This window comes from Oncorhynchus keta, chromosome 2, assembly GCF_023373465.1.
Source record: "Oncorhynchus keta strain PuntledgeMale-10-30-2019 chromosome 2, Oket_V2, whole genome shotgun sequence".
In the NCBI taxonomy this organism is placed as follows: Eukaryota; Metazoa; Chordata; class Actinopteri; order Salmoniformes; family Salmonidae; genus Oncorhynchus; species Oncorhynchus keta.
Window position 1 is genome coordinate 53321491 of NC_068422.1, and position 962894 is coordinate 54284384.

The 962894-nt window shown below is 42.7% G+C and overlaps 2 protein-coding genes, 1 long non-coding RNA gene and 1 pseudogene across 4 annotated transcripts; all 4 read left to right on the plus strand.

Moving 5' to 3' along the window:
• The first annotated feature begins 25730 nt into the window (after positions 1-25730).
• Positions 25731-764341, plus strand: alk (ALK receptor tyrosine kinase). Its single transcript, XM_052470437.1, has 29 exons — positions 25731-27171; positions 282835-282945; positions 354204-354359; positions 486205-486409; positions 595525-595682; positions 612502-612633; positions 616041-616178; positions 621521-621624; positions 636149-636321; positions 637820-637914; positions 667829-667963; positions 684768-684933; positions 689566-689713; positions 692088-692195; positions 696561-696699; positions 702482-702652; positions 702941-703039; positions 703237-703395; positions 707115-707228; positions 710445-710631; positions 723624-723714; positions 724048-724112; positions 725299-725428; positions 728188-728285; positions 729546-729638; positions 755227-755328; positions 755568-755702; positions 756830-756920; positions 757187-764341. The coding sequence occupies exons 1-29, from the start codon at positions 26424-26426 to the stop codon at positions 758324-758326; spliced, it is 5391 nt and encodes a 1796-aa protein (XP_052326397.1). The 5' UTR covers positions 25731-26423; the 3' UTR covers positions 758327-764341.
• Positions 764342-848686: 84345 nt separating this feature from the next.
• pcare1 (photoreceptor cilium actin regulator 1) lies at positions 848687-855666 on the plus strand. The gene is made up of 2 exons (XM_035759369.2): positions 848687-852389; positions 854287-855666. The coding sequence occupies exons 1-2, from the start codon at positions 849040-849042 to the stop codon at positions 854405-854407; spliced, it is 3471 nt and encodes a 1156-aa protein (XP_035615262.1). The 5' UTR covers positions 848687-849039; the 3' UTR covers positions 854408-855666.
• A 42605-nt stretch (positions 855667-898271) lies between these two features.
• On the plus strand, positions 898272-900695 carry LOC118373271 (uncharacterized; annotated as a pseudogene).
• Positions 900696-955226: 54531 nt separating this feature from the next.
• LOC118373273 (uncharacterized) lies at positions 955227-960407 on the plus strand. Of its 2 annotated transcripts, XR_008078841.1 has the most exons (5): positions 955227-955318; positions 956048-956182; positions 956730-956828; positions 958914-958974; positions 959137-960407. It is a non-coding gene; the product is annotated as an uncharacterized LOC118373273 (long non-coding RNA). The 2 variants fall into 2 exon arrangements; XR_004823393.2 differs by lacking the exon at positions 958914-958974.
• The last annotated feature ends 2487 nt before the right edge of the window (positions 960408-962894 follow it).

The window sequence follows — 962894 nt, forward strand, 5'->3', positions numbered from 1 at the left end:
GCAGGGTACCGTCCTTCCAAGCTAGTCGGAAGACTTCCAGTTTGGTGTGGCGCCATTTCGTTCCAATTTTCTGGAAGCTTGCTTCAGAGCTCGGGTATTTTCTGTGTACCATGGAGCTAGTTTCTTATGAGACATTTTTTAGTTTTTAGGGTGCAACTGCATCTAGGGTATTGCGCAAGGTTAAATTGAGATCCTCAGTTAGGTGGTTAACGGATTTTTGTCCTCTGGCGTCCTTGGGTAGGCAGAGGGAGTCTGGAAGGGCATCAAGGAATCTTTGTGTTGTCTGTGAATTTATAGCACGACTTTTGATGTTCCTTGGTTGGGGTCTGAGCAGATTATTTGTTGCAATTGCAAACGTAATAAAATGGTGGTCCGATAGTCCAGGATTATGAGGAAAAACATTAAGATCCACAACATTTATTCCATGGGACAAAACTAGGTCCAGCGTATGACTGTGACAGTGAGTGGGTCCAGAGACATGTTGGACAAAACCCACTGAGTCGATGATGGCTCCAAAAGCCTTTTGGAGTGGGTCTGTGGACTTTTCCATGTGAATATTAAAGTCACCAAAGATTAGAATATTATCTGCAATGACTACAAGGTCTGATAGGAATTCAGGGAACTCAGTGAGAAACGCTGTATATGGCCCAGGAGGCCTGTAAACAGTAGCTATAAAAAGTGATTGAGTAGGCTGCATAGATTTCATGACTAGAAGCTCAAAAGACGAAAACGTCATTTTTTTTTTTTGTAAATTGAAATTTGCTATCGTAAATGTTAGCAACACCTCCGCCTTTGCGGGATGCACGGGGATATGGTCACTAGTGTAGCCAGGAGGTGAGGCCTCATTTAACACAGTAAATTCATCAGGCTTAAGCCATGTTTCAGTCAGGCCAATCACATCAAGATTATGATCAGTGATTAGTTCATTGACTATAATTGCCTTTGAAGTAAGGGATCTAACATTAAGTAGCCCTATTTTGAGATGTGAGGTATCATGATCTCTTTCAGTAATGACAGGAATGGAGGTGGTCTTTATCCTAGTGAGATTGCTAAGGCGAACACCGCCATGTTTAGTTTTGCCCAACCTAGGTCGAGGCACAGACACGGTCTCAATGGTAATAGCTGAGCTGACTACACTGACTATGCTAGTGGCAGACTCCACTATGCTGGCAGGCTGGCTAATAGCCTGCTGCCTGGCCTGCACCCTATTTCATTGTGGAGCTAGAGGAGTTAGAGCCCTGTCTATGTTGGCAGATAAGATGAGAGCACCCCTCCAGCTAGGATGGAGTCCGTCACTCCTCAGCAGGTCAGGCTTGGTCCTGTTTGTGGGTGAGTCCCAGAAAGAGGGCCAATTATCTACAAATTCTATCTTTTGGGAGGGGCAGAAAACAGTTTTCAACCAGCGATTGAGTTGTGAGACTCTGCTGTAGAGCTCATCACTCCCCTAACTGGGAGGGGCCAGAGACAATTACTCGATGCCGACACATCTTTCTAGCTGATATGCACGCAGAAGCTATGTTGCGCTTGGTGATCTCTGACTGTTTCATCCTAACATCGTTGGTGCCGACGTGGATAACAATATCTCTATACTCTCTACACTCGCCAGTTTTAGCTTTAGCCAGCACCATCTTCAGATTAGCCTTAACGTCGGTAGCCCTGCCCCGGGTAAACAGTGTATGATCGCTGGATGATTCGCTTTAAGTCTAATACTGCGGGTAATGGAGTCGCCAATGACTAGAGTTTTCAATTTGTCAGAGCTAATGGTGGGAAGCTTCGGCGTCTCAGACCCGTAACGGGAGGAGTAGAGACCAGAAGACTCGGCCTCTGACACCGACCCGCTGCTTAATGGGGAGAACCGGTTGAAAGTTTCTGTCTGCTGAATGAGCGACACCGGTTGAGCTTTCCTACAGCATTTCCTTCCAGAAACCGTGAGAAAGTTGTCCGGCTGCGGGGACTGTGCCAGGGGATTTATACTACTATCTGTACTTACTGGTGGCACAGACGCTTTTCCAAAGCATGCTCATGTTAGCGATAGCTGTTAGCAAATCCTGACTGATTTAAGTGGAACAGTACCACCGTAGATGAAAAGCAACCATCAAAACGCACACACACTGTCTTGCATAACAATCCCAAACATTCATAGACAAGTAGCGGCAATTAAACTATATTTAGTATAAATAATGGAATTTTCCAGGCTATGCATGAGTTGGCATTATGGTAAGGGCACTTAAAAATCAATTCAACTTCCAGCTTCTAGGTTTAACTCCTAATCTCGTATTAATAACTGCAGACATGCCTTATTCCAATGAGTGATTACAGAGCCTTAAACAATCCCCCTCGACTCTTTGCCTTAAATTGTAAAGTTTGTGTTAAGCATATGCTAATGCTACTTTAAGCATGCTGTCCCTAATTCTATAATTCTGTTCAAACAGGTCCAGCTGCGCCCCTAGGCAATTACCCATGTGTACGAAATAGGGTGCGATATCTAGGCGTCTAGGTATTGATGCCCTAGACTGCGTCCCAAATCGCACCCTATTTCATACACAGTGCACTACTTTTAACTAGGGCCCATAGTTAATGCATGTAAATAGAGTTCCTGGGTGAATTCTGTAGTGCTCTTCATTTTGTGTGAGACCATGAGTACAGAATCTCAGATGAGATATTGAATTCAGAGTCTCAATGTCACCACCCTCCCTCCTTTTACCGGCCTTGTGATTCACCTGCATTGTGATTCTTCTTCTGTCCCCTTTGCGAGCCTTCAAATATGAATAAACCTGCTTGTCTTCAGTAATATTCAATATGCTCAGATGCAGTAGGAATACGGGGCATAAAAAGAAGACTGCCAGGCATTGAAGGAATTGGTTGGTGGGTTTGACTTTCTTGGGTTTGCAGAATGAGCAGCTGCTTTCTCTCTGTGTGTGTGTGTGATGCACACCAGGCCTGGCTTGTAAACCAAATATGATGAGTTTTATAGAGAAGCTCTCTTGTAACATGTCTCTGTAATGCTTGTGATTGAAAAACAGCCTTGGTCAGAAAGGTGCGCGCGCGCGCACACACACACACACACACACACACACACACACACACACACACACACACACACACACACACACACACACACACACACACACACACACACACACACACACACACACACACACACACACACACACACAATGAGTGGCATTTACATCCATGCTACCATAATGCACATAAGCTCAAACACACATTGCAAAAAATCTTAAATGCTAAAAACACACATTCATGGTCGAGCATTCACACAAACTAACACAGCCTTTGTCAGAAGCGTACACACGAACACACAAAATCAGACACAAACACCATTAAATCACCAATGCCCTTTCAGAGCTGCAGCACAAATGGAGAGGATGGAGGAGCAAAGCAGCAAAGCCAGATGAAGCGGAAGAGAGAATCTGTGAAGCCCATACTCTACAAAGGAAGCATCAACCAATACCATACCCCCACAATCCCTTCCTAAGCCCCTTGGGAAAATGTATTTCATGGAGGAGTCACTGGGTCACAGTTTACAGCACAGGAGCTCAGTAAGCACCAACACACACCCACACTCACAGACCCAATATGGAAAATATAAGAGGATCAGGTGAGAAAGGGGAGTGGTAGAGGCAAGTTTTACGCCGCAGAATCACTAGGAAAAATATCATTGACTGCCTGAAACTAAGCTGTATCTTAATTTGATCATCCTGTTGTTGAAGGAGTTTTCCTGCAGGGCAGGAAATGCAAACTTGAAGTGTATTCAATGTTTAAAAAGGCTTCTAAAGTTTGTATGTTCCCCTTTCAAATCTCAGACTTAATTTGACCTAACAAAAAATGTATCAACCCCTTCAAGAAATGTCCATTAATTATAATCCACATAATAATTCACATTTCCTGTTGCTTCAGGATTATTATTATTTTCCTGCTATGAGAAACTGGATCAAATTTAGATATGGCGTCTGTATGAGATGTTAGGTTCAGACCCAGTAACCTCTGGGGCTGTAGACTCTGTAGACAATTAGGTGAGATGATCTATATTTGGGTTTGAAGGGATAGTTTTGGTATTCTGTTCATTAGGACCACTGTTAATACAATCGGCGCAAAATTATAGGACTATTTAGCTAAAACGCAATGTTATTACAGTTTGTTCTCATATTGAAAGTGTTCTATCTTAAAAAGGTTTTGGGGATTGAATTAACAGTTGACTAATCAATTAAATACAAAAATATATTTTTTGAGTGAACTATCACTTTAAGAATGTATTTTTCTTAAATATTTGGCGCCAATGAAGCCTGGAGTACTGCTGCTTTTGTCAACTCTGACTATTATCTCAGTGTTTTGCAAGGGAAATTTGTATCAGGTGTGTGAGGTCTGTTTGGGCAGCACTTGAGGACAGTGCCATGGTGCTGAAATGGACAGAGCAATGCGGCATAAGGATACTTGTTTGAGCAGAGAAGATATAGGATAAGAGTGACCACATACAGATGCGTAGGTGAGGTATAAATATCCCTACACTTTAATAGTGTAGTTAAAAATAAGGAATAGTTTTTCTCTAGATTTAAGCCTCTTACAAACTAATATTCTAGTTTTGTAAGCCCTATTTTGTATATACTCAAGGCTCTGGGTTATAATAATCTAATAAGTACAATCAGGTATGCTAAATTAGGGTTGGACGGAAAACCTACAGAACTGTAGATCTCCAGGAAGAGGGTTGGGAAGACCTATTTTAGAGGAATGCATCCATTAATGATCTTAGTATAGGTCCATATATCATGTTGTTATTAATAGCCTTGTCATAAAATCCCATAGTTACCACAACCAGTGTTGGCTAGGTGATAATGATAATATGCCACTTCGAAAACTCTCATCAACGCAACTTACAGTACAGTGAGTGCATACATAGTATGGGTTTGTGATCCCTGCAGGAATTGAACTCACAACCATGGCATTGCGAGCTTTACACTCTTACCACACAAACCAGGTGTAACGGTTTTCTAGGTGTGGTGAAGGAGAGTCGGACCCAAATGCAGTGTGTAGATTGCGATCCATGTTTAATGGAAAAAACACACGTAAACACAAATCAATACAAAACACTACAAAAACAATAAACGTAACGAAAACCGAAAACAGCCTATACTTGTGTCAACTAACACAGAACAAGGACATCAGGACACTAAGGACAATCACCCACGACAAACTCAAAGAATATGGCTGCCTAAATATGGTTCCCAATCAGAGACAACGATAAACACCTGCCTCTGATTGAGAACCACTCCAGACAGCCATAGACTTTGCTAGATCACCCCACTAGCTACAATCCCAATACATACACACCAAAACCCCAAGACAAAACACACCACAATACAAAAACCCCATGCCACACCCTGGCCTGACCCAATACATGAAGATAAACACAAAATACTTCGACCAGGGCGTGACAGAACCCCCAAGGAGCGGACTTCCGAACGCACCTCAAAACAATAGGGAGGGTCCGGGTGGGCGTCTGTCCATGGTGGCGGCTCCGGCGCGGGACGTGGACCCCACTCAGTTAATGTCTTAGTCCCCTCTCCTTGCGTCCCTGGATAGTCCACCCTCGCCGCCGACCATGGCCGAGTAGTCCTCACCCAGAACCCCACTGGACTGAGGAGCAGATCGGGACTGAAGGACAGCTCGGGACTGAGGCAGCTCGGGACTGAGAGAAAGCTCGGGAGTGAGAGAAAGCTCGGGAGTGAGAGAAAGCTCGGGAGTGAGAGAAAGCTCGGGAGTGAGAGAAAGCTCAGGAGTGAGAGGAAGCTCAGGAGTGAGAGGAAGCTCAGGAGTGAGAGGAAGCTCACGAGTGAGAGGAAGCTCAGGAGTGAGAGGAAGCTCAGGAGTGAGAGGAAGCTCAGGAGTAAGAGGAAGCTCAGGAGTGAGAGGAAGCTCAGGCAGGTAGATAGATCTACCAGATCCTGGCTGGCTGGTGGTCTCAGCAGATCCTGGCTGACTGGCGGATCTGGCGGATTCTGGCTGACTGGCGGATCCTGGCCGACAGGCAGATCCTGGCCGACTGACAGTTCTGGCAGATCTGGAAGAGTCTGGTTGACTGGCAGATCTGGAAGATTCTGGTTGACTGGCAGATCTGGAAGATTCTGGCTGACTGGCGGATCCTGGCTGACTGGTAGATCCTGGCTGACTGGCAGATCCTGGCTGACTGGCAGATCCTGGCCGACTGGCAGATCCTGGCCGACTGGCAGATCCTGGCCGACTGGCAGTTATGGCGGCGCTGGGCAGACTGGCGGCGCTGGGCAGACTGGTAGCACTGGCGGCGCTGGGCAGACTGGTAGCACTGGCGGCGCTGGGCAGACTGGTGGCGCTGGGCAGACTGGCGGCACTGGGCAGACTGGGGGCTCTGGCGGCGCTGGGCAGACTGGGGGCACTGGCGGCGCTGGGCAGACTGGTAGCACTGGCGGCGCTGGGCAGACTGGGGGCACTGGCGGCGCTGGGCAGACTGGTGGCGCTGGGCAGACTGGCGGCACTGGGCAGACTGGGAGCTCTGGCGGCGCTGGGCAGACTGGGGGCACTGGCGGCGCTGGGCAGACTGGTGGTGCAGGGCAGACTGGCAGCGCAGGCGGCGCAGGGCAGACTGGCGGCGCTGGGCAGACTGGCGGCACTGGTGGCGCTGGGCAGACTGGCGGCGCTGGGCAGACTGGTAGCACTGGCGGCGCTGGGCAGACTGGGGGCACTGGCGGCGCTGGGCAGACTGGTGGCGCTGGGCAGACTGGCGGCGCTGGGCAGACTGGGGGCTCTGGCGGCACTGAGCAGACTGGGGGCACTGGCGGCGCTGGGCAGACTGGTGGCGCTGGGCAGACTGGCGGCGCTGGGCAGACTGGGGGCTCTGGCGGCACTGAGCAGACTGGGGGCACTGGCGGCGCTGGGCAGACTGGTGGTGCAGGGCAGACTGGCAGCGCAGGCGGCGCAGGGCAGACTGGCGGCGCTGGGCAGACTGGCGGCACTGGTGGCGCTGGGCAGACTGGCGGCGCTGGGCATACCGGCGGCGCTGGGTAGACTGGCGGTGCTGGGCAGACTGGCTGTGCTAGGCAGACTGGCGGCGCTGGGCAGACTGGCGGCACTGGTGGTGCTGGGCAGACTGAAAGATCTGGCTGCTCCATGCTGACTGACATCTCTGGCTTCTTCATGCAGACTGACAGCTCTGGCTGCTTCATGCATGCTTCATGCAGACTGACAGCTCTGGCTTCTTCATGCAGACTGACAGATCTGGCTGATCCATGCAGACTGACATCTCTGGCTGATCCATGCAGACTGACATCTCTGGCTGATCCATGCAGACTGACATCTCTGGCTGCTCCATGTGGGCTGACAGCTCTGGCGGCTTCTTACAGACTGGCAGCTCCTTGCCGACTGGCAGCTCCTTTGCAGACTGACAGCTCCTTTGCAGACTGGCAGCTCCTTGCAGACTGACAGCTCTGGCTGCTTCATGCAGACTGACATCTCTGGCTGCTTCATGCAGACTGACAGCTCTGGCTGCTCCATGCAGACTGAAATCTCTGGCTGATCCATGCAGACTGACATCTCTGGCTGCTCCATGTGGGCTGACAGCTCTGGCAGCTTCTTACAGACTGGCAGCTCATTGCAGACTGGCAGCTCCTTGCAGACTGACAGCTCTGGCTGCTTCATGCAGACTGACAGCTCCTTGCAGACTGACAGCTCTGGCTGCTTCATGCAGACGGACAGCTCTGGCTGCTCCATGCAGACTGACAGCTCTGGCTGCTTCATGCAGACTGACAGCTCTGGCTGCTCCATGCAGACTGACAGCTCTGGCTGCTCGATGCAGGCTGACAGCTCTGGCTGCTCCATGCAAGCTGACAGCTCTGGCTGCTCCATGCAAGCTGACAGCTCTCGCTGCGCTGAACAGACAGGAGACTCCAGCAGCGCTGTAGAGGAAGAAGGCTCTAGCTGCGCTGAACAGGCGGGAGACTCCGGTAGCGCTGGAGAGGAGAAAGGCTCTGATAGCGCTGAACAGGCGGGAGGCTCTGGCAGCGCAGGAGAGGCGAGGCGCACTGTAGGCCTGATGCGTGGTGCTGGCACTGGTGGTACTGGGCCGAGGACACGCACAGGAAGCCTGGTGCGGGGAGCTGCTACCGGAGGGCTGGGGTGTGGAGGTGGTACTGGATAGACCGGACCGTGCAGGCGCACTGGAGCTCTTGAGCACCGAGCCTGCCCAACCTTACCTGGCTCGATGCCCACTCTAGCCCGGCCAATACGAGGAGTAGGAATATACCGCACCGGGCTATGCACCGGTACTGGGGACACCGTGCGCACCACTGCATAACACGGTGCCTGCCCGGTCTCTCTAGCCCCCCGGTAAGCACAGGGAGTTTGCGCCGATCTCCTACCTGGCATAGCCATACTCCCTGTGAGCCACCCCCCAATACATTTTTGGGGCTGACTCTCGGGCTTCCATCCGCTCTGCCGTGCTAGCTCCTCATAATGCCGCCTCTCTGCTTTTGCTGCCTCCAGCTTGGCTTTGGGGCGATAATAATCTCCAGGCTGTTCCCAGGGTCCTTTCCCGTCTAGAATCTCCTCCCAAGTCCATTTCTCCAAGTAGTGCAGCCTCACCCACTGTAGTTGCTGCTGCTCCTGCTGCTGCTGCCTCTGTTGCCTCTCCTGCGGCTCCTGCCTGTTGACACGCTGCTTGGTCCGGTTGTGGTGGGTGATTCTGCAACGGTTTTCTAGGTGTGGTGAAGGAGAGTCGGACCAAAATGCAGCGTGTAGATTGCGATCCATGTTTAATGGAAAAAACACACGTAAACACAAATCAATACAAAACACTACAAAAACAATAAACGTAACGCGCAAACCGAAAACAGCCTATACTTGTGTCAACTAACACAGAACAAGGACACTAAGGACAATCACCCACGACAAACTCAAAGAATATGGCTGCCTAAATATGGTTCCCAATCAGAGACAATGATAAACACCTGCCTCTGATTGAGAACCACTCCAGACAGCCATAGACTTTGCTAGATCACCCCACTAGCTACAATCCCAATTCATACACACCAAAACCCCAATTACAAAACACACCACAATACAAAAACCCCATGCCACACCCTGGCCTGACCCAATACATGAAGATAAACACAAAATACTTCGACCAGGGCGTGACACCAGGGTGATTGTTGTTGTTGTTATCGGTTTTAACTAACCTCAGAGACCTACCCTTAAACCTGCTTGGTTCATGTCCAAATACCTCAGAACTTGATTTGTTCATACCCAAACAGTCCTTAAACCTGACTGGTTAAAATCCATAGTTCATGAAAATACCCACCTGCTTCATTGTAAAACACAGACGTTTGTTTATATTACAATTAGCCGGTTTGTCTCACTCACAGCCTAACAAAGGTATTATACATTGAGCAATTATTCCTACTATTTTCACGAGTGATAATGCTTTAATGGCATGTTGTACAAATTTGAATCTATGAAAGCATTAATGATTTGTCATAGTCAAATGGCCTACACAGAGATTATGAAATGACAGAATGCAATTAGGTTTAGGCTACACATGTTTATTAGCACCACCTAGCGGTTGCCGGTAAGTATCAATATATTTTATTCAGAAGGATAATGCTGAGCAGAGTAGGCTTAATAATGTATCAAGCATTGTGTATAAACTGTACTCCACACTATTCTATGGTATCTTAGTAACTTTTAAATTGTGTTTACATATTGCATCCCCCAGTTTATATGTATATACTGTATTGTATTCTATACTACACCACTGACTGTTAAACAGCCATCTCCAGCACATCAGAGGCTGCTGCCTATAGACATAGATTAGGAATCACTGGCCACTTTCAGGAAATTAAACATTAGCCACTTTAATAATGTCTCCGTATCTTGCATTACTCATCTCATATGTGTAAACTGTACTCTATACTATGCCACTGTATCTTAGTCCAATGCCGCTCGGACATACACTACCGTTCAAAGGTTTGGGGTCACTTAAAAATGTCCTTGTTTTTGAAATAAAATCAATCATTTTTTTGTCCATTAAAATAACATAAAATGTATCAGAAATACAGAGTAGACGTTGGTAATGTTGTAAATTACTATTGTAGCTGGAAACAGCAGATTTTTAAAAAAAAATGGAATATCTACAAAGCGACTCCCGGATTCTGGCCTTCTTGGCAGTTGCAAAGACAAAGCCATATCTCAGACTGGCCAATAAAAATAAAAGATTAAGATGGGCAAAAAAACACAGACACTGGACAGAGGATCTCTGCCAAGAAGGCCAGCATCCCGGAGTCACCTCTTCACTGTTGACGTTGAGACTGGTGTTTTGCAGGTACTATTTAATGAAGCTGCCAGTTGAGGACTTATGAGGTGTTTGTTTCTCAAACTAAACACTCTAATGTACTTGTCCTCTTGCTCAGTTGTGCACCGGGGCATCCCACTCCTCTTTCTATTATGGATAGAGCCAGTTTGCTCTGTTCTGTGAAGGGAGTAGTACACAGCGTTGTACGAGATCTTCAGTTTCTTGGCAATTTCTCAAATGGAATAGCCTTAATTTCTTAGAAAAATAATAGACTGACGAGTTTCATAAGAAAGTTCTTTGCTTCTGGCCATTTTTAGCCTGTAATCGAACCCACAAATGCTGATGCTCCAGATACTAGTCTAAAGAAGGACAGTTTTATTGCTTCTTTAATCAGAAACACAGTTTTCAGCTGTGCTAAAATAATTGCAAAAGTGTTTTCTAATGATCAATTAGCCTTTTAAAATGATAAACTTGGATTAGCTAACACAACGTGCCATTGGAACACAGGAGTGATGTTTGCTGACAATGGGCCTCTGAACGCATAGGTAGTTAATCCATAAAAAATCTGCCGTTTCCAGCTACAATTGTCATTTACAACATTAACAATGTCTACACTGTATTTCAGACGATATCTCTGTCCCTTCTTTGGACACTGTGTTAACAACCCTCCAGACGAGCTTCAATGCCATACAACTCTACCTCCGTTGCCTCCAATTGCTCTTAAATACAAGTCAAACGAAATGCATGCTCTTCATCTGATCGCTGCCTGCACCTGCCTGCCCGTCCAACATCACTACTCTGGACGGTTCTGACTTATGTGGACAACTACAAATACCTAGGTGTCTGGTTAGACTGTAAACTCTCCTTCCAGACTCAAATCAAACATCTCCAATCCAAAGTTAAATGTAGAATGTGCTTCCTATTTCGCAACAAAGCATCCTTCACTCATGCTGCCAAACATACCCTTGTAAAACTGACCATCCTACTGATCCTCAACTTCGGCGATGTCATTTACAAATTAGCATCCAATACCCTACTTAATAAATAGGATGCAGTCTATCACAGTGCCATCAGTTTAGTCACCAAAGCCCCATATACTACCCACCACTGTGACCTGTACGCTCTCGTTGGCTGGCCCTCGCTTCATACTCGTCGCCAAACCCACCTTCTCCAGGTCATCTACAAGTCTTTGCTAGGTAAAGTCCCCCCTTATCTCAGCTCGCTGGTCACCATAGCAGCACCCACCGGTAGCACGCGCTCAGGCAGGTATATCTCTCTGGTCACCCCCAAAACCAATTCATCCTTTGGCCGCCTCTCCTTCCAGTTCTCTGCTGCCAATGACTGGAACGAACTACAAAAATCTTTGAAACTGGAAACACTTATCTCCCTCACTAGCTTTCAGCATGAGCTGTCAGAGCAGCTCACAGATTACTGCACCTGTACATAGCCCATCTATAATTTAGCCCATACAACTACCTCATCCCCAACTGTATTCACTTATTTATTTTGCTCCTTTGCACCCCATTATTTCTATCTCTACTTTGCACATTCTTCCACTGCAAATCTACCATTCCAGTGTTTTACTTGCTATATTGTATTTACTTCGCCACCATGGGCTTTTTTTACCTTTACCTCCCTTATCTCACCTCATTTGCTCACATCGTATATAGACTTGTTGATATTGTATTATTGACTGTATGTTTGTTTTACTCCATGTGTAACTCTGTGTTGTTGTATGTGTCGAACTGCTTTGCTTTATCTTGGCCAGGTCGCAATTGTAAATGAGCCTACCTGGTTAAGCCTACTTGCCTACCTGGTTAAATAAAGGTGAAATAAAATAACAAATAAACACTGTATTTCTGATCAATTTGATGTTACTTTAATGAACAAAAAATGTGCTTTTCTTTTAAAAATAAGGACTTTTCTAGGTGACACCAAACTTTTGAATGGTAGTGTAAATGTGTATACAGTTGAAGTCGGAAGTTTACGTACACCTTAGCCAAATATATTTTTCACAATTCACAATACATTTTTTACTATTCCTGACTTTAATCCTAGTAAAAAATCCCTGTTTCAGGTCAGTTAGGAACACCACTTTATTTTAAGAATGTGAAATGTCAGAATACTAGTAGAGAGAATGATTTATTTCAGATTTTATTTATTTCATGACATTCCCACTGGGTCAGAAGTTTACATACACTCAATTAGTATTTGGTAGCATTGCCTGTAAATTGTTTAACTTGGGTCAAACTTTTCCGGTAACCTTCCACAAGCTTCCCACAACTGAGTGAATTTTTGCCCATTCCCCCAGACAGAGCTGAGTCAGGTTTGTAGGCCTCCTTGCTCGCACACGCTTTTTCAGTTCTGCCCACACATTTCATATAGGCTTGAGGTCAGGTCTTTGTGATGGCCACTCCAATATCTTGACTTTGTTGTCCTTAAGCCAGTTTGCCACAACTTCGGAAGTATGTTTGGGGTCATTGTCCATTTGGAAGACCCATTTGGCCAAACAGTTCTATTTTTGTTTCAAAAGTACAATCTTTGTCCCCATGTGCAGTTGCAAACCGTAGTCTGGCTTTTTTATGGCGGTTTTGGAGCAGTGGCTTCTTCCTTGCTGAGCGGCCTTTCAGGTTATGTCGATATAGGACTCGTTTTACTGTGGATATAGATGCTTTTGTACCTGTTTCCTCCAGCATCTTCACAAGGTCCTTTGCTGTTGTTCTGGGATTGATTTGCACTATTTGCACCAAAGTACGTTCATCTCTAGGAGACAGAACTTCTTCCTGAGCGGTATGACGGCTGCGTGGTCCCATGGTGTTTCTACTTGGGTACTATTGTTTGTACAGATGAACGTGGTACCTTCAGGCATTTGGAAATTGCTCCCATGGATGAACCAGACATGTGGAGGTCAACAATTTTCTTTAAACGAGGTCTTGGCTGATTTTTATTTTATTTTCCCATGATGTCAAGCAAAGAGGCAGAGTTTGAAGGTAGGCCTTGAAATACATCCACAGGTACACCTCCAATTGACTCAAAGGATGTCAATTAGCCTATCAGAAGCTTATAAAGACATGACATAATTTTCTGGAATTTTCCAAGGTGTTTAAAGACACAGTCAACTTAGTGTATGTATACTTCTGACCAACAGGAATTGTGATACAGTGAATTATAAGTGAAATAATCTCTCTGTAAACAATTATTGGAAAAATTACTTGTGTCATGCACAAAGTAGATGTCCAAACCGACTTGCCAAAACTGTAGTTTGTTAACAAGAAATTTGTGGAGTGGTTGAAAAACGAGTTTTAATGACTCCAACCTACGGTCAGTGTGTGTAAGCTTCCATCTTCAACTGTGTATTCTTAATCCATTCCTTACTTTACGTGTATTATGGGTATATGTTGTGAAACTGTTATTACTTGTTAGATATTACTGCACTGTCGGTGCTAGATGCACATGCATTTCATTACACCTGCAATAACATCTGCTAAACACATGTATGTGACCAATAAAAATGTACTTGTTTTGATTTGTTTGGTCATTGTCCTGTTGAAAAACAAATGTTTGTCCCACTAAGCCCATACCAGATGGGATGGCGTATTGCTGCAGAATGCTGTGGTAGCCATGCTGGTTAAATGTGCCTTGAATTCTAGATAAATTACAGAGAGTATCACCATCAAAACACCCCCACACCATAACACCTCCTCCTCCATGCTCTACGGTGGGAAATACACATGCAGAGATCATCCGTTCACCTACACCACATCTCACAAAGACACGGCAGTTGGAACCAAAAATCTACAGTTTGGACTCCAGACCAAAGGACAAATTTCCACCGATCTAATGTCCATTGCTCGTGTTTCTTGGCCAAAGCAAGTCTCTTATTATTATTGGTGTCCTTTAGTAGTGGTTTCTTTGCAACAATCGACCATGAAGGCCTGATTCACATAGTCTCCTCTGACGAGTTGATGTTGAGATGTGTCTTTTACTTGAACTCTGTGAAGCATTTATTTGGGCTGCAATTTCTTAGGCTGGTAACTCTAATGAACTTATCCTCTGCAGCAGAGGTGACTCTGGGTCTTCCATTCCTGTGGTGGTCCTCATGAGAGCTAGTTTCATCATAGCACTTGATGGTTTTTGCGACTGCAAATTTTCCTTATTGACTGACCTTCAAATCAAATAAAATCCAATTTTATTGGTCACATACACATGGTTAGCATATGTTAATGTGAGTGTAGCAAAATTCTTGTGCTTCTAGTTCTGACTTCTAGTTCTGACCATGCAGTAATATCTAACAAGTGTAAAGGAATGAATAAGAATATGTACTTCATGTCTTAAAGTAAGGATGGACTGTCGTTTCTCTTAGCTTTTTTAGCTGTTCTTGCCATAATATAGCCTTGGTATTTTACCAAATAGGGCTATCTTCTGTATACCCCCCTACATTGTCACAACACACTAAGGAAAGACATTTCACAAATGAACTTTTAACAAGGCACACCTCTTAATTGAAATGCATTCCAGGTGACTACCTCATGAAAATGGTTGAGAGTATGCCAAGAGTGTGCAAAGCTGTCATCAAGGCAAAGGGTGGCTAGCTGAAGAATCTCAAATATAAAATATATTTTGATTTGTTTAACACTTATGTTTACGACATGATTCCATATGTGTTATTTCATAGTTTTGATGCCTTCACTATTATTCTACAATGTAGAAAATAGTAGAAATACAGAAAAATTCCTGAATGAATAGGTGTTCTAAATCTTTTCACCGGAAGTGTTCAGAATGTTTTAATAGTATTTTCATCATAAACAACACCAAAGTCACTATAACATACAGCTATTACTGCTCCCAATGTTTACGTAGGCCTACTCCCTCTTATCAGTGTTCTTGAAGTTTAGCACTTGCTCACAGCAGACACATATATACACACACACACACACACACACACACACACACACACACACACACACACACACACACACACACACACACACACACACACACACACACACACACACACACACACACACACACACACACACACACACACACACACACACACTCTCTCTCTCTCTTTCTCTTTCACACACACATACAGCTTTAAGTACTGTTAAAGCTTCGGGCATTCTAAATGAGTGTGACTATAGAAAAAAAGAACTGGTTCCATGGATAACAAGGAACAAAGAGCTTTTTAACTGGTACAACAATGTTATGACAACACTGTAATCATCTGTACTGTTCAGATAACTTTACACACATAGACCTACACACCCTCCCTCCGTCCCTCCCTCTTTGTTCTTTTTATCCATACAGCCAGTTATTTTTTTTCCATAACAAAGACCTTTTTAACTTGTACAACAATGTAATGAAAACACTGTAACCATCTGTACTGTTTAGATAACTTTACACACATAGGCCTACACACACACTCACCCTCCCTCCCTTCCTTCCACACTCTCTCTCACACATAATTATACACATCCCACTCTTGCATATGCAGCCTACCTTTGAAGGATATCTTTGAGTAGCCTATTCCTTTTCAGTTCTTCCTGTGCTATTCAAATTTGTAGCCTATAGTCAGTGTTCAATAATAAGTTATCAGGTTGCTAGCTAGCTAGATAACATGAATAGCTAGCTAAACAATGTTGTATGTTATTAAACCATAAAATAGCGGCTCGAGAAGTGTATGGAAGCCCCCGAAGTAACTCTTCCTCAGAGCATGTGCAGACCAGCTGGTTGGTGTGTTAACTGACATATTCAATCGCTCCCTATCCCAGTCTGCTGTCCCCACATGCTTCAAGACGGCCACCATTGCTCCTGTACCCAAGAAGACAAAGATAACTGAACTAAATGACTATCGTCCTATAGCACTCACTTCTCAGCTTCTATCTCAAGGCCATCAGACTGTGAAACAGCCATCACTAACGCAGAGGCTGCTGCAGACTCAAATCGTCAGCCACTTTAATAAATGGATCACTGGACACTTTAAAAAATGCCACTTTAATAATGTTTACATATCTTACATTACTCATCTCATATTTACTGTATATACTGTATTTTACATTTGCCTATTGCCTATTCCGCTTAGCCATCGCTCATCCATATATTCATATGTACATATCCTTATTCCATGCCTTTACATTTGTGTGTATTAGGTAGTTGTTGGGAAATTGTTAGATTACTTGTTAGTTATTACTGCACTGTCGGAAATAGAAGCACAAGCATTTCGCTACACTCGCAGTAACATCTGCTAGGTATGTGTAGGTGACCAATACATTTGGATTTGATTTGATCTGTGTGCAAGAATTTTGTCTGTTTTGTCTTAGGAATTCATCATTCTCTGGTTTGATCTTGCAAACCCTCTGAGAAGCAGAGGTTCTGTTGTGATTACATCATGTCAGGATTATTCTTAAACTGCCAGCAGTTACACATCTGGACTATTCCCACTTTGAAAGCCTGAGATGGCTTAAAGTGGAGGAGAGTGTCGCTCAGATTAAAGTGTGTCTTGTACATCAGATTGTCCACAGTAGGGTCTCCAGATAGTTAACTACTTTAACTTAGTAAGGGATAACCAGAACTATTCAACTCGAAGGATTATGCCCGGGATAGCATATGGTCTGCCTTTTTGGTGCATGTTGTTTATTATAATGTGATTGTCTTGTGTGTATATACAGTGGGGAGAACAAGTATTTGATACACTGCCGATTTTGCAGGTTTTCCTACTTACAAAGCATGTAGAGGTCTGTCATTTTTATCATAGGTGCACTTCAACTGTGAGAGACAGAATCTAAAACAAAAATCCAGAAAATCACATTGTATGATTTTTAAGTTATTAATTTGCATTTTATTGCATGACATAAGTATTTGATTACCTACCAACCAGTAAGAATTCCGGCTCTCACAGACCTGTTCGTTTTTCTGAAAGAACCCCTCCTGTTCTCCACTCATTACCTGTATTAACTGCACCTGTTTGAACTCGTTACCTATATAAAAGACACCTGTCCACACACTCAATCAAACAGACGCCAACCTCTCCACAATGGCCAAGACCAGAGAGCTGTGTAAGGACATCAGGGATAAAATTGTAAGCCTGCACAAGGCTGGGATGGGCAAAAGGACAATAGGCAAGCAGCTTGGTGAGAAGGCAACAACTGTTGGCGCAATTATTAGAAAATGGAAGAAGTTCAAGATGACGGTCAATCACCCTCGGTCTGGGGCTCCATGCAAGATCTCACCTCGTGGGGCATCAATGATCATGAGGAAGGTGAGGGCTCAGCCCAGAACTACACGGCAGGACCTGGTCAAAGACCTGAAGAGAGCCGGGACCACAGTCTCAAAGAAAACCATTAGTAACACACTACGCCGTCATGGATTAAAATCCTGCAGCGCATGCAAGGTCCCCCTGCTCAAGCCAGCGCATGTCCAGGCCCTTCTGAAGTTTGCCAATGACCATCTGGATGATCCAGAGGAGGAATGGGAGAAGGTCATGTGGTCTGATGAGACAAAAATAGAGCTTTTTGGTCTAAACTCCACTCGCCGTGTTTGGAGGAAGAAGAAGGATGAATACAACCACAAGAACACCATTCCAACCGTTATGCATTTAGGTGGAAACATCATTCTTTGGGGATGCTTTTCTGCAAAGGGGACAGGACGTCTGCACCGTATTGAGGGGAGGATGGATGGGGCCATGATCTTGGCCAACAACCTCCTTCCCTCAGTAAGACCATTGAAGATGTGTCGTGGCTGGGTCTTCCAGCATGACAATGACCCGAAACACACAGCCAGGGCAACTAAGGAGTAAGAAGCATCTCAATGTCCTGGAGTGGCCTAGCCAGTCTCCAGACCTGAACCCAATAGAAAATCTTTGGAGGGAGCTGAAAGCCCGTATTGCCCAGCGACAGCCCCAAAACCTGAAGGATCTGGAGAAGGTCTGTATGGAGGACTGGGCCAAAATCTTTGCTGCAGTGTGTGCTAACCTGGTCAAGAACTAATATATAATAATAATATAATAATATATAATATATGCCATTTAGCAGATGTTTTTATCCAAAGCAACTTACAGTCATGTGTGCATACATTCTACGTATGGGTGGTCCCGGGGATCGAACCCACTACCCTGGCGTTACAAGCACCATGCTCTACCAACTGAGCTACAGAAGGACTACAGGAAACATATGATCTATGTAATTGCAAACAAAGATTTCTGTACCAAATATTAAGTTCTGCTTTTCTGATGTATCAAATACTTATTGTCATGCAATAAAATGCTAATTAATTACTTAAAAATCATACAATGTGATTTTCTGGATTTTTGTTTTAGATTCCGTCTCTCACAGTTGAAGTGCACCTATGATAAACATTACAAACCTCTACATGCTTTGTAAGTCGGAAAACCTGCAAAATCTGTCAGTGTGTCAAATACTTGTTCTCCCAACTGTATATACAGTTGAAGTTTGGAAGTTTACATACACTTAGGTCGGAGTCCTTAAAACTCGTTCTTCAACCACTCCACACATTTCTTGTTAAACAACTCTGAATCCAAACAACTCAGATGCTTCTAAAAGGGGCTTAGATTATTTGTTATTTTTCTTATGTTTCTGACTTCCTCTGGTGAGATACCTACACTCTTTATTTCTCTCTCCCATTAGCTATAGGCCATGGCTCAAGCCATGGTTTCTTTGTTTAGCTCTCTCTCTGATCATGCCTAGAATAATGCCTTGTAATAATTGTTAATTTGTTGTAAATTAAGCTTATGCCTTGTATAATGTTATCATTCATTTTACAATACACTTGTATTTAGAATTCCATTATCATGATCTTTCCTTGATCTCAGTCAGCTAAATGCATGATACTTGATTGCACATTGTTTATCTATAGTCTCTTGCATATTGCTATTTATCTTATGAAGTCAGATAATTCATTTAATGGGCTAATTGCATCGTCTTATTATGAGTTGCATGTACAGTATAATATGCATATATCAAATATTACCACACCACAGCGAGTAGTTTAAAATGGCCCAACACATGCGCACGAATCCATGGCATAAAGTAAAAACATAACTCAGATAATATTGGCATAACTTTGACATGATTTTGGCTAGAAGCACAGGGTCTTCAGCGATGTAGCTAAAGGTGCAAGCATTGACTGTAGCTGTGTTCCTTGCTGTGTTCCGTGTTTAAAAGGGTCCATGCAGAAACATCCGTGCAGTGAAGAAATGCAGACACGATTAAACGCCGTCAAAAACATTCATGCCGATATTGTAACGGCTCTCTTCTATCTCCTCCTCTGACGAAGAGGTAGAACAAGGATCGGACCAAAATGCAGCGTGATGATGATTCATGATATTTTAATGAAGAAAAACCTATACATACAGAAACTACAAAAATAACTAAATGAAATAATGAAAACCGAAACAGCCCTATCTGGTGCAAACACAAAGACAGGAACAATCACCCACGAAAACATTCACAGAATATGGCTAACTAAACATGGCTCCCAATCAGGTCCGATTCTCCTTCAACAGACGAACGCCGTTACAGAATCACCCACCACACCCGGACCAAGCAGAGTGGTAAACAGGCAGCGACAGCAGGAGCAGCGAAAGGAGGAATGGACATGGGAGGACGTTATGGACAGCAGGAGTATAGAGTATACGACTTGGGAGGAAATAGACAGGTGGGCGGTCGACCCAGAGAGAGTGCCGGAGCCCGCCTGGGATTCGCTGGAGCACTGCGAAGAGGGCTATAGGAGAATGGAGTCGAAGAGAAAAACACGGCGGCGCAGAAAGAAACCCGAAAGTCAGCCCCAAAAATGTATTGGTGGGGGGCTCAGGGAGAGTGTGGCAGAGTCAGTGTTCAGACTTGAGCCAACTCCCCCTGTTAATCGTGAGGAGCAGCGATCAAAGGACTTCTGACAGCCTGGTGAATATCAACGCCCCAAAGAAGAACTGGAGGCGGTGAAAGCGGAGAGTCGCTGGTATGAAGAGGCAGCACGACGAAGCGGATGGAAGCCTGAGAGTCAGCCCCAAAAATGTATTGGGGGAGGCTTACAGGGAGTATGGCTATGCCAGGTAGGAGACCTGCGCAAACTCCCTGTGCTTACCGCGGGGCTAGAGAGACCGGGCAGGCACCGTGTTATGCTATGGAGCGCACGGTGTCTCCAGTGCGGGTGCATAGCCCGGTGCGGTACATACCAGCTCTTCGTATTGGCCGGGCTAGAGTGGCATCGAGCCAGGTAAGGTTGGGCAGGCTCGGTGCTCAAGAGCTCCAGTGCGCCTGCACGGTCCGGTCTATCCAGTGCCACCTCCACACACCAGTCCTCCGGTGGCAGCTCCCCGCACCAGGCTTCCTGTGGGTGTTCTCTATCCAGTTCCACCTGTGCCAGCACCACGCATCAGGCCTACAGTGCGCCTCGCCTCTCCAGTGCTGCCGGAGTCTCCCGCCTGTTCAGCGCTTCCAGAGCCTTCCTCCTCTACAGCGCTGCTGGAGTCTCCCGCCTGTTCAGCGCTGTCGGAGCCTTTCTCCTCTCCTGCGCTGCCGGAGTCTCCCGCCTGTTTAGCGCAGCCAGAACCTTCCTCCTCTACAGCGCTGCCGGAGCCTCCTGCCTGTTCAGCGCAGCCTGAGCTGTCAGCCTGCATGGAGCAGCCAGAGCTGTCAGTCTGCATGGAGCAGCCAGAGCTGTCAGTCTGCATGGAGCAGCCAGAGCTGCCAATCTGCATGGAGCAGCCAGAGCTGCCAATCTGCATGGAGCAGCCAGAGCAGCTAGATCCGCCAGTCAGCCATGATCTTCCAGACCTGCAAGTCAACCAGATTCTTCCAGATCTGCCAGTCAACCAGACTCTTCCAGATCTGCCAGTCAACCAGACTCTTCCAGATCTGCCAGTCAACCAGAATCTTCCAGATCCGCCAGCTTCCTCTCAGTGCTGGGCTTCCTCTCAGTCCCGAGCTGCCCCTCAGTCCCGAGCTGCCCCTCAGTCCAGTGGGTGAGGACTATTAGGCCATGGTCGGCGGCGAGGGTGGATTATCCCAGGACGCGAGGGGGAGGAACTATGACATTAATGGAGTGGGGTCCACGTCCCGAGCCGGAGCCGCCACCATGGACAGACGCCCACCCGGACCCTCCCTATGGTTTTGAGGTGCGTCCGGGAGTCCGCACCTTGGGGGGGGGGGGGTTCTGTCACGCCTTGGTCTTAGTATTTTGTGTTTTCTTTATTTATTTTGTCAGGCCAGGGTGTGACTTGGGTTATTGTGGTGTGTTTTTTGTCTTGGGGTTTTGTGGGGTGTCTAATTAGTCTATGGCTGCCTGAGGCGGTTCTCAATCAGAGTCAGGTGATTATCGTTGTCTGACAGATATACGTCACGCATTATTAACATGTCAACCCCCCCCCATTTAATGCCGCATATACATCTCACCGAGCCAGAATCAGTTATTTTTGGCCACCCATGAGAGTAAATGTCATTTTAGTTCATCTGTTCTGTTGTCGTATGTTAAGGTAGGGCACTGATACTTTTGTAGCTTTAATAAGAACTACACAAAAATAGGAGTTATTTAAATGCCTATGTGTATCTCAATGTTGGGATCGTTACCACCTTGTTAAAATATTTTAATAATAATGTTATTCATTTCATATTGAAATATGTAATTAGCAAAAATATTGAAGGTAATTTGAAAATTGGCCTCCAGAGAGTTATTTTTGGCCACCCGTGAGAATATATATAATTCCTGTTATATTTGTACAAAGCGAATTAAATTTGTCCTTCAATATTTTTGCACATTACATATTTTAATGTACAATTAATAACATTATTATTTAAACTTTATAACAAAGTGGTAACTATCCCAACATTGGGATATGCATAAAAGCAGTTGAGGAACTCAACTTGTGTAAGCCTCATTAAGCTACAAAAGTGTCAGGGCTCACAGAGATGGTCAATTCTTCTGTTACATGTATTTGAAATATGTGTTTCAATTACATCTGAGGATTTTGTGATTTGGATTACACTAGGCTGAACTATACTCCAATATATTTTGTAACAAGATAGTCTTGAGAGCTGTAATTTGTATTGTAAATATGCAAAACACTTTTCTATACCATTTTTTTTAATAGCGGTTCACCATTTTGTGGCCCTCTTTCACCCTGCATTGGTGTCAGAAGTTTGATGACACTATGGTGTGATAAAAGCGTCTGCTAAATTAATTAAATGCAAATGTATATGTAAGAATGTACAATTTCAAAGTATGCTGAGTATTATTCCAATGAGCTCCGCCCAAAAACAAGGCCAATAATAATACCCAGTATGCTTTGCAGTTCATTTTGGTATGTTAATTTTCACATATACTGACAGGCGCAGAAATGCGTAACAGGGTTTTTTATTTTACCCAAATTACCGTATAAAGTAACAAACATGTAACAAAAAAAAAGTGTTGAAACCCAAACAAAAGCATGAGGAGTACCTCGAATAAATAACACGAGCGCACGATGATTATCACACGGGACGAGACGCACCAACAGATGTTGCAACAATAATCGACAGCGCCATGGTGAACAAAGGGTACATGCAGTTGAAGTCGGAAGTTTACATACACTTAGGTTGGAGTCATTAAAACTTGTTTTTCAACCGCTCCACAAATTTCTCGTTAACAAACTATAGTTTTGGCAACTTGTTTAGGACATCTACTTTGTGCATGACACAAGTCATTTTTCCAACAATTGCTTACATACAGATTATTTAACTTATAATTCACTGTATCACAATTCCAGTGGGTCAGAAGTTTACATACACTAGGTTGACTGTGCCGTTAAACAGCTTGGAAAATTCCAGTAAATTATGTCATGGCTTTAGAAGTTTCTGAATGGCTAATTGACATAATTTGAGTCAATTGGAGGTGTACCTGTGGATGTATTTCAAGGCCTACCTTCAAACGCAGTGCCTCTTCGCTTGACGTCATGGGAAAATCAAAAGAAATCAGCCAATACCTCAGGAAAATAAATTGTAGACAGCCACAAGTCTGGTTCATCTGTGGGAGCAATTTCCAAATGCCTGAATGTGCCGCGTTCAACTGTACAAACAATAATCACCATGGGACAGGAAGGAGACGCGCTCTGTCTCCTAGAAATTAAAGTACTTTGGTGCAAAAAGTGCAAATCAATCCCAAAACAACAGCAAAGGAGCTTGTGAAGATGCTGGAGGAAACAGGTACAAAAGCATCTATATCCACAGTAAAACGAGTCCGGACACTCAGCAAGGAAGAAGCCACTGCTCCAAAACCACCATAAAAAAAGCCAGTTTTACAACTGCACATTGGGACAAAGATCATACTTTTTGGAGAAATGTCCTCTGGTCTGATGAAACAAAAATATAACTTTTTGACCATAATGATCATCGTTATGTTAGGAGAAAAAAGGGGGTGGCTTGCAAGCTGAAGTACACCATCCCAACCGTGAAGCACGGGGGTGGCAGCATCATGTTGTGGGGGTGTTTTGCTGCAGTAGTGACTGGTGCACTTCACAAAATAGATGGCTTCATGAGGTAGGAAAATTACGTGGATATATTGAAGCAACATTTCAAGACATCAGTCAGGAAGTTAAAGCCTGGTCACAAATGGGTCTTCCAAATGGACAATGACCCCAAGCATACTTCCAAAGTTGTGGCAAAATGGCTTCATTGATGACAACAATGTGAATGTATTGGGAGTGGCCATCACAAAGCCCTGACCTCAATCCTATAGAACATTTGTAGGCAGAACTGAAAAAGTGTGTGCTAGGAAGGAGGCCTACAAACCTGACTCAGTTACACCACCTCTGTCAAGAGGAATGGGCCAAAATTCACCCAACTTATTGTGGGAAGCTTCTGGAAGGGTACCGGAAACGTTTGACCCAAGTTAAACAATTTAAAGGCAATGCTACCAAATACTAATTGAGTGTGTGTAAACTTCTGACCCACTTGGAATGATGAAATAAATAAAAGCTGAAATAAAACATTCTCTCCACTATTATTCGGACATTTCACATTTTTAAAATAATGTGTTGATCCTAACTGACCTACAGACAGGGAATTCTTACTAGGATTAAATGTCAGGAATTGCAAAAAGCTTAGTTCAAATGTTTTTGGCGAAGGTGTATGTAAACTTCTGACTTCAACTGTATATACAAATGCAATCAGTGGAAATATAGGGGCCAGGTGTGTGCAATGACATTTCCAGAGGGATCAGTGACAACAACAGAACAGATTAAATGGAATTACGTTTTTCTCTCATGGGTGGCCAAAAATAACTATCTGAAACCCACATCTCCAATCTTCTGATCTGAACCAGTGGGCCATCGCTCAATAACCAAACTAAGTGTCAAACTGACTGGGTCAAAGATAACCAGGCACTCAAATGATGTTTCAGCTGTCAAATTATTTATCCCCTTACACTTGTGTCTATAAAGTAGTATTTTTGGAATTGTTAGCTAGATTACTTGTTGGTTATTAGTGCATTGTCGGAACTAGAAGCACAAGCATTTAGCTACACTCGCACTAACATCTGCTAACCATGTGTATGTGACAAATAAAATAAAATTTGATTTGATTTGAATTCAAATTGAAAGCCTTGGATAACCTATCCATCTAATTTTCTTTAGGGTAGGCTATGACACCTTCCGCTTATTTGTCTTAGCTTTTGGTAAGACCAAATTGTTAATGGGTTGGTTACACAAAACAATGACCAATTCAGGATACATTTGGAGAGAGTGGTGGGTAAATAATTTGCTTGCAAAAGGCTTGATGATTCATTGAAATTCATTTGGGGCTAATTCTGGAGCACTGCTGCTGTAGCTCACCATTTTTGGCATGCGTAATTTCAATGCGATTCAAGGCGCTTTAATGGACGCTGACACAGACTAAGGTGAAGGTGCATACTGTATTCCTACCCGCAACAGACATTCAACTGGCAGACGATCCTACTGAGGCTACAGGCTACACTTTTGCATATTCGAGGATAACTGGCTTCACACAGACGTCATCGGGATGTATAAATTAGTTTACAATGGGAACCTGGGGAGAACAAGTGACTCATACAAAAAACCTTAGCAAAAAACATAGAAAAAAACACGTCCCGGGAATAAATTAATCCAGTTGTGAAGAGGATCCATCCTACTACAGAGGTGATATAAACTGGAAGACACTGCGTCCTGACAGAGAGGGTATAGTCCTATTCGAGGGAAATCTCTATATTATTAAGATTTGAAGTTGCACTATATGCTTGACGGCTCCAAACTCGGGTGGTGAATTTAATCGAGGATGCATATTGGAGTAGGCCTAAATTGGTTCACGGTCAGTCAATTTGTTAAACAGCTTTTGCTGAATGCTGGCATGGTCAGTAAAGACTTAAACCGCCTGCACACAAATGATTGTCATACGGTACATTTGACTTAGTCTTCACAGTCGATGTGCCGCATCACAACAAAAAGAATCACGCGAAACATTAGCAACTTCTTCGGTGGTTTACTACTGGTACCGCACTGCAAAGCAACGCACAAATGGGAAAAAATCTAATGCATGGGAAACACTGCACGTTGTACCACGTATCGCAAAATACTGTAGTCCGTCAGATGAGTAGCAGCGGTGCCTTTGCCTTTCACTGAAATGAATGGGCTTTTGCTGGAACGCATGCAGGTTAACACACCCGGTGTGTGCGAGGCGTTATGAGAGGAGCAAGCAATACTGCATATCTCTGCTGACAAAACGACTACTTGTACTGCCACAACTGTTCCACGAGACACACACAAGGAGCCTTTGACAGCCACTGAAGCGGACCCGAGTGGCATATCAAGCAGCGCCCTGCAGTAATTGGGGCCATATACCCGTGACAAAGGACATAATTTAGGGAGGAAAAAGGATTACACTTTTCGGCTTTAAGGAAAAGGGGATAGAAGCAACAGTCACCGCTATCACCAAACAAATGTGCCGCGGGTGTCACAAGCCAGAACTACAGAGCCCGCATCATAATTGATTTGCGCTTTGATTTTGTGCTGTGTCGGTGAAAAAAGGGAGGGAAGGGAAAGGTGGTAAAAGAGAATCAAAAAGGAGAATTTCCAATTCCAAGCATGACGACCAGGATGTTATTCTTGCTCGTTTGGTCTACAGCGTTTCTCGCCGAGCTGCAGTGCGCCTTGCAAAGGACCACCACAGGGCTTGCGTTCCCCTCCGCGGGGCTCGGCAACAACAGCGGCGGGGATGTCAGCAGCAAAAAAGACTCCAACCAGACCTACAACTCCCGACTCAAGAGGAAAAACCTGGCCATTGATTTTGCAGTGCCCTCTCTGTTGCGCTACTACATGGCAGAGTTGATCAAACGCCCACTTAACGGAAATTGTCTGACTTTTAATGGGTGCTATATGGTGCGCGCTAACTTAAGGATGAACTGCATACCCTTACAAAAAACGGTTGCTACTTTTCTCGACCCAAAGTTGGCTGCAATCGATAGCATGGCGGCAGAGAATTCAACCAGTGCTGGTGGACAGTTCTCTTACCGCTACAATCCGTTGCTGTCCAAAGTTCTGAATTTGGGTTTGACGAAAGCCAGCCGAAAATCAAATCAAGTCGTGGTGGAAATTGGGGAGGACGTGGTTAAAACGGGTTGCGGTGGACTGACAGTCTACGAAGAAGACCCGGTATTTTTCCTGGAAATGGACCTAACAAGTATTTTAGAATGGTGGTTGGGCGCCGAAGGGGGCCGGCTAAGGGTCCGGCTTATGCCAGAAAAAAAAGCACAGGTTCCCGGGAGAGAGGACAAGTACACCGCGGCGATACGAGCAGCTGACCCCCGACTATTTATTCATATAGCCTCCCGAGGTAAGGTTTTGGATTGCGATCCCTCCTAATTTATCTGTCACACACACACACACACACACACACACACACACACACACACACACACACACACACACACACACACACACACACACACACACACACACACACACACACACACACACACACACACACACACACACACACACACACGTTCTCATATTGCAATGCCTCATTGAGCGACAAGTAACTGTATCAATGAATGAACGATGACCACAATGACCACACTCTTAGTGTTGGTTGGTTGATATACGTAAGGCTGCTTGTTCCTTTGCACTGTCTGGAAACTTCAGGATAAAAGTTTGATAGTGTTGTTGGGGTTGATAAGGTTATTTGGTTTGATAGATAGCTTTAGGGCTCGGCTATTTCCTGCTGCTCTTGGATACATTTTTACACAGACTGATGGCACTGTGGTATTACTTTCTGAGTTATGTGGCAAAAGTAGGGTGACTTAGGTCCCCCCCTAAGAACAATGACCCAATTGTTGACACAAGACAACTTAAGTTTGGTTAAAACATTTGGTATGTGGATGATGGTCATGCTTAGGAAAACAAACGATGAAGGATATTAAGTGGCTACAATTGACACTTTTTTTGTTGTTGTTATTTAATTATATGTGTTTAGAAAAGGGGCGTTTTTCCCAAGTACCTGGGTATCTTGCCCCCAAAGATTAGTGTGTTAAAATCTATTTTATCAATTTTTATTTAATTCAACTAATCAAATATTGAAACAAAATGGCATTGCAAATTTCACTATTAATATCCTCATTAGGATGAGGTTTTGATGTAAGGTCCCTCTTTGAATTTTCGTGACAAATCATGCTCAAATCATCCTTAAAATAAAGTATCTAAAAAACTGACTGTGTAACTCAATACATTTACCTGTACATAATTTGGACATGGAAAATGCTAATTTTGGATTGCCTTAAATGTTACTGCTTCATTAAAAACTCTGGATTATTTAAGCAATAAGGTACAAGGGGGTGTGGTATATGACACAATGCGTTGGACACAGCCCTCAGCCCGAAAAGCTTTATTGCTATTATAAACTGCTTAACAAAGTAATTAGAGCAATAAAAATAAATATTTTGTCATACCCGTGGTATACGGTCTGATATAGCATGGCTTTCAGCCAATCAGCATTCAGGGCTCGAACCACCCAGTTTATAATTATCTTTATGCTCCACTAATGGTGTGTATAAACAGTGCATTTAGAAAGTATTCAGACCCCTTGACCTTTTCTACATTTTGTTACTTTACAGCCTCATTCTAAAAATGATTAAATATTTTTTCCCCTCGTCAATCTACGCACAATACCCCATAATGACAAAACAAAAATAGGTTGAGGGTGGTTTGCAAATTAAAAAATTAAAAACACAGAGGCCTCACGAGTGGCACAGCGGTCTAAGGCACTGCATCGCAGTACTTGAGGTGACATTACAGACCTGGGTTCAATCCCATGACCGGGAGTCCTAGCGTCATCCGGGTTAGGGTTTGGCCGGGGGGGGGGCTTTACTTGTCTCATCACGCTCTAGCGACTCCTTGTGGCAGGCCGGGCGCCTGCAGGCTGACTTCGGTCGTCAGTTGAACGGTGTTTCCTCCGACACATTGGTGTGGCTGGCTTCCAAGTTGAGAGGGCAGGTGTTAAGTAGGGCGGTTTGGCGGGTCATGTTTCAGAGGACGCATGGCTCGACCTTCAACTCTCCCGAGCCCATTTGGGGAGCTGTAGCGATGAGACAATTTCATCATTGGATATGACGAAAAAGGGGGGTAAACAAGATTCTCTGGTCTGATGAAACCAAAATTGAACTCTTCGGCCTGAATGCAAAGGGTCACGACTGGAGGAAACCAAGCTCTGCTCGTCACCTGGGCAATACCATTTCTACGGTGAAGCGTATTGTATTGTATTGTATTGTATTGTATTGTATTGAATACATTTTAGAATAAGGCTGTAACACAATAAATTGTGGAAAAAAGTGAAAAGCTCTGAATACTTTCTGAATGCACTCTATATAGTATGTCAGTGCTTCTAAATCTAATTTTATTAAGTGCACATAACCATTCCATCTGTTTGATCTGTTCCAGCACTAACTAGCACATCTGATTTAATAAATCAAGGGCTTGATGATTAGTTAACCAGTTGAATCGGGTGTATGTATGTTTATAGATCGAACTTAATCAGATTGTGTTTGTAACTTTTTCGAAATGATGAAATATTAGATTGATTTACCTAAGAATAGTCTTGTTAGTGACTTAACAGTTTTAGATGAGATGGATAACAATGAGCAAGAGGAGTGGGGGCATGTACCCCAGGTGGCTGGTTACCCCACGTTACCCTACGTTACCCTAGGCGTAGTGCTTATGTAACAGAGTCCAGCTATTCAATCAGTAGTAAATAATGACTCATGTTATATCGTCATATTCTACGAATGTTGGCGATACATGAAAGAAGGTGCCTGTGGTGATGGTGTTGCGTCAAATTACAGGGCACTCTTGTCTGTATGAGCAAATTGTGTTTGTTAGGTCTATTTAACAGTTGGCATTTCTTTAATAATGATGGGGGTATTGTGAATAGGTTGGGGTTCATCAAAAGACAACATTGAGAGCAGTTGCTCACTTCATTTTGCAATAAGACTACATTGAGTGTGGATATTACTGCTGTATTAAACATTATACAGCATCTACAGTGGGGCAAAAAAAGTATTTAGTCAGTTGTGCAAGTTCTCCCACTTAAAAAGATGAGACAGGCCTGTAATTTTCATCATAGGTACACTTCAACTATGACAGACAAAATGAGAAAAAAAATCCAGAAAATCACATTGTAGGATTTGTAAATTAATTTATTTGCAAATTATGGTGGAAAATAAGGCTCAGGGTCAGGGACAGGCAGAGATCAGTAATCCAGAGGTGGAGCAAAGGTACCGGACGGCAGGCAGGCTCAGGGTCAGGGACAGGCAGAGATCAGTAATCCAGAGGTGGTGCAAAGGTACCGGACATCAGGCAGGGTCAGGGACAGGCAGAGATCAGTAATCCAGAGGGGGGCAAGGTACAGCTCGGCAGGCAGGCTCAGGGTCAGGTAGAGATCAGTATTCCAGAGGGGGGCAAGGTACAGGTCGGCAGGCAGGCTCAGGGTCAGGTAGAGATCAGTATTCCAGAGGGGGGCAAGGTACAGGTCGGCAGGCAGGGTCAGGGTCAGGGAGAGATCAGTAATCCAGAGTGGTGCAAAGGCAAGGTCAGGCAGGGTCAGGGACAGGCAGAGATCAGTAATCCAGGGGGGGTCAGGGAGGCAGGGTCAGAGATCAGTATTCCAGAGGGGGCAGGTACAGGTGGCTCAGGGTCAGGTAGAGATCAGGTACAGGTCGGAGGCGGCTCAGGCAGGCAGAGGGTCAGAGATCAGTAATCTAGAGGGGGCAAGGTACAGGTCGGCATGCAGGGTCAGGGACAGGCAGAGATCAGTTATCCAGAGGGGGGCAAGGTACAGGTCGGCAGGCACGGTCAGGGACAGGGCAGGCAGACGGTCAGGGACAGGGACAGGCAGAGATCAGTAATCCAGAGGTGGAGCAAAGGTACAGGATGGAAGGCAGGCTTAGGGTCAGGGACATCAGAGATCAGTAATCCAGGTGGTGCAAAGGTACCAGGTGGGGCAGGGTCAGGGACAGGCAAGATCAGTAATCCAGAGGGGGCAAGGTACGGAGGCAGGCTCAGGGTCAGGTAGAGATCCAGAGGGGGCAAGGTACAGGTCGGCAGGCAGGCTCAGGGTCAGGAAGAGATCAGTATTCCAGAGGTGGAGCAAAGGTACGGACGGGAGGCAGGCAGGCTCCAGAGGTGGAGCAGGGTCAGGGACAGGCAGAGATCAGTAATCTAGAGGGGGGCAAGGGTCAGGGACAGGCAGGTCCTAGAGGGGGCAAGGTACATCGGCAGGGTCAGGGACAGGCAGAGATCAGTTATCCAGAGGGGGCAAGGGCAGGCAGGGAGGGTCAGGGACAGGCAGAGATCAGTAATCCAGAGGTGGAGCACGGTCAGGGACAGGGACAGGCAGAGATCAGTAATCCAGAGGTGGAGCAAAGGTACAGGATGGAAGGCAGGCTTAGGGTCAGGGACAGGCAGAGATCAGTAATCCAGAGGTGGTGCAAAGGTACCAGACTGGAGGCAGGGTCAGGGACAGGCAGAGATCAGTAATCCAGAGGGGGGCAAGGTACAGGTCGGCAGGCAGGCTCAGGGTCAGGTAGAGATCAGTAATCCAGAGGGGGCAAGGTACAGGTCGGCAGGCAGGCTCAGGGTCAGGAAGAGATCAGTATTCCAGAGGGGGGCAAGGTACAGGTCGGCAGGCAGGCTCAGGGACAGGCAGAGATCAGTATTCCAGAGGGGGGCAAGGTGCAGGTCGGCAGGCAGGGTCAGGGACAGGCAGAGATCAGTATTCCAGAGGGGGTCATGGTACAGGTCGGCAGGCAGGGTCAGGGACAGGCAGAGATCAGTAACCCAGAGGTGGAGCAAAGGTACCGGGCGGCAGGCAGGCTCAGGGTCAGGGATAGGCAGAGATCAGTAATCCAGAGGTGGACCAAAGGTACCGGATGTCAGGCAGGGTCAGGGACAGGCAGAGATCAGTAATCCAGAGGTGGAGCAAAGGTACCGGACGGCAGGCAGGCTCAGGGTCAGGGACAGGCAGAGATCAGTAATCCAGAGGTGGAGCAAAGGTACAGGATGGCAGGCAGGCTCAGGGTCAGGGACAGGCAGAGATCAGTAATACAGAGGTGGAGCAAAGGTACCGGGCGGCAGGCAGGCTCAGGCTCAGGGACAGGCAGGGATCAGTAATCCAGAGGTGGAGCAAAGGTACCAGATGGCAGGCAGGATCAGGGACAGGTAGAGATCAGTATTCCAGAGGGGGGCAAGGTACAGGTCGGCAGGCAGGCTCAGGGTCAGGTAGAGATCAGTAATCCAGAGGTGGAGCAAAGGTACCGGACGGGAGGCAGGCTCAGGGTCAGGGACCGGCAGAGATCTGTAATCCAGAGGTGGAGCAAAGGTACCGGACAGCAGGCAGGGTCAGGGTCAGGGACAGGCAGAGATCAGTAATCCAGAGGTGGAGCAAAGGTACCGGACGGCAGGCAGGCTCAGGGTCAGGGACAGGCAGAGATCAGTAATCCAGAGGTGGAGCAAAGGTACCGGACAGCAGGCAGGGTCAGGGACAGGCAGAAATCAGTAATCCAGAGGGGGGCAAGGTACAGGTCGGCAGGCAGGCTCAGGCTCAGGGTCATGCAGAGATCAGTAATCCAGAGTTGGAGCAAAGGTACCGGACGGCAGGCAGGGTCAGGGACAGGGACAGGCAGAGATCAGTAATCCAGAGGTGGGGCAAAGGTACAGGACGGCAGGCAGGCTCAGGTTCAGGGACAGGCAGAGATCAGTAATCCAGAGGTGGTGCAAGGTACAGGTCGGCAGGCAGGGTCAGGGACAGGCAGAGATCAGTAATCCAGAGGGGGGCAAGGTACAGGTCGGCAGGCAGGCTCAGTGTCAGGTAGAGTGGTCAGTTAGGCGGGCTCGGAGTCAGGACAGGCAATGTTCAAAACCAGGAGGGCGAGAAAAGAGAGACTAGAAAAAGCAGCAGCTGACAGGACGAATACTGGTAAACTTGCCAAATAAGAGGAACTGGCAACAGACAAACAGAAAACACAGGTATAAGTGGAGGGGGGTGGACACAAGCACAAGGACAGGTGAAACAGATCAGGACGTGACAGGGATAAAAATAGAAAACAAAACATTTATTTTGATCAAGCACAAATTAAGCAGTTATCTTGGCGAATGCTTAGTACTCAACACTTGAAGGTGCTTCCCCATTTCGTCAGTGCACTGTAATCATCATAATTGCTTAAATCGCTTTGATGAGGGTGCAGTCAGATAAGCAAACAGCACCGTTCCCCCGTGTCGAGTGTTTCCATACATTCTTCGCCAACTTGATTGTCCGAGATCCTCCTTTTTCACCCCAACAATGTTTCCATTTGAACCAACCAATCCCACACCTCCATACTCAGATCTAAAGAGCACTGTCACCAGTAGTTACAATAAGAGACATACTTTATACTGTATACAGCTCTTATTGTAGCTACTGGTTTCAAAAGTGGGATCCTCCTCACTGTTACATCCACCATGATGGCCCATGTTCATTGCAGGTTTAATAAAGTCAACTCTGGTTTAACAACTCTCAACTCTGGTTTGCTTAAGCCCTATGTTCTATTGTAATCAGAATATACTATAAGGGTCCCACTACTATGAATATATAACGCTTGTACCTACTGGTGTGATTAGTAGGATGGTTATAGTATCTTGTGATTACAAGAGCAAACCATAGCTGACCGAAAAACACCTCCCGGTGTCTCAACCTGTCATTGCCTAGAGGGAAAAGTTGTGAAACCAAGTATTATCCACCATCGAAGAGGTAAATATGAGAACTAATTAGCTTGGAATTAAATAGAAGTAATTGCTGAGAGCACTTTGCTACATTTTGTTACATTTCGCTACACCCGCAATAACATCTGCTGAACACGTTTTTGTCTGTGACAAATAAAATTTTATTCAATTTTTGATTTGACTTTCTCAGTGTACTTCATGGATTAATTTCTCAATGTTTGCGCTTATAGCCCTCCTTTGCCACCAGGCTATTCTTATTTATTTGAGAAACATAATCCTGAGCATGACCTATGTGAGGATTAAGTCTGGGTTTCAGCCCACCTATAGTGCATTTAGAAAGTATTCAGACCCCTTGACTTTTTCTACAATTTGTTACACTACAGCCTTATTCTAAAATTGATTAAATTGCTTTTTTTTCCTCATCAATCCACACACAATACCCAAAAGCAAAAATAGTTTTTTTGAAATATTTGGAAATGTATTAAAATAGAAAAACAGAAATACCTATTTACATACAATTGAAGTCGGAAGTTTACATACATTTAGGTTGGAGTCTTTAAAACTAGTTTTTTCAACCACTCCACAAATTTCTTGTTAATAAACTATAGTTTGGCAAGTCGGTTAGGACATCTGCTTTGTGCATGGCAGAAGTAATTTTTCCAACAATTGTTTACAGACAGATTATTTCACCTACAATTCACTGTATCACAATTCCTGTGGGTCAGAAGTTTAAATAAACTAAGTTGACTGTGCCTTTAGACAGCTTGGAAAATTCCAGAAAATTATGTCATGGCTTTAGACGCTTCTGATAGGCTAATTGACATAATTTGAGTCAATTGGAGATGCACCTGTGGATGTATTTCAAGGCCTACCTTCAAACTCTTCAAACTCGCCTTTTTGACATCATGAGAAAAATCAAAAGAAATCAGCCAAGACACCAGAACATTTTTTGTAGACCTCCAGAAGTCCGGTTCATCCTTGGGAGCAATTTCCAAATGCCTGAAGATACCACGTTCATCTGTACAAGCAAAAGTAAGCAAGTATAAACATCATGGAACAGCGCAGCCATGGAAGCTCAGGAAGGAGACGTCTTCTGTCTCCTAGAGATGAATGTACTTTGGTGAGAAAAGTACAAATCAATCCCAGAACAACAGCAAAGGACCGTATGAAGATGCTGGAGGAAACAGGTACAAAAGCATCTATATCCACAGTAAAATGAGTCCTATATCGACATAACCTGAAAGGCCGCTCAGCAAGGAAGAAGCCACTGCTCCAAAACCGCCATAAAAAAGCCAAAGGAGGACGAAGATCATACTTTTTTGGAGAAATGTCCTCTGGGTCTGATGAAACAAAAATAGAACTTGACCATCGTTATGTTTGGAGGAAAAATGGGGAAGCTTGCAAGCCGAAGAACACCATCCCAGCCATGAGGCACGAGGCATCATGTTGTGAGGGTGCTTTGCAGCAGGAAGGACTGGTGCACTTCACAAAATAGATAGCTTCATGAGGAAGGAAAATTACCTAAATCCCATAGAAAATGTGCGAGCAAGGAGGCCTACAAACCTGACTCAGTTACATCAGCTCTGTCAGGAGGAATGGGCAAAAACGCTTGTGGAAGGCTACCTGAAACATTTGACTGAAGTTAAACAATTTAAAGACAATGCTACCAAATACTAATTGAGTGTATGTAAACTTCTGACCCACTGGGAATGTGATGAAAGAAATACAAGCTGAAATAAATCATTCTCTCAACTATTATTCTGACATTTCACATTCTTAAAATCAAGTGGTGATCCTAACTGACATAAAACAGGGAATTTTTACAAGGATTAAATGTCTGGAATTGTTCAAAACTGATTTTAAATGTATTTGGCTATGGTGTATGTAAACTTACGACTTCAACTGTGTGCCATTCCCAAGGAGGCATGATGTAATCACAAACATGTACATGTCACCGTTGGCAAATTTCCTTAAATGCTTTGATTTAACTTAACTATCATTATATATGGTTTTGATGTCATATGTACTTTATAATGTGATGGGACAACAAGTATGGGGCGAGAGTGAGAAAAAATGAAGCCCGCTTGATCTAGCGCAATACTACTTACCCACTGGGCACAGACGTCAATTCTTTGTCTATTCCATGTTGATTCAACCAGCGTGTGCCCAGTGTGTATTGATCAGGGACTGAACAAGCAAACACCTTTAGGACTTGAGCGGGGAGAGACAGGGCGACGGTGTCACTCGTAATTGGGCAACTCCTTGAGTTCCCATTGATTATTTGAGATACATAAATAATGAACTGCTGTGTCATTTTGACTTTCCATTGACTTTCCCATTAGCAGCTGATTTATACAAGCTTTAAATGTCAAGTGTGTCATTGATTGTCATGTGGTGGTCCCCTGTCCTCATTGACACGGGTCTGCATTGTCACTTTATGTGTGGCTTTGCAGCCTTCCACCTGGCTGGGTGAGTCAACATCAGTCAGACACGCAGAAAACATCCCTCAACATAAAAATAACTGCACAGCCCTATGTCATCAAATGTTATCAACTAGGTCAAACATTTGTAGTTATTTTCTCATCTACTGTAAATACGCCTCCTGGTATTGTTATACTGTTGAACTGTCAGTGACGTATTAGTACAGAATGCTTCTTTCCACACACATCCCTCCTTGGAAAGGTAATGTGAAACCAAGTATTATCCACCATCAAAGAGGTAAATGTGAGAATTGGAATTCCCAATTCCCACTGGAATTGTGATACAGTGAATTTTCAGTGAAATAATCTGTCTGTAAACAATTGTTGGAAAAATGACTTGTGTCATGCACAAAGTAGATGTCCTAACCGATTTGCCCAAACCATAGTTCGTTAACAAGAAATTTGTGGAGTGGTTTAAAAACGAGTTTTAATGACTCCAACCTAAGTGTATGTAAACGTCTGACTTCAACTGTGCATACAACTAGCATAATGTTACATTTCCAGCCAATCATCAACATCTTGAGAGCTGTTGACATTTCGTGTGGGCAAGAAAATCAGTCCTGTTTGACTGACATCCAATGAACCGTTGCCAAATGAGTTCTGGTTGCTTAATTACAGTGATTTACATCCGTGAGTCTATTTTTTCACATCTTTTCTGCTGTATTGATAATGTGATTCAGATGAGGCCCTCCTCTCCCACCCTTTTCATTTCAAAGGGCTTTCTGTCTGTGTTCCAAAACATTTGAAACATTTCTGTTTATGATCCATTATTGCAAAATATCATCGGCGCTGTCTCCATGGAGCTTGGAAGAGATTGCAAAAATTGGTGGTGCAGGCGCCTAATGCTTCTAATGATGTTAAGTCACTGCACTCGCGTTTAATACCAGGGCCATTATTTGATATGATGACATCATTTAATTCAAGGTGACATTGATGTTGTTCTAGCCACTTTGTGTGGTCTGCTGGTCACCTCTGTCTCCGTTCCCGGATGTTTTTGTTATATTATGTCACTTTTTTTGTTTGTTCTTTTAGAACCTCCAACAGATTTTTAAAAATGAATTGCGTAGTGCATATGGATGCTAGGGCACGTGAGTTTTAGCTTAATGCTACTTATGGAGAAAGAGGCACACATCAGTTGCTTATTTATGCAGCCACTTTTTTCAGAGATGCTCCACTTTACAATGCTCAGGGAAGAGGTCACGTGCAACGTGTAGGAAGTCAGAGAGTGTTTATGTGTGAGTGACATTGGTGGCGATACTTGGTGTGTGTGGAATTTGGAATGCTATGACACAAATGTAGACCTAGGTTTCTCTGCTCTGCCATGATAGGCAACAGTGTGTCACAGTGAGAAATGTGTGACATTTTCTACATTCCTGTTGGAACGAGACCTAGGAAAGAGATTTTCGGTGCGTGTACCACATTTTGATTGCATGTTTTAATTCAAGTGCCATTGCTATGATGTAAAATCTACCTACCAAGAAGCAACCTTTTCAAAATATGGCAAGGCAGGAGTTCTTTCTACCAATTGTCAGTTTATTCCATCCTTGAGACTCGACTCATGAGACTCGACTCATGAAACATGAGGTAAAATGATTGTACTCTATAAGGATTTCACGTGCTATTACTGTGGAGAGCACACTATACCTATTGCTGTGCAACCGTGCTAATCCTTAGGCTAAGGCTCACGAACACGGATTCAATTGTATATACATTCAATAATGGTTGTTTTTTGAACGTCAAAAATTAAACTTAAGTCAACTATTTTGGGATGAGTACATACCACACAAAGGCAGACATATTGTGATCACCCACATGGTTAATGACTGAGTCAGAATGTCACACAGACTTACTTACAATCTATATCTATGCGGCTTTGTGGATTAACACACCCAGTTCCTCCCAAAGGTAGTAGGACATCAATAAACCTATTTCTTTGCTGATGTCATTCTGTGAGCCGTGTGTGTGTGTGTGTGTGTGTGTGTGTGTGTGTGTGTGTGTGTGTGTGTGTGTGTGTGTGTGTGTGTGTGTGTGTGTGTGTGTGTGTGTGTGTGTGTGTGTGTGTGTGTGTGTGTGTGTGTGTAGTCACAATTAGCACAATTAGTGTGTGTGGTCGTGTGTTCATAGCTAGCACAATTAGCGTGTGTGGGTACTGGTGTCACAATTAACAGCCTCTCACGATGCCCATGATCAAACAAGAGGATGTGCAGGGGGAGAAACTAGCCAGGTGATGATGCAGATCGCTTTAGATCCCATTTATACATCCTCCCTCAATGCCTTTAGTCTGAAGCACAGAGTGTGAGTCACTAAATGGCGCCTTATTCCCTATATAGTGCACTACTTTTGACCAGAGCCGTATGGGCCCTCACCAAAAGAAGTGCATTTAATAGGGAATAGGGTGCCATTTAGGACGGAGCCCCTGAGTGCTCTCAGGCCACATCCCAAACATCCCCAACTCCCTTTATCATCCATAATGGGATTGTCGAGGAGCAAGGGAGTGATGTGCACCATATCATTTTCACTGGACAAAACCCACTTATAATATGATATGATTCACAATGAAAGGGGGAAGAAGTATCGGCACTCTGGAGCTTCTGGAGAAAGCACAGTTTCTACAATAATTCCCTTTCCGATCACCTCTTGTAATCACACACCTCATATTTAAGAGACGGGCATTTTATGTAACAGTTCACCCATCTCTCCACTGCACCATCAGGCCCGTGGAATGCACCCCAGCCGTGAAAGGCGTAGATTGGGGAGGTTAGGGCAGAGATGGTGAGAGGTGGGTGAGATGGTCAGAAGGGAGAGAGGTGGGGCGAGTAATGGCACTGGAGGGGCTAGAGGAGCTGTTTGGAATGATCTGATCAGCGGGAGCGCCTGAGAGGACACCCCAATGTGCTCAGCGGAGTGGAGAGGTTGATTGGATCGAGGCACAGCCACGGATGTTTTTGTACCCACTCTCTGACGTCTCCGAACAGTTGGTGTATCTTCTCGGCTTGAGCGGCGGAGAGTGCACTCAGCATGGAGAAGTTTGATGGAGTCGGGCCCTTTCGCTGTTGTTCTTATTCCTCGTTTTCAGTGGAGAAGTTGGATGGAGTCGGGCCCTTTCGCTGTTGTTCTTATTCCTCGTTTTCAGTGGAGAAGTTTGATGGAGTCGGGCCCTTTCGCTGTTGTTCTTATTCCTCGTTTTCAGTGGAGAAGTTTGATGGAGTCGGGCCCTTTCGCTGTTGTTCTTATTCCTCGTTTTCAGTGGAGAAGTTTGATGGAGTCGGGCCCTTTCGCTGTTGTTCTTATTCCTCGTTTTCAGTGGAGAAGTTTGATGGAGTCGGGCCCTTTCGCTGTTGTTCTTATTCCTCGTTTTCAGTGGAGAAGTTTGATGGAGTCGGGCCCTTTCGCTGTTGTTCTTATTCCTCGTTTTCAGTGGAGAAGTTTGATGGAGTCGGGCCCTTTCGCTGTTGTTCTTATTCCTCGTTTTCAGTGGAAAAGTTTCAGTGCATTAGGCATTAGGCTTCCCGCTCCACACTTGATAGCACAGATTTTTCAGGCAGAAATATGCTGGCAAATAATTGAAGACGGTCTAAATGAGATGAATTGTTTGCATGTTGTGATTGATTTAAACAAACATAAATCAAGGTCTGGTGTTTATTTGTTGTGCCATTCCTTATTTGTTGCCACCCATTTTCATTGATGTGATGTTGAAAATGGATTATCTAAGAGGGATAGCTATTTACTTTGCTTGCTGTTTTACCGACCTCCGATATTCGTGTCTCGCCAGACGGCAACACCTTGAATAAACAAAGAAATGTTGTATTTATATAGTTTTCCCTGTTTGCCTTGTAAATGGTATTGTAGAGGCTTTGGTCACTATGTGAAACATTTGAGTACAGTCATTGTCAGTTTAAGGACACACCACATTAGACATGTTTTATTTTAGTCATTTAGCAGACGATCTTATCCAGAGTGACTTAGTCAGTGAATTCATCTTAAGATAGCTAAGTGGAACTACCACATATCACAATCATAGTAAGTACATTTTTTCCTCAATAAAGTAGCTATTAGCAAAGTCAGAGGTATTAAAGGATTAAATAAATACAAATAAAAGTAAACTGTGGGTGTTAGTTCACAAAAGGCGTTCTTTTTTGGGGGGGTGAGAAGGGGGTGCAAGGGTAACTGTGGGACTATTTAAAATACTCCTTGAAGAGGTAGGATTTCAGATGTTTTCCGAGTTGGAGGGCCAAGAGACCAGAGGTGGCAGGACGGGTTGCTTGGGTTGGGGTGTAGGTTTTGAGCATAGCCTGAAGGTAGGGAAGGCCAGTTCCTCTTGCTGCTCTGTAGGCAAGAACCATGGTCATTACTACAGCATGGTACACCAACAGTGGACAGCAGGACATGTCGTTAGAACACTACCATTCAACTATAATCTACCCATGCCCACCACCTCTTGCAATGATGTAGCTGTAGTGTGCACTCATATCTCAGTCATCCTTTTAATTCATCAAGGGACCTTCTGTCCAAATATTTGAATAGCTACAAGGCTAAGGAGGTTTGATTTTAAACAGTCCTGGGTATAGTGGGGTGCTTTGATGCAGCTGGATACCTTTCAATCATTGGTCCTGCTGGAACAGTAGAACATGATGAGTCGGTAGCCAGGCTCCATGCAGCCACATCAGCAGTGCAACATGGAGAAATCAAAAAGCTCTGCATTTCGCCACTACTGCCAGCTGGATGACATCAGGGGCGACCTTGATGGCTTGCTTGCATTTGTCCATGGAGTCTGTCCTAAGCCCAGGCTCAGTCTGGCCCTTGCCCCCTCACTCCCTTTTTCCCCAGCCATTTCCTGACCTTGCTTGTTGGTAGGTAAAAAGATAGAAACGAAATGAAGACTTAACAAGGAGGGCTAGCAGTGTAACAGGGTCAGGGTAATGAATTCACCCATTGGACAACGTTTTCGTCAATATAGCGCTGCCGCAACGATCTCTTGCTTATCACTTATACGAAACTTGCTGACCCTAAAGCACTTGGGGTCTCCTTGCTGTGATAGCGTTTGTTGCGATTAAACCGAAGCGAAATGGGCAGACACAGCTCAACCAGTGCATGGCCATTGGTAGGAAGCGAGTTTGGCTCATTTCCTATTTGCCATCCGATACCAATCAAAAATCAAGCAGAGGGTTTTTTAAGTTGCATGGTTTTTGCTTAGGCCATTGGAAGAGAGGAGGGGTGGATGTCGATGTCCAATTCAGATTGATATGGATTTTTCTTTGTGAATGAATGCCAAGCTTGAAGAATACCGGAGAGAACCTGTATCTAAACTCTCCATTGAAAGGGACAGTAACACTTAGCCATGTCACGGCTCATGTCACAATCTAACATTCTAGATTAAACTGTCATCTATTGGAGGATACAGACGGTGAATACCTGTGGGAAAAGCCCTTGAATAACAGGGGATGAAAACCATTTCATTATAGGTATGCATACTAAGATGGCCTACTGTTCAGGTGGGAATAAAGGGAATGTAACTATTTGAATACCTTATTGACATGGATCAGACACACACACACACACACACACCTAGACAAACACAGACACACACACACGTACCTACACACACACACACACACGTACCTACACACACAGACACACACGCACACACACACAGTACAGGATGAGACATAAGGAACTGAAGCTCTCATTAAGCTATACCAGGGGTACTACTATTTGAGTAGGTCCAGTGATACACATTTCCTAGGTGGCAAAGGTCCGGATGGGTATCGTGCTTTATCGGCGCTGGAAACATGTTGTCATATAAAATGTACATTAAATACATTAAATGTGACTACGAATTACTCACAACTTCTTTCGAATGTAAACATGTGCAGCATTGCATGAACATTGCTGAAGAACAAAGTAGTTGCATAGTTGTCCATGCAAAACGTGCACTGTGAACCATTGTACATGGGCCTTGAATAATACAAAAAATATGGAGAACAAAGGAGAGGAACAAAAATAATAATCTGAATGCACAGAACGTCACTGTGGGCCATGCAATGTTCATGTATAAATCAGTCTGGGCCTTGCCTTGTAATAATGAGAGAAATTATACTTTCTATCTCCTGCCAATTCTTTGAACTTTGGCACAAATGGTGTGAGAGAAACTCTGAGACACTGGTGCAGGTGTTCATTGGTGAGCCTGGTGCGGTGTTTGTTTTTAATAAAGTTCATTGTGGAGAAGGCTGATTCACAGCTGTATGTGGAGCCAAACATGGTCAGCATGTATAGTGCCAGTCTCCTGAGCACACGGTCATCAGCTGCAGGCACCATATTTCCCCAGAAAGTGACAGGGTCACAACCACCAGCCTGCTCCTTCAAAGACACATTTTCTTCCCTGAGCTCATCTTTTTGTTTTCCGCTCAAGCAAGATGTCAGCAACTTCACACATGCATTATTTTACCATCCCAGCATCTGTAAATATCCCCAGGAAACACTCCATTGCAGGTTTTTTGGCTGTCAGGGAATTGACAAGGATTTTAGTGGACCGCTCATATTAGGATTTCAATTGGTTAATCTTGTTTCTTCTCACCTCTGTGTTCAGAGGATACATTTGATCAAATTTACTAAGCCTGGTGTCATAATGGCGCTCAACATTGTAGCTCTCGTGAAAACTGCCAGACTCACTGCATATCAGGCACATAGTTTTTTTGCTAATTGCAGGGAGATTGAATAAATACTGTTCCGTCCACTCGTCTTTGAATATACGGTTTTCAGAGTAAACTTTTTTTATTTTTAAACAAGCCATATTAACAAAGATACTGGAATCTAAGCTCCTTCTATCTGTGATATTTACAGTTGAACGGCAGTCATATCGTGCTGTTGCTTTCTGCCTGCTTTCCAAAAGGTTCTGCGGAGGATATTTGGATTCATGTGATTGGGTAAGATGCAGTCTCTTGTATTTGCATATAACCACGCGATTGGATCAGACAGGGCACTACTAGTTGGGCTTTGCTTAGAGAGAGAGCGAGCGAGAAAAACAAGCCCCTGCTCCCGGTATCTTTTTAAAAAGCTGTCTAAAAATAATGTATTGACTTTTATATAACAAAATGCGATGTTGTCCGGTCCGAGATGACCCTTCTCTGGGCCCGGACTCGGACCATGGTCCGCCAGTTGAGTTTGGTTGTGCTCTACAATGACAATACAGGTACTATACATGTATAGCTCTGACAGGCCTTCGGTTTAAATTATTAGCTGTGACTGTGCCGTCTGTCCCCCTCAGCAGCAGTAACTCATGTAATGAAATAGCCCTGGTCACTGAGCCTGGAACTGTTCTTTGCAGTGTGACGGCTCTAACATGGCCTGAGAATAGGAACCCAACCGCCAGGTCACTGGACGACCATGGAGGAGTAGACTGGCTATTGCTAATGACTTTAAGGGGTAGAGGGGACATTTTTCTAAGGGACGGGAAGCCTGACAGCTGTTTTGATACAAAGGTTTTTTTCCAGGGTGAACTTTGCCATGTACTGATGTAAAACGAGCTCCCATTAATGTGTTCTCATCTCGACCAGAACTAAATGTGGAGTGGGCCCGATACGATCCCTGTGGAACCCCACATTTCCAAAAAAGGTTGGCACAGACAACAGCTGCTTAACTTAATATAATTTCCTAGAACACAATATAACAACACAGGTCGAGAGTTAGATGCAGACACAGGAGGCAGATGGTTTGAGTCTCTGATATTTATTAGGGGCAGGCAATAAGCAGGTCGAGGACAGGCAGAAGTTCATTAACCAGGTCAGAGTCCGAATGGTACAACGGGGCAGGCAGGCTCGAGGTCAGGGCAGGCTGAATGGTCAGGCAGGCGGCCTCAGTGTCAGGGCGGGCAGAACAGGTCGGAACTGGGAGGGCTGGAAAACAGAGACAAGGAAAATCAGGAGTACTTACCGGTACTATTAGGATGTATTTGTCTGCCTGTTGTGACCGCCTTTGAGCCAGTGGATTACTGAACAAAACGCACCAACAAAACAGAGTTTTTGGGACATAAAGAGGAACTTTATCAAACAAAACAAATATTTATTGTGTAACAGGGACTCTTGTGAGTGCAACCAGATGAAGATCATCAAAGGTAGGTGATTCATTTTATCGCTATTTTTGACTTTTGTTACTCCTCTACTTGGCTTGAAAATGTTTGTAATCGCATGGTCAGATAATCGCATGGTATGATTTCGCCATAAAGCCTTTTTGAAATCTCACACAGCGTCTGGATTAACAAGAAGTTAAGCTTTATTTTGATGTATGACACTTTGTATTATCATGAATGTTAAATATGACTATTTCTGGGGATAATGGGGAAGATGGCCGACACCTGGAGGGGGGAGGAGAGACTAGCACACAAAGAGGTGAAACAGATCAGGGTGTGACACATGAAGAACATAAGATATAATTGAACGATGAAGAAAAATGTGGAATATGAGAGCTGGACCTACATCCCTATTCCCAACATTGCTCGAATTGTAAAAAGGTATTTTGGTGTATATTACAGGAGGAAGTACACATGTTGGGGCAGGGCAGTGGTGGTATGAATCAGCTCGCTGGGCCACGGGTTATTCATCTTACACGCCTTACTGGTTTAGTATTGAGCAGGGCTCAATCAGCCGCGTGATTGCCGGCCGGCTGCCGGAGTGGCAATAAAAAGAAAACAAATGAAAGAAGAGGCGTATTAATGGCCGTGACCAGGCAGGAGGATGGCCCCAGCTCTTACTCTGATTAAACAGAGGCCATCAAAGGGGAAGAGGCCATTAGCCATTGATCGTATTGACTTTATGGCAATTCCACCTAAATAGACATGGCAGCAGATGGGGTCAGTTTACTCCCCCTACCCACCCTTGTGTTTCTCTATAGCCAGAGTGGATGAAGTCGAGTCAAGTGAGGTCTGCATGTTGTGTAGTCGGTGATGGCCTCTTATTCAAAACTCAGGACAGTGTTTGGGAATTTTCTGTGTTGATAGAGGCCATTCTGAACACTAGTATACAAAGGTCTTCATATGTCAACATCTATGGACAAGCGGTCAGCATTGCGTCTCTAAAGTGCAAAAGAACACATTCACAAATTTGAGAGTTCCACCAAGTGAAAGGTGACATAAAACCTTTTATAAATACAGCCCATTATCGTTACACACACAGTACTGTCATTGAAAGCCTCAACTATACTAGAGTTGAAGTCAGAAGTTTACATACACCTTAGCCAAGTACATCTAAACTCAGTTTTTCACAATTCCTGACATTTAATCCTAGTATCAATTCCCTGTTTTGGGTCAGTTAGGATCACCACTTTATTTTAAGAATGTGAAATGTCAGAATAATTAGTAGAGAGTGATTTATTTCAGCTTTTATGTCTTTCATCACATTTCCAGTGGGTCAGAAGTTTACATACACTCAATTAGTATTTGGTAGCATTGCCTTGGCTGATTTCTTTTGATTTGGCGTGTTTGATCCAGAAAAACACTGGTTCCAACTTGCGCAACGTGACTACAAAATATCTCAAAAGTTACCTGCAAACTTTGCCAAAACATTTCAAACTACATTTGTAATTCAACTTGAGTTATTTTTCAAAGTAAATAATAATAAGGAAAAACCTCAACCAATTTCTAAAGACTGGTGACATCTAGTGGAAGTGGTAGGAACTGCAAGAAGATCCCTTAGAAATCTGGAGTCCCAATGAAAGCCCATTGAAAAGAGAGTGACCTAAAAAAAATAATCTAAATATTCTTTCTTCTGGGTTTCGCCTGCTACATAAGTTCTGTTATACTCATTGACATGATTCAAACAGTTTTAGAAACTTCAGATTGTTTTCTATCAAAATAATAATATTAATATCTTATCTTCTGGGGATGAGTAGCAGGCAATTGAATATGGGCATGCATTTCATCCGGATGTGAAAATACTGCCCCTGTCACCAAGAAGTTAAGATTTCCTGGGGTAACAATGTAAGAAATAATACATAGAAAAACTAAATACTGCATAGTTTCCTAAGAACGCGAAGCAAGGCGACCATCTCTGTCAGTACCATTTTCATATATTTGTTTTGTGGTTTGGTCTAACAAACACCGCTCTAGCTCTGCTACCTCTCACAGCAGATGTCTCATGGTCTAACAAACACCGCTCTAGCTCTGCCACCTTTCACAGCAGATGTCTCATGGTCTGATTTGTTTCACACTTTTTTTGGTTACTACATGATTCCATATGTATTATTTCATAGTTTTGATGTCTTCACAATTGTTCTACAATGTAGAAAATAGTCAAACTAAAGAATAACCCAATGTCTAACCCAATGTCTAAACGTTTGACTATATTTATATGTATAACACTGACATTATAAGCAACACATCTAAGAACAAGTATCTGTCAAATGTCCATTTCAACAACTCAGATATCCAATCCCGTCCTATAAACTGCATGCTTCCCCAGAGTTTTAAAGTTATATTCTCTATCTACTGAAGTGAAAGAAACAGAGAAACTGCAGAAGTTACCTAGGGACGAACATGATCAACCATCCAGACTTCGATGTGCTTGCAGTCCATTTTAGACTTTCACATGCTTCAGTCAATCTCTTGTTGAAAATGTTGTCAGTTAGGTACGATAGCATAAAACCAATATGTAATTTCCCCTCATCACTCTGAGGCCTTCCGTCTGTATGCGCCCAGGAGAGTTTCTGCTGCTGTGTTCACGTAACAGCTGGCTGTTCAATTGAAATCCAACCGCTCCTTTGCAGTTAGAGCTGCATGTGCTGTTATCCTCAGAGATTCTGTAGGCACCGAGCCCACAGAGTATTCTATGAACCATTCCTATGATATGGCCCTTTTGACTCTTATCGCTGATGTTTGGAACAACAAAGTATGTTTCAATGGCGTTTCAATGGTTATTGACACCCTTTAGAGCTTTTCACTCTGCATTGACCGAGAGAGAAAAAACTAGCCCTGAGCTACCTTCACACAAGCATTTGTTAATAAAATGACTAAGTGTGAATGGCCAGTAAAAGTTCCATGCGTATCCTAGGGCAATTACCCAAATAGTGGTGCTAACCCTGCTCTGGAACAGGACCAGCTAAGCCCTGGGTTTAGGTGTTTCATCCCCCTAATTCTATTATATTATGTTATGCAATGCCTATATTGGAGAATAGCAGGGTAATTACTTAAACATTCTGACTTAATTGGTGATTGATTTATGGAAGTTTGCGCATAATATCATATTATAGGTCTAATACTACACCTTGAACTTTTACTTGATGAATGTGATTTGTAATATGTCAAACCAGAGACGGGTTTGCACCTACGGCTTCCCTGAAGGCACAGTTGTATTATGCAAGAGAACATATCAAGACTGCAGAGCTTGACAGCTGCTTTTAGAACATCCACCATTTACTAATGCTGCATCTTCACTGCAAATCAAATGGTGAGAAGAGTGATATCTTAAAAAAAAAATATGACGAATAGCCCGTTAACCTCTTGCGCCGAGCCATCCCGGATCCGGTATCGTGACTACAGCCTCAAGCTCATTACCATAACGCAACGTTAACGATTTATAAAAATCGCAAATGAAATGAAATAAATATGCCTGCTCTCAAGCTTAGCGTTTTCTTAACAACACTGTCATCTCAGATTTTCAAAATATGCTTTTGAACCATAGAAAATCAATCATTTGTGTAAGAGTGTTGATGGCTAGCTTAGCATTTAGCGTAGCATTTAGCACGCAACATATTCACAAAAACCAGCAAAGGAATCAAATAAAATAATTTACCTTTGAAGAACTTCAGATGTTTCAATGAGGAGACTCTCAGTTACATAGCAGATGTCCAGTATAGCAGATGTCCAGTTTTTCCTGAAAGATTCTTTGTGTAGGACAAATCGCTCCGTTTTGTTACTACACATTTGGCTACCGAAGCGAACCGAAAATTCAGTCACCTAAACGTTGAACTTTTTTCCGAATTAACTCCATAATATCGACCGAAACATGGCAAACGTTGTTTGAATCAATCCTCAAGGTGTTTTTGTCAAATATCTCTTCATTGATATGCCGTTCGTGGAAGCATGGTTTTTCTCAGAATCCCATGGAAAAATACCAGCAGCTGAGTCTTGCGCACAATATTTCCACGCAGGACACCGTGCGGACACTTGGCAAATGTAGTCTCTTATGGTCAATCTTCCAATGATATGCCTGTAAATACGTCACAATGCTCCAGACCCCTTGGGGAAACGATAGAAAGGGTAGGCTCATTCCTGTCGCATTCACAGCCATATAAGGAGATAATGCAAAACGTAGCCTCAGAAATCCTGTTCATTTACTGGTTGCAGAAACATCTTGGTTTTGCCTGAAGCTTTTGTTCTAGGGCACTCACAGTGAAAATCTTTGCAGTTCTGGAAACGTCAGAGTGTTTTCTTTCCAAAGCTATCAATTCCATGCATAGTCAAGCATCTATTCGTGACAAAATATTGCGCTTAAAACGGGCACGTCTTTTTATCCAAAAATGAAATACTGCCCCTAGAGTCTTAAGAGGAGAAAACACCTCTTTAAAATTAGACCTCAACTCAATGCCCACTCCCAAACGCTGTCCATGCTTGGCAGTTGCTTTCTCATATGTGCTTGCTTGTTGACTGTGTTGTAGCATGGTGCTTACGAGACTTAGATTATTTCAAGAATCTGATGTAAGGAAAGAAGAAGTGATGCGTTTAAGATAAATGAACTACAACAATCGAGTTCAGCTCACTGTAACCCCTTATTGAGGTGGCAGGGTAGCCTAGTGGTTAGAGCGTTGGACCAGTAACCTGAAGGTTGCAAGTTCAAACCCCCGAGCTGACAAGGTACAAATCTGTCGTTCTGTCCCTGAACAGGCAGCTAACCCACTGTTCCTAGGCCATCATTGAAAATAAGAATTTGTTCTTAACTGACTTGCCTAGATAAATAAAAATTGAGAAATGTATGGTTATACAAATGCATACATTTTCAGTGATATTCTAAATTAGGGTTGCCACCCTTTAAAAAAAGTTGAGTAGTAACTAAAGACGCACACCCAAAAAAGTAAATCCAAATGTTTTTTTGGCAGAAATGCCTTCTGGAACATGTGAGCTTTCATGTGCCGTAATAAGAAATGTATATGTCATCTGTAAATGCGAATAAAATGGCTAAATTATGAGCCCATTTAGCTTTGGTGCATGACTGCTGTTGTTAGGTCAGAACGCTCGGATCAACCCTACTCCTCGGCCAGAGTCCAGTGTGCACTCTGAACGCTCCGAGACTGAAACACTCTGAATTTACAACGGACAATCGGATAATGCTCTGAGTTTACAAATGCCCATAGCAAACTTTGGCACTCCAGATTAAATTTACGAACAAACCCATACTATAAACCAGCCTTTAGTCTTGAAGTCTTTGGTTGTTTAGTACATAGCCTCACATGTGAATCCTTAAAGAGATGGGTGTGGCTAAAGCTTAAGAGGGTGTGAATGATGCTGAATGGGTGTAGACAATGAATAGCACTCCAGTAGGACCAAAAATTCAAGGGCCATTTTCTCAAAAGTGAGGTTACAAGTTTAGCAACTTTCAAAGCAGAATTACTTTCCCGTTGTTCCTTAAATGTAGTGTCTCTACTTCTATCCAATGTAAAAACACAATTTCAAATTTTGCTACAGAAGACCAAATCGAGTCGGTCAGTCACATTAACTGAAGACAGCTATTGAAAGAGATGCATGTATTAATGTAAGTTGTACAGATGAAGGATTATTATCTCAATTTGATCAACCTGTTGCAGGAAAACTTTTTCGCATCGCAAGAACTATAAAACTTCTATTGTAGAGTGACTTGTGAAAGTACTCACCTCCTTGGCATTTCTCCTATTTTTTTGCCTTACAACCTGGAAATAAAATATAGTTTTTGGGGGTTTGTATCATTGGATGTACACAACATGCCTACCACTTTGAAAATACAAAATATTTTTTATTGTGAAACAAACAAAAAACAGAAAACTTGAGCGTGCAAGCATGTAGCAATTACAGCTGCAAGTCTCTTGGGGTATGTCTCTATAAGCTTGGCACATCTAGCCACTGGGATTTTTTCACATTCTTCAAGGCAAAACTGCTCCAGCTCCTTCAAGTTGGATGGGTTCCGCTGGTGTACAGTAATCTAAGTCATACCACAGATTCTCAGGTCTGGACTTTGTCTGGGCCATTCCAAGACATTTACATGTTTCCCCTTAAACCACTCGAGTGTTGCTTTAGCAGTATGCTTAGGGTCATTGTCCTGCTAGAAGGTGAACCTCCGTCCCAGTCTCAAATCTCTGGAAGACTGAAACAGGTTTCCCTCAAGAATTTCCTTGTATTTAGTGTATTCATCATTCCTTCAATTCTGACCAGTTTCCCAGTCCCTGCCGATGGTATTCTCAGGGTGATGAGAGGTGTTGGGTTTGCGCCAGACAGCATTTTCCTCTAATGGCCAAAAAGCAAAATGTTAGTCTCATCTGACCAGACTACCTTCTTCCATATGTTTGGGGAGTCTCCCACATGCCTTTTAGCAAACGCCAAACGTGTGTGCTTGTTCTTTTCTTTTTTTTTGCCCACTCTTCCGTGATGCCCAGTTCTGTGGAGTGTAGGGCTTAAAGTGGTACTATGAACAGATACTCCAATCTCCGCTGTGGAGCTTTGCAGCTCCTTCAGGGTTATCTTTGGTCTCTTTGTTACCTCTCTGATTAATGCCCTCCTTGCCTGGTCTGTGAGTTTTTGTGGGCGGACCTCTCTTGGCAGGTTTGTTGTGGTTCCATATTCTTTCCATTTTTTATAATACATTTAATGGTGCTCCGTGGGATGTTCAAAGTTCCGGATATGTTTTTATAACCCATCCCTAATCTGTACTTCTCCACAACTTTGTCCCTGAGCTGTTTGGAGAGCGCCTTGGTCTTCATGGTGCCGCTTACTTGGTGTTGCCCCAAACTCTGGGGCCTTCAGAACAGGTGTATATATACTGAGATCATGTGACAGTTAGATTGCACACAGGTGGGCTTTATTTAACTCATTATGTGACTTCTGAAGGTAATTGGTTGCACCAGATCTTATTTAGGGGCTTCATAGCAAAAGGGGTGAATACATATGCACGCACCACTTTTCCGTTTCTTTAAAAAATATATATTTTGAAACAAATAATGAAACAATCATTTTCATTTCACTTCACCAATTTGGACTATTTTGTGCATGTTCATTACATTAATTCCAAATAAAAATCAATTTAAAATACCGATTGTAATGCAACAAAATAGGAAAAACTCAAAGGGGGATGAATACTTTTGCAAGGCACTGTATTTGAGGGTTTAGAAGGCCATACAAAAATTATAATACACAAAATAATTCACGTCCAGTTGCTGCAGGATTATTTTCCTGCTATAGCAAACTGGCTCAAATTAAGATTCTACATCTGTAACAAGAGTGTACAAATAATATGTCCACATTTCACAAATTAGGAGATGGACATTGGAAATCCAATATTTCACTTGGAAGTGAAGTTGGTAACCAGACGGCCCTGGTGAAAAATGGACAGGTGGCCATTATACACCCATTCCGAATAAACAATCACAGGGGAACATGTAGGAAAGACTGAGGATAAAAGATCACCCTATTTGTGTGTGTGACAGTGACAAGTAGTGTGTCTGGAAAACTAGGCAAGTGTTATCGAACCAGCCCATATACAAACACAAACAGGATGTAGAAACCATACAGGAAGTACAAATATGCAACTCTCTACAGGATAGGCTGGCAAACTTTTTCACAACTTTGTTTCCTATCACCCTGTGTCCTTTGTTTAAAGTCTACCTACACAGCTAAGTTTTTCAAATTCTTGGCACAACTGCATCTCACAATGTCCAACTGGAATCACAAGCCCAATGTTGTTTTTCTTTTTTATTGTTATCATGTTCTCAAAAGAGGTACTTCACAAAATATGTCAGTTTAGATTTTAAAAACATGCCTCAAAGAGAGATGAAGGATATGTAGCCTACTGCCTCATATAACTTGTGAAACATTATTTTCCAGTGAGCTAATTTTGACACTTTGAAGACCCTATTATGTACCAAGCAGGGCATCTAGTAATTAGTTTAACCAATTAGCTTTATGCCATTAGCATTGTTAAATAGGCGGTGTGAAGCATGAGGAAACAATTTGCGGTACACCATTTTTTGCTATGGCATTCATGTATGTAAAGACAATGACACCAATGGAACCATGATTGAGTATGGTAATTAGCGTGCTAATGAAAATCACATTATACAGTTGTAGTCGGAAGTTTACATACACATAGGTTGGAGTCATTAAAACTAATTTTTCAACCACTCCACACATTTCTTGTTATTAAGCTATAGTTTTGGCAAGTCGGTTAGGACATCTACTTTGTGCATGACACAAGTCATTTTTCCAACAATGTTTTACAGAGGGATTTTTTCACTTGTAATTCACTGTATCACAATTCCAGTGTATCAGAAGTTTACATACACTAAGTATGTAAGACTATGCCTTTAAACACTTTGGACATATCCAGAAATTGATGGCACGGCTTTAAAAGCTTCTGATAGGCTAATTGACATCATTTGAGGTAATTGGAGGTGTACCTGTGGATGCATTTCAAAGGCCTACCTTCAAACTCAGGGCCTCGTTGCTTGACATCATGGGAAAATCAAACGATATCAGCCAAGACCTCAGAAACAAAATTGTAGACCTCCACAAGTCTGGTTCATCCTTGAGAGAAATTTCCAAACGCCTGAAGGTACCACGTTTATCTGTACAAACAATAGTATGCAAGTATTAACACCATGGGAGGACACAGCCGTCATACCGCTCAGGAAGGAGATGCGTTCTGTCTCCTAGAGATGAATGCACATTGGGGCAAAAAAGTGCAAATCAATCCCAGATCAACAGCAAAGGACCTTGTGAAGATGCTGGAGGAAACATGTACAAAAGTATCTATATCAAAAGTAAAAACGAGTGCTATATTGACATAACCTGAAAGGCCACTCAGCAAGGAAGAAGACACTGCTTCAAAACTGGCATAAAAATGCCAGACTACAATTTGCAACTGCACATGGGAACAAAGATCGTACTTTTTGGAGAAATGTTCTTTGGTCTGATTAAACAAAAATAGAAATGTTTGGCCATAATGACCATCGTTATGTTTGGAGGAAAAAGGGGGACCACCATCCCATCACCACACCATCCCATCCGTCAAGCACGGGGGTGGGAGCATCATGTTGTGGGGGTGCTTTGCTGCAGGAGGGTCTGGTATACTTCACAAAATAGATGGCATCATGAGGTAGAAAAATTATGTGGATATATTAAAGCAACATCTCAAGACATCAGTCAGGAAGTTAAAGCTTGGTCTCAAATGGGTCTTCCAAATGGACAATGACCCCAAGCATACTTCCAAAGTTGTGGCAAAATGGCTTAAGGACAACACATTCAAGGTATTGGAGTGACCATCACAAAGCTTGTGGAAGGCTACCCAAGACAGGGATGTTTACAAAGATTACATGTCAGTATTTGTGAAAAACTGAGTTTAAATGTAGTTGGCTAAGGTGTATGTAAACTTCCGACTTCAACTGTAGATGATAATGATGATGCTAATGCTAATCACAGTATGGTTGATAAAGGGAAAGGGAAAGGGGGATACCTAGTCAGTTGTACAACTGCATGACTTCAACTGTAGATGATAATGATGATGCTAATGCTAATCACAGTATGGATGATAAAGGGAAAGCGGGATACCTAGTCAGTTGTACAACTGAATAACTTCAACTGTAGATGATAATGATGATGCTAATGCTAATCACAGTATGGATGATAAAGGGAAAGGGGGATACCTAGTCAGTTGTACAACTGAATGACTTCAGCTGTAGATGATAATGATGATGCTAATGCTAATCACAGTATGGATGATAAAGGGAAAGGGGGATACCTAGTCAGTTGTACAACTGAATGACTTCAGCTGTAGATGATAATGATGATGCTAATGCTAATCACAGTATGGATGATAAAGGGAAAGGGAAAGGGGGATACCTAGTCATTTGTACAACTGAATGACTTCAGCTGTAGATGATAATGATGATGCTAATGCTAATCACAGTATGGATGGGAAAGGGAAAGGGGGATACCTAGTCAGTTGTACAACTGAATGCCTTCAACTGAAATGTGTCTCTCTGAATCAGAGAGGTGAAGGGGCTGCCTAAATCGACTTCCACGTCTTCGGCGCCCAGGGAACAGTGGGTTAACTGCCTTGCTCGGGGGCAGAACGACAGATATTTACCTTGTCTGCTCGCGGAGTCAATCCAGCAACCTTTCGGTAATATTTGTAAAGGGGAAAGTGATGATGACAGCACCCTAATTAAGTCGAAATAAGTGACAAACTTCCTAGAAATTTAACTATCCGTTTACTTAAACAAGACAGCATAAAGTCAACAACAATTCCAACAGTAACCAAATTCCAAGCAGGGGGAATGCAATCGTAATTCACTCCCTATTCAGGGTGTCCAATAAATGAGCCGCCCAATCCATTTAGTCTAGATTAACCCTACCACCAATAATTCTCTGCATCTTAGAAGACTTTTCTGCCCCATTCCATGACTGCCTTCCTTTCTGTCTGACGTCTTTCCGCGGAGACAGAGTTGGGCCATCATCACTTAATTGCTTCATGATTGGGCCGAGAGGCCGTCCCTGAGCGTATCTCCATTGTTTCCTCTGCCAGCCAAGAGTTGCTGAGCCACAGTGTTGGCGTCTGCTAGCTTAATTATCTTTTCCTCCAGCCACTGGTCAGTACCAGCCCACTGGGCAGAATCAACGTTGTTTCCATGTAATTTCAATGAAATTACGTTGAACCAAGGTAGAATAGATGTTGAATTGACTTTTGTACCCAGTGGGAGAGGTCTAATTGATCTCAGAAGGGGGTGGGGCACACAGACACATATTCTTGTATAACTAACCTTGTGGGGGCACATAATTCAGTCCCAGTCAAAATCCTATTTTTCCTAACTCCTAACCCTAGCTCAGTGGTACTCATTTCACGGCCCGCAGATCCTTAATTTGCAGCTAGCGCTGATTTTCCTATTTTCCATTCATAATGCATAACAATGATACAATTTAAATTCAATGTCTTTAATGCAGGCCTGAATCACTTAGTTGAATATTTAATTTTTTAATTTGACCTTTATTTAACCAGGCAAGTCAGTTAAGAACACATTCTTATTTTCAATGACAGCCTAGGAACAGTGGGTTAACTGCCTGTTCAGGGGCAGAACGGCAGAACGACAGAACGACCTTGTCAGCTCGGGGGTTTGAACTGACAACTAGTAACCTTCCGGTTATTAGTCCAACGCTCTAACCACTAGGCTACCCTGCCGCCCAATATATTGTTCCCTGGATGGCAGATAGATGGCAGTATAGCGCAACTGTTGAACTGAAAGTCTTAAATAGAACGCTTGCCGAAATAAAACACAACTGCTCAGCTACAGCGACCAACACATGTCAGTTTGCTACTAGCTAATTTTGCAGTCTGGTCGACATGGATCGATTGACAATGAAAATGAGGGGAAGAGCTGGAGAACAATGTGACAGCTATGAACGAACAACCACCGGAGAACCAGGAAAATCAGGAAGATGGTGGCGGGGAAATGCAGCTAGCTAACGTAGCTAACGTGGCTAAGAGGAGTATACAGTCATTTCAAGAAGAACACAAAAAGTTCCAAGAGAAATGGACAGACAAGTATTTTTTCATACTGCATGATGGGCCAAGCTCACTTTGTCTTATTCGCCAGAAGAAAGACAAAATGTTTAAAATGAGCACATTTAGAGTGACGTTTCCAGTCACACCAAGCCCACTCTGACAAAACATAACTGCCACAAAGCAACCTCAGAAACTACAAAATAGTTCATCTCAAATGACAACAACAAATGATGGACAGATCTAGCACTGTTGCAGATAAAACGACAGAGATAACATTGGTTGGATACTTGTGAGAAACAAGAAGGCCATCACAGACGTGGAGATTCTCAAAGAATGTTTTTTTGGCCTCAGCCAAAATATTGTATGCTGATTTCACAAACAAGGAAGCTATTTTAAAGCAAATTAAGGGACAGCAAGATGTGTAGAAGTCATTGGCGAGGACATCGGTAAGCAACTGATTACTGACACATCCGTGGCGCTGTGTTTTAGTATGGCGCTTGACAAAAGCACTGACGTAAGTGACATGACCTAATTATGTGTTTGGGTCCGCTTCCCTCAAAACGAGTCATTCAGAGAGGAACTTTTATGTTTACTGCCCCTTCAAGGACACGAGGAGAGGATGTTCTGAAAGCTCTTGTAACATTTTTTTGCTGGTGATAATATTGACTGGTCAAATGTGGCATCTGTGTGCACTGATGGCACCCCAAACATGCGAGGGAAGGAGAAGGGACTCATAGGCCTGGTGAGAAAGAGAGAGGATATTCACGAATTGTGGCTAAACTCAAAGACTGTGACTTACAGAATGTGATGCAGCAAGTCGTGGGCGTGATGAACATTATTATTGCGAGGGCACTGAATCAACTGCAATTCTACGAGTTGCTGGAGGAATAACAGACAGAATACGTTGACTTGATATTTCACAATGAGGTGAGATGGCTGTCTCGTGGCAGATTTTTGGAAAGATTTCTCTCTCTCCTCCCTCAAATCCGTGAATTTGTTGCAAGCCAGAGCTGGATGATCCACAGTGGATATTAAACTGTTTTAAAAAAACTGACATCACCTGCCACCTGAACGTGGTGGAGCTCCACCTCCAAAGGAAAGCTAAAACAAAGTGCTGAGTGTGGTCACAGCATTTCAATATACAATCACCACACTGTTCATACCTGACAAACAGTTTGTTCATTTCCCAAAACTCAGAGCAGTCACCACATCCAACCCAGACATACTGCAACATTTTAACTATGATGCATTTGTGCATGTGTTGGAAGAGTTGACGTTGGAGTTTGATTCAAGGATATCATGGAGTACAAGAAGTTGTTCAACTTCACTGAGAACCCCTTTCATGTGCCAGTGTCATCTCTGACCCCAGTCATCACATACCTCTGTCCTGACCGTGCTGGAATAGAGAGTGAGATAGTGGAGCTGCAGGCAAATGACACATTGCAAGGTGAACTAAGGTCAGGTGTTACCCACTTCTGGAGCCTTGTGTCAGACACAGAGTATCCCATTCTGAAGCAGTGTGTGCGAAAGGTGACATCATTTTTTGTCAGCACTTGTTCATGTGAAGCACCATTTTCAACAATGAACATTATGAAACAAAAACAGAGAAACAGACTGACCAATGCACACCTGGATTGCCTCACAAGGATAGCAAAAACAGACTATACATTTAGAAGGGACATTTTTGCTCATCCAACTACTGAGGTAACCCTTAACATGGTTCTTATACATGTGATGTAGCCTTGATGTGTGTATGTATATATTTGTGATGGGGTGTACATCAAATCAATTGCACATTGCTCTGAATTTGCTCTCAATTGATAATTTAGAATATTGGAAGGAAAAGTACAACAAATTAAAGATCTCCACGGGCCTCTGAATGATTGTCTCAACCCAAATTGGCCCCCTGACAAAAAATTGTAACACTGCCCTAGCTCCTAACCATAACCTAATTCTAACCTTAACCCTAAACCCCTAGAAATAGCATTTGATCTTGTTCCCAGTTGGTCAAATTTGGTTAGTTTACTAGTCTTGAAGAGACTTCTGGTCCCCACAAGTGTACTTAAACACGTCCAAACACAGGCCCACCCAATCAGATTGAGCAAAACACATTTAACTTTAATTTGTTCAATATTTTTTAACTGCTCTTTACTTGTCAGTGTTCCAAATGGGACATGATTTGCCTTTTTACGTACACATGCTGTAACGGTTCTCGTCCTCCTCTTCTGAGGAGGAGTAGTAAGAAGGATCGGAAGACCAATGCGCAGCATGGTAAGTGTCCATATTGTATTTATTATATGAACACAAAACAACGGGAATGACACAAAACAGTCCTGCACGGTGAAATACAAAACACAGAACAGAAAATAATCACCCACGAAACCCAGGTGAAAAAGGCTCCCTAAGTATGATTCTCAATCAGAGACAACTAACGACACCTGCCTCTGATTGAGAACCATACCATACCAGGCCAAATGCAAAACACAACATAGAAAAACTAACATAGACTGCCCACCCCAACTCACGCCCTGACCAAACTAAAACAAAGACATAATAAAAGAACTAAGGTCAGAACGTGAAACATGCAAGCACCATCAGATAGAATTCATAGCAAGCAGTGCTAGTCAGATTTGGGAGGCGTATGGTATAGCCGTACGGAGCTCGATTTGGCCTCTGCAAGCCTTCAGGAGCTCTGCAATTGCGTCACACCTCCGTACAGAGTCTCCAGACTGCATTGTCGGATCAAGCATGAATCACGTTTTAACCACGGCAAATCAGGTTTTTAGAAAATCCGGAAAAGCAGCCACTCCATTTTTTTATTGATTGATTGATTATGAATGAACAACGCAACAGACTTCAGTGAGCTGAATTGAATTCACCTCTCTTCCCTCTCTCTCGCTCCTCTGTGTGAATCTTTTTGTGTGTGTATCAGTGGCATAGCCAGAAATTCAGGTGGGCCCTGGGGGGAGAGACAGCTAACTTCTTGAAATTGTACAAATTTTGCCATGGGGCAAAGAGAAAATGTGCAGTTTTATAGCTAAATCTCTCATACAGTAAAACTGCAAAAGCCAATCCATTTACAAGTGAAGCATTTGTGCTTAGTGAGTCGGCAGATCAGAGGCAGTAGGGATGACCAGGGATGTTTTCTTGCTAAGTGCATGCGCTACACGTGCAACACAGCATCCCTAAACTAGCCCACATGGCTGCTGTGTGGACCGAGCAGTCAACAAGTCAAGCAGTCCTTTGAAAAATGAAAAAGAAAATTTTTGGTTTACCTTCAAAATAAAAGTATTCCATTGACTGTGATGCAAATGAATAGAAATAGTAGAATTATGCCATACTTTTATTTTGAAGGCTAACCGCAAAGTCCATTGTTGTGGCTAATCCTTATTGTGGCTAGCTTCACATAGATGGGTCCGACCACCATTAATCAAATAAGAACTGTGTTATAAATTTGGGTTATTTTAGATGACACTTAGCTATATAGTTAGCTAGCTAACTATAGCTACTGAAAGAGATTATGTTGTTTTGCTATGTTTTTTAGGAAGAACATTGTTTGCATCCATGAGCTAGATGGCTTTTTTTTATGACCACCACTGTAGGTGCGCGAGACAACTTTACCAGCATCATAGCATATGTATCTATGAATCAGTGTGACATATGAAATACGACTGATAGTGTAATCAATGTGTAATAACTATGTAAAAAATGTATGAACGAGTTAAATTATTATGTGACGTACAGTCATATTCAGGTCCTGATTGGTCAACAAGCTTAATTGACATGTCAAATAGTGTTATTTGACACGTCAAATAGTGTTATTTGACACGTCAAATAGTGTTAAATAGTACATTTTTTGACACACAAAGACCAAACGACATTCCATAGAAATCCTGATTAAGAATGAAACTATTGAACAAATGAACAACAAAACAGCACAGCAAGTAAGTGAAAGAAATAGGTTTTGATTATGTTTCATTGGTAATGGGGACATACGTAAATGCCAACAAAATTACTTTTTGATCAGTGTGGTGTGCATGTGTGTGTGTGTGTAAACCTTTATTTAACTAGGCAAGTCAGTTAAGAACAAATTCTTATTTACAGTGACGGCCTACACCGGTCAAACCCGGGGGCCAATTGTGTGCCGTCGTATGGGACTCCCAATCACGGCCGGTTGTGATACAGCCTGGAATCAAACCAGGGTGTCTGTAGTGACAACTTTAGCACTGAAATGCAGTGCCTTATACCACTGTGCCACTCGGGAGCCCTAAATGTGCATGCTTGTCTTTTATGTAGCTGCTGCCTACGTAGTCCCCCTCTTTGTCAGCGATGAATGCCTTTGGCTGGTGTAGCTTACAAACTTCATGTTGTTCCAAATGGACATGGTTGACATGTTACATGACTTTGATTCAAACTATTGCATTCCATGCCTCAGCATAAGTGCGATGTCATGTTCTTTATTCAGGAGGGGAGTTAGGCTCCATGCAGCTATTTAGCCTACATGTTGTACACAAAAGACATGATCAACATGTTTCGTACAAACTCGCAGATAGATTATTGCCCCCAAAACTCAAGTGGGGAGTTACATGCAGCTATCTAGGCAGCATATCAAACACAAGAAAGACACAGACACACAATGGAATGTTTTTTCATCATCATTGCAAACATTGGCTAAGCAGGAGGCAGACAGGCAGTCAAATAAGTGTTATTTTTCAGCAACTCTGGCTCGTGGTTACAATATGGCTGGGTTTTTATTTCAGCTGTTCAGAAATATGAGGCAGCGACATAAGCTACATCATCATGGTTCAGAAGAGGGTGAGTAGTAATGAGATAAATGTGAAGGGAGTGTAATGTGAGCAGCAGCTATGTAGAAAAAAGTGTGTGCGTAAAATATGACCTGTGCAGGAGCTATCCGGATCTGTAGCTTTGGGAAAAAGGTTTCCAAAGGGGTGGGGCGGGGGTCGAAACTCCGTATTCTCAGCCCCGGCCACAAAAAAAAGACCATGACAGAAAAAAACATTTGCATATTTAGTTTTTTTTGTAACGTATTCGCTGGGAGTCAGGGAGCAGATGCAGAAGGTGAGTATAATAATAGTAAAAGGCAGATGAACAAAACAGGAGACGCATACTGAACAAGACAAAACCCATACTGCCTGATGACTGAGGCTACTGAGGGCTAAATAAAGGGAGAGTAATTAAAGTGATGAGGTCCAGGTGTGCGTAATGATGGTGCCAGGACCAGTGGTTAGTAGACCAGCAATGTCGAGCGGGAGTAGGCGTGACAGTTTCAACTCACTGAACTGTTTTCACTTCATTCTTTTTGGGAAAATGTTTTAACACATTCAGTACTTTCTTTGTTTTTCCCTTCTCCTCTCAGCTGGAGCATGTACTGTGAAAAGCGCCCACGTAGTAAGTGGAAAGTACACCGGAGGAGAAATGGGAAAACACTTTAGGGAGACGGGTGATTTTCATTATTTTAGGCAATGCACACAAGAGAGAGCATTCTAAAGTGCTAGTTTCTTTCAGCCTGACTGTGTCCCAAATGGCATCCTATCCCTTATTTATTGCACTACTTTTAGTAGTAGTGCACTATATAGGGGATAGGGTGCCATTTGGGATGCATCCATGTGTGGAGCTTTTTAAGATGTCAAAGTGTGACTCCCACAAGGACGTGTGTCATTAATAGGGTTGCTAACAGTTTGGGGAACGTTCCTCCTTTGCCTTGTTACAAATCACCAGGGCCTGTATTCAATGAGCATCTCGGAGTAGGATTCATTTTACAAAACACAAAAAAATACCACCAGAAATACACTAATCTCAGCCTTATACTATCTATTTGATAGTTTGTCTGTATGTATTGATATGTGACTTTAAAAAAAAATGATGTAGTTCTGTCCATGAGCTGTTCTTGTCTATTAATGTTCTGTATAATGTAATGTGTCATGTTTTGTGTGGACCCAAGGAAGAGTAATGGTGATCCTAATAAAATACCCCCAAAATACCAAATGTCTGTAGTCTCTTTCTCTAAGTCTGTGACTGTCAATACAATCCCATAATGCTAACTTAATTTAAGCCAGTTTTCTACAGCAGGAAAATAATCCTGCAGCAACAGGAAATATGAATTATTTTGTGTATTATAATTAAATGAACATTTTGTAGATACATTTTTCGAAGTGAAAATGACAAACATTAGAAACCTTTTTAAACTCAAATACACTACAAGTTTGCATTTCCTGCAACAAAAGAGTGATCAAATGAGATCCTACATTTGTATACATCAGTGGCGGTCGGTGCCGTTTAAGATGAGGGAGGATTTTAAATATTTTTTTATGAGCACTAACATTTTCCCTGTACCCATCATGAGGTTGCTACAACAACCTGGCCTATGAATTCAAGTTTACAATGTAGGAGCACTGGTCGAGAGAATTTTGAGTAATCAAGGTGACAGATAGTGACACACTCTGGCCTGCATCTCACAGATCTAGGGTTTAATCATTAGTCCAACAGTTTCAAATTAGAGTTTCTATTGTTTATGTTTATCCCTGTTTCATTTGCTTCCATTTAAGAAACTGTTTTTCAACAGAATCGGTGGAATGAATACACCCCTGATCACACGCAAACACAGTTCACTTTCATAGCGGCCACATAAAAACAGCATGATCACTTTGCAAGTTGTATATATAATTCCTTCTCGCAACTATATACACGCTCTCCTCCTCTCACCTTTTCCCTTTGCTTGTGGACTTCAGTGCCCAACACAACAGCTGTCTGTAACCAGGCGAAAAAACCTTTCCGCGCCAAACCTTCATATCATGACCGCTAATCGCTACACACAGCCTACATCGTTGTCATGTTATAGTCAATTAGAGCTACTAGAACTAACGCGTTAGTAAACCCGCTACAATCATGCAATAAATACAGTGTACAGTCAGAAAACAGTTTAGCAGTTACACCGGACGCCCCGGTGACAATAAATAAATAAAACCAAAAGCTTACCTTGACTTGGAAGTGTTCCAGTGTTGGATAGTCATAGCCAGCTAACTAGCTAGCATAGCATCCCTCTCTAGCTGTGTTCGAATACTCATACTAACCGCACTAATTGTGACGTGAATTGAGTATATAGTATGCTTATTGGTCATAGTATGGATATAGTTAGTATGCCAAAAGTTCCCGGGTGTCGTACTAAATTCGCCAAAATACAAAGTATACATTCAGTGGACACTATTTCTGTACTTTTAGGACGCTTAATGCAATTTATTTAATGGGCATTTTCAGATTTGAAGAAAATGGTGGAAAATATGCCGCAGAAGTCTGACGAGAGCAGATGCAAATTCATTGCTTTAACTAATTATGAGAAATTTTAAGAAAATGTTGAGCAAATAATAAAGTAATGACTTTTCAAACAAGTTACATGTTATGTTGGCTGACAATTTGTTAGCTATGCTACCGTACGAACTGCATCCCAGTACAGCAGTATGTACCGGGTATGTTAGCTAGTTACCAAACGATAGTTGGCTACTCGAACTTGCCAGGCAGTATATTAACTATCTACCTAACATTTATTAACTTAATTATTCACATCATTCTTAACTAAGTGGTATAGTCATTGTGCGTTTCAATGGACATTGTTAATTCTGGCGATCTACTCCGATTTCAGAGCACTCTCACTCAGAATAAATTATGAATTTATAAACACTCAACACCCGTTGAATATGGCCGGGGTCAGTAAACATTGGCCAAAAGAATGCATAATTAAATTATTGCCAGCAGCACAGTTACAGTCGCCAATGCTCTGGATAACACGAAAACAGCCTAACCAGCTCGGCTAGGGCGTGTAAAATGGTCAGAGTGAGGCGTTCTCTCATTTGTGTCTGGAAGTAGCTCGCCAACGTTAACCAGTTAGCTTGGGGGCTTGACTGCACCCTTGATTTCCAAACACCCAGAGCGCACTCTGACACTCCAGATTGAATTTACAAACACACCTGAAATCGTAAAATGTTTAGCTAGTCATTTGTTATACTAACAAGCTAGCAAGAGGCTGCATAGCAACAGCATCAATTTCCGATAGACAGGCGAAGCTCTAGTACGCTCAACTGAATTGTTTTTATTTATTTATTTGAAATGATACAGTTCATTTACAGTATACAACAATTAACTAATAGTATATAGTATGTAGTATTTACTCATTAAGTATGTTGTATACAGTATGTTAGTATGGGTATTCGAACACAGCCTCTGATTCTGCCAGATGTTTGAGTAAGCTAGACTAGCTAGCTGCATAAGCAGTTTCACCGGCGGGCCCAGTGGTAATAAATTAACAAAATCAAAAGCTAACCTTGACCTGGAAGAGATCCAGTGTTGGATGGCCATAGCCAGCTAGCTAACATAGAATCCCTCTCTGTTGTTTGAGTAGGCTAAACTAGTTAGCTGCATTTGCTAGGTAAGTGAAAGTGAAAGTAAAAATAAATACAACCAAACATAGCTAGTGTTTTCGCTCTCTCTCTTTCTCTCTGTCTCTCTCTCCGATGGGTTGGAGGACATCCTCTGGAAGTTATAATTACTTTTGAAGTCTGGAAGGGGTGAGAACCACGAGCCTCCTAGGCTTTGTATTGAAGTCAATATACCCAGAGGAGGACAGAAGTTAGCTATCCTCCAGCTACACCATGGTGCTACCCTACAGTGGTGCTGAGGCTACTGAAGACCATTGAAAAACAGTCTGTGGCCTCCATCATTCATGGACAGACACATGATATTTAGCAACATTGATTGGACTAAATAGTTTTCTGTATGTTTAAGTTTGTTTTCAGTGTTTTAAACTAAGCATATATAGCCTTGCGGTTTAGCCTTGTTGAAATGGTGCTGGAATAGCAGAGGCAGTGCTCCTGTTGTTTTTGTGCTGACTTGTGTTAGAGTTTATATTATAGGCTCATATAAAGGCTAACGCAAAAGGTGCCGTTTACTTGAATTTTAATCATGTCAGCATGATGTAACAGCAGTTTACAAAATGTTTTATTCGTTTTTCTTCCTCTCCACCAGTCCACTTAAACTTCTTCTTTATTTCCCATGGGCGTCACCCTACTACCCCCTAGTGGCTGGAATACAAATATTAAGCCCCTTACACCCCACTGCAAAAATGTAAAGTTGTCCCAAACATTTCATCAACCCCCACTCCCCATTATCACACTATGATTAGTAAAGGTAAAAAATATATATATATATTTCTTAGCATCTCTAGTTTAATATCCTGATACGAGCTAGGTTAGAATGTCTCTGGGCCACCTCTGACAGAATGAAAGGCGGGGCAAGGTCATTGGTGACCCCAATGAATCCGTGTCCACTTCATCACGGGATGTTTGAGTCTCTGAGCCCTCAGCTGTTTCCATATTTACCCTTGTCCTCCCGGGGGATTTCCCTGAAGACAGGCTGGCACTCCTTCACAGCGAAGTTTGACCCTGTTCCTCACTATTATCTGAAATTAGCTGTGTGATCTGATACTAGCTGTGTGCTACTCTGTCTGCTCTCTTCATCCCTCGTGGCCTGTTGATGAACACTGGATAAGAATCCTCATCTGAGCTCTCAGACTCAGCGCTCTCTGCATTTTGCTGCTTTTGCTGGGGTGGTTCCCTTCTCCACAGACCTCTACGTGGTGCTTGAACTGGTTCCTCAAATGGCAGGGAATTACATAATATGAGCATATTGCGATACAGAACCCGGGCCCTCTCGGGGCTGACCTCATAGACAGGGCTGTCATCACCTTTCCTGGTTACCACCACGTGAATTTAGTCCTCACAGTGTGATCTTTCCTTTCCATGATCTAAAACTGTAAACCATGAGTTTCCTCCCAAACTATCAAGTATTTCCTGTATACGGGGTATGGGATGCCTGTCCAGAACAGTCTTATTTTTCAATCCTTTGTAATCAACACAAAATCTTAAATGCCAATCCTTTTTCCGAGCACAGACCAGAGGTGATGCGTATGACGAAGTTGACTTCCTGATGAAGTTTTTGTTCAGGAGCCCCTGAAGGTGGCTTTTCAACTCAGCACACAAGGGGCGTGGCACACCATTGTATCTATTTGCCACTGGTATGTTATCAGTCAATGTTATCTCCATTTGGAGATTTGTAATGCACCCTATGCCAATGTCATCTTTGGCAAAAATGGCTGATTCCTCTCTGAGCATCTGTTTGACTAATTCTTATGTTCTTAGCTCAAGTGCTGTACAGGTGGGTCCCACCACTCTATGTGACCGGTGTCAGGGCCAGGCTCATGTAGCTCATGAACCTGTGTTACATTAACCTTTTCTCCACTGGGTATAGGAACCGGGTGACACGCTACCACTCTCTGTAATGTGTCTATCACTGTTTGTCTGGGTAAGGTAATGTCATGTTTGGTAGTATTCACTACTGCAATGTCAACTTTTCAAGATGGGTGTTTTCATGTTTTCATGACCTGACTTTGCAGGTCCATGTCCCAGATCACTCTCATGCCTGGTTCAAATAACACCATTTCATCATTGAAAGGGGCCTCTCTTGAGATACAGGGACAAATCCATTTTGTTTGTCCACCTGACAATGTCACGTCTGTCTGCTGTAAGCAAGCATTCCTCCGTGTACTCTGAGTGCTGAAGCAAATTTAGTAGTCTTTTCCTTGCCCTGTCCTAGTTCAAGACCAATTTTCAGATTTTGGAATATTTTGCAACTATATCTTCCATACTTTCATGAAATGTAAAAATAAATCAGCAATAATATATATAAATAGTTGATTTGTATCATTTTTTCCCATCTCCTTCATTTACACATAGCATAACTTTTGTTCTTGTTAGCATGTTTCATGTAGAACTATTTTTAAAACTCTCCATTTTGAATCATATATCATTTAAAAGCTTGTTTTCCAGTGGATATTGTTAGCTAGTCCATACATGGCTATATCCTTTCTAGACGTAGTGCTTCGTGCTGAAAGATGAGTAATTTCCTGACATCCAATTGGTTACTGGCCTTTCAGGCAACCTGATTGGTTAAAATGCCTCACGCGCAGCTCTTTCTTGTTTGAAAATATCTCCTACGAATAATCCACGAAAAGAGAAACAAAATTAGAAAATCTCAAATATACCTACAGTATGTGAAAAATCTTGTCGAGATGCAAATGAATTGAGATGAAGATGACAGCTAGCAGCGATCAACCAGACAGCAGCCAACCAGCTAGCCAACAGTGGCTTTTATTCCACATGTCACAAATAAACACACTTATACATGATTTGAGTTACCCTAAGTGTCTAAACACTGGACTGAATATCACCATAGACCCCACCAACCAGGGATTCTGTAATTCTGTCATGATAGAATGTGCACACTGAAGGTGATCGTGATGCATTTAGGAGGAGTGTTACTTTTTGTTTTGACTATTTCTTCAATAGCCAAAAATCCAATGATTGGTTTCTCCAGTCTTTCATTTGTGATTAATATAGGAACTCTCAATTATTTTCTTGCAATGACATCAGCTTTGGGATCAAGCAAACTAAAACAAATGTCCATCCAACCCAGAAAGGGAATTTCAGTGCCATTGGCTGCCCTCAGATCCAGTTTCTCTGTATCACCCATGATTCCTGCCAATGCTCTAATTTGTGTGTCTGTCAAATGCCATCTTCTCCATTTCTCACTTATGATGAGCTTGAGCCCCTGTGTCCCATAGTTTTTGCGTCTTTACGCCCTCCATATAACACCACACTTGACCTTTTTTACCAATGAGCTGTGCTATATTACAATGTCCTGTGGTAGCTGGGGTAGTTGGCCCCCACTCTCTCTGTGTCATGGGACAAGGGGAGTTGTGGTCAGTCTTGTGAGCAGTCTTACATGTAGGTTGGTGCTGTTTCCAATGATCCTGTTGGCAAACTTTGGAACAATAGGCAGATTTATTTTGTTTTTCGAGGCAAGTCAGTTAAGAACAAATTCTTATTTTCAATGACGACCTAGGAACTGTGGGTTAACTGCCTGTTCAGGGGCAGAACGACAGGATTTGAACTTGCAATCTTCCGGTTGCTAGTCCAACGCTCTAACCACTAGGCTACCCTACCGCCCCTTGCATGAATTTTACACGGGAGGGGGTTTATATTTCTTTTGATTTCGGACCGGGGGCTCTGCCTGTGCACATTCCTCTCTGCTCTCCCCGTTATCATCACCTCTGTACTGCTTTCACTCATGTGGGTGTGAACTTATTTGAAAACTTATGCGTTCACTTTCATTTCCCTGGGAAATTTGCATATTCTCAAGCAACACTGTTGGTAATCAGTGGTGGAAAAAGTACTAAATTGTCGAACTTGAGTAAAAGAAAAGACACCTTAATAGAAACATACAAGTGAAAGTAAAAGTGATAGTCACCCAGTAAAATCCGAATTGAGTAAAAGTATAAAAGTATTTGGTTTGAAGTCGGAAGTTTACATACACTTAGGTTGGAATCATTAAAACAAAACTATAGTTTTGGCAAGTTGGTTAGGACACTACTTTGTGCATGACACAAGTCATTTATCCAACAATTGTTTTCAGACAGATTATTTCACTTATTCACTGTATCACAATTCCAGTGGGTCAGAAGTTTACATACACTAAGTTGACTGTGCCAGCTCGGAAAATTTCAGATAATTATGTCATGGCTTTAGAAACTTCTGATTGGCTAATTGACATCACTTGAGTCAATTGGAGGTGTACCTATGGATGTATTTCAAGGCCTAACTTCAAACTCAGTGCCTCTTTGCTTGACATCATGGGAAAATCAAAAGAAATCAGCCAAGACCTCAGAAACAACATTGTAGACCTCCACAAGTATGGTTCATCCTTGGGAGCAATTTCCAAATGCCTGAAGGTACCACGTTCATCTGTACAAACAATAAAACATTTTTTTAAATAAATTTGCAAAAATGTCTAAAACCTCAGTAACTTATGTCAAGGGGTCTGAATACTTTCCGAATGCACTGTACATCATAAATTGTCAAAAATATAAATAGTAATGTACAAATAACCCAAACATCTACTTAAGTTGTACTTCTCAAGTATTTTTACTTATTAATTAATTTTACACCACTTGTGTTAATATTCTGGAGATGCACTCTCATCTCTGCCCTGATGTTATCACTTGTTAATACAATAACAATAGCCTGCAGATATGGATCTTGACTTACTCTGTGCCATATTTCAGTCCTGATTGAGCACAAACATTTTCTGTCTCAGTTCGAAGACTCGGACTAGGAATTCCAAGGCAGACTCTCCCGGCACTTGTGTTGCCTTCGTCAACTTGTGATTCAGTTCAGTGTTGTCATTGTCTGCATAATGTCATCTTAAGTCCTGGGCTCACAGCTCTGATTACTGCATCTATGATGTCTATTTCACTGTATCCTTTTCTCAGTCCATTTGCAATCTGATGTTCTAGGCTGCTGAAGCTGAGCTTATCTTTCTGATTCCGATCTGTCCATGGATTTTAAAGTCTTTCTGACTGGCCATTACTCCACTCCACTCTCTCTCTGTGGTGTGTGCCTTTCTGGAGCTGGGCCAACCTCTCTGCTGGGCTGCCCCTACCTCCTCTTTTCGTCCTGCCTCAGCTCCTGTCTCTCTGCTGGGTTCACTGTCCACTTGCGTCGTTGGTGCCGTCTTTCAGTTGAAGCAGCCAAGACATCCTCTGATTCCATTAAATCCTCACAGTAGTCTTGAATCAGTTTTACACCGCAATGCGTGATGGCTCTTCCCTTTTACTTCAGAGTCATCCATACCTCCTATTCCTTAAATTGTCCTCAGTTAAAGTTCCTTGACTCACATTGTCCTACTCACGTGGCAACAACTACAATGCAGGCAATGGCAAGATAGTTTGGTGGTTAGCCTGCTATTAGCTAGCTATTCTCCATTCAAGGAATATAGGTCGGGTGCTCACGTGAAAATAAATCTCAACATATTTGTTTTCCTTTCTATGCGCCTATAAGATAAACTCCAACGCGAAAGGTACTGAATTTTAATCATGTCAGCACGATGTAACAGCAGTTTACAGAATTTTGGTTAGTTTTTCTTCTTCTCCCGCAGTACACTTACATTATTCATCTTTATTTCCTATGGGCTTCACCCAAGTACCCCCTAGTGGCTGGAATACAACGGTATTAAGCCCCTTACACTTGTGGTGACTCCGTGGTTCTAAATCAGTCGTTTTTTTCTGTAAAATGTCAAACATTAACTTGCTTGACCATGCTGCATGTCATAACTTTTTTGTTACAATATTTGCTTTGTGGACTTCATCAGACAGATATGGCTCTCCCATTTTGTGATGAAACAAACGTATGTGTAGTTGAATTTATTGCGCCACTGTGTGATTGTTGTCTTTTTATTGTCACAGCCTTAATGTAGATCACGGTGGCATATGAACAAATGGTTTATAGAGCAAACAACACAAATATCATAACATAGGTTGTCAATATGGCTTTTTTACTGACTTCCTCGGTGATTTTGTCCACACATCACCACTGCTGTAGATTTCTTTGGATTTGATAACTAATGAGAACACTATTTTAACTTAAGAGCACAAATCAAGTCCCCTCGAGTTATCAATGTACACTACCGGTCAAAAGATTTAAAACACCTACTCATTCCATTTTTTTTTGTTAAAAAACAACTATTTTCTACATTGTAGAATAATAGTGAAGACATCTAAGTTATGAAATAACACATGGAATTATGTACACATTTGCAGAAATAAATTGTATTTGAAATTCTTCAAATGACCTAAAACTTTAGTTGAGTGTAATTGAGTGTAATTGATGTTAATTTAAATCGAGGTGAAAGAAAAATGTATACATTAAACGCTGACATCTGCTACCCTTACAACTAAGTTGAGTTTGAGTGCAGTAATTGCCTTCGTCAGTAGATAAACTAAGATGTTCCGATTGCTTGTTTTTACGATGAGGGGAGGAACATGCATCTCTTCTGCCGTTGAGGATGGCGTTTTGCGATGAACAATATATTCTCAGAGAGATTTAATAACGTTGCTGTGTCAGGTCGGCTGTCCAACAAACTGGAACAACAGGCATCGAGCTCGGAAAACAAAGCTATAAAGTCAAGGACTGTAACACAACAGTGTTTCCTTCTAGTTATGCGAGCCCCATTAAAAGTCCTAATTTGATTAAGTGTTAATGTTGGGGACCTCGTTAACCGACGCATGTCGTGGATATAGAGGTGCAGGTTTTAACAGTCGCCCTAAGAAGGACCATAAAAGCAGAAGTAAAATGAACTCATGAAAGTTTTCTGCATCTGATCTTAGTAAATGTACCTTAAGCAGTGGAACATTGGGATTTTTCTATTATGTTTTTGTATTTTTCACCGCTGTGTTACTTCTTTAGTTCTTCAGTGTTTCAGCTATTCCTGTCTACCTCTCTCTCTCTCTCTCTCTCTCTCTCTCTCTCTCTCTTGCACTCTCTCCCACACAAAACAAGTACAGTACACTCCAAATGTACACTGAAGTTCTTTAGTCTTTTTTCATCGTCCCGCAATATGAAAACGGCAAGGGAACCTATGGATCTGTCTCCATACATATGTACACATCACACGCGATATCTCAGACACCATGCCTGATTTTGACGAAACATGGGTGAATGATGCCTCTTGCCATTGAGGTCCAGCATTTACACAATTATGCTGATTGGCCAGATGGTGGCGCTATAAAAATAGATTGAAAATGTAAACTTTTAAAGGTCACACTCCTCACAACATTTGACCTAAAGTCATTAAATTAGGTGTTTAGGTCCCTCTTCTCACAAGGAACACATTTGCCTCAGGACCCATAAGTGGCTGTTCCACTGGATGTCATAAGGTGAATGCACCAATTTGTAAGTCGCTCTGGATAAGAGCGTATGCTAAATGACTTAAATGTAAATCTAATGGATTTTCCCTCATTTGGAATTTTGTAAAAAACACTTAAAACGCTACTCCTCTGGCACCAAATGACCGATCTGCATGAAACTTGATATGTGGCATCTATGGGAAAAGGTGTCTCAACGCAATATTTTCCTGATTAGTACCTAAAACAACATGGCCGCTATTTACCAATAAATATTCACGTGGGCTGGGTCTGGCACATAAATACATATCAATCAGTCACGGGCATGCGTATTGTAACAAAATATGGTATACATGCTGCAAACACTGTCAAGAATTATATGCGAGACCATTCATATCGACCACACGGTGGAGCTATAGTGGGCACATGTTTTGTTGCTATCAGTATAGTCTAGTTTGAATTGTTGCCACTAATTGGCCCAAGTGTGAGTATCATCATTCGTGTGGTCCGCCCCATTACTTTACTGCACTTTTTTGTCTAACAGTATGCTAGCCACCCACATCACATACCTTTGCTTCTGAGGATTCTGATCACGTACAGATGCCATATCTTAATTTGATAATCTTGTTGTTGCAGGAAATGCCACCAAGTTTATAATTTCCAATTTAAAATGTCAGACTTAATTTGCCAAAACAAAAAGTGTATCAATCCCTACAGAAAATGTCCATTAATTATAATCCACATTTCCTGTTGCTGCAGGATTATTTTCCTGCTGTGAGAAACTGGGTCAAATTAAGATACCGCACCGTACCACTCTCTGTTTAGTCCATTAATTGGTTGAGTGGTATTGTGCTTGCTCTCATTCTCAGAAAGAAATGCAAGGCAACAGTGTATTCAGGGTAGCTGTATTCACAGAGCATTTGCCTTTAGCCGATTTTAATTATAGCCAAACAATGGAAAATAAAAGAGACAAAAGTGGTGCAATGCTGATCGCAATACACCAGCGCTCGTGCGCACACACACACACACACACACACACTCTCATGCTGTACAGTTGCAGCGGAGAGCAAATATCCGGTGCCATAGCACAGGGGGAGGAGAGGTTTCAATCTGCGGCAACAGCAACACCCTGCAGTGTGTGCTTCCATGTAAACAGTGCTTCCATGTATGTGTGTAAGAGAGTGATTGTGTGTGTATGTATTTGCATGTATAACAGTGTTTGTTTGTGTGGGTGTGTGTATGAAAGAGTGTTTGCTTGTGTGTGTGTGTATGTGTGCAGAACACAGTCCTGGCATGAGAGAGTAAAGATAATCGTTTTCTGTTTCAGAGAGGTTGGGAGCGACATCAAAGCCATGCACATAGAATCTGTGTGGGTATCGGTTGGGCTCCTAACTGAGTAAAAAGACTCATGGGTTGTGGGTGTGTGAGAGAGAGCATGTGGGGGGGGGGACGGGGTCGGGTGGGGGTTTGCCTAGCAAATCAAATCAAATGGTATTGGTCACATACACATGGTTAGCAGATGTTACTGCGAGTGTAGCGAAGTGCTTGTGCTTCTAGTTCTGACAGTGCAGCAATATCTAACAAGTAATATAACATTTACACAACAAATACCTAATGGAATAAGGAATTTATAAATATATGGATGAGCAATGACAGAGCGGCATAGGCTAAGATGCAATAGAGCAGTGGTTCCCAAACTTTTTATAGTTCTGTATCCCTTCAAACATTCAACCTCCAGCCCCTCTAACACCAGGGTCAGTGCAATCTCAAATGTTGTTTTTTGCCATCACTGTAAGCCTGCCACACACACACTATACGATACATTTATTAAACATAAGAATGAGTGTGAGTTTTTGTCACAACCCGGCTCATGGGAAGTGACAAAGAGCGTTTATAGGACCAGGGCACAACTAATAATATAATAATCGATAATGTTGCTATTTATTTACATATAAAACCTTTGTGTTAATCAAATATTGTGAATAACTCACCACAGGTTAATGGGAAGGGTGTGCTTGAAGGTGTAACGGTTTTCGTCTGTTGAAAGAGGAGCGGACCAAAATGCGGCATGGTGGTTACTCATGTTCTTTAATGAAAATTTGAACGATACATAAAATAACTAAATATACAAAAAAACAACAAACGGAACGTGAAAACCTATACAGCCTATCTTGTGACAACAAACACAGAGACAGGAACAATCACCCACAAACACACAGTGAAACCCTGGCTACCTAAATATGGTTCCCGATCAGAGACAACGAGAATCACCTGACTCTGATTGAGAACCGCCTCAGGCAGCCATAGACAATGCTAGACAACCCTACTCAACCACAATCCCAATACCTACTAAACCCCAATACAAAAACACACCACAAAATAAACCCATGTCACACCCTGGCCTGACCAAATAAATAACGAAAATACTAAATACTAAGACCAAGGCGTGACAGAACCCCCCCCCCCCAAGGTGCGGACTCCCGGCTGCACACCTAAACCCATAGGGGAGGGTCCGGGTGGGCGTCTGTCCACGGTGGCGGCTCCGGCTCGGGACGTGGACCCCACTCCAACCAAGTCTTAGTCCCCCTGTAACGCACGCGTCCTTTGATTGGCGACCCTCGCCGCCGACCTTGGCCTAATAACCCTCACCAAGGACCCCACTGGACTGAGGGGAAGCTCGGGACTGAGGGGAAGCTCGGCACTGAGGGGAAGCTCGGCACTGAGGGGAAGCTCGGCACTGAGGGGAAGCTCGGCACTGAGAGGAAGCCCAGCACTAAGAGTAAGCCCAGTACTGAGAAGAAGCCCAGTACTGAGAGGAAGCTCAGGCAGGTAGTTGGATCCGGCAGATCCTGGCTGACTGGCGGATCTAGAAGAGTCTGGCTGACTGGCAGATCTGGAAGAGTCTGGTTGACTGGCAGGTCTGGAAGAGTCTGGCTGACTGGCAGATCTGGAAGAGTCTGGCTGACTGGCAGATCTGGAAGAGTCTGGCTGACTGGCAGATCTGGAAGAGTCTGGCTGACTGGCAGATCTGGAAGAGTCTGGCTGACTGGCAGATCTGGAAGAGTCTGGCTGACTGGCAGATCTGGAAGAGTCTGGCTGACTGGCAGATCTGGAAGAGTCTGGCTGACTGGCAGATCTGGAAGAGTCTGGCTGACTGGCAGATCTGGAAGAGTCTGGCTGACTGGCAGATCTGGAAGAGTCTGGCTGACTGGCAGATCTGGCTTTTCCATGTAGACTGACATCTCTGGCTGCTCCATGCAGACTGACAGCTCTGGCTGCTCCATGTAGACTGGCATCCCTGGCTGCACAATGCAGACTGACAGCCCTGGCTGCTCCATGCAGACTGACAGCCCTGGCTGCTCCATGCAGACTGACAGCCCTGGCTGCTCCATGCAGGCTGGCAGCTCAGGCTGCTCCATGCAGGCTGGCAGCTCAGGCTGTGCTGAACAGGCAGGAGACTCCAGCAGCGCTGTAGAGGAGGAAGGCTCTGGCAGCACTGAATATGCGGGAGACTCCGGCAGCGCAGGAGAGGGGGAAAGCGCTGGCTGCGCTGAACAGGCGGGAGGCTCCGGCAGCGCTAAACAGGTGGGAGACTCCGACAGCACTGGAGAGGAGAAAGGCTCTGGCTGCGCTGAACAGGCGAGGCGCACTGTAGGCCTGGTGCGTGGTGCTGGAACTGGTGGTACTGGACCGAGGACACGCACAGGAAGCCTGGTGCGGGGAGCTGCTGGTATGTGAAGGTGGCACAGGATGGATCGGACCGTGAAGATGTACTGGAGAGCCTGAGAGCAGGGCTGGCACAGGACGTGCAAGGCTAGGTAGGTACACAGGAGGCCTAGTGCGTGAGGCTGGCACAACTTTCACCAGCACGACTAACACGCACCTCAGGACGAGTATGGAGCGCTGACCCAGGTGCCATCAAATCCCGACACGCTCCGTCGGAAGAATATCGTACCTGAAGCCCCAAACTAGCAACTCCCTCATTACTCTCTCCTCCAATTTCCCCATTAACTCCTTCACAGTCTCTGCTTCACTCACCTCTAACACCGGCTCTGGTTCTGGTCTCCTCCTTGGCTCCTCACGATAAACAGGGAGAGTTGGCTCAGGTCTGACTCCTGACTCTGCCACACTCTCCCTGAGCTCCCCCCCCAAAACATTTTTGGGGCTGACTCTCGGGCTTCCTTCCGCGCCGCCGTGCTTGTCTCTCCAACTCCATTCTCCTATAATCCTCTTCGCACTGCTCCAGCGAATCCCAGGCGGGCTCCGGCACTCTCTCTGGGTCGACCGCCCACCTGTCTATTTCCTCCCAAGTAGTGTAGTCCCGATATTGTTGCTCCTGCTGCCGCTGTTGCTTCACCTCATACCAGCGCCTCCAGTTCTTCTTTGGGGCGGCGATATTCTCGAGGCTGATCCCAGGGTCCTTCTCCGAACAATTCATCCTCCCATGTCCGTTCCTCCTTTCGCTGCTTCTGCTGTCGCTGCCTGTTGACACGCTGCTTGGTCCAGTTGTGGTGGGTGATTCTGTAACGGTTTTCGTCTGTTGAAAGCGGAGCGGACCAAAATGCGGCGTGGTGGTTACTCATGTTCTTTAATGAACATTTGAACGATACATGAAATAACTAAATATACAAAAAAACAACAAACGGACCGTGAAAACCTATACAGCCTATCTTGTGACAACAAATACAGAGACAGGAACAATCACCCACAAACACACAGTGAAACCCAGGCTACCTAAATATGGTTCCCGATCAGAGACAACGAGAACCACCTGACTCTGATTGAGAACCGGCTCAGGCAGCCATAGACTATGCTACACAACCCGACTCAACCACAATCCCAATACCTACTAAACCCCAATACAAATACACACCACAAAATAAACCCATGTCACACCCTGGCCTGACCAAATAAATAACGAAAATACTAAATACTAAGACCAAGGCGTGACAGAAGGATATACAACACTCTGAACTGTTGGGTTGTTTTGGAGAGAGTATCAGACTTAAATCATTTTCCACACACAGTCTGTGCCTGTATTTACTTTTCATGCTAGTGAGGGCCGAGAATCCACTCTCACATAGGTACGTGGTTGCAAAGGGCATCAGTGTCTTAACAGCGCGATTTGCCAAGGCAGGATACTCTGTGCGCAGCCCTATCCATAAATCTGGCAGTGGCTTCTGATTAAATTCAATTTTTACAGAACCGATTGTTGCAATTTCGACGAGGCTCTCTTGTTCAGATGTAAGTGGACTGGAGGCAGGGCATGAAAGTGATAACGAATCCAGCTGTGTCATCCGTTTCGGGAAATTACCTGCGTAATTGCGGACCCAGCTCACTCAGGTGCTTTGCTATATCATATTTGACATTGTCCGAAAGCTTGAGTTCATTTCCACACAAAAACATCATACAGTGATGGAAAAACCTGTGTGTTGTCCTTGTTAATGTAGACAGAGAAGAGCTTCAACTTCAACGTCAACTTCTTAATCATAACCTCAATGTTGTCCCATACATTAAATATACAGTTTGAAGTTGGAAGTTTACATACACCTGAGACAAAGACATTTAAATTCAGTTTTTCACAATTCCTGACATTTCATCTGAGTAAATATTCCCTGTGTTAGGTCAGTTAGAATTAGCACTTTATTTTAAGAATTTTAAATGTCAGGATAATAGTAGAGAGAATGATTTATTTCAGCTATTATTCAGCTATTATTTATTTCATCACATTCCCAGTGGCTCACTTTTTTAATAATATAATAATATATATGCCATTTAGCAGACGCTTTTATCCAAAGCGACTTACAGTCATGTGTGCATACATTCTACGTATGGGTTTTATTTTTAGTATTTGGTAGCATTGCCTTTCAATTGTTTAACTTGGGTCAAACGTTTCAGGTAGCCTTCCACAAGCTTCCCACAATAAGTTAGGTGAATTTTGGACCATTCCTCCTGACAGAGCTTGTGTAACTATGTCAGGTTTGTAGGCCTCTTGCTCGCACACGCTCTTTCAGTTCTGCCAACAAATATTTCTATAAGATTGAGGTCAGGGCTTGGTGATGGCCACTCCAATACCTTGGCTTTGTTGTCCTTAAGCCATTTTTCCACATCTTTGGAAGTATTTGTAAAACTGGCTTTTTTATGGTGGTTTTGGAGCAGTGGCTTCTTCCTTGGTGAGTGGCCTTTCAGATTATTTCGATATATAGAACTCGTTTTACTGTGGATATAGATGCTTTTGTATCTGTTTCCTCCAGCATCTTCACAAGCTCCTTTGCTGTTGTTTTGGGATTGATTTGAACTTTTCCCACCAAAATACCTTAATCTCTAGGAGACAGAATGCGTCTCCTTCCTGAGCGGTATGACGGCTGCGCTGTCCCATGGTGATTTTTGTTTGTACAGATGAACGCGGTACATTCAGGCGTTTGGAAATTGCTCGCAAGGATGAACCAGACTTGTGGCGGTCTACAATTGCTTTTCCTGAGGTATTGGCTGATTTCTTTTGATTTTCCCATGACGTCAAGCAAAGAGGCACTGAGTTTGAAGGTAGGCCTTGAAATACATCCACAGGTACACCTCCAATTGACTCAAATTATGTCAATTAGCCATTCAGAAACTTCTAAAGCCATGACATCATTTTTTGGAATTTTCCAAGCTGCTTAAAGGCACAGTCAACTTAGTTTATTTAAACCTCTGACCCACTGGAATTGTGATACAGTGAATTCTAAGTGAAATAATCTGTATGTAAACAGTTGTAGGAAAAATTACTTGTGTCATGCACAAAGTAGATGTCCTAACCGACTTGCCAAAACCCTAGTTTGTTAACAAGAAATGTGTAGATTGGTTGAAAACAAGTTTTAATGTTTCCAACCTAAATGTATGTATACTTCCGAATTCAGCTGTAGTTGCAGAGAGTCCCTGTAATCCTTGATTCACATCTTTCAGGTGAGAAAAAACTTCACCCAGATAGGCCAGTCATGTGAGAAACTAGTCATCATGTAAGCAGTCAGACAAATGAAAATTATGGTCAGTTAAGAAAACTTTAAGCTTGTCTCTCAATTTAAAAAAACGTGTCAATACTTTGCCCCTTGATAACCAATACACTTGTGTAAAAACGTTACAAGGTCACTGCCATATCATTGCATAACACAGAAAACAGACGAGAGTTCAGGGGCCTTGCTTTAACGAACCATTTTCACTGTAGTGCCCAAAACGTCTTTCAAGCTGTCAGACATTCCCTTGGCAGCATGAGCCACTCGATGGACTGCTCGGGAGCAACTGCTTGAATGCGCGTTACCACTCCACTATGTCTCCCTGTCATGGCTTTTGCACCATCAGTACAGATACCAACACATCTTGACCACCAAAGTCCATTTGATTTCACAAAGCTGTCCAGTAGTTAAAAAATAGTCTCCTGTTTCCAGTGGTTTGCAGAAGATGATGTCTTCCTTTTTGACCCTCCATAAACGTGACGGACATATACTGTAACTGGGACTCATCAGCTGTAATGCATAGAATTCACTGGCTTGTATGCGAAGCAGTAATTGTTTCAAAACATCTCCTGCCATGTCACTGATGCGTCGTGTAACAGTGCAGGTGTAGTACTGATAGTGGTAGCAGTACGACCAGTAGAGCTGGTTTGTGTCTCTATGGACGTGGGCCTTACTTTTTTTTGACCATTTATCAATTTTCGAGCAAACAAAATGAGCAGCAGCTACAGTGGAGTTCCCCTGAGAGAGTAACAGTTCATGTGATTGGATGTTAATTATTTCACTAGGCAAATTACATTTTGGCAGTGGACCGAGGCTACTCAGGCATTGAAAAATACATCACCCAAATGTATAGGCTCTTTGGAAAATTGGACTGTTTGAAAATGTGAATCACATTTTATTTGGCGTACCCCCGACGGCATTGTGCGTGCCCCAGTTTGTGAATAGATAGTATAGAATTTTTTATTATAATATATATTTTTTCATCTTTATTTAACCAGGTAGGCTAGTTGAGAACAAGTTCTCATTTACAACTGTGACCTGGCTGCTATGCTGCTATGGTGACCAGTGAGCTGAGATAAGGTGGGGCTTAGTGGGTTTGGCGACGAGTATGAAGCGAGGGCCAGCCAACGAGAGTGTACAGGTCGCAGTGGTGTGTAGTATATGGGGCTTTGGTGATACACATATGGCACTGTGATAGACTGCATCCAAATGGTTGGATAGAGTGTTGGAGTCTATTTTGTAAATGACATCACCGAAGTCGGGGATTGGTAGGATGGTCAGTTTTACGAGGGCATGTTTGGCAGCAAGAGTGAAGGATGCTTTGTTGCGAAATAGGAAACCGATTCTAGATTTCATTTTGGATTGTAGATGTTTGATGTGAGTCTGGAAGGAGAGTTTACAGTCTAACCAGACACCTAGGTATGTGTAGTTCACATATTCTAAGTCAGAACCGTCCAGAGTAGTGATGTTGGACGGGTGGGCAGGTGCGGGCAGCGATCGGTTGAAGAGCATGCATTTAGTTTTACTAGTGTTTAAGAGCAGTTGGAAGCCACGGAAGGAGTGGTGTATGGCATCGAAGCTCGTTTGGAGGTTTGTTAACACAGTGTCAAAAGAAGGGCCAGATGTATACAGAATGGTGTCGTCTGCATAGAGGTGGGTCAAAGAATCACCCGCAGCAAGAGCGACATCATTGATATTTACAGAGAAGTGAGTTGGCCCGAAAATTGAACCCTGTGGAACCCCAATAGAGACTGCCAGAGTTCCGGACAACAGGCACTCCGATTGACACACTGAACTCTATTTGAGAGGCAGTTAGTGAACCAGGCGAGGCAGTCATTAGAGAAACCAAGGCTGTTGAGTCTGCCGATAAGAATGCGGTGATTGACAGAGTCGAAGCCTTGGCCAGGTTGATGAAGACGGCTGCACAGTACTGCTTTTTTATCGAATGGTGGTTCTGATATCGTTTAGGACCTGGAGCGTGGCCTGTGACCAGCTCGGAAACCGGATTGCATAGTGGAGAAGGTACGATGGAATTCGAGATGGTTGGTGATCTTTGTTCACTTGGCTAGAAAAGACTAGAAAGGCATGCCAGGATGGATATTTTTTTATATATTTTTTATTTTATTTTTTATTTCACCTTTATTTAACCAGGTAGGCTAGTTGAGAACAAGTTCTCATTTGCAACTGCAACCTGGCCAAGATAAAGCATAGCAGTGTGAACAGACAACACAGAGTTACACATGGAGTAAACAATTAACACGTCAATAATACAGTAGAAAAAAGGAGAGTCTATATACATTGTGTGCAAAAGGCATGAGGTAGGCAAATAATTACAATTTTGCAGATTAACACTGGAGTGATAAATGATCAGATGGTCATGTACAGGTAGAGATATTGGTGTGCAAAAGAGCAGAAAATAAAATAAATAAAAACAGTATGGGGTGAGGTAGGTAAAAATAGGTGGGCTATTTACCGATAGACTATGTACAGCGGCAGCGATTGGTTAGCTGCTCAGATAGCAGATGTTTGAAGTTGGTGAGGGAGATAAAAGTCTCCAACTTCAGCGATTTTTGCAATTCGTTCCAGTCACAGGCAGCAGAGAACTGGAACGAAAGTCGGCCAAATGAGGTGTTGGCTTTAGGGATGATCAGTGAGATACACCTGCTGGAGCGCGTGTTACGGGTGGGTGTTGCCATCGTGACCAGTGAACTGAGATAAGGCGGAACTTTACCTAGCATGGACTTGTAGATGACCTGGAGCCAGTGGGTCTGGCGACGAATATGTTGCGAGGACCAGCCGACTAGAGCATACAGGTCGCAGTGGTGGGTGGAATAAGGTGATTTAGTGACAAAACGGATGGCACTGTGATAAACTGCATCCAGTTTGCTGAGTAGAGTGTTGGAAGCAATTTAGTAGATGACATCGCCGAAGTCGAGGATCGGTAGGATAGTCAGTTTTACTAGGGTAAGTTTGGCGGCGTCAGTGAAGGAGGCTTTGTTGCGGAATAGAAAGCCGACTCTTGATTTGATTTTCGATTGGAGATGTTTGATATGAGTCTGGAAGGAGAGTTTACAGTCTAGCCAGACACCTAGGTACTTATAGATGTCCACATATTCAAGGTCGGAACCATCCAGTGTGGTGATGCTGGTCAGGCGTGCGGGTGCAGGCAGCGAACGGTTGAAAAGCATGCATTTGGTTTTACTAGCGTTTAAGAGCAGTTGGAGGCCACGGAAGGAGTGTTGTATGGCATTGAAGCTCGTTTGGAGGTTAGATAGCACAGTGTCCAAGGACGGGAGTATATAGGATGGTGTCGTCTGTGTGGAGGTGGATCAGAGAATCGCCCGCAGCAAGAGCAACATTATTGATATATACAGAGAAAAGACTCGGCCCGAGATTTGAACCCTGTGGCACCCCCATAGAGACTGCCAGAGGACTAGACAGCATGCCCTCTGATTTGACACACTGAACTCTGTCTGCAAAGTAATTGGTGAACCAGGCAAGGCAGTCACCCGAAAAACCGAGGCTACTGAGTCTGCCGATAAGAATATGGTGATTGACAGAGTCGAAAGCCTTGGCAAGGTCGATGAAGACGGCTGCACAGTACTGTCTTTTATCGATGGCGGTTATGATATCGTTTAGTACCTTGAGTGTGGCTGAGGTGCACCCGTGACCGGCTCGGAAACCAGATTGCACAGCGGAGAACGTACGGTGGGATTCGAGATGGTCAGTGACCTGTTTGTTGACTTGGCTTTTGAATACCTTAGATAGGCAGGGCAGGATGGATATAGGTCTGTAACAGTTTGGGTCCAGGGTCTCTCCCCCTTTGAAGAGGGGGATGACTGCGGCAGCTTTCCAATCCTTGGGGATCTCAGACGATATGAAAAAGTGGTTGAACAGGCTGGTAATAGGGGTTGCGACAATGGCGGCGGATAGTTTCAGAAATAAAGGAGAACCTGGAGAGGCCTGGGTGAGTAGCCGCGGGGGGCGGAGCTGTTGGCCGAGGTTGGAGTAGCCAGGCGGAAGGCATGGCCAGCCGTTGAGGATATAGGTCTGTAACAGTTTGGGTCTGGAGTGTCTCCCCTTTGAAGAGGGGAATGACCGCGGCTGCTTTCCAGTCTTTATGAATCTCAGACAATACGAAAGAGAGGTTGAACAGACTAGTAATAGGGGTTGCGACAATGGCAGCGGGTAATTTAAGGAAGAGAGGGTCGCTGACTTGTAGGGATCCAGATTCTGCAGCTCTTTCAGGACATCAGCTGTCTGGATTTGGGTGAAGGAGAAGTGTGGGGGGGGGGGGCATTTGCTGCAGGGGGTGCAGAACTGTTGGGGTATCCAGGTGGAAAGCGTGGCCAGCCATAGAGAAATGCCTATTGAAATTCTCGATTATCGTGGATTTATCGGTGGTGACAGTGTTTCCTAGCCTCAGTGCAGTGGGCAGCTGAGAGGATGTGGTGATTCGAAGTAATAAATTCAGTGTCGCCAGCTGCGACCAATGGGTGGGTAATTTAGAAACATGTTGAGCCCACTCCCCTTCCCATTTCGTACATTTCTATAAAACTGTCTGAGAAGGATGTGACAGTTTTGAAGTCAGCAACTTTTTTATTCTCTGCTAGACAGCCCTCGAAGCCACGCACAGCCCAGTTTGTATAACTGTGTTTTTTTGTTGTGGCTTTTCTCTAGGTCAGTATTCAGTATCCTCCAAATCTGCATGCCTGGATATTATTGCCATTTCTTTTTCCCATTCATCCAAAGTCATGCTGCCGAAAAGATCAAAAGAAATGTTCCACTCATCCATTTTAGTTTTCGTAACAATGTATTGATTTAGCCAGTCAACTGAAAAAAGTGTTGTATGTTGCTATGACAAGCAGCTCAATTTGCTGTCTGTCTCGTTCGGACACATTCACTTTATATAGGACAGCGGAGATCGCAATTCAATATTGAAACAATATTGAACAGGTCAGAGAGACAGCCAACACGATTTATACAAATTTCTGCTGTTGAAGACCAAAATGCTAGTCTGACAGAAATGGGAGATAAAGTCTAGATGCTTTTAATAGTGGAGATCAAATTTATACATTTCCTGGCAGGGTGGATGAGACCTTGGATTGCACAGTGAGATGAAACAGAGTCAATAGGTATTTCAACGTCATATATTTCGCCGGTGGTAACTTGTGAAATAGACACCGGCTGGAATGCCGCAGCCCGTCTGGTGTTCAACCTTCCCAAGTTCTCTCACGTCACCCCGCTCCTCCGCTCTCTCCACTGGCTTCCAGTTGAAGCTCGCATCCGCTACAAGACCATGGTGCTTGCCTACGGAGCTGTGAGGGGAACGGCACCTCAGTACCTCCAGGCTCTGATCAGGCCCTACACCCAAACAAGGGCACTGCGTTCATCCACCTCTGGCTTGCTCGCCTCCCTACCACTGAGGAAGTACAGTTCCCGCTCAGCCCAGTCAAAACTGTTCGCTGCTCTGGCTCCCCAATGGTGGAACACACTCCCTCACGACGCCAGGACAGCGGAGTCAATCACCACCTTCCGGAGACACCTGAAACCCCACCTCTTTAAGGAATACCTAGGATAGGATAAAGTAATCCCCCCCCCCCCCTTAAAAGATTTAGATGCACTATTGTAAAGTGGCTGTTCCACTGGATGTCATAAGGTGAATGCACCAATTTGTAAGTCGCTCTGGATAAGAGCGTCTGCTAAATGACTTAAATGTAATGTAAAAATGTAATGCGGTTTTAACCAGTCAGTATTCAGGATTAGACCCACCCATTGTATAATTACTAATTAATTTACCCAGAAATGTAAAACAAGATCTGATTTTAAAACTAATTTGGAGGTTTTCAAATGGTGATGTGGCTTTTTAAAACTGATTTGCTACCAGTTTGAGTCTGTGTTGCATAGAAGTCCCCTTAGAAGTCAGTGGTGTCTGGTGTCTGGTGTCACGCGCACACCAGTAGACACACTTTCTCCCTCCCACGCAGACATTATGGAGATACTATCAATATGTTTCTTTCCACCTGCATGGCATTTACTCATGCCATGTGCCTTCGGGGCAGAGGGAAGAAAGGGGACGTATGCTCAGTGATCTGAAGGCACTAAGAGGCTGTGACATGATATTTGAATTCTCCCCCATGTGGGGTCCTTGATGCTGGAGTAACCGAGAAGGCCATAAATATGATTCATCATCTCTAAACAGGAGGAGGTCACCACGGGAGTGTAAGTGTGTGTGAGAGTGTGAATGAGCCATATTGGCTCAATCTGCATAACTTGACGTAGCAGTACAGTCTCTCTTCGGAGAGCCGGTGAACACACACACACACTTTCTCTCTCAGACACACACACTTTCTCTACCACATGTACACTTTCTCCGATACACACACTTTCTCTACCACATGTACACTTTCTCTCTCACACACACACACTTCTCTACCACATACACACACTTTCTCTCTCAGCCACACACTCTTTCTCTACCGCGTGTACACTTTCTCTCTCAGATACACACACTTTCTCTACCACGTGTACACTTTCTCTCTCAGACACACACACTTTCTCTACCACGTGTACACTTTCTCTCTCAGACACACACTCTTTCTCTACCACGTGTACACTTTTTCTCTCAGACACACACACTTTCTCTACCACGTGTACACTTTCTCTCTCAGCCACACACACTTTCTCTACCACGTGTACACTTTCTCTCTCAGCCACACACACTTTCTCTACCACGTGTACACTTTCTCTCTCAGCCACACACACTTTCTCTACCACGTGTACACTTTCTCTCTCAGCCACACACACTTTCTCTACCAAGTGTACACTTTCTCTCTCAGCCATACACACTTTCTCTACCACGTGTACACTTTCTCTCTCAGCCACACACACTTTCTCTACCACGTGTACACTTTCTCTCTCAGCCACACTCACTTTCTCTACCACATGTACACTTTCTCTCTCAGCCACACACACTTTCTCTACCACATGTATACTTTCTATCTCAGACACACACACTTTCTCTACTACATGTACACTTTCTCTCTCAGACACACACACTTTCTCTACCACGTTTACACTTTCTCTCTCATATACAGACACTTTTGGTTTGCTTGCCGAGTTATCACATTGGCGTACACAGCTGTCCTCTGCCGCACCAGTAAATTGATGCTAATGCAATTAGCTCTGTTGCCTGCCCCCTGTCCCAACTCGCTCCTGAACACAGTGGAGAGTGGGAGGGAAAAGAGGAAGAGGAAAGGAGGGATGAAGGAGGGTGTGTGATGGAAAAAAAGATCTCTGGATCCAATTAGGAAACAGGCGTTATTGGGGAATGAGTTTGGAACACTGTTAAATCGCCCATATTTCATGACTGACCCATACATTTTCAGCCTGCATGAATATTGCAAATGTGGAGAAGTGTCCGCTGTCACATGCATAATAAAGGTAGTCTTGCTAGGTGAATACATCATCATAATCAAATACCGGATGATTTCCGCTCGACACATATTACATACAGTTGTAGTCGTAGGTTTACATACACTTAGGTTGGAGTCATTAAAACTCATTTTCAACCACTCCAGAAACGTCTTGTTAACAAACTATAGTTTTGGCAAGTCGGTTAGGACATCTACTTTGTGCAGGACACAAGTAATTTATCTAACAATTGTTTACAGACAGATCGTTTCACTTATAATTCACTATATCACAATTCCAGTGGGTCAGAAGTTTAAATACACTAAGTTGACTGTGCCTTTAAACAGGTTGGAAAATTCCAGAAAATGATGTCATGGCTTTAAAAGCTTCTGATAGGCTAATTGACATCATTTGAGACAATTGGAGGTGTACCTGTGGATGTATTTCAAGGCTTACCTTTAAACTCAGTGCCTCTTTGCTTGGCATCATGGGAAAATCAAAAGATATCAGCCAAGACCTCAGAAACAAAATTGTAGACCTCCACAAGTCTGGTTCATCCTTGGGAGCATTTTCCAAATGCCTGAAGGTACCAAGTTCATCTGTACAAACAATAGTACGCAAGTATAAAAACCATGGGACCAAGTAGCCGTCGTACCGCACAGGAAGGTGACGCGTTCCGTATCCTAGAGATGAACGTACTTGGTACAAAAGTGCAAATCAATCCCAGAACAACAGCAAAGGACCTTGTGAAGATGCTGGAGGAAACCGGTACAAAAGCATCTATATCCACAGTAAAACGAGTCCTATATCGACATAACCTGAAAGGCTGCTCAGTAAGGAAGAAGCCACTGCTCCAAAACCAACATAAAAAAGCCAGACAACTGTTTGCAACTGCACATGGGGACAAAGATCGTATTTTTTGGAGAAATGTCCTCTGGTCTGATGAAACAAAAAAATAACTGTTTGGCCATAATCACCATCCTTATGTTTGGAGAAAAAAGGGGGAGGTTTGCAAGCCGAAGAACACCATCCCAACTGTGATGCACGGTGGTGGCAGCATCATGTTGTGGTGTTGCTTTGTTGGAGGAGGGACTGGTGCACTTCAAAAAATAGATGGTATCATGAGGTAGGAAAATTATGTGGATATATTGAAACATCTCAAGATATCAGTCAAGAAGTTAAAGCTTAGTCTCAAATGGGTCTTCCACAATGACCCCAAGCATCCAAAGTCCTTCCAAAGTTGTGGCAAAATGGCTTAAGAACAACAAAGTCAAGGTATTGGAGTGGCCATCACAAAGCCCTGACCTCAATCCTATAGAAGGAGGCCTACAAACCTGACTCAGTTACACCAGCTCTGTCATGAGGAATGGGCCAAAATTCACCCAACCTATTGTGGGAAGAAGTGTAAGACTACTCGAGATGTTTGACCCAAGTTAAACAATTTAAAGGCAATGCTACCAAATACTAATTGAGCGTATGTAAATTTCTGACCCACTGGGAATGTAATGAAAGAAATTAAAGCTGAAATAAATCATTCTCTCTACTATTATTCTGACATTTCACATTCTTAAAATAAGGTGGTGATCCTAACTGACCTAAGACAGGTCATTTTTGCTAGGATTACATGTCAGGAATTGTGAAAAACTGAGTTTAAATGTATTCGGCTCAGGTATATGTAAACTTCCGACTTCAACTGTATGTACCTGAGTACACTCTTAGAAGAAATGGTGCTACAGTGTATCTAGAACTAAAAATGGTTCTTCGGCCATCCCCATAGGGTTCCGTGTGGAACCCTTTCTTCAAAAGGTTCTACATGGGGCCTTAAAGAGTTCTACTTGGAACCAAAAATGGTTATCATATGCTGCAGAACCCTTTTAGAACCCTTTTTATTAGTGTCGTATATAATGTACTTATGTAAATACTCTACTTCTAGCTACTAGTAGGCCCTCGTGCTTGACGAGGCACTGGTAACACGGTATAAGTCTTCAAGACGTCTGAACAGAAAGACGTCCGCAGTAACAATGGATAACCATTACTGTCAGATGAATGAAACCAATCCTGTTCGTCAGGACTGTGGATATGAAAAGGAAGAGGGAATGAAAGAGTAGAGAGTACAGACATACATAGAGATTGATCTACAGGGAAAGAAAACATTGTGACTGTCCCAAATGGTACCCTATTCCCTATGTCAGGGGTGCTCAAACCTTTGGGCTTGGTGGGCCAAAATATAATTTGAGTGGTGGGCTGATGAAATTGAAATGATTTATTTAGAAATATTAAAGGTAAACAATAGCTTTTTAGAGTCTAGGAATAATTGCTTTTTTGAAAGTAATCATAAAATGACACTTCAAATCAAAGCCAAACAACTTGACACCTAACTTACACATTCTGATTACCAGTACTAAAGATTTATTACATTTGACCATAGTAGTGTAAGGCTAATAACTTGAATATGTGCATGGCCTCTAGCATTTTGGGGGCCCTAAGAAAGATTTGATTGCAGGCAAAACATTTGAGTGGCCCCCCTCTTGGCAGCGGAAAGAAACATTTACAGGTTTAATGTTAATGTCCTGCAATTTTTTTGTTTGTTTTACATGGGGCGTGGAGAAAAGGTTGCAGTTTTAAAGCAGATTTTCTTCAATTCTACAAATGTTTCAATGGAGCAGAGAGAAAATGTTGTTTTAAAACTAATTTCATGTGATTCTATTCATTTTGCCATGGGATGGAGAGAAAATGTTGCAGTTTTAATGCAAATTCCCTGCCATGTTCATATGACATTTGAGTGAGAGTGACTAACAAAATGCATTGCAGCCCTCTGGTGGTCAGGGCCCATGGGCACGTGCCTTGGGTGCCTTGTCAGCGAATCGGGAATGATTACTACAACGTTTAGATAGCTGGCTAGACTAACTTACCTAGCTAGCAATCTATAAAATGTTAGCTAATATGGGCTAATTGATTGACTGTCAGTGACAGACAGAGTAAAACAGAGTAAAAATGCTGATGCACTACCAAATTTCAAAATTGCATGTTTTGTAATCTACTATGCTATCTCTCAACAGTAAGTTGAGACCCGACTGACTTCCTAAAAAGATATATTATTGTTCATAGTGGTTATCCATAGAGGTCCTGGTTGGCCAAACCAAACTTAGTCGTGGGCCAAAATCCTAGTTTGGTCGGTCCTGCCCTATGTAGTGCACTGCTTTTGACCAGGGCCTATATAGGAAATCGAGTGCCATTTGGGACACAGGCAGGGTTCTTTGATCGTGAAGAGAACTGTTTGCCAGTCTAAAGATGTAGGATATTAATTTGATCACCTGTTGCAGGAGAACTTTCCTGTAATGCAGGAAATATAAAACTTGTAGTGTATTTGAGGTTTAAAAAGGCTTCTGAAGTTTATAATTTCCACTTTGAAATTTCAAACTGGATTTTCACTTACGAAACATTGTATGTGTAACCAGGCCAGCTTAGCTTGGTTCGGCTCAGCTCAGTAGTTTTAAAATTGTTTCAGAGTTTTGCGTATTGTCAATAATTGTATGATGCTGGCAGTTCAAGCCAATGATGGGCAGGGAACGGTAATGCATACTGCTACTGTATGCTTCCAAAGTGTGATTTCTGTCTTCACTACTTTACACTGGCTTGATAAAGGCATGCTTATGACAAGTCTTAAAATGCATCCTAACCACATACTAATGCATTACATACTTGCAGGCTTTAAAGCCAACAACCGTCATTCGTTCTCAGTCAACAGTGGTCTCGCCACAAAAAAAACTCTTTCAAATTCATAGATGGAGTTGTGGATGCAAGGACTAACAGTGCCACCGATAATTTCTCAAAGAAGTTAAACAACAAAACTATCAATTATGTTTTTAAGCCAGAGGCAAACGTTCCATGTGTGAGCTGATTCACTCTTATCATTTTCCTATTCTGTTTCTCCTCCAAAACAGCATGAAAATAACAAAAACTAACTGCCCATCTCCAATTGCGAAATGTCAAAAAAGAGAAAGTGGAATTAATACTTTAAGAGAGATGCTGAAATAACAGACATATTGTAGATGGCCCCCAAAATGCCACCCTATTCCCTGCATAGTGTACTACTTTAGAATAGAGCCCTATGGGAATCCTATGGGCCGAGGTCAAAAGTATTGCACTATATAGGGAACAGGGTGCCATTTGGGACATTCCCTTCAGAAAAGGGACAGCTGTTGAGATGTCTTTATGACAGAGGAAAGGGTTTGATTAAAATGGATATTGTTCTGTCAGGTCCTCCTGTGTCCTACGATAGATTTAATTAGCTGTTGATAAGGAAGCTGTTCCTTCATCCCCCTCCAGTTAATCGGCTAACTCACACACTTCCATAGACTCTCTCTCTCTCTCACACACACACACCTCACACACACACACACACACACACACACACACACACACACACACACACACACACACACACACAAACAAACAAACAAACAAACAAACAAACAAACAAACAAACAAACAAACAAACAAACAAACAAACAAACAAACAACAAACAAACAAACAAACACACACACACACATTGTCCCACACACACACACACACACACACACACACACACACACACACAAACAGTGCACGCACGCACCCGCACACGCACACACACACACACACACACCACACACACACACACACAAACAGTGTCACACACACACACACACACACACACACAAACAGTGTCCACACACACACACAAACACACACACACACACACACACACACACAAACAGTGTCACACACACACACACACACACACACACACACACACACACACACACACACACACACACACACACACACACACACACACACACACACACACACACACACACACACACACAAACAGTGTCCCACACACACACACACACACACACACACACACACACACACACACACACACACACACACACACACACACACACACACACACACACACACACACACACACACACCCCACACACCACACACACACACAAACACACCAAAGTAGACTGAAGTGACCTTCGTCAGATCATTTTTATATAAGTCTTGAGTAAGTGTGCATAGCATAGCATGTACGTATCCTAGTGGTTAAGAGTGTTGGGCCAGTAATCGAAAGTTGGAAAAATCTGCCGTTCTGCCCTTGAGCAAGGCAGTTAACAAACCAACAAACTGTTTCCTGGGCTCTGATGACGTTGATTAATGGCAGCTCCCTGCACCTCTCTGATTCAGAGGGGTTGGGTTAAATGCAGAAGACACATTTCAATTGAATGCATTCGGTTGTGAAACTGACTAGGTATCCTCTTTCCCTTTCCATATTAGTGAATGTGGACATATGTAGCGATTTTCATTGGTTGAAGAAGGAGTAGACCAAAGCACAGCGTGGTACATGTCCATGTTAACTTTAATACACTGAACTAAATACAAAATAAGAAGATCAGAAATAAAACCCGAAACAGTCCCGTATGGTGCAAACACTGAAACGGAAAATAACCACCCACAAACAAAAGTGGCAAAACAGGCTACCTAAGTATGGTTCTCAATCAGAGACAACGATTGACAGCTGCCTCTGATTGGGAACCATACCAGGCCAAACACCTAGTAATACCAAACATAGAACAAAACATAGAATGCCCACCCCAACTCACGCCCTGACCAAACTAAAATAGAGACATAAAAAGGGAACTAAGGTCAGGACGTGACAACATACAGCAAGTGTATGTAATTGTGTATTGAGCATATCCCTAAGGAATGAGGGCATACAGCGTATGTGTAATATATGTAAATATCAGTCTTGAATAAGTGTTTATAGTAGGGGGTCTCCATATACAGTATTTGTGTAACATATGCAGATATCAGTCTTGAGGAAGTGTGTATAGTATTTGGGTCCCCATATATTAGTGAATGAGAAACGTACAGCAAGTGTATGTACATCCTGGAGTAAATGTGGCTGCCGACTAGCTGCAGTGAGCACATATGAGTCTCCTTCAGCCACAGGTGAGAATAGGCAGGATCCATTAGACGGATTACACAGGCATTTTAGGGGGAGATGAATTGCTCTTAGCAGCCTGCCAATAGCTCTAAACAATCTTCCTCTCTGCCAGAGTGACAGTTGACTCCAATTCCACAACAAATGGGTTCAATGTATGAATGAGTCACACAATTGTTTTTTCTTTCAAATCCTAACAAACAGCTTTCTCCTGCTTCCCTCTTCCCCCGTCGGGAAAAAGTTTTTTGGGTTGTTGGTGTTCATCCCAACCATTAGGGAGAGCAGTTGGGGAGTGGCAAATGTGTCACTTCGCATGTCTTCATTTGCAAACGTGTGATAACCATCCTCTAATAATGTTTTGACTCTGAAAATCTTATTACCCTCTGACTTGCTTGTTCTTGCGGCTTCAAACGAGATGATTCTAGTCGCTTCAAGCACAAATAAGATGCTCTGTGTTGGTGTCTGGGGCGAAACGCAAAATTACTATTTAACCAGCCATTGTATTATGGCCGTCTTGAAATGTTCTAAGATAGGCAGGTGCTGTTTGAATAACCAAGCATCGGGAGTGCTTGCTTATCTGTTGTCTCTTAATTAGAAAACCCAGTTTCCTTTCATCTTCATTTCCAGTTTCCTTGGCAATGACTCGGGATTGTGGTAATAGCGAATAGGGAATTGGGCATTGGCTTGATCCTCTCTAGAGGTCAGTGTATCAATATACTTATCTTGGTGCTATCACCTCATGAATCAAGCCACAGTTCCCAGTTCTCGGGTCCCTCTCTGTTTCTGTGACGCCACAGGATGGGGGGGAATAAAGATTCCTAATGTGCAATGCCTCAAGCTGGAAGCCATTGGTAAACACTAATTGGAAAGAAAAGCCAACTGTCGCACCGACTGAGCGCCGGTCATTTGTCATGCATAATGATGTAAGCCCTCAGTATCTGTGATACTGTTTGTCGATATGCTGAGCAGTAATCCAAAAGGATTCTGGAAATCCAGCAGATGCCTGCTGAAGGCAGAGTGGATTAAGACGTGCCATTATTGATGACTGTCTGCTGAAACGGATTGGCTTTCAAAGAAGAACCCATTTAAAAGAAGAACCCATATCACAGTGTGATTATATATGTATATGCATGTTGTTACCCTTCTAGTAGCCTTTATCTCTTTATAGTAGAGAAAAAATAACAATTCCTAATCCCTTTATCTATCATTTGTAGCAGCAGTGCTAAATGACCTGTGTTTCAGACAATATGTGAAGAGTTTTTTTCCAAAACACTGTAGCCACCAATGTTTTTTCATTAGAAATGATTGCTTAGCCCCGGTCCACAACTGGAAGCTGACCAGCCCCGGTCCACAACTGGAAGCTGACCAGCCCCGGTCCACAACTGGAAGCTGACCAGCCCCGGTCCACAACTGGAAGCTGACCAGCCCCGGTCCACAACTGGAAGCTGACCAGCCCCGGTCAACAACTGGAAGCTGACCAGCCCCGGTCAACAACTGGAAGCTGACCAGCCCCGGTCCACAACTGGAAGCTGACCAACCCCGGTCCACAACTGGAAGATGACCAGCCCCGGTCAACAACTGGAAGCTGACCAGCCCCGGTCCACAACTGGAAGCTGACCAGCCCCTGTCCACAACTGGAAGCTGACCAGCCCCGGTCCACAAATGGAAGCTGACCAGCCCCGGTCCACAACTGGAAGCTGACCAGCCCCGGTCCACAACTGGAAGCTGACCAGCCCCGGTCCACAACTGGAAGCTGACCAGCCCCGGTCAACATTAAGCTGATATATGGAATTGTTTTATGATGGTCATACTATCGATTATTTAGCTATTTGATTTGGAATTTTAGGATCCCTTCAGGTATCAAAGAAAAATATTGAAGTGTTTGATTTTTTTTAAAATTTGGCCTTTACTACTATAGCCCAGAGAAACTCACTGAATAACACATTCATAAATGGTAGACAGTAAAACAAATAAGAAACAAGATTTTGAAGTGTTTGTCCTCTATCTAGGAGATATAAGAAAGCTCAGGAAATATGTAAAAACAAATTACACCAATTTATCCCCGTTTTTGGGTAGACACAAAACTACCTTCACACAGCTACCTTCACCTTCAGACGACTCTTGTGACACATGTGGGTGTTGTCAAGCAAAACGGAGATCACCATCGTGTTTGTAAGAATCTCACACTTCCACAGTGGGGCCACAGTTTGTATCCCAAATGGTTTGGATGCTACAAACAGAAGTTGGCACATCGATCGGTACCGATTTCAGAAGAGTCGCGTGACGCTTGTGGGAGTTCCATAGAGTGTAAATAATAGTTTGAAGGTCAAACCATTTGTATGCTACATACGTTTTCATGAGAATGGATTGTTGGGATGTCTCATGGTCTGACACACAGCTCTCGCTCTGCCATCTTTTACCATAGACCTGGAAGTGCGACATCAGCGGATGCTGTCGATTGAGACGCATCCAATGCAAAAAATAAGATAAGATATCACCAACAAACTGACAGATTGATGGGGATTTTTGTATTATGTTACTCAGACTCTAGGGGGTTATAGAGTAAAGCATTTACTTTACTTTCATTTTTTATGCCACTCAGACCTTAAACTACACTGAACAAAAATATAAACGCAACATGCAGCAATTTCAAAGATTTTACTGAGTCACAGTTAATGCAAGTAAATAAATTAGGCCCTAATTTATGGATTTCACATGACTGGGAATACTGATATGCGTCTGTGGGTCACAGTTAGATACCTTAAAAAAGGTAGGGGTATGGATCAGATAACCAGTCATTATCTGGTGTGAACTTCTCTTGCCTCATGCAGCACAACACATCTCCTTGTTGGATATTTGGGGGAACTGGAACACGCTGTCTTGCACGTCCTTCCAGAGCATCCCAATTCTATTTTTGTTCAGTGTAGTTGCCACTGTGTTTGCTGTGGTGTGGCGGTGACTGGACTGTGGCTGCCAGGCTGTGAAGACTGACAGAATAGGATTGTATTAGTCTGAGAACTCGTCACCAGGGTGCCATCTCCACAATTTACCAGCACTCAAGGAAAGTTGGTTTAGCTCTTCTACTCTAGTGGTACTGCTTCTCTGGGGGAACATGGCTGAGTCTCATGCTGTGTGTTCTGTATTACCTCCATCCTCTAGCCCTGCGAGGCACTTCCTCTATGGCATACTCCTCCACACACACAGAAGCACACACACACTTTATGGAGTGGAATGTGGTCTTAGAACCATGATCCCTCTTGGCACCATACTGGGCATGGATATTCAAGGGGGAAACATGTATGGTACATTAGTTGAAAGACATTTTTGTTACTATATTATACATGGCATCTGCCAAACTCAGATTCATAAACATCCAAGATGGCGCAGAGCAGTTTTGCTGAGCGTGTTGTGTCACACTGTTTGTTTGTTTCAAGTGTTACAAGTTTTTATTACTTAGCAAAACCATTATGGGCTGCGAGAGTTGTCATTAAACAACAGGCAAAATCTCAAATCCTACAGGATCAAAGCAATTAAAGCGTCAAATTGACATCTGCTGTTTTCTACACGAGGAGATAAAGCCGGTGTGATTCCCTCCCTTAAAGCCAGAGAGGATACATCTGTGCTGTGACTGCCGGTCTGGACACATTGGGTCACCAGCCTTAGATACTCCTCGAAGGTCAGGTTTTTATCTGTGTTTCGCCATTCTACCGGAGTCTTCTGACTGTGCGGTGGAAGCCGGAGGTTGGTATCTGTGCTGTGACATAACATCTAGATGCACTGGGCTTCCTAGCCCAGGATACCCCTGCCGTGATTGGCCGGTCTACTGGGCCAGAGCCACCGGTGATTGGCCGGTCTACTACTGGGCCCGCTCTGCCTCACTGTGCAGTAGTCTACTGCAAGGTGACTGGGTGCATTGACCAGACCCACACACTGTGCGAAATCCCTGTTAGTATAGTCCTGCAGCGGCTGTTGAACACGCTGAATGCTCTAACTAAGGCAACAATGCTTGTGCACACACTTTCTTTCTAATTCTACAAGACCGGTAGGCTACAGCTGAACATGTTTGGGAATTTAAGGTTTCAAAAGACTGACTCAGCATATTTTAATTAGTTTTCTTTTTGTTTCAGTGAATTGTTGGATTCAGTGGTTAAAATGTGTATTTTTGTTTAAAAAAAAGTAAAGATGGAAGGTATAGCCATCTACGTATATTAAAGACACATGTGGCTACTGAACTACGGTCTTTATCTAAACCAAAACAGTTTGAGTTTTTAGCATTGAGCTGCAGTTATCGAAAGCTGTGAACTTAGATTTGATAGGATGTAATAGACCTCCATCTGCAAAAGTAGAATCCCTGGATTCTCTGGCTGAACTGATGCGTGGTTGGGATTGGAAAAAATTAAATGGTCCTTATGCTCGATTTAAGTTGGGTCTCAAACTCTGAGAACATAAGAGGATACATTACATTTAATTATACATGCAGTCACAAGACTCAATCCCAAAGACATCTCTAAATCAACAGTTATTGATGTTATTCCAACAAACAATCCGCATAAATACTCACCTGTTGGTATTTTTGCTAATGATTTAAGTGATCATTGTGCAGTTGCTTGCATTAGAGACACCAAAATCCCCAAAGCGCCCCCTCGGTTCATAGTCAAGCATTCCTGCATGAATTTTATGCATGCAACTGGGATACGATTGCACTTATTCCAGATATCGAAGAGGCATTCTATTTTCATTCTATGTTTTCTACTATCTGTGATAAACACGCCCCTTTCAAAATGTACCCGGTAAGAGGTAGACAACCCCTGGTTTACAGGGGAATTATCTGATTGGATCCAGAAATACACAATGGGCCAGAAAGGGTCATTTCCAGGCTGAATGGCAGTTATTCAGGGCACTGAGAAATAACTGCACCTTGTTAATACAAAAATGCAAATCTAGCTTCTATTACGAATCTACAAAGGCAAACCTCAATAACCCGACAAAATTATGGAAAACCATTAAATCCATGAACACTAACTCCTCTGGTTTTCCACTGAAATTGACCTCAAATTCAATGGATGAGACTGACAAGAATAAACTGCTTGACATGTTTAATGAGCATTTTGCTAAAGCTGGGCATTTATTTGATAATGAACTCCTTCCGAACATCTCGAATGAGGCTGTGAATGAAACTGCCACATGCCGGCCTACTGCTCATCTATTTTTTTTTACAGAGATTGAGCTTTCAGATGTTGTAAAGTAACTCAAATCTATTGATATTAAGAAAGCAGCTGGCCCAGATGAATTAAATACATATTTTCAAGAGAGAGAGAGAGATTATTGCTGCCCCTCTCCCTCATATATTAAATCTTTAATTGACGAGTAATACCATTCCAAAGGTCTGGAAAGCAGCCTATGTCACGCCTTCACATAAAGGTGTATATTCGTCCCAGTTGGATAACTATTGTCCCGTATCTAAACTGTGCACTGGCAAAAGTTTTGGAAAACCTGGTGGACTCAGTTCAAAAACTTTATTTTATAATAACTCAATTTTATCTCAACTCCAGTCGGGTTTTAGAGCCAAGTGTAGTACAATTACTGCTGTAAGTAAGGTTGTAGGTAAGGTTGTCAGTGATATTCTAGCTCAGGACAAGAAAAAATACTTTAACTTTTTATTGACTTATCGAAGCCATGCCCTGTTGTTGAATAGACTAAAAAAAGGTTTAAGTGTTGATTGCATTGGATTGAGAAGGCTTTTCTGGACTTACAGTTGACCTTTGTTATTCAAAGGCAGCTTTTCCAATTGAAACTTGTGTTAATGAAAGGAAAACAGTTTATGGTTTTCTCTTCCCTGAAAGTTAACAGATGCAGATTTGAACTATAACAGGCGAAACAAATTGATAGGGTCACCTCCTATAAGTATCTTGGGATTTGGTTAGATGAAAAGCTGAATTTGAAAAAGCACATTGATACCTTGACCAAGGAACTTGACCAAGTTGAAATTGGGTTTCTATTTCAGGAACAAATCTTGCATTTCAATGTTAGTCAGAAAATATCTTGTTCAAAGCACTCTTTTAATCAGTGCTGGATTATGGTGATATTGTCTATATGCCGCAGCAAGTACCTTAAACTCTGGACACCGTGTATCATGGTGCTTTAAGATTCATTACAAATGCTCGATCCCTCACCCATCACTGTGATCTGTATTCTATGGTGCATTGGACCTCTCTCTCCACCAGGAGGCTGGATGGGACAACTCCCTTTGTATCTCTGTTCTTCACTGACCAGATCAGTCACTCAATTACAGTCTTCGTTCACAGTCGCTGCTGTCCTTGTCTGTCCTTATGGCTAGAACTGAGATGGGGAAACAATATTTTTCCCATAATGCCCCCATTTTAAAGTTAGGGCAGTTAGTGTCTTTGCCTGTTTCTAAGACTCCGATCGACAACACTGTTTGTGATAACTGCAGTTGCTTCTAATCTTCAATTGTGACACTTTGTCTTTTGTGTGTATTCTGTATTTTCTGTAGTGTTTTCTGGATACGCTGCTGTTTCCTTGTTTTGCCTTCTTGCCAGGTCGCCCTCGCAAAAGAGGGTCTTAACCTCAATGGGTTTTACCTGGTTAAATAAAGGTTAAATAACAACAAATAAAAAAACATATGGTACTTCTCACAAAAAAATAACTGGAAAAATCCCAATGGCAAATGAGTTGTTTTGAGCATACAACAATTCACACCCATAAAGACTGACCTTACTTGTGACTTGAAATTACGTACTCAGGCAACCAGCAATGCCAGCCAACTTTCAGAATAGATTGCCCACGTGATAAACATTACACAGGTACGTACACCTTGGGGGGAATATCTGGGCAAAACAAGCAACATCATTCTGACTTATCACCACCATAGAAGCGTATCAACACCACAATCACAACAGAATCATACGCAGGGATTTAAATGAATGTGTTGCATATAATGTGCACTCGCTAGTGTTCCCATACCAAACAATATTATCAAACTGGCACCAAGCCTGGCAGCGCACTCTGCTTATAACAGTCTGGGAACTCTGCCATAGTGGCCAATCCTCATTTAATAATAGGTTGGCTATATGATCTGTAACAAGACTTCTAATCCACTCCAAATCGTTCAAGTCCCTGTGTTTGGGAGGAGGCAATTAGTGTGGCTAACATGCAGATTCCGATGCCTCGCCTAATTTCCTGTCCAGTAGCAACGAGCTGAGCAGACAATGAGGGCTTTCACATTCTTTGTTTTTCGAAAGGCCATGGCACTGTTCCCCACAAGCACAAAAACCTCTAAGTAGTGTTGAATATGACTTTGTATTAATGTATTACAGCCAAGCAAAGTTCAGCTCTACAGAGTTCAGTTCCCCAGAGTTTCAGCATTCATGCCTCTTGTCTTCTCTCTCACGACTGGACTTTCTCATGTCTCGAAGAATGTCTAAGGCACTTTTCACATGTTGAAAATGAAAACGGCCTATATTAGATTGGCATATCCACAAAGTGAGTTTGAAAACAGACCAACTGTGTGTAGTTTTGAAGAAGTAATTAGGAACATAAATTAACATTAACATTAATTAATCCTCCGCTCTCTCCACTGGCTTCCAGTTGAAGCTCACATCCGCTACAAGACCATGGTGCTTGCCTACGGAGCTGTGAGGGGAACGGCACCTCAGTACCTCCAGGCTCTGATCAGGCCCTACACCCAAACAAGGGCACTGCGTTCATCCACCTCTGGCCTGCTCGCCTCCCTACCACTGAGGAAGTACTGTTCCCGCTCAGCCCAGTCAAAACTGTTCGCTGCTCTGGCTCCCCAATGGTGGAACAAACTCCCTCACGACGCCAGGACAGCGGAGTCAATCACCACCTTCCGGAGACACCTGAAACCCCACCTCTTTAAGGAATACCTAGGATAGGATAAAGTAATCCTTCTCACCCCCCCCCCTTAAAAGATTTAGATGCACTATTGTAAAGTGGCTGTTCCACTGGATGTCATAAGGTGAATGCACCAATTTGTAAGACGCTCTGGATAAGAGCGTCTGCTAAATGACTTAAATGTAAATGTAATGTAAATGTAACATAAACATAAAAAGTCAGGTAATTGTCAAAGCCCTGTTCGGACAGGATTCGTTTTACTGGGGAGATAAATGATCCCAGAATTTTTCCATACAAACAAAAAGCTTACTTCTCTCATTTTGTGCACAAATTTGTTAGTAAGCACCCTGTTAGTAAGCATTTCTACTTTGCCAAGATAATCCATCCACCTGACAGTTGTGGCATATCAAGAAGATGATTAAACAGCATGATCATTACACAGGTTCACCTTGTGCTGGGGACAATAAAAGGTCACTCTAAAATTTGCAGTTTTGTCACATAACATAATGCCACAGATGTCTCAATTTTGAGGAGCATGCAATTGGCATGCTGACTGTAGGAATGCCAACCAGAGCTGTTGCCAGATAGTGCATCCAACCAGCCTCACAACAGCACACCACGTATAACCACGCCAGCCCAGGACCTCCATATCCAGCTTCTTCACCTGCGGGATCGTCTGGGACCAGCCATCCAGAAAGCTAATGAAACTGTGGGTTTGCACAACCAAAGAATTTCTGTCTGAAACTGCCTCTAATGTGCTTGTTGACCAGGGCCTCGATCTGACTGCAGTGAATAATTGCTCACCTTCGATGTCACCGGCACACTGGAGAGCACGCGGATTAATCCCAGGTACCGGACAAATGGAAGACGATAAGTTTGCTGATGTCAACATTGTGAACTGAGTGCCCCATGGTGGTGGTGGGGTTATGGTATGGGCAGGCATAAGCTACAGGCAAAGAACACAATTGCATTTTATCGATGGCAATTTGAAAGCACAGACATACCGTGATGAGATCCTGAGGCCCATTGTTGTGCCATTCATCCGCCGCCGTCACCTTATGTTTCAGCACGATAATGCATGGCCCCATGTCACAAGGATCTGTGCACAATTCCCTAGAGGCTGAAAATGTCCCAGTTCTTCCATGGCCTGCATACTCACCAGACATGTTTGAGATTATCTGGATCAACGTGTACAACAGTGTGTTCCAAATCCCACCAATATCCAGCAAATTTACACATTCATTGAAGAGGAGTGGGACAATATTCCACAGGCCACAATCAACAGCCTGATCAACTCTATGTGCTGGAGATGTGTCGCGCTGCATGAGGAAAATGGTGGTCACACCAGATACTGACTTGTTTTCTGATCCACGCCCCTACCTTATTTTTAAGGTATCTGTGACCAACCAATTATTCAAAATTATTAGGCAAGCCTTTCATTTGTGCCCTAAAAGGTTACGAGCACCACATAAAATATAGGAGCATCAGAAATATATTTGTGACTCGTTTCAGGAAGCTAGGCGCATGTCTCAAGTCCCTACTTCACAGGAGAGCCATTTGAGCATAAACTTTTTTATTTTATAAAAATGTGTTCTTGGGTAGAAATACCTTCTGGAAAATGTGAACTTTCATGTACCTAAATAACAAACTTGTATGCCATCTATAAATAAGAATAAAATTGATACATTTACGAGCCTAGTTGGTTTAGCCATCGAGAAAGCCAGCAACCTTCCCGCTAGCCATGATTGGCTAAGATAATGAGTGGGCTGGACATGCCAAGAGATGAGTTTGGATTGGTCTGCCATATAGCCCGCTTCTGTCTATAACATGAGCTGGTCAGTATGTGTTGGTAATCCTTTTTAAAGTGACATTTTTGAAAGATATCCCGAAGTAGAACTGCATAAGTGTTGCTCTCCAATTTCTGGGGAACCAAATTTTGAAATCAGTGGAATTAGAGTATGATAGCTAAGGAGTATGACAGCTAAAATTCTGGTGTTTGCTTGCAATATATGCAGAGGGAGTTGAAAAGAGAATACACAGAAGGCTGTTGTATAAAACACCTGTCTCCGGATCTTCAAACTTAGGGCAACCATGGCATCCGTGATAGAGTGTAACGATCCTCTTCTTGTGAATGACTGGACCAAGGCGCAGCGTGAGACGTGTTCATGATATTTTATTAAAATCAGAACACTAGAACAAAAAATAACAAAGAGGAAAACAAACATTTCTGTAAGGAAACTAACAATACAGAAAACAACTACCCACAAAACCCATGTGGGCAAAAGCTAACAATGATCGGCAGCTGTCCCTGATTGAGAACCATACCCGGCCAAAAACAAAGAAATACAAAATCATAGAAAAAAGAACATAGAATTCCCCCCTAGTCACACCCTGGCCTAACCAAAATAGAGAATAAAAGCATCTCTATGGCCAGGGCATGACACAGAAAGCGAAAACTGTCCATGTATACAGATAAGTGTTTAGCTGGCTACATTTTCAGATTACACGTTTCTAATTTGGTCAGAAAGTAATTTTCATTTCAAGTTAAAGTGTACTGTTAGCTAGCTAGCTAATGTTAGCTGGCTGGCTTGCTAGCTAACATTATGTGTATGATCTGTGTAGTTATTTTATTCGAATCTCAGAGCCATTTGCATTGATATTTATAGCCTAATGTTAGCTAGCTACAATTGAACCTGATAGGTTAGTTACCTGCAGATTCATTTAGCCAATAACTGAAATCACCAAATACGTCAGCTAATTCAATGTCTGCAAACAGTTCATGGTTTTTTATTGAATTGCATTATTATTTAGACTTTTTCCGAACCTTAGACAAGTTGAAATATCTTCACTCCTAGAACAGCCTCCAGGCCTCCTTTAACGGTAAATTCTGAATGAAAACAATCTACAATTCTAGGGTTAGTCCTGTCTGTAACATCTGTATTTCTGATCAATTTGTTGTTATTTTAATGGGCAAAAAAAGTGCTTTTCTTTCAAAAACAAGGACATTTCTAAGTGACCACAGACGTTTGAAAGGTAATGTATATCCTGTACATGAGTGTACAAAACATTAGGATACCTGCTCTTTCCATGACATAGACTGACCAGGTGATCCCGTATTGATGTCACCTGTCAATCCACTTCAATCAGTGTAGATGAAGGGGAGGAGACAGGTATTAGAAGAATGTTCTAGACTTCAGACAATTGAGACATGGATTGTGCCATTCAGAGGGTGAGTGGGCAAGACAACATTTTTAAATTCTTTATCTGTTTTATAGGCCTCCTGCAAGTAGTTTATATGCAGCCAAGACAGAAACATAAACTCGGTCAGAGACCCACTAAAGCAGAATTGCCCCCTCAAGATTCTGAGCCTGCCTGGCAGGGTTGGTCCAACAAAGCCAAAGCCCCCGGATGGGTGAGCATAATTTACAAGGAATTCCTCAAAGCTGCTAATGAGAACCTTGATGACATTGTACCTAGCCGGTGGCGATTCCGGTACGGTGCCCCCACCCAGGCAGTGGCAGTGCCGGCAACACTAGCTGCTGTAACCCATGGGGAGGGGGTCACACTTGGACAATCAGAGAGGGGGCAAATTGTGTTCCCGGTGACACAAAATAATCAAAAGGTCTGACTGCACAGAGATGTCTGGGAATATGGTCACAACAGGGGACCAGCGTTTGTGTCTTTCAGGGTAGGGTGGTGTATCTGAGCGCCATCGGCTAGGGCTTGACATTGGTTAAAAGGATCGGACACATTTTTTCTATTTCCGCCTAAAATTACATACCCAAATCTAACTGCCTGTAGCTCAGGACCTGAAGCAAGGATATGCATATTCTTGGTACCATTTGAAAGGGAACACTTTGAATTTTGTGGAAATGTGAAAGTAATATAAGAGAATATAACACATTAGATCATACAAACAAAAAATACAAAGATAATACAAAAAACAAAACATGTTTTACATTTTTTTTGCATCATCTTTGAAATGCAAGAGCAAGGCCGGACGTAGGATCCTAGATGTAATTTAGTTGCTGTCCACAATATGGCAGCAGTGTGTGTGCAAAGTTTCAGACTAAGCCATTGATGAATTACATCACGACACAGTATTTGGTATCAAATCTGCCAGGTGTCTTTCATGAGTTTACTCAAATGTGCCGAATTGGTCAATTGATACATTTTCAAGTACATAACTGTAGAGAATGTACAAAAATGCTATGGTAATAAATATTGTAGTGTCTTAACACTTAGTACTTATTTATGTAATAAGAAAGACTAGGAATACAAGCAATTGAACTGGAGCTTCACATTTACTCAAACGAGTTAGTACCAGAATAACATAGAACAACACTGCGCATGACCAAGGGTGCTCCATCCTTAAAGGGGACATCAGTAATTAACAGAACATAACAAATATAAATGTTCACACACTCACAGGAATGTCATACATGATTGATCATTAGCTTCCCAACAGGAAATACACTAACTTTCACACATCTAGATGGCTGGGCGGGGTGGGTTCCAAAGCCAGTTCCTACATTTAAATGTAAAAATGGATTTTTATCAAACAAAACTAAGCTACATTTTTATCTCTGAGACCCTCAAGGATGACAAATCAGAGCCAGATTACTGAATGTAAGTACATTATTTACCTTCAGAGGTGAATGTATCAAACTAGTTCCTGTGATAAGTGTTTTGTTGTTGAGCACACTCCTCAAACATTAGCATGGTATTTTTTCGCTGTAATAGCTACTGTAAATTGGACACGGCAGTTAGATTAACAAGAATTTAAGCTTTCTGCCCATAGACCTGCAAAGTTGGCTGTTGTTTACAACATCATTCTAGCTATATTATGAACAACAACTGTCCTGATTTAGGGACACTGATCCTGTAGAGGTTATTAATCAAATCTCCCCATTCTTGCATGCCTTCTCAAACAGCTACAACTGTGTATGCATTCGCACATCAAGTCCTTTCTTGAGTTGGGCTTGGGGATAGAACAACTGTTGAACATCTGAGCTGGTGGTTGTTTGTGGGGGAAGGGTGGGGAGTGTGTGTGTGTCTGTATGCCACATCTGTTGCTAGGGGGCAAAGATGATAGGGACAATACAGGAAGAATCACAATAATTGTTTGCCAAAAATGTAATTTTACAATTCCATTCCTGGTTATAGGTAACCTTCCATAGTATGAACTGCCAACATTATTACGCATATTATTGACTGTGGAAATAAATTAAGATATGCCAAATTTTAATATATATATATATATATATATACTGCTCCAAAAAATAAAGGGAACACTTAAACAACACAATGTATCTCCAAGTCAATCACACTTCTGTGAAATCAAACTGTCCACTAAGGAAGCAACACTGATTGACAATAAATGTCACAAACACTTCTGTGAGCAGGCCTTTCTAATCGACCTGGCCCGTGTATCCTGGAAGGACATTGACCTCATCCCGTCAGTTGAGGATGCCTGGTCATTCTTTAAAAGTAACTTCCTCACCATTTTAGATAAGCATGCTCCGTTCAAAAAATGCAGAACCAAGAACAGATACAGCCCTTGGTTCACTCCAGACCTGACTGCCCTCGACCAGCACAAAAACATCCTGTGGCGGACTGCAATAGCATCGAATAGCCCCCGTGATATGCAACTGTTCAGGGAAGTCAGGAACCAATACACGCAGTCAGTCAGGAAAGCTAAGGCCAGCTTCTTCAGGCAGAAGTTTGCATCCTGTAACTCCAACTCCAAAAGTTCTGGGACACTGTGAAGTCCATGGAGAACAAGAGCACCTCCTCCCAGCTGCCCACTGCACTGAGGCTAGGAAACACGGTCTCCACCGATAAATCCATGATTATCGAAAACTTCAATAAGCACTTCTCAACGGCTGGCCATGCCTTCCGCCTGGCTACTCCAACCTCGGCCAACAGCTCCGCCCCGTAGTTCCTCACCCAAGCCTCTCCAGGTTCTCCTTACCCAAATCCAGATAGCAGATGTTCTGAAAGAGCTGCAAAACCTGGACCCGTACAAATCAGCTGGGCTTGATAATCTGGACCCGCTATTTCTGAAACTATCTGCCGCCATTGTCGCAACCCTATTACCAGCCTGTTCAACCTCTCTTTCATATCGTCTGAGATCCCCAAGGATTGAAAGCTGCCGCAGTCATCCCCTCTTCAAAGGGGAGACACCCTGGACCCAAACTGCTATAGACCTATATCCATCCTGCCCTGCCTATCTAAGGTCTTTGAAAGCCAAGTCAACAAACAGGTCACTGACCATCTCGAATCCCACCGTACCTTCTCCGCTGTGCAATCTGGTTTCCGAGCCGGTCACGGGTGCACCTCAGCCACACTCAAGGTACTAAATGATATCATAACCGCCATCGATAAAAGACAGTACTGTGCAGCCGTTTTCATCGACCTCGCCAAGGCTTTCGACTCTGTCAATCACCAAATTCTTATCGGCAGACTCAACAGCCTCGGTTTTTCGGATGACTGCCTTGCCTGGTTCACCAATTACTTTGCAGACAGAGTTCAGTGTGTCAAATCGGAGGGCATGCTGTCCGGTCCTCTGGCAGTCTCTATGGGGGTGCCACAGGGTTCAATTCTCGGGCCGACTCTTTTCTCTGTATATATCAATGATGTTGCTCTTGCTGCGGGCGATTCCCTGATCCACCTCTACGCAGACGACACCATTCTATATACTTTCGGCCCGTCATTGGACACTGTGCTATCCAACCTCCAAACGAGCTTCAATGCCATACAGCACTCCTTCCGTGGCCTCCAACTGCTCCTAAACGCGAGTAAAACCAAATGCATGCTTTTCAACCGATCGCTGCCTGCACCCGCATGCCCGACTAGCATCACCACCCTGGATGGTTCCAACCTTGAATATGTGGACATCTATAAGTACCTAGGTGTCTGGCTAGACTGCAAACTCTCCTTCCAGACTCACATCAAACATCTCCAATCAAAAATCAAATCCAGAGTCGGCTTTCTATTCCGCAACAAAGCCTCCTTCACTCACGCTGCCAAGCTTACCCTAGTAAAACTGACTATCCTACCGATCCTCGACTTCGGCGATGTCATCTACAAAATGGCTTCCAACACTCTACTCAGCAAACTGGATGCAGTCTATCACAGTGCCATCCGTTTTGTCACTAAAGCACCTTATACCACCCACCACTGCGACTTGTATGCTCTAGTCGGCTGGCCCTCACTACATATTCGTCGCCAGACCCACTGGCTCCAGGTCATCTACAAGTCCATGCTAGGTAAAGCTCCGCCTTATCTCAGTTCACTGGTCACGATGGCAACACCCATCCGTAGCACGCGCTCCAGCAGGTGTATCTCACTGATCATCCCTAAAGCCAACACCTCATTTGGCCGCCTTTCGTTCCAGTACTCTGCTGCCTGTGACTGGAACGAATTGCAAAAATCGCTGAAGTTGGAGACTTTTATCTCCTCACCAACTTCAAACATCAGCTATCCGAGCAGCTAACCGATCGCTGCAGCTGTACATAGTCTATTGGTAAATAGCTCACCCTTTTCACCTACCTCATTCCCATACTGTTTTTATACTGTTTTTATTTATTTACTTTTCTGCTCTTTTGCACACCAATATCTCTACCTGTACATGCCCATCTGATCATTTATCACCAGTGTTAATCTGCAAAATTGTATTATTCGCCTACCTCCTCATGCCTTTTGCACACATTGTATATAGACTGCCCATTTTTTTTTCTACTGTGTTATTGACTTGCTAAATTGTTTACTCCGCTTTTATCTTGGCCAGGTCGCAGTTGCAAATGAGAACTTGTTCTCAACTAGCCTACCTGGTTAAATAAAGGTGAAATAAAATAAATAAAATAAACATGCTGTTGTGCAAATGGAATAGACAACAGGTGGAAATTATAGGCAATTAGCAAGACACCCCCAATAAAGAAGTGGTTCTGCATGTGGTGACCACAGACCACTTCTCAGTTCCTATGCTTCCTGGCTGATGTTTTGGTCACTTTTGAATGCTGGCGGTGCTTTCACTCTAGTGGTAGCATGAGACGGAGTCTACAACCCACACAAGTGGCTCAAGTAGTGCAGCTCATCCAGGATGGCACATCAATGCAAGCTGTGGCAAGAATACCAGGAGACATTGAGGAGGCCGTAGGAGGGCAACAACCCAGCAGCAGGACCGCTACCTCTGCCTTTGTAATATAATATATATGCCATTTGTGCAAGGAGGAGCAGGAGGAGCACTGCCAGAGCCCTGCAAAATGACCTCCAGCAGGCCACAAATGTGCATGTGTCTGCTCAAACCGTCAGAAACAGACTCCATGAGGGTGGTATGAGGGCCCGACGTCCACAAGTGGGGGTTGTGCTTACAGCCCAACACCGTGCAGGACGTTTGGCATTTGCCAGAGAACACCAAGATTGGCAAATTCACCACTGGCGCCCTGTGCTCTTCACAGATGAAAGCAGGTTCACACTGAGCACATGTGACAGACGTGACAGAGTCTGGAGATGCCGTGGAGAACGTTCTGCCGCCTGCAACATCCTCCAGCATAACCGGTTTGGCCGTGGGTCAGTCATGGTGTGGGGTGGCATTTCTTTGGGGGGCCGCACAGCCCTCCATGTGCTCGCCAGAGGTAGCCTGACTGCCATTAGCTGGTGCCATATGCTGGTGCGGTTGGCCCTGGGTTCCTCCTAATGCAAGACCATGCTAGACCTCATGTGGCTGGAGTGTGTCAGCAGTTCCTGCAAGAGGAAGGCATTGATGCTATGGACTGGCCCGCCCGTTCCCCAGATCTGAATCCAATTGAGCACATCTGGGATATCATGCCTCACTCCATCCACCAATGCCACGTTGCACCACAGACTGTCCAGGAGTTGGCGGATGCTTTAGTCCAGGTCTGGGAGGAGATCCCTCAGGAGACCATCCGCCACCTCATCAGGAGCATGCCCAGGCATTGTAGGGAGGTCATACAGGCACGTGGAGGCCACACACATTACATTACATTACATCAAAGTTGGATCAGCCTGTAGTGTGGTTTTCCACTTTAATGTTGAGTGTGACTCCAAATACAGACCTCCATGGGTTGATACATTTGATTTCCATTGATACTTTTTGTGTGATTTTGTTGTCAGCACATTCAACTATGTAAAGAAACAAGTATTTAATAATAATATTTCATTCATTCAGATCTAGGATGTTATTTTAGTGTTCCCTTTATTTTTTTGAGCAGTGTATATACATCCTCTAACTGTCATCTGTGTAAAAATCCAAATAACTTCACAGATCTTCATTGTAAAGAGCTTAAACACTGTTTTCCATGCCTGTTCAATGAACCATAATCAATAAATGAACATGCACCTGTGACGGTCGTTAAGACACTCACAGCTAACAGAAGGTAGGCAATTAAGGTCACAGTTATGAAAACTTAGGACACTAAAAAGGCCTTTCAACTGGCTCTGAAAAAGACCAAAGGAAAGATGCCCAGGGTCCCTGCTCATCTGCATGAACATGCCCTAGGCATGTCAGAAGGAGGCATGAGGACTGCAGATGTGACCAGGGCAATAAATTGCAATGTCCGTACTGTGAGATGCCTAAGACAATGCTACAGGGAGACATGACGGACAGCTGATGGTCCTCGCAGTGGCAGACCACGTGTAACAACACCTGCACAGGACCGGTACATCCGAACATCACACCTGCGGGACAGGTACAGGATGGCAACAACAACCGCCCGAGTTACACCAGGAACTCACAATCCCTCCATCAGTGCTCAGACTGTCTGCAATAGGCTGAGAGAGGCTGGACTGAGGGCTTGTGGGCCTGTTGTAAGGCAGGTCCTCACCAGACATAACAGGCAACAACGTCGCCTATGGGCACAAACCCACCCACGAGTCGTGGTTTTGTCTGCCCGGGGGTGAAGGTCGGATTTGTGTTTATCGTAGAAGCGTTACATTGAGGCCTGTACTCTGGAGCGGGATCGATGTGGAGGGTCCATCATGATCTAGGGCAGTGTGTCACAGCATCATTGCACTGAGCTTGTTGTCATTGCAGGTAATCTCAACTGTGCGTTACAGGGAAGACAACCTCTTCCCTCATGTGTACCCTTCCTGAAGGCTCATCCTGACATGACCCTTCAGCATGACAAAACCACCAGCCATACTGCTCATTCTGTGCGTGATTTCCTGCAAGACAGGAATGTCAGTGTTCTGTCATGGACAGTGAAGAGCCCGGATCTCAATCCCATTGAGCCATTCCCCCCAGAAATGTCTGGGAACTTGCAGGTGCCTTGGTGGAAGTGTGGGGAACATCTCACTGCAAGAACTGGCAAATCTGGTGCAGTCCATGAGGATGAGATGCACTGCAGTACTTAATGCAGCTGGTGGCCACACCAGATACTAACTGTTGCTTTTGATTTTACATTTAACATTACATTTAAGTCATTTAGCAGACGCTCTTATCCAGAGCGACTTACAAATTGGTGCATTCACCTTATGACATCCAGTAGAACAGTCACTTTACAATAGTGCATCTAAATCTTAAAGGGGGGTGAGAAGGATTACTTATCCTATCCTAGGTATTCCTTAAAGAGGTGGGGTTTCAGGTGTCTCCGGAAGGTGGTAATTGACTCCGCTGTCCTGGCGTTGTGAGGGAGTTTGTTCCACCATTGGGGGCCAGAGCAGCGAACAGTTTTGACTGGGCTGAGCGGGAACTGTACTTCCTCAGTGGTAGGGAGGCGAGCAGGCCAGAGGTGGATGAACGCAGTGCCCTTGTTTGGGTGTAGGGCCTGATCAGAGCCTGGAGGTACTGAGGTGCCGTTCCCTCACAGCTCCGTAGGCAAGTACCATGGTCTTGTAGCGGATGCGAGCTTCAACTGGAAGCCAGTGGAGAGAGCGGAGGAGCGGGGTGACGTGAGAGAACTTGGGAAGGTTGAACACCAGACGGGCTGCGGCGTTCTGGATGAGTTGTAGGGGTTTAATGGCACAGGCAGGGAGCCCAACCAACAGCGAGTTGCAGTAATCCAGACGGGAGATGATGAGTGCCTGGATTAGGACCTGCGCCGCTTCCTGTGTGAGGCAGGGTCGAACTCTGCGGATGTTGTAGAGCATGAACCTACAGGAACGGGCCACCGCCTTGATGTTAGTTGAGAACGACAGGGTGTTGTCCAGGATCACGCCAAGGTTCTTAGCGCTCTGGGAGGAGGACACAATGGAGTTGTCAACCGTGATGGCGAGATCATGGAACGGGCAGTCCTTCCCCGGGAGGAAGAGCAGCTCCGTCTTGCCGAGGTTCAGCTTGAGGTGGTGATCCATCATCCACACTGATATGTCTGCCAGACATGCAGAGATGCGATTCGCCACCTGGTCATCAGAAGGGGGAAAGGAGAAGATTAATTGTGTGTCGTCTGCATAGCAATGATAGGAGAGACCATGTGAGGTTATGACAGAGCCAAGTGACTTGGTGTATAGCGAGAATAGGAGAGGGCCTAGAACAGAGCCCTGCGGGACACCAGTGGAGAGAGCGCGTGGTGAGGAGACAGATTCTCGCCACGTCACCTGGTAGGAGCGACCTGTCAGGTAGGACGCAATCCAACCGTGGGCCGCGCCGGAGATGCCCAACTCGGAGAGGGTGGAGAGGAGGATCTGATGGTTCACAGTATCGAAGGCAGCCGATAGGTCTAGAAGGATGAGAGCAGAGGAGAGAGAGTTAGCTTTAGCGGTGCGGAGCGCCTCCGTGATACAGAGAAGAGCAGTCTCAGTTGAATGACTAGTCTTGAAACCTGACTGATTTGGATCGAGTAGGTCATTCAGAGAGAGATAGCGGGAGAGCTGGCCAAGGACGGCACGTTCAAGAGTTTTGGAGAGAAAAGAAAGAAGGGATACTGGTCTGTAGTTGTTGACATCGGAGGGGTCGAGTGTAGGTTTTTTCAGAAGGGGTGCAACTCTCGCTCTCTTGAAGACGGAAGGGACGTAGCCAGCGGTCAGGGATGAGTTGATGAGCGAGGTGAGGTAAGGGAGAAGGTCTCCGGAAATGGTCTGGAGAAGAGAGGAGGGGATAGGGTCAAGCGGGCAGGTTGTTGGGCGGCCGGCCGTCACAAGACGCAAGATTTCATCTGGAGAGAGAGGGGAGAAAGAGGTCAGAGCACAGGGTAGGGCAGTGTGAGCAGAACCAGTGGTGCCGTTTGACTTAGCAAACGAGGATCGGATGTCGTCGACCTTCTTTTCAAAGTGGTTGACGAAGTCATCTGCAGAGAGGGAGGAGGGGGGGGAGGGGAGGAGGATTCAGGAGGGAGGAGAAGGTGGCAAAGAGCTTCCTAGGGTTAGAGGCAGATGCTTGGAATTTAGAGTGGTAGAAAATGGCTTTAGCAGCAGAGACAGAGGAGGAAAATGTAGAGAGGAGGGAGTGAAAGGATGCCAGGTCCGCAGGGAGGCGAGTTTTCCTCCATTTCCGCTCGGCTGCCCGGAGCCCTGTTCTGTGAGCTCGCAATGAGTCGTCGAGCCACGGGGCGGGAGGGGAGGACCGAGCCGTCCTGGAGGATAGGGGACATAGAGAGTCAAAGGATGCAGAAAGGGAGGAGAGGAGGGTTGAGGAGGCAGAATCAGGAGATAGGTTGGAGAAGGTTTGAGCAGAATGAAGAGATGATAGGATGGAAGAGGAGAGAGTAGCGGGGGAGAGAGAGCGAAGGTTGGGACGGCGCGATACCATCCGAGTAGGGGCAGTGTGGGAGGTGTTAGATGAGAGCGAGAGGGAAAAGGATACAAGGTAGTGGTCGGAGACTTGGAGGGGAGTTGCAATGAGGTTAGTGGAAGAACAGCATCTAGTAAAGATGAGGTCGAGCGTATTGCCTGCCTTGTGAGTTGGGGGAAGGTGAGAGGGTGAGGTCAAAAGAGGAGAGGAGTGGAAAGAAGGAGGCAGAGAGGAATGAGTCAAAGGTAGACGTGGGGAGGTTAAAGTCGCCCAGCACTGTGAGAGGTGAGCCGTCCTCAGGAAAGGAGCTTATCAAGGTATCAAGCTCATTGATGAACTCTCCGAGGGAACCTGGAGGGCGATAAATGATAAGGATGTTAAGCTTGAAAGGGCTGGTAACTGTGACAGCATGGAATTCAAAGGAGGCGATACACAGATGGGTAAGGGGAGAAAGAGAGAATGACCACTTGGGAGAGATGAGGATCCCGGTGCCACCACCCCGCTGACCAGAAGCTCTGGGCGGGAACACGTGGGCGGACGAAGAGAGAGCAGTAGGAGTAGCAGTGTTGTCTGTGGTGATCCATGTTTCCGTCAGTGCCAAGAAGTCGAGGGACTGGAGGGAGGCATAGGCTGAGATGAACTCTGCCTTGTTGGCCGCAGATCGGCAGTTCCAGAGGCTACCGGAGACCTGGAACTCCACGTGGGTCGTGCGCGCTGGGACCACCAGATTAGGGTGGCCGCGGCCACGCGGTGTGGAGCGTTTGTATGGTCTGTGCAGAGAGGAGAGAACAGGGATAGACAGACACATAGTTGACAGGCTACAGAAGAGGCTACGCTAATGCAAAGGAGATTGGAATGACAAGTGGACTACACGTCTCGAATGTTCAGAAAGTTAAGCTTACGTAGCAAGAATCTTATTGACTAAAATGATTAAAATGATACAGTGCTGCTGAAGTAGGCTAGCTAGCAGTGGCTGCGTTGTTGACACTACACTAATCAAGTCGTTCCGTTGAGTGTAATAGTTTCTGTTGTTCACGGACACATTTATTCCATTTATTTTAGTCACATGTCCGTAGATCATGTTCAGTTTATGTCTCAGTTGTTGAATCTTGTTATATTCATACAAATATTTCAAATTATATCATAAATAGGACAGGTGGAGTTATGTCACACATGCAGCTAACCAAAATATATGGAAATGTCTGCTTTACTCAAAATTACAACAAAATAATTGAATTACCAGAATTACCTCAAAAAATAGAAGAGGCATGTAAAAGGGAGAGAATGTAGGGAACTTGTCTGTTGGCCCTGCATTAAATACCAAAATCAGCTAAAGAAAATGTATTTGAGGCCCAAAAAATTCACGTGTCGATATTATGCCTCTGAGTACAGTGAAGGGCAAGACATGCTGCTCTGTATAGTAATATTAATCCCATCCGAATAGGGCTAAATACAACAGGTAATTGTCATGTAAAATGTAATTCAACCTATACTCTATTGTCTATTTACTAACCACTTGTCTTGGAAAATACACACGTTAGGATTGTTATATCCTCTTACCCAACACTCAGAGGAAATATCACACAGCTATCTTATATTTCCTACAATGTCAACATGTAGCCACACCTCATCAATTATCAGTTTGAAGTTTTCATTCTTCTCATTCTCATTCTCATTCTTCTCAGATTTGCTCACACTGCAACCAAGAACCAATTGGTGGGTTGGGGAAAAAAAGGTTCTGATTTGTCGGTACGACGCAACCATCCATAAGAGTTCCGAATAATACAGTTATTCTGTAATAGGTCCCATGATGCTAAAAGCAAAGACCTGTGACTATTACTTGACAATGACTTGATTTCGAAGGTACAGTATGTGTGAGAGGGTGTACAAGGAGTAGATGATGGGTGACAGGAAACGATTCGGAATGATTGCTTTTGACAAGGCACTAGTAATCGCCCTTTACCCAACCCCTCAAGCCCTCCCACCACCCCAATGTACACAATACGTGAAGAAATGACCAACAGTAGATTGCTTCTGTAGGATTCCAATAATGGACTATACTGTATTATTGGTGGACTGTGATTAGTTGACCCCCAGCCAATCAGCTTTGACCTTTCCAGAAGGGCATTGTTTTTTATTCTTACTTTGTCCAATCTTATGGGAAAAAAGAAACCTAGGAAAAACTGGTCAAGGTTAGTGCTCTAGGCTTTTTCACGATGTTGGGACAAGATGTATTTTCTGACAGATACTATAAGGTCAAGTATGGAGTATAATTGAACGTTCTGATATTTTCTAATATGGTTTGAGTGGGAGTGCCTAACTTGAGACTCAATTATCATTTTCCTTGGTGCAGATCCCAACCCTCTTCTCTATATGTGATGAATACCATCAAAGGTCATTCAGGCAATGGTGGCCATGTTTGTTTTTCTAATGGCCATCTTCAAGGACAACTGGGGTCTTAAACGGCTTGATGTGATTACCTGGGTATGTGATGGCTGTTGTCAATTGCATTATGAGGTCAACAGATCAATTTATTTGTTAGATTTGCTGAGAACTTTGAAGGCAGAGAAAACGAGATATGTTTTTTTTTTTTTTGTTGCTCAGAGGTGGGCCCCTCTGAACACAATCCTACCATAAGCCCATATTTGAATCATTATTTGGAGTCATTCTTCTAAAGTAGCAGCTTCAAACGCTGAGTGGAAACGTTGTCCAAAAATATAATTGTCTGATGGAACTTGCAGATTCTTGTATTTTGAACTGGCGTTGTCTCAAACAGTGTGCATTTTTCTTTAGTATTTTTACCACTATAATAAGCAGTCTATGCTGAGTTAAATAACAAAGAAACATTTTAATTTCCATCACAAAACGTCTCGCTACATCATGCCCCCTATAGAACACGACCCAGGTAGGCGACAGAAGAACATCTGTCGCCAGACAATACTTGGTACTGAATCTTCCATTCCGTACCGAAGCCATATTTAGAATTAGAGTCGAGGAAAAATATGCAGTGTTAAATTGTCTTCTGTCTGAGCCTTGATGCCGAGTTATAGTTCCCACCATCAGCACTGTTTGCTCATTATATCTCTTTGTTTAAGACTGCTCCGTTCTCTTCTCGAATCTGTCTACCCTAGAGACAGGAAGGCCTAATAAACAGACGCAGATTCTCTTTCATTACCTTGAAAAGGAAGTGAAGCCGCCGTGAACATCTCGCTTCGCCAAAGCCTCGGGGTAATAATAAATCTTGATAATCCATATATTTTTTTGCAAAGGTAATGAAAGAAAGTTGCATTTCACAAAAATTTGATACAAGAAGGGCTTGAATTATCTTAATGGTGCTGTAGTAGCACTGTTAAGGGCTATGGAATCATCGTCATGTTGAAATTGAACTCTCATTAAAAATTGAGTTTAAACTGAGGAATGCAGGAAACAGAATTGCTGGGGTGGAAATGTTCCCGCTCAGTTCATCATCATATGGAGAATTTGAGAGGATTGTCATTCCCCAATTGAAAATGAATGACTCTTAAACAAGTCATCATCTTGATTACTCCAAGCAATTGTTGATTTAGAAGCCTGGAGTACCATGCATTCTCTGCCGTCCACCCCATTCATGATGTTAGCAGTTGATGTTACTTTTCAATAACACAGACCCCAAGGCAAACCATGGGGAGAAAATATATGTATTCATAGAGGAAAAATCATAGATGTTATGCTGAGAGGTAGATGTTCATTCTCCCCTGTCCTCGGTGATTCTCTCCACAGAACAAAGAGACAGGATGTAGTTTTATAAGCCTGTGGTTTACCTATTAGAATTCATTGCAATAAAATGGGGCCAATGGCCAAATAACAAGTATCCTGTTTCAGGCTCAATGCCTAGACAAATTCCTCTCATCCCTGGCCCATTGATCATTAATTCCCCATTACAGAAAAAACACTATTTCCATTGATCGTTAATTCCCTCTTGCCCGTTAGTCTTCTGCGTTGTGTATTTATCTTCAAAATATTCTTAAAATGGGCATCATGGCGTTGCATTTCATTGTATTCAAAAGCACATTACAGCCTCATATCCTCCAGCATGTAAATTGGATGATTATTATGAAAATAACACTGATTCTCATGCTAATTTGAAAAGCAAGAGACCCACTGGTGCTGCATTAACCATTGACCAGTTTTGCGTGGGAGATCTTATATCCTCTTTCCCAGGCTTCAAACTCAGTCCAGCTACCACACTGGGTACAGTGCAAAAATATATCTTGATAATTGCTGCTTACCTATTCATATTATTCAATTGGCTTTGTACGTGAACCCACAGAAATTTATTTTACAGGTTTTCAACAGCTGCCGGTGAGCGGGGGGGGAATAAAACAAACCTGAACAAAAACAAACTAACAAGTGTGCATATGTAGTCGTGGCTAAACCAAATTAGCATTGAGACACAAGAATGTTAAAGGGTGAATGCAATCTAGCTCTGATACTGTTTGTTGATCTGCGGTTTACATACAATGGCAGGTGGGGTATTTGAATAAGTAAAGATGCCGTATCTTAATTTTAGCCAGTTTCCCACAGCAGGAAAATAATCCTATAGCAAAATGAAATGTGAATTGTTATGTGAATTATAATGAATTGACATTTTTGTGGTTGATGATACATTTTTTGTTAGGGAAATCAAGTCTGTGACATTTTAAAGTGGAATTTACAAACTTTAGAAGTGTTTTTAAATCTTGAATACACTACATGTTTGCATTTCCTGCTGTGCAGGAAAATGTCTGCAACAACAGGATGATCAAATTAAGACACGGCATCTGTATTAAAGGCCTAGCGCAGTCCAAAATGTGATTTCCCTGTGTTTTATATATATTTCCACACTATGAGGTTGGAATAATACTGTGAAATTGTGAAAAAGATGATAATGCCCTTTTAGGGTAAGAGCTGTTTGAAAAGACTGCCTGAAATTTCAGCCTGTTTTGGTGGGATGGAGTTTTGGTCTGTCTGTTGGCATCACCAGGTGGTAAATTAGTTAATAGACCCCCCAAAAAAGATAGTTCCAAACCTCTTTGCCAACAGCTATTTTTAAGTTTTCCCCTCCTCACTCAGACCACTCACAGACCACTCCTAGAAAAATCCTTGCTTGAGAAATTGCTATTATTATTATTATTTTTACCATTTTAATTATAATAGTCACAGTAAGGTACTTAATTGTTACCCATAAATTATTTGATGTTGAGATAAAAACAGCTGCATTGGACCTTTAAGTAACATGTGTAGGCTATTAGTTTAGATGTTTCTTACATCAAACCAGCTTGGTAGTTAATCAATAATATGTAACCTAGCGGCTAGCCCTGCGTTTGCCAGGTTTGTACTTTCCACCTACATCTTAGCTATTAGGAACTTGGTAGCACTTTTAAGCTTGCTGAAAAAGTCTAACATTACTTTAACTTCTCTTTATATACGTTTTAAAGTGACTATAATTTGCTGTGATATAGTCATTATGAGAAGATCCATTCTAAGGGGGCCTACATGCTCCCTACTTCTCCGTATGGAGTACAGCAGTGCTGAGATGGGCATCAGTGGAGGCTGGTGTAGGGACAAATCAGGAAGATGGCACATTGTAATGGCTTGAATGGAATGAATGCCTCCACCTACTTAGCGTGTGGTTCTCTAGCATGTTCTGTAGCATGGTGAGATCCCGTTTACCTCGGGAGCGGACATTTCCTGCCGCTCCACATCCCAGGTGACGGTGAGACGGGGTGGCAGGGGGGCTTGGCTACATTAGTGTCAAACCCTTGGACCTGAGTCAATACCCCAACATTATACTTAACAAACATTCACTCCCACCTTCTACTACTGCTGGTGTTGAGATACATGCAGGCAGAGGAAGGGGGATGTAAAGGAAGGGGAATGTGCATGTGAAGTAACGTGTGTGCATACAATGTACATATGTAATTATCTCGTGCACACATTCACACACACACAATCCACCCCCAAACCAATCTGTCAGGCTCTGTCCTCAGTGTTGCTGCCTGAAAATGACTTTAGTGAGACGCAACTTTGATTTGACCCACACCTCTCCAGTCGTTTATCCATCCCTAAATATAGCTTTGGCCCTGTGTGTTAAGATAGGCAGGGATGAGATACAACAAGGAGTCAGGGGCAGGCGGGGTATGTATGTCTGCAGAATATGTGTGTGAACCCCTGTTTGAGTAGTTTAAAAATGCATCCTTCCATGAAGTTATCCCTGAAAGGTATATGAAAAGGGTAATATCCCTTTCATTCCTTATAGAAAGTAACCCTAGCAGACCAAAGTGACACACAGACATGCAGGCTCACATGCACACATACACACCCTTCCCACACACTGGTCCATCCCTCCCTCCCATCCCTTTAAAGGAGGTATCCAATCCTTTGCCATTACAATGGGTAGGCTAATAAACAAACATCCGTGTTTGTTTTAGCACCGTCAGGCCACAGTCCTCTAGATGTGACCTGGACTAGGATAAGCATGTTTGTGTGCGTGATACTTTTGTGACTGACAGCTCACACTGAGGGATTTAGTAAAGGCGTCCTTTATTTCTGTGTCCACGCCGATGGCCATCACAGCTGATGTTTGGGAAGAGCTCCAGAGTCCCTATGTGGAGACGGGGGAACCTTCCAGAAGAACAACCATCTCTGCCGCACTTCACCAATTTGGTCTTTATAGTAAAGTGGCCAGATGGAAGCCACTCCTCAGTAAAAGGCACATGACAGCTGCTTTGAGTTTGCCTAAAGGCTCTTAAAGAACTCTCTTGAAAACAAGATAGAACTCTTTGGCCTGATGGCCAAGCATCATGTCTGGAAGAAACCTGACACCAACCAGGTTGAAGCATGGCGAAGCATGGTGGTGGCAGCTTGCTGTGAGGATGTTTTTCAGCAACAAGGACTGGGAGACTAGTCAGGATCGGGGGAAAGCTGAACGAAGCAAAGTACAGAGACATCTTTGATGAAAACCTAATCCAGAGTGCTCAGAACCTCAGACTGGGATGAAGGTTCACCTTCCAACAGGACAACGACCTTAAGCAACCAGTCAAGACAATGCAGGTGTGGCTTCAGGAGAAGTCTCTGAATGTCCTTGAGTTGCCCAGCCAGAGCCTGGACTAGAATCTGATCGAACATCTCTGGAGAGACCTGAAAATAGCTGTGCAGCAACCCTGTCACGTCTATTTCCGCCCCTCCCCTCTGGCATTCGACGTCGCTGGTGTACTAACCACCGGTTCTGGGATTCATCATTACTTACACCTGGCATCAATCATTACGCGCACCTGCACATCATCATGAGGCACACCTGGACTCCATTACCTCACGTAAACCTCCCCTGTATTTGGCAGTCTCTTAGGTTATTTCCCCAGTCAGTATTGTTCTTGTGTTATGTGTAGACGCTACTGTTATGTTGTCTCATTCAATGTTTGTTGTTTTACAAAACGTTTCACCTGCACCTGCTTCTCGACTCTCAGCGTCTCTGTTACAGAAACCCTAAATGCAGGTGTGCCTAGCTTGTAGCATCATACCCAAGAATACTCGAGGCTATAAACGCTGCCAAAGGTGCTTCAACAAAGTACTGTGTAAAGGGTCTGAATACTTAAGTAAATGTAAAATTTAATTAATAAATTAGCACAAATGTAAAAAATAAAACTAAACCATTTTTGCTTTTTTCATTATGGGGTGTGTAGATTGATGAGGATTTTATTTTTATTTTTTCAATTTTAGAATAAGGCTGTAATGTAAAAATGTGGAAAAAGTCAAGTGGTCTGAATACTTTCCGAATGCACTGTATATGGAACCCCTGAAAAATCTATATAGAAACCTTTTAAAGGGTTATTTTTATCAGAACCCTAGAGGTTTGTCTTCACTGAACCAAAATGGTTCAATATATAACCCTGCATGGTGCCATTTATGAATTATGGCTACTACTATTAAATAGTATTTCATTTTTAAATAATAATTTATTAAACAGTTTTTCAAATGTATTTTCAATATAGTTCAGAAATGTGCACTAGTGGCCAGGGAGGCATCTCTTTGATGGCCCACGTCAACTCTGGTGGACTTCTTTACAATACAACTTTGTCCATTAGTTACAGCGAACAACAAAAATATGGCTTCTGCTCTGTTCTCAACCCGCCTAAACAGCAGAACTCACACATACAGTTAAGACAAGCACAGGTTCAAACTGCAGTGCAGTGCCCCTGGATGGAGAGCATGTTTATGAGGTTAGGGGCCTTGCTCAAGGGCCCCACGGTAGGGGAATATTGGGAACCCAGCAACTCTACAGTTGTCAAATCAATTACACCCGTTTTTTCCAGCGCCCAGCCTGGGATTCGAACAAGGCCACCTTTCGGCCATAGGTCCAAATCCTTAGCTGTTGGGCTACCTTCCGCCTGTAACGAACTTCGTCTGTCGTTTGAAGAGGGTCAGACCGAAATGCAGCGTGTAGGTTACTCATGACTTTTAATGAAGATAATGCGGTACATGAAATAACTGAAAATACAAAAACAACAAACGAGTGAAACTAATTACAGCCTATCTGGTGACTAACACAGAGACAGGTACAATCACCCACGAAATGCACTCAGGCTGCCTAAATACGGTTCCCAATCCGAGACAACGAGAATCAGCCTCCAATTAGGAATCGCCTCAGGCAGCCAAGCCTAACTAGACACACCCCTAATAATACACACTCCCAATAAATACAAACCCCAATACGAAATACACCATATAAACCCATGTCACACCCTGGCCTACCCAAACATATAACAAAAACACAAGATACAATGACCAAGGTGTGACAGAATAGGTGCGGACTCCGGGACGCACCTCAAGAGCATAGAGAGGGTCCGGGTGGGCGTCTGTCCATGGTGGCGGTTCTGGCTTCCATAAATGTCCTAGTTCCTCCCCTTCGCGTCCTAGGATAATCCACCTTCTCCGCCGACCATGGCCTAATAGTCCTCACCCTGATCCCCACATAACTGAGGGGCAGCTCGGGACCGAGGGGCAGCTCGGGACCGAGGGGCAGCTCGGGACAGAGGGGCAGCTCGGGACAGAGGGGCAACTCAGGATAGAGGGGCAGCTCAGGACAGCAGGGCAGCTCAGGACAGAGGGGCAGCCCGGGACAGAGGAGCAGCCCGGGACCGAAGCAGCCCAGTACTGAGGGGAAGCCCGGTACTGAGAGGGAGCCCAGTACAGAGAGGAAAACTGAAAGGAAGCTCAGTACTGAGAGGAAGCTCAGGCAGGTAGTCGGTAAATCCTGGCTGGCTGGTGGACCTTGATTCAATCTAGAAGATCTAGGTTGACGGGCAGATCTGGAAGAGACTGGTTGTCGGGCAGACAGACTGGTTTCTGGCAGATCTGGAAGAGACTGGTTGTCTGGCAGATCTGGAAGAGACTGGTTGTCTGGCAGATCTGGAAGAGATGGTTGTCTGGCAGATCTGGAAGAGACTGGTTGTCTGGCAGATCTGGAAGAGACTGGTTGTCTGGCAGATCTGGAAGAGACTGGTTGTCTGGCAGATCTGGAAGAGACTGGTTGTCTGGCGGCGCTGGGAGGACTGGCGGCGCTGGGCAGACTGGCGGTACTGGCGGCGCTGGGCAGACTGGGAGCACTGGCGGCGCTGGGCAGACTGGGAGCACTGGCGGCGCTTGGGAGCACTGGCGGCGCTGGGCAGACTGGCGGCACTGGCGGCGCTGGGCAGACTGGCACTTCTGGCGGATCCTGGCAGACTGGTGACGCTGCCGACTTGGGCAGACAGGAGACTCCGGCAGCGCAGGAGAGGAGAAAAGCCTGGCTGCGTAAACAGGCGAGGCGCACTGGACGCGCTGGGCCGACTGGGAGCACTGGTGGCGCTGGACAGACAGGAACAGCGCAGGAGAGGAGAAAGGCACTGGCTGCGCTGAACAGGCGAGGCGCTGGAGGCCTGGTGCGTGGTGCTGGAACTGGTTACTGCGCGAGGACACGCACAGGAAGCCTGGTGCGGGGAGTTGCTACTGGAGGAAGGTGGCTCAGACCACCGTGCAACTCTTGAGCACCGAGCCTGCCCAAGCACCTGGTGCCCACTCTAGCCCGGATAGGAAGGGCACCGGGCTATCAGGTTCAACTATTCTCCCTTCTAGCTCCCCCAATAATTTTTTGGGCTGCTTTTCCGGTTTCCTTGCCAACCGTGCCCCTTGGCTCCTATCTCCCGCTGGCTCTCCTTAGTGCCTCCACCTGTTCCCATGGGAGGCCAATATCTCCTCCCAAGTGTAACAACCTTTACCATCCAACACGTCTTCCCATGTCCATTCTCCATTCATTCTCCCTTTGCTGCTCCAGCTGTCGCTGCCTGTTTAAACCATATCTGTAGGAACCCAGGGCAACGCCCACCTGTCGATTTCTTCCCACGTGTATATTCCTTGCTTCTGTTGTCCATAACAAATCCTGCCAACACGCTGCACCGGTCTGTGAATGGTGGGTGATTTTTTCGTCTGTCCAGAGAGTCAGACCGAAATGCAGCTAGGTTACTCATGACTTTTAATGAAGATAATGCGGTACATGAAATAACTGAAAATACAAAAACAACAAACGAGTGAAACTAATTACAGCCTATCTGGTGACTAACACAGAGACAGGTACAATCACCCACGAAATACAACACGCATCAGGCTGCCTAAATACGGTTCCCAATCCGAGACAACGAGAATCAGCTGCCATTAGGAATAGGTAGACACACCCCTAATAATAAACTCCCTAAATACAAACCCCTGAAATACACCATATAAACCCATGTCACACCCTGGCCTACCCAAACATATAACAAAAACACAAGATACAATGACCAAGGCGTGACACCGCCAGTACAGTATGGGTTGTGGCCTGACTGGTTCCAGAGAAGAAGAAAAAAGGAGCTAAAACATGAGTTAATCTTCAGAAAAAGCATGATTTCATCTGCCAAAATGAAGACTAAATGCTATGCAGACATATCATTATTATGATGTAGAAGAACAACTTACATGCAGTTGTTGTCATCAACAGCCAAAAGAGAGATCCTCTGCCTCTGATAGTTCTGGGTTACTGCCAGACTGAGCAAAACAGAGATAGTGTGTTTGAAGTCATGTAATGATTGACTAGGATATTAAAATCTTGAAGTCTTCTTATACATAACTTCTTATAATTAATGTATACATACCTCCTCTGTCAGACACAGTCTTCTAATGGCTTCATGAAATATAGTCCCCCATCCCCCTCAATTGACTCTACAGTGAAATAAAATAAAATGTCAGACTGGGTCTGTAGCTCTATTTGGCATATCCCATAATAAAACAACATTTTTAAAAGAGTTGACTGGCTAGCTTGTAAAGTGGTGAATTAAAGTAGCCTAGCTTTTTCGGTTGAGCTATCTAAGTTAGATAGCTAGCTTACAAACATGCTCAAATTATGAGAATGTTTCAACTTTATTTATATAGCCTTTATTTATCTAGTTTATCATATTACTTTAGCTTCATATATTTGAATTAAATAATCAGCTTTGCTTATCTTGATACATTGAAGAATAACATGCTTATTGGTACGCTACTTGCAAGTTGGTTCAACCATCGTCCTCTTGCCTCTTACATCATCATGCTGGACTTATGTGACATACAGTGACTTATGTATAGATAATAACAGAGAGTAGCAACAGTGTAAAAGGGGGGGGCATGTCACAATGAGACACTGTGGCTTGTAGGCCTCTCCAGATCTCGTATCCACTGTGAAATTTGGTGGAGGATCGGTGATGACCTGGGGGTGCTTGAGCAAAGCTGGAATCAGACAGATTTGTCTTTTGTGAAGGACGCATGAATCAAGCCACATACAAGGTTGTCCTGGAAGAAAACTTGTTTCTTTCTGCTCTGACAATGTTCCCCGACTCTGAGGATTGGTTTTTCCATCAGGACAATGCTCCATGCCACACAGCCAGGTCAATCAAGGTGTGGATGGAGGACCACCAGATCAAGACCCTGTCATGGCCAGCCCAATCTCCAGACCTGAACCCCATTGAAAACTTCTGGAATGTGATAAAGAGGAAGATGGATGGTCACAAGCCATCAAACAAAGCTGAGCTGCTTGAATTTTTGCTCCAGGAGTGGCATAAAGTCACCCAACATCAATGTGAAAGACTGGTGGAGATGATGTCAAGACGCATGAAAGCTGTAATTGAAAATCAGGGTTATTCCATCAAATATTTATTTCTGAACTCTTCCTAGGTTAAAACGTTAGTATTGTGTTGTTTAATTATGAATATGACATATTATTCGACATCTGACAACACTGCAACTTTTTTGTTATTTTACAGTATTTTGACATGTGTACAGTGTATGTGGGTCCCCATGTATGTGTGTGTTTAACCCCTGCACTCACCGCTTCTGTGGGGAGACCGGGGAAGCCTGATTAACCAAAGAAAGTGTGTCTGTGGTTGTAGAGAGCCAGAGCAAATAAACACATCATGGCTACCAACAGACTGGGGATTTTGGCTACAGACAGAAGTTATTTTACTTAGCAGGTTAAGAGAGGTAACGTAACAGGTTAGGAAAATGGTTAGCTAAAATGAGAGAGAGAGAGAGAGAGAGGAGAGAGAGAGAGAGAGAGAGAGAGAGAGGAGAGAGAGAGAGAGAGAGAGAGAGAGAGAGAGAGAGAGAGAGAGAGAGAGAGAGAGAGAGAGAGAGAGAGAGAGAGAGAGAGAGAGGGGTGTGTAGTTCCCCTCACAAAGCCAAGGGGACTCACAGAGGATTTACAGCTGAATTGAGTTGCTTTAAGCAACAGCACACACATGCACCAGACCAGTGGTGTCAACATTGGGGAGAGAGAAAGGTAGCTAGAGAGAGAGGTGGGGGAAGCCTTAGACACCACTCAGGAGACATTTCCCACTTTACTTCTGCTGGAAGAGCTCCTTTACTTAGTATTAATACTACTACTGCACCACTGCATAAATATTGCTCTGGTTTGCCTCACTACGTAAGACAAGTAGTCTTTCCTTTGAATGCTGTCCTAGGCCTGAATCATAACTCAAACTTAGTTTAAATCAAGACATGATGTCAATGGGAGGGTTGTGCAAGCGTTGGAGAGTATCTGCAGCCATTGTGTTCGGCCTGTGTCTCACAGAAAGTGTTATGTAAACTAGCTAGTGTTTTAGAGTGTGTTGCTCTGATCTGCTGTGAGTTGTTCATCTCCCGAAGGCCGTACGTCTAGTATGTCGGTGTATGTATGAACAACAAGTTAAACAGATTATTTATTGCAGTTTTTAATTTTACCCTGATAAATTCTCCAGTGAGTTATTAGTGCATCTTATTGAGGTAAAGTCTCACTTGCTCTGCACCAACAAAGGCCATGAAAGCTAAATAACTTTTGGTGGAAATCTAAAACTGAAACAGTTCACACACAACGATCTACCCTCAACACCATGCATGCCTATGTATTTTGGACAGTGAAGCTAAAATAAAAAATGTGCCTTTATACTTCGGCACTTTGGATTTGAGATCAAATATTTTTTATGAGGTGAGAGTAGAGAATGTAACATTTTGTTTGGTGTATTTTCATACTTATCTGTTTTCATACATAAACACCACCTTTCTTATCGACCTGTCCCGGGTATCCTGGAAGGACATTAACCTCATCCCGTCAGTTGAGGATGCCTGGTCATTCTTTAAAAGTAACTTCCTCACCATTTTAGATAAGCATGTTCCTTTCAAAAAATGCAGAACTAAGAACAGAGATAGCCCTTGGTTCACTCCAGACCTGACTGCCCTCGACCAGCACAAAAACATCCTGTGGCGGACTGCAATAGCATCGAATAGTTCCCGTGATATGCAACTGTTCAGGAAAGTCAGGAACCAATACACACAGTCAGTTAGGAAAGCTAAGGCCAGGTTCTTCAGGCAGAAATTTGCATCTTGTAGCTCCAACTCCAAAAAGTTCTGGGACACTGTGAAGTCCATGGAGAACAAGAGCACCTCCTCCCAGCTGCCCACTGCACTGAGGCTAGGTAACACGGTCACCACCGATAAATCCATGATTATCGAAATCTTCAACAAGCATTTCTCAACGGCTGGCCATGCCTTCCGCCTGGCTACTCCAACCTCGGACAACAGCTCCGCTCCCCCCTCAGCTACTCGCCCAAGCCTCCCCAGCTTCTCCTTTACCTAAATCCAGATAGCAGATGTTCTGAAAGAGCTGCAAAACCTGGACCACTACAAATCAGCTGGGCTTGACAATCTGGACCCTCTATTTCTGAAACTATCCGCCGCCATTGTCGCAACCCCTATTACCAGCCTGTTCAACCTCTCTTTCATATCGTCTGAGATCACCAAGGATTGGAAAGCTGCCGCAGTCATCCCCCTCTTCAAAGGGGGAGACACCCTGGACCCAAACTGTTACAGACCTATATCCATCCTGCCCTGCCTATCTAAGGTCTTCGAAAGCCAAGTCAACAAACGGGTCACTGACCATTTCGAATCCCACCGTACCTTCTCCGCTGTGCAATCTGGTTTCCGAGCCGGTCACGGGTGCATCTTAGCCACGCTCAAGGTACTAAACGATATCATAACCGCCATCGATAAAAGACAGTGCTGTGCAGCCGTCTTCATCGACCTTGCCAAGGGTTTTGACTCTGTCAATCACCATATTCTTATCGGCAGACTCAGTAGCCTCGGTTTTTCTGATGACTGCCTTGCCTGGTTCACCAACTACTTTGCAGACAGAGTTCAGTGTGTCAAATCGGAGGGCATGCTGTCCGGTCCTCTGGCAGTCTCTATGGGGCCGACTCTTTTCTCTGTATATATCAATGATGTTGCTCTTGCTGCGGGCGATTCCCTGATCCACCTCTACGCAGACGACACCATTCTATATACTTCCGGCCCGTCCTTGGACACTGTGCTATCTAACCTCCAAACAAGCTTCAATGCCATACAACACTCCTTCCGTGGCCTCCAACTGCTCTTAAACGCTAGTAAAACCAAATGCATGCTTTTCAAACGTTCGCTGTAAAACTGACTATCCTACCGATCCTCGACTTCGGCGATGTCATCTACTAAATTGCTTCCAACACTCTACTCAGCAAACTGGATGCAGTTTATCACAGTGCCATCCGTTTTGTCACTAAAGCACCTTATACCACCCACCACTGCGACCTGTAGTCGGCTGGCCCTCGCTACATATTCGTCGACAGACCCACTGGCTCCAGGTCATCTACAAGTCCATGCTAGGTAAAGCTCCGCCTTATCTCAGTTCACTGGTCACGATGGCAACACCCACCCGTAACACGCGCTCCAGCAGGTGTATCTCACTGATCATCCCTAAAGCCAACACCTCATTTGGCCGCCTTTCGTTCCAGTTCTCTGCTGCCTGTGACTGGAACGAATTGCAAAAATCGCTGAAGTTGGAGACTTTTATCTCCCTCACCAACTTCAAACATCTGCTATCTGAGCAGCTAACCGATTGCTGCCGCTGTACATAGTCTATCGGTAAATAGCCCACCCATTTTTACCTACCTCATCCCCATACTGTTTTTATTTATTTTATTTTCTGCTCTTTTGCACACCAATATCTCTACCTGTACATGACCATCTGATCATTTATCACTCCAGTGTTAATCTGCAAACTTGTAATTATTCGCCTACCTCCTCATGCCTTTTGCTCACAATGTATATAGACTCTCCTTTTTTCTACTGTATTATTGACTTGTTAATTGTTTACTCCATGTGTAACTCTGTGTTGTCTGTTCACACTGCTATGCTTTATCTTGGCCAGGTCGCAGTTGCAAATGAGAACTTGTTCTCAACTAGCCTACCTGGTTAAATAAAGGTGAAATAAAAAATAAATAAATAAAATATACAAAAGTATGTGGACACCCTTTCAAAGGAGTGGATTTGGCTATTTCAGCTACATCCATTGCTAACAGGTGTATACAGTTGAGCACACAGCCATGCAATCTCCATAGACAAACATTGGTAGTAGAATGGACTTACTGAAGAGCTCAGTGACTTTCAATGTGGCACTGTCATACGATGCCACCTTTTCAACAAGTCAGTTAGTCAAATTTCTGACCTGTTAGAGCTGCCCTGGTCAACTGCAAGTGCTGTTACTGTGAAGTGGAAACGTCTAGGGAGGCCACACTAACTCTAACAAAATGGGACCACCGAGTGCTGAAGCATGTAGCGCATAAAAATTGTCTGTCACCGGTTGCAAAACTCGCTACCGAGTTCCTGCCTCTGGAAGCAACGTCGGAACAAGAACTGTTTGTTGGGAGCTTCATGAAATGGGTTTCCATGGTCGAGCAGCTGTACACAAGCCTAAAATCACCCTTCGCAATGCCAAGTATCGGCTCGAGGGGCGTAAAGCTTGCAAAGCTTGCCGCCACTGGACTCTGGAGCAGTGGAAACACATTCTCTGGAGTGATGAATCACGCTTCACCAACCTTAGTTCCAGTGAAGGGAAATATTAACGCTACAGCATTCAATGACATTCTAGACGATTCTGTGCTTCCAACTTTGAGGCAACAGTTTGGGGAAGGCCCTTTCCTGTTTCAGAATGACAATGCCCCCCGTGCACAAAGCGAGGTCCATACAGAAATGTTTTCTTGAGATTGGTGTGGAAGAACTGGCCTGTACAGAAGCCTGACCTCAACCCCATCTAACACCTTTGGGATGAATTGGAACTCTGACTGCGAGCCAGGCCTAATCGCCCAACATCAGTGCCCAACCTTACTAATGGTCTTGTGGCCACAGCAACATCTAGTGGAAAGCCTTACCAGAAGAGTGGAGGCTGTTATAGCAGCAACTCCATATTAACGCCCATGATTTTGGAATAAGTTGTTCGACGAGCAGGTCCACGTACTTTTGGTCACGTAGTGTAGTTTCACTGTTCAAATACATGGTTTGAGTGTTTGTTCCTGTGCTGCCTGCACTTTACATGCAATCAACCCCATGTATGTTACATGGCTCATAAAAGCCCATGTCCTCAAAACAAATCATACCCACAAAGACAAATGAATGAGATAATGTGGAAAAACACAACAGGCCTACAGATGTAATATGGTTGAGTGAGGAGTACGTTTCTCAGGGGCTAATGACTCCTAGCTGCCCAGGGAGGATCACCTGGCCTGCTGGGGGCTTGTGGTTCAGCTCTGGCTAACCGCTGGGGACTTCTGGGAACATCAACATGATCATGCAGCCAAATGGTTTCTGGTTCGAAACCAAGGAAATAAAAAAAGGACTGGTTTCAGCGGTCCACGTTCTGGCTGTTTCCATCCCTATGTTTTTTGATGGCACAGGATGACTGATGATGCATTCGACGTTGTTAGAAAAGGGAAAATGTTGCATCACCCCCTCACTCATGTTGTCGATTGTTGTGAAGTCAGCCATTATTCATCAGGTTATCCTGACAAGTACACACACACACACACACACACACACACACACACACACACACACACACACACACACACACACACACACACACACACACACACACACACACACACACACACACACACACACCTACCCTTTGGGAAATGTTAGTAAAAAACATACACATAACCTCTACACAAAATCATAACCTCTAGACCTCTACACAAAATCAAATCAAATCAAATGTCATTTGTCACATACACATGGTTAGCAGATGTTAATGCGAGTGTAGCGAAATGCTTGTGCTTCTAGTTCCGACAATGCAGTGATAACCAACAAGTAATCTAACTAACAATTCCAAAACTACTGTCTTATACACAGTGTAAGGGGATAAAGAATATGTACATAAGGATATATGAATGAGTGATGGTACAGGGCAGCATACAGTAGATGGTATCGAGTACAGTATATACATATGAGATGAGTATATGTAGACAAAGTAAACAAAGTGGCATAGTTAAAGTGGCTAGTGATACATGTATTACATAAGGATGCAGTCGATGATATAGAGTACAGTATATACGTATGCATATGAGATGAATAATGTAGGGTAAGTAACATTATATAAGGTAGCATTGTTTAAAGTGGCTAGTGATATATTTACATCATTTCCCATCAATTCCCATTATTAAAGTGGCTGGAGTTGGGTCAGTGTCAATGACAGTGTGTTGGCAGCAGCCACTCAATGTTAGTGGTGGCTGTTTAACAGTCTGATGGCCTTGAGATAGAAGCTGTTTTTCAGTCTCTCGGTCCCAGCTTTGATACACCTGTACTGACCTCGCCTTCTGGATGATAGCGGGGTGAACAGGCAGTGGCTCGGGTGGTTGATGTCCTTGATGATCTTTATGGCCTTCCTGTAACATTGGGTGGTGTAGGTGTCCTGGAGGGCAGGTAGTTTGCCCCCGGTGATGCGTTGTCCAGACCTCACTACCCTCTGGAGAGCCTAACGGTTGAGGGCGGAGCAGTTGCCGTACCAGGCGGTGATACAGCCCGCCAGGATGCTCTCGATTGTGCATCTGTAGAAGTTTGTGAGTGCTTTTGGTGACAAGCCATTTCTTCAGCCTCCTGAGGTTTCTGCGCCTTCTTCACGACGCTGTCAGTGTGAGTGGACCAATTCCAGTTTGTCTGTGATGTGTATGCCCAGGAACTTAAAACTTGCTACCCTCTCCACTACTGTTCCATCGATGTGGATAGGGGTGTTCCCTCTGCTGTTTCCTGAAGTCCACAATCATCTCCTTAGTTTTGTTGACGTTGAGTGTCAGGTTATTTTCCTGACACCACACTCCGAGGGCCCTCACCTCCTCCCTGTAGGCCGTCTCGTCGTTGTTGGTAATCAAGCCTACCACTGTTGTGTCGTCCGCAAACTTGATGATTGAGTTGGAGCGTGCGTGGCCACGCAGTCGTGGGTGAACAGGGAGTACAGGAGAGGGCTCAGAACGCACCCTTGTGGGGCCCCGTGTTGAGGATCAGCGGGGAGGAGATGTTGTTGCCTACCCTCACCACCTGGGGGCGGCCCGTCAGGAAGTCCAGTACCCAGTTGCACAGGGCGGGGTCGAGACCCAGGGTCTCGAGCTTGATGACGAGCTTGGAGGGTACTATGGTGTTGAATGCCGAGCTGTAGTCGATGAACAGCATTCTCACATAGGTATTCCTCTTGTCCAGGTGGGTTAGGGCAGTGTGCAGTGTGGTTGAGATTGCGTCGTCTGTGGACCTATTTGGGTGGTAAGCAAATTGGAGTGGGTCTAGGGTGTCAGGTAGGGTGGAGGTGATATGGTCCTTGACTAGTCTCTCAAAGCACTTCATGATGATGGAAGTGAGTGCTACGGGCGGTAGTCGTTTAGCTCAGTTACCTTAGCTTTCTTGGGAACAGGAACAATGGTGGCCCTCTTGAAGCATGTGGGAACAGCAGACTGGTATAGGGATTGATTGAATATGTCCGTAAACACACCGGCCAGCTGGTCTGCGCATGCTCTGAGGGGCGCGGCTGGGGATGCCGTCTGGACCTGCAGCCTTGCGAGGTTAACACGTTTAAATGTCTTACTCACCTCGGCTGCAGTGAAGGAGAGACCGCATGTTTTCGTTGCAGGCCGTGTCAGTGGCACTGTATTGTCCTCAAAGCGAGCAAAAAAGTTATTTAGTCTGCCTGGGAGCAAGACATCCTGGTCCGTGACTGGGCTGGGTTTCTTCTTGTAGTCCGTGATTGACTGTAGACCCTGCCACATGCCTCTTGTGTCTGAGCCATTGAATTGAGATTCTACTTTGTCTCTGTACTGACGCTTAGCTTGTTTAATAGCCTTGCGGAGGGAATAGCTGCATTGTTTATATTCGGTCATGTTACCAGACACCTTGCTCTGATTAAAAGCAGTGGTTTGCGCTTTCAGTTTCACGCGAATGCTGCCATCAATCCACGGTTTCTGGTTAGGGAATGTTTTTCTCGTTGCTATGGGAACGACATCTTCAACGCACGTTCTAATGAACTCGCACACCGAATCAGCGTATTCGTCAATATTTTTATCTGACGCAATACGAAACATGTCCCAGTCCACATGATGGAAGCAGTCTTGGAGTGTGGAGTCAGCTTGGTCGGACCAGCGTTGGACAGACCTCAGCGTGGGAGCCTCTTGTTTAAGTTTTCTGTCTGTAGGCATGGATCAACAAAATGGAGTCGTGGTCAGCTTTTCCGAAAGGGGGGCGGGGCAGGGCCTTATATGCGTCGCGGAAGTTAGAGTAACAATGATCCAAGGTTTTACCACCCCTGGTTACGCAATCGATATGCTGATAAAAGTTAGGGAGTCTTGTTTTCAGATTAGCTTTGTTAAAATCCCCAGCTACAATGAATGCAGCCTCCGGATAAATGGTTTCCAGTTTGCAAAGAGTTAAATAAAGTTCGTTCAGAGCCATCGATGTGTCTACTTGGGGGGGATATATACGGCTGTGATTATAATCGAAGAGAATTCTCTTGGTAGATAATGCGGTCTTGATTGTGAGGAATTCTAAATCAGGTGAACAGAAGGATTTGAGTTCCTGTATGTTTCTTTCATCACACCATGTCTCGTTAGTCATGAGGCATACGCCCCCGCCACTCTTCTTACCAGAAAGATGTTTGTTTCTGTCGGCGCGATGCGTGGAGAAACCCATTGGCTGCACCGCCCCGGATAGCGTCTTCCCAGTGAGCCATGTTTCCGTGAAGCAGAGGACGTTACAGTCTCTGATGTCCCTCTGGAATGCTACCCTTGCTCGGATTTCATCAACCTTGTTGTCAAGAGACTGGACATTGGCAAGAAGAATGCTAGGGAGTGGTGCGCGATGTGCCCGTGTCCTGAGTCTGACCAGAAGACCGCTACGTTTCCCTCTTTTACGAAGTCTTTTTTTTGGGGGTCGCTGCATGGAATCAATTCCGTTGACCTGTTTGTAAGGCAGAACACAGGATCCGCGTCGCGGAAAACATATTCTTGGTCGTACTGATGGTGAGTTGATGCTGATCTTATATTCAGTAGTTCTTCTCGACTGTATGTAATGAAACCTAAGATGACCTGGGGTACTAATGTAAGAAAAAAACACGTAAAAAAACAAAAAAATGCATAGTTTCCTAGGAACGCGAAGCGTGGCGGCCATCTCTGTCGGCGCCGGAAGTGCGCCGACAGCACACATTCCATCATTAGTGTTTTAGGCTCCTGTATGCATTTCCACCTTTGGCTACCTTAAACATTGAAACCTTCAAACATTTCACATACTTAGAAAGTCATACATAAACTTGAAACTCATACCCACACACACTAACAGTTAAACACTGTTTTAATAGCCACCCTTGTATACACCCTTGTATACCACTTAGGAATACCCAATACATTGCTCCATTAAAGTGTATGCCAATATGGACTATGGAACATATGATACAGTCTACATAGTACATATGTAGGATCTGAATTTGATCACCTGTTGCAGGAGAATTTTCCTGTAATGCAGGAAATATAAAACGTGTAGTGTATTTGAGGTTTGAAAAGGCTTCTGAAGTTTGTCATTTCCACTTTTCAGATTTCAGACTTGATTTTTCCTTAAGAGAGATGTATCAACCCCTGCAAAAATGTATTTTTTTCTGTGGATTATGGACATTCCTGTTGCTGCAGGATTATTATCTGCTGTTGCAAACTGGCTCAAATTAAGATCCTTAAGAGCACTAATACACTCACAAATCATATTGATAGCAATTTGCCACATCTTCCAGTGCCATAGCGAACGAGAGAGAAGAGAAAGAATAAAAGATAAGTGAGAGAGATTTGGTGGATTTGGCAGCAGTAGACAATTTTGTTATTCGGGCATAATTTGGGCAAGGGAGTTCCTGGCCTTGAGGGCTTAAATGGTTCCAAGTTTTATTAATTACCTGACTAGTTCTTACCAAGACCCACTTAATATCATATAATTCTAAGGCTTAATTACAACTGATGCTAATTCAAGAGTATAGGAATTCTGGCATTTTATAATGAAGAAATGGAATTAATCACAAGAATATTCATGAATAATCCGTATTGAGTTATATGCAGAAGTTGGATCAAACTAGATGTCTCCACAAGTCAAGTCTTACCATGTTTATGGCAAATCACATTAGCTGATCATATTAGCATCCACACACTGATTTGAGAGTAAATAAACCTTAAAGTCTGATGGGTCTTATTGTGGATGAAGGGAGGGAAGGTTTTAATTAGGGGGATCAAATTGATTAAAATAAATTGATTAAAATGCATTTAGAATGACAAGTGAGCTTCCAGGCCACCGTAGTGGCCAACTTGGATGGATGGCACACTTTTTAGTTTATATGATTGAATGGATGTCTCTAGTCGAAGTGCGATTGCCTGTGACAAAGTCCCCCACTTGTCGTTGTTTATGCACTCACTCGCAATTCATTTCGTAACGAATAGAGACAGCAAATTGAACCTTCCTCCACAGGCATCGTTTCACTACATTGCTGTGCATGGGATTGAATGCAAGGGACGTTTTCTGTTGAATGTTTTTTCCCCCAAATCATTTCCTTCTTTACCATTGTTTACTTTTCCATTAGCCCTGAAGTGCCTCTTCAGCAGTGAAGTGGTTTAAAAGTGTACAACGGCCTTCAATGGTGACACCTGTTGGTGATATTTAAACCTTAGAGGAAGGGAAAAATTAAGGGAGAGAGAGCGTGGACCTCTTTCTTGCCCTAGCCTAGAAAGATGGAGAGGGTGACAAACAAAAAGAGAGAGAGATAGAGGGAAAGAGACAGAGAAGGTCAGTCTCTACTCTTTGCCAAAATAGAGAGCAGGCCTATTTTCCTTTCTCATCAGCTCAGAGAGAAAAACAGTGTGAGAGAGGGTGAAAACAAGTGAGAGCGACAGAGCGAGAAAAACAAAGAGAGAGGGAGAGGGAAAGCTGTTGCTCATTTTCCAGTGGATGCAAACGCACGGATTTGAAATCTAATTATGCACACCATGGAGCTTTGGCCGTAGGGGCCTCTGGGATGTGTGTGTGTGTGTGTGTGTGTGTGAGCGTCTCAATGTCTTGCGCTTCTCTGGCACCCAGATGCCTCATAGCTAATTGAGGCAGTGTTCTTCCTTCCTTTCTCCCTCTCTCCTCTTCTCTTTCCTTCATCTCCCTCCCTGTCTCTTTCTCTCTCTCAATCTTCCTCTCTCCCCATTTTTCTGTTCCCCCTTCCTCTTCTTTATACCCTGCGCCGCCTGCCTTGCCCGCTGGCTCACATGCTAGGCGTAGGCACTATAGTGCGCTGGCCACCGCTTTGAAAATCACAGCAAAAGTGGCTTAGCCGAAACCGTGGACATGGAGGCCCCCAGTGCGTCTCTCTGGTCATCCTCGTTCCTCCCCGCCCGCTTCACCTTCTTGTTTTGGGTCAGGAGGCTGAGGACGCCAGCCGTCGTCTGCTCGGTATCCCCGTGCCTTTTCTTGAGCCCCAGACAAGCTCAAAGTATCTCTGACGGACTGATTTCCGCCGAGCATGTCCAACAACATGCCTTGCAGCAGTGCTTGATCTGTGTGGCTGGGTGGGGTTGATTAAGGTATGATGAATAAATGCTTTAGTGTGGAATATTTTTTTCTTGTCGGTTTTCATGCTTGGCTGTACAATGTGCACATAATGTTTATGAGATTTGAGGCCAAATTGACATGGAACATTTTCTCTGAGTTATCTTATCGTTTTCGTGGTTGCTCTCGTCTCCATCTGTAGAGCATAAATACCCTTTCAAGGATATGAGCAATGCGTTAGTACTGGGCTGGAATAAAAGCCTGCACACCTTGTGGGTTTTGTATACATTTTATGAGAAACTACACATACCCCCTGTAGATAGGCCATGCACCCCCATGTACCTCTAATTTGCTCTAAGCACTGAACTGGTTTGCTCATGTACATTTTTATGGATTTCTATATTTATTCATTAATATTAATGCGGTAGTTTTTCACTTAAGAGAAAACCAGGGAGCAAACGAATGACTTGCCAACGCCTTCTGGCCGAGTGCTGGGATGCAATGGGGGAAGAATTCACAACACAAGAACCCCTGAAAGAGCACTAAATTAATAGCATCTACATCACAAACTAACACCAATGCATGAGTGCTTGTAAGATTTGTTGATACAGTAACAATAAATAGCTTAAAGTGGCTTAAAAGTGGGACGCAATCATCCCTATACTTACAATGTACTTCAATTCGATTATAATAATGATTTAATTATTAGTGTCAAATTATCTAGGACAGGTGTGATATTTTACAAGAGGAGAGCAATCTATTCAGTTAGGGCTCAAAAATGTGAGATGTGCACTATTAACTTAACTGTTGCATTGTAACATGTGCTACTGTGAAAGCAAAAAACATTGCCCCTAAAATGAATGTGATTATAAATCTATGAAAATAATGTATTGATGTATGTACTTGGCCAAGACTTTGTTAAGACACTGTGTTGTGGTGATAATTGCCTATTATGCAGCAGGTATGTGTGTGGTGGAGGTGTGTCCAAAGATAAATAAAGATCACTAGTTGGAAATAACCTGTTTTTGCATGGACCATTTTAAAGTAGTCAACTCTGTGGACTTCCTATTGGTTAAGGAAGGATCACAAAATTCCATCAGGATATAACTGTAGGTGGCAGTAAATCACCAACCTGTTCAAACAACACACTCCTGTTGGCAGTACGCACCCGTTCAGTTTGTTTACAAACTCATTGAAGTAGTAGAAGAAGAAAATGGACTTCTTCAAAATGGAGATGGCCTTAATGGTGCTGCCCATGCCCTCACAGATGCCATGATAGGACATATACAAAGATGTGTTGTCTAAGTCCATGGGAGAGCCTGGAATTGTTTGTTGTTTGATTAGAGGGATTTCAGGTCGTTTTCAACTATATTACACTGTTTTGGCGAAAACATTGACTTTGAATAGTTCAGAGCCATCACCTTCCATTGGACCTTCACATTTCTGTTGAGAGTAATCTTAAAATACTTCCTCACATACAAACTCAGAAACCCCCATAGGTCTCGTAGAGTAGAAAGATACAAAAATCTTTCACTCTGTCTTTCTCGCTCTCACTCAGTCTCTCTCTCACTCACTGTGTTCTATTCTTTGAGTATAGCAAACCACAATTCCCATCCTGTGCCTTAGGGAAACTTCCAGCCAAATCAAACTTTTGTTAGATACATTATGCTCAACAACCCCTACTCATGCCAACTTGGCGCCAAAGCAACTACTGTAGTTCCCTGCCTAAAGTGATGCCCTGGTGCATTGATATTCAGCACATAGATTTTGTAGTAGCGGTGCTGGAGGCTTGTATTGGTTCTCTGTGGGTTGGACTAGGCGGAGGGGGCCTTCAGGTGAAACTACCTGAGGATATGCCTATCTTGCTGTGACAGTCGTGAAGAGGGGACAAGAAAACCTATTCCCCCTCAGGAGACTGAAAAGGTTTGGCATGGGTCCTCAGATCGTAAAAAGGTTCTACAGCTGCACCATCGAGAGCATCCCTGTCTGGTATGGCAACTGCTCGGCCTCCAACCGCAAGGCACTACAGAGGGTAGTGTGAACGGCCCAGTACATCACTGGGGCCAAACTTCCTGCCATCCAGGACCTCTACACCAGATGGTGTCAGAGGAAGGTCCTAAAAATTGTGTCAAAGACTCCAGCCACCCTAGTCATAGATTGTTCTCTCTGCTACTGCACGGCAAGCGGTACCGAAGTGCCAAGTCTAGGTCCAAGAGGCTTCTAAAACAGCTCCTACCCCCAAGTCATAAGACTCCTGAACATTTAGTCAAATGGCTATCCAGACTATTTGCAGTGCCCCCCCCAACCCCATCTTTACAACACTGCTACTCTCTGTTGTCATCTATGCATAGTCGCTTTTATAACTCTACCTACATGTACATACTACCTCAACTAACTGGTGCCCCCGCACATTGAATCTGTAAGAGTATCCCCCTATATATAGTCTCACTATTGTTATTTTACTGCTGCTCTTTAATTACTTCTTACTTTTATCTCTTATACTATTCCGTATTTTTTCAAAACTGCATTGTTGGTTAGGGGCTCGTGAGTAAGAATTTCACTGTTGTATTCGGCGCATTTAACTATTAAAATTTGATTTGACTTTGGAGAGAACTGAGAGCGTGCCGTACAGAGTGGCCTTGCTAGCTGGCTAACCCTCCTGGGTAACATCAAGGCGCTCGGTTGGAGACGGACAGCATGAAGAACAACTGTCACCTCAACAAAGCCTGCGGGATTACCTGTGGGAGTGTGTGTGTCATTGACTTTGTATGCCTGTGTCATAGGAATTGCATCGGTATATGCCAAAAGAGAGAGAGTGAGAGTGCATGGAGAGTGCATAGTGTGCATTTGGGTGCATGCATAAAGAGTGGAAGAGTGGCCATAGGGGAGTGTGTTTTTGCTTTCCAGTGCGTGTGTGTGTGTGTATGTTTCTAGTGTTCCTTCGTCATGTCTCCCTCAAGGTCATTCTCTGTCTCTACAAAGAACTGAAACATGTCAAAACCTTTCAAGAGGTCTACCGATTAGAGCAGGTAGTTTTAGACTACAACCTTGGCAGAATAGGTTTGAGTTTGAAATTGTGAAATTTGTTACAAATAGATTCCGAGCAAGGAACTTAATCCACCGTCCAAAGCAAAAGAACAGATAACTCTAGTTTAAACTTTTTAAAATATTGTTTTGATTATGCTACCTCGATTTCTGCAGGGGTGTGGACATCGACCTTATGGGGTTAATATCCTCAATATTTCTCATTGCCTGGCCTTATCTGTCTGGCCGTTCAATTATGCAAGTCTGCCCGCTCGCATATTTTATCTGATTCCAGCCAATTGGTTTGGTTTCTCGTACACTTTTCACATCATCCTGATATTCATTATAGAGTCAAATGAATCCAAATTATGGTGTGGGCATTATGACAGTCTAATTTCAACTTTTTCAAATACTTCTCCAACTGGTGCTGAGCTGTATCCAATCCTGCTACCTCTAAGGGTAACATTTTCTGACTGCATAATCACACAGAATATATATTTTTATTGACAGATTTAGGATAGAGACATACAGATGATTGGCGAAATGGGAATTTGAACTGCTGCCTCCAGGGGCGTATGTTGTTCGGGATGGCAGTACTACCACTACCAGCCCCTGGTACCGCACAGAACTCATACTGACCATATAGTGTAATAATCTTGTCACAATATCTCCCGAAAGTAAAACCTCTAGTACTAACATTTCTTGTACTACTTGTGCCCTGCCATAAACTCTATTACCATGGCAAACTGTAACGTCAGGATAGAACAGCGGCGTCTGGTAAGACAAGGGGCGGTGGACTATGTATTTTTGTAAATAACAGCTGGTGCACGATATCTAAGGAAGTCTCGAGCTATTGCTCGCCTGAGGTTGAGTATATCACGATAAGCTGGAGACCGCACTACCTACCGAGAGAGTTCTCATCTGTATTCTTCGTAGCTGTTTACATACCACCTCAGAGGTTGGCACTAAAATAGCATTGAATGAGCTGTATTCCTCCATAAGCAAACAAGAAAACGCTCACACCGGGGCGGCACTCCTAGTAGCCGGGGACTTTAATGCAGGGAAACTTAAATCAGTTTTAACCAAATTTCTATCAGCATGTTAAATGTGACCATAATTCCATCCTCCTGGTTCCTGCTTACAAGCAAAAGTTAAAGCAGGAAGCACCAGTGACTAGATCAATAAAAAAGTAGTCAGATGAAGCTGATGCTAAGCTACAGGACTGTTTTGCTTGTGCAGACTGGAGTAGCCATGAAGTGCTTTGAAAGGTTGGTAATGGCTCACATCAACACCATTATCCCAGAAACCCTAGACCCACTCCAATTTGCATACTGCCCAAACAGATCCACAGATGATGCAATCTCTATTGCACTCCACACTGCCCTTTCCCACCTGGACAAAATGAACACTTATGTGAGAATGCTATTCATTGACTACTGCTCAGCATTCAACACCATAGTACCCTCAAAGTTCATCACTAAGCTAAGGATCCTGGGACTAAACACCTCCCTCTGCAACTGGATCCTGGACTTCCTGACGGGCTGCCCCCAGGTTGTGAGGGTAGGTAGCAACACATCTGCCACGCTGTTCCTCAACACTGGAGCTCCCCAGGGGTGCGTGCTCAGTCCCCTCCTGTACTCCTTGTTCACCCATGACTGCATGGCCAGGCATGACTCCAACACCATCATTAAGTTTGCAGATGACACAACAGTGGTAGGCCTGATCACTGACAACGACGAGACAGCCTACAGGGAGGAAGTCAAATACCTGGCCGTGTGGTGCCAGAATAACAACCTCTCCCTCAATGTGACCAAGACTAAGGAGATGATTGTAGACTAAAGGAAAAGGAGGACCGAGCACACCGCCATTCTCATCAATTTGGCTGTAGTGGAGCAGCTTGAGAGCTTCAAGTTCCTTGGTGTCCACATCAACAACAAACTAGAATGATCCAAACACACCAAGACAGTCGTGAAGAGGGCATGACAAAGCCTATTCCCCTTCAGGAAACTAAAAATATTTGGCATGGGTCCTGAGATCCTCAATAGGTTCTACAGCTGCAACATCGAGAGGATGGTTGCATCACTGCCTGGTATGGCAACTGCTCGGCCTCTGATCGCCAGGCACTACTCAGTACATCACCGGGGCCACGCTTCATGCCATCCAGGACCTCTATACCAGATGGTGTCAGAGGATGCCCTAAAAATTGTCAAAGACTCCAGCCACCCTGGTCATAGACTTTTCTCTCTGCTACTGCACGGCAGAGCGCCAAGTCTAGGTCCAAGAGGCTTCTAAACAGCTCCTACCCCCAAGTCATGACTCCTGAACATCTAGTCAAATGGTTAACCAGACTATTGCATTGCCCCCCCCCCCCCCCCTCCCCTCTCCACACCAGGTCCACTCTCTGTTGTCTTCTACATACTACCTCAAGTAACCGGTGCCCCCGCACATTGACTCTGTACCGGCACCCCTGTATGTATTGTTATTTTTTACTGCTGCTCTTTAATTATTTCTTACTTTTTTCTCTTATTCTTATCCATATTTTTTTTTTAAACTGCATTGTTGGTTAGGGGCTCGTAAGTAAGAATTTCACTCTAAGGTTACACCTGTTGTATTCAGCGCATGTGACCAATAGAATTGGATTTGATTTGATTTGAAACTCTCAAACTGTTCCTTATAACTCCTTTCACCTACAACAATGTCTGCTAAGATTTCACTACTGCTATACTACCACTCCTCTTGATCAATACAACTCTTAGGAAATCCTATGAACTGCTACTTCTTTAACCTGTCCCTACTAATATGCCATTACAAATACATGGCTTGACCACAGGTCTTCTGCACACCACAACTGCATTAACCTGCTGAGCTAAAGCCAAATGCCTAGGTATTAGACAACTACTTCCACTGCTATGTATTTTGTCACTACAGCTATCCCTGCTGCTAGTGCCACATCTTTGGAGTGGCATATATGAAATCACAACACCCTCTCTGCAATTGCTTTCAATTTCGTCTACAGTCTTTGAATGACTTTCACACAGTACTTCTAAGGTACGGCGTAGCAACAGCACAACCCAAACAGGAAACCCTACTCAAAATGTCACAGAGAAAACATTGGCTGTTTGGCACCATGAGAGGTATTCATCATTGCTATTAGATCTGATTCCACCGCCATGCATGCAGTCTTGTTAGCACCCAGCAAAACTTCCCAAAGATCAAACTCATAAATAATGTCGGCATTCCAAATGGCACACTATTCCCTTTCTAGTACACTACTTTTGGCCAGGTCCCAGGGTGCCTTTTGGGATGCAACTAATGTCTCAGCCGGGACTGATAAAAAACAAAGAGCCAATTAAAAGCAAGCTGGCCCCCTCCTCTGTTCCTTCCCTCCATCCATCTTCATCTTTCCATTCCCTCCTTGTACCTTTATTTTCTATCTCACTGAACACAGTTCTGCTTCTGGCTTTGCATAACTAGGTTGCGAAGACGCTGCCGATGTTTTTTAATGATGAGGAATCAGTGGATTGTCTTATTTCCAACCCTCCTCTCGCACACGCGCACACACGGCCGATCCTTGCTGTTCTGCCGCCATACGCGAGACCATAAAATGCCGCCCCCCACGTTGAAAATACATATTAAATACGTATTTTCCAGACGTTGATGTTAGGTTCAATTTAGGTTCTGAATGAAAGGTGCAAAGTTATTTTCCACAGGTTAATCAGGTTAATTTTCGGTTCTGAATGAAAATTGAAAATAAGTAATTTATAGATGTCTATGTTTGGACCAAATCAAGGCTGGTCCACACCGGAAAAAATCTGAACCAACTATTGCAATCTGATTGGTTCAGATTTAGTCTGAAGCCGGACCAAAAACGAATGTCTGTGTATGTGAAAATCAAGGCCAGTCCGGAACTGCACCCCTGCTTACTGACATGTAGCCTACAGTGTTGCTTGCAATGGAATTGTATGAGATTCCATCTATGTGGTAAGCTTACCATTTGTGAAATAGGCCATTGCATTGGCTTTATTAGTTCTGATTCCTGTGACTAATCAATTTGGCTATTTAAGCTCTGTATATCAGCTACCCAACTTCAACAGGAGTTATCCTGAGCCTATTTGCATTGTGTTAATTACACCGCGGGAAATGCAGAAGTATTACATTTTTCGATATGATCAGCTTGTACAAAATGGACCGATACAAACTTGAAACCACTGATCATGACAATGGGGTGAAACTCCTGAACAACAGGTATGATTGGCCATTCCATATTGTCCATTTCACTTTGACCTGTCCTTTTAGGATATGTTGTTTGTTAACATGACATCACATGTTTTATTTGATTGAGCACCATTCAGGTTAGGCTATTTGATCTGGAGAAACATGCATGATGTAAAAAGTGTCCGTCTCATTACATTGTCCTACATTTTATCTCCAGCCTGTAGGCTACAGAAAAGGCCACATACTCTTTCTACCATATCCTATATCTGCTATGTGGTGTATGTTAGATGTATGACTGAACGTTGGTGGAGCGCTGCAGAGATGTGTCTCTCCAACAGCAACCTGGAGAGGCACGCTGGGAATGGAAGGGCAAAATATTGTGCGTCACTGCCTTTGACTAAGTGGGCACTGGTTGTCAAAGGGCGGCCTCAGCACTCACTTAAAGAGCTCATATGCCACCAGTTGAGACATAATTGAATTGTTTTTGGGCAGAATTATGTGAGATTTTATGTGTTGTTGTTGGAGGTGCGTCTTGGTCAGTTTAGCTCAGAAAATTCTGCCCTCGTCAATCTGCTGCCACCTAATCCTGCCTAATGAGCGGGCCGGCCGTGCACCCACACACACACACACTATACACACACAGACAAGCACACATACACAGTTCTCATTTTACCTCCCGTTTCCCGCCCAAAGTTCATTTTTAATAACCAATGCTGACATGACGCTAAATATTCAGTTTATTTCACATTTTATGGGATCGCGAGACTGCCATTATTCTTGTTCTGTTGTTACTTTGTGAATTGCTTGTGGTTGCAAAAATAAATATGGGTTTTGAGCGGTGTAGACGTCTGATAGATGAGGCGGAAGCTGACACAGTACTGTCACAAGGCTTGCATATCAGCCTTGCAGTCACACTTGTGTTGTGACTTTGGGTTAGAATTCCCGGGAATTCTGTCAGAAAGCCTGTTTACTCCCTGGCTCAACATAAGTCAGTTTGATTTTCATAAAAGCAACATGGCACTACAGTGTAAGTATAGTGAGGAGACTGTAGCAGATCTGCTGTTCATGCATAACCTGCTTTGTCCAATCACTGATTTCTATATAGCCTGGTGGAACCAGACAGTTTGCTGCGTTCACCATTTTATTTCACATATCACTTGACATAATATCAGTCTGCCAGTCCTCCTCACTTTAACAGTTTGAACCTACCTCTGAGATGAGGGGCATTCGTCGAAACTAACTCGTCAGTGAGTGGATCTCCTTCAACCAGTGAGAGGACAGCCAAATTCAAATCACAGTGTTTGGCCTAAACCCACCCATTGTTTCTGAGAGGATGCTGATTGGATCAGTCATTTTCTAACTTATTCCAAAAGCCCATCCATTGGATAAATGCCAGACTGATACATGAAGTGAATCAGAATGGTGAATGCAATTTTCAGGCGAGTATATGGCTTCTATACAGTTTAATTGGACTAGTTTGGTCCTACAAATAAATGTTGATTAAAGGTTTCTGTCTACATAGGAGAAATAATTCATTTCCCAGTTATACCTTGATCTCTAATGATCCATTACAGTTTTTTTACAGGTCTAATAGTAATTTTGAAATTATTGTTTTGCTCAATAATGACTTGGTTTGAAGTGATTTTAGATGATTTTGAAATGACAAAAATAATGCTCATTTGGGGTAGATTGAATGTATATTGTTTTTTCGGTTAGAAAATGCTTAAGTTAGCATTTGGTGGCTAGGTAAACAAACTCCAAATGTAGGTTGCAGTTGCTCTTCCCTGTCCATTCTTTGACTGTATTCAGAGTAAGGAAACAAATAAGTAATTCAGTAAATGAGGTGAACTATCCCTTTAAGGCTCAGTCTGTGACCTTTGGTCTAGGTATGCTGCAGCTTTTTGGTCACCGTACATACAGTAAGAAACGACTGCTGACTACTGGGAAGCAGAGGGAGGACAGTTGAGTCTGGGTGTGCAGTATGGGATCTTCCTTGGTAACAAAGGGAGGACTAAAGGAAGATGAGTCTAGCCTTCTTAAACCAGAATTAAGTCCCTGAGCCAGGTTAGGACTATGCCAAGGAACACAATTGCATAGTAAAGAGCTGTGTTAGTGTGATTAATCATACGGAAAAACATATAAGACACACACACATTACCAAGCAGTCTCAAGCAAATGCAATCAAATTGTATTGGTCGCATACACATACTGTATTTGTGGGTGTATTGAAATGCTTGTGCTCCTAGCTCCAAAAGTGCAGTAGTATCTAACTAAATGCTTGTTTTCCTAGCTCCAACAGTACAGTAATATCTAACTAAATGCTTGTGCTCCAAGCTCAAATAGTGCTGTAATATCTAACAATACAGACTAATCTAAAAAGTAAAACAATGGAATTAAGAAATATAGAAATATTAGGATGTTTAGCAATGTCGGATATATACACACATTATGTGATGTATAGACAATAGGGACAGTATATGGAGTATATCTGAAGAATTCACTAGCTGAAGGTGCAGCGAAGAGGGGCACATACAAACAGGTGTAGTAATATTTATCATGTATGACAAATACAGTATATTATATATAGTGGGGCAAAAAAGTATTTAGTCAGCCACCAATTGTGCAAGTTCTCCCACTTAAAAAGATGAGAGAGGCCTGTCATTTTCATCATAGGTACACTTCAACTATGACAGACAAAATGAGGGGAAAAAAATCCAGAAAATCACATTGTAGGATTTTTAATGAATTTATTTGCAAATTATGGTGGAAAATAAGTATTTGGTCACCTACAAACAAGCAACATTTCTGGCTCACACAGACCTGTAACTTCTTCTTTAAGAGGCTCCTCTGTCCTCGTTACCTGTATTAATGGCACCTGTTTGAACTTATTATCAGTATAAGAGACACCTGTCCACAACCTCAAACAGTCACACTCCAAACTCCACTGTGGCCAAGACCAAAGAGCTGTCAAAGGACACCAGAAACAAAATTGTAGACCAGCACCAGGCTGGGAAGACTGCATCTGCAATAGATAAGCAGCTTGGTTTGAAGAAATCAACTGTGGGAGCAATTATTAGGAAATGGAAGACATACAAGACCACTGATAATCTCCCTCGAACTGGGGCTCCACACAAGATCTCAAAATGATCGCAAGACAAAAATCTCAGAACCACACGGGGGGACCTAGTGAATGACCTGCAGAGAGCTGGGACCATGACCGTGTAAAGGAAAGAATGAATGGGGCCATGTATCATGAGAGAGAGAGAGAGAGAGAGAGAGAGAGAGAGAGAGGTGTGTAGTTCCCCTCTCAAAGCCAAGGGGACTCACAGAGGATTTACAGCTGAATTGAGTTACTTTAGAGAGAATCTCACCACAAAGGTTCATGAAACAAACACCATTTTATAAGCATCTGAGTTGTTTGGATTCAAACACTCAGTCGTATTACTGTAAAGTTAACCTTCAATCAAATATCAGACGACATGATGTAACCTCTGCTTCTCAGAGGTGAGACAATGGGGGTTTTAGAGAACACTCAGAGAATGCTGAATTCCTGCTTATCAGTGGTGAGACAATGGGGGTTGGAGAGATCAACACAGAGAATGCTGAATTCCTGCTTCTCAGAGGTGAGCAATGGGGGTTGGAGAGATCAACACAGAGAATGCTGAATTTCTGCTTCTCAGAGGTGAGACAATGGGGGTTTTAGATATCAGCACAGAGAATGCTGAATTCCTGCGTCTCAGAGGTGAGACAATGGGGGTTTTAGAGATCAGCACAGAGAATTCTGAATTCCTAAGACAACACAGAGGAAATTATTGCATACAGCTGATAAGAGGGCCAAATGTATGGTAATATAGGCAGCCCAGTCAAGATATATCTACATTTGCAGTGGCACCAAAGTACAATTGCAGGAGGACAGGGTTTTCACTGAGGGAAAAACAACTTTGGATAGACAGCTCAGTGCCAACTGCCTGTGGGAAACAGTGTCATGCATTTGAGTAGACTTGAGTATACTGTAGACCTGGGGTATTCAAAAGCCGATTTAATGTGGCCCTCCAAGGTTGTCTTGCTAAAGAAATGAATTGTGTCAGTTGTGTCACTGTGAAGTCAAATGTGGAAAAAGTGTATTTATATCGACATGCAGAATAGATTATTTTATTGATTTTATTTCAGTCCATATCTTCAAATATCTTGTTGTGCACTCGACATGGCACTTGGTTGTCGATCGCTCATAACCTAGACAAACTTCAACCTGTTCTCACGCCTCCTCACTTTTCTTTTCTTCTCAGTTTATCTTCCTCTTCCACCCTCTCATATCAGTCCATCCAGTACATTTTCCTCAAAACATCTTGTACCCTCTCCAGGTCGAGAGCACTGATAACCTCATCAATGCCAGCCAGCCTAAAATCCAATCCATGTGTATAACTCTGGCTGAAATGCCTGTAAATCAACCCTACATTCAGCCCAAACTCTTGGAATCAAAGGACCTTGTAAAGCCCTGAACCGAGACATACAGTGTCCAAAATTTGGTTAGGGTTACAAATCCGTCCGCGTACACACACACTCTCACACACACAGTCAAATTAGCACACATTTTCTCTTTCCATTGTCACCAGCCACAGTGTTTCTGTATCACAGACTATTTTCCTCTCTCACTAACAGGCAGAGGTTATCTTTCTCCCTCCTAAGCTTATCAGGTCTTGTTAAGAAAAGTGTCAAGATCTAATAGATAGAGTGCGCTTAGTTTGCCCTTTTTCTTACCCACTGCACCATGCAATCATCTCTCTGCCATCTTTACCTTCCCAAAATGAACGATTGATTGCTCACTGTATTTCACATTTGTTTTTATCATATTTTTTCTTTATCTCTCTGGCTCACTGTCTTCTCTCACTCACTCATGAGTACTGTACTGTACACTTAGGCCAGTTTATTAGGTACATCACCCTGTTCATGAAAATGTTTCTCTCCTATAGACAAATGTACACATAGTGGCCGTTGCTTACTATATAAAGCAGGCAGACAGTTATCAAGGCATTCAGTTACTTTGCGATTGAACGTTAGAATGGGAAAAACGAGGGACCTAATCGACTTGGTATGATCATCAGTGCAATGCTGATGAGAGTTAGGATTTAGCGATAGCAGCATGAGCCCATGGCCCCATCCTGCCAGGTTTCAACGGTACAGGCTGATTGATGGTGGTGGTGTAATGGTGTGGGGAATGTTTTCCTGGCACATGTTAGGTCCCTTGATACCAATTGAGCAACATTTCTATGCCTATAGAATTCAGGATGTTCTGACCCTGTACTAGATGAGTGCATGTACTCACTGTCTAAATCAGGCCTAATTGAAGGCCCTCGGATAAATTCCCACAAAACAAACAAATATATACAGTGCCTCGAGAAAGTATTCAGCTTACAGCTTTATTCTACATTTATTAAATAGATTTTCCCCCTCATCAATCTACACACTTCATAATGACAATACAATACATTTTTAGAAATGATTGCAAATTTATTACATATAAAAAAACTGAATTATCACATTTACTTAAGTACTCAGACCCTTTACGCTGTACTTTTTTGAAGAACCTTAGGCAGCGATTACAGCATCGAGTCTTCTTGGGTAAAACACTGCAAGCTTGTCATACCTTTATTTGAGGAGTTTTTCCCATTCTTCTCTGCAGATCCTCTCAAGCTCTGTCAGGTTGAATGGAGAGCGTCGCTGCACAGCTATTTTCAGGTCTCCCCAAAGACGTTCGATCGGGTTCAAGTCTGGGCTCTGACTGGGCCACTCAAGGACATTCAGAGACTTGTCCCGAAGCCACTCCTGTGTTGTCCTGTTGGAAGGTGAACCTTCGCTCCAGTCTGAGGTCCTGAGCACTCTGAATCAGGTTTTCATCAAGGATCTCTCTGTACTTTGCTCTGTTCATCTTTGCCTCAATCCTGATTAGCCCCTCAGTCCTTGCCCCTGAAAAAAATCTCCACAGCATGATGCTACCACCACCAGGCTTCACCATAGGGACGGTGCCAGATTTCCTCCAGATGTGTCGCTTGGCATTCAGGCGAAAGAGTTTAATTTTGGTTTCATCAGACCAGATAATCTTGTTTCTCATAGACTGAGAGTTTTTGGGTGCCTTTTGACAAACTCCAAGCGGGCTGTCATGTGCCTTTTACTGAGGAGTGGCTTCTGTCTGTCCACTCTACCATAAAGACCTGATTGGTGGAGTGATGCAGAGATGGTGTCCCTCCTGGAAGTTTCTCCCATCTCCAAAGAGGATCTCTAGAGCTCTGTTAGAGTGAACATCGGGTTGTTGGTCACTTCCCTGACCAAGCCCCTTCTCCCCCTGTTGCTCAATTTGGCCAGGCGGCTAGCTCTAGGAAGAGCCTTGGTGGTTCCAAGCCTAATCTATTTGAGAACGATGGAGGCCACTGTGTTCTTGGGGACCTTCAATGCTGCTTACATGTTTTGATACACTTCCCCAGATCTGTTCCTTGACACAATCCTGTCTTGGAGCTCTACGGACAATACCTTCGACCTCATGGCTTGGTTTTTGCTCTGGCATGAACTGTCAACTGTGGGAAAGGGAAAGGGGGATACCTAGTCAGTTGTACAACTGAATTCCAACTGAAATGTGTCTTCCGCATTTAACCCAACCCCTCTGAATCAGAGAGGTGCGGAGGGCTGCCATAATCGACATCCACATTTTCGTGGCCCAGGGAACAGTGGGTTAACTGCCTTGCTCAGGGGCAGAACGACAGGTTTTTTACCTTGCCAGCCCCAGGATTTGATCCAGCAACCTTTCAGTTACCTGCCCAACTCTCTAATCACTAACTTATATAGACAGGTGTTTGTGTCACACCCTGACCTTAGAGAGATGTTTTATTTCTCTATTTGGTTAGGTCAGGGTGTGATCTGGGGTGGGCGTTCTATTTTTTCTTATTTCTTGGTATGGCCAAAACATAACAATAAGAGGACAGCTGTCTATTGTTGTCTCTGATTGGGAATTATACTATATATATTTATACTATATTATATTATACTATATATATTTATACTATATATATAATTATATTATATATATTATTAACTTTGTTTGTGGCACTATAGCCCTGTAAGCTTCACGGTTGTTTCTTTCATTTGTTGTTTTGTTGGCGACATTTTAAAATAAAATAAAATGTACGCTAACTCCGCTGCACTTTGGTCTACATCCAATGACACCCGTGACAGTTTGCCTTTTGAAATCATGTCCAATCAATTGAATTTACCACAGGTGGACTCCAATCAAGTTGTAGAAACATCTCAAGGACGATCAATGGAAACAGGATGCACCTAAGTACAATTTCGAGTCTCATAGTAAAACATCTGAATACTTATGTAAATAAGGTATCTGTTTATTATTTTTTATACATTTGCTGAAATAAAAAATAAATTACTGTGTGTAGATTGATGATTTTTTCAATCTTTTGAATCAATTTTAGAATATGGCGGTAATGTAACAAAATGTGGAAAAAGTCACGGGGTCTAAATACAGTCCGAATGCACTGTATATTTAGGATTACAATGGGAGCCTCAACTTACTGTTGCGAGTTAGAATAGTAGAATACACAAGGTGCAATTTCGAAATTTGATTATACATCAGCAGTTTTTCTCTTGTTATCTCAGTCTCCGCTAGTCAGTCAATTATCATGTCAGCAAAAACAATTATAGATTGTTAAATGAGTTTATCAGCCAGCTATCTAAACTTGTTATCATGGTCGAATTACCGGCCGGATGCCCCCATTGATTTTGTTAATCAGTCTCACTCAGATATCATATTAAAAACTGCAAACATTTCTCTCCACCCTATGGCAAAATGTGTAGAATTGTAGAACAGTTGCTGTAAAAAAGCTCATTTTTCTCTCCACTCCATGCCAAAAAGAGTAGAATTGCATGAAATAAACTCCCAAAAATAGATATCTCTCCGCTGTCAAGAGGGGGGGGGGCTACTAAAATGTTTTGCTGGCAAACTCGTGAGCAACTGCAACCCCTCATGATGAGTTCAGATTATTTGTGGCCCCCGATTCCCATCAAAGTTGCCTATCCAGGTTCTAAATAGTTGAAGAGAAGGGTATGAGGCGTGTGTGTGTGCGCGTGTGTGCCGGTGTGGATGTGCTGATCTGATGACTCCTCCCTAGGGAGCTCATTTGAGGTGAGATTCCTAGGCTGAACAAGTCTTGACCACCAGAGATTAGTAGAACTGGGTCTCTCTCCAAAGCCTGCAGCCAAATCCCCTCTCTTTGCTTCCTTTTCACTAAGACTGTGAAAGAGCTAAAGTTTCCACAGATATTCCACAACCCTACACCAGCAGAGGCCAATGTCGAAGTGGATGTAATGCACTGACTGGATAATGCTAGAATACTTATCAGCAGTAAAATGCAACTGAGGTTTATTCGCCATCACAAGTAACATTCACCATTCATTTAAATGAATGTAACTTACAGTAAAGCCAACATAAAACCATATTTGATTACAGTGTTATTTATGTTTACCAAAGACAGAAATCTAGAGGAAGGTAAAATTGCGCAGTGGTTGGTTTCAACAGTGACTTAGGCCCTGTTCGAATTAGTATGACCGGGCTCTCCTTTTACTGCAGTTCTAGTCGGCAAGGCTAAAGCTCCCATTAACTGTGTTACTGAAGCATGAGAGCACAGGTAGCCGCGCACTGCATAGATATGTAAGGGCCCTTGGAGAGGGATGGAGAAAATCCATGTCAAAGCAGATGAGGGACTGGTCCTCCCTGAGTTTGTCTCGACAGCTGAAGTCAACATCGTGGATAATAAGAAAATACGATCAGTGTTTACCTGGCTAAAAGAGAATAAAATATAATATTGAATGTTTACAGGAAACTCATTCAACAGTTTTTTATGAAGTCGTGTGGAACAAGGACTTAGAGGGGGGGTCTTATCCCATGGGCAAAGAGACTCAAAAGGGGTGAAGAAATTAATTAACAATAATTTTGATTGGAATGTGCAACATTTTCAAACAGATCCACAGGGTAGATGGATTATTTTAAATATATGTTATTAGATTTGGCTCATTAATCTATACGCTTCAAATATTGATGATCCACCCTTCTTTGAAAATATATATGATAATTGTTTAACCCTACATGCAATACAATATTCTACTATTATGGTGAGATATCATAATATGGTTTTTAATACTTCAATGGACCGTAAAGGAAATCACACTAGAAACTTTCACCCTCATGCTGGAATATCATGGATAAGTTGGAACGAGTGGGTATATGGAGGCTTAAATACCCTGACCTAGTGAGATATACATGGCGCTGGCTCAATCAAGATAGTTGTCTCGACTACTTTCTTATGTCATTCTCACTGGCACCAAAAGTTAAAGTATTGACAGGGGACAGGATGCTGTCGGACAGTCAAATAATTGGCATATACATTACCCGTACAAAATTTCCACGTGGGTGAGGATACTGGAAATTTAATCAAAGTCTATTGGATGACTTGTCTTTAACTAGTACTGAAAACTGAATAGCTGACTTTTTCTAACATAACATACAGTGTATGAGGTTAAGGTTCTGACCCCTTGACTTTATCCACATTTTGTTACATTAAAGCCTTATTCTAAAATGATGATGAAATATACATTTTTATTCTAATCAACCTACACACATTACCCTATAAAGACAAAGTTAAAACTATTTTGTACATTTTTTTGCAAAAACAAAACAAAAAAACAACTTAAATATACATAAATAGTCAAACCCTTTACTCAGTACTTTGTTGAAGCACCATAAACAGGGATTACAGCCTCAAGTCTTCTCGGGATTGACGCGACAAGCACGGCACACCTATATTTGGGGAGTTTTTCCTAATCTTCTATGCAGATCTTCTCAAGCTCTGTCAGGTTGGATGTGGTTCGTCACAGCACAGCTATTTTCAGGTCTCTCGAGATGTTCGATCGGTTTCAAGTCCGGGTTCTGGCTGGGCAACTCAAGGACATTCAGAAACTTGTCCCAAAGCCACTCCTTTGTTGTCTTGGCTGTGTGCTTAGGGTCATTGTCCTGTTGGAAGGTGAACCTTCGCTCTAGTCTGAGGTCCTGAGCGCTCTGGAACAGGTTTTCATCAAGGTTCTCTCTGTACTTTACTCCGTTAATCTTTCCCTCAATCCTGACTAGTCTCCCAGTCCTTGCCGATGAAAAATCCCCAATAGCATGATGCTGCCACCACCATGCTTCACAGTAGGGACGGTGCCAGATTTACTCCAGAGGTGATGCTTGGCATTCAGGCCAAAGAGTTCAATCTTGGTTTCATCAGACCAGAGAATCTTGTTTCTCATGGTCTGAGAGTCCTATAGGTGCCTTTTGGCAAACTCCAAGCTCCAGAACTCTGGAGCTCCTTCAGAGTGACAATCGGGATCTTGGTCACCTCCCTGACCAAGGCCTTCTCCCCAGATTGCTCAGTTTGGCCAGCTCGAGGAAGAGTCTTTGTGGTTCCAAACTTCTTCCATTTAAGGATGGAGGACACAGTGTTCTTGGGGACCTTCAGTGTTGCAGAAATGTTTTAATACCCAACATTAATATCAAGGGGTTAGAAATCCAGGGCTTAAAAGCAAAGGTGCCATTGTACGCTGATGATTCCTGTTTAAAAAATTCTAATCTTTGTAAATTATATCATAAATAGTACTGGTGAAGTTACAGCTGAAGTCGGAAGTTTACATACACCTTAGCCAAATACATTAAAACTTTAAAATTGTATAACCTGGTACAAACGTTTCGGGTAGCCTTCCACAAGTTTCCCAAAATAAGTTGCGTGAATTTTGGCCCATTCCTCCTGACAGAGCTGGTATAACTGAGTCAGGTTTGTAGGCCTCCTTGCTTGCACACACTTTTTCAGTTTTGCCCACACATGTTCTGTAGCATTGAGGTCAGGGATTTGTGATGGCCAACCCATTACCTTGACTTTGTTGTCCTGAAGCCATTTTGCCACAACTTTGTAAGTATTCTTGGGGTCATTGTCCATTTGGAAGACCCATTTGCGACCAAGCTTAAACTTTGTGACTGATGTCTTGATGTTGACTGATGTGACTGATGTTGCTTCAATATATCCACATAATTGTCCCTCCTCATGATGCCATATATTTTGTGAAGTGCACCAGTCCCCCCTGCAGCAAAACACTCCCACAACATGATGCTGTCACCCCCGTGCTTCACAGTTGGGATGGTGTTTTTCGGTTTGCAAGCCTCCTTTTTCCTCCAAACATAACGATGGTCATTATGGCCAAACCGTTATATTTTTGTTTCATCAGACCAGAGGACATTTCCCCAAAACGCATGGTCTTTGTCTCCATGTGCAGTTGCAAATCGTAGTCTGGCTTTTTTTATGGCGGTTTTGGAGCAGTGGCTTCTTCCTGGCTGAGCAGCCTTTCAGGTTATGTTTATATAGGACTCATTTTACTGTGGATATAGATACTTGTGTACCTGTTTCCTCCAGCATCTTCACAAGATCTTTTGCTGTTGTTCTGGAATTGATTTGCATTTTTCGCACCAAAGTACATTCATCTGTAGTAGACAGAACACATCTCCTTCCTGAGCGGTATGACGGCTGCATGGTCCCATGGTGTTTATACTTGCATACTATTGTTTTTACAGATGAACGTGGTACCTTCAGGAATTTGGAAATTGCTCCCAATGATGAACCAGACTTGTGGAGGTTTACAATTTATTTCTGAGGTCTTGGCTGATTTCTTTAGATTTTCCCATGATGTCAAGCAAAGAGGCACTGAGTTTGAAGGTAGGCCTTGAAATACATCCACAGCTACACCTCCAATTGACTCAAATGATGTCAATTAGCCTAACAGAAACTTTTAAAGCCATGACATCATTTTCTGGAATTTTCCGTGCTGTTTAAAGGCATAGTCAACTTAGTGTATGTAAACTTCTGACCCACTGGAATTGTGATACAGTGAATTACAAGTGAAATAATCTGTCTGTAAACAATTGTTGGAGAAATTACTTGTGTGATTTTGCACAATGTGGATGTCCTTACCGACTTGCCAAAACTATAGTTTGTTAGCAAGAAATTTGTGAAGTGGTTGATAACGAGTTTTAATGACTCCAACCTAAGTGTATGTAAACTTCCGACTTCAACTGTATGTCACACACGCAGCTATCAAAAATATATGGAAGTTTCTGCTCTACCCATTATTACAACCACCTAATTGCAGCATTACTGTAAAAATGTAAGAGGCAAGCTTGTCTGTCGGCCCTGCATTAAAGACCAAAATTGGTTTCGTTAAATGTTGATTAAAAAAAGTAAACCAGTTTATTTTAAGGACCAACATTGACAGCTGTGCCATGTAGATTGCAAAATAGTTGGTAAGAGATTTTCAATGTGCTGATTCCATGGCACATGGTTTATGAGCTGATACACAAAACAATACCGGATTCAAAAATCTTGCAACCAATAGAATGTTAAATATGTATTGGGGTTACAACCATCCCAGCTCTGCAGATTTTGCTGCGAAGAGACAGAAACATTAGATCATTTATTTTGGTACTGTCCATATGTAGCTTGTTTTTTTGCGGCAGGTTCAGGAATGGCTGAAGAATTGTAACATTTATCTGGAGCTAACACTGCAGATAGCACTGCTGGATGATTTGAAAAGTTATAGTCAATTAATCAATAATATAATAATTATTTCCTTCAACAAATGTTGTTTTTAATTTGTAGAAACTACGAGAATAGAAAGGATCAGAGCATTTGTGAAACATCACAGCACAGTAAAAAAATACATGGCAATTGGAAATTAAAACTGGATGGTCTTCAGAGATAGATGGGAGGGGTTCAATGGAGCTGAATGATGGGATTAAAAACAAACAAAAGATAACTATTGTAAAATAGATTGTCTGTTAAATGTATATAGTATGTATAAGCTGGAAGTAGAAGCCAAAGTGTTGTTTTCCATTAGTTGACTCCAATTAGGAGAGGTGTGGTAGGCTTAGATAAATATCTTGGCACCACTTCTATTTTTTTCACAGATTGAGAGGGGGTTATTCAGTTAGTCACCTTGTCAAAAAATGTACGGTTGTCTCGCTGTCACCGGGCCCCCGCAAGCTTGTTTTAGCCGGACTCCTTAATATGATCGATGTCGCCGTAATCACTCTGCTGAATCACAAAGCATGGCGGTCTTAATTGGCATCTTGCTTATTAATAGGAAAAATGCTTCAGGAACAAAAAAATTAATGGAAACGAAGCCCCAGTAACTCCCTGGATTATTTTTCATCTCCAGTCTCTTTATCTACGTCTATTTCGTTCTTGTTATTGCCACATTACTGCCATTGACATGTGCAAATTGGTTTCATCTTGAATATCTATCTTGTTGTTTACACCCACGCTGCTCATTAAATTAACACTGTTCCTTTCCTCGGCAGGGATACAAATGGAGTATGGGCTCGGATAGGCTGCTATTTTTCTTGATCAAGCGTCATTAATCAGTATGTGCTCTTAGATGTGGGTGGTGAGAGGGGATGGGATGACTGACAGCTGTTATGCAGTGGAGTGAGTGAGTGGTGTCTATGCCTCTCCATATTCATATTGGAGGGTGTTCAGGCATACACACGTCAAGGATCTGTAGTCTATGAGTCAGCGAGAGGGAAAGAAAGAGAGAGATAATATTGTAAAGAGGGTTCATTCACATGTCTTCCAGCAATACAAACCCATCATCCCTTTGACCCAGCTGACAAAGGGCTGATGCTATGTTCCCTTTCCACAAAACCATGTGAGTGAACTGTGAGAGCTTCTTTTCTTAGTACTATTTCATTAAAGTCATGTACTGTGGTTAGTCGACTGCAATGATATAGAAACATAAGAGCATCCCATTCATTTTTGTAAAATGCCATGGACGTTTTATATTCGTTGTGTATTGGTTGAGGTTCAGTAGATGTTTACGTTGCCAGGAAATTTTGATTTTATTGTCATGACACAATTGCTGGAAAAGCTCATATTATAAAAAAGGTACGTCAGTTGCTCAATCCTTTCTTGGGAGTCCAGTTAATTCTACTGTGAACCCTGCATTGAGGCTGAGCATTGGGGCGGTAGGGTAGCCTAGTGGTTAGAGCGTTGGACTAGTCACCGAAATGGTTGCAAGTTCAAATCCCCGAGCTGACAAGGTACAAATCTGTCAATCTGCCCCTGAACAGGCAGTTAACCCACTGTTCCTAGACTGTCATTGAAAATAAGAATTTGTTCTTAGCTGACTTGCCTAGTAAAATAAAGGTAAAAAAAAAAAAAAAATGCATGTAGGGAATAAGACAAATGCAAATATAGCAATGAAGAAGATATATATTTTTTCTATTTGATATCTGTTCATCTTCGGAAATTGGTTTGACGCCCACGTCTGATCAATATGCTACAGTATGCGACATTGCATAGTGCACATTAAACATTCAATTATTATTTTATTTTTTCAGAGTGAAGTGACTACAAGTTGTTGACGCTTTTGTACCATTGAACAATAAACCATTATTCTTTGAAGGACTTGTGTGATATCCATTTTTAAGACAAGAATCAAAGGCAATTAGACTATAAACCTTGTGCAAGAGAAGAAATATGGGTCCCACTTTACAATGTGTATCATATTGCATGATATGCATATAGGCTATGGTGTAAAACAATGCAACACGTACAAAATATGTATTAAGAGGTTTTTTTAACTACTGTAAGATCAAGGATTAGTAGGATGAAACAAGATGGCATAAGCTATTATGAAAAATAGGCAGTAGGGAATCCCTGCAAGTAAACGAATGAAGTTTTTACATGTAATACGAGATTACCAAAAAGGAGTCCAGAAGGGAAAGTAGTTGCTAAAAAGGGACATTAAATAGTTTGTCTGGTCATCGTTTCACTTTTTCCTTCTGAAGACTTCGGTCTAAGCGCTTGACGTGCCAGATTGAAAGACGCTATGCAAATTGTTCCAATTTCTAACAATTTCTAACAGGAAAACCCATCCATAAATCTGTCAAAAAAAACCCTAACCCATGTTTACACATGTTTATTTAACTAAATGCCCATCGAGGGGGGAATTATTTATATTTATATCCACGTATCAGCTGGTACTTTTATCAAGATTAATTATGCCCTGTGCGCAGCTTACTTGCCACATGGCCACCGCACTTACAGTATATAGCCCCTGGCAGAAGAGCTGTGTATGTGTGTGTTTGTGTGACTATGTGTTTTTCTCTTAATTGTAAAGTGCACACAGGAGAATACACTTCATCTACAATATACTGTACCTCATCTAGCCATCTGCCTTGAGCTGTTCTTATTCCCCATCATGTCCCATCTACACTTGACATGCGCTCCAACACACACACACGGATAGGTAAAACACTAAAGAGTTTGTGTTTAACAGTGAGGAAACAAGAATTATGAAGCCTATGTGCATCCCATGGTTGAAGCCTCACTGTGCGCATGCTGCTTGGTTAGCCGAGCGAAGCGGAAACAGACCTTGGTGTTCCCACTGATGCTGCTACATTTCTTATTTCACCAACTTTCCTCACTTCCGTATCCCCACTGAAACCACCAGGATGAATGCATTGCCAGTTTCCCTCATGGAAGGCAGGCATGGATTGCTCTCGGAATGCTAAGCTAGAACAAATTTGCATCCCAAATGACACTCTATTCCCTACATAGTGCACTACTTTTGACTAGAGCCCTATGGGCCCTGGTCAGAAGTGGTGCACTATGTAGGGAATAGGGTGCCATTTGGGACGCATTGAAAGCTTACATGTGCATCCCTTGAACAAGGGCTTTATTTTGTTTTTCCGACTCAATGCTTCAGTAGCTCTGAAACGTAGCGAGCCATAAAATGTATAATCATATTCTCTTGATGTGTGCATCATCATATCATGGAGAGGGATAAAGGGAAATTAAAGCAAGCATTCGGTATGACTGAATTAGTCCCCCATCTAGGAGACATGCCTTCTTTCCTTTGAGTAAATCTAATTGGAAATGTGTTGCTTTATACACTGTTTCAGGGAAGGACTGGGACAAGGAATTGGCCTGGGCATTTTTAACACACCAGCCCATTTTGTTCCTCAAGGCCACTACACTGGCCTATTTCTTTCCCTCGAGTCACAAAACAACTCATTTAGACAGGCCCACTAGACTAAAAATGGACCAGCCCATCTGACTTTTGCTCGAACTGCCCTATGTCCAGTCACCTTCATTGTTTTTAATGAAAGGGTCCTACTTTACATTATGTAATCTAAAATATACAGTGTCCATATTAAAGGGATAGTGCAAGATTAAAAACAAAATGGTATTCATAGTTCATCAGACTCTGGGTCAGTAGATACAGGGCTTAGATCGTCAACATCTCCAAGTGACTTTGACACGACTTCCGTGGACAGGTAACAGTGCCTAATATATCAGGTATATCTCACTGGTCATCCCCAAAGCCAACACCTCCTTTGGCCGCCTTTCCTTCCAGTTCTCTGCCACCAGTGACTGGAACGAATTGAAAAAATCACTGAAGCTGGAGACTTAAATTTCCTTCTCTAACTTTAAACATCAGCTATTTGAGCAGCTAACCTATCTCTGCAGCACCCAATCTACCTACCTCATCCCCATACATATTTTTATTTACTTTCCTGCTCTTTTGCACACCAGTATCACTACTTACTCACCATCATCTGCTCATGATTATCTGCTCATCTATCACTCCAGTGTAAATCTGCTCATTTGTAATTACTCTGCTACTATGGCCTATTTATTGCCTTACCTCCTCATGCCATTTGCACACATTTTTTTCTATTGTGTTATTGACTGTACACTTGTTTATTCCATGTGTAACTCTGTGTTGTTGTTTCTGTCGCACTGCTTTGCTTTATCTTGGCCAAGTCTCAGTTGTGAATGAGAACTTGTTCTCAACTAGCCTACCTGGCTAAACAAGGTGAAATAAAATAAAAAAATAAATGAATATGGACACTGTATAAAACATGTAATTACACTGCAATAAACCATAAAGTAGCTGCCCTTTTTAACTTTTTGTCTCCATAATGGATAATGATTAAGATAACGGATTAACATAGTGCTTTTTACAATCTCAAAGCACTTTATGTTATAAGTGGGCAACTCACCTAACATCCATCACCATTGTGGCTCACTGAGCTGGGCAGCCATTTTGCTAAACTGTTTGCAATTTCCTGTATAGCATCTTGTAAAATGCCACTTCCAATGCTATGAAAAAGGGAAATAATTAGATATTAATTTCTGAGAATTAGCAATGATAATGAATGAGCATCCTTTATATCCTGAGCATCCTTTATAATCCTTTATAATAGTGACACTCCAAGGACCATGTCATAGTAATGCCATGGTAATGGTAAGACTTTATTGTCATGTGCATGAACAGGCACACACGCACATGCACGCACACACACACACACACACACACACACACACACACACACACACACACACACACACACACACACACACACACACAGGTTATTAAGGTTGTGGTTTTTAATATTTTATATTAGTTATAAAATGTTAAATTTAGTTTAAAGTTAGTTTTCAAAACTGATTTACTATTATTTATTTAGTTTTAGTGGCATACAAATATAGATATTTCGTTTGTATATTACTTAGTTTCAGATTTAGTGTTATGGACAGAATGCATGTGTCACTACTTCCGCCGAAGTCGGTCCCTCTCCTTGTTCGGGCGGTGTTCTGCGGTCGACGTCACCAATCTTCTAGCCATCACTGATCCGTTTTGTCTTGTCTTGTTGTGTTTTTAACCCTCTATTTCCCCTCATGTCCTTGTTGGTGATTGTTTGTTGTATGTATTGGTGCTAGTTATGTTCTGGTGTGCGACAGGTTTTGCACCCTCTTATTTTATTTTGTATATTTTGGTTTCCGGAGTTGTTTTGAATTTTATTAAACTGCTCCGTTTATACCAAGTTCACACCAAGTTCACACTGCGCTTGACTTCCCTGCCACCAGCACGAACCCATTACAGCATGTGTTGGAGGCTAGGAGCTATTTGTGTTGTATAGCAATTTTGGGGGTGTTTTTGGGGATGTCACTTCTTGCAACTGGGGGCAATAATACATAAGGTGATATGTCAGGTCATAGGTTAGGTTACTACTCCAGTCTCCTTTTCACCTAATTTATCATCTGATTTACTTAGAAAATTCCACATCTCAATAGGTGGTCCAGGTATCCTCATGACGTGGGGGGCTTTCCTCTTTTGTTCTTTATTGCTGCCCTATTGTTCCCGCAGGCAAATGACCTTCCAGTTGAAGTTTGCAGTTGTGTCAAACATTTTTTGTGTTGCTCTAAAGAATTGTCTTTTACCCTTAAGTATGTATACATTACTGTATTTAAACGTGGGATATTGTTTTTCAACAGGAAAAAAATTGCAGGAATGCGTCTTCTGGATTTCAATAGAATAGCACCGAGACTGCTGCAAAAAAAGATGGTGGAAGGAAAATCCCTCTCGCTCATGTTTACAACAATTCACTGCTTTTTAGCTGAAGTAGTACAGTACATGTAAGAATAATCAAGTTATACCTAGTCGATTGTTAGCTAGTGATAGCGAAGCACAAACTAGGTCTTTTTGAAACATCGCCATCTCCTGGCAGCATTTAGGCAGTTTTGGAGTCAAATATAATAATTTCAGTATAGTTTTAGTTTTAATTTCAACTTTAGTTTACTATGATAACCTTGACACACACACACGTGCATGCACGCTGTTGTGAAAGGGTCTAGTCAATATGACCTTGTGATTCCCCCAGTCCCCAGACAAGACACGTAATACTGAAACAAGAAAATAAAAGAACAGGTGGAAGAAGGAGAGGAAGAGGCCTCAACCACAAGCAGCAGCAGCCAGAGAGCAGCAGGACCCAGTCAAAGGCAGAGAAGAAATGAGGGGTGTGGGTAGACTGTAAGCAGATGTTCCTCTGCCAGAGGGCGGAGGCGACAAGGCGACACTCCGTCAGATCTCGGCCCTGTGTTGGAGTTGCCTGATGGCACGTGAGCCATGAAGCAGATGACATCATGGATTGTCATCACCTACGAAGGAACTTATGTGTTACCTGACTCTGTGTAGACATCACGTGCAAAGGAGACAAATTAGATTTTGCTGTGAAGAGGCAGAATCATTAGATCATTTGTTTTGGTACTGTCTATATGTAGCTTGTTTTCAATATTTACCTGGAGCGAACCCTGCAGACACTGTAGCACTACTGGGAGATCTGAAAAGTAGATCAATCAATAATATAATAATACTTTTTGCAAAAAAAAACATTTTCAATTTACAATCTGTAGAAACATTGAGAATAGAAAGGTTCAGAACTTTTGTGAAACATCACAGCACAGTTGAAAAATGTATGGCAATTAAAAATCCAATATGGATGGTGATAAGAGATAGATGGGAGGGGTTGAATGGAGCTGAAGGTTGGGACTAATAACAACTAAAAACAACAAGATAACTAATGTAAAACATACTGTGCCCGTAACACGCCTATAGGTTAAGAACTTTTTTGAAAGAGCACAGTTTGAAAGATATGGCAAATAGAAATCAAACCGGATGGACATCAGAAATATATGGGAGAGGTTGAGGAAGGACAAGAGTTAAAAACAAACATAATAAAAAATCGACTCTGCCGCATGAGCCCGGGCTCGAAGGTCGAGGGTTCGAGACCTGCTCCCTACTGTTTCATTACATTGGTGTCAGAAGTAAAAACGTTGATAAATGTTAGCCAGCTAGCTATCTGACTTCTGTGGCTAGCTACAGTAGGTGAGAACGCGGTTGAAAATGCTTAGAGGGAAACCGAAAATGAGGTAGAGGACGATTATGGCCAAGGAGGTGCATGTGCATGGACGTCGGAGAATCTGGCTGGGGAGATCGCCAGGGCGTCGGAGCCCAGAGGCCGCTTAAGGGAGGACGTTAGAGTGATGGCGGCTGAAGCGGGCATGAGTGCCTCGTCGACTATGCTTCGCACAGATTCTGGTGGGCGGACTGAAGGGGTGACATCGAAGGGGCCGGACGAGGAATCTGGGGCTCAGGATGTAAACAAACATGGCGGCACCCGGTTCCCGTCTGCGTCCGTATCTGTGAAGAGGCGGATTGGGAAGCTTTTCATGCTCAGTTTGAACTGTTAGCTCATTTTAGAGGGTGGTCGAATGAAGAAAGGGCACTGCAGTTGGCTTTATGCCTCACGGATGATGCTCTGGCCTGTTTGATATTGATTAGCCCCGAGGACAGACGTGATTATGGTGCTTTAGTGGGAGCACTGAGGAGGCGCTATGGACAGTGTGTACAGCCTACTGCACACCGAACTGAGTAATAGACGCAGGCAGCCTGGAGAGCCTCTACGGGTGCTAGCTTATGACATTGAGAGCCTCTCTCGGCGGGCATATGCTCACATGCCCCCCTCCGTGCAGAGCGAGCTAGCACGGGACCAGTTCATACAGGCGCTCTCTCCTACGGAGCTGCGCATACAAACTAGCTGGCTCATTATGAGTCATTGCAGGTAGCCTTGGAGAGGGAGCTGGTGTGGGCTGGGGCTTCAGCTGGGGCTTTGGTGGGGGTGCAGTGAGACAGACCCTCTGTGCGAGTTGGGGGGCATTGCAGCCCGGAGCCAGAAAAGCCTGCATGGGTGGATGAAATAACAAGAACTCATTCGTGCTGTGTCGCTACAGGCGGCACGAAACACACGCCCTGATCCCATGGTCTGCTGGGGTTGTGGCCAGCCAGGCCATCTGCGCCGGGATTGCCCCATGTCCCCCAGAGCTCAGGGAAACGGCTTGGGGTCCACATAGACCGGGTAGTGCGGACCCCTGGTTTTCTACCCCAACCACCATCTTCTTCAGGAGGAGCCCACCGGCACAGACGGGGAAGCAAGGCTCCACTTCTCCCAGAAGCAGACGAGGGAAAGCGCATGGAGCCTGTTGTTGTGGTGGGCCGGACCTGTGTTGGGGACTTTTGTCATGTCCCTGTCACTGTGGAGGGGTGCCCTCCTCCACCCTGGTGGACAACTGGGTCCACAGTAACCCTGGTGAGGCCGGATATTGTGCCAGGCTGGACTCAGTTTGAGTCAACAACTGTGCAGCTCTGCACAGTCACAGGTGAGTTAGCACCCATGAAAGGGAAGGGAATAATGACTCTGACAGTAGGGGGCAGGTCTCTCTCTGTCATCCTGTGTGGGTGGCGGCTGTGCAGGACCCTTGTATCCTGGTTGTGTTTTACATTTCCACAGCTACCTCCACGACACAGCCCTCTGTGAGCCCGGGCCACCCCCCCCAGCCCAGCCCAGCAACCCCAGATGGGAAAGAGGAGAGGACACTGTCTGCAGTGAGGGAGATATGGGGAAGGAACTGTGTTGGTCTTGATCCCGAGCAGCAGGAACGGTTGTGGCAGTTTCTGTTTGAATTCAGAGACAGCTTTCCGCTGAGTGAGGAAGTGGTGGGTCAGACTCATCTGGTGCAGCATAAGATCGACACAGGTGATGTTCGAGCCATCAAGATGCGTCCCCGCCGTATCCCGCTGGCACGCCAGGAGGCGGCAGACAAGCTGTGTTGGAGATGCAGCGGGCAGAGTTCATCAAGTCCTCAGACAGCCGCTGGGCGGCGCCAGTCGTCATGGTTCCTAAGAAGTTTGGCAAGCTGAGGTTCTGTGCGGACTACAGGCGCCTGAATGAGGTAACCAGGAAGGACTCATACCCCATACCACGTATCGATGAGTCGCTGGACCTGGTTAGGGGGTCTCCTCACTAGACCTCCGCAGTGACTACTGACAGGTGCCCCTCTCCCCAGAGGCCAGTAGCCAAAACTGCATTCTCCACTAACAGAGGACACTGGCAGTTCAAGGTCCTGTGCTTCGGCCTGTTAATCGCTCCAGCTACTTTTGAGCGTTTGATGGACAGGGTGCTGTATGGCAGTGTCTGGTATTTTTTTTAAATTATTTTATTTATTTATTTTATTTTACCTTTATTTAACCAGGTAGGCTAGTTGAGAACAAGTTCTCATTTGCAACTTCGACCTGGCCAAGATAAAGCATAGCAATGTGAACAGACAACAAAGAGTTACACATGGAGTAAACAATTAACAAGTCAATAACACAGTAGAAAAAAAGAAAAAAATAGTATATATATATACATTGTGTGCAAAAGGCATGAGGAGGTAGGTGAATAATTACAATTTTTCAGATTAACACTGGAGTGATAAATGATCAGATGGTCATGTACAGGTAGAGATATTGGTGTGCAAAAGAGCAGAAAAGTAAATAAATATAAACAGTATGGGGATGAGGTAGGTCAAATTGGGTGGGCTATTTACTGATAGACTATGTACAGCTGCAGCGATCGGTTAGCTGCTCAGATAGCAGATGTTTTCAGCGATTTTTGCAATTCTTTCCAGTCACAGGCAGCAGAGAACTGGAACGAAAGGCGGCCAAATGAGCTGTTGGCTTTACGGATTATCAGTGAGATACACCTGCTGGAGCGCGTGCTACGGGTGGGTGTTGCCATCGTGACCAGTGAACTGAGATAAGGCGGAGCTTTACCTAGCATGGACTTGTAGATGACCTGGAGCCAGAGGGTCTCGCGACGAATATGTAGCGAGGGCCAGCCGACTAGAGCATACAGGTCGCAGTGGTGGGTGGTATAAGGTGCTTTAGTAACAAAACGGATGGAACTGTGATAAACTGCATCCAGTTTGCTGAGTAGCTATTTTGTAGATGACATCACTGAAGTCGGGGATTGGTAGGATAGTCAGTTTTACAAGGGTAAGTTTGGCGGCGTCAGTGAAGGAGGCTTTTTTGTGGAATAGAAAGCCGACTCTAGATTTGATTTTAGATTGGAGATGTCACTGCTCCCCTGAACCGCCTGCTGCCGAAGGACAAGGCTTTCACTTGGACAGTGGAGTGTGAGGAGACGTTCAACACCCTCAAACTTGCACTGATCGAGGCCCCCGTGCTCGCCCCCCCTGACCTCACCTTGCCCTTTATCCTGGACACAGACATGAGCAATGTGGGCATGTTTGGGGTGATGCCCCAGGTGGGGCCAGAGGGGGAGAGAGTGGTGGCGTACTTCAGCAAAACATTTGACAAACATGAGCGCCGCTACTGTGTCACCCGGCGGGAGCTCTTGGCTGTTGTGGCTTCCGTCACACACTTCAAGTACTACCTGGGTTGCCTGCCCTTTACTGTAAGGACTGACCACTCTGCTCTCCAGTGGCTCATGTCTTTCAGAGAGCCAGATGGGCAGGTGGCACGCTGGTTGGAGGAGCTTCAGCCATATGACTTTCAGTGGTGCACAGGTCAGGGGCACACCCCTCCAACGCTGACGCCATGTCCCGTTGGCCCTGTACTGCAAACGGCTGCCGCCACTGTGAGCGGAGAGAGGGACGGGAGAGAGAGCTGTGTGCAGAGGAGGGGGTCTGTGCCACAGTGTGTTGGGCGAGCGGGCCTGTCTGCTGTCAGCTGCACACTGTCGACGTGGCTGAATGGGGGCAGCAGGAGGGACGGGACACAGACCTACAGCCAGTGCTACAGTGGGTAGAGGTGCAGGTGAGGCCACCATAGGAAGAGGTGACAGGGCTCTCACTCGCGACCAAAGGGTTGTGGTCAAAGTTTGAGAGACTGCGGCTGGCTGATGGCGTGCTACAGCGGGCATGGAAGGAGTCAGCTACGGGAGAGAAGAGGTAGCAGGTGGTGGTCCCAAAAGCATTGCGGGAGGCTGTGCTCCAGAGTACTCATGGGGGGGGTGGGGACTGGACACTTTGGGGTCACAAAATCACTGCGCTGCCTCCGTCAGGGCTTTTACTGGGGGCAGCACAAGAGGGATGTGGAGGACTTTTTCCGCCGCTGTGACAACTGCACAGCGAGAAAGGGCCCCCCAGGCCGCTCTCATGCTCAGCTCCAACAGTTCCCAGTGGTGATGCAGTAGATGGTATCGAGTACAGTATATACATATGAGATGAGTAATGTAGGGTATGTAAACAAAGTGGCATAGTTTAAAGTGGCTAGTGATACCTGTATTACATAAAGATGCAGTAGATGATATAGGGTACATTATATACATATACATATGAGATGAATAATGTAGGGTATGTAAAAATTATATTAAGTAGCATTGTTTAAAGTGGCTAGTGATATATTTTACATCAATTTCCATCAATTCCCATTATTAAAGTGGCTGGAGTTGAGTCAGTGTGTTGGCAGCAGCCACTCAATGTTAGTGGTGGGTGTTTAACAGTCTGATGGCCTTGAGAGAGAAGCTTTTTTTTCTCTCGGGCTCCCAGCTTTGATGCACCTGTACTGACTTCGCCTTCTGGATGATAGCGGGGTGAACAGGCAGTGGCTCGGGTGGTTGTTGTCCTTGATGATCTTTATGGCCTTCCTGTGACATCGGGTGGTGTAGGTGTCCTGGAGGGCAGGTAGTTTGCCCCCGGTGATGCGTTGTGCAGACCTCACTACCCTCTGGAGAGCTTTACGGTTGTGGGCGGAGCAGTTGCCGTACCAGGCGGTGATACATGTGCATCTGTAGAAGTTTGTGAGTGTTTTTGGTGACAAGCCTAATTTCTTCAGCCTCCTGAGGTTGAAGAGGCGCTGCTGCGCCTTCTTCACGATGCTGTCTGTGTGGGTGGACCAATTCAGTTTGTCTGTGATGTGTACGCCGAGGAACTTAAAACTTACTACCCTCTCCACTACTGTCCCATCGATGTGGATAGGGGGGTGCTCCCTTTGCTGTTTCCTGTAGTTGGGCCGTTCCCCACCACAGACAGTGGAAACCGCTGGGTGCTCACGGCCATGGACTATTTCCCAAAATGGCCCGAGGCCTATGCTCTGCCTGACCAGGAGGCAGAGACCATCGTCGACGCCCTGACAGCGAGGATGTTCAGCAGGTTTGGAGCTGCGGAGTCCATCCACAGTGACTAAGGCAGAAACTTTGAGTCCCGTGTGTTCACCACCATGTGTGAGAGGCTGGGTATACACAAGACCCGCACTACTTCTCTCCATCCTCAAAGTGATGGCCTTGTGGAGCGCTTCAACAAAACGCTTGGACAGCAGCTGGCCATCGTCTCTTCCAAACACCAGTGTGACTGGGACAAGCACCTGCGTATGCTCCTCATGGCATGCCGCTCCGCTGTCCAGGACTCCAACTCCTGCACGCCTGCCCTCCTCATGCTGGGGAGAGAGGTCCGCACCCCCGCGGAGATGGCGTTTGGTCAGCCCCTGGATAGCCCTCATGTTCCCCCTCCAGGACCGCCTGGAAACAGCCCACACCTTCACCAGAGAGCAGCTGGTGAATGCAGGTGTGAGGCAGAAGAGGAACTATGGCGTGCACACCCGGGGAAGGCACTGTTTGGCTGGGGAGATGGTCTGGGTCTACAGCCCCCTAAGAAAAAAAGGCAGATGCCCCAAGTTGGACAGTCACTGGGTGGGACCCTGCAGTGTCCTGGAGAGGGTAGGGGGGATTGTTTACCGGGTGCATCTTCCTCTCAGGGGGAGGAAGGTGGCACTCCACCGGGACAGGTTAGCTCCATACAGAGGGGCCTCTTCTCCCCAAACGCCAGGGACCCCCACAATTCCCCTCTCTGACAATTACATTCTCCAGGCACCCACCCCCAGGTGCCGCAGACAAGGCTCCAGACAACCCACTCCCCCTGTCTCCCCCCTGTGTCACCGCGTGGTTCCCCAGAGCCATGGACTTTATTACCCGTTCCCGCTTCCTTGTTCCCCATATCCCTGCCTTCATCCCCTGGTTCCCAGAGGGGCACTCTGCGACCATCACGGCCACGCAGGCAAAGGAGACCTCCGGGTCGCTTCAGAGACTTTGTTTGTTCCCTCGGGGACAAGGGACTTTGTGGTGGGGGGGCTGTGTAGCGACCCACACAGACAGCTGTGTGTTATGTGTTAGGCTAGTAGGTGGTTGTGTTGTACTTACCAGTACCCGGTGACAGCGGGGTCCGACATGCCAATCAACCTGCTATCTGCCAATCACGGGAATGCCTGGAATGTTCTGATGCCGGGCATCCTGGCGGTTGGCGGAGTGGCGTGGAGGGGTGTTGGGCAGAGGGATGGAGCATTGGAAGTTAAGATCATGTTTACTCTTTGTTATCTCTCTTATGTCTGGCCTTGACAAGTGAAGGTCACAGTTGGCTTGTGGGTTACTGAGAGAGGCATGTAATTTTCATCACAGGTACACTTCAACTATGACAGACAAAATGAGGGGAACAAATCCAGAAAATCACATTGTAGGATTTTTTATGAATTTATTTGCAAATTATGGTGGAAAATACGTATTTGGTCAATAACGAAAGTTTATCTCAATAATTTGTTATATACCCCTTTGTTGGCAGTGACAGAGGTCAAACGTTTTCTGTAAGTATTCACAAGGTTTTCAAACACTGTTGCTGGTATTTTGTCCCATTCCTCCATGCAGATCTCCTCTAGAGCAGTGATGTTTTGGGGCTGTTGCTGGGCAACATGGACTTTCAACTCCCTCCAAAGATTTTCTATGGGGTTGAGATCTGGAGACTGGCTAGGCCACTCCAGGACCTTGAAATGCTTCTTACGAAGCCACTCCTTCGTTGCCCAGGCGGTGTGTTTGGGATCATTGTCACGCTGAAAGACCCAGCCACGTTTCATCTTCAATGCCCTTGCTGATGGAAGGAGGTTTTCACTCAAAATCTCACGATACATGGCCCCATTCATTCGATCAGTCGTCCTGGTCCCTTTGCAGAAAAACAGCCCCAAAGCATGATGTTTCCACCCCCATGCTTCACAGTAGGTATGGTGTTCTTTGGATGAAACTCAGCATTCTTTGTCGTCCAAACACGACGAGTTGAGGTTTTACCAAAAAGTTATATTTTAATTTAATCTGACCATATGACATTCTCCCAATCTTCTTCTGGATCATTCAAATGCTCTCTAGCAAACTTCAGACTGGCCTGGACATGTACTGGCTTAAGCAGGGGGACACGTCTGGCACTGCAGGATTTGATTCCCTGGCGGCGTAGTGTGTTACTGATGGTAGGCTTTGTTACTTTGGTTCCAGCTCTCTGCAGGTCATTCACTAGGTCCCCCCGTGTGGTTCTGGGATTTGTGCTCACCGTTCTTGTGATAATTTTGACCCCACGGGTGAGATCTTGCATGGAGCCCCAGATCGAGGGAGATTATCAGTGGTCTTGTATGTCTTCCATTTCCTAATAATTGCTCCCACAGTTGATTTCTTCAAACCAAGCTGCTTACCTATTGCAGATTGAGTCTTCCCAGCCTGGCGCAGGTCTACAATTTTGTTTCTGTTGTCCTTTGACAGCGCTTTGGTCTTGGCCATTGTGGAGTCTGGAGTGTGACTGTTTGAGGTTGTGGACAGATGTCTTTTATTCTGATAACAAGTTCAAACAGGTGCCATTAATACAGGTAAAGAGTGGAGGACAGAGGAGCCTCTTAAAGAAGAAGTTACAGGTCTGTGAGAGCGAGAAATCTTGCTTGTTTGTAGGTGACCAGATACTTATTTTCCACCATAATTTGCAAATAAATTCATTAAAAATCCTACAATGGGATTTTCTGGATTTTTTTTCTAATTTTGTCTGTCATCGTTGAAGTGTACCCATGATGAAAATTACAGGCCTCTCTCATCTTGTTTAAGTGGGAGAACTTGCACAATTGGTGGCTGACTAAATACTTTTTCCCCCCACTGTATGTATGTGTATGTGTATTTTTATTTTATTTTTTATTTTATTTCACCTTTATTTAACCAGGTAGGCTAGTTGAGAACAAGTTCTCATTTACAACTGCGACCTGGCCAAGATAAAGCATAGCAGTGTGAACAGACAACAACACAGAGTTACACATGGAGTAAACAATAAACAAGTCAATAACACAGTAGAAGAAAAAAAAATACAAAATAAAAATAAGAGTAGATATACATTGTGTGCAAAAGGCATGAGGAGGTAGGCGAATAATTACAATTTAGCAGATTAACACTGGAGTGATAAATGATCAGATGGTCATGTGCAGGTAGAGATACTGGTGTGCAAAAGAGCAGAAAAGTAAAACAGTATGGGGATGAGGTAGGGCTATTTACCGATGGACTATGTACAGCTGCAGCGATCGATTAGCTGCTCAGATAGCAGATGTTTAAAGTTGGTGAGGGAGGTAAAAGTCTCCAGCTTCAATGATTTTTGCAAATCGTTCCAGTCACAGGCAGCAGAGAACTGAAATGAAAGGCGGCCAAATGAGGTGTTGGCTTTCGGGGTGATATCAGTGAGATACACCTGCTGGAACGCGTGCTACGGGTGGGTGTTGCCATCGTGGCCGAGATAAGGCGGAGCTTTACCTAGCATGGACTTGTAGATGACCTGGAGCCAGTGGGTCTGGCGACGAATATGTAGTGAGCCGCCTAGAGCATACAGGTCGCAGTGGTGGGTGGTATAAGGTGCTTTAGTAACAAAATGGATGGCACTGTGATAAACTGCATCCAGTTTGCTGAGTAGAGTATATGAAGCAATTTTTTAGATGACATCGCCGAGGTCGAGGATCGGTAGGATAGTCAGTTTTACTAGGGTAAGTTTGGCGGCGTCAGTGAAGGAGACTTTGTTGCAAAATAGAAAGCCGATTCTAGATTTGATTTTGGATTGGAGATGTTTGATATGAGTCTGTAAGGAGAGTTTACAGTCTCGCCAGACACCTAGGTACTTATAGATGTCCATGTATTCTAGGTCGGAACCATCCAGGGTGGTGATGCTAGTCGGGCGTGCGGGTGCAGGCAGCGAACGGTTGAAAAGCATGCATTTGGTTTTACTAGCGTTTAAGAGCAGTTGGAGGCCACGGAAGGAGTGTTGTATGGCATTGAAGCTCGTTTGAAGGTTAGATAGCACAGTGTCCAAGGAAGGGCCAGAAGTATACAGAATGGTGTCGTCTGCGTAGAGGTGGATCAGGGAATCGCCCGCAGCAAGAGAAACATCATTGATATATACAGAGAAAAGACCCCCATAGAGACTGCCAGAGGACCGGACAAGATGCCCTCCGATTTGACACACTGAACTCTGTCTGCAAAGTAGTTGCATGCATGCATGTATGTATGTATGTATGTATGTATGTATGTATGTATGTATGTATGTATGTATGTATGTATGTATGTATGTATGTATGTATGTATGTATGTATGTATGTATGTATATTTTAAAATAAATATATGGGGGATTGGAAGTGAGGCAGGCAATTACATTGATGGACGCTACAATTTATCTGCAATATTAAAGCAGATCTACCACGTAATGAAAAAAAATACATGTGTTATGTAACTTTGCTTAACTTCTTGACGCTACAAATCCCTGAAGAGGGATAATTTTCGTCTGCAACCGCTGAATAGCATAGCGCAACAGTCAAACAATATTACTAGAAAATATTCATATATATATATATATATATATTCATATATATATATATATATTCATGAAATCACAAGTGCAATATTTTGAAACACAGCTTACCCTGTCGTCTCAGATTTTGAAATGATGCTTTACAGCGAAAGCAATCCACGCATTTGTGTAAGTTTATTGATAGCCTAGCATAGAATTATGTACACTTAGCATCAGGAAGCTTGATCACGAAAATCAGAAAAGCAAGCAAATTAACCGTTTACCTTTGATGATCTTCGGATGTTTTCACTCACGAGACTCCCAGTTACAGAGCAAATGTTCCTTTTGTTCCATAAAGATTATCTTTATACCCAAAATACCGACGTTTGTTTGTCGCGTTATGTTCAGAAATCCACAGGAAAGAGAGGTCACGACAACGCAGATGGAAATTCCAAATAGTCTTCATAATGTCCACAGAAACATGTCAAACATTTTTTATAATCATTCCTCAGGTAGTTTGTAAAATACACTGCTCAAAAAAATAAAGGGAACACTAAAATAACACATCCTAGATCTGAATGAATGAAATATTCTTGTTAAATACTTTTTTCATTACATAGTTGAATGTGCTGACAACAAAATCACACAAAATTATCAATGGAAATCAAATTTATCAACCCATGGAGGTCTGGATTTGGAATCACACTCAAAATGAAAGTGGAAAACCACACTACAGGCTGATCCAACTTTGATGTAATGTCCATAAAACAAGTCAAAATGAGACTCAGTAGTGTGTGTGACATCCACGTGCCTGTATGACCTCCCTACGCCTGGGCATGCTCCTGATGAGGTGGCGGATGGTCTCCTGAGGGATCTCCTCCCAGACCTGGACTAAAGCATCCGCCAACTCCTGGCAGGTCTGTGGTGCAACATGGCATTGGTGGATAGAGCGAGACATGATGTCCCAGATGTGCTCAATTGGATTCAGGTCTGGGGAACAGGCGGGCCAGTCCATAGCATCAATGCCTTCCTCTTGCAGGAACTGCTGACACACTCCAGCCACATGAGGTCTAGCATTGTCTTGCATTAGGAGGAACCCAGGGCCAACCGGACCAACATATGGTCTCACAAGGGGTCTGAGGATCTCATCTCGGTACCTTATGGCAGTCAGGCTACCTCTGGCGAGCACATGGATGGCTGTGCGGCTCCCCCAAAGAAATACCACCCCACACCATGACTGACCCACCTCCAAACTGGTCATGCTTGAGGATGTTGCAGGCAGCAGAACATTCTCCACAGCGTCTCCAGACTGTCACATGTGCTCAGTGTGAACCTGCTTTCTTCTGTGAAGTGCACAGGGCGCCAGTGGCGAATTTGCCAATCTTGGTGTTCTCTGGCAAATGAAAAACGTCCTGCACGGTGTTGGGCTGTAAGCACAACCCCCACCTGTGGATGTCGGGCCCTCATACCACCCTCATGGAGTCTGTTTCCGACTGTTTGAGCAGACACATTTGTGGCCTGCTGGAGGTCATTTTGCAGGGCTCTGGCAGTGCTCCTCCTACTCCTCCTTGCACAAAGGCGGAGGTAGCGGTCCTGCTGCTGGGTTGTTGCCCTCCTACGGCCTCCTCCACGTCTCCTGATGTACTGGCCTGTCTCCTGGTAGCGCCTCCATGCTCTGGACACTACGCTGACAGACACAGCAAACCTTATTGCCACAGCTCGCATTGATGTGTCATCCTGGATGAGCTGCACCACCTGAGCCACTTGTGTGGGTTGTAGACTCCGTCTCATGCTACCACTAGAGTGAAAGCACCGCCAGCATTCAAAAGTGACCAAAACATCAGCCAGGAAGCATAGGAACTGAGAAGTAGTCTGTGGTCCCCACCTGTAGAACCACTCCTTTTTGGGGGGGTGTCATGCTAATTGCGTATAATTTCCACCTGTTTTCTATTCCATTTGCTCAACAGCATGTGAAATTCATTGTCAATCAGTGTTGCTTCCTAAGTGGACAGTTTGATTTCACAGAAGTGTGATTGCCTTGGAGATACATTGTGTTGTTTAAGTGTTCCCTTTATTTTTTTTGAGCAGTGTATATATTCGATAATATATCAACCGAGTGTGTAGCTTTTTCCATAACAGCGGGAGGAACAATGGCCGATTCACTCAAGTGCGCACCATCTCACTCTGAGAGCCCCCACCTCTCCACCTACGCAATGTGATCCTTCACGCTCATTTTTCAAAATAAAAGCCTGAAACTATGTCTAAAGACTGTTGACACTTTAGGGAAGCTGCAGAAAAAGGAATCTGGTTGATATCCCTTTAAATGGAGGACAGGCACGCATAGGAACACAGAGGTTTCAAAATAAGAGGTTCTTCCTGATTGGATTATCCTTAAGCTTTCGCCTGCAATATCAGTTCTGTTATACCCACAGACAATATTTTTATATACAGTTTTGGAAACTTTAGAGTGTTTCCTATTCTAATCTGTCAATTACATGCATATTCTAGCATCTGGTCATGAGAAATAGGCCGTTTACTTTGGGAACATTATTTTCCCAAACATAAAAATAGTGCCCCCTAGCTTCAAGAGGTTAAATGTCAAGTGTGTGGCTGTAGACAAAGGAGTTATGTGCTAGGCATTTAAGGGGTATAAAACCCAATGTAAAAGATAGGGAAGCAGAGGAACGTAGCAGAGATTCTAAGGAAGACAGATTAGAAGCTGATTGACGTATTAGTTTAGAAGGGGTAAGGTAAGAACAGAACTTGATTATTAACATTAGAAGCTTTTGCATTATAATTGCTGTATAAAAAACAATACAATCCATCAGTTATGAAGCTGTGGAACCGAAAGAGAAGTGTTACTGGTTTTCATTAACTAGTTATATTATTTGTTGAATAAAGTGCTGAAGAAGAAGAGTAGCATTGTAACAACTACAGGCTCAGGGGTTTCACCCTGGGTGTCCTGCGGCCAGACCATATTGTGGGCTCCAGCAAAAAAACACAGGGGAGCTCCAGGGTAACTGTGTGAAAGACACAAAAGGAGCACTGAGTATCTATAGTTTGACCTTACTCAGACGAAGTGTCGAACCCCTGCTTTCATCTAAAAGGTAATTTCATTAAGTTAGTGTAGCTGAAACCCGCGATTTAGAGAGTGTGACTCACCCCTGCTGGTGTTGTCCGGTCAACTACAAACCGATGACCAGCTGCTAGCAGAAGTGTATGAGATTGTGCCGCTCATAAAAATAGTATAACCCCGTCGTTGAATGTATCCTGCGTGAAAGGCGAGAACTCCTAGTTATAGCTGGGCTGAGTGAAAATAGCACAGAGGACTATAAATAATTACTGGATTGCTCGTCGGTGTTGTACACAAAAATAGCCCCCGCTGATGCATATTATACAGTGTCATAAACTACCTGTGAAGTGTTAACAGTAGCAAGGAGTGAGCTAACTTCTGTGGCAAGCAGAGATAGACCAAGAGGGCTTCACTGCTAACTCAGCCTCGAGTAGGAAAACAGGAAGGCCCCATCACCAAGAAAGAGGCTCATATCGTGAGGGATAATCCAGGCATACGGCACGTGGTGGGAGTTGATCCACTGTGTGGTCAAGAGAAGATCCACAGGCAAAGGCTACCCGAGCGTTAGTGAACCTAGTCTGGGAAAAGGCCCATACTAGGCCAATACCAGTCACCTCGACCACACACACACCGAGAGACTTGAATGATTTTTAGATACAAACCTTTTTTAAATTCCTTAACCAGACCAAACTGTTGATTCTTGAATAGGTTAATTGAGGAACTCTGTAGAATTTTTTTCCAGGGAGGGGAGGGGTGGCTTTAATGGTTTATGCATGGCATGGTGGCAGCTAGACAGTTGGACAGCAAAGATTAGATACTACAAATAATTGTTTTTACTCAAATCAAAATAATGCACACATTCCCTCTAGTGTTTCTGCCAAAACATAATTCTGACATTCTGACATAATGAGTCTTTTCGCAACCTCACACTATATTTTCTTCAATAATAGTGAAAGAAGAGAGAATTTAGCAAAACGCCACCTTAATTTCTCTGTAATTTCCTGCATTTAAATTATGTTAGCGCCTCACTCGTTGGCACTAAGAAGCCACCAGACAAAATGCTCAATTTACTGCCATGAAATCCCGATGCGCTTCCCTTCACACTTTGTGCGAGCACTCTTTAGAAAATTCTAATCTTCTTTTAAGAAGAGTTTAACCAACACACTGAGTCCCACTCCCCACTGATTCATATTCATGTACCACCTCACTGTAACGTATTTCCTTTGAAATCAACCAACCTCTCTTTTACTCTTGTACTGTATACAACTCCTGTTCTTTCCAACTTCTCTTATTGACGAAAATATGGCACAATCTTGCTAATGCCTCATTATGTCTTTGTTGGGTTGTCAGCTGATAAATATAGACAACTCGTGCAGATGGAGGAATAGATGGCGATATGTATGAATTTACATCTATAGCTTAATCATTGCCCATCCCACCTCAACCCTCTCCCATGCCTCTACGCAAGGCCATTTTACTAATCTTATCTTCCCTGCACAAAAGGTTAAGTCTCTTAATTGTTTTCCATGTCTGCCTTCGCATCCAATTTCATCCATCCATCCAGCCGGCACCTTTGGGAAATTAGAGCATTAAACCAAACCGATGGCTCTCACATATCAGCATTTTTAAATGGAAAATGTCAAAATTCGTCTCCGATACCGAAGCTCCCATAATCCCGCCTCAGCCTTGACTGCGCACTCAAGAATCTTCAAAGAAGACTGATGGCGTCAAAACAGAATCGTTATTATCTATGTTGCCTCCTCGTTTACAATTTCTGCTTTTATAATTGCCGCATGGAAATCATTAGCAATGCTCGGGTACACACTCCTCCATCCTGCATGAAGAAGACGCCATTAGAAGACGTCTGATGCGTTGTGCCTATAGTGGTTTTTGCTAATTATTTGTTGTGTCAAGTTTAACGAGTTGTGCAGCCACAGGACCTGTTTTCCCACTGGGCACAGAAGTCAGTTCAAAATCTAGTTTTACATTTGGTTGAGTTGTCAACTAACGTGAATTCAACGTGAAGTCAACAACAACATTTGCAATGTCATTGGATTTCGGTTCAAAGTTGGTTTAAAAAAGAACAAAAAGCACTTACGTTGATGAGTTTTTGCAAATCCAATTCGTTTTCCATGTTGATTCAACGTCATCACATTGATTTTATGGGTTGAAATGACGTGGCAACAATGTTGATTCAACTGGTGTTTGCCCAGTGCGTTGTATCGTCGGAAGCATATAGAGTTGATTTAAGGGGCTTGTCTGTCTGCCCTACTACTACTGCTGTAGGGTGTAAACTTGTCAGCCTTAATTCCTTAATTAAACCAGTAATGTCTCATCATGACTTTAATTCATGAGTAAATGTAGGGGTAAAAGTATTGCCAGATGTCATTCCACTTTTCAACACTGAACCAAAATTCCAGCAAATCTACTGGAAGTAGCCCAATTGTAGGTGAAGAAAATTGTCACCAATGAAAATACAGTAGCTCTTACATGGCAGTCATTACAGTCAGATTGGAACAGATAAGTCTTAAATAGGAAAAAGGCCATTTTTTTTCTCTCTTGGACTGTAAACACCATGGCTCTTATTCATCAAGGGTCTCTGAGTAGGATCATAATGAATAAGATCACATGGTTAGGGAAGAACTGATCCCAGATTAGCACTTCCACTCTGCGATATCTGATACATATGTTTTTAGTACACATCCTGTTTGTGAGTGGAGCGATACACACCAATAATAATCTATTTCTATGATTCAAATAATATGGTGCATCCAGTACAATACAGTGCTGTACACAGTTCGACCATTGTCACCCTGACCTTGTCACCAATGTGCCTCACCTAATTGGTCCAACATGGATTTACACAATAAAAGGCCTAAGATCGGTGCTCTCTTTAAAGGTCAATAAAACTGGATGAATAGTATTCACAATGTGTGGGTGAATGTAATGTATGTACTCTGCACACTTTTGCTGGATGTTTTTGCTAAATAACTATTCACTGGGGTATTAGAATCAACTCATGCCGACCTCGAGAATTGTATGAAAACTCTCACATGATCCATTCACGCTCTCCTTCAATTAATATTTGAAGTCAGTTCTGATCGTCAACTAACAGAGCAAGAAGGATTATCCCCTGCCTGTATAACGAAAGGGATATAGGCTATTACGAATTGAATACACATACCCATGTTACAAAATATTGGTATACTTGTTTGTGTATATCGTTCTAAAGAAGCTCAATCAGTCATGTATATATTGAAATGGTTTTACTGTAAACATATAGCCTGTACTGTACTTTCTCATGTAAATTCTCTAGCCATTAGAATCACACAGCCTCCATACTGTATAGACTTCCCTCCATGTCTCTTTTTTCCCTCTTGTTCTTTCCTTTCCTCTCTCTCTTCTGTCTCCCTCTTTTTCTATATCTACTTCTCCTTTCCTCTCCTCTCTCTGACCATGGTGTTTTTAAAAGCAAAGAAGGAAAGTGTGTGTACTGGAGTTTCAGAGTCTTCTCCGCCTAAGTGGTGTCATCAGAAAGTAAACCAAACAATGAAACAACACTGCTATCAGCAACTAAATAAAACTTGGTCAAGATGTTTAGATGACAACATTTCTATTTGTCTGGGGTTTGCCCTAATTTATTAACAGCTATTTAACAGTTGACTAATGATCTACCATGATGTTACCTCATTTAAAGTTCAATTGGAGATGCTAGGGGGCGGGTTTCCCTCCATTTCGGGGAGTTTGCACGGCTTCATTTGATCTCTGCCTAATTATGTCTGCACTGTGAAGCTCTCGCTGTTTGCTTTGACAACATCCAGGCGAGAAAATCTGGGGTGCAGCATGCAAGAAAATTCTCTGAACCCTCTGAGGTGTTGCCAGGTGAGCTTAGTTGAATTAAAGCCGTCAATCCCACCTCTCGTTATTGCTGAACAACTTGTACTTTCCTGCTTGTCTAACAGGTTAATCTCCATATACATGTAAAGCAGGGGAGCCTTTTCCCCACTGTGCTGCAGCATGTGGGCCTTGTTAGCTGTCTTTCTCAAAGGTGTAGGATACATTTTTTAGGAGTGTTGCCACGCATAAAACTGCATACATTTCTGCTTACCGCTACTACTGTAGCCTCCCATCTGGAATGGTTAACCAGCAATATGGGGGAATGTTTTCTTATAGTAACTGAAACAAATATGAAAAATAAATGGGTGAGAAAAAAATATCCCAAATCCTTTGGTGCACTTTGGGATCTGCTCTGATAGAGTATGTACTGTTTGTAGCTAGTTTTTGGGAATAGCACAAATCAGATAAACTGGATGGAAAAGGCTATTTTGTTTCTTTGAGAAGTTACAGTGTGTGAAGAATGGTCTTGATTTTTTATATTTTACCAGCTTTCGTTTCTTCCAGGTTCTTATCACAAAATGGCACTAGATTAGTTGAAGATGTAGTGTTCAACCCAACCTGGGTTCAAATAGTATTAATTTTCTTTCAAATCTTGAACTGCACTTGATTGAGCTCACCTGTTACAATGGAACCAATGGCATAGTCCCAAAATTGCAAACCCCGCCCATCTGGCACTCCAGGCAGGCTCAATCAAACACTGAAAACATTCAGTTATGAAACAAATACTATTTATGCCCAGGTCTGTATGCAACATACAACATGTAAAGGCCATCATATCATTTGTACAGATTAAAACACACTCTTTCCGTGAGGTCTGTGAATTATTCCAGTTGGCCTCCATCGGGATAAATTACCCATAGGCCTTTCCATTGTACATCTCCAATCTTTCCGTATTCGTGAAAATGTGGACCTTCGTACCGTGCAATGGATAGCATGGGACATTACACAGTGTTAGTTTAATCACCCTTCTCGCAGCCATCAGCTAACTCTTTTGTCCCGCCTAAACACAGAGAGAGAGAGTGAGAGACTTGAATGATTTTTAGAATAACCTTTTTTTTTATTATTCCTTAGCAGACCCCACTGTTGACTGTTGTATATTTTTGGTATCACTATCCTTGTGGGGACCTAAATACCTATATATTTCCATTCAAAATCCTATTTTCCCTAACCTTAACCCCTAACCCTAATTTTAACACCAACCACCCATCCAGGACATCTACTCAAAATGGTACCTGAGGAAGGCACGCAGCATAATCAAGGACCCCACATACCCCATCCATGAGCAGACGGTATCGGAGCATGTGGTCTCAGAGACGGTTTCTATCTTACAAGCCATCAGATTGCTGAACACTTGAACTGGACTGTCCACCTGCTCTGATTCTCCATACCTTCGCACACATGCACTCACTCATGCACACACACTCACACAGACATATACACGAGAATGTATATGGGCAAAACAAGTGACCAAAGCGACTTTGAACATGTTATGATCGTTGGTGCCTGGCGCGCCAGTTCCAGTATCAAAAGTAATGGCCGGCCCCCTGGGATTTTCACGCACGACAGTGTTAGGGTTTACCGAGAATGGTGCAACAAACAAAACATCCAGTCTGCTGCAGTCCTGTGGGCGAAAAACAGCTTGTTGATGAGAGGTGGAAGGAGAATGGCAAGAATCAAGAACCGTGTAAACAGGCGGGCCACTTTAAAGGAGCAGTACAACAGTGGTGTGCAGAACGGCATCTGGGGAACGCACAACTTATCGGTCCTTGTCATTGATGGGCTATTGCAGCAGGTGACCACACCGCATTCCACACCTATCACCTAAAAACATGGCACGCAATCACCAACACTGGACAATTGTGGAGTGGAAAAACATTTCCGAGTTCGACAAGTCCTGGTTCCTGTTGCTTAATGCTGATGGCATGTTTCCTGTTGCGTAAACTGCATGAGTCCATGGCACCATCCTGCCTGGTGTCAATGGTACAGGCTGGTGGCGGTGGTGTAATAGTGAGGGGAATGTTTTCCTCGTACACGTTAGGTCCCTTGTTACCATGGTACAGGCTGGTGGCGGTGGTGTAATAGTGAGGGGAATGTTTTCCTCGTACACGTTAGGTCCCTTGTTACCAATTGAAGAACAGTTCCATTCTCTGAAGAATTCAGGCTGTTCTGGAGTCAAAGGGGGTACTAGATGTGTGTACCTAATAAACTGGCCACTGAGTGCTACACACATCACAACTGCTGCTACCAGACTCTTATTATACTGCTCAGTGTATACGCTGCCCCACATCCTTTCCCAATACACGTGTAAATATTGAACTATAAATTATGAGCCAGAATTCCATGAGAAATGTACATACGGTTGATAAATAAGTCCTCAGGTTGATTAATTCAATCGGGTGTATTAGAGTAGGGTTTGATCAAAACGGTAGAATTTTAGCTCTCCAGAAAGGTGGAGGGTTGGCCACCCTTCGACCTTTTCTCAATTGCATATTTTTTGCATCCTCCCTCGTCTCCTTCACAAAAGCCATTAGAGGCGAAGGTCAGAGTTGAAGGACCTCTCAGAGGGATTTTGAGATTTCCCTCCACAGGTGGTCCTGCAGCAAGGAATCCCCTGTCACCCCAATTCTGGGTTATGTTAATTAGGCGCTAAACGGAATAAATTCTACTGAAACAAACAGGAAGGGAGGGACTCCATGAAGCAATCATTATCCATCGCAAAACATTTCTTGTTGTTTTTCATTGCATGCCGTAATGAACACGACCCTCATACCATCCTTCCGTGACATTAAAAAGACTCAGATGGGAATGGGAAATGGTATTCAGCTCCTGTGAAACTATTGTGCCCGCACAGTCAAACTGTATTGCAATTCCTCTCATTAGCAATGTGTTGTAGCTTTCTCTGAGTGAAGAACTCCCTTTCTGGCTTGGGTTAGGCTGATTTCCCTTCTGGTCTCGTGTTGGACTTTTTCAACAAGAAGCTTGAAGCAATCATATACTGTACAAGTCAGTGTATTCAATTCAGATTTTCCAAATATATTTGGTTGTGTTACTGACATGGATCGTGATGTTGCAAGCTCCATGCTCTGCCATTTAATCTTCGTTAACCCAGAACGAAAGTCTCGCGTAATAGGTCAGATGCTAGATTAAAGTCTCGCAGAATTGGGCATATGCTCAATTAAGTTCTGGGTCCATATATTTTAAGAGAAAAGATTGGAACCGGAATGAAGAGCTCTACCGTGTCTCTTTGCAAGTTACAGGAAAGACTATGGGCCAAATGTCTCCTCCCCTTCCGAAATTCGAAAGATGCTAACACATGCGAAATCGTGATTTGTCCAAAGCACCAGAACTAATGCTGCTTGTTATCTCACACATCCTGTTGTATCATGACAGATCTAGTATATACAATTTATATTTACATAGTCTGTCCATGACAGATCATCTACCAATTGAGCCACGCAGGACCACCACCACCACTCCTCACTGTTGGGAAATTGAGCCTAGTGTGACAGGCGGGGATACTTACCACTTTATTCGTATATATTTTTTAATGATTCACAAATTACCAGAAAGCGCAGCTCGCTTAATTTGTTTACAGCGAGAAATGCACCAAAAATTGTGTTTGCACCATTCTTTTTCACAGACTACCAACTATCTCACTAACTGCGAAGCACGTCATGGAATTTTGCCTATGCCTCAGATTCCATTTGCGTCATACAGTATAAGGGCACTGGCATTTACAAGTACTGATAAATAATACTTCAACTTTTCCACAAACAAGTTTATTCTTGTAAATAGGAAAGTTTTTTTTTTCAGTCACCTAGCAAGCTATGTCTGAGATTACAAAGTAAGGGTAATATTATCCTTTTTTCTACCTGTCTGGTTTACAATGTCTGGGCAGCTCTAGGAGAGGGAGAGAGAAAGAGGGAGTCATTTCTTCTTCTCATTATCATTCGTTCCCAACCGGGTTTGTCACCCCGTATTTTGACTTGATAGCTCGAGCTGTAGGGATGAGTTCCAAATGGCACCCTATTCCCTATATACCCTATATAGTACACTTCTTTTGACCAGTACCCATTTGAACAGGGTGTCATTTGGGATGTCTAGCTATCTCAGAAGCCAGAATCCCCCATTCCCTTAAAGCTTTTTAAAATAAACAAGCGCCGGGTACATCCATCCATCCAGTTTCTAGGTACTCGACAGACCATGACATTGAGGAGGAGGAAAGATGGCGGAGCGAAATGTTAAAGTACATCCCCCTTCTACATACTTCGACTGGCAGGAATTGAGAAGTGTTGCAGCATCATATTAGATCAGATACCACTGCCTGCGATGTGTAACGGAAGGACAGAAGACAGGGAGAAATACATAAACAATGGGTGCATGCATACATGAAGTTTCCTAGATACTCGTCAGTGTATGACATTGGGAAGAGGGATGTGATGGTGACGTGAAAAGGACTACTAACATTTTCCTGATGCTGGGAGGACAGCATGGAGAAGAAGCATGCCGACATCGTATTTGATCAGTTGCATGGAAATGATAGATGGAGATACAGAGAGAGAGAAAGAGGGGGGACTGCAGGGAAAGAGAGCAGTGGTTACCTACCAGCGGTACTAGGACCCTATCCACAGGGGGCACTCATGAGACCAAAAATCTAGAAAAAAAAACAATCAACCCCCCCCCTTTGAATGTAGAGAGAGTCTCTAAGGGGGGGTTGAAGGTAGAGAGAGTCTAATTGGCGTGGCGTTGATTGTTTTTTTTTTCTAGATCAGTGTTTCTCAACCTTTTTCGGTTACTATACCACCAACTGAATTAGACTCTGCCCGGAGTACCCCTGATGTACCTCCTTGTGCATTATACCAGCAGGCCTATGGTCTCATGAGTCTTCTTAAGTGCCCCCTGTGGATAGGGTCCTAGTACCCCTGGTAGATAACCACTGCTCTACATGTAGTCGACGCACCAAGCCAAGATGACGGCTTCCTAATGGGGAATCCCGACACTCATTTAACCTGACATCTGGCAGCGAGAGACAATGTCTTCATCAGAAATAAGCCACTGTGCATTATTGGCCAGGAGAAAATAGACAATTTGTCGAGCTAATACACATCAGACATCCATTCAGATTGAGTGACCACACGATTCGGCTAAGACAGTCATTGTGTGATTGGTTGGTAGAAGTGACGAGGTGTGCTGGTTCGTGTTAATTAGGACACGCAAAAAGGGCACATTTGATAAAGAGACCTGTCTCAACATGTCTTCCCTGTTAAAATAAAGTAGTTTTTTTTCATTACATTTTTTTATAAATGTAGTCCCTCCCCGTTTAATTTTTGTCCGTCAAGCCTGGTCTAGTTGGTTAGAGAGATGTCATGTGAGACAATGCTGTGCTACCTTATTATACTGTAAATGTCATACCACACCCGTGCTTGTTTCTCAAGGTATGACCGCCCACTCCTCCAATCCTGGCATTTCCATGTATTACTGTCCTTCTAATAAAGGCTTAGGAGAGCGTCTTACACCTTACTCCAGAGATAAAAGGATATACTGTATGGGTGATTCCATGCCAGCATAGCTCGAAAAATATATCAGATTGTTCTGGCAATTCTCACATAGAAACGTTATTGGGAGGAAGTATGTTTGTAATCAGGGAAGTGATAGAGTCCATGTGAGTCTGATGACACGCAGGAGCACGTAACGATGGTGACAGGTGTACGCCATAACGAACAGCCTGGAGACCTAGAGGCCAGAACACGTGACAATAACATATTTATTTGACCTTTATTTAACTAGGCAAGTCAGTTAAGAATAAATTCTTATTTTCAATGACGGCCTAGGAACAGTGGGTTAGCTGCCTGTTCAGGGGCAGAACGAAAGATTTGTACCTTGTCAGCTCGGGGATTTGAACTTGAAACCTTCCGGTTACTAGTCCACTAGGCTACCATGCCCTGCCCTGGTAGGGGGTACAACAAATTACAGATTATATAATCAAATTCCTTATAGAAAACACAGAAGAGTGTTTTTATTTGTGAATTTACATTTAGGAGTATGACATTTTGCCATGAGTACAATTAGATGTATGAGGTAACAATGTTACATGTAATTAAGGAAACCAAGCAGCACATTCTCCCATAAAAAGTCATCAAGAATATTAACAATTATAAATCTATGAACATCTTTCCATAATTTCTTTACATGAAGACATGAAATAAATGCAAAACTGTTGCTGGATGCTCAACACAAAAAGTACAGTTAGTGTTAATGTCTTTTTTGAGTTTCTTCAGGTAATGACTCACAGGTGTCACGTCCTGACCATAGAAAGCCTATATTTTCTATGGTAGAGTAGATCAGGGCGTGACAAGGGGTTTTAGTCTATTATTTTAGTATATATATATATATATAAATATAAATATATATATATATTTTAGTTTATTATTTCTATGTGGGGTTCTAGGTTTAATTTTCTATGTTGGAGTTTGTGCATGATTCCCAATTAGAGGCAGTTGGTAATCGTTGTCTCTAATTGTGGATCATACTTAAGTTGCATTTTTCCACCTGTGGGTTATGGGATATTGTTTGAATGTATGTGTTTTGAGTAAGTGTATGTAGCATCTCGTTAGTCACGGTTCGTTGTTTGTGTCCTTATTTGTTTTGTTCTAAGTTTTTTACTTGAATAAATTATGCGGAAACCATATTGCGCTGCAGCTTGGTCCAACCATTATTATTACGACAAACGTGACAACAGGGTAATACTTATGGATCATTCTGAAAGAGATCTCTGCCCTTGTTAACAAGCAGGTATTTGTTTCGTAATAACCTGACTTATCTGACCAACAGATAATCTCTCCTCCACTTTGAGCCAGGAGAGATTGACATGCATATGATTAGTATTAGCTTTCTGTGTACATCCAAGGGCCAGCCATGCTGCCCTGTTCTAAGCCAATTGCAATTTTCCTGACTGGACAGTAGTCAAGTTTCTACAAAACTATGGCCTGTTGGAGCTGCCTTGTTGATAGTGTTGTTATTAAGATGGCAGAGCAGCACGTTTTTATGGACATATTAGCATATTAGCTCCTATTAGCTCCCATTGTATAAATAATTAAATTAAATAAATAAAACAAATAATTGTATGTGTGTGGTACATGTTAAACACCATTATTGCACACAGAGTGAGTCCATCCACCTTATTATGTGACCTGTTAGGCACATATTTCTCCTAAACTTATTTAGGCTTGCCAAAACAAAGGGGTTGAATACTTATTGACTCAAGACATTTCAGCTTTTCAAAATACATAATTCCACTTTGACATTATGGACTATAATGCGTAGGTCAATTACATACACAAAACATGGTTTAGATACTTTTCTGAACAACAATGCTGTTTAGATGTGTTTGTTGCATCTTCCTTTCTTTTGCTACTGTTCCAATAACATATTTGTGATGGTACGCTGCAGAGACCAGTCAACAATGATCACACATATGTGATAGCAGGCATCAAAGGGTTAAAGTGACCACTGGCCTCATGGTGAAGTCTCTGAGAAGATGCCAGTATCTTTGAAGTGACTGGGTGTATTGAAACACCATCCAAGGTCTTCACAACTTTATTCTTCAATTTCACGTTTTAATGTAAATTTTATCATTCAAACTGCACATGGAACACATCCACATCCAAACTCATTCCATAAATCAGTCTAAATAACAGGTTACACTGACAAAACAACTAAACATAAATTACTGACCTAACAGCTAGACTTTTTTTTACAATGTACCACATGTCTGGTGAGCACAAGGGAGAAATGTAATATTGCTTAGAAAAGAGATGCATGTCAGCTAAGCTAACGGCAGCTAAATTCTTTAAAATTGCAGCCATGTTTGTTTATGTTAGACAAGGGAAAACTCCGCAATCCCATAATGCCATTCACTATAGGACGCAAATAAAGAAAGTCAAAGATGACTTTATGAACTGAGTTTAGCCACTTTTCAACATATTACAAATCTTCAATGTACTTGTATACAAGAAACGGAGCACATGACTTGACAAGTCGTTTGCCGTTTTTGACAAATCACAAAGTAAATCAAATGTTATCACCTCACAGATCATCACCCCGAATACAAGCCTACTGCCTAGCCTAGCCGTAGGGTGAAAGCTACACATGGATGGGGTTTGTTGGGGGGTTAACCTCTCTTGGGTAGGGGGCAGTATTTTCACGGTCGGATGAAAAGCGTGCCCAAAGTAAACTGCCTGTTATTCCGGCCCAGTAGCTAGGATATGCATATAATTGGTAGATCTGGATAGAAACACTCTGAAGTTTCCAAAATTGTTAAAATAATGTCTGTGAGTTTATAACATAACTGATATGGCAGGCGAAACCCCGAGGATAAACCATCCCAAAAAAATTTCAGCCTACCACTGCCCATAAGAAGTTAATTTCATTTGTATGGGGGTTTTCAATTCCATGGGGAAGATATTGTGGGGGGAATACGATGCAGCAAATGATACCATGATGGGGAATTTATCAATAAATGGGTGGCAAACACAGAAGTTTATATGCTAAATATATGCTAAATAAAAATAAAACCCAGTGCGTTCAAGACAACAGGGAACTCTGGAAAAATAGCTTCGAACGGTCATCCAACTCCGAATTCCAACTCTTGAACGTGGGCCTCTTTCTAGAGCTCAGACTTTTTTTTTTTTTTTTTTTTGTCGTTCTGCCTCTGAACAGGCACTTATTCCTAGGCTGTCATTGAAAATAAGAATTTGTTCTTAACTGGTAAAAAAAACCTGGTTAAAAAAACTAAACAAAAAAAACTATCCTGTTATAATATATATGCCATTTAGCAGACACTTTTATCCAAAGGGACTTACAGTCATGTGTGCATACATTCTACATATTGGTGGTCCCGGGAATCGAACCCACTACCCTGGTGTTACAAGCGCCATGCTCTACCAACTGAGCTACAGAAGGACCTTTGGTCTGACAGACACTTACGTGACAACCAGAATGCATTGTATGATGTCAGCCAACATGACGCCACACATACAGTGGTTCCTCCTTTAAAAGTTGCGAGCTTACACCGCAGGACTTAGAGGTAACCAGTGTCACGGCTTCACTGCTCCAGACCACCACAAGGGGGAGTTAGAGCAATCATTATAAATTTGGGTCCCAAGGTTTTTATATGACCAATCATATCGAGTGGTTCCGAATTTGACGCGGGCCACCCGTCCCTGGTGACTTCAGTAAAGATGGCTGACAAAACATTACGGGGAAGCAAATGTATGTAATTATAATGTCGAGTCAAGCATAAAATGAACAATTGAGAGGAACATGTTAGTTAATGTAGAGACAAACGAGACAAATTTACGAAAATCGCTATTAGCAAGATTTTTTCAGCCATTTCCAATACCAGGTGTCTCAAACTCATTCATTATAGCAAGCAGGGAGCAGGTTTCGTACCCCAAAGTCCAGCACTCTATCGACTGTGCCCAAAGGTATTAATTGGGGTTGGGGCCTAAAAACACTTGATCCATTGGAATCTTTAACATGTGGAAAGGGGGAAAAGTATTATTATTTGTTTTTCACAAGCGTAGCAGGATGGGCTATTAGCTGAACAATAGACTATTCAACCTTTACTAAAGAATTGTATAATAGCCGAGCTAGGTGTGAACCCCCCTCCCCTCCCCAACTTGAGCTAGGTGTGAAAACCTCCTTCTTCCCCAACAAATCATTTTCAGGACAATCTAGAAAAAGCAGCGGAGATGCGCAATAGGTTTCTAAGAAGAGGCTATTCTCCACAATGTGTGGATGATGCTCTTAATTTGGGGGAAACACGAGATGAACTGCTACAAAAGAGACCCGCTAAAGCTAAAGAACACTCTGTAATGTTCACAACTACATATACTTTGAACTCACGTAAAGTGGGAGATGCGGTCAAGAAACACTGGCATGTTTTATTTACGTGATAATTTGGTCCATGCCAACTGCCAGCTATAAAATAAAATCATCCAGAATGTTTTGGGATTTTCACCCTCCAGACATTATTTCCTAAAGGTCTTAATGATGAAATGCCTATGTACAGTTAAAGTCAGGAGTTTAAATGTAAATTTGAACATGAATTATGCTTCTATTTAAGATAGATCTATTAGATAGATCTGATGTTTTTCTTACACTGTACCCAATGATTTATGAAAAGTTGCTTGGTAGGTCGATGTCCTCATAGTGGTTTTACAGACGTGTTTAATACGTTTTATGTACACACTTTATTTGAATATCTATGAAATGCATATTGTTATATTTGGTAGCACTTATTTGTTTTTCCTTCACCTCCAACCCCTTTCCATGCGTGGTACTGATGTGGGTGTGGCTAGGTCTACATAAGGGTGCTAATTTAAAAAACTCACAAAAGCTCAGACAAAGTCCGATTCGTAAAGCTTATTAAAGAGCCGTGTGGGGGTTCCTTCTTCTTTTTCCTCATCTTATCCGCCTGTTGTCATGCACCTGCAAAAAACATAGCTCAGATGTGCAAGTGCCTTTTGAAGAGGGCTTAATTGGAGTCTATTTCTTAGGAGCCTAGAACTACATAAAATAACTTAACTGGCTGAGGTAGGCTATGAGGTTTAACAGCCTAATAGAAGTAGTTTTTTTTATTAGGTCTACTTACAATTCCAACTGGTCAAAAATGAAGCATCCTACATAAAACAATCATTTAAAGAAAAAAAGTCTGCACGTTCGAGCTAAAACAATGTAATTAAAAAGAAAGCACACATTTTTAATTCTCACACTTTAAAAGTAATTGGAAAGGTCGATACAAATTATGTATGACATTGTGGTTACAATAAAGAATGTAGCCCATCATGCAAATGCTTCCTATTAGCAGGACAATACTTTTTATAGCTCGGCTACTGTTGTGAAAATCCCTCAACTTGCAATGTATTCGATGCTTAAGTACTCTAAAGTGTTAGATCAAAAAAGATCATCAACATCTTTATGCTTTCATTATCTTCTTGATTTTCTATAGCAAATTTGAGCAAATTGCTCAAGGGCCACGGTTGATTTGTCTGTGAAGATGACGTCATTGAATGTTCTTTGTTTGTCAGGCGAATCATTGGGTCGAAACGACAGAACAGTACAAAACAAGGGAACACACATGGTTAATGTTGTGAGAATGGTTTTTTAAAATAAAATATAGTTGGAGTCGGAAGTTTAAATTCACCTTAGCCAAATACATTTAAACTCACAATTTCTGACATGTAATGCTAGTAAATATTCCCTGTCTTTGGTCAGTTAGGATTACCACTTTATTTTATTAAGAATGTGAAATGTCAGAATAATAGTAGAGAGAATGATTTATTTCAGCTTTTATTTCTTTCATCACATTCCCAGTGGGTCAGAAGTTTACATACACTCAATTCGTATTTGGTAGCATTGCCTGTAAATTGTTTAACTTGGGTCAAACGTTTTGGGTAGCCTTCCACAACAAGTTGGGTGAATTTTGGCCCATTCCTCCTGACAGAGCTGGAGTAACTGAATCAGGTTTGTAGGCCTCCTTTGCCGTCACACGCCTTTTCAGTTCTGCCCACATATTTTCTATAGGTTTGAGGTCAGGGCTTTGTGATGGCCTCTCCAATACCTTGACTTTGTTGTCCTTAAGCCATTTTGCCACAACTTTGCAAGTATGCTTGGGGTCATTGACCATTGGGAAGAACCACTTGCAACCAAGCTTTAACTTCCTGACTGATGTATTGAGATGTTGCTTCAATATACCCATGTAATTTTCCTACCTCTAGATGCCATCTATTTTGTAGAGTGCACCAGTTCCTCCTGCAGCAAAGCACCCCCACAACATGATGCTGCCACCCCGGTGTTTGACGGTTGGGATGGTGTTCTTCGGCTTGCAAGCCTCCCTTTTTTTCCTCCAAACATAACGATGGTCATTATGGCCAAACTGTTATATATTTTTTTCATCAGACCAGAGGACATTTCTCCAAAAAGTATGATCATTGCAGTTGCAAACCGTAGTCTGGCTTTTTTATGGCGGTTTTGGAGCAGTGGCTTCTTCCGTTGCGGAGAAGGCATTCAGGTTATGTCAATATAGGACTCATTTTACTGTGGATATAGATGCTATTGTACCGGTGTCCTCCATCATTTTCACAAGGTCTTTTGCTGTTCTGGGATTGATTTACACTTTTCGCACCAAAGTACGTTCATCTCTAGGAGACAGAACGCGTCTCCTTCCTGAGTGGTATGACGGCTGCGTTGTCGCCATGGTGTTTATACTTGCATACTATTTTTTGTACTGATGAACGTGGTACCTTCAGGCATTTGAGGTCTTGGCTGATTTCTTTTGCTTTTCCCATGATGTCAAGCAGAGGCACTGAGTTTGAAGGTATGCCTCGAAATACATCCACAGGTACACCTCCAATTGACTCAAATGATGTCAATCAGCCTATCAGAAGCTTCTGAAGCCATGACATAATTTTCTGTAATTTTCCAAGCTGTTTAAAGGAACAGTCAACTTAGTGTAGGTAAACTTCTGACCCACTGGAATTGTGATACAGTGAATTATAAGTGAAATAATCTGTCTGTAAACAATTTTTGGAAAATTACTTGTGTCATGCACAAAGTAGATGTCCCAACCGACTTGCCAAAACTAAAGTGGTTGAAAAATTAGTTTTAATGACTCCAACCTAATTGTATGTTGGGGTGGCAGGGTAGCCTAGTGGTTAGAGTGTTGGACTAGTAACCGGAAGGTTGCAAGTTCAAATCCCTGAGCTGACAAGGTACAAATCTGTCATTCTGCCCCTGAACAGGCAGTTAACCCACTGTTTCTAGGCTGTCATTGAAAATAAGAATTTGTTTTTAACTGACTTGCCTAGTAAAATAAAGGTTAAATTAAAATTTTAAAATTTAAACTTCCGACTCTACTGTATATATATATCTAAAATATGTCTTACCAAGCCGTGATGCCTGCAGATTACAGATTGTCTTTGCCGATCGCTCATCATCTTTATTCATCATGGCTTGAATGGTCATTGACTCACTCACGCGTTGAAAAGGAATGAGATGACGTCACAATCCTTGCCAGGCACACCTGTGAGCTCGGGAACTCCACCTCTGAAGGGCAGAGTCAACATACAGTACAGTACGTGGTGGGTTCATCAGGTTTTTGGTTCACCCTGACATTTCCATTGCTCTTCTGACAACAGAACTTGACCAACTGCTAACCAGGCACCACAAGGGCTGCATGGACCTTTATGCTGTTCTGCTATTCCAAGGATGTGTAACCGAAGAGAGATAGCCTTCCTGCTGTGGCCATATATTTCAGCACTGTTTTGCGCTGCTCTGAGACAAGCATGGAGAAATGAAAATGTTCCATGATATTCTTAACCTCTCTGGTACAAGTGGGACGGTAGCGTCCCACCTCGACAACAGCCAGTGAAATTGCAGTGCGCCAAATTCAAAACAACAGATATCCCATAATTAAAATTCCTAAAATATACAAGTATTATACACCATTTTAAAGATAAACGTCTTGTAAATCCTACCACAGTGTCCAATTTCAAAAAGGCTTTACTGTGAAAGCACACCATGCGATTATGTTAGGTCAGCACCTAGTCACCGAAAACCATACAGGCATTTTTCCAGCCAAAGAGAGGAGTCACAAAAAGCAGAAATAGAGATAAAATGAATCACTAACCTTTGATGATCTTCATCAGATGGCACTCATAGGACTTCATGTTTCACAATACATGTATGTTTTTCGATAAATCTCAGTTTACATTGGCGCGTTATGGTCAGAAATGCATTGTCTCAAACAAACGTCCGGTGAAAGTGCAGAGAGCACATTCAAATTACAGAAATACTCATAATAAACATTGATAAACGATACAAGTGATAACCTTCTCATTAATGCAACCGCTGTGTCAGATTTCAAAAAAGGCTTTACAGCGAAAGCCCACTTTGCGATTATGTTAGGTCTGCACCTAGCCACAGAAACCCATACAGCCATTTTCCAGCCAAGGAGAGTGTCACAAAAGTCAGAAATAGCATTAAAATTAATCACTTATCTTTGATAATCTTCATCTGGTGGCACTCCCAGGTCTCCATATTAGACAATAAATGTTTGTTTTGTACGATAATGTCCCTCTTCATGACCAAAACCTCCTTTTTGTTCACGTGTTTTGTCCAGTAATCCGAATGCTTAAGGCATGTGCACTAAGTCCAGACCAATTTTTTTTTAAAGTACAATAAAAGTTAGTAGAAACATGCCAAACGATTTTTTAAATAAATCCTCCAGTTGTTTTTGTCATAAAAAAAAATCAATAATATTTCAACCGGACAAAATCTTCGTCAATAGGAAAGGAGAAACAAGAAAAGCGGGTTCACGATCAGGGCACTTGGCTGGAAATTTCCACTGGTCACTGATTGAAAGTGCTGTATCTCCCTAATTTTTTCAGAGTAAAAGCCTGAAACAATGCCTAAAGACTGGTCACATGTAGAGGAAGGCACAGAGCTCGTGAACTGGGTCCTAAGTCTTTGTATAGTGGATAGGCATTCAATGGAAAAACAGCCTTTCAAAATAATAGTACTTCCTGGTTGGATTTTCCTCAGGTTTTCGCCCGCCATATCAGCTCTGTTATACTCACAGACATTATTGTAACAGTTTTGGAAACGTTAGTGTTTTATATCCTAATAGACTAATTATATGCATATCCTATCTTCTGGGCCTGAGTAGCAGGCAGTTTAATTTGGGCAAGCTTTTCATCCAAAAATCCGAATGCTGCCCCCTACACTAGTGAAGTTAAGATATGTGTTGACTGAATATAAGCAAGTGATGTCTGCTAAATAATCAAGTTAGGTTTCTCCAGAAATAAATAATTTCAAATAACTGGCTTTATATACAAATTAGTGAGAATGTCTCACCCCATGTTCAACAATTGCCTTTCTCTTGCTCACTCTTGGTTAAATGAAAACTAAATATCCAAAATGTTGTTACTTTTTAAACAAAGCGATTATTGTTTTTCATTAAATTATTTAAAAGCCCCTTAGATATTCTCAGATATTCTCACAGATCCTAATGGAAAATGCCCCTTAGATATTAATATAGAGTCCTCCAATCCTCTAAATGTAATTATTGGCGGAGAGCCACATCATTGACATTTTTTTTTTAATATACTGTTAAAAATGGTGTAGAGCATATTGATGCAAAAGCCTACAACTATTTTATCACTGTTTCGTGCTGCTCTGAGACAAGCACGACACAGGGATTCTTTAGCCCAGTACTGTACTGTTAAACAGCACCATATTTTCTGTTCCATCATAACAGAAACACCATTTTAATCAAATGAATTAAGCAAGTACCAGTAAAAAGTTTGGATACACCTACTCATTCAAGGATTTTTCTATTTTTACTATTTTCTACATTGTAGAATAATAATGAAGACATCACAACTGTAGCAGGTGTAGCCAATCATGCAAATGAACCTATTAGCAGGACAATATACTTTTTATAACCCAGCTACTGTTTTGAAATCCCTCAACTTGCAATGTATTCAATGATTAAGTACTCTAAAGTGTTACATTTCTAACTCAAAACAGCAGTACAGTATTTCTTCAACATATTTATGTTTCCTAATAAAATAACATGAGAATGAGAAAGAAGGACATTCAAATGCGGATGTTTATATTTCACTTAATCTCCATTTGGGTATTGGTTAGACAATACTTATTAAATTAGTGTGCAGAAATGTTATGCTCTTAGTGTAACCTTTATTTAACTAGGCAAGTCAGTTATGAACAAATTCTTATTTACAAGGACAGCCTACTCCTTCCTCGTAAATTGCCCAGTACTGCACTGCTGACTGTCATTTTCTGTTCCAGCAAGTACCAGTCAAAAGTTTGGACACACCTACTCATTCCAGGATTGTTCTATACTTTACTATTTTCTAACATTGTAGAATAATAGTGAAGACATTGCAACTATGAAATAACACATATAGAATCATGTAGTAACCAAAAAAGTGTTGAACAAATTCTATTTGAGATTCTTCAAATAGCCACCCTTTGCCTTGACAGCTTTGCACACTCTTGGCATTCTCTCAACCTCCTTCATGAGGTCGTCACCTGGAATGCATTTCAATTAATAGATGTGCCTTCTTAAAAGTTAATTTCTGGAATTTGTGTTGTGTTGTGTTGTGACAAGGTAGGGGGGTATACAGAAGATCGCCCTATTTGGTAAAAGTGTATATTATGGCAAGAACAGCTCAAATAATCAAAGATAAACGACAGTGCATCATTACTTTAAATCAAATCAAATCCAATTTTATTTGTCACATACACATGGTTAGCAGATGTTAATGCGAGTGTAGCAAAATGCTTGTGCTTCTAGTTCCGACAATGTAGTGATAACCAACAAGTAATCTAACTAACAATTCCAAAACGACTGTCTTATACACATTGTAAGGGGATAAAGAATATGTACATAAGGATATATGAATGAGTGATGGTACAGAGCAGCATACAGTAGATGGTATCGAGTACAGTATATACATATGAGATGAGTATGTAGACAAAGTAAACAAAGTGGCATAGTTAAAGTGGCTAGTGATACATGTATTACATAAGGATGCAGTCGATGATGTAGAGTACAGTATATACATATGCATATGAGATGAATAATGTAGGGTAAGTAACATTATATAAGGTAGCATTGTTTAAAGTGGCTAGTGATATATTTACATCATTTCCCATCAATTCCCATTATTAAAGTGGCTGGAGTTGGGTCAGTGTCAATGACAGTGTGTTGGCAGCAGCCACTCAATGTTAGTGGTGGCTGTTTAACCTCATAGTCCGCCCCATCCCGCATGCGGTCGCGTTACTACAGCCTCAAGCTCATTACCATAACGCAACGTTAGCAATTTCTAAAAATCGCAAATGAAATGAAATAAATATGCCTGCTCTCAAGCTTATCCTTTTCTTAACAATCCTGTCGTCTCAGATTTTCAAAATATGCTTTAGAACCAGAGAAAATCAATAATTTGTGTAAGAGTGGTGATAGCTAGCTTAGCATTTAGCGTTAGCATTTAGCACGCAACATATTCACAAAAACCAGCAAAGGGATCAAATAAAATAATTTACCTTTGAAGAACTTCAGATGTTTCAATGAGGAGACTCTCAGTTACATAGCAGATGTCCAGTTTTTCCTGAAAGATTCTTGTGTAGGACACATCGTTCCGTTTTGTTACTATGCATTTGGCTACCGAAACTAACTGAAAATTCAGTCACCTACACGTCGAACTTTTTCCGAATTAACTCCATAATATCGACTGAAACATGGAAAACGTTGTTTGAATCAATCCTCAAGGTGTTTTGTCATATATCTCTTCATTGAAATGGCAGTCCTAGAAGCCTTCTTTGTTCTCTGATTCGATGGAAAAATACTGGTAGCTGACTTTTGCGCACCAATTTCCACGCAGACACCGTGCGGGACACTTGGCAATTGTAGTCTCTTATGGTCAATCTTCCAATGATATGCCTACAAATACGTCACAATGCTGCAGACACCTTGGGGAAACGCTAGAAAGTGTCCGTTCATTCCTGTCGCATTCACAGCCATATAAGGCGATCATGGAAAACGTACCTTCAGAAATCCTGTTCATTTCCTGGTCGCTCAAACATCTTGGTTTTGCCTGAAGCTTTTGTTATAAGGCACTCACAGTGAAAATCTTTGCAGTTCTGGAAACGTAAGAGTGTCTTCTTTCCAAAACTATCAATTCCAAGCATAGTCGAGCATCTTTTCGTGACAAAATATTGCGCTTAAAATGGGCACGTCTTTTTATCCAAAAATGAAATAATGCCCCTAGTGGACTAACAGGTTAACAGTCTGATGGCCTTGAGATAGAAGCTGTTTTTCAGTCTCTCGGTCACAGCTTTGATGCACCTGTACTGACCTCGCCTTCTGGATGATAGCGGGGTGAACAGGCAGTGGTTCGGGTGGTTGATGTCCTTGATGATCTTTATGGCCTTCCTGTAACATCGGGTGGTGTAGGTGTCCTGGAGGGCAGGTAGTTTGCCCCCGGTGATGCGTTGTGCAGACCTCACTACCCTCTGGAGAGCCTTACGGTTGAGGGCGGAGCAGTTGCCGTACCAGGCGGTGATACAGCCCGCCAGGATGCTCTCGATTGTGCATCTGTAGAAGTTTGTGAGTGCTTTTGGTGACAAGCCGAATTTCTTCAGCCTCCTGAGGTTGAAGAGGCGCTGCTGCGCCTTCTTCACGACGCTGGCAGTGTGAGTGGACCAATTCAGTTTGTCTGTGATGTGTATGCCGAGGAACTTAAAACTTGCTACCCTCTCCACTACTGTTCCATCAATGTGGATAGGGGGGTGTTCCCTCTGCTGTTTCTTGAAGTCCACAATCATCTCCTTAGTTTTGTTGACATTGAGTGTGAGGTTATTTTCCTGACACCACACTCCGAGGGCCCTCACCTCCTCCCTGTAGGCCGTCGTTGTTGGTAATCAAGCCTACCACTGTTGTGTCGTCCGCAAACTTGATGATTGAGTTGGAGGCGTGCGTGGCCACGCAGTCGTGGGTGAACAGGGAGTACAGGAGAGGGCTCAGAACGCACCCTTGTGGGGCCCCGTGTTGAGGATCAGCGGGGAGGAGATGTTGTTGCCTACCCTCACCACCTGGGGGCGGCCCGTCAGGAAGTCCAGTACCCAGTTGCACAGGGCGGGGTCGAGACCCAGGGTCTCGAGCTTGATGACGAGCTACGAGCTTGGAGGGTACTATGGTGTTGAATGCCGAGCTGTAGTCGATGAACAGCATTCTCACATAGGTATTCCTCTTGTCCAGGTGGGTTAGGGCAGTGTGCAGTGTGGTTGAGATTGCATCGTCTGTGGACCTATTTGGGCGGTAAGCAAATTGGAGTGGGTCTAGGGTGTCAGGTAGGGTGGAGGTGATAAGGTCCTTGACTAGTCTCTCAAAGCACTTCATGATGACGGAAGTGAGTGCTACGGGGTGGTAGTCGTTTAGCTCAGTTACCTTGGCTTTCTTTAACACATAAAGGTAAGTCAATCCTGAAAATGTCAAGAACTTTGAAAGTTTCTTCAAGTGAAGTCGCATAAACCATCAAGCACTATGATAAAACTGTCTCTCATGATGACCTCCGCAGGAAAGGAAGACCCAGAGTTAACTCTGCTGCAGAGGATTAGTTCATTAGAGTTTCCAGCCTCAGATATTGCAGCCCAAATAAATGCTTCACAGAGTTCACATAACAGACAAATCTCAACATCAACTGTTCAGAGGAGACTTTGTGAATCAGGCCTTCATGGTCAAATTGCTGCAAAGAAACTACTAAAGGACATCAATAAGAAGAACATACTTTCTTGGGCCAAGACACACGAGCAATAGACCAGTGGAAATTTGTCCTACAGCTAGGCCAGCAGTCTGACAAGGGTTAGCACATTTCAATGTTTTACTCACGTCGGCCACGTTGAAGGAGAGCCCACAGTCTTTGGTAGCGGGCCGTGTCGGTGGCACTGTATTGTTCTCAAAGCACGCAAAGAAGTTATTTAATTTGTCTGAGACTGAGACGTCGATCAATCAAATTGATTTATTAAGCCCTTCTTACATCAGCTTATGTCACAAAGTGCTGTACAGAAACCCAGCCTAAAACCCCAAGCAGCAAGCAATGCAGGTTTATAAGCACGTCGATGTCTGCAATGGGGCAGGTTTTGTTTTTGTAATCCGTGATTGTCTGTAGACCCTTCCACATACGTCTCGTGTTTGAGCCGTTGAATTGCGATTACTTTGTCTCTATACTGAGGCTTTGCTTGTTTGATTGCCTTGCGGAGGGAATAGCTACACTGTTTGTATTCGGTCATGTTTCCAGTCACCTTGCCGTGATTAAATGCTTTGGTTCGCACTTTCAGTTTTGCGTGAATGCTGTCATCAATCCACGGTTTCTGGTTAGGGAAGGTTTCAATAATCACAATGGGTACGACATCTCCAATGCACTTCCTGATAAACTCACTCACCGAATCAGCATATACGTCGATGTTGTCTGAGGCTACCCGGAATATATCCCAGTCCACATGATCGAAGCAATCTTGAAGCGTGGAATTCAATTGTTCAGACCAGCGTTGGATAGACCTAAACACGGGTGTGACCTGCTTTAGTTTCTGCCTATAGGAGACGAGCAACAAGTTGGAGTCTTGGTCAGATTCGCCGAAAGGAGGGCAGGGGAGGGCCTTGTATGCATCGTGGATTTTAGAGTAGAAGTGGTCCAATGTATTGCTCGAGCGGGTGCAAAATTCAATGGGCTGATAGAGTTTGGGTAACCTTGTTCTCAAATTAGCTTTGTTAAAATCCCCAGCGTCAATAAATGCAGCCTCAGGATATATGTTTTCCAGTTTACATAGAGTCCAGTGAAATTATTTCAGGGCCGTCGAGGTATCTGCTTGGGGGGGTATACACAGCTGTGACATTAATTGAAGAGAATTCCCTTGGAAGAGAATATGGTCGTCATTTGATTGTAAGGAATCCTAGGTCAGGTGAACAAAAGGACTTGAGTTCCTGTATGTTGTCCGAAACAGTGAAATGGGCTACGTATGTAAATTAATGAAGAGGTGGAACACACCTCAATTCAAACTGTTCTAAAATAAACCTGAGGGCAGCGTGGGTTAACTTTCCTGTTGCGTAACAGTGAGTGCATTCTGACATCACAAGCATACAAGAACTCCCGCTGGGGCGACCTTTAGAGATTAGGAATTCACGTGTGAAAAGGTTGTGACAGGAAAGAGCTGTGGGTCTATCAACAACATTGTAGTTACTCCACAATACAAACGTAAATTACATTGTGAAAAGAATGATGCCTGTACAGAATAAAACATATTCTAAAACATGTGTCCTGTTTGCAATAAGGCACCAAAGTAAAACTGCAGTGTGGCAAGGACATTAACTTTATGTCCTGAATACAAAGCATTGTGTTTGGGGCAAATCCAACAAAACATATCACAAAGTATCACTTTTCATATTTTCAAGCTTGGTAGTGGTTGCATCATGTTATGGGTATGCTTGTCATCAGCAAGTACTAGGGAGTTTTTTTTGGGGGGGGGGTAAAAATAAACAGAATGTAGCTAAGCACATGCAAAATCCTACAGGGAAACACATGGCCAAATATACACTGGAGTTGCTTACCAAGATTACATTGTATGTTCTTGAGTGGCCTAGTTAAAGTTTTGACTTAAATTGTCTTGGAAAACTATGGCAAAAGGGGTGTCTAGCAATGATCAACAAACAACTTGACGGAGCTTGACACATTTTTAAAATAATAATGTGCAAATATTTTACAATCCAGGCGTTCAAAGCTCTTAGAGACATACCCAGAAAGACTCACAGCTGTCATCACTGCCATAGGTGATTCTAACATGTATTGACTTGGAGGTGAGCAAGGCACTTAAACCCAATTGCTCTTGTAAGATGCTCTGGAAAAGAGCGTCTGCTAACTGACTCAAATGGCTGAATACTTATGGAAATTAATTCCGAAAAATATGGGGTATTGTGTGTGGATGGGTTCAATTTCTTAAATATTTAATACATTTTGAAGTAAGGCTGTAACAGAACATAATGTGGAATAAGAGTATGAATACTTTCTGAAGGCACCGTATATACATACATTTTGAAAAGTTGTTGTGCGGTAGGGTGGGCCACAGATCTGACAAGCAGTTATTGTCCTTTTATTTATCTACCTAACGTAGCCTTTAACGTCTATGAAGATAACGTAATGCCCATTAGAGAAGGGAAGATACGTCTACTACACCCAGTCCATTTTTCCATGTAACCTCTTCTGTTGTTATTTATACCGGTTTCCTCTGGAATCAAGTCATCATTGATGTCCTCTGTTGGATAATGACATCCAACATGTTCTTGATGCCTTTGTTTCTCAGACACGCTTCCCAGGCTCCCCAGACTTGTTTCCCCCGTGAGGAGGAATGTGTAGCAATGAGAAGACAGAGAGCCAGCCAAATCCCCTGGTACCACTCTCTTTCTCTCTCTCCTCTATCTATCGCTCCCTCTTCCCCCTGTTTGCCATCTGTCTGGGCCGGGCGAACAGGGACAGATGTTATCACATACAGAGCAGGGAGCAGTAAAGGGAAGACAAGTCAGACGGTTTGCCTATTGCTCACGACACGCTTTTGGTTTATTTTGCGAAGAGAGATGTACTGCTACGGGCGCCAAGATCATAACAGGCCAAAGACTTCTTACCTAAGGGTGCATGTTTTCCCAGCCTGCATTTCAATGCTTGGCTGGGTCTACCGTCGCGGGTGTGTCTGGGAAAGGCCGTGTGGGTCCTTTCCTCAATTTAATACGATTTAATAAGCATGTCTAGACCCAACTGTGCTCAACATTTGTTTTGCTTTGCTTCTTGAATGCTCTGAGTGACGTTATCATGTCTTTATTTTAATGGTGTTACGACTGGTTTTGCCATGAGGAGGGTCTGGCTAGATTAGATTTCTTGAGTGTTTGCCGCTTGAATTGTTTTTATTGTACCAATATTCAAACGTTAATTGAGGAATTAAGGTTAAGAAAGAGTATGCTCTGCCTGTAAAGTGGGCTTCAAGATGTGATTATATGTCTCTATTCAGAGTACTGTTATGGTTCCCCCCAATTTTTGCCTTTTCAGTGTAATTACAATTGTAAGCTTTGAATAGGGAATAAGTTCTGCTGCTTGCTTTATTTAAGGCTTCATTCAGTTTCCAGGAATAATTTTGAACAGTAATTATTGAACTAACTGTTTTGTTGAAATGGAAGATTTGGTTGGAAGAGTTTTGATTAAATTGTTTTAGGATGTCAATGCGCTTGTGTCACAAATGTCAAAAGTAAACTGCTCCTATAGTCTTTTGCTAGCTGCATTGCACGGTCTTGTAAATAACGTCTCCAAAAATAACGTGATGTCTCGAGTTGTTTACATTTAGCAATTCTTATTCCATGTGTATTTACTTTCCACGCATACTGCGGCTGATCTGTCGTGATGATAGCACTACGACTACCTCAGACACATCTGGAGATTCTCTCTTCCTCTTCTTCTCCTTTTCCTCCACATGCTCGACGGATGTGCACCCCAATGGCAGGCCTTTCCAAAGGAGGAACAGTATATGGCCCAAAAAAAGCCTCAACCTATGTTTTTCTCTTTTGTCATTATTGCGACAACCTGGGTGATTGAGTGACAGGAAATGGAGGAAAGGCATGACCTGCATTTCTACAGGAGACAGAAAGATGGAGGGAATCAGAGCTAGAGACAGAGATGGAGAGGGAGACAGACAAAGAGAGAGGTGCTGAGATGGTCAGCAGCACCTCTACATCTGACTTACTCTGATATAACAGGGGGAACTAGCTTCGAGGGGAGCCTTGAGGAATTGTATCGATCTGTTACAAAAATTGGGACCCAAATTATCCCAATAGGACACCCTTTCCTTCCTCTTGGTGTCTCGTCTGCATAAATATCACTACCCCGTCCTTATAGGAGTACAGTAGGGCTACATTCAAAGTGGGTCATATGTTGGAAGCAGAAGCGGAAGAAATGAACAGAGACGTCGTGTCTGTGTCACAAATGGTACCCTAGTTCCTTTATCGTGCACTACTTTTGACCAGAGCCCTATGGATTATTGTCAAATGTAGTGCACTAAATAGGGAATAGGGTGCCAGTTGGGACACACTCTCGTGTTTTCCCGGATGGATTGGCGTCGCCTTGTAGATCCTCAATAACATGGCTGTTGATGAGGCCTCGATATGTATGGTTGCTTTTCCTGTGATGTAGATTACAGAGATGTACACAAGCTAGTGGTGTACGGAGCCTGTGGTTCAGTGGTAACACTTCTGAGTCTTAGTATATTGCAACCCGGGATACCAGGGTTCGAGCGCCTCGTCCAGCCTTCCCACTCAATCTCTTTCCCCCCTCTGTTTCTGTTGCCATCTCAGTAAAGCATAAGATTTAAAAATAATGTGTTGGGATGCAACACTGTCCTACATATTCTCAAATGCAATTTATGCTAATACAGGAGTTACTGCAATGCAGCTTGTGAGAAATGTATGTAACGATGTTGTTGTTTTGATGTCATATGTTGAACATTATTTTACTGTCTATCTAACAATGCTGGACTATTTTTACCTGATTTCTCAAAGGACCCTCTCCAAGACAAAAAAGTGGATCTTCGCACCTAGGTGCAATGGGACATTTCGCCCACCTTCAGAAAAACAGGGAGATATCGATTTGAAAACCAGTCATGATATGAAATAAAATGTTCTATTGTTTTCAGCTTGAGCATTACAAAAAATGTTCCCGCTATGGAACTACAACTGAATCGATGAATGAATAAATTATATAAAGAATGATAATAGAAAGCTTTGGTGCACCAGAAACTTTGGGGGAAAAAAGACAACTCGGCTCCTTCATTCATTGAATCAGATGGCTCATTCATCACAAATCCCAATGATATTGCAAGTTACTTTAATGACTTTTTCTTTGGCGAGATAAGCAAACTTAGGGAGGACATGCCAGCAACAAACGCTGACACTACACATCCAAGTATATCGGACCACATTATGAAAGACAAGAATTGTACTTTTGAATTCCGTAAAGTCAGAGTGGGAAAGGTGAAAATATTATTGTTGTCTACCAACAATAACAAGCCTGACAAATCTAGATGGAAATTTACTGAGGATGAAAGCAGACGATATTGCCACTCCTATTTGCCATATCTTCAAATTAAGCCTACTAGAGAGCGTGTGCCCTCAGGCCTGGAGGGAAACTAAAGTCATTCCACCACCCAAGAATTGTAAAGCCCCCTTTACTAGCTCAAACAACTGACCAATCAGCCTGTTACCAACCCTTAGTAAGCTTCTGGGAAAAAAATGTGTCTGACCAGATACAATGCTATTTCACAGTAAGCAAATTCACAACAACATTTCAGCATGCTTACAGGGAAGGACACTCAACAAGCACGGCACTTACACAAATGACTGATGAATGGCTGATATAAATTGATGTTAAAACGATTTTGGGGGCTGTCTTGTTAGACTTCAGTGCAGCTTTTGACATCATCAATCAGTCTGCTGCTGGAAAAACACATGTTATGGCTTGGGGGCAGAATAAAGAGTTAACTGTCGAACAGAACACAGAGGGTGCTCTTTAATGGAAGCCTATCAAACATAATCCAGTTAGAATCAGGAATTCCCCAGGGTAGCTGTTTAGGCCCCTTGCTTTTTTAAACTTTTACTAATGACATGCCACAGTCTCTATGTATGCAGATGACTCAACACTATAAAAAGAGCTGCAGTTAGTTTCAGAGTGGGTGGCAAGGAATAAGTTAGCACTAAATATTTATATAATTAAAAGCATTGTATTTGGATCAAAACAATCACTAAACCCTAAACCTCAACTAAATCTTGTAATACATAATGTGGAAATTGAGCAAGTTGAGATGACTAAATTGCTTGGTGTAACACTAGATTGTAAACTGTCATGGTCAAAACATATTGATGCATTTGTAGCTAAGATAGGGAGAAGTCTATAATAAAGCGATGCTCTGCCTTAGCAACACTATCAACAAGGCAGGTCCTACAGGCCCTAGCTAGTTTTGTCGCACCTTGACTACTTGGTCAGTCGTGTGCTCAGGTGCCACAAATCAGAACAGGCAGCACGGCTGGCCCTTGGATGTACACAAAGAGCTAATATGCATGTCAATCTCTCCTGGCTGAAAGTGGAGGAGAGTTTGACTTCATCACTACTTTTATTTATGAGAGGTATTGGACATGTTGAATGCACCGAGCTGTCTGTCTAAACTACTGACACACAGCTCGGACACCCATGCATACCCCACAAGACATGCCACGAGAGGTCTCTTCTCCATGTCCAGAACAGACTATAGGAGGCACACAGTACTTCATAGAGCCATGACTACATGGAACTCTATTCCACATCGAGTAACTGACGCAAGCAGTAAAATTTATTTAAAAAAAAAACAGATAAAAAACACCTTATGGAACAGTGGGGACTGTGAAGCAACACAAACATTGGCACAGACACATGCGTAAACACACACACGATAACATACGCACCATGCATACACATGGATTTAGTACTGTAGATAATGTGGTAGTGGTGGAGTAGGGGCCCGAGGGCACACAGTGTGTTGTGAAATCTGTGAATGTATTGTAATGTTTTACAATTGTATAAAATGCCTTCATATTGCTGGACCCCAGAAGAGTAGCTGCTGCTTTGGCATTCAAAATCCCATGCTTTGTTTGACATTAGGTTTTACCACACTCTCAGAACTCCTCTCACTTTAAACTTCATGTGAAACTCGGGGAGATGAACAACAAGCGGGTAATGCAGCATTTCCTTTGAGGCTTGCTACTCTGTACTTTTTCTGGGAGTGGATAGAATGTGAAGCTACCACAATTGCAGTAACAAATCAATAGGCCATTGACTGGACTGAGTTGTAACAAGATTTGTAACTTTTTGTGTGCCAAAAATACAATCTCTGTTATTTTTTTATTCCTGAGTTGACCTTCACGTTGTGTTCCTTTCCTTCTTGCTTCTTTCTTTTTCGCTTCTTCCTGTGTGTTAAAGCTACATTCTAAGAATTGGAGAAATAACTAAACAGCAGCACACCACTTCTTTTGGTATGATTAGAAAATGTAACCACTTCCAAACTCATTTAGACAGCACTCATGGCACATTTATGCTATATATTTCAAGAATCAAATACCAAGATAGGAAATTACCATTGAACAGACTCCCAGATCGCAGACTGTTGAATTTAATCTTGCTATGGCGTGACCCATATCTTCTCCACTATTGTTCTCATACTTTCGTATTGGATTGAACCTTGACAGTGCCCTTGGAAACGTGCGATGGGGCAACATCTGTGGTCAATTGACACAAGGCATGACTACCACACTTTAAAAAAACATGGCCTTCTCAGATGTGTTCCCACATGTATGGTCAGATAATTAGGTGGTTTGGAGTTTCATTGGGCCTCATTCAGGTAAAGCTGAATGTGAAATTGTGGGCACCATCCCAAATATTTATCTTTCCGACACACACACACACACACATATATATTTCACCCTTCACTAGGTTTATCTTAAGTTGTCCCTCACGTTTACGAGCTGCTATCCTAAACCCTCAATCAATTAGTGTGTGCATGTGTCTCTGTGTGCGTGTCTGTGTTGACAGCAATCCCCCCAGTCCTTGTACTTTTATCCTAAAGCTGCAGCCTTGGTCAGATCAGCTTTGGCAGATGAGAAAGCGAAGGGAACCAGTGAAAGAGAAAGGTGCAACCGCATTGCTCTAAGTGCATGTGCTTTGAATTTCTCACCCAATGTTCTCACACACACACATTTTTATAACACATCGTTATAAAACCCATTACAAATCTTGTAAAGCTTATGATTGTATATAATGCAAGGATTTTATATTACTATGGTTCAAGGGCACTGAACCATGCAGTGTCTCCTGGGTCGTATTCACTAGGAACCAAACTAAAGCCAAACGGGATGGACCTACCTGAATTTGTCCAATAAGTAACACTTATTTGTGTCTTCTGTTGCAAATCATTTTGCTATTGTCTGTAGTAATGTATACGACCCTGTATAGACCAATGTAAGTCATATCTGAGGGGTCTATGAAAAATAGACTTGGCATGCTTTCTCTTGACATGTTGCATCTATCTACTGCTTCACGGGTGTGTGGCTCGGGCTGCTCTTGCAGAACTACTTCCAGACAAAAATGAGGGAACAGCTCACTCTGACTATTTTACTCGCCCTAGCAGAGCTGGTTAGGCAGTTTTTTTGTTATCCAGAGCGTTGGTGACCTCAACTGTGCTACTGATAACAATTTACTTAATAATTTTTGCCAAAGTTTACTGACACTGGCCATATTGAATGGGTTTCGAGCATTCGTAAATTCGTAAATTATTCTGTGCTCTGGCACACAGACGAGAGCACTGAAATCAGAGTAGGTAGCCAGAGCGAATTTACCAACTATGTCAATCGGCAGTTGTCCATAACATCATGAACATTCTATTAAAATGGTTACTTGCATAGTGGAGTCTTTTGTTTAGACATGTAGCTAGCTAGCTAAACCTTAATCCCAATTCATAACATTACTATGCTGCATGAATCTGCAGGTAGCTAACCAACCAGGTTCAATGTTAGCTAGCTAACGTTAGATATAAATAGCAATACAAATAGCTCTGAGATAGGAATAATATAGCTACACAGATCATACATGTAATGTTGACTAGTGAGCTAGCTAGCTAACAGTACGTTTTAACTTGAAATGAAAACAACTTTCTGATAAAATGAGAAATGTGTAATATCTTAAAATGTAGCTAGCTACACAATCTTACCTGTATACATGTATGGACGCTTCTCCCTCTGTCACAGATACCATGTTTGCCTTAGTTTGAAGATGTAATCCGGAGATCGGTGTTTTATAAAACAGCCTTTTGTGTGTTCTCTTTTCAACTGTCTGCATATTTGCAATCAAACGCCGGAATTATCTCCTTAGCTATCAGACTCTAATTCCAGCGTGCATTCCGTTAATTTCAAAACTCTGTCTCCCAGAAAGTGGAGAGCAGCACCTTGGCAGTTCCACTTCAGGATATCTTTAAAAAAAAGCTGCATTAAAAAGGATTACCTACACATATTGACCAGCATGCTACATGGCAGACCAATCCGAACTCTCGGCATGTCCACTCCACCCATTATCTCAGCCAATCATGGCTAGCGGGGAGGTTCTTGACTTTTTCTGTGGCTAAACCAATTAGGCTTGTAATTTAACTATTTTATTTGTATTTACAGATGGCATACAAGTTTGTTATTAAGGCACAAGAAAGTTCAGAATGTTTCAGAAGGCATGAGGTTGAAAGGTTGAAAGTAGTGCACTATGTAGATTCAATTGATTGGACATGATTTGGAAAGGCACATAAGGTCCCATAGTTGACAGTGCATGTCAGAGAAAAAAACAAGCCATGAGGTTGAAGGAATTGTCCGAGAGCTCCGAAACAGGATTGTGTCGAGAAACAGACCTGGGGAAGGGGTACCAAAACATTTCTGCAGCATTGAAGGTGCCCAAGAACACAGTGGCCTCCATCATTCTTAATTGGAACAAGTTTGGAACAACCAAGATTATACCTAGAGCCTGACCAAACTGAACATTTGGGGGAGAAGGGCCTTGATCAGGGATGTGACCAAAAGCCCGATGGTCACTCTGACAGAGTTCCTCTGTGGAGATGAGAGAACCCTCTAGAAGGACAAACATCTCTGCAGCACTCCACCAATCAGGCCTTTATGGTAGAGTGGCAAGATCGAAGCCACTCCTCAGTAAAAAGCACAACAGCCCGCTTGGAGTTTACCAAGAAGCCACTTAAAGGACTTTCAGACCATGACAAACAAGATTATCTGGTCTGATGGAACCAAGATTGAAGTCTTTGGCCTGAATTACAAGCATCATGTCTGGAGGAAATGTGGCACAATCCCTACGGTGAAGTGTGGTGGTGGCAGCATCATACTGTGGGAATATTTTTCAGTGGCATGGACTGGAAGACTAGTCAGGTTCGAGGCAAAGATGAATGGAGCAAAGTTCAGAGAGATCCTTGATGAAAACCTGCTCCAGAGCACTCAGTACCTCACACTGAGGGGAAAGTATACCTTCCAGCAGGACAACAACCCTAAGCACACAGCCAAGACAATGCAGGAATCGCATCGGGACAAGTCTCGGAATGTTCTTGAGTGTGTCATAGAAATATTGTCCCAATAATATTTCTCAGATACCAGAGCTTGTGAATTGAAATAGACTTTATTACAAAGTAACAAGCCGAGCTGGTCCATGGATCAGCTGATCTTTCCAGTCTCAGCACACTCCTGTTATACAGTTCCATCCTTACACACATAGTCACTCCTCTTAACTTCTTGTGACTAGCAATCCTGGATCCGGAAGCGTAATCATAGCTTCAAACGAATTAGCATAACGCAGCGGACATAAATACCCCTAGAAAATGTTCCTATTCATGAAAATCACAAATTAAATATATTGAGACACAGCTTAGTCTTTTGTTCATCACCCTGTCATCTCAGATTTTCAAAATATGCTTTACAGCCAACGCTAGACAAGCATTTGTGTAAGTTTATAATAGCCTAGCATAGCATTATGCCTTGCATAAAGCAATCAAATTAAATTGTTTACCTTTGATGAACTTCGGATGTTTTCACTCACGAGACTCCCAGGTAGATAGCCAAATTTAATTTCTTCCCAAAATATTATTTTTGTAGGCGAAACAGCTCCGTTTGTTCTTCACGTTTGTCTGAGAAATCGCCCGGAAATTGCGGTCACCACAACGCCAATTGTTTTCCAAATTAGCTCCATAATATCGACAGAAACATGGCAAACGTTGTTTAGAATCCATCCTCAAGGTGTTTTTCTAATATCTATTCGATAATATATCCGTCGGGACAATTCCTTTTTCTCTAGGACCGATTGGAGTAATGGCTACCTCTGTACTTTATGCGAGAATCTCTCTTGGAGCCACCATGTGACCGCTTACGCAATGTGCCCCCATGCGGCTATTCTTCAACAGAAATGCGTAAAACTACGTCACAGTGCTGTGGACATCTTGGGGAATGCGTAAGAAAGCGTAAGCTCGTTGATGGTACATTCATAGCCATATAGGGAGTCATTGGAACGCAGCCCTTTCAAAACCTGGGGCACTTCCGGATTGGATTTTTCTCAGGCTTTCGCTTGCAACATCAGTTCTGTTATAATCACAGACAATATCTTTACAGTTTTGGAAATGTTAGAGTGTTTTCTATAGAAAGCTGTCAATTATATGCATATTCTAGCATATTTTCCTGACAAAATATCCTGTTTAAAACAGGAACGTTTTTTTTCTCCAAAAATGACAATACTGCCCCTAGAGTTCCAATTAATCAGTTAAAGGCACCATTAGACATGCATCTGTATTAGGACGGTATGTTTGTATTAATGAAGTACTATTAGACATGCACCTGTATTAGGAACATATGTATGTATACTTTTTTATATTGGTACTATGGTGATGCTACCAATATAATCTAAGATGGGCATAAATAAATCAGAAATGAGACTGAAAGATAATTGTAGCGAAAGGCTGAAGGGTTTTAATAATTTACATTTAACCTCTCTAGGGTATGTGGGACGCTAGTGTCCCACCTGGCCAACATCCATTGAGATTGCAGAGTGCCAAATACAAATACAGAAATACTCATTCTAAAAATTCAGAAAAGATTCAACTATTTTACATAGGTTTAAATATTAACGTCTTGTGAATCCAACCACGGTGACAGATTAAAAAAATGCTTTACAGCAAAAGCATACCATACAATTATTTGAGAACATAGCCCAGCAGACAAATCATTATGAACAGTAACCAGCCAAATAGAAGAAATCAGAAATAGAGATAAAATTAATCACTTACCTTTGATGATCTTCATATGGTTGCGCTCAGAAGACATTATTTTGTTCGATAAAGTCTCTCTTTATTTCCAAAAACCTCAGTTTTGTTCGCTCGTTTTCTTCAGTAATCTATAGGCTCAAACGCAGGCAGACAAAAAAATCTAAATTATATAAAGTTCATAAAAACATGTCAAACGATGTTTATATTCGATCATCAGGTTGTTTTTAGCCTAAGTAATCTATAATATTTCAACAGGACAATAACATAATTGAAATATAAAAGGTAAACAAGAAAGGCACTCTCTCCGTCACGCGCATTAAAAAGCTCTGTGACATGGCAGGGTCCACTCATTCAGATTGCTCTTACTCCCTTATTTTTCAGAATACAAGCCTGAAACAATTTCTAAAGACTGTTTCCATCTAATGGAAGGCATATGAACTGCAATTTGAGTCCTAAGTCAATGGATACTGTAATGGCATTGAATTGAAAACTACAACAACAAAAAAATCCTACTTCCTGAATGTATTTTTCTCAGTTTTCACCTGCCAAATCAGTTGTACTCAAAGACTGTTAAACTCAAAGACATTATTTTAACAGTTTTGGAAACTTTAGAGTGTTTTCTATCCATATCCTATATTCTGGGCCTAAGTAGAAGGCAGTTTAAGATGACGTCAACATAAACAAGAAATTACATGATAAATATTCCTTTTCCTTTGATGATCTACATCAGAAAGCACTCCAGGAATCCCAGGTCCAAAATAAATGTTTGTTTTGTTCGAAAATGTCTGTTATTTATGTCCAAATACCCTCTTTTGTTAGCGCGTTTAAAAAAAAAAAAAAAAATTATTTCACCTTTATTTAACCAGGTAGGCTAGTTGAGAACAAGTTCTCATTTGCAACTGCGACCTGGCCAAGATAAAGCATAGCAGTGTGAACAGACAACACAGAGTTACACATGGAGTAAACAATTACCAAGTCAATAACACAGTAGAAAAAAAATGGGCAGTCTATATACAATGTGTGCAAAAGGCATGAGGAGGTAGGCGAATAATACAATTTTGCAGATTAACACTGGAGTGATAAATGATCAGATGGGCATGTACAGGTAGAGATATTGGTGTGCAAAAGAGCAGAAAAGTAAATAAATAAAAACAGTATGGGAATGAGGTAGGTGAAAAAGGGTGAGCTATTTACCTATAGACTATGTACAGCTGCATCGATCGGTTAGCTGCTCGGATAGCTGATGTTTGAAGTTGGAGAGGGAGATAAAAGTCTCCAACTTCAGCGATTTTTGCAATTCGTTCCAGTCACAGGCAGCAGAGTACTGGAACGAAAGGCGGCCAAATGAGGTGTTGGCTTTAGGGATGATCAGTGAGATACACCTGCTGGAGCGCGTGCTACGGATGGGTGTTGCCATCGTGACCAGTGAACTGAGATAAGGCGGAGCTTTACCTAGCATGGACTTGTAGATGACCTGGAGCCAGTGGGTCTGGCGACGAATATGTAGTGAGGGCCAGCCGACTAGAGCATACAAGTCGCAGTGGTGGGTGGTATAAGGTGCTTTAGTGACAAAACGGATGGCACTGTGATAGACTGCATCCAGTTTGCTGAGTAGAGTGTTGGAAGCCATTTTGTAGATGACATCGCCGAAGTCGAGGATCGGTAGGATAGTCAGTTTTACTAGGGTAAGCTTGGCAGCGTGAGTGAAGGAGGCTTTGTTGCGGAATAGAAAGCCGACTCTGGATTTGATTTTTGATTGGAGATGTTTGATGTGAGTCTGGAAGGAGAGTTTGCAGTCTAGCCAGACACCTAGGTACTTATAGATGTCCACATATTCAAGGTTGGAACCATCCAGGGTGGTGATGCTAGTCGGGCATGCGGGTGCAGGCAGCGATCGGTTGAAAAGCATGCATTTGGTTTTACTCGCGTTTAAGAGCAGTTGGAGGCCACGGAAGGAGTGCTGTATGGCATTGAAGCTCGTTTGGAGGTTTGATAGCACAGTGTCCAATGACGGGCCGAAAGTATATAGAATGGTGTCGTCTGCGTAGAGGTGGATCAGGGAATCGCCCGCAGCAAGAGCAACATCATTGATATATACAGAGAAAAGAGTCGGCCCGAGAATTGAACCCTGTGGCACCCCCATAGAGACTGCCAGAGGACCGGACAGCATGCCCTCTGATTTGACACACTGAACTCTGTCTGCAAAGTAATTGGTGAACCAGGCAAGGCAGTCATCCGAAAAACCGAGGCTGTTGAGTCTGCCGATAAGAATTTGGTGATTGACAGAGTCGAAAGCCTTGGCGAGGTCGATGAAGACGGCTGCACAGTACTGTCTTTTATCGATGGCGGTTATGATATCATTTAGTACCTTGAGTGTGGCTGAGGTGCACCCGTGACCGGCTCGGAAACCAGATTGCACAGCGGAGAAGGTACGGTGGGATTCGAGATGGTCAGTGACCTGTTTGTTGACTTGGCTTTCGAAGACCGTAGATAGGCAGGGCAGGATGGATATAGGTCTATAGCAGTTTGGGTCCAGGGTGTCTCCCCCTTTGAAGAGGAGGATGACTGCGGCAGCTTTCAATCCTTGGGGATCTCAGACGATATGAAAGAGAGGTTGAACAGGCTGGTAATAGGGGTTGCGACAATGGCGGCAGATAGTTTCAGAAATAGCGGGTCCAGATTGTCAAGCCCAGCTGATTTGTACGGGTGCAGGTTTTGCAGCTCTTTCAGAACATCTGCTATCTGGATTTGGGTAAAGGAGAACCTGGAGAGGCTTGGGTGAGGAACAACGGGGGGCGGAGCTGTTGGCCGAGGTTGGAGTAGCCAGGCGGAAGGCATGGCCAGCCGTTGAGAAGTGCTTATTGAAGTTTTCGATAATCATGGATTTATCGGTGGAGACCGTGTTTCCTAGCCTCAGTGCAGTGGGCAGCTGGGAGGAGGTGCTCTTGTTCTCCATGGACTTCACAGTGTCCCAGAACTTTTTGGAGTTGGAGCTACAGGATGCAAACTTCTGCCTGAAGAAGCTGGCCTTAGCTTTCCTGACTGACTGCGTGTATTGGTTCCTGACTTCCCTGAACAGTTGCATATCACGGGGCTATTCGATGCTATTGCAGTCCGCCACAGGATGTTTTTGTGCTGGTCGAGGGCAGTCAGGTCTGGAGTGAACCAAGGGCTGTATCTGTTCTTGGTTCTGCATTTTTGAACGGAGCATGCTTATCTAAAATGGTGAGGAAGTTACTTTTAAAGAATGACCAGGCATCCTCAACTGACGGGATGAGGTCAATGTCCTTCCAGGATACACGGGCCAGGTCGATTAGAAAGGCCTGCTCACAGAAGTGTTTTAGGGAGCGTTTGACAGTGATGAGGGGTGGTCGTTTGACTGTGGCTCCGTGGCGGATACAGGCGATGAGGCAGTGATCGTTGAGATCCTGGTTGAAGACAGCGGAGGTATATTTGGAGGGCCAGTTGGTCAGGATGACGTCTATGAGGGTGCCCTTGTTTACAGAGTTAGGGTTGTACCTGGTGGGTTCCTTGATGATTTGAGTGAGATTGAGGGCATCTAGCTTAGATTGTAGGACTGCCGGGGTGTTAAGCATATCCCAGTTTAGGTCACCTAACAGAACAAACTCTGAAGCTAGATGGGGGCGATCAATTCACAAATGGTGTCCAGGGCACAGCTGGGAGCTGACGGGGTCGGTAGCAGGCGGCAACAGTGAGAGACTTGTTTCTGGAGAGAGTAATTTTCAAAATTAGTAGTTCAAACTGTTTGGGTATGGACCTGGAAAGTATGACATTACTTTGCAGGCTATCTCTGCAGTAGACTGCGACTCCGCCCCCTTTGGCAGTTCTATCTTGACGGAAGATGTTATAGTTGGGTATGGAAATCTCTGAATTTTTGGTGGCCTTCCTGAGCCAGGATTCAGACACGGCAAGGACATCAGGGTTAGCAGAGTGTGCTAAAGCAGTGAGTAACACAAACTTAGGGAGGAGGCTTCTGATGTTGACATGCATAAAACCAAGACTTTTTCGATCACAGAAGTCAACAAATGAGGGTACCTGGGGACATGCAGGGCCTGGGTTTACCTCCACATCACCCGCGGAACAGAGAAGGAGTAGTATGAGGGTGCGGCTAAAGGCTATCAAAACTGGTCGCCTAGAGCGTTGGGGGCAGAGGATAAGAGGAGCAGGTTTCTGGGCATGGTAGAATATATTCAGGGCATAATGCGCAGACAGGGGTATGGTGGGGTGCGGGTACAGCGGAGGTAAGCCCAGGCACTGGGTGATGATGAGAGAGGTTGTATCTCTGGACATGCTGGTTGTAATGGGTGAGGTCACCGCATGTGTGGGCGGTGGGACAAAGGAGGTAACAGGGGTATGCAGAGTGGATCTAGGGGCTCCATTGTGAACTAAAACAATGATAACTAACCTGAACAACAGTATACAAGGCATATTGACATTTGGGAGAGACATACAGCGAGGCATACAGTAATCACAGGTGTTGAATTGGGAAAGCTAGCTAAAAACAGTAGGCGAGGCTAATCAGCTAGCACAACAAACAGCAGGTAAAATGGCGTTGACTAGGCAACTGGGCCGACAGATAAACAAACAAGCAGAATGGGGTACCGTGATTAATGGACAGTCCAGCGTCGTCAGCTATGTAGCCAAGAGATCAGTGTCCAGGGGGCAGCGGTGGATGGGCAGGAAGCTGGGCTGGCAGTGTTATCCAGGTTTAAAAAAAAAAACTAACAATGACTAAATAGCTTGTAGCTAGTTAGCTGGTTAGCGTCTGGAGGTTCTTGAGTGTGTCATAAAAATAAAATAAAAATTAAAAGTGATAGCGAATCCGTATCACAGTGGGTGAGGCAGGTTTCCGGAAGGTATAAACAAGTAAAAATCAAAGAGAGATGGAAAGTAAATGGGTTCAGAAGTGTTTGGGATGAGGTGAGACAGATGGTTAGCAGGCCTGTGCTAACAAGCTAACAGTTCGTAGGCCCGGGCTAGACAAGCTAGCCGTTAGCAGGCCGAATTAGCAAGTAGGGAGATAGCGAGGGCTAGAGAGCTAACCTTTGGGGGACGTCGCGATGGGGTGAGTCTGTTTATTCCTCTTCTTGCGGTGACATCGACAGGCCGGTCGTGGGCCCGGGTAATTGTAGCCCAGGAGTATGGTACAGGAGCTCTAGTACGCTGGGTGAGCTGGAGACACAGCGTTTCAGAAAGCTCGCGGGCCTTGGCCAGCAGATGGATCTTTGGCGATGTCGCAACGAAAAAGCCTGTTGAAACCACCTCGGACGATTATGTCGGCAGACCAGTCGTGATGGATCGGCGGCGCTCCGTGTCGGCAGTAAAGGGTCCAGGCCAATTGGCGAAAGAGGTATCGTTGGGCCTCTTCGGCTAGTCGGGAGGTGGGCTTAGCTCAAGGCTAACTGTAGCTTGTTTTGGGCCAGAGACGTTGGCCAGGAGTAGCCACTCGGAATTGCAGCTAGCTAGTTGCGACGATCCGGTGTAAAGGTTCAGAGCTTGCGGTAGGAATCCGGAGATGTGGTAGAGAAAGAGCAGTCTGATATGCTCTGGGTTGATGTCGCGCTGGTGTTCTAGTTAGCTTAGAAGACCGCTAGCAATGGCTAACTGAGTACGAGCTAGTAGCTAGTTAGCTTCTGATGGTGGTTCCGGTTCTAAAGTAAAGTATAGAAAAAGCGGATCCGTACCACATTGGGTGATGCGGGTTGCAGGAGAGTATATTCAGCTCTAGTTTGAAAGTGAGATTAAAATATGTACGAAATATATACAAAAAAAAACGAAGAAAACTATATTTACACTAGACAGGACGGGACAATACAAAACACACGTCCGACTGCTGGTATGTATATATCCAAACGCTAATTCTGGTCAGCGTTGTATTGGACAAAAACTTCAAAAAGTGATATTACCGGTCGAAGAAACATTTCAAACTAAGTAAATGTTCCGGTTCCGGGTTGGAGCGAGCGGTCGCATTCGCACTTCGCTCTGCAGGTTGTATAACTTTTTCATCACATTTCATTATAGTACAACGGTTGATTTGTCTAATCTTAGCAATTCTTCTTAGCTAGCTACATAGCCGTCCTTGTATCAGAGATAATTGCATAATTATCGTATTTCGTCGCCCTAACGTAGCCTTCACTGCTATTCGCCCAGGAGCTAGCTAACGCTAGCTAACGCACACAGATTAGCATCACTGTAGTGCTATTCACTCAACTGTACGACTTGATTAGTTTACTGTTAGCTAGCTACATAATCTTAGCAATTCTTCTTAGCTAGCTACATAGCCGTCCTTGTATCAGAGATAATTGCATAATTATCGTATTTCGTCGCCCTAACGTAGCCTTCACTGCTATTCGCCCTGGAGCTAGCAACGCTAGCTAACGCACACAGATTAGCATCACTGTAGTGCTATTCACTCAACTGTACCACTTGATTAGTTTAGTGTTAGCTAGCTACATAGCTGTCTTTGTTTCCAAGATAATTGTGTAGTTTAGTGTGTGTAGCCTTGGAGTGATTATCTTAATTCACTGAGGTTCGCTAGCCAGCTATTCGTCGTCCTTAACGTAGGAGACTCTGCTAGCTAGCCAACAGCTAACAGCTAGCCAACGTCACCACACGGCTACTGATTCGAATTCAATCACCGGTCAGGGAGTATCACATTTTCATTTCATTACAGTACAACGGTTTGATTTGTTTGATCGTAGCTAGCTACATAGCTAGCTACATAGCCGTCTTTGTTTCAAAGATAATTGTGTAGTCTAGAGCGATTTCCTAGGTTAGCTAGCCAGCTATTGTCGTTCTTTTAACTCAACGTAACGTAAACAACACTGCTAGCTAGCCAGCTAGCCCCGAATAGCAGCACTGTAGAAATTATTACACTCAACGGAACGACTTGATTAGTGTAGTGCCAACAACGCAGCTACTGCCAGCTAGCCTACTTTAGCAGTACTGTATCATTTTAATCATTTTAGTCAATAAGATTCTTGCTACGTAAGCTTAACTTTCTGAACATTCGAGACGTGTAGTCCACTTGTCATTCAATTTCCTTGCATTAGCGTAGCCTTTTCTGTAGCCTGTCAACTATGTGTCTGTCTATCCCTGTTCTCTCCTCTCTGCACAGACCATACAAACGCTCCACACCGCGTGGCCGCGACCACCCTAATCTGGTGGTCCCAGCGCGTACGACCCACGTGGAGTTCCAGGTCTCCGGTAGCCTCTGGAACTGCCGATCTGCGGCCAACAAGGCAGAGTTCATCTCAGCCTATGCCTCCCTCCAGTCCCTTGACTTCTTGGCACTGACGGAAACATGGATCACCACAGATAACACTGCTACTCCTACTGCTCTCTCCTCGTCCGCCCACGTGTTCTCGCACACCCCGAGAGCTTCTGGTCAGCGGGGTGGTGGCACCGGGATCCTCATCTCTCCCAAGTGGTCTTTCTCTCTTTCTCCCCTTACCCATCTGTCTATTGCCTCCTTTGAATTCCATGCTGTCACAGTTACCAGCCCTTTCAAGCTTAACATCCTTATCATTTATCGCCCTCCAGGTTCCCTCGGAGAGTTCATCAATGAGCTTGATGCCTTGATAAGCTCCTTTCCTGAGGACGGCTCACCTCTCACAGTTCTGGGCGACTTTAACCTCCCCACGTCTACCTTTGACTCATTCCTCTCTGCCTCCTTCTTTCCACTCCTCTCCTCTTTTGACCTCACCCTCTCACCTTCCCCCTACTCACAAGGCAGGCAATACGCTTGACCTCATCTTTACTAGATGCTGTTCTTCCACTAACCTCATTGCAACTCCCCTCCAAGTCTCCGACCACTACCTTGTATCCTTTTCCCTCTCGCTCTCATCCAACACTTCCCACACTGCCCCTACTCGGATGGTATCGCGCCGTCCCAACCTTCGCTCTCTCTCCCCCGCTACTCTCTCCTCTTCCATCCTATCATCTCTTCCCTCTGCTCAAACTTTCTCCAACCTATCTCCTGATTCTGCCTCCTCAACCCTCCTCTCCTCCCTTACTGCATCCTTTGACTCTCTATGTCCCCTATCCTCCAGGCCGGCTCGGTCCTCCCCTCCCGCTCCGTGGCTCGACGACTCATTGCGAGCTCACAGAACAGGGCTCCGGGCAGCCGAGCGGAAATGGAGGAAAACTCGCCTCCCTGCGGACCTGGCATCCTTTCACTCCCTCCTCTCTACATTTTCCTCCTCTGTCTCTGCTGCTAAAGCCACTTTCTACCATTCTAAATTCCAAGCATCTGCCTCCAACCCCTAGGAAGCTCTTTGCCACCTTCTCCTCCCTCCTGAATCCTCCCCCCCCCCTCTGCAGATGACTTCGTCAACCATTTTGAAAAGAAGGTCGATGACATCCGATCCTCGTTTGCTAAGTCAAACGACACCGCTGGTTCTGCTCACACTGCCCTACCCTATGCTCTGACCTCTTTCTCCCCTCTCTCTCCAGATGAAATCTCGCGTCTTGTGACGGCCGGCCGCCCAACAACCTGCCCGCTTGACCCTATCCCCTCCTCTCTTCTCCAGACCATTTCCGGAGACCTTCTCCCTTACCTCACCTCGCTCATCAACTCATCCCTGACCGCTGGCTACGTCCCTCCCGTCTTCAAGAGAGCGAGAGTTGCACCCCTTCTGAAAAAACCTACACTCGATCCCTCCGATGTCAACAACTACAGACCAGTATCCCTTCTCTCTTTTCTCTCCAAAACTCTTGAGCGTGCCGTCCTTGGCCAGCTCTACCGCTATCTCTCTCAGAATGACCTTCTTGATCCAAATCAGTCAGGTTTCAAGACTAGTCATTCAACTGAGACTGCTCTTCTCTGTATCACGGAGGCGCTCCGCACTGCTAAAGCTAACTCTCTCTCCTCTGCTCTCATCCTTCTAGACCTATCGGCTGCCTTCGATACTGTGAACCATCAGATCCTCCTCTCCACCCTCTCCGAGTTGGGCATCTCCGGCGCGGCCCACGCTTGGATTGCGTCCTACCTGACAGGTCGCTCCTACCAGGTGGCGTGGCGAGAATCTGTCTCCTCACCACGCCCTCTCACCACTGGTGTCCCCCAGGGCTCTGTTCTAGGCCCTCTCTTATTCTCGCTATACACCAAGTCACTTGGCTCTGTCATAACCTCACATGGTCTCTCCTATCATTGCTATGCAGACGACACACAATTAATCTTCTCCTTTCCCCTTCTGATGACCAGGTGGCGAATCGCATCTCTGCATGTCTGGCAGACATATCAGTGTGGATGACGGATCACCACCTCAAGCTGAACCTCAGCAAGACGGAGCTCCTCTTCCTCCCGGGGAAGGACTGCCCGTTCCATGATCTCGCCATCACGGTTGACAACTCCATTGTGTCCTCCTCCCAGAGCGCTAAGAACCTTGGCGTGATCCTGGACAACACCCTGACGTTCTCAACTAACATCAAGGCGGTGTCCCGTTCCTGTAGGTTCATGCTCTACAACATCCGCAGAGTACGACCCTGCCTCACACAGGAAGCGGCGCAGGTCCTAATCCAGGCACTTGTCATCTCCCGTCTTGATTACTGCAACTCGCTGTTGGCTGGGCTCCCTGCCTGTGCCATTAAACCCCTACAACTCATCCAGAACGCCGCAGCCCGTCTGGTGTTCAACCTTCCCAAGTTCTCTCACGTCACCCCGCTCCTCCGCTCTCTCCACTGGCTTCCAGTTGAAGCTCGCATCCGCTACAAGACCATGGTGCTCGCCTACGGAGCTGTGAGGGGAACGGCACCTCAGTACCTCCAGGCTCTGATCAGGCCCTACACCCAAACAAGGGCACTGCGTTCATCCACCTCTGGCCTGCTCGCCTCCCTACCACTGAGGAAGTACAGTTCCCGCTCAGCCCAGTCAAAACTGTTCGCTGCTCTGGCCCCCAATGGTGGAACACACTCCCTCACGACGCCAGGACAGCGGAGTCAATCACCACCTTCCGGAGACACCTGAAACCCCACCTCTTCAAGGAATACCTAGGATAGGGTAAGTAAGGGTAAGTAATCCTTCTCCCCCTTCTCTCCCCCCAACAAGATTTAGATGCAAGTGGCTGTTCCACTGGTTGTCATAAGGTGTATGCACCAATTTGTAAGTCGCTCTGGATAAGAGCGTCTGCTAAATGACTTAAATGTAATGTAAATGTAAGTACAGAATAAATCATTATGATGTTTTTAGCATATAGCTTCAAAGTTCCAACCGGAGTATTCCTTATTGTCTTCGTGAGCAATGGAACACAAGTTATTACCATGAGGAAAAAGCACAATCACAAAATGGCTGCTTGATGGACATCTGATACCTGTAGAAAACTACAGGCTGTAATCGCTGCAAAAGGTGCTTCAACAAAGTACTAAGTTAACAAAGGTCTGAATACTTATTTAAATATGTTTTTCCTTCATAATTATAGAGTATTCTGTGTCAATTGATGAGGAAGAAAATGTATTTAAATTAATTTTAAAATATGGCTGTAATGTAACAAAATGTGGAAAAAGTCAAGGGGTCTGAATACCTTTGGAATGCACTGTAAATACACCTATTTCTCGTTTTCATGTAAACAGAATCACCGCTGCTTCCCATGCTGCCAATCACTAGCAGTACAGCTAGCTATACAATGTATCAGACAGCACAAGGAAAATTGTACAAGTAAAAACAAATCTTCTAAACTTGGGATAGCTAGGTGGAATAATGTCACAAGGATGATGAGTTCACCAATGACTTTAGTTCCACTTGAAGGTCCAAAATCATGTGATGAAATCCTACAATCTCATTGTTGCAGTCCTCCACAATAGCAAGCATGCAATAGCGGGTAATGAGCAGCTGACGGCAGAGCAGCAGGCAACTGAACTGCTTGTTTTGAACAATATATTTTTTTTATATTTTTGTACACAAATTAACCACACTTTTATGGACATTCATTTTAAACATAATCCTCCTATTATATATGTCTTGTTAAAAAAATAATATCTGTATTTATAAAAAAATATATATATTTATTTTTTATACCAATCATGGCTCGCCTACTGGGCGAGACGCCACTGTTGGGGAGTGTAAGGTGACACCATTCGTTCTCCTTTAGCTCACTCACATTGTGGTTTGTAGAGACGGTAGTATGTCACTTCCCCTTTGTTTGGGCTTGAGCTAGGAGGGGGTTGACAGTGGGACATTGTTGAATTAAAGAATATGGCAAAACATTTCCTAACGATTTATAACTTTTTTTAAATTCATTTTTTCATGCAGGAGAGCCAAATTGAGACCAAGGTCTCCTTCTCAATGGTGCCCTGAAAACAAAAAATTCACAAATGAACAAGATAATTTAATAAAACAGCTCTAAAATATTTCAACAAAATACAGCAGTTCCAACACAAATAAATGATTACAATCAACCAAGACAATAAATAAAAAAACACTTGAAAGTCAATATTAAAATGTCTCAATATCATCACTGTCTTATACGAATACAAATGCCTATGTTTAGATATATATAGAAAAGGGCTGTTTTCTGTGAAAATCACTTTCTTACAGATATAACGAAACTGTGATTACTTTGAACAAAGCATATGCCAAACCATGTCAAGCCACCTGCCTGCGTGTGCCGTAATTTTGTTCGTAATTAACCTGCCGCCGTAACCCTCGGTGACGTGGTTCTCTTTGTGAAAGTGCCAATCAGGACTTGGTGAGGTCAGAGTGTATTCATTGTCGTCTAGACACACAAAGGAACATAGTCTAGTCTGCTGTCAGAGACAATGGTTCACTTCAGCAGGTGGCCTCCTCTTGACTAACCATGCATGTAGATGGACAATCTGTTTGAATTGTCTAGAACCCATGGTGGATTGATAACGCTCCTGGATCTGACACGTATACGACCCTGGAGACCGGGGTTCAATCCACCCTTCCCATAGTTTTTCCTGCTTGCCTGTCTCCCCCTTTGATTTGGTAACTGTCTGAATAAAGTGTAACTTACAAAAGTGCATCAGCCACATATAGTCAAGGCTTGAATTGTCTTTCAGGGGTTATTGTATCAGCTTGGATGTATATACCCAGATGGACCATTCAACGATAAAGTGCCATGACTTGTGTGGCTAAAGGAAGTTTTGATCCTGGATGAACAATATAGGAGCTCTCAGGAAGATGCAAAATTACTTTTGTTTTTGAGACATTGAGGGCTAAACTTGACATGAAGCATTGCCTGGAAAACATCCACACCCGTCCATTTGAAAATGCTCTCATTCCAGACTAGCCTCTATTTTTTTCAGATCAAAGCACTAAACTACCCCTTGGCACTCATGCATTTCTGTCTGTAGCGATGACCGAAAACAATGCAGTCTTAGATTGATTCTTTTCGAAATAGCGGGAAGAAAATTGCATGGCAGAGGTCTGTCTGAGTGACCCTCACTTTAGAAGACAGAGAGAAAGAATTGACTAAAATGATGAGTCCCTTTACAATGGTCCAAAAAGCTTTTAGAATAACTGAATAGGTGTTGACTAAGGCTTTGAAAAGTGTCACTTCTCATGCTTATGCAAGTAGCAGCAATAGAAAACCCAGAAGTGACTCAGTTTGTTTCCCCTGAAAGGCTAACTTAAACAAAAGTGAGTGGAAAGCGAAAAACGTCAGAGGCTGCTTGCTGACGTCCAAACACATTCACTTCAAATATGTAAATCGTTATACTGATAGTGGCAGATCTTGCACAAATTGGAGGTTCGGCTTTTCTGTGGACACTACCATAAGGGCAGAAATACAAAACATAATGTGAAAGTATACTTTGAAAGGTAACATTTGTAATCAAACAATGTTTTAAATGGACTTAATCAAAGCTGTTTATCATAATGTCCCTATATTAACAACAATCCCCAAACATGTGTCTTAAGGCCCCCATTACAATCAATTGCAGAAAATGGAAAACACACTGTGGTTTCACTCAGTAGCTGTTCCACTCACAGACGTGGTCATTGAATATTGATGCGGAACTACACCTTTCTCTAAGTGAACCTGTTGTGCATTTTTCTGCAATTAATCTAAATGTGGCCTTAGACTGCAATCAAATCCAAATGGTCATGGCACATTTTGGTGTCACAGGTGATTTTTGGGTGAAAAATGATTAAAAACCGTAGAGCAGTTAATGCTCTGCTTTTTTATTATTCTAATATTTTATTATTTAAAAAAAATATATTATTTTTTTATTATTCTAAAATATGCAGATACAAAAAAAATCCCCAAATGCCTTTTTGAGCAAATGTACATGTGTTAATTAGTCAGAGACATTTAGCATTTAAAGAATTTAGCTTTTAATGCACTTGCCCTCCGAGGTCAAAATACCTTAGCTTGGAGAATGAGATCTAGAATGAGTTCTAAAAGCTAATAATTACAATTAGCAGGTGTAATTTGGGGATAGCTGACATCCAACTCTGCACCGATCCAAACAGATCCTGATAACGACCTGTTCCTACCTGAAATTTGGTTCACATTTCACTTGATGTAAAATAAATGTTCTGTTCTGACCTTGAGCAACGCCACAAACCCTGTTAAATGCTGTACCAATGATAAGACCCTGGCATGCGGCATCCGTTATCAATCCAACATGAACCTAAACTGAGTTTTTTTAATACAAAAAGTCAAAAATGTTGCATTTTGATTTGATGTCTACCCCTGATAAACCACCAATTATTAATGAGTACTTACAGATTTCCACAATAGCTGCTCCTTATAGATTAGTCACAATGTTAACACAGAGCGAGCTAGCTTACCAATAATGCACATTCTCGTAATATGACAGCATAAACATGGGACAAGGTAAAGATACCAATGTCCAAGCCAAGACGGTTATAGTGACTACATCCCCATACCCCCTCCGCCACAGGTTCCTGTGTTCGAGATTGTAGTGTTGACAAATAAGGACCGTGCCAGGTCAATCACCTTGCCAGGAAATCTGTAGTGCATCATCACTCACGAATCCCCCTCCTCCCTCCGCTGCGCTAGTGTTTGGAACAGCAGGCCATTAGGACTGAGGGAATACCGCCACATTCTGGAAAGGGCTCCTCTCTGAAACACTATTCGACATGAAAAACCTGTTTTGCAGGCACCCATCCACCAAATACACAACGCCATTAAGAATGAAGCAGGCAAGCCGGAATTACCTTGGAAATGCCTGCCCACCATCCATGTGACAGGGATGGAAGAAGCGTGAGGACGACAGACAGAGTAGAGATGTACGGGGAGAGAGGAACGAGAATGTGAGAGAAAAAGAGAAGAAAGGCTGCGGAGATAGGAGGCTAGATGGATAGTTGTGTTTAGGGGGTAAAAAAGATAAAATTAAACAGGTCAGATGTTTTTTTCCCCTGTAGTTTTCATCAGGATAGTAGAGCAGTTACAGCATGCTTAGGACACCTCATTAAACAAATCTATGTGTTCAAGATAGACTTCTAAGTTTTGCCCCTTCCTATCTTCTCCCATCACTCTTCCTTTTATAGCAGGGATGCTCAAATCCAAGCATCAAGGTCAGCAGCATGGCTGGTTCTTTTCCCTCCTTAGTCACCACACAACAGTGATAGGCCTGATCACCGACAACGATGAGACAGCCTATAGGGAGGAGGTCAGAGATCTGGCCGTATGGTGCCAGGACAACAACCTCTCTCTCAACGTGATCAAGACAAAGGAGATGATTGTGGACTACAGGAAAAAGAGGACCGAGCACACCCCCATTCTCATTGACGGGGCTGCAATGGAGCAGGTTGAGAGCATCAATTTCCTTGGTGTCCACATCACCAACAAACTAACATGGTACAAGCACACCGTGACTAGTGCACGACAAAACCTATTCCCCCTCAGGAGACTGAAAAGATTTGGCATGGGTCCTCAGATCTTCAAAAGGTTCTACAGCTGCACCATCGAGAGCATGGTTGCATCACTGCCTGGTATGACAACTGCTCGGCCTCTGACCGCAAGGCACTACAGAGGGTAGTGCGAATGGCCCAGTACATCACTGGGGCCAAGCTTCCTGCCATCCAGGACCTATATACCAGGCGGTGTCAGAGGAAGGCCCTAAAAATTGTCAAAGACTCCAGCCACCCTAGTCATAGACTGTTCTCTCTGGTACCATGTGGTACATGAACACCAAGTCTAGGTCCAAGAAGCTTCTAAACAGCTTCTACCCAAAGCCACAAGACTCATGAATATCTAGTCAAATGGTTACCCAGATTATTTGCAGTGCACTCTCCAATCGTTTAAGCCACTGCTACTCCCTGTTGTCATCTATGCATATTCACTTTAATAACTCTACCTACATACTACCTCAAGTAACCGGTGCCCCCGCACATTGACTCTGTATCAGTACCCCCCTGTATATAGTCTCGCTTTTACCCCCCCTGCATTGTCGGAACTAGAAGCACAAGCATTTCGCTACACTCGCATTAACATCTGCTAACCATGTGTATGTAACAAATACATTTGATTTGATTTGATATTGTTATTTTACTGTTGCTCTTTAATTACTTATTACTTTTATCTCTTAATTATCAAAATGTAAATGTAATTATCCATATATTTTTTAAACTGCATTGTTGGTTAGGGGCTCGTAAGTAAGCATTTCAGACCTGTTGTATTCGGCGCATGTGACTAATAACATTTGATGATTTGATTTGATTTCCTGGCCAGTGAGTCCACTAACCTGGAGTCCTGGGCCTGAATATGTTCCCGATTAGAGGGGAAGGATGCAAATCAGTAGTGCTGTTGACATTGCTTATGGCCTGGAAAGAGGGTTGTCTATTGTCTATGTAGACAGCGAATAAGAATGTTATCTGCTGCTCATACAGTTAGTTAGATGTAAGACTTCCTTGAAGTTAAATGGAGAGTTAACCCAAATTACAAAATGATAATAGTTTTCTTACCTTGTACGCAGTCTGTGGTCTGTAGTCTGTAGTGGTCCTTCTGTAGCTCAGTTGGTAGAGCATGGTGCTTGTAACGCCAGGGTAGTGGGTTCGGTTCCCGGGACCACCCATACGTAGAATGTATGCACACATGACTGTAAATCGCTTTGGATAAAAGCGTCTGCTAAATGGCATATAATAAAAAAAAAAATTAACAGCAATCCGTGCTTTGATATCCAAATGCTAACGTTTTAGCATTTGTGGCAAAAATCCCATTCAAGTCATAGGACCGATATTATCATTGTTCGCGCATCAAAATCATCTGAAATTATCTACAATTGCTTGTGAAGCTCACAGACGTCACAGATCATCTGAACATGATGCTCAAAAAATATGGTAGAGAATTTAAAACAGAACTGCCAATAATTTTGACCTCTGTCTTTTTTAGATTGTTTTATAATTGGTTAAACTCTCTGGGATATTCGGGACGGTAGCGTCCCACCCCGCCAACAGCCAGTGAAAGTGCAGGGCGCCAAATTCAAAGCAACAAAAATGTCATAATTAAAATTCCTCAAGCTTACCAGTATTTTACACCATTTTAATTAAAAATAACATTTTCATTAATCCAGCCACAGTGTCTGATTTCAAAAAGTATTTACAGCGAAAGCACCACAAACGATTGTTAGGTCACCACCAAGTCACAGAAAAACACAGCCATTTTTCCAGCCAAAGAGAGGAGTCACAAAAAGCAGAAATGTAGATAAAATGAATCAGTAACCTTTGATGATCTTCATCAGATGACACTCATAGGACTTCATGTTACACAATACATGTACGTTCTGTTTGATAAAGTGCATATTTATAATCTTAAAATCTAATTTTACATTGGCGTGTTATGTTCAGTAGTTCCAAAACATGCCACATGTATTTACATAAAAACTCATAATAAACATTGATAAAAGATACAATTAGTATTCATGGAACTTTAGATAAACTTCTCCTTAAAACCACTTTGGGATAGGGGGCAGCATTTTCACTTTTGGATAAATAGCGTGCCCAATTTCAACTTCCTGCTACTCATGCCAAGAATATAAGACATGCATATGATTAGTAGATTTGGATAGTATAACCAAACTTATGTAGCAGGCAAAACCCCAAGCACTAACCATTCAGATTTCTTGTTGTTGTTGAGTTCACTGTCTATTCAATGGGTTTTCATTGGGAAACGAGATTTCTAAGGCACTTGTTTGCAGTTCCTACCAGTTTTTGGAAATTGGTTGAGGTTATTTCTTTGTGTAATGAAGAAGTACGGCCATCTTGAATTTGTGTCATTTGAAGTGTACTTTTTGAGAAGGCGCATGACTGGAAAAGTAGCGTGAGTTTGTTGTCTTCCTGTATTGAACACAGATTGTCCCGTCTACAATTTAATTGATTATTAATGTTTAAAAATACCTAAAGTTGTATTACAAAAGTAATTTGAAATGTTTTGGCAAAGTTTACAGGTAACCTTTGAGATATTTTGTAGTGACGGTGCACAAATTGGATGCTGTTTTTTTTCTGGATCAAACGCATCAAATAAATTGATATTTTGGATATATATCGACGGAATTAATCGAACAAAAGGACCATTTGTGATGTTTATGGGACATATTGGAGTGCCAACAAAAGAAGCTCGTCAAAGGTAAGGCATAATTTATATTTTATTTCTGTGTTTTGTGTGGTGCCTGCAGGGTTGAAATATGTTACTCTCACCGAAAAGCCTTTTTGAAATCTGACATGTTGACTGGACTCACAACTAGTGTAGCTTTAATTTGGTATCTTACATGTGTGATTTATTGAAAGTTTGAATATAATAGTATTTTCTTAGAATTTGGCGCTCTGCATTTTCCCTGGCAATTGGCCAGGTGGACATTTGCGTCCCGCCTATCCCAGAGAGGTGCAACCGCGGTGTCAGATTTTTAAAAAACTTTACAGAAAAAGCATACCAATAATCTGAGAACGGCGCTCAGAGACCAAAACAGTCAAAGAGATATCCGCCATGTTGTGGAGTCAACATTAGTCAGAAATAGCATTATAAAGATTCACTTACCTTTGATGATCTCATCAGAATGCACTCCCAGGAATCCCAGTTCCACAATAAATGTTTGATTTGTTCGATAAAGTTCATAATTTATGTCCAAATGCCTCCTTTTGTTAGGGAATTTGGTAAACAAATCCAAATGTGCGTGCAAGTCCAGGCAAAAGGTCGGACGAAAAGTAAAAAAAAAAGAGAATTCCTTTGTCTGTAGAATAGCAATGGCACGCAAGCTAACTTTCACATGACCGTGCGTCATGTGAAAGTTGCCAGACACCTGGCTCAATGCCCTCTCATTCAGCCCCCCTTCACAGTAGAAGCATCAAACAAGGTTCTAAAGGAAGCCTTAGGAAGTGCAAAATGACCCCACAGACACTGTATATTAGAATGGCATTGAGTTGAAAAACTACAAACCTCAGATTTCCCACTTCCTGGTTGGATTTATGAGTTCTGTTATACTCAAAGACATCATTCAAACAGTTTTAGAAACTTCAGAGTGTTTTCTATCCAAATATACTAATTATTATTCTAGCAGCAGGCAGTTTACTCTGGGCACCTTATTCATTAAAGCTACTCAATACTGCCCCCCAGTCAACGAGAAGTTAAACAAAATCTCTTTCTTTGAGCAATTGTATCATTATAAAATAACATAATTTCCCAATTTTTCTGCATACAATTTAGCTCAGTATTTGTTTTATTTATTTAAACAGTCTTTTTTGCTCATTTTTATCAAAGGTGCCAATAATTATAGTGGGGCAAAAAAAGTATTTTGTCAGCCACCAATTGTGCAAGTTCTCCCACTTAAAAAAAGATGAGAGAGGCCTGTAATTGTCATCATAGGTACACTTCAACTATGACAGACAAAATGAGAAAAGAAATCCCCAAAATCACATTGTAGGATTTTTTATGAATGTATTTGCAAATTATGGTGGAAAATAAGTATTTGGTCAATAACAAAAGTTTATCTCAATACTTTGTTAAATACCCTTTGTTGGCAATGACAGAGGTAAAACATTTTCTGTAAGTCTTCACAAGGTTTTCACACACTGTTGCTGGTATTTTGGCCCATTCCTCCATGCAGTTCTCCTCTAGAGCAGTGATGTTTTGGGGTTGTTGCTGGGCAACACAGACTTTCAACGCCCTCCAAATATTTTCTATGGGGTTGAGATCTGGTGTCTGGCAAGGCACTCCAGGACCTCGAAATGCTTCTTACGAAGCCACTCCTTTGTTGCCCGGGCGGTGTGTTTGGGATCATTGTCATGCTGAAAGACCCAGCTACATTTCATCTTTAATGCCCTTGCTGATGGAAGGAGGTTTTCACTCAAAATCTCACGATACATGGCCCCATTCATTCTTTCCTTTACACGGATCAGTCACCCTGGTCCCTTTGCAGAAAAACAGCCCCAAAGCATGATGTTTCCACCCCCATGCTTCACAGTAGGTATGGTGTTCTTTGGATGCAACTCAGCATTCTTTGTCCTCCAAACACGACGAGTTGAGTTTTTACCAAAAAGTTATATTTTGGTTTCATCTGACCATATGACATTCTCCCAATCTTCTTCTGGATCATCCAAATGCTCTCTAGCAAACTTCAGATGGGCGTGGACATGTACTGGCTTATGCAGGGGGACACGTCTCTCACTGCAGGAGCCCCAGATCGAGGGAGATTATCAGTGGTCTTGTACGTCTTTCATTTCCTAATAATTGCTCCCACAGTTGATTTCTTCAAACCAAGCTGCTTAACTATTGCAGATTCAGTCTTCCCAGCCTGGTGCAGGTCTACAATTTTGTTTCTGGTGTCCTTTGGCAGCTCTTTGGTCTTGGCCATAGTGGAGTTTGGAGTGTGACTGTTTGAGGTTGTGGACATGTGTCTTTTATACTGATAACAAGTTCAAACAGGTGCCATTAATACAGGTAACGAGTGGAGGACAGAGGAGCCTCTTAAAGAAGAAGTTACAGGTCTGTGAGAGCCAGAAATGTTGCTTGTTTGTAGGTGACCAAATACTTATTTTCCACCATAATTTGCAAATAAATTCATTAAAAATCTTACAATGTGATTTTCTGGATTTTTTTTCAAATTTTGTCTGTCATGGATGACAATTACAGGCCTCTCTCATCTTTTTAAGTGGGAGAACTTTCACAATTGGAGGCTGACTAAATACTTTTTTGCCCCACTGTATGTATCTGTATGTTCAGCACAATTGCGGAGGTTGAACGGAGTCTCGTAATTTCCCCGCCAGAAATGATACTGCAGGCTGTGCCTGCAGCTCCTTTGGATGAATAATGAATGACTGCTTAATCTCAGGCGCTTGGAAACTCTGAGGGATCCTCTTTTCTATGGTGAAGAATAAGGCTGTCTGACTCTTTAGGCCTTATGGTTGTCCATATGGTGCCTGATTGGAAGTCGCAGCAGTGCTGGGAATTGATGGCCCGCCGCCACTCATCGCTCGGCCCAGCAGGCAGATCTGGGAACAGCTGCTAGGAGTGATTTGTTTGACAAGTCAATGAGTTTAGGGCTGACTAGAGGGCACCAGGAGCCGGTGACACTTCACCCCAACGCTCACATAGGAGACTCCCTGTGACCCCAGTCTCCCAGGGGAGGCAGGGAACTCTGTCCCTGACTGGCTGAAATAGCTGGTCAGATGGTAAGATCCATGGTTAGGATGGCAGCAGTATGGTGGTGGATGGCAGTGAAATGGTGATTTATGAGGACACGACCTAGTGACCTTGGGGTTGGGAGTGTGTGCCCACAAGTAGGCTATAGGGACACAGGCAAGTTCTGAAACTGCAAGGGAGAGGTTGTAGGGCAGGCAGCAGACTTCAGTAAACACCATGTTGGATTACAGGTGGGGATGCTACACTCTTAGAAAAAAGTGTGGAATCTAGAACCTGGTAGAACCATTTTAGGTTCCATGTAGAACTCTTTCCACAGAGGATTATCTTATGGGAACAGCCGAAGAACCCTTTATTCTAAGAGTGGAGTCGTGGACTGCCCTAAAAAAGGATAGGCTATTCCCTTTAAAGGGAATTGGTCCAGTGTTTTTAAAGGGATACTTTGTGATTTGGGAAATCATACTTACCCAGATTCAGACAAAATCATGGATACCATTTTGATGTCTCTGCATGCAGTATGCAGGAAGTTGAAGGTATCATATTGTATTGAACTTAACCCAACACCTAATGACCTTGTCAAGAGTGTTGGCTTCACAGTCGCTGGACCTGAATTCAATATTTTATCAGTTTGTAAATTTGACTGATTTATCGTAAGAAACGGGATTCTATCCAATCAATCAATCAAATTTTATTTATATAGCCCATCGTACATCAGCTGATATCTCAAAGTGCTGTACAGAAACCCAGCCTAAAACCCCAAACAGCAAGCAATGCAGGTGTAGAAGCACAGTGGCTAGGAAAAACTCCCTGGAAAGGCCAAAACCTAGGAAGAAACCTAGAGAGGAACCAGGCTATGTGGGGTGGCCAGTCCTCTTCTGGCTGTGCCGGGTGGAGATTATAACAGATTCCAATTTCTGTTTCTGTGTCCCGCTGTCGTATAGAGATCGCAATGCTGTATATTTCTCCATGGCACTGCCTGTGCCCATCTCTCTATAGACGATGCTTGAGTTATCGATTATAATTGTGTGTAAATGAGGTAGTGAAGTAGCAACAGAACAGCCATAGTGCTGTATAACATTTGTATAAAGCCTGCTACATGTATAGACAAACACTTCAAAGTAACAGACAGAACAGTGATATTACTAACTTTGTTCTGTGAGCTATGATATACTGTACATATCCTAATGTATTGTTTAGTTTATACCACAGCACTCTCTATAGTAACTAAGAAACATGCTTTGCGAGGACATCGCTCACAGAAATGTCCTCATTTCACCACAACACATACATCATGATTACGGAGGACACAATTCAGAAACAAAAGCGAATGTTTTAATTTTGGTGCATTTCTACATATGCTGCTACATTTGCAAACCATAGGGAGCTCATCAGCACTTTTGGGCCAATGGTGCTGTATTTCCCTATATTCACCCCCTTTAAATTCATAGTATTTCTTATTACAACAGCGTTATCAATGATCCATGTCGAAGAGGCAAACGAATGAACAGAGCCTAACCAAATAATTCCTACTCCGCCCAACTGAAAGATACAGGGAATGTACAATTAGCATCCATCTGATGACTTGGCGGTGAATTTGCCTCTTTTGCGCTAACTGCTAATCGCTAATTCTCTGCCTATATGGTTTACTTGTCTATCCGTTTCCTCCTTTCTCGTCGCTTCATTTATCAATCTCCGTCATCCTCCTTTTCCTAGGCGGGGGATTGTTCTGAGTCCAGTCCAGAGTTCCATAGTCTTGATTCACAGCCACCCATGCTGAGTTGGCTTCAGTGAGACTGGGCACGTACACTACCAAAAGCATGTGGACACCTGGTCATCGAACATCTCATTCCAAAGTCATGGGCATTAATAATTGCTGTGTTAATAGCCTCCACTCTTCTGGGAAGGCTTTCCACTGGATGTTGGAACATTGCTGTGGGGACTTTAGTTTAGTCATTTAATTTCCATTCAGCCACAAGAGCATTTACATTTTTTTTTTAACCTTTATTTAACCAGGCAAGTCAGTTAAGAACATATTCTTATTTTCAATGACGGCCATTAATGAGGTCTGGCAGTTGTTATTGAGGTCAGCACTCTGTACAGGCCAGTCAAGTTCTTCCACACTGATCTCAACAAACCATTTATGTATGGGGGCATTGCCATGCTGAAAAGAGGAAAGGGCCATCCTCAAACTGTTGCCCCAAAGGATGAAAATGGTGCCGACAGAGAAGGCTGCCTCGCTTCTAGTCCTTATGAAACTTTGCAGTATTTTGTTTTTTTTAAATGTATTATTTCTTACATTGTTCGCCAGAAAATCCTAAGTATTGGATATCAGAGTGCCGTCAACTTACCTGCACTATGACCAGGAATAAGACTTTCCCAAAGCGGACCCTTTCTTTGCCCCACCCAGGGCATTTGAACTGATCCCAGAGGCCGACACAAAACAACACCGCCGAATGAGAGGGAGTCGAGGCAGTCTTCTAGTGAGGCTTAGGGGGTGCGCCCACCAACCACCACTTCCGAGTCTATTACACGCTAATGTCCAGTCCCTAGATAACAACGTTGACGAGATCAGGGCAAGGAGACCTCAGGGACATGCTGTCGGAATCGGTACCGCCACATGGATTCTCAGTACAACAGGAATAAACGGGGGTGTATGTTTCGTGATTATACGGCTCATGGTGTAATTGTAACAACATACTGGAACTCAAGTCATTTTGTTCACCTGACTTAGAATTCCTCACAATCAAATGCCAAGAGAATTCTCTTCGGTTATTGTCACAGCCGTGTACATCTTCCCTCAAGCTGATACCATGACGGCCGTCAAGGAACTTTACTGGACTTTATGCAAACTGGAAACCATTTATCCTGTAGCTGGGGATTATAACAAAGCAAATTTGAGGAAATGGTTACCTAAATTCTATCAGCATATTGATTGTAGCACTCGCACTGGAAAAACAGTTGACCATTGATACTCTAACTTCCGGGATGCATATAAGGCCCTCACCGCCCTCCTTTCGGCAAATCTGACCACAACTCCATTTTGCTCCTCCCCCTTCCTATAGGCAGAAACTCAAACAGGAATTACCCGTGCTAAGGACTATTCAATGCTGGTCTGACCAATTGGAATCCACGCTTCAAGATTGTTTTGATCACGTGGACTGGGATATTTTCCAGGTAGGCTCTGAGAATAATATGGACGTGTACACCAAAACGGCCCTTGAGTTTATCAAGAAGTGTATAGGAGATGTTGTACCCAGTGTGACTTTTAAAACCTACCCTAACCAGAAACCGATGGTAAACAGAGTAGTCGTTCCCTCCGCAAGGCAATCAAACTGTCAGCGATTGGGTGAATGTATAAGCGGAGTTAGGCGCAGGACACAGGTATGAGTAATCATCTGAATTTACTCAAAATGTAAGGAAAATAACAAATATCCAGAGCACAAAGAACGAACCCACATGACAATCACTCACAAAACAAGGGAAAGGGAAGCCAGAGGGTTAAATAAGGAACGGAAACCAGGTGTGTAAAACAAAACGAAAATGAAACATGGATCGGTGGTGACTAGAAAGCTGGTGACATCGACCGCCGAACGCCACCCGAACAAGGAGAGGGATCAACTTCGGCTGAAGTCGTGACAAAAACGGGCAAAATGTCAATATTGAAACAAAGTGGTGTCACAATTCAACGGCTTAGACACGAGACGTATGTGTCAGGGTTACAGACAATAACAACAGGAAAAAAAGTCACATCGAGGACACTGACGTCTTTGAGGATAACACAGTGCCACCGATGTGGCCAGCTACCAATGACTATGGGCTCTCCTTCTCTGTGGCCGAGTAGGACATTTAAACGTGTTAACCCTCGCAAGGCAGACGGCATCCCTAGCCGCGTCCTCAGAGCATGCGCAGACCAGCTGGCTGGTGTGTTTACAGACATATTCAATCTCTCCCTATCCCAGTCTGCTGTCACCACAAAGCTTGAAGATAGCCACCATTGTTCCTGTTCCCAACAATACAACGGTAACTGAACTAAATGACGATCGCCCCGTAGCACTCACTTCTGTCATCATGTATGTGTGCTTTGAGAAACTTTGAGAAACTAGTCAAGGATCACATCACCTCCACCTTACCTGCCACCCTAGACCCACTTCAATTTGCTTACCACCCCAATAGCTCCACAGACGAAGCAATCGCCATTACACTGCACACAACCCTATCCCCCTTGGATATGAGGAATACCTATGTAGAATGCTGTTCATTGACTATCAGCATTCAACACCAAGCTCATCATTAAGCTTGAGGCCCTGGGTCTCGGTCCTGGACTTCATACCGTCTGCCCCCAGCTACTGCCCCCAGCTACTTTCTACTGTATTATTGAGTGTATGTTTTGTTTATTCCATGTGTAAATCTGTGGTGTATGTGTCGAATTGCTATGCAATTTATCTTGGCCGGATCGCAGTTGCAAATGAGAACTTCTTCTCAACTAGCCTATCTGGTTAAATGAAGGTGAAATTAAAAACCTCACAAACTTTTACAGATGTACAATTGAGAGCATCTTGTCGGGCTGTTTCAACGCCTGGTAGGGCAACTGCACCGCCCACAACACTTGTTAGATATTGTTGGAACTAGAAGCACAAGCATTTCGCTACACTCACAACAATGTATGTGAGCAATAACATTTGATTTGAAGTTAGAAGCACAGAATCATCTAGAGTATCATTGTATGCTATAGCGTTTCCCTTCAGTGGAACTAAAGGACCCACCCAGGAAAAGTAGCTTCAGACCATAATCCCTCCTCCACTAAACTTTACAGCTGGCACTATGCTTTCAGGTAAGTAGCGTTCTCCTGGCATCTGCCAAACCCAGATTCATCCATTGGACTTCCAGATGGGGAAGCGTGATTAATCACTCCAGAGAATGCGTTTCCACTGCTCCAGAGTCCAATGGTGGAGAGATTTACACCACTCGAGCCAACTCTTGGCAGTGCGCATTGCATTGGTGATATTACTCTTGGCTTGTGTATGGCAGCTCGGCCATGGAAACCCATTTCATGAAGCTCCCCACAAAAAGGTATTGTGCTGACGTTGCTTCCAGTGGCAGTTTGGAACTTGGTAGTGAGTGTTTCAACTGAGGACAGACAATTTTAACGCGCTATGCGCTTCAGCACTCGCCGTTCCTGTTCTGTGAGCTTGTGTGGCCTACCACTTCACGGCTGAGGCGTTGTTGCTCCTAGATGTTTCCACTTCACAATAACATCACTCTCAGTTGACCGGGGCAGCTTTAGCAGGGAATACATTTGACAAACTGACTTGTTGTAAAGGTGGCATCCTATGTCGGTAAGGACATTCCACTGGCAATGTTTGTCTATGGAAAATACATGGCTGTGTGCTCGATTTTAAACACCTGTCAGCAACGCGTGTGGCTGAAATAGCCGAATCCACATATTTTTGTGTATTTAGTTTATCAGTCTGTCTAGAGTGAAAGTACCACACTGCATCTGGAGAGACAGAGTATGGGTTTGGAGGTCATTTAAAAAAACACAAGGTTGAAGGCCACGTGTACTGTTGTTATGCACTGGCCAACTTACATACCTATATGTTTGTGTTGTACACAATGTAACATTAAGAAGTAACAATAGTACTGTGGATCTTCTTGTTAATACTCAATCAATCTTAATAATTATATATCAGTAGATTGAAAGTCAGGATCTTGATAGTGCATTATAGTTGTTCTCGCTGTTCTTTAAACACTAGCCTACCTTTTAACACTGTTGTTTCAGAAGGAGGCTTTGAAGCAAAGTATCGATTTTGGTAGCTTAGAAATGGTTGGGTGCCTGAGCATGTGTAAAGAATCCCAAGGAGACTCTTTTAGACTTTCAGACCTAATTCTTTCCCGGTCTCATAGAGGGAGCAAGCAGGTTCAATAAAATCTCACAGATGCCCAGCAAATGGGTAACCCTTTTCTCTCTCTGCCAGAGCAATGTGTTGCTCCTCACGTCTAGCCGCTGTTATGACAGCCCTCTATGAACCCCTTTGTCACCTAGCTAGACCCATCTTCTCTCATTCTGTTGTTGATTGCTGTGTGTGGGTGTACAGTCGTGGCTAAAAGTTGAGAACGACACAAATATTCATTTTCACAAAGTCTGCAACCTCAGTTTGTATGATGGCAATTTGCAAATAATCCAGAATGTTATGAAGAGTGATCAGATGAATTACAATTAATTGCAAAGTCCCTCTTTGCAAATGAACTGAATCCCCCAAAAACATTTCCACTGCATTTCAGCTGACATCATGTCAGTGATTCTCTCGTTAACACAGGTGTGAGTGTTGACGAGGATAAGGCTGGAGATCACTTTGTCATGCTGATTGAGTTCGAATAACAGGCTGGAAGCTTCAAAAGGAGGGTGGTGCTTGGAATCACTGTTCTTCCTCTGTCAATCATGGTTACCTGCAAGGAAACATGTGCCGTCATCATTGCTTTCACCGGCAAGGATAGTTCTGCCAGTAAGATTGTACCTAAAATCAACAATTTTTCAGATCATCAAGAACTTCAAGGAGAGCAGTTCAATTGTTGTGAAGAAGGCTTCAGGGCACCCAAGAAAGTCTAGCAAGCAACAGAACCATCTCCTAGAGTTGATTCAGTTGTGGGATCATGGCACCACCAGTACAGAGCTTGCTCAGGAATGGCAGCAGGCAGGTGTGAGTGCATCTGCACGTACAGTGAGGCGAAGAATTTTGGAGGATGGCCTGGTGTCAAGAAGGGCAGCAAAAATAAGCTACTTCTCTCCAGGAATAACATCAGGGACAGACTGATATTCTGCAAAAGGTACAGGGATTGGACTGCTGAGGACTGGGGTAAAGTCATTTTCTCTGACGAATCCCCTTTCCGATTGTTTGGGGCATTTGGAAAGGACAAGGTGAGCGCTACCATCAGTCCTGTGTCATGCCAACAGTAAAGCATCCTGAGACCATTCATGTTTGGGGTTGCTTCTCAGCCAAGGGAATGGGCTCACTCACAATTTTGCCTAAGAATGGTACCAACACATCCTCCGAGAGCAACTTCTCCCAACCATCCAGGAACAGTTTGGTGACAAACAATGCCTTTTCCAGCATGATGGAGCACCTTGCCATAAGGCAAAAGTCATGACTAAGTGGCTCGGGAAACAAAACATTGATATTTTGGGTCCATGGCCAGGATACTCCCCAGACCTTAATCCCATTGAGAACTTGTGGTCAATCCTCAAGAGGCGGGTGGACAAACAAAACCCCACAAATTCTGACAAACTCCAAGCATTGATTATGCAAGAATGGGCTGCAATCAGTCAGGATGTGGCCCAGAAGTTAATTGACAGCATGCCAGGGCGGATTGTAGAGGTCTTGAAAAAATTATTGAATCTAAATCAACTTCATGTAATTGTCAATAAAATCCTTTTGACACTTATGAAATGCTTGTAATTATACTTCAGTATACCATAGTAACATCTGACAAAAATATCTAAAGACATGGAAGCAGCAAACTTTGTGAAAATTAATATTTGTGTCATTCTCAAAACTTTTGGCCACAACTGTATATGCATGTTGTCACGCCTTGGTCTATATTTTGTATTTTGTGTTTTCTTTATTTATTTGGTCAGGCCAGGGTGTGACATGGGTTTATTTTGTGGTGTGTTTTTGTATTGGGGTTTAGTAGGTATTGGGATTGTGGTTGAGTAGGGTTGTCTAGCATTGTCTATGGCTGCCTGAGGTGTTCTCAATCAGAGTCAGGTGATTCTCGTTGTCTCTGATCGGGAACCATATTTAGGTAGCCTGGGTTTCACTGTGTGTTGGTGGGTGATTGTTCCTGTCTTTGTGTTTGCACCAGATAGGGCTGTTTCGGTTTTCATTATTTCATTTAATTATTTTTGTAGTTTCTGCATGTATAGTTTTTCCTTCATTAAAATAATATCATCATCACGCTGCATTTTGGTCCGACTCTCCTTCAACGGAAGAAAGCCGTTACACATGTGTGTATGTATATACCATGGGTTGGTCAGATTCTGAGTGTGCGTGTGCTTACTCACCTACTCATCATCAGACGTTCTCGTCATCCTCTTGACACCACTGCATATCTCCTTTATGATAACATTACCAAAGCAGAACACTCTCTTTCTGTGGATGACTTTAAAGTCTCGGCCCACTCTTGCCATCATGGCAGCTGTCAGGTAAGACGCCGTGCAGGGATCAGACTTTTGCCATTTGCGTCTCCATTTGACAGTGCGTTGAGTGATGCCGGCTGACACTTGGCAGCTTGCTGCTCTGACAGGCTCTCACCTCAGCCGCTCTTGTTGGAAATCGTGTCCTGGGTTCCAAGTGTTATTATCATTACCACTGCATTGAATGTCGTTGTTATTGCCGATCGGACAGCAAGGCCACATAATGGAGAAATGGTGAAATCATTGATATATGAATGGGAATGGGAAGGACATCATAAATGCTAAAGGACAGAGATGCATATATTATAGCTCCCTCTTGTCAGAAACAAAAGGTACAATTAGGTAAAAAAGGGCAGAACTGGCAGAACTGTTCTTTAATTGCTGGAGTCGGAACGAATACATACTTCGGAATTTGTCTGAAATAAGAAAAGGGGGAAAATGTATAGGAAAGAGAGGGGATAAAAAGAGAAAGAAAGACTGTGTGGGGAGGGGGAAAATCTTTATAGAGCGGATTGGCTTTCGTTTGGGAGGCACGGTTGCAGAGGCTGTCCCCCTCGAGCCAATCAGGAATTAATTCAGCCGTCAATATCACCTTAATCACTGAGTGGTGGTGCTTAGATGGCATTTTTCTCCACGCCGCACATCGAAATTACAAATGAGACCGCCGTAGCCTCGTCTTCCTGCTGCATCATGAATCCCCCAGGTTTACCTGAGGGAAGGGGGGTGGTAGAGAGAGAGAGAAATGGAGGAAGGAATGGGGGTAGAGGGAGAGAGTTAAAGGGAGAGAGAGGGTCATTGGAGGAAGGAGAGGATATAAAGTACTTCTAGGGGAAAACTAATTGAAAAGAAACAAAGAGCGAGAGCAAAACTGCCAGAGATGTGAAACTAACACAGAGACTGACAGAGAGAGAAAAGAAGAAGGATGGGAAATGTAGTCGTTTTATGGGGTGAAAAAGACCCAACCAATAAAAAGAAAACACCCAAAAAAAGCGATCCATCCCTCCTTGAGCGGATGAACTTGTCCGGTCAATAGTACTTCGCTCTGGGACCAGACCATGAGACACACTGCTGATTATTTCCCGGCCCGTGTCTTATTATTTTGGTTTGGTCTCCCGAGGCACAGGGAAACAGAATGAACTACCAATGTCTGTGATAAGCTTTCTTTCCAATTCGCTCTTCTTCCAATTTTGCTGTACCTGCTTCTGGCCCATCAGTCAAAAACACACACAAAAGAATGATGCAGGCCACCTCTCCCTTTGTGTCTCTGAAACGGTTGGGGATACTACTTTAAAAATATTGTTTACCAAGCTACACTAAAGCTAGCAGTAAGAAAAATACATTTTACTTAACTAAAATTACCTTGAAAAAAACTACTTAGTGAAAAATTATCATATGTGAAATGTCATGGAGTACAAATTGCAGAACAGTTCACTCTGGAGTCAGATGTTAACAGAATTTGGCACACACTTTTCAGATCGTAAACAGTAGCAGCAGTGTATGTGATGAGCAAGAAAAAGAAAGGAAAAAGGTTGGTTAACTATTTTGTTAACAATTTAGCAGTCTTATGGTTTTGGTGTAGAAGCTGATTGGTATCACTTGAAGTGTTGGAAAAAGTTCCAGATTTTCATACTTGAGTAAAAGTAAAGAAAAATTCCTTAATAGAAAAGGGCTAAAGTCACCCAATAAAATAATATTGGATTGTAAATATACTTTAGTATCAAAGGTAAAAGTATTCATTATTTCAAATTCCTTATATTAATTAAGCATGCCAAATGGCACAATATAATTGTTTTTTTGCAGGATTGTTCTTTAATAAGTCTGTGAATTGAACCATTTTCTTGTCCTGCTAAGCATAACAAATGTAAAAAGTCGAGGACTAAACACTCACCCTTGAGGGACCCCCGTGTTGAAGGTCAGCGTGGCGGATGTGTTGTTGCGTAACTTAGTGAGGGGCTTTGTGGGCCCCATTGTGTTGAACTTTGAGCAGTAGTCAATGAACAGCATTCTCACGTAGGTGTTTTTTTATCCAAGTGGGAAAGGGCAGTGTCATCTGTTGGGAACATTGTAGTGGGTCCAGGGTATCTGGGATGATGGTGTTGATGTGAGCCATGACCAGCCTTTCAAAGAATTGAATGGCTACAGATTTGAGTGATACAGGGCAATAGTCATTCAAACAGATTACCTTGGTGTTCTTGGGCACAGGGACTATGGTGAACATCTTGAAATGTGTAGGTATTATAAACTGGGCCAGGGAGAGGCTGGGCTTCCCTTTGTAATCTCTCTGCCACATCCGACGAGTGTCAGAGGTGGTGTTGTAGGATTCAATCTAAGTCCTGTATTTACCCTTTGCCTGTTTGTTGGTTCGTCGAAGAGCGTAGTGAGATTTCTTATAAGTGTCCAGGTTAGTGTCCTGCTCCTTGAAAGCGGCAGCTGTAGCCTAAAAAGCATTTCAAGTGAGAATTAGGCAGGTCTGATGCTGAAAAAGAAACAAGCTTGCCTACTTCACCTATATTTTATTTTTGCAAAACATGTTGTGTGTACAGTGCATTTGGAAAGTATTGAGTCCCCTTGAATTATTCCACATTTTATTATGCTACAGCCTTTTTGTAACGCTTCTCGTTGGTGGAAGGAGAGGAGGACCAAAATGTAGCGTGGTAAGTATTCATCATGTTTTAATTGAACAAACTGAACACTACACAAAATAATAGTGAAGAGAAAACTAAACAGTTCTGCCAGGTGAACAGACATTAAAAAGAAATTGAAAAAACCCACAACCAAAATGGGGAAAACAGGCTACCTAAGTATGATTCTCAGAGACAATGATCGACAGCTGCCTCTGATTGAGAAACTTACCAGGCCAAACACAGAAATACAACATAGAAAAATGAACATAGACTACCCACCCCAACTCACGCCCTGACCAAACTAACACACAGACATAATAAAGGAGCTGAGGTCAGAACGTGACACTTATTCTGAATTTGTACACATGTTTTTTCCCTTATCAATCTACACACAATACCCCACAAGGACAAAGCAAAAAAACTTTTTTTGAAATTCTTTGCAAATGTATAAAAAATTACAAACTGAAATATCACATCTACATAAGTATCCCGACCCTTTACGTAGTACTTTGTTGGAGCACCGTTGGCAGCGATGACTGCCTCAAGTCTTTTTGGGTATGACTCTACAAGCTTGGCACATCTGTATTTGGGGAGTTTCTCCCATTCCTCTCTGCAGATCCTCTCAAACTCTGTCAGGTTGGATGGAGAGCGTTGCTGCATAGCTTTTTTCAGGTCTGTCCAGAGATGTTCGATTGGGTTCGAGTCTGGGCTCTGGCTGGGCCACTCAAGGACCTTCAGAGACATGTCCCAAAGCACTCCTGTGTTGTTTGTCTGTGTGCTAAGGATCGTTATCCTTCGCCCCCGTCTAAGGTTGTGAGTGCTCTGGAGCAGGTTTTCATCAAGGATCTCTCCATTCATCTTTGCCTCAATCCTGATTAGTTTTCCAGTCCATGCCACTGAAAAACATTCCCACCACCATGCTTCACTGTAGGGATGGTGCCAGGTTTCCTCCAGACGTGATGCTTGGCATTTAGGCCAAAGAGTTCTATATTGGTTTCATCAGGCCAGATAATCTTGTTTGTCATAGTCTGAGAGTCTTTAGATGCGTTTGGCAAACTTCAAGTGGGCTGTCATGGATCCCTACTGAGGAGTGGCTTCCGTCTGACCACTCTATCATAATGTCCTGATTGGTGGAGAGCTGCAGAGATGGCTGTCCATCTGGAAGGTTCTCCCATCTCCACAGCGGAACTCTAGAGCTCTGTAAGAGTGACCATCAGGTTCATTGCTTGGTTTTTTGCTCTGACATGCACTATTAACTGACATACCTTATATAAACAGGTGTGTGCCTTTCCAAATCATGTCCAATCAATTGAATTTACCACAGAGGGACTCCAATCAAGTTGTAGAAACATCTCAAGGATGATCAATGGAAACAGGAGTTAAATGTTGAGTCTCATAGCAAAGGTTCTGAATACTTAGGTAATGAGGTGCTAAATGACATTGTTTTAGCTTTGACATGTAGTAGATTGCTGATTATTTTCTATTTATTTAATCTATTTTAAAATATGTCTGTAACTTAACAAAAGGTGGAAAAACTCAAGGGGTCTGAATACTTTCCGAAGGCACTCTAGTTCCAGTAGTTAGCTACATCTCTACATAGCAAACAAGCAGTTAACTACTGAAAACACCACCAAGATTTGACCCTTGAGAAATTACCACCTAAGGAAAACGGATTGACCACGACTAGGACTGTGGTGGTCATCTAATTATTTCAACTGGTGGTTGTCAAGCAAATAACTGCCGGTCTCATGGTAATTGACAGTTAATTAACAAACACATAGCCTACAAGCCACTGATGTAGAGCTTTGGGACATCTAAATTTTAAAATGACTAGTAAATCAATTTAATATAGCCTATACCATCACAATAATTATATTATTTATTTTAGACAGGTCTAAAGAAACATCATGTGAACAGAATAGCATACTCTGAGTTATCCTTATTTTTTTATTTTACTTTTATTTAACTAGGCAAGTCAGTTCAGGGGCAGAACGACAGATTTGTACCTTGTCAGCTCGGGGATATGAACTTGCAACCTTTCGGTTACTAGTCCAACGCTCTAAGCACTAGGCTACCCTGCCGCCTTATGGTAGGCGCTGATCTGGCTATGCCATATGGCTGTGGGCTACACTTGTTCATTTGGCAGACAATATTTGCTCAGATTTTTTGGCCATTATTTCATAGTATGAAGAATACAATTGAACATACAGTAGCTGAATAAAATAGAAAGGACATTTTCTACAAACAATTTGATGGAGTGTGCACATGTGGTGGCTATTCTGTGTTGAGTGGTTAACAAATTAACAGGTCCAAAAGTCCATATGTTTTTATTTAATACCTTCTAAGGCTGCATGATGTGACTCTAATTATGAAAGGCATGAGCTCTGCTTAGTTTTTTTTGCGCAGGCTGCACACACGTCATCAGTCTCTCATTCACAATTTTACTTGATATTGCCTTGAATTTCCCGGTAGTATTCCCTTTGTGTGGCCATAAGTCCCCCTAAAACAATCCATGCCTTTTGCAGCCAGTGGCCGTAGTGCCTTGGGCTGAATATAGTAATTAGAATTCCCTTCTCCCTGCTGCGTGCTCTGCAGAACGTCTCACTATCACAATGGCTCTCTAAGATATCTAAATTCTTATTAACCAATGTCCGTCACTTGATCGGGTCCTTCTTACAGGCTACAAGTGAAGACAGAGACATCAATCTACTCCCCCCCCCATAGTACAAAAGTAGACCTATTCTATTGGTCAACTAGTCCTTCTGCACATGAAATAAATATCAAAAAATAGTCTTGGACAGTTGTGGGATGGGATACATCCCAAATTAATACAACGACTAGCATCTAAAAATATTTTTAAAGCAATGAGGCTGATGCAACAGATCAGAACGTTTAGCTTAAAATCTTGTTTGGCTACTTCTTCACATTTTAAGTGTAGTAGTAGTAGTCCTTCTGTAGCTCAGTTGGTAGAGCATGGCGCTTGTAACGCCAGGGTAGTGGGTTCGATTCCCGGGACCACCCATACGTAGAATGTATGCACACATGACTGTAAGTCGCTTTGGATAAAAGCGTCTGCTAAATGGCATATATTATATTAAGTGGAGCAATGCTGACACGCTATAAACGTGAATGTTCCAAAATCCATTATTTGGAAAACACTCTTCTCAAAAGTGACCGCAATTGCGATTATGCATGTAATGCTTTATTATAAAGGTGCGTTTTTGTGGTCAAAACGATCTTCGCCAAACTTGAAACTAACGCGCCACCTATAAATTCCAGTTAGGCTTTACACTGGTTGGAAAGCGGATTAATGTGCTTAATTTGAAGTAGTCATTTGGCAACTTTAGTTGCCATACAAACCTTTATCAAAACATATAGTTAGCAAGTTTGGTTGGCTACTAATGAACATCAGCAGCACTCCGAGCTTGGAGAAGCCTAGTTACTGTGACTAAATGGTCACATGGAATTTGACTGCGGTCATGACTTGTGACCGCTGGGGTGGCGGTAATACGGTCACTGTAACAGCCCTAACCGTGACACCCCATGCAGAATAGTATTCTGGGGAAATTGTTTGACTAAACACCCTTGCAGAATAGCATTCTAAATTGTTTACCGCAGCCACTAAACCATATATTGTTTCTCCGGACACGTGACCATCTGTCACTCAGTATGAAGTATCTGCTGGTGCCATTCTCAACCGCAGGGCTTTCCAATTCTTTTATGACTGTTGTTCGATCAAATGGCACCAGTAGAAGTGGGAAAGGCCCTTAACGCTCCTCAAGGCGCCATGCAAAGCGTGAAATATTAGGCTGAGACTGAGGCACTTGTATACACACGTGGGCTTGAACGCACACATACTTGGGTAATATGCGCAGGAAAGAACAAAAGCGATGAGGAATGAGCCAAATAAATGTTAGATTGAATGCCTATCAAACACATCAGTGGATCCAAGGTGTACAAGGACAAGGTTGAGGTTTTATGGCAACTAAAAGGCATAAATATCAGCTAGTGTGTGTTGGGGGAAGGGAGCAGAGGGAGTGTGTGTGTTGGGGGAAGGGAGCAGAGGGAGTGTGTGTGTTTGAGGGGTGCCATGGACCTCACATCAGTGTGTCTCAGAGGCCTTGTTATACATACAATTGATGTATAACAAATCTGACACAATGGTTTTGATTCAACTGATGTTTTTCTGCACAAAAAAATATTTACACAACCATTGTGTTGTGTCTCCACAACGCTTGTGTGAGTGTGTATGGACCCAAAGTAGATCCTGGGTAAGGAATCCACTGTGTGTACTGGTTCTTACTCCAGCTGAGCTTCAATGAAACTCATTAGTTTACATGTCAGCCTTTATATCTGAATTTCCATCTAAAACACATCTTTGAAATATGATCAGACTTGTGAAGACACATGGCAGCCATAAGAATGGGTTTCTACCTGCAACACTTCAAATAGCTACAGTAGTTCATTATTTTTGTTAATAGGAGTAACTGGTTCACAGGAAACACTTTATTCCAAGTGGTTCCCAGGACCAGATTTGAAAAACTGTATCCGGATTCACACTATAGGGCCAAACCAAGCCAAGCTGTACTGGGTTGGCCTAGGTAGCATCCACCACAGGGCCTGGAACTGTGCTGGAAAGGACAATGCAAAAAGAAAGCATGGTACGGTTCTGGTCGGCATGATTGTGGGAATGGATACCGGTGTTATAGGTTATTTATGTTTTGTCAGACAGAGGGTGTTAATTCCTGTTCCTTCTCAGCCTGGTGTCCTGAGCCACCACATATATACTGTATCCCTCTCTACAGTGGCTTGCGAAAGTATTCATCCCCTTGGCATTTTTCCTATTTTTTTTTGCCTTACAACATGGAATTCAAATAGATTTTTTGTATCATTTGATTTACACAACATGCCTACCACTTTGAAGATGCAAAATATTTTTTATTGTAAACAAACAAGAAATAAGACAAAAAAAACAGAACTTGAGCATGCATAATTTTTCACCCCCAAAAACTCAATACTTTGTAGAGACACCTTTTGCAGCAATTACAGCTGCAAGTCTCTTGGGGTATGTCTCTATAAGCTTGGCACATCTAGCCACAGGTATTTTTGCCCATTTGTCAAGGCAAAAGTGATCCAGCTCCTTCAAGTTGGATGGGTGCCGCAATCTGTAAGTCATACCACAGGTTCTTAACTGGATTGAAGTCTGGTCTTTGATGAAGCCATTCCAAGACATGTAAATGTTTCTCCACTCAGGTGTTGCTTTAGCAGTATGCTTAGGGTCATTGTCCTGCTGGAAGGTGAACCTCCGTCCCGGTCTCAAATCTCTATAAGACTGAAAGGTTTCCCTCAAGAATGTCACTGTATTTAGCGCCACCCATCATTCCTTCAATTATGACCAGTTCCTGCCGATGAAAAACATCCCCACAGCATGATGCTGCCACCATCTTGCTTCACTGTGAGGATAGGGTTCTCGGGGTGATGAGAGGTGTTGGGTTTGCGCCAGACATAGTGTTTTCCTTGATGGCCAAAAAGCTCAATTTTAGTCTCATCTGACATATGTTAGGGAGTCTCCCACATGCCTTTTGGCAAACACCAAACATGTTTGCTTATTTTTTTCTTTAAGCAATGGCTTTTTTCTGATCACTCTTCCGTAAAGCCCAGCTCTGTGGAGTGCACGGCTTAAAGTGGGCCTATGGACAGATACTCCAATCTCCGCTGTGGAGCTTTGCAGCTCCTTCAGGGTTCTCTTTGTTGCCTCTGATTAATACCCACCTTGCCTGGTCAGTGAGTTTTGGTGGGCGGCCCTCTCTTGACAGGTTTGTTGTGGTGCCATATTCTTAAAAAAAATAAAAATTGAATGGTGCTCCATGGGATGTTAACTTGTTTGGATAGCTCCCCTTGCTTGGTGGTTCCCCTTTCTTAGTGGTGTTGCAGACTCTCGGGCCTTTCAGAACAGGCGTATATATACTGAGATCATGTGACAGATCATGCGACACTTAGATTGCACACAGGTGGACTTTATTTAATTAATTATGTGACTTCTGAAGGTAATTGGTTGCACCAGATCTTATTTAGGGGGTGAATACGTATGCACGCACAACTTTTCCAATTGAAAATACAGGTTGTATTACAACAAAATAGGAAAAACACCAAGGGGGGTGAATACTTTGCAAGGTACTGTACACGCATTCAGCATGGGTTCTGGCATCAATCCTCAGGGCTATTGATTGGTTGAAGCAGTTGCGCACACTTGGGCAAGTTGATTTTTCACTCAAATTTGAAATTTGCAAATCAACTTGATTGGAGGTACACAACACACTTAACGCCAATCATCATGATCCTTCCGGTCGTTACCGAGAGCCGCAATACTGAATTTCTGACAGCATTAGGGTCGTCAGACAATTTTTTTGCCCAAATCTTGCTTAAATTTTAGACGGCTCCTAAAAAACGAGGTTACACCATCCATTAGGTGACCATTAGACTTAGATCCATTTGGACTGAATAAGTTTGTAGGGTTTTATAAAAATTCACCATTTACGGCTTTCACATGCACATTGTAGCATGTCTAATGATGCTAACATCTTTTCAGCCGAATCTCAGAGTACCTTAACCGGGTGCAACTCGATTGCTGTCCAACAGTAGTAGCTAGCTGTTGGATGAGAAGCAAAAGGAAGGTAGCGAGGTATATTTTGCTGTGGAAGGTTTTTTATAAGTAATCTGTGTAAACTTCTGACATGGACACTTGCGTGTAATCAAAGCACGAACAAATAAGCTAGCGAACATCCTTAGCTGTTATTGTAGCCAGTTAGATACACCCTCTTTGGGAACTTTGGGAAAACTGCCACGCTGCTAATTTATAATCCATGCACACACCAGAACAGACGTGTCACTGTTAGAAGATCCCGAGCAAATTATATCCCTTACCTTATGCATTAATTCAGTAATTCAGTATGTCAATGTGTATGCAATGCATTAGGAAAGTATTCAGACGGCTTGACTTTTTCCACATTTTGTTACGATACAGCCTTATTCTAAAATGTATTAAATGTTTGTTTTTCTACACACAATACCCTACAATGACAAAAGAAAAACACGTTTTTAGAACATTTTTGCAATTGTATTACATTGTTTTAACTAAAATATCACATTTCCATAAGTATTCAGACCCGATACTAAGTAATTTGTTGAAGCACCTTTGGCAGCGATTACAGCCTCGAGTCGTCTCGGGTAAGATGCTACAGGCTTGGCACACCTGTATTTGGGGAGTTTCTCCCATTCTTCTCTGCACAGCTATTTTCAGGTCTCTCCAGACATGTTCAGTCAGCCACTACTGGGTTGTCTTGGCTGTGTGCTTAGTGTTGTTCTCCTGTTGGAAGGTGAACTGTCGCCCCAGTCTGGGGTTCTGAGCACTCTGGAGCAGGTTTTCATCAAGGATCTCTCTGCACTTTGCTCCGTTCAAAAAACATCCAGTCAGTGGCAGTCATGTGGACGAAAACACTTTGTTGATGAGAGAGGTAGAAGGAGAATGGCAAGAATCGTGCAAGCTAACAGGCGTGCCACAAACAGGCAAATAACGTTGCAGTACAACAGTGGTGCACTGAACGGCATCTTGGAACACACAATTTGTAGGTCCTCGTGGCCACACTGAGTTCCACTCCTATTAGCTAAAAACATGAAGATATCGCTCCAGTGGGTGGAAAAACATTGCCTGGTCCGACCAATCCCTGTTCCAGGGTTTGGCGTAAGCAGCATGAGTCCATGGTACATGCTGGTGGTGGTGGTGTAGTATTGTGAGGAATGTTTTCCTGGCACATGTTGTGTCACCGCGCCTTTCACTTAAGCTTTAGCCACACTCTGAAAACACAGACCCATTAGGATCATGATGATTGTTGGTAATTCACTCAGAATTATCGCAGAATTACTGTGTTTTTGAGGGGGGAGATGGTGCCACACATACACATATTCACAGACACACACACACGCATGCTCTCTCTCACACACACACTGATGGGGTAGCTTGTTTAGCACTGGAGCTATCGTCGGCCCCTTCTGGCCCCCATCGATTAGGATGCATATTCAGTCAGCTTTAATCAGAGAGGCACAGCACACACAGCAGCCCACGGTGGATCGATACTGGTGTGAGGCTGATGTGTACTGAGACAGACACACACACACACTCACAGACACATTAGTCCTCCTCCAGCAAATGTTGTGTTTTTGTGTAAAGCGCATGCACCTCCTATCATACACCAACACACGACACCACTCCTCCCTCGATGCACAATCATTCATCAGACACTAAAAGATCCAGAGAGCCAGATTTCCACACAGTGATGTGTTACAAACTCTCCACTATAACTAACATTCTCTCTCCTACAGAAAAGTCCACTTCCTTGCAGAAAGCCTAGTCTCTTAGAATTGAATCTCTTAGAAAAAATATCTACTTTCAGAACCAAGAACTAAACAAAACGGATATTGGCACACGATGGAGGGAGTGTTGGAACATAACTAACGGAATTACAGTTAACAGAAATGTATGCTTAATCCAACTAATGTACAGAATTTTTTATACAGGACAAAAAAATCATTAATTCTACAGCACAATGGCGGAGTCCTGTCTTAAGTGTAAAACTAACAGTGACTCAATGATTCATGCCTTCTGGGAGTTCTAGAAAGTCCAAAAGCAATGGGTGAAGTTAGACAGTTTCTTGTCAGAAGATTTAATTACTTTTAATTCATCTATCAAGGCATGGCATTTGGGGGTGCGGTGAGATACACAACAGTTTGTAAAGCAAGTAAGTAGCCTTGCACAAACCTTGGCTGGTACGGCTCACAGGGCAGGAGCCTATTTCCTGTAGCGTGAAGCAGCTTGATGTACAAGTACACCGCCTGGACAGGATGCTAGTCTACCCAATGAGTTGGACTCTACTTTTTTGTCAATCATTTTGAAAAAACTTTTGCTTAAAAACTGAAAATCAAATGATCCTCCATCGCTAAGACAGTGGATGAATCAAATGCATTACTATCAACATATAATGTGGGCTACAGAAAGAGAGAGGCAGAATAGTTTGAAGCCATATGGCATGAAATATTGCAAGCACTGAAGATGTCCAGAGGATGAGAAATGTGTTATTGTGAGATGTGCAAGGTTATATTGGGAACATGTGGGTCTGAGTAAGTGTGAGATTTGTGTATGTACATTTTGAGTTGTGTATTGCAAATGTATTATGCCACTTCCATGTCTATTTCTCTTGATGTTGCATTGCTCAGCTATCAAACCCAGCCATATAGTGATTCATTTTTGGTTGAATAATTTGAAGTGAAAAAAAAAACTGCTAAGGAATAACTGATTAGCAACTCCTTAACACATGAACACATGTGAAGTGTTCAAAAAATGTCACTATATTTCACATGTGATAACATGAAACTACACATTATTTCACACATTAAATTTTATATGAAATGTTTTTTTCAGATTTTTTTTATACTGTAAAATGTGCAGTGGATTGGTGCGTGTTCCAATGTCCATACTAGTATACCATGCCCAATCCAATCATTCTTAATAGTATTCTAGTGTTTATATTGGAACAAATGTTTACCCAGAGTGGTGTAGGTTGTTCCCTTTGAGCATCCGGGAGGCAGGGATATAGGTATAACAGAGAAACACAGGATAAAAGTGGGTTTGGATGGGGCACCCTTCAGAAAAACCTTTAGAGAGAGCAGCACCCCTTGAATGGGGCAACGCAACCAGAGAGGGGTGGTGACTCCCTGATTTAGCACTAGCTGTCCCATTGCAGCGGCTCAGCATCAGTGAGTGTGAGGGGAGGATGGAGAGGATGAAGGGAAGGGGTGGGCGGGGTCAGTAGACTAGGCCAGATTTATGGAGTGGCGCTCCACTTTTTAAAAACCTGCCCCGCATTACATTAACTCAGATTATTGGGGAGCAGGAAAGGCACAGCGGTAAATCATGTCCACTTTCATACAGTGCCGCTGTGGTGCTTTATTGATATATAGTGTTTGCTTGTCCACCCCCCACTCCCCAGGAACGGTCGATACACTGCCACGGCAACTGTGCTCAGGTGTATCAGAATTTTTATCTCGTTTTTTATGCGCTGTTTGGGTGCATCTGAGGCGTGGGGTTGGATCTGTCAATGGATCTGTGAACCGTGCTATGCTGGCTCGGATATTTAACTTCTGTCCTTTCCAGCTAGGTTCCAGCAACTAACCAGGCCAGCCAAGTACAGCTTGGCTCGGCTTTTCTCAGTAGTATGAAAAGGGTAGGAATATTTCTTTAATTATTTTTTTTACCTTTATTTAACCAGGCAAGTCAGTTAAGAACATATTCTTATTTTCAATGACGGCCTGGGAACAGTGGGTTAACTGCCTGTTCAGGGGCAGAACGACAGATTTGTACCTTGTCAGCTCGGGGGTTTGAACTCGCAACTAGTCCAACGCTCTAACCACTAGGCTACGCTGCCGCCCCAATTTATTATATTATTATATATTATATTAGGAGGCCTGTCGTTGTAAATTACTCATCTATCATCTATCTGTTCCTGGCAGTCTTCCCCTTATTCCCTTCTTCCCTTCTTTTATTAGCTCATTACTAGTTCATTATCAAGAATACATCTTCCACATTAGAGAGTGGATGGAGGGAAACTGAGGTCACCCACATTTTAAAGCTTCAGAAGAGAGAGGGAAGAGCTATAGATGAAACTCTCTGTTTGACACGTATGCTGCCTTCCCCTATAGGGCTCTGGTCAAAAGTAGTGCACGACATAGGGAATAGACTGCCAACTGGGACTCAGACATCATCCGCAAGACAGATATTCCACAGAAATAGCAAACTGATTGCAATCCTGTCTTGAGACATTCTCCTTTGTCCATGTATCACTAGCTAGTGACTGGGGATGGGACTGAGATATAATTAGTCTTTCTGTAAGAAGTGACAGAAGAAAGCATGGTATGCTTTAATTTTACACCAAAAATACTTCTTCACCACATTTGCACCTTAATTAACATGTTACTTCCAGGCTTATCAGTGACGGATTTGTTTGTGAGTGCCATTTTTAGATGTGTTGATGTTGTACGAGACAATTCAAAACGAGCACACACAATCTGAATCGCTTGTTCATTTTTTCGGATTGCAATAAAGAGTGTTGAAATCATCTCCCCATTGTCATCATCATTATCACTATCGTTATCTGTAATGATAAAAAAGTGACTGCCATGTAATTAAGCCATCAAATTTGATTTGTCACATACACATGGTTAGCTGATGTTAATGCGAGTGTAGCGAAATGCTTGTTCTTCTAGATCTGACCGTGCAGTAATATCTAACAAGTAATCTATCAACAACTACCTTATACACACAAGTGTAAAGGAATGAATAAGAATATGTACATACAAATAAATGGATAAGTGATGGCCGTGCGGCATAGAAAAGATGCAGTAGACGGTATAGAGTACAGTATATACATACAGTATGAGATGAGTAATGTAGGGTATGTAAACATTAAATGAAGTGGCATTGTTTAAAGTGACTAGTGATACATTTATTACATCTAACTTTGAATTATTAGAAGTGGCTAGAGATTTGCTGCTGCGCCTTCTTCACCACGCTGTCTGTGTGGGTGGACCATTTCAGTTTATCCGCTATGTGTACGCCGAGGATCTTAAAACTTTCCACTCTCTCCACTACTGTCCCGTCGATGTGGATAGGGGGGGGTGCTGTTTCCTGAAGTCCACGATCATCTCCTTTGTTTTGTTGACGTTGAGTGTGATTTTTCTGACACCACACTCCAAGGGCCCTCACCTCCCCCCTGTAGGCCCTCTCGTCGTTGTTGGTAATCAAGCCTACCACTGTAGTGTCGTCTGCAAACTCGATGATTGAGTTGGAGACGTGCATGGCCACGCAGTCGTGGGTGAACAGGGAGTACAAGAGAGGGTTGAGAAAGCATCTTTGTGGGGCCCCAGTGTTGAAGCTCAGCGGGGTGGAGATGTTGTTTCCTACCCTCACCACCTGGGGGCGGCCGTCAGAAAGTCCATAACCCAGTTGCACAGGGCGGTGTCGAAACCCAGGGTCTCAAGCTTACTGACAAGTTTGGAGGGTACTATGGTATTAAATGCTGAGCTGTAGTCGATGAACAACATTCTTACAAAGCTATTCCTCTTGTCCAGATGGGTTAGGGCAGTGTGCAGTGGGATTGCGATTGCGTCGTCTCTGAGTCTAGGGTGTCTTGTAGGGTGGAGGAGATATGATCCTTGACTAGTCTCTCAAAGCACTTCATGATGATGGAAGTGAGTGCTACAGGGCGATAGTAGTTTCCTCACTTACCTTCGCTTTCTTGGGAACAGCAGACTGGGATATGGATTGATTGAATATGTCCGTAAACACACCAGGCAAGTCTACGCATGCTCTGAGGACGCGGCTAGGGATGCCGTCTGGGCCGGCAGCCTTGCGAGGGTTAACGTTTAAATGTTTTACTCACGTTGAATGTTGAATGTAAATAAACATCCTTTTGATGTAAGATTCCACCCGCACTGTCGGTTTTCTGGCTGCTGCTCGTTTATGAGTCCACTGAAACTCAACATCAGGACAGCTGATAAATTAGTTGATAGGCACGTTTCACTTCACACAAAGTTGAAGTTACCTCATCCCCTCCAGTCTATGATGATGAAATAATATCATTAGGCTGGCGTGATCAATAGAGGCTTTCATTAGTTACACAAGATCAGAGGCAATTGGATTCTGAGTACCATATTGTCTCAGTTTCAATTGTACCCTTTAATAATGAGATATGAAATGTATAAATCATCACATTTTGGGTTTATTTGTTCTTTTGGTCTGAAGTATCAAACAAATAATTTCAGTTATGCTGAAGTGTAAAATCCCCCTGTGCAGTATAGCAGGTTAAATGGATAATGATTGATGATATACAGATCAGTGTGTATAGACAGACTGCTTCCTTCAAGGTGTAATCATTGGGCTCACTGGAAATGTTACGGACTGGTTAGTGACAGCCCGTATCGATTTCAGTGCCTATTGCTGCACTATATGGTACAGAGCCATGTGCCAGCAAACACAACTGGATAGTAATAATGGTCCATGTCGCCTGTCATTCAGGACAAGGGTTCAATATATAAACCAGACATGAGCAAGCTAGAAATGGTCCAAATGAAAGCAGTCAGCCATATCAGTCACCCATCAGAGTCCTATATCAATGACAGTCAGCCTTCCGTCAAAGATTTCCTGTAACAGTTTTCTTCCGTAGAAGGAGAGGAGGACCAAAATGCAGCGTGGTTAGAGTTCATGGTTTTTAATAAGAGAAACTAAACATGAACACAATTACAAAAACAACAAACGTAGCAAAACCCGAAACAGTCCTATCTGGTGCAGAGAACACAAGGACAGGAAACAACCATCCACAAACCCCAACACAAAACAAGCAACCTAAATATGGTTCCCAATCAGAGACAATGACTAACACCTGCCTCTGATTGAGAAACATATCAGGCCATACATAGAAACGGACAAACTAGTCACACAACATAGAATGCCCACCCAGCTCACGTCCTGACCAACACTAAAACAAGGAAAACACAAAAGAACTATGGTCAGAACATGACAGTACCCCCCCCCCAAGGTGTGGACTCTGACCGCACAACCTAAACATATAGGGGAGGGTCTGGGTGGGCATCTGTCCGCAGTGGCAGCTCTGGCGCTGGACGTGGACCCCACTCCACCGTTGTCTTTGTCCACCTCCTTAGCGTCCTTTGAGTGGCGACCCTCGCCGCCGATCTTGGCCTCGGAACCCTTACAAAAGGGCCCCACTGGACTGAGGATCGCCTCTGGACTGAGGGGTGCCTCATGACTGAGGAAACTCCTCCGGACTGAGGGACAGTTCCGGACTGAGGGGCAGCTCATGGCTGAGAGGTAGCTCATGACTGAGGAAACTCCTCCGGACTGAAGGGCAGCTCATGACTGAGAGGTAGCTCATGCTGGTTGACGGCTCTGGCAGCTTCTGGCTGACTGACGGCTCTGGTGGATCCTGGCCGACTGACGGCTCAGGCGGATCCTGGCCGACTGACGGCTCTGGCGGATCCTGGCCGACTGGCGGCTCTGGCGGATCCTGGCCGACTGGCGGCTCTGGTGGATCCTGGCCGACTGGCGGCTCTGGCGGCTCCTTGCAGACTGGCGGCTCTGGCGGCTCCTTGCAGACTGGCGGCTCTGGCGGCTCCTTGCAGACTGGCGACTCTGGCGGCTCCTTGCAGACTGGCGGCTCCTTGCAGACTGGCAGCTCTGGCGGCTCATGACAGCGGGAGACTCTAGCGGCTCTGGACAGGCGGGAGACTCTAGCCGCTCTGGACAGACGGGAGACTCTAGCGGCTCTGGACAGATGGGAGACTCTAGCGGCTCTGGACAGACGGGAGACTAGCGGCTCTGGATAGACGGGAGACTCTGGCGGCGCTGGAGAGGAGGAATGCTCTGGCAGTGCCGGACAGGTGGGAGCACCTGTAGGGCTGAGACGGAGAGACAGCCTGGTGCAGGGGTCTGCCACCGGAGGGCTGGTGTGTGGAGGTGGTACTGGATCGGACCGTGCAGGCGCACTGGAGCTCTTGAGCACCGAGCCTGCCCAACCTAACCTGGTTGAATGCTCCCGGTCGCCCTGCCAGTGCGGCAAGGTGGAATAGCCCGCACTGGGCTGTGCTGGTCGAACCAGGAAGACCATGCGTAAGGCTGGTGCCATGTACGCCGGCCTAAGGAGACGCACTGGAGACCAGATGCGTAGAGCCGGCTTCATGGCACCTGGCTCGATGCCCACTCTAGCCCGGCCGATACGAGGAGCTGGTATGTACCGCACCGGGCTATGCACCCGCACTGTGGACACCGTGCGCTCCACAGCATAACACGGTGCCTGCCCGGTCTCTCTCGCCCTCAGGGAAGCACAGGAAGTTGGCGCAGGTCTCCTACCTGGCTTCGCCACACGGGAAACAACCACCCACAAACCCCAACACAAAACAAGCGACCTAAATATGGTTCCCAATCAGAGACAATGACTAACACCTGCCTCTGATTTAGAACCATATCAGGCCATACATAGAAACGGACAAACTAGACACACAACATAGAATGCCCACCCAGCTCACGTCCTGACCAACACTGAAACAAGGAAAACACAAAATAACTATTGTCAGAACGTGACATTTCCAATATTTCTTTACTTGTGAGAGGTTGCATGAAGAACCACTCATGGGTAAAGGTTAGTTTGGTTTACTTTAAAGATCGATTTAATTTTTGCTTCCCCCACTCTTTAAAACATATATGTATGCCCTTTTGGTGCCCACATACTCCTTTAAAGTTCACTTTACTTACAATTGTAACAAAACCATGCATTGCAACATTGGCACCTTGAACTTCATTATTTTCATGGCAATCTCAAAATGCAGTGCAAAACAGCTCTTAAAGGAACAGCTGATTTGTAAAGGCTTTTGTTCCAGTAATTACGCAAATAACTAGGCACAATACTTACAGTTACAGCTCTTTCCTTTACTGAACGTAAACATTACTGTACAGTGGCTTGCGAAAGTATTCACCCCCCATTGGCATTTTTCCTATTTTGTTGCCTTACAACCTGGAATGAAAATAGATTTTTGGGGGTTTGTATCGTTTGATTTACTATACATTCCTACCACTTTGAAGATGCAAAATATTTTTTATTGTGAAACAAACCAGAAATAAGGCATACAACTTGTGCGAGCGTAACGATTCATCCCCCCAAAGTTAATTCTTTGTAGAGCCACCTTCTGCATCAATTACAGCTGCAAGTCTTCTTGCGACTCCAAACCCATATCCGGGAGCGTAATTCATAGCCTCAAGCTCATTACCATAACGCAACGTTTCCTATTTATGAAAATCGCAAATTAAATAAAATAAATATATTGAAACACAAGCATAGCCTTTTGTTAACAACACTGTCATCTCAGATTTTCAAAATATGCTTTTCAACCAAAGCTACACAAGCAGGTGTGTAAGAGTATTGATAGCCTAGCATAGCATTAAGCCTAGCATTCAGCAGGCAACATTTTCACAAAAACAAGAAAAGCATTCAAATAAAATAATTTACCTTTGAAGAACTTCGGATATTTTCAATGACGAGACTCTCAGTAACATAGCAAATGTAAAAAATTTTCCCAAAAGATTATTTGTGTAGGAGAAATAGCTCCGTTTTGTTCATCACGTTTGGCTAAGAAAAAAAAACGAAAATGCAGTCACTACAACGCCAAACTTTTTTCCAAATTAGCTCCATAATATCGACAGAAACATGGCAAACGTTGCTTAGAATCCATCCTCAAGGTGTTTTTCACAATTCTATTCGATGAAAAATCATTCGTGGCAGTTGGTTTCTCATCAGAGGCACACGGAAAAATACTGCAGCTGGAGATTACGCAATAATTGCGACGGAGGACACCAAGCGACCACCTGGTAGATGTAGTCTCTTATGGTCAATCTTCCAATGATATGCCTACAAATACGTCACAATGCTGCAGACACCTTGGGGAAAACGTGGAAAACGTAAGCTGACTCCTAGCTCCTCCACAACCATATAAGGAGTCATTGCAATGAGGCGGTTTCAAAAAATGCGGCACTTCCTGATTGGATTTTTATCTGGGTTTTTTCTGTAACATCAGTTCTGTGGCACTCACAGACAATATCTTTGCAGTTTTGGAAACGTCAGTGTTTTCTTTCCAACGCTGTCAATTATATGCATAGTCGAGCATCTTTTCGTGACAAAATATCTTGTATAAAACGGTTTTTCATCCAAAAATTAAAATAGATATTAAAAGATATGTCTCTATAAGCTTGGCCTGTCTTGCCACTGGGATTTTTGCCCATTCTTCAAGGCAGAAGTGCTCCAGCTCCGTCAAGTTGGATGGGTTCCGCTGGTGTATAGCAATCTTTAAGTCCTACCACAGATTCTCAATTGGACTGAGGTCTGGGCTTTGACTAAGCCATTCCAAGACATGTAAATGTTTTCCCTTAAACCACTTGAGTGTTGCTTTAGCAGTATGCTTAGGGTCATTGTCCTGCTGGAAGGTGAACCTCCGTCCCAGTCTCAAATCTCTGTAAGACTGTAACAGGTTTCCCTCAAGAATACCCCTGTATTTAGTGCCATTCATCATTCCTTCAATTATGACCAGTTTCCCAGTCCCTGCTGATAAAAAACATCCCCATAGCATGATGCTGCTTGGGACGGGAATCTCGGGGTGATGAGAGGTGTTGAGTTTGTTGCCAGACATAGTGTTTTCCTTGACGGCCAAAAAGCTAGATTTTAGTCGCATCTGACCAGAGCACCATCTTCCATATGTTTGGGGAGTCTCCCACATGCCTTTTGACAAAATATCAAACTTATTTGCTTATTTTTTTCTGGCCACTCTTCCGTAAAGCCCAGCTCTGTTGTGTGTACGGCTTAAAGTGATCCTATGGACAGATACTCCAATCTCCGCTGTGGAGCTTTGCAGCTCATTCAGGGTTATCTTTGGTCTCTTTGTTGCCTCTATGATTAATGCCCTCCTTGCCTGGTTAGTGAGTTTTGGTGGGCGGCCCTCCCTTGGCAGGTTTGTTGTGGTGCCAAATTCTTTACATTTTTTAATGGTGCGCCGTAGGATGTTCAAAGCTTGGGATATTTTCTTATAACCCAGCCCTGATCTGTACTTCTCCACAACTTTGTCCCTGACCTGACACTTAGATTGCATACAAGTGGACTTTATTTAATTGTGACTTCTGAAGGTATCTTATTTTGGGGCTTCACAGCAAAAGGGGCACAACTTTTCCATTTTACTTCACCAATTTGGACTATTTTGTGTATGTCCAGTACATGAAATTGAAATTCCAGGTTGTAATGCAACAACATAGGAAAAAAGCCAAGGGGGATGAATACTTTTGCAGGGCACTGTACGTGTCGGACTCTCATTCCATAAACTCTTGATCTTGTATGCTGGGCAATGTATACAATGTATATTTGTGAAACAAGTTCCATCTTTTCTAATTAGCATACCCTTGTGCACCTAGTAGAAATAGATCCCATGAATCATTCAGTTGATTGAACACAAACCCTCAACATGGCAGTCTCCTGCTGGCAAATAATAGAGGTTCAAAAACAGGCTTCAATCAAAGGCCATGATTGGCTCTTAGAGGTGAGGATCTAGTGGGGAATGTCCTTTGATGATACAAAACACATAATTTACGAATTAACTCCAGAATGCTAAGGTTTTCACGTGGCAACATATCATGAAGCGCTCTTGCCACATGGGGATAATGATATTGTTTGGATTGGAGAGCTCTAGGGAAAGACGTTGAACTACTGCTTAAAAGGATAGTTCACTGAAATTACATATTTACAGTGCCTTTGGAAAATATTTAGATCCCTTTACTTTTTCACATTTTGTTATGAACAGCTTTATTCTAAAATGGATTAAATAAATACAAACCTCAACTTTTTACACAGAATAACCCATAATGACAAAGCGAAAACAGGTTTTTAGAATTTTTGCTATGACATGCCAACTGTGGGAACTTAGACAGATGTGTGCCACAGGTGGACTCCAATCAAGTTGTAGAAATATCTCAAGGAGGATCAATTGAAACAGGATGCACCTGAGCTCAACTTCAAGGGGCGGCAGGGTAGCCTAGTAGTTTGAGCGTTGGACTAGTAACCAAAAGGTTGCAAGTTTGAATCCCTGAGCTGACAAGGTACAAATCTGTTGTTCTGCCCCTGAACAGGCAGTTAACCCACTGTTCCTAGGCCGTCATTGAAAATAAGAATTTGTTCTTAACTGACTTGCCTATTAAAATAAAGATAAAATAAAATAAAAAAGTCTCATAGCAAAGGGTCTGAATACTAATGTAAAAGTCATATTTCAGTTTTTTTTATTTAAAAAAATGTCTTAAACCAGTATTGTGTGTAGATTGATGAGGGAAAAAACTATTTTATAAATTTTAGAATAAGGCGTCTGAATACTTTCCGAATGCACAGTTTGTATAGGGGTGGCAGGTAGCCTAGTGGTTAGGGCGTTGGGCCAGTAACCAGAAGGTTGCTAGATCGAATTCCTGAGCTGACAAGGTAAAGATCTGTTGTTCTACCCCTGAACAAGACAGTTAACCAACTGTTCCTAGGCTGTCATTGTAAGTAAGAATTTGTTCTTAACCAGAAGGGGACTAGGGTTCCAATTTTGGAACACCCCCCACGTTCAGCTGGAAGGTGGCGCATGGAACGCAAAAATATTCCTAAAAATATTTAACCTCCACACATTAACAAGTCCAATGGCTCAAATGAAAGATAAACACCTTGTTTATCTACCCAGCAAGTCAGATTTCTAAAATGTTTTACGGCGAAAACAGCACATATTTATGTCAAATCACCACCGAAGACACGGCTAATTTGCATAGCCAAGTTGAAAAAATATGCAATCAACAAACGCAGGATTAAAAGAAAAATAATGCACTAACCTTTTGAAATCTTCATCAGATGACAGTAATATAACATGTTACACAGTACATTTGTGTTTTTTTCAATAATATGCTATATATATCCATAAATCTCTGTTTACAATGATGCATCGTTCAAAAAATGCTACTCAAATGTCCTGAGAAATGACGATAGCTCCGGCAGATAACGTCAGCTAACAAGGAATACACATCATAAACTTTGACTAAATATGCATGTTCTACATATATATAGTTAGATACACTTCTTCTGAATGCAATCGCTGTGTTACATTTATTTTTAACGTTACAGGTTTCGTTCACTAGGCTATACTATGAGTCGGCGCTCAAAAAGTAGCATTATGGCTCCTCTATCTTGGAGTCCACATAAACCCAAATTTACCACATAAATATTCCCTTACCTTTGCTGTTCTTCCATCAGAAGACCTGTAAGGAATTATACTTACCAAAAACAGCTTTTAGTTTTGCAGTCTGTGTCTTTTCGGTTTCAAACACGACACATGTTGAAATGTAGCCAAAAGTCAAGTGGATGCGCACCAAAACGTCGAACTTACATATTATATGTCAATTAAACTTGTCAAACTAACTTCATAATCAAGCTTTAACATGTTATAAAGGTGTACAGCAATCGTGAGGACGAACAGAAATGCATGCATTGTATAATCGATCTTGGAAAAAAGACAGGACCTGAGCAGAGCGCGCATAAAAGTGACCTGTTTTTTCGCGTGACCGAAAGGTTTCGGCCCGCCAAAACTCTCGTGAGCGCGCGATTCTCACAATGAGAAGCCCCATTGAAAGCTGAGATCGCGCTGAAGACAGAGAGACTGTTCCCAGACCTGTAACTGCTTGGGAAGGGTGGAGGCAATGACGTCAAAGTTGGGCCAACTTTTATGATGAAAAGAGAGAGTTTGGGAGAATGACTGCCCTGAGAGTTCTGCTTTACATACAGACATAATTTAAACGGTTTTAGAAGCTTTAGAGTGTTTTCTATTCAATAATATTTTTTATTTGCATATATTAGCAACTTTTGACAAAAAAAATTTGTTTACTATGGGCACGCAATTACTCCAGCGGGGGCAGTAGACAGCCCTATCCCCATGAGGTTTTTAACTGACTTGCCTAGTTAAATAAAAAAAATATATAGGTTTTTTCCATGTCTTAAAAGCAAATTTTGGTTTTGTTATTTTTCTGAACTGTCCCTTAAAGAATGTGGCAATGTACGAGTATGAGGCAATCTTTCCTCTGGGCTACTTGAGAACCCTAAAGATGGGGGAGTCATGATTAGTGCTATCCGGAATCCTTGGAATGTCCATCCCTTGCACTCTAACCTTAACCGCTAACTTTACCCTAGCCCCTTACCTCTATTTTAAAACTTCATTTTTTTGTGATTGATTTAGGTGTCATACACCTACCATTTCCCAAGCCGACATGTGCTTACAAAGCACTACAGAACAAAATACAATTATACAAATTAAACGCGTACAATAAATATGGTAAGTTCAGCTACCATCTAGCCACACTACCCAAAAAGTACATTTCTCCTTCTTCTCCAGCTGTGTAGTGCTATGGCAAAAAAAAAACTTGCCTTTAGGGGGAGCCGAGTTTGTGAAATCCAGTTCTAGCCCAAGGATAGTTAGGTCCCAGTCAAAAACTTTTTTTTGTGATTCTGTGTTCTGGCATATTTATCAGTATGTTCCATAGATGTACCATGTCCCCTTTTTGACTAACTTCACACGGTTCCCAACCCATACCTCCACAGATGGCCAGGTTTGCAGTCAGTTTGTGCAAACCAAGAAAGCAGCAGATTATTCTGTTTTGAACACTGTTATAATTAGTGCGCACTTTGGATCCCCATACCCCAGCAGCATTGTCCATCACTGAACACATACAAAATGTATATACTATAGCTGAGAATAATCACAGTGACTGAGATCCTTACATATTTTCAATTTGTTGAACACTGACCCCAAGGCTCTACCTGCAGAATCTGCCAGTGATCTAATGTATTCTTCAAAGGGCATGTGTTCATCCAGAGTGAAACCAAAGTATATATAAAGCACAGTGAAGAATAATGGGGTTGTACCAAAACAAAAGTTGTGTGCACTTCTCTGCATGCCTGCCTTCCTTCTTCTTCTTTCTGAAATGAACAATCTGGGTGTTCTCTTAATTTATCACTAGTCTCCATTTAGTACAACCTAAATTAACAATATTCAACATATTCTGGAGGTCATCTTTGGTCATCAGCATGCAACTTCAACACCAAGTTTTACGTGCTTGATTTGTAGGGCTAAATCATTAACATATAGTGTAAATAAAGTGGTTGAGAGTATGTGTCCCTGCCTTACACCGTAAGGGGTGGGAAACCAGCCAGACCTGAGGTCATTGACCTGAACACAGGCAACAGGAGCCCGATAATAGTTAGTCCTAAAGCAAGGAAGTCTCTATTCACCCAATCGAAAGCCTTCTGAAAATCAATAAAACAGGCAAAAGTTGGTTTTCTCTCTTGGATTCTAGCCTGGACCACTGTGGAGACAGTATATATGAACTGTATGGTATATACAAGCTCTGACTTTCCTAAAACCATTCTGTTCATTAGCATTCTGACTAGACAGTTCTGTTAATTAGAATGCAAGAATAAAATGTACATACAATGTTAATGAGACTTTTCCCTCTACAGTTCAATGGGATTTTTGGAGGATTTGAGGACAGGCTTGATTATGGAAAACTTCATTAGACCAATCATCAATTCCTGTAGCTTTCTTTGGTTTAGCACACTCAACCACCTTCCTGACCTCATGTAGGGTAAGACTGGCATTGAGATACTGGTTAGGGGAGTATGACTCCCTTTGTACTTTTATTCCTCCAACTCATCTTTACGAGCACATGTTTCTTTTAAAAAATCATAATCAAATCTAGAAGGCCTGTTAACGCCTGAAAATAAGAGTTCTCCATTTTCTAAAACAATTTCCATGGGAATTTTCTGAGCCTTTTTGGGGCTCAACTTGTTTATCTCACTCCAACTGTTGTGTGTTGTTAGTCTGTAGCTGTTCCATTTACATTACATTTAAGTCATTTAGCAGACGCTCTTATCCAGAGCGACTTACAAATTGGTGCATTCACCTTATAACATCCAGTGGAACAGTCACTTTACAATAGTGCATCTAAATCTTAAAGGGGGGTGAGAAGGATTACTTATCCTATCCTAGGTATTCCTTAAAGAGGTGGGGTTTCAGGTGTCTCTGGAAGGTGGTGATTGACTCCGCAGTCCTGGCGTCGTGAGGGAGTTTGTTCCACCATTGGGGGGCCAGAGCAGCGAACAGTTTTGACTGGGCTGAGCGGGAACTGTACTTCCTCAGTGGTAGGGAGGCGAGCAGGCCAGAGGTGGATGAACGCAGTGCCCTTGTTTGGGTGTAGGGCCTGATCAGAGCCTGGAGGTACTGAGGTGCCGTTCCCCTCACAGCTCCGTAGGCAAGCACCATGGTCTTGTAGCGGATGCGAGCTTCAACTGGAAGCCAGTGGAGAGAGCGGAGGAGCGGGGTGACGTGGGAGAACTTGGGAAGGTTGAACACCAGACGGGCTGCGGCGTTCTGGGTGAGTTGTAGGGGTTTAATGGCACAGGCAGGGAGCCCAGCCAACAGCGAGTTGCAGTAATCCAGACGGGAGATGACAAGTGCCTGGATTAGGACCTGCGCCGCATTCTGTGTGAGGCAGGGTCGTACTCTGAGGATGTTGTAGAGCATGAACCTACAGGAACGGGCCACCGCCTTGATGTTAGTTGAGAACGACAGGGTGTTGTCCAGGATCACGCCAAGGTTCTTAGTGCTCTGGGAGGAGGACACAATGGAGTTGTCAACCGTGATGGCGAGATCATGGAACGGGCAGTCCTTCCCGGGAGGAAGAGCAGCTCCGTCTTGCCGAGGTTCAGCTTGAGGTGGTGATCCGTCATCCACACTGATATGTCTGCCAGACATGCAGAGATGCGATTCGCCACCTGGTCATCAGAAGGGGAAAGGAGAAGATTAATTGTGTGTCGTCTGCATAGCAATGATAGGAGAGACCATGTGAGGTTATGACAATGCCAAGTGACTTGGTGTATAGCGAGAATAGGAGAGGGCCTAGAACAGAGCCCTGGGGGACACCAGTGGTGAGAGCGCGTGGTGAGGAGACAGATTCTCGCCACGCCACCTGGTAGGAGCGACCTGTCAGGTAGGACGCAATCCAAGCGTGGGCCGCGCCGGAGATGCCCAACTCGGAGAGGGTGGAGAGGAGGATCTGATGGTTCACAGTATCGAAGGCAGCCGATAGGTCTAGAAGGATGAGAGCAGAGGAGAGAGAGTTAGCTTTAGCGGTGCGGAGCGCCTCCGTGATACAGAGAAGAGCAGTCTCAGTTGAATGACTAGTCTTGAAACCTGACTGATTTGGATCAAGAAGGTCATTCTGAGAGAGATAGCGGGAGAGCTGGCCAAGGACGGCACGTTCAAGAGTTTTGGAGAGAAAAGAAAGAAGGGATACTGGTCTGTAGTTGTTGACATCGGAGGGATCAAGTGTAGGTTTTTTCAGAAGGGGTGCAACTCTCGCTCTCTTGAAGACGGAAGGGACGTAGCCAGCGGTCAGGGATGAGTTGATGAGCGAGGTGAGGTAAGGGAGAAGGTCTCCAGAAATGGTCTGGAGAAGAGAGGAGGGGATAGGGTCAAGCGGGCAGGTTGTTGGGCGGCCGGCCGTCACAAGACGCAAGATTTCATCTGGGAGAGAGGGAGAAAGAGGTCAGAGCACAGGGTAGGGCAGTGTGAGCAGAACCAGCGGTGTCGTTTGACTTAGCAAACGAGGATCGGATGTCGTCGACCTTCTTTTCAAAATGGTTGACGAAGTCATCTGCAGAGAGGGAGGAGGGGGAGGGGGAGGGGGATTCAGGAGGGAGGAGAAGGTGGCAAAGAGCTTCCTAGGGTTAGAGGCAGAAGCTTGGAATTTAGAGTGGTAGAAAGTGGCTTTAGCAGCAGAGACAGAAGAGGAAAATGTAGAGAGGAGGGAGCGAAAGGATGCCAGGTCCGCAGGGGAGGCGAGTTTTCCTCCATTTCCGCTCGGCTGCCCGGAGCCCTGTTCTGTGAGCTCGCAATGAGTCATCGAGCCACGGAGCGGGAGGGGAGGACCGAGCCGGCCTGGAGGATAGGGGGCATAGAGAGTCAAAGGATGCAGAAAGGGAGGAGAGGAGGGTTGAGGAGGCAGAATCAGGAGATTGGAGAAGGTTTGAGCAGAGGGAAGAGATGATAGGATGGAAGAGGAGAGAGTAGCGGGGGAGAGAGAGCGAAGTTTGGGACGGCGCGATAACATCCGTGTAGGGGCAATGTGTGAAATGTTGGATGAGAGCGAGAGGGAAAAGGATACAAGGTAGTGGTCGGAGACTTGGAGGGGAGTTGCAATGAGGTTAGTGGAAGAACAGCATCTAGTAAAGATGAGGTCGAGCGTATTGCCTGCCTTGTGAGTAGGGAGGGAAGGTGAGAGGGTGAGGTCAAAAGAGGAGAGGAGTGGAAAGAAGGAGGCAGAGAGGAATGAGTCAAAGGTAGACGTAGGGAAGTTAAAGTCGCCCAGAACTGTGAGAGGTGAGCCGTCCTCAGGAAAGGAGCTTATCAAGGCATCAAGCTCATTGATGAACTCTCCGGGGAACCTGGAGGGCGATAAATGATAAGGATGTTAAGCTTGAAAGGGCTGGTAACTGTGACAGCATGGAATTCAAAGGAGGCGATAGACAGATGGGTAAGGGGAGAAAGAGAGAATGACCACTTGGGAGAGATGAGGATCCCGGTGCCACCACCCCGCTGACCAGAAGCTCTCGGGGTGTGCGAGAACACGTGGGCGGACGAAGAGAGAGCAGTAGGAGTGGCAGTGTTATCTGTGGTGATCCATGTTTCCGTCAGTGCCAAGAAGTCGAGGGACTGGAGGGAGGCATAGGCTGAGATGAACTCTGCCTTGTTGGCCGCAGATCGGCAGTTCCAGAGGCTACCGGAGACCTGGAACTCCACGTGGGTCGTGCGCGCTGGGACCACCAGATTAGGGTGGCCGCGGCCACGCGGTGTGGAGCGTTTGTATGGTCTGTGCAGAGAGGAGAGAACAGGGATAGACAGACACATAGTTGACAGGCTACAGAAGAGGCTACGCTAATGCAAAGGAGATTGGAATGACAAGTGGACTACACGTCTCGAATGTTCAGAAAGTTAGGCTTACGTAGCAAGAATCTTATTGACTAAAATGATTAAAATGATCCAGTACTGCTGAAGTAGGCTAGCTGGCAGTGGCTGCGTTGTTTACTTTGTAGGCTAGCTGGCAGTGGCTGCGTTGTTGACACTACACTAATCAAGTCGTTCCGTTGAGTGTAATAGTTTCTACAGTGCTGCTATTCGGGGGCTAGCTGGCGAGCTAGCAGTGTTGATTACGTTACGTTGCGTTAAAAGAACGACAATAGCTGGCTAGCTAACCTAGAAAATCGCTCTAGACTACACAATTATCTTTGATACAAAGACGGCTATGTAGCTAGCTATGTAGCTAGCTACGATCAAACAAATCAAACCGTTGTACTGTAATGAAATTAAATGAAAATGTGATACTACCTGTGGAGCGAAGCGGAATGCGACCGGGTTGTTGAGTTCTATTCAGAAGACGTTGGCTAGCTGTTGGCTAGCTAGCAGTGTCTCCTACGTTAAGGACGACAAATAGCTGGCTAGCTAACCTCGGTAAATTAAGATAATCACTCTAAGACTACACACTCTAAACTACACAATTATCTTGGATACGAAGACAGCAAAGACAGCTATGTAGCTAGCTAACACTACACTAATCAAGTCGTTCAGTTGAGTGTAATAGTTTCTACAGTGCTGCTAATCGGTGAACGTTTGCTAGCTGGCTAGCTGCTGGGCAGAGCAGTGAAGACTACGTTAGGACGACGAAATACGATAATTACGCAATGATCTTTGATACAAAGACGGCTCTGTAGCTAGCTAAGAAGAAATTGCTAAGATTAGACAAATCAAACCGTTGTACTATAGTGAAATGTAATGAAATGTAATGAAAAAGTTATACTACCTGCGGAGCGAAATGCAGATGCGACTGCTCGCTCCAACCCGGAAGTAGTTGTTCCAATTGTAATTCCTGCCCACAACTAAATCTACGCTTTATAGTGTGATAAGGTGCGTCTAGTTGAGAGGTGTAGGAGTCAGGTGCAGGAGAGCAGGGAATTTTGAGAAGCGTGTTTAATAATATATATATATATATATATATATATACATAGTCCACCAATACAAAATTGGCACAGATGAAAATCTAAAATTACGCTCTCGAAGGAACAGAAACTTGTGCCAATACACGGAGGAACAACCACAGTTCCGACACTACATACAAGTGCCTAAATAGTGAAGACAATACAGGATCTCGTGCCAAACGCCAGAGGAACAAACTCAGTTCCGAAACTTAACTACACGTACGTACGTAATAGCGAAAACAATAAACATCATAGAGCATCAACGCAAATACACACAAGCTTAATCCTACAGGAATTAAGGCAGGCAACAGGTGCCCTATATACACACAGAAATAAACGCAATTGAAACCAGGTGTGAAAAGGAACACAGACAAAACAACCAGAAAAGGAAAAGGGGATCGGTGGAACAGGGAGAGGAGTTGACATATATAGACCTTAATCTTTTATCAAATGTATGTTGGCACGCTTTCAATTAATTTCTTAGCTCTTCGTTCAGCTTTTTATTTCCTTTACACTTTAGAAACCTTTTTTCAGACAACCTCATCTGTGACCATAATGCATGTAGTTCTTTATTCCAGAAGGGGTTACCTACTTTAGGGCCTTTATTTTTTCTGGACGCATTTACAGATTTACCCTTGGCCCAGTCAGGCACAACATCTGTCATACCAGGAGTCAATGCCATCATTCTAGTGTACTTCAAGTTGATCAATAAGCTCCAGCAGAGCATTACAACACATATTGGATAAAAGGAAATTATTGGGTAGGTTTCTGGGTATTCGCTTGATACATATTTACAATAATCCGACCTTCCGCTAATTTGAAGGACACCCCTTCAAATTGGTGGATTCTGCTATTTCAGCCACACCCATTGCAGTCAAGTGTATAAAATCAAGCACACAGCCATGCAATCTCCATAGACAAACATTGGTAGTAGAATGGCCTTACTGAAGAGCTCAGTGACTTTCAATGTAGCACCGTCATAGGATGCCACCTTTCCAACAAGATATTTCTTAAAATGTCTGCCCTGCTGGAGCTGCCCGTCAGCTATTGTGAAGTAGAAACTTCTAGGAGCAACAACATCTCACCTGCGAAATAGATCACAAGATCACAGAATGGAACCGCCGAGTGCTGAAGTGAGTAAGACACGTCTGTCCTCGGTTGCAAACCTCACTACTGAGTTCCAAACTGCCTCTGGAAACAACGTCAGCACATGAAATGGGATTCCATGGACGAGCAGCTGCACACAAGCCTAAGATCACCATCTTATGCCAAGCGTCGGCTGGAGTGGTGTAAAGCTTGCCGCCATTGGACTCGTTCTCTGGAGTGATGAATGTGTCCTCACCGTCTTGCTGTCCGACGGATGAATCTGGGTTTGGCAGATGCCAAGAGAACTCTACAGCATACAATGACATTCTAGACTATTCTGTGCCCCCAACTTTGTGGCAACAGTTTGGGGAAGGCCCTTTCCTTTTTCAGCATCACAATGCCCCCGTGCACAAAGAGAGGTCCATACAGAAATGGTTAATCGAGATCAGTGTGGAAAAACGTAACTGGCCTGGACAGAGCCCTGACATCAACCCCATCTTACAACTTTTGGATGAATTGCAATGCCGACTGCGAGCTAGGCCTCACCGCCTAACATCATTGCCCGACCTCATTCATTATCTTGTGGCTGAATGGAAGAAAGTCCCCGCAGCAATGTTCCAACATCTAGTGGAAAGCCTTCTCAGAAGAGTGGAGGTTGTTATAGCAGCAAAGTGGGGATAAACTCCATATTAATGCCCATGATTTCGGAATGAGATGTTCGACGAGCATGTGTTCACATACTTTTGGTCATGTAGTGTATCATTACAAACATTTTGACAAGATTGAACCCAGTCTGGAATGGTCAGATTCCACAGCGCCACCCCCAACTTCAAAGGGGTGACGTCAGATTTGGAATGTCTAAAGGATCCCGTTTAGACTTTTGAGAGTCATCATGTACATTTGTTTATTAACCATGCTTCTGAATAGCCTATGGTAAGAAAAAGGCGAAGGTCCTGTTGAAATACCTTAGAACTGCTTCCTTCCTGTCTTAAAAAAAAGTAATGGCAGATTTGAATTGGTTGAATTGGTTGAATTGGCGAAAGTAATAGGGTGGTAACCTAACCTTGCTTTCACCTATCCAACCACTTCAAGATATGTTCTTACCTGAGGGAATTAGGAAGGAAGGATACATTGTTGTTATTCAAACAAGGTATCTGTGTACCAGAGGAGATGTGGGGTAGATGTACACTAGCTTTAAAATTCACAGATTTTGGTGTAAAATCCAAACTGATTAAGGTAGAAGAATTGCTCCATTGAAAATAACTACAGATGCCATATAATAATGTGATCATCTTGTTGTTGCAAGAAAAGCAAACTTTTAGTGACTTCGGGGTTTGAAGCATGTCAATTCTACTTTAACATTTCAGACTTGATTTGCACGAACAAAAGATGTATCAACCCCTACAAAAAAAATGTCAATGATTATAATCCAGATAACAATTCACATTTCCTGTTGCTGCAGGATTATTTTCCTGATGTGTGAAACTGGTTTAAATTAAGATACAGCATCTGTAGACACAACTTAACTCCAATGTACTACACTCAAAAGCTCCAACCCAGTGGCACTACTCTATTGTCGCATGCTGAGACTGCTAGTTGTCTGAGTGCCAAATATACAAACACTTATGGAAAACGCTGGCAGAAGCAAGCAGCAACAGGGGTAAAATATTGAAACTCTCTAACAAACAATGACACGTGCTTGACATCTCCGTTGTCGACATGAGGTAGGGGGCTCTCCTGCAGCAGCTCTATCAAAAGGGAATACTGTGAACGAAGCACACAACAGAAAGAATGTAAACAGTACCTTTTGAACTTTGGAACACATGTCAAATATCATAGATGTCCAGAGGGGTTTTCCCCAAAACACGGCAGTCATGCAACAAATGATGGTTAAATATTTAATAGGTCGTTGTCTTCACAGCAACAACAACAAGTTGAAGGGAATGGTTAAGCACATGTTTCATTAGCTTAGGTGTCCTATACACACCTGAAATATTTTTAGTAATAATCATACTTGGGCTTTTGGTAACAGAATATTTGATAGATAGTGATCTTCACAGCATCTGCAACTAGTTGTGAGAATGGTTAAAAAAGTTGTCATGATAGCTGGTGTCCTATATTTACCTGAAATGTATTTAAATGTAATATTTCTCAAACTTGTTTAGTATCTCTGTGTTCTGACAGAGACTGTCTTGAAAAGCCACAATTTCCCTGAACAAATTGTAAAGCTGCATGGTGCTTTGTTGCCTGTTGCTTTTCAAATTAATTTAAATATTTGTATTAAATATTATACCACAGTAAGAATAATCCAAGAGGTTAGTTTGCCAAGCTTGCCTTGTGTGATCGGTAACCTTTGCCTGAAGACTTGGCAAATACCTCAGTACATTCCCCACTTGAGTGACTCCATAATACTGTACATGGCTTGGAGCATGCCCTGGTACTATGATTTTACTTAAACAAATGCAATGATCCTCTCCGAATGGCATAAGCCCCCTATCATAAGTGCCCTGCCTCAATTGCCCTATACAACCTTGGGAAATGAAATTAACCTGCTACTTATTACTCACTTGGTAACAGAAACTGAGTTTTTCTGAATTAATTGGAACCCAGGTGTTAATTTTAATGGGAAATATATACTGCCTGAACATCACCAGTGAATCATCTACCATTGGATGGGTGGACAGGTGGGTTGTTTAGACCTCATTGATCGTAGTAACATTCCGGTCATTGAGAACATGAATGGGGGATGAGGGTGGAGGGGATGGCTTAACTATATCAGTAGTGGTCTCTAGTCAGAATGGGGGAAATGGGGTTTGGGAGGTAGAGGGAATGGGCCATGTGGGGAATTTGGCAAAGCTCTTAATGTAAAGCTCTTAATTTTTTTTGTCTGTCTTCAAGTTCTCACCATTCAATGTTATGAGTAGAAGCTCAGTATTTTAGTTTGATGCTGGGTTTGCTTATTGGAACAGTATTTAGCACATTTGCGAATGGCACCTGACTGCTCTATTCCTTATGCCTCCTTCTGTCTGTGTTTATGAGTCTCATATCCCAAAGCAGATCCCCTCGCTATATAAAGCATTCCCGTTTATCCACCATGGGCAATTGGGTTTATTTCTGGCTCGTTGCACCACAGTGAAACAAAGGCCACCATTGCTATATACATCATGAACTACTTTGGTGACCACTGCTCTAATGGTTGTTTGGTGAAACTGATGTGAAGTAAATTGAGTCTGTTGTGGGAGATGATCGTCCAACCATCGCCACATAAATACATTTTTGAATAATACAGTCAGATAGTGCCGAGAGATAGTGCCGAGGCCCTGGTTGACATGGACTGAAAGGACTTTTATAAACATGTATGATAATGTTTTCATGACTTCCGCCGAAGTTGGTTCCTCTCCTTGTTTGGGCGACCTTCGGAGGTCGGCGTCGCCGGTTTTCTAGTCATCATCGATTCACCATTCATTTTCCTTTTGTTTTGTCTTGTCTTCCCACACACTTGGTTTCAATTCCATCATTACATGTTGTGTATTGAACCCTCTGTTCCCCCCATATCTTTCTCCCAAATTGTTTATTGTAAGTGCTTGTGCACAACGGGTTTTGTACACTTTTGTATTAATTGTTCTGTTTACGGGGATTTTTATTATTAAACTGCTCCGTCGTAACAGCTTTTGCTCTCCTGCGCCTGACTTCTCTGCCGCCAGTACGCACATCTTACAGAATTCCAGACCAAACTTTTGGAGTCAGCAGGAGCAGGTTCCCCGGGCATAGGGGTGGAGGAGCACGTCCGGGAGCACGCAGCAATGCTCTACCATCCTGGCACCGCCATGGACCGTGTAATCCAGAGAATGGACCGCCTCCACCAGCACAACCGGGGTCTCCACTACTCGCGCCCCCTTCTCCTGGTCCCAGTGGGATTCGTCTCTCCCTTGTAAGTCGCTCTGGATAAGAGCGTCTGCTAAATGACTTAAATGTAAATGTAAAATGAATATGATTGGGCAGCTGCAAACTGCTAGGGGTTCCTGTTGCAGCTAGACTTATACCTGGCAACCGTCCTCCCTCGTCTCGTGCCTCACCGGGAAAGCCTTGGAGTGGGCCAACGTAATATGGAGAGAGGGAGATGCGGCGTTGGACCAGTTTGAGTTGTTTTTGTGTATCATTTTTCCCCGCATTCCCAGCATAAGGTGCTCGTAGATTCAGGCGCGGCTGGGAATTATAGATAGATCGTTCGCCCATAGTTTAGGGATCTCCATTGTTCCCGTGGCTGTGCCTTTCCCCATTCACGCCTTAGATAGTCGACCATTAGGGTCAGGGTTGATTAGGGAGAACACCGCTCCGCTGGGCATGGTGAAGCAGGGATGTCACAAGGAGAGAATTAGTCTCTTCCTTATGGACTCTCCTGCGTTTCCCGTGGTGCTAGGCCTACCCTGGTTAGCTTGTCATGACCCCACTGTTTCTTGGCAACAGAGGGCTCTCACTCTCTGGTTGCGAGAGTGCTTGGGGAGGTGTTTAGGGGTTTCCATTGCGCATTCCTCATTAATATGCCAATTTGGCTCTCACCTTCTCCAAAAAGAAGGCGACTCAATTACCACCCCATCGACGGAGCGATTGTGCGATAGATCTCCTGGTAGGTGCTGCACTTCCCAAGAGTCATGTGTATTCCATATCACAGGCAGAGATGGAGGCTATGGAAGCATATGTCTCCGAATCCCTGCTTCAGGGGTACATTCGGTCTTTCACTTCACCTGCCTCCTCGAGTTTCTTTTTTGTGAAGAAGGAGGGAGGTCTGCGCCCGTGTATTGACTATCGAGGTCTGAACCAGATCACTGTGAGGTATAGTTACCGCTCATTGCCACAGCGATAGAGTCAATGCACAGGGCGCACTTCTTCACCAAACTAGATCTCAGGAGCGCTTACAACCTGGTGTGTATCCGGGAAGGAGACGAGTGGAAGACGGCTTTCAGTACCACCTCAGGGCACCATGAGTACCTCGTCATGCCATACGGGTTGATGAATGCGCCATCAGTCTTCCAAGCTTTTGTAGACAAGATTTTCAGGGACCTGCACGGGCAGGGTGTAGTGGTGTATATTGATGACGTTCTGATATACTCCGCTACACGCGCCGAGCATGTGTCCCTGGTGCGCAGGGTGCTTGGTCGCCTGTTGGCCTGACCTGTACGTCAAGGCTGAGAAATGCCTGACCACATTTCAGCCATGCGTAATTGGCCGACTCCCACCACGGTAAAGGAGGTGCAGCGGTTGTTAGGTTTTGCCAACTACTACCGGAGGTTTATCCGGAGTTTTGGTCAGGTAACAGCTCACATTACCTCACTACTGAAGGGGGGCCCAGTACGTTTGCAGTGGTAGGCTGAGGCGGACAGGGCTTTTTGTCACCTGAGGGCTCTGTTTACCTTGGCTCCGGTGCTGGCCCATCCGAATCCCTCTTTGGCGTTCATAGTGGAGGTGGACGCGTCCGAGGCTGGGATAGGAGCTGTGCTCTCTCAGTGCTTGGGTACGCCACCGAAGCGCCTCCCTTTTGCCTTCTTCTCGAAGAAGCTCAGCCCGGCGGAGCAAAACTATGACGTGGGTGACCGGGAGTTTTTGGCTGTCGTCAAGGCCTTGAAGGCGTGGAGACATTGGCCTGAGGTGGCAAAACACCCTTTTCTCATCTGGACTGACCACCGCAATCTGGAGTACATCCGGGAAGCAAGGAGACTGAACCCTCGCCAGGCAAGGTGGGCCATGTTTTTCACCCATTTTGTTTTCACCCTTTCCTACAGACCAGGCTCCCAGAACATGAAGGCAGACGCATTGACCCGGCTGTATGACACAGAGGAGCAGGCCATGGATCCTACTCCCAAACTCCCGGCCTGGTGGCGCCGGTAGTGTGGGAGCTGGATGCAGACATTGAGCAGGCGTTACGTGCAGAGCCCGCTCCCGTCCAGTGTCCCGCTGGGCGTCTGTACGTACCGTCTGCTGTTCATGACCGGTTGATGTATTGGGCCCACACGTCACCCTCCTCTGGTCATTCTGGGATCGGTCGGACAGTGTGCTTTTTGAGCGGGAGGTACTGGTTGCCTATCTTGGCTAAGGACGTGAGGGTTTATGTTTCCTGCTGCTCGGTGTGTGCCCAGTGCAAGGCTCCTAGGCACCTGCCCAGAGATAAGCTACACCCCTTACCCGTTCCACAACGGCCTTGGTCACACCTGTCGGTGGATTTTCTTACCGGTCTCCCCCCTCACAGGGTAACACTGCGATCCTGGTTGTTGTGGATCGGTTCTCTAAGTCCTGTCGTCTCCTTCCTCTGCCCGGTCTCCCTACGGCCCTACAGACTGCGGAGGCCTTGTAAACGCACATCTCCCGGCACTACGGGGTGCCTGAGGATATAGTGTCTGATCGAGGTCCCCAGTTCACGTCTAGGGTCTGGAAGGCATTCATGGAACGTTTGGGAGTCTCAATCAGCCTTACTTTGGGGTTTCACCCCGAGAGTAATGGGCAGATGGAGAGAGTAAACCAGGATGTGGGCAGGTTTCTACGGTCTTATTGCCAGGACCGGCTGGGGGAGTGGGCGGCGTTCGAGCCCTGGGCCGAGATGGCACAGAACCCGCTTCGCCACTCCTCCACTAACCACTCTCCGTTCCAGTGCATATTGAGAACGCAGACAGTCACCGCAGTGAGGCCCCGGTATTCGCAATGGGGGACTGGTCTGGCCCTCGACCCGAAACCTGCCCCTCCGCCTGCCCTGCTGGAAACTGGGTCCGCGGTTAGTGAGGCCATTTAAAGTCCTGAGGAAAGGGAACAAGGTTTGTTATAGGTTACCGTATTAACCCTTCGTTTCATGTATCTCTCTTCAGGCTGGTGGTGGCTGGCCCGCTCTAGGAGTCTGAGGTGTGGGAGGTTCCTCCGCCCCCTCTGGACATCGAGGGGGCCCCGGAGTACTGGATTCGAGGCGTCGGTCGAGGGTCCTTCAGTATCTCGTGGAGTGGGAGGGGTACGGTCCGGAGGAAATGTGCTGGGTTCCGGTCGAGGACGTGTTGGACCCTTTAGTGCGGCAGGAGTTCCACCGTTGTTTCCTCTCCTTGTTCGGGTAGCTGTCGGCGTCACCGGTCTTCTAGCCATCATCGATCCACTTTTCATTTTCCTTCCCACCTACCTGGTTTTAATACCATCATTACATGTTGTGTATTTAACCCTCTGTTCCCCCCCATGTCCTTGTCCGGAATTGTTTATTGTAAGTTCTTGTGCACGTTATTCTGGTGTGCGACGGGTTTTGTACCATTTTGTATTGATTGTTCTGTTTACGGTGATTTTTATTATTAAACTGCGCTGTTGTAACAGTTTTTGCTCTCCTGAGCCTGACCTCTCTGCCGCCAGTACGCACCCCTTACAAATGTACATATTGGCATTTGAGAGGCCCTTTGGAGAGGTATGGAAAGAGGTGGAAAATAGGAAAAACTAGTGTACACAAGAGTGCGTTGGAGTCTCTGCAAGGGCATTTTATACTCCACTATACCTATATACATTTTGCTCAAATATAATCCCTGTGTCTTTAAAGTCAAGCTCAACAAATAAACATAGATTTTTGGGGGTTTGTATAATTTGATTTACACAAAATGACTACCACTTTGAAGATGCAAAACATTTTTTATTGTGATACAAACAAGAAATAAGACAAAGAGAACGGATAACTTGAGCGTGCATAACTATTCACCCCCCAAAGTCAATACTTTGTAGAGCCACCTTTTGCAGCAATTACAGCTGCAAGTATCTTGGGTATGTCACTATAAACTTGGCACATCTAGCCACTGGGATTTTTTGCCAATTCTTCAAGGCAAAACTGCTCCAGCTCCTTCAAGTAGGATTGGTTCCGCTGGTGTACAGTAATCTTCAAATCATACAACATATTCTCAATTTGATTGAGGTCTGGTCATTGTCTAGGCCATTCTAAGATATTTCAATGTTTGCCCTTAAACCACTCAAGTGTTGCTTTAGCAGTATGCTTAGAGAAATTGTCCTGCTGAAAGGTGAACCTCTGTCCCAGTCTCAAATCTCTGGAAGACTGAAACAGGTTACCCTCAAGAATTTCCCTGTATTTAGAGTTTTGGTGGGTGGCCTTCTCTTGGCAGGTTTATTCATTCCATTTTTTAATAATGGATTTAATGGTGCTCTGTGGGATGTTCAAAGTTTTGGATATTTTTTTATAACCCAAACCTGAGCTGTACTTCTCCAGAACTTTGTCCCTGACCTGTTTGGAGAGCTCCTTGGTCTTCATAGTGCCGCTTGCTTGGTAGTGCCGCTTGCTTGGTGGTGCCCCTTGCTTAGTGGTATTGCAGACTCTGGGGCGTTTCAGAATAGGTGTATATATACTGAGATCATGTGACACTTAGATTGCACACAGGTGGACTTTATTTAACTAGTTATGTGACTTCTGAAGGTAATTGGTTGCACCAGAACTTATTTAGGGGCTGAATACATATGCAATCAACAATTTTCCGTTTTTTATCATTTTTAATTTTTTGAAACAAGTAATTTGTTTAATTTCACTTCACCAATTTGGACTATTATGTGTATATCCGTTACATAAAAAAAATAAAAAATACATTTAAAGTACAGGTTGAGCTGCACCAAAATAGTAAAAAACGACAAGTGGGATGATTACTTTTGCAAGGCACTTTACACTGTGCTCCCTGGCTTATGGAAGTCATGCTTTGTTTAATATCGATCCCCCCTTTAGTGCTCATTTGAAATTATTAAAAGAGGTTTTCCCCTGTACAGTGTATTGCATGAATCATCTCACTCATTACAACTATGAAGACGGAAGGGAGAGAGAAAGAACATAAGACAGAAATAAACATAAGAAGGACAGAGGGAGAGAAAGAAAAGCCCGCAGCAGATCTTAGGTACTTCTAATTAAATACTGTCCCATCTCTTTTATAGCATCAGAACATAATTTGGTTCTAAATCAAATTGCTTCCCAGTTTTGAGGGTTTAAACACAGTCAGGGAAACCGAGGGACCAAACTTATATTTGTGTGAGTGGCATATTTGAAACCCTTGTTGTAGTGGGGCTCTTTCACATTCAAAGTGCTGTAAGTGCCAGTTTTATGGTACAGAATATATACTGAGTGTACAAAACATTTCCATGACAGACTGACCAGGTGAACCCAGATGAAAGCTATGATCCCTTATTGATGTCACCTGTTAAAACCACTTCAATCAGTGTAGATGAAGGGGAGGAGAGAGGTTACAGAAGGATTTTTAAGCCTTGAGACAATTGAAAAATGGATTGTGTATGTGTGCCATTCAGAGGGTGAATTGGCAACACGAAAGATTTAAGTGCCTTTGAACAGGGTATGGTAGTAGGTGCTAGGCGCACCAGTTTGAGTGTGTCAAGAACTACAAAGCTGTTGTGTTTCTCACGCTCAACAGTTTTCCGTGTGTATCAAGAACGGTAGAGCACCAGAAAGAAAATCCAGCAAACTTCAATCAACTGTGGGAAGCATTGGAGTCAACATCCCTGTGAGCGCTGTCGTTGGTGGGGGGCTTGAAACATGAATTGGGTATGTGAGCCATAAACAATCGATCCACGGCCCATTGTCAAAGCATGCAGACACACCACGGGATGATCATTACTGGATTACGTATAAATACATATAGAGTGCCCATGTTGATACCAATGCTTCCCACCTGGCACTTACTGGCACCTACTACCATACCCCGTTTATAGATACTTAAATATTTTGTTTTGCCAATTTACCCTCTGAATGGCACACATAGTATCACGTTTTAGGGAAGACCCAGAAAAATGTATTACTAGAACAGGGGACAGGCAAAACGACAGGTCAAGGGCAGTCAGAGGTCTGTAATCCAGATCAAAGTCCAAAAGGTACAGTACAGCAGGCAGTCTCAGGGTCAGGCAGAATGTTCAAACCCAGGAAAACTAGAAAACAGGACCTAGAAACAAACAGGAGCGAGGGGAAAACCACTGGTAGGCATGACGAACAAAACGAACTGGCAACAGAAAACACCGGTATAAATACACAGAGGATAATGAGGGGAGATGGGAGACACCTGGTACGGGGTGGAGACAAGCGAAACAGATCAGGGTGTGATACATGCACAATCCATGTCTCAAGGCTAGAAAATCCTTCTTTAACCTATCTGCTACACTACATCTACACTCATTGAAGTGGATTTAACAAGGGATCATAGCTTTCACCTGGATTCACCTGGCCAGTCTATGTCATGGAAAGAGTAGGTGTTCTTAATGTTTTGTGTATTCGAGTGGAGAAGCAACTATGAGAAGCACATATCAACATGGTATACACATATCAATATAGAAATAAGTAAGTTAACAAATACACACATCCATACTGCCAATAACTCACTGCTGGAATCATTATGGTGTCATTATGTATCTACTATAGCAAAACGAGACTTGAAACGCTACAAATGAAGTAGATATCCCACGGTACTCATAGTGAATGCTGTTCTCAGGAGTCTGGAGTGATAGAACTGGGCTAGAAACATTAGAAGCCCTTGATCCCTTAACCTTCACCTCATTGTGATGTTTGGTGTTTTTCCTGCACAAACATACAGTATCAATCTCTATTGCACTCCACACTGCCCATTCCCACCTTGACAAAAGGAACACCTATGTGAGAAAGCTGTTCATTCACTACAGCTCAGCGTTCAACACCATAGTGCCCATGATGCTCATTACTAAGCTAAGTAGCCTGGGACTAAACCCCTCCCTCTGCAACTGGATCTTGGACTTCCTGAATGGCCACCCCCATGTGGTAAGGGTAGGTAACAACACGTCTGCCACGCTGATCCTCAACACTGGGGCCCATCAGGGGTGTGTACTTAGTCCCCTCCTGTACTCCCTGTTTACCCACGACTGCGTGGCCAAACACGACTCCAACACCATCATTAAGTTTGCTGACGACACAACAGTGGTAGGCCTGATCACAACAATGAGACAGCCTATGAGGAGAACGTCAGAGAACTGGCAGTGTGGTGCCAGGACAACAACCGCTCCCTCAATTTGAGCAAGGCGAAGGTGCTGATTGTGGACTACAGGAAAAGGTGGGCCGAACAGGCCCACAATAACATCGACAGGGCTGTAGTGGAGCGGGTTGAGAATTGTCCACATCACCAATGAACTCTCATAGACAAACCACACCAAGACAGTCGTGAAGAGGGCATGACAAAAACTTTCTCCCCTCGGGAAATGAAAAGATTTGTCATGGGACCCCAGATCCTCAAAAAGTTCTACAGCTGCACCATCGAGAGCATCCTGACCGGTTGCATCACCGGCTTGTATTACAACTGCTTGGCATCTGACCATAAGGCGCTACAGAGGGTTTTCTCTGCTGCCGCACGGCAGGCGGTACCAGAGCATCAAGTCTCGGACCAAAGGGCTCCTTACTAGCTTCTAACCCCAAGCCATAAGACTGCTGAACAATTAATTCAATGGCCACTGGGCTATTTACATTGACCCACTTCATTTGTTTTGTACACTTCTGGTACTCGCTGTTTATTTTCTATGCATAGTCACTTCACCCCTACCTAGATGTATAAATTACCTCGTCTAACCTGTACCCCCGCACACTGACCTGGTAACGGTACCTGCTGTATATAGCCTCGTTACTGTTATGTTATTGGGTTATTTTTTATTATTTTTAACTATTTTAATTGGTAAATATTTTCTTAACTCTTCTTGAACTGTACTGTTTGTTAACAGGTTAAGGGCTTGTAAGTAAGCATTGCACAGTAAGAACTACACTTGTTGTAGTCCTTACTGTGTTGTATTCTGTGCATGTGACAAATACAGTTTGATTTGATATCAGTAGATACTTATAGTGGTCCAGATAAAATTTATAACTTTAAAGAGAAAGTATAAAAATATATGTATTTCAACATTGTTGTAGAGAACAAAGGAATCCAGAGATTAAATTGATGAACAGAAAAACTAATAATTCTACCCACTGTGATCTCCATTCACAGTGTGTCTGGTGTAAAAACAACAGGCAACAATTTGATCACTTAAACGCTTGAGTCGAGAAAAATTAATGGCACATTGTCAAAGCATGCAGGCACACCACGGGATGATCATTACTGAATTATGTAGAAATACACATAACAAGTGCCAGAGGTTGCGGACTGGGTGGTCTAGCGGTCTAAGCCACTGCCTCTGGCCCACTGCTACAATATTTCAGCACATCTCCTCTATCTCTATTCAATCCAATAAACATGAAACATGGGACTGCCCCACTCGTTTAAAAATATAAATGTTGGCCCACATGGCCCCTGGGGAATTGGCATTTGATTCCTTGATCAACCTCTTTCAACTATTTATTCAACCCTCTCTCACCTGTCCCCCTCTCATTATGTGTATCTGAATAAACAATGAATACGAACATTGAACTTTATTCCGTTCTCCTTTAAAGGAATTACTTGTTTGTTGTGTTGTATTATTGTGACCATGTCTTCTACTCTTTCCTCCAGGGGAGCCGCTGGCAGGTCGATCCGGACTGGGCGTCCCCCGAGGTTACTGGAACTTCTCCTGGATGGCCCAGGATGAGCTGAACTCCCCCAAGATCATGGCACCAACGTCAGGTGAGAGTCTTGTTATCAGAGCCTCTCAGCTAAACAGACCGTCCCCAACGTCCTTTGGCCAGGAGAGATGGCACTCTCTTTATGTGATGTGACACGTTGCGTCAGCTCTCCATCAACACCCATAAGCGTCTCTGTCTCTGTCTCGTCGCTTTTGCTTTTCACCATCCCCGCCATGCTTTAAAGTTAGCAGCTTCTGGGATGGTCTTTGTTGAAGTCACTGAATTTCCACTGAAACGGGTGTTACTGAAACACGTCTTACCTTGTTTCAAGTGTGTCTGATACAGTGAAATACTCTGAAACAAGTTTTACTGAAGTGTAACTGAATTTCAAGTGTTACTAAAACCCAAGTGCAAACTATACGGTACATGGGAAGAAACATATGATGAAAGAAGCAAATCAAGAAAGATGACCTTGAGCAAGAGTGGATTTTGTCCAATTACTATTCATTGAATATTTATTAGTCTTGTGTTGTCAAAGAAAATTTGCAATTCTTTTGAAAACTGGTCTTTCATGAAACTTGGCTGATGTCAAGACTACACAGTAATGCCAAAGTAATGAAACTTCATTAAATGTCCATTCTTTCCAAATCTTATTTTAAATGATCCAGGCATTAAGAAGTAATCTTGCGAGTGCTTGTTTATTTCTGTATGCTAAATCATTAAGTCCATTGGAGCTGCAAGGCACCACAAGGAACGATATTACATATTTAATAAACATAGAATCCAAACATACAGTAAGTCAACTAATTGCTTTCTCTCAGGACTTTAGGCCTCTGCGGCACCAATAATTGTCTACATCAAAGATATACATTTATTTTAAATGACTAAGACTAGTTTATATTGTTTCTGACCAGTGAAATGCAACTGCAATTTGAGGAATGTGTGTGAGGCAGACAAATCCTTGCTACCTACATATTATGTGTGGTGTTCAAAGCCATTTTAGATACAAAAACCTATGTGTTTTCATTTATTGAGGTATTAGCTACAGTTATTGAGTTGAGTATATACACTGCCTTTCGGAAAGTCTTCAGACCCCTTGACTGTTTTCACATATTGTTACATTAAAGCCTTATTCTAAAATGGATTACATAAAAAGAACTCAGCAGTCTACACATAATACCCCATAATGACAGAAGTACCTAGACCATTTGCTATGAGATTCGAAGTTGAGATCAGGTGCATCCTGTCTCCATTGATCATCCTTGAGATATTTCTACAACTTGATTGGAGTCCACTTGTGGTAAATTAAATTGATTGGACATGATTTAGAAAGACACAAACCCAGTTAACAGTGCATGTCAGAGCAAAAACCAAGCCATGAGGTTGCTGGAAAGAGCTCCGAAACAGCATTGTGTCGGCACAGATCTGGGGAAGGGTACCAAAACATTCCTGCAGAATTGAAGGTCCCCAAGAACACAGTGGCCTCCACCATTCTTAAATGTAACCACCAAGACTCTTCCTAGAGCTGGCCTCCCATCAGGTTATTGGTCAGGGAGGTGACCAAATACCCTATGGTCACTCTGACAGAGCTCTAGAGTTCCTCTGTGGAGATGGGAGAACTTTCCAGAAGGACAACCATTTCTGCAGCATGACACCATATCAGGCCTTTATGGTAGAGTGGCAAGACGGAAGCCAGTCCTCAGTAAAAGGCACATGACAGCCCGCTTGGAGTTTGCCAAAACCCCCATAAAGACTCTCAGACCATGAGAAACAAGATTATCTGGTTTGATGAAACCAAGATTGAACTCTTTGGCCTGAATGCCAAGCATCATGTCTGGAGGAAAGCTGGTGTCATCCCTATGGTGAACCACGGTGGTGGCAGCATCATGCTGTGGGGATGTTTTTCAGCGGCAGGGACTAGGAGACTAGTTAGGCTCAAGGCAAAGATGAATGGGCAAAGTACAGAGAGATCCTTGATGAAAACCTGCTCCAGAGCACTCAGGTCCTCAGACTGGGTGAAGGTTCACCTTCCAACAGGACAACGACCCTAAGCACACAGCCAAGCCAACGCATGAGTGGCTTCGGGACAAGTCTCTGAATGTCCTTGAGTGGCCAAGCCAGAGCCTGGACTTGAACTCGATCAAACATCTCTAGAGAGACCTGAAAATAGCTGTGCAGCAAAGCTTCCCATCCATCCTGACAGAGCTTGAGAGGATCTGCAGAGAAGAATGGGAGAAAATCACCAAATGCATGTGCACCAAGCTTGTATTATCATACCCAAGAAGACTCAAGGCTGTAATTGCTGCCAAAGGTGCTTCAACAAAGAACTGGGTAAAGGGTCTGAATACTTCTGTAATACTTTTATTTTATTTTTTATAAATTAGCAAAAACTGTTTTTGCTTTGTCATTATGGGGTATTGTGTGTAGATTAGGGCTGTTGCGGTGACCGTATTACTGCCACACCGACTGTCACGAGTCATGAACGCCGTCAAATTCCACGTGACTGTTTAGTCATGGTAATTAGACTTCTCCAAGCTCTGATGCTGCTGATAGTCATTAGTAGCCTATCAAATCTGCTGACTGCCTGATAAACAAATGTACAGTCAATTACACAATAACAAAGTCTATATACAGTGTGTGCAAATTATATAAGATTAACTTCTCTAGGGTAGGGGTCAGCATTTGGAATTTTGGATGAAAAGCATGCCCAAATTAAACTGCCTTCGACTCAGGCCCAGAAGATAGGATATGCATACAATTAGTAGATTTGGATAGAAAACACTCTAAAGTTTCCAAGAACTGTTAAAATAACGTCTGTGAGTATAACAGAACTGATTTGGCAGGTGAAAACCTGAGAGAAATCCATTCAGGAATTAGGATTTTTGTTTTTGTTGTCATTTTCTATTCAATGCCATGACAGTATCCAGTGACTTGGGAGTCAAATTGCAGTTCCTATGCATTCCACTAGATGTCAACAGTCTTTAGAAATAGTTTCAGGCTTGTATTCTGAAGAAGTGAAACACTGCCGTATCACAGAGCTTTTTCATGCGCACGACCGAGAGTGTGCCTTTCTTGTTTACCTTTTATATTGACAACGTTATAGTCTGGTTGAAATATTATCAATTATTTAGGCTAAAACAACCTGAAGATTAAATACAAAGATCGTTTGACATGTTTCTATGAACTTTACGGATACATTTTGGATTTTTTTGTCTGCCTGTTGTGACTGCATTTGAGCCTATGGATTACTGAAGAAAACATGCGAACAAAACAGAGGTTTTCAGATATAAAGAGAGACTTTATCGAACAAAAGGAACATTTATTGAATAGATTAATGTCTTCTGAGTGCAAACATGTGAAGATCATCAAAGTAAGTGATTAATTCTATCTCTATTTCTGACTTGTGTAACTCTTCTACTTGGCTGGTTACTGGTTGTACTGATTTGTCTGCTGGGCTATGTTCTCAAATAACTGTAAGGTATGCTTTCGCCATGAAATCTGACACCATGATTGGATTCACAAGAAGTTAATCTTTTAACCTATGTAAAAAAGTTGTATCTTTTTCTGAATTTTTAAAATTAGTATTTCTGTTTTTGAATTTGGCGCTCTGCAATCTCACTGGATGTTGGCCAGGTGGGACGCATCCCACATACCCTAGAGAGGTTAAGGAAGTAAGTCAATAAATAGGCAATAGTGGCAAAATTACAATTTAGCAATTAAACACTGGAGTATTAGATGTGCAGACGATGAATGTGCAAATAGAGATACTGGGGTGCAAAGGAACAAAAAATAGATACAAATATAGGGATGAGGTAGTTGGGTGTGCAATGATCGATAAGCTTCTCTGACAGCTGATGTTTAAAGTTAGTGAGGGAGATATAAGACTCCAGCTTTAGTGATTTTTGAAATTTCTTCCAGTCATTGGCAGTGGAGAACTGGAAGGAAAGGCGGCCAAAATAGGAGTTGGCTTTGGGGAAATACACCTGCTGGAGCACGTGCTATGGGTGGGTGCTGCTATGGTGACAAGTGAGCTGAGATAAGGCAGGGCTTTACCTTTAAGGACATAGATGACCTGGAGCCAATGGGTTTGGTGACAAATATGAAGCGAGGGCCAGCCAACGAGAACATACAGGTCGCAGTGGAGGGTAGTATATGGGGCTTTGGTGACTAAATGGATGGCACTGTGGTAGACAACATCAAATTTGCTGAGTAGGGTATTGTAGTAGTGTTGGAGGCTATTTTGTAAAGGCCATTGCCGAAGTCAAGGATTTGTAAGATAGTCAGTTTTACGAGGGTATGTTTGGCAGCATGAGTGAAATAGGAAGCCTTTTCTAGATTTCATTTCGGATGGGCAATGCTTAATGTGAGTCTGGAAGGAGAAGTGTATAATCTAAGACACCTAGGTATTTGTAGTTGTCCGCATATTCTAAGTCAGAACTGTCCAGAGTAGTGATGCTAGACGGGCGGGTGGGTGCGGGCAGCGATTGGTTGCATTTAGTTTTATTTGCATTTAAGAGCAGTTGGAGGCCACGGAAGGAGAGTTGTATGGCATTGAGGCTGTTCTGGAGGTTTGTTAACACAGTGTGCAAAGAAGGGCCAGCAGTATACAGTTTGGTGTCATCTGCATAGAGGTGAATCAGAGAATCACCAGCAGCAAGAGCTACATCATTGATGTATACCGAGAAAAGAGTCAGCCCAAGAATTGAACACTGTGGCTCCACCATAGAGACTGCCAGATGTCCGGACAACAGGCACTCCGATTTGACACAATGAACTCTATCTGAGAAGTAGTTGGTGAACCAGGCGAGGCAGCCATTTGAGAAACCAAGGCAGTTGAGACTGCCGATAAGAATGTGGTTGTTGACAGAGTTGAACGCCTTGGCTAGGTCAATGAAGATGGCTGCACAGTATTGTCTTTTATCGATGGCGGTAATGATATCGTTTAGGACCTTGAGCATGGCTGGGGTGCACCCATGACCAGCTCGGAAACCAGATTGCATAGCGGAGAAGGTACAGTGAGATTCTAAATGGTCGGTGATCTGTTTGTTAACTTGGTTTTCAAAGACTTTAGATAGGCAGGGTAGGATAGATATATAGTTCTGTAACAGTTTGAGTCCAGAATGTCTCCCTCTTTGAAGAGGGGGATGACTGCGGCAGCTTTCCAATCTTTAGCAATCCCAGAAGATACGAAAGAGTGGTTGAACAGGCTAGTAATAGGGGTTGCAACATTTGCGGTGGATAATTTTAGAAAGAGAGGGTCCAGATTGTCTTGCCCAGCTGATTTGTAGTGGTCCAGATTTTGCAGCTCTTTCAGAACATCAGCTATCTGGATTTGGATGAGGGAGAAATGGGGAGGCTTGGGCAAGTTGCTGTAGGGCGTGCATAGCTGTTGGGTAGGGGTAACCAGGTGGAAAGCATGGCCAGCCGTAGAAAAATGCTTATTGAAATTCTCGATTATCGTAGATTTATCGGTGGTGACAGTGTTTCCTAGCCTCAGTGCAGTGGGCAGCTGGGAGGAGGTGCTCTTATTCTCCATGGACTTTACAGTGTCCCAGAACTTTTGGAGTGTGTGCTGCAGGACGCACATTTCTGTTTGAAAAAGCTGGCCTTTGCTTACCTAACCGCCTGTGTATATTGGTTCCTAACTTCCCTGAAAAGTTGCATCAATGCAAATGTAATTGAAAATCTAATCAAACACTCCATGATCTCATGTTGCACAACATTCCTATAGGCTATGTAATTGTGCAAGACAACAGAGTGATGGCCTCTATTAAAATGAGGAGGATCCCATCAGCTTTCTATAGGCTAGGTCTACTATATATTTTTTTCTCAACTTACCTAATATTAAAACCTGTTATGGCAAGGCGATCCCCTAGGGGAACTCCTCCCCCCCATTCAGCTGAAAAGGTGAAATATTTAACTTTCACACATTAACAAGTCCAATACAGCAAATGAAATATAAACATATTGTTCAGCTACCCACCATGTCCCATTTTTTAAATGTTTTAAATGAAAACACAACATATATTTATGTTAGACCACCACCAAATAAAAAAATAAAACACAGCCATTTTTCCCAGCCAAAGACAGAGTTACAAAAGCAGGATTAGAAATAAAATGAATCACTTTTGAAAATCTTCATCAGATGACACTCATATGACATGTTACACAATATATTTATGTTTTGTTCGATAATATTCATATCCACAAATCTCGGTTTACATTGACGCCATGTTCAGAAATGCCTCCAAAATATCTGGAGGAATTATAGAAAGCTACGCCAGATAACATAAATACTCATCATAAACTTTGACTGAAGATACATGTTCTACATATAATTAAAGATACACTGGTTCTTAATGCAACCGCTGTGTCAGATTTTTTTTTACGTTACGAAAAAAGTCTACCATGCAATAATCTGAGACAGCACTCAGACGTAAATATATTTCTCCGCCATGTTGGAGTCAACAGAAATACGAAATTACATCATAAATATTCCCTTACCTTTGATTGTCTTTCATCAGAATGCAGTGCAAGGAGTCCTAGTTCCACAATAAATTGTTGTTTTGTTCCATAATGTCCAATACTAGTGTCCAATTAGCTGCATTTGCTATCACTTTCAGCTCACGTGCCCAAAAGCTGACGCTGGTCCAGGAGAACTCGGACAAAAATTTCTAAAATATATATTCCAGGTCGAATAAACTGGTCAAACTAAGTAGAGAATCAATCTTCAGGATGTTATTTTCATATATATCCAATAACGTTCCAACCGGATCATACTTTTTCATCTGCAGCCAAATGGAACGACGGTGACAACAGACAAATGCGCCACAGGGAAATTGCATTCTGCCAAGACAGTGACTATTTCCTCTCCCATTCGATCAAAGTTCACACCAGAGGCTCCATTCCACATTCTACTGAATGAGGACAACTAGTGAAAGCCGTAGGAAGTGCTAACATATCCATATCTTATTTGGAAGGGAAGGGGCGATGACGTCAAATTTGACCCACATTCAGAATTTCACTTCCTGTTTGGAAGATATTCTGCCCTATGAGTTCTGTTATACTCACAGACATAATTCAAACAGTTTTAGAAACTTCAGAGTGTTTTCTATCCAATAGTAATACTAATATGCATATATTAGCAATCTAGGACAAAGTAGGTTGCAGTTCACTATGGGCACGCAATTTATCCAAAGTGAAAATACTGCCCCCTATCCCCAACAAGATTTATTAAGTACATTGCTTCTCTTTACAACAGAAGTATAGCCTACCTGGCTGGCATGAAAATGAACCATGGGAAAAGTGTTCTCCATTCACTATTTAAGTGCATAGATGACATGTATCCCCCCTCTTTCGATACAGGTGCATGATCATGGTCCATTCTAAATAAATAAAAAATGCACATATATATTATTTAGTATATGTAAAGATAAGATTAAATAAAGAATAGTCTGATGACAATATTAGCCTATCCCTTGTCAATTATATATATTTCACTTGTGAATGATGCCCAGCTGGTGCAGTAAGGCAAGAAACAGCGCGTTCTGTTTTTTTGCAACTTTTTTCAAATCATAGTCGCGCAACTCATGTAGCCTAGCCCATGGGCCTATAAGGTTTGTATCACAACTAAAGTGGCCAAATGACTTCTTCAAATTAAGCACATGAATCCGCTTTACAACCAATGTAAAGCCTCACTGGCATTCATAGGTGGCGCTTGAGTTTCATGTTTGGGGAAGATAATTTTGACCATTAAACGGCACCTTTCTAATGCATTATATGCATAATCATATTTGCGGTCACTTTTGAAAATGGTCTTTTCCCACTAATTGATTGCATTTTGGAACATCTGCCATTCATAGCCTACTGCGCATTGCTGCACACACTGCATAGTGTGCCAAGTCTAGGTCCAAAAGGCTTAAGTGTCATGTGTGCTCCCTCTCCGTCAGCCTGCTCATTAGGGCACACACCTGTCACTAGCGGTACGTGCATAATGATACTCACCTGGACTAAATCACCTCCTTGTTTACCTGCCCTTTATGTCACTCCCTTTGGTTTCTTCCTCAGTCGTCATTGTTTCATGTCGGTTTTTCTTGTTTTGTTCATTTATTAATTAAATGTATTTACTCCCTGAACTTGCTTCCTGACTCTCAGAGTACATCGTTACAATAAGATTCCTGAACAGCTAACCAAATGGCTACACAGACTATTTTCATTGCCCCACCCCCCAATTTTACACTGCTGCTATTCTCTGTTTATTATCTATGCATAGTCACTTTACCTCTACCAACATGTACATATTTCCTCAATTATCTTGACTAACCCGTGCCCCCACACAGAGGTGGGACCAAGTCATTGTTTTACAAGTCACAGGTAACTCTCACGTCTTATAGCACTCAAGTCCCAAGTCAAGACAGGCAAGTCCGAGTCAAGTCTCAAGTCAAGACCGACAAGTATCAAGTCCAGTCTGAAGTCCTAAACAAGACATCATGTGCTCTTCACCAAATGTAATACTATTTCATTTCATTTCAGAGTAATAGTTAGTATATTACATTTACACAAATCATGAATGCTTTAAAAAAATAGATGTATTACTCTCCAAATAAACTTTAATTTTCCATGGGTAGCCATTAGAAAGACCCCCGCAAACAGCAATCAACTATCGAGGATCGCTATGGGGCGCAATCGAGCGATGTAGGCGTATACACAATCGCCCAACCTTAACACACCCAGTGTGTGTGGTTACAGTAGGCGAACATATGTCAATGGCTTTAGGAACAGAGGTAACACCAGGCAGGATTTAGGATACCAATTGCCTAGTCAGTTGAGGCTCAATCTTGGGTGTAATGATCATGTTTCCGCACTGACTGACTGTGTGGAGGCTCATTGATTTAACGTTACGTTAGCCGACATGCTACACTGGCAAAGTTATGAATGATATAGCTGTCGGCTATATTAGCCACGACTTACCGTTCTTTGTGCCGCTTCAAATGTCGAACAAAGTTGGAAGTTCTTGCGCCTCCGTCTGTCATTTTCTTCCCGCATGTTTTGCAAGTTGCAATCCATTTTTTGTTGATACAGCGTAGTCTTTATATCCGAAAGTAATAATTTGGGGTATCATCTTTCCAAGAGCTCCATCTGAATTCACTCGGAAACGTTCCACTGCACTGCCACGTGCAACTTTTTCTCATCTGGCACAATTTGACTGGCTGCTGTCCGATTAACACTGTAATCCGTTAAAGTAAGATTTGATGCGCTGCACACTTTTTTTAATAGCGTAATTTTTTATATTTGGGCTTCGGGAGGGTATCAAGTCAGCTCAAGTCCAAGTAAAGTCACGAGTCATTGGTGTTAAAGTCAAAGTCGAGTTGCGAGTCATCATATTTGTGACTTGAGTCTGACTCAAGTCCAAGTCAAGACTACGTACTGGTACATGCTGCTAATAGCCCCGTTTATGTTATTTTATTTTTGCTCTTTACTTATTTGTCATTTTTCTATTCTTATTTTTTTATTTGATTTATTTATTGTTTACTTCAGTTTATTACATTCTTAGCACTTCATTTTTCTTAAAACTGCATTGTTGGTTAAGGGCTTGTAAGTAAGCACTTCACTGTAAGGTATTCGGTGCATGTGACAAATACATTTTGATTTGAAATAACATTTAGTTAATCAACATTTTAAGCTAAACGTTCTTATCTGCTGCATCAGCCTCATTGCGTTTAAAGGTTGTTTTGATGCTAGTGGTTGTATATGTTAGGGATGTATCGTATCCCAGATGATTTTGGAAATATTTATTAACGCACAGATGGACAAGTTGACCAATAGAATAGGTCAACTTTTGTCCTATGGGGGATAGTTGATGGATAATGACTAGTGCTTTTGCTGTTCGTTACAGTGGCTTGCGAAAATAATCACAATTTAAATCCATTTAAATTACAGGTTGTAATGCAACAAAATAAGAAAAAACGCCAAGGAGGATGAATACTTTTGCAAGGCACTGTAGGCCTACTCATCTCGTTGGCTGATTAAAAGTAAATGTAGACAGTTTTACCAACTGCTTCAATATGCGCCTCGGAATTCTATAAGTTGCATCCACAGATGTGTCTGTCTTCACAAGTAGCCTGTGAAAAGGACCCGATCAAGTGATGGGCATTGGCTAATAAGAACTGAGATATCTGAGAGAGCCATGTGAGTGAGAGGTTCTTTGGAGCACATAGAAGGGAGAAGGAAATTATAATTACTCTATTCAGCCCAAGGGCACAACGATCACTGGCCGCAAAAGGCATTGATTTTTTTGGGGGTGCATTATGGCCACGAAGTGAAATTCGAGGCATTATCAAGTGCTTGTCAAATTGTGAATGAGAGACTAATGAAGTGTGTACAGCCTGAGCAAAAAAAACAAAACAGAGCTCATATGCCTTTCAAACAACTTTTTTCAAATCATCATTAGAATCGCACCATGCAGCCGTACAATGTATTAAAAAAATCTAAACATATAGCCCAAAGTTACGTTAATAACTCTAAATTAAGCATATAGATCACATGCATGTGCGCACTCCCTCAAATCATTTGGAGAAAATATTTCAATTTTATTCAGCTTTGTTCAATTGTATTCTTCATACTGTAAAATAATGCCATGGAATTCTAAGCAAATCTTGTCTGCTAAATGAACTAGTGTACCCCACAGCCATTTGGCATAGCTTCATCAGAATATTCTATTATTTTCTTCTGAAATAGACTCAATTTTCTTCATATCATGCTTCTTTAGACCGGTCTAAAATAAATAATGGCTTCAATGTGAGCGTGTAGGTTTATCTCATGTGTAACTATGTGTTGTTTGTGACGCACTGCTTTGCTCTATCTTGGCCAGGTAGCAGTTGTAAATAAGAAGTTGTTCTCAACTGGCCTACCTGGTTAGATAAAGGTGAAATAAAAAATGTAAAATTAATACAAATATTACATGTATTTATTAGACTGTTTTAAATGTAGATGTTCCATGGGTCTGCATCAGTGGCTTTTAGGTGCGGAAGCCAGTAGATGCTAAATGTGTTTATGTTAATTCATTCGCAAAGTGGCGCTGGCGAGGCCCAGTACACAAGTCCAAGTGAGTATCACATCAGCACCTTAAGCAGGTCGAAGGTCATACAGTTATAATTACAGAGGAGAAAAGTCTAACAAGCCTTCTCTGAGCAGGCCCTTATATCCCAATCACATATGTTCTGTAAACACATAACAAAATGAATAACACTAGGCAGTGAATCACACAGTCTGACAGAATACAATAACATAATGTGTCCTCTGTCCTTGTACCTCCAGTCTGTCGTCAATCACTATCAAAAGATATGAGAACAATCCATCTGTGTTGTTCAGAATGGGCTTCCGGGGCTTCAGCCCCAAATGTTTTCGGTCCAGCCCCGAAACTTTCAATGGTCGAAGAATTGTGAAATTGCAGGCTGTAACAACCCCCAGCTCCAGTGTACTTTAGGACCATACGGACACTTCGGAACAGGTGGGCTGGCCTTTGACTCTGCACCCAATCATTTTTAAAGTCATTGTGGCATGTTGAATTTGTTTTGGTCCTATGAATTTGGCTCTAAGGTGTGAACGGTTTGGACTATAAGCTATTATGGCCCCATTAATGATTGGCAGGCCAGTTGTCAAAAACGGGTCATTGATGTATTGAGAAAAAATGTCAACCCTGTGGCACTCATCTTTTCCCATTGACTGCAATGCATTGAAAAAAACATAAACCCTGCGAAACGCATCTTTTCCCATTGTCTGCAATGTACTGAGAAGAACATCAGCTACCGTGACATCTTTTTGCAAAAATATACCCAGATGACGTTTTCCTATATCATGTTGTCAACCCGTACTAATGTGTCTCAAACAGAACACAGGGAATCATGTGTATTACAGAAAGAGGAGACATAAATATACTAATCATTGTGTTAATTACTCCTAACTGAATAGAAATGCATTCATCTTAAATATTCCCATTACATCAGGATTCAGAATACTTTACACACATCTCAGGTTTTTGTAATACTAAAATGCGAAAAAAAAAGTCCCTCCTGGCGGTCCTCAAGAGGTCGGAGGTGGTTTTGTAAGCGATAATTCAGAGCCGTGCTGGCACCAAACTGTCACTGTGGACTGTTTATGAGCTCTTCACTCCCTGTGATTCCTGGCAACTTAGGCTTGACCGCCTGTGACGGGTAGCTTTGAGGCAACGTAATTGTTGTCACTGTGTACGACGGGTCTCCATGTTAATTTAGAGGGAAATGGCCCGTTTGTCCCGACATAAGCACTGCATGTGCTTGTGTTGCGTCTCGTCCAGTGACACCCCCCCACTTGCCCCGCAAAAAGGGGGAAAACAAAAATGACAAAGGAAAGCGCTTCTAATAAGCACAGTGCCTTAGAGAATTATAAAACAGGCTAGTTAGCTGGGAATGAGAAGAAAATATATTTAGAACATAAAATGCGCAGATGACCACAAACAGCTCAGAACGAGAATGCATCCTCAAATAAGGCCCTTGTGAAGGTAAATCAAATTTAGTGGTGACCAACATGTATTAGTTAACTCATACTGACATTTTATGTTTGATGGCAACGTGTACGTTTTGGCAAATGTTCAGTTGCCAAAAACAGGAGGAGATTGTGAAATTCATGACCCTTAAAATACAAAAAGCATCTCAGAGTGTAGGTGCTACTATCAGGTCCCCCCGTCCATATTATCTTATTATGACCTAAAAGGCTAAACTGACCTTATATCAACAGTCTTGCTCTGAGACTCTTTGTGGATATGGGCCAAGAGCTTTAACTGGGCCCAAAACTCTTAACATGTTTGGCAAACCTATTGGATGGTTGAAAGCATCCGAGCATTGGGTACTGTTGAGCCCAATGAAATAGTTAAACTTATATTGCCTTCCACACTAGCTTCTACACTGTTTGTTATTCCGAACCAATACTGTACCGACAGGACAAGCTGACAGCCCCACTTGGGTGTAATGTCAGTTCGTTGAGGAACAGGCAGGGGTAGAGAAGTGCACAGTGCGGATAGGGACAGGGTGGAGAGTGGAGCCGAGTGGAGGGAGGGAGGGAAGGGAGGGGGTGGTGTGCTCTACTGTGCTGCTGCAGGCCTGGTGATAGATCTGAGATGTCTCCACGCATCTGCTCAGCGCTGGCATTTATTACCCGCCACAAGAGCCCAGGCAGACTGTATGGCCGCTCGCCACCAGCAGCATTGGCAAATCTCCCTTCTTTCTTTCCCTCTCTCCCTCCATCTTTTCCCACTCTAGCGCACTCTCTCCAACTACTGTGAGCTCCAAAAGTATTGAGACAGTCACACATTTTTGTTGTTTTTGCTCTTTATTCCAGCACTTTGGATTTGATACAATGACTATGATTTTAAAGTGCAATCCGCCAGCTTTAATTTGAGGGTATTTCAATCATATCGGGTGAACAGTTTAGAAGTGACAACACATTTTGTACTTAGGCCCTCCATTTTAGGGGACCAAAAGTATTGGGACAAATTCACGTGTTCACTTATTAAAGTAGTAAAAAGTTAATTATTGGGTCCCATATTCATAGCATACAATGATTACAGCAAGCCTGTGACTCTATACATTTGTTGGATGCATTTGCTGTCTGTTTTGGTTGTGTTGGGGGTATGAGTTAGTGGAGCCTTACAGAGCCCCCTCCTGTACTCACTGTTCACCCATGATTGAGTGGCCATGCACGCCTCCAACTCAATCATCAAGTTTACAGACGACACAACAGTAGTGGGCTTGATTACCAACAACGACAAGATAGCTTACAGCGAGGAGGTAAGGGCACCCGGAGTGTGGTGTCAGGAAAACAACCTCTCACTCAACGTCAACAAAACAAAGGAGATGATCGTGGACTTCAGGAAACAGCAGAGGGAGCACCCCCCTATCCACATCGATGGGACAGAAGTGGAGAAAGTTTTAAGTACCTTGTTGTACACATCACGGACAAACTGAAATGGTCCACCCACACAGGCAGTGTGGTGAAGAAGGCGCAATAGCGCTTCTTCAACCTCAGGAGGCTGAAGAAAATGTGGCTTGTCACCTAAAACCCTCACAAACTTTTACAGATGCACAATTGAGAGCATCCTGTCGGGCTGTATCACCGCCTGGTACGGAAACTGCACCGCCCACAACTGGAAGGCTCTCCAGAGCAGACCGCACAACGCATTGCCGGCGGCAAACTACCTGCCCTCCAGGACACCTACAGCACCTGATGTCACAGGAGGGCCAAAAAGATAATCAAGGACAACAACCACCCGAGCCACTGCCTGTTCACCCCGCTACCATCTAGAAGGCGAGGTCAGTACAGGTGCATCAAAGTTGGTAACCCGGGAGACTGAATAGCAGCTTCTATCTCAAGGCCATTAGACTGTTAAATAGCCATCACTAACACAGCGAGGCTAACACAGATACAGATAGGCCACTTTAATAAATGGATCACTAGTCACTTTAATAATGCCACGTTAATAACATTTACATATCTTGCATTACTCATCTCATATGGATACACTGTATTTTATACCATCTATTGCAGCTTGCCTTTGCCGCTCGCTCATCGCTCATCAATATATTTACAATTATATATTCTTATTCCATTCCCTTACTTAGATTTGTGTGTATTAGGTAGTTGTTGTGGAATTGTTAGATTACTTGTTAGATATTACTGCACTCTCGGAACTAGAAGCACAAGCATTTCGCTACACTCGCAATAACATCTGCTAACCATGTGACCAATAAAAATGTATTTGATTTGATTGTGTAGATTTCCACATGACCCCCCTCCTGAGAGGATGCTTTTGTTGTTTTGATGGGTGGGTGTCAGCGTGAAGGGTAAGAAGCAGGTTGAACGGGGGTGGGGTTGGGGGGGGGTTATTCAAAGGATGACTTTTTTTCTTCAATCCCAGCATTGCCCCTGTGTCAACACCTGTCAAGTATGGTTGAATCACCAATACCTGACGAGACCTGACATTGTGAGAGTGAAACCCCATCATCTGATCATCATCCAACCTCTTCGCTGATAGTTGACACTTCATCCTCCCTTCCGTCTACTTCATTTACTATTTCTCTCTCCTCTCTGACCTGCCCAAATCACTTCCCCTCATCTACCACGACCATGAGTTGAGGCCACGCATCCAGGCAGTTGCCTTGATAATAAAATGAGAACAAAATTGATTTCCTTCAAAAACCCATCTTAATCCAGCAAAACAAGCATGGGGAGAAAAAGATTCTCATAAATGTTTGTTCCTCCCAGTGTGTCTGTCGGAGCTTTTACGTTTTATTTCATTTATCCTGTCCACATCGTATCTCGTTTCCTCTATCTGTCAAAGATTACTCACTACGCATCTATTCATCTACTCTAATTGTATATATTTCACAGTGTGGCTCCATCTTGGAAGACAGTAACTGAATTTACCCCAGAAAAAAACAGGACATAAAACAGTGGAATGGATACATATAGTGCCTTCAGAAAGTAGTCACAACCCTTTTACTTTTTCCACAGTTTGTTGTGTTAGAGCCAGTGGTGTGTATTCATGGATGCCAAGGGAAGCCAAGCTTCCCCAAGTATGTGACCAATAAACAAATAACAATTATAACATAATTTCTCTTTCGTTTCTCTGTTTTCATGATTGTGACCGACCACCTCAATTCAGTCTTAAGTAGCAAAATTAGAAATGTTATTTTTTTACATTGGATAAAAGTAGAGACTCAAAGCAAAACATGGTATATCATACACTGCAGTTGAGGAACATGGGAAAGTAATTATTTGAAAGTTCATAAACTTGTAATCCAACTTTTGAGTAAATGGCCATTGAATGTTTTGGGACACCTGCTGGAAAGCTCTTCTTTGTCTACACCTATTATTCAGCATCGTTCAAACCCTTTTAAGCCTTAGCCCCACCCATCTCTTTAAGGATTCACATGTGAAGCCATGTGCTAAACAGAGTGAGTAAGGTAGTGTAGTAAACAACCAAGGGTTCTTACAAACAGTGGCAAGTCAAATTCAAGGACTTTAAAGTTATTTTTAATTTCAAGAACCATCAATTTGTAACAGTTCATATTATGCAATTGTTTCTAGTCACCACCAGATGGCAGTATACATGAAGAATAAAAATGATTTACTATATTCATCACACCTTACACGTTCTACTCAATAATACGCTGTTTCACTACTTATTTACTACATACATGAGTAGTAAGTCAGTACTGATGATTTTGTGATTTGAGAAGTGATGAGCAGTTTTGGAACATGCCTACTGGTGGACACACATTTCCTATTCACATTACTACACAATTTCAACTTAATGTCCCTTTGGGAATCAACTACTTAATAGAAATGAAAAAGCATCTTGCTTCTGACTGGCAGCTTTAGTGTCACCGATTGGGAGAATGGCGGGTGAGCTGTGCAAGGAAAACGACATGTGAATGGCCACCAGAAAGGCAGGAGTATGGCTGCCGCTTGCTAAAGCGGAATATGAATATGCCTGTGAATCAGGCAATTTACAAAAAAGCTCTGGAGGTTGTTGCAGTCACAATGTAGAACTGGCACCAGCATAGGATTCGGCGTTGTGTCTTTCCCCAATCATGTGGCTCTTCAGGGCTGATTCACCCATGATCACAATGTCAACGTTTGATGCATTTTTTGCACCTTACACGTGTGTGTTGGTTGGGTCCAGTGATGTAGTGGTAAAAATGGGTGTGAAACTATGCTGAAAAAAAGATGAAACTCAATATATAATGTGTTGGTCCCATGTTTCATGAGTTGAAATAAAACTATCCCAGAAATGTTCCATAGGCACAAAAGGCACAAAATTTTTGGATACAAATACATTTTATTTTAGACATGCTAGCAAAACAATTAAACATAATCCCAACTCATACTACTAGCAATACTAACTGATTATCATAGCTAGCCACCATGGATGAAAGGCTATAATATGAATCTGCAGGTAACTAAAGCTAACACATTTGGTGTTCGCCAAAAGGCATGTGGGAGACTCTCCAGACATATGGAAGAAAGTACTCTGATCAGAGTACTTTCTAGGGGCGGCAGCGTAGCCTAGTGGTTAGAGCGTTGGACTAGTCAACCGGAAGGTTGCGAGTTCAAACCCCTGAGCTGACAAGGTTACTGAACAGGCAGTTAACCCACTGTTCCCAGGCTGTCATTGAAAATAAGAATATGTTCTTAACTGACTTGCCTGGTTAAATAAAGGTAAAAAATTAAAAAAAAGAAGACTAAAATTGAGCTTTTTGGCCATCAAGTTAAGTGCTTGATGGCGCAAACCCAACACCTCTCAACACCATCCCATATTTTTCATCGGCAGGGACTGGGAGAATGGGTAAAAATCCCAGTGGCAAGATGTGCCAAGCTTATAGAGACATACCCCATACCTCTTGCAGCAAAAGGTGTCTGTCTATACAAAGTATTGACTCTGGAGGGGTGAATGCACGGTCAAGTTTTTGTTGTCTTATTTCTTGTGATACAAAAAATATTTTGCATCTTCAAAGTGGTAGGCATGTTTTGTAAATCAAATGATACAAACCCACAAAAATATATTTTAATTCCAGGGTGTAAGGCAACATGTCACAGGGCTTTTATTCTCTATTTTGGTTAGGCCAGGGTGTGACTAGGGTGGGCATTCTAGTTTCTTTATTTCTAGGTTTTCTATTTCTATGTTTTGGCCGGGAAGGGTTCTCAATCAGGGACAGCTTTCTATCGTTGTCTCTGATTGGGAATCATACTTAGGCAGCCTGTTGTTCCACCTTAGTTGTGGGTAGTTGTCTGTGTTAGTGTGCTGTATAGCCATAGTCAGCTACACGGTCGTTTTTGTTGTTTCTTGTTGGCGACATTTATTAATAAAAATAAAATGTACACTCAGCACGCTGCACCTTCGTCCGGTCATTTCTCTGACGACGCTCGTGACACAACAAACTAGGAAAAATGCCAAAGGGGATTAATACTTTCTCAAGCCAATGCATCTGCCAGCTATGTGCGGCACCATGTTTGTGGACATTATACAATTACATTACAATTACAATGCATTCTGGGAGTCACATAAACGTCTGTCAGACCAAAGATGTTAAAATTAAGTGAAGGAATGGTTCTCTCATCTTTCAAGTAAACTTCCGGAAGTGAATGAAGGGAAGTGAATAATCAGACGACACACCCCCTTCAACATGCATACTGCAAACAGACCAAACTCATCTTGTCTCCTCTTATTATCTTTGGTTGATGTTAAAAACAAACTACCCGTTGTCTGATTACTTTCGTTTCATAGAAAGTGTTTTACTCAATTATTTTGATCAATGGTGAGCGCACTTCTGATGTGAGTTATAAATACTATTTGCTATTAGCTAATTCATATTGTGGGTTCTATCAGCCGGGAGTTATCTAAATATAACAGGATTGTGTTACGTCAATCTCCTCAGTTAGCGCTAGGACTAATGTTGCCTACATTTTCCGGTTTGGATGATTGTTTATGCTGTGGATACTTCTGTGAATGTCTGAACATTCCATCCCAAAAAAGCTGGCCACATTCAGGACATAACTTTGTAAGGACTGTGTTTGTGCAAAATGTTTCTGTGAAACAATCGAAACTGGACGTTCTAAATGAGCATTCAAACATTGGTTTGTGAGTGTGCTGCAGGGACCACTGTAAAATCATCACAGCAGTTTGTTACGTGTGAAAAGCTGAAATATCTTAAGTATTCAACCTCTTTTATATCAAGCATAAATAAGTTCAGGAGTTAAAATTTGTTTCACCTTTTCACACCTAAGTTCCAAATATCTCTTAAGAGTCGCCCCAGAGTGAGTTTTTTTCTATGCTTGTAATGTCAGAATACACTCAGTGTTCCAAAATGTGATTGTTCCACAACAGGACAGTTAACCCATGCTGCCGTCACACCATGGCATGCTTCCTGCTAATTATCTATAGGCTATGTTTCAACTTGTCAATATCAAATTATTTTCCTTTTCTAACAACAGTTTGAATTGAGGTGTGTTCCACCTACTCATTAATTCACAAAGAAGTAGCCCATTTCACTGTTACGGACAATGGACAAACTTCTTTCTTCGACAAGAGCCCAAGAATTACCCAGTGTTTCCCCAGATCAAGTATGGAGACATTTGAGACGACTAAAAGCGGTCTTATGTGGCTAAATTGTGTTTTTTTACAATAGATAAAAGTAGAGACTCAGACTAACTCTAGTTAGCTAACATTAGACTATAGCTAGCTAAGCAAATGGCTCTAATACGATCATACATGTAAGGTAGGTAACTGAAATGTGCGTTTGAGCCAATCAATTGTGTTGTGACAAGGTAGGGGTGGTATACAGAAGATAGCCCTATTTGGTAGAAGACCAAGTCCATAATATGCCAAGGTCAGTCAATACGGAAAATTTCAAGAACTTTTCTTCAAGTCTCGTCACAAAAACCATCAAGCTCAATGATGAAACTGGCTTTCATGAGGACCGCCACAGGAATGGAAGACTCAGAGTTACCTCTGCTGCAGAGGATAGATTCATTAGAGTTATCAGTCTCAGAAGTTGCAGCCCAAATAAATGCTTCACAGAGTTCAAGTAACAGACACATCAATGTCAACTGTTCAGAGGAGACTGTGAATCAGGCCTTCATGGTCGAATTGCTGCAAAGAAACCACTGCTAAAGGACACCAATAAGAAGAAGAGACTTGCTTGGGCCAAGTAAACGTGCAATGGACATTAGACCGGTGGAAATTTGTCATTTGATCTGAAGTCCAAATTGGAGATTTTTTATTTAAACTTCTGTGTCTTTGTGAGACGCGCTGTGGGTCAACGGATGATCTCCGGATGTGTATTTCCCACCGTAAAAGCATGGAGGAAAAGGTGTTATTGTGTGGGGGTGCTTTGCTGGTGACACTGTCTGTGATTTATTTATAATTCGAGGCACACTTATCCAACATGGCTACCACAATGACACGCCATCCCATCTGGTTTGGTCTTAGTGTGACTATCATTTGTTTTTCAACAGGACAATGACCCAACACAACTCCAGGCTGTGCAAGGGCTATTTTACCAAGAGGGAGAGTGATAGAATGCTGCATCAGATGACCTGGCATCCGCAATCACCCGACCTCCACCCAATTGAGATATTCTGGGATAAGTCGGAACGCAGAGTAAATGAAAAGCAGACAAGTGCTCAGCATATGTGGGAACCCCTTCAAGACTGTTGGAAAAGTATTCCAGATGAAGCTGGTTGAGAGAATGCCAAGAGTGTGCATAGCTGTCATCAAGACAAAGGATGTCTATTTGAACACTTTTTTGTTTGTTACATGTTTCCATATGTGTTATTTCATAGTTTTCATGTCTTCACTATTATTCTGCAATGTGGAAAATAGTAAGAATAAATAAAAATCCATTGAATGAGTAGGTGTTCTAAAACTTTTGATCGGTGGTGTACAATCTATCTGCAATATTAAAGATGACCTACTGTACCTTATAAAATAGAAATTCCACTAATGATCTTTTTGCAAGGCTCTCGAATGCAAACACATGGAGCGGTTTTCGTATTCAGAAGAATTTACATTGTGCTGCGCGGCTCAAATGGAGGAAGTTTATTTGGATTCTAAATCAAGATGGTCACCATTGGCCTGCATCCAAATGACACCCCGACTCTGAAAAGCTACAATGGTGATCAGTCTCTGCTACAGTACCTTTGATATATGGGGTCAGTGTTGTTGTATCGTGAAAGGCTCATTAAAAATCTGGAACCTTGTTAACACAGCCAAATGCAATGATGACTCTAGCATAATTATTCACAGACTTACATTTAACATGATTCACCGGTTAATGGCAATTAATTAATTAAATTTAGGGAACACTAGCGAATCCATTGTTCGGCACCATGTACCGACTTTGTTTAGAATGACTAAACATTTATATTCACACAGGATAAACAGCTGTGTTTGTACATCAACCGACACCATTTTCATTGAAATTTCTACCCTGTTAGTTATAAACTATCAATTACGTTTACAGTCATGGAGCAGCACCAACAAATATAGGCTAACAACACTCCCATTCACCATGAATGGACCACTTTGCAATTGAATTAGAATAGCAATACATTTATAAATTGACCTCACAAATGCAGTCGTGACCCCTGCTTGTACATTATATTTGGACATCCTCCCTTCCTACCTTGAGGAATTTACAAATCGGAATTGATTGAATTTGTTAGAGTAATAGGCTGGTAAGCTTGCTTTCACTTATCTATGCTTATCTCAAGGAAGGAAGGATACAGAGCCACAGTGGTTTGTGGACTGTTATCACATACTTTAGGAGAGGTCCTCTACATGGCGGCAGGGTAGCAGTTAACCCACTGTTCCTAGGCCGTCATTGAAAATAAGAATTTGTTCTTAACTGACTGGTTAAATAAAGGTAAAATAAAAAATTAAATGGCATTCACTGACTGAACGGATGGCACTCTTGGACTGCACATTCACTGCTTTGGTGCTTTTGTTTTGTTGTCTGGGTCATTCTGCAATTCCCCCTGTAGTTGGATTTGACTTTACGATACCAATTACAGATGAAATGAAGACGGAATAACTGGCCATTTTGAGTTTCGCAAATTTACAGCCAATAAACATGCTTCACGGCATGTGCGTTTACAGAGCCTCCAAATTATTTATTGCAGCCATACTCATCTGGCGGACCTGGACCCAGAACGCGGTCAATACGGTAGTGATTGGGGAAAAAATCCATACAGTTACATATTGCAATATTATTTTGGGACTATACTATATCAATATTTGACTCCAGTTATCAATTTGAAAAAATAAGACATTCTTGCTACTGTAGGTGTAACAGATACAGGGAGAGTGGAAGCAAGTGCAGTGTGAGTTTAATGAAAATGAACATTGAACAAATACAAAACAAGAGAAGGGGTCTAACAAGATAAACATAAAAGATACTACCTGATGACTGAAAGAACAGTGCTAGATAAATAGTAAGTAATCAAGGTAGTAAAGTCCAGGTGTGACTGATGATTGGGTGCAGGTGTGTGTAATAATGGTGGGTTGCCCAGACCCACTTGCCAAAATTGATGGATCATGTGAAAGAAATGCTATAGCCACATTCAGTGGTGGAAAAAATATTAAATTGTCAAACTTGAGTAAATGTAAAAATACCTTAATAGAAAATTACTGAAGTAAAAGTCACTCAGTAAAATACTACTTGAGTAAAAGTCTAAAAGTATTTGATTTTAAAAATACTTTAGCATCAAAAGTAAACGGAATTGCTAAAATGTAGTTATGTACCAAAAGTAAAAGTATAAATCATTTCAAATTCCTTATATTAAACGAGATGTCCCAATGTTTTTATTTTGTTTTATTGACATATAGCCAGGAGCACACTCCAATACTCTGACATAATTTACAAACAAAGCATTTGTGTTTCGTGAGTCTGTGTGGTATGTCACAACATCATGCTATGACCACAAATATCAATGTTCATTTTATGTATCAATATTTTGCTTAGTCTTGCTAAGTGGATGGGTCTCTACAGAAGGTACAAACAATACAGCCATATGGTTACTTGCATAGTAGCAATATCAGAAATAGATAGTGTCAATATAAATACAATAATATACAGTATGGACATGAACAATATCAATAACGATGTCAGTGATAGACGAGGTAGTTATACGTATACAATGTGGGGTAAATTGGCTGAGCAGCAGCATAAAATAACAGTAGCACAAAGTATGGCGTGTGTGTGTTAGGACAGAGTCATTTGAATAGAGGCACTGCAGATAGAGCTGATGACTGGTCTGTCCGAACCACACATGAACAAGGTAATCTATATTCGGAGAGCCTGTTTCTGTCCTGCCCTTAACTTTAGTGCAGGGCATGTGAAGTCCATAGCCTCTTCGTCGCAAAATTCCCTGATCTTCTCGAAAAAATAAGTTTGTCTAGCTGTGTCCAGTCCAGGTGGTGCTTGTACAGGCAGACCATCTATGGGAGGAAAGATGTCAGCGTTGCGCAGCAGCTGAAACCTGGTCCTGATTGAGTCCGAACACTCCTTGACAACAACACCAGGCTCCAGAGGATCACAGCTGTAAATCAGGAAATAACAAAACATTTTGAGAAGACATTACAACCTTGCACAACATCAGTTCACCTCCCAAGTTTAGATAAGAAGAATAACCTCATACAATGCGATTAAATTATATTCACCTGAAGTGCTGGTACTGCTTGATCTGTGGCAGCGGCCTGAAGTAAGGAGTCAGGTGTTGATGCCAGCCATAGCTTTCTGCCAGCACCATACCATCCTCCAGTCCAACCAGCTGTGGGATCTTGTCCCATGTCACAGTGCTGTCCTTCACAACACCAGAAATTTCTGGTCTTTCTGAAGAGCTGCTTGATGAGGCAGAAGCACCAGTTGGGGGCAAACTTGGTGTGGCCTGTGATCAGGAAGTGAAGTTCCAAACTGTGGTGGAGCTTGTGCATGGTTGGCCAGGCACAATTACCAGAGCACAAACTTGTTCTTGTTTTGGCCACTGCAGTTATCACAATTCAGGTCCACACGTGTTTCCCCATCCGTAGTTGGTGAAGAAATGGTGCATGTAGTTGATGACTGCGCTGCTGCCTTTGTTGGATGACGTGCCTTCATTGATCAAGTAGTTGACATGTTGTGGTATTCCTTCACGGCAGACACCAAACAAGACACATTTGCGAGGAGTTAAAAAGGAGATGGGACCTGGCAGCATAGGGTCATAGGGTCAGAAGGATAGTGCACCTGTAAACAGCAAAAGGATATTAAGATAAATGAATTGTCTCACCCCTGCCAATCTGTCTGTACACAGCTCAGTGAAAGGTACAGTATGTGCCTGCATCCCATATATATACACCAACGGTCACCATTTTTAGAAAACCTACTCATTCAAGGGTATTTCTTTAGTCTTACTATTTTCAACATTGCAAAATAATAGTGAAGACATCAAACACATGACACATGAAATCATGTTATTACCAAAAAAGCATTCAAATAGACACCCTTAGCCTTGATGACAGCTTTGCACACTCTTGGCATTCTCTCAACCAGCTTCACCTGGAATGCTTTTCCAACAGTCTTGAAGGAGTTCCCACATATGCTGAGTACTTGTTGGCTGATTTTCATTTACTCTGCGTTCCGACTCATCCCAAATAATCTCAATTGGGTCGAGGTCGGGTGATTGTGGATGCCAGGTCATCTGATGCAGCACTCCATCACTCTCCCTCTTGGTAAAATAGCACTTGCACAGCCTGGAGTTGTGTTGGGTCATTGTCCTGTTGAAAAACAAATGATAGTCACACTAAGCCCAAACCAGATGGTTTGTCGCTGCAGAATGCTGTGGTAGCCATGTTGGTTAGGTGTGCCTTGAATTCTAAATAAATCACAGACAGTGTCACCAGCAAAGCACCCTCACACCATCACACCTCCTCATCCATGCTTTTCGGTGGGAAATACACATGCAGAGATCATCTGTTCACCCACAGCGCGTCTCACAAAGACACAGAGGTTAAATAAAAAATCTCCAATTTGGACTTCAGATTAAAGGACACATTTGCACTGGTCTAATGTCCATTGTACGTGTTACTTGGCCCAAGCAAGTCTCTTCTTATTATTGGTGTTCCTTTAGCAGTGGTTTCTTTGCAGCAATGCAGCAAAAAAGGCCTGATTCACAGTCTCCTCTGAACAGTTGATGTTGATGTGTCTGTTACTTGAACTCTGTGAAGCATTTATTTGGGCTGCAATTTCTGAGACTGATAACTCTAATGAACTTGTCCTCTGCAGCAGAGGTAACTCTGGGTCTTCCATTCCTGTGGCGGTCCTCATGAGAGCCAGTTTCATCATAGCACTTGATGGTTTTTGAGACCACACTTGAAGAAATGTTCCGTATTGACTGACCTTCATGTCCTAAAGTACCGATGGAGTGTAATTTCTCTTTGCTTATTTGAGCTGTTCTTGCCATAATATGGACTTGGTTTTCTATCAAATAGGGCTATCTTCTGTACACCACCCCTACATTGACACAACACAATTGATAGGCTCAAATGCATTAATTTGTGGAATTTCTTTCTTTAACTTTTAAGAAGACATACCTGTTAATTGAAATGCATTCCAGGTGACTACCTCGTTGAGAGATTGCCAAGAGTGTGCAAAGATGTCATCAAGGCAAAGGGTGGCTATTTGAAGAATTTTGATTGTTTAACACTTTTTTGGGTTCCTACATGATTAAAAATGTGTTATTTCATAGTTTTGATGTCTTCACTATTATTATACTATTACTACTATCACTATTATTATACTCGTTTTTCAACCACTCCACAAAATTTCTTGTTAATAACAAACTATAGTTTTGGCAAGTCAGTTAGGACATCTACTTTGTGCATGACACAAGTCATTTTTCCAACAATTGTTTACAGACAGATTATTTCACTGGGTCAGAAGTTTATCTAATCTAAGTTGACTGTGCCTTTCCCGAAAATTATGGCTTTTGAAGCATCTGATAGGCTAATTGACATCATTTGAGTCAATTGGAGGTTTATCTGTGGATAGATTTCTGGGCCTACCTTCAAACTCAGTGCCTCTTTGCTTGACATCATGGGAAAATCAAAAGAAGTCAGCCGAGACCTCTGGTTCATCCAGTCTGGTTCATCCTTGGGAGCAATTTCCAAATGACTGAAGGTACCACGTTCATCTGTACAAACAATAGTACGCAAGTATAAACACCATGGGACCACGCAGCCGTCATACCGCTCAGGAGGGAGACGCGTTCTGTCTCCTAGCGATGAACGTACTTTGGTGCAAAAAGTGCAAATCAATCCCAGAACAACAGCAAAGTACCTTGTGAAGAACAAAATTATCTATATCCACAATAAAACGAGTTCTATATCAACATAGCTTGAAAGGCCGCTCAGCAAGGAAGATGCCACTGCTCCAAAACCGCCATAAAGAAGCCAGGCTACGGTTTGCAACTGCACATGGGACAAAGATCTCTACTTTTTGGAGAAATGTCTTCTGGTCTGACTTAACAAAAATAAAACTGTTTGGCCATAACGATAATCGTTATGCTTGCAAGCCGAAGAACACCATCCCAACCGTGAAGCACAGGGGTGGGGGTGCTTTGCTGAAGGAGGGACTGGTGCACTTCACAAAATAGATGGCAAGATGAGGAAGGACAATAATGTGGATATATTGAAGCAACATCTCAAGACATCAATAAGGAAGTTAAATCTTGGTCGCAAATGGTTCTTCCATTGACCCCAAGCATACTTCCAAAGTTGTGGCAAAATGGCTTAAGGACAACAGCAGATCTGAAAAAGCATGTGTGAGCAAGGAGGCCTCCAAACCTGACTCAGTTACACCAGCTCTGTCAGGAGGAATGGGCCAAAATTCACACAATGTCATGCCCTGACCTTAGAGAGCTTTTTATGTCTCTATTTTGGTTTGGTCAGGGTGTGATTTGGGTGGGCATTCTATGCTCCTTTTTCTATGTTTTGTATTTCCTTGTTTTGGCCGGGTATGGTTCTCAATCAGGGACAGCTGACTATAGTTGTCTCTGATTGGGGGCCATACTTAGGTAGCTTTTCCCACCTATGTTTTGTGGGTAGTTATTTTTTGGTTTCGTTTAGTCTGTTATTTTTGTTCCAGTGTTCAGTTCAATACAAGTCATGAACACTTACCACGCTGGGCTTTGGTCCGATTCTTTCTCTTCAGACGATGACACCCGTTACATCCAACTTATTGTGGGGAGCTTGTGGAAGGCTACCCCAAATTTTTGACCGAAGTTAAACAAATGAAAGGCAATGCTACCAAACACTAATTGAGTATATGTAAACTTCTGACCCACTGAGAATGTGATGAAAGAAATAAAAGCTGAAATTAATCATTCTCTCGACTATTATTCTGACATTTCACATTCTTAAAATACATCTGACCTAAGACAGGGAATTTTTACTTTGATTAAATGTCAGGAATTGTGAAAAACTGAGTTGAAATGTATTTGGCTAAGGTGTATGTAAACTTCCAACTTCAACTGTAAATATAGGACAAAACACACATCATGACAAGAAAGACAACACAACACCACATAAAGAGAGACCTAAGACAACATAGCAGGCAGCAACACATGACAACACAGCATGGTAGCAACACATGACAACACAACATGGTAGCAACATAACATGGTAGCAGCACAAAACGTGGTAAAATCATTATTGGACACAGACAACAGCACAAAGGGCAAGAAGGTAGAGACAACAAAACATCACACAAAGCAGCCACAACTGTCAGAAAGAGTGTCCATGATAGAATTTTTGAATTTAGAGATTGAAATAAAACTGTCCAGTTTGAGTGTTTGTTGCAGCTCGTTCCAGTCGTTAGCTGCAGCGAACTGAAAAGACGAGCGACCCAGTAATGTTTGTGCATGCCAATCTCTCCTGGCTCAAAGTGGAGAAGAAATTGACTTCAAATCAAATCAAATTTATTTATATAGCCCTTTGTACATCAGCTGATTTCTCAAAGTGCTGTACAGAAACCCAGCCTAAAACCCCAAACAGCAAGCAATGCAGGTGTTGAAGCACGTTGGCTAGGAAAAACTCCCTAGAAAGTCCAAAACCTAGGAAGAAACCTAGAGAGGAACCAGGATATGAGGGGTGGCCAGTCCTCTTCTGGCTGTGCCAGGTGGAGATTATAACAGAACATGGCCAAGATGTTCAAATGTTCATAAATGACCAGCATGGTCAAATAATAGGTCTGGGACAGGTAGCACGTCCGGTGAACAGGTCAGGATTCCATAGCGGCAGGCAGAATAGTAGAAACTGGAGCAGCAGCACGGCCAGGTGGACTGGGGACAGCAAGGAGTCATCATGCCAGGTAGTCCTGAGTCATGGTCCTAGGGCTCAGGTCCTCCGAGAGAGAGAAAGAGAGAGCATACTTAAATTCACACAGGACACCGGATAAGACAGGAGAAGTTCTCCAGATATAACAAACTGACCCTATCCCCACAACACATAAACTACTGCAGCATAAACACTGGAGGCTGAGACAGGAGGGGTCAGGAGACACTGTGGCCCCATCTGATGATACCCCCGGACAGGGCCAAACAGGAAGGATATAACCCCACCCACTTTGCCAAAGCACAGCCCCCACACCACTAGAGGGATATCTTCAACCACCAACTTACCATCCTGAGACAAGGCCAAGTATAGCCCACAAAGATCAGTAGAGAGATAGGTAGGAGCAAGCCCATGTAATGCTTTGTAGGTTAGCAGTAAAACCTTGAAATGAGCCCTTGCCTTGACAGGAAGCCAGTATAGGGAGGCTAGCACTGGAGTAATATGATCTCATTTTTTGGTTCTAGTCATGATTCAACACTGCCTGTATTTTTGAGAGGTATTGACATGTTGAATGCACTGAGCTGTCTGTTTGAACTACTGGCGCACAGCTCGGACCCCCATGCATACTCCACAAGAAGGCCTCTTCACAGTCCTCAGGTCCAGAACAGACTATGGAAAGTGCACAGTACTAAATAGAGCCATGACTACATGGATTCCACATCAAGGAACTCATGCAAGCAGTAAAATTAGATTTAAAAAACACCTTATGGAACAGCGGAGACTGTGAAGCAATACAAACATAGGCACAGGCAGTTGCATACAAACACACACACGATAGCATACGCACTATACACACATGTATATACGGTAGTGGTGAAGTAGGGGCCTGAGGGCACACAGTCTGTGAATGTATTGTAATGTTTTTTAAATTGTATAAACTGCCTTAATTTAGCTGGACCCCAGGAAGAGTGGCAGCAACTAATGGGGATCCATAATAAATACAAATGAAAATAGTTCTGGGTCGCCGGGTTTGCGAGGTGGGAGTTTGTTATTACATCGATAAATTACAACATCCTTCCGGACCTTTGCCACATAGGAAATGTGTGTTACTGGACATTCTCATAAAGCAGAGTACCCCTGCTTTATGGCTCCAAGCCTTATGTCCAGAAAGCAGCATGCAGCACCCAACGACTTCCATCTCCAGGGCATTAGTATTCATAGATCAGGTAGGCGTCCCAAATGGCACTCTATTCCCTATATAGTTCACTCTTTTCAAAAGTAGTGCACTATATAATGAATAGGGTGCCATTTGGACCACTAGCCTCATTTAATTACTATGGGTGGCTGTTTTGTCGAGAGACTATTCAACGAGCTAACAAAAGCAACGGCTGGAAATAGATCCAGGAAGAGACCATTTAATCTGAAGTTATTCACTATAGGCCCGATTCACTTTTCTCTCTGTGTATTTTATGCTATTCACCTGCTATTCATTTTGGGTGGAGATTAAATACATGAAGGTGTCGCAGAGGTGTGTCTACAGATACACCATTTTTAAACTTGACTTAATTCCCTAATAATTCCGCCACCTTTACACTCAAGGAAGCCATGAATAAATTCTAGCGAACCTACTGGTTCCAAGTGGGAAAAGCACCTTAATATTTTGGAGCTGCTTTTGAAAGCAGAAGTTGAATTGAAAACATATTTGCCATTGTTGAATTAGATTTTCATAATAGTAAGCTAGGACTAATGGTTTGCTTAGCTAAACCAGCAAGTCTGTTTGTTTGGTTACCAAGGCAACTACAGTAGCAATATGGTAAACTTCCTACCAACTTCAGTGGATATTCAACACATTTCTACCTAAAATGTAAATAAAAAATTGCGGCAAATGTGTAACCTTATAGCCATGGTATAAAAGTGATAATCAACTTGCGTTCTTTGGAACACATACGTTCTTTGGAGCCCCTCGTTGATTATCCCTTAAATATTTGCTGGAGACAAATGTAAAACCAGCCGTATGGCAGCAAACTGAAGCATATCAACTTTCCCACAGTAAAGATTATGAAATAATGTGCCATTATGCAGAATTTGTATTATACGGCCTTTCAACTTGCAGGGATGGGCGCTATCGAATGTCTTATTTAAAGGCTACCCTGCCTTTCTCTGTTTCCTATTTCTATCATGTTAAATATTTGCAGGCCTTCTAACATCACATATTCAACTGCCAATAATTGTTCTTCCCTTCATTCCATACATTGTTTCGTTTACCTTCATTTGCTTCCTCTGTAAACGCCGTTATGGCCATGTGACTGTTGCTAAGGATCATTAGTAACACTTGAGGCTCATTAAACATTGTAGATCTGAGCGCAGACCAAGCAGTAACAGTTTGAACCCATGGCGCAATACTTGGATGTGTGATCACACAGGTCCATGGTTAGTGCAGGCAATAGATGAAGGTATAGCCTATATTTGTACACTATTCTCCCTATTATAATTCTATGTACACCTATCTTCCAGCATTACCATGGGTTAAACAACAGAATGTGGCAATTTTCTGAATGAATCAAACAAGGCTCTCCAAACATTTTTTATGATTCATAAATATTTTCCAAACCCTAAATTATCTACAAGTATTTTTAAATCTACCAGTTAAAGACAAATATGCATATATTCAGATGTCTTTCTTTCATTGATCCCTAATATTCTGAACCCATTCACTTATATTCTGTCAAACTAAAAGGTACACTGTATTGAAAGTGATGGCCCAAGATAAATGTACTGAAAACTCTATGAGAAAATCTGTTGGCAAGCAAGTAGGAGTGTTTTCAGCAGTTAAAAAAAAAAGAATCAGCAAGTGAACCACACCTACAAAACCCGTTACGCACCTTCATAAGGTAAGTCTGAATACCAACTATCGAGAAGTGCGTAGGAAAGGCGTGTGCAAGAATGGCATAATTTCCTCAATCGGAATTGGGCCCTATAAACCTTTAAAGACCACCGAACATAATGGCTCTGATGAAATTACTAAGGGTAACTGCAACCATAAATATATAATGGCAAGGATGGACTTCAATGCAAAGTTTTTTTAAATACAGGTGAAACTGACTTTGAAACATGAATGAGATTGTTCACTTCACGTCTGACCCTTTGTTCTTCATTTCTTAAATGGTAGCCAGATGGCACCTCGATCAGTTGGCCAGTTGTCATGCAAAAAGTGGATTTGAAATATTAGCGTTATCCGATTTTTTAAATTACCTCAGTGAAAATCCACAAATTTGTCAACAGTGACACTCGAATCACAGATAGTGATTTAATTAGGACCACTTCCTCCCGTTTGAATATTCGAGAAAGGTTTTGTTAATTTAAAACAATATTTTACAACAAACAATGAAGAAGGAAAGCTAACTAATTACATGGGGGCTAACTTATTAATGTTGATTTTTTTTTGTTTTAGAAGAAACAGAATCAGGATTACAGATCATAGTCTCATTCAAAGTGAGAAAGGCAGCAAGTCCTCAGTGGAGATCTATCTGTTCTATGTACCAAACTGTGATGCAAAACTGAAACATAGCCACTCTCTCTTACCTCAGCAACAGTAGCTAGCTACACACATTTTTAGAATATTCAAAATGTAATTCAAGGTAGCACTACCTAACAGCAATGAGGTCAGATCAGCTGCAAACGTTCATTTTGGTACATCAAATCCACCTTTCCACCATAGCTTGCTAGTTAGCTAATCAAACCAATGCTCAAATTACATACAATAGCATATTGTCATGACAGTTTCATCAAACAGAAATATAATGTTATAGCTACAGTGCCTTGCAAAAGTATTCGGCCCCCTTGAACTTTGCAGTTTTTGATTTGTTAAAAAAGTTTGAAATATCCAATAAATGTTGTTCCACTTCATGATTGTGTCCCGCTTGTTGTTGATTCTTCACCAAAAAATACAGTTTTATATCTTTATGTTTGAAGCCTGAAATGTGGCAAAAGATCGCAAAGTTCAAGGGGGCCGAATACTTTCGCAAGGCACTGTATGACTATTCCTACAGAGCCTTCAGAAAGTATTCACACCCTGTAACGTTCTTCGTCGGGCGAAAGAGAGGAGGACCAAAATGCAGCGTGATGATTATGCATTTGAATAGAATACTATAACAACGAACAAAAACGAACCAGGAACAATCACCCACACCCCAGAATACAAAACAGGCTACCTAAATATGGTTCCCAATCAGAGACAACGATTAACACCTGCCTCTGATTGAGAACCATATCAGGCCAAACACATCGAAACAGACAAACTAGACATACAACATAGAATGCCCACTGATATCACACCCTGACCAAACAAAACATAGAAACAAACAACGCAAACTATGGTCAGAGTGTGACACACCCCATGACCTTTTTCACATTTAGTTGTGTTTACTGCCTGAATTTAAAATAGATTACATTTCAATTTGTTTTGTCACTGGCCTACAAACAATCCCCAATAATGTCAAAGTGGAAATGTGTTTTTTCAAAATTCTTACAAATTAATACAAAATGAAAAACTGTATTCAACATCTTTTGTTACGAAAAGCTTAAATAAGTTCAGGAGTAAAAATGTGCTTAGCAAATCACATAATAATTTCCAGGGACTTACTATGTGTGTAATAGTGTTTAAACATGATTTTTGAATGACTACCTCATCGCTCTACCCCACACATACAATTATCTGTAAGGTCCCTTAGTCAAGCAGTGCATTTCAAACACAGATTCAACCACAAAGACCAGGGAGGTTCCAATGCCAAATCCACATCTCTATCCCTCTAATCATCTCTGACTCTCCACTTCAATGAACGAGAGAAACAGAGGGAGAGGAGAAATAAATAGGATATAATTGATATAATTGTGGTCAGGAAAAAAATCTATTGCTCTTTGTGTGATACAGTTACACATCTCTCATTCCACACACGCTCTCTCTCACCTCCAATCAACTCTCGATTTCGTGCCTGACAGACTAACCACAGAGTTTGCCAATGTTAGCTGATTAGTTGTGAAGCTGGGACAGTTTCCAAATTAATTGCATTGGTAGAAACAGGACAAAACAAGCAACTTGTTAGCTGGCTAGGTAAACAAATATCCAACTCAATATCATATGAGCTCCATTGCGCAGGCATCTACCCTAAGAAATAACGAGGCAATGTATAACGTAAACTCGTACACCGCCTTGGTCCGTACAATTGCCCTTATTTTAGCGCCCCAAAAACGTAATACTTCCAGATCGACTTTAAGGTCAATACCATTGTAAAGCACAATTTCTCCCCTTTCCAGCAAAATCAGTTACATGACCTAAACGCTGCCCGTTTCTGCATGATTCAAGCAGGTAATGAGCCCCGTCGAGTCTTTTAAAAAATGGCGGGTGGGGAAGCGAATCTAATGCGTGATAGTGAGAATGAGAGATGACGTGTGGGAAAAGAAAATTGCTTTTTTTCACTCGATCTGTCCAATTTATCACCTTATTGCCTCTAAAATGTAAATAAAACACTATAAAGAGTTTATATAATGTATAATTACATACCTATTTGAAGGCTTGTGTCGAATTTGAATCGGGTTTTTAGGATGGTGCTAAAGTGATCTTAGAAGTAAACAGGGGCTTTGAGAATGATGATCCATGCAATGATGACGCAAAAAAGGACTAGGTATACCACCCCCCTTACCCCAGTCACTGTCCATTTCTTGTTTTTAAAGGATGATAGAAGTGCTACACCTGGTGGAGAGAGATTGTAAGACAGAAATAGTAGCTTTAGGCGTGATGTACGTTACGACATGACACGTCAAGACGTAACAGAGGGTCAGATTTTTCAACTTTTCTCCAATACTATAGAGCTTTTACCATGTCGATCAACGCTTGAATAGAAACGTAGTTCACACCCCTGATTTTGAAGTCAACACAGTCCCATTAGTTTTCTTTGTAGCCTCGTTTGAATGTTAGCCTATGAATATCTGCACCTAGCAGACATGACTAACCATAACCTAAGCCCAACAGATAAATACAAATTACTCTACCTTTCAGTTCAGTGGCTAGTTAGCTGGTTGTCTGTTGGATAGCTAGTGAAAATGACAAGGTTGACCCTTTGTGCCCCCAGCGCAAATGTACAGCTACACCCTACTTTTCTTGCCTGACAGACTAGCTAGCTGTAGCAAGCAGATTTGGCCATTTCCACATGAATCGGTAGAAAAAAGACAAAACAATTGTCGTGACTCTCCAGGATCTAAGGCCTCAGATCAGCTTGGCAAATGGCTGACATGACCAGACCCCTCTCACCCACAGAAGAAGAGAGGGGGTCTGGGCAGGTTTATGACACTTCACGCCAATCGTAAATCTTATGCAGCACAGAACCCTCTCTTCCATCCAATATGACGTTAATACAATATGAAGAACGATGAAACTATTCTTGTTAAGATATGAATGTGATTTTAGTTTTATTACGAGATTATAGTTGTCATGTGCTTAAAAGGACTCGCTAAGAATTAACATATTAGACCAGCAGATGTGAAGTGTGAGCTAAACATTACAAATGGTTGAAACTCTAAGACCAGAAAACATGCAGCTGTGGCTACACGGCTGAAAATGGTTAGAACTTTGCATCTCCACATGAGGTGAAATTAATAAGGACTAGACCCATTGCCAGTCTGCAGCTGGACATGTAAAAGTGGTCCTAGAACTTTGATTAAAGACACGAGGTGGGAAGGAAGAAAATCCTATCTCAGACAACCATCGGTGCATCTGAAGATCTGTTCTATTTGAACACTCCCATACAAGACAACTACGAAGAAGGACATTGTGACCTCTCGTGGATAACCAGAGCCTTACACCCATTGAGCCATTCCCAATAAAAGGATTGACTGGTTTCAACAGAGAGACAACAAACAAAGACATCTTCACATAAATACATTGTGCTTCTTACCCAAACAGGCAGCGGCTCGTGTGCAACTGGTTACTTTAAGTGTAGTTACCAAATGTACGATAAATGTCCCTTTTTCCCTATCTCTCTATTTTCCCCACCCCCCTTTCCATCTCTGTGTAATAAGCTGTCATATCCGGTCAGTCCACTAAGGAATGTGTATTCTGTGTTATTATTTCGTTAGTTAGTAAATAAAGAGTTAAATCAATTTGTGTAGAACTGAATAATCAGAAAAGGCTGGGGTTCTTGCGGATTGAAGAAGTCTGCGACATTCAGAATTAGACTAATATGAGGTAATGATTAATAAATGACTGTTATTGATGTATCTTATATATCATCTTGAGTTTAATTTGGGAGATGGTAACTCGTTAAACATAGTTAGTTGATAAGATACATAACAGTCATCAGATTAATGAAAGTCACGTCACGACACAATCAACTAGTTAACTGACTAGAGTACCTTCAGAAAGTATTCAGACCACTTACGTTACAGCCTTATTCTAAAATTGATTAAAACAATTTCCTTAGCAAGCTATACACAATACCCCATAATGACAAAGCTAAAAAAGGTTCCTAGAATTGTTCTCAAATGTATTAAAAAACAGAAATAACATATTTGCATAAGTATTCAGACCCTTTGCTTTGAGACTTGAATTTGAGCGCAGGTGCATCCTGATTCCATTGATCATCCTTGATATAAACCTTGATATGTTACAGCTTGATTGGAGTCCACCTGTGGTTAATTCAATTGATTGGACATGATTTGGAAAGGCACACCTGTCTATATACAGTCCCTTGCAAAAGTATTCATCCCCCTTTGCGTTTTTCCTATTTTGTTTCATTACAACCTGTAATTTAAATGGATTTGGATTATTTGGATTTCATGTAATGGACATACACAAAATAGTCCAAATTGGTGAAGTGAAATAAAAGAAGAATATTGTTTTAAAAAATCCCCCAAAATTTGAAAAAACGGAAAAGGGGTACATGCATGTTTTCACCCCCTTTGCTATGAAGCCCCTAAACATGATCTGGTGCAACCAATTACCCGAGGAGGTAACATAATTAGTGAAATAAAGTCCACCTGTGTGCAATCTAAGTCTCACATGATCTGTCACCTGTTCTGAAAGGTCCCAGAGTCTGCAACACTACTAAGTAAGGAGTACCACCAAGAAAGTGGCACCATGAAGACCAAGGAGCTCTCCAAACAGGTCAGGGACAAAGTTGTGGAGAAGTACAGATCAGGATTGTGTTATAAAAAAACATCCACAACATTGAACATCCCACAGGAGCACCATTAAATCCATTATTTAAAAAATGGAAAGAATATGGCACCACAACAAACCTGCCAAGAGATGGCTGCTCAACAAAACTCACAGACCAGGCATGGAGGGCAAAGATAACTGTGAAGGAGCTGCAAAGCTTCACAGCGGAGATTGGAATATCTGTCCATAGGACCACTTTAAGACATACACTCCACAGAGCTGGGCTTTACGGAAGAGTGGCCAGAAAACGCCATTGCTTAAATAAAAACATGAGCAAACACGTTTGATGTTCGCCAAAAGGCATGTGGGACACTCCCCTAACATTTGGAAGAAGATACTCTGGTCAGATAGTTTTTTGGCCATCAAGGAAAACTATGTCTGGCACAAACCCAACACCTCTCATCACCCCGAGACACCATCCCATGTTTTTCATCGGCAGGGACTGGGAAACTGGTCAGAATTGAAGGAATGATGGATGGCACTAAATACAGGGAAATTCTTAAGGGAAACCTGTTTTGGTCATCCAGAGATTTGAAACTGGGATGGGGTTCAACTTCCAGCAGGACGATGAACCTAAGCATATAGCTAAAGCTAAACTTGAGTGGTTTAATAAGGGGAAACGTTTATATATCATGGAATGGCCTAGTCAAAGCCCAGACCTCAATCCAATTGAGAATATGTGGTATGATTTAAAGATTGCTGTATACCAGCGGAACCCATCCTACTTGAAGGAGCTGGATGTAACGGTTCTCTTGTGGTGAAGGAGAGTCGGACCAAAATGCAGCGTGTAGATTGCGATCCATCCATAAACAAACATAAAACACGAATCAATACAAACACTACAAAACAAAGAACGTAACGAAAACCGAAACAGCCTATACTTGTGTAAACTAACACAGAGACAGGAACAAGGACACTAAGGACAATCACCCACGAAACACTCAAAGAATATGGCTGCCTAAATATGGTTCCCAATCAGAGACAACGATAAACACTTGCCTCTGATTGAGAACCACTTTAGACAGCCATAGACTTAACTAGAACACCCCACTAAGCTACAATCCCAATACCAACTCACCACATACAAAAACCCCATGCCACACCCTGGCCTGACCAAATAAATGAAGATAAACACAAAATACCTCAACCAGGGCGTGACACTGGAGCAGTTTTACCTTGAAGAATGGGCAAAAGTTCCAGTGGCTAGATGTGCCAAACTTATAGAGACTTGCAGCTATAATTGCTGCAAAATGTGGCTCTACAAAGTATTGACTTTGGGGGGATGAATAGTTATTGTGAGGACGTTGGTAAAATGAAAAAATGCAGAGTCAGGTGCAGGACACAGTTCTGAGTAATCATCCAAAAGTTACTCCAAAATAAGTAAGATTCCAACAAGGAACAAGTACAATAATCCCAAGCACGAACAACGAGAACCCACATGACAAACAATAACGCACAAAACAGAGAGGGAAATCAGAGGGTTAAATAAGGAACATAATTAATGGAATGGAAACCAGGTGTGTATGTTCAAGATAAAACAAAACGAAAATGAAACATAGATCGGTGGTGTCTAGAAAGCCGGTGACGTCAACCGCCGAACGCCGCCCGAAGAAGGAGAGGGACCAACTTTGGCCGAAGTCATGACAGTACCTCCCCTTGACGCGCGGCTCCAGCAGTGCGCCAACACCGGCCTCGGGGACGACCCGGAGGACGAGGCGCAGGGCGATCCGGATGGATGCGGTGAAATTCCTGCTGTAATGATGGGCTGTAATGATGGATCCAGGATGTCCTCCACCGGCACCCAGCATCTCTCCTCCGGACCGTACCCCTCCCACTCCATGAGGTACTGAAGGCCTCTCACCCATGATGGCTCGCAAGTATATGCCGGGGCCCCCTCGATGTCCAGAGGGGGCGGAGGAACCTCCGGCACCTCAGACTGCTGGATCGGACCAGCCACCACCGGCCTGAGGAGAGACACATGGAACGAGGGGTTAATACGGTAATCAGGGGGAAGTTGTAACCTATTACAAACCTTGTTCACTCTCCTCAGGATTTTAAATGGCCCCACAAACCTCGGACGCAGCTTCGGGCAGGGCAGGCGAAGGGTGCATAGACCGGAGCCCCACTGCGGTCGGCACTCACCATCTGCCGCCTGATGGCCCGTTGTAAACGCACATGAGCAGCATCCCATATCGCCTCCGGGTGCCGAAACCATTCATCCTCCGCAGGAGCCTCGATCTGGCTCTGATGCCAAGGTGCCAGGACTGGCTGATAACCTAGCACACACTGGAAAGGGGATAGGTTAGTGGAAGAGTGGCGAAGGGAGTTTTGGGCCATCTCCGCCCAGGGGATGAAAACCGACCACTCCCCCGGCCGGTCCTGGCAATAGGACCGCAGAAACCTACCCACATCCTGATTTACTCTCTCCAACTGCCCGTTACTCTCGGGGTGAAAACCTGAGGTGACGCACTCCAGTAAACTCCGTAAACGCACTCCAGACTTTAGGTGTGAATTGGGGACCCCGATCAGAAACTATATCCTCAGGCACCCCGTAGTGACAGAATACGTGGGTGAACAGGGCCTCCGCAGTCTGTAGAGCCGTAGGGAGACCAGGCAAAGGAAGGAGACGGCAGGACTTAGAAAACCGATCCACTACGACTAGGATCGTGGTATTACCCTGTGGCTGGGGAAGATCCGTCACGAAATCCACCAATATGTGTTACCACAGTCGTTGTGGAATGGGAAGAGCCTGTAATTTCCCTCTGGGCAGGTGTCTAGGTGCCTTGCAAGGTGCGCACACCAAACAGGAGGAAACATAAACCCTCACGTCCCTAGCTAAAGTGGGCCACCAGTATTTCCCAGCAAGACAGCACACTGTCCGACCAATGCCAGGATGTCTCGAGGAGGGTGACGTGTGGGCCCAACAGATCATCCGATTGCGGAAATCAAACGGAACGTACGGACGCCCAACTGGACACTGTGGGGGAGTGGGCTCTGCACGTGACGCCCGTTCGATGTCCGCGTCCACCTCCCATACCACCGGTGCCACCAGGCAAGAAGCTGGAATGATGGGAGTGGGCTCTGTGGACCGCTCCTCCGTGTCATACATCCTGGACCTTGCGTCTGCCTTAACATTCTGGGAACCTGTTCTGTAGGATAGAGTGAAAACAAAGCGGGTGAAAAACATGGCCCACCTCACCTGGCGAGGGTTCAGTCTCCAGATTGCTGAGGTCAGTCCAACTGAGGAAAGGGTGTTTAGCCCCCTCAAGCCAATGTCTCCACGCTTTCAGAGCCCTGACAACAACCACCAGCTCCCGGTCTCCCACATCATAGTTTCGATCTGCCGGTTTGAGCCTCTTCGAAAAGAAAGCGCAGTGGCGGAGCTTTAGTGGCGTACCTGAGTGCTGAGACAGCACAGCCCCTATCCCAGCCTCGGACGCATCCACCTCAACTATGAACGCTAAGGAGGGATCAGGATGAGCCAGCATGGGAGCTGAGGTAAACAGAGCCTTCAGTTGACATAAAGCCCTGTCCGCCTCCGCTGACCACTGCAGTCGCACCTGTCCCCCCTTCAGCAAGGAGGTAATGGGAGCCGCTATCTGACCGAAACCTCGGATAAATCTCTGGTAGTAGTTGGCAAACCCTAAGAACCTCTGCACCTCCTTTACCGTGGTTGGAGTCGGCCAATTACGCATGGCTAAAATGCTGTTTTCTCCATCTCCACCCCTGATGCGGAAAAGCGGTACCCTAGGAAGGAGATGGACTGTTGGAAGAACAGACATTTCTCAGCCTTGACGTGCAGTTCATGCTCCAACAGTCGACCAAGCACCTTGCGCACCAGAGACACATGCCCGGCGCGTGTAGCAGAGTATATTAGAATGTCCTCTATATACACCACTACACCCTGCCAGTGCAGGTCCCAGAAAATCTGGTCTACAAAGGATTGGAAATGACTAGATATTCATAGTGCCCAGATGTAGTGCTAAATGCCGTCTTCCACTCACCCCCCCCCCCTTGATACGCACCAGGTTGTAAGTGCTCCTGAGGTCCAATTTTCTGAAGAAGCGCGCCCCATGCAACGACTCTGTCATACTGGCTATGAGAGGTAGTGGGTAACTGTATTTTATCGTGATCTGATTCAAACCTCGATAGTCAATACATGGGCGCAAACCTCCATCCTTCTTCTTCATCAAAAAGAAACTCGAGGAGACAGGTGAAATGGAAGGCCGAATGTTTCCCTGTCCCAGAGATTCGGTAACATATGTTTCCATAGCCACCATCTCCTCCTGTGACAGAGGATACACGTGACTCCTGGGAAGTGCAGCATCTACCAGAAGATTTATCGCACAATCCCCCAGTCGATGGGGTGGACATTGAGTCGCCTTTTTTTTTACAGAAGGCGAGTGCCAAATCAGCATATTCTGGGGGGAATGTGCACGGTGGATACCTGGTTTGGACTCTCCACCGTTGTGGCACCTAAGGAAACATCTACACACCTCCCTGAGCACTGATGAGACAATCCCTTGAGACCCCTCTGTTGCCACAAAATAATAGGATCATGAGAAGCCAACCAGGGAAGACCCAACACAACAGGAAATGCAGTAGAGTCGATCAGAAAGAGACTAATTCTCTCATGGTTCTCCTGCGTTATCATACGGAGTGGAGCTGTGACCTCCCTGATTAGCCCTGACCCCAACGGACAACTATCTAAGGCATGTACAGGGAGGGGACATCAACAGGAACAATAGGAATCCCTAAACTAAGTGCAAAGGTACGGCCAATAAAGTTCCCAGCTGCGCCTGAATCTACTCGCGCCTTATGCTGGGAATGCTGGGAAAACTCAGGAAAGGCTACATACAACCACATGCGTGTAAGAGGGAGCTCTAGGTGAGTTGTGTGCCTACTGATCTGAGATGATCCACCAGTGCTCCGCCTGCCACCTCGATTACCTGGGAAACCTCCCCAGCACCGACCAGCAGTGGGTCCTCTGCGCCCACAGTTGGTGCAGGGAACGGTCCCCCTTCCGGTCCCCCTCATAGCAGCACCTCCCAGCTCCATAGGGGTAGGATCAGACGTGCTGAAGGATGGAACTGACAGACCACAATCTGGAAATCCGCGGGATGCCAACAGGTTATCCAGCTGGATGGATAGGTCCACCAGCTGGTCCAGATTAAGGGTGGTGTCCCTGCAGGCTAACTCCCTACGAATGTCCTTGTGTAAACTACACCTGTAGTGGTCGATCAGGGCCCACTTATTCCATCCTGCGCCGGCGGCCAGAGTTCTAAAATCCAGAGCGAACTCTTGAGCGCTCCTCATCCCTTGTCTTAAATGGAACAAACGTTCCCCCGCCACTCTCCCCTCAGGAGGATGATCGAAATTCTGGGGTGAAATCTTCGTAATTGTCCAACGTTGGGCCTTCTTCTCCCCAGATGGCGTTGGCCCAGACCACTGCTTTTCGAGTCAGACAAGAGATGAGGGCGCTCACTCTCTCTGAGGGGGCTGGCTGAACAGCTGCCAGGTAGAGTTCCAGCTGGAGTAGGAACCGCTGGCACCCGGCAGCCGTTCCATCATATGCTCCCGGGAGCGAGAGTCGAATCCCACTGGATTCTGATGAAGGAAGTGTGGATCTCTTTGTCAGTTCATATGGGAGCTGGGAAGGTGCTGATGGGTGAACCGGAAAACCTCCTCTCTCCCATCGGTCCATGGTTTGAAGCACGCGATCCATGGCTGTATCGAGACTCTGTAACATGGTCGCGTGCTGCTGAACACGCTCCTCCATTCGGAGAGGAGGGCTGACTGACTGTACCTGTTGACTCCATTTGAGGTGCGTTATTCTGTGAGGGACGTTGGTCAAATTAAAAAATGCACAGTCAGTCGAAGGACACAGTTCTGAGTAATCATCCAAAATTCACTCCAAAATAAGTAACATTCCAACAAGGATCAAATACAATAATCCCAAGCACGAACAACGAGAACCCACATAACAAACAATAACACACAAAACAGAGAGGGAAATCAGAAGGTTAAATAAGGAACATAATTACTGGAATGGAAACCAGGTGTGTATGATCAAGACAAGACAAAACAAAACGAAAATGAAACATAGATCGGTGGTGTCTAGAAAGCCGGTGACGTCAACCGCCGAACGCCGCCCAAAGAAGGAGAGGGACCATCTTCGGCTGAAGTCGTGACAGTTATGTAAGCTCAAGTTCCGTTTTTTTGTCTTATTTCTTGTTTGTTTCACAAGAAAAAATATTTAGCATCTTCAAAGTGGTAGGCATGTTGTGTAAATCAAATGATTCAACCCCCCAAAAAAATCTATTTTAATTCCAGGTTGTAAAGCAACAAAATAGAAAAATGCCAAGGGCGTTGAATACTACTTCCACTGATTTCAAAACCCGGGTCCTCCAGAATGTGGAGAGCAACAGTTATGCAGTTCTACAACACAATATATATATTTTTTAAAAGCGGTGTTAGACAGGATTACCTACACATACTGATCACTGGCAAAATTACACAGAAGCGTACAACATGGCAGACCAATACAAAAGCATCTCTCGGCAAGCCTACTCATTATCTCAGCCAATCATGGCTAGTGGGATGGTTGCTCACTTTTTCTATGACTAAACCAACTATGCTCGTAATTAAGGACTCTAAGCACACAGCCAAGACAATACAGGAGTGGCTTCCGGACAAATCTCGGGAAATCCTTGAGTGGCCAAGCCAGAGCCCCAACTGACCCGATCAAATATCTCTGGAGACCTGAAAATAGCTGTGCAGCGAAGCTCCCCATCCAACCTCACAGAGCTTGAGAGGATCTGCAGAGAAGAATGGGATAAAATCCCCAAATACAGGTATGCCAGGCATGTAACGTCATACCCAAGGAGACTCGAAGCTGTAATCACTGCCAAAGATGTTTCAACAAAGTACCGAGTCAAGGGTCTGAATACTTATGTAAATGTGATACGTTTTTTAAATTTGTAAAAATGTCTAAAACCTGTTTTTGTTTTGTCATTATGGGGTATTGTATGTAGATTGATAAGGACAGAAAACAATTTAATCCATTTTAGAATAAGGCTAATGTAACACAATGTGGAAAAAGTCAAAGGGTCTGAATACTTTCCGAATGCACTGTATAGTCTCTAATAATGGTCACATTGTTGAACCATGCACTAGTGTTATACAGTGTGCTACATTAGCTTGTGGCACTGTTCACTACATAAGACAAGCTCTGACAATAAAAAAGGGGCTGAAGTCTACATAATTCATATCACAGCACACTCCATAAGACTCTGTTAACTTCCATTAGCCCACTGTTCGTGCGTGTTGCACATGGAACTGAGGCCAGTTTAGAGGGCAATACAGTTTTCCCTACTCATTGATGGCATTGAGAGTTTTGTGGAGTTCATTATACTCAGCCACCACATTTTGAGAGAGAAGGAGAGAGGGAGAAAGGGGGGAGAAATAAGACAAAGAAGACCACACACACCCTCCTTGTAACAATCTTACTGCAGGTGTGACGTCCTTTGCAGATCCTATTCCTCTCCTCCGCCTGTGATCGGTCAAAGAACCGTCAAAGTATATGAACCTACGCTGTAAGGAAAAAAAGATCCAGCCATTTACCTATCATAATTTATGATAAATAATTAAATGTTCATTCTGTGATGGTTAAAATAAAAATTAAAAAAGGTTATAGATCCAGTTGCAGAGTGTTCAGACAAATCCATTAAGGCGGGTTTCAGAGCTTTTCTGAACTCACACACACACACAACAGTCAATAGGGAGTGACAAAGTGTTCGGCTTAAAGACACACAGAGCCTGCAATAGTTACTTGCATTCGAAGAAAGAGAGAATTAGAGAGAGCATACTTAAATTCACATAGGACACCGGATAAGACAGAAGAAGTACTCCAGATATATATATAGTGTACAGGGAACATAAGGTTGAATATTTTATTATAGTCCTGCTAGATCTACTGTCTATTTCATATTATGACAGACCAGCGAGATCTACCGTCTTTATTATATTACAACAGACCAGCTGTATCTACTGTCTATTTCACTTTGGCCATTGTTGTGGGCCTGCCATGCCCTCAACAGCCTCAAATAGGCTATTTCATGTGGGTTGGGGTGGGGCGGCAGACACACACATCTCACATTTAATTTACATTACATTTTTATATATTGCTTCTAAAATAAAATGTCAATAAAATAATATTTTAGATTAGTAATTTCAAACAAGGGCATTAGCATGAGAAGAATTTACCAGTCCAAAATATTCCAAAAATATTCCTCTACTTGGGAATCGCTAAATGAATCGTCCTACAACAATCTCTGTCTCACTTTTCCGATCAATTTCTTCTAAAATTGTGCATACACCTGTATATCTAAACTTCGATTTAGCTTTCCCTGACTTAGTCACCATACTGATTGATATATAAACAGCTGAATCTGCGCGTTTACCAGACAATGCATAACAATGCATAATATGCGTAGCTCCTTCCGGTATAAAACTTCAATAGCGAATGACTCTTTATGCCGGAGTTTACGACATGGGTTGGTCTTCCAACACATAACCATTGCATATTGCCATCTACCCAGCTAGATTTCAAGATGATCAGTGGTCATTGGGTTAAAATACAGTCAATCAACGAAACAGTGGTCATATCGTTGGTGAACAGTGATGTCATTACTTGTTGTCTTCAAATCGGTTTCTTTCAGTCAATACGTCCCGCGAAATGGCCCATCAGGTTTGGTTGTGTTGCAAACAAACCAGTTGATTGCAATGAAACCAAACGTGAATGGAAAAGTCACGTTTTGTGTAGGTATTTACCCTCGAATGTGTCGTAGAAATTGGAATGAGACGGAATTCACGACACAAGCAGTTCACAAAATGTTTCGTGTTAGGCTATAAAAACAGACTTTTTCAAACAAAAGATCATTCATTGTGTAACAATGAGCATTGGGATTGCAAACAGACTAAGATCGTCAAAGGTAAACAATTTATTTTAATGCAGTTTGTGATTTTGTTACGCCTGTACTGGTTGAAATATATATTTTTTTTATGGGGTTCTTTCGCAGTAAATCCTTTTTTAAATCTGACAACGCAGTTAGATTAGGAAGATTCTAGGCTTTCGAAACATGTGAGACACTTGTATTTTCATGAATGTTTAATATAACTATTTATGTAGCGATCACCGTATGTTGTGGAATTTCAGCCCGCTACCGGGTTCCATGCGCAGAGAGGTTAATGATGAGCTTCGTGGGCACTATGTTGTTGAACGCTGAGTTGTTGTCAATGAACAGCATTCTCACATAGGTGTTCCTTTAGTCCAGGTGGGAAAGGGCAGTGCGGAGTGCAATTGCATAATCTGTGGAAATGTTGGGGCGGTATGTGAATTGGAGTGGGTCTTGGCTATCCGGGAGGATGCTGTTTATGTGAGCCATGACCAGTCTTTCAAAGCACTTCATGGCTACCGATGTGAGTGCTACAGGGTGGTAATCATTTTGGAACGTTACCTTAGTTTCCTTGGGCAAAGGGACTTTGGTGGTCTGCTTGAAACATGTAGGTATTATAGACTCGGTCAGGGAGAGGTTGAAAATGTCAGTGAAGACACTTGCCAGCTAGTCCGCGCATGGTTTGAGTACACATCCTGGAAATCCATCAAGCACTTCAGCTTTGTGAATGTTGACAAAAAGTCTTGCTCATATCGGCTACCAAAAGCATTATCACACAGCCGTCCAGAGCAGCTGGTGATCTCGTGCATGCATCAGTGTTGCTTGCCTCGAAGAGTGCATAAAAGGCATTTAGCTCTTCTGGTTGGCTCGTGTCACTGGGCAGTTCAAGTCTCCTTTTTCCATTTTAGTTCGTAATACTTTTCAAGCCCTACCTCATCCGATGAGCATCAGAGCCAGTGTCGTAGGGTTCAATTTTTTTATTTTATTTCACCTTTATTTAACCAGGTAGGCTAGTTGAGAACAAGTTCTCATTTGCAACTGCGACCTGGCCAAGATAAAGCATAGCAGTGTGAACAGACAACACAGAGTTACACATGGAGTAAACAATTAGCAAGTCAATAACACAGTAGAAAAAAATGGGCAGTCTATATACAATGTGTGCAAAAGGCATGAGGAGGTAGGCGAATAATACAATTTTGCAGATTAACACTGGAGTGATAAATGATCAGATGGGCATGTACAGGTAGAGATATTGGTGTGCAAAAGAGCAGAAAAGTAAATAAATAAAAACAGTATAAAAACAGTATGGGAATGAGGTAGGTGAAAAAGGGTGAGCTATTTACCTATAGACTATGTACAGCTGCAGCGATCGGTTAGCTGCTCGGATAGCTGATGTTTGAAGTTGGTGAGGGAGATAAAAGTCTCCAACTTCAGCGATTTTTGCAATTCGTTCCAGTCACAGGCAGCAGAGTACTGGAACGAAAGGCGGCCAAATGAGGTGTTGGCTTTAGGGATGATCAGTGAGATACACCTGCTGGAGCGCGTGCTACGGATGGGTGTTGCCATCGTGACCAGTGAACTGAGATAAGGCGGAGCTTTACCTAGCATGGACTTGTAAATGACCTGGAGCCAGTGGGTCTGGCGACGAATATGTAGTGAGGGCCAGCCGACTAGAGCATACAAGTCGCAGTGGTGGGTGGTATAAGGTGCTTTAGTGACAAAACGGATGGCACTGTGATAGACTGCATCCAGTTTGCTGAGTAGAGTGTTGGAAGCCATTTTGTAGATGACATCGCCGAAGTCGAGGATCGGTAGGATAGTCAGTTTTACTAGGGTAAGCTTGGCAGCGTGAGTGAAGGAGGCTTTGTTGCGGAATAGAAAGCCGACTCTGGATTTGATTTTTGATTGGAGATGTTTGATGTGAGTCTGGAAGGAGAGTTTGCAGTCTAGCCAGACACCTAGGTACTTATAGATGTCCACATATTCAAGGTTGGAACCATCCAGGGTGGTGATGCTAGTCGGGCATGCGGGTGCAGGCAGCGATCGGTTGAAAAGCATGCATTTGGTTTTACTCGCGTTTAAGAGCAGTTGGAGGCCACGGAAGGAGTGCTGTATGGCATTGAAGCTCGTTTGGAGGTTTGATAGCACAGTGTCCAATGACGGGCCGAAAGTATATAGAATGGTGTCGTCTGCGTAGAGGTGGATCAGGGAATCGCCCGCAGCAAGAGCAACATCATTGATATATACAGAGAAAAGAGTCGGCCCGAGAATTGAACCCTGTGGCACCCCCATAGAGACTGCCAGAGGACCGGACAGCATGCCCTCTGATTTGACACACTGAACTCTGTCTGCAAAGTAATTGGTGAACCAGGCAAGGCAGTCATCCGAAAAACCGAGGCTGTTGAGTCTGCCGATAAGAATTTGGTGATTGACAGAGTCGAAAGCCTTGGCGAGGTCGATGAAGACGGCTGCACAGTACTGTCTTTTATCGATGGCGGTTATGATATCATTTAGTACCTTGAGTGTGGCTGAGGTGCACCCGTGACCGGCTCGGAAACCAGATTGCACAGCGGAGAAGGTACGGTGGGATTCGAGATGGTCAGTGACCTGTTTGTTGACTTGGCTTTCGAAGACCTTAGATAGGCAGGGCAGGATGGATATAGGTCTATAGCAGTTTGGGTCCAGGGTGTCTCCTCCTTTGAAGAGGGGGATGACTGCGGCAGCTTTCAATCCTTGGGGATCTCAGACGATATGAAAGAGAGGTTGAACAGGCTGGTAATAGGGGTTGCGACAATGGCGGCAGATAGTTTCAGAAATAGCGGGTCCAGATTGTCAAGCCCAGCTGATTTGTACGGGTCCAGGTTTTGCAGCTCTTTCAGAACATCTGCTATCTGGATTTGGGTAAAGGAGAACCTGGAGAGGCTTGGGTGAGGAACTACGGGGGGCGGAGCTGTTGGCCGAGGTTGGAGTAGCCAGGCGGAAGGCATGGCCAGCCGTTGAGAAGTGCTTATTGAAGTTTTCGATAATCATGGATTTATCGGTGGAGACCGTGTTTCCTAGCCTCAGTGCAGTGGGCAGCTGGGAGGAGGTGCTCTTGTTCTCCATGGACTTCACAGTGTCCCAGAACTTTTTGGAGTTGGAGCTACAGGATGCAAACTTTTGCCAATCTTAATCCTATACTGACGCTTTGCTTGTTTGATGGTTCGTGTGAGGGCATAGCGTGATTTCTTATAAGTGTCCGGATTAGTGTCCCTCCCCTTGAAAGTGGCAGCTCTAGCCTTTAGCTCGATGCGGATGTTGCCTGTAATTAATGGCTTCTGTTTGGGATGTAAATGAGGCATTTATATGTGTAAATAATAAAAAAATATGAAGCAATCACAGATTGACCATTTTAACCTACCATAACCCAAAATATAAGATTGAATTGCTCCATTGGTTCTGACAGGAAAATAAACTATGTCTTGCTTCAAAATATGTTTCAAGAGCTGTCAACTACCTTGTCCATTTCCCATCTGAGCAGGCTTATGTATTAGGCTAGGTCAAATGTAGGTTTAATTAAGTTTCGTAGTCCTGGACTATAAATAATTTTGACTTGAGATTTTCGATTGGTCATGAAAAAACATTACCAAGTACCTGCAACCCGCCTCACTCAATGTGGTACAGATCTGCTATTTTTTTAGACCTTATAACTGGAACCTCCATCAGAAGCTAGCCAGCTAATTAGCTACTAGCCATTCAGTCATTATTAGCCACTGCTAGCGGTCTTTACCTTTTAGCTTGGACACCAGCCGCTTTAGCACGGATAATACCTGTCAGTCATGGAACCTACCAGGTACAAACCCAAATCCGTAAACATGGGCACCAACTTGCCCTCTAAATTCACCTCTGCTCTTTTCAACCAGGATCTCAGCGATCACTGCCTTATTGCCTGCGTCTGTTATGGGTCCACGGTCAAATGACCACCCCTCATCACTGTCAAACGCTCCCTAAAACACTTCTGCGAGCAGGCCTTTCTAATTGACCTGGCCCGGGTATCTTGCAAGGATATTGACCTCATCCCGACAGTAGAGGATGCCTGGTTGTTCTTTAAAAGTGCTTTCCTCACCATCTCACCCTTTAAAAAAATGTAATGTAGAACTAAGAACAGATATAGCCCTTGGTTCAGTCCAGACTTGACTGCCCTTGACCATCACAAAAAACCCTGTGGCGCACTGCACTTGCATCGAATAATATGCAACTTTTCAGGGAAGTCGGGAACCAATACACACATTTATTTATTTAGGAAAGCAAAGGCTAGCTGTCTCAAATAGACATTTGCATCCTGCAGCACTAATTACAAAATAGTTTGGGACACTGTAAAGTCCATGGAGAATAAGAGTACCTCCTTCCAGCTGCCCACTGCGCTGAGACTTGGAAACACTGTCACTACTGATACATTTCTGAGCATTTCTCTACTGCTGGCAATGCTTTCCACCTGACTACCCCAACCCCAGCCAACAGCTCTGCACCCCCCGCCTCAACTGGCCCAAGCCCCCCCACACACAATTTTCCTTCAACCAAATCCAAAGAGCTGCAAAATCTGGATCCCTACAAATCAGCTAGGCTAGGCAATCTGGACCCTTTCTTTCTAAAATTATTGACCACCATTTTACAACCCCTATTACTAGTCTGTTCAACCTCTCTTTCCTATCGGCTGAGATTCCTAAATATTGGAAAGCTGCCGCGGTCATCCCCCTCTTCAAAGGGGGAGACCCTCTTGACCCAAACTGTTACAGACCTGTATCAATCCTGCTTTGCCTTTATAAATTATTCTCCGCTATGCAATATGGTTTCTGAGCTGGTCACGGGTGCACCTCATCCACGCTCAAGGTCCTAAACAATATCATAACCGCCATCGATTTAAAAAAACAGTACTGTGCAGTCGTCTTCATCGACCTGGCTAAGGCTTTTGACTCTATCAATCACCGTATTCTTATCGGCAGACTCATCAGCATTGGTTTCTCTAATGACTGCCTCGCCTGGTTCACCAACTACATTTACATTTACATTTAAGTCATTTAGCAGACGCTCTTATCCAGAGCGACTTACAAATTGGTGCATTCACCTTATGACATCCAGTGGAACAGCCACTTTACAATAGTGCATCTAAATCTTTTAAGGGGGGGGGGAGAAGGATTACTTTATCCGATCCTAGGTATTCCTTAAAGAGGTGGGGTTTCAGGTGTCTCCGGAAGGTGGTGATTGACTCCGCTGTCCTGGCGTCGTGAGGGAGTTTGTTCCACCATTGGGGAGCCAGAGCAGCGAACAGTTTTGACTGGGCTGAGCGGGAACTGTACTTCCTCAGTGGTAGGGAGGCGAGCAGGCCAGAGGTGGATGAACGCAGTGCCCTTGTTTGGGTGTAGGGCCTGATCAGAGCCTGGAGGTACTGAGGTGCCGTTCCCCTCACAGTAGGCAAGCACCATGGTCTTGTAGCGGATGCGAGCTTCAACTGGAAGCCAGTGGAGAGAGCGGAGGAGTGGGGTGACGTGAGAGAACTTGGGAAGGTTGAACACCAGACGGGCTGCGGCGTTCTGGATGAGTTGTAGGGGTTTAATGGCACAGGCAGGGAGCCCAGCCAACAGCGAGTTGCAGTAATCCAGACGGGAGATGACAAGTGCCTGGATTAGGACCTGCGCCGCTTCCTGTGTGAGGCAGGGTCGTACTCTGCGGATGTTGTAGAGCATGAACCTACAGGAACGGGCCACCGCCTTGATGTTAGTTGAGAACGACAGGGTGTTGTCCAGGATCACGGCAAGGTTCTTAGCGCTCTGGGAGGAGGACACAATGGAGTTGTCAACCGTGATGGCGAGATCATGGAACGGGCAGTCCTTCCCCGGAAGGAAGAGCAGCTCCGTCTTGCCGAGGTTCAGCTTGAGGTGGTGATCCGTCATCCACACTGATATGTCTGCCAGACATGCAGAGATGCGATTCGCCACCTGGTCATCAGAAGGGGGAAAGGAGAAGATTAATTGTGTGTCGTCTGCATAGCAATGATAGGAGAGACCATGTGAGGTTATGACTACTTCTCAGATAGAGTTCAGTGTGTCAAATCAGAGGGCCTGTTGTCCGGACCTCTGGCAGTCTCTATGGGGGTGCCACAGGGTTCAATTCTCGGGCAGACTCTTTCTCTCTCTCTCTCTCTTTTCTCTCTTTTCACTCATCAATGATGTCGCTCTTGCCGAGGGTGATTCTTTGATCCACCTCTATGCAGATGACACCATTCTGTATATATCTGGCCCTTCTTTGGACACTGTGTTAATTAACAAACCTCCAAATGAGCTTCAATGCCATACAACACTCCTTCCGTGGCTTCCAACTGCTCTTGAATGCTGGTATAATGAAATGCATGCTCGAGTCGATCGCTGCCCGCATCCGCCAGCCCGACTAGCATCACTACTCTGGACAGCTCTGACTTAGAATATGTGAACAACTATAAATACCTAGGTGTCTGACTAGACTGTAAATTCTCCTTCCAGACTCACATTAAGGATCTCCAATCCAAAGTTAAATCTAGAATTGGCTACCTATTTTGCAAAACAAATCCTCCTTGTAAAACTGACTAACCTACCGATCCTTGACTTAGGCGATGTCATTTACAAAATAGCCTCCAGCACTCCACTCAGCAAATTGGATGCATTCTATCACAGTGCCATCCGTTTTGTCACCAAAGCCCCATATACTACCCACCACTTCGACCTGTATGGCTTTTCCTCGCTACATATTCGTCGCCAAACTCATTGGCTCCAGGTCATCTATAAGTCTTTGCTAGATTAAGCTCCGCCTTACCTCAGCTGAGGTCACCATAGCAAAAATCCCTGAAATTGGTGACTTATATCTCCCTCACTAACTTTAAGCGTCAGCTGTCAGAGCAGCTTACCAATAGCTGCAGCTGGACACAGCCCATCCAACTAATTACCTACCTCATCCCCATATTAGTTTTTTCGTTTTTCTGCTCTTTTGCACACCAGTATTTCTACATATATCACTCCAGTGTAAATTGATAAATTGTAATTACTTTGCCACTATTGGCCTATTTATTTCCTTACCTCCTTACTTCATTTGCACATACTGTATACAGATTTTTCAATTGTGTTATTGACTGTACATTTGTTTATCCCATGTGTAACTCTGTGTTGTTGTTTTTGTCACACTGCTTTGCTTTATCTTGGCCAGGTCGCAGTTGTAAATTAGAACTTTTCTTAACTGGCCTACCTGATTCAATAAAGGTGAAATAAATAAAATAAACATACATGGGGTAAACCAATGTATTAGGCTGTTTGAGAGAAGGTTTAAATCTGTTCTATAGTCAATCAATAAAGCTACAATACTCGTATTCTTATGCTGAAAAGCCTTGTTAGTGCACAGGTCAAATTATCTTTCGGGATTTTAGTTAGTTAATATTTCACTTAAACTGTAGTTTTTAGTTAGTTAATATTTCACTTAAACTGTAGTTTTTGTATTAATATAATAGCAGATGGTCAATGCAAAGCCATTGAGATTTTTTTATTTTTTATTACTAAAATGCTAACTCAACTCCATGCTTTTGACATGTTGATGTCTTGATTGACCTGCAAAGATCCAGTATTAGATGGCTTAGTAAGATACAATATGTCTCAGTTTTTTCACGACAGCTGCCACTTGCTTATTAAGACAACCAACTTTTCAGTCATCGCTCAAACTATTATAAAGGTCAGATACTGTAGTTGGCTAAGAATAACGTTACGCAAATAGCTCATCTTCATGGTAGCATTTGCAACAATTGTGTTTAGCCAGTTGTCACAACATCATCTCATTTGACTGATTATGACATGTTATTGTGTGATCACATATTATTTGACTAAGATACATCATAATGACGCCTGCTACGTAAACTCAGCAGTGTTTTGTACACCTTATGCTCATAGGGATCAAGTCAAATGTTTAGAAAAATATCCCCAGGCAAGTAAATTACGTTTCTCCTTTGAACGTAGTGTTATAAGGTTGAAATGGCCTTGTATGGGAAAGTGGTGTTCATTAGCTAAATTAATGGAGAGTAGCCTTGCACAAAGGGGATTAACAAGATAGTTACCCTTGTACTAAGGGGGTTTGAGGCACTCTTTTGTTTCCGATTCATAATGTAAGCAACATATTTAACCTATTCTCCTATGCTGCATCTCAAATGGCACACTATTCCTTACTAGAACCTTCTGGGCCCTGGTCAAAAGTAGTGCACTAAGCATTTCCCTGTGGGCCCTGGTCAAAAGTAGTGCACTAGGGAATATGGTGTCATTTGGACATACCCTTAGAGGCGGAGCGTAATTTGTTAATGTGCATGGCTGTTTTGCTGTGTGATGTGACAGATGGAAAGGATCTCAACTTTGAATGTCTGGGTAACTTTCCTTGGTAACGTTTCCTTCAGCAAGGTGATTCAGGTGGTACAAAATATTAATGTTTACAGTAATGTCTTCTTCTGTATTCGTGACCAAAGGTTTGAAAGAGTGATTGGGAGAGAATGTCTGCATTCTAGTTTCTCACAAATGTATATTTCTTCATTTTTTTCAAATGACCAGAGGTTTGGCTTCTGGTAAACAATCCTTTTTCACTACCATTTTCAATCTGTAAAATATGTAGATTAATAACACGGGCTGGGATATTGAACATTCTAGTAAAACCTTCACCTCACTGAAACTTCAAAACATGCAAAACAATAATAAATGTAGCTAAGCTACACTTAGAATGAAAATAGTTTCTAAAGAACTTGGTTAAAAGTCCAAGTTCTTTAGAAACTATTTTCATTCTAAGTATAGCTTAGCTACATTTATTATTGTTTTTTATCTGACTAGATGTGTGCAGAGACCTGTTCCTGTTTTTCAATGTCTAAGTGCTTAACAACTCCATTTTACCTCGGCCTTCTCCGAAAAAACACCTCTTTGCCAAACGAAATAGATTATAATACAATAAAGCACCCCTTTCGGTAGAAACGCTTCTCTTTGTTGGCATTGGCAGTTGCAGAAATGTAGAATTATCTTGTCATCTTCGATGGTGTAATCGAACCGTTATACGTAGCTTCGTCAAAGCAGATATGATTACCTATTCAGGCGCACATTAAGATATAAGAATAAATGAGGGCTCCAAATGAGGATAAATGGGCAATACAATCTCTGTCCCTGGTAATTTGGTAAATCATCAATTCTCACCCAGTTTGCTCATGTAGTGGGTGGGAAAATCTTGTGTCATATCCAAATACATAGATATTCTGTTGAGTTATGTCTCTGGCCCAATTGGCAATGCGCACAAGCACTAAATGAGTCAGAGTGTGAACAAATGTGTTTTTGCATTAGTTAATGTGTGGGGTATACTATTGACTATGAAATAAGGGAGAAAAGAGCCAAATGTGCAGTGGTTGTGATCTTTGTGTCTGCTAGAGACTCGTTAATAAGATAAAGTCTATCTGTGAGTGCAGAGACAATTCTTTGTCTGTATTAGTGTCTTGCATACATTTGTCTGCTAGAGAGTAACAGACACTATTCAGTAGTAAGGACCTTAAAAGAGCGAATACGGCCTCTTAGCATTTTCTGCTAGAGAGTCATGTATAGAAGATAAGAGTCTCTCTCTCTCTCTGTGTGTGTGTGTGTGTGTGTGTGTGTGTGTGTGTGTGTGTGTGTGTGTGTGTGTGTGTGTGTGTGTGTGTGTGTGTGTGTGTGTGTGTGTTTCTAAGCAAAGTTATTCAACTCCTCACTATTTTAACATCAGCTTCAGTGGGCACTCAAGTTCACTGTACAGATCACTGGCCCTCATTGTGAAAACGACCCGTTAAATTCCAGCAACACCACAAACCCACTGCAACTCGTCGGGCGTGCTGGCATTTATTGACCAGAATCAAAATTTAACCAGAATCAGCCCTATATGGCAGCCTTGAATTTTAACCTTTAAAAACTGTTCACATCACATAATTTGTGTTCACTGTTTATTCTCCCACTTGGCCAGCAAAGAAATCAATGTTTTTGCCAAACTACACATTTTAACAATCGAAAACATTACTATTACTGTCACTAAGTGGCTGGGGAGCAATTGTTCCTAATGTTCTTTAAAATTAGGTTATTTTTCATCTGTGCAGCCAAGCAATATAAAGCAGCCCTAATACAGTGCTGCTCAAATATCACCTCATTTAACTTCTTTGGGATGGTGGGCGGTATTTTGACTTCCGGATGGAAAGCATGCCCAAAGTAAACTGCCTGCTACTCAGGCCAAAAAGCTAGGATATGCATATAATTGGTAGATTTGGATAGGAAACACTCTTAAAATAATGTTTGTGGGTATAACAGAACTGAAATGGCAGGCGAAACCCAGAGGACAACCCCCCCCCTCCCCCAAAGAATTCATCCTACCACTGATTTCAATGGCTGGCATTTTTATAATAGGGTGAAATCGTGCCCAATTGCAGTTCATAGGGCTTGCACTAGGCTTTTGAAAAAATGAGCCAGAATTTGTAGTTTTTCTAGGTGGCTCCCATTTTGGCTGTAGTGTTTCCAAGAGCATGAATGAGAGCGCGTTCTTTGGTATTTTTCTCCAGTAAAGACAATAACGATTCTCTGTCTTAAATTTGATAATTTATTTGTGTATTAGGGTACCTAAGGTTAGATTATAAACATTGATTGACTTGTTTGGGATTCATTTTGAATGCATTTTGAATGAGGGAAACTGAGTGGATTATTGACTGAAGCGCACCAGCTAAACTGAGTTTTTATGGATATAAAGAAGGAGTTTATCGAACAAAATTATAATTTTTTATGTAACCGGGACCTTTTGGAGTGCCAACAGAAGAAGATCTTCTAAGGTAAGGCATATATTATATCGCTATTTCTGACTTTCGTGTCGCAACTCCATGGTTGAAAATGATTTGCTGAGCCCTGTCCTCAGATAATCACATGGTTTGCTTTCGCCGTAAAGCTTTTTTGAAATCTGAAACGGCGGCTGGATTAACAACAAGTTAAGCTTTATTTTGATGTATTGCACTTATGATTTCATGAAAGTTTAATATTTATAGTAATTTAATTTGAAGTTGTCGAATTGGGATGCTGGTGTCCCACTGATCCGCAAGAAGTTTTAAGGGTCAGAGTTATCGTTCAGAAAGTCTCGCAGAAATTCATTCCTAGGCCACTAGTTCCACATGAAAGAACGATGGCGCCGGAAGAAATGGGTCGATCACAAATATCCTACCAACGGGACATAAAAAACTGTAATATCTTATGTTTCACCGAATTGTGGCTGAATGACGACATGGAAAAACATTCAGAACAGCACACTCCGTTAAGACGAGAGGGGACAGTCTGTGTATATTTGTAAACAACAGCCGGTGCATGAAATCAAGGAAGTCTCTAGATTTTGCTTGCATGAGGTAGAGTATCTCATGACAAGATAGAGACACACTATTTGCCAATAGACTTTTCATAAAAAAAATTCATGGCTGTTTATTTCCCACCACAGGCAGATGCTGGCGCTAAGACCGCACTGAGTCGGTGGTATAAGGAAATAAGCAAACAGAAAACCACTCACCCAGAGGTAGTGCTCCTCGTGGCCATGGACTTTAACCTCTACTGACTCCCATCCCGCATGCGGGAGCGTAATCATCGCCTGACACTAATTAGCATAACGCAACGGACATAAATATCCCTAGAAAATATTCATATTCATGGAAATCACAAATGAAATATATTGAGACACAGCTTAGCCTTTTGTCAACCACCCTGTCTTCTTAGATTTTCAAAATATGCTTTACAGCAAAAGCTAGACAAGCATTTGTGTAAGTTTATCGATAACATAGCATAGCATTTTGTCCAGCTAGCAGCAGGTAACTTGGTCACGGAAATCAGAAAAGCAAGCAAATTAAATCATTTACCTTTGATGAGCTTCGGATGTTTTCACTCACGAGACTCCCAGTTAGATAGCAAATGTTCCCTTTTTCCCAAAATATTATTTTTATATGCGAAATAGGTCTGTTTGTTCTTCACGTTTGGCTGAGAAATCGCCCGGAAATTATAGTCACGAAAACTGCGAAAAATATTCCAAATTAGCTCCATAATATCGACAGAAACATGGCAAACGTTGTTTGTAATCAATCCTCAAGGTGTTTTTCAAATATCTATTCGATAATATATCCATCGGGACAATTCGTTTTTCAGTAGGACCGATTGGAGTAATGGCTACATATGTATTTTACGCGAGAATATCTCTGGGGGCGTCAGGTGACCACTTGCGCAATGTAGCCGCCTAAGGCTATTCTTCAACATAAATGCGTAAAACTACGTCACAATGCTGTAGACACCCTGGGGAATACGTAGAAAGCGTAATCTGGTTGATAGCACATTCACAGCTCAATAGGGACTCATTGGTGCGCAGCGCTTTCAAAATATGGGGCACTTCCAGATTGGATTTTTCTCAGGCTTTCGCCTGCAACATCAGTTCTATTATACTCACAGACAATATCTTTACAGTTTTGGAAATGTTCGAGTGTATTCTACCCTAAACTGTCAATTATATGTATATTCTAGCATCTTGTCCTGACAAAATATCCCGTTTTAAAACGGGAACGTTTTTTTTTCCAAAAATGAAAATACTCCCCCTAGAGGTTTTAATGCAGGGAAACTAAAATCAGTTTTACCCAATTTCTATCAGCATGTTAAATGCGCCAACAGAGGGAAAAAATTAAGATCTCCCTCTCCCTCTATTTGGAAAATGTGAACATAATCCTATCCTCCTGATCGGTCTATTAAAAAAGTGGTCAGATGAAGCAGATGCTAAACTACAGGACAGTTTTGCTAGCACCGATTGGAATTTTTTCCTGGATTCTTCCGATGGCATTGAGGAGTACACCACTGGCTTTATCAATAAGTGCATTGAGGACGTCGTCCCCACAGTGACTGTACGTACATATCTCAACCAGAAGCCATGGATTCCAGGACTCATTTGCACTGAGCTAAAGGGTAGAGCTGCCTCTTTCAAGGTGCGGTACTCTAACCCGGAAGCTTCGACTACATCCTGTTATGGGCTCCAACGAACCATCAAACAGGCAAAACACCAATACAGGACCAAGATTGAATCGTACTACACTGGCTCTGACGCTCGTCGGATGTGGCAGGGCCTGTACACTATTACAGACTACAAAGGGAAGCACAGCAGCGAACTGCCCAGTGACAAGAACCTACCAGACGAGCTAAATCACTTCTATACTGACTTTGAGGCTTGCAACACTGAGGCATGCATGAGAGCATCACCTGTGTGATCACGCACTCCATAGTCGACGTGAGTAAGACCTTTTAATCAAGTCAACATTCAAATCAAATGTATTTATATAGCCCTTCGTACATCAGCTGATATCTCAAAGTGCTGTACAGAAACCCAGCCTAGAGATTATAACAGAACATGGCCAAGATGTTCAAATGTACATAAATGACCAGCATGGTCAAATAATAATAATCACAGTAGTTGTCGATGGTGCAGCAAGACAGCACCTCAGGAGTAAATGTCAATTGGCTTTTCATAGCCGATCATTAAAAGTATCTCTACCATTCCTACCTTCTCTAGAGAGCTGAAAACAGCAGGTCTGGGACAGGTAGCACGTCCGGTGAACAGGTCAGGATTCCATAGCCGCAGGTAGAACAGTTCAAACTGGAGCAGCAGCACGGCCAGGTGGACTGGGGACAGCAAGGAGTCATCATGCCAAGTAGTCCTGAGGGATGGTCCTAGGGCTCAGGTCCTCTGAGAGAGAAAGAAAGAAAGAGAGAATTAGAGAGAGCATACTTAAATTCACACAGGACACCGGATAAGACAGGAGAAGTACTCCAGTTATAACAAACTGACCCTAGCCCCAGACACAAACTACTGCAGCATAAATACTGGAGGCTGAGACAGGAGGGGTCAGGAGACACTGTGGCCCCATCCGATGATACCCCCGGACAGGGCCAAACAGGAAGGATATAACCCCACCCACTTTGCCAAAGTTCAGCCCCCACACCACTAGACGGATATCTTCAACCACCATCCTGAGACAAGGCCGAGTATAGCCCACAAAGATCTCCGCCACGGCACAACCCAAGGGGGGCGCCAACCCAGACAGGAAGATCACATCAGTGACTCAATCCACTCAAGTGACGCACCCCTCCTAGGGACGGCATGAAAGAGCACCAGTAAGCCAGTGACTCAGCCCCTGTAATAGGGTTAGAGGCAGAGAATCACAGTGGAAAGAGGGGAACTGGCCAGGCAGAGACAGCAAGGGCGGTTCGTTGCTCCAGAGCCTTTCCGTTCACCTTCACACTCCAGGGCCAGACTACACAATCATATGACCATTGAAGAGATGAGTCTTCAGTAAAGACTTAAAGGTTGAGACTGAGTTTGCGTCCCTCACATGGGTAGGCACACCATTCCATAAATATGTTGCTCTATAGGAGAAAGCCCTGCCTCCAGCTGTGTGCTTAGAAATTCGAGGGACAATTAGGAGGCATTGTGATCGTAGCGTATGTGTAGGTATGTACGGCAGGACATTCACAAGGCCGCTGGGCCAAATGGATTACCAGGGTGTGTGCTCTGGGCATGTGCTGACCAACTGGCAGGTGTCTTTTGACATTTTCAACATGTCCCTGATTGAGTCTGTAATACCAACATGGTTCAAGCAGACCACCATATTCCCTGTGCCCAAGAACACTAAGGTAACCTGCTTAAATGACTACAGATCTGTAGACATGAAGTGCTTTGAAAGGCTGGTAATGGCTCACATTAACACCATTATCCCAGAAACACTAGACCCACTCCAATTTTCATACCGCTCAAGCAGATCCACAGATGATCAGCGTTCAACACGATAGTGCCCTCAAAGCTCATCACTAATCTAAGGATCCTGGGATTAAACACATCCCTCTGCAACTGGATCCTGGACGACTTGACGGGCCGTCCCCAGGTGGTGAGGGTAGGTAGCAACACACCTGCCACGCTGATCCTCAACGCTGGAACCCCTCAGGGGTGTGTGCTCAGTCCCCTCCTGTTCACCCATGACTGCATGGCCAGGCAGACTCCAACACCATCATTAAGTTTGCAGACGACACAACAGTGGTAGGCCTAAACACAGACAATGACGAGACAACCTATAGGGAGGAGGTCATAGACCTGGCCGGGTGGTGCCAGAATAACAACGTAATCAAGACAATCGTGGACTACAGGAAAAGGAGGATCGGGCACGCCCCCATTCTTATCGACGGGGCTGTAGTGGAGCAGGTGGAGAGCTTCAAGTTCCTTGGTGTCCACATCACCAACAAACAAGAATGGTCCAAACACACCAAGACAGTCGTGAAGAGGGCACGACAAAGCCTATTCCCCCTCAGGAGACTGAAAATATTTGGCATGGGTCCTCAGATCCTCAAAAGGTTCTACAGCTGCAACATTGAGGTTATCCTGACTGGTTGCATCACTGCCTGGTACGGCAACTGCTCGGCCTCCGACCGCAAGGCACTACAGAGGGTAGTGTGTATGGCCCAGTACATCACTGGGGCTAAGCTGCCTGCCATCAGGACATCTACACCAGGTGGTGTCAGTGGAAGGCCCTAAAAACTGTCAAATACCCTAGCCACCTCAGTCAGAGTCTGTTATCTCTACTACCGCATGGTAAGCGGTACCGGAGCGCCAAGTCTAGGACCAAAAGGCTTCTCAACAGATTTTAACACCAAGCCATAAGACTCCTGAACAGGTAATCAAATGCCTACCTGGACTATTTGCATTTACCATCTGTATATAGCCTCGCTACTGTTATTTTCACTGTCATTTTACTTATTGTTTACCTAATTCCTATTTTTTACTTAAAAATGGCATAGTTGGTTAGGGCTTTTGAGTAAGCATTTCACTGTAAGTTCTACACGCGTCAAATACATTTTGATTTGATTTGACATGGTCGCTCTCTATATGGAAGACCTAATATTTTGTTTAGGAGAAAATAAATGCCAGTAATGCCACCCAGTAATTTAGAGGAAGGTGTTTATGCAGAAGTAGGCCTAATGCATGACATTGACTCTCCTTAAAGGGATTATTTTGGTTTTGGCAATGAAGTCCTTTATCTACTTCCCCAGAGTCAAATTCACTTGTGGATACCATTTTTATGTCTCAGTAGCAAGGTTTTGATCCAATTGGCGAAAGATTGTCAATATTCTGAAATACAAAAAAATGACATATGCACATTTTCCCACCAGTGGTGTATTTCCACCAAACTTGTTGCAGAAGATTCACTGTGTTTCCATTGCATTTTCAACTCTACCGACAGTTTTGTCAGAAAAACGGTTGAGTTAAATAGCAAATGTGCATACTCATACTGTTTTTGACTCTCTCTCTACCGCACCTGCTGTCCCTAACTCTGAATGATCGGCTATGAAAAGCCAACTGACATTTGTGACCCGATTCAGGAAACTAGGCGTATGTCGTAAGTCACGACTTCACAAGAGAGCCGTTTGAACATGAAAAATATTTTGGGGCAGAAATGCCTTCTCGGACATGTGAACTTTCATGTGCCTTAATATCAAACTTGTATGCCATCTGTAAATATGAATAGAATTGTTAAATTAAGGGCCTAGTTGTTTTAGCCACAGAAAAAGTGAGAACCTTACCACTAGCCATGATTGGCTGAGATAATGAGTGGGCTGGACATGCCGAGAGAAGAGTTTGGATTGGTCTGCCATATAGCACACAACTGTCTATTGGAGCTGATCAGTATGTTTAGGTAATCGTGTCGAATGTTGTTTTTTAAAATGTATTGCTTAGTAAAACTGAATAAACCTAATGGCAAGTTAAAGTGTACTGTTAGCTAGCTAACGTTAGCTGACTGGCTCGCTAGTATCTGAAGGACCGAGTTTTGAAATCAGTGGAGTTTGAGCATGACAGCTAAAGACATGGAGAAAACACCAGTCTGGACTACATCCTCAAACTAAGGGCAACCATGCATGGCATCAGACAGGAGACGCATCCAACCATGATGTATACTGGTAAGACAGTATACATCTAGCAAGCTACATTTTCAGATATTACACATTTCTATTACACAGAAAGTGGTTTCATTTCAAGTGTACTGTTAGCAAGCTAATGTTATCTGGCTGGGTTGCTAGCTAACATTGTGTATGATCTTATTCTTCGTATCTCCGACACATTTGCTTGACTAGTTAGTTGGTTAGTTACCTGCAGATTCATGCAGGGTAGTAACGTCATGAGATGTGATTATGGTCCATTGTTTAGCTAGCTAGCTACATGTCTTAACAAAAGACTCCACTCTAATTTTGACAAAGTATTTTCATTTCAAGTTCTATTTTATTTATTAGATTTTTATTTCACCTTTATTTATTAACCAGGTAGGCTAGTTGAGGACAAGTTCTCATTTTCAACTGCGACCTGACCAAGATGAAGTGTAGCACTTCGACACATACAGCAACATAGAGTTACACATGGAATAAACAAAACAGTCAATAATACAGTAGAACAAAAGAAAACAAAACGTCTACATACAGTAAGTGCAATTGAGGTAAGTTGAGGAAATAAATAGGCCACGGTGGTGAAGTAACTACAATATAGCAATTAAACATTAATCTGCAGGTAGAGATACTAGGGTGCAAAGGAGCAAAATAAATACCAGTATAGGGATGAGGTAGGTAGATAGATGGGCTGTTTACAGATGGGCCATGTACAGGTGCAGTGATCTGTAATCTTCTCTGACAGCCGGTGCTTAAAGCTAGTGAGGGAGATGTGAGTCTCCAGCTTCAGAGATTTTTGCAATTCGTTCCAGTCATGGGCAGCAGAGAACTGGAAGGAAAGACGACCAAAGGAGGAATTGTTTTTGGGGGTGACCAGTGAGATATACCTGCTGGAGCGCGTGCTACGAGTGGGTGTTGGTGAGCAGTGAGCTGAGATAAGGTGGGGCTTTACCTAGCAGAGACTTGTAGATAACTTGTAGCCAGTGGATTTGGCGACGAGTATGAAGCGAGGTTAAAGTGTACTGTTAGCTAGTTAGCTTAGTAACGCTACCTCATGCGTTTGGATGCATTGTTTACCTAGATAGCTATCTAGCTAGCTACATTTATCAAAATACTCTTGTCTTAGTGTGCTCAATAACTGATCAACTATTGAACGCTCAACACCCGTTGAATATGTCCGGTGTCAGTAGACGTCAGCAACAAACCGTATTTCAATTGTTGCCAGCAGCACAGTTAGTCACCAGCACTTTGGATAACATTAAAACTGCCTAACCAGCTCTACAAACGTGAGTAAAATGGTCAGGCTGAGTGGGGTGCTCTCTCATTATGTGTCTGGAAGTAGCTAGCCAATGTTAGCCAGTTTGCCGGTTAGCTTGCGTGCTTGACTGTCATTGTGAGGTCAGTGCTTTCGACACAACCCTACTAATTGGGCAGAACATCCAGTGAACGCGAAACACTCTGAATTTACGAAGGGACAATCTGACAGCACAGTTGCAGATAACATAACAGCCTAACCAGCTCTGCTAAGGAGAGTAATGTTCAGTGAGCTGTTCTCTCTCTCTCTTAGATTGCTGGAAAGTTAGTACAGAATGGTGAGATCAACCCTTAAAGAGATGGGTGGGGCTAAGGCTTAAGAGGGTGTGAACAATGTTGAATGGGTGTAGACAAAGAGGGCTCTCCAATAATAGTACCAAAACAGTGAAAGACAGTTTTCTCAAAAGTGAGTTGATCAACTTTCAAAGCAGAATTACTTTTCCATTGTTTCCTGAAATGCAATGTATGATGTACCATTTTGTAGCTCTGAGTCTACTGAGGGTTTTAGGCTGGGTTTCTGTAGAGCACTTTGTACATCGGCTGATGTAAAAAGGGCTTTAGAAATACATTTGATTTATAAATTGATCAGTCATCCATGGTTGAATTGCTGCAAATAGACCACTACTAAAGGACACCAATAAGAAGGAGAGACCTGCTTGGGCCAAGGAACATGAACAATGGACTGGTGGAAATCTGAAATTTTTGGTTCCAACCGCTGTGTCTTTCTGAGACACAAAGTAAGTGAACAGATGATCTTTGTTCCTACTGTGACGCATGAAGGACATGGTGTGATGGTGTGGTGGTGCTTTGCTGGTGACACTGTCTGTGATTTATTTAGAATTCAAGGCACACTTAACCAGCATGGTTACCACAGCATTCTGCAGCGATACACCATCCCATCTGGTTTGTGCTTAGTAGGACTATAATTTGTTTTTCAACAAGACAATTACCCCAAACACACACTCCAGGCTGTGTAAGGTCTATTTGACCAAGAAGGAGAGTGATGGTGCTGCATCAGATTACCTGTCATCCACAATCAAATCACCCGACCTCAACCAAATTGAGATGGTTTGGGATGAGTTGGACAGCAGAGTGAAGGAAAAGCAGCCAACAAATGCGCAGCACCTTCAAGACTATTGGAAAAGCATTCCTCGTGAAGCTGGTTGAGAGAATGCCAAGAGTGTGCAAAGCTGTCATCAAGGCAAATGGTGGCTACTTTTTAAGAATCTAAAGTATGAAATGTATTTTGATTTGTTTAACACTATTTTAGTTACTAAATGATTACATATGGGTTGTTTCATAGTGTTGATGTCTTCACTATTATTCTACAAATAAATAAACAGCCTTGTGTCCAAACTTTTGACTGGTACTGTATGTGATTTACATCTTCAACAAAAGAGTCCAGAGAAAACATTTTGAATGATCTCTTATAAATAACTTTACACCCTGCTTTTGTTTTTTGGCTTTTATTTTTATTGCCACAATGTTATGGTCACCAATAATGCGCTGCAGCATGGGTGAAGATATGATCAATACAAGTGGATGTAACAGATCCAATACTAGTGGTTTACACTCTAGTTGGTTGAGTGATACCCTAGGTCATGTTACAGGCATGAGTCACAGTGAGACGCTTCCTCTTGAGAGGACAACTCAATGAAAACCAGTCAATATTCATAAAATATTTTTCTCTTTTTGCATCATTAGACCTTATCTAACCTCACACAAATTCTCCAGATGCTTTCTATAGCAGCACCCTAAAAGAAGAGGCTTCAGATGAGGCAGATGAACCTGCAACCACAGCACTTCTACTTCATGTCACTAGCTTTTCTCTGAGTTTTACAGGAATCTGGCTCTGAATATATACAGCAACATCTCCCCCGTAGACATTCCTGACTTTTCTATAGATGTTATTTCCTTGAATTCTTACTGCTGTATCATCAAAGTGCTGACTAAGTGAGTCTCAGAAACGGTTAATATATTCAAATGATCTAAAATTATCGAATTATAAATCTAATGAACTTGTTTTCTGAGGCTACATTCAGTACATTTATATGAGCTAACGTCAACCCTTTCCTGGGTTGCTTATCTCAAACTGAATTCATAATCATTATAGGTTCTATTTCAATAATCCTATTTCTGATAATAACAGAGAAGGAATGAATGGATTTGTTTTAGCAGATTATGTTCATCTGATTCCTTATCTGGTTTAGCCCGGCTGCAGCAGGGTGCTCTATACTTCATGTCACTTCTGCATAGCTGTGTTGCTGGACTGCTGGTCTCTGCTGATTCGGGTGTTGTCCTGTTAGCATGGGGGGGTGGGGGGTGCTGTCCACTCTACAAAGGGCCTGATGGTGCAAGGTTGTGTTGGCCACTCTGAATGGGGCCTGGTGGTGTAGGGCGGAGCTGTCCTCTCTGGAAGGGGCCCAATGGTGTAGGGTGGAACTGGTCTTTCTGGAAGGATCGTGCAGGGTTGTGTTGGCAAAAGGAATACTTGCACGCATTTTTAGATTTTTGTTGAGAATCCATCTGGAACTGATAGGGCACGCTCAAAGACAGATTGTCAGTTACCGAAGCCACAGGAACATCTGTTTCTCTGCTGGTGGCCATCCTCTCGGTAGTGAACAATGAATATATGGATAGATGAAGGGAGGGAAGGAAGGAAGGAAGGAAGGAAGGAAGGAAGGAAGGAAGGAAGGAAGGAAGGAAGGAAGGAAGGAAGGAAGGAAGGAAGGAAGGAAGGAAGGAAGGAAGGAAGGAAGGAAGGAAGGAAGGAAGGAAGGAAGGAAGGAAGGAAGGGGAGAGTGTGCACCATCACTGTGCAATTATCTGTCTGAGTGATACTTTTCTGAATGGTATATTATTGTAATAACAACGGATTGTTTCAAAACTCAATAGTGACAGGCTAACCTCCCCTTGAAAACAGCAATTGTACCTCAACCCCTGTGGATTACCTTGCCATGTGCGCTACAAATTAAATTATTTCTGAAGCTGTTAACTGATGTCTTTGTGTTCACTTTCCCAACAATTGTTTTCAAAGCCTGCTGGTCTCACAGCTCATTATAAACAGTCACAGATAGGCTTACAGTACAGCTCTCTTTTAGAGACAACATGCCTCTCATTTAGAATTTTCATCCTCATCATTTATCTTCTGCACTTCTACATGGGGTACATGTCAGTCACAGGAGGCTGCTGTGGGGAGAAAGACTTAATGGACGGAACAGAGCAAATGGAATGGCGTCAAACACCTGGAAATGTGTTTATTGTGTTTGTTACGATTCCAATAATAATAAACAGTCATTTACTGTAATTTCTTTCTTTTTTTAACCATTTTTGGAGGACACAAATATTTTAGTTTTTTTACGTACACATTTCACATACACATTCTACATACATGGTACTTTTAAATACAGCAATCACATAACATACATTTTTACCGTTCTAATCGTATAGTCTACACAGATTGTGAGTAAAAGATGACAACCTTTCCTATGAGTATTATTATATTATTTATTGACTGACTATGGCTTTCCAAATCGCCCAACACTGCTATTTGTAACGTTAATTTTAATGTTGTGATTATTTATTATTTAACCATTCCTGAACCTGTGATCAGAAACAAGCTACATAGGGACAATACCAGAATAAATGATCTAGTGATTCTGTCACTTCGCAGCGAAATCTACAGAGCTGAGATTGTTGTATGCCCCATATATATAGCATTCTGTTGGTGGCAAGAATTTTGTATAATCATTTAAATTGGAAAACTCTGACTGTTGAATCAAGAGTTGTTTCAAGTAATTGTCATATATTCTGTCCATGTAAAAAACCTGTCTGATCAGGATGAACCATATCTGGTAAAACCTTTTTTTATTCTATGCATTTTGCCACGATTTTCACATAACAACATGGAAGTGTAAGGACCCTCCAGTTTAAAAAAAATGGACTGGTTCTTTATACTTACAACCTGGGTCCTGTTTCAGTAGTAATGAAATCAGACCTTCTTATTGAATACCTGAAAGTCTACCACTTTTACAAGAGTATTTGAAACATGCTAATAATGGATTTTTGAGTACATCAAAAAAGGTCTGATGTACCTCTACTGGTATAACATCAAGCCCTGCATTTCTATGTTGAAGATTCAAGAAAAATTGAGTGCATTTTTCACGTTTTTTATAAAATTCTCCTTTTATAATCAAATAAATTACACTTGATCGTTCTTGAATGAGTACCTCCAATTATTTTTGTTTTTCCTCTAACCTATTTTGTGTCTCTATAGTTCAGTTCCCATTACCATCTACCTGCTCTGTTACTTCCTCTATTTCCTTTATTAGTCTAATCTCATTTGACCCAAACTGCTTAGTTTTAATGATAAGTATCGTGTTGAATGGCCTCTAAAAGTACATTTAAAAGTGTCCCATACAATAAGGGGATCTGCTGTGGGATCTGCGGTGTGCAGAAAAAAAAGTTTGTTAATTATTAATTATTTTGTTTTAGTTAAGAACAAATTGTCATTCAATAGGCTTTGATTAAATTTACGATATCCCCGTCCACTGGGAAATTCTGTAAGAGTCAGTTTTGGACAAAGTACCCATTTTTCATACTTGAGTGAAAGTAAAAATATAAAAACTGTCACGTTCTGACCTTAGTTCCTTTGTTTTGTCTTTTGTTTTAGTATGGTCAGGGCGTGAGTTGGGTGGGTTGTCTATGTTAGTTTGTCTAGGATTTTCTATTTCTGTGTTTGGCCTGGTATGGTTCTCAATCAGAGGCAGCTGTCAATCGTTGTCCCTGTCTGAGAACCATATTTAGGTAGCCTGTTTTTCATTGTGTTTTGTGGGTGGTTATTTTCTGTTTAGTGTTGTGTTGCACCTTACAGGACTGTTGGTTGGTTGTTTATTGTTTTGTTTTCAGTGTTCATTAAAATATTTAAAATATGAACACTTACCACGCTGCACCTTGGTCCTCGTCTCCTTCCCCAGACGATAAGCGTTACAAAAACAACAAGTAAAAGTGAAAGTCACCCAGTTTTTTATATTTTATTTCACCTTTATTTAACCAGGTAGGCAAGTTGAGAACAAGTTCTCATTTACAATTGCGACCTGGCCAAGATAAAGCAAAGCAGTTTGACACATACAACAACACAGAGTTACACATGGAGTAAAACAAACATACAGGCAATAATACAGTAGAAAGGCAAAAAAAGGCCATGGTGGCAAAGTAAATACAATATAGCAAGTAAAACACTGGAATGGTAGATTTGTAGTGGAAGAATTTGCCAAGTAGAGATAGAAATAATAGGGTGCAAAGGAGCAAAATGAATAAGTGAATACAGTTGGGGAAGAGGTTGTATGGGCTAAATTATAGATGGGCTATGTACAGGTGCAGTAATTCGTGAGCTGCTTAAAGCTAGTGAGGGAGATAAGTGTTTCCAGTTTCAGAGATTTTTGTAGTTCGTTCCAGTCATTGGCAGCAGAGAACTGGAAGGAGAGGCGGCCAAAGGAAGAATTGGTTTTGGGGGTGACCAGAGAGAGATACCTGCTGGAGTGTGTGCTACAGGTGGGTGCTGCTATGGTGACCAGCGAGCTGAGATAAGGGGGGACTTCACCTAGCAGGGTCTTGTAGATTACCTGGAGTCAGTGGGTTTGGCGACGAGTATGAAGCGAGGGCCAGCAACGAGAGTGTACAGGTCACAGTGGTGGGTAGTATATGGTGCTTTGGTGACAAAACGGATGGCACTGTGGAAGACAACATCCAATTTGCCGAGTAGGGTATTGGAGGCTATTTTTTAAATTACATCACCGAAGTTGAGGATTGGTAGGATGGTCAGTTTTACGAGGGTATGTTTGACAGCATGAGTGAAGGATGCTCTGTTGCGAAATAGGACACCAATTCTAGATTTAACTTTGGATTGGAGATGTTTGATGTGAGTCTGGAAGGAGAGTTTACAGTCTAACCAGACACCTAGGTATTTGTCCACATATTCTAAGTTAGAACCGTCCAGAGTAGTGATGCTGAACTGGGCAGGTGCAGGCAGCGATCGGTTGAAGAGCATGCATTTAGTTTTACTTGTATTTAAGAGCAGTTGGAGGCCACGGAAGGAGAGATGTAATGGCATTGAAGCTCGTCTGGAGGGTTGTTAACAGAGTGTCCAAATAAGGGCCAGAAGTATACCAAATGGTGTCGTCTGCGTAGAGGTGGATCAGAGACTCACCAGCAGCCTGAGCGACATCATTGATGTATACAGAGAAGAGAGTCGGCCCAAGAATTGAACCCTGTGGCACCCCCATAGAGACTGCCAGAGGCCCGGACAACAGGCCCTCCGATTTGACACACTGACCTAAATCAGAGAAGTAGTTGGTGAACCAGGCGAGGCAACCATTTCAGAAACCAAGTCTATCGAGTCTGCGGTGATTGACAGAGTCGAAAGCCTTGGCCAGGTCAATGAATACGGCGGCACAGTATTGTTTCTTATCGACGGCAGTTAAGATATCGTTTAGGACCTTGCGCATGGCTGAGGTGCACCCATGACCAGCTCTGAAACCAGATTGCATAGCGGAGAAGGTGCGGTGCAATTCGAAATGGTCGGTAATCAGTTTTTTGACTTGGCTTTTGAAGACCTTAGAAAGGCAGGGTAGGATAGATATAGGTCTGTAGCAGTTTGGGTCAAGAGTGTACCCCCCTTTGAAGAGGGGGATGACCGCAGCTGCATTCCAATCTTTGGGAATCTCAGACGACACGAAAGAGAGGTTGAACAGGCTAGTAAAAGGGGTTGCAACAATTTTGGCAGATCATTTTTGAAAGAAAGGGTCCAGATTTTCTAGCCTGACTGATTTGTAGGGGTCCAGATTTTGCAGCTCTTTCAGAACATCAGCTGACTGGATTTGGGAGAAGGAGAAATGGGGAAGGCTTGGGCGATTTGCTGTGGGGGGTGCAGTGCTGTTGACTGGGGTAGGGGTAGCCAGGTGGAAAGCATGGCCAGTCATAGAAAAATGCTTATTGAAATTCTCAATTATAGTGGATTTATCGGTGGTGACAGTAAAATACTACTTGAGTAAAAGTCTAAAAGTATTCAGTTTTAAATATACTTAAGTATGTGATTGCAAAAATATACTTAAGTATTAAAAGTTAAAGTTTAAATCATTTCAAATTACTTCTATTAGGCAATACAAACGTCCGATTGTTTTTTTTATGGATCGTCAAGGGCTCAGTCCAACGCTCAGACATATTTTACAAATGAAGCATGTGTGTTTAGTGAGTCCGCCAGATCAGAGGCAGTAGGTATGACCAAGGATCTTAATAAGTGTTTGAATCTGACCATTTTCCTTTCCTGTTAAGCATTCATAATGTAACGAGTACTTTTGGGTGTCACGGAAAATGTATGGAGCAAAAAGTACATTATTTTCTTTAGGAATGTACAAGTAAAAGTTGTAAAAAATATAAAATGTAAAGTAGAGTACAGACACCCCAAACTACATTTGTGGTACTCAAGTACTTTACACCACTGGTAAGTGATACATGAGGGCCAATTAAATGGTGGTCTGATTGCATTCGGTCTCCTATTAATCGTTTTTAAAACTTTTGATGCCATCAAGAATGAGGAAATAATCATGACGGCTGAAATCATTACCACGAGCCCATTCTCCCCAATTATGTTCCACCAACCTCCTGTGATGTCAATACTCAAAAGTAGCTTTATCCACTTGCCTCATTTCCTTGATCCAAACTGACTTAGGGCAACAAACCGTGGGCCTTCAGCCATGTTTCTGTCATCCTGTCCATTCAGATCAGTGCTTGAAAGAAAAGGCAAGGGGAAGGAGGCCACTAAAGACTTGAGATGCAGCCATTGTATTTATGGCTTATGACATAGTTTGTCCATAGTTGCTACATGCCATATATTGACTGTATATCTTCTCCCTTTAGATATCGGGTGCCCTGGAAAAAGGAAGTCATGTGACCGCCCGTACCCCGAATATAACCCTTATTTCACGTGGAGCGTGGTGGTGGCGGAGAACCCTTGGGAAGAGGGGAACGAGAGGATGGAAAGGAAAGGAGGAAGTCCACAGGGCTGGGAGGAAGGTATGACTAAAGGTATCACAATTCCCTCCGAGCCAGGGAAGTACCTTCTACATAATTGCATGTTTCATATAGTAATTCCAAAATTATTCAGGAGTACCGTGTCCATATTACAACAGCCTCAGTCAGCAGGACTTAACTGGAGGCATTGTCTTTCATACACGGGTGACAACCAACACTCATACCTAAGATTATTTTCAGAAATGCTGTGTGCTTGTTCAGGAATAACTCTAATTGGAAAAGCTGCATTTGTGTTTGTTCTACAACCTTGGTTCAACCAATACATTTGACAACAGTGGTGCTACAGGAGAAAAGTGAATAGATAATCTCACACTATGAGAACACAAAAGCAGAACCATACACTGCTGAAGGTTAAAAAAATGCTTTTAATTGGGGGAAACCTCCAGGTAGAATACTACACGACATGCATCAAAGTTAAACTCTACATTGAGTACACAAAACATTAACATTAAGAACACCTTCTATTTCCATGACATAGACTGACCTGGTGAAAGCTATGATCCCTTATTGATGTCACTTGTTAAATCCACTTAAAATCAGTGTAGATGAAGGGGAGGAGAGAGGTTAAATAAGGAGACAATTGAGACAATTGAAACGTGGATTGCGTATGTGTGCCATTCAGAGGGTGAATTGGCAAGACAAAAGATGTAAGGGCCTTTGAATGGGGTATGGTAGTCAGTGCCAGTAGGTACTCCGGTTTATGTCAAGAGGTGTTCCTAATGTTTGATATACTCAGTGAATTTCAGTGTTATTGAGAAACCTTGAATAGTCTCCCTTTTGAAGAATGAGTGAGTTGTTTGTCAAATGAGAAATCATCTTCTTTCAGTCCATTTCCAGAAGTGATGTTGTACATTTACTTACATGCTATTATGATTGTTATCGTGTCCTCCCAATTACCTGGGTCGGGACATATGTTTTATTGTGGATAAGGAACTTGTCGGGTAGTAGGGAGTTTAGATCCAACGCTCTTGGTAATACATTAAGTGGTTGGGGGTTGGCTAAACAAAGGAAGGAATTTAAAATGCGTAAATGAAAGAGAGAAATAGAGAGAGAAAGAAAGTGCGAGCCGGTGGGATGGTCAAATGTCTGGGTAGGTCCTGTATGACTCTCTGTCTTCTATGTTTTTTCATCTGCAGAACAACGGCGTCCGAGTCCACATTAATCCATAAAGCATTTGTCTAGAAAGTTAATGCATTTATTTCCATTTCAAAGAAGGGATAGTGATGGAATGAGAGAGAGAGAGAGAGAGAGAGAGAGATAGGAGTGATGGTGCGAGAGAAGGAGAGAGAGGTATGTGTGTGTGTGGTGGGGGTTAAGGATTGATGCATTCATTTCTGTTTCAGAGAAGCAATAGAGTGATGAAATGAGAGAGTGAAAGAGAGAGAGAAGTTGTGTGTGGTGGGGGATTGGGGTTGGGGCCTACAAAGCTTCCTCATTAGTCAGTCAGGTGGCACTTTGTTCCGAGAATTACAAGCTCTTGAGGCACAACTTCTGCACTTCAAAGGAAAATCAAAACAAATCTCAATGCAGTCCAGACACCTCTCTCTCTCATTCCCACTTTCAATCGCAACAATTGCCTTCTAATGTGTGAGGGTGTCCGGAAAGTCTTTGAAATTGCAAGGTAATGATAGCAACTAAAAACAACCCACATAAAACAGTCCAAACAAACATAATGGGAAATTGATCAAAGATGGTATCTCATAAATGTTTAACTGCAGATACATTCTGAGTTAGTTTTGCCACAGTGGACCAGAAAATCAGACATAACTAATTTAATATTCATGAAATGTCTAAATCAAACCCGGGCGGCAGGTAGCCTAGTGGTTAGAGTGGTGGGCCACTAACCGAAATGGCTGCAAGCTCGAATCCCTTCGCTAACAATGTCAAAATCTGCCGTTCTGTCCCTGAACAAGGCAGTTAATCCACTGTTCCTAAGCCATCATTGTAAATAAGAATTTGTTCCTAACTGACTTGCCTAGTTAAATAAAGTTATAAAAATTAAAAACCCGACATGTGGTTGGCCTATGAGGTAGCTCATTTTTAGGCTACGACACCCTTTTTTGAGCAATGAAAGGTCATTGCTATTAAATCACATCAAGATGTGTAAGGCCTATGAGGTAGCTTATGATTTTGGGGTAAGAAGCCCCATTTGAGTAACGAAAGGTCATGGCTATTGAATCATATCAACATTTGGAAGGCCTATGAGGTAGCAGATTTTTGGGGATAAGAAGCACCCTTACAGTAATGCACACAGTCACATCAACATGCCTAGGTGCTAGCTCATGTTTTAATAAGGTTAAGAAGCCCCCTTTTGAGTAACCAACAGCCATTGCTATTGAATCACATGTGGCAGACCTATGAGGTATCTAATTCTTTGGGGACAAGAATCATCCTTCGAATAACGCATCGTCATAGCTGTTGAATCTTGTCCTCTCGGGACACGCTTGACCGTTGCATTGAATATTTACAGAAAGCTCAGATGAGAATTTGATCCTATACCTGATAAGACACATAGTTATTAATGCTCTCTGAAACAGGGCCGTGCGCAGACCTTTTTGGGACGTGCAATTATATAAAAAATGTTGGTACCCCAAAAATGAATTCCCACAGCCGCGGTCACAGACACATTGAGCAGTTGTTACAAGAAGAGAGGAAACAGCACAATCTGATTAACAAAACAATTTTGAACTGAATTAAATGATGCATGTATTAACAAGGATCAACACAATTCCAGTCAAATTTGGAGATTGGAAGAAATACTGTAGCCTTTTAATTTTAATGGTAGGTTTATTTGAACAGTGAGAGACAGAATAATAACAAAAAAATCCTGAAAAATGTTATAAATTGATTTGCATTTTAATGAGGGAAATAAGTATTTGACCCCCTCTCAATCAGAAAGATTTCTGGCTCCCAGGTGTCTATTATACAGGTAACGAGCTGAGATTAGGAGCACAATCTTAAAGGGAGTGCTCCTAATCTCAGTTTGTTACCTGTATAAAAGACACCTGTCCACAGAAGCAATCAATCAGATTCCAAACTCTCCACCATGGCCAAGACTAAAGAGCTCTCCAAGGATGCCAGTGACAAGATTGTAGACATACTACACAAGGCTGGAATGGGCTACAAGACCATCGCCAAGCAGCTTGGTGAGAAGGTGACAACAGTTGGTGCGATTATTCGCAAATAGAAGAAACACATAAGAACTGTCAATCTCCCTCGGCCTGGGGCTCCATGCAAGATCTCACCTCGCGGAGTTGCAATGATCATGAGAACGGTGAGTAATCAGCCCAGAACTGCACAGGAGGATCTAGTCAATGATCTCAAGGCAGCTGGGACCATAGCCACCAAGAAAACAATTGGTAACACACTACGCCGAGAAGGACTGAAATCCTGCAGTGCCCGCAAGGTCCCCCTGCTCAAGAAAGCACATATACATGCCCGTCTGAAGTTTGCCAATGAACATCTGAATGATTCAGAGGACAACTGGGTGAAAGTGTTGTAGTCAGATGAAACCAAAATGGAGCTCTTTGTCATCAACTCAACTCGCCGTGTTTGGAGGAGGAAGAATGCTGCCTATGACCCCAAGAACACCCTCCCCACCGTCAAACATCGAGGTGGAAACATTATGCTTTGGGGTGTTTTTCTGCTAAAGGGACAGGATAACTTCACCGCATCAAAGGGATGATGGACGGGGCCATGTACTGTCAAATCTTGAGTGAGAACCTCCTTCCCTCAGCCAGGGCATTGAAAATGGGTCATGGATGGGTATTCCAGCATGACAATGACCCAAAACACACGGCCAAGGTAACAAAGGAGTGGCTGAAGAAGAAGGACATTAAGGTCCTGGAGTGGCCTAGCCAGTCTCCAGACCTTAATCCCATAGAAAATCTGTGGAGGGAGCTGAAGGTTCGAGTTGCCAAACATCAGCCTCGAAACCTTAATGACTTGGAGAAGATCTACAAAGAGGAGTGGGACAAAATCCCCCCTGAGATGTGTGCAAATCTCGTGGACAACTACAAGAAACGTCTGACCTCTGTGATTGCCAACAAGGGTTTTGCCACCAAGTACTAAGTAATGTTTTGCAGAGGGGTCAAATACTTATTTCCCTCATTAAAATGCAAATCAATTTATAACATTCATTTTTCTGGATTTTTTTGTTGTTATTCTGTCTCTCACTGTTCAAATAAACCTACCATTAAAATTATAGACTGATCATTTCTTTGTCAGTGGGCAAACGTACAAAATTAGCAGGGGATCAAATACTTTTTCCCCTCACTGTATATCCAACCCAACTCCATCTGTTGCCACTATCATGTATCCCAATGGTTTTCAAACATTTTGACTCGCAACCCCCCAAAAAGGGCAAGTTGGAGATTGAAAGGGCAAAGGGGCATGTCCTCTGCACAGGTAGAGCCATATATGTGCACCTGCCTGCCCTGAAATCATTGTAACACTTGCCTCTTGCAAGACTCCAGAAAAATCATGCGAAAACATTCATGAAACTCTTACTCTTCCAACTGTTTCTGAATCTTATAAACTCAACTTTTCTCAAAGAGAATTGAAGGTAGGATTTGTGCCGAAGGCAGGAATTTACAATTGTAATATTACATGGATGAATTTGTCACGTTCTGACCTTAGTTCCTTTATTATGTCTTTGTGTTAGTTTGGTCAGGGCGTGAGTTGGGGTGGGTAGTCTGTGTTCTTTTTTTCTATGTAGTATTTATGTGTTTGGCCTGCTATGGTTCTCAATCAGAGGCAGGTGTCGTTTTTGTCTCTGATTGAGAACCATACTTAGGCAGCCTTTTCCCACTTGAGTCATGGGTGATTGCTTTATGTCTCTGTGTTTTCACCAGAAAGAACTGTTTTGTTTTTCGTTTCTGTCTTTCACTTTGTGATTTTGTATTTTCGTGTTCAGTGACTTTTCATTAAAAATGACCAAGACTTACCAAGCTGCACATTGGTCTGATCTCTCATACTCCTAGTCAGAGGAGGACAAATGCCGTTACAGAATTACACAAGGAGGAAGTGATGACATGCTATTTATCGAATAATTAACTATGATTATTAATTATGCGATTCAATTAATCCTGTAACCATTCATTCAGCAACCTGGGGCACCATGAGAAAAGTTTGTTAAATTAATGAGTTACCGTTTCCCAAATTAACTTTCAGAATAGTTCGATTTCATAGCATTCACTAATTTGATTAATTTCCTCATCAGTCTCATTCTGAACGTTGCATAATTCGTAAATCTGCACAAACCCGGGTCTCACTAATCATTCTGTACTACACAAGTTTAGTTGAATATTTATTTACTCACAAGCTAAATGATAATATAAGATACACATACAGTCTAGGTTATTGGTAAGAACTTGATACAATGACAACAGGTCCCTTTATTTTTTTTATTTTATATTACCTTTATTTAACTAGGCAAGTCATTTAAGAACAAATTCTTATTTTCAATGACAGCTTAAGAACAGTGGGTTAACTTTCTTGTTCAGGGGCAGAACGACAGATTTGTGCATTGTCAGCTCGGGATTTGAACTTGCAACCTTCCGGTTACTAGTCCAACACTCTAACCACTAGGCTACCCTGCCTTCCCAACAAAATATGACACGTGTTACACAAGAAGGAGATTTAAATAAAGAGAGAGAAAGCAAGAGAGAAAAGCAACACTTGGATAAATTTGTAAACTATGCTTAGTTTAGCCCTAACACCTTGCCCCGAACTGCCGCTATTATGGGTTAAAATTGTAATGCATGTATATACAGTGGGGCAAAAAAGTATTTAGTCAGCCACCAATTGCGCAAGTTCTCCAACTTAAAAAGATGAGAGGCCTGTCATTTTCGTCATAGGTAAATTTCAACTATGACAGACAAAATGAGAAAAAATCACATTGTAGGATTTTGAATGAATTTATTTGCAAATTATGGTGGAAAATAAGTATTTGGTCACCTACAAACAAGCAAGATTTCTGGCTCTCACAGACCTGTAACTTATTCTTTAAGAAGCTCCTCTGTCCTCCACTCGTTACCTGCATTGATGGCACCTGTTTGAACTTGTCATCAGTATAAAAGACACCTGTCCACAACCTCAAACAGTCACACTCCAAACTCCACTATGGCCAAGACCGAAGAGCTGTCAAAGGTCACCAGAAACAAAATTGTAGACCTGCACCTGGCTGGGAAGACTGCATCTGCAATAGGTAAGCAGTTGGGTTTGAATAAATCAACTGTGGGAGCAATTATTAGGAAATGGAAGACATACAAGACCACTGATAATCTCCCTCAATCTGGGGCTCCACGCAAGATCTCACCACGTGGGGTCAAAATGATCATAAGATTGGTGAGAAAAAAATCAGAGAACCACACGGGGGGACCAAGTGAATGACCTGCAGAGAGCTGGGACCAAAGTAACAAAGCCTACCATCAGTAACACACTACGCCGCCAGGGACTCAAATCCTGCAGTGCCAGACGTGTCCCCCTGCTTAATCTAGTACATGTCCAGGCCAGTCTGAAGTTTGCTAGAGAGCATTTGGATGATCCAGAAGAAGATTGGGAGAATGTCATATGGTCAGATGAAACCAAAATATAACTTTTTGGTAAAAACTCAACTCGTCGTGTTTGGAGGACAAAGAATGCTGAGTTGCATTCAAAGAACACCATACCTACTGTGAAGCATGGGGGTGGAAAATCATGCTTTGGGGCTGTTTTTCTGCAAAGGGACCAGGATGACTGATCTGTGTAAAGGAAAGAATTAATGGGGCCATGTAATCGTGAGATTTTGTGTGAAAACCTCCTTCCATCAGCAAGGCCATTGAAGATGAAACGTGGCTGGGTCTTTCAGCATGACAATGATCCCAAACACACTGCCCGGGCAACGAAGGAGTGGCTTCGTAAGAAGCATTTCAAGGTCCTGGAGTGGCCTAGCTAGTCTCCAGATCTCAACCCCATAGAAAATCTTTGGAGGGAGTTGAAAGTCTGTGTTGCCCAGCAACAGCCCCAAAACATCATCTAGAGGAGATCTGCATGGAGGAATGGGCCAAAATACCAGCAACAGTGTGTGAAAACCTTGTGAAGACTTACAGAAAACGTTTGACCTCTGTCATTGCCAACAAAGGGTATATAACAAAGTATTGAGATAAACTTTTGTTAAGGACCAAATACTTATTTTCCGCCATAATTTGCAAATACATTCATTTTTTTAGATGAAAATTACAGGCCTCGTCTTTTTAAGCGGGAGAACTTGCACAATTGGTGGCTGACTAAATACTTGTTATCCCCACTGTACGTGTTGAATGTCTGTTGGGCATCTCTGATGTTCGGGTCTTTCGGCTTCAGGTGTAAGTCTCTGATTCTTCTTCAAGATATCACAATGTCCTTTCTCTTAGTTGTCTGTTTCCTTGCACTCGTTCTGTGAGACTGTATAATGTATAATAAAATAAATAAACAAAAACTAATTTGATATCTCTGTAGAACTGTGATCTGCTGTAACCTGATCCTCACAGGCCAGTCATGACAATGCTAAAAAAATGTGGCACTTAAAGTGGTCTGACTTTAAAGCAACAGCCAACTCAAAATTTACCTGTTTAGGCCCCGTCTCTCGCCTCCCTCCCACCACATGCAACCGCGCTACAACAATAAAAGTCACGTACCCGTGGGTAACAATAAAAATAGAGAGCACTTTACATGGTTCAAGGTAAAAAGAAGCAAAGTGCAAAGAAAGTGTATGTGCACAATCACCTCAACCCGTCAGATATCGCTCAATGCAGTGGGCGTGCTTTGAATAATTAGACGAAGCTGCCGTCTCAGTGTATTCTACCAGTGCCTGCAATTTATAGGGATGAAAATAAGGGATGAATAGTTCAATGAATATGATACAGGGAAATGCCAGATCTATTTACTCTTCCATTATTCTCCGGTGATGGTACATTTTGAGGCTGTCAAACTTCATTGCCTTCATGTGGGGATACTGGGTACCTGTGATTCATGGCAATACTGGCTTGGTGCTTTTAAGTGAGGGCTGTGGGTAACCTATCATGCAAAGGTTGATGAAGCATGGATGTGTCTTTTGGGCCATCGGAAGTGGGCAATCGCTTTGGCATACATCCAGTGCATTCAGAAAGTATTCAGACCCCTTCAACTTTTTTTCACCTCATCAATCTACACACAATACCCCATAATGACAAAGCGTAAACAGACTTTTAGAAATGTTTTTAAATGTAGAATGAAACTGAAATATTACATTTACATAAATATTCATACCCTTTATTCAGTACTTTGATGAAGCACCTTTGGCAGCAATTACAGCCTCGAGTCTTCTTGGGTATAATGCTACAAGCTTGGCAAAACTGTATTTGGGGATTTTCTCCCATTATTCTCAGCAGAACCTCTCAAGCTCTGTCAGGTTGGATGTGGAGCGTCGCTGCACAACTATTTTCAGGTCTTTCCAGAGACGTTTGATCGGGTTAGAGTCTGGGCTTTGGCTGGACCACTCAAGGACATTCAGAGACTTGTCCCGAAGCCACTCCTGCGTTGTCATGCCTGTGTTTAGGGTCGTTGTCCTGTTGGAAGGTAAACCTTTGCCCCAGTCTGAGGTCCTGAGTGCTCTGGAGCAGGTTTTCATCAAGGATCTATTTGTACTTTGCTTTGTTCATCTTTCCCTTGATCCTGACTAGTCTCGCAGTCCCTGCTGCTTTAAAACATCCCCACAGCATGATGGTGCCACCACTATGCTTCACCGTAGGGATGGTGCCTGGTTTCCTCCAGATGTGACGATTGGCATTCAGGTCAAAGAGTTCAATCTTGTTCGTCCTTTAGGTGCCTTTTGACTAACTCCATGTGTGCTGTCTTGTGCCTTTTACTGACGAGTGTCTTCTGTGTGAGATGTGAGTACTGACAAGATGGTTGTCCTTCTGGAAGGTTCTGCCATCTCCACAGAGGAACTCTGGAGCTCTGTCATATTGACCATAGGGTTCTTGGTCACCTCCCTGACTAAGGTCCTTATCCCCAGCTTACTCAATTTGGCCGTACGGTCAGCTGTAGGAAGAGTCTTGGTGTTTCCAAACTTCTTCCACTTAAGAATGATGGAGGCCACTGTGTTCTTGGGGACCTTAAATGCTGCAAAAAAAATGGTGGTACCCTTTTGCAGATCTGTGCCTCAGCACAATCCTGTATCGAAGCTCTACTGAAAATTCCCTTGACCTACTGGCTTGTTTTTTTCTCTGACATATAGCAAAGGGTTCTGAATACTTATGTAAATTAGTTTTTGTTTATTTATTTTATTATACATTTTTAAACATTCCTAAAAACCTGTTCTCACTTTGTCATGATGGGGTAATGTGTGTAGATGCATAAGTAAACATTTTTATTTAATCCATTTTAGAATAGGGCTGTATCATAACAAAATGTGGAAAAAGGGAAGGGGTCTGAATACTTTCAGAATGCACTGTATGTTCATACACTTCTAGATACTGTATATAATTGTTGGGGAAAGGGAAATTACTTGACTTAAACCCTTTTTCTCTTCGGGGAGCAAAGACAATTCACAAAAATCGAGTTTGGGGCTGAGTATGTTGTTCAGTGTTCTTTCAAGGATGATCCTGTTTCTTTTAGTTCTGCCTCCACAGACCTTCTCCAGCTGTTCCTGGGTCTTTCCGGTTTCCTCAAGGTGTGCCCGATCCATCGTCATTTTCCTGAAATCTCTTTGTTTTGTATGGTGTTTGGCCAGTACATTCCTTGGAGACTACAATTTATTTTCTTACAGACCACTGAAAGTACATTTACATTACATTACATTTAAGTCATTTAGCAGACGCTCTTATCCAGAGCGACTTACAAATTGGTGCATTCACCTTATGACATCCAGTGGAACAGCCACTTTACAATAGTGCATCTAAATCTTTTAAGGGGGGTGAGAAGGATTACTTTATCCTATCCTAGGTATTCCTTAAAGAGGTGGGGTTTCAGGTGTCTCCGGAAGGTGGTGATTGACTCCGCTGTCCTGGCGTCGTGTGGGAGTGTGTTCCACCATTGGGGAGCCAGAGCAGCGAACAGTTTTGACTGGGCTGAGAGGGAACTGTACTTCCTCAGTGGTAGGGAGGCGAGCAGGCCAGAGGTGGATGAACGCAGTGCCCTTGTTTGGGTGTAAGGCCTGATCAGAGCCTGGAGGTACTGAGGTGCCGTTCCCCTCACAGCTCCGTAGGCAAGCACCATGGTCTTGTAGCGGATGCGAGCTTCAACTGGAAGTCAGTGGAGAGAGCGGAGGAGCGGGGTGACGTGAGAGAACTTGGGAAGGTTGAACACCAGACGGGCTGCGGCGTTCTGGATGAGTTGTAGGGGTTTAATGGCACAGGCAGGGAGCCCAGCCAACAGCGAGTTGCAGTAATCCAGACGGGAGATGACAAGTGCCTGGATTAGGACCTGCGCCGCTTCCTGTGTGAGGCAGGGTCGTACTCTGCGGATGTTGTAGAGCATGAACCTACAGGAACGGGCCACCGCCTTGATGTTAGTTGAGAACGACAGAGTGTTGTCCAGGATCACGCCAAGGTTCTTAGCGCTCTGGGAGGAGGAAACAATTGAGTTGTCAACCGTGATGGCGAGATCATGGAACGGGCAGTCCTTCCCCGGGAGGAAGAGCAGCTCCGTCTTGCCGAGGTTCAGCTTGAGGTGGTGATCCGTCATCCACACTGATATGTCTGCCAGACATGCAGAGATGCGATTCGCCACCTGGTCATCAGAAGGGGGAAAGGAGAAGATTAATTGTGTGTCGTCTGCATAGCAATGATAGGAGAGACCATGTGAGGTTATGACAGAGCCAAGTGACTTGGTGTATAGCGAGAATAGGAGACGGCCTAGAACAGAGCCCTGGGGGACACCAGTGGTGAGAGCGCGTGGTGAGGAGACAGATTCTCGCCACGCCACCTGGTAGGAGCGACCTGTCAGGTAGGACGCAATCCAAGCGTGGGCCACGCCGGAGATGCCCAACTCGGAGAGGGTGGAGAGGAGGATCTGATGGTTCACAGTATCGAAGGATGAGAGCAGAGGAGAGAGAGTTAGCTTTAGCAGTGCGGAGCGCCTCCGTGATACAGAGAAGAGCAGTCTCAGTTGAATGACTAGTCTTGAAACCTGACTGATTTGGATCAAGAAGGTCATTCTGAGAGAGATAGCGGGAGAGCTGGCCAAGGACGGCACGTTCAAGAGTTTTGGAGAGAAAAGAAAGAAGGGATACTGGTCTGTAGTTGTTGACATCGGAGGGATCGAGTGTAGGTTTTTTCAGAAGGGGTGCAACTCCTTCTGAAAAAAAAAAAAAAAGTATTCAGTAAATGCACCTCACTTTCAGACAGCACAATTCTTAGAGTTAAGGTTCACCAATATTTCGTATGTTTTTACTGACTTGGCACAGAACAAAGCCTACATCTTTTTGAAGCCTATACTGATTTGGTTTGTCCTGGAGTAAGTACTCTTAATATATAGCTAATCCCACTCAGTGGGTGGAACTCTTTATCCACACTAGCAAATCAGGGCTTAGCGTAGCATGCTAAGTGACCACACCACACCCCGCTCTGCCCAATTTGTAATCTGAGAGGTGACGATTTGCCATTTTAGAGATGCGGCTTGATGATGCAACACCTTGGGGCAATGATGCCCTTGACCAGGCGATTAGCATATGGGATCATGGGGTAGAATTCAGATTATCTTGTTATTCATGTTATTAAGGCTGTGTGACTGCAAAGGCTGGGTTCAGTGTCAGAAGGCTCCAGGAAGTGTTTGTCCACAGCGGTGAACAGGTGGCAATAGGAGACATTGGCTTAAATCATAGCCAGGCTAAAGGTGGCAGTGGGGAAATCTGCATAGCCTGTCAAATAACCGTACAGCTGTCTTTGAGCCAAATACGGCTGGTGTGGCGACTCGAGCAGATTACAAATGAATCACCTATGTCAAGTATGGAGTCTGAAGAGGTTTCAATGGGAGTTCAGATTTAGAAGAGATTAAGCCCGATAAGAAAGATAAAATGATTTCCAAAGCGTTTGGCTTCTCTCGCGACCCCTCAATTTCAGAGGGCCGTTCTCAATTCCACATCTAGCCCCCGCTGTCACTCACACAGGATTAGTGTGAACATGATTTTCACTCACACACGTCATCAGCTGGCCCAGAGGGGGACCTGCAGGGTAGAAATATCCAGTAAGCCGCTTGTTTTCCGCAGCCATTAATTTGTTTGTATTCAACGGAGTGCCCCAAAGCCAGCTTTTTTGTTTTGAATGGGAGCAGAGTATGGGACTTCTCAACCTTGCTATGCCAAAAGGGAAGAAAGAGAGAGAGAGAGAGGGGGGAATAAGGACGTGAAGGTGGGTGGCTGCATCTATTTTCCTAAACCTGCTGTTGCTGTGTTATTGCTAGATTATCTTCAGGTCAGAGCCCATGAGCTGGAGAATTCAACACATTTTTCACATACTTATACCTTTGTCAGTCTGCCTGTAAATACTAAGTGACTCAAATATCAGATCGGGGTCTTGTGACAATAAACATCGGAACTGACAGGAGCATTTTTCTAGGGAAACAATTCTCCTGGACTCATTGAGGCTGTCCTAATATGGCTAGACAGGCATACAAGCTAGACACAGACACACATATTCTTGTTTGCAATGCAGGCCTTTACATCTTTAAAAATGTAATAACGTACCTGCTAATGACATTATCAAGCAATTTCTGCAAGTGAATTTGGATGTTTACTGTGAGGCCTGGGATCTACTTCATAGGCCAGACACACACTCACCTCTTCTGTCTGTGACACATACTAATACAGTTGTAAGCAAATAGAATGATGCACTTTGTACACTTTGGAAAGAATAAATAATTTAGTGAAGCAATTATCTTCAAAGGGAAAGTGAGTGTTGTTAGGGAGTACATGCAGCAGCAATTATCTCAGAGGCAAAATTTCAGGAGGTAGGTTCTATTACATTGATTTTCTTAATGCTTATTTTTTCGTCACAGACACCAGAAACTGTTCCTCTGAAGTATTACTAAGAAACATCCAAATTGAAGGTTGAGAGAAAACGAACTCGAAGTTGCTCTTGCATTGCTTCTTAAAACCGTCCACTCAAATGGGTCTCTAGAGTAAACGGCAACAAGATTCCAGAAAGGCTTGCATAGATATGTGTACCAGTTGCACTCAGGCTGGTAATTAAAGTACCAAACAATATATTTATTTACTTTCCACTTCATTTGTTTACCTACAGTTGCATTTCCTTGTCCATCAAATTTATTTAGAGGGCAAACTATTTGGATCTCCCTGTTGAACACGTGGTGACCCTTCCCCCCTCCTCTCCCCTGTAACTATTTCCCAGATCTTTGCTGTAAATGAGAATGTGTTCCCAGTCAACTTACCTGGTAAAATAAGGATTAAATGACAACAGTCTAATTGGTCCAATCAAAATAACCCTTTATTTAATGTACCTTTATGACCGATTTCTGCATGGTTACGGTTGTTATGATACTGTCACTGTGTTTGCTCCCCTCTAATACACTTTTTCAATCCTGGTCCACAGGATTTGCAGCACAAACAGACTTGATACAGCAAATCAAATTATTATCAGGCCTTTGTCAGGTGTGCCATACTGAGTCATAACAAATGCCTGCACACTCAGTGGGTCTCTGGGTGCAGGATAGAATGACACCGTACTCTAAAGCACATGGTGCAGAAAAAATAAACCTGTTGCACACCTTTACAGTACAACAAGGTCACATGACACGCCTCCTGATTCATCTCCAATATAGCATGAATGGCTCTAGGGGAGGACACGATATACTGCAGCTGCTAAGCATTTTAAAACTCTGTCTTTGCAGGCCTTGCGAACTCTGTGCTTTGCGATCAAGGTTTTCTGTCTGAAGTGTATTTCTCTGCGAAAGTAGAGAGGCAACAACAAACAGCAGAATGGCTGGGCAGGCAAGAAAGATGGCAATAGTTGTTGTGGGCGTGGCTAGCTATTGGCAAAGGGAGATGGTTGATTTTGTGTCTCGGCTGGCTCCTGGCTGGCACTGTATTCGTCTTCATCTGCTGCTTCATCAGCCAAGATTGGAGTGGCAAAGTTGTGTCTGCAACAGACACTCTCGATGAGAGAGTAAAATAAAATAGTTGGTGAAGTGAGTAGAAGGGTTGAGTTGCGCCGAGATACACCATGCTTGAGTCATATGATATTTTTATTAAGTCATCATACTGCATACTGTACATTTAAATAACTACAGTAGTGAGGTGGTTGTAGCCTTTGAGGTTAGAGAGTCATCTGTATGAGTAGAATGTTACTTGAGTCATACCATTCATTCAAAGACTTCGCAAGGTAGATGGTGGACCTAAGGTTAGATAAGCAGGGCCACTATCCAGAGGGTTGTTGGTTGGAATTCCAGGCGACCTGGAGGAATCTGGTGGGTTCCTGACATGAATATCCCAGGTGCTATCCACTGCTACTGTGCCCTTGAGCAAGACACTTAACCGCTAAAACTGCTTCAGGAGTGCTACGGATCTTCATTTGATTATCCTGTTGTTATAGGAATTTTCTTACACAGCAGTAAATGAAAACTTATAGTGTATTCAAGGTGTAAAAAGACTTACATTCCACTTTATAATTTCAGTCTTGCTTTGTCCTAACAAAACATGTCTTTGTATATGTTATTACATAAAGCCGTGAATAATTATTGGATATCAGAGCAGCGGTAACCTACCAGCACCACCAGCATTACCACTTTACTGAAGCGGAAGCAAATCCTTTGTTCGCAACATCCAGAGCAATTGAACTGATTCCAGAGGCCGACCCAAAACAATGCCTGCGGAGTAGATATTCTGAGCGTTCTTCTAGTCCGATTTAGGAGGTGCGCACACCACCCACCGCTTCCGAGTATATTACTCACTAATGTTCAGTCACAAGATAACAAATTTGACAAGATCAGGAAAATAATTTATTTTCAGAGAGACATCAGGGATTGTAATGGTTCCTCCTTTAAAAGTTGTGAGCTTGTTAGAGAGATGTTTATTCCTGTCAGCACAATGAACTTACAATCCAGATGGCTGGACTTTCTCCGACTATATAACCCGAGAGAGTGATGTTACAACCTTTAAAGGAGGAACCACTGTAGCATCGCTCTCTTGGGATATATAGTCGGAGTAAGTCCAGCCATCTGGATTGTCAGTTCATTGTGCTGACAAGGAATAAACATCTCTCTAACAAGCTCACAACTTTTAAAGGAGGAACCACTGTATCATACTGCGGCACACCACGCGTGCTGCTGCAGCATTCTGTGGCGCGTCATTTAATTCTCAGCCCTTTTTCTGTATTGAAGTTATGGCTAGTTTGACCACCAGAGGGCATCTTTGAGAAGCATTTTATAATATTCCGCATTGGCATTACCAGAGAATTGAAAACCTTTTTTGAAATAAAATAGTATATGTGATAGATTTCAATACATTTGGCTTAATTAATTTGATTAATATTATGGTGTTTATAAATTCAGACCGTTTTGCTCTCGGAGAGCACACTGGATGTTCGGGCTGAGGAGTATGGTTAATTTGAGCGTTCTGGCCTTACAACGGCAGTCAAGCACCCAAGCTAATGTTGGCTAGCTAATTCCAGACACAAATGAGCCCACTCTGACAATTTTACTCACCCTAGCAGAGCTGGTAAGGCAGTCGTTTTGAAGTAATCGCGAAAAAACAGGCCTTATTTTAGTGCATTTTTCACCCTGTCAGTTCTATTGAGCACCGTGGCACCAACTCGCCTTCTGAACGTTTTATTCACAGCTTATTGTTCAACGTCACAATTCCTGCTTTGTTATTGTTGACAATGAGACCTGCTCACGTTGTTTTATAGTTCAAATGTAAACAACAAAAATAATTTCGGAGCTCTGCGGTCTTCCCATTGTTTTCTATCGGGGAAATATAGGCATGTCTGTCTATTTCACCAATTATCTTGCAATGTGTATATTTCGATTTTTTTCAAGTCGGGTGTAACTGGTGCAAAATGGCTATCTAGTTAGCGGGATGCACACTAATAGTGTTTCAATCGGTGACGTTACTTGCTCTGAGACCTGGAAGTAGTTGTTCCCCTTGGCTTTTGTGGAGTGATGGGTAACGATGCTTCAAGGGTGGCTGTTGTCTATGTGTGCAGAGGGTCCCCGGTTTGAGCCCAGGTAGGGGCGAGGAGATGGACAGAAGCTAAAACTGTTACGCGGGCACCATTTTAAATCATGTAAGCCTGGGCAGCATGCTCGTTTGTCATCGATTTCTAGACCAGAAATAGTAATATGTTTTTATTTTTCCCCTACTTTTTCATTACGCAGACATAAGCACAGTTGACACCATCGAGGTGCACAAGTAGTTTCAGTTTCGTCCAATGAACAAATTGTAGTGGTAAAATAAAAAGTGATACATTTTTAGTGGATTTCTAAGCATCACTCCAGTCAAAACAGGGTTTGCGAACATTCGATTCCATTCATTTGCTATGGGCTCGCGCTAGTGTTCCAGTTTCGCCAACGTTCTTTAACCGTTTTTCAGCCTTGGGTGAATTTTGACTCGTTCTACTGTCCAGCCTATAGATAGCCAGAGTGAATTTACGAAAGCACCTGCATGTCCATTGAGAATGTCACGCCCTAACCTTAGAGCCCTTTTTATTCTCTATTTGGTTAGGTCAGGGTGTGACTTGGGTGGGCAAATCTATGTTTCTATTTCTTTGTTGGCCTAGCATTCTGCTCCTGAGTGGCTTGCTTGCAGGCGTGCTGGCAGGATGTGGCAGCATATTCTGTTGTGCGTCAAGAATTCTGCATACAGTAGCACGTTTGTATGAAGGTGTGATTATTCACAGACTAATTTTTATATGCTATGGATGCACATTTGTGTCTTTTTGTCGAGATCAAAAATAATTGTTCTGAAAGCAACACTTTTCTGCCACAAAGGAAGTCAAAGCAGACACCTACGAAGATGGCATCTCAGGTAAGCAGCACTGGGCTGTATTGACGTATCCTACAAATGACATCTGCAGCTTAAGATTGAACGGTCATATCTCAGTTATTGTTTTCATGTCTATAAAAAATGATGTTATTTTTACTTTCAGAGATCGAGCTGACCAAGGGGTCGAAAATATACAGTTGAAGTCGGAAGTTTACATACACCTTAGCCAAATACATTTAAACTCAGTTTTTCACATTTCCTGACATCTAATCCTGTAAAAAAGTTCCTGTCTTAGGTCAGTTAGGATCACCACTTTATTGTAAGAAAGTGAAATGACACAATAATAATAGAGATTATTTATTTCAGTGTTTATTTCTTTCATCACATTACCAGTGGGTCAGAAGTTTACATATACTCAATTAGTATTTGGAAGCTTCCCACAATAAGTTGGGTAAATTTTGGCCCATTCCTCCTGACAGATCTGGTGTAACTGAGTCAGGTTTGTAGGCCTCCTTGCTCACACACGCTTTTTCAGTTCTGCCCACAAATTTTCAATGGGATTGAGGTCAGGGCTTTGTGATGGCCACTCCAATACCTTGACTTTGTTGTCCTTAAGCCATTTTGCCACAACTTAGTATGCTTGGATTCATTGTCCATTTGGGACCAAGCTTTAACTTCCTGACTGATGTCTTGAAATGTTACTTCAATATATCCCAATTATTTTCCTATTTTCCTAAGCCATCTATTTTGTGAAGTGCACCAGTCCTCCTGCAGCAAAGCACCCTCACAACATGATGCTGCCACCCCCGTGCTTCACTGTTGGGATGGTGATTTTCGGCTTGCAAGCCCCCCCCCTCCCCCTTTTTCCTCCAAACATATTGATGGTCGTTATGGCCAAACAGTTCTATTTTTGTTTCATCATTTTTGTTTCATCAGTCCAAAGACTTAATCTGTTTCTGGGAAAACAGCCCAACAAAGAAGTCGAAGGGTAAAGTATTTGACATCAAATCAAAATGATATCTCAAAGTGCTGTACAGAAACCCAGCCTAAAACCCCAAACAGCAAGCAATGCAGGAAGTAGAAGCACGGTGGCTAGGAAAAACTCCCTAGAAAGGCCATAACCTAGGAAGAAACCTAGAGAGGATGTCACGTTCTTTCAAAATCGAACCCATAAGCAGACCAGGACAAGGAGAGTAGGAAGAAGGTGAGTATTTATTTACAAGTGAATGTGAATGGGTAGATATATCCAGGTGGCGTAGCGGGCAGCGGTGGTGAGTTGATGGGAGTAAATAGGTGGATCCAATGGGGTAGCGGAATCCTCCGACGACCAGGCGGAAATTAGGTAAATGATCCGGGTGAGTAACTGAAGACAGAACAAACGGAGGTAAGTTTAAGGCAAACAATACGTAAAAAACAACAAAACAAATTCTATCCAACTTGAGGCAGATACAATGGCACAACATACTGTTCATGGCTAACGATCCGGCAGGGAATGGATGTCAGGTCTGGGCTTATGAAGAGGAGAGATGATGATCAGGACCAGGTGTGCAGATAGCTGATGGGATACAGGTGCGGGTAATCAGAACTCCCAACTGCCTACATTGCCCGGCAACCAGACAGGGTGCGTTCCAGGACGCCAGAAAAAACACTCGAGGACAGAACACAGGCAAAAAACAGACTCAGGAAACGGAATTCGTGACAGTACCCCCCCCCCTCCGACGAACGCCCCCGGGCGGACTACCCGGAGCGCCAGGGTGGAGGCGGTAAAAGTCACGAAGCAGGTCATCGTCAAGGATCTGACGCCGGGGAATCCAACTCCTCTCCTCAGGACCATATCCTTCCCAATCCACTAAATACTGGAACCCCCGACCCCGCCGTCTGGAGTCCATGATGCGGCGCACCGTGTAGACAGGACCACCTCCGATCATCCGAGGAGGAGGAGGACGAGGAGGAGGGGGCAACAGAGGACTGAGGAGAACCGGCTTGAGGCAGGAGACATGAAAGGTGGGATGTACTCTTAGTGTAGCAGGCAACTTGAGTCGGACCACAAAAGGATTAATGATCTTCTCCACTACAAACGGACCAATGAACTTCGGTGACAGTTTCCTCGACTCAGTCCGTAGAGGAAGATCCCGTGTAGCCAACCAAACCCTATCTCCGACGGTATAAGCGGGGGCAGGAATACGGCGACCATTCGCCTGGATCTGATACCGGTCAGAAACCTTAAGGAGGGCCTTCCTGGCCCGATGCCAGGTGCGGTGGCAACGACGAATGTGGGTCTGGACAGAAGGAACCGAGAGATCCCGCTCCTGAGAAGGAAACAAGGGAGGTTGGTAACCGTACAGGCACTGGAAGGGAGACATCCCAGTGGCAGATGAAGGGAGAGTATTCTGAGCATACTCGACCCAGGGTAATTGAGAGGACCAAGAGGTGGGATCAGAGGAAACAAGACAGCGCAGCGTGGACTCCATCTTCTGGTTGGCTCTCTCCGCCTGACCATTAGATTGGGAGTGAAATCTAGATGTGAGACTGACTGTAGCTCCAATGGCCAAACAGAAGGATTTCCAGACAGCAGAGGTAAACTGAGGACCACGGTCAGAAACAATGTCACAGGGCAACCCGTGGACCCTGAACACCTCCCTAACCAGGATCTCAGATGTCTCAGTGGCAGAAGGCAGCTTGGAGAGGGGAACAAAGTGGGCAAACTTGCTGAATCTATCCACAATGGTCAGAATAACCGTGTTACCAACAGAAGAGGGCAACCCCGTGACAAAATCCAGGGCCAAGGTCGCCGGGGAATAGGTAGGGGGTGAAGAAGCCCAGAGCTGGCCCGATTGGTACTCTTATTCTGCGCACAAACAGGACAAGCGGCAACAAACCTCCGGGTATCTTCTTCCATGGCAGGCCACCAAAATCGTCTGCGCAGTAGCGCCATAGTCCGAGCAACACCAGGGTGACAAGCTATCTTGCTGGCGAGGGACCACTGAAGGACAGCAGAACGAACCGACTCAGGCACGAACACCCGACCGGGTGGACCGTTACCGGGCCCGGGCTGTGTCCGAAGAGCCGCCATCACCTCCTCCTCAATCCTCCATGTAACGGCTCCCACGACCACGTTCTGGGGAAGAATCGTCTCAGTCTTGGCCCCACTCTCCTCCGTCTTGGAGAACATCCGGGACATAGCGTCCGCCTTCCCGTTCTTCGACCCAGGTCGGAACGTCAGGGAAAAATTGAAGCGTCCAAAAAACAAAGCCCACCGGGCCTGACGGGAGTTGAGACGTTTAGCCGATTGCACGTAAGCCAGATTGTTGTGGTCTGTCCAGACCACAAACGGTTGCTCTGCTCCCTCCAACCAGTGACGCCACTCCTCCAAGGCAACCTTCACAGCGAGAAGCTCCCGGTTACCCACATCGTAGTTTCTTTCAGCTGGAGAAAGACGACAAGAGTAGAAGGCGCAGGGATGGAGTTTACCGTCAGTGGAGCTACGCTGGGACAGGATGGCGCCCACCCCCACATCAGACGCATCCACCTCCACAACGAACTGACGGGAAGTGGCAGGTTGAGAGAGAATCGGGGCATTGGTGAATCGGCTCTTCAAATCTAGAAATGCTCGGTCTGCCTCAGGAGACCAACAGAACTTTCTGGAGCAAGACTTCAGTACAGTTACAGGGGCGGCCACCCGGCTATAATCACGGATAAACCTCCGATAAAAATTTGCAAACCCCAGGAATCTCTGGAGCTGCAATCTCGTACCGGGCTGGACCCAATCCCGAACCGCCCGAACCTTCTCTTGGTCCATCTTGATCTCTCCCTTGGAGATGATGTACCCGAGGAAGGACATCGTGTGGGCGTGAAAATCACACTTCTCAGCCTTCACGAACAGACGGTTCTCCAATAACCGCTGCAGGACCTGCTTGACATGCTGAACGTGGCTAGAAAGCTCCTTCGAGAAGATGAGGGTATCATCCAGGTAAACGAACACAAAAATACCAATCATATCTCTCAGAACGTCATTCACCATACTTTGGAACACAGCAGGAGCGTTGGTCAGTCTAAACGGCATCACCTGGTACTCGAAATGTCCCATCGGAGTATTGAACCCAGTCAACCACTCGTCCCCCTCTTTGATCCGAACCAAATGATAAGCATTACGTAAATCAAGCTTCGTAAAAACCGTAGCACCCTGTAAAGAATCGAAAGCCGAGCTCATCAAGGGCAGGGGATACTTGTTCTTGACCGTAATATCATTCAAACCCCGATAATCAATACACGGTCGAAGAGAGCCATCCTTCTTGCTCACAAAAAAAAATCCTGCTCCCAGAGGTGATGACGAGGGCCGAATGAGACCTGCAGCTAGAGACTCCTTGATGTAGGTCTCCAAGGCCTCACGTTCAGGTCGAGAGATACTGTATAACCGTCCCTTGGGAAAGGCAGCTCCAGGAAACAGCTTAATCGCACAGTCATAAAGTCGGTGGGGAGGAAGGGACAGAGCCTTCTGTTTACTGAATACTTCACCCAACTCGTGATATGTTTCTGGAACCAGGCACAAATCAGGAGGAGCAGAGTCACTGACCTGACTGGAAACGGCAGGAGAACAGGCAGTCCTAAGGCAGTTAGCATGACAATCAATGCTCCAACTAGTTACCTTACCCGTCACCCAATCAAACAAGGGATTGTGTTCCTTCAGCCAGGGGTAACCAAGAACCAGAGGAACATGGGGCGAGGACAGAATGAAGAAGGAGATAAACTCTGAATGATTCCCCGACAACAACATCTTAACCGGTTCAGTCCTCATAATGATCCGTGCCAGACTACTGCCGTTCAGAGTGGTTGCTTCAATGGCTTCCGGCAATTGCTCCTTGGAAAGCCCCAGCTGTTCCACCAAGTCGGCATCAATAAAGCTGCCATCGGCACCTGAATCGATAAAAGCGTTCATCTCTAAGCCCTGATCCTTATTCATAAGGGTTGCAGGAAAACGGAGTCTGACAGGATCTTTGAGAGGTTGAAACTGGCTCGCTAAAATTCCTCCCAAAAGTAGCGAGCCGGGCAGTTCAACTGGCGCTGTGGACAAGCGGAGATGTAATGTCCCGAGCTACCACAGTAGAGACAGCTGTTGGTCTCACGTCTACGTTGGCGCTCCTCCTTAGTTAGCCCGTGTCGCCCCACTTGCATTGGTTCCAGATCTGGTGGCAAGACCCCTCCACTAATCCCGTGTGGGGAATAACGATCAATACGTTCTGGTTCACTTCCTGAACCGAATGGTAACCGAGTTGCTGATTGATTGGATGGGCCCCACTGCTTCTCCCTCCTTCTCTCTCGGACTCTATTATCTACCCGAATAGATAAAGTGACCAAGCTGTCTAGGTCACTAGGCTCTGGATAGGATATCAGCTCGTCCTTGAGTTGCTCCGACAACCCCTGGTAAAAAGCCGCTTGTAGTGACTCCTCATTCCAACCACTCTCCACAGACAATGTCCTGAACTCGATCATAAAGTCTGCCACACTGCGAGCTCCTTGGCGAAGAGTGAACAAACGTTTAGCTGCGTCCTTACCTCGGACTGGATGGTCAAAAAGCTTTCTCATCTCTCCCGTGAACTCCTGGTATGAAGCCATGCAGGTCTTCTGTCATTCCCAAACGGCTGAAGCCCATTCCAGAGCTCTTCCACGCAGCAGTTCAATAACAAAGGCTATCCTAGCCTTGTCAGTGGCGTAAGAATGGGGCTGCAGATCAAACACTAACCCACACTGCATAAGAAACGAACGGCACCTTCACGGAAGGAAACCGCACCAGACACGGCAGGTGAGATGGGTGAAACAGGTGGTGAATGAATCGCCGGCAAACTGAGCTGATCCTGGATTTGTGTCAAGCTAGCAGATAAGTTCTGGATTGAACCCGCTATCTCCTGTAGCGCCGTCTTGTGTTGTCCCAATGTCTTCCCCTGCTGGGTAATGGCATGGCAAACGGAGTCCAGGTCCTCTGGGTTCATCCTTGGCCGGATCGTTCTGTCATGTTCTTTCAAAATCGAACCCAGAAGCAGACCAGGACAAGGAGAGTAGGAAGAAGGTGAGTATTTATTTACAAGTGAATGTGAATGGGTAGACATATCCAGGTGGCGTAGCGGGCAGCGGTGGTGAGTTGATGGGAGTAAATAGGTGGATCCAATGGGGTATCGGAATCCTCCGACGGCCAGGCGGGAATGAGGTAAATGATCCGGGTGAGTAACTGAAGACAGAACAAACGGAGGTAAGTTTAAGGCAAGCAATACGTAAAAAACAAAACAAATTCTATCCAACTTGAGGCTGATACTATGGCACAACATACTGTTCATGGCTAACGATCCGGCAGGGAATGGATGTCAGGTCCGGGCTTATGAAGAGGAGAGATGATGATCAGGACCAGGTGTGCAGACAGCTGATGGGATACAGGCGCGGGTAATCAGAACTCCCAACTGGCTACATTGCCCGGCAACCAGACAGGGTGCGTTCCAGGACGCCGGAAAAAACACTCCAGGACAGAACACAGGCAAAAAACAGACTCTGGAAACGGAATTCGTGACAGAGGAACAAGGCTATGAGGGGTGGCCACTCTGCTTCTGGCTGTGCCGGTTGGAGATTATAACAGAACATGGCCAAGATGTTTATAAGTGACCAACATGGTCAAATAATAATAATCACAGTAGTTGTCTAGGGTGCAACAGGTTCAGGAGTAAATGTCAGTTGGCTTTTCAAAGCCGATCATACATACACATAATAGTTTGGAGATGTGCAAGATTATGCAATAAGTAAAATACATACATTTAAAACCTGTTGGGGCTAGGGGGCACAAGGAGTTCCCTAAAGGGAACACCCCCTACCATTCAGCTGATTTTTTTTTCTTTAGAAATATTTAACTTTCACACATTAACCTCATAGTCCGCCCCACCCCGCATGCGGTCGCGTTACTACAGCCTCAAGCTCATTACCATAACGCAACGTTAGCGATTTCTAAAAATCGCAAATGAAATGAAATAAATATGCCTGCTCTCAAGCTTATCATTTTCTTAACAATCCTGTCGTCTCAGATTTTCAAAATATGCTTTAGAACCAGAGAAAATCAATAATTTGTGTAAGAGTGGTGATAGCTAGCTTAGCATTTAGCATTAGCATTTAGCACGCAACATATTCACAAAAACCAGCAAAGGGATCAAATAAAATAATTTACCTTTGAAGAACTTCAGATGTTTCAATGAGGAGACTCTCAGTTACATAGCAGATGTCCAGTTTTTCCTGAAAGATTCTTGTGTAGGACACAACGTTCCGTTTGTTACTATGCATTTGGCTACCGAAACTAACCGAAAATTCAGTCACCTACACGTCGAACTTTTTCCGAATGAACTCCATAATATCGACTGAAACATGGAAAACGTTGTTTGAATCAATCCTCAATGTGTTTTGTCATATATCTCTTCATTGAAATGCCGTCCCTGGAAGCCTGCATTCTTCTCTGATTCGGATGGAAAAATACTGGTAGCTGACTTTTGCGCACCAATTTCCACTCAGACACCGTGCGGGACACTTGGCAATTGTAGTCTCTTACGGTCAATCTTCCAATGATATGCCTACAAATACGTCACAATGCTGCAGACACCTTGGGGAAACAAGAGAAAGTGTCCATTCATTCCTGTCGCATTCACAGCCATATAAGGCTATCATGGAAAACGTAGCCTCAGAAATCCTGTTCATTTCCTGGTCGGTCAAACATCTTGGTTTTGCCTGAAGCATTTGTTCTAGGGCACTCACAGTGAAAATCTTTGCAGTTCTGGAAACGTAAGAGTGTCTTCTTTCCAAAACTATCAATTCCAAGCATAGTCGAGCATCTTTTCGTGACAAAATATTGCTCTTAAAACGGGCACGTCTTTTTATCCAAAAATGAAATACTGCCCCTATAGGACTAACAGGTTAACAAGTCCAAAAACAGCAAATGAAAGATAAACATCTTGTTAATCTACCCATCATATATTTATGTTAGATGACCACCAAATTCAAAAACACACACAGCGATTTTTCACAGTCACAAAAGCATAAATATAGATAAAAACTAACCTTTGATTATCTCCATCAGATGACACTCATAGGACATCATGTTATACATGTATTGTGTGTTTTGTTCGATAATGTGTGTATATATATATATATATAGAAAAGCTCAGTTTACTTTTGATTCCAAAACATCCTGTGATTTTGCAGAAATACTCACAATAAACATTGATAAAATATGCAAGTGTTATTCACAGAATTAAAGATAAACGTATCCTCTATACAACCGCTGTGTCAGATTTAAAAAAAAAATGTTACGGAAAAAGAATAAACTGAGAACGGCGCTTAGAACCCAAAGAAATAGCCGCCATTTTGGCGTCACCAGAAGCTACAAAAAACACTATAAATATTCACTTACCTTTGAATATCTTCATCAGAAGGCAGTTCCAGGAATCCCAGTTCGACAATAAATGACTGATTTGGTCCATAAAGTTCCAAAAAGCCCATTTAGCTACTTGTTGTTAGCATGTTCAGCCTAGCATTCAATCCTCAAAAAGCACGAGCAATTCCTCCAGACAAAAACTCAAAACGTTCCATTACAGGTCGTAGAAACAAGTCAAATGATGTATGCAATCCATATTTAGGATGTTTTAAACATTAATCAGCAATAAGGTTCCAACCGGAGAATTTAATTGTTAGACCACCCACTCAAAGAGCTATTATGAGCCCCTCCTTTATAGTAGAATCATACAACCAGAATCTAAAGACGGTGACATCTTGTGGAAGCCCTAGGAAGTGCATGGTCATCCATAACTAAGACGGACATCAAATGGCACTGTTTTCAAAATTGAGTTCTCACTTCCTGTTTGGATTTCTTCTCAGGTTTTTGTCTGCCATATGAGTAGTGAGTAGTTCTGTTCTACTCACAGATATAATTCAAACAGTTTTAGAAACTTCAGAGTGTTTTCTATCCACCAGTAATAATAATATGCATATATTCCCATCTGGGAAAGAGTAGGAGGCAGTTTACTCTGGGCACGCCTTTCATCCAAAAGTGAAAACGCTGCCCCCTTAACCATTGTAGAATTTCTGATTCCTATGTCACTATGACCAGAACAAATGCGGCTTTGGGTAATCAGTTAACCCCACTTACAGAGTACAAATGACTGCTTTAGGACATTTTCCAAAGCATTTAGAGAAGTAGACCATCATTCCTTTTTAGCCACCGACAATTCCTCTGCTCTTACTGACCTTCCTAAGTTTATGTTTAGGTTAGTCAGCATTCCTTTGGAAGTTCAAGTTATGTATAAGTTCTACACTAAAGTTCCACACTCTGCAGTTTAAAAATGCAACTGGCAACTTTTCAGTTTATTTTACTGAATTATTTCAAACATTGTTCCATTTTAGGCACCATCAATTCTACTCCTACTGACCTTCCCAAGTTTCCACGGTTATGTTTGATTTTGTCAGCATTCGCTTTGATGTTCAATCAAGTGCTAAACCAAGTCCTCAAAGTTTGACACAAGAGTTAAGAAATGCGACCAGTCTTCCGGCTCCTGGTTTATTTACGTCTCTGCCCTGTCAGATTATGTTTTCCGAGTGGATCGATGGTGCTCCATCTACACTAAGGACAAATGACCCGCAGCCGCCAACAATTTTTTTCCCAGAAACTGCTCCTATTTAGGAAAATAATTAAGAGGTAATACTTTGGATGGGAGGCCATTTGTTATACTTTGCTGTTCGGCACTAGCTCATCCTGACATTTCGGTGAAGTGCTGGCCATCATCCTCATCGACCTCCGCTTTCTCTTTCCATGACCTGATAGGGCGGGCAGTAACAGGACATGCAAAGTAGTGCCATGTCTCTATGGCAATGTGCTTGGATACATGGCTATGTATGGTGAGGATGGACACATTGCTGAAGTCTGCGATGAGAGTGAGAGCAACCACTGAAAAAACAGGCGATGAAAGAGAGAATGTAACAGTTAGATCTACTTGGTTGGGGGGAATTCCAACTCAAATAGGGCCAGTTTCCCAGACAAAGATTATTACCCTATTATGAAAAAAAATTGCAGTCAGAGCGCGGTATAACTGTAGTAGGCCTATTCTGCAAATACTGCATCCAAAATAACACTGTTTTTTTTAATGCAATAATTTTGGAGTGACACTGTAGTTATTTTGCAATTAACCTCTTAAGTCGACCCGACACACATGCGTCCCATCTAGACATCTGGAAATGCAAATGCGCTACGCTAAATGCTAATAGCACTCGTTAAAACTCAAACGTTCATTAAAACACACATGCAGGGTACTGAATTAAAGCTACAATCGTTGTGAATCCAAGCAACAAGTCAGATTTTTAAAATGCTTTTCGGCGAAAGCATGAGAAGCTATTATCTGATAGCATCCTACACCCCGAAATGCCTGAAGGGGACATAAACAAAATAATTAGCATAGCCGGCGCTACACAAAACGCAGAAATAAAATATAAAGCATTCATTACCTTTGACGATCTTCTTTGTTGGCACTCCTAGATGTCCCATAAACATCACTATTGGGTATTTTTTTCGATTAAATCCGTCCATATATACCCTAAATATTGATCTATGAAGAGTGTGTGATCCAGGAAAAAAGACAGTTTTAAAACGCAACATAATTTTAAAAAATTAAAATAGTCGACGATAAACTTTCACAAAACACTTCGAAATAATTTTGTAATCCAACTTTAGGTATTAGTAAACGTTAATAATCTATCAAATTGATCACGGGCGATGTGTATTCAATAGCTCCACGTCATAAAATCATGGTCGGAAATTTCTCTGCCAAAACATCCTGTCGGAGGCCGCAAGGAATGGGCTGTCACTCGTTTGACCAAGAAACAAAGCCCAGGCAATTGACAAGACTGGCGACATCGTGTGGAAGCTGTAGGACTTGCAATCTCAGCCCCATGTAATTTGCTTTCCAATAGACAATACAAGCAAGTGGCGCAATGATATATTTTCCAGATTTTGGTGATCAGTTTTTCTTGCGCTTTTCGATGAAACACACGTTATGTTATAGTCACAGCCGTGATTTAACCAGTTTTAGAAACGTCAGAGTGTTTTCTATCCACACATACTAATCATATGCATATACTATATTCCTGGCATGAGTAGCAGGACGCTGAAATGTTGTGCGATTTGAATAATCAGAATGTTCGAAAAAGTAGGGGGTAGACTTAACAGGTTTAATGCATCCAAAATACCCGTCGACTGTAGTTACAGCACTTCAATATTTTTTTCTACGGGTTAAACTAGTCCTGGACTAAAAATCACTGTTGAATGAGTGTTTAGATTCTCCATTAAAGTTTAACTGCACTCACCGATGTGTTTCCTCCGGGGCTTCATAAGGAACGAGAGTTATCTTTGGGGTGTGGTTTATTGTGGGTGTTTCTTGGGTGTGTCCTTGCCATTCAATCAGCACATACAAAACAAGGGCTGTAGTGAGTTGCATAGTTTAGCTATAGAGAGAAGTTTTGAAGTTGAGTACTTCTCCCTACCTGACTGACTCACTATGCCAAGATGATCTACTAATTCAGATCTCTGTGTAGAACAAACATCATTGGCAAAGTGGGCATCTTTTTTTGGACTAGACTGACATTTTGGACCAAAATGATCTATTTACAGTTTTTAATCCATTTTGACACCATAATTCATGTTTGACACATATCGATGCCACATAGGCTGTTTATAAGCAGATACGTTTGTTCTAGGAGGCAGTTCTCCTTTTTAGGTATGCTTTTTGGTCAAGGGCTATGCCTAATCTGTCCAGGAAACCTGCTTTTAAAGTCTATATTAAAAGATATGACATATCATGCCCAGACAGTGGCAAACCCTATCAGCGCATCATGACATGGGTAATCATTCACTCTATAAATGTTTAAAGGGCAGCTTGAGGAACCAACTCCCTCCCATATGGAATGGGAATATCTGTGCTGATGGCATCTACAAACAGATGGGGCATATAATTTGTTTGTGGCGCAAAACATTAGGTAAACCACCATAGATGTGATATGATTTATTTGGATCTCCATTAGCGAAAGCTAGTCTTACTGGTGTCCGACACATAACGAAAAAATACATTACATACAAAATACAATTTACATACATCGAAAAACGTAAACATGTAGGTGTGTGTGTGTGTGTGTGTGTGTGTGTGTGTGTGTGTGTGTGTGTGTGTGTGTGTGTGTGTGTGTGTGTGTGTGTGTGTGTGTGTGTGTGTGTGTGTGTGTATAAGTTACACATACTGTTGAAGTCAGAAGTTTACATACAGCTTAGCCAAATACATTTAAAACTTCTTAAGGCTAGGACAACTTCCGGTGAAACTGGAGGGTGCGCAATTCAAGTAAATAATCACAAAAATGATGGATATTAAACATTACATACAAGTGTCTTATATCGGTTAAAAGCTTGTAAATCCTACTGCACTGTCCGATTTAGAGCGAAAGCATGCCATATGATTGTATGAGGACGGCGTCCCACATCAACATATTTTTCCACCAGCACAGGTTTCAGAAATTCACAAATAGCAATTAAATATTCACTTACTTTTTGAAAATCGTCCTCTGATGTGTCATCCAAAGGGTCCCAGCTATAACATGTAGTGTGTTTTTGTTCGATAAAATCCTTCTTTATGTCCCAAAAAGTCAGTTTAGCTGGCGCAATCGATTTGAGTTATCCACTCGTTCAAAATGCCAAGATAGGAATCAAAAAATGTACCCCTAAACTTTGTTTCAACAAGTCAAAATACATTTCTATTTAATTCTCAGATACCCTAAAATGTAATCAAACTATAATATTTCATGCGGAAAGAAGTATGTTCAATAGGAAAGCGATATTAGCAGGCGCACGTCATCGTCTTCATTGCGCGCATACACACATTTCCAAGTCTGTAGTAAAACTCAGACTTGGAGTAAAACTCATATTTCTTACACGTTTTGGAAGAAACAAGCCTGAAACCATGAACAAAGACTACTGACACCCAGTGGAAGCCATAGGAATTGCATACTGGGAGATATATTTAATTACGTCCCGATTCAATCCATTGGATGAGCATGGGCTCTCAAAAAATAAAATCTTTGGATTTTCTCCTACATTATTTATCATTTCTATAAATGCCAGGGTGTTTTCTTTCCAATGGTACCAATTATATACATATCCTGGCTTCAGGGCCTGAGCAACGGGCAGTTTACTTTGGGCATGTCAGTCAGGCGGAAATGGAGAAAAATAGACCCTAGTCAGTTTTTCACAATTCCTGACATTTAATCCTAATAACACTTCCCTGTCTTAGGTCAGGTAAGATCACCACTTTATTTTATGAATGTGAAATGTCAGAATAATAGTAGAGAGAATGATTTATTTCAGCTTTAATTTATTTCATCACATTACCAGTGGGTCAGAAGTTTACATACACTCAATTAGTATTTGGTAGCATTGCCTTTAAATTGTTTAACTTGGGTCAAATGTTTCAGTTAGCCTTTCACAAGCTTTCCACAATAAGTTAGGTGAATTTTGTCCCATTCCTCCTGACAGAGCTGGTGTAACTGAGTCAGGTTTGTAGGCCTCCTTGCTTGCACACAATTTTCAGTTCTGCCCACAAATGTTCTATGGGACTGAGGTCAGGGCTTTGTGATGGCCACTCCAATACCTTGACTTTGATGTCCTTAGGCCATTTTGCCACAACTTTGGAAGTATGCTTGGGGTCATTGTCCATTTGGGACCAAGCTTTAACTGTCTGACTGATGTCTTGAGATGTTGCTTCAATATATCCACATAATTGTCCTTTCTCAGGATGCCATCTATTTTGTGAAGTGCACCAGTTCCTCCTGCAGCAAAGCACCCCCACAACATGATGCTGCCTCCTCCGTGCTTCACGGTTGGGATGGTGGTCCTCAGCTTGCAAGCCTCCCCCTTTTTCCTCCAAACATAACGATGGTCATTATGGCCAAACAGCTCTATTTTTGTTTCATCAGACCAGAGGACATTTCTCCAAAAAGTACATTCATTGTCTCCATGTGCAGTTGCAAACAGTAGTCTGGCTTTTTTTATGGCGGTTTTGGAGCAGTGGCTTCTTCCCTGCTGAGCGGCATAACCTGATGTCGATATAGGACTCGTTTTACTGTGGATAAAGATACTTTTGTACCTGTTTCCTCCAGCATCTTCACAAGTTCCTTTGCTGTTGTTCTGGGATTGATTTGCACTTTTCGCTCCAAAGTATGTTCATCTCCAGGAGACAGAGCCCGTCTCCTTCCTGAGCGGTATCACGTCTGCGTGGTCCCATGGTGTTTATACTTGCGTACTGTTGTTTGTACAGATGAATGTGGTACCTTCAGGCGTTTGGAAATTGCTCCCAAGTTGACTCAGACTTGTGGAGGTCTACAATTTTTTTCTGAGGTATTGTCTGATTTCTTTTGATTTTCCCATGATGTCAGGCAAAGAGGCACCGAGTTTGAAACAGCAGACTGGGATAAGGATATGTCCATAAAACACTCCAGCCAGCTGGTCTGCACATGCTCTGAAGATGCAGCTTGGGTTGCCGTCTGGACCAGCATCCCTGCGAGGGTTAACTTTTTTGGGGTACCCCCCTTTCTTCTCAATTTCCGCCTAAAGATATACCCTAATCTTACCCACTGTTGCTCAGGCCCAGAAGCAAGGATATGCATGTTTTTGGTATCATTTGAAAATCAAATCAAATTTTATTTGTCACATACACATGGATAGCAGATGTTAATGCGCGTGTAGCGAAATGCTTGTGCTTCTAGTTCTGACAATGCAGTGATAAACAACAAGTAATCTAACTAACAATTCCAAAACTACTGTCTTATACACAGTGTAAGGGGATAAAGAATATGACCAAGAACAGCCAAATTTACAGATAGGATGCTGAATGAAGAACATAAGATGGCAACAATAGCTGAGCACAGTTTTAGACAGATAACTTTAAAAATGAGCGAGCTACATGACATTGAGCATGAAGTCACCCATGTGTCCCACACAAATGTACCCAAGTGGCCGAATTGGTACAGTGATACATTTTGAAGGAAATAACTACATACATACATACATACATAAATGCTATTCTAACACACCCCCAAAAATAACATAATAATAATAATGAAACATAAACAAATAACAAGGGTTTCTATTTACAATATTGTGATGACCCTCAGTCCTCCACAATATTGTGCTGCTGGTGCCATGGCCCATAGCAGTCTCTTTCTACTGTAAAGCAGACGCTTACTGAACAGGTGATGGGGCATTTCCTGTGACAAAGGGCACAACGACGTCTCCCTAATGTGCACCTTTTTGCCCTGAGGCACATTCATGCCTGCAGAGACAAATCTGGACAGGTGAACACCATTGGTTGGAGCAGAAGGGACAGAGGTAGAGGGAACAGAAGGTGCTACAGTGGACTTTCTGTATCGAGCAAGCTCCTGGATGAGCAGTTCCCTGAAGGCGAGCTGTGAGATGTTGGGCTGTCCACAGCTCTTGGCCATTTCCTTCTGGAGGTTGATGGCATTCACCACAGCAATGTCAATGAAATGATAGAAAAATGTCTTGTACCATTTCATGGTCTTGTGGACAACATTGTAGTATCCTATCAGTGCATCTGACAGGTCCACACCTCCCATGCCCTTGTTGCCCCCGTGCCCATTTTTTGTGGTCCATGCCCCGCTACCATCCTTCACACGCCTGACGACGTAATTGCCACTGAAGGACTTGTGGATAGTTGTGCACATGACCACTTCTCTGGTATTCATCCACTTTACAAAGAGCAGGCCATCTTCACGAATCCATCACATGGTACCCCGCTCAGCCCGCTTAGGCATGTTGTTCACCTTTGTTTTTGGAAAGTCCACTCTGTTGGTCCGAATGGTGCCACAAGCCCACACATCGCACTTCTTCAGCTCTGTAAACAGGGTAAGGGCTTGTGTAGAAGTTGTCCACAAACAGTTTGTAGCCCTTCCCTAAGTAGTCGAAAATCCAGTAACTCAAAACTGTTTTTCCCCTCATAAACAAAAAAATTGCAAGTGTAGGCACACACAGAATCAGCCAAAACAAACTGTTTGTAACCCCATTTGGTTGGTTTTGTTTCGCATGGATTGCTTGAGGATGATTCTGCCCTTTGAGGCTACCATCCTCTCATCGATGGACAGGTTCTGGGCGGGCTGAAAATAGGTCTTGCAGGCCTCAACGATGTTGGGGTAGAGAGGTTTGATTTTGCAGAGCCTATCAAACCTTGGTGTGCCTCTCTTCTTGTCATTCTCCCCATCAACTTCTGGGTCACTGATGTGAAGCGCCCGTGAGATAGTCAGAAACCTTTTACAAGACATGACAGTCATGGGGAAAGGCAGTTGATAGAGAGCTGATGTTTTCCAGTAGTCCCTTAGAGTTTTCAACTTCACCAGCCCCATGTAAATGGCCATTGAAAGGTAGCAGAAAAGGTCTGACATGGATATGGTCTTCTATGCCTCTTTCTTTCCTGCCTGCTTCTTAGCCCCGTACTTATTGGAGGTCCACATTATCTTCCAACACATAGTGCCAACGACCATCTGGCCCCTGTCGAGGTTTCTCTCTTCCCCACCTTTGTCACTGACTTCACACCTCTAGATGGCCAGGTAGGTGTGGAGCCGGAGACAGCGGGGGTCCGGCTGGATGAACCAGCTTCAGAGGGAGATGGATACCTAGCCATTGGCGGCTCATAATCAGAATCACTGCCACTGTGAAAGATTTTTTAAAAATCAGGAACAATACTTTCACCTATGAGCCCTATATCAACTTGTAAAATAAACAGATATATATAGAGTACAGGGAACATAATCACTATGGTGAAGTGCTGTTCCATTCCATGTTTATGTAAAATAAATGTAAAAAATATAACACACACACACAGTATAGCCAATGTGTACTTTACACATTTCATTACTGAATATATTTTTATAAATCTCAAATGAATAATATTTGATATTATTAATTTCAAACAACGACATTAGTATTAGAACTTACCAGTCCAGAATGGCATCCTCGCCGTGCAGAAACATGTCTTCTGCCTGGAAGTCAAAACCAGCTTCGCTGAAAGATTCATCTTCCTGAAGCAACTCGGTCTCGCTTTCTCTATCAATTTCCTCTATAATTTGGGTTAAATCTGTGTACCTAGACTTTGTTTGAGCTTTTCCTGATTTATTCGCCATAATTTAAATATATAAACTTGTTGAAAATGCTGTTGAATATGTGCTGCTATGCATAACACTCGTGGCTCCGTCAAGTAGTATTTGCAATGGCGAATGAACCTTTTTTTACGCCAGAGTTTACGACAAAGGCTGGTCTTCAAACATATAACCATTACATATTACCGTTTACCTCAGCTCATTGGCTATCTTCCAAGCTAGATTTCAAGATGATCAGTGGTCATTGGGCCAAAATTCAGTCAATCAACGATAGACCGGTCCTACCATTGGTGCACAATGAGGTCATTGATTGGTTTCTTCATATTGGTTTGTTTTGGTCAATACGTCCCAGGAAAAGAAGCATCAAGTATGGTTGTGTTAGTAACAACCAGAGGATTGCAATGAAACCAACCATTACTGGAAAAACGTTTGATTAGTGTGTGTAATTACCACGAACGCTTCGTCCAAAGTTGAATGAGGCGGAAATCACGACACAAGCAGTGTTAGGCTATAAAAATGGATGTTATCAAACAAAACGAACATTCACTGTATAGTTAGGACACTTGGCATTGCCACCAGAGGAAGATCGTCAAAGGTAAACAATTCATTTTATTGTTATTTCTGACTTTCGTGATGCTAATGCTTGGTTGGAAAATGCTAGTAATACTTGTGTATGTGGGGAGCAGTCCTCAGATAATCGCATGGCTTGCTTTCGCGGTAAAGGCTTTTTGATATCTGACACAGCGGCTGGATTAATAAGACGTCCATATTTTAAATTATGTAAGATACATGTATTTACAAGAATGTTTACTATAACAAATGGTGTATTTAGAATGTTAGCGCTCTGCAGTTTCACCGGATGTTGGCCTGGTGGGATGTTAGCGTCTCACCTACCCTAGACAGGTTAACATAAATCTTCAATAATGTTTCAACCACCAGAGTCCTTTGTCTTTCGAAATGCAATGGAAGGCAGGTTGCTCTCACGGCCATGCACGTGACCAGCTCATGGCCTTCTGCCAGACACCTGATTGAAACAGCTCTCATTCTCTCTCATCCTTCACATTAGAAGCCTTAAACAAGGTTCTAAAGCCTGTTGACATCTAGTGGAAGCCTTAAGGAGTGCAATATGACCCCATAGACACTGTATATTCGATAGGCAATGAGTTGAAAAACTACAAACCTCAGATTTCCCACTTCCTGGTCGGATAATTCTCAGGTTTTCAACTGCCATGTGAGTTCTGTTATACTCATCATTCAAACATTTTTACAAACTTCAGAGTGTTTTCTATCCAAATCTACAAATCTATAATACGCATATATTAGCTTCTGGGCTTGAGTAGGAGGCAGTTTACTCTGGGCATGCTTTTCATCCGAACATGAAAATGCTGCCCCCTATCCCAAACAGGTTTTAAGAATGGAAGGTTGGAGATTGCTAATTGCTAAGAGCTGAATAATCTATTAGATTACTTTTCTTCAGAAAGGGTTTTACCATATCAGTTTTTAGTGCAGTGTGGAAAGTGCCTGTAACCAGGGAGTGATTAACAATAGCTTGCACTTCTTCAGATATGCAATTAAAACTGCTTTGAAGAAGGTGGTGGGGATAGGCTCGAGAATGCAGGTATAAATTGTGAAATCACTTTCCTAAGCATGCCTGTGTCAACCAGGGAAAATAACTCCATGGTGCCTTTATGTGGAAGGCTAGGAACAAATATCATCAAACTTCTCAACAGGTCTTGCTTGACTGATACCCAGACAAATGTTTGCTATCTTATCGCTAATAAAAAAACATGAGCTTGCGCACCCAGAGGAAATTATTTGATGTAGAGGTACTGACTAACGGTTAATAAACTATCAAAATAAAGAGAGTCACACACTCTAATAGAGTCACACACTCCCAGTAATTTATTGGGTAAATCAACAATGTTTCGGCATGACTGTGCCTTCTCTCTGAAAAATGCTGCCAACTCATCACATTTAGATGTGGAGGAAAGTTCACACAAGTTACAGGGGGGAGGTGTCACACCCTGACCGTAGAGATCTTTTTATTCTCTATGTTTGGTTGATCAGGGTGTGACACTCTATGTTCTGTGTTTCTATGTTTTGGCCGGGTAGGGTTCTCAATCAGGGACAGCTGTCTATTGTTGTCTCTGATTGGGAATCATACTTAGGCAGCCTTTTTTCCTTTTGTATGTTGTGGATAGTTGTCTTTGTTAGCGGCCTGTATAGCCCTAGTAACCTTCACGGTCGTTTTTGTTGTTTCTTGTTTTGTTGGCGACATTTATAATAAAGAAAAATGTACGCTCACAACGCTGCATGTTGATCCTGTCATTTCCACGATTTCGACGAACTTAACAGTAGGATTTATCAGGCTATCAACGGTTGAGAAGAGCACCCTCTAATTATTCTGATTATTACTGATCAAGTTAGAAAAATGAGCCCGTATTCTATTTCTAATTGCCTTGTTATATATGCCAAGTTGCTCTCTCAGAATATCATAATGGACCTGCAACTTTTACTTTCTCCAATTTCTCTTTAATTGATTTGTTTCTTCACTTATCCAAGGGGGTCTCCATTTGGATGTGGTCTTTTTCAACTTTACTGGAGCTATGGCATCAATGGTTGCACTTAATTTGCTTTTAAAGCCTGGTCACAATTGGGTTTTCAAATGGACAATGACCCCAAGCATACTTCCAAAGTTGTGGCAAAATGGCTTAAGGACAACAATGTCCTTAACAAGACATATGAGTCGCATGCAGACATGAAACACATAGTTCCATTCCCCAGGCAGTATTGACCAAGGGAGTGACAGATATAGGGGAGGTAATCAGTGAAGTCCAGGTGTGCCTAATGATGAAGCACAGGTGTGCGTAATGATGAATGCCAGGACTGGTGGCTAGTAAACCGTCGAGTAGATGTGACAAACGGAATGTTTAACCAAACGGATCCCACAATGAATGTCCTCAATTGAACCTTACATAAAATTACCTGAAATTATTATCACTCAAGTTACTGTCAGATTTCCATCCGTATAGCAGAACTGATTGATACTACTGATATGTAAATGTATTTGGCTTTATGTTTGAACAAAGACCTCAATCTGGAGAACAGAACAGATCCAAAAAGGATGTGAAATTCCTTACACTTCCAGATGGTGGCGCTCCACCACCTTTCAGCCCTCCCGTATGCTTGCTTAGGCAAATACCTACCTATGACAAGGAGATGCACTGTCAGACTGCATGCACGAAACCTGTAACTAACTAGAGAAGACGAAACATACATAAATCAAGGGTAGTAATTACAGCTACAAGGGGAAAAAACAAATTATCCCTGATGTTTGTTGTGATGTAATTACAATACATTCAGCAATCTTTCCAATTAATGCCACTTTGGTGACGTCCCGGAACCCTTTGTTTGTGTGAGTGAGTGAGTGAGTGAGGTAAATGTGTACATAATGTTTTGGGTTGAGCTTTGGCTGATTCCATGTGTAATGTAATAAAAACAGGGAGCTCAATCTTAAGGCCAATTGGTACAGCTATACAGCACAGGTTGGGCTATGACCAGGCTATGTCTGATTTGTTCAATGCTTTCAAATGTTGATCATCCCTTTGCAAACATGTACTGTACCTTATCTAGTAAAGGTGACAGTAATGGCTTACTTTAGTAGGTTATGGTCCTTTCTTACTCTGAACTATGATTGGTAGACAGTGCATTGCACAATGGTGACATGTTGGATAAGTATGTTGTGAAATGCACTTTCAAATTCATCCAAAGTAGGGTTCAATCAATCAACATAATCTTACACATAAACTTCCAATACAGCCACGATAAATCTTCCTCACACATATACCGTCAATGCAGCCACATAAGTCACTCACCTACCAGGCGAGCTATTTTAGCGACCTGGCATTTTTACATTTTATTTTATTTAACATTTATTTAACTAGGCAAGTCAGTTAAGAACTATTATTATTTACCATTTTGGCTTACACCAGCCAAACTCGGACAACGCTTGGCCAATTTTGCACCGCCCTATGGGACTCCCGCCGATTGTGATACAGCCTGAATTTAAACCAGGGTGTCTGTAGTGACACCTCTAGCACTGAGATGTAGTGCCTTAGACCGCTGCGCCACTCGGGAGCATCGATCTCACAAGTCCGATCAATTTCTATCTTGAGGGCCAATGTCCTCCATATTCAATCCGATATCCATTCACTTCAGTTCATATTGGAAAATAAATTCCTCCGTACTCAATCAATCAGTCTATTGATCTTGACCTGAACAGGTAGCAGGTAGCACCTGTGTTTAATGGCAAAGTAAAGGCCCAAACCTGCATTCATCCATGGAATTATGCCGGTCGAGTTTTGCACTGGAGCCCATTTACAGACAGATTAAATCTCCTTCCAGTGGAGAGCGCTACGCCCCAAATGGCACGATATCCCCTATATAGTGCGCTATTTTTGTTTTGGGCTCTGGTCAAAATCAGTGCATGATATAGGGAATAGGGTGTCCTTTGGGATCCATCCTTGGTGACACCTTGGAGAGTTTATGGGGTCTTTCCAATAATCCCTATGATGCAGAGGTTGTTTATTCTGCTCTTTACAAGTCCTCAGTGTCGGCCTTAGCACATGAACAATCACTGGTGACATGGAAAAGGCCAAAACCCACACACACATAGTGCTTCTAATGCCAGATGTACTCCTCCTGGGAACACGTAGAGGTGAGCGGAGGCCCTGTTCACACTGTCTTGGACATATTACCTCAATTACCTCGACTATCCGGTGCCCCCGCACATTGACTCTGTACCAGTACCCTCTGTATATAGCCTCGCTATTATTATTTTGCTGCTACTCTTTAATTGTTTTATTTTATTTTAAATTCTTACTTTTTTTAGGTATTTAAAAAAACCTGCATTGTTTGTTATTAATGGCTTGTAAATAAGCACTTCACTGTAAGGTCTGCACCTGTTGTATTTGGTGCATGTGACAAATAAAAATTGATTCGATTTTTATTTGATTTGACATGCTCTCCCTTCTCTATTACCTTTCTGGGAGGCTTTGAAGCCTCCGGCATCAAAGATGACTAGTGTGTTTTGAAACCTGCTCGCCCTCCATACACTTTGCCCTTCTCTTTTTTCTCAACCGTCGGTTTAATCAAAGATGAAGACGTCAGCTCAACAATGTAGGGTGCTCTTAACCCTTTACACTTGTGGGAACTGATCTATATGAATAGGGCTACATTGAAATGCTTCTTACAGAAGAAACATGAAAATGCAGAGGCATGGAAGCAATTGAAAGGTAATAGTTTGGAGATTATGGGAAAATTATTAGACCAAACTTGAGGACAACAGTTTACCTGACACAAGACTGAATCCAAACATTACACTGTTGATTGTATGTGCATTTTACAAAATCTGAAAATACATTTCATAACAATCTGTGGTAGGTGCAAAATACAACAAACAAATGACATGGGTTTGAGTGAGAGGACTAACTGTTGTCTCCAAGTGGCCACACACCTCCAAAGTGTGCAGTCATTTCAATGCACTTGGGTGATTTTTGTTTAGCTCTCCTAGCTGAGGAACTAGAACAAGCACACTTGTAGATGTTTTCTTTGGAACACAACCCTATATCCCCGCCATCACACAATTACTGTTGTTGTTTACGCAATCCAAAAACAGTCCACTATAAATGTGCAATCTGGGTCAGGTGGGCATAATTTGAAAACGTTTATAGTGCCAACATGACTAGCTAAGTTATAAAATATGATGGTCATTTTGGTGTGCATAGAAAGGAGTCATGCGTGCATTCAGGTGCTTATTTCTTATAGACAAACAGGCTCATTGTGTTCAGAACAACCCAGGGTGTGACGCCATGGCATCTTGTAACTGTACATCAAACATAGTGATCAGAAACATTGACACTGCATATGACATGAGTTTTATTACATGGAAATGTGAAGTGCACATTTTAGACATCTCATCTTTCAAAATATATCAAGTCCTCTTAACTTACAGCATTTACCTCACTCAAACAACGACAAAACATTCTAAAGTTGCCCAATTAGTGGGAGAGATGGGGCAGCTTCTTGTTGCGTGTGGTGCTCAAGTTCAGAACGTCTGTCAGTCAAAACACATACAGAGCTATGAAGCGCAGAGCCTGAGCTCTGACGTCATTTATAGCATGTTACTGTACAGCCACCGAGTTCCAATTTAGGCACTTATCAGTGCCCAAATCCTCAATTTTCAATACGGGTACGACTGTAAAGAGCTTTGCCTACTATATCCTCTCAAAGATAAGGGTATTTCTCATAGGGAACTTGTTGCCTTTCCCAAAACAAAATGAAAAGCCTTTATATTGCAAAGCTCTGTATTTTCACCTATTTGGAAGTCACAAGTACATGTATTCCTCTGGTGCTATTTTGGGAGTCTTGTCTTTGAAACTGAGTATAAACCTCTCTGTGTTTCTCCTACTGCCGCAGTTCTGTCAAAAGTTTGTCTGCAGGAATGAGGGAGGATTTCAAGGGCACATTACTCCATTCAGTTCATCGTTTTGGCGAGGATAGGATAGTGTTGTCTGGTCAGGGCAGAGTGAAAACAGACCAGCACATTAGCCAGAGTAATGACGACTGCATTTCACAGATGAAAATTCAATTAGAGGGGCCCTACGGCCCTCATTTAGGGATGTACCCTGCAGGCCAGACTCCCATTCGGTCTTCAAAATGTGCCTTTTAAATAATAATAATGCCACTCTAATAAAGGAGGAGACTTTTGGAAACCGAGTGAGAAGGAGATCTAAGCGGGTTCGACCAAGCCAAACGAATAGCAGTAAATATCACGTTGGCAACTAATAAAATGATTGAGTATGTGATTAGAACTATATAAGCGCAAAGTCGGGCCAGGCAAAGCCTTCTGATTGCCCTGTTGCAGTTTTATCATATCTAATAGCTTAGCCAGACAGACGAAATGTTGATATTGTTGAGAAGTGACCCAAGATAAATCAATCAAGCGTCTCGGCTATCGCCACAAGCTGCCGTTGCCACAGATAGTAATTATTATTATGGAATTGAAAATGGAAACCAATTACCGATGACTTGGGCAATAAAACATGAATGGTGCTTTGGTTTAGGGAATGAGAATGGGTATAAGATGCATTCTTTGATGCCGGTCCTAGAGCCACAAGGTTCACAAGGAGTAAAGGAGTATGCATTAGTATGCATTAGACCAGGTGCAGTATGCATCAAGGCTCTGTGGTGAAGTTGCCCTTAGGTACAGCTCTAGGGTCAGCTTTCCCCACCCTCAATCCTAACTTTAACTTGAACCGTTAGTAGTGAAAATGCTAAACTAACCCAATATTTGTATCTAGGGCAACTTCATCCTACAACATGTATCAAGTGTCTTAGAGAATGAGTGCTGATTTCGGATCAGTTTTGGCTTTTTAGACCACAATAATGAGATTACATGGACAGGGAGAACTTGCTCCTAGATCAGCACTCCTACTCTGAGACATGGCCCCAGGTGCAATATAAACATATGAGGTGAAATACCTGATGGCATGTTCTTGGCCAAGTATTACTAAATATTAGGGGGAGGAGTGGAGAAGGTTATAAGCACAAAAACAACACTTGACTCGACAGCAAGTCCCTAACTGCTCCAGGGGTACTGCACTGTGGCTGACCCTGTGCTACCAATCCATCGGTTGTGTGTGTTTGTCTCAGGCGTTTTGGTTTTTAAGCAAAAAAAAGATTTCTGACTGTAAGAAAATTGGATTATAAAGTAGTCTTCTTCTATGAACATTCAAATAACACTTTCAACCCCAAGTGCTTAATTTTTAATGTATGTGGTTGTCTGTACGAGTGAGTGAGTGAGTGAGTGAGTGAGTGAGTGAGTGAGTGAGTGAGTGAGTGAGTGAGTGAGTGAGTGAGTGAGTGAGTGAGTGAACTCATCTGTCACATTTGGATGTATTTTTGTTATTTGCTGAAAAAGAAACAAGGCCCGGAACCTTTTTTTTTCTCCACTGGCTACTTTGGCAGTCTTGTTAATTAGGTAATGAAAACATTTAAGAATTACATTGTCTTATTTTTCCGATTTTTATGATAGTCCAGCTTCAGTTTTCTCCATAGGGACGGCTCATAACAGCAAAGTATAATATTAGTTAGGCATGGCAAAGGCAGTTGGATATTAAAGCTGACAATGTAGCGAGCTCTCTGATTTAGCAATAAGAGAGAGCTTTCTGGTCATTCAGTGGGAGGAAAAAAACACTTTCATAAATTTCGTAGTTAATATCATTCTCGAAACATCCAGAGCTACCACAGTCATTTAGATATGAAAAATATTCAGTTTGTCAAAACGAAAACTTTCTTGATATTGTTATTCTAAGGCAAAACAGTGTTTTTCCTCACAGCCGTTGCCTACGGTTGATTTGAAACACAGTTCACGACTTCTCCGCAATATTCCTCCGCAGGCTCCCCAGGCTTTTGTACTGTACTGGATTCAAATGACATTAAAACTCCCCAGCACTTACAAATGCTTATTCTACTGAATAGAAAACAATGTGGATCTATTTGCCCTTGCATAAATTCTGCTTGGGGCCTATGGATTTCTCCTGCCTCTTCCTCGTTTCTTTCATCATCATTCTCTCTGGGATAAAGCACTCATCTGTAGAGTAGAGAATGTGTTTATCATTTTGTCTCCTATGTTTGAACAAACTGTTATTGAATCCCAATTCTGGGAGGAGGTATGGCAAATTTAATAGCTTCTTCCATATTGCATGTCAAGGGGATCCAATGACCTTGAAAAAGCAGTGACCACTGAAAGAGGATGTGATGTTTTTACTTTCATATCGGCTTTATGTTATCGACATTATTCAAGCACCGCAGATATTAAATGATGCAAGATGCTCTCACACAGTCACACATAGTACCTGCGCATGTGCATGGGTTCGCTTCACGCTGTTAGAGTGTGGTAGGTACGGGACCACAACAGCTGAGAAGTTGAGCCACGCACTTCAACACTCTTAGTTGTTGCGGAAATGTATCCACAGTGTATCCACTGTTTACTTTGTGCACCTACATAATTTGCTGAGTCTACCGTCTACCAGTATTTCCCTTTGAGATAGAGTAATGAATGGAAATCAGTTTAAAGTATCTCCATTGATACATTATAGTCTTGGTCTAGGATTAATCTGTGTCCGGTTAACCGTCCCTAAATGGATATATCTATTGAACATGCTTCCTAGTTTAGGACTAGGCTTAATCTGTATCAATGAAACGGGCACTAAAAGACATTAAAGTAAACACATGCTCCTATAAAATGAGATTTAAATAAATACATTTAAATGAATTTAGATTTACTTACAAATGCTACATCATGCAGATAATCATCATTATTTTGTTGAATTCATTTAATTGAATGCACTCTAATTTGAATTCTAAAGACTATTCATCTAATTGAATGCACTATAATTTGAGTTCTACAGGCTATTCATCTAATTGAATGCACTCCAATTTGAGTTCTAAAAACTATTCATCTAATTGAATGCACTCTAATTTGAATTCTAAAGACTATTCATCTAATTGAATGCACTATAATTTGAGTTCTACAGACAATTAATCTAATTGAATGCACTCTAATTTGAGTTCTAAAGACTATTCATCTAATTGAATGCACTCTAATTTGAGTTCTAAAAACTATTCATCTAATTGAATGCACTCTAATTTGAGTTCAAAAGACTATTCATCTAATTGAATGCACTCTAATTTGAGTTCGGCAGACTATTCATCTAATTGAATGCACTCTAATTTGAGTTCTAAAGACTATTCATCTAATTGAATGCACTATAATTTGAGTTCTACAGACAATTAATCTAATTGAATGCACTCTAATTTGAGTTCTAAAGACTATTCATCTAATTGAATGCACTCTAATTTGAGTTCTACAGACTATTCATTTAATTGAATGCACTCTAATTTGAGCTCTGAAGACTATTCAGGGACCAAGGTGCACAATGCATGAACACTAAATATATGGAGAAATCTAAAGACAGCCGTCAAACACTAAGGACCGTATTCTGGCCTTAGGTACATTGACTTAATTGGAACATTTGTGTAAAACTTACTCTGGTGCAAATGGAGGATTTCTGTAAAAGTTAACAAGAAAGAAGTTGGACAAACAACACTTCATCTGCATTGCCAGAAATACTGTGGAGGGTTGCTGTTTTGAATATTCCTGTACTACTGTACAGTCCTGTATGGCTATCAGTCTCATCATTGTGTCTCCTGTCCCTTGATTACACACTCATCAGAATGTATTATTGATTTAATGTGGACAATGTTAAGAAGCTGTAGCAATGAACTCCGCTTGACTAATGAAGCCTGATAAGCCTATTGACAATTTGATTTAACACCAATGGGTTAGACTCTCAATTCATTACAGACGCTGTATCTTAATTTGATCACTCTTTTGTTGCAGGATTTTTCCTTGTAGTGTATTCGAGGTTTCTAAAGATTGTAATTTCCACTTAAACATTTTAGACTTGATTTGCCCATATGAAAAATCTATCAACCCCTACAAAAAATGTCCATCAATTATAATCCACATAACATTTCACATTTCTTGTTGCTACAGGATTATTTTCCTTCTGTGTAAAACTGGCTCAAATTAGGATACAGGATCTGTAGAGTAGCAGTGGCTACAGTACCATTCTTTTTCATATTTGTCGGATGTATTGTAATCTTGGAAACCCAGAAATTAAATTTTAGCTCTATGGCAAGACGCATCATTCACCCAAGTATAATCAAAATCCGGCTAGTGGTGTCTGACATATCAGGTGTGACGTACGAATGAATGGACGGAGACAGAATCATAGTCCCCTCCCTGATTCATCATGGTGGACAACGAGGAGTGGAGGCAGGCGTTAGATCACCTCCCTTTCTTTGCAAGTTTCAGGCCAGAGAAAAATGCAACACATTTTTTTGAAATCTTCAACATAGAAATGCTACCAAAAATAATTTACTAACACTTGTTGACAGTCACCCATGATTCACCAAACAATATTTTGAAAGAGGAAGCAAAGTACATGAAGCATATGTTTTAGTTTCAGTGTCTACTCACCAAAGTTAATTTTAAGGATTAAGGATTTTTGTAAGGATTTCACAGCTGTACAGAAAGACTCATGTGAAGGGCAAATTACAGATGAGGAACTTCTTGATGCAAATATAAAGGCTTTAAGTCTGGGAAAACTCCAGGGCTGGGTGGCATACCAGTTGAGGTATACCAAGCCTTTTTTGATGTACTCAGTTGACCGTTATTGGCACGTTTTAACCAATCCTATAAAAATTGTTTATTATCAGATACTCAACAAGAAGGTCTGTTTTTATTATTACTGAAACAGGACTCAAGTGGTAAATATAAAGATCCAGTGCATTTAAAAAATTGGAGGCCCTTTACACTTCAGCGTTGCGATGCAAAAATTCTATCAAAGTGCATAGCGCTTAGAATTAAAAAGATATTATTCCTCCAAATCAGACAGGTTTTTTTACACAGACGATACATTGGAGATAATATGTGACCGACCGGCTCAAATAGGTCTTATGTAGAAACATTTGAAATGGTGTGTTTTACATTGGATAAAAGTAGAGACTCAGAGCTACAAAATGGTATATCAAACACTGCATTTTAGAAACAATGGGTAAGTAATTATGCTATGAAAGTTGATAAACCTTTGAATGTTTTGGTACCTACTGGAGAGATCTCTTTTGTGTACACCCATTCAGCATTGTTCACACCCTCTCAAGCCAGCCCCACCCATCTCTTTAAGGATTCACATGTGCGGACATGTGCTAAGCAGTGTGAAGTGTAGGAAAGATTAAGACTAAAAGTGGTAAAAGTAGTAGCCCACAATAATGAAAAATTCCAGGTAAACAGAATGTGTCTACATAAAAATATTTAATAAATATTAGATGAAGCTTACCCAGACACACTTGTCGAAATTGGTTTATACTATAACCCCCAGCCACATCCATTGGTGTAAAATGTACTAAATTGTCGTACTTGAGTAAAAGTAAAGCTACCTTAATAGAAAATCACTCAAGGAAATGTAAAAGTTACCCAGGAAAAATACTACTTCAGTGAAAGTCTCAAAGTATTAGGCTTTAAAAATACTTAAGTATCAAAAGTAAATGCAATTACTAAAATGTACTTAAGTATCAAAAGTAAAAGTATGAATATTTCAAATTCCTTATATTAAGCAAACCAGATGGCACAATTTGATATATCTATTTTTTTATTGACGGATAGCCAGGGGCACAGTCCAGCACTTAGACATAATTTAGAAACGAAGCATTTGTGTTTAGTGAGTCTGCCAGATCAGATGCAGTAGGGATGACCAGGGATGTTCTCTTCATAAGTGTGTGAATTGGACAATTTTCCTGTCAAAATGTAACGAGTACTTTTGGATGTCAGGGAAAATGGAATAAAAAGTACATTCTTTTTTTTCGGAATGTAGTGAAGTAAAAGTTGCCAAAAATGTAAATAGTCAAGTTCAGAAATCCCCCCCAAAATACTTAAGTAGTACATAAAGTATTTTTACTTAAGTACTTTACACCACTGGCCACATCTTGCTAAGTAGATGGGTCTCTATAGAAAGTGTAAACGGTACAGCCAAATGGTTACGTGCATAGTAGCAATATCAGAAATAGATAGTGTCAATATAAATAAAATAATATACAGTATGTACAAGAACAATATCAATAACGATATCAGTGATAGACAAGGTTGTTATGCATACAATCTGGGGTAAATTGGCTGAGCAGCAGGATAAAAAATAGTAGCAGCCATATGTGTTAGGAGAGAGTCACTTGAATAGAGGCACTGCAGATAGAGCTGATGACTGGTCCTTCTGAACCACACATGTACAAGGTAATCTATATTCAGAGAGCCTGTTTCTGTCCTGCCCTTAACTTTAGTGCAGGGCATGTGAAGTCCATAGCCTCTTCGTTGCAAAACTCCCTGATCTTCTCAAATATATATACTTATCAAGCTGTGTCCAGTCCAGGTGGTGCTTGTACAGGCCGACCATCTATGGAGGAAGCATGCCAGTGTTGCACAGCAGTTGAAATCTGTTTGGCGGCAACAAGACCAAGGTTCCAGAGCTTAAAAGCTGTAAAACAGGAAAAAAAAAAATAATTAGAAGACATTACAACATCAATTCACCTCCAAAGTTTAGATAAGAAGAATAACCTCATACAATGAAAATTATATTCACAATAAGTCCTGGTACTGCTTGATCTGTGGCAGCGGCCTGAAGTACGGAGTCAGGTGTTGATGCCAGCCATAGCTTTCCACCAGTATCGTACCATCCTCCAGTCCAACCAGGTGTGGGATGTTGACCACTGTCACAATGGTGTCCTTCACATGATTACTGTGCTGCTGCCTTTGCTGGATGACATGCCTTCATCGATCAAGTAGTTGACTTGTTGTAGAATTCCTTCACAAGCAGACACCAAAGAAGCCACACTTGCGAGGAGTTAAAAAGTAGATGGCAGCTGGCTGCATAGGGTCAGAAGGATAGTGCACCTGCAAACAACAAAATAACATTAAGATAAATTACAATTAATTGTCTGACCCCTGTCAATCTGTCTGTATACAGCTCAGCGAAAGGTATTTGCTTGCCTCCCATTATTAAACAGTTGAAGTCGGAAGTTTACTTACACCATAGCCAAATACATTTAAACTCAGTTTTTCACAATTCTTGACATTTAATCTCTGTAAAAATTCCCTGTCCTAGGTCAGTTAGGATCACCACTTTATTTTAAGAATGTGATATGTCAGAATAATAGTAGAGAGAATGATTTCTTTAAGCTTTTATTTCTTTCATCAAGTTCCCAGTGGGTCAGAAGTTTACATACACTCAATTAGTATTTGGTAGCATTGCCTTTAAATTGTTTAACTGGGGTCAAACTTTTCAGGTAGCCTTCCACAAGCTTCCCACAATAAATTGGGTGAATTTTGGCCCATTCCTCCTGACAGAGCTGGTGTAACTGAGTCAGGTGTGTAGGCCTCCTTGCTCGCGCACACTTTTACAGTTCTTCCCACACATTTTCTATTGGATTGAGGTCAGGGCTTTGTTGTCCTTAAGCCATTTTGCCACAACTTTGGAAGTATGCTTGCGGTCATTGTTCATTTGGAAGACCAAGCTTTACATTTGTCCTTTCAGAAGTGTATTTGATTTGCCTAACAGTGTGTCCTGTTATGTGGAAGGAGTTGGCACTTAATTTAGAAATCATCCGTCTTCTACCATGACCCATTCAGTACCAGACCGGGGAAAACAATCTGTCTGAGACAATATCCAGCAAACAGACCTCTGAGAATGCAGAGAATCAACAGAAAAACATTCTATGACTGAAGTTAGGACTGATCTTAACTCCCCAAAGCACCAAAACAAATCCCAAGGTCATACACTATACTCTTTAGACTCTTTAGATCCTAAATCAGCATGATTACACCAAATCAAAGTCATATGGTAATATCAACCAGAAAAACAAAGTATCCGGCTTGCATAATGTTATCTGAAATACTCATATTTAGACATTTATTTTGTAATACATAATTTATGGATGGTCTTTCAAGCCATGCTTTTGAATGAAATGAAATAGAGAAATAAAAGTGTTCCCAATCTGAGTCCCACACTCGTGTTGTGTTGTATTGGCTGAGGCACAAACGGGATCTGTGGAGATCATAGCTAATCCACAAGGATTTAGAGAAGAAAATGTACCACAGTGCAGAGGCCTGCAACACACACACACACACACACACACACACACACACACACACACACACACACACACACACACACACACACACACACACACACACACACACACACAGTATGTATACAGAGGCATGCACATTTTTCAGGGCGTAACACAATCTGGAATTATTTTTCCTTCTTCCGATCTCGTCTCTCTTTGGCAACCACTTTCATCTGTGTGAACAGCCCCTCATCTTCAGATAACTAAAAACTACATGTCCTTCCATGTCTCCCGCTCTCCCAGAAGAAATACTGTAAGTGGGGTATAAGTTGACTTGACACATCATTCATTTCTATATTCTGTCTTTTATCCCATTCTTCCTTCTTTCATTATTACATTTACATTTACATTTAAGTCATTTAGCAGACGCTCTTATCCAGAGCGACTTACAAATTGGTGCATTCACCTTATGACATCCAGTGGAACAGCCACTTTACAATAGTGCATCTAAATCTTTTAAGGGGGGGGGGTGAGAAGGATTACTTTATCCTATCCTAGGTATTCCTTAAAGAGGTGGGGTTTCAGGTGTCTCCGGAAGGTGGTGATTGACTCCGCTGTCCTGGCGTCGTGGGGGAGTTTGTTCCACCATTGGGGGGCCAGAGCAGCGAACAGTTTTGACTGGGCTGAGCGGGAACTGTACATCATTATTCATAGTCGGAGCAAAGCATGATGACTGACGGGGAACAATAGATAAGTAAGGGGGCAGTGAGAAGGAGTTTGGAGCAAGCTGGAAAAAAAGAGGCTGCTGAGAAATAGAACGAGGTACCATGAGTGAACGAAAGAGCGAGATAAGGTAAAGAAATGCAAAGGAAAAAGCACAAAAACAGATAGCGAGAGAGGGAATTTTGATTTGATTTATTAGGACCACATTAGCTGACGCGAGCGGCGACAGAAGGTTCTCCCATCTCCACAGAGGAACTCTGGAGCTCTGTCAGAGTGACCATTGGGTTCTTGGTCACTTGAAGGCCCTTCTCCCCTGATTGCTCAGTTTGTCCGGACGGCCAGCTCTAGGAAGAGTCTTGGTGTTTCCAAACTTCTTCCATTTAGGAATGATGGAGGCACTGTGTTCTTGGGGACCTTCAATGCTGCAGACATTTTTTGATACCCTTCCCCAGATCTGTGCCTCGACACAATCCTGTCTCGGAGCTCTACGGACAATTCCTTTGACCTCATGACTTGGTTTTTGCTCTGACATGCACTGTCAACTGTGGAACCTTATATAGACAGGTGTGTGCCTTTCCAAATGATGTCCAATCAGTTGAATACACCACAGGTGGACCCCAATCAAGTTGTAGAAATATCTCAAGGAAAATCAATGGAAACAGGACCCTCCTGAGCTCAATTTCGAGTCTCATAGTAAAGGGTCTGAATACTTATGTATATAAGGTATTTCTGTTTGTTATTTTTAATTAATGTGCAAAGATGTTTTCACTTTGTCATTATGGGGTATTGTGGGTAGATTGAAGAGGCACAGTTTCTTTTAAATCCATTTTAGAATAAGACTGTACTGTAACAAAATGTGGAAAATGTCAAGTGGTCTAAATACTTTTGAAATGCACTGTATATGTTATGACCATGACAGTTTACAATCTGAGGTAACACCAAGTAATTTAGACTCCTCAACTTGTTCTACAGCCATTCATTACCAGATTCAGCTGAGGTATAGAAGTTAGCAAATTATTTTTGCTCTTAGTTTTACAGATGTTCAGTATCAGTTTATTACTAGCCACCCATTCCAAAACTAACTGCAACTCCTTGTTAAGCATTTCAGTGACTTTATTAGCTGTGGTTGCTGACGCGGGTGCTGTATAGTTGAATCATCAGCAAACGTGGACATACATGCGTTGTTTAACGCCCGTGGGAGGTCATTGGTAGAAATAGAAAAGAGTAGAGGGCCTAGAGAGCTGCCCTGCAGTACACCACACTTTACATGAGAGAGGGGGGGGAGCCAGACACCGTCATAGAGGTGAGACAGTGAGATGAGATGGAAGGAGAGACAGACATAGAGAATAAGCGGCACAACAATGATTGACAGAGCGTTAACTACGACAAGGAGCTACCTCTGACTCTCCCAAGTAGAGCAGCGGTCTAAGGCACTGCATCTCAGTGCTAGAGGCATCACTACAGACCCTGGTTTGATTGCAGGCTGTATCATAACTGGCCGTGATTGGGAGTCCCATAGGGCGGCGAACAATTGGCCCAGTGTCAGGGTTTGGCCGGTGTAGGCCGTCGTTGTAAATAAGAAAGTGTCCTTAAAAATATATTGCGGATCAGTGGGACTCGAGCGTTCCATTTCGAAAACTTCTGGTGAAATTGCAGAGCACCGGGGGCCTCCCAGGTGCAGTGGTCTAAGACACTGCATCGCAGTGCTGGCTGTGCCACCAGAGACTCTGGGTTCAAGCCCAGGCTCTGTCGCAGCCGGCCGGGTTAGGGAGGGTTTGGCCGGTAGGGATATCCTTGTCTCATCGTGCACTAGCGACTCCTGTGGCGGGCTGGGCGCAGTGCACGTTGACCAGGTCGCTAGGTGTACAGTGTTTCCTCTGACACATTGGTGCGGCTGGCTTCCGGGTTGTATGCGTGCTGTGTTAATAAGAGGCAGCGAGGCTTGGTTAGGTTGTGTTTCAGAGGACGCATGGCTCTCAACCTTCGTCTCTCCCAAGCCCATACAGGAGTTGTAGCGATGAGACAAGACAGTAACTACTAATAATTGCATACCACGAAAATGGGGCGAAAAAGGAAGTAAAAAAAAGAAATTAATAGAAAGAAAAAAAATTGCAATGCACCAAATTCAAATTAAATTACTATAAATATTCAACTTTCATGAAATCACAAGTGCAAAACTTTCCAAAAGCCCTTACGGCGAAAGGACAGCGCCCAGCACACAAATGCATAACAGATCATTTTCACCCAGGGAGTTGCGACACGAAAGTCAGAAATAGCGATATAATATATGCCTTACCTTTGAAGATCTTCTTCTGTTGGCACTCCAAAAGGTCCCAGTTACATCACAAATGGTAATTTTGTTCGATAATGTCCTTCTTTATATCCATAAAAACTCAGTGTAGCTGGCGCGCTTCAGTCAATAATCCAATTAAAAATGTATACAAAATGAATCCCAAACGTTACCAATAAACTTATCCAAACAAGTCAATCAACGGTTATAATCAAACCTTAGGTACCCTAATACGCAAATAAATGATCAAATTTAAGGCGGAGAATCGCTATTGTCTTTACTGGAGAAAAATACCAAAGAATGTGCTCTCATTCACGCGCTTGGAAACACTACAGCCAAAATGGGAGCAACCTAGAAAAACTACAATTTCTGGCTCATTTTTCCAAAATCCAGCCTGAAACTCTTTCTAAAGACTGTTGACATCTAGTGGAAGCCCTAGGAACTGCAATCAGGCACGATTTTGCCCTATTATAAAACTGCCAGCCTTTGAAATCAGTGGTAGGATGAATTGCTTTTGGGGGGGATTGTTTGTCCTCAATGTTTCGCTTGCCATTTCAGTCATGTTATACTCACAGACATTATTTCAACCTGTATAGGACACACGTTCCACTAGCGGACCCCCCACAACATTCCTCTGAAAAGGCAGCACGGGAAATTCAAAAATACTTTTTTGAAATATGTAGCTTTCACACATTAACAAGTCCAATACAGCAAATGAGAGATAAACATCTTGTTAACTGGCTTGCCTAGTTAGATAAAGGTTACATATTTTTTTTTATTAACTTATTAACTTTTTTTTTTTACTTTTTTTTGGAGTGGCGGGTGGGGAAATGGGGAAAGGTTGCAGGTTTATCGACTGACCGCCTCGTGAGCCGTCATGTGCTCAGTCAGAAAATTCACCCTCGGTCCACCAAAACAAGTAGGTCAAAAATTAATTCACACGACGGCTGTAGCGCGGGCCCCTCCTGAACGATTCACAATCCATCTGGATTGTCTCACCGTGGTAGGACAGGGCCATATTGAGAGTGGGAGCATATTTCTCTTAACCTTGGCTGATCCCAGATCTGTTTGGCAATGACTGCAGGAGTTTGGTGAAGAAACACAAACAGATGTGAGACAAGGCCTCATTTCTCTTGCTCAGGAAGTCATTAGTGCCTCACTAACGTCGGGACAGTGCGCCATTCTCATTTTTCCAACCCCCGCAAAGGATGATCCATAAGGAGATCCATATACAGAGGAAATGTATATAACTGAGTTTCGGGCAAGGGAAAGATGGATGTGCCTGCTTCCTTTAGTTTCCTTCTTAGGGGTGCTTAATGGTTTTTCTCTTCCTCTACCTGGAGTGGTGATGACTTATCTGTGGTCTACCAGGAAGTAGGTAACGGGTTGTGAGTGGAAAAATGAGCTCGGGAATCAAATTATTTAAAAAACGAAGGGGGAGAAGAAGAATGGGGTGCGAGAAGATGGAGTTTCTTTCCCTTGTCATTATTAACACAGACATAGACATAATAAAATATATATTGCCGTTCTGATTTTTTCATCTTACAAACACCTCGTGTAAACACTGCGTGTTTACAGAATTCCTTGAAACTGAGAAAAATAAAGAGATTGACACAATTTGTGAGGAGTTCCATTTTACAAGCAGTGCTTAACGAAAAAGTGCAGCTACCGTACCTACTAATGATCCTTTTACTCTCCAAAAACAAACACTCACGTCTAGTTAACACAATTCATCAAACTTTTAAAACAGTGAAACAGAGCGAGACAGTGAAAGACTCAAATATCTCAGTGTAAAACCCTTATCCAACAACACAAACTGCATATTCAATTTATTTTCCAACCCAATTCTCCATACTCATCATACAACTTCAGCGATAGGATGGGGTTTGGTTGCAGCTTTGAGGGAGCATCATTGGTCCCAGTTTGTCCTGATCCAGCAATTGAACCAAATTTACCACTGAAAGATTTACCCTTTACGTCTGAGCTTGACATATCCTCCCTGTTCTGACCATTCCACTGGGGCCGCGCAAAAACACCATTTACTCATGCCAATCCCTACTCCAGCTAAGGACTGATTAGCTCTCCAGTCTCCGAGCAAAATAATCCTATCGACCGCCCACGGAAGAGTTATGGCAAGGAACATAAAGTAGATAAACACCTGACACGTTACTGAGTGCTCAAGTGGTTTGTGTGTATGAGGTCCATTTTAGGACCCACTCAGTGCCAAGCCTCATGCAAAGGGTTTCTTAAAATCGATGCCGTACTTGTGCATGTCTGAGAAGTCAAGTGTCGCCCTCACCCTTTGTTTGAACTTGGCATTATCAAAAGGCCGTTTGTATGCTCTTACCCTCCCTGCACACCGAGACAAACGTGTATTCAATTTACTTTCCTCCTACAATGCCACCAATTAATTAAGGCTTAATAAACACTTGATTAGTATATATAAATCAGAACAGGCTGGTGTGTTGAATTAGCAGGTTCCAACACTTTTGTCAAGTAAAAAAATATTCCCTGTTAGTGCCTTTGCATTTCTTTTACAATACCGTCCAGGGTGTCCAAAGAGAAAGCAGACAAAGGGCTGTGGTCCCAGGAATACAAATGCCCTTTCTATTGCTTGCCCTTTATATTCTCTCAGATCCTATATGGATTAATGGGTTTCAGTGGCAAAAACAAGCAATAAGTCACATCTAAACTGATCATGTTCGATATTTGAGAATTGATATGTAAGCCTGCATGTGTATTTCTTTGTGTGTATGATTTGTGTGCACAGTTGGTACACTTTTCTGTGCAGAGTTGGTATGCATGTTTGTGTTTTGTTCATATTTGTATTTAGGTGAGTGTTCATTTCTGGGTGTGTGTTTGTTTGTGTGATTACATCTGCTGGGTGAACAACAACTTGCCTCCTCCACCTTCTGAAATCACTGTAGCGTAGGGGAGGCAGCATGGCGCTCAGTCAATGTATCCCAATTCAATTCTCTCCTGAGTCTCTTGGCCTTGATCACTGCGGCAGATGCCCGGAAGGAATGGATTTTCACTGATCCAGGTGCAGCACAGCACAGCAGTGGTCTTACGGTAGGAAAGCCCAGGGCGAGGGACTTTCACAGATTTTAGATCCGTGTCCATGCCCTGTTAAAGGTCTCGCACGTGATCTGAGAACAATGAACATTGTCCATTCTGAGGTATACTTAGAGCTGGGTCATGTTCATTAAACACCAAAGGGAAAGAAACAGACGGAAACAAGAAGGGACTACCTTAAACTATCCAAGAAGAGTTTTATTACGGTGTGCTCTACTGAACAGGACCCTGGCATTATCAAACACAGTCCACTCAACCTAACCTACCCGACGACTCACCTTGGAATAGATGCCATTGGCTGTCGGTTGTAGTCAATGTAAAAGATGGGTTGGACATTTGTCATTGGAGCTTGTAGCCATCAATTTGTTCCATGTCTGTTGCTATCATTAACATGAATCTGTGTGTACTTGGCTCAGCCCTTAATGATATTGGCAGTGATGTGAGGGCCACGTTGAGGAACATCTGCACTTGTAGGGCAGAGGCCTGTGTGAATTGAAAGGAGGAGACACTCCGTTATCAGTTTGGGAGCGCTCACACACACAAACACACACACACACAGATGACCTACACAAACAAACAGATGTACACATATAGACCAACATGCATGCATTTATTCAAATACTAAGCCATCACACTCATGCTTGTGAATAAACATGAAATAACTGAATGACCCCATTATAATTCTGAATGCTGAGTTTCAAGATAAAGCAAATTCTCACACATTTGAAACAAATCGACATAGCTCAAAAACACAACAAATGACAATTACAAGTTAAATTTAAAGAGCCAAACTCTTCATGTCAATAGGAATCTCCCATTGTGTAAATGATTAACACTCAACACAACAAACAACTCAAGGTATTTCAACTTTAGTAACTTTGACAAATGGCCCACTCAAAATAATAACTTAAACATATTGACATGTACTGTACATATTCAAAAATGTATCGAACATGTGACCAGAGGATTATATATTCTGAAGTGATTTCAAAACCCAGACAAAGTCGGCTATTGGATAGGCAAAGATTATTACTTATGTTACAACTATTCAGAGACTATTTCAAAATGTAGATAATCTCTCTCAATACAATTTAGTAAACACCAGGCCTGACACAATATGGAGAAATATCCTAGTACTCCTGACAACATTTTAGTAAATGCAACAAGTATTAAATCAATAGAGAAAGATTTAGAAAAACTCAAAATAGACCAATAATTAGATACAGTGCATTTAGAAGGTATTTTCCACATTTTGTTACGTTACAGCCTTATTCTGAAATGCATTACATTGTTTGATTCCCTCATCAATCTACACACAATATCCCATAATGACAAAGCAAAAACGGTTTTATTTTTAGAAATGTATTTAAGAAACTGAAATGAAATTTACTTAAGTGGGGCGGCAGGGTAGCCTGGTGGTTAGAGCGTTGGACTAGTAACCGAAAGGTTGCAAGTTCAAATCCCCGATCTGTCGTTCTGCCCCTGAACAGGCAGTTAACCCACTGTTCCTAGGCTGTCATTGAAAATAAGAATTTGTTCTTAACTGACTTGCCTAGTAAAATATAGGTAAAATTAAAGAAATAATAATTAATAAGTATTCATACCCATTCTCAGTACTTTGTTGAAACACCTTTGTCAGAGATTATAGCCTTGAGTCTTCTTGGGTATGACACGACAAGCTTGGCACCTGTCACGTTCTGATCATAGTTCTGTTATTTTATTCTTTGTTTTAGTATGTCAGGGCGTTGGGGTGGGCAGTCTGTTTGTTTGTTTTTCTATGTTAGTTTTTGAGTTCGGCCTAGTATGGTTCTCAATCAGAGGCAGCTGTCAATTGTTGTCCCTGATTGAGAGTCATACTCTCAATCAGTCTACCGTCTGTCCTGAGCCGCCGGAGTCTCCCGTCTGTCCAGTGCCGCCGGAGTCTCCCGTCTGTCCAGCGCCGCCGGAGTCTCCCGTCTGTCCAGCGCCGCCGTCTAAAAAACGCTAAAAAACACTAAAAAACATCCCCTCAGCATGATCCTGCCACCACCATGCTTCACCGTAGGGATGGTGCCTGGTTTCCTCCAGACATGATGCTTGGCATTCAGGCCAAGGTCATGTGCCTTTTACTGAGGAGTGGCTTCCGTAAGTTAAACACAAAATAAGTTTGACATGAAATAAGTTTGACATGCACATACATTAATACAGCACGAGACAAACAAGGTCAAAAAGACTTTCACACACATTGTACAGTTCCACATTCACTCACACAAGTACAGTTTTATCAAAGATACTTACTTACACGCACAAACACAAAATATAACCCCCCTCACACACACTACAACCCTCTTCAACCCCCCCCATCCATCCCTTCACCTACCTCCTGGAGGTGGCATGGTGTATCTCACTCCTGATGTGTACTGATGAGGCCTGTCAGAGCTTAGCTAACGGATAATCTCATTCACTCTGGATGGATCTGGAGGTTGGGGGCATCTGCCGATGCTAAAGCTACTGCTAATTGCTAATGCTGGGTCTGCACAGGCTCACCAAAGCAACACGGCTCCCATAATCTCATGAAGTCACATTGCTATGCATATTACCTAATGGCATTAGTGTCAGATGGGATGATAAAGACGGGGGCCAGGCATGAGTTAATTAGCTCTAACTATGACTCACCCCCACCGGTATTCACAGAGTGCTAGGGTGTCCGCATGAAGGGGAGGGAGATCATAAGAGAAAGAGAGGGGAGAAAGAGAGAGGAGTTGATGGAGGGAGATTATAAAGACAACGAGAGGGGAGAAAGAGAGAGGAGTTGATGGAGGGAGATTATAAAGAGAAGGAGAGGGGAGAAAGAGAGAGGAGTTGATGGAGGGAGATTATAAAGAGAACGAGAGGGGAGAAAGAGAGAGGAGTTGATGGAGGGAGATTATAAAGAGAAGGAGAGGGGAGAAAGAGAGAGGAGTTGATGGAGGGAGATTATAAAGAGAACGAGAGGGGAGAAAGAGAGATGAGAGATGGGAGTTGATGGAGGGAAATTATAAAGAGAAAGAGAGGGGAGAAAGAGAGATGGAGAAATGGAAGTTGATGGAGGGAGATTATAAAGAGAAAGAGAGGAGAAAGAGAGAGGGAGGAATAGAGGGAAGGGAGAGGAGTTGATGGAGGGAGATTATGAAGAGAAAGAGAGAGGAGAAAGAGAGATGGGAGTTGATGGAGGGAGACTATAAAGAGAAAGAGAGGGGAGAAAGAGAGATGGAGAGATGGGTGTTGATGGAGGGAGTTTATAAAGAGAAAGAGAGATGGAGAGATGGGAGCTGATGGAGGGAGACTATAAAGAGAAAGAGAGGGGAGAAAGAGAGATGGAGAGAGAGGAGATGGAGGGAGATTATAAAGAGAAAGAGAGGGGAGAAAGAGAGATGGAGAGATGGGAGTTGATGGAGGGAGACTATAAAGAGAAAGAGAGGGGAGAAAGAGAGATGGAGAGAGAGGAGGAGATGGAGGGAGATTATAAAGAGAAAGAGGGGGGAGAAAGAGCGAGGGAGAGAGAGGAGGAGATGGAGATGATAAAGAGGAGGGAGGGAGGAAGAGAGGGGAGGGAGGGTGTGAGAGATGATACAGAGGAGAGGGAGGAAGAGAGGGGAGGGAGGGTGTGAGAGATTACAAAGAGGAGAGGGGAGGGAGGGTGTGAGAGATGATACAGAGGAGAGAGGGAGGAAGAGAGGGGAGGGAGGGTGTGGGAGATGATACAGAGGAGAGAGGGAGGAAGAGGGGGAGGGAGGGTGAAAGATTGATAAAGAGGAGTGAGGGTGGAATAGAGGGGAGGGAGGGTGAAAGATTTGATAAAGAGGAGAGAGGGAGGAAGAGAGGAGAGGGAGGGTGTGAGAGATGATAAAGGGGAGGGTGGGAGTGGAGGCAGGATTTACACTATACAGTATATACAAAGGTATGGACACCCTCAAATAAGTGGACACGGCCATGCAATCTCCATAGGAAAAACAGTCGCAGTAGAATAACCTTACTGAAGGGCACAGTGACTTTCAACACTGCACCGTCATATGATGCCAACTTTCCAACAAGTCAGTTTGTCAAATTTCAACTGTAAGTGTTGTTATTGTGAAGTGGAAATGTCTAGGATCAGCAGTGTCTCAGCCGCGAAGTGTTAGGCCACACAAGCTCAAAAAATGGGACCCTGGGAGTACTGAAGCACGTAGCGTGTAAAAATCGTCTGTCCTCGATAGCAACACTCACAACCAAGTTCCAAACTGTCTCTGGAAGCAAGGTCAGCACAAGAACTGTTTGTCGGCAGCTTCTTGAAATGGGTTTCCATGGTCGAGCAGCCACATACGTCGGCTGGAGTGGTGTAAAGCTCGCCGCCATTGGAGCAGTGGAAAAGCGTTCTCTGGAGTAATGAATCATGCTTCACGATCTGGCAGTCCGACGGATGAATTTGGGTTTGGCGGATGCCAGGAGAATGCTACCTGCCCGAATGCATATTGCCAACTGTCAAGTTTGGTGGAGATTGAATAATGGTCTGGGACTTTTTTTCATGGTTCAGGCTAGGCCCCTTAGTTCCAGTGAAGGGAAATCTTAACGATACAGCATAGAATGACATTCTAGACTATTCTGTGCTTCCAACTTTGTGGCAACAGTTTGGGAAGACTCTTTCCTGTTTCAGCATGATAATGCCCCCGTGCAATGAATTGGAACGCTGACTGCGAGTCAGGCCTAATCGCCCAACATCAGTGCCCAACCTCACTATTGGTCTTGTGGCTGAATGGAAGCAAGTCCTCACAGCAATGTTCCAACATCTATTGGAAAGCCTTCCCAGAAGAGTGTAGGCTGTTATACCAGCTAAAGGGGTACCAACTCTATATTAATGCCCATGATTGTGGAATGAGAGTTTCAACGAGCAGGTGTCCACATACTTTTGGTAACGTAGTGTACTCACAGTTTAAATAGATTTAACTTGGGAGTCAATGGTTATTATTAGATATGTAGTGTCATCTTTACAGTGATGGGACAAAATACTGATGGAGGCCGGAGCATGCTGTGGAGAATTAATTCATTCTGCTTTGCAGAAAGCCTTTGTTCAACTGAAATATGTATTTAATGCAGGTAAAACGAAGTACATGTACCATACAAGTATAATGCTTAAAAATGTATCTGTGGATTTATGCATATGTACAATATTGGTTGTTTACCCGCTTATAAATATCTGAGCATAATAATTAAAACGGGCTTGCTTTATAGGAATAGGTCATGCCTTTCGTTAAATAGCAGAAAACAAATAATTCAGTCGACATTCACACCGGATATAGATTATTGTGATATTGTCTGTCTGAATCCAGCTGCCACTGTATTGAAGCCTTTGGATTCATTACGGGCAACAGGTTCAGTACACAGGCCCTCTTTGAAGTCCCGTAGATTGATGCATTACACTCTTTTTGTTTATAAAGCCCTCTTGCACAAACTTCTGTCATACCTGACTTAATGTTTAACCTACAGACGTACAATCTATATTTTTTGTAATTACAAGGCTCATCTGTAGCAGACCAACCAGCTCTCACAGTCTCACGTCAGAATTAGACGTTCATCCATGTTTCTCAAACGTCAAATTTCAAAGTTGTTCCAAAGGTTAAATTAAGACATTAACGCCAAGGTAACAGAAGTCACTGTTGCCCCCTAGTGGTCATCTCCCAACGTCCTCAGACATGGATGGACATCGAATAATGACTCGTCTTACTCCTTGTCAAGGTTCAATAAATAATCAATGCAATTATATGTTATTCAGCCCTGACTATTTACAATAGTTTGGAGTGCACAGCAGCGAGCGACATGAAAGTTTATCTTTCTCCTTTTGACCTTTTAGGGTACGTGTGTGTGTGTGTGTGTGTGTGTGTGTGTGTGTGTGTGTGTGTGTGTGTGTGTGTGTGTGTGTGTGTGTGTGTGTGTGTGTGTGTGTGTGTGTGTGTGTGTGTGTGTGTGTGTGTGTGTGGACACATGTGGACACTTGGAGGGAGGTTTTCATCATGTGCCTGTGCATGTGTGTGCACAAGCATTCTTGTAATTCACTTTCACTTCCAAGGTGTTCGAGCAAAGTTAACCCATAAGCGATAAACCCGACTTAGACGTTTTTCACTCAAAGGAAACAGTATTGTGCCTCATCTTGTGGGTGGTTTCTTTAAAAAAATAACAAATAGATGCTGATATATATACACATTTTGCAAAGCCCTTCCCTTCCATGCTGTTCATGGAAGCATCTGAACCTGTAGGAGCTACTGTATAGGAGGGATGTTTTAGAGAATGGAGAGATGCCGCAGTAGTGTATACCTCATTGGGGCCATAAATTGGGGTTGTTGTGTGTGTAGAATTGAGCATACTGATTATTTTTTTCCTTCACTTCTCCACTCTCTCTCTGGTCATGTCTGTTTCTCGTAGCCTTATTCTCTCTACTTCTTACACACTCTTAATTTTATTCTCTCTTTCTCTCTTTTTCTTTATTTCCCATTACTATCTCTTTCAATCTTTCTATTTTCTCTTTCTGTCACAATCTCCATCTCTCTCTTTCCTTCATAACATTTCTATTTTTTCGTCTCTCCCTGTCTCTTGCCACAGAGCCTCAGTCAAAGCTCACAGGGTCATATCGTTCCATTAGTTCCACTACTGTGATCACGGCAGTCACTAACCCACACCACTCCACTCCACACACAAACAGGTGCATATACAAGTACACACACACACACAAAGATACACACACAAATACGAACAAACAAAGGTGCAAGTACACATGCACACACACACAAAGACACAGGTGCATGAACACACACAGACAGACGCACATAGAGGTGCGTGTAGACACACACACACACATATACACATACACACACACACACACACAGCACATGTCTGAAATTGGAGCCTTGCGATGCATTTCCACTCACTAAGCCACTGCCTATCACAACACTACTGACCCTTTAACTGTTGTTTTGACAGTGGATTTAAAAGTGGATATGTAAAAAATCTTCACTTGGCCTTATTGGTCAACCCCGCTGCCCATTAAGAGGGCTGTATGAAAGACAGGAATTCAGTTGGTGAGGGATACATTATTTCACCATTCCTGTAGTAAAGACCTTGAGGAGTAGGAATATGTCAAATAAATGGTTAAAATGTACAAATAAAAAAAGCAAGAATTTTGCTAAACCAGGTGGTTGATAGGTCAAGATTGTGGATTTTTTTTTGTCATGAAGTTAATTTACAAATAAATAGCTATTTAGCAAGTTTGCTGACTCGCTAGCTAGCTGGTGTCATGACATGAGTATGACATTGTAATTCGTGTTGTTTAATATTTTAGGGACTCCTGAGAAAACCAGCAAACCAGGCTGTCATCTTGGGAAACAGTGGATGTAACGAATCTAGCTAGCTAAAGCATTTACTGCAAATGGAATGTACAATTGTGTAAGCTTGCCTTGCCGTGCAATGCAGCTGAAGTAACATAGCAAGCTAACTATTCACTTGTTTATTGTGTAGTGGAGGATAAAAATAACTATATGCCTATGGATGTGTAGCTAGCTACAGTATGTAGCCGATCTGTGTATGGACCCTAAAACATTATGTTCTGAAATAATATCTATATCAATCTATGAACCTCAGCTATCTTCAAGTTATTACCGCGCATGAGATCCCTACATTGTAGCCTGTACATTGAATATATTCACTGATCATGTACTCTTCCTTGGAAAATAAAGGTGTGGTTCAGGTATAAATCTCTGAGACATTATTTTTCAGTCATATCCAATACCAGGTGTATCAAACTCCATTCTTTGAGTGATGCTGTGTCTGCATGTATGTATTACAATTATATACTTCAACAGTGTTTACCACTCCTGCTCCTGGGACATCAATGATTACACATTGTAACTATGCAATAGACTAGAAACATGATTTATTTGTAATTCATATATACAGAAATACACCTATGCATATCTAACTCCCTTCATCTGCATTAATCTGAGCACACAGGATAGTATTTCAATGAGATACTTAATTTCAACCAGTGGAGAATGTGAAACGCTTCGTTGAAAGTTAATTATCCAGGTGGTATAAATACATGCATTATACATTTTATAATTAATATTATATTATAAATACAAGTTCAATCTGCACTTCGATGCACATATGGTGTGCATTATAAAAAAGAGGAAGAAAGATGAGGTGGGCAGAGAGGTGTAGAAGACAGAAAGGGAAAGAGGTAAAACAGAGGAGCAGGGAAGACTGCATATGATTAATGAATTACAGTGCTACCCTAATATTCTCTCAGTTCATCACAATTACATAGTGTCTCTAGCGTTGTCTCCTAACTAGCCTTGGGCTCCCAGTCAACCCGAAGGTTATCTTAAGAGCGGGTGAGGTGGCGATGACGGGACTGGTTTCCTCCCTCACATCAAAACCTACCTGCAGATGAGAGACAGATGGATAGAGAGTATGATTAAGCTTTGTTTTTTTATTCTAACACGGACAGTCATCATAATCATCAGGAGGAGAAATGCAAAATTGACCTTGGATCATTAACTCTGGGACTACTACATCTCTATCTGTATTTCAATGTAAAGCATCTCTTTAATAGTACTTCCTGTATAATATAAGTATAATATCCCTTATAACAAATCATGATAACATTGGATCGATAGATACGTGACAATAGCAGAATCATGTCAAGGATAGCGTCACAAAATAATACATAAATACCACTTGAAGCTTGATGAGGAGTTGATCATTTGAATCAGATGTGTAGTGCTGAGGCAAAAACAAAAATGTGCACCCTTTGAGTCCCCAGAACTGAGAACCTCTGCTCTTCATTGGGACCTCTTAATCTGCAGACAGAAAACCTCACAAGAAGTATACTTTTTACACAAAAGTACCTGCTCTATCCAGAATAGCCTACTCTATCACTTTGACAGGCTAGGCCTGCTATCCTTTCAACCTCTTCCAAAAAATACAAATATTTGCCATTATCGAGAGTGGACCTGGGGCTAAAACAATATCTTACATAGTTTGGGAGGACTGCATCTAAAAAGGCTGGAAACTCATAACTATTCGAAGAGCATGCATGTATATGTCCTGAACAAAAGATGAGGAGTCAGTAGTAGAGTTCACTTGACATAGCAGAACAGCAAGATTCTCAGTAGACAAGGGGGCATGTGATGTCAGGAACAATGACCCCATTGTTAGTGTTTCCAGATTCCAGATTATCCTCCTGATAAAGCATGTCCTCCACCTGCTGAATCTGAAATGTTCAAAACAAACAAATCTGTATTAGTGATGATAAATTTGGCAGCAGCAGGGGCTTGAAAATGGCTGAGTGTTTATGTGGTGTAAATCTTACAATTAGCAGCTGACATCTTAATTTTGTTTTAATGCATGTGAGACAGGTTCCATGTACAACAAGACAGGCAGAGAGGAAGAGAGACAAATAACAAAGAACAGCTACTTAGGGATAGGGGGCAGTATTCAGAAGTTTGGATGAAATAGGTGCCCAACGTAAACTGCCTGTTACCCAGGCCTAGGATATGCATATAATTGGTAGTATTGGACAGAAAACACTCTAAAGTTTCCAAAACTGTTACAATAATGTATGTGAGTATAACATTCTATAGAACTGATATAGAAGGCGAAAACCTGAGGAGAATCCATCCGGAAAAAATGTTTTTTGGAGGTGACACTATTTAAAATGCCTATCTATGGGGAAATCAATGGACATCCTCCCAGATTGCAGTTCCTAGGGCTTCCAGCATATGTCAACAGTCTCTGGTTTGATTTTTGAAAAATGAGCAAGAATATATCGTTTTTCTAAGTGGCTCCCATTTTGGCTGTAGTGTTATTATGCGCGTGGATGAGAGCGCGCACTTAGTTATTTATCTCCGGTAATGAACATACTATTCTCTTTCTTAAATGTTATAATTTATTTACATTTTAGGGTACCTAAGGATTGATTAGAAACGTTGTTTGACTTGTTTGGATTAAGTTTATTGGTAACGTTTGGGATTCATTTGATATGCATTTTGAACAAGGGGAAACCGGTGGATTATTGAATGAAGCACTGTATTTTTCGAACAAAATGACCACTTGTGATGTAGCTTGGACCCTTTGGATTGCAAGCAGGGGAAGATCTTAAGAGTTAAGTGATTTATTTTATCGCCATTTCTGACTTTTGTGATGCCTCTGCTTGGTTGGAAAATGTATGTATGCGGGGCGCTGTCCTCAGGTAATCGCATGGTGTCCTTTTGCCGTAAAGCCTTTTTGAAATATGACAAAGCAGCTGGATTAACAAGAAGTTAAGCTTTTAAATGATTTATGACACTTGTATTTTCATTAATGTTTAATATTACGACCTTTGTATTTTGAGTTTCGCGCTCTGCAATTTCACCGGATGTTGTCGTGGCCGGGCGCTAGCAGTACACCTAGCCTATCCCTAATTACCTCTGGTTATGGACACTTGTGCCAGAAATAAAGCCTCCACGGTCTGTTCCTAAGACAGTGAACAGACATCTGGCAATATCTACATTTTCAACCTTTTGATAAGCTCGCACTCTGAAAGTAAAGAAAATAGCTTATTTTTTGTAGATATGAAAACATTAACTGAGATATGACCGTTCAATCCAAAGCAGCAGATGTAATTTTCAGGATATGTCAATACAGCACAGAAAGCTTAACACCAGACTGATATTGTGGTTGTTCATTAGGTGATGGGGAATATGCAATAATGTATACAAAATAATATACTTACCTAACCTGAAAATCCATCTATACCGCCAAAGATGACAATGTTGTATCTTGAAAAAAAGCTTTGGAGTTAAAAGTCAAATGTTTAACCTATTAACCTGCTTCATTATTTATGTATTACCAGTTGATGAGTTGATGAAGAACAACTCCAATTTTATACATCATTGAAATTTTGTCTACGAATAAGTAAGTATGAAAAAGTTGAACCTTTTGTGACTAGGGGCCAGTATTTAACTTTTTGAAAAAATAACGTTCCCGTAGTAAACAGGATTTTTTTGTCAGGACAAGATGCTAGAATATGCATATAATTGACAGCTTAGGATAGAAAACACACTAAAGTTTCCAAAACTGTAAAATATTGTCTGTGAGTATAACAGAACTGATATTGCAGGCGAAAGCCTGAGAAAAATCCAATCTGGAAGTGACTCATCTTTTGAAAGCTCTGCGTTCCAATGCGTCCCTATTGAGCAGTGAATGGGCTATCAACCAGATTACTTTTTCTCCGTATTCCCCAAGGTGTCTACAGCATTGTGACGTAGTTTTACGCATTTATGTTACCTGGTGGCTCCCAGAGTGATTCTCGCGTAAAATACAGAGGTTGCCATTATTCCAATCGGTCCTACTGAAAAACCAATTGTCCCGGTGGATATATTATCAAATAGATATTTGAAAAAGACCTTGAGGATTGATTATAAACAACGTTTGCCATGTTTCTGTCAATATTATGGAGCTAATTTGGAATGTTTTTCGGCGTTTTCGTGACTGCAATTTCCGGCCGATTTCTCAGCCAAACGCGAAGAACAAACGGAGATATTTCGGCTAAAAATAATATTTTTGGAAAAAAGGAACATTGGCTATCTAACTGGGAGTCTCGTGAGTTAAAACATCCAAAGCTCATCAAAGGTAAACGATTTAATTTGATTGCTTTTCTGATTTCTGTGACCAAGTTACCTGCTGCTAGCTGCACAAAATGCTATGCTAGGCTATCGATAAACGTACACAAATGCTTGTCTAGCTTTGGCTGTAAAGCATATTTTGAAAATCTGAGATGACAGGGTGATTAACAAAAGGCTAAGCTGTGTCACAATATATTTCACTTGTGATTTTGATGAATAGGAATATTTTCTAGGAATATTTATGTCCGTTGCGTTATGCTAATTAGTGTCAGTCGATGATTACGCTCCCTCACGCGGGATGGGGAGTCACTAGAGGTTAAATAACTTCTTAGATTTGTTGGAGACATTATACATCTTAGCACCTTATCACTATATGATTTGTATCATTGTGGATGAAAGACAGGGGAGCAGGAACAGAGTATTTTTGCTGAGCAATGCAACGAAGCTGGATCATTCTGACAATTATACCTGCACCGTCTACATGCTGCAAAGACTCCCTAACTCTTGGCCATTGGTCTGGGACTTCCTTTGACCATTCTAAAGCATGAATGGGGCATCCTTGCTTTAACCTGTTAGGGATGATGCAGAATGTAGTGCAGGAACATCAATCAGCGGATATTTCAAAGCGCCACCTACAGTTTTCGATAAAACTCAAACTTTCATTAACCTGTTAGTCCTATAGGGGCAGTATTTCATTTTTGGATAAAAAGACGTGCCCGTTTTTAGCGCAATATTTTGTCACGAAAAGATGCTCGACTATGCTTGGAATTGATAGTTTTGGAAAGAAGACACTCTGACGTTTCCAGAACTGCAAAGATTTTCACTGTGAGTGCCATAGAACAAAATCTACAGGCAAAACCAAGATGTTTTTAGCGACCAGGAAATCAACAGGATTTCTGACGGCACGTTTTCCATGATCGCCTTATATGGCTGTGAATGCGACAGGAATGAACGGACACTTTCTATCGTTTCCCCAAGGTGTCTGCAGCATTGTGACGTATTTTTAGGCATATCATTGGAAGATTGACCATAAGAGACTACATTTACCAGGGGTCCCGCACGGTGTCTGTCTGGAAATTGGTGCGCAAAAGTCACCTACCAGTATTTTTCCATTCGAATCTGAGAACAATGCAGGCTTCTAGGACTGCCATTTCAATGAAGAGATATATGACTAAACACCTTGAGGATTGATTCAAACAACGTTTTCCATGTTTCAGTCGATATTATGGAGTTAATTCGGAAAAAAGTTTGACGTGTAGGTGACTGAATTTTCGGTTAGTTTCGGTAGCCAAATGCATAGTAACAAAACGGAACGATGTGTCCTACACAAGAATCTTTCAGGAAAAACTGGACATCTGCTATGTAACTGAGAGTCTCCTCATTGAAACATCTGAAGTTCTTCAAAGGTAAATTATTTTATTTGATCCCTTGGCTGGTTTTTGTGAATATGTTGCGTGCTAAATGCTAACGCTAAATGCTAAGCTAGCTATCACCACTCTTACACAAATTATTGATTTTCTCTGGTTCTAAAGCATATTTTGAAAATCTGAGACGACAGGATTGTTAAGAAAAGGATAAGCTTGAGAGCAGGCATATTTATTTCATTTCATTTGCGATTTTTAGAAATCGCTAATGTTGCGTTATGGTAATGAGCTTGAGGCTATGATTACGCGACCGCATGCGGTGTGGGTCGGCCTAAGAGTTTAACCTGTTACTCCTACCCCCTACTTTTTCGAACATTCTGTTAAAAATCGCGCAACATTTCAGCGCCCTGCTACTCATGCCAGGAATATAGTATATGCATATGATTAGTATGTGTGGATAGAAAACACTCAGACGTTTATAAAACTGGTTCAATCACGGCTGTGACTATAACAGAACGTGCGTTTCATCGAAAAGTGCAGGAAAATCTGATCACTGAAAATGGAAAAATATATCCATGCGCCACTTCAACCGATTGATAAAGGTGAACCACATTAAATGGGGCTGAGGTTGCAATACCTACAGCTTCCACACGATGTCAACAGTCTTGTCATTTGCCTAGGCTTTGTTTCTTGGTCAAACGAAGAAGAGACAGCCCATTTCTTCAGGTCTCCGACCGGATATTTTGGTTGAGATTTACCCGGACATTATTTCCAGACGTACAGCTATAGAATATACATCGCCTCGTGATCAATTTGATCCCTTATTAACGTTTACTAATACCTAAAGATGCATTGCAAAAGTATTTCGAAGTTGCTTACCTTCCTATAAAAGCCATTGAAGCATATCTTAAGTAATTCATGTAAAATTGTTGAGATGAGTAAAAATGTTATGCAAATTGCCATTCTAATATGGCATTGCTGGTATTACTCCCTTTTGACTCATCAACCACCAGGTAGAGCTCTGTAATTTCCAAAATAAACTAAGTTTGAAAAAAACTATTTGAAGTTCGGTCCCGCTTTAAATAACATTTAGCTTATAAAGGCTTCATAAAGGATTCATAATGCCTTCATAAGAACAACATGAATGTGTTACAAAGCATCTATAATCGTATGTCATGCTTTACAAAGGGGTCATAAATGTGGCATAACTGAGTGACAATCATCAATGTCAAATGTGACATAAACCATGTTGAATATGTAAACATGTTCTTATGTCACGATTTCCGCCGGAGTCCGCCACTTTTCATTTTCCATTTGTTTTGTCTTTGTTTTCTACACACCTGGTTTCAATGCCCCCATTACATGTTAATTATTTAACCCTCTGGTTTCCCCCATGTTTGTGTGTGTTTGTTTTATTGTTCAGGCTGTTACTGACGGCTGGTATTTTGTTGCTGGGTTTTGTCATTACACCCGTTTATTTCGTCGTACCGGTATATTTTGCCCACACCATAGTATTGTGTTTATACTGGTATTGTCTTGTATTAAATACCTTGTCCACGCATCTCAGCTCTCCTGCGCTTGACTCTCTTCACCAGTTACCCACAGCCTTGACAGCTTAATAAAGGGTGACACTTTGTGCTGAAGGATGTCACACATTAGTCAAATTACACCGAAAGGTCTAGTAAGACCAACGCATTACATTTTGCCTTTCGTTAGTTAGGGTTAGGTTTAAAATAAAGTTTTAAGAGAAATTATGGAAATGGGCAGGGTCTAGCCATAATAATGACTTTGTGGCTGTGGTAAATAATTACGACCATGCAGGGGAATGATTTTGCTTGCAAAGGACATAGCCTAATGACAAATAATTTACTCAGTAAAGTGACTCCCATAGCTTTTTGGCTCCAAGATGGCATAGCAGTTCAGACGTCTTTTGTCCTCGTCTTGTTGTGTCCCGTATATATATATATATATATATTTACAGCTTTTTTTCACATACATTTTTTTAATTTCCCATAAACTCATCTTCAAAACACTCTCCTGCAACCCGCCTCACCAATTTATATTTATAAAAAAGTATGATTTACCTCAAATCTGTAATCCTCCAAGAAGCTAGCCAGAAACTCCAAGAAGCTAGCCAGAAACTAGCCAGAAGCTAGCCAGGAGCTAGCCAGAAGCTAATCCAGAAGCTATTCAGAAGCTAGTTCAGAAGCTAGTTCGCTTCTTTACTGGCAAATCGTTAGTATTCAGCTAACCACGGATTGTGGTCATCAGCTATCCTTTAGCTCGAAAATCTATCGCCAGTTTTGTACGGCGCAGCGCAGCGCGGCTCGGAACGGAACATACCAGACCAATTTTTCTCTCCATGTCCCTGGATTTCAACTGCTAACTCTGGACAATCATACCTGGATCTCACAGCTAGCTAGCTGCTATCCGTGTGACTATCGGCTTTCGTCGATTGCGGAGCAAACATCAATTATTCCGGAGCTAGCCAGCTGAAGAGTTCCATCAATCACTCCTGGGCTGCAGTCACCTATCCGGACCCATTTTACTGCCTACGCGGAGCCCCACCGGGCCTTCACAACTGGACTGCTGACGTTATCTACCCGAAGGAGTAATCCGGCTGGCTCCTCCGTCGCGACGTTACCTGAACGCCCATTTGCGGCCTGCTAACCGTTAGCTGTCTTATTGGCTGCTATCTGAATAGACAATCAGACAATTTATTTATTTATTTGTATTATTATTATTATTTTTTTTTCTTCTTGGGCCTCTATAACTATATCTATTGTTTTGTTTTTTGTTGTTGTTGTGTGATTTGGATTAATCCCCTCTACCACACGGAACCCCACTAATCTACTGACGGAACGCAAGAGGTGGCTAATAACAGACCTCCATCCTATGCTAGCTTGCTAAGGATGGCCTGGCTAGCTGTCTAAATCACCGTGATCCCCAACCAACCTCTCCACTCACTGGACCCTTTTGATCACTCGACTAAGCATGCCTCTCCTTAATGTCAATATGCCTTGTCCATTGCTGTTCTGGTTAGTGTTTATTGGTTTATTTCACTGTAGAGCCTCTAGTCCTGCTCACTATACCTTATCCAACCTATTAGTTCCACCACCCACACATACAATGACATCTCCTGGTTTCAATGACGTTCCTAGAGACAAAATCTCTCTCTTCATCACTCAATACCAAGGTTTACCTCCACTGTATTCACATCCTACCATACCTTTGTCTGTACATTATACCTTGATGCTATTTTATCGCCCCCAGAAACCTCCTTTTACTCTCTGTTCCAGACGTTCTAGACGACCAATTCTTATTGCTTTTAGCCGCACCCTTATTCTACTCCTCCTCTGTTCCTCTGGCAATGTAGAGGTGAATCCAGGCCCTGCAGTGACTAGCTCCACTCCTATTCCCCAGGCGCTCTCTTTTGATGACTTCTGTAACCGTAATAGCCTTGGTTTCATGCATGTTAACATTAGAAGCCTCCTCCCTAAGTTTGTTCTATTCACTGCTTTAGCACACTCTGCCAACCTGGATGTTCTAGCTGTGTCTGAATCCTGGCTTAGGAAGACCACCAAAAACATTTTAATTCAAAACTACAACATTTTCTGACAAGATAGAACTGCCAAAGGGGGCGGTGTTGAAATCTACTGCAAAGATAGCCTGCAGAGTTCTGTCCTACTATCCAGGTCTGTACCCAAACAATTTGAACTTCTACTTTTAAAAATCCACCTCTCTAAAAACAAGTCTCTCACCGTTTCCGCCTGCTATAGACCACCCTCTGCCCCCAGCTGTGCCATGGACACCATATGTGAACTGATTGCCCCCCATCTATCTTCAGAGCTCGTGCTGCTAGGCGACCTAAACTGGAACATGCTTAACACCCCAGCCATCCTACAATCTAAACTTGCGGTCAAACGACCCCCACTCATCACTGTAAAACGCTCCCTGAAACACTTCAGCGAGCAGGCCTTTCTAATCGACCTGGCCGGGGTATCCTGGAAGGATATTGATCTCATCCCCTCAGTAGAGGATTCCTGGATATTTTTTTAAATGCCTTCCTAACCATCTTAAATAAACATGCCCCATTCAAGAAATTTAGAACCAGGACCAGATATAGCCCTTGGTTCTCCCCAGACCTGAATGCCCTTAACCAACACAAAAACATCCTATGGCGTTTTGTATTAGCATCGAACAGCCCCCGTGATATGCAGCTGTTCAGGGAAGCTAGAAACCATTATACACAGGCAGTTAGAAAAGCCAAGGTTAGCTCTTTCAAGCAGAAATTTACTTCCTGCAACACTAACTCAAAAAAGTTCTGGGACACTGTAAAGTCCATGGAGAATATGAACACCTCCTCCCAGCTACCCACTGCACTGAAAATAGATTTTACATTTACATTTAAGTCATTTAGCAGACGCTCTTATCCAGAGCGACTTACAAATTGGTGCGTTCACCTTATGACATCCAGTGGAACAGCCACTTTACAATAGTGCATCTAAATCTTTTAAGGGGGGGGGGGGTGAGAAGGATTACTTTATCCTATCCTAGGTATTCCTTAAAGAGGTGGGGTTTCAGGTGTCTCCGGAAGGTGGTGATTGACTCCGCTGTCCTGGCGTCGTGGGGGAGTTTGTTCCACTATTGGGGGGCCAGAGCAGCGAACAGTTTTGACTGGGCTGAGCGGGAACTGTACTTCCTCAGTGGTAGGGAGGCGAGCAGGCCAGAGGTGGATGAACGCAGTGCCCTTGTTTGGGTGTAGGGCCTGATCAGAGCCTGGAGGTACTGAGGTGCCGTTCCCCTCACAGCTCCGTAGGCAAGCACCATGGTCTTGTAGCGGATGCGAGCTTCAACTGGAAGCCAGTGGAGAGACCGGAGGAGCGGGGTGACGTGAGAGAACTTGGGAAGGTTGAACACCAGACGGGCTGCGGCGTTCTGGATGAGTTGTAGGGGTTTAATGGCACAGGCAGGGAGCCCAGCCAACAGCGAGTTGCAGTAATCCAGACGGGAGATGACAAGTGCCTGGATTAGGACCTGCGCCGCTTCCTGTGTGAGGCATTGTCGTACTCTGCGGATGTTGTAGAGCATGAACCTACAGGAACGGGCCACCGCCTTGATGTTAGTTGAGAACGACAGGGTGTTGTCCAGGATCACGCCAAGGTTCTTAGCGCTCTGGGAGGAGGACACAATGGAGTTGTCAACCGTGATGGCGAGATCATGGAACGGGCAGTCCTTCCCCGGGAGGAAGAGCAGCTCCGTCTTGCCGAGGTTCAGCTTGAGGTGGTGATCCGTCATCCACACTGATATGTCTGCCAGACATGCAGAGATGCGATTCGCCACCTGGACATCAGAAGGGGGAAAGGAGAAGATTAATTGTGTGTCGTCTGCATAGCAATGATAGGAGAGACCATGTGAGGTTATGACAGAGCCAAGTGACTTGGTGTATAGCGAGAATAGGAGAGGGCCTAGAACAGAGCCCTGGGGGACACTAGTGGTGAGAGCGCGTGGTGAGGAGACAGATTCTCGCCACGCCACCTGGTAGGAGCGACCTGTCAGGTAGGACGCAATCCAAGCGTGGGCCGCGCCGGAGATGCCCAACTCGGAGAGGGTGGAGAGGAGGATCTGATGGTTCACAGTATCGAAGGCAGCCGATAGGTCTAGAAGGATGAGAGCAGAGGAGAGAGAGTTAGCTTTAGCAGTGCGGAGCGCCTCCGTGATACAGAGAAGAGCAGTCTCAGTTGAATGACTAGTCTTGAAACCTGACTGATTTGGATCAAGAAGGTCATTCTGAGAGAGATAGCGGGAGAGCTGGCCAAGGACGGCACGTTCAAGAGTTTTGGAGAGAAAAGAAAGAAGGGATACTGGTCTGTAGTTGATGACATCGGAGGGATCGAGTGTAGGTTTTTTCAGAAGGGGTGCAACTCTCGCTCTCTTGAAGACGGAAGGGACGTAGCCAGCGGTCAGGGATGAGTTGATGAGCGAGGTGAGGTAAGGGAGAAGGTCTCCGGAAATGGTCTGGAGAAGAGAGGAGGGGATAGGGTCAAGCGGGCAGGTTGTTGGGCGGCCGGCCGTCACAAGACGCAAGATTTCATCTGGAGAGAGAGGGGAGAAAGAGGTCAGAGCACAGGGTAGGGCAGTGTGAGCAGAACCAGCGGTGTCGTTTGACTTAGCAAACGAGGATCGGATGTCGTCGACCTTCTTTTCAAAATGGTTGATGAAGTCATCTGCAGAGAGGGAGGAGGGGGGGGAGGATTCAGGAGGGAGGAGAAGGTGGCAAAGAGCTTCCTAGGGTTAGAGGCAGATGCTTGGAATTTAGAGTGGTAGAAAGTGGCTTTAGCAGCAGAGACAGAGGAGGAAAATGTAGAGAGGAGGGAGTGAATGGATGCCAGGTCCGCAGGGAGGCGAGTTTTCCTCCATTTCCGCTCGGCTGCCCGGAGCCCTGTTCCTGATAGGAAACACTGTCACCACTGATAAATCAACCATAATTGAGAATTTCAATAAGCATTATTCTACGGCTGGCCATGCTTTCTACCTGGCTACTCCTACCCCGGTAAACAGCACTGCACCCCCCACAGCAACTCGCCCAAGCCTTCCCCATTTCTCCTTCTCCCAAATCCGTTCAGCTGATGTTCTGAAAGAGCTGCAAAATCTGGACCCCTACAAATCAGCCGGGCTAGACAATCTGGACCCTTTCTTTCTAAAATGATCTGCTGAAATTGTTGCCACCCCTATTACTAGCCTGTTCAACCTCTCTTTCGTGTCGTTTGAGATTCCCAAAGATTGGAAAGCAGCTGCGGTCATCCCCCTCTTCAAAGGGGGGGACACTCTTGACCCAAACTGCTACAGACCTATATCTATCCTACCCTGCCTTTCTAAGGTCTTCGAAAGCCAAGTCAACAAACAGATTACCGACCATTTCGAATCTCACCATACCTTCTCTGAAGGTAGAGAGGGGGAGACCACTTCTCTCCCATCGGTCCATTCTCTCCATCACCTGATCCATAGCCGTTCCGATCCGAAGGAGAACGGTGGAGTGATGTAGGACCCTTTCCTCCATCGATGGGAGAGTGTTGGCTGCTGCTCCTGCTTGACTCCATTCTTTCGGTGAGGGATTCTGTAACGCTCCGGGTGTCGGGGGTGTGGAGTCAGACGCAGTAAACAGAGAGTGCGAGGCTGTGCTATTTAATGTCCAAAAAACGGAACACAGGGTGCTCACAACCAAAATATACGACCAGGAACAAACACGCTCCTCTACATACAAAACAGAAGGTCACAATAATCAATCCCGCACAAAGAACCAGGCGGGCCGGCTGACTAATAAAGCCTCACTAATTATACCCAACTCAAAACAGGTGTACTCAATAAACACATAAGGAGGGGGAGGAAATAATCAGTGGCAGCTAGTGGTCATATCCTACAGCAGTGGTCATCATTCATCTGAATGTTCTTCCGGCGCCGACAGAGATGGCCGCCTCGCTTCGCGTTCCTAGGAAACTATGCAGTTTTTTGTTTTTTTACGTGTTATTTCTTACATTAGTACCCCAGGTCATCTTAGGTTTCATTACATACAGTCGAGAAGAACTACTGGATATAAGATCAGCGTCAACTCACCATCAGTACGACCAAGAATGTGTTTTTCGCGACGCGGATCCTGTGTTCTGCCTTTCAAACAGGACACCTAATGGATCCCATGCTGCGACCCCAAAAAACGACTCCGAAAAAGAGGGAAACGAGGCCGGTCTCCTGGTCAGACTCCGGAGACGGGCACACCGTGCACCACTCCCTAGCATTCTTCTTGCCAATGTCCAGTCTCTTGACAACAAGGTTGATGAAATCCGAGCAAGGGTAGCATTCCAGAGGGACATCAGAGACTGTAAGGTTTTTTGCTTCACGGAAATATGGCTCGCTGGAGAGACGCTATCCGATGCGGTGCAGCCAACGGGTTTCTCCACGCATCGCGCCGACAGAAACAGACATCTTTCTGGTAAGAAGAGTGGCGGGGGCGTATGCCTCATGACTAACGAGACATGGTGTGATGAAGGAAACATACAGGAACTCAAATCCTTCTGTTCACCTGATTTAGAATTCGTCACAATCAAATGTAGACCGCATTACAGACCAAGAGAATTCTCTTCGATTATAATCACAGCCGTATATATCCCCCCCCAAGCAGACACATCGATAGCTCTGAACAAACTTTATTTAACTCTTTGCAAACTGGAAACCATTTATCCGGAGGCTGCATTCATTGTTGCTGGGGATTTTAACAAGGCTAATCTGAAAACAAGACTCCCTAAATTTTATCAGCATATCGATTGCGCAACCAGGGGTGGAAAAACCTTGGATCATTGTTACTCTAACTTCCGCAATGCATATAAGGCCCTGCCCCGCCCTCCTTTCGGAAAAGCTGACCACGACTCCATTTTGTTGATCCCTGCCTACAGACAGAAACTAAAACAAGAGTCCAACGCTGGTCCGACCAAGTTGACTCCACACTCCAAGACTGCTTCCATCACGTGGACTGGGATATGTTTCGTATTGCGTCAGTTAACAATATTGACGAATACGCTGATTCGGTGTGCGAGTTCATTAGAATGTGCGTTGAAGAGGTCGTTCCCATAGCAACGATTAAAACATTCCCAACCAGAAACCGTGGATTGATGGCAGCATTCTCGTGAAACTGAAAGCGCGAACCACTGCTTTTAATCAGGGCAAGGTGTCTAGTAACATGACCGAATACAAACAGTGCAGCTATTCCCTCCGCAAGGCTATCAAACAAGCTAAGCGTCAGTACAGAGACAAAGTAGAATCTCAATTCAACGGCTGAGACACAAGAGGCATGTGGCAGGGTCTACAGTCAATCACGGACTACAGGAAGAAATCCAGCCCCGTCACGGACCAGGATGTCTTACTCCCAGGCAGACTAAATTACTTTTTTGCCCGCTTCGAGGACAATATAGTGCCACTGACACGGCCTGCAACGGAAACGTGCGGTCTCTCCTTCACTGCAGCCGATGTGAGTAACACATTTAAACGTGTTAACCCTCGCGAGGCTGCAGGCCCAGACGGCATCCCCAGCCGCGCCCTCAGAGCATGCGCAGACCAGCTGGCCGGTGTGTTTACGGACATATTCAATCAATCCCTATACCAGTCTGCTGTTCCCACATGCTTCAAGAGGGCCACCATTGTTCCTGTTCCCAAGAAAGCTAAGGTAACTGAGCTAAACGACTACCGCCCCGTAGCCCTCACTTCCGTCATCATGAAGTGCTTTGAGAGACTAGTCAAGGACCATATCACCTCCACCCTACCTGACACCCTAGACCCACTCCAATTTGCTTACCGCCCAAATAGGTCCACAGACGATGCAATCTCAACCACACTGCACACTGCCCTAACCCATCTGGACAAGAGGAATACCTATGTGAGAATGCTGTTCATCGACTACAGCTCGGCATTCAACACCATAGTACCCTCCAAGCTCGTCATCAAGCTCGAGACCCTGGATCTCGACCCCGCCCTGTGCAACTGGGTACTGGACTTCCTGACGGGCCGCCCCCCAGGTGGTGAGGGTAGGCAACAACATCTCCTCCCCGCTGATCCTCAACACTGGGGTCCCACAAGGGTGCGTTCTGAGCCCTCTCCTGTACTCCCTGTTCACCCACGACTGCGTGGCCACGCACGCCTCCAACTCAATCATCAAGTTTGCGGACGACACAACAGTGGTAGGCTTGATTACCAACAACGACGAGACGGCCTACAGGGAGGAGGTGAGGGCCCTCGGAGTGTGGTGTCAGGAAAATAACCTCACACTCAACGTCAACAAAACTAAGGAGATGATTGTGGACTTCAGGAAACAGCAGAGGGAACACCTCCCTATCCACATCGATGGAACAGTAGTGGAGAGGGTAGCAAGTTTTAAGTTCCTCGGCATACACATCACAGACAAACTGAATTGGTCCACTCACACAGACAGCATTGTGAAGAAGGCGCAGCAGCGCCTCTTCAACCTCAGGAGGCTGAAGAAATTCGGCTTGTCACCAAAAGCACTCACAAACTTCTACAGATGCACAATCGAGAGCATCCTGGCGGGCTGTATCACCGCCTGGTACGGCAACTGCTCCGCCCTCAACCGTAAGGCTCTCCAGAGGGTAGTGAGGTCTGCACAATGCATCACCGGGGCAAACTACCTGCCCTCCAGGACACCTACACCACCCGATGTTACAGGAAGGCCATAAAGATCATCAAGGACAACAACCACCCGAGCCACTGCCTGTTCACCCCGCTATCATCCAGAAGGCGAGGTCAGTACAGGTGCATCAAAGCTGGGACCGAGAGACTGAAAAACAGCTTCTATCTCAAGGCCATCAGACTGTTAAACAGCCACCACTAACATTGAGTGGCTGCTGCCAACACACTGACACTGACTCAACTCCAGCCACTTTAATAATGGGAATTGATGAGAAATTATGTAAATATATCACTAGCCACTTTAAACAATGCTACCTTAAATAATGTTACTTACCCTACATTATTCATCTCATATGCATACGTATATACTGTACTCTATATCATCGACTGCATCCTTATGTAATACATGTATCACTAGCCACTTTAACTATGCCACTTTGTTTACAAACCCATCTCATATGTATATACTGCACTCGACACCATCTACTGTATCTTGCCTATGCTGCTCTGTACCATCACTCATTCATATATCCTTATGTACATATTCTTTATCCCCTTACACTGTGTATAAGACAGTAGTTTTGGAATTGTTAGTTAGATTACTTGTTGGTTATTACTGCATTGTCGGAACTAGAAGCACAAGCATTTCGCTACACTCGCATTAACATCTGCTAACCATGTGTATGTGACAAATACAATTTGATTTGATTTGATTTTCTCAGTCGAGATCATTTTCTGAGTCAAAATGCAAGCCAAGATCTAATGCTCAGGTTTGTTTTAACATGACTCAAAAAAATAAGCCTATGCAACATGAACCTATAAAAACAGTTCTGTAGCTATGCAATTTGTGCTGTAGGCTATAGGCCCAATACATTATCACCGCATATTGGCTTTGCATCTTGAATTGCCCTGCCAATTAATTGTTGCTTGAACAATTTTATAAATTTCTATTTCAAAATTGGAGGTAGGCTATATGATCATGGTGGTTTGAAAAGTTTAGAAATCTCACAGTATCAACTTTGCTGTACCTTGCTTTTACGCCTGCTACATTACTGCAGACACGGTAATCTGAGCCATCCGATTGGCCAGCGGTAGACCTATGGCGCACTTGATGTGCTCAACGGGCCCACCAGGAAGGCAGAGTTTGTACCTTCAGACACATGAAATGATTCCAAATCGAAACACCTCGCCTACTCTTCGCACAGTGCAGCTGAATCGGGTGCACCTACTGACAACAGCACAAGACGAGAATCTTCTTAAATCAGCAGAACGTCAATAACCTATTTATTGACATTTTATGTGGTGTTCTGTAATGCTTAATTTGAAGTGAGACACCTTTGGTAATTGATAACACATTCATAAAACTCTATATCGCATGACGTTGTACTTTAACCTCTAGCGTCGAGCAATCCCGTATCCGGGAGCGTAATTATAGCCTCAAGCTCATTACCATAACGCAACGTTAACTATTCATGAAAATCGCAAATTAAATTAAATAAATATATTGGCTCACAAGCTTAGCCTTTTGTTAACAACACTGTCATCTCAGATTTTCAAAATATGCTTTTCAACCATAGCTACACAAGCATTTGTGTAAGAGTATTGATAGCTAGCATAGCATTAAGCCTAGGATTCAGCAGGCAACATTTTCACAAAACAAGAAAAGCATTCAAATAAAATCATTTACCTTTGAAGAACTTCTGATGTTTTCAATGAGGAGACTCTCAGTTAGATAGCAAATGTTCAGTTTTTCCAAAAAGATTACTTGTGTAGAAGCAATCGCTGCGTTTTGTTCATCACGTTTGGCTAAGGAAAAAATCTGAAAATGCAGTCTCTACAACGCCAAACTTTTTACCAAATTAACTCCATAATATCGATAGAAACATGTCAAACGTTGTTTAGAATCAATCCTCAAGGTGTTTTTCACATATCTTTTCGATAATCTATCAGTGGTGGCAGTTGGCTTCTCATCAGAAGCAAACGGAAAAATACTGCAGCTGGAGATTACGCAATAATTGCGACGGACGACACCAAGCAGACATAGCGTTTTCCTTGATGGCCAAATAGCTCAATTTGAGTCTCTGTCACACTCTGACCATTATTTGCATTGTTTGTTTCTATGTTTTGTTTGGTCAGGGTTTGATATGAGTGGGCATTCTATGTTGCATGTCTAGTCAGTTAGTTCTCAATCAGTGGCAGGTGTTTGTCGTTATCTCTGATCGGGAACCATATTTAGGTAGCCTGTTTTGTATTGTGGTTTGTGGGTTATTGTCTATGTGATGATGAATGTTTGCACTCAGTTTTGATAGCGGTCACGTTCGTCTTGTTATTTTGTTTGTTTGTTTAGTGTACTTATTTTTTCATCTATCATTAAAAGGTTGTTTTCACACGACGCTGTGCTTTGGTCTCCTCGCTACGACGATCGTGACAGTCTTATCTGACCAGAGTACCTTCTTCCATATGTTTGGGGAGTCTCCAACATTTTTTTTCTTTAAGCAATGGCTTTTTTTTCTGGCCACTTATCTGTAAAGCCCAGCCCTGTGGAGTGTATGGCTCAAAGTGGTCTTATGACAGATACTCCAATCTCCGCTGTGAAGCTTTGCAGCTCATTCAGGGTTATCTTTGGTCTCTTTGTTGCAATATAATTAATTATGTGACTTCTGAAGGTAATTGGTTGCACCAGATCTTATTTAGAGGCACGCACCACTTTTCCTTTTTCTTCACAAACATTTTTAACAAGTCATTTTTTTCATTTAACTTCACTATTTAGCGTATGTCTATTACATGACATCAAAATAAAAATCCATTTAAATGACAGGTTGTAATGAAAGAAAATACTTTTGCAAGGAAAAACTATTCATCCCCTTTGGTGTTTCTCCTATTGTATGTCATATTATACAACGGGTGTTTTGGAATTCCCATTGTTAGAGCCTCTCCTGACAATCATATACAGTATGAGACAACATATACATGGCCACGTTCATATAAAGTGGCTATGTTTACTAGCAATCCACTACCGCTACTACTTTTAAAACTACTATTCTTAGCACCTGTAAGTCATAATGGATGATTTTAAAGTCACTTCTGATTTGTTTAATCCACTAACATTTGAAGAATGGTGTCAACAAGAAGAGGAGGAGGATGTGAAAGAAATGAAACAAGAAGAAGAGTAAGTGGACCAGCAACCTAAGTCTGGCATTAATGTTAGACAGGCAGAAATCAGGTGCGCTGCTATAGACGACATAGAAAAGGAGAGAAATTAAAAAGCTACATCAAGTCAACCATCAAGTGCTTTCAGGAAAGGTCGTCAGAACAGGGGATAAACATCGATCTGGCAATTGTTTCTAAACAGGAGATGGGTAATATTCTCCGGAGTTTCAACGCCACCGCAAGGACTGCTAAAGGAGACCGATACGGAATCAGCAGTGTCGCTGGACAATGGGCAGGCCTAAACCGTAACTTAAATGAGCCGCCTCTGAGCCAGTCTTGGTGCCCGATGAGAGATACTGAGTTCTTGAATTCAAACAATGTCTTTGCTGGTATCGTAAAAGAGCTGAGGGCAGGAACAGAACCAGCCAACACCCGCTATAACACAGCAGGATCTACAAATCCTCTGCAAGTCCGAAGCCTTGAGCCCCGCCACTACTGGAGGATTACTGAAAAAGGTGTGGTTTGATTTGCAGTTGCACTTTGGCCAAATTTGATTTGCAGTTCCACTTTGGCCAAAGATGCAATGAAGGAAATTGCACACTGAAGCCAGACTCCTTCGTAATAAATGAGGACAAAAATGGATTGAGATACGCAACACTGAGTTTCAATGAAAAAAACACCACAATCCAATGGAAAGCGACAGAGAGAATCGTCGCGGCTGCATGTAGGAGAACCTTGGGAAGGACCTCTGCCCGGTGGCATCGCTAGAAAAATCTCTCTCTAAATGACCCGAACAACCTTTTATCTTTTACTCCAGACAAAAGCTCTCTGATAATGACAACGCGTGGTATACCATGGAAGCAATGGGAATCAACACCCTTTCATCAATGCTGCCCTGTCTGTGCAAGGAATAACATTTTGTTCAAATAGCCATGCTGCAATACAGCATATTAATAGAATAAACATGAAAATAATCATTGTCATATTGTCATTAATAATCGCTCGCTCGCTCTCTCTAGGAAGCTGGCTCATCCCTTAGGTATGCCAACCACTGCATCATGACGACTACCTTCCAGTAGCTCTCTGATGCAGGTCTGGATGCCAGAGAGATAATGAGTGTGAGCGGGCACAGGGCTATTGGAAGCCGTCCACAGAAAACAGGAGGAGATGGGTTAACATTCTAACAGCTGTGTCTGACAAGAAAGTTGTTCTTGAGAAATGGCGCCCAATGAGACCAGACATTACACAGCCACTTCACTAACTGCACACTGAGTGTATATCACAAATAAATAGCTGTCAATGCTGTGATCATCCGGAAAAAAAAGTGTCATTGTGGTTCTTATTCTGATCCGCTGAATCAATGTCTTTGCTACAATGTTTCCGCATTGTTTTCAGGACCATGGACAGCGTCCCTACAAACCAAGGTTCTGGAACTATCAACCAGTGCTTGGGTTTTGCTTTACATGGCAGTCAATACGAAAATAAATAACGACCAGAGAACGTCTAAAATATCACTTGACAAGTGTTAGCGAATGTAGCATCATGTTTTGTCTAAAAATTGATAATTTGGGAAGTAATCTGGATTTTAAACGCTGGTAACCCGTTGTATAAAAGCAATAATAAACTCGGCTTCGCTCCGTGGCTATGACCACATCACAGCCATGATAAAAATGTCTTAATGCATGACCTCTAGTGTATTATTGCTTAATTGATGTAGTTGGTTATGTCACACAGTTCTGCCACATTTATAGAGCATGACTTACAGTTATAGATGTTTTCTGACATGTATTTAGTGTTCATTTAAAGCGGTACCCAAAGTTCTTATTTGAGTTGTAAGTATTATGATTTTAAGGTGAATATTTTTTTTTTACGTGTTTTTCAAGAACATACAGTTCAATCTACATCTCTTCCAAACGGAGGGGGCAATCATGCTGTGTCTGTGCTATCAGTGTAAATTATGCTAAATCTACTCTGAGGGAAGCAAGAGAGAGAGAGCTGTAAGACAGAGAATGTTGGAGGGCGGTGAAGTTAAAGAAAGAGAAAAGATGCAGACTCACAGAGTGAGCATTGAGCATGAAGATATCCAGATCACAACCACCCCCTCACCACCTCATCGGTAACCTTGTCACCGAGCCCCGGTGTGGCTGTCAGACCCAGAGCCCAGTAGGATCAGCCCAGGTTAGCGTCACCCTGTGTCCCTTCCATCCTACCCCCTACCCTCCCCGAAACCCCCTCGCTCAGCTCTTTCTCAAAGACATTTTAATGGAGAATCAGCAGCAATGGCCACTCAGGATGAGTTTTTTTTTTTGCTTATATACAGTGCCTTGCGAAAGTATTCGGCCCCCTTGAACTTTGCGACCTTTTGCCACATTTCAGGCTTCAAACATAAAGATATAAAACTGTATTTTTTTGTGAAGAATCAACAACAAGTGGGAAACAATCATGAAGTGGAACGACATTTATTGGATATTTCAAACTTTATTTAGAAAATTTCTTGGAAATGAGCGGACCAAGGCACAGCGTGAGTATAGTTCCACATATTTATTTAAGTGAAACTAACAAAACAACAAAACTTACAACGACTGTGAGGACTTAGTGCCCAAACACACTAACCAACAATTAATATCCCACAAAACACAGGTGGGGAAAATGCTACCTTAATATGATCCCCAATCAGAGGCAATGATAAACAGCCGCCTCTAATTGGGAACCACATTAGCACCAACATAGAAATATATATACTAGATCACGCCCTAGTCACGCCCTGACCTACTACACCATAAGAACTAAGGGCTCTCTATGGCCAGGGCGTGACAGTAGGTGCACTGTAATCAAATGAAACAAATAAAATAAAGAAAGAAACATGTTTATCAGGCACTAGTTTCCCTAAAGCCTGTCTTGAGCATTTGGCCATAGGTTCTCATTGTCATCGCAACAAATGTCTTCATTGTTCATGCACATTAGGAAAACCCTTTTGGTGTGGGGAATCCAAGCCTGACATAGGTCTGGATTAATTTCATGTCACCCCTCATCCATGGCCTGAAGGAGTGTGGGACGCTCATGGGGATGACAATCATACATCTTCCACCTGTATTGTTATCATGTATTGTATTTTACAGTATTGTATTGTACTTAAGTATTTAAAAAATACAATGTGTCGAGGGAACACTGTTCAACTGACAACCAAAGTAATCCTGCAAGCGCCCGGCCCGCCACAAGGAGTCACTAGAGCACGATGAGCCAAGTAAAGCCCCCCCCCCCGGCCAAACACTCCCCTAACCTGGACTACGCTGGGCCAATTGTGTACCACCCTATGGGACTCCCGGTCACGGCGGTTGTGACACAGCCTGGGATCGAACCCGGGTCTGTAGTGACGCCTCAAGCAGTGCACCACTCGGGAGGCCCTGTTCTTATGTCTTTTAATGGTCCTGTACGTGACTCAGTTTGTAAGAGCATGACACTAGCATCGTCAGATGTGTGGGTTTTGATACCCACTGGGGTGTCATACTAAAATGTGTTTAAACACAGTTGTCACTTTTGATAAAAGCGTTACAGTATTGTTTTGGCTAATGCAATTTTAGTAAAGCAGTGTGATCCCCACCCCAGCAACTTCATTTTGGACACATGTTATTTGTACATATGCATTTGTTACATACAGTACATATCTGATCTTGTCAAATTCAGATTTTTTTTTAAACTTATTGTGAAGTAAAATCAAAATAGTCATCATCATAAAAGTACATCACATGTTTCCGCTTTACAGACAGATTTTCATTATGTAGTTCTCAAAATATGTAGTAAACTCCTCTCACTGTCAACTGCAATTATTTTCAGCAAACTTAACATGTGTAAATATTTGTATGAACATAAGATTCAACAACTAAGACATAAACTGAACAAGTTTCACAGACATGTGACTAACAGAAATGGAATAATGTGTCCCTGAACAAAGGGGGGAGGGGGGGGGGGTAAAAATCTAAAGTAAAAGTCAGTATCTGGTGTGGCCACCAGCTGCATTAAGTACTGCAGTGCATCTCCTCCTCATGGACTGCACCAGATTTGCCAGTTCTTGCTGTGAGATGTTACCCCACTCTTCCACCAAGGCACCTGCAAGTTCCTGGACATTTCTGGGGGGCATGGCCCTAGCCCTCACCCTCCGATCCAACAGGTCCCAGCTGTGCTCAATGGGATTGAGATCTGGGCTCGTCGCTGGCCATGGCAGAACACTGACATTTCTGTCTAGCAGGAAATCACGCACAGAGCGAGCAGTATGGCTGGTGGAATTGTCATGCTTGAGGGTCATGTCAGGATGAGCCTGCAAGAAAGATATCACATGAGAGAGGAGGATGTCTTCCCTGTAACGCACAGCATTGAGATTGCCTGCAAGCTCAGTCCGATGAGGCTGTGACACACCACCCCAGACCATGACGGACCCTCCACCTCCAAATCTATCCCGCTTCAGAGTGCAGGCATCGGTGTAATGCTCATTCTTCGACGATAAATACGAATCCGACCATCACCCCTGGTGAGACAAAACCGCGACTCGTCAGTGAAGAGCACTTTTTGCCAGTCCTGTTTGGTCCAGCGATTGTGGGTTTGTGCCCATAGGTGACATTGTTGCCTACAAGCCCTCAGTCCAGCGTCTCAGCCTATTGCGGACAGTCTGAGCACTGATGGAGGGATTGTGCGTTCCTGGTGTAACTCGAGCAGTTGTTGTTACCATCCTGTACCTGTCCCGCAGGTGTGATGTTCTGACATGTGCTGCCCCTGCAAGGACGATCAGCTGTCCGTCCTGTCTCCCTGTAGCGCTGTCTTAGGTGTCTCACAGTACGGATATTGCAATTTATTGCCCTGGTCACATCTTCAGTCCTCATGCCTCCTTGTAGCATGACTAAGGCACGTTCACAAAGATGAACAGGGACCCTTTTGGTGTTTTTCAGAGTCAGTAGAAAGGCCGCTTTAGTGTCCTAAGTTTTCATAACTGTGACCTTAATTGCCTACCGTCTGTAAGCTCTTAGTGTCTTAATTAACGACCATTCCACAGGTGCATGTTTATTAATTGTCTATGGTTCATTGAAAAAGCATGGGAAACAGTGTTTAAACTCTTTACAATGAAGATCTGTGAAGTTATTGGATTTTTACGAATTATCTTTGGAAGACAGAGTCCTGAAAAAGGGACATTCCTTTTTTTTTGAGTTTGTATAAACCAATTTAAAACCTTTAGGTGTACCAAACGTTTTAGTGATTATCAATTAAGAAACTAAATTTGCTTCTCTACATCTCAAATCGAAACGTATGTCACATGCGCCGAATACAACAGGTGTCGACCTGACTGTGAAATGCTTACTTACAAGCCCTGAACCAACAATGCAGTTTTAAGAAGATACCTAAAAAAAGACAGAGATAAGAAAAACAAATAATTAAAGAGCAACAGTAAATAATAGCGGGGCTATATACGGGGGAACCGGTTTAGAGTCAATGTGTCAATGAGCGAGGGCACTGGTGTCGAGGTAGTTGAGGTAATTATGTACATGCAGATAGGGTTATTAAAGTGGCTATGCATAGATGATAACAGACTGTAGCAGCAGCGTGGGGGTGGGGGTTGTAAATAGTCTGGGTAGCCTTATGATTAACTGTTCAGGAGTCTTATGGCTTGGGGGATAGAAGCTATATAGAAGCCTCTTGGAACTAGACTTGGAGGCCCGGTACCGCTTGCCGTGCGGTAGCAGAGAGAACAGTCTATGACTAGGGTGGATGGTGTATTTGAACATTTTAGGGGTTTCCTCTGACACCGCCTGGTGTGGAGGTCCTGGACGGCAAGAAGCTTGGCCCCGGTGGTGTACTGGGCTGATAGTTAGATAAGCTAGCTACTCTAAGATTGATGGCCTTATTATTATTCGACCATGCTGGTCATTTATGAACATTTGAACATCTTGGCCATGTTCTGTTATAATCTCCACCCGGCACAGCCAGAAGAGGACTGGCCACCCCACATAGCCTGGTTCCTCTCTAGGTTTCTTCCTAGGTGTTGGCCTTTCTAGGGAGTTTTTCCTAGCCACCGTGCTTCTACACCTGCATTGCTTTCTGTTTGGGGTTTTAGGCTGGGTTTCTGTACAGCACTTTGAGATATCAGCTGTTGTACGAAGGGCTATATAAATACATTTGATTTGATTTGATTTGGCTTGAAATGGCTTCTTGGTAGCTAGTTTGGAAGTTTGGGAACCTATCTGGGCTAAAGCCATCTTTAGCAAATGTCTAGGTGACTAGTAGTATTACAGAGAAACAACAGAAATGTTACTTTTAAAGAAAGAAAAATGTACAGGACAAATCTGAGGAGGTATGTGCCCCTGTGCCCCCTATGGGCATGACGCCTGTTTCTAGATGAGTGAGTGAGCTAATGGATGGTTAGAGCTTGGATTAGGGTTTGTAGATCGATAGTTGAAATGTTATGATAGTGCATCTGTAGACTATAGTTTTTATCATACCCACAAGGTAGCTTGGGTGTGGTGGTGAATGACAATGCCATTACATTGATACATTTAAACACTGCATGTGCCAATCCTGGTAGATGTCAGATAAACAGGGCCTTCAGAAAGAATTCACACCCCTTGACCCTTTCCAAATGTGGTTGTGTTACAGCCTGAATTTAAAATGGATTAAATTGAAAGTGTGTGTCACTGACCTACACACAATTCCTCATAATGTCAAAGTGGAATTTTCACAAATTCATTTAAAATGAAAAGCTGACATGTCTTGAGTCAATAAGTATTAAACCCCTTTGTTATGGCAAGCCTAAATACGTTTATTTTGCTTAACAAGTCACATAACAAAATTTGCTTAACAAGAAATTTGCTTCACTCTGTGTGCAATAATAGTCTTTAACAGGATTTTGGAATGACTACCTCTTCTCTGTACCCCACATATCTGCAAGGTCGCTCAGTCGAGCAGTGGATTTCAAATGCAGATTCGACCACAATGACCAGGGAAGTTTTACAATGCCTCGCAAAGAAGGACATTGAATTTCCCTTTGAGCATGGTAGGTTATTAATTACACTTTGGGTGGTGTATCAATACACCCAGTCATTACAACTCATTTGCTGGAGAATAAGGAAACCGCTCAGAGATTTCACCATGAGGTCAATGGTTACATATTTTAATGGCAGTGATAGGAGAAGAACTGAGGATGGATCAACAACATTGTAGTTACTCCACAAAAAAAGGAAACCTGTACAGAATATACAGAATATACATACAGGTGTGTAAAGCTCTTAGAGAATTACCTAGAAAGACCCACAGCTGGAATCGCTGCTGAAGGTGAGTCTGGCATGTATTGACTGAAGGGTGTGACTACTTATGTAAATGAGACATTTCTGTATTTCATTTTCAGTACATTTGCAAATATTTCAAAAAACATGTTTTCACTTTGTCATTATATGTAGATGAGTGAGAAAAAGGCACTGTACCTGAGCACTCACTCACTCCCTCACTCACTCCCTCCCTCTTGTCTTTCTCTTGGAGGATATTACACATTATAAAAGGCCCCAATCTGTGATATATGTACTGTATATTTTATTATTAAGGAGTGGGCCTTCAATGCTGTGAGGTGTTTAATAATACACATGGCAGTCATAGACACCGAAACACATAAACAAACATTACATGTAGGCCTGCATTGTGGAAGTGGATGGGAGATAAAGGAGGGTATGGGTGATTTTTATAATACGTTTTATGTATATGTATATGTCTCTTTCTTGGTTGATTTTCTATATTTCATATGTTTTCTTCCGGTCTGGCCTGTGAGCAGAACGTTTGCATTGGGAAAGTATAGGCCAAAGGTTCCATAAAAGACAGAAATGTAAACCTTGCTTCTGAAGAATAAAGAGAGTGAGAGTAAAGAGAGAGGGAGAGAGAGCGTGACAGAGAAAGAGAGAGGATGGGGAGAAAGCGCGAGAGAGAGGACAGATGAAAAAAAATGACTTATGCTGTTTGCATCTGGTTTAGTGGAAGGAAGGCCTTTGGTCTAGCATTGTCGGGATGAAGGATGTTGCCAGATCTGTACCTAAACTCTGAATGGTCAATAAACAGGCCCCTTTAATATTTTATAGCGCAAAGATGACATTAGCATAAATATTACTAGAGGGTCAGCAATTTGAAGTATTGTTGTTGTGAAGAAGCCACATGTTTATCCTCATTCAAACAAAGCATGCATCGAGGAGGATTTGAAATGTACACTTTGAAAGTGACGCACTTCTTTGTGTATTCACTTTGTTTTAGCTGAGGAAGAGTAAGTTCTAAAACACAAGACAGGCCTGCGCCACGCTGATAATTCGACGGCTGTCGCATTTTTCATTTGATATAGCGTGGGCAGAGGAAGTGCTATCGGCTAACACGCGTCCTGCAACTGTCCCTTGGCATTTCATCCTATAATTAACTAGACTTATCTAGATCTACAGACATCGCTGTAAGTATAAGCTGCAGGGATCTGAGTCGGGTGATATCCGCAAGCAAAATGGTGTGAGACTACGATTTACTCATGTGCCATGTGAAGAACGATGTGAGAAATGGCTACAGATAGCAACCCTTACAGTATCTGTATGGGAAACATGGAAGCTGCATCTAATTGTGGCATATAAACTGCATGTGAATGTAGTTGGGGTGGTTTTGTGAACCACAACTGTGTGATGACCTTGCCTGAGCTAGAATATTCACATATTTACATTTCATCTTAATTGGCTAACAGTCCTGACATGCAGGATCACAGATTTTAACCCCAGTTTGCACATGAAAATGCAGTAATTAATTTATATTTCTATGTGTTTGGCCTGGTATGGTTCCCAATCAGAGGCAGCTGTCAATCGATGTCTCTGACTGAGAACCATTCCCACCTGTGTTTTGTGGGTCATTATTTTTCCGTGTGTGTTTGTGTGCACCTCGTTTGTGTCACGTTCTTTGCTGTTTACCTGTTTGTTTTTTTGGTTATTTCGGTTTCACTTTCATTAAAAGATGTGGAACTACATGCACACTGCACCTTGGTTGATTTATGACAGGGAGTTTGAGGTTAGCGAGCGTGACAGTAATATACAATTGTTATTGTACTTATTTTTGTTGTTTATCAATAAGTACAAATGGAGTTCACACCTGGCAGTAACATACCATTTTTTAAGAAACTTTCTTTAGAACTATTAACTGTCATATAACACAATTACAGTATATTTGTTGTGACAAGCAGTGACCAATCACCTGTTGGCGGCTGTCTACATGAAAATAGCAGTCCCTTGCTAAGCCTCGTTGTTAAGCCTCATCGATACACAAAGTGTCACACAACGCAACAGTAAAGTGTGCTCTTCGGTTGCAGCAATGTTACAAAGCCTGACAAATCTCCCGCACAAGATTTACCTGCCCTGTCTCATTTTGCACTTCAAAGATGGCAGTTTCTTTCTTCCACTGCCTCCCCCCTCTCCATAGCTTCACTAACACGCTTCATTGAGTCAAGAGCTTTTATGGTGGGTGGTTAGAAGATGAACTGAGCCCTGACACTAATTATATTGAGAGAAAGTGGTGGGTAGTCGATCACGGGTAGTTGGAGATGGGTGTTGATGATGGTGAATGAATTCAGGAAAGACTTGAATTAAAAGGTTGCGGCTAGGTTAAGCAGGTTGAATGGATCTCTATTCACTTTACTCCGGAGGGGGTCTTGTACAATGATGGTGATGTTAATGATTAATGACTATAGGAGTGGTTTGAGAATAATGGTTGAGGCCAGGTTGTATGCATGCCTGTTGGATTTACTCTGGAAGGGGTCGTGTAGGAACCTGGAGTCAATAGTGAAGGTACTATTGAGAGGTCTATGTGGCCCAGCAGGCCAAGGCAGTCCGTTGAGTCACATGGGAAGTTTGCATGGAGAGGTAGGAAGGAAGCAACTGTTGCTTGTCTAGGGTTATATGAACCGCAGCAGTCGCTGATGGTAGTGTCGCGTAAAGCTTGTTAGTGTGGCTGTACCTGATTTTAAATTGAATCCGAGGAGAGCAGAAGAGACAGAAAAATAGATTAACTGTGGTGGACCATCTTTTATATTACACATTTTTTGACGTAGTAATATTGCAAAAAAAATTATCAATGGCTCATTCCAGAGAAGACAAGCTCCCACATTATGACATTGGCCAGTATAGAAATTTGACATCTATGAAAGATGTGTTTGCGAACTAAAAGCAATCTTCCTATTAATTTCCAGTGAGAGCAGCTTTATCACAATGCTACGTCATACCGGCTGTATTTCTGCTTGCATGAATGGCAAGAGCTCATGATACACATGAAATGACCCCAGGAATTGATAGAACATCGTTCAGAGATGCTCCAAAACTATATAACATTCAAAATGGGTAAATCTTTCCAAAAATCCTCTCTCTCTTCCGTTCTCTGCAAATCTCTGTCTCCTACACCATGTTTTGCTCTCGCAAACTCTCACTCTTTCCGTCTCCTTTACTGTTCCCCTCTCTCTCTCTCTCTCTCTCTCTCATTCATGCTCTCTTTCTCTCTCATCCATGCTCTCTCTCTCCCTCTCCTCCCTGTTCATTCCCATTAACCAACCCAGCTTTCCAAAGGCCCTGGCTGTGACTCGCACCTTTGAAGGGGGTAAAAAAGCAGCCTTCACTGGTATCACCGATTTCTTTCTTCTCACGTCAAGAGCGGCACTCGGCACCGGAGGCAATTCATATATTGTTTCAAAGACTAAAGAAACACAATCATAAGCAGCACAAGAAAGTTGCACAGCATGACAGGCACACACACACACAACCTCACAGAGGAGAGAAGAGCAAGAGAGAGAGAGAGTGTTCGCAAAGGAGCTGGGTTCTACTGTTGTTCTGGTGTTTCTGCATTGCATCCTGTTAGGACTACTGTATTTGATGAAACTTTAAACTGAGAGTTTAGCAGACGATAGGTCCTCGTTTGTCATTAGAGTGTATCAGTGTTTTGTTTAGTTTGTTGTGTCATCACATTCCCAGTACAAACTCAAAGACAAGTCCCTTGTAGCCTGACAATGTTCCTATGGACTTCTGGTGCACTCAGTGCATTGCACACTGCTGTCCAGTGGCTCCACCCTTGCCATTGCGGATGCAAATGACTGCAAATGTCTCAATCCAAAGGCAGCTAGCTGCCTGCTGCCTACCTGGCAGCATCATGTGATAACATATTCAACCGAGCGCAAGACCTTTGTTTACATTGTAGCCACTGTAGCAGCGTGAGCAACTAGTGCTATCAATTCAGTGAACAACTATCACAAAATTGACATTTCTGTCAACAAGTAACATAATCGATCTCCTCCTATGGCATATTGCTTGGTCTGCTGCTCCATCGATGGAAATATGACAGGTAAGCTTGTATGCATGATAGAGGCTATGGTTTTTGAGATAGCTAAGGAAGCTATTTTAGTGACTTTTTACAAATGAAAGGATTGGCACAATAGTGGTGTTTCACTGTGAAGCTAATATTTTTCTACGTCCAATATACAGCAATTATATAAATTCATATCAAATGGGATGAAATGAGCACAGAATTGTAATATTATTGATTAATTTCTCTCTCCTTTTATGGGATTAGACAGATGAACTGCTGTCACCAGATGCCCAAGCCTCAAAACCAGAAACATGTGGACACATCAACACTTGTCATTTTAGAATAAATGGTAACAGTTTTATTGGTTTTCTTGTATCTGTGCATGAGTCCTTAAAACACTGTCCATTGTACAAGTGAGGGACATCTCAAGGTGATAAACTTCCAACATAAGCCTGTTCAGTAGACCTACTGACAGTTTTTAAAATAAATATACACAGGGCAGGAGTTTATAGGTTTTTGTTCCAGCCCTTCACTAACACTTCATTCAACTAATTGTGGTCTAAATGTAAGACTTTTTTATTTGTATTTATTTGTATTATTAACTTATTCGAGATAGGGGGCGCTCTTTTAATTTTTGGATAAAAAACATTCCTGTTTTAAACAAGATATTTTGTCACGAAAAGATGCTCGAGTATGCATGTAATTGACAGCTTTGGAAAGCAAAAACTCTGACGTTTCCAAAACTGCAAAGATATTATCTGTGAGTGCCCCATAACTAATGCTACAGGCGAAACCAAGATGAAGTTTCATACAGGAAATGCCCCAGATTCTGAAGGCGCTGTGTTCCAATGTCTCCTTATATGGCTGTAAATGCGCCCGGAATGAGCCTGCCCTTTCTGTTGTTTCTCCAAGGTGTCTGCAGCATTGTGACGTATTTGTAGGCATATCATTGGAAGATTGACCATAAAGAGACTACATTTACCAGGTGTCCGCCCGGTGTCCTGTGTCGAAATTATTGCGTAATCTCTAGGTCCATGCGCGTTCCATTTCTTCAGAAGAGAAAGGCAACTGCCACGAAGGATTTATCATCGATAGATATGTGAAAAACACCTTGAGGATTGATTCTAAACATCGTTTGCAATGTTTCTGTCGATATTATGGAGTTAATTTGGAAAAAAGTTCGCGTTTTAATGACTTCATTTTTTTTTTACCCAAACGTGATGAAGAAAACGGAGCGATTTGTCAACACAAATAATCTTTCAGGAAAATATGCTAGGCTATCAATACTGTTACACAAATGCTTGTTTAGCTATGGTTCAAAAGCATATTTTGAAAATCTGAGATGACAGTGTTGTTAACAAAAGGCTAAGCTTGAGAGCAAATAGATTTATTTCATTTCATTTGCGATTTTCATGAATAGTTAACGTTGCGTTATGCTAATGAGCTTGCGGATAGATTTACACAATCTTGGATACAGGTTTTTTTCGTAGCTAAACGTGACGCAGAAAACGGAGCGATTTGTCCTAAACAAATAATCTTTCAGGAAAAACTGAACATTTGCTATCTAACTGAGAGTCTCCTCATTGAAAACATCCGAAGTTCTTCAAAGGTAAATTATTTTATTTGAATGCTTTTCTGTTTTTTTGTGAAAATGTTGTCTGCTGAATGCTAACACTAAATGCTACGCTAGCTATCAATAGCTATCAATACTGTTACACAAATGCTTGTTTTGCTATGGTTGAGAAGCATATTTTTTTTAAATCTGAGATGACAGTGTTGTTAACAAAAGGCTAAGCTTGAGAGCTAGCATATTGATTTCATTTCATTTGCGATTTTCATGAATAGTTAACGTTGTGTTATGCTAATGAGCTTGCAGATAGATTTACACAATCCTGGATACAGTTTTTTTTCGTAGCTAAATGTGACGCAGAAAACGGAGCGATTTCTCCTAAACAAATAATCTTTCAGGAAAAACTGAACATTTGCTATCTAACTGAGAGTCTCCTCATTGAAAACATCCGAAGTTCTTCAAAGGTAAATTATTTTATTTGAATGCTTTTCTGGTTTTTGTGAAAATGTTGCCTGCTGAATGCTAACGCTAAATGCTATGCTAAATGCTACGCTAGCTATAAATACTGTTACACAAATGCTTGTTTTGCTATGGTTGAGAAGCATATTTTGAAAATCTGACATGACAGTGTTGTTAACAAAAGACTAAGCTTGAGAGCTAGCATATTGATTTCATTTAATTTGCGATTTTCATGAATAGTTAACGTTGCGTTATGGTAACGAGCTTGAGGCTGTAGTCACGATCCCGGATCCGGGATGGCTCGACGCAAGAAGTTAAGGGACAATACCAGAATAAATTATCTATTAATTCTGTCTCTTTGCAGCAAAATCAAGAATTTAGTATAATAATTCAAATTGAAAAACTATAAGTACTGATCAAGTGTTTTGTACCAATTCATAAAGTGCCATGGAATCGGTACATTGGCTTGCGAAAGTATTCACCCACATTGGCATTTTTCCTATTTAGTTGATTTACAACCTGGAATTAAAATGTACTTTTTAGATTTTTTTTGTATCATTTGATTTAAACAACATGCCTACCACTTTGAAGATGCAAAATGTTTTTTATTGTGTAACAAACAAGAAATAAGACAAATATATATATATATTGAGCGTGCATAACTATTCACACCCGCCAAAGTCAATACTTTGTAGAGCCACCTTTTGCAGCAATTACAGCTGCAAGTCTCTTGGGGTATGTCGCTATACGATTGGGACATCTAGCCATTGAGATTTTTTGCCCATTCTTGAAGGCAATTCTGCTCCAGCTCTTCAAGTTGGATGGGTTCCGCTGGTGTACAGCAATCTTTGTGTCATGCCACATATTCTCAATTGGATTGAAGTCTGGGCTATGACTAGGCCATTCCAAACCATTTATATGTTTTTCCTTAAACCACTCGAGTGTTACTTTAACAATATGCTTAGGGTCATTGTCCTGCTGGAAGGTGAACCTCCGTCCCAGTCCCTCAAGAATTTCCCTGTATTTAGCACCATCAATCATTCCTTCCCTTCTGACCTGTTTCCCAGTCCCTGCTGATGAAAAACATCACCACAGCATGATGCTGCCACCACCATGTTTCGGGATGGGGATGGTGTCTTCGGGGGGTGATGTGAAGTGTTGGGTTTGCGCCAGACATAGCGTTTTCCTTGATGGCCAAAAAGTGAAACTTTTGTCTCATCTGACCAGAGTAACTTCTTCCATATGTTTTGGGAGTCTCCCACATGCCTTCTGGCAAACACCAAACGTGTTTGCTTAATTTTTTCTTTAAGCAATCGCTTTTTTCTGGCCACTCTTCCGTAAAGTTCAGCTCTGTGGAGTGTATGGCTTAAAGTGGTCCTATGGACAGATACTCCAATCTCCGCTGTGGAGCTTTGCAGCTTCTTCAGGGTTATCTTTGGTTTCTTTGTTGCCTCTATAATTAATGCCCTCCTTGACTGGTGGGCAGCCCTCTCTTGGCAGCTTTGTTGTGGTGCCATATTCTTTCCATTTTTAAATAATGGATTTAATGGTGCTCCATGGGATGTTCAACGTTTTGGATATTTTTTTATAACCCAACCCTGATCGGTACTTCTCCAGAACTTTGTCCCTGACCTGTTTGGATAGCTCCTTGGTCTTCATGGTGCCCCTTGCTTGGTGGCGCCCCTTGCTTAGTGGTGTCGCAGACTCTGGGGCCTTTCAGAACAGATGTATATATACTGAGATCATGTGAAAGTTAGATTGCAGACAGGTGGACTTTATTTAACAAATTATGTGACTTCTGAAGGTAATTGGTTGCACCAGATCTTATTAACGGGCGACATGGCAACGGGGGTGAGTACATATGCACGCACCACTTTTCCTTTTTTTCCCTGAATTTTTTAAAACAAGGTAATCTTTTTTTTCATTTCACTTCACCAATTTGGACTATTTTGTCTATGTCCATTATATGAAATCCAAATAAAAATCAATTTAAATGACAGGTTGTAATGCAACAAAATAGGAAAAATACCAAGGGGGATGAATACTTTTGCAATGCACTTTATGTCACATTATACAACGGTGGTTTGAAATTCCCATTGTTAGAGCCTCTCCTGCCCATTATATATGAGACAACATATACATGGCCACTTTCATATAAAGTGGCATTGCTAGCAACCCACTACCGCTACTACTTTTAAAACTACTATTCTTAGCACCTGTAAGTGATCATGAATGATTTTAAAGTCACTTCTGATTTGTTTAATCCACTAACATTTGAAGAATGGTGTCAACAAGAAGAGGAGGAGGATGTGAAAGAAATGAAACAAGAAGAAGAGTAAGTGGACCAGCAACCTAAGTCTGGCATTAATGTTAGACATGCAGAAATCAGTAGCGCTGCTATAGATGACATAGGAAAGGAGAGAAATTAAAAGGCTACATCAAGTCAAAACAACTTTTCAGGAAAGGCTGTCAGAACAGGGGATAAACATCGATCTGGCAATTGTTTTAAAACAGGAGATGGGTAATATTCTCCGGAGTTTCAACGCCACCGCAAGGACTGCTAAAGGAGACCGATATGGAATCAGCAGTGTCGCTGGACAATGGGCAGGCCTAAACCGTAACTTAAATGAGCCGCCTCTGAGCCAGTCTTGGTGCCCGATGAGAGATACTGAGTTTTTGAATTCAAACAATGTCTTTGCTGGTATCATAAAAGAGCTGAGGGCAGGAACAGAACCAGCTAACACCCGCTATAACACAGCAGGACCTAAAAATCCTCTGCAAGTCCGAAGCCTTGAGCCCCGCCACTACTGGAGGATTACTGAAAAAGGTGTGGTTTGATTTGCAGTTGCACTTTGGCCAAAGATGCAATGAAGGAAATTGCAAACTGAAGCCTAGACTCCTTTGTAATAAATTAGGAGAAAAATGGATTGAGATACGCAACACTGAGTTTCAATGAAGAACCTCAAAAATCCAATGGAAAGCGACGGAGAGAATCGTCGCGGCTGCATGTATGAGAACCTAGGGAAGGACCTCTGCCTTCTGTGGCATCGCTAGAAAAATCTCTCTCTAAATTACCCGAACAACCTTTTATCTATACCCCAGACAAAAGCTCTCTGATAATGACAACCTGTGGTATACCATGGAAGCAATAGGACTCAACACCCTTTCATCAATGCTGTCCTGTCTGTGCAAGGAATAACATTTTGTTCAAATAACCTTGCTGCTATACAGCATATTAATAGAATGAATACATTTGCATGCACCACTTTTCTGCTTTTTTTTCTGAACTTAAAAAAATAAAAAATATCCTGAAAGTATTTTTTTTTTTCATTTCACTTCACCAATTTGGACTATTTTGTCTATGTCCATTACATGGTGGACATCGAAATTAAAATCCTTTTAAATTACAGTTTGTAATGCAAAAAAAATAGGAAAAACACCGAGGGGGATGAATACTTTTGCAAGGCACTGTACTCCCTCTCCGGCCTCTAGGTCATCAGGCTGCTGATTATCCCGCACACCTGTCAGCATCGTCTCACGCACCTGCGCATCATAAAACTCACCTGGACTCCATCACCTGCTTGATTATTTTCCCTATATATGTCACTCCCATTGGTTCTTTCCTCAGGTGTTATTTATTCTGTTTCATGTCAGTGCGTTTATTGTTTTGTTTATTTATTAAAACACTCAGTCCATGTACTTGCTTACCGACTGTAAGCGCACTCCTTACAGTATGCAGCTGCTCTTATTAGTAGTCTACAGTTGATCAGACTGAAAAAATAGTATTGTTTACCTTCCATAGAGCATGTCAGATTTCTAATGTTTAGGTGTAGCCTAGGCTGCTGCAACAATTCACAAGTTTTTGCATTTGTCTGTCCTGAGTGTTATTTTTGCTAAATAAATACTGGAAGAAAGCGCACGTGAAAATAGTTGCTGCGTCAACCTCTCTCTTTAATCATTTAATGTATGATGCGATGGAAGCTATCAAATAATTCGGAATTGACAGTCGAAAGTTCGATATTTTCAGCAAGTAAAGCATCCTAACGTGCATTTGTCTCTGCAAGCTCTTGTAGTTGAACCTTGTCGGCTGAACTGTCCCTCTCGCTGTATCCTCTAAAAGCAAATGATTGCATACCTAAAAACGCAGTGGTGTTAATCAGCTGCTTGAGGACATCCCTGTTTCTTCTTAGTTTCTCGTTGTGTTCTGCAGTTTGAATACGCCGACCTTCGCCCTAATCAATGCAGCTTTTTCCTTGTTGCTTGAATATGATGTGAGCATTCACATGCTCCCTGTTTTTGTTTTGCCACTTCATTTGTTTTGCCACTTCAATGATCAATGTACTTCAGGCCACTGTATATCCACCTTTCAACCAAGGCTCAGACTTTCCAAAAAGCAGGCAAGGCCAGCAAAACAGGCGGCTTGATTAATGGTTCCCTGTTAACCAGCTATACTTTTGATATCAGTTGTTATTGAACGCCCTCCCCTTTCATCCTTCTTTATTATACTGATCTCAGGCAGAGGTTTTTCCATGTACCCCAGAGAATGAAAGGTGTACTTCAAAAAGTCCACAACATTTTCAGCAGCGTTGGCCATTCTCCATTCTGGCAGAGGAAACTGCACACTCGCTCTGGTAGCTAGATAGCTATTGAAGTTAACAAGGCATATGTTAATATATTGCACTAACTGGACACACAAATAAAGTTCTAAAACCAAGAAAACAATTTGTAATATACCTCCTCAGTCTCCTGTAATTTGCGAAAACTAATTTGAATTGAATAATATCCCAAAAATGCTCAACTATCACTTTTCACTCTTAATCTCTATCCAACAATGTCACCAAGCTTCTCGACACATAGAACCCCCATGATGCTCTGTGGCAGAATCCCAATATAACTCACTAGGTTCAATCTCTGATCCTAAATCTTTGATTGGATGGACAACATGTCAGTTCATACTGCAAAAGCTTTGATTGGTTGGAGGAAGTCCTCCGGAAGTGGTCGTAATTACCATGAATGTCTATGGAAAGTGGTGAGGCCTACAAGCCTCATAGGTTTTGTATTGGTGTCAATGTAGCCAGAGGAGGATGGAAGCTAGCTGTTCTCTGGCTACACCATGGTGCTACCCCAGACAGTGCTGTTGAAGTTACTGTAGACCTTCATTGCAAAACATTATTTATTTTAATTATTTAATAATTAAATAAATAATTATTTGGTGACATATTAGTGTAGTTAATATAGTTTATCTAAAAAGGACAACTTTTTTTATATTTTTATTTTCATGAAGTTTCACTGAGGAGGATGGTCCTCCCCTTCCTCCTCTGAGGCACCTCCACTGATGTCTACTTCACCATATTTTTTAACAATCCAATACATAATGTGGTACACTTGTCTGAATTAGGTTTAAGTCCAGAGAGTCTAGAAAGATGATCAAGATCTTCAATGAGACTGTGCAGGGATCCAGATTGCAGACTTAAGAAAACACTTGAGTCATCGGCATACATTGACACGTTTGTTTTTAGATCCTGGATTTCTTACCCCATGATGTTCTTTTTGGATATAATTTTAATAGCTAGCATTTCAATGGCCATAATAAATATATGTGAAGACTTGAACTTAATTTACAATGACCCGAAAAATCTACATGATTAAACAATAACATGAGTGAATCTATTTCTATGAATCTATCTCAAATCAGAGTTTATTGGTTGTTTCCACAGATTAGCAGATGTTATGGCAGGTGCAGCGAAATGCTAGCTCCAACAGTGCAGTGCAGTAAGTGTAAACAGTGCAGTAAGTGTAAAACATTGTGATGTTGCACACTTCAGAATCAGATCTTGGGATATGATGATTATCCTGATGGCTGAGAGGTTCCCAAGTTCTTTACATATATCTGGTTGTCAGGGTGGGATGTCCTTCAACCTGGATCAAGCACAGACAAGGGGAGAGAAATTAAGCTCACTGCTCAAATTTCAGTGCTGGTTCAAGTTGTTGTTGTTTAATCATTCTCTTGAAAAAGGTATCTTTCCCAGGGACATGAAACAAGCTAAAGTTATGCCTCTGTATAAGAAGTGGATAACGTCTGAACCTTGGAATTATAGGCCTGTATCTATCCTCAATATAACATCAAAGATCCTGGATAGAGTTGTATATGAGCAAATGTATGAATATGTCAACAAAGTCTAATGTATGATTTTCAGGGTTTATAAAAGTATACTCCACTGAATCATGTCTACTTTAGTTGACTGACTTCATCAGGAAAAAAATTGATGAGGGAAAACTCTGTGGAATGGTATTGCTTGACCTACAGAAGGCCTTTGATACAGTTAACCACTGTCCCCTAATCTCCAAAGTGGAGACACTGGGGTTAAGCAGTATCCCTCTAGGCTGGGTAAAGTCCTACTTGTCAGGTAGTGAGCAAGTGGTAGAGTTTAATGGTTCACTGTCTCAGGCAAAACCAGTGAGGTGTGGTGTTCCGCAGGGCACTGTGCTTGGGCCTCCACTGTTTTTACTGTATATAAACTATATGAATGATACTTATTCTTGCCATCTTTTTCTTTATGCGAATTACTCTACACTTCTGGTGTCTCATAAAAGTAAACTATGTTGGAGAGCATACTTAGCACAGAGCTTACATTAACAAATGGCTTGGAGATAATAAAGTCTGCACTTAGGTAAAACTGAGGCAATTCTCTTTGGGCCCAGACCTAAAATATGTAAGTCCTCTGAAATGAAAGTGTAGTTAGGGATGAGGTTCTGAATGTACTCTCTGGGCAGCTTTAAAAATAAAGGAAAACACTGTTTCATATCTTCTGTGCCCATTTGAATGTATCTTACGATACAACGGATGTTTTTCTTCTTTGTTTTTATGTTTTATTATCTCACGGTTATTCTGTGTGCAACCGTGTTGGATCTTGCCAAAACATCTTGTCTAAAGAGGACCACAATGCACCAGACTTTGTGTGTTATCCTCAATTATTTTACTCATGTGCACGTGTGGCTTTTCAAGTTTACGTGTGCTTGTTTTTTTAAATGGTTGAATTAATAAACTAAATGCTGCACATATTCAAGAAACAAGTAAGCCCAAGCCTTAACCCTTAGGGCCAAAAACAACCTGTACTCTCAAGAAGAACTCAATGTTTTGATGTGCTCCTTTGATGTGCTCCTCCCAGGGCCACACTTGATCTCTCCTGCACTCCAAATGTGGTTCTGCTCTGCTTGTGGGTAGGATGAATGTGATCCCCATAGCTCCCCATAGCTCTGTTCATCTAACACTAAGGTTACAGCGAATAGGAACCAGTGAGAGAGATGGGTCAAAGTCTGGGTGATTCACACCAAGCAGTATCAAGTGGTTCAGATTCCATGTCCACACTTGCATACAACATAAAATTAATTAGTGTAGTGGGCATGCATTCTAAATAGTATGGTCATTGGAACATAGCCAGAGTCTCCAAGTCGGTGTACTGCTGCCTTAACGACAGGACACCTAATTGTCATTCAAGCCTCGTCCTGTTTTAACCCCCAGAGCTGATTTGAAAAACACACACACACAGGGGTGATTTACTGTATCTATGCAAACATAGGGAGAGGTTATATGCATGGTGGCCACAACCACTGAAAATGCCTACGGTGAAAAGACCACATATAAAGATTTGACGATGAATATCTGCAATTTGCAAAACAGGCTTTTCCCCAATTTATGTGCAAATGATTCCGCATTTGATCGACGGAGCCACTATTCGCTCTGTGCATCTCCGGACCTTAAGAATGAATTGGTCTCACCTGAGTCATTTTGGAAAATGGGGAAGAGATTTATTCATTTACATGAATTACCATCAGCCAGTGTGAGTCAAAGAGGGAGAATTGATACGAAGTGCCTGTTGATAGCCTGAGGATGAAAGTAACACAGCTGTCTGATGTAATGCTATCTTCTCAGTTATGAGTTACTTTGTGAAATACACTTCTTCAATTCTTCCAGTAGATATTGACAAGAACAGCCTGGCGCACACAAGCAAGACTCTTTTGGGGAGAATATATATTTTTGGTTTTAGCAGTATCTTTTTCTTGTCATTACTTGTATTATTCACTGTTTGACCAGCACAAGAATGAGAAGTTAAATCTAAAGTCCGCACAGGCTATTGGCACTGCTGTTCCTGTCTATATTGAATATACCTCAATATACAGTACCAGTCAAAAGTTTGGACATACCTACTTATTCCAGGGTTTTTATTTAGTTTGTCTATTTTCTACATTGTAGAATAATAGTGAAGACATCAAAATTATGAAATAACACATATGGAATCATGTATTAACCAAACTAGCCACCCTTTGCCTTGATAACAGCTTTGCACACTCTTGGCATTCTCTCATCCAGCTTCATGAGGAATTATTTTCCAACAGTCTTGAAGGAGTTCCCACATATGCTGAGCACTTGTTGGCTGTTTTTCTTTCACTCTGCAGTCCAACTCATCCCAAACCATCAGAATTGGGTTGAGGTAGGGTGATTGTGGAGGTCAGATGATCACTCTCCGTCACACTCCTTGGTAAAATATCCCTTAAACACCCTGGAGGTGTGTTGGGTCATTGTCCTGTTGAAAAACAAATGATAGTCCCACTAAGCCCAAACCAGATGGGATGGCGTATTGCTGCAGAATGCTGTGGTAGCCATGCTGGTTAAGTGTGCCTTGAATTCTAAATAAATCACTGACAGTGTCACCAGCAAAGCGCCCTCACACCATCACACCTCCTCATCCATGCTTTACGGTGGGAACCACACATGCAGAGATCAACCGTTCACCTACTCTGCGTCTCACAAAGACATGGCGGTTGGAAGCAAAAATCTCAAATTTGGACTCATCAGACCAAAGGACATATTTCCACTGGTCTAATGTCCATTGCTTGTGTTTCTTGGCCCAAGCAAGTTTCTTATTATTATTGGTGTCCTTTTGCAGCAATTCACCCATGAAGGCCTGATTCAAACAGTCTCCTCTGAATAGTTGATGTTGAGATGTGTCTGTTACGTGTTCTCTGTGAAGCATTTATTTGGACTGCAATCTCAGGTGCAGTTAACCCTAATAAACTTATCCTCTGCAGCAGAGGTAACTCTGGGTCTTCCTTTCCTGTGGCGGTCCTCATAAGAGCCAGTTTCATCATAGCGCTTGATGGTTTTTGCGACTGTACTTAAAGAATCCTTCAAAGTTCTTGACATTTTCAGATTGACTGACCTTCATGTCTTAAAGTAATGATGGACTGTCATTTGTCTTTGATTATTTGAGCTGTTCTTGCCATAATATGGACTTGGTCTTTTACTAAATAGGGCTATCTTCTGTACACCACCCCTACATTGTCACAAGCATTAAGAAGGAAATAAATTCCACAAATTAACTTTTAACAAGGCACATCTGTTAATTGAAATGCATTATAGGTGACTATCTCGTGAAGCTTGATGAGAGAATGCCAAGAGTGTACAAAGCTGTTACCAAGGCAAAGGGTGACTAGTTTGAAGAATCTCAAATATAACATATATTTTGATTTGTTTAACCTCTTTTAATTACTCAGTGTTATTTCATATTTTTGATGTCTTCAATATTATTCTAATAAAATAAGAACCACCCTTGAATATGTCGGTGTGTCCAAACTCTTGACTGGTACTGTACCTCAAGTTCCTGTCCTTTTGACTCCAATTAGTACACCCTCCACATCAACAGGTGCGTCTAGAAAAGAGCAGGTGCTTTAGCTCATTCTGGGGTCAAACGATTTGACCCAGCTAACTGCCCACCCAGTTTATTTCCCATCACCTTCCCTCTCTTTCCCACACTCTCTTTCTTTAGTAATGGCACTCTAGATTGATCTGCACATTACACTGTGTGCTCCAGCTCCAATTGAGCTCCAGCTCGGTCACAAAGAGGGGTGCGGAACTGGGCAAGGCGGCCCCCTCTCCCCCCTCGCTATCCTGGCTGGCGATATTTTGAGGGGGTTGGCTGCCTCCTCTCTCCCCTTGCAATCTGGGCATGTGATATTCTGAGTGGTGAGGGCGGTACTGGGCAAGACATCCAACTCTCTCCCCCTCACTTTCCAGGCTTGTTGTATATTCTGCAGCAGCCAGTCAGTCCATCACACTGGCATTTAGGGACTTGGCTGCCGCCTTATCAGTCCAGGGAGGACCTAGGTCAGTGGAAACCAAAGTGTACATCTACATACCTGACAATGAGGTTTTTATGATGGCACAGCTTTTAATGTTAGATAGATACATGATCTGAGTTTCTGTGAAGTGATGATATAAAAAGGTATTTAGGGTAGTTATATTGGCTGTACTGTACTCAGAGGTTTCATAGCTGTAGTCTGTTGTGTTTCACAGTAGCTGCCAATGTAATAACCATGTTAAATAGGTTTGAGTGGGGACCATATATTGTTTTTTTTCACTTGTTTTGGTTATCCGGATATTGCTAAAACACTAAGTGAATACATTGAGTACATTTTTTGTTCAAACATAATTAGTTCATGGAATGCCTGGAAATAAAGCGCAAAAGAATAGATATGTGATTCATTTGGGGAATGCATGCCATTTCATGACCTCAGAGGATTAAATGTTAACACATTACCTCGACATGTAATCTGATTTCATGACCTCAGAGCATTAAATGTTTACACATTACCTCGACATGTAATCTGATTTCATGACCTCAGAGGATTAAATGTTTACACATTACCTCGACATGTAATCTGATTTCATGACCTCAGAGGATTAAATGTTAACACATTACCTTGACATGTAATCTGATTTTATGTATGTATGCTGGTGGCTTATTTCAAAATCATTTTCTCTCTTTTACTTTCCCATTTTCGAACAGCATGGAGCCAACTTTTTTATCTACCTCAAGTGTCAAAGGAAAATAGGGCGCAAACCATTTCTGTCAGAGGGTTATTTTCTCTCAATCACTCTCTCCCACTCTCAATCTACCTATTATGCTTTTATATCCATCTCTATCCATCCATCTTCATGCCTCAAATGATCTCTATATCTCGGTCTTATCGTCTTTCTCTCTGTCTGCGTTAGTGATTCCTTCTCACAGTCGGTATCATACCTCTTGATCCCCTATTAACCATCCAGAGCTAATTCTCACTCTTTTTTGCTCTCTCTCCATTTTAGTAAACGGAAAAATGAGCAGATTTTAATTTCATAAATTACAAGTATGCACTATAGTGAAAATACGCCTGCTAAATCATTTAATTTGTTACCTTTTTTTATAGAACATAATTTCCCTTACCCTTCAAGATTTGTGAAATCTTCTCCCCAAGTTTGCTCTGCCTTTGCAATTTCCTACATTTCTCACAAAGCCTCTCACCATTCTTCTCTCTCAACCCACCCCTCCTATCTAAATATGGGTGTTTATAAAACGGGTTGGTTGGATCCTGGATGCTAATTGGTTGATGTGCAGAAGTTGTGGGACAACAACTCCCGCAAAATACCATGACATATTCATCTCGTAATTCCACTGTCCCGCAGCCCAGTCAGGAAATTCATAAACTTCATCTCCCTATGGAAAAAAAGTGTCTACACAGTATTTTTCCATGCCACTATTTGGTTTGCAACAGTTTGGAGATGTTTAAACCTACCTGTCTGCCTCTACGATCTGTGCAACAATGTATAATTTTACAAGTGCGATCTCCCTTGCCAGTAGGCTACCGTGCCCAAGAATGAACCTGCAACTAATAATTCACCATGGAAACCGAAAACACTCAGAATTCCATTCGTTCATCAACTAGCACAGTGCGACCTATGTAGTAGGCCTATTGGATATTTATTAAATTATTGTCTCTCATCATTGAATCTCTGCTAGCTAGCGACATGCCAATGATTTGTTTAGCATAGCAACGTTGAATGAATATAATGAACGACTGGGTCAAAACATGACAAAATAACTAATGACCAGCCAGCTTGGGTAGCAACTGCAGAATGCAAAAACAAATTTACTTGTTAAAATAATGTTTTTGATTATAGAATGTAATTAATATTTATATAAATATGTTTACAACCATTTTATAAAAGCAATAATGCCATCAAACCCGGGAACAATCGTGTGACAACTCCCCCCAAGGGCTTCGCCTCTGGCGTCAGAACAGCCCTTGACGGGAGATGTCACACGATAATTCTCAGGTTCTCAGGCATTATTGCGGTGGGTTGGGCTGTCAAGTCAGCTTTCATCAACCTGCTTGCTGGAGGACAGAAGTCCCAACTTGGGAGAAAGATTTCCAGAAGGATAAGGAATAACTGTTTAAATTATTTATTTATTCATCAAAATATGTTAAAATGTTCAACAAATTACATTCATGTGAATTTTGAATTCAAAATTTAAGTCAATGGTGTTTACCAGCCTTATGTCAAACTAGCTAACGGTAGCTAGCTAACGCGTCGGACACGATAGCTCACTAGCAGGCGATCTCGTCCTGCTTATCAGCCGTTTAGAGATGAACAACTAAACTAACTAATCATAGTCAGCAATGTGTTCATTGTGAAGACCCAGACAGTTTTATTTCTTGAGTTAGTAACCATGCTAGTGAGCTAAAAACTTGTAGCATTTCTTTTTAAGGACAAAAGAGAGCACCTGATTGGGGTTTAGGTTACTAGCTAGCTTACATGCAGTGTCTGTTTATCTAACTATCTCTACTCACTTTTCCTTTCCCTATTGCAGCGGTTCCCAAACAAGGGGTGGCAGGGGAATTTCCCAAATATATACATTTTTTAAATAAAAAATATTATATCGTCTTTGTCTCTCAAAATCATTGTAATGTGGTTGACCTTAAAAATCGAAATGACAGTTATTCAAATATAAAAGTACAAATTCAACCAGAGAGCGCCGTTAGATCGTGTGAAAAGGTCACACTTGACTGTTCCACATGAATCATTCCCAGGGTGAATGGATATGCCCACTACGCTATGAAACCACCCACTATTGCAGAGACTTTGATATTACCGTCCGCAATTGATATAGTGAGGAGGCAGAGGCACAGAAATTCACATCAATACCTTTGTCAGATAACACTTTGAAACTAAGAATTGATGCTATAGCGAGCAATCAAGAGGAAACGCTCACTGACCGACTCAAAAACTCTGCACCTTTTGCTCTCCAAATGGACGTTAGAGCCGAGAAGCCCATGCATTGACTTTGTCGGGGATGCTATTCATGAGGACATATTGTTCTGTCTCATGGTTCCCGAGCATGAAACGACACAGGGGATATTCAGTGTGCTCTGTGACTATATTGACGAAAACAGATTCTATGGGATTGAATTGTGTGCTTTTGCACAGATGGGGCTCCATCTATCACAAGACAGCGTGCAGGTCTCTCAATGATTCTCCATCTGCCATATGGACGCATTGTATGATACACCCACTGAGCTATAATGGATACACCGAAAGCAACTGGTGGCAAAAGAGCTGAGTGCAACACTCAGAGATATGCAGCAGGGAACTTCAATTGTAAGCTACACGAGCACGCCTGTTCACAGAACTATGTGGAGACATGGGATCAGAGCATGACAATGTTCTATTTCACACCGAGGCTTGGTGGTTATCGAGTGGGAGTGTTGGAAAGATTTTTGGAATTGAGAAAGTTACTGTTATCATTCACAATGAATGTTAAAAAAATGGACTTTTGACTTTGTGTCTCTTTGAATATGTAACAGACATATTTGGTAAACTGAACGAACTGAATGCAAGCATGCATGGGAAATACAAAAAAGTGATTGACCAATTCAACAAAATCCATTTGACTGTGATCCTGGCTCATTTGACATGCCTGTAAGTGAAATCGAACAGCTGATCTAGCTGTCGTGATCGAATGCTGCAGACAATGCATTCACGGGTCACTATAGAGGAGTTTTGGTTCCTGACTGTGCCGTCTCCCTCCGAGCAATACAACTCATGGTAGGCTGATTCAGTGCTCTCATTTGCATTAAAAACAAATATCGATCCAGGTTGGATGTGACAGGAGAGATGAGGTGTGCACTGTCGACCACCCCATTTGACTTTGAGAAGCTCTGACGCAACATGCATCAAGCACACCCATCTCATTAGTGGTGGTGAGATAAGATAAACTATGTTTGGCTGATTTGCAATTGACTGTCATAGCCCCACATTAAAAGTATATGATGGTGAGTTGGGAATGCAATCAGAAATACTGTTAGAACATTTTGCAATTGACTGCCATAGCCCCAATTAAAATAAAATAAAACATTGGCAGTAAATTACATATTTGATTTCAAATGATTGGGGTCCTGAGAATGTTCAGATATCAAAATGGGGTAGTGGGCCAAAATGTTTACGGAACCCCTTCCCTATTGATTTGCACCAATGGTTTTGGTGTTACTAGTTACAATTAGAGAATAAGTTATTCTAGTCTTCCTGTAAACAACTGGATCAAGCCTATAGGTATGAAAAACAGTTACCAAAATGATTGCACATTAACGACATGTGTAATACAAGGGGCAATTTGCTCTAAGAAACCTTGTAGGAATATTATCCAGGCCTGTGGCTTTGAGGCATTTAAGCTCTGTTAGCATACTGGCTACGTTGGCTGTTGCTACCTTTGCAAAAGAAAAAGAGTTGGTTGAACCCCGAACTCTGCATAATACTTCTTGACTTGGTTGTTTCCATACAAACCAGAACTGGTGGGCAGCTTGCTGGCAACAGAGGTACAGTGCCTTGCGAAAGTATTCGGCCCCCTTGAACTTTGTGACCTTTTGCCACATTTCAGGCTTCAAACATAAAGATATAAAACTGTATTTGTTTGTGAAGAATCACCAACAACTGGGACACAATCATGAAGTGGAACGACATTTATTGGATATTTCAAACTTTTTTAACAAATCAAAAACTGAAGAATTGGGCGTGCAAAATTATTCAGCCCCTTTACTTTCAGTGCAGCAAACTCTCTCCAGAAGTTCAGTGAGGATCTCTAAATGATCCAATGTTGACCTAAATGACTAATGATGATAAATACAATCCACCTGTGTGTAATCAAGTCTCCGTATAAATGTACCTGCACTGTGATAGTCTCAGAGGTCCGTTAAAAGCGCAGAGAGCATCGTGAAGAACAAGGAACACACCAGGCAGGTCCGAGATACTGTTGTGAAGAAGTTTAAAGCCGGATTTGGATCCAAAAAGATTTCCCAAGCTTTAAACATCCCAAGGAGCACTGTGCAAGCGATAATATTGAAATGGAAGGAGTATCAGACCACTGCAAATCTACCAAGACCTGGCCATCCCTCACAAATCTGGCCTTTATGAAAGAGTGGCAAGAAGAAAGCCATTTCTTAAAGATATCCATAAAAAGGGTTTAAAGTTTGCCACAAGCCACCTGGGAGACACACCAAACATGTAGAAGAAGGTGCTCTGGTCAGATGAAACCAAAACTGAACTTTTTGGCAACAATGCAAAACGTTATGTTTGGCGTAAAAGCAACACAGCGCATCACCCTGAACACACCATCCCCACTGTCAAACATGGTGGTGGCAGCATCATGGTTTGGGCCTGCTTTTCTTCAGCAGGGACAGGGAAGATGGTTAAAATTGATGGGAATATGGATGGAGCCAAATACAGGACCATTCTGGAAGAAAACCTGATGGAGTCTGCAAAAGACCTGAGACTGGGACGGAGATTTGTCTTCCAACAAGACAATGATCCAAAACATAAAGCAAAATCTACAATGGAATGGTTCAAAAATAAACATATCCAGGTGTTAGAATGGCCAAGTCAAAGTCCAGACCTGAATCCAATCGAGAATCTGTGGAAAGAACTGAAAACTGCTGTTCACAAATGCTCTCCATCCAACCTCACTGAGCTCGAGCTGTTTTGCAAGGAGGAATGGGAAAAAATGCAGTCTCTCGATGTGCAAAACTGATAGAGACATACCCCAAGCGACTTACAGCTGTAATCGCAGCAAAAGGTGGCGCTACAAAGTATTAACTTGTAACGCCAAGTGGGGGGGCTGAATAATTTTGCTTTGGATAAAAGCGCCTAAATGGCATATATTATTATATATATTATTCAGAATTTTTGATTTTTGTTGAAAAAGTTTGAAATATCCAATAAATGTCTTTCCACTTCATAATTGTGTCCCACTTGTTGATTCTTCACAAAAATATACAGTTTTATATCTTTATGTTTGAAGCCTGAAATGTGGCAAAAGGTCGCAAAGTTCAAGGGGGCCCGAATACTTTCGCAAGGCACTGTAAAAAAAAGAGTTGAATTAATTGGCAACCCCTGCTTTTTCATGTACCATCTCCCCCTGATGTTCAGTCCAATAGTTTGTTTTTGGTAGTACTACTACAGCCTAGTTCCTTAAATGATTTCCAAAGCTTTTTAAAGTAATTTTTGTTCTCAGTGATTTTATCAGCAAAGTAACCCCTCTTAGCTTCATCCATCCTGTTCTGTGCTTCATTTCTGTGATGTTTATATAGAAGAAAATCAGGCTGCTCTTGAGAGTTCTTACATGTCTTAAAGGCCTTATTCCTTGCTTTGATAGATTCTACAGTCTCATGATTAAACCAAGGGCTAGATCTCTGCTTTACTCTGACCCATCTAATGGGAGCCATCACATTCACTACATCAAGGAATCTACATTTAAAGGCTTCTCAGGCACTGTCAACCCTTACAATATGAAATAGCAAATATACAACCAACTATATAAAGAGAAGACATAGAGAATGACTCACTTTATTGCTATGTTGTTGAAGTATAGCTTAGAAAGGTACCAGGTACTTTATTGAGAAGTGCTTCCTGAGGCTTACAGTGAGGGCCATACCTTTGATTTGAGATGTACAGTAAGTGTATGTGTTTGTGTGTATGAACATAAATCCTTGTTGTGTGCATATGCATACATGCAGTTTTTTCTATCAGATTGAGCACAGGGGTTGGCAGGTCAGATGGGGAAAGCGATCGATAAGAGTCGCTACATGTGAGCTTGGCCACCATTGGGACCAGTCGAAGAGTAATCATGCCAGATGATGCCAGATCACATGACACAGTTTGTTGTGGTCTGCAGGGGGATTGGTGTGAGGAATGTCGTGATGAAAAAAACTATGCCCCCATCGTCTCTCATCTAACCTGTCCCCCTTTCCTCAAATCAAAGTAATAGTCGATTGAACAGCTCATCGTTCCATCAAAATTGCTAACAGGGTTTCTGAGATGAAGTAAAAAACATCACAATCAGTCTATAATACAATTAAGATCATGTTCTTTTCACATGACAAAACATTATTTTGCTTGGTACATGACTCCAGAATCTCTTGAAGGATGCTGTTTTCTAAACTCTCCAGGAAATGCTGCTTTGATTGAGTGCAGCCCATAGTCATTTTGGAGCGTATGGAGTGATTCAGAGCTGTACAGATCTGCCGTCTACATACGCTCAGATCATTAGTTAGAAAAACCCTGGTGAGTACCGTCTGTGTCCCAAATGACACCCTGTTCCCTATAAAGTGCACTACTTTTGACCAGAGCCCTTGGTCAAAAGTAGTGCACTAAATTGGGAATAGGGTGAAATTTGGGACGCAGTCTTGTTCTTTTCAGAGCTGTAATAGACGTTGCCTGCCACAGTGGTAAATCATTTAAATGGCTTCTGTTTGGCAGGATAGGTAATTAAATTAGCACACACTGTTATGGACGTGGCATTCATGAGATCATCATGGGGGGCTAGGTGTGTGTATTGCTGTGAAATTGTGTGTGTGTAGTGGGGCTAGGTGTGTGTAGTGGGGCTAGGTGTGTGTGGGGGGGTGCTGGGGAGGTGTGTTTATGGATGATATCAGGTGAATATTTTCATATTACAGAAACTAAACTGTTCATTTGACACATTGATGGATGAAGAAAATCAGCATTTTAGCTTTTAAAATACCAGTCTTTACTTGCAATTTTTGACAGCCTTGAATTTCAGGTTTTTGTGTTAATATTCAGCAAACTCTGAGTTGAAGCTAACTGTGCCTTTTGGAAAAAAAGGCCAAGCGGCTGGCTAGGGATTGATTTTTGTCAGTTGTTGTGGGCAGCCTCTCTATAGGATACCATTGTTGTTGTTTATATTTCCATGGCTTTATATATATATCCTTTAATATCCTGAACTCTGGTTGGAAGTCAAATATTGTAAATTAATATGAGTGTGTGTCGGGTGGGGGAGGTGTGCATAATTAATAATAATAATAATTTGGTGGGTGCTTATATTTGTACGTTTTCACACATGTAGAAGTGTGTATTCACAATTTGTCAATTGGAAATGTTTTTTTGCATATCCCAACTCCCCCTGAGACACCTTCGGTGAGCTGGTGTGTGTTTGTGCCTTCACCTACAAGTAAGTGTGTGTGTGTGTGTGTGTGTGTGTGTGTGTGTGTGTGTGTGTGTGTGTGTGTGTGTGTGTGTGTGTGTGTGTGTGTGTGTGTGTGTGTGTGTGTGTGTGTGTGTGTGTGTGTGTGTGTGTGTGTGTGTGTGTGTGTGTGTGCATCTGCCTCTGTGTGTGTGCCACACAATCACACATCCCTAATTATGCCCAAGAGGTTCTATCAAACAACAAACACATTCCTCCCCCCCTTGAAAGCCTGTGCCTCTCCCTGCTAGCTGTCAATACCACTTTCTGTGTGAGTGTCACATGGCAGCGGGAAATGAAGGCTGCCATCTGATAATAAACAGAGAGACTTGTTGAGCATGACTGAAGGGCCTGCAGTAATAGTTCCCAATCATTCTAGGTACGGCGAGATTTCCGCAGTCTCCCACTGTCTCTGTAATCATCATGGCATCTTGTGTGCCGGAAGACTGAATGTGACACTGACGGGGGCCATGTGGAGCGCTGCATGTAAAAGGTTGAGTTGGTTGAGAGCTGCGGATTGAGAGTTTGTATGTTTCTGGTAATGGGTGTGTGTACGAATGACTCACAAACACACACCCTATCCCCACACTCCCTATACCCCCATGGACTGACTGGCACTTAGCCACGGTGGTCCCTGGTTCTGGCCCACTTGCTCAGCTCAGCCTAGCTGAGGCTCTCCCCTTAGGGAGAGTGTGGCAGGGGAGAGGTGCTGAACCCCCTCTGGAGAGTGATCCATCAAGGCATTACCTCAGCTGATGGACCTCTTACCCTGACCAGCCCCCCTTGCCGCCCTGTCTTGTGTCTAAGGTTGTACAATTACGGCAGTACTTCTCAAATAGTTTGGCACGCCACCCTGGGGGGGCTCGGAGCGATGCCAGGGGGGCGCGTGTGACCCCGGGGAACATGCTTTTTATTGCCGCAGGGAGTAGTTTTTTTTTGCACCGAACAAGAGCACACAGCACAGAGCAGGAGATATGAAGAGCAGATAACAAACCCTTAAGAGACACCCCACAAAAATATTTAACAGGGGAGACAAGAAAGGCAGAGAGAGACTGAGATAATGAGACAAACGTAAGTCTCCCGAAAGCTAAGACGATGAAATATGACGAAGCGTATGTAGCGCTTGGCTTCACTGTGACTACGGTGGGAGACGAGGAAAGACCGGTATGTTTACTGTGTCTAGAAATGTTGGCAGCGGACAGCATGAAGCCAAATAAATTAAGGCGTCACTTAAAGACATTACATCCCAATCACGCTGATAAGCCGCTTGAGTTTTTTCAGTGAAAACGTGCCGAATATTGTCAACAATCGTCCTGCTTTGTGAATGCTACTTCAGTAAACCAGCACTGTTAGGATCATATAAGGTGGCGTACCAAATTGCTCAGTGAAAACCCCCACTCCATAGCAGAGGAGCTGATACTGCCTGCAGCATTAGACATGGTCTCTGTCGTGCTGGATGACGCAAGTGCTGCAAAAATAAAAACTATCCCTCTGTCCAATGACACTGTCGCCAGGCGTATAAATGACATTGCTAACGATCTTAACGAACAGCTGGTAGATTAACTCAAAGACAAACTTTTTGCCTTACAGTTCGATGAAGCAACTGACAGCAACAAAGACTTTGTTTATCGCTTATGTACGTTTTGACATGACAAACTCCCTGTGTGAGGATCTACTTTTTTGAAAATATGTCAGAGACAGAGCCACAGCTGAAGAGCTATTCAAAATGCTGGACTTCTTCCTGACTGAGAATGGGCTCAAGTGGGAGAACTGCATTGGTGTTTGCAGTGATGGTGCACAGACCATGGCAGGGATGAGAAAAGGACTTCGGGCACTGATCAAGAAGGCCTCACCTAATGCTGAGTGGACACACTGTGTTATACACAGAGAAGCACTGGCATCAAGGCACCTTTCCTCTGAATTAAGTGAGGTTATGACTGACATTGTAGGTGTAGTCAATTTTATAAAGGCCAGACCACTAAAAACAAGTCTTCTCTGCTATCTGTGAGGAGATGGGAGCTGAACATCAAGCTGTGCTGTTTAACAGTGAAGCAAGGTGGCTGTCACGAGGAAAAGTCTTGTCCCGAGTTTTTGAGCTCAGAGAGCAGATAAGAATGTTTTCGGAGCAGGAGCACAAGTATGACCTCGCAGAAAGATTTAGTGATGAGAATTTCCTGCCAAAACTGGCCTAGCTGAGTGACATATTTGGAAAGCTAAATGAACTAAATCTACAGCTTCAAGGGAAAGATAAACACCTCCCTCAGGTCACAGACCAGATCAGCTCTTTCACTCGAAAGCTTGCAATGTGGGGCAGGCGACTTGATGAAGGAAATACTGACTCATTCGAGAACCTGCATGAATTTGTTGACACTACTGACTATTATGGCACCTCAGTGATTCCATATATTAAGGAGCATATTTCATCACTGATGAGATTCTTTAAAAAGTACTTCCCTGAAAACAGTTCCCAATATGACTGGGTGAGTGATCCTTTCAATGCACCAGCTCCAACTTGTTTCAGCTCTGCAGAGGAGGACCAGTTCATTGATATGACGTCTGATTCCACATTGAGACTGAGGTTCACATCACAGACACTGAGTGAATTCTGGCTGAGTGTATAGAGGCAGTATCCACTCTTAGGGCAGAGGGCCATGGGCATTCTTCTTCCTTTTGCAACATCTTATCTTTGTGAGCCTGGCTTTTCTGCTGTTGCTGCACTGAAGACAAAGTACAGGTCCCAGATGAACCTTTATTTTACTAGTCCAATGCTCTAACCACTAGGCTACCCTGCCGTCCCATTGAGCAGGAGCTGAGAGTTGCAGTATCATGCTTCAAACCCCACTTCGAAAAGCAGTGCTCTGCAAAACGTGCTCATTGTAGCCATTAATCCTGACTTCCTCATTTAGATTTTTTTTTAAATCAGCACACATTGTTTTATTCATTTTTGTTTTATAGGTCAGTGTTTCATGCTCCTGAGTTAATGCTGTTGATCAATTAGAATTTATTATTACTTATTCATTATATTTAATTTTATTTTGCAGTATCAAATGGTCAAAAAATGTTTACAGTTTAAATAAGGATGGATTTTTTTTCAGGCAAATTGATGCACTGTAATTCTTTTCTGTTACAGACTAAAAATGTTTTAATAAATGTATTCTTTGTTGTAAGATGATATGTATTTCTTTCTTTTTCTTTTCTTTAATGTTAATAAGGATACAATGTTATGCAGAGGTGTACAATTTTATAGACAAATGATACTATTTACAGTCGCGGCGGAGAGTTGGGGCGCGAAATGTTTACTTCTTCCTAGGCGGGCGTAGCAGAAAATAATTGAGAAGCACTGAATTACGATAACTTTCTTAGAGGCCTTGTGGTTAGAGTGAGATGAAAGGTTAGGAGTTTAATCTCCTGTCGAGTCATACCAAAAGTGTAAAAATGAGACCCAAAGAGTCACTTCTTGGCCCTCAGCATTAAGGAGATAGATTGGTGGTAAAATGTGGTAAGGGTCTGTGAGAGACTGGCATCCTGTCCAGGGGGTATACTTGTAAATAAAGCTGTCTCACACAGAAACAGGAGATAGGCTTCTGCTCCTATAAGCCGTTGTGGGTCGCAGAAGCCAAGGCTTGTGCAAAGCTACTTAAAACTTAAGTCACAACACATAAACATTGACGTATGTCGTGACATGACTATCATTAATGTGATGACTGTTATTTTAATGAATAAATAACTATGATTAAATTAATAATGTAACAATGAACTCATTAGCAATCCTGGGGCACCACAGAAAAGGTTTGTTGAATGAGTTACCTTTTCCTGAATTAACAAAAAAATATATCAGAATATATCATTATCATACCAGTCATCCGTTAATCATTATTATTTCATACCAGTCTCATTCTGACGTCCCTGAACTTGTAAATCTACACAAACCCTAGTCTAAATGATGATTCAACGATATACAATCGGTTTAATTATTTATTTACTAACTAACTAACCACACAGGAATACTTAACACACACAGTATAGGTTGAATTGATTACTAACATAATGTAATGAAAAGTCCCTAGTGGACTTAGTCCCTAGTCCCTGCCTGTGCCATTAAACCCCTACAACTCATCCAGAACGCCGCAGCCCGTCTGGTGTTCAACCTTCCCAAGTTCTCTCACGTCACCCCGCTCCTCCGCTCTCTCCACTGGCTTCCAGTTGAAGCTCGCATCCGCTACAAGACCATGGTGCTTGCCTACGGAGCTGTGAGGGGAATGGCACCTCAGTACCTCCAGGCTCTGATCAGGCCCTACACCCAAACAAGGGCACTGCGTTCATCCACCTCTGGCCTGCTCGCCTCCCTACCACTGAGGAAGTACAGTTCCCGCTCAGCCCAGTCAAAACTGTTCGCTGCTCTGGCCCCCCAATGGTGGAACAAACTCCCCCACGACGCCAGGACAGCGGAGTCAATCACCACCTTCCGGAGACACCTGAAACCCCACCTCTTTAAGGAATACCTAGGATAGGATAAAGTAATCCTTCTCACCCCCCCCTTAAAAGATTTAGATGCACTATTGTAAAGTGGCTGTTCCACTGGATGTCATAAGGTGAATGCACCAATTTGTAAATCGCTCTGGATAAGAGCGTCTGCTAAATGACTTAAATGTAAATGTATGTAAATGGACAAACCTGATATGAAGGCTTATTACACAATGGAAAGGGGTGGGGAAAGAAAGAGCGGGAGACAGAGAGGGGACGGACCCATCATATATACAGTTGGAAATCTATACTCATGGGAATGTGAATACTTTGCACATGAACGACCGCTCAATCAAAAATAATTGCAATGTATATATTTACGCTCGCCCGGGTCCATCTATGGGGAGTCGTTTGACAGAAGTCTCTGGTTTGTCCACTAGATGTCACAATGTCCTTTGTAGTTGTATAGTAGGCTTCTTTGTCTCGGAGTGTTCGTTAGGACAGTACCTTCAGATGTACCACACGGTGGTGAGAGGGAAATGTTCTTCCACTTTCGCCTTCGTTAGACTCGATTCTTCAAATGTTACACACGCGGTGGTCTTTGGTTGAGTTTACTAGACTAAAGTACTTAAACAGCTGCAGACTGAATGTTCCAATGTAGTCTTTATGTTCTTCACTTGAGAGTTTGAGTCTTACCATATTCTGGTCTGGAAGTTTTAAACCATTTCAATGTGTGGATGATCCTCATATTCTTAATGGTTGATTATTCAGGGTAGAGCTAGGACCATTTTAAACACCGGCATGTTTTGCTCTTTAGAGATTTTCTTCTTCACTCATGTGTAGAGTTTCTAACAATTTTGTCTTTTATAAGCACTCTGGCAAAAGGGGCATTCCATCCTTTTGGCATAATGTCTGAGCTCATGTGGGTGTGGTTACTGACTGTGTAAAACTTTACATGACAACAATTCTCATTTAGAAGGACATTGCTATCTTTTCACAAATAGTTCCATATTTATTTATATAAGTTTTAAATTCAATGTAAATTTGAAAACTGGGACATAGACATTTGTAGTTACCGTTATATTGCTAAACCATCTTTAATGACATCACAAAACAAATTATATGATTATTGTTTGGATCCCCACCAACCAATTACCACATTCTTTATGTTATGAATATTGTTTCATTATCCACTTTTGGATGTTGGAGTTTGTGGCAGATTTTCTCTCAACACAATTGTTACGCATGCCTCTTGGAGGAGGGAGCGCAACACTCTGATACACTCAACCCCCCGTGGAGTGAAAGAGGTATGTGATCGTAGGTGCGGGTAAAGATGACATAGGCAGAGAATATTACCGTTTACAGGGAATTTATTCTTCCTTCAAATGATAATGTGGGGAAAAGAGGCTGGACAGAACAAAAGCAAACAAAGTTAAAGAGCCCCCTCTCCTACCTTACCTGCCTACCCACTATTTACTTATTCTTAACGCCTCCTGGCACGCTAACCAAAATACAGGGGGGTCTGCCCAGGTCTAACATAGTGTGCATAGACAGAGTACATACTACGGGTATATGTATGCCCGCAGGCCTCTTGCCTCCCAAGGTGCCTTCCCCTTCCCCCCTGGGAACAATAACAGAATAATTACGAACGTAAAGTGAACAATTTCAATAGTCAAAAACACAGTCCTTTTGACATACACATACCTCTGCAGGACCAGCTATAAAATACAGTGCCTTGCGAAAGTATTCGGCCCCCTTGAACTTTGCGACCTTTTGCCACATTTCAGGCTTCAAACATAAAGATATAAAACTGTATTTTTTTGTGAAGAATCAACAATAAGTGGGACACAATCATGAAGTGGAACAACATTTATTGGATATTTCAAACTTTTTTAACAAATCAAAAACTGAAAAATTGGGCGTGCAAAATTATTCAGCCCCTTTACTTTCAGTGCAGCAAACTCTCTCCAGAAGTTCAGTGAGGATCTCTGAATGATCCAATGTTGACCTAAATGACTAATGATGATAAATACAATCCACCTGTGTGTAATCAAGTCTCCGTATAAATGCACCTGCACTGTGATAGTCTCAGAGGTCCGTTAAAAGCGCAGAGAGCATCATGAAGAACAAGGAACACACCAGGCAGGTCCGAGATACTGTTGTGAAGAAGTTTAAAGCCGGATTTGGATAAAAAAAGATTTCCCAAGCTTTAAACATCCCAAGGAGCACTGTGCAAGCGATAATATTGAAATGGAAGGAGTATCAGAACACTGCAAATCTACCAAGCCCAATTTTTCAGTTTTTGATTTGTTAAAAAAGTTTGAAATATCCAATAAATGTCGTTCCACTTCATGATTGTGTCCCACTTGTTGATGATTCTTCACAAAAAATACAGTTTTATGTCTTTATGTTTGAAGCCTAAAATGTGGCAAAAGGTTGCAAAGTTCAAGGGGGCCGAATACTTTCGCAAGGCACTGTACTTTACAACAAATTATACAGACCAACAACGAAACACAGGACACACAAAGAAGCTCTCTTTCTCCTAACAAAGGAGCACTGGCTTTTCAAGCTGCAGAAGGAGTCTGTAATTTTAACAGCTGTATCCCCTGACGAGAGGTCAGAACGCCAATCTGCAATGGGGCCGACCAATCAGCTGCTTGGAATCCAGGAAGCCTTTGTTCAATACTGCAGGTCCAGAGAGAGAAAGTTTACGACCGGACCAGTGAAACACACTGTGTCAACACACATTCACAATCATACTAGATCACATGTCACGTGTACTCATTTGCCAAATCTACTCTGCTGAAGAGAAATGGAACCTAAACGAGTCTGACCAGAAATGTTATGGTACAGATAACAGATAAGTCATTCTTAGCGCAGATACGTTTGCATTACCATACAGTACTCTTGGTTGTGGAGATGTCTATGCCCTGAAGAATATAATGGAACATTTGTGTAATAACACATTAATTACACATTAATAGCATGTATTAGACATTATTTTGCATATCATGCAGCTGCTACATGATGCACAGTTCGTGATGGGAGTTTCAAAGCACATCAGTGTATAATTATTGTTTTGGTGCATCTACAGACGAATAGCAATGGTATGTATCATCGAGACGAGAGAACATGCTGTGGGGTAGAAAAAAGTGAGTTCAAGAGATCAGAGGTTGAGTGTGTGTCTGTGTGTGCATGCATGCGCACGTGTGTGTGTGTGAAAAAGAGATAGTGAGTAGAGGGTTTTCTGGAGAGGGTGTGTATGCGTGAGAAAGAGAGAGTTGGAGTGGATGGGATTGGAGAGAATCTGATGCGATTGGTTGCACTCATGTGTAAGCGTTCAAATTCTTATTTACAATGACAGCCTAGAAACAGTGGGTTAACAGCCTTGTTCAGGGGCAGGACAACATATTTTTACCTTGTCAACCTTCTGGTTACTAGTCCAATGCTCTAACCACTAGACTACCTGATGCCCCAAGGTATTTGGTGAAGGTATTACCACTGTGTCTTCTCCTAATGTAACTTAATCAAGTCGATTTCCCTGCCTACACGGATGCGCTCCACAGGATTTCAAAAGCCATTCTCGGGGGAATTATCAACAAGCAACATCTCTTCTCTTCATTTTCCCTCCTCCTCCTTCTCTCCCATTCCTATTAAATGACCATGCCGGCGTCCCTTGGCCTGGGATCTGTTGCTGTGAGGGATTTGCAGGGGCCCTCTGGTGTGTTTCCGGCTCGGAGGTTCCACTAATTTATGGATTCATTCCTTTTTGTCTCAACTACAAAGGCTGTGGTGTCCCAATTCTTTATATATTTCCTGGTTGTTGGATCTCGCTCCCGCTTCCCCCTTAGTTGAGCCACTATCATTGCTCATTTGTCAGTCCCACTGCATGCGAATGGTCTTCTAATGCGGTTTGTCCCCATCAATGTCTCAAATTAACATTAAATGGACATTAGGCAACGCTTGCGACACAAGCCAGTACCATCTAGACTGTTCCATGATGTTCCTTTGTTGTCACATTGTACTTTGCTTGATAGGGAAGGGGTCTGAACTCATTTCATGTTTAAAAAAGCCTAAACTTTTTCCATTCTCAGCTCAAAATCAATGAGAGGGGGTAGGGTAAAGTTTTGCCCAACTACTTTGGGATTCGCACTTGGATAATCTAAGCCAAACCGAGGCCAGGCAAGAATATTACCTATTGATTTTTTTGTAGTCTGTAGCTAAAGTAAAATGATACAGAAATAAGCCTCTCCTTGGTCCTTTTCCCACCATTCCGAGTGCAAGGCATATTGACCTACCGGCCTGGCACTGCCTACAGCCTATATGGCATCTCTCACGGAACTCGCCTCCATCAGCAAATGCGATAAACAACGCTGCTAAATCAGTCAGTTAGGCCTGCGCTAGCCCCCTCAGGCAAATGCTGCACTTGCTAACCCTCTTTAAATCCCTGTTAAAAACTCTCTGTTGACTCCCTGGCAGATTTTGCATGTGTTAATAGTCTCTACCCTCCTTTTTCCTCCACCCCCTCCTCCTCACTTCCACTCAGGCACGTACACACACTGATCCATAAAACACAGGCATGAATTTGAGTAATGAAATATAAAACAGTTGATGTGCTTTCGTTTCATTGGACAGTATAAGTAAACTCCCTTATGTTCTATCTATACCTGTAACTTTCTTTACCCTTTTTTCTCTCTCTTTCTCACTCTTCATTTCTCAGTAGATCATAAAGTATAACTCTGCTGGAACTTGTCTGCTTATTGCAAGGCCATTTGATACAAGTTTAATGAATCATTTCTGGATACTTTATGTATTACAGTTGAAGTAGGAAGTTTACACAGGCTTTTTCAGATCTGCCTAAAAATGTTCTATGTGATTGAGGTCAGGGCTTTGTGATGGCCACTCCATTACCTTGACTTTGTTGTCCTTAAGCCATTGTGCCACAACTTTGGACATATGGTTGGGGTCATTGTCCATTTGGAAGACCCATTTGCGACCAAGCTTTAACTTCCTGACTGATATTTAACTTTAGATGTTGCTTCAATATACCCACATAATTTCCCTCCCTCATGATGCCAACCATTTTGTGAAGCGCACCAGTCCCTCCTGCAGCAAAGCACCCCCACAACATGATGCTGCCACCCTTGTGCTTCACGGTTGGGATGGAGTTCTTCGGCTTGCAAGCCTCCCCCTTTTCCCTCCAAACATAATGATGGCTACATTTTCCTATTTGTGTTTCATCACACCAGAATACATTTCTTCAAAAAGTACGATCTTTGTCCCCATGTGCAGTTGCAAACCGTAGTCTGGCTTTTTTTATGGTGGTTTTGGAGCTGTGGCATCTTCCTTACTGAGCAGCCTTTCAGGTTATGTCGATATAGGACTCGTTTTACTGTGGATATAGATACTTTTGGACCTGTTTCCTCCAGCATCTTCACAAGGTCCTTTGCTGTTGTTCTGGGATTGATTTGCAACTTCACACCAAAGTACGTTCACCTCCAGGAGACAGAACGTGTCTCCTTCCTGAGCGGTATGACGGCTACGTGGTCCCATGGTGTTTATGCTTGCGTACTATTGTTTGTACGGATGAATGTGGGACCTTCATGCATTTGGAAATTGCTCCCAAGGATGAACCAGACTTGTGGAGGTCTACAGTTTTTTTTTCAGAGGTTGACTGATTTCTTTTGATATTCACATGATGTCAAGCAAATAGGCACTGAGATTGAAGGCAGGCCTTGAAATACATCCACAGGTACACCTCCAATTGACTCAGATGATGTCAATTAGCCTATCAGAAGCTTCTAAAGCCAAAATATGATTTTCTGGAATTTTCCAAGCTGATTGAAAGCACAGTCAACTTGGTGTATGTAAACTTCTGACCCACTGGAATTGTAATACGGTGAATTATAAGTGAAATAAGTGTTTGAAAATGAGTTTTAATGACTCCAACCTAAGTGTATGTAAACTTCCAACTTCAACTGTATATTTTAAGGTAAGTCACCTTTTGTGACTAGGGGGCAGTATTTTCATTTTTGGAAAAATAACGTTCCCGTAGTAAACGGGATATTTTGTCAGGACAAGATGCTAGAATATGCATATAATTGACAGTTTAGGATAGAAAACACTCTAAAGTTTCCAAAACTGTAAAAATATTGTCTGTGAGTATAACAGAACTGATATTGCAGACGAAAGCCTGAGACAAATCCAATCCGGGAAGTGACTCATCTTTTGAAAGCTCTGCGTTCCAATGCGTCCCTATTGAGCAGTGAATGGGCTATCAACCAGATTACTTTTTCTCCGTATTTCCCAAGGTGTTTACAGCATTGTGACGTAGTTTTACGCATTCATGTTGAAGAATACCCGTAAGCGGCTACATTGCGCAACTGGTCACCTGATGGCTCCCAGAGTGATTCTTGCGTAAAATACAGAGGTAGACATTATTCCAATCGGTCCTACTGAAAAACCAATTGTCCCGGTGGATATATTATCGAATAGATATTTGAAAAACACCTTGAGGATTGATTATAAACAACGTTTGCCATGTTTCTGTAGATATTATGGAGCTACGTAATTTGGAATAGTTTTTGGCGTTTTCATGACTTCAATTTCCGGGCAATTTCTCAGCCAAACGTGAAGAACAAACAGAGCTGTTTCGCCTATAAAAAAATAATATTTTGGGAAAAAAGGAACATTGGCTATCTAACTGGGAGTCTCGTGAGTGAAAACATCCGAAGCTCATCAAAGGTAAACGATTTAATTTGATTGCTTTTCTGATTTCCGTGACCAAGTTACCTGCTGCTAGCTGGACAAAATGCTATGCTAGACTATTGATAAACTTACACAAATGCTTGTCTAGCTTGGGCTGTAATGCATATTTTCAAAATCTGAGATGACAGGGTGATTAACAAAAGGCTAAGCTGTATCTCAATATATTTCACTTGTGATTTTCATGAATAGGAATATTTTCTAGGAATATTTATATCCGTTGCGTTATGCTAATTAGTGTCAGTCGATGATTACGCTCCCGCACCCGGGATGGGGAGTTACTAGAGTTAAGTTCTGTTTACTTACATTCATATGCTGTTCGCAAGGATGTGTCTGTATACTGTAGGTGTTTGTATTTCTGCCTGTAGTTATGCAACAAGTGTAGGAGTGTGCTGGTTGCAAACATGATGTACAGTGCCTTCACAGTCGTTGAATGAATTAAATTGTGATTTTTTTTGTCACTGAGGCTGAACATAACCACTCTCAAATTCAAAGACAGAGTTTTGAATACAAATATCAATTATCAAATACATAAGATTAAAATTGTATTTTTAAATATGTATTGAAAATGAACAGTTTTTATTTGTATTTTCCAATTACACTGTTTACAAGCTCATATTCTGGGGTAAGGCATTTAAACTAAGCTCATGAAGCATTGTAAGTTATATTTGTTAAGAGTCAATGGCTAGTTATCTATCATTAAGTAGAATTTTGTTCTTCAAAAGTGTTACAAATAAATAAAAAATGAAATGCTGAACTGTCTTGAGTCAATAAGTATTCAACCCCTTTGTTATGCCAAGCCTGAATACGTTTAGTAAATATTCGCTTCACAAGTCACATCATAAGTTGCATGGATTCACTGTGTGTGCAATCATAGTGTATAACATGATTTTTGAATGTCTACCTCATCTCTGTACCCCAAAAACATACACATAATTGTAAGGTCCCTCAGTCAAGCAGTGCATTTCAAACACAAAGACCAGGGAGGTTTTCCAATGCCTCGCAAAGAAGGGCACCTATTGGGTAAAAAAAGCAGGCATTGATTAACCCTTTGAGCATGGTGAAGTTGTTTATTACACTTTAGATGGTGTATCAGTAAACCCAGTCACTACAAAGATATTCTGTATGCGTCCTTCCTAAATCAGTTGCTGGAAAGGAAGGGAACCGCAAACATCTCAGTGATTTCACCATGATGCCAATGGTGACTAAAAACTGTTACAGAGTTTAAGGGCTATGATAGGAGAAAACTGAGGATGGATTAACAACATTGTAGTTACTCCACACTAACCTAATTGACAGAGTGAAAAGAAGGACACGTGTACAGAATACAAACATTCCAAAACATGCATCCTAATTGCAACAGGGCACTAATATAATGATGCAAAACACATTTCAAAGCAATTCACTTTTCGTCCTGATACAAAGTGTTATATTTGATACAACGCAATACTGAGTACCACTCTCCATATTTTCAAGCATAGGAGTGGCTCCATCATGCTATGGGTATGTTTGTAACCATTAAGGACAGGGGAGTATTTCAGGATAAAAAATAAATAAATAAATGGAGCTAAACACAGGCAAAATCCTAGAGGAAAACCTGGTTCAGTCTGCTTTCCACAGGACCCTGGGAGATGAATTCACCTTTCAGCAGGACAATAACTTAAAACACAAGGCCAAATCTACACTGGAGTTGCTTACCAAGAAGACAGTGAGTGAATGTTCCTTAGTGGCCAAGTTACTGTTTTGACTTAAATGTACTTGAAAATCAATGGCAAGACCTGAAAATTGACAGAACTTGAAGAATTTTGAAAAGAATAATGGGAAAATGTTGCACAATCCACGTGTGGAAAGCTCTTATAGACCTACCCAAAAAGACTCACAACTGTAATCACTGACAAAGGTGCTTCATCAAAGTATGTATTAACTCGGGTGTGAATTATTATGTAAATTAGATAGTTATGTCTTTCCTTTTCAGAAAATGTGCACACATTTTTAAAAGCATGTTTTCACTTGGTCATTGTTGGGTACTGTGCGTAGATGGGTGAGATTTGTTATTTATATAAACCATTTTGAATTCAGGCTGTAACACAACAACATGCAGAATAAGTCAAGGGGTATGAATACTTTCTGAAGGCACTGCATGTGAGCTTCTAAAGATTCTAATTTAATCTATCAGTAAATACATATTTGCAACAGATCATATGGTTTATTTAGCTGAACTATCTTCTATTGATTGGGGTAGCAGAAGGGTACTTACACAAATTCCAGTTGACGGTTATTATCAGACTTAATTGTGATTATCAAGGTTGCAACTACAAAGATAAAGGGCTTGGAGCAATCAATTCATTAAACAGGGCATCCTTTCTACTCAGCTAATTTAATTTGGGCTAATTGTGGACTATTTCTTCTCATTCTCCTTGTTGTTTTTAAAGGGCCAATCTGGGATTCAACAACAACAACGTCAATGTTTTAGGTAATTTGAGGTAAAGCAGTTGAACTAAGCCAATAAGTTATATTTGTCAAGAATCAATGGCTAGCTATTTATCATTAATTTAAAACGTTTTAAAAAATGATGTACCAATCCCAGGTTTCCCTTTTAAATAAATATTGAATCGCGACCAGTGATGAGTCAACAACACCTTCAATACTTCATGCAAGTGCACATGCTCAATCAATTCAATAGACAGAAGGACATGTGACATTGCTTTTGTATGTTGATGTAAGATAGAGATGTGAGAGTTTCCATGGGCTATAAAGTATTCAGGTCAAGATTAGGGCATGCAGCTATTGTCTTGCTACTACACTAATGATACTATCATAAGCAGTCTTGTATCACAACATTACTACAACTTCAGCTATACAATCACAATGTATCTCCACTTCAGCTACCACTATAACTACTACTGGTGAACAGTGGTGTGTATTCATAAATCCCAAGGGAAGCCAGGCTTCCCCCCCCCAAAAAAATAGCAATAAAAAAATCTAAATGCATATGACATAATTTGTCCTTAGTTTCTCTGTGTTTCATAATTTCCCTGAATATATTTGACAGGAGAAAGCATCAGAGCGAGAATAACAGCAACCCCTCTGTCTCTGTTACATTTGATACATTTACAAGACGCTCAAGCCCAACAGTGTAGTTCAAGAAGAGTGAAGAAGATATTTACCAAATAAAGTAACGCAATAAAACAACAATAACGAGGCTATATACAGGGGGTATCGGTAGCGAGTTGCACAAACTTTCCGGTGTTCTAAATCAATAGTTTAGTAGTCTGAAAATGTCAGAAACATTACCTTGCTTGACTATGCTGTAGGTCATGTAACTGTTTGTTATGTGCAATAGGCTTTGTGAACTCCATGGGACAGATGTTGCTCTCTGGTTTTGGTTTTGTGATGAAACAATGGTTTGGTTGAATGTATTATTCTTATTCTTATTGTCTCCACCTTAGGCCTATATATCACGTTGTCGAGGCATATGAACTAACAGGTTATAGAGCAAACAACGTAATTATCCTCACACATACTGTAGGGTGTAATATGGCTACTGTGCACATTAGAGCTTATTAGAAATTGCCTCCAACAAAGTCCATTAACTGTGGAAAAATAGCCCAACTTACAAGAGCTTGCATGGCAAATGGACTCAAAATCTGTGGACATTGAGGGGTTCCCCCCAAGCAAAATAAATGTGAGAATGTAATTTTTCCACAAATATCTTCCTCGACATAAACCAAAAACAACAATGTCTGTTTGATGGAAGTTGTAGACTTGTTGCAGCAGGACCAGACAACTGTGTTTAATAATGGAAAAGCTAAAATTTCGAACAAAATTGTACTTTGGTTAGGACTGGATCTGACACTAGCCCAATTACGGCATTCTGTTTAATTTCACAGACTGATAGGTGCAGTAAAACGCAGTGTAAGTCTGGCTGAGCACAGCAGAACTCAAAGTTGAATGAACAGGTGGGAAAGAAGCTGTTGTGTAAGCCCCCTTGAGTAATCGAATATACCTCGCTTAAGTAAATACCCAGCTCTATCAAAGAACACATTTCAAACATAAGCCTTCCCGTTTCTCCTGGACAAAAGTGTCTGCTCAACCATTCCTAGTGATGTCGCCGGAACTTTGGCATTAGCCGAAAAGCTTTTTTATGTTATGCAGGAATAATATTCGGGCATAGTTCATTGTCGTAAGCTATGCCAGAAGGGCAAAGATATCCGCTAATGGAATTCCAGTTTTCAACTTTGTAGTTTGCTGAAAAATCTGTGACCTGCTGATAATTGTAGTGAGCAGGTATTTCATCTCCACGAGGAAGGAAACACTGAATGATACTTCCCTTTTAAGGCTTAGTCCTGAAAGCAGCTTTGTATCAAATAACAGGAGGTTGTGGAGAATGTGTGTGGGCAGGCGGCGCCCAGAAAACTTTTTGGAAACACTCCGAGCATCAGCCTCCCTCCCTCAGACAAATTGTCTGGATCCTCTGAACATTATACATCATTCAAATGGGAAGAGAGAAGCATATTGAGGGCCTCCGATTTCGCCATCGTCCCTGAAAGCTTTTGGGGGACGATGGCCACCTTCAAAAAGGGATAATAGGAATGAACAACCTTTCTACTGTACTCAGGACTATTTTATTCAAGTTGCTTGATTTTCATTGATTTGGGGCTAAATCTACGTGTAAACATGTTTGTTCTCATTGGCCCTCTGGGTATTGTCATTGAGTTTCTTGTGGTAAACTCCAGAGGCAGCGAAAAAGTGTGTGGCAGAAAATAACCTTAAAATGGATTGAAATATACAGCTGCATTATATGCACCCATACAGATGTAGGATCTTGTTTTGATCATACTGTTGCAGGAGAACCTTCCTGCAAAGCAGGAAATGTAAAACTTGTATTGTGTTTGAGGTTTAAAAAGACTTCTGACGTTTGTGATTTCCACTTTGAAATTTCAGACTTGATTTTCAACCTTGATGTATCAACCCCAACAAAAATGTCCGTGAAGTATACTCCGCATAATAATTCACATTTCCTGTTGCTGCAGGATTATTTTCCTGCTGTAGAAAACTGGCTCAAATTAAGATCTTACACGTGTACTGCACTGTAACTTGTCACACCAATGATGAAACGAGAGAAACCTCTGCAGTATGTTGAGTGTAGAAATTTCAGGCCTTGTCAGTCACTGAACCGTGTGACCCAGAAGAGACACTGAGCGCTCCACATCAAAGGTTTCTCATTGGTTTGAAACAGGTTTTGATTGACAGTGCATGCGAATGCCACCCATTATGACATTAGAGGATTCATGTCTTCAATGCATCACCATCCACTTCTCATATGTTTCTGTGACAGATTCTTTAACATGGCGTCGTCCGTGAGAGGTTGAAAGAGTGCACAAGTGACACACAATACATTCCATGTTCTTGTTACTGTGGTGGATTTGATACATTGTGATACCACAGAATCTGATATATTATCAACAATGTATTTTCCAAGCGATTAGTAAATTCTCACTGTAAGTGACAAAATAATAAGACTAAGCTAGAATCGTCGAAGGTCATAAGTTTTAGGACAGCTTTATGAGTTCTGTGAAACCAGGTTCCTGCTCCATCCTCACCTCAGTGGAAAACGAAACAAACAATAATGTAGCATTAAATCCTTGTTGGATTTCCCTGTACATATAAAAAACACTTTCCACAGGATGTTTTTGCTGTTGTTTTGCCAGTTTCCTCCTTCACCCTGACTTTTTATTACTTTTTATTACTTTAAACATGGATTTTCTTTTTTAAAGCGGAAAGTCTTTGTAGTTTCTTTCCCCGCCGCTGTTTCTGGTGAACTTCCTGATTTGAAACGAGCTCAGTGAGTCTGTTGGAGAGTTGGGACATCATATCAAAGACTGTAGACGCCGCTTTGATATAGCTATACTGTAGGTCTTCTTCTTCTCATGAAAAGAAATGGCCTAAGGCTGTCCTAATATGGACACGTTAATAGCCAGATGAATGGCCCTGTGACATTGTTCTCATATTTCAACCACGTCAAACTGAACATTATCATTTCAAAGTCAAGAGATTTCATTGTGTATTTATCCTGTTGGTCTTTGCCAGAGGAAATACAAATTATCTGACAGTAGTCCTTTGTGTTTGGCGTGTGATTGCATTACATTGGTTATAAAGTGCAGCTTTTAAAATACACTATGCATCTAATTCAGTTTTTATGAATAGCTTTCTCACACGACTTGTCTCACTTTGAAGAAGCTAACCTGAAGTAACCTCTAATTCTCATGTTGAAGATAAAACCTAAAGAAGTCTATTCATGTTTTATAAGTATGTCTCAACATTTATGATTAAAGAACATTTCAAAACTAGAGCATAGGATATGCCCTGTATTCATGGTTTGATGGTGTACTTCATTTTTTAAATCTTTATTTAACTAGGAAAATCAGTTAAGAACAAATTCTTATTTACAATGACGGCCTAGGAACAGTGGGTTAACTGCCTTGTTCAGGGGCAGTACGACAGATTTTTACCTTGTCAGCTAGGGGATTTGATCTAGCAACCTTTCAGTTACAAATCCAATGCTCTAACCACTAGGTTATTACATTTTGTTCTACTCATTCAAGTCAATTCTTATTTGTGTTAATAAGATTAATAGATTAATCCTATAGATCACTATATTTTATGGGGTTGTCTCGTTTAATTTTCTCTTTTAAATGTTGTGGTTTTGTCTATAAAGGATGTAAATTAAATGTTTTCTCAATTGAACCATAATTGTTCATGAATAGATGAAAACATTGTTTTGCTGGCAAATAATAAACAATATTGTAGAGCCTGAATTAGCCTGCATTTGAACTAGACAATTAAGCAAGGTCAGACATGAACCGGCCACATGACAGTTTGGGCAAATGCCAGATGATCTGGTCCATCTTTAGCCCAGTAGGCATATCTAAATTGGTTGTTGTTTTTTTTTACACAGAATTATAATTATCTGGCCAATCATGGTGACCTCGAGCAAAGAAATGGGCCGGTGTGGGAGCCACGGGGAAATACTTTTTACTTGTGTGAGGCTCTTCTGTGTTTGAAATGGTCCCAGTCCATCCCTGAGCATGGTTGTCTTGTCCTATCTATCAAATGCAGTACCAATAACTGAGTCAATAGCCCTATGGTAGCAGTTTGTCCTCCATTATGGCAGACCAGTCATTGATTGGTATGAGTATCATGTAGAGTTCATGTGGAACATTTGTTCTATTACTAACCATTACCCTGACAGAGGCACATGTCTTTATGTTAATAATAACAATAATGATACCTCCACCCCACGTCTTACCCGTAGCCCCTTCCCCTAGCCATTTCATGTAGATGGTAGTTGTTCCATATTGGCCATATTGCACCCACCTATCCAATATTTTAAGTTCTACACAAGTATCTAGCAAGTAGGGGCAAGGTATTCCCACAAATTCAAAACAAAATAAAAATAGAAAATATTGTCAAATCAATGCTGAAGGATTGCAAGTATCAAATGACAGAGATAACAACTTTATATCTCTATTTCGCTCAGGTCAGTTTCTGTGGGTGAACGACTCTGCATTGGCCGGTCCCTGGGTCCTGAGCCCCTGGCTGTGGGGAGGTCGGGACCCCTGCGGGCTGGACATGGCCGTGTTCCTGCACCCCCAGAAGAGCGGACGCTACACAGTGTGGCTTATCGAGAGGGACAAACATCCGCTAACCCTCCTGTCCACTGACACGCTGCCGCGCATCACAGGGTAAGCAGGCCTTCATTTTTATTTATTTTTTCAAGGAGAATGTAACTGTTATTTAGAAATATAGATTGGCAGATAGATGAGAGGGATATTGCACAAGAAGTGTGTGGTGGAACGGGGGATCGAACAGCTGCCTCCAGGAGCATATAGTGCCTTGAAGAAGTATTTGCCCCCTTTCTGATTTTCTCTATTTTTGCAAAAACTGTTAACTGCTTTAACTCAGCTAAATTTGTGGGTTTTCAAGCATGAACTGCTCGTTTCAAGTCCTGCCACAAAGTCTCAATTGGGATTAAGTCTGGACTTCGACTAGGCCATTCCAAAACTTCTAATTTGCTGCTTTTGAACTATGTTCATGTAGACTTGATTGTGTGTTTTGGATCATTGTCTCGCTGCATGACCCAGCTGCACTTCAGCTTCAGCTCCCTGACGGATAGCCTGACATTCTCCTATAGAGTTCTCTGATACAGAGCGGAATTCATGGTTCCTTACTATTAAGACAAGTCATCCAGGCCCTACCACCATCATGCTTGATGTTTACGCTGTGTCTTTATTTATCATTTTCATCCTGTGCCCACACACTTCTAATTCTGAAAAGTGAAAGCATACCTGTGAAGGTGGTTGCACTGGTAGTAGTTGTAGGTTTTTATACAGTACCCAAGACCAGTGAGTTAATTTGACCACTGGAAAAAGAGCTACTGTGTAAATACTGCAATGCGGGTATGATTGTATTGAGCCCTTGGCCTATGTAAACACAAACATTCATGCACACGTACAAGCAAATGTCTGATAGCTGGGGTATGCAGAATAATTAAACCGCAACATTCAGACCTTAAAACACAAATTAATCACAAGAAAATCACAACCAAAAAATTGCGTTGATGCCCTTTACTAAAGGTGTTTCCATCTATCCTCCAATGTGTGTGTGTGTGCTTGCATGTGTGCTTGCATGCATCTAAGACAGGGCTCTCCAACTCTGTTCCTGGAGAGCTACCCCTTTCACTTCAACCCCAGTTATAACTAACCTTATTCAATTCATCATCCAGCTAAATATTAGAATCAGGTGCGCTAGATTAGAGTTGGGCTGAAAACGTACAGGACAGTAGCTCTCCAGGAACAGGGCTGGAGAGCCCTGATGTAAGAGCATGTGCATGAGATTGTGCGTGTCTGCATGTCTTCTGTGTGTATCCAGTGTATCAGGTGCTGGATCGAAAAAAATGTGGTTTTCCTATGTGTATGCCGACATACGTACAGTATGTCTATGTGCGTAGTTGTGTGTCTGCATGTGTCCAACCCCAAACGCACACCAGGGACTCGGTTGTTACACGTGTGATGGATTAGGTAGTCAGGCCCAGTCATCCGCCCACACACTATCAGTCCTCTGAGCCGAGCCAACTCCTTTCTCCTCTCTAGCACTCCGCTAGGGGAATGCTCAATATCACAGAGAGAGAGAGAGAGAGAGAGACGAACACACACAAACACAAAAACACACACAGGAGCACAGAGAAAAACACTAAAAGGACTGGGGAGTAATTGTTAGGTTTGGTTGATAAATAATTAGTATGTTGCTCTGCTTTCAAGATCACAACAATGTTTTGAACCATTTTACAATCACTGAAAATGTTCCATAAAATGGCTGGAAAGGGAAGGTTACCTGCTCCAACATAGTGAAAAATATTGTGTGCTTTAACATAATCTTGATTTTTTTTCACAGAGGGTGGGGTTAAATAATTTTTGCTGCAGGGTTTTTCTTCATTTAGTTGGATAAACGTGCATGAATATGTCCAGGTGTATATTCTGAAAGTATTAGACCCTATTTACAGGTGTGTTGAAGGTGCCAAGGTCCAAAGAAAGTGTGTCAAGCATTGACAGAGTAATATACACACACATATATATATATGTATATGTATATATATATATATATGTGTGTATATATATATATATGTGTGTATATATATATGTTTTTTTTCTGTCTCTAACCATAATATAGTAACTTGTTGAAGGACAATTATTTTAAACCCATTCAACTTGTATACTGTATCAGCCGTTGTTGAGTCAGTTGCATGCAGTATGTTATTACTCTCATACTATTAGCTCATAATACTACAATTATGCCTGTTGGCTTTCAGTAAAGTATTACCAAATCAACAAAAATGCTTCATTGTACCTCCATGTCTTTCTACCTAAACATCAGCCTCAGGGCTTCTGCTAGTCCCTCTGCTCTTCAAAGACTACTAGCTCACACTGCTCACACATCTGTCAGGGGGATAAGAGTCACAGTCGGGTGGGGGGTTGGATTGAGATGGAGGATGTTACAATACCTGTCAGAGGTGAGTTGTCAGTGCTGCCTGGGGGGAGGAGGTGGGGGGATGTGTCATTAATGAGAAGATTGGATGTAGCCCATGAGGGTCAAGGTATCAAAACAAATCATATTAGTCACATTTTTTATTTTTTAATTTTTTATTTCACCTTTATTTAACCAGGTAGGCTAGTTGAGAACAAGTTCTCATTTGCAACTGCGACCTGGCCAAGATAAAGCATAGCAGTGTGAACAGACAACACAGAGTTACATATGGAGTAAACAATTAGCAAGTCAATAACACAGTAGAAAAAAATGGGCAGTCTATATACAATGTGTGCAAAAGGCATGAGGAGGTAGGCGAATAATACAATTTTGCAGATTAACACTGGAGTGATAAATGATCAGATGGGCATGTACAGGTAGAGATATTGGTGTGCAAAAGAGCAGAAAAGTAAATAAATAAAAACAGTATAAAAACAGTATGGGAATGAGGTAGGTGAAAAAGGGTGAGCTATTTACCTATAGACTATGTACAGCTGCAGCGATTGGTTAGCTGCTCGGATTGCTGATGTTTGAAGTTGGTGAGGGAGATAAAAGTCTCCAACTTCAGCGATTTTTGCAATTCGTTCCAGTCACAGGCAGCAGAGTACTGGAACGAAAGGCGGCCAAATGAGGTGTTGGCTTTAGGGATGATCAGTGAGATACACCTGCTGGAGTGCGTGCTACGGATGGGTGTTGCCATCGTGACCAGTGAACTGAGATAAGGCGGAGCTTTACCTAGCATGGACTTGTAGATGACCTGGAGCCAGTGGGTCTGGCGACGAATATGTAGTGAGGGCCAGCCGACTAGAGCATACAAGTCGCAGTGGTGGGTGGTATAAGGTGCTTTAGTGACAAAACGGATGGCACTGTGATAGACTGCATCCAGTTTGCTGAGTAGAGTGTTGGAAGCCATTTTGTAGATGACATCGCCGAAGTCGTGGATCGGTAGGATAGTCAGTTTTACTAGGGTAAGCTTGGCAGCGTGAGTGAAGGAGGCTTTGTTGCGGAATAGAAAGCCGACTCTGGATTTGATTTTTGATTGGAGATGTTTGATGTGAGTCTGGAAGGAGAGTTTGCAGTCTAGCCAGACACCTAGGTACTTATAGATGTCCACATATTCAAGGTTGGAACCATCCAGGGTGGTGATGCTAGTCGGGCATGCGGGTGCAGGCAGCGATCGGTTGAAAAGCATGCATTTGGTTTTACTCATGTTTAAGAGCAGTTGGAGGCCACGGAAGGAGTGCTGTATGGCATTGAAGCTCGTTTGGAGGTTTGATAGCACAGTGTCCAATGACGGGCCGAAAGTATATAGAATGGTGTCATCTGCGTAGAGGTGGATCAGGGAATCGCCCGCAGCAAGAGCAACATCATTGATATATACAGAGAAAAGAGTCGGCCCGAGAATTTAACCCTGTGGCACCCCCATAGAGACTGCCAGAGGACCGGACAGCATGCCCTCTGATTTGACACACTGAACTCTGTCTGCAAAGTAATTGGTGAACCAGGCAAGGCAGTCATCCGAAAAACCGAGGCTGTTGAGTCTGCCGATAAGAATTTGTGATTGACAGAGTCGAAAGCCTTGGCGAGGTCGATGAAGACGGCTGCACAGTACTGTCTTTTATCGATGGCGGTTATGATATCATTTAGTACCTTGACTGTGGCTGAGGTGCACCCGTGACCGGCTCGGAAACCAGATTGCACAGCGGAGAAGGTACGGTGGGATTCGAGATGGTCAGTGACCTGTTTGTTGACTTGGCTTTCGAAGACCTTAGATAGGCAGGGCAGGATGGATATAGGTCTATAGCAGTTTGGGTCCAGGGTGTCTCCCCTTTGAAGAGGGGGATGACTGCGGCAGCTTTCCAATCCTTGGGGATCTCAGACGATATGAAAGAGAGGTTGAACAGGCTGGTAATAGGGGTTGCGACAATGGCGGCAGATAGTTTCAGAAATAGCGGGTCCAGATTGTCAAGCCCAGCTGATTTGTACGGGTCCAGGTTTTGCAGCTCTTTCAGAACATCTGCTATCTGGATTTGGGTAAAGGAGAACCTGGAGAGGCTTGGGTGAGGAACTACGGGGGGGGCGGAGCTGTTGGCCGAGGTTGGAGTAGCCAGGCGGAAGGCATGGCCAGCCGTTGAGAAGTGCTTATTGAAGTTTTCGATAATCATGGATTTATCGGTGGAGACCGTGTTTCCTAGCCTCAGTGCAGTGGGCAGCTGGGAGGAGGTGCTCTTGTTCTCCATGGACTTCATGACCCGAATACCTTAGAGTGAAATACTTACTTACAAGCCCCTAACTAACAATGCAGTTGAAAAAATATGAATAAGAATAATAAATAAAAGGAACAAGTAATTAAAGAGCAGCAGTAAAATAACAATAGAGAGACTATTTACAGGGAGTACAAAGCTAATGTACAGGAGCACCGGTTATTCAAGTTAATTGAGGTAATATGTACATGTAGCTATAGTTATTAAAGTGACTATGCATAGATGATAACAGAGAGTAGCAGCGGCGCAATGCAAATAGTCTGGGTAGCCATTTGATTAGATGTTCAGAAGTCTAATGGCTTGGAGGGGGTAGAAGCTGAGAAGCTGAGACTGGCAGGTGCCTTTGACAATTTTTTAGGGCCTTCCTCTGACACCGCCTGGTATAGAGGGAAGCTGTCGATGAGAATGGCAGTGATGCAACCAGTCAAGATACGATGGCAGCTGTAGAACCTCAAAACATTTCAGTCTCCTGAGGGGAATAGGTCCTCCTTTTAGTTTGTTGTTGATGTGGACACCAAGGAACTTGAAGCTCTCAACCTGCTCCAGTACAGCCCCGTCGATGAGAATGGGTACGCGCTCGGTCCTCCTTTTCCTGTAGTCCACACAGGCATGCGCGTGCACACACATGCACACACAATAACATACTCTTTCTTCCCATGGTCTCCCCTGGGCTCCTGAACAATTGGATACATTACCTCAACTGGTAAGGCTATGACCCATTAATGAAAGACATTATGACAATATAAACTGAGTGTACCAAACATTAGGAAAATTGAGTTGCATACCCCCCTCACCTTTTGTCCTCAGAACAGCCTCAATTTGTCAGGGCACTGACTCTTCTTGATACACACGGGAAACTGTTGAACGTGAAAAACCCAGCAGCGCTGCAGTTCTTGACACAAACCGGTACACCTGGCACTTACTACCATATCCCGTTCAAAGGCACTTAAATATTTTGTCTCTTGCCCATTCACCCTCATAATGTTTGGCACACAATCCATGTCTCAATGCTTAAAAATCATTAAAAATAATTAATTAACCTCTCCTTCATCTACACTGATTGAAGTGGATTTAACAAGTGACATCAATAAGTGATCATAGCTTTCACATGGATTCACCTGGTCATTCTATGTCATGGAAAGTACATGTTCTTAATGTATTGTACACTCAGTGTATATCAAAGCCAGGAGGTGTTACAACACGCATTAAAACCTCTTAGCACACAGATCCCACTGAAGGGATCAACATCGACAACATCCTGTGAAGCTGGAGCACCCAAAATTATAATTACAAAATCATAATATTAAACATTCATGAAAATACAAGTGTCTTACATCGTTAAAAAGCTTAAAGTCTTCTCAATCCAACCACGTTATCAGATTTCTAAAATGGCGAAAGCATAACATGTGATTATCTGAGGACAACGTCCCACACCAAAATACTTTTCCAAACCAGCACAGTCGTCATAAAATCCCAAATAGCGATAAAATAAATCACTTACCTTTTGAAGATCTTCCTCTTTTTGCAATCCCAAGGTTCCCAGCTACACAACAAATTATAATTTTGTTTGATAAAGTCCTTCTTTATATCCCATAAATGTCAGTTTAGTTTGCGCGCTTGATTCAGTAATCCACTCTTTCAACATGCATACAAACGAACCCAAAAAGTTACCAGTAAAGTTCGTCCAAACAAGTCAAAAGATGTTTCTAATTAATCCTCGGGTATTCTATTATCTAAATAAACAATAAAATGTAAGACGGATAATAGTATGCTCAATAGGGAAGATAAATAATGAAGAGAGTGCGCAACATTCACATGCGCAACAAGACTACATTTCTAATGAGAGACACCTTGGAAAAACTACAACTACACAATCTTTTCTTTTAATAATTTTTGTGAACTCGGTGAGGTTCGCTTAATTTTTTTGTGCAGTGTGAATACCCTCAAAGGAGCCCCCGGTTCGCTTGAATTTCAACGTCCGGTTTCCTTTTTTTAGGGCAATGTGAATACAAAGCTCCCCAGGTTCACTTGTCATTATTCCCGCACGCACACTAGACTACTGAAACATCGTTTCCCCTGCCATAACCCCTCACATTGGGTGCCACAAAATAGAGAAGATGATGATATACAGGGGCGTATTCATGAAACCAATTCTGTTGTCAAACGTTTCTTAAATAGAAGCAGACAGAATGAAACGGGGAGGAACCTACATACATTTGTTCAATAGAAACTCTCGTTTTAGTTGAATGTCTGGCTAATGATTACACCCCAGGTTCATGGAAGAAACATGTGCTGTTTTCTGATATTGATTAGCGATTGTCAAGGATGCACAGAAAGCCAAAAATATTTTATTTCAGATTATTTATCTATAGGCTAAGAGTGCTTCATAAGCTCTTTATTCAATCGTTTGATTTGTTAACAAAGACAACGGCATATTTAGTGAGAATCACAACAAAATAATTTCTAGCTCTTAAAAGGGGGCTACATTTGGTGAAAATATTTCAATTACAGCATAATTTAATCTCCAGTTATTCTTCTGCTATTTATTCTGTTACCAATAATATTTGCATGTTAATAGTATCTTCTGATTACAATTATTATGGCTCATCTTTTATCTAAATCTATTAGCCATTAAAATGTAAGTATATTTACAGTGGCGCTTCCTTTAAACGTTTTGAGTTTATGGGTCATTTCACCACACTATCATAAGGGGGAGTTATAACGCTGATCTATCGGTTGTCTAAATTGTGGCACAAATTGACTATATGTTCACAAAATTGACAGCTGTGCCATATAGATTGCAAAATAGTTGGGAAGAGATTTTTGAAGAACCAATTCCATGGCACATGGTTTATGAATTGACACGCAGTTTTCAAATATTTGCATTCTAATTGTATAGTTATAGATATGAAATTGTATTAGATCTACTACTGTACAAGGACATTTTATTTATCTGCCAGTATTTTCATTTAGAGATTTCGGTAAACTCTTTGATGTTTCCTTTTAGATGTTCTACTAATTATTACTGGATTATTCACCATGGCAAACAACAAAATGTATTTCTTAGTTAAGTTTGCTTTAGTGGAAATCAGACTGTTTTCAAATCAAATCAAATTGTATTTGTCACATACACATGGTTAGCAGATGTTAATGTGAGTGTAGCGAAATGCTTGTGCTTCTAGTTCTGACCGTGCAGTAATATCTACCAAGTAATCTAACCTAACAATTTCACAACAACTACCTTATACACACAAGTGTAAAGAAATGCATACGAATATGTACGTAAAAATATATGAATGAGTGATGGCCGAACGGCATAGGCAAGATGCAGTAGATGGTATAAAGTACAGTATATACATATGAGATGAGTAATGTAGGGTATGAAAACATTATATAAAGTGGAATTGTTTAAAGTGGCTAGTGATACCTGTATATTTACTACATCAATTTTTCCACTATTAAAGTGGCTAGAGATGAGTCAGTATGTTGGTAGCAGCCACAGGTAGTTTGCACCCTGTGATGCGTTGTGCAGACCTCACAACCCTCTGGAGAGCCTTATGGTTATGGGCGGAGCAGCTGCCGTAGCAGGTGGTGATACAGCCCGACAGGGTGCTCTCGATTGTGCATCTGTAAAAGTTTGTGAGTGTTTTTGGTGACAGGCCGAATTTCTTCAGCCTCCTGAGGTTGGAAGAGGCGCTGCTGCGCCTTCTTCACGATGCTGTCTGTGTGGGTGGACCAATTCAGTTTGTCTGTGATGTGTACGCCGAGGAACTTACTACCCTCTCCACTACTGTTCCATCGATGTGGATAGGGGGGTGTTCCCTCTGCTGTTTCCTGAAGTCCACAATCATCTCCTTAGTTTTGTTGATGTTGAGTGTGAGGTTATTTTCCTGACACCACACCTCCTCCCTGTAGGCCGTCTCATCGTTGTTGGTAATCAAGCCTACCACTTGATGATTGAGTTGGAGGCGTGCGTGGCCACGCAGTCGTGGGTGAACAGGGAGTACAGGAGATGGCTCAGAACGCACCCTTGTGGGGCCCCAGTGTTGAGGATCAGCGGGGTGGAGATGTTGTTGCCTACCCTCACCACCTTGGGGGGCGGCCCGTCAGGAAGTCCAGTACCCAGTTGCACAGGGCGGGGTCGAGACCCAGGGTCTCGGGCTTGACGACGAGCTTGGAGGGCACTATGGTGTTAAATGCCGAACTGTAATCGATGAACAGCATTCTCACATAGGTATTCCTCTTGTCCAGATGGGTTAGGGGGCAGTGTGCAGTGTGGTTGAGATTGCATCGTCTGTGGACCTATTTGGGCGGTAAGCAAATTGGAGTGGGTCTAGGGTGTCAGGTAGGGTGGAGGTGATGTGGTCCTTGACTAGTCTCTCAAAGCACTTCATGATGACGGAAGTGAGTGCTACAAGTCGTTTAGCTCAGTTACCTTAGCTTTATTGGGAACAGGAACAATGGTGGCCCTCTTGAAGCATGTGGGAACAACAGACTGGGATAGGGATTGATTGAATATGTCCGTAAACACACCAGCCATCTGGTCTGCGCATGCTCTGAGGGCGCGGCTGGGGATGCCGTTTGGGCCTGCAGCCTTGCGAGGGTTGACACGTTTAAATGTTTTCCTCGGGTCGGCTGCAGTGAAGGAGAGTCTGCATGTTTTGGTTGCAGGCCGTGTCAGTGGCACTGTATTGTCCTCAAAGCGGGCAAAAAAGTTATTTAGTCTGCCTGGGAGCAAGACATCCTGGTCCGTGACAGGGCTGGATTTCTTTTTGTAATCCGTGGTTGACTGTAGACCCTGCCACATACCTCTTGTGTCTGAGCCGTTGAATTGAGATTCTATTTTGTCTCTATACTGACGCTTAGCTTGTTTGATTGCCTTGCGGAGGGAACAGTTACACTGTTTGTATTCGGTCATGTTTCCGGTCACCTTGCCCTGATTAAAAGCAGTGGTTCGCGCTTTCAGGTTCACGCGAATGCTGCCATCAATCCACAGTTTCTGGTTTGGGAATGTTTTAACCTGTTACTCCTACCCCCTACTTCTTCGAACATTCTGTTAAAAATCACGCAACATTTCAGCGCCCTGTTACTCAGGCCAGGAATATAGTATATGCATATGATTAGTATGTGTGGATAGAAAACACTCAGACGTTTATAAAACTGGTTAAATCACGGCTGTGACTATAACAGAACGTGCGTTTCATCGAAAAGTGCAGGAAAATCTGATCACTGAAAGTGGGAAAATTATATCCATCCGCCACTTCAACCCATTGTTATGGGCGAACGACATTTAATAGGGCTGAGGTTGCAGTACCTACAGCTTCCACACGATGTCAACAGTCTTGTCATTTGCCAATTCTTTGTTTCTTGGTCAAACGAACAAGAGACAGGCTTTTTCTTCAGGTCTCCGACCGGATATTTTGGTTGAGAAATACACGGACATTATTTCCAGACGGACCCCTATAGAAAACACTTTGTCTCGTGATTAATTTGATCGCTTATTAACGTTTACTAATACCTAAAGTTGCATTACAAAAGTATTTCGATGTGTTTTGTGCAAGTTTATCGTCAACTTTTTTAATTTTAAAAAATGACGTTACGTTATAAGACGCTATTTTTTTTAGTTTATCACACAGTCTTCATAGATCGATATCTAGGCTATATATGGACCGATTTAATCGAAAAAAAGACCCAATAGTGATTATGGGACATCTAGGAGTGCCAACAAAGAAGATGGTCAAAGGTAATGAATGTTTTATATTTTATTTGTGCGGTTTGTGTGGCGCCGACTATGCTAATTATTTTGTTTACGTCCCCTGCGGGTCTTTTGGGGTGTTACATGCTATCAGATAATAGCTTCTCATGCTTTCGCCGAAAAGCATTTTAAAAATCTGACTTGTTGCCTGGATTCACAACGAGTGTAGCTTTAATTCAATACCTTGCATGTGTATTTTAATGAACGTTTGAGTTTTAACTAATACTATTAGCATTTAGCGTAGCGCATTTGCATTTCCAGAGCTCTAGATGGGACGCCTGCGTGCCAGGTAGGAGCAAGAGGTTAATCGTTGCTATGGGAACGACATCTTCAACGCACGTACTAATGAACTCGCTCACCGAATCAGCGTATTCGTCAATGTTGTTGTCTGACGCAATACCAAACATATCCCAGTCCGCGTGATGGAAGCAGCCTTGGAGTGTGGAATCAGATTGGTCGGACCAGCGTTAAACAGACCTCAGCGGGGGAGCTTCTTGTTTTAGTTTCTGTCTGTATGCAGGGATCAACAAAATGGAGTCGTGGTCAGCTTTTCCGAAAGGAGGGCGGGGCAGGGCCTTATATGCGTCGCGGAAGTTAGAATAGCAATGATCCAAGGTTTTTCCAGCCCTGGTTGCGCAATCGATATGCTGATACAATTTAGGGAGTCTTGTTTTCAGATTAGCCTTGATAAAATCCCCAGCTACATTGAATGCTGTCATGTTCTTTCAAAATCGAACCCAGAAGCAGACCAGGACAAGGAGAGTAGGAAGAAGGTGAGTATTTATTTACAAGTGAATGTGAATGGGTAGATATATCCAGGTGGCGTAGTGGGCAGCGGTGGTGAGTTGATGGGAGTAAATAGGTGGATCCAAAGGGGTAGCGGAATCCGACGACGACCAGGCGGGAATGGGGTAAATGATCCGGGTGAGTAACTGAAGACAGAACAAACGGAGGTAAGTTTAAGGCAAGCAATACGTAAAAAACAACAAAACTAATTCTATCCAACTTGAGGCTGATAGTATGGCACAACATACTGTTCATGGCTAACGATCCGGCAGGGAATGGATGTCAGGTCAGAGCTTTTGAAGGGGAGAGGTGATGATCAGGACAGGTGTGCAGATTACTGATGGGATACAGGTGCGGGTGAACATCGATCTCCCAACAAGCTAATTCGCCCAGAAACCAGACAGGGTGCGTTCTAGGACACCGGAAATACACTCCAGGACAGAAACACAGGCAAACACAGACTCAGGAAGCGGGATTCGTGACAGAATGCAGCCTCCGGATATATGGATTCCAGTTTGCAAAGAGTCAAATAAAGTTTGTTCAGAGCCATGGACGTGTCTGCTTGGGGGGGAATATATACGGCTGTGATTATAATCGAAGAGAATTCCCTTGGTAGATAATGCGGTCGACATTTGATTGTGAGGAATTCTAAATCAGGTGAACATAAGGACTTGAGTTCCTGTATGTTGTTGTGGCCACACCACGTGCCGTTAACCATAAAGCATACGCCCCCGCCCCTCTTCTTACCAGAAAGATGTTTGTCTCTGTTGGCACGATGCGTGGAGAAACCAGCTGGCTGCACCGACTCCGATAGAGTCTCTCCAGTGAGCCATGTTTCCATGAAGCAAAGAACGTTACAGTCTCTGATGTCCCTCTGGAATGCTACCCTTGCTCGGATTTCATCAACCTTGTTGTCAAGAGACTCCCAATGCTAGGGAGTGGTGCACCATGTGCCCGTCTCCGGAGTCTGACCAGAAGACCGCTTCGTTTCCCCCTTTTACGAAGTCGTTTTTTTGGGTCGCCGGCTGGGATCCATTCCGTTGTCCTGGGTGAAAGGCAGAACACAGGATCCGCTTCGCGAAAGTCATATTCTTGGTCGTACTGATGGTGAGTTGACGCTGCTCTTATATTCAGTAGTTCTTCTCGACTGTATGTAATGAAACCTAAGATGACCTGGGGTACCAATGTAAGAAATAACACTGCATAGTTTCCTAGGAACGCGAAGCGAGGCGGCCATCTCTGTTGGCACCAGAAGTAAATGGGCTTTCTCTTGCATTTAAAAGATGATGGAACAAAAAAATAACACTATAGGTATGATAAATTCACCTCTGTAGGTGAAATGTGTACATACGTTCTGAAATCTTACTCTGATTTATCATCCAAAGGGATCCAGAGATAACATGAAGTGCCGTTTTGTTAGATATAATCATTTTTCAATCCTAAAAAGTTACATATAGCACGCACGATCAATTTTGTATTTCCACTTGTTCTATTTGCAAACAAAGGAATCTGTGAAAATCTCACCCTAAAAGTGATTTGAATGAGTCAAATCACATTTTATGTATTCCTCAGAGATCCTAGAAGGTAACAAGACTTCACTCTTTCATTAGGGGTGTAGTATATCCTATAGGACACCATATTTGGTCGGAGAGCGACGCCTTCATGGCACGCCGATGACGCAGGCGGCCATCACTTGAATGATTGTATCTTTGTCAAATAAGCACCAATCTGGTTCAAACACAGCTAGCTAGATAGCCAATGATCGGGGCTTTACGGGAGTATATGGACACCCCGTCGCGGTCACCAAATGTAGGCGATAACCTTTTGTGACAGCATGCCTTTTCCTTTTTGACACAACGTATAAGAATATTATTATGTTATGAAGTTATGAAAACTGGTTGTTTTGCAATTGTTTTAACTTATAATATGACTACCAATACTTGGAAAGCTAAATCAAAGTCCAAGTATACTCATTTGACAATATTCTTGCAGAAAAATGGAATATGAATGTGATGTCTCATTCACGATTTTCCCATATGACACTAAAAGTCTTGTTGTTCACTCATTTTTTCAGGTTATCCATCTGAAACTTTCCACATACACTGCTGCCATCTTGTGAACACTATTGGAATTACAATCAGATTTATGGCTAAAGCTAAGGCCCTTCTGTTGCATTTCAAAGATGGTGGAAGAAAAAGACTGGTTGGTTTTTTCTTTGTATTTTCTTCCAGCAGATCTATTTTGTTATATTCTCCTACATTCAATTCACATTTCCACAAACTTTAAAGTGTTTTCTTTCAAATCCTAAATAAATAAATTCCTTCCATTCATTTATCATTACTATTATATCACCCCATTACCAACAGTGCATAATCCTACCCATTGTTTGCCTAACAAGGAGGGTTTAAAGAAAAGTAAAATGTTGACCTTAGTGTGTGGCAGAAGGGTGCATTGTTACTTCTTCCACATACAAGTTATATCCCAAATGACACCCTATTCCCTATATAAACTCAGCAAAAAAAGAAACATCCTCTCACTGTCAATTGCATTTATTTTAAGCAAACTTAACATGTGTAAATATTTGTATAAACATAACAAGATTTAACAACTGAGACATAAACTGAAAAAGTTCCACAGATATGTGATTAACAGAAATTGAATAATGTGTCCCTGAACAAGGGGGGGGTGGTTCAAAATCAAAAGTAACAGTCAGTATCTGGTGTGGCCTCCAGCTGCATTAAGAACTGCAATGCATCTCCTCCAGTTCTTGCAGTGAGATGTTACCCCACTCTTCCACCAAGGCACCTGCAAGTTCCTGGACATTTCTGGCCCTAGCCCTCACCCTCCGATCCAACAGGTCCCAGATGTGGTCAATGGGATTGAGATCTGGGCTTTTCTCTGGCCATGGCAGAACACTGCAGGAAATGTAGGAAATCACACACAGAATGAGCAGTATGGCTGGTGGCATTGTCATGCTTGAGGGTCATGTCAGGATGTGCCTGCAGGAAGGGTACCACATGAGGGAGGAGGATGTCTTCCCTGTAACGCACAGTGTTGAGATTGCCTGTGATGACAACAAGCTCAGTCCCATGATGCTGTGACACACTGCCACAGACCATGATGGACCCTCCACCTCCAAATCGATCTCGCTCCAGAGTACCGGCCTCGGTGTAACGCTCATTCCTTTGACGATAAAATGCAAATCCCACCATCACCCCTGGTGAGACAAAACCGCGACTCATCAGTGAAGAGCACTTTTTGCCAGTCCTGTCTGGTCCAGCGACGGTGGGTTTGTGCCCATAGGCGACATTGTTGCCGGTGATGTCTGGTGAGGACCTGCCTTACAGCAGGCCTGCAAGCCCTCAGTCCAGCCTCTCTCAGCCTATTGTGGACAGTCTGAGCACTGATGGAGGAATTGTGCGGGCAGTTGTTGTTGCCATCCTGTACCTGTCCCTCAGGTGTGATGTTTGGATGTATCGATCTTGTGCAGGTGCTGTTATATGTGTGCTGCCCCTGCAAGGACGATCAGCTGTCCGTCCTGTCTCCTTGTAGCGCTGTCTTAGGCGTCTCACAGTACGGACATTGCAATTTATTGCCCTGGCCACATATGCAGTCCTCGTGCCTCCTCGCAGCATGCCTAAGTAACATTCACGCAGATGAGCAGGGACTTTTTCAGAATCATTTGAAAGGCCATGTTCATTAATTGTTTATGATTCGTTGAACAAGCATGGGAAACAGTGCTTAAACAATTTACAATTAAGATCTGTGAAGTTGTTTGGATTTTTACGAATTATCTTGGAAAAACAGGTTCCTGAAAAAGGGACGTTTCTTTTTTTGCTGAGTTGAGTTTTAATGGAGACGCAGGGAGTCAGGAGCAGTTGGTGAGTTTAATCGAAATGTCGCCGCAACACTGTAGTGATGCTGCAACACTGTAGTGACGCCGCACCCCTGTAGTGACGCCGCACCCCTGTAGTGACGCCGCACCCCTGTAGTGACGCCGCACCCTGTAGTGACGCCGCACCCCTGTTACGACGCCTCAACACTGTTGCGACGCCTCAACACTGTAGCGACGCCTCAACACTGTAGCGACGCCTCAACACTGTAGTGACGCCGCAACACTGTAGTGACGCCACAACACTGTCGTGACGCCGCAACACTGTAGTGACGCCTCAACACTGTAGTGACGCCTCAACGCTGTAGTGACGCTGCACCCCTGTAGTGATGCCTCAACACTGTAGTGACGCATCAACACTATAGTGACGCCTCAACACTGTAGTGACGCCTCAACACTGTAGTGACGCCTCAACACTATAGTGACGCCTCAACACTATAGTGACACCGCAACACTGTAGTGACGCCGCAACGCTGTTGTGACGCCTCAACACTGTAGTGACGCCTCAACACTATAGTGACACCGCAACACTGTAGTGACGCCTCAACACTATAGTGACGCCTCAACACTGTAGTGACGCCTCAACACTGTAGTGACGCCTCAACACTATAGTGACGCCTCAACACTATAGTGACGCCTCAACACAATAGTGACACCGCAACACTGTAGTGCCGCCGCAACACTGCGAAGCAGTGCCTTAGACGGCTGTGCCACAAATCCAAAATACTTTCTAGAAGCATAAAAGCACCCTGAAGCAACAATTTTTCACCCTGTACAATTACGGCTATTTATTCTGACAGTAACACAACTTCATACTTTCTGTATTGCATTCTCTGCTCTTGTTACTACAACTACTGCAGAGTAAACTATTTACACATTTTTCATAAAATATAATCATCAGGATTAGACTTTTGAGGACATGGAGTTGAGATGGAGCCAGAACTGTATTGCCTGAGGCTATATGATTTTCCCACATCAAAGTCTTGTCTTGATACACTTTAAGTAGCCAGTCGACCACTTTCACAAATCAACAAAATTCATTACAAACTCCAACAAAAAAAATTGTGTTTTGAATAGAGGAAGAAAACAACTATAGCAGTCACAACATCTATATGAATTCTAACGGTGCAATGTATCTCTTTCTCTCTCTGTTTCACCTAACCTCTATTTGTCACTCACTTTTCAACTTGCATTCCTCCACCCCTTTTTGTCTGCCTGTCTATGTCTATCCATCTCCCCCTCCTATCCCTCTCTCACCCTCCCTTTCTCTCTTTGTGTTGCAACAAAACATGATTACAGAAGTGTTTGGGATGCTACTCCAACTTCTGGTAGGTCCTACAGTACAAAGCCACAGTTGCTGTAGAAATGAAAAACTTGAGCCTCATATAAAGACTGATGAAAAACAACAGCTTGTCTTTGAATGAGAGATCTCTTGTCAACTTCAGATGCATTACAGTGGCAGGCAAAAGTCCCTCTCTCTTTCTCTCTTCCTAGCGAGCCATGTTGAATATTAAAGTGCGTCTGATAGATGGACTGCTTTTCGTCTTCCCAGACGGTTATGTAAGCCCAAGACCTTTATCCCCCTCCTTTTCTCTCTCTCTCTCTGCATTCACACTCTCCCTCTCTCATTTTTACCATCTCTAATTGTATATTCTCAAGATACATTCTATGTCCCTCCCCCTGAGCTTGAATGGAGAAGAAGCAACACAGAGGGAACATTTGCAACGGGACAGTAACCTAGTTTTTCACAGCCAACCGAATAGTTGATTTGATCATCTTAGGCGAAAGTGCTGAGGAGTAGCATTGTTGCCTAGTGAACAAACTAACGCCTGACCAACCAGACATTACCCATGAAGTGATATTTATGTGTGTATTATTTGTCAACAACTCATATAAATTGGAACCTTGAATGCTGAAATGTTACATTTTAGGCATGTAAATTAGGATAAATTATTTATTTGTGTACAGGATGACGTCCATTTATGTAGCCTATTTATTTATTTTGTCATTCTTAGCTCAAGAGTACTCCTCTACGAATCTTGTTTATCCATCAATGCAGTGTTACAGCATATTTATACATTTAAAACACACACTAAAACCCTCACCACATTCTGTTTGCCTAGTAACATCATATTTGCCATGGAATGGGCACACACATTCCTCCTGGCTGCCTGCAGACTTCAACAATGTCACAGCCACATACTGCTCCATGACATAACCCTCCTCAGCCTAGGAAAACAGATTGCGAAAATTCACCTGCAAATGAGGAAGTGGAGAAGTGAATTTCTGCTCTTATCGTGTTGTCATCTCCCCCACCCCCCTCTTGACTTTTCAAATGGAATTAATCCACCTCAAGCAGGGGCAGTCTTGGGGCTCTAATTCCAAAAGACCTCCTTGGTCAAGAGGAAGGAAAGTGTGTTACCGGCTGGTAGAGTGGCACCTGCGTCACTTGGGACCAGGAAGGGCTGTCAGATAGGGATGAGTGTGGGTGTCCTCCTGGAACAAGAGGCATCTCGCCTAACTATATAGCCCTAGGTTGAGTGGTGTTGTTGGCCAGGTGGAGAGGGTTTTATAAGAACCCCAGAACTCTGATGAGTATGTGAAGAGTTTATTTCCAAAATGTTACTGTATATCCATACATTTTTCACATTTGTGTTTTTTCTTCAGAAATGATTGCTTATGGGAACCTCCGTGTGTTTGTAAAATATTACTGTTCTCAGAAATTGTATTCATACATTAAAATGTAAATGTTTTGCATTCTGATCTCATACTATTGTATTGAATAAATAAATACAATTTTGATATCACAAATGTATCATTTGTACAGTTCTTTATGAAAAATATATTAGTTTTTTGTTACATTACACTGTGTAAAAAATAACAGTTACTTATTTTTCTGACAGGGAGGAGTTTTGCAAAAACAGGTTTATTTGTCGATCTGAAATTAAACCGTCAAGTGATACATTTTAAAAAAATACATGTCTGCATTGAACATACCATGATTAGATAGTGACAAAACACACCAATCTCTTTCATAAAATCTTTAAACAATAAAAGCTCATTTACCAATATTTCTGAAAATGGATATGTAGCATTTCGGAAATAAACTCTTCATGTGTAGTTGGCCATGTATTTGTCCAGAATGGAAATCTCAATTATGACTATGTTGTTCCTTCTGCTCTGAAAGCTCATTGACTGTGCCCTGTCCAGGATTAATTAACTGTGAAAACACACACAAGCACTCAATAAAATGTGTGTATGCAGTTTTTATATATGGGTAAGAGTATCAATGGTTTATTTTTGCCTCAGTGAGTGTTCAAATGTCAGAACCTGCGCTATAATCTTATGTAAGCTAACACAGTTACGCATTATATACTGTCACTCACACAACACCATCTCCAGAACATTACTGTATTTGTACACCTGCTTACCAATTACGTGTTTCCCACATTGTTAGCTAACTACCATTATAAACTGGGTGGTACATGCCCTGAATGCTGATTGGCTGGCAGCCATGGTAAGTGAGACCGTATACCACGGGTATGACAAAACATTTATTTTTACTGCTCTAATTACGTTGGTAACAGTTTATAATAGCAATAAGGCACCTTGGGGGATTGTGGTATATGGCCAATATACCATGGCTAAGGGCTGTATCCAGGCACTCCGCGTTGCGTCGTGCTTAACCTCTCTAGGGTAGGGGGCAACATTCTGAATTTTGGATGAAAAGCATGCCCAAATTAAACGGCCTGCTACTCGGGCCCGGAAGATATGAAATGCATATAACTGTTAGATTTGGATAGAAAACACTCTAAAGTTTCCAAAACTGTTAACATGGTGTCTGTGAGTATAACAGAACTGATTTAGCAGGCGAAAACTTTTGTAGTTTTCTATTCAATGCCATTACAGTATCCATTGACTTAGGACTCCATTTGCAGTTCCTATGCCTTCCACTAGATGTCAAGAGTCTTTAGAAATCATTTCAGGCTTGTATTCTTATAAATGAGGGAGTAAGACCAATCTGAACGAGTGGACCCTAACGTGTCGCATAGTTTTTTCAGGCGCATGTGCATTTCTTGTCTACCTTTTATATTGACGACGTTGTCCGGTTGAAATATTATAGATCATTTAGGCTAAAAAGCAACCTGAGGATTGAATATAAACATTGTTTGACATGTTTCTATGAACTTTACGGATACAATTTTGATTTTTTTGTCTGATTGTTTTGACTGAGTTTGAGCCTGTGGATTACTGAACAAAACGCACTAACAAAATGGAGGGTGGCAGGGTAGCCTAGTGGTTAGAGTGTTGGACTAGTAACCGAACGGTTGCAAGTTTGAATCCCTGAGCTGACAAGGTACAAATCTGTCGTTCTGCCCCTGAACAGGCAGTTAACCCACTGTTCCTAGGCCGTCATTGAAAATAAGAATTTGTTTTTAACTGACTTGCCTAGTAAAATAAAGGTTAAAAAAATAATAATAATAAAAAAATATATATATATAAAGAGACTTCATCGAACAAAAGGAACATTTATTGAGTAAATTAATGTCTTCTGATTGCCACCATATGAAGATCATCAAAGGTAAGGGATTAATTGTATCTCTATTTCTGAGTTTTCTCCTTGGCTGGTTACTGTTTGTAATAATTTGTCAACTGGGCTATGATCTGGGCTAGGTATGCTTTTGCCGAAAAGCATTTTATAAATATGACACTGTGGTTGGTTTAACAAGAAGTTCATCATTGATCTTTAAACCTATGTAAAATATGTTTTTTTTTCAGAATTTTTATATTGAGCATTTCTGTAATTGGATTTGGCGCTCTGCAACCTCACTGGATGTTGGCCAGATGGGACGCTTGCATCCCACATACCCTAGAGAGGTTAAGAACAGCCATTAGCCGTGGCATATTGGCCATGTACCATACCCCTTTGTGCCTTATTGCTTAATTATAAACTGGGCGGTTCAAGCCCTGAATGCTGATTGGCTGAAATCCGCGGTTCATCAGACTATATACCATGGGTATCGGAACTCAGCATAAGACCCAGATGCAGAAAGCTAGAATCACATATGTTTATTGACTCAAACAGGGGGCAAGCAAAAAAGACAGAGGCAATATCTGAAAACAGGAGTAAAAAGGGCTGTGAGACATATGAAAAGTGGGATAAATTACGGAGGGTACGGGGCAACAGAAGACAAAGAACAGAGGGGCTAATTATCTTGTAGGTGGGAAAAGGGTTGATTAAGCGGGGGGAAAGTTTGTGGGACTACCAGGAGGGGCAGATCCCAGGGGGACAGCCATACCCTCTGCCCGAGACAATACCGGGGAGCCGGGGTCCGGTGGCAGTACGCTTGCCGTCGATACCTGGAGGTGGCCTTAAAAAGAGTCGAACGGGCTCTCCTCCAAGTACGGCCCACAGCGGCAGACAAATATACCCTCTGGGCTGAGGGTATGCCAACCTTTTCCTCTTGCTCCGGGAAGAGTGGGGGCTGATATCCCAGGGAAAACTTGAAAGGTCAGAGCCCAGTGGCAGACAGGGGAGGGTGTTGAGGGGGTATTCAACCCACACGAGTTGCTGGCTCCAGGTGGTGGGGTTGGCGGAGACAAGGCAGGAAGAGTCTCCACGTCTTGGTTGGCTCGTTCCGACTGGCCGTTTGTCTGCGGGTGGAACCCATTATACAGGCTGGCCCACGACCCAATGAGTGTGCAGAACGCCTTCCAGAACCGGAACAAGTACCATGTCTACCGGGAGTCCATGTATCCGGAAGACGTGCTGCCCCATGAGCTGGGCCGTCTCTTCGGCAGAGGGTAGCTTGGGGAGAAGAATGAAGTGTGCGGCTTTGGAAAACTGGTCCACTATGGTCAGGATGGCGGTGTTGCCATCAGACAGGGGAAGACCCGTAACGGAATCCAAGGATATGTGAGACCAGGGACGGTGAGGGACAGGCAGTGGTTGAAGAAGACCAGCCGGAGCTTGTCAATGAGTCTTGTTCTGCGCACAACAGTGGCGGTGGCTGCGCTCAACAGCGGCGTCGAACGTGGAGACATCCAGGACCATGGTAGGCCACCAAAAGGCAAGGGTCCGACAGGAGCCCGGGTGGCAGGCAATCCTGGAAGAGTGGGCCCACTCCAGGACCGAGGAGAGGACAGTGTCAGGTACAAACATCCAGTTATCTGGGCCCCCCTGGGGTTCGACTGGGAACTCTGTGCCTTGCAGACCTGCTTCCCCCAGCTGAGTGCCATCGCCAGGCACGAAGTGGGAATGATGGTATCGGGGTCTGAGGGTGTAGTTGTGGGGCTATTGAGGCATGACAACGCATCCGGCTTGATGTTCTTGGATCCTGGTCGGTTGGCGAGGGAGAAATTAAACTGGGTGAAAAGCAGGGCCCACCTAGCTTGCTTGGAATTTAGATGCTTGGTGGTGCGGAGATATTCCGGGTTCTTGTGATCCAATGAACGGATGACCCGCCCCCTCCAACCAGTGTCTCCACTCCTCCAATGCCATCTTCAACGCAAGTTCTTCTCCGTGGCGTTGTGGCGATGGGAGATGCAGGTGCAGGGATGTAACTTGAGGTCCAGGGCAAAACGTTGGGACAGGACAGCCCCCACTCCAACATCCTCCACCACAAACTGATGGGACGGGTCAGGATGAACCAATGTGGGAGCAGTGGTGAAGCGGTGTCTGAGGTCCCGGAATGCCCAGTCAGCAGCTGGGGACCATGTGATCGGAAACTTGGGAGAGGTGAGTACAGACGGGGGAAGCCAGGGTGCTGTGACCCTCGATAAAGCGGCAATATAAGTTGGAAAATCCCAGGAAACGTTGCAGCTGCACTTTGGACGTAGGCTGGGGCCAATCTACCACCGCTCTCACCTTTCCAGGATCCATCTGTACGTTCCCTGCAGGGATGATGTAACCAAGGAAAGGGATGGTGGAGCGATGGAATTCGTAATTATCCACTTTCACAAAAAGCGCTGGAGGATCTGTCAGACGTGAAGTATGGTAGACTTTCCGCAGGTCCAACTTGGAGAAAACGGTGGTCCCCTGGAGCGGCTCGAATGCCAAGGTGATGAGTGGTAGCGGGTAGCACTTCTTCACCTTCATGTTATTGAGGCCCCAATAGTCGATGCACGGGCGCAGGGTTTTGACCTTCTCCACAAAGAAGAACCCTGCTGTGGCAGGGGAGGTAGAAAGACACTCTGCAACTAGAGAGTCCTTGATGTAGGTCTCCATAGCCTTGGTCTATGGACCCGACATAGAGTATAGATGTCCCCGGGGCAGGGTGCTGCCTGGGAGAAGGGCAATCCCGCAGTCATAGTGTCGTTGCTGATGCCAACATTGTTTCTCCATTACAGGGCTTCTAGAGGCTAGTCTGGTTATTATCATTTCCCTTTTCCCAGGCCTTACTGAAATCACCCTCAGTTGCTGAGGTCCTGATACTCTGTCACCGGGAATGGCAGAGAGGTCCAGGGCAATAACTGCTTTTATGCAAATAAATGTGTCAACATATTTTCCTTGATATGATATCCCCACAATGTTTTTGTTTTGTCTGACTCTGCTGGTTGGTTACCCCTGAGTGAACTTTGAACATTGATGACCAGAGTTTATTATCAATTGTTTACCGGCACCAGTTTGTATCTTGTCCTCACCTGAACTCTTTAGGCCCAGTTGACGTATAATAATGCTGATGCAGTGCAGTTCCATGGATCTATTTGTCTGGATGCCCCGAGGCCTTTACCATGCGTCCAACCACCGGAAGTTGATTTAAAAGCTATTTGTCAGTAGTTGTTAAAATTTCTACAATCTGACAACAACACTGATAGCTACATAATAATTGTAGCTCCCATTCAAATCTTGTATTATTTTTTACATTTCAGATGTTGCCATTGTCATTTGTTTGAATACTGGATGTGCAGAGCACTCCAAAATCATTCAGCTCGGGATCCACTAAACAGTAGGGGGTAGATACATGTTTCAACATTATGTTATTTGGCCGATCAATGCTGTGGAGCTCACCAAAGCATTGTTTTATGTGTGTGCGCATGCTTGTATAGTAATGCCTGTGTACTTCTGTGAGTTTGTTTCACTCTGTACCTTTGTGCTCACACCCTTAAAAGGGGCACATGTACACATGGCCGGGTTCGCTCCAGAGTATCAGAGGGACAAAATCTGTCTCTAATGAAAAGACCCTGGCAACTGACGTCTTGACGGGAGGAAGTACTACAGCGATTATTATGATTGGCTATGTCTGCGCTAAAAAAGGAGTGGAGAAGAAGAGAGGGGAAAAGGAGGGCAGATTGAATTACAGCTAATTTGGTTACAGTGTCTTCGGCTACAGATAAGAGCTGGAGAGCTGCAGAAAGCTGTCAACTACCATTATCTTCAGCTGTAGCTCTTCCCCTGAACACAACACAGCAGTTCCTACTCCTTAATGAAGCATTGTTTTTTCCACCCTGTCGACATACAGAGGTCTGCCAGCTACGTTCAAATGCAACGTTAGCGTTATCCAGACAAGAGACACTGACCCACTCCTTTAATGAAAGTCTGCAGGTAGTGGGGGCCATAGCCAGGAAAGACAATTGAACGTGTCAGGCATATCACACAGCTATCACGACGTATCTGTTTAGAGCGATGCTTATTAGATACGTTTTGAGTGAAACATTTATGAAATGCCTACTGCTTTGAAACGGCAGTTTCATTTAGTTGTTATCTGTGCCTAATTGATGGGCAACTTTCCGCTGGAGTGGTGAATGGCATTTCAATGATGTGTGGTCATGCTAATAATATTGAAAAACCAACATGATATGTCCTCTATTGAGGAACTCCCAAAGAAAATATTTGGACTCTCTTACACAAATCCGGCTGTAAACCAGTGGTTTTCAACCTGTGGCCTAAACATTGTCATTATTTATGTCTAATTTTTAAAAAATCTTCCTAAAATATTAAGAGTTGGGAGTGTTAACCAGAGCCTGGATCACAGCAGGGGCGTTGGTAAGGCCAAATGGCATGACCAGATACTCATGGTGACCTCTGCCTGTGTTGAATGCAGTCTTCCACTCGTCCCCTTCCCGTATCCGCACCAGGTGGTAGGCTTTCCGTAGGTCCAGCTTGGAGAACACGGTGACCCCTTGAAGCATCTCGAAGGTTGAGGAGATGAGTGGTAGCGGTTAGTCGGTCTTCACCGTGATGTTGTTGAGACCCTGGTAGTCGATGCACAGGCAGTGTTATGTCCTTCTTCTCCACAATGAAGAATCCTGCGCCGGTGGGGGAGGCAGAAGGATGGATGAACAGCTAGGGAGTCCTCAATGTAGGTTTCCATAGCCTTGGTCTCCAGACCCAGCCTAGCTCTGCCTAGTTGCATTGGCTTGGGAAGAAGTGAACATTATGGATAATTAGCAGGACAATATAATCGCCATGTATTATAATAGACCATTATGGGTTATTAGCAGAACAATAGGAACGGGCGGTGGCCCGTTCCTGTAGGTTCATGCTCTACAACATCCGCAGAGTACGACCCTGCCTCACACAGGAAGCGGCGCAGGTCCTAATCCAGGCACTTGTCATCTCCCGTCTGGATTACTGCAACTCGCTGTTGGCTGGGCTCCCTGCCTGTGCCATTAAACCCCTACAACTCATCCAGAACGCCGCAGCCCGTCTGGTGTTCATCCTTCCTTCACGTCACCCCGCTCCTCCGCTCTCTCCACTGGCTTCCAGTTGAAGCTCGCATCCGCTACAAGACCATGGTGCTTGCCTACGGAGCTGTGAGGGGAACGGCACCTCAGTACCTCCAGGCTCTGATCAGGCCCTACACCCAAACAAGGGCACTGCGTTCATCCACCTCTGGCCTGCTCGCCTCCCTACCACTGAGGAAGTACAGTTCCCGCTCAGCCCAGTCAAAACTGTTCGCTGCTCTGGCCCCCCAATGGTGGAACAAACTCCCTCACGACGCCAGGACAGCGGAGTCAATCACCACCTTCCGGAGACACCTGAAACCACACCTCTTTAAGGAGAACCTAGGATAGGATAAAGTAATCCTTCTCACCCCCCCCCCTTAAAAGATTTAGATGCACTATTGTAAAGTGGCTGTTCCACTGATGTCATAAGGTGAATGCACCAATTTGTAAGTCGCTCTGGATAATTTAAATGTAAATGTAAATGTAATAGCCTCAACATGTATTATTCTAGACCATTATGGTCTGTTAGCAGGACAATAGACTCACCATGTGTTATTCTAGTCCATTATGGGTTATTAGCAGGACAATAGACTCACCATGTATTATAATAGACCATTATGGGCTATTAGCAGGACAATAGATTCATCATGTATTATACTAGACCATTATGGGTTATTAGCAGGATAATAGAATCACCATGTATTAAACTAGACCATGATGGGTTATTGGCAGGAAAAATAGACTAACCATGTATTATGATAGACCATTATTGGTTATAAGCAGGACAATAGACTCACCATGTATTATACTAGACCATTATGGTCTGTTAGCAGGACAATAGATGCACCATGTATTATACTAGTCCATTATGGGCTGTTAGCAGGACAATAGACTCACCATATATTATAATGGACCATTATGGGTTATTAGCAAGACACTAGACTCACCATGTATTATAATAGACCATTATGGGTTATTAGCAGTACAATAGACTCATCATGTATTATAATAGACCATTATTGGTTATTAGCAGGACAATAGATTCGCCATGTATTATACTAGTCCATTATGGGTTATTAGCAGTACAATAGACTCATCATGTATTATAATAGACCATTTTGGGTTATTAGCAGGACAATAGATTCACCATGTATTATAATAGACCATTATGGGTTATTAGCAGGACAATAGATTCACCATGTATTATACTAGACCATTATGGGCTATTAGCAGGACAATAGACTCACCATGTATTATAATAGACCATTATGGGTTATTAGCAGGACAATAGTCTCACCATGTATTATAATAGACCATTATGGGTTATTAGCAGTACACTAGACTCACCATGTATTATAATCAACCATTAAGGTATGTTAGCAGGACAATAGACTAACCATGTATTATACTAGACCATTATGTGTTATTAGTAGGACAATAGACTCACCATGTATTATTATAGTCCATTATGGATTATTAGAACAATAGACTCACCATGTACTATAATAGAGCACTGTGGGCTGTTAGCAGGACAATAGATTCACCATGTATTATACTAGACCATTATGGGTTATTAGCAGGACAATAGACTCACCATGTTTTATTATAGTCCATTATGGGTTATTAGCAGTACAATAGACTCCCCATGTACTATAATAGAGCATTGTGGGCTGTTAGCAGGACAATAGATTCACCATGTATTATACTAGACCATTATGGGTTATTAGCAGGACAATAGACTCACCATGTTGTATTATAGTCCATTATGGGTTATTAGCAGTACAATAGACTCCCCATGTACTATAATAGAGCATTGTGGGCTGTTAGCAGGACAATAGACCCCCCATGTATTATAATAGACCATTATGGGCTATTAGCAGGACAATAGACTCACCATGTATTATAATAGACCATTATGGGTTATTCTCAGTACAATATAATCACCATGTATTATACTAGACCATTATGGCCTTTTAGCAGGACAATAGACTCACCATGTATTAGTATAGTCCATTATGGGTTTTTAGCAGTACAATAGACTCCCCATGTACTATAATAGAGCATTGTGGGCTGTTAGCAGGACAATAGACTCACCATGTATTAGAATAGGCCATTATGGGTTATTAGCAGGACATTAAACTCTCTATGTATTATAATAGACCATTATGGGCTATTAGCAGGACAATAGACTCACCATGTATTATATTAGACCATTATGGGTTATTCACAGTACAATATAATCACCATGTATTATACTAGACCATTTGGGTTATTAGCAGGACAATAGACTCATCATGTATTATTATAGTTCATTATGGGTTATTAGCAGGACAATAGACTCCCCATGTACTATAATAGAGCCGTCACGCCCTGGTCAAAGTACTTTGTGTTTATCTTCATGTATTGGGTCAGGCCAGGGTGTGGCATGGGTTTTTGTATGTGGTGTGTAAATATTGGGATTGCAGCTAGTGGGGTGATCTAGCAAAGTCTATGGCTGTCTGGAGTGGTTCTCAATCAGAGGCAGGTGTTTATCGTTGTCTCTGATTGGGAACCATATTTAGGCAGCCATATTCTTTGAGTTTGTCGTGGTTGATTGTCCTTAGTGTCCTTGTTCCTGTCTTTGTATTAGTGTACACAAGTATAGGCTGTTTCGGTTTACGTTACGTTTATTGTTTTTTGTAGTGTTTGTATTTAGATTCGTGTTACGTTTGTTTATTAAATTATGGATCGCAATCTACACGCTGCATTTTGGTCCGACTCTCCTTCACCACAAGAGAACCGTTACAAGAGCACTGTGGGCTGTTAGCAGGACAATAGACCCCCCATGTACTATAATAGAGCATTACGGGCTGTTAGCAGGACCATAGACTCACCATGTATTATAATAGTCCATTATGGGTTATTAGCAGGACAATAGTCTCACCATGTATTATAATAGACCATTATGATCTGTTAGCAGGACAATAGACTCACCATGTATTACAATAGGCCATTATGGGTAATTAGCAGGACATTAAACTCACCATGTATTATACTAGACCATTATGGTCTTTTTGCAGGACAATAGACTCACCATGTATTATGATATACCATTTTGGGCTGTTAGCAGGACAATAGACTCACCATGTATTATACTAGACATTATGGGTTATTAGCGGGACAATAGAATCACCATGTATTATACTAGACCATCCTGGTCTGTTAGCAGGACAATAGACTCAACATGTATTTTACTAGACCATTATTGGTTATTCGCAGGACAATAAAATCAGCATGTACTATACTAGTCCATTATGGGCTGTTAGCAGGACAATAGACTAACCATGTATTATACTAGACCGTAATGGGTTATTAGCAGGACAATAGACTCACCACATATTATTCTAGACCATTATGGGCTATTAGCAGGACAATATAATCACCATGTATTATACTAGTCCTTTATGGGTTATTAGCAGGACAATAGACTCATGATGTATTATGCTAGACCATTATGGGTTATTAGCAGGAAACTTTATCAATGTGAACCTTTAACAATTGGAAGGAGGAAAAAGTATTATTATTAACCCGGTGTTTCACAAGCGTAGCAGGCTCTGAATTCTACAAACAACGTTTCTTGGATATATATTGATCATATTGGTCATTGCTCTTGAGTGGCACAGTGGTCTAAGGCACTGCATCTCAGTGCAAGAGGCATCACTACAGTTCCTGGTTCAAATCCAGGCTGTATCACATTTGACCGTGTTTGGGAGTCCCATAGGGCGATGCACAATTTGCCCAGTGTTGACTGGGTTAGGGGAGGGTTTACCCGGCTGGGATGTCCTTGTCCATAAAATAGGCACGGTGGGTTTATGGTTTCTCTCCCTCTAAAAACATAAATAAATATTTTGGCCTTCATTCAGATTCCAATCACTCACTTTAGGTTATTTGAAAATAAAAGTATCTCCAAAATATATATTTTTAAACAAAGTGATTATTATTATTATTAAGTCATTTAGAATGGTATGAAAGCCCCTTAGATTTTTCTCACAGATCAGATTTGCCCTAATGAAACATGCCCCTTAGATATTAATTTAGAATCCTCTAAATCTAATTATTGGCAGAGAGTCACGTCATTGAATTTTTTTGTTTTTTTGGTATACTGTATGTAGGCCTACTGTCGGCGACTTGAGTCTCACTAGTGTTGAGTAATGTGCTGTTAAAAGTAGCATCGTTTTTTATTTAAAAAGCATATTTAAGTTTGAAGCAACAGGATTTGAAGCATTAGCCTACCATTGTGTGGTCAACTATTTCAGCACCGTTTCTTTTTGCTCTGAGACATGCATGGGGACTCCATTTTGGGTATTGGTTAGACTACAATTAGGGTCTGGAAATGTTATGTTCTTAGTACTGTAGCCTACTCCCGACCGTCACGTTGTACAGCACCATATTTTCCTTCCATCCTAACGGAAACCCTGAGGGTTTCGTTTTTCTTGGAATAGAAACACCATAATATTAGTCAAATTAGTTCAGCTACATTTCTTAAAATCAATCCACTATACTATGTTCCTACTAAAAAATGTTTTAAATTCTCTAGTACAGCCAATATTGAAGGCTATCAAATGCTTCTCAAAGATGCCATCTGGTGGTCAAACTAGCACTAACTAGCGGTAATGGTAACAATGGCAAACAATTAAGTAACATGCCATAGAATTTGGCGGCAGCCTGCAAGGTGTGCTGCAGTATGACACAACTTTCACAGGAATAACCACTGTAGGCTCCCTAACAGGCAACCCGTGGAATTGCTCCAGCAATGTGTTCAACGCTCGGTCATGGCGTTCAACCAAGGTCTGGAAACCTTCCACAAGACCATGAAGCAAATCCTCGTGCCTTCCGATGATGGCTCCTTGGGAAGAGATGGCGTTACAGAGCTGGTCCAAGTCTGCTGGGTCAGTCATGGCCAATTCGTACTAACACGTTTTAGAGAAGATCCAGATGCAGACAGTGTTGAAGTAACAAAAGTGTATTACTAGAACAGGGGCAGGTAAAAAAACGTTTTTAGGGAAGATCCAGATGCAGACAGTGTCGAAGTAACAAAACGGTATTAGTAGAACAGGGGCAGGTAAAACGACAGGTCAAGCAGAGGTCAGTAATCCAGATCAGAGTCAAAAGATACAGAACAGCAGGCAGTCTCAGGGACAGGGCAGGCAGAGGTCAGTAATCCAGGGCGGTGTGACAAGGTACAGAACGGCAAGCAGGCTCAGGGCAGGGAGAGTGGTCAAACCATGAAAACTAGAAAACAGGACCTCGAAAAAGACATGAGCAAGGGGAAAACCGCCGGTAGGCTTGACAGACATAACGAACTAGCAACAGACAAACAGAGAACACAGGTATAAATACACTGAGGAAAATGGGGAAGATGGGTGACACCTGGAGGGGGGTGGAGACAAGCACAAAGATAGGTGAAACAGATCAGGGTGTGCCAATATGTGTGTGACACAATGTCTGACAGAAGAACTCAGAAATACAAATTATGTATGAGATCAGTAAAAAAAAGCCTTGGCTACATCTCATCTCCCCCTTTTTGGGTAAATAATTCTATTTGATTAGGAACAGCTTTAAAAATAAACTTCAAAGTTTAGCATCTTGTTTCTGATTACTTAGATTATATATTTTATGTATCCCTGGAGTAGCAGCCTAGTGCTCGGTGTGTTTCGTGTTTGAACTTGTTCGCAGCTCGCTTGTTGCCTCAAGAACACCCGTGCAGACACTCACCCACACACATGAGTACAAGCACTTGTTTACAGACATGCACAAACACACACACACACACACACACACACACACACACACACACACACACACACACACACACACACACACACACACACACACACACACACACACACACACACACACACACACACACACACACACATTTACATGTACATTTAAGTCATTTACACGCTCTTATCCAGAGCGACTTACAAATTGGTGCATACACCTTATGACATCCAGTGGAACAGCCACTTTACAATAGTGCATCTAAATCTTTTTAGGGGGTGAGAAGGATTACTACCCTATCCTAGGTATTCCTTGAAGAGGTGGGGTTTCAGGTGTCTCCGGAAGGTGGTGATTGACTCCGCTGTCCTGGCGTCGTGAGGGAGTTTGTTCCACCATTGGGGGCCAGAGCAGCGAACAGTTTTGACTGGGCTGAGCGGGAACTGTACTTTCAGTGGTAGGGGGCGAGCAGGCCAGAGGTGGATGAACGCAGTGCCCTTGTTTGGGTGTAGGGCCTGATCAGAGCCTGGAGGTACTGAGGTGCCGTTCCCCTCACAGCTCCGTAGGCAAGCACCATGGTCTTGTAGCGGATGATAAGCTTCAACTGGAAGCCAGAGCGGAGGAGCGGGGTGACGTGAGAGAACTTGGGAAGGTTGAACACCAGACGGGCTGCGGCGTTCTGGATGAGTTGTAGGGGTTTAATGGCGCAGGCAGGGAGCCCAGCCAACAGCGAGTTGCAGTAATCAAGACGGGAGATGACAAGTGCCTGGATTAGGACCTGCGCCGCTTCCTGTGTGAGGCAGGGTCGTACTCTGCGGATGTTGTAGAGCATGAACCTACAGAAACGGGACACACACACACACACACACACACACACACACACACACACACACACACACACACACACACACACACACACACACACACACACACACACACACACACACACACACAGTTACTCGCATACTCATACATACTCGGGTAACTCCATCTAGGTAGAGTACATTTTGCGCCAGTTCCGTTTTGACGCTCACCGAGAAGGTTTGATGGTTATGAAATGGACATTCAGAGCTGCAATGATAAAATAATCAAAGCAGCGCTCAAAGACTACTCACTCTCACGTCTTTGTGTCTTAATGAGCTTTTCTTTTTCTTTTTTCTTTTTTCTTTTAATTTACCCCTTTTTCTCCCCAATTTCGTGGTATCCAATTGTTTTAGTAGCTACTATCGTGTCTCATCGCTACAACTCCCGTACGGGCTCGGGAGAGACGAAGGTTGAAAGTCATGCGTCCTCCGATACACAACCCAACCAAGCCGCACTGCTTCTTAAAACAGCGCCATCCAACCCGGAAGCCAGCCGCACTAATCTGTCGGAGGAAACACCGGCCCGTCACAGGAGTCGCTGGTGCGCGATGAGACAAGGATTTCCCTACCGGCCAAACCCTCCCTAACCCGGACGACGCTAGGCCAATTGTGCGTCGCCCCACGGACCTCCCAGTCGCTGCCGGTTACGAGTCTCTGGTGGCACAGCTGGCGCTGCATGCAGTACAGCGCCCTTAACCACTGCGCCAACCGGGAGGCCCTTAATGAGCTTTTCAATGCAGCCCAGATGAAATAGAGGACACTTCTCTTTATTGCTTGTATTATGATTCCTTCACATGCAACAATGTGTGAGTTACTGTAATCTGGGTGTTTGTAGACTGGCAACAAAAAAACATTGAGAGGTGACAGATCTCAAGACGTCGTGATACTCTTATGTTGAGGTTGTTCCTCTGTGAATGCCTTGGAGAGATTCAATTCAGGTTGGTTCTAGCTTGTGAAGAAGCAGAAGAATCTTGTGTGTTCTCGGATAGTAATAAAAGTTAATATCATAAGGCTTTTTAACTGTCATATGGCAAGGCCTTTCAAATGTACCATGGTCTATCTATTAGTTGTATCTTTCTGACGTTGAATTAAAAAAAAAAAAAATCTTGAGCATGGTGTTCCAATCTTGGGGAGTTCCACCTGTTTAATAGACTTCGTACCTTCCCGTTAGGGTCAGAGAAGAAAAGGTAATTGGACGATATCCTGTATTGTACAGAATACTTCTGGTCCATGGACTCCAAACTGACTTCCTTTCTAACTTTTTACTACTTGTATATTTGCTCATTTTATATTTCTCTTTTGATCCTGAAAATCTTTTAATTTAAGGCCAAAAAGCTAACTTCTTTGCCTTGTTGTCTTGCAGTATTACTTAACATCCTTGTTGCAAACAGAATTAATGATTTGGAGTGGATTTTTAACACAGGCCACTAATATGGAGTGAAAGCAATGTTGTTCCCCTTCAGTATTTTAAAGTATTGTAGTGGCAGCATCATATTATAGATATACTTGTCACCGGCAGGGACTGGAGAGTTTGTCAGGATCAAAAGCAATATGAAATGTTCGAGGAAACCCTGTCTCAGTCTTCTGAATACCTAACCCTGGGATAGGGTTAGTTTTATTTTCAGCGGGACAATTACACATATTTTAATGTTAGAGACGAATTGCTTTCCAATAGGTTTTTAGTGTTCCTAAAGAGGGCAGTCTCAGTCCTGACTTGCATCTGCCAAAACAAGGTTTGAATATTGCTATCATTCAATGATTCCCAATCAAATTTACTTAGCTATGTTGCCTTAACAGTTGGGCAAAGTTGGTAACTGACATAGATGTAGGTAGACATCTTTAGCGCCCCCAAAATGTTTTAGCATGGGCAGCGCCATTGAGGAAGTGGGTAGGACTGTTTATGGGTTAAGGAAGGATCACATCATTTCATCCAGGTCATCAGGAGGTATCAGCCAATGGATTATATTAATGAGCAAACATTCCATAACTGTGGGTGGCAGTAAATCACCAACCTGTTCAAACAACACACACCTGGTGGCAGTATGCACCCTTTCAGTTTCAGTTTCATGCTGTCACTGACTCCATAATGGGATGGATACAAAGAAGTGATGTCTAACTAAGTCTATGGTAGAATCTTATTCAATATTATTCACAGTTGTAATGTCTATCAAAGGTGCTTCCATTAAGTACTAACTCGGGTGTGGAGACATACACAATCAAGATATCTTACTTTTAAATGTGTTATTCATTTGGACAATTTTCTATACTTGTTCTTTTAATTTGAAAATGTGGAGGTTGTGTACATCGGTAGGGAAAAAAATCCAGTTTTAAATTAAATATCAAGACAGCAAAATGTGTAGACTGTGCAAGGGATAATCAGACTTTAGGCACTGTATATGCATCTCTATCTCTGACATTCCTTTTTTCATTCACTATTTCACACTTTTTCTATCTCTCCACCTTTGTTCCCATCTCTATGTCCATCCATCAATTTCTCACCTTCCAGGCTCTCTGTTTATTCTTCCCCATTCTCCCTACTAATCAATTTTAAATGTGCTACTTCAATCTCTCTGGCCTCTCATCTCCTTCTCTATCTTTCTATCTCTCTCTCTCTCACTTTCTTTCTAACTTTCTCTCCCTCTTCAATCAGCAGTTGCTACCTGAGTCGGGGTCGGGAATAGGTTCTCTACCTATAATGTTTAATTTGTTTCATGTTTTGCCATCACTTGAGACCACCAATTAACGGAGCAACCTAATTTGAAATAAATAATTATCCTGTGTGAATTGTACCTGTGTTTATATGGAAATGTTAATTGATACAGTGCATCTTGTTTTAACCGCTTTCCAGGAAGAGCAGGTTATGTTTCATAACAACCTGAGACTAGCGTTAAGCTCCCCCTTCCTTGAATATTAAATCAATTGAAGAAGAAAAAGCAGTGACATTTATTTGTAAAGATAGTAGTTATTTAGTGTGTGTAAGGTGTCTGGGTTTGGTGCACTCATTAAAGTTAAAGGTTTGGCTTTGTTTTTGTGTACATCTTCCTTGGCGATGGACATTTTGTTCACTAAATGAAAGAGGTTTGGCACTGGTATAGAGGCATGGGGCTGTTACCGTTTTGGCAGTATCTGCTCGCTGTAGCTGGTTCATTTTCTCTCACAGTGAGTCTCATATCGGTAGTTCAGATCCAGATGTGCTTGTCTCTCCATCCAGGCCTTGGTCCGCTTTCAAACAGTAAACAGAGGCATACGGATACTTATTGTATATACTCTAACTCACACATAAACACATGCATGCACATACCAATATACACATAAGCATATACGTTCAGGCATACACGCACGGACAGACAATAGAGACAGACATAACTACACACAAACACACACTGGAGATAAAAATGTTAAAGAAAACACTGGAGATAAAAACAACTCATCCTTGTTTTATTTCATCCATTTGTGTAGGTCTCCGAAGATTCATTAACACCTGTTACAATATAGCCAGTTTGCCGTGTGTTGAAGTGTGGAAGTATCATGGGGCGGCTAAGCACTCCGAACAACAGAACGCCTTCTCTGTTTACCTTGTATAACTCATGAAGCATCTACCATAATCAAAGGCTCTCTTACCATTATCCAGCTTTGACTATGGCCCTGTTCCCATTTCCACACTTGCAAACCATTCAGAATGGAGCCCTGTATTGAGCATACATTTCTAGTGTGGCTATTGGAACCAGCTGTCAACAACAAACACATGCTCTCCGGAATATTCCAGTGCGCTCTTGACATTGCTATGACACTGGTTGACGTTAGCCCGCGCTTGCAAGGCAGCCATTGTCACCTAGCAGAGGGAAAAAGACCTGAAAAGACCAACAGCATGCGGAAGTGTCACTTGGTTTTCGGGTCACACTCTAACACACTCGCTCCAGAATGTTGTCAGAGATGATAATGGCTCTGAGGGGTTGAGAGAGAAGGAAACGGAGTCTGTTCAAAGGTAGAAGCAGCTAGTCAGGACATGATGTAACTGGGTGACATACCATCATGGCTAGGCCGTTGACGCCGTTGCTCCAATATTGATACTGATACAGTATGTGGGAATGTATCTATGTGGATGCGTCCAAAATCACACCGTACTTAGTGCACTACTTTTGATCAGAGCCGTATGAGCCCAAGACAAAAGAAATGCACTGTGTAGGGAATAGGGTTCCATTTGGGATGCATCCTATGTGTATCTCCTTATTATGCTGGAGTTATGTATGTGAAGCATGCATCAGAGGTGCCACTGGGAGAACTAAAGATCAGACAGCTGTTTGATAGAAACATATTGAATCATTTAAAACAACAAGAAGGGTCGTCTGGTGTTTTTGTGTCAGTAGGAGGGAAGGACTCAGTCGACAAAGGCCCATGTACAGAGCAGGAATAGTCAGGAACACTTTACTTGAATGTGCATTCATAAAGCTGTTATTGCACTGTTATAAGTATGACATAACTGGTATAATATGCAGTAATAATCACAGGGTTGTGAAATGAAGGCTAGATCAGCTAGATCATTGTTAGTTTGCATGCAGCAAACATTGACGAACACTGATCACCCATCATGGCTGCTGGTATATTGACAGTTAACTTAGCGGCATATGCCAGTAATACCAGAGTGAAAATAGCTGTTAGATGGACGGCTCATGTCCTGCCTTATGTTGAGCTCCACAGGAGTTGTCAAAGGTTTGCATCCATCACTGAGAGAGGAGAAATGTAAGCCGTGCCTTCGGAGTACTTCTTACTGGTAACAATGCCTCAAAGAGAGGCTATTGTCTGCCACATTAGTGACATTCAGTGCTACAAGGACGTGCCTGCTGTTACTTGTTTTTGGACCTTTCACCGAATATAAGAGATAGTGTACCGACCAACCAAAAGGAACATGCTCTCTTGAGCCTGCCTTCCTTTCATGTTCTACAAAAGCTCTCTCTCTCTCTCTATACTAATGTGGGCAGTAAGGCAGGGGCATGCAGCCTTTATTCCCATGAGTTAGTTACATAACTGGCCCATCTTCCCCTCTTCACCCTTCCTCTCTTCATTCCTCCATCCCTCTTCACCATCTCTAGCGCTCCACATCCCCCGTCCACCTTTACTTTATCCTACCTCGTCCCATCCTTTATACCCAGAACTCAATCTTTTTACGTGTTTGTATTACTTCCACGGCTAATACATTCTTGCTGGGAAACCGCTGCTTAAACCAGTCTATGTGAAAAAGATGAATCACATTAAGAAAGGAGAACGATACAACATAATGAATTTATGAATAAAAGAAAGAGAGAGAGAGCGACCAAAGAGAAGAGAGTGAAGGCAAGTTTTGATGAAACCAAATTAAACTTTCATGCGCATGAGGAAAAAAAATGAGGGTAGTAATAGAGGGAATAATGAGACAGGCCTGCATGTATGAACTAAATATTTCAGAGGATTTAAAAGGCTTGTGTTACGGTCGTGTTAGAAAGTAAGCCTCTAGATTAGAACCTAAACGAGGGACTACGAACTAAGGTGGGAGAAAGGGTGGCGCAGGTGAATAGATTGAGAGTGATACAGATGGTGAGACATGGGGTGCAGCGGGTGAGGTCAAGTTAGACTAGAGGAAAATAGAAAGATTGAAAAGAGAATTAAGAGAATGGTAGTGAGATGCACAAAACCATATAATTGAATGGGATATATGTGCACAAAAATGTTGTTGTGATGGTGGTAAGCAAAATGCAGGATGAAGAAAACACTGGACGATATTGTGGGGGTAAAGATATGAGTGTGGTGAGAGATGATGAAATGAGTGGACGGGAAAGCTATTAAGGGAAAGATCAGAGCCGTCTGAAGGGGAAGTAAAGTAGTACAGTATACTGTACTTGCCCAGAGGCAAAGATGAGGTTAAAAGATGAATACACTAGGATGAGTGTTTGATCGAGGAAGTTGAAAGTATGGAAAATAAAGTTACCTATTTTCATACAGTATATGCAATGGTTAGGTTGTATTATCATAGTGATTGACTTACCTCAGCTATTGAAAGCAAATATTCAAGAGCCTTGGTTTCATAAAATAAGGTAAGTTACAATATTTTAAGCCTTTTATAAGGCTGCGATAAATTCTTTAGAGTACGATTTAAGCAAAGTAAATATGTTTTTCTCTTGTTAACAGTGTTCACGGGGCAGCTCGCAGCTCTCTCTCTTTGTCTGCCAGCCTGGAATAAACACATCTGAAAAGCATCTTTGTCTCCAGCCATAGGGTCTGGACAAGATTAAGTTGGTTCCAAACAGAGGAATTAAGTTAACATGTCGCAGGAAGGTGCTGCACAAGATAAATGTACCTTTCCTGATGCGTGATGCCTATTGCGGTAAATGCTGGTTTACCGTTTTTTGGCAGCCCAATTAGATTAGCGGGCTGTATAATTCCTCCGACAGGGACGTTTTTTGCAATATGGCAGCTCTATCATCATCAATTTGCACATACATGGTACCTTGTTCATCATTAGGAGCTGGCAGAGCAGACCTAGCCAAATGGCCCAACCAGAAGCCATGGCTCGCGGGCTGAAATTGCTTACTGACCCCCTGCCCCCCTCAGTCTGCCCCAGTGAACTGGTGCACGCCCATAGCTGCTTATTTGTGTCCAGACAGTCCTGTCTAATTCCCCTCATCACCAAGCGTTCTGGGATCTGTTGTTGACGCTTCATTCCCTTATACCTTCGCTTACCACATCACAGCCACATTACAACTCCTCCACCAGTGTCCCAGGGTCATGCTTGTCGTCTTGATTCATCCTAACCAATACCCCTCCCTCATCCGCTGGAACAGCAGCACAATCCAGGCTCACACTAGGCCTGGAAAAAAAACATATGGTATGTGTTATGGAGATCACGTTTTTTGCTTAGCGAATATACTTCCCAACAATTCAGCTCAAACTCCGGTCCTCTGTTTTGCTAACACATGTGACCGCCCTCCTTGAGAATATTATAAAGGTTTGAGCCACCCGAAAGGTGAATCTTGTTTGGAGCCATCTGTGACATTTAAACCTACTGTGAGCTGAGCCCAACTGTGCATCCAAGTCACTAGACGGCACTGTTATGGGGGTCAGTAAACCGCTAACAACTAAGCTTCCTCCGCTGCCCGAGTCCGATTGGTTCATACTGGGCTCAAACCAGTGATGCTTCCTTCGCAACACACCTAACCGCCCTCCTTGACAACATACCAATGGTTTGAGCCACCCAAAAGTTGGATCAATCTGTGACATTTCAAGCTAACTGTGAAGTGAATTAAAAAAAATATATATATTTCACCTTTATTTAACCAGGTAGGCAAGTTGTACGTTCAGAACTCTGCTACATATGGCTATATGGGTCGTTCTACCGAAGTGGTTTAAATTAGGGTTTAAAAAAAATCACATTTGTATTCCATTTCTCCCAACTATCCCCAACTTTTAGCACACGTCTTCCAACATATGTTGGACACTACATGAATTCCTTACCAAGCCACAAAATGTGTCACTACTGAAACAAGGGAAAACCATGCAAAGTAGTAATAATTTTGATTAACCTTCTATTACAGATACATTTTTTAATAGAACTTTTAAATAATCTCAATAGCTAACATATGGCTGGTTATCTTTCACTTGGACATATGTACTGTTATAGAGTGATAAATGATGCTGGCTCATCTAACCAATAGGTGGCGCTATCACCGGTCCTAGGTTGGTAACTGTTCTGTGAACAATAGAGATAGTTAGTTGAGTATTGGTATCCATGATAGATAGTAGTGTAAATCAGTTCCTAATAAATGACAAGTAAAGATTACATCCTGTGTTCTCCAATTATATGTTGGTCTATTCAAGATGCTAAATTTGGCGACGGGGCAAAATCGTGATAAGTTTTATGAGTTATGAACTTGTGAAACTACCGTGTGTGAATATTAGCACGCTAGTTAGCTAGGAAAGGCTAAGCTAAGCGAGTGAAAGCTATTGATGTGGTGAAGCTAGCACATACATCGCCCTCTGTTTGGCAGCAGTAACTGGACGATGGACAGCATAGCAGGCACAGTAGGATCGGTGGCACCATTTGACAACAAGACACAGTTGTGGGAAGAATATTGCGAAATTCTCAAACAATTTTTTTTTTGCAAACGAGATCGCCGGCAAAGAAATGGGCATTCTACTGAGCTGTGTGGGCGCGCAAACTGACACCTTGATGACAAATTTACTGAGCCCAGCAAAGCCAGGAGAGAAATCATTTGACGACTTGGTGAGTCTACTGGCAACACATTTAAATCCTAAACCGAGTGAAATAGTACAAAGGTGGAAATTCAACTCGAGAAATAGGAAACCAGAGGAAAGTATTATTGAATATGTGGCGGAGCTAAGGAAGCTAGCACAGGACTGTAACTATGGAGACACCCTCACAGTGATGCTACGTGACAGATTAGTATGTGGGGTAAATGATGATAAGATACAGCGGAGCCTTTTACTTGAGGAGAATTTGACATTTGACACAGCACTAAGGAAAGCACAGGCCATTGAAGCAGCCATCAAGAACATGAAGGATTTGAACTGCCTGAGCGAAGGGGGTCAACCGGCGGTGGGGACAATTGACAAAATGGACGTGCGTGCGAAGACACAGTAGGAGGGAAAATGCTACAGATGTGGTGGACAAATTAGTGCAAGTTCATGGGAGAAAAGTTTCACAACTGTGGTAAGATGGGGCACATAAAGAGGGCCTGCAGAATTACAGTCGCAGACAAAATGAGCACACAGGCTCCTAAAATGACTCAAGGAGGGAAAGAGAGACATTCGGAAAGGGCAAATTTCATAGAGGAAGAGGAAGAGTGTAGTGCGGATGTGTTTACTATTCACAATATGGACACTACCTTTACCAAGGTACCTCCGCTTAGACAGTTTTTAAATGTACGTGGATGTAAAGTGAAATATGAGATAGACCCTGGCTGTAGTGTAACAATGTCACAGTCAGAGTATGCTAGGCTAGGGAAGAAAGCAAAAGTTCCAGGGATAGGTACATGTTTTATGAGTCTGAAAACATATACAGAACAGAAAGTGGACATTGTATTCAACTTTCACCTTAGCTGATCCTACAAAGGAATAGTTTAAGATCTACCATTTGTAGATGTAGTTGGTTCAGGACCAAACCTGCTGGGGCGAGCGTGGATCATCGTGTTGTACGTGGACTGTGTACTGTACTGTGTACGTATCAAGTGATGCCACACCCTGTTTCTTCAGGCCAAGGTCAGTACCGTTGGCAATGAAAACTAAGATAGAGGCTGATTTAGATCGTTGCCAGGACATCAAAATCGAGGAAACAGGGAAGTTATCAGACTGGGCAGCACCATTAGTCCCAGTGTTAAAACCAAACGGTACTGTGCGATTGTGTGGTAACTGTAAAAATAATGTAATCACTAGAATAGTACCCCATTACTAAAATGGAGGTCATGTTCACATCCTTAGCTGGAGGAGAAAAATTAATCAAACTAGACATGAGTCATGCTAACCAGCAGATTGTGCTAGATGAAGATTCAAAGAAATATGTCACAGTGAACACACGCACAAGGGACTATTCACCTATGCCAGGTTACCCTTTGGCATCAGCTCCTGTCCCGCTGGAGGAGGCTGGGCTACGCTTGAAACGGAGTAAGTTCAGATTCATGGAGAAGGAAGTGACATTCCTAGGACACAGGGTGGACGCTACTGGACGGCTTCCAGTGCCAGAGAAAGTAAAAGAGATGCAAGACGCACCAATGCCTACCACAGTCACAGAACTGAGATCGTATCTGGGCCTATTAAACTACTATAATAGTTTCCTACACTATTGTCGACACTATTGGCTCCTATGCACAAGCTGCTGAGGAAGGACAAGCCATGGTGTTGGGGATCAGAACAACAAAAGGCTTTCAAACTGTCAAAAGAACTGTTGCAGTCGAGCAGTGTTAGTGCATTACGATGAAGGAAAATAACTGATACTTTCCTGTGATGTCTCTCGCTACGGGGTAGGGGCGGTGTTGTCTCATCGCATGCCAGATGGGGGGGGGTAGAAGCCAATAGGGGTTGCATCACAAACTCTCTCACCTGCAGAGAATAACTATTCAAACTTTATAAGGAGGGGTTAGCTATCATATTTGGGGTGCAGAAGATTCATAAGTATCTATAAGGGAGAAAGTTTGAAATCTGTACAGACCATAAGCCTCTTATCAGTCTGTTGAATGAAATGAAAGCAGTGCCACAGCTCCTAGAATAATGAGCTCCTAGAATAATGAGATGGGCAGTAACACTACGAGCATAAGAGTATGTTATTACTTACAGAGCAGGCAAGGACAATGGTAATGTAGATGCTCTCAGCCGCCTCCCTCTCCCAAAGTGTCCAAGCAGTCTGCCTCCGGAGGAACGAGTGCTGATATTGTACCAGGAGAAAAACCCACTGATGAGACCTCCCAGCAAATCCAGAGCTGAACAGAGAAAGATCCAGTCCTATCGAGGGTTTGTGAGTACACACTGAGGAGGTGCCCAGATCACAATGTGGGACCCGAGTTTGCTCCATACAAACAGAGACAACACGAGCTCGGTTTCCAGGACTGTGAGGAGCCCGTGTGCTGTGGGGAGCCCATGTCATCGTTCCGGAGAGAGGACACACAGTGATGATGGAGCAGCTACATCAGAGTCATCCTGGCATGACCAGAATGAAAGGCTTGGGCAGGAGCTACATGTGGAGGCCTAATATGGACTCTGACATTGAAAGGAAGGTAAAGTCATGCACCACATGCCATGAGAAAAGGAAAACACCTGCTAGTGCACCACTCCATCCATGGGAGTGGCCCAGTAAGCCCTGGAGAAGGCTACACATAGACAATGCAGGTCCTTTCATGGGGAAGATGTTTTTGGTGATAGTAGACGCTCACTCAAAATGGTTGGATGTATATCCGGTGAACTCAGCTACATCTGCTGCCATGGAGTGCCTCAGGAATAGTTTCAGTATGCATGGCATTCCAGAGATGATTCCGACAACACTATGTGTTTTGTATGTGGGAACAGTAAGGAGTTCATGACAAAGACTGGAATCACTCATGTCACTTCGGAACCACACCATCCTGCGCGGAATGGTTTGGCAGAGAGAGACAATCAGACGTTGAAAGAGCTAATGGAAAAAGAGTGCAGGCGACTCGATGGAGACACATCTGAGTAGAGTGTTGTTTAGCTATCGTGTCACACCACAGTCAGCCACTGGAATTTCACTGGCTGAGATGATGATGGGTAGGAAGTTGAGGTTCACATTAGACTTGTGCAGACTAAGCAAGCAGGACAGAAAACTTACCATGACAAACATGCAACATCTCGCAGTTTTGTAGTCGGAGACTCAGTGTGAACCAAGAACTTTGGTTATGGACCTAAATGGATACCTGGGTTGGTTCAAGAAGTCACAGGGCCCATGTCGTACACTGTGCTAGTGGGGGATGGTGGAGGAGTACGTAGGCACATTGATCAACTGTTCAGCGGACAGGAACAGGACTATGCAGAGCCAGTGACAGACAACAGAGACGAGTACAGCAGACAGGAACAGGACTATGCAGAGCCTGTGATAGACAACGGAGATGAGTACAGCAGACAGGAACAGGACTATGCAGAGCCATGCAGCACAGAGCTCAGTCCAGCAGGCGAAGAGTTACCACAGGACACAGGTACTCCAAGGCCACCAACGGACGATGCACTTGAAACCATCAAAGGTACACCGAGAGGGGAATTACGACGCTCTCAAAGAGTTAGGAAACCAGCTCATTTTGGAGAGTTTAGAAAGTGAATGAGATATTTGTTTCTCATGGGCTAGAATGTGACCTTATCTCCTTCAGGAAAAATGTTGTCTACCCTTGCTTCCAATAAACAAAAGTGAAATGACAATGCAAACACTGAATCAGTTCAGTTGAAAGAAACACACTCTAAGGTTATGTTATTGATGCTAAGTTAAGATATTACTTACCAGTTACAATAAGAATGGTTGCTGTTATTGTTAGTTCAGATATATGGGGGAAGGAGTGTTATAGAGGGATAAATGATGCTGGCTCATCAAACCAGTAGGTGGCGCTATCACCAGTCCTAGGTTGGTAATAGTTCTGTGAGCAATATAGATAGTTAGTTGAGTATTGCTCTCCATGACAGATAAATAGATTAAATTAAAACATATTGTATCATAACGTAAATAAATGTACTAAGTTTGGAGACTTAACAGATTAAAAAATATATTTTTTGGGGGTGGGACATCAATTTACATCACTTCTGTAGAATCACCCATGTACTATAGTATACTGTACCAACTAGTATTTAACTTAGTTATACAAAGCTATATTATCCTACTAACTACTGTTATATTATAATTACATATTATGGTCTAGTACAGTAATGGGCAATTTTGATGGGGGTGGAGCAACAAAAAAATCTGAACTCATCATGAGGGGCTGCAGTAGCTTGTGAGTCTGCATACTCACATCCATACAGAGCCTAGCCTTTTGGGGGCCCTTTAAATTCTGAAATTGCACCTTGTGCTGATCCGAGGGCCTACAAAAGGGGTGCCAGTTGTGGTCCCCAGGCATTCCCCTATCCCTGAAGTGAACTCTAACCTCTAGTTTCTTAACTGTCACCCTCCCTGTTTCTTTGAGAAGTACAGACTGCTCCCTCTCCTATCTTCTCCCTTATCCAAAGGACCTTGCATTGATTACATTTGACACTTCCCGGCATCTTTGCAGGGCCCGAAGCTTTTTGGCTTACACATGTAGCGCCAAAAATCAAAAAAGGCCCCTATTGTTCAAAACCTACTCACTCGGATGACTCTCATGCACCCCGACATTCATTGTGCTTATTGTCAAAGAGCCCATTTGTAAAATGATCGTAAATTAAACAATACATCCAGCTATGAGCCAGGAGCTCTCGATCACCGAAGTTGCATTTCCTCTCTGCCGGGGAAAGTTTCTTAGAATAACATGCACACGGATATTTCTGTGGATTACCTTGTCGTTGAGACAGAACTTCCCCCAGGATGTCGTCAATATACATGACCAACTGGCATCAGAGCATGCCCGGGAACACTTCATTGACAAATAACTGGAACACTGACGGAGCATTGGCTCAGCTAAATGGCATCACCAAATACTCATAGTGACCAGACATTGTGCTAATAGCTGTCTTCCAGTCATCCCCCTCCCGGATGCGGATGAGATTGCATGCACACCGTAGGTTCAATTTGGTAAAGAACCGGGCCCCGTGAAGCTGCTCGATGGCTGCCGGCACCAACAGGAGAGAGTAATGGTACTTGGTGGGGATTTCATTGAGTCCTCTGTAATCAATACATGGGAGTAACCCCATCCTTCTTGGCCACGAAGAAGAAATCTGCTGACGCAGGAGAAGTGGACGTGCGGAAGAAACCTTGTTCGAGAGCCTCATGGATGTACTCTTCCATGGCTTGAGTTTCAGCCAGCGACAGAGAGTAGATCAAATCAAATTGTATTTTTCACATGCTTACATACAAGCCCTGACCAACAATGCAGTTATAATTAAAAACAACTTAGTAAAGTGACTATGCATAGATAATAACAGAGAGTAGCAGCAGTGTAAAAAGTGTGCGGGGACAATGCAAATGATCTGAGTAGCCATATGATTAGGTTTCAGGAGTCTTATAGCTTGGGGGTAGAAGCAGTATTAGAACCCTCTTGGACATAGACTTGGCGCTCCGGTACCGATTTCCATGTGGTAGCAGAGAGAACCGTCTATGACTAGGGTGGCTGGAGTCTTTGACAATTTTTAGGGTCTTCCTCTGACACCACCTGGTATAGACTTCCTGATGGCAGGAAGCTTGGCCCCAGTAAAGTACTGGGCAGTACGCATCACACTCTGTAGTGCCTTGCTGTCGGAGGCCAGGCAGTTGCCACACCAGGCTCTCGATGGTGTAGCACTGGAACCTTTTGAGGATCTGAAGACACATGCCATATCTTTTCAGTCTCCAGAGGGGGAATAGGTTTTGTCGTGCCCTCTTCACAACTGTCTTGGTGTGCTTGGACCATGTTAGTTTGTTGGTGATGTGGACACCAAAGAACTTGAAGCTCTCAACCTGCTTCACTACAGCCCCGTCGATGAGAATGGGGGAGTGCTCGGTCCTCCTTTTCCTGTAGGTCACAATCATCTCCTTTGTCTTGATCACGTTTAGGGAGAGGTTGTTGTCCTGGCACCACACGACCACACCACATCCTCCCTATAGGATGTCTCGTCGTTGTCAGTGATGAGGCCTATCACTCTTGTGTCATTGGCAAACTTAATGATGGTGTTAGAGTCGTGCCTGGCTGTGCAGTCATGAGTGAACAGGGAGTACAGGAGGGGACTGAGCCTGCACCCCTGAGGGGCCCCCGTGTTGAGGATCAGCATGGCGGATGTGTTGTTACCTACCCTTACCACCTGGGGGCGGCCCACCAGGAAGTCCAGGATCCAGTTGCAGAGGGACGTCTTTAGTCCCAGGGACCTCAGCTTAGATGAGCTTTGAGGGCACTATGGTGTTGAACACTGAGCTGTAGTCAATGAAAAGCATTCTCAGCTTTTGTCCGTGTCGGAAAGGGATGTGGGGAGTGCAATAGAGATTACGTCAACTGTGGATCTGTCAGGGCGGTATGCAAATTGGAGTGGGTCTAGAGTTTTAATGAATAATGGTGTTGAGCCATGACCAGCCTTTCAAAGCACTTCATGAATACTGACGTGAGTGCTACGGGTTAGCTTAGTGTTCTTGGGCACAGGGCTATGGTGGTCTGCTTGAAACATGTTGAAAATGTCAGTGAAGACACTTGCCAGTTGGTCAGCGCATGCTCGGAGTACATGTCCTGGTAATCCGTCTGGCCCTGCGGCCTTGTGAATGTTGACCTGTTTAAAGGTTTAACTAAGATCAGCTGCGGATAGCGTGATCGCAAAGTCATCCAGAACAGCTGGTGCTCTCATGCATGTTTCCCGTTTACTTGCATAGAATTTATTTAGCTCGTCTGGATGCTCGTGTCACTGGGCAGCTCTTGACTGTGCTTCCCTTTGTAGTCTGCAAGACGTGCCACATCTGACAAGCGTCAGAGCCGGTGTAGCACGATTTAATCTTAGTCCTGGTATTGACGCTTTGCCTGTTTGATGGTTCGTCGGCGGGCATAGCAGGATTTCTTATAAGCGGCAGCTCTCGCCTTTAGCTCAGTGTGTATGCTACCTGTAATCCATGGCTTCTGGTTGGGGTATGTATGTACAGTCACTGTGGAGACGACATCATCGATGCAGTTATTGATGAAGCCAGTGACTGATGTGGTGTAGTCCTCAATGCCATTGGAAGAATCCCAGAACATAATCCAGTCTGTGCCAGCAAAACAGCCCTGTAGCTTAGCATCTGCTTCATCTGACCACTTTTTTTACTGACCCGTAATCAGGAATCAGGAGGATAGAATTATGGTCAGATTTGCCAATTGGAGGGAGAGGGAGAGCTTTGTACGCATCTCTGTGTGTGGAGTAAAGGTGCTCTAGAGATTTTTCCCTCTGGATGCCCATGTACAAACATGCTGGTGGAAATTTGGTAAAACTGATTTAAGTTTCTCTGCATGAAAGTACCAGACCACTAGAAGCCTCTGGATGAGCATTTTTCTGTTTGCTTATGGCAGAATACAGCTCATTGTGCAGAATACAGCTCATTGTGTGCCAGCATCGGTCTGTGGTGGTATGCAGACAGCAACGAAATATACAGGTGAAAACTCTCTAGCTAGATAGTGTGGACTACTGCTTGTCATGAGATACTCTACATCAGGTGAGCAAAACCTTGAGACTTCCTTAGATATCTGTCATGTCTGCTCTCCCCCGGTGCTTTAGGGCGCCAGACTGCCCTGCATCACGCACTCCTATCATCCATTACACACACCTGTCTTCCCTCGTCACGCGTATAAGCGATATTGGATTCACCTGGACTCACTCATCACCTATTATTACCTCCCCTTATCCTGTCTCGTTCCATGTTTGACTCCCCGTACGTTTTTACATTTACATTTAAGTCATTTAGCAGACGCTCTTATCCAGAGCGACTTACAAATTGGTGCATTCACCTTATGACATCCAGTGGAACAGCCACTTTGCAATAGTGCATCTAAATCTTTTAGGGGGGTGAGAAGGATTACTTATCCTATCCTAGGTATTCCTTAAAGAGGTGGGGTTTCAGGTGTCTCCGGAAGGTGGTGATTGACTCCGCTGTCCTGGCGTCGTGAGGGAGTTTGTTCCACCATTGGGGGGCCAGAGCAGCGAACAGTTTTGACTGGGCTGAGCGGGAACTGTACTTCCTCAGTGGTAGGGAGGCGAGCAGGCCAGAGGTGGATGAACGCAGTGCCCTTGTTTGGGTGTAGGGCCTGATCAGAGCCTGGAGGTACTGAGGTGCCGTTCCCCTCACAGCTCCGTAGGCAAGCACCATGGTCTTGTAGCGGATGCGAGCTTCAACTGGAAGCCAGTGGAGAGAGCGGAGGAGCGGGGTGACGTGAGAGAACTTGGGAAGGTTGAACACCAGACGGGCTGCGGCGTTCTGGATGAGTTGTAGGGGTTTAATGGCACAGGCAGGGAGCCTAGCCAACAGCGAGTTGCAGTAATCCAGACTGGAGATGACAAGTGCCTGGATTAGGACCTGCGCCGCTTCCTGTGTGAGGCAGGGTCGTACTCTGCGGATGTTGTAGAGCATGGACCTACAGGAACGGGCCACCGCCTTGATGTTAGTTGAGAACGAAAGGGTGTTGTCCAGGATCACGCCAAGGTTCTTAGCGCTCTGGGAGGAGGACACAATGGAGTTGTCAACCGTGATGGCGAGATCATGGAACGGGCAGTCCTTCCCCGGGAGGAAGAGCAGCTCCGTCTTGCCGAGGTTCAGCTTGAGGTGGTGATCCGTCATCCACACTGATATGTCTGCCAGACATGCAGAGATGCGATTCACCACCTGGCCATCAGAGGGGGAAAGGAGAAGATTAATTGTGTGTCGTCTGCATAGCAATGATAGGAGAGACCATGTGAGGTTATGACAGAGCCAAGTGACTTGGTGTATAGCGAGAATAGGAGAGGGCCTAGAACAGAGCCCTGGGGGACACTAGTGGTGAGAGCTCGTGGTGAGGAGACAGATTCTCGCCACGCCACCTGGTAGGAGCGACCTGTCAGGTAGGACGCAATCCAAGCGTGGGCCGCGCCGGAGATGCCCAACTCGGAGAGGGTGGAGAGGAGGATCTGATGGTTCACAGTATCGAAGGCAGCCGATAGGTCTAGAAGGATGAGAGCAGAGGAGAGAGAGTTAGCTTTAGCAGTGCGGAGCGCCTCCGTGATGCAGAGAAGAGCAGTCTCAGTTGAATGACTAGTCTTGAAACCTGACTGATTTGGATCAAGAAGGTCATTCTGAGAGAGATAGCGGTAGAGCTGGCCAAGGACGGCACGTTCAAGAGTTTTGGAGAGAAAAGAAAGAAGGGATACTGGTCTGTAGTTGTTGACATCGGAGGGATCGAGTGTAGGTTTTTTCAGAAGGGGTGCAACTCTCGCTCTCTTGAAGACGGAAGGGACGTAGCCAGCGGTCAGGGATGAGTTGATGAGCGAGGTGAGGTAAGGGAGAAGGTCTCCGGAAATGGTCTGGAGAAGAGAGGAGGGGATAGGGTCAAGCGGGCAGGTTGTTGGGCGGCCGGCCGTCACAAGACGCGAGATTTCATCTGGAGAGAGAGGGGAGAAAGAGGTCAGAGCACAGGGTAGGGCAGTGTGAGCAGAACCAGCGGTGTCGTTTGACTTAGCAAACGAGGATCGGATGTCGTCGACCTTCTTTTCAAAATGGTTGACGAAGTCATCTGCAGAGAGGGAGGGGGGGGGAGGATTCAGGAGGGAGGAGAAGGTGGCAAAGAGCTTCCTAGGGTTAGAGGCAGATGCTTGGAATTTAGAGTGGTAGAAAGTGGCTTTAGCAGCAGAGACAGAGGAGGAAAATGTAGAGAGGAGGGAGTGAAAGGATGCCAGGTCCGCAGGGAGGCGAGTTTTCCTCCATTTCCGCTCGGCTGCCCGGAGCCCTGTTCTGTGAGCTCGCAATGAGTCGTCGAGCCACGGAGCGGGAGGGGAGGACCGAGCCGGCCTGGAGGATAGGGGACATAGAGAGTCAAAGGATGCAGAAAGGGAGGAGAGTAGGGTTGAGGAGGCAGAATCAGGAGATAGGTTGGAGAAGGTTTGAGCAGAGGGAAGAGATGATAGGATGGAAGAGGAGAGAGTAGCGGGGGAGAGAGAGCGAAGGTTGGGACGGCGCGATACCATCCGAGTAACTGTGACAGCATGGAATTCAAAGGAGGCGATAGACAGATGGGTAAGGGGAGAAAGAGAGAATGACCACTTGGGAGAGATGAGGATCCCGGTGCCACCACCCCGCTGACCAGAAGCTCTCGGGGTGTGCGAGAACACGTGGGCGGACGAAGAGAGAGCAGTAGGAGTAGCAGTGTTATCTGTGGTGATCCATGTTTCCGTCAGTGCCAAGAAGTCGAGGGACTGGAGGGAGGCATAGGCTGAGATGAACAACTGCCTTGTTGGCCGCAGATCGGCAGTTCCAGAGGCTACCGGAGACCTGGAACTCCACGTGGGTCGTGCGCGCTGGGACCACCAGATTAGGGTGGCCGCGGCCACGCGGTGTGGAGCGTTTGTATGGTCTGTGCAGAGAGGAGAGAACAGGGATAGACAGACACATAGTTGACAGGCTACAGAAGAGGCTACGCTAATGCAAGGAGATTGGAATGACAAGTGGACTACACGTCTCGAATGTTCAGAAAGTTAAGCTTACGTAGCAAGAATCTTATTGACTAAAATTATTAAAATTATACAGTACTGCTGAAGTAGGCTAGCTGGCAGTGGCTGCGTTGTTGACACTACACTAATCAAGTCGTTCCGTTGAGTGTAATAGTTTCTACCGTGTAGCTATTCGGGGGCTAGCTGGCTAGCTAGCAGTGTTGATTACGTTACGTTGCGTTAAAAGAACGACAATAGCTGGCTAGCTAACCTAGAAAATCGCTCTAGACTACAAAATTATCTTTGATACAAGGACGGCTATGTAGCTAGCTATGTAGCTAGCTACGATCAAGCAAATCAAACCGTTGTGCTGTAATGAAATGAAATGAAAATGTGATACTACCTGTGGAGCGAAGCGGAATGCGACCGGGTTGTTGAGTGGGAAGTTAATTCGGTAGACGTTGGCTAGCTGTTAGCTGTTAGCTGTTAGCTAGCTAGCAGTGTCTCCTACGTTAAGGACGACAAATAGCTGGCTAGCTAACCTCGGTAAATTAAGATAATCACTCTAAGACTACACACTCTAAACTACACAATTATCTTGGATACGAAGACAGCAAAGACAACTATGTAGCTAGCTAACACTACACTAATCAAGTCGTTCAGTTGAGTGTAATAGTTTCTACGGTGCTGCTATACGGTGGACGTTAGCTATGTGGCTAGCTGCTGGGCAGTAGACTACGTTAGGACGACGAAATACGATAATTACGCAATTATCTTTGATACAAAGACGGCTATGTAGCTAGCTAAGAAGAAATTGCTAAGATTAGACAAATCAAACCGTTGTACTATAATGAAATGTAATGAAAAGTAATGAAAAGTAATACTACCTGCGGACCGAAGTGCGAATGCGTGACAATATCATGCACCAACTGTTGTTTACAAATATATGTAAACCGTCACCCCTTGTTTTACCAGAGGCTGCTGTTCTATCCTGCCGATACAATATAAAACCAGCCAGCTGAATGTTGTTCATGTTGTCGTTTAGCCGTGTGACCCCTACCTTTATGGGTTCAGGCTCTGATCCAAAGTGTTCACTGAGGGAGGGGGAGAAGCGATGACAGTGACTACGCTCCCGAAGAAGGTTATGGTGGTGGAATTATTCTAATCAAATGAGACATTTAGACTTCCTCAAAACAATTTAACTTTATTATTTAATTACTGCAGTAATGGAGTTGGTAGTTCCCCACCCTGAAAGGTGATCACTGAGAACTCAACCAGCGGGACTAAGCCAAAGCATTTTATAGCAAAGTCCATCCTCCTGGATGTTCATGACAAATCACAGATGAGAGAATTTATACAAATGTACATTGTGCAACACGTTGGTGCAGCTGGCTTCCGGGTTGGATGCGTGCTGTGTTAAGAAGCGGTGCTGCTTGGTTGGGATGTGTGCATGGCTCTCGACCTTCGTCTCTCCTGAGCCCGTAAGGGAGTTGTAGCGATGAGACAAGACAGTAACTTCTAATAATTGGATACCACCAAATTGGGGAGAAAAAGGGGGTCAAATAAATACATTTTTAAAATGATTAAGTTCAGTGTTCATCTGCCAAATAGCAGAGGAAAATAAGATTGTGTCTCCCTGGCCCCGACAGACAGGCACACAGACCCCAATCATGGAATGAAATGTTGTCTTATCACCAAACCATTGTAAATCTACTGTCAGTGTTAAAATCTCAATTCACACAGAGTTCTAAGAACACTATTCTGTTGTCTATTAGATATAACAGACAGTGTGAATGTATTAATATAGGGATACACTAATATAAAAGTAATGTGATTAACATAATGTTGTAATTCCACGACAGTTATCCAGAGGGATGGCCAATGCAATGACTGAGTCCAAGGAGAGGTTGTCATCTGGACAGGTCAGTTCCATCTGAACCTCCTTGTGCAGTCCTCTTCCGAATAGCGTACAAAGTGTCTTCTCATTCCATCCGCTGGATGCTGCTAATGTCCAGAAGGTGGATGCTGCTACTTTCCGGAAGGTATGACACACGAAATTGAGCTCAGGTGCATCCTTTTTCCATTGGTCATCCTTGAGATATTTCTACAACTTGATTGGAGGCCCACTGTCAACTGTGGGACCCTATATAGACAGGCGTGTGCCTTTTATATCATGTCCATTCAATTGAATTGGCCACAGGTGGACTCCAATCAAGTTGTAGAAACATCTCAAGGATGATGATGGAGAAAGGATGCACTTGAGCTCAATTTAGAGTCTCATAGCAAAGGGTCTGAATATTTATGTAAATAAGGCATTTCTGTTTATTATATTTAATACATTTGCATCAATGTGTAAAAACCTATTTACGATTCGTCATTATGGGGTATTGTGTCAAGATTGAAGATATTTATATTTTTTATTTAATGCCTTTTAGAATAAGGCAGTAACATAACAAAATGGTCTGTAGTGATGCCTCTAGCACTTAGATGCAGAACCTTATACCGCTGTGCCACTCGGGAGCACATTCAGGTGGCATCGGCTCACATGGCATCCCTAGAGGAGAAGCAGGTTCAAGCAATGGTCTGATTCGAAAGGTCAAACTGCCAGAAACAGTTGTGCTCCCTAACTACCTCTCAAACACCTTCCTTGACTCCCTCTCTCCACCCCTCCCTTTCCAATCCCTACCGGCTTCCTCAACAGATAAAGATTCTGCCAAGCGTCAAGCGCTATCGATGAAATGATCAGGGAAGAAAGGAAGGTGAACAGGGAAGTCTTCCTCTAGAGAGCACCCAGACATTTTCATCTTAGGAAAGCATCACATATCCACCATGTTTAATACACCTATTGAAGTGATAATCAGCATATTCCTACGCAGGAGAACTGTTGCTCAGGGGCTCATTTCCCTGATGTAAGCCACAGTGAATTGAGATTCTAACTGTTTGCTCAGCTCATGCCCTTATCCAAAGTACCTCCCATTGATTACATTTGACACCTCCCGCGTCTTCACAACTTGATTTTTATCTTCGCAGGCCCGAAGTATGTTGTCTTACACACGTAGCGCCAGGAAAGACAAAATGCCCCTATGGTTCAACACCTACTCACTTGGATGACTCTCATGCACCCCGACATTCATTGTGCTTATTGGCAAAGAGCCCATCTGCAAAATGATCTTACGAAATACAAGACATTCAGCTATGAGTCAGTAGGAGGTCTGAATCAATACAGCCCCCAGAAAATCTGATTTGCATAATACAAAGCGAGCATCTGCTATGACTGTCTCTTTTTACTGCGGTCAGTAAAGTATCTTATTACCCGCTAAATTAGGAGGAGGTAGGACAAAAAGAAGTTCACTTTTGACTCCTACAGATGTAGGATCTTCATTTGATTAACCTTTGAGGACATTTAAAACTTATATTGTATTTGAGATTTAAAAAGGCATCTAAAGTTTCTAATTTCCACAAATTTCAGACCCCTACAAATATATATGCATTAATTATAATCCACATTTCCTATTGTTGGAAAATGGCTCAAAATAAGATCCTATATTTGTACATTATACAGTCCTGTCACTGTAACTCCCAGTTACCTTTGGCTCGCGCTGAGAAAAACAAATTACATACTCTTACATGAACTTAGTTCATACTGTAACTTAGTCCCTATTCCAAAGCAAATTCCTCTTCTGAATATTTGTCCTCACTATCCATTTGGCCATGTCTTGATCATTATCTTTGCCATCTGATCTCTGTTGCGTTACTTTCATTATTGTTAATTGCCAGGTTTCTGGCACTATTGGTAGTATTTTACATCAAAGAGCAACTAACGCCCACAACCCCTTTGATATGTTGGGCAAAAGTTCAGTTCCTTTGAAGACCATTGCATAGACCATGGCAGGGCTTCATCTGGAACTGTATGCTGGATTGGCTGCCGTCAACTAATGGCAGGGCTTTATCTGGAACTGTATGTTGAATTGGCTGCCATCAACTAATGGCAGGGCTTTATCTGGAACTGCATGTTGGATTGGCTGCCATCAACTAATGGCAGGGCTTTATCTGGAATTGTATGTTGGATTGGCTGCCATCAACTAATGGCAGGGCTTTATCTGGAACTGTTTGTTGGATTGGCTGCCATCAACTAATGGCAGGGCTTTATCTGGAACTGCATGTTGTATTGGCTGCCATCAACTAATGGCAGGGCTTTATCTGGAATTGTATGTTGGATTGGCTGCCATCAACTAATGGCAGGGCTTTATCTGGAACTGTATGTTGAATTGGCTGCCATCAACTAATGGCAGGGCTTTATCTGGAACTGCATGTTGGATTGGCTGCCACCAACTAATGGCAGGGCTTTATCTGGAACTGTATGCTGGATTGGCTGCCGTCAACTAATGGCAGGGCTTTATCTGGAACTGTATGTTGAATTGGCTGCCATCAACTAATGGCAGGGCTTTATCTGGAACTGCATGTTGGATTGGCTGCCATCAACTAATGGCAGGGCTTTATCTGGAATTGTATGTTGGATTGGCTGCCATCAACTAATGGCAGGGCTTTATCTGGAACTGTTTGTTGGATTGGCTGCCATCAACTAATGGCAGGGCTTTATCTGGAACTGCATGTTGCAGATAGAAATATAATGAATAGATCACACACACAATTTCCTAGAATATTTAAATCTATCTGACCGTAGATCATATTTGATCTACACAATACATTTATATATGTACATTTCCATTCTCCTAACGAGGCCCAATGTGTAGATAATCAGGTCAAACCTATCAACCAATGGTATAAATAAATAAGTATAAAGAAGTTGACACTCAACCACTGTATGACACTTTCAACATCTGCAGTTCATTTTATGATACCTGAAAATACTGTTGAGAAATTCAAAGCCATTTGCAAACATTTAAACAGAAAAAACAATGAACCTCTTTGTCCATCTGAGGGTAAGTGTTCTTGCTTCAATGTCTATACCATCAGTAAAGTTTACTCAGAATACAAATGAACATGATGGAGCGGCAGGTAGCCTATTGGTTAGCGCGTTGGACTAGTAACCGAAAGGTTGCAAGATCAAATCTCTGAGCTGACAAGGTTAAAATCTGTCGTTCTGCCCCTGAACAGGCAGTTAACCCACTGTTCCTATGCTGTCATTGAAACTAAGAAATTGTTCTGAACTGACTTTCCTAGTTAAATAAAAACATTTTTTTAAAGTGTTCCATCTATCTTGGCTGTAGTTGGCAGTTTTGGGATATTTACAGTGCATTAGGAAAGTACTCAGCTTCCCCTTTTCCACATTTTGATACGTTACAGCCTTGTTCTAAAATGGATTAAATAAAAATATAAAACTTGTCAATCTACACACAATACCCCATAATGACAAAGCAAAAATAGGTTTTTACCATTTTTTTCAAATGTATTAAAAATAAAAACAGAAATATCTTATTTACATAAGTATTCAGACCCTTTGTTTCTTCAATTTGATTGGAGTCCACTGTGCCTCTCCAAATCATGTCCAATCAATTGAATTTACCACAGGTGGACTCCAATCAAGTTGTAGAAACATCTCAATGATGACCAATGGAAACAGGATGCACGTGAGCTCAATTTCGAGTCTCATAGCAAAGGGTCTGAATACTTATGTAAATATTTTTTTATTTTTTGTGTGCAAAAAAAATCTGTTTTCGTTTTGTCATTATGGGGTATTGTGTGTAGATGAGTTAAAAAAATATATATTTTAATTCATTTTAAAATAAGGCTGTAACAAAATGTGGAAAAAGCCAAGGGGTCTGAAAACTTTCCGAATGCATTCCGAATTAACTGTACATCTTCATCTGATCAGGGGTATGCCATCTGAACCATTGTGGGTGAGAGAGGGATTGTCGTTTCTTGTATGTTGTTATCAATAAAACTTCACAATACGACGCAGAGTGTTCGATTTGGCTGCCAGGGGACAAGCGTACCCCCAGCTCCACTGAAAGCATTGACAACTACATGCCGTGTTAAAGTGATTGTTAAATAAATGTAATCTATTTGGTTATAATATCGTCACCTCTCGAAGAGCATAGTCAGAACTACACAATTCTGATTATTCCATGCAAAACAATTACGCACATTTAGCTCTATCATCAGAGTTATACAGCAAATAACTGCATTATTTTCATGAGTGGAAACATCAATTCCTCATTTTGTTGCGTTTGTGTCACTGGACTTGTCATGGAAATGACCGGACCAAGGTGCAGAGTGGTGAGTGTACATTTCTTTTTTATTCAGAATGTCGCCAACAAAAACAAGAAACAACACAAATGACCGTGAAGCTTACTAGGGCTATACAGGCCACTAACAAAGACAACTACCCACAAAATACAAAGGAAAACAGGCTGCCTAAGTATGATTCCCAAACAGAGGCAACGATAGACAGCTGTCCCTGATTGAGAACCATACCCAGCCAAAACATAGAAACAGAAAACATAGAAATAAAGAAACTAGAATGCCCACCATAGTCACACCCTGGCCTCACCAAAATAGATAATAAAAGCCTCTCTATGGCCAGGGCGTGACAGGCCTACACACAATACCCGATAATGTCAAAGTGGAATTGTGTTTTTAGAAATTTGAACAAATTAATAAAACATTTAAAGCTGAAATGTCTTCAGTCAATAACTATTCAACCCCTTTATGCCTAAATAAATTCAGGAGTAAATATTTGCTCAACAAGTCACACAATAAGTTACATGGAATCACTCGTGTGTAATAATAGTGTTTAAAACTTTTGAATGACTATACAGTACCTCATCTTTGTACACCATACATATGATTATCAATTAAGCAGTGAATTTTAATTTTAATATTAATCAAGCAGTGAATTTCACAGATTCAACTACAAAGACGAGGGAGGTTTTCCAATGCCTTGCAAAGAAAGCCACCTATTGGTAGATGGGTAAAAAAAGCAGACATTGAATATCCTTTTGAGCATGGTGAAGTTATTAATTACACATTTGATGGTGTATCAATACACTACAATGGTACAGGCGTCCTTCCTAACTTTAAGACAACGGTGACTTTAAAACAGTTACAGAGTTTAATGGCTGTGAGAGGAGAGATCTGAGGATGGATCAATAGCATTGTAGTTACTCCATATTACTAACCTAATTGACAGAGTGAAAAGAAGGAAGCCTGTACAGAATTTGAATATATAAATATTCCAAAACAATCAAGTAATACTGCAAAAGACTTTTGCAATTCACTTTTTATCCTGAATACAAAGTGTTATGTTTTGGGCAAATCCGATACAACACATTACTGAGTACCACTCTACATATAGTGGCTTGCGAAAGTATTCACCCACCTTGGCATTTTTACTATTTTGATGCCTTACAACCTGGAATTAAAATAGATTTTTGGGGGGTGTGTATCATTTGATTTACACAACATGACTACCACTTTGGAGTTGCAAAATATTTATTATTGTGAAACGGCACCTAAAGACTCACAGACAACGAGAAACCAGGTTCTCTGGTCTGATGAAACCAAGATTGAACTTACGTCATGTCTGGAGGAAACCACCTCATGCTACAGTGAAGCATGCTGTGGGATTTCTTTTGTTGCTACGGTGAAGCATGCTGTGGGAATTTAGCAAGTCTCTTCTTATTATATTGGTGTCCTTTAGTAGTGGTTTCTTTGCAGCAATTGGACCAAGAAGGCATGATTCACGCAGTCTTCTCTGAACAGTTGATGTTGAGATGTGTCTGTTACTTGAACTCTGTGAAGCATTTAATTGGGCTGCAATTTCTGAGGCTGGTATTTTTTTATGTGATTTAATCAACTCTCTGGGATTAACTGGCCATATCAACTTGATCTCTTATTAGCTAGATAGTCAATTTGACGTAGTCCATCAATCAATGTAACCTATCATGTCTGTTAGCATCAATCGTGATTAAATTAAACACTCTTAAAAACAATGTTGAAAAGGGGATAGTGTTAGCTACCTTTGTTAGGTAGGCCTATGTTGGTTGGAGAAAACAGTACATTAGGTTTATTTACCACTATTTTTAGCCAACTGTACAAAGATTCTACCGGTAAGCTTGCAAAGTAAAGTTTAAACTCTAAGAGCACATGTGCAAATACACCCTTCTATTGCTTGACAGGCAGGGCCCACAAAGGATGGGAAATGAACCTAAACCACTCATAGGTTACCTTTCATCTTATATCACACAAGTATCCTATTAATGGTGGCCAAAATTGAGAGATTGTGACATGATCAATTGATGTTTACTTGTTATTAAAAGCATGTAACATGCTGTATATCTCTGATGGTAAATGTGCAATTGTTTTACATGGAATAATCTGACCTTTGATGATATTACAAACACATAGTTAACATTTATGTAAAAATAATGAAAGCAGCACGTAGTGGTCAACGGTTTTAGAGGAGGTGAGGGTCCCCTTGCCCCCCAGCAGGCAAATCGAATGCACTGCACCTTATTGTGATGTTTATTGATAGTGACCTATTGGTCCTGACCACCTGGACACTAAGCCACCCTCGCTTGTATAATCAATTATGCTGTTAATTGGGAATATTAGCTGGTTCTGAACACAGCCGCATGTTTTAATAATGTAAATTAAAGCCAAGAACAGCAAATGGCCGTTCTCCAGGAATACATATTTACCTCAAATCAGCACGTTCAAATCGGCCTAGTTCAGACTTGTCGTCATGGATACGCTACTTAGCTAAACTCTGTGATTTGATCCAAAATTCAATTTTGTCTCGTTGATTTTTCATGAAGACCCACTTTGAATTATCTCTCATTCAGAACTGGCTGGTCTAGTCTGTACCAGGGGTGAAAGTAGAATACATTTATTCCCGGTATGTGACCTCCTATATGTGCACGCGCTTGCACGTATGGGCCTAATCATAAAATGACATATAGGATCTCGGTCTGCCTAATTGTAAAGATTTGCCATTTAACTTTTATTGTGGCATAAAAACAACCAGTCATGACGTTTCCATCTGATTGTCAAACAATTACTTCAAAGTGCTCAATTGATGGGCTACCCGAGCAAGTTCATCCAATCTCTGCCTTGGCAAAATGTCAATGTTTTCGTGGAACAATATCACATATTGGAGCATAGGCTATACCACCCATTTTCAAGTCCATTTGATATTTTTTCATGCCTCTGACATGTGGTATTGATAAAACGAGGTGTAATAGCATACAGTTTTCTTGACATTCTTGGTTAAAAGTCACCACAACAATGTGCTTTATTGCTATGCTGAGAATTCTGTGAGACTTTATTTTAAGGTACACATATTAGCCATTTATTTGTTGTTCATACATGTGTATATACGCTCAGTGGCCAGGTTATTAGGTACCCCATTAAAACTCGTTTTTCAACCACTCCACACATTTCTTGTGAACAAACTATAGTTTTGGCAAGTCGGTTAGGACATCTACTTTGTGCATGACACAAGTCATTTTCCAACAATTGTTTACAGACAGATTATTTCACTTATAAATTCACTGTATCACAATTCTAGTGGGTCAGAAGTTTACATACACTAAGTTGACTGTGCCTTTAAACAGCTTGGAAAATTCCAGAAAAGGATGTCATTGCTTTAGAATCTTCTGATAGGCTAATTGACATCATTTGAGTCAATTGGAGGTGAACCTGTGGATGTATTTCAAGGCCTACCTTCAAACTCAGTGCTTTGCTTGACATCATGGGAAAATCAAAATAATTAAGCCAAGATCCCCACAAGTCTGGATCATCCTTGGGAGCAATTTCCAAACGCCTGAAGGTACCACGTTCATCTGTACAAACAACATTACTCAAGTATAAGCACCATGGCACCAAGCAGCCGTCATACCGCTCAGGAAGGAGACGTGTTCTTCTGTTAAAGATAAGTTAAAGATAACTTTGGTAACTTTGGTGTGAGAAGTGCAAATCAATTCCAGAACAACAACAAAGGACCTTGTGAAGATGCTGGAGGAAACAGGTACAAAAGTATCTATATCCACAGTAAAATAAATCCTATATCGACACATCCTGAAAGGTTGATCAGCAAGGAAGAAGCCACTGCTCCAAAACCGCCATAAAAAAAGCCAGACTACGGTTTGCAACTGCACATGGGGACAAAGATCGCACTTTTTGGAGAAATGTCCTCTGGTCTGATGAAACAAAAATAGAACTGTTTGACCATAATGTCCATTGTTATGTTTGGAGGAAAAGGAGGGAGGCTTGCAAGCCGAAGAACACCTTTCAAACCGTGAAGCACAGGGAAGCAGAATCATGTTGTGGGGGTGCTTTGCTGCAGGAGGGACTGGTGCACTTCAAATAGATGGCACCGTGAGGAAGGACAATTATGTGGATATATTGAAGCAACATCTCAAGACATCAGTTAAAGAAGTTAAAGCTTGGTCGCTAACTTTTCTTCAAAACAGACAATGACCCCAAGCAAAGTTGTGGCAAAAAGGCTTAAGGACAACAAAGTCAAGGTTTTGGAGTGGCCATCACAAAGCCCTGACCTCAATCCTATAGAAAATATGTGGGAAGAACTGAAAAAGTGTGAGGGGGCAAAGGAGGCCTACAAACCTGACTCAGTTACACCAGCTCTGTCAAGAGGAATGGGCCAAAATTCACCCAGCTTATTGTGGGAAGCTTGTGGAAGGCTACCTGAAAAGTTTGACCCAAGTTAAACAATTTAAAGGCAATGCTACCAAATACTAATTGAGTGTATGTCATTTTCTGACCCACTGGGAATATGATGAAAGAAATAAAAGCTGAAATAAATCATTCTCTCTACTATTATTATGACATTTCACATTACCTCTTAACCTGTTACTCCTACCCCCTACTTTTTCGAACATTCTGTTAAAAATCGTGCAACATTTCAGCGCCCTGCTACTCAGGCCAGGAATATAGTATATGCATATGATTAGTATGTGTGGATAGAAAACACTCAGACGTTTATAAAACTGGTTTAATCACGGCTGTGACTATAACAGAACGTGTGTTTCGTCGAAAAGCCCAAGGAAAACTGATCACAAAATAGTGGAAAAAATATCAATGTGCCACTTGCATGTATTGTCTATGGCACAGCAAATTAGATGGGCCGAGATTACAAGTCCTACAGCTTCCACACAATGTCGCCAGTCTTGGCAATTGCCTGGGAGTTGTTCTTTGGTCGAACGAGGAAGAGAGACCCCATTCCATCCGGTCTCCGACAGGATGTTTTGGAAGAGAGATTTCCGACCATGATTTGAAGACGTGGAGCTATTGAATACACATCGCCCTGTGATCAGTTTGATAGATTATTAACGTTTACTAATACCTAAAGTTGGATTACAAAAGTATTTTGAAGTGTTTTGTGAAAGTTTATCATTGACTTTTTTAGTTTAAAAAAATGACGTTGCGTTTTAAAACAGTGGTTTTTTCTGGATCACACACTTTTCATAGATTGATATTTTGGGTATATATGGACCGATTTAATCGAAAAAAAGACCCAATAGTGATGTTTATGGGACATATAGGAGTGCCAACAAAGAAGCTCGTCAAAGGTAATGAATGTTTTATATTTTATTTCTGCGTTTTGTGTAGCGCCGGCTATGCTAATTATTTTGTTTACGTCCCCTTCAGGTATTTCGGGGTGTTGCATGCTATCAGATAATAGCTTCTCATGCTTTCGCCGAAAAGCAGACGTCTCAGGTGACGCTAAGAGGTTTTAAAATAAAGTGGTGATCCTAACAGACCTAAGACAGGCCATTTTTACTAGTATTAAATGTCAGGAATTAACTGTGTTTAAATGTATTTGGCTAAGGTGTATGTAAACATTTGACTTCAACTGAACATATATAGTACTGGATTAAACAATGATGTAGTAATAACTGCTTACTTTACCTCTCTCCACTGATCTCCACAGTGACCTGCTCAAAGGTTTCCAGGACTCTGCACACCTCCTCCACCACCTCCCATTCCTCTTGGGTCAGAGCATCAACAGGTGCATTGACAATGGCCAGGGTAGAGATGATGGCCTCCTTTGACTCAAGAAACCGCTTCTTCAACATATAAAATGTTGAATTGCACCTTGTAGTGCAGTCTTGTTTAGACCACAGCTCAGACATCCCCATCTGTCATTGTGTAGACTTTAGTTTTTCAGCACCTACTGTGCTCCTGTGGAAGTATTCCACATCTGCTTTCAATTTGTCCACAGTGGGCTTCATCACCTTCATAGCATCTCTTACAATCAGGTTGAGTGTGTGGGCAAGACATGGATGATGGGTCCATTTTAAAATGTCCATGGCTTTGGTTATGTTAGCTGCATTGTCGCTAACACAACAGACCACTTTTCTGTCTGCTTGCCATTCTCTGGCCACTCTCAACAGTTCCTCTGCCAAGTTCTCTGAGGTGTGTCTGTCACTGAACTCAAAGCAGTCCAGAAGATAGCTAGACATCGAAAAATCTTCAATGAAGTGACATGTAACCGACATGTAAGAAGTGGTTACCCTTGATGTCCAGCAGTCAGTGGTAAGGCAAACTGCAGTAGCTTTTTGGACACTGAAGCATGTGTGCTCTTGTACAGTTGTGGAAAAAAGTGATTGTGAAAGGGTTTTCCTGCTTAGAATTGTGTACATTGGATTTAGACTATTGCTATAATTTCTAAAGCCTCTGTCCTCACGATCGAAAATGGCTGGAAATCGGTGGCAATCATTTTAGCCAATGCAATATCAATTTGGCCTTGTTTTGCTACAGACATAGACTTTGGCATAAGCTGGTCCATAAAACAACTGCGTTGCTGTGGGTCATGGAGAAGGCCTACTTGACACATATCCACATGTGGAGGTGCTGGCTCCACAACTATCACTAGCAGGCCTGCTAGTTTCTCAAAGCTCCGCTACAGCTAGCTTCACAGTTGGGTGCACAGTTCGCATATGCTGGTGTAGGTTGTGCGTAGAACCGGCTTTATATGAGATGTTGTTTTGTCAAATTCTACACTGTGCTCTAAGATTGTCTACAGTACATTATTAAAACGCATCCAAATGCTACTGTGCTTCCGACTCATTTTCCAGCTGTTGTTTTCACAGCTGTCCTTCCTCTCTCTCCTAGGCTGTTAAGTGTGTGACTGTGAGTGAGTTGACTCGGCCCTCCCTCACGCATCTTCGGTTCTTTGGTTGACACTGCGTGTCTGATTGACAGGAACAACAGGTGAGACTGTTAGTCTGAGCAGACATTCAGAACGAATGTGTGGGCACTTGAGCATTTAGGCCTATATTTTATTTTTTTCATTCGTTGAATTAGTTCATTCTATTCATGTAAATCTTTTGATTATTCATATCTTTATTTTTTATAAATGGATACGGCTCTTCTGATATGCGAGCCGACTCCCAACGTTCACCAACAATAGCCGGCTCTTAGAACCGAGTCATTCGTGAACGACCCGTTACTAAAGATGCACCTAACTGCTGTCCGTATATGTCCCTGCTAAATGCTGGTCAATGGTGGATGGATACTGGTCAAGCTAGTCTGACCAGAATGGCCTAGCTCAGTGGTTCCCAACCTTTCTCGGTTACTGTACCACCAACAAAATTTTGTTCTGCCTTTGAGTACCCCTGAAGTACATATTCATGTGCATTTTACCAGTAGACTTCATGAGTCTTCTCAATTCCCCCATGTGGATAGGCCAAGTACCCTAGTAGAGTACTCCTGGTTAGGAACCACTGGTCTAGTTGGTTTTGCTTGCCAACCAGCATATAATTGGTTATGCTGACAGACCAGCCTTCATTGTGTTTTCGCACACTCACACGTCTATAGCATAAGCCAAGCTAAGCAACGTTACATATAGCGGTACTCTTCAGACCTACATTCCAAATACTCTGTCCATACTTAAATGCACATGTTTCTTCGGGCACTAGCCAAGTTACGCTACAGGTAACAAAACCAAAGACTTTTTATAGCTAACCCAAGAAAGACTAGAGCCTGTTGTTTCTAATTGGAGCAAATTAATAATAGTGGGCAGAACAAGCAAGGAGGTGGGACAGCCACGCACGAGCAAGTGAGATCCTATTGACGCATTCTAGTAGTTATTTGCATATTTTCGTCTTGCTCCATCTTCTCCCACAGCCGGCCACTGGACTTCCTCTCATCACCATATTTGGTAGTGAGTGGAAACGCCAACCAGATGCTTCGCATTTATACATCTGGTTTAATATCTGGCTCATTGTTCTATCTGTAACAATACTCTTGGCTATAAATGCATGCTACTACAGAGCAAGTGGTGTTTGGCTCCACGCCACTACAATGCAGCATCCTTGCCACAATGGTTCCCCAAACACAATTGGACGGGGTTTCAAGAGTCCTGTCTCTTCTGCACAGTTCCCCCAGTTACATGCACGCAGGTGAATCAATCAGGGTGTGACCATATGGATTATAAGCTCAGTTTATCACAATATCATATCGAAATAAAAAAACAATGTGAAGACCAATTTGCCATTTACCCTATTGTTTCAGTGATATGCAGTTTAAAATGCATGTTCTCCCGAATCAGCCTCCATAGCGCTTGTTGAGGCGAGCTACAAACATTAACTACCGGTAGCTAGCTAGAATTTACAGTGCTTTTTAGACATCTGCTGAAGCTAGTAAGCTAGCACACCCCAATCACAAGGGTTTATGTTGGGCTAGCTCACTAGCTAGCTAATGCATCTGGCTACAAACAGCAAGTGCTCACTAACTTCACCCAAGTTTCAGTATCTAATTGTTATTTGGCCAACTCAACCAGTCATTCACTCTCACAAATATCCACATTACATTTTATGTAGTAACTAGATAGCTAGCTAGCTTTTTTGGCTGGCTAGCTCAGCAAAGGTGAACCAGAGATGAAAATTAGGCTGGCTAACTAGTTTTGCTAACAAGAGCAAAGTCTGGATACAAGCACTAACTACACACAACTCCATAAGATGCTGCATGTATCTAGATTTCTAACTGAGGACATAAGTGTGCTGCTAGCTAGATTATGTGCATTGTGTGTTTTCCTGAAAGGATAGTTAGAGATGGCTAGCTAGCTAGCTATCCAATGGGATACTATGTATTCATAGAAACGGAACACTGTTGTGGATGGAAAAGTATTTACTTGCTTACGGCTTTTGTTTTATTAAAATGAGTATAAAAGACATATCCTCATAGCTAACTAATTCATACATAGCAGCCAGACATGGTCTTTACTACATCAAGTAGCTAGCTACTAGTGATGTGCAGTTCGATTCGTTCTTTGTGAACAACATTTTTTACTGACTCGAGAGTCATGATTTGTTTTCTGAGAGCCCTGATCATTTTAGTCTATGTTTGACCTGCTTGTGCTGGCTGCAATGAGTCCTACAGCAGGATTAATACAAGTTCCTTTGGCTATAGACATGCTCCGACCACCAACTGTCTGTCATATGTGCTCAGGAAAATAGATCATGAGCATAGAGAAGAATACACGTTTAGAATCTATTAGCGCATTGTGCAAGAATGACTGCAGTTAATTTATCATTGAATGTCATGATGGACACAGCTTCGTCCCCGGGACCACCCATACGTAGAATGTATGCACACATGACTGTAAGTCGCTTTGGATAAAAGCGTCTGCTAAATGGCATATATTATTATTATTATATTATTCGTAGAACCAAAACATACACAGCCTCTGCTCAACAAACTCAAACTCGAGAACAAATTGTTTGGGGTGCTGCAGTTTGCGAAAAACTGTGCTTGTCACCCTCACAGCAGTCAAGCAATGCATTCCACCAAGAGTCGTTCACAATCTAGTCTGGTTGCAGCCACAACTAGACCTTGTTTCAAATGTATTAAGAAATAATAGTATTTGTGTGCCTAGCAGTCAACAAATGTACATTGTGTAAAGTACATGTTTACAAGTCTCAGTCAAAAGACAGGTCCAACAAACCTCCTATGGTGAACGAGAAGTTTGACTCTTTCGAGTTTTCAGTTGATCGTTCACCAGTGGGCCGAACTGCATGCTCTGGGCTTTACTGCCCCGTCGCGGACCACGATGCCTTGTTCCCAGACAAACTAAACAACTTCTTTGCTCGCTTTGAGGACAATACAGTGCCACTGACACGGCTCGCTACCAAAACCTGCGGGCTCTCCATCACTGCAGCCAACGTGAGTAAAACATTTAAACAGGTTAACCCTCGCAAAGCTGCATCCCCAGCCGCGTCCTCAGAGCATGCACGGACCAGCTGGCTGGTGTGTTTACGGACACATTCAATCCATCCTTATCCCAGTCTGCTGTTCCCACATGCCTCGAGAGCCACCGTTGTTCCTGTTTCCAAGAAAGTGAAGGTAACTGAGTTAAATGACTATCAGGGCGATAGTCACTTCCGTCATCATGAAGTGCTTTAAGAGACTAGTCAAGGACCATATCACCTCCACCCTACCTGACACCCTAGACCCACTCCAATTTGCTTACCGCCCAAATAGGTCCACAGACGATGCAATCACACTGCCCTAACCCATCTAGACAAGAGGAATACCTATGTAAGAATGCTGTTCATCGACTACAGCTCAGCATTTAACACCCTCCAAACTCGTCCTTCAGCTCAAGACCCTGGGTCTCGACCCCACCCTGTGCAACTGGGCCCTGGACTTCCTGACGGGCCCCCCCAGGTGGTGAGGGTAGGTAACAACATCTCCACCCCGCTGATCATCAACACTGGGGCCCCACAAGGGTGTGTCCTCAGCCCTCTCCTGTACTCCCTGCTCACCCATGATTGCGTGGCCATGCACGCCTCCAACTCAATCATCAAGTTTGCTTGATTACCAACAACAACGAGATGGCCTACAGGGAAGAGGTGAGGGCCCTCGGAGTGTGGTGTCAGGGATATAACCTCACACTCAATGTCAACAAAACAAAGGAGATGAGCGTGTACTTCAGGAAACAGCAGAGGGAGCAGCCCCCTATCCACATTGACTGGACAGTAGTGGAGAAGGTGGAAAGTTTTAAGTGCCTCGGCATACACATTACGGACAAACTGAAATGGTCCACCCACACAGACAGCATGGTGAAGAAGGTGCAGCAGGAGGCTGAAGAAATTCAGCCTGTCACCAAAACACTCTCAAACTTTTACAGATGCACAATCGAGAGCACCCTGTTGGGCTGTATCACCGCCTGGTATGGCAACTGCTTCCCCACAACTGTAAGGCTCTCCAGAGGGTAGTGAGGGCTGCACAATGCATCACCGGGGGCAAACTACCTGCCCTCCAGGACACCTACATCACCCGAGTCACTGGAAGGCCAAAAGGATAATCAAGGACAACAACCACCCGAGCCACTGCCTTTTCACCCTGCTATCATCCAGAAGGCGAGGTCAGTACAGGTGCATCAAAGCTGAGACCGAGAGATGGAAAAACAGCTTCTATCTCAAGGCCATCAGACTGTTAAACAGCCATCACTTGAAAATAAAAGAGAGCCGCACACTCTTGGAGCTTAGATGCAAAAATGTAATTACCAACGTTTCGACAGCCAAGCTGTCTTCATCCGTGTATAATCACAAACACTGCGGGATGACTCGTTTATGTAGTGTCAAAAGACACAGGTGTCTGTAATCTTGGCCAATATCATTGGTTAATTATCAAATATTAAAATGTCATACAAACAACAAATGGATAGCATACGATCATAGCTTAATTAACATTGAGTGGCTGCTGCCAACATACTAACTCATCTCTAGCCACTTTAATAATGAAAAAATTGATGTAATAAATGTATCACTAGCCACTTTAAACAATGCCACTTTATATAATGTTTACCTACCCTACATTACTCATCTCATATGTATATACTGTACTCTATTCCATCTACTGCATCTTGCCTATGCCGTTCGGCCATCGTTCATTCATATATTTCTATGTACATATTCTTATTCATTCCTTTACACTTGTGTGTGTATAAGGTATTTGTTGTGAAATTGTTAGGTTAGATTACTTGTTCGATATTACTGCATGGTCGGAACTAGAAGCACAAGCATTTTGCTACACTTACATTAACATCTGCTAACCATGTGTATGTGACAAATAAAATTTGATTTGATGACTGATTCAAATGAACTGAATGAGTCGAAAATATCAGTAAAAGTCATTAAATCGAGCCAAAATTCCCTTCACTACTAGCTACTTGCTACAGTACTTGTTGCAGCATGCTTTTTAATGTGACTTGCTTAGTTTCAGCAGTCATACTGAAAATCATTATTTTACTTCTGACTTATTTGGAACTTCTAGTGCTACGACTACTGCTGCTACTTTTTTACAACTTTTACTACTGGGCTACAATCACTATTTCCATCACTAATGTCGTCACTACTTGTACTTTTACTAACCAAGTAAATGCTATTGAAACAAGTCAAAGTACTTCTGATGAAAAAGTACCCTTTAAAAAACAGTAAGTTTTAAACAATATCACAACATATCAACACTAGGATGGTGTACTGCATGTGAAACAGTCTCACCATTTCTGGGCTGCATTTAACGTGAATTTGAAATGTTGTATTCAACAACCCATCTCTACCTTGGTGACGAAGCCACCTCAGGGCCTGGGAGAGTAGTTTGAACTCATCTTCCAGGACTGCAATGAAAACAATTAGTAGGTAGCTTAGTGCCTAGGCATCACCAAATATTAATGACACTTACCTGCCTTTTTGAAACCCTGGGTCGCGGCCCTTTTACATCAACGCTAATGGCTTTCAAACATGGTCTGCATGAAATTAATGACCCAACCGCACAACGATGCCTTTTTCGTATTTAACCTGTTACAAAATGCCGTTAAACATCGGTAGAGTGGTTTCCATAGTCCCTTCAGGAGACCTTTACCACTTTTTTCATCACATTTCAATCTTTTTCAATTTTTTCAGTTAATTAAATACTGTAGTAGCCTGTGTTTCCACAGCGAGCTTTGAAGGGGCAATGGCCTCTGTGAGGATTAAAGGTGAGGTTGATATTCGCCTTTGGCCGTTATCTACTGGGGGTTCAGGCTTGATTAACTCTGTTCTGTGGAGTCTCCTGAGGTAGACCATCTAGCACCACTGCTGGACTATGAGACTCCTCCAGCTCTAAGACCAGATACTTTTATATAAATAGTGTATGTGGACACCCTTTCAAATGAGTGGAATTGGCTATTTCAGCCACACCCGTTGCTGACAGGTGTATACAATCGAGTACACAGCCATGCAATCTCATAGACAAACATTGGCAGAAGAATGGCCTTACTGAAGAGCTCAATTACTTTTAAAACTGGCACCGTCATAGAAAGCCATCTTTCCAACAAGTCAGTTCATCAAATATATGCCCTGCTAGAGCTGCCCAGGTCAACTGTAAGTGCTGTTGTTGTGAAGTGGAAATCTCTAGGAGCAAGTCTTGAAGTGGTAGGCCACACAAACTCACAGAACGAAATCGCAGAGTGCTGTAGAGCATAAAATCGCCTGTCCTCGGTTGCAACACTCACCACCGATGTTCCAAACTGCCTCAGAAAGCAACGTCAGCACAATAACTGTTTGTCGGTAGCTTTATGAAACGGGTTTCCATGGCCGAGTGGGCTAAGCCACTTACTGCCAGTGAAGGGAAATCTTAAACACTACAGCATATAATGACAATCTAGCCGATTCTGTGATTCCAACTTGTGGCAACAGTTTGGGGAAGACCCTTTCCTTTTTCAGCACGACAATGCTCCTGTGCTGAAAGTGAAGTCCATGCAGAAATTACTAATCAAGCCTGCCGACTGCGAGTCAGGCCTAATCTCCCAACATCAGTGCCCGACCACACGAATGCTCTTGTGGCTGAATGTAAGTAAGTCCCCACACAATGTTTCATCATCTAGTGGAAAGCCTTCCCAGAAGAGTGGAGGCTGTTATAGCAACAAAGAGGGGACCAACTCCAAATTTATACCCATTATTTTGGAATGAGATGTTCAACAAGCAGGTGTCCACGTACTTTTAGTCATGTAGTGTATGTAAAGCACATGCTCTTGCTTTTTAGCTTTAATATAGGACTTATAGTGTATGTGGACACCCTTTCAAATGAGTGGAATTGGCTATTTCAGCCACACCCTTTGCTGACAGATGTATACAATCGAGTACACAGCCATGCAAACTCCATAGACAAACATCGACAGTAGAATGGCCTTACTGAAGAGCTCAGTGACTTTCAACGTGGCACCGTCATAAGATGCCACCTTTCCAAGTCAGTTATCTTTACGCTACAGCATACAATGACATTCTAGACAATGCTGTGCTTCCAACTTTGTAGCAACAGTTTGGGGAAGAACCTTTCCTATTTCAGCATGACAATGCCCTAGTGCACAAACGAGGTCCATACAGAAATGATTAGTCAGGGCCTCCCGGGTGGCGCAGTGGTTAAGGGCGCTGTACTGCAGCGCCAGCTGTGCCATCAGAGTCCCTGGGTTCGGGGCCAGGCTCTGTCGTAACAGGCCGCGACCGGGAGGTCTGTGGGGCGACGCACAATTGGCCTAGCCCGGGTTAGGGAGGGCTTGGTCAGTAGGGGTGTCCTTGTCTCATCGCGCACCAGCGACTCCTGTGGAGGGCTGGGCGCAGTGTGCGCTAGCCAAGGTGGCCAGGTGCACAGTGTTTCCTCCGGCGCATTGGTGCGGCTGGCTTCCGGGTTGGATGCGCACTGTGTTAAGAAGCAGTGGGGCTTGGTTGGGTTGTGTATCGGAGGATGCATGACTTTCAACCTTCGTCTCTCCCGAGCCCGTACGGGAGTTGTAGCGATGAGACAAGATAGTAGCTACTACAACAATTGGATACCACGAAATTGGGGAGAAAAAGGGGTAAAAAGAAAAAAAGAAAAAAAGAAAAAAAAAGAAATGATTAGTCAAGATTGTCGACTGCGAACCAGGCCAAACTGGCCAACATCAGTGCCGACCTCACTAATGCTCTTGTGGCTGAATGGAAGTAACTTCCCGCATCAATGTGGAAAGCCTTCCCAGAAGAGTGTTATTATAGGTGTTAGGCTGTTATAGCAACAAAGGGGGTTGCCTATGATTTTGGAATGAGATATTTGACGAGCAGGTGCCCACATACTTTTGGTCATGTAGTGTATGTCATGCATGCACAAGCCACAATATCATTGAACCTGCTTTAAGCTCACATATCTCCATGGAGGATGGACAGTTTGGTTAACAACTTCCCCCAGTGTGCTAACCTTACTCGTATACTCCAAATACAAGCCCCATATAGAGACATGGAGGGGACTGCCGGGATGACAGTCATTTGACGCATCACACATCAATCTCTGGGAAAAGGTGCGACGAAAGGAGGGTACCGTGATTGATTGCACCGCTGATGTATCAGGGACCACAAGGAATTCTGGGGAACGTATTAACGGCGAGGAGAGAAGTTGAGAGGGGAGATGTAGGGAACAGATAGAGGAGAGAGAGAGGGTGAGAGGAGGAAGGCAGCGGTCAGCTACGGTAATGGGGGGTAAGTCAGTCGTGAAGGGCTCCTAACACGAGTCGTAGTGGATGGGGGAGGGGGGCAGGGATGAAAGGTGGCAGGAGTTTTAGACAGAATGGGGGAGTAGTCAATGCTGATGGGAGACCAGCCATTGGAAACAGCTTGATTACAGAGGTTGGTAGAGGTATAATGGTGTGGGGAGTGTCGAGAGTTGGATTGTAGCCTAGTGAATGTTGGTTACCAATCAATGTGGACATTGTCTTTACTTTAGTGCCCTTGAGCGAGATATCTGACCGTAAATGTGCCAGTAATATAGAGGACAGTTTTAACTGCAATGCACACTACATTTTCAGTCATGAAATGCATATAAAATAAAAACACATGAATACTGTATGTGTTATTTTTTTGGAAAGCTGAAGGGTGTGTGGAATATATCCTGATGATGCTAATCCAATCGCGTAAATCGAGCGGGGGTAACCAAATTGCAGTGACACAAAAGATATGGGACATTTTGTACCTAGCTATATTTATTGGAATTGTCACACATAATGTGGGAAAAGACACATCATGAGGGGCTTGGTCCAATGCCAAGGCATAGATTTACACTATAGAATGACTGGGGGGTGCAGGTTGTTCTCGGTGCTAATCCGTTCACAATGGCTTGTCGGAGTGAGGATTGGACAGCCCTGATGGAGAGAAACGATTTGTTCGCACCTTCAGGCAAGGTCCCTAGTGTCTTCTGCTAATACTCATTTCATAAAGGAGAAGGAGTTTTTTTGCCTTTTATATATATATATATGCCATTTAGCAGACGCTTTTATCCAAAGCGACTTACAGTCATGTGTGCATACATTCTACGTATGGGTGGTCCCGGGAATCGAACCCACTACCCTGGCGTTACAAGCGCCATGCTCTACCAACTGAGCTACAGAAGGACCACTTTTAATGGCCGTACTGGATTGTCAGACCACTTCGAGTGATGTCGCCCACATTTCACTTCAAAATATTTTCGGAAGAGTTTTGCATGTTCAATCACCCAAGTGTCTCTGTGGCAAAAGTGACATGCTTTGCTACAGACTACACATGGAGTTATCCCATCTGAGATGTCCACATGTAACTAAAGACTTGACATAGGAAGTATTTAGTTCATATAAATGATTTATTGAACGAGCAAATACTTCCTCAAAATCATGTAAAAAAATGATTTAATTGCATTTTAGATATGGTTAGATTTCATGTATCCACATCGAGGATGGGTTGATTGATGTCTTCTATCAAAGAGCAAATTAATCTTGGTGTAGTATTTGAATCACAAGCAAGCCATCTACATCAGTAAACCAGCACAATCGTGATAGGATTAGGGTTGCTCAATCTACAATTTCCTCCAGAGCAGAGTCTGTTTTTTTGTTCAAAACCACTGTCTATAATGATTAACTGACACTTAAAATACTGCATGAGCTCATAATATCAATAAAGCATAACAACCAGTATGGAAGCATGTAATGTCGCCCTCCGTAACCTGTTCAAGAACGGATTTCTGTCCTGCTTTCATATTATTTATTGTTTTTCAGATATATGCTATTGTTGAACTGTGATGAGGAGGAACCCTGGTCTCAAGGGGCCGTGTGTAGTCCGGAGTAGGCTGTGTTCCCAATTGACCAAACTAAAGCACAGGGGAGATTCCATCTAGTGAGGTTCATACTCCACAGGGCCGGTCTGTCACTACAGTTCACCGTGATAATGTCAGGCAGGTTAAAAGGCAGCCATCACTCTACTAGAACAAACGGATCAGAGGTCATATGAACCTTTCTCTTGGCTGTGTCCCATATCACCAGGAGAACCCTCCCCCAATGCTTATTTCCTGAAATATTTGCTCTCTTGTGCACTCTTGACATGTAGTCTATCGCCTGCAGAGCAATGGGAATATATGATCATTCTTCGCTGGAACCTTCCCTGAGTGTGTTTTATGTGTTTCCTCATTTCCACAACAAAATATGCTTGGTTTTCCCCTTAATACTGGGCTTGTATGATAAAACAGGTATACAAGATACAGGAAGCATGGAGCAGTGCGATCTTGAGATTTAAGGCCCCATTCTCATTGGAGAACTTTCAATATTGTGGTGCACATAACCATTGTGAGACATTTGGGACTAGAAGCCCTGTAGGGGAAAAACAGGCTATGTTTACTGAAAAAGAATCCACAGGAGGCTGTGTTGAACACTGAAAGTGAGCACCGTAGCAGTGTTTGTGCAAGAATTTAGACTGAATTTGGGCCCAGGCCATTATTTTGCAAGTGCTCTAGAGATTATTTGCAGGGGCTCTGGTAATTTACAACAAAAGTTAAAACTCAAGAAAGTCCTCCTGACTGGATTTGCCTCAAGGGGTGGACTTAGTGATTTGGAGTACCCAGGGAGAGGCCAGATTGAATTTTTTATTTTACCATTATTTAACTAGGCAAGCTAGTTAAGAACACATTCTTATTTTCAATGATGGACTAGGAACAGTGGGTTAACCGCCTTATTCAGGGGCAGAACAACACATTTTTACCGTGTCAGCTCGGGGATTCAATCTTGCAACCTTTCAGTTACTAGTCCAACGCTCTAACCACTAGGCTACCTGCTACCCCGTCGAATGAGTTTTTCCTTTCCATAGAGGGGTCATATCAGTGTGCAGCCCAAACTTCTTGGACGCCACAGACCTTTTTGTGAGAAGACCGATTTTTAGGACGCCTCCTGGTCTGACAAACATTGCTGGAGCTCAGCCACCAGATGTGCAAGGCCGACATTGGCGGATGCAGTGGATTTAGACACGCCCATGCAAAAAAGAGTCGTCTCTAGCTTAAACAGATGGATTGTGAAGGGGATTTTTTTGTATTATTTATTTATTATGCCTGGGGGGGCCTCAAGAGTATAAATTATTAATTCATTTATTTTTATGCCCATCTCATGAGGCCCCTTGATGATGTGAGGCCTGAGGCAATTGCCTCTTCTGTCTAAGGGTAAGTCAGCCAGTGCTTGCTTCACACCACTTTTTTATTGTGCTAGTATTTCAACATTTTGACCTTTGTCATAGCAAGAACATGGTTAAGAATATATATATATACAGTGGGGAGAACAAGTATTTGAAACACTGTTTTCCTACTTACAAAGCATGTAGAGGTCTGTCATTTTTACATTTTTTTACATTTAAGTCATTTAGCAGACGCTCTTATCCAGAGCGACTTACAAATTGGTGCATTCACCTTATGACATCCAGTGGAACAGCCACTTTACAATAGTGCATCTAAATCTTTTAAGGGGGGGGGGGTGAGAAGGATTACTTTATCCTATCCTAGGTATTCCTTAAAGAGGTGGGGTTTCAGGTGTCTCCGGAAGGTGGTGATTGACTCCGCTGTCCTGGCGTCGTGGGGAGTTTGTTCCACCATTGGGGGCCAGAGCAGCGAACAGTTTTGACTGGGCTGTGCGGGAACTGTACTTCCTCAGTGGTAGGGAGGCGAGCAGGCCAGAGGTGGATGAACGCAGTGCCCTTGTTTGGGTGTAGGGCCTGATCAGAGCCTGGAGGTACTGAGGTGCCGTTCCCCTCACAGCTCCGTAGGCAAGCACCATGGTCTTGTAGCGGATGCGAGCTTCAACTGGAAGCCAGTGGAGAGAGCGGAGGAGCGGGGTGACGTGAGAGAACTTGGGAAGGTTGAACACCAGACGGGCTGCGGCGTTCTGGATGAGTTGTAGGGGTTTAATGGCACAGGCAGGGAGCCCAGCCAACAGCGAGTTGCAGTAATCCAGACGGGAGATGACAAGTGCCTGGATTAGGACCTGCGCCGCTTCCTGTGTGAGGCAGGGTCGTACTCTGCGGATGTTGTAGAGCATGAACCTACAGGAACGGGCCACCGCCTTGATGTTAGTTGAGAACGACAGGGTGTTGTCCAGGATCACGCCAAGGTTCTTAGCGCTCTGGGAGGAGGACACAATGGAGTTGTCAACCGTGATGGCGAGATCATGGAACGGGCAGTCCTTCCCGGGAGGAAGAGCAGCTCCGTCTTGCCGAGGTTCAGCTTGAGGTGGTGATCCGTCATCCACACTGATATGTCTGCCAGACATGCAGAGATGCGATTCGCCACCTGGTCATCAGAAGGGGGAAAGGAGAAAATGAATTGTGTGTCATCTGCATAGCAATGATAGGAGAGACCATGTGAGGTTATGACAGAGCCAAGTGACTTGGTGTATAGCGAGAATAGGAGAGGGCCTAGAACAGAGCCCTGGGGGACACCAGTGGTGAGAGCGCGTGGTGAGGAGACAGATTCTCGCCACGCCACCTGGTAGGAGCAACCTGTCAGGTAGGACGCAATCCAAGCGTGGGCCGCGCCGGAGATGCCCAACTCGGAGAGGGTGGAGAGGAGGATCTGATGGTTCACAGTATCGAAGGCAGCCGATAGGTCTAGAAGGATGAGAGCAGAGGAGAGAGAGTTAGCTTTAGCAGTGCGGAGCGCCTCCGTGATACAGAGAAGAGCATTACATTTACATTTACATTTAAGTCATTTAGCAGACGCTCTTATCCAGAGCGACTTACAAATTGGTGCATACACCTTATGACATCCAGTGGAACAGCCACTTGCATCTAAATCTTTTTTTTTTTTTTGGGGGGAGAAGGAATGGAATTACTAGTCTTGAAACCTGACTGATTTGGATCAAGAAGGTCATTTTTATCATAGGTACACTTCAACTGTGAGAGATGGAATCTAAAACAAAATATAGAAAATCACATTGTATGATTTTTAAGTAATTAATTTGCATTTTATTGCATGACATAAGTATTTGATACATCAGAAAAGCAGAACTTAATATTTGATACAGAAACCTTTGTTTGCAATTACAGAGATCATACGTTTCCTGTAGTTCTTGACCAGGTTTGCACACACTGCAGCAAGGATTTTGGCCCACTCCTCCATACAGACCTTCTCCAGATCCTTCAGGTTTCGGGGCTGTCGCTGGGCAATACAGACTTTCAGCTCCCTCCAAAGATAACAGGGAACATAAGGTTGAATATATTATTATAGACCTGCTAGATCTACTGTCTCTATTATATTATGACAGACCAGCTAGATCTACTGCCTTTATTATATTACAACAGACCAGCTGTATCTACAGTCTCCATTTCACTTTGGCCATTGTTGTGGGCCTGCCCTCCCCTCAACAGCCTAAAATAGGCTATTTCATGTGGGTTGGGGTGTAATTTCATAACATTACATTTTGATGTATTGCTTCTAAAATAAAATAAAAATCACAAATAATATTTTATATTATTAATTTCAAACAAGGACATTAGCATGAGAATAACTTACCAGTCCAAAACGGTGACATTGTTCCTCTTCTGCAGGCACCATTACAGATTATACACAGTGGCTACAACGGTGTTCTCTGTCCTCTCCATTCAAAAAATATTCCTCCACTTGGGAATCGCAAAATGAATCGTCCTACAACAATGTCTCACTTTTCCAATCAATTTCTTCTAAAATTGTGTGTACATCTGTATATCTAGACTTAGATTTAGCTTTCCCTGACTTGGTTGCCATACTGATTGGTATATAAACAGCTGAATCTGCGCGTTTACCAAAACAACGCTGTGCGTAAAATGCGTAGCTCCTTCCGGAATAAAACGTCAATAGAGAATGACTCTCTTTACGCCGGAGTTTACGACATGGGTTGGTCTTCCAACACACAACCAGTGGCCATCCACCCAGCTAGATTTCAAGACGATCAGTGGTCATTGGGTTAAAATGCAGACAATCAACGAAACAGTGGTCATATCATTGGTGCACAGTGATGTCATTACTTGTTGTCTTCAAATCGTTTTCTTTCAGTCAATACATCCCGCGAAATGGCCCATCAGGTTTGGTTGTGTTACAAACAAACCAGTTGATTGCAATGAAACCAAACATGACTGGAAAAGTCACGTTTTGTGTGGGTTATTTACCTGGAATGTGTCGTCGAAAATGGAATGAGACGGAATTCACGACACAAGCGGTTCACAAAATGTTTCGTGTTAGGCTATAAAAACGGATTTTATCAAACAAAACATCATTCATTGTGTAACAATGAGCATTGGGATTGCAAACAGACGAAGATCGTCAAAGGTAAATTATTTATTTTAATGCAGTGTGTGATTTTGTTACGCCTGTGCTGGTTTAGGTGGTCCTGGCGCTTTGCTGGACTTTTTGGGTGCCCTGAAGCCTTCTTCACAAGAATTGAACCGCTCTCCTTGAAGGTCTTGATGATCCTATAAGTGGTTGATTTAGGTGCAATCTTACTGGCAGCAACATCCATGTCTGTGAAGCGCTTTATGTGCAAAGCAATGACGGCACATGTTTCCTTGCAGGTAACCATGGTTGACAGATGAAGAACAATGATTCCAAGCACCACCCTCCTTTTGAAGCTTCCAGTCTGTTATTCAAACTTAATCAGCATGACAGACATGATCTCCGGCCTTGTCCTCGTCAACATTCACACCTGTGTTAACGAGAGATTCACTGACATGATGTCAGCTGGTCCTTTTGTGGCAGGGCTGAAATTCAGTGGACATGTTTTTGGGGGATTCAGTTCATTTGCATGGCAAAGAGGGACTTTGCAATTAATTGCAATTCATCTGATCACTCTTCATAACATTCTGGAGTATGTGCAAATTGCATCATACAACCAGAGGCAGCAGACTTTGTGAAAATCTATATTTTTGTCATTCTCAAACATGTTGGCCACCACTGTACACAGTGTTGTACGAGATCTGTAGATTCTTGGCAATTTCCACCATGAAATAGCCTTCATTTCTCAGAACAAGAATAGACGGACGAGTTTCAGATGAAAGTTCTTTGTTTCTAGCCATATTGAGCCTGTAATGGCACCCACAAATGCTGATGCTCCAGATACTCAACTAGACTAAAGACGGAGAGTTGAACTTCTGGAGAGAGTTTGCTGCACTGAAAGTAAAGGGGCTGAATAATTTTGCACGCCCAATTTTTCAGTTCTTGATTTGTTAAAAAGTTTGAAATATCCAATAAATGTCATTCCACTTCATGATTGTGTCCCACTTGTTGTTGATTCTTCACAAAAAATACAGTTTTATATCTTTATGTTTGAAGCCTGAAATGTGGGAAAAGGTCGCAAAGTTCAAGGGGGGCGAATACTTTCGCAAGGCACTGTACTTGCGTACTGTTGTTTGTACAGATGTACGTGGTACCTTCAGGCATTTGGAAATGGCTCCCAAGGATGATCCACACTTGTGGAGGTCTCCAAATTTTTCTAAGGTCTTGGCTGTTTTTTTTTCTTCCCATGAGGTCAAGCAAAGAGGCACTGAGTTTAAAGGTAGGTGTCACGTCCTGACCTTAGTTCCTTTTTTATGTCTCTGTTTTAGTTTGGTCAGGGAGTGAGTTGGGGAGGGTATTCTATGTTTTGTATTTCTGCTTTTGGCCTGGTATGGTTCCCAATCAAAGGCAGCTGTCAATCGTTGTCTCTGATTGAGAACCATACTTAGGTAGCCTGTGTTCCCACTATGATTTGTGGGTAGTTGTTTTCTGTTTTGTGTGTATCACCTGACATAACTGTTTCGTTTCTTTCATTCACTTTGTTATTTTGTTTTGTGTGTTCAGTTTAAATAAGTTTAAATCTTTCAGCATGACAATGATCCCAAACACACCACCCGGGCAACGATGGAGTGGCTTCGTAAGAAGCATTTCAAGGTACTGGAGTGGCCTAGCCAGTCTCCAGATCTCAACCCCATTGAAAATATAGGGAGTTGAAAGTCCGTGTTGCCCAGCAACAGCCCCAAAACATCACTGCTCTAGAGGAGACCTGCATGGAGGAATGGGCCAAAAAACCAGCAACAGTGTGTGAAGACTTACAGAAAACGTTTGACCTCTGTCATTGCCAACAAAGGGTATATAACAAAGTATTGAGATACACTTTTGCTATTGACCAAATACTTATTTTCCACCATAATTTCCAAATAAATTCTTTAAAAAACCTACAATTTGGTTTTCTGGATTTTTTTTTCTCATTTTGTCTGTCATAGTTGAAGTGTACCTATGATGAAAATTACAGGCCTCTTTCATCTTTTTAAGTGGGAGAACTTGCACAATTGGTGGCTTACTAAATACTTTTTTGCCCCACTGTATATAAAACTTCACAAAACCTTACACTTTACATAGTTCCTCCTAAGGATAGCAGTGTTGTGGGGAGTTAAGGCCAGTGGATAATCTGTTCTGAACCTGCATGTATCTTTACAGCAAACATCTCAAATCTGACCTCTAGCAAGAATACACAGTACACCTCAAGGTGTGTTCTGATCTTACCACAGGTTTTCAGGGAAGGGGAGAAGGGTGGAAACAGTTGGCAAGTGGAAAGCAGAGAGGAATAGGAGTGGAAGTACTAAACAACCAAGGGCAGAAAGTACTAAGGATCTCCCTTGAGGAAGAATGGATGTAGCTGATTACAAAATGGTGTAGATTGAGGACAAATGATCTCTTCCTGGCCATCCTCAATTCTTACAAGGAGAGGTATCAGGATAACGTCTAGACTAGGCTCTAGTGTAAGGATACTTCAGTGTAGGGGGTGTTTTGAACTATGACCTCATTGTGAGACAATGGTTGTGGTAGGTTTCTGTGCTCTCCTAAAGGGGGACTGCTTGTTGCTCCTTCTTGGTTATAGGATTAATATTACTTGTACCTGCATCCAAGCACTATACAATTGGAAAGGAGACCTTTGGCTTTAGAGCAATCAAATGATGTGCTGACTGCTCGATCTGGAGGTCATTGTTAATGTTTGCAAAACAATTCAATTAGCTTATGTAAGGTATTCTCCAAAGCTCTCAAGCTGCAATATAATGATTGAGATTGAAGAATGTTTGGGGTCTTGTGAAGCTGGGTGAAGTCTAGATACAAATATACATACTAAAGAGTTCATGGAGCAGAGAAACATCTACGATAACAGAGATAGTGATAACATGGTGAGATTGGTTGACTCATCTGTTTCTGGTTGCATATCTGAAGATGTGTTGTCAAGGTATTTTTAGTGCCTATTAATTTTGGTATTCACTGCAGTACATGTCAGTCACCCTGGCCCAGTTTCAGTCTACTTGAATGACAGAAGTATCATTCTATTTGAATCATTTAAAAAATGTTAATAACACATGGCCTATATAGCACTTTTCAATGACCCAAAGTCACCTAACAATTATAGAAATGAAAAAGCAAAACAACAAAACATCAGACTAAACTAGACATCAATAAAGACAGGGGTGGGCTCAATGAAGGGAAAGAGTGTGATGTGTCAGTGTGTGGGCAGGGTTGGGATTAGGATATGGAGTCGGCCTTGTCAAAGATGTGGGGCTTTAGGAGGGACTGAAAGAAAATTATGGCTGGACAGAGGGAGTTCCAGAGCCTGGAGAAGGCCCTATCACCGAAGCTCAGGAGCTTTGACCTGGGGATGACACGGTGGACTGCTGTGGTGGACCGGAGGGTGCATGTGGGTTGGTGGGGGAGAAGAAGGTCTGAGAGGTACAGTGCCTTGCAAAAGTATTCATAAATTCATAATGGACATACACAAAATAGTCCAAATTGGTGAAGTGAAATAAAAAAAATTACTTAAAATAATCCAATTTAAAAAAAAATCTTTAAAAACAATGGAAAAGTGGTGCGTGCACATGTATTCACCCCCTTTCCTATGAAGCCCTATGAAGATCTGGTGCAACCAAAGTCTGGTCTGGTGCAACCAAAGAAGTAACAAAATTAGTTTAATAAAGTCCACCTGTGTGCAATCTAAGTGTCACATGATCTGTCACATGATCTTAGTATACAGTGCCTTGCGAACGTATTCGGCCCCCTTGAACTTTGCGACGTTTTGCCACATTTCAGGCTTCAAACATAAAGATATAAAACTTTATTTTTTTGTGAAGAAAAGCTAAGTGGCTAGATGTGCCAAGCTGATAGAGACATACCCCAAGAGACTTGTAGCTGTATTTGCAAAAGGTGGCTCTACAAAGTATTGACTTTGGGGGGGGTGAATAATTATGCACACTCAAGTTCATTATTTTCTCATCACAATAAAACATATTTTGCGTCTTCAAAGTGGTAGTCATGTTGTGTAAATCAAATGTTTCAAACCCCCATAAAATCAATTTTAATTCCAGGTTGTAAGGCAACAAAATTGGAAAAATGCCAAGGGGGTGAATTCTTTCGCAAGCCACTGTAAGGTGGTGAAGGGCTTTGTAGGGCAGAAGGAGGATCTTGTCATCAATGCATTGGGAGACAGGGAGCCACGGAGGACAGGGGTGGTGTGCTGCCACAACTTATTGTGTGTGAGGAGTTGGGCTGCAGAGTTTTGAACCATTTGGATTTTATGGAGGGAGCTTGAGTTGATGCCGGAGAGTAGTGAGTTGCAGTAGTCAAGATGGGATGAGATGAATGCGTGTATGAGAGTTACAGCACCAGGACGGGAGAGGGTGGACCTGAATTTGGCAATGTTGCGGAAGTGGAAAAATGTGAAGTGGTCAAATGAGATAGCGGAGCCCAGGAAGACTTTAAGGTTGATAACCCATATTGTAAACCTTTCTATGGTTGGTACATTTCCCAATGATCTCAAAACAGCCTGGGTAGTTCTGCACCACAAGAAGAGCAGTAAAACAAATGTAGGAAATTACAGGCCTGTGTCAATCTTCAGCACCTTATCCAAAGTTGTTGAGAGATTTGTTTTTAATCAACTTGAGGGATACTTTCTTGAGCACAAACTTCTTTATGAACTCTAATCTGGCTTTAGAACAGCTCATTCCACTTGCCTTATCCACCTTTTTGACCGCATCTAGCAGAAAAGTGAGAAAGGGAACTATAAACAGGTATGGTCATGTTAGACTTGCAGAAAGCTTTTGACACTGTGAACCAATGATATTCTCCTGATGAAACTGAAATGCGTTGGTCTAAATGGTGTAGCAGTGAATTGGTTTAGGTCTTATCTGACCAACAGATCACAAGTATATAATGTTGGTGATGTTCTGTCAGAGGCTGAAGAATTATCCTGTGGAGTACCACAGGGATAAATTTTAGGGCCCCTCTTATTTCTTATATACATTAATGATATTACTAGATACAATAAAGTGCAAACTCTTGCTTTATGCTGACGATTCAGCCATACTGGTATCAGGGAAGGATATAGTTTACATAGAGGAGACCCTGAGTAAGGAATTGCATTTTGTTAGAGATTGGTTGACTGACAATAAATTGTCACTACATTTGGTTAAAACGGAATTGATTTTGTTTGGAACAAAACGTAAATTGTTTAGGGTTGACAAGATAAAGGTAAACTGTGTAGGCAAGGAGATTGAATCGAAAACAAGTGTAATTTATCCTGGTGTGTCCATAGATCAATCCCTTTCTGGAGACCTGACTGCTGCTAAAATAAAATGGTGAATACATTGACATTTTATAACGTAACAATAGATATTTTAACATCATAGTTAAGAATCTGCTTGTCTCAACCTTGATTCAGTGTCATTTTTATTACGCCTGCTCTGATTGGTATAGTGGGCTATCAAAAAAGCTGAAAAAGAGAATGCAGGTCATGCAAAACATTGTTATCAGGTTTATGCTGAACTTCCCCTCAAGGACGCACATACTGGTACAGGAGTTCCGGGAGGTGGGCTAGTTGCCTTTGGAGTCCAGAGTGGACCAACCTAAACTTAAACATAGGTTTGACACCTTAAATGATCGTGCCCCAGGTTATATGAAAAACCACATATGGTCTATAACCACCACAGTTACAATACCAGTGCTATATGTTATGTCATGTAAAATTGCGAGAGTAAACACTACTGCAAGGAGCACATTTTTTTAATACAGGCATTTGTTTACAGAATAGCCTCCCCTTGGAGATTAGGCAAAATTTTTCATTTGGACAAGGTAGTCTAAGTAAGAGAAACCACTCCACTGTCCCTTGTACCCTCTACTGCTGGTCAGGTGTATTATTTGAATGATAGGTATTAAACGTGAAGGATCGCTATGATGAGCAATTCATAGATTGTTTTAATGTGAAATCAATAAGGTTGATTTTTAAGGTTAGGGAAAAGTGCAGTGAATCGTACCACATTGTAGGATGTCAATATAGATGAATGTACTTATGGTTGTTTGTAATTTTGTCTTCCCTTTTTATCATTATATGTGTTATTGTTTTTACCACCAAGGGCCACTTTGGGAAACAAGCGTTTTAATTAATACTGTCAAGTGAGGGGTCCTCTGGGTCCACATTGTCCTTTTTTTCTACTATATGTCTGTTACCCAAAATGAATTAAATTCAATTAAAAAAAAAGTGGGTTTGTAATTGGGAGGAAATTTCAGTCTTGGCAAGGAAAGGGGGGTTGGAAATGGGGAGGAAATTATTGAGGATGGTGGTGTCCAGTCCTCGCTTTTTTAAGATGGGGGTCAATGCAGCTGTTTTGTAATTGGAGGGGACAGTTTCATGGGCGAGGGAGAGGTTGACGATATGTGTGAAATATGGTTAGAGAGCAGGCAGGCTTTGATGAGAACAGTGGGGAGAGGATCCAGGGAGCAAGTTGTAGTCTTGGATGACATGATGAGTTTTGAGATATAGGGAGAGTCAATGGGGGCAAATATGGAGAGCTGAGTTTCCGGTATGATGGTTGGGAGGTTGTCAGGGTGAGGGGCAGCTGAGGGAGATTGATCAGTCAGTGATGAGTATATAAGGGGGTGATCTTGTCCTTGAATAATTGAAGGAGTTGCAGAGTTCATTGGAGGGAGTAGAGAAGGTATCATCATGGGGCTGAAGTAGTTTGCTGACAGTGGAGAACCTTTTGGAGCTGTTGATGATGTTGGAGAAGTAGGTGGACCTTGCAGCACTGAGGGCATCCCTGTAGGTGGAGAGGTGGAGTTTATAGGCCTCAGTGTGTACATTGAGCCCAGACTTCCTGCCCAGGCACTCCAGGTGGTGGCCAGCATGCTTCTGGGAGCGGAGCTCAGGGATAAACCAGGGGGAAGAGGAGGACAAGGAGACAGGTTTAGTTTGGAGGAGGGTCAGAGAGTTGAGGGAGACAGATAGAGCAGCATGTTCATCAGATCAATCAATCAATCAAATGTATTTATAAAGCCCTTGTTACATCAGCCGATGTAACAAAGTGCTATACAGAAACCCAGCCTAAAACCCCAAACAATGCAGATGTAGAAGCATGGTGGCTAGGAAAGACTCCCTCGCTAGAGATTTACCAGGCTCTGAAGGGTCGCCAGTTGTCTTTTGGCTGTGCCGGGTTGAGATCAGGTGAGTTGGGGGCGTGGTCAAGGGGCAGATAATAGTTAATGGAGCAAAGAGACTTCATTGTTCATTGATCGAGTGTTGAGGAGACCAAGTGTTGTGAGACAGGTGAGTTTATGGAAAGTGGAATGAGAGGGTGAATGTGATGAAATTAATATAGGGATTCATGCACTGCTTTTGTGTATTCGGAATAAGCGGATGAGTAAACACCCAGGTCTACAATTAAGAAAAATTACCAAAGCTCAAGTGGAAATCGGATAGAGCATATATTAAGCTATGCTAACATTGCTTAATATTAGCATTGCTAAATAATAACCCCCTCCTCACCCACTTTAATTTTTTCCCCGTTACTAGCTCTGCCAGCTACTTTATTGAGGAGAAATGACTGTGAGATGTGGTTGTCCCACCTAGCCATATTAAGATAAATGCGCTAACTGATGCGCTAATTTGCTAAATGCGCTAAGTTGCTCTGGATAAGAGCGTCTGCTAAATTACTCAAATGTAAATGTAAATTAGGGAGGACTCTGCAAATACCACACTCCCAATAAGTAGATTTAGTTTTTTTACATATCTAAATCCTGTTAATAATGCAATGCAATGAAACCCTGTCTCTTGCTTCCCAATGGTGGTACATGTTCTATATTAGTGTGACATTACTGACTGCACACTTTTATGGCAAAATCTTGTAGAAAATATCTCAAATACGAATCTGATATTGTAAAATTACACTTCAAATGGAGTACAGGTCCATTGTGATCCTTTGTAATTCCTGCTTTTATGATGTGTCAACGACACAAAATCATCTGTAATATCAAAGCGGAAGAGTCTCTAAGAGCTTTGCACACCTGGATTGTACAATATTTCCATGTTATTATTTAAAAAATAATTCAAGCTCTGTCAAGTTGGTTGTTGATAATTGCTAGACAGCCATTTTCAAGTCTTTCCATACATTTTCAAGCCGATTTAAGTCAAAACTGTAACTTGGCCGCTCGTTCAATGTCATCTTAGTAAGCAACTACAGTGTATATTTGGCCTTGTATTTTAGGTTATTGTCCTGCTGAAAGGTCAATTTATCTCCTAGTGTCTATTGGAATTCAAACAGAACCAGGTTTTCCTCTAGGATTTTTCCTGTGTTAAGTTCTATTTGAATCCTGTAGCACAAACACTCAAAGATCTGGGACACTGTAAAGTCCATTGAGAATAAGAGCACCTCCTCCCAGCTGCCCACTGCACTGAGGATAGAAAACACTGTCACCACTGATAAATCTATGATAATAGAGAATTTAAATAAGCATTTTTCTACGGCTGGCCATGCTTTCCACCCCGGTCCACAGCAACTTGCCCAAGCTTCCCCCAAACCCATATAGCTGATGTTTTGAAAGAGCGGCAAAATCTGGACCCCTACAAATCATATGGGCTAGATAATCTGGTCCCTGTCTTTCTAAAATTATCAGCTGCAATTGTTTGAACCCCTATTACTAGCCTGTTCAACCTCTCTTACATATTATCTGAGATCCCCAAAGACTGGAAAGCTGCCGGGGTCATCCCCCTCTTCAAAGGGGTTGACACTCTAAACTGTTTACAGACCTAAATCTATCCTGCCTTTCTAAAGTCTTCGAAAGCTAAGTTAATCAAGCTAATCAATGAGGTCGCTCTTGCTGCTGGTGAGTCTCTGATCCACCTCTACGCAGACGACACCATTCTGTATACTTCTGGCCCTTCTTTGGACACTGTGTTAACAACCCTCCAGGCAAGCTTCAATGCCATACAACTCTCCTTCCGTGGCCTCCAATTGCTCTTAAATACAAGTAAAACTAAATGCATGCTCTTCAACAGATTGCTACCTGCACCTACTCGCCTGTCCAGCATCACTACTCTGGACGGCTCTGACTTAGAATACGTGGACAACTACAAATACTTAGGTGTCTGGTTAGACTGTAAACTCTCCTTCCAGACCCATATCAAACATCTCCAATCCAAAGTTAATTCTAGAATTGGCTTCCTATTTCGCAACAAAGCATCCTTCACTCATGCTGACAAACATACCCTTGTAAAACTGACCATCCTACCAATCCTCGACTTTGGCGATGTCATTTACAAAATAGCCTCCAATACCCTACTCAACAAATTGGATGCAGTCTATCACAGCAGTCTATTGTTATTTTGCTTTGCTCCTTTGCACCCCGTATCTCTACTTGCACATTCATCTTCCGTCTATCACTCCAGGGTTTAATTGCTAAACTGTAATTATTTTGCCACTATGGCTTATGTATTGCCTTACCTCCCTAATCTTACTACATTTGCACACACTGTATATATACTTTTCTATTGTGTTATTGATTGTATGTTTGTTTATCCCATGTGTACCTCTCCTCTATCTTGGCCAGGTCACAGTTGCTGGCCTACCTGGTGAAATAAAAAATAAAATACAAATTATGCGGTCACCACCATGGTTGAAAATATGAATAGTGGTACTCATTGATGTGTTGTATTGGATTTGCCCCAACCATAACACTTTGTATTCAGGATATCCTTAATTTCTTTGCCACATTAGACAAAATCGAATGAGATCAAACCCTGTCAGAGGTCACATGAAGGGGCAGAGGGAGAGAGAGCAAGAGAGAATGTACAGACAGACAACTGAGAGAGAGAGACAGCATGACAGAGAGGGCGACAGAAAGACAGACAGAGAGAGGGTAGGGGATGACAGAAAAGCAGAGATGATAGAGGGGGAGATAAAAAGTGACAGTGAGCGAGAGGAGAGAGAGAAATAATAAACAGACGGGAGACAGAGATAACAACAGAGGAATAGAGGCACAGAAACAGAATGACAGAGAAGCAAAGAGGGAGAGAGAGAAGCAGATGTACCCATAGACAGAGAAGTGGGGTAACTAAGAGTTAGAGTGTGGAGAGAAGGACGGAGTGATAAAGAGGGAGTGAGAGATATTTTCCACCAAGGACACACTCAGGTTACAACAGCCAGTAGGCCAATGAGTAATCTGCAGCATTCACCTCTATTATATACTTTATACATTATATAGTATTTTATTAGGATCCCCATTCGCTGTTGCAAAAGCAGCAGCTACTCGTCCACACAAACATGAAACATGATATAGAATGACATAATACAGAACATCAATAGATAAGAACAGCTCAAGGACAGAACATTTATACATTTTTAGACATTTTTTTAAAGGCACACATAGCTTACGTATCAATGCATACACACAAAATATCTAGGTCAAATATGCGAGATGCATTGTACCGCGAGGTGATGCTTTATCTGATGTTTATTTTAGCAATATGAGATGGAAGGAAGATCCATGCAATAAGGTCTCTCTATACAATACTGTACACTTTCTTGAATTTGGAGACTGTGAAGAGACACTCGGTGTCATGTCTGGTGGGATAAGTGTGTGTGTGTCAGAGCTGTGTAAATTGACTATGCATACAATTTGGGATTTTCAACACAATGTTTCTTATGAAAAGAAGTAGTAATTCAGTCAGTCTCTTCTCAACTCCTTAGCCAAGAGAGACTGGCATGCATAGTATTTATATCAGCCCTCTGATTACAATTAAGAGCAAAGCGTGCCGCTCTGTTCTGGGCCAGCTGCAACTTTCATATCGTCTGAGATCATATCGTCTGAGATCCCCAAGGATTGGAAAGCTGCCGCAGTCATCCCCCTCTTCAAAGGGGGAGACACCCTGGACCCAAACTGTTACAGACCCATATCCATCCTGCCCTGCCTATCTAAGGTCTTCGAAAGCCAAGTCAACAAACAGGTCACTGACCATTTCGAATCCCACCGTACCTTCTCCGCTGTGCAATCTGGTTTCCGAGCCGGTCACGGGTGCACCTCAGCCACGCTCAAGGTACAAAACGACATCATAACCGCCATCGATAAAAGACAGTACTGTGCAGCCGTCTTCATCGACCTTGCCAAGGCTTTCGACTCTGTCAATCACCTAATTCTTATTGGCAGACTCAGTAGCCTCGGTTTTTCTGATGACTGCCGTGCCTGGTTCACCAACTACTTTGCAGGCAGAGTTCAGTGTGTCAATTCGGAGGGCATGCTGTCCAGTCCTCTGGCAGTCTCTATGGGGGTGCCACAGGGTTCAATTCTCTGGCCGACTCTTTTCTCTGTATATATCAACGATGTTGCTCTTGCTGCAGGCAATTCCCTGATCCACCTCTACGCAGAAGACACCATTCTATATACTTCCGGCCCGTCCTTGGACACTGTGCTATCTAACCTCCAAACGAGCTTCAATGCCATACAACACTCCTTCCGTGGCCTCCAACTGCTCTTAAACGCTAGTAAAACCAAATGCATGCTTTTCAACCGATCGCTGCCTGCACCCGCATGCCTGACTAGCATCACCACCCTGGATGGTTCCGACCTTGAATATGTGGACATCTATAAGTACCTAGGTGTCTGGCTAGACTGTAAACTCTCCTTCCAGTCTCATATCAAACATCTCCAATCGAAAATCAAATCTAGAGTCGGCTTTCTATTCCGCAACAAAGCCTCCTTCACTCACGCCACCAAACTTACTCTTGTAAAACTGACTATCCTACTGATCCTCGACTTCGGCGATGTCATCTACAAAATAGCTTCCAACACTCTACTCAGCAAATTGGATGCAGTTTATCACAGTGCCATCCGTTTTGTCACTAAAGCACCTTATACAACCCACCACTGTGACCTGTATGCTCTAGTCGGCTGGCCCTCGCTACATTTTCGTCGCCAGACCCACTGGCTCCAGGTCATCTCCAAGTCCATGCTAGGTAAAGCTCCGCCTTATCTCAGTTCACTGGTCACGATGGCAACACCCACCCGTAGCACGCGCTCCAGCAGGTGTATCTCACTGATCATCCCTAAAGCCAACACCTCATTTGGCCACCTTTCGTTCCAGTTCTCTGCTGCCTGTGACTGGAACGAATTGCAAAAATCGCTGAAGTTGGAGACTTTTATCTCCCTCACCAACTTCAAACATCTGCTATCCGAGCAGCTAACCGATCTGTACATAGTCTATCGGTAAATAGCCCACCCATATTTACCTACCTCATCCCCATACTATTTTTATTTATTTACTTTTCTGCTCTTTTGCACACCAATATCTCTACCTGTACATGACCATCTGATCATGTATCACTCCAGTGTTAATCTGCAAAATTGTAATTATTCGCCTACCTCCTCATGCCTTTTGCACACAATGTATATAGACTCTCTTTTTTTCTACTGTGTTATTGACTTGTTAATTGTTTACTCCATGAGTAACTCTGTGTTGTCTGTTCACACTGCTATGCTTTATCTTGGCCAGGTCGCAGTTGCAAATGAGAACTTGTTCTCAACTAGCCTACCTGGTTAAATAAAGGTGGGAAAAAAAAATAACTAAGTCTTTCCTTGCAGCACACGACTGGACAATAATCAATATTAGACAAAACTAGAGCCTGAAGTACTGAAGTAGAACTTGCTTTTTGGAGTGGGGTGTTAAAAAAAGCAGAGGATCACTTTATTACTGCTAAACCTCTCCCCATCTTTACAAGCGTTACATCTATATGTTTTGACCATGGCAGTTTACAATCTAAGGTAACGCCAAGTAATTTAGTCACCTTAACTTGTTCAACAGCCACACAATTCATTACCAGATTCAGCTGAGGTCTAGCACTTAAGGAATGATTTTTACCAAATACAATGCTCAAAGTTTTAGAGGTGTTCATGACCAGTTTATTACTGGCCACCCATTCCAAAACAGACTGCAACTCTTTGTTAAGGGTTTCAGTGAGTTCATTAGCCGTGCTTTCTGGTGCGTATATGATTGAACCTAGAGAGCTGCCCTGCGTAACACCACACTTTATATGTTTGACATTAGAGAAGCTTCCATTAAAGAAAACCCTTTGAGTTCTATTAGATAGATAGCTCTGAATCCAGATTTTGTTGGAGGTTGAAAAGCCATAGCACATACATTTTTTCAACAACAGGTAATGGTCAATAATATCAAAAGCTGCTCTGAAATCTATCATTACAGCTCCCACAATCTTCTTATTATCGATTTCCTTCAACCAATCATCAGTAATTTGTGTCAGTGCAATACATGTTGAGTGCACTTCTCTATAAGCATGCTGAAAGTCTGTTGTTACTTTGTTTACAGAGAAATAGCTTTGTATTTGGTCAAACACAATTTTTTCCAACAGTTTGCTAAGAGCTGACAGCAAGCTTATATTTCTGCTGTTAGAACCAGTAAAGGCCGCTTTACCACTAGCGGAATTACTTTGGCTTCCCTCCAGGCCTGAGGACAAAGACTTTCCTCTATGCTCAGATTAAAGATATGACAGATTGTGTCAGGTGTGTGCATACTGGTAGTAAAGTCAGGTGCAGGAGACAGATATTTGTGAACAGGCTTTATTGAGGCAAAAGTGCAAAACGCGCAAAACAGTCACAAGAATTATGTTTAACAGTAAATATCTTTGTGAAATATCACGGAAAAAACTAACCGGTCTGGCGCGTCAACAACAAACATGTAACACAAGCAATCTTACACAAGGACATGATGGGGAACAGAGGAATAAATACATGTAGATTGATTGGGGACTGAATACCAGGTGTGCAGGGAACAAGACAAAACAAATAGGTACATGAAAAATGGAGCGGTGATGGCTAGAAAGCCGGTGACGTCGACCGCCTATACGCCGCCCGAACAAGGAGAGGACTTCGGCGGAAGTCGTGACAGAGTGGCTATAGAGTCAGCTTCTATCCTCAGTAGCTTTCCATCTAAGTTGTCAATGCCAGAAGGTTTGTCATTATTGATCGATAATAAATTTCCCCCGCCTCTCCCACACTAACTTTACAAAATTCAAACTTGCAATAATTTTCATTCATTATTTGTTTTTTATGCAATATACAATTGCTCACTGTTCGTTGTTGGCATTTCCTGCCAATGTTTGCCCACTTTTCCAATGAAATAATTATAAAAATAATTGGCAGCATCAAATGGTTTTGTGATGATTAAGCCATCTGAGTCGATGAAACATGGAGTTGAATTTGTCTTTCTGCCGATAATTTAATTTGAAGAACTCAATATTTTTTCCATCATTCTTAATATCATTGATCTTGGCTTCATAAATGTCTTCTTCTTTTTGTTGAGTTTAGTCACATCATTTCTCAATTTGCAGTAAGTTAGCCACTCAGATGTGCCGCCATACTTATTAGCCACTCCTTTTTCCCCATCTCTTTCGACCATACAGTTTTTCAATTCCTCATCAATCCATGGAGCCTTAACAGTTCTAACAGTCAGTTTCATGTTTGTCAAAAATTATAAGAAGCAATTTCATAAATTCATCAAGTACAGTGTCTGGATGCTTCTCATTAATCACAATATAAACACATATTTCTAACATCATCCACATAAGTCACAGCAAAATATTTTGTATGATCTCTTATCCAGTATTTTAGGCCCAGCTGTTGGAACTTTGGCATTCCTGGATATAGCCACTATATTGTGATCACGTCATCCAAAGGGTATGGATACAGCTTTAGAATGAAGTTCTACAGCATTAGTAAAATTGTGATCGATACATGTGGATGATCTTGTTCCTGTAGTGTTTGTAAACACCCTGGTAGGTTTATTAAGAACCTGAACGTGCTTCTACACCTGTATTGCTTGCTGTTTGGGGTTTTAGGCTGGGTTTCTGTACAGCACTTTGAGATATCAGCTGATGTACGAAGGGCTATATAAATAAATTAGATTTGATTTGATTTGATTACAGGCACTGGTTACAGTAAGAAGCCTCCTCTTGAGCGGACAGCTTGATGAAAACCAGTCAATATTCAGGTCCCCAAGAAAGTAGACCTCTGTTTACATCATATACACTATAAAGCATTTCACACATATTATTTAGATACTGATTGTTAGCACTTGGTGGCCTATAGGAACACCCCAAAGTAAAAGGCTTTAGATGTGCCTATAAGGACACAAGGCGAGACCCAAATGCAGACACAGGAAGCAGGTGGGTGAGCTCCAATTTTTATTAATCCAAGGGGCAGGCAAAAGGTAGGTCGGGGACAGGCGAGAGTTCATTAACCGACTCCAAAACAGTACCAGACGAAGGGCAACTCAAGGTCAGGCCAGACAGGGGTTCAGTAACCAGATCCAAGTCCAAACAGTACAAGGGGATATGCAGGCTTGAAGACAGAACAGGCAGAGTGGTCAAGCAGGCGGGTTCGGAGTCAAGACAGGCAAGGGTCAAAACCAGGAGGACTAGAACAAAAAAATAGGAACAAGGAAACTCGCTGGTTGACTTGGCAAACAAGATGAACTGGCACAGAGAGACTGGAAACATTGGCATTTATACACTGGGGATAATAAGTGACACCTGGAGGCGGTGGAGAAAATCACAAGGACAGGTGAAACAGATCAGGTTGTGACAGTGCCAAGTGAACCTGCAACCACAAAACTTCAATAACACTTGACATAAGATCTTCTCTTTAGCATTACAGGGATACGACTCTGAATATATACAGCAACACATCCCCCATAAGCATACTTCACTAGAGTGCATCTAACAAAGCATTCATGCCTTTTCAAGCATAGCAAGTACAGAAGCACTGCATGTTCTTTGATATTAATATCAAATGGCAACAAACTACACTTCCTATAAGACTGCCAAAAGACCCCAGTACCCAACTGTAAATCCATCATATGTAGGTTCTCCTCTTCTGAAGTAAGGCCATACAAAGTTGATTTACTGTTTAATGGATTTCTTTTTTTGAAAAGTGAGGTGATCGAGTGCATAAAATGTAATTAAATGTGAGCCCCTTGTAAAAAATATTAAACAACCTTAGTACAAAACCAACACCTTTTAGCCTTTTGGTATAATGGTTTTCCACAAGGAGTCGGGATCTGACCATACTCCATGACCCTTTACAAAATGAAAACACATTCGAGGCCATCATGATGGGTCCCAGAAACCGATGGGTTGGGCCAGAGCCAGAACAGTCATGGGTGAAGCGTCGCTTTCCAAGTACGTAATTGGCTTTGATACTGTGATTGGTTAGAGATGATCCAATTGCTGATGACTTTGCATTCACCACAAACAGCATCACCCAAACGACTTTCAATTATGGCAGATTTAGAGTAAAGTCTGCAGCAAATGACAGAGCAGCGGAAGAATTTAGTGTGAGGTGTCAGACTATGAAAGGCTGTCCTGGCTAAGTTTTAGGCGCAATCAATTAAAAACACAATCAATTAAAAACACAGTACCAAATCCTCCTCCACAGTAACTAAACACAACAGACTCTGAATACCCCATATACTCATAAACAGATCAATATTGTTAATCAGTTTGTAATAGGCAAACTCAACCCTCAGTCTCGCTGCCAACATTCCCTCCAGCATTCCCACCACATCCACAGACCCCCTTCTTTCGGGTCGTCCATATTGCCAATTTAGCTGTACCTAACACAAAATTAAGCAAAATATTTACACCCCTTCGACGAAATACTTTAGCCCAAATATAATCATTTGGGAAGAGAGAACCTCTTTTGGTTCTCTCAGACAACCAGTACCCTTCCCCTATAAGACAGCTGGGGTAGCACCCATTTCTACCTTGACAGTCTGGCACACACTTTCTCCACTACACGCTCCCAGTTCTTTTTCTGAAATGCATCAGAGCCTAGAAAAACCCAAAGTCTTCATCCCATCTCTGCCCCACTGAAGCCACCCTGGTAACTGTGGAGTGGACCCCGTCTGAAGCTGACCTGCCCACAGCGATTCACTCTTTCCCCAATTGACTCTAAAGGTGTATGAGGGGACCTCCTCAGCTAAAGTGTTTGAGAGAACCTTAACATCCTCAGCCCCTGTAATAAAAACTGTCACGTCATCTGCATACGCAGACAGTGCTATCATTACCCCTGGCACAGAGAAACCAGTAAGCCTCACTCTTTAAAAACAAAGCATTGGATCAATTGCCAGACAATATAACTACCCCTTTTAACAGTGATGGGGCAACTCAAACCACCATCAGTAAACTCATCCAGGAAAAAAAAAACATCCTCAAACCCAAAGGCTTCCATTGTTTTGAACATGTACTGGTGGTCCACAAGATCAAAGACCTCCTGATCCAAAGAAAGAAAACCCACATTTACATTAGGCAGTTTACAAATGTTTGAAACATCTCTTATTAGAAACAAGTTAACAGGACAAGCGGTCAGGTACACAGTAAGACTGGTCCTTGTGGACCAACAGCCCCAGATACTCTTTCAACCTGTTTGAAAGACATTTAGATACCATTTTATATTCTGCGCACAGCAATGAAACAGGTCGGCAATTTTTTATAAGAGCCAAATCCCCCTTTTTTGGCAACAATGAAAGCACTGCACGTTGACAGGATACAGGAAGAGAACCCTCATGAAAAGATCCACGAACCACTTCATAAAAATCCTCCCCAATAGACCCCCAAAAGTGCTTATAAAACTCAGATGTTAACCTTTTGCGACGAGCAAACCCGTATCCGGGAGCGTAATCATAGCCTCAAACACATTAGCATAACGCAACGGACATAAATACCCCTATAAACTTTTCCTATTCATGAAAATCGCAAATGAAGTGAAATAAATATATTCAAACACAAGCTTAGCCTTTTGTTAACCTCTTGCTCCTACCTGACACACAGGTGTCCCATCTAGACATCTGGAAATGCAAATGTGCTACGCTAAATGCTAATAGTACTAGTTAAAACTCAAACGTTCATTAAAATACACATGCAGGGTATTGAATTAAAGCTACACTCGTTGTGAATCCAGGCAACAAGTCAGATTTTTAAAATGCTTTTCGACGAAAGCATGAGAAGCTATTATCTGATAGCATGTAACACCCCAAAAGACCCGCAGGGGACGTAAACAAAATAATTAGCATAGTCGTCGCTACACAAACCGCACAAATAAAATATAAAACATTCATTACCTTTGACCATCTTCTTTGTTGGCACTCCTAGATAATCACTATTGGTTCTTTTTTTTCAATTAAATCGGTCCATATATAGCCTAGATATTGATCTATGAAGACAGAAACACGCCAAACGTTGTTTAGGATCCATCCTCAAGGTGTTTTTAACAAATATATTATATCCGTCGAGGCAGTTGGTTTCTCATAAGAAGCTATTGGAAAAATACCTCAGTATTTTACGCAAGGTTTTCTGCGGGAGAGTTTGGCCACATGCCATATATGGTCCCTTACAGCCATTCTTCAAGGGAAATGCCTAAAAAGACGTCACAATGCTGTAGACACCTTGGGGAAAACGTGTAAAATGTAAGCTCATTCGTAGCTCATTCACAGCCATATAAGGAGTCATTGGCATGAGGCGGTTTAAAAAAATGGGGCACTTCCTGGTTGGATTTTTATCTGGGTTTCGCCTGTAACATCAGTTCTGTGGCACTCACAGACAATATCTTTGCAGTTTTGGAAACGTCAGAGTGTCTTCTTTCCAAAGCTGTCAATTATATGCATAGTCGAGCATCTTTTCGTGACAAAATATCTTGTTTAAAACGGGAACGTTTTTATCCAAAAATTCAAAATAGCGCCGCCTAAATCCAACTGGTTTAACCATCGATGCCAGGGGCTCGGCCTGTTGAGAGCTGCATAACTGCTGTGGACCGCTCCTGCAGAGTAATGTCAGAGTCCAAAACAACTCTCTGCTCAGGGCCCAATTGAGGAAGTCCATTTAGCAACTGTTCAGTACACAGAGAATCACAATCCTCCGCCTTATAGAGGGCAAACAAAAAATCCACGGCATGTTGGTGCATTTCACTGTCATCAGTGGTCACCTTCCCATCAGGGAGACGAAAGCAGATCATCTGTTTGTGTTGCAATGTTGACTGTCCTAGGTTTTTTTTAAGCCCTAGGAGCATCCATATCCTTGAGGGTAGCAAAACGAGACCTAATCAAGGCACCCTCCACCCTTTTATGTAAAAACGACCTCAGTCTCTTGTCCTGTATGTTCATAACTAGTCCTGGGTCATTCTGAGTAAACAACTTCAGAACTTTAGATTTGATGTCCTCTTCAAGAGCCCTGATAGTCTCTTTAACTTCAATACAAGACAGGGCAGTATACTGTTGACAAAACAATTGTATTTGGGCTTTTCCAACCTCCCACCCTCCATTTTTCCCAAAACAACAAAAACCTTTCACAAAACATGGCATCATGTAACAAATTAACATTAAAATACCAGTAAGGTGATGGATGACCTTCGTGGACAGGACAAGTGAATATCAACAGTAACAATATGGTGATCAGAGAAACCCACAGGAGTAATATCACACCTTATACAACCCTACTACAGTATTGCTGAGATACATACAACCTGTCTAACCTTGTTGCACTGACACAACCTTCAATAATGTTTAACCAAGCCTAACTTTTGCATTCCTTACTCTCCACACATCAGCAAGCTCAAACTCAGTTAATAGGCCAGACAGGCGAGTGGCTGACCGCAGATGAGGTTCTTCAGCAGTCAACAGTAAAATCTACTGTACAATTCCAGTCCCCCCCTAAAACCATACACCCCTCTTGGTCACACCGTCTTAAGGTTTCCTTTATTTTATCAAAAACAACAATATGCTCTGTACCCTCATTAGGAGCACAAACATAAACAAATTAAAAATGAACATTACATCCACCTTGACCAATAAAACCAGTCCCTTGACAATCTCTGTTATAGATACCACAGTCACCCCTAAGCCTGAGGAAAACAAAATTGCCACCACAGCACTGCAATTAGTACCATAACTGAGCATGTGCTGCCCCTCCCACCACATACCCCAGTCAACCTCATTAGCCTCATCACTATGCGTCTCCTGTAGAAAAACTACATTGAGCCTTTTATGTTTTATTACTTCTAAACCCAAGCCCTCTTATTCCTGTCCCTTCCCCCATTAATATTGAGAGAACCTACCCTTAGTACCTCCATATAGAAAAGAGAAAGGAAAATCAGAAGAAACCACAGAGAAATCAAAGAGGAAAAACACACCCTATGAGGTATGATCATCATCATTTAATTTTCTCTTACCCTGACCACATTTCCCACTACCTTTTGCTGCAGTTACAGCAGTAACAAATTTCCTGAAGTGAAAACATTTCTTCTCACTCAACTGGTCTAACCCCACCGTCTTCTGTAACATCACAGCTGACCTCACAAACTCAACATCAAAAAAATCTGCCAATTTGACAGATTTCCCAAAAGTCTGATCCAGGAACCCATTTACCTCCTCTAGATTGTAAATTGAGTCGTCACCAGCTGCTATCTTATCAATAGAGATATCCATATCCTTCTCCTGATCCTCCTCAACTGAGGCCACAGACCCTTGACTCCCTTCTACCACATCCCTCTCAACACTCCTCACTTGCAGCCCATCACTCATACCAGGCATCTCCTCCACTACCTGGGAGACTAGCCCCACCTGAACCCCCTCCTGTACCCCATTTATCATAGTGGGCATCTCCTCCACTACCTGGGAGATTAGCTCCACATGAACCCCCTCCTGTACCCCAGCACTGGGCACCTCCTCACCAGTCTGAGGAAATGGCTCTTCAGATCCATCCTGACCTTCTACAACAATATTTTTCTGCTGCATAACATTTCCTTCTAATACAAGTTGTAACTCCGTGCCCTCAACATGGACAACTTGTTCTTCAGCAACAGGTGCTTGTGGCTGCTCTACCACTGTCGGCCCACCTCTCCCTACATCAGTGGGCCCAGGCATTACGAGGACCACCTGCGCCCCTCCCTCTGTCTTCTCCCTTTTCGGGCAAGCATGTTGCTTATGGTCAACACCCCCACACTCAAAACACTGTTGACTACCTGTACTAGCATACTAGCATAAGCCATATACAGTCTGTTGTCATACTTGACTTTAAATGATAACTCCAAAGTCTGCTACAGTGAGTCCAAAAACATAAACACCTGTCGCTGAAACGACATAACCTGTTTCAAAGCCGGGTGTTTGCAACCCAACAGGACAATCTTAATTGAACTTGCGAACTTCCCAAACCGCAATGAAGGAGAAAAAAGTGGTGTAACTTGAATAAACATTCCTTTAAGAAAGAAGTGCGCCATGCTCAACCATACAATCTACAAGGCGCTCTTCTTTAAGAAATACCACCACCGCGTTATTAATCCGTGACGCATAAGCAACATTCTCATATCCTACCTTCTCTCCTACGGCGACCAGAAACTCCTCCACAGTGACAGTAGCTTCAGTAACACACCTAAAGCCGTGCCGAAGTGACAGGTATGGCATCCCCATGTGGGTCACCATCCCAGCCAAAACCAGGGTAAATTCGACACTAATCATGCATAGGAAGAAAAAAAAGATTGCATCAAGAAAAGTAAAAGTAAAAGAAAAACCTAAATATCTAACTCTACACAATACTTGCACTCACTCACACAATTCCCAGCATGCACCAAACACTCACAGCAGAGACAGAGGGAGAGAGAGAAACTAATTTGGTTCTGTGAAAGTTCTTGAGTAGTGATAAATGTTCTCATAAGACAAGAATTGTCCAGTCGTGCTGATAATTACATAATGTTTGTAGAACTACTTCACCTGATGTTGCATGAATGTTCCTAGAACACATTTAATCTGTTCTTTAAAGGTTCCCAGAATGTTTCATTACGTTGTGGGAACAGTCTGGTGGGAACATTTTGGGATGTCACAAAATATATTTTCCTAAAACACAAACTGTCCAGTTGTGCAGATGATTCTACAATGTTTATTTTTGTGTGTAAAAATCATTCACCTGATGTTACAAGAACGTTCCCAAAACACATTCCGTCTTTTCTTTAAAAGTTCCCAGAATGTTTCATTAGGTTGTGGGAACAGGCTGGTGAGAACATTGTACTTTTAGGGCCTTCCCCTGACACCGCCTGGTATAGAGGTCCTGGATGGCATGACGCTTGGCCCCAGTGATGTACTGGGCGGTACGCACTACCCTCTGTAGTGCTTTGCAGTTGGAGGCCGAGCAGTTGCCATTCCAGCTACAGGCTGTTAGATTTGGGTATGTCTTCAGGCGGAAATTGAAAAAAGTTGTGGGGTAGCTCTAAGAGGTTAATTAATGTCCCCGACCATTAGGAGCGCCGCCTCTGGGTGAGCGTTTTTCTGTTTGCTTATGACCATATACAGCTCATTGAGTGCAGTTTTAGTGCCAGCATCGGTCTGTGGTGGTATGTAGACGGCTGCGAGAAATACAGATGAAAACAGATAGTATGGTCTACTCACTGCTTATCATAAGATACTCAATATTAGGTGAGCAAAACCTTGAGGCTTCTTTAGATATTGTGCACCAGCTGTTGTGTACAAATATGCATAGTTTCCCGCCCCTTGTCTTACCAGAGGCTGCTTATCCCAAATCAGATAATGTTTGTATTAGGGTGCACAAAACATTTATTTGAAAGGTTTAATTAGGTTGTGGGAACAATGTCGGTCCATTACAAGAGATAGGTTCCCAAAACACAAAATATGCACAACGAATGTTTAAGTTAGGTTGCACAGGAAACTGCGCATTGCCCTCCTCTTCGTCCCCGAGGCCGGTGTCGGCGCGCTGCTGGAGCCGTGCATCAAGGGGGGGGGGGCGAAGTCGGTTACATGTCAGTGTCATTGGGATTCATTGAAACATGCATTTCCTACCAGTTAGTACCAGGTACAGTAGTTACCACTTCGATTGAATTACTTCAGTTCAGGGTAAGCACCCGAAATAATCCTTCTTACCACACATTTTCCTAGTAAATACTAATTAAAAACCAGTTGAAACATGCCTGAAATGAAGTGTCACCAACACAGAACCGGTAGTTATCAATTTGGTTGAATTATTTGCAAATACCAGCTGAAACAAGTCTGAAAAACAGCCAATCCTCTCTACCCTCTGAGCCTTTTCCAACTTCCCAGAGCACTATATAGGTAGCATTTAGCATATGGGACCAGATGCATGTCGCATTGCAAACCAATTACAGGTCTAATGTGATTAGCCCTGCCACTATAACGCTTCCCAGATTAGCCCCGCAGACACAAGATACGGGCGGCAGAAGCACGATGACAGCAACAGCTAGCATCCTGTCAGTTCTCACTTCCTTAACATTCAGCAGCTGGCCTGGGGAGCGCCGACTCACAAGGACCCGATTTATTTATTCACTTAAGTAACCACACACACACCACCAGCTACTGTGACTTCACCTATCTTCTTGTGGGTGACACACATGCACACACAACACCCACGTGGGATGACAGTTACTGTCAGTTGTGTTTTCGTCATTCATATCGTCCCCACACTTGTCTTCTTATTTAGTCCACATTTGGATTCCTTAAACACTATTAATTTATGTCAATGTCACTCAATTTGACCACTTAGCCTGGCATATTGACAGTCAGTGCTGTTTCAATTTTTTCCTGTGTCTTTTAGGCCTAAGATTAGGGATGGACTGTGTCTCTGTATGGGGAGGTCTAGGAGGAACTGACTCATACCCTTTTCACAATAGCGTGCCGACCTGAACCATTCTGTTCTGGTTCAGATATACAGTATATATTTTTTTATGAATGTTCTTGCTTCTTCTCTACACCCACCATAGTTGTTGAAACTTTGCTGGAAAGGACAATGCCTGTACAATACCTTTCTGGTAGATGTGTAACCAGGCCACCACAATACTGCTGAATTTGACTCTACTCAGTAGTGTGAACAGTGTATCATATTGAAGCCGCATGGTTCCCTGACCATGAGATGGAACTCAAAGAGACAACATGGTTTGGTCTTGAAATGTTTTTGTCAGTTGTGACATGGGGGTCGACTTGGAGCTCAATGGAAGTTTAGGGCTTTCAGAGCCTACAAATCTCTCTCCGTCCTTCTCTCTGTCTCTCTTACTATCTCTCTCTTCTTATTCCTCTCTCTCTCCTCAATCTTTCTCTCTTTCATTTTGAGCCAGGATGGCTGCCTCACGCGGCCTGAATCAGTTCGAGAGAGTTGAGAGAGAGGGGCATTGACTGTGTGTTCCTGCCTGTCTCATTGCTTGCTGTGCTTCTGTTGGTGTTTCTAGGGCATGTGAAATTGCCACCCCAACACAAATCCCTCGCCGACTCACTAGTAGTGTGAGTCGCTCCTTTTTTCCTTCCCGGTTTGTTTGTTTGTTTCGCTTTCATTTCATCCTCTGTGAAAATGGTATACAATGAAATAGCTGAGGGTTCACTTTGACTGTCTTTCTCACACTAGCTAATTTGCTAAGCATAGACAGGCGGGACAAGTCGCTTTTGTGACTCAGCTGTGAACAACTTTGCTAACCTTGAGTTAAGCTTCATAGTGGTCAGTAAACTATGTTATTTTCATGAATTCTGGGAAATAAAGGTCCATAGTTCAATGAGAGGTGCGATTTTAGATGCTGCTTGATGTCACGACAACAACAAACAGTCAAAACAGTTGTACTCACCTTTCACCTGAATGAAACTTTGAATGGAAGATTGAGTTATTTGCAGAACTTTGAGTTGAGCATGTCAGATTTTGCATTTTCTATTGGTTTCCCTTTGACCACACAGAGCAAACCCAACCACCGCATGCCCCTCACCCAATCACATGAAGGAGTGGCGCAGCAGGTTCCCAGCCCCCTCGACAGATAACATTCAAATGTTTTCCATTTAATTTTGAGGAAGTAGCATTCACACAGTCTGGCTTGTCAAAGCGGTCGATCTTATCAACGGTTTTCTCTGCGCGGCGGGCCCCACTTGTTGTGCAGTATGCTATTGGACAGTCGAAATCAATGTGGCTTTAATAGATACCCTGGTCCTGCAATCTCCAAACCACCTCTACCTCCAGACCTCTTCCAGCCACCTCGATTTCAATCGATTTCATCTCAGGGATATAAAAAGCCAATGTGATGTTAACCATCCACAGTCCCTGCATGATCAAAGTCTGCATGGCTGTGTGTGTCTGAGGGGAAATTCCATTATAATATTAAGCCATGTCTCCATACTAGGCTATGATCCTCCCCTGTTGCTATAGATACATACTGGGACTCTACTGGGTAGTTAACCCCTTTGAGTTACTGGGACTTGAACCTAGAATGGTTGTGCTTTAACCAATTATAGGGTTGCTGTCATGGACTTTTAAGTGGATTTAGCTTGATTCTGCCAGACTATAACGTTTGCAGTATAATAATTGCTATCCTGTATAATGTAAACTGCTGTACAGTTTACAGTACAATTCACATTTGATTGATTGATGCTACATTCAGTGTTGAATGAAGACTGCCATTGGCAATACTTTATGCTTACAAGTTGAAGTAGTTTGAGTTTATTGATTCTAGCTCACAGATAAAATGGCAGAATATACAGTGCCTTGCGACATTTCAGGCTTCAAACATAATTTTTTGTGAAGAATCAACAACAAGTGGGACACAATCATGAAGTGGAACGACATTTATTGGATATTTCAAACTTTTTTAACAAATCAAAAAATGAAAAATTGGGCGTGCAAAATTATTCAGCCCCTTTACTTTCAGTGCAGCAAACTCTTTCCAGAAGTTCAGTGAGGATCTCTGAATGATCCAATGTTGATCTAAATGACAATAAATACAATCCACCTGTGTGTAATCAAGTCTCCGTATAAATGCACCTGCACTGTGATAGTCTCAGAGGTCCGTTAAAAGCGCAGAGAGCATCATGAAGAACAAGGAACACACCAGGCAGGTCCGAGATACTGTTGTGAAGAAGTTTAAAGCCAGATTTGGATACAAAAAGATTTCCCAAGCTTTAAACATCCCAAGGAGCACTGTGCAAGCGATAATATTGAAATGGAAGGAGTTTCAGACCACTGCAAATCTACCAAGACCTGGCCGTCCCTCTAAACTTGCAGCCTATGAGGCCCATGATCACTCTGGATGAACTGCAGAGATCTACAGCTGAGGTGGGAGACTCTGTCCATAGGACAAGAATCAGTCGTATATTGCACAAATCTGGCCTTTATGGCAGAGTGGCAAGAAGAAAGCCATTTCTTAAAGATATCCATAAAAAGTGTTGTTTAAAGTTTGCCACAAGCCACCTGGGAGACACACCAAACATGTGGAAGAAGGTGCTCTGGTCAGATGAAACCAAAATTTAACTTTTTGGCAACAATGCAAAACGTTATGTTTGGCGTAAAAGCAACACAGCTCATCACCCTGAACACACTGTCAAACATGGTGGTGGCAGCATCATGGTTTGGGCCTGCTTTTCTTCAGCAGGGACAGGGAAGATGGTTCAAATTGATGGGAAGATGGATGGAGCCAAATACAGGACATTTCTGGAAGAAAACCTGATGGAATCTGCAAAAGACCTGAGACTGGGACGGAGATTTGTCTTCCAACAAGACAATGATCCAAAACATAAAGCAACATCTACAATGGAATGGTTAAAAAATAAACATATCCAGGTGTTAGAATGGCCAAGTCAAAGTCCAGACCTGAATCCAATCGAGAATCTGTGGAAAGAACTGAAAACTGCTGTTCGCAAATGCTCTCCATCCAACCTCACTGAGCTCGAGCTGTTTTGCAAGGAGGAATGGGAAAAAATGTCAGTCTCTCGATGTGCGAAACTGATAGAGACATAGCCCAAGCGACTTACAGCTGTAATCACAGCAAAAGGTGGCGCTACAAAATATTAACTTAAGGGGGCTGAATAATTTTGCACGGCCAATTTTTCAGGTTTTGATTTGTTAAAAAAGTTTGAAATATCCAATAAATGTCGTTCCACTTCATGATTGTGTCCCACTTGTTGTTGATTCTTCACAAAAAAATACAGTTTTATATCATTATGTTTGAAGCCTGAAATGTGGCAAAAGGTCGCAAAGTTCAAGGGGGCCGAATACTTTCGCAAGGCACTGTACATCATAATGAAATTGTGTGGAGAATAGGAAAAGAAAAAACTAACTTAAAATGTAATAATACATTTCCTAAAATAGAATACAAGACACTTAAAACATTGCAGGACATTTTTCACAATGGAAACTGAAATGTTAAATAGTGATTGTTAAACATTGTTTTTGTGGGGGAAAACATTTGAGTTATTATACAGTCTGACAGCAGTGCGTAGAGTGGCGGTTCGTACGGGCAGTGATACCGGACAGTTCGTGGCTGTTTCTTTGAAGCCTAGTCGAGTAGAGTGGCGGTTCATATGGGCAGTGATACAGGACAGTTTGTGGCTGTTTCTTTGGAGCCTAGTCGAGTAGAGTTGCGGTTCGTACGGCCAGTGATACAGGACAGTTCGTGGCTGTTTCTTTGGAGCCTAGTCGAGTAGAGTGGCGGTTCGTACGGGCAGTGATACAGGACAGTTCATGGCTGTTTCTTTGGAGCCTTAGTCGAGTGGAGTGGCGGTTCGTACGGGCAGTGATACAGGACAGTTCGTGGCTGTATCTTTGGAGCCTAGTCGTGCAGTCGAACTAAATGACACAAAAAAATGTGATGATGTCACAGCTACCATATGATACAAGGTAACCTCAGTATCACAGTGTTTTAAAAATAAACGCAGGAAAATTATAGAAGGATTACCTGGGGGGGAAATGTTATTTTACCTGACACGGAAATATTTTGGTTCCGATTTATTTCCCTGTCAATTTATGTTGTCTTGATTGTTGTACTAGGACTGTACATTATTTTCATAATCTACTGATAAGATGGGAATGGAGAATTAATGTTTTGCACGTCGGAGCAGTTTGCATGTAAATCATGCTGTGACAAGGCAATCAAGTCCTGAGAAGAATAAATACATTTCACACAGGGGGAAGAGTCCATTAAACTGTGACCCTGATAGTCCTGCAAAACACACACTCTCACACACACACACACACACACACACACACACACACACACACACACACACACACACACACACACACACACACACACACACACACACACACACACACACACACACACACACACACACAAACAGTGCAAAACAAGGCTGCCTGGAGTGACAGGTCTATCATTATGTCCTGTTGACTTCGTGATGGCCTCTGAATGAAACATGTCTCTTCAAGGTAGGAAAAGTCTGTGGGGACTTCACTGTGATGCCAGTGCTGCAGTGCTGTCAGCTGAGACAGCAGTGTGTGTGTGTTTGTGTGTGTGTGTGTGTGTGTGTACAGTTTCAAGACAGTGGCCAACAGCACGCCACATCAATTTAAAGCTTCCAGACATCCAAATATTTCCATATAAATGTTCAATGATGTGCTACATTCACATTGACCTTAATATTTACCTTATCTACTATAACCTACTGTACCAGCCATATACTATACTGTTATTACCATAGACAAAGGATGGTGGGCGAGAGTTCATCTTGCTAGCACATTACAGTCAATGACATTGGATGTATACAGCGTAAATTAATGTGTATGGATAAAAAGCTAATGACAAACAAACATGGCCAATCCGATTACAACCTTAACAACCCCAACCCACCAAATGAACACAAACAGAGCGAGAGCGCATTATCCAAAATAAACCCTCTCTAAAAATAACTAAATTATGAATAGCATGATGAAATGTATTAGATTAATTGGAAACGGGCAGTAGTCTAGCTAACTGAGTCTTTCGTCTATTTTTGTTTCCGTACAATGAGGGTAAATTGTGGTCTATGGATGGGCTTTGAGAAACGCAGGACTATACACAAAGCCGCAGAGGTCCATTTGTCTAAAGCTCAGTGACAGGTCATTATCATTACACTCCCTTCTGAGACTCTGTTCCAAATTGCACCCTATTGCCTATATAGTGGACTACTTTCTACCAGGGCCCATAGGGCTCTGGTAAAATGAAGTGTGCTATGTAGGAATAGGGTGCCATTGGGACGTAACCTCTGAGAGTCTAAATTAGATTTATAAAACGGGTTGTTTGGATCCTGGATACTGATTGGACAAGCAGCCCATATAGCTGCGCTGTATTTGCCGTCACAGACACACTTTTGCCTGGTAAAGCCTGTTGCATGCTTCCCAGTCGAAGCAGTTCCCACATAGAGTACCAGTAAACATTTTGGACACACCTACTCGTTTTTTCTTTATTTTTACTATTTTCTACATTGTAGAATACACATCAACACAATGAAATAACACAAATGGAATCGTGTAGTAACCAAAAAGGTGTTAAACAAATCTAAATATATTTTATATTTTAGACTCTTCAAAGTAGCCACCCTTTGCCTTGATGACAGCTTTGCACACTCTTGGCATTCTCTCAACCAGCTTCACCTGGAATGTTTTTTCCAATAGTCTTAAAGGCGCTCCCAAATATGCTGAGCACTTGTTGGCTGCTTTTTCTTTACTCTGCAGTCCACTCATCCCAACTGGGTTGAGGTTGGGTTATTGTGGAGGCCAGGTCATCTGATGCAGCACTCCAAAACAAAAACAAAAAAATTATAATCACTCTCCTTCTAGGTCAAATAGCCCTTACACAGCCTAGAGGTGTGTTGGGTCATTTTCCTGTTGAAAAACAAATGATAGTCCCACTATCAAGCGCAAACCAGATGGAATGGCGTACCACTACGGAATGCTGTGGTAGCCATGCTGGTTAAGTGTGCCTTGAATTCTAAATAAATCACCAACAATGTCACCATCAAAGCACCCCCACACCATCACACCTCCTCCTCCATGCTTCATGGTGGGATCCACACATGCAGAGATCATCCGTTCACCTACTCTGCGTCTCACAAAGACAAGGCTTTTGGAACCAAAAATGTCAAAATTGGATTCATCAGATCAAAGGACAAATGTCCACCTGTCTATTGTCCATTGCTCATGTTTCTTGGCCCAAGCAAGTCTCTTCTTATTGGTGTACTTTAGTAATGGTTTCTTTGCAGCAATTTAAACATGAAGGCCTGATTCATGCAGTCTCCTCTGAACAGTTGAGGTTAAGATGTATATTTTACTTTTATTTGGGCTGCAATTTCTGAGGCTTGTAACTCCAATGAACTTATTCTCTGCAGCAGAGGTAGTTCATGAAGCTGGTTGAGAGAATGCCAAGAGTGTGCAAAGCTGTCATCGAGGCAAAGGGTGGCTACTTTTATGAATCTCAAATATAAAATAATACTTTTTGGTGTCTTTTTTTGTTATTTCATAGTTTTGATGTCTTCACTATTATTCTACAATGTAGAAAATAGTAAAATATTAAGAAAAACCTGGAATTAATAGGTGTGTCAACCTTTGACTGGAACTGTACACTAAATTAAATTAAGAATTGACAATCATTCTGTCAAAACACATGCAATGTTAAGATTGCTTTTTAGTTACGTTATTAAAACATTAAGATTTCAATTGATTAACTAATGATTCATCTGTATTTTCAACATTAAACAACAGTGATGTCACTAAAAGGTTAAATGTTGTACAATGCATGGGAAACAAGAGTTAACCATATACATCAATTTAAGTACCACAGACACACATGCATGTGCACGTTTGTAATTGAGTGTTAACTGAGTAGCCACATCCACAGCTACTGTACTTCCTCATGTTGATCCAATAGAGAGGGGAGAGGCCACATGTGTCATAGGTAAATATGACAGGAAACGCACATGGTTATGGTGGATGATTGGACAGAGAGAGGGGAGAAAGGAGAGAGAGAGAGAGAGAGAGAAAGAGGGAGGGATAAATCATTGGTCAGTAGCCCGGAGCCAAAGTGAAATAAGCTGCAATTTGCTTAATAAAATTATGGACCACGTTGAACTACACAAAGGCAGGCGGTGGCTGGCTGCGGAGAGCATTCGCTTCAGGATCTCCTCTGCCCCTAACTTGCACACAGGGGCTAGCAGTGGTGTGTGAAGTGTGCACACATCCATTCTGACTTTGACACACACACACACACTTGCACACTCCATTTCAGCCACCTCTCGCACTGAGGTGCAGGGTGTCATCTACGCACGCCACCTGTCAGCTTTAGAAAGAGTCTCCACCAAACGCTTGTCCACCCATAACCCGGCGGAAAATACCCAGGGGTGGGAACTGAAAAGGGGCATGCACCACCAGGCTAAGGAAGAGGGGGACCCTCCAAAATTGCAAGGGGAGGAGGAGGGGGACTCGTACCCCACAGGCTCTTCGGGAACCCAGTCTGCCCCCTCTCCCGAGACCACTATGGAGGGGGAAACTCAGCTGGAGGAAGAGGGGACCCCTGCTCTGACCCCCTACCCCAACAGTAGGCACGGGGGGTCCTGTCGCCCGGGGTGTCTACTAGTGGCCCTGATCTTGATGCTCATCTCTCTCCTCGGCAGCTGGGCGGTGGTCCACCTCACCCTGGGATCCCGCGGAACCACGCCCTTCAGGATCCAGGCCAGTTATGACCGGCCGATCGAGCAGGACGCCACCACCACCACCGACCCGGGTTTCACCACTATCATCGAACCGGGCTTCACCACCAACTGCACAGTGGGTAAGTGAACATCTAAGCTAGCAATTGCTGTGTTGTGTGTCTGCACGCTACTGATTGTGCTGTGGAGTGGGTAGAAGTTGAGGCTAAAAACTGATCCAAGATCAAATATTTGGGTTCTACTAATAGTTCCTTATAGAGAAGGTTAGGAATTGGAGTTGTCTAATCTGGTCCTGGATATGTGGTTATATGGGCACTGTCTACCTCAAGTGGGTGCTGTACATCCACATCTATGTAGATAACATAGCTGATTCGCTCTAAAAATTCTCATCTGCTGTTCCCCCTACTTTATTTAAATCAAACTAAATGTTATTGGTCACATGTGCTGAATACAACAGGTGTAGACTCTACAGTGAAATGTTACTTATGAACCCATTCCCAACAGTGCAGATTTAAAAAGTTAGACACATATTTATAAACAAAAAAAATGAAACAATAACACAATCAAAACAATAAATACATATTAATTAAAAGCTTACCAAAATGCCTGTCTTTGAAGGCATGTGAAGTATACATTTCATTTTTCTGTAGCCTTGAATCGAGTGTCAAAGGTTTCTTGCTCACATCTTTACACTTCCTTTTTGTTCAATTTACTGTGTTCCAAGCACAATGCTCTCAGTGATGTATTGAAAATTACTAAATAAAATAACTGAATAAATAGCTTAAATGTGATATTTATGTAATATGAATGTTATATTTTATTATTTCATCTTATTATCATTATTTCATATTATTTGTCTTTGGATTGAAAAACTTAGTTAAATTAGCTACTACTGTATTTGCTTCTGTGGAATACAGTGAACTTTGGAAACAGTTGTTGCTTTCATAGCTAAAGTTTTGATGGCACAGCAATGGGTGTTTGAAAAGCCTTGCAAATGTTTTAAGCTGGAGATTTTAACGGCTGCCGTTCTGGATGCTAACCCAATTACTGTATGTTGTGAAATTAAATGCACGGATGGCGTGCTACAGGGGGATAATATCGCTCTATTTGAACCCTGAGAGGTCCTTAAATTAGGTTAATCCTGCTGATTCAATTTCCTCAAAGCTGGATGCAGAAAAGTAGGGACCCTTGCTTTGAGGTTTCGAGGAAGTGTACATTATTATAGAAATGTGGTATAAGATGTGGATTTCAAAAGAGTAACAAGTTGAGTTATAGTTTTCCACTTTGGGTTATTAGAACAGACAAATCACTGTTACAGCAGCTGTTGTGTGTCAGTTAAAGTAGAGAAACAGAGTGTGGACAAATACTTGATGGGATGTCCGCACTAAATTAATATTCGCAAGTGACCAAGCGTCACCATAGAGCTCGACTGTTTAGGCATAGACTTTACACAAAAGTCAATTGATATGTTTTTTGAAAAACTATGTTTTTCAGAAATCTGTTTTGTGAGTTACTAGATAGAAGCTGCAAACAGAGTAGTCTGCAAGTACTAAACTTTAAGAACCATTGCATATGAAAGTGCAGACAACTTATCTTCTAACAAACAGTGACAGAAAAGTTTAGGAGGTAGTCGCATCCTTCAGTTTGATACACAGTTTCCCCTTTAAACAGTTCTACTGCATCGCTCTGAGTCTTAACACCGACAAGAAGAGATAAAAGTTTACTGAGGAGAACTACGTATATATAGCCAAGAAACCATGGTCCTAGAAACGTGTAAATCCAAACCCCTTTCAACTCTAGGTTTTTACAAATGTTCGAACACCCCAAACATTTTATCGAACTGTACTTTGTGTCATCTTTTTGGAAAAGGATGAATGTCTCCCTTAAAAACCCATTATTGTACTCCATGTCTTCTGTTTGAAGCGAAAGGAAGGTACATTTAAATCTACCAGCCTTTATTGAAAGGGAACCATATCACTCTATGGAGAGGCTGAGACTGATTGTTCAAGCAGAATATTTCAGTGTTTTTAGTCCAGAAAATAAATACACTTCTTTGACTCTGAAGTCTTAAGGCTCCAATTTTCTGATTCAATTTGAGGTGCTTTAATAAAAAAAAATGTTAAAATCAGAGCAGTTCAATAATTCTGTCAGTAAATCTACTGATTTATAATGTTTGAAGTGATATTATTTCTGGCAGCTGTCTAATTGAGCCCAAAACTCACAGATGTTATCAAATGAAATGCACCGGACTGATCCATTGAGTTATCATGATTGAGTTATCAGAGACGCAAACATATTGAATGCTCACACACATCGATGCAAGCAAATGTATTTTGGCTGTATTACTTCCTCATTTTCCACATGCAGCACTTTACATTTAATGCAAAAATCTATTTGATGATCCCAATACACACACACACATACACACACACACACACACAAAAGCAGACACCCGCTCCACACATAATACTCATCCCTACTATTTGCGTAACAGTGCCTCTCAGACCTCCAACAACAGAACAGAACAGAACAGATTGCTGTTGCTCATGCAAATCCAAGAATTAGACAAGACTCTAATTGTTCTCCTGTTGGGTAGCTCACAACGTCCCCATTCTGGGGCCAACAACACACGCACACTCTGTTCTTTCCTAAAACAGCACCTGGGTACATTTCAACAGTACACCCATCCACCTCCGCATGTCTCTCCAAGCTAAACCTTAATCCGTTGCACCAGCTCTCCACAACAGCTATCAGCTGATCAACAATGGAGGAGAACTGTGCGCAGTGTACTGCTCGTCCCTCGAGCACCTGCCGCTAGGCCTGGCTCGAATTACCTGCCTCTGCTGTGTGTTTGATAAGGCCCACTTTCAAACTCAAATCCCTTATGGGGTTTGCCTTATTTGTTCCAGTCTCTGCTTCCGTAATGAGTTAATTGGGACTATTAATGATCGGTATTGTGAAGCTTCGGGGGGGGTTTAGTCGTTGTTTTAATTCTGTCCCTGTGGTTTTGTCAAGTATACTCCCTCTCCGGCACATGAGGTTCTCAGGCTGCTCATTATTACGCACACCTGTCACCATCGTTACGCGCATCAATGCCACATCAGACTCACCTGGACTCAATCACCTGCCTGATTACCTTCCCTATATATGTCACTCCCTTTGGTTCTTTCCCGAGGTGTTATTGATGCTGTTTGTTTTTAATGTCTGTACACTACTCGTGTTTCTTGTTTTGTCCATGTTCGTTTATTTACCAAATTATTCACGCCCTGTATATGCTTCCCAAATCCCAGCCTATGCGTTTTGTAGTACGTTGGGGTTAAGAGTTGCACACCAGAACTTGTATTTGTGTCTCATTCTCTGTGTGTAGGCCATGATAAGTACAATATTTGATCAACAGAATTTATGTAAATTGAACATGTAGTTCACGGCAGTCTTTTGAATTTGTGACCGTGCCTCAGATCAAATGTTGCAATTTGAGAGAACCCGCAAATGCTAAGATCTACAGATAGTTCTTAAATCTGACACGCTCCTTCCTTTTGTGGCATCTTCCCTGCACAGCGATTACTGAAGCTGTGGCTTGGTGAGATATTCGTCAGCTAACAGTCACACAGGCCAAATTAATCAAGCAATGTGTCCTTAAGCTTTTTTCATCCTGCAACGCTAATGAACTCATCTGCCAAGGGGCCAAAAAGTGATTCCCATGCATTACCCAAAAGCAACTTGAGTGCTGACGCATCTATCGCTTAGGCTCATTGTTCCCTTTGACAAGTCGAAATGTCTCCGGCATATCACCGGTGACATGTCTGTATTTCGCACCGGCTGTTGTATTGGCATACAGATGAGCTTGTTATTCAGGAGAATCGCAGCCGTCCGCACTCTCCCAGTTTGTCTCACACAAAAGAAACAGGAGTGTTAGCGAAATAAAGGACTGGCACATGAGTTCATTAACAGATCGTGTCAATAATAAATGTGTTTCAGTTTGTGTCTGTCTGTGCCATAGTAAAGCACATGGGCATATGAAAATAACCCTTGCTTATGAACACTGGATCATCACTTGTCATACCATATGATAAGTCCTGTTTACACTCCTGTTTATCCACTTCTAGTTTGTTTCGCTTTGCAGATATTTCTAACATATTGTCACCAATGGATAAGTACACCAGATAAGGCAACAGCAAGTCCCTTCAGGGGACTTGAACCTCTAACCTCCTCTACCCTGGCCCATTTCCCTAACCATTACAACATGCTGCTGCAGGCCTCTAATGGGGCGTGACTGCAAGTATATACTCAGTGATTTTCTACACAGTGGCGGGAGGGTTTCACCTTACCCATCAATCACTTCTATTCTGGGGAGCCAGGGAAGTGAAATGAGTTAGGTGGTGGAGTGGATACAGTGTCAGGTATAGGGATGGATGGATGGAAGGGCAGGTTGTGGTAGAAGGGTAAGAGGCTGGACACATTGTTGGAGAACTGTAGACTCATATTCATTGAAGCATAGTGTAGTAACTACTTCAGAACAAAAATATTTCTCACATAAGATATGTGCACCATGATATGTACTCTTGTACTGTTATGTGGAATTGTTATGCTGGTTGCCTGTGAGATCTACCAAGTTCTAAATTGGATAGCAACAATGAGCTCCAATAGACTGTTACTGCACATACCACATATTTCTATCATTTACATTTTCTGCATAATTTCCAATCCCCCATATATTTTGAAAATATATACAGTACCAGTCAGAAGATTGGACACACCTACTCATTCCAGGGTTTAAATGTAAATGTAGAAAATAGTAAACATATATAAAAACCCTTCAATTAGTAGGTGTGTCTAAACTTTTGATTGGTACTGTATATTATTTTAAATATATATATTTTTTTTGAGATACAGTAATAAAAAAAATGTATTCACATGACACCAATAAGATGGCATTGGCGGTTCTAGTGTTCAAATCAAATCAAATGCATTTATATAGCCCTTCGTACATCAGCTGATATCTCAAAGTGCTATACAGAAACCCAGCCTAAAACCCCAAACAGCAAGCAATGCAGGTGTAGAAGCACAGTGGCTAGGAAAAACTCCCTAGAAAGGCCAAAACCTAGGAAGAAACCTAGAGAGGAACCAGGCTATGAGGGGTGGCCAGTCCTCTTCTGGCTGTGCCGGGTGGAGATTATAACAGAACATGGCCAAGATGTTCAAATGTTCATAAATGACCAGCATGGTCCAATAATAATAAGGCAGAACAGTTGAAACTGGAGCAGCAGCACGGCCAGGTGGACTGGGGACAGCAAGGAGTCATCATGTCAGGTAGTCCTGAGGCATGGTCCTAGGGCTCAGGTCCTCCGAGAGAGAGAAAGAAAGAGAGAATTAGAGAGAGCACACTTAAATTCACACAAGACACCGAATAGGACAGGAGAAGTACTCCAGATATAACAAACTGACCCTAGCCCCCCGACACAAACTACTGCAGCATAAATACTGGAGGCTGAGACAGGAGGCATCCTATTGTTAAGCTCTATCAATTATCAGTTTTTTTCACAATGCTATCATCTTGGTGAATTGATCTGGAATCAAAGTCAACGGTCTATTATTTAAAAAAAATGGCACATGAATTACCTAAGAATGATGGACACAGAATAGGTATTTATCCACTTGCTGAGATCGAGTACAGAAATAGTATGCATCCCAAATGGTACACTATTCCCTACATAGTGCACTGCTTTTGACCAGGGGCCAAAACGCTCTGGTCAAATGTAGTGCACTATATAGGGAATAGGATGCCATATGGGAAACGAGCATAGATGAGAATGAGACAAAATAAATGAGTGGTAGGAACGGAATTTAAAGACCCAATTGCAATCTAATAAGGATGATTGGCGATGGTTGGCGTAATTGAGATTTTATTGTCTCTCATGCCAATCAGCCTAGTAAATGTTAGGCCCAATGGCCAGCTAGTGAAACACTCATGAATCAATAAATGCATTGGGTTTGTAGATATGGCCTCAGCCAAGTGGAATGAATATAGTGATCAAGGGACCTGAAAAAGAATCACAATGCATGACATGGGTATTGGTGAATGGAAGTACTAAGAGGCAAACACAATGTAGCACACAGAAACAATTCCAGTGTGTGTGTGTGTGTGTGTGTGTGTGTGTGTGTGTGTGTGTGTGTGTGTGTGTGTGTGTGTGTGTGTGTGTGTGTGTGTGTGTGTGTGTGTGTGTGTGTGTGTGTGTGTGTGTGTGTGTGTGTGTGTGTGTGTGTGTGTGTGTGTGTGTGTGTGTGTGTGTGTGTGTGTGTGTGTACTCCTGCAAATGTAACATACGTACATTTATGCATGTTAAAGCGTTTTGTGCTTTTTTAGAATTAAGATGTATCTCACCCCACTGATTTTTTTTTATTTTACTTACAAAACACTTTAATAGAATGAATTAGTGATGTTTTGCTTTTAATCTCACTTATCCTCAACTTGCTAAAATATCCACCCTCTGTCTATATCTCGCGGCTCTCAGCCTCATCTCCTCTTCTATCCCTCTGTTCTCCACCCTTAGGCCCTTCCAAAAACAACTTGTGAGAAATGTCCCTCTCTTTACCAATACAAAACATATCCGTATTACAAACCTACCCTCTCAGATGCAATCATAGCTGCAGGTCTTATTTGATGATATTGAGGAGGTCTTCAATTGCCCTGGGCTAGTTGGGTGAAATGTTAATACAACGATGGATGCCAAATACAGCCGACATCTGGATCAGCCTAGTCTCCTGTGAGAGTAGAACATAGATTTTTAATGGAGATTGAAATCATTGATGTTGATTGAACGACCTCAACGTTTTGTTTTGCTGTTTTCTTGAGGTGCTAGAACTCGGCCTACACTTAAATGATCTGAACTTCTGAGGTGTCGTTAAAACCTATATGATAACATGGTGATAACATACATGATGTTCATTAGTGTGATTACAGTGTCGGTAAATTGATTTGTAAAAAAAAAATACTTTCCTGTATGTCTTATGGCTTTGCAACAGAAAACAACTAATAATTACATGTCACATGCACTCAAAATATACACAAAGAGGTCACGTTAAGTGGCTTGTTCATAATGGTATTTCATGAGCTCATAATACGGAATTCAAGTGTGGTGTTAATTTGATAACTTTGCTTTGGTGAATGACTATAAACCCTGCAAATCAGTAGACTAGATAGTAGCTCCACCCCCAAATGCTGCCATACTTTAAAATCACTCCACGTGTAATGGTTTTCATTTGAAAGGGAGCTGGGAGCATCGCTAGCTCCTCTGTGACCCAACAGAGAAAACAACTGTACATTAAGGACAGGGGACCACCAATGTATCAAATCTGACTCAGTGTAGCACATGGCTTTACAAAAAGACACACTCCCACCACTCTGTGGTGCTTTGATGTACCTTGCCACTCTATACATGTTGGTAGCTTCATTTTGTTGTTGTTGCTATACCCTCACTCTCCCAGAGGGCTAGGCGTGTCCACGTTAGTAGTGAGTCTCACCTCGAAGGCTTCAAAGAAGGTGAGAAAAGAAAAGTAAATATGTCTCTTTGCACTGTGTCTACAAGACACTTAGTATGTCTCTTTCAAATGTATTTCTGGCCAAGGCATCCATCTGACATGTGACGTATGTGATGAATAGGATATATGGAGGACAAAAGTCAACAAGGTAAACCAAAAAATGGGTACAATCAAAATGTGCAGGAACATGTAAATTTAAAGATAAATATTTTATTCAGTTGATTGAAAATGCACCATTGCATATTACATCATTCCTACTATTATTTTCTCTTACTTGAATGAAGTTGTTTATTGGGCAAAATACTTCAGATACTTAACATTGCTAGCAGTTCATTATTGTACTAATTAATTCCATTGTAATCTTGTTTATTTTACATATAACTAAGTAAACAGTCATCATTTCAATCCATGGACATAATTTCTGAGACACACTGTACACAAAAGTTTGTCAAAATGAAATGAAGATGTTTCTTTCCATTTATTTTCCATTTTGTCACATTGGTCTCCACATTCGCAATGCACCCGGCATAGATCCCCCTTCTCCTCCTACTGAGTGGCTTCCTCTGACAGAGATGAATCGTGATTGGGCTGTACTCTGACCAATAGAGCGTGGCTCTGGGCAGTTAATTGAATTCTTGAGCGAATGCCTCCTGTCCTGTTCACTGTCCAGAGGGAGCGTCAGGGGCATCCATCTTAGGATTCCGCCGACTGTAAATCTCCATGAATATCTCCCCATTCTGCCACCAGAGATTTGTGTGAGTGAAGTGCTCACCCTTGTGTGACCCCTGAGAAGCCCCCAGATTCTCTTGGGTGAGAGTGGAGAGCCCAGTATGAAAACAAAGCAGTCGTGTAGTGGTAGTGCTTAATTTAACTGTCCTGATTTAGTAGGTATTTGCTAGTCTTTATAGGGAAACATTGTGGTACAAATGTGTACTTTCTGGTACATTCAACACAATTGGTAACTACTGGGTATCAAATGGAAAGTCCACTATTGAAACAAGGAAGTGGTGTGTTGGTAATCAGAGCCATAATATAGACTACAGTATATGTGGCTCTGGTTGTAGTTCTCAGTTTTATTGTCCTGTTTCAGCAGGTGTTTGCCTACTGTTTACAGGGAAATGGTGTGGTACGAATGGGTACTTTCTGGTCGTTCTTTCAACAGAATTGGTCACTACATAGTACAAAGTGCTTGTTTCCATAAATCCCAAAGAAAACCTACTATTAAATAATTATTGGATTATTACTATGTTACCATGAAAATATTAAGTACAATACCAGATAATAGGAGACTGTAAATTAAACCGTAACCATTGTCTATTTTGGCAATAAGAGTTGTTGGATAATGGGTTAAAACAGGGAAATAGATAACTTGGATGGGATGGGAAAGAATAAGAAAATAATTCAAATAGTTTAGCGATATATTAAGACAAACAATATATTACGTAGGGAAATGTATATGGAATTACAACCGCACAAGAAAATAAATGGTCCAGTTATGTTTGTAATATACAAGCAACTCTGGAGTACTTCTACTCATTGACTCACGCAAATGTTTTCAAGTCAATTTAATGACAAACACAATTAGGGAAGTCCAAAGCATTATTATTGGTGTAATGTTGTTTGTATAATCAGCAGGGATAGTAAGGAAGATAACTAAGGTACCTTATTAGAGGCTTGTTAAAGAACAAACGTCATCCCTAGAGTACAAGCTAGACTTGATGGAGTTGTGTACAGAAAACTTTTCAATAGATTCTCCAGATGTCGGTCCCGACAATAATTGTGATTAGAGGTGACTCACTCTCTCATGCCAAATTAGAAAAACAGAAATGCACATTCACATCTGCCATAGACTTGTTGTTGTACCTTAGTTTATGGCGTATGCTTCAATAGACTAACTTAATCAGTAATTATTCAAATCACTGTTAAATTCTTAACCCAGCCACAGTGAAAGTTGAATTCAAATGAAGTCTCGGAACTTCTTGTTTTTACGTGATCTTGCAATCAAAATATTTCCCCCAGATGTACTTACCGGCCTGATCTCAATCTGTCTCTTTTAATTTGTCATACTGAGCATGTCATATGTAAATCTTTTGGCAAATGTGGGTTGGTTGGCTGTTCTGTATATTGGTGGTGCATCCATACTGACTTAGAGGCTGTCCTAATATGGACACCTTATACCCATATTGGTATCATCAGTGTATTATTATTCCAAGTTAGAGTAGGTTCAAATGACCATGAGGTTAATAATATATCACATTTATCTTAATAGGGCACCAGTAAGGTCCAAGCCGACATGCCTGACTAACATTCTTGACACAATATGATAGTAATAGAGTTTAATATTGTTGTTCATTACTTAGCTGTTGGTTATTTTGGCACTTTTCAAAGAGCAAAAACTGCTCCCCACTGACACTAACTTCATCAAACCTATCAAAGACAAATTCTTATCATCATTCTTCTTGACAGCTTGATGATGGCTACAGAAATCATAAGGGGGAGAAAGAAGCTCTAGGCTACTAGTATTCCATCATTTCTTGTCTCGCAGTTTATTTTCACAGTGCATCATCACTTTAACAGAGCCAGACAATCAGCATTTCATAACAGAGCCGAGCTATCACCATTCCTTATCAGCACACATATTTTCCCCTTGTGGCTTCTGTATAATATACCAGTAAGAAATAAGAAATCAAATGGCAGGACCGAAACAGTGGCTTCCTGATTCTGGGCGGTGATACGGGAAATGTCATTATAAGGTGAAACTTGTTTGTGACCTGTGAAATCTTTCTAGACCTTGAGACGGTATGAGAAAGAGTGATTCATATCCTGTTTTCATATTGTACGGTGGCCCTAGGGGGCAAACCAGCCTTAATATTGTTAGAGTATTTATATTAAAGTTGTATTGTCACGTGCACAAGTACAGTGAAATGCTTTTCATTTGCCAGCTCTTTGCAGTACAATGCAGTAAGCAATACCAGTAGTAAAAATATGATACTATAAAATAAAGTAGAGTTTAACAAAAACACAGGGAATAGAAATAAGAAGAACAGAAGGAAGTAAGTTATATAAAGGGTCAGTTCCAGAGTCAGTACCATTACCATATTTACAATGTGAAGGGATACTGAAATGGTAGGGGTAGATATGTATAGAGGTAAGGTGACTAGGCATCAGGATACACTATATATAAAGAAAAGTATGTGGACACCCTTTCAAATTAGTGGATTCTGCTGTTTCATCCACAAACGTTGCTGACAGATATATACAATTGAGCACACTGCCATCCAATCTCCATAGACAAACATTGGCAGTAGAATGGCCTCACGGAAGAACTCAGTGACATAGAATGCCACCTTTACAAGAAGTCAGTTTGTCAAATGTCTGCCCTGCTCGATCTGCCCCGATCAACGGTTAATGTGAAGTGGAAATGTCTAGGAGCAACAAAGGTTCAGCTGCGAAGTGGTAGGCCACACAAGCTCACAGAACAGGCCCACTGAGTGCTGAAGCACGTAGCGCATAACAATCGTCTGTCCTCGGTTACAACACTTAGCACAAGAACTGTTCAACTGTTCAAAGCTTCATGAAATGGGTTTCCATGGCTGAGTATCCTCGCACAAGCCTAAGATCACCATGCGCAATGCCAAGTGTTGGCTGGAGTGGTGTAAAGCTTGCTGACATTGGTCTCTAGAGCAGTGGAAACACGTTCTCTGGAGTGATGAGTCACGCTTCACCATCTGACATTCCGACGGACGAATCTTGGTTTGGCGGATACCAGGAGAACGCTACCTGCCCCAATGCATAGTGCCAACTGTAAAGTATGGCGGAGGAGGAATAATAGTCTGGGGCAGTTTTTATGGTTTGGGCTAGACCACTTAGTTCCACTGAATGGAAATCTTAACGTTTCAACATACAATGCCATTCTAGATGATTGCGTGTTCCCAACTTTGTGGCAATTGTTTGGGCAAGTCCCTTTTATGTTTCAGCATGACAATGCCCGTGTTCACAAAGCGGGGTTAGTACATGAATAGTTTGTCGAGATCAATGTGGAGGAGCTTGATTAGCCTTCACTGAGCCCTGACCTCAACCCTATCGAACACATTTGGGATGATTTAGAGCACAGACTGTGAGCCAGGACTATTCGCCTGACCTCACTAATGCTCTTGTGGCTGAATGGAAGCAAGTCCCCTCAGCAATGTTCCAACATCTAGTGGAAAGCCTTCCCAGAAGAGTGGAAGCTGTTATAGCGGCAAATGGGGACCAACTCCATATTAATGCCCATGATTTTGGAATGAGATGTTCGATGAGCATGTGTCCACATACTTTTGATCATGACGTGAATATTAGTATGGGAATTTTCAGCCCTTTCCTAGGTAGTTTATTGGAGATATACATCATGTGGAAAAGGTATGAGAGAGCCAAGCCAAGGAACACATAGGCCTGGCTCTCTCATCCATCCCAGGCTTTTGGGAGGGAAGGTGGACAATGTCCCCAAATGCTCTGGTAGCTTTCATAGCTGGGATAAGTTCTTTCCTCTTCTTGCGCATAGCTTTAAAATAGTCCTCGTTTAAGATAATGTATGTTCCTCTCAAGTTCTTGGCTCTTTCCAGAACAGGTACCTTGTCCTTTAACCTCAGCAATTTGACCACCATCGACCTGGGACTGTCACCTGGGCCGGTAGTGGGATTTCCAGTCCTGTGGGCGCGCTCCACCTCAATCTTCCTGTGGTCCATCTTCAGTTCCTCCGAGATCATTTCCCTGACTTTGTCCTAAGACTCTGTCCAGGTCTCATGTGGAGATTCTGCAATTCCATCCACAAGATGGAGTGGGACAATATTCCACAGACCACAATCAACAGCCTGATCAATTCTATATGAAGGAGATGTGTGGCGCTGCAAATGGTGGTCACCAGATACTGACTAGTTTTCTGATCTACCTTTTTTTAAGGTATCTGTGAGCATCTGTATTTCCAATCATGTGAAGTCCATAAATTACTGCCAAATGTATGTACACTGCTCAAAAAAATAAAGGGAACAATTAAACAACACAATGTAACTCCAAGTCAATCACACTTCTATGAAATCAAACTGTCCACTTAAGAAGCAACACTGATTGACAATAAATTTCACATGCTGTTGTGTAAATGGAATAGACAAGCGTTGTAGGGAAGTCATACAGGCACGTGGAGGACACACACAACTGAGCCTCATTTTTACTTGTTTTAAGGACATTACATCAAAGTTGGATCAGCCTGTAGTGTGGTTTTCCACGTTAATTTTGAGTGTGACTCCAAATCCAGACCTCCATGGGTTGATACATTTGATTTCCATTGATCATTTTTGTGTGATTTTGTTGTCAGCACATTCAACATAAGAATATTTCATTCAGATCTAGGATGTGTTATTTTTGTGTTCCCTTTTTTTTGAGCAGTGTATTTCAATTGGCTGATTTCCTTATGTAACATCGTTGAAATTGTTGCGTGTTGCGTTTATATTTTTGTTCAGATCCCTCCCAGTTTCACAACATGGTAGCATATCATATGTATATAAAGTACATGTGTGTGTATATGTTTACAATGTATACTTTTTGTTGTAAATGGTAGGGGAGAGTGGGGTCAGTTGAGCCACCCTTATTTCTAGGAAACCCAAAATCAATCATTTGAACAAATATTTAGGAAGAGGTCATCATTTCATGAAGTCTGTGATTGAAGAAACCACACAGAAAAAGTGGTAAGCAAGTTAGGTCCAAATAATGGATTTTCAAATGAATTTATTGTGTTTGAGCAGGGCTGTCAAACTCATTCCATGGAGGGCCTAGTGTCTGTGGGTTTTATTTTCCCTTTCAAATAAGACCTAGACAACCAGGTGAGGGGAGTTCTTTACTAATTAGTGACCTTAATTCATCAATCAAGTACAAAGGAGGAGTGAAAACCTGCAGACACTCGGCCTTCCATGGAAGAGTTTGACACATGTGCGTTAGAGGTTTCATGATGCTTATATCTAAACCAAGGTAGATCTGTTTAAGATTGTACTTAAGTCGGGGTCTCAAAAAGCTTCGATATGTGGTCGTAAACCTAGCACGAAAGTGACTCCTTGTAGCTGTGTGGTCTATTATTGTAAAAATGTTTGCCTTGGGGTAAGTTGAACCAATGGCCATGGGGAATGGGAAAGGAAAGGGGATACCTCGTCAGTTGCACAAGTGAATGCACTCAACCGAAATGTGTCTTCAGCATTCAATGGTTGAGTCAATGGCAAGTTGAGCAAATTGAAGTATTCTTTCCAGGCGTAATGTAAGTTATTATCACTGGGATATGAAGTAAAAACAGGGCCTGTGTTAAAAGTGTTTAAAAAAGTAGAAAGTGTATGTTTGGTGTTAAGACTGTTAACGGATGCAAAATTGTTATTGAGTTGAATTGTGTTTGGGAAATAAAGATAGACATGGTAATATTTCATTCAGTAGAGAAATGTGTAGGCGACAACTTACTGTCCTGTCGCTCAACTTATCCTATATATTTTGAAACTAATGTTTACATGAATTCTGATCATGTCTAGGGATATAGTATATTTCAGGATGTTGTGTAACAGTCAGAAGTTTGGTCACCTACTCATTCAAGGGTTTTTCTTTATTTTTACTATTTTCTACATTGTAAAATAATAGTTAAGACATCAAAATGATGAAATAACTTATATGGAATCATGTAGTAACCAACAAAAATGTTAAACAAGTCTAAATATATTTTATATTTGAGATTCTTCAAAGTAGCCACCCTTTTCCTAGATGACAGCTTTGCACACTCTTAGGATTTTCTCAAGCAGCTTCACCTGGAATGCTTTTCCAGCAGTCTTGAAGGAGTTACCACATTCTGAGCACTTGTTGGCTTCTTTTCCTTCCCTCTGCGGTCAAACTCATCCCAAACCATGTCAACTGGGTTGAGGTTGGGGTGATTGTGGACGCCAGGTCATCTGATGCAGCAGTCCATCACTCTCCTTCTTGATCAAATAGCCGTTACACAGCCTGGAGGTGTGTTGGGTCATTGTCCTGTTTAAAAACAAATGATAGTCTGTCGCGGTAGGGGATTTTGCTATAGGTCCGTTAAGGTACCCCCGTCGAGAGTGATACAAGTCGTCTCACTCACGTTCTTATGTCACCCGGCTAACAGGTGACTCACAGGTCCGCCGGACTGACCTGGTTATGTATCCTGCCCTTTTATTCAGAGATTAGCCTTATGTGATGCAGTTAGGCTGGTTTCGGGATCTTAGATAATATCATTCAGACTTAGAGTACCGCTTGCTTTACTTTCCCTTTGTATGCTCTTATATCTAGACTCACGTAATCTATAACTTGGTTAGGATTTACAGTCTATGTCCGTCGACTAATAGTACTTCAATATTAATATAGAGAATACCAAGGCGGTGGCCCGTTCCTGTAGGTTCATGCTCTACAACATCCGCAGAGTACGACCCTGCCTCACACAGGAAGCGGCGCAGGTCCTAATCCAGGCACTTGTCATCTCCCGTCTGGATTACTGCAACTCGCTGTTGGCTGGGCTCCCTGCCTGTGCCATTAAACCCCTACAACTCATCCAGAACGCCGCAGCCCGTCTGGTGTTCAACCTTCTCAAGTTCTCTCACGTCACCCCGCTCCTTCGCTCTCTCCACTGGCTTCCAGTTGAAGCTCGCATCCGCTACAAGACCATGGTGCTTGCCTACGGAGCTGTGAGGGGAACGGCACCTCAGTACCTCCAGGCTCTGATCAGGCCCTACACCCAAACAAGGGCACTGCGTTCATCCACCTCTGGCCTGCTCGCCTCCCTACCACTGAGGAAGTACAGTTCCCGCTCAGCCCAGTCAAAACTGTTCGCTGCTCTGGCCCCCCAATGGTGGAACAAACTCCCTCACGACGCCAGAACAGCGGAGTCAATCACCACCTTCCGGAGACACCTGAAACCCCACCTCTTTAAGGAATACCTAGGATAGGATAAAGTAATCCTTCTCACCCCCTTAAAAGATTTAGATGCACTATTGTAAAGTGGCTGTTCCACTGGATGTCATAAGGTGAATGCACCAATTTGTAAGTCGCTCTGGATAAGAGCGTCTGCTAAATGACTTAAATGTAAATGTTAAATGTACCTGTTACAATAAAATGATTATTCTGTCCAAACCATTATATTGTCTTTAGTGCAGAAACTAGACTTGTTTCCCTAGATTGGGAGTGTCAGAGGTGTTCTCTCCCCTAGGGTTTTGGGTCTAGTTTCTACTTTTTATTCAATGTTTGCAGTTCACACAGTTGTATACGTTATTACAGTTTCTTTCTGGTCCTTAATCTATAACATCAAACATCATCAAAACACTTACTACTATTAATGCCTTATATATGTATTACAACAAGCGGTTAATTACCTTAGCACAGGTTGACCTGGTTGGTCCCCAAAGAGTATGTTCTTCCAATCACAATTGCTCTAGAGGCTTATCCAATCACTCAGTATCTGTTTCTCCTACTAGAAGTTGTACTATGATTTACAGATTAGTGAAGAGAACGGTTCGAGATCAAGACCCTTTGTAACACCACTGATGCTATTTATCCACTCCGGTTAGGAGGTGGGATGTATTCAGCACGAGGAGTATATTGGTTAGTTGTCTCAGTATGTCTCGTTCAGAAATCAGAAGTCAAGAGATACAATTGTTCTAGGGTATGAAAGTCAGATATTACCTTTTAGGTTGATGATAGTTGAAGTATCACGAGCTGTCTGTCAGTGATAAGTCAAGTAGCACTATCATGCCTTTCCATTGAAAGCATGCTTCTTATATACTCTTTCTTCAGGACCAAGTCAACCCATGCTCTGAATTCTATTTTTAAAGCGGCGCATCTTCGCACTGAAGTGCGAGTTGCACTTCAGTGCTAGTTGCTAGTTGCAGTGCTTTGGGTGGCTGTGTCGTGAGGTGGCAGTGCTTCTGGTGGCTGTGTCTATGGATCATCTAAACCCAAATCTTCCATCAAGTTCACCCAGGGTGAGGTGTCCTCGAAGCTCTTTTTTGTGCTCTTGCGTTAAGACCCACTAAGTGCAAACCAGGTGGGATGGTGTATCGCTGCAGAATGCTGTGGTAGCCTTGTTGGTTAAGTGTGCCTTGAATTCTAAATAAATCACTAACAGTGTCACCAGCAAATCACCCCCACACCATCACACCTCCTCCTCCCTGGTTCACGGTGGGAAGTACACAGACGGAGATCATCCTTTCACCTACTCTGCGTCTCTCAAAGAAAATGTCTTACCCAACTCTCCCCTACATAATACCAGTTTGGCATACGTGTCCATTTTAAGACACCCTAAAGCCTCAATCATGTCATTCTGATGATGATTCATTGCCCTCTGTTGACAGATATGTTTATATCTCTCTCTTTGCTTCTCTCCAGATCCCTACCCAATCCACAACATCACCCTCCAGGGCCAGTACCACTGTAACCAGGGCCCAGGGGTCCCTCTTGGACAGCTGTGTGACTTCAAGATGGACTGCCCGCTCGGCGACGATGAAGGGAACATGTGCCGTGAGTAGAGCCTATCTACTTGTATCCCATGCCTCTGCCATGCTTCACTAGTGCTTCTCACCCTTGACGTTTCCGGTGGTAGTAATTTTTGATTCTAGTACACATTCGTTATCTCAAGGGTCAGGAATAGTTGTTCTGCCAAAGTTGGGTTAGAAAGTCCCCGAGCCCTGGATATTTTTGTATGTGTGTGTAGCTGGATATGTTTGTGTGCAAGGTCGTCGTGCCCATTGAAATGCACAGTCCTCAGTTTTTTTACGGTGTACACTGAAAATATAGAAGATAGTAGTTCTTTAAGGCATGATTACTTCAAAGCAATTGAATTTGGCCATCAATGCTCCCAAAAAATAATTAGGTACATGATGCGTGTGTGTGTGTAGTTTTTCATTTATACATATATAATTGCATGTGTGTCGATACACATATCTCTGGAAATACATTTGAAGTGAATTCCGGAAAAGCATACAGAATGTTAATTTATACTAAATGACTTACCTTCCATGCACATACATATGAAGCTGACTTAAGAACATGCCCCCACAGTGCATGATTAGCCTCCTGTGTGCCACTTATTAGCATGATGGCTGCTCCCCTGTGCTTATAGGTTGACAAACTGGGGGGGCTAGCGAGATAAGAGGCTTTTCCCCTGCTAATGACACTACGTGCGTGCTAATAAAGTAGGTAGTGTACATTTGAATGTGCTGTGTGTTGGAGATGCCCCAGAGAGAGGGATTCTGAGTATAATTAATTGAATTAAGCACCACTTAAAACATGAAATGCATGGAAATCTGTATGTGTAACAACCAGAGGTTGCACAGCCTCATATTCACTGGAATTCATGATGCCATGGTCTTTCTACAGGGAGTGACTTGAGAGGTGTTCATAACATGATTAGGACGCTCGTTACGCATCCAACACACATCCAATATCAAATGTTTGCTCACGCTTTGTGGCAAATGCTCTGCTGTATCTTATCTGCGAATAATGCCATTCAACCTTGTCAAATGTGGAGTAGTTATTTGTCCATGGTTACGATAACACTAGTTACATCATTGATCTCATTTATTGGATTGACTGTATTTGACATGAGAAGTGGGTAAAACCAAAACATGAAAGAGAAAGTACCAAATTATATTACTCTACTTTTGTAAAAGCAATGGATCACCAGCCCATTTCCTGATGATTGCAACATGATAGTAAGGTCATAAAGGCTGATTAAACTGTGTTGGGAACCTAGAGCTCTCTTCTCTGTCTTTCTGTCTCTCGCTCTCCCTCTCGCTCTCAATCTGTGAGATCTGAGACGGAATTACTTCACTTTTTTATTTTCCATTAAGCACTATTACCAGTGATTCATGTGTTTTTTGTATTTCTCTCAATTTACTCTCCTCACCCTGCCCATGATCTTTTCTCTCACTCTCTCTTCTTCTTTCCTCCCTCTTTCTCTGTCACTCACTCGCTCTCTCTTTCCCATTTCTCCCTCCCTTTCTATCTTTCTCTCTCCCCCCACCCTCTCTCTCCCATGTCTCTCTGTCCACTCTCTCTTTTCTCCCTCCCTCCCTCCCCTTCAGTCACTTACAGCTGTGCCCTGCAATTGCGTCATCCTACCCGCCATGGGATATTCGCGACTCTGAGTACCAAAGCACACTGTCTTACCCTTCGACATAACCTATTCAATGTGATCCAGCCATGATTTATCTTTTCCTTTAATCTAATTAAGCACGACAACGCATGTTGCCAAAACTCATTGACTGGAAAAGGGAGAAGAAGAAAAGTAGAATCTAGCTCAGCTCAAGTCATGATGTCATCAAATATCTGACATTGACATTGAGGATGGAAGAAGGTGGCGTAGGGTGGGGGTGGATGTCCCCCCCAGATTTTTCTTTTACACATCCACCCCGGTTAGAGGATCAAAGTCTCTGCTGGTCAAATTCAATCAATCAAATGTATTTATAAAGCCCATTTTAAATCAGCAGATGTCACAAAGTGCTATACAGAAACCCAGAATAAAACCCACACATCAAGCAATGCAGATGTAGAAAGGTAGGAACCTAGGAAGAAACTTAAAGAGGAACCAGGCTATGAGGGGAGGCCAGTCCTCTATTGGCCACGCCGGGTGGAGATTATAAGAGTACATGGCCATATAAGGCCAGATTGTTCTTAAAGATGTTCATAGAGGACCAGCAGGGTCAATCCTTGTCATACAAAGAGAAATCATGAAGAAAAACTATTGATGAAATATATTGGTGCTCATCAGCCATTGGACATAAACATAAACACAACAAGTTGGAAATCGCAAATTCAACAATGTGGTTTGAGTGGTTTGGATGGAATAAGCGGCTAAGTGCAAGCATTGTAAAGCAATCACTGGCCTAATTATTTGGTCTATTTTCTCCTCTTAATTTTGCCTACTGTTCTGACTTGGTAGTGCACATGGAGCCTATGACCTGTTTTAGAGAAGTGTAATCATGAAATATAAGAGCTTTCATTGTCTGCTTATATGTCCCCTTTATTTATCCTACAGTTCTGACTTGAACTGAATGGCCCATGTTCGCTGCACATTTCAAAAGTGCTGAACAAATAGTTATATTGACTACGTCATCCTTGCTCGCTCATTAATGAGGGATTGCCTCTTATCCGCTTGTCGTCCCCTTATGCCATAGTTTGTACATCCCAATTGTCATTTGTTTAAGCAAGTCAGCCATGTCAGCTATATATTTTTTTAAAGGCAGTAAATGAGCCTGAATGAACTGTTTCGCTGCCTGATAAGGCTTTGCTGATAGCCAGGTGTACCAGTGGTAAGATGTTGAGACTGCTGCTGGGTCTTTGCTGTTAGGACAGCTTTATGTAGGCCCTAACAGTTTGTGGGCACCATTTGTCACCGTTATAGTGCAATTCATGTAGTGTTTAGTGTTGTGTTGTGTTGTGTTGTGTTGTGTTGTGTTGTGTTGTGTTGTGTAGTGGCTGTGCTGGCATGCATCCCGATGTAATTTTTTTGACCCACCAAGATTTACATGCTAAAATCACCACTGGTTAGCAGCATGCATCCTTGCTGAGATAACTTGGCAAATTCTATGTGAAACATGTCTAATGGTCCTACTAGAAGGCTTGGACAACTACCTACCCCCTATGAAGTGACTTTTAGGCAGTTAAATACTGTATACAGTACAGACACCCCCATTCGCAGCAGGCTTGAATACCCTCCCCTTTTTTTCCCTTATTTTGATATCTCTGATTTTCCTCTCTAACTCAGAGGTCTAATTATCTTCATGTCTTTCAGACTTGTACAAGCAAGTTGTTTGGATGGCTCCCCACTCTCTTGCTCTTTCTCTCCTAGGTCAATTTATCTGCAGTTACAGCTCGTTTGAGGCTACTCACTCTCTTCTCTCTCTACCGCTATCTCTCAATTTCAGGTCAGTTTCTCAATGGCAGCTATTGCTCCTTCGAGGACGGTGAGTGCGGATGGCAGCCAATTGCAGCCAAGGGATCCTCCTGGAGGCGTGTTCGCACCATTCCAAAGAAGGTGCGGCCTAGCTGTCCATCATCCTCAGGTGAATCATCAGTGCTTTTTAAAGACATGTCTTCACTTAAATATATATACAGTGGGGCAAAAAAGTATTTAGACAGCCACCAATTGTGCAAGTTCTCCCACTTAAAAAGATGAGAGAGGCCTGTAATTTTCATCAAAGGTACACTTCAACTATGACAGACAAAATGAGAAAAAAAAAGAAAATCAAATTGTAGGATTTTTAATGAATTTATTTGCAGATTATGGTGGAAAATAAGTATTTGGTCAATAACAAAAGTGTATCTCAAGACTTTGTTATATACCCTTTGTTGGCAATGACAGAGGTCAAACGTTTTCTGTAAGTTTTCACAAGGTTTTCACAAACTGTTGCTGGTATTTTGGCCCATTCCTCCATGCAGATCTCCTCTAGAGCGGTGATGTTTTGGGGCTGTTGCAGGGCAACACGGACTTTCAACTCCCTATATTTTCTATGGGGTTGAGATCTGGAGACTGGCTAGGCCACTCCAGGACCTTGAAATGCTTCTTATGAAGCCACTCCTTCGTTGCCTGGGCGGTGTGTTTGGGATCATTGTCATGCTGAAAGACCCAGCCACGTTTCATCTTCAATGTCCTTGCTGATGGAAGGAGGTTTTCACTCAAAATCTCACGATACATGTCCCCATTCATTCTTTCCTTTACACGGATCAGTCGTCCTGGTCCCTTTGCAGAAAAACAGCCCCAAAGCATGATGTTTCCACCCCCATGCTTCACAGTAGGTATGGTGTTCTTTGGATGCAATTCAGCATTCTTTGTCCTCCAAACACGACGAGTTGAGTTTTTACCAAAAAGTTATATTTTGGTTTCATCTGACCATATGACATTCTCCCAATCTTCTTCTGGATCATCCAAATGCTCTCTTGCAAACTTCAGACGGGCCTGGACATTTACATTTAAGTCATTTAGCAGACGCTCTTATCCAGAGCGACTTACAAATTGGTGCATTCACCTTATGACATGTACTGGCTTAAGGATGGCACTGCAGGATTTGAATCCCTGGCGGCTTAGTGTGTTACTGATGGTAGGTTTTGTTACTTTGGTCCCAGCTCTCTGCAGGTCATTCACTCGGTCCCCCCTTGTGGTTCTGGGATTTTTGCTCACCGTTCTTGTGATCATTTTGACCCCACGGAGTGAGATCTTGCGTGGAGCCCCAGATCGAGGAGGATTATCAGTGGTCTTGTATGTCTTCCATTTCCTAATAATTGCTCCCACAGTTGATTTCTTCAAACCAAGTTGCTTACCTATTGCAGATTCAGTCTTCCCAGCCTGGTGCAGGTCTACAATTTTGTTTCTGGTGTCCTTTGACAGCTCTTTGGTCTTGGCCATAGTGGAATTTGGAGTGTGACTGTTTGAGGTTGCGGACAGGTGTCTTTTTCTACTGATAACAAGTTCAAACCTCTTCAATGTTATGAGCGTTTGTCACAAACTAGGTGGTAAACTGTCACCAAATCACCCAAGAATGAGAGTTCTTTCGAACAGGACAGTACCTGTGTGTTTGCTTCTCCGTCCTGGTCCAGCCAGGCCGTAGGCGAGGTCAAGGATAGCAGGGTTCGGTACACGAATCGGGTTCTCGGTAGGTCCAGGTCCAAACGCCAACAGGTAAGTCCAAAACAATCCAGCTCATACACGGTAAATCCAGCCAATCTCTATAGTCTCTTTCTCTATTGTTCATAGCTCCTTCCAGCACTCTCTCTTCCTCTTCCTGGTTTTTCTTGACCCTTTATCTGTGAGTCAGCTCCACCTTCTGATGGTTCCCCTTGCTTCTGGGACTTGTAGTTTTGGCGGTCGGCCATTTTGTGATCTGTAGTTCTGACAGGGGTGGCCATTTTAGTGATCGGGCAGAGCCCGTTTATTAGTTCTGCTCTCACATATCTGCCACTTATCACTCGACCCCCTTCTTTGCCACAGTGACCAAATACTTATTTTCCAAAATGATTTGCAAATAAATTCATTAAAAATCCTACCATGTGATTTTCTGGATTTTTTTCTCATTTTGTCTGTCATATATGAAGTGTACCTATGATGGAAATTACAGGCCTCTCTCATATTTTTAAGTGTGAGAACTTGCACAATTGGTGGCTGACTAAATACTTTTTTGCCCCACTGTATATATATATATATATATTTTGCATACACCTTAGCCTAATACATTTAAACTCCGTTTTTCACAATTCCTGACATTTAATCCGAGTAAAAATTCCCTGTTTTAGGTCAATTAGGATCACCACTTTATTTTAAGAATGTGAAATGTCAGAATAATAGTAGAGAGAATGATTTGTTTCAGCTTTTATTTCTTTCATGACATTCCCAGTGGGTCAGAAGATTACATACACTCAATTAATTGTTTAACTTGGGTCAAACGTTTCAAGTAGCCTCCCACAAGCTTCCCACAATTGTTTGGCTGAATTTTGGCCCATTCCTTCTGACAGAGCTTGTGTAACTGAGTCAGGTTTGTAGGCCTCCTTGCTCGCACATGCTTTTTCAGTTCTGCTCACAAATTTTGTGATGGGCTTTGTGATGGACACTCCAATACCTTGAATCTGTTGTCCTCAAGCCACAACTTTGACACAACTTTGGAAGTATGCTTGGGGTCATTGTCCATTTGGAAGACCCATTTGCGACCAAGCATTAACTTCCTGACTGATGCCTTGAGATGTTGCTTCAATATATCCACATAATTTTCCTACCTCATGAAGCTATCTATTTTGTGAAGTGCACCGGTCCATCCTGCAGCAAAGCACCCCCACAACATGATGCTGCCACCCCCGCGCTTCACGGTTGGGATGGTGTACTTCCTCCAAACATAACGATTGTTATTATGGCCAAACAGTAATTGTTTTGTTTCATCAGACCAAAGGACATTTCTCCAAAAAGTATGCAAACCGTAATCTGCCTTTTTTATGGTGGTTTTGGAGCAGTGGCTTCTTCCTTGCTGAGCGGCCTTTCAGGTTATGTCGATATAGGACTCGTTTTACTGTGGATATAGATACTTTTGTACCTGTTTCCTCCAGCATCTTCACAAGGTCCTTTGCCGTTGTTCTTGGATTGATTTGCACTTTTCAAACCAAAGTGCGTTCATCTCTAGGAGACAGAACGCTTCTTCCTGAGTGGTATGATGGCTGCGTGGTCCCATGGTGTTTATACTTGCGTAATATTGTTTGTACAGATGAACGTGGTATCTTCAGGCAAAAAAGACCTTTAAATACATTCACAGGTACACCTCCAATTGACTCAAATGATGGCTATTAGCCTATCAGAAGCTTCTAAAACCATGACATCATTTACTGGAGTTTTCTAAGCTGTTTAAAGGCATAGTCAACTTAGTGTATGTCAATTTCTGACCCACTAGAATTGTAATACAGTGAATTATAAGTGAAATAATCTGCCTGTAAACAATTGTTGGAAATAATACTTGTGTCATGCACAAAGTAGATGTCCTCACCGACTTGCCAAAACTATAGTTTAACAATAAATTTGTGGAGTTGTTGAAAAACGAGTTTTAATAACTGCAACCTATGTGTATGTGAACTTCCGCCTTCAACTGTATATATATATATATATATATATATATATATATATATATATATACAGTTGGGAGAACAAGTATGTGATACACTGCTGATTTTGATTTTGCAGGTTTTCCTACTTACAAAATATGTAGAGGTCTGTAATTTTTATCATGGGTACACTTCAACTGTGAGAGACGGAATCTAAAACAAAAATCCAGAAAATCACATTGTATGATTTTTAAGTAATTAATTTTCATTTTATTGATCTCAATCCCATTGATCACATCTGGGAGCTGTTGGATCGGAGGGTGAGGGATAGTGCCATTCCCTGCCAGAAATGTCCGGGAATTTGCAGGTGCCTTGGTGGAAGAGTGGGATAACATCTCACAGCAAGAACTGGCAAATTGGGTGCAGTCCATGAACTGCAGTACTTAATGCAGCTGGTGGCCACCAGATACTGACTGTTACTTTTGATTTTGACCCCCACCCCCCTTTGTTTAGGGACACATTAATCCATTTCTGTTAGTCACATGTCTGTGGAACTTGTTCAGTTTATGTCTCAGTTGTTAAATCTTGTTATGTTCATGCAAATATTAACACATTTTAAGTTTGCTGAAAATAAATACTGTTGACAGTGAGAGGACGTTTCTTTTTTTGCTGAGTTTATCAATCATATGGGCCATGTCCACCAACCCTAGCTATCCCAAATCACTCTGTTACCCCTTAAGGGGGTAACTTCCTGGCATGCTTCCCAGCCGAAACAGTTTGGTAGACTCTAAAATGTAATTGAAGATGACATTTGATTGAAGTTATCGCTCTCTTGCTAAACCTGTGGCGCATTGACAACATTCTGTGACGTTTTAGTTAGTTTTAGACTTTGGTGAGGGTTTTTTTGGCTGTTCAGGCACACATTATTCTGGAGGCAAGCCTAGGTTCGGAGCCTAAGTTTACGCCCCTTTGTCAGTGATTGGTCAACAGTACGGAAATGTCAATTAAATCTTTATTGACGTTCAATGAGAGACGACTCCTTTTCATGCAATTTTTTTGATAGAAAAATCCTGCACCAAATGTCTTAAATGTGAAATTGTGCAACTAAGAACTCTTCAGCAAAAACGTAAAAATGTATCTTCCATTAATGTGTATACTGGCTATGGAGTCTCAAAATGGACAAACTGTACTATTGTCGCTTTTTTTTCTCATTATTTTCGGCTAGTCGAGTTCGGCTAAGGGCCAGCCAAAATTAAAGCATGCTGAAGCCTGTACTTGTGTACAGACCCTGTATCTTAATTTGACCCAGTTTCTCACAGCAGGAAAATAATCCTGCAGCAACAGGACATTTTTTATTATTATGTGGATTATAAATGAGGCGTCTCTATAGACCCGGGTTCGATCCCAGGCAGTGTCACAGCCGGCCGTGACCGGGAGACTCATGAGGTGGCACACAATTGGCCCAGCGCTGTCCAGGTTATGGGTGGGTTTGGAAGGCCGGGATTTCCTTGTCCCATTGCGCTCTAGCGACTCTTTGTAGCAGGCCGGGCGCCTGCAAGCTGACACATTGGTGTTGCTGGCTTCCAGGTTAAGCAAGCAGTGTGTCAAGAAGCAGTGTGGCTTGGCAGGGTCGTATTTCGGAAGATCCTTGGCTCTCGATGTTCTCCTTTTCGAAGTTCGTTGGGGAGTTGCAGCGATGGGACAAGACTGTAACTACCAATTGGGGAGAAACAGGGGTTAAAGTAAAACATGAAAAAATATGCCCAACATGTTTCATAGAAGCTTGTACAATCTTCTGTCGTTATTTATTTGTGTGATGTGTGTCTTCCAGGTGCCATGTTCAGTGTGGATGGAGGACAGTCCAAGGGTCAGCAGGGGTCCGCATTGCTCAGGAGCCCTCTCTTCCCTCCTCCCCTACGGAACTCTCCATGTGAGGTGAGAGCAAAGGAGTGCTCTTTCTCCTACACACACACACATGCACACACACACACAGATAGATACACAGCAGACACTCACAGACAGTCAAACAGAAGGAAAGACACACACACATACACACACACAAAGCCTTCCTGTTGTGTGCAGATATGGTCTTCTAAGTCTAAGCAAACGGACTTACACACCGACTGTGTCCCAAATGGCACCTTATTTCCTTTACAGTGCACTACTTTAGACCAGAGCCCTATGTAGGGAATAGGGTGTAATGTGGGACAGAGGCAAAGTGTGTATTAGCACATAGAGAACAAACAAAAACATGAATGAATGGACAGAAATTATGTAAGGGAGGAGTATCTGGAAGCAAACAGGCACACTGTGAAGAAAAATACAGTTGTGTTTCTTTTGAAACTGGTTTGAAATACTAAGTTATTGATAATGGCAGTATTGCTGAATGACTAAACATACATTTTTAGATATAATAAGAAGAGCACTCCTTATTTAAGGATATGAATTCATCTAATGGATTGAAAAGTCCTAGTTGAATACATTGGTGCACTTTGTTTTCATATAACTAGTTGCCTAAAAACACAGACAGACAGACGCGCGCACACACACACACGCACACATTTACACTGACCTGGAGCTGCAGTGGACATTTATTCACTTATTAATTTAAAATGTATTTCCTGAATTGACAGAAGTTTGATCCCAACCCTGATAGTGGTGGTTTAGCAAGATAAGAAGTCAGTGATATTTCCCAGGGATAGGATTTCCAGACACGAGGTCAACCCAATCAATAAACATAAGAGGCCGTGCCTGTCAATCTGATGACAAAAAATATATAATGGAGAATTTCAAATGCATTATTGGTCAGAGAGGTTGTCAGGTCGAGACAGGTTGAGTCCATGGCTATGGTTTTAAAAGTCTGCCTCTTGATAGGTGTCTGTCTGGCAAGTTGGCTAATATTGTATTTAGAGGTTAGTCAGGTGTTTTTGTTAGGACAGCATCAATGTCTTAACTTCACTTAGCCCTTTCACTCTGTGTAACTTTACCACAGGTCATAGTTTTGAGAGAGTCTAAGAGAACAAAGCACCTCTTTTGGCCAAACTCCTATTCCTCAAAATGCGAGAATTAAATAATATTTCTACTTTGAGAAGGTGGGAATGGTCTGTGGACACTTAACTTCTTGCGTCGAGCCATCCCGGATCCGGGATCGTGACTACAGCCTCAAGCCCATTACCATAACGCAACGTTAACTATTCATGAAAATCGCAAATGAAATGAAATCAATCAAGCTTAGCCTTTTGTTAACAACACTGTCATCTCAGATTTTCAAAATATGCTTCTCAACCATAGCAAAACAAGCATTTGTGTAACAATATTGATAGCTAGCGTAGCATTTAGTGTTAGCATTCAGCAGGCAACATTTTCACAAAAACCAGAAAAGCATTCAAATAAAATAATTTACCTTTGAAGAACTTCGGATGTTTTCAATGAGGAGACTCTCAGTTAGATAGCAAATGTTCAGTTTTTCCTGAAAGATTATTTGTTTAGGACAAATCGCTCCGTTTTCTGCGTCACGTTTAGTTACGAAAAAAACCTGTATCCGGGATTGTGTAAATCTATCCGCAAGCTCATTAGCATAACGCAACGTTAACTATTCATGAAAATCGCAAATGAAATTAAATAAATCTATTTGCTCTCAAGCTTAGCCTTTTGTTAACAACACTGTCATCTCAGATTTTCAAAATATGCTTCTCAACCATAGCAAAACAAGCATTTGTGTAACAGTATTGATAGCCTAGCATAGGATTATGCCTGGCATTCAGCATGCAACATTTTCACAAAAACCAGAAAAGCATTCATGGAGACCAAGATGGCGTAGCAGTAGGTCGTCCTGTCGTGTCGTGTCCCTTGTATATATCATTCTTTTTCGTTTTTACATATTTTTCTTCGCATATCTCTTTAAAAACATTTTACCAAACCTAAGCTTCCAAATACTCTCCTGCAATCCGCCTCACCCAATGTAGCTTTTTTTCCTAAAGTATTTATATTTACTTCGGAACCGGAACCCCTCAACTGAAGCTAGCCAGCTAACCACCAGCTATGCTAGCGGTCATCAGCTAACCGGTCATCAGCTAACCTTTAGCCCGGAAAGCTCTCACCAGTTCGAACAACGCGACTCTAACCAGAGCATAACGGACCTATTTATTTTTCATCCCCGGATTCATCCCCGGATTCCCACCGCAAACGGAACATTTTTCAGCTGGATCTTCACTAATTCGGCCTGCTAACTGCTACCTTGTCTAGCTCCGGTCCGCTAACTGCTACCTTGTTTAGCCCGGGCCTACGAACTGGGCCTACGAACTGTTAGCTTGTTAGCACATGCCTGCTAACCGTCTGAATCGCCGCGTCCCAAACACTCATCTCTTTTCGATTTTTAATTTGTTTATACCTTCTGGAAACCTGCCTCACCCAATGTGATACGGAATCGCTATTATTTTTAATTTTTAGAACACACTCAAGAACCTCCAGAAGCTAACCAGCTAACTAGCTACAAGCTATTTAGTCATTGTTAGTTTTTTTTAACCTGGATAACACTCGCCAGTCCAGCTTCCCTGCCCCATCCACCGCTGCCCCCTGGACACTGATCTCTTGGCTACATAGCTGATGCACGCTGGACTGTCCATTAATCACGGTACTCCATTCTGCTTATTTGTTTTATCTGTCGGCCCCGTTGCCTCGTCAACGCTATTTTACCTGCTGTTGTTGTGCTAGCTGAATAGCTGTTGTTATCTCACCTACTGTTTTAGCTAGCTTTCCCAATTCAACACCTGTGATTACTGTATGCCTCGCTGTATGTCTCTCTCAAATGTCAATATGCCTTGTATACTGTTGCTCAGGTTAGTTATCATTGTTTTAGTTCACTATGGAGCACCTAGTCCCACTCCTCATACCCCTGATACCTCCTTTGTCCCACCTCCCACATATGCGGTGACCTCACCCATTACAACCAGCATGTCCAGAGATACAACCTCTCTCATCATTACCCAGTGCCTGGGCTTACCTCCGCTGTACCCGCACCCCACCATACCCCTGTCTGCGCATTATGCCCTGAATATATTCTACCATGCCCAGAAACCTGCTCCTCTTATTCTTTGTCCCCAACGCTCTAGGCGACCAGTTTTGATAGCCTTTAGCCGCACCCTCATACTACTCCTTCTCTGTTCCGCGGGTGATGTGGAGGTAAACCCAGGCCCTGCATGTCCCCAGGCACCCTCATTTGTTGACTTCTGTGATCGAAAAAGCCTTGGTTTCATGCATGTCAACATCAGAAGCCTCCTACCTAAGTTTGTTTTACTCACTGCTTTAGCACACTCTGCTAACCCTGATGTCCTTGCCGTGTCTGAATCCTGGCTCAGGAAGGCCACCAAAAATTCAGAGATTTCCATACCCAACTATAACATCTTCCGTCAAGATAGAACTGCCAAAGGGGAAGGAGTTGCAGTCTACTGCAGAGATAGCCTGCAAAGTAATGTCATACTTTCCAGGTCCATACCCAAACAGTTCGAACTACTAATTTTGAAAATGATTCTCTCCAGAAATCCAGAAGTCTCTCACTGTTGCCGCCTGCTACTACCGACCCCCCTCAGCTCCCAGCTGTGCCCTGGACACCATTTGTGAATTGATCGCCCCACATCTAGCTTCAGAGTTTGTTCTGTTAGGTGACCTAAACTGGGATATGCTTAACACCCCGGCAGTCCTACAATCTAAGCTAGATGCCCTCAATCTCACACAAATGATCAAGGAACCCACCAGGTACAACCCTAACTCTGTAAACAAGGGCACCCTCATAGACGTCATCCTGACCAACTGGCCCTCCAAATACACCTCCGCTGTCTTCAACGAGGATCTCAGCGATCACTGCCTCATTGCCTTTATCCTCTACGGAGCCGCAGTCAAACGACCACCCCTCATCACTGTCAAACGCTCCTTAAAACACTTCTGTGAGCAGGCCTTTCTAATCGACCTGGCCCGGGTATCCTGGAAGGACATTGACCTCATCCCGTCAGTTGAGGATGCGTGGTCATTCTTTAAAAGTAACTTCCTCACCATTTTAGATAAGCATGCTCCGTTCAAAAAATGCAGAACTAAGAACAGGTACAGCCCTTGGTTCACTCCAGACCTGACTGCCCTCGACCAGCACAAAAACATCCTGTGGCGGACTGCAATAGCATCGAATAGTCCCCGTGATATGCAACTGTTCAGGGAAGTCAGGAACCAATACACGCAGTCAGTCAGGAAAGCTAAGGCCAGCTTCTTCAGGCAGAAGTTTGCATCCTGTAGCTCCAACTCCAAAAAGTTCTGGGACACTGTGAAGTCCATGGAGAACAAGAGCACCTCCTCCCAGCTGCCCACTGCATTGAGGCTAGGTAACACGGTCACCACCGATAAATCCATGATTATCGAAAACTTCAATAAGCTTTTCTCAACGGCTGGCCATGCCTTCCGCCTGGCTACTCCAACCTCGGCCAACAGCTCCCCCCTCCCGCAGCTCCTCGCCCAAGCCTCTCCAGGTTCTCCTTTACCCAAATCCAGATATCAGATGTTCTGAAAGAGCTGCAAAACCTGGACCTGTACAAATCAGCTGGGCTTGACAATCTGGACCCTCTATTTCTGAAACTATCCACCGCCATTGTCGCAACCCCTGTTACCAGCCTGTTCAACCTCTCTTTCATATCGTCTGAGATCGCCAAGGATTGGAAAGCTGCCGCAGTCATCCCCCTCTTCAAAGGATCATATCCATCCTGCCCTGCCTATCTAAGGTCTTCGAAAGCCAAGTCAACAAGCAGGTCACTGGCCATCTCGAATCCCACCGTACCTTCTCCGCTGTGCAATCTGGTTTCTGAGCCGGTCACGGGTGCACCTCAGCCACACTCAAGGTACTAAACGATATCATAACCGCCATCGATAAAAGACAGTACTGTGCAGCCGTCTTCATCGACCTTGCCAAGGCTTTCGACTCTGTCAATCACCATATTCTTATCGGCAGACTCAGTAGCCTCGGTTTTTCGGATGACTGCCTTGCCTGGTTCACCAATTACTTTGCAGACAGAGATCAGTGTGTCAAATCGGAGGGCATGCTGTCCGGTCCTCTGGCAGTCTCTATGGGGGTGCCACAGGGTTCAATTCTCGGGCCAACTCTTTTCTCTGTATATATCAATGATGTTGCTCTTGCTGCGGGCGATTCCCTGATCCACCTCTACGCAGACGACACCATTCTATATACTTTCGGCCCGTCATTGGACACTGTGCTATCTAACCTCCAAATGAGCTTCAATGCCATACAACACTCCTTCCGTGGCCTCCAACTGCTCTTAAACGCTAGTAAAACCAAATGCATGCTTTTCAACCGATCGCTGCCTGCACCCGCATGCCCGACTAGCATCACGACCCTGGATGGTTCCGACCTTGAATATGTGGACACCTATAAGTACCTAGGTGTCTGGCTAGACTGCAAACTCTCCTTCCAGTCTCATATCAAACATCTCCAATCGAAAATCAAATCTAGAGTCGGCTTTCTATTCCGCAACAAAGCCTCCTTCACTCACGCCGCCAAGCTTACCCTAGTAAAATTGACTATCCTACCGATCCTCGACTTCGGCGATGTCATCTACAAAATGGCTTCCAACACTCTACTCAGCAAACTGGATGCAGTTTATCACAGTGCCATCCGTTTTGTCACTAAAGCACCTTATACCACCCACCACTGCGACTTGCTCTAGTCGGCTGGCCCTCGCTACATATTCGTCGCCAGACCCACTGGCTCCAGGTCATCTACAAGTCCATGCTAGGTAAAGCTCCGCCTTATCTCAGTTCACTGGTCACGATGGCAACACCCATCCGTAGCACGCGCTCCAGCAGGTGTATCTCACTGATCATCCCTAAAGCCAACACCTCATTTGGCCGCCTTTCATTCCAGTACTCTGCTGCCTGTGACTGGAACGAATTGCAAAAATCGCTGAAGTTGGAGACTTTTATCTCCCTCACCAACTTCAAACATCAGCTATCTGAGCAGCTAACCGATCGCTGCAGCTGTACATAGTCTATTGGTAAATAGCCCACCCATTTTCACCTACCTCATCCCCATACTTTTTTTATTTATTTACTTTTCTGCTCTTTTGCACACCAATATCTCTACCTGTACATGACCATCTGATCATTTATCACTCCAGTGTTAATCTGCAAAATTGTAATTATTCGCCTACCTCCTCATGCCTTTTGCACACATTGTATATAGACTCCCCCTTTTTTCTACTGTGTTATTGACTTGTTAATTGTTTACTCCATGTGTAACTCTGTGTTGTCTGTTCACACTGCTATGCTTTATCTTGGCCAGGTTGCAGTTGCAAATGAGAACTTGTTCTCAACTAGCCGACCTGGTTAAATAATGGTGAAATAAAAAATAAAAAATAAAAATTCAAATAAAATCATTTACCTTTGAAGAACTTCAGATGTTTTCAATGAGGAGACTCTCAGTTAGATAGCAAATGTTCCGTTTTTACAAAAATATTATTTGTGTTGACAAATCGCTACGTTTTCTTCATCACGTTTGGGTAAGAAAAAAAAAGAAAATTTAGTAATTAAAACGCAAACTTTTTTCCAAATTAACTCCATAATATCGACAGAAACATGGCAAACGATGTTTAGAATCAATTCTCAAGGTGTTTTTCACATATCTATCAATGATAAATCCTTCGTGGCAGTTGCCTTTCTCTTCTGAAGAAATGGAACGCGCATGGACCTCGAGATTACGCAATAATTTTGACACAGGACACCAGGCGGACACCTGGTAAATGTAGTCTCTATGGTCAATCTTCCAATGATATTCCTACAAATACGCCACAATGCTGCAGACACCTTGGAGAAACGACAGAAAGGGCAGGCTCATTCCTCGCGCATTCACAGCCATATAAGGAGACATTGGAACACAGCGCCTTCAGAATCTGGGGCATTTCCTGTATGACACTTCATCTTGGTTTCGCCTGTAGCATTAGTTCTGGGGCACTCACAGATAATATCTTTGCAGTTTTGGAAACATCAGAGTTTTTTCTTTCCAAAGCCAATTACATGCATAGTCGAGCATCTTTTCGTGACAAAATATCTTGTTTAAAACGGTAACGTTTTTTATCCAAAAATTAAAAGAGCGCCCCCTATCTCGAAGAAGTTAAGGGACAGTTATGACACGTGTGTTTCATTTGGTGAACTCATGAAGGACAGGAAACACATAACGGTGTCTCTTAAAGTGTACATTTCCCAGATGTCAGGTTTACATCTAAATACTCTGAAACGTATGTGATTAAACATGAAACTATTTGTGAAAATGAGAGTATGGATTAAATGAGAGTATGGATTTTCATATAAAGATTAACTAGACATTAGGTCGGTGTCATGGAACTGCCCTTTTCTCTGAACTGTATAAAAACCCAATCGTGACGGAATTCACACCAAACCACGCAAACCCCGGTGTATGCTAAGTTTGCAAATGGTTGAATTTCTAAGACTATAAAACATGCAGCTGATGTGACATATTGGAATATTTGGCACTACAAATCTACCAAATGACAAGACCATACCACGTGGCACATAGGCTACACGGCTGGAAATGATGGTACTCTGAAGTATCCATTCTAACTACCTACAACCACGGAAGACATCGTGACTTCTGGGAAAGTGAACCAGACACTCTGAGGAACCCTACAGGACGTCCGAGGATTCCAACACAGAAGACATTTTGTCTACCAAGCTGTCATATCGGCTTAGCCCACTAGGGACCTTTCTATCATTTTTCGTAACGTATTTCTGTGATTAGTTAGTAAATAAATACTTAAACCAATTTGTATATTGCTGATTCATTATGGAAACTAGGGTTCATGCAGATAACCAAGACTTTTACGACATTCAGATGAGACTGATAGAAGGAAAATAATAATTAATGACTGATTGATGACTGAAATGTAAGAGTTCTTTAAATCTCTAAGAGTAAATTCAAAAGACGGAACTCCTTAACCTCTATATGTGTATGTGGGACGCTAGCGTCCCACCTGGCCAACATCCAGTGAGATTGCAGAGCGCCAAATTCAAATACAGAAATACTCATTATAAAATTTCAGAAAAGATACAACTATTAAACATAGGTTTAAAGATGAACTTCTTGTGAATCCAACCACGGTGTCAGATTTCAAAAATGTTTACGGCGAAAGCATATCTTACAATTATTTGAGAACATAGCCAGCAGACAAATCATTACAAACAGTAACCAGCCAGGTAGAAAAGTTACACAAGTCAGAAATAGAGATAAAATGATTCACTTACCTTTGATGATCTTCATATGTTTGCACTCAGAAGACATTCATTTATTCAATAAATGTTATTTTTGTTCGATAAAGTCTCTCTTTATATCCAAAAAAACTCTGTTTTGTTCGCGCGTTTTCTTCAGTAATCCATAGGCTCAAACGCAGTCACAACAGGCAGAAAAAAATCCTAATTGTATCCGTAAAGTTCATAGAAACATGTCAAACGATGTTTATATCCTCCGGTTGTTTTTAGCCTAAATAATAATAATATTTCAACCGGACAATAACGTTGTCAATATAAAAGGTAAACAAGAAAGGCACTCTCTTTGGTCGTGCGCATGAAAAAGCTCCGACACGGCAGGGTCCACTCTTTCAGACTGCTCTTACTCGCTATTTTTTTCAGAAAACAAGCCTGAAACCATTTCTAAAGACTGTTGATATCTGGTGGAAGCCATAGGAACTATAATTTGGTCCTTCTGTAGCTCAGTTGGTAGAGCATGGCGCTTGTAACGCCAGGGTAGTGGGTTCGATTCCCGGGACCACCCATACGTAGAATGTATGCACACATGACTGTAAGTCGCTTTGGATAAAAGCGTCTGCTAAATGGCATATATTATTATTATTATTATTATTATATAATTTGAGTCCTAAATCAATGGATACTGTAATGGCAATGAATATAAAAATCCTACTTCCTGAATGGATTTTTCTCAGGTTTTCGCCTGCCAAATCAGTTCTGTTATACACAGACATTATTTTAACAGTTTTTGGAAACGTTAGAGTGTTTTCTATCCAAATCTACTAATAATATGCATCTCCTATCTCCTGGGCCTGAGTAGAAGACAGTTTCATTTGGGCATGCTTTTCTTCCAAAATTCCAAATGCTGCCCCCTACCCTAGAGATGTTAAATAAACTTTTCCGTGGTGCCCCAGGTTATTAATGAGTTAATTCTTGCATGATATAACCTCTTGCTCCTACCTGACACGCAGGCGTCCCATCTAGACATCTGGAAATGCAAATGCGCTACGCTAAATGCTAATAGTACTAGTTAAAACTCCAACGTTCATTAAAATACACATGCAGGGTATTGAATTAAAGCTACACACGTTGTGAATCCAGGCAACCAGTCAGATTTTTAAAATGCTTTTTGGCGAAAGCATGAGAAGCTATTATCTGATAGCATGTAACACCCCAAAAGACCCGCAGGGGACGTAAACAAAATAATTAGCATAGTCGTCGCTACACAAACCGCACAAATAAAACATAAAACATTAATTACCTTTGACCATCTTCTTTGTTGGCACTCCTAGATGTCCCATAATCACTATTGGGTCTTTTTTTCGATTAAATTGGTCCATATATAGCCTAGATATCGATCTATGAAGACTGTGTGATAAACGAAAAAATAGCGTCTTATAACGTAACGTCATTTTTTTAAATTAAAAAAGTTGACGATAAACTTTCACAAAACACTTCGAAATACTTTTGTACTGCAACTTTAGGTATTAGTACACGTCAATAAGCAATCAAATTGATCACGAGGCGATGTATATTCTTTAGCTGTCCGTCTGGAAAAAATGTCCGGGTAAAACTCAACCAAAATATCCGGTCGGAGACCTGAACAAATGGCTTGTCTCTTCTTCGTTTGACCAAGAAACAAAGCCTAGGCAAATGACAAGACTGTTGACATCGTGTGGAAGCTGTAGGTATTGCAACCTCCTCAGCCTCATTTATTGTGGTTCGCCTTTATCAATGGGTTGAAGTGGCGGATGGATATATATTTCCATTTTCAGTGATCAGATTTTCCTGCGCTTTTTGATGAAACGCACGTTCTGTTATAGTCACAGCCGTGATTTAACCAGTTTTATAAACGTCTGAGTGTTTTCTATCCACACATACTAATCATATGCATATACTATATTCCTGGCATGAGCAGCAGGGCGCTGAAATGTTGCACGATTTTTAACAGAATGTTCGAAAAAGTAGGGGGTAGGAGTAACAGGTTAATTCAATCAAATAAACAATAAAATGTTAGGTAATCGATTTGATAAAATAGCATGTCGTCACGTTAAGGATACTAAAGACATGTCAACACGGAGCAGATTAACTTCTTTAGGAAAACTAATGTTGGACATAAACATGTTATTATCCAGAGTCACATATATTTATTTTGCAAGCTATAGCACACAATACGGTGCCTTGAAAAAGTATTCACCCCCATTTGGCGTTTTTCCTATTTTGTTGCATTACAACCTGTAATTTACATGGATTATCTATTGAGATAGTTTATCTCAATACTTTGTCAGCAATGACAGAGGTCAAACATTTTCTGTAAGTCTTCACAAGGTCTTCACACACTCTTGCTGGTATTTTGGCCCATTCCTCCATGCAGATCTCCTCTAGAGCAGTGATGTTTTGGGGCTGTTGCTGGGCAACACGGACTTTCAACTCCCTATATTTTCAATGGGGTTGAGATCTGGTGACTGGCTAGGCCACTCCAGGACATTGAAATGCTTCTTACGAAGCCACTCCTTCGTTGCCCGGGCGGTGTGTTTGGGATCATTGTCATGCTGAAAGACCCAGCCACGTTTCATCTTCAATGCCCTTGATGATGGAAGGAGGTTTTCACTCAAAATCTCACGATACATGGCCCCATTCATTCTTCCCTTTACACGGATCAGTCGTCCTGGTCCCTTTGCAGAAAAACAGCCCTAAAGCATGATGTTTCCACCGCCATGCTTCATAGTAGGTATGGTGTTCTTTGGATGCAACTCAGCATTCTTTGTCCTCCAAACACGACGAGTTGAGTTTTTACCAAAATGTTATATTTTGGTTTCATCTGACCATATAACATTCTCCCAATCTTCTTCTGGATCATCCAAATGCTCTCAAGCAAACTTCAGACAGGCATGGACATGTACTGGCTTAAGCAGGGGGACACGTCTGGCACTGTAGGATCTGAGTCCCTGGCAGCGTAGTGTGTTACTGATGGTAGGCTTTGTTACTGTCACGCCCTGGTCTTAGTATTTTGTGTTTTCTTTATTATTTTGGTCAGGCCAGGGTGTGACATGGGTTTGTTATGTGGTGTTTTGTCTTGGGGTTTTAGTAGGTATTGGGATTGTGGCTTAATAGGGTTATCTAGTAAAGTCTATGGTTGCCTGAAGTGGTTCTCAATCAGAGGCAGGTGATTATCGTTGTCTCTGATTGGGAACCATATTTAGGCAGCCATATTCTTTGAGTGTTTCGTAGGTGATTGTTCCTGTCTCTGTGTTAGTTTGCACCAGCATAGGCTGTTTTGGTTTTTCACGTTGTTTGTTTTTTGTATTATGTTCATGTTTGAGTTTTTCCTTTATTAAAGAACATGAACACCAACTACGCCGCATTTTGGTCCGATCCTGGCTACACCTCTTCGTCAGAGGAGGAGTTCGAAGAAAACCGTGACGGTTACTTTGGTCCCAGCTCTCTGCAGGTCATTCACTAGGTCCCCCCATGTGGTTCTGGGATTTTTGCTCACCGTTCTTGTGATCATTTTGACCCCACGGGGTGAGATCTTGCGTGGAGCCCCAGATCGAGGGAGATTATCAGTGGTCCTGTATGTCTTCCATTTCCTAATAATTGCTCCCACAGTTGATTTCTTCAAGCTGCTTACCTATTGCAGATTTAGTCTTCCCAGCCTGGTGCAGGTCTACAATTTTGTTTCTGGTGTCTTTTGACAGCTCTTTGGTCTTGGCCATAGTGGAGTTTGGAGTGTGACTGTGTGAGGTTGTGGACAGGTGTCTTTTTGTGGCTGACTAAATACTTTTTTGCCCCACTCTACGACTGATCTGAAAGGCCCCAGACTCTGCAACACCACTAAGCAAGAGGCACCACCAAGTAAATGGCACTATGAAGACCAAGGAGCTCTCCAAACAGGTCAAAGACAAAGTTGAGGAGAAGTACAGATCAGGGTTGGGTTATAAAAAAATATCCGAAACTTTGAACATCCCGCGGAGCACAATTTGAATCCATTATTTAAAAAATATAAAGAATATGGCACCACAACAAACCTGCCAACAGAGGGCCACCCACCAAAACTCACAGACCAGGCAAGGAGGGCATTAATCAGTGAGGCAACAAAGAGAACAAAGATAACGCTAAAAGAGCTGCAAAGCTCCACAGCGGAAATTGGAATATCTGTCCATAGGACCTCTTTAAGCCATACACTCCATAGAGCTGGGCTTTACGGAAGAGTGGCCAGAAAAAAAGCAAGCTGACATGTTTGGTGTTCGCCAAAATGCATATGGAAGACTCTTCAAACATATGGAAGAAGCTTTTTGGTCATCAAAGAAAATGCCATGTCTGGCGCAAACCCAACACCTCTCATCTCCCCAAGAACAACATCCCCACAGTAATGCGTGGTGGCAGCATCATGCTGTGGGGATGTTTTTCATTGGCAGAGACTGGGAAACTGGTCAAAATTGAATGATTGATGGATGGCGCTAAATACAGGGAAATTCTTGAGGGAAACCTGTTTCAGCCTTCCAGAGATTTGAGACTGGCACGGAGGTTCACCTTCCAGCAGGACAATGACCCTAATCATACTGCTAAAGCAACACTTGAGTGGTTTAAGGGGAAACATTCAAATGTCTTGGAATGGCCTAGCCAAAGCCCAGACTTCAATCCAATTGAAAATCTGTGATACGACATAAAGATATCTGTACACCAGCAGAACCTATCCATCTTGAATGAGCTGGAGCAGTTTTGTCTTGAAGAATGGGCAAAGATCCCAGTGGCTAGATGTGCCAAGCTTATAGAGACACCCCAAGAGACTTGCAGCTGTAATTGCTGCAAAAGGTGGCTCTACAAAGTATTACCTTTGGAGGGGGTGAATGGTTATGACCGCTCAAGTTTTCAAGTTTTTTGTCTTATTTCTTGTTTTTTTCACAATAAAACATATTTTGCATCTTCAATGTGGTAGGCATGTTGTGTAAATCAAATGATACAAACCACCCCAAAATACATTTCAATTCCAGGTTGTAAGGAAACAAAATAGAAAAAATGCCAAGGTGTGTGAATACTTATACAAGCATCAGTATCTTACATACAACAGGTTATTAAAAGACCAAAGAGTTTCGCCCACACCATGTTTTAATTTTCCCATGGAAAATGTTTGGCGATACGGGTATCGTCACAGACATAGGATGCACAAGGAGAGAATCTATGGGAGACAGAAAATGGAAGAAGGGAAAAAAGAAAGTGAAAGAGAGGATAGAGGGGGACATAAAGTGGGCCTCTGAGCGACAGCTACTGAGTTATGTCTGAAGTAAAGTTCAGAAAGTTCAGTCCTATAACAGTGCCTAAAGCTACATTCTAGCTAGCCGAAGTCAGCAGTCAGCAGGCACTGGACTAAAGATTAGCCGTGATTCCAGATTAGCACCTCAATCTCTCTTTACACGACCCTGAGCTGTCCAATGTACCCTACCTGCCTGCCTGTCTGCCTCAGCACCCAATCTCAAGAGTATATTGGCTTGGGCATTAGTAGCAGATCATGTCCATCTTCAAGTAATGCCGGGCAAACACGGTTTGACTTCTATAATCTTGATGTCAGGGAACTTCTCACAGTTTTGCAAAGGTGAAATCTGGATCAATGACAATTAAGTGAGGGAGTACACTGTGATAGAAGACCTTGTACTACACATAGAAATTATAGTTTAAATGTTGATTAGAGGGAAACCATAGTCAGCGCTGCATATTGGAGAGACAGAAATATAGCATTTAGATGGGAGTATTGTTGTTCCATTAGATTGAGAAAAATATGAGCAATATGGAATAGGAAAATTAATACGGCCTGGTGTACAGCTGAGACAATTTATTAATCTGTAGGTGTAACTACAACTTCCTTTTAAAGAAAGATACCCTCAGACTGCCTCTACAGTTTTAACAAGTGCAGTGTTTAGACCCAAATGTCTTCCATCAAGGTCTGGCTGGAGTAAAACCTTTCCGGTCAAAATATTGCACTTAATAACACTGTGGGAACAAGTAACTGGATGTGCGTACACTACTTCTAAACTAGTAATTATGACAGTATAACATCACAATCTGATGATTTGAGATGTCAATGTGTGTCTCAGTCAAGTCCTATGCAATTCCTATTCTGACTCATAATATAATGTGATTTCCCCAACAGGTACGGTTCTGGATGTGTTCCGGAGGTGGCCAGAGGTGGGCGCTATCTTTGTGGCTGGTGGAGAACAGCACAGGACCTAAGGAGCAGCGCAGACTGTGGCACTCTGCCAGCGAGCCCAAGACCGAGAGAGGCTGGAGACTCATTATGCTTCCTCTCTACGGACTTGTTGACTGGTAAGGCGAATCAAGTTGCTCCATTGACAGACTGACAAGTGATTTGGCTAATCACGGCCTTTGGAAAAACAGAGTGCAGTGTATGAATATGTAACATGGTCAAAATGGGGCACTGCTTCATTAGATTGTGAGATCATAGGATCATACTACATTTGAAACATGCATCACGTCAAAGCATAAAAGAACCAGCAAACCACAACGATGCATAGTGTGTTCTTTTAGGATGAAAGAAAACACATTTAGCCTTTCAGGTCCAAAGACACAGTAATGCATAGCTTTTTTCTTCAGTTCTTCCTTCCGAATTTCAGTATTTAAATTACATTTTAAGATAAGCCTCCCTTTCATCATGGGTCCCAATGGGTTTACTTGCCTTATACGATGGGCCTGCGGTGAGTACCCTATTCTCCTTATCGCTCACTGTATCACCCTGGATTTTTAAAACAGGGTAGTAAAAATCGATACAGAGGCCTCCATTCATCCGCCTTTTCCTACAATTAGCACTTGATTTTTTTGTTCTTCAGTGTGAGGACCTGATATTAAAAATTAAAGAAAAAGAAGGAAAAAGGTTGGATGACTTGTTTCATCTCAGCGTGCTTGATTGGGCTCTCTTTATCGTTGGAGCCAAGTTAATCCTGGTCTTCAGATATTGATTCAGTTTCTATTTCCGGTTTTATGGAGTTTGTTCTGCTCACGTTCTTAATTAAAATGCATGTCCTTGCACCTTATTAATTCAAGTGGATTTTTTTCTCAAGCACATTTTTTTCGCTAGGATTTTGGTCCGTAACAAAAGACAAGGAAGTATGTGAATGTCTTTAGATTTGGCTCCCAACAGTAGTCTGTCATTTATATTCTCTCTCCTCTGTGTTCTGCAAATGGAAGAGAAAAGAGCAGTAGGTGAAAGTCTCAAACTCTGATTTTTTTTTTTTAATTGGTTATTCTACCAACTCTGTGTGGCGCACATGCTTGGGAAAATAGGTCATTCAGTGTAGTAGATTTGTACATTCAGTACAGGGTCACAGTATGATAAATTGTGGTCTTCGTGGTCATCCATCAGTGTTCTATCTATTTGCAGTTTCTAATAGCAGACTATTATGACATGTCCTACCGGAGTACTGGTGTAAAACTCATTATTCAGGTTGCAATCAACAATGTTGTTTTTGAAGTATGTATTTGTGCTAGTAGAATGCTTGAGTACCACGCTTGAAATTTAAACGTAATTTCCATTTGAACCAGCATATGCAGATTTTACCGCGGAACAACTGTCATTAAATGTCAATCGTGCTACAACTCTGAACTTAAGCGTTATGGATTGCATCTGGCCTTTTTTTTATCCTAGACTTGAATGATACACTTAATTAAGGAAGTTTATCACCAAGCAGATATACTTCATCTTCCCCTCATCTCAAGGACTTGAGTGATGCAGCTTGTGGTCATTTATGTTGTGTTCTAAATCCAGATTGTCTCTACTGTTCAAAGATCAGATTTTGTTTCTCCTCAGGTTCTGGCTCCAGTTCAGCGCTGACAATGGGCCAGGTCCAGGATCAGCCATTTGTCTGGATAACATCTCCTTCAGTATGGACTGCTTCCTGGCCTGTGAGTATTTCATTGATGTTCTACAGAACACATAATTTGTTATTTGACTTAAGCCTTTATTTTTTTATAACAGACAAAACAAGGGCTTTGGACCCAATCAACACATAACAAGTAATAAATTCATTTCTCCTCAACTTACCCACAATACCTGCTTACAGATGCCGTATCCTGCACAGCAGTAAATGCACGCTTCTAGTGTATTGAAGGTTTAAAAAGGCTTCTAGAGTTTAGAATTTCCACAATAAAATGTCAAACCTGATTTGCCCTAACAAGACATGTATCAACCCCTACAAAAAAATGCCATTAATTATAATCCACATTTTAATTCACATTTCCTATTGCTGTAGGATTATTTTACTGCTGTGAGAAACTGGAAACTATACTGAACAAAATTATAAATGCAACATGCAATAATTTCAAACAATATTACTGAGTTCATTAGTTAATTAGTTCATATAAGGAAATCAGTCAATTTAAATAAATTAGGCCCTAATCTATGGATTTCACATGACTAGGTAGGGGTGCAGCCCTGGGTGGGCATTGGAGGGCATAGGCCCACCCACTTGGGAGCCAGGTCCAGCCAATAAAATTAGTTTTTCCCCATTAAAGGGCTTTATTAGACACAAATTGTCACGACTTCTACCGAAGTCGTTGCCTCTCCTTGTTCGGGCGGTGCTCGGCATTCGACGTCACCGGTCTTCTAGCCATCATTGATCCTTTCTTCATTTTCCATTGGTTTTGTCTTGTCTTCCCACACACCTGTTTTCAATCCCATTCATTACCTGTTGTGTATTTAACCCTCTGTTTCCCCTCATGTCTTTGTCAGAGATTGATTTGTTGTCAGTGTAGTGTTATTGTTTGTATAGGTGCGCGTCGGGTCTTCGTACCCATGTTTTGTTTGTTTGTACATTTATTGTTATGGAGCATACTTGTGGAACTTTATTAAAAGACTCCATATTTACACTCCATTTGACTCTCCTGCGCCTGACTTCCCTGCCACCTATTACACCTATGCGTGACACAAATACTCCTGTCCGGGTGACTGATCTCAGACAATCCCACATGTGAAGAAGCTGAATGTGGAGGTCCTGGGCTTGCATGGTTACATGTGGTCTGCTGGTTGTGAGGCCGGTTGGACGTACTGCCAAATTCTCTGAAACAACGCTGGAGGTGGCTTATGGTAGAAAAATTAACATTAAATTCTCTGGCAACAGCTCTGGGGGAAATTCCTGCAGTCAACATGCCAATTGCACGCTCACTTAAAACTTGAGACATCTGTGGCATTGTGTTGTGACAAAACTGCACAATATAGATTGTCCTTTTATTGTCCCCAGCACAAGATTAACCATTTTTTTACTAGGCAAGTCAGTTAAGAGCAAATTCTTATTTTCAATGACAGCCTAGGAGCAGTGGGTTAACTGCCTTGTTCAGGGGCAGAACAACAGATTTTTACTTTAACAGCTCAGGGATTTGATCTTGCAACCTTTCGGTTACAAGTCCAATGCTCTAACCACCTTTCGGTTACAAATCCAACGCTCTAACTACCTTTCAGTTACAAGTCCAACGCTCTGACCACTAGGCTACCTGCCACCCCATGTAATGATTATAATGTTTAATCAGCTTCTTGACACGCCACACCTTTCAGGTGGATGGATTATCTTGGCAAAGGAGAAATGCAGACTAACAGGCATGTAAACAAATTTGTGCATAAAATTTGAGAGAAATACGTTTTTTGTGCATCTAACATTTCTGGGATCTTTTATTTCAGTTCATGAAAGCTGGGAATAACACTTCACATAATATGTTGTGTTTATATTTTGTTCAGTATAAATACGGCATCTGTAAACAGTTTACTTGTTTAAAGCAAAAGTTTCAGACATTCAATAGCAGAAGACAATTTAACAATTTATTTAAGTCAATTAAGAACAGACTATAATTTACATTGACAATCTGTCACAATTATAGTGACAATGTCACGTCCTGACCTTAGTTCCTTTTTATGTCTGTCTTTTCGTTTGGTCAGGGCGTGAGTTGGGGTGGGCATACTATGTTTTGTTCTGTGTTGTATTTCTATGTGTTTGGCCTGGTTTGGTTCCCAATCAGAGGCAGCTGTCAATCGTTGTCTCTGATTGAGAACCATACTTAGGCAGCCTGTTTTCCCACTATGAGTTGTGGGTTGTTGTTTTCTGTTTTGTGTGTATCACCAGACAGAACTGTTTCTTTCTCGTTATTCCTCGTTGTTATTTTGTTGAGTGTTCGGTTTTGATAAAATTTACAACATGAACACTTACCACGCTGCATTTTGGTCCAATCCTTCATATTCCTCATCAGACGAAGAGGACAGCCGTTACAGAGAAATGAGAAATAATGGCTGTAAGCTTCAATTATATGTTAAAATATCTACATTTTTTGCCCGTTTAATATTTTTGGCTGCAGTGTATAAATTCTTCTAGATGTTTATCAAATATACAATCATTCATGCACAAATAATTTGTGTGTATATGCCTTGATATCGGAGAAGGATTTTCTCCTGCTATATTCATACTTTAACGATTGTTATGTTCTGGTTAAGTATTTGAACAAAATACCTAATAAGCAGATACTTTTAGATATCTTACCCTCTCGCCCAGCTCTAGACAAAATACATATCTTGAATTATGACTAAAGTCAAACATTTACATTATTTACTTATTTCTTCACCTCTGGTATCATTGGTGAGATATACACTTATCTCTCCTACATAATATCAGTATAGACAATCTCTCACTATCCACGATATGGGTGAAGTCCGGGAGCTTAAGTGTCCACATATTCTCATACATATTAAAGGTCAAAACTTGTCTAGCCTTTCCCGCTTTATCCATAACGAAGATTGGGATGTTATATCAGTGGAGAAACAACAGCGTCATGACACTTGCGTCTCACATTTGGAGAAAAGAAAAGAGAGAAAGACATGCTCTATTACCCCTCTGTTTTTCCCTAACTCTCTCAAGTAACTGCTCTAACTCTGCCCAGAATAGCAAGCTGCCACTGATGCTGCTTCGAAGACGTACAGTGAGTCAGTCATTAAGGAAAAACGGGTGTGATTTAAATTACTAAATCCATCTGCTTTGCTTTATCTTGGCCAGGTCGCAGTTGTAAATGAGAACTTGTTCTCAACTGGCCTACCTGGTTAAATAAAGGTTAAATAAATACAATTAAAAAATACAATTTCCCGAAGGAGACAAAATGAGGTTCTGCGGGGCGGAAATCTGCAGAAATCTGAAATCTTCTCCTAAAGTACAGTTGATTTCACTAATTAATCTGCCTGCTCAGTCAGGTAGGCAGAAAGTAAATTATGAATCGAGGTCTGGCTCTGATGAGGATATGAATTCAAATTGAAACAGGAATGGGGTGATTGTGTAGTTCACTGTTATTACTATGTTATTCATATAGTATTAAAACAGGTGTAGAAATGGGCCTCAGTACCAGGTGTATAGTATATTATTAAAACAGTACCATTGCAATCACCCTATATCAACACTACCTCATATGTCCCACTTTATATGTATATACTTTATTCTAGTCATGGCTCATCCTTTATAACTACTGCTGTACACTCCTTTTCTGTTCACATACTGTCCATACTGTCTATACACCATTCACATACATACACATTATATTTATATTCCTGACTCCGGAAGCTACTTTTCTGCACTTCTATCCATTTTGCAATGGGGTTTTGTACCATGTATTTACATGCTGTAGTTGTTACACTGCTTATACACACTGCATATTTATTTATATTCTGTGTTCTTGACATAGCTGGCTCCCTCTAATATATCTACTGCTGTACATATCATTCTTAGTATATGTTGCATCAATGAATCCTGTACAGGTATAGACCCCATTTGTATTACGGTTGGATAATGCTATTTGGGTTGTTAATTGGATTCGTTCCGACATTTCTTGATTTGTCTTAAAATGTGTTTTTATTATTTGTGCACTTGTTTGACATTTTACTGCATTGTTAGGGGCTACTGTAGTAACACAAGCTTTTTGCTACACCCACTATAACATCTGCTAAACTGTGTACATGACCAAAATAAACTTGGATTATATTTGATTTTAGGATCAGGGCATCTACAGTGCATTCAGAAAGTATTCATACCTCTTGACTTTTCCACATTTTGTTGTATTTTTTCTCATTCAATACCAGATAATGACAAAGTGAAGACGTGTTTTTAGAAATGTATTCACACCCCTTTGCTATGACTCTCCAAATTGAGCTCAGGTAAATCCAATTCCTTTGATTAATCTTGAGATGTCGCTACAACTTGATTGGAGTCCACCTGTGGTCTATTCAATTGTTTGGACATAATTTAGAAAGAAACCCACCTGTCTATATAAGATATCTCATTTGACAGTGCATGGCAGAGCAGAAACTATACAATGAAGTCCAAGGAACTGTCCGTAGATCTCCAAGAATTGTGATGAGGCATATATCTGGGGAAAGGTATAAAACCATTTCTACAGTGATGAAAGTTTCCAAGAGCACAGTGGACTCCATCATTGGGAAAGGGGAAAAAATATGAAACTACCCAGACTCTGCCTAGAGCTGGCTCTGAACAAACTGAGCACCCAGGCAAGAAGGACCTTGGTCAGGGAGGTGACCAAGAACCACTGACAGAACTACAGAGTTCCTTGATTGAGTTCCAGGACTAAGATTGCATCGTACTACACCAGATCTGGCGCTCATTGGATGTGGCAGGGCTTGCAAATCATTACAGACTACAAAGGGAAGAACAAAGGGAATCACAGCCGAGAGCTGCCCAGTGACACGAGCCTACCAGATGAGCTAAACTACTTCTATGCTCATTTTGAGGAAAATAACACTAAAACATGCACGAGAGCATCAGCTGTTCCGGAAGACTGTGTGATCACGCTCTCCGCAGCCGATGTGGGTAAGACCTTTTAAACAGGTCAACATTCACAGGGCTCCAGGGCCACACTGATTACCAGAACATGTACTGCGAGCATGCGCTGAACAACTGGCAAGTGTCTTCTCTGACAAAGGTCTTAAGTTTGATCCACCTGAAAGGACAGAACAAATAATACAACAAATAGTGTTAAAACTCAAATATACTAAAAAATATATATTTTTCGATTAAATGTTTAAAAAAGGTATAACTTTGAGAATGATATCATAAGTAAGACTTATGGAGTTATGTCACACATGCAGTTAAAACACAGACATACGGAAATGTCTGCTCTACCCAAAATTACAACCAACTAATTGCAACATTACCATAAAAATGGAGGAGGCAAGTTGAAGGGGAAAAAGTAAGAAACGTGTCTGTCGGCCCTGCATTAAAGAACGTAAATGGTTAAAGAAAAGTCTGATAAATAAAAACCTACACCAAATTCATTTAATGACCAGAAGAATTGACAGATGTGCCATATACATTTCAAAATAGTTGGGAGGAGATTTTCCATGGCACATGGTTTATGAATTGACACGCAAAACAACGTCGGATACAAAACTTTGAAGTTTTCAATTTAAATTACTATACAAATTCTTGCAACCAATAGCATGTTATTTATATGGGGGTTACAATCTTCCCAGCTCTGCAGATTTTGCTGTGAGGAGGCAGAGATATTAAATAATTTATTTTGGTATTGTCCACATGTAGCTCGTTTTTGGTCACAGGTCCAGGAATGGCTGAAGAATTGCAACATTTGCCTAGAACTAACACTGCAGATAGCAATACTGGGAGATTTGAAAAGCCATAGTCAATCAATCAATAATAATAATAATAATAATATATGCCATTTAGCAGACGCTTTTATCCAAAGCGACTTACAGTCATGTGTGCATACATTCTACGTATGGGTGGTCCCGGGGATTGAACCCACTACCCTGGCATTACAAGCGCCATGCTCTACCAACTGAGCTACAGAAGGACCAGTATAATAATATCATTATTTTAACAAAAATGTTTGTCTTTAATTTACAATCTGTCAAAGCTATGAGAATAGAAAGGTTCAGTACTTTTGTGAAACATCATAGCACAGTTGAAAAATATATGGCAAATAAAAATCCAAAATGGATGGTGTTAAGAGATAGATGGGAGGCGTTGAATGGAGCTGAAGGGTGGGACTAATAACAAGATAACTAATGTAAAACATACGGAGTCTGTAAAATGTACATAGGTTCAGAAATGTTGTGAAATAGCACTGTTACAAATAGAAACTGGATAGACATCAAACTGGATAGACCTCAGAAATAGAGGAAGGACAAACAAGCAAAATATAACTATTGTAAAATAGATTGTGTCTGTAAAATCGGTATAATATGCATAAACTGAAGGTAGAGGCCTAAGTGTTGTTGTTTATTAGTTTACTCCAATGGGGGAAGGGTGGTAGGGTTTGCGGGAATGATAAAGGTATATTCTAAAAGAAAGTGTGTATGTATGTATGTATCTATGTATGTATGTACAGTGTGTCTTTTATACAGGTAACGAGCTGAGATTAGGAGCACACTCTTAAGGGGAGTGCTCCTAATCTCAGTTTGTTACCTGTATAAAAGACACCTGTCCACAGAAGCAATCAATCAATCAGATTCCAAACTCTCCACCATGGCCAAGACCAAGGCTGGAATGGGCTACAAGACCATCGCCAAGCAGCTTGGTGAGAAGGTGACAACAGTTGGTGCGATTATTCGCAAATGGAAGAAACACAAAATAACTGTCAATCTCCCTCTGTCTTGGGCTTCATGCAAGATCTCACCTCGTGGAGTTGCAATGATTATGAGAACGGTGAGGAATCAGGCCAGAACTACACGGGAGGACAACTTCACCGCATCAAAGGACGGGGCCATGTACCGTCAAATCTTGGGTGAGAACCTCCTTCCCTCAGCCAGGGCATTGAAAATGGGTCGTGGATGGGTATTCCAGCATGACAATGACCCAAAACACAAGGCCAAGGCAACAAAGGAGTGGCTCAAGAAGAAGAGGCTGCGAATTTTTGCAGCTTTTTGTTAAAAATTGCGCAAAATTTCAACGTCCTGCTACCCATGTCAGGAATATAGTATATGCATATGATTAGTATGGGTGGATAAAAAACACTCTGAAGTTTATAAAACTGGTTTAATCATGTCTGTGACTATAACAGAACGTGTGTAGGAGGCAAAATCCCAAGGAAAACTGTTCACAAAAAACACAAAAAAAATATCCCTCCGCCAGTCTCTGTATTGTCTATGGCAAGGGAAAATAGATAGCGTCCATTTTACAGTTTCTACAGCTTCCACACGATGTCGCCAGTCTTGGCAATTGGGTTGAAGTTAATCCTTGGTGAAATGAGAAATAGGCACTTCCTGTCGTCGAGTACACCAGAGGAAGTTATGAAAGGGAGAATATGGACCATGATTTCAAGACTTGCTGCTATTGAATACAGATCGCCCCGTGATCAATTTGATCGATTATTAACGTTTACTAATACCTAAAGTTGGATTACAAAAGTACTTTGAAGTGTTTTGTCAAAGTTTATAGGCAACTTTTTTAATTTTAAAAAATGACATTGCGTTTTGGAAAGCAGTTTTTTCCTGGATCAGACGGGCTTCATAAATTTACATTTTGGGTATACATGGACGGATTTAATCGAAAAAAAAGACCCAATTGTGATGTTTATGGGACCTATAGGAGTGCCAACAAAGAAGCTCGTCAAAGGTAATGAATGTTTTATATTTTATTTCTGCGTTTTGTGTAGCGCCGGCTACGCTAATTATTTTGTTTATGTCCCCTTTGGGTGTTTCGGTGGTTGCATGCTATCAGATAATAGCTTCTCATGCTTTCGCCGAAAAGCATTTTAAAAATCTGACACGTTGGCTAGATTCACAACGAGTGTAGCTTTAATTGAGTACCCTGCATGTGTGTTTTAATGAAAGTTTGAGTTGTATCGAGTACTATTAGTTGTCACTCTGAAATTTCCGCTGATGCTGATCCCTGTACAGGGACAGCAGCCATAAGAAGTTTAAGGTCCTGGAGTGGCCTAGCCAGTCTCCAGACCTTAATCCCATAGAAAATCTGTGGAGGGAGCTGAAGGTTCGAGTTGCCAAATGTCAGCCTTGAAACCTTAATGACTTGGAGAAGATCTGCAAAGAGGAGTGGGACAAAATCCCTCCTGAGATGTGTGCAAACCTGGTGGCCAACTACAAGAAACGTCTGACCTCTGTGATTGCTAACAAGGGATTTGCCACCAAGTACTAAGTCATGTTTTGCAGAGGGGTCAAATACTTATTTTCCTCATTAAAATGCAAATCAATTTATAACATTTTTGACATGCGTTGTTCTGGATTTTTTTTGTTGTTATTCTGTTTCTCAATGTTCAAATAAACCTACCATTAAAATTATAGACTGATCATTTGTTTGTCAAGTGGGCAAACGTACAAAATCAGCAGGGGATCAAATACTTTTTTCCCTCACTGTATGTACGTATGTATATGCATGAATGTTTATGTATGCATATGTATGGGTATGTACATGTATGTATATGGACATGTATATTTACCAAAAAAAAAGATATGGGGGATTGGAAATGATGCAGACAATTACATTGATGGAAGCAACCATCTTTCCGCAATATTACTCTGATCCACCCCTATATATATTAAGCCTTCGCTGACATTTTCAACCTCTCCCTGTCCGAGTCTGTAATAACAACATGTTTTAAGCAGACCACCATAGTCCCTGTACCCAAGAACACTAAGGTAACCTGCCTAAATTACTACAGACCCATAGCACTCACGTGTGTAGCCATGAAGTGCTTTGAAAGGCTGGTCATGGCTCACAACATCACCATTATCCCAGAAACCCTAGACCCACTTCAATTTGCATACCACCACAACAGATCCAAAGATGATGCAATCTCTATTGCACTCCACACTGCCCTTTCCCACCTGGACAAAAGGAACACCTATGTGAGAATGCTATTCAATGACTACAGCTCAGCGTTCAACACCACAGTGCCAACACATCTGCCATGCTGATCCTAAACACAGGGGCCCCTCAGGGGTGCGTGCTCAGTCCCTTCCTGAACTCCCTGTTCACTCATGACTGCACGGCCAGGGAAAGACTCCAACACCATCAATAAGTTTGTTGATGACACACAGCCTGATCACCGACAACGACGAGACATCCTACAGGGAGGAGGTCAGAGACCTGGCCATGTGGTGCCAGGATAACAATCTCTCCCTCAATGTGAACAAGACAAAGGAGATGATTGTGAACTACAGTAAAAAGAGCACGCCCCCATTCTCATCGACGGTGCTGTAGTGAGCAGGTTGAGAGCTTCAAGTTCCTTGGTGTTCATATCACCAACAAACTAACATGGACCAAGCACACCAAGACAGTCGTGAAGAGGGCACGACTAAGCCTATTCCCCCTCAGGAGACTGAAAGGTTTTGGAATGGGTACTCAGATTCTCAAAAGATTCTACAGCTACACCAACAAGAGCATCCTGACTGGTTGCATCACTGCCTGGTATGGCAACTGCTTGGCCTCCGACAGCAAGGCACGACAGTACAGAGGGTAGTGCGAATGGCCCAGTACATCACTGGTGCCAAGCTTCCTGCCATCCAGGACCTCTACATCAGGTGGTGTCAGAGGAAGGCCCTAAAAATTGCCAGACTCCAGTCACCCTAGTCATAGACTGGTCTCTCTGCTACTACACGGCAAGCAATACCGGAGCACCAAGTCTAGGTCCAAGAGGCTTCTCAACAGCTTCTACCCCCAAGCCATAATACTCCTGAACATCTAATCAAATGGTTATCCAGACTATTTGCATTGCCCCCCTTTTACACCGCTGCTACTCTGTTGTTATCATCTATGCATAGTCACTTAATAACGCATATATTACCTCAACTAGCCTTAGCACATTGACTCTGTACCGGTACATTGACTCACTATTGTTATTTTACTGCTGTTCTTTAATTTGTTACTTTTATTTCTTATTCTTATCCATAACTTTTTAACTGCATTGTTGGTTAGGGGCTCATACGTAATTAGTTCACTGTAAACCTGTTGTATTCTGCGTATGTGACTAATAAAATTTGACTTGATCTGATCAAATTCGATCAGTCTGCACGATCAGCATTAGCTATCTGGATCTTTCTCACATTGTGATGCAACCCATAATATGTTGGAGTAGGAAAACATAGGCTACCGCATGCACATTATGCAGAGTATCCACTGTAGGTCACCGTAGCGACTCCAAAACTAATGTCACTGGGAATGTGGCTTCCACTGTTTTTCTAGGCCTGGCACACATGACTGGATCATCAGCGCAATGTCCCTCCCTAGGATTGGAGAGTGCCAAGGACTGCATTTGGTTGGGAACAATTGGCTGCTCCTGGCCAAAGGCAATAGAAAAAAGCAGATTTCTGCAAATGGCCAATCTGTCATTTTAAGAGGTGCATTAGTCATGGTGCAGACCATCCACTTGAGACAATCCCACATAAACTGAGATATAATCATTGTATACTTAAAACATTACTCAACACAGACAGGTCTAATGCTTTATCAGGGGTGTGCAAGGAATTCTAAGGAAATATAATTTGACGTCCCCTTCCCATGTGGCATTCCCTTACACACACCCTATCCATAGGCGTTGCTGTGCATTATAATGCATTTATTTAACCCATGTAAGATCAGCCATTTTGATTCAATTGAAAACTTTCTACATAGACTTATAAGCTTGATAATAGTGCATTATAAAGGCATGCTTATAAAAATTGGTAAAGCTGAATAGCTCTTGGCATTGAGGAAAGCGTTAAGAACAAATTCTAATTTACAATGAAGGCTTAGGAACAGTGGGTTAACTGCCTTGTTCAGGGGCAGAACAACAGATTTTTACCTTGTCAGCTCAGGGATTCAATCTAGTAACCTTACAGTTACTGGCCCAATGTTCTAACCACCACCTGCCACCCCAAATATTAATGTAACATAAATAATGGCACAAAGTGTATATTTTCAGGAAATCTGCTGTAAAACTGCACACAAAAAGTTATCTAAAACAAACGTATTTGTTTACCTTTTGTTAATGAAATACTTTTTCTGCTAAAGATCCCTGTGCATATTAAATTATAGTTTTTAATCCCGGTTTTGTTAGTAAATGTGTTGCGGATAATTGTGTAGCTAATAGGCTATGTGTTTGTAGACCAACTGAGGTGCATGAAGCTACAGCAACCAATGAGATAACGGCTGGGGTAATTTTTTGCTTGTTTTTGCTGTTCTCCAAATAGCATTTTAGAGTTTTAAAATTGTATAGAAATGCAGTAGGTTTAACTTGAACATTTTTTGGAATGAACCCCCCCATTTGATCGAGATAGTTTGTGTGTATGTATTGATATGTAGGCTACATGTGCCTTTTTTATGTATGTAGTGAGCTGTACTTCTGTATTATGTCATTCTATATCATGTTTCATGTTTTGTGTGGACCCCAGGAAGAGTTGCTGCTGCTTTTTCAACAGCTAATGGGGATCCTAATAAAATACCAAATACCCCCGCACTCCAAAAAAGTGTTAAATATATTTGAGATTCTTAAAAATAGCCACCCTTTGCCTTGATGACAGCTTTAGACACTCTTGGAATTCTCTCAACCAGCTTCACCTGGAATTATTTTCCAATCGTCTTGAAGGAGTTCTCACATATGCTGGGCACTTGTTGGCTGCTTTTCCTTCCCTCTGCGGTCCAACTCATCCCAAACCATCTCATTTGGGTTGAGGTTGGGTGATTGTGGAAGCCAGGTCATCTGATGCAGCACTCCATCGGTCTCCTTCTTGGTCAAATAGCCCTTACAGAGCCTGGAGGTGTGTTGGGTCATTGTCCTGTTGAAAAACAAAATTATAGTCCCACTAAACCCAAACCAGGTGGGATGGCGTATCGCTGCAAACTGCTTTGGTAGCCATGCTGGTTAAGTGTGCCTTGAATTCTAACTAAATCACAGACAGTGTCACCGCAATGTACTCCCACACCATCATGCCGCCTCCTGGAGGCCACACATGCGGAGATCATCTGTTCACCTACTCTGCGTCTCACAAAGATATTGCGGTTGGAACCAACTATCTGACCAAGTGTCAAATTTCCACTGTTCTAATGTCCATTGCTCGTGTTTCTTGGCCCAAGTCTCTTCTTATTATTCTTGTCCTTTAGTGGTGTTTTCTTTGCAGCAATTCGCCCATGAAGGCCTGATTCACACAGTCTCCTCTGAACAGTTGATGTTGCGATGTGTCTGTTACTTGAACTCTGTGAAGCATTTATTTGGGCTGCAATTTCTGAGGCTAGCAACTCTAATGAACTTATCCTCTGCAGCAGAGGTAACTCTAGGTCTTCCTTTCCTGTGGCGGTCCTCATGAGAGCCAATTTCACCGCTTGATGGTTTTTCCGACTGCACTTGAAGAAACTTTCACATTTCTTGGGATTTTCCAGATTGACTGATCTTCATGTCTTAAATTAAGGATGGACTTTTGTTTCTCTTGTCTTATTTGAGCTGTTCTTGCCATAATATGGACTTGGTCTTTTACCAAATAGGGCTACCTTGTAAAAACACAACTGACTGGCTCAAATGCATTAAGAAGGAAAGAAATTCCACAAAATAACTTTTAACAAGGCACACCTGTTAATTGAAATGCATTCCAAGTGACTACCTCATGAAGCTGGTTGAGAGAATGCCATGAGTGTGCAAAGCTGTCATCAAGGCAAAGGGTTTGCTACTTTGAAGAATCTAAAATCTAAAATATATTTTGATTAGTTTAAAATGCTTTTATGTACTACATGATTCCATAGGTGTTATTTCATAGTGTTGATGTCACGCCTTGGTCTTAGTATTTTGTGTTTTCGTTTATTATTTGGTCAGGCCAGGGTGTGACATGGGTTTATGTTGTTGTATTTCGTATTGGGGTTTTTGTATTATTGGGATTTCGGTCCGACTCTCTTTCTACAAACGAAGAATGCCGTTACAGAATCACCCACCACACACGGACCGAGTGGCGTGGAAACAGGCAGCGACAGCTGGAGCAGCAAAAGGAGGATGAATTATTCGGAGAATGGACATGGGAAGACGTGTTGGATGGTAAAGGTTGTTACACTTGGGAGGAGATACTGGCCGGAATTGATCGCCTCCCATGGGAACAGGTGGAGGCACTAAGGTGAGCGAAGCAGAGACTGTGAAGGAGTTAATGGGGAAGGTGGGTGGAGTGGAGAATAATGAGGGAGTTGCTTGGTACTTTAGGTACAAGATTCGTCCGACGGAGCTTGTCGGGGATTTGTTGGCACCTGGGTCAGCGCTCCATACTCGTCCTGAGGTGCGTGTTAGTCGGCTGGTGAAAAATGTGCCAGCCTCACGCACTAGGCCTCCTGTGTACCTACCTAGCCTTGCACGTCCTGTGCCAGTCCTGCTCTCAGGCTCTCCAGTACACCTTCACGGTCCAGTCCATCCTGTGCCACCTTCACATACCAGTCCTCCGGTAGCAGCTCCCCGCACCAGGCTTCCTGTGCGTGTCCTCGATCCTGTAGCACCAGTTCCAGCACCACGCACCAGGCCTTCTGTGCGCCTCGCCTGTTCAGCACAGCCAGAGCCTTCCTTCCCTCCTGCGGTGTCGGAGTCTCTCGCCTGTTCAGCACAGCCAGAGCCTTCCTTCCCTCCTGCGCTACTGGAGTCTCCTGTCTGTTCAGCGCTATCAGAGCCTTCCTTCCCTTCTGCGCTGTCGGAGTCTCCCGCCTGTTCAGCGCTATCAGAGCCTTCCTCCTCTACAGCGCTGCCGGAGCCTCCTGCCTGTTCGGAGCAGCCTGAGCTGCCAGTCTGCAGGGTGCTGTCAGCCTGCATGGAGCAGTCAGAGCTGTCAGTCTGCATGACGCAGCCAGAGCTACCAGTCTGCAAAGAGCTGCCAGTCTGCAAGGAGCTGTCAGTCTGCAAGTAGCTACCAGTCTGCAGGGTGCTGTCAGCCTGCATGGAGCAGTCAGAGCTGTCAGTCTGCATAAAGCAGCCAGAGCTGTCAGCCTGCACGGAGCAGTCAAAGCTGTCAGTCTGTTCGAAGCAGCCAGAGCTGTCAGTCTGCATGAAGCAGCCAGAGCTGTCAGTCTGCAAAGAGCTGTCAGTCTGCAAAGAGCTGCCAGTCTGCAAGGAGCTGTCAGCCTGCATGGAGCTGCCAGAGCTGTCAGTCTGCAAGGAGCTGTCATTCTGCATAGAGCAGATCCGCCAGTCAGCCATGATCTTCTAGATCTGCCAGTCAACCAGATTCTTCCAGATCTGCCAGTCAACCAGTCTCTTCCAGATCTGCCAGTCAACCAGTCTCTTCCAGATCTGCCAGTCAACCAGTCTCTTCCAGATCTGCTAGTCAACCAGAATCTTCCAGATCCGCCAGCCAGCCAGGATCTACCGGAGCCTACTACCTGCCTGAGCTTCATCTCAGTACTGGGATTCCTCTCAGTACTGAGCTTCCTCTCAGTACTGGGCTTTCTCTCAGTACTGGGCTTCCCCTCAGTTCCGGGCTGCCCCTCAGTCCCGAGATGCCCCTCAGTCACGAGCTGCCCCTCAGTCCCGAGCTGCCTCTCAGTCCCGAGCTGCCCCTCAGTCCCGAGCTGCCCCTCAGTCCCGAGCTGCCCCTCAGTCCCGAGCTGCCCCTCAGTCCCGAGCTGTCCCTCAGTCCCGAGATGCCCCTCAGTCACAAGCTGCTCCTCAGTTCTGTGGGGTTCTGGGTGAAGACTATTAGGCCATGGTCGGCGGCGAGGGTGGATTATCCCAGGACGCGAAGGGGAGGAACTAGGACATTAATGGAGTGGGGTCCACGTCCCGAGCCGGAACCGCCACCATGGACAGACGCCCACCCGGACCCTCCCTATGGTTTTTAGGTGCGTCCGGGAGTCCGCACCTTAGGGGGGGGGGGTTCTGTCACGCCTTGGTCTTAGTATTTTGTGTTTTCGTTTATTATTTGGTCAGGCCAGGGTGTGACATGGGTTTATGTTGTTGTATTTCGTATTGGGGTTTTTGCATTATTGGGATTGCGGCTGAGTAGGGGTGTTGTATGGGCTTGGCTGCCTGAGGCGGTTCTCAATCAGAGTCAGGTGATTCTCGTTGTCTCTGATTGGGAACCGTATTTAGGTAGCCTGGTTTCGCTTTGTATTTCGTGGGTGATTGTTCCTGTCTCTGTGTAGTTTCACCAGATAGGCTGTAATTAGGTTTCACGTTCCGTTTGTTGTTTTGTATTTTGTATCGTTATTTCTTGTGTCACTTTTTCTATTAAAGTCATGAGTAACCACTACGCTGCATTTCGGTCCGACTCTCTTTCTACAAACGAAGAACGCCGTTACAGTTGATGTCTTCACCATTATTCGACAATGTAGTACATATTAAGAAAGCCCTTGAATTAGTAGCACTTTTGTCTGGTACTGTACGTTAAACGTTTGGTGATAAAAGGGACATTTTACAAATCCAGTCAGTTTTCCACATTAATTCAATATCATCACATACATTTTTTTTTTTGATTGAAAGGGCGTGGAAACAACAGTGATTCAGTTTTTGCCCAGTGGGTGGCTACCGCCCTGCCCCCCATGCGTACTGTATAAGCACATACAGTGCATTCGGAAAGACCCCTTGGTCTTTTCCACATTTTGTTAGTTTATAGCCTTATTCTAAAATGTATAAAATCAATTTTTTTCATCAATCTCCACGCAATACAACCATAATGAAAAGCGAAAACGGGTTTTTAGACATTTTTAGAAAAGTACAGAAATACCTTTGAAATACCTTAGACTTGAAATTGAGCTCAGGTGCATCCTGTTTTCATTGATCATCCCTGAGATGGCTCTACAACTTGATTGGAGTCCACCTGTGGTACATTCAATTGATTGGATATTATGTAGAAAGGCACACACCTGTCTATATAAAGGTCCCCAAATACAGGTGCACCAAGCTTGTAGCGTCATACCCAAGAAGACTTGAGGTTGTAATTGCTGCTAAAGGTGCTTCAACAAAGTAATGCGTGGTAACAAGATTTGCCCCAGCAATCTCTGGTGGGTTTAGGCCAGGTTGACAGGCCTGCTACCTCTAACTCGAAAAGCTGACTGGCCATGGTCCTGACCTGCAGCTCTGCAGTGCTCCAGAGTAAGAACACTGAGTCCCGGCCAGGCTGCAGTGGAATACCAATGTCCCAAGCCTCTATTATCTACAATACCAAATCTCTACATCATGCTTTACATGCTAAGAGTTTTGATTCTGCGGGACTTGTTAGTGAGTCTCTTAGACTGGATGAAAAATAGATGGATCTAATCTCTATTATATCGTAGTTGCTTGGGTGTTGTAAAGTACTACTATGCCGTCCATATGGACCGTCAATGCCTATGTTTATTAGAATTAAGAGTCATAGTTGGAGCATCTTGGTTTGCATTCCCAGCAAACATAATACACAGCCCATTATGTACTAACTATTTACAAATAAACACTTCATATTTATTTGCATTTTGGCTCCGAAGTAGTCAAATGTTTGGAGATCATATTTATTTGAGGATTACTGGGTCGGGGGAATGAGCTATTAGTGAGATTTCTCGACCCTGGAGCTGGGATTGCATAGTTCTGTCTCAGTCACATTTGCAGTGGGTTTTGAATATGCAGACCACCACCAGCTAGAGCTATAATCATATTGGCCCACGTCAAAGCATCAGGATATTACATTTACAGAAACCTAATCTGTCAAATGATGTAATAACAAATGGACTTTTTGAGAAAATCATGCTAGTAATATCAGCAACACATTACATTTACATATACTTATCCAGAGTGACCACAACCACATACTGTATCACATTTCATGTAAAACTTTCCTTAAAGCGACGTTAGCTGTTGAAACAATTAACGTTTCCTCCCCAGCAGTGTTTTGGTTAAAAGCGGGGGGATGTGGCTGGAGAAGTATAACTTAAAACTTCAAAGACAGAGCTTAGGGGACAAGGAGTGACCATCCATGATATCAAAATGATAGTTTTAACCTTGTTTTTAGACTATACAGTGTTTACCTTTACTGTTAACACTTTATTTTAAGTGGCACTCCAGTCTCCTTTTTACATCATTTAACACCTGAATTACTTCACAAAAGGCACATCTCAATAGGTGGTCAAGGAAAGTCATGACATGTGGAGGGTGGTTCTTTCCTCATTTGTTCTCTATTGTTCCTCAAGCAAGAGGGGAGACCACTGAGTTCAAAACGTCTCATCAAACCAACTCCTTGAATGCCCTATTCCTTTAAGTTTGCAGTCGTATCTAAAAAGCACTATTTTACTCAAAACATATCGTTTTTACCTTTTAGCATGTGTACTCTACTGTATTTATACTTGGGATAACAGGAAAAGTTCAAACATCAATGGAGCATGTCCCATTTATAAGGCATTTAAAAAACAATTTTAAGGCATTTACAAACAGTTTGCTCACAATTTATTAATCATTACTCACACATTTGTAGATGTTAGCAAGTTAGTTATTCACAAATGTGTACATATTTCCTTTATATCCTGTGTTGTGTGATTATTATTTTACCAGGTACTGCTGGAATATCTACCAATGAATGGCATGTCCATCTTTTTTTGAGAAATGACATGTCATTCAAAACATTTAAAGTATTTATAAAGCACATATAGCACTCACTAGATTAGGGGCTGCAAAAACATTTGACTAATGACTAGTAAATGGTTTATAAATGTGGGAGTAATGATAATAACTGCAGTGACAGACACACCTCAATGTACTTGGGTATACTGCATACCAGTTGATAAATGAGAGCCTGTAGTAGCCATTTATTAACTCAGCCAATGCGAAGAAGGTAACAACACTTTTTTGACTGGATAATTTCAACGAATCATCATAACACATTGGTTTCTAAATAGCAACAGGGGTTGGCTTTCATTGGAATAATAGCGTTAAACCTCAAATCCACTAATTCATGTGATTCCAGAGACGTTAATAGGAGGAGCCCCCACAATTTTTCTTGCCACCGTTGTCTGAAAATCATAGCTACCCACTATGGACAGGCGCAAATGACAAATTCACTGTTACTAAACACCACCAATCTGATGTAAAAATGTATATTTCCTGTAGTTCTTGTGTGGTGAAAAATCTACAGAGCTGAGATTGTTGTATGCCCCATACAGTATATATAGAATTTTGTTGGTGGCAGGAATATTAAATACAAATACTATTCACCCCCCCCCCCAAAGGCAATATTTTGTTGAGCCATCTTTTGCAGCAATTACAGCTGCAAGTCTCTTGGGATATGTCTCTATAAAGCTTGGCACATCTAGCCACTGGGATTTTTAACCATTCTTCAAGGCAAAACTGCTCCAGCTCCTTCAAGTTGGATGGGTTCCATAGGGGTACCGATATCTTTAATAACTGACTGAGAGCTGACAAAAAAGCTACTCTTCAGCAGCGATAATAGCTCAAATTGGACAACTGTTTCCAAAGATTTAGTCTGTTTGACAAAGTCAGCACTTCGACACCAAAACTCAGCTTCACACCTGCGAGCTACAGTGAGTTTAAAAACAATTGGGAAAACAAGAGTAGACCTTATTAACGAGAAGCGGCGCAATGAGACACTTGCTCACAATGATAAATTCAGGCACAATGGAGATTCTAATGCACCTTATTCATACGGTTGTTATTTTAGGCAAGCAAGAATTAGCATTCAGAGGACATTATGAGGGTAAAGAATCAGCTAATCAGGGAAACTACTTGGAAATAGTGGATTTCTTGGCTGAGCATGACAGCACGTTAGACTGCCATTTGGTTACAGCTACCGTGCTCACAGGCACTTCCAGCAAAATCCAAAATGACCTGATACACGCGGTCGTGAATGTAATGACAGGTGTCATGAAGGTAGAATTGGTGAAATCCCCCTTTGTAACCATCATGGTTGACGAGACGATAGAGACGATAGTCTTATGTGTTGCGTTACACTACCGATGGTGATGTGAAGGAGAGGATATAAAAGCGTCTGCTAAATGGCATATATTATTATTATTATTATAAATGGGCAGTAGCGGTTGCTGCCCGAATTATCAGCTTTTTAGAGATGTGTGAATGCAAGTCCAAAGTTGTGGCTCAGTGTTATGATGGGGCTGCAGTCATGGCCTCTGGTATAAACGGAGTACAAGCCAAGGTGACAGAAACTATCCCACAAGCTCTGTTCATTCATTGATATGCGCACACTCTTAATCAGGTGATGTCGCAAGATGCTGGTAAACTAATAGAATGCAAAAAAAATTGGGGTGGCGTAGCAGCATTTTTCTGAAGATCTGTCAAACTACTGGATGAAATATGCCAGCGAAGACTACCCAGAGTGGCGCCAATACGATGGAACTTCTCCTCACACGTAGTTTGCACTGTGTATAAAAAAAGGCTGAACTCATTGAACTCTTTGAATACATAGTGGACCATCACGATGACTTTGATGAAGACACCGTTCACAGCGCAGATGGATACATTATGCACCTGACAAGCTTCGAGTTCTGCTTTCTGCTATCCGCGTTCTACTCCATATTTGCATACTCCGACGTGCTGTTTGTAATATTGCAGAACAGGGAGTTTGACATGCATTTGTGCTTATCCAGGGTGGACGACTTCTGCAACACCACAGAGAGGGAAAAGGTCAATTCGATTCCATCTACGAGGACACTGTGAGTGAGACCGGAGTACCAAGAGGGCGTACAACACATATGCAAGGAGACATTCCCAGGCAGTACCAACAGCAACACAGTGCTATCAGCGACAACATTGTCAGCTAAGAAACATATTCAATGACCATGAAACGCTGATGTTCCTTGCCCTCCTTGACCCACAAATGTTCCCAATATATAGGGAAAACCAAGATTTCCATGCGCTGCGTTCTCAAGTCTCAAAGAGCGCTATGGCCCTAATTTTGATTTGCCGCGGCTTAAAAACAGAACTCAACATTGTGTACTCAATGTCTGACTTCGAGGGTAAGAGCCTGCCTGATCTGCCCCACTTTCTACAGCAGAAGAGACTAATTGATAGTATGCACCAATTGTATCTGCTTACCTGTCTAGTTTTTAACATTCCAGTGTCCACTGCGTCAGTAGAAAGAGCATTTTCTAAACTAAAAAGGATCAAGACATATTCCAGGAACCCCACTGGACAGGCGCGACTGATCTCAATCAAAAAATAACTTATTTCGGTTTTAAAATCAGAAGACAAGCTATATGAACCTGTCATTGCCGATTTCATAGAGAAGGACAGGAGAATGGACATTTTAAAATCATATTCATAATGGTGAGGGGACTTTTTGTTTTCATCTACAGCTTGCTTTTTGTTGCTATCTCGTTCATATCATTTTGAATACAATGTGTAAAATATTATTTGAACTTTAGATCAATGGGTTTGTTGTACTGTCACGCCCTGACCCTGACCTGAAATATCTCTGTTTTCTTTATATTTTGGTGTGACTTGGGTGGGTATGCTAGTTTTGTATTGTCTCAGGTTTTTGTATATTTAGGGCTTTTGAGGTCTAAGTGATTTGTATGTCTATGGTGGCCTGATATGGTTCCCAATCAGATGCAGCTCTTTATCGTTGTGTCTGATTGGGGATCATATTTAGGTAGCCATTTCCCTTTGGTGTTTGTGGGATCTTGTCTATGTCTCGTTGCCTGTCAGCACTCGTTTGTATAGCTTTACGTTTCGTTTTGTTATTTTGTTATTTTTTTCAGTGTTCATTCTTTAAATAAATAATGTACACATACCACGCTGCGCCTTGGTCGGATCCATATAACGAACGTGACAGACTGTTTGTTTTGGCAAATGATTCTTTGAAACGACCCAGCCGTATTTTCTTCTAATGTGGTTCCGCTATTGATATTTGCAACCATTGTGTACGTGTGCTGCTTCTGTGAGCCACAGCCGAGGCGTGGCTTAGGACCGTTTGACTCTGTCATCAAATAATTGCTTCTCCTACATAGGTCTGCAAGATAAAGGTCTCAAATCATGCTCTGTATACACAGGCATCCAAGGTCTCTATCTATATGTATGACGTCAAATATTTTTCCGCAACTGAGGGACTAGCTCCAATAGTCACGGTTCGCCACTGGAAGGAACTATCCTGCTTTCCATGATCGTCCATCTATTGAACTTTTAGTTTTCTTCAAAATGTAGTTAAAAAATTTGCCTGGGTTCTGATGAATTATGACAGTTGAATTAAAACCATGAAGCGTTTATAAGTTATTTTCTTCAAGAATCAATGGGTACATATCATTATTTTATAAGTCCAAAAATTGATATAGCAACTGCTGATTGCCCCTTAATAAAACAGCTATCAGAAAAATTGGTGATAGGAATAAGAGACAAGTGCAAGTGTTCATGCAAGGAAGACAAGCACAGCAGCATTAACAGATGGGCTCTATTTTAACAAACCTAACGCAATGGTAAATCTTAGCTCTGACGGTAGCGTTATAGGTTTGGGGGTGTGTCAGAAATATTGTTTATATTTTCACAACTGGAATTATGGGCGCAGTAGCTCGTGGTGGAGGGAAAAGGTTAGTTTTGATGAATAAACAAGTGTGTTGAGTGTGTTGAGGCTTGGCCTCTCACTGGCCAATCAGAACGTGCTCCATGGCTAAATATGTGGTTGATTCAAGTTGTGTATTTACGGTCTTTTATGTATTGTGTTGTCATCAATTCAAATTCGAATTGTTAGTCCAATATTGCCTAGTTCGTTAAATAGTCTGCCCTGAATTTGCGAGATATGTTGAACATGTTTGCAGTCCACATTGTTCTAATTGCATTGCTTTGATATTGTTTAACATTGTTAAAATGTAGGCTACAGCATTCACAATGATATATTATTATTCATTTAAATTTTATTTTACTAGGCAAGTTGATTAAGAACAAATTCTGATTTACAATGTCAGGGACACAGCTTTTAACTTGTCAGCTCAGGGATTTGATCCAGCAACCTTGCAGTTACTGGCCCAACACTCTAACCACTAGGCTACCTGCCACCCCAAATATAGGGGCTAGGTCTACTGTAAATTGCAGTCTGGAGATAGTCAATACGAAAGATTACACTCACTACGCTCTTGATAAGGCCTAAAAAGACATAGTATAATTCTAATCGTGTTGTAATAAAAACAAAACAAAAGCTTGTTTTAAAGAGGCTATTTCTAAAAACAGTTAGGCCTGTAGGCACCATAATACAGACAAGGCAACAAGGGTTTTACGCACATCCAAATAAAGATCCACTATAAAGAGACAGGGGGAATGTCGCTCACATGTGTAATGTTTTATCAACATCATAGGACCATTTTACAGTTCATATTAGAATTTCTCCAGAAATAGCAGATTAATTTGCATCCTGCTGGGCATGCACTGGTTGAATTAATATTGTTTTCTTATCATTTCAATTAAATGACATAGAACCAACGTTGAATTGATGTCTGTGCCATTTGGGATTGCATTCAAGCCAGGTACATTCTCCCCCAAATTAAATCAAATTGAATGAAAGACATGTTTTTTAAACCAACAACAATATTTCTAAATATGATTGGGTCAGAAGCATAATATCATGAAGCACTTCTCTCATGCCATTGAACTATGTACACATGTCGCCCTACATTTCTTTATGCATAACATTTACACATCTATACAAAATACTAGGCTCCTGTCAATATTATTGTTGCGAACGTGCGAGGCACATTCTCAAAGAAATCTTCCGTTGATATGGCATTATAGTAGGACTGAATAGTGAGGAGCATGTCTCGGAAAAGGGATAGCCTACTAAATATTCCAAAGCAGTCTCAGTAGACCATTTAAACCCTTTATTCAAAGGCTAATGATGCACCTATGCGCTGCTGCTCAGTCAGCCTTGATTAAGAGGAAGGTAGGCTATGCTTGTATTTTTAGACAAATTAAACAAAATGGGGGGAAACAAATCGTTTTTAAAAAAAAATCCGAAGTACGAGATTTACCACCACAAAAGGCACATCTGTCCTTCCATGGACACTGTGCATCACGGCTGGATAGGCTGCGCTTCCACTCTCAAAAGCCATGCATTTATCAACAGTGTTACCGTTAAGACCTGCTTTTTGTTGGTCTTAAAGCTGTAATGTGTAACCTTTTGGGCTACCCGACCAACTTCACATAGAAATCAGAGTTATACTGTATATCTGTCATTCTCATTGAACACAAGTCTATGAAGTAGTAGATATGTTCGATGTGTGCTATTTCTATACTTCCTGTTCATATGTTCCATTTCGGCTTCTTTTACTTTCACTTTTTTTTATACCAGCTTCAAACAACTGTACATTTTGTCACATAAAAACAAGACTAAAAGTGACAATTTCATGCAGCACTAATGGGAAGGTATAAAAGGTGCGACATGCACTACATCATTTCCTGGTTGCTAAAACACATCAAATATTGCCACTCCTCCCTCTCAGAGCAAGCGAGCTGATGTTAGACAGGTAAATTGCCTAACCTGGTGTTAAGGCTGGAAAATGCCTGTGCACCAGTTTTTACATGGCAAAATTGCAAATTAATGTGGGTTTGACACTTGTGCCTCCTTTAGCGCCAGCCACAAGTAAAGCCCAATAAGTTTTTGCTCTAAGCTGACAAAGAACTTCTGTCAAATGAAGTATGAAATCAATGTTTAAGAAAATCTTGTTAGTAATAATTTCATGCTTGCCATAATTACTAGACCAAAGCACAGTGTGATCTGGGTTCCACATATTTTTATTTCTGTGTGAAACTCACAGCAAAACAAAACAGTAAGTGAACGAACGATACATGAAGAAAATGCAGTGTTCACAGGCACTACACAAAAACAAGATCCCAGAAACAACAGGTGGGGAAAGGCTGCCTAAATATGATCCCCAATCAGAGAACGATAAACAGCTGCCTCTGATTGGGAACCATTCCAGGCCAACATAGATATATAATCACCTAGATGACCCACCCTAGTGACACCCCGACCTAACCAACATAGAGAATACAAAGCTCTCTATGGCCAGGGCGTGACAGTACCGCCCCCCAAAAGTGCGGACTCTGACCGCAAAACCTGACTCAATAGGGGAGGGTCTGGGTGGGCATCTACCGTCGGAGGAGGCTCCGCTCGCGGATACCTCATCATCAATGGCGGCTCTGGTGTGGGGATCTTCGCAGGATGCTCCGGACCATGGATCATCGCCGGAGGAACCGGACCGTGGATCATCGCCGGGGACTCCGGACCGTAGATCGTCGCCGGAGGTTCCGGACTGGGAACCCTCGCAGGAGGCTCTGGACTGTAAACCCAGCTGGATGCTCTGGACCGCAGACTATCGCTGGAGGCTCTGGACCGCAACCGTTGTGGACCGTCTCAGGTTCCGGACTGTGGACCGTCGTTGGAGGTTCCGGACCGCGGACCGTCGGTGGAGGTTCTGGACTGTGGACCGTCATTGGAGGTACCGGACTGTGAAACATCGGCAGAAGCTCTGGACTGGGAACTGTCGCCGGATGCTCTGGACTGGGAACTGTCGCCGGAAGCTCTAAACTGGGAACTGTCGCCGAAAGCTCGGGACTGGGAAATGTTGCCGGAAGCTTGGTGCGTGGGGCCAGTACAGGTGGCACAGGGCTGGTGACACTCACCTCAGGGCGAGTGCGGGGAGGTGGCACAGGACGTACTGGACTGTGGAGGCGCACTAGAGGTCTGGAGCGTAGAGCTGGCACAACGCGTCCTGGACAAATGAACACCGTCGCACGGCAAGTGCGGGAAGCTGGCACAGGACACACTTTGCTCTGAAGGTGCACTGGAGATACGGCTCATAGAGCCTGCGCAGGATATCCTGGATCGAGGAGGCACACTGGAGACCAGGCGTGCTGAGTCGACACAACCTGTCCTGGACAGATACCCACTTTAGCACGACAAGTGCGAGGATCTGGCACAGAACACACCGGGCTGTGAATACGCACTGGAGACAAAGTGCATATCACAGCAAAACATGGTGCCTGACCGGCATACCAAGGTGAGTACGGGGAGTTGGTTCTGGTTCAAACCCTGGCTCCACCAACCACCCCGTGTGCCTCCCCCAAAAATGATTTGGAGGCTGCCTCTCGGGCTTCCGTCGTGGCCGCAAACCCCGGTGTCGTCGTTGTTGCTCCCTCGCTATTTCCGCCTGCTTCCATGGCAGGCTTCTGTCTCCTGCCATAATCTCTCCCTACGTCCAGGATATCCTCCACTTCTGGCTTTCCTCCTGGGCACGCTGCTTGGTCCGTTGTTGGTGGGTTCTTCTGTCACGCTCGCCATAGTAACTGGACCAAAGCGCAGCATGATCTGGGTTCCACATATTTTTAACTCTTTGTGAAACTCACAGCAAAACAAAACAATAAAGAATAAACTAACCTTGATAACAATGCAGTGCTAACAGGCACTACACAAAGACAAGATCCCACAAACAACAGGTGGGAAAAGGCTGCCTAAATATGATCCCCAATCAGAGACAACGATAAACAGCTGCCTCTGATTGGGAACCATACCAGGCCAACATAGATATATAATCACCAAGATGGCCAACCCTAGTCACACCACGACCTAACCAACATAGAGAATAAAAAGCTCTCTATGGTCAGGGTGTGACAAATATAGGCAACATAGTGTAGGAAATGTTTGTGGCCTGGCAAAGAAAATGGACGTCTGTCCCATGTTTTCCACAACAAGCTCTCAGTCTCACTGCAGAACTATGCGTTCTTCCACAGTCTCCATACATCAAATTTCGAAGTTGCTCCAAATGTCAAATTTCGAAGTGTTTTTGTTGCTCCTGCTGCTCTGTAGCGTTCCATTTCTCCAAAGGTCAAATTTCTAAATTAAGGGTTAATTCAATCCGACATCCTCAGGACATGGATAGTTGTCCAATTCCGACCTCAATCTTGAACAACCTGGCTGGTTGGCATTCTCTAGAGTCGGTACGTACAGTGCACAGCTGTGGTGGGAGCCCCCTGCCATATTGTGATGAACGAGAGCAGTTCAGCCCAAGGAGATAGTGGTGGCGGAGGAGCTGGGTGGAGGGAACTGAAAGGGATGTGTTTTTAGGAGATGATTAAAGAGACAAAGATGAAAGGTAGACATTTTTCACAATGTCCCATAATGCTTGTGGAACGATTTGTGGGGGGAAAGGGATATGTCTTTTCAGCAAGCCAACACGACGCAGAACTCTCATGTGACCTGTCATCATAATTAAGAAACATGCAGTCATCTCTTGACTTGATATTCAGACAAGCTAGCCGCAAACAGAGTCCTCTGTGCGCTTCCCAGAGATGGATAGATTATGTATCTGGAGCTAAATGGTACGGTCCTTTAGCTCCATGTTAAGTAAGTCATATAAAAGGACCAAGTTTGTTTTGTCTAAATTAGTTGCATTATGTTGGATGAAAGGGAAGAGGTTTGTTTGTGCGACCACACCATTCCCGAGTCGGTACTACCATCTGGGCTAGCCTTACTTCCTTCTTCATTCACAATGAAAATGGATTGACGACCTGGTGCCAAAACAGAAGAGGCTTTGTTTTGGTGAATTATTTTTGTCACATCATAAATTCATAAATAAATGATTCAGTTGTTGACTGCAAAACTTTTAATATAGAATAAAATGCCCGCTGTGCAGTGCCTCCACTGCTACAAGAAAAGGCGCCAAAAATTGTTTAAAAGCACCTTTTAGCAATATACTGTAACCGACTGGTTAATTGATGACTGTGGAGGCTGGTCTCTTGAAGGACAGGGGCCTGTTGACCACACAGAGTGGTTACAGAGGTTTGTGATTGCAGCAGAAGGTGGCGAAATAAGGCTGCGAGATGTGGGTGATGGAGATCAATATGATATCATAGATATCATAGATATCACCACTCTCCAGTGGTGTGGTGACCGCAGCATTGACCTCTGAGTCATGCCACCTGGTTGAACACCATTGGTAGGACTTTGCTTCTTATTTTTTACAGTACTATTGCATATTTACTCGGGTACCTATCTGTACCTATTCGACAGAATTTTTTTTTTATTGGTAACCAATTGGTGCCTAATGCTGCTTGATTTAATGAAGTAATTCTGGTGCTGCCATTTTACCATGCAATTTCTTAGTAAATTGCCAGTAATTTCTGTTCAGGAGTTCTGTGCATCAGTCGTCTTTTACAACTTACAATGGTCTTCTAACTTAAAGAGTTTCTGATCAGGGTCAAAACAAAGTTTTATATTTAAAAAAGTGTCTTCAGTGGAAATGAAAGATGAAGAAAGACATTTGTAGTGCTAATAAAATTATAATACAGATATCCAGCAGATAGATCACAGTCCCTTTCATAGACAAAATGTCACAGTTGCTCAAACAGTATGTTCACAAGTGAGTGACAGAGTCAGGTATGATACAACCTGGCTATTAACATTTGAATGGATCTCACATGGATTTGACAAAGACTCTGGTGTGATGCTGCTTTTCGCACATCGACACTAACAATGGATAGTTAATCAGAACTACCCTTCGACTTTAGAAAGGTTTTTAGAGACTTTAGTGATCCCTTCGCGCATTAACGGGATGTATTTGACAATACCCAGTGAAATAGCAGCGCACCAAATACAAAAACAGAAATACTCATAATAATAATTCATAAATCATAAAAGTGTTATACATCGGATTAAAGATGAAATTCTTGCCACAGTGTCAGATTTCAAAAAGGTTTTACGGCGAAAGCAAACCATGCTATTATCTGAGGACAGCACCCCATCAAACAAACACATGAAAATCATAATTTAACCCACCAGGTACGACACAAAAGTCAGAAATAACGATATAATTCATGTCTTACCTTTGAAGATCTACTTCTGTTGGCACTCCAATATGTCCATTAAACATCACAAATGGTCCTTTTGTTCGATAAATTCTGTCGTTATATCCCCAAAATGTCCCTTTATTTGGCATGTTTGATTCTGAAAATATACCAGTTCCAACTCACGCAACATGACTACAAAGTATCTAATAAGTTACCTGTGGACTTGTTCCAAACATTTCAAACAACTTTCCTAATCCAACTTTAGGTGTTTTTAAACATAAATAATCAATACAATTTAAGATGGAATAAACTGTGTTCAAAACCGGATGAAAACAAAGTGGAGCGAGCTTTCAGGTCGTGCGCCCCAACCACAACAGTCCACTTGGCTATCCACCCAGACAGGAAAGGGCTACTTCTTAATTTCTCAAAGGAAAAACATCAACCAATATCTAAAGACTGTTAACATCTAGTGGAAGCGAAAGGAACTGCAAGCAAGTGTCTTGGAAATATAGATCCATATAGAAATCTCATTGAAAAGAGAGTGACCTAAAAAAAAAAACCTGGTGGTTTGTCCTCGGAGTTTCACCTGCCAAATAAATTATGTTATACTCACAGACATAATTCTAACAGTTTTAGAAACTTTAGAGTGTTTTATATCCAAATCTATCAATTATATGCATATCCTAGCTTCCGGGCCTGAGTGGCAGGCAGTTTACTTTGGGCACACTTTTCATCCGGACGTGAAAATAGTGCCCCCTAGCCTTAAGAAGTTTTTAACCACATTGGTTTCCATTCATAATAACAATACCATGAAATTGTAAATTACTATTTCAGCAGTTCAATTCAACAATCATGCCTTTTTTGTTACCTTTTTATGAACGGTTGGTTTGTTGTATAATTTCTTGAGGAACGTCAAATCCCTTATGATCGGAGGTGGTGATTGGCTATTTCTTCTGCTCAGACCAATCAGAGACTGGGATTTACCCCTGGTCCTGGCAGCTGATTATTGGAAAGAGCATTATCCTCTTCCCCACTGCACCATAGTAATTGTATCCAGTATGCAGTCCAGTATGCAGTCCCATATTGTCATAGCCCTCCTGACAGGACATATTTTACAGCCTCTGAAAAGGCTAGTACCTAATATCCAAAGGCGCAATACCCAATCAACGGAAATATATTTCTGAAGTTGATGGGGAAAAGGGGTAGGTTGAGGTGGTTGGTCTGTCCAGAGGCTTGATTGGGTTGAGCTAGTGGTATGAAAGCCCCGGATCCAATTAGCTTAGTGACCTAGGTATGGAGGAAGATGGGGCGGATTTGGATTTAAGCACCCCCTACCCACCACCAATATATCAATCTCTATTGATCTTGAGGAAAGAGTGCCCCCTATTGGACAGACCGACAGTGTATAACTTCAGATATCCCAGGGGAGATCAACTGCCCTGTGTCATTGAAGCCACGGACGTTCACGGCCGACCGATACTGCAGGCATTGTTTGCAAAAAACAGCACCACCATTATAGTGAATGGAAAAATGACAATCTTCGTGGTCAATCTTTGTATAAACACATTTTATGAGGACAATCATGGTACCAATAATTGCTTCTAATACACCAGATATATGTCTCCAACCGATTATTTTAAAATCTCAATGAGAGCACTGAGCTACCCTGCGAAGTCACTTCCTGGAGTAGCTAACACCGCGCATGTTAAGTCTCCATGAGACACCATCATAAACGACTCAATTTGGCTTCAATGCGCTATTGAGTCTTCACATAGGAATGAATGGTGTCACATGACCAATGGTTTTGTCCATTCATATATACAGTCATTGGGTTATGCAGCCAAATATTCACCAAACTTAACCCTGGGCCATGTTCATTAGGGAAAAAACTTAAAGTGTTTAAAATGTTTTGCAACGGAAAATGAATTAATGAAAATGAGGGAATCTAGGTAGTCCCCATTTGTCTCATTTTTTTTTCTTTTCGTTTGGTCCCTAATGAACACAACACTGCTTATCTTCAACTGTTTAGCATTTAGAGAGCTGTGGAAAGATATGGCTTGCAAAGAATGTCACTAAATTGCTATTTGTCTGTTTCTTTCCTCAGCCAATGGCGACTTTCCTCCTACAGTAACTGGCAACACTAAACTGCCAATGAAACCAACCAATCAGAACATCAAAACAACCACCCCGTCCAATGGAAACTCAAGAACCTTGTCAGAACATCCAACTCTGACTGCCTGTAAGTGTCCACCTGTTGTCGTATAGCTGTGAGTATCTCAGGCATAGGTGCTGTATTTGTAGTATACAGAAAAGGCAGTCTAAGAGGGAAGAAGATGATACATTTTTGTCTCTGATCTCAAGCTAGAACAATGGTCTCTGATCCCACACACAGACACTCTCTCCTTTCCTCTCCCTGCTTGCTCACTGACAAGCACACACACACACACACTTACCCAGGATGACTTCTACTCACACTCACTCCACACGTGCTGTGAAAAGGCACAGTGCTTTTTCCTGAAACAAAGTAAGTGTGCCACCTACTGGATTCATCCCCACGTCTGTAACTGTACATCACACTCTGGATTAAATGGAGCAGGACGGACAGTTTTGATCTGCAAAACGTTCCAATTTGTTTCCATAGAATGTAAATGTAGCTCCTTTCACACAGTTGACATTTTCCACCTTCGATTCTTCCAAGCACCGAGCTACTGCATAAATTAACACTGTGGATAGTGCAGAGCTGGAATTGGCTCCTTTTAGACACATTTTACACAGCACGCAACACTGACTTTCCAGGAGTATAATCATTGAAGTAATCATGTATTTTGTCTTGTCGCTTTGTCTTCGAGCCAATAGCACCACCGCAGACAAAATAAATACCTATCTGGCTGCTGATGCCAGTGCCCTTATACTCTGAGAATCTCAGAGTAATTGCATTTATCACCATCTTGTTTACTCCTCCAAGCAACAAGATGATGTTCATGACATTCCCTTCAGTATCATTGCAAAGAGTGAAATTCACAGTTCAGTCAAGACTTGTTAGCCACAGCCTCATGCTAACACACTCCCTTGCAGTCATTTTCCTTCATTATAGAACGGGTGGCTCTAATCCTGAATGCTGATTGGTTAAAACCTCATTCCAGTCGGTGTCTATTCTGCAATTTACCACCGGCTAAATCTATGACGCTTAAATGCCTATTTACTCTGTTCCATCAGACTGCGTGATCCATGGTCTCATCAGCCCAGCCAGGCAATTTATAAACTTGATCTCCACTATTAAAAGCATCTAGACATTATCTCACATTTCTTTTAGAGTAACATTTAAGGTTTGTATAAAGGTTTGTATAAACCTTGATGTCTTGTCTCTCCGACATTTGCAACATTGTTTCACTATTCAATTTCAATCTCCAGCTGTCCCATAGTAATGAATATGTTGGGAGTCGGGATGAGATAGACAAGTAGGCAGGTTTTCTCAGCCAGTCAAAATCATGAATCGGCATCATTTTTATGGATATATACAAAGAATTTAAATCAAATCAAATTGTATTTGTCACCCACGCCGAATACAACCTATAAGCCTTTAACATGCAATGTAGTTTTGAGAACAAAGAGTTAGTAAATATTTTCGGGTGGCCATTTGATTAATTGTGCAGCAGTCTTATGGCTTGAGGGTAGAACTGTTAAGGAGCCTTTGGACCTAGACTTGGCGCTCCGGTACCGCTTGCTGTGCGGTTGCAGAGAGAACAGTCTATGATTTGGGTGACTGGTGTCTTTGACCATCTTTGACCATTTTTAGGGCCTTCCTCTGACACCAGGTCCTGGATGGCAGGAAGCTTGGCCCCAGTGATGTACTGGGCGATACGCACTACCCTCTGTAGCACCTTATAGTCGGATGCCAAGCGGTTGCCATACCAGGCGGTGATGCAACTGGTCAGGATGCTCTCAATGGTGCAGCCGTATAACTTTTTGAGGATCTGGGGACCCATACCAAATCTTTTCAGTCTCCTGAGGGGCAATAGGCATTGTCATGCCCTCTTCATGACTATCTTGGTGTGTTTGGACCATGATAGTTTGTTGGTGATATGGACACCAAGGAACTTGAAGCTCTCAACCTGCTCCACTTCAGGTCCATCAATGTTAATGGGGGCTTGTTTGGCCCTCCTTTTCCTGTAGTCCATGATCAGCTCCTTTGTCTTGATCACATTGAGGGAGAGGTTGTTGTCCTGGCATCACACATGGCCAGGTCTCTGACCTCCTCCCTATAGGCTGTTTCATCATTGTTGGTGATGAGGCCTACCACCGTTGCGTTGTCAGCAAACTTAAGGATGGTGTTGGAATCGTGCTTTGCCACTCAGTCGTGGGTGAACAGGGACTACAGGAGTGGACTAAGCACACAACCCTGAGGGGCCCCCATGTTGAGGTTCAGCGTGGCAGATGTGTTGTTGCCTACCCTTACCACCTGGGGGTGGCCAGTCAGGATATCCAGGATCCAGTTGCAGAGGGAGGTGTTTAGTCCGATGGGTTCTTAGCTTAGTGATGAGCTTTGTGGGTGCTATGCTGTTGAACACTGAGCTGTAGTCAATAAACACCATTCTCACATAGGTGTTCCTTTTGTCAAGGTGGGAAAGGGCAGTGTGAAGTGCAATAGAGATTGTGTCATCTGTGGATCTGTTGGGGCGGTATGCAAATTGTTGTTGTTCTCGGGTTTCCGGCATGATGGTGTTGATATGAGCCATGACCAACCTTTCAAAGCACTTCATGGCTACCAACGTGAGTGCTATGGGGCAGTAGTCATGTCCTGATAAGAGAGCACATTTTCTATGCCAGGTGAAATCGTGCATCATTAGCTCATTGTTATGGATGCATCCCAACCAATTTTACTAGAAAACTGCTTAAACAAATGTGAATGCAGCTACTTCGTTGTTATTCTGGCTATTTGACATTACAGTAAATTAGCCGTAGTTGGCTAGCTTGCAAGCAATGGATAAGAACGTTTCCAGCCAGTATGGCAATTTAGAACAAACAACTAGGTCGCGTCCATAGATACAGAACAAAAAGACTGAACGACTGGTCGGTTTGGGTAGCAACCCTAGATTTGTGTCTGGACTATATCTTGTGGAAGGATGAAATAGTATGAATAAATACATCAAAATCAAGCTTTTATTGAAAATGTGTCAATCTTTATTTGAATATGTTGGTAACCCATTGTATAAAAGTTATAATGCCCTCGAAGCCGGTGTTTGGAGGATATATTGGCACGGTTTGCCAATTTATCCTCCAAACACAGGCTACTCAAGCATTAATTGACATGCCTGATCAGATATGCATCAACCTGGTAACAGACCTTTTGTAACCAACTGTAAGGTGTTTTCTATTGGTGATTAAGATACGAGGAACCAGAATGTGTCTAAGTAAGATCTGTGTCCATTAAATAATGCAATATCGAGTGACTTCAAAAACAGGTCGCCTAGCCACAGCATCACACAATCATTGAATCTCAAATATCATCTACGTTTTTTGACGATGTGTTATTCAATGATGAGAGTTGATCATTTGTTGATAATGGGGATTTTTAGTGGTCTCCTGGGAATATTACCATAGGTTTCCAAAACTGACTGGATCTTAGCCAAGACTTTAAACTAGTCCTCCTCATATGGTGTTTAAATTACAATGGCTATCTAATATATTGGGTGTTCAAAAAAGCAGGACTCTGATTTCAGGGTCAGCCTTCTTTTCATCCTTTGGCCTTGGATTATCATAGGCATTCTCCCAGGAGATTAATAAGTGGACTTGCATTTATGGCTTGGCCTTCTGATAGGCAACTTTGAAGGGGGCTTTAATATTCGCTCTGCATCTCCCTTTGGCCGGAACCCTCCAGTGCTGATGTGCTTGATGCCTGCGGGGGAAACGATAGAAAGCCTGATGAGTGTGTGTGAGTGCCTGATGAGGGTTTTAGTTCAGCGGGCCTGTCACTCTGAAGCAGCTCTCCTCCTTCCTCATCATGCTCAATGATTAACCCTGGGAAACATCAATGTCATTTCTATCTCTCCTCATTGCTCTCTGCTCTTCTTCTTACCTCTCTCTGCTCTTCTTCGCATTTCTCTCTGTTCTTCTTTGCACCTTTCTCTGCCTTTTTTCGCACCTCTCTCTGCTCTTCTTCGCACCTCCCTCTCTCTGCTCTTCTTTGCACCTTGCTCTTCTCATAACTCGCTCTCTCTCACACCTTTTTTTACTGTTCCATCTTGTTCTCTCTTTTTTTCAGACTTACTCTTTCTAACCTTTCAGACCCTTCTTACTCATTTCCACTGTTTTGTCTCTCACTCTGCTTTCTTTTAGTTCTTTCCTTTTCCCACTCTTTCTCTAATTTCCCCTGCTCCTTCCCTCTTTCTCCCCTGCTTTTTCTCACCTCTCTTTCTCTTCCTCCCCTTCTTTTTCTCTCCTCATTGTTTCTCTCGCCCATCTATATGTATTGATCTGTTGCATGAAGTCTCTCTGCACCTTTATTTCTCTGAAACCCAACCCTACAATGAGGTGTGTACTCAGACAGTGTATGTGTCTGAAATGGCACCCTATTCACTACATAATGTACATATGGCTCTGGTCAAAAGCTGTGCACTATATAGGGAATAGGGTGCCATTTGGGACACAGACACTCTCTCACTGCTGACTCATCGTTTCTATGGGGGGAAACAACAGAGTTCTCTCACAGACTCTCAGTTGATGAGCTCACTTCACTTTCTCACTGTGATTACTTCGCCGCGCGATGGGAAAGGGACTCGTCACCAACTTCAAAATGAGTGTGTGCAGTAGTTGTGTATGTGGTCGTGTTTAAGAGAAAGTGTGTATGCCTATTATTTTACAACACCAAGGACAGAGGAAGAGGAGACCGACTGAAGCGATCTGATTGGCTCCTGTCAGCAGAACAGCAAGTGATTGACAGCTGCACTAAACAAAATCGGGCCATAATGACTATGCAGATCAGGGGGAACATGTTTTTTTTTTGTCAGTTACCGTCGGTATTAGTCTCTAATTAGCCACATTCCACACGCAGAATACATACTTGTTTACTAGTCGTTAAATCAAATGGTGGTGTTGAGTTGTTTGTTTGTGAGCTGTTGTTATTCCATGTCTGTGGCCCAAATGGAACTCTATTCCATACAGTGCTTAAAGACATAGCCATAGGGCTCCATATAGGGGATACTGTGCCATTTGAGACACAACCCATGTGTTTGGAAGAGGTATTAATCACCTGGACAGACATGTGACTGATAATGAGCACCACAATACAAGATACTGTGTGTGTGTGCGTATGTTGGAATACAATATTGAAATTAAATAGACTGGGGACTTCTAAGAGACTCCAATTCAACTCATACTCATCTTCCTTCATGCATTAATATGGGCCAATCAAAGTGGAACAACCTTTTAAGGTTATATTCCAATGCAATGACCATACTAGCAGTGTGCATAATGAGTCAGAGGCATGGAATAGCCATCTGTCTCTGGTGAAAGACAGATCAAACTATTTCATGCTCATTAACGTTTATAACAGTCACCTGCCCTTTCCTAAACATACGTGCTGTATAAAACAAGGATTGGGAACCGTGTACCATGAAGTTTGACCCCTTTACCTTTCTGTGGTATAGAAACAGTATGAATATGCACAAACACAATAAAAAGCAAAACACCATTAAAACATCAGATTAAAGCTTTGATTAGTCATGAAATGGCAGCAATAGAGCAGCAGCATAAATCATAAACCAACTCAAAAGTGTATGCAGCAAGGCTTTCTGTATTGGTTATACCCAGCAATCAAAGCAAATCAAGTCAACAGTCAATTCAATGAATAATCCAGAGTTCAAATGTTACAAAATAAACATTTGAGTCAGTTGTTAATTAAGTTAGTTCAATTCAGTTAAATGCAGATCATTTAGTAAAAAAAAAGTAAATCCACAAAAAATTAATTATAATCCAATAGGAATTGTAGGAGAGACAATCAGCAATGCAGAACTTAATCTGATATGCTAACTACTCATTGGTGTCAAAAAGAAATCCATATGTGGGAGTCTAAAGGTTCAGGTGAATAAAAGAGAACAGTCGCCGATAAAGTCAATCAAAATTAATCTGGTTTAATACAAGTTGCAACACGGGGACACCTCCCGCACAGAAGCAGAGAAAATGTCTAACAGGCACTTATATATTTATCAGACAGTAATGTTCTGTTAACACCAGCCCAAGAGGCTGGGAGGAAGTCACAACATCATTGGCTACAGAATCAGAGATACATTATCAGTCTACCTCCAGTCTGATGTCAATCACTATCAACGGATAAGAGATTACTACATAACAAACAGCACTGAGTCTAGTGACCATCAACCCATGACACAAATGATCTAAAGGAACAGGTTTATGAAGCACATTTACTGAGCAATTTTACTTTCAAAGTTATCAAACAAACATTTCCCCATTGTTACTCACACCATGGCCTTTTGCGCTCCCATTCCTGTGTGTGACCCTGTGGGAGCACATCTTGAGAGAGAGAGAGGGGGGTGGTCTGTTCACCAACCAAGAATACACAAAACACCATATTGGTCTGCAAAAATATCCTCAGTGTACAACGTAAAACACCAGATAATGCATGCAGAGCAGAAATAGGCCGATACCCGCTAATTAATTATCAAAATCCAGAAAATATCTGTTAAATTCTGCATCCACCTAAAAGGAAGTGATTCCCAAACCTTCCACATCAAAGCCATCACTGACAAGCTGGTCTGCAAGCTGGTCTTGGGGCTCTGTTCATAAACACAAACAGACCCCACAGAGCACCAGGACAGCAACCCATTTAGACTCAACCAAATCATGTGAAAACAAAAATATAACTATTTCCAATGTGACAAGTAATTATGAAAAATACTGAGCAAACAAGAATGCTATTTGTCCCTAAACAGAGAGTACGCAGTGGCAGTATACATGACCACTGTGACTGACCCAAACTTAAGGAAAGCTTTGACTATGTACAGACTCAATGAGCATAGCCTTACTATTGAGAAAGGCCGCTGTAGGCACACCTGGCTCTCAAGAGAAGACAGGCTATGGGCACACTGCCCACAAAATGCGGTGGAAACTGAGCTGTACTTCCTAACCCCTGCCAAATGTATGAATGTATTAGAGACACATATTTCCCTCAGATTACACTAATCCACAAAGAATTTGAAAACAAACCCAATTTTGATCAACTCCCATATCTACTGGGTGAAATACCATAGAGTGCATCACAGCAGCAAGATTTGTGACCTGTTTGTGACCATTGTCAATACAACCATTATTTATTTGTATTTATTTTCTATGTTGTACTTGAACTATTTGCACATAATATGACATTGGAAATGTCTTTATTCTTTTGGAACTTTTGTGAGTGTTATTCACCCAAAGGGTCAGATAGTTGAACAGACTATATGATTCCCACCAGCACAAGTATATATACCCCAATTTGGGTGAAATCTCCTCCTTCCCTCTAAACATTACATCTGTATCGCAAGGCAGGAAGTTAAGTGATGTGGATAATAAACTGTTCCTTCTGCCTTAATGTGACCTGACCTGACCTCGGCCCCCATTCCTCACGAATCCCCAGCTCACCCTTATCAGTGAACTCAAACATGTTATTGCCTTTCCCTTACTTAGTACATTCCGAGACCCTGGCTCATATCCAACATGAATTTACCTAAACATATACATTCCTCCTACAGATAACCATTATTTTCTGCTCCATAAGATGCCTGATGATTAACAATATTTCAAGTTTAGAAGTCAGAACCCATCAGTGTAATGTTTAATGTACATTTTTATTGTTTATTTCACTTTATTATCTCCTCTTATGGATAGGGAGACGCTAGCGTCTCAACTGGCCAATTGCCAGGGGAAATGCAGAGCGCAAGATTCAATAAAATGCTATAAAATTAAAACTTTCATTAAATCACACATGTAAGATACTCAATTAAAGCTACACTCGTTGTGAATCCAGCCAACATGTCAGATTTTTAAAATACTTTTCAGCGAAAGCATATGAAGCTATTATCTGATAGCCTGCAGCCATCCTCACCAGCAGTAAACAAAGGAGCTAGTGTAGCAGGCGCTACACAAAACGCTAAAATAAAATATTAAATATGCATTACCTTTGACGAGATTCTTTTGTTGCCACTCCAATATGTCCCATAAACATCACAATTGGTCCTTTTGTACGATTAATTCCGTCCATATTTATCGAAAAGGTCCATTTATAAAGCGTTTGATTAAAAAAAAACAGCTTAGAAAACGCAACGGCACAACAAAATATTTCAAAGTTGCCTATAAACTTTGCCAAAATATTTCAAACTACTTTTGTAATACGGCGTTAGGTATTTTTAAACGTTAATAATGGATCAAATTGTAGATGGGGTAATCTGTATTCAATACATGAACGAAAATAAAAATGCTCTGCTCTTCATGTCTTCCGCAACTCACAAAAGTGTCCCCTGTCCCGAGTTGGCCTACTTCCTGATAAGACAAAGGAATAACCTCAGCCATATTCCAAACACTGGCGAAATCGCATGGAAGCGCTAGGAACTGAAAATAGGTTCCTATTAAATATCCAATAGCAAAGACATATAGGGAAGAGAGATGGGATTTTTTAAAATTCTGAACAGTTAGTCCTCTGGGTTTTGCCTGCTACATAAGTTCTGTTATACTCACAGACATAATTCAAACAGTTTTAGAAACTTCAGAGTGATTTCTATCCAAATCTATGAATAATATGCATATCTTATATTCTTGGCATGAGTAGCAGGAAGTTGAAATTGGGCGCGCTATTTATCCAAAAGTGAAAATTCTGCTCCCTAGCTTTAAGAGGTTTTAACTTGCATTTTCGATGTTACATACATTTCCCATGCCAATAAAATCCTTGAATTGAAATTGAATTGAAATTGAAGAGAGAGAGAGAGAGAGAGAGAGAGAGAGAGAGAGAGAGAGAGAGAGAGAGAGAGAGAGAGAGAGAGAGAGAGAGAGAGAGGAGAGAGTGACTTACACATAACCTTGTGTTCATGGTCAACGTCTATGGTTGAAGACTACAATTTAGAGGTCATGGACAGTGGTGTAAAGTACTTAAGTAAAAATACTCGAAAGTACTACTTAAGTAGTTTTTGGGGTATCTGTACTTTACTTTACTATTTATAGTTTTGACAACTTTTACCTCATTACATTCCTAAAGAAAATGATGTACTTTCTACTCTATACATTTTCCCTGGCACCCAAACCTTCCACATCAAAGCCATCACTGACAAGCTGGTCTGCAAGCTGGTCTTGGGGCTCTGTTCATAAACACAAACAGACCCCACAGAGCACCAGGACAGCAACCCCTTTAGACTCAACCAAATCATGTGAAAACAAAAATATAACTATTTCCAATGTGACAAGTAATTATGAAAAATACTGAGCAAACAAGAATGCTATTTGTCCCTAAACAGAGAGTACGCAGTGGCAGTATACATGACCACTGTGACTGACCCAAACTTAAGGAAAGCTTTGACTATGTACAGACTCAATGAGCATAGCCTTACTATTGAGAAAGGCCGCTGTAGGCACACCTGGCTCTCAAGAGAAGACAGGCTATGGGCACACTGCCCACAAAATGCGGTGGAAACTGAGCTGTACTTCCTAACCCCCTGCCAAATGTATGAATGTATTAGAGACACATATTTCCCTCAGATTACACTAATCCACAAAGAATTTGAAAACAAACCCAATTTTGATCAACTCCCATATCTACTGGGTGAAATACCATAGAGTGCATCACAGCAGCAAGATTTGTGACCTGTTTGTGACCATTGTCAATACAACCATTATTTATTTGTATTTATTTTCTATGTTGTACTTGAACTATTTGCACATAATATGACATTGGAAATGTCTTTATTCTTTTGGAACTTTTGTGAGTGTTATTCACCCAAAGGGTCAGATAGTTGAACAGACTATATGATTCCCACCAGCACAAGTATATATACCCCAATTTGGGTGAAATCTCCTCCTTCCCTCTAAACATTACATCTGTATCGCAAGGCAGGAAGTTAAGTGATGTGGATAATAAACTGTTCCTTCTGCCTTAATGTGACCTGACCTGACCTCGGCCCCCATTCCTCACGAATCCCCAGCTCACCCTTATCAGTGAACTCAAACATGTTATTGCCTTTCCCTTACTTAGTACATTCCGAGACCCTGGCTCATATCCAACATGAATTTACCTAAACATATACATTCCTCCTACAGATAACCATTATTTTCTGCTCCATAAGATGCCTGATGATTAACAATATTTCAAGTTTAGAAGTCAGAACCCATCAGTGTAATGTTTAATGTACATTTTTATTGTTTATTTCACTTTATTATCTCCTCTTATGGATAGGGGAGACGCTAGCGTCTCAACTGGCCAATTGCCAGGGGAAATGCAGAGCGCAAGATTCAATAAAATGCTATAAAATTAAAACTTTCATTAAATCACACATGTAAGATACTCAATTAAAGCTACACTCGTTGTGAATCCAGCCAACATGTCAGATTTTTAAAATACTTTTCAGCGAAAGCATATGAAGCTATTATCTGATAGCCTGCAGCCATCCTCACCAGCAGTAAACAAAGGAGCTAGTGTAGCAGGCGCTACACAAAACGCTAAAATAAAATATTAAATATGCATTACCTTTGACGAGATTCTTTTGTTGCCACTCCAATATGTCCCATAAACATCACAATTGGTCCTTTTGTACGATTAATTCCGTCCATATTTATCGAAAAGGTCCATTTATAAAGCGCGTTTGATTAAAAAAAACAGCTTAGAAAAACGCAACGGCACAACAAAATATTTCAAAGTTGCCTATAAACTTTGCCAAAATATTTCAAACTACTTTTGTAATACGGCGTTAGGTATTTTTAAACGTTAATAATGGATCAAATTGTAGATGGGGTAATCTGTATTCAATACATGAACGAAAATAAAAATGCTCTGCTCTTCATGTCTTCCGCAACTCACAAAAGTGTCCCCTGTCCCGAGTTGGCCTACTTCCTGATAAGACAAAGGAATAACCTCAGCCATATTCCAAACACTGGCGAAATCGCATGGAAGCGCTAGGAACTGAAAATAGGTTCCTATTAAATATCCAATAGCAAAGACATATAGGGAAGAGAGATGGGATTTTTTTTTAAATTCTGAACAGTTAGTCCTCTGGGTTTTGCCTGCTACATAAGTTCTGTTATACTCACAGACATAATTCAAACAGTTTTAGAAACTTCAGAGTGATTTCTATCCAAATCTATGAATAATATGCATATCTTATATTCTTGGCATGAGTAGCAGGAAGTTGAAATTGGGCGCGCTATTTATCCAAAAGTGAAAATTCTGCTCCCTAGCTTTAAGAGGTTTTAACTTGCATTTTCGATGTTACATACATTTCCCATGCCAATAAAATCCTTGAATTGAATTGAAATTGAATTGAGAGAGAGAGAGAGAGAGAGAGAGAGAGAGAGAGAGAGAGAGAGAGAGAGAGAGAGAGAGAGAGAGAGAGAGAGAGAGAGGAGAGAGTGACTTACACATAACCTTGTGTTCATGGTCAACGTCTATGGTTGAAGACTACAATTTAGAGGTCATGGACAGTGGTGTAAAGTACTTAAGTAAAAATACTCGAAAGTACTACTTAAGTAGTTTTTTGGGGTATCTGTACTTTACTTTACTATTTATAGTTTTGACAACTTTTACCTCATTACATTCCTAAAGAAAATGATGTACTTTCTACTCTATACATTTTCCCTGGCACCCAAAAGTACTAGTTACATTTAGAATGCTTAGCAGGACAGGAAATTGTCAAATTCACACACTTATCAAGAGAGCGTGCCCCTGGCTATCGTTAACTGAAAGAAAATGATGCCGTCTGGTTTGCTTAATATAAAGACTTTGAAATGATTTATACTTTTACTTTTGATACTTAAGTATATTTTACTTTTGATATATTTCAAACCAAATACTTTTAGACTATTACTCAAGTAGTATTTTACTGGGGGAATTTCACTTAACTTGAATCATTTTCTACTAAGGCATCTTTACTTTAACTCAAGTATTACAATTGGGTACTTTTTCCACCACTGGTCATGGTCAATGATTTGTGCCAATTGCATAATAAGAGCCATATCTAGCATTGACCACACACCCTGTTCCTTTCCTTTCTCATTGTTCAGCAATGTACAGTGGGGAGAAGTATTTGATACACTGCCGATTTTGCAGGTTTCCCTACTTACAAAGCATGTAGAGGTCTGTAATAGTTATCATAGGTACACTTCAACTGTGAGAGACGGAATCTAAAACAAAAATCCAGAAAATCACATTGTATGATTTTTAAGTAATTCATTTTCATTTTATTGCATGACATAAGTATTTGATACTTCAGAAAAGCAGAACTTAGTATTTGGTACAAAAACCTTTGTTTGCAATTACAGAGTTCATATGTTTCCTGTAGGTCTTGACCAGGTTTGCACACACTGCAGCAGGGATTTTGGCCCACTCCTCCATACAGACTTTCTCCAGATCCTTCAGGTTTCGGGGCTGCCGCTGGGCAATATGGACTTTCAGCTCCCTCCAAAGATTTTCTATTGGGTTCAGGTCTGGAGACCCGCTAGGCCACTCCAGGACCTTGAGATGCTTCTTACGGAGCAACTCCTTAGTTGCCTTGGCTGTGTGTTTCGGGTCGTTGTCATGCTGGAAGACCCAGCCACGACCCATCTTCAATGCTCTTACTGAGGGAAGGAGATTGTTGGTCAAGATCTCGCGATACATGGCCCCATCCATCCTCCCCTCAATACGGTGCAGTCGTCCTGTCCCCTTTGCAGAAAAGCATCCCCAAAGAATGATGTTTCCACCTCCATGCTTCACAGTTGGGATGGTGTTCTTGGGGTTGTACTCATCCTTCTACTTCCTCCAAACACGGCGAGTGGAGTTTAGACCAAAAAGCTCTATTTTTGTCTCATCAGACCACATGACCTTCTCCCATTCCTCCTCTGGATCATCCAGATGGTCATTGGCAAACTTCAGACGGGCCTGGACATGCGCTGGCTTGAGCAGGGGGACCTTGCGTGCCCTGCAGGATTTTAATCCATGACGACATAGTGTGTTACTAATGGCTTTCTTTTTGACTGTGGTCCCAGCTCTCTTCAGGTCATTGACCAGGTCCTGATGTGTAGGTCTGGGCTGATCCCTCACCTTCCTCATTAATGCCACACGAGGTGAGATCTTGCATGGAGCCCCAGACCGAGGGTGATTAAACGTCATCTTGAACTTCTTCCATTTTCTAATAATTTCGCCAACAGTTGTTGCCTTCTCACCAAGCTGCTTTCCCAGCCTTGTGCAGGTCGACAATTTAACCCTGATGTCCTTACACAGCTCGCTGGTCTTGGCCATTGTGGAGAGGTTGGAGTCTGTTTGATTGAGTGTGTGGACAAGTGTCTTTTATACAGGTAAATAGTTCAAACAGGTGCAGTTAATACAGGTAATGAGTGGAGAACAGGAAGGCTTCTTAAAGAAAAACTCTATGAACCTATGATAAAAATTATCGACCTCTACATGCTTTGTAGTAGGAAAACTTGCAAAATCGGCAGTGTATCAAATACTTGTTCTCCCCACTGTATGTTGACCATGAACACAACCACAAGGTGGTGGTCGTGGTCAACTATTTTCTACTGAATCTGATCATACCCCAGTTACATAATCAGAAGTCACATCTAACATTGACCACACAGCTTGTTCCTCTCGTTCCCTTTCTTCTGAACACAGCAGAGCGTGACCTGTGTGTGTGTTTGTGTGTACCTACATGCACCTCTGTGTGTGTATGAGCATGATCGGTTATCAATTGGCCCCAGCCTTGGAATAATAGAATAAGTAGGTATGGATTTACGTTGGGCAACGACCAACAAGTCTGTAGGCGGTTGCTGTTCCTGGGTTGAAAATGACAGATTCGACCTGGGGACTTCACAGCTTCTTTATAAGTATTTGGTGGAGAGAAGACTGGCTGGATATTTTAAAGCCTTTGCACTTCTAGCCTTAGAACTGGTCAGAATTGAAGGAATGATGGATGGCGCTACATTTCGGGAAATTCTTGAGGGAAACCTATTTGTCTTCCAGAGATTTGAGACTAGGACAGAGGTTCACTTACCAGCAGGACAATGACCCTAAGCATACTGCAAAAGCAACAACCGAGTGTTTTAAGGGGAAACATTCAAATGTCTTGGAATGGCCTAGTCAAAGCCCATACTTCAATCCAATTGAGAATCTGTGGTATGACTGTCACGATAATTTCTATCACGATGTTCTAACTGAACTATTTTATATCTCTGTCTAATTCCTGAAGGATGTAAATCTCCAATTCAAACAAATAGACAGTCTCACACTGCAATAGATCAATTCTTGATTCAGAGAGCGCTCTGCCCTTTGTCATGGAAATTGCAAGATTATGTTATAATGCTTGTATTGCATTATAATGGTTGTTTTATTTGACAGAATAGAGTATTCTGTTAACTATTGTGTGTGTGTTCTATTGAGGATGGCCCTCTATGAGATAACACAGACAGAGGAGATGTACGATGTCTTTGGGTGATAAAACCTAAAGAGCATTCCAGAGAACATGAGGTAATGTTTTTGTGCTATACCGTACCAGGGTGAGATGGTTCCAGTTTGGATTAGGAGGACCAGACACTGGTCTATACAATGAAAACTGTTGACACAGCAGTTGCTGTCTGCTATGTATTATAGATGTCTTTCATACAAATATTAAACTTGTGACCATTCTATGTATCTGCTGTTTGTCATGTAGGTTGAGAGCGGTGTATCTTGGCTATAAAATATCTTTGTACTTTTGTTTTATCACTCTCAACGGTTCATTAGAAATGGTGAATTGTTGAAAGTCATTGCTATTGCAAAGCCCTTATTATTAAAGATAAGGGCTTGTGTTAAGTTTGACTCTCCTTATTTGATAATACAGAAATTAACCACCACACCTTCAAGTGCAGAGAAAATATTTTTATACACACACACAAACATGTTCAAATCTTAAGTTACGCCTTGCTCAGACAGTTACTTTTCCATTACACACATACATTGTTTGTTATATTCTGCAACATGTTTCATCATTTTCTGCAAGCCTAACAATTTCTCCCCTCCATGGGTGGGGACAGAATGTCCTGTTATTGGTTTCACAGTAGCACAACTTGTCTGTCTATAGCTCCTCATATCCTTTGTTTCACACTTGCACCCTGCTTACATAGCTAAACAGGAACAAAATGTCCTGGTTCTAATTCTGACTAAAACCACACACATCATCAGATTATAGTTTTATGATTCTAACACATTTCACACAATTATATGGTTTCAGGGTGGAATACTTTATTCGTTATCTTAAACATACAAATTCCTCTATCAATGACTTAAAGATTGCTGTACATCAGCAGAACCTATCCAAATTGATGCAGCTGGAGCAGTTTTGCCTTGAAGAATGGGTAAAAATCCCAGTGGCTAGATGTGCCAAGCTTATAGAGACATACCCCAAGAGACTTGCAGCTGTAATTTCTGCAAAAGGTGGCTCTACAAAGTATTGACTTTGAGGGGGTGAATAGTTATGCACGCTCAAGTTTTCCATTTTTTTGTCTTATTTCCCTGTTTGTTTCACAATAAAAAATATTTTGCATCTTCAAAGTGGTAGGCATGTTGTGTAAATCAAATGACACAAACCCCCCAAAAATCCATTTTAATTCCAGGTTGTAAGGCAACAAAATAGGATAAATGCCAAGGGGGTGAATTCTTTCGCATGCCACTGTATCATTCTTTACTGCCTCGTCATTTCTAAACTGGTTAAACCATACTGAACACTGCATTTACCATTGTTTCAATTTACTACAGTGAAACATGGCAAAATCAGTTTGAATGCGCAGCTAACTCAAACTTTTCTCCTCATTTGCAGTGTAATCCCAGGCTGCAGCGAATGGGGAGTTATTTTTTGCCTAGATTTGCATGAGATTAGTCTTCTCAGATAAACATGGCTGGACCACAACACTGATCGAGTCACTAAATCCTGATTTGGGGGAACGATGGAAATGGTTCCATTCCCACTGTCCAGCGTGGCTGTCAGATGAAAATGCCATATTTTACCATTCATGAACATACTAATCTCGGTTAACCCAGAACTAAAGTCTTTGGTAATAGGTCAGATGCTCAATTCAGTTCTGGGTCCATACGTGATCAGAGAAGAGATAGAATGAGGATCAGAACCGGAATGAAGAGCTCCACCCTCTCTCTTTGTAAGTTACCGGAAAGTCTGTGGGCCAAATGTCACCTTCCCTGGGAAATCATGCTTTGTCCAAAGCACTAACTAATGCTGCTCCTAATGCTGCTCGTTATCTCACTCATCCCGTTGTATCATGAGAGATCTACAGATACCATTTATGTTTACGTAGTCTGTCCAGAGATTACAAACATACAAACACCCAACTTCAGAAACTATTTGGAATACATGTTCTTGATCCTAGAGTCATGAAATGTTCGGAGTACATATAGGGGATTCATTGCCTTCAAATCATTTGAAAAATGTAAATGGACAAAATGGAGTTTGGAGATGTTCTTCAGACAGTGATGATAGGCATTTTTTACTACAGTGAAACATGATGAAGATGCTTATTTTATTTATTCCATTATATCTTGCTCGCAATCAAGAGTTAGACGAGTAGGACGGAAAAATTGTTTCTGGCATTTCACTATGTTGGGGTTTATTGATGTGAGACTATAGAGTGTTGGGGGGTTTGTTGAAGTGAAATGAAAGATGAGGCACAATTTGTGTGATGGGAAATGTGATGAGTTTGAACAGTGTTCTGAATGATGAGTGTCTTCATTTGCCTGTGTGTGTGTTTGCGCGTGTCCATGCATGTGCAAATGTGTGTGTACGTGTGTGTGCAAATGTTCATGTATGTGTAATCAATGTGTTTTACAGACACCAAATGGGCCTTTCACACTTGTGGGGCAGTGGGTTCAGAGGGGCCCACCCCAACCCAGTGTAGCAGCTCATATCGGAACAGCAACATCAACGTTACCGTGGTAACCAGAAGCCCATTCAAAGGCATCCAAATCTGGAGAGTGCCGGAGACTGGCAGCTACAGGTAAATCAAAACACCGGCTGCATCAATAGTCTTAAGTGGCTTCCTTTCATGGTAGGTGTAACATATAGGCTGAATCTCAAAAGTCGAAATTGGCATAATTTCATGATAGGTGTAACATACAGTATAGACTGAATCGCAATAGTCTGAATTGGCTTGGAGATGTAGCACATATGCTGAATCTTAATAGCTAACTTGGCTTAGGTAGGTGTAGCGCACAGTCTCAATCTCAATAATCTAAATTGGCCTCCTTTCATGATAGGCTTAACAAAGGGGCTGCATCTCAATAGTCTAATTTGACATCCTTAGGAGAATGTCCAATAAAGATTTGCTTTAGACACTCATGCACAGACTCTCTCTCTCTCTCTCTCTCTCTCTCTCTCTCTCTCTCTCTCTCTCTCTATCTCCATCCCAACCCTCAAGCGGCCTATAAAAAATCTATAGCCTCGCTCTCTCGTCCACGGACAGCAATCGTCTATCGTTTCCACCTCCTTAAACGAGCGGGGCATTACTGGCTAACCAGAGTCTTTGGGTTAGAGAGTGTGGCTCTAATGGTTAAATAGCATGACTCACACACTTATTACACCCGGCTCCAGTAACCCACAATCACACGGTGATTAAGAGGCTGCTTCTTATGCCTCTCTTTCTCTCTCTCTTTTTTTCTCTCTCTCACCTGGACTCCATTACTTTGTTGATTACACCTCTATATCTGTCTGCACCTCAGGTTGTTCCCTGCGTCAGCATTGATGTCGTTATTTTTTTCCCCTGTCCAGAAGCTGTTCCTGTTCTATTTCATGGCCATTGTTTATGAAATGTTCTCTCTCTACCTGCTTCTCGTCTCCAGCGTTGATACTACAGAATGCTAACACCATCAGGGAGTTTTTGTTTTAGTTGGTGATGTCGGGTCCGGGTGCCGTCGCTGATGGAAGCGGGGGTGCCTCAGCTAGCTCATCGAGCTTCCACACCTTAGCTGGCTCGAGAAGTCTTCTTGCCTCGGTTGGCGTGGCAGGCACCCACCCCACATCATGTTTCAGCCAGCCCATCATGCTCCCATGCCTTAGCGAGTTCAGCAGGCTCCCACGCCTCAGCCAGCTTGTCCAATGCCCATGCCTCGGCCAGCCCGTCAGGCGGGCCCAGGTGGGACACCGGGTGGCGCCCCTCGAGGGGGAGGGTACTGTCATGCCTGTTCCCGCTCCCCCTCTCTGGCGCTTAATATTGGACTCACCTGGACTCCATTATTTTGAAGATTACCCCCTCTATATCTGTCTGCTCCTCAGGTTGTTCCCTGTGTCAACATTGATGTCGTTATATACAGTACCAGTCAAAAGTTTGGATACATCTACTTATTCAAGGGTTTTTCTTTATTTTTACCATTTTCTACATTTTTGAATAATTGTGAAGACATCAAAACTATGAAATAACACAAATGGAATCAAAAAGTGTTAAACAATTCAAAACATATTTTATATTTGAGATTCCTCAAAGTAGCCACCCTTTGCCTTGATGACAGCTTCCAAACTCTTGGCATTCTCTCAAACAGCTTCATGAGGTAGTCACCTGGAATGTATTTCAATTAACAGGCGTGCCTTGTTAATTTGTGGAATTTCTTTCGTTCTTAAAACTTCTTTGGGATCGGCACCCCTTCCACGGGACGTTGAGCTAATGTAGGGTAAGGTGATTAGCATGAGGTTGTAAGTAACAAGATAACAAGAACATTTCCCAGGACATAGACATATCTGATTTTGGCAGAAAGCTTAAATTCTTGTTAATTTAATTGCACTGTCCAATTTACAGTAGCTCTTACAGTGAAAGAATACCATGCTATTGTTTGAGGAGAGTGCACAATTTTGAACATGAAGAGTTATTAACCTCTAGTAACTCCCCATCCCGGGTCCGGGAGTGTAATCATCGACTGACACTAATTAGCATAACGCAACAGACATAAATATTCCTAGAAAATATTCCTATTCATGAAAATCACAAGTGAAATATATTGAGACACAGCTTAGCCTTTTGTTAATCACCCTGTCATCTCAGATTTTCAAAATATGCTTTACAGCCAAAGCTAGACAAGCATTTGCGTAAAAAATATAGCTCTGTTTGTTCTTCACGTTTGGCTGAGAAATCGCCCAGAAATTGCAGTCACGAAAACTCCGAAAAATATTCCAAATTAGCTCCATAATATCGACAGAAACATAGCAAACATTGTTTATAATCAATCCTCAAGGTGTTTTTCAAATATCTATTCGATAATATATCCACCGGGACAATTGGTTTTTCAGTAGGACCGATTGGAATAATGGCTACTATTTTACGCAAGAATCATTCTGAGAGCCATCAGGTGACCACTTGCGCAATGTAGCCGCTTACGGGTATTCTTCAACATAAATGCGTAAAACTATCACAATGCTGTAGACACCTTGGGGAATACGGAGAAAAAGTAATCTGGTTGATAGCCCATTCAATGCTCAATTGGGACGCATTGGAACACAGAGCTTTCAAAAGATGAGTCACTTCCGGATTAGATTTTCCTCAGGCTTTCGCCTGCAATATCAGTTCTGTTATACTCACAGACAATATTTTTACAGTTTTGGAAACTTTAGAGTGTTTTCTATCCTAAGCTGTCAATTATATGCATATTCTAGCATCTTGTCCTGACAAAATATCCCGTTTACTATGGGAACGTTATTTTCCAAAAATTAAAATACTGCCCCCTAATCACAAAATGTTAAGAAACAAATTAGGTACATTTGGTCATTCTTAATAGAACATTTTGAACAGAAATGTAATGGTTCATTGGATCAGTCTAAAACATTGCACATACAAGTGGCCAAAATCTAAATTGCACCTTGGCTGGAATAATACATTATGGCCTTTCTCTTCTCAGTTAGATTTGGGTATGTCATTTCCGGCATAAATATGGCTTACAGATACTCCCATAAAGCCCAGCTCAATGGCTATCTAGCTAGCTTTGTTTCACCCCGATTGGGGCTTATTTGACAAAGATAGAGTTGTTCAAGTGATGGCCGCCCACGTCATCGGCATGCCATAAAGGCCTATAGGACACCAAATATGGTATCCTATAGGATATACTACACCCCCAATGAAATAGTGAAGTCTTGTTACCTTCTAGGATCTCTGAGGAATAGATACGAATGTGATTTGACTTGTTCAAACAATGTTTAGGGTGAGATTTTCACAGATTCCTTTCTTTGCAAATTGAACAGGTGGAAATACAAAATCCATCGTGCGTGCTATATGGACCTTTAAAGGATATGAAAAAGTATTTAATCTAACAAAATGACACTTCATGTTATCTCTGGGTCCCTTTGGATGATAAGTCAGAGCAAGATTTCAGAATGTAAGTACACATTTCACCTTCAGAGGTGAATTTATCAAACCTATTGCGTTGAAAAAAGTGTTTTGTTGTCAGGAGCTCTCCTCAAACAATAGCAGGGCATTTTTTCTTACTAATAGCTACTGTAAATTGGACAGTGCAGTTATATTAACAAGAATTTAAGCTTTCAGCCGAAATAAGACACTTGTATTTACTCTAAAATCTTAGTTGTTAATATAACGCGTTGAATCACTTACAACTGTCCCGTTGACGGAATGCCGATCCTTAGGACAAAAATAATAAGAAGAGACTTGCTTGGGCCAAGAGACACTAGCAATGTACATTAGACCAGTGGAAATATGTCATTTTGGTCTGATGAATCCAAATTTTTGATTTTTGGTTCCAACCATCGTGTCTTTATAATGAGATGTGATGTGTGGGAGTGATTTGCTGGTGACACTATCAGTGATTTATTTAGAATTGAAGGCACACTTAACCAGCATGGCTAACACAGCATTCTGCAGCGATCTCCATCCCATCTGGTTTGCTCTAGTGGGACTATCATTTGTTTTTCAAGAGGACAATGACCCAACACACCTCCAGGCTGTTTAAGGGCTATTTGACGAAGAAGTAGAGGGATGGAGTGCTGCATCAGATGACCTGGCCTCCACAATAACCCAACCTCAATCCAATTGAGATGGTTTGGGATGAGTTGGACCCCAGAGTGAAGGAAAAGCAGCCAACAAGTGCTCAGCATATGTGGCAACTCCTTCAATACTGTTGGAAAATCATTCCAGGTGAAGCTGGTTGAGAGAATGCCAACGCTGTCATCAAGGCAAAGGGTGGCTACTTTTAAGAACTAAAATCTAAACTGTATATTGATTTGTTTAACACGTTGGTTGCTACATGATTCCATATTTTTATTTCATAGTTTGATGCCCTCACTTGTATTTTACAATGTAAAAAATAGTACAAATAAAGAAAAACCCTTGAATGAGGAGGTGTGTCCAATCTTTTGACTGGTACTGTATATATAAAGATCGTATTTTCAGTTGTTTAAAGCTGGAGTACATAACCAAAATTAAAAAGACTCAAAAGCTAACCTTAGGGACGGGAAGCATAGAAATGGCACACATAGAACGGATCTACAGCTTATCAGACTAGGTTTCTATGGGGATGACAGATCTATAACTCACATTTCTATGTGAATTTGGTGGGGTAGACCTTTAAGTTAAATTATTTCTAATGCCATGCACTGGTGGTTCATGCCTTTCCGTTTGTGTGTATGTCCAAAACAGGATCACAGCTTGTGGGGCAGCTGGAGGTCGCAGTGTATTGACCATGACCAAGTCACATGGTGTCCAACTCACAGCAGACTTCCTGCTTCAGGAGGGCGAGTTGCTTCACATCCTGGTGGGCCAAAAAGGAGAGGACGCCTGCCCCAATGTGAGTACCCTCTTCCCCAAAACTATTCTGAATAAATGTCAAGGCTCAGCACTTTCACACTTATGCCCCATCCCAAATCAGCCACTATCTCCTACCTCTGAGGAAGGCACTCTGAGCTAAAAGGACTGAGTAGATCCAAAAAACATTTGTCACCCCAGGACACATCAACTTTTGACTGTCCAGAAAAATTAAGAAAAATGACCACTCTGTTTCTGCATCGATCAGAAAGATTTATTGACAGGACAAACCATCACCAGTTAAATGGTTCTGGGTTAATTCATATTTTTGGGGGGATGAAGTGCATTTGGGTACACCTTTTTCCAGGACTGTGTAGATCTAAGAGGACTATATCTATAAGAAGGGCCTGATAACTTGGGGGGAAAAAACAAATACAATGAAGACAGACCTAGGTAAAACCAGGGTTCTTTTTCCGGAGTCTTTGGGGCTATAGTAATGCTTAATTGTGCCTTCTTATAAGCCAGGTGGAATATATCACTTGTACTTTCACTAATGCTTTATCACTTATACACCTATACAAAATTATGTCAGATCGTCAGAAGTCCATAAGTAGCCTATTATAGACTACCGCATGGCCTAACTCGACATTCCAAACTGGAATTTTGAAGTCTCAGGGATACGGAAAAAGAAGAACATCCTCAAAACTCCTCTCACACCATAAGGGAACACGTTTGAATTGTAATCCCATTGATTGCCTTGCCATTTCACCTGTAAACGTTGTTGGAATGAATTTACTCTCATTCCATCTGTAACGGCGTTCTTCGTTTGTCGAAAGAGAGTCGGACCGAAATGCAGTGTGGTGGTTACTCATGTCTTTAATGAAGAAAAACGGAACGATACATGAAATAACTAATAAATACAAAAACAACAAACGGAACGTGAAACCTATTACAGCCTATCTGGTGAACACTACACAGAGACAGGAACAATCACCCACGAAATACAAAGCGAACCTAAATACGGTTCCCAATCAGAGACAACGAGAATCACCTGACTCTGATTGAGAACCGCCTCAGGCAGCCAAGCCCATACAACACCCCTACTCAGCCGCAATCCCAATAACCACAAAACCCCAATACGAAATACAACAAAACAAACCCATGTCACACCCTGGCCTGACCAAACAATCAAAGAAAACACAAAATACTAAGACCAAGGCGTGACACCATCATGTTGTTTTTGGCCTCATCCCGGATTTGTCTTACACTTTGGGGTTCTCAGTCAGGAATCATTTGGAAAATGGATTAAAAAAAATGTCAGACAAGGGAAAGCAGAGAGGTGGCCCAGACACATTGTCAATGGGAAACTGCAGTCATTTGAGGTCTCAGACTCTATCAGGTCTATAGTCCCGAAGGGAGTAGATACTCCCAGAGGTGGTTGGTGCTATAAAAATGATTAGTTCAGGGTGTTTGTGTGGTCAGTGTTTCTCAAACAGCCTCCCCTCTGTAGGAGTAGTAATATCCTTTTAGGCTTTAACACACCACACCACACACGCATGCACACACACACACACACGGGGCGGCAGGTAGCCTAGGGTTAAGAGCATTGGGCCAGTATCCAAAAGTTTGCTGGTTCGAATCCCAGAGTCAGCAAGGTGGCAAAATCTGCCGTTCTTCCCTTGAGCAAGGCTGTTAACCCCCAACAACTCCCCGGGGTGCCGATGATGTGGATGTCATTTAAGGCAGCCCCCTGCCTTAAAGTGTTGGGTTAAGGTGTTGGGTTAAATGTGGAAGACTTATTTCAGTTGTATCCCCTTACACACACATACAAACTATGTGCCTCAACCCTAGCAGGATGGCAAGAGCAACAGGTGGGGGTTAGGGGTAATTCTGTGTGAAATTGAGCTCTCGCTGCTCCCATACTGGCCAAGGTTGATGAAAAGTTTTGGGTTGGAAGGACGGGTCTGACTTGGCTGTTTGGTTATTATTACCTGTCCTCAACACCGCTAGTCGTTTGGCTCTTGATACGTCTCTCATTTGTTATAATAGCCCAAGTTGCCGATGGGCAGATTGGGTAGAATAACACACTAAATGCAGTAAAAAGCCTGGTCCCAGATCACTTTGTGCTGTCTTGCCAACTCATATGGTCTTGGTCACATCTGGTTTGGCTGGACAATGACTGTTGAAGTTGGCAAGACACCACAAACAGACCTGGGAATAGGCTACTAGGCTAGTAAAGGCACAATTGTAACTAAAGATCTGAGCATGGAACTTGACTTCAGCGGATATCTTCCATTGACATCAATGCATGATTTATGAGGAAGCCTGGATGCACAGACATACGATGTCTCAAATTAGTTATTTTGCCCTGATTAAAGAAACTGAGGGATACACTCTTTTTCTATTCTCATTGGTAGACCAACGAGATCCTAAACAAGATCTGTGTGGAGCAGATGCCATTGGAAAACAAGACGTGGGTCCAAGGGGGCGGGGGCGGAGGAGGCGGAGGAACCTATGTGTTCAAGGTAAGGAGAGAAGCCCGCATCCCGATAGTCTTATAAAGCTTTCCCAGTTTTCTTGCCCTCCTTGATCACTGATATGGCTAAAGATGTATTTCATATTGCTTTCAACTGTCAGATATGCGTAAGAAGGAAGGAAGGAAGGAAGGAAGGAAGGAAGGAAGGAAGGAAGGAAGGAAGGAAGGAAGGAAGGAAGGAAGGAAGGAAGGAAGGAAGGAAGGAAGGAATCTGATGAGGAACAGAAGTTAGGAAAATAAATTTAAGGAAAGGGTATATATTAGGTGATTTAGATTTATGAATATGTTTTTTATATGTCCTTCAGCTATTCCTTTTTAATTGAAGCTGGACTGAAGCAGGTCTAAACACATATCCATTAAATGTATAATATATGCTAGAACAGGGGTATTGAAGTATTATTTGTTAAAGTCACACAAATTTCCTGGTTGTCAAAGTTCCAGATGAATATTGTCATTTATCGGCGAAGTAACAAACCCCCACCTCGCAACCCATGAGAATCAATGGCGTAGCAGTCTAAGGCTACATCGCTACAGCCTCGGTTTGATCCTAGGCTGTATCACTGCCTGACCGTGCGCCCCATAGGATGGCGCACAACTGGCCCAGCATCGTCCGGGTTAGGGGACAGTTTGGCTGGTGGGATTTCCTTAACCCATTATGCTCTAGCGACTCCATGTGGCAGGCTGAAGCCTGCAAGCTGACTTTGGATGGTGTTTCCTCCAACACATTGGTTCGGCTTGCTTCCGGGTTAAGAGAGCAGTGTGTACAAGAGCACTGCGCCTTGGTAGTTTGTGTTTCGAAGGGTGCATAAGTCTCGACCTTCGCCTCTCCCGAGTCCGTTGGGGAGTTGCAGCGATGAGACACGATTGTAACTGCCAATTGTGGCAAAAATATAGCGTATAAAAATATATACAGTAGCAGTCAAAAGTTTGGATACACCTACTCATTCAAGGGTTTTACTTTATTTTTACTATTTTCTACATTGTATAATAATAGTGAAGACATCAAAACTATGAAACTCATCCCAAACATTCTCAATAGGGTTGAGGTCAGGTGATCGTGGAGGCCAGGTCATCTGATGCAGCACTCCATCACGAACCTTCTTGTTCAAATAGCCCTTACACAGCCTTGCTGTCATCTAGGTGACATTTTGCTCTATTGCCCTCAGCTATGGTTAGACTGTTGTTGTTCATGTTTTTATGTGTTCTAGTGTACTATGGTATATTTAGCTTTGTTATTCTTGACACTTCTCCCAGTCATATTTAAGGTTAGACCTACCTTTTAGTGTTCTGATACTTCAAGTTTGGAGTTGTATTTTTATGATAACATAGCTACAGTATTTCAATGTGTATAGTATTGCTTGCTACGTGTGTCCCATCAATTGTGTAACCACTCCCTCTTCCAATTAGGGCTAATTGATAAGCTGTTTAAAAGAGGACCTTGTATTCCTCTTTTTTTATACTCCCTGACAAAGGCCATGCAGCAGAAACTCGTCGTTTAAAAAAAGCGTTTCTATTGAACATGCCATACTAATAAAGGCATTTTAATCAATTATATGAAGAGTGCCTTGGTCCTCCTTTCTTTTTGAAGACCAATTTACCCCTTTTACCAAAGAGCACCTTCTATCTACCAAAACTTACTATTGTGTACCTTAGTTGCGCTTCCCTTCCTCCTCTTTCTACAGCCTGGAGGTGTGTTGGGTAATTTTCCTGTTGAAAAACAAATCATAGTCCCACTATGTGCAAACCAGATGGGATGGTGTAACGCTGCAGAATGCTGTGGTAGCCATGCTGGTTAAGTGTGACTTGAATTCTAAATAAATCACTGACAGTGTCACCAGCAAATCACTCCCACACATCACACCTCCTCCCCCAAGCTTCACAATCAAAGTTAATCCATTCACCTACTCTGCGTCTCACAAAGACACGGCGGTTGGATCAAAAAATCTCTAATTATGACATCAGACCAAAGGACAGATTTCCGGCGGTCAATGGCAGTTTCTTGGCCCAAGCAAGTCTCTTCTTATTATTGGTGTCCTTTAGTAGTGGTTTCTTTGCAGCAATTCGACCATGAAGGCCTAATTCACGCAGTCTCCTCGACATAGTTGAGATGTGTACGTTAATTGAACTCTAAAGAATTTATCTGGGCTGCAATTTCTGAGGCTGGTAACTCTAACTCATCCTCTGCAGCAGAGGTAACTCTGGGTCTTACTTTCCTGTGATGGTCCTCATGAGAGACAGTTTCATCATATCGCTTGATGGTTTTTGAGACTGCACTTGAGGAAACGTTCTAAGTTTTTGAAATTTCCAGATTGACTGACCATTATGTCTTAAAGTAATGACGGACTGTCGCTTCCCTTTGCTTATTTAAGCTGTTCTTGCCATAATATGGGCTTGGTCTTGTGTAAATCACCCCTATCTTGTCACAACACAACTGATTGGCTCAAATGCATTAAGCAGGAAAGTAATTCCAGAAAATTACTTTTAACAAGGAACACCTGTTAATTGAAATGCATTCCAGGTGAATACCTAATGAAATTGGCTGAGGGAATGCCAAGAGTGTTGAAAGCTGTCATCAAGGTAAAGGGTGGCTACTTTGAAAAATCTCAAACATTTTTTGGGTTACGACATGATTCCAATATTTCATAGTTGTGATGTCTTCACTATTATTTGGCTATGTAGAAAATAGTAAAAATAAAGAAAACCCTTGAATAAGTAGGTGTGTCCAAACTTTTGACTGGTACTATATATAAATATTTATATATATATATATATATATATATATATATATATATATAAAAATATTTATATATAAATATATATATATATATGTATATATATATATATATATATATATATATATATATATATTTATATATAAATATATATATATATATGTATATATATATGTGTATATATATATATGTATATGTGTATATATATGTATATATATATGTGTATACATATATATGTATATGTGTATATATATGTATATATATATGTGTATATATATATATGTATATGTGTATATATAGTATATGTATATATGTACTGGAAATGGTTCTATCTGACAATAAGAGGGGTGTGAACAGGAGATCTGGGACCAGGTTAGGCATTTTACTACATTATTCTACTTAATCTTTATAAATACACACATACATATATATATATACATACATATACATTTACAAGGGTAAGGGTAAGTAATCCTTCTCACCCCCAACAAGATTTAGATGCAAGTGGCTGTTCCACTGGTTGTCATAAGGTGTATGCACCAATTTGTAAGTCGCTCTGGATAAGAGCGTCTGCTAAATGACTTAAATGTAAATGTAAATGTACATTACATTTACATTTAAGTCATTTAGCAGACGCTCTTATCCAGAGCGACTTACAAGTTGGTGCATACACCTTATGACATCCAGTGGAACAGCCACTTTACAATAGTGCATCTAAATCTTTTAGGGGGGTGAGAAGGATTACTTACCCTATCCTAGGTATTCCTTGAAGAGGTGGGGTTTCAGGTGTCTCCGGAAGGTGGTGATTGACTCCGCTGTCCTGGCGTCGTGAGGGAGTTTGTTCCACCATTGGGGGCCAGAGCAGCGAACAGTTTTGACTGGGCTGAGCGGGAACTGTACTTCCTCAGTGGTAGGGAGGCGAGCAGGCCAGAGGTGGATGAACGCAGTGCCCTTGTTTGGGTGTAGGGCCTGATCAGAGCCTGGAGGTACTGAGGTGCCGTTCCCCTCACAGCTCCGTAGGCAAGCACCATGGTCTTGTAGCGGATGCGAGCTTCAACTGGAAGCCAGTGGAGAGAGCGGAGGAGCGGGGTGACGTGAGAGAACTTGGGAAGGTTGAACACCAGACGGGCTGCGGCGTTCTGGATGAGTTGTAGGGGTTTAATGGCACAGGCAGGGAGCCCAGCCAACAGAAATATACATACATACATATATATACACATATACATACATATATATATATATGTGTGTATTTATAAAGATTAAGTAGAATAATGTAGTAAAATGCCTAACCTGGTCCCAGATCTACTGTTCACACCCCTCTTATTGTCAGATAGAACCATTTCCAGTTTCCAAGCTAATTTCCTGTAATTCTACACGTTTTGCCAGTTTCAAAGCTAATTTCCTGCAATTTACACGTTTTGGCATGGGCCGGAGAGAAAATGTTACAGTTTTAAAGCTAATTTCCTGCAATTCTACACATTTTGCCATACCTTATGTGTGATCTTATGGTACCAGGGATCAAATGGGTTCCGATTATTTATTCATTTTTGTTGGTCCGTCTGTTGAGTATGGCTCTGCTAGAGATTGATAACGTATCACTGACTAATTTGCCATGGTAACAGGTGCAGAGGGGTGTCCACATCCCCCTGATCATCGCAGGTGGGGGTGGGGGACGTGGGTACAGCAGCCAATCCGACAGCCAGGATGAGTTGATGGATGACACCAATGTACCAGGGCGCAATGGGAAGTCTGGAGCAGCAGGTAAATCACTGTGTGTATTGTGAAGAACTGCTTGACTATATGTATGTTTCCGTGTGTGTGTGCCAGACCCGGGATGCCTATAGTTGTAACTCTGGTTCGTGGAAAGTAACAACATTTCTGTGGGATCAAAGTTACTTTGGAGAGGACTACAACAAAAAATTACAACTTAAAACTATTTGAATACAGATCTGAGAAAGCAACCTCTTTTCAAACTATTTTTTTACTTTATTTAATTACAATTTAGCAGATTAACACTGGATTGATAAATGAGCAGATGATGATGTGCAAGTAGACATACTGGTGTGCAAAAGAGCAGAAAAGTAAATAAAAACAGTATGGGGATGAGGTAGGTAGGGCTATTTACAGATGGACTATGTACAGCTGTAGTGATCGGTTAGCTGCTCAGATAGTTGATGTTTAAAGTTGGTGAGGGAAATAAAAGTCTCCAACTTCAGCGATGTTTGCAATTCGTTCCAGTCACTGGCAATAGAGAACTGGAAGGAAAGGCGACCAAATGACGTGTTGGCTTTGGGGATGATCAGTGAGATATACCTGCTGGAACGTGCTGCTGGAATACATTTAAACTCAACAAATCCAGAGAATTATTTCTTTCAGGTTTTATTTGTATCATCACATTCCCAGTGGGTCAGAAGTTTACATACACTTAATTAGTATTTGGTAGCATTGCCTTAAAATTGTTTAACTTGGGTCAAACGTTTAGAGTAGCCTTCCACAAGCTTCCCACAATAAGTTGGGGGAATTTTGGACCATTTCTCCTGACAGAACTAGTGTCACTGAACCAGGTTTGTAGGCCTCCTTGCTCTCATACGCTTTTTCAGTTCTGCCCAAAAATGTTTTATGGGATTGAGGTCAGGGCTTTGTGATGGCCACTCCAATACCTTGACTTTGTTTTCCTTAAGCCATTTTGCCACAACTTTGGAAGTATGCTTGGGGTCCATTTGGAAGACCCATTTGCAACCAAACTATTTATTTTTTTACCTTTATTTAACTAGGCAAGTCAGTTAAGAACAAATTGTTATTTTCAGTGACGGCCTAGGAACAGTGGGTTAACTGCCTGTTCAGTGGCAGAACGACAGATTTGTACCTTGTTAGCTCAAGGGTTTGAACTTGCTACCTTCTGGTTACTAGTCCAACACTCTAACCACTAGGCTACCCTGCCTGACTGATGTCCTGAGATGTTGCTTCAATATATCCACATAATTTTCCTACCTCATGATGCCATCTATTTTGTGAAGTGCACCAGTCCCTCCTTCAGCAAAGCACCCCCACAACATGATGCTGCCACCACCGTGCTTGACGGTTGGGATGGTGGTCTTCGACTTGTACGGATGACACTAATTTGGTGTGTGTGTGTGTGTGTGTGTGTGTGTGTGTGTGTGCGTGCGTGCGTGCGTGCGTGCGTGCGTGCGTGCGTGCGTGCGTATGCATGCCTCGGTGTGTGCCCGGAATCCATTCTGGTCTCCTGTATCCCGCTCCCTCTTTTAGTTTTATTTCACTAAAACTACAGCCTTTTAACGGCGGGCTCCCCTACTGAGTTCTATTGACAAATCAATATAATTATTTACCACTCATCTCAAATCTAATTTTATTTGTCACATGAGCCGAATACAACAGGTGCAGACATTACCGTGAATGTTTTATTAAAATTACTTACTAGCCCTTAACCAACAATGCAGAGTAAGAAAATAATTGCTAAATATACTATAGTAAAAAAAGTTACACAATAAATAACAATAACAAGGCTATTGTTATTGTTATTAGGCTACATGCTAAGGGGGTACCAGTACCAAGCCAATGTGTGGGGGGACAGGTTAGTCGAGGTAATTAAGGTAAACTTTTAACAAGGCACACCAGACAATTGAGGAGTGACCCCAATTGGCTTACTGCAAATGTAAAAGTGGTGACTAAACTCAACAAAAAAGAAGAATAAATTGTATTATGAAGCCAAGCTCAATGATGTAAAGAATGAAGGGAAAAAACTTTGGAGTACTTCAAATTGAATGGCTTTTTCATCACAAAACAATTTTATGTAGCCAATTATTTTTATGATTACTTGTGGGCAAATACAAACAATGAAGAGTGAGCCATTGAACACATGTATAAAAAAACTAATATTGAAAGAAAGGCATTGCAAGTTTGACGTTTGTAAAGGTAGTGGGAGAGGTGGAAAAAAGATTGTTATTGATCAGCAATTGTCACAGCTTGACCATATAGAGAGCCCTTGTTTCTCTATGGTGTAGTAGGTCAGGGCGTGACTGGGGGTATTCTAGTTTGTTATTTCTATGTGGTGTTCTAGTTTATTTTTCTATGTTGGTGATTTGTATGATTCCCAATTAGAAGCAGCTGGTAATCGTTGTCTCTAATTGGGGATCATATTTAGGTAGCATTTGTCCCACCTGTGTTTGTGGGATATTATTTTGTGTTTTGTGCATGTGCACCATGTAGTCACGTTTCGTTGTTAGTTTATTGTTTTGTTTTTGCAATAAATATGTGGAACTCTACATCCGTTGTGCCTTGGTCCGATTGTGACAGCAATGACAAACATGGCATTGACAACTTAGATGAAAAGCTACTGAGGATGGTAGCTGACTCTATAGCCACTCCCTGGAGAGAGGCATAATTCATTCTGATACCCCAAAGTGGTAAAGCAGCCTTCACTGCTATAACAGCAGATCAGCTTGCTGCCAGCTCTTAGCAAACTGTTGGAAAAAATATTCTTTGACCAAATACAATGCCACTTTCTGTAAATACATTAACAACAGGCTTTCAGCATGCTTATAGAGAAGGGCACTCAACATGTACTGCACTGACACAAATTACTGATGATTGATTGAAAGAAATTGATAATAAGAAGATTGTGGGAACTGTATTGTTAGATTTCAGTGCAGATTCAGAACTTTCTATCTAACAGAACTCAAAGGGTTTTCTTTAATGTACGCTTCTCTAATGTCAAATGTAACCTGTGGTGTACGGCAGGGCAACTCTCTAGGCCCTCTACTCTGTTCTATGTGTACCAATGAACTGCTACTGACATTAAACAAAGCATGTGTGTCCACGTTTGCTGATGATTCAATCGTATACGCATCAGCAACCACAGCTAAGGAGGTCACTGAAACTCTTATCAAAGAGTTGCAGTCTGTTTTGGAATGTGTGGCCACTAATAGTCCATAATTTCTAGACTTGGTAATGAATGGTGTGTTAGAAATTCCACATTGTTTGCAAAGTAAACTTACACACAACACTGACACACACACTTACGCCACCAAACATGCCACCATGGGTCTTTTCATAGTCCCCAGGTCCAGAACAAATTCAAGGCAGTGTATGGAACTCCCTTTCATCTAATATACAGAGCCATGAGTGTATGGAACTCCCTTCCATCTCATATACAGAGCCATGAGTGTATGGAACTCCCTTTCATCTAATATACAGAGCCATGAGTGCATGGAACTCCTTTCCATCTCATGTACAGAGCCATGAGTGTATGGAACTCCCTTTCATCTAATATACAGAGCCATGAGTGTATGGAACTCCCTTCCATCTAATATACAGAGCCATGAGTGTATGGAACTCCCTTCCATCTAATATACAGAGCCATGAGTGTATGGAACTCCCTTCCATCTAATATACAGCGCCATGAGTGTATGGAACTCCCTTCCATCTAATATACAGAGCCATGAGTGTATGGAACTCCCTTTCATCTCATATACAGAGCCATGAGTGTATGGAACTCCCTTTCATCTCATATACAGAGCCATGAGTGTATGAAACTCCCTTTCATCTCATATACCGAGCCATGAGTGTATGGAACTCCCGTTCATCTCATATACAGAGCCATGAGTGTATGGAACTCCCTTCCATCTCATATACAGAGCCATGAATGTATGGAACTCCCTTTCATCTCATATACAGAGTCATGAGTGTATGGAACTCCCGTTCATCTCATATACAGAGCCATGAGTGTATGGAACTCCCTTTCATCTCATATACAGAGTCATGAGTGTATGGAACTCCCGTTCATCTCATATACAGAGCCATGAATGTATGGAACACCCTTACATCTCATATACAGAACTCCCTTTCATTTTATGTAGTGCAAGTGAACAGCACACCTGGCTTCAAAAAACATATAAAGAAAAACCTCACAACACACTGTCTCTCCAACATGTGACCTACTTGTTGTGTATGTACTGACATGTACTGACATGTATGTGTAATTGATAGATGCACACACACTACATGCTAATTTAAATTGTGAAGTATTTTGTCTGTAATGTCTTTTTAGTTATATGACGGACCCCAGTAAGACTGGCTGTCATTTTTGTCGCTGGGTAATGGGGATCCTAATAAATTTATGCATGTTTTCAGTGGCTTGTGCTCTGGAGTATCCTTTGGAGTGGATAGATAATGTTAGTTTGCAGTATTGCTAAATCAGCTTGTATACCGTTATTATTTGTTTCCTGTTTTTGCCAGCAAGGACAATGGAAAGTTTGATGTTTCGGGTTGAAGTTTGAGTTGCAAAATGCAAGGGATTTACTGTAGAATGTCGTATTGGATAAGATACACTGATTTTGGGTGTATTCCAGTTTTGCTTGTGTAGTTCTGTTTATGGCAATAGAGAATATTATTGAGTATGTTGTCCAACAGTAACAGTTTGAGTTTGTACTCAATCACTTAATTGGATTGGTAGTTATGTTTTAGTGTCTTTATGAGGGTATGTCTGCCTGGGTGTACTCCAGGTAGACATCTGTTAAGTAAATCGTTTGACAGTCCTAAGAAAATGTGTTTGCTCCCAGATAGAAACATACATTAACATGCACACATCTATTTAAAAAACATTTATTCTCAGTGCACTTCTTGTACTTCTATTCCATCCCTGATACATGCGTTTCATAGCCTTGCTACCTCTGTGCATAGTCATATTTATCTTTCTTACTAGTAAAACAAGACAGGACAAGACGACAATCTTGCATGTCTATTCCTTCACAATTTTTCTCTCTCCTGTTCTACCCTGGGTGCAAACACAACGCCTCTCCATTACCGTTATTTTGTACACATCTTGGTCTCCATTATTCACTCGTTTTGAGTTGACTGCACCTCGCAGAACATAATATATTGATTTGGCTGTTCAGTAGGCCTTAGGCTTACTGTGAGTGGAGCCTGGTGAGCGCGAAATGAAATATTCACTCTGCCTGTGCTGTTTGTTGCTGGCATTCATATGGTGTTCTTTTTTACAAGTTTTGGATTTACTTTGTTTGTTTCATTCTCTCTGTAACCAAGAGGAGAAAGAGGAAGGGAAATTAGGGCAAGACGCAAGCCGGGAGAGTGTTGGTAGGTTTAATTGAGGGTTTTTAGTGCTGACTACAGCTACTACAAATTACTGCCAAGTCTCTGTCAGATACAGGGGTATTTACTGTCTTTTTGGCTCGGTGCCGGAGGCATTCCTTGTGATGTTATTTCAGACAATGGACCTGAGTGTGAATGGGTGGATGTTAAGGAGTTTGAATCAAATAATCATAATATTATCATTGCCCATCCCATGAAAACATCCTACATCTACATTATATGGTGCCCCGTGTGAAGACTTACTTGCAACTTTCAAATACTATGACAATCCAGGAATCAATCAATCAATCAACCACTCAATCAATAATCAATTGATTTATTGGATATCCAAGAAGTATCTGTAAATGTGTGTACATTATTTATTTCAGCGTATAACTGTCTTGGGGTTTTTCCTTTGTGTCTTTGTGTGTGTCAGGTGGAGGCGGAGGTTGGCATGACAGTAACCCTGGGTCTCAGGGCGGGAGACCCCTCATACTCGGAGGACAGGGGGGGCAGCCCTGCATTAAGTTCAGCTGGGAGACCCGAGGGGGTTTCGGGGGAGGGGGAGGTGCCTGTACAACCGGTGGTGGAGGAGGGGGCTATAGAGGTATGTGAAAACATATTTACAGTAAATATACAGTATATAGCATTGTAACATGAATATATAACAAAACTAATATGACATTACCATCTCCAGTCTTGCCTTAACATGTTAAGGTAGGTTGTCCCTTTGCCATTGGTTGGTCTAACAAATTATCATTATCTGTCATTACATATTTCATCAGGTAGCACTTTAGATTAAATAAAACATTTATGCCATTAAGGTACTCTGTAATAAGTTCACTGACTAATTGTGTTATTTTATTACCACCACCATCCCCCTCCCTTTCTCTAGGTGGCAGCACCTCTGAAGCTAATGACCCAAAGCAGGATGGAGACGACGGCTCCTCTTTCATCAGCCCAGAGGGAGAGACCTTCCTGGACCCTCTGAAAGGTAACAGATGATGAAATGAGAGACAATCACACTAACACTTTCTATGAACTATAGGGCGGCAACCGGCAAGGTAAAAGGTTAGTGAGGTGGACCAGTAGCCGGAAGTTGCTGTTTCAAGCCCCGGGCGATAAAAGTGGGAACTGAACCATGTATGCAGCATGTATCCTGTTTACCATGTCCGGTGTCTGTGCCTGTAGGTATGGAAAGTGACGGAGAGGTGATCATCGGCCCCGTGCTAAACTGTAGCCACTGTGAGACGGGCGAATGTCACAAGAACGAGGAGGGGACCTTGTGTTACTGTGACGTGGACTTTGTACTGGCCCGCGACGGTGTGTCTTGTATCAACTCATCAACAGGTCAGAGACACACACACTCTCTCTCACTCTCATACACACACACACACACACAAACTGCAATTGAACACATTGTTTGGATCCAGTTGTGGACAGTAAGTAAAAATTAAACAGATATTTGAAAAGTTATACAAATAGGTAGTTGACACACAAATGAGCACTGTCGTGTCTTGACTATCATTAATAGTGTTTGACTGTTATTTTATAAAATTATTACATACCACGTTCAATTATTATGCCATTAAATGAATAATTTAACAATTAATTAAGTAGTAATCTGGGGCACCGTGGAAAAAGTTACTTTCTCCCGACTAAACTCTAAAGATATACATATCTGTTACATCAGTCACAGTCAATTCATTAATTCCTATTTACCTTCAGCCTCATTCTGAATGTCGCAAAACTCTTGGATATCTACACGAACCCTAGCATAAATGATGAATCAGCGATATTATTTTTATTAAATAATTATTTATTTACTAACTAACTAAATAATCACACAGAATTACATAAACATACAAACAGGAGAGCTTACACATTGATTACTACACAATGCAATGAAAAATCCCTAGTGGATTGAACTGATATGACATCTTGTTTCACAAAATGGCGGATTCAAAAGAGAAGGAAAGGGAGAGACAAAGGAATTCCACTAACGTACATACAGCTGATAACTATGCTCAGGGAAATGCAAATACTTTGCACATGAACGGCCACTCATTTTAAAGAATTGCCATGTACATATTTACGTGTGTATGTCTTTGCTGTCTGTCTGTTGAAAACACTCAATCCATCTACAGGGAGTAATTTGACATGAAGTCTCGAGTTGTAAGTCTCTGGTTGTCCACCAGAGATCACCCTGTCTTTTGTAGAATGGGTATTTAAGAGTACCACCCGGTGGTCCTCGGTTGAGTTTACTAGACTAAAGTACTTCAACAGCTGCAAACTGAATGTTCCTGTGAAGTCTTCTTCTTCTTCGAGAGAGAGAGAGTTTCAGAGTTTCTAACCATTTCGTACATTTCAGCTTACGCTGCTGGTCTAATGTAGAGCTAGAACCATTTTACACGCCCGTAGCAACCCGACAATGTACTGGTCTCTAGAGATGTACATTTCTTATCCATTTCTACGTGTGGACTGCATCCTCACGTTCTCTGGTCTAATGTACATTTCGTTAGCAGTCGTTTAAGAGCACTCACCTTTGGAGGGCGGATCCATCACGTTGCCACAATGTCTGTGCTCACATGGCCGTGCTTATATGAAAAACAATTCTCATTTAGAAGGCTAACATCACATTTCATCTTCTCACAAATAGTTTCATACTTAATAATATACAGTTGAAGTCGGAAGTTTACGTACACCTTAGCCAAATACATTTAAACTCAGTTTTTCACAATTCCTGACATTTAATCCTAGTAAAAATTCCCTGTCTTATTCTAAGAATGTGAAATGTCAAAATAATAGTAGAGAGTTTTTATTTATTACTTTTATTTCTTTCATCACATTCCCAGTGGGTCAGAAGTTTACATACACTCAATTATTATTTGGTAGCATTGCCTTTAAATTGTTTAACTTGGGTCAAACGTTTTGGGTAACCTTCCATAAGCTGAGATAAGTTGGGTGAATTTTGGCCCATTCCTCTTGACAGAGCTGGTGTAACTGAATCAGGTTTGTAGGTCTCCTTGCTCACACATGCTTTTTCAGTTCTGCCCACAAATCATCTATAGGATTGAGGTCAGGGCTTTGTGATGGCCACTCCAATACCTTGACTTTGTTGTCCTTAAGCCATTTTGCCACAACTTTGGAAGTATGCTTAGGGTCAATGTCCATTTGGAAGACCCATTTGCGACCAAGCTTTTTATTTTTTTACCTTTATTTAACTAGGCAAGTCAGTTAAGAACAAATTCTTATTTTCAGTGACGGCCTAGTGGCTTAAATGCCTGTTCAGGGGCAGAACGACAGATTTGTACCTTGTCAGCTCGGGGGTTTGAACTTGCAACCTTCCGGTTACTAATTACTTCCTGACTGATGTCTTGAGATGTTGCTTCAATATATCCACATAATTCTCCTGCCTCATGATGCCATCTATTTTGTGAAGTGCACCAGTTCCTACTACACAAAAGCATCCCCACAACATGATGCTGCCACCCCCGTGCTTAACGTTTGGAATGGTGTTCATCGGCTTGCAAGCCTCCCCCCTTTTCCTATAAACATAGTGATGGTCATTATGGCCAAACAGTTCTTTTTTTGTTTCATCAGACCAGAGGACATTTCTCCAAAAAGTACAATCTTTGTCCCCATGTGCATTTGCAAACCGTAGTCTGGCTTTTTTTTGGCTGTTTTGGAGCAGTGGCTTCTTCCTTGCTGAGTGACCTTTCAGGTTGTGTCGATATAGGACTTGTTTTACTGTGGATATAGATACTTTTGTACCTGTTACCTACAGCATATTCACAAGGTCCTTTGCTGTTGTTCTGGGATGGATTTGCACTTTTCGCACCAAAGTACACTAATCTCTAGTAGACAGAACGCATCTCTTTCCTGAGCCGTATGATGGCTGCGTGGTCCCATGGTGTTTTTCTTGCATACTATTGTTTGTACAGATGAACGTGGTACCTTCAGGCATTTGGAAATTGGATGAACCAGACTTGTGGAGGTCTAGAATTTTTTTTCTGAGGTCTTGGCAGCTTTCTTTTGATTTTCCCATGATGTCAAGCAAAGAGGCAATGAGTTTGAAGGTAGGCCTTTAAATACCTCCACAGGTACAAATCCAATTGACTCAAATTATGTCAATTAGCAGAAGCTTCTAAAGCCACAGCATAATTTTCTGGAATTTCCCAAGCTGTTTAAAGGCACAGTCAACTTAGTGTATCTATACATCTGTCCCACTGGAATTGTGATACAGTGAATTATTAGTGAAATAATCTGTCTCAACAATTGTTGAAAAAATTACTTGTGTCATGCACAAAGTAGATGTCCTAACCGACTTGCCAAAACTATAGTTTGTTTACAAGAAATGTGTGGAGTGGTTGAATAACGAGTTTAAATGACTCCAACCTAAGTGTATGTAAACTTCTGACTTCAACTGTAAGTTCCACAACATTTAGATGTAAACCTGATAACTGGGAAATATACACATCCAGAGATACAGTTATGTTGTTATACCAACCTTAATGAGATCCCAAAACAACTGCTCTGACATAATTGTTCTTTAAGTACCCACGGACCTTTCAAACTGTTTGGATTACAGAAATAGTTTAATTATTCAACCTTTTGATGTTACCGTACTGCAACGTCTCTCTCTGTGGTAGCAATGGAATTTAACTTCCATTTCTGAATGAGTGGGAGAGAGTGTTTTCCTGCAGGTATTTACGACCGTCATAAAAATGTGGTGGGAGAGGGGGGGGGGGTCTGGCGCATATGATTCTCACCCAAAAGGGCAAGTCCTGACGCACGCACACACACATAGTGTTTGATATGGGTAAGTTTAGACTCTCCGAACACTCACACCTGGCTCGATGGGCAATCAGCAAGCAATTGTCTGGACTTGAACAGAAAAGTGAACATTCACACATTTGGAATGTTTTTTATTAAACCAATATATAGCAATATAGTATTGATAAAATGCAACAGCATTTAGTGTCCATCACTAATATTCAGTTCATGTCTTGGTGCTCTTAAAATAAGATGTATTTGACCCAGATCTGATCTCTTCTCTCCCCTGACAGAGGTGTCTCCCCTGCCTCCCCAGCCCTCCCTGTCCCAGTTGGCCCTGGTTTTGTCTGTGGGGACTTCAGCCCTCATTGCTACCCTGCTGTTGGCTGTGTCTGGAGTCATGATCAGTAGGTGGTGAAATGCATAGGATACAAAAACAGACTTATTCGGGGACACATATGCACGCACACTTTTAGCATGAGGAATATTGCAAACGTGGGTATTTGGGGTTATCCATACATACATACTGTACTGTGAGCACACAACACACACCATTGCATCTGAACACATGTTATGTGCGCACATGTACAGTTCAAGTCAAAAGTTTCGACATCTACTCAATCCCGGGTTTTTAGTTGTTTGTACTATTTTCTACACTGTATAATAATAGTGCAGACATCACAAATATGAAATAACACATTTGGAATCAAGTATTAACCAAAACAACTTTGCACACTCTTGGCATTCTCTAAACCAGTTTCACCTGGAATAATTTTCCAACAGTCTTGAAGTAGTTCCCACATATGCTGAGCACTTGTTGACTGCTTTTCCTTCACGCTGCGGTCCAAATCATCCCAAACCATCTCAAAAGGGTTGAGTTCGGGTGATTGTGGAGGCAAGGTCCTCTGATGCAGAACTCCATCACTCTCCTTCTTTGTCAAATAGCCCTTACACAGCCTGAAGGTGTGTTGTCATGGTCCTCTTGAAAAACAAATTATAGTCCTACCAGTGCAAACCATATGGGATGGCGGATCACTTCAGAAAGCTGTGGTAGCCATGCTAGTTAAGTGTGCCTTGAAGTCTAAATAAATCACTGACAGTGTCACCAGCAAAGCACCCCCACACCATCACACCTCCTCCTCCATGCTTCACGGTGGGAACCACACATGAGGAGATCATCCGTTCACCTAGTCTGCATCTCACAAAGACACGGACTCATCATACTGAAGGACAGATTTCCACCAGTCTAAATGAAATCATATGAAATGTTATTTGTAACATGCACCGGATACAACAGGTGTAGACACCTTAGACCTTCAATTCTTACTTACAAGCCCTAACCAACAATGCAGATTTTTAAAAATACCTAAAAAATAAGAATAAGATGTAAAATAACAATAGCAGGGCTATATACAGGGGGTACCGGTACAGAGTCAATGTGCGGGAGCACTGGTTAGTTGAGGTACTTGAAGTAATATGTACAGTACATGTACGTAGGTTACAGTTATTAAAATGACTCTGCATAGATAAGAGAGTAGCAGCAGCGTAAAAGATGGGGGGCAATGGAGGTCGTCTGGGTAGCCATTCGATTAGATGTTCAGGAGTCTTATGGCTTGGGGGTAGAAGCTGGACCTAGACTTGACACTCCGGTACCGCTTGCCATGCAGTAGCAGAGAGAACATATTTTGACTAGGGTGGCTGGAGGCTTTGACCATTTTTAGGGCCATCCTCTGACACTGCCTGTTATAGAGGTCCTGGATGGCAGGAAGATTGGCCCCAGTGTTGTACTGGGCCGTATGCACTACTACCCTCTGTAGTGCCTTGCGGTCAGAGGCCGAGCAGTTGCCATACCAGGCGTGGCTGCACCAGCTCTCGATGGTGCAGCTGTAGAGGATCTGAGGACCCATGCCAAATCTTTTCCGTCTCCTGAGGGGTAATAGGTTTTGTCATGCCCTCTTCACGTCTGTGTTGGTGTGCTTGGATCAAGTTAATTTGTTGGTGATGTCTAATGTCCATTGCTCATGTTTTTTGGCCCAAGCAAGTCTCTTCTTATTATTGGTGTCCTTTACTAGTGGTTTCTTTGCAGCAATTCATCAATAGAGGTCTGATTCACGCAATCCCCTCTGAACAGTTGATGTTGAGATGTGTCTGTTATTTGAGCTCTGTGAAGCATTTATTTGTGCTGCAATTTCAGAGGCTGGTAACGGTAATGAACTAATCCTCTGCAGCAGAGGTCTTCCTTTCCTGTGGCGGAACCCCTTGAGAGCCAGTTTCATCATAGCGCATAATGTTTTTTGCGACTGCACTTGAAGAAACTTTCAAAGGTCTTGAAATGTTCCGTGTTGACTGACCTTCATGTTTTAAAGATACGATGTACTGTCGTTTCTCTTTGCTTTTTGGCAAGCTGTTCTTGCAATAATATGGGACTTGGTATTTTACCAAATAGGGCTATCTTCTGTATTCCACCCCTATCTTATCACAATACAACCGATTGGCTCAAATTAGTGTGCAAAGCTGTCATCAAGGCAAAGGGTGGCTTCTTTTTTGAAGAATCTCAAAAATAAAATCTATTTTGATTTGTTTAACACTTTTTTTGGTTACTACATGATTCCATAACTGTTATTTCATAGTTGATGTCTTCACTATTATACTACACCCTTGAATGAGTAAATGTGTCCAAACTGTTGACTGGTACTGTATGTGCATAAACACACACACACAGGAATAATAATGCACACACACATTGCATTTACATTCTTTACAAACACCCACTCGTCCACACTGTCACTTACAAAGGCTGTAGATTCCCTGGAGACTTCTACACAGAATCCGAAAGCACTTACTTACTGGAATAAATACCCTTGGAGGGGGGGACTTCATCACATCAGCATGATGTACAGGTGGGGGAAGAAGACGTGTGGCGGCATTGCAACAATGAGTGAGCACACACACCCACCCACACACACTGATGAATGAAAGACACTAATGATGGACAACCAGTTAACTGGCAGTTGACAGAGCTCGTGCATTACCAGTTCATAAATAAATAAGTTCACATATTGTATATTCAGCAACTTATGTGTTTGCAGCCCTGGTCGGAGCCGTTTGTTTGTCTGCTGCAGCGCTCTAGGGTGTTAATGTGTGTATGTGTACATGTGTATAAGAGGGGGAGGGGAGTGCCGTGTCGCATACTGTATGTGGCTGTCCTACTGGTTGACTTCTGTGTATGTCATGTGGTGTGTTTGTTTCCATGTGTACATACTACATCGTTTATTTGCATTCTGCATATACATATGTTCTTGACATACTATGATAATATTTGGTCACACTTTAAACAGAGTATGCTTTCTAAAGGTGTAGTGAACCCTTTATAAGGCCTACGTAGATATTTCAGTATTATTTCACAAGCACATTTCATACTATATACATTAAAGGGTGGCATAAGGGTCATGACACATTTGGCAAAGCACCAGAAGAAAGCACCTGTTATTATCACCCGTCATATGTTTTACGTTTGCATATGAAGCGTCTGTTGACGATGTACCAACATGGGTCCTTTTTTACAACCCTTCACATATCTGTCCATATCTCCTCATAGTATATGTATATTCTTGTCTATGCAGTGTACAGACGTAAGCATACAGAGCTCCAGTCCATTCAGCTGGAGCTCCAGAGCCCGGACTGTAAACTGAGCAAGCTGAGGGCTTCAACCATCATGACTGACTACAACCCCAACTACTGCTTCGCTGGGAAGTCCGCCTCTGTCAACGACCTGAAGGAGGTGCCCCGACGCAACATCTCCCTCACCAGGTACACTAGCCTTCAAAAAGTAATAAACAACAACAATTAGAATAAGTTTACTTCAGCTGTCTTAAAACTTGCCTCACCCACTACCACCTGGGTGATGCCACAGCAGTCATTTGAGCTAGAAATCTCACCACACATCAGGGTGGTGTTCACTAGGGGGCCGATTCAGACTTAGGAAATGTACACATTTCTTACACACACCTTTCCTACACCTTTCTCAGTAGTTGATATTCAGACTTGCCTATGCAGGTGCGTAATGGGCTCTATAGGTGTGGCTACCTTGCAGGCACTGAATAAATGTAATCCAACCATTGAAAATACTCCCAATTGCTGGTCAAGTTTTCATTCAATAGGGTTTTCAGCGTGTTTATCTTAAGTCATCCCGTTAAATACGGTGTAACTTTAATTCAAATTTTGTCGACAGACTCACTAGAATACATCGAGAGAACAGGTTCAGAATATAGAGATCAGTGAAAGAAAACCATTTAGATATATGCCTATTTTGATATTAAGATATATGCCATTTCTGCTTCAACAGGTCCACTTGAAAATACACTGATCTTGGCGATTATTTTGTCAAATTCTTGTGTTAGGAAAGTATGTATCAATAAAATGAAGGAAAAAAACACGTTTGGAGATCCTTCACGCAGTGAATATATTGATGAATCCAAAATACAGTGGTTTGATTCATCCTGAAAAGTTTCCATATTCAAATTCAATCCATGAAATATTGGAAGTGTACAATAGGGGTTGAACAATAGTCCTATAAACGTATGACTGTATGACCACAGTCCAGTCATCGTGAACCGTGCACCAGGTTCCATCTTTAAACTGCTACATGTGATCTGAATTCCATAATGATTCATATGGGCTACATGTCCCAAATTGTCATGGATCCCTCTGGAACTTTCATTGCGCCCTATTCGTACTGATTGTATTTGTATTACAATCATTAGTGGTTGTACCGTGTACATGTACAAATGTGCCCTTTGTTCACCACGGCGCTGTCGATTTATTGTTACAATGTCCGTTGGTACGTGTGAGTACCTGTCCTGTGTGTTTTGGCTTTTGAGCATTTGTGGATTGCCCAGATGATTACGGGTCTCGTCCGGTGTGTTAATCATTGTGCACATGTGCTATTTATTCAAGGTACTCCTCACTCTTTTGTTTTGGGTTTCTACCCTTTGTTTTTGTTACGTGTTTGTTTGGTCTTCGTCCCAGTGCCTTTACACGGCACGCCGTAATTTAGGGTATAATAAAACTTATATATATATTTCACATTCCTGTGCCTGTCTCCGAGAATCATTGTTACCAACGTGACACAAATTATTACACAATGTGAGCCTTATATAATCCACTATTGCAAGCGACTCTCAGGAACAACTATACCGCACGTGACAGAGAAAAGAAAGGTTACAAATTTAAACTAGTTTCCTACAAAGGAAAATATAGATGTATGTGGTATTACTGACGGAGGCTGCCGATAGTGGCTAATATTTAACATGATACAAATGGTAAAATAGCCTAAAACTGAGAAAAGCCCTTGCAAATAATTAAACCATTCTAAAGCACATTCAATCAACTATGCAGGTTTGGTGCTGCAGAGGCCTATAGCTTGGGTCTCCAAATTTCATCCCCGCAAATTATGAGGGCATACAATAAAAACTCTGAATAAAGGCACAGCTATTTTTGGTCTACTTCACTGTTGAAAAGGGGCCGCAAATACATGTCATGTTGATATGATTTTCAGTTTGTTTCTATATGGTTTCTCATTCGTGTCTCGGGATCATAAGGAAAATTCATCTAAAACAATTTCTTTGTGTATTTACAATCCCCTTCTCGAAATGGATGACTTTTTACCTCTCTCTTATTAATAGCACTTAGCAATTGTTAAATTACAGTGCATGGAGAATGCTTTTATTTCCATCAGAAAAAAATAATTAGATGCTTTTTACACTTGGAACCGGTAGGTTCGCTCAACCTTATTCGTGGTACAATTATGAGGGAATTGAGTCACTGTCAACTGTAGACACACCTCCGCCACACCTTCATGTCTTTGATGTCCACCCCAAAAGAATAGTTGGTGAATAGCATAATATTATCATTCTTAAGTTCAAGGTCTGGATACGGGTAGAGAGAATATTGCATAAAAAGGGAATTGTTCCATTAATCACACAATAACTCTTGACGGAATTCTCCCCTTGGCACATAGTGCCTATTTGAAAGTGTACACACCCCTCGCAGTTTTGTCACATTTTTCTGCCTGAAACATCTATCTAAAAAATGATTAAACTAGATGTTTTTCCTACAGATCTACACAATCTACTGCACATTTTCAAAGTGAAAGAAAAAGTATGGAAGTTTTTTTTATTTATTAATAGCTTAATAACAAACTTAAAACGAATATGTCTTTATTGCGAATGTCTTCACGAACCAGAATTGATACTTGGTGGAAGCCCCTTAGGCAGCAATTTCCTCTGTAAATCATTTTGAATAAGATTCTACCAACTCTACACAACTCTTAGAGCAACATACAGTGCATTCGACAAGGATTCAAACCCCTGGACTTTTTCCCCAAAAATGTTTAAATACAGCCTTAATCTTAAATGGATTATATAAATGTTTATCCTCATCAATCTACACAAAATACCCCATAATGACAAAGTGACAAGAGGTTTTTAGAAATGTTTGTCATCTATTAAAAATAAAAAACAGAAATACCTTATTTACATAAGTATTCAGACCCTTTGCTAGACTCAAAATTAAGCTCAAGGTCATCTTGTTTCCATTGATCGTCCTTGAGATGTTTCCCCAACTTGATTGGAGTCCACCTGTGGTAAATTCAATTGATTGGACATGATTTGGAAAGGCAAACACCTGTCTATATAAGGTCCCACAGTTGACAGTGCATGTCAGAGCAAAAACCAAGCCATGAGGTTGAAGGAATTGTCCATGGAGCTCCGAGACAGGATTGTGTTGAGACACAGATGTCTAATGTCCATTGCTCGTGTTTCTTGGCCCAAGCAAGTTTCTTATTATTTCTTTGCAGCAATTCAACCACGAAGGCCTGATTCACAGTCTCCTCTGAACAGTTGATATTGAGATTTGCCTGTTACATGAACTCTGTGAAGCATTTATTTGGCCTGCAATTTCTGAACTTATCCTCTTCAGAAGGTATCATTCTGGGTCTTCTATTTCTGTGGCGGACCTCATGAGAGCCTGTTTCACCATAGTGCTTGATGGTATTTGCAACTGCACTTGAAGAAACGTTCAAATTTCTTGAAATGTTCTGTATTAACTGACCGTCATATCTTAAAGTAATGACGGACTGTCGTTTATGTTTGCTTATTTGAGCTGTTCTTGCCATAATATGGACTTGGTCGCTTACCAAATAAGGCTATCTTGTGTATAGCACCCCTACCTTGTCACAACACAACTGTTTGGCTCAAACGCATTAAGAAGGAAAGAAATTCCACATATACATTTTTAACAAGGCACACCTGTTAATGAATTGAAACGCATTCCAGGTGACTTCCTTATGAAGCTGGTTGAGACAATGCCAAGAGTGCGCAAAGCTGTCATCAAGGCAAAGGTTGGCTATTTGAAGAATCTCAAATATAAAATATATTTTGATTTGTTTAACACTTTTTTGGTTCCTACATGATTACATGTGTTATTTCATAGTTTTGATGTCTTCACTATTATTCTACAATGTAGAAAATAGTAAAAAATAAAGAAAACCCTTGAATGAGTAGGTGTTCTAAAACTTTTGTGTATGTAATATTTCAGTATATTTTTAATTTTATCTTTTTAAACCAGTTTTTTCTTTCTCATTATGGGGTATTGTGCGTAGATTGATGAGGGGGAAAAACAATTTAATCATTTTTAGAATAAAGCTGCAACGTAACAAATTGTGGAACATTTGAAGTGGTCTGAATACTTTCCCAATGCATCCATTGTTTTTGTAAAAATTGCTAAAAAATTGTAACAAGTTCAGTAATTTTGGTTGTGAATCATTGATGGACAGCAGTTTTTGAATTTTAAGCAGATTGAAAGTAAGGCCTGAGACTGGATCTCTGGGGGACACTCAACACCTATCGGAAAGACATTCTGGTGTGTCTTTGGCATTCAATTTGTATAATTGTCCCTCTCAAAAATAAATAGGCAGGTTTTCCTTACCTGGAATTTGCTCCTTTCGTATATATTTTGATCCTGATAAACTCCTACCTTGCATACCCTAACATAATGTTGCCATCACAATACTTGAAAATACAGAGGGTTTCACACTGCAGGAAACTGCAGGAATTGAACCGAGAACCTTGCATTTCTAACGCTATGCTTTTACTGACTGAGTCACACAGGACCAGAAATCCTATCTTCAGCCATCTTTAAGTTGAATGTTAATTTTCCTCCTGCTTTGCAAAGTAGAGCAATTCAGTTAAATGGACTTCCATGCTAAAAGCTAAAGTGCCTTCCTCACATTTGAAAACGGTTTGAAAACGGTTGAACCATAGATCAAATCAAATCTAATTTTATTTGTCACATACGCATGGTAAGCAGATGTTCATGCGAGTGTAGCGAAATGCTTGTGCTTCTAGTTTCGACAATGCAGTAATAACCAACGAGTAATCTATCTAACAATTCCAAAACTACTACCTTATACAAACAATTGTAAAGGGATAAATAATATGTACATAAAGATATATGAATGAGTGATGGTACAGAGCGGCATAGGCAAGATGCAGTAGATGGTATCGAGTACAGTATATACATATGAGATGAGTATGTAAACAAAGTGGCATGGTGTGATACATGTATTACATAAAGATGCAGTATATGATATAGGGTACAGTATATACGTAATATAAATGTAATAATGTAAACATTATATTAAGTAGCATTGTTTAAAGTGGCTAGTGATATATTTTACATCAATTCCCATCAATTCCCATTATTAAAGTGGCTGGAGTTGAGTCAGTGTGTTGGCAGCAGCCACTCAATGTTAGTGGTGGCTATTTAACAGTCTGATGGCCTTGAGATAGAAGCTGTTTTTCAGTCTCTCGGTCCCAGCTTTGATGCACCTCTACTGACCTCGCCTTCTGGATGATAACGGGGTGAACAGGCAGTGGCTCGGGTGGTTGTTGTCCTTGATGATCTTTATGGTCTTCCTGTGACATCAGGTGGTGTAGGTGTCCTGGAGGGCAGGTAGTTTGCCCCCGGTGATGCGTTGTGCAGACCTCACTACCCTCTGGAGAGCCTTACGGTTGTGGGCGGAGCAGTTGCCGTACCAGGCGGTGATACAGCCCGACAGGATGCTCTTGATTGTGCATCTGTAGAAGTTTGTGAGTTCTTTTGATGACAATCCAAATTTCTTCAGCCTCCTGAGGTTGAAGAGGCGCTGCTGCGCCTTCTTCACGATACTGTCTGTGTGGGTGGACCAATTCAGTTTGTCTCTGATGTGTACGCCGAGGAACTTAAGAATTACTACCCTCTCCACTACTGTCCCGTCGATGTGGAATGTTGGGTGTTCCCTCTGCTGTTTCCTGAAGTCCACAATCATCTCCTTAGTTTTGTTGACGTTGAGTGTGAGGTTATTTTCCTGACACCACACTCCGAGGGCCCTCACCTCCTCCCTGTAGGCCGTCTTGTCGTTGTTGGTAATCAAGCCTACCACTGTTGTGTTGTCCGCAAACTTGTTGATTGAGTTGGAGGCGTGCGTGGCCACGCAGTCGTGGGTGAACAGGGAGTACAGGAGAGGGCTCAGAACGCACCCTTGTGGGGCCCCAGTGTTGAGGATCAGCGGGGTGGAGATGTTGTTACCTACCTTCACCACCCCTCCAAGTCTCCGACCACTACCTTGTATCCTTTTCCCTCTCGCTCTCATCCAACACTTCCCACACTGCTCCTACTCGGATGGTATCGCGTCCCAACCTTCGCTCTCTCTCCCCCGCTACTCTCTCCTCTTCCATCCTATCATCTCTTCCCTCTGCTCAAACCTTCTCCAACCTATCTCCTGATTCTGCCTCCTCAACCCTCCTCTCCTCCCTTTCTGCATCCTTTGACTCTCTATGTCCCCTATCCTCCAGGCCGGCTCGGTCCTCCCCTCCCGCTCCGTGGCTCGACGACTCATTGCGAGCTCACAGAACAGGGCTCCGGGCAGCCGAGCGGAAATGGAGGAAAACTCGCCTCCCTGCGGACCTGGCATCCTTTCACTCCCTCCTCTCTACATTTTCCTCCTCTGTCTCTGCTGCTAAAGCCACATTCTACCACTCTAAATTCCAAGCATCTGCCTCTAACCCTAGGAAGCTATTTGCCACCTTCTCCTCCCTCCTGAATCCTCCTCCCCCCCCCCCTCCTCCCTCTCTGCAGATGACTTCGTCAACCATTTTGAAAAGAAGGTCGACGACATCCGATCCTCGTTTGCTAAGTCAAACGACACCGCTGGTTCTGCTCACACTGCCCTACCCTGTGCTCTGACCTCTTTCTCCCCTCTCTCTCCAGATGAAATCTCGCGTCTTGTGACGGCCGGCCGCCCAACAACCTGCCCGCTTGACCCTATCCCCTCCTCTCTTCTCCAGACCATTTCCGGAGACCTTCTCCCTTACCTCACCTCGCTCATCAACTCATCCCTGACCGCTGGCTACGTCCCTTCCGTCCTCAAGAGAGCGAGAATTGCACCCCTTCTGAAAAAACCTACACTCGATCCCTCCGATGTCAACAACTACAGACCAGTATCCCTTCTTTCTTTTCTCTCCAAAACTCTTGAACGTGCCGTCCTTGGCCAGCTCTACCGCTATCTCTCTCAGAATGACCTTCTTGATCCAAATCAGTCAGGTTTCAAGACTAGTCATTCAACTGAGACTGCTCTTCTCTGCATCACGGAGGCGCTCCGCACTGCTAAAGCTAACTCTCTCTCCTCTGCTCTCATCCTTCTAGACCTATCGGCTGCCTTCGATACTGTGAACCATCAGATCCTCCTCTCCACCCTCTCCGAGTTGGGTATCTTCGGCGCGGCCCACGCTTGGATTGCGTCCTACCTGACAGGTCGCTCCTACCAGGTGGCGTGGCGAGAATCTGTCTCCTCACCACGCGCTCTCACCACTGGTGTCCCCAGGGCTCTGTTCTAGGCCCTCTCCTATTCTCGCTATACACCAAGTCACTTGGCTCTGTCATAACCTCACATGGTCTCTCCTATCATTGCTTTGCAGACGACACACAATTAATCTTCTCCTTTCCCCTTCTGATGACCAGGTGGCGAATCGCATCTCTGCATGTCTGGCAGACATATCAGTGTGGATGACGGATCACCACCTCAAGCTGAACCTCGGCAAGACGGAGCTGCTCTTCCTCCCGGGGAAGGACTGCCCGTTCCAGGATCTCGCCATCACGGTTGACAACTCCATTGTGTCCTCCTCCCAGAGCGCTAAGAACCTTGGCGTGATCCTGGACAACACCCTGTCGTTCTCAACTAACATCAAGGCGGTGGCCCGTTCCTGTAGGTTCATGCTCTACAACATCCGCAGAGTACGACCCTGCCTCACACAGGAAGCGGCGCAGGTCCTAATCCAGGCACTTGTCATCTCCCGTCTGGATTACTGCAACTCGCTGTTGGCTGGGCTCCCTGCCTGTGCCATTAAACCCCTACAACTCATCCAGAACGCCGCAGCCCGTCTGGTGTTCAACCTTCCCAAGTTCTCTCACGTCACCCCGCTCCTCCGCTCTCTCCACTGGCTTCCAGTTGAAGCTCGCATCCGCTACAAGACCATGGTGCTTGCCTACGGAGCTGTGAGGGGAATGGCACCTCAGTACCTCCAGGCTCTGATCAGGCCCTACACCCAAACAAGGGCACTGCGTTCATCCACCTCTGGCCTGCTCGCCTCCCTACCACTGAGGAAGTACAGTTCCCGCTCAGCCCAGTCAAAACTGTTCGCTGCTCTGGCCCCCCAATGGTGGAACAAACTCCCTCACGACGCCAGGACAGCGGAGTCAATCACCACCTTCCGGAGACACCTGAAACCCCACCTCTTTAAGGAATACCTAGGATAGGATAAGTAATCCTTCTCACCCCCTAAAAGATTTAGATGCACTATTGTAAAGTGGCTGTTCCACTGGATGTCATAAGGTGAATGCACCAATTTGTAAGTCGCTCTGGATAAGAGCGTCTGCTAAATGACTTAAATGTAAATGTAATGTAAAATGTGGCCCGTCAGTAAGTCCAGTACCCAGTTGCACAGGGCGGGGTCGAGACCCAGGGACCCAGCTTGATGACGAGTTTGGAGGGTACTATGGTGTTAAATGCTGAGCTGTAGTCGATGAACAGCATTCTCGCATAGGTATTCCTCTTGTCCAGATGGGTTCGGGCAGTGTGCAGTGTGGTTGAGATTGCATCGTCTGTGGACCTATTTGGGCGGTAAGCAAATTGGAGTGGGTCTAGGGTGTCAGGTAGGGTGGAGGTGATATGGTCCTTTACTGGTCTCTCAAAGCACTTCATGATGACGTAAGTGAGTGCGACGGGGCGGTAGTCGTTTAGCTCAGTTCCCTTAGCTTTCTTGGGAACAGGAACAATGGTGAACAATGGTGGCCCTCTTGAAGCATGTGGGAACAGCAGACTGGGATAGGGATTGATTGAATATGTCCGTAAACACACCAGCCAGCTGGTCTGCGCATGCTCTGAGGGCGCAGCTGGGGATGCCGTCTGGGCCTGTAGCCTTGCGAGGGTTAACACGTTTAAATGAGACAGATGTTACATCACTGATGAAGGTTACATCACTAATGTATGAATCAGAAACATCCGGTTGGCATTTCCGCTCAGAGAGGAAGCCCAGTGGCTGGAAATGGGAGAAGATCGAGCGAGATGGATTTTGGCTGACATTGTGCTAATTTTCTCATCAATTAAACAGTTTTCTGATCCTACTAGTAGGATCTGTTATGAACAGAGTGGGTTAAGTTTTGTAGAGTTTAACCTTTGCCTAAGTAAAAACAAAAATAATAATTGCGTTTTTCAGAAGGAGTGCAAGGAAGGACTAATTGAGTTATTGCACACGCTCACTTCACAAGGTAGGCGTTTCCGAACGGAAATATGCAAATACATGCTAGAACACACCAATAGGATCTCGCTAGCTCTTGTTTGGCTCTGCCCACCTCCTTGCTTGTTCTTCCCACTATGATTATTTTGCTTCCATTGGAAACAACAGGCTGTGGTCTATATTGGGTTAGTTACAAAAGTACTTGTTTCAACCTTATTATTATATTATACATACTACAGTTTTATATGGTAATGTTTCCTGTACTAAAATGCAGCGATGTCCTCACAAAGCACCAGCATTTCAGCTGACCCAGTGATCTCTGAAAGCCATGGCATTTATTGGTCGGGGACAGTACTTAAAACTTCTTGCGGCGACCCATCCCGGATCCGGTATCGTGACTACGGCTCAAGCTCATTACCATAACGCAAAATGCAAAAAAATATTATTCGAAATATTTAACCTCCACACATTAACAAGTCCAATAGCTCAAATGAAAGATAAACACCTTGTTCATCTACCCAGCTATCCAGATTTCTAAAATGTTTTACGACGAAAACATAGCACATATTTATATTAGACCACCACCGAAACAAAAGACGAGAGGCAGCCATTTTGTCCCAGAAAATATAAAATGATAAAAGCAGGATTAAAAAATAAATCATTCACTAACCTTTTGAAAATCTTCATCAGATGACAGTAATAGTACATGTTACACAATACATTTTATTTTTTTCAATAATATGCCATTTATATCCATAAATCCCTGTTTACAATGACGACATTTCAAAAAATGCTACTCAAATGTCCGGAGAAATGATGATAGCAAGCAATAAACAATAAACATGACTAAATATACATGTTCTACATATAGTTACAAAGATACACTTCTTCTTAATGCAACCGCTGTATTACATTTATTTTTAACGTTACAGAATTCGTTCACTGGCTATACAATGAGACGGCGCTCAGATATTAGCAGTATGTCTCCTCTACGTTTGGAGTCCACAGAAACCCAAAATAACCACATAAATATTCCCTTACCTTTGCTGTTCTTCGATCAGAAGACGTAGAAGGAGTCATACTTACCCAATACATCGTTTGGTTTCACGTTGTGTGTCTCTGTATTAGCATATGCTAACAGCTTCAGCTGAAATGCACCCAAAATGACTTCTGGTCCCGCACTCTTGCGCATCAAAACTTCAAATTTACATATTATATGTCGACTAAACTGGTCAAACTATGTGCAGAATCGAGCTTTATGATGGTTTTAACATGTAAAACAATGATCAGCGCGAACAGACAAACCGCCTTCAATTGCTGTTACTTGGAAAAGAACGTGCCCCAAATCGGCCGCTCGCAATAGAGTGCATGTATTTGAGAGTGACACGAACATTTTCGCCCGCCAAACGACGAGGGCTCGCGGGATTCTCACAATGAACGCGCCATTTGAAAGCAGGCATCGCGCTGAGCACATACATACTGTTCCCAGATCGGTAGCTGCCTGGGAAGGGTGGGGGCGATGACGTCACAGTTGACCCAACTTTTCTCTTGACAAGAGAGAGTTTGGGAGAAAGGCTGCCCTGAGAGTTCTGCTTTACATACAGACATAATTTAAACGGTTTTAGAAACTTTAGAGTGTTTTATATTCAATAATAATTATTATATGCATAAATTAGCAATTTTCGGAAAAAATATTTTCAGTTTACTATGGGCACGCACTTCCTCCAAAGGGGGCAGTATTGAGGCCTAGTCTTAAGAGGTTAAGATGTCCGAGAAGGTTATATCACTGTGAAAGGTTAAGCTAGCCACCTGGTGCACATACTGTCCATAGGCCCACTTTCCTTCCACCCAATAATCAATGACATCAACTGTGAATGCTTACTGCCTTGCAAAAGTATTCAGCCCCCTTGGCGTTTTTCCTATTTTGTTGCATAACAACCTGTAATTTAAATATATTTTTATTTGTATTTCATGTAATGGATATAATAGTTCAAAATAGTTCAAATTGGTGAAGTGAAAAAAAAAAACAGAAAAGTGGTCCATGCATATGTATTCAACCCCTTTGCTATGAATCCCCTAAATAAGATCTGGTGCAGCGAATTACCTTCAGAAGTCACAGGTAAATAATGTCCGCCTGTGTGCAATCTAACTAAGTGTCACATGTTCAGTCACATGATCTACGTATATATATGCCTGTTCTGAATGGCCAGAGTGTCTGCAACACCACTAAGCAAGGGGCACAACCAAGCAAGCGGCACTATGAAGACCAAGGAACACTCCAAACAGGTCAGGGACAAAGTAATGGAGAAGTACAGATCATTATTAAAAGATGGAAAGAATATGACACCACAACAAACCTGTCAAGAGAGGGCTGTCCACCAAAATGCACAGACCAGGCAAGGAGGGCATTAATCAGAATGGCAACAAAGAGACCAAAGATAACCTTGAAGGAGCTGCAAAGCTCCACAGCGGAGATTGGAGTATCTTGTCCATAGGACCACGTTAAGCCGTACACTCCACAGAGCTGGGCTTTATGGAAGAGTGTTCAGGAAAAAAGCCATTGCTTAAAGAAATAAAATAAGAAAACACATTTTGGTGTTCGCCAAAAGGCATGTGGGAGACTCCCAAACATATGGAAGAAGGTACTCTGGTCAGATGTAAAATTGTAACTTTTTGAACTTTTTGGCCATCAAGGAAAATGCTATGTCCAGTGCAAACCAAACACCGCCCATCACCCTGAGAATACCATCCCCACAGTGAAGCATGGTGGTGGCAGCATCATGCTGTGGGGATGTTTTTCATCAGCAGGGACTGGGAGACTAGTCAGGATCGAGGGAAAGATGGTCAAAATTGAAGGATTGATGGATGGAGCTAAATGCAGGGTAATTCTTGAGGGAAACCTGTTTCAGTCTTCCAGAGATTCACCTTTATTTAACTAGGCAAGTCAGTTAAGAACCAATTCTTATTTTCAATGACAGCCTTGGGTTAATTGCCTTGTTCAGAGGCAGAACGACAGACTTTCACCTTGTCAGCTCGGGGATTTGATCTTGCAACCTTTCGGTTAGTAGTTCAATGTACTGACCACCAGGCTACCTGCCACCCCAATGACCCTAAGCATACTACTAAAGCAACATTCGAGTGATTGAAGGGGAAACATTTAAATGTCTCGGAATGGCCTAGTCAAAGCCCAGACTTCAATCCAATTTTGAATCTGTGGTATGACTTAAAGATTGCTGTACACCAGTGGAACCCATCCAACTTGAAGGAGCTGGAGCAGTTTTGCCTTGAAGAATGGGCAAAAAACCCAGTGGCTAGATGTGCCAAGCTTATAGAGACATACCCCAAGAGACTTGCAGATGTAATTGCTGCAATTGGTGGCTCTACAAAGTATTGACTTTGGGGGGGGGAATCTGGGGCGGCAGGATAGCCTAGTGGTTAGAGCGTTGGTTGCAAGTTTGAATCCCCAAGCTGACAAGGTAAAAATCTGTCTTTCTGCCCCTGAACAGGCAGTTAACCCACTGTTCCTAGGCCGTCATTGAAAATAAGAATAAATAAAGGTACAATTAAAAAAAAAATTAAAAAATTGTTATGCATGCTCAAGTTGTCAGTTTTTTTGTTTGTTTCACGATTAAACATATTTTGCATCTTCAGCGAATGTTGTGTAAATCAAATGATTACAAACCCCCCAAAAATCAATTTTAATTCCAGGTTGTAAGGCAACAAAATAGGAAAAATGCCAAGGGGAGTGAATACTTTCGCAAGCCACTGTATGTTGTAGTTTGTACTGTGGGTGCATTGTGAAGGCATTATGGAGGGATACTTTCGCTTTACATTTCGTCTATAAGACATTATCTTACCAATATGCATCTCAAAGTTTGTGAGCCCTTTTGTTTGTCTGTGTGCGTGCGTGTGTGTGTGTGTGTGTGTGTGTGCTTGCATGTGTGCGTGTTCTTCCTTGTATGTGTATAGGGGTCTGGGACATGGTGCCTTTGGTGAAGTGTATGAAGGGATGGCAGTGGGGATACCTGGAGAGCCCAGTCCCATGCAAGTAGCAGTCAAGGTGAGCCCTGACACAAACAAAAAAACAAGAAATAGACAAACAAACTTACACACAGAATATACTGGGCTTCATTCATCTGTAATATCAGCAAGAATGTGTGTGTATTGGGTACGTATTTTATTCACAACATTTCAGTGAGCTTATGTTGATTTTTTTATTGAACCTTTATTTAGGCAGGGGAGTCCTATTGAGACCAAGGTCACTTTTGTGATGGAGCCCTGCAATGAGCCCTCCTGTGCAGATGTATCCTTAGTTCTGCACATCTGTCTACACAGCATTGTCTATGTTCTCTCTGAATGTCCTCATTATGTGTTCTGTGTGCATCCCCTATAGACACTCCCTGAGGTGTGCTCTGAGCAGGATGAGCTCGACTTTCTCATGGAGGCTCTCATTATCAGGTAACACAAACCACGTTTCCATCCACAGTTTTCATGCAAGCAAAGTCATACTGTATGCAAATAAATCATAACAGGTGTGATGGAAACAAAGTGTTGGTACAATTTCACAAATGTTGACAGACAATTTGTTCATTCGACATGGTGATATCTTTTTGTGTCGGTAAAATTAATTATGTGACAATTGCGGTGGAAACTATTTTATGCGCAATTATTTATATAATAAACCATCATATCGAAGTAAACTTGGAGCCACCCGATGACGTGCTTTTCCACCACAACGTGGAAAAGCATTAGAGTTTACAGGAAGATTAAATAGTTTTGATTAACTTTCCTGGTGGTTAAGTGATGGACAGTGATGAGCTTCATGCACATTTCCAATAAATATCTAGGGTTTTATTTGAAGGCTCGTGACACGATGATAAACACTTGGCTGCCAATTATCCAATAAAAATGACGTTGGTCTCATTCCATTTCATAATTTAAAACCTACCCCCATTTTGTCAGCTAACTGTTGTCTAAAGAGCATGCTCCAAAACCAGATGGCGTGCATATGATATGCTTTAAAACGCAACAGTTTTTTGTGACAAAACTGCCAGTGGAGTTGAAAATGTGACTTATGTTCTTTTATTTGGTACATGGGACTTTAACCACAAAAGTTATTTTTATGTGAACTACCTCATCACGCACAGCCTTTTATCCACAACAAATCAATTTGATGGAAACACATCACTGATGGAAAAATGTCCATATTGTTTTTATGCAGATTTTTTTATATTAACATGAACATATCTCGGCAATTGGATGGAAACCTAGTTACAGTCACACAAACCTAAGCACACGCACTTGAACACTCTCTCTCTCTCTCTCTCTCACACACACACACACTTACACACAGCTTTTGGTTGAAGACATATTGCAAACATGCTCCATGGCAGACCATTCTTCAGCAACCATGTACTGTAATCTCACTTCCTTTCAAACCCTCTCCTTCTCCCTTTACTTTCCCCTTTCCTCCCTCTATCTCCCCCTCATCCTCAACTCTCTCCCTTCTTTCCTTCTTCCTCCTCCCTCCTCCCCCTCCTTTCCTCTCTCTCCTCCCTCCTCTCACTCCTTCCCCCTCTCCTCTCTCCCTCTCCTCCCTCCATTCCTCCCCCCTCTCTTTTTTTTTATTCCTCTCCCCCTGCAGTAAATTCAGCCACCAGAACATAGTGCGGTGTATAGGGGTGAGTCTACAGGCCCTACCACGCTTCATCCTATTGGAATTGATGGCTGGAGGAGACCTCAAGAGTTTCCTGAGAGAGACGCGACCCAGACTGGTCAGTTCAGTTGCCAGTTTGTCTTGTATATTTTAAAATGTACAGTGCGTTAGTTCAGAGCGGTAGTGCTTTAGTGCACAGCTCAAGTGTTTTTTGTTAGAGGAATATGTTGTCTTGCTCTAAGTCACAACAGCCAGAGATGGTACCTTGGAGCTAGATTTCTGAAACCTTGAAAAGTAAGTTTGACTACATTTGCCAAATTGTTAAAAGGTTTGAATAAATGCAACAGTTGATTCTTTATTTGTAATAAATGCAACAGTTGGGTAGTGGATAACTGTTGTTTTTTTCAATCACATATTGACTGGATAATAGCACTTAAAATATTTTACTGGCAATGGACAAATAAAACATGAAGTTCAGGGATTTTGGTGGAATTAGGGTATTCAATTTATTGTAAAATTAAAATAGTTGTTTCTTAGAATGCACTTATATATACAGTATATTCTCTAATGGTATCAGGTATTCTTTTAATATTTTGTTTGAATAAAATTATATGTGCCTCATTGCATAAATACACTAGGTATATTAGCATATAAACTACATGACCAAAAGTATGTGGACACATCCTCTTCTGGGAAGGCTTTCTAAAGTGGCTTGCGGAAGTATTCACCCCCTTGGTATTTTTACTATTTTGTTGCCTTACAACCTGGAATTAAAATAGATTTCTGCAGGGCTTGTATAATTTAATTTACACAACATGCCAACCACGTTGAAGATGCAAATTTCTGTTGTGAAACAAACAGGAAATAAGACAAAAATGAAAAGTTGAGTGTTCATAATTATTCACCCCCCCCCCAAGTCAATACTTTGTAGAGCCACCAATTGCAGCAATTACAGCTGCAATTCTGTTTTGTATGTCTCTATAAGCTTGGCACATCTAGCCACTGGGATTTTTGCCCATTCTTCAAGGCAAAACTGCTCTAGCTCCTTCAATTTGGATGGGTTCCACTGGTGTACAGCAATCTTTACATCATACCACAGATTCAAAATTGGATTCAAGTCTGGGCTTTGACTAGGCCATTCCAAGACATTTAAATGTTTCCCCTTAAATCACTCGAATGTTGCTTTAGTAGTATGCTTAGGGTCATTGGGGTGGCAGGTAGCCTGGTGGTCAGAGTGTTGAACTAGTAACCAAAATGTTGTTTCAGTTGTTTCCCTTTAAACCACTTAAGTGTTGCATTAGCAGTATGCTTATGTCCTCCTTATTGTCCTCCTGGAAGGTGAACGTCCGTCACAGTCTCAAATCTTTGGAAGACTGAAACAGGTTTCCTTCAAGAATTTTCCTGTATTCAGCCCCATTGATCATTCCTCCAATTCTGACCAGTTTCCCTGTCCCTGCCGATGAAAAGCATCCCCACAGTATGATGCTGCCACCACCATGCTTCACTTTGGGGATGGTATTCTCGGGGTGATAGGAGTTGTTAGGTTTGCCCAAGACATAGCATATTCCTTCCCTTGGAGTTGTGGTGGGCAGCCCTCTCTAGGCAGGTTAGTTGTGGTGCCGAATTCTTTCAAATTTTTTAGTAATGGATTTAATGGTGCTCCGTGGGATTATCAAAGTATCTGATATTTTTTTGTAACCGAACCCTGATCTGTACTTTTCCACAACTTTGTCCCTGACCTGTTTGGAGATCTCCTTTGTCTTCATGGTGCCACTTGCTTAGTGGTGTTGCAGACTCTGGAGCCTTTCAGAACAGGTGTATATACACTGAGATCATGTGACAGATCGTGTGACACAGATTGCACACAGGTGGACTTTATTTAACTAATTATGTGACTTCGGAAGGTAATTGGTTGCACCAGATCTAATTTAGGGGCTTCATAGCAAAGGGGGTGAACACATGCAGGGACCACTTTTCAGTTTTTTATATTTTTGCATTTAAAAAAAATGTAAAATAATAATTTCACTTCACCAATTCAGACTATTTTGTGTATGTCCATTACATGAAATTCAAATTAATATCTATTTTAAATTACAGGTTGTATTGCAACAAAATAGGAAAAATGCCAAGGAGGATGAATACATTTGCAAGGCACTGTACTAGATGTTGGAACATTGTTGTGGGGACCATTTCTGTATGGACCTGTCAACTGAAACAGGAAAGGGCCTTCCCCAAACTGTTCAAAGTTGGAGGCACAGAATTTTCTCAAATTTCATAGTATGCTGTAGCGTTAAGATTTCCCTTCATTGGAACTAAGGGGCCTAGCCCGAAACATGATGGTGTCATCTGCATAGAGGTGGATCAAATAATCACCCACAGCAAGAGCGACATCATTGATTTATACAGAGAAAAGAGTCTGCCCGAGAATTGAACCCTGTGGCACCCCCATAGAGACTGCTTTTACACATGAATCTGTTATTCCAATAATCACACAATTGTTTTAAGGGTGGGAGTGGAAACCAACATGCACACAACACAGTGGGCTACACTACACGATTCTCACATATATATGTTCTGAGTTCTTTTTTTGGACTTTATTCTACCATGGGGATAAGATACACACTTTTTAAATGTAACCTTTATTTAACTAGGCAAGTCAGTTAAGAACAAATTCTTATTGAGATCCGCATTATAGGGCGATTGAAATGTTAAGGTAATTTCCAATTGAGCAGACAGCATTTACCATGAGTACAGTCTCTGAGAACATGGGAACATTGTCTTCGTGCTGTAGAGCAGGTCTTCAGCTCTACGGATTGAATCAAGCCCTATGTATATATGAGCCTGATCTCTTCCTCTCTATCTGGTATATCTCTACAGGAGCACCCTTCTAGTCTATCCATGGAGGACCTGCTCAATGTGGCCAGAGACATAGCACAGGGATGCCAATACCTGGAGGAGAACCAGTTTATACACCGGTAGGCCTAATGTGGTAGAGAAACATACTGTACATGGATTTATGTGTGTGCACAGTGTGCACATAATGTATAGTCAAACCCACACAATATGCAATGACAGACAAATACACTCTCACACACAGACACTCATTTCACCCACTTACTGTATACATACGCACACACAAACACACAAATAGCAGTGCACGCACACACCACAAAGACACAGTCCCCCACATTCACACCCTCCCAAACAAAAACAGATGGGAATAGAACGGTTTGCCTGCTTCCCCCCGGAACCCCAGCAATCAACTTGCTCGGTTTCCACGGCGTCCTTAACCTGTTACAGGATTTTCCCTTTAACCCGGAACTTCCTGCAAGTCATCCAATGACAATCGAGCCCAATTAAAGCTAATTTACATCAAAATGTGCTGTCAACTATTATACTGCCTAATGGTGTCACAGGAGTGTAGCTACAGACACACACGCAGACCCTCGGATGCACACACACGAACACACAGAAGCACTAGGCTACACACACACACACCAGCACGACTCCTTATTACAAATCACAGCCACCATCATCATCCTTGAGGCCACTACGTGTGAGTACGTGTCACTAGACTATATTTTCTTGAGGAAAACCTGCATTGACGACATGCAATATCTCGAAGAGTGTGTTTGCTGCTTTGTCATACCACTCAAATTCTGCAGCCTCTTAAATCTTATCACAATCCCATACAAATAAATGTATGCATATGCTAAATCTGGCTGTGAATAAACATTGTTTTGTTTAATCTGAATTCAAACAGTTCAGATTAACCAATTGCTCAGTTAATGCTTAATGCTTTAATACATGAATCTGTTATTCCAATAATCACACTCAATTGTTTAAGGGTGGGAGTGGAAACCAACATGCATACAACACAATGGGCTACACTACATGATTCTCACAGATATGTGTTTTGAGTCCTCTGTTTGCCCTTATTCTACCATGGGGATAAGATACACACTGACAGACAGAAGGACGGACGGACGGACAAGCTCGCACACACTAACGCAGTCGGACGGACAGACAAACAAGCTTGCACACACTAATGCAGACAGACAGACAAGCTCGCACACACTAACGCAGACGGACAGACAAGCTCGCACACACTAACGCAGACAGACAGACAAGCTAATGCACATACAGATGAGCACACACATGCACAGATAGACAGAGACACACACACTAACACGAACACACCCCTGTAAGGTTCTTCTTGTCTTGTCACTTTGCAGGGACATTGCGGCCCGGAACTGCCTGCTGACCACCAAAGGACCGGGGAGAGTGGCCAAGATCGGGGACTTTGGAATGGCCAGAGACATTTATAGGTACTGCCATAATAAAAAGTCATTAATCCCAGCTACGATAAAGGTATATGTGGACTGGGGTGGTCTGGCGTTCTGGGCAGTTGCCTCTGGAGCACATGTACGATATACCGCTGCCAGCATGAGTTGGAGTATGGCCTGTTGCTACTTCAGCACCATCTCTCCTAAGTTTCAACTCTGTCTATCTCTTTTCAAACATGACAAAATACCAAAGGAGTGGGACTGCCCCACTCCTTTAAAATGATAATAATTGTCACGCCTGCTCCCACTCTCCCTCTCTGGTGCTCGCGGGCACAGGCTGTCTATACCTTCATTATGCACACCTGTCACCATCATTACACTCATCAGCGCTCAATGGACCCACCTGGACTCCTTCACCTTGTTGATTGCCCCATCTATATCTGTCTGTTCCTCAGTTGGTTCCCCAAGTCAGCTTTAATATTGTTGTTTTCATGGCCAGACGCTGTCCTGTCCAGTTCATGTCCATTGTTAATTAATTAAATGTTCACTCCCTGTACTTCCTTCTCGTCTATCAGCGTCGATCCTTACAAAAATATATATTTAAACAACAAGGCCCAAGGAGATGTGGCCAATATACTACGGCTAAAGGCTGTTCTTCTGTATGACGCAAAGCGGAGTGCCTGGACACAGCCATTAGCCGTGGTGTATTGGCCATATATCACAAACCCCTGAGGAGACTTATTGCTGTTGTAAACTGGTTACCAACATAATTAGGGCAGTAAAACTAAATATTTTGTTATACCCCTGGTATACATTCTGATATACCATGGCTTTCAGCCAGTCAGAATTCAGGGCTCAAACCACCCGTTGGTAACCAGTTTATAATAGTAATAAGGCTCCTCGGAGGTTTGTGATATATGGCCAATACACCACGGCTAATGGCTGTGTCCAGGTCGTGGTATATTGGCCATATACCACACCTCCTTGGGCCTTATTAGTTAAATATACCACAGTTTTCAGACAATCATTATCCAGGACCCAAACTATCTAGTTTATAATTCTGTTTATTACTGCCTGTGTCTGTTGCTAGTGATACAGTCCATTTCTTCTTCTGGGAAACAAAGTCGATTACAAATTATTTTTTTAAAATCTGAGTGCGATCCATGGATACACCGTTTAGTTAGTAATGGCTGCCATGATGGCACCAAACACTTTATGTCTAGTTGTAGAATGCCAATTCTATCTAGAATGTCAATTTGAAGATTGCTGGGGGCATTTCATTTCAATTTGATGGCTTTTGGTGCAAATGATAATGTCTCACAAACACAGGAAGGCTAGGAGGTTAAAAGTAGAAGCCACATTTTGGTTGGACCTTGTGTACAATTGATGAATAAAGCGATCTTAATCTTAATTTTACAGTTTTATTCATCCTCAAAGTCCTTGTGATTGCATACTGACTTGAGGTGTTTTCCCAGTTGCAATTCCAATCCACACTGCACCGTTCACGAATGCACAACCCAATGAGGAAATCACCTCCACCACCCAAATCTCAGCCTGCCGTCACAAAGAATTGGAGGATGAATGTTATAACACACATGAAAAAATACTACAATTCAATATATAATTCTATAGTAAACTGTAGTATACTGTAGAATACTATACTACACACTGTAGTATCCCTCGCTCATCAGGAGTAGTACTTACTATGGAATGTTATAGTATACTCAGGCTTCTGAGTGGCGCAGCAGTCTAAGGCACTGCATCTCAGTGCTTGAGGTGTCACTACAGACACCCTGGTATGAATCCAGGCTGTATCACAATCGGCCATGATTGGGAGTCCCATAGGGCAGCGCACATTTGGCCCAGTGTCATCCGGGTTTGGCCGGTGTAGGCCGTCATTGTAAATAAGAATTGGTTCTTAGTTAACTGACTTGCCTAGAGGTAAAATACAAATAAATACTGTGGAATACTATACTAAATAGTATTATGTGCCAAAAAACTATTTAATAAATACCACAGTAATGTCCACAAAAACATTACAGTCTGCAAAAACACTAACTATAGTAAATACTACAGTATTTAGTTTGCACATTCCCCTCCCCCATATCGCAATGTGCCACCCATAAGTGAGAAACCATATATTGTGTTCCCTACAGGTTATAGAAAAGAGACGACGTCCTAAACTATCCATTCAGACCCCAGTCCTACCTACCTACAAGTTGTGGAAAATTTGCTCTTTCAGTATTTCTATAGTAGGTTTCCTGAAGGAGAAAGCCTAGAAGTTGTATGTGGCTCCCATTTTGGCTGTAGTGTTTCCATGTGCATGGAGGAAAGCGCATTCTTTGTTATTTATCTCCGGTAATCTCTGGTAATGAACATACATACTATTATCTTCGTCTTAAATTGTATTGTTTATTTACGTATTAGGGTACCTAAGGTTTGATTATAAACGTTGTTTGATTTGTTTGGATAAGTTTATTGGTAACGTTTGGGATTCATTTTGAAGGAGGGAAACTGGTGAATTATTGACTGAAGCGTGCCAGCTAAACTGAGTTTTTATGGATATAAAGAAAGACTTTATCGAACAAAAGGACCATTTGTGAGGTAACTGGGAGTGCCAACAGAAGAAGATCTTCAAAGGTAAGCCATATATTATATCGCTATTTCTGACTTTCGTGGCCCACTTGCCAGGTTGAAAAAAAAATGTTAATGGTTTTGTATGCGGGGTGCTGTCCTGAGATAATCGCATGGTCTGCATGGTGTGCTTTCGCCGTAAAGTATTTTTGAAATCTGACACAGCGGCTGGATTAACAAGATGTTAAGCTTTATTTTGATGTATTCCACATGTATTTTCATGAATGTTAAATATACATTTCATCGGATATTGTCCAGATGGGTCGCTAACGGAATGCCTGCGCTAGAAAGGTTAATATAAGGATTTTTTATGATTTATACTTTCACGTTTGATAGACTTGTAGACTTTTACTCAAATGGTATTTTACTGGGTGACTCACTTTTATCTTGAGTCATTTTCTTTTAAGGTATCCACCTTTACTCAAGTATGACAATTGGGTAATTTTTCCACCACTGCACGTCCCCTTCGCTCATTCTATTCTGTTTGCACTGTGCACCTTCCCACCCACACACAGACACCAAGTCCCTCCCCCTGCCATGAAAAGAAGAAGCTTAAACTCGCTATTTGCATTTTATGTTTGGTCCAACAGTCATATGGACAGACACACTTAGAGACATTATTCTACTGTAATGGACCAGAACTTAACCTTTCTAACGATACCCTTTCAATGTCTCAACTCCTAAAATGTAGAACAGAGCAGATCCTACTAAAACGAGAGTATCAATAAGCATGATTGTGGAAATTAAGGCTCAGTTTCTGCCATGTGTGGCAATAGCAGCATTTTAGCCACAAACGTATGTGCTAGCTGTTTAGTCTGTCTATAATGTTAATGTGCAATGAGCATAAAAAAAATATTTATATAGGGAAATGGCAATACATTGTCATTCTGAGAAGTAAACATCTTATCTAGGTAAACCACTTGATTTCAATGGGCAGTGATCGGTTGAAGAGCATGCCTTTAGTTTTACTTGCATTTAAGAGCGGTTGTATGGCATTGAAGCTCGTTTGGAGGTTTGGTGTCCAAAGAAGGGCCAGATGTATACAGAATGGTGTCGTCTGCGTAGAGGTGGATCAAAGAATCACAAGCAGCAAGAGTGACATCATTGATGTATACAGAGAAAAGAGTCGGCCCAAGAATTGAACCCTGTGGCACCACCATAGAGACTGCCAGAGGTGCGGACAACAGGCCCTCCGATTTGACACACTGAACTCTATCTGAGAAGTAATTGGTGAACCAGGCGAGGCATTCTCTATGGGGGTGCCGATAAGAATGCAGTGATTGACAGAGTCGAAAGCCTTAGCCAGGTCGATGAAGATGGTTGCACAGTACTGTCTTTTATCGATGGTGGTTATGATATTGTTTGGACCTTGAGCGTAGCTGAGGTGCACCAATGACCAGCTCGGAAACCAGATTGCATAGCGGAGAAGGTATGGTGGGTTTCAAAATGGTTGGTGATCTGTTTATTAACTTGGCTTTCGAAGACTTTAGAAAAGCAGGGCAGGATGGATATAGATCTGTAGCAGTTTGGGTCTAGAGTGTCTCCCCCTTTGAAGATGGGGATGACTGCAGCAGCTTTCCAAACTTTAGGGATCTCAGGCGATGCGAAAGAGAGGTTGAACAGGATCGTAATAGGGGTTGTAACAATTGCAGCAGATAATTTTAGAAAGAGATGGTCCCGATTGTCTAGCTCAGCTGATTTGTACGGGTCCAGATTTTGCAGCTTTTTCAAAACATCAGCTATCTGGATTTGGGTGAAGGGGGGCGCTTGGGCAAGTTGCTACGGGGAGCTTAGAGCTGTTGGCCGGGGTAGGGGTAGCCAGGTGGAAAGCATGGCCGGCCGTAGAAAAATGCTTATCGAAATTCGTAGATAATGTGATAATGATCACGACAGTGTTTCCTATCCTCTGTGCAGTGGGCGGCTGGGAGGAGGTGCTCTTATTCTCCATGGACTTTACAGTGTCCCAAAACTCTTTGGAATTAGTGCTACAGAATGCAAATTTTTGTTTGAAAAAGCTAGCATTTGTTTTCCGATCTGACTGTGTATATTGGTTTCTGACTTCCCTGAAAAGTTGAATATCACCGGGGCTATTCAATGCTATTGCAGTATATCACAGGATGTTTTTGCACTGGCCAAGGGCAGTCAAGTCAGGAGGGAACCAGGGGCTATATCTGTTCTTAGTTCTACATTTTAAGAATGGGGAATGCTTATTTAAGATGCAGGAAAGCACTTTTAAAGAACAACCAGGCATCCTCTACTGACGGGATGAGGTCAATATTCTTCCAGGATACCCGGGCCAGGTCGATTAGAAAGGCCTGCTCACTGAAATGTTTTAGGGATTGTTTGACAGTGATGAGGAATGGTCGTTTGACCACGGACTTATTACGGACGCAGGCAATGAGGCAGTTATCGCTGAGATCCTGGTTGAAGAAACAGAGGTGTAATTGGAGGGCAAGTTGGTCAGGATGATATCTATGAGGGTGCCCATGTTTACGGATTTAGAGTTGTACCTGGTAGGTTCCTTGATCAATTGTGTGAGTTTGAGGGCATCTAGCTTATATTGTAGGACGGCCGGGGTGTTAAGCATATCCTAGATTAGGTCACCTAACAGTACCAACTCTGAAGATAGGTGGGGGGATATCAATTCACATATGTTGTCCAGGGCACAGCTGGGGGCTGAGGGGGGCCTATAACAGCGGCAACAGTGAGAGACTTGTTTTTGGAAAGGTGGATTAGAAGCGAGAACTGTTTGGGCACAGACCTGGATAGTAAGACAGAACTCTGCAGGCTAACTCCGCCCCCTTTGGCAGTTCTATCTTGACGGAAAATGTTGTAGTTCGGGATGGAAATTTCAGAACTTTTGGTGGCCTTCCTAAACCAGGATTCAGACAAGGCTTGGACATCAGGTTTGGCAGAAGGTGCTAAAGCAGTGAATATAACAAACTTAGGGAGGAGGTTTCTGATGTCAACATACATGAAACCAAGGCTTTCACGGTTACAGAAGTCAACAAATTAGAGGGCCTGGGGAATAGGTGTAGTACAGGCGGCTACAGGGCCTGGGTTAACCTCTACATCACCAGAGGAACGTAGGAGGAGTAGGATAAGGGTACGGCTAAAGGCTATAAGAACTGGTCATCTAGTGCGTTGGGAACAGAGAATAAAGGGAGCAGATTTCTGGGCGTGGTAGAAAAGATTCAGGGCAAAATGTACAGACAAGGTATGCTAGAATGTGAATACAGTGTAGGTAAACCTAGGCATTGAGTGACAATGAGAGAGGTTGCGTCTCTGAAGGCACCAGTTAAGCCAGGTGAGGTCTCCCCATGTGTGGGGGTGGGACAAGAGAGCTATCTAAAGCATGTTGAGCAGGACTGGGGGCTCTAGAGGGAAATAAAACAATAAGACCTAACCGAAACAGCAGTAGCCAAGGCATATTGACATTAGAGAGAGGCATAAAGCGATCACAGGTGTTGGTGGGAGAGCTAAGACAACAACGGGTAAATGGTGATGAATGTGCAGGGAGGGTCAGTTAGGTACACACAGGACCTGAGTTCGAGACTGTGGTTGACAGATAAACAAAATGAAGTGCGGTGTTAATGAACAGTCCAGCTGGCATCAGCTGTGTAGCCAGGTCCATAGATCCATAGGGTTCAATGAGCAGCAATAGGAGCCGTTCAGTAGTCGCTACTACACTAGGCAAGCGGGAGACATGGCGTTCTGAAAGCTAGCAGGCCGGAGCTAGCAGATGGGTCTTCGGCTACATCGCAGTGGAAAAGCCTGTTGAAACCACATCGGACGATTGCGTCGGCAGACTAGTCGTGATGGATCGGCGGGGCTCCGTGTCGACAATAAAGGGTCCAGGCCAATTGGCAAAAGAGGTATTGTAGCCCAAGAATTAGCTGGTATACTCCGTCGGCTAGCCAAGAGATGAGTCTAGCTTGAGGCTCGCTCAAGGCTAACTGGTGCTTGCTTCGGGACCGAGGTGTTAGCCAACAATAGCCACTCGGTTGCAGCTAGCTAGCTGCAATGATCCGGTGCAATGGTCCAGAGCTTGTGGCAGGAATCCGGTGATGTGTTAGAGAAAAGCAGTCTGATATGCTCTGGGTTGATATCGCGCTGTGTAGACTGGCAGGTAATTGTCTGAGCTCAAGCTGGCTGGTGTTTTCTAAGCTAATTGTCTGAGCTGAGATGAGGAGCGCTAGCAGTGGCAAAGAATGACAAGAGCTAGTTTGCTGGCTAGTTTCGGATGGAGGTTCCAGTCATAAGGTATAAAAATAGCAGATCCATACCACATTGGGTGAGGCGGATGGAAAGTGAGATGGAAAGTGAGATTAAAATATATATAAAAAAAATGTAAAAACAGACTATTTACAGACTAATAACACAGGACAAGACAAACACACGTCCGACTGCTATGCCATGTTGGATAGACCAGTTCTAAGCAAATAGATCCAAGTTTACCAATAAAAAATCTACTTTGATGGAAAAACAGTGCGTTCTGAAAGTATTCAGACCCCTTGACTTTTTCCACATTTTCTTACATTACAGCCTTGTTAAAAAATTGCTCATCAATCTACACACAATATCCAGACCAAAAACTGGTTTTAATTAGGGCAGTGGTCCCGTGGTGGGAACATATATCAGCGGAAATTTCAAGTACGCCACGTATAGTTTTTGATAAAACTCAAACTTTCATTAAAATGCACATACAATATACTGAATTAAAGCTACACTCGTTGTGAATCTAGTTACCGAGTCAGATTTGTAAAATGCTTTTCGGCGAAAGCATGAGAAGCTATTATCTGATAGCATGTATCCCCCAAATACTGCACCGTCACCTAACGACAGATTTTGCGATAGCCGGGGGCTACTCAGAACGCAGAAATAAAATATAAAACATTCATTACCTTTGACGAGCTTCTTTCTTGGCACTCCTAGATGTCCCATAAACATCATTTGGGGTCTTTTTCCGATTAAATCGGTCCATATATAGCCTAGATATCGATCTATGAACACTGTGTGAACAATGGAAAAAAATAGCGTTTTATAACGTAACGTCATTTTTTTTTATTAAAAAAGTCGACGATAAACTTTCACAAAACACTTCGAAATACTTTTGTAATGCAATTTAGGTATTAGTACACGTTAATAAGTGATACAATTGATCACGAGGCGATGTCAATTCTATAGGTGTCCTTATTGAAATACTGTCCTGAGAAATCTCAACCAAAACATCCGTTCGGAGACCGGAGGGAATCGGTTCCCTTGATTCAGTTTGACCAAGAAACAAAGCCCAGGCAAATGACAAGACTCTAGACAACGTGTGGAAGCTGTAGGTACTGCAACCTCAGCCCTATTTAATCCAGTTCACCTATAACAATGCCTGGAAGTCGCGCATGGATATTGTTTTCCATTTTCAGTGATCAGATTTTCCTGCACTTTTCGATGAAACGCACGTTCTGTTATAGTCACAGCCATGATTTAACCAGTTTTGGAAACGTCTGAGTGTTTTCTATCCACACACTATATTCCTGGCATGAATAGCAGGGCGCTGAAATGTTGCGCGATTTTTAACAAAAAGCTGCTTAAATTCTCGACATCCTTAACATTATTAAGATATGTTAGCAAATTTATAAAAACTAAACAGAGGGAGTGTTCAGACCCTTTGTATTCAGACCCTTTGCTCTGAGACTCGAAATTGATCTCCAGTGCTCCAAGTCTAGCTGTGGTTAACTCAAATGATTGGACATGATTTGGAAAGGCACACACCTGTCTATATAAGGTCCTACAGTTGACAGTGCATATCAGAGCAAAAACCAAGCCATGAGGTCGAAGGAATTGTCAGAGAGCTCCAAGACAGGATTGTGTCGAGGCACAGACCTGGGGAAGGGGTACCAAAATATTTCTGCAGCATTGAAGGTCCCCAAGAACAGTGGCCTCCATCATTCTTAAATTGAACAAGTTTGGACCCACCAATACTCTTCCCAGAGCTGGCCGCCCGGCCAAACTGATCAATCAGGGGAGAAGGGACTTGATCAGGGATGTGACCAAGAACCCGATGGTCACTCTGGTGGAGTGCTGCAGAGATGTTTGTCCTTCTGGAAGGTTCTCCCATCTCCACAGAGGAACTCTATCAATCTGACCTTTGTGGTAGAGTGGCCGAACAGAAAACACTCCTCAGTAAAAGGCACATGACAGCCCGCTTGGTGTCAAATGGCACCTAAAGGACTCCCAGACCATGAAAAACAAGATTCTTTGGTCTGATGAAACCAAGATTGAACTCTTTGGCTTGAATGCCAAGCGTCACATCTGGAGGAAACCTGGCACCATCCCTACGGTGAAGCAAGATGGTGGCAGCATAATGCTGTGGGGATGTTTTTAAGCGGCAAGTCTGGGAGACTAGTCAGGATTGAGGGTAAGATGAACTAAGTAAAGAATAGAGAGATCCTTAATGAAAACTTATTCCAGAGTGCTCAGGACCACAGACTGGGGTGAATCTTCACCATCCATAAGGACAATGACCCTAAGCACAAAGTCAAGACAATGCAGTGGCTTGGGACAAGTCCCTAAATGTCCTTGTGTGGCCCACCCAGAGCCCGGACTTCCACCAGCTCTAACATCTCTGGAGAGATCTGAAAATAGCTGTGCAGCGACGCTCCCCATCCAACCTTACAGAGCTTGAGAGGATCTGCAGAGAAGAATGGGAGAAACTCCCCAAATACAGGTGTGCCAAGTTTGTAGGGTCGTACCCAAGAATCACTGCCAAATGTGCTTCAGCAAAGTACTGAGTAAAGGTTCTGAATACTATATTTGTTTTTATTCTTTATACGTTTGAGAACATTTCTTAAAAACGTTTTTTGAGTTGTTATTATGGGGTATTGTGTGTACTGTAGATTGATGAAGGAAAAAAAAGATTTAATGTAACAAAATGTGGAAAAAGTCAAGGGGTTTGAATACTTTATAAAGATTAGCGAGCTACCCACTAGCATATGTGCTTGAGATTGAGAGATTGAGAGATTGTTTATTAGACCGGTGTTAATTTTCCTAAATGACTGCTTCAAGAAATGAAAAATGTTTTACAAAATTGTGACTCACCTCTTGAATTCTGTCTTGTTTTTTTTACATTGATAAAATGTTGAGACTCAGAGCTATAAAACAGTATATCATACAATGCATTTTTAAGGAACAATGGGAAAGTAATTCTGCTTTGAAAGTTGATAAGCTTGTAAACTCACTTTTGAGAAAAGGGCCTTTGAATGTTTTGGTACTTACTGGAGAGCTCTCCTTTGTCTACACCCATTCAGCATTGTTCACACCCTCTTAAGCCAGTCCCACCCATCTCTTTAAGGATTCACAATATTTTTCCAGAACATTGTCAAAGCAAGTTTTCACAAAGACAAATCTGCCCGATTCCAGCCTTGCTGAAGCACCCCAAGATCATCACAGATCCTCCACCAAATTTCACAGTGGATGCGAGACCTGGAGACCCCTACAAGCCACAGTATCTCACACCCACTGTGACATTTCTCATTTACAGCAACAACCTGGGGAATAGTAATAGGGGAAAGGAGGGGGATGAATGAGCCAATTGCAAGCTGGGGATGATTAGGTGACGGTTTGAGGGACAGCTTGGCAATTTAGCCAGGACACCGGAGTTAACACCCCTACTCTTACGATAAGTGCCATGGACTCTTTAGTGACCACAGAGAGTCAGGACACCCGTTTAATGTCCCATCCAAAAGACAGCACCCTACACAGGGCAGTGTCCCCAATCTATGCCTTGGGACATTGGGAAATTTGATCTTAGACCCGAGGAAAGAGAGCCAACTACTGGCCCTCCAACACCACTTCCAGCAGCATCTGGTCTCTCATCTAGGGACTGATCAGAAGCAAACCAGCATTGGGATGCAGGGTGGTATGCTGCTGGATGCAGGGTGGTATGCTGCTGGCTAATAGAAAGCAGTTGTAATAGCTAGCTAAAGTTAAGCAAATAGGCTCAATGTTAGCTAGCTAGCCAGCCATCTAATGTCAGCTGGCTAGCTAACAGCAATCTTTAACTAGAAATACAAACCGATTGTCATAGTTAACCAAATAGGTTCAATATTAGCTAGTTAGCTAACTAACAGGCTATAACTAGCAATGCGAAATGACATTCTGAAAAAAACGTCACTAACATTACACACACTTCATACATGTAAGTTAATGTTATCTAGCAAGCCATCTAACATCCGCTAACTTTAGTTAGCTAACGGCAAGCTTTATTGTTTAGACATGTAACAGTAATGTTAGCTAGCTAGCTAGCTAAAAAATATAAACTCTGGGGGCGGAATTTCATTTTTGGATAAAAAACGTTCCCGTTTTAAACGGGATATTTTGTCACGACAAGATGCTCGACTATGCATATAATTGACAGCTTTGGATAGAAAACACTCTAAAGTTTCCACAACTGCAAAGATATTGTCTGTGAGTGCAACAGAACTGATGTTACAGGCGAAACACAGATAAAAATCCAATCAGGAAGTGCGCCATATTTTGAAAGCGCTGCATGCCAATGACTCCTTATATGGCTGTGAATGGGCTACGAATGAGCTTACGCTTTCTACGTATTCCCCAAGGTGTCTACAGCATTGTGACGTATTTTTATGCATTTATATTGAAGAATAGCCGTAAGGGACCACATTGAGCAAGTGGTCACATGATGGCTCCCGCAGAAAATCTTGCGTAAATTACTGAGGTAGCCATTATTCCAATCGCTTCTAATGAGAAACCAATTGTCCCGGTGGATATATTATCAAATAGATATGTGAAAAACACCTTGAGGATTGATTCTAAACAACGTTTGCCATGTGTCTGTCGATATTATGGAGCTCATTTGGAAAAAAGTTTGGCGTTGTAGTGACTGCATTTTCCGGTCGATTTCTCAGCCAAACGTGAAGAACAACCGGAGCTATTTCACCAACAAAAATAATATTTTGGGAAAAAAGGAACATTTGCTATCTAACTGGGAGTCTCGTGAGTGAAAACATCGGAAGTTCTTCAAAGGTAAATTATTTAATTTGATTGCTTTTCTTATTTTCATGAAAATGTTGCCTGCTGCTAGCAGGGCATAATGCTATGCTAGGCTATGATAAACTTACACAAATGCTTGTCTAGCGTTGGCTGTAAAGCATATTTGGAAAATCTGATATGACAGTGTGATTAACAAAAGGCTAAGCTGTGTCTCAATATATTTCATTTGTGATTTTCATGAATAGGAAGATTTTCCTATTTTAAGATTTTATGTCCGTTGCGTTATGCTAATTAGTGTCAGGCGATGATTCCGCTCCCGGATCAGGGTTTGAGAGTCACAAGAAGTATTTAACTTGTAATGAAAACAACTTTCTGACAAATTAGAAACATGTAATACCTGAAACTGTAGCTAGATTCTTACCCGTATACATGGATGAAAGCTTCACGGCAGACTGCAACCCCTTTTATGAAATGTTCAGAGTCAAAGAGAGTCAGCATGGCACAATCGTCCTTTTTTCCACTGACCTTTGTCAATAGCGCCTGATAAATTCAGGGCAGCAATGTTATTGAGAGCAGTAGCAATATATTTGCACTTTTCCATGGCTAACATTATATCTTTAGAAAAAACTGCAGTAGAAAGGATTATCTACTCATAACGAGCACAAGATTCTACACCGCAGAATACTCCAAACTCATCTCTCGGCATCTCCAGCCAACTTATTATCTCAGCCAATCATGGCTAGTGGGAAGATTGCTGACTTTTTCTGTGGCCAAATCAACTAGGCTCGTAATTTAACAATTTTATTTGTATTTACAGATGGCATACAAGTTTGTTTTTAAGGAGCATGAAAGTTCAGATGTTCAAGAAGGTATTCCTGCCAAATGATGCATTTTGATAAAAACATATGAAATTATTGATTAAATCATTTCATTATTAGTGGGATAGGTATAATCTTGAATTATAATTTTGAATTCCTGACTGTTTGAAATGCAGTGTGTTGACCTTTTAATTGTGCAACAAAACGTATTAGAGAAAAGTTTTTTTAAAGAGATATATATCGTGAATTACCCATAAGTAAAAAAAAACGTATTTTTTTTAAACAGAGATACAGTTTTTAGGCCATATTGCCCAGCCCTAATACCTCCGCATCCTCGTGATTTAGAAGTCGTGTTTTTAAACATAAACTCAAACTTCAAGGAGTAGGGCATTCAAAGAGTTGGTCTGCGTGCTGATGTGACATCACATCAGCCTGCTTTTGCTTGAGGAACAATAGAGGAGCAATAGAGAACACTAGAGTAAATGCCCACACCCCACTTGAGCCATGTCATGTCATTCGTGGATGCACCTTTTGTTAAGTAAATCAGGTGTTAAATGAGGTGAAAAGAAAACTGGAGTAGGACTTATACCTTTTTTCCTTTTTCCTCCATATAGCCTACGGTATACTCTTTTTTTTCTCTTCCTCCATCATTTCCTCCCACTTTTATTCTCATTTACTCACACACACACGTACAGACAGACACATGCACACCGATGTGACTCAGGCCTGATTAAAAAGCCTCAAAGAGATGGATAGCTTTATGAATTACATGTATTTTTATATTAAGCATAAATGGTGCAACATTTGTGTCCCAAAATTGACTGTATGTCTGGCTGGTATGGGGTTTACCCTTTGTGGAATTACCCCTTTGTCAGGATTATGACAACAAATGTCAACTCTGTCTGTACAAGGATCATGGGACAGCTGAAATCACCACTGACGAACCGTATCACAAAATACCATAAATCCAAGTTGCCTTACATAACACTTCCACCAAAGTACCACAGATATACTACAGTATATACAAACTATATAAACATCAAAACATGCTTCTTTCTTTCAACAGGCCTCCCACGCTTGCCAGTTTTTTAACAACTACCGTCGCACAGTCCATCAGGTAGAGTTTTTATGAGGCGAATCGCAGGGGAGAGTGAAGGGTGATGGGAGTCTGTGGCTGAACCTAAAAAACAACTTATCCCTTTGAAAATGGCCTATGTGGCATCAATATGATTCATATGAAACATTTATTTTAGTGTCAAAATTGACTACAAAGTATAAATAGGATAATTTTGGTCACAAGGTTAGTCTGGTCTAATACAGAGTTTGGTACCTCAGTGCGTAATAAGTAAATTATTGTTTCCTTTTCAAAGGATCACAGATGTTTTAAACTTTAAAGCCCTATACGGATTGACGATACAATGCATGCTTCCGGCAGGATGCACAGCCAACTGGTTTGCCTGCCCTGCTGAAGGACAATATTATGCAGAAATAGGTGGTTGGAGTTCGTTGGTCCCTAGAGGTGGTGAGTATACCGGCAACTAGAACATGCTGGTTATGTATCTGATTATGTATATTTTGATAATCATTATCACTATCATCGCTATATAGGAGATGTTAGCTAGCTAGCTAACCTAAATAACTAGCTGGCTAACTTTAGCCTACCTGAATACAAAACGGATTTGGCTTGGGAACACGATACATTTCAAAAGAAGGCAAATAATTAGTAGGAAAACCTTTTGTCATGATTGTGATAAACTCAGCCCATTCCGTAAAATGTGCGCAACCGCGACATTCAAACGAGGCTGCAAAGAAAAGTAATGGGACTGTAGCGACTGTGTTGACTTCAAAATCTGGGGTGTGAACTATATTTCTATTCACGCGTTGATCGACATGGTAAGGGCTCTATTGTATTGGAGAAATTTTGGAAAAAATGGACCCGCTATTACATCATGACGTGTCATGTCGTAACGTGCATCACGCATAAAGCTACTATTTCTGTCTTACAATCTCTCACCACCAGGTGTAACACTTCTCTCATCGTTTAAAAACAAGAAATGGACAGTGACGGGGGTAAGGGGGGATACCTAGTCATTGCGCCATCACTGCATGCGATCATGACTCTCAAAGCCGCTGTTTACTTCTGAAGATCACTTTAGAACTGCCCTAAAAACCTGATTCAAATTCGACACAAACCTTCAAATAGGTATGTAATGACACATTATATAAACTCTTTAGTGTTTATTTACATTTTAGAGGCGATAAGGTGATAAGTTGGACAGATCGAGTGAAAAAAAGCAGTTTTCCCACAGGACAACTGTCCTTCGCACTATCACGCATTAGTTTAGCTTCCCCACCCGCCATTTTTAAAACGACCCGACGTAGCTCATTGCCTTGTTGAAATATGCAGAATTGGGCAGTGTGGAGCTCATACATTACAGTTGATCTGGAAGTATTACATTTTTGGGGCGCTAAAATAAGGGTCAATTGTACGGACCAAGGCGACAACAGTGAGTGAGTTTACGTTATAACTTTAGCACGCTAACTAAGATTGAGGGTACTCCCGTAATTGAGCTAGTTAACATTAGCATTGCTAGCTATCTGATGAACTTTGCTCGTAACAGTTATGGCAATATTGGCAGCTCTCTAAAGTAAAAGATGTTTCCTACTAATTCTTTTTACTACTTTAGCAATGTTATCATATTTCCATGCCACTCTAAATGTGTGTACTTTAGACTAAACAGTCACATTAGCCTCCAAGGTGCAACCCAGGTCTAGTACACAAATAAATATTTGATGCAGCAATTGTGGTACTAGCTAACTCATGTCTGACTACAGCATTGTATTAACTATCAGCAACAAACTCAAACCAACCTAGGGCCATGGCAAAACATGCATAGTGTAACTGCGTCACTGGCCTGAATCTAATCCAATCCGTCTATATCTGTAAAGCGTAGAATTAACTTCTATACAAGATCACGTTGTTATTTCTCAAACAATCATTGACCTTGTTTTTCTGTTAGACAAGTTTTACTTGTATTGTATTTTATATTTTTGAATTGAATGGTATCAGTTAAAATGGGGAGGGAGAAACCATCTTAATATGTAGGTTACTGACCTATTCAAAGCTTCCTCCATCATCCGTCTCCCCTCCAAGCTCGTCACCAAGCTTTATGACCCTGGGACTGAACACCCCCCTGTGCAACTGGATCCTGGATTTCCTGACGTGCTGACCCCAGGTGGTGAGGGTAGGCAACATCACCTCTGCCACGCTGACCGTCAACACGGGGGCCCCACAGGGGTGTTTTCCACAGTGGCGTGTGCTCCTGTACTACCTATTTACCCATGACTGAGTGGCCACGTGTTTCTGGGGAGAATCTAATTCAGTGTCTATTGGACTCCACTTTGAAGAGCCACGTCATCACACAACAGACGTCATCAGAGAGTGCAACAGAACAGTGTACTGTCTACACTCGTTTTGTTGTTTTTATGAAATCGGTTTCGTTAAATCGTTTTTATTCATAGCTGAAGTTGTATTGCTACTGATTCCGCAATGCGGTTAGTCTTTACGACTGAGACCACAAGTTTGTGTTTCGGATTCCTGTTAAGTAACAGTTAGCTGAAAAAGGAGCAGGCTAACGCTAGCAGTTCAAGCCCACCAGTGTTTTTATCCATGGCTGAGCACAAATACTTCAGGTGTTAGATGATTTCCAGACAATCACATGAAGATAAAGGGGAACTGGAAAATGGACAGCAATTTGTCTGCCCTAAATGCACTACCATCAAGCATTTTACAGAACAGATCCTTTGGCTGTTAGCTCGTCTGTGAGTGAAGGAACATTTGCTTTCTAAGTACACTGACCTTGCTGTAACCCAGGAAAACAGAATCTCAGTTTTAAATGCTATAGCAAAGCTGCCGATGAGATGGCCGGCGTTGATCTCAATCCAACGGACAGATGTTAAGCTCAATTCTTTAGCCCATGGAAGACTGGATATTCGTAAGGCGTAGGAGATTGGAGAGGTAGTGTGGCCACCCATCTATCTGAGAAGATCCGATCCAGCTATCAAACAACTTTGCCCCACTTGAGATGGACCTACCAGCCCCTGGAGTCAGCACAGATCCTGCGTGTATACCAACAGCCAGCGGCCACCCAGTGGCATCCTCCTCCACGGCCACCACAGTTCAGAAGGTTGTTTCCCCATTCCATCAGTACCACAATCATTGTGGGCAGCTCAATGGTGAGAGAGTTTGGCATGCCTACGGTCCGTGGACCACTGTCACCCAGGAACCTGTGTCCATGACATGAACTCTCTCCTGCCCACGGTTCTGGCCAACTACTCCAATATTGACACCATCGTCACTCACGTGGCCTTAGTTTTAGGCGATCTGAGGAACTTAGGGAGGACTGCAAAATGTTTTTAAAGACCCTCGCTAGCACAGGGAAGAGAATAATTATCTCTGGCTCCCTCCCGTGCTACCAAAGGGGTTCGGGTACATTTCAGACGACACTTTGCCCTAAACAAGTACCTGAAAAAGCTTTGCAACGACGGGAATGTTTATTTTTGTGGGAGCAACCAGCACCCACATGGGGTTACAGTGTTATTTCCAGCAACATCTCAAACCGTTTTAGAGACTGACAGACAGGGTCTGGTAGTGCTCCAGTTCTCCCTGTCAGAATAACCAACTGAGTGTAACGATTCTCCTCCTCTTCTGAGGAGGAGTAGGAAAGATTGGACCAATACGCAGCTTGGTAAGTGTTCATGATATTTAATAGAACGGAACACTTAATGACAAAAAATAACAAGAGAACCAAAAATGAAACCGAAACAGTTCTGTCTGGTGCAGACACACTAAGCAGAAAATATCACCCACAACTAAAATGGGGAAAACAGGCTACCTAAGTATGATTCTCAATCAGAGACAACGAACGACACCTGCCTCCGATTGAGAACCATACCAGGCCAAACACAAACACAACACAGAAAAAATAACATAGACTACCCACCCCAACTCACGCCCTGACCAAACTAACACAAAGACATAAATAAAGGAACTAAGGTCAGAACGTGACACAGAGGACTTGGATACCATATCAACTCCTATAGAAAGGGCACTACGGTTATTGTGATTAACTTAATTGATGTTCCTTTAACTCCGCCTGAGTTTATAAAAACTGCGAACTCCTACCATTCTGGTAGATTGGACACTGTCAGAAAACGTGGTTGTAACGTTAATAATTTGGTTCGTATTTGATTGGTTACCTCTAGGCAGACGCCCCACAGGCAGTGGCCCACACTCATTTAATATGGGACTTTTAAATGTTAGAGCAATCACTAGTTAAACCATTCTCATGAATAACCTCATTACCGAGCTCAAAGTTGTTTGCATATTTCTCGCTGAAACATGGCTGTGTTCAGGATGTAGTGCTACTCTTATTGAAGCTACCACCTGGACTACAACTTTTCATATTCTATTGAAAAAGGGTGGGAGGAAAGCCTCTATTTTTACTATTGCTCTCGGGTGTCAGACCATTTCATTTGGCGACTTTTGGTCTGTATAGATAGGCCACCAATGCCCTGCCCCACTTTCTTTACTGAATTCTCTGAACTATCGTCTATGTTTCTTGAGAACTATGATAAAATCATTGTGTTGGGTGACAGAGACTGACTCCAAGGCCTTTGGATTTCTGAATCTTTTGAGATCTATAGACTTTATCTAACATATTACTGGGCCCACCATGGCCATACTCTGGACCTGGTTATTACAATGAGGCTTTCTACTGGGCCCACCCATAACCGTGGCCATACTCTGGACCTGGTTATTACCAAGGGGCTTTCTAAATCAAATCAAATCCAATTGTATTTGTCACAAACACATGGTTAGCAGATGTTAATGCGAGTGTAGCGAAATGCTTGTGCTTCTAGTTCCGACAATGCAGTAATAACCAACAAGTAATCTAGCTAACAATTAGAAAACTACTACCTTTTAGACACAAGTGTAAGGGGATAAAGAATATGCACATAAAGATATATGAATGACTGATGGTACAGAGCGGCATAGGCAAGATACAGTAGATGGTATTGAGTACAGTATATACATATGAGATGAGTATGTAAACAAAGTGGCATAGTTAAAGTGGCTAGTGATACATGTATTACATAAAGATGCAGTAGATGATATGGAGTACAGTATATACGTATACATATGAGATGAATAATGTAGGGTATGTAAACATTATATAAGGTAGCATTGTTTATAGTGGCTAGTGATATATTTTACATCATTTCCCATCAATTCACATTATTAAAGTGGCTGGAGTTGAGTCAGTGTGTTGGCAGCAGCCACTCAATGTTAGTGGTGGCTGTTTAACAGTCTGATGGCCTTGAGATAGAAGCTGTTTTTCAGTCTCTCGGTCCCAGCTTTGATGCACCTGTACTGACCTCGCCTTCTGGATGATAGCGGGGTGAACAGGCAGTGGCTCGGGTGGTTGTTGTCCTTGATGATCTTTATGGCCTTCCTGTGACATCGGGTGGTGTATGTGTCCTGGAGGGCAGGTAGTTTGCCCCCGGTGATGCGTTGTGCAGACCTCACTACCCTCTGGAGAGCCTTATGGTTGTGGGCGGAGCAGTTGCCGTATCAGGTGGTGATACAGCCCGACAGGATGCTCTCGATTGTGCATCTGTAGAAGTTTGTGAGTGTTTTTGATGACAAGCCGGATTTCTTCAGCCTCCTGAGGTTGAAGAGGCGCTGCTGCGCCTTCTTCACGATGCTGTCTGTGTGAAAACTTACTACCCTCTCCACTACTGTTCCATCGATGTGGATAGGGGGGTGTTCCCTCTGCTGTTTCCTGAAGTCCACAATCATCTCCTTAGTTTTGATGACGTTGAGTGTGAGGTTATTTTCCTGACACCACACTCCGAGGGCCCTCACCTCCTCCCTGTAGGCCGTCTCGTCGTTGTTGGTAATCAAGCCTACCACTGTTGTGTCGTCCGCAAACTTGATGATTGAGTTGGAGGCGTGCATGGCCACGCAGTCGTGGGTGAACAGGGAGTACAGTAGAGGGCTCAGAATGCACCCTTGTGGGGCCCCAGTGTTGAGGATCAGCGGGGTGGAGATGTTGTTGCCTACCCTCACCACCTGGGGGCGGCCCGTCAGGAAGTCCAGTACCCAGTTGCACAGGGCGGGGTCGAGACTATGGGTCTCGAGCTTGATGAAGAGCTTGGAGCTTCTACTGGGCCCACCCATAACCGTGGCCATACTCTGGACCTGGTTATTACCATGGGGCTTTCTACTAGGCCCACCCATAACCGTGGCAATAATCTGGACCTGGTTAGTACCATGGGGCTTTCTACTGGGCCCACCCATAACCGTGGCCATACTCTGGACCTGGTTATTTTTTATTTTATGTTTTACCTTTATTTAACTAGGCAAGTCAGTTAAGAACAAATTCTTATTTTCAATGACGGCCTAGGAACAGTGGGTTAACTGCCTGTTCAGGGGCAGAATGACAGATTTGTACCTTGTCAGCTCGGGGGTTTGAACTTGCAACCTTTCGGTTACTAGTCCAACGCTCTAACCACTAGGCTACCATGGGGCTTTCTACTGGGCCCACCCATAACCACATTATTAAGAAACACTGTCTTACATTTGAAGAAAATACAGATATTGAGTGTATGATCAATACTCCATCCCCTATTCTGCCTTCCTCTTGTGATGATTCCGTTGATAACTTTAATAGCAAATTAAGGGCAACCATTGATGGTTCCAGAAAAGTTGAAAAAGGCAGTATCCATAGGGAGAGCCCCTTACATGAGTGATGAAACAAATCAATTAAAGAGAAAATGGAGAAAGGCAAAGTTGCAGGTCCGTTGTGATATTCTGAGAGAGACACTTGGAATATATAACAAGGCAATTTGAAATGCCAGACAGGCAAATTTTTGTAACTTGATCACTAATAATCAAAATAATTAGAGAGCTCTTCTCAACCATTGATGGCCTGATAAATCCATCAGCCCATCCCCCGTCAAGCCAAAGAAATCCATTAGATAATCCCTGGGCTTCAATACCTCTTTTGCCAATTGGCCTGGACCCTTTGCTGCCGACACAGAGCCCCGTCGATCCATCACGACTGGTCTGCCAACGTAACTGTCCAAGGTGGTTTCCACAGGCTCCACTGTTTTTTTTCTTTTTTCTACCAGGCAAGTCAGTTAAGAACAAATTCTTATTTTCAATGACGGCCTAGGAACAGTGGGTTAACAGCCTGTTCAGGGGCAGAACGACAGATTTGTACCTTGTCAGCTCAGGGGTTTGAACTGGCAACCTTCCGGTTACTAGCCCAACGCTCTAACCACTAGGCTACCCTGCCGCCCCGTTGCGACGTTCCCGAGGCCCATCTGCTAGCCTGCTGCTAGCCCCGGCCTGCTTGCTGTCTGAATCTCCATGCCTCCAGCTCACCTAGCTACTCACTTGACTCTATGATTAGTTGGCTACACATGCCTCTCCCTAATGTCTATATGCCTTGTATATTGCTGTTTTGGTTAGTAATTATTGTCTTATTTCACTGTAGAGCCTCCAGCCCTGCTCATATGCCTTACCTGTCTTAAATGGTACTTCGAGAGACAAAAACTCTCTCATCGTCACTCAATGCCGAGGCTTACCTCCACAGTACTCACATCCTATACAGACCCTTGTCTATACAGTATGGCTTGAATCTATCCTTCTGTGCCCAGAAACCTGTCCCCTTACTCTCTGTTCTGAACGCACTAGACGACCAGTTCTTTTAGCCGTATTCTTATACTACTCCTCCTCTGTTCCTCTGTTCCTCTGGTGATGTAGAGGTTAACCCAGGCGCTCTCATTTGTTGACTTCTATAACCGTAAAAGCATATGTTTCATGCATGTTAACATTAGAGGTCTGATCCGGATGTCCTAGCCATGTCTGAACCCTGGCTTAGGAAGGCCACCACAAAATCCTGAAATTTCCATCCCTAACTACAACATTTTCTAACAAGATAGAACTGCCAAAGGGGACGGAGTTGCAATCTACTGCAGAGTTCTGTCATACTATCCAGGTCTGTGCCCAAACAATGAACCTTTCCAGAAACAAGTCTCTTACCGTTGCCACTTGTTATAGACCCCCTTCAGCCCCCAGATGTTCCCTGGACACCATATGTGAATTGATCACCACCCATCTATCTTCAGGGTTTGTACTGTTAGGTAACCTAAACTGGGACATGTTTAACACCCCAGCCATCCTACAATCTAAGCTAGATGCCCTCAATCTCACACAAATGATCATGAAACCTACCAGGTACAACCCTAAATCCGTAACCATGGGCACCCTCGTAGATATCCTCCTGACCAACTTGCCCTCTTAATACACGTCTGCTGTCTTCAACCAGGATCTCAGCGGTCACTGCCTCATTGCCTGCGTGCATAATGGGTCCACGGTCAAATGACCATTCCTCATCACTGTCAAACGCTCCCTAAAACACTTCAGTGAGCAGGCCGTTCTAACCGACCTGGCCTGGGTATCCTGGAAGGATATTGACCTCATCCTGTCAGTAGAGGATGCCTGGTTGTTGTTTGAAAGTGCTTTCCTCTCCATCTTAAATAAGCATGCCCCATTCAAAAATGTAAAACTAAGAACAGACATAGCCCATGGTTCACCCCAGACTTGACTGCCCTTGACCAGCACAAAAACATCCTGTGGTGTTCTGCATTAGCATCGAGCCCCCGTGAAATCTAACTCGTCAGGGACCAATATACTCAGTCAGTTAGGAAATCTAAGGCTAGCTTTTTCAAACAGATATTTACATTCTGCAGCACTAATTCCAAAATGTTTTGGGACACTGTAAAGTCCATGGAGAATAAGAGCACCTCCTCCCAGCTGCCCACTGCACTGAGGATAGGAAACACTGTCACCACCGATAAAATCTACGATAATCGATCATTTCAAGAAGCATTTTTCCACGGCTGGCCATGCTTTCCACTTGGCTACCCCTACCCCAGCCAACACCTCAGCACCCCCTGAAGCAACTTGCCCAAACCCGCCCCGCTTCTCCTTCACCCAAATCCAAAGACCTAAAGTTCTGAAAGAGCAGCAACACCTGGACCCGTACAAACCAGCTTGGCTAGATAATGCTCTCGTTGGATGGCCCTCACTACTTATCCGTTGCCAAACCCACTGGCTCCAGATCATCTATAAGTCTTTGCTAGGTAAAGCCCTGCCTTATCTCAGCTCACTGGTCACCATAGCAACACCAACCTGGAGCACGCGCTTCAGCAGGTATATTGCACTGGTCATCCCAAAAGCCAACACTTCCTTTGGACGCCTCTCCTTCCAGGTTCTCTGCTGCCAATGACTGGAACGAATTTCAAACATCTCTGAAGCTGGAGTCATATCTCCCTCTCTAACTTTAAACATCAGCTGTCAGAGCAGCTTACCGATCACTGTACCTGTACACAGCCAATCTGTAAATAGCCCACCCGACTACCTAATCCCCATATTATTACTTACCCTCTTGCTCTTTTGAACCCCATTATCTCTACTTGCACATCATCATCATCTGCACATATATCACTCCAGTATTAATGCTAAATTGTAATTATTTTCACCTCTATGGCCTATTTATTGCTTACCTTCCTACTCTTCTACATTTGCACACACTGTACATAGATCTGTCTATTTTTATTTTCATATGTGTTATTGATTGTACATTTGTTTATGTGTCACTCTGTGTTGTTGTTTTTGTCACACTGCTTTATCTTAGCCAGGTCGCAGTTGTAAATGAGAACTTGTTCTCAACTGGCCTACCTGGTTAAATAAAGGTGAAATATATTTTTATTTTATTTTATTTTAATCCTACCCCCACAAACCTATGTGAACTTTCCTCCACATCTAAACGTGATGAGTTCAAAGCATTAGGCTGGGTGTCAGTCAAGCAATACCTGTTGAGAAGTTTGATGATATGTGCCCTAAGTCTACCACTTAAAGGCACTATGGAGGTATTTTCCCTGGTTGACAAAGGCATGCTGAGGAAAGTGATATCACAATTTATACCTGCACTCTCGATCCTATACACAACACCTTCTTCAAAGCAGTTTTTATTTGCATATCTGAAGAAGTGTAAGCTCTGGTTAATGCCTCCCTGTTCACGGGCACTCTCCTCACTGCTGTGGTGAAATCCCTTATGAAGAATCCCTTCAATGTTTGGGCAATCTCCAGCCTTCCATTCTTAATCAACATTTTGGAGAAATTGGTTTTCAAGCTGATTTTTTAAGTGCCAACTATATTTTTTGGGCCCACCACAGCACAGGGACAGCCTTAGTTAAAGTGGTACATGATCATAGAACCAACACAGATGCCAAACAGCTCTCTGTCCTTGTACACTTGGATTTAAGTGCTGCTTTCGACACTGTTGACCGTGATTTTGTTCTGGATAGACTGGAGCGGTGGGTTGGCCTCTCGGGTCCTGTTCTAAATTGGTTTAGGACCTTTGTAACCAGTCAAGAGTTTTTTTTGTCACCCCTTGTGAACATATCTCAGAGAAAATACATATCACATGTGGCATTCCACAAGATTCGATTTTCGGTCTGAAACGGTTCAGTTTATACATGTTACCCATTGGCAGCATTATCAGAAAGCACAGCACTGATTTTCAATGCTACGCAGACGAAACACAACTTTACATTTTTGTGTCATCAGAGGATTGTTGCTCCACGGATAAATTACTGTCATGCTCTCCTGTCTGGTCTAACTAAGAAAGCCATTGGTCAACTGCAAAACACTCGGAATGCCGCAGCAAGGGTACTGACCAAGACCAGACGGACAGCACACATTAAACTGGTTTTAAGGTCTCTGCACTGGCTGCCTGTGAGTTTAAGATTACATTATAAGATTCTTCAATTTGGTTTTTAAATACAATTCTTCCAATATAAGAATTGTACACTCTAATACATGTGAGACATGCTTTTAAGTTATGTACCCAGTAGATCCCTCAGGTGCTCTGGCATTTTAACTATCCCAAAGCCTAGGACCAAGAGGCATGGCGAGGCAGCCATTAGTTATTGTGTCCCCAGCCTCTGAAATAGCCTGTCTGCCGAAACTGTGGACATTTTTAAAAGAGATCTTAAAACACACCATTTTAGCTTCATTCAGTTTTTCTTTCAGTTATTTTCATTGTTTTAATTAGTTTTTTCTTGTTGTGTTTGCATTCCATGTCTGAAATATGCTGTATAAATAAAGCTAGATTTGATTCAACACAATCATGAAGTTTGTTGACTGCAGTGGTGGGCCTGATCACCGGCGATGATGAGACAGCCTACAGGGAGGAGGTCAGTGACCTGGCAGTGTGGTGCTGGGACAACAACCTCTCCCTCAACATCAAGAAGACCAAGGAGCTAATCGTAGACTACAGGGCTGCAGTGGAGCGGGTTTAGAGCTTTAAGTTCCTTGGTGTCCATCTCAACCTTAAAGGCCTTAAACTCACCTTAAAATCCTTAAAATGGCCCACTCACACCTGCACAGTTGTGAAGGAGGTGTGACAGAGCCTCTTCCCCCTCAGGAGAATGAAAAGGTTTGTCATGGCCCGTCAATACCTCAAAACATTCTACAAGGACACACCCAAGAAATACTCACATCAAACCACACCCCCAAGGCAACTCACGTTTACCATCTGTCATGGCCACCAGAATTTCTAGAGAAGCAAGCCGAAAAACAATGCAAAATCAGCAGGTGCAATTCCAAGTTAACGTTTCTCTTCTCAGTGCGTGTTCGGGACTGGTGAAGATGAAACTGATAACTCTGCTGCCTATCAGATAACAAGCTCACAGCAGGTGCGTGAGACAGTTTAAAACAACTTGGTCTGTGAAAAAATTTAAATACCCCCCTTTCTCTTGAGGATAAGGAGGACTGAGTACTTTCGTGGGCGTCCACTCGTTCTGTTACAGTTATTGTAAAATTCCACTGATTGGATCAGCACGGCGCAATATCGCTGTGTAAAAGGAGGATCCAATTATTAGATCTGATGTTGTGCTGTTTCTATGGAAACACTGGTGTGACTGAACTTTGGCTCTGCCCTATCTCATCCCTTTCTCTACCTGTTGTGCAGTAAATGGAGTCCTGCAAAAGCACTAACAAAATCAACTGTGTGTGTGTCTGTGTCTCCCCACAGGGCCAGCTACTACAGAAAGGGTGGGCGCGCCATGCTGCCTGTGAAGTGGATGCCTCCGGAAGCCTTCATGGAGGGGATCTTCACATCCAAAACGGACACATGGTACGTTTCATTGAAACACACTCTCAATAACACTTTAGTTATCTTGAATGTCACCCCCTTTCATTTCACCGCTCCAGTCTACCTCACCTCCCCCTCTCTGTCCTAATGGAGAATATGCTTTTTCACCTTTTGAAAGCCTCACTACTTTCTCCCTCTCTCCTTCACCCCTGTCACCTTTATGATTCTTTCCCTCCCCCCCATCTCCTTCTTCCTCCTACCTCTTTCCCCCTCTCTCTCAGGTCCTTTGGGGTGCTGCTATGGGAGATCTTCTCTTTGGGCTATATGCCCTATCCCAGTCGCAGTAACCAGGAAGTGTTGGAGTTTGTCACCAGTGGGGGAAGGATGGACCCTCCCAAAAACTGCCCAGGGCCTGTGTAAGTCCAAAATACCACCAAAACTATCACACTTCACCCAAACACATGTAGCAGATGTGAGCTAGCAGGCTAGTGAAGATTGAAAAGTGAACTGTCGCTCAGTCAACTTCCGGCCCTTTCTGAACTGACACTCAAGACAGGGATGGAACTTATTCTGTTACACACATAACACACCCTCACACACAGTATACAGTTTCACCCATGCACACACAGTATGCAGACTTACACAGGGATTCAAGCGTACACACACACCCATAACTTCTCAAACTATCACGTGCTCGCAACCCTTTTCTTCTGTGATAATTTTATCACACAAAAACAGACACAGTCCCCATGTAGTAAACTTCATCATGACTAGCTCACATTACCACAGTATATTACACAATAGGCAAATCAGCCCTGCCAATAAAAAAAATAGCTTGAGTTGATGTCTCGGTGGGGTACCCCAGGGTTCAGTTTAACCCCCACTGACTTTCCAACAGTAATCACTCAAACTAGTGGGATGTTACACTTTATTGACATCATTGTGTGCGAGTTTGTCAAGTGTATTAGTGAATGGGGGAACATGTTTTTTAACTGTTTGTCAACGTGTGGTCTCAGATATCCCAGACCTTGGAGCATCGTGAGCTAGGCAGCAAAGGCACAAGGTCTGAGGAGAATGTCAGCTTCTCTTTTACATTTCAAAAGGAATCTTCAGACAGCCAACTCTCCACACAAATCACAAGTTTCGGTAGGCGAGGCTTAAAATCAAGCAGGAATTGTGCTCATGATTAGCTAAGGTTGCAAGTAGATATGGCAGTGACGTTCCCGGTGACAGTTCCAATTTCTCTCAAAACAGACGTTTTGTACAGACGCTTTAGCTGGAGCATTGATACATTGCCAGAAGTAAACCGTCTGTCTAGAGACTAGTCAACATTTTTGAGTGTGTGTGTGTGTGTGTGTGTGTGTGTGTGTGTGTGTGTGTGTGTGTGTGTGTGTGTGTGTGTGTGTGTGTGTGTGTGTGTGTGTGTGTGTGTGTGTGTGTGTGTGTGTGTGTGTGTGTGTGTGTGTGTGTGTGTGTGTGTGTGTGTGTGTGTGTGTGTGTGTGTGTGTGTGTGTGTGTGTGTGTGTGTGTGTGTGTGTCTCAGGTACCGGATAATGACACAGAGTTGGCAGCATCAACCGGAAGACAGGCCCAACTTCTCCACCATCTTGGAAAGGATTGACTACTGCTTACAGGTAGGGAGCGTGACAATTGAGAGTCAACACCTCTGCACTTGAAATGTGCTCAAGTATTATTATGACTGTCTAACTGCCACAAGATGATTTTAATATGTTTGACTATTTTAAGAAGTGACATAGCTCATAACATGTCTGTCCGTGTAAATCTGTATTCCTTTTGGGAATTTCTACAAATTCAGACATTTGTAATGTTAATATCATAGTTTGTTGTTCACAATTGTTTGTGTCTAATGCTAGAAACATTGCTCCTCTATCCTCTCCAGGACCCCGATGTGGTGACTGTTTCCTTGCCTGTGGAATATGGCCCCCTCCCTGAAGAGGAGGAGCGGGTACCCATGCGCCCTGAGGACCCCACGGCCTCCCCCCTGCTGGTGTCCACTCTGATGCCTGACGGTGTGGGCCCCGCACCGCCACCGTCAGCCCCCAAGCCCACCGAGGAGAACCGAAGAGTTGAACAACCCCTCCTCCTTACCAACCAGCTCCCCGAAACATGCAAGCCCCAGGCGATGGCTCAACAACCCCTGCCCCATCCCCAGACATTCACCATGACCACAGCCACCTCCAAGGCACCTCCCCCCATCTCCACCCAGCAACCTAACCCAGACGGTGGCCACGTCAATCTGGCCTTCACCCAGGGCCACCCTGGGGATAAGGAGGGTCGCAATGGGAAACCCACCAACCTGTGGAACCCCACTTACGGCTCCTGGTTCCTCCAGCTGCAACAGCAGAAGAAGCAGCAGCATCAGCAACAACCGCAGCAACAACAACAGCTGCAGCAAAAGCAGGAAAGAGTAGGCAGTGGAGGTGGGGGAGTTGGAGGTGGGAGGGTGCCAGGCGAGGGGCAGGAGCACAAGGGACGGACTGTGGCCGAGGCGGTGGGGGCCCTGAGTCTCCAGCAGCACAAGCAGCAGTTCCAGCCACCATACCCCTTCCATCCACAGCAGCAACAGCAGATGCAGCTCTTACATCACCAGCAGCAGCAACAGCAGGGGTTCTGCAGGCCGCTTTTGCCACCTCCGCCACCACCCCAGGCTACCTCCTTGGGTACCAGTGATCCTACCCCTTCCCCGCTCCTGTTAGATTCCGCCGCCCTACCCCCGGTCCCTCTATTTAGACTTCGCAGATTCCCCTGCGGGAACATCGGCTATGGCTACCAGGAGCAAGGGTTACCCCTAGAGGCAGCCCACCACCACCAGAATCCTGTCTCTGTCAACCCCCCTCCTCCACCGCCCCCTCCCCCGCCACCCGTGGCCCTCCAGAGAGGAGTGGCGGGGACCCAGCTGTCGCTGAGCCACTCGACGACGTCCAAAGCCGAGGACAGCCTCCCTCTGCTGGTCACCATGGGGACGGTGCAGGACCCGAGGCTGCCACGGATGGAGGGCCACAATGCCACAGTGCTTTAGCCCCTCCAACCCCAACCTCCACCTTGGAGACTGTGTGTACAGACAGATAGGCATACAGCCAGACTTGATGATACACCGTGCAACACTGTGTCAGGACACCTTACGACCAGCCCTCCCGTCAGGACACCTTGGTTTCATCCACCGATTGGATCAAGCTATTGCATTGAGTCAAAAATATTTAATCCCAATGAGATAAAATGGCTGTGGAAATTACAATGGGGTGTTAAAGCACGTTGGAGAGCTGCAAAGGACCACTAAGAAGAAAAGCTTATGGGTTGTTGGCTAGGAAAACAGGAACAATGTACATGTTGCAGCACTGGCTAATGTTCAGTAGACAATTGTGGCAGGACGGTTAGATGTTTCCATTCGGTTGAACTTGCTAATTTCTTTGCAATGTGTTCACGAGCCGACCGCTCATCTTCTCTGTCGATGTCAACGTAGCCTTTCACATGGAGTCATGCTGGAAACACACAAACAGAACATACAAACACATAACTAAGAACCACACACATCTGCTAGATGTCTAACTGACTGTAGCATTAGCTAACTTCTTCTCTAGCTGTCATTCATTGCGGGTTATCTATTTCATTGGCAATTAAGGCCTTGGCAGTTGATTCATCAATCAGAAACAATTTTCCCAAAATATGGTGACAGCCGGACACTGGATTCCTGAGTTGTGTGGGTTTTTTTTTACAATGAAGAAAAAATGTGTTTGTTGATGCTTGCTTGCCTGCTTGTTTATTTATTTATTTGTCTATTTATTATTTGGGAGCTCTATAAATTATTAATACACCAACGTTTTCCAAATTAGTTTGACATACTGTACATGGGTTAGCTATTTGACTTTTTTTTTGCACTAATCTTTGTCCAATGTCGACCTAATTGAATTAATATAAACCCTTGGGAACAATGACCAATGCACTGAATGGTATTTCAGACAGTTGGAATCAGTACTCATGGTGGTGAAGGTTGCTATGGTATGAGGGTGGAAGTGAAAGGGAATTGTTGGGGGAGTGTAACAGTGCCATGAGTATGTGAGTGGCTGTCTTTACAATTTAAGGTGTGTGATTAGGTGTGTGAGCGAGAGGGAGGTAAAGAAAGACGGACATAATTATTTTTCTTAGAAGGGCAATACTATGGAGCTTACTGTACACTGATCTTAAATGTTTATTCAGGCAAGTTCACCTTCCATTTCTCGTTAAATATGTTTTATATGTATATAATATGGCCCTCTATGGAAAGACAGAAATTACTGTTCCATGGATTCTTATATGTGGCAATTCATTTAAATGAAAGTGGTGGTGTCCATATACTTTTGTATATAAAGTACCAATCAAAGGTTTTTCTTTATTTTTGCTATTTCCTACATTGTAGAATAATGGTGAAGACATCAAAAATATGAAACAACACATATGGAATCATGTAGTAACCAAAAATGTGTTAAACAAATCTAAATGTATTTTATATTTGAGATTCTTCAAAGTAGCCAACCTTTGCCTTGATGGCAGCTTTGCACACTCTTGGCATTCACTCAGTCAGCTTCACCTGGAATGCTTTTCCAACAGTCTGGAAGGAGTTCCCACATATGATGAGCACTTATTGGCTGCTTTTCTTTCACTCTGCGGTCCAACTACTCTCAAACCATCTCAACTGGTTTGAGGTTGGGTGATTGTGGAAGCCAGGTCATCTGATGCAGCACTCCATCACTCTCGTTCTTAGTCAAATAGCCCTTATACAGCCTGTAGGTGTGTTGGGTCACTGATACTGAGATGTGTCTGTTACTTGATCTGTGTGAAGCATTTAATTGGGCTGCAATGACTGAGGCTCGTCTGAGGCTGGTAATGACCTTATTCTTGTCACGCCCTGACCTTAGTTATCTTTGTTTTCTTTATTATTTTGGTTAGGTCAGGGTGGGACAAGGGTGGTCTGTTTTGTTTTTGTATTGTCTAGGGGTTTATACGTTTATGGTTGTCTGGATTGGTTCCCAATCAGAGGCAGCTGTTTATCTTTGTCTCTGATTGGGAACCATATTTAGGTAGCCATATTCATTGGGTGTTTTGTGGGTTATTGTCTATGTGTAGTTGCTTATTTCAGCACTCGTTTTATCATAGCTTCACGTTCGTTTGTTTTTGGTAGTTGGTTTAGTGTTCTCCGTTAATAAAATAAGAATTTATCCAAATCGCGCTGCGCCTTGGTCTCCTCACTATGACGAACGTGACAGAATACCCCACCAAACAAGGACCAAGCAGCATGAAAAGGAGGAACAGCAGCATTTAATGGGGAGATGGACCTGATTTAATGAGGAAATATTGGATAGGGCAGGACCCTGGACACAGCTGGGGGAGTATCGCCTTTCTGAGGAGGAAAGAGAGGCAGCGAAAGCGGAACGGCGATACTATGAGGAGAAATACCAGACAATAGAGGAACGGCGATGATATAAAGGTACACGGCTAGCACGGAAGCCCGAGAGGCAGCCCCAATATTTTTCTTTGTGGGGGGGCACACGAGGAGATTGCATGAGTCAGGTGGCAGACCTGAGCCAACTCCTCGTGCTTACCATGGGGAGCGTGTAACTGGTCAGGCACGGTGTTATGCAGAGATGCGCAAGGTGTCTCCAGTGCGCTATTCTAGCCTGGCGCGCTCTATTCCAGCTACTCGCATTTGCCGGGCTAGAATGGGCATCCAGCCAGGACGTATCGAGCCAGCTCTATGTTCTGGATCTCCAATGTGTCTCCACGGTTCAGTGTATCCTGTGCCCCCTCCCCGCACTCGCCCTGAGGTGTGTGTCCCCAGCCATGTACCACCAGTGTCGACACCACGCACCAGGCCTATAGTGCGCCTCCACAGTCCAGTACGCCCTGTTCCTGCTCCTCGCACTCGTCCTGAGGTGCGTGTCCCCAGCCCGGTACCACCAGTGCCGGCATCACGCACCAGGCCTACAGTGCACCTTGGCAGTCCAGAGCATCTGACGACAGTACCCATTCCGGAGCGTCCGGCGACAGTACCCAGTCCGGAGCGTCCGGCGACGGGCCACAGTCCGGAACCTCCAACGACGGGCCACAGTCCGGAGCCTCCAACGACGGGCCACAGTCCGGAACCTCCAACGACGGGCCACAGTCCGGAACCTCCAACGACGGGCCACAGTCCGGAACCTCCAACGACGGGCCACAGTCCGGAACCTCCAATGACGGGCCAAAGTCCGGAACCTACAACGACGGACCACAGCCCAGGGTCTACAGCGACGGTCCCCAGCCCGGGTACTCCAGCGAAGGTCCCCAGTCCGGGGTCGCCAGCGATGATCCGCAGTAATGAGCCTCCGGCGATGATCCACGGGTCAGTGCTACAAGGGCGAAGAGCTCAATGTAAAGGGGGGCAGCGTCCAGAGCCAGAGCCACCACCAAAGTTAGATGCCCACCCAGACCCTCCCATATATGTTTAGGTTTGCGGCCGGGAGTCCGCTCCTTTGGGGGGCGGGGGTTCCTGTCACGCCCTGACCTTAGTTAACTTTGTTTTCTTTATTATTTTGGTTAGGTCAGTGTGTGACACGGGTGGTTTGTTTAGATTTTGTATTGTCTAGGGGTTTTTGTATATCTAGGGGTTTATATGTCTATGGTTGCCTGGATTGTTTCTCAATCAGAGGCAGCTGTTTATCGTTGTCTCTGATTGGGGACCATATTTAGGTAGCCATATTCATTGGGTATTTTGTGGGTTATTGTCAATGTGTAGTTGCCTGTGTCAGCACTCGGTTTATCATAGCGTCACGTTCGCTTTGTTATTTTTGTTTGTTTGTTTAGTGTTCTTCGTTAATAAAAGAAGAATGTATTCAAATCACGCTGCGCCTTGGTCTCCTCACTATGACGAGCGTGACAATTCTCTGCATTAGAGGTAACTCTGGATCTTCCTTTTCTATGGCGGTCCTCATGAGAGCCAGTTTCATCACAGCGACTGCACTTGAACAAACTTTCAAAGTTCTTGACTGTATTAAAGTAATGATGGTCTGTTGTTTCTCTTTACTTATTTGAGCTGTTCTTGCCATAATATGGACTTGGTCTTTTGCCAAATATGGCTATTTTTTTTATTTGAGCTTTATTTTACTAGGCAAGTCAGTTAAGAACAAATTCTTATTTTCAATGACGGCCTGGGAACAGTGGGTTAAGTTCCTGTTCAAGGGCAGAACGACAGATTTTGCACCTTGTCAGCTCGGGGATTTGAACTTACAACCTTTCGGTTAGTAGTCCAATGCTCTAACCACTAGGCTACCCTGCCGCCCCTATCGTCTGTATACCACCCCTACCTTGTCACAACATAATTGATTGGCTCAGATACATTAAGAATGAAATAAATTCCACGAATTAACTTTTAACAAAGCACACCTGTTAATTGAAATACATTCCATGTGACTACCTAATGAAGGTGGTTGAGAGAATGCCAAGAGTGTGCAAAGCTGTCATCAGGGCAGAGGGTGGTTACTTTAAAGAATCTAAAATGTAAAATATATTGTGATTTGTTTAACATTTTTTGGTTACTACATGATTCCATGTGTTATTTCATATTTTTGTAGAATAATAGAAAAATACAATAGAAAAATAAAGAAAAACCCTTGAATAAGTAGGTATTCTAAAACTTTTGACTTGTACTGCATATACAAAAGTATGTGGACACCTCTTCAAATTAGTGGATTCAGCCATTTCTGTTGGAATCATGATTCTGTGCTTCCAACTTTGTGGCAACATTTTGGGGAAGGCCCTATTCTGTTTCCGCATGACAATGCCCCCCATGCACAAAGCGAGGTCCATACAGAAATGTTTTGGCGAGATCAGTGTGGAAGAACTTGACTGGCCTGCACAGAGCCCTTTCCTCAACCCCATCGAAAACCTTTGGGATGAATTGGAACGCCGACTGCAAGCCAGGCCTAATCTCCCAACATCAGTTTCCGACCTCACTAATGTTCTTGTGGCTGAATGGAAGCAAGTCCAAGCAGCAACATTCCAACATCTTTTGGAAAGGCTTCCCAAAAGAGTGGAGGCTGTTAACGCAGCAAAAGGGGGACCAAATTCATATTAATGCCAATCATTTAGGAATGAGATGTTAGAGAACCAGGTGCCCACATACTTTTGGTCATGTAGTGTATACTGGACAATATTGAATAGGTTTTTACCCACAAAATGTTATTTTGAAGAAATATATGTTCATAAATCTGCATCATTTTTGTATTTGAATTCGAGTGTTGTAGAATCTAAAGTATTCTGATTGAAAAGTTTGAACCAAAATTACTTGTGGTCCACTTCAACCGTGTACACATTTACATTCAATGTGCATAGTGTCAACACTTTCAATGCAATCTGCTTTTATACATTAAAGACACATGTTTTATGTGATCATTACTTCATTATAATGTGCAATCGAATCAACTTTCATGTACGTAAGTCTCAAATGGGTACATGAAGATGAGTGCTAGCCTATGCTCAGCTAAGAGGAAGGTGATTTGAGTGTATCCAGGAAGTGCCAATGTGTCAGTTGTTTGCCTGTCTGCTTGAATATGTTGTGTAAACCCTTTGCTTGTACGCTCTTTCATCAAGCCTTACAAGCTGTTATAGACATGTAGTGAAGACATTTGATAATTTGACATAAACTGACTTATACCGGCTGTATTTCTGCCAAAGATGGCAAAATAAGTACATGAAATGACACTGAGAATCGATAGAACATTGCTCGAAGATTCCCAAAAACTATAACATTCAAAATGATTGAATTTTTCTTTTAAGGTGCTCTCTGGCTTATGACAGAGGGTTCATGTAACATGTTGCACACTTTTGCCGATCAGCTGTGTGTTCACATTATATGCGGTTTCTTTGCAGCAGCACATGTCTCCATTGCTCCATGTAAAAAACATTTGAACTGCAGCTGTAAAATGTTGTAATTATAAAGTATTGTACTATGGCTCTAGTAAACCCTGTAAGTTGCCCTACAGATGACATCTGCCAAAACTGAATAAATTACTATATAATGACTATTGCTTGGCTGCTACCATACTTGACTCACTCAAACATACAGCTCATTTCAAACTTGATTTGCAGTATTTTACACATTAACAGTCAGATAAATATTTGTTTAGTCCCTATGGCGAATGCAAAACACAGCAACTAGACTCCCTCCACAGGTGAATTAGGACTTCCTACACAATATTGTTAGAGGCCTTTAATTGGTCAGACTTAATTAGATCATTTTCATAATTACATATTTCTTGGGGAAGTCACGCATCTCCCAAATTCACATACAGTATTTTTCATGGAGCCCGATAGAGTTAGAGTGTAACGTAATCGCTGGGAGTCAGGAAGCAGGTGCAGAAGGCACATTTATAAATAATAATAGGTAGATAAACAAAACATGAAGCGTACTGAACGAGACAAAACCAACTGCCTGATGACTGAGGATAAATAAAGGGAGAGTAATCAAGGTGACAGTCAGATAAATATTGGTCATGAGGTCCAGGTGTGAATAATGATAGGGAGCAGGTTTGACTAATGATGGTGCTAGGACCGGTGGTTAGTAGACCGGCGACGTTTGAGCGCCAGAGAAGGCGAGTGGGATTAAGCATGACAGAGGTAGTAACCCTACTTCTAGTTTTCACTATGAAGTAGTGTGCAGTAGTTGAATCAACAAAGAAAGTGAAAAAAATACACTTAATATAAAACTGGTGGAATTTGGCCCGATACGAGAACTGTTGAGCCCCATTTTGTAATCAAACAAAAACGTCAACAGACAGTCCGCCCACATGGGAGGTTTGGTGGAGCCAAGAAACGAGCAGTGAAATTAGAATATGATCTTTATAGGTTTTTGGATTTTAGAAAGACCCTTTTTGCCACTATTCCATTCATTTTATGCACACACACACACACACACACACACATATACATACACACACACACACACAATTACCAAAATATACACATTGGACATGACCAGAAATGAAAACAAAATTGTTTTTTGCGCATACACACATAATGGCTTTTATAAGAAACAGCTTCCAAGTGCTTTCCGATTATGTATCGTCTATGAAGACATAGAACCCAACAGTATCAAATAACACTGTTACAGAAGTGACCGTTATAGAAGAGACGGCGATGACTTTTGAAGAAATGACTTATGGCAATTACTGCAACAGAAAAGTCACAGCAATGACCATAACAAAGCTAGGTGGTATGAAAGCTAATTCAACTTTTCCTGTCTGCAGTCAGTTCTATCTCCAAACCTCAAGTGAATATCTCAGGCAATCGTGGTTCTGCATGCAAAAGCGTTTCAATTGCAAGGGGACCAACCAGGCATATCAATGGTACATCACATTGGCCATTCAGCACCAGCACCTGGGCTACTGTTGCGATCTACCTTTTTAATTGGGTGGAACATGAAGGTTTTTGTTAAATAAGGTCTCTCTTTTTTTCTCCATGTATACAATCAATATCTTTGTTGCCTTCTGACTTGGCAAGACTAAACTTTACCTGCATAGAACTTTGGAATGCTTCTTCGTCTACAGTGGCTTGTGAAAGTATTCACCCCTTTGGCATTTTTCCTATTTTGCTGCGTTACAACTTGGAATTAAAATTGATTTTTGTGGGGTTTGTATCATTTGATTTACACAACATGTCTACCACTTTGAAGATGCAAAATATTTTTGTGGGTGAAACAAACAAGACCAAAATAAAACAGAAAACTTGAGTGTGCACAACAATTCCCCCAAAGTCAATACTTTGTATAACCACCTTTTGCCGAATTGCAGCTGCAAGTCTCCTGGGGGTTGTCTCTATAAGCTTAGCACATCTAGCCACTGAGATTTTTTGCCCATTCATCAAGGCAAAACTGCTTCAAATGAAATCAAATTTTATTTGTCACATACACATGGTTAGCAGATGTCAATGTGAGTGTAGCGAAATATTAGTTCCGAAACTAGAAGCACAGAAGTAATCTAACCTAACAATTTCACAACAACTACCTTATACACACAAGTGTAAAGGGATGTAGAATATGTACATAAAGATATATGAATAAGTGATGGTACAGAATGGCATAGGCAACATGCAGTAGATGGTATCGAGTACAGTATATACATATGAGATGAGTATGTAAACAAAGTGGCATAGTTTGAAGTGGCTAGTGATACATGTATTACATAAAGATGCAGTAGATGATATAGAGTACAGTATGTACGTATACATATGAGATAAATAATGTAAGGTATGTAAACATTATATTAAGTGGCGTTGTTTAAAGTGGCTAGTGATTTTTCCATTATTAAAGTGGCTGGAGTTGAGTCAGTATGTTGGCAGCAGCCACTCAATGTTAGTGGTGGCCTTGAGATAGAAGCTGTTTTTCAGTCTCTCGGTCCCTGCTTTGATGCACCTGTACTGACCTCGCCTTCTGGATGATAGCGGGGTGAACAGGCAGTGGCTCGGGTAGTTGTTGTCCTTGATTATCTTTTTGGCCTTCCTGTGACATCGGGTGTGTAAATGTCCTGAAGGGCAGGTAGTTTGCAGCCTGTGATGCGTTGTGCAGACCTCACTACCCTCTGGAGAGCCTTACAGTTATGGGCGGAGCAGTTGCCGTACTAGGCGGCGATACAGCCCGACAGCATGTTCCCGATTGTGCATCTGTAAAAGTTTGTGAGTGCTTTTGGTGACAAGCCGAATTTCTTCAGCCTCCTTCTTTCCTCTCCACTACTGTCCCGTCGATGTGGAATGTTGGGTGCTCCCTCTGCTGTTTCTTGAAGTCCACGATCATCTCCTTTGTTTCGTTGACATTGAGTGTGACGTTATTTTCCTGACACCACACTCCGAGCGCCCTCACCTCCTCCCCGTAGGCCGTCTCATCGTTGTTGGTAATCAAGCATACCACTGTAGTGTTGTCTGTAAACTTGATGATTGAGTTGGAGGCGTGCAAGGCCACCCAGTCAAGGGTGAACAGGGAGTACAGGAGAGGGCTCAGAACACACCCTTTTGGGGCCCCAGTGTTGAGGATCAGCGGAGGGGAGATGTTGTTACCTACACTCACCACCTGGGGGCGGCCCGTCAGGAAGTCCAGTACCCAGTTGAACAGAGCTTGATGACGAGTTTGGAGGGTACTATGGTGTTAAATGCTGAGCTGTAGTCGATGAATAGCATTCTCACATAGGTATTCCTCTTGTCCAGATGAGTTAGGGCAGTGTGCAGTGTGCTTGCGATTGCGTCGTTGGTGAACCTATTGGGGTGGTAAGCATATTGGAGTGGGTCTAGGCCCTAGACTCTAGGGTGTCAGGTAGGATGGAGGTGATATGTTCCTTGACTAGTCTCTCAAAGCAGTAGTCGTTTAGCTCAGTTACCTTAGCTTTCTTGGGAACAGGAACAATGATGGCCCTCTTGAAGCATGTGGGAACAGCAGACTGGGATAAGCATTGATTGAATATGTCCGTAAACACACCAGCCAGCTGGTCTGCACATGCTCTGAGGACATGGCTAGGGATGCCGTCTGGGCCTGCTGCCTTGCGAGGGTTAACACGTTTAAATGTTTTACTCACGTCGGCTGCAGTGAAGGAGAGTCCGCAGGTTTTGGTAGCGGGTTGTGTCAGTGGCACTGTACTGTCCTCAAAGTGAACAGAAGTTGTTTAGTCTGTCTGAGAGCAAGACATCCTGGTCCGCAACGTGGCTGGTTTTCTTTTTGTAATCCGTGATTGACTGTAGAACCTGCCAGATACCTCTTGTATCTGAGCCGTTGAATTGCATCTCTACTTTGTCTCTATACTTATGCTTAACTTGTTTGATTGCTTACCGAGGGAATAGCTACACTGTTTGTATTCGGTCATGTTTCCGGTCAACTTGCCCTGGTTAAAAGCAGTGGTTCGAGCTTTCAGTTTCGCGCAAATGCTGCCATCAATCCACGGTTTCTGGTTTGGGAATGTTTTAATAGTTGCTGTGGGTACGACATCGCCGATGCACTTGCTAATAAACTCGCTCACCGAATCAGCGTATTCATCAATGTTGTTGTTTGACGCAATGCGGAACATATCCAAATCCACGTGATCGAAGCAATCTTAAAGCGTGGAATCAGATTGGTCGGACCAGCGTTAAACAGACCTGAGCACGGGAGCTTCCTGTTATAGTTTCTGTCTATAGGCTGGAAGCAACAAAATGGAGTTGTGGTCAGCTTTTCCGAATGGAGGGTGGAGGAGGGCCTTATATGCGTCGCGGAAGTTAGGATAACAATGATCCAGGGTTTTACCAGCTCTGGTAGCACAATCGATATGCTGATAGTATTTAGGGATTCTTGTTTTCAGATTAGCCTTGTTAAAATCCCCAGCTACAATGAATGCAGCCTCTGGATATGTCGTTTCCAGTTTACATAGAGTCAAATAAAGTTAGTTCAGGGCCATCAATGTGTCTGCTTGGGGGGGAATATATGCGGCTGTGATTATAATTGAAGAGAATTCTCTTGGTAGATAATGCGGTCGACATCTGACTGTGAGGAATTCTTAGTCAGGTGAACAGAAGGACTTGAGTTCCTGTATTTTGTTATGATCACACCACGTTGTCACGCCCTGGGTGTGACATGGGTGATGTATGTGTTTTTTGTACTGTCTAGGGGTTTTGTATGTTTATGGGGTTGTTTACCATCTAGGTGTTTATGTATGTCTATGGTTGCCTAGATTGGTTCTCAATTAGAGGTAGCTGTTTATCATTGTCTCTGATTGGGCACCATATTTAGGCAGCCATCTCCTTTGGGAATTTTGTGGGTTATTGTCTATGTCTCGTTGCCTGTACAAGTATTCGGTTCGGTTTATTGTTTTTGTATAGTTTGTTAAGTGTTCTTCGTCTTCATTAAAAGGTATGTATTCATATCACGCTGCGCCTTGGTCTCCTCCATTCAACGAACGTGACACACGTCTCAATAATCATAAGGCATACCCCCCGCCCATCTTCTTACCAGAAAGATGCTTGTTTCTGTCGGCACAATGCGTGAAGAAACTAGCTGGCAGTACCGACTCCGATAGCGTGTCTCGAGTGAGACATGTTTCTGTGATATAAAGAACGTTAGTCTTCGGAGCCTGACCAGAACACCGCTTTGTATGACCCTTTTACGGCGTTGTTGTTTTGGTTCGGCAACTGGGATCCGATCCATTGTCCTGGGTGGTCCGCTTCGGGAAAGTCGTATTCCTGGTCGTAATGATGGTGAGTTGACGTTGCTCTTATATCCAGTAGTTCCTCCCGACTGTATGTTATAAAACCTAAGATTACCTGGGGTACCAATGTAAGAAATAACATGTAAAAATAACAAGATACTGCATAGTTTCCTAGGAACGCGAAGCGAGGCGGCCATCTCTGTCGGCGCCGGAAGCTTCAGCTCCTTCAATTTGTGTGGCGGACGTGATCAGTGTGGCGGACGTGTAGTTGCCTACTCTTACCACCTGGAGATGGCCCGTCAGGAAGTCCAGGATCCAGTTGCAGAGGGAGGTGTTTAGTCTCAGAGTCCTTAGCTTAGTGATGAGTTTCATGGGCATTATGGTGTTGAATGCTAAGCTGTAGTCGATGAACAGCATTCTCACATAGGTGTTCCTTTTGTACAGGTGACAAAGGGCGGTGTGGCGTGCGATTGAGATTGCATCATCTGTGGATCTGTTGGGGCGGTATGCGAATTGGAGTGGGTCCGGGGTGTCCAAGAGGATGCTTTTGAAGGGAGCCATGTCCAGCCTTTCAAGCACTTCATGGCTACCGGTGTGAGTGCCACGGGGCGTGCTTCTGCACCTGCATTGTTTGCTGTTTGGGGTTTTAGGCTGGGTTTCTGCACAGCACTTTGAGATATCAGCTGATGTAAGAGGGGCTGTATTTGTAAATTGAATTTGATTAATCATTTAGGCAGGTTACCTTCGCTTCCTTGGGCACAGGGACTATGGTGGTCTGCTTGAAACATGTAGATATTACAGACTCTGTCAGGGAGAGGTTGAAAATGTCAGTGAAGACACTTGACAGTTGGTCCGCGCATGCTTTGAGTACATGTCCTGGTAATCCATCTGGCCCAGCGGCTCTGTGAATGTTAACCTGTTTAAGGTTGTCCACATCGGCTACCGAGAGCGTTATCACACAGTTATCCAGAACAGCTGATGCTCTAGAATAATCTTAATAGTAGGTCATCAGTTTTATTTTCTAACGATTGCACGTTAGCAAGGAGAATGGAAGGCATTGGGAGTTTACTCGCTCGTCTCTGGATTCTCAGAAGGATCCCAGATCTGCGTCCCCTTTTCCCGTATCTTTTCTTCACACACAAGGCGTGGACCTGAGCCGGTTCCATTGAAAGCAGGCTGCCGTGAGTAAATGCTTTTCTTATGTCCAGAAGTTATTTTCGGTCATAAGAGACGGTAGCAGCAACATTATGTAGATAATATGTAAAAAAATAACTTACGCAAAAAAAACATTTGGCCGAATAATACTGTTGCTTCTTATCACTATTGATTTGACCCCTGACAGGATTAGGAAGAAAGCTGAAAAGCGTTAGGAAATAGGAGGAGAAATGCGGAGATGGGGAATGTGGAGAAGAGTGGTAATAAGAAAATTGCCACCTGTTGAAGGGAATCTTCCGGCTCTGCTCCTTCTGGGCGGCAATGGCCTTCGACGTGCTGAAGCTGCGTCAGATTCCTGAATGAATACACGTGTGTGTGTGAATACACATAGGCACATATTCACACATTTAGTACACACAAACAAGTACACAAACATTTACAAAAAGACACGCACGCACGCACACATTAAGGGTACAAAAATAATTGTGACAAAGAAAACTGCATTGCATTTTCTGTCATTAAAATGCTATCTACGCATGTTCCTCAATTATATAACCATTGATTGAGTTTATTCAGCATTGTATGAAGCAAATAAATTAGGAGCAACCTAGGCCAAAAGTCACCAGTGAAACCACAGTTGAGATGCAAGGAGGAAAGCTCTGAAAGACAATCCATAGAGCGATGGATCCTGTGGAATTATATATATATATATATATAATAGGACTTACCGAGGGTGGAGAGTGCACCGGAGGAGGGGGGGTCCACAGCGGAGCGGAGGCAACCAGAGGCAAGTGACGGGGGACATGGTGGTGAGGACGATGGAGTGGCATCTGGGGAGGGGTGCTCCATGGCGACAGAGAGGCCACCGGAGGCAGGGCAGTGGGAAGATGTCAGTGCAGTGGGGGGCGAGTTACAAGTGGATCGGGAATTCAATGAGGCCTTTGGGGAGAAGGGCTACCATTTTGTGCACTTAAATGTCCGAAGCCTACAACCGAAGATCGATGAGATACGCCTGTTGGTTTGCAAATCAGAGGTGGGTGTCTTATGTTTTACAGAGACATGGTTGGATTCATCTGTTTGTGACTCAGAAATTGAGTTAAGTAATTACTCTGTTGTCAGGAAGGATCAGAACGGTGGGGGGATATGTGCGTTTGTAAGATCAGACATTGTTTTTAACGTCAGATCAGATTTAAACGCTGATCTGGAGATTGTCTGGCTGGATATCTGCCTTCCCAAAACCAAGCCGATTTTGTTGGGGGTGTGTTATAGGCCGCCCAAGCAGAATGCACTCTATGAAGGTCTTGAAATTGTGTTGTCAAACCGTAATGATTCGCTGTTGATGGAAATCATTTTGTTAGGGGATTCCAATACTGATGTCCACAAAAGGAATAGCCCAACCCACAATGTATTTGTTCACTTTTTTAGATCACCTGCTCTGACCCAAATTATAAAAGATCACACCAGGATATGTGAAACAGTGCAAAGTACAATTGACTTAGTATTGGTGTCTGATAAATCAAAAATATCGCAGTGGAGTACTAGTCTATGGAATCAGTGATCATTTTATCACATTTTGCACAAGGAGGATTTTTCAATATATATTTAAGTGTCACAAAACCATTAGAATCAGAGGACTCAAAAAATACTATGTAGAAAAGTTTAGGGAGGAAGTGGGTAAAATTGACTGGTCACCTGTGCTAGATAGTGTAGGGGTAGACAGTGCCTGGGAAGCCTTTACATGTAGATTCCTTGATGTGGTGATTGTGATGGCTCCCATTAGATGGGTCAGGGTAAAGCAGAGATCTAGCCCTTGGTTTAATGATGAGATTATAGAATCTATCCAAGCAAGGAATAAGGCATTTAAGAACTCTCAAGAGCAGCATGATTTTGTCCTATATAAACATCACATAAATGAAGCACACAGCAGGATGGATGAAAAGAAAGAGGGGTTACTTTGCTGAGAAAATAATTGAGAACAAAAATGACCCTAAAAAGCTTTGGAAATCATTTAAGGAACTAGACTGCAGTAGTACTACCAAAAACAAACGAAACAGTATTGGACTGAACATCAAAGGGGAGATGGTATATGAAAAGGCAGAGGTTGCCAATGAATTCAACTCTTTTTTTAAACTTCTGTTGTCAGCAAGCTGCTTAGCAAGCTGCCCACCAGTTCTGGTTTCTATGGTAGCAACCAAGTCAAGAAAATAAATCAAATCAAATTTGATTTGTCACATACACATGGTTAGCAGATGTTAATGCGAGTGTAGCGAAGTGCTTGTGCTTCTAGTTCCGACAATGCAGTAATAACCAACAAGTAATCTAACTAACAGTTCCAAAACTACTACTCTTATACACAGTGTAAGGGGATAAAGAATATGTACATAAGGATACATGAATGAGTGATGGTACAGAGCAACATAGGCAAGATACAGTAGATGGTATCGAGTACAGTATATACATATGAGATGAGTATGTAAACAAAGTGGCATAGTTAAAGTGGCTAGTGATACATGTATTACATAAGGATGCAGTCGATGATATAGAGTACAGTATATGCGCATGCATATGAGATGAATAATGTAGGGTAAGTAACATTATATAAGGTAGCATTGTTTAAAGTGGCTAGTGATATATTTACATCATTTCCCATCAAATCCCATTATTAAAGTGGCTGGAGTTGAGTCAGTGTCAGTGTCAGTGTGTTGGCAGCAGCCACTCAATGTTAGTGGTGGCTGTTTAACAGTCTGATGGCCTTGAGAAAGAAGCTGTTTTTCAGTCTCTCGGTCCCAGCTTTGATGCCTGTACTGTGGTCCTTCTGTAGCTCAGTTGGTAGAGCATGGCGCTTGGCGCTGTGGTCCTTCTGTAGCTCAGTTGGTAGAGCATGGCGCTTGTAACGCCAGGGTAGTGGGTTCGATCCCGGGACCACCCATATGTAGAATGTATGCACACATGACTGTAAGTCGCTTTGGATAAAAGCGTCTGCTAAATGGCATATATTATTATTATTATTATATATATTATATTATTATATATTACTGACCTTGCCTTCTGGATGATAGCAGGGTGAACAGGCAGTGGCTCTGGTGGTTGATGTCCTTGATTATCTTTATGGCCTTCCTGTAACATCGGGTGGTGTAGGTGTCCTGGAGGGCAGGTAGTTTGCCCCCGGTGATGCGTTGTGCAGACCTCACTACCCTCTGGAGAGCCTTACGGTTGAGGGCAGAGCAGTTGCCGTACCAGGCGGTGATACAGCCCACCAGGATGCTCTCGATTGTGCATCTGTAGAAGTTTGTGAGTGCTTTTGGTGACAAGCCAAATTTCTTCAGCCTCCTGAGGTTGAAGAGGCGCTGCTGCGCCTTCTTCACGATGCTGTCTGTGTGAGTGGACCAATTCAGATTGTCTGTGATGTGTATGCCGAGGAACTTAAAACTTGCTACCCTCTCCACTACTGTTCCATCGATGTGGATAGGGGGGTGTTCCCTCTGCTGTTTCCTGAAGTCCACAATCATCTCCTTAGTTTTGTTGATGTGGAGTGTGAGGTTATTTTTCCTGACACCACACTCCGAGGGCTCTCACCTCCTCCCTGTAGGCCGTCTCGTCATTGTTGGTAATCAAGCATACCACTGTTGTGTCGTCCGCAAACTTGATGATTGAGTTGGACGCGTGCGTGGCCATGCAGTCGTGGGTGAACAGGGAGTACAGGAGAGGGCTCCGAACGCACCCTTGTGGGGCCCCAGTGTTGAGGATCAGCGGGGAGGAGATGTTGTTGCCTACCCTCACCACCTGGGGGCGGCCCGTCAGGACGTCCAGTACCCAGTTGCACAGGGTGGGGTCGAGACCCAGGGTCTCGAGCTTGAAGTATTGTGTAGAGTTAGGGGTTCAGCCAAACTCTTTTTCTTTTGCAAAGGTAGCAACAGCCAAAATAGTCAGTATGCTGGCAGAGCTTAAATGCTCCAAAGCCACAGGCCTGGATAATATTCCTGCAAGGTTTCTAATAGATTCTGCTGAGCAAATTGGCCCTTGTATTACGCATATTGTTAATCTCTCTATTGAACAAGGCACCTTTCCCAGGGACATGAAACAAGCTAAAGTTATACCTCTGTATAAGAAGGGGATAAAGTCTGACCCTGGGAATTATAGGCCTGTATCTAACCTCTGTGTAACATCAAAGATCTTGGAGAGAATTGAACATGAGCAAATGAATGGAAGATTGACCATAAGAGACTACATTTGCCAAGTGTCCGCACGGTGTCCTGCGTGGAAATTGGTGCGCAAAACTCAGCTGCTGGTATTTTTCCATGGGATTCTGAGACGAAAGCAGGCTTCCACGAACGGCATATCAATGAAGAGATATGTGAAAAACACCTTGAGGATTGATTCTAAACAACGTTTGCCATGTTTCGGTCGATATTATGGAGTTAATTTGGAAAAAAGTTTGACGTTTTGATGACTGAATTTTCGGTTCGTTTCGGTAGCCAAATGTGATGTACAAAACGGAACGATTTGTCCTACACAAAGAATCTTTCAGGAAAAACTGGACATCGGCTATGTAACTGAGAGTCTCCTCATTGAAAACATTCGAAGTCCTTCAAAGGTAAATTATTTTATTTTGATTGCTTTTCTGGTTTTTGTGAAAATGTTGCGTGCTAAATGCTACGCTAAATGCTATGCTAGCTATCAATACTCTTACACAAATGCTTGATTTTCTATGGTTCAAAAGCATATTTTGAAAATCTGAGATGACAGTGTTGTTAAGAAAATGCTAAGCTTGAGAGCAGGTATATTTATTTCATTTCATTTGCGATTTTTAGACATTGTTAACGTTGCATTATGGTAATGAGCCTGAGGGTGTATTCACGATCCCGGATCCGGGATGGCTAAGATCAAGAGGTTATTAACAAACAGGGTCTAATGTATGATTTTTCAGTCGGGTTTTAGAAAAACATACTCCACTGATTCATGTCTACTTTACTTGACTGAATTAACCTCTTGGACCATAAGAGACTACAATTGCCAAGTGTCCCGCACGGTGTCTGCGTGGAAATTGGTGCGCAAAAGTCAGCTACCAGTATTTTTCCATCCGAATCAGAGAAGAATGCAGGCTTCCAGGGACGGCATTTCAATGAAGAGATATATGACAAAACACCTTGAGGATTGATTCAAACAACGTTTTCCATGTTTCAGTCGATATTATGGAGTTAATTCGGAAAAAGTTTGACGTGTAGGTGACTGAATTTTCGGTTAGTTTCGGTAGCCAAATGCATAGTAACAAAACGGAACGTTGTGTCCTACACAAGAATCTTTCAGGAAAAACTGGACATCTGCTATGTAACTGAGAGTCTCCTCATTGAAACATCTGAAGTTCTTCAAAGGTAAATTATTTTATTTGATCCCTTTGCTGGTTTTTGTGAATATGTTGCGTGCTAAATGCTAACGCTAAATGCTAAGCTAGCTATCACCACTCTTACACAAATTATTGATTTTCTCTGGTTCTAAAGCATATTTTGAAAATCTGAGACGACAGGATTGTTAAGAAAGGGATAAGCTTGAGAGCAGGCATATTTATTTCATTTCATTTGCGATTTTTAGAAATCGCTAACGTTGCGTTATGGTAATGAGCTTGAGGCTGTAGTAACGCGACCGCATGCGGGATGGGGCGGACTATGAGGTTAATAAACTAAACTCAAATTAAAACATTTAAAAAATAATTTAAGCTATGTTTTTATTTGTATTTATTTATTTAACCTTTATTTAACTAGGCAAGTCAGTTTAAGAACAAATTCTTACTTACAATGAATGCCTACCAAAAGGCAAAAGGCCTCCTACAGGGGCCGGGATTAAAAATAAGGACAAAACACACATCATGACAAGAGACACCACTACACTACATAAAGATAGGCCTATGACAACAACATAGTATGGCAGCAACACATGACAACACAACATGGTAGCAACACAACATGGCAGCAGCACAACATGGTACAAACATTATTGGGCACAGACAACAGCACAAAGGGCAAGAATGTAGAGACGACTATAAATCATGCTGACGCAGCCACAACTAATGATTGAGTCATTAACTTCTTTGGGATAGGGGGCAGCATTTTCACTTTTTGATGAAAAGCTTGCCCAGAGTAAACTGCCTCCTACTCAGTCCCAGATGCTAATATATGCATATCATTAGTAGTATTGGATAGAAAATACTCTGAAGTTTCTAAAACTGTTTGAATGATGTCTGTGAGTATAACAGAACTCATATGGCAGGTAAAAACCTGAGAAGAAATCCAAACAGGAAATGGGAAATCTGAGGTTTGCAGTTTTTCAACTCAGCCCCTATCGAATACACAGTGGAATATTGGTTAGGGTGCACTTCCTAAGGCTTCCACTAGATGTCAACCGCCTTTAGAACATTATTTGAGGCTTCTACTATGAAGGAGGACTGAATGAGAGGGAAATGAATGAGAGGGAAATGAGTCAGAGGTCTGCGAGCAGATCTTTGATCACATGAGAGGTAGCTCTCGTTCCATTGCTTTTCTACAGACAATGGAATTGTCCGGTTGGAATATTATTGAACATTTATGATAACATCCTAAAGATTGATTCTATACATAGTTTGGTAAGTTTCGACGACCAGTAATATAACTTTTTGGAATTCTCGTCCGACCTTTCCGCTGGACTTGCAAGCTCGTTTCGATTTGTTTACCAAAAACCCTAACAAAAGGAGGTTTATGGACATAAATGATGAACATAATCGAAAAAAATCAAACATTTATTGCGGAACTGGAATTCCTGGGAGTGCATTCTGATGAAGATCATCAAAGGTAAGTGAATATTTATAATACTTTTTCTGACTAATGTTGACTGCGCAACATGGCGGATATTTATTTTGGATGTTTTGGGCTCTGAGCGCCCCGTACTCAGATTATGCTGATTAAGTTTTTTTTTATCTGACACAGCGGTTGCATTAACCTTTCTAGGGCCCGAACCCCTCGACAACATTCCGCTGAAAAGGCAGCATGCGAAATTCAAAAATATGTTTTGAAATATGTAACTTTCACACATTAACAAGTCCAATACAGCAAATAAAATAAACATCTTGTTAATCTACAAAGCACCACATATGATTATGTTAGGTCAGAGTCAAGTCACAAAAACACACAGAGCCATTTTCCAGTCACAAAAAGCAGAAATATAAATGAAATGAATCACTAACCTTTGATCTTCACCAGATGAAACTCATAGGACATCATGTTACACAATACATATATGTTTTGTTTGATAATGTGCATATTTATGTCCAAAAATCTCAGTTTACATTGGCGTGTTACGTGCAGTTATGTTTAGATTCCAAAACATCCGGTGATTTTGCAGAAATACTCATAATAAACATTGATAAAAGATGCAAGTGTTATTCACATAATTAAAGATCGACTTATCCTCTATGCAACCGCTGTGTCAGATCTCCAAAAAACGTTACAGAAAAAGCATAATCTGAGAACGGCGCTCAGAACCCAAAACAGCCAGAGGAATATCCGCCATTTTGGCATCAACAGAAGCTAGAAAAAAACACTATAAAAATTCACTTACCAGTGATCTTCATCAGAAGGCACTCCCAGGAATCCAAGTTTGACAATAAATGACTGATTTGTTCCATAAAGCCCATCATTTAGCCACTTGCTGTTAGCGTGTTCAGCCCAGTAATCCATCTTCATGAGGCGCGAGCACTTTCTCGAGACAAAAACACTAATACTTCCGTTACAGTCCGTAGAAACAAGTCAAATGATGTATGCAATAAATCTTCAGGGTTTTTTAACATAAATCATCAATAAGGTTCCAACCGGAGAATTTCATTGTCTGAAGAAAAGCATTGGAACGAGAGCAAACTCGCGCGTCATGAGACCAAGGCTCTCTGCCAGACCACTCACACAAAGAGCTATTACGAGCCCCTCCTTTATAGTAGAATCCTCAAACCAGTTTCGAAAGATGGTGACATCTAGTGGTGGCCCTCGGAAGTACATCCTCATTCATATCTCACTGGGAGTTCAATTGGCACTGTTTTGAAAATCGATTTCTCACATCCTATTTGGATTTCTTCAGGTTTCTGCCTGCCATATGAGTTCTGTTATACTCACAGACATCATTCAAACAGTTTTAGAAACTTTCAGAGTGTTTTCTATCCAATACTATTAATAAAATGCATATATTAACATGTGGGACAGATTAGGAGGCAGTTCAGTCTGGGCACGATATTCATCCAAAAGTGAAAATGCTGCCCCCTATCCCAAAAAGATTAAGGAGAAGCTTATCTAAAGTTCCATGCAAAACACTTGCATTTTCATCTACATTTATAATGAGTATGTCTGTGAATTGATGTGGCTCAATGAAAAATCACTGCATGTTTTGGAAATACTGAACATAACACGCCAAAGTAAAATTTAGATTTGTGGATATAAATATGCACTTTATCGAACAAAACATACATGTATTGTGTAACATGAAGTCCTATGAGTGTCATCTGATGAAGATCATCAAAGGTTAGTGATTCATTTTATCTCTATTTGTGCTTTTTGTGACTTCTCTCTTTGGCTGGGTTTTTCTGTGAATTGGTGGTGACCTAACAATCGTTTCTGGAGCTTTCGCTGTAAAGCATTTTTTAAATCAGACACTGTGGCTAGATTAACGAGAATTGTATCTTTAAAATTGTGCCTAATACTTGTATGTTTGAGAAATTAGAGTTATGAGATTTCTGTTGATTTGTATTTGGCACCCTGCAATTTCATTGGATGTTGGCGAGGGGATCTGCTAGCCTTTACTGCTTTATGGAAACATTTTAGGCCGTCCTGCTTCAATAACAGCGCTTTGTCTTACATTCCAAGGTTGGGTTCAATTCCATTTAAACTTTTGTATTTTCACTACAGAGGAAATTAATTGAAATTCAGCAAATTAATAGGGCAAAAAATGAGTCCTCATTTCAAATAATGGGCTATTTCTCCAATTAAACCATTGATTATGCATTCATTTCCGGTATGGAATGAGTCGAGGTGGAATTGACCCCTATCCGCTATTCTGGAAATACAGGGAGCCTTCCATCTCTCAATCCTCCAATCGACACAAAATAAAATAAAAATTGACATCCCAGCATGATGTCCCAAGATACACTTGCCTAAGCCGTTGTGCATCAGTGATAATAGATGGAGCTTTGAAAACCATTACCACAGAGGCTGGCGAAGTGGAGAAATGAGCAAAAAACAGCCTTATCTTGTTTGTGAGCAGAAGAGAAGGTATCAGAAAGGGAGTGAGAGAAAGGAGAAAAAATAAGATAAAAAAATAACGACTCGCTGTTTGTTTTCTTAATGGGTCCTGAAAGCTGCTGACAGGAAGAGAAGGAGAGAATGGAAGAGTGACTGCTCTGGCGTTCTGGCTCTCGGTGATGGAGAGAATGTGAGAGGAGATCTCCATTAGCCCGAGCTGTGCTTTAGCGGATCGTCCCGCTTGCTCCGTGGGTTAATTGGAGGGGAAAGAGGGAGGGTGAAAAAACGAGTGCAATTCCTCCAGAAAACACTTCTCTTATCACACAGTAAAAGTTGAGAAAGAAAATAAGATGTACGGTGTTGGTCGGTGGGAGAGTAAAAAACAAGGGGATAAACGTTAAGGAACGAGAGAGAACTTTAAACAAATAAATTAACTTAATGTTACTTAAGTTTCCTAAACCATCCCCCTCATTCATACTATCTCAATATCTTCAAAAAATCTTTCACCTTTCCTCGACTCCCCTTCCTTGCTCTGTGGATAGTAAATATGTACACTGAGTGTACACACATTATGAACACCTGCTCTTTCAATGAGATAGACTGACCAGGTAAATCCAGGTGGAAGCTATGATCCCTTATTGATGTCATTTGTTAAATCCACTTCAAATCACTGTAGATGATGGGGAGAAGCCAGGTTAAATAATTATTTTCAAGCCTTGAGACAATTGAGATTGATTGGTAATGTGTGCCATTCAGAGGGTGAATGGGAATGTCAAAATATTGAATTGCCTTTGAACTGGGTAAAGTATTTTGAGTGAGTCAAGAACTGCAACGCTTCTGGGTTTTTCACACTCAATAGTTTTCCGTGTGAAGCAAGAATGATCCACCACCCAAAGGACATCCAGCCAACTTGACACAACTGTGGAAAGCATTGGAGTCAACATGGTCCAGCATCCCTGTGGAATGCTTTCTACACCTTGTGGAGTCCATGCCCCAACAATTTGAGACTGTTCTGAGGGCAAAAGGGAGTGCAACTCAATAGTTGGAAGGTGTTTCTAATGTTTTGTACACTCTGAATGTTTGCCGCCATCTGCCATTAATAGAAACTTCAACCAAATTAATGAACTTACTTAACCCCCCTCAAATGCTGAGTCGTAATATCCCAATTGACTTTATTTCCCTTTCCTTGACTCCTCTTCCTAAGTGGCTAGCTAGTGAATATGTATGTATGGCGCCAACTGCTCTTCCATATCTCAAGGATTAAGAGCTTCCAAAAATAGCCAGCTTTGCTGATTTGCTCGGCTGTTGACTCACTTTTGTTTGAAGAAAACATACTGATTTAAATACTGATTTAAACATCTCAGTTAGAATGTCTTTTTCATTTACCTATTTTATAATAGTTCAAAGGAGCTTTCTGCGTAGGTGCCGTAGTACAATATTTCACTATTTATTTAAAAGGCTGTGTTTGCTTGACCTTTTCCAGTGTATAGGCATAGTAGAGAAAGACATTTGACAGAATTGCGTGTACAAGGTAATTGCCTTTTTGGTTTTACTGCATTGCCCTTTAATGCACTTCTCCCACTTGTTTTGAGATTGTGGCAGTAAAATGACTATTTCCACTATGCAAATAACATGTGTTATTTTTATAAGTTATCCCTGGAGGGGTGGGGGGGTTCTAGATAGGCCATTCAAATGAATGACAGTTGGGTATTGTGAAGCTTAGATGGAAAATATAAGCAAGTGTATCCTTAATCTCTTAAAATAAAATAATTTGAATGCAATTGTGCATGGGGGAAAAATGTTTTCCCGGTCATACATTACCTTATAAACAATTGTATATATTAGTGTATGGTGAAGTTGCCCATAGATGCTGATCTTGGGTCAGTTTAGCATTTTAACCACTAATTATAAAGTTTAGGATTGGGGAAGGGGAGCTAATCCTAGATCTGTGCCTAGAGGAAACTTCACTCTGGACAAGGGTTGGGCTTATACAACATTTTGGAATTGACTCCAATTTAAGTCATGAGTTGAAATTTTAAATTGAATTGGCCACAGCCTACAGGAAGTATAATTTAATTCAGTGCAATTAATTTAATTCAGTGTAATTCAAATAAATTCCACTCAGTCATAGAACATGAGTTTCATTGAATCAGGTCACACTTCCACACTTCTGGAAACAATGTTCACATACTCTTTTAACCTTACTGCTTATAATAGCCAATTATATTTCCACCAACCATTTCATTGTTTTCCCTTCTGTTTGAAGGCCTCAGGGTCAACTTAAAGGAAAACTCCACCCAAATGTTTTTTTAATTTGTGACCCGTTTCAGGAAGCTATGCATACAGTATGTCACACTTCACTATTTCGCAGTAGAGGCATTTGAACATACATTTTTTTTGGAACATGTTAACTTTCATATGCCTTAATAACAAACTTGTATGCCATCTGTACATTTGAATAACATTTTTAAATTACGAGCCTAGTTGGTTTAGCCACGGAAAAAGTCAGGAACCTTCCTTGCTAGCCATGACTGGCTGAGGTAATGGACAGGCTGGACATGCCAAGAGATGAGTTTGGATTGGTCTGCCATGTTGCATGCTTCTGTCTATAACATTATCTACACATACTGAACAGCTCATCCTTGCTACCACAGATTTTTTTAAAGATATGTTAGTCATGGAGAACTGAAAAGGTGTTGCTACTACTCTCAAAAACATTGCTACCCTTAATTTAGCAGGCACTATCGGCAAAGATCAGTGGGAAAAGTTGTGATGGACTACTTTCTGCACACGGTCTGGGTGAACCGAGGCCAAACAAGCTGTAGACAAAACGACACAGAACGTCTTACTTAGTCAACATGGTTCCAATCTCCAGTGAATCCTTCATCCATGTATAGTCTAGCTACATTTTCAGATATTATACGTTTCTAATTTTGTTGGAAACTCATTATCATTGCAAGTTAAAGTGTACCGTTAGCTAGCTAGTGAATGTTAGCTTGCTGGCTCACTAGCTAACATTACGTGTATGATCTGTGTAGTAATATTATTAGTATCTCAGAAAGCCATTTCCATTGCTACCTAGCTAACATTGAACCTAGCTGGTTAGCTTTAGCTACGTGCAGATTCATACTACAGCATTTCATGCATGGTGACTAGCTATGACAATCCATTTGTACTCTATGGGTTGGGATATGGTTCATCGTCTAAACAAAAGACTCCACTTCGCCAGATGATTACACGACCCGTGTTAGCCAGGTATGGCTGAGGGTGATTACAGCCATCTATTGTATTTCATGAATATGTTTACATGTCTACACAATAGTGATTTCATTCACATGACCCATCAATTTAGATAAGTGTGTCTGGGTAAGCATAATCTAATAAATAGAAAATATTTATACAATATTTTTGTCTGGACACTTTCTATTTTTGATATTACTACAATGCAAATATGCAAGTGACCATTTCACTGTACTGTTTACACCTTCTGTATCATGTACATGTGACAAATAAATGTATACTTTATTGCATATATTGTGTGTCTACTAGAGATGGTAATGTAAAGAACAACATGACCTGCACCAAAGTCAGATTAGGATGTAGGCCAAGGACTAGATAAAGTGTATTTTTTTTATCTGAAGTTGTCACCAGTTTTTCACCACTTTTAGTCTTGAATTCTTTGGTTGTTTACTACTTTACTCACTCTGTTTAGCACATAGCCTCACATGTGAAATCTAAAAGAGATGGGAGGGTGTAAACTATGCTGAATAGGTGTAGACAAAGATAAGCTCTCCACTAGGTGTACAAAAAAAGATTCATGAACCATTTTCTCAAAAGTGGGGTTACAAGTTTATCAACTTGTAGGTCCGAGTCTACTTTTATCCACTGTAAAAAAAAAACACAATTTCAAATTTTGCAACATAAGACTGAATGGATGGTTGGTCACATTTAGAAACACACACACACACACACACACACAGAGAGAGTAAAAGAGAGCAATGCATGGGAGGATGCTGCGGTGGGCAGACCTGTTGATATAGTTAATGTTAGTTAGCTACATGGTTGATATTGCACCTAGCTAGCTTATCCAGTTTATCTAGTGGGAGTCGAATGTCATAGCCAGGTACCTATTGCCACACACATCTGATTAATCTGTTCACTCTTTATGCCAATAATCAGGTGGCTTGTTGGCCAACAAACAGATATCATATTGGGAGCTAAAATAATAGATAAACTTTTTTTGTCAGATCAAGTTAGCTACCTAGACATTTCATTGTTCACTCTGTTTAGCACATGGCCTCAGATGTGAATCCTTAAAGATTGGGGCTAAGGCTTAAGAGGGTCTGAACAATGCAGAGTAGGTGTTGACAAAGGGCCATTTTCTCAAAAGTGGGGTTACAAGTTTATTAACTTTCAAAGCATAATTACTTTCCCACTGTACCTCAACAGCAGTGTATGATATACCATTTTTTTATTCTGAGTCCCTACTTTTATCCAATGTAAAAACCACCATTTCACATTTTGCAACATAAGACTGAATCGAGGTGGTCGGTCACATTTGTTCAATTAGTCCATTGTTGATAAAGTGGCTAAATGTTTTCTACAGCTGTATTTCTGTATTTTGAAAGTCATTCATCTTGAAAACTTTTACATTTTGTTCAAAATGTAAGTAATTAATGAAGTATAGCAATTTAGAATGGTCACATACAGGTTTTTTCCACCTATTATTAAATGTAATAGTTTGTCCTTAAAATCTATTGTTTCCACAATATTTAATATGCATGTATAACGACATGTTTGATGTTTTATGTCCAAGATGTATATTTGTATAGACTACACCTAATATAGAATAGAAGAGGTATTTGAATTTCACTGAGTTCAATTGTATTTTCTTTAAATTACATTTTGAATTACAATTCTGTATTGTGTTTACTACTTCAATTCAAATTCAAGAATTTCGTTGCAATTTTAGGGGGCATTCTAAATTTCATTCTGAATTGCGCCGAACCCTGCTCCGCACCGTATAATTTTTTAACAGACAGACCAGGTAGCCCCTTCCCTGTTTCAGTCAGTTTGCTGCCTAATGAACACAGCCCAGAAGGCTGTGCTGTGAATAAACCACCAACTTCCTGGCCCTGCTTGACACAGGTGGTCTAGTAAATCACCAATCTGGACTGTTTGTAATGTCCTTAAGACAGTGAAAATCGAATTTTCCAACAGTTCTCACAAATGGCATTGTCAAGGCCTGGCTCGTTAGTGCCATCAAAAATTGATGAGCGTAATGAAACGTTGCTACCTGCAGTGACATTTACCAGATGCGCCTTTGGTTTGAGCCATGTTTATTTTTCCCTAAACCCATTTCTACATTTGAGACATTACAGATACTTCTTCCAGATGTGTTTGTTTGTAGTTTACAAATCAGTACAATTATGTACCCATCTCTGCACACCGAATGGAGCGAGGACACAGTGTTTGCTGAAGTAGTTCAAGCCTTTGTTCTTTCCGCTGGGCTTGTCCAGCTCAGACGGATAGATGGAAAAAGAGGCAGACAGACAGTCAGGGTCATGCCATGAATAGAGCAGTGTGACAAGAAACTAAATTGTGTATGTGTTGTAATCTAAAGTACCACAATAACTTAATCCTAGTTTAGCTGCATGAAAACCCGATGTGTGGGTTCTCATGGCAATCAATATTTGAATGCAAAGTATTGCAATGTAAAACAAGAGCAAGTGCATTCATGTAGAAACTTTTTTTGTCTGCTGTGTCTACAAGAACTAATGTTCTTAGACAACTGTCTTCTACACAATTCCAACTGTTAAAAGCTTGACGCATTCCAACTGATAACTGAATTATTACAAAAGATTAACAAAGTGATAAATGAGCAGATGATGATGTCAAGTAGAGATACTGCTGTGCAAAAGAGCAGAAAATTATATTAAATAAAAACAGTATGGGGATGAGGTAGGTAGATTTGGGCTATTTACAGATGGACTATGTACAGCTGCACCCTTCTCTATGTCTGCTCAGATGGTTGTCTGTTTAAAATGTGCTGTGAAATAAAAATCTGCAACTTCAGCGTTTTTGAAGTTGTTCCAGTGAATGGCAGCAGAGAACTGGAAGGAAATTCACCAAAAATGACTGGCTTTGGGGATGCACGTGAGATATACCTGCTGGAACGAGTTAACAAGGGGTGGGTGTTTTTATCGTGACCAGTGAACTGAGATAATTCGGAACATTGGCATGAACTTATAGATGACCTGGAACCTGGGTCTCAATATGTAGCAAGGGCCAGCCGAGAGAGCAGTTGCAGGTCTAGTGGTGAGTGGTATAGGTGATTTGGATTAACAAACGGATTTTGTGATGGACTGCATCCATTTTGCTGAGTAGAGTGTTCCAAGCTATTTTGTCAGATGACATCGGCGAGTCTAACAGCATGCTTAAAACTGACTAACTCTTCCAGGAAATTCAAGATGGTAACAAAATTTGTTTGTTGAAAATTTTTACAACAAATAGACTAAATTCCACTCCTCCATTGACAAGCAATGTAAGATGCTATCGGAAAGTCAGTTTAATCACTTTGCACCTGCACATAACTGGTGAGTTGCGCATCTCATTCCAGTTGCAAGGCATTCTGGAACTTCCAGTCAAAACCGTAATTCAATAAAACAATACAATTACATATGTAAACAACTGTAAAGAAATATCTTTAGATACAGCTCAATGAATTAACTTAAACATTAACTCTGTAACACATTAAAGTTACAACAGTTTGGCAGCATGAAGGAAGGATGCTTTGGGCGAAATAGGAACCCAATTTAGATTTAATTTTGGATTGTAGATCCCTAATGAGTCTGGAAGGAGAGTTTACAGTCCAACCAGACACCTAGGTATTTGTGGATGTCCACAGAACTTCAGAACCGAAACCCATACCAGAGTGATGCTGGACGGGCGGGCAGGTGCTGGTAGTCCTCTGTTGAAAGGACAGGGATTTAGTTTTACTTGACTTTAAGAGCCAAATGGGACATCATCAATGGAATGAGTGTTTTCCTGGCATTGAAGCAGATCTCTGGAGGTTAGTTCAAACCAGCCACCAAAGCCCTGAAAGATGCAGAAAGCATCACCAAGTCTCCTCCACTACCCTGATCCTTTTTGCTTTGCTCTTCCAACATTATTTTGCCCCTACTCGGATGGTATCAAGGGTGTCCCAACCTTGTCTGTTTGTATTCTCTCCTCTTCCATCCTATCATCTCTTCCCTCTGCTCAAACCTTCTCCAACCTATCTCCTGATTCTGCCTCCTCAACCCTCCTCTCCTCCCTTTCTGCATCCTTTGATCTATGTCCCCTATCCTCCAGGCCGGTCAGCCTCCCCTCCCGCTCCGTGGCTTGTTGACTTTTGTAATCACAGAACAGGGCTTCGGGCTTCATTAAAATAAGATGAGGAAAATCAACAGGCCTCACCCTCCGGACCTGGCATCCTTTCGCTCCCTCCTCTCTACATTTAGCATCCTCTGTCTGGAGCTGCAAAAGCCAGGGGGTACCACTCTAAATTCCAAGCTCTTTCTCTAACCCTAGGAAGCTCTTTGCCACCTTCTCCTCCCTCCTGAATTCCCCCTCCTCCCTCTCTGCAGATGACTTCGTCAACCATTTTGAAAAGAAGGTCGACGACATCCGATCCTCGTTTGCTAAGTCAAACGACAAGGGTTCTGCTCACATGCCCTACCCTGTGCTCTGACCAGGCTTTTCCCCTCTCTCTCCAGATGAAATCATTACGTCGCACCGGCATGTCATCAGACTCAACAGACTCCCACTCGACCCTATACCTTCCCTTCTCCAGACCATTCCCTTGAGTCTTTCCCAGGCATTATTGTTTCTGTTCATCAACTCATCCCTGACCGCATTGTGTGTTTTCTTGTTTTGTATTATGTTATGTTTATTTGAAAAAACCTCACTCCCTGATCCCTCCGATGTCAACAACTACAGACCAGTATCCCTTCTATTTTAATTAAAACTTTTATAACAGTGTGTGCCTTGGCCATGAGGAGGTAGGCTAGAAATAGGCCAAAGGATCGAAAATTACAATTCAGCAGATTAAGAATAGTCATTCAAATGAGCAGATCTTCTCTGTAGAGATACTGCTGCACTGCAAAAGAGCAACTCTCTCTCCTCTGCTCTCAACCTTAAAGACCTATCGGGGATGAGTGAACCATCAGATTCCCTGGGCTCCACCCTCTCCGAGATGGGCATGTACAGCTGCACGATCGGTTAGCTCCTACCTGATAGTTGATGTTTACCAGGTGGGGAAATAAAAATCTGTCTCCTCACCAGCGCTCTCACCACTGGTGTCCCCTGGCAGGGCTCTGTTCTAGGCCCTCAAATGAGGTTCTCGCTTTACACCAAGTCACTTGGCTCTGTCATAACCTCACATGGTCTCTCCTATCATTGCCATGCAACTGAGACAATTAATCTTTCCTAGCCCCCTTCTGATGACCAGGTGGCGAACCATCTCTGCATGTCTGGCAGACATATCTGTAGCATGACGGATCACCACCTCGAGCTGAACATGCAAGACGCAGTGGTGAGACTCCTATAAGGTGCTCCATGATCTCGCCATCACGGATGACAACTCCATTGTGTGGACTGCATCCATTTTGCTAAGAAGTAGCGTGATCCTGGACAACACCCTTTTGTAGATGACATCAAGGCGGTGGCCCGATCGGTGAGGTTCATGCTCTACAACATCCGCAGATTAACTAACTTCAAAATAATGAAGGGCGCAGGTTTGATATCCAGGCATTTTTGTCATCTACTTGTCTGGATTATATTTAACTCGCTGTTGGCTTCTACAGAGCATTATGCAGGTACAACTCATCCAGAAAGTCAGTTTAAGCACGTCTTGTTCACCTTCCCAAGTTCTCTCACGTCACCCCGCTCTCATTCCTGTCTCCACTGGCTTCCAGTCAAAAGCGTAATCCAATACAAAGACCAATTACATATGTAAACAGCTGTGAGGGGAACGGCATCTTCAGATACAGGCTCTGAATCAGGCCTTAAACATTAACTCTGTAAAACAAGGGCACAACGTGGCATCCATGATGGGGAAGGATGCTTTGTTGCAGCCCAAAACTGAACCCAATTCTGGCTCCCCAATTTTGGAACACATGCCTCATGTGACGTCAGGACAGCGAGAGTCAATCACCACCACCGGAGACACCTGAAACCCCACCTCTTTAAGGAATACCTAGGATCCAGGATAAGTAATCCTTCTCACCCCCGGGCTTAAAAGGTTTAGATGACTATTGTAAAGTGGCTGTTTTACTGATGTCATAAGGTGAATGCACGGAATTTGTAAGTTGCTCTGGCATTAAGAGCGTCTGGAAATGACTTAAATGTAAATGTAATGAATGGTGTCGTCTGCATAGAGGTGGATCAGAGAATCACCAGCAGCAAGAGCGACATCATTGATGTATACAGTGAAGAGAGTTGGCCCAAGATTTGAACCCTGTGCCACCCCCATAGAGACTGCCAGAGGTCCGGACAACAAGCCCTCCGATTTGACACACTGAACTCTGTCTGAGAAGTAGTTGGTGAACCAGGCGTGGCAGTCATTTGCGAAACCAAGGCAGTTGAGTCTGCCGATAAGAATATGGTGATTGACAGAGTCGAAAACCTTGACCAGGTCGATGAATAGAGCTGCACCGTATTGTCTCTTATCGATGGAGGTTATGATATCATTTAGGACCTTGAGCGTGGCTGAGGTACACCAATGACCAGCTAGGAAACCAGATTAGATAGCAGAGAAGGTACTGTGTGATTCAAAATGGTTGGTCATCTGTTTGTTAACTTGGCTTTCGAAGACCTTAGACAGGCAGGGTAGGATAGATATTTTTCTGTAGCAGTTTGTGTCTAGAGTCTCTCCCCCTTTGAAGAGGGGGATGACCACGGAGGCTTTTCAATCTTTGGGGATCTCCGACAATACAAAAGAGAGGTTGAACAGGCTAGTAATAGGGGTTGCAACAATTTCGGCTATTAGTTTTAGAAAGATAGGGTCCAGATTGTCTAGCCCTGTTGATTTGTACGGGTCCAGATTTTCCAACTCTTTCAGAACATCAGCTATCTTCATTTGGGGGAGGCTTGGGCAAGTTGCTGTGGGGGTTGCAGGCCACGGTAGGGGTTGCCAGGTGGAAAGCATGGCCAGCCATAGAAAAATGCTTATTGAAATTCTCAATTATCGTGGATTTATTGGTGGTGACAGTGTTTCCTAGCCTCAGTGCAGTGGGCAGCTGGGAGGAGGTGCTCTTATTCTCCATGGACTTTACAGTGTCCCAGAACTTTTGAGTTTGTGCTGCAGGATACACATTTCTGTTTGAAATAGCTAGCCTTGGCTTTCCTAACCTTCTGTGTATATTGGTTCTTAACTTCCCTGAAAAGTTGCATATCGTGGGGGCTATTCGATGCTAATACAGTATGCCACATTATGTTTTTGTGCTGGTCTGGAGTGAACCACGGGCTATATCTGTTCCTGGTTCTACATTTTTTGAATGGGGCATGCTTATTTAAGATTGTGAGGAAAGCACTTTTGAAGAATTACCAGGCATCTTCTACTGACGGAATGAGGTCAATATCCTTCCAGGATACCCGGGCCAGGTCGATTAGAAAGGCCTGCTCGCTGAAGTGATTTAGGGAGCATTTGACAGTGATGAGGGATGGTCGTTTGACTGCAGACCCATAACGGAAGCAAGCAATGAGGCAGTGAACCCTGAAATCCTGGTTGAAGACAGCAGAGGTATATTTGGAGGGCAGGTTGGTTAGGATGATATCTACGAGGGTTTACAGATTTGGGGTTGTACCTGGTTGGTTCATAATTTGTGTGAGATTGAGGGCATCAAGCTTAGATTTTAGGATGGCCTGGGTGTTAAGCATATCCCAGTTTAGGTCACCTAACAGCAAAAGCTCTGAAGATGGATGGGGGGCAATCAATTCACATATTGTGTCCAGGGTGCAGCTGGGGGAAGAAGGTGGTCAATAGCAAGCGGCAAAGGTGAGAGACTTGTTTTTGGAAAAGTGTATTTTTAAAAGTAGAACTTCATATTGTTTGGGCACAGACCTGGATATTAAGACAGAACTATGCAGGCTTTCTCTTCAGTAGATTGCAATCAGACCCCTTTGGCAGTTCAATCTTGTCGGAAAATGTTAGAGTTATGGATGGAAATTTCAGGGTTTTGTTAAGCCAGGATTCAGACACGACTAGGACATCCAGGTTGGCAGAGTGTGCTAAAGCAGTGAATAAAACAAACTTAGGAAGGAGGCTTCTAATGGTAACATGCATGAAACCAAGGCTTTTACGGTTACAGAAGTCAACAAATGAGAGCGCCTGGGGAATGGGAGTGGAGCTAGGCACTGCAGTGCCTGGATTAACCTCTTCATCACCAGAGGAACAGAGGAGGAGTAGGATAAAAGTATGGCTAAAGGCTTTAAGAACTGGTCTTCTAGTACCTTTGGAACAGAGTAAAAGGAGCAGGTTTCTGGGCGTGGTAGAATAGATTCAATGCATAATGTACAGACAAAGGTATGGTAGGATGTGAATACAGTGGAGGTAAACATAGGCATTGAGTAACGATGAGAGAGGTATTGTCTCTAGAGACATCAATTAAACCAGGTGAGGTCACTGCATGTGTGAAAAGAGTCTATACCTTAAGAAATTAAAGGTGGACATGTTGTGTTCTTACAAGAAAACAATCTTATGGCCAGTGAACAGAAGATATAAAGAGTGAATGGGTATGACAAGTTTTTGCGTCCTCTTAACTCTAAAGCAAATTTTGATAAGTAGCCACATCCCCTTCTGTGTCAGTAACTTCATGTCTGATCCCTCATGCAGGTTTGTTTTGGTGCAGCGGCATATGTATTCAGAGTTTTGGACCCTATTTAATGTCTATGCTCCTAACTTTAATGATCATATGTTTATTTAAGTCTTCTTACAAGTTGCTCAAGCACCACCAGGATAGCTACTGGCTGGAGGAGACACCATTTTGTGTTTATATACAGTTCTTGATAGGTCCTCTGATAAACCCTCCCCTCTTACCAAAGCCGCCAAGCTCAACATGTCATTCATGAAGGATCTCCATTTATTAGGCATCTGGAGACAGATGGACCCACAACTATGTTTATTCACACCCACAGATAACGTTTTGCTATCAACCCAAGTGTTGCGTAGAGTGTTAGATACCAATTATCTCTCCAGATTACTTTGTGACCATTCTCCTCTGGTATTATCAATCTCCATTCCTACCAAGGTAAATTGAGCATAATAGATGGAGACTAAATTCTACACTCCTGAAGCAACCTGAATTTTGTGCATTTATCAAAGATCAGATCAATATTTTTACTTTGAAAAACAAACCCTCTGCTTCTGACAGTTTCATTCTTTGGGATGCATTGAAAGCCTATCTCAGGGGACAGATCATTGCCTATACTAAAGTGTTGAATGGATAACAGTGCCAAACTGAATGTCCTTGAATCTGAAATCTTTGAGCTAGAGAAAACCTACCAAAGAGGCCAGACTAAAGACCTATACAGGCTTTTGGTAAATAAAAAACTGAAATATAATACTCTGAATAAGTATCAAGTTAAGAGGGCCATCACTAAATCTAAACAGTGTTACTATGAACTATACTTGCCAATCAAGTGAAGATCAGAGTTGGACTATTTTCTCTCCTCTCTCAACCTCCCATGCCTCAGAGGAAGACAGAGAGTGCCTAAGTGAACAGTTCTCAGTCCCTGAATTGTTGGAGGCCATTAAATCTTTACCTTCTAATAAATCTTCTGGGGAGAATGGTTTCCCTCTAGAGTTAAATAAAGAATTTAGGGAGCTGTTGATATACTACCTTATGGAGGTACTTAAAAAAGTCAGGGAGGACAACTGCTTTCCAGAGTCTTTCTCTCAAACTGTGATTACAGTAATTAACAAGAAAGGGGAACACCTGCTAAAGTACGCCTCCTATAGACCAATCTCTCTCCTTAATACAGATTGTAAACTGGTCAACAAGATGCATTGTAAGAGCCTGAAGTCACCCCCCCCTTGGTCATCCCAGACAAGACTTGCTTCACAATAAACATATTCTCCTCCAATAATCTCAGAAGGGTCTTTGACATAAGACTCCCTCAACCTGCTGAAAAGGCCTTTGATCGAGTTTAATGGCATTATCTCTTTCGCGTTTTGGAAAAGTCAAGTTTAGGCACTGTCACGCCCTGACCTTAGTGATCTTTTTATTCTCTGTTTGGTTGGTCAGGGTATGACTCGGGTGGGAAACTCTATGTTCTTTATTTCTATGTTTTGGCTGGGTAGGGTTCTCAATCAGGGACAGCCTTCTATCGTTGTCTCTGATTGGGAATCATACTTAGGCAGCCTGTTTTACCACCTTAGTTTTGTGGGATGTTGTTTTTTGTTATCTCTGTTAGCCTGTTCGTTATTCTTTTGTTGTTTTGTTTGGTGTTCTGATTAAATAAAGAATAATTACACGTACCGTACCACGCTGCACCTTGGTCCACTTCTTCCGACGAGCGTTACAGGCACCGTGTTTGTAATCTTGGTAAAAATCACTCTACAAATCTCCAAAAGCTAGGATTGCTACAGCACAAATGGGATTACTTCCTCCTCTTTCCCTCTCTATATGGGGAACATACAGGGTTAGGCTATTAGCCCCCACCTCTTCGCCCTCGCCCACTAACCATTAGCAGAGGCCATGCTGTTGTAATAAATTGAGTTGTTTCTGTTTTCTTCCCACAACTGTGGCTCTATCTTTTGAATGGTTTAGGCTAAAAAATATTATGGCCCAATCCCTGAAACACAAGACTAGCAGGAACGCGTATGTGTCTTTTGTTTTCCTAAATTTAAATAGAATTGGCCGCAACCGTGTCAGTATGGCTGTTGGTAGTGTGATGTGTAGTGAGTTTGGGGTATGGACAGTGATCTGACCTGGGGCAAAGTTGGTCTTGCCATAGAAGCGGACCACCTCTGTTCTCTAGCCCACCACCAACACCCTCTCCCCCAGGCGCACACAGAGATACTGCCGGGGGGGTAGTCCGGCTTTGGAGTACTGGAACATGGGATGGGGAGGGAGAATGCGTTTTTATACCATAAAGATGGAAAGAGGTCGCAACCTGATATCCATCCAATTAGTGTGATATGTGTAGTGTTATTACATTCAGCCGGAAATAACTATTGGATATCAGGCATTTCAACTGTTTCCAAAGGCTGACCCAAAACAACGTCGCCGCAAGAGAGGTAGACGGAGCGGCCTTCTGGTCAGACTTTGGAAGTGCGCACATCATCCAGCGCTTCCGAGTATTTTACTCGCTAGTGTCCAGTCTCTAGATAACAAGGTAGAAGAAATTAGGGCTAGGGTTGCTTTCCAGAGAGACATCCGGAATTGTAACATACTCTGTTTCACGGAAACATGGCTCTCTGGGGACATGCTGTCGGATTCGCTACAGCCAACAGGATTCTTTGTGCGCCGCACCGACAAGAACAAACATTTCTCAGGAAGAAGAAGGGCGGCGGTGTATGTTTCATGATTAACAACTCATGGTGCAATTGTAGCAACATACAGGAACTCAAGTCCTTCTGTTCACTGGACCTAGAGTTCCTCACAATAAAATGCCGACCGTATTATCTCCCAAGAGTTCTTGTCGGTTATTGTCACTGCGGTGTATATAACCCCAAGCCGACACCATGACAGCCCTCGAGGAACTCCACTGGACTCTATGCAAACTGGAAACCATATATCTGGAGGCTGCATTTATTGTAGCTGGTGATTTTAACAAAGCAAATTTGAGAACAAGGCTACCTAAATTCTATCGATTGTAGTGCCCGGGCTGGCAAAACACTGTATCACTGCTCCTCTAACTTCCGCGATGCATACAAGGCCCTCCCCCACCTTCCGTTCGGCAAATCCGAACTGAAGGGGGAAAGCAAGGACTATGACCAGAAAACAGTGTTCAGATGAATGTGGCCAGGCCTTGAGGAAAACTACCACCATCAATCACAACACATTCGAGCAGTGCATCATGCTTCCATGCAAGACATCACACAGCATAGGGTGTGTGCTAATACTGAACCCTCCATTGCTCTCATGTCTGCCATTCCCCAAGAGCCTACGAAGGACGCTACTGGGTGTCCTCTTCAGAGCCTTTACAGGATCGACATTGAATAAACCCCATCTTAGCTCGTCTTGGGTACAACAGGGCAAAAATTCAAATTGCCCAAAACTTTAAGGAATGCGATGGAAGGGTGGGTCACCCTGGCTTTTAAAAATACATTTTGGGGGCAGGACGTTATTAAACTTTAACTTTCACAGACCTTCACAGGGCAAGAGATTATGAATTGTGAAAGTTAGAGGGACTAATTGATTAAACGAGGGCCAAAATGTTTAAGTAAAAAGGATAGATTCTGCTCCAAACTGAATAGAAACTACACTCATAGGGGGGAAAGTAAGTGATTATATTCCAAAACCTCTAAATGGAAGATGTATTGAGTGTTATCAAACAAGATACAAAATTGTTGATTGCTTTGGTGAAGCCAAAACTTCACAAAAGTGGTTCATATCCAGGCTACATTACATCTGGCCGTGAATGGGAGTCTCATAGAGGGGCGCACAATTGGCCCTGCGTCGTCCGGGTTTTGCCGGGGTAGGCCGTCATTTTAAATAAGAATTTGTTCTTAACTGACTGCCTAGTTAAATAAAGGTTAAATAAATCAAAAATAAAAACACAGCCCATTCCAATGTGATTGCAGTACACCTATTGGCCTCAGGAAGGTTGTCTTTGCCCTGTTCAGGAACTGAGGTGTCTTTTTTTCGGGTGATTTTTTTTTGCCGGATGGAGAACCTTTTCTCCACACAAAAAGAGGCACATTTGTAAAGAAAGAAAGGGACAAAACACGAATGAATAAATGAGAATATGAGAAGTTGACAGGGACAAGAGAGTGAAAAGGAGACAAAATAAGAAAAACGTATGATAAAGGGGAAGCTTGACAATAAGATGAGACAATTTTTTTGTTGTTGAATTGCCACAGAACAATAAGTGATAGAGAGAAAGATACAGCGTATTTCAAAGATGGAGAAAAAAATGTTTTGAAAATGCATATCTTTTTATTTGTATTATATTTGTATTATATTTTACCAGATTTTATTTAACTAGGCAAGTCAGTTAAGAACAAATTCTTATTTTCAATGACAGCCTAGCGTTGGGTTAACTGCCTGTTCAGGGGCAGAACAACAGATTTGTACCTTGTCAGCTCGGGGGTTTGAACTTGCAACCTTCCGGTTGCTAGACCAACGCTCTAACCACTAGGCTACCCTGCCTCTCCTAGATTCATTTCACATTTCTACAATCTTCAAAGTGTTTCCTTTCAAATGGTATCAAGAATACGCATATCCTGGCTTCAGGTCATGAGCTACAGACAGTTAGATTTGGGTATGTCATTTTAGGTGAAAATTGAAAAAAAGGGTCCGATCCTTAATTAACAAAGCAATGATCCAGGCGGGCTGGGAAAATCCCTCCATGGGAGGTTAAAAACCAAATTAGGAGCGATAGCATCGACTATCACAATGTTTTATAGGTACATAATCAGGATAGGACAAAGGTTGACATTGGCCAACCCTAGCTGATAATAACCCTCTTGATTGTAGCACACTGAGTCATGATTCAAGCTGATTTTCAGCTTTTCAAATTATATTTGAGACCACTAATGAGGGAAATAATATGATATTTCCCCTGGCAGTTACATATGAGCACCTTTTCCCTATGTGGGGTATTATTCTGTGCCTTTGGGTGCCACTTGATCCGGAGGTGACATGAATAATGGGACCTCGGAGTTTCCTGTGGAATTCCGCTGCTCCCGTTGATTGATAGTCAAATTAAGATGGTTAAATAACCAGGCCACAGACGGCCTGCAAGGCCAGCCAGCCACCTCTCTCTCATTTCAGTCTGTCATCGACTGCCATTCCATATCGGCATGGTTTTTGCCTCATGCATCGATCGTGGCGCAGGTTGTTGAAATCATCCGTCTCGCTAATCAGGACAGACTCCACAAACCACAAGGCTGTTCCCTATCAGAACCTTTCAACCGGAGCCCAGGCCTTAAAGGATGGCAGTGACAACGGTTTGTTGTGACTATAGTAACAACTTAGCGCAGTTTGATTCTTAAAGACCCAACCTTTTCTGGTAGTCTGCCGCTACAGATGCACTTCAGCGAGCGGAGGAGGTAAGATGGGTCCAGCAGGTCCCAAGTTATGCTCTTCTTTTTTAGTCCAAAGCAAAACCTTTCAGCAGAACTGAAATGGCAATCAATAATCACATCATTTATTTTCGGAATCAGTCAGCTCTTTTTAGGTGCTGTAGTATTTTACTTAATCGCGCCATATTAATAAGGCTATGGTAATTTTGAGCTATATCTTTGTCAGATTAGTTATTGTGCCTTTGCGACCACGTTGGCCCCTCTGTTGTTTGCTAGCCACCTTCAGCAGCAGGGAGATGAAGACATTGGGGTTTTATTACCATTACTGTCTGTATCATGGCTTGTGTTCCATAACCCCCAGAGTGAATTGATGTCAGAGTTAACTTTCCGTCAGTGGAAGAATATTGGGATGGGGGGAGGGATCAGACATTAAATCTAACACTGTCGTTATTCCTGGATGTTTGTTCAAGGGAGGGAGGAGAGGTGGCAAGGTGTGTGTTTTTGCGGTTCCTATGATGTGTGGTCTCTATTAATGTGTATGGGTCTCCAGAAACAGGTCCTGGAGGGGGGTTAATGAGATAAACGTGGAAAATGGCTTTCCCCTTTGTCATTCTCCATCTTCTACCACGCTTTCCGACTCTGCTTGCCTTACAGCTTCTCTGTGCTATCATAACAATGGGAGTTTTTTTCATCACAAATAGGTTCCTTATTTGGGCCCAGTCCATTTGTCTTTATGCCCCTTCGAACTATAGGCCTAGCTATCCTTTACTGTGTACCCTATCCAAACATCCATCCATAGGTGCAAAATACATTTTAAAAAACGATTACCTGCGTGGATTTTGGAGGTGACGCGCGATATGTCGCGCTGAGGGAGCCGTAGGGCTTTACATCATTCAGAGGGTTTGTTGATCTTGGACAGGGGTGCAAAGATCCCTGTCAGGGGGAGATAGAGGAGAAAGAGACACAGAGAGACAGAGGGAGCAAGAGAGAGAGAAAGATAGAGAGAGAGCGATTGCTAAAAGTAATGATGAGTGCAAAAGGTTAACAAGAACCAAACACCAGATTAGGGCACTCATTAACACATCTCACATGGATAATAGCAATTGCCAGCAAGCCGGTAAAACACCAGTGAGCAACTGACTTGTTCAATAGGTCCTAACAGTTTTGGAAGTGCTTCCACACACACAGGTTAAACAGGGTTCTACTCCTAAAGATAAAAAACAGAATGCTTGTTTCATCCTCTTTATCTGTCCCAGCAGCAGAGAGTGGCGGAAAGTGATAACCTCTTCATTCAGAAATGCACACGTGCGTTGTTGCGCATTTAGGCAAGAGCGTACCCTCTATATCAAGAACTTCCCGCATGTTTTGATCCATCTAAATGTATAAACAAGCTGAGAAGGGGGTTAAAAAGAAAAGAACAATCTAGATCAAAGCACCTGGCCTGTAATAATACGGTTTTGATATCGCTCGCTGGCAGTGTGGAGAGAAAATAAACTGGCTTATTCTTTCAGGGTCCCAGTCTGACGTGTGTGTGTGTTTAGGAGCCACAACGTCTTAAAGTAAAAACACAAAGATTACAAGTCCTTCAATTCACCATGCTACATTATTTTTCATACCTTTCTTCTCCTTCACTTGTCTTAAGAAAGATACAAACATACTTGACAGGCAAAGTATTGTATATTTTCCAGGGGTTATAGTCGTTGGTGTGGACAGCATGATCAGCATGATAGTAAGGTGATATTTCATTGAGTGCTGTATAGATAAGCTTTACAATCTGTAGAAGGAAGAAGCTTCTGTTCTGATTGTCTGACTCACTTGCCACATTAAGGTTTGACCATTTACTCAAATGAGAAGACTAAGAAGGCTCCTTTTTTTTTAAATGTATGAAGAATCAACCAATGACCAATCAACCGGTTTGTGGATTTGAGATGCTTAATTGAGGCTCTGGAACTGGTAGCCTACCTTCTGACCAGCAATGACCACGCAGTCGCCCAGCTGGATATTCATGGTAGTGATCTGGGCCTGGGCCTTGTCTGAGAGGCCTGGTGGTGCTAGGGCAGGGAGGGTGAGCGGCAGAGGCAGGGGGGTGCAGGGCCAGGCCGGGGCCTCCCTCAGCAGGCTGCGCAGCTCCTTTGCCAGGGTGGTGGTGTCAGCCATCTCGAGAGGCATGTCCGAGGGCACTGGGCACTCTCATTCTGGAGAGGGACAGAAAGAGAGAGAGAGAGATTGGGCAAGAAGAGGAAAATAAACGAGAGGGTACAGACAGAGGGAGAAAGACATGGAGAGAATAAAGGAGAGAGAGAAGCAAAAAAATAAAGGCAGAAAGATAGTCAACACTTCTGAAGTAGGCTGATTTATCCCCAGCTGATTTATCGAAGCGAATGTCCTTGGTAATAGAGCAAACATTTGCCTACCAAAAGATTACCACAATGTAACTTAATGAATCTGGTCGCTCTATTCAGGTCTGGAGCGCTCAAGTTTGGACTTGATTACCACAATTACCAACAAAAACACACCCTATCAGTGGTTACCTGTGCAGTACATTGACACAGGCACACACCCTGGGGGTTCAGTGAAATGGCTTAGCCTCAGAGAACCTCATAACTGTCAGAGAGACATTCAGAGCACTGAGGTGTCAGAGGAGAGAGGAAAGATGGCTTCAGAGACGTGATAGACGAGGGAGAGACAGAGTTCCTGTTTGAAGTGGTGTTGCTGAAGTAATTGGGACTCCACTCACCCACCCCTCTAAGCAGTTCTTTATGAATCGTCAAAGGAGCTCTCAGCGAGGGCCTGCCTTTTGTGCCGTGCTAATGGACACATTGCTGATTGACTTGGGTGTGTGATATGAATGTTATGTAAGTAATTTATCATGTACATTAAGGCATTTGGAGATAGAAGGGTGTGTGCGCATGTGCATACAGTGCCATGCAAAAGTATTCATCCCCCTGGTGTTTTTCCTATTTTGTTGCATTACAACCTGTAATTTAAATGCATTTTTAATTGGATTTCATGTAATGGACATACACAAAATAGTCCAAATTGGTGAAGTGAAATGAAACATTCTTATAAAAAATAAAATAAAAAACCAAACTGAAAAATGGTACGTGCATATGTACTCACCCCCCTTGCTATGAAGCCCCTAAATAAGATCTGGTGCAATCAATTACCTTCAGAAGTCACATAATTAGTTAAATAAAGTCCACCTGTGTGCAATCTAAGTGTCACATGATCTTAGTATATATACACCTGTTTGAAAGGCTCCAGAGTCTGCAACACCACTGAGCAAGGGGCACCACCAAGCAAGCGGCACTATGAAGACCAAGGAGCTCTCCGAACAGGTCAGGGACAAAGTGCTGGAGAAGTACAGATCAGGGTTGGGTTATAAAAAATATCAGAAACTTTGAGCATCCCACGGAGCACCATTAAATCCAATATTTAAAAAAAATTGAAAGAATATGGCACCACAACAAACCTGCCAAGAGAGGGCCGCCCACCAAAACTCACGGACCAGGCAAGGAGAGCATTAATCACAGAGGCAACAAAGAGACCGAATATAACCCTGAAGGAATTGCAAAGCTCCACAGCGGAGATTGGAGTATCTGTCCATAGGACCACTTTAAGCCGTACGCTCCACAGAGCTGGTCTTTACGGAAGAGTGTCCAGAAAAAAAGCCATTGCTTAAAGAAAAAAATAAGCAAACACGTGTGGTGCATGTGGAGACTCCCCAAACATATGGAAGAAGGTACTCTGGTCAGATGAGATTAAAATTTAGCTTTTTGGCCATCACCACGAGAGCACCATCCACACAGTGATGTATGGTGGTGGCAGCATCATGCTGTGGGGATGTTTTTCATCAGCAGGGACCGGGAAACTAGTTAGAATTGAAGGAATTATGGATGGCGCTAAATACACGGAAATTCTTGAGAGAAACCTGTTTCAGCCTTCCAGAGATTTGAGACTGGGACGGAGGTTCACCTTCCGGTAGGACGATGACCCTAAGCATACTGCTAAAGCAACACTTGAGTGGTTTAAGAGGAAACATTTAAATGTCTTGGAATGGCCTCGTCAAAGCGCAGACCTCAATCCAATTGAGAATCTGTGGTATAACTTAAAGATTGTTGTACACCTGCGGAACCCATCCAACTTGAAGGAGCTTAAGAATGGGCAAGAATCCCAGTGGCTAGATCTGCCAAGCTTATGGAGACATACCCCAAGAGACTTGCAACTATAATTGCTGCAAAAGGTGTCTCTTCAAAGTATTGACTTAAATAGTTATGCACGATCAGGTGTTCTGTTTTTTGTCTTATTTCTTGTTTGTTTCACAATAAATTATTTTGCATCTTAAAAGTGGTAGGCATGTTGTGTCAATCAAATGATACAAACCCCTAAAAATCTATTTTAATTACAGGTTGTAAGACAACAAAATAGGAAAAATGGGGATGAATACTTTCGCAAGCCACTGTATGGGTGAGCTGGAATGTATTCAAAATCAGGCCATGTGTGTTAATGCTATGCTAATTTATGATGCGTTAAAACAGGCCTCTTGTTGACCAGGAAGGTATTTTAGGGCAGTGGCAATGGGGGTGTGGGTGGGTGGCAGGTTCTTTTTTTCTTCCAATATTTCATTCAATTCCATACTTTAATTCCTACGAAAGCACTAGGACTGCACTGGCAGGGTCAAGGTTAACATTTGACCTGGACCAGTTTCAGTCTAAAGCTGGCTAGCTAATACTAATCTGCACTAAATAGTTCACCAGAGGGATGGACACATACACAGGGCTGTTTTCCATCGTTTAGATAGGCGGTAATCCACTACTACCATTAGCAGACACATTTTCAATTGGCACTCATGTACAGAAAAACCTGGCGCTTGCCTGTGATTATAGGGAGACGCAGGCCTTTCAGAGTTGGCATCTCTACTTCGATATATAAACTTTGACTGTGAAAAGTTCTGACCTTCTGACTTTTCTCATTCATGAGAGAGAAGCACTTAGTATGTACAGTATATGAGGGGTGAAACATAACTATATTTTGCTACATAAGGACATAACTAAGGAAAATAACACAAACGGAGAGCCTGTTGATTTACTGTATCTGAGAGAGTTGTCGAAGATTTTTCCGTGGCACAGACAATGTGCCCAAGAAAGCTTCCAAATGATGGATAGCCAAGGCCCGTGCTGGTACCAGGAAATGCTGACTGAGGAGTCTTTAGATGCCCTTTGACCTTGACTCTCCATCCACTACCTTACGCTGTCCTGTACTGTAAATACATTTAGACAACTGCACTTTGTCAAAAATGAGCATTCTGAAATTATTCTTGGAACATCAACTGTAGTAGGTCTTATTTTGGGCAAGTCCCTCTTGCAATGATGAAGTGCTACCTAGGTCAACAAACTAACACAACACACACACTGAGCTGACTGATAAGTCATCAGTTTCGATAGCCAGAAAATCTGTCTCCAGTTTCTCACTGGCTAACTAGCTGGTGGGTCTGTGCCAGTGGAGATCTGATGCGGTTTAGATTTTAGAGCAAGCACTGACCGAGCTATGACCTACCCCTTGCAACATATCCAGACATATTAGACTGGTGGTATGAGCCAACAGTCAATGCACCAAAAAACAGAGGTTTAAGTGGTAGCATTGCTGACTCCAGACTACACATTACCCCAAGAGAAAGGGTTTCAATCCACATCCTGTCATATGTATTTACCTGTTCTGTCTCCCCATCTCTTTCCTTGCCATCTGAATAAAGAACATTGCATTCTCAACCAACATGAGTCAAGGTGCTACCAAAAAAATCTATGAATAGTTTTCATGGTGAGCTAGGGTTACGCTTTTTCAATGAAGAAGACTCCTTAAAAAAAGCAGCAGACAAAATGTTATACAGTGCATTCGGAAAGTATTCAGAACCTTTCCCCTTTTCCACATTTAGTTACGTTACAGCATTATTTCAAATTGATTACATTTGTTTTTTCCTCATCAATCTACACACAATATCCCATAATGACAAAGCAAAAACAGTTTTTTAGAAAATGTTGCAAAGGTATATAAAAAAAGAAATACCTTATTTACATAAGACCCTTTCCTATGAGACTTGAAAAATTAGCTCAGGTGCATCCTGTTTCCATTGATCATCCTGTGGTAAATTCAATTGATTGGACATGATTTGGAAAGGCACACACCCACAGTTGACAGTGCATGTCAGAGTAAAAACCAAGCAAGGAGGTAGACCTGAATGCCAAGTGTCACATCTGGAGGAAACCTGGCACCATCCCTACGATGAGGCATGGTGGTGGCAGCATCGTGCTGTGGGGATGTTTTCTAGCGGCAAGGACTGGGAGACTAGTCAGGATCGAGACAAAGATGAACGAAGCAAAGTACAGAGAGATCCTTGATGAAAACCTGCTCAGGACCTCAGACTGGGGCAAAGGTTCACCTACCAACAGGACAGAGACCCTAAGCACACAGCTAAGACAATGCAGGAGTGGCTTTGGGACAAGACTCTGAATGTCTTTGAGTGGCCCAGCCAGAGCCCAGACTTGAACCCGATCTAACATCTCTGGAGAGACCTGAAAATAGCTGTACAGCGATGCTCCTCATCCAACCTGGCAGAGCTTGAGAGGATCTCCAGAGAATAAATGGGAGAAACTTACCAAATACCGGTTGTGCCAAGCTCGTAGTGTTATACCCAAATAGACTCGAGGCTGTAATCGCTGCCAAAGGTGCTTCAACGAAGTACTGAGTAAATGGTCTGAATACTTATGTAAATGTAATATCAGTTTTCTATTCATAATAAATTTACAAGAATTTCTAAAAAACAGTTTTTGCTTTGTCATTATGGGATATTGTGTGTAGATTGATGAGGGACAAACGAATGTAAACATTTACAATAAGGCTGTAATGTAACAAAATGTGGAAATATTCATGGGGTCTGAATACTTTCCGAATGCACTTTATTTACAGTATATCAACAGTCTGTTTCTTGACAGCTCAGTGAGTTTATTATATAGTTATTATAGAGTTAAATATATTGGCACTTTTATTGAATAATTCCTTATTTCTATGAAAAAATAGTTGCAGAACCCATTATATTTTTGTAAACTGGACTTTTTGTATCCTGGATTTCAAGATTCATAGGGCACGTTTAAGGCCCCCAGGAGAGGAGGTAGAGGCAGCAAAGCAACCCCACAGCATTAATAAACCTGCCTTTTTTGATTGTCGGGAGGGTGTTATTGAATTCTTAATTTGTTGTCAGTAATCACAGCACTGATCTGTACTGCAAATTAGCTCTAATTTTGTTTAGCTTGTCCACAGAACATTTTCCCTGGGATTTAAGCTTTTTAGGTTGTTTTTTGAGAAGTTCAATCAAGCTTTCTTGTCTCCTTCAGCAGTGGGATCTTCCTATTTTTACCAATGACCAAGTGAAGCGTTCAAAGAAAAGAACATCCTCCATAATCAAACGTGGGGGTGGTTTGTAGCCTCTACTCCTGGGGGCCTTGAATGTGTGCAAGACATCATTCAATCAGCAAGATGTTTTGGAGTGCAATGTTCAAACCAGTGTCCAAAAACGGTCTCTGTGGAAAGTTATTCCACCAGGACAACATCCCCAAACACATCAAAAGCATGCTGGACTGTTCAGGAGAGGCGACGAAAGAGTTGAGATCTGAATCACATCCATAACCTATGGCGAGAGCAGAAAACTGCAGTTGGTTGATGGCACCCCTCAAACTGTCTTTTATCGATGGTGGTTCATGATATCGTTTAGGACCTTGAGCGTGGCTGAGGTGCAACCGTGACCAGCTCGGAAACCGGATTGCATAGTGGAGAAGGTACGGTGGGATTCAAAATGGTCGGTGATCTGTTTGTTCATTTGGCTTTCAAAGACTTTAGAAAGGCAGGGCAGTATGGGTATAGGTCTGTAACAGTTTTGGTCTAGAGTGTCTCCCGCTTTGAAGAGGGGGATGACCGCGGCTGCTTTCCAATCTTTAGGAATCTCATGCGATACGAAAGAAAGGTTGAACAGACTAGTAATAGGGGTTGCCACAATGGTGGTGGATAATTTTAGGAAGAGAGGGTCCAGATTATCTAGCCCAGCTGATTTGTAGGGATCCAGATTTTGCAGCTCTTTCAGGACATCAGCTGTCTGGATTTGGGTGAAGAAGAAGTGGGGGGTGCAGAGCTGTTGGCCGGTGTTGGGTAGCCAGGTGGAAAGCGTGGCCAGCCGTAGAGAAATGCTTACTGAAATTCTCGATTATCGGTGGAGACAGTGTTTCCTAGCCTCAGTGCAGGGGGCAGCTGAGTGGTGCTCATATTCTCCATGGACTTTACAGTGTCCCAAAACGTTTTGGAATTAGTGTTGCAGGATGCAAATTTCTGTTTGAAAAAGATAGCCTTTGCTTTCCTAACTGACTGTGTATATTTGTTCCTGACTTCCCTGTAAGTTGCATATCGTGGGGACTTTTCTTTTCAAAGCTAGTGCACTGGATGATTTCTTTCCCTGATCAAGGGCAGTTAAGTCTGGAGTGAACCAAGGGCTATATCTATTCTTAGTTCTACATTTTTTTAAGGGGGCATACTTTTTTATGATGGTGAGGAAGGCACTTTTGAAGAACAACCAGGCATCCTCTGCTGATGGGGTAAGGTCAATATCCTTCCAGGATACTTGGCCCAGGTCGATTAAAAAGACCTGCTCGCAGAAGTGTTTTAGGGAGCGTTTGACAGTGATGAGGGGTGGTCGTTTGACCGCTGATGCATAACGGACCCAGGCAATGAGGCAGTGATCTCTGAGATCCTGGTTGATGACAGCAGAGGTGTATTTGAAGGGCAAGTTGGCAAGGATCATATCTAAGAGGGTGTCCTTGTTTACGGATTTGGGGTTGTACCTGGTAGGTTCCTTGATAATTTGTTCGAGATTGAGGGCATCTAGTTTATATTGTAGGACAGCCGGGGTGTTAAGCATATCCCAGTTTAGGTCACCTAACAGTACGAACTCTGAAAATAAATGGGGGGGAAATCAATTCACATATGGTGTCCAGGGCACAGCTGGGAGCTGAGGGGAGTCTATAACAAGCTACAACAGTGAGAGACTTATTTCTGGAGATATGGATTTTTAAAAGTAGAAGCTCGAACTGTTTGGGTGTAGACCTGGACTGTAGGACAGAACTCTGCCGGCTCTCTCTACAGTAGACTGTAACTTCGCCCCCTTTAGAAGTTCCATCTTGGTGGAAAATGTTGTAAATGGGGATGGACATTTAAGAATTTTTGGTGCCCTTCCTAAGCCAGGATTCGGACAAGGCTAGGATATCAGGGTTGGTGGAGTGTACTAAAGCAGTGATAAAACAAACTTAGGGAGGAGGCTTCTGAGGTTAACTTTAGGGCTAGGCGTCCCGTCAGCAGGTCACTTGTCAACATTTTCCGGTGAAATTGGAGGGCGCGCAATTCAAAGAAATAATCGTACAAATTATAGATATTAAACATCTAGGTACATACAAGTGTCTTATATCGGTTAAAAGCTTAAATTCTTGTTAATCTAACTGCATGGTCTGATTTACAAAATACTTTACAGCGAAAGCATGCCACGCGATTGTTTGAAGACGGCGCCCCACATCAACATATTTTTCAACCAACACAGGCTTCATAAAATCACAAAATGCGATTAAATAATACCTTTTTGAAAATCTGCCTCTTATTTGCAATCTAAAGGGTCCCAGCAACAACATGCATGGTAGTTTTGTAGATTAAATACTTCTTTGTATCCCTAAAAGTCAGTTTAGTTGGCGCCATTGATATGAGTTTAACCTCTTAAGTCGACCCTCTACTTTTTCGAACATTCTGTTAAAAATCGCGCAACATTTCAGCACCCTGCTTCTCATGCCAGGAATATAGTATATGCATATGATTAGTATGTGTGGATAGAAAACACTCAGACGTTTCTAAAACTGGTTAAATCACGGCTGTGACTATAACAGAACGTGCGTTTCATCGAAAAGCGCAGGAAAATCTGATCACTGAAAATTGGAAAATATATCAATGCGCCACTTGCATGTATTGTCTATGGGAAAGCAAATTACCTGGAGCCGAGATTGCAATTCCTACAGCTTCCACACGATGTCAACAGTCTTGTCATTTGCCTAAGCTTGGTTTCTTGGTCAAACGAAGAAGAGACAGACCATTTCTTCAGGTCTCTGACCGGATATTTTGGTTGAGATTTACCCGGACATTATTTCCAGACATACAGCTATAGAATATACATTGCCTCGTGATCAATTTGATTGCTTATTAACGTTTACTAATACCTAAAGTTGCATTACAAAAGTATTTCGAAGTGTTTTGTGAAAGTTTATCGTCAACTTTTTTAATTTAAAAAAATGACGTTACGTTATAAGACGCTATTTTTTTTTGTTGATCACACAGTCTTCATAGATCGATATCTAGGCTATATATGGACCGATTTAACCTCTTAGAACTCTTGCTCTATACTGCCCCTGTTGGAGAAAGTTTGTGCCCATAGTAAACTGAAAATATTTTTCCCCAAAATTGCTAATATATGCATATAAAAAATATTATCGAATAGAAAACACTCTAAATCTTCTAAAACCGTTTAAATTTTGTTTCTATGTAAAGCAGAACCCTCAGGGCATGCATTCTCCCAAATGCTCTCTTGTCATGGAAAAAGTTGGCCCAACTTTGACGTCATCTCACACGCACTTCTCAAACAGCTACCGCTCTGGGAACAGTCTGTACGTGTTCAGCGCGAAGCCTGCTTTCAATGGGGCTTCTCATTGTGAGAATCGCGCGCTCACGGGAGTTTGAGCGAGCCGAAACCTCTCGGCCAAGCGAAAAAAAAAGGTGACTGTTACGCGCGCTCTGGCCGGGTGATGTATTTACTTCAGGATCGATTAAACGACGTGTGTGTTTCTGTTCGTCCTCAAGATTTCTGTGCACCTTTATAACATGTTAAAGCTTAATTATGAACATAGTTTGACAAGTTTACTCGACATATAATATGTAATTTCAACGTTTTGGTGCGCATCCACTTGAATTTTGCCTACATTTAGACCGAAATGTGGCTATTTTGAGAACCGAAAGACGCAGACTTGAAAACTAAACGCTGGTTTGGTAAGTATAATCCCTTCCAGGTCTTTTGATGGAAGAACAGCAAAGGTAAGGGAATATTTATGTGGTAAATTTGGGTTTCTGTCGACTCCAAGATAGAGGAGCGATAATGCTAATTTTGGAGCGCCGACTCCTAGTATAGCCTAGTGAACGCAACCTGTAACGTTAAAAATAAATGTAACACAGCTATTGCATTTAGAAGAAGTGTATCTTCCTATACATATGTAAAACATGCATATTTAGTCAAAGTTTATGATGTGTATTCCTTGTTAGCTGACGTTATCTGCCGGAGCTATCGGCATTTCTCCTGACATTTTAGTAGCATTTTTTGAACGATGCATCATTGTAAACAAAGATTTATGGATATATCTTGCAGATTATTGAAAAAAAAATGAATGTACTGTGTAACATGTTATATTACTGTCATCTGATGAAGATTTCAAAAGGTTAGTGAAATTATTTTTCTTTTAATCCTGCGTTTGTTGATTGCATATTTTTTCCTACTTGGCTATGCAAATGAGCTATGTCTGTGGTGGTGGTTTGACATAAATATGTGCTATGTTTTCACCGTAAAACATTTTAGAAATCTGACTTGCTGGGTAGATAAACAACTTGTTTATCTTTCATTTGAGCTATTTTACTTGTTAATGTGTGGAGGTTAAATATTTTTAGGAATATTTTTTCGCATTGTGCGTTATGCTAATGAGCTTGAGCCGTAGTCACGAACCCGGATCCGGTATTGGTAGACTATGAGGTTAATCGAAAAAAAGACCCAATAGTGATTATGGGACATCTAGGAGTGCCAACAAAGAAGATGGTCAAAGGTAATGAATGTTTTATATTTTATTTGTGCGTTTTGTGTAGCGCCAACTATGCTAATTATTTTGTTTACGTCCCCTGCGGGTCTTTTGGGGTGTTACATGCTATCAGATAATAGCTTCTCATTCTTTCGCCAAAAAGCATTTTAAAAATCTGACTTGCTGCCTGGATACACAACGAGTGTAGCTTTAATTCAATACCCTGCATGTGTATTTTAATGAACGTTTGAGTTTTAACGAGTGCTATTAGCATTTAGCGTAGCGCATTTGCATTTCCAGATGTCTAGATGGGACGCCTGCGTGTCAGGTAGGAGCAAGAGGTTAACATGCAGACAAAGGAATCAAAAATCTACCGCTAAACTTTGTTAACCAGTTATGCATTAGGGGGCGCTATTAAAATTTTGGGATGAAAAACGTTCCCGTTTTAAACAAGATATTTTGTCACGAAAAGATGCTCGACTATGCATATAATTGACAGCTTTGGAAAGAAAACACTCTGACGTTTCCAAAACTGCAAAGATATTGTCTGTGAGTGCCACAGAACTAATGCTACAGGCGAAACCAAGATGAAATTTCATACAGGAAGTGCGCCAGATTTTGATTGCGCTGTGTTCCAATGTCTCCTTATATGGCTGTGAATGCACCAGGAATGAGCCTACACTTTCTGTCGTTTCCCCAAGATGTCTGCAGCATTGTGACGTATTTGTAGGCATATCATTGGAAGATTGACCATAAGAGACTACATTTACCAGGTGCCCGCTTGGTGTCATCCGTCAAAATTATTGCGTAATCTCCAGCTGCGTGCATTTTTCCATTTGGTTCAGAGGAGAAACCAAACTGCCACGAATGATTTATGTGAAAAACACCTTGAGGATTGATTCTAAACAACGTTTGCCATGTTTCTGTCGATATTATGGAGTTAATTTGAAAAAAAGTTTTTTCTTAGCCAAACGTGATGAACAAAACGGAGCGATTTCTCCTACATAAATAATATTTTTGGAAAAAAGGAACATTTGCTATCTAACTGGGAGTCTCCTGAGTGAAAGCATCTGAAGTTCTTCAAAGGTAAATTATTTAATTTGGTTGCTTTTCTTATTTTTGTGAAAATGTTGCCTGCTGCCAGCACAGCCTAGCATAGCATTATGCCATGCTAAACTTACACAAATGCTTGTCTAGCATTGGCTGTAACGCATATTTTGAAAATCTGAGATGACAGTGTTGTTAACAAAAGGCTAAGCTTGTGTTTGAATATATATATTTAATTTCACTTGTGATTTTCATGAATAGGAAACGTTACGTTATGGTAATGCGCTTGAGGCTATGATTACGCTCCCGGATACGGGATTGTTCGTCGCTAGAGGTTAAAACAAGCCAAACTACGTTTGTATGTAATTCTCAAGTACATAAACTACAAAGGTAAAATGAGCAAGTGTGCATCCTCTTCATTGTGCGTCCACAGACTGATTTCCAACTGTGACTCCCTGTACCAAAACTCAAAATTCTTCCTTGTTTGGGAAGAAACAAGCCTGAAACCTTGAACAAAGACTGTTTACATCTAATGGAAGCCATAGAAATTTTAATCTGGGAGCTGGAATTGCATAGGACCCATAGCTTTCCATTGTAAGAGCATGGGATCTCAACAAAAAAAATCTGGTTGGTTTCTCTTTGGATTTTCTCCTACCATTGGGAACCAGGGCCTGGGTTAACCTTTACATCACCAGAGGAACAGAGGAGAAGTAGGATAAGGGTATGGCTAAAGGCTATGACCCAGACTTGTGGTGGTTTATAATTCACTGTATCACAATTCCAGTGGGTCAGAAGTGTACGTAAACACGGTTGACTGTGCCATTAAACAGCTTGGAAAATTCCAGAAAATTATGTCATGGCATTAAAAGCTTCTGATAGGCTAGTTGACATCATTTGAGTCAATTGGAGCTGTACCTGTGGATATATTTCAAGGCCTACCTTCAAACTCAGTGCCTCTTTGCTGGACATCATGGGAAAATCAAAAGAAAATCAGCCAAGATCTCAGAAAAAAAAGTGTAGACCTCCATAAGTCTGGTTCATCCTTAGGAGGAATTTCTAAACGCCTGAAGGTACCACGTTCATCTGTACAAACAATAGTATGCAAGTATAAACGCCATGGGACCATGCAGCCATCATACCGCTCAGGAAGGAGACATGTTCTGTCTCCTAGAGATGAACGTACTTGGTGCGAAAAGTGCAAATCAATCCCAGAACAACAGTAAAGGACCTTGTGAAGATGCTGGAGGAAACAGGTACCAGGTATCTATATCCACAGTAAAAACGAGTTCTACATCAACATAACCTGAAAGGCCGCTTATCAAGGAAGAAGCCACTGCTCCAAAACCGCCATAAAAAAAGACCGAATACGGTTTGAAACTGCACATGGGGACAAATATCGTACTTTTGAAGAAATGTCCTCTGGTCTGATGAAAAAAAGTCAGAGGCTTACATACACCTTAGCTAACTACATTTAAACTCAGTTTCACAACTCCTGACATTTAATCCTTGTAAAAATTCTCTGTCTTAGGTCAGTTAGGATCACCGATTTATTTCAGCTTGTATTACTTTCATCACATTCCCAGTGGGTCAGAAGTTTACAAACTCAATTAGTATTTGGTAGTGATGGGGTTCAGCTTGGGGTCATGATAGGGGCTGCACCAAATGTTAGATGTATTATAATAATTGATTACGCTTATGTTGTATTAATAGAAGGGGAAGGGCTATAAGACCCCTCCTCCACTACATCTATTTTAACCTTTAGGCTATTTCTCACAGACACCCTAGTAAGGCATACCACTATAAATCAACAGGTAGACTACAGATGAACAATATATATATATTCTAAATGGTACTTTTGTTCAATTAATTCCGTCGATATATATCCAAAATGTCCATTTATTTGGAGCGTTTGGTCAAGAAAAACACAGGTTCCAACCTGAGCAACGTGACTACAAAATATCTCAAAAGTTACCTGTAAACTTTGCCAAAACATATTAAACTACTTTTGTAATACAACTTTAGGTATTTTTTAACGTGAATAATCGATAAAATTGAAGACGGGATGATCTATGTTCAATACAGGAAGAAAACAAACTGAAGCATGCTTTCTGGTTACACGCCTCTATCTAACTGTACACTTCAAGTGACCCTCGTTCAAGATGGCCATACTTCTTCATTATACAAAGGAATAACCTCAACCAATTTCTAAAGACTGTTGACATCCAGTGGAAGTCTGGCCAGCCATTTGATTAGATATTCAGGATTCTTATGACTTGGAGGTAGAAGCTGTTTAGAAGCCTCTTGGACCTAGACTCGGTGCTCCGGTATCGCTTGCTGTGTGGTAGCAGAGAGAACAGTCTATGATTAGGGTGGCTGACACTGCCTTCCTCTGACACTGCCTGGTATAGAGGTCCTGGATGGCAGGAAGCTTGGCCCCAGTTATGTACTGGGCCCTTCGCACTACTCTCTCTACTGTAGTGCCTTGCAGTCGGAGGCCGAGCAGTTGCCATACCAGGCAGCAATGCAACCAGTCAGGATGCTCTCGATGGTGTAGCTGTAGAACCTTTTGAGGATCTGAGGACTCATGCCAAAACCTTTTGTCAAGGTGGGAAAGGGCAGTGTGGAGTGCGATAGACTGCATCATCTGTGGATCTGTTAGGGAAGTATGCAAATCGGAGTGGGTCTAGGGTTTCTGGCATGATGGTGTTGATGTGAGCCATGCCCAGCCTTTCAAAGCACTTCATGGCTACAGACTTGAGTGCTACGGTTCAGTAGTCATTCAGGCAAGTTACCTTAGTCTTCTTCGGCATAGGCACGATGGTGGTCTGCTTAAAACACGTTGGTATTACAGACTCGGACAGGGAGGAGGTTGAAAATGTCAGTGAAGACACTTGCTAGTTGGTCAGCGCATGCTCAGAGTACACGTCCTGGTAGTCCGTCTGGCCCTGCAGCCTTGTCAAAGTTGACCTGCTTAAAGGTCTTACTCACATCGGCTGAGGACAGGGTGTTCACACAGTCTTCCAATACAGCTGGTTTCTCATGCATGTTTCAGTGTTATTTGCCTCTAAGGGAGCATAGAAGTATATTAGCTCAACAGGTAGGCTCGTGCCTCTTGGCAGCTCTAGGCTGTGCGTCCCTTTGCAGTCTGTAATGGTTTGCAGACCCTGCCACATCCGACGAGTGTCAGAGCTGGTGTAGTACGACTCCACCTTAGTCCTGTATTGATGCTTTGCCTGTTTAATGGTTCGTCGGATGGCATAGCGGGATTTCTTATAAGCTTCCAGGTTAGAGTCCTGCTCCTTGATAGCGACAGCTCTAGCCTTTAGCTCAGTGTGGATGCTGCCTGTAAACCATGGCTTCTGGTTGGGGTATGTACGTACGGTCACTGTGTGGACGACGTCATCGATGCACTTATTGATGAAGCCAATGACTGATGTGGTGTACTCCTCAATGCCATTGGAGGAAACCCGCAAAACAGTCCTGTAGCTTAGCTTCAGCTTCATCTGACCACCTTGTTTTATTGATCTGCTGCGTCCTCCTTAAACGTTTCCTTGTATGTAGGAATCAGTAGGATGAAATTATGGTCAGATTTGCCAAATGGAAGGCGAGGGAGAGTTTTATATGCATCTCTGTGTGTGGAGTATAGGTGGTCCAGAGTTCTTTTCCCTCTGGTTGCACGTTTAACATGCTGAAAGAAATTTGGTAAAACTGATTTCAGTTTCCCTGCATGAAAGTCCCCAGCTACTAGGAGTGCCACCTCTGGGTGAGCGTTTTCCTGTTTGCTTACGGCGGAATACAGCTCATTCAATGCTATCTTAGTGTCAGCCTTTGACTGTGGTGGTATGTATAAACAGCTACAAAGAATATAGATGAAAACTCTCTCGGTAGGTAATGTGGTCTGCAGCTTATGAGAAACTCTACCTCAGGCGAGCAATGACTCGAGACTTCCTTAGATGTCGTGCACCACCTGTTGTTTAAAAAAAATACATAGGACGCCGCCCCTTGTTCTATCCTGATGGTACATCGTATAACTAGCCAGCTGTATGTTGATATTGTCGTCGTTCAGCCACGACTCCGTGAAGCATAAGATGTCACAGTTTTTAATGTCCCGATGGTAGTTTAATCTTCCCAATAACTCGTCCCTTTTATTGTCCAAAGAATGCAGGTTTGATAGCAGAATTGAGGGGAGTGGCGGTTTATTCGATCGCCTCCGACTCCTCAGAAGGCAGCCCGCCCTCCGGCCTCTCTTTCTCCGCCTCCTCTTCACGCAGAAAACTGGGGTCGGGGCCTGTTCCCGAGGGATCCGTGTATCCTCCGCCTCAGGCTCGTCAGAGTCCGAAGCAGAGAATACCTGTCTATATAAGGTCCTAAAGTTGACAGTGCAGGTCAGAGCAAAAACCAAGCCATGAAGTCAAAGGAATTCTCTATAGAGCACTGAGATAGGATTGTGTCGAGGCACAGATCTGTGGAAGGGTAGCAAAAAATGTCTGCAGCATTGAAGGTCCCCAAGATCACAGCGGCCTCCATCATTGTTAAATGGAAGTTGTTTAGAACAGCCACAACTCTTCCTAGAGCTGGCCGCCCAGCCAAACAGCAATTAGAGGAGAAGGGCCTTGGTCAGAAAGGTGACCAAGAACCCAATGGTCACTCTGACAGAGCTCCAACATTCCCCCGTGTCCAAATCGCTTCTTTTGTTAGGGCGTTTGGTGTTCAGGTCCAGCCGAACGTCGGACGAAAAGATCAAAAAGTTATATTACAGGTCGTAGAAACTTGTCAAACTAAGTATAGAATCAATCTTTAGGATGTTATCATAAATGTTCAATAATGTTCCAACCGGAGAATTCCATTGTCTGTAGAAAAGCAATGGAACGAGAGCTATCTCTCATGTGAAATGCGTGTGACTGAGAATGAGGCTGCTGCCAGACTCCTTAGTCAAACAGCTCTCATCCGGCCCCCTTCACAGTAGAAGCCTGAAACAACATTCCAAAGACGGTTGACATCTAGTGGAAGCCTTAGGAACTGCAAAAGGACCCATATCCCACTGTGTATTCGATAGGGGCTGAGTTCAAAAACTACAAACCTCAGATTTCCCACTTCCTGTTTTTTTCTCAGGTTTCTGCCTGCCATATGGGTTCTGTTATACTCACAGACAACATTCAAACAGTTTTAGAAACTTCAGAGTGTTTTCTATCCAATACTAATAATGATATGCATATATTAGCATCTGGGACAGAGTAGGAGGCAGTTCACTCTGGGCATGCTAAGTGAAAATGCTGCCCCCTATCCCAAAAAGGTTAAAGAAAACCTGTTCCACAGCGCTCAGGACCTCAGACTGGAGTGAAGGTTCACCTTCCAACAGGATAACGACCCTAGGCACACAGCCAAGACAACACAGGAGTGGCTTTGGGACAAGAATCTGAATGTTGATTGGCCCAGCCAGAGCCCAAACTTGAATCCGATCGAACATGTCTGGAGGGACCTTAAAATAGCTGTGCAGCGACGCTCCTCATTCAACCTGACAGAGCATGAGAGGGTCTGCTGAGAAGAATGGGAGAAACTCCCCAAATACAGGTGTGCCAAACTTATGGTGTCATACATAAGAAGACTTAAGGCTGTAATCACTGCCAAAGGTACTTCAACAAAGTACTGAGTAAAGGGTCTGAATATTTATGTATATCAGTTTTTAAAATATTTTTGTATTATTAGAAAAAAATGTATGGGGTATTGTGTTTCGATTGATGAGGGGAAAAAATATTTAATAAAATGTGAAAAAATCTAGTGGTCTGAAACATTTACTATCAATGTTCCCTAACAGATTTGACTTGGTTTCCTAAATTAAGCACTGCATAGCTGCAGGGACATGGTTGGAGTTACATGTCAGAAAACAAAACAAAAGTACACAACAATGTAACTTCAATACAAGCAAATTATGTAATTGCCTAACAATTTCAGGTACTAATCTGGAGGAAGTGTTTAGAGCTGTTCAAAATAGGATATAATCGGGTCCCAAGTGGAATTAAACGAGTTGTTTGACCCTCGAATGGTATACTGATTCTAATTTTTTTTTTTAGGAATAGCATCATATTTTAAAGCCAAAGAGAGGCTAAGGGAAGATTGATAGATTTCCAATCCAATAAAATCGTTCTGCGAGCCATTGGTCTACTGGTCAGAGAAGGATTGTTGTTTGGTACTGAAAAAAATGCAATTTCTGCACTAGGCTGCAACTTTAAAACACACCAAACCTGTACGCAGTAGATCCACTAGATCAGGGACACACACTTCAGGGTCTGAGATATCTAAAAACAAGTCATCTGCATACAAGGAAACTGTGTTCCAGTCCCAATCTGTAGATACCATGTATTGAGGGTGTGTCCTTTATCATGTTAGAAAGGGGTTCTATCACCAGGGCAAATAACAGAGTCCCTTGTGGCATGTGGCCCTTGATAAAGGGAAATACTGTGAACAAAGTTTGTTTCTAAGTACTGATGCCTTGGGTGATGAGTACAACAGTCAGATCCAGGAAATTAAGTTTGCATCAAAGCGAAATTTCCCAGTACAGATAATATGTTTATCATTCCTTCCTGTCAGAAAAGATGATTACTTCAGGAACGTACGGAGATACATTAAGCAGACGTTGAATGTTGGCAACCCTTAATAAACCTTGTCTGATCCGTTGACATGATGTTTGTCATAGTGGATTCTATTCTATTCTACATCTGCATTTAAAAGTTAGAGGTTTGTATGAGCCACACTCAGATGCATCTTTTCTGGGTTTTAACAAAAGTTTGATTGATGCCTCTGTCAGGGCTTGTGGTAAAACGCCCTGATCCAGGGTGTTTTTGAACATTTTAAAGCAGGAGGGGTGCCAGTTTGTCAGAAAACGAATTGTAGAATTCCATTGGGTAGCCATCTTGGCCAGGCAGTTCCCCACTTTGCATTCCAGTAATTTAATGAATAATCTCCTCTAACTACAAAGGTTGATTAATTTCCCTTCACTTGTCTGTACTAATTGTCAGAGTTTCCACATGTTCAAGGAAATCATAATTCAATTGTCTTCAGGTGATTCTGATGTGTAAAGTTCTGAATTAAATGTTTTGAAAGTATTATTGATTTCAGTGGGACCAGGTTCGATGCAAATTTGCATGGAATAGCCTTCATTTCTCAGAACAAGAATTGACTGACAAGTTTCAGAATAAAGTTATTTTTTTCTGGCCATTTTGAGCCTGTAATCGAAATAACAAAATGCTGATGCTCCAGAAACTCAACTAGTCTAAAGAAGGCCAGTTTTAATGCTTCTTTAATCAGAACAACAGTTTTCAGCTGTGCTAACATAATTGCAAAATGGTTTTCTAAGTCAAGAAGGGCAGCAAAGAAGCCACTTCTCTCCAGGAAAAATATCAGGGACAGACTGATATTCTGCAAAAGGTACAGGGATTGGAATGCTGAGGACTGAGGTAAAGTCATTTTCTCTGATGCATCCCCTTTCCGATTGTTTGGGGCATCCGGAAAAAAGCTTGTCCGGAGAAGACAAAGTGAGCGCTACCATCAGTCCTGTGTCATGCCAACAGTAAAGCATCCTGAGACCATTCATGTGTGGGGTTGCTTCTCAGCCAAGGGAGTGGGCTCACTCACAATTTTGCCTAAGAACACAGCCATGAATAAAGAATTGTACCAACGCATCCTCCAAGAGCAACTTCTCCCAGCCATCCACGAATAGTTTGGTGACGAACAATGCCTCTTCCAGCATGATGGAGCACCTTGCCAAAAACGCAAAAGTGATAACTAAGTGGCTTGGCGAACAAACATTGATATTTTGAGTTCATGTCCAGGAAATTCCCCATACCTTAATCCCATTGAGGACATGTGGGTAATCCTCAAGAGGCCGGTGGACAAACAAAAACCCACAAATTCTGACAAACTCCCAGCATTGATTATGCAAGAATAGGCTGCCATCAGTCAGGATGTGGTCCTGAAGGTAATTGACAGCATGCCAGGGCAGATTGCAGAGGTGTTGAAAAAGAAGGGTCAACACTGCCAATATTGACTCTTTGTATCAACTTCAGGTAATTGTCAATAAAAGCCTTTGACACTTATAAAATGCTTGTAATGATACTTCAGTATTCCATAGTAACATCTGACAAAAACACTTCACCACAGATACAGGGTCACAACAAGGTGACATTTCCCAACGGGTGAGTCTTTAAGCATCTTCTGACAGGTGTGAATTCCATCAGGGCTGCGGTGGATTTGTATTCTCAGAACCTCAGCCAGGCACGGTGGGAACCAGACAAGAAGAGTGTGAGCATAGGCAGTTTCCACCCTTCTAAATGCATCTGCAGGGCGCAATAGTCAAAACAGGTTTTAACACACACACACAAGTCTCATAAGGAGACTTCAGTTTGTTAATAACAAGTTATTAACCCATTAAAAGTTATGCGGTCTACACCTAACCCCTTCAATGTCAAGCTATAGATCAGCAAGCTAGCCACTAGAAATGGTGGAGAAGTGCTTAGCTAAGTCCATCACCACATTCAAATAGCCCAGTCAGTGCTTGAGCATTCCGTTTTTTGTTGTGCGTGGCTAGCCATGCTAGCAGTCAGCCAAATGTCCCTTTTGTCTGAAATCTTCTCAGCCAAGTATAGATTTGATTTACCCCTGGGTAGTTAAGCAATCATCTTGTTGCATGTAAAAAATACATTTCAAAATAAATGTGGCGTTAGCTCGCCAGCCAGATAGTAAACAGTCAAGTGTGTCTAGCCAGCTCTTGCTAGCCAGCCAATTTTATCATGATGTATTATAGCTAATGTTGCCACTAATCTCAGTCAAGGTAGATGGACATAGATAGACTGCTTTAGCATCGGCCAGTGTGTCAAAAATGTGTGTCTCTTCCTTGTAAAAGACACGAAGACTGGCAAGCTGTAGGAGCTGAAATGTTATACCCTTCTTCAAGTGACAGGTTTTGATGTCCTTGAATTCAACTCTTTTTCACAAGGTTAGCACTCAGGTCCGGGTAGAATTGTATAGCTTGGCTACGGAATTTTGGTTTATGCTCCCTCGCCCAGCGTATTGCACGTTCCTTGTCTTGGTAATGATGAAAGCAGGCTTTGATCACCCTAGGCTGCTCTCCTAAGTTGGGTTAGAGGTGAGGGATCCATTGCCATCACTTCCACCAGCATGTCAGAGACTCATTTTACAGGGTTGACTCCAGTCTCAATTCCCTCCATGACGCCAACGATCTCGATGTTTTCCCTTCCGGTACAATTCTCCAACAAATCTACCTTGGAAAGTAGAGCTGTGTTGGGCGCTTTCATATGACAGCAGCCTCTAGCTCGGCAATCCGCTCAGTGTTGTCAGTGGAGAAACCTTCTAGTGTAGTGAGGCGTTGCCCAAATGTGTTTCTCGAAAGGCGTCAATGGAAGTTTGGAAAGGTGCCAGCGAAGTTCTAATGAGAGATGCTATATCCTCTTTTAGACTACTTATTGGTTTAGCTAGCTCAGCTACAAGCGTGGTCATAGACAAAGCTTCCGACTCTGCAGCAGGGTTGGCTGCTGCAGACATATATGGTGTTTGAGTAGTTGGTTCGTCCTTCAATGATGTTGGTCATAGCAGTTCTCTTTGGGTTGGTTGGTCTTGCTCATAGTACCATAAAAAGTGATTCAAAGAGTATAACAAGTAATACATCAACATAAAAATGAACCGTGGTGTGTGTAAAAAGGTTAAATTAAAGCTTAATTGGGGACCTCTCTCAAACATGTCTTCTTACGTCACCTGACCGGAAATCACCCATACGTTTTGATATCTAAGACATTCTAAGTTTTGTTATCATTCACAACTAAGGTTGCCAAATAACTCTACATCTAGCAAATAGGACCTGTTTCAAATGATCACTTTTACGCTCAACATTGCCACTTCATTTGCGCACTCACTCTGGAATGGGAAAAATATCCTTTCTATTTTATTCAGCTCAATTTTATTATTTTCTTGAGCTGAATATTTAATTCAGCTCAAGTTCAATTATATTCTTCTTACTATAAAATCATACAGTATAATATAAAATACAGTGGCTTGCGAATGTATTCACCCCCCATTTTTCCTATTTTGTTGTTCTACAACCTGGAATAAAAATGTATTTTTGGGGGGTTTGTATCATTTGATTTACACAACATGCCTACCACTTTGAAGATGCAAAATACTTTTTTATTGTGAAACAAACAAGAAATAAGACACAAAAAATGAAAACTTGAGCGTGCATAACTATTAACCTCACCCCCCAAAAGTCAATACATTAAAACTACAACATTCACTCTCAGCCTCATAACAATTATTATAATAATTTATTCAGCTTCTATGGAGCTTTTCATTACAGTAAGAATGTCAAAGGGCTTGAAAAGAAAAACAAACAAGCATCAGATATTTGCTAAAGGAGCTGACATGCTACCATCTTAAGGTGGGGGAAACTAATTAGATTTGCCATTTCCACAAAAGGGCTTTTTATTGGGCCTGTGCCTCTGGTTTGATCTCGCCCTCTCAGCGCTGCAGGGGATCGGTGGAGAATGTGGACCACCACATTCCAGTCAGGTTCATTCCTCCACTTGCTCTGCTCCACCGGAATTATGGAAAAAAGCGAGAATATATTTCTCAGTCAAATAACGGCAGTCAAGCATTGATCATCATGTCACCAGAAGAAAACCCTCTATAGTTATTGGAAAGGAGCATCAAGATCACTATGCACTTTCACCACCCTATGAAGTTCATCATAACTTATTTCATTTGTAGCCCAATAAACTGCATGCTTTCCGGAGTCGTAGATTCTAAATTGTTCTGCATGGTTGAAGTTTTTGTCTTACTGTTAATCAGAAGGGAAAATCTTGTACACCATAGAATCACATCCAGAACTTCCTCCTTCTATACTCAATACGACCCTGTCCACCCATCACAAAATGGTGGCTTAAATGGAAATGTCCACTCTAGGGATTCTTGTTCTACTGTACTGAAAATTCTAGATTGTCTGCATAATCTAATAAAATCATCTCAGATACCCCCACAGAAGGCCCCAAGTTCAAATCCACTACAACGCAAAGTATTATACAGAGCCATGGTCGCATGGAACTCCCTTTCATCTCCAGCTACTTAAGCAAACAGCAAAATTACCTTTAAAAACATATTAAACATATAATTGGAAAGGCAGGGGCTGTGAGGGTCCACCCCCATATTTCATTAGTTGCATTGTTTGTATATCATTGTATTTTCAATTTGTCCTTATCCTTGTCAATGTTTTGTGATCTTTTTGGGGGGGGGGGGCAAGACTAATAGCTGCTGCCTCTGCAAAAGCTAATGGGGATCGAAATAAACAAACACCAAGCTCTTGTTGTGTAAGGATCTGAATCAATTTACATATAGTACTCTGCTGCTCTCATGTGGTCGAATGTTGCACATCCACAAAACAGAATGGGAATCATGGGGAGGCAAATCAACTCAAATATGTACAACTAAAATTTCAAAGTATATTACTGGGAACTTTAGTTTACCAGTAAACTACCAGAACTTTGATATCTTTAAAGGATTTTATATGATCTATCACAAGACATTTAGTGTCCCTTTTCGGTATCTCTATCACATTCCAGATGCAGAGAGTGTCGAAGTACCAAAGGTTTATTACTAGAACATGAGGCAGGCAAAACGACAGGACAAAGGCAGGCAGAGGTCAGTAATCCAGATCAGAGTCCATAAGGTACAGAACGGACAGGCAGTCTCGAGGTCAGTAATCCAGGGTGGTGTGACAAGGTACAGAATTGCAGGCAGGCTTAAGGTCAGGGCAGGGAGAATGATCAAAACAGGGAAACTAGGAACTAGAAAAAGCCATTAGCAAGGGGTAACCACTGGTAGGCTTGACAAACAAACTGAACTGGCAATAGAGAACACAGGTTTAAATACACTGGGGATAACAGTGAAGATGGGCGACACCTGGAGGGGAGTGGAGACAAGCACAAAACATGTGAAACAGATCAGGGTGTGACAACCTTAGATTATCACAGGTGTCTATATCATGTTTGGCCCTCTGTGTGGACTTATGTACAATAAAATAGAATGACAAAGCTGTAAAACATTATCCTAAATATAATCCATCAACTCAGTGATTGGTGTTTAATGAGGGTTTCAACATGAAATGTCCATTATTAATTGTTTTTACACACTTATTTATTTTACTATGTCAATATGTGTTTGTTGTCAATATGTGGCATCAAACTGGTGCAGTTGTGAAAAAAGTAAATAATTGGAAGAGTTGCACAGTTCATTGCTTTATTTCAATAAGTAGGCTATTTTCTTATCAACCATATGGTCGATCGACTAGAAACTCATTGACAACATGAAAATGCCAAGAGCGTGCAAAGCTGTCATCAAGGCAAAGGGTGGCTACTTTGAAGAACCTCAAATATAAAATATATTTTGGTTAGTATATGTGTGTCATTTTTATAGTTTTGATGTCTTCACTCATATTCTACAATGTAGAAAATAGTCAGAATAAAGAAGCACCCTTGAATGAGTAGGTGTGTCCAAACTTTTGACTGGTACTGTAAAGAAAATGTATACTATATATAAATAAAACATTTTAAGTTATTCAAGTATAATTTACTAAAGTTAGCATAGATTCTTTTAATGACCTAAATTACTGAAGATTCCCGTAACTTTGGTAAATTATCGGTAGCTTTGCAATGCTATGTACAACACTGCACGAGGGCACATTGTAAAGTTCACATGGTGCGAACAACTCACATAGCATCTATTTAAAGTCAATGTCAGATTTAAATCAGGGAACCACCACAGCAAAGCTCTCCGCATACACTTTGCAGAGCTACAGAGACAAAAGGGCTCAGTCAGAGCCTAAATGAGGTAACTTTTTGTCTAAGATGGGAGGGGGCTATTCAAAGCATGTCAAATACATTAGAATTCCAAACTAATGCCCGTTTAGTGTTCTGTGCCAACTGAGTTGGTAAAGTACCAAACTGTAAATTCAATACATTTGAAACTAGCAACTATTAGGCCCTGGGGATGTTTAGAGATGATGTTCATTAATTAAATATCTATTTGTCCAGTGTTCTGACTATTCCGAGGAGAATTTCTTCAGACAGGAACAGTGTTTTGGATTGTAACATTAAACTTTTCTTATAAAATCAAATTTTATTGGTCACGTACACATGGTTAACACGAGTGTAGAGAAATGCTTGTTGTGCTTCTAGTTCCGACCATGCAGTAATATCTAACAAGTAATCTAACAATTTCACAACAACAAAGGAATGAGTACGTGTAAATATATGGATGAGCGATGGCCGAACGGCATAGGCAAGATGCAGTAGATGGTATAGAGTACAGTATATACATATGAGATGAGTAGTGTAGGGTATGCAAACATTATATAAAGTGGCACTGTTTAAAGTGACTAGTGATACATTTATGACATCCAATTTTTAATTATTAAAGTGGCTAGAGGTTTGAGTCAGTATGTTGGCAGCAGCCACTCAATGTTAGTGGTGGCTGTTTAACAGTCTGATGGCCTTGAGATAGAAGCTGTTTTTCAGTCTCTCAGTCTCCGCTTTGATGCATCTGTACTGACCTTGCCTTCTGGATGATAGCGGGGTGAACAGGTAGTGGCTCGGGTGGTTGTTGTACTTGATGATCTTTTTGGCCTTCCTGTGACATCGGGTGGTGAAGGTGTCCTGGAGGGCATATATATGTGCCCTTCCTGTGCCCTGGTGATATATATATATATACTTTACCATACAGGTGGTATCATCATGGTATCGGCTAACCATATGAAAGGATGCAATCAATCAATCATTTTCATTTGACCTTGACAAAATGTTTCCACAACATATTGCTTTGAACATTCCCTCAAACCTTTACCTCTACCTTAGAACCAAACAGTGATTATGAGAACCAACTAAAATGTTACAGGAACCTATCTGGTTAGCTACAGACTGAGACTCGGTTTGACCCTTTACTTGTCTCCCCTCTGGGCCTTACACGCTTAAACAGGTGTCTCAGGTTGTTTGAGACACGGCATGCTTCTTATCAGGGTTAAATAATATCAATAATTAAAATTCACGCTTGGTTTCTCATCTGCCGGCTTGCCTCACGTAAGCACTAATGTGTTGAGTTCCTATCTCCTCCTGCCGTGGGGGTGTAAAATGAGTTTAGGAGATACATTAGCAGAAAAAGCCTCCAGGAGAGAGCTGAATGAGAGGGTTGGGTAAAGCGAAGCGCGTAGGTGGGATGTGTGACATCTATAGTGACGAAGAAGAACACGTCTGCTCAATGGGGTCTTTCTGTTACAAGGATTGCACACCCGTGAGCGGTAGGATTTCGAAAGCTACGTGGCAAGAGAGAAAAAAGGGGTAAGTAGAAGTGTGCTAGGTGTATTTTAATTTACTGTGATTACTATGCATGAGTGAAATAGAAAACATCCATATGTAGACTATTAACATGAATGAGAATGTACGTCTGTGTGCTTCGCATGCAATTGTTTGTGCGTGTGTGCATTTAGAAACAAATACTATGTGTGGCGAGCATGTGTATATTTGTTTGAGTGTGTGTGCGCATGTGTTAAATAGAACCCACTACTATAAATCAAGCTGACACTGGGTTTGTCACCCTACTTTGTCACTATCCCACTCTCTAGTCTTCTCTATGGCGTTCATCTCAGCACAGATCTAACTATACATATTATAGAGATGTGGGGCACTTCGAATGCTTTTTCATGTCAATCAAGAATTGGGCAGGTCCATGGTAACGGAATTACGCTGACTCAGATTTTTCTATTTAAAATGCATACCAAACAAACCATAGAACTCTATGCACAAGGACTACGTATAACAATGTTTACATAAACACATTTACAGGAAGAAGTGCAGATACAAAGTTTGGTAACAGAATAAAACTCAAGGGAAATTTTTCCGTAATTCTGTTACCAAACTTTGCATCTGCACAGCTTTTCCAGTAAATTGTAATTGTTTAAAGTAGTCATTGTGCATAGAGTTGTATGGTTCGTTAAACATTGAAATCAATGTTTCTTTTTTGGCATACATTTTAAAGTGAAAGATTGAAGTCTCAGCATATTTACATTACTGTGGAATTGCCCAACAAAAGGATGCATATACCCCTCTCTACACAGTGACCACTCATATCAATGGGCACGTTGGTCATGAAAAAAAAGCTTCTAGGGTCTCCATTTCGGAAGAACAATGTAAAAATACAGTGCCTTCAGAAAGTATGCATACCCATATTCCACATTTTGTTGTGTTACAGCCTGGATTTTTTTTTTAAATAGATTGTTTTTCTCTGCCCATCTACACACAATAACCCCATAATGACAATGTGAAAATGTGCTTTTAGAACATTTTACAAATGTATTAAAAATGAAATACAGAAAGATCGAATTTACGTAAGTATTCACATCCCTGAGGCAATACTTGGTAGAAGCACCTTTGGAAATGAAGCACCTTTGGAGTCTTTCTGGGTAAATATCTAACAGCTTTCCACACCTGGATTGTGCAACATTTTCCCAATATTCTTTTCAAAATTCATCAAGCTCTGTCAAATTGATTATTTCATTATTTTCAGGTCTTGTCATAGAACCAGCCAAAAGTTTGGACACCCCTACTCATTCAAGGGTTTTTAATTATTTTGACTATTTTCTACATTATAATGAAGACATCAAAACTATGAAATTCATTTGTATATTTAACTAGGCAAGTCAGTTAAGAACAAATTCTTATTTACAATTACAGCCTAGGAACAGTGGGTTAACTGCCTTGTTCAGGGGCAGAACAACAGCTTTTTACCTTGTCAGCATAGGGGATTCGATCTAGCAACCTTTTGGTTACTGGCTCAACACTCTAACCACTAGGCTACCTGCCACCACTATATAAAAATAACAAATAACAAGTAACCAAAAAAGTGTTAAACAAATGAAAATATATTTGAGATTTGAGATTCTACCCACCCTTCGCCTTGATGACAGCTTTGTGTACGCTTGGTATTCTCTCAACCAGCTTTATCTGGAAGGATTTTTCAACAGTCTCAAAGGAGTTCCCACATATTCTGAGCACTAGTTGGCTGCTTTTCCTTCCCTCAACAGTCCAACTCATCCCAAACCATTATCAATGGGGTTTAGGTCGGGTGATTGTGGAGGCCAGGTCATCTGATGCAGCACTCCATCACTATTCGTATTGGTCAAATAGCCCTAACATAGCTTACTAGTGTGTTGGGTCATTGGCCTGTTGGAAAACAAATGGTAGTCCCACTAAGCGCAAACCAGATGGAATGGCGTATCACTGCAGAATGCTGTGGTAGCAATGCTTGTTAAGTGCGCCTTCAATTCGAAATGAATCACTGACAATCTCACCAGCAAAGCACCCCCACACCATTACACTTCCTCCATGCTTCACTGTGTGAACCACACATGCGGAGATCATCCGTTCACCTACTCTGCGTCTTATAAAGACACGGGGGTTGGAACCAAAAATGCTATTTGGACTCATCAGACCAAAGGACAGATTTCCACCGGTCTAAATGTCAATTTCTTGTGTTTCTTGGCGTCTGTTCTTCTTATTGGTGTCCTTTAGTAGTGGTTTATTTTCAGTCTCTTGTGAACAGTTGCTGTTCAGATGTGTCTGTTACTTGAACTCTGTGAAGCATTTATTTGGTCTGCAATTTCTGAGGCTGCTAATGCTCATGAACTTATCCTCTGCAGCAGAGGTAACTCTGGGTCTTCCTTTCCTGTGTCCTCCTCATCAGAGGCAGTTTCATCCTAGCGCGTAATGGATTTTGCAACTGCACTTGAAGGAACTTTCAAAGTCCTTGAAATGTTCCGCATTGACTAACCTTCATGTCTTAAAGTAATGATGGGCTGTTGTTTCTCTTTGCTTACTTGAGCTGTTCTTGCCATAACATGGACTTGGTATTTTACCACCCCTACCTTGTCACAACACAACTGATTGGATCATAGGCATTAAGAAATTCCACAAATGAACTTTTAACAAGGCACACCTGAAATTCCAGGTAACTACATCATGAAGCTGGTTGAAAGAATGCCAAGAGTGTGCAAAGCTTTTATCAAGGCAAAATGTAGCTAAATGTATAATATATTTAGATTATATTTAGATTGTTTAACACTTTTTTGTTTACTACATGATTCCATGTGTTATTTCATAGTTTTGATGTCCACTATTATTCTACAATGTAGAAAATAGTAAAAAATAAATAACCCTTGAATGAGTAGGTGTCCACTATTATTCTACAATGTAGAAAATATTAAAAATAAATAAAAACCCTTGAATGAGTAGGTGTTCTAAAACTTTTGACTGGTACTGTAAGTAAAACCTGTAACTCGTCTTCTTGGTAAGCAACTTCTGTTTAGATCTGGCCTTGTGTTTTATTGTCCTGCTGAAAGGTGAATTCATCTCCCAGTGTCTGGTGGGAAGCAGACTGAACCAGGTTTTCCTCTAGGATTTTGCCTGTGTTTAGCTCCATTCCATTTTATTTTTATCCTGAAAAACTCCCCAGTTAACAATTGCAAGCATACCCATAACATGATGTAGCCACCCCTATGGTTGATAATATGGAGAGTGGTACTCAGTGATATGTTTTATTAGATTTGCCCCAAACATAACAATTTGTAATCAGGATAAAAAGTAAAAACACCATTCCACTTTGACATTATGGGTCACTGGGGGCGAGTGACACAACATCTCAATGTCATCCATTTTAAATTCAGGCTGTAACACAACAAAATGTGGAAAAAGTAAAGGGGTGTGAATACTTTCTGAAGGCACTGTATTCATCACAAAGTTCAACATTTTAAAAGGGTATGGGGTTATGGTAAAATTGTAAAAAATCAATCAATCAATTTGATTTATAAAGCCCTTTTAAAATCATCAGTTTTCACAAAGTGCTTATACAGAAACCGAGCCTAATACAGTGGTTTTGAGTTGTGTTCTACATTGGTCAAATGTGTAGTGAGGAGAGACATTTGAACAGCCTCTAAGGTCAGATAGTTGGTACCAGGTAGCTCCCAATTGTGTTCAACTATGTTACAAGAAGTAAATAGGTACCCGTTGTCAAAACATTTTCTAGTAAACAGCAGGTAAATAAATATTAGAGAGATTTAGGGCTGGTTTCCTGGACACAGATTCAGGCTAGTCCTAGACTAAATAACATGTTCAATGGGTATTCTCTGGGAAATCAGCCAAAAGTGTTTATCTGTAATGTGATATCCAACAGGAAGAGCAATTAGGAGGAATGTACCCTGAAGGTGGGATTAGCTCCCAGATCTAAGAGACAATTGATGGCAGAGAAGTACAGGTTGGAAGTGGCGATGTGCAGGGCGGTGACTAAGTCAAAGTCACTGCAGGTGGCGTCTACCTCTGAAAGATTAAAATATCAAATAAAATTAGATTACCCTTCATTGTATGCTTTGCATATCAGTGCTTCATAATCACAAGAATACAAAAAGGAAAGTAAGCAATGTGTGCTACATGAAGCTTATTTATTTTAACAGGCAACAGTAATTGTCTATCATTTGTCTGCCTGTAGCAATGTTTACTCAGCATCTTTGCTTACACAACCAGGAAGCATGCTTCAGTTTGTTTTCTTCCTGTATTAAACACAGATCATCCCTTCAATTGTATTGATTATTTACGTTATAAAATACCTAAAGTTGTATTACAAAAGTAATTTGAAATGTTTTGGCAAAGTTTACAGGTAACTTCTGAGATATTTTGTGGTCACGTTGCTCAATTTGGAACGGGTGTTTTTCTGATCGAACGCGCCAAATAAATTGACATTTTGGATATGTATCGACAGAAGTAATCGAACAAAATGACCATTTGTGATGTTTATGGGAGATATTGGAGTGCCAACAAAAGAAGCTCGTCAAAGGGAAGGCATGAATTATATTTGTATTTCTGCGTTTTGTGTCGCTGAATCAACCTAGAAGGTCTATTTGTCATGTATGAGGTGGGACTCTGTAGTTTTTTTTAAAACATCCAAAATGGCCAGGGGTGCCCCCTAAAGGCATTAAAAAAAACATTTTAAAAATGTGCTCCTGGTAACCCGTTCCAATCACCAGGCACACGGCTGTCCATTTGCAATATGGTTCAATGAGCATTTGACATGCTCAAAAATACTGCAGAAATGCTAAATTGACTGGCCTGATGATAGTGATAGTGGTTCCTCTTCATGACTCGTTGTGTTGATTTCGTCATGTCCATTTGGGTGATGTTTTTGCATTGTTGAATCTTATTGCAAATGGACAAAAGTCAGCCAGCAAGTCAGTGTCCATCAGTCAATTAGATATCATTCTGACACCAAACTGATACAAACTGACATCAAACCCACTTTTTCCAACTCATTTAAAAGCCAACTATCTCATATTTAAGAGCGGGCCCAAAATTCACAGCGCCTTCTGTTTAACCTCTTACGTCCACCCGACACTCAGGCGTCCCATCTGGACATCTGGAATTGCAAATGCGCTACGCTAAATGCTAATAGCACTCGTTAAAACTCAAACGTTCATTAAAACACACATGCAGGGTACTGAATTAAAGCTACACTCGTTGTGAATCCAGCCAACAAGTCAGATTTTTTAAATGCTTTTCGGCGAAAGCATGAGAAGCTATTATCTGATAGCATGCAACACCCCAAAAGACCCGCAGGGGACGTAAACAAAATAATTAGCATAGTCGACGCTACACAAAACGCAGAAATAAAATATACATTACCGTTGACGATATTACATTTACATTACATTTAAGTCATTTAGCAGACGCTCTTATCCAGAGCGACTTACAAATTGGTGCATTCACCTTATGACATCCAGTGGAACAGCCACTTTACAATAGTGCATCTGAATCTTTTAAGGGGGGTGAGAAGGATTACTTTATCCTATCCTAGGTATTCCTTAAAGAGGTGGGGTTTCAGGTGTCTCCGGAAGGTGGTGATTGACTCCGCTGTCCTGGCGTCGTGAGGGAGTATGTTCCACCATTGGGGAGCCAGAGCAGCGAACAGTTTTGACTGGGCTGAGCGGGAACTGTACTTCCTCAGTGGTAGGGAGGCGAGCAGGCCAGAGGTGGATGAACGCAGTGCCCTTGTTTGGGTGTAGGGCCTGATCAGAGCCTGGAGGTACTGAGGTGCCGTCTGAGGTGAAGTCTGGTCAGAATGATGACAGACATATATTTACAGCACTGAAAAACAAGGTGGTAAGGAAATAAAAAAGCAAAAGCAGAGTTCTTTCTTAGAGTGATCAATGAAGCAAATGATATGACAAAGTGATTTGGGAAAATCTCAAACTAACAGGGAGAGGAGCTGAAAAGTCCAAAAAACACCCTGAATTAAAGGTTATTGGGATTCTAATTCAAGACTCAAATTTCCTATCCACCATCTTTAACCATTTTTTTGTTGACTCTGTCAGGGAACTGGCTAAAAGATTTTCAACCAAGACCACAGTTCTCACTCCCATAGTTCCCACTCCTAATATTCAGAATTCCTGAAATCTCAGCTTCAGCAGTGAACAATATTATTAGCTTCTTCAGGAGCTCTAGAACAAAATTTGTATGTGGTCTAAACACTGTATTCCTAAAGAGACACAAATATTCTCTGATTGCCACTATTGTGCATCTAGTTAATCTGTCCAACAAGTATGGGTTCTCCCCCAATGCTTGGAAGTCTGCTGCAGTGATACCTTTATTAAAATCATTCTTCCAGTGCAATCAAAAGTTGCGGAAAGATGGGTGGCTGATCATCTGACTGATCACCTCATTTAGGGCAACTACATACATCAAATGCAAAGTGGATTCAGAACTAACCATTCTACCGAAACAGCCAATTGCTCTTTTCTGGAGTGGTTTAAATCTAAACTGGATATAGGTGGTGACGTCAGCAGTCTTTTTGGATCTTAAAAAGGCCTTGATACTGTGAATCATGAGGTCCTTCTTTTCAAACTATCCTCCCTTAATGTGACCCCTGAAGTTATTTACAAGTTAACTGAAGCTATGTGTCACACTCTGACCATGATTTGCGTTGTTTGTTTTTATGTTTTGTTTGGTCAGGGTGTGATAGGAGTGGGCATTCTATGTTGTATGTCTAGTTTGTCCTAAATTGAGCAGCTGCTGAAAAATGAGCTCCTGTATATATTGAGATTTAAATGGTTTTTTAGAGTGAAGTACATCGAAAAAATCAAGAGAAAACTGCAAGACTCAATAGAAGACAAAACAAGGAACAAACCAAAAAAGACAGGCTTTTGAAAAATTAACTATTTTTCATAAAATTGTACAGTTATCTTAGCTAGCTGAATTGCTAGCAGAATTGTTTACTTGTTGCTAAGCAGTTGCTAGGGACTCTCCTGGAAGAAGCTAGCTAGCTTACAAAGAATAACAACAAAAAATATCTAGTTAACAGAAGAAAGGAAGACAAAATAAGGACAAAAGAAGGACAGAAGAAAAAGGAAAAGAAAGAGGACAACAAAGTGAAACAGTCAGCACTTCTATTGCAACTTCGTATTTCGTCGTCCTAACGTAGTCTACACTGCTATCTGCCCAGCAGCTAGCCAGCTAGCAAACGTCCACCGTCTACCGAATAGCAGCACTGTAGAAACTATTACACTCAACTGAACGACTTGATTAGTGTAGTGTTAGCTAGCTACATAGTTGTCTTTGCTGTCTTCGTATCCAAGATAATTGTGTAGTTTAGAGTGTGTAGTCTTAGAGTGATTATCTTAATTTACCAAGGTTAGCTAGCCAGCTATTTGTCGTCCTTAACGTAGGAGACACTGCTAGCTAGCCAACAGCTAGCCAACGTCTACTGAATAGAACTTCCGCACTCAACAACCCGGTCGCATTCCGCTTCGCTCCACAGGTAGTATCACATTTTCATTTCATTTCATTACAGCACAACGGTTTGATTTGTTTGATCGTAGCTAGCTACATAGCTAGCTACATAGCCGTCTGTGTATCAAAGATAATTGTGTAGTCTAGAGCGATTTTCTAGGTTAGCTAGCCAGCTATTGTCGTTCTTTTAACGCAACGTAACGTAATCAACACTGCTAGCTAGCCAGCTAGCCCCGAATAGCAGCACTGTAGAAACTATTACACTCAACGGAATGACTTGATTAGTGTAGTGTCAACAACGCAGCCACTGCCAGCTAGCCTACAAAGTCAACAACGCAGCCACTGCCAGCTAGCCTACTTCAGCAGTACTGTATCATTTTAATCATTTTAGTCAATAAGATTCTTGCTACGTAAGCTTAACTTTCTGAACATTCGAGACGTGTAGTCCACTTGTCATTCCAATCTCCTTGCATTAGCGTAGCCTCTTCTGTAGCCTGTCAACTATGTGTCTGTCTATCCCTGTTATCTCCTCTTTGCACAGACCATACAAACGCTCCACACCGCGTGGCCGCGGACACCCTAATCTGGTGGTCCCAGCGCGCACGACCCACGTGGAGTTCCAGGTCTCCGGTAGCCTCTGGAACTGCCGATCTGCGGCCAACAAGGCAGAGTTCATCTCAGCCTATGCCTCCCTCCAGTCCCTCGACTTCTTGGCACTGACGGAAACATGGATCACCACAGATAACACTGCTACTCCTACTGCTCTCTCTTCGTCCGCCCACGTGTTCTCACACACCCCGAGAGCTTCTGGTCAGCGGGGTGGTGGCACCGGGATCCTCATCTCTCCCAAGTGGTCATTCTCTCTTTCTCCCCTTACCCATCTGTGTATCGCCTCCTTTGAATTTCATGCTGTCACAGTTACCAGCCCTTTCAAGCTTAACATCCTTATCATTTATCGCCCTCCAGGTCCCGTCGGAGAGTTCATCAATGAGCTTGATGTCTTGATAAGCTCCTTTCCTGAGGACGGCTCACCTCTCACAGTTCTGGGCGACTTTAACCTCCCCACGTCTACCTTTGACTCATTCCTCTCTGCCTCCTTCTTTCCACTCCTTTCCTCTTTTGACCTCACCCTCTCACCTTCCCCCTACTCACAAGGCAGGCAATACGCTCGACCTCATCTTTACTAGATGCTGTTCTTCCACTAACCTCATTGCAACTCCCCTCCAAGTCTCCGACCACTACCTTGTATCCTTTTCCCTCTCGCTCTCATCCAACACTTCCCACACTGCCCCTACTCGGATGGTATCGCGCCGTCCCAACCTTCGCTCTCTCTCCCCCGCTACTCTCTCCTCTTCCATCCTATCATCTCTTCCCTCTGCTCAAACCTTCTCCAACCTATCTCCTGATTCTGCCTCCTCAACCCTCCTCTCCTCCCTTTCTGCATCCTTTGACTCTCTATGTCCCCTATCTTCCAGGCCGGCTCGGTCCTCCCCTCCCGCTCCGTGGCTCGACGACTCATTGCGAGCTCACAGAACAGGGCTCCGGGCAGCCGAGCGGAAATGGAGGAAAACTCGCCTCCCTGCGGACCTGGCATCCTTTCGCTCCCTCCTCTCTACATTTTCCTCCTCTGTCTCTGCTGCTAAAGCCACTTTCTACCACTCTAAATTCCAAGCATCTGCCTCTAACCCTAGGAAGCTCTTTGCCACCTTCTCCTCCCTCCTGAATCCTCCTCCCCTCCCCCCTCCCTCTCTGCAGATGACTTCGTCAACCATTTTGAAAAGAAGGTCGACGACATCCGATCCTCGTTTGCTAAGTCAAACGACACCGCTGGTTCTGCTCACACTGCCCTACCCTGTGCTCTGACCTCTTTCTCCCCTCTCTCTCCAGATGAAATCTCGCGTCTTGTGACGGCCGGCCGCCCAACAACCTGCCCGCTCGACCCTATCCCCTCCTCTCTTCTCCAGACCATTTCCGGAGACCTTCTCCCTTACCTCACCTCGCTCATAAACTCATCCCTGACCGCTGGCTACGTCCCTTCCGTCTTCAAGAGAGCGAGAGTTGCACCCCTTCTGAAAAAACCTACACTCGATCCCTCCGATGTCAACAACTACAGACCAGTATCCCTTCTTTCTTTTCTCTCCAAAACTCTTGAGCGTGCCGTCCTTGGCCAGCTCTACCGCTATCTCTCTCAGAATGACCTTCTTGATCCAAATCAGTCAGGTTTCAAGACTAGTCATTTAACTGAGACTGCTCTTCTCTGTATCACGGAGGCGCTCCGCACTGCTAAAGCTAACTCTCTCTCCTCTGCTCTCATCCTTCTAGACCTATCGGCTGCCTTCGATACTGTGAACCATCAGATCCTCCTCTCCACCCTCTCCGAGTTGGGCATCTCCGGCGCGGCCCACGCTTGGATTGCGTCCTACCTGACAGGTCGCTCCTACCAGGTGGCGTGGCGAGAATCTGTCTCCTCACCACGCGCTCTCACCACTGGTGTCCCCCAGGGCTCTGTTCTAGGCCCTCTCCTATTCTCGCTATACACCAAGTCACTTGGCTCTGTCATAACCTCACATGGTCTCTCCTATCATTGCTATGCAGACGACACACAATTAATCTTCTCCTTTCCCCCTTCTGATGACCAGGTGGCGAATCGCATCTCTGCATGTCTGGCAGACATATCAGTGTGGATGACGGATCACCACCTCAAGCTGAACCTCGGCAAGACGGAGCTGCTCTTCCTCCCGGGAAGGACTGCCCGTTCCATGATCTCGCCATCACGGTTGACAACTCCATTGTGTCCTCCTCCCAGAGCGCTAAGAACCTTGGCGTGATCCTGGACAACACCCTGTCGTTCTCAACTAACATCAAGGCGGTGGCCCGTTCCTGTAGGTTCATGCTCTACAACATCCGCAGAGTACGACCCTGCCTCACACAGGAAGCGGCGCAGGTCCTAATCCAGGCACTTGTCATCTCCCGTCTGGATTACTGCAACTCGCTGTTGGCTGGGCTCCCTGCCTGTGCCATTAAACCCCTACAACTCATCCAGAACGCCGCAGCCCGCCTGGTGTTCAACTTTCCCAAGTTCTCTCACGTCACCCCGCTCCTCCGCTCTCTCCACTGGCTTCCAGTTGAAGCTCGCATCCGCTACAAGAGCATAGTGCTTGCCTACGGAGCTGTGAGGGGAACGGCACCTCAGTACCTCCAGGCTCTGATCAGGCCCTACACCCAAACAAGGGCACTGCGTTCATCCACCTCTGGCCTGCTCGCCTCCCTACCACTGAGGAAGTACAGTTCCCGCTCAGCCCAGTCAAAACTGTTCGCTGCTCTGGCTCCCCAATGGTGGAACACACTCCCTCACGACGCCAGGACAGCGGAGTCAATCACCACCTTCCGGAGACACCTGAAACCTGAAAGTAATCCTTCTCTCCCCCCTTAAAAGATTTAGATGCACTATTGTAAAGTGGCTGTTCCACTGGATGTCATAAGGTGAATGCACCAATTTGTAAGTCGCTCTGGATAAGAGCGTCTGCTAAATGACTTAAATGTAAATGTAATGTAAATGTCTATTTCTATGTGTTTTGGCCTGATATGGTTCTCAATCAGTGGCAGGTGTTTGTCGTTGTCTCTGATTGGGAACCATATTTAGGTAGCCTGTGTTGTATTGTAGTTCGTGGGTTATTGTCTATGTGTAGTTGCCCGCACTCATTGTCATAGTGTCACGGTCGGTTTTTGTTTAAGTGTTCTTTTGTCATTCAATAACAGAATGGATTCACACCATGCTGCGCTTTGGTCTACTCCATATGACGATCGTGACACTATGGTACATGTTTCTAAATGGATGACTAACACATTTTTGCATATCGACAAGACTGTTTGTATGTTCTCTAATAAATCCATTGATTCTTCCCAAATAGCTGTTCTTGTTATCTGAAAGTTGTGTCTAACTTCAGGTCTCTCGGTGTCATTTTGGACTCCAACTTGACATTTAAGAAACATGTGAAGGTGGTGATCAAGTTTGGATTATCCAACTTTGTGTTTATAAAACCTTTCCATTACCTGTATGTCACCAAACTATATATGCATGCTATGATCTTCTCACATCTGAGATATTGCCTCACATGCTGGTCACAAGCAGGAGCAACTATTCTGAAACTAATTGAATCACTCTACAAACACTTAAGATTTTTGATAACAAACCAAACAGTTACCACCATTGTCATATAATTTACAAACAATTTATTTAAGCAAAACAGCTGAAGGCAGGGCTTTCTCCTCTAGAGCTCCATTTTTATGGAATGGTCTGCCTACCCATGTGAGAGACTGACTTGGTCTCAACCTTTAAGTCTTTATTGAAGACTCCTCTCTTCAGTAGGTCCTATGATTGAGTGTAGTCTGGCCCAGGAGTGTGAAGGTGAACGGAAAGGCACTGGAGCAACGAACCCCCATTGCTATCTCTGCCTCACCGGTTCCCGTCTTTCCACGGGTATTCTTTGCCTCTAACCCTATTACAGGGGCTGATTCACTGGCTTACTGGTGCTCTTACATGCCCTCCCAAGGAGGAGTGCGTTGAGGGGGTTGAGTCACTGACATGATCTTCCTGTCCTGGTTGCCCCCGCCCCCTCCTTGGTTTGTGCTGTGGCGGAGATCTTTGTGGGCTACACTCGGCCTTGTAACAGGATGGTAAGTTGGTGGTTGGAGATATCCCTCTAGTGGTCTGGGGGCTGTGCTTTGGCAAGTGGGTGGGGTTATATCCTGCCTGTTTGGCCCTGTCCGGGGGTATCGTCAAGATGGGGCAACTGTGTCTCCCGACCCCTCCTGTCTCAGCCTCCAGTATTTATGCTGCAGTAGTTTGTGTCAGGAGGCTAGGGTCAGTCTGTTATGTATGGAGTATTTCTCTTGTCTTATCCGGTGTCCTGTGTGAATTTAAGTATGCTCTCTCTCTTTCCCTCTCTCGGAGGACCTGAGCCCTAGGACCATGCCTCAGGACTACCTTGCTTGATGACTCCTTGCTGTCCCCAGTCCACCTGGCCATGCTGCTGCTCCAGTTTCAACTGTTCTGCCTGCGGTTATGGAACCATGACCTGTTCACCAGATGTGCTACCTGTCCCAAATCTGCTGTTTTCAACTCTCTAGAGACAGCAGGAGGAGTAAAGATGCTCTGAATGATCGGCTATGAAAAGCCAACTGACAGTTACTCCTGACAACCACTGTGTTTATTATTATTTGACCCTGCTGGTCATCTATGAACATTTGAACATCTTGGCCATGTTCTGTTATAATCTCCACCCGGCACAGCCAGAAGAGGACTGGACACCCCTCATAGCTTGCTTCCTCTAGGTTTCTTCCTAGGTTCTGACCTTTCTATGGAGTTTTTCCTAGCCACCGTGCTTCTACACCTGGATTACCATACAACACTTTGTGATATCAGCTGATGTAAGAAGGGCTTTATAAATACATTTGATTTGATATTTAGTCTGGCTAGCTTCAAGACTTATCTTTAAGATCCTGCATGGTCTTGCCCCTCCACCCCATGCTGGCAGGACTCTCCTGTGAGGATCCAAAGATCAAGTTACAATGGATCAACATCCACCAGACCTCTCGCACCCGTAGGGGGATTGATGTGGAGGTTTTATGACACGTCATAACCTGAAAATCACTAGAGGAGGGAAACGTTCTCTCTCGACTCTTTAGTAGTGAGATAGAAATATCTGTCTCATATTTTCAATAGTCCAAAAGTGAACACTGGGACAATATTTCTAGCATCCGGATGTGCGGATTCATGAAATATGGGAAATTAATGTATATTTTGTGAAAATTGTATAAAAATTATAACAAAAATATTGTAACTTGAAGAGCTTTCACACTGTGTACAGTGGTTCTTCCTTTAATAGTTTTGATCTTATGCCGCAACCAGTAGTGGTAGATGGTGGCATTCTGGCATTCTAAACTGTGGTACAAAGTATTTTTGTTAATTAATGGAGGTGTTTTCAGTCTGAGAGTCCTGCATTAGGCAACAAACAAAAAACTCAGTGGTCCTGGAGTTAAGAGAGAATTTGGGTAAATACAATGGGGGATTTATACATGACATGTGGACTGATGATTTTCGAAAAATAGGCACGGTGGGCTTTTGTTTTCTCTCCCTGTTAAACAGAAATAAATCATTCTAAATAACAAACTGGCTTTATTTAGCACAGTGTGAAAGATGGATAGCCACTCAGAAGTTTACATACACTTAGGTTGGAGTCATTAAAACTAGTTTTTCAACGACTCCACACATTTCTTGTTAACAAACTATAGTTTTGGCAAGTCGGTTAGGACATCTACTTTGTGCCTAACACAAGTAATTTTACAAAAATGGTTTACAGACAGATTATTTCACTTATAATTCACTGTATCACAATTCCAGTAGGTGACTAGTTCACATACGCTAAGTTGACTGTGCCTTTTAAACAGCTTGGAAAATTCCAGAAAATATCATGGCTTTAGAAGCTTCTGATATGCTAATTAACATAATTTGAGTCAATTGGAGGTGTACCTGTGGATATATTTCAAGGCCTACCTTCAAACTCAGTGCCTCTTTGCTTGACATCATGGGAAAATTAAAAGAAATCAGCAGAGACCTCAGAAAACAATTGTAGACTTCCACAAGTCTGGTTTATCCTTGGGAGCAATTTCCAAATGCCTGAAGGTACCACGTTCATCTGTAAAAACAATAGTTTGCAAGTATAAACACCATGGGACCACGCAGCCGTCATACTGTTCAGGAAGGAGACGCCTTCTGTCTCCTAGAGATAAACATACTTTGTTGCAAAAAGTGCAAATCAATCCCAGAACAACAGCAAATTACCATGTGAAGGTGCTGTAGGAAACAGGTACAAAAGTATATATCCACAGTAAAACGAGTCCTATATCTACATAACCTGAAAGGTTGCTCAGCAAGGAAGAAGCCACTGCTCCAAAACCACCATAAGAAAGACAGACTACGGTCTAATTGCACATGGGGACAAAGATTGTACTTTTTGGAGAAATTTCCTCTGGTCTGATGAAACAAAAATAGAATAGTTTGGCCATAATGACCGTCGTTATGTTTGGAGGAAAAGGGGGAGGATTACAAGCTGAAGAACGGAGCCTCATGTTGTGGGGGTGCTTTGCTGTTGGAGGGACTTGTGCACTTCACAAAATAGAAAATGGGTCTTCCAAATGGACAGTGACCAAGCATACATTCAAAGTTGTGGCAAAATGGCTTAAGGACAACACATTCAAGGTATTGGAGTGGCCATCACGAAGCCCTGACCTCAATCCTGTAGTACATTTGTGGGCAGAACTGAAAAAGCATGTGCGAGCAAGGAGGTCTACAAACCTGACTCAGTTACACCAGCTCTGTCAGGAGGAATGGGCCAAAATTCACTCAACGTATTGTGGGAAGCTTGTGGAAGGCTACCTGAAACGTTTGACCCTAGTCAAACAATTTAAAGGCAATGCTGCCAAATACTAATTGAGGGTATGTAAACTTCTGACCCACTGGGAATGTGATGAAAGAAATAAAGCTGAAATAAATCACTACTATTATTTTGACATTTCACATTCTTAAAATAAAGTGGTGATCCTAACTGACCTAAATCAGGTAATTTTTACTTGGATTAAATGTCAGGAATTGTGCTTAACTGAGTATAAATGTAATTGGCTAAGGTGTATGTAAACTTCTGAACGTAACTGTATATCTGAGTATTTTTATGGACAAGAGTAACATAGCCCTACTAATTTGAAAGTAACTAAGGCCTAACAATGCCCCCAGCCCCCATTTTGGACCTGACTAAGCAACAGTATTTACGAATGGAATTATGTCTCCTTTTTTCAGCCTTTCTAGAGGTACAAGGCAGGGCTGTTCACTCTCTCTTCTCTTCTTTATTATAGCTTTAGAACCTCTTGCAATAGTCATAAGAGCAGAACCGGAAATTAAGGCTGTTCATGGAGCAGGTACAGTGCACAAGCTGATTATTTTTGCAGAAGATATTCTGCTGCTGATCACCTATCCACTTCAGTCTCTGCTGCAATTGAATCATGTATTGAATCATATTCTAGTCTGTCAGGTTATACAATTAATTGGATGTCAGAGGCAATGCCAATTAATGCCATATGTCACTCCAGAACAGTCACTCCATTTCATTTCAAATGGTTCCCCATTGGGATGACATTTTTGGGTATTGAGTTCAAATCTGGAGGAAGCGGTGGGACATAATCTTTAAACATTACTACTTAAGATTAAGACCAATTTAGAAACAGGGTAAAAGAAAGTGATTAAAATGGTTGTTGTTCCATAATTCAATTGTATCTCTGCAATATTACCTATGAATACCCCAGACTTGTATTTTAAGCAATATGACAAGATAATTTAAGATTTTTTGGGACAAGAAAAAACAGAATTAATATGAATAAGATGTGTTCGCAAAGGGATAGAGGAGGCTTGGCTTTACCAGAATTGTATAATCTATCATTTGAAATGGCTAAATTGGCAAAGCACTGGAGTAACGAGGATGCTGTTCTGGACTGGATCATAATATAACGAGAACTAAAGTCTCCTTTCAACCCTGTTAATATTCTGTCACATCATATTTCTGTGGAAAGGCTTCTTGAAACTCCCAATCCAATGTTGTTACACTCAAAATAGATATGGAGAGTCGTACATAAGATATGTGGAATTTCGCATTAAAACAAAAAAAACTCATCATTGTGTCATAATCCTGGTGTATGGATAGGAAAGAAATTAGTGTACTTGGAAATAATGAATGGAATATAGGTGATCTTATGTCATACTCTGATTTGGTGCAAAAATATGACAAGGGACATTTCTGGAAATATTTACAATTGAGGGAATGTCTGTTAACCAGCTGTCAATTAAATCCAGAAAAGAAATCCAATAGTGGAGTATTTGGAATTTAATATAAAGCAGCCATTTTTTACTCTTAGGACAATGGCAAACTGATCTTAAATGTGAAATTGAGCATGATACCTGGTTAAAGATTTTGTCTAACTCAGCTCACTAACTTCAAGATTCTACATGAGTTCTATTGGACTCTAGGGCCTGTCATGCCAAATAGTGTCCCCCGGCCAAATAGTGTCCCCCTCTATGTCACAGTGGAATTCGATAAGTTCTAGCTTCTGTTGCTAGGGCTGTTGCTAGAACTTTCAACATTCTGACCAGATTAAATAATGAACCAAGGCATTTAAATGTTGCTATGCTGGTTGCTTGGCTCTATTTTACATCGCAGCTGTCGCGAAGGAAGGAGGACACAGGCAGTTCTATTTTACCGCATAAACACTCGCTCAGTTAGTGCAAAATTATTTCTTCAGAATTGCTCTCTGAGGAAGGTGTTTTTGACGGTGACAACCTCCTGACCTGACCACCTGCAGTTTCAGAGGACAGAAAAGACTGGAAAGAAAACACTTTCTTTATAATGAATTTGTCTTGACATAAGAACATTGTTAAAAAGGTATACATCATTTAAGCTGTTGTTAGATTTACGTTGCTAGCTACTGTACTTAGTTATATACCGCAGCCTGCCAAGTCAGCTACAGTAGCTGGCCAGACAGTTTTATTTAGCTAACAAGCAAGCTACTGTAACTGTTTTTGCAGCTTTCTGATTGTATGTAGCTTGCACTTCAATGGCATCCCTCGAGGAGATTCCAACCAGGCGAAGTACTATGCTGGCACCACTGATCTCGACAAGAGGCGCAACATTCAGAGAAATTCGCAATTCAGGGTAACATTAAGCAGTTAACTTCAGGAGGCCGTGCTGGCCGAGATGCATACTGGCCATTTCAGAGTGGGGAATTGTCAAGGAGGTGGACAGCTGGGCAAGTGAAATAAAATGTTGTTTATCAATCACATAATTTTATAAGTGACAGCCAGAACCTTCCACCCATATAGCAACCACCTCCTCTATATTCCACACACCAGAATTCAGTATTTTCGTCTGATTTGCCATGTGAGTGCACAAAAAAATCAGAAAATAAATGAATGACAAACTATACCAAAAACGATCAAAGTTTATGTATTAAAATATTGCCAGGTTGGTTTTCACAGCTGTTTCACAAGGTGTTCATTATTGTAAGGTATCATTTGATGGTATTTATTTGTTCGGCATTATTCATTGTTGTATCCTGGGACCTACAATAGATACATATACATTCAACCACAAGGGTGTACTTATAAGCTATGCGAGATCGAAAAAAAATCAGAATAGAGTACTAATAAAATGATATTATTTCAGTGTAGATAAGGGAAGGGCAGATTAAAATAAAAACATGACAGCTAGACAAGCCACTATTTGAATCAAACTGATTTACATATGAATGGAGTGGACATTTGCTGACTTTGTGATCTGTAAGGTAAACAGATTACAATGTTTTCTTAGCCATTTCTGAAACGTAGTAATGTTAATGTTAAGGTACCCAATGGTAGTTCAAATTAATGTTTTAATTTTATTAGCTAAACAGCGAAATTGTCACGGGAATCATCAGCCTGTAAGTGATGAAAAGAACATCGCTGACCGCACCACTCGCGTTGCAAAATAATTTTAGAAGTCTATGTTATTAAATTATTGAACCCACACTGCTCACGAGTGCCAAGGGCTAATATAGAAATCAGTTCTTTTTCTGACGCAGATCGCGCTGCAAGTCCTGCCTCTCCAATCTCCTCATTGGTTTATAAAAGCAGGTACCCACATGCCATCTCCTCGTCGGTGACTGAAAGACGAACGAGGTCAGTGGCGGTAATGCACCTAATTTATGAAAGATGCCAATCGCAATATAAAGTCAAGAGAAGAAAAGGCCTGGAAGGAACAGAGATGACTAGAAACGATTCGGTTGACTGTTTTATGTGTGGATTAATTGGCTGGGGGATGTGTTTCTTGGGGGATGAGAGCTGTTGGGTTTGCGCCATACATAGTGTTTTCCTTGATGGCCAAAAATATAAATTTTAGTCTCTTGTGACCAGAGTACCTTCTTCCATATGTATGGGGAGTCTTACACATTTCTTTTATTTAAGCAATGGCTTTTTTTCTGGACACTCTTCTGTAAAGCCCAGCTCTGTGGAGTGTACGGCTTAAAGTGGTCCTATGGACAGATACTCCAATCTCCTGCGGTGGAGCTTTGCAGCTCCTTCAGGGTTATCTTTGGTCTCTTTGTTGCCTCTGATTAATACCCTCCTTGCCTGGGTCCGTGAGTTTTGGTGGGCGGCCCTCTCTTGGCAGGTTTGTTGATGTGCCATATTTTTTCTATTTTTAAATACTGGATTTAAATGGTGCTCCGAGGGATGTTCAAAGTTTTGGATATTTTTTTAAACCCAAACCTGATCTGTACTTCTCCACAACTTTGTCCCTGACTTGTTTGGAGAGCTCCTTGGTCTTCATTGTGTCGCTTGCTTAGTGGTGTTGCAGACTCTGGGGCCTTTCAGAACAGGCGTATATATACTGAGATCATGTGACAGATCATGTGACACTTAGATTGCACACAGGTGGACTTTAGTCAACTAATTATGCGACTTCTGAAGGTAATTGGTTGCGCCAGATCTCATTTAGGTGCTTCATATAAAAGGGGGTAAATACATATGCACACACCACTTTTCAGTTGAGCATTTTTTTTGCATTTTTTGTAACTTGTAATTTTTTCATTTCACTTCACCAATTTGGACTATTTTGTGTATGTCCACTACATTAAATACAAATAAAAATCTATTTAAATGACAGGTTGTCATGCAACAAAATAGGAAAAACGCTGTATGTGAAATCCTTTGCCTTGTCTTTCAACTGTTGTTCCATATTCTCTGCGATGTCCTCACCACGCCGTGTCACTGTTTCGACAGGGAAACATTTTCAAACAGCTCTTTCTTGTCAGGGCAATTCACCCTTAATGAATGGCTTGCTATGTTTAGTAATTTTGTGGGACAGTGCATAGCCAGCTCTCACAACTTGGTCGTTTGCTGAGTGCAGTTTTGTGAAAGGTCCTTGCAGCTTTTGCAACTGAGAAAGCAATTCTCATATTCATATAATTCTATGCATTCTTCGTCTGGAAGTGTCAGGACAAGTTGTAGTCTTTCAAGACAGCGATGCTCTCTTTGCACACAGCTTTCCCTGATACCTCAATACAAAAATATGTTGATGTCAAATGGTGGGAGTTAAATCATTACACAAAGGTGAGTATTCATTGGGATTTAATTGAATAACAAATACTTTTTTCAAAACTTTACTATCGCAAATTCTTTATGTGATCTGAGAATGATTCCACGGGCCGGCCTTTGCCCAGGCCTGGCAGAAGGGGATGACAACCGGATAAGAGGTAATCCGTCATCTCGATTAAGACATTAATGAGCAAGCTAGGACGGACGTAGTCAATATAGCAATTTGTTCAGCACTTTTGAAATGTACAGTGACAGAATTCAGAACATGAGTCATTCTTACAGTGTTCTCCCAGTGTACACCATGTCAGAACCGTAGGATAAATAAAGGGGGCATATAAGCAGACAATGAAAGCTCTTACAATATTCGATGATTACATTTCTCAAAAACAGATTATAGGCAACATGTACACCACCAAGTCAGAACAGTAGGTGAAATTAAGAGGTCAAAATAGACCAAATTATTTGGGTGAGTTAAATGGGCTACTAACAGTTTACTACACAATATACACTTAGTATTACATCCTTAGCTACAATATACATACAGTATCTCCATGGCATATTCCATAATTTATGCAGCAGCATACAAGACATTTGTGGGCTCATCTTTTTGTACTGTGCTCACTTGGACAGGAAAGTGGCGTGGCGGACCTTCGTGGGCAAATTTTGTCATCAAACTTTAATCAAAGTCGGGCATTCTCTGGATTTATGGTGCTTTCAAGACAACTCATGATGACGTCAGTGATCTTCAGGGCGTAGCTCTAGAAAAAGGCCTGAGTTCCTGATTTACATTTCAGAGTTGGACGAAAGTTCAAAACATATTTTCCCAGTTTCCCATCTTCATATGACAAGGATTAAAAAGGATTTGCAAGTAGATTGTTGACTTGGTTCATGATGATGACTGCTAGCTAAGATATTGAAAGTATGATATTGACAGTCCAATCAAAGATACCAGAGATATGTGATTTCATGTAATTTTATCTGTGGCCGTTGACTTGGAGCCTTCTTGGATGTGCACTTCTAATGTAACGCTATGGCAGCACCCAAGGGGCTAGAATTTTCGAGCTCTACCCTTAGACTTGGCGTAGTGTCCCCATGAGTGACAGAACACTGAGCCAATCATGGTGCAACGTTACAACAGCTGACAGAGTCCGAGCCTCGCTTATTTAGGTGGTAGTGACAAATGTAGTTAGTGGGGCAAAAAACTATTTAGTCAGCCACAAATTGTGCAAAGTTCTCCCACTTAAAAAGATGAGAGAGGCCTGTAATTTTCATCATAGGTACACTTCAACTATGACAGACAAAATGAGGGGGGAAAAATTCAGAAAATCACATTGTAGGATTTTTTTATGAATTTATTTGCAAATTATGGTGGAAAATAAGTATTTGGTCACCTACAAACAAGCAAGATTTCTGGCTCTCACAGACCTGTAACTTATTCTTTAAGAGGGTCCTCTGTCCCCCACTCGTTACCTGTATTAATGGCACCTGTTTGAACTTGTTATCAGTATAAAATACACCTGTCCACAACCTCAAACAGTCACACTCCAAACTCCACTATGGCCAAGACCAAAGAGCTGTCAAAGGACACCAGAAACAAAATTGTAGACCTGCACCAGGCTAGGAAGACTGAATCTGCAATAGGTAAGCAGCTTGATTTGAAGAAATCAACTGTGGGAGCAATTATTAGGAAATGAAAGTCATACAAGACCACTGATAATCTCCCTCGATCTGGGGCTCCATGCAAGATCTTACCCAGTGGGGTCAAAATGATCACAAGAACGGTGAGCAAAAATCCCAGAACCACACGGGGGGACCTAGTGAATGACCTGCAGAGAGCTGGGACCAAAGTAACAAAGCCTACCATCAGTAATACACTACACCGCCAAGGACTCAAATCCTGCAGTGCCAGACGTGTCCCCCTGCTTAAGGCAGTACATGTCCAGGCCCGTCTGAAGTTTGCTAGAGAGCATTTGGATGATCCAGAAGAAGATTGGGAGAATGTCACATGAAACCAATATATAACTTTTTGGTAAAAACTCAACTCGTCGCGTTTGGAGGACAAAGAATGCTGAGTTGCATCCAAAGAACACCATACCTACTGTGAAGCATGGGGGTGGAAACATCATGCTTTGGGGCTGTTTTTCTGCAAATGTACCAGGACGACTGATCTGTGTAAAGGAAAGAATGAATGGGGCCATGTATCGTGAGATTTTGAGTGAAAACCTCCTTCCATCAGCAAGGGCATTGAAGATGAAACGTGGCTCGGTCTTTCAGCATGACAATGATCCCAAACACACCGCCCGGGCAACGAATGAGTGGCTTCGTAAGAAGCATTTCAAGGTCCTGGAGTGGCCTACTTAGTCTCCAGATCTCAACCCCATAGAACATCTTTGTAGGGAGTTTAAAGTATGTGTTGTCCAGCAACAGCCCCAAAACATCACTGCTCTAGAGGAGATCTGCATGGAGGAATGGGCCAGAATACCAGTAACAGTGTGTGGAAACCTTGTGAAGACTTACAGAAAACGTTTGACTTCTGTCATTGCCAACAAAGTATTGAGATAAACTTTTGCAATTGACCAAATACTTATTTTCCACCATAATTTGCTAATAAATTAATTAAAAATCCTACAATGTGATTTTCTGGATTTTTTTGTCATAGTTGAAGTGTACCTATAATGAAAATTACATGCCTCTCATCTTTTTAAGTGAGGGAACTTGCACAATTGGTGGCTGACTAAATACTTTTTTGCCCCACTGTACATGTAACCAGGTTACATAATAGGATGCATTGTTAGGCTATGACTCCATCAGCTGTTGTATCTTATTTTGGTGCTAGTGACTTATATGTAAGAAGATTACATATTATGATGCATTGTTACAACAGCTGATTTTTTATTTTTATTTATTTGTTGTTTTACCAGATTTGTTGACTGAGAACACATTCTCATTTACAGCAACGACCTGGGGAATAGTTACAGGGGAGAGGAGGGGGACGAATGAGCCAATTGTAAACTGGGGATTTTTAGGTGACCATGATGGTTTGAGGGCCGGATTTGGAATTTAGCCAGGACACCGGGGTTAACACCACTACTCTTACAGTAAGTGCCATGGGATCTTTAATGACCTCAAAGAGTCAGGACACCCGTTTAACGTCCCATCCGAAAGACGGGACCCTACACAGGGCAGTGTCCCCAATCACTGCCCTGAGGCATTGGGATATTTTTTAGACCAGAGGAAAGAGTGCCTCCTACTGGCCTCCAACACCACTAGTCCTAGTCTCTTATTTTGGTGCTAGTGATTTATGTAGTTACATAATAGGATGCATTGTTAACATCGTTCTACACAGCAGACTGCAAAAGTGTAAATACAGAACATCTTAGTTACATTTTGAACAATGCATCTTGAAATTACATAAATAAATAATGAGTAATTACACATGTGGAATAACCTCCGACAAGCAGATTTGTAATTACATGACCTTGTTCCACTTGTGTAATAACCTATACCGCTAAACCCTTGTGTACATACATAGTAATTACACTTCTACTATGTTATTAATACATAAATACTACTTAGTTACATGTTAAGGTTAATGTACACTTAAGATAGTGCTACCGCAATCTCTACTTGAGGTTTAATCGTAGTCGAAAACACCATAGCAGACCGTTTTGTCACTGTAGTTATGATGGTTTCCGTGATTCTGAGGTTACTTATTATCCAAATAAATTCGCAAAAATCATCCATGAATAAGCAAGCGCATATACTGGTATCAATGGGTGGAGAATAACAAAAAAGAATGTAACATAATAAATGTAATTTTATTTAAAATATGAACGAATAAGATCTACAACAGTACAATGACCACACTAACAGCAAACAATGTAAACAGGGGAACAAATACAATGAAAGAGCACTATCAACCTGTGGAACAATGGGATGTTCTCGCTGTCTGCCAGCCAACATGACCTCAGCACTCCTGGCAAACTGTTAACTTGAGTGTCAGTATTACTGTGATAATACATGGCAGTGGAAAGATTCAACTTGATGAGTCTTGTATGAAGCAATCATTTATTGTTATTTTCCTTGTGATGAGTAGCCTGATTTTACAAACACACCCAATTATTGATTGCATGTATACTGTGGAATGCATAATGATGTGCATGATCAAAGTCTTTGAGTTGGAGTTCAATTGAAAACCTCAGAATTTATTCACTTGTAATAGTTGATATAACAATAAGAATGTAGGAGTTGATTTTGAGCATTCGGTCCATGTTACTTGGTAGTGTATATACGATATCCTTTGGCAGTCCATTGAGTTTGACTGGGACACTAAACAGAGAGATATTGTTGTGTGTTCTATAAAAAGCCACCTGAAAGCAGCCGTGATTACCTTAATGAGCTTAAGGTCTTAGAAGTGTGTGAGTTTCTCTTTGCTTTAAGGTGCCATATGTGCATACTGTGGAGTTCACTAAAAGCCTATCTAATCCTTTCAGCTGCTCGTCCTCTACAAGGTACACAGACAGGGCTGCTCTTCCATAGGACTAGCTGTGAGATGTTGACGTTATGCAAAGGGAATCAACAGAAAAACATGAAAACAGGTATGCGGATATGTCATTGTAGCCTATGTATGATAGGCGAGAAAATGGGACACTCAAAATGGATTTGTCCATTGGATTTGTGGATTTGTCGCTGTTTCGTGTTGGTTGATGTATTTTTTGTAAGGATAAAGAACCTGACAGACTCAATGACTCTCTTGGGGATTGGAGCTATTTGAAAATGACAGCTGCAGCTTGTAGCTAAGGGCCTTGGCTATTATTTTCTTTCATTTGTGGATGTTTCTTTCCTTCCGCATTTGTGGGAATTTCGCCAAGATCTTGTTCCCTCAGGATATAAACATCAATTGAGCAGCTGCAATGGGATGCTCCCCATCTAAAGGTAACAATTTTGTGGCTCATGGCACCTTTGGGAGGGGCAGGACACTACAACCAGGGGGCAAAGAGAGCATAGTGGAGTCCCAGTCTGATTGTGGAGGGAGTGGAGGCTCCTCTGGAACAGGAGACACTTGGGAGAGGAGAGATGGGGAAAGGAGACTGGCTGGGCAGACCCAATCTGTTCAGAAGGAAGCACCTTCAACCCCACAGAAAAGGAGACCCTCCCTGACTGAGTTGGTTCCAGAGGGGGTCATCCTGGATAAAAAAGTGGGGACTCAAGAGACAGATAAGACAGGGCAACATGGAAAAGAGAAACAAGGAGACAAGCAAGATATGGCTGACAAAAAGGGTGGACGAAAGCCAAAGAAAAATTGTAAAGGAGTCAAGTCAGCTAAAAAGAAAGAGAAGGAGAATAAAGCTCCCCTTGTGGAGCAGAAAGTTGACTTTCCGGAACCTTTAGTGAAAGCCCACCAGGCTGCTTATGCCTTTTTAAACCCAAGTATCAGCAAATATGAGATTCTACTGGGGCTACTGGACCAAGCAACCCAGACCCAGATGTCTGTGCAGCCAATGGTGACCTTCATGGCTATGCGCTACGACGAAATCAACCGAGGGCTGGAGGAAATGGCAGATGAGGGTGAAAGGCTTCTGAAGGACAATGGGGAGCATCTCGCCTGGCCAAGCCCAATGAAAAACCTATCCAGTTCTCCCCCTCTCAAATCTGGTTCCATCAATGCTGAGCCTCCACCAGATCTCTTGCAGCAGCTACTTCAGTATACCACTCAAAGGATGCAAAATGTGGGCCAGTCTGTGGGTGGCATTGGGGACTCTGCCTTGGAGGAGGCAGCTGAGTACTTTACCTCTGTCTCTGAGCTGCTGGAGGATAAATTAAAAGCCAAGCATGCAGCGGAGACAAGACTGATGCAGTTGCTGACTCGTATTGAGGCTGCCTCACTTCGTAAGCCCGGACCAGAGGACTCTGGATTGTTCAGTGAGGACAGCGGAATTGGGGCTGAAAGCGAGTCACTAGCTGGTTCTGAAAGACGACTCCGTTGTGAAAGCTGTGAGTCCACTGGGTCCAACCGAACCACTCCTTACAGTCCTTTTGGCATTAATGCTAGCCCAGTCCAGCAAGGGGCACCAAGGCAAAAGTTTATTAAGAAAGTGAGCCACAGCAACTCCCTAAACTCCATAGACTCAGTGTGCACCATAATGGATAAAGGATCTGCCTCCTTAGACAATGGTGAGGAGCAGGGTGATGATGATGAGGGGGAAGAAGAGGGACAAGGTGGCAGGACGCGATCTAACGCCTCACTATCTGGTCCTAACCAGCAACCTTGTCGCCTGGTACCCAAGCGCATAGAAAACCCTCAAAATGTGGAAATGACCCTGAAAATGAAAGATGCCATAAGTGGTCGGATTCGATTTGTTCCCTCACAACGTGACAGTGCCAAAACTAAACCAACAGACAGCCCCAAGACCAGGTGCCAGTGGACAGAGGGGGGATCACCAAAAAGGCCCCAACGAGCAGCCTCTGTACGGAGGGAAATTAAAAAGACCACTGTTCCTAAAGAGCACCGTTCACAGTCTGCAGAATCCGTTCGCAGCAAAGGTGAAGATCCAACACTGATTGAACTAGAGAGGACACAGAAGGATCTTAGTCAGATGCTAGAGAGGATGAGCAAAGGCAGGACGGAGGGGAATACCAAGGCAGGTCTCACTAAACAGAACCCAGGAGATTCTGCGACGTCCCCAGCATCCAATCGTCTGTGCCCTACCCTGCAGAGGAACAACAACATTCTTCCAATCCAGGACATTGCAGGGCTTATGAAGCATGACTCTGGGGAACACAGGGCAGGCAAGGACATTGAGGAGAAAAATAAAGACAAGAAAAGCACCAAGGGACCGTTGAAAGCCACCCCACCACCTAGCCCTACATTGGGGCCATTGAAAGCCACCCCACCTCCTAGCCCTTCATTGTCACATCGTCCATGCTCAGGACTGTTTCGGGGAAGGAATTCTGTCAAAAGACTGATTGACTCCTTCAGCCAGGGGGTGGAAGAGCCCAAACAAGAGGCATCCAAAGGGTTGGGGCCTCTTAAAGGGGTTCGAAAGTGTGGTGTTCACGTTATGCCTGGAGTAGGTGACACTGAAGCCATAATGAACAGTGGGGTCAGCAGTTGTAGGACATATGATTTGGACCTTGAAAGTCTGCCACCCCCTCCTCTTGAGGTCTTGATGGACAATTCCTTTGAAGGTGCACAGAGCCTCACAGTTAGCGATGTAGATGATGGGATTGCAAGTAGAGGTCGATCCCCTGTTCCCAAGAGGGCTACAGCATCTCAGAAGATGCGTGCCTCCATGCGTTCTGTGTCAGTCCTACCCAGCAGAGGCAACCTGCCCCAGGGGTCTAGCAGCATGTTTCCTGCCCGGACTGTAAGGCGGGATATCTCTGCTAGTTCCAGAGTTAGCAACGATGAGCCTCAGCTGGAGGTAGACCCTGAGACAGAGGAGGCGGCCACTCTCTACAAGCAAGCTAGAAAAATCATCCATTTGCGGCACTCCTCAGAGTCTCCTATTGAGAAAGGTCATTCTGTGCCCAAAAGGTCCTCTCCCAATCGAGCAGCATCAGGAGGGAGACAGGGAGATGACAGTCCTTCTGAGACAGTGCCTCCCACTTCAACCATCAGTAGCCAACCACCTGCTACCCCGCCTGTATCTAGAATCCGAATGCTGCCTTCCACGCCTTCAACCCCAAGTGGCTTGCATCGAAGATTACCCAGTCCCATCACCTTCAGAAAGCAGCCTACGCCCCCATCCACAAACAGCCCTCCGGCCATTCGCAAACTTCCCACCCCACCACCGCTTCAGAGAAGACTTCCAAGCCCACCTGCCTCAAGAAAAGTACTGACCCCAAACTCCAGCTCTTCTGACTCCACACATTCTTTCAAGGCACCCTCACCACCAACGTCCCCAAGGGTACAAAGATGGAAACGGGAGAACAGCAGCAAGGACTCCAGCCCAGGTGCTTCAGCTATCTCTCAGTTGATCAGTAACGCTCGCTCTGTTTTCTGCCCGGCCTCTTCCTCACTGTTTGAGGCCCAGCCTTGCCCAGTACCCTGCCCCCCCCAGGCTTGGGCCTCCATCAGTGGTAGTGTTGTCCCGCTTTCCTGGGGAAATCGTGGTAGGCTGCCTACGTCTGTGCGAGGGCCCAAGCCTTTCATCCGACGCAGCCACTCGGACAGGAGGCCCAGTCTAAGCCTGCCGTCCAGGGCACCCATCGTCTCATTTGCAGAGACTTGTGGGAGTGAGCCGGCCATCAGCATACACGGGTGAGTGTCAATGTTTCCCTCTGTCTAAATCTCTCTTTCAAAACGCAAAATACTGCTAATTAATTACCTTGCAAATTAAATACATGCCCATGATTAAGGGTGTTGCAATGTGTATTTGTTTTACAGGGGAAAGCCTCTTGTCACTGTCTTTGTAGTCAACACTCCCTCCCCACTGTAGCACAGTATAGGATCACTAAGAAGGAAACAATATGAACCAAGATAATTCACTGTTTTCATAATGTGATTATCATCCTCTAAATAATAATTTGTTTATATTTGTCCTGTTACAAACAAGTGTGTAATAGAATTATGTTTCTAGCATAACTGAAATATCACATTTACATAAGTATTCAGACTCTTTACTCAGTACTTTGTTGAAGCACCTTTGACAGCGATTACTCCACTCCTGCATTGTTTTGGCTGTGTTCTTAGAGTCATTGTCCTGTTGGAAGGTGCACCTTCACCCCAGTCTGAGGTCCTGAGCACTCTGTTTTCATCAAGGATCTCTCTGTACTTTGATCTTTTCCTCGATCCTGACAAGTCTCTCAGTCCCTGCCACTGAAAAACATCCCCACAGCATGATGCTGCCACCACCGTGCTTCACCGTAGGGATGGTGCCAGGGTTCCTCCAGACGTGACAGTGTCATTCAGGCCAAAAGCTTCCATCTTGGTTTCATCAGATCAGAGAATCTTGTTTCCCATGGTCTGAGATTCCTTTAGTTGCCTTTAGGCAAGCTCCAAGAGGCCTGTCATGTGCCTTTTACTGAGGTGTGGCTTCCGTCTGATCACTCTACCATAAAGGCCTGATTGGTGAAGTGATCTATGCCTCGTACTCCAGTCTCCTTTTCAGCTCATTTAACACCTGATTTAATTCACAAAAGGCAATGTAGGGCTAGGAGGTGGGGTGGCTTTCAATGGCCCCTTGTCTTTGTTATTTAACTGTGTAAAAACGTACCATGTACAGTATGTAAAATCTGTGTAAAATGTAACAAAAATCCTGTAATAACAGAAATGTAAAAAATAAGTTCATTTTGTCCCTGAATGGGCAAAACAAGGCAGATGACATCACAAATTCTCATCAGACCAAGTCCCTGAATGCCCTACATTTTTGCTCAAAACGTTCTTTTTTTACCCTTTAGTGTGTGTACTTGGGATATCGCTTTTCAACAGGAAAAAAATCACAGAAGGATGTCTTTAAGTCAGTTAATTTTGTGCATGTTAAAGAAGTTAAAAGATTTCCACCTTTATTTTATCTCATACCTGACGTTAAACATATGATTAGAGGAAGTATTTAATCATTGCAATGGTATTTCAAAGTGCAGCCTTGACTCTTTTTGTGAATTCAGTCAAAAAAAATAATAGAGGGCTAATTTTATGGATTAAGACATCATTATTTATTTTTCCTGACTCCTACTGGTTTCGTTGAGCTATGAGAAGAAATTATAGTTGAAGATTATACATAACATGTCTGCTTGAAAGATAAAGAGAGGGTGAGAGGGCAGGGTGAAATAAGGTCAAGGAGAGGAGAGAGGGGAGCTTTGTATTAAAAATGGAAGAGCCGTAAGGAGATTACAGCAGATACAAAACTGATGCTAAATATAAAATAGCATTACAAAATAATTCAAGTACCCTGACCGTGCCATTTTTAATTACAATGTATTTGACGGTATTTCTGTGTTGTTTTATTCTGATCTTGCCACTGGGAAATCATAACACTGGGTTTTTGTATGCCGTCTATTTGTCTCCATGTAGACTATAGTAGGCAAAACTAGCTAATCACTTATGCATTACTTCTCTATGACTCACGGTAGCTTCTTTTAGCCGGTGCTAACTGGTTGCTGACACACCTGTCCCATTTCTCTAATCCTCAAACCACTTCTTCGCTTTACTCCCATAGGCTGGAGGACGAGCTAAGCAGAGAAGACGAGTCGTGGGACAGCAAATCAGATTTCAGAGGGAATGCCCACTCTGCTTCGCACCCGGACCTGTGCATCGTGGGTCAGGGCCTTACATTATGAATAAGGGGCCTGGTTGGTAAAAGACCAAGTCAGATTACAGATAAACAGAGGATTTAAGATTTTGTTTACACTGGGAAGAGCGCAAGTGCTAATTCAAGAAAGCTTCTTTACCGGGTGGTACCACTACTTACTCCTCCCTTTAATTTTCTTCAGAGACGCTTTTTCTATTACGTTCTTTTCGATGCGGTTTGTTTGTGTGTGTGTTTGTATGTGAACGTGCAAAATAAGAATACAATTTATACAAACATAAATGTACACAAACACTTTTATGATTTATCAATTTGCTCCACAAACAGTACACTTAATACATAATGTACAGTTCCTTTCAGACATACAGTACATGGTCACTGAAAGATAAATGTTTTGCCTTTGATACAGATTTTATAAAACACGGAATAAGACTATTTAATTTGCACTTAAGGATGGTGTGCATAATTTACATACATTTGGTTATTATTAACTATAAAGTGTGATTATCAAACAAAATTACAATAAAGGAAATAAGGAATATTAAATATGTGTAATCATAGCCACCTATTTGAGATGTATTTTCAGTTGGGGAAATGTTTTATAAACTCTTGTGACATATTTGTGACATATTTACATTAACAAATGTTGATCTCCATGTTTCCTATTTTGGTTTGTCAATGTATTTCTGTTGTTTTTTAACCTTCATGTTTCCCTATACAAATGTTCACACATGCACAACTTTGATGTTGGACTCAAATCAATACTATAGGCTGGAATTCAAACCCATACTGTAATGCATTTCATTTTCACAGAAAAAAAATCAACTTGTTATTGCTTTTCTCAGAACATTTCAGTCACATTCACATATTCAGAAAACAATTGTGTGGCAGATATCTTACTTAGCTATCATGCAAATTTGAATTGGGACAATTCATTTTAATCCTAAAAGAAGCCCAATAAAATTAAGCAGAGGCTGTGGATCTGTATATGAAACCATCCTGTCCTGTCCCTGGATACCTTTTCCCCAGAGCTGAAGATCCGAATCACATTTTGTACATGTGTTTCTATGCCACTACTTTACAAACACATTTTTGTGGTCATCCTCCCTTAACATTTCTCACTGTTAATCATGAATGATAATTCTTCAAGTTTTACCGTTGACAAGTCCATGCAGCATCTGCATGCCAACCATTTGAATGGGGATATGCATTTATACTGAACAAAAATATAAATGCAACATGTAAGTGTTGGTCCCATGTTTCATGAGCTGAAATAAAAGATGCCAGAAATGTTCCATACAAAAAGCTTATTTCTCTCAGATTTTGTGCAGACATTCTATTACATCCCTGTTAGTGAGCTTTTCACCTTTGAATCCATCCACCTGACAGGTGTGGCATATCAAAAAGCTGATTCAACAGCATGATCATTACACAAGTGCACCTTTTCTTTTTTCTTTTTTTTAACCAGGTAGACTAGTTGAGAACAAGTTCTCATTTGCAACTGCGACCTGGCCAAGATAAAGCATAGCAGTGTGAACAGACAACACAGAGTTAGTTACACATGGAGTAAACAATTAACAAGTCAATAACACAGTAGAAAAAAGAGAGTCTATATACATTGTGTGCAAAAGGCATGAGGTAGGCAAATAATTACAATTTTGCAGATTAACACTAGAGTGATAAATGATCAGATGGTCATATGCAGGTAGAGATACTGGTGTGCAAAAGAGCAGAAAAGTAAATAAATATAAACGGTATGGGGATGAGGTAGGTAAAATTGGGTGGGCTATTTACCGATAGACTATGTACAGCTGCAGCGATCGGTTAGCTGCTCAGATAGCAGATGTTTGAAGTTGGTAAGGGAGATAAGTCTCCAACTTCAGCGATTTTTGCAATTCGTTCCAGTCACAGGCAGCAGAGAACTGGAACGAAAGGCGGCCAAATGAGGTGTTGGCTTTAGGGATGATCAGTGAGATACACCTGCTGGTGCGCGTGCTTCGTGTGGGTGTTGCCATCGTGACCAGTGAACTGAGATAAGGAGGAGCTTTACCTAGCATGGACTTGTAGATGACCTGGAGCCAGTGGGTCTGGCGATGAATATGTAGCGAGGGCCAGCCGACTAGAGCATACAGGTCGCAGTGGTGGGTGGTATAAGGTGCTTTAGTAACAAAACGGATGGCACTGTGATAAACTGCATCCAGTTTGCTGAGTAGAGTATTGGAAGCTATTTTGTAGTGGACTGGGATATGTTCCGGGTAGCACATTGACATATACAGTGCCTTGCGAAAGTATTCGGCCCCCTTGAACTTTGCAACCTTTTGCCACATTTCAGGCTTCAAACATAAAGATATAAAACTGTATTTTTTTGTGAAGAATCAACAACAAGTGGGACGACATTTATTGGATATTTCAAACTTTTTTAACAAATCAAAAATAACAAAATTATTCAGCCCCCTTTACTTTCAGTGCAGTAAACTCTCTCCAGAAGTTCAGTGAGGATCTCTGAATGATCCAATGTTGACCTAAATGACTAATTATGATAAATACAATCCACAATGTGCAAAACTGATAGAGGCATAGCCCAAGCGACTTACAGCTGTAATCACAGCAAAAGGTGGCCCTACAAAGTATTAACTTAAGGGGGCTGAATAATTTAGCACGCCCAATTTTTCCGTTTTTGATTTGTTCAAAAAGTTTGAAATATCCAATAAATGTCATTCCACTTCATGATTGTGTCCCACTTGTTGATTCTTCACAAAAAAATACAGTTTTATATCTTTATGTTTGATGCCTGAAATGTGGCAAAAGGTCGCAAACTTCAAGGGGGCCGAATATTTTCGCAAGGCACTGTATGCTGACTCAATGAGCGAATTCATAAGGACGTGTATAGGATATGTTGTACCCACTGTGACTATTAAAACCTTCCCTAACCAGAAACCGTGGATTGATGGCAGCATTCGCGCAAAACTGAAAGCATGTACCACCGCATTTAATCATGGCCAGGCGACTGGAAACCTGGCCGAATACAAACAGTGTGGTTATTCCCTCCACAAGGGTCTAACAAGCAAAACGTCAGTATAGTGACAAAGTGGAGTTGCAATTAAGAGGCTCCAACACAAGACGTATGTGGCAGGGTCTACAGACAATCACGGATTACACAAAGAAAACCAATCCAGTCGCGGACATTGACGTCTTGCTTCCAGACAAATTAAACAACTTCTTTGAACTTTGAGGACAATACAGTGCCACCGACACGAATACAGTGCCACCGACAAGGCCCGCTACCAAAGACTGTGGGCTCTCCTTCTCCATGGCCGAAGTGAGTAAAACATTTAAACGTGCCGTCTGGGCCGGCATCCCTAGCCGCATCCTCAGAGCATGCACAGACCAGCTCGCTGGTGTGTTTAAAAACATATTCCTTCAATCCCTATCCCAGTCTGCTGTCCCCACATGCTTCAAGATGGCCACCATTGTTCCTGTTCCCAAGAAAGCTAAGGTAACTGAACTAAATGACTATTGACTATTGAATCCAGCCACAAGGTCTGATTTCGAAAATGCTTTACACCGAAAGCTCCACAAACGATTATGTTAGGTCACCAGGTTTTTACCCATTCGTCCTTCTCCTGGGTCCATTTCTCCATTAAGCGCTGTTCCTCCCAATCACGCTGCTTTGTCCTTTTATGGTGGGTTGTTCTGTCACGTTCGTCATAGTGAGGAGACCAAAGCGCAGCGTGATGTGAATACATCTTTTGAATGAAAAAAACACTAAGTACACTAACTAACTAACTAACTAACTAACTAACTAACTAACTAACTAACTAACTAACTAACTGACCATGACTGCTATCAAAACACTGTGCTAACATGCAAATTAACATAGACAATAACCCACGAAATACCCCCAAAAAATGGCTGCCTAAATATGGTTCCCAATCAGAGACAACGATAAACAGCTTTCTCTAATTGAGAACCAATCTAGGCAACCATAGACATACATCAAATGTATTTATATAGCCCTTCGTACATCAGCTGATATCTCAAAGTGCTGTACAAAAAACCAGCCTAAAACCCCAAACAGCAAGCAATGCAGGTGTAGAAGCACGGTGGCTAGGAAAGGCTAGAAAGGCCAAAACCTAGGAAGAAACCTAGAGAGGAACCAGGCTATGTGGGGTGGCCAGTCCGCTTCTGGCTGTGCCGGGTGGAGATTATAACAGAACATGGCCAAGATGTTCAAATGTTCATAAATAACCAGCATGGTCGAATAATAATAAGGCAGAACAGTTGAAACTGGAGCAGCAGCACAGTCAGGTGGACTGGGGACAGCAAGGAGTCATCATGTCAGGTCGTCCTGCGGCACGGTCCTTGGGCTCAGGTCCTCCGAGAGAGAGAAAGAAGGAGAGAATTAGAGAGAGCATATGTGGGGTGGCCAGTCCTCTTCTGGCTGTGCCGGGTGGAGATTATAACAGAACAGGTCCTCCGAGAGAGAGAAAGAAAGAAGGAGAGAATTAGAGAACGCACACTTAGATTCACACAGGACACCGAATAGGACAGGAGAAGTACTCCAGATATAACAAACTGACCCTAGCCCCCCGACACAAACTACTGCAGCATAAATACTGGAGGCTGAGACAGAAGGGGTCAGGAGACACTGTGGCCCCATCCGAGGACACCCCCGGACAGGGCCAAACAGGAAGGATATAAGCCCACCCACTTTGCCAAAGCACAGCCCCCACACCACTAGAGGGATATCTTCAACCACCAACTTACCATCCTGAGACAAGGCTGAGTATAGCCCACAAAGATCTCCGCCACGGCACAACCCAAGGGGGGGGCGCCAACCCAGACAGGATGACCACAACAGTGAATCAACCCACTCAGGTGACGCACCCCCTGCAGGGACGGCATGAGAGAGCCCCAGTAAGCCAGTGACTCAGCCCCTGTAATAGGGTTAGAGGCAGAGAATCCCAGTGGAAAGAGGGGAACCGGCCAGGCAGAGAAAGCAAGGGCGGTTCGTTGCTCCAGAGCCTTTCCGTTCACCTTCCCACTCATGGGCCAGACGACACTCAATCATATGACCCACTGAAGAGATGAGTCTTCAGTAAAGACTTAAAGGTTGAGACCGAGTTTGCGTCTCTGACATGGGTAGGCAGTCCATAAAAATGGAGCTCTATAGGAGAAAGCCCTGCCTCCAGCTGTTTGCTTAGAAATTCTAGGGACAATTAGGAGGCCTGCGTCTTGTGACCGTAGCGTACGTGTAGGTATGTACGGCAGGACCAAATCAGAGAGATAGGTAGGAGCAAGCCCATGTAATGCTTTGTAGGTTAGCAGTAAAACCTTGAAATCAGCCCTTGCTTTGACAGGAAGCCAGTGTAGAGAGGCTAGCACTGGAGTAATATGATCAACATTTTTGGTTCTAGTCAGGATTCTAGCAGCCGTATTTAGCACTAACTGAAGTTTATTTAGTGCTTTATTCGGGTAGCCGGAAAGTAGAGCATTGCAGTAGTCTAACCTAGAAGTGACAAAAGCATGGATTAATTTTTCTGCATCATTTTTGGACAGAAAGTTTCTGCTTTTTGCAATATTACGTAGATGGAAAAAAGCTGTCCTCAAAATGGTCTTGATATGTTCTTCAAAAGAGAGATCAGGGTCCAGAGTAACGCCGAGGTCCTTCACAGTTTTATTTGAGACGACTGTACAACCATTAAGATTAATTGTCAGATTCAACAGAAGATCTCTTTGTTTCTTGGGACCTAGAACAAGCATCTCTGTTTTGTCCGAGTTTAATAGTAGAAAGTTTGCAGCCATCCACTTCCTTATGTCTGAAACACATGCTTCTAGCGAGGGCAATTTTGGGGCTTCACCATGTTTCATTGAAATGTACAGCTGTGTGTCATCCGCATAGCAGTGAAAGTTAACATTATGTTTTCGAATAACATCCCCAAGAGCTAAAATGTATAGTGAAAACAATAGTGGTCCTAAAACGGAACCTTGAGGAACACCGAAATGTACAGTTGATTTGTCAGAGGACAAACCATTCACAGAGACAAACTGATATCTTTCCGACAGATAAGATCTAAACCAGGCCAGAACATGTCTGTGTAGACCAATTTGGTTTTCCAATCTCTCCAAAAGAATGTGGTGATCGATGGTATCAAAAGCAGCACTATACATAAACACCTATATGGTAAACAACCCCATAAACCTACAAAACCCCTAGACAGTACAAAACCACATACATCACCCATGTCACACCCTGACCTAACCAGGCAGGGTCGTACTCTGCGGATGTTGTAGAGCATGAACCTACAGGAACGGGCCACCGCCTTGATGTTAGTTGAGAACGACAGGGTGTTGTCCAGGATCACGCCAAGGTTCTTAGCGCTCTGGGAGGAGGACACAATGGAGTTGTCAACCGTGATGGCGAGATCATGGAACGGGCAGTCCTTCCCCGGGAGGAAGAGCAGCTCCGTCTTGCCGAGGTTCAGCTTGAGGTGGTGATCCGTCATCCACACTGATATGTCTGCCAGACATGCAGAGATGCGATTCGCCACCTAATGGTCTTAGTCTGGGCTGTGGTGTGTTTTGCCTGCACCATGATGGACTGGAGAGTTGGAAATTCCTCCAAAATCTATCACAAATTCATTAGGGTCAGGTAGTAGGGAGGTAATAAACTGGGGGTAGGCAAGGGGACCTCTAATAGGAGTTGGGGAAGGTAAGGGTGGCATGTTATCTAAGGCCTTAGTCAGTGTTGAAGCTAAGGGTATGGTAACAGTGCCCGTTGAGAACCTAGAGGACCAAGGCGGGTTGAGTGAGCCTGGAGGCCAGAGTGGATGGTAGTGTCTGGGTTAAGGCATGTGGGGAGGACCATGAATTTTAAGTTGGTAGGCTGGTCTCTACTCTGGCTTGTGGAGGGGACCATGAGGCTGGAGTAGGTGGTCTGGCCTGTGCTAAAGCTTGGTTATTTTCAGTCTCGGGGGTTGTGATAGGAGGAAGGGAATGGTGCTTGGTTGATAACGCTAAAGCAATAGTGGATAGTGAGTCCTCTAACAGTGACTGCACTATGGGGACTGTACTGTCACATCATTTATGCTTATTCCTGTGTTGGGTCCAACGTACTGCTGTCTGAAAGGCGCCATTGTTGAACGGGAAGCCTGTAGGGCAGGTATTCCCAAACTAGGGTTAGGGTTAACCCTAACTCTCAGGGGAACGCGCAATGCCGTCGGGGGTATAGCAAATAAAAATGTGATACACATTTGTTTTTTAAATAATTGTCAGGTATATAGTTGAGTGGTAACGCAAGTGCAAGCAGTTGCTCCCGACGCCACTTGGGTACACTGCAGCATCCACCCATAGGCTCTTGCTGCCAAGGGAATGCCTGACAGCTTGAAAGACGTTTTGGACACTACAGTGAAAATGGTTAACTTTGTTAAAGCAAGGCCCCTGAACTCATGTAATTTCTGCACTATACAATGATATGAGCAGCGACCATGTAACTTTTACAACATGCAGGAGTGCGCTCGTTATCAAGGGGCAAAGTATTGACAAATGTTTTGAATTGAGTGACAAGTTTTTTTTACTGACCATAATTTTCACTTGTCTGACCGCTTGCATGATGACGAGTTTCTCACACGACCCGGCCTATCTGGGTGATGTTTTTCTGACCTGAATCTAGGATTACAGGGACTCTCCACAACTATATTCAATGTGCGGGGCAAAATTGAGGCTATGATTATGAAGTTGGTGCACTTCTCTTTTCGCATTAACAATGACAACACAGGTCTTTCAATCATTGTATGATTTTGTGTGCAAAGTAACTCAAGCTTACGCACAATGTCAAATGTGACACAAACAACTAGATTCATTATCCCTTTCACACCCTGCCTCCAGTCCACTTACCGATATCTGAACAAAAGAGCCTCATCGAAATTGCAACAAGCGGTTCTGTGAAAATGTAATTTAATCAGCCACAGCCAGATTTCTGGATTGGGCTGCGCTCAGAGTATCCTGCCATGGCAAATCACGCTGTTAAGACACTGATGTCCTTTGCAACCGTGGATTCTTGGCCCTCACTAGTATGAAAACTAAATACAGGCACAGACTGTGTGGAAAATTATTTAAGACAGAGACTCTCCAATACAACCCAACATTGCAGAGTTATGTGCATCCGTTCAAGCACACCCTTCTAATTAACCTGTGGTGAGTTATTCACCATTTTCTATGAACAAATAAGGTTTTGTATGTAAGATGGTTAAATACACAGCATAATTAATATATTATTATTTGTGCCCTGGTACTATAAGAGCACTTTGTCACTTCCAAAGAGCCAGGTTGTGACAAAAACTCAACCTCATTCTTACGTTTAATAAATGTATCGTATGTGGCTTAGAGTGATGGCAAAAAAAAACATAAATTTGAGAGTGCTCTGACCCTCGTGTTGCTGGAGGTTGAATGTTTGAAGGGGTACGGGACTATAACAGAACAGATCACCAACCATTTCGAATCCCACCGTACCTTCTCCGCTATTCAATCTGGTTTCCGAGTTGGTCATGGGTGCACCTCAGCCACACAAGGTCCTAAACGATATCATAGCCGCCATTGATAAGAGACAATACTGTGCAGCTGTATTCATCGACCTGGCCAAAGCTTTCAACTCTGTCAATCATCACATTCTTATCGGCAGACTCAACAGCCTTGGTTTCTCAAATGACTGCCTCGCCTGGTTCACCAACTACTCAGACAGAGTTCAGTGTGTCAAATCGGAGGGACCTCTGGCAGTCTCTATGGGGGTGGCACAGGGGTGCCCAGAGTAAACTGCCTGCTAGTCAGGCCCAGTTGCTAATATGTGCATATTATTAGTAGAAAACACATTATTTGGATAGAAAACACAATAAGTAACAGTCCAACCAGGAAGTGGAAAATCTGAGGTTTGTAGTTTTTCAACTCATTCCCTATCGGAAACACTGTGTCTATGGGGTCATATTGCACTTCCTAAGGCTTCCACTAGATGTCTGCAGTCTTTAGAACCTTGTTTGATGCTTCTACTGTGCGGTGGGGCTCATAAGGGCTGTTTGAGCCAGGTGTCTGGCAGAGTGCCATGAGAGGGCGATGCGCATTCATGTGAGAGTTAGCTTGCGTTCCATTGCATTTCTACAGACAAAGAAATTCTCTGGTCGGAACAATATTGAAGATTTATGATAAAAACATCCTAAAGATTGATTCTATACTTCATTTGACATGTTTCTACGAACTGTAATATAACTTTTCATCTGAACTTTCGCATGGACTTGCCTGCGCGTCGTTATTTTAGATTGTGTACTAAACGCGTAAACAAAAGGGATGTATTTGGATATAAATTAGGGACTTTATCAAACAAATCAAACATTTATTGTGGAACTGGGATTCCTGGGAGTGTATTCTGGTGAAGATCATCAAAGGTAAGTGAATAATTATAATGCTATTTCTGACTTCTGTTGACTGCACAACATGGTGGATATCTGTTTGGCTGTTTTTTTGTCTGAGCACTGTACACAGATTATTGCATAGTGTGCTTTTTCGGTAAAGCTTTTTTGAAATCTGACACAGTGGTTGCATTAAGGAGAAGTTTATCTAAAGTTCCATGTACAACACTTGTATTTTCATCAACATGCCAGCAGCATACCACCCTGCATACCACTGTTCGCTTGCTTCAGAAGCTAAGCAGGGTTGGTCCTGGTCAGTTCCTGGATGGGAGAGCAGATGCTGCTGGAAGTGGTGCTTGAGGGCCAGTAGGAGGCACTCTTTCCTCTGGTCTAAACAAATATCCCAATACCCCAGGGAAGTGATCGGGGACACTGTCCTGTGTAGGGTGCCGTCTTTCGGATGGGATGTTAAACGGGTGTCCTGACTCTCTGAGGTCATTAAAGATCCCATGGCACTTATTGTAAGAGTAGGGGTGTTAACCCCGGTGTCCTGGCTACATTACCAATTTGGCCCTCAAACCATCACGGTCACCTAATAATCCCCGGTTTACAATTGGCTCCCTCTCCCCTGTAACTATTCCCCAGGTCGTTGCTGCAAATGAGAACGTGTTCTCAGTCAACTTACCTGGTAAAATAATGGATAAATAAATAAAAACATTTATGATGAGTATTTCTGTAAATTGATGTGGCTCTGCAAAATCACCAGAAGTTTTGGAACTACTGAACGTAACGTGCCAATGTAAACTCAGATTTTTTTTATATAAATATGAACTTTATCAAATGAAACATACATGTATTGTGATACATTAAGTCCTATGAGTGTCATCTGATGAAGATCATCAAAGGTTGGTGATTAATTTTCTCTATTTCTGCTTTTTGTGACCGCTCTCTTTGGCTGTAAAAATGGCTGTGTTTTTCTGTGACTAGGTGCTTACGCCATAAAGCCTTTTTGAAATCAGACACTGCGGCTGGATTCACAAGAAGTTTATCTTTAAAATTGTGTATTTGTATGCTTGAGGAATTTTAATTTTGAGATTTCCTTTTTTCTTTATTTTTGGCGCCCTGCACTTTCACTGGCTGTTGTTGAGGTGGGATGCTATCATCCCGAATATCCCAGAGAGGTTAACTAACCTCCAGATGAGCTTCAATGCCATACAACTCTCCTTCCGTGGCCTCCAACGGCTCTTAAATGCAAGTAAAACTAAATGCATGCACTTCAACCGAACGCTGACCACACCTGCCCGCCCGCCCAGCATCACTACTGTGGACGGTTCTGACTTAGACTATGTGGACAACTACAAATACCTAGGTGTCTGGTTAGACTGTAAACTTACCTTCCAGACTCACATTAAGCATCTCCAAACCAAAATGATCTCTAGAATCAGCTTCCTATTTCGCAACAAAGCATCCTTCACTCATGCTGCCAAACATACCTTCGTAAAACTGACTTTCCTACCGATCCTTGACTTCGGCGATGTCAATTACAAAATAGCCTCCAAAACTCTACTCAGCAAATTGGATGCAGTCTATCACGGGGCCATCCGTTTTGTCACCAAAGCCCCATATACTACCCACCACTGTGACCTGTATGCTCTCGTTGACTGGCCCTCGCTTCATATTCGTCGCCAAACCCACTGACTCCAGGTCATGTATAAGTCTTTGCTAGGTAAAGCCCCGCCTTATCTCAGCTCACTGGTCACCATAGCATTACCCACCCGTAGCATGCACTCCAGCATGTATATTTCACTGGTCACCCCCAAAGCCAATTCCTCCTTTGAACGCCTTTCCTTCCAGTTCTCTGCTGCCAATGACTGGAACGAACTGCAAAAATCACTGAAGCTGGAGACTCATATCTCCCTCACTAGCTTTAAGCACCAGCTGTCAGAGCAGCTCATAGATCACTGCACCTGTACATAGCCCACCTGTAATTAGCCCATCCAACTACCTCATCCCCATACTGTTATCTATTTTATTAATTTTTCTCCTTTGCACCGCAGTATCTCTACTTGCACATGTATCACTCCAGTGTTTAATTGCTATATAATTATTTCACCACTATGGCCTATTTATTGCCTTACCTCTGTTATCTTACCTCATTTGCACACACTGTATATACACTTGTTCTATTGTATTATTGACTGTATGTTTGTTTGTTCCATGTGTAACTCTGTGTAGTTGTTTGTGTTGTACTGCTTTGCTTTATCTTGGCCAGGTCACAGTTGTAAATGAGAACTTGCTCTAGCCGACGAGCCGACCTGGTTAAATAAAGGTGAAATATATTTGTTTTAATAAAATACGTTTGGGAACCACTGCTGTAGGGGATAGATTGTTTTGTATTGTCTGGTAGTGTTCACGCAAGATATGCATATTTGCTGACATCCAATTTTTTGTATTGTCAGCTACTTTCTGCTTTGTCTCTGGTGGGAGATGATGGTTTAATGAAGTCTAAGTTTAGTGACCCGTTTCATCATCCACACTGGAAATGTCTGAGTGTTGAGTGCATGTTCAATGATTTGTTTGTGGTGTATGGCTTGTATCAGTTTGAAGTAGGTTGGTTGTATGTTGAGTGGATGGTGTTGTGTTGGGCTTTGTGTTTTGTACTGTAGTGTGGGTGTTTGTCTACCCCTCCTGACGAAGGGTGTTCAAAAAAGTAAATATATTGCTAAGCATATTTAACCCAGCTAATGTTCAGTCACAAACAAATGATAGTTGTTCGATTATGCTTAGCGCCTTCTGTGGGTGATGAAACCTGAAAAAAAGGTGTATTAACACAGGTGGATGTTGCATTCCAATTTGACTGTTGTACTGTTGAAGTGGTGAATTCCTTTAAGGTTTTATGGATTCCTTATCCTTTTTGTGTTGGCTGGGAGCGACCCAGGTAGTTTGTATTGTTCGTTGTCAACTTGATTTCTGGATTGTCTTCTTAGGTTGTCTTCGGTTGTTGGTTCTTAAATTGTATCTTTTTTCCTCCCAATAGCTGGATTCAAATGTGAATTTATTATTAAAACTTCCAAAAGCTAATTGCAATAAGTTCACTGTATCAAACAAAAGTAAAGGGAAAAAAGGCATGACGTTTTGCATATATAATGCTTCTTCAGAGGCTAAAAGAGGGTTAGGGTTGGTTTCTAGTTTTGAGTCGGCTGATCCACTTCCATCTCTGACAAGTGGAAGCTGAAGGGGGGGAAGGGAATGGGTGCACTCCACTGCATTGACACGCAAGCCAGGGGGCGCCGGGCACAGTGGTTATCTAGGACCGTGAAGGGACTAAGATATTAAAATATACAAGGGGTCAAGGGATAGATGCTTTAATAATACATTACAAACACCGTTATAAACCCATATCTATATAAGTGTAATGACATCAAAGTGCTAAATTGTCAAAACAAATTTAAATATATAAAAACGAAAGGAATAAAACTATTATAAATAAGCATGCATCTGTTAAATATAAGAAAAGCCAAACAAACTTTATTTAATGTGTTTTTAGTTTTATGGTGCATCCTTCTTCCAACTCCTTGAGAACCCTGTAAACAAGTGCTCTCTTTTTCAATTGATCCTATCTAACTGGTTAAAAACACTCATTCAGACCGCTGGGTGTAATTGTTTGTCGGTCTCCTATCTACCTACATTCCACTGCTTTTCGCCGCCCACTGGTCCACCCAGAACACGACTGTAATCCTGATATATTGAGGTAAGTGATGGGGTGATTCTGAAAATGAGTGACTAGTTCTGTGTGTAGATGGGCCCGGTTGATATTGTATGGATGTTTAAGTCTATTTTCTATTGTATACTGGGTTTCCCCAATGTAGTGTTTTTTGCAAAATGTGCAAATGATTACATAAATTACATTTTGAGTGTAGAGTGAAATGGAGTCTAAAACTGGAGGTCTTGCTGTATGAGTTTGAAATGAATTGTCTTGGTCTGTAGTGGGCCGTGTAGGGTTTGGGTGGTTGTGGGGTCTTGGTACTGTATTTAGCTTGGATAAGGATGTCTTTGAGACGCTTATTCCCCCTAAATGCTGATATTATTCTATATGGCTGGAGGGGTGTGTGTGCGCCTGTTAGGTGATGGAAAACTTGTGTTTGAACGCCTGATGTAATGGTCGGCTCTTATGTGAGAATGTAGTAACTAAGGGGATGAGGATTGTCTACTGCTTGGAAGGGGAATGGGGGGGGGTGGGGGGGTTATGGCCAGGGGGGATTTGGCAGTGCCTCCAGAACCTCTAAAATGAAGGTTCGGGTCAGAAAGGGTCATGGACAGACTTGTGTTATGTGAGTGTGTTGGCTGAATGGGAGAGAGGGCCCCCAAGGTGCTGTTTTTTTATAGTTCTGACATATCGTTTAGAGTAGCCTCTCTGTCTAAGTGCATGGAACAGTGTTTGAATTGCTTTTACCAGATCCTGTTTGCAGGAGGATATCCTATGGAACCATATAATTTGTGATTTAACGATGCCTCTAAATGTATGTTTGAGGTGTGTTTATGGCATAGAGCATGTGTATCTGTTGGTTTGAGATAAACTTCAATGAGTACTGTTATTTGGGACTGGTTTATCTGATTAAAGAAGACTGTAGTATCCAAGAAATGTACTTCACATGGATCTATTATATATTTTACCTTAATAGACAGGTGGTAAATGTTGAGAATGCTAATGAATTCAGTGAACAGTTGGATATCATGACGCCAGGCTCCTTGGACTAGTAACCGGAAGGTTGCAAGATGGAATCCCCGAGCTGGCAAGGTAAACATCTGTCGTTCTGCTCCTGAACAAGGCTCCTAGGCCGTTATTAATAATAAAATAAAATTCTTAACTGACTTGCCTAGTTAAATAAAAGGTAAAATACATTTCAAATTATGATGTCGTCTAGAAATCTGTAGTAGAATGTGGGTTGATGTGGGCACTTGCCCAATGCATCTCTCCCATTCAGCCATGTAGATGTTTGCATATGCCGGGGCAAATTTCTTACCCGTAGGGTTGGGTTAGTGGTTAGGGTTAGGTTAATGATAAATTATGTTTATTGAGGTTTAACACCTTGAATTGCACTGGCCTATTGTGGGCTCCTCTGTTATTAGGAAGGAATTTGTATGTGTGAAAATGTAAAATTACCTGGGCTGGTCCAGGGAAGGCGAGAGCTCAGGGTGCATGCAATCCCCCTGATCCTCCAACTAAAAACGTATGAATATTGAACCTTTCCTTATGTTTTGCTATTCAAACGCAGTGGAGCCAAAGATTTAAGAGTGGCTATCCACTTGGATTCTGCGGCCTTTCTCTGGCCTATGGTCCAGGTAGAAATAGTTTCTATCCCAGTGATGTTCAGGTATATAATGGGGTGTGTTTGGAAATGTTGGACTAAATGTGTGGGCAATTTGATATTATTGATTGTGTATCGGTGTTGTTTGAGACGTGTTAGAATTGCAAACCCAGTTTCATCGACAGATGCTATTACATAGTGAACAGGTGAATGCAAAAACGATGTTGGTGCTGTTTGTGTTCATCAGTTGTTTGATTGGACTGGAGGTATGTGTGTGTTGGTTGTGTATGTTTGTGAGTTGTCTATAGTAATGATTTTCCATGGGTAATGAGGGAGAGCGCCTATTGGAACATTTTGCATGAACTAGAAGGTCCTTCAGGTTTGAGCTCCTCCTTGTAAACTGAGATTGGTTGTAGTGGGAGGAATACATGTTGTGTTTTCAAAACTGTGCTTTTTAGTCTAGAATGTATGTATTGGTTTGTATGAGAATAAGTGCTAATGATAGGTACCCTCTGGGGTTCAGGCCCTGTAGCAGAAATGGGAGTGGGGGTTCTAAGGGAAGTCTGAGGGTAGCAGAAAGGGATGGGATTTTGATTCAGACCCTGGTTAGGGAAAGGGAGAGGAAGGGATATGGGTGGCTGGCCCAGAGGTCTGTGGTGGTGGTGTTGAGGGTGAAGGTAGGAGCCAACCCCAGTGTTCTGGTGGTCCTTATAGGTATGCTGGTCCTGATCCAGATTCTGGGGGTTAACGTAAGGTTTGGGATTAGGGTTGGGAATCGGGTTCTGTGGGTTAAGATTTAGCGTCAGGAACAAGGTTAGGAAATGGGTTCTGTGGGTTAAGGTTAGGTTTAAGGTTAGGGTCAGGAACAAGGTTCTGTGGGTTAAGGTTAGGGTTAGATTCAGGAACAGGGTTCTGTGGGTTAAGGTTAGGGTTAGATTCAGGAACAGGGTTCTGTGGGTTAAGGTTAAGGTTGGGATTAGGGTTGGGGTTAAGGATAGGATCAGGAACCAGGGCGCGTGGGTTAAAGTTAGGAGGGAGAGGCAATTGATTTTCGATGATGCTTGCTAGCATGGCAGCTTTGATGTATCTCAGTGACTGCTTTGAGTAACTCCTCCTCCTCAATGCCTCAAACAATGTGTGTGTGGCTATATTAAAATGTGTCTGTTGAGTACACAATCTGTAGAATCGAATGAGTTGTGATTTGACAATACCCCTAAAGGTATGTTTGGGGTGGAAACTGGATCGGTGGAGCATGTGTGTCTGTTTCTTTGAAGTAAACTTTGGTGTATAGGGAAACTATGGTTGCTTCAGTGTCTGGAAAGAAAAGGGTAGTGTATGACATATTTAACTGTAATAGTAGGATGATGGTTGTTCAAGATGTCTACGAATGTGGGAATCAGTGGACATTTGTCCAAAGCTGTGGTCTCCCAGTCTGCCATGTATATGTTGGCGTAGGCTGGAGCAAACTTTTTGCCCATTGCTCTCCTATGGATCTGTAGATAGTATTGGTTGTTAACTGTAATGTAATTATTTCTGATCCCCAGTTCAAGTAGCTGTAAAATGTGTTTGCCTGTTCTCCATCTATCTGGATATCTTCGGAATGCGGCTCCCACTGCTGCCATCCCTGGAGGGATGTAATGTATATCTTTGTATAAAGAGAGTCTGTATCTATGGTGAAAATATATGTGTGTGCTGGGACTGGAATGGTACAAAGTGTGTCTATGAAGTGATATGTGTGCTTGATGTAGCTGGCTTGCTTTTGTGAGATGGGATTGAGAAAGTGATCTATAAATTCAGCTGCCGGAGATGACTCACTGCCAATATCTGAGACAATGGGTCTTCCCATGGGGACCCGAAAAGGGACAGTCCACATCTCTGGTGTTTTGTGAATTTTTGGTATAAGTCTCTGTCTCGGTATATCAGGTCCATCTAAATATTCTTTGTCTATTTGAAATGTATTTATTTTTATAGAGGTCTGCTATAATCTGTCTGACTTGTGTCTGTGTGGGAGTGGGGATGGGAGTGTAGTGTTGTGTATTGTAAAGTTGACGATTGGCTTCCAAGAGATATTCATGGTTGTCCATTATCACTATCTTGGAGCCTTTGTCTGCTGGTTTAATTGTTATATGTTTGTTTTGTCCTAGCCTGGTTATAGCTAGGATTTCTTTTTGTGTAATGTTATGTGTGGTTGTAATAGTAAGGCTATGTAAATGTCTGATAATCTGTGTGTTGGTTTTAATACGTTTTCGGATTGGTTGTGATAATGTCTTTAGTGGGGGTTCCCATTGGGATCTTGCAGTGAATGGTTGAGTAATAAAATCCTTAGTGCAGTCAAAATGGCCTAATAACTTAAGGTTTCTATGAAACCTGTGGATGTACCTTTGCAGGTCCCCATAGTCAGACTGCATCCGTGTCGGGAAAAAACGCCAGGCCCTTCTCCAGCAGCCGAGTCTCAGAAAGGGATAAAACAAATACTGTGGCGAGATCCACAATATTAGTGTGTTGGTGGAGGGTCTGCACTATGCACATACCCTCTTCTACCACTTCAGCTGAGTGGCCCAATGTTTCAGTATTTTAGCTGGTGTCCAATGTATGTTGTCAGGATTTTCAGTGATGAATTCTGTGTGGTGTATTTCAAGAAGGGCATTGCAATGTGTGGTGATGCATGTGTTGATGTGTTTCAGCATGTCCTTCTGTTGACGTGTGGTTGGGTGAGAAGTTCATGATTGGCCAGTAGATGGTGGCATTGGGATACATGACTGTGGCATTGTTGTGAAGTATCTGTAGTTTGCTTATGGGTGTTGATTTCCTTTCCTGGTCTTTGTTATTTATCCCCAAGGACAGCACAACCAATTTGGTGTTGGGATTTGGGGTGGACTTGGCCCAGTAATGTGATGAAGTTGTGCTCCTGGATAAGTATCTATCTGAATGTGGTGGAATTCTTCTAAGGTTGGATGCTCCTATGATGACAATCGGTTTGTGTGAGGTTATGTGTCCGAGTGTTGACGGTTGTGAAAAAAGGCCATCGGAGAGAATGTCACCCTCCGAACCATCTTCTCCTGCTGATTAGCCATGTGACCACCCCAGAGGTGGGACCAAATCATTGTTTTACAAGTCACAAGTCTTAGCACTCAAGTGGCAAGTCCAAATCAAGACCAACAAGTCTCAAGTCCTAAAACTTTGAGTTCCGAGTCCTAAACAAGGCAATGTGCTCTCTAATAATATTAGTATAATAATATCAATAGCCATGAGAAAGACTCTCCCCCCCATAGCGATCCTCGATCACTATGGGGGCGCAATCGCATGATGTAGGCTTGTACACAATCACCCAACCTTAACACACACACACCCCCACACCCTCTCTGTGTTTGGTAAGAGTAGGCGTACTATGTCAATGGTTTTAGGAACAGCAGTAACTAACATCAGTCAGTTGTAGCTCAATCTTGGGTGCAATGATCACGTTTCCGCACTGACTGACTGTGTGGAGGCTCATTGATTTAATGTTCCGTTAGCCTACATGCTACACTAGCAAAGTTGTAAATTATATAGCTGTCGGCTATATTAGCCACGATTTACCTTCCTTTGTGCAGCTTCAAATGTCGAACAAAATTGGAAGTTGTTGCACCTCCGTCTGTTAATTTCTTCACGCATGTTTTGCAATCTGTTTTTTGTTGATACAGCATAGTCTTTATACCTGAAAATAAGAATTTTGGGTATCATCTTTCCAAGGGCTCCATCTGAATTCACCCGCCGCCGTTCCTCTGCAATGCCACGTGCAACTTTTTCTCAGCTGGCACAATTTGATTGGCTGATTTCCGATTCAAACTGTAATCAGTTACATGAAGAGTTTATGCGCTGCACACTTTTTTAAATATAATTATTTTTTATATTTGGGCTTGGGGAGGATATCAAGTCAGTTCGAGTCAAAAGGCTCAAGTCAAAGTTATGTCACTCGTCATTGGTGTTAAAGTCAATGTCGTGTTGCACGTCATCATATTTGTGACTTGGGTCCAAGTCATATGACTCGAGTCCACCCCGTGTTCGTCTGTCGTTAGGTCCTGGATGTTTTCGTTCATCAATTTGTTTAAGAGTAATTCCCTTCCAGGACCCTTTTTTTAAAGAGATATGGAGCGGATATGTGTAGGGCAGCATCGCTTTGTCAGACTGTTTTTACCTGGGCATGAATCCAAGGTGCACTCCTACTCTGAGCAACTCAGAGCAGCGGGGGTGAGGGTCGCATGAAGGGCTTAAAGATGTGGTTGCGGGGTAGATTTGGAGAGGGGTTACGGTTAGAGGGTAAGGGTTAAGAGGGTTATGTTTATATTGGTATCAAACCTTGGGTTGCACGGGCCTATTGCAACTTTCTGCCCTGTTTTTGTGTTGTACATTTGACCGGTCTGGAGAAAGTGGGAGAACATGAGAGGGCAAGAGCTCCGAGGGGTCACCCACAACAATTTAAAAAACAGGAGGAAGACAATCATCAATAAAAAACCTGGGAGTAAAGGGTTTAACTTTAAACCAAATTTAATATAAAATCACAATAAAACATAGATCAGTTAAGTACCTAAACAATTAAATAATTAAACAAATAATTAACTATATAATTAGAAATCCCGCTCCCCCCAAAAGGGGGGTGGGCGATGGGATCAAATGCCATGCTAAATTGCATCATATAATAACATACAGTACGAAATATAAAAAGACAAAAATCAGGTTGAGCAATCAAATACATTTTTTATTTGAACTTCCTCCTCGTGTCGGTGGCCTCTCCAGCTCTTTATTATGCCCACACCCACTCCCAGTGTTTTATACTACTCCTTAACATTCATACCAAGTGGAGACAAAGTATTATGTTTTGAAATTCGGCTGTGTCACATTCGCTGTACCGATGAGACCAAGGCACAGCGCGATATGAATACATACTTATTTTAATTAATAAGGAAAGAACACTAAACAAACTAACAAGTGCTGACAGGCAACTACACATAGACAATAACCCACAAAACCAAAATGGAAAAATGGCAACCTAAATAGGATTCACAATCAGAGACAATGATAAACAGCTGTTTCTGATTGGGAACCAATTTAGGCCACCATAGACCTATAATAAAACTAGACTAACTAACACCCCTAGATATACAAAAAACCCTAGACAGGTAAATCAAGCATACCCACCCTCATCACACCCTGACCTGACCAAAATAATACAAAGAAAACTAAGGTCAGGGCGTGACAGGCTGCTTTTCTCTGGCCTGTGGTCCAGGAGGCTTTCATCTACAGACCGGTAATGCGTAGGGAGGTTGTAGGGTGGATTTGAACATGTTTGACCAGGTGTGTTTGTAATATATGTTTTTTTCAATTGTTTAGAGGTGCTGTTTGAGGCGTGTCAAGACTGTGTGACCAATTTCTCCGATATCAATTTTGTGGCATAATGTGCATGTTATGGCATAGACAATGTTGGTGCTGTGAATGGTCATGAGTTGTAGGATAGGACTGGAGGTTTGTGCATATGGATTTTGAATATGTGGAAGTTGATTTTAATACTGTTTTTCAATGGGTGGTTTGGGAGTGAGTTTATTGGAACATTTTGCTAGAATTAAGAGATTCCTAAGGTTGGAGTTTCTGTGGAAAGCTGATATGGATCTAAATTCCTGAAGTGGGGGGAATGTGCATTGTGTTTGAGTAAAAGTGACTAAGTCTACGATGAAGGAATCTGTTTATGTCTGAGAAAGGTGCTGATAATGGGTATAATCTGGGGTTCTGTATCTATTGGGGGAATAGGAACAGGGAGTCTGGGAAAGGTCTGAGGGTGGAGGACCGGGATATAATGGGGGGGATAGGGATATGGACCCAGAATCGGGAAAGGGTTAAGGTTAGTTTCTAGTTTTGAGTCAGTTGATCCACTTCCATCTCTGACACGTGGAAGCCGAAGGGGGGGAAAGGGAATGGGTGCACACCACAGCATTGACGCGCGGGCCAGGGGGGTCCGGGCGCACCTGGCCAAAGTTGTAGACCCCATGGTTTCCAACTTGTAGAAATGCCCTAGGGTGTGTTGGTTGGGCTTAAAACAGTCCGTCCTTAGGGTTAAAATGGTTAAGGTTAGGGTTAGGGTTAAGGTTAGGGTCAGGGTTAGGTTAGGTTAGGGGTTAGGTAGGTCTTTCAAAGTCTGTTTGTCAACAGATGTGGAAAGCATAGTTCAACCTAGGAGTTACTCCTCATCTGATCCCTCTTTTTATCTCCACGTTGTCTATGTATTTACTCCGTGTCCGTCTGTCTGTAGTCCTGGATGTTTTCAATCTTAAGTAGAATTAAGAGTTATTTCCTTCCAGGATCCTAACTCTGAATTATCCCATGTCCAGTCAAATCCAGCTGATCTGTTTGGGTAAACTCGGCGTAGGATCAGGCAAAAGCCCCCTTATGCAGGTCCGTCCCTCAGTTGGTTACCATGTGTTCATGTCGAGTGGTTAGTCATAGAACTTGTCCATACCAGCCATGTCAGTCTGTCACACTTGCGAGTTTTAGCAGACCAAAACCCCCAGGAGGGGACCTCCTATACGATTGTCATGCATCCGCACCAAGTGTAGTCCTAGGTAATCCAGTGGTTCGGGTGGCAGTGATCCATACTCCCTTCCAGGATCGTAGCGTTCCAGTGGCATGTCATCCCTAGACAGTGATTTTTTTCGTCGTCAAAAAGTGGTTCGTCAAAAAGTGGTTCGGTTGTCCAGGCTGAGTATGATGGGGCCCCCAATGAAAAGTTACTCTGTGGGATCCAATGCTCCACCAGACATCATCTGAGCACCTCAGGGATCTCCTGGCCCGAAGATAATTCCAGCGGCACAGCCTACCTCCCAAAGCACCTTTTTACATTATTAAAAACTTGCACCAAATGCGAAGAAAACACACTCTACTGGACATACTACCAATCCAATTCTAAACTGGGGTAGGTAGTCGTCCAGCGCGGTACATGAGTCTTCATTGGACGGGGGGAGATGTTGGCCGATTGGTCTGCACAAAGGGACCTGGAGAGGTCCCGAAGGAGATCGGTCTTTCCATCTTAACCGGCCGTCTCATTCAGGGCAAGGAAGGGCCTATGTTAACTCCTGGGTCGGGGTCCCCAGAGTAGTTGGAGAAAAAAATATTTTTTGTCCGTTGGGGGGGCAGGTGGGTATATATATTTTTAAAAAGTTATCTTTTTGGGAGATGGTAGGTTGGTGAGAAGATATTATTGGTTAATATATTATTATCCAAGGGTCCATGGTCATGGTAACCCCAAGAGGAGACAATTTAATTCTTTGTTAGAAATATATTAATTACCTAGTAATTATTTGTTAAGGATCCAATGGATCATTCAAGATACATTTATAGTAGTCCGTGTTCACAGTAACTCTGAAATGTTATTAAAGATCTATATTTACAGTCCCTTCTTCATTTAAATGGTATGTGAGGTTTGGGTTGTGTATGTGTAATATGTTTCCAGGAGTACCTTGTTGTTGAAGTTTGGGTGATGATCCAGCCTGTGGTAGTAGTATTAATATCCAAAGGGATGTGGGGATCCATCCTAAGATTGTAGGTCCCAGTGAGATTCTTTGGTTCTTTGTGAGAGCTTTAGATGTGGCTGCGTACCAAGGTATCCCTCAGGTTGGTATTCCTTTTGAAGGCCAAGATGGGTGTGTGGAGAGGAAGTAGTTGCTTTTAGAGTGGCCTCTTCTTAATTCGGGTCGTCAACCAACAGCTTGGTGAGTTGTAAGGTCATGATGATTGGTATGATAATGTTGACTTGGAAAAGTATATGGAGGTAGATGGTTGCGGAGTTGTAATCTTCTCCTGCTGATTTTCATGCCGTAACACCCTGGTCTGGGTTTGGGACGGTAAAGAAAGCTCAGAGGCCACCTTAACACTCTGATCCTCTCCCTTAATCACCCTGGTCAGGGTATGATGTGGGGGTAGGTTAGGAAGGTTTGTGTTCCCAAGGGAGCCCTCCCTGTGCCACCCTGGTCGGGGTATGGCCCGGGTATGGTGGGGGTGAGCCGCTTACTTGGAAAATGTTAATTTTCCTCTATGTTTTGTTGGGGAAATATTTGTCCCTGAGGTGGTGGGGTCCGAGTCCCCGGGGAGAGAGGTGTATTTGAGGTGCCGAAAGGTTCTGTTCAGAGAGGAGGCGTCTGTTGGGTCATGGATGTGGTGATGTTGTCCCGGTGTTGGTGGCTGGTGTCTCCTTATCCTCCTCCTCTTCACCACCCGTTGGGTGAGTGGTGGTTTAAATTGACTCAGGTCTCTGGTTGACCAGGTCCCATACAACTTGGGGAGTGAATCTCTGATGTCCTGGAGCAGGCAGTCCAAGTGGTCCACTAAGGAGCATCTGTTCCCATTGTATACTAAGGTACCAGGCTTCTTGCCAGTCGGTACATGAGGATATGTTGCAGAGTGAGGAGTACATTTTTTACCTCCTCTGCCCTGTAGTGTCGTTGTAGAATCTCATGGCTCTGTTTTGTCCAGGCCGATGAGAGGTCTTCCAGAGTAGTGTCAGAGGCTCCTGATGGAGTGAAAGCCACAATTAAGATCTAGCTTTGTGCATGAAGCCCGGAGGTAGGTTACTCCCCGAGAGGTAGTAGCTAATTTCCTCCAAATGATGTCTGGCTCTGATGAGCTTGGAGAGTATCCTGGCTGTAGTGTTGAGGCTGGTGGGAATAGCCTGCTCCCTAGTGAGGTTCATCGGGTCCGGCTGGTCTTTGATTGTTGAGACCAGGTTGTCCGGCGTGGTCAGAGTTGTGGTGGGAACATGATGTTCAATTTGGCTTCTCTTTTTCTGTGGGATCATCCCACCTCTGGAGGCATCACTCCTGTGGTGCTGAATCGGTGAGGGTTCCGCTCTTCGCTGGGTGGGCTGCTCGACAGAGTGTGGTGGATTGATCCAGCCATTGGAGTGTCTGGACGTGGATGTTGGATGGGGTCGGGGTCCCAAAGTGGGTGACTTCGTTGGGAGGTTCCTATGCTGGTGATCATAAGGTTGTGGAGTATCAGGTGGCAGTGATGGATTGTTAGGGTTCGTAAAGTTTATTGTACTCCAGAAAAATGTGGGTGCCCGTGAAAAGTGGTCCGGTAGTGGTATTTCCTATCCCGATGGGAAGGATTCTAGTCTGGAAGGCTGACGTCTTCTCTGTCCCTCCTTTGGAGTGGTGAGCAGTGGTGGTATTCCGTTTAGAAGAGTGAACGTGTTGGGCAAGGTTTGAGATGTCGCCTTGCGAAGAGCCTGGAAGGTCCTGGACTCCCATGGTGTGGGAGTTGCTGTGGGGTCCCGCTGCCATCTGGGGAGGTCAAGCAGCGGTTCTTTGATCCATCCGATATTAGATGATGTTGGGGTGTTGTGATTGGATTGCTGAGCCTCATGAGTCTCTGTAGGTTGGTAAAAATATTGGTCGCGGTAGGGGTAAAATTCACCCGGTGTGGGATGAGTTTCTCAGTGTGTTGGAGCCTGAAAATGTGGCTCTGTACGTGATGGAGACAACGTATCCGCAATGAGACTCTGTTGCCGGTTTAAAGATTTTTCGGCTGGCCCCTCTATGTGTCTCCTCTTAAAATATGTAGAGGGCTTAAAAAAATGTTTCTGCCCCGCCAAAATGTTCGGGCCCGTTTCGTGGTGCCGTTGGGGGTCAAAAGTGGACCTTAAAGTGCCCATCTCCTGCGATATGTGCCTCGCAAGGTTGAAAGTGTCCATGTCTATTTTCTCCGGTTTCGACATGGTAGAAGCACTAGAGTCCCGGCTATGTCGTGAATCTTCCATGTTTTGTGTCCCTGTGTAAACCTCAAAGTAAGGGAAGAGAAAAGTACACAGTAAATAGGCAGCCAAAAGGAGATACCTCTGACGTCCGTGTGGGTCCTGCCTTCCTTACAGCTACACAGCGGATCTAGCGGTATCTCAGCCACAATGCGTTTCTGCCTTACTTGGCTTCAAGTTGATTTAAATGAAAGGTCTTTATCCTGTTTGTGTTGGTAGAGGCCTTCTCCATTGATTCCTATGGGGAATTGCATGGGGTGGTAGCCCCTTGCATTTTGGGTGTCCGAGAGTGTAACGGCTTTCTTCCGTCGAAGGAGAGTTGGACCAAAATGCAGCGTGGTAATTTTCATACATGTTTAATGATGAAGAAAAACGAACAATACAAAAACAACAAACGGAACGTGAAAACCTATACATCTGGTGACAACTAACACAGAGACAGGAACAATCACCCACAAAACACTCAAAGAATATGGCTGCCTAAATATGGTTCCCAATCAGAGACAACGATAAACACCTGCCTCTGATTGAGAACCACTCCAGACAGCCATAGACTTTGCTAGATACCCCCACTAAGCCACACACCCAATACCTAACAAAACCCCAAGACAAAACACACCACAATAAACCCATGTCACACCCCGGCCTGACCAAATAAATAAAGACAAACACAATATACTTCGACCAGGGCGTGACAGAACCACCCTAAGGTGCGGACTCCCGGACGCACATCAAAACAATAGGGAGGGTCCGGGTGGGCGTCTGTCCATGGAGGCGGCTCCGGCGCGGGACGTGGACTCCACTCAATCAATGTCTTAGTCCCTCCTCCTCACGTCCTAGGATAGTCCACCCTCGCCGCTGACCATGGCCTAGTAGTCCTCACCCAGAACCTCACTGGACTGAGGGGAAGCAGCTCGGGACTAAGGGGAAGCAGCTCGGGACTGAGGGGAAGCAGCTCGAGACTGAGGGGAAGCTCGGGACTGAGGGGAAGCTCGGGACTGAGAGGAAGCTCAGGCAGGTAGTTGGATCTGGCAGATCCTGGCTGGCTGGCGGTTCTGGCAGATCCTGGCTAACTGGCGGATCTGGAAGAGTCTGGCTAACTGGCGGATCTGGAAGAGTCTGGCTGACTGGCGGATCTGGAAGAGTCTGGCTGACTGGCGGATCTGGAAGAGTCTGGCTGACTGACGGATCTGGCTGCTCCACGTTGACTGGCGGCTCTGGCTGCTCCATGTAGGCTGACAGCTCTGGCAGCTTCTTACAGACGGGCAGCTCTGGCGGCTCCGTGCAGACTGGCAGCTCCTTGCAGACTGGCAGCTCCTTTCAGACTGGCAGCTCCTTGCAGACTGGCAGCTCCTTGCAGACTGGCAGCTCTGGCTGCTCCATGCAGACTGGCAGCTCTGGCTGCTCCATGCAGGCTCTGGCTGCGCTGAACAGGTGGGAGACTCCGGCAGCGCTGGAGATGAGGAAGGCTCTGGCAGCGCTAGATAGGCGGGAGACTCCGGCAGCGCTGTAGAGGAGGAAGGCTCTGGCTGCGCTGAACAGGCGGGAGACTCCGGCAGCGCTGGAGAGGCGAGACACACTGTAGGCCTGATGCGTGGTGCTGGCACTGGTGGGACTGGGCCGAGAACACGCACAGGAAGCCTGGTGCGGGGAGCTGCCACCGGAGGGCTGGTGCGTGAAGGTGGTACTGGATAGACCGGACCGTGCAGGCACACTGGAGCTCTTGAGCACCGAGCCTGCCCAACCTTACCTGGCTCGATGCCCACTCTAGCCCGGCCGATACGATGAGCTGGAATGTACCGCACCGGGCTATGCACCCGCACTGGGAACACCGTGCGCTCCAAAGCATAACACGGTGCCTGCCCGGTCTCACTAGACCCCTGGTAAGCACAGGGAGTTTGCGCAGGTCTCCTACCTGGCATAGCCCTACTCCCTGTGAGCCACCCCCCAATACATTTTTGGGGCTGACTCTCGGGCTTCCGTCCGCGCCGCCGTGCTTGCTTCGCCAACTCCATTATCCGATAACCTTCCACGCACTGCTCCATCGAATCCCAGGCGGGCTCCGGCACTCTCTCTGGGTCGACCGCCCACCTGTCTATCTCCTCCCAAGAAGTATAGTCCATACTCTTGTAGTCCAAACCGTACTCCTCTTTGGGCTGCTCCTGTTGCACCTTGGGGCGGCTACACTCCTGGTTTAGCCCAGGGTCCTCTCCCGTCGAGGATTTCCTCCCATGTCCAGAATTCCTTATTACTACGTAGCTCCTGCCTGTTGACACGCCGCTTGGTCCAGTAGTGGTGGGTGATTCTGTAACGGCTTTCTTCCGTTGAAGGAGAGTTGGACCAAAATGCAGCGTGGTAATTTTCATACATGTTTAATGATGAAGAAAAACGAACAATACAAAAACAACAAACGGAACATGAAAACCTATATAAGCTTGAGGTTAAGGGTAGGGTTTGAGGCTGGGGTTAGAATTAAGATTGGTATCAGGGTCACAATTCAGGGTTAGGGATTGAGGTGGGGTTAAGGTTAGGATTAGGATTGAGGTTATGATAAGGCTTAAGGTTAGGTTTAGGATTGTGGTTAGGATTATGGTTAAGGTTAGAGCTAGGGTTGGGATGGCTCAGGTTAAGGTTGAGGTTAGGGTTCATGATTAAGGTTAGGGTTAAGGTTAGGGTTATAGTAAGGGTGAGCTGGGGTTAGGATGGTTCAGGTTAGTGTTAAGATCAGGGTTAGAAAGGTTAAGGTCTCTTATACTTTTCATTAAAGCCTGTGGGATTAGAAGTACCCACATTTTCTATCCAACATCGTTCCTTGGTCTGTCTGTGTTTTAACGACCACCCTTGGTTAGATTCAAACCCTGCTATTCTTAACTGAGCTACTGGGTGAGATCTAAAGTGGGTGTATAGCGTGGTTTTAACTGACTCTTTACTTACAGTATATGATATAGATGTTGTTTGAGTCTGGCTTCCAAGGAGTTTCTAGTTTCTCCAATATACCGTTTTCCACATTGTAGACATTCAATTCCATATACAATGTTGGTGGTCTTCAAATGGAATACCTCCCATACTGAAGACCCTAGACCCGACCATTTATTCTGAATGTATTTTACTTGTCTAAAATGTGATCCACTCAGCACTGGCTTCTCCCAAAATCCAGAGTGTACCAGCAAATGTTTATTTCGCCGATATTACTCTGAACTGTTGGAGAATCTCCACATCCTCCTTTGTCTGCTTAAAATGATCCTTCACTATGAAGTTAAACTTATATGTGTTGACAAATGGGATAATACATCAATCATTACTAGTCTTCCCATATATAGGTTCAGTTACAAACATAGTGTTCACCTCTGCTCTTATAGTACAGAGGAAACGTTTCGAGTAACCTCGGTCTGAGAGCCTTAAAAATAATTCCTATAGCCTCCTTAACTTTTTATGGCTGGGGGGGCAGTATTGAGTAGATTGGATGAATAAGATGCCTAAAGTAAACAGCCTCCTCCTCGGTCTCAGTTTCTAATATATGCATTTTATTATTAGTATTAGATAGAAACACTCTAAAGTTTCTAAAACTGTTTGAATGATGTCTGTGAGTATAACATAACTCATATTGGCAATGAAATCCCCTTGAGATATGATGTTGCAGTACCTTGGGGTTCCACTAGATGTCAACCATCAATATAAATTATAATGAGACTTCTATGATGTTGTGGGAGTGAATGATAACAGAATCATTCTGGCAGTCAGCCATTTTCTGATCATGTTTATTCCTCACGGTAGTCACTTGCATTCCATTTTTGCAACAGCAGTTGTGACAAAGTGTTTTACAGATACACAGTCTAAAAATCTAAGACCCATCTATGCATATGCTGAAGCAAGCATCTAGGAAACACTCCCTAAAAGTCATAAACCTAGGATTAAAACTATAGAGGAGCCATGCTCCAAGGGTTGTGCTGAGAGAACATTTAAGAGTACATGTGCCCCTTATTGTTATTCAAGACATTCCAACGATCGTAGATGACCATCAGGGTCATATATAAACCAGGGTGGCTATAGAGGGGGCAAAAGTTCAACACTCAGGAGTCAATGTCATGTCTGTTGTCTTTTTTTTCAGAGCGAGAGAGTTACCAAATGGGACAAACATCCAATAGAAATACTGCATGCAGAGTTTTGCAAGACTGTATTGCAAGTGCAAAGAAAAACTCCAAGTAATGCACGTAGAGCAAAATTGGGCCAATACCCCCTCCTCATACGAATAAAAAAAAAAGAGCCATCAAATTTTACAACCATTGTTACGGATACAAGTATTCTGTGTGTATCCTGTGTGTGTATTTATTTTCTCTCCTTCTCCCCTCACAGGTGGCAATCATTCCCCAATCAGTCATCAATCAGTCGCTAATCTGAAGACACACCTCCCCCTGTTTCCATTACCCAATCACATCCCCTTTACCTTGGTTTAAAAACCCAGTCAGTTGTTTCCTCTGGAGCTCAATCTCTCTGTCATGCAATCTCTCTGTCGATATCTTGTTTGGTTTATCTACTACATGTCACTTTGTCCTTTTTTTACATGTCACTTTGAGGTTTTTGATAAATGTGGTAGAGTTGATTTAATGACCTTGGCTGACCATTATTCAGTAGCTATTCCGCAGAGTGTAGTTAAAGTGGCTGTTAAACAGCTGGTGTTAAATGTTTTGTTAGAAGAGCAGGTGCTTGTATTACTGCTGCCAGAGCCTACTACCCCTGTAGGGGATGTTGGTGTCTGAGAACGAGGGCGAGGCTCCAGCCACATTGCCCCGTTTTGATCCACTGTCAACCGGTGATGCCGGGAGGGATGTCCGTTCTATACAGTTTCAACTGGAGGCGGAAGAGAGCCCAAATTAGGCGAGAGACTCCAGTTGAAGATGTGTAAAATTGAGGCAGAAAAAGAACCGCGTCGGAGTTCAAAATGCGCCAGATGGAACTAGATGCAGAGACAGTGGGCCTGTTAGTGAGGTGTCCTCACCAGCTGTAGCTTCCAACACTTTTGACAGTAGTAGGCAGATTGACTCTGAACAAAGGTACCAAGGCAGAGGTTAACTCCTATTTTTGTGTATTTGAACGTATAGCCATAGCATTGAAATGGCCTGAAGAGGTATGGTGCCTATTACTTCAGTGTAAATTAACTGGTAAAGCCCAAGAGGTTGTGTCAGCGCTACCTCTTGAAGACAGTTTGAATTATGAAGTGGTCAAAGCTACTGTTCTTCGTGCCTATGCGCTTGTGCCTGAGGCATACCGACAGAGATTTAGGTCTCATAAAAAGTCTTCTAGTAAGACTTATGTGGAATTTGCTAGAGACAATGGAAATATGTTTGATAAATGGCATGCTGCTAGTAAGGTAACTGATTTCAACTCTCTCCGGGAGTTAATCTTGTTGGAAAAGTTTAAAAATTGCTTACCCGAACGCATTGTAGTTTACCTAAATCCTCCCTGTCAGAAGCGTCTGTGTTTGCAGATGAGTTTGTGTTGACACATAAGTGTGTTTTCGGCTCATACTGAGAATAGAGCCACTGAATTGCCTACTTTTATGATTGATTGCTTCCTGTTAAAACGTAAACAAGGGATGCCTCTTTGTGCCAAGCCGCCAACATGTGTTGGGCTAATTCATATGGTTGGGAGGTCTGAAACGAAACTGGTGCCTCAGGGTAACTGCAGTTTGAAAGTCCCAGTCCCCGACCGCAGTTATGAACCGTTCATTTGAGGGGTTTGTGTCCCTAACGAATGACGCGTCTCAGCGTCCGGTTAAAATCCTTAGAGATACTGGTGCGGCTCAGTCATTTATATTGTCTGATGTGTTGCACTTATCCGACGATACATACTGTGGTTCCAGTGTGTCAGTTCAGGGTATTGAAATGGGTTTTGTCCCAGTGCCATTGCACTTTGTTAAAGTACACTCTGAGTTAATCAGTGGAATATTTTGAGTGGAGGTACGTCCTATGTTGCCAGTAAAAGGTGTGACCTTTATAATGGGTAACGATATTGTCAGAGGAAAGGTCGTACCCGTATTGGAAGTAATGGATAAATGTGACCACACTCTCCAATGAGCTGGCACAGAGTTATCCATGTGTTCCCCGCTTGTGCTGTCACTCGTGCTCAGGCACGACAAGTGGGTGACGTGATAGATTTGTCGAACACTGTTCTGTTCAAAGTGGTTGATCAAGAGGATGGGTTGTGTGCTACCTCTGACAAACAGCCCAGGGAAGAATCAAAGCATGTTAAACTTATTGCTGATGCAATACAGTTACCAGTCACTCGTGAGCAGCTGATTGCTAACCAAAAGGTTGACAATAGGCTTGCTAAATGTTTTTCTAGTGTTGTCTCAGTGAAAGAGGTAAAGAAAAAAAACGTGGCTTATTTCATTTATGGTAATCTCCTCATGCGTAAATGGACATCCCATGTAGAAGTGGACGGAGATTGGAATGCTCTTTACCAACTAGTGATTCCTACAGCTTTTCGACAAAATGTGTTATCCCTTGCTCACCAGTGGTCCGGTCATTTAGGAATCACAATGACTTATGATCGGATCCTTCAAAATTTATTTTGGCCAGGTTTAAAGCAAGATGTGGCTCAGTTCTGTCTGACATGCCACATGTCAGATAACAGGAAAACCAAATCAGGTTATTTCTCCCGCTCCTCTTTGTCCAATACCTGTCATAGGTGAACCATTCAAACATGTGGTGGTTGATTGTGTTGGACCGTTACCAAAGACAAAAATGGGGTAACCAGTTTTTGTTAACGATTATGTGTATGGCAACAAGATACTGAGGTCATTCCTCTGTGAAGGATTACACCCCCGGTAGTGAGTAAAGCCTTAATTAAATTCTTCATGACATTCGGGTTACCTAAGGTGGTACAAAATGATCAAGGTTCCAATTTCCTATCAAAGCTCTTCAAGCAGATGTTAAAAAATCCTTGTCATTTACGCACTGTGTGGCAAGTGCATATCACCCAGAGTCTCAGGGTGCGCTTGAAAGATGGCATCAGACTCTGAAGTCTATGCTACGTAAATATTGTTTGGAATCTGAGAAAGATTTGGATGAGGGAATTCCTCTAGTTGTTTGCTGCTTGTGAAACTGTACAGAAGTCCCTAGGGTTCAGCCAAGCTGAACTGGTGTTGTCACACTGTGAGAGGACCAATGAAAGTCCTTAAAGAACAGTTTTTGTCCCAAGAGTTGTGTACAGGAGAGGAAAATGTGTTGGACTACGTTAGTCGCTTTTGTGAGCGCCTACACCAAGCCTGTGCTCTCGCAAAGGAAGCTCTGTCTGTTTCCCGTCCACTACAGCCAGGTGACCAAGTACTGGTGTTATTGCCTGTTCCGGGATCTTCACTGTCAGCTCGTTTCTCTGGTTTCATTGAAAATAAATTAAGTGAAAATGTTTGTGTGCCACATTAACATGTTGAAAGCATATCACACCCGACCCATCACCCAGTTAGATAGCAGTACCTTCTGCTGTTTTTGAACAGTCTCTTCTGCTTCTACTGCTATGATAGTGGACTGTCATAGTTGATGGAGATGGATTGGAGTTGCGCAATACTCCGCAGCAGTATGTTAGATTGCCCAACTCAGAAATGCTGCTGTCTATCCAATCAGGTCTGGTTCATTTAACCTCTTAAGACTAGGCCTCAATACTGCCCCCTTTGGAGGAAGTGCGTGCCCATAGTAAACTGAAAATATTTTTTCCCAAAATTGCTAATATATGCATATAATAATTATTATTGAATAGAAAACACTCTAAAGTTTCTAAAACCGTTTAAATTATGTCTGTATGTAAAGCAGAACTCTCAGGGCAGCCTTTCTCCCAAACTCTCTCTTGTCAAGAGAAAAGTTGGGTCAACTTTGACATCATCGCCCCCACCCTTCCCAGGCAGCTAGGCAGCTGAGAATCCCGCTAGCCCTCGTCGTTTGGCGGGCGAAAATGTTAGTGTCACTCTCAAATACATGCACTCTATTGCGCGCGGCCGATTTGGGGCACGTTCTTTTCCAAGGAACAGCAATTGAAGGCGGTTTGTCTGTTCGCGCTGATCATTGTTTTACATGTTAAAAACATCATAAAGCTTGATTCTGCACATAGTTTGACCAATTTAGTCGACATATAATATGTAAATGTGAAGTTTTGATGCGCAAGAGTGCGGGATCAGAAGTCATTTTGGGTGCATTTCAGCTGAAGCTGTTAGCATATGCTAATACAGAGACACACAACGTGAAACCAAACGATGTATTGGGTAAGTATGACTCCTTCTACGTCTTCTGATCGAAGAACATCAAAGGTAAGGGAATATTTATGTGGTTATTTTGGGTTTCTGTGGACTCCAAACGTAGAGGAGACATACTGCTAATATCTGAGCGCCGTCTCATTGTATAGCCAGTGTACGAATTCTGTAACGTTAAAAATAAATGTAATACAGCGGTTGCATTAAGAAGAAGTGTATCTTTGTAACTATATGTAGAACATGTATATTTAGTCATGTTTATTGCTTGTCATCTGTCGGAGCTATCATCATTTCTCCGGACATTTGAGTAGCATTTTTTGAAATGTCGTCATTGTAAACAGAGATTTATGGATATAAATGGCATATTATTGAAAAAAAAAATGTATTGTGTAACATGTACTATTACTGTCATCTGATGAAGATTTTAAAAAGGTTAGTGAATGATTTATTTTTTAATCCTGCTTTTATATTTTCTGGGACAAAATGGCTGCCTCATCTTTTGTTTCGGTGGTGGTCTAATATAAATATGTGCTATGTTTTCGCCGTAAAACATTTTAGAAATCTGACTTGCTGGGTAGATGAACAAGGTGTTTATCTTTCATTTGAGCTATTGGACTTGTTAATGTGTGGAGGTTAAATATTTCGAAGAATATTTTTTTGCATTTTGCGTTATGGTAATGAGCTTGAGCCATAGTCACGATACCGGATCCGGGATGGATCGCCGCAAGAAGTTAACGGATGGACATGCCGACGATATTGTGAGGCTGCTACACTTTTCCATGTCTCTAATGACGTTCCTACTCGCACAAATGTGTTGGAACATGACATTAATGTTGGAAATTCTGCCCCTATCAAGCAACACCCATATCTTGTCAATTCTTCTAAGCGGAAGATAATGAGGGATGAAGTGAAATATTTGTTGGAGAATGACCTGGCTACGCCAAGTTCAAGCCCTTGGAGTTCTCCTTGCATTCTGGTTCCTAAACCTGATGGTACTTCCAGGTTATGTACGGATTATCGAAAGGTAAATTCTGTCACAATGCCAGATTCGTTCCCGTTACCCAGACTGGATGACTGTATAGACACTATTGGTGCTGCTAAGTATGTAACTAAGTTGGACCTCTTAAAATGTTACTGGCAGGTTCCGTTAACCTCATTTGCTTCTGAGATTTCTGCCTTTGTAACCCCTGACAACTTCCTACAATACTCTCATGGCTTTTGGGATGCGGAATGCACCAGCCTCTTTCCAACAACTGGTTAACTCCGTATTAGCTGGCGTTCCCAATTGTAGAGCATACCTTGATGATCTAGTAATTTATTCGTCTGAGTGGTCAGATCATGTTGACTCTCTAAGGGTAGTATGTGAACGTTTGGCAGCTGCTTCTCGAACCCTGAACTTGGCAAAGGGCGAGTTTGGGAAGGTTACTGTTACCTATCTCGGTAAAGAGGGTCGGCCATGGACAGGTGCGCCCTGTTGATGTCAAGGTTTTGGCTATAACTGCATTTCCCGCACCTACCACCAGACGAGAGCTACGCCGCTCTTTAGGGATGGTTGGCTACTACCGTAGTTTCTGTAAGAACTTCTCTGCAATAGTTGCTCCATTTACAGATTTGCTCAGTCTGGCAAGATCGTTTTAGTGGTCCCCTGATTGTCAGGTAGCTTTTGAATCTGCTAAAGCACTCTTATGCAATACCCCTGTATTTTCTTCTCCAGATTTTGAACAACCATTTAAACTTGAGGTAGATGCTAGTGCTAGAGGTGCTGGTATTGTTCTACTGCAGCAGGACGAGTGGATCATCCTGTTTGTTATTTTTCTCGTAAGTTTAACAAATGTCAGACAAATTATGCAACTATTGAACAAGACGCTCTTGCTTTATCTCTACAACACTTTGAAGTTTATATTGGTTCCAGTGCCCTACCAGGGATTGTATATACTGATCATAACCCCTTTGTGTTTCTCCACCGGATGTAGAACCAGCACCTAATGCGTTGGGCCTTTATTGTGCAAAATTATAATTTGGAGATATGGCATAAAAAAGGTTCTGAAAATGTGTTGGCAGATGCTTAGTCAAATCAAATCAAATCAAATTTTATTTGTCACATACACATGGTTAGCAGATGTTAAATGCGAGTGTAGCGAAATGCTTGTGCTTCTAGTTCCGACAATGCAGTGATAACCAACAAGTAATCTAACTAACAATTCCAAAACTACTGTCTTATACACAGTGTAAGGGGATAAGGAATATGTACATAAGGATATATGAATGAGTGATGGTACAGAGCAGCATACAGTAGATGGTATCGAGTACAGTATATACATATGAGATGAGTGTGTAGACAAAGTAAACAAAGTGGCATAGTTAAAGTGGCTAGTGATACATGTGTTACATAAGGATGCAGTCGATGATGTAGAGTACAGTATATACATATGCATATGAGATGAATAATGTAGGGTAAGTAACATTATATAAGGTAGCATTGTTTAAAGTGGCTAGTGATATATTTACATAATTCCCATCAATTCCCATTATTAAAATGGCTGGAGTTGGGTCAGTGTCAATGACAGTGTGTTGGCAGCAGCCACTCACTGTTAGTGGTGGCTGTTTAACAGTCTGATGGCCTTGAGATAGAAGCTGTTTTTCAGTCTCTCGGTCCCAGCTTTGATGCACCTGTACTGACCTCGCCTTCTGGATGATAGCGGGGTGAACAGGCAGTGGTTCGGGTGGTTGATGTCCTTGATGATCTTTATGGCCTTCCTGTAACAACGGGTGGTGTAGGTGTCCTGGAGGGCAGGTAGTTTGCCCCCGGTGATGCGTTGTGCAGTCCTCACTACCCTCTGGAGAGCCTTACGGTTGAGGGCGGAGCAGTTGCCGTACCAGGCGGTGATACAGCCCGCCAGGATGCTCTCGATTGTGCATCTGTAGAAGTTTGTGAGTGCTTTTGGTGACAAGCCGAATTTCTTCAGCCTCCTGAGGTTGAATAGGCGCTGCTGCGCCTTCTTCACGACGCTGTCAGTGTGAGTGGACCAATTCAGTTTGTCTGTGATGTGTATGCCGAGGAACTTAAAACTAGCTACCCTCTCCACTACTGTTCCATCGATGTGGATAGGGGGTGTTCCCTCTGCTGTTTCCTGAAGTCCACAATCATCTCCTTAGTTTTGTTGACGTTGAGTGTGAGGTTATTTTCCTGACACCACACTCCGAGGGCCCTTACCTCCTCCCTGTAGGCCGTCTCGTCGTTGTTGGTAATCAAGCCTACCACTGTTGTGTCGTCCGCAAACTTGATGATTGAGTTGGAGGCGTGCGTGGCCACGCAGTCGTGGGTGAACAGGGAGTACAGGAGAGGGCTCAGAACGCACCCTTGTGGGGCCCCGTGTTGAGGATCAGCGGGGAGGAGATGTTGTTGCCTACCCTCACCACCTGGGGGCGGCCCGTCAGGAAGTCCAGTACCCAGTTGCACAGGGCGGGGTCGAGACCCAGGGTCTCGAGCTTGATGACGAGCTTGGAGGGTACTATGGTGTTGAATGCCGAGCTGTAGTCGATGAACAGCATTCTCACATAGGTATTCCTCTTGTCCAGGTGGGTTAGGGCAGTGTGCAGTGTGGTTGAGATTGCATCGTCTGTGGACCTATTTGGGCGGTAAGCAAATTGGAGTGGGTCTAGGGTGTCAGGTAGGGTGGAGGTGATATGGTCCATGGTCCTTGACTAGTCTCTCAAAGCACTTCATGATGACGGAAGTGAGTGCTACGGGGTGTGTAAAAAAAAATACAGATATTTGTATGTTTTGTAAATACTGTGGTCACAATCCCCCCTAGGGTTGCTCTTTTAAGGGTGGGGGTGTTGCGGATACAAGTATTCTGTGTGTATCCTGTGTATTTATTTTCTCTCCTTCTCCCCTCACAGGTGGAAATCATCATTCCCCAATCAGTCGCTAATCTGAAGACCACACCTCCTCCTGCTTCCATTACCCAATCACATCCCCTTGGTTTAAAAACCCAGTCAGTTGTTTCCTCTGGAGCTCCATCTCTCTGTCAAACTCTCTGGTTTTTGTTTTCACAACTACATGTCACTTTGTCCCCACCTCTGAGTATTGTTTTTATGTTTGATGGTGGGAAAAGAGGGTACTAAGACAAGTTGCCCATGGGCATACACTACCCGTAGGTAAACCTTGTTTTAAAAACATTAGTTTGAACTGGGGGGACCACCCACTATTTTTGGTTAGTTAGCTGTATTGAAGTAGGCTAGTCTAGCTTAGGGGTATTTTTGGATATTTGTTTCTTGCCTTGGATCCAGTTCAGCCCTTTTACCTGCCCCCCTCACCGTTACTTTGTCACTATTACACTTTGCAGTGTAATGTTACGGGTCTCGATACCACCCCCCCCTAGACTGCCGGGCCAAAGGTATTTTTAACAACCATCTAAAAACAAGTGACCCCAAAACATTCCATCACACAGCTCTACAATGTCAAGAGTCCCCTCAGACAGCTGGTTCTGAGGCTCACCAACCCAAACCAACCCCATAGAGCTTCAGGACAGCACTCAGAAAATCTGGCCCAACCAAATCATCACAAAAGAAAAATATATCACCTATTGGAAAGACACCACAAAAACTCAAAGTAAACTTCAATGCTATTTGGCTCTCAACAGACAGTACATGGTGGCAGACTATCTGACCACTATGACTGATAGAAAACATTGACTAGGTACAGACTCAGTGACCATAGGTCTGGCTATAGAGACCAGTCATCAGACAAACCTGGCTGCACAGAGATGACAAGCTGTGCTCACTCTGCTCCGGGGGTAGAGCTGCATTTCCTATTACATTGTGACAAATACTCGGACCTAAGAGAATTTCTTTACCAAAATTTTAATTTAAGATAAAATATTTATTTGGGTGAAAAGCCAAAATGTGCAGTTTTGGCAGCCAAATGTGTCCTCCTGCCACAATCTGAGGGACAGCCCATGCAAAGTAATGTCGATAATATTTCCCACCACCATCCGACTGGACCAGATCGCGCTTTTGGATTTGTTTACCAAATGCCCTAACAAAAGAAGCTATTGGACATAAATGGACATAAATTGTGGACATTATCGAACAAAACAAGCATTTATTGTGGAACTGCTATTCCTGGGAGTGCATTCTGATGAAGATAAATCAAAGGTAAATAGCATTATAAATATTAACTTATGAATAATGTTGACTCCCCAAAATGGCGGATATTTCTCTTGCTGGTTTAGGCTTTGAGCGCCGTTCTCAGATTATGATTTCTCCGTAAAGTTTGTTTGAAATCTGACACAGCGGTTGCATTAAGGAGAAGTGTATCTAAAATTCCATGCATAACACTAGAATTATTATCAACATTTATAATGAGTATTTCTGTGAATTCATGTGGCTCTGCACAATCACCGCATGTTTTAGAACTACTGAACGTAACGCGCCAATGTAAAATTAGATTTTTTGATATAAATATGCACTTTATCGAACATGCATCTATTGTGTAACATGAAGTCCTGTGAGTGTCAACTGATGAAGATCAAATGTTACTGATTCATTTAATCTCTATTTGTGGTTTTTGTGACTCCTCTCTTTGGCTGGAAAAATGGCTGGGTTTTTCTGTGGCTTGGTGGTGACCTAACAATAGTTTGTGGAGCTTTCGCTTGAAAGCATTTTGGAAATCAGACACTGTGGCTGGATTAACGAGAATAGTATCTTCATAATAGTGCCTAATAATTGTATGTTTGAGAAATTTGATTTATGAGATTTCTGTTGATTTGTATTTGGCGTCCTGCAATTTCATTGGCTGTTGGCGAGGGGTTCTGCTAGACAGGTTAAAGATGCATTGGCGACTTTAAAAACAAAACACCTGCCTGTCGCCAGGGAAACTTTGGGTGGGGAGGAGCCAACTATTGCCAAACCGCTGAGGTCTGCCGAGACCCCCAGGTGCAGGGGTCAATTTGTGGGTTATCGCTTCTCAGCCTTTTGGCGATAGTTTTTTTTCCCTTCGGACAGAATATTTTCCCGGTTCGTAATAATTGTTTCATTTGTTTTTTCTTTGTGAAGAGAATTCTATTGAGAAAGCCCTTTTCCTGGAGGAGAAGGCAAGGATGACTCTGTACACGTCGGTCCTGGGGATTGGACTTGCGAATGCGGTAGATTCACATGGAAGGAGAAGGACATGGAGCCTTTCGGAAGGGAGGCGCTTGGAAGGACCTTGCTGATGGGGTTGCTCAAATGGGTTTAAAGGATGCCTCCATTGGATAGAGCGTATGATGTTACCTTCTACACAGAGGAGAAACGATGTGGATGGTGATAGTTTGAGCAGGAAAGACCCATGTGCCAATATGTAGAGAGCTTGGCAGAGAACAAATTTAGAGTAGTAACGGTTAATATTTATAACCCACGTGAAGGACGAGGACGTTAGAGCCTTCCTGGGGAGATATTTGGGCAAGGCTCCTCAAGGACACTCTCGGTTTTGGAATGGGAGGAGAAGCTTTCAGGCTCTCCTTAGGGAATACCCAAAAGGGCCTGGGAGGTTACATTCACAACGGGGACGTTGTTTTATACCTGTCAGCCTCCCTTTTGCAGGCGTTGTATGGCTTACGGACATATTTTAGAGTCTGACGAGCCGAAGGCGTGTCACAGGTGTGGCTCGCTAGCGCACCTGTGGCGGGACTGCCCGGCTCGTCAGCAGTCATACGCATCTGTGGAGGATGGGGGAAGAGGAGGAGACCCAGACCCAAGCACAGGCCCACAGGGAATGGACACACGGCAGGAGGAGGAGAAAAAAGCGGCAGCGGGGGAAGAGGAACAGGAGAAACCATCCTCACCAACGCCCACTCCATGTGCCAGGGAAGGTGTTGGCATCAGGGCCGTCTGAAAGGAGCAGAGGGATCAGAGGTAGACGGGGAGATAGTGTGAAGGAGTGGGGGGGACAGTGATGCATCAAGTGCCCGAGTAGAGGAGATGGTGGAGGAGCTGGCAGGGAGGGGGGATAGAGATTCCCCTTGCCACTGCATTCTCCAATGAATAGGACAAGGAGGCGCTCGGTGGACAGAAGGAGGACAAGTAGAAGGGAGGGAGTTGCAAGGCAGGAGATGGAGGGAGAAGTTTCAGGCCCCTTATTGGCCCCCTCTTCACAGTCACTCCTGACGGAGATTGAGCTCCCAGGCATGGCCCAGAGTTGGGAGATGTTTGGGGGCACACTGCCCTTAGGCCAGAGCCCAAAAGGAATCAAGGTGGTGGAGTTTGGGGCACAACCCAGGATGCAGTGTACTCAAGTATCAAACAACGTTCCTGCATCCCGGGTTAGGGAGATGGAGGCCGACGGTTGAGACAGTGCAGGGGAGCATAGGGTGAGTTTTCTGTCTTTTCTTTTGGTGTGTCCTGGGAGTAATAGTTGGGTTGGTTTAAGCTCTTGATACTAGGGGGCAGTATTTTCATTTTTGGAAAATAACGTTCCCAAAGTAAACAGGCTATTTCTCAGGACAAGATGCTAGAATATGCATATAATTGACAGCTTAGGATAGAAAACACTCTGTTTCCAAAACTGTAAAAATATTGTCTGAGTATAACAGAACTGATATTGCAGGCCTGAGAAAAATCCAATCAGGAAGTGACTCTTACTTTGAAACCTCTGTGTTCCTATGCCTCCCTATTGAACATTGAAAGGGATATCAACCAGATTCCCTTTTCTATGGCTTCCCTAATGTGTCTACAGTCACAAGACATCGTTTCAGGCTTTTATTTTGAAAAATGAGTGTGAACGACAACATTGAGTCAGTGGTCAGCTGGTGGCTCTCAGAGTGATTTGTGCGTAATAGACAAAAGCGGCCATTGCTCCTCTCGCTCCTACTATAAGAAGCCAATTGTCCCGGTTGATATATTATCGAATAGATGTTGGAAAAACACCTTGAGGATGGATTATAAAAAACATTTGCCATGTTTCTGTCGATATTAATGAGCTAATTTGGAATATTTGTTGTCGTGACCGCAATTTCCGGTGGATTGCTCAACAAAACGTGAAGAACAAACGGAGGTATTTCAGCTATAAAAATAATCTTTATGGAACAAAATGAACATTTGCTGTCTAACTGGGAGTCTCGTGAGTGAAAACATCCGAAGCTCATCAAAGGTAAATTATTTAATTTGATTGCTTTTTGGATTTTCGTGACCAAGCTGACTGCTGCTAGCTGGACATAATGCTATGCTATCGATAAACTTACACAAATGCTTGTCTTACTTTGGCTGTAAAGCATAATTTCAAAATCTGAGCTCACAGGGTGATTAAAAGGCTAAACTGTTTCACTAGTGATTTCATGAATATGAATGTTTTCTAGTAAGATATGTTGTCCGTTGCGTTCTGCTAATTAGTGTAGTTGATGACAATTCTCCCGGATCCGGGAGGGGTAGTTTCAAGAGTTAATTTGAGGTTGTAATTATTTTCAAGGTAGTTTGGTAGGTGGGGAGGGACCTTGGGTGTTGTGGGGGACCCTTCGCCTGTGGTCAAGGCCCCCTTCTGGTTTCCTTTTTTTAATTTAAAAATGCCTATATTTGAGTTGTTTGTATGAATGGCATTGAATGTAATAAATAATTTTTCAAAAAAATAAATATCTGTTCTTATCAGTTTCTGATACGTCCCCCCCCACCCCCCAAACTGTGGGAAACCAGGTCAAGGCGCAAGTCTGCAATGGCTGTGGGAAGCAGGGCCACTTGTTTAAAGACTGCCCAAATAGACAATGGACCTATGCGGAGGCAGCCGGTGATGGCCTCGAGGAAGGTGCTGCGGGCTCTCCTCTCCAGCCAATAAATTTGAGTGACTGCAGCCGAGGTGCTGCAGTAAAGGAGGTCTGTCCAAAGGGGATTTTGGAGGAGATGGAGCTGCTGACCGGCGCCTGGGAGGATAGTCTGCAGAGTGAGATGTCAGACGACTCAGTTACCCGAACCATTTCTTGAAAGATGAGGTCGTCTTCGGCTAGCGGGTCGACTGGATCGGCATCTTACGACAACGGCATCTTACAAGGGGGAAAGGAAGAAGAGGGTCACTGACCGGGTGGCGGTGGAAAGCACAGGAGGCCATCGGTGGCCATCTCCAACCGGTTTACAGTGCTGAACCCTGATACCGGGGATGAAGGGTTAGATGTGGGGCTGAGACCCAAGATCCAGTTGTTTTGAAGGTTCTTGCACTGGCGGCCTCTGAAGCCTTGGTTTGGGAATCAGGTCCAGGGGTCCTGTTTGGTTCCTGCGCTTCCTGGGACAGGCACCTCGGCGATGGACACCAATCCTGAGGAGGCTTCACAGGTACTGTCCGGGGGAGACCACTCTTCCAGTCCTGTGCAAGCATCGCAGGTCTGTGGACAGGTACTAACCTGTGTGAACTCCTTTTCCAGCCCTGAACGCTCTTTTGTGGTGCCAGGCATGACAAACAGTTACCTGGAAGGGGTGAATGGCTTTGGTATGGGGGTGGCTCCTGTCTGAGAGAGACTGCATTGAGACCCTGGGTGATCTTGTTTAGTTCCTTCCTTTGTATGGCCCTTTTTACAGTAGTAACAGTGAATGTAAAGGGTATTAAGGGATATGGGGAGTTTCAGTACCTTTCCTGTGTCTTCCAGGTTTTCTTTTTACAAGAGGTTTATTCAAGGGAAATGGGGGATGTTTCTGTTTTTTCAAGGAGGTGGACGAAGGGAGAGTCCAGATGAGGGTTGGGGGGGTGCACACCTCTGGGGTAGGGATTTTGTTTGGTGGATTCTTTTTCTCTCATACAGGGGATGGTTTTAGTGGTTGATGCAGACTGGAGGGGGGTGAAGTTTCGTTTGAACATTTATGCACCTGCTGAACCTCGGTAGAAAATCTATTTTTTTTTTGTCCCTGACAGATGTTGGCGTTACTAACTGAACTGGATACTTTAGCCTAACCTATTTGTTTCTGTGGTTACATTTAGTTATTTTAGGAACTCTTTCAGAGTCAGCGACCCCAATGGGGAGGGTAGGACATGGGAAATCTCAAGGGGTTCCCATAGTCGTATAGATTTTGTTTTGTTTTACCTGTATCTGTGCCAGTCTCGCAAGTCACTTTCTCCAGCCCGGGTAATGTTTTCGGTAGACGTTTTTGGAAATTAAACTCCCAAATTTTGGCAGATCTTTATTTTGGGGAGGCTTTTAAATCCCATTATGAGATATAGGGTGACCTCAAGCCATTTTTTTGGTTCTCTAGTCGAATGGTGGGGGTGCGTAAAGAGCCATGTGCGCACCCTGGCCATTTCGCACTGTGTCGCTAAGGCCCGTGCAGATAGGGAGGTTTTTCAACGGCTTCAGGGGGAGCTGACTGCCTTGGTGTCAGCTGAGAAAAAGGGTGAGGGGAGGGATGTGGAGAGGATGGAGGTTTTAAAAAGTAAGTTGGGGCTGTATTTTCAGGGGAAGGCCAGGGACTTTCTCTTTAGGTGTCAAAGAGACAAGTTCGAGTTTGGGGAGGCTAGCAGCTCATATTTTTTAAAACAGGTTAAAGCTGACCGTGCCAAAGCAGTTATTGCTCAGCTGCAAACAGAAGGGGAGGAATGGTTTCTGACCCAAAGGGCATGGTGGAAGCAGCGTCCTCCTACCTAGGATATTTTAGGGAGAAGGACAGATGGTACGAAAGAATGTGTCTTCTTAGGATTTTTGAGGGAAAAGGGTCCCCCGGAGGCAGCCTCTGATCTTGACCGCCCTTTCGAGCTTGCGGAGATTTAGGATGCTTTGTGGGTTTTACCAACCGACAAGGTGCCAGGTTACGATGTGCATCCTCTGGAGTTTTATGTTACCTTTTGGGAAATTTTGGGCAGAGATTTTCTTTCGGTAAAAAAAGCAGTGTATGATTCAGGGCTTCTGGGGTCTTGATGCTGCTTTTCAAGAAAGGGGAAGGGGATAACCTAGGGAACTACAGGCCCATTAAGCTATTGTGCGCAGACTACAAGGTGGTAGCCCATGTCCTAGCAGGCCGCCTAAGGAAGGTTCTGCCCTATGGGAGGGACGGTGCTCCCCTGGGTTATAATTTTGTGTTTTCATTTGTTTTGTGATTTAAATGCCTTGTTTTGAGTATTTGTGGTGGTTTGTTTTATTATGGGTTTTTTTGCTGAGAGTTTAATAACATCTTTTAATCATCTGATGTCTTTGATTTTAACCATGAAATTAAAGGAGGAAATGGCATTTTTAGCTAAACAGAAAAGTAAGGGGGTTATTTTAAGAAGTAAGGATAGGGAATTAGAAGGGGAGATGTGTACGAGGCACTTTAAGAAAATAGTTAGAAAGGGTAGGACAATGACACGATTAAAAACAAAGAGGGAATCAAATAAGTAGGATGTTTATGGGGAACTGTTAACTAAAATGTTTGCGTGAGGAAACCATGGGAGACATTTTAACATACATTGACAGGACCTTACTCAACACAGACAAGCTGACAAAAGACCTGACAATGACAGAAATTGATAAAGGACTGAAACATTTTAAGAGGGGTAAGTCACCAGGGGAGGACAGCCTCCCCTTGGAGTTTTATCTGACCTTTTGGGATGTCTTAGCCGACAAACTTCTGTCTTTACTGACTTTGAACAACTTGACAAACTACCTGACAGTTTTAGAGTAGGGATTGTGACTCTTTCACACAAGACAAACTGGAGACTGATTACCCTTTTACATTTTGACTGTATACTTTTTTACTAAGGTTCTAACACTCAGAATGTCTTCTGTTTTAGGGGAGGACCAACCCTGTGCCGTTCCCAGAAGGAAGATCACGGTGAGCCTGGTACTGATCAGATATGCCATCGGTCATGCGAGAGACAGAAACACATGGCATGTAGTCCGAAATTTTGATTTTGATCGGGCCTCGCACCAGTAGCTCTTCAAGGTACTGCAATAAATGGTCTTCCGGACAGGTTCTTAGCTTGGGTGGGACTGCTGTATGGGGATATCACCAGCAAAGTCCTTGTAAATGGGCTTTGTCAAAAGCAGTGGGAGTACACTGTGGCATCTATTAGGGCTGTCCTTTATCTCCTCTTCTGTTTGTGGCCTGCATCGAACCACTGGCACAGGTCTTGAGAATCAAATCAAAATCAAATTTTATTTGTCACATACACATGGTTAGCAGATGTTCGTGCGAGTGTAGCGAAATGCTTGTGCTTCTAGTTTCCGACAATGCAGTAATAACCAACAAGTAATCTAGCTAACAATTCCAAAACTACTACCTTATAGACACAAGTGTAAGGGGATAAAGAATATGTACATAAAGATATATGAATGAGTGATGGTACAGAGCGGCATAGGCAAGATACAGTAGATGGTATTGAGTGCAGGATATACATATGAGATGAGTATGTAAACAAAGTGGCATAGTTAAAGTGGCTAGTGATACATGTATTACATAAAGATGCAGTAGATGATATAGAGTACAGTATATACATATGAGATGAATAATGTAGGGTATGTAAACATTATATTAGGTCGCATTGTTTAAAGTGGCTAGTGATATATTTTACATCATTTCCAACGAATCAGTTGGGTGGGTATCCCGGGGAGTGTGGGGGGGGGGGGATGACCGGCCAGAGACAAAACAAAGCCACATTTTTCTAATCATGGGCAGACCCAGACTTGACCAGACTACCACTGACTGTTAAAAGGACCTAAATAAATGGTACTGGGGAAAAGTTTGACAGGGAGGGAGAAGGGAGCAGCAAATGAAGTGGGATCCTGGGGACAGTAAGACAGAAACTAGATTTTTGATGGCTATGACAGCTGACTTTTAATCATTAATGCTGTGATTTTACCTGTGCTTTAATTAATCAGTTCTGTTTTTATCCCCCCACGAAGAACTATTTTAGCACTGGAATAGATGCTGTTTTACTTCCTGTGGGGAAGCAAGTGGGAGAGGCTGAGGGAGGTGGTCAAGAGGCCCAGGTCCAAGGGGGGGGAAAGGCTTGCCTGACCTCTACTTGTTCCTGGGCAGCCGCTACATAGCGTTACATCTCACTCTTGCCACCTCTCTGGTTCTGGCTGGGATCTTACCTCAGGATCCTAAGACTGATCCCAGTCGACCTGCAAGCCCCAGTCTCTTTCCTACTCCCTGCACACTATACCCAGCTCCAGAAGTTAAGACATTTTTAACTGGAAAAAGAGGCAGTAACCGTTTGAGCAATCCATCGTGCTCTTCTCTCTCTTTTGCAGGAGCAGGAACCAGTGTGTCCAGTGCACGGGCTTGCTACAGGAGAGCCCACTACGGTTTGGCACAACATGGCCCATCCGGCTCTGCTGAACCATCAACAGGACCTGTCCTGGATTGTCACCCACGAGATCCTCCAGGTCAGGGCCGTTATGCACTCCCGGGGCAATTGTGAGGACACCCGACCAGGCTGCGGCCAAGAGGAGTCGGTGACGCACTTGCTCTGGGAGTGCAGAGCTGCCAAGGGACCTGTGGAAGGAAGCACTGTGGTCCTCCCACAACCTGCTGGTAGCGAAACGAGTAGAGTCCATCCCCCAGGCAGTGGCCATGGTAGCCACGGTAGACCTTGGGTGGTACAGAAGGGGGCCTTGACCACAGGCGAAGGGTCCCCCACAACACCCAAGGTCCCGGCCTGACAGCGCTGCGGCGCCTAGGGGAGGGATCTCCTCTGGGCCCCGAAGGACAGGACAGTTATTGATTCGGAACAGCACATTTTTAAACATGTTTTACTTTTGTTAAATCCTTTGTACACAACTTAAATGGCTTTTACAGATTGGATGTTTTACAAGAAAAAAAAACATTTTCATGGTTGTTTCTATTGTTTTTAACATATAATTTAATAACCTCTTGGAACTACCCCTCCCAGATCCGGTATATTTGTTATCAGCAACGCTGAATAGTATAGCGCAACAGTCAAAAAATATTACTAGAAAATATTCACATTCATGAAATCACAAGTGAAATATAGCGAAACACAGCTTAGCCTTTCATTAATACCCTGTCATCTCAGATTTTGAAATTATGCTTTACAGTGAAAGCAATACAAGCATTTGTGTAAGTTTATCGATAGCCCAACAAAACAATAAGTACACCTAGCATCAGGTAACTTGGTCACAAAAATCAGAAAAGCAATCAAATTAATCGTTTATCTTCGGATGTTTTCACTCACGAGACTCCCAGTTAGACAGCAAATGTTCCTTTTGTTCCATAAAGATATTTTTTTATATCCAAATACCTCCGTTAGTTTGGTGCATTATGCCCAGAAATCCACCGGAAATAGCGATCACGACAACGCAGACAAAAATAAAAAATGATATCCATAATGTTGACAGAAACATGTCGAACGTTTTTTTATAATCAAGCCTCAAGGTGTTTTTCAAATATCTATTCGATAATATATCAACTGGGACAGTTGGCTTTTCACTCGGACTGGGAGGAACTCTCTCTTTTGCGCAAAAATTACTCAGAGAGCCCCCACCTGTCCACTTACGTAATGTGGTCGTTCACGCTCATTCTTCAAAATAAAGGCCTGAAACTATGTCTAAAGGATGTAGACACCTTAGGGAAGCCATAGAAAAAGGAATCTGGTTGATATCAATTTCAATGGTCAATAGGGATGCATAGGAACACAGGGTTTCAAAATAAGAGTCACTTCCTGATTGGCTTATTCTCAGGCTTTCGGCTGCAATATCAGTTCTGTTATACTCACAGGCAATATTTTTACAGTTTTGGAAACTTTAGTGTTTTCTATCCTAATCTGTCAATCATATGCATATTCTATTATCTGGTCCTGAAAAATAGGCCGTTTACTTTGGGAACGTTGTTTTTCCAAACATAAAAAGTGCCCCCTAGCTTCAAGAGGTAAACTAATTTAAATGTAACATTCAAATGCTATTTTAATTTGTACAAATATAAATTAGCTGTTTTAAAGGGAAATGTCACGAAACTTAAATATTAGTAATATTAATAATCTGTTCTTTGTGTATTTTCTTTGACAGTTGCTGCATTTGATCGGCGAGGCAATAATAGGCCTGAGGGTGCCCGGGAAATTGTGTTCTGAGTTATTTTGTTAAGTGTATTAGTGTTGTTCTGGTTCACAATTGTTTTATTTTGTCCTGGGTAAGGTGGTGGTCTCGGTGGTAGACTACAGGCCCGCTGCTCCTTTTCCTTTCTTTCTTCCTTAATTTATATTTTGTTTTTCTTTTTTGCATTTCCACTCCCCTGTATATCATCTTGTCTTCCCTTAGCTCCTCCCACTGTCTTCAGTTTTGTGTTGTCTGCTAGCTGGGGTGGCCTGCTAGCCTGGTCTGCGATCTCATCTGTTCTTGGAAGCTAAGCAGGGTCAGTGATTGAAGACGTTGTTGCTGGCAAGTTGGTTTTGTAGGAGAGGGAATTGTTCGCTGCTTTTTAGTATATATGTATTTTCTTTGGCAATTTTTTTAATTTTTTATTTATTATATTTTTTATTAGTTGAGTTGATTTTCACCAGCTTATGTTGTTGGGGGAAAGGTGTCTGTATAACCAGATGGATTACAATGGCTTCTATGACCATCGCGAGGAAACTGAATGAGTGCGGGACATGGAGAAAATAATTCTGGTGCACCACCGTTGAGGGAGAAATCCTATGATAGGGCTTGTATTATGGCAGTGGATATCACTGGGAATCGTAAAGTAACAATGGAATTGCTGTGAGGGATAGAGAAGTCATGCTGAGCAGTGACAGGGTGCAGATGCAAGGGGGATCGGGAGTACGAGATAACGATGTCGCATGTCCATGGGAAGGAGTAACTGATGGATGGACTGAAAATCAAATCGTGTACGGTAATGGCGAGGGACATTTCATCGGATGAACTGGTGGCGTCCTTCATGAATTTATCCGTGTATATTAGCAATGTTGCTATTGTTGCCAAATTAGAAGGATGGTGTGTGTCGGTGGTTTCTGATTTAGAAGACATTATGGCTGGTAACGGAGATAGCGGATGTCACAAGATTCTGCAAGGTCCGGTTCACAGACGTGATGCACTCACTACCGTATTCTGCAAAGTTCAAGATGTTGGAGGGGGCTAAATAATTTTGTGTGATACACGACAGACAAGTTAAAGTGTGCCAAATTTGTATTCAGCCTGGCCACGTAGTCCAGAATTGCCATGATTTGTTTATGACGACGATACAAGGGCATTATGCGAGAGTGCGTCGCAAAAGTGGGAAGACCTTGCAATAGGTGTGGTGAGCGCGGCATCCACTGCACGTGTACTGGGCCGACAGACGGTGATGACATGGAACAACAGGAGGTGGTGGTAGAAGAGAGTGTGATGGAGGGAGAAAAAGGAGGCCAGGATGGTGAAGGAGAAGAGGGTGATGAATCTACTGTGGCAGATTGAATCGGGTCTAGCATGGATGGAGAGTTCTTCGACGGCATCGTCGAATATGGAAATGAGCCGGAGGGTAGAGGAGGAATGTTGGCAACGGATCTGTCTGAAGGTGCAGGGGGTGCTGATCATGAACGTCTTATATCTGACACTAGTCCAGAAAATATGGAGGTGAAGGGTGAATCCTCAAAGAGGAAGGACTCTGGGCGTGACGTGTCAGATGAAGTCCAAAGAGTAAGGAAAGAAGTGAAGGAGGCAGGTCAAGATCAAGAAAGAAAACAACTGGGTCTTGATGATAGAAACAAACATTATACTCCTACTCGTGTTGAGAGTTTTATCTGTCAATATTAATGAGACGAAGACATATGGAAAAGTTAGACAGTAAGCCTACTTCAGGTTATTTCATGCCTTCAAGAGACACTGGACTGACAGTATGATGGATGAAGTAAGAAAGCGATGGATTTGCTTCATTTTAATAATGGTAGGGAGAGGACGTGTGGGGTTGCTATTTTAATTAAGCGGGATAGTGTGCAGAATATTAGGGAAGTGCACACGGGTAAGGGTAGGCTTGTGTTACATTTTTTTGAATGTTTATTCACCTAATAATGAGATTGACCGAGCCATGTTTTTTTCAGTCACTTGAGCAACATTGTAACTGTATATTGGTTGGGGGATTTTAACGTTCGTTTGACTAAACTGGACACGTCAAGGAGTGCATTGTTGTGCTCTGATCTGTCTAGGCTAGTCTTGCTGGGGGTAATTATTATTATTTATTTTTTTTAAATTTTACCTTTATTTAACCAGGCAAGTCAGTTAAGAACATATTCTTATTTTCAATGACGGCCTGGGAACAGTGGGTTAACTGCCTGTTCAGGGGCAGAACGACAGATTTGTACCTTGTCAGCTCGGGGGTTTGAGCTCGCAACCTTCCGGTTACTAGTCCAACGCTCTAACCACTAGGCTACGCTGCCGCCCCACAATGAAGGATCGTTGAGTGATGTATGTTGGGGTATGCATCCAGGTGAGAGAGCTTTCTCAAGGAGGCAGGTTGTTTTAAAACGGTCTCAGGCAAAGCCGCATTGATTATTGTTCAGCGGCTGTAAATGTGGTGCAATATGTTCACAAGATTAGGTAATGACTTAAATGTTTTAAGTGATCATGCATCTCTTGGGCTCCTGCTGGGTCATAGTATGCCTACTAGAGGGTGTGGTGTATGGTGTTTGAATGCGGAGGTACTAAAAGAAGAAAAATATATTGATATGATTGCCGATTGTATTAAACAGAGAAATGTTGAGTGATTTTAAATGTGTTAATTTTGGATTGTGGTGGGAGGGTCTAAAAGAGAAGATTAGAGGGTTGAGTGTTGACTACGCAAGACAGAGAATTTTCTTTGAGCTGGAAAAAGGATCAGATGGGCTGAAAAGTGAGTTATCATCAATTTGTGGATATTTTAGCACCTGCAATGTTGGAACAGGCACAGGTAGTTCCAGAATCTTTGTCCACAGGATTGTTAAATATTCTAAAACAAATGGAGCAGGGAGAAGCTGGAATATGTTAGGCTTTTAAGTTTACGGAATACTGATAAGATTTTGGCAAGGGTTTTCGCTAACCGTGTTAATAAAGTGATGGGGAATATCGTATCTGAGTCAGATGTACAGCGTTCCTGGGCGGGATATTATGGATATTACTTGTACAATAAGGGATGTTGTTTGACATATGACTGTTAAGGGAGGCATAGTGCTTAGCCTAGATTTGAACAATATAACTAACTTGTGAAGTGTGACAGTAGGCATGTGAGGGATGTAATGGAGATGCATGGATGAAGGTAAAATGTGTTAAAGGTGCACCTAATCAAAAACAAATCAACCAGATTACGAAACAAAATGGTGCTTGTGGAGAGAGAGGCAGAGGAAGAACTGAGCACCAGGACCTGTTATCACCTAGTTGATCCCAAACCCAGGTGCAACTAGTCACCTTAATGACCCAATCAGCTTCACCTGTCCCCAATCTGCAAATATAAACACAGAGAAGGAGGCAAGGAAACCGAGGGGGTTATAACACCCACTCCTATGAAAAGCAGGAACTAACAAAGACCTGAAAACAAAACCCACAACCACACAAATACACCAATACAACTGATCAAAAACCATAACCAATAAAGGTTCAGACACAAAATACTATACAAACCATAAAGGCAAGAGGCTCACCGGATGCCCATGATACCAACCCAACCAAATCACCTGACCCCATCCAACCTCAGCAACAATTTAAGAGAAAGAAATGGAGACCAACTGACAGGAGAGCAGAAGCCAGAGCAACAGGAAGGACAAAATAAACCCTGTACAGACCACCAACCGAAAATAAAAAACAACGAAGGCGTCCGAAGATCGACTAAACCGGTGCACGTTAAAGCACATTATCCACACTTTTAACATGTAGTACATCCAAATACAACGCCTGCAGGAACAAACACCAGCGCATAATCCTGCTTTTTAGGAAAAGCATGGTGTGCAGGAAAGTAAGTGGGTTGTGGTCAGTGTAAACCACATTGGGGACCACACACACAACTCAAAATACTTCAATGACCAGATAAAAGCAAGGGCCTCTTTCTCCCCCATTGAATAGTTAAACTGTCGAGAGAAATAACTAACAGGATTTTCGACACCCCCATTTGCTTGAAGCAACACTACACCTGCCCCTACATTACTGGCATCCACATATAGGCTGAAGGCAGTTCAAATCATGGTGCAGCCAACACATGGTCAGAACTCTCCTTCAACAGATCAGTCAGAGGTGCTACAACTGTGGAGAAGTTGAAGCAAAGCCCCCGAAAGTACCCAACCATATGTAACAGTACTCTTCTGGCGTTGTGTACAATCAGTCATCGACACGGACCTCCAACATGTAGCACCAGTCATGTAGATTTATTCTGATAGGAACGACACAAAATTGCACGTCATGCAATGCACGTCTCACCATCCAACTCTGCACTCACGCACTGTACAAAATATATGAACCCCCCACCAGACACAGTAAGTTGCTAGCTAGTACTGGCGGGAATTCTTTACAACAAAATGCACAACAAATATTCTCCAAAAACCGCTGCATCTTATGTGTGATGTTCGAATAACATTTACAAACAATTTGATATAAATTGTACATTTAAATCATCACTTGAGAGTATAAAAATCACTTTTGATGTACAGTGCTTTGCAACCAACAACTTACCGCTGGTTTGGTGCTTGTTCACTGGGACGATTCTAACTGGAACATCCCCCCTCGTAAGCAAGCTATGCAAACCAGCCAATAAGATGCCATGTTGAGTAGGTGAAGGCAAGACAAACTCAAACCAAAACTCCATTGGCTTAACAATAAAGTGGCAAGGGGAATCACCAATATAACCCTGTTACACATACCTAGGAAGCGTTGCAGCTCCTTCTTGGTGGTGGGTGGTGGAAACAGATCGATAGCGGCCACTTTAGCCCGCACCGGGAGAACATGACCCTGCCTAACCACTCTGCCTAGGTAGGTCACTGTTGCCTGGGCAAACTCAGTTGGCTAAGTTCACAGTGAGACAGGCCTCAGTCAAATGTTCAAACAGAGTCCATATCTGCACCAGATCGCGCTCCCAAGTGTCACGATAAAACAACCACCTCGTCTAGATAAACAGCACAGCCTTCAAGGCCAGAGATCACCCTATTCATTAGATGCTGAAACGTAGCAGGCCTAAACCCCTGATCGTATAGGAGAAAAGACCTGAAGGAATAATAAAAGCATATATTTCATGTGCTCTTGATCACAAAGGCACCTGTTTCATACATCTTACACGGTTACATGAATAAAGGCAACATTTTACTTTTGTGATATTGGGGTCAGTCAAGAAAAATAAATCAAATGTCAAGTTCCATAATATCATGGATGTGATTGTTTTCACTGCTCCACATGTCATGAGATGTACGGACATGTACCCATTCACTTTTGGAATATTGGGGTCAGTCTCGGACAAGTCATCAAATTTCAAGTTGCATAATATCATGGAGGTGATTGTTTTCAATGCTGTAGTGTCGGGTCAAAATGATCCAACAACAGCGGCAGGGTTAAACAACACAGTGCCGGGTCACAGTGTCGGGTCAAAATGACCCAAGGACAGCGGGAGGCTCAACACTGCGTCGGGTCAAAATGACCCAAGGACAGCGGGAGGGTCAAAACGACCCAAGGACAGTGGGAGAGTCAACACTGTGTGGTGTCAAAATGACCCCAGGACAACACAGTGTCGGGTTGGGGCTAAATGACCCGACACCGGGATCAATCCTCCCGCTGTCCTCAGTACACGTCTGTACACGTCCGTGAATCAGTAAAACAATCACCTCCATGATATTATTCAACTTGAAATGTGATGACCTGTCCTAGACTGACCCCAGTAGTACACAAGTGAACTACACGTCTGTACATGTCTAGACATGTAACCTGTAGGGAAAAAAGGTACTAATATTGTCATGGGTACATGTCCTCTCCATGATATTATTCAACTTGAAATGCGATGACCTGTCCTAGACTGACCCCAATAGGACAAAGGTCAACTGTTGCCTTTAGTCATGTATCCATGTAAGCTGTAGGAAAGACAAGGTACTAATATTGTCATGGGTACACGTCCATATATGTGGTCTCCTCCGAGGAGCTGAATTCATGAGTGTGCGCGTTTCATTGCTGAACAGGTTCTAGAACAGATATTTTCAAATGTCCAGCAAGACTACTCTGAAGAGGAAGAGGAAGGGGAGGATGTGTCAGAAGATGAAGATGGGGAGGAATACAACCCAGAGCATGATGCATCATCTTCAGAAGAAGAAGAAGACGATATCCCTCAAGCTGAAAGAGAGACCTTCCTGTCAAAAAACGGCAAAATCAAATGGTCCTCAGTAGAATATCACAACCAGGGAAGGATGGCAGAGCATAAGGTCATGGAGATGACCCCAGGACCCACAACATATGCCATTTCCCATGCCCATGACATCGCCTAAACATTCTACCCGTTCATCACACCAGCAATAGAGAAAATCATCCTGGACATGACAAATCTGGAGGGGTTTCAAAAATATGGAGACAGCTGGAAAGGAATGGATGAGACTGACCTGCATGCCTACATAGGGCTGCTTATCTTAGCAGGTGTATACAGGTCCCGAGTTGAGGCTGTAGCTAGTCTGTGGGATGCAGAGAGTGAAGGGGCGATTGTCCGTGCCACGATGCCACTCAAGCTCTTTCCCACTTACTCAAGACTGCTACGATTTAATGATCTTGAGTCGAGACCCGCGAGACGTGCGATGAACAAACTGGCAGCCATAAGAGAGGTCTGGGACAAGTGAGTCGAGCGGCTGCCAGTTCTCTTACAACCCAGGGCCTGATGTGACGGTGGATGAGCAACTGATTCCATTTAGAGGGACCCTATCTAGGTATATCTAGGTTTCTTCCAAAGTTCTGTCCTTTCTAGGGAGTTTTCCTTGCCACCGGGCTTCTACGCCTGCATTGCTTGCTGTTTGGGGTTTTAGGCTGGTTTTCTGTGCACCACTTTGAGACATCAGCAACTAATAATTACAGATGATGCTAAAATCTTCTTGCCAAAGGTTGTTGTCCTTTCCGGCAGTACATGCCCAGCAAGCCAGCAAAATATGGGATCAAGTCATGGGTGGCCTGCAACGCCAAATCCAGCTACACTTGGAAGATGCAAGTCTACACCGGGAAGCCGACCAGTGGAGGCCCAGAGAAGAACCAGGGGATGCGGGTTGTGCTTGATGTGACAAAGGGACTGAGGGGTCACAATGTCACGTGACAATTTCTTCACCTCTTATGAACTTGGACGGCAGCTCCTGAAGAGGAACGTCACCATGGTTGGCACGATTCGAAAGAACAAGTCTGAGCTCCCACCTGCACTGCTTGCATCAAAGGAAAGAGAGGTCTTCCTCAAACCTCAAACCCAACATCGGTGGAATCCTCAGTAGCAGCAGACCGGGCAAGGGTTCTTCAGGGGGCAGGCTTCCTATAACCCGAGCGGCATATCGAATCCTGGCAACAAATCGTTTCAGTAAGACACTCTGACCGAGGCGCAAAGGAGGAAGATAGCAATGGAGTATAACAAGGAGGAATCATAGAGACAGGCAGCCTCCCAGAAAGAGCAAGAGAAGATGATCGATTCGATCAAGGCAAGCATAAGAGACGTCATACTAGAACAACAGCGCAGCTCTGTGTCACGAGTCCTCGTCTAACCAGTCCAATATGGATACGTTGCAGAGTTTGGTGAAAGACACCCCGTATAAGCGTGTGCGCAAACAATCCAAGGATGATCAGGATCCTGGGGATGTCTCTAAATTGATGAACGAACTACGCAAACTTACGCGGCAGTAGCGGCTCAAGCGAGGAGAGCTGCGAAGCGGTCACGGTGGACATGGAAGACGTGGGGGGACCCACACCCTCCGCACAGCAGTCCAATACGACTGTGATGAACAAAAAATAAGCTGGATACTCGGTACCCTCGGGTGGAGGCAGCTCCCTGAAGACCTCAACATCTGTGGCAGATTTCATCTCAGTGGTTGTCACAAAGATGTAAAGCTAACTCCATATGGCGTTACCCTGACAACGTACTGCAAAGTCTTGGGAGCATACTTGTTGTAGACCCTGAGCATTTTTTTTAATTATGTGTGTTGATGTATCGTGTGCACAAAATAAAGTATTACAACCATACGTCGGTCTAAATGTCTTTGTTTTCTTTTAAGAAATAGTCATGCTAGTTGCTGTACAGAGAATAGGTTCGGAGGCGCCTGGTGAACGATGACCACAGCGATAATGACGTGGTGCGATCGGGGTTGAATGGGTATAAGGGTGAATGGAACAACCTAGCCCTGGGTAATCTCGCCTTCAATCACGTACCCTCTCAACTGATCGACTCGACTACCAAACACAGTCCTCGAGTTGGGGATGTGTGTGTCAGACTCATGCCTATCATCAGCCATTCAGAGGAATACTCGTCGACCGTGGACCTGTACAACATGTACATTGCGAAAGGGAGCTCTCTGATAGCCAAGAGGTGTATAAACAGCTACACCGGCACCGAGGAGATGTACATCCCCGCGATCTCTATCCACACCTTCGTCTCCAAGTAAAACAAATCGCTTCACCAGTTTCACGATATGATCAGGTGTGACGGCTTGGGTGGTCGTCAGACCCAGCGGCAGTGTCGCCTGAATGTGGTTTCCAATGTAACAGAGATTGCTCTCAATAACCTATCCATTCTCAGTGACAATTTGTGGTTCGTGCGACACTATTGTGTCAAAGCCGTCCCTGGTCTGGCAAGTCGTGCAGCTGGTGGGCTCCATCGTGTCGATGTCGGGCACGGTGTACCACACAGACGAAGTTGAAAACACCACGGTTCCGGGTGAGGACGCTATGCACGCTGTGAAATTGTACCTGATAGCGAAATCCGTCCCCACCACGGGAAACAATGTCACCATTCTGGGATACGAAGCCGGTGCGACGCTAGGTCTCATCTGGGACGAAGAGGAACTGGACAACCACCTGCGAAACAGCCAAAACGGCTACTATGTGTATGTCTAACTATAGGCAGAGATTCGGGTTCGCTATATTGTGGCAGACGATGCGCTAGTACAGCGAATTGTTAGTCAGCTGCGGAATAGGAACAACTCTGTTTGAGATGGATATTGACAGGTTGGGGAGTATGGTACGTTGGGCTGCTTGAGGACAAGCGAGGCTGCTGTAAGTAGTTCCAGGAGGCTAGGGGCTTCTTCACTGTTGAGCCTGAGCAACCTGATAGTAAGCATGTTAAGATTAGCCTCCGACAGCACGCCAAACGTCCGCGAAAACCAAGGGCACCACCTTAGAATGATGTACGAATTGAGATCATCTTGTGCACTGGCCTGGGGTGGTGTGAAACTCTTGTCCGGCTCACTCATAGAACTTTGCTTGTTGATCAACAGCGCACTCGGTTAGGCTTCTTCTCGTACTCTTTAGTGAGTTCCGTTAGAGACTTGGATGACGTCAGGCACATCAACTCCTCCAGTGTTAGCTTGTGCCACATAGCACCCCAGCGCATCTCCTTGCCTTTATTGTGTGTGGTTCTAGTGTCGACGGTGACAGATTAAATGAGGCCTGCTGACTCAAGGGTGTTTGTATGGAGGTGCGTAATGTATAGGTGTGTCAAGATGAATAGTTCATCTCCACCCTCTTGCGATAAGCCACCAGTCTCCCATTGTAAAAGTCGACGGCGCCGATCTTTTCGGCTAAGTTGCAGTTTGTAGATTCTCTCTTTTCTCCACCCTAGTAAGTACAACATACACCGGAGGGCTTTATCGGTGACATTGAGAAATGCCTGGGCGGGTGGTGGAGCACTTGCCCGTGCATGGTGCAGCCTTGACAGTCGTACGTGTTCATCGCCAACAGACAGGCCAGCGGGTGCGTGGTCACTGTCCAGTTCATGTGGTTCCACCTGGAAGGAGCGACCTTGTACATGGTTCACGTAAAACTCATTGCACTGGCTCTCTCGCTTAAAACAAATGCCTTGCACTACACCTTCCGTGTCTGCCATGGAAGGGAGTTGCTGCTGTATCCCCCTTTGCATGCCCAGCAAGACACATTACATTACATTACATTACATTTAAGTCATTTAGCAGACGCTCTTATCCAGAGCGACTTACAAATTGGTGCATTCACCTTATGACATCCAGTGGAACAGCCAATTTACAATAGTGCATCTAAATCTTTTAAGGGGGGGGGGGTGAGAAGGATTACTTTATTCTATCCTAGGTATTCCTTAAAGAGGTGGGGTTTCAGGTGTCTCCGGAAGGTGGTGATTGACTCCGCTGTCCTGGCGTCGTGAGAGAGTTTGTTCCACCATTGGGGGGCCAGAGCAGCGAACAGTTTTGACTGGGCTGAGCGGGAACTGTACTTCCTCAGTGGTAGGGAGGCGAGCAGGCCAGAGGTGGATGAACGCAGTGCCCTTGTTTGGGTGTAGGGCCTGATCAGAGCCTGGAGGTACTGAGGTGCCGTTCCCCTCACAGCTCCGTAGGCAAGCACCATGGTCTTGTAGCGGATGCGAGCTTCAACTGGAAGCCAGTGGAGAGAGCGGAGGAGCGGGGTGACGTGAGAGAACTTGGGAAGGTTGAACACCAGACGGGCTGCGGCGTTCTGGATGAGTTGTAGGGGTTTAATGGCACAGGCAGGGAGCCCAGCCAACAGCGAGTTGCCGTAATCCAGACGGGAGATGACAAGTGCCTGGATTAGGACCTGCGCCGCTTCCTGTGTGAGGCAGGGTCGTACTCTGCGGATGTTGTAGAGCAATGAACCTACAGGAACGGGCCACCGCCTTGATGTTAGTTGAGAACGACAGGTTGTTGTCCAGGATCACGCCAAGGTTCTTAGCGCTCTGGGAGGAGGACACAATGGAGTTGTCAACCGTGATGGCGAGATCATGGAACGGGCAGTCCTTCCCGGGAGGAAGAGCAGCTCCGTCTTGCCGAGGTTCAGCTTGAGGTGGTGATCCGTCATCCACACTGATATGTCTGCCAGACATGCAGAGATGCGATTCGCCACCTGGTCATCAGAAGGGGGAAAGGAGAAGATTAATTGTGTGTCGTCTGCATAGCAATGATAGGAGAGACCATGTGAGGTTATGACAGAGCCAAGTGACTTGGTGTATAGCGAGAATAGGAGAGGGCCTAGAACAGAGCCCTGGGGGACACCAGTGGTGAGAGCGCGTGGTGAGGAGACAGATTCTCACCACGCCACCTAGTAGGAGCGACCTGTCAGGTAGGACGCAATCCAAGCGTGGGCCGCGCCGGAGATGCCCAACTCGGAGAGGGTGGAGAGGAGGATCTGATGGTTCACAGTATCGAAGGCAGCCGATAGGTCTAGAAGGATGAGAGCAGAGGAGAGAGAGTTAGCTTTAGCAGTGCGGAGCGCCTCCGTGATACAGAGAAGAGCAGTCTCAGTTGAATGACTAGTCTTGAAACCTGACTGATTTGGATCAAGAAGGTCATTCTGAGAGAGATAGCGGGAGAGCTGGCCAAGGACGGCACGTTCAAGAGTTTTGGAGAGAAAAGAAAGAAGGGATACTGGTCTGTAGTTGTTGACATCGGAGGGATCGAGTGTAGGTTTTTTCAGAAGGGGTGCAACTCTCGCTCTCTTGAAGACGGAAGGGACGTAGCCAGCGGTCAGGGATGAGTTGATGAGCGAGGTGAGGTAAGGGAGAAGGTCTCCGGAAATGGTCTGGAGAAGAGAGGAGGGGATAGGGTCAAGCGGGCAGGTTGTTGGGCGGCCGGCCGTCACAAGACGCGAGATTTGATCTGGAGAGAGAGGGGAGAAAGAGGTCAGAGCACAGGGTAGGGCAGTGTGAGCAGAACCAGCGGTGTCGTTTGACTTAGCAAACGAGGATCGGATGTCGTCGACCTTCTTTTCAAGATGGTTGACGAAGTCATCTGCAGAGAGGGAGGAGGGGGGATTCAGAAGGGAGGAGAAGGTGGCAAAGAGCTTCCTAGGGTTAGAGGCAGATGCTTGGAATTTAGAGTGGTAGAAAGTGGCTTTAGCAGCAGAGACAGAGGAGGAAAATGTAGAGAGGAGGGAGTGAAAGGATGCCAGGTCCGCAGGGAGGCGAGTTTTCCTCCATTTCCGCTCGGCTGCCCGGAGCCCTGTTCTGTGAGCTCGCAATGAGTCGTCGAGCCACGGAGCGGGAGGGGAGGACCGAGCCGGCCTGGAGGATAGGGGACATAGAGAGTCAAAGGATGCAGAAAGGGAGGAGAGGAGGGTTGAGGAGGCAGAATCAGGAGATAGGTTGGAGAAGGTTTGAGCAGAGGGAAGAGATGATAGGATGGAAGAGGAGAGAGTAGCGGGGGAGAGAGAGCGAAGGTTGGGACGGCGCGATACCATCCGAGTAGGGGCAGTGTGGGAAGTGTTGGATGAGAGCGAGAGGGAAAAGGATACAAGGTAGTGGTCGGAGACTTGGAGGGGAGTTGCAATGAGGTTAGTGGAAGAACAGCATCTAGTAAAGATGAGGTCGAGCGTATTGCCTGCCTTGTGAATAGGGGGAAGGTGAGAGGGTGAGGTCAAAAGAGGAGAGGAGTGGAAAGAAGGAGGCAGAGAGGAATGAGTCAAAGGTAGACGTGGGGAGATTAAAGTCGCCCAGAACTGTGAGAGGTGAGCCGTCCTCAGGAAAGGAGCTTATCAAGACATCAAGCTCATTGATGAACTCTCCGAGGGGACCTGGAGGGCGATAAATGATAAGGATGTTAAGCTTGAAAGGGCTGGTAACTGTGACAGCATGAAATTCAAAGGAGGCGATAGACAGATGGGTAAGGGGAGAAAGAGAGAATGACCACTTGGGAGAGATGAGGATCCCGGTGCCACCACCCCGCTGACCAGAAGCTCTCGGGGTGTGCGAGAACACGTGGGCGGACGAAGAGAGAGCAGTAGGAGTAGCAGTGTTATCTGTGGTGATCCATGTTTCCGTCAGTGCCAAGAAGTCGAGGGACTGGAAAGAGGCATAGGCTGAGATGAACTCTGCCTTGTTGGCCGCAGATCGGCAGTTCCAGAGGCTACCGGAGACCTGGAACTCCACGTGGGTCGTGCGCGCTGGGACCACCAGATTAGGGTGGCCGCGGCCACGCGGTGTGGAGCGTTTGTATGGTCTGTGCAGAGAGGAGAGAACAGGGATAGACAGACACATAGTTGACAGGCTACAGAAGAGGCTACGCTAATGCAAGGAGATTGGAATGACAAGTGGACTACACGTCTCGAATGTTCAGAAAGTTAAGCTTACGTAGCAAGAATCTTATTGACTAAAATGATTAAAATGATACAGTACTGCTGAAGTAGGCTAGCTGGCAGTGGCTGCGTTGTTGACTTTGTAGGCTAGCTGGCAGTGGCTGCGTTGTTGACACTACACTAATCAAGTCGTTCCGTTGAGTGTAATAGTTTCTACAGTGCTGCTATTCGGGGGCTAGCTAGCAGTGTTGATTACGTTACGTTGCGTTAAAAGAACGACAATAGCTGGCTAGCTAACCTAGAAAATCGCTCTAGACTACACAATTATCTTTGATACACAGACGGCTATGTAGCTAGCTATGTAGCTAGCTACGATCAAACAAATCAAACCGTTGTGCTGTAATGAAATGAAATGAAAATGTGATACTACCTGTGGATCGAAGCGGAATGCGACCTGGTTGTTGAGTGCGAAAGTTCTATTCAGTAGACGTTGGCTAGCTGTCGGCTAGCTAGCAGTGTCTCCTACGTTAAGGACGACAAATAGCTGGCTAGCTAACCTCGGTAAACTAAGATAATCACTCTAAGACTACACGCTCTAAACTACACAATTATCTTGGATACGAAGACAGCAAAGACAACTATGTAGCTAGCTAACACTACACTAATCAAGTCGTTCAGTTGAGTGTAATAGTTTCTACAGTGCTGCTATTCGGTAGACGGTGGACGTTTGCTAGCTGGCTAGCTGCTGGGCAGATAGCAGTGTAGACTACGTTAGGACGACGAAATACGAAGTTGCAATAGAAGTGCTGACTGTTTCACTTTGTTGTCCTCTTTCTTTTCCTTTTTCTTCTGTCCTTCTTTTGTCCTTATTTTGTCTTCCTTTCTTCTGTTAACTAGATATTTTTTGTTGTTATTCTTTGTAAGCTAGCTAGCTTCTTCCAGGAGAGTCCCTAGCAACTGCTTAGCAACAAGTAAACAATTCTGCTAGCAATTCAGCTAGCTAAGATAACTGTACAATTTTATGAAAAATAGTTACTTTTTCAAAAGCCTGTCTTTTTTGGTTGGTTCCTTGTTTTGTCTTATATTGAGCCTTGCAGTTTTCTCTTGATTTTTTTCGATGTACTTCACTCTAAAAAAACATTTAAATCTCAATATATACAGGAGCTAATTTTTCAGCAGCTGCTCAATTTAGAACTCCGGAACTTGACACATGAGGACAGTGATGTCCTTTTGTTCACAACCTGTATACCGTATCATGTGCCATATCATTCGCACCTTGCAACCTACCCAGAGCTTGTCCACCTTAACTTCTTGCGTCGAGCCATCCCGGATCCGGGATCATGACTACAGCCTCAAGCCCTTTACCATAACGCAACGTTAACTATTCATGAAAATCGCAAATGAAATGAAATCAATATGCTAGCTCTCAAGCTTAGCCTTTGTTAACAACACTGTCATCTCAGATTTTCAAAATATGCTTCTCAACCATAGCAAAACAAGCATTTGTGTAACAGTATTGATAGCTAGCGTAGCATTTAGCGTTAGCATTCAGCAGGCAAAATTTCCACAAAAACCAGAAAAGCATTCAAATAAAATAATTTACCTTTGAAGAACTTCAGATGTTTTCAATGAGGAGACTCTCAGTTAGATAGCAAATGTTCCATTTTTACAAAAAGATTATTTGTGTTGACAAATCGCTCCGTTTTCTTCATCACGTTTGGGTAAAAAAAAAAATTAAGTCATTAATCATTTTAAAACGCAAACTTTTTTCCAAATTAACTCCATAATATCAACAGAAACATGGCAAACGATGTTTAGAATCAATCCTCAAGGTGTTTTTCACATATCTATCGATGATAAATCCTTCGTGGCAGTTGCCTTTAGAGATACCTAGAGAGTTACCTAGAGATTACACAATAATTTCGACACAGGACACCGGGCGGACACCTGGTAAATGTAGTCTCTTATGGTCAATCTTCCAATGATATGCCTACAAATACGTCACAATGCTGCAGACACCTTGGAGAAACAACAGAAAGGGCATGCTCATTCCTGGCGCATTCACAGCTATATAAGGAGACATTGGAACACAGCGCCTTCAGAATCTGGGGCATTTCCTGTATGAAACTTCATCTTGGTTTTGCCTGTAGCATTAGTTCTGGGGCACTCACAGATAATATCTTTGCAGTTTTGGAAACGTTAGAGTTTTTTCTTTCCAAAGCTGTCAATTACATGCATAGTCGAGCATCTTTTCGTGACAAAATATCTTGTTTAAAACGGGAATGTTTTTATCCAAATATTAAAAGAGCGCCCCCTATCTCGAAGAAGTTAAGATAATCCCTTTCCGTGGTGCGGATCCCTTGTCAGTACTGGGGCACCGGAAAGAGCTTGGGCAGCATCTGACCGGCCTGCTTCAGCATATCGTGCCAAAAGTTCTGCCCTGTAGGACGCCCATTTCCGAGCGACGCTGAGAAACTTTTCCCCAACACGGGCATTTTTTCTCACCTTGTTCATGTATGCTGCAGTGTATGTAATCTGCTGTTCATCCTGGTGGAAGATCCGCAGCTTCTCAGGTTCGTAGTTGGGGTCCATAACGTCCAGCTCTCGGACAGATACCTGGCTCCTGAAAATGCGCTGGGACTCTTCTGTGACCTTGTTGAACTGAAAGTACTTCAAGGCCTCCACGTAACCCGGGTCCTTGAACTGCCACCTGTTGACAAAGATCAGAGTCGAAGAAGAGAGGAGCCCTTCGAAGCACTCTGTTTCCCAAATGCGCAGATTAGATCCCACGGGCTGCAATTGCGAGACGCCCAAGAAGACTATCAGCGGACCCTTGCCGGGTCCGTAGAAGAGAGCAAGGCTGCACAACATCCTCTCCAGCAGCTCCACGTTCATCAGACCGTACCGGTCTACGATCAGCAGGTTGACTCCCAGGAACGGAGGGGCGTCCTCCATGGGGGACAGTTCCGCTGGGTTCTTAGACACCCTCAGCTGCTCGAACATTTTACCGCACACCGCACGCGACTCGGGCTTCAGTTGCCTACACGAGTGACGTCTGATCAAGTCGGATTGGTTCTGTGTATTGAAACGTGAAATCATGTTCCAGTATACTTTGCAGTACTGCAGCGTAAAGTCTTTTAGCGAAAGCTGGTCGTCAACAGTTCCATTTTGAACCCCATCATCTTGTGGAATGTGTAGACGCGGTCCACGATTCCATCAGAGTGCCTGCTGCCTTGTTTGTCATGGCATTCACAACCACGCTGATGTTCATGCTCCTTAGTTTCTTCTCCAGCAGTGATATAGCATAAGATTTGCCACAGCCAGCTTCTCCGCTCAGCAGAGCCAGTTTCATGCTTTTCAAGAGGCCCTGGTACGACACTTGCCGCCGCTGCCTTAAAGGGGACGTGTTCCTGATTACTCCGATGTACAGAAGACCTCCCCTCTTTACCCTGACCATCCAAACCTCCTACGTTTCATGAACACAGAGGGGACTGCTCCAACCAAAGGGTGTCTTCGTGGGAGAATCTGTCTACCTCAGTGCTTGCCAACGCGCTGCTGATGTGAGGGGGATCTTCGATCCCTTCCAGTACAGAGCACAAGACTCTGTTCCTGACAGAATAGGAACCTTCTTGAGATTCACTCTGATCTGCACCCAAGCCTATCGTGAGAGGCACGTACACAACACCTTGTGTCTTGCGCACCCTCTGAGCTCTCTCGCATACGTGTTTGAACCCCTCATAGGCCCTTGACACCGTGTCTCTGAACAGTGTCATATACGAGCTGCACATGTTCTTGCTCGTGTACAGAGCTGCGGTCGTCACTCCTCCCTTCCCCGTGCTGTTTAGAACATTCTGCAGCCCCGCTAGCACTTCGATCAATGGAGCGTGTGCCCTGTACTCGAACAACAGCCACACAAAGTCCTCGGTGTCCACCCTGTCCATAGATTTGTATTTGTTGCCGTGCACGTAGGCTCTACAGAAACCAAAGTGTTTGGCGTACCACTCGGGCTCCAGTTGAGATAGCATGATGTTTATATTCTCTAACAGCACGCTGAACCCTGTTGCCAGTTTATCAGTTTAGCCTACCCTCATCTCAAACAGCTTCTGTAAACTGACCGGGTTTGAACATGCGATCCTCCGGGAACGACACCGCAAGGTAATGTCTCCCTACCCAGTCTAAGTGAGGGTGTGAGACTTCAGTCTTGTGCATTCCACCAGCCGCTTCCTTGGGCTCGGCAACCTTGGTAGTCTGGCTCTCTGACAGCTTGATCTTCAAGGCTTCTCGCTCTTCGCAGGCTTCCTGGAAAGCCTCTCTCGTATCCTCCAGCTCCTTTTAACTTCTTGCGTGGAGCCATGCCGGATCCGGTAGCGTAATCATAGCCTCAAGCTCAATACCATAACGCAACGTTAACTATTCATGAAAATCGCAAATGAAATAAAATTAATATGCTAGCTCTCAAGCTTAGCCTTTTGTTAACAACACTGTCATCTCAGATTTTCAAAAATATGCTTCTCAAGCATAGCAAACTAGCATTTGTGTAACAGTACTGATAGCTAGCATAGCATTTAGCGTTAGCATCAGCAGGAAACATTTTCACAAAAACCAGCAAAAACATTCAAATAAATCATTTACCTTTGAAGAACTTTGGATGTTTTCAATGAGGAGACTCTTAGTTAGATAGCAATGTTCAGTTTTTCCTGGAAGATTCTTTGTGCAGGAGAAATCGGTCCGTTTGGTGCGTCACGGTTGGCTACCAAAAAAAAAACGAAAATTCAGTTATCTAAACGCCAAACTTTTTTCCAAATTAACTCCATAATATCGACTGAAACATGGCAAACGTTGTTTAGAACCAATCCTCAAGGTGTTTTTCACATATCTCTTCAATGATGCACACTTCCAGGAACGATACTTCTCTGTCTGTATCGCATGGTAAAATTATTGCCACTGAGAATTACGCACCAACGTAGACAAAGGACACCGGACGGGCCCCTGGCAAATGTAGTCTCTTATGGCCAATCTTCCAATGATATGCCTACAAATACGTCACAATGCTGCAGACATCTTGGACGAACGGCAGAGCGCATAAGCTCGTTCACAGCATATTCACAGCCATATAAGGAGACAATGGAAAACAGAGCCTCAAAAATCCTGCTCATTTCCTGTTTGAAGTTGCATCTTGGTTTCGCCTGTAAGATCAGTTCTGGGGCACCCACAGATAATATCTTTGCAGTTTTGAAAACGTCAGAGTGTTTTCTTTCCAAAGCTGGCAATTATATGCATAGTCGAGCATCTTTTTGTGACAAAATATTGCGCTTAAAACGGGCACATTTTTTTTATCCAATAATAAAATAGCGCCCCCCTAGCTTCAACTGGTTTTAACACAACTCGAGTTCATATAGCGTGTGCCTGTGGGTATCGCTCAAGGTGTTGATGGCAGCTTTGGTCGCTGTATTGTCTACTATAGCCACATCTCCTCCTTCTGCTGCTGTGTTCTCCTTCCCATTTCACATGTTCCATGCTCAACACCGTTCTTTCACGGAGAGCCTCGATCCTCTGTTCACACTCCACATCCAGTGACTTCTTGAGTTCCAGGACTTCACGTTTCAAGTTTGCTATCATCTTTATGTGGGAACAGTCATCATACTGACCGGATGACTCTTCTCGGGTCCTCTTTCTGCAAGGAGATGAACTACTGCATATGGAAGGGAGACATTACCTTGTGGTGTCGCTCCCGGAGGATCGCATGTTCAAACCCGATCGCATTCCACAAACCCTTACCCATGTCTTAAGATGACAATAACAACAACTCCTATAGGTTACTCCGAGACATGAGTAACATAAAACACACACTGCACTTTATAATGCAATACATGGGGAACACTTTGTGTTTCATAAACATCACAGCGTTTTTATTTTTAATAAAGACATCTATCATGAAACACAGCCAGTTCGGGAATATGTTTGACCAGAAAAAAAGTATCATTGTCTATGAGGACACACCACCAGTCAGTTTGTACACTCCCTCATTCGTCCACTGTTCTCCCGATTAGTTGGTAATGTCTGAGAACATCGTCAAGGGACCATTACATTTCTGGTGAGTTAAGACGCCTAGGAATGCCGAAGACCTTTAGGTGCTTTTGTATATATAGTATTCTCGGCATTACATTCCAGAACCTCACCGGGTATATCCGCGGGGACCAACCCGGATTCAGATTTGAGGTGAGTGTAGCTACCCTCGAGTACTTCTGAGCTGAACCGGACATTTTAAAGATTCCCTTATGGTCTTTGTAGGGTTCACCAACAACAACAATATTGCAGGTGATAAAAACTTGTTGGGGATAGGGGGCAGTATTTTCACTTTGGATTAATTGCGTGCCCATAGTGAACTGCATCCTACTCTGTCCTAGATGCTAATATATGCATATTATTATTATTACTATTGGATAGAAAACACTGAAGTTTCTAAAACTGTTTGAATTATATCTGTGAGTATAACAGAACTCATAGGGCAGGCAATCTTCCAAACAGGAAGTGAAATTCTGAATGTGGGTCACATTTGACGTCATCGCCCCTTCCCTTCCAAGTAAGATATGGATATGTTAGCACTTCCTACGCCTTCCACTAGATGTCCTCATTTAGTAGAACATGGAATGGAGCCTCTGGTGTGAACTTTGACCGAATGGGAGGGGAATAGTCACTGTCTTGGCAGAATGCAATTTCCCTGTGGTGCATTTGTCTGTTGATGTCACCGTCGTTCCATTTGGCTGCAGATGAAAACGTATGATCCGGTAGGAACGTTATTGGATATATATGAAAATAACATCCTGAAGATTGATTCTCTACTTAGTTTGACCAGTTTATTCGACCTGCAATATATATTTTTGAAGTTTTCGTCCGAGTTCTCCTGGACCAGCATCAGCTTTTGGGCACGTGAGCTGAAAGTGCTAGCAAATGCAGCTAATTGGACACTAGTATTGGACATTATGGAACAAAACAATGATTTATTGTGGAACTAGGACTCCTTGTACTGCATTCTGATGAAAGATCATCAAAGGTAAGGGAATATTTATGATGTAATTTCGTATTTCTTTTGACTCCAACATGGCGGAGAAATATATTTACGTCTGAGCGCTGTCTCAGATTATTGCATGGTAGGCTTTTTTCGTAAAAAAATTTAAAAATCTGACACAGCGGTTGCATTAAGAACCAGTGTATCTTTATTTATATGTAGAACATGTATCTTTAGTCAAAGTTTATGATGAGTATTTCTGTTATCTGGCGAAGCTAGCTATAATTCCTCCAGATATTTTGGAGGCAGAACTCTCAAAATGTTAGTGTCACTCTCCAATACATGCACTCTCAAATTGCGCGTGGCAATACGATTTGGGGCACGTTCTTTTCCAAGGAACAGCAATTGAAGGCGGTTTGTCTGTTCGCGCTGATCATTGTTTTACATGCTAAAAACATCATAAAGCTCGATTCTGCACATAGTTTGACCAGTTTAGTCGACATATAATATGTAAATTTGAAGTTTTGATGCGCAAGAGTGGAGGATCAGAAGTCATTTTGGGTGCATTTTAGCTGAAGCTGTTAGCATATGCTAATACAGAGACACACAACGTGAAACCAAACGATGTATTGGGTAAGTATGACTCCTTCTACGTCTTCTGATCGAAGAACATCAAAGGTAAGGGAATATTTATGTGGTTATTTTGGGTTTCTGTGGACTCCAAACGTAGAGGAGACATACTGCTAATATCTGAGCGCCGTCTCATTGTATAGCCAGTGTACGAATTCTGTAACGTTAAAAATAAATGTAATACAGCGGTTGCATTAAGAAGAAGTGTATCTTTGTAACTATATGTAGAACATGTATATTTAGTCATGTTTATTGCTTGTTATCTGACGTTATCTGTCGGAGCTATCATCATTTCTCCGGACATTTGAGTAGCATTTTTTGAAATGTCGTCATTGTAAACAGAGATTTATGGATATAAATGGCATATTATTGAAAAAAAATATGTATTGTGTAACATGTACTATTACTGTCATCTGATGAAGATTTTCAAAAGGTTAGTGAATTATTTATTTTTTAATCCTGATTTTATAATTTTATATTTTCTGGGACAAAATGGCTGCCTCTCATCTTTTGTTTCGGTGGTGGTCTAATATAAATATGTGCTATGTTTTCGCCGTAAAACATTTTAGAAATCTGACTTGCTGGGTAGATGAGCAAGGTGTTTATCTTTCATTTGAGCTATTGGACTTGTTAATGTGTGGAGGTTAAATATTTCTAAGAATATTCTTTTGCATTTTGCGTTATGGTAATCAGCTTGAGCCGTAGTCACGATACCGGATCCGGGATGGGTCGCCGCAAGAAGTTAACAAGATGTTTGTTTATCTTTCATTTACTGTATTGGACTTGTTAATGTGTGAAAGTAAAAATTTTCTAAAGAATATTTTTGAATTCCCCGCGCCACCTTTTCAGCTGAATGGGGGGAGTTCCACAATGAGGCAAAGTTCATTGTCTACCTTCATATCAGGCATAAGATTACAGGGAAAGTTTTGAGGCAGCCACAAAAGGTTGGGCGTCTCAGAATCCGAATGTTACCCACATCCCTCTTATCCAACATATCAAAAAATGGTCAGTTGTCCAGGGCATTCTTGATAGTGCCCAGGTCCTTGCAGTTAGACTGTACCATGTACCGTTTATCTTTTACCCGAAGACGTTTCGAGTCGAATGTGATTCTGTCGACGATCCTGAGTTTGAGAGAAGACCGGTGTGTTTGTTGGAAGAGAGAGACATGACTACAGCGGTAGTTATTTCAGCGAGACTAGAAGAGCACAAAGGACATTTATTTGATACAGCATTTATCCTTCCTCAATTCTACTTTGACCGCAAACCACCTAGAACATTCATTTGTCCAACCCTAGCGCATTTATAAACTGGTGATTTACAGTGGGGCAAAAAAGTATTTAGTCAGCCACCAATTGTGCAAGTTCTCCCACTTAAAAAGATGAGAGGCCTGTAATTTTCATCATAGGTACACGTCAAATATGACAGACAAAATGAGAAAAAAAATCCTTAAAGTCACATTGTAGGATTTTGTATGAATTTATTTGCAAATTATGGTGGAAAATAAGTATTTGGCCACCTACAAACAAGCAAGATTTGGGTATGGATTTATTGACAAAGTGAATACTTGTAATGTACTCTGTCAATAAATGTGAATGATCATTCAGTTTCCTTGTCTTTATTCACATATTGATGACTACAACACAAGGACTTTTGAAATGACATAGTGAAACAGGGATAGAACAGTGATTACATATGCTACCAACTTCCATCTGTAGTAATCTACAGATTTCTTGGCAACTCTGTGACACGCGGTGGACCTTCCATGTCTTCATCCCCAACGCTCGGGTTCGCTTGCATCACGGAACAGGATCGAGTTGCAAAGGTGACCTTTTCAACCATGCTGATGTAGGACAGTACACTTGTGATCTCGGAGAAGTGTGCAATTGTCCCAAGCGTAAACCCCAATGTATCAAACGTCACCTTGAATCTCTTTCCCTTGGCAGTCACAATCTTGAACAGGTATCCCAAACTCTCGTTATCCATATAATGCATTGCTGCACCTGGGTCGGCGTACAGTTTTTCCTTCATTTGTAGATGCTGTATCACTTCACTATCACTGATACTGCCGTATGAAGCTCCCCTCAAAGCACCTTTCAGCACCGTTATCATGTAACACATCTCTTCCAGTATATGTGTCACAGAAAAGTAGTCAGGGTTATGAGGTATTTCACTCTGTCTAGGCAGCAAGTGCCCTTCTCCCGTTTACAAACGAGATCTATTATGTCAATAGGATTTGAAAATTCACCTTGTACCAAGTCGTTACATATGTAACTGCCTCGACGGATGAACACACCAAATGTCATGACTGCGTTGTTGGTCTTCACCGTAACCGAACCCATTCCTCCAGGCATGTCACCAAAGTGTGCTGCGATGACTATCTCCAGCGCAAATCTTAGGTGTATCCATAAAAGAGTTCATCTGCTCTTCAGAGACCGAGCCCCACCAGCGCTCACCCAGCCATTCTAAAAATGAAAGCCATGATCTGTTCAATAGTGACCAATTAAGCTTGAGTTGTTTTTGTCTCGCATCCTCCTCAGCACAAACCGTCTCTTCAACCTCGTCGTCGTCGTAAACCTCGTTGACGTAAACCTCGTCGTCATCCAGAAGGTTGTTGTTGGAATTGTATCGGTGACGAGTTTTGGCTTCGTGGTCCCTGGTATCCTCCAATTCATCACCCGGAGTTTCGTGTTCATGCTCATCGTCCTCTTGCCAGTATCCGGGATCATCCTCACACATCCAATCATCGTATTCACCGGACCTTGTTGCTCGCCAAGCTCTCTCGGAATCGGGCGAGTTGGAGGCTGAAGACTTGAATGCTTGTGGTGTAACACTGTTCCCACTTGCATCTACTTTGCAGTAACAAAACTGCATCTGAGGCCTCTTGACGCAAACAACTGTCTCATAATGGTTCCCATGATTCTCCAAAATAAATCCCCTGGTTAAACACCTGTAAACCTTTACAACTGTATTCAAGCCAACGGTCGGTGTAGTATGTATAAATGCTTACACCCAAACAATCTGCTGCTGCTTGAATCTACACTTCGGTCGCCCAACTACCTAGAGAGCTCCTTTTGGATTTGATTATATATTCTGACACTGAACGGTAATCCATTCTCAAAATGCTCCTATATGTACCATCGTTGCTTTCTAGCTGCTTCACCACAACATTTCGAATTGTTCCATGATACTTATCTGTACCACACACCGCTTCACTGATCGCTCTGAAGAAACAATTTCCGTCTCCTTTTATTTTCACATTCTTACAAGGAGCCCCTAACTCACCAGTGGAGGACGTCTCCAGGGGAAATTTCCGGGGAAATACACCGTTGACACCTTGACACCCCTAACCTTAACCCCACCCTTATCCTAACCCTAACTCAACCCCTATCCTGATCCTACCCTTATCCTAACCCTAACCTTAATCTCACTCTTACCCCAACCCCAACCCTAACTCCCACCCTAACTCTTTCCTCTACCTGGACTTAAAACGGATGAAAGACCAAGGATGAAAACATCTAAAACCTACGCACCCCAAAGCCAACTCAACTAAAGTGGGCAACTATAGGGTTCTACAACCTGGGCGGATTTGTGCCCGGACCCCTCGACTCCCCCATTCGGCAAGCGGAGTGCATCCCTCCCCCCGGTCTCTGCATTAGCTTGAAGGTATCAGATCAACCTTGTGGATTCCTTTACCAACAAAAACCATGGCCAGACACCTGGATGTTGGGCGGACACAGCCATCCCAGGCACCTTATCCTCATCTACAAGAGAGATCTACACTACAAAAGAACCGACACATCACTTCTAAAACTCCAACCAAGACACAAGACATCTACACAACTGGACAGAAAACAACGGCTTCCACAACTAAAGTATTTGTAACGCGATGGCTTTGGCACCTGGATGGATGACTGATGATGGACACATTGGGAGGAGAGGATGGAAAAGTGAGGCTCAACAACAAAGACCTCCCTGAAACAGAACATCTCATCTACAAATCTTCATTTACACCACTGGACCCACACAGCTATGTATTATCCTCACCTCCTATGTACCCACCCCAGGTAAGTATTCCCTCTAGCATGGGTAGCACCACCAACGGATGGACAACTCAGGATAAAAGCGACAACTATCCCCAACACCGAGCAGAGCTACTACCACACAACCAGAAGAGCTGTAACACAACACAACAGGTTTCTAAAACCCGCACCTACGAGGATTCAACTGTACTTGAACTCAGCACGGCACTTCACTCCTATCACTACAATGGAAAGCTATGGAATTCACACTACTACCCAACTTCAACAACAGTGGAAAAATAGAAAAACACCTTGGAGGTACAAAACACCAGACTGGTGTTAGGGTTGCATCAATCGAAACTGGTATCAGGATAAATATGACATTGAGTCACCGATTGTATACTATCTACTTTTTATTAGCTAAGCAATAAGTGGGAAATGCAATTTTCGTATATACGGGCTCTCTGTCACACCTCGCAGGGCAAACAGAGAACTGACTTGTTCCTGTCAAAATTATTATAATGTACTCTGACAGTAGAGACTGGGCGTGGTTTAAACTCACTCAGCCTATCATTGATTGTTGGCGCCCGAGCTGGTCCCAGGCACCTTGGCGCTTCAGCGGTCAGTCGCTGTAGTTGTGTAAAATATCTATGCGCCCATGCTTGATACAGTTATCACGCACCTGGCTCCTGTTATCTAACAAAATACCGTTTGTTCTCGCAACACTACGTTCTGAATTTTGCCCCCACAACTAATTGCACAGTTCCTGTCTTCATGTTATTCTGTATTTTTCCATCATGAGAAAGGCCTATGGCCCTGAAACTGTTAACAAGGTCTCAAGTCACTATTATGAGGATTCTGTGTTATGCAATATAGGCCATTACCATATATGTGATTGAATATTATCTGCTGTTGGTCTGTGTGGATGTATGTGTTATGCAACATAGCTGACCCAAATTGGTTATCATGTAATCCCCATATGGACACCCTCCCCCATTACACAGGTACACTGGCACCCTCCTATACACAGGTGTTAAAACCAAACACAAATATCTCAATTTCTTCCCTGCTTATCCAAATTAAGTGATCCCACATGCTTGGTTAATATAAAATACTCATCGTCTAAACTATGGGTCAGGTTACCCTCTTTAGCCTTCTCGGGGGGCCCTTGGTGTATCAGGAATATGGCCACACTTTCACTTCTATGAACGCTACACAGTGATGAGAGGGCAGGGTCAGGGAAGCTTCGTTAGAGATTTAAATCCTGAGCCATATTGGTTTTCGGTTCTTTTCTCTAACTCTGTGATGGTTCGGCAGTGTCATGGTGTCCTACCCCTTTGCAGTGTGACATGAATCCAGGTAATTTTTCACCTATTCTAACAGCAAAGGCTGTCACCAGGAGTCCTTGATATGCTCCCCCCCCCCTTCCCATCTATTCTCCTCAGAAACTGGATTGAGTGAATCACCTTCTCCTGTAATTCACCTTTAATGCATAAAATCTTGGACATACAGGTTTGGTTAACAAACAGTTTCTCATTTATTATATCTGATTATATATTTAACTTCTATGCCTATTTGTTAGCTAGAATATATATATTTTTTATTAGTTTATTATCCAATAGGCCCCATCGTATCCTAGACCACAACTTACCCATCCCCCTTTTGATACCTGGCTCTGCCCAGGTAACAACCTTACCTACTAACAACCTTACCTACTAAACAATGACTTAGGTAAGGTTCGTAAATTATCCTTCTGTTCTGACATTATCATGTAGGATTGCCCCTTTCATTCTCCACATGTCCAATTATCCCTTCTGTCTCCACTTAGTAACTGTTATCTACCCATTCTGTTATCTTGCTGTTCTGGCCCCCCTTCTAAAACTTTTCCTCTCTGCTCTCAAACCTTCAAGGTTTCAGCAGTGCGGGGAGGGCTCCTCTGTCTGCCTTTCCCCCTGTCTGTAACAACTATGTGTTGTTTCCAAATTCTAACTAAATGTCTCACTGTTTGGCTTTATCTAAACTCATGTTTTTTTTTAAAATATGTCTATGGTCGCAATTTCTAAAGTCCTTATATAGGTTAATTAAGGTAAATCTCCATTATAAATAATTCACCTTAAAAAAACACTAGCACCCATGACCACAAATTCATCAGCTAGATCTACTGACTTTATTATATTACAACAGACCAGCTGTATCTACTGTCTCCATTTCACTTTAGCCATTGTTGTGAGCCTGCCCTCCCCTCAACAGCCTCAAATAGGCTATTTCATGTGGGTTAGGGTGGGGCGGCAGACACACGCATCTCACATTTCATATTTTTTTTCCACCATCATTTGTAAATACATTCATTAAAAATCCTACAATGTGATTTTTCTGGATTTTTTTTTTCTCATTTTGTCTGTCATGGTTGAAGTGTACCTATGATGAAAATTACAGGCCTCTCTCATATTTTTAAGTGGTGGCTGACTAAATATTTTTCCCCCCGCTACTTCCTTCTTAAATACTTCATTCTCTAGTAAAGTCTTGTTCATTTTTCAGTAACCTTTTCTAACTTTTTGTTGACAAACCATGCATAATTATCTTTATTAAGATCCCTTTGTGGTCTGTTAAAATCAATGGTTCAATCGAGACTGTATCAACCCTGTCAGTGTGACAGGTTAAAGGAAATATTCATAGCCTGTTATACATTAAAAAGTATTAGTAAGTTCATAGTATGTGAGGATCTTCAAACATCTAAGGTTGAAAATATGCATTCAGTATTAGTTGATAGAGATTGATAACATTCATATAATTGTGTTAAAGTTAAAATCTGTCAAAGGGTACGAATTGTGAGAGTAATGTGTAAACGTTATATTGATTACTTTATTTTGTGGTGCCTAAAAGTGTTAATCTGTGATCTACGAAATGCTCTTAATCTATGAGCCGGAGATCGATTGCTCTGGTCTCCACCCATATTCCTGGGGAAAATCGCGGTCTTTTCTCATTGAACTAAACGTTTCATTGAGAATACAACACCGTATCACTCTCGTGATTATTTCTCCCCTGTTTTCAGGTACTTTATTGATGATAAAAATAGTAATTTAAATGTTATAACTCGCTAACATGTTTTAAGGTGTGTCTCAGTAACGTCTTGAGGAAATTAGAGTTAAGTTTGAAGAGAGTAATATTAGCCCTGCTCGGTTGAAGTGAAGAATAGCATCGTACTGAGAGTAGCTGCCATTTTATGTCGATTGTGAATGAACATGGGCGTTGTTAATAAGATATTTTGCTGTGTTATTTGTATAATGGGTTTTCTGTTGTTTTGTAATGTGTTACTTTTGTGAAATGATTGAACTAAACGTTAAATTGAGAATACAACACCGTATCACTCTCATTATTATTTCTCCCCTGTTTTCAGGGGCATAACATCAGCCATATCTTCAGGTATCAGCCAGAAATCAATACGGGATTGTATAGATAAATCTTTGGTACTCCATGTAAACATAATCTTATCTGAGTTCGTATGTCTCCAAATATCTAGAATACCTAACCTTAGACATATATTCCTTATCTCACAAACAGAATTGCTATCCTTAGGAGACCATCTATCTAGATTATCATGTAATACTGTATTAAAATCTCCACCCCATATTACTTTGGCCAATGGAAATGTAGACATAATTTAACTTATTTACTTATTTTCCTCTCAATGTTTCTAAATAAAATACAGTTACTTAAAAGTTTGGCACACACAAACAATGCTCATTCCTCAAGAAATATAACGTTTTTGGAATTAGCAAATAAAACTCAGCCCTGCACAACTCACTTGATAAGTCCAGCAGTCAACAAACTAGGCGTCAGCATGAATTTCCCTTCCAGTAACAAAAGCCTTAGCTCCCTTCAAAGTATGCACTTTTCCCTTCCTTCCTTGCTCTCTCAATTATCGGCCACAGACGATTCCGAGCTTCTTTGTCAAATGCTGTCAGATCCTCAGGTTGTTCTTCTTTAAATAGTCATTTTTCTTTGCACTTTTCCATGTCATATCCCTCGCTGTCCTGGAGATGAATCTCATGATCACTGGTCGTTTTCCCCATCTCTCAGCCTACCCAGGCGGTGCACTACATCCAGAGAACCTGCAACAACATTTCGCTCCTTCTATAGCCCTGCAAATGTCCTTCACTCTTGCTTTGATGTTCTCGTCAGATTTTTCTGCTATTCCATAAATTAGAAGATTCCATCTCCGACTATACCGGCCATTCTCATTTACCTTTGACTCCATTTCAGTGAGTTTCATCTCCTGCTTTGCAACCTGAATGATCAATGTTGCGTTCTGCTGCTTCAGAGTTTTTACTTCCTCAGCACTGAAATCAATCGATTTCTTCAGGTTAACGATACTGATAGTGTTCTTTTACACCAAATTCATGATGTCATCTGCTCTCTCTTTGTTTTTTGCCGTGAGGATGTGGACAATGTTATCCTGTAGCTGGCTCATTGATGGTTCACTACTCAGCTTCTTTGGAAGTTGCTCCTTGTTGGAGGTATTAGGGTATGAATTGCATTCACCCCCTCTTTTTTTAAACTGCAAGCATATGAGTGAGTTTCAACAATGCCTCTTTTATTTTTTATTTATCTGTTATTTTACCAGGTAAGTTGACTGAGAACATGTTCTCATTTACAGCAACAACCTGGGAAATAGTTTCAGGGGAGAGGGGGGGGATGAATGAGCCAATTGTAAAGGTGACCGAGATGGTTTGAGGGCCAGATTGGGAATTTAACACCCCTACTCTTACGACAAGTGCCATGGGATCTTTAATGATCTCAGAGAGTCAGGACACCCGTTTAACATCCCATCCGAAAGACGGCACCCTACACAGAGCAGTGTCCCCAATCACTGCCCTGGGGCATTGGGATATTTTTTAGACCAGAGGAAAGAGTGCCTCCTACTGGCCTCCAGCATCACCTGGTCTCTCATCCAGGGACTGACCAGGACCAATCCTGGTTAGCTTCAGAAGCAAGCCAGCAGTGGTATGCTCCTTGGAAGTTTGAACATCCATTATCTCAGCAACAGTTTGGTCATGTACTGATTACATGCTACTAGCTATGAATACGTTAGCAGGCTAACTTAACTACACACGCTGAAACTTTTCGATAGCTAGCTTGTTCATTGAAAATTGTCAAAATATGTCAATGGTTTGATTAATTACAAAATGACTCATTGTATGGTTAGATATTGTAACGATCGTCTGTTGAAGAAGGTGAGGACCAAAGCGCAGCGTGGTAAGTGTTCATACTTATATTTCAACTGAACACTAAATAACAAAAATAACACAGGGAATGAACGAAAACCGAAACAGTCCTGTCAGGTGCAGAAAGACAAAACAGAAAATAACTACCTACAAAAACCCTGTGGGAAAAAGCTACCTAAGTATGGTTCCCAATCAGAGAGAACCATAACTGGCCAAAATAAAGAAATACAAAAACATAGAAAAAGGAACTTAGAATGCCCACCCAAATCACACCCTGACCTAACCAAAATAGAGACATAAAAGCTCTAAGGTCAGGGCTTGACGAATATCATTTTTTGTGAAGAAAAAAAAAAATTGCAACTACAGTCTAAAAATATAAACTTTGTGAGAAAACCCTAGAAATGTTCCACCCTCTCATATCTTGACCATGTCTTATTTTTATTTACATTTTATTTTTTATTAACAACAAATCAATACAGAAAGTACATGAGGGAACACAAGTATATATAGATTATTAACAATGGAAAATCGAGCTAAGGGGTACAATATCACATTACAATTACACAAGGACCTTAAGGGACATACATACACTTACAATTCTAACAGTTTTTTGTTAGTAGAGTATTTCACTGTCTTAAAATACAGTTACATTTATTTTTGTAGGGTAAGAAAACGTGTGTTTTTGTTTGTAAATTTACATTTGTGTATATGAAATTTGGCCAAAAGAATAATGCAATTAATTACAGAAAAATGTTTCAGCTTATTTCTATCATATGTAAAGAATCCAAGCAGTACATCTCTCCACAATAGTGTAAAATCTTCATAAATGTGTTCAATTATAAATCTACTGATGTCTTGACACAGTTTCCTACATGAATACAATGCCAAAAAAGATGCAACACTTTCTCTGTGGTCATTACAAAAGAAGCAATTTGAGTTGATGTTTTCCTTAAACTTCTTCATATAGTGGTTGGCAGGATAATATTTATGAATAATTTTAAAGGAAACTTCCTTAATTTTGTTAACAAGTAGGTATGTGTGTTGCAACATCCAAACTTTTTTCTTACAGATATTATCAATAAATCCATTCCAATAAGGCACGACATTTAGATACAAAGTTCGTATCCCTCTGTTGTTGAAAGGACCAAAAGAGAAACAAATCTTTCCTACTGATGAGTCAGCAGGGTCAATAGAAGGTAGGCTCTGTGGGTCAGGTCTTGACACGTTCCTGAATAACAGAGCAACACCTGAGGGAATGGCGTCTAAAACAATTGCAAAATCTTTAGGTGTTACAGAGACCTTGTAAAGTGATAAGAATTCCTTATAATTGAGTAAAAGACCCTCTGCATTTACCAGTTGGCTCACCAATAGGATATTATTTCTGAACTAATAATCTAAAAACAAAGAAGTATTTTTATACAATATATCACGATTATTCCATATATAATATCTGTGCCATCTTGACCATGTCACTGATTTCATGGAGCTCTCCTGCGCATCATTTACTTCACAAAATCCCGCAAACGTGAAAGCTCCAGAAATAAACATTGCGAGATTGTAAATATGTGTGAGAGTCAGAGATTTGAAAGCAGGCACTTTCATCCAAAGCGATGTACAAGAATGAGACTTTTTCGAGCACTTTGAAGCAATTTTTGTATCTTTCTTTGTAATACTGTATGTTTTCAATCATTTCGAATTGATCACTTCCCACTGGGCACATACATCCATTTTAAACAAAATCCACGTTGGTTCAACGTAATTTAATTGAAATTACATGGATATTGTGTCACAGTGAATTTTATAATCTGCAGTCAATTTCATTATGTTTTCATGTGCCATGATTCTGACATTTAACATATGATCCTCATAGGATTAGGCTACATAATTACAGTGGTGCAGTAAATGTAATCTCAATTCAATACGATGTGCATATAGACATTATAGCTATTAAACCCATGTTCAGTGACTGTAATCTGTGACGCAAGTGGCCTAATATGTTTGTGACGTTCCATGGAACCCACAGTATTGTTTAAAACTAGATTCTGATTGTCATTCTACAGTGTAAATTATAAATTAAAACGTGCTTTTATATCAGTGTTACATATTCACTGAGCGTGTCTCAACCCGAACCGCGCTTTTACTGGATAGGCATTTTGGATATGCTTGTCCAAGGTAATGATATGGTAATGATAAGCTATAGCCTACTTTTAATGTTTTAAGTCCGGACTCAATTTACTCCAGTCAAGTGATTAATCGTAAAAGGTAGTTGTTTTGACTGAGCAGACCAATGGCGAATGCTGTTTTTGGGCTATGAGACACTCGGCTATATACTATAATGATCCAATAGAATGCATAGATTATGCATTAGGCATTGCACAAGTCAGTGTCTAGGTCAGAATATAAAGTTGCTATTTCCGTAAATTCAAGTTACTCAAGTCAAGTGGTTAATCGTAAGAGTTAGTTGTTTTGACTGTCAAAACAAATAACTTTGATGGAATATTCCAAATTACAATGGCAATTATGCATCACAAATTGACAATATTACTTGTATTTCAATGATTCATCCAGGCCCAAGACATAAAGTCGCCTGAAAGCTGTGTAGCAATCAATCCATTGCTGACCCATAGGATGGTAATCACGTACATGGTTGGCTTAATCTAGAATCATGGATACCTTTCATGTGAGTACTCACACAACAGATTTTTTTTTACATTCACACTGTCTCATGTACACACTGTCTCATCCACACACTGCACTTTCCCATGTACAATTGTTAATGCTTTCTTTGAAATGTCTAACTAAACATCAAGACCTTCTCATCACAAGTTGGAACTAGTGGTCAACATGTCCCTGCACAGAGGGAGGGTATCCTCCAAACAGCCAGCGTCCCTGCACAGAGGGAGGGGCTCCTCAAAACAGCAAGTGTCCCTGCACAGAGGGAGGGATTCTCTCAGCAGCTAGCATCACTGCACAGAGGGAGGCGATCCTCCGAACATCAGGTCTCATCCCTGCAAAGAGGGAGGGGATCCTACAAGCATCAGGCCTCATCCCGTCACAGAGGGAGGGATTTCTCTCTGCAGCTAGCATCGGTGCGCAGAGTGAGGAGATCCTTCGAGTATCAGGCCTCATCCCTGCACAGAGGGAGGCGATCCTCCAAACAGCCAGTGTCCCTGCACAGAGGGAGGGGGTTCTCCCAGCAGTTAGCATCACTGCACAGACGGAGGAGATCCTCCGAGCATCAGGCCTCATCCCTGAAGAGAGAGAGGACATCCTCCTCACAGCCAGTGTCCCTGCACAGAGGGAGGGGATCCTCCAAACAGCCAGTGTCCCTGCACAGAGGGAGGGGATCCTCCTCACAGCCAGTGTCCCTGCACAGGGGGAGGAGATCCCCCGCGCCTCATCCCGTCACAGAGGGAGGGGATTCTTCCAGCATCTTCTATCACTGCGCAGAAGAAGAAGATCCTCAGAGCATCAGGCCTCATCCCTGCACAAAAGGAGTTGATCCTCCTGATGGCCAGTATCACTGCGCAGAGGAACGGAATCGTCCCAATGGCAAGCGCTCTGCGCATAGGGGGGGATTGTCCCAAATGCTAGTGTCCCTGCTGAGAGGGAGGGGATCCTCCAAACAGCCAGTGTCCCTGCACAGAGGGAGGGGATTCTCCCAGCAGCTAGCATCACTGCGCAGAGGGAGGAGATCCTCCTCATAGCCAGTGTCACTGTGAAGAATGGAAACAATCATCCACAACCACCTCACATCATCCCCATGGTGGCACCACTGTGGAAATGGAAAGGTGTACTCCATCTGTGGATTTCTATTCCAAGAGAAGAGGTCACTTAACCTTACCTAATTAGTAAAGAAATTACCATTGTGATAGCGTGAGAATTAGTTGTGATAGATCAAATGTATAGCTGTAATTCTTTCATGCATTTTCTACATAAAACCGGTTTAGCTCCATTTTACTTTGACATTTTAGTCATTTAGCAGACGGTCTTATCCAGAGCAACTTACATTTGTGTATACATTTTCATACTCCGATGAATCTCTCCAGGATTTCGCATGGATTGTTTTGATATTAGCTGATAAATATGCTAGATTTTGCAGCGACAATTATAACATTTTGCATAGCAATATGCAATTGTTTTGTCCAATGCAAAAATACGGTGACAAGGAACAAAGTGCGTCGACGTGTGGCTTGATTGAACCATATTATGCAGTAAATGTGCAGTGATTGGTTAAAATTGCCAGCCCTCATTTTGTACTGTGGTAATGGGTCAGTTCTATGCGATAATATATTACTCTATGAAAGCAGGTGAATATTGCTTTCGAATACATGTGGTTTAACCAAGACTGTGTCGGCCGATCATAGATGTCCCTGGTGGTCTCCTGCTAACACCTTTCCCACTACCAGCAGGTCTATGGGGAAGCAGATACACTACAATGCATTACAATGATGGAACCAACTCAAAGCCTCCAAGCCATGGGCCTGGACTGCTTCCTAGACAGCTCTCTGGCTCGCTCCCTCCTTCACACTTTCACCTCATGGCACCAATGGTTGTGCCACCTGACACTCTACCCTAAAGAGTTATGACTCTGGAAAATCCTTCCAAATTGTATCCATTCATCATTAACTGAGATGTTACTTTAACATAGCAAATGGCTGAAGTAGCAAAATACTGAAAACTCCTGTTCACAAATGCTCTCCATCCAACCTCACTGAGCTCGAGCTGTTTTGCAAGGAGGAATGGGAACAAATTTCAGTCTCTCGATGTGCAAAACTGATAGAGACATACCCCAAGCGACTTACAGCTGTAATCGCAGCAAAAGGTGGCGCTACAAAATATTAACTTAAGGGGGCTGAATAATTTTGCACGCCCAATTTTTCAGTTTTTGATTTGTTAAAAAAGTTTGAAATATCCAATAAATGTCGTTCCACTTAATACAGTTTTATATCTTTATGTTTGAAGCCTGAAATGTGGCAAAAGGTCGCAAAGTTCAAGGGGGCCGAATACGTTCGCAAGGCCCTGTATATTTTATTCATATATATATTTTTTTAATATTCCATAGTCAGAACAAAATGTATTTAGATGCATTTTGAATTCTTAAATGTCAATATTTTTATTTTCTGTGTCACGTGTTTATGCCCATTTATGTACAGTGGGGCAAAAAAGTATTGAGTCAGCCAAGTTCTCCCACTTAAAAAGATGAGAGAAGCCTGTAATTGTCATCATAGGTACACTTCAACTATGACAGACAAAATGAGAAAAACATCCAGAAAATCACATTGTAGATTTTTAACAAATTTATTTGCAAATTATGGTGGAAAATAAGTATTTGGTCACCTACAAACAAGCAAGATCTCTGTCCTCCACCCAATACCTGTATTAATGGCACCTGTTTGAACTTGTTATCAGTATAAAAGACACCTGTCCACAACCTCAAACAGTCACACTCCAAACTCCACTATGGCCAAGACCAAAGATCTGTCAAAGGACACCAGGAACAAAATTGTAGACCTGCACCAGGCTGGGAAGACTGCATCTGCAATAGGTAAGCAGCTTGGTTTGAAGAAATCAACTGTGGGAGCAATTATTAGGAAATGGAAGACATACAAGACCACTGATAATCTCCCTCGATCTGGGGCTCCACGCAAGATCTCACCCCGTGGGGTCAAAATGATCACAAGAACGGCGAGCAAAAATCCCAGAACCACACGGGGGGACCTAGTGAATGACCTGCAGAGGGCTGGGACCAAAGTAACAAAGCCTACCATCCGTAACACACTACTCCGTACATGTCCAGGCCCGTCTGAAGTTTGCTAGAGAGCATTTGGATGATCCAGAAGAAGATTGGGATAATGTCATATGGTCAGATGAAATCAAAATATAACTTTTTGGTAAAAAATCGTGTTTGGAGGAAAAAGAATGCTGAGTTGCATCCAAAGAACACCATACCTACTGTGAAGCATGGGGGTGGAAACATCATGCTTTGGGGCTGTTTTTCTGCAAAGGGACCAAGACGACTGATCCGTGTAAAGGAAAGAATGAATGGGGCCATGTATCTTGAGAAAATGTAAATGTAATGTATCTTGAGATTTTGAGTGAAAACCTCCTTCCACCAGCAAGGGCATTGAAGATTAAACTTGGCTGGGTCTTTCAGCATGACAATGATCCCAAACACAACGCCCAGGCAACGAAGGAGTGGCTTCGTAAGAAGCATTTCAAGGTCCTGGAGTGGCCTAGCCAGTCTCCAGATCTCAACCCCATAGAAAATCTTTGGAGGGAGTTGAAAGTCCGTGTTTCCCAGCAACAGCCCCAAAACATCACTGCTCTAGAGGAGATCTGCATGGAGGAATGGGCCAAAATACCAGCAACAATGTGTGAAAACCTTGGGAAGACTTACAGAAAACGTTTGACCTCTGTCATTGCCAACAAAGGGTATATAACAAATTATTGAGATAAACTTTTGTTATTGACCAAATACTTATTTTCCACCATCATTTTCAAATAAATTCATAAAAAAATCCTACAATGATTTTTTTTCTCATTTTGTCTGTCATAGCTGAAGTGTACCTATGATGAAAATTACAGGCCTCTCTCATCTTTTTAAGTGGGAGAACTTGCACAATTGTTGGCTGACTAAATACTTTTTTGTCCCACTGTACATCCTGTATATGTTACCCTTCCAATGAGCTTATCACATAAACTACAACGTGAAAAGTACAGTTTACTTCACTTTTCATCATGTTAGCACAGGTAACAGCCGTTTACAGTCTTTCTTTCATTTTTTCATTCTTACTCTTCCCAATTCACTTTAACTATATTTCTTTATTTCCCATGAGCTTCACCAGATTCACCAGTGGCTGGAATTAATACAACTGTATTAAGACCATTACATATACACCCCCCTGTAAAAACGAAATGTTGTCCCAGTTGCAGCCTAGTATCCAAACTAATATGCCATTTTTGTTTAAAAAATAACACCGTTTATAATTATAATTTGCAATTCCAGGCTACTGTAGTGTTGTGGTTTCTTGCAGGTAACCTGCCTTTCCTGGCTGTGGTCAGCCATTTTGGGGCGAAACTGCACTGGCCCAGGCTCATTGCTATGAGCTGTTTCCTCATGGCTGAAGGATCCTTCCTCACAGGCCTGCCACACTTCTTCATGGTACGGTAAAACAACTGAAATACTGGTTAAACTTGTACTTGTAGAGATACTCCAATGCGGAGAATAGTTTCACTTTAGAAATAAAGAAATGTATCCAGTTGTTGATTAATCTCAGTTAACTTAGAACTAAAGTCTTGCGTAATTGGTCAGCTGCTTGATTATGTTTTGGGGACATATATGTTAAGAGAAGGGATTAAGAGATGCTACAACTGTGATGTGGTAAGGCTGGACCCAGGTGCAGAGAAGAGACCAGAAGATGAAGCAGTGATTCCAACCAGTGTCTCCACCCCTCAAGGGCCCACTTAACTACCAAAAGCTCCCGGTTGCCGACATTGTAGTTGCATTCCGCTGGCGAGAACCGCTTGGAGAGAAATACTCATGGGTGCAGTGCCTTGTCCTCCTCTTTCCTCTGTGAAAGTACCGCACCAGCTCCGGTGTCCGAGGCGTACACCTCTACCACAAAGGGGCGAGTAGGATCAGGATGATCGAGGATGGGTCCGGAGGTGAAACGTCCCTTGAGCTTTACTAATGCCCTGTCAGCCTCGGGATTCCTGCAAAAAAACTGCTTTTGTGAGGTGGGACAGGGCTGTATGTGTTCCGGATGGGTTTTTGGAGATGATCAGGATGTCGCCGAGGTTAACAAAGACGTCTTTTGTCACCTCCTTCATTCCCTACCTCCTCCTCCCTCTGCAGTCTGGCACTAAGTGTGACAGTGTTCAGGTGGCTGGTCTGACCGTGTCCTACAACGAGTAAATATGACATCTGATTGGTTGGTTGATAAAAACAAAAGTTTTGATCAGTGGAATATGAGGGAGAGTTAGACCAAAACACAAATGGGCTTGTGCCGGTGCTCCCTCTTGTGGGAATATACAGTATGGTTCTTACTGAGCCAGGATTCCTGGCTGTTTTGTCACTGTGCCTATGTCAATGACAGTTCAGCAACAATTATTTAAACATCATTATTACCAGCCATTTTCTCTGTCCCCCAGGTCCCCTGGTGTACGATGGCAGCCTGTTGTCAGAGTGTAACAGAGACTGCTCCTGCTTGGGTGGGGAGTGGGACCCTGTGTGTTCAGACAACGGCATCACCTACACCTCCCTCTGCCTCGCAGGCTGCTCCAGCTTTACAGGTTACGGCAAGAACACAGTACCAATACTATTAATGTACTGAGTGTATAAAACATTCACAGTGATGCTGGCCCATGTTGACTCCAATGCTTCCCACAGTTGTGTCAAGTTGGCTGTATGTCTTTTGAGTGGTGGACCATTCTTGATACACACAGGAAACTGTTGAGCGTAAACAACCCAGCAGCGTTGCAGTTCTTGACACAAACTAGTACCCCTGGCACCTACTACCATGCCCCGTTGAAAAGCACGTACATATGTTGTCTTGCCCATTCACCCTCTGAATGGCACACACACTCAATCCATGTCTCAATTGTCTCAAGCCTTACAATATTTTTTTAACCTGTCTCCTCTGCTTTATCTATACTGATTTAAGTGGATTTAGCTAGTGACATCAATAAGGGATTATAGCATTAACCTGGATTTACCTGATCAGCATATGTCATGGAAAGAGCAGTTTTTCTTAATGTTTTATACACTCAGTCTAACTCATTGGCACTGAAATAAGTTATTTTCAACCATTAACTGGGGCCTTGTTGAGGCCTTATCTAAGTAAGTAATTGCTGATTGACAATAAAGTATTATTTTGATGTGTGGAAAAAATATGGTATGCAATTCCTATGTAGAGAAGGTTCTCTCTGGTAGTTTAATGTGACTTCATCTTGTACAGGGCACTTGTACAGGGTAAAATAGATGTTTAATCTCAGTGTGACTCCCTGTTAAATAAAAGTGAAAAACATCAACACACACACAGTATATGGTGTACACATGCTATCACATAATTACATACAGTGGGGAGAACACGCCAATTTTGCAGGTTTTCCTACTTACAAAGCATGTAGTGGTCTGCAATTTTTATCATAGGTAGTAGACTTCAACTGTGAGAGACGGAATCTAAAACAAAATCCAGACAATCACATTGTATGATTTTTAAGTAATTCATTTTCATTTTATTGCATGACATAAGTATTTGATCACCTACCAACCAGTAAGAATTCTGGCTCTCACAGACCTGTTAGTTTTTCTTTAAGAAGCCCTCCTGTTCTCCACTCATTACCTGTATTAATTGCACCTGTTTGAACTTGTTACCTGTATAAAAGATACCTGTCCACACACTCAATCAAACAGACTCCAACCTCTTCACAATGGCCAAGACCAGAAAGCTATGTAAGGACATCAGGGCTAAAATTGTAGACCTCCACAAGGCTGGGATGGGCTACAGGACAATAGGCAAGCAGCTTGGTGAGAAGGCAACAAATGTTGGTGCAATTATTAGAAAATGGAAGAAGTTCAAGATGACGGTCAATCACCCTCGGTCTGGGGCTCCATGCAAGATCTCACCTCGTGGGGCATCAATGATCATGAGGAAGGTGAGGGATCAGCCCAGAACTACACGGCAGGACCTGGTCAATGACCTGAAGAGAGCTGGGACCACAGTCTCAAAGAAAACCATTAGAAACACACTACGCCACCATGGATTAAAATCCTGCAGGGCATGCAAGGTCCCCCTGCTCAAGCCAGCGCATGTCCAGGCCCTTCTGAAGTTTGCCAATGACCATCTGGATGATCCAGAGGAGGAATGGGAGAAGGTCATGTGATCTGATGAGACAAAAATTGAGCTTTTTGGTCTAAACTCCACTCGCCGTGTTTGGAGGAAGAAGAAGGATGAGTACAACCCCAACAACACCATCCCAACCGTGAAGCATGGATGTGGAAACATCATTCTTTGGGGATGCTTTTCTGCAAAGGGGACAGGACGACTGCACCGTATTGAGGGGAGGATGGATGGGGCAATGTATCGCGAGATCTTGGCCAACAACCTCCTTCCCTCAGTAAGAGCATTGAAGATGGGTCGTGGCTGGGTCTTCCCGCATCACAACGACCCGAAACACACAGCCAGGGCAACTAAGGAGTGGCTCCGTAAGAATCATCTCAAGGTCCTGGAGTGGCCTAGCCAGTCTCCAGACCTGAACCCAATAGAAAATCTTTGAAGGGAGCTGAAAGTCCGTATTGCCCAACGACAGCCCTGAAACCTGAAGGATCTGGAGAAGGTCTGTATGGAGGAGTGGGCCAAAATCTCTGCCGCAGTGTGTGCAAACCTGGGCAAGAACTACAGGAAACATATGATCTCTGTAATTGCAAACAAAGGTTTCTGTACCAAATATTAAGTTCTGCTTTTCTGATGTATCAAATACTTATGCCATGCAATAAAATGCAAATGAATTACTTAAAAATCTTACAATGTGATTTTCTTGATTTTTGTATCAAATACTTGTTCTCCCCACTGTATTAGGCCCTACTGCACCTGCATTCCAGCACCATTCCAGCATCTGGAATTGACTCAACATGTTTGAGGTGGGGGGGGGTCAATACATGTGGGGGAAGAGGTGGCTGTCGAATGTTTTATTCTGATATGTACAGGTAAATTCATTGTGTGTGTAGGGGGCTTCCATGTTTGTGTCTGTACTCTGAGGTGTGTTTGAATATGAATGAGCAGCAGTGTTGTGATGTGTCCTATCCCTTCCTTGCAGAGTGATCTTCCTTGGCCTCATCACATGTCTCAGTGTCTCCTCCTTAGGAGGGATGGGGACACCACCAGGGGACAGACACTCATCGTTAGAGATCGAACTTCAGACTCGCTCCAAAACCACTGAACCCCTCAACACACCGAAAGAGATTACGGTGCACACCCTTAGAGGGAGCCGGAACAGGATAACTCCATCCAAACTCACAAAGACACAGAGGAGGAGGAACTATCCAACATCCAGGGAGAGAGAACGAGTGACCTCAGTCAAACACAGTCAGAAAGTGGAGGTGGAAGAGGAGGAGGTTACCCCAGAGGCCATTCCTCCTGTTCATGTGAGCAAGAAAGCAGAAGGCTTTTTATCAGCCAAATGGCAGGCAGAGGGAGAGGTCGTAGTGATTCACACCCACAGAGAGAAAGACAACCGACACAACCTCTTGGTTGAGATGAACCACACAGAGGTAGAGGCAGAGGGCCTTCAGGGCTAGCCAGTCAGCCTGCCTGCTATGATCCTCAAATCAATTGATTTTCAATTCATGTTCATCAAAGATTTTCATTCAAGAATTGAAAAGTCCCATTTACTTAAAGATCATTTTTCACTGTCTTCAACCTTGAAGAACCAGGGTGAGTCTGGGTCACCCTTTTCCTGGGCAAACACAACATGCATATCGTCAAAGACTAGGCCGAAACATTAATCTTTTAACCTTGCCTGAATAAAACAATGCATTTTTTTTATAGTGAGCTAGAGTTCTGCTTTTTCCTTTTCTATGACGATTCAATTTTTTGGTTGCACCTCAACTCAACGTTGGTTGAGCGCCCTCCGTTTTTTTGTTGTCAAAAAATACATTTTATTTTCAAGTAAATTATTAAAATGATTAAAATTGGGATGATTCCCACTTATTTTCACATCCTACTCCACACTTGCAAAGTGAAAGTTTATAGAAAAGTTCTTAAATGAAGTAGTAAACAGAAAGCAGAATTTAGTCTAATTGTAATGCGAATAATTTAATGGTCTATGGTTCAATCCCATTTCTGAAGTTCTGATGAATAATTAATATTGTTCCTCCTAAAGGTTAGCTGATGACCGGTTAGCTGAAGACCGCTAGCATAGCTGGCTAGCTTCAGTTGAAGGGTGCCGGTTTCGAAGTAAATATAAATACTTTAGGAAAAGTAGCTACATTGGCGGGTTGCAGAAGAGTATTTGGAAGCTTAGGTTTAGCAAAATGTTTTTAAAGATATGCGAAGAGAAAAATAAGAAAAAAATATCTAAAACGAAAAAGAGACGATATTTGCAGAGAGACGATACGACAGGACGAGTTACTGCTACGCCATCTCTACACAGACAGTATAGCTGTGTAGAGGCCTGGTTAGAATTGTATTGCAATGACAGGTGAAGTGCTTGTTGAAATCATGCTGCCTTGCTGCTCATTCCTTAAAGTGCTAAGTTAGGGTAAGTAAGGGTAAGTAATCCTTCTCCCCCTTCTCCCCCAAAAAAAAAAAAGATTTAGATGCAAGTGGCTGTTCCACTGGATGCCATAAGGTGTATGCACCAATTTGTAAGTCGCTCTGGATAAGAGCGTCTGCTAAATGACTTAAATGTAATGTAAATGTAATTACCAACAAATACTTGTTTGTCTGTAGCCATAGCTGTTCTTAACCTGTTCAACTCTGACACCCTCTGGTGGCATTTTATAAACGATGCATAATATTGTATACTGCTCTCATAAAGTACATTTCGGTCCTTACAGAAACATGCTTAGGGAAAGGGGAATACCTAGTCAGTTGTTCAACTGAATACATTCAACTAAAATGTGTCTTATGCATTTAACCCAACCCCTCTGAATCAGAGATGTGCAGGGTCTGCCTTAATCGACATTCATGTCATCGGCGCCCGGGGAACAGTAGGTTAACTCCCTTGCTCAGGGGCAGAACGACAGTTAAGTACTGTTAGAAAGCTAAGAACTGTGGGATTCTGATAAGCGTCAGAAACAATGTGACTATTACAGAGCCCGAGATATGGGGGAGGTCCCAATTGTCAGTTGTTGGGGAATAAGAGATTTGAAAGTCTAGGTTCGACATAAAATATGTAACCAATTACTCGCTCTAAACATGTGCACATTTCCATAGGAACATAGCCATTTTGAAAGCGCGGGGTTTGTGCAACGTTTTTCGTTTTACAGGATATACACATGAGAAGAAAGCTGAAGTCTCTATCTATCCATTGATGTAAATATTCCCCTGTCTGATTCCCAGTTCGTCCACTAGTTAGCAGTAGGAGATCACATGAGTTCTCTTAGCCACTTGAAACCAGTTGCGTCTGGATCCTGTCATTTCCTAATGAGCCGCCTCCAGGTGGTGAGGTTAGGCAACCATTTGTAACTTGATCCTGGACTTCCTGACAGGCCACCCCAGGTGGTGAGGATAGGCAACATCATATCCGCCATGCTGACCCTCAACACGGGGACCCCTCAGGGGTGCCTGCTTAGTCCCTTCCTGTACTCCATGTTTACCTGTGGCTCCAAAACCATCATTAAGTTTGCCAATGACACGACTGTGGTAGGGCCTGATCACCAACAACGATGAGACAGCCTATAGGGAGGAAGTCAGAGACTTCAAAGAGAGTTTGGTATTTTTCCTGAAGGGCCTCAATGTGTAGTAATCTTTGGCCAAACCAGGCACACTAGAGTCTATGGAGCGATATGATGTTGAATCTGAAATCCAGTTTATGTTGGCACTAATATCACTCCATAATATTCTAGCTATATGTCTTGGTTAATGCCTGGTTGGAAAAAATGAAAGAGACTGTAGCTCCTAAAGACATGATGGGCCACCACTTGGGTAGAATCACTATATGGTCCTGTAGCCTACTTTGTCACATGTAAACAAGTTTAGGGTGCCAAATGTTACCAAACATCCTACGCTTCCACTAGTCCCAGTCAAACTTATCTTGACCTTTATCAACCCTACTGCATATGCCCTTTAGCTTTCATTTCAATTGAATTTTATTGTACTTTGTTTGGGACGGCACAAGACACTTTAAAAATAAAATGGTGTATATTTTTGGTCTAATGTTCATTTTTTGTATTATGATTTTCTCATAACATTGAAATTTTACTTCTCTATTGCTCAATACTGTATGCTATGCACACACAGTTGTCTGTTGTAGATCTGGAACCACTGACAGAATAGGGGAGTATCTGTGGCCACATGATAAAACACTAGTCTGGCATCAGCAGTCTGAAAATAGGAGGAAACCAGTTGGACATGTACATCAACATATGGCAGTTGACATTAATATTGTCATAAACTCATCCTAGATGTCTCACACTTTTTGAATGAACTTGTGCCTTTGGCCAGGATCCAGTTTTCCCACAGAGCTGGTGTGTAAAGGACCATATAAAATAATCTGAATGAGGCTTATTCATGATTCAGTGGGATTATAGCATAGTTGAATTCCATTTAATTTCCAATGAGTTTAAGAAATTAATGGAAAGCCATGTACTGATTGTATGTTATGAATCGCTACTTGCATATGTACAAAAACAGTTTGTTGATTTAGTGTTTCAGTTTTGTGGAGGTCCAATATGAATGTAAAATCCAGACAGTTGAGGAATGACACGCAGTATGACATAAGCGATACCAAAAACATAGCTACTGCAGTCAGTTTTACAACCAGAGTTTTTCTTTTTCTAATTTGTTTATTGCTTAAACACACATTTTAACACAGCATAAACCAATACTGATCAAATTAGAAATCAAAGCAGTGGTAGGTTTTATGGGGAAAACTTTCAATTAAATCAAATCACATACACATGGTTAGCAGATGTTAATGGGAGTGTAGCGAAATGCTTGTGCTTCTAGTTCCGACCGTGCAGTAATATCTCACAAGTAATCTAACAATTTCACAACAACTACCTTAAACACACAAGTGTAAAGGAATGAATAAGAATATGTACATATAAATATATGGATGAACGATGGCCAGACGGCATAGGCAAGTTGCAGTAGATGGTATAGAGTACAGTATATACAGTGCCTTTGCGAAAGTATTCGGCCCCCTTGAACTTTGCGACCTTTTGCCACATTTCAGGCTTCAAACATAAAGATATGAAACTGTATTTTTTGTGAAGAATCAACAACAAGTGGGACACAATCATGAAGTGGAACGACATTTATTGGATATTTCAAACTTTTTTAACAAATCAAAAACTGAAAAATTGGGCGTGCAAAATTATTCAGCCCCCTTAAGTTAATACTTTGTAGCGCCACCTTTTGCTGCGATTACAGCTGTAAGTCGCTTGGGGTATGTCTCTATCAGTTTTGCACATCGAGAGACTGACATTTTTTCCCATTCCTCCTTGCAAAACAGCTCGAGCTCAGTGAGGTTGGATAGAGAGCATTTGTGAACAGCAGTTTTCAGTTCTTTCCACAGATTCTCGATTGGATTCAGGTCTGGACTTTGACTTGGCCATTCTAACACCTGGATATGTTTATTTTTTAACCATTCCATTGTAGATTTTGCTTTATGTTTTGGATCATTGTCTTTTTGGAAGACAAATCTCCGTCCCAGTCTCAGGTCTTTTGCAGACTCCATCAGGTTTTCTTCCAGAATGGTCCTGTATTTGGCTCCATCCATCTTCCCATCAATTTGAACCATCTTCCCTGTCCCTGTTGAAGAAAAGCAGGCCCAAACCATGATGCTGCCACCACCATGTTTGACAGTGGGGATGATGTGTTCAGGGTGATGAGCTGTGTTGCTTTTATGCCAAACATAACGTTTTGCATTGTTGCCAAAAAGTTCAATTTTGGTTTCATCTGACCAGAGCACCTTCTTCCACATGTTTGGTGTGTCTCCCATGTGGCTTGTGGCACACTTTAAGCATCATTAAATCACTACTAGTCAGACTTATGGGCTTGCTATTTGCACGGTCGCTGCAGTCAGACAGAGCAAGCTACGGTCAAGTGGAGCATCTCCTTGAACTCGGCATGGCCTAGAGATTACGATGATGCCATTTGCCAACACTTTTAATGTTGATTTCAGTCTGTCCATTTTGTGATGGTTCATCACTGTATAAACTTATTGGAAATGGACTAAAGTCAGCCATCAGGTCAGCGTCCCTCACTCAATAAGATATCATTCTGACACCAAACTGATAAATATTGACACCAAACCTACTTTGTCCAACACGTTTAGAAGCCAACTATCACATATTTCAGAGCAGGCCCAAAATTCACAGCGCCTTCTGTTTAAACCACATTAAAAACTTAAAACACGTAGTTACCTTCTAGCTGAGGGTCCAGTTCTGACATTATGTTTAGGCCTAGCTGAGGCAACCCCAAATCCCGAGTTTCGACTCGATAGGCCATTCGGAGCCCGAGCAGCAACCTGAATGTGCTGAAAATGAACTTTTTCTGTGCGTTGTTACAGGGTCCCTCAAAGAACTATCGGACAGAAACTTGTTTACTCAGAGCATGTGCCAACCAGCTGGCAACTGTCTTCGCTGACATTTTATTACCTCTCCCTGACCAAGTCTGTAATACCTACAGACCACCCTTAGTCCCTGTGCCCAAGAACGCGAAGGTAACCTGCCTAAATGACAACCGCCCGTAGCAATCACGTCGGTAGCCATGAAGGGCTTTGAAAGGCTGGTCATGGCTCACATCAACATCTTCATCCCGGAAACCCTAGACCCACTCCAATTCAGATACCGCCCCAACATATCCACAGATGACGCAAACTCAATTGCATTCCACACTGCCCTTTCCCACATGGACAAAAGGATCACCTATGTGAGAATACTGTTCATTGACTACATCTCAGTGTTCAACACCATAGTGCCCACAAAGCTCATTACTAAGTTAAGGACCCTGGGACTAAACACCTCCCTCTGCAACTGTATCCTGGACTACCTGACTTGCCGCACCCAGGTGGTAAGGGTAGGCAACAACACATCTGCAAGCTGATCCTCAACATGGGTGCCCCTCAGGGGTGCATGCTAAGTCCCTTCCTGTACTCCCTGTTCACCCATGACTATGTGGTCAAGCTCGGCTCCAACACCATCATTAAGTTTGCTGACAACAAAACAGTGGTAAGCCTGATCACCGTCAACGATGAGACAGCCTATAGGGAAGAGATCAGAGACCTGGCAGTGTGGTGCCTGGACAACAACCTCTCCCTCAATGTAAGCAAGACAAAGAAGCTGATCGTTGACTACAGGAAAAGGAGGGCGGGTCGAGCGGGTCGAGAGCTTCTAATTTCTTGGTGTCCACCTCACCAACAAACTATTATGGTCCAAACACAGCAAGACAGTCTGAAAGAGGGCCCGACAATGCCTATTCATCCTTTAGGAGACTGAAAATATTTGGCATGAGTCCCCAGGTCCTCAAAAGGTTTTACAGCTGCACCATTGAGAGCATCCTGACCGGTTGCATCACTGCCTGGTATTTCAACTAAGTCACTACAGAGGGTAGTGCGTATGGCTCAGTACATCACTGGGGCCAAGCTTCCTCACATCCAGTACCTCTATACTAGGCGGTGTCATAGGAAGGCCCTAAAAATTGTGAAAGACTCCAGTCACCCAAGTCATAGACTGTTCTCTCGACAACCGCACGGCAAGCGGTACCGAAGCGCCAAGTCTAGGTCCAAAAGTACTCCATTAACAGATTCTACCCCCACGCCATAAGACTGCTTAACAATGAGTAAAATGGCCACCCAGACTATTTGCATTAACCCAACCCCCCCCCTTTGTTTTTACACTGCTACTACTTGCTGTTTATTATATATTCATAGTCACTTTACCCCTACCTACATAGGGGTACCCCTACCTACCTAAATTACATTTACATTTACATTACATTTAAGTCATTTAGCAGACGCTCTTATCCAGGGCGACTTACAAATTGGTGCATTCACCTTATGACATCCAGTGGAACAGCCACTTTACAATAGTGCATCTAAATATTTTAAGGGGGGGGGGGTGAGAAGGATTACTTTATCCTATCCTAGGTATTCCTTAAAGAGGTGGGGTTTCAGGTGTCTCCGGAAGGTGGTGATTGACTCCGCTGTCCTGGCGTCGTGAGGGAGTGTGTTCCACCATTGGGGAGCCAGAGCAGCGAACAGTTTTGACTGGGCTGAGCGGGAACTGTACTTCCTCAGTGGTAGGGAGGCGAGCAGGCCAGAGGTGGATGAACGCAGTGCCCTTGTTTGGGTGTAGGGCCTGATCAGAGCCTGGAGGTACTGAGGTGCCGTTCCCCTCACAGCTCCGTAGGCAAGCACCATGGTCTTGTAGCGGATGCGAGCTTCAACTGGAAGCCAGTGGAGAGAGCGGAGGAGCGGGGTGACGTGAGAGAACTTGGGAAGGTTGAACACCAGACGGGCTGCGGCGTTCTGGATGAGTTGTAGGGGTTTAATGGCACAGGCAGGGAGCCCAGCCAACAGCGAGTTGCAGGAATCCAGACGGGAGATGACAAGTGCCTGGATTAGGACCTGCGCCGCTTCCTGTGTGAGGCAGGGTCGTACTCTGCGGATGTTGTAGAGCATGAACCTACAGGAACGGGCCACCGCCTTGATGTTAGTTGAGAACGACAGGGTGTTGTCCAGGATCACGCCAAGGTTCTTAGCGCTCTGGGAGGAGGACACAATGGAGTTGTCAACCGTGATGGCGAGATCATGGAACGGGCAGTCCTTCCCGGGAGGAAGAGCAGCTCCGTCTTGCCGAGGTTCAGCTTGAGGTGGTGATCCGTCATCCACACTGATATGTCTGCCAGACATGCAGAGATGCGATTCACCACCTGGTCATCAGAAGGAGGAAAGGAGAAGATTAATTGTGTGTCGTCTGCATAGCAATGATAGGAGAGACCATGTGAGGTTATGACAGAGCCAAGTGACTTGGTGTATAGCGAGAATAGGAGAGGGCCTAGAACAGAGCCCTGGGGGACACCAGTGGTGAGAGCGCGTGGTGAGGAGACAGATTCTCGCCACGCCACCTGGTAGGAGCGACCTGTCAGGTAGGACGCAATCCAAGCGTGGGCCACGCCGGAGATGCCCAACTCGGAGAGGGTGGAGAGGAGGATCTGATGGTTCACAGTATCGAAGGCAGCCGATAGGTCTAGAAGGATGAGAGCAGAGGAGAGAGAGTTAGCTTTAGCAGTGCGGAGCGCCTCTGTGATACAGAGAAGAGCAGTCTCAGTTGAATGACTAATCTTGAAACCTGACTGATTTGGATCAAGAAGGTCATTCTGAGAGAGATAGCGGGAGAGCTGGCCAAGGACGGCACGTTCAAGAGTTTTGGAGAGAAAAGAAAGAAGGGATACTGGTCTGTAGTTGTTGACATCGGAGGGATCGAGTGTAAGGTTTTTCAGAAGGGGTGCAACTCTCGCTCTCTTGAAGACGGAAGGGACGTAGCCAGCGGTCAGGGATGAGTTGATGAGCGAGGTGAGGTAAGGGAGAAGGTCTCCGGAAATGGTCTGGAGAAGAGAGGAGGGGATAGGGTCGAGCGGGCAGGTTGTTGGGCGGCCGGCCGTCACAAGACGCAAGATTTCATCTGGAGAGAGAGGGGAGAAAGAGGTCAGAGCACCCGGTAGGGCAGTGTGAGCAGAACCAGCGGTGTCGTTTGACTTAGCAAACGAGGATCGGGAGGAGGGGGGGAGGGGGAGGAGGATTCAGGAGGGAGGAGAAGGTGGCAAAGAGCTTCCTAGGGTTAGAGGCAGATGCTTGGAATTTAGAGTGGTAGAAAGTGGCTTTAGCAGCAGAGACAGAGGAGGAATATGTAGAGAGGAGGGAGCGAAAGGATGCCAGGTCCGCAGGGAGGCGAGTTTTCCTCCATTTCCGCTCGGCTGCCCGGAGCCCTGTTCTGTGAGCTCGCAATGAGTCGTCGAGCCACGGAGCGGGAGGGGAGGACCGAGCCGGCCTGGAAGATAGGGGACATAGAGAGTCAAAGGATGCAGAAAGGGAGGAGAGGAGGGTTGAGGAGGCAGAATCAGGAGATAGGTTGGAGAAGGTTTGAGCAGAGGGAAGAGATGATAGGATGGAAGAGGAGAGAGTAGCGGGGGAGAGAGAGCGAAGGTTGGGACGGCGCGATACCATCCGAGTAGGGGCAGTGTGGGAAGTGTTGGATGAGAACGAGAGGGAAAAGGATACAAGGTAGTGGTCGGAGACTTGGAGGGGAGTTGCAATGAGGTTAGTGGAAGAACAGCATCTAGTAAAGATGAGGTTGAGCGTATTGCCTGCCTTGTGAGTAGGGGGAAGGTGAGAGGGTGAGGTCAAAAGAGGAAAGGAGTGGAAAGAAGGAGGCAGAGAGGAATGAGTCAAAGGTAGACGTGGGGAGGTTAAAGTCGCCCAGAACTGTGAGAGGTGAGCCGTCCTCAGGAAAGGAGCTTATCAAGACATCAAGCTCATTGATGAACTCTCCGAGGGGACCTGGAGGGCGATAAATGATAAGGATGTTAAGCTTGAAAGGGCTGGTAACTGTGACAGCATGAAATTCAAAGGAGGCGATAGACAGATGGGTAAGGGGAGAAAGAGAGAATGACCACTTGGGAGAGATGAGGATCCCGGTGCCACCACCCCGCTGACCAGAAGCTCTCGGGGTGTGCGAGAACACGTGGGCGGACGAAGAGAGAGCAGTAGGAGTAGCAGTGTTATCTGTGGTGATCCATGTTTCCGTCAGTGCCAAGAAGTCGAGGGACTGGAGGGAGGCATAGGCTGAGATGAACTCTGCCTTGTTGGCCGCAGATCGGCAGTTCCAGAGGCTACCGGAGACCTGGAACTCCACGTGGGTCGTGCGCGCTGGGACCACCAGATTAGGGTGGTCGCGGCCACGCGGTGTGGAGCGTTTGTATGGTCTGTGCAGAGAGGAGATAACAGGGATAGACAGACACATAGTTGACAGGCTACAGAAGAGGCTACGCTAATGCAAGGAGATTGGAATGACAAGTGGACTACACGTCTCAAATGTTCAGAAAGTTAAGCTTACGTAGCAAGAATCTTATTGACTAAAATGATTAAAATGATACAGTACTGCTGAAGTAGGCTAGCTGGCAGTGGCTGCGTTGTTGACTTTGTAGGCTAGCTGGCAGTGGCTGCGTTGTTGACACTACACTAATCAAGTCGTTCCGTTGAGTGTAATAGTTTCTACAGTGCTGCTATTCGGGGGCTAGCTGGCTAGCTAGCAGTGTTGATTACGTTACGTTGCGTTAAAAGAACGACAATAGCTGGCTAGCTAACCTAGAAAATCGCTCTAGACTACACAATTATCTTTGATACACAGACGGCTATGTAGCTAGCTATGTAGCTAGCTACGATCAAACAAATCAAACCGTTGTGCTGTAATGAAATGAAATGAAAATGTGATACTACCTGTGGAGCGAAGCGGAATGCGACCGGGTTGTTGAGTGCGGAAGTTCTATTCAGTAGACGTTGGCTAGCTGTTGGCTAGCTAGCAGTGTCTCCTATGTTAAGGACGACAAATAGCTGGCTAGCTAACCTCGGTAAATTAAGATAATCACTCTAAGACTACACGCTCTAAACTACACAATTATCTTGGATACGAAGACAGCAAAGACAACTATGTAGCTAGCTAACACTACACTAATCAAGTCGTTCAGTTGAGTGTAATAGTTTCTACAGTGCTGCTATTCGGTAGACGGTGGACGTTTGCTAGCTGGCTAGCTGCTGGGCAGATAGCAGTGTAGACTACGTTAGGACAACGAAATACGAAGTTGCAATAGAAGTGCTGACTGTTTCACTTTGTTGTCCTCTTTCTTTTCCTTTTTCTTCTGTCCTTCTTTTGTCCTTATTTTGTCTTCCTTTCTTCTGTTAACTAGATATTTTTTGTTGTTATTCTTTGTAAGCTAGCTAGCTTCTTCCAGGAGAGTCCCTAGCAACTGCTTAGCAACAAGTAAACAATTCTGCTAGCAATTCAGCTAGCTAAGATAACTGTACAATTTTATGAAAAATAGTTAATTTTTCAAAAGCCTGTCTTTTTTGGTTTGTTCCTTGTTTTGTCTTCTATTGAGTCTTGCAGTTTTCTCTTGATTTTTTCGATGTACTTCACTCTAAAAAAAACATTTAAATCTCAATATATACAGGAGCTCATTTTTCAGCAGCTGCTCAATTTAGAACTCCGGAACACAGACCTCAACACAGACCTAAATTACCTCAACTAACCTGTACCCCCGCACATTGAATTAGTACCGGTACCCCCTGTATATAGAGTCATTATTTTGTAACTTTTTTAACGTTTGTTTATTTAATAAAGATTATTTAGTAAAACTCTATTTTCTTAAAATTCCATTGTTGGTTAAGGGTTTGTAAGTAAGCATTTCAAGGTAATGTCTACACCTGTTGCGTTTGATGCAGTTGACAAATACAATTTGATTTGATTTGATTTTAACTCTGTGTTTGATACACTTGTTGGTGTTTCATTTATTTTGGCAGATACAGCACATGTACTGTATGTGTTTTTGATAGTTTATTATTTTAGAAACTATTGATCCTCTTTGGCTAAAGTATGCTCTCTGTTGTATTTTAAACATTGAGAGCGGGCTCCTGTGGTTGGATTTAAAAATAATAATAATGGTAAAAAGTATTTATTTTGTATTTGTTTTACCCCTTGGGCCCCCTACGGGCTTGGTCCCAGCTCCTGAATCACACAATTTATTAGTCACATTTATTTGTTATGCAGTTTATATATTTTTCTTAATAGTTTTTTATTTTTATTTATTTATTTATTTCACCTTTATTTAACCAGGTAGGCTAGTTGAGAACAAGTTCTCATTTGCAACTGCGACCTGGCCAAGAGAAAGCATAGCAGTGTGAATTAGTGTGAATTACCCAAGTGGCCCCCCTACCTCCTCTCCTCCCCATCCCATCTAACAAATAACAAAGTGGCAGCAGCAGCAGGCCTCTACACTCATTGAGAGTGGGTTCCTGAATCCTCCTGTGGTTGGCGGTTGCAGTAAAAAATAAATATATACTACATACTGTATATATGGGGCCCAGAGGAAATATCCCCAGTAAGCCAGCCTATGTCAGAAAATAGCCAAGGCATATTGACCTTATTTCAGTGTGTTTCTGGATCAATCAATACCATTTCTGTATCCTTAAAATTTCCATTTTGGTTTCTTGAGGTTTCCTATGACCTATAGGCCTAGGCGAAATGCATTCATTTTGCAATGTATTAGCCTACTTCTTAGGTCTATAGAATATTTACTACACAACTGAAATATCAACATCAGTCATGGCGATTTTATAGAATTCCAGAGCCTTGACAGATACACACACCACTGTGGTGACACGTTCCCTATATGACTATCTCTGTCCCACGTTGTAATTGCCCCTCCCCCACTCCACCGCGCAGAGCCAGAGAGGGAAAATCACTTTCATCTGGAGAAGCGCGTGCAAAATGCAGGTCACCGCTGTCCCTAAAAAAAGGTGAGTAAATATAATATTTTCATGCTGTAGTACAATTCCACCGCCATAAATCCTTGTATTGTTTTATGAACTATGTTAGCCTAGTTAGTGAGCTAGCATTAACAACAAACAAGCTATCTAGCTAATGCACTAGTGAGCCAGTTTTGTTGACATTTGGGCGGGTAGCTTGGTTAGCTAAGTGTTGATATAAAATGGACAGCTATTTCAGTCAATTCTATCAGTGTGGTTATAAGTAACATGCATTGACAGCTAAATGGGACACGTGATCCCCATAGATAAACTTGAGTAGGTCTAAGGTAACAGTTTGATAACATTAGATGGTGCATTGTTAGTTTAGCTAGCTAAAGTTGGCTAGCTTGCAACCAGGTGTTGTGCACCCCACCTTGCATCTCATGGCAGAGTGGAAGAGGGAAAGTATATTTATTTTTTACTGCTTCTAACGTGCTTGTTTTGTAGTCAAACAACAAATATACATATCATCTAACAAACATTATGTCTCTTATAAATTGTGGTTTAAGCCATGAATGTTGATTTTCTGCCTTGGTATATTTAAGCAGTAAGGAACGGCTGAGGACTGTTCTTATACAAGAGGCAACGCGGAGTGCCTGGTTACAGCCCTTAGCCGTGGTATATTGGCCATATACCACAAACCCCCGAGGTGCCTTATTGCAGCCAATCAACATCCAGGACCCAAACTACCCCGTTTATAATGTCTGCTTTATTCCACAGATTAAGGATAGATTTGAGTTGGCCTGATGGAGAGATCTTCCAGACTGCTCCGGCCCATGGAGGATGCAGAGCATCACATAAGATCAAACATTGATAAGCCAGTACTTTACCAGTGTTTTATCAATATCTTTAAAGGTAAGGTGAATTTTGTATATATTTCTGACAGTCCTAAATATGACAGCTATGAATCAGATGTATATTTTAGAGGTGAGTGGGAAACAGCGAATTGGGATATATGGGCACAGTCAAGTCACCCAGGGAAAAGGTTTAAAGGAATAGTTTGCCATGTCTTTGTATTATGGTCATAGGATTGTTAAAGGTTCACTACAGTCACATGATGCTCCATCTGAAATCTCCTACCTGAAAAGGCCCACCTTGAAAACGAATCATTGGTTTAGAAGACAAAGTAAGAGTGACAACTGAATCTAGCCTCTTGAAACAGACAGATCAGTGCATCCCCCTCCCCAAACCCCCTGCTGCACACCTGAACCTCATTTTGATTGGCGGTGATATGTGTGGGATCACTTTTAGACAGTTTGAGGCCACTTTAGAGGAGCAGATGTTTTTGGAGAAGCTTGGCAAGTTGAATGGGGTGATCATGTGACCAGAGTGGATTATTCTCTGTAATAATTGACAAGCACAATGCAATATCTCCTAATGTTTGTATTTTTTGTCTGCTAAGGACGAGGAGTTTTTGCACAACAGGAGAGCGAGGTCTGAGCTGATCAGTACAATGATTCTGAAAAGGTGTTTATTTTCAATGGAAAGGAAGAACATGGTGGTAAGTAGGATTGATGAGAACAAAATAAAAACCTTTTGAGATCTTAAAAAAGCAACAACATTCAAATGGAGACCGACATTTTAATGGTTGGTGGCACATTATGCACATCTCAGGCCCACATCCTAATTTGACCTTGTCCCTGACCTAAACAGTGAGGAAAAATATTAGTCTTCAAACCAACTGGTTCGCTATCAGAGCATCTGCACTCCTTTTTTAAAAAACGCTCATTTAGTAGCCCAACTAATGAGAGTATTGCGCTTCTCCTGAAAAGGTCAGTCCTGCATCTGCCAGAATAGGATGTTCAAACCTAAATGTTACACCTATGGCATTTCCTGTGTGCTTTCTTATACAGTAAGTCCCCAGATGTATACAATGCATTAGATCACATTTTTGGCCAAAACCTGAGTTGATTTGAGGGGATTTTTCAGTGTTTTAAAAATGTTGATTATGTGTCAGCATCCAGGGGTGTGTCAGTTTCTACAAAAACAGTCTCTTAGTGCGTAGATGTCTGTGACTATTTTGCCTGTTGGTCACAGGCTGGGAGCAGCACGGGCTACTGCCGTTTTGCCTTTGAGCAAGGGACTTCACCCCTAAGTGCTCCGGGTGCTCTGCTCTGCCACAGCCCGTGCTGTTAACCCACTGTTCAGGGGGTTGTCATTGAAAATAAGATTTTTTTTCTTAACTGACTTGCCAAGTTAAATAAAGGTAAAATAAAACCAATTTAAAAAATCTCCTTTGTGGGGAGACGAAACTCATCAAATCTTGTTTCTGCCTTGACCTTTTATATTGTCTACTAGCCTTCTATAGTTACCCACTGTAGGGAAAAGGTTTTGGTGGGGCTGATATCAGAGAAAAGGAAAGCAGTCAATCATTCAATCATGTCAATAACTGTTTAATCCCTCCCCTGTAGTCCAAAATTAAGTCCAAGTGATTGATGCCACTCAAAATACAAACCTCAGCTACAAACTAAGCATATTACACTATTATGTGTTGGGTTTGTTGTGGTGGCAATTGCAGAGAAATGCAATTATCTCCTCCCTAAACTCTCATACTCTCTTGAGAACTTTAGGCCTACCCTTACTTAGCTACCTAACATCATTATGTAAATGTAGATCATGAAGCTCAGCAGACTATAAAACAACACATTTTGAAGGATAAATGTTGATTGGATAAAGTTTGATAGTCATAGCTGAGTCTGTTGTTTTTAAGTCACAAAGCATGTTCAGGCAGTGTGGTCTATCCGCGGCAAAAGAGCCAATAGGCGGGCAGACAGACACTTGTACCCCTGTTAGCAGCTGTGATTGGCAGTAACTGGTATGTTACTGATATTGATTGACAGAACTTAAGGGGGTGATCTTCAACATTTTACTCTTGGGTCTTGACTTGTTACATGTGAAAAATTACGGTGGAGCGCACTCGCCATCTATTGGATTTTTGCAGTGTTACACTTGGCATTTGCCATATGGCATTTGCAATCAACTTTGAATGAAACGACGTCCAATTGAGTGGTATTGTACATCGTGTATATGTTTCGTACGGTGCCAATATGATCCCATTAATGTTTTCTATTTCAGGGGGGTGTTCCCTTACCAGTATAAATGACTCCTGTGATGTCTCCTGTAACTTCGCAACAAGATTTGATGAGTTTATTCTCCCCACAAAGGTGATGCAGTTTGTTAGGGATCCTTTCTTTACCGATGCGAGGGGGAGACTTCTCTGCGAATGCTATGGTGCCAATGTCACATGACAAGGGTTCCCTCTACCTAGAGTTCAGAGACGTGCAAGCATCTTATGAGACAGGCACTTCAGTCTGTGGGCTGTGCAAAGTTTTGGACTGAGCATATTATTGCAGAATAATTTCCAAACAGACGTGTGTAAATCCAGCTTCTCTCACATGAAAACAAACACTGTTTCTTCCTATCAAATGTGAATATTCAGATTCCCATCTCCCTCATTAGCTTTAAGAACCAGCTGTCAGAGCAGCTCACAGATCACTGCACCTGTTCATAGCACATCTGTATACAGCCCATCTATCTACCTCATCCCCATACTGCATTTATTTATTTTGCCCCTTTTGCACCACAGTATCTCTACTTGAACATCCATCTTTTGCACATCTACCATTCCAGTGTTTAATTGCCATATTGTAAGTACTTCGCCACCATGGCCTATTTATTGCCTGAACTCTCTTATTTGACCTAATTTGCACTCACTGTATATCAACTTTTTTTCTTTTTTTCCTTCTGTATTATTGACTATGTTTTGTTCATTCCATGTGTAACTTTGTGTTGTTGTATGTGTCGAACAGCCTCATGTGGGCTGGTAAAATGCAGGTTTTGGATGTCGGAGGAACGTGAGGCCAAAGTCGTTTTGGAGGAGAGCGCCTTGGTGGAGTTGGAGGTGTTCCCGGAGACCCAGATGTCAACGGGTAGTCAATCCGTAGGCCGCAGGGAGAGGTTGGAGGAGTAATGGTAGAGTTGGGCTCATATCTCGACAAAGTATATATAGATGATGAGGCGTTCGGGGCCCTCGTGGGGGAGATGAAGGAGATTGTGGAGGAGCTCCAAGTCTCACAAACAAGGACGGCGGAATGGGGGTCCATCTCACCCTTACCTGCCACTCCAAGAACGAAGAGGGACGCCACCACAGCCCAGCAGGTCCTGCAGGAGCCAGGGCTGTTTGTGCACTCGGGTGAGGCCCGGAGGAAGAAAAATAAGAGGCTTTCCTTCGAGATGGGGGAGGGCCAGAGTGGGCTGGGAGGGGTGGGTGTGTGAGAGCGATTGGGGACAGTGCCACAGAGGTGGCCCCCCAGTCACCGCGGGTATCATCTCTCCCACTCACCCCGATGGACATAGATCTGGTGGCCCCTGCGCTGTGTATGACCGATGGAGATGGGTTGTTCCAGGCTTTTTCTGGGACGCCGGGACTCCCCATCCACAACCCCAACCCATTCCCTGCATCTTGGGCTTCTCAGAAGGGGGATGCAGTGGATGGGGAGGCCTCAGAGGAAGGGGGTCAAGAGCCCTTGTCCGTGGATGTATGAGGGGTTGGGGAGATGGTCAGTAACCCCGAGGTGTCTCCCCTGTCCTCACGGGGTCCATCTCTCCAGCTCTTCCAGGTGGACAAGAACATGTCGTCCCCGGGGCTGTTTTTGCCAGATGGGGATGGGGTGTCTCAGGCTAGTTCTGGGACGCCGGGACCCCCCCCATCCCCAACCCCTTCCCCGCATCTTGGGGTTCTCAGGGGGGCGGTATGGGGGGTTGGAAGGTTGGGGGGGGCCTCGCAGGCTGCTGGTCCAGCGTCCAAGTGCGACGAGGACCTTTACCCACCGGACAGGGTGAGTACTTGAACCCTGCACCTGGTTGACTTTTCTTTTTAATTGTGCAACCAAGGCAGAGATTCAAATAATGACTATGAATGTTCGGGGTCTAAGGGACACTGTAAAAAGAACTGCTGTCTTTAGTTGTTTATCAAACATATGTTATACCTTTTTGTTTCTTTCAGGAGGTACATTTAAGGGATGGGGGGGATGTAGAGCAGTTTAAAAAAGAGTGTGTAAAAGGGAAGTCTGTGTGGAGTGTGGGGGTGTCCACTCATCGGGGGTTGGGATTTTGTTTGGGACACGGGAGGTGAGGGTGGAAGGCACGTACGTTGCGGCTCAGGGGAGGGTTTTGGGGGTGGACATAGTGTTAGGGGATTTTAGATTTAGGATTATAGGGGTATAAGGGCCACATACGGTGCCAGAGAGAAGTGAGATGGTGGAGAGTCTGGCACCTCTGTGTGCAACAAAGTTTTGGTAGTGGGAGGGGATTTTAATGTAGATTTTGGAGGGGTGGGAGATGGTACGTGGGGGCCATCACCGGACTTATGGCAAGCCATGGTTTGGTGGATGTAGGCCTTAACACTACTCCGGCGCTGGCAGGTCCCACGTGGCGTATCTCCCGGGGGGGAACCTCCAACTGAGGTGAGAATCCCTGGTGCTTTTGTCTCGGCGTTTGCTGCCTGTGATTTTCTCAGATCACGACGGGGTTCTCCTTCGGGTCAAGGCGCCTGTCTGCCTTTTCGCTAGGGGGTACTGGAAGCTCGACTGAGACATCCTGGAGGAGCGGGCTTTTGTCAATGCTTTCTCTGTTTTCTTTTTCGGGGCTTGAGGGTCTCCGGCCGATGTGCGGAGGGGTTTTGGAATGGTAAGAATTAGGGTATTTATTATTGGTTTTTGTAAGAGGAAGGGGAGAGAGGAGAGAAGGGAGGTGGAGCAGCTCCAACGTTTACTCGATCTCGAGTACGAAGCTGGCAACCTCGGTACTTTGATGGACGTTGAGCGTGCTACCAGCCTCAAGGCTCAACTCAGGGAGGTGCATGAGCGGAAGGCCCGTGCCTTCCTGCAGCGTGCACATTCTGAGTTCATAGAGGAGAATGAGTCTTGCTCTGCAGTGTTTTTTAAAATCAGTTAGGGAAAAGCAGGTAAGGCAGGTTTTTTATGGGGTGAGGGATGGACAGGGTAGGATAGTCAGGGAGCCGGAGCAGATGGTCAGGGTGGCAACTGACCATTTCCGGGGGTTTTTCCAGGAGAGGGTAGTAGAAGAAGAACAGGGTACAGTGTTCTTAGAACACTTGTCCCAGCGAGTGCCGGAAGACATTAGAAAGGCGATGGATGCCCCGATAACACTAGAGGAGGTGGAGAGCGCCCTCAAGAGCATGGGGAAAGGGAAGGTGTCTGGGATGGATGGGCTGCCAGCTGAGTTTTACCTCAGATTTTGGGTCCTGACGGCCGTTCTCGAGACTGGAGTCCTGGGCAGGTCAATGGCTGTAGGCGTGCTGTCCCTCTACAAGAATGGAGACACCGCCGACCTTAGCAACTGGTGGCCGTTGACCATGCTGTGCGTAGATTATAAGATACTAGCGAAGGTCATGGCAGACCGCTTGCGCACAGCCCTTCCCTACGTTGTCCATGAGGATCAAATGTGTGGGGTTGAAGGCTGTTCCATTAGGTGTAACCTCCAACTGATCAGGGACTCCATCGCCTGGGTTGAGGATAGAAGTCGACCTCTGATGGTAGCGGCGCTTGATCAGTCCAAGGCTTTTGATCGCGTCAGTAGGGTTTTTCTTTTCAGAGTGTTAGGGTTTAGTGATCGCTTTATAAAGTGGATCAAGATTTTGTATGTGGGAGCAGGGTGACGGGTGAGCATGAACAGCTATCTGGGCGACGTGTTTGGCCTCTCCTCAGGGGTCAGGCAGGGATGCTCGGCACTCCTTTCCGTGCTCTATATGGAGCCCCTGGCGGCTGCCATTAGGGCTGACGCAGGGGTGGAGGGCTTGCTGGTCCCTGGGAGCGGCGGTTTGCGTGTTAAGGTGACGCAGTACGCCGATGACACCAGGACTCGTGCCTGCTAAGGTCTCTGGACAGAATTGGAGACTTTACCCGCGCGTCGTGAGCGGTCCTTAACCTCGCCAAGTTGTCTTAAGTATTTCGGCAGATGGCGGGGTAATGCCCGGGGGACTATCTCTCTGTAATGGGGCCCTGAGGATTCTTGGGGTCCATTTTGAGACCTCTGGCTCCGCAATAATGAACTGGAACATTAGGGTTGCTGTGGTTCAGAGGAAGCTGGCAATGTGGAAGGCCAGATCTTTTTCTTTCTTGGGCAAGGTCCTGGTCCTTAAGGTGGATGTACTGCCTTCCCTTCTGTATTTGGCCTACATCTATCTATTGCCAGCGAGCATTAGGAGGGGGCTAGTAAGGCTCGTGTTTCAGTTCATGTGGGGGGGCAGGTATGAGTATGTCGCCAGGGCTCGCATGCTCTCAACCATCCCCAGACAAGCTGGACTCGATTTTTGTTTCGTTTTTGTTGAATGAGCTTGCTCATCCGGTGATTCATCCCTCCGGTTACTTCCTGCGGGTATTCTTCTCGTATCAGGCGAGAAGCGTAATGGTGTGGTCTAACACGGGTCCTCGGCTGGAACAGCTGCCGTGCACACCCCGAGGTTGAAGTTGCCCGAGTAGGTTTAGACCACAGGCACCTGTACGAAGAGGTCAGGCAGGCAGGGAGTCCTGCGCCTGTAGGGGGC

What these genes read in the sequence shown, in the direction of transcription:
- alk (XM_052470437.1), top strand. Translation starts at nt 26,424, where the DNA reads ATGACGACCAGGATGTTATTCTTGCTCGTTTGGTCTACAGCGTTTCTC. An exon ending in TATTCATATAGCCTCCCGAG is followed by an intron (nt 27,172 to 282,834) that starts GTAAGGTTTTGG and finishes TCTTTCCTCCAG; the next exon opens with GGGAGCCGCTGGCAGGTCGA. An exon ending in ACATCCAAAACGGACACATG is followed by an intron (nt 755,329 to 755,567) that starts GTACGTTTCATT and finishes CCTCTCTCTCAG; the next exon opens with GTCCTTTGGGGTGCTGCTAT.
- pcare1 (XM_035759369.2), top strand. Translation starts at nt 849,040, where the DNA reads ATGGGATGCTCCCCATCTAAAGGTAACAATTTTGTGGCTCATGGCACC. An exon ending in CCGGCCATCAGCATACACGG is followed by an intron (nt 852,390 to 854,286) that starts GTGAGTGTCAAT and finishes TTACTCCCATAG; the next exon opens with GCTGGAGGACGAGCTAAGCA.